General features: G+C 46.7%; 4 protein-coding genes across 8 annotated transcripts in view; 2 read left to right on the forward strand and 2 right to left on the reverse strand.

The window, feature by feature from the left end:
* Positions 1 to 40,354: 40,354 nt before the first annotated feature.
* Positions 40,355 to 123,772, reverse strand: THUMPD1 (THUMP domain 1 NAT10 acetyltransferase adaptor). The gene is made up of 4 exons (XM_086940803.1): positions 123,476 to 123,772; positions 110,983 to 111,157; positions 75,102 to 75,350; positions 40,355 to 41,481 (listed from the first exon to the last, which is right to left on the reverse strand). Exons 1-4 carry the CDS (start codon positions 123,668 to 123,670, stop codon positions 41,111 to 41,113), a joined length of 990 nt encoding a protein of 329 aa, XP_086796929.1. The 5' UTR covers positions 123,671 to 123,772; the 3' UTR covers positions 40,355 to 41,110.
* A 177-nt stretch (positions 123,773 to 123,949) lies between these two features.
* On the forward strand, positions 123,950 to 723,276 carry ACSM3 (acyl-CoA synthetase medium chain family member 3). Of its 3 annotated transcripts, none has more exons than XM_086940799.1 (14): positions 123,950 to 124,062; positions 332,923 to 333,193; positions 396,095 to 396,305; positions 403,268 to 403,475; positions 445,803 to 445,946; positions 465,569 to 465,725; positions 475,529 to 475,608; positions 604,162 to 604,285; positions 632,317 to 632,397; positions 632,736 to 632,837; positions 653,609 to 653,736; positions 698,538 to 698,637; positions 713,619 to 713,738; positions 722,090 to 723,276. In XM_086940799.1, the coding sequence occupies exons 2-14, from the start codon at positions 332,960 to 332,962 to the stop codon at positions 722,183 to 722,185; spliced, it is 1,785 nt and encodes a 594-aa protein (XP_086796925.1). In that variant the 5' UTR covers positions 123,950 to 124,062; positions 332,923 to 332,959; the 3' UTR covers positions 722,186 to 723,276. The 3 variants fall into 3 exon arrangements, with proteins under 3 accessions (XP_086796925.1, XP_086796924.1, XP_086796926.1); XM_086940798.1 differs by lacking the exon at positions 123,950 to 124,062 and adding an exon at positions 235,259 to 235,427; XM_086940800.1 differs by lacking the exons at positions 123,950 to 124,062; positions 604,162 to 604,285 and adding exons at positions 235,275 to 235,427; positions 510,714 to 510,837.
* A 55,409-nt stretch (positions 723,277 to 778,685) lies between these two features.
* On the reverse strand, positions 778,686 to 829,303 carry ERI2 (ERI1 exoribonuclease family member 2). The gene is made up of 10 exons (XM_086940801.1): positions 829,131 to 829,303; positions 820,331 to 820,393; positions 799,356 to 799,426; positions 799,178 to 799,258; positions 798,098 to 798,225; positions 789,692 to 789,848; positions 783,216 to 783,316; positions 781,340 to 781,421; positions 780,792 to 780,880; positions 778,686 to 780,580 (listed from the first exon to the last, which is right to left on the reverse strand). Exons 2-10 carry the CDS (start codon positions 820,351 to 820,353, stop codon positions 779,078 to 779,080), a joined length of 2,235 nt encoding a protein of 744 aa, XP_086796927.1. The 5' UTR covers positions 820,354 to 820,393; positions 829,131 to 829,303; the 3' UTR covers positions 778,686 to 779,077.
* Positions 829,304 to 829,511: 208 nt separating this feature from the next.
* Positions 829,512 to 1,153,433, forward strand: part of REXO5 (RNA exonuclease 5) — a 437,194-nt gene continuing 113,272 nt past the window's right edge. For 2 of the 3 annotated variants that reach the window (XM_086940804.1, XM_086940806.1), the window contains exons 1-14: positions 829,512 to 829,645; positions 855,385 to 855,552; positions 865,032 to 865,150; positions 927,632 to 927,758; positions 952,226 to 952,340; positions 953,088 to 953,243; positions 974,488 to 974,576; positions 975,296 to 975,411; positions 977,336 to 977,474; positions 977,609 to 977,703; positions 1,010,992 to 1,011,094; positions 1,053,018 to 1,053,199; positions 1,108,284 to 1,108,404; positions 1,134,372 to 1,134,482. In XM_086940804.1, coding sequence (XP_086796930.1) covers positions 855,409 to 855,552; positions 865,032 to 865,150; positions 927,632 to 927,758; positions 952,226 to 952,340; positions 953,088 to 953,243; positions 974,488 to 974,576; positions 975,296 to 975,411; positions 977,336 to 977,474; positions 977,609 to 977,703; positions 1,010,992 to 1,011,094; positions 1,053,018 to 1,053,199; positions 1,108,284 to 1,108,404; positions 1,134,372 to 1,134,482 — 1,617 coding nt within the window. In that variant the 5' untranslated portion in view covers positions 829,512 to 829,645; positions 855,385 to 855,408. Of the gene's footprint in view, positions 829,727 to 855,384; positions 855,553 to 865,031; positions 865,151 to 927,631; positions 927,759 to 952,225; positions 952,341 to 953,087; positions 953,244 to 974,487; positions 974,577 to 975,295; positions 975,412 to 977,335; positions 977,475 to 977,608; positions 977,704 to 1,010,991; positions 1,011,095 to 1,053,017; positions 1,053,200 to 1,108,283; positions 1,108,405 to 1,134,371; positions 1,134,483 to 1,153,433 lie in introns of all 3 variants that reach the window. The other variant, XM_086940805.1, reaches the window with a different exon arrangement.

A 1,153,433-nucleotide genomic window follows, 5' to 3' on the forward strand; every position in this document is an offset into this window, starting at 1 on the left:
AGCAATTTTATGGTACTCCTTTTCTGATAAAGGGAGGGATAGGCTCCTCACAGTTAGACCTGAGGATGCCAAAAACTACTCTGTCCTGAAGAGTGCTCTTATTGAAGGGGTTGGCCTAACCACTGAGCAATACAGGTTGTTGTTCAGAGACACCCAAAAAGCACAGACTCAGGACCGCACTGATTTTGTTGATTGTGCCACTAAGGCTTTGGAGGGTTGGCTGCAGGGAAGTAAAGTCTCAGACTATACAGGATTGTACAATCTTATAATGAGAGAGCAGATCCTTAATAACTGTCAGAACCAGCTGTTGCATCAATACCTTATTGACTCTGATCTGACCTCTCCCTAAGAATTGGGAAAGAAGGCGGACAAATGGGTCAGAACAAGGATTAAGCAGAAACCCCAGAACCATGGTGACCAGAAGAAAACAGACCAGAAGGGTGGGAATCAGAAAGATAAAGAAAAGGACCAGAAGTCTTCAGGCCCCCAAACTAGTAATAAGGAGGGTGGTTCCCAAAATGACAAAAAGAAAAAGAAGAATGATGGCCCAAAGAAACCTTGGTGTAATACCTGAAAATCAGTTTCACACTGGGGCAGTGAATGCACTAAGAAAAATCCAGTTCCTGCCACTGCAGCTCCTAAAGCAACTGCACCCCCTAGTACAGTCAGCAGTGGTAGTGCACAACCTAAGGGGTTAGTAGGGTTAACCTTGGGTACTGAGGTGGAACCTGGCGTAGTCAGAATCCCCACACAGGCAGTTCTCCTATATGATGTGGACTTATCTTTGACCACTGCAGTAAGCCCCAGTAACCTGGGCAAATATAGACAGACTCCCTTAATCAATGAGAAACTGGCTCAGGCCTACAGGGACACTTGTGCCAGTGTCACTATGGTGACACCAGACTTTGTGGACCCTGGTCAGATTGTACTAGGTGAAAGTTACCTAGTGACCAATGCAAGCAACTTCACTACTTCACATAGTGTGGCTGTTGTGAACTTCTCCTGGGGAGGGGTAAATGGCCTAAAGAAAGTTGTTGTGAGTGCAGACCTCCCAGTAGACTGTCTGTTAGGCAATGATCTTGAAAGCTCAGTTTGGTCAGAAGTGGAGTACAGGACTCATGCGGAAATGCTAGGGATTTCAGCTCATGTCCTTGCAGTGACAAGGTCTCAGGCTAAGAAGTGCCTTCCTGAACCAGTGGTGGATCTTGAAACATTAGACCAACCACAACCCAAGAGAAGGAGCAAGAGGGTTAAGGCTGTGCCTTCCCACTTGCCCCAGGTTGAGGATCAAGTTTCACAGGAAACTGATTCTACAGTCCAAGAGGAGACTGTCTCTGAGGAGCTTGAACCTGACCAGGTTGAGTTTCTGGGGACAGGGGGACCCTCCAGGGCAGACCTGGGGCAGGCCCGATTAGATTGCCCTTCATTTGAACCCCTCAGACAGCTAGCTGCTGCGGAGGCTGCAGGGAATGCTCAAGGTGCCCATAAAGTGTATTGGGATGAAGGACGCCTTTATTCAGAGGCTAGAGACCCCAAGCCTGGTGCCACCAGGAGGTTGGTTATACCTTTGAAGTTTAGGGGTTTCCTTCTCACCTTGGCCCATGATATTCCCCTTGCAGGACACTTAGGCCAGAATAAGACCTGGGACAGGCTTGTTCCACACTTTCACTGGCCTCACATGTCAGAAAATGTCAAGGAGGTTTCTCGCTCCTGTGTCACTTGCCAAGCCAGTGGTAAGTCAGGTGGCACAACAAAGGCCCCCCTGATACCACTACCTGTGGTGGGGGTACCCTTTGAAAGAGTTGGAATAGATATTGTGGGTCTCATGGATCCTCAAACAGCATCTGGGCACAGATTTATACTGGTGGTAGTGGATCATGCCACCAGGTACCCAGAGGTAATTCCCCTGAGGACCACCACAGCACCTGTGGTGGCAAAAGCCCTCATTGCAGTTTTCTCAAGAGTGGGCTTTCCTAAGGAGGTTCTTTCAGACAGAGGTACCAACTTTATGTCTGGATACTTAAAAGCAATGTGGAAAGAGTGTGGAGTAAACTATAAGTTTACCACACCCTACCATCCAAAGTGCAATGGGCTTGTTGACAGGTTCAACAAGACCCTAAAGGGAATGATAAAAGGTCTACCAGAGAAGCTTAGGCGGAAATGGGACATCCTTTTACCCTGCTTGCTCTTTGCTTACAGAGAGGTCCCACAGAAGGGGGTTGGCTACAGCCCTTTTGAACTTTTGTTTGGCCACCCTGTGAGGGGTCCACTGTGTTTGGTGAAGGAAGGATGGGAGTTACCTCTCAAAAAGCCTAAGCTAGATATTGTGGACTATGTACTTGGTCTCCGCTCCAGGATGGCTGAATACATGGAGAGAGCATCCAAAAACCTGGAGGCCAGCCAAGAATTACAGAAAGCTTGGCATGACCAAAAGGCTGTTCTGGTTGAGTTCCAGCCAGGGCAGAAGGTGTGGGTGTTGGACCCAGTGGGCCCAGCAGCACTCCAGGACAAATGGACTGGACCCTACGCTATCATTGAGAAAAAGGGAGAAGTCACCTATGTGGTTGACTTTGGCACCCCTAGGAGCCCCCACAGGGTGCTCCATGTAAACCGTTTGAAAGCATTTGTTGACAGGGAGGACATGAGTCTCCTCATGACCACAGATGGGGATCAGGAGGAAGAGAGTGACCCTCTCCCAGACCTGCTTTCCCAGAACCCTGATGATGGTTCAGTTGATGGAGTAGCCTTGGCAGGCAGCCTCACTGAGCAGCAACAGGTGGACTGCAGACAGGTGTTGCAGGCCCACAGGCATATGTTTTCACTCACACCCAGCCAGACTAATTGGTGCACCCATGAGGTGGACACTGGTGACAGTCTGCCTGTGAAGAATAAGATCTACAGGCAACCTGACCATGTCAGGGATTCTATAAAGGCTGGGGTGCAAAAGATGTTGGAGCTTGGCGTGATTGAGCCATCAGAGAGCCCATGGGCTAGCCCAGTGGTCCTTGTGCCAAAACCTCATACCAAAGATGGAAAGAGAGAAATGAGGTTTTGTGTGGACTACAGAGGTCTCAATGCTGTCACTAGGACAGATGCACATCCCATTCCAAGAGCAGATGAGCTCATTGATAAATTGGCTTCTGCCAAGTTTCTGAGCACATTTGATTTGACAGCTGGCTACTGGCAAATCAGACTAGCTGAAGAGTCAAAAGCCAAAACAGCATTCTCTACCCCTAGTGGACATTATCAGTTTGTGGTAATGCCCTTTGGTTTGAAGAATGCACCTGCCACCTTCCAAAGGTTGTTGAATCAAGTCCTTGCTGGGTTGGATGACTTTTACGCAGCATATCTAGATGATATTGCTGTCTTTAGCTCCACCTGGGAGGATCACCTGATCCACCTGAAGAAGGTTCTGGAGGCCCTGCAAAAAGCAGGCCTGACTATCAAGGCTACCAAGTGCCAGATAGGGCAGTGCAGGGTTGTGTACCTGGGCCACCTAGTAGGTGGGGGTCAGGTTCCACCATTGGAGAGCAAGATCCAGACCATACAGGACTGGGCTCCTCCAACTACCCAGACACAAGTCAGAGCCTTCTTGGGCCTGACTGGGTATTACAGAAACTTTGTAAAGAACTATGGGTCCATTGTGACACCATTGAATGACTTGACATCCAAGAAGATGCCCAAAAAGGTTCTGTGGACAGTTAGCTGTGAAAAGGCATTTGATGACCTGAAGAAGGCCATGTGCTCTGCACCTATCCTGAAGAGTCCTGACTACTCCAAACCGTTCATTGTACAGACAGATGCTTCTGAGTTGGGGGTGGGATCTGTGCTTTCGCAACTTAATCAAGATGGTCAAGACCAGCCCATTGCTTTTATTAGCAGAAGGCAGACCCCCAGGGAGAAACGTTGGTCAGCTATTGAGAGGGAGGCCTTTGCTGTGGTTTGGGCCCTGAAGAAGTTGAGGCCATACTTGTTTGGTACTCACTTCCTAATTCAGACAGACCATAAGCCCCTCTTGTGGCTAAATCAGATGAAGGGTGAAAATCCCAAACTGCTCAGGTGGTCCATTTCCCTACAGGGGATGGACTTTACAGTGGAGCACCGCCCAGGGAGACTGACCATGGTAATGCAGATGGTCTCTCCAGGTACTTCCCCTTAGAACATGAAGACTTATCTGGTCAAGGTTAAGTTTAATGTCCCTGCGTTGGGGGGGGGGGGGGGGGGTGTAGGAGAGTAGGGTCTGCTATCCTATGGTCACCACAATTATTGCTTTTTGCTTCACTGGTTTTCGACTTACTGAGGCTGTGGGCCTGCTAATCAGACCCCCAGCCTGCTGTTCTCTCTCTAAATTTATAATACATGTGCTATAGGTACATACCACAATTGGAAAATGGACTCCTTGTCAGCCCCTGTACCATGCACTATAGGTGCTCAGGGCATAGGTGCCACCAAGGCCTACCAGGGGCTGAAGCATAGCTTTTGCCACCCCTGGCTGGTTCTTAAATTGACACAACTGGCTGATCACTCAGCTGGGGCAAGTGGGTGTAATCACCCCTTGCTTAGATATAGTATACCTATATCTAAACCTATATCTGAACACATATAAACCTGTGAGTCACTCCTATGGAAGGCCTTATCAATCCTGGAGGCAGACTGCGTGGTCTTATGTGAAATGGAGCTCTGGCATGAGCTGAGCCTGTCTGCAGCTGTCGGGAACAACTCCCTAAGCTGATCCGGGATAATGCCATACCATATACTCTTAAGTGCCTTATAATCCTCGCGGTTATATAGCCACTTTGGTTTGGCTTTATCAAAACATGTCGTGTAAGGTGTCATACGAATTGGAATACCACCCCCTCGCCAGTTCTGGCGACGGGGGTAGCATTCCAACCTTCAAGAGGGAAAAAACATGTTACTTTACTGATACGCGGTTGATTTTAAAAGAGCCTCAGATCCACAAAATGGATGCCTCTGCCACAGACACGGGTCTGGCCTCCTGCTGCTGACCGAAACTCAGCAAATGGTGGCCTGGACAAAGGGTTTCCTGTCGCAGGGCGGTGTCAAACCACCCCAGACAGGAGATAGTGGATTGTAGCAGGGAGGTTTCAAAGAAACCAGACACTGCCTGGGGAGCACAAGGCTGTCCCTTGCATAATCCGGCCACACCGGTTCTGGGGCATCCCAGCCCCAGTCCCAGCGCGGCCAGGATCAAAGGAAAGGGGTGTATCCACCCCCTTCCTGGGTCCCACCCATAGGAGGGGACCTAGCAGGATGTCCAGCCCACCAGATACGAATAAGAGTGGGAGCAGTGCCAATGCAACTCAGATCATCCCGAAGAAACATAAGAAACGAATTCTGGACCCTTCGACCTACTACTCAACGTAGAAGACTGAAGAATCTCCCTTGTGGTCAAGGAGTGACCACCCTGTGCAAACAGGCACCATCCAGCACCTCAACCCTTGCTTTGTTGCAGTTCCTGCCGGAACTCGAGCGACAGAGATCAACGAGATCAAGCTTGCCTGCCTTCCCCCAGCCCGATCCACAGTCCCTGCAGAGCTGAGACCCGTGGAGGCGACCGGAAGCGTGGGGCACGCCATCTTGAAAAGGCCACGGGACGCTGACCGTGCATCCCACGAGTGGCCCTCGAAGCTGTACACCGGGGTTTGAGAAGCCCCAACCCTGAGCTACACTTGCACCAAAGCTACCCCCTCCACACTCGACGAGTGCTGTGTGGGGCCCTTCTGCTTGTGTTGGCTCGACGCGTTGGCCCGGTCACTAGCCAGCTGGCTTGTGGCCCCTGTGCCGACGAAAACCCGAAACCGACTTGCTTTTCTGGTTGCTCCAGATCTGCACCAGCTCCTGTGAAAAGGAGCCCCCACTCTGACCCTCCTGGTCTGAATGAGAAGCAATCTCCCGGTTCCGCATGGATTGCTTTTGCCAAGTGCTGTTTGCTGCAATCTTGAAGCTGACGGTGAGAGCCTGCGTGGGACAGATCGTGACCTGCTCCTGGATGTCGCAGATGCCCCAGAGCCCACGTGACAGCGGAGAGAAGCCTCTCGACAACCATCTGATTGCGCCCGACATTGCCTGGTTCCGTCCTGGTTCCACCCTGGTCACTGCTGAGTGACCCAGACTCTGTCCCCTCTGCTTTCAGATTCATCTCGACTTCGATCCACCCTTGGATCACTCCGGACACTTCTTCTTCCCATCGCCTGCAGCTTCTCCAGCTCCAAGCACCAAGAACCTGCGTGTCAAAACCCGACGCCACTTCGACCCTGTGCACCCACTTCCTGTGGGTGAGGTAGCATTGCAACGCCGGTGTGCCCACGTTGGTACACACCTCTAGGGTCTGTGTCTTAAGTTTTGTTCCTCTAGGTTCAGCGGAAGTATCTTTAAACTAACTTTGTGTAACTTTTACGCACCATTGACATTGCATTGGTGCAAGCCGCACTTTACGTGCTGCACCCGAGTCCTGCGGGCTTCTCCCGACTTCAGCATTGCTAGTCCTGACTGCTCCCAGCGAAACTCTAGGCCCTAGGCCTAACCACTGTTCGATTGGTATCTCTTATACCATTTTTTTAGTATATGGTTTGAGTGGCCACCCACCCTCATCCATAATTGTGCAACTTTATATGTTATACTGTGCTTTTGATTTAACGCTTGTGCCCCTTTGCTCATAAAGAGTACTGGGGATTCATTTAGAAATAAACACATATTTTTATAATATATGCTTGTGTGGTGTCCTTTCATTTGGTATTACAGGATTGTATATGGTAAAACAGCTCGCTTAACACGACCTCTTAAGTTAAGCCTTTAAGGCTGCTTAGTCCATGCTACCCCTAGGATAGCTTGTCGACTTACAACCAGACACCATAAGGGAGTGTTTGGACTGATACAAAGTGGTTCCACAATTGGGAACACTACATATCAGGCCAACTTCTCACAAAAGGCATGAATCCTATGTGAATTTACGTGCCAACAGCACAGCTGTGATTGGCTGGCCTCAACCTGAATAGAAAGTTGCGACTGCCATTTTACATACCATGGAACGGTCCTCGGAAGCAAACCAAAATATACAATGTACAGTGTAGTGGTAGTGGAAGTGGGCAGGGTAGAGGTACCCTGACCCCCTGGGAGGTATATAGGGGTCTGTGAGGGACCTCTGGTAGGAAAACATGCGCAGTAACTTTTTTATTTCACGTGCAAATATTCGTGAGCCCCTTGCGATGCTCAGCCCGGCCCTCCTTTGGAAGTTCGTGACAAATTTGAGAATTCTATCCATAAATAAATAAAACAAAAATAATTGGACACTCACTCAGATACTTACCTATCCACTCCCAGACCCACTCTGATGCTCATGCACCCACTCACACACCCAGTTGGACCCTCACGTATCCACTCACAGAGACACTCACACACACACTCACTCACAGGCCCAGTCAGATATTCACATACCAACTCACAGACCCAATCATAGACTCATGCAACCACTCACAAAAGCAGTCTGGCCCTCACGTACCCACTCACAGACCCACTGAGACACTAATGCACACACTCACAGAGTCACTCAGAGACTCAGTTACCCACTCACAGTCCCACTGAGACACTCAATCACCCACTCAAAGACCCACTTAGATATTCATGCAGCCACTCACATACCCACCCACTGAGACACTCACATACCCACCCATATATTCAAGTACCCACTCAAAGATCCACTGAGACACTCATGCACTAACAGACCCACTCAGATATTCATGTACCCACTCACTGAGACACTCATGCAGCCACTCACAGTCACTCATATATTCAAGTACCCACTCACAGTCATGCATCCACTTACAGACCCACTCAAATATTCACGCACCAACTCACACACCCACTCAGATCCACATGTGCCCACTGAGACACTCTTGTATTCAAGTACCCACTCAAAGATCCACGGAGACACTCATATACTCAAGCACCCACTCAGATATTCATGTACCCACTCACAGACCCACTGAGACACTCATGCAGCCACTCACATACCCACTCATATTGAAGTACCCACTCCTAGATCCACTGAGACACTCATGCACTCCCAGACCCACTCTGACGCTCATGCACCCACTCACACACCCAGTCAGACCCTCACATATCCACTCACACTCTCTGGGACACTCACACACCCACTCACTCACAGACCCACTCATATATTCACATACCAACTCACAGACCCAATCAGAGACTCATACACCCACACAAAACCAGTCTGGCCCTCACGTACCCACTCATAGACCCACTGAGACACTCATGCACCCACTCGGATATTCATGTACCCATTCACAGTCCCACGGAGACACTAATGCACACACTCACAGAGACACTCAGAGACTCAGTTACCCACTCACTGTCCCACTGAGACACTCAAGCACCCACTCAAAGACCCACTTAGATATTCACATACCAACTCACAGTCCCACCAAGACACTCATGCAGCCACTCACATACCCACTCATATATTCACGCACCAACTCACACACCCACTCAGATCCCCATGTACCCAGACACTCATGCACCCACGCACAGAGCCACACAGACTCATGTACTCACCTACAGACCCACTGAGACACTCGAGCACCCATTCACATACTCACTCATATATTGAAGTACCCACTCATAGATCCACTGAGACACTCATGCACCCACGGAGCGCACAGCTGACTACAAGCTGTCGCGCTTTACTCGCACGCAAACCTTCACTCGAAGCGGCCGCCATCAGAGCAGGCGTGCGCGCTGACCACGCCCCCGTTGAGGCCACACCCCCTTTTTTCCTAGGATAAATGTGCACGTACAGGAAGCGCAGCGGACGAGCGCAGCGGGAGCGCCTAAGGCAAGCCCGTCTGCGCCCGTCATCGCCAAGACATCGCCTCTCGCCAGTCCCCCTGCTCAAAACCCCCTGATTAGAGTCACCTATGACAGAGAATATCTCCGCGCACTAAATACCAACACCAGATGCAACCAGCTCAGGGGCTGCCTCGGACAAACGGCTCTCCATTGTGAGTCCTGTAAGTTTACTACACCTAAACCTAGCCTAGCAAGCTGTATTGCAACGACACCCAAGCTATCTCCCCTCCGGGTTCTACAACTGAATGTCAGATCTCTCGTGAAACACCATGCTGAAGTCCATTCTCTTATCACGGACGAAAATCCTGACATTCTGTTTATATGCGAAACCTGGCTCCATGATGACCAGAGTAGCATTATGAACCTTACGCTGCCTAACGGTTTCTCCATGAAGCTGGTAAACAGAGACTCCAGGGGCGGGGGAATAGCCGTTATATATCGAACTATATATAACTGCTCTTTCACAAAAGAAGATATTTGGGGCTGCGAATGTGCACGATTTAAGATCTCCATTTGCCCTCAATTCGCCCTCTCTGGGCTGTATATCTAGCGACCTCCGGGTCCCTCTGCCAGATTCATTGATGAATTACTTGAAACATCTCACACCTTGGCAGTGTCCTCCCCCAACTTCACCATTCTGGGCGATCTTAATCTCCACTTTGACTCTGTGACAGAACCCATCATCAAAAACTTGCTGGCCGACCTCACGGCCCTGCAGTTAAACTCCTTGGTCTACTCCCCCACCCACACCGCTGGCCACATATTGGACCCCATCTTTACCAATATGTTGGATGCTACAGCTGATCCCCCTGAACCCATGGGTTGGACCGACCACTTTCTTGTCAAACTTAGCATCACGGTGAAAAAACCGCCTACCGTAGCTGCGGCCAACCCCTGTCACAAACGACCATGGCACAAACTTTCCTCCGAAGACCTCATTAAAAAATTAGGAGAATTCCACCCCCCTGACGAGAACAAAGACATCAATACAGCCTATGCTGCCTTTCACGACTGGATCGTTGCAGGGCTTGATGCCCTTATTCCGGCTAAATGGACCAAAACCCGTAGTTCCCCCACAAACCCATGGTACAATGAATCGCTCAGAGCCTTGCGGAAGGAATGTAAAAAAGCCGAGCGCGGCTGGAGGAAAAACTACTTAGATAGTGACAAAACTCTCTACTTATCTAAACTACGCTTGTATCATAAAGCAATTCGGACCACCCGTGCCTCCTTTTACGCAAAGGAAATTGAACTAAGCTCCAACCCTACTAAAACCATCTTCAATTTAGTTCAAAGCCTCCACAAAGTCTCCAACCCAGGATCCTGCATCTCCTCCTCGACACAGTGTGAAGAACTTGCCACCTTCTTCATTGAAAAAGTAAGGAAGATATATACTTCCTTCCCGCAAGATGACCCTGCACCCATCAACATGTCCAACGCAGCGTCAGAAACGTCGGAACTGCCAAGAATACCCGACATATCTATCGACGACCTTGCTAAACTGTGTAGACAAGTTAAGTCCGGCTCCCCCACAGACCCCATGAGACCTACTAAATTTCTGGACTCACTTGATTTCTTCCTTCCCCCGCTTGCCAGCCTACTCAACCTTTCTTTCTCCTCAGCTGTGGTCCCCAGCTGTTGGAAGTCTGAATGGGTTTCACCTATTATTAAAAAGCCCACTCTAGATCCCACTAAGCCAGAAAATTTCCAGCCCATTTCACTGCTCCCCTGGACGTCTAAGCTAGCTGAAGCCCACGTAAACAAAGTGCTATCCCACCACATGCTGCAAAACCTAGTCCTGGACCCCTCCCAAAACGGCTTCAGGCCAGGACACAGCACCGAGTCGGCCCTACTAACCACCACCGAACACCTTCGAGGCGTCCTGGACGCTGGTCAAAGTGCCGCGCTGATCCTGCTGGATCTCAGCGCGGCCTTCGACACGGTATCGCACAATATCCTGTTGAAACGACTCGAGGCCATTGGGATCAGTGGACTAGCCCTTGACTGGTTCCGGTCCTTTCTAAAGGACAGGTCCTTTCGAGTCTCAGCCCCACCTTACATCTCCCAATCCCATTCCATCGAGCAGGGAGTCCCCCAGGGATCGGCGTTAAGCCCATCCCTTTTTAATCTGTACGTCCAGCCTCTTGCAGTAGTGGCTAAAGAGTGTGACCTTACGCTGGTGTCGTACGCCGACGACACACAGCGGGTCATCACACTCTCTGAAGGCCCATCACCCTCGGCTACTAAATTCAGGGATGGCCTAGCAGCAGTTGCACAGTGGATGACGCGCAACTGCCTGCAGCTAAACGCCGGGAAAACGGAGGTGCTTCTGCTTGGCAAAAACCCTAGCCATTGGAGCGATCATTGGTGGCCCTCTCTGCTTGGCCCCACCCCCGTCCCAAAAAATGTTGTCAAGAACCTAGGTGTTTGGCTTGACTCATCACTCAACTTTCAGTCCCACACAAAGAAAGTGGCAGCTACGTGTGTGGGGCTAATGAGGAGCCTTAGCCCGATACTTGGCTTTTTTGACTCCAGAACCCGCCAGCTAATCATCCAAGCCATGATCCTTGCCCGGCTGGACTATGCCAATGTCCTATTCTTGGGGGCAAACAAAGCAGAACTAGCAAGACTGCAGCGCATTCAAAACTCGGCTGCCAGAGCCGTGGTTGGTCTCCCACGCAGGTGCTCTGCTAGAGCCACCATTCGTAACCTTCACTGGCTACCTGTTGAATCCCGTATTCACTTCAAAACCCTCACAATGGCATTCAAAATTCTTAACTCTGATGACTGTCCCGAACTTCTACGCCCGCTCCTTGTACCCTACACCCCCCAGCGCACCCTGCGCTCACTAGGTCAGCACCTCGTGACGGTCCCCCGAACCAAGCTCTCTAGAATGGGCGGACGCTCATTCAAAGTCTTAGGTGCAAGACTCTGGAACTCCCTGCCTCTACACATTCGCACCCTAACCAATCTGACCGTCTTCCGGAGGGAACTCAAAACCCACCTCTTTTTTGTCATCTAGTCTTGTTGGTTATCCCACCCACTCCTCAGGTACTGGTTAGGTTAGCGCCGGGACGCTCCGTTGCTGGGGCAGCTGTTTGCGCTTTAACAAAGGGATAACATAACATAACATAACTTGGGTATTCATGTACTCATTCACAGACCCACGGAGACACTAATGCACACACTCACAGAGTCACTCAGAGACTCAGTTACCCACTCACAGTCACACTGAGACACTCAATCAACCACTCAAAGACCCACTTAGATATTCACATACCAACTCACAGACCCACTGAGACACTCATGCAGCCACTCACATATCCACCCATATATTCAGGTACCCACTCAAAGACCCACTGAGACACTCATGCACTCACAGACCCACTCAGATATTCATGTACCCACTCACAGACCCACTGAGACACCCATGCAGCCACTCACACAGTCACTCATATATTCAAGTACCCACTCACGGTCATGCATCCACTTACAGACCAACTCAGATATTCAAGCACCAACTCACACACCCACGCAGGTCCACACGTACCCACTGAGACACTTATATTCAAGCACCCACTCAAAGATCCACTGAGACACTCATGCACTCAAGCACCCACTCAGATGTTCATGTATCCACTCACAGACCCACTGAGACACTCATGCAGCCACTCAAATACCCACTCATATTGAAGTACCCACTCATAGATCCAATGAGATACTCATGCACTCCCAGACCCACTCAGATATTCATGTACCCACTCACAGACCAATTGTGGTCCTCATGTACCCACTCCCAAACCCACTAAGACACTCATGCAGCCACTCACACAGCCACTCATATATTCAAGTACCCATTCACAGATCCATTGAGACACTCATGCACCCACTAAGATATTCATGTACCCACTCAAAGACCCACTAAGACAGACACTCATGTACCCCCTCACAGACCCACTCAGACGCATGCACCTACTCACAAACCCACTCTGGCCCCTACAACCCACTGACAGACCCACTGAGACACTCACACACCCACTCAGATATTCACATACCAATTCACAGATCCACTGAGACACTCACTCATGCACCCACTCACAGAGCCACTCAGAGGCTCATGCACCCACTCACAAATCCACTCTGGCCCTCACAACCCACTCACAGGCCCACTGAGATACACATGCACCCACTCACACACCCAGTCAGATCCTTACATATACATTCACAGACCCACTGAGAAACTTACACACCCAATCAAACCCTCATGTACTGACTCACAGACCCACTGAGACACTCAGGCAGCCACTCAGATATTCATGTACCCATTCACAGATCAAACAAAAAATCAAATTAGGGAGTGAAGAGGTAGTGCTAGAAAGCACTCAGGTGGATAACCCTCCTCCAGTCAATGGTATACATAAACAACAAGATCCACCTCTAAGAGGTTTACTGTGAGCCAAGGTATGACAGGCATACACAGTATTTGTTAAAATACCTCTCACACACCAAAAGGGCTCTTGGTGTCATGCTTCATCATCGGGGTCTTCCCGCCCCGCTGCGGGACGGGGCGTGCAACGACTAGCGACTACGCTGGAGCACTTAAATATTGTAAGTGCTATGTGAGATGTATTTGAGAGAGTGTAAGTAGGGTCAGGAGTGAATGGAAAAAGTGAGATTAAAAATGTACCTGGCCTTATGGTCCGCGGACGAGGGAGGATGCGAGGATTTCTCGACGAGTAATGGAAGTTACATTTACCCCTCTTCCAGATCGGCTCATGGGGCATTGACTCCTACTTATTCCAGCTCACGATTCAGAAATACTGATAGGGCTTTAACTATAATTTAATCCCATACCGCATCTGTATTTTTCACTTGTATATACACATTGCACATATTGATGGCAACCATAGTGAGTGACAGAGGGATCTGACCCCGTCCTGACGAAGAGGCAGGCAGCCAGTCAGTCAGTCAGTCAATCAAAAGTACTTTATTCGGTTCATAACAAAAACCATAAAAGTATACACACATCAGAAGTCATGGCCAAGATAAAATACAATTTTAAAATCAAGCTAAACGCAACATTCCATTTAAATCCCTTAAAATCTACTATTTACTAGTCCAGTTAATTTTTTCCCCTAGCCTCATAGCTATTGTTAAAAAATTCGCCACATTGAAGATTTCCCAAGTGTTGGATAGCAGCTGAAGGTACATAAGGGCAGGTTTAACATGTCTAAACCCTTTATGTTTAATTAGGGGTACAATAAACTTTCTGTATCCCCGAAAAATATTTACAAAAAAACATGAAATGTACAGTGTCCATAGTAGAAAACCCGTCACAAGGACAGTTATCCAGACCTGTCATCTTGGACCATCCTGGGCGAGCAGTAAGTAGGAGATGGAATTTATTCAGCCTGAACTTAGTCAGCAAAAATCGATGGTTAGCATTGTTGACTATTCTCAAGTATAGTTCAGTATCTGTAGAGTTAATTAATAGCTGGAGAGCCCTCACGGTCGGTTTACTCAGTTCCATTTCCTCCCTAACTAGACCCCTATTAAGCTTAAATGTGTCTTTTACCCATTTCACGTCTCCCTTAACTAATTTAAGGGGCTGATCAAACAATTCCGGGCGACCTAATGTATCAGGCAGCCTCGAAACATGTTGACATCACCAGGAGAACTGGCTCATTGTTAGCTTTTGGTTTCTCCGCTGCACGAATTTTAACGATACAAGCCTATGACCAATAAAGAATTTTTGTTTTCATAAGGCCAGGTATATTTTTAATCTCACTTTTTCCATTCACTCCTGACCCTACTTCCACTCACTCAAATACTCCTCACATAGCACTTACAATATTTAAGTGCTCCAGCGTAGTCGCTAGTCGTAGCACGCCCCGTCTCGCAGCGGGAAGACTCAGATGATGAAGCATGACACCAAGGGCCCTTTTGATGTGTGAGGGGTATTTTAACAAATACTGTGTATCCCATTCACAGACCCACTGAGACAATCACGCACCCACTCAAATATTTACATACCAACTCACAGACCCGCTGAGACACTGATACACCCACTCATAAACCCACTCTGGCCCTCACACACCCAATCACAGACCCCCTGAGACAGACACATTCACTGACACAGCCACTCAGACACTCATGTAACCACTCACAGACCCACTGAGACACACACCTAGTCATACCCGCACACACCCACTCACTGACCCACTGAGACACCCACACACCCACTCACAGACCCACTGAGACACACACACACCCACTCACAGACCCACTCAGATTCTCACAGACCCACTCACATATCCACTGGGACAGTCACGTACCCACCCCGAGACCAACTTAGTAACACATGCACACACCCACTCATACTGACATACCCACTCTCAGACCCAGTCAAAGAAAAACACAAACACTCAGACACTGATGCACCCACTCACAAATGCATTCAGACAGTCATGCCCCTAATGACTGACCCACTTAGACACTGACTTCCAGATCCACACCCACATTTATGTACCCACTTACAGATCCCCTCAGACACTCATGTAGACACTCACTGACCCAGTCAGAATGAGAGATGGAGATAGTCAATCACATAGATGTGAATTTTAAATGTGTTGGTCTATAATAAATGTATACTTTTGTTTTGTGGATTCAAGACGGATTTGTGATCCCAAAATGTGCTGCGTGCATGGAATGTGTGTTTTTGCTTTGTGGCATCAAGAAGGATTCACAAGTTGCGGCTGCCATGGGGGGCGTGGCTTGGACGCCGATGGTCGCCTGAGAGCTCGGCTCCGGGACTGAGCCCACTTTGATCCTGCAGATCGGAGTCCGCGGGGCACCCTAGCCCCCGCAAACCGGAGATCGGACCAGTGGGGTCCTGATGGAACGCCCGGCGACACCTGTACACCGGCGGTTTTGATGAAAAATCGAAGTTTGGAGGACCGCGGAGCGAGACCCAAGATGGTGCCCGGACCTTCTTGATTGCTTTGTCGAGGCCCTAGACCTGCGGGAGCCGAGTAGTACCCCGCGCATCCTATCTACATCCTATCTCTCCGAGACACGTTGGTCTGGTTGACTATTTGGAAGGGTCCGAGCGCGGTGGCTGTCCCCAGACGAGTTCTTCATCGCATTTTCGGTGAAATCAGGCCACGGGCGACCAGAGGCCCTGCATGGAGAGACGATTCCGCGGACCACACTAGACTGCCCCCCACCGTGCGCCTGCACTCGCCGAAACCCCGTGCACTTCATGGGCAGCACAGCGACCTGGCGCCACAGAGTTTCCGGTGGCACTGGTGATTCTCGTTCCAGATCCACATCGATCAGGCGGACCTGCCCGACTTGGCGCCGATCATCCCCGCCTCCCTCTTGTTGGCTTCCGGCGACACGACGGTGGAACGACCCGAAGGTTCGGAGGAGTAGTGGACCCTGGCGACGATACTCGACGGCCCACAGCACAACGACTGCGTGCCAGGAGCGCCATAGCCGACGTCCACACTTGGTGGTGCCTCTGACGAACTTTCCTCTGCGGGATTTAACCGCTATGGGGAAACCAAGAGGACCCAAAGCGACCACCCAGGCCGCCTCGGACACGGAGGCGCCGGATAAAGAGGATCGAGGTGACCCGGAGAGCTCCGGTGGCCCCCACCTGCAACAACAATTTGACCGGGTTCTGGATGCGTTTGCCCAGGTGGCGACGAGCCTGGGCCTCCTGAGGGCAGACCACGGCAAGCTAGCTGACAGGGTTAAGGAGGTGGAGGATTCGGTGAAGGTCCTGGAACCGACACAGAAGACTCTGGCCGCGACAATGAAGGATACCATGACCCGGATTGAGGCCCTGGAGAGACGGGCGGAGGATGCCGAAGGCCGTAATAGGCGGAACAATATTCGGGTGGTGGGCCTGCCGGAAAAGATCGAAGATGGCGACATGGTGGCCTACTTGGAAGCATGGCTCCGGGACAAAGTAGCTCCGGAGGGCCTGTCCTCCTTCTACACCTTGGAACGAGCGCACAGGGTGCCGGCGAGGCCGCCGCAACAGGGCCGCGCCCCGCGACCGGTGGTGGCGCGTTTACTGCACTTTCGGGACAGAGACCTCATCCTCAATGCCGCCAGGCATAACGGCCCTTATCAGGTGGAGAATAGCCAGGTGAACATTTTCCCGGATTACACTTATGAGACCCAGCATAAACGGGCTTCTTTCCTGGCGGTCAAGCGTGAGCTCCGGAGCGAGGACATCCAATATTCGCTACTGTTCCCTGCAAGGTTCCCCATCATCATGGACGACAAAACCCAGTTCTTCGATTCCCCGGAGGAGGTTTGCAATTGGCTAGAACTTTATAGGGCCGGCAAGGATGGCTTTGGCTCGTCGTCTCAGCTGGCCGTGGAACCTGGGCAGCAACGTCGTTCCAAAAGGCTCCGCAGCCGCCGTGGCAAGCCAGGCAGGCCTTCGACTATGGAGACAATGGCGGAGCGGCGAGGAGTGCTGGAGATGGTGTCTACTCTATCTGGATCGCAAAGTGGCCCCATTGTGGAGGAACTGGAACCTGGAGGCGAGGGGGCGCAGACGGACACGGAGGATTCAGAGACTGATAGTTTCCACTTGCCAGTGGTTACTCCAGACTCGGCTGAGGGCATGCTAGACGGACAGGGATGACTGGGTGAGCTACTTCCATTTGGGTGGGGGTCTGAGGCGGATGTGGTAGGGGAGGCGATCGATTGCGAGATCCGGTGGAGGTGGGAGGGTGCCCTGCTCGAGCGGTAGCTTTTTGTTTTGGGCTCGATCCAGTCTCGGTAGTCCGAGACTCGAGGGCCCATCGCTGGCGCCCAGCCCGCACCTAGCCCTTAAGGCTTCTCTGCGGTGGCGACCGCAGGATTAGTCGGGGATTGTGGGATTGTTGGGGACATGGTTTGGATGGGAACTAGATGGCACTATTTGGGTCCTGTTCTGGGGAGGGTGGGAGGGGGTTTGTTTCAGACGGGGGTTGTTCTTTTTTTGGGGAAAATGGCCGCCATCAGTGTTGACTTGACTGTCGCTTGTCCTTTGTTGGAGCCTTGGTTGGGAAGCCCGGAACGGACACTATGGGACAATGGTTGAAATTGCTAATGTGAAATGCATCACTTGGAATGTGCGGGGGCTTCACACTATGTCTAGGAGGCACAAAGTTCACGCTTATTTAGTGCGTAGGGGAGTACAGATATCTCTGCTGCAGGAGACTCATCTCAACAAGGCGGAAGGGGCGGCGCTTCAGCGTAGATGGAGAGGGCAGGTCTTCTATACCTCGTACTCAGCGTATGCAAGAGGGGCGCTAATATGGATCAGGGCTGGGGTTGCCTTTCAGGTGGCGAAATCTGTGGTAGATCCGGAGGGTCGTTACGTGGCTCTCTCAGGCACACTTGGGGGTAGGGACTTAAGCATTTGCTGTATTTATGCACCTAATGTGGACCAGCTTGCCTTCCTCTCCAGGTTATCGGGTTCGTTGGCCCACTTTCTGTCGGGAACCCTCTTACTTGGCGGTGATTTCAATTCGGTAGTAGACGTAGAGGCCGACCGCTCGCACCCCCCCTCCCAGACTCCCCAGTCCGACGGGTGGCTAAAGGGAGGAAGGAATGGCAGGCGCATTGGGGGCTCACGGACATCTGGAGGGCACAACACCCAGACGCTAGGGATTACTCCTATTTCTCTGGCCTACATGAGTTGCACATGCGATTAGATGGGTTTCTGGGATCGGCGGAGTTGATATCCGCAGCGGTCCGCTCTGAATATTTGACCAGGACCCTCTCGGACCACAACCCCCTCCTGGTGGACCTCCGGTGGTTCCCCGGGGTTCCTAATGTGCCCACCTGGAAAATGAGACCGGAGGTCTTGGAGGACACAGTCTTTAAGGCGGACCTGGAGGACAAAATCTCGGAGTATTTTACGTCCAATGGGGGTACTGCTGGATCGAGGGCGTTGGAGTGGGACGCCTTTAAGGTTGTGATCAGGGGATACTGCATTTCTAAAAAAGTGGGCATGCGGCGGGTCATCCTTGATGACTTGGCCGCGGTGGATCGGAAGCTCCACGACATGGAGCTTCGCCGCCCCGGTCATCCTGAACTCCAGGAGCGTACGGCAGCGGCGAGAGAGACTGTGGCGGCGGAAGTTGAACGGCTACGCTGCTTCGATTATAAGGCCTACACTACTAGGTCACTCACAGAGGGGGACAGGTCGGGCGCGCTGTTAGCGTGGCTAGCCAGTCCAACGCGCCGGACCTCGCCGACGACGTCCATGCGTACGTCTGAAGGATCTGAGGTGCACACCCAGCCGGAGATTTTGGACTGCTACCTGCGCTACTATGAGCAACTATACCGCAGCTCCTCGGCCAGGGACCCCGCCCTGATTGATGAGTATCTGCAACCCCTAGAGTTGCCAACGCTGGAGCCGGAAAAGGCGAAGGCTCTGGGCTCCGATATCGAATTAGGTGAAATTCGCAGCGCCATTAAAGGGATGGCGAGGAATAAGACCCCGGGCCTGGATGGCCTCCCGGTTGAATTCTACTCCGCCTATGCTGACCTGCTGGCGCCTCGGCTGTTAATAGTTTACAGAGAGGCGAAGAGATTGGGTCGCCTCCCCGGCTCGATGTGTGAGGCCTTAGTGGTTCCCCTCCTCAAACCTGGAAGAGATTCGACCGACCCGGCATCCTACCGACCATTATCGATGCTGACGGTCGATTATAAGATCCTGAGCAGCATACTGGCATCGAGGCTGCTAGGGCACATGCGCTCTTTAGTACACGAGGACCAGGCTGGATTCATTCCTAAGCGAAACACAATCATGAACATTCGTAGGCTGTTTCGCTTACTGGGGGAACCGCACGTAGACGCCCCGTGCCCGGTGGTTCTTTCGGTGGATTTGGAAAAGGCCTTTGATAGTCTCGAATGGGACTACCTGCGTAGAGTACTCCTGCGGTTTGGTCTGGGGGAGGGCTTTGTCAGGTGGACCACGGTGTTGTATGCCTCGGCGTCGGCCAGGGTGAGGGCAGGCCGACGCCGCAATATCCGGTGGAGAGGGGCACGAGGCAGGGTTGCTCACTATCCCCGCTGCTCTTCGCACTAGCGGTGGAGCCACTGGCGCTGTTGCTCAGGTCCGGGACCTCCTTTAGCGGCTTGTGGACACCGTCTGGCCCACATCATGTTTCGCTTTATGCGGATTACCTATTGCTCTTCCTCGAGGACCCGAATGCTGCCCTGAATGGGGCTGCGACTGCACTAACGGCTTTTGGGGAGGTTTCGGGCCTTCGGGTGAATTGGGCCAAGACCTGTCTGTTCCCGGTTCGCAGGGGATCGCCCAGACCTGACATCAGTGGGGAAATTAGGTGGGAACCTAACTGTTTCAAATACCTGGGGGTATATGTATACCATGACCCCACTGACCTCCTGGATGGGAATATAGCCCGCTGTACTCGCGCGTTGCGAGGTAGCATGGACTTTTGGGCTACCTTGCCGCTCTCGGTGGCAGGGCGGATCGCTCTGTTGAAAATGGTGGCCCTCCCCCAGTTGCTCTACTACTTTCGAGCGCTACCGATTTAGATCCCGCCGGCCACCTTTCGGCTATTGCGATCCATGGTGGTGGGATTCCTATGGGGTTCGGGCCGCCGGAGAGTGGCCCTCAAGACTTTGATGAGGCCGAAATCTGAGGGTGGCCTTGCGGTGCCGGATTTCGAGAAATATTACCTGGCGGCGCAACTGCAGACCTTCACCCAGGAGGTCGCCAGGGAGTTTCGTGGCCCGGAGACCGGGAGGGGCGTGGGGATGCCTAGGCATGTTATCTCCTTCATCACCTTACGACAACGTTTGGCCTTGCAAGACCTGACGCTTGAGGAAAAGCCCATTCGCTTATGTTGGAATCGCGCACACGCCCGGGAACAGCTGAGGGTTCCATATGCACCTGAAATACCACTAGGGATGTTGACGGCACTGCCTCACGGGGGAGATTGGTCACGCCTGGGACACTGGGAGGACGCGGGATTGCAGTTAGTGGGGGACCTTTATGAGGACGGGGCGCTGTTTCCCTTTCAGGAGATCATAGACCGCTTTGACGTCCCCCGAGGCGACTTCCTGTTACACACAGCTTTGGTCCGAGCGATTCAGGCGCACTGGAAAAGTGGACTGGAGGAGCCGCCTACGTCCCCGGTGTGCCAGTATGTTATGATGTCGGCGGGGACGGTCAAGACGGTTACGTGCCTATATAGCAGATTGGTTAACGACGGGTTGACCCCCCTCGCCATTTTACGGACCCGCTGGGAGGCAGACATAGGGAAGGAGATCCCGGAGACGACCTGGTCACAGCTTATGCGTCGGGCCTGGAAGGGCACACGCCACGCCCGCTTCCAACTGGTACACTTCTACATACTCCACAGGGCCTATTTGACCCCGGTGAAGATTCAGCAATATTTCGCCGCGGATTCTGCAGAGTGTCCCAGGTGCCGGGCCCCTGAAGCGGACCTCCTTCACATGCTGTGGTCTTGCCCAGCGCTGTCCTCCTATTGGCTTGGAGTGGGGGACACTCTGAATAGGGTAACGGGGAGGTCCTTGGCGGTCGACGCGGCGGTGGGGCTCCTACACTGGTTCCCGCATACCCCCAAAAATAAAATTTCAAGTAAATTTATTGACTTGGGGCTCCTCCTGGCTAAGCGGGAGGTGACCAGGAATTGGAAGGCAAGAGTTGGTCCGACAGGTGCTAGGTGGCACAGCGAACTTTTGAAATGGGCGGCGGGGGAGAGCACGCTGCGATACCAATTGGCTAGGCGGCAGCATAACGAAAGAGCGCAGGAATCAGCACTAGAATGGAAGACGTTAGTGCAGGCCCTTAGAGATTATTGCGCTTCCAGTGATTCCGAGACTGATGATGCACCACATTCCGAGTCCCGATAATCCATCATACTTCAGATTACTATAGAATCACCCGGGGTTTTCCCACAGGTCTTCCTACACGTACTACAAAGCACACTGATGGTTGGGTTGGGGTGGGTACTAGTGGAGTCATTGGGCTGTTGGGGGGGGGGGGGTTTATGTCGCCCTTTTTTGTAGGTTGATCTAGAAAAGCAGATGAAGACCATTGGATCATCCGGACTGGCTTCGACCTTCTTTCAGTTCCCCTCTGGTATTCGCCGCCCGACCCTCGGGTTGTGGGCTGAATGGCTGTGTACACTTATCTTTTTATAGGGGGAGATTTGATATGTTCGATATCTCTGATTACACCTGTGTTGCTAGTCCGATATGTAATCTTGGCTAATTCCTGCAATAAAAATATATTTAAAAAAAAAAAAAAAAAAGTTGCGGCTGCCATTTCACACTCCAGGGAATAGTCCTCAGCAGCAAAACAAAATATGAAATATAGTTAAATGGGGCAGGGTAGAAGTAGCCTGACCCTCTGAGAGGCATGTAGGGGTCTGTGAGGGACCTCTGGTGAAAAACACATGCCCAGAAATATTTTTTTTTATTCCGTGGCTGAATATTCATGAATCCCTCGTGGTGCTCACTGCCCCCCTGTGCAGGGCTGAGCACAGGGTGGCGACGGATTTGCAATTTCTATCTATAAATAAATGTAATTAAAGATTCAGACACACACTCGGATACTTATCCATCTACTCACAGACCCCCTCTAACGGTCATGCATCCACTCACATACCCAGACCCTAACATACCCACTGACAGAGACACTCGCGCACCCACTCACACACCCAGTCAGACCCTCACGTATCTACTCAGTCCCACTGAGTCACTCATGCACCCACTCACAAACCTACTTAGACACCCATGCACCCAATTACACACTGACTCACATTCATGGAGGCACTCACAAACTAAGACACTCTCACACCCCCACACAGACCCACTCAGACACTTATTTAGATACTCATGCACCCACTCAGACTCTCATGTACTCACTGACACACCCACTGAGACACTCATGCACTCAAACACATACTCACTCTCAAAGGTTACCGTTAGGAAATATAATTCAAAAACACCTTAGAAATTCACTTTAAAAAACAAAGAGTTACAGTAACATTAAAGTTAGGCAATAGAATAAAAGAAATCTTAGTAATTCCCTGAAATAACCAACGGTTAGAGGGACATTATAGTTAGGCTCAGATTTCACTTGTAGAAAACCGTTTAAATTCATGAGTTATAATTATTTGAGCTTACTATAACTTACACCCCCACGATGCACTACTTATGTCTTCACATATTACATCACTCATGACCTGGTCAGTGACATCACTGATGACATCTAAAATGACATTGTTGATGACATCATCCACAGAACCACTCACACCTACATACAGCCTCTCATATACTCACTCACTAATCTGCATAACCACTCACATACCTATTCAAAGACCCATACAACTACTCACATACCAACTCACCCATCCATAGAGCCACTCACACACCTACCCACACACTCACTCATAATATAGCTAGTCACTCACCCTTACTGCCACTCAAATAGCCACACACTCACCAATACAGCTACCAAGACACAAAGTTATTCACCCATGCAGCCACTAACACACCCACTCACTCACCCATACAGCGTCTAAAAACAGCCACACTCACCCATACACCACTCACACCCACACAATCACTTATGTGCCCATTCGCCTATCCGTACAACCACTCACACATACAGCCACTCAGGCAGACACACACACTCTAATACAGCCACTCAAACACCAACTCACTTTGCCAAATACCCACTCTAACATCCCCTCCCTCACCCATAAAGCCACTTACACACCTAGTCATTCACTCAAACAGCCACTCACACAGCCACTCAGTCACCCATGCAGCCGCTCACACAACCACTCACCCACACATACAGCCACTCACTCACCCATACAACCACTCACCTTCCCCGTTACAGACCCACAGAACCACTCACACCCCCACACAATCACTTATACATCCTCTTGCACAATCACACAACTACTCACAGACCCAAACAGCTACTCAGGCAGCCACTCACATGCGGATGCAGTAACTCCCATTTTAGAAGTAGTAGTACTTATTAGTAGTACACAGGGTATAGTAATTTAACTTTGTAGTAGCTTAGTATGTATTTTTTAAAGTCTCATTACATAACACTAATACTCACTTGATGATGTCATCAGTGATGTTATTTGAGATGTCATCAGTGATGTCACTGATCATTTCATGAGTGATTTAATATGTGAGGTGACAAGCAGTGCATTGTGGGGCATATGTTATAGTTAGCTCAGGCAACTATAACTGCTGAATTTTAATGATCTTGTACAAGTGAAATCCGAGCCTAACTATAATGTCCCTGTAATTCATTTTTTCATTACAAGCAGAAGCAAAACAGAGGAATATATCTATATACGTATCCAGTGGCGAGGCATATAAATATGACACATGAAGGCAATGCAGACAACATCAAATACTTCGTAATAGACCATGTGAAGAAAAGCGTCAGAGGGGGAAACAGACAACTAGCCCTCAGGAGATTGGAGTCAAGGTATATCATTCTTCTAGACAGCAAGGCGCCACAAGGTCTTAATGCAGACGAAGCACTTAGTGTACATTTATGATTTCCATAGAAACACAATAATGAATATTGATCCTGTAAGCTCCCAAACCGTTCCTCCGATAACAGAGTTTAAGATATAACTATATGTACAAGATATATGTCATCTATCTGAAATAGCAATACACATGCTCACAGAATTTATTTTATGGTTTTCCTCTAAAAACAATGATATCTCACTGTTAAAGCATTACAGAGTATGCATGTAATGAATAACTTAATATTTTAACGATTATGGACAAGTAATTGTGCGATGTGTTATCATTGCCCACTTGGGCTCAATTCAGAAATTTATCAAAATAATTAAGTGTGGGTTCACACAATGAACCGCGGAATGTTAATAGGTTCATGATTATAATTCGGGCACTAGACCCAGTATTTTGCAAATCTTTAAGTGCAACACTTAATTGTACTTATATGGCAGATTTATCTGGTTTATTTAATTTGAACACATTGCGAAAAACGGCTTTACATGTAATCCATTACAAAACTTGTAAATTGTGCGATGCTTTTTTTATTTAAAATTCATAATCGACAATGACATTAATTGTCTATTATTTACACAGAATGAATAATGTGTAGTTTAACTTCTAGGTTGTTGTTTCTATGTAACAGCATTTGTACTACATAGAACGCTGTGATTTTCCAGTGAGTTGTGTAACGGGTAGTCATGACTACAGGGAAACCGTGTTGAGATCCAATCACATGTTGACATGTTAAAAGCAATGACTCATTGTTTGCTCTGTGTTGTGAGCAAGGAGGCTGTGACCGTCGAAACGCGTCGATCCTAAAGCACTAAGAAAAATAAATACTTGTTTCTGAATAAGACCCCACGGAGTCAGCGCCTGATTGCTAATGTGATCGTCAGGATTGGAGAAAATATATATATATATATATATATATATATATATATATATATATATATATATATATATATATCTTCAAACTCCACTAGTAGCCGGATGAACACTTTACGGTAGGTACTACTGTGAAATGATTTTGGATTCAATATTCAAATACAAAGCTTCCCAAAGGGCAAAATGAAGCATTCATGGGGTTAGAATCCCATCCTTTATTTGCAAGAAAACACGATTTGGTGCATGCCTTTTTCAATCCTTGCTGTGCTGTGAAGTGAAAATGGCATAGTTCTGTCAGCATTTTATACATCGCAATATATGCTACCATTAGTTAATTGGAAGCCGCTCAACAAGAGAGGACGGTCGCCATCATATTTGTTGTATTTATCTTTAATTCTTTAACCACATGCTGACACCAATACCACACAGTTATTGTTGTGCTTTGAAATAAGGGAATGTTGGGGAGAGTTCGGGTGTTGGGATTTGAATGTGGACTTTGTGTTAGAAAAAGGTCAGCCTTTCACTCCATATTTCTTCAATAAAGAAGTTACCACTTACCTCTGCCTTTGTGCCGTACCTTCACAACAAGGTTGGTGATGAGCTGGGAACCTGTTTCCAATATTCTTGCGGTCGAGGTGGATTTAAGTGGCACAGGTGGAGTAGGAGTGTTTGCTGTCCAAAGTGGACTGTTGTGTGCATTGAAGGTGTTGCAGACTTTGGGCACCAAGGGAACGACACAGCGCACATATACACTAAAGAGGATTTAAGGAGCTAACGGGAAGGTCTTCAAAGTATGTGCATGTGTGCGGCAGGGTCACTGAAGGCAACTGCACGGAATGTGGGCTGCTAAGCTACCAGTGACGCGATCTGACACTACGCAATTCAAGTTAGGAACACAAGACTACCCTTTTGTTTTGGTGGTCTAAGGAAGTGCATCAGCAGGTGCTCATCAGAGCATGGAGGCAGGAGCTCAGAGCCATCAGAACATACAGGCACTCACATACAGAGAGTCAATCAATCAATCAGGATTTGTAGAGCACGGCTGCATCACCCGAGAGTCTCGAGACACTGGGAGATCATGCTGCCTTTTCTCCTATTGGTTGAACGTCCAGGTCTTGAGGTCCTTCATGTAATGCTGGAGCGATGGTGAGTCTCTGAGTTGCAGGGGGAGGTTGTTCCAGGCTTTAGCCCCCAGGTGAGAGAAGCAGTAACCTTCGCTGTTCGTCCAGTGGATTTGTCAGTTGGCTGCTAGGGAGAAGGATTCGGAGCAAAGTTTCCTGGTAGGTTGGTGGAAATTCATTTGATTGTTGAGTTACGCCGGTTCTTCGTTGTGTAGTGCCTTGTATGAATGGGTGAGTAGCTTTAACTGACATCTCTTTGTGACTGATAGCTAGTGGAGTTTCCTGAGGTGAGGGGTGATGTGCATCTGTCTGGGGAGGTTGAGGATGAGTCTGGCTGCTGTATTCTGGATAGTCTGGAGTTTCATCAGGAGTTGGGCGGTGATTGCTATGTAGAAGGAGTTGCAGTAGTCTAGTCTGCTGGTGACAAGAGCTTGTGTGAATGTTCTGGTGTTTGTTGGGAGCCCTCTGAAGACCTTCCTGAGCATTCGGAGGGTGAGGAAGCAAGCAGAAGAGACTGCGCTGATCTGCTTAGTAATTGATAGCTGGCCTTTGAGAAAGATGCCAAGATTGCGGGCATATATGGTGGTATTGGGGGTTAGCCCCAGCTTAGGTGGCCACCATTCATTGTTCCAGACTGTATCATTGCCTTTCCCAAATAGGAGTACTTCTGTCTTGTTGGTGAGTAGTTTGAGGCAGTTGCTGTTCATCCAGGCAGCCACGTCTTTCATGCATCTTTGGAACTTATACTTGGTGGTCATTGGTCAGGGAGGTGATAAGTTGGGTGTGTGGTGTAGGAGATGATGTGGAGTCTGTCCCTCTTGATGATGTTCGCTAGGGGTGTTAGGTACATGCTGTAGAGGGTTAAGCTGAAGGATGAGCCTTGAGGCACACCACAGCTTAAGTTCTTAGGGTGCGAGGAGTAAGGAGGGAGGATGACATTCTGTGTTCTTCCTGTGAAGTAGGTTGTGATCCACTTGAGGGCTGCTCCTTGGAATCAGATTTGGTGGAGTCTGTTGATCAGTGTGTGGTGGGATATGGTGTTGAAAGCTGCTGAGAGGTTGAGGAGGATGAGGGCTGCTGTTTCTCCGATGTCTAGTACCATTTTAATGTCATCCATGGCTGTCTCAGTGCTGTGGTTTGCTCTGAAGTCGGATTGAGAGAGGTCCAGAAGGTTGTGGTTCTCCAGATAGCTAGTGAGCTGGATGCCGATGGGTTTCTCGATGACCTTGGATAGGAAAGGGAGCAGGGAGACGGGTCGGTAGTTCTTAGTTTCTCCTGGGCCCGCAAATGGCTTCTTCAGCAGCTGCTTCATGTCGGCATGTTTCCATGTCTGCAGGAAGTGGGCCATGGTAATAGAGGAGTTGAGGACCTTGGTGAGTTGAATGTATGGTGAGGAAAGGAGTCTGCTGGGGCTCTGGAATGGATGGATGGATCTCATGATGGACGCCATTTCCTTCTTGGTGAGGATATTCCACTAGGTGAGCTCGTATGGGTGGGCATTAGTAGACATGATGTAGTTGATGCTGTCCTTGACATGGGGTTAGAGTGTGAAGTCTTGGTAGATGGTGTTAATTTTGCTGTGAAAAAAGTCCGAGAGGGTGTAGCAGAGAGCTTGCAAGGGTGTGATGGTTTTTTTCGGTTGGTGAACTCCTTGACTATATTGAAAAGTTGCTTGCGGTTGTTGGAGCTGGCCTTGATGCAAGGGGCTAGGTCGGTGTTCTTCAAGAAGTGGTGGTATACGTTGAGGGCGTATTTGAAGAGCTTTCAGTCATTGAGGGTCTTACATGCGCGCCATCTGCTCTCCTTCTGTTGGCAGTCACGTTTCTTGTTTTTCAGTTCTGTTGTAAATCAATTGGGGTGTTGTGTTAGTTTCCTGGGGTTGGTGGGTTTCTTAGATGCAGCTTCGTCAGTGATTGTCATGATCCAGTTAGCGAAGTGGTCTGCCACTTGTTCTGTGTCTTTGGTAGTGGTGGGTAGGTGAGAGTTGAGAGCATTGGTCCATAATTTTTCTGATACCTTTGCCCAGCTGCGTAGTTTCTCACTGGTGGTGAAGGCAGGGATTCTGGGGGTTTCCGAGATGACGAAGTGAATGTAATGGTGGTCGGTCCAGGTGAGATACTCAGTATAGGTGTATTTTACTCTGTTGCTGGCTGAGAAGATAGGGTTGCGCATGTGTTCTGAGGTATGTGTGGGGTAGGGGCCCAGCTGTTGGAGTCAGAGGTTAGCTATACTTTCTAGGAGGACGGCCATGTTGGCGTTGTTGTTCTCAAGGTGGAAGTTGAGGTTTCCTAGGAAGAAGTACAGGTTTGAGTTGAAGGCGATAGGAATGATGAAGTCGGGGATGGCATTGCAGGAGGCAGGGTGGGGTACCGGACATCTGTAGGCAAGGGTGTCTCAGATGGTGGTTTTGCTGTTTGTTCGGACTTGGAAGTTGAGGTGCTTCATGAAAGGGTGGAGTCGTCCTTGCTCGTAGAGCATTTAAGGCTCTCTGTGTACATTATGGTTATGCTACCGCTGTTCCTGTTTGATCGGTCCCGGTGTTCGATCTTGTATCTGTCAGGGGTGGCTGTGGCAATGTCTGGAGAGGATGTAGGGTTCAGCCAAGTTTCTGTGATGAAGACGGCATGGGTCCTGAGTGAGTGCGCGTTGTTTAGCAGGCCGTAGATCTTTCTGGAGGTGTTGGTGTCTGCCTTGTTGGTAGGCATATGCTACGTAGTATGGCTGATGGGTGTGGCATGGATGGTGTCCTCAGTGACGCAGATGAAGCCGTAGTTCCAGCAGGAAAAAGAGCCTTTTGGTGGTCCTGAGGGAGGCATGGGCGCAGTTGCCCTGGCTTCCAGGGTTTAGGGCTCAAAACTTCATCCGAGGTGAAGCAGTGGCAGTCTGTGGGGGTTTGGGTCCAGGCACGCACACAGCAAGCCCTCTGCATGCATCTGTTGCGTGGACATGCTGCAGTCTCCATGCCGGAGGGAATCGTGGGGCAGGGTGGCAGGGGAGAAAGGAAGTGGCGGTGGACCTCAGCGGGACGGGGGGGTTCCAGGCACATAAAGAGAGGCAAGGGTGAGGGGACTACTGGCTCGTGGCTCAGTTGGAGGGGCACAAGAAGTTCTGTGGGGCGAGAGGTAGGACTGGGGGCAAACAGGCAAGGCCAGTCTGGAGGGAGGGAGGGCAGGCAGGCAGACAGACAGATAAAGGTACGCATAGTCAGTGCATTTGTGAGTGTTTTCAGGAAGCGTGTAATTAAAAAAAAAGACATCACAAAAGCAGCTATTTCTCAGGGGAATCGGCAGGGAGTAATGTGTGTTACTTGTGTACACAGCTATGTTTTTAACAGTCCTTGGGATAAGAGAATCCTTGCTTTCACGACATATTACCTGGCTTTTGACTGTGTTTTTGACCAACCCTTGGAATTTGCTCGTTGTGTTCTTTGTGTAGGCAGCTCCTCCATTCTTGCGATAGGCTGAGGTGTGCAGAGCCTTTCATTGTTCAAGAGGATCACCTTACGTTGTGGGCATTAGGAGTGTCATTATTAGGATCTGACAACAAAAAACTATGGTAGGGGGGGACCTAGGGGAAGTTTAAAGACCAAGCTCTGGATACTCTCCCCAACAAAACGTGTAAACAACAATGGTACCAGAGGGTCTCAAGAAATGTGCCCAGAGGAAAAGAAAAGCCAACTCAACCCTGACCTCTACAGAGATGCGTCACAGAGGGCTCTCAACAGGATGAGGAAAATACCCATCAGTCACCAAACGGATCCGCCCTTCATCATTTGGGTTTTTATCCGTACCACCCGCCTGAGAAGATCGGTGCCACATTCAGAGGTCAACCCGGTGGTAAGGGGGTTCCTCAACAGATACAGGCAATGACAGTGTGGTGTGCCTCTCGATGTTATGAGTGGTCAAAAAATGGGACTGGGGTGTGCAGTGTTGGAAAGTGTGAGGAAGTGAAGAAACCAAGAAAGGCGTGTATTAAAATTGGTTCAGAAAGAACACTAAACAAACTTTATTCTCTGTGTGCCTAACATACCAATATTAAAAATAAGTGTAACCTAGGGCTGTCTGATTATGTGGACCGCCTGAGGTAGCCGGCCCTGGAGTACCGACGGACAGAGCGGTGCTTCATCTTCCCCTGAGCCGCTGCCAGGTGGGGTGAGGCCAGCCTACCTTACAGATCTAGTGATCAACACAGACTGTAAGGGCACCCGGAGCAATCAGGTGACCATATGCACTTGTTATTTGTCTTCCTGGTGTCATCTTTCACTTCACTCATTCCACATGGTGCAGTAGTTTTATTTATATTTTTGGTCCTGATGAATGCAAGGACGCAATAGTCCCTTAATTGCAGAAACTAGTCGAACAGGTCTACCTCAGGCAGTCCACATAATCAGACAGCCCTAGGTTACACTTATTTTTAATATTGGTATGTTAGGCACACAGAGAATAAAGTTTGTTTAGTGTTCTTTCTGAACCAATTTTAATACACCCCTTTCTTGGTTTCTTCACTTCCTCACACTTTCCAACACTGCACACCCCAGTCCCATTTTTGACCACTCATAACATCGAGAGGCACACCACACTGTCATTGCCTGTATCTGTTGAGGAACCCCCTTACCACCGGGTTGACCTCTGAATGTGGCACCGATCTTCTCAGACGGGTGGTACGGATAAAAACCCAAATGATGAAGGGCGGATCCGTTTGGTGACTGATGGGTATTTTCCTCATCCTGTTGAGAGCCCTCTGTGACGCATCTCTGTAGAGGTCAGGGTTGAGTTGGCTTTTCTTTTCCTCTGGGCACATTTCTTGAGACCCTCTGGTACCATTGTTGTTTACACATTATTAGGATCTGTCCTTCAAACACAAGATATAAAGCAATAACTGCATTTGCTGTGTGTATAGTGGGAGGCAATTGTTGAATTATGCGTGCTTGTCATTTTAAACTTCTGCAGGTAAACCACTGATTAAGTGACTTGAGTGGAAAGAGTATTTTCGTAATTATATTGATACCATTGGAGGTGAGGAATTGACACAGTTAAAAAATACTCTTGCACCTATTAGGCCCGCAGGGGTTCATTGTATAAAATGCTATGGAGAAGAAACCTTGTCGTTCTAGCAACTCTAATGTTTTTCAAAATGTATTACAGGATATAGATAAATACTACTCAACATCTGTGTGTATTGCAATTGACAGGCATACTTTTTTCATGAGAAAGCAGAACATATTGGAAACTGTGGGGGACTTTGTTTCAGCTCTTAGGAGGCTGGCTCCTATATGTGGATTTGGTGTTTTGCATGATGAGCTCATCCGTGACCAGATCATTATGTATGTTAATAACGAGCATATACAGGAGAAGTTATGGATATGTGGAGAAGCTTCTTTAGCAGAGGACATTGCAGTAGTTACAAAAGCAGAAATGATTTACAAATCTGCTATGGTGGAATCTAAGGAGGTCGTCTGTATAGTGAAGCAGAAGGGCAAGAGGGACAAATCCAAAGTTCAGGATGATAGTAAGACAAGTGTTAATAAAAATAAGGAGAGGTATTGCTCTAGGTGTGGGAGTAAGGACCACTTGGCTTACAGGAGATGTATAGAGTGTGGTATTAAGGGGCATTTTGCCAAAGTGTGTAGGAAAGAGAAAGCAACCAAAACCATAGCCAGGGTAGAGGAGGGGTCAGACTCGGCTATGGGCATGGATGGGCTCAGATGGGTCTGATTCAGAGAAACCATAAGGACAATGACTATGTACTTGATATTAAAGATCAGTGTGGTGATGATGATGATGTCAATCCCCTTCCAAACACTCTAGGTAAAAACCTGTAATCAATATGAAAATTGGTGGGGTGGAGATTTTCGATTGCAGCGGACTCTGTTTCTCCTTACATGCTTGTGGATAAAGGGGTATGGTGGGAGAAGTTTGCAGGGGTTTTATGGAACACATTATCTGAACCTGATGTATCTCCTGAAAGTTTTACAGGAGACCCCATTCCTTTGATTGGACTTAGAAGGTTGTCATTCGGATTTAAAGGGAGAAAAGCAATGTACAAGCTTTAGATGGCAGAGTAGGGGCCTTTGGTTCTTGGTTCGACTGACTAGAGGGCTTTAAACGTTATTTTGGACACCAACAGTGATGAACAAGAGTTAGTTATGAAAGGGGGGGGGGGGGGCATAACGGGTTAGTCTACAAAGAATTCTACCCAGAAGTGTTTACGGGTAAGACTGGCACACTTACATGGTTTTCGTACAGGATAGTGCTAAAAGAAAATGCTATCTCCAAGATACAAAAGGTATGGGAGATTCCGTGGATTTTGAGGGAAGAAGTGTATAACGAAATTGAGAAGCTACTCCTTGCAGGGGTCAGCGAACCAATAGAGGTCTCAGAGTGGATTGCCCCATTGGTGGTAGCCAGAGGCGCTAATGGGAAGATCTGCTTATGTTTGGATCTCAGCAATATTGTAATTGAGAGATTCCCATTGCCTAAAATTAAAGAGTGATCGATGGTGACAAAAGGCATGAAGCGGTTGTCCTCAACGGAATAGTCCTCCGCTTACCACAAGGTGAAGCTTCATGAGGTTTGTAAGTCTCCAAACAGGTTTATGAACCCCCACTTTTAGGATGTTATCGGTTTGTACACCTGCCGTCTGGACCTGTGTCAGCAACTGAAGTCTTTCAAATATTTATGCAAAAGTTGTTAAAAAACAAAGTGGGGATTGTATTTTTTCAGGACAATATATTGATTATGGGGAAAACGGGGCCCAGCATGACTGCAGATTGCACAAAGTGTTGGAAATTCTTCAAGAGTATGGGTTCACAACAGAGCTGAATAAGTGTAAATTTGATTTTTAAGAATTAGACTAACTAGGACATGAGGTCAGATCGGAAGGTATTAAACATAAGAATAAATCTTCTTTGTTCTGTATGGGAAAATCCAGCACCTCCTAATAAGGACGCGTTGCAATCTTTCCTGGAGTTGGTGGAGTTCTATGCTAAATTCACAGGGCTTTCAGAGAAGACTTACAGAATACAACAGCTTCTCAAAAACAAGGTCAAATGTATCTGGTCTGATACTGTGCAATGTGACTTCCAACAAATTAAAAACAGCATCTGTATATCCAGGAGTTTGCAAGGTTTTGACCCCAAATTGAATTGCATCTTGACCACCGATGCAAGCAACAAGGGGTTTGGTGCTCTGCGGTCTCAGACAGAGTCCGGAGGGAGGCAGTACACAGTGGGATTTGCACCACGGGATTTGTCACCGGTGAGGAGCAGTACTTGGTCATAGAGAAAGAAGCGCTGGTCACTGTTTGGAGTTTGGGGAATTTTAAAAGTTGTGTGTGGGGGTATGAAGTAGAGGGGAGGTATGATCATAAATCTTTACTTAAAGTGTTGTCCTCAGAAGGTCTGTTTAATGCCACACACAGGATTGCAAGAATTGAAGGTGCACCTGTTGGATTATAGGCAGAATGCGATTGTGCGGCCGCAGCGATTTTCACATAATTATAGATTTGTGCATTTGCCACGTATTTCATCATCTGCTGTATAATCTGCAGATTTTAGCAAAAAAAATTGTTTTTAGCTCAAACGGTTAAAAAGTTAATATCAATAAAGCAAAGTTTGACTGGTCACATTTCTGTATTTGGGTGTTTGTTTAGGCATTGGTTGCACCTTATTAGTACCAGTCTGTCTTATAAAGTGTATAGAAGACAAAATAATGAAGTAATAGCATCACAAATTCTGGCGCAATAGGATGCATAATTTGCCTTTTCTTGCTGCATAATTTACTCAACCCTGCCAGATAATTTGGCCCTCACCCGCCGCATAATTCCAGTGGCCCTGATTAGAGGTACACAAAGTATCTTCCAGGTGTGAGGAACAAGGTTGCGGATTTCCTAAGCAGGTTACCCTTGCCTGTGGAAGAGCAGGTAATGGATGATGGAGACACATTTTGTGTAGCATGGATGGGGGATGAAAGGATGTTGGCCATTCCTCAAGAAGATTGGCGTAAAGCTAATCAGAAAGGCACCTTAGTGAAGGTGAAGAAATGTATTGTTTAAAGGTTCGCCCAATAAGAAATTGTTGCGGAGAAATGTAGAAACGTTTGGGAAATTAGAAATGAACTTACTGTCATGCATGAGAACACCATGAGAGGGGTGAAAATGGTTCCCCCTAAGAAGATGAGGGAGCTGGGCATACAATTATGCCATGACGGGCACTTAGGTATTGTGAAAAGTAGGAGACTGGTCAAAGAAAACTAATGGTGGCCAGGTGCAGATACCGAAATTGAGAGAGTGGTCAGAGATTGAAATTTGTGCAGGGATGCAGATAAATCACAGTTAAAGATGAAACCTCAGTTATTTCCCATTCCTAATCCTGAAATGGCTTGGGAAGTGTTGGGGTAGACATCATGGGGCCAATTGATGGGGATAGCGGAGAATCTTGTTAAGCCTCGGAAGCCGTTGATTACTTGTCCAAAAGGCAGAAAGTGGCGTTCGTTAACAGTGATTTCTTTGAGAATGTACTTAGATTTTTAGATGACATATTCCAGAGGGAAGGGGAACGGAAGAAAATAATTACTGACAATGGAATTCAGTTTAGGAGATGATGGAAGGGTTCTTGTGTCACAATGGGATAGAGCACAAATTCACTTCAGTTGATCATCTAAGTGGAAATGGCATATGCGAGAGGTTTAATCGAGTGATTAAAGGGATGTATCGCACCACTCCCTCTGTAATAGGGTATAGCCCTGTCACCATTATCAGAGGAATAGTTACTTTTATGAAGAACAATCAATGGTGGATGTCTCAGTGCAATTTGCAATGGTGGTCTCCTGATGTTGTTAAAGAGAACATTAAGACAGCACAAGGCAAATATAAGGAGTATACTGCTAGTAAAAGGGCTGTAACGAGATAGTGATGAAGAAGGCAGGTGTGGTACATGTGAAATTGCCCTGGAGAGTAAAGGGGGTGAGTAGATATTCTGACCCGTTAAGTGTTGTAGAAGTATATAGAAATGCGGCGAAATTGAGTGATGGACATGTTTGGAACTTTGGCAGGATTGCCTAATATCATGGTAACTGGAAAGTTGGTGATGTGGAGAGAGCGGTGGCTGGTAGTTATGATTGGTTGAATGAAATTAAAGAGGTGAGTGAAGCTGATGGTAGTGCGGAAGTGGAGAGAACAACTAGTATGAGTAGGGAATTGGTTGGTGATGAAGAGCAACCAGTTATCATGTCCAAAAGAGAAATCAACCGACCAGCATATTTGAGAGACTATGTGGCATAGTTTGTATTTAGAAATTATATAATGTATAGGTGCCGAGGTGTATTTGGTAGTAACCTCATAATTGTCAACTGTACTTTGAGGATATGTTAGCAATATTCATGTATTGTACATTTGGATTATTGGGTAAAAGGGAGAGTTGTGTAGTGTTTATCTTGAATCCTTTAACCACGCACTGACACCGGTACCACGTTTGGCAGCTCGTGCTTATTTGCTTTGAAATAAGGAAATGTTGGGGAGTTCGGGTGTTGGGAGTTCACTGTGAACTTAGTGGTGAAAGGAAGGGCCAGCCTTTCAAACCGCATTTCTTCAACAAAGAAGTTACCACTTACCTCTGCTTCCGTGCCGTACCTTCACAACAATGGCTTAAATACAAATTCTTTGGCGGCCATATTGGCGTTTTCATTGCATCGGTTGAGATGGTAGTACCCCAGTTTGTCTTGAACAGACTTGGGCGTCCCCTCAAACAAGAAACCACACAGGTTGAGTATTTTACCCAAAAACTAGCATGCCGTTATTTCGGCGGGAAAGGTAAAGTTACAAGGTTCAAGATAATAATCTCTAAAAGCAGACTTCAATCAGGGAGACAAAGTCTATGGATCAACTATGTTCTATTCCTGCAGTGACCAGGTTTTCAGTGAATTATGTATATAGGGGAGTATTTCTTAAACACATTTTGACCATAAATATTTTAACTTCAAATCTAAGCATTAGTTTTTACCAAAATGAATTCCATAGAAAACACAGTTTATAGTGGTTCAAAGAGATATTGAAAAGATATTTTCCACACCAAAAAATTTTTTCATTAAAACTCTGTTATGCATTTATTTTATATTCACAATAAACTGTGTTTTCTATGGAATTCATTTTGGTAAAAACTAATGCTTAGATTTGAAGTTAAAATATTTATGGTCAAAATGTGTTTAAGAAATACTCCCCTATATACATAATTCACTGAAAACCTGGTCACTGCAGGAATAGAACATAGTTGATCCATAGACTTTGTCTCCCTGATTGAAGTCTGCTTTTAGAGATTATTATCTTGAACCTTGTAACTTTACCTTTCCCGCCGAAATAACGGCATGCTAGTTTTTGGGTAAAATACTCAACCTGTGTGGTTTCTTGTTTGAGGGGACGCCCAAGTCTGTTCAAGAGATACTATCCCCCCCAGTCCCCAATCAGCTGTTGCGGGGTCCTCCTTTTATTTCTCAAAGTACCCCAGTTTGTACATTCATTACAAATAAGTTGCTAATTAGTTCTCTCAAGTGGCATGCCTTTTCACAGATGATGTTCAAAGTCAGTGAATGTGCCCATCATCAGACCCCAATACACAGTCAACCTGGTGTGCATCCGCGGGGGTCGGTCAAATGGTTTCCTTCATAGTCCCAAGGTTTAAAGAGATAGAGCTTTGTGCAATTTAGTTGATGCCTGATATAGTCCAGTGGATTTAAGTACAAAGGTATTTTGCAAATTTAATTTCCATACTTGGTGTGTAAATGAATTCCTCTTTAGATTTCTTTTCTTTGGATGAGACCGTCATTTCCTTTTCTGGAAATAAAAATAAAAAAACTTTTCCCTGAATGAAGAGGAATGAAAGCAACTGAATAAGAAGCAAATTAGCAACAAAGCAAGGAATGCTAAGAAAAGCTGAACCAAAGCTCAAACAGGTCTTTGACAATAGCAAGACCTACAAACTGAACCTCAATCTTAATAACCTAGTAAACTTCCACCCAACTAAATACAGGCCTTTTCAGGAGAAAATTGAGAATTTGAATTTAAATTTGAATTTAAAATTATTTATAAAGCGCACGTTCACCAGCGGTTTCATGGCGCTACAACTAACAGGTATCTGGGCAAAGGAGCAGGAGCTGAGTTAAAAGGAAACAAAACTGCTAATGAACTAATTAAAAGATTTAGTAAACAAATGAGCTTTGAGCTGTTTCCGGAATTGCGGATAAAGAGTTAAGGCTCTAAGCTCAAAAGGCAGGGAGTTCCAATAGAGTGGAGCAAGGGTCGCAAATTTCGAACCTCCCCATTTCTTCCTCCGGAACCGCGGGACTGTGAGAAGAGATTGAGTGGATGAGCGCAGTTCCCTGGAGGGAACATAGGGGATGATCTCAGATGAAATAAAAGCCGGTGCCGTGCCCAGTCGTGCTTGGAAGGTATGGAAGCAAGTTTAAACTGGATACGGGCGCGGACAGGGAGCCAATGTAGGGACTTGAGGAGGGGAGTGATGTGGTGAGACTTTGGAAGTTTGAACACCAGGCGCGCCGCCTGGTTTTGGATCTGCTGCAGACGCCTTAAGCTATATGCAGGTATACCTGCATATGAGGCGTTACCATAATCCAGGCGGGAGATGACCATTGCCAGGGTGATCAATTTCAGAGCGTCAAAAGAAAAAAAACGGGACACCTTGCGTATAGTGCGCAGTGAAAGAAAGGAAGAAGAAACCTCAGAACTAACCTGGGAGTGAAGGGTGAGTTGAGAATTGAGATTAATGCCTAATGTTTTTACTGAGGTAGGGGAGACAGGTGGAGGGCCTAGGGAAGGGGGCCAAAATAAGGAAGACCAGGGGCTGGATGAACCACCCGTCAACACCAGCTCAGTCTTGTCTGGGTTGAGTTTCAGATGGTTGTGGTTCATCCAGTCCCGGATATGGATCATAATAGATTGGAAGTTAAAGACAGAGGCAGGGGAAGAAGACAGATTAAAGACAAGTTGGAGGTCATCCGCATAATTAAATACGGTGACCTCCATTTGCTGCAGTGAGAAAATAAGAGGGGCAATGTAAAGATTAAACAAAAGAGGTGAAAGGGAGGAGCCTTGGGGGACCCCGCACTGAACTTTCCAAAAGTCCGCAGTAAAATCACCCAGGCGAACAGCCTGGGTGCGGTCCCTCAGGAAGGAGGATAACCATACCAGCGCGGTGCCCCCGATCCCCGCCGCCCTGACACGGGAAAGCAAGATGGTATGATCAACCGTGTCAAAAGCGGCTGAGAGATCGAGGAGAACCAAGGCCTGGGTCTGGTTAGTGTCCATTCCCTCCCTGAGGTTGTCGACGACCGAAAGGACTACGGACTCCGTAGAGTGTGCGGGGCGGAACCCGGAGGAAGCCTGAGAATCCCACTGCAAACGAACTCCATAATGAAATCAACTGAAAATACCCTGATGGAATACTACAAGTCTGTTTTGCATCCCGGATGCAGCATTAAGCTACATCAAAGTGGTTGACCATGCTTTTTACGGCACATACAACAGCAACCATTTTCCTCTCATCCTACTTGTCTTGACCTCTCTGCTGGTTTAGACAGCACTGTCTTGCAGCAGTTTGGTAACTAAAGAGGAAAGCCCAGCAGGGCTCAAACCACACTTTTCATTCAAAAACTCATTACTGTGTAACCTCTCGGTTAGATTGCATCTTGAGTGCCATCCTACATTGAGGCTTCCCGTCTCATTCCCTAAAACTTATCTTAACTCATCCTTCAATCATAACCCTAGACTACAACTACAATTCTACTATAATATTTATTTATTTATTTTTAAAATTTCTTAAGCGCGAACAAATGCCCGCAGGCGTCTCGGCGCTGTACTATTGAGAGCTCTCCTATGCTAGGCGTCAGGTTCTTAGAGGTTGAACAACCATGTTTTCAGTTTCTTTCTGAATGACAGGAGATTTGGGCTGGATCTTATGGATTGAGGAAGTGTGTTCCATAGTTTTGGGGCGGCAACCAGGAATCGTCTGTCTCCCCAGTTGACTAACTTAGTCCGTGGAACAATCAGATCGTTCAGATCGTAATACTGGTTGCAGCTAGGTTCACGCTATTTAAATCTACATATACACATTTATCTATCCACACGTTCAACAATACACCTATGCATGCAATGATCTGCACAACTGCGGGCACGCACGTTATCTATACACGTATTGGTCACCAACACCAGTCTATTCACCTAGTTTCCCACAGCTACCAGTTAATAATCTATACACAGTCATCCAACCCATGCCTCAATCCACCCATTAACACACAAATCAAAACATTGATTTGTCCATCCAATCTTCTATATTACATGCATGCTTGCATTTACCCATCTACAGACCGACAAATACATCAATCCACACTCATGCATTTATCCGCACCTATGTATTTATATTTTAATCTATCCACTCCCATTCAGACATCCCTTCATTGCCCCAGTAATTCATTACCCCATCCCATATAAGCATTGATCAGCTACAGAAACCATAAACCACACAATCAACTTGCCTCCATGTATATATATCCATTCAACTGATCTATCCCATCACCCACAACCACATCTCATAGGCAGCAATGACTGTGCAAAGGTCAGAATCTCCCCCCACATCTGCAAACCAGGATTAGGGAAGAGGACATCTTGCTCGGCCAATCAGAGCATCTCCCATACATACCAGATAACCTCTAGTGACAAAGGTGACATGAAACAAAAGCATAATTTTAGTTCAAGGAAACAAACAATAAAATATAGTGTGCCATTTGTATGGATATGTGAGCAAGGACTTCTTAAAAGTTCCTTCTTCTCAGGAAGAGCTACCATTCAGATGGAAGAAAAAACATTAAAGACATGGAAAATTATAAATGCAGCCATTTTAAGGGTTTGTAATATGTGGTGATACACTGAAGATTACAGATTATAAAAAGAAACTAAAGGCAATTAAGATAAACTGGTTTAATGTTTGCCTCATACTTGATATGCACAAATATGAGAAGTTCCAGTTCAACATCTTTTAGGCCTCAACAATGTGGCACCCCTTAACAAAAAAACAAACAAGTAACCTTTTCATACCCATTAAACAAAAACAGGATGATGGACAAATTCCCACTAATAATTGTACTTAATCTTTACGACTGCCATGGTTTCTCCCTGCTGCTTTTTGCCTCTTGAGAAACTATGTATATTGGCCTGCGCCTACAAACATTGAACATGAACCTTGCTGCTCACGAGGTCAACTGATATCCATAAAAAATTGTGAATTTGATGTAACAGATTCTCTACTGTTTTACATCAGACTTATTTCAAAAACTGAATTCAAAAACCCAATTTCCTTTGCTGGGCTAATACACAGTTTATGATTATTAAAATCCACAAAAACTTTGGTGGCTGCTACACTGAAAAACAATATTAAATTACTAAACGCCATAGAGCACTTTCAAACTTACGAGTTACTTATGGAATACTAACTTCTGTATTAAAACATAAAATAAATGTACATTTCTATCACACAAACACATCCTCAGCAAATAAACCATCTACATTGTCCTTAAGAACAAGTCCAAACTAGTTGCCGCCCCTTCTGTATTGGTGAATTCACTAGTCGCCCTCAGATATTATTCCGGCTCCTCCTGCTTTGTATCTGTGTGATCTTCCAACTGTTTTGAAGCACTTTCATTTGTTTCAGTGGCTCTTTCTGCTTCCTGCTTTGCTTCTGTAACGATTTCCTCTTGAGATTTTCGGTCTGTGTCGGTTTCCACTGTTTGTTGGGTTTCTGTGAGGTTTTTAGCCGGCTGCGTTTTAGGTTGATCCTGAGCAGTTTCCTTTTTGCTTTCCTTAACAACCTCTTGCAAATTATATTTTCGAAAACGAACATAATCTTCGACAACAGTCATACAGCAGACACTTTTGATAATTTCAACAACGACAGTGTACTGTGGATTAGTAAGATCCACTTTGTTCTCTGGATTTAGGCTTCCCACAATTCCTAAATGACAAATTGGAAGAAAAAAACCAAAATGAGTCTGCTTTAACCCAAAATATTGCAAAATATATTAAATGGCACAAAGTAATAGAAAAGTCTGTTTTTGTGACAAATGTTTGGCAGCATACCTGGTTGCAAAATCTTATTGTGCTACATTAGTTAATGTTACCATATTGCCTCCAAACCAGTGCCAGTACTCATCAAAACCAACTTATTTTCGATACTCTGAAGGCACAATATTTTTCTTTAATTGCAGAAGGAGGCAAAACACGAAGGCCACCATTCACAGAGGTACATTCAAAAAGCTGGAAATTGTTCCAAATGAAGGCGTAATTCTACAGGAACCAAAGTAAAAGCGATTATGGACTTCTGAAAGAATTTAAGGCGCACTCTCAAACACAGTCATAGCTTGCCAGGAGTAGTCAAGTGTAGCATCTTTCCATCCAGTCAACCAGGCAGAACATTCTGCATAAAGAAACATAACGCAAGTATGGCTCTGCAACTTTAACTATTCATATATTGCTTCTCTAAGTGCCCAGAGAACATGTATTACCAATTGTGGAGGCAGCCTGTCAAGAACACCAATAAATATTAACAAAAACATTTTTTTGATTACCTAAGCAAAAAAATGAATTGGCATTTACAAAAAAACAACAAAAAAGAGAAGGTTTATGCATAGCACACTGCGATTTTATTATCATCACGTTAAAACAAAGTGGAAAAAGAACAGGCAAAAATGTACTGAAATACTCTCATTAAAACGAGAAACGCTCACAATTTTGGAAATGAATTTTTTTTTTGATAAACAAATTTTTATTGATTTTAAAAACAGGAACATATCAGCCAATACACGAAAATCACAGGTATGAGTTTATTCGCACAAGCACCGTACCCTCAAATCACGTTCCCCATAAAAATGCATAAGCGGAATTCAGAACCAGGTTAGGCAGGTCCCTCCACATTCCCCAACCACTTCCCCCACACTCTGCGGTATTTCTTTACGCACCCCTTAGCCTTATAAAGAGCTTTCTCTTGGGTCACACACCAGTCCACCCCTCTTCGCCACCTCTCCAGGGTGGGTGGGCCAGGGCTTATCCAGGACACCGCAATGTGCCGCTTGGCGAACATCATGGCCGTGTTGAAAAACAACTTATCGTTCCTGGACCCATCCAGCCCGTCAGTGATCCCCACCAAGGAGTGACGTGAGTCATGAAGAACCTCCCAGCCCAGCACCTCCGTTAGCTTCACCTCAATGGATCCCCAGAACTGTCCCAAGCAGGGACACAACCATACCATGTGAATGAAATCGGCCGGAGCATAGTTACATCGTGCACATGAAGCATCCTGGTGCAAACCCGCTCGGTGCAGAGGAAAGGGAGTGAGGTACGCAGCATGCAAATAGTAGAGCTGAACCAGCTTGAGTTTGGCGGAAACGGTGACTATTCTGGGTGTCATAAGGGCATCACGCCAGTCCAACTCATCTATGGAGCCCACCCAACCCACCCACCCAATGCTCCCGTAACTTGTCTAGAGATGAGGGAGTGCTGTTGAACAAGTTACTTACCTTCGGTAACACTTTTTCTGGTAGATACTATATCTGCCTGTGGATTCCTCACCTTGTGAATATCCCCCTTGCGTCAGCAACATTCGGAAATTCTTTTCGTAGCCTCGCGCCGACGTGGATAGGACGTCAGAGACACGGCTCCGCTCGCGACTCCGCTGACGTCACCGACGCCTATAATAGGCCCACGCCGGCGTGATGACATCAGTTCCGCCCTTTTTTCCGTGCCATCGAGGCACACGGACGGACCAATGACATAAGCAATATACACAGTATACACAATAAACAATTGCCAAGGAGAAAACACATAGTGTGGAGCAAATGCAAGAAAGCAAATAAAGCAACTCCATAACAATCCAATATAATAACAATATAATACAATAACTCTGGTAAAGAAGAGTGGACAACGGGGAGGCGGGTGGGTCAGTGAGGAATCCACAGGCAGATATTGTATCTACCAGAAAAAGCGTTACCGAAGGTAAGTAACTTGTTCTTCTGATAGATACATCTGCCGTGTGGATTACTCACCTTGTGAATAGAGTCCCACAGCAGTCCCCACTCCCGGAGGAGGGTGTCCACTCTTCTAGACCAGGAAATCCTGAAGAACAGACCGAGCAAAATGACCGTCCCTCCTCACTTCGGAATCCAAACAGTAATGCTTTGCGAAAGTGTGGAGGGAAGACCAAGTAGCCGCCCTACAAATATCCTCTATAGGAACACCTTTAGCCAAAGCAGAGGTTGTCGATTTAGCTCTAGTAGAATGAGCCCTTATACCCTCTGGAGGATCCTTACCAGCCAAAGAGTAGAAGATTTTTATACAGAGGACGATCCATCTCGATAAAGTTCTTTTATGGACTGCTCTTCCTCTCTTGCAGCCAGCAAAACCAATGTAGAGCTGGTCATCCACCCGACAGTCTTTAGTCCTGTCCAGGTAAAAAGACACCGCCCTCTTGGGGTCCAGACGGTGTAACCTCTCCTCCTCCTTGGAAGGGTGTGGGGGAGGATAAAAGGTAGGGAGGGTAACAGATTGACTAAGGTGGAAAGGAGTCACCACCTTAGGCAGAAAAGCAGCCCTGGTCCTAAGAACCATTCGATCAGCATGAATGGACAAGAATGGGGGCTTAGAACTAAGAGCTTGAAGCTCACTTACCCTCCTTGCCGAGGTAATCACAACGAGGAAAACTGTCTTAACAGTCAAAAGCCTCATAGGACATTTGTGAAGAGGCTCAAAGGGAGCACCCATCAGAAAGGTCAAAACAAGATTTAAGTCCCACTGAGGCACAATAAAAGGGGTAGGAGGGAACTTATTCGTGAGGCCCTTCAAAAACCTCAAAACCACAGGAGATTTAAAAAGAGAAGGCTGGTCGGGCAAGCAGAGAAATGCCGACAGAGCTGAAAGATAACCCTTCACTGTGGCAACAGCAAGCCCCTGTTGCGCCAGAGATAGGGCAAACTGAAGAACATCAGATAAGTGGGCACTCAAAGGGTCTACAGATTTCTCCCCACACCATGAGACAAATTTCGACCACCTATAAGAATAGATGGACTTAGTGGAGTCACGCCTGGCTGATAAGATGACATCGACCAAGTCAGGCGGGAGAGAAAAAGAATTCAGGTTGCCCCGTTCAATCTCCAGGCATGAAGGTGTAAGGTCTGGAGGTGGGGGTGTAGAACCTGCCCCTCCATCTGGGAGAGGAGATCTGCCCTGAAAGGGAGACGGAGCGGCGGGTGAGAGGTGAGGTGGAGAAGGTCTAAGTACCACACCCTTCTTGGCCAATCCGGGGCGACCAATATGACTTGGGCCCGGTCTTGGCGAATTTTCCTCAGAACCCGAGGAATCAAAGGTATGGGAGGAAACGCGTATAGGATTCGTCCTTCCCAACTCAACTGAAACGCGTCCCCCAAGGCTCCTTGCATCGGATACTGGAGACTGCAGAATAACGGGCAGTGAGCATTCTCCAGAGTGGCAAAAAGGTCCACCTGAGGAGTCCCCCACGTCCGAAAGACGTGACAAACCACCTCCGGATGAAGCCTCCACTCGTGGTCAGCCGAAAACTGCCGACTGAGACTGTCTGCATGAACGTTCTGAACTCCGTCCAGATTTGCCATCAGACAAATGTGATGGTCCTGAACCCAGGACCAGAGACGCAGAGACACTGCGACCCCACTCCTCCCTGCTTGTTGATGTACCACATCGCGGTCGTGTTGTCCGTAAGGACCTGAACCGACCGACCACGAAGGGAAGGGAGGAAGGCCTTGAGCGCCAGACGTATCGCCCGCAACTCTAGAAGATTGATATGAAGCAACCTTTCCTCCGGAGACCAAAGACCCTTGACCTCCAGATGCCCCAGATGAGCACCCCACCCTAGAGTGGATGCATCCGTTATTACCGTGGCCACCGATGGAGGAAGTTGAAAAGGCTTTCCTTGCGACAGATTGCCTTCCACGCTCCATCAAGACAGATCCGCCGCAGCTTCTCTGGAGATCCTCACTGACTCCCTGAGATCTCCGTTGTGCTGATACCACTGCCTGCGGAGGCACCACTGGAGCGCCCTCATGTGCCAGCGTGCATGGTTGACCAATAGAATGCAAGAAGCCATCAGACCGAGCAGGCGAAGGACCGTCAGGACTGGAACAACCGCTCCATTGAAGAATAAAGGAATCATTTCCTGTATGTCGCGAATCCTTTGAGGAGGAGGGAATGCACGACATACAGTAGTGTCCAGTACCGCACCTATGAACAGGTTGCGCTGGGAGGGCACCAGGTGAGACTTGGGTACATTTATCGAAAAACCCAACCTGTGCAACAACTGAGTTGTCACTTGCAGATGATGGAGCACCTTCTCCGGCGACTCCGCCTTGATCAGCCAGTCGTCCAGATACGGGAATATCGGAATCCCCGACCTCCTGAGATGAGCTGCCACCACTGCCATCACCTTGGTGAAGACTCGAGGCGCAGTAGTAAGACCAAACGGAAGGACCGCAAACTGATAGTGCTGCGACCCAACCGTAAAACGGAGATACTTTCTGTGCGACTTCAAGATGGGAATATGAAAATACGCATCCTGTAAGTCACCATCCAGTCCTCTTCCAACAGCGCCTGAAGAACCTGTGCAAGGGTGAGCATCTTTAACTTTTCCTGTTTCAGGTAAAGGTTCAAAATCCTGAGATCCAGAATTGGCCGTAACCTGCCATCCTTCTTAGGGATCAGGAAATAACGGGAGTAGCACCCCTGACCCCTTTCCTGCTCCGGAACCACCACTATCGCACCCTTTCTGAAAAGTGCCAGAACTTCTTCCTGCAGGAGAAGCAGGTGGTCCTCCGAACAATAACCCTGGCAAGGAGGGTAATTTGGGGGAAACTCCCGAAAGGGAAGAGCATACCCATTCCCCACGAGATTGAGAACCCAAAGATCCGATGTTATCAATTCCCAATCTCGAAGGAAATGGGTAAGCCGACCCCCCACTGGGCCCACATGATCCGGAATGGCGGATCTAGGGCTGCTTTGGCAGGGGGCTGGGAAGGGGAAGAGGAGGAGGAGGAGGAGGCGGCTTGACGACCGAGAGCGTCCTCTTTGTTTGCCCCTATAAGACCTGTACAGCATGTTTTGCTGCTGCTGTGGCTGCTGCTGCGTAGATTTGTAGGATCGAAAGGAAGATCTGCTAAAACCTCTAGTACGCCTTCCAAAAGTGCCCCTGGTTTGAAGGCCCAATGACTTGGCTGTTGCTCTGCTGTCCTTAAAACGCTCTAAAGCAGCGTCTGCTTTATGCCAAACAAGCCAGAACCATCGAAAGGGAGATCCAACAAAGTAGATTGGACATATGTTGAAAACTCACTAGACTTCAGCCATGCAGCTCTCCTCGTAGCTACAGAAGAGCCCATGATCCTCGCCACAGAATCCGCCGTGTCTAACCCACTCTGAATCACCTGCCTTGCTGCAGCCTGTGCATCAGAGATAACTTCCTGGAAGTCCTTTCTATCCTCCTCAGGTAATTTGGGTACCAACTGTTTAACAGTATCCATAAGGGCGTGAACATAACGACCCATCAGGCAGGTCGCATTTGTGGACTTAAGCGCCATACTAGCAGAGGAGAAAATCTTTTTAGCAGCCTGATCCTGCTTTCTTGACTCCTTTTCTGCCGGTACTTGAGGAAAAGCCCCTGATGATCGTCTGGAACAGGCAGCCTGTACCACCAAACTCTCAGGAAGAGGGTGAGTAGATAAAAATTCTGGGTCATCTGGTGCAGTCCTGTACCTCCTGGCAACAGCTCTAGACACAGCTGGAGTTGATAAAGGTTTCTTCCAAACCTCTAAAATAGGATCTCTTAGGGCATCATTAAAGGGCAGCAATGGTTCAGTCACCGAAGAAGGAGAGTGAAGAACTTCAGTGAGTAGATTTGACTTGAACTCCGCAGTAGGTAATGCAATGTTCAACAAATTTGCTGCTTTTTTAATCACAACATGGTAAGGAGCCACATCTTTAGAGGGTTAGTCTGATACTGAAACCAAATCTCACTCAGGGGACAGTTCAAGACCACTAGCCACCGAAAGATCCTCATAAGGATCATCAGGATCCTGTAGCTCACCCTCCTCCAAATACTCCTCACGATAGCTCTCTTCATCCATCAGTCTCTGGGCTTCACACCTCGACCTGAGCTTCACCCTCGAAGCCGTCGGATCCACGGTCGACTCCACTGACGTCGGAGCCGGCGCCGAGCACGATGCCGGGCGAGGAAGACTTCCACGACGTCGATCTGGATTCGGCATCAGAGATGATGTAACCGGCGTCGAAGGATTCGGAGTTGACGACTTCGGCGTCGAAGACTTCGGAGACGAAGGCCTCGCCGGCGTCGGAAGATGCCAATGCGGCGCCGGAGCCGGCATAAAGGGCGCAGGGGCATAGATTTGGGGGACACCCAGTCTAAATGCCATCGGACCCGTGGGACCAACAGGCATCCCAGAGGGGTACATAGCCCTGGAGTAGATACCATACATCGCATTTAGAAAATGCGACGGATCCTGACCTGGAGCCGGGAAGGCTGGAAACGAACCCTCAGGTGGATCTCGAGGGCGCGGAGTCGATACGACGTCGACCTCCCCTTCAGGCTGGTGCACCAGAGTCGACAGACCTTCGGGCAACGGAGCCTCACCCCCTCCAACTGTCTCGTCCTCACCTTCATCCTCCCAATCCGGAGAACGTGCTGGATCCGGGGATGGAACCGCCGTCTGCTTCGGCGAACCTGGTGAATTCGCATGCAACGCACCTCCGGCGTCATGCTCTTCCGAAGCCGAAGACACCACTTCTTTCTCTACCAGCTTCACTTGCGACTTCGGCTTAGAACCCAAATCTTTCTTGGAACGATGTCGGGATTCATGAGATTTTTCCTATGCTTCTTTTTCGAAGACCTCGAAGCATGGGCCGAGGACGAATCCGAACGCGACCTCGAGCGAGATCTTGACCTCGAGCGTCGAGTCCGCGACCTCGATTTCTTCTTCTCCTTACTTCCTTTAAGCTTTGCAACAATAAGCTTAGCTTCTCTCTCCCGGAGGGCTTTAGGAGTCATCTTCCTGCAGGAACTGCAGTCTTCGACGTCGTGGTCGGAGCTAAGACACCACAAACAGCATTCATGCGGGTCCGTAATGGACATAGCCTGTCCACATTCCCCACAGGCCTTAAAACTCGTCTTCTTCGAAGACATGTCGAATGAGAAGATACAGAAATATTAACAAAGCAAAGTAACAAAGTCACTGAGAAAGCTACAGACGATCCCTAGAAAACAGTTAGCGTCGACGACGCGGAAAAAAGGGAACTGATGTCATCACGCCGGCGTGGGCCTATTATAGGCGTCGGTGACGTCGGCGGAGTTGCGAGCGATGCCATGCTTCTATGACGTCCATGTCCACGTCGGCGCGAAGCTACGAAAAGAATTTCCAAATGTTGCTGGCGCAAGGGGATATTCACAAGGTGAGGAATCCACACGGCAGATGTATCTATCAGAAAGGCCAAGTAGGGTTTCAGCCGCTGGGCCAGAATAGTGGCATAAAGTTTAATCTCGGTTTTGAGGAGGAATATTGGGCGGTACTCTGCACATAGTTGAGGGGGAGGCTGGGATTTCGGGAGAACCTCTATGGTGGCAATGTCCGTTTCTGGCGGAAAGGAACCTCTCTCCACGGTTTCTGCAAACAAGCTGGCTAGGTGTGGTGCCAAGGTGCCTCGATAAGCCATATAATACTCCTGTGGAAGGCCGGCCGTCCGGACACAGGGTTTTACCCAGGGAGACCAGGGTGATCGCCTCCTCGATTTCTTTCAAGGAGATGGGACGCGCCAGATCCTTCTGAGCCGCTGGTTCCAGCCTAGGGAGGCACACCCCTCCCTGATCAAGGAGGGCTGCAACAGTCAGTTCGGGGGTGTGTGCTGTATACAGCCTCCGGTAGTAAGCCGCAAAGGTGTTTGCCATTGCTATGGGAGCACGTTGCACCGCCCCGGAGGCATCCACCACCTCTGGGAGGATACGAATCGCCCTGGGATATGTGGCCAACCTGTGCAAGATTGTACCATTCTTATCCCCCGAACCGTACACCCTTGCTACCGAGGACCTACAGAGGAGCTTGGCTGCATCCAGGGACAATTGTTTAATATCATCCTGCGCTTCCTTAGAGGTGATTTCTTGCAGGTGCACCTGCCTTTGGGCCTTTAGCTGCCGTTTTGCGAAGTCTCGTATGGTCGCCTTACCCGCCTCCCTAAGTGTACCCGGAGAGGCCACCGAGCCCTCGTTGGTAGAAAAGTATTGCATGAGTTCCTTCCCCACCTCCAGCCTGAATTCCCTATCCTGGAGAAACCATGCGTTCATCCTCCATGTTTGGCGGGCTGTGGGAGGGGGGGGCCCTGAGCTAAGTAGTATTGGGGAGTAATCAGAAATGCCTCTGGGGGGATGCGGACATCAACAATCAGGGAACAGTCGGGCGCGGGGACAAAGATCGCATCAATACACGCTTGGTGCGGTGAGCCGCGGACATATGCGTAAATTGGATGCTGCGTGGGTGCCATATGCGCCATGCATCGCAAAGCCCCAGGGACTCAAACCAGTTTTGCAGTTGTTTCGCGCTCGCTGCCCGGGCGGCAAATGTGAGGCCGGTTATGTCGAGAGCTGGGGCTAAGACTGCATTGAAGTCCCCCGCAATGACCATGTTGCCTGCGGGCATGTTGTGTAACAGGACAGCAGTGCTCGCAAATGTGGGCACGAGCATGGAGGGGCGTACACGGACATGAGGGTGAGCGGGGAACCAGCCAACGAACCGCAAACCTTCACGGAGGAGTCTTGAGGGTCGTGCACCACTTGGGAGAGGACAAAGGGCAGCGTACGTCACAAAAGGATGGCAACCCCTTGTGAGCGCCTGGAGAAGCCGGAGTGCCATACCCTATCATAGCCATAGGGAGCTAAGAAGGGGCAGCAGTTACCTAATAGGTGAGTTTCTTAGAGCATCAGGATATCAATGTGGAGAATCTGCTTTTACCGTAAGACCGCTGTGCGCTTGTGCCGGTCCAGGAAGCCATTGACATTCCACAATAACATGTGAAGAGACGCCAAAGGGGAAGCGTTCTCTGACATGGTAGGCATTTCTAAGGCAGGGCGCAGTGCGTGGCTTGGGATACACAAGCGCTTGAGAGCCCGCGGTGTCGTGTGCGATCGTGGATTACGGGGTGAAACTCACCCCTCCCGCTGGTAGCGTGTGTCATTCCGTGGTGGCTGAAACAAAAACGTACCAAAGTAATGGAGAGTTGCACAGCTCTAGTGTGCTAGAAGTTTTTTATAAGAATGATTCACCAATATCTTCAATTTTTGAGGGTGCTGCCCGGGTGGCGTCTCTTGTCGTGGACGTCAATTAAAACATCAAGAAAGTGATCCCAACGGATGTTGGAAGCATCCCCTGGCGCTCCACTCTTGTGTGAATGGAATAGTCCAGATTAGTTATTTTAAACATAAGTTCATGAAAGTCTTTATGTTGGAATAGTCTTATTTTTAATCATAAGTTCATGTTTTATTCCATACTGTTCATTTCCATGATTAGTGATATTCAATCAAAACAACATGATTTTCAGTCCAATGCATTTCGGGCTGAATCGCCCTTCATCTGGGACCAATGCTTTTCGGGCTAAATCGCCCTTCATCTGGGACCAGAAACTAGAAGCAAGACAAAAGAATCTATTCAAGTGTCTGTAAACAATATGACATACATAGGTAATAGCTTGGTTGTGTTTTACCAGTGGAGACTCAGTACGTATGACGGCAAACCATTTGGTTTGGTTGTTAAGCCCTCACCCACCGACCTAGTCGGTGGCATGCTTCATCATCGGGCCCACCACAGTAACGCCGAATGCGTCCCGGGTGTGCTTCGACTCCAGATTACTGAGGAGCTGGTATACTTCTCTGAGTGTGCTGTGAGGGGGTGTATAAGAAAGTGATTTAAAAGCTATGCTGTAGGTCCCAGTGCCCGAGGGTATACAGAACTTTAATAGCTGGGCCCACGCTAGCGTATAAAAAAGGCAAGCGGACGCGATGGAGCGGGTTATGAACTCCCGCGTCCTATGTGGTCGACATGTTTCAGCCAGGCCTTTTCTTTATAAAACTGGCTTTCCTCAGGACCAATGAGAGTGTGGGTGAAAAAAAATTAATATTAAGTGAAGTGTTTAAAAATGTGTCGCACACGCTAAGGTGCTATACGTGTGTGGAGGGGGGTTCCCTCCGCTTTACTGTACACAAAACATAAAGGACGAAGACAGACGTACATGGTAGAGTCAGGTAAGTATTAATTACCAAAAACACAACGTCCTGCCGGCAAGTTAAAGGTGAGTGAACGACCTCTATCGGCGGGAGTATAACGTGGCCATGAAAATGTATGGCGGTAGTGAAAATAAAGAGCGTTTTCTAAGCGAAGTGAAAAGTGGTGGACTAAACAGCGGAAGAAAATGGGTGAGAATGGGTAACAATGTTTCCTCACACATGCTATTTGCTGTTAAAGCCTCAAAGGTCACCAGGCAGGGAAGAGCGGACCCTAAAAAGTTTATAGGGAGGCAGGGGTTAGAACCTGTTGGGAGAGAAGGTAGCTTACCTACTCCGACGTGAAGGATGGATCTCAGTACTTACGAGATTACCGGCCTCCGTGCTCCATGAACCTGTAGTCCTGCTGCGGTGTCCCGAGTGAATTGAGATCAAGAGCGCTCTGGTATTTAAGCTCGTTCAGAAAGGGCGGTACCTGCAGAGGGGTGGAGCAAGGGGTGGAGCAAGGGGTGTAGCTGCGCATGTTGAGAGAACAGTGTCAAGTGCTCATGGGCTACAAGGAATGTTGTCGCTTATTGAGTGACACTCGAAACTATAAACTTCTGAATAAAGACCCCACTGAGGAACTCCAACTAAAAATCAACCGAACCGTCAAAGAGGCTGTTGATGCAGAACACATCTCCAAACAGGAGGGCGACTATCTTTGCAAAAAGGACGCGAGGGTACCGTATTTTTATACCTTACCAAAGGTACATAAGGGTGTACATCCGCCACCAGGGAGACCCATAGTTTCGGGCATCCAATCTCTGCTCGAACCACTCTCACGCTTCTGCGACTTTTTTCTCAATCCCCTTGTACAAAAAACACCATCCTACATCCAGGATACTAAACATCTACTGAATGTCATCAAAGACATGCCATTCAATCCCGACTCTCAGCTCCTGGTCGGACTGGATATCGAAAGTTTGTACACAAGCTTACCCCAGGATGCTACTTTGCAAGTCCTACATGATGTTCTGATGGAAACCACTTGGCAACATCGCACTCCACGCAAGTTTATCCTTGAGTGTGCGGCACTGGCCCTTAAGGATAATTACTTCGAGTATGAAGGAAAATTCTACCTCCAGACCAACGGAACCTCGATGGGGAGTGTCTTTGCCCCCAGCGTGGCCGGACTGTACGTTCACCACTTCGAACGCAGCCACATCGAGTCCCCAACCAACCCGTACTCGGCCAACATAATCACCTGGCGTCGTTACATTGACGACGTCTTCATCATATGGGAGGGCAACGAAGACACCCTGAAGCAGTTCCTGACGTGGATTAACAATCGGGATGCTTACCTGCGCTTCACATGCACGAGCAGTCACACTGAATTGGCTTTTCTGGACCTCAATATCACAGCAAAGAACAATGGTCTAAGTACCACCACCTACTATAAACCCACCTCGCGTAATTCCTTACTACGCTTTGACAGCTTCCACCCTAGGCCTCTCAGAGAAAACCTCCCATTTGGCCAGTTTTTAAGAATAAGGCGCAATTGCAGTAACATCCAGGACTACAAATTACAGTCGGGAGCCTTGGTCCACAAACTGGAAGACCGTGGGTACCCCACTAGAATTATCTCTAAAACCTGTAAACGAGCACGCAATTTGAACAGGGATGCACTCCTGGAAACCATACCGAAACCAATGGAACCTCCAGTGATGACCTGCGTTACAACTTACAACACAGCCTCCAATCAGGTGTCCAGTATCATCAGGAAGAACTGGAAAATAATCAACTCTGGTACCAGAAAGTGGGACCTCCCTCACTTTGCCTTCAAGAGGGCTAAAAACCTCAGGGACCAGTTGGTCTCGACTAGACCAAGAAAAATCCAACGTCCCCCAGACAACACTATCCTCAATGCATGGGGGATGCCCAAATTGACTGGACACCAACCCTGCAACAACTGCAGTGTCTGCCATTTGACCACTTCATCGAAAACCCTCAATCTCGAAGATGGCAAAATATGGACGCAACGGCAGTTCACCAATTGCAATTCTGCCAACCTGGTATACTTAATAACATGTCATTGTGGCCTAAGATACGTCGGGATGACGACCAGAAAAGTAAGGACAAGAATGACCGAACACAGGAGCACCATGAGGTGCGGCAAAAATATCAGCAAACTGACAGAACATTTTCTGTCACACAACCATACCCCTAACGACTTCACGTGGACAGTCATCGAGAAATTTGACAACTGCGATGAAAGAACCCTTCACACCAAGGAACAACGGTGGATTTACCGCCTTTCCACCCACTTGTTTGGACTTAACGATTCCATACCATGGAATTCACTGAATTGCTGAGTCCTGTTTCCGTCTGGACTCGTGGCCCTGTCCCTCCGTACTGTGCTACTCTTAATTAACAATCATACACTTCTGCGCATGCGTAGCCCATGAGCACTTGACACTGTTCTCTCAACATGCGCAGCTACACCCCTTGCTCCACCCCTTGCTCCACCCCTCTGCAGGTACCGCCCTTTCTGAACGAGCTTAAATACCAGAGCGCTCTTGATCTCAATTCACTCGGGACACCGCAGCAGGACTACAGGTTCATGGAGCACGGAGGCCGGTAATCTCGTAAGTACTGAGATCCATCCTTCACGTCGGAGTAGGTAAGCTACCTTCTCTCCCAACAGGTTCTAACCCCTGCCTCCCTATAAACTTTTTAGGGTCCGCTCTTCCCTGCCTGGTGACCTTTGAGGCTTTAACAGCAAATAGCATGTGTGAGGAAACATTGTTACCCATTCTCACCCATTTTCTTCCGCTGTTTAGTCCACCACTTTTCACTTCGCTTAGAAAACGCTCTTTATTTTCACTACCGCCATACATTTTCATGGCCACGTTATACTCCCGCCGATAGAGGTCGTTCACTCACCTTTAACTTGCCGGCAGGACGTTGTGTTTTTGGTAATTAATACTTACCTGACTCTACCATGTACGTCTGTCTTCGTCCTTTATGTTTTGTGTACAGTAAAGCGGAGGGAACCCCCCTCCACACACGTATAGCACCTTAGCGTGTGCGACACATTTTTAAACACTTCACTTAATATTAATTTTTTTTTCACCCACACTCTCATTGGTCCTGAGGAAAGCCAGTTTTATAAAGAAAAGGCCTGGCTGAAACATGTCGACCACATAGGACGCGGGAGTTCATAACCCGCTCCATCGCGTCCGCTTGCCTTTTTTATACGCTAGCGTGGGCCCAGCTATTAAAGTTCTGTATACCCTCGGGCACTGGGACCTACAGCATAGCTTTTAAATCACTTTCTTATACACCCCCTCACAGCACACTCAGAGAAGTATACCAGCTCCTCAGTAATCTGGAGTCGAAGCACACCCGGGACGCATTCGGCGTTACTGTGGTGGGCCCGATGATGAAGCATGCCACCGACTAGGTCGGTGGGTGAGGGCTTAACAACCAAACCAAATGGTTTGCCGTCATACGTACTGAGTCTCCACTGGTAAAACACAACCAAGCTAGTCCTTTTTTGATATTTACATATTAAATTGGGGATTCGGACTGGCTTATCTAGTCCTCTCTCTCCGTTTTGATTTGCTGATACTTGGCAGCGCACAGCTGCGAGAGATATACTAACACCGTAACATCATGGCGCAAAACTTTGGCCTAACCTACACGGAGGATGACATCAGTGAAATCCTCTCAGACCCGTCACTCCAGGCAGATTTCTCTACAGCTTCTACCGTAGCACAGACTTCAGATTGGGACGCTCTCACTGAGAAAAAACGGAACAGGATTCGCACGATCCTACATGGCATCGTCCTCGCTCAATACCTACGAACCAATACAGCACCAAGGGGCTTGCTAGTTACCAACGCCCCCCGGATCTTCCTGGATGATGTCACCTTCAGGAAGGACTGGGCCCAAATAGCGTGGCACTGCACCAGAGATTGGCTGGTACTAATCATCAAGACTGCTAAACGCTTATCTGACGCGATAGTCATAGAAATCCAGGCATCAGAAACACATTTCAAGACCACCCTTACTGGTTATAAGAAAAAACTTGAAGATCAGAACCGTGAGATCTCAGAGTATAATGAATACTTAACACAAACCAAAATGAAAAAGTTTGAAAAGGACCTGAAAAGGTTCAGTTATTCGAAAACATACCCATATGCCGATGACGATTACACTGCACCGACCAAAGGTCAAGATAACTCTGATGACAACAGCTCGATCTCAAGTGGGTCCAGCACGGGCTCGAACAACACAAGAGGAAGGGGACGTAGAGGCCAAAACTGGCCACAACCTTGGCAAGGACCCCCACAACAACATAATTTCGGCCCTCCTCCTTTTGGTCCCATGCCTCCATATTTTGGATACCCTCCAATGTATGCCCCAGGACAGATGCCATATTTTCAAAACAACCAAAACCAACGGTATCCTTTTTTAGGCCAGGGCCGCAGATCACGCGGCAAGAGAAGAAATCCCGGACAACGGGTACATTGGGAAACGGAAGAAGACCCGGTCAGCTCGAATACCCGGAACAAATCCCGGGAACAAGCGGGGCCCAGCAAGTAACCGAACCCCGATTGGATAACCCTCTGGTGTTCAATATTTCAGACTTACCCCTAACTAATGAGGAAACTGCTGTCCTCAATAAAGGCCTCTCCTTTGTTCCTACCACTCGTCTTGACACATTCAAACTGCATGTTGAGCTCGCTGAATTTTTCCGCAAATTGAAACTAAAAGCATTTTTTGAAAAACAAGAAAAACAAGATAACAATCAAGAAAACATCAATGAAACCGGTTTGAAAGTAAAATCCACCTTCACTCCGCCACCGACAAGCATACCTGTGGAAATTATCACCTTCGAAAATGCCGTCTATGCAGAAATAGACAAATTACAACCAGGAAACAAATTCAACAACTTCTCCTTCCAAGAACGCGAGATCATTAAACATCTACAAAACGACTCGACCCGCATCATAAAACCTGCAGATAAAGGAGGAGGGATTGTGGTCATGAACAAGTGTGACTACGACAAGGAATGTTGTCGCTTATTGAGTGACACTCGAAACTATAAACTTCTGAATAAAGACCCCACTGAGGAACTCCAACTAAAAATCAACCGAACCGTCAAAGAGGCTGTTGATGCAGAACACATCTCCAAACAGGAGGGCGACTATCTTTGCAAAAAGGACGCGAGGGTACCGTATTTTTATACCTTACCAAAGGTACATAAGGGTGTACATCCGCCACCAGGGAGACCCATAGTTTCGGGCATCCAATCTCTGCTCGAACCACTCTCACGCTTCTGCGACTTTTTTCTCAATCCCCTTGTACAAAAAACACCATCCTACATCCAGGATACTAAACATCTACTGAATGTCATCAAAGACATGCCATTCAATCCCGACTCTCAGCTCCTGGTCGGACTGGATATCGAAAGTTTGTACACAAGCTTACCCCAGGATGCTACTTTGCAAGTCCTACATGATGTTCTGATGGAAACCACTTGGCAACATCGCACTCCACGCAAGTTTATCCTTGAGTGTGCGGCACTGGCCCTTAAGGATAATTACTTCGAGTATGAAGGAAAATTCTACCTCCAGACCAACGGAACCTCGATGGGGAGTGTCTTTGCCCCCAGCGTGGCCGGACTGTACGTTCACCACTTCGAACGCAGCCACATCGAGTCCCCAACCAACCCGTACTCGGCCAACATAATCACCTGGCGTCGTTACATTGACGACGTCTTCATCATATGGGAGGGCAACGAAGACACCCTGAAGCAGTTCCTGACGTGGATTAACAATCGGGATGCTTACCTGCGCTTCACATGCACGAGCAGTCACACTGAATTGGCTTTTCTGGACCTCAATATCACAGCAAAGAACAATGGTCTAAGTACCACCACCTACTATAAACCCACCTCGCGTAATTCCTTACTACGCTTTGACAGCTTCCACCCTAGGCCTCTCAGAGAAAACCTCCCATTTGGCCAGTTTTTAAGAATAAGGCGCAATTGCAGTAACATCCAGGACTACAAATTACAGTCGGGAGCCTTGGTCCACAAACTGGAAGACCGTGGGTACCCCACTAGAATTATCTCTAAAACCTGTAAACGAGCACGCAATTTGAACAGGGATGCACTCCTGGAAACCATACCGAAACCAATGGAACCTCCAGTGATGACCTGCGTTACAACTTACAACACAGCCTCCAATCAGGTGTCCAGTATCATCAGGAAGAACTGGAAAATAATCAACTCTGGTACCAGAAAGTGGGACCTCCCTCACTTTGCCTTCAAGAGGGCTAAAAACCTCAGGGACCAGTTGGTCTCGACTAGACCAAGAAAAATCCAACGTCCCCCAGACAACACTATCCTCAATGCATGGGGGATGCCCAAATTGACTGGACACCAACCCTGCAACAACTGCAGTGTCTGCCATTTGACCACTTCATCGAAAACCCTCAATCTCGAAGATGGCAAAATATGGACGCAACGGCAGTTCACCAATTGCAATTCTGCCAACCTGGTATACTTAATAACATGTCATTGTGGCCTAAGATACGTCGGGATGACGACCAGAAAAGTAAGGACAAGAATGACCGAACACAGGAGCACCATGAGGTGCGGCAAAAATATCAGCAAACTGACAGAACATTTTCTGTCACACAACCATACCCCTAACGACTTCACGTGGACAGTCATCGAGAAATTTGACAACTGCGATGAAAGAACCCTTCACACCAAGGAACAACGGTGGATTTACCGCCTTTCCACCCACTTGTTTGGACTTAACGATTCCATACCATGGAATTCACTGAATTGCTGAGTCCTGTTTCCGTCTGGACTCGTGGCCCTGTCCCTCCGTACTGTGCTACTCTTAATTAACAATCATACACTTCTGCGCATGCGTAGCCCATGAGCACTTGACACTGTTCTCTCAACATGCGCAGCTACACCCCTTGCTCCACCCCTTGCTCCACCCCTCTGCAGGTACCGCCCTTTCTGAACGAGCTTAAATACCAGAGCGCTCTTGATCTCAATTCACTCGGGACACCGCAGCAGGACTACAGGTTCATGGAGCACGGAGGCCGGTAATCTCGTAAGTACTGAGATCCATCCTTCACGTCGGAGTAGGTAAGCTACCTTCTCTCCCAACAGGTTCTAACCCCTGCCTCCCTATAAACTTTTTAGGGTCCGCTCTTCCCTGCCTGGTGACCTTTGAGGCTTTAACAGCAAATAGCATGTGTGAGGAAACATTGTTACCCATTCTCACCCATTTTCTTCCGCTGTTTAGTCCACCACTTTTCACTTCGCTTAGAAAACGCTCTTTATTTTCACTACCGCCATACATTTTCATGGCCACGTTATACTCCCGCCGATAGAGGTCGTTCACTCACCTTTAACTTGCCGGCAGGACGTTGTGTTTTTGGTAATTAATACTTACCTGACTCTACCATGTACGTCTGTCTTCGTCCTTTATGTTTTGTGTACAGTAAAGCGGAGGGAACCCCCCTCCACACACGTATAGCACCTTAGCGTGTGCGACACATTTTTAAACACTTCACTTAATATTAATTTTTTTTCACCCACACTCTCATTGGTCCTGAGGAAAGCCAGTTTTATAAAGAAAAGGCCTGGCTGAAACATGTCGACCACATAGGACGCGGGAGTTCATAACCCGCTCCATCGCGTCCGCTTGCCTTTTTTATACGCTAGCGTGGGCCCAGCTATTAAAGTTCTGTATACCCTCGGGCACTGGGACCTACAGCATAGCTTTTAAATCACTTTCTTATACACCCCCTCACAGCACACTCAGAGAAGTATACCAGCTCCTCAGTAATCTGGAGTCGAAGCACACCCGGGACGCATTCGGCGTTACTGTGGTGGGCCCGATGATGAAGCATGCCACCGACTAGGTCGGTGGGTGAGGGCTTAACAACCAAACCAAATGGTTTGCCGTCATACGTACTGAGTCTCCACTGGTAAAACACAACCAAGCTAGTCCTTTTTTGATATTTACATATTAAATTGGGGATTCGGACTGGCTTATCTAGTCCTCTCTCTCCGTTTTGATTTGCTGATACATAGGTAATATACATACAATTCATGTTCAGTCAAAAGTGAATATTCGTGATTAAATCCAGTGTGCAAGCCCCAAGTGTGCATGGTGAAAACATAAAACATAAAATAAAGCTGTCCTCACTCACATGATGTTCTTTCTATAATGGCTTGTCAGATCGCTAGTCAAAAACTGGAAGAAGCACAAGGTGTTAAAACGCTAATGTGCTATGTTAAGTTCTGATAAGAAAAACGAAAAGTCTAATCAGAATGCTCTAAACTTACTTATTCGACGCGCGGCGTCTCTTGTGATTTAACTCGTCCGTGGGTGAATCCGCGTCTGCCGCGAAGCAGCCTGAATCGGCAGCTAATCGTGACAGATGTTAGAAACACTCGCGGTAGCTTACTAAGTATCAGATAGCGTGATTGGTTAAAGGTCCGATCATGTGATCGGAAATCGGCCAATCGCAGCTTAATGTGAGCTTCTGTGTGTGATTGATGACGCTAAAAATACTGTGAGTTTAACGAAATGTGAATAAAGTTGTCACATTGAAAAACAAAAAAAGATATCGAAACAAATGTAATTAAAAATAATGGCACGAAGATAATGAGAGAAAAAAAATATAACAGAAACATAAAAGTGACAATAAAAATGACAATAAAAATGTTGAAACTGTGCGATGGTGTGGTTCGATTGTCAGATCGGCCTCCAAAATAACCAAACTGGAAGCAAGGCCATGGGGGGCCAAGAGGCCCTCCCCCAGTAAACAACACCCAATGCACAAAGCAAACAACCAAACAAACGCCTGGGAATGGGAAAGCGTGGAGGACCCCTGCTCATGAATGGATGCATGTTTGTAAAGGCCATCAGGAAAGTAGGAACAGATCTGAGATAGAGCGCCGTCTCCGGCAGAGGAGCAAGGCCCGGCGGGCGGAGACCAGCTCAAGCAGGGTCCCTCAACAGCGTCGGGCTACAGGAGAGGTCCGTATCCAGAAGGACAATCACTGAAGAAACGGCGCCGCCACCGTCCAGTCAACCAGATCAATCGGAGCGCCTCCCAGTCGACGCTCCCCCCTCGACCTCGGGTGGCTGCTGTGTATGACCCGGCGGGAAGTCCAAGCAGGTCCGCCTCCAGGAACGCTTAAGCTGGGGCTGAGGAGCGGGGTGGCCTAGCCTGCCCCCTGCTCCCCCCCCTCCGTCCAGGACACGGCCCCCAGTCCGCAGAGGGCACTCCTCCGTCGCCCAGGTCCACTACTCCGTAGGGTTGTCGAAAAGCAGTCTTGATCTCAAAAACCACCCGCAGGCGAGCCGGAAAGAGGAGCCTATACTGAATATTGAGCGCCCTCAACTTCTGTTGGACCTCTCCAACGGAGCGACGCTGGCCCTGAACAGGTGTAATCAGGGAAGATCATAATGTTAGAACTGTCATAGAGGAGCCGTTGTTGGTTGCAGGCTTCAGACAGGATGATGTCTCGGTCCTTGCAGTTAAGAACCCGCATTATGATCAGGCGGGCAGGAACACACGGCAGAGGCTTGGGGGCCAGGGACCGGTGGGCGCGCTTGATCGTAAACCAAGGGGATAGAGATCCTTCGGTTACCCACAACCTCAGCCACCTCTCCAGGAAGTCTACTGTACGACCCTGCTCCACTCCCTATGGATAGCCCACCAGGCGGAGGTTGTTGCCTCTGGACCGGTTTTCAGCATCCTGCGCCCTACGGTGCAACTCTTGAGTGTGAGACTGAAGACGGGACGGGCCACCTGCCCCTTGAGTTGCTGCACGTCGTCTTCCACCGAGCAGATCCTGGACTCCTTAATCTGAGCGTTCTCGTTGCGAAGGTCCTGCCGAATGAGAGTCACATCCACTCTCACCTCTATGATTTTGCCCTCCACCGAGGTCTGGGACGTATGTATGGCCTGGAGGATGGTAGCCAGTCTGCAAACGGAGGAGCCTCCTGCCCAGCCACTCCCCCAGTGGCCCACCTCCGGGGTGGTGAAGCGATCCATTTTGGTCTGTGTGGCAGGGACCTTTGTTGATCTGTCTGTTCTGCCCATATTTGGCCCCTGAAGAGAAACAGGGTCCCAAGGACCCCCCTGCCGGATCCTACTCGGGACCACACACAGCGACCGCAGGAATCGAATCAGCACCAGAGCTGGCGTGACATATGACCTCAGAAGCACAGTGACGGGCAGCGCCGGGCCCAGGGAGGAGAGGCCCAGCTGGATCAGGTCCCCTCAATCGCAGGGGTTGCACCTGGGGTGGGGTGGAGGGGGAGGAGACGGGGTGGGGGAAGGAGGTCCTGCAAACCAGAGCCCCACACACCCACCTGCAGCTCGACTGACGGCAGAGTCCTCTACCCAACCCGGATGCCACGGCGCCCCCACTCCTTACCTCCAGTCCAGGGCGCAAGAGCCCGCCGCCGTCCTTCCACCGCCTGCCCGTCCGCAGCAGCAACACACGCCTCAGGCGCAACAAGAGGTAGTCCGGAAGCATGCAGTTCACCCCACGTAACCTCCACAGGCTTTCCACCACCAGGAACGGCGCTCAATCCTAGGAAATGGCGAAGGAGGGAAGTCCCGCTCTCAGCAGGCCGCCCCGGGGCACTGGCGATGGACTCCTGTGGGGGACCACAGTCCCAGTAGGATCCACCGCAAGCAGAGGCACGCTCCACCAAGAATCGCGCCGCCCCATTCGAGCTGCTTCCATAATACAGTTACGCCAACTACAACCAGCCCGGGCCCCTGCAGGCACCAGCCAAGCCAGTCCGCCGCCGCGATGGAATGGGGCTCACAGCGCCCAGATCAGCAATCCAGGACCCGGGTGCCCAGTCACGATGTCCTGGCAAGTCCAACAGCTATGATGAGCCGGGGTCCAGTGGCGCCAATGCCCTCAGTCCTGGAAAGTGGGCCCCACCGCAACCACACAAGCAAGCCTCCGTCTGAGGCTCTCAGCGCCTGGCACGCCGGTCTAACCCAGGGCAGCAGCAATCCTTGCCCCTAGCGGGGTTTGCCTCAGGCGGTAGTCTTCAGCGGCCGCCAAACCAGGCCCCGGCGTCCCAGTGTACAGCCGCAGGCCCGCCCACTGCCAGGACCCAGACGACAGGCTCAGGGCCCCCCGCCGAGTCACACAGCAGCAGGTGCCATCAAACCGCGGGCCGACCCCAAGCAGGGGAGCCGCGTATCGCCGGGTGACCGAAATATCCAAATTCTGCCACCCGACTGGCGGACGATTACAGTGGCAGCTCGCATCGGTCACCCGCGTTCACTGCACCCGGTTCCCCCAAGGAGGGAGGGGGGAGGGGAGGGGGGTGGGGGGGGGGGGAGGGGGGTGGGAAGACCAGCAAGAGACCGCAAAAGTAGGGGGGGGGGGGAAGAGTGCCAGGTACCTCATGGGCCACCCCCGCGCAGACGATCACAGGCAGTCTGCAGCATCAGGCTGCCACGGGGCGTGCCGCCATCTTGGGAATGCCTCGTGGCGGACCAGTGAGGCCGGGGCTGCTCACACCATTCCAGGCCGCCACCACCGTCCCCAGGAGAGCTCCGGCGGCCCCCCAGCAGCAATTGTGGTCTCTTTTGCAAAAAGAGGTGGATATGCTACAAAATGAGAAGAGGCCTAGGCCTTTCTTTCTCTTTTGTACCTCCTGCTATGTTACTTTTTTAATTTACAGAGGCTCCCATTCCAATGATGGGGAATGATACAAGCTATGGGAATTTATGAAAGTTCCAATACTGGAGTAATTGCACCAATACCAGGAGCACGCAGAGACCGATAATTGCCTGCATTCTGAACTTCGAGGACAGGAACGCAGTGTGGAGGGCAGCCAGCCAGCACAGCCAGCACCTCTATGAAAGCTTCACGATTATGGCGTTCCGTGACTGAACACAAGAGGTGCAGGAACAACGGAGGTCCTTCACCAAACTGTAACTGAGGAAGAGAATCTTGCAGTATTGAATTCAGGACCTGGCAAAACTATGCATAGTGCAAGGAGACAAAGTTTGGTTCTGCACAATTCCGGAGGAGGCCTGTGACTAGTGGCAGACACCCACCAGTCCCCTAACACTAAAGGAACCCTGAGCAACAGAACCAGGGAGAGCCAGCAAGGGCTCCTGGATGGAGGATGCATCAGACAATGGTCGTGCACAACACAAAATCACAGAGTAGAACAAGGAGCAGGCAAGTTGGCCCATTTAGCACCAACCCCAGATTAAGAGCTCTCAGAGAATGAACATTATGTGGATGATTGGAAGGGAGGGACAGAGACCACAGGCTTGGCGGGGGAGGTGGGTTGTGGGCAGTTAGTCCTGAACTCGCAGCCTGAGGATGTAGGGTAGGGGGGGGGGGTTATTTTTGTGTTGGGGAGCCAATACGGACAAAAATGGCCCTAAGTTTAAGTCTATGAACACTAGGGAAAGGGATATGAACCAGCCTTACTTTACTCTGCTGGAATGTGAATGGGTTGGGAAGTAAACTGAAGAGGGAGGTTAGTAACACGTTTCTTGAACATGTAATCCTTCATAAAAAATAATTAGTGGGCAAAAACTGTGCTTTTTCTAAAGAGGGACCACTGGGTTGGCATACTTAGGGTTTACCACAAACTCTAGGGGAGTGGGCATACTGGTCAGAAAGTCACTCCCACTGGTGGCCTAGAGAACCTGGACCAACCCTGGGGCTGCAAAGCTGTGATCCTGGAAGAATGGATCGGAGAACACCTAGCAATTACCTCTTGGTACATCCCATTGGGCATTCAGGAGGATATGCTTAGGAAAGCCTGACCGACAACTTCCAGCTAACACAATAGTGGAAGGGACCTGAATCTAGTTAGGGATCTGGACCTAGACAGGCTTACGTGAGGTTAGAGATTCTCAGGTAAACACACTCCATTACAGACATTTGTGGAGGACATGTGAATGCTAGATATATGGCTAGTGGCACAACCTACTGATTGATACTACTCTTACGCAGTGGGGGCAGAAGGTCCCATGTCTAGACTTTAATGTCTTGCTCCCCTGGATCCAAGGAGGATGATATCATGATACACATTACCTGCCCTGGGGCATTTCAGACCAATCCTTAATTTACACCCACCTTGGGAGGTCTGGGAAGAGAGCAGGAGACTTGGAGGTTGGACCGTGGAAAGACTAACACTAGGAAGCTGCTGACAATGGTCACTGCGCTTTATTTTAAAGGAAAACACTGACTCAGTCCCCACTGACTTAACCACATGGGAGGCCAATAAAGCAGCTATGAGGGGCAATCTAATATCTCACAAAACGAGAATGAAAAGGGAGAGACAAAAAGGAGATGGCAGAGATTTAAATAAAACTGATGAAATATTAGGCGGACGGTGGGTGTGGTGCATCACCTGACCTCTGACACCACTTTGGCTTAGCATGGGAGGAGTATCTTAGCCTGACAGAAGACGACGCAAGGGCCCAATACCGCTCTAAACACCACAGACTATATGAAGTGGGCAACGACACGTCGAAACGGATGCCATGGCTCGCGCCTAAGGAGGAGGGAAATAAGTGGATACATTACGTTATAGAGAACCATGGAATACCACAACACAAGGCAAAAGACTTGCACAGACTGTTGCAGCCCACCTAGCAGTCCTCTATAGCTCGAATGGATCGCAGCGCAGCAGACCTCTAGGGTTTTGTATCCCCTTTTCCATCCCAACACTAATTCACGCTGATTTGTAAGTCCCAGATGGGGAAATCCAAATAAAGGACATGGGTGAGGCCATCCAACAACTCTAAAGGGGAAAGACTCCGGCACCTAATGGCTTCCCTTCAGAGTTCTACAGATGTGTGACCCACCGTGCCGTCTGGTGACAGAACCGATATGCTGATGCTCTATGAGCCCAGAAGGGAGGTGGCCGTTCCTCTCGACCAAAGAACTGCACCACTGTCATGATTCATAAGAAAGACAAACCACCCCAGAGCAGTACGTCTCTTATAGGATGATCACTTTGTTCAACACGGAAGTCAAAATACTAGCGAAGATCCTTACAAACAGGTTGAAACAGGTGACCGACAATCTGGTTTTATGCACAAATGATCCGTCCAACATAATGTGTGCCAACTCCTAGGATGTCTGGACCAGAGATATAATATGGCGGAACTAGCCATTCTCCTTTCCCTAAATACCAGAAAGTCTTTTGACTTGGTTGAATGGGACTTACTTTAAGCAGTTTAAGACAAAACAGGATGCAATAAAGAATTTGCGCCCGGGGTCAGACCAGACAGATCAAGTGATTAAAATACTGAAAACCGCGGCTAACAAATAGGATGTCTGGGAAGACCCACACTAGAAACCCCTCTAGCAGAATCAGCCGTCCTGGGTACACTGTCCAGTCTAGATTGCAGATTTTTCAGTATGAGTAAAAACATATACAGTAATTCAATTACAAGAATAGTTTCTGAATGTTGTAGTTCTTACATATTAGCCATTACGATGTGTTAATTAACATTTTCATTTTGTGTGCCCCCAACTATTATAAACGTACACCTCCCACACATACCCTCCCTCCCCCGGCACTCAAGATTAGTAACATTTGTCATTTATGGTACATGAACTTAACACCTGTATGGGACTATATACAGTATAATACATATGTGGTCTCCATTTTGGCACCTAGAACGACTCTCTCTCTCTCATCGGAGCATGGGGTGGCATCGATTATTTGGGGAGCTTCACACATTTCAAGCATATCATTCTGCACCCTGTCTAACGGGAGGTGATAAATCAGATGCAGTGTCTCCACTTGCCTCAAAGGCCCCCAGTGTAGTATTCCAATCCAAGGACGTCAGAGTCTTCCTAAGACCCCTGCGCTCCTTGCGCTGTAATGTTGTACCCTCTGCCTTCCCCCAGCGCACTACCTCTGCGCTCCACACCTCTGGATCTGGCGGCCTAGTCGATTCAGTCTAGACTGCAGATACCAAAGGAAAATGATTGAGGTATTGAAACTAGGTGACATATGGGGACCACAGGGCCTGATCCCTTTCTCAGAGTTACTGTCTCAATACCACAAGGGCCAGTCTGAACACTTCCAATACCTGCAGGTCCAACACACTCTCAAACAATACCCAGCAAACTAAGAGAATTCCTTGAGGTGACACTGCTTGGATACAGACTACTGCTGTCTCATGTGCACAGTCACTCCATCTCCCTAACATACAAGACACTGGTGGCCAATTGCCAGTCCTTCCTGACTGCGGGAGGGTGGACCTGGGGGAAGATGACTGACTAGGACTGGGGAGGAGGCATATTGTCATCCCAGTGAGGCAGCCATTAGGGTCAGGTATTGGTTAATACTACTGAGAATCCTCGCACTACACATGCATTACCGGAACTCAACTTCTCCTGTGGGGTATGGTTGACAATGACAAATTCCTACATACTCGGCTGCAGCCACCACAGAACACTGGTGTACGTCATATGGGATTGCCTACTCATCCAACCACACTAGGCGCAAGTGGGAAAATGTCTCTCCGAAGTGGTCGAGACCTCAGTGGAGCCGATTACAAAACTGGGCACCCTATGGATACGGTGGAACCAAAAGTTACCCAGACATACACTACTTTTCTGCAACGTATAACTTATTACGGCACAAAGAGAATGCTTGTAGATGGGGAACAGGAATGCACCCACCATATCACAATGGCAGGTAGGAATGGATTGGTGCATGTAGGTGGAACGCACAACATATAAAGCAATACCAAATGGGATGATGGACGGAGTGTTGGAGCAAATCAAACTCACCCCCAGTCAACTGATCTGGGATTAATCCATCATCTGTCTTTAGCTCACTCCACCACTCCAGTTCAGACATGGCCATATGCAAATCAGAATGACCCTGTATGTATGTATGTAGGTGTACTTATAAAGCGCAAACCTGTCACCCAAAGGGTATCCTGGCGCTTAGTGCCTGTGCCTCATGGGAACAGTCCAGCCTGAACTGCCAAGCCATGTCTTCCCTGGACCGGAAACAAGCATCCTGGGACCGGTTTCGGATTCATAATCCTCATCAGCCAGGCTATCTTGAATCCAGTGGTAGAGTGAGCAAGGGACCCACGTCTGGGCATACCCTGCCAACTAAGAGAAAACAACGCGATACCAAAGGGGATGATGAACGGAGTGTTTGAGCAAATAAAACACCCCCCCGTTAACTGATCTAGGTTTAATCCATCATCATTCTTTAGCTCACTCCACCACCCCAGTTCAGACATGGCCATATACAAATTAGTCTGACCCTGGGCCTCATGGGGCCATATGCAAATTAGTCTGACCCTGTGCCTCATGGGAACAGTCCAGCCCGAACTGCCAAGCCATTTCTTCCATGGACCGGAAACAAGCATCCTGGGACCGGTTTCGGATTCATAATCCTCATCAGCCAGGCTACCTTGAATCCAGTGGTAGAGTGAGCAAGGGACCCACGTCTGGGCATACCCTGCCAACTCAGGGCGAACAAAGTGATACCAAAAGTGGGACAGGTATGCCACTGGAATCAAGCTATCCCGGCTGAAAGCCCGAAACGGTCCTAGGATGCTTGTTTCCAGTCTAGGGAGGACCTGGTTTGGAAGTTCGGGCTGGACTGTTCCCATGGGGCACAGGGTCAAGACCGATTTGCATATGGCTGGGTTCAAACTGGAATGGCATGGTGAGCAAAAAAACGACGGATTTAAGCCCAGATCTCTGTACTGGGGTGAATGTATGACATTGTTCTGCATTCTGTCCATCAACTATTGTTTTTGCATTTGGCACAACATATAAAAGCAGGAGATGCCCCAGGAAATAAAAAAAAAAATATGGGGACTATGGCGAGAATACAATGATCCTAGAGGCAACAACAATATTCTGTAAAAGGTCAAAAGTCCATACAAAACTAATGACCGGGTGCTGTGCGACGTCAGGTGTTTTTTCTCTATTTTTGTTTATTAAAAAATAAAATTAAAAAAAAAGAAGAAGAATTGGTCTAAGAAGCACCATACATACCCCTTTGTTGTTCAGTCTTGAATCCAGGGTCGGACTGGAAATAATAATCTGTCCTGGCACTCCAACGCCACACTGAAGCAGGCAAGCAAATTGAACAGGCATACCAGACTCGCCCCTCTCCAAAATGGTATGTAAATCGGGTGGAGGAATATCCCCATTCAAACACCTTCAGGTGCATTTTTAATGTAGGTCAAGGACCAGACAAACAGGACACCGACTATTTCCTTCTTTGGTTGCCAGCTGTTGGAACAACAGTTTCCTGTAGCCACAATGGCATCTCACAAATGGTACACCTGAAAGGAAACAGGTGTTCCTCACAAAGGAACTGCCAAAAGGAAGAAAAATCCTTACCGCATAGAAAAACCTCTCTCATGGTGAAAAATGGCAGAAGGCAGGAGCTGAAATATAGCACAGGGCTGTAACAATGTATTTTATAGCACAATGTTCAAATAGTCTTCCTAAAAGAGCCATAGCATTTACTGGTGTTTCAGAAGCAGAGGTCATGAAATATGCTAATACTTGACTGTGCCCCAGATGACCACGAAGCAATATTTGAATTATCTATGTGCCTCTAAAGAAATTATGTGCCAAATACAAAAACCCAGAGGCTTACCCGACTAACAAAAATCTGGCACAGGGCAGTTCCGGATGCCCAGGCAGTTATTCTCATTGCTAGGGCTGGAACAAGTAATTCTATGATTCGTGTAACAGACATTGTGAGGTTATGTACAGGACCACTGTATGGCCGGTAGGCATATATCCTTGGTATGTAAAGCATCACTGCAAGGAAATCATCTAGACTACCCTGGTAAGTACAGAACTATTGTCATGTTTCAATCCACTTCTCGCATATATACTGTAATATAAAAAAAAAAGACACCTCGCTTAAATCCATTGACTCACCTTCGTATCCTACGCCAAGGACACACAACTCATCCTCTCCGAAGGTGTGACCAACACCAAGACAAACTTCCACAACTGAATGGCAGACATCACCAACCGGATGAAGGACAACTACCTGAAGCTAAACACGGACAAGACAGAGCTACTGATTTTCTGAACCAAAAGCTCCCCATAGGACACATCCCGGTGACCCTCATTAATTGGACATATTGCTACTCCCCCCCAATCCACCCCCACCCCAGCCTCGTTAGGGACCTAGGCAACATTCTGAACAACAACTTAACCAGAACGACTCAGCAAAGCTCAAGGCGCGCAATCACCCAGGCCCGCCTCTTCAGCTAACTGTACTATGGCAAAACTCTCTACGCAGGGGGTCGCAACTCACTTCCTCGGACTACAGACCATACAGAAAGCTGTGGCAGACTCATCCTGGATCTCCCTAGATGATCCCACATCACCCTCTACCACAGGGAACTCCACTGGCTCCCTGTACAGAAAAGATGCGGGTTTAAGCTCCTAGCACATGCATACAAGGCCCTACACTATTGTGGACCCACCTACTTAAACCACGGCCCTAACTTCCATCAGCCCACCAGACACATATGCTCAGCGTCCCATTCTTTAACTCTCATCACCCACATCCGACGTAGCGGATGCGTAGGTCGCTCCTTCTCCTACCTAGCAGTGAAGTCATTGAAAGAGCGACCCTTTCATCTATGGACTTCCCCATCGCTTCCAGAGTTCTGAAAGTTCCTGAAGACTTGGCTATTCGGCTAATGAACTGAACCCTGCCAGGGCCTGGATACGCGCATGAATGAAAAGTATCGCTCTACAAATCTAATTGATTTATGAATTGAATATTTGCCTCATTAAGTAAAGGCACTAATTCACTTAGTTCGAGAAACCCCAACATCTCATTTTCACTATAGTGACAATGCGCAGCTCTCTTCCAACTAACTTGCATCTATCAATCTTAAAGAGGTAACATACCATCATAATTACCCACAATCTTAAAATGAACCCTTTAAAAACTGCATTCTGGATTATATACCAGCTTCACTGCTTTGTTCCTATTCAATCTCGGCAAGATTTCCTAACACTTATAAAGTCTGTAATCACCATTTCCACAAGATCACTAGGCTTCACTCCTAATAAAATACTCAATCTTTATTTCTGAGACTAATTTCAAAATAGTTGTTCATTTCCCAGTCCTATGAGAATGGGCTATGTCAATACATTGCTCAGAGGAGTACACCAGATGCGCCCTGCTCCCAGCAGGTATCTAGAGCTAATTACTAAAACTACATAACTCCTGTGTTCATCATCTTAAATGGTTACCCACTGAAACTGAAAGTTCTTTAAGCTGGCATGTACTGTCCATTAAACTCTGCATTGCAGGGCTCAAAATTACTCTGCACAAAACAAACCCTGACTCTCCAAGAAGACATGCACTCTCAAATGTACTTTGTTGAGCTTCTTTTAGAAAAAAAGAATTTAAGAGAAAAAATACACTTTCTCTCTTCTTCATAAAAAGTTCTTCCTATGGAACTACAATTAAGGAAATTAGGATATGAAACTATCCATAAGGACCTATGCGGATAAGTACCAAAATAGAAAGGTAATTCTCCACTGTCACCTCTTGAAGTAACTTACTCCATACCATGCAAAGCCGAACTGCATTATATCTAAAATCGGATTGTTATATGTATATTGTATTGGTCAGTCTTTTATTGTTACATCTTGTTTCCACTTTTATGTTGCTTTTACTTAATATTATTCTTTAGAGTCAGATATTTGTACTCCACATAAAACATAGTAGTAAATAGGTTTTCTTTAAATGTTATCATCTTGATTTACTTTCTTCTACAAGTGTTTTCCTTGCAACATCTGGTTCTCAATCTGTAGCACTATAACATGTTTATCTCGTTGTTCTTTTGTTAAGTGCTCTGACACCTACCGGGCAGAGTACATGATATATAGTAAATGAATAGACCAGAAGTCATTACCAGCCTGTAATACATTCCAACTCCGGACCACATACACAGACTTGGGATCTGCTGGGGCTGTCTACCTGGAACAATGAATGGCCTGAGTGCCAGCTGCTTATTACACTACTGGAGATAAGTGCAGAACCCAGGGCTTCCTTCTTCCTCTGTTGTACTTCTATTTTCTCTTCTGCCGAAAGTGATCTCAGGCTTTATCCTCTTGCCTTCTACTCTGGTAACCCAAAGATGAAACCAAACGACATGTGCATGAAAATACTTTGTGTCACTGTCTTACAGGCTGCTTGTTTTTCCAGCCTGGAAGTGAAAGCTACCTATGATAGAGTATAGCTTTCAGATAAGGGCATGCACAGAAAGCTGAACCAGGTGAAGGCACGGTTAGGCCGATAAGTGGAGAACAGAGACTTTTATTGCTGGGTTATGGATCGTCCATCCCTGAAAGTAGCATATTAGCCTGCTGTCCTCCATGGAAAGGATTCAGTGCTTGTAGGGCAAGATGAACATGGTCCAGCTTGGGAAGTGGGTATACTGGAGATGTGGACGGCAAATGTGAAGGCAAATTCCAAGAGGAAAACTAAATCAAATTTGGAGGATAGAACAACAGGAAACTATTTAGTACACAGGACACCTTTATGTACTTTACCTTATGGTGTTCTATTAGCTGAAACTGCTGCCAGGTGAGCAATCAAGTTAGCAATCTTATGGAGAACCCATCCTGCAAAATGTGTAGGACCCTCAAAAGGTTGAACAAGAAGCTTGGGCCCTTTGGTTTACTTCATGGCTCAAATGAGTCCCAATAGTAGCTACATTTGGCTGATGGCAGCTTGACATCTAGACTGATAGAGGTGGTTGGGGACATGTCTAAGGAGGCAGTGCAGAAGGCTAAGTCTTAAAACTGAGAGTTGTAATATGTGAGCATCTATGTGGGAGGAAGAGGTCAGATGTATGAGGACGGGGAGTCTAGAGGAAGGATTCTATATTGTGGCTCCAACAGAAAACAAAAAGGCAGATACCAGGACATCATGAGTTTGGAGACCTACCATAACCTACAGCTCCTCCCATCTCATCCTGGTCACAAGGCAGCTAATCAAGGATATTGGAGAAAAAGTAAAACAGGAGGTTTCCAGCCCTGAATGGCTAGCAGGTCTACATTTAATACTTCTGCAATCCTGACATATTACACAAATTGCCTCACAGCAGATTGTGATTGTGCTCCAGTTGTGTTATTCTCAGCAGCACTTTGCCACAGACAGTTGCGATGCTCCGTCTTTAATATGGACAGCATCAGCACACATATGATCCAGTGCGACATAATGGAGCATTTGCTCATTTTCACAGGAATGTGAGCCCATGCAAATGAGGGAACACTTTGCCATTGGGCCCACAGTGCGTTATATATGCAGGTGCAATGGTAAAGAAGCTATCATTAAACAATGTGGTTGGGTGCCACAGAGAAGTATCATGCAGTCACTGAGCACCCTAAATACATACACTGGAACGAGGGAAAAGGACTCCTAGGTATCCTCCAGGTATTCTACTACAGGCGGGAGCAGTCACTAACTGCACCTACCTTTGTTGATTTATTAAACTGAGGACATTTCTCTGCCTGCAGGCAAGGCAGACCAGGGGACTTCTCACAGTTGGCCCGCCTTTGACTAAATGCACAGTTCAGAGTGCAGGAACAGGTTTGCCCAGCCTTTTAAAAAGTGCATTGATTTTAATAGAATACACTGTCCCATTTTCAAGCTGGCATACACTCAAAGATGCAGCACAAGATCAGACAGTGCGCCCTATCTGTAATATCACCTCTGGTGGCCTGTTTGAGAAAACCTCATACTACTGAACAGATGAAGACTGGGGGAAGTACAGCACACAACCTTCAGCCTAAACATTGTCCTCGCCTGGAAGGCAGGAGGCTTTGAGGGAGAGAAAGCAAGCTTCTGGCCAATGGGCAGATCAAAAAACTATAACCCTCAGAAACCATAAACAATTGTCACTCCAGGTAATGTACAAAGTACATTGTTAACACGTATAGCTCAACCACAACCACATTGTTCTCTATCAAGAAAATGAAGACTTTTAGTTCCGGTTCCACCGCCAAGAGGTCGCTTTCAGTTGGACGATCAGCCTTCTCCTTTCCAGTCGCACAGCATGACTTGAGATTTGGTGTACTCTCTTCTTATTAGATCATGGACAACTAAAGGAGTTTGTCACCAGCAGTGTCATGGAGAAGGGGAGGGCGAGATATAAGATTTCAATTTCCCAGGCATACAGAGACCAGTGTTGCAGAATGTTTTGAATCAGGGGGCCTCAGATGCAGCCTCGCCCATGTAACCATGAAGACTATCCTTGCTCGTGGAACTCCTTGGTGACTGAGAATTATTATGAAATGGTCTTATACATAGCTTTTTCAAATGTGAAATATTCATAAGTACTGATAATGTTTTCAGTACTGATCTATAAAGGCTGATTAATACTACTCAAAGTGGGAGGAGAACTGCTATGATGTCACTGCACTGACAAAAGAAATAACACCCACAAATTGACCACCGAAACACAGAAACTGAAACACTTCAGAGGTTAAAACTTTACAGTGGGCAGCTTTCAAGGAGCGGAAATCAAAGCGTAACAGCTCGTTATAAAGTACTACCAAGGACATATTTGCAGTAGGTTTGGTCTGTGGCTCTATATCCAAATGATGTTGGATTAAGAACAGGAGGTATACATCAGGGCCATGATGAATGTATGTTTGAAAGCAGTTTACCTGAAGATAACATGAATCAAACATCCATGCATTTTGTGGAAGAAGGGGTGGCAGGAAGGAAAATGGATTTTACATGGCATACAGACTGGAAATTAGAAGTAATGCATTCATAACTTGGTGGGGGACCTCACAAAAACACAAAATTGCTTAATAAAAAGGCACTTGCTACTCAGACTGCATTCAAATCATTATATGCAGAATGAAAGTAGACACGGATGCAAGAGAAGACCAGATACATTTAAGTTTGCAGCAGTGCAAGCAGGTCTTCAGAACAGTTTAATTCTATACCTTTAAGAAACTGGAAATCAAGCAATGCCTGTTGAACAGGAAACAGAAGATCAAGTAAAAAAGGTAATAATGGAACATAATTAAACTCAAAGTACTAGCTTGAAAGATTACTTTGAGTGGTAAATAAAAGAAAGATACGACAATCAGGACACCAATGTATACACAACGTTAGCAAATCTTTTAGGATACTTTTCAAAACTTGTCAAAATCAATTTTCAAAGGCAAATTGATGAAGAACACATACCTGCCAATTCCTTAATGACCTCCTCCCTGTCCAAATGTCCATTGTTTCGTGCCTTGTATACTATCTGAAATGTTCCTTTATTGGGCGCCTTGAACCAGGGCTGGAAAAATGTCTCTGCATGTTTCTTCATGTCTTCTAGGAAGGCCTTGCAGGTGCCAGAGAAAGGGAGCATTCGCAGAATAACTCGACTTTTCTGCTTTTTCGTAGTGTACAAATCTTTTAAAATGTAATGAACCAGCTTTTCGGGTTCTAAAATAGAATTCAAAGAAATGTTATTCAAAGGTTCTCCATATATGAAAAAAAAAACACATTTTGGCCACCAACTATTAGCCTCCCAGAGATTGCATAACAACATCCATGTTTTACTTGCTTATAATATTTTAGTGCATTCATTCTTCCATACTCCAGGTTGCGGGTTCCAGTATGATTAGTAGGTAGGCACAAAGAGTGCATTCTGAATACATTACATTTGTATACTAACCCAGTAAATCATTCACAAAGAAAGGTGAATTATGCAAGGTTTACACATGCACAGTCTGAGGCAATGAGAACAAAGATATAACAAATTGAGCTCCAGCAACATTTCCTAAAAACTTGTAAATTGAAATCATGTTAACTGTTGACCTCCATGAGTTACAGGTTAATTTGTGTGCTTATAAAAAAGAACGCTAAATTAAAATAAGACTTTCTGTAATTCTGCCATGAACAATGCTCTGCTGTCTGTGTCTTAGAAGTACTAGCCCGACACACAGATTTCTATTTGCATCCTAAGGAGACAAACACACAACAACAGCATCGGTCAGCTGTACTGGATCACAGCTTATTGTTTCCTGGAGTCACTAATGTACATCACTGTGCCTCACTGAAGCGGTACAGTCTCACCAGTGCATACACCATCCTAGCCACATTAACATCACTACATCATAGGGACACGAACCCACTTGTGAGTTGCTGTCAATTCACAGATCCACTGCAGTGTATCCTAGAGAGACTAACCAACCAAATTGCATCCTAGGGATTTCCACATACAACAATGCACTACATCGTATGGTGACTAAACCAACACATTGTTTTGCATGATAAGGAAGCACACTGTACATTGTGTTTTGTAATGGTATGTTTGGGAATCGCCATTTTCTCTACCATGCACCAGTAAAGCAGCTGTAGGGAGAAGCCTCTTATTATTGGTTTGTGACCTGTGAAGTGGTACAATGCACCTCCCTCCTTGAAAACTAATGAATCCTTTGCTTGTCCTGATGGCAGTGTTGGTGTTCACATGCACCGTGGTTTGCCAATTTTGTTATGGAGCCATAAGCCATCAATTGATGTGATCCTCTGTGCTACCTTGTATCAACAGCCTGCTTTTGGTGTAAATGACTCAAGGCGGAGTACCATGGTTGGGGATGTGCATGAGTATCTTTAATACCCTCATGCACCTTCATAAATATTAGCAATTCCGTACGAGGTATTCCGGTTTATTGTCCACCTTCTGGAGCAAAGAAAATACATAGCCGGAGCTAATTACTGATCTGCTGTTAATAACTGATATAGTTTACAGAATGTTGTTTTTTCTTTAATGTTGCTTGCTGATAGAGGAATGCTCGCTGAACATTGAAGCTAGAATATGAAAATAGAGAGCAAAAAATACTGAATCCAAGGTATCGAAAGGTAAGTTAAGTATAGATTTTCTATTCCTAAATTCACATATACATACATCTTCAAGGTATGTAGATGTAGAGTTAGGAATAGTAAATCTATACTTCCTCGATATGCACTTACCTTGTCAATATTTTGGCCTTTGACATTTTTCCCACAATTTTCTTGTATCTCAATATTCAGCAGTACAATCGGTGATGGACACAGCTAAATCCACCTGTGTGGCTTAATAAAACAAGGATTGGCAAAACCAATAGGTCTGGTGTTGGCCACCAGCCTGTTAGCAATTTTTTTTGTTTTGTCATGGTTATTGCAAAATGTTGCTGTTTGGGAAGCTACTGGCCCTCATTAAATCTAAAGTACAGGCGAAGCAAATATTGTTTTCCAGTCTCAAAAAAGTACACATTACCATGGTGCACCTGGCTCTGAGTTAACACAGAGCCCCATACACACAGAGCCCCACACACACAGAGCCTCTGAGTTAACTACCTTGTGTGCTGCTTGTGAAAAGGCAGAATTATGTAACTCATAGTAAAGTCAGTCAATAGCTGAAATGGGCTAACATTTCCCCTTGATGCATGCTGGATTGTGTGGAAGAAAAATGTGAACGATATGATCACAGACTAATGGTTACAAGCCTGGAAGAAAAAACCCTAAAAGTAAGTATGTTAAAATGTTAAAAATACTTTTAGTAAAATCTATAGGTCTTGGCTATCAGAGACCTGAAACAAATCCATCTGCCTGACATTCTCTGCTAGCATCGCCTTTGAGAAAGAAGACAAAAAAAAACAGCAAGACAGTAAGGAAGAAAGACAAAAAGGTTAAGGAAGGCAGAGAAACAAGCATTTACAATGCAATGGTCTCTGCATTATTAAAGGCAGAGCTATTGGCATTGCTCATGACATATTTTTTCATAAAAAAAAAAATGGTATTGTCATGTACAATGGCAATAGGTGAGCATTAGAGAGTAGTAGAGAGTATCCGCGAAAACAGAGCCACATACAGAGAGAGAGAGACACACAGAGGCACACACACACACACAGAGCCCCACGCACACACACAGAGCCCCACGCACACACACAGAGCCCCACGCACACTCAGAGCCTCACGCACACTCACAGAGCCTCACGCACACTCACAGAGCCTCACGCACACTCACAGAGCCCCACGCACACACACAGAGCCCCACGCACACACACAGAGCCCCACGCACACACACAGAGCCCCACGCACACACACAGAGCCCCACGCACACACACAGAGCCCCACGCACACACACAGAGCCCCACGCACACACACAGAGCCCCACGCACACACACAGAGCCCCACGCACACACACAGAGCCCCCCACACACACAGAGCCCCACACACACACAGAGCCCCACACACACACAGAGCCCCACACACACACAGAGCCCCACACACACACACAGAGCCCCACACACACACAGAGCCCCACACACACACAGAGCCCCACACACACACAGAGCCCCACACACACACACAGAGCCTCACACACACACAGAGCCTCACACATACACAGAGCCCCCCCCACACACACACAGAGCCCCCCCACACACAGAGCCCGCCACACACAGAGCCCCCCCACACACAGAGCCCCACACACACAGAGCCCCACACACACAGAGCCCCACACACACAGAGCCCCCCCCGCACACACACAGAGCCCCCCCGCACACACACACAGAGCCCCACACACACACACACAGAGCCGCCCCCACACACACAGAGCCCCCCCCACACACACAGAGCCCCCCCCCCACACACACAGCCCCCCCACACACACAGAGCCCCCCACACACACACAGAGCCCCACACACACATAGAGCCCCACACACACATAGAGCCCCACACACACATAGAGCCCCACACACACATAGAGCCCCACACACACAGAGCCCCACACACACAGAGCCCCACACACACATAGAGCCCCACACACACATAGAGCCCCACACACACATAGAGCCCCACACACACATAGAGCCCCACACACACATAGAGCCCCCACACACACAGAGCCCCCACACACACAGAGCCCCCACACACACAGAGCCCCACACACACACAGAGCAAACACACAAAGAGCCCCCCACACACACACAGAGCCCCACACACAGAGAGCCCCCCCAACACAAAGAGCCCCACACACACAAATGAAGGATTAGAAGTAAAGAAATATTTAATAAACTGTGCAGTAGCACACATGGAGGGTGAGTTTTAAAAAAACAAAATCATGAAGCACACATTAAAGGGTCGCATGCAAGACTGTTTCTATGAGGTACAAATAGAGCACTGTGTCAGAAGTCTAGATGCTACTCTTCTGAGCTGGAAGGTGTCTAACTACAGCATGCTCTCAGACAGACTGAGCCAAAAATACATCTCTATATGGGTGGTCTTCAAGTTTTTATATGCTTTGTCAATAGAGGGCAGGGCCGGATTAGCATATTGTGCATTTGTTATCTCATATCAAAGGCAGCTGCTCAACAGTGTGACTGTGTAAAGCCAATGGCATGTTTTATCTGGGCTATGAATACAAACCAACCAAAAGGTGTCAGGTTAGAAGAAAAAATATTTGTTTAAACTAAATATGCTTGTGTTTAGATTGTCCACATCTTTCTTAATAAAATAAATGACCCCTGCTCAACTGGAAGTTAATTTGTATTTAAGGCATCTGACTCTGGCTTCAAAATCTGCCATTACGTTGAGAGACCCACACACAGACACACAGAGAGCCCCCCCCCCCACACACACACACACACACACACACACACACACATAGACTCCCCCACACACAGCGTCCCACACACACAAATGAAGGATTAGAAGCAAAAAAAATATTAAAAAACAGTGCATTGGCACACATAGAGGGTGAGTTAAAAAAAAAAAAAAAAATCAAGAAGCACACATTAAAGGGTCGCATGCAAGACTGTTTCTATGAGGTACAAATAGAGCACTGTGTCAGACAACAAGATGCTACTCTTCTGAGCTGGAAGGTGTCTCTAACTACAGCATGCTCTCAGACAGACTGAGCCAAAAATACATCTCTATATGGGTGGTCTTCAAGTTTTTTTATGCAAAAAGGGAGAGAAGAAAGGTAGTGGTGTCCCTCTACGAGGAATGTCCGCACTATCACAAAAATAAATAAATAAGAACTAATTGTAGGACAACAGTATAGAACTAGTGTGATAATGCTAGCGGAGTGCAACAAAAACCCACGTCACCCACTACCAGGAGTGACTAGATGTTGAGGAAACAGACTCAACATATACATATTCAAAGAACTGGGTCAGGCGTGCACCATCCTGAGTTGTAGTAATAGAAAAATTACCTGATAGTCACAATAATTTTAAGCATACATCATACTATCCAGTCTGAATTTAGAATTACAATAAATTGTTTGAGACAAGAAGAAAAAATCTGTGTCCTTAAAGTTTGGAAATCTTCATTCCATTTATTCTTTAATTCATCACAATGAAAACAGCTGACACGTGTTTCGTTAGTACTGTATAAGTACCATAACTTCCTCAAGGCTGATAAAGATTCTGGAGTAAGACAAGATGAAGAAATAAGGAATATATAGCGTCCCATTCCAATGTGGCCGGGACGTGTGAACGTTCCTAGATCACAGATAATTGTCCATATTTGCACCAAATGTAGAGGCGTCGTCTAATATGTGGTTGCGAGGAGTTAGGTCAATGAGTGATATCAAAAAAAGTCCAACAAGTTTCTAGTAAATAGTAAAAAACATCCACTTGTGTCAGGATGTCAGAAATAGTAAGATGGTCAAAATGAGTAACTGCAGCTCCAAAGTAGCTCCATGTTATGTGATTGATATCAGGGAACTCATGTCAAGGAGATCGTGTCCGGCAGAGAATGTGCCGGACCCGATCTCCTTGACATGAGTTCCCTGATATCGATCAGATAACATGGAGCTGCAGTTACTCATTTTGACCATCTTACTATTTCTCTATATGGGTGGTCTTCAAGTTTTTTTATGCTTTGTCAATAGAGGGCAGGACCGGATTAGCATATTGTGCATTTGTTATCTCATATCAAAGGCAGCTGCTCAACAGTGTGACTGTGTAAAGCCAATGGCATGTTTTATCTGGGCTACGAATACAAACCAACCAAAGGTGTCAGGTTAGAAGAAAAAATATTTGTTTAAACTAAATATGCTTGTGTTTAGCTTTTCACTTCTTTCTTAACCCCTTCCATGCTCATGACGAGCTCAGCTCGTCATGCAGTACACTGGTCGTGTGCGCCTGACGAGCTGAGCTCGTCATGAATAATGGGGAAAATCACTTTTCAGCACAGGAGGGGAAACGTCTTAGCAGTCATGTGGTTAATAAAAATAAATGACCCCTGCTCAACTGGAAGGATAATTTGTGTTTAAGGCATCTGACGCTGGCTTCAAAATCTGCCATTACGTTGATATTAAATAATGGATGCCTATTATCAAAGTAGGCTTGCGAGTCTTAGAAAAATGAGAACTCTTAATATATGGAAGTATATGAACTAAACACAGACCTCAGCACATTCACGAAACTGATAAGACATATAGCCATTCTGGAGGACACCAACAACCAAAAGTGGCATGTAAGGGGCCACAAACAACAGCTCAGTCAACTTAAAAGATTGCTATTTTTTTTTTTATAAATAAGGATCCGATTCTTTATTACGAGACGATGATGAGCTTTACGTTTTTGCCTTGTGGGGTGAAGATGTCGACAACGAAAGTACAGTTAGATCATTTGAATACTCCATTATAAAAATAAGCAGAACTGAGGAGGGGTGGGGGGTGTTGTAACCTAAGGTCTAAATAACATCCCTACAGGCATTTATGCCCCGTGAAATATTATTTCACTAAACCGAATTAACTTTATTTCCTAAAGTTTTCCTATTTGGTGCTCCTTTAGCAGCACTGTTAACGTACAGCTAGATCTTTCTTAAGTAGGCCAGGGGAAAGGGATGATGGATTAATGAACGGACCAGCCCTGCTAGAACATCATTGACACCATGTGACAGAAATCTCAACATTTCCTTACAAAAACGCCCGCCTCTGCTCCCCAGGCCATGTGTTCCGCATGAAGATACCATCAGCGGTTATAAACTTCTTCAGTCAGCAAGCCAGACTACAGTCACCATTTCTGCTGAAAAGGGGGGAAAAAAGTCACCTTTGTCCTGGGTCGCTGGCTCCTACTCTGCGGGCGACGCCTATCTCCGAAGCAGTTTCACATTAAGCCGAGCGGCGGTGCCACATCCCGGCCTGGTCACCCTGCCTGGGCCGGCCTATAATGGCTGCCCTAGGCCTAGAGGCTGCGTGGCTGTTGCAGTGTTTCCATGGCAACCGGGCCCTAATTCAAAAAATGTGTGCTGCGCCGTCTGTATTCGATGTTATGTTACGTTATGTTAAAAGCATTTATTCAGCGCACGGACACCAAACGGTTTCATGGCGCTAGAGACGAAGGGATGTTGATGGACGTATGATTACTCGTAGGCTTGCCGGAACAGATAGGTTTTAAGAAGTGTCCTGAAAGGGAGGTAGCTGGGGCAGAATCTCAGTTCGCTCGGAAATGAATTCCATAGCTTGGGGGCCAGGAAAGAAAAACTGAGGCCACCATGTGTTTTTCGTTTATAAGAGGGGATAACAAGCAGGTTATGGTGAAAAGAGCGAAGGGCCTGAGCGGGGAAATAGCGATGAATTCTGGAGGCAACGAAGGCAGGGCCCTGATCAAGAAGGGCCTTAAAGATTGTACACCCTAATTTGAAAATACAGCGTTTTGCCACCGGGAGCCAATGAAGGCTCCTCAGAAGTGGACAGACATGTTGATGTTTAGGCTGGTGGAAGACAAGCCTAGCAGCCTGATTTTGCACCAACTGCAGACGATGGAGCTTGTAGGCAGGAAGGCCAACATAAAGGGCGTTGGCGTAATCAATGCGAGAGATGATAAAGGCCATGATGACAAGGATAAGGGCCTCCCTGGTTAGGAACCTACAGATTTTGCGAATTCTGCGAAGATGAAAAAAGCAGGAAGAGGTAACAGCATTGATCTGAGGTTTCAGAGATAAGTCTTTGCAAATGATAACGCCAAGACTTTTCACCGAGTCCGCGGGGTGGGGGGGTGGGGGTGGGGGGGGGGGGGGGGGTGGGGGGGGGGGGGTGGGGGGGGGAACCCAAAGGGGAAGGCCAAAAGCTAGTGTTCCAGGGGTTGGCATGCCCTCCGGTTAAAACAAGCTCAGTCTTGTCAGGATTGAGTTTCAACTGGCTATGATACATCCAATCGCTAATGGACAGCATGGTGGATTGGAAGTTAGTGCGGGACGCTGAGGTGGAATCAAGTTTGAAAACCAGCTGAAGGTCGTCCGCGTAGTTAAAAACGGAGACCGGGCTATTACAGAGGGAGGTTATCAAGGGGTGCATGTAGAGATTGAACAAGAGGGGTGATAGCACAGAGCCCTGAGGGACTCCGCAGGTCAAGTTGGAGCGGGATGCCACAAAGGAGGAAAGGTGAACCGCCTGGGAACGATGATGCAGAAAGGATCTGACCCACTTTAGCGCTAGACCATGTACACCAGCATTGTTGACACGGTGAACAGAAGTTCATGATCGACCGTGTTAGAGGCCGCCGATAGATCCAGTAACACCAGAGCCTGGAAGATGTTGTTGTCAGCGCCCTTTCTAAGCTCGTCCATCACCGCCATAATGACAGCCTCGGTGGAATGGGCCGGCCTGAAGCCAGCCTGCTGAGGGTCAAGGAACTGAGATCTGTCAATAAATAAGCTGAGGCAATGAGCGACATGTGCCTCCAAAGATACGGGAGTAACGAGATAGGGCGGAAATTACTTAGAATTAAAGGGTCAGCATTGTTTTTTTTTTTAGAATAGGGACCACTACCGCACATTTGAACGAGTCTGGAACTATGCCAGCTGATAAGGAATTGTTAAGCAAGGCGAGCGGAGGGTCCGGACAAGCAAGAAAAGCCTCCTTAAGAATCTGAGGGGGGCAACAATCGTGAGGCGAGCCAGAGCTAACTTTGTTCAAGAGAGCCTCAAATTCGGTCTTGGAGATCGGAGGGAAGACATCTAGCGAGAATGAGTTCTTGCTAGGCAGAACTGGGATAGCAGAGGAGAAAGGAGTGGGGATGTTATTTTTTATAGTGGCTATTTTACTAATAAAATAGAAATTGAGTGAGTCACATAATTTCTGGGAGGGACTGGATTGACCCGATCGGGCAGCGTGAGTTCGTTAACATTAGAGAAGATGTCTTAAGCCCGAGAGGCTGAGTCCGTGATCTTTTGTGAAAAGTAAACTGTTTTAGCCTGAAAAATTGAATTTTCATATTGTTTTAACAAGGTAACATAGATGGATTTCTCTTCGGGGGTATAAAGATGTGTCCAGCGGCGCTCCGCCTGGCGGAGGGCCAATTTGTCCCTCTTTAATTGTTCGGTGAACCAGTGTTGGGCGTCATGGGGACGTTTAATTTTTATTTTCCTCAAGGGGGCGACCTTGTCACTGGCTACTTTAAACCAAGATTCAAGACTGGAGGCTTGAGCAGAGACAGAGGCTTGATCACTAGGAAGAGAAGCAGCCAAAAAAGAGTGAAATTTTCCAAATTGGCACGTTTCCAGTTACGAGCCACAAGGTTACTCACAGGAGTCGGGGGAGTGGGGGAAGTATGAGCCAAAGTAAAGGAAATAAAAGAATGGTCGGACCAAGGACAAGGGGAAATAAGAGGGGAAGAGATGTCTATGTTCAAAGTCCACACTTGGTCTAAGATGTGCCCCTTGGTGTTAGTGGCTACGTGAACATGCTGAGAGCAGTTCATTCCTCGCCGGAGGTCAGAGAACTCCACTGAGAGACTGCTCTCAAGGGTATCTGAGGGCCAGTAGTTAAAGTCCCCAAGAATGACAATTCTGGCATGATTGATTACAAGTCGGGAAATTAGATCACCAAAAAGCTGGGGGAACAGGGACATATGGTCAGGGGGACGATAAAACAGGGCACAAACAGATTGTGGGGAAATTTTTTTTTTAATAAGGCTGTCTACTCTAGGAAGAGTAACACTTTCCAGGGTCATGAATTTATACTGTTGGTGGATAATAGCTGCCACCCCGCCTCCCGCTTTACCAGAGGGCCGATTGGTCTGTAGTATGTAATACCCAGCAGGAATAGCCGCTAGGATATCAGGGGCAGAGTCATCCGTCAGCCCCGTCTCTGACAGAAGGAGGACGCCGATATGGTTAGCATCCAACAACTGAAAGATTTCAAGTTGGTGCTTCACCATCGAGCGAGTATTGAGGTAGGTGACTATGAGAGTGTCGATGTCAGGTGATTGAGTGCCAGAGAACGGCTGAGGGGGCTTGCTAGGCTGAGCAAATTCACCAGATACATGGGGGCAAGGTGGAGTCCTGCAGGGGACCAATATGCTACAGTCCAAAGCGGCCCTCCGGGCACAAGGACTGAGGGGAACAAGGTGTTGGCACTTATAAAGGTGAGAAGAAGAATAAGTGACCAGTTGGGCAGCATTTCTGGCCCCAGGTCCCGGCCAGGGGCGGACGGGAGCAGACGGGCTTGCCTTCGGCGAGCCCGCTGCACCTCCTACCAAGCGTCATCCTAAATATCCCTCGTGATAGGAGCAACTAGCCCGCTAACCTGCGGAAGTAGAATGTCAGGCAGGAAGTGGTGCAGTGTGTAACGCTCACGAGCAGACCCTCCGCTCAATCGGCACAATGCTGTGGCGGAACGGGGTCAGGAGCGAGAGAATGCCAGGTAAGGAAATAGAAGTAAAAATATATACACAGTTTAAAATGGCGCAATATTGCACAAGGTATACTTGCAAGGTGCTGGACAAAAAGCAAAGCGCTACGCGCACATCATGCGCCCTCAATCGCCACGATCGTCGCGGGAGCGCCTAGACCTACGTCTTAAGTAGTGGAGATATCTGCAGCAACTAGCCCGCTAACCTGCGGAAGTAGAATGTCAGGCAGGAAGTGGTGCAGTGTGTAACGCTCACGAGCAGACCCATCCGCTCAATCGGCACAATGCCGTGGCGGAACGGGGTCAGGAGCAAGAGAATGCCAGGTAAGGAAATAGAAGTAAAAATATATCCAATCCATCGATCTCAGCGTCACTGGAGAGCGCAAGATAGCTGGGAAATAAACTGCGCGCGTATGACACAGCCCTCATCCTGACAGGAGGAGCGGTACAACACCCCCTCCGTACGCTGCGCGAGCCTCTGCAGGAGGCTGATGTGGCATAAAACAATGCGGCATTGCAGCTCTAGTGACCCATAACCTCCTGGCTTGCAGGCTGGTGAGGCAGCTCAGTGGGTCAATGCGCCCACTTAAAAGAGGTCCGCGCAACCGGTATGTGAAAAATTCGAGGCCCAAGGGCTGACTAACTCTTTCATTATTTTTAATGTAGATAAAGCAAGTAAACGCCCGATCAATTTTACTGCTTGAATGTTTGATTTTGGACTTGCCTTAAAAAACTGGGGAAAGTGCGTCTATATTTATGATCGCTATTTATTGGGCGAACATTTTTGTTTTGCTATCTGAAGCCATTTGACAAAAATATATAATTTTACAACAAACACAACCAAACCGAGTAAGGCTACTGCGCTTCAGAGCGCTGTGGAGGCAGGGTCAGAGACGAGGACGAAAAAAACAAACAAATGAGTTAAATAACACCAACCATGTTTCTCCGAGGCGAGGAAGAAATGCCTTAGAGAAAGCACAATCATTTTCTGATTCGGGGGCGTGGTTTTCTTTCTCTCCTCTTCCCATTGGCTGGTAGGTAAAATTCCGGCCAATGGGAAGAGGAGAGAAAGAAAACAAGAAAGAAGCTTAAAAAAACGCCCCCGAATCCGGAAAAGACGTGGCTCGAACCGAGTGACGCCCCTCTCCTCCAATGGCTGGCCTCCGTTTAGGAAGCCAGCAATGTAGAAGAGGGGCGGGTTCAAGGACCCTAACTAAGAAACATTAAAGCCACCTAATTAAGAAACATTAAATCTCAGAGCTCCACCCACACTGCTAAGCAGTGCGACGCAGTCCTCGACCTAAAAAGGAGCAAAAAAAGGGAAGGAAGGAAGGAAGTCAAAAACGAAGAAAGAAGGCAAGAAGGCAAAAAGGAAGGAAAAAAAATTAAAGAAGGCAAGAAACAAATAAAGGAGGCATAAATAAGAAAACTGGAATGAAGGTAAAAAGTTAATACAGCACAAAAAAAGGAAAAAAAAGGAAAAACAAGGACTGAATTAAAGAAAGAAGGCAGAACAAAGAAAGGTGGAAAGAAACTAGGACATAAGGCAAAAAACTATAAAGGAACGAAAAATGAAGAAAGAAAAGAAAGAAGGAAACATTAAAAAAAAGCAGTAAAAGGGAGGGCAAAAAGAAAGTAAAAGTGAAAGAAGGCAAATCGTAAAGAAGAAAAATAGTAAAGAAGTCAAGAAGAAAAAATGTAAAGACAATAGGCATAAAATATTTCACCATAAAAGAACAACCACAAGAATATACAAGCAGATACAAATTTAAAAAGAATAAAAACAATTCATCAAAAATAATACAATATTAGATTAAGAAATGACAAAAAAATCAGGCACAATCCTATCCATGATCTTGCATCTTGAGGAAATTTCTCCTGACCGTCCACATGGAGCTTAAAAAAAGAGAAACAGCAAAGACTATAAAAAAATCTGTGTTATATTGTAGGATTCTACATGCTTCCCTGCAGTGTGTAGTGCCCAGGGTTTTTCACAGCTGAAGCAGCCATCTACGTCTTGCTGTTTGATAGCCAGGACAAAAAAAGAAGACATGGACTTCAGTCTCGTCACACGAATTGCATGCCGGGCACCCTCTTGTACTTCCACCCGACCATTTCCCGGTGAAAGCCCGCAGAGGGAGGCAGCCCTGGCGAAACTGCATGTAGGAAGGTGGCTACCTGACTATGGTTACCCCAGATTTTTTGCCTTGTGTTTAGCTGGTTTTCGACTTAGTTGGCCTGGTTCCCTGCTAATCAGGGCCCCAGGCTATCTGCTCTCTCTGTAAAATGGATTCCATGTACCCTAGGTGCATAACTAGATTGGCTTGGGTCACCTTATCAGCCCCTGTACAGAGCACTATAGGTGCCCAGGGCATAGGTGCATCCAAGGCCTACCAGGGGCTGCAGCATATCTTTTGCCACCCCTGGCTGGCTATCTAAAATTGACACAACTGGCTGATCACTCAGCTGGGGCAAGGTGGTGTAATCACCCCTTGCTTAGATATAGTATGCCTATATCTAAACCTATCTGGACACATATAAACCTGTGAGCCACTCCTATGGCAGGCCTTAACAATCCTGAAGGCAGAGTGCATGGTTTAATGTGAGATGGTGCTCTAGCATGAGCTGAGCCTGTCTGCAGCTGTCGGGACCAATTCCCTTAGCTGTTCCGGGATAATGCCAAACCATATACTATTAAGTGCATTATAATCCTCGCGGTTATGTCAACTTTGGTTTGGCTTTATCAAAACATGTCGTGTAAGGTGTCATACGATTTGGAATACTACCCCCTCGCCAGTCCTGGCGACGGGGGTAGCATTCCACCCCTCTAGAGGGGACAACATGTTACTTTTGCTAAAACGCGGTTGATTTTTAAAAGAGCCTCAGATCCACAAAATGGATGCTTCTGCCACAGACACATGTCTGACCTCCTGCTGCAGACCGAAACTCAGCAGAGGAGGCCTGGACAAAGGATTTCCTGTCACAGGGAGGTGTGACACCACCCCAGACAGGAGATAGTGGATTGTAGCAGGGAGGTTTGAATGAAACCAGACAGTGCCTGGGGAGCACAAGGCTTCCCCTTGCATAATCCGGTCAAACCGGTTCTGGGGCAGCCCAGCCCCAGCTCCAGTGAGACCTGGACAAAGGAAAGGGGGTGTAACCACCCCCCTTCCTGGTCCCACCCATAGGGGAGGGACCTAGCAGGAGACCCACCCCTCAGATTGGAATAAGAGGGGGAGCAGTGCCAATGCAACTCAGATCATCCTGAAATCAACTTTAAACTAAGAAGACGACTGGACTTCGACATTCTGATGACAGAAGACTGAAGAGCATCTCCCTTGTGGCCTAGGAGGGGCCACCCTGTGAACACAGGCATCACCCAGCACCTCGACGTCTGCTTTGCCGCCGCCTCCCGCCGGAGTCCGAGTGCAGAGCCTGACAAGACCCAGCCTCCCAGACTTCTCCCAGCCCGATCCACAGTCCCTGCAAAGAAGGGACCCGTGGAGGCACCGAGAGACGTGGGAGCGGCCATCTTGAAAGACCCCCGAGACGCTGACTGCGCAGCACCCGAGGCACCCTCGACTCTGTGCTTTGGGGTTTGAGAAGCCCCACAACCGAGCAGCATTTGCACCAAAGACCAGCCCTCCAGCATCTCTACGATCTGCGTGGGGCCCTTTTGCTTTTTGCCACTCGACTCGCCATCCCGGCCGCTGGTCACGTGGTCAGCGGCCATCTTGGCGACGAATCCTACGATTTACACTGTGGGTCTGGTTGCTCCAGACCTGCCCTCGCTCCTGTAGAAAGGAGTACCCGCTCTGACCTTGATGGTCCGAGTAATAAGCCTTTTTCACTTTCCCCGTGGCTTGCATTAGCCAAGGCTTGTTTGCTTCAATTGAGTTGCCGACACCGCCATCAGCTAGAACCTTCGAGGGACAGCTCGTGATCGACTCCTGGACGTCCTTGACCTCTTCGTGTCCACGCAGCTGCAGAGAGAAGCAACCCCTGATCACCTGTTTGCACCCGACTTTGCCTGGTTCCAATCTGGTTCCACGGTGGTCACTGGTCAGTGACTTTGAACATTGTCCCCTCTGCTTTCAGGTCTTCACCACTTCAGATCCACCCTTGGATCCACCGGACACTTCTGCTTCACGGCGCCTGCAGCTGCAACAGCTTCAAGCACCAAGAACCTGCGTGACAGAACCCGACGCCACTTCGACCCTGTGCACCCACGGCCTGTGGGTGAGGTAACATTGCAACGCCGGTGTTCTTACACTGGTACCCACCTCTAGGGTCTGTGTCTAAAGTTTTGTGTTCCTAGGTTCAGCGGAAGTATCTTTTAATTCACTTTAACTAACTTTTACGCACCATTGACATTGCATTGGTGCGCGCCGCACTTTCCGTGCTGCACCCGTCTCCTGTGGGCTACTCCCGACTTCATCATTGCTAGTCCTGACTGCTCCCAGCGAATCTCTAGGCCCTAGGCCTAACCACTGTTCGATAAGTGTTACTTATACCACTTTTTTAGTATATGGTTTGAGTGGCCACCCGCCCTCATCCATAATTGTGCAACTTTATATGTTTTACTGTGCTTTTGATTTAACGCTTGTGCCCCTTTCCTCATAAAGAGTACTGGGGAGTAATTTAGAAATAAATACATATATTTTTATAATATATACTTGTGTGGTGTCCTTTCATTTGATTACAGGATTGTATGTGGTAAAACAGCTCGCTTAACACGACCTCTTAAGTTAAGCCTTTAAGGCTGCTTAGTCCATGCTACCACTAGGATAGCTTGTCTAACAAGGTTGACTTACAACCTGACATCTTTGGGGTTTGTTTGGACTGATAACCAGTGGTTCCAGAATTGGAAACACTACCTATCAGGCCAACTTCTCACATTGGTGTGCAGCGGTGCGGATTTGAGCTTGCTGTTTGTTTTACCATTGCAATCTTTACATCAAATTGAAAGATCACATCAAGTACCTCTAGGTACATATAAATCAAAAGCTTAGCATATTAAGTTCTACTGAACTTAGTAGTTGTAGATTAAAGGGATTAGCACACCCTGACTACAACTCACTAGCAAGGTACAGTAGGAAAACACTTAGTGTAGGTAAGTGCATCACTTACACCTCACTAGCAGTCATGTCTGATACAGGTAGAGCCTCAGGCTCTGCTCCTGTAATAGTTGATCCTATAGGGACAACATCCAGATATGACAACCTTAGCCACAAAGACCTGAGTGCCTTGTGCACAGCCAGGGGGCTAAAAAAGGGCAGAGGCCCTACCATTCCTTCCCTAGTAGCTCTCCTAGAAAAGGATGACTTAGATAAGGTGAGTCAGGCTCCCTTAGAATCAGGTGAAGGGATACACTCCCCTGAGAATGAAAATCTTCCAGAATATGAAGAAGAGGAGGAGGAAGAGGAAGAGGAAGGCTCAGATGTAGAAGAGCCTGAAGATCAGGATCAGAGGGTGACCCAGGTACAGGTTGCCAGGCTTAACCAGGCCAACCTAGACCTACATGGGAATGGAGAGGGCCAGCACCACTCCAGATCTCATAACCAAATTCTCCCAGGTAACAGGAGGGTGAGATCTCAATCAGGGGATTCTCATCTTTCTAGTGCCTCAAGAGAATCTCAAAGAGGGATGACTCCCTCCCAGAGGAAAGAGCATAGGGCCAGAATGAGGGCTGTCCAACTCCAGATAGAGAGGGAAGAGATAGCCTTGGCTCAAGCTAAACTTGCTTTAGCAAGAGAAAGAAAAATGTGTGGCTTAGATGCCACTGGTGGCAGCAATATTCCTAAAGAGAAACCCAGGTCCTATGATAGTAGAAACCTGACAAAGATTGTGCCCCCCTACAAGGAAGGGGATGACATCCACAAATGGATGACTGCTCTGGAGAGAGCCTGCATGGTACAGCAGGTTCCTGAGGAACAGTGGGCAGCAATCTTATGGTACTCCTTTTCAGAGAAAGGGAGAGATAGGCTCCTCACTGTCAGACATGAGGATGCCAGCAATTACAAAGTCCTGAAGAGTGTCCTAATAGATGGGTTTGGCTTAACCACTGAACAGTACAGGTTAAAGTTCAGAGATACCCAGAAGACACAGACTCAGGACTGGACTGATTTTGTTGATTGTGCAACTAAGGCTCTGGAGGGTTGGCTAAATGGCAGCAAAGTACATGACTTCACAGGATTGTATAATTTGATTATGAGGGAGCAGATCCTAAGTAATTGTCAGAACCAGCTCTTACACCAGCACCTGGTGGACTCAGATTTGACCTCTCCCCAAGAATTGGGAAAGAGGGCAGATAAATGGGTCAGAACCAGGCTTAGGCCTAAGAATCAGGACAATAACCAGAAGAAGGAGTCTACCAAGCCTCAAGATAAGGGTGGGGATAAAAGTAAAGAAAACACTTCCCCAGGGCCCCAAAACTCCAAGAAGGGGGGTGGGTCCCAAGACACTTCATCAACTGACAAAAAGCCTTATTGTCATGCCTGTAAACAGGTTGGGCATTACAAAACAGACAGATGTTGTCCCAAGAATGGCAATAAAGAAAACATATCTCCAAAGCCAGCTCCAACACCTCCTGTTACTGTCAGCAGTAATCCCCCAGGAAGTGGGAGCACACCCAGGAATCTGGGTGGGTTTACTTTTGGAGCCCAAGGGGACCCTGGCCTATCCAGGTCCCCATCCCCAAATGATCTTGTTTATGAGACTGGCATGGGGTTTGCCAACTTCTCTGTTTGCCCAAATGCCTTGAGCAAATATAGACAAGAACCCATCATCAATGGTTTGAAAGTTGAAGCTTTTAGAGACACAGGGGCTAGCATCACCATGGTGGCTGACTGTATAGTCCCCTCTAAGCAACTTTTACCAGGTGCCACATACCAGGTAACAAACATTGATGGCATCCAAACAAATCATCCCATGGCAGTAGTAAGTCTCAGCTGGGGAGGTGTCATTGGCCCAAAGAGAGTGGCAGTGTCACCAAACTTGCCTGTAGACTGTCTACTGGGTAATGATTTGGAAATCTCAGCCTGGGCTGAGGTTGAACAGGAAATCCATTCTAGAATGGTAAACTCTAATGGAAAGGTTAGTGGGGCTGTACTTGCTATAGCCCCAATCCAAGATGTCCTTCCTGAAAAGGTTGGTAGGGCTGAGCAACTCTCTGCCCCATCTTTAACAGAAGCTCTTCCCAAACAGAATAGCAAAGCTGTTATGATAACAGCAGAAACCCAAACTGAGTCTCCTCCTGAAAAGGTTGGTGGGGCTGTGATGGCCACAGCCCAAACTCAAACAGATATGTGTGTTGTGAAGCCTGAAATGATGGATCACTCCACCCAAACTGAGAGCATGGAGGAGGAAGAGAAATCTCCCCCTCTCCAGACAGTAGGACAGGATCAGCCTCCTCAGGGAACTGATCTTACCCCTGATGAAGGAACTGCCCCAGAGGTTGTTAGGCCTGGCCTGACAGAGCCTCTGATGGCAGTGGACCCTTCTCAGGTGGGATCCAGTCTGGAGCAGGTAACCTGCCCCTCTCTACCTTGCCTTAGTCAGCCCAGGGCTGCAGAGGACAAGAAGGACAGTGAGACCCAGCGGGCCCCCTGTCAAATAAAGCACCCCCATCAACAGATTAGGGGCACCAAAACTAGTAGCCCTTGTAAGGTGAAAACTTTAAAAACTCCTGAGGGAGCCCCCTTAAAAGTAGTTAGGGACCTCCCACAGATGGATTCTGTTGGGCACAGCCAAACCTGGGACCCAAAGGGCCCAAACCTGAACTGTCCCTCCAGCAAGCCACACAGAGGGACCCAGCCTCCAGCTTTAGGTAGCCAGAGGTTGACCCTGAGAGCTCAGTGCAACTCAGTTGAAGAAAGAAAGGCACACATGGTGGAAGATAATTGGAGGAAGTTGAGCCCAAAAATAGTGGAGCCTCACTTCAATACTCCATATCCAAACCAGCCTTTAACTTTGCATAAACACACCCAAGGTAGTGATTCCCTATGGTGGAGACCCTCTAATACCCCTAGGGTGAGGGACTGCTTAGTGGACCATGAGACAGGGGGTACCCATGCTAGTGCAGGTACTTCCTTATATGGCCACTCAGGCAATAAAGGCTCACCTGGCCAAGGATAGCCTTATCTCCTTTCGTTTGGGGGGGGGTTATGTAGGAAGGTGGCTACCTGACTATGGTTACCCCAGATTTTTTGCCTTGTGTTTAGCTGGTTTTCGACTTAGTTGGCCTGGTTCCCTGCTAATCAGGGCCCCAGGCTATCTGCTCTCTCTGTAAAATGGATTCCATGTACCCTAGGTGCATAACTAGATTGGCTTGGGTCACCTTATCAGCCCCTGTACAGAGCACTATAGGTGCCCAGGGCATAGGTGCATCCAAGGCCTACCAGGGGCTGCAGCATATCTTTTGCCACCCCTGGCTGGCTATCTAAAATTGACACAACTGGCTGATCACTCAGCTGGGGCAAGGTGGTGTAATCACCCCTTGCTTAGATATAGTATGCCTATATCTAAACCTATCTGGACACATATAAACCTGTGAGCCACTCCTATGGCAGGCCTTAACAATCCTGAAGGCAGAGTGCGTGGTTTAATGTGAGATGGTGCTCTAGCATGAGCTGAGCCTGTCTGCAGCTGTCGGGACCAATTCCCTTAGCTGTTCCGGGATAATGCCAAACCATATACTATTAAGTGCATTATAATCCTCGCGGTTATGTCAACTTTGGTTTGGCTTTATCAAAACATGTCGTGTAAGGTGTCATACGATTTGGAATACTACCCCCTCGCCAGTCCTGGCGACGGGGGTAGCATTCCACCCCTCTAGAGGGGACGACATGTTACTTTTGCTAAAACGCGGTTGATTTTTAAAAGAGCCTCAGATCCACAAAATGGATGCTTCTGCCACAGACACATGTCTGACCTCCTGCTGCAGACCGAAACTCAGCAGATGAGGCCTGGACAAAGGATTTCCTGTCACAGGGAGGTGTGACACCACCCCAAACAGGAGATAGTGGATTGTAGCAGGGAGGTTTGAATGAAACCAGACAGTGCCTGGGGAGCACAAGGCTTCCCCTTGCATAATCCGGTCAAACCGGTTCTGGGGCAGCCCAGCCCCAGCTCCAGTGAGACCTGGACAAAGGAAAGGGGGTGTAACCACCCCCCTTCCTGGTCCCACCCATAGGGGAGGGACCTAGCAGGAGATCCACCCCTCAGATTGGAATAAGAGGGGGAGCAGTGCCAATGCAACTCAGATCATCCTGAAATCAACTTTAAACTAAGAAGACGACTGGACTTCGACATTCTGATGACAGAAGACTGAAGAGCATCTCCCTTGTGGCCTAGGAGGGGCCACCCTGTGAACACAGGCATCACCCAGCACCTCGACGTCTGCTTTGCCGCCGCCTCCCGCCGGAGTCCGAGTGCAGAGCCTGACAAGACCCAGCCTCCCAGACTTCTCCCAGCCCGATCCACAGTCCCTGCAAAGAAGGGACCCGTGGAGGCACCGAGAGACGTGGGAGCGGCCATCTTGAAAGACCCCCGAGACGCTGACTGCGCAGCACCCGAGGCACCCTCGACTCTGTGCTTTGGGGTTTGAGAAGCCCCACAACCGAGCAGCATTTGCACCAAAGACCAGCCCTCCAGCATCTCTACGATCTGCGTGGGGCCCTTTTGCTTTTTGCCACTCGACTCGCCATCCCGGCCGCTTGTCACGTGGTCAGCGGCCATCTTGGCGACGAATCCTACGATTTACACTGTGGGTCTGGTTGCTCCAGACCTGCCCTCGCTCCTGTAGAAAGGAGTACCCGCTCTGACCTTGATGGTCCGAGTAATAAGCCTTTTTCACTTTCCCCGTGGCTTGCATTAGCCAAGGCTTGTTTGCTTCAATTGAGTTGCCGACACCGCCATCAGCTAGAACCTTCGAGGGACAGCTCGTGATCGACTCCTGGACGTCCTTGACCTCTTCGTGTCCACGCAGCTGCAGAGAGAAGCAACCCCTGATCACCTGTTTGCACCCGACTTTGCCTGGTTCCAATCTGGTTCCACGGTGGTCACTGGTCAGTGACTTTGAACATTGTCCCCTCTGCTTTCAGGTCTTCACCACTTCAGATCCACCCTTGGATCCACCGGACACTTCTGCTTCACAGCGCCTGCAGCTGCAACAGCTTCAAGCACCAAGAACCTGCGTGACAGAACCCGACGCCACTTCGACCCTGTGCACCCACGGCCTGTGGGTGAGGTAACATTGCAACGCCGGTGTTCTTACACTGGTACCCACCTCTAGGGTCTGTGTCTAAAGTTTTGTGTTCCTAGGTTCAGCGGAAGTATCTTTTAATTCACTTTAACTAACTTTTACGCACCATTGACATTGTATTGGTGCGCGCCGCACTTTCCGTGCTGCACCCGTCTCCTGTGGGCTACTCCCGACTTCATCATTGCTAGTCCTGACTGCTCCCAGCGAATCTCTAGGCCCTAGGCCTAACCACTGTTCGATAAGTGTTACTTATACCACTTTTTTAGTATATGGTTTGAGTGGCCACCCGCCCTCATCCATAATTGTGCAACTTTATATGTTTTACTGTGCTTTTGATTTAACGCTTGTGCCCCTTTCCTCATAAAGAGTACTGGGGAGTAATTTAGAAATAAATACATATATTTTTATAATATATACTTGTGTGGTGTCCTTTCATTTGATTACAGGATTGTATGTGGTAAAACAGCTCGCTTAACACGACCTCTTAAGTTAAGCCTTTAAGGCTGCTTAGTCCATGCTACCACTAGGATAGCTTGTCTAACAAGGTTGACTTACAACCTGACATCTTTGGGGTTTGTTTGGACTGATAACCAGTGGTTCCAGAATTGGAAACACTACCTATCAGGCCAACTTCTCACACTGCACATATGGTTTCCTTCCTAGTACCAGGCTGATATCTTCGAGACATGCCTCCAGCCTGCAGGTGTCTTTTACTTCCAGGAAGAGTGAAGTAAGGGTGCCGTGTGCGGGTTCTGCATGAAGTTTTGCGGATAATCTGCCCCAGTAGCTAGTAATCAGAGACTTTCGTGATATGCTCGAACAGGCTGTGTCGGGATTATCCCATAATTGTTTTAGGCCTATTTCATAGAGGATCTCCCTGACAAATAGAAGCCATGGCAGTTTCCCTGAGCCAGGGAGTTTCAGGATTTCTGAAAGCTGCAGTCTGTACTCAGATAGTTCCGTTGTTGCCCAAAGGCGCCGCCGGAAGAGTAGTGGCCTGCAGGCAATTACCTCAGCAATGGATCCAACCCCTAGGTCCCTACGCAATGGAACCAAGGGGGAACTTATTGGTAGCCCAAGCAATTGTCTAAGGAAATAATTGTCTGTAATGGCTAAGGACCTGTGATTAGAGTGCCCCCAGAATTCAAACCCATATAAGGCAGCGCTCCTTGCCTGGCTTTTAATGATCTCCATAACCGCGCTAACTGGCTTGTGGAAAGTGTTTCTAAAAAACTTAGCCAGGCCGCATGTGGTTTGTGTCAATTTGAGGTTGGATTTCTTAATCTGGGCACCCCAGGTCATGTTTTCAGTAAGGGGTAGGCCCAAATAGTCAAATACAGAGACCAGGTCCAAAGGAATTCCATTCATATGTGGGTTTGGGCGTGTAGATTTACTGGGGTTGAAGATCATAAATTTAGTTTTATTGATGTTAATCTCTAATCCCCTACTACTACAAAACTTGCAAAACCCATCTAGAATTTTTTGGATGCCCATCTGCAACTTGGAGAGGAGGAGAGTGTAGTCTGCAAACATCATAGCAGGGAAATGCTCTTGAGCGATTTTCGGAGCATCTGTGTCTTTACATGATCTCAAAGCATCTATCAACCCATTGATGTAAATGCAGAACAGGGTGGGGGCAAGCAAACATCCCTGCCTGACACCCCTATTGATAGGGATGGGCTGCGTTAATTCCCCATTTTTCCCAAAACGGATTTGGGCATAATTTCGTTTATGTAATCTGCTCAGTATATTTAAGAGGTAAGAGGAAGTCCCAACTCACTTAAAACCCTCCATAGTGCATCTCTCGGTACCAAATCAAAAGCACTCTTCAGATGAACAAAGACCAGAAACAGGCTACCCCCTTCTAGTTCAACTGTTTTCCAATAGAGAAGTTGGAGCCTAAATATCTGGTCTACTGTTGACGTTTTCTCCCTGAAACCAGGCTGCAGGGGGTCAGAATTTTTTGTTCTTCGAGCCAGGTTTGAAACGGTTTAAGAGGATCCTGGCAAAGATTTTCTGCGAGATATCGATCAAACTGATCAGTCTATAATTAGCCGGTAACACGGGTGATCCCTTCTTATACACTTGTATGGTCTGCGCCAATCCACGTTGCAGGTAGCACATTCCCTGCAAGATGGTAATAAAGATAACGCAGAAATATGGGCCCCAGATCTTGGGTTTGGCCCGACAAAGATCCCCTGGGATCTTATCCAGTCCGGCTGCCTTACCAGGTATGATTTTGTTTACAGCTTTGTAGACCTCGGTCAAGGTTATCTCAGGAGTATCTGTCACAGGCCCCAGTGGAATCAGGGTATCTAAGGTATGGCCTCCCTCTGTATCATCTAGTGAGGCGTAGAGGGCTAGGAAGTGGTCTCTCCAAAAGTCAGCCGCAATATTTGGCTCGAGTGCCGCGTAGCCTGTGTTACTACCCGTAGTCACAATGCTCCAAAAAGATTTCATATCTTTAGAATCCGGGGCGGATTTCCGACTGTCCCACTGATCAGTTTCCCATGAGAGTTTAGCAGCTGCAATAATAGTTTTATAGTCATATCAAGCTGCTTTCACTGTAATGTTGCTCTGTGCTTTCATGGCCTCTATTAATACCTTTTTGGCCGCACAACAATCTTCATTAAACCAAGAACGCCTAGGCGTCCTCCCACGGGCCTTAGTGCTCAATGACCAAAATGTCTCTTGGAGATTTATCATAGTGGATTCATTAATTATTTTAAGTTCATCCAGAGACACAGCAAGGTCTCCAGACTTCGCTAGCTCTGATAGTGCCTCAATATTGGGAACGATGGTATTGAATAAAAGAGCCAATTTACTATTGGATTTTTCCACCCAGCTCCAACTAACTTTCCATCTATTATTTGAGAGGGTCAGTCTAAGATCAGCATCAGATGGTTTTACAGAATTGTACCCTTTAGGTGGCAAATTTAGTGTGAGTTGTAAGGCCTTATGGTCACTGTTGTGCCGTGAGCAGACAATAAAATCTCTGGCCAAAGGCCAGAAGTTAGTTTCTAAAAGAATATAAACTAAAATAGAGGAGTGACCTACTCTATTAAAGGCATGGTTCTCTGGGGAGTCTGAGCCAAAAAGAGCATTACAGGCTTGCAAAGAGTACTTTAGGACAAGTGCCTTAATTTGAAGCGCCAATGGTGTCCAGGCCCTAACGGGGGGAATATTGGTTTCAGGGATAGCCCACAACTTGTCCTCCTCTGTTACAAATGGGCCCATTCGATCTTTCAGGGGTTCAAATTGGCAATTTTTTCCGCAATCCAGCACTACTGAGGCATTATTCGGGAGGCTGTCTAGCAGATTATCGAGTTGTTCTAAAGTTGCTGACTCCCGGCCTGTCCTGACCGGCCTTGAGTATATGTTATTTAGGGCAATTGTGAGCTCAGAATTGAATGACAATACAAGGCATATTATGTCTGGGGAGATGTGCGGCACTAGAGTGGTCCTAGATCTAAGATGGCTCCCTACCCACGCGCAAAGCCCACCCGATGGTCTACCTCGTCCCTTACTTACAGCTGGTATGTGGAATTAAGCAAAACCCTTAAGGGTTGCATTCACTACAGACCAGGTTTCCTAAAACATGCAGATATCACACTTATCTACAAATATCCCCCAATCAGGGCAGTCAAGCTTGTTTTTAATGCCTGCCACATTCCAGGACATGATCTTAAGTTAGTCTAGTTCTCTATTACTGTCTGCAAAAACCCCCTGCTCTAGAATCTTTGCTTGGATAGCAGTGTCTGGTTTAGGTGCAGGGCCTGGGGTTATCGCTAAGGGCTTGTTTGGAGGATCAAAATGTATTGTGGTATCTGCTCCCCTAGCTACATTGTCTTGGATTCCCCCGTTGTCACATGGGTAGATCGGGGCTGATGGGTAAGTAATAATACCAGATTGTAATACCAAAGGTTTAGGGGAAGGTTTAGGGCTGGCGAGTGAGGATGGAATTAAGGGGCGATCAGGGAGAGTGACTTCTCCAATGTAGGTGTTTTCAGTGACCACGGTGGGGTTGATTTCTTGCGAACTAGGTGACTTCTGGTTGGGATCCAGGGCATTTCCCATTGGGTGATCCATGGCATGATAAGCCCAAGGTTGCCCCATATTAGAAAGTCAATCGACCTCCTCTAAGGCCCCAAATCTATTTGCCAGGGGCAGGTTGAAGACGTATGGTTGCATTAAAGGGAGGCCGTATCCGGTCATTGCCCGTGTCTGGTGCCATGGGTTCTATTTGACTCTGGGACCTTCCCTTCCTACGTTGGAATATAGTGGGACATCTGGGGGGCTCTGCCATGTACCTTGCCAGTTCTGACGACATGTGTGAAACCTTGATCTAGGATTGTCCCTTTCAACATGAAAAGCTGCTGGTACATAAAAATGGGTGAGCGGAGAGAGTCTAATAGTTGTACCCTTAAATGGAACACACTTGCTTGAATGTAATAGACTGTACACAGTAATGGGGTTTCTGAAATTAACTAGAATACAGTCCCCCCTAACATCTTTGGGTTTATTGCCCACCCAACCCACTCTGCATGTCAGGAGTATTTCATCAGCATTGGCACAATTGAATTAGCTGTGTCTAGCAAACAGATGTAAACATTTATTTTTCAGCTCAAAAGGAGTATCCCGCTGTCCTTCTTTAAGAGATGGAACTCCTGTAAGAACCATGACATAGGGAGCGGAGGCTGGTGGGAGGTTTATGGTGGACAAATCCATCACCTCCCCACCTCTCAATCTCGTTGTGTGCCCTTTATCATGGATTGGCTCAATGGTACCCTCTTGCCAGATACAGCGCCCCTTTCTTTATGGCCTTTCTCCTGCTGTTTGTTTTGGTCCTCCTGGATAGCGTTTGGGTCCCTGCTAGTAATAGTGGACTTCTCTCTGATCTTCGTGACTCCTGATTCTGCTGAATCTGCTATCACTTTGTCGATCTTGCTTGCCGGTGTAGAGGGCTTAAATACTATCCTAGCATTGCAAGAGCAATTAATGGTAAGTAGGTTCAGATGTGCGGATATGTGGGCATGTTCCTCAGTCAAAATGTTTCGAATTTGACCGCGTATTGTTTCTTACATGGGAGCTACCCAAGCTGGTGGTGTCATGTCTGTGGACCAAAGTTCCCCCTCCGACACAATTGGCTCTGGCGAGCCATTGTTGGTCTTCTTAAGCTTCGCCCCAGTCCTTGTTGACTTGAATGGCTGTCTTGGGCAGGCAGGTTTAGCTGGACCCTTGGTGGCTCCCCTCCTTCTAGTAGCGACTTTGGGGGTTCAAGCCAAGGTCAGACCCTGGGGACATGGTCAGCTTGGTTATTTCAGGGGGTTGGTCATTTCCTTTTTTAAGTATTTTTATTGAAGAATTTTTTCCCCCTTTTTTTCCCTTAAAATATGAGCAGGGCACAATAGGATTCATAATCATAGAGCACAAATTTGTATATACAACAGATATATAAAAATATAAAGTACAAAATCATACATAGTTATTCCAAGATAAACAATATAAACAGAAAATTCAGTACATTAAATTCTCCATTTTTTCAATGATCAGTTCCTAGCTTCCACCGAATAAAGGAATCCCAAATTTGCATACCAAGTTTCTTACCCTTTTTTCCCTTCCTAGCATAGATAGCAGTTTCCAATTTTTGTATTGATAATACCTTGCCCAACCATTGATGATATGTGGGAGGATTAGGATCAAGTCATGCCGAGGCCACTAGCAATCTGAGAATAGCCATCGCTACAAATAAAAAGTTTTCACAGTTTAAATGTCCGTCAGGACTAACCCCCAATAACATAACAGCTGGATTTAATTCTATTGTAGTTGATAATGCGTTCTGAAAAAAATTCCCGATATCCTGTTTTACCCTATCTAATTGTGGGCAGAGCGAGAAAATATGTATCAAATCCGCCTCTGCACTACCACACCTAAAACAGGTAGTTCCCGAAAGACCCCCCATTGAGCAATTTTCCCGGGTGTATAGTACAAATGATATAAGATCTTGTAATGTTGAGCCTGTAGAGATGATGAGCACAACAATTTATCCCTATATATATCCAAATCTGTAGACCATTTATTTATCCATTTCTCCAAATCATCTTTCTTTAGTTTTGTCATTTCCAAATAGAATCTCTTTATAGTACAGTCGGAGCCATCTTCTATAAGATCCATCATTACAGTTCTGTCAAAGCCCAATGATCCCCCTTTTTTATTTGATATACAGCTTCTTATTTGGAGGTATTTAAAAAAATGCTTTGTATTCAAAGTATATCTGTTCTGTAATTCTGCAAATTGTAGTATGCCATGACTTCCCAACATATCTCCAATCTTTCTTATCCCCCGCCTCTCCCAGTCTTGAAATACAACTCCCGAAAAAACCGTGCTAGATAAAGAAGGGTTATTTTTTAATCTGGTGTATGCATTATATTTCCCAATTCCAACCTTTTTGGAGATTCCTTTCCATATGTCATAGGCAGCCATTATTGTCTTAAATCGTGTTCTTTTGTAGTAACTTTCCTCCGAAAATCTCAAAAAAACATTTTACGCATTTCTACCCAAAACCAAACCATAAATAGCAAGCGAACCGATATTATCCCAACCATCCACCTTAGCCCCCCCGACCAGTCCCAACATGTTTTGAAATGCAGCAGCCCAATAGTACAACTTTAAATCCGGTAGCGACCAACCCCCTCTCTCCCACGGTAATGACATACCTCAATGCTCTGCGTGTCTTACCTTTAGCCCAAATAAAACGATTAATCATTTGCTCACAAATTTTAAACCATTTGTTGTCGACTAAGAGTGGTACTGCCCTAAAAATATACAGAAATTTTGGCAACACCATCATTTTGATGATGTTGACTCGACCTACTAACGACAGGTGTAAGTTCTCATACTGATCCAGGTCTTTCTTTGTTTTATCTATTATTGGGACAATATTTTTTTCCACCAAATTATTTATGTCAGCTGAAATATTTATTCCTAGATAAGTCCCTGCCTGAACCACTCGATTATCGTCACAAATGGTGGCTGAATTTTTAATAATCTGGGTCTTTGATGCATTTAGGGCATACCCCGATACTTGTCCGAATCTACGAGCCTCTGCTTCTACTAGTTCAGTTGCCTCCGTGGGGTTTGGTGTTATCACTGCCACGTCATCAGCGTAGGCAAGTACCTTACAGGGTCCCAGCAATGTAGGTAACGGAGTTATCTCTGGACATAAATCTAACCTGCGAATCAGTGGATCCATATACATGGCGAATAACAGTGGAGAACATGGGCATCCCTGCCGTGTACCTCTTTTAATCATAAATTGTCCCGTGATGCCCCCATTAACTCTTAAGGCTGCAACCGGTTCCTTGTACAGGGTCTGTAAAGCTTTAATAAAACCACCCTTAAATCCAGCTCTTACTAAAGTATGCCACAAATAGTCCCAGGAGACCCGATCGAATGCTTTTTCAGCATCCAGCAACATTACTGCCATCGGATCTCCTGTGACCTCAGCGGCATTGAACAGAGTTATAACTTTCCTAGTATGATGGGTTGTTCCTCTTCCGGGAATAAAGCCGTGTTGGTTACTGCTGACTAAGGCACTTATCACTCCAGCAAATCTCGTTGCCAGGGCTTTCGAATATATTTTAGTGTCATTATTCATCAGTGTAATAGGGCGATATGACCCTGGCTCAGTAGCCGGCTTTCCTTCTTTTAATATTAAAACGATGTCCGCACCCGCCCAAGACTTTGGGATAGACTCACCCAGCTGAGCAGCTTGAATCGTTTTACTTAAATCTTGGCCCAGAATTCCCCAGAAAGTTTTATAAAACTCTAAAGGTATCTGGTCCGGACCAGCTGCCTTTCCTGAAGGAAGATTGCACATAGCTTCTTTAATCTCAATGTTATCTAGCTGGTTTTCTAATCCTTCTGCGTCTTCATCAGAGACCCTCTCAGTCGGGATATTCTGGAGATATTCCCTAATCTCTTCATTACTACAAGGATGTTGTTCATCATATAATGTCTGGTAGAATTTCCTGAACACTTCCCTAATTTCTTTCGAGTCTGAATGCAGTTTACCATTTTCATCCCTAATTTCCCTAACAGTCCCATCTGCCGCTATCTGTCTAGTGCGCATGGCGAGAACATGCCCAACTTTTTCATTATATTCGTAGCACTTCTCCCATCTGATAGTATAATATAGTGCCGCCTTTTTCGCCAAATCTTCTTCAGCTTCACTTTTTACTTTCATTAAATCTACAATATATTGTTCGGTTGGTTCACCTCTAATAACACAATTGTTGAGCTGTTCTTCTGCCTCTGACACAGCTCTCTCTATCTCCCTTTGCCGGAGCCCTTCTACTTTTCGTTTATAAGCACTATAACTGCATGTCTCTCACGAACGCCCGCCTTAAAAGCATCCCATATAAATCCCACCGGAGCACTCCCTCTATTATTTTCAAAGAACTCACTGATCCATTTTGACATATGTGATATATACTCGTCGTCCAAAAGGAGCCTTCTTTCAAATGTCCAAACCCGATTTAATCTTATTCCTCCTTCAAGTTTCATCGTCAGTACTAATGGATTATGATCGCTGAAAATTCTTGGGAGCCTATCAATCTTGACCCTTGTCATTAAATCATTAGATATCATAAAATAATCTAATCTAACACAAATTTGGTGTGGTGCAGAGTAATACGTATATCCTTTTTGTTCTGATCTAATTGTGCCCCAAACATCTTGCAAATTATTGTTTTCCAAAAGATCCATAAGAGCCTTATGTACTCTTTTCTTCCGACCTTTATAACTTCTAATCTGTCCTGTTCCCAGTCCCTCTGCCCCGTTGATGTTCAGGTATCCTCCTATAATAACCTGTGGGGGCCAAGCAGCTAACTCAGAATCTAAAAACTGTATTATTTCCGGGTCATCCTGGGTTGAGCCATATACCGCCACTAGTGTTGTCCATACTCCTTCTATCAGAATCTCCGTCATGGCCCACCTACCCCATTTGTCATCTAATTTTTTCCCAGTTATCAGATTTTTACTCCTTGACAGGATAGCTACCCCTCTATTTTTTGCACCTTGTTTGGATCTTGCTATTAAGTGAAACCCCAGCTGGTTGAGACAATACTCCTGAGTACTCATTATATGTGTCTCTTGCAGAAATACGAAGTCTACAATCATCTGCCGCAGTCGGATACCTATCTTTTGCCTCTTTTGGACATCGTTTAAACCACATACATTCCACGTTACGAATCTAAGAGACATATCTAAATTTTTCGGGACAATTGGCTACCTGCTCACTTGTATTTCTCAAATTATTGAATTTGTTCGCTACTGCATCTATTGCACATGTTACACAATTTTTAGCTTTCATATTCCCTTCCTTACAACCATCATGCTCATATACCTGTTTCAGAATGTGCTCTTCATAATCCCAATGTATTTCAATACCATTGTGCCCTGCCCTTGTACTTTCCCTCCCCAGGAAACCCTCCCTCAGGAACCCACCCCCCCTACGGGCAAATAGGTCCGAAGGACCTATGTCTGGCCGACGTTTGCCAACAGGATGTCACACCCTCTCCCCCTGATTTTCCTAAATCATACATGTTACTCAAAGTGCTCTACCCAAAAATAATCTTAATCCCTATCTACCGGTTTATAACTACTAATACCTGTCTATACAACAATGTATCAACACTTCTAGACATGCCTATAAAACTCAAAAAGTAACACATTGAGAATATACAATCTTAACTCAGATTTTCAAGAATCTAACTCCTAATAACATTCTGTTTTTTCCACAACATTATTACACTATCCCCTTTTTTTAATTTTTTTATTTTTACGGGGTATATTTCTGATAGCAACAGTTTGTGAGTCTTGGCCCTCAGGGACCTTATGGTGAGTCTTTTGGTGACCTCTGTTTTCGCGCAGAGAGCTGAGGTATTCTTGCGCCATAATTTCAGAGTAAAAAACTCTAAAATTTCCATTTAGACCAATTTTTAGCCGTGCGGGAAACATAAGATAAGCCTCACACCCTATGTTTTGAAAAGGGGTAATAAGTTGCCTCATCCGCCACCGTCTTTCCACGGTGGTATGGCAAAAATCAGGACGAGCAAAAAATTCAATATCCTTGTAGGTACGTTTAGACTGAGGCTTTGCCTTACTGATTATCTCTTCACGCAGAAGGAAATTCCCAACATAAAGCAATATTGCGCGGGGCTTACCCTGTGTCTCTTTCCGCATCAGCGGGAATCGATGTGCTCTTTGTACCTCATGTTCCCAGTCCCATGAAGCCAGCTCTGGAAAAGCACCTTTCAACAATTCAATGACAAACCCCCGCACGTCCCCTCCCTCCTTTCCATCCTGAATTCCAATTAATCTGACATTGTTTCGCCTTTGTCTATTTTCAAAGTCCTCTAGTTTCCAAAGCATGTCCGCCATTGTCTTATCTTGATCTCTGCTAGCATCTTGCATTTTAACGAAGTCATCTTCCAGTTTTCCCGTTCTAGCCTCTACCTCAGATACTCTCCCTACCATTTCGTCATACATTTTGTTGACTTTATGCAGAGAAGATTGTATTTTTTTTATTTGCGTGTCTGGCCCTCCTACTTGCTCTCTGGCTCTCAGCGCGAGCCTCGCCTTGTATTTGTTTTAAAGTAGAAAATAAAACTTCAAAGTTTGAGGCACCTCCCTCGGCTCCCTGAGAGATAGCCTCATGGGTGCCTATATATGTACTCACAGGCTCCCTAATAGAAAGTACACCACTCTCCAAAGTATTGTCCCAGTCAAGCTTCTTTACAACTGTTTTCACATGTCTTCTGCGGAGCGCTCTAACTTGATCCTTACGCCTGGAATTGTTTTTAACCTTACCCTTAGGTTTATTATCTATCACAGTTTTATTCATCTCTTTGGCAACAGTTTTTGGTTTTGTTTTTATAATTTTTTGAGCTGTCTCTTGCGCCATGGGTTCTGTATCGCTACCAGAGGAGATTGAGACACTATCAGATTTAGACAGGTTGGTTTCTGTGCCTGAGCCCGCTACAGAGTCCACTGAGGTGCCTGATTCCGAATCTGAATCTAGCAGAGACTCTTGAGCAGAGCTGCTGTATTCACTTCCATCCTCTTCATCTATGGGCGCTTCTTCCTCCTCATTCCCGGAACCGACCTGATCATGAGTTTTCTTAGATGATCGGAGTAATTTAGGGGCCATTATTTTTTAAAAGTACTTCCAGTGTGTGCGCCCCGTCTGAAAGGATCTCGTAATTAAAGCAGCAATAGATCCAAACAAGGTCTTTTCTTTAACCCGATTCTTGAATTGAGGCAGATCCTCTAACAGCGCTGGCCAGAAGGTGAACGGTCCAAGCATCTCAATCAGTAGGCGCTGAAAGTCAACGGCTGTCTCACTATATACTGGCCGTATTCTCTTCCACTCTGACACCAATACTCTCTGATGTCTTCCTTGATAGCAACCGGGCCCAAATTAGTTTTAGTTCACCAGGGTATTGCTATGATATGCAGGTTGTTTGTTAAATCCAGTTTGCGCCCAGGGTGTGCACTTCATATTCGATCAAACTGTCATCAGGAGCAGAGCTTAGGTGCGACTATCCCCTACGGCGTCTCGGCGGCCATCTTGCCCCACCGCTATGGGACCCCGAGGGTTGGTCATTTCCATGCTGTGAGTTTTGGGAGTCTGTGATAGTACTGATCAGTGGGAGATCTGGAGTAAGTAACAGTCTACGTTCTGTAAGTTCTATCTCATTTGCCACAACGCCAATTGCCCTTTGAAGCATCCATTCAACAGAAGTCTGCGGTAAAGAGGTTGGGGGTACAAGCCGTGGTGGAGCATGACATACAGCAATAGTGGTTTGTTTTCCCATGATGACAGAGTTAGCTAAGTACAATACTAGAGTAAATTTATTTTGCCTATACGGCGCTCCGGTGAACTCTACCACAGTTGAATGCCACGTTGGGACCAAAAGAAGATCGGACCGAACTATTTAAATTAAATGGGGGTGAAGGAAAAATAAAGGGCTCGAGTCACTTGCGGTTTATCTTGTGATTGCCCTTACAGTTGTAGTTGGGAGTCCAGGCCCCAATTCGCCTCTGCTTTATTTAGGTGGGGCCACGACGAAGCAGTCCATTCATAATGCCGGGTAAAATGGGGCAAAGCGAAGGGAGGGAGCCCAGCCCAGCCCAGCCCAGCCACCCGCAGACGGGCCCTCCCTTGGCCCAGGCTTCACCCACGCGCGTGCTGTGGGAGCCGCAAGAAGAATTTAAGCACCTCCGGGCGCTAGAAGGTGGCGTCGGCCTCGAGGCTGCTAGGGCTTGCAGTCCCCTATGCCCCCTCCTCACGATGCCTGTTGCCAGTCGAGAATGCAGGTGTCAGCGTCTATAATTAGTTTCACTGGTTTATGATCTAATTAATATCTCTTTAACTGTTCCCTTTTTCATCATGCAGCCTTAGAGCTCTACTATCTCTGGCTTTCCTAGATCACCAATATGCTGCTGCGCCCATTCACCTGCATCTCCCACGGTATTGTCTAGGGAATCCCACAGGTTCAGCCCTATTGTTCCCTTAAGTTCACATGTGAGTGCAGTAGGACTTAACACAAAAAAGTTAAGAGTTAGTGCTGCTCATTAGTCCACCATAGCTTGTCATGGTATGAGGTCACTGAAGAAATCCTTCATAAGCTCATATTTGTCCCACTCCTCTGCGGTTTCACAGTTTCCTGTCGAGTTACGTGTTTTGCCACTCAAAGGACTGCTCCACCCCACACACGTGTTCTAATACTTTCAGAGAGGTAAGTAGGTGGTCTTATGGTTACTTCCTACTGAATACAGTTCCCTGGTTCAGGCCTCATGCTTACTTCACCTAGTTGTACAGCACCAAGAATAGCTGGAGGATCGTCACTGCTGTCCTGTAACAAACCTTTGCAGCAGATTCATGTGGTGTTAATATATGGACCCAAAATAAGTTTTTGTCCAATGTTTCGCACTAGATTTTAGGGTCATCAAGGGTGGCTTATCCACTATTTACATATACTACCAAAAATTTACATTTACACATCAAAATGTATATCCCTGCCACATACCATTTACATCTGTTAACAGTCTTTCCCACTATGTCTGTTTCAATTAACACACTCCACTCTACGACACAAGATTACACTGTACGCTAATCCACTGAACATCTCACTGTACACAATTATACTGAACACCACACAATTCTATTACACAACACTACACCATGACATTATATGCCACTCGACGACACTCCACAATGTGCCACTTCATAGTACACCAGGGCACTCTACGCTATTACACTTTACGCCACTCTACTTTACAGCACTCCACTGTATTCAAGTGCAGTATGCGCCACTCCACTCTACCCCAATCCATTTATTTATTTATATAACGTTTTATATGGCGTGGACATGACCCAGGCGGGTATCAGTGTACTATACAGATGATCAAGGACAAAAAGAGTTGGCCAGTAGGTCAGTAACAACAACAGTGATAAGCAAGATACTGGGGTAAAAAAAGGAACAAGGCATCATGACATCGCATAGAGATATATATGAACAACAAACAAATATAGATGTTGAGAACAGTCATAGGTCACAGACATAGTGAATAGGATTAGGTGCGAAACACCTTGTAGCAGCGCCTCTGAGGGCGAGGCAGTCTGAGGAGGGGGAGGGGGAGCGAAACCTGCATGTAGCGAAACCAAACAACAAATGGTACTTAGTGGGAGTGGGCACATCCAAACCAAAGAGTGTTCATCATTAGAGGTTTCATTTCTTTGAAAGATGCTGTTGAGGGAATCAGTCTGATTTCCGGAGGCAAGGAATTCCAGATTCTCTGAGCAATACCAGAGAATGCTCAATTATAGGTCTTCTATCTTTGGAATGTTTTGAGGTTTTAGCAGCAGGGTGCTGGAACTCCAATGGAACCATTGTATATTGTTACACTGTACAACACTACATTGTACCCCACTCAACAAAACGCTGCTCCACTGTATATCACTACACCCTTCGCTTCTACTATTCCACTGTACAACACTACTCTACGCTAAACCACTACATGCCACACCAGTGAACGTCACTAGGCTTAATGCCACTTAACTCAAAAGTTATTCCACTCAACACTAATCCAATGCACACCACTCCACTGTTCACCACTCTACTCTCTCTTCACTGTACACCACGCCACAGCTCTATGCCACTCCAGTCTACACCACAGCAGTTACCTCATTCCACTCTACAACACGATTCGACAGCACGCTTTTCAACATTGTCCTCCACTATATACTACCCTCTATTTAATAGCACTCAACTAAACAACAGTAAACCAATAATTTAAAAAAATTAAGTGATTCAAATTTTAAAAACCAATGAAATTCCAGGGGAAAAAAACAAAGATTATGATGAGGATAAGTTAATTAATACAATGTTATTTCTTCTTTGTATACAAACCCAGCTTAATCTACACAAACTTTATAAATTCTACATTTATATTATAACTTACATTTATGATTTACACACTTTCAAATTACTATAAGTCATAGTTGTAACTCACATTTATACTAATGCACCTCCTTTAAATTACTAAAAGGATAGCACCTCCATACACAGCCTTGTCACCTCACTCGTTACACCAAATTAACTATTACTTGCACCTTCTCCAAGCACTAGTTATAACCTTGTATATTACTAAAGTTATAGCATGTGAAATCTAAACATTGAGGACATTGGAAATCTCATGATTTGTCATAACACAGTGCAAGGTTGAGTGGCGAGTTTTAAACCCCGAAACCGGTCCTATGATGCTTGTTTCCGATCCAGGGAGAACCTGGCTCGGCAGTTCGGGCTTGACTGTTCCCATGAGGCAAAGGGTCAAGACTGATTTGCATATGGCCAGGCCTAAACTGGGGTGGCATGGTGAGCAAAAGAATGATCGATTTAACCCGGGTCTCATTACTGGGGGTGAATGTTTTGATTTTTTCTGCTTTCAGTCCATCAATTGTGCGTCTTTTGCTTCAAATAGTAAAACATATTTCTCATCTCAAATGAACTGCAATGAGTCCCAATGATCTCGAGTGTATGTACAGCTTCCACAAAATGAGAAATATTCAACAAACATTGGTGCACCATCACGTTTAACAACTATGTTCATACCTATTTTATGCGTTCTAATGAAGATCACATTATTTGCTCCACTTTCAATTGACTGGAATCTCCTGCAGTTCTTTTCTGTTGTGGAACGAATTTGATCAACTTCTTTTTTAAGGGCAGCTTCAACATCGTCATCTTCCTCCTCTTTTTCAGATCCTTGGGAATCTTGTTCTGCGAACTATATAAAGTATTTAATCATAAGCAATATCGCATAATCACTATTTGCAGAATACTTTTATGTGCCTTCAAACGAATAAATCAGTACAATGCGATAAGAAGAGTGGCTATGAGGGCTGCCAGATGTTCTAAACTGTCAGGAATGATCCACAGGTCTATAGCCCATCCAAAATCAACACAGAGAAGCTCATATTTTAGCTGCAAACTAAACATGATAGCTGTTCATGAGGGAGAGCAAACATAAGATCGCAGACATTCTATTGTCATGTATCAGATATTTTCATTCAAAAAAAGCTTGCCTTGAATTATTTAAGAAACTACTAATTAGGTAAGAACAGGGAGCAGGTTTATGAGAGGCAAAATCTGAACATAATAATTATTAACTTTGAACTAAAAGGTGGAAAACAGGGAGCAGGTTTATGAGAGGCAAAATCTGAACATAATAATTATGAACTTTGCACTAAAGGGTGGAAAACATGAAGTGTCTTAAAAAATAAAAGCAAGGACAGGAGCACATCTACAAAATCAAAGGAGATTAGATGACAGATGATTCAAGAACTTATCGAGCCAATTCTGAAACAATAGCAGAATTCTTTCAAATACAGCATTTTAATTTTCATGATCCCAGCCTACTAAGAGCCTCTCCAGAATGAAGCATGAATGCTGGCTAAGATTGACAGTTTACAGATACAGAACCTCAAATATAGGGTCTGATTAGGATGGCGGTCGGACTTACTTCCAACCCCATTACTGGTGGGAAACGGGACCGCCCGACAAGCTGTCGGCGGTCCTGCACCCTGAATCAAGAGGAGACCGCCAAAGTGTATATTTTGTATTGCAGCGGGTGCTGTAGCACACGCCGCAGTACAAAATATACACCCCGTGCATATCCCTGCACTATGTGACAGTTACCTTGCAGTGTCTGCTGCATGGTGCAGGGAGAGGTTGTGGGGCACCATAAGCGCCCCCCACGGGCCAATGTCAGAGGGCTAGGGAGGAAGGGGGGCCCCTTACACACCCTCAATGTCCCTTTCCGCCTGCCTTATCATGGCGGGTAAACCGCCATGAAACAGCTGGCGGAGAGGGACATTGTAATCCCTACAGTGGTGCCTGGCACTGCCACTGTTTTAGGGATACAAGTCCCTTTGAGGAACTCGGATCCGTGGCAGTCTGTCTCTCTGACTGCCAATCATCCGCTACCCATCCTAATGTGGCGGGCGGTAATCAGTATTACGATGGCAGTGGGACTGCCACCTACGAGCTCTCGGTGGCGGTCCCACCATTATCGTAATCAGGCCCATAGTCTTCTCTAGCACCCTTTATGCCTTTTTCCTTTCCAGTGCTCTCCGCCGCTAAAAACACTCCATCAAAGTTTAAATAATAGGAATGTTTTTGACTCCTTAATAAAGTTGATAAATTATGAGCCTTTGTGGGTTGTTAGTTGATTAGATTCCTCCCTTCATAAATCCCATTATACTACTTCACACACACACACACACACACACAACTATACGTGTGTGTATGTATGTATGTATATATTTATTTAATGAAAAAAAAAGGATAAAGTGGAGTTTGGTTAGTCAACCTATGTTTAAAATAAAACCTCAGAAATTAATCTAAGATAAACACAGTTAAAGTTTAGTTATGGTTACACATTCACTGAAACCTAAAGTACGCCAACTTTTGCAAGTAAAAGTCAGGACCACAATCTATAACTTAACACAATAGCCATGCAAACTAACTTGCATACCAATTAAAATGCTCATGACCTCACCCTTAATGAAACAGATAATTACAAATGTAAATCATTTGACAGATGAGGCTGTGTATCATAATATACCTAACACGTTGATAAAAGAGGACTACAAATGTAATATTATTTGGATTATGCCCTGATGTTTGATTATGTTTTTTGTGGTTTGTAGAGCGCATGGCTACCTAAAATAGGTTACCCAGTGCTGGGTCTATCACAAAAACAGAGGTCCGATCCAGATATTCCCAAATGTCACACCCAATAATCAAGAGTTAGGGTGATAGAAACAGTCAGGTGTTAAGCAGTTTACGAAAAACTGTGAGTGGCATACAGGCTTTCAGCTTCTGAAGCATGGTATTCCACAGCTTAGGGCCCATATATTCAAATGCCCGACCTCCTTGAAAGGATTTCCTAAATCTGGAAACCTTTGAAAAAGAACAAAGTTGGATTTACAAATTGTCCACCCAGAGGAGGGGGTTGAATGATGAAATTCCATGGGGTAATATACTGTGAACAAACAAAAGTGAGGTAGATAAAACTGCATTAGTAATTATCGGAAGCCGTGCCATCAGTTACGTATCGACGTAACACAAGAGACTCCACACAGACGCCAGTGCAAGACACCTCACACCATGTCACCATGTCAGTATGGAGAATAGGGTCTTACCGATCCGAAGACGGATGACAAATAAATAAAGTCAGACCCCTTAATTTCTTGTATAATGAACCTTATAAGTTCTGACAAATAAAGGGTCTTTTCATGTACAGAATACCATGTAATGTCAATATCACACACAGAGGGTAGATCAGCTCACAGTGCGGTGACACAAAGTGAAAATATAGATTAGGTAGAGGACTCAATTTCCAACAGTCCTCCACCTGGATCGCATGGCTTCGACATCAAACTAGTGAGAGACTAGAGAGACACGCCCACAAAAGCGGTACGATGACCGACACTGTAAAAGAAACCAAACGGTGGGTAGCGGACTCCGGTTCCCACCATCCTACACCCGTTTCGCCTGGCTTCGACATCAGACTAGAGATAAGCCCACAAAATCAGGTACACATAATATGGTAGCAGAAAATAGCCCCGCTAAAACTTTTTCACACACAAATTTATGCGCACCACACTATTGATACATCTGCTTGGACCAAGAACACAAATTCCGAAATTGATTCAAGATACAGGAGTTCCCAAAATGGCCACGTGATAAAATATCTCATGATCAGGTTGGGCGATGGCCGCAAGTTAGTAACATTCAGGGACGCAGGGAAGCACAACAGGTGTGAGCTGACACGCTCCCTTGACAAAGTAAGATTCCTCTATTCTAATCTGGTTCTATCTTCTAAGCGGCTCACACATCTTTACACGCTATGTCAATTAGAAGCAAGAAACAAGCTTCTAACAACTTTCTTTTTCAGTGCGACTACAGGGCCAGTCTTTCCCTGCAGTGCCCTATGGTGTTTGTTGACTGAAAAAGCCATGTAGGTAGACAAATTTGAGCACTATGCCAATGTCTCTCCCCCAGTTTTAAATTACGTTTTAAATTACGTTTAGCAATGCATGTGCTCTGTCTGTGAAAATATATGTACCCACGCTGTATTAAATTAGATCATACATATAATGTTTTGGGGGGGGGTGTTTGCTCTCTTCAGGGATGCTGTACTCACGAAAAAAGATACGGAATGAGGAGTACTGGATTAATATATACCTCTCTCCCTCTTTCAGAAAAAGACTACAAGGAGTCGGTATTTTGCGTGCATGCTTAATAAATATTTTTCACTAAATGTTGATTTTTAACCGATAAACGCAGGGTTATATTAGGTCCTGAAGAATGCTGATTGACCCTACGTAGGCAGAGAAACGGCTGAAACATGTCGGACTTGTTGATGTCCTGGAACACAGCATCCAGATGACATTTGATTGTTTAGGTCTCGCTAGAGCCAGCACATGCGCTGCCCTGGCGAGAAATTTAGTAGCTGGTTTTAAAAGTACTACCCACAGGCTTTTCCCAGCCACCAGCTTGCTATTAAGCGCACATGCGCGTGTGACGTGCACAGCTGCCATCTGGCTTGCTTGCTGTGCATGTTGCACACGCTGGTGCGCATAATAACAAGCTGGTGGCTGGAAAAAGCCTGTGGGTAGCACTAATCCCCTCCCCCCTCCCTTCTCCCACTCGTCAGATTAATTTTTGGTGCCGCGCGTGCGACACTGCATCTGCTTTCACTTTTGGCACAGCACGCGCGACGCTGCATCTGCTTTCACTTTTGCCGGGTTTAAAGTGTTGCAAACGGCCGTCCGGCCAATGCTTGTTTATCTCGCTTGGGAGACCTTAGATTACAGGCATTCCCCAAGTGGAATGTTTCTCAAATTATTGGTCCCTTTCCCACCTTCTTTGGAAGAGCGCTCTGTTATCCATGAGGAAGCACCGGTACGTCTTGGGATCATAAAGGAAATGCTGCCGGGCGTTGATATTCGCATGTTTATAGTCCCATTTATTACAGTACACCAGGGAGCACAAACCATGCAGATAACAACATTATGTATTATCGAAGCGGTGCAATTTTTGCACAAGAATACAATAGAATAAGTAACTACTGTATTTATTAGATTTATAAACGAGCTGTTTTAGCTGTTAACGGTATAGAAAGCTTTTCTGCAGGTGTTGAATTTCGCTCGATGAGGGGGAAGCCAGGGAGCCCGAATCGTCAAGTCTGGAGGCTTATGCTGGTGTACCGGCTCACGAGTTGCTGGAAGAACGATAAACATTTACAGTAGGCGCTCCTTCCCAGAGTTACATTAGTAATTTGCGGTTTCTTTCGGGGTGGGTTGATCATCTTTCCAGGGGCAGGTCATTCTGCAACCAATTGCACGATTTTTAGGAAAGTACAATCACCATGAACATCCCACTACAGTCTCGAAGTCTGTCAATTGGTTTCAAACTACTTTTTCTATCACTCCTTCTCCCCTGCACATATTAAAGGTGGTTGGAATCGAAAGCGGTGTGACGGCAACTGGATTTGTAAGACCCTTTCTCGGGAGGTGGAAGGGAAGGTTTTGGAATGGACTTGCCTCATTCTTATTTATTTATTTATTTTTCACATTTGTAGAGCGCACTGTTACCCGGAGGTGTCCTGGCGCTAGAATGATTGATCTAGTGTGTATGGGCAAGGAGCTTAGTGTGTAAAGAGCCAGGTCTTTAGCGCTCTTCTGAAAGATAGAAGATCCGACGTCTGTCTGAGATTGAGTGGTAATCTGTTCCATGCTACTGCTGCGCCCAGGGAAAAGCTCCTGCCCCCCCAGCGCGCTTTCCTGATTCTAGGGTCTGTTACCAGTGCCTGCTCACCAGATCTTAAGGTTCTTGCAGGCTTGTGCCAATGGAAAAGTAGCTTCATACACCGGGGGCCAAGGCCATGTAGTGCCTTGAAGACCACGCAAAGTGCTTTGAAGACTATTCTTTTACGAACTGGCAACCAATGTGGCTTCACCAGATCCTGTGTTACCGAGGCAAATTTAGGGGTGTCAGTGATCAGGCTAGCAGCTGTATTCTGCAGGATCTGGAGCTTGTTTAGTAAGCTCTCTGCAGTATGTACGGAGATCTCTGTCTTTCCTTTGTAGCACACCGTTCATTGGGATTCTCATTCACCAATGTGTAGTTCCTCTTTTACAGTGTCCGTCCTTAGTGCATCCTTTTCAGCCCCTCCGTGAGAGTACCACTACCGTCTCCCTCAATCCATTCCCACCTTCATCTCACAAGCGCCGACTTTCAACACCTGTAATTCTGGGCAAATCCCGTAATCGCCCCATGCCTACTAAACCAAGCATTGGCATAGCCAATAGGTCTCGCTTTTGGGACCTTATAAGTATTTATTTATGCAGCACAATATCCTTGGTGCAACAACATTAACTGTTGCATGGTTAAACACTTATAAGGTCCCAAAGGCGAGACCTATTGGCTATGCCAATGCTTGTTTTAATCTTGCCCTAGAGAATAAAACCTATCAATAGAGGACCTAGAGATATTTTTAACTCACTTACACTCCCTGCACTCCCACTCATAAGTTTCACTTACAAATACGCTGACCCCACTCATACACGCTAGGTGCATGAGTGAAGGTCCTATGATGAAGCAAGCTACAGGTGGCACCTGGGGGATCAGTGTTACATTCTTACATGTTATGTTTCTTTAAGCCATTAGAATGTCAACATGTCTATGATCTATGCTAGAATGCTCTTTGGTCATTTTGAAGATTGCTGCTTTGGTGTGAACATCTAAGGGGTCTTTTCCTTCAATAAACCTCATCTCAAGTACTTCCTTTGGCTGTGTTCCTTACTTTTAAAAGTGGCGACGAGGGAGGAAACAACCCATCAACCTGTGACCCCGTGATGTTCTAACAAGATTTTTATTCTATTTTGCAAAAAAAAAAAAAAAAAGAATAAGCAAAAGAAGTCTTCAACTGCAACTAATTAAAGAGAACATTATTTCACGTTTTAATGGATACTTCTTATTGACAAAGACTGCTTCAAATCGACGTTTCACTTGAATTCATGAATTCGTATCTCATGTGAGTAAACTCTGCAATTTCGTTAAATGTACTCGTATGATTATATAGACATTGCGGAACGCGTCAACTTTACTAAAAATTGACACAAGCGTTGTGGAAAAGCGGCATGTTATTGGAAAGAAAACATTTGCATGTTAACTATTTTGTTTTTCGAACGGCGCCTGCTTGCATTTTTTTTTTAAGTCAGACTTCGTTTTTTGAGCTCGTGGATGCGCTGAAGTTGGCGTTGGGGTTGTGCATCTTTCAAGTTTTCCTCGCGTTAGTGAACGCGCTGAAGCCAGCATTCCAGCGGCGACATCTTGAACTTCACCAAATACGCTCGACGACTCGCAATGCATTGTGGGCCACGCAATGCATTCTGGGGCGCGTTTCCCTAGCAACCACGCCGTATTCAGTCTCAATCAACTATTTCTTCGTGTATAAGCCTTTTTAAAACATTTAAACTGAATTTAACTCAAATTCGTCTTGAATTATAAAAAAAAAAAAAATAAATAAAGAAGAAGAAAACCATACTACATTCAAGACAACGGTGACTACTTTTATTTTGTTAATTTTTTTTTTTTTCTCTCTGTTATATTGTTATTTATTGTTATTAATTTAACCACTCATTGTTAGCATGGAAACCAATACCATTTTGGCTCCACCAAAACTCTTACAGGACCCTGGTGTTCCTGCTATGAATTGGGAGGATTGGCGCGAGTCCTTTGAGACATATTTAGAAGCTATAGGTGGAGAAGTATTTGTAGCTTCACGCAAATTAGCGCTTCTTAAACATAGTCTTGGTGTAAAAGGTAGGAAAGTGTTAAAAACTTTACCTATACAGTCTAATAATATTCCTAAGGTATGTGAAGTTGGTGATGAAGATCACAGTGATGAAGAAATCGTATTTGACTGTTCAAATATTGAAACATTTTCTTCTGATGAATATCTTGATTCTTTAAAAGCTTTAGAGGAAAATTTTGGCAAAAAAACAAGCATAGTTGTGGAAAGACAAATTCTTCTCAAGAGCACAATTACCAGGTGAATCTGTAGAGCAATATGTTACTATTTTAAGAAGATTAGCAGTTACTTGCAAATTTAAAGATTTACATGAAGAAATTATAAGAGACCAGTTCATTAATAGAACTAATAATACAAAAATTCAAGAGAAATTATTGGATTTAAAAGATCCGTCTCTTCACAAAACCATTTCAATTGCCAGAAGGGTTGAGAATAATTCCCGTTATGTTAAGGAATTGGGTGCACACAGTAAAGACTCTACGTTTTCTGATAGCAAAGAATCTAGTGATGTATGTGCCATAGTTAATAATAAACCAAAATCTTTTGATAATAGATATAACACTAAACGTTATGTCAGAACTAAACCTCGAACGTTTTCCAGTGGTAATAAAAACACCATGTTGTATAACAAACCATCTTCTAGCAAGACAACATTTTAACAAACAATTTTGTTTCAGATGTGGCAATACAAGACATACTACTGAAAATTCTTGATGTCCTGCATCGAATGTTACATGTTTTAAGTGTAACAAAACTGGCCATTTTGCCAAAATATGTAGATCTGACAATCCTAATGCATGGAAAAATTCTGTTGATTTTGTTGCTCAACCTATTTGTTCTGATAGTGACAGTGACATTGAAGTCATGGCAATTTGGAATGAAGTTAATTATATTTCTGATGAAATTCAACCTCCCAATTGTGAAGTTACGATTAATTGTCATAAGTTATTTGTTTGGGCAGACTCCTGTTCCTTGTATACTATTATCGACAAAAACATGTGGGAAACTTGTGGTAAACCTGATCTTTCATGTTCTCCAAAAACTCCTGTAGGTTATTTAGGCATCAAATTACCTGTGATTGGATGTTTTACATCTGAAATCATTTTTAAAGACAGAAATACTTCTGGAATTGTGTATGTTGTAGAAAAAGGCAGAGCTTTATTAGGATGGAAAGAACTTTGGATTTTAGGAATGACCCTGATCCTAACCATCCTGATCAAGTTTTATTATCCCCTAATTGGCACAAAAAACATTCTGATGAAGTGATGGTAACTCAAGAAGATGCAAGTTTAGAATGGCATAAAAAATGTCCAGATTTGTTTAGTCCAAAGTTGGGGTGTCTTAAAAAATTTGAGCATCGCATTATCCTTAAATCTGACTCTAGACCGGTTGTCCATAAAGTGCGCAATGTTCCTTTTGTGTTGAGATCACAACTTAAAGTAGAACTTGATCGTTTATGTCAGCAAAACATTATAGAACCTATCAAAGCATCTGATTGGCTTAGTCCAGTAGTTTTGGCGCGACAACCCAACGGCAAATTGCGCATGTGTGTCGATTTAAGAGATTTAAACAAGAACATTTGGGTAGATCGCTACCCCTTACCCAAAATTAACGAGATGGTGGCATCAGTTAGAGATGCTAAGTATTTTTCGTCAATTGACTTATCGAATGCTTATCATCAGATAAAATTACATCCAGAATCTCGCCATTTAACATCTTTTGTTACTCCTGAGGGGGCCTTTCAATTTTTAAGGATGCCTTTTGGGCTGTCTTCTGCATCAGCTGTTTTTCAAAGGGTTATGAGTAAAGTTCTGGAGAGTATACCCAACATGTTGGTTTTTCAAGATGATGTACTTGTGTGTGGGGGGGGGGGGGGGGCAGTAAAACTGTCCATGACAAAATTCTAAATAATGTGTTACACAAACTTCAAAGTGCCGGTTTAACTGTGGCTGCTGAAAAGCGCAAGTTTGCTACTAATGAAATTGAATACTTGGGCCACACGTTGTCAGTGGAGGGGGTTAGACCTAAAAAGAATTTATTGGATGCTGTTAAGAATGCTCCATCTGATAAAGACCAACTTTGTTCCTTTTTGGGACTTGCAGAGTACTATTCTAAGTTTGTGCCGAATTTTGCTTCCAAAGTTTTCTGTTTAAGGCTGTTAATGAAAAAAGGTGCCAAATGTGTGTGGAGTGCTGAATGTCAGTCTGTTTTTGAGGATGTAAAAAGAAACATAATAGATGCTGTAGCACTTAAACCCTTTGATCCCAACAAAAAGTCAATTATTGTTGTTGATGCAAGTGCATATGGTTTAGGAGCAGTTTTAATGCAGGGTAAAGATTGATTGGAATGGGTTGTAGCTTTTGCTTCCCGTACATTGAAGGGTGCTGAACCTTCATATTCAGTCATTGAGAAAGAAGCTTTGGCTTGTTTTTGGGGAGTAAATTATTTTAGGAATTATGTTTGCAGGGCTCGACAAATGTACTCGACCGCTCGCAAATGCGAGTATATTTCTTCAAGGGCGAGCCAGTTTTCAGGCCTACTTGACCAGCCTGGCGAGTGATATCTGCTGCTTCAGTGCCAGGTGCCAATTTGTGGGTCGAGTTCAATTGAGGTTAGGTCGAGTAGAAAAGTGTACTTACTCGACCTGCAGGTCAAGTAAGATTTTTTAGATTTGTCGAGCCCTGGTTTGGGGCACTAATTTTGAACTAAGGACTGACCACAAACCCCTTGTGGATATATTCTCAACCAAAGGTGCTGGTAAGGCGACTCCCAGAATCGCAAAATGGATTTACAAACTACAAGAGTATGATTTTTCAATGAAATATGTACCGGGCATTAAGAATGTTAATGCTGATTGTTTATCTCGTCTTCCTGTTTGTGATGAGGACTCTGTGTTGGATCAAGAGGAGGATTGGTCTATAGCCTCTCGTCTTCCTGTTTGTGATGAGGACTCTGTGTTGGATCAAGATGAGGATTGGTCTATAGCCTCCGTAGAGGAAATTTGTAATGGTGCCATTGATGAAATAGAATGGAAAAAAGCTGTTCAAGAAGACCTTGTTTTAAAGGAAGTTATAGTGTGATTGACTTCACCGTGCAATAGTTACTCATGGAGTAATTGTGAATTGTCTGAATATAAAACTGTGTGGCCAGAACTCTCTTATGATATGGATGCAGGTATTGTTAGGAGAGCAGACAAACTTGTTGTACCATCTAGTTTACGTGACAGGTTATTAGATCTTGTCCACGTGGAACATTCAGGTATGTCCGGTATGAAAAGAAGATGTAGGTGTGATTTCTGGTGGCCAGGCATGGATAAGGATGTGGAAAGGCGTGTTAGGAATTGTTCGGCATGCACCTGTAGTGATAAATCTCACATTTCCCAAGAATCCAACATTAGTCCTGTTTTGTTTCCAGACAGACCGTGGCAAAGATTAGCCATGGACATTTGTGGTCCGTTTAGCATTGGTAATATTGCTGGAAAATTTGCCATTGCTTTAATGGATTATTACTGCAAATGGCCTGAAGTAGCATTTGTGAGGGAAATTAAGGCTTCTAACATAGTCAATATTTGTGATTAATTGTTCCATAGAGAGGGTTTTCCTGAAACCATCCCTACTGACAATGGCCCACAATTTGTTGCTAGTGAGTTTCAAAACTATTTACGTTTATGTGGTGTGAAACACATTACTACTGCTGTTTACTGTCCTAGAGAGAATGGTATGGTTGAGAGATTCAACCGTGTATTAAAAGAATGCATACAGTTGGCTACGATTGATGGTGCTGATTGTAAGGTTGCAGTCAAAGACATGATTTGGAGTTATCGTAATACTCCACATTCTGCAACTTTGGTATCACCCTTTCACCTTCTCAAGGGACGTTCTGCTAACAATAAGGTAACTCCTGCATGGATGCTCAAAACTGCTTGTGGTCAGGTTCAAAAAGAAAGTCTCAATGATAGAATGAATGCTTATCAACAGAAGTATGTGGAAAGACACAACAGTAAACTCAAGAAATCAGAAAAATCTTTCCATGTTGGTGATATGGTGAGATCGTCTCGTTTTGGTTTGTCAAAGGACGGTTCTTCCAGGTGGTCTCATCCAAAGAAGGTGTTGGAAGTGATGGGTAACTGCGTGCTTTTGGATGATGGACGGAAATGGAATTTTTGTAACATAGTTTTGTGCAATGAACTAGAACGGAATTTGTGGTTGAACAGAAATAACAATGTTTCTGTTTCCGTACCCAAATCTAATTCTAGTGCTATGCCACCTAATTCTTCTACTATTCCTGTAATTTCCCCATGTAAAGTTCAACAAAAGTCTTCCAATCTGGTTAAGGAGGATGTTCCGAGTTCAAGGAGATTATCTGGAAGAATTATTGTAAAGCCTAGCAAGTTCAATGATTCTAGGTTATATTCTTAAATGTTTTTTTTTTCTTTTATTTTGGAAAGGGAGATGTGTTACATTCTTACATGTTATGTTTCTTTAAGCCATTAGAATGTCAACATGTCTATGATCTATGCTAGAATGCTCTTTGGTCATTTTGAAGATTGCTGCTTTGGTGTGAACATCTAAGCGGTATTTTCCTTCAATAAACCTCATCTCAAGTACTTCCTTTGGCTGTGTTCCTTACTTTTAAAAATCAGGACCCTATAATATATATTTATATAGCTAATATAAAGATTTATCAGCAGATAGAGCCTTGAATATTTGGAAATAAGATACAGATCCCAGCATATGTGGTGCAGGCACTAATTTACCTGGATAGCACATCCGCCCACCTGCTTGGGATACATCTAACATTCACACATCATATAGGATGACCCTATGCTCATCCACAGAAGTAGTTTTTCAAATGTCCTAAAATCACCGGTATTAACACCTTGAGGTTTTACTCAACTGTTTTTAAAGGACAGAACCCCACTTTGAAAAGTGTTCCAGCTCCAGAATCCAGTGCAGTTCACCATCTGCCACTTTTACGAGCAGATCAATTTCTTGATCACAGTGTGATAAAGACATCGAACGCTGTATCAATAACAATACCCTACTTTTACAAATCTCTGACAGCGTCGAAACCATGTATTACCCATCCTGTCCACTCACTATATATCGTCCTAAATACTCTTATTGGTGGGGCTTACTAACGTAGTCGCCTCACCCACTGACAATATATTCGCGGCCATGTGGTGTTTGTGATAGCCCACTTTCCCCTCAGCAGTACTACCTTCTCTGGGCCAAACAGTTCCTCGGCGTATGCATTAAGAAGGCTGTAGGCCTCTCCCACGCACTTCCTCTCGTTCATGTTACAGGTGATGAGGATGCCCTGCATGCCGGCCTCCAGCTGCCGGCTTCCCTTTTGACGTTTGTTGGATCCGCCATACTGAGCCCGGCTTCTCTTTTGCCCTGCGTCGCCACTCATGGTTGAAGTGACTCGATCACAGAGCAGAGGACGGTCTGTTTCAAACCGCGAGGTCTAGACCTCGTCGATGTCTACAGCATCCCGTCACAACACAGGGGGCGTGGTCCACGTGTTCCTGGAATAAATGCTAGACTGCGCATCCGAATGTAAACATGGAAAGGAACATTAGAGCGGCAGCAGCGTTGTATAGTGATGCTACTACCTAAGATGGTCGAAACCTGCGCCTTCGACTAACACTCCTTTTCGTTTGCGGTCTAGCTCTCAGGAACAATTCTCTTCAGTTCTCAACGTCTTCAAAAATCGAAATAGGCACTGCCGCGCGAGTTTCGTAGTCCGTCATGTGCAGGGGCGCTGTGCGGGCGCCGCTGTCTCTTGTTGACCTGCTCTCACCGGTAAATGAGCTGAGATTACGTTTCATAATGCACAATTGAGATTGATTTCGTACATTCTACAGAGTTATTTTTCTCATAAAAAAACGCTTTTAGGGAATGTTTATTGCTATGAGTGACATATTCGTAATTTCAGTGTAATTATGAGTGACATTTCAATGACTGTGAGTGACACTTTCTCGCAAGCAAAATTAAGCAGTAAAGACGAGCGAATCATACAAATGTCAGAAATTACTCTCATTTGAGCATAGCTGCTAATGTTTCAGATTGCTTATGTGTGACATTTTCATAGATTTAGTGGATTTACGAAAGACATTTAACAACTAAATGCATGACAGTTAGAGCTACACTTTCTTGTGGCCAAAATCATGCAATGAAGTCCATGAAAACAGACAAATTTCAGAAACAACACTGATTTGAGCAATCAGAAAGTTGAACTCAGTAGCATGTGCCTTTAAAGCAATTATTTAATTTTTAAATAATCAACACCCACCACTCCAACCTCAGCTTCAGGTGTGGCTGAACCACAAAAATCAAAGGGTTCGCCGTGACAAAAGAAGCAACCCACTGAGCTATCGACATATAATACAGTTCATTACAATACAATAGGCTGGTAGACTTTCTTTGCAGTATGCATATAAATTCTCTGCTCTACTTAATAGAGAGTGAAAACAGCCATGAGACAAAAGTCTAACAGCTATCCAGCGCGGATATAATCATCTGCCTTATCTCTGACTAACTTAGCAAGTCTCACAGTGCGGGGAAAATAAAGGCAGCTGCTAGTGGTACCACTGTCAAGCAAAGATATTAAACACTTTAACTAAACTAGCAGTTTCGATGATTTATTAGTGCAGACAAAACTTGGAGATGGCCTGCATTTACAGCACAAACAGACCACTTTAGTGTACCCATTTACAAAGCGCTATGCTGTGCTGGAGCCCCCTCGTCATTCTCGTCATTAACATTTTGAATTTAAGGAGGGCATTGTTAAATTAATATCTGACTTACCTGGTGTGGTCTCTTTATAGTCAGAATGATCCACTGAGAGGAGCTGCCTACGAGTCACAGCGGAGATCGTTAGCCTGTCTCAAGCGAGTCAGACCGAGCCCTGCTGCACTGCAGCCTCAAACTGTGCCACCTGCTCTCACTGGAGACTCTCATGCTTGCGTGGTGAGTCCGGGGCACTAGTTGGACTGTGACTGCCTGGGCAGGGCACAGCAACAGTATGTGTCGAGGTCATGAGGAGGTGAACAGGTGATCGATTCCCGAACACCGGCTGCAGAGGAACAGCAACAGAGGAACAGCAATTAATTCCTCGGTGCCTTGGGGCCTGGCAGGAAATTGAAACATCCTGTTACAGCCTCGGACAACCGAAGAAGGACCTGATAAGACCCGGGAACATGATCTACAAAAAGTAGTTTTGGCACTTGTTTATTTTAAATAGCTTCTTTGGCATTTGAAAGCCTTCGTTCCAAAGACCAATAAATGCACTTGGTGGTAAGTATGTGCCCCTGCAAAGTGAGTGGAGTTAGAGACGCGCAGCAGTGGCTGCGTCTCCCCAATCCTTTCTCCGTGCACCGACTCGCCCCTCCCGTAGAGAGAGAAGCTGTCACAGCCTTCGGGGAAAGTACGGAAAATGTGTGGATGAGCCGCCCTTGCCCTGACACCTTATAGATTTTTATTATTAAAACCAATGCGCTGCACTTTCCACTACCCGGAAGTGCTGCGCTTTAGAAATCACACGAGCGCCTGACTTAGGCTTATCAGCGAGTAATTTTAACGCCGTGTGAAGCGGTAATACGATCAGTGCCTGCTGGTGCCCCACTTCATTCTAACTCTTGGTGCACGCCCCGAACAAGTGGCGCCGGCGCCACAACGTCATGAACGTGGTGATTAATCTTGCTGCGGGGCGCATGTCCGGTGAATATCTGACACATTGTAGCAGCATATAGCTGCAGGCTCGCCCTCAAGACTGCAGGTATCTGGGTGCAGAGCGCACTGTCACTCCAGAGAGACCAGCTTTACGTTAATAGTTACTAAGGCGCATGTTTACTTAGCGCCGCTGACGAAGCACTATTATGCGTGACTTCGCGTTTCAGTGCGGTCATGCGGACCACCACACTGAAATGCGTTAGTCTAACGCATGATGCGTGATACTTGGCAGGACTGCTCCTTGAGGGATGTAACTGGTGCTCATGTGAGGGCAGCGCTCCAATTCCAGTTCGCGCTATCTAAAAAACTGCAACAATTTGTGTTTCTAAAACATTTTCGGGTTCAGCTGGTCCATTGATAATTTATGACAGTTTATTTATATCGGCTTCTTGTGTATTTTACGGGAGCATTTTTAAAGTTCCTACCATACATTATAATGTAATTAACAAATATACAGAAATAAGTATTCATCAATTACAAATATGATGAAATATTGTAATTAATTCACAAACCAATACACAAGATTCAACATATTTATTTTAATGGGAAGATTGGAGCTTTTCTAAATTCATCTGAGGCCACCCATCACCTATACTGAATTCTGTTTGATGAACTTGCACTGCTCCCAAAAATCAATATGTGGTTGGAAACTTAATTTTTAGACTCTCATTTCAAATTTCACCTTTACAGAATGTTTTAAAGTCTTCAATTTTACATTTTGTTTATTTATTTCATGATCTTTATTAATCTGTAAACAATTATTTAATTTTCTAAGCATTTGCGGAACCCTTTATTAGGCTTTGCGGACCCCCTGGGTTACCGGATCACTTTAAGGACCATTGACCTAGATTGTTAATATAGTTGGAGCAACATTGTAGACCATTATTAAACCAATCACAAGAGAAGTATTTGTACAGTGCATATCCTGAACTCACATATTTGAAGGTGGTCACATTTGTGATAATGGACAAAAAAGGCTTGGTGAAATAAAAGTATTTGCCCAAAATCACACAATTGGGTTAAGCAGGGAAACTTCTCAGATTATCCAGTTTCACACTGTGTTGTTCAGCCACTAGATGGGTATCTCTCTCTGACATCAGAGGTTGACACTTTGTCCTTAATTCTTAGAGGATGAGTTTAGAGCATGGGTGACAGGCAGAATCCACATTTTATTTTTGGCGGTTTTAAATAGCGTGAAATTTACCCAAGGACATAACAGTGCTTCACTGCCTACAGAGACTGTTATACCTTTTTCAGCACAGAGAGATTTTCAAAGATTCACAAAATGCTCAACCAAGTCTGGGATTCAAACCTTTTTCCCCATGTTTCATGGGCAGCAGCTGTAGCATCCTGGCCACATCTCATTTGAAAGCTCAGCTATTTTTGGCCATGAAGTTCCAATAGGATTTTGGGCTGAGGCTGAGCCAGAGCCAGGCATCTGACTCAAGCTTTTAGTGGTTCGCCCATCTCTATTGAAGCAATTACCCACATGGATAGAAAGAGTTTTCAAGTCATTCATGATGACATCAGTGGTGTTGGTGTCTTATTGACTCAGTGCCTAGCACTGTGATGAGTGAGGGTTTGTGAAATATAGATGCACAACTCATTATAAGGACTAAAAGTATAGGTGCCTAAACAGCACCTGCCTAGCCATAGGGGCAGCAAAATGCTGTGTACATGTATACCGATGTTGGGGGGTAATCAGAGAAGGCCCAGTAATCCTTGATACAATATGCACTAGTCAGCGATTCTGTCAGATTAATAAAAGGATGCCAAAAGTGCAATAATGGGAATTGGAGACACGAGCAGTAGCCTTGCACTGTGTTATTTCGGTTTTATTATTATATTTCATTTTCAGGCAGGGTTACTGCCGACTACTGAATAAATATACCATATTGAAGAGGAAGGGATTGTAACAGCAATCAAGGATGGCCACCTGAGCAGAAACTACTCAATCTTTAATGGCCCAGGTTTCACCACATCTTGCTTGGCCGAAGAAAGCCACAATTGTCAGCAGGGGTTCATGCCTCAAGCCCCTCTCGGGCTCTCAAAGACAGATGTTTAATTCTGGGTTTCAAATATACTGGCACCTACAGAATTCCTTAAAGACCTATTTTAAAAGCAAATAGAGAAGCACCTCCTTCTTGCGATGGAAATTGAAACGATTTCCCAAGGAACACATATATTGGTTGGCTAAGGGGTGGGAGCAGAAAGGGGACGAAGTCATGTGGGGCTGAGTCATGAGAAGCAGCCTTGAAGTGCTAGTCGAGGATCGCTTTTACATTTTTTAAAAACTGCGCCAAAGAAATCAAGACTAGAACATGTGTGATAATAAAGTTCTGGCATGCTAAAATGGACACAGATGGAGCTTTATGCATGGGCGTAACACACCTTCTGCAGAGATCTTTGTATGTACACCTAGCTTTGTCGCAGTTTTTGCATGAACTCCAGGTAGCTTCTGACATGCCTCCTGGTAATTCCCTTGTGCTTGCGAAGAGGCACATGTGAGAGGAAGGTGAAGCAAGCAGAGGCATTCGTACACTGGTGAAGCCAGTCACTCTCCTGAATAAACAATATCCCATATCGTACGGTGCCACAAGAATATTTAGTTGACTGTATACCCTCAAGATATAGCACTTAGGCTGTGGAAGCATATGAAATAAACACACAAAACTAGATGATGTGTTGAGATGCTGAGATTCTCCTAGATGCGTCAATGTCGCATCTAGGAGGGCACTCCCATTTGTTGGAAGGCTTCTGATCTCTCCATACACTGACTGTATTCACTACAGAGTTACTTCCCTTGGGACTAGTTTACTACCGGGCCTGGACCCTCTCATCATGCCGCGGCCCTTTTTCGGTAAAACTCGCCTCCGCCTGGCTGGATTTCTAAATGCGACCTGGACGCTTTCACCTGCACAACGGCCCGTTGTGCCCAATCACGAATTTCTTCTATGCACACCTTGGGTGCATTACCTGATGTACAGTACCTTGGACCATTACCATGCTCCACAACAGCACTGGCAGATTCTTTTGTACCCCGGTCCTGAAGATAACCTGAACTCTTTATAGGTTGAAACGCCGTTGACCTCTCAGCGTAACTCTTGGCGTCTATTGGTTCTCTAACTTATTGACAATTCTGTTTTCTCACAATAACTTTCAAGTTTTGCAACCATTGAAGTCATTTTATATTTCTTTTGTGCAGCCCTATGCACGAGCACTGATGTGCACAAGAATGTTTGGGTTACCCCCACATATGTAAATAGTGCTGATACTCTTACAGTATTCATTTTTAGGTCGAGCTATTTATAGCTCTGAACTATTGTAGGGGAAACAACATTCTTGAACAAGGGCGGATTACGTCCAGTTCATGTGGTGCACTCGTGTGAGACGTGCATGCGCAAAGCCATCAGCCTCGCACCCATTTGCTCCCCGAGCCAGGCATCTGAAGCATCCCCAGCGCGCGCTCAGCCTCACTTCTCCTCACACCCCATCAGCCATAAACACCATCTGCTTCGTATCAGGCTTCAGAGGAATCCGTCTCACAATGGCCCCTGCTCATCCCCCCCCACCCCACTACAGAGCGCGTCTCACTGCTGTGCTTTCACCTTCATAACCGCGAGGCCGTGTCTCTTTCATGGCCAATTATTTTTTTTTGTACTATTGCGTTTGCCTTCAACAGTGGCTGACGCGCTTTTCGTTTCTCTGAGGGTAAAGTCCGCTCTTTTCTAATTGTCACTTTTGATGTGCAAGGCACCTTCAGCTTCGAGAACGGCAGCCGCGCATTTCTTTTCTAATGCACAGCTGCCAAAATCAATTAACACAAACTTGCCATTGGCACCGGCAACTTGCAGCCTCTCATCCCTGTCCTGCCCTCGGGTGCTGCGCTTTAGCTTTAAAAACTGCGGCGCTTTAATTAACACAAATCCCACTCACCGCCCGGGTAAGTTGAATTAACCTTCTCACTGCTGGAGTGTTAATTAACATTCAATAGTGACGTCGGCCCCCTGGAGGAGTCTCTCCTATGTGATGTACATGTGTGGTGTTTCCGAGGGTAACGCATTTACTGCCCCCTCCCCCCAGTAGAAGGAAGCTGGCAGGGAGCTGAGGGCTTTTACCACCCCGGAAGTCCTGCCAGCAGCCCGGAACATCGGAGCCCAGCTGCCAGCCCGGGCATGTTTTCTCCGATGGCTACAGAGTGCTATGGACTTTACATTATGTCTACTTGGTTTCTTCCAATGTTTAAATCGGACTTTGTATACTTATTTGCATACATAGATGTGGATTGGTGTGGCTCACCGGTTAGGGGCGGCAGACCCGGAAGCAGAGGACGGCCCGGGACCAGAGTTCAATTCCCGACGCAGCAGGGTCGTGGACCAGGGTCAGCGGACTCGATAATTCTCGCCTCGGTGCCTACTCTAACCAGGGATCAAACTCGGCAACTCTGGGCATTAGCTTGCCTCATCTCCACAACGGCCCCCCACATATGCCGGGGATGCCTGGTTTCACCTTGGAGATACCCAGTAGGGACCATCTCACAGGGAAAGGCAGGACGGGTTCCCCAGCGGTCTACAGCGCGGAGATACCCCATGTGGGGTGATTCATGCGCTTTACAAGACATCATTACATTACATCACATACACATTTAAAGCAATGCTCCTACCAGCTGTTGCCCGTCTATCTGCCCCAGCCCCTCCCTCCCACTCTCCTTTGTAGTCAGCTTACCCCGAGCACCTCCCTCTGTTGTCTGTGCCCCCTCCCGCTTACCCCACCCCCTTATTCCTTGTTGTCTCCCACCCCCTCGCTTACAATAAACAAGAATATGCTAGCTGCTTCAGTGATTCTTCCCCCTCACCCTCTGTCCTTGCTGCCCCCGCGCCTTTCCTTCATCTTGCCTCCAGTCCCAATGCCCGCCCCATAGCAATAAAGTAAGAAAGCACTAGGGGGCGGAGCTTGCCAGCGTGGATGGCGGACGCATGAGAGCTTAGCTCCGCCGATTCACCCAAAGAATCCTGCAAATATCCTTGTTTTTAACGGCGACTGCTGCCCGGCGAGGACACCTCGTCGCCCCTAAACCCCGTCGGCACCTCCGACACCCGAAACGAGTGACACACGGCACCTTCTTGGCGCGGGACGGCAATCCTGCAAGTCGGGACTGAAGGCCTCAGAGCCGCGGCCTTGCGCTGATCTGTCCCCGGTGTGCGTGGCGCGACGTGCGGCACGCGCTGCACTCTGAGCCCGGTGAAGCCGGAGGTCGGACGCCCAGACCCAGCAGCCGAGACCGGATCTACGAGCAGCCACGGAGGTGAGTGCCGGGCGCCACAGTTTGCGGTGCCTGACACGGGGAGCGGCTCTGATCAGTCACTGAGGCCTCCATCTGACACGGCAGGCGGACAGCCGGCCCGACCTAAGCGCCAGGGCAAGCACGTTGCTGGGAGGAAGCGTTGAATCGGAGGCGTCACCCGACCGGACAGGAGATCGTGGGGGGCCCCTCGCACTGGCGGAGAGCTGAGCGCGCCCCCCCCCAGGGGCTGGAATGTGACTCTGGACCGCGCCGGGCACTTACACGGCGTGGCCGGTGGAAGACACGTGTTGGGGCCTACGCACTATCTGCCGGTGAAGCCGTTCCCGCCTACAGGAGTCCACCTCTCCCACGGAGAAACTGCAACTAACACCACTCTACATTCTGCTTGGCTGGTGCGAGTGCTTCGACCTTAGGGGCATATACTGTGGCGGCCATAGGGGGACTGCGGTGGCCTGGACCCTGCGAGCAGTAGGCCAATTTGACCTGTTCCGGTTCCCCTCCCTGCTGGCGAGTCTGACACGGTGGAATAGAGGGGGTGACAGACAGTGGCCTTTTTCGATAGACTTGCACAGCTGCTGCCCGGGGCTGCTCTGTGGTGCCCCCACTGCGACAGCCTAATCGCGCCCGCCTCTCCCGCCTGACGAGAGTGGCCGCTGCACCGGGGGACGTGCTGGGACTCCCAGGTGGCCCAGCAGAAGCCGCGCCAAAGAGGCGACTGAAACTGTCTCTTCCCCGGGGCCTTTCGGCGCGGAACGGCCTGGCGGAACGGCAACACAGTAAGATGGGGAAAGCTGACAAGACACAATCCAAACTGCCCTTCGAACAGCGTTGTCATAAGGCCCCGGACTCTGGTGAACCAGACAATAGCCAGCCTGCAGCGGCACAAGACGGCTTGATCTACACCGGTATAAAGGAGCTGCTGGTCAGCATGGAAAAAGGCCTACAAGACAGCATGGCGTCGATCGGGACAAAGATCGACGCACTCACTTATCGCATGGACAGAATGTCGGAGAGGGTCGATAAACATGCGGAACGCCTGGACATGTCAAAAAGGCGGATCACAGAAGTTGAGGAGGGGCAAATGGAACTAGATAAGGACCGCAAGCACATGGCGAAGCTCCTACAGGTGATCCAGGACAAATCGGAGGATTTGGAAGCCCGCTCCAGGAGATCCAACATACGAATTACGGGGGTTCCGGAGACGACTCCAACGGGTAGGATGGAGCTATTTGTTGAGAAGCTTCTGACTACCTTGCTTGGAGAAGACACATTCTCAAACATGTTCATAGTGGAGCGAGCACATCGCACGCTGGGTCCCAGACCACGCCCAGGAACCTCCCCTAGGCCCATAATAGCCAAGCTGCTGAACTATAGAGATAGGGACGCGGCGCTACGAACGGCCAGGGAGAAAGGACACCTACAGTTTGAGGGATCAAATATCTCCCTGTATCCGGACTTCACCGCTAAGGTACAGGAAGAGCGGCGCCATTTTGCACCTTACAAACCACAACTGCGAGAACTCGGACTGGACTATGCAATGTTGTACCCCGCGAAACTGAGGATTAATTGGCGTGGCCATTCCCACATTTTCACGGACCCGAAGGAACTTCAAAAGGCACTGAAGACCTGGTCGAAAGAACAACGGAACAGCCCCAGGGGACAATCGGATGAACAGGACCCCACTAGCAGGCTGGAAGAATGACCGCACAGTGCTCCCTGATTAGCCTCGGGTAATCACGGCCGGCGACGCATAGCTGGGTGGAGGTTGACTGGTGGAGCTCATCGTCTTCCTCCCAGAAGTTGCGGTCAGTGCCGACGGCGTGCCCGGCGGGCACCATTTGAGCGAACACAGACTCCGAGATATGGTGAGAATGTTCCAACTCAATGTTCCACATTTCTTTTTTCTTCTCCCCTGTGGGACCCTATGTCCGATTACTGTACTGCTTAATGGGCATTATATGACTGTTCTCTCTACGTCTCTATTGAACTGGGGCTGCTGGAGGGTAGGGGGTTGACGGTCCGAGCCCTGGCAGAGACTGATGTTTTTCACATACAGGCCACTGGACTTGTTGAGCCGTTAAATGTCAAGACAAGGGTGATGAGGCGGGGAGCCAAATTGCGGACACTGTTTGAGTACAAATGTTGCCTGTTTTAATTTTGGTGACATCTGCCCTAGCGCTATCAGCACAACGGGTTCCGGTTGGGACCTATGGGGGATGTTCGGGGAGTTTGGGAGGGGGGGCTACATGCAGTCTGGGCCAAGTTGGGGATGGTCTGCTGTGGGAGGGTGGAGCTGTGAAGCTTTAGTTGTTCTATTTTGTTCCATTGTGTCTTGCCTCACAATACACAAAGTGCCTGCTTCAGATTCTTGATTGTCTGCAATATGGCCTGTCCTACATATTCGGTTACGACATTACAAACTGTGCAGCGTCCCTATGGCTGAAGTAGGTGGTGAGCGGGCTGATGGGTGGCCCACATTGATACACGTCCTCACGTGGAATGTAAGGGGACTCAATGAACACAGGAAGCTCAGGAAGGTGTTATGTTACCTCAGGCGCCACAATATCGATATTGCGCTACTGCAAGAAACGCACCTCCCATTGACGAGCACTATGCTGCACACTAGGGGTTTGGCGGGGCATATAGCGGCTGCTGGGTTCACCTCACACGCTCGGGGGGTCCTCACCTGGGTAAACCCAAAATCGGGCATTCTGATACAGACAGTGGGTGTTGACACGGAGGGACGGTACGTCATAGCGTCCTGTAAGGGACGGGGGAGGGACCTGCTGGTGGTTAACACATATGGCCCCAATTACGATTCCCCTGATTTCTTTGATGCCCTAGCCAATGAGATAGCCAGACACGACAATCCACATATACTCTGGGGTGGGGACTTTAATCTGACACTAAACCCAGACATAGACAGATCATCGGGACCCCCCTGTCGGCCCTCTGCAGCTGCACAGTCGCTCACGGCAAAGTTGGTGATGCTAGATATGACTGATGCGTGGAGGTACAGGAATGAGGGGAGGGGCGGTTTTACACACTACTCCGCATTCCACGACATACATACCAGAATAGACTATTGGTTTGTCACAGCTGGAATCAACAGAGCCATTAGGCATTGCAAGGTGCTCCCGCGCACCCTTTCAGACCACTCCCCCATCCTGTTAACTTTAGATACCCCAGTGAAGGGATTCGCACCGTTCACATGGCACTCCCCGCCATACTCCCTGTTAGACCCGCTCTTCCGCAGCGAGTTGGTGGAGGCGATTGATGTGTTCTTCGAGAAAAATGTGGGGTTGGTGGAGGACTTCCAAACAATTTGGGAGGCATTCAAAGTTTATATTAGAGGCATAGCGATGTCCAAGCACTCCAGTGTCCTAAAGACTATCAGGGCCACCTTAGCAGATCTAGAGCTACGATTGCAGATGCTTGAGGCACGGAGTCAATCTAGCCCTGATGACGCCACAGAGGATGACATTAAGCGCCTCTGGTAGAATACCACGAAGCCGCGGACAGAGAGGTACAACACTTAGGCAAGTACGCCACAGCCCGTACCTATGGCGAGGGAGAGAGACCGGGCTCCGTCTTGGCCAATGTTATTAAAGGCCGACAGAGAAAAGGGCTAATTTCAGACTTACTAAACTCGGACGGAGATAGGGTGACGGATGAGGCGGAAATCGCAGCGACCTTCAGAGACTATTACTTGGAGCTATATTCTTCCAGGAGCGGCGACATGTCGGCCGACATTCTGGACTATTTAGATCACATACAACTCCCGTTCCTCCCAAACTCCGACAGGGAGTTTCTGATGTGCCCTATACAGATTGACGAAATCAGAGACGCGCTAGCCTCCATGAGATCAGGCAGTGCGCCGGGCATCGACGGACTGTCAGTCGAATTCTATAAAGCATTTCAGGAACAACTGTTGCCGCACATCCATACCCTCCTGGAGGACATATGTGGGCAGGGTACCATGCCTAGCTCCATGAGAGAGGCGATGATAGTTACCATTCTGAAGCCGGGTAAGCCCCATGACGACAGTAGCTCATACCGACCATTATCGCTCCTCAACGTCGACACCAAGCTCTATGCCAAGGTATTGGCGAATAGGCTTGCACTGCTGGCTCCTGACTTAGTGGCCCCAGAGCAGGCGGGATTTATCCCATCTAGAAACCTGACTTACAACATAAGAATGGTGCTGGGTACCATACAACATGTAAAGCAGGATACACCAGCGGTAGTGCTCTTCTTAGACATGGTGTAGGAAGGGGGAGGCTCTAGTTGGCGCAGTGCAGGCACTAGCGACAAGCAGGGACTCTCTCTTCCTCGTCAGGGCTGAGGGTTACCTTCCAGACAACCTCTGCTTACCCTCTAGGTAGTGTGGCTTAAGCAGTCTTAGGCTAATCTTTGGGGCACATAGGGTTAAACACTTGCAACAGTACACCTTTACAACCAACCCACCACACAACGAGACCAGACTGTATTCTTGTAAAAATATATCTCTTTATATAAAGTTTTACGCAGGCTTAGGAAGTACAGTCAATAACTTTACGGATACGGTTGCAGATTATTAGCTTGAAGTAACCACAGTTCTTATCGTAGTTCTTGGGAGGCCCGTAGGCCGGTGTTAAACAAAGTTCTTTGTGGAGCCAGCGGCTTCCAGGGGATCTGTCCCACGTCGCGTTGCCTTCCCGGTGTCGCTGATCGTTGCGGCTCTTCGGCCGAGCAGGTCACTGGTCGTCCGGGGCAGCGGTGCTCTGTGGCGGCACGGTCCTTTCTTTGTTGCCGGCTCCGACCTTGGAGACGGCGGCTGTGTGGCGGTGACAAGTGGCAGTACGGTCCCCAAGTGCAGGACGTACCCAGCCAAATGTCGATGCAGCTGTGGGCTCACAGCTGGGCTGTCGGGCAGGCTACCGACCTTGTGGATTCTCGTAGGGCACTGGTCTGTCCTTGCAAGTGAGGGACGGCTCGCTAGGCAGTCGCCTCGTTAGCTCGGACCAGACGGGTCCTCCGTTGCTTTGTTCTTGGGCTCCCAGTGCAGCTGTGGTCACGATGTTCGGGCCAGCGGCGGCTGGTCCTTACTGTGCTTCCGTTGTTGCTTCGGGCCCCAGTCACGGTGGTCGGGAGGGGGTTAGTTGCCTTAGAGGAGCTTCCTCGTTGTCGGTGCTGCGGCGATGATCAGCACCCGCAGTCGCTTTCTTCCAAGGGGGGGGTGAGCGTCCACTGGTCCTGGGACGCTGGTCAGGGGGCGAGTTCAGTTCCACGCCCTTGGAGATCTTTTCGCAGAGTTTGGCACAAGTAGCACAAAAGTCTTTTCGTAGTCTGTTTGTCGTCCTCTCCTTCAGCAGCAAGGCACCAGACACAGGCAAGAGTCAGCACCCTTCCTTGTCTTCTCGCGGTCCTTCTCGTAGGGCAGAGTCGTTCTGTGGCCCAAACTGGATCTAATTTGCAAGGAGCAGGGCTCCATCTTTTATAGGCCAATTCTTTTGTTCTCGCAGGCCAGGGGGGCCTTGGCATATCCATTCCCAGTTCTGGAGTACCCCGGCGGGTGTACTCCGGCTTCTGCCTTCAGTGTGAGGGGCAGGCGCATCAGACGCCCCACAGGAGGTGGAGCCAGCATTGTCTGGACAGGGGTGGCCAGAGTACCTTGTTGATGGGGCTTCGCCCTTCCTGGGCCAGGTGCCGGCAGAGTCATCCGCCGCTCCCCCGGAGGGTGGAGCCAGCATTGTGGTGGCCGAGCACAGTGACAGTTCGAGTCAAGAGGCACTCCTACCTCCCACTAAGGTGTAATCTGCGCATTCACCACCGGTCATCCCTCCAGCCCTGTCACTCACACATCCCAGACAGTCGGATACACATACTGGCAGAGGCAACTGAAATGGTTAGGCCAGCAAATGCTAACTTTCTAAAAGTAGCATTTGCAAACCCAGGATACTGAAATAAACTTGACTACAAGAAATATCTCCTCATCCTGAGTCCAGGCATACTAAACATGACTCACTACCATGCTCCTTGAGCCTGCGGGGATTATAGGATATAATAATCCTCGCAGCCCAGTCTGGCCTAATGGAGCAGGTAGCCTTCAGTAGTGAACTACGGTCTTCGTTGTAAGTCACTACTAGGACATGCCACGCACATCAGGGCCTGTCCTACCTTACACCTACAATGCACCCTGCCCGCAGGCCTACCATAGGGGTGACTAATATGTAGTCAAGGGAAGGGTCGGTGCTGGCAAGTGGGGACACTTGCCCAGCTAACGTGACGGTACGAGACCGCACGCGGGTTCTGCGGTCGCAGTTCCCAGACACATCTTTTACGGCTGCTTCGGTGGGTGGCGCAACCAGCGCTGCAAGCCCACCAGCAGTATTGGCATCTACCCGCCCCGGCACTCTCTTGTGCGCTTTACTAAGGTCTAACAGTAGATCCAATGCACCAATTAGGGATACCAATCATATGTACAGTTTACAGTAGGGAGCACTTGCACTGCGGCACGGATCAGCCGTGGCGCAGTGCCCTGAGTATCGGAAAACCAGCAAAACATCGGAGGCACATCAGCAAAAAGTGGAAGGGAGACTCACGCCAAGGTGCCAGGTCTAACATGTGTCCCCTCCAGCTGAAATGTGGGGGGAACTACCCTTCCCCAGGGAGTTCCACATCACTAAGGCGGAAAAATCTGGACAGACCGTCAGCGTTGGCGTGATCGGTGCCAGGGCGGTGTTCCACCGTAAAGTCCATACTCTGTAGAGAAATGGACCACCTCAACAGTTTCGGGTTCTCACCCCTCATTTGCATCAACCATCTGAGGGGCCTGTGGTCCGTCTGAACTCGGAAGTGAGACCCAAACAAGTAGGGTCTTAGCTTCTTCAGCGCCCAGACCACAGCAAATGCTTCACGCTCTATTGCACTCCACCTACTTTCCCGTGGAAGTAACCTCCGACTTATGAAGGCTACGGGTTGGTCAAAGCCCTCCTCAGTCATCTGTGAAAGAACAGCCCCTACACCATGCTCTGAAGCGTCTGTTTGCACAATGAACTCTTTGGAGAAATCAGGGGCCAGGAGCACGGGCGCCGTGCACATGGCAGTCTTCAGGGTGTCGAAAGCTTTCTGACAGGTGTCAGTCCAAATCACATTCCTGGGCTGCTTTTTCGAAGTCAGCTCTGTCAAGGGGGTCACGATCGTGCCATAGCCCTTGACAAACCTCCTGTAATACCCAGTGAGCCCCAGGAAGGCTCTCACTGCAGTCTGGGTCTTGGGGGGTTCCCAAGCCAGGATGGTTTCGATTTTGGGCTGCAAGGGGGCTACCTTGCCACTCCCAACTTGGTGTCCCAAGTACACCACTGAACCCTGCCCAATCTGGCACTTGCTTGCCTTGATGGTGAGGGAGAGGACGACAAACAGACTACGAAAAGACTTTTGTGCTACTTGTGCCAAACTCTGCGAAAAGATCTCCAAGGGCGTGGAACTGAACTCGCCCCCTGACCAGCGTCCCAGGACCAGTGGACGCTCACCCCCCCCTTGGAAGAAAGCGACTGCGGGTGCTGATCATCGCCGCAGCACCGACAACGAGGAAGCTCCTCTAAGGCAACTAACCCCCTCCCGACCACCGTGACTGGGGCCCGAAGCAACAACGGAAGCACAGTAAGGACCAGCCGCCGCTGGCCCGAACATCGTGACCACAGCTGCACTGGGAGCCCAAGAACAAAGCAACGGAGGACCCGTCTGGTCCGAGCTAACGAGGCGACTGCCTAGCGAGCCGTCCCTCACTTGCAAGGACAGACCAGTGCCCTACGAGAATCCACAAGGTCGGTAGCCTGCCCGACAGCCCAGCTGTGAGCCCACAGCTGCATCGACATTTGGCTGGGTACGTCCTGCACTTGGGGACCGTACTGCCACTTGTCACCGCCACACAGCCGCCGTCTCCAAGGTCGGAGCCGGCAACAAAGAAAGGACCGTGCCGCCACAGAGCACCGCTGCCCCGGACGACCAGTGACCTGCTCGGCCGAAGAGCCGCAACGATCAGCGACACCGGGAAGGCAACGCGACGTGGGACAGATCCCCTGGAAGCCGCTGGCTCCACAAAGAACTTTGTTTAACACCGGCCTACGGGCCTCCCAAGAACTACGATAAGAACTGTGGTTACTTCAAGCTAATAATCTGCAACCGTATCCGTAAAGTTATTGACTGTACTTCCTAAGCCTGCGTAAAACTTTATATAAAGAGATATATTTTTACAAGAATACAGTCTGGTCTCGTTGTGTGGTGGGTTGGTTGTAAAGGTGTACTGTTGCAAGTGTTTAACCCTATGTGCCCCAAAGATTAGCCTAAGACTGCTTAAGCCACACTACCTAGAGGGTAAGCAGAGGTTGTCTGGAAGGTAACCCTCAGCCCTGACGAGGAAGAGAGAGTCCCTGCTTGTCGCTAGTGCCTGCACTGCGCCAACTAGAGCCTCCCCCTTCCTACACATGGGGAAGGCATTCGATTCCGTAGAATGGCCATTCCTTCTTCAGGTGCTACAACGTATGGGACTTGGCGAACCCTTCATCCAAATGATAGGAGCGCTATACGACGGCCCCTCAGCTAGGGTCCGTGTGGGCAATGCGAACTCCCGCCCCCTTTTCATAGGACGAGGCACCCGTCAGGGATGCCCTTTATCCCCTTTATTGTATGCACTCGCCGCAGAGCCTTTCGCATGTGCGCTCAGAGAATACCACAGCCACGAGGGGGTTCGGTTCCCCACGTACAAAATTGTGGTATCTATGTATGCGGACGATACGTTGCTGTATGCCCATGACCCCGCTACTACGCTTCCCCCCCTCCTGAGAGAGGTGGTTCAGTTTGGTGCACTATCGGGACTCAAGGTTAACTGGGCGAAATCGGTAGTGCTGCCGCTCACTCCGGTGACCACACGCGTGGAGACAGAGTACCCTGTCCAGTGGACGGAAGACCCGATTAGATACTTGGGGATCCAGATACATACGGATCCAGACCAACTGCTTGGACAGAACTATGGGAAGGCGGTCAGTAAGCTGGAGGACGATATAGAGATATGGTGCAAGCTGCCCCTCACACTGCTTGCCCGCATTGCCATAATGAAGATGATAGTGTTACCAAGATTTCCGTTCCTCTTTAGCGCATTGCCAATTGTGCTCTCTAAGGCCTTCTTCCACCGCTTGAACAGCCTGATGATAAAACTAGCATGGGCAGGGAAGCAGCCGAGAGTCAAGTGGACAACGCTCACCCTCCCGTACAATCTGGGGGGACTGACGGCGCCGGACCTCGAGTTGTACTACAGGGTGGCCCAGGCGTCGCACCTGCACACTTGGGTACATGGCAACAAGCAAATCCCACATGTCAGGATGGAACGACTATTCGCCCATCCAATACCGCTCCCTGCAACGATCTGCCAACCGCAGGACCGTCGGACAGGAACGCTGGATTCCATCTCCTCTACCAACCACGCCTGGCACTCACTCCTGGTTCGCCTGGGAGGGGCAGTGCTTTATTCACCGGAGATGCCGATAGAGTGGATGCGTTGGCTCCCGCCCATGGTGGACAAAGTGGTCACGCAGGGTCTAACACAATTGGGGCTGAGCAAGGCGGGCGACCTGTTTCTAGACGGCACTGCCAAAACCTGGGACCAAACGAGGGGGGATGGAGCTGAGCCACCGCTACTTCAATGATTCCACTTCCATAGAACTCGGAGCGCCCTCTCGGAATTTCTGGGCCCGGACATGGCGGAGCCTCCGGAAGTCCCAGAACTAACGTACATAATCACACACAAAGATCCCAAGAAGCTATTGACCAACCTCTACAGCATAGCTAGATCGCATGGGGAGCACCAACTCTTGAAAGCTCGGCTGGAATGGCAGAGAGATTTGGGAACGACACTGGACGACGTGACGTGGCGTTACTGCTGTGACAACACGAAACTTATTTCCCTAAATGGGAAACATCGGCTTATACATTTTAAATTCCTCCAAAGGGTGTATTACACCCCAGCGCGGCTCCACCGATATGGGCTGCGGCCGGAGGCCCACTGCGAGCGCTGCAGGGCGGCTGACGCTGACTTCCTGCACCTGTCGTGGGAGTGCCCAGGTATACAGAGGTTCTGGCGAGACATATTTACCGAGATGAGCAAAATACTGGAGGTGGACTTAGACATTGATCCGGAAATAGCACTCATAGGTAACTCCAGGGGGCTCCCGGGGGCGATACCTAGACTCGCAGACATGGGGATGCTAATGGCCAGGAGAGTAGTGGCCCAGTGTTGGATGCGAGGCCCTCTGCCGACTAAGGCCAGATGGGCCCGGGACATGCTATACTGCAGTACGCAGACGGAGACATACAGTAAACTGTAACCTCCGAAAAGCCGCCCGAAAAACTTCTGGGCCCTCTACAAAACCTACTTGGGGCAGCAAGCTGAAGATGCAAGTTCTACAGACAGCGGTCCACACGGGTCGGCGGCAGACCCTATGCACGAAGTGGCCTAGTGCCCTGGCACAAGCGAAGTGTTGCGGGAGCGAGTCGGGATGTGCCAGCGGGGGAAGGGACAAGGGGGTAGATGGGGTGCGAAGTGAACCAGCGGGGGACCACACACCACACGGAGATGCCTCTGGATGCCACGCTAAAGGTTAGAGGAGGGACTAGAACCCCATCGGGGCCCTTCTACAATCAACCTCACAGATACCATCAGATACGGGGTTTGGGGCGGGTCGGGTTTTTTTTGCAGACACGGGCTACGGGGAACGGAGCGGGGAACTATTGTGAGGCTACGGCTGAGGGTAGGGGGTGGGTAGTTCAATAAGGGAGTTACAGGGTTGTTTTAGGAGGGGAAAAAGTTAAAAACGCACATGAATATTGGATGTTGCTGGCACTTATGATCCATACTAGATAGTGAGAACACAAGATCCACACCACGCCGCCGGACCCCGGGTGTTCGGCCACCAGGCTGTGTACTGTATAAAGTGGAGTTGACTGTAATACCTGAGACGCGGCAGGCCCGGGGGCGTTGTAGGCCAGAAGCTGTGTAACTTGAAACTACAATCTCTGTGCAATAAAATAAAATAAGTAAGAAAGCACTATGGCGCGGCATACACTGACAGCATTGGTGCTTTTTTTCCAGGCATGCTGCACAACAGCCGCTCTGCTGTACATCTTGGCTAAAAACACATTGAGAAAGCCAATTGTTCTCTCATAGGCGATACCCATTGGCTTTGCAACAGTTAACAGGTGGGGATGGTAGTGGTCATTTTATAATGGTGAAAGACTAGTGCTAGCCCCGTTCACTTCTGCACAATCAGTGCTTGCTTACATCTACATTACAACCGCAGTGCACACAGACGGACAATGAATCCATGTATTAAAGTTGCCGCACTTTGTGGCAACCACAGCTTACCTACCCCAGAGATTAGCCACCCACCACCTTTCAGTTGTTGCAGGAACGCCACTGTAGCAACAGCGCGCTGCGGCCCCACGGGGGAGGGCTAAGGCCCACAGCCAGGGGCAGGCCTCCACACTTGCGGGCTTGTACAGCCACCCTGGTGCCCCATGGTTTAGTGATCTTCTTTATTTTAAACTTCGAAATCTCTAGTAATCGTGATTTATAACTGGACGATCATAAACCTCCATATATTTGTATCCATTAAAGACAAATGGGCCACTGGGTGCACTGTCATAAAAACACCCCCTCTATACCCCCCTCACACACACAACCCCACACACACCCCCCCACCCCTCACACACACAACCCCACACACACACAACTCCGCCACACACACAACCCCACACACACACAACCCCTCCACACACACAACCCCCCACACACAACTCCACCCACACAACCCCCCACACACAACCCCACACACAACCCCACACACATCCCCACACACACACACCCACATGCACATAACCACAAGCACACACACAACCACACTCAACCACACACACAACCCCAAACACAACACACACCCACAAACACACACACAACCCCAAACACAACACACACAACCCCACATACACACACAACCCCACACACACAACCCCGCAAACACAACCACATACACACAACCACACACACACAACCACACACACACAACCACACATCCACAACCACACACACAACCATCTAGCTATCTATCTATCTATTGCACTCACTCTATCTATTGCCCTCAGTCTATCAATCTATCGCCCTCACTCTATCTATCTATCTATCTATCTATCTATCTATCTATCTATCTATCTATCTATCTATCTATCGCCCTCACTCTATCTATCTATCGCCCTCACTCTATCTATCGCCCTCACTCTATCTATTGCCCTCACTCTATCTATCTATTGAACTCACTCTATCTATCGCATCACCACAGCATCACTCACCACCACCACAGCATCACTCAGGGGCACCACAACATCACTATGCGCTACCACAGCATCACTGAACGCCAAAGCATCACTCGTCGCCACCACAACATCACTCAGCGCCACCGCAGCATCAATCTGTGCAACCATTCAACAACAACTGGTTCAAATATGTTCTCTCAATGATTCAAGCTTTATTACAAAGGTCACAATTTTTTTTTAATATTTCACTTCTGTTCTTGGATTTTCGTCACAAAAAAATACACTGAACATAAACTTCACAAAAGTTATTTACAAAAGTTTAAGCTAATGCCATTATAAATTACAATAACTTTTATTTAAGTATTAATTATAAAAAAGCCATTGTTATTTGTAATATCAATACATCTGTCACGTAAATACAACACATATTGCATTACAAATGCTATACGTGTCACATTTGCGAAAGTTATAACTATTGGCATTGTAAATGACAAAGCTATTAAATTCGCTATTTTCAAAACCAACACAGACATAACAAGTTTGTCATTTACAATACCAATAGCTCAAAATTTCCTATTGCGAGACCTAGCTGACATTTCTAAATCAGACATCATATTATTAATAGACTCAAAGTCCCAATCATCAGAGAAACTGCTTGGTGAGACAAAGTCACTTAATGAAACCTTGAATTGATGTGGATACTTCAAGAGTTCAACCGGGACATAGATGTCGTAATCAGTAGCGTCCCATGCTACACCACCAGGTTTAGGAATGGCTGTGATGTTTACTGATGACAGGTCTCTTTTTTCAACATGAGATGACTTGTGAGGTTTCAGGACCAAGTTGATGTTCTGACTTCCTGTGTCCATTGTACTGTATTTTCCATCAATCATTCTTCCCAAGCTTAAAATTAAAATGAGCCAGAGCAGGAGGAAAAGTACACCCAACACAATCCACAATTCAATCCATGGTGAAATCAGATATATTTCTCCAAGCTGATGAAAGAGTTCTGTTATTTTTTCTTTGAATGTCTTGTTTGCTGGCTTTTCTTCGTGTTCACTGGGATCTTCAGAAAAGTCATCGAAATTGATGAAATAGCCAGAGGCAGTTCTGTCAATTGTTGGAATCGCATCAGGATTGTTATTAATCTTTGTAGTTGCTTCATCCTTTTTTATTTCAGTATAGTCAGAGGCTACGTCATTGTAGACAGGTGTTTCTTGACGAACTGTTGCAATTTGGGTTTCAAGAGGCACAAGTTCCATGGCTTTGTTGCATAGTCCTTTTTGATTCACTGCAGGTTTATCAAATGTGATTAATCTCTCAGTTTGAACCTCTTGAATTGTAGCAAGGTTTGGTCTTCTGCTACATCTTGGGAGTCCACTGGGCCTACTGCTTATTATTGGCCACATGGTTGTGGTTTTACCAGGTCGATTGATACAACTCTGTTCTCCTTTTTACCAGCAAGGGGCGGTAGTACTACTGATCTTGTTCTGTTGATTGCTAAGACAGGTACTGCTTTTCTGTAAGAAGGCCCAAATTCCTTCTTCACCGCGATCTTTTCTCTGACCAGATCCCCAATCTTTGGAATCCAGACAAGTCTTGCTGGGACAGGTGGTTTTTCTTCAGTGGCTGTTGGCTTTAGCTTTGTGTTACTCAGACTTCTTTGTGTTTCATTTAAGTCCTGTAAAACAACCAAACGATCTTTGATATCAAAGATTTTTTGTTCAACCACTGAAGTTTGACTATCGAGGTCTTCGATTATCATTCTAGTACCAAACAAAAGTTCATACGGAGTGATTCCACCCAGAGAATTTCTTGGCAGATTATTTAGACTATGTTGGACACTTATTAGATGTTTGACCCACCCATCACCCGAACCTAATACCCTCGCTGTTATAGATTGCTTTATGTCACGTTTTTTTCTTTCCACTACCACATTACCCTCAGGATGGAAGGGACTAGAGTACCGCAATGCAATGCCCAAGCTGGCAATGGCCTCCTTGTAAGCCCGAGAGCTAAATGCAGGACCCAGGTCAGAATGTAGAGTGCCGATTGCGTATGTGCCGATAAAGACTTGCAAATCTTTTACAACAGTTCTGGCGTCAGCCGAGCGCTGGGGCCTCATCCAAATGAATCTTGTGCAGGAATCCACTGCCACCATGATATATTTATAGTTACCATCCCTTTGTAAGGGACCACAGTGGTCCAGGTAAACACACGCTAATGGTTTATCTGAGATCAGAAGGGGCGTCTGCGCAGGAAGTTTCACTGTTGATACTTTCATTTTTTGGCATATTTCACAGTCTAGAACATAGTTCCTAGTCTGTTTCCTCATGCTCGGCCACCAATATCTCTGTGTTTTAATAAAGGTACTGTGGTGGAAACACCTGCAGATCCGAGCCCTTCGTGCGCTGCTAAGTTAGTCGTAACCTATGTTCCATGTTTGGAATTGCCCTATCCCCCACTCCAGGGATTTAAGCAAAAGGAACATTGTTTGCATCAGTTTTATATGAGTACTTTACTGGAAAGCCTTTCAGGAGTGTTTTACCACTGTTTTTTACTGAAGCAGTGACAGCTTGCATTATTTCGCTGTCTATTTTCATTTTTGAACGAGTGATTGCAGCAACGGAAGCCGTGTGGACCGCTGCCTTTGCGGCTTCATCAGCCAATGAATTCCCTGCAACGTTACCGCCATCACGTTGATGACTCCGTGTATGGATCACGTGAGTCTTTTGTAGTTCTTTCTGTAAAAGAACTACTTGTTCCCAAAGCATTTTATGCTTTATTGTGCCACCTTTTGCATCTTTGAAACCGTTTTGAACCCAGTTCTGCAAGTATTCATTGTAAGACTGGACGCAGTATTACGAATCGCACACTATGAGTGTGGGGAATTCGCGATCGGCATTTTCAAGCGCCATCTTGAAAGCCTGTAGTTCAGCTCGCTGAGCTGTACAGTCTCCGAGTGATTGAGTTTTTGTGACCATAGGTCGGAATTTACCTTCGCGCCAGCGACCTTTAACAATAGCGCACGCAGCACTATATGCTTGTTTACCCCCAATTGCGGGCTGTGCTGATCCGTCTGTATATATTATACAGCCGTAATGTTCAAGAGGCAGAATTTCGGTCGGCAGAGGGCATTCGTACTCATATTGGAGAAATTCTTGTGTTTTCAAGCTTGGGTCAAAAACGTATTCAACGTCTGTTGCAGCAAGAGAATTAACCCATTGTATCCATCTTGGATGTAAAGCTTTAGCATTTGGAATGCTTGCTCTTGTCACTGCCTCTAAGGCAGGTACAGGTGTAACGACCAATATGCGTTTTCCCTGTGCGAGGTCTCTTTCTTTTGCTATAGCAGTTTGAACCGCTGTCAGAATTTTCTCAGTTGAAGTGAATTTTATTTCAGCTTGTGTGTACAAGTGTGATTTGCAAGCTATTGGTACTGTTTCACCTTCGTTATAGGTCAGGTACGTGAATCCGCATCTTCCTGGGATGACTCGGATTACAAGGTTGCGTACGTTTACGCGTGTTCGCAGCTTTGTTTTAGCTAACATGTCTGTTTGTATTGAACGTAAAATTTCTGTGTGTTTGAGTCCAATTAGTTTGTTTGAAATCAGGTTTTATTAATTCGTAGAGAGGTTTAACCCTCTCTGCGTAATTCAGAACGTAAGTTCTTCCAAAATTCAGGAAACCTAGAATTGATTGTAAGTTTTTCAGCGTTTTGGTGCTTGTAGCAACGCACATTTCTCTAAGAAATTGGCTGCTAGGCTTTTCCCTTCACTTGATAACTCATATCCTAGAAATAGGACAGTGAGGTGGGCAATCCGTGATTTTTTAAAGTTGAATTTGTACCCTTCAGATGCGAACCCAAGTATAATTGTGTTCACTCTTGTGCCTGTTCAAATCATCGTCTGTTAGATAGATGTCATCGACATAAGATAATGCCTCATCATCATACATTTGTAGTAACTCTGTTACTCTGGCTGAAAATAATCCTTGGCTATTCTTGTATCCCTGGGGGAGACTGCAAAATTGCCCCTGGGCCCCCATACTTGAGAAAGCGGTCAAATACCTGCTTTCTGGTGCTATGTTTTGACAGAAGAAACCATTTGAAATATCTAATGTCGTTTTATATTTTTTGCGCACAATGTTATTCATCAGTGCTGCACTGTGTACATTTTGTACTGCAAATGTTTTGCAACAAGAGTTTAAGTGTCTGTAGTCCAATACTAGACAATATGAATTGTCTGGTTTGGAGACAGGAATCAAAGGATTGTTCATTTGTGAGGTGCATGTTTCAATCACCCCCTGGTACTCAAGTTGATCTAAGATCTCCCTGACTTGTTTTTTAGCTTCTTGCTTAACAGGATACTGCCTTTGTGCAGTAGGTTGATTTTTTAACTGGATTTTATGGTGAGGGGATTCCTCATCCCATCCTACATGATTTTTATATAATGCAGGGGCTTGAGCCACTGCCCATTTTCTTGCATATGTGTATTTTTTTTAATTGGAATGTGATTTGAGAAGGCAGGCATAATCATTTCTTCGCCATGTGGGCACTCCCTAACAAATTCTGGTGGCCAGTCTTTCTCAGCTAGAAGAATATCATAGCCTTTAGATAGCTTCTCCCAAATGAGAGTTCTTATTTTCCTAGTTATGTCCCCTTCTATACGCAATGTTATTTCATATAATTTATGGGGTACACTAACTCTGATGTCTGCAGTTTCCACCTGAATGTACTCATTCGTGTCCACTGTCTCCAGAAGATTCATCCGGATATTGCGAGCTATGGTTACTTCTGCTGCGCTGTCTAGCATTGTTTGGGCCCACTCCCCGTTCTTGAGTTGTGTCCTCAGGATCCTCGGCATGTTTTATCTTTATGCTTGCTACCTTCTTTTTGGGAAATTGAGATTTTTTACTTTGGTGAGCGGGTTCCTTGTCTTTGGACTTGACACTCTCTTCTTTATGTTCTGACCGTCCTCTTCTTTCCGATTTCAGCGAGGAAGTCTGAAAAGATCGAGAGGGACGTGTATCAATATCTTGATATCTGTCAGGTTTTTTCAAATTATCCCTATTTCTGAGGTTATATCTTTTCTCAGAGGGCTCCAGTTGTGGAGACCTACCCCCCCCCCCCCCCGTTCTGGAGATCTATCTCTCCATTGGGGAGACCTTCCTCTGAACTGAAACTGTTTCTCTTTAGGAAGAGTCTGTCTGGTAGTTCCATTTTTTTAGGAGTAATTAAACTATTTTTAATGAAAGTTTTTTCAGCATTTTCTGTTGGTGGTGGTTTTAGTGGTTTCCCACCCAAACTATCTCTACCTAATTCTTCATAGGATTTTTCAATTATTCTGGCAAGTTCAAAAGGTTGGTCTGCTATTTCTGTTTCTTTTAATTTTTGGCGGATCGCCAAAGATGCTGCTTCTCCTTTTATGTTGGCTAGTAGTATAGCTGAGACTTGCTTAAATTCTTTCAGTAATTTCATACCTAGATTTAAAGCAGGCTCTGGACCGTATTCATTTTGAATCTGTCTTAATAAGTCTGGTATAACTGCCATAGACGGAACACCATGTGTTTTTGTGTAGAGTGAAGCAAAGACTGTTCCCCAAGTGTCACAGTCCTCCACATGTGGTGCGATCCCCATTGGTAAACAGATTGTCAGAATTCTGTGTTTTTCATGAGGTGTACTATCAGGGAATACTGCCTCTATTTGAGTAATCTTTTAAGCCAACCAAAACGGAATTTGTTCCCGTTTTGCGGGTAATTTACCAATGACTGATGTATAGTCTGTGGTGTATTTTTTTTGTGTTCCCCTGGTGATGGGTGTGCTGTGGAATTTTTATAGCAGGTTGGACTGTTAAAGTCAACAACGTATGCGAAAAACCTCTAATTATGACCTATATTGCTTTTTAACCAGGAATAAATCTAAACAATCTTTATACAGGAGAGAATGTCAAAGAGAAAAGCTAACACTTGAAAGTATTATCAAAACATATTTTTATTTATTTTTTATATAATTTATATCGATTTGAAAAAAAAATTTATGCATCTGCATATTTCATTTTGTCAGTTTGCATATTAGACAGAGATTCACCATATTACAAGAAACAATTGGTATAATTAGGAAAAGTGCAAAATGAAACAATATGACTTAAGAAAAAGTGCCCCTAACATTCTATTTGATCCTAACATTCTCGCATACACACTTGCATACCATACATACCATAACAGTTATTAAAAAACATTCCTAACAAACATTGGGAAACAAACTGAACACAATGAGACAAGGAGACCCAAAAAGTGTACTTGGTAGATTGCAAAGAGAACCTAGATGAGGTGGTTCTACCAGTTAGAAATTGGTCTGTGTGGATTTGACCAAACTATATCCAAATTTGTGGATGCTGGGCCGGCGTACGTTTCGGTGACAATGTCACCTTCCTCAGGGCCAAGGAAAACACATAACAAGGTAACATATAGGCATGTTCTCCACATAAGTTAAAACAACAGGGGCATTGCACAGTGTATTCCTTTTCTGAAAATAAAGAAAACATGGGTAAATATACAAATACAAATACAATCTTTGACATCCTATTAGTGCATCTTTGGCATTAAATTTGTATTTTCTAAATTATTTGCACCATCTGCTCAGAATTAGCACAAAGAGCCCTGTTAGAATAGAGTATAAGTAAGGCGAAATTTAGAGAATGCAGCAGAGAGGAGTCTCAATATAGGAGAGACCAGAGAGATTTGAAAGGTATAAAAGAACCAGGTGGTGACTTAAGATTAACACCCAGTGTGCTCATGTTATTCTTCTAGTGAGCAGTGCTTAATTTCCCAGGTCGGGGAGAGGGATAAGGTGTTGTTACCTAATGAGTAAGGCTATGTATGGTCAAATACTTGTAGCTGCTGAGTCTGGCTGAGACATGATCTATAAGAGACGTTGATAATGGTGAGCGGAGATAAAGTAAGGGGCTAAAACTATGGGTATTAGGTGTTTTTTTGCGGCGTGTTACCTTTGCAGCACAGGGCGCGTCAAACAAGAAAAAAGATCCACAGGTTGTTGGTAGAGATTTGATGCAATGGGCAATCAGAAATGAGTGCAGGCGCTATTGGTCCTACTGTATGAGAGAAGATGGTATCTCTATTAGTGTTAGGACATTTCACAAAGCACGTGCATACACTGAAAGGACACAGAGAGACATTTTGTTCGAGTGTACCTGGATGTTTTCTTTCACGAAGTTGAAAATCTAGCACCGACCAGCCTCTACATCTGTGATAGGGTAACAAAATTTTTATCAGGGAGCTTGTATTGAAATCACTCACATTTACAGAGGCATTATGATATTAGAATTTTCATATTGAATTTAATTGCGGTTGTTGGAATGAGCATATACAGCTTAAGGGCGGCTAACGCTATGATGAGAGCATGGTTACCGCTTTACGATAACAATTGTGAAGGTGATTGCTCGAAGAAAGGGCACACCCAAGGCATGAGTGCGGGGGTCTTATGGGCACCTGCTTTTGCAGTTACTAGAAGGAAAGGCTGGCGTTTGCTCGCTAGTGCCTGCTGGCCCATGTGTACCGCGATACATGCTTGATATGTTAAAGGGGGGAGGCCAGGGTGAGAGTTTACAATACCGCTAGGCAAAATAAAATGCTCGGGTTGATGGCGGTCGAGTAATTGTTATTAGCTCGCATGCTTTGTTTCGCTGTGCGTTTCTGAAATAGTGCTTGAGTGCTAACGTAGACAATATTAAAGGAGCCTAAGCCGGTCAAACCCCTGTGTGGTTGCCGGTATTAATATATGTTGGATCGCACTTTAAAGTATATATAATGATTCCGAGGGGCTATTTAGGAAGTCACGGAAATTAACATGCAAACGTGGTTATACTACAGGGATTAAACCGCCAGATTAAAGGGGGGAAAGGACGCATTCTAGTAAGCGCTGAAAGTTCTTTCATTACGCGGCTGAAGTCTTACCTGCTTTTGCGAGGGCTGGTGCCGTATCTGGGGGTTCCTGGGTCTATCTTGCAAGAGAAAGTAGCAATAGTGGCGCTCGATTTAAATATTTCCCGAGTGTAATAGGCTATTGCTTGCAGCTGGGTGCAAGTTGACAAAAACAGTGGACTAGTGAGGAAGCCCTAGAAGGTAAACAGAGATGAGGGACTTAATGATGATGATTTAAGGGGGCCATGTTGGAATGGGTTCCCATAGTTAGTCTATTACTAAACTTGGAACAAAAACCTGGACAATGAGGGTTAATGATAATGGTGAAGATTTTTAAAAAACAGAAGAAATGAAAAAGATCATTGCGCTTTGTGGTAAACATAGATGGGGGACTTAATGATGATCAGTGAAGGGGGCCCTATTAGGATCAGTTCCCATTATTAATCTATTACTGGAATGGAACAAAAAACCTGGACAATGAGGGTTAATGATTATAGTGAGAATTTTTTAAAACAGCAGAAATGAAAGAGATCATTGGGCTTTGTGGAGATTCATAGTTTCCTAGCTCTAAGGTGATTCATAGGGCGCTCGTCATTGGCTGAATATATGCATAAACATAATAAGATGGCTAAGTGTCCAAGATAATGACGGATGAGTATAGGAAGTAAATGATCCATGATTTTATAGTGTGACTATCCAAGAGATTTCTTTGTTGTGTCCATGACGGACAGTGTCCAGATGATGTATCCAGAATGTTTCGCGTTTCTTGCAGACATGTGTTGATTCTTTGCCTGGTGGTACATAGACACGTTCCAGAATTTGCCATCTCATGTCTTTCTCTGTGTGGCCATATTGAAGAAAATGAGGTACCATGGGTGCATTTGTTTTTTGAGTTCTTACAGCAGATTTGTGCTCAGAGAATCTTGTACGAAATTCTCTGGATGTCTCTCCTATGTACCCTATCTCACACGGGCATTTGATGAGATATATAAAGTTTGCGGTTCTGCAGTTGGTCATTTCCTTTAGATGTCTTTTTTTTGGCCATATGTCCATTTGTCACCTGTGATAATTTGGTCGCATGCGTGGCAATTTCCACATTTGTGGTTCCCTTTGGGGAGTGGCTTCCCATCCATTGTGCTCTGTTTGTTTGTGTCTCTGTTTTTCCATCTACTGTGTACCAGTTTGTCACGTAGGTTTTGATTCCGTCTGAAGGCTATGTTTGGTTTGCATCGTTTTTCTTCCTGGTCATTGGTGTTTAAGATCTTCCAGTTGCTGTTTATTACCTTTCTTATCTTGTTGTTAACAGTCGAGTGATTTAGTACACACACCAGCTTTTCTTCTTGTGTCTTTTCTTCTTGTGTGCTCGGTGTTGGATTAAGCAAAACATCTCAGTTATAATACTTCGCTCTCTTCATGGAGTTGCGTATCAGGCGTTTGGGATATCCTCTTGCTAGTAGGCGTTCTGTTAGTTTAGTTGCATGTAACATGAAGTCCTTAGTGGTTGTACAATTTCTTTTTATCCGTAAAAATTCCCCAAACGGGATGGAATCTTTCTGACAGTTGGGGTGAAAGCTTCCATGTTCTAAGATGGTGTTTTTTGCTGTCGGTTTACGATATAGATCGACTGTCAGTTCTCCTTCTGTATGTCGTATCCATATGTCCAAGAATTCCACTTTGTCAGATGAAAAGTTGTGGGTAAATTTTAGGTTTGTGTCTGCCAGATTGAGCCATTCCATGAATTCTTTTAACATATCTTCTGTTCCTGACCAGATGAAAAAGACATTGTCAATAAATCTATGCCATCTGGAGATGTTCTCGAAGAATGGTGCCATTTCATTGAAGATGTTCTTGAGTTCGAATTCTCCCATGTATATGTTGGCTATGCTGGGGGCACAAGAGGCCCCCATGCTGACACCTTTGACTTGATGATATAGGTCATCTTTGAACTCAAAGAAATTATTTTGTAGGACTAGTCTGAGACATTCCAGTATGAAGGTGTTAGGTCTGGATCCGGATGTTCTGGTTAGGAGTGCGGCTACTGCTTCCATTGCTTTATTCTGTGGGATGTTTGTATATAGAGATTCAATGTCACACGTGACAAGCAACTGTGTGGCGTTGTTGAAAGGTGAATGCTCTAACACTCTGATCATGTGTCCGGTGTCTTTAATGTAAGAGGCATAGGTGGTGGTGAGTGGGCACAGGAAAGAGTCTAAATATTTCGATAGAGGTTCCGTGCTTGAATTGATGGAGGCAACTATAGGTCTTAGCGGAGGGTCAGAGATGTTTTTATGTATTTTTGGAACACCGTAGATTGCCGGAACTACTGGGTTGGTGTTGATAAGGTAGTCCATTTCTTTTTGGCAGATGTATCCTTCTGTGAAAGCTTTGGATACCGTTTTCTTTATCTCTTCTTGTAGGGCAGTTAAAGATCTTCTGCTTGCTTTTTTGTAGTGCTCTTCTATTCCCAACATCTGGTTGATTTTCTCCGTGTAGTGGTTTGTGTTCATAATCACAATGCCTCCTGCCTTATCGCAAGGTTTAATGGTGATGTTGCGATTTTCTTGTAGTGCTTTTAGAGCTTGTCGTTCCTTTATTTCTAGATTGGTGTGCGGTTGTGGGATGTATTTCAACACTCTTTCCAGTTCTTTGAGTACACTTTTTTCAAAGACCGCTACCTCTGGGCCGAGCATGTCTAGAGTTGGGGTAAAGGTGGACGGTGGTTTGCAACCTGATTGATTTTCTTCTTCTTCTCTTGCTTCGGCATTTTCAAAGTATTTCTTTAGTCTGATCTTTCTGAAGAAAGAGAATATATCTTGATGAATTTGGAATCTGTTTGCTCCTATACTGGGGACATATGATAGACCTTTACTTAAAACTTGAACTTCCTAAAGATCAGACTAAAGAAATACTTTGAAAATGCCGAAGCAAGAGAAGAAGAAAATCAATCAGGTTGCAAACCACCGTCCACCTTTACCCCAACTCTAGACATGCTCGGCCCAGAGGTAGAGGCCCCCATGCTGACACCTTTGACTTGATGATATAGGTCATCTTTGAACTCAAAGAAATTATTTTGTAGGACTAGTCTGAGACATTCCAGTATGAAGGTGTTAGGTCTGGATCCTGATGTTCTGGTTAGGAGTGCGGCTACTGCTTCCATTGCTTTATTCTGTGGGATGTTTGTATATAGAGATTCAATGTCACACGTGACAAGCAACTGTGTGGCGTTGTTGAAAGGTGAATGCTCTAACACTCTGATCATGTGTCCGGTGTCTTTAATGTAAGAGGCATAGGTGGTGGTGAGTGGGCACAGGAAAGAGTCTAAATATTTCGATAGAGGTTCCGTGCTTGAATTGATGGAGGCAACTATAGGTCTTAGCGGAGGGTCAGAGATGTTTTTATGTATTTTTGGAACACCGTAGATTGCCGGAACTACTGGGTTGGTGTTGATAAGGTAGTCCATTTCTTTTTGGCAGATGTATCCTTCTGTGAAAGCTTTGGATACCGTTTTCTTTATCTCTTCTTGTAGGGCAGTTAAAGATCTTCTGCTTGCTTTTTTGTAGTGCTCTTCTATTCCCAACATCTGGTTGATTTTCTCCGTGTAGTGGTTTGTGTTCATAATCACAATGCCTCCTGCCTTATCGCAAGGTTTAATGGTGATGTCGCGATTTTCTTGTAGTGCTTTTAGAGCTTGTCGTTCCTTTATTTCGAGATTGGTGTGCGGTTGTGGGATGTATTTCAACACTCTTTCCAGTTCTTTGAGTACACTTTTTTCAAAGACCGCTACCTCTGGGCCGAGCATGTCTAGAGTTGGGGTAAAGGTGGACGGTGGTTTGCAACCTGATTGATTTTCTTCTTCTCTTGCTTCGGCATTTTCAAAGTATTTCTTTAGTCTGATCTTTAGGAAGTTCAAGTTCTAAGTAAAGGTCTATCATATGTCCCCAGTATAGGAGCAAACAGATTCCAAATTCATCAAGATATATTCTCTTTCTTCAGAAAGATCAGACTAAAGAAATACTTTGAAAATGCCGAAGCAAGAGAAGAAGAAGAAAATCAATCAGGTTGCAAACCACCGTCCACCTTTACCCCAACTCTAGACATGCTCGGCCCAGAGGTAGCGGTCTTTGAAAAAAGTGTACTCAAAGAACTGGAAAGAGTGTTGAAATACATCCCACAACCACACACCAATCTAGAAATAAAGGAACGACAAGCTCTAAAAGCACTACAAGAAAATCGCGACATCACCATTAAACCTTGCGATAAGGCAGGAGGCATTGTGATTATGAACACAAACCACTACACAGAGAAAATCAACCAGATGTTGGGAATAGAAGAGCACTACAAAAAAGCAAGCAGAAGATCTTTAACTGCCCTACAAGAAGAGATAAAGAAAACGGTATCCAAAGCTTTCACAGAAGGATACATCTGCCAAAAAGAAATGGACTACCTTATCAACACCAACCCAGTAGTTCCGGCAATCTACGGTGTTCCAAAAACACATAAAAACATCTCTGACCCTCCGCTAAGACCTATAGTTGCCTCCATCAATTCAAGCACGGAACCTCTATCGAAATATTTAGACTCTTTCCTGTGCCCACTCACCACCACCTATGCCTCTTACATTAAAGACACCGGACACATGATCAGAGTGTTCGAGCATTCACCTTTCAACAATGCCACACAGTTGCTTGTCACGTGTGACATTGAATCTCTATATACAAACATCCCACAGAATAAAGCAATGGAAGCAGTAGCCGCACTCCTAACCAGAACATCAGGATCCAGACCTAACACCTTCATACTGGAATGTCTCAGACTTGTCCTACAAAATAATTTCTTTGAGTTCAAAGATGACCTATATCATCAAGTCAAAGGTGTCAGCATGGGGGCCTCTTGTGCCCCCAGCATAGCCAACATATACATGGGAGAATTCGAGCTCAAGAACATCTTCAATGAAATGGCACCATTCTTCAAGAACATCTCCAGATGGCATAGATTTATTGACGATGTCTTTTTCATCTGGTCAGGAACAGAAGATATGTTAAAATAATTCATGGAATGGCTCAATCTGGCAGACACAAACCTAAAATTTACCCACAACTTTTCATCTGACAAAGTGGAATTCTTGGACATATGGATACGACATACAGAAGGAGAACTGACAGTCGATCTATATCGTAAACCGACAGCAAAAAACACCATCTTAGAACATGGAAGCTTTCACCCCAACTGTCAGACAGATTCCATCCTGTTTGGGGAATTTTTACGGATAAAAAGAAATTGTACAACCACTAAGGACTTCATGTTACATGCAACTAAACTAACAGAACGCCTACTAGCAAGAGGATATCCCAAACGCCTGATACGCAACTCCATGAAGAGAGCGAAGTATTATAACAGAGATGTTTTGCTTAATCCAACACCGAGAACACAAGAAGAAAAGCTGGTGTGTGTACTAAATCACTCGACTGTTAACAACAAGGTAAGAAAGGTAATAAACAGCAACTGGAAGATCTTAAACACCAATGACCAGGAAGAAAAACTATGCAAACCAACCATAGCCTTCAGACGGAATCAAAACCTACGTGACAAACTGGTACACAGTAGATGGAAAAACAGAGACACAAACAAACAGAGCACAATGGATGGGAAGCCACTCCCCAAAGGGAACCACAAATGTGGAAACTGCCACGCATGCGACCAAATTATCACAGGTGACAAATGGACATATGGCCAAAAAAAAGGACATCTAAAGGAAATGACCAACTGCAGAACCGCAAACTTTATATATCTCATCAAATGCCCGTGTGAGATAGGGTACATAGGAGAGACATCCAGAGAATTTCGTACAAGATTCTCTGAGCACAAATCTGCTGTAAGAACTCAAAAAACAAATGCACCCATGGTACCTCATTTTCTTCAATATGGCCACACAGAGAAAGACATGAGATGGCAAATTCTGGAACGTGTCTATGTACCACCAGGCAAAGAATCAACACATGTCCGCAAGAAACGCGAAACATTCTGGATACATCATCTGGACACTGTCCGTCATGGACACAACGAAGAAATCTCTTGGATAGTCACACTATAAAATCATGGATCATTTACTTCCTATACTCATCCGTCATTATCTTGGACACTTAGCCATCTTATTATGTTTATGCATATATTCAGCCAATGACGAGCGCCCTAGGAATCACCTTAAAGCTAGGAAACTATGAATCTCCACAAAGCCCAATGATCTCTTTCATTTCTGCTGTTTTAAAAAATTCTCACTATAATCATTAACCCTCATTGTCCAGGTTTTTTGTTCCATTCCAGTAATAGATTAATAATGGGAACTGATCCTAATAGGGCCCCCTTCACTGATCATCATTAAGTCCCCCATCTATGTTTACCACAAAGCGCAATGATCTTTTTCATTTCTTCTGTTTTTTAAAAATCTTCACCATTATCATTAACCCTCATTGTCCAGGTTTTTGTTCCAAGTTTAGTAATAGACTAACTATGGGAACCCATTCCAACATGGCCCCCTTAAATCATCATCATTAAGTCCCTCATCTCTGTTTACCTTCTAGGGCTTCCTCACTAGTCCACTGTTTTTGTCAACTTGCACCCAGCTGCAAGCAATAGCCTATTACACTCGGGAAATATTTAAATCGAGCGCCACTATTGCTACTTTCTCTTGCAAGATAGACCCAGGAACCCCCAGATACGGCACCAGCCCTCGCAAAAGCAGGTAAGACTTCAGCCGCGTAATGAAAGAACTTTCAGCGCTTACTAGAATGCGTCCTTTCCCCCCTTTAATCTGGTGGTTTAATCCCTGTAGTATAACCACGTTTGCATGTTAATTTCCGTGACTTCCTAAATAGCCCCTCGGAATCATTATATATACTTTAAAGTGCGATCCAACATATATATAATACCGGCAACCACACAGGGGTTTGACCGGCTTAGGCTCCTTTAATATTGTCTACGTTAGCACTCAAGCACTATTTCAGCAACGCACAGCGAAACAAAGCATGCGAGCTAATAACAATTACTCGACCGCCATCAACCCGAGCATTTTATTTTGCCTAGCGGTATTGTAAACTCTCACCCTGGCCTCCCCCTTTAACATATCAAGCATGTATTGCGGTACACATGGGCCAGTAGGCACTAGCGAGCAAACGCCAGCCTTTCCTTCTAGTAACTGCAAAAGCAGGTGCCCATAAGACCCCCGCACTCATGCCTTGGGTGTGCCCTTTCTTCGAGCAATCACCTACACAATTGTTATCGTAAAGCGGTAACCATGCTCTCATCATAGCGTTAGCCGCCCTTAAGCTGTATATGCTCATTCCAACAACCGCAATTAAATTCAATATGAAAATTCTAATATCATAATGCCTCTGTAAATGTGAGTGATTTCAATACAAGCTCCCTGATAAAAATTTTGTTACCCTATCACAGATGTAGAGGCTGGTCGGTGCTAGATTTTCAACTTCGTGAAAGAAAACATCCAGGTACACTCGAACAAAATGTCTCTCTGTGTCCTTTCAGTGTATGCACGTGCTTTATGAAATGTCCTAACACTAATAGAGATACCATCTTCTCTCATACAGTAGGACCAATAGCGCCTGCACTCATTTCTGATTGCCCATTGCATCAAATCTCTACCAACAACCTGTGGATCTTTTTTCTTGTTTGACGCGCCCTATGCTGAAAAGGTAACACGCCGCAAAAAAACACCTAATACCCATAGTTTTAGCCCCTTACTTTATCTCCGCTCACCATTATCAACGTCTCTTATAGATCATGTCTCAGCCAGACTCAGCAGCTACAAGTATTTGACCATACATAGCCTTACTCATTAGGTAACAACACCTTATCCCTCTCCCCGACCTGGGAAATTAAGCACTGCTCACTAGAAGAATAACATGAGCACATTGGGTGTTAATCTTAAGTCACCACCTGGTTCTTTTATACCTTTCAAATCTCTCTGGTCGCTCCTATATTGAGACTCCTCTCTGCTGCATTCTCTAAATTTCGCCTTACTTAGACTCTATTCTAACAGGGCTCTTTGTGCTAATTCTGAGCAGATGGTGCAAATAATTTAAAAATACTAATTTAATGCCAAAGATGCACTAATAGGATGTCAAAGATTGTAAATAGTATTTGTATATTTACCCATGTTTTCTTTATTTTCAGAAAAGGAATACACTGTGCAATGCCCCTGTTGTTTTAACTTGTGTGGAGAACATGCCTATATGTTACCTTGTTATGTGTTTTCCTTGGCCCTGAGGAAGGTGACATTGTCACCGAAACGTACGTCGGCCCAGCATCCACAAATTTGGATATAGTTTGGTCAAATCCACACAGACCAATTTCTAACTGGTAGAACCACCTCATCTAGGTTCTCTTTGCAATCTACCAAGTGCACCTTTTGGGTCTCCTTGTCTCATTGTGTTCAGTTTGTTTCCCAATGTTTGTTAGGAATGTTTTTTAATAACTGTTATGGTATGTATGGTATGCAAGTGTGTATGCGAGAATGTTAGGATCAAATAGAATGTTAGGGGCACTTTTTCTTCAGTCATATTGTTTCATTTTGCACTTTTCCTAATTATACCAATTGTTTCTTGTAATATGGTGAATCTCTGTCTAATATGCAAACTGACAAAATTAAATATGCAGATGCATAAAAAAATTCAAATCGATATAAATTATATAAAAAATAAATAAAAATATGTTTTGATAATACTTTCAAGTGTTAGCTTTTCTCTTTGACATTCTCTCCTGTATAAAGATTGTTTAGATTTATTCCTGGTTAAAAAGCAATATAGGTCATAATTAGAGGTATTTCGCATACGTTGTTTGCTTTTGTCTCCCCCCTCTGGACCTAAAATCAATTGGGAGAACTCTCTTTCTTTGCCTGGACTGTTAAAGTCCGCATGACATATTGGACCAATTGTCTATGTATTTTAATTAATTGTTTTAATTGAACTAATAGTTCTCTGTCTGACATTTCTTCAATGTCAGGATGTGGTGTATAGCTGGCTAGAACCGGCCATGTGGCTCCTGGTCTAACTAGTGGACCGAGCCTGGTAATGTGATTTTGATGTTTTAGGGCGCCATTAAACCAGAGCTGATGCTCCTGGTAAGTTAGTGGAATTTCAACGTCCTCGAAAGGAACGTATTCTGCTGGAGTTTCCCCTCCTTTGTAGTAGTGGAACTCATGTGTTACAGCATTTGCTGCTGGAAAAGTTAGCCTCTATCACAAATATGACTGTACCACCTCTCGATGATACTCCACTATTTATTAGTTTGTAAGTTACACTCTTTCTTACATTTATCGGGATGATTATTGCATCCAGGTCATTTTCATTAAACCCTGTAACGTCTAAACCCGGTTGATTCCCATCTACTGCAGCCGGTTGCGTTGTTGTCGCCGTTAGTTGACATTGTTTAATGAAAGTTTGCAGAGCAAGTTTCAAGGAAACAAAGATTAGGTGCACAATATTTTGGAACACTGTATCCTTCAACGTTGAATAAACCAAAAAACTAATACATGGGATTCTCGTCCTATTTAGTTCTGGCGGATACTAACCTTTTACCCACTCCAGACGTCTGTTGGAGTTTTTACGGAAAAAGGGGTCTGTGTGAAAAGCACAACTGAGTTACTCTAGTATCTAGCGTTAAATTATCGCCTTACCAAACGTTGGGCGCCATGCAGTGTAGCTCCTATATTCCCAATAGGCTCTGCGCATTGGAAAAACATAAACAATAGTTTAGACGTAGGACTGAAGTCGACTAGGTCTCTATTGAGTATGTTAGACTTAATTGTGAATGCCAGCTAGCTCAGAGGTCACTAGAAACTTTCTCGAATACACAAGAAGGGATTAGTTTCTGACAACCATATAACATGACAACTTTGTTCCCCAAGAATAAGGAATATATCTCCAGAGTTGCGGAAACAATAGATGGCTATTTTACTCAGTCAATCGTGCATGCTTCGTTTCACCAGAAGTGCAGAGAAAATAGAGAGACGGACGTTTTCAATAAAAAGTTTTTTTTTTAATTTATTTTTTTTATAAACATTTTTATTTGCATTTTTACATAGTGCAGCGAAACAGACATATCATCATTGGTCAATCCTCCCCGGCCCTCCTCCCTCCATCTCACCAACCCCACCCAGAACGATAATACATCATTGCACTTCCCCCCCTCTGTTACGAACACCATCAGTATCTCGATCTGTCTCGTCCCATCTAAGTGTCCCCTGAGCCCTCCTATCTCTTAATGTGTTTTCTTCCCACCTCCCTCATAGTCCCCCATCCATAACACAATATTTCCTCCACCTACTCCAGAGCCTGCCAAATTTCTTCTGGTAGCCCTGTGCTTTGTATGTGACCCTTTCAGCTGCCATGTAGAGGTCCAGGCCTCGTCGCCACTCCTCTATCTGCGGTGGCTCGTCTGCCCCCCAGTACTTTGCCACATCTCTCTTAGCGATCACCAGGGCCAGGACCAGGAAGATCAACAACGGGCGGGCGAGATCTACGTCATTTGTCATGCCCAGCAGGACTAATTTTGGATCTGTCGGCAAGGGCGCTTCTAGTACTACGCCTAATTCTGTCAGAATTCCCACCCAGTAATCCTGGATCTTCGGACAGAGCCAGACTGTATGGTAGAAGTCCCTTCCTTCTTGGCCGCATCTTAGGCATTTTGTATCTCCTATTTTCCCAATTCTATGTAGGCGCACTCTATCAAATAGGTCCTGTGGAGGACGTTCAACTGTATAAGCCTCAGCCGGGATTTAATTGCTACCTCCCTTGGATGCATAAGAACAGTGTCCCAGTCCACTTCATCCATTTCCCCCACGTCATTCTCCCATTTAGTACGCAGGGTACCGATCCCGTCAGGCATGTTGTTCATAAGGGTCCTATAAGTAAGGGACACTGCTCTCTCCGGAATTTGTTCCTGCAGGAGGCGGCCCTCCAGGGGTGAGTATTCAGGCAGCTTGTCTGCTGTGATGAAACCAGTCATTGATGGCCACCAGGTGTTCTGCCCAATAGTAGGCCTCTGAGTTGGGAAGTGAGATCCCCCCACTATATTGGTGTCTCTGTAGGGTTGTCAGTGCCACTCTAGGTTGTTTGCCTAGCCAAAGGTAGGTGCAGACTTCCGAGTTTATTTCCTGAAACACCCTCAGAGAGAAAGGGTAGTATTCGTTTTGGAACTCGTATAGAAGCTTGGGCACCGTCAGCATTTTGAACATAGCCGCACCACCTAGGAGCGTGAGGGGGAGGAGCCGCCACCTTTTCACATCTTCTATAAAATTACGTATAATTCGTCCGACATTCTTGTCATACGAGGTGGATCTGTCTAACATCATAAAGATGCCGAGGTGGGTGAATCCCACCCCCGTCGTTTGCAACCTCCCTGGAAGGGCCGTCCACTCGTCCCGTCCTCTGGGATCATACAACACTGATTTATGCCAATTGATCCTGTAACCTGCATGCGCTCCATAGCGCTCTAACTCTGCGAAGAGCACCGGGATTGTTGTGTCTGGATGCGTAATATATAGTAGGACATCATCCGCATAGAGGGATATCTTTTCCTCCGTGGCGTCTAATGGGACCATCCGAAAACCCTGGATGTCCTGATGTTGCCGGACTGCCGCTGCCAGCACCTCTACCATCAGTGTGAAGATCAGGGGGGACAGGGGGCATCCCTGCCTGGTCCCTCGTCTAATAGGAAAGTCCCAGGACAGGATCCCATTTACTTTGACTCTGGCTCTGGGATCTGTGTACAGGAACTTCACCAATTCCTAAAATTCGGTCCAAAGCCCAGCCTTACCATAACCCCCTCCAGAAAGGGCCAGTGAACTGCGTCGAACGCCTTCTCAACGTCAAGCGATAGGAACCAGTGGGGGTCCTGTCTCCTGCACACCTCCTGTAACCAGTTGTGTGACCGTCGAAGATTAAATCTAGTTGCCCTACCGGGGAGGAACCCCGTCTGGTCCAGGTGGACCAGGGCAGGGATCATCTTCCGTAATCTGAGCGCCAGTATCGTCGCCAGGAGTTTCACTTCAATGTTTAGTAGGAGATTGGGTGGTAAGAGGAGCACTCCTCCGGCTGTTTGCCTTCTTTAAATATTTGAATGATCGTGGCCATGCGTAGGTCAGGAGGGAGTTCCCCGTCCTCTAGTGCCCCTTCAAAGAGCCCCAGCAGGTGCCGAGCCAAGAGGTCTGCCGTCTTCTTGAAGAATTCTGCCGGGAACCCATTCGGGCCAGGGGATTTCCCTGCGCGTAGCTTAGTCAGGGCTTTTCTACGTTCCTCCAGCGTTAGGGGCGCCTCCGGGTCTTTTATATCGGCGTCCATCAATACTGGAAGTTCCAAATGCTCCATATACTGCATGGCCTCCACTTGTGGTCCTAGATCCCGTGCCTCATAGAATGACTGATAGTGCTTTACAAAAACGTCCGCAATCTGGGCGTCCAAACTCGTTAGATTTCCTTGGGTGTCACGCACTCGCTCCACCCACCTGGCGTCTCTCTCCCTCATGCTTAGCCATGCCAGTAATTTGCCTGACTTGTCCCCTACATCATTAAGACGATATAAAGTCGCCAGTGCTTGCGTTTTGGCCTCTCCAGTTACTAAGTCTCTGTACTGACTTTGGGTATCTAACAAGTTCCGTAAAGTCCCTGCCTCTTTAGTACCCTGGTATGCCTTTTCTAACTCTAGTATCCGCACCTCCAGTGTCTCCACCTCTTTCCTGACAGCTCGGGTCACCTCGGCCTGTCTATTTTGAGCCCTATCCCTCATGACTGCTTTGAAGGCCTCCCAAAGGACCACTTTAGATCTTACAGAGCCCTTGTTTTCTGCTATGCAGACTTTGACATCTGTCCTAATACCTTTCAGTATTTGCGAGTCCGGTAAGTCCCATGCCGACAATCTCCAGGTCCCTTGTCTGTGAGTCCGTCTTCCTACCTTGACCATAAGTGGGGAGTGGTCTGATATCCCCCTGGCTTTATACTCGGCAGTGTCCTCCCTTGACATTACGTGTCTTGCAAGGAATACATAATCTATTCTTGAGTGGGCCCTATGTGCGTTTGAGAAAAAGGAATAGGCTCTATCATCTGGGTGCAGTCACCTCCAAGTATCTAGTAGCCCATGGGCATTGATCGCGTTGGCTAGGGCTGTCGGGTCATATCTCTAGACCCGTCACCTGTTCTGTCCAGGGTCGGTGTCATCACTAGGCCCCTTTTAATCTTGCTACCCAGGCCATTTACATTCCATGTTAAGATCGAGAGCTCCTCTAGGTCCTTAGTCTGTTCCCTGTGACTACCCATGATCCTGCCATACTCTGCTGTGGTGTTGTTCTGTTCCCTCACTGATGGAGTGTCTCGTGCCGCTGCATATATGACCATTCTGACATGCCTGATCTCTCCCCTTTCCCCATTCAACCCCCCTCCCCAACTTAGTACCCAAAAACTCGCAACCATAAAACTGCAATAACCCCTCTCCCCACCCCCCACCCCACCTCTCCCACCCGCCAGCCCCTTGTCTGCTGCAAGCATTGTCCGGGACTCTCAGGTAGAGAAGGTCTATCGCCCACCCCAACGATCCCTTAACCCCCTATTCCTCGGACAGTAGTCCGAGAGCAATCAAACTGCCCTTTCACCCAACAAGAGCATAGAAATGCGAAATACAGCACACAATTTGAACCCAAAAAGGTTGTAAAGTGGGTTGTAGCAACTTGCGTGTTTTCCAGCCGAACCAGAACTGTATGTCCATAACGCCCCATAATCAGGAATGAGAGTCTTGGGTAGCATATGGTGTGGTCCCGTTCCCTCCGACGGATCCTGTTCCATCTCATGGATCTCTGCGACTAACGGGTGGATAGACTGCTGGTCATTGTCCTCTTCCTCAGAGGTGTTTCCAACAGTGCCCTCTTCCCCTTCTGAGCGGGTAGACTTTGCCAGGCAGCGAAATCTGAAGCCATCATGTCCCCTGTCCTCTGGAGAAGGCGAGTGTCTCCATAGGCGGGTGTTCTGAGTCAACTTCGTATACGGGGTCAACGTTATCTTCTTGCATCCCCTTGCTCCCCTCGACCTCTGTGATTTCGGTAGTCCCCATGCGGTCTCCGCGGGTCATGGCTTATCCAGCCCCTCCCGCCTTTCTGCCAACTGTCCTTGCCGCTGGGGCCGCTCCTCCAGCCACTGCCACGCGTCATCAGGGTGCGTAAAGAAGTACAATTTTTCCTTGTAGATGACCTTGAGCTTCGCATGGAAGAGCAACATATATTGTATATTTAGGTCCCTCAGTTTAGCCTTCACCATGTCGAAGGAGCGCCTCTGTCTCTGTCTCTGGACTTCTTGACTGTAGTCAGGGAAAATCATAATTGTCGTGTTCTCAAACCGTATTTCACCCATCTTCCGAGCTTCTCTTAGGATAAGATCGCGATCTGCAAAATTCACGAATCGGACTATGACCGGTCGTGGTCTCGCTCCTTCCGGGGGCTTCGCCAGTAGGGCCCTATGTGCCCTCTCCACGATAAAACAGTTGGAGAAGCGTGCTGTCGGGAGAGTCTCTTGTAGCCACGCGTGGAGGAGGCCGGCATGTTGTTCCCTTCGATTCCTTCCCTAAATCCTACGAAGCGTAGGTTGTTACGGCGAGCCCTGTTTTCCGCATCATCTACCTTCCATTGGAGCTGCTTGTGGGATGCCTGAAGATCCGCCATGTCTCTCTTCAGTGTGGTGAGTGTATCTTCCGCTTCTCCCAGCCGCGTCTCCGCCGTGGTCACCCTCTCCGTTAAGTTACGAAAGTCCTGTCTCAGGAGGGTAACTTCCGATCCAACTTCACCGATTTTTACTTCAAGGGCAGCCCTGGATGCCTGAATGTTGTTTCGCAATGCCTGAATGCCACTCATCAGGCGCTCCGTATCCGAGCACTGTCCCTGGACCTCAGGCTCTGCAGCCGGAGGGGCCGTAGCATAGCGTTCTAGTGTACCTTGTCTCGGAGTCCGAGCGACCGTCTCCTTCTTCCCCATGCTGTGTCCTCTTGTCTGTTGTCAGGTCCTGGTGTGTTCTAGGTTGCAGTGGGGGGCGGGGGGTGTTCCAGGTCCCCGGTCTGGATGGGTCAGGGCGCAGGTGTAGAGCGAGGTGCGTCTCCCTAGTCCGCCGCTTCCCAGGGGGGAGTCCCTGTGTCCTATCTTCGTGGTGGTTCTTCAGCGGTGGCTCTGCGAATCTCTTGCATTGACCGTTGCCCTACGGCTAGGATAGGCGAGTAGGGATCCTCAGGTGTAGTTATAGGGTCTCGCCGCCCACGTCAGGCTCCTGCTGGTGATCCGGAGGCCCGCGCTGAGAGGGGAGGGGGGGGCCGTCAGAGGGCGTCCCGTGGGCCTGATGGCGTTACCGCAGCCCCCACCTCCTGATATGCCTGATTCGAAGGGTCTCACCGTTCGCTGAGCCTTTAATCTTGGGTCCCAGTTCCGTCAGGCTGGTGGATCCTCCCACGTCGCATGGATGTGCAACACGGCCGGTTCCCACGGATCCTCCGGTAGCGTGTTCCAACTGCAATGGAGCCCCGCTTTGCACTGCAAGCCCTTAGGGGCAGTCCAGGGGGCCGCACCCAGGGGAGGAGAGGCGTCTCGCAGGCCCGCGGAGTAGTCCCAGCCTCCAACCCGTCTTCTTAGGATCAGGCGGTCTCTCTATCAAGCTAGGCCTCCATCCACGAGCCCCCGGGTCTGTCCGGCTGGTGGTTCACCGCACGGCACCAGGTGAGCGGCACAGTGTGGCTGGGCTCCGCGGCTCCTCCGGCCGGGCCCTATCTTCTGCGGCGTGATCCAGCCACCCCTGACGGCCTCCAGTATCCGGGGTCCGCAGGGCGTGTCGGGGCAAGCGGCTCCACCCAAGCATCTCCGCCGGCCAGCGGCTCCCCGTCTTTCGGCCCGAGGGAGGGGGGTCCTCCGGTCACTGCGTCGGTCTCAACAACCCCTCCCGGGGGATCGCGGGATGTGGTCAGGGGGGTGGATGGCCTCGACGCCTCCCCACTCACCAGCTCTCCTCCCACCAATTGCCCCCAGCGCCCCAGGCTCTCCCTCGGTGTAGGGTCTCAGGGCGCCGCCATCTTGCGTTGCAGGCCTCAGTCAGCGTCGTCTTGTGCCGCGTCCAGGATCCTCGCGATCTGCGCCTCCGTTCCTCTCCAAGCTTGTCGCGATCTGTGCTCTGGGTGTTTAGGGACCCTGGAGATGTCCCTGCCTTCCAAATTCAGGGCTATGAACGGATTATCTCGTCGGATTCAGACTGGCATAGCAGAGCTCCGGAAAGACACAACCTAGTCGTCCATTAGCTGGCCACGCCCCTCTAAAAAGGTTATTTATTGAGCAGTCTTCTTTCTCATGCAAGAGAAGTGAATTGCTACAATCGTAATACTTGCTATGAAGTAAAGTGCGTACAGTAAAAGGAGTATTATGAAATAATACTGTAAAAGCATTTATATGGTTACTAAGCCATAAGATACATAAAATAGATAAAATACATACAATGATAAATAATGACGAAAAGTACTCAACTGGTGCATCTAAAATACGCCTACCCCGGTGTGCCTAACCTAAGTCTAGTAAAAGGGAAGAAGTAAGTGAGGTGTAGCTTGAGTTAAATAGTTTCTGCCAAGAATCTATCCAAGAATTCTCTAAGGGTCTAACCAGCTTCGTACCTTGGTTATAGAATGGAGGTCTTGTATCTCTCTCTCAGGACTCAATCTCCCAGTAACCCGCAAGGGTAGCAGGGAAACACTGGAGCTGGATTTCTCTGCAGGAGAAAAGACAGCGTCTCTCTCAGTGCGTCAGCAGGGAGGGTCGGCTTCCTTCGGCACTCGCATACAGCAGGGCGTCCGGCAGGTAGTTAGTCGATCTGCTCCAAAACCACTGTGTGTTTGTTAGGGCAGATGAGGGCATATTTATACCTGGAAGGTGCCGAGTTTGACGTAAGGGTGGACATAATAACGTCACTAAGAACTCGAAGTTCTTTACACGCTCCAGGAGTTCTGGGACAAATCAATACTGAAGCAGGGGGAAGTCCCATACTGCTGAAGGCTGGTTGTCTTCAAGAACATGTTGTACTTTAGGAGCTTAGTGGAAGTAGCCATGACGTATTTGGACTGCATTGGCTGTGCCTAAATATAGTTATGATTCTTATGCCTATATAAGGATATGATCAGTTATACCTATATAAGGGCATGAATCGGGAAAATTACACTAGAGCCCTAGATACGTTATAACAAGACCACGCAAGGAATCTAGGTATCATCCAAGGCGACAAGCTCAGTATGACTGCTTAAGTTAATGCTGTGTTAACCTCTTGCTTCCACATTCTATGCATGCAAAATATCTTCAAATTGTTGCCTCAGAACACCAGAGGGACTGTCATGCACGCACTCACCACCAGCAAGTTGGACTACGGCAGCACTCACTACCCCGGTATCTCCAAACAACTCCTACACGGAAATTGAATTAAATCATAAGTGGAGAGGTGCACCCGCAACTATGGTATTCCACAAATTCTCAGTTTTGTTTCAACTTTCAGATTCCGAATGCATTTTTTTGTTGACGAGCATGGCATTTGAAATGTAATACTTCCCAGTTTGAAATGGGGGTCTCTAGTTTGCAATGGTTTCCACATTTGTCCACATAGGGACCCTTCCTTTTAGTCAGGATAAGGGGGATACACTATTCAAATAACATCTGCTCACCCCCTTGGTAGCTTGGCACAAGCAGTCAGGCTTATCTCAGAGGCAGTGTGTAAAGCATTTGCAATAACCAATAGTAATACAGTGAAAACACTACAAAATGGCACCACACCAGTTTTAGAAAAATAACTAATATTTATTTATGAAAACATGACCAAAACGATAAAAAGACCAACATACAGTAATCAAAAATGTGTGCTTTGCAAGAATAACTTTAAAATGCAGTTCCTTGAAGCTGGTAGCTCCATCCGTGGCTACTGCAGTGCTGAAAACAATAGAATCCAACAAATCCGGACGACCGCGTTGGTGCGGACCGGCATTAGTTTCAACAGACTTCGGAAACAGTACCTTTGGTTCCGGCTAACCGCGTCGGTGCAGACCAGTCGTGGCAACTGTCACGGTTGTGATGTGAAGCATAGCGGTGCGGCGTTAGGTGCCCTCAAGTCACTGGGCAGGCAGCGACTCGATGACAGTTGTCCAGCGGTGTTGGTGAGACCAGGCTGCGGGGCGGAGTGAGGTGGTGCTTGTGGCGGTACTGACAGGACACGATGCAAGCGATAGTGCCAGTTGATGGGTGCTGCCGTCGGTCGGCCCAGACTCTGGTGAGGGAAGGGGTGGCACATTGTGTGACTTGCAAGCAGTGCCCCCAAACTGCAGTGCGGTCACAGGTGTCGAGGTCAGCTGGTAGAGAAATTGTTGGTGAGACCAGGGCAGCGGAATAAAGCGAGGCAGTGTGGAGTGTGGTGCCCACAGGTCGCGGTGTAAGCAGAGGCTCGGTGGCAGTGGCAGTTGTTGTCATTGGTGAGTTCAGGGTTGGGATGGGAAGTGCTGCAATGTCGGTGACGGTGTCAGCTGCTTTCCCCTTCTGTGGCAACTGAAACTCAGGGTTCCAGAGGCGGTACCCTGAGCTAAGTGAAGTCTTTGCTGTCCCTGTGACTTTGCGAACAGGAGGCAAGTTCTATTTCAAGCCCTTGGAGATACTCAGCAACAAGTTAAGAAAGTTCAGTTCAGTCCTTTCACTGGCTGGCCAAGGCCGAAGCAGCAGCTGCAGGCCAACCTAGCAAAGCAACAAGAAAGCAAAGGGGCAGTACTCCTCCTGGCAGTTCTTTCAGCTCTTCTTCTTTGCAGGTTCCTTGATCCAAGCGAGTTCTAAACTTCTGGGGTCTGGGCCCCAATATTTATACTCAGTTTCTCTCTCTTTGTTCTCTTGGGCAGAGTGTGTGCTCAGTCCAAACCAGTTTGGTCATCCCTGGTCCAGCTTCTTGACAGGAGGTGGAAACAGCATTGTCTACGGCAGACCAGGCCCATTCAGGTGCAAGGAAATCTCCTCACACTACTCTAAATGTGGCCCAGCTCTGTTCAGCCCAGCCCTGACTCATCCAGGAAAGGCAGACACACCTCAACCCCCCAGCGGCTGTCTGAAGAGTATGCACATCCCCAGTCCCTGTCACTCCAAAGCCAGAAGGTCAATCCACAACCCAGCAGAGGCACCCAGGATGGCTAAGCAAGAAAATACCTACTTTCTAAAAGTGATATTTTCAAACACAGAGCATAAAAATAATCTTTTCTAAAGGATGCATTTCTACATTCTGAGTTCAGGCATACTAAACTCTATTTCTCCATCTTGTCCCAATGGGAATATATACTTGTAAACTGTTACCCGGTACTTCCCATTCTATCCTATGGGACAGATTGCCATTCAGTAGTGAAAAATGAAATATACTGTATTTCACTATCTGGATGTGTCACACACACCAGTACATGTCCTACCACTCACATACACTGCACCCTGCCCATAGGGGTACCTTGGGTCTACCTTAGGGATGACTCACCTGTAATAAAAGGGAAGGTTAGGGCTTTTACATGTGGGTGAACTTGCCAAGTCGACATGGCAGTGAAAACTGCGTGCAGACACTGGTCTGAGATACCTTCACAGGGCTCCTTTGGTGGGTGGCACAATCAGTGCTGCAGGCCCACCAGCATGGGAACTGTCCAGTCCGAACTGCCAGGCCAGGCCCTCCGTGGACCGGAAACAAGCATCCTTGGACCAGTTTCAAAGTATTACCCTTCATCACCCAGGCTCACTTGAATCAAGTGGCACAGTGAGCCCGATACCCATCTCTGAGCATACCCGGCGCACTTAGGACGGCAAATGCAGAAACTACAAGATGATGGATGGAATGCTTGAATAAATCTCAGCTTCTGTAAATTGCTCAGGCTGCATCCTAATCCATTGTTTTTTTTCCCACCACGCCACCCCAGTTTGGACCCAGCCATATCCAAATCAGTCTTGACCCTAAGCCTCATGGGAACAGTCCAGCCCGAGCTTTCAGGACCGGTTCTCCCTGGACTGGGAACAAGCTCCTTGGACCGGTTTTGTGGTATCACCCTTAAGTGGCACAGTGAGCCAGAGGCCCACGTTTGGGTATTCTCTGCCCACTTAGGGTGGCAAATGCAGAAACAACAAGGCAATGGATGGAATACTTGAGTTAATCTCAGCTACTGACAATCGCTTGGACTACATTCCAATCCATTATTTGTTTGTCCACTATACCACCCTAGTTTGGACCCAGCAATGTGCGAATCAGCCTTGACCCTGCCTCCATTGGGAACAATGCAGCCCACACTGCCAGGCCAGGTCCTCTCTGGACTAGAAACAAGCATTTTCGGGCTGGTTTCGAGGTATCACTCCTCATCAGCTAGGCAGGCTAGCTTGAATCCAGTAGTACAGTGAGCCCAAAACTCACATCTGGGCATACCCAGCGCACTTAGAGAAGCAAATGCAGAAACAACAAGGTGATTGATGGAAATCTTGAATTAATCTCAGCCACTGGCAATCCCTCTGTCTGCATCCCAATCCATTATTTTTTTGTCCACCATACCACCCCAGTTTGGACCCAGCAATATGCAAATCAGTTTTGACCCTCCTCATAGGAACAGCCCAGCCCGAACTGCCATGACAGGTCCTCCTTGTACCAGAAACATTCTTCCTGGGACCGGTTTATGGGTATCCGTCCTCATCAGCCAGGCTAGCTTGAATCAAGTGGTACAGCAAGCCCGAGACCCATGCCTGGGCATACCCAGCGCACTTAGGGCAGCAAATGCAGAAACAACAAGGTGATTGATGGAATGCTTTAATTAGTCTCAGCCACTAGCATTCGCTCAGGCTCCATCCCAATCCATAGTTCTTTTGCCCACCATGCCATTCCAGTTTGAACTTAGCCATGTGCAAATCAGTCTTGACCCTGCTCCCCATTGGTACAGTGCAGCCCGAACTTCCAGGCCAGGTACTCCCTGGACCAGAAACTAGTATCCTAAAACTAGTTCTGGGGAATCACCCCTCATCAGCCAGGCTAGCTTGAATCAAGTGACACAGTCAGCCTGAGACCCACGTCTTTGGATACCTGGTGTATTTAATGCAGCAAATGCAGAAACAAGGCGATGGATGGAATGCTTGAATTATTCTCAGCCACTTCTGTCTGTCATCCCCGTCCATTGTTTTTTCGCCCACCATGCCACCCCAGTTTGGACCCAGCCATATGCAAATTAGTCTTGACCTTGCTCCCCATGGGAATAGTCCACCCCGAACTTGCAGGCCAGGTCCTCCTTGTTCAGGAAACAAGCATCCCAGGACTGGTTTCAGTGTATCACACCTCAACAGGCTAGTTTAAATCCCGTGGCACTGTGACTCTTGAACTCATGTCTGGGCATACCTAGCAAATGCAGAAAAACATTGTAGCTGGTCCTGGCTTCCCTACTTAGGCAGGTAATTGGAGCCAATACCAAACTTCCACTTTCCCGGAGCACACACAGATTCTAGTGATAGGTAACATTAGTGGATGACATTCTTAGAACCCACCTCCCGTCTGCTAATGAGAGTAAAAATCTTTGCATGGAATTTAGCATTCCAAATTTCTTAGTTCAGTAAATTGAGTATTATTACATTGAGTAATAGTATAGTTTATTATTTGCAGCACTATAAAAAATATTAATAAGATATTATAAATGTATTTGTAAATACTGCAAAGCACTGCACTAACACTAATCCACCACACAGTGCTACTGTTTATGATCTTATCCCATACTGCTTTGCCACAAATGCATAATTTAACAGAAAGTCTGCCTCCGGTAATGTGTTTGAAGATCTTGATTGTGGGAGGGCTTAGAAATATGCAGAATACAGGTAGATAGTTGGGAAAAACTGGGTTACTGGTTCAGGGATGTGAAACCATACACAAGCAGCAACCACAATTCTTGTTAAGGTGAGGCACAAGCAAACCACAAATTAACTTGTGCTTAACCTCTGGTAGCTGAACAAGAATACCTTAAATCCTGTTTGAGAAGCGTTGATAGGTCCCACGTCGAGGATGCACGGTGCAGCGGAGGCAACACGTCAGTTCCGAGGAGCTGCACAGCAAGTTCTTGAGTCATCGACGAGTATCCTGTTGAGAAGGGCGAATTCTGATGTTGAGGATGTGTCATGAAATGGAGGTGGTGTGTCTGTTCTGAAGAGCTGCGAGGCTGCAACGTGAGACCCTGCATTGTAGCTGAGGCTGCCGTCAACGAGAAAGTTGTGATGTGGAGACCCGCTCCAGGAAGACTTCATGCAGCGGCGATCCCAATGCAGGCTGCAAGGTCTATGTGGAGTCCTTGCGCTGGGAGAGTCTTCACAGCAGAAGCGATGCGTCAGTTCGGCTCAGGGTTGTATCGCACAGCAGAGGAGATATGTTACTTCTGCAGGATCCAAGGATGGGCTGGTAACACTTCCAAGAGTCCAGGACTGGGGTGGCACCACTTGGTAGGGTGGGACTCACAGATGGTCCAGGTGCTCGGGTAATGGTTGTTGGAGCCTTCTGTCTTTGATGCGCTAGTCAGGAGGCCAGCCAACTAGCCCTTGGAGTCACTCTGGGGTCCTGGGTTCAACAGATGCAGGTCCAGTCATTCTCACCCAGGCAAGAGGTCAGCACAGCAGGTCAGCACAGCACGGCATCAGTCTAGCAGAGTGGCAGTCTTTTCAGCAGCACAGCAGTCCTTCCTAGCAGAGTATCCTCAGGTCTAGAAGTGTATTGAAGAGCTGTTATCTGGGTCACAATATTAATACCTGGGCTTTCCTTTGAAGTGAGAGAAGCTTCTAGAGGTTTCTCTTTGCAGTCCCCAGGGATCCTGCCTTCCCTGGTCTGGCTCCAGACCAGCTACAGGGGGTATGCTGCCCTTTGTGTGAAGGAAGAATACAGCCTAGAAAAGTGTAAGTAAGGCTGTGCCCAGCTCCATCCTCCAAAGCAAACACAAAAAGATGAATGGAGCGCTGAAACTTTTCAAACACTCACCTTCAGTCACAGGTCTGGATCTAACCCATCATCGTTCTTTAGCTCACTTCGCCATCCTAGTTCAGACACAGCCACATGCAAATCAGTTTTTACCCTGTTCCTCAAGGGAGCAGACCAGCCCGAACTGCCAAGCCAGGTCTTCCCTGGAATGGAAACCAGCCTCCTGGAACCAGTTTCGGGTAACACCCCTCATCAGCCAGGCTAGTTTGAATCCAGTGGTAAAGTGAGCAAGGGGCCCACGTCCAGGCATACCCTGCCAACTTAGGGCGAACAAAGCAAACACAAGGATATAATAGACGGAGCACTGAAACCCTCCCATCCTGCCAGTAATGGCTCATCCAGGTACACCTAAGCTCTCCATTGAGTACGGCTATCTAGGAGGTATACACAAAGCCCAACTGTCAGCTACACCCAGTCATGAGACCCAGAAACGGGCTGCACGCACCAAATAGTTAAATTAACCTAAAGCAACTATTTGCTAAGAAATTCAAATCGACTAACTTGGACTAGATATTTCTTCAGGGGAGCATGGGGAGACAGTGTCCACTCTCAAAGTACTTGATAGGGGTTGGAAAAAGCAGTACTGCTTTGCAATCTTGGGTCTCTAACTTTACCAAATGATTTAATCTTGCGTAAATCATACTCTCTTTGTCTCTGTCTTCTGATCCAACAATGTGTGCGCAGTGAACCTGTAACAAAAAGGCTTTCCTAAACTTTTGCGAGATTTCTCAAAACCTCATATGACAAGAGATATAGCGTGTTAATGTAGCCAAAATTTGGCCAAAGATTGTGCACACCCATGAACTTGCTCTCTATGTCAAAGAATCACAGTTTTTATCTGCTTTAGAGAAAAGCCAGTGAGCATAGGAAGGTGCCGTAGGAACAAAAGTGACCAATTAAATTACCAACGTAAGTCATAGTGCGACAATATTTTCCACTCTGTTGCAAACCTCAGTAAGTCCCAAGCAGGAAGCCCCATGCAAAACAGAGGTGGGCCAAACAACAATGGGAGGGAGGATGGTTGGGGAAAGCAACACAGATGAGGGAGGGAGAAGTACACAAGGGAGCCAGCTGCAAAAGAAACACTGATAAAGTGAAGAAAAAAGTAGCACCTAATAAGAAATGAGAATTGGAAGGACACAGGTAATGCACCCATGATCCAGGGGAGGGCAAAACACATAACAAGCATTGAAAATGCAATAGGTCTCGCCTTTGATTAAGTTAAAGCCATTTGCTTTGCTAATGGTATTGTATAGCAAAGCAAATGGCTTTAACTCCAGATATTAAATCCAGAACAGGTTTTATCAAATTGCCCTGGGCCTATTTGGCACCTTTGCAATGTGCATTTTTTTCAGATCTGGCTGAGAAACCCACTGCCCCGTGCGGCATGCCTAATCACATCTGCACGTATACTTAAAAATAAATGCGATTCATTGCTAGGGTGCGATAGCTATAGCATATATCACAAAATAAAATGAAAAAAATATGCGGCCACCTAAGTGTGGCTGCTATATGCTTGTAATAATAATTTCAAAAAAGCATTCACTGAGGCGGGCACTTTACTAGTGATGTTTTTAGATAACAATCCTTTCAGTTTTGCCATGCACTGCAATTATTATTTGTCAAGTAGACCAGAATAAATCACGCAAACCAAGTACTTAAATAGCAGGTACCCTTTTATTACAGCAACTTTCAAAAGGAGGTGGAGAATAAATCACTATGTAGCAGAGCACACAACTGCAGGCAAAATAAATAGCTGGCATTTAAAGTTAATGCTATATGAATAGGCATATGTTCCACACTCGTGCCTCTGAAGCTGCTTTACCGGGTAACTGTGACGTGAAATACAGCTCCGCTTTCCGAAACAAGCTGTGTGTCCGTGTGCATGTGTTTCTTTTTCCCTGAAGCATTCCAGAGATGTTTTTGGTCTCTGTCTTTAGTGTTGTGGTGGAAATTTGCTGTCGCAACACATTCCTGCTGCTAAGACTGGGCAACTGTCTGCTGCATTAGTTCAGTGGCTGAGAATTACCCATTGCTCAACACAAAATGCTCACCATAGTTTGCCCTCTGATACACAGCTTAGGGAATTATTCATACACTGTGCCTGAATTCAGGCTGCTTCCTCCAAATAGCCGCCATGCTCAGGCGAGGGCCTGCTAGAAGCATTACTTAAGTGGAGTTCATCAGCTGCGCCCTGAGTAACGCTGTGCTACTCAGGGCGCATTGAAGCCAGCTCAGCTCCTTTTACTACAGCACATTATCTTGTTCTTTTCCGTTCATGTTTGTGAAATGTTTTGAGAATTCGTTAGGTAGGCTGAATATGCCACTGATCGTTTACCACATTTCTTCCATTGCAAACCAAGCAGTTTTACCTTGGAATGCTGCAAGTGAAGCAACACGCCAGACAGCCTGTCTGCGGTGAAACCAAACGGCGTCAAGAGTCGTGGGTCCTATCAGCACACCCTACTACGTCACGCCAAACCAAGATGGCGTCAGCCTGTCCAGATGGACCATCCGAAAAGTGGACCAGGAGGTAACCCAAAATCCCGCTTTCCAATCACGCGCCATTGTTTAACATAAACAGTGACGCAAGCCAATGGAAAAGAATGGCGGGCTCCAAGTACACTTCTGGAATCGGTTGATTACAAAAGGCCCTCGCATGGCGAGAGCAGCGCATGCGCACTGCTCAGGCGAGACCTAAAAAGGAAGAAAGCTGATAACCTTCCCCCTAATCAGTAAAAGTTAAAACAGTAGACGCAGCATAAACAGTTGCATAGACAAGCGTCACAGTGCAAGGAAGGAAATGAGCCAACTAGCTGCTGTTTAACCTGTGAAATACAGCAATAATCAGGGTTGAGTGGGCAACTGCCCCTGCTGAACCAATGGAAGCTACACACTCGAGGAGAACGCATTTAAATGTGTTCTAGAGCTACTGAAACAATACCTGGTAATTTAAGTAAGTAAAGACATAAATCCTATGTTTAAAATAAAAGCAGATTTTATACTAAGTTCTAATTAAATATCATGTCCATGCCTTTGCTGAATTTTAAAGTGTGACCAAGTGGCCAGAATCTATCTATGGGAACTGTGGCAACTAAAGTTGAACAAAGCAACATCTGAAAATGCTGCTACAACAATGCTAACAACTACATTGCTAATTTCATGATTCGGAGCCCTTGCTAACCCCCGACATGACCCAATTCCTTAAGTGACTAACCTATCAGGTAAAAAAACAGAAATGTGTGTTTGTGCGTGCGTCTATGATAGTTTTGAGTGTGTGTCTGCGACGTGAAAAGCCAGGGCATGGTGGATGATGTGGGAGGTGGTTTAAGAGACAGCTTACCTATTTGTTTTGGGAAGCTTTGGTTGCCTTGGATACCAGCAAAGGAAACACTGAGGAGATCATAGTACAGAGGCAGCAACAAGGATGAAGCACAAAAAGGACACAAGATGAAAAACCAGCAGCAAAAACGATAAAGAAAGGTAGCAGCACAAATTAAAGACAGCAGTGATGCAGTTGCATATTGCAGAAGCACCCCCAAGAAATACAAGCAGCATTCCACAGGTGCATCTTTATGGACGTAGTTTGCTGGCATTTCCTGGTATATATGCTGCAGTCTTTCTGATTGAAGGGCAGTTGTTGATGATGTTGCCACACTATTATTGGCTTCTTTTATGATGCCCTCCAATCAGAGAGCCCCTAAGATGCACACGTTCAAATCCAAAACTAACAGCAAACATCGAAACCCCGCGCATCCGCGGAGCCAGAGTGGGTGGAAGAGACAGAAACATGTCTGGTGGTGGCAGCTGGCCAGCAGCCTCTCAGCCTGGACACTAGTGGTAGGTCATTTTTCGGGGGGCATCTCTAATCAATCTCTAAGATGCCCTCTGTGTACATTTTTCATTAAATCCCACACTGGCATCAGTGTGGGTTTAATGTGCTGAGACGTTTGATACCAAACTTCTCATTAAAGCCATTATGGTACTGTGAAGTTCGTAATGACAATCTCCCAGCACCATATACTCTTAATGGCAATATTGCACTTACAATGTCTAAGTATTGGCGTAGACACTTCACACAACTACGCACCTTGAAAGCACAAAGTGACTATCAATAGTTCCTTCTCACTTAAGAGGCTCACTTCAGAAATGATTTTATCAATTAAAACGAAAAAGTAGGTTTAGAGTCACATTGTTCCAGATTTCAATCCGTCTAGTACGGCGAGTACAGCGACCACTGATGGCTTAAGAGTGACAGCGCAACCCTTCTCTGTGCTCTAAATATCCTATTTTCCATTCAAATAGATAGCCAGTTTCAGAGTCAGTGGTGCAAATCCTACTGCTGCTACCGCTGTCTTTGTTGTACCAAATAAATAAAGTTCATGCCAGCTTGGTTGTGGCCTCGTTGGGAACCGGGAAGAGCCGCAAGGAGCTCTGTCTTTTATCAAAGCATAATGTCCACTTCAGAACCCTTCCCTGACATGCTTCGGCTGCGTCGACTGGCACCGATTTCAGCTCAACACCCCTGGCGCTTCAGATCATAGGGCACGGCAGTGCTTAATTTGAGTCAGTGGTTTCCAGTGCTCGTCACCGGCACTTAATTGTCAACACTGGGGCTTGGGATAGTCTGCCACAAGGTGGCGCTGTCCAGCTAATTTAGATATGAGCGCAATAACAGTTAGTTATTAATTTAATATACATTACAAAACTACTATTACCTGCTACCCAAGCCCTTCTTATAGCTTTGGGGGTCTGAAATAGTCCGAATTGTTACACTTGTAGGAGTGTGATGGTTAGTAGTTGTGTTGTTACTATTATTGACAACACTGGCAGGGGCGATGTGTGGTGCAAGCTGCAGTGGCCACCTGACGAGAGCCCTGGCTATTATTCTGTTACAGATTAATCCCTGGCACAGGGAAGATGACACTGGATTGCACTTTGGTATTCACAGACACCATCAGTTCCTTACCTGCACTAACTCCTGCGATAAGACTGCTTTCTTTGTTCCACTGAGGGTGAATGGTTGCAGCCCAAGCAGTTGTAATGTTTCACAACAAATCTAACTGCAAGTGCTGTCTGCCGCTCAGTGAAATTTAACTTCCTCTTCAGAAGTATCTTCCTCTACAGAAGTGTGGTATGCAGGGCTTTAATTGGGCTGGGCCCACGGGTGCTAAGTACTGGCAGTTTTTAAAAGGGGGCCTAGAAAAGGGTCCCTATTGGGCTCTGTTTTATGGGCTACCACAGGTAGTCTGTTTTTTGCTGACTGCAGTGAGAGCATGCACATCGATGTGCGCATGCTGGGGGCGTGGCTTGGACGCCGATCGGGATGGCGGCGTGAGCTTGCAGCTCCGCGCATGGTCCCGCTATTTCTCCTGAAAACTACACCCTTGGCATTCCCTGAGCGGCGGATTTCTCCTGTGCAGTGTTGAGGAACCATCGGAGAGCAGCTGAGAGCTCTCGGGAGACCGAATATACCACGGAGACCCGAAAAGTGGAAGCCGGAGGTGCTGTGCCGAGGAGGAGGAAAATGGCGGCGTAGAGGGGTGGCGGTCTCTGCGCAAGGAGCGAGGCGGACCAGAATCGGCCCGCAGTGTGAGCCTCCTCCGGTGAGACTGGTGCAGCTAGGGCCCGCCTGAACGGGTCTGAGAAGTGGACTGGGGGGCGCGGAGGCCCGTGTTGGACTGGGGCACGGCTTACTCGACATCCACCTATACGTTCCCCCCCCCCCCTCCCCCCCCCCAACCCCGGCTCTGGCGATTTTGAGGCAGGCGGCCCCGGCATCCTGTGGTTGTTGGCGCTGTTGAAGAGGGTGGGACACCTGCTCTGCGGCCACTAATAGAGAGCACGACTCTCGGGACGGTGACTACGAGATCTGGAGGAAGGCCTGTGGCGGCCGTATGACGACACCCGAAGCACCTAAGATGGCGGCTGCTGGCGGGGCTGCCGTTGCGGAACGGGGCCGGGAAGACTCGACTGCGCTGACCCGAGACGGTGAGGCCCCGGCTTCCCTGTTGATGATGGAGCAGGAACAGAGGCTCAACCATCGACTGGACAACATTTTGGATGCAATAACTTCGACTAAGGAAGCTTTGCAACAGGATATTGCGCAGGTCGCCACAGGGCTGGGTCTCCTGAGAGCGGATCATGCCAAGCTATCAGACAAAGTAAAGGACCATGAGCAATTGCTTCAAGACCTGAAACCAGCGGTGGTGACCGCGGAACATAAACTTACAGATATCCTCAGCTGCCTGGACACACTGGAGAGACGGGCAGAGGATGCGGAAAGTCGTAACCGAAGGAATAACGTGAGGGTTGTAGGCCTTCCGGAGAAAATCGAAGGGGACGACGCAGTGGCCTACATGGAGAATTGGTTCAAGACGGTGGTGGCGCCAGAGGGCCTATCTCCCTTCTTCTCCCTGGAACGGGCGCACAGGGTGCCAGCTCGCCCGCCGACGCTCGGCCGACCACCTAGGCCGATGGTGGTGAAACTCCTTGCACTATAAAGATCGGGACCTGTTAATACAGAGGGCTCGCACTTTGGGCCCTTTTCAGGTGGACAATAATCGAGTTACGATATTCCCGGACTATACACAGGAAGTCCAAAAGAACAGAGCGTCCTTCCTGGCAGTGAAAAAGGAGCTGAGGGAGGAGGGCATTCAATACTCCTTGCTCTTCCCGGCTAAGCTACGTGTTATCCTGGATGGGAATACCCAATTTTTCCAGACCCCTGATGAAGCGTGGTCGTGGCTTGAGTTGTATCGAGCCGGCACGGACCGAACTGGTAAGAATCAGCGGGAGAGGCCTAAACCGCTCCAGATCTGAAAATCGCAACGAATCCGTTCGCGAAACAGGCTCAAGGAAGCGGAGCGGGGGGGTCAAATGGCCGCGGATAGGAAGGGGGCCCTGGCTGCAACGGCGAGTATCACGAGGTCGCAACAGGAGAGGGAACTGGTTGAATCGGACTCTGGTGAGGACGGAGGCAGAACTGGAGAAGAACTATCGGAGGCGGAGAGTTCGAAGGGCCGTGCGGTCACCCCACAGACATCTGATGGACTCTTTAATGAGTAACTATTGTTTGGGATTGCTGATACGGTGATAAACTCTACTAGTGATTGAAGGGCTAGCAGGTATGGTGGTGCATAAGCAGTGTGGGATGGGAAGCGCGGGGCGAGGGCTCCGCCTGCCCTGGGTCGGTGATAACTCACCCCCTTGTGGCCCTTAAGGCCTTCTGTGGTGGCGACCACAGATTAGACTGATATGTGTTGTGTTACAGGTGTGGAACGGGGCTGAAACTGGGTTATTAGGCTCTGTCCTGGAGAGTGGGGTTTGGGGAGTTTTTTCTACAGTTATTTTGGGGGAAGCAACTGCAACGATGTGGGCAGCAACTGGTTGCACCTGAATTGGTTCAGTAAGGATTACCATGGGGACGTTACCTAATCTGAAATGCCTAACATGGAATGTCCGGGGACTACGAACAATGGTCAAACGCCACAAAGTGCATGCTTACCTGGTGAGGCGGGGTGTCCAGATTGCAATGTTACAGGAAACTCACTTAACTAAACAAGAATGCACTGCACTACAGAAGAGGTGGCAGGGTGAGGTTTTTGGCACCACTTATTCAGCGTTTGCTAGAGGGGTGCTGATATGGGTAAATGCGGGCATACCGTTCCAGGTTGTGAACCAGCTGGTGGACCCTGAGGGTAGATATGTGGTGGTGGAGGGGAGGTTATATGGCAGAGATGTGGTTTTATGCAGTGTATACGCCCCAAATGTTGATCAGGCTCACTTCTTTGATGGCCTCACGAGTTCACTGGCCTCCTTCCTGGCAGGCCCTATGATCCTGGGAGGGGACTTTAACTCGATCACTGATGTGGCACTGGATAGATCACACCCACCACTGGCTGATTCCCAGGTACGTAGGTTAGCCGCACATAGGAAGGATTGGCAAGAGAGGTGGGGATTGCTAGATGTATGGAGGGAGCAGCATCCCGTTAGTAGGGACTATTCCTTTTTCTCGGCCCTCTATGCGTTACACGTTAGGATCGATTCGGTCTTGTGTAGTGGCTCCCTGGCTGCCATGGTCACTCATACAGAATACCTGACCAGGACCATCTCAGATCATAATCCCTTGCTGGTATTAATGCAGTGGCAACGTGCGAGATTAGCAGTCCTGACATGGCGGCTTAGGCCTGACACCTTAGAAGACTCGGTGTTTTGTGACGCAGTTCAACAGGGCATAGACCACTACTTTGCGGAAAACGAGGGTTCAGCCAATACTAGGTCTACTGAATGGGATGCGATGAAAGTGGTGATGAGAGGAGTATGCATGGGCAGGTTCTCGAATGCACGAACAACAGTTTTGAATGCGCTTGCAAAGGCGGAGGAGGGACTTGGAACGGCATAGACCGGACCGACCGGACTTACAAGCCCGGTTATTAGAGGCCAAAGAGGTAGTGGCGACTGAAACGGAACGGCTGCGGAGTTATGATTATAGGCAATATGCCATTAAAGCACATGCCAAGAGGGATAAAGTAGGTACGCTACTTGCCAGGATTGCTAATCCGGAAATTACAGGTTGCCCAATCATGAGCATAAAAACTGAGTCAGGAGAGATGGTTTATTCGCAGGCAGCGGTGATGGAGTGTTTTCGGTCATATTACGCGAGGCTGTATGAATGCCATCTGGAGGTGGAGGCATCGGAAATCAGGGCTTACCTGGAGTCAATACAGCTCCCAGTGCTGGATGATGACGATGCGAAGGAGTTGGGAGGGCCTATAACGCTAACCGAAATTAGGGTGGCCATTAAACACATGGCAAGGAACAAAACGCCTGGGGTAGATGGCCTGCCGATCGAATTCTATCAGAAATACGTAGATAGTTTAGCACCCAGACTACTGGTGGTGTATGAGGAGGCTGGAAGACTAGGGTACTTGCCCAGATCAATGAGGGAGGCACTGGTAGTACCGTTGCTGAAACCTGGTAGAGTGGCATCTGATGTGACGTCCTATAGGCCTCTGTCCATGTTGACTGTGGACTATAAGATTTTAAGCCGTATACTGGCCACCAGATTGGCTCCACACATGCCTAGATTGGTGCACGGGGATCAAGCAGGGTTCATCCCTACTAGGAACACGACGCTAAACATACGCCGGTTAATTAGGATTTTGGATGGTGCTGCGGACACGGACGGGGAACCAGCAGTCTTATCTGTGGATATTGAAAAAGCTTTCAATAGCTTGGAATGGGCATATCTAGAGGAGGTATTGGGAAAGTTTGGTATTGGCGAGGGGTTTGGTAGATGGACGAGAGTGTTGTATTCGTCGGCGAGGGTGCGCCTGGGCACCCTTGTATCTTCAGATTATCCGGTCTGTAGAGGAAAGAGACAGGGGTGTTCGCTGTCCCCGTTGCTGTTTGCACTAGCAGTAGAACCATTGGCGGCGCGAGCCAGGTCAGGAGTCATGTATCAGGGGATCGCACAGGGTGAGCAACTGCATTGCATATCCCTATATGCGAACGATTTGTTGTTGTACTTGGCAGATGTGGAGCAGGCTCTAGTAGGAGCAATGGACATGTTATCTAGGTTTGGTCAGTTGTCAGGACTTCAGGTGAATTGGAAGAAAACTTGTATCTTTCCGCTTAGGGCAGACGCACAATGCCCCCCTCGTGAGTTGGGTGTGATCTGGGAACCATCTTGCTTCACATATTTGGGGGTCCGCGTCTACCATGAGGTCGCGAATCTGTTGGAAGGTAATATAGGGCGTTGTGTACGAGCACTGAGAGGTTGTGTATCCTTTTGGGCCTCCCTCCCTTTGTCAGTGCTGGGCCGAGTGGCACTGCTGAAAATGGTAGCGCTCCCAAGGTTGCTTTATTATTTCCGCACACTGCCCATCTGGATTCCACAGCGGATCTTTAAAGACCTACGGATGTTGATAACGGACTTCCTCTGGGGTCACGGACGGCGCAGAGTAGCATTGAACACCCTGCTTAGACCCAAGCTTGAAGGGGGGATGGCAGTCCCCGATTTTGAGCTGTACTACTTGGCGGCGCAGCTTCAGATTTTCACGCAGCACGTGGCCAGGGAATTTAGAGGGCCGGAACACGAACCAGGGAATGGTATACAACGTCACGTCCTGTCTTACATAATCATGCAGCAGAAACTAGAGCTGAGGGGCCTCACTATAGAAGAAAAGACGCTCAGGTTGTGCTGGCACAGGAGTTTGAAGAGGGCAAAGAAGTCTCGGCCTTATGCTCCGGAGATACCACTGGGAATGTTGACTGCGCTGCCGCATGAGGTGATTGGTCTCCGCTGTTGGAATGGGAGGAGTTGGGTTTACAGATGGTGGGAGATTTGTATGTGGATGGAATGTTGGTCCCCTTTCAGACGCTGCAGGAACAGTTTGGTCTGCCGGACGGGAGCTTCCTCTTGCACGCGGCAGTGGTGGCAGCGATACAGAAACACTGGAAAGGGGGACTCCTTGAGCCAGAAACGACCATGGCCTGCCAATATGTCGTGAAGGCTGCAGGTACATTTAAAGCGGTGACCTGCCTACACAATAGGATGTTACATGAGGGGTTGGACCCGCTCCTGGGGTTGAAATCGAAATGGGAGGATAGTATAGGTAGGCCCATTCCGGACACGGTGTGGGGACATATTCTGAAGCGGACATGGAAGGGGACAAGGAATGCACGTTTCCAACAGGTGCACTTTTACATCCTGCATAGGGCTTACCTGACCCCGGAAAAGATCAAAAGGTACTTCAGGGTACATGAAGCGCTGTGCCCGAGGTGCTCAGCACCAGAGGTTGACATAGATCACCTGTTGTGGGGCTGCCCGAAGGTGGGGACGTATTGGCTAGAAGTAGGGGAACTCCTGAATGAGGTGACTGATCGGGAGGTGGATTTTGATATGGCGGTGTGTCTGTTGCTCTGGTTCCCACACACGAAGAACACAAAAGTGATGAGTAAATTCATTGATCTGGGTCTTATACTGGCACAAAGAGAAATTACTTGGCACTGGAAGTCTAAGGAGGGTCCTTCGGTGAGGAGATGGGTGAATGAAATGCTGAAATGGTCTGAATGTGAGAGTGTGCTCCGAATGAGACAGGCGGTCAAGATTGATAATGAAAAGAGCTTGGAGATGGCAAGGGCGTGGGAGACGATAGTCCAGGCATTACGTGATCACATGGTGGAGGACGAAGAATAGATTACTTGTATACCTGGGCTCCATGAGGCTTGAGAGTGTAAAGGCATCACTCGATCTGTAGCGAGCTCCACAGCAATGTTAGCGACCCAGGCCCACATCGTTACCGGTTGCAGGGGGGGGGGAGGGGGTTCTTTGGGGAAGTGTTAGGCACCGAGGCCATGATCAGAGAGGCACTACAGCTGAAACTGGGGTTGGAGATGTTCCACGCGTGCCAAGAGAGCCCAGACAGGCTGCTAGGGTATTATGGGGACACACCAGACCCACACAATAGGCGTCCATTGGGGGACGAGTGTGGGACCAGGATCACAAGTGCGAGGTCGCTTAGTTGGAATGTTAGAGAATGCTGGCTGGTGTAGGGGGGGGTTGGGAGTTTAGGGGGGTAAAATGCAGATACAGAATGATGCTATTGACCAGTTCTCCCTATGGGATGATCACTGTGATGTTCTTGCTGGAAGTATGGATTGATACGCCGCCTGGCCTCTGGGTTGTGGGCTAAATGGCTGTGTACGATACTCTGTTTCCTTATCCATGCGTTGGGACACCATGAGTGTGCTGGTTGATCAATTATGTGTACTGGTTTCTAATTCTGCAATAAAAACAAATTTAAAAAAATAAAATCAATGTGCGCATGCTCATTTTGCTCACTTCTGGTACTTGCACTTCATCACTCGGCCCACTGACACCCAGTGCCCATTTTCATTGTGAAGGAGCTCACTCCCAGGGCCCAGGCCATGGCCAGCACTCCTCTGCTCGGTAACTAGGTCTGCGCTTTACACGTGTGACCTAATGGGACTATACTGCTGCAGAAGTTTCAAGATCGTGGAATGTGCAGGCATTCTGAAAGTGGGGCAACACATTAACAAAACATCGACAATACTATCACAGTCCGCAAATATTTGGAAGAAGTCCGTGGACCTCGCACTTATACCTCACTTACAAAGTTCGTTTGACAAACTTGCCTATCAGCAAGAAACCTGGTTACTCATTCAAACGTTCTCGTGGATGAGAGCAGAAAGGAACGCCTGGCAAACACATATCAGTCATTTCCAGGAATAATACAGGAAAATGTGCCATTTGGCTGAACTACCAGATTGCTACAATACCTTCCAAGAAGGAGTCCAAAATAAGCATGCAAGCTCGCTACACACGAGCATAGTCCATAACACATGGAGGTATTACAAACAAGCACTGGCAAAGCCAATAGCAATCCCTCCCCCATACTAGAGCAATTGGATTTGGCAATGCGTTTTAACCATGATGTAGACCCTGCCCCTAATTGGATAGGCCACACCCCTTTAAGAGGTTCGCCACGCCCCTTTTAGAGCACCCCCAGTTTTTCCCACTTAACTTCTTCCGCGCTCATGACGGCCGGCATGAGTCACGGTCGGCGTGTGCGCATGACGACGGGGGCCGTCCGGGCTACGCCCGAAATTGGAATGTTCCAGCACTGCGGCGGAATTCGTGCTGCAGCGAAGGTGTTAAAGCCCCGGTGGTATGTATCCTTCAAGCAGAATGTGGTGGCTGAAGGATCTAAAAGCTGAAGAGGAAAATAGCAGATCCTATGGTGTGTGCAGTATTTATGTTGTTGGAAGGAAATGTCTGTCAACTGTGTATGAGTTCTTTCAGGTGTACATAATTGTCCTATTTGTCTGTGCAAAGTGTGCGGAATGTAAAATATGATCTTAATGTTACTTATGGTAACATTACCATCATAAACTATGTTATTTCGGAGTACACCACCCAGCCCGAGGAAGTGGAGATATAACAGTATAAGAATGTACATGGTTAGATTTATTAATGTGTAAGTTTACCCATGTGAATAGCCCCCATAGTGTATTGCATGAATGAAGGAATGCATATTAGTCTTCTAAAGCGCAAACTTAGCCCGGAGGCGTCAAGGCGCTACAGCAGGGGCTGTCGGACAGAAATAAAAGTAGCCTCAGACTGGAGTACCTGTAAAGAGCCAGGTTTTCAGAGCCTGGCAGGAAGGAAGAGTGTCAGACACTTGTCCAGAAACATCAGCAGGCAGGGAATTCCAGAGCCTAGAAGCAACAATGGCGAAGGCTCTGCCTCCCCATCTAACTCTCTTGAACCTAGGAACTACCAGCAGATTTCTACTGGCTGATCTAAGCTGTTTAGAGGGAACATATCGCCGAAAAAGCCCTTTCATACCACCTGAGCCTAGGTTATAAAAAGCCTTGTGAGTAAGACAAAGAGCCTTGAACAAAATTCTTCGATTTAAAGGGAGCCAGTGCAGCTTGCTGAGAGAAACCGAGACTGAGTGGTATTTAGGAAGATCCTTTACCAGCCTGGCTGCTGTATTCTGCACTAGCTGTAGACGATGCACAATCCAAATCCACCGTTCTATTAATCTGAAGGCTCAGAGAGAGAGAATTGTCCACTATGACCCCTAGATTCTTTCCATGTGATACAGGACAAAGACAATAACCAAGCGTATCAGGCCACCAATTATTGGACCAAACATTCAGTTGGTTTCCAAAGATCAAGACCTCTGTTTTGTCCCCGTTGAGTTTAAGATATTTCTCAACCATCCAAGAGGAGACTGCCTGCATACAGCTTTTGAAGTTAGAGGCAGATTCCCTGATGCTGTGGGTAATAGACAACATGATTTGCGTGTCGTCAGCATAGGACAACACCTCCAATGCAAAGGATCTGACAACCCTGGCCAGTGGGGCAACATAAATGTTGAAAAAGGTCGGACTCAAGAGGAGCCCTGCAGGACTCTACATAACCGACGGTTAGGAGCCGAGTAAAATGGACCCATTTTCACAGTTTGTGCCCAATCATTAAGGACGGAGGTAAGAAGCTTGAGGGCCGTGCCTCCAACCCCTATCTCCCTGAGCCTTTCCACCAGTCTATTGGGAGATAGAGTATCAAAGGCTGCGGTAGAGTCAAGAACCAACCTGAACACGGATATTATTGATTACTGAGGTAAGGGCTGTCTCTGTGCTGTGAATACTTCTAAAACCATGATGCGAACCATCAAGCAGATGGTGTTTCCCCAAATACGAGCTGAGGTGAAAATTCAGATGTTTCTCCAGAATTTTAGCTGGAACTGGTAACAAGTAAATAGGGCAATAGTTATTTAATTCAGCCAGATGCAGCTAGGGCTTTTTTAAAAGAGACTTGACCACCGCAGACTTCCAGGGAATGGGGTACTGTCCCACAGAGATAGCTACATTAAGTACTGAAGTGAGGCGGGGAACAATAGCCTCCTTTCCTATTTTCCAGATCTTCAAAGGACATGTCTCCATCAGGGAGCCTAATGTAATTCCCCCTAACAGGAGGTCCGTACTCTCAGGAGACGGGGAGGGAAGGTGAGTAACTTAGGTACCTCCGCTGTGGTTATGGACTTATTACAATGGAAGTGGGAGGGGTTGGGAGTGACCGATAGGGGCGTATCAGCATTAACTGTTTCCGAGGAGTATATATCCATAATTTTTGAGCAGAAAAAATCTACCATTCTGTCACTGAGCTCCTGGGAGGAGTCCGTTAAATTAGGGTCTGAGGGGAGGAGAGCCAGTTAATAACATTAAAAAAGGTCTCTGGGAGACCTGAGGGATTCTGTGACCATTGAGTAGAATGATACTTTTTCCTCGATAATCGCAGCTTTATATTCCTTCAGGCGTTGTTTATGTAACTTTTTTCCCGCAGGGTTAAGGTCTGAACGCCAGATCCTTTCCTGCTTGCGACAGGTTTGCCTCATTCTTCTCAGTCTTTCGGAGAACCAAGTGGCAGAGGGCTTTTTTATCGCTGCATAGTGCTCCTTAAAGGGAGCTAAAGTGTCCATGGCTGCTACAAGCCAATTGGAGAAGTCAATAGCCGGCAAGTTAGTGTTCAAGTGAAGTGGGCCATGATGGTTATTAAGTAAGTTAAGAAGAGCCTCTTAACTAATACGACTAAGATTTCTCTTCTTCTCCATTACCCTTTTATTGAGTGGGATAGTACACGATACAGGGATCTGGAGATTGAAAGGGATGGCATAGTAGTCTGACCAGGAGAGAGGTATAGGCTCTCGTACCATGATCCGGGAGTCAATGGAAAATATGCCATCTAATATATGTCCTGCTACCTGGGTGGGGCCCCTGACCAATTGTGGCAGACCAACAGCAGCCTAGAGTTTCCACAAGATTTCTAGTATTGATTTATTGAGGTGAAAGTTAAAATCACCTAAAAAGATAAGATTAGGTCTTGCCAGGTTTGGTTCTATAAGGTTGCTAAAATCCTGGCTAAATGATGCCCTCGGTCCAGGTTGGCGGTAAGTCATAATACCAGTTGCATGATTGGATGAGAGGGAATATGGCCAAGGATTTCATGCCTTAATCCAGTTGATGGTGACATAGCAACTCAAGAAGAAGTGCTCTACCCAACGTGAGCAATAATTGTCTGACCTAAGAGAGTGATCCAGAGAACCAACAAACAATTGGCTGAGAAGTTGTTTGATAACAGAGTTAGCAAAGGGATGGTGCATCATAGCTCCATGCCAAACAGGGAGAGGAACTCTCGGCAGACTTGTTCTAACCCAGAGGGTATATGCCAAGGCAATTCCTAGGGACCAAGAGAGGACAAAGAGAAAAAGAGGATTGGGTCACAAGTCATGAACCCAAGGATAATGGAGGACATAAACAGTCTTCCAAACCCAGTGTGATTACTTGTTGTCACAAGGAGTGGCACTCCAAAAGAGTCTGATAGGTGAAGCTGTGCCTATTATAGTGAGTGTATTGACTGCGATGAGGGGAACTGAGCGGGCCTGTGCCCTCTACCTAATAGCAAAGGACATTTGGAAAAGGGCCCCACATGCACTAAAGCATATCCATCGAAATGCCATCGGATCTGTGTTGGATGCAGATATTAATGAGAGGAAGTTCCTGCCCTGCAGGATAAAGTTGCTTGCATGAGTATGGTTGAGGGAAATATCGTAAACCCCTGGAGATTCTCCCGCTTGCCAATTTCATAGGCTTGGTAGGCAGTGGGGATTAAACTTTAGAATTTGGACGAGTGCACCTGTTCACTGTCAGTGATCTGGCCAAAGACAGCAGGACAGAGCTGAAATTGGTTCATAAATTCAAAGCTGTTCTGAACAGGGGCCCCCAAAATACATTCGGCCTGAACCCCCAAAAAGCTGTACCTAGTACTAGTATTGCCCTTTTTCTAATCCAACCTGTCTGTTTTAGCGGACCGCTGAACTAAGGTTTAGGAAGATACATTTATTGACCTGCGTACATACAATTTGGGAAACCCGGAGAGAGCTCGAAAAATCTACTCACCCGCTCGCATTTGCAAGCCTGATTTAATTAGGGCAAGCTATTTGTAGGTCCTACTCGCCCTTTCTGGCCAGTAGGAAGACAAACTTACTTTTGACATCTGTCTCTGAAAACAGAGCAAATGTGTCAAGATAGAAATATTTAACTGCATCTTTATTGCTCACAAAGTGAATGAGCAATAAAAATGCCTTCAAATCTTGTTAGCTTGTCACATTTGCTCACAGAGTTCAGGAGCTTTAGTTAGGTTAAGTGATTTTTTAAAGTTACCAGACCTGCAGGTCTAGTAACATTTTTTTTTTTTTTCGAGCCCTGCAGGAGCATTGCTGTACACTCTCATGGGGCACATACCATGTAGTGCGGCGCCCCTTGTCGAGGAAAGAAAGGACAAGCAGACTGTGTTCTATTTGCAAATGCTTTCCTGTTTAGGTGAAAGTGCCACAGGATTTACAAACATTCCATGTGGGAAAGGGTTACATTTACATAGCCCATAGATACATACCTGTCAACTAACCCCCATGTGGCGGATTTCTCACTCTTTCGACTCCTATGCAAGCTTCTTAAGAATTGCCTCCACGGAATTCAGTGAAGGACATTAAGGTTCAGTAGTAGTGCTGGAAGCATACGCTTGTTACTCACTCTGGATCTGGCCAGTGGTGCGACTTGCCAATCTGCCCTGTGGATCATTCATCACTGGCCTTCGCCGAAGCCGCTGGCCAAGACTCCATGCAGTCAGTACACGTTCTCAGCCGTGGTTGCAGCTGGGATCCTGCTCCAAAGTCAGAGACAGATGCCCCTGAGCTGGGATTGCAGCGGATGTCTTTCTGCTCCTACCTCCAGACTGGTGAACTGGGTAGTGAGAGAGAGGCTTTATACTATTTGTATGTGTTGAGCTGTGCTCTGCAACATGATGAAGCTACTACAGATGTGTATCACAAACAACCCACCATGGCCCCCTGGTAATGGCTGTGAATCACTTTAAAGTGCACTAAGGAACATAGAGTGTATTTAGGCCCACTCTCATGCTCATCCATAATGTTATCTGAGGCTAACTGAAGCCATTTATGTTATGCTATGTTATGTTAAATTAATTTATGTAGCGCAATTTATACCCGAGGGTGTCTTGGTGCTGATACGGGAGAATGGTGGAAAAGACAGTTTACAGGTTGGAAAGCTACGTTTTAGGAAGTTTTCTAAAGGCCAGCAGAGATGATGAGGATCTGATATGGAGGGGCAGAGTGTTCCAAAGTCTGGTGGCTCCTGCGAGAAAGTTGCTGCCTCCCCATTTGGTTTTCTTGAATCTAGAGGGTGTGACTGTGTAGGTGCCCAGAAATCTGAGGTTCATGTTAGGAGCATGCCATGAGATGGTATTTCTCAAAAAATCTGGACCCATGCCATGTAGAGCCTTATAGGTGGGACAAAGGTTTTTTTTTTTTCATTTCAAAAGATTTTATTATTTTGAAGGAGCACATAAGGAAATAAGGTACAGACATTAGTGATACCATTGGAATCAGATAACTACAATCAAAATATGAGGCTCAAAAGTAATTAGCACGAGACATATTTCTAATACATCTAGGTCTACTGAAGTCAGATAAATAAGTGAATTGAAGGAGAAAAATTAATATACAGCAGACTTAACTATCAAAAGTAACACTATCAGATAATAAAATTAGGGGGAAAAGGGAAGGAGAAAAGAAGATAGAAAAGAGGAAAAAAGTAGAAAAGAAAGAAAGATGGAACAGGAAAGCAAAGAGAAAAGAGGACAGAGAAAGGAAGAAGGAAATGAGAGAGCGAGAAAAGGATTTCCAAAGAACTTTCCTAAACAGGAAAACAGCATTTAATCAGACATAACAAAGGGAAATTGAGCAACCAACCCCTTCGAGGCTAAATCCATGTACGAATCCAAGGCAGACCAAACACCACCAGATATGGAAGGAGAAAGATGAGCGTGATCAACTGAAGTATGAGCACTCCGTAAAAAGGAAACCCAAGCCCACCAAGTATGATAGGAGATTGAAGAGAAAGACTTCCATTCCATGAGAATTACTTTAACTGCAACAGTCAACAACAGGTCTAACAATTGCAATTCCATGGAATCCAAAGGGAGAGGGACCGGGGCAGCTAACGGACCTAAAATAATTTATGGAAAAGAAAGTTGGAACTGAATACCAAAAATAAGCATAAGATGTTTGTGTATTAGATCCCAAAAGGGTTGGAGAAGGGAGCAACCAAAGAACATATGTTGGAAATCACCAGGTAACAAACCGCAACTCCAACACAAGTTATCCTCTTTAAGATTCAGCGAATGCAAGCGAATAGGAGTCCAGTGAAGGAGGTTCATAGAGAAAAATTTAGATTGCATTAGTGAAGGGGCAATTTTATTACGAAGAGAAAGCTTACCAATAAGCTGCCAAGTGCCTGAAGAGATATGATCCGTAACACTATGATCAAAATGATGCAACCATTTCCGCTGAGCAACAGTTGGGGTAGGTAATAAAGAAGATGATAAGAATTTATAAATCCTAGAGGCTACATGCCCAGACCGTATCCATTGTTGAAAGAGGGTGATTGTGGGGGAAGAAGGATGAAGGCGCACCTTAGCAAGTGCCACTTTTATTTTAAGAAAGGTATAAAAGTCCAAATTAGTTAAAGAAAATTGTCTCGCTAAGGAAGAAAAAGGTAGTGGTTCATTATCAGCATCATAGAGATGTTTAACAAGCGAGATCCCTTTGTTAGCCCAATAAGACACCAGAGAAGGATCAATATTGATTTTGATTCTAGAATTCCGCCAAAGAGACGACCATCTAGATTTATGGGTGGGACAAAGGGTTTTAAATTTACAGTTAGCCCGTGTAATTTTTTAATGGCTGGGGATACAGACTGATGTTTTGGAAGATTGAGAAGTACTCTGACGGCTGAGTTCTGCAGGACCTGCTATTTATTGACGTATTGTTTCTGCAGATTGATATATAGGCCGATTTAAAGGCTGCTTAAAGAAGTAGGGCAAGGCTTGGCATTTCGTTTGCCATGTGGATTCCAACCCAGCCCTGCCTAGTAGTGAGTTACAAAAAAAATGTGTGGCTTGCTGTAGCCAGAACTCTACAATAGGGAAGAGTGGTAAAAGCAAGGGTAATTTATATGAGTATGTGCCTCAGTCTGCAGCCGCTTCATTATCACATGGGTCACTACTGGTACCAGTTACCTGTGCTCAGAAACTAATCTCTAAGTAACTTTTGCAAGAGTTTTTACATGAAAATGGGGACCCCGGTGAGAATAATGCAGATTCAACAATGAGACGGTACTTTTGAACTCCATCGAGCTCTGTTCAGTATGGGGGAAAGGTATATCTATCTGGCAGTTATAAGAGACTTCTGAATTGTAATACTCCATTTGCCCCAACAACCAAGGAGCCGATACCTGGGCACGCTGTTGATCATTTGAATCTGGAAAATCCCCATCAAAGTATACCATTGCACAGTCCATTCTGACAATCCTGTAAAGAAGTCATAGACCAGGGTTTTTGGAGACAGAGCTAGAGAAATAGAAATAGAATATGAGGATGGGAGGCAGAAGCACATACCCACCTAGGTATCTGCATAGAAACCCTGTTTGTAGAGTAGGCAAAAGCCATGGAAAGAGCCTGCCAAACCCACAAATAGACTACTCTTCCACCTATATTTTACCCTAATGCATAGAGCGCCATTCTAGCAGTTCACAGCCCCGAAGTTTTGCCTGTCCTGCAAGGGGCAGTTACATTCAAACTGGAGCACAGACTGTGTGGTTCAATCCCAGTCTCACAAAGCAGTCCCCCCTTATGTCAATTTGTTGAGCTGTCCCAGAAAATAATATTACTAGACTCCAGAAGGAACTAAGACACTTATAAGAGCTGTACAAATTCAGTGACAAATTCAACAATAAGTATGAGGTAAAAATGATTAAAGGTAACCGCCTAATCCAGACATGGCTGCCCCAATGTACATCAGCTAGAAAAGCCATTGGCCAGATACCTGTGCCAATGTCAACCATCAGCCTCGTACCAAAGCTGGAAATAACTAAATCACCCTCTTACTTCAACCACTTGTGAAGAGAGCAAAGAAAATTCAGCCAGACAGGTCATCTCACCGATCCCAAACATCTGTCTTGAAAACATGACTCCTTTGGATGGAATGGCTCCAACCAGTGCTTAATTTGAGCCAGTGGTTTCCAGTGCTCGGCACTGGATTCCTAACACCAGCACTAATGACTGTCTATCACATGGTGGCGCTGTCTTCCTAATTGCCTTGATATTAGCACAACAACAGTGTTTTATATTTCAATATACATTCAAAATGAAGAATACCTGACGCCCATGCTATTCCTATAGCTTTGGGTTACATTGAGTAGTCTGAATTGCCACATTGAAGGAGAGCGGTGGTTTGTAGTGGTGTTGGTTCTATCATTGGCAACGCAGGCAAGAGCAATGGGTGGTGCAAGCCGCAGAGGCCTCCTGAGAAGGCCCTGCAGTTACTTTTTCACAAATTAAGTATTGGCTCCAACTTACTTCTTGAATACCCATCAGACTTCTGGGAACATTTTTAAATCCACAAGGGAAATGCTGGTAGTAGCCAAGCTAAGGGTCACAAATTGTGGCAAAAGAAGCATTACAATCCTAAATGTTCCCACGGTCTCGGACAAGAACCAGGGGAAAGTCTATGGAAAAAGGTGATGGCTTGGCTGAAAGACAAAGCAGGGCCAGGCCTTGTTTGGCGACAGGTCTTCAAGATGTAGAAAAAAAAATCCATATTCTGGAATGAGCAGGGACAGAGACAATATTATCATTGGCTGTGGAAATGCCAATTAACAGAGACCCTGTGGCCGAAGTATTTTCGCTCGTAAATCAAAACATCCCCTTTTCCCACTCATTCACTTTCTGAAAATGTCTAAAAATTTACCAATGATTCACTATTCTTTTATGATTATTTCTGTAATTGATATAGCCTTAAACTGATGCATATCACTTGATGTGAATTGTTTGCTTTCATGATGTTCATCTTTTGAAATGAGTAAATACAGCGATACTATATCAATGATTTCACTTGTGATTCAATCATATTTCTTTTTTATGTTGTCCTTGTACACCCCATGATCCACTATAAAGCTTAAGTAGAAATGTGGTTTTGTTCTACCTTATCCAAATAACTCTCCTCCGAGTGGTCATAAAATCCACCTAAAGGATTTTTTTTAATCATTTTTGTTCTTATCCAAAGCACTTCATTTTATTTCAAGTGTCTTTCTTGCCCGTGCTTACCCACAGTGTTTAAAATATGTATATTTTTGATTATGACATTCCAATAACTTCACCGTGCATGTCCAGCTGTTGTGTCTTCTGGCAACATCTTTGGTCCAAATGATGCTCCAATAACTTGTCCTTGAATATTCAGCTGCTTTGTACCCGTTAATATCCTTGGTCCAAAGAAGTAGCGTTCACTGGAGGACCTGGAGGACCACACCTGCTGCAGCTCTTAAAGGCAGGGCACATCAGAGTGGTGTTTCAGGCTCTCCACTTTAATCACACCAACTTGTAGACTGGGGCTGTGCTTTAGTAAGATGGAGGCCATCATATTGTTTTCCCTCTGTCAGTGTTTATTCAAACACGTTCATCTACTGCTGCTCACACTGTTGAGGTAGATTATGGCTTTTAGTAATCAGTTTGTTTTTCCTCAAATTGTGAAAGTTAGCCGATTAGCAGTGAGATGCTCGCATCTGCATTTAAAAGGCTATGTGTGTTCTCCCAACCACTGGGCTGTTTAGTCCTTGATTGCCAACTAGAAAAATGCAAAAGTTAAGGAACTCAATTTTATTTTAAATTCACAACTCTGCCAAGTGGCATATTTACACTTGATACCATCAGTCTTTCCTGGCATTTCAGCCAACAGCAAGTTGCATTGTGGGGTTTGTAGCTTTGCTTTTAACACTGTCATTTTAGACTTGAAACTGCAGTATGTAAAGTGCTTTTGGTTAAAACGCCAGGATTAGCAGAAAGTGTTATACATTTCATGAAAGCACTCGTCAGCCATGTTTTAAAGTTTTACAAAGTCTTTCTGTGTGAAGAACAGCTTGTTTCACGCGTAAATCGAATAGTAAACTATGCTCACATATTTTGTGAGGTTCAGGCTTTCATTCACATCATGCATTAAAGCAAGCACTCCCCATGCAAATGGTTTTGTATTTTGTGTAGCGGACCTTTTGAGCCGAAGTTTCACAAGACAGTAAAGGTACAACATGAAAGCAGCATTGCAGTCTACCCTAACACAAAGAATAAGCAAAGGATGGGTGGCTGTAGCTGGAGTAATGCCACCATATTCTCTCTCACATACAGGACAGGTTCAACACGTGTAGCCAATACAATGAAGAGGGCATGAAAGGATGTAAAGGACTGTTCCACGCTCTCTATGCACATAAACATACAAAAACAGTCACACCTTTTATATAAGTATCAGGCATTCATGCTCTGCATAGGATGATGATGAACACTTGCATACGGACCGCAGTATGCTTCTACAGTGGGTTCCATTTCCAGCCCTAGGAAGCATCCGAAATCCAGTTATACTGTGTGCTAGTTATGAGACCCTTAGCTTGGGAGAGGTTATTTTGCTTATATTGACAATTATATTGTTAAATTATCAGACCGCTATTAAAGTTCTCAGAGGTTAGCTTAATATGTTTTTAATGTGTCTCCCTGTTAGAAAAGGGGTCTCTATTTCGTAGAGGTATATGCACCCTGTCCAAGTAGGTACCCACAATCTAACCATGGTAAGTGTAGTACACACAAAGTTTACCTGTGCTCTCCCCTCAGGTAGCTTGTCACAGAGCAGTCAGGCTAAACTAAAGTGGGCAATATGTAAAGTGTGTGTGCACACACACACACAGTACACATAGAAAACACCACAAAAGTACTCCATACCAGTTTAGAATACTAGCCAATATTTATCTGAGTAAAACAAGACCAGACTGACAAAAATCCAACATACACAAGTCAAGATATTAACTTTTAAAGATTATAATTAAATGCTGTGCTTAGAAAGCTGTAACTCCAACTGGAGGTATCTGGTCGTGATTGACTGGGACAAAACCAAAAGTTCAGTCTGACCACGACGGAGCACAGGCCAGATATAGGAATCACGCTGACTCCCTTACAGTATTTTGTATGTGTCAGAAATCACATACAATGCGTCATGCAGAGGAGATGAGGCATTGCGGAGGCAGGTGAAGCGTCAGTTTCTTAAGTCGTGCAGGGCTGTTGAAACTTTGCCACTTTGGGACGATGCGTTGCACAGAGGAGGTGATGTGTCGGTTGCTGGTGTGAGACCTCAGCTCCTGAAGGTGATGCAGTATTGATGTCGAAAATGTGGAGCTTTAATTCCTTGGCATCGAACTGCTGAACAAAAGACGATGTGTCGATTGAGATTCGTGCAGGGCTGGGGGTGCTTTGGAGTCAAAACAATGCACTACAGACATCGGTAGTGCTTTGTCAAGACTCAAGCAGCCTTGGTTCTTCTGAGGCGCTGCGGCCAAGTCAAGGCTGCGTTGAAGTTGTGGTCATTGCGTCATGCACTCAGCAAGCAGTGTCCATGGCTTTGGTGCAGGCAGTGGTGATGCTTCGGTTTCACAGGAATGTGCTGGTTCTGAACTGACGCTTTGGATCAATGTGTTGGATTCTTGGTTGCAGCACCAAATCCACCTTTAAGGGCCCAGGTCTGGGTTTGGCAGCACTTGGCGGGTCAGGACTCACAGCAAAGGAGCCCAGGTGCTGGATGCAAGATGCAGCGAAGTCTTTGATGTCCCTGAGCCTTCAGCAACAGGAGGCAAGCTCAGTCAAACCCTTGGAGACCCTTAGAAAGCAGGATGTAGAGAGCAAAGTCCAGTCCTCTTGCTCACAGGCAAGAAGTAGCAGACAGCAGGCCAGCACAGCAAACAAAGCAGCAAAGTGGCAGTCCCTCATGGCAGTCCAACAACTCTTCTTCGTGGCAGAATGACCTCTATCCAGAAGTGTTCTTTGTATATGATGTCAGAGGTCCAATACTTACACCAGTTTTAGCCTTTGAAGTAGGGAGACTTCAAATAAAGGTCTTTGTACAAGGGCCTGCCCTTCTGGGCCCTGAGCCCAGACACACTACAGGGAGGTAAGCAGCTCTCTTTGTGTGAGGACAGGCACAGCCCTATTCAGGTGCAAGTGTCAACTCCTCGCACCACACTAACTGAGGAAGACCAGTCAGCTTGGTGATGGGTCATCAGGATTTGCAGGGCACACTTCAGCTCCCTTTGTGTGTGACTGTCTAGAGTGAATTCACAAAGCCCAGCTATCATCCATCCCAGACGTGAATTCTAGGGACAGGAAGAGGCACAGAATGGTTAAAGTAAGAAAATACTAACTTTCTAAAAGTGGCATTTTCAGACCTGCAATTTAAAAGGAAACTTAACTAAAATATGTGTTTTTAAATTATGAGTCCAGAGACACCAAACTCTAATTTTCTATCTGTTCCCAATTGGAAGATACACTAGTAAAGTGTTACAAGGCAGCTCCAATGCTAACCTACGGGAGAGCTAGGCCTTGCTGTAGTGAAAAAACGAATGTAGCAGTTGTTTACTACCAGAACGTGTAAAACACAAATGTTCTTGTCCTGCCTTTTAAATACACTGTACCCTGCCCCTGGGGCTACCTCGAACCTACATTAGGGTGCCTAACATGTAGTAAAAGGGAAGGTTTGGGCCTGGCAAGTAGGTTTGCTTGCCTGGTCAACATGGCAGTTTAAAGATGCTCACATGGGCTCTGCAGTGGCAGGCCTGAGACAGGTTTGAGAGCTATTCATGTGGGGGCACAATCAGTGCTGCAGACCCACTAGTAGCATTCGATTTACATGCCCTGGGTGCATGTAGTCCACTGTACAGTATTAGTATTTCAAAATTTGGCAGTTATGGAGAAACCAAATGCCATTACATTTTCGACCCAGAGCACATGCACTTTAGCACTGGTCGGCAGTGGTAGTCCCTAGAGTCCTAGAACTAGCAAAAACAAAGTTCAATACACAGTCAATTCAATTCAATTCAAAGAAAACTTTATTTGGATTGCAAAAAATCCATAAAAGTCACATATTACATAAAAATACATCTTTAAAAATAGTTTTACACAGTTACCATAAAATAGTTAAAAGGAAAGAAAGCAGCAATGATGATGTAAACAGTCAAGATCAGGTTATTAAAGTGCATTCCAATGTACATTACAGGTAACCAAAGTGCTGTTGCATAGGAGACATTCTTTTTGGGTTCATGAGCATTTCAGGGAGGTTCCATAGATTTCCGTGCATGGAATATAACTTTCAAAAATGAGGTGGCACGAAAAATCAGATCTACATTGTCTAAGTTTAAAAACATAAGATATGATTGAATTAGGGAAACTGGCCTTTGTTTTTTAAAATATGGAGCTAAAAACCACTTGATATATTTCATAAAAAATTTACAGTGAAAAAAGAAATGCAGATCATTTTGTCTACTGTGACCATCACAGGGGCAGGGGCTTAGCTCGTGCCCAAAATTCGATGTGCTGTAGCCCATGGGGAAGCAGAGTGAGTATTTTGTAGATCCAGCTCTTAGGCGAAATAACAGCGACCTCTCCCAGTTGGTCAGAGGGAGTCTGAGGTATAAAGGTATTTGTTGAGGGGATAGATCGTTGTTTATATTAGTCACATAAGATTTAACAGTTTGTTTTTGTAATTCTATCTCCAACCTCTTTTCCCTAAAGAGGGCATAAAGTTCGATTTGTATGTCCTTCTTATCCGAGTTCTTAATCTGGGCAGGGTCGTTAAAAAGATTGATTTTACCAATACTGTCCAGGCTTTCCTTTGTTGCCCGGAGCCACGGGATGCTCATACCCTTGTCACAGTTTAGGCATTCAGACACAATGTCCTGTGTTAAGGTGGCACGTTCATTAGCCCAAATCGACAGCCAAAATATTGCGGGTCGTGTGGCAATGAAGTCGGTTATGTAGGGCAGATTGAGCTCGGCGTGACAGATGTACCCAGAAGAGGAAATCGGAGCTCCTTTCACTTTTCTACACAACCGGTTTTCTTCTGTCTGCAGGCTAGATGGGCTCACTATCCCCCAAATTTCTGCTCCATAGGTTGCAACCGGAACACATTGCAATTTGTAGATTTTCATAATTGCCCCGGTTGTTTCTGACCTTTTTGGTCGTGGCAAGGCAAGGATGGAATTTATGGCCTTTGAGAACTTGCCTGTGGCGTGGGCGAGATGCCCACTCCACAGGCCGTTCGCAGCAAAGACCATACCTAAATATGGGAATGATTTGGTGGAGTATAGCTTCTCTGATCCAATTGAGATGGAGTTCAGTTGTTTAGCCCCTGGCCCGCATGTCATAACAAATGATTTTTTAAAATTCACCTTCAGGTCCAGATTCCCCATAAAAAGGGAAAAGCTCTTGACCAGGGCACGGAGAGCATTCGGTGTTAGGCCCATGATCACCGCATCATCTGCGTAGAGGAGTGCGGGTAGCGGATTCCCTTGGATTTTCGGGACATCCGTTGTCGTCTCTTTCAGGGAGTCACTCAGACCATTTATGTAGATGATGAATAACAGGGGTGCTAAAACGCACCCCTGTCGGACGCCTCTTTCTACCTTAATTGCCCCCGAGGTTTCGCCCTCCATTCCGATTCGTACCCGAGCTTTGGTGTCCGCATGTAGATAGGCTAGGAAGTAAACCAAGGGTTCATCAAGGCCATAGGAGAGAAGTGTCGCCCACAATTTCGACCTATTCACAAGGTCGAATGCGGACGACAGGTCCATAAAGGCTAGGTAAATAGGAGCAGCCTTGGCTATGGTGTATTTGCCTATTATAAGATTGAGATTCAGGCATTGTTCTGTTGTCCCGACCCTACTTCTAAAGCCCATCTGACATCTGTCTAGCACCCCTGTTTCTTCGGCCCAATCATTCACTCTGTTGTACAGCACCCGGCCCAAGATTTTCAGGGTGTTGTCTAAGAGTGAGATGGGCCTATAATTTGCAGGGTCGGATCTTTCACCTTTTTTGTAAATAGGCACTATTGTGCTTGTAGACCAGGTAGCAGGGATGGTGCCCAGCGGTACGCTGTTGAAAACATTAACCAGAATGGGCCCCCAAAATTCTGGTCTATGTTTGATTAAATCAATTGGGAAGCCGTCCGGCCCAGGTGCCTTGTTCCCCAGGCTTTGATTAATGGCCAAGAGGACCTCCCCCAGGGTTATGTCAAGTGGGCTCAGCTTATCAAGATTTTGGTTTTCTACAGGAGCAGCGGGGTTAGCATATATATTGGAGAAATGTTGCTCCCAGTTCTGACTTGAAATGGTGCAGCTGATTGGTGACAGCTGTTTCCCCATGTCCCGCATCTTCCTTACAGCGGGCCAAAAAGTTGCACTATTTCCCATAGTAGCAGAGACTGATAGATCTTTCCACTGATCCTCTACCATGGCAGCCTTCCTTATCCCTATGGCTGTTTTGTAGGCATGCCTGGCGGTCCGTACATCAGCAAGGTCTCTCGGTTTGGAATTTAGTGCCTTGCGAAGTGCCTTGTTTGCCGCTGAGCAACAACTGTCGAACCATCTGGGTTCGTCGTTATTTTTCCTGTGGGGGACTGTCAGAAGAGTTTTAATGACATGGCACAAATTTTCAAAGTCTTCAATTATCCTATGGTAATTCCCATCCGTAAGTAGGCAGGAAGCAACTGTTGGTTGGTGATTGTTTATAATTATATCCAAAATGGATTCACAGTTTACCCCTTTCCACTTTAACCTAAGGTTGTCTGTTGATGTCGTGATAATACACAGTCAAAAACAAGAGGTCAAAAGCAAAAATTCTGCGGAAACCATGCCAAAAGATGCCAGGTCTAACACTCCCTACCACATGATTAAAAACATGGTGGTCTAGCAATGGACCCTGGTTCTCTTTTCCATCCATATGTTTTGTTGCTTGAATATTGTCACCTACAGGGTCACGTGGTTCCTCAGGGCAGTAGATATTGTAAAACAGTGCCAGGTTCATAGGGGATGTTATTCAACTGTGTTCAATGTATTCTTTATTTTTTCAATAGATAGGTTAACAGAAGTAGAAAGATCCAATCTTCTTAGGGTGGGTACATTTTGGACAGAAACAATGCACGCTACCCTCATTCAGAGTATATGTACATTTAGGGCCGCAGGAGCACAAGCTAATTCCCATCACAGGACACGGTATGTTAAATTTGCTATGGATCTTTTTCATCGGCTTACTATTAAAGCGTGTTTTTTTTCATGTTGCATATTCATTTATATTGCAAAAGTTTTTTCCAAATACATTTTACACGTTTAGTTTTAATACATTTAGGAGCGGGTGTTAGAAAAATAAAGGGGGCAGAATATTGTTGATTCTGCAATTAAATTAGTATTAAAAAAAAGAAATCAAACTAGACTCAACTACATTTTCAGAAAATAAAGGAATTCAGAAAATATTTATTTACATGAACATTGTGTGTGTATTTCCGTAGGAGACTTTAGATGGCAGTGTTGAGTTGAAGTGAAAATCGTACAGTGCTCTATTAGCAACGAATAGTGGCCAGAAAGAATGTTGGCAAAGATGAGGAAGGGGCTCTCGTGCTTCGATTTTAAAACATAACTAATGTTGCTAATATATTTATTTGCATTACTTTTCAAGAAAAAAGCTTTGTAAAGATATGCTTCGAAATATGGTTTACTTGTGCTTTGCTTAAGATGTAAAAATAAAGGTGCATTGTACAAGTATGTATCGCAAATGTACTTTACATTCGCTTATATGAAAATGTGCGTTACATGTGTGCTTTGTGAAAAACGTGTTGTAATTGAATGCATTGCTTTTGTTTTGTAAGTAATGATTGATATCTCACAGGACAGGTACAAATAAGGCAGCAGCAGAGCAAGCTTTGCTTCCTCGTGGAACATGTGTAGCAAGGCAGTAGCAAAGCAAGCTTCCCTCGCTCACAAAAGTCAGCAAATGCAATCTTCCATTGACTGCAGAACAGATCCAGCAGGGCAGATTTCTACAAGCTGTCATCACTCCTATAACAAGTACAGTTAAAGCTCCAGTGACATGTAGGTTGCAGACAGATCTCTGGTTTAGGTGTCCAGCTCACTGAGAGAAATGTATAGGTGAGTGAATGAGTGAAAATATGAGCTCCAATACCACTCTCACATAGGTGATATTCCTTGCCAGCATCCGAAAAGTCCTGCTGCTGTCGCCCGAAGACATGCTGTTTGTGTTGATTCTTTGGTTTTCCATGTAAACTGCTGCCAGGTTTTCATTCATTGTACTAATGAGTAACATTCCACCGCAAAGAAGTGTAACACTTCGAATGGCACATCTTAAACTATGTGAAATACAGTTTTAAAATAATAAGTTGAATAGTCAATGTGCTTTCAGTTGTAAGCTGGGACCTTGTAGCACTATAAATACACAAGTCAGTGCCCCGCCACCATCCCCCCAACTCCACCAACGAGAATTATTTTCCTTTAGTGTCTAGTTACACACACTAGCACATGCACTTATTAGATTAACCAATTGTTAAAAATTGGGGTCTGTAGTTGGCAGAGATAGATACCTGTGTCCAAAGAGGGACCCTTGCTTCTAGTAGGGGTAAGGGGGATACACACTTTATCCTTGCTAGCCCCTGCTAACCCATGGGTAGCTTAGCACGAGCAGACAGACTTATCCCAAAGGTAATGTGTAAAGTATTTGTACTCAAAACACACAGTAATACAGTGATGACACCACAAATGGACACTACACCAGTTTAGAAAATTAAAATATCTTTATCTAAACTCAACAAGACAAAAATGACAAAAATCCAACATACATGTAATAAGAATATGACTTTTCAAAGGCTCCACCTCCTGTAGTCATACTGCACCACATTACACTGTGTCACTGCCCTGATGAAAACCCCTTGATTAACACGGGGATTTGAAACATGTCGGCACCATTCTATAAGACATGCATGAGGGAATTTGACAAAGTGAAGACCATAAGTCACAAAAGGTATATTCGATAAGGTTCCCATCCCCACTGACTTAAAGCTCTGTCCCCAGGGCCAGTATCTCTCCTAAAAGAAAAATAAATAGTATTATCATGAGAGTATTGTGAGGTTATTTTTCAGCAAAACAACAGACTGATGTAATGTGCTTATTGATTAATGTGACTGTATTTGCACTGATCAATTCTTATTGACTGTTTTTTTAATTGTGTTTTTACTTTTGTTGCCTAATGCAAAATGTATTGTGTATCACATTATGTACAGGCTTGCATGAACATAATGAAATGTGATTGTAAGTTTTTGAATATTGGTAAAGCAATTTAGCCAGAACCAAGAAAATATATTTCTATTGGTTCAAATGTCTGCTTGAATAAACAGCAGGACATTTAAATAAGTTGGCCGGATTCCCCTTCTTGCTTGAAACTTTCTAAAAGTGGCATTTTCAAACACACAATATAAAAACCATCTTTAATAAAAGATGTGTTATTAAAGTCTTAGTTCAGAGAGTCTGCACTTTATTTCTCTATCTTGTTCTAATGGGAAGTTATACTTGTAAGATGTTATAAAATATTTCCCATGCTATCCTATGGGACAGATAGCCTTTCAATAGTGACAAAAGAAATTTGGCAGGATTTCACTATCAGGACATGTCACACACACCAGTACATGCCCTCCCTTTCAAATACATTGCACCCTGCCCATACGGGTACCTTGGGCCCCCCATAGGGGTGTCTTACATGTAAGAAAAGGGAAGGTTAGGGCCTAGCAAGTGGGTGAACTTACCAGGTCCACATGGCAGTTTAAAACTGCGCGCAGACACTGCAGTAGCCGGTCTGAGTCTTTTCAGGGCCACTCCTGTGGGTGCCACAATTAGTGCTGCAGGCCCACTAGTAGCATTTGATTTACAGGCCCTGGTACTCTCTGTGCACTTTACTAGGGACCTACCAGTAAATCAAATATGCCAAACAGGGAGAACCAATTGTAATCACAATTTACACAGGGAGCACTTGCACGTTGACACTGATCAGCAGTGGCAAAAGGCCCATAGCATCTAAGCTAGCAAAAATCCAGGACAGCATCAAAATATAGAGGCAAAAAGTCAGGGAAAACCACACCAAAGATGCCAAGTTTAACACGTGTCCCCTCCAGCTGAATGGTGTGTAGCACTACCCACCCTCTTGGGAGTTCTCATCACTAAGGTGGAAGATACTAGACAGACCATCAGCATTAGCATGCTTCACCTTGAAGTCCATTCCCTGTAGAGAGATGGACCACCTCAACAGTTTTACTTCTCACCCCTCATTTACATCAACTATCCGAGGGACCTGTGGTTCTTCAGCGCCCAGCCCACAGCAAAAGCTTCTCTCTCAATCGCACTCAACCTCTGTTCCCTGGAAAGTAGCCTTCTACTAATAAAAGCTACGGGTTGGTCCAAGCCCTCGTCATTCAATTGTGGGAGTACTGCTCCTACACCATGCTCTGAAGCATCTGTCTGCACAAGAAATTCTTGGGAGAAGTTGGGTGCCTTGAGCACAGGCGCCGTGCACATGGCAGATTTCAAGGCATCAAAAGCGGTCCGACAGGCATTGGTCAAAATTGCTTCCTTGGCTGCTTCCTTGAAGTCAGCTCTGTCAAAGGGGCAACAATGGTGCCATAACGCTTGACAAACCATTGGTAGTACCTGGTGAGACCTAAAAGGCACTCACCTCTGTCTGGGGCTTGGAGGGCTTCCAAGCCAGAATGGTGCTCATCTTGGGCTTTATGGGCGCCACCTGGCTGCTTCCTACCTGGTGCCCTAAGTATACCACAGATCGCTGCCCAATCTGGCACTTACTGGCCTTACCTGCCTTCTGCAGAGCCTTCAACTCTTCACAGAGGTGTTGCAAGTGTTCTTGCCAGCTGGAGCTGAACACAGCAATGTCATCCAGCTTTGCGCTGCTGAATTCCTCCAGCCCGGACAGTACCTGGTTGACCAATCTCTGGAATGTGGCTGGGCAGTCTTCAACCCAAAGGGTATGACACAGAACTGGTAGTGCCCCTCTGGTGTTGAAAACACAGACCTCTCTCTGGTCATCAGTCAAGGCAATCTGCCAGTACCCAGACGTTAGATCAAATGTACTAAGGTACAGGGCAGCTCCTTATTATTATTATTATTATTATTTATTTTTATAGAGCGCGTAGTCACCCGGAGGTATCCCAGCGCTAAAGATCCTATCTCTTCAGGTCAGCGGGACAAGGGGGGAAGGGGGAGGGGAGGGGGGAACAGAAGATCGGGGTTACGGACAAGCATGATTCATTAGGGAAAAAGGTGGGTTTTGAGCCGCTTCCTGAAGCGAAGATATTGTGGTTCGAGTCTCAGGTCGCGGGGGAGTGAGTTCCAGAGACGTGCGGTGTGGACTGAGAAACGTCTTCCTCCTGAGCGAGCTTTCTTAAATCTGGGGATCATGATGAAATTTTCCATGTCCGAACGGAGGGGTCTTGAGGATTTGTAGGGTTTGATGAGTTTCCTGAGAACAGGGGGGCCTTGATTTTGTAGTAGTTTGTGGGCTAGGCACAGGGCCTTGAATTTGACCCGCTCCCTTATAGGAAGCCAGTGGAGGAGTTTTAGTGCAGGTTTGGCCGAAGCTCTGGCAGGGGTATTTGTGAGAATCCGGGCCGCGATGTTCTGAATTCTCTGAAGCTTGTTCAGCGTCGCTTCGGGGGCGCCCAGGTAGATCACATTGCTGTAATCAAGCCTCGAGAGTATTAGGCCTTGAATTAGCAGTTTTTGGGAGTTGGGGGGCAAGAGGGGCAGGATTTTCCCAACGATTTAAGGAGCCCGAAGCAAGTCCCGGCTACTTTCTTTACTTGCACGGTGAATGAAAGATCGGTATCGAGCCACACACCCAAGATTTTTACTTCTTCTTTTGGATCAGGGGGGGGACCCAGACAAGCTGGCCAGATGTTCGGGGAGAGTGTGAGTCCTTTCTGGCCGAGGAGCAGAACCTCAGTTTTCGTCCCGTTCAGTTTTAAGGCTGAACTGTTCATCCAGCGTTGGACCTGCGTAAGGCAGTTGAATAAATCTGCTGGTTGTTGTCTGGGGTGGGATAGTGACACAACTAGTTGTGAGTCGTCGGCGTAGCTGACGACGCTCACTCCGAACGGGGTGATGACCTCCTCCAATGGGGACATATAGATATTAAATAATGTGGGGCTCAGGGAGGAGCCCTGAGGCACGCCACATTGGAGGGGAGTTTCGCAGGAGCAGGTGTTGTTCTCCCAGATCTGATAGGTCCGTTGGGCCAGAAAGGATGAGAGCCAGGTTAGGGCGGAGCCTTCCACACCGACTCTCTTGAGCCTTTTGATGAGAAGTTGGTGGTTGACGGTATCGAAGGCCGCACTCAGGTCAAGGAGGATCACTGCCACTGTTCCTCCTTCGTCTAAGAGTGCTCTGGCCTCCTCTACCGCTGCCAGGAGGGCGATGTCTGTGCCCTGGACGAAAGCCCGTCTGAGAGCTTTTTAGCCTGTTGTTGTCCTCCAGGAACTGGGAGAGTTTTTTATTAACCAGTTTTTCAGCAATCTTGCTGATTCCTGGGAGTAGGGAAATAGGCCTATAGTTAGCCAGGTTTTCAGGATCGAGGGAAGGTTTCTTTAGTAGAGCTTTAACGACTGCCGCCTTCCAGCTCGGGGGTACGGCTCCCTGTTGGAATGAGGCGTTGATCAGGTGGGTAAGGGGGGGAACAATTGTGGGAGCTACCTCCTTGAGAATCCGAAGCGGGGCGGAGTCCCTGGGAGATCCGCTTTTCATGGAGTTTAACGTGTTTCCCACTTCTTCGGTCGTTACTTGACCCCAAGAGGAGAGACAAATGGGTGTCAGGGTATGCGGGGGGTCGTTTTCCTCGCACGGACTCGCAGGGGGGATTGAGTCAAGAATTTTTTGAATTTTTTCATGAAAGAAATTAGCCAATTGTTGGCATTTTTCCTGATCAGCCTTGGGGTCTGGGGGGTGTCTCGGTCCAGGTTCTGGGGTCTTCAGAAGTTCTTTTAAGATGACGTAGGATTCTTTGCTGGAGCATACCGCTTTTTCTATTCTTTCCTGGAAGAATGCGCTTTTACTTTTTCGAATAGTAGTTTTGTAAGTTAAGAGAGAGGTGGAGTAAGCGTCTTTATTTGCTTTCGACTTATCTTTCCTCCAGGAGCGTTCCGTTCTCTTGCAATCTTGGCGCAGAGCTTTAAGCTCTGGGGTGTACCACAGAGCGGAGGATACTCTTTTAGGATGTTTAAAAGTGGCAGTTTTAGGGAGAAGTATATCTAGTGAAGAGGTAATCCACTCATTAAACTGCTTATCGGCCGTTGCAGGATCGGTGGAGAGCTCAGGAATGGAGTTTGAGAGGGCAGTGGCCCATTCCCCAGGTACAAGTTTGTGCCACCGTCTATCGGTGACCTGGATTTTAATAGTTTGAGGGTTCATAGTGGGTACTTCCCAGGAGATAGGGACAAGAAAATGATCCGTCCATGGAAGGGTCAGGGGTGGCCTGGTGGTGATGGTAGCCACATTAGTGAGGATGGGATCCAGTAAGTGTCCCTTCTCATGGGTAGGCTCATTGTTGACCAGTCGGATATTAAGTGACGATAGGTCCTGGAGAAGATCGGAAGCTATCCGGTCCGTAGGGTCCATGAAATGCAGGTTCAGGTCACCTAGGATAAGAAAGTTGGAGGCAGAAGATGCTAATTGTGAAACCGATTCGGTAACGGCATTAAGGAATTTCCCAGGGGCACCTGGGGGGCGGTAAATCAGTAGTCCTGACAGGGAGTGAGCTGGGGAGGTTTGAATGGAAAATTGGCAACTTTCGCAGTCCTCGATGTGGGCGTTGGAGGTTCTACAAATAAGTTGTTCCCTGTAGATTATGGCTACCCCCCTCCCCTCCCTTTGGGTCTATGTAAGGCTTGACAGAAATAGCCTGGGGGGAGGGCCGTGACGATGTCCGAGTCAGAACTGTCCGATAGCCACGTCTCCGTGAGAAACAGCAGATCGAAATCATGATCTTGAATTAACAGGTTTGTTTCGAGCGCATGTTTAGGAAGGGAGCGGCAGTTAAGAAGTCCTATCTTGAGTCCGGGTTTAGCTGGGCTCTGGGGAGTAGGATTACAGCGCATACAGTTAGAGAAGGGTTTACCTTCAGTGTGCGTGTGGTAACAGGCCAAGGTTTTTTCCGGTTGGAGTGCGCGGAGCATGTCTCCTGAGTACACCAAGCGGTCAGGAGGGACATCCGACAGAGTCTCTGGGCCTGGGTCCGTCTGGGCCCGGACGGGCCCAGACGGGCTTGCCTTTGGCGCGCTGACGGCGCACCCGCTGCGCCCGCTGCGCCCGTCCGCTGCGCGTCCGTGGGAGACACATGCTTATGAAGGCGAAGGGGGCGTGGCCTCGAGTGAGTGGGCGTGGCCAAAGACCGGCTCACTGGCTGCTGGCGATGATGAACAGGGCGTTCCCTCTGCAGCGATTAGCTCTGCTGCGTGGGGCAAAGGAGAAGCGAGCGTGGTCTCCCTGAGGATCGATCAGGTGAGAGAAGGGTGATCGTGACACAAAGTAATACACAAGTTTTAAAATCACAAGTATACAAAAGTTTTAAAAATAGCGCTCCCGGCTGTGCCTCAGGACTAGGGTCTGATGAGAGCTCAGAATTCGCTCTGCTTGTGAAGGCGAAGGGGGCGTGGCCTCGAGTGAGTGGGCATGGCCAAAGACCGGCTCACTGGCTGCTGGCGGTGATGAACAGGGCGTTCCCTCTGCAGCGATTAGCTCTGCTGCGTGGGGCAAAGGAGAAGCGAGCGTGGTCTCCCTGAGGATCGATCGGTTGAGAGAAGGGTGATCGTGACACAAAGTAATACACAAGTTTAAAAATCACAAGTATACAAAAGTTTTAAGAATAGCGCTCCCGGCTGTGCCACAGGAGTAGGGTCTGATGAGAGCTCAGAATTCGCTCTGCTTATGAAGGCGAAGGGGGCGTGGCCTCGAGCGAGTGGGCGTGGCCAAATACCGGCTCACTGGCTGCTGGCGGTGATGAACAGGGCGTTTCCTCTGCAGCGATTAGCTCTGCTGCGTGGGGCAAAGGAGAAGCGAGCGTGGTCTCCCTGAGGATCGATCAGGTGAGAGAAGGGTGATCGTGACACAAAGTAATACACAAGTTTTAAAATCACAAGTATACAAAAGTTTTAAAAATAGCGCTCCCGGCTGTGCCTCAGGAGTAGGGTCCTAGCCGATCAATGAGTTCACCAGCTCTGGGGATTAGGTTTGTGTCAGTCCTAATGACGACATTTAGCCCACGGTAGTCCACGCAGAACCCGAGTTCAGGAGAGGCCCCGGGTGCAGCAGCTTTTGGAACCAAGACCACTAGGCTGACCTAGGGGCTGCTGGAGGGCTCTATCACCCCTAAAGCCAACATCTTGGAAACCTCTTCCTTGATGCTGGCCCTGACTTTGTCAGTAACTCTGTACATTTTATGTTTTACAGGTAAACTGTCCCCAGCGCCCTCAACATGGACACACCAATTGGTAATTCCTGGAGTCACGGAAAACAGGGAGGCAAACTGTCCCAGCACCTGGTGACAGTCCCTCTGCTGCTCTGGGGTCAGGGTGGGTGTGAGATTCACCCCATCCACTGATGAATCATGCTCCTTGGCTGACAGGAGGTCAGGAAGAGGCTCACTCTCCTCTTCCATTCCATCATCTGTTGCCAGGAGCATTGTTATTTCAGGCCTCTCAAAGTGAGGCTTGAGGTGGTGCTTGTGCAGGGCCCTAAAAGGGTTCCTGGAAGTCTGCAAGTTAACCAGGTAGGTTACATCACTCTTGCGCTCCAACACCTCAAATGGTACAGTCCACTTGTCTTGGAGCGCACAAGGCTCCAGTGGTGCCCTCACCCACACTTTTTGGCCAGGCTGAAGCTCAACCAGAGTGGTATTCTGGTCATGCCATCATTTCATCTCCTCCTGGCTGGCTTCCAATTCACCTGTGCGATTTTCCTGAATCATAAAGTCTGGTTCCTGAAGGTCAGCATGTATCTGAACACATCTTGAGGGTGTCTTACCGGGAGTTTTCTTTGAGCCCCCCTTAACCAGACTCAGAGGTCCTCTCGCAGGGTGCCCCTAGAGCAGTTCAAAGGGACTGAACCCTAAGGATTTCTGGGGTTCCTCCCTGTAGGCAAACAACAGGCATGGTAGGAAGATGTCCCGCTTATGTCTTATGGGTTCTGCAAGACCTTTTATCATGCCTGTCAGGGTTTGGTTGAATCTCTCAACCAATCCATTTCCGTATGAAGGAGAAGTGAATTTGTACATTTTTACATTACACCACACTCCTCCCACAATGACTTCATATACCTAGATATGAAGTTGGTATCACAGTCAGAGACCACCTCTCTGGTGAACCCCACACATGAAAAGATCCCCATCAATTCACGGCTCACCACAGGGGCCGTGATTGTCCTGAGAGGGACTGCTTCCGGGATACAAGTGGCATGATCCACCAAGACCAAGATAAGCTTGCTGCCTAACGCTGGTTTGGGTTCCAGTGGCCCCACAATATCGATGCCCACCCGCTCGAAAGGGGTGCTCACCACAGGAAAGGGTTGGAGGGGAGCCTTACACTTTCCTCCACTCTTACCACTTGCCTGGCAAGTCTGACAAGATCTACAATGCATGCAACGTGCCTCTGCTTTTGGGGCCAGTAAAAGTGGATGATAAGTCTCCAATAGGACTTGTTGCACCCCAAATGTCCCGCCAAAAGCACATCATGAGCCAGACCCAGTAGGACGGTCCTGTAGCACGTGGGTACTACCAGCACACAGGCAGCCCCGGGCTCAGCAACCTTAGGCTTACTATAAAGGAGACCATTCTCTCAATAAATCAAATGTGTTCCAGACTAACCACCTGCTGCCTGGTCTTTAGCCTGCTGCTGCAAACCAACAAGAGTAGACATTCCATCTGCGACTTGCAGAACTCCTCCCTGGAGGACCTTCTTCCTGCTGCCCCCCACTCAAAGTGAACCTCCGCCACCTTACACAGGCACTCTAAGTTGTCTGCAGCAACTACAGGTTGAAGTACATTGGGGATGACCTGCTCCTCAGACACCCATTGACACCTAACAGATGTCACACTGGCTCATGTGTCTCTCAAAGCTTCCACCCTCCTCCCATTGATGGTCGTCCACTGCAGGTATTTTTTAGTGTTATCCGTCAGGCAGGTTTCCTGGACCATCAATCTATCTCCTAATGAGATAAGGGTCATCGCAGCTGGCTCCCCACCCTCACTAGGAACCAACTCCCCCAGTACTACACTAGCTAACCCTAGTGAAGGTGCACCAGTGGGTGCTGGTGGTGCCTTGGGGCACTTGGGATCCTTCTGCATGTGACCCTCCTTACCACATGCATAACACTTGCCGAGACCCCGGTTGTCTGGCCTACCCTTAGGGGGCTGTGACTTCTTAGAACTGGGGGGCTGGGAATCTTTACCCTGGGTACTGTTTTTGGGCCCTTTAGAGAACTCCTTTTGGTTACCCTTGTACCCCACACTCTTCTGCTGGGGACCTCCTGAGCAAACTTCCGGGGGTCAGTCAGCTTACAATCCTTCAGATGCTGGTGCATCTCTGGAACACAAAGACTACTCAAGTGCTCCCAATCAATCAGATTGTACAACCCCTGGTAATCAGTTACCTTGCTGTCCTTTATCCATCCACCAAGTGCTCTGCAATAAAGATTCACCCACTCAACTCACGTATTGGATTCAAGCTTCGAAAGACCTAAACGTTTTGCGGTATGTTATGTTATGTGCGATCTCTTCTATAGCGCACGGCTACCCCATAGGGTGTCCCGGCGCTTTGGCAAAGAAACCTGAATCCGAAAAACACCAGACAGCAGCTTACAGTGGTCAAGCAGTAAAGAGCCAGGTCTTCAACTCCCTTCTAAAGGAGACGAGACTGTTGGCTTTCCGAAGGGAGACAGGGAGCTCATTCCAGTGGCGGGCCGCCAGATAGCGGAAGGACCGTCCTCCCATCCGGGCACGTCTGATAGGCGGGACAGCGATCGTGGCCGATGTGGCTGACCGCAGCATCCTCCTGGGCACATAGAAAGCCATTCGCTTCCTGATATAATTTGGGCCCACAGAATGAAGGGCCTTGAACGCCAGAGTAAGAATCTTAAAGACGATTCTTTTCGAGATGGGCAGCCAGTGCAACTTTTGGAACAAATCAGAGGCTCTAGCTCTACGTGGAAGGCCAAAAATGGCTCTTGCCGCCGAGTTCTGCACTATTTGTAGTCTGGCAAGCAAGTATTTCGGCAATCCCAGATACAAGGCATCGGCGTAGTCGAGTCTCGATCCGATCAATGCCTGAACAATAATATTTTTATATTGTAGGGATAGCAGCGGGAGAAATTTTCTAAGCATCTTCAAGATGCCAAAACATTTCCCCGATAACCCAATAATCTGGGATCTAAAAGAGAGGTCGTCATCACATATCACACCAAGATTCTTGGCTTGCGTCGACGCTTTCTCAGGAGGAAACATGTCCTGGGGCCACCACGATTTCCAGCACGGATCAGGAGCACACCCAAAGAAAAGCAACTCAGACTTGTCTGAGTTGCATTTTAGGCTGTGTCGTTGAAACCAAGCAAAGACCGAACTGAGGCAGTCTTTGATTCTGGCACCATCAAAAGCCTCACCCTTCCTGCAAGTGAACAGGAGCTGGGTGTCATCAGCGTAGGATATGATCTGGGCACCAAAACCCTCCGCTACCGCCGCCAGAGGGGCCATATAGATATTGAAAAGGGTGGGGCTCAGAATGGACCCTTGAGGAACCCCCACCTCTAGCGGCGGCATTTCAGCGGAGAACGGTGGTTCCCAGATCACCTGTCGACGGTCCGAAAGAAAGGATTTAAACCAATCCAACACCGTTCCACGAAACCCGATCTCCCGGAGTCTTAAAAGGAGACCGTCATGTGGGACGGTGTCGAAGGCCGCCGACAGATCCAGCATGACTAAAATAGCCTTTCCTCCTAGATCAAGAGTTTCCCTGATAGCTTCGGTGACCTCCAGGAGGGCTGTCTCCATGCTATAATTAGCACGGAAACCAGATTGTGTATCATGGAGGATGTTGTTGCTCTCAATGAAGTTGGTGATCGAGAGCTGCACATGTTTTTCAACAACCTTCGCTAGAGCAGGGAGTAGGGAGATCGGCCTATAATTAGCTGCACCAGGGGATCTAAAGTAGGCTTTTTGATTAGTGGCAGAAACAGCGCGTGTTTCCATGCCGGAGGAACCACTCCCGTGGTCAGGGAGAGATTCAGCAGAGGGTTCAGCAAGGTATTAACAGCTGAAACCACTCTACCCAAACATTTCGCCGGGCAAGGATCCAAAGGTGAGCCTGACTGAAGCCGGGACAAGAGATCATGGGAGGTGGCACAGGACATTGGAGGGAAGACCGAGAGTATGGGCCCGTTGTCTTCGCTCAAAGAGGGAGGAGAAATTGATCTATGTGCTGACACTGTGGGGTCCGAGACAGGAAAAGACTTCTGAATCGCCGTAATTTTATGTGCAAAGAAGACTGCAAGTTGCCTAATCCACTCTTCTGTATGAGAGTGAGAAGGGGAGCAGGCAGCAGGGGAGGCGAACTCCTTAACTATTCTGAAAAGTTCCTTGCTCATATTATCCGCTTCGTCTATTCTGCGTTCCAGATATTCTTTTTTGCCCTCAGAAATGTGTTTATGATAGATCTTAATAGTATCACAATATTTTAATTTTATCCTCCAGCTCGTATTTTCGCCGCCATACTCTTTCAACTTTTTTGCACTCTTGGCGCATTTTTCTGAGTAAAGGGGTGAACCAAGGAGCGGAGACATGGCTATGGGCTGATTTGGCTGACTTCGCTGGAGCTAACTCGTCAAATCTAGCAGTCAGCCACTTATGAACCACCTCCAAGTTGGATTCCAGATCGTCAGTAAGCTCGCAGGGATGAAGACGAAGGGCATCAGTCAACATTTCCACTGAGACTCGATGGAAAGCTCTAGATTGACGGATCTCGCCCTTCTGGACTCTCTGACCGATCGTGGTGTTATAAGGAATACCAAAATTTATTAAAAAATGGTCCGACCATAGCACTGGAAGTGGGGGAGACACAGCTATCTGCCTGGTAGAAAAAATGTGATCTAAGGTATGGCCTTTATTATGGGTGGGGCTGTCAATATAGGGAGCAAGCCCAAGCAGCGCCGCAACCTCCTGCAGTTTAGATGCATTAGGATCCGCTGTCAGGTCCATATGCAGATTTAAATCCCCCAACAGAAGACAATGCGCTGATCGCATACAAGGAACAGAAAGTGCTGCCTGTAAATCATCAAAAAACGTGCCAATGGGCCCCGGTGGTCTATAAACAAGGAGGCCCGTGCACGTCTGACGAGACGAAAGACCAAGAGTAAAGCCCAAGGCTTCACAGCCAAATATGTTTCCAACCGGAAACGAAGAACACATTATATCCTTTTCCACAATGAGAGCCACTCCCCCTCCCCTCCCCCCAACTCTGTTGTTTCTTAAGATGGTGTAGTTCGGGGGTAATGCACTGGCCAGATCAGGGCCTGAGCCCTCCCCGAGCCAAGTCTCTGTTAAAAACAGACAGGAAAGTTGAGAGTCAGAGAGTAAATTCCAGATGTCCGTGGAATGTCTGCCAAGCGATCTGGTGTTCAAGAGAGCGCATTGACAGTACTGAGAAGGAGGTGGCAACAGCGTCTCCAAGGACATAACAGGCCGCCAGCCACAGGTCGGACAACCTTTCCTCAGAAGACGTCCTCCCGGAAATACACACTGACACAAAGGAGAATGGTGGCTCAAAGTAAGCAGCTCAGCTGAGCTATAAACAATCATCCTGGGTCCAAGATCAAAACAAGAATGGAAACAAAAAAGAAGATAGAGCCAGAGTCCTACCTCAGCGCTACCGAGGCGCGGACGAGCGCAGACGGGCAGGACTCTGGCACGACTCAGGCGCAGTGAAGGCGCCACCGCTGCGCATTATCACTGCGCGAAACAGGCGAGCTTTAAATAGCGTGCTCTCCGCGTCACAGATCACCTGGACGCTTCAAGATGGCGCTCACACTCCTCTACCCAAGGCAAGATGTACGCCGGCAACCACAACCTCCCCAGAACCGGGCCCGCCGAACAGCGGTGGTTTTTCCTGAAATTATGGTGCAAGGTAGGGGGCAGGAGGAGAGCTAAAAACAAGGAATAACGAAAATTAAAATATAAAGAAAATCCAAAACGGGTCTTTTAAAATGAAGTAGTGCAATGCACAGGAGAACACGACCAGCGCGACCAGCAGCGAGGCGCCGAAGTAAATCTCAGCCTCTGGATACCTTACCAGGTAATCCCCTCGTGATGCTCGCCCTAAATAGCGTGCTCTCCGCGTCCCAGATCACCTGGACACTCCAGGATGGCGCTCACACTCCTCTACCCAAGGCAAGATGTCCGCCGGCAACCACAACCTCCCCAGAACCGGGCCCGCCGAACAGCGGTGGTTTTTCCTGAAATTATGGTGCAAGGTAGGGGGCAGGAGGAGAGCTAAAAACAAGGAATAACGAAAATTAAAATATAAAGAAAATCCAAAACGGGGCTTTTAAAATGAAGTAGTGCAATGCACAGGAGAACGCGACCAGCGCTACCAGCAGCGAGGCGCCGAAGTAAATCTCAGCCTCAGGATACCTTACCAGGTAATCCCCTCGTGATGCTCGCCCTAAATAGCGTGCTCTCCGCGTCCCAGATCACCTGGACACTCCAGGATGGCGCTCACACTCCTCTACCCAAGGCAAGATGTCCGCCGGCAACCACAACCTCCCCAGAACCGGGCCCGCCGAACAGCGGTGGTTTTTCCTGAAATTATGGTGCAAGGTAGGGGGCAGGAGGAGAGCTAAAAACAAGGAATAACGAAAATTAAAATATAAAGAAAATCCAAAACGGGTCTTTTAAAATGAAGTAGTGCAATGCACAGGAGAACGCGACCAGCAGCGAGGCGCCGAAGTAAATCTCAGCCTCAGGATACGGTACTGCTCTGCTGTGAGCCCATACCTTAGGCATAAAGCCTCCTTCATATTGGGGTAGGTCAGAGCACCCGCCTCCTCCAAAGGTGTAAGGGTGTTCCTCCTATTGGCCTAAAAGCATATCCACAGGCCCACCCCCCAATTCTTCTCAGGGACCTCAGTCATATGCAGTGCTACCTCATAAGCTGCAAACTAAGCATAAATATCCTCCCCCATCTGGAAATTCTGTACCAGGTCCTTGGGAATGTAAACCTTACCCCTTTGCACTGGCTGTATGCTGCCACCATTTGTACTTGACTGCGCCTGTTTGGCCATGAGGTCCAGCTCTCTTATGCACAATTCATGTGCCAAAAGTAACTTTGTGGTAATTTCGATACACTCGTAAATAAGCTCAAATTACTTCTTTACTGAGTCCCACAAGAACATCGGGAAATGTGGCTGCACAGCTCTCAGGGGATAAAATAACTGTCAAACCAAACTGTCATGGAATGCCAAGATGCACGCACGCAGGCGGCGCGAGGCCAGCGCAATACAGTGTCCGTGTGCAGGACACGCGATGGCGAGATCATTACAAACTTCTTTTCCTCCAAGGCACAAGCGTTCTTCCTCTCATCTGCCTTTAGTTTCATGACCTCAAATTCATGCTCCCTGGCCCTTTGCCTCTCCTCCAGTTCCTCTAGAACAGATATTCCTAGAAGAATGATTGTTGCCAGCCACAGAGGCTGCTCTCCCAACAGGCAAATCCTAGGATCTGTAACTGCCATTTGGAACATCCCCATCCACATCTGCATCATCTGTCTCCACAGCTTCTCTGGCCTCCCATCTAACCCCTAGGGCCTTCTGTAGCTCATCTTTCATAGAGTTGCTCCTCATGGGACACCCAAAGCTCCTGCAGAACTGCTTGAGTTGCTCTACTTTGTAACTAATTAACATTTCAATCTCAAACTCCAATTCTGCAGCCTCACATGCTGGTTTACCATTCAGAGACATGGTGTGTGGATACTTCAAGGGTCAATGGAAGATAGAACCAAAAATAAAACACAGTATGTGGTTGCGTAGTGGTCTGCACTAAACTGGTGATGTACACCAGTCACTGTGGGTCAAGAAGTACAAATACAAGTTCAAATCCTCACCGCTTACCACCAATGTTAGAAATCAGGGTCTCTAGTTGGCGAAGGTAGGTACCTTTGTCCAAATAGAGGCCCTTGCTTCTAGTCCGGTTAAGGGGGATACAGACTTTAGATAACCCCTGCTCATCCCCTGGGTAGCTTGGCACGAGCAGACAGACTTATCCCAAAGGGAATGTGTAAAGTATATGTACTCAAAACATACAGTAATACAGTGATAACACCACAAATGGACACCACACCAGTTTAGAAAAATAAAGTATCTTTATCTAAACTCAAAAAGACCAAAACGACAAAAAATCAAGCATCCATTTAATAAGAATATCAAAGGTTTCAAGCAACTGGGTCCATAGAAAACTATGGATGCGTGGTTCTACACAAACTACCTGTAGATGCGTCAAAATTCACAAGGCCAAACAGCCGCAGAGATGGGAGCGTCAAGAAACAAAGATTGTGCGTCAGTTCCTGAGACCTTGGGGAGGTGATGCGACAGTTCTGCTGAACACAATAGAAGTGATGTGTTGAATCTGGTCAGTGGGGGCAAGCGATGTGCCGACTCCAATGGCGGCTTTGGTCCGTGGTTGATGCTTCTGGAAAACTTGTCACACAGGTGCAATGCTTGAAAATCCGGGATGCGTCTGCGATCGATTTGGCAATGCGTTGGTTCTTGCAACTGCGACAGGTGCTGCGTCGGCTGGGCAGCGGCATGGCGATGCATGGAGATTCTTCTTGCACGGCGGTGCTGCATCGTGAAAACTAGTAATGTTCATGGCTTTGTTGTGATTATTTGTATTACAACTGGAAAATAATTTATATATTTTTTCACTGTCTGTTGTATGTATATATTGTTGTGTGGAAGTGGTAAGACTGACTGTTTGAATGAGATAATTTTGAAATGTATTTAGAGTTTTAGTTGTAAATAGGAATTTGAGTACATGTCATTTTGTTCTTTGTTGTACATAAGGTCTTAAAATATGAACTTGGCTAAAATTAATTTTTTTAAAAGGTCAAAAGTAAATCATTGACTGAAGTTAAAAATAAAAAAAGGATACATTTTGATCACAAAACATTTGTTTCACTTCATATGTTTTGCCAAAAGTAGGGCAAGTAATTAGGTAGCAGCACGTGCATCTTCTTCTGTTTATTACTAGCTTGAGGCAAGCTGTGCTGTTGGGAGCCCAGACCCAGTGGTGGTGTTATAGCATTGTGAAAACAGCGGCAAGAAGAGCAATGCTTCTATTTCTTCAGTTCCTTTGGTTTCTTCCAGCTCGCAACAGCAGGAACAACCTCCAGAGGCCCACAACTGGGATAGGCACCTTCTGGCAGGTCAGTACTCTCATCAGCAGATGTCAGGGGAGCTGAGGGTGAAGTCTTTGAGTCCCTGAGACTTCAGAACAGGGGGCCAGCATACACAGACCCTTGAAGATCTTCTTCAAGCAGGTTCAAAGCAACATTCCAGTCTTTGTCCTGTCCTTGGCAGAAACAGCAAATGCAGGCCAACCCACACAGCATTCAGCAAAGGAGCAGTACTTCTCCTCACAGCTCTTCAGCTCTTCTCCTTGGCAAAGGTTCCTCTTGCGTACAGAAGAAGATATAAAGTTCTTGGGTTTAAGGTCTACTCCTTATACCCCATTTTATATTTGTTCTCTTTGTGCAAGGGTCTCTGAGGCCAGTCCAAACCAGTTCTGTCCTCACTGGTGCAGTATGACCACAGGGTCTGGAGACACCATTGTGCAAGGGAAACAGGCCTTATTCAAGTGCAAGGCAACCTCCTCCCACTACTCTAAATGCAACCAAGTCCCATGCAGCTTAGCTCTGAGTCATCCAGAAAGGGCCAGGCACTTTCAATCCCCCCAGTGGCTGGCTGCAGTGAATGCACATCCCCAGTCCCTGTCACTCCAAAACCAGACAGTCAATCCACTAACAGGCAGAGGCACACAGAATGGTTAAACTAGAAAATGCCTACTTTCTAAAAGTGTCATTTTTAAACACACAATTTAAAAAACATCTTTACGAAAAAATGTGTTATTAAATTCTGAGTTCAGAGAGCCTAAACTTTATTTTTCTTACTTGTCCCAATAGGACGTTATACTTGTAAGATGTTACAAAGTATTTCCCATTCTATCCTATAGGACAGATAACCTTTCAATAGTGAAAAACTAAATTGGCAGAATTTCACTATCAGTACATGTCACACACACCAGTACATGTCCTCCCTTTCACATACACTACACCCTGTCTATTTGGGTACCTTGGGTCTACCATAGGGGTTTCTTACATGTAAGAAAAGGGAAGGTTTGGCCCTGGCAAGTGGGGGCACTTGCCATGTCGAAATGGCTGTATAAAACTGCGCGCAGACACTGCAGTGGCAGGTCTTAGCTACCTTTTCAGGGATACTCATGTGGTGGCACAGTCAATGCTGCAAGCCCACTAGTAGCATTTGATTTACAGGCCCTGGCACATTCAGTGCAGTTTACTAGGTACTTACCAGTAAATCAAGTATGCAAATCAGAGAGAACCAATTGTAATCACAATTTACACAGAGAGCACTTGCACGTTGACACTGATCAGCAGTGGCAAAGAGGCCAAAGCATCTAAGCCAGCAAAAACTAAATCTAGCACAGCATCAAAAATACAGGAGGTAGGGGCAAAAAGTCAGGAGAAACACGCCAAAGATGCCAAGTCTAACACCAATGAGTTTTCATTATGTAAAAGACTACTTTTCCTGCTGATTACTTTAACTTGAATGTATCTTATAGTTTAAGTGTGCTTTTATTCTATATGCTTTTACCTGAAGATGAGGACAACCCAAAAAAGTAAAAGAATAACAATACTTCGTCCTTTTCAGTTACATCTTTCACCTCACCTCTCCCCACACACTGTGCTTCACCCATGCTCTCCATGCCACTGGAGTCAAGCTATCCTGGCTAAAGAGGGTTGAAATCCCAAAACCGGTCCTAGGATGCTTGTTTCCGGTGAACAACCTTTACAACGAAACTTTTACAACGCACTACCATTACAACGCGGTCATTACAACGCAAACCATTACAACGCATTGCGCTGGGGGGCGCTCTAGGATAGGGAATAAGTTTAATTTTCTATCCAACACCTTCCCTAGTGTCCACTGGGACTGGAGATGGAATAGAAAATTAAACTTTTCACAATCCAGCACCTCTAAGCGCTATGCGTTGTAAAGGTATGCGATGTATAAACTGCGTTGTAAAGGCAGGCGTTGTAATAGCATGCGTTGTAACGTCATACATCCCTTGTTTCCAGTCCAAGGAGGACCTGGCCTGGCAGTTCGGGCTGGACTGTTCCCATGGGACACAGGGTCAAGACTGATTTGCATATGGCTGGGTTCAAACTGGAATGGCATGGTGAGCAAAGAAACGATGGAGTTAGGCCCATATCTCTGTACCGGGGGTGAATGTATGATATTGTGCTAGGGCTGCAGCCAGGAGTGTGATGGAGCGGGAGAAGGGGCCCGGCCAACAAATCCACATATCCCTCCACAGGAGCAGCAAAAGAAGAGGGCACCAGCCCCTTGAAACTCACAGATGCAGCTGCGGGAAGAAGAGGACAGTCCAAGTGCTCTGGGTATGGGCAAATGCCAAATCCATGATCCATCCGCCACTGTGTATGTGTCGAGTCGTAGGGTGATCTCCCAGGTCTATGGGCCCCGTGAAGTAGTCTGCCGGGAAGGGGACACCTACCCTGCAAAAATATACTGCTGCGGCTGCCTTGGCAATCAGGACGGCCTCTGCTATCAGAGTGAGGCTGTCATCTTTGCTCCCTTGCGTGTAGGAGCTGTGAGGTGCCGGGTTTTTAGGAACCCGGTGGTGCCAGGGGTAACACCCGGGGACCTCTGAGTTCTCCCTGTTCCGGACCACAGAAACACAGAGTCTTCTAGGTGAAGTCAGAGACCAAGTTTTATTGGCTGCAACCAAGTAACATGTGTCCTAGAAGTACGACAGCACGGGCCGTAAGTTCTCAGGAGACTGTTCGTTTTTACAGAACCAGCCTTCTCCTTATATACATGAATAACAGCTGCAGGCAAGAATTCTTGAGTTTATGATATGGCTATACACATATTTCTACAATAATACAAAGAGCGAAGTCATGCTGGTCAGCACATATTTTAGATGTCCAGTTTGTGATGGATTACCCCGCCAGATCCAGAATTCCCATCAGATATCGATGAAACACCAATAAGGTCGGGCACCCTCCCATCGTAAAGCTGGTCATAAACAAGAATCATGGACAGGTGTATGTGTATGGAAAACATGGTCTGTATGTAGTGAATGGTTTATGGCATGTTGACCCTTGATGATATCTTACTCGGCCACTGGGCGAGGAGCTGCCCGAACAGGTTTGGCTGGAGGCAGCGGAGTCAGCTTCGGCCAGGTCATGGGGAAGTCAGCTACGGCGGACGTGTCCTTTTAGATCAAACTCGGTCTTAATCAATTGACTATATGAGGGCAAGTCATAAGATGGATGCCGTTTACAAAATGGAGTCTGAGGGTTCGGGACAGAAACCATGATTTAAAGGTGTTAGCATCACTCAATCGTGACGCAAATGCATAGGGATAATGTCCTAATCATTACCGGTCCGTAGATACCAAATTCGTCATGGTACGACGACATTTTGTGATATGAGTGTTGGACCTCGATATCTGTGAAACAGCGGGGTCCGGATTTGCAGTACCACAGACCCTCCTTTTGCCCTCATATTAGGCAATAACTCACGCTAATCTGAGTCCAAATCTGTATTGATGAATTCACGGAGATGCTGCTGTAGCATCATTCTGTTGCTCAATTCGTCCCTTGACACAGGCTTCCTTACACATGAAGTGGCGCAGAGGCCACATATTGCAGGAGCGCACTGCACAAACAGGCAGAACATAAACAGAATGGCTAAGATCATCCCGATGAAGATCAGAGTTTTCCATCCCCAGGCAGAGTTCAGTTCCCAGAACCACCATAGCAGAGACCAGTCCCTTTTCTCCATGTGAAGGGAGTCAGAGATTTTGTGTAATTTGGAGATGGCCTGGTATACCGTCGGAGCATTATTGGGGATGAAAATGCAGCAACTAGATTGGATCACTACATACACCACCACGGTCTGCAAGTATGACATCTAGGGCAACCCTGTTCTGAAGGGTCATAAGTCGATCCGACTGAAGCTCAGCTGTTAGGTTGCTAAGGGCACCGGCCGTTTCAGTCACGGCGGATTCAACTATTCTCGTCAATTGTCGAATGTTCCTGCTGTTCACCATGGGCCCCCAAAATGGCAGAAAACCCTTTGCGAAGTCTCCAAACTCCTGACCCGCAGTGTCGTCTTGACTCACGACACCCCTAACTGTCCTTGTCCGATGGTAATCTGCCCCGGCCGTGTAGGTGGGTGGCAGCAGAGACGAGATGGAGCATGTGCCCGAGAAGTCAGGGGGCAACCATGTATAGGCTTTGTCATGGCAGACGAAATAGGTGCCTTTAGCCGCCAAGAATGGAGGGGAAGTTCGGGAAGCGAACACATATGTTTCCGTGCATACGCTCTTTCCCAACTGTGCTTTGGGATCCCTGCCAATACCTTGCAGACACAAGTGACCTCGGTGGGGCACTATCCAGACTGGGGAGGATTTCTTCGTTTTCTGGCTTTTATTCAAAGAGATCCCGTATTTAGTTACATTCCAACGGCTGTAGGGAGTGAGTTCATCTTTAGGAATCGTTTGATACGTGTCAACATCCCTACTCATATTTCTTATTCCTATCACTAGTGCCTTGTTGCTGGAATCGCTCTCCAAGGAACGGGGCGGGTATTGTTCTAGGGCGAACAGGAACATGGTCTGGAAAGCCCACAGAGAACCATAATAACTGAATGGCAGGATGAAGTATGGGATGCCCTTATCTGTTGTGTGTGGCATGAGTCCACAGATCCAACAATTTGAGGTGTTCATTATAGACTGGTGCTGGTGTAGGAGCTGGATGAAGGAGTTATTTACAAACTCTAGTCTTCTGGCAGACTCGTGTTCAGGAAGAGGGTGAAAGGAGTGTAAAGAAACAGTTGGAGGAGGTGTGGGCTGAGTGTTGTTTACAAAGGTGACTTGAAACGTGGATAAAGTATAACCAATCAAGAACATCATTGTGCTACATGTCATCAAAATACATAGTATCAAGAATTTCCTTGTTGCCATCACAGTGCATATTTTCGTTTTAAAGTTCATGTGTCTAGCAGGTCTCTCTACCCTCGAAAACTCCATCCTCTGGTTGCTGCCCGCGGTGGGAGGTTGCTTCTGCCAAGATGTGCGCTCTGTCCAGTCCAGGGTAATTCCCTCAGACCGACCAGAAACGTTGACCTAGGCGTCTCCGGCTGCACTCCTCAGACTTCAACCGCGGCCTTAGCAGCAGAACCGGATGGCGGTTCGAAAATCAAAAATGAGCTAGTTCCCTGGGCGAGAGAGCTGTGAAATCAAAAATAGTTCATGGGGAAAAAGGGGAAAATCGTACTAATTTGATTATGTCAGTTCCTCAGATTATTATTATTATTATTATTATTATTATTATGTTTCTTATATAGCGCCTGAATCGACCCTGAAGGGGTATCTCCGCGCTTGCCTTGGGAACCCGTCCTGGCTTTTCCCTGTGAGATAGCCCCTACAGGGCATCTCCAAGGTGAAAGCCAGGCATCCCGCCGCGGGGGGCCGTTGTGGAGATTAAGCAAGCTTAATGCCCAGAGTTGCAGAGTGTGAACCCATGATTAGGTCAGGCACCGAAGCGAGAATTATCAAGTCCATGGACATTTGAGCTCAAGACCCTGCCGCGTCGGGAATTGAACCCTGGTCCCGGGTCTGACCTCTGCTTCAGGGTCTGCCTGCTCTAACCAGTGAGCCACACTTCTCCACAGTATATCGTTCTTTCCCAGACACGGTGTGATCTTTAAACAATGTTTCAGGTTCGGTAGTGTCCAACTGCTTTGACAGTGGCACAGATCCTTGCAAAATGCAATCGCTCTCTTTGTCGGTACCAGTTACTTTTAATCGTGCATCGCTGAAGGGGACAAAACGAGGTATGAGCTCTGTCTCGGAGTCGGCGACTCCTTGCTGGACCCACCGGTCATGTGGAAGGGGCAACGGGACCCTTTTGCAATGGGCGCCGTGCACCCAGTGTTTCTTCCCGAGGACACGTACTGCAGAGCGGGTGGACAGTAAAACCTGGAAAGGTCCGGTCCAGCGAGGCTCCTCGTTCTTTGTTCGTCTGAAATTCTGAATCAGGATCCAGGAGCCGGGTTCGATGGCGTGGCCTGGATCGTCAGACGCCGGTGGAGAGGAGCTGTGGACCTGTTGATGTAAAGCATGCACTTTAGTTGTCAGTTCGTGCAAATAGTCAAACAGTGCAGGGTACTCTATTTCACTGAGCCTCCTGGGCCTCGGTACTCCCCATATATTTGCTGGGCACCCGAACACGATCTCGTGTGGGCTAAGTCCTAATCTGGAATGGACAATCATCCTGGTAGACAGGAGTGCTAAAGGCAGGGCGTCTGGCCACTTGAGACCTGTACTGGCTTGGATCTTGGCCAGTTTCAATGTTAACGTGCCATTATAGCATTCTACCAATCCTGCCGATTGGGGATGATTTGCAGCATGGAACTTCTGGCGGATGCCTAGACACTCACACACTCTCTTCATCACTCGTCCCACGAATTCACTTCCGTTATCACTCCAGACAATTCTAGGCATGCCAAATCTAGGGAAGAATTCCTTGACAAGGGCTTTGGCAGTTGACAATGCAGTGTTGTCCTTAAGGGGGTACGCTTCTACCCACCTGGAGAAGGCGCAAACGACAACAAGGACATATTTCAGGTTATTGCACCTCTCCATGTGGATGAAGTCGAGTTGCAAGACCTCGAACGGATACGTTGGAGGTGCAAAATGACCGGTTGGGGTTCCCCTACCGGGATTGTGCTTCAAACACACCATACAATTTCTGACCAGGTTCTCTGCACATTTTGGGATACCACTATTCTGCCATACTGGGGCCAACAGCTTACATATTCCTTTCACACTGATGTGTGCCATTCCATGGGCCATCGTCACCACTGCGAGCACATAAGCATCAGGTAACAACCATCGCTGATGTTCTGACAGTTCGACCCAACAACCATTCGCGTCTAACCTACCCTTGCTTTCTCTCCATTCATTCACCTCTTTCTCTGTAGCATCAGCTTGTATAGACTTCACGCTTTCGATGGTGTCCTCACACATACCCATGTCAGGGGTCCATCTAGCAGGACCTACAACATACATCCGACTCATTGTGTTCCTTGCAGTCTCTTTCGCGACCTCATCGGCAAATGCATTCCCTCGGCCAACATCATCTCGGATTTTCCTATGCGCGCTGCACTTCACAATCGCAACCTGTAGGGGCAAGGTCAGTGACTCGAGAAGGTCGTGTACTAGCTGGCCGTGTTGAATTCTCACACCGTGTGATGTCAGGAATCCACGTTCACGCCATAATCTTCCAAAACTGGGCTACGCCAAAGGCGTACTGACTATCAGTGTACACATTCACTTGTTTTCCTTTCGCCAACACACACGCTCTTGTGAGTGCGACTAACTCTGCTGCTTGTGCAGAATTCTGGGGGATGCGAGCTGTCTCTACAATCGTGTGTAATGTTGTCACGGCATATGCTGCAGTCGTATCACCATTTGGCAACTTGAAACATGAACCATCAACCCATAAATTATCGTTACATTCAGGAAGGGGAGTGTCCTGCAAGTCTACTCTCCCTTTTGTCTCTTCTGTCCTAAAGCAGCAATCATGTTTTTCAACCTCATCTGTTTCTGCTGGAATGGGTAATAACGTAGTAGGGTTGAGTGTATCACACCTCTTTATGTGAATGTGACTTGCTAACAGTGTCAGTTCATAGCTGGACAGTCGAGCGCTAGTTAGATGTTGTGTTTTCGTCCTGTTTAGTAGGATATCTACTGCATGTGGGACCATAACAATCAGGGTATTATTCATGACTAGCCCAGCAGACTGTCGAATACAGACAGTTGCTGCAGCAGTGGCCCTCAAGCAACTTGGTAATGCCTTAGCTACAGGATCTAGAGTCGCGGAGAAATACGCACATGGGCGTTGTTTGTCCCCAAAGCGTTGCGTCAAGACTGATAATGCGCAACCTTCCTTCTCATGGACATATAGTGTAAAAGGCTTGCTGTAGTCGGGGTTGCCCAATACAGGAGCCGAACATAATGCCTCACGCAACTCATGGAAACTCGCCTGACAATCTTCAGACCAAGGCAAAGGATTGGGTGTGTCTTTACGCATTAATGCCAGCAAAGGTTGGCCAACAGTGAGAAGTTCGGTATCCATTGTCTACAGTACGATGTAATGCCCAAGAAGGCACGCACTTCTCTTTGTGTCCTTGGGACACTCAGTTCTGCAATTGCCTGTATTCTTTCTGGGGTCAGTCTCCTTCCCTCCTTCGATAAGATGTGACCTAAGTAGGTTACTTCTTGTCGACAAAATTGTAATTTGGAAAGCGAGACTTTGTGCTTCATGTCACATAAATGATGTAACACTGACAATGTTGCTTGTTTGCAAACTTCTTCGGTGTCTGCAGTGATCAGCAGATCGTCCACATACTGAATTAGAGTTGCACCATCCTGCAGAACAATCGTATCTAGTTGTGTTTTCAGGGCCTGACTGAATATTGATGGACTTTCACAGTAGCCCTGAGGAGCACGTTTAAAGCGGAAGCTTCGTCCTCCTAAATTGAAGCCAAAGATATCTCTGCTCTCCTCGGCAATCGGGATGCTGAAGAAAGCGTTCTTCAGGTCAATCACAGAAAACCAATTGGCTGAGGCTGGAACCATTGTCAATAAGGCAGTAATGTCGGGGACGACTGGAAACTGTGGTACAACGATCTTATTCACTTCCCTTAGGTCGATCACGAATCGGTACACAGGGGGCTGTGAAGGATCGGTACGCTTTAAGACAGGCAAAACAGGACTGTTGCAAATGTTGCCTGTTGTCTCCTCGATTACATCTTTCTTGATCAGATCGTAAACGATCGCTAACAAAGCCTTTTCACATTCGTTTGATATTCTATATTGGGGAATGCGTGGTAACTTAACATTAGCTTTTAATGTTATGACATATGGCGCTATTTCCAAACGACCTACATCATTAGAACCATTTGCCCAAAGTTCATCCGGAAGAGATGACAGTTCTGTTGGAATATTCTCCTTTGCCAAATACATTGGAGAAATTACTTTTCTTCCTACCGTAAGTTGTACTCCCGAAGGGGAGCAGTACAACGTTGCAAATAATCTCTTTAACAAATCCAAACCTAACACATTTTCGCCACAACCTGTTGTAAGAATGAGGGGTGCTTCTAATTCGCATGGGCCAACAGAAAGGGGCATGGGACTGGAGATCGGGTTTTTAACAGGGGCGCCAGAAAAACCTACTGAAACATTCATTTCGCCAGACAAAGGTGCGCCAGGAGGTTTTGAGTGCATAATAGAACTTTTTGTAGCACCAGTATCCAGCAGAAATGGCTCCGACACCCCGGATGTAATCACCTCGACATAAGGTCCATTCTGATCTACTGGAACTGAAACAACTCCCTCTCTTTGTCCATGGCTGTCCTAGCAATTATTACCCTCATTCTCGTTCTCTGCGTAATAGTCATCTGCATAGTACTGAGCTGACCTGGAAGACATATTATTCTGTTGGTCAAAGCTGTTCATGGAATTTTGAGGCGGAAAAGAATTCGTATTCTGGGGGAAATTTCCACGGCCCCTACCTCTAAGAGCTTGTTGAACACCTCTACCTCTTGTACCGGAAACACCGTTTAAACGTCGTGCAAGAGCTTGGCAATTACTTTTGAAATTACCCTCTTCTTTGCAATATGCACATTGATTCGGGCCATACGGAGAACGCTGATGGGAGAACTCGTTTCCTTGCGCGTTTCTCGAATACTGCTGTGGTTGCTGATAATTGGGCTGACTAGGAGTGCGAGGCGGATAGGCTTGCTGGAGAAGAACTTTACTTTTTAATTCTTTCGTCTTTTTGTCTGCTTTATCTAGCTCGTCTTTGCGCCTATTTTCGTAGTACTGGGCTGTGGCTAAAATCTGCGCTGACGTGGAAACAGCCCAAGCACTCTCTGAATCTTTCAATTTATTACACAATTCAGGAAGCAAATTATGTACAAATTTGTCTACAAACAATCTTTGGCCACCTTCGGTAGCCATATCCTGACCACTATGATCGGTGAAAGTCTCCTCAAATCTCGTGAAAAAGTCAGACACATTCTCATCTTTCTTCTGTTTGCATGCAGATAGCTTGTCCCAATTTACGCGCAATTCAGGCATCAATATTTTCATGTACGTGATAATCCTACTGGGAAGTTCTGCTATTAAAGGCTCGGGTTTAGAACCACCAACTTGTCTAGCATCGGTAGCAGTAATGTTAGCCCATGAGTCACCTAGTTCTTGATCATGATCTGCATAACGAATTTTACTCCATAAAGGATGCGGAAAAACATTCCCAAACAACAGGTCTACATCCGCTAAATTCATTATACATGAGCTGGCAGTCTGTGATAACTCCTTATAATATCCAGCTGGGTTTTTACGTGGATCAGGTAGTGTCTGTTTGAGTGCTAGAACTTCAGATCTTTTCCAGGGGACATGAACCCACACACGCTGAAAATGCGGTGGAATAGGTGGTTGCGCATTCGCATCACCTTCCCTCCAAACTGGAGGAACTTCTCTCATAGGGTATTGTCGCGCCTTTTTCCTATCTGACACGTCATCTTCATACAATGATCTAGAGACATTTCCCTTACTCCTATAGGATAACAACAGATCTATCGCTTTTTCAACATCGGCACCTACAATCATACCTTCATAGAACTTAAAGCGCATGCGGAATAATTCCTGCATTTTGCGTTTGGGATCATTCGTCTCCAAATCTTCGCACAGATATACACACATCTCTTCAAATACATATCTTTGAGTGGGCGCATCCCACTGACGGAAAACTTCCATAACGGACTGAACATCATATTTAGCAGTGTCAGTAACCCATTTGCGTGCTAACTCATTTAGCACTTCTCTTTCCTCGTAGTCGGGTAGTTGACTACGCAACTGTCTACATCCCGTTTTAGGAGTCGTTTTAGGCGACCCAAAGAAGGGTGAGAATAGACCAGTGACAGTACTTGCCACTCTCTGTCTGACAGAAGGAGAAGCTTGCAGCGAGGCAGATACGCCAGAAAAGACAGGCTGATGTAAAGAGGAAGTCGAAGCAATGGCAGAGGAAGTGGAAGTAGTAGCAGAAGTAGTATCATAGTGAATAGTCGGAGCAGTAGGCAAAGTCGTAGAAGTAGATGGAGTATGTAGCAAAGGCGGCGGCCCTTGAGAAGGCTGCACCGGAGAAGTAGGAACCAGCTGAAGAGGAGCTGGTGCTTGTGCAAGAGCTGCATTTCGCGCGCCAGGGCGCGGTATAACAATACGCCTCGGGGGTCCAACAATACTCGATGTATATGGGGGTGGTGAGTTCAATAAATGGGACATTAATGGATCTTTCTCTGGTGTATCCTTTGAATCTTGTCCTTCATGTGGTAACATCGGGTAGCATTTATCTATTGCTAGTTTCTTGCTTCTGAGCATTTGTTCACTTTCCTGCTCCTCCTCATTATCCCTGTATGCGATGGCAGCTTGTACCATCGACATGCCTCTTTTATTTTTCTTTGCTAATTTTATTTCTTTCTGTTTGGCTTCTTTGCGCCATAAGCGAAAAGAGTCAAACATCGCCGGCCGGGCTTTCTTCTTGAACAATTTGACCTCGAGGTTGTCTAACACTTCTGAGTCAAAACTACCATATTGGGGCCATTTTAAAACACCATCCTTGCGGGTGTATTTTATCCACACTTCATTATACGTGATAGGACCTACTCCGTGCTTTATATATAACTCATATGTTGGAGTTCCAATCGGAGGAACCGGACACGAATCCTCTAATCGGGAGTCCCTACTACAACCAAGACAAAACAAGTTTCCAAGTCTGCTAAGACCAGGCATCTTCGCTCACTAGTCTAGCTTCAAACTTCAAGGGATTATCTGATTATGATAAGGTCGTGAATACACGAATCCCTCGGTTTTGGTGCTTGCAAGAACCAATACAAACCGTATCTCTGGGATACCAAAACTAAGAACCAAACTAAGGACTGGGAGACGCTCCACTTATACTTAATTGAATATTGAAGATCGGTGACGTCACTAGAAGACTCTTCTATCGTTTCGCTCTACCAAGGATCACTGGGTCCAAAACAGGGCGATAGTCAGGGCAGCAGTCCTTCGTAGCCGTCGGGGCGCGGGGAACCTCGCAGCAAAGACCTTCAGAACCACGTCGACATACAGGGGTCGCTGAAGTGGCTGGCCGTCCTCCGGAATTTTCACACGAAGCTCCTCACGAACATCTGGCTTGGACCGTCACCGCTGAGGTGCCGGGTTTTTAGGAACCCGGTGGTGCCAGGGGTAACACCCGGGGACCTCTGAGTTCTCCCTGTTCCGGACCACAGAAACACAGAGTCTTCTAGGTGAAGTCAGAGACCAAGTTTTATTGGCTGCAACCAAGTAACATGTGTCCTAGAAGTACGACAGCACGGGCCGTAAGTTCTCAGGAGACTGTTCGTTTTTACAGAACCAGCCTTCTCCTTATATACATGAATAACAGCTGCAGGCAAGAATTCTTGAGTTCATGATATGGCTATACACATATTTCTACAATAATACAAAGAGCGAAGTCATGCTGGTCAGCACATATTTTAGATGTCCAGTTTGTGATGGATTACCCCGCCAGATCCAGAATTCCCATCAGATATCGATGAAACACCAATAAGGTTGGGCACCCTCCCATCGTAAAGCAGGTCATAAACAAGAATCATGGACAGGTGTATGTGTATGGAAAACATGGTCTGTAGGTAGTGAATGGTTTATGGCATGTTGACCCTTGATGATATCTTACTCGGCCACTGGGCGAGGAGCTGCCCGAACAGGTTTGGCTGGAGGCAGCGGAGTCAGCTTTGGCCAGGTCATGGGGAAGTCAGCTACGGCGGACGTGTCCTTTTAGATCAAACTCGGTCTTAATCAATTGACTATATGAGGGCAAGTCATAAGATGGATGCCGTTTACAAAATGGAGTCTGAGGGTTCGGGACAGACACCATGATTTAAAGGTGTTAGCATCACTCAATCGTGACGCAAATGCATAGGGATAATGTCCTAATCATTACCGGTCCGTAGATACCAAATTCGTCATGGTACGACGACATTTTGTGACACGAGTGTTGGACCTCGATATCTGTGAAACAGCGGGGTCCGGATTTGCAGTACCACAGCCGGTATAACTCTGCAGTCCCCTGGCTCTGCGTTGTACTCCTGGGCAGGCCCGGACTGGCCATAGCGGGCACCGGGCAATCCCCCGGTGCGCCGCAAGGGTGGGGGCCTGTTTTGGGCCCCTGGGGGCCGATTTTGTTACAGGGCCGTTTTTGCAGCATAACTGCAAAACCGGCCCTGCATCAGAATCATCCGAAAACCGGCCCCGGCAAAGAGCTCGGACGCACCCCCGACGTCCCCCGAGTGGGGAGGGGGGGCCGGCCGAGCACTTTGCCAGGGCCAGTTTTGGTTCCTAGTCCGGCCCTGCTCCTGGGGTTCTTTAAGCCCACCGCCGGTGTCTCAGATATATTCGCACACCTTTCTTGTGAGGCCAGGGAGATCACGAGCGGCAAGGAGCTTCGTCGCAGCCTGTGATTCGTCGTAACCCAGAACAAGAATGTATGTGGAGGAGGGGGCAGGGGGGGTCCCTGTAGACCAGTGGTCTTTAAACTGTGGGACACGCCCTCATGGGGGGGTGGAGTCTTCTGAAGGGGGCGCATCCCCACACACCCTCTGTTATTCACACTCCCAGAAAGAAGTTCACTTGCAGTTTTTTCAGAAATATTAAGCAACCTATTCCCGTTTTTCTGTATTTTGTGGCTTTATTTATAACGGTAGTTGTGCTTCTACTCCAAATGCTCCTTCACAAGGGTGAACCCCATTGCCTTAAGCTCAGTAAGCAAACAATGGTGGGCAATGACACTGAGCAGTGTGCTAAAAAAACACTTTGCAATTCTTGTGTTTTTTAAGCAAACTGCAGACTTTCTAGTCTACTTGTTAGTAAACACATAATTCATTTTGGCATTTGCATTGTATCACAATATTTGCCACACCTACAGTTAATTAGAATACGCTACTATTGAGTCATGCAGCTGCACTTTGCCATCAAGTGCTGATATTTCATTCAATATAAATTATTTTTACCCACCTTTGATTTAATGTACTGCTTGCTTGGTGTTTGTTCGTTTCTAGCTGCCAGCGAATGCTTTTCTTGTTTCAGTATTTGTTGTAGTGAAAGGAGAAACAAGCTTAAATGTGTAAAGTCAGCAGCCCTGCCAGTTTCCAAAGGTCCATGCTTGTTGTGAAGCTCCAGTCCAGGTTTGTTCTTTGAATTCTGAAACTTGCAGTCTTGTTTAGTTCATTATAAAAAAGGACTACTACTAGTCCCAAGTTAAAACAAAAACAAAACCTGGACTGGAGCACTACATCACGCATGGACCTGGGAAACTTGGCAGCTATGGTTCAACCCAGACCACCCTGAGAGATCCTCGTAATACCTAATTTGCCTCTTAGTTCAGTATTGGCATTGTTGCCAGATTGAGATACGTATACTTTTAAAACTGTAACATTAAAAAACTCTCAAAGCACGGATCGTATTCGGAATGTGTCAAAGTTCGGATTGCATCAATATTCGCTCCCTTGTTGCCATTGGCAGCCTGCCACATGATCTCAACTTGTTTAAACCAGCTGGAGTGCAATAGTCTGAGGAAGGAAGGCGTGCCTTTTGGGAAAATTCGATTCTAAAAACCAGCGCCAGTGCAGGTGGGGCCCCATGATCAAATGACACTATTCCCAGCAGTTTCCATATCCTGTGTTCCCCAGTTAAGGCGAGACCTAGAAATCTGACTGGTAAGTGAAAGGCATTTGTTTCCTTTTTAAAAAGAACACATAAAAACCCTTGTTACTAGCAGTTCAGGTATCATGCGTTCCCGAATTAAGGCGAGACGGAGAACTTTAATTGGTAAGTGTAAGGCATTTATGTGTTTTATTTTTATCAAATGTATTATTTTTTTTATAAAATAAAAAATACTGTTAACGGTAGTTTAGGTATCCTGAGAATTTTGGCTGAAATTTGTACGCATGCGCAGTTGTCCCGGCTACACGGAAGGCATTATCTCTGCGTACTTCTGAGTAATTCCTCTTGAAAACGCGTGCTGCTGGTCCCTGGGCCCTGTTTAGTAATTTATATCCCGGAGAGGGGTCTGCCGGCAGCGTACACAGAGAAACATGCACCCCCGAAGTTTTTCAGGGAACCATAGGCAGGGTAGGTCTTGGTTTGGGTGACGAACAATAATAAGCTTCGTTATTCAGCCTTACATGGAACACCTTTACCAGAGCGGAAGGTTGTATACTTACTTGGGCAGGCTCAGCCGGAAGCCCCGCTGTCTGCATAGGAATGTACGCTGTCCGCGTTTGTTTTAGAGTGGGGACATACACGAAAACACGTCGGGGTTTTTCTAGAAGGCGCTTTAGAAAAATGCAGAAAATAATTGTCCCATGAACTTGCTTTTGGAGTGGATGAAGATTTATATAGAGAAGCCAAGTCTGTGAAACAACGATTAGAGGCGAGCCTTGGAGCCACAAAACGACCCAAACGAAAAGAGGTGTGTGAATCCTGCAAAAAATATTTTGTAAATCTTAGAAAGGATATAGTCTGGGTTTGAAGTTGTCCGAGTCCTGCCAGTGCTCAGCACCGGTATTCTCAATCGGGCTTTCCTTTTTTTTTTTTAAAGACTTTTTTATTATATTTTGAGCATTTACACCTACTCCATTAACCCACCCCACCCCCAGCTCAGACCTACCCAGTGCAAACAAGATTCCAGTGTTTTTCATTGTACTAAATATTACATCAAAGAAAAAAAAAGGTTTTCCATTAGTACAGAAATTAATATACAATGGCTCTAAACAGCAATTTAACATGGATTACTCATTCTCTGTCTGTTTTTGTGACCATTTCAATAACAGATCCCATATTGTGAGTCCCTTTTTATGCTTATTGTGCCCCTTTCTTTTATATATGGCTACCTCTAAACTGCAGACAGCCAACAACTGAGATCTCCATTGTTGGAACACTGGTGGATTTGGATCCAACCAAGCTGATGCTATATATAATCTAAAAACCGCCATTGCTACGAATATCAGTCCATGCATGTGTTTTGGACGTTCTGAGTTAGATATACCTAGCATAATTTCATCAACAGAGATTTCTATTCTTGTGTTAAATTCCTCTGATAGAAAGACTGAAATATCGTTCACTAGCTTCTTTAATCCCTCACAAGAAGCAAACATATGTACGCTGTCAGCTTCGATTAACGCACATCTAGGACATGTTGTTCCTTTTCCTGTCCCCCATTTAGCGATTTTACATGGAGTGTAATATAGAAAAAAGCAGGTTTTATAATATTGAGCCTGCAGTTTTGTGGACATTAGATAGGATTGAAATAATGCGAAAGAGTGGTGGATAGTTTCCGACGAGACCCCAAGTTTAACCTGCCATTTTGTAATATATTTATCCATATTTTCCCATTTTTTTCTTTATCTTTTTAGCCATATTCTCCATTAACAGGACTGTATGACATTTTTATCCCCCACCACCTTTTTTCCAAAGAAAATCTCGAATTTGTAAATATTTAAAGAACTCCCAATGAACTAGATTATACTCCATCTGCAATTCCTCAAAAGATTTCAATCCTGAGATAGAGTAAAAATAGCCAAGGTGTGTAATCCTTCTTTGTACCCATCTTTCCATACATGTATCATTAAAAATCCCTGGGAAAATATTATTTCCATGGATTGGCGTATAATGAGATAATCGTCTGATACCCAATCATTTATGCGTATTATTCCAGACCTTATAGATGCCAAATATAGACTTAAATCTAACTTTCTTAAAGTAGCTGTTGTTCACATGGCACCACAAGCATCCTCTGGATTCAACACCTAACAGGAGTTCTTGTGGTGTTGGAATATTCCCGTCATTTCTTGCATCTGTCTTAAAGAATAAACTAATACAGTATTTCAGTGTAGTGGCCCAATAATATAGTTTGAGGTTGGACAATGTCATTCCCCCTCTATCTTTAGGTAGGGTGATAAATCATAATGCTCTACGGGATCTCTTATATCCCCATAAGAACCTAGAAAACATACTATCTATATCTTTAAATATTTGCAAAGAAAATTCCAAACAAATTGCTCTGAAAAAATATAAAAATCTAGGTAAAAAAGCATTTTAATCAAGTTTCATCTCCCCCCGATAGATAAATGGAGCTTATTATACCGAATCATATCTTTTTTTGTATGTTTCATTAATGGGATGATATTATTAACTAGATTCTCTACTTTGGCGGTTATACTAACACCCAGATAAATAGCTTTCTCTGTTACTCGTTCATCTCTCCTCTCAATTTTACTATTGGGAATAATCTGAGTTTTTACTTGATTTAGTTTATATCCTGATATCTCACCAAAGATTTTGGCTTTTTCTTCAATTACCCTAATTGGGTTCGAAGGGTCACTAGTAACCAATGAGATATCATCCGCCAACGTTTTTGTGGCTTGGTCCCTCATCCAAATGGGTGGAATTAACCCGTTATCTAGTCTCCGAATAAACGGATCAATATATAACTCGAATAAAAGAGGAGAGCACGGGCACCCCTGTCTCGTCCCACGAGTATGGGCAGCGGTTCAGATACAGACCCATTAACCATTACGACATCCGACGGGTCCTGATACAACATCTGTATTGCTTTGATAAAAGGTCCCCCGACACCACTCCTTGCCATAACAGTCCAGAGATATTTCCAGGACACCCTATCGAAAACCTTTTCAGTGTCTAATAATATAAATGCCATAGGGTCTCCTGCAACCTCCGACCAGTCGAATAATGAGATCACCCTTTGGATATGATCGGTTGCCGCCCTTCCTGAGATATACCTATGCTGTTGTTTAGATACGATTTTGTGTATATGCGGGGCTAATCGGGCAGCTAATAGCTTAGCATAAATTTTCGAGTCCCCAGGTATTAACGTTATAGGACGATACGACCCAAGTTCAGTAGGTTCTTTGTTTAAAAAAAAAAACAAAAAAACATTTTGACCATGGACCAAGATCCTGGAGTGTGTCCCCTCTGAAATATATGTGCGACAGTATCCCTTTTAACTGTGTGGCGAATGTAATATAAAATTCAGTGGGAATCCCGTCCATGCCTGCCGCTTTACTTGGAGCAAGACTATTTATTAAAAGAAGATTTTCCTCCCACTGCGGAATAGCATCCAAAGTTTCTGTATCATTAGTCTCTAATCTTAAGAATCTATCTTGATCGATATAATCCATGATTGACTCCTGTTGTATATCAATATCCCTGTACAGATCCAGATAATATCTATGAAACGCGGTTCTAATTGCGTCAGGATCTGTCCTTAGCCCCACTTCTGGATCCCGAATAACCTTGATAAAATTAGCTGTGCTTTGTTCTCGGGTGCGTACCGCCAGCTGGAGTCCGACCTGTTCACTAAATTCATAAAAATGTTCCTTATGCATTGTAGCTCTATCTATGGCCCTTGCCGTTAATACATCAATAATACAATTTTTCGCAATTGCGACCTGCCTTAGTTTATTTTCAACTTCCCTTCCCTCCTGGACAGCTTTTATTAGTCCTTCCTCAGCGACAGCTATATTATCCTGAAGTACTTTCATATCTTGTTTGGCCTTTTTATTAGCAGTTAATGAAAATCGAAGTGTTTCACCTCTAATCCCAGCCTTTAGGGCATCCCAGACAATATTGATTGGTGCGCTACCAATGTTATCTTCCCAAAAATCTGGGAATCCACAGCCGCATGAAATCACAGTATTTCTCATTAACCAATAGTGCTCCTTCAAACGTCCATATTTTCATATTATACTTAGTTGAACCAAGTTCAATAGTAAAAAGAAGAGGATTATGGTCAGCTAGTACCCTTTGTAGCTTTTCTATTGTACGGCTAGCGACTAGTATATTAGAAACCAGAATCTTATCTAATCTTGCATGGCATGCATGTGGATAGGAGTCATACGTAAATGCTGGATCCTTTGGATGTTCTGCTTACCAGCAGTTTATCAAACCTTGGGTTTGACATACATTTTTAAATGCTTGAAATACTCTTGGCTTCCTGCCCTTATACTGAAAATCTGAGTCGTCTGCCCAATCACTTGGTAAGTGAAGATTAAAATCACCACAGATTATTACTGGTAGAGGCCAATGAACAAGCTTGTTAGATATGTGATCCAGTACTTCTGGGTCATCGCTGATGTTAGTATATATTGTATAGATAGTCATTTTCGCTCCATTATTCTGTTGACACTCTGTGATAGCCCATCGTCCGTATTTATCGGATGAAGATCGAGTACATTGTACCCCAACCCCTTTCACCAATATAGTAACTCCCTTTGTCCTTACTCCTTGTGTTGAGGCCATAACCACCCTGAAGCCCAATTTATTTAGTAGATAGGTTTGAGACCCCTTGATATGTGTTTCTTGTACACAGAGGATATTGGCCCCCGTTGATTGTAGACCAAGGGCACAAATATTGATAGTCAAAATTTTCAATTTAGGCATACTGATACTTTCCCATCCCTAGTACGCATTTCAATATCCTCGCTGTCCTGATTCCATTTGAATACTTTCCCCCTTTATTTATTGTTTCTATATCAGCATTTATGTTTTTTTCTTGAGTCACCGTTACCCCAGGTCTGAGATTCTCCCCTCCCCCTCACTTCTGCCCCCCACTAGAAAATAGGCAATCAGGCTCACTCCTGAGCCTGTTTTGATAGCGTTTGTCTCATCCTCACCCCACCCAACGCCCTCCCTACATTTTTAATTACAAATGTTCAGTTCTTTCTCTCATTTTGCTTCCCCCTCCCCCCTTTCTCTTCTTTTGTTATTATTAAACAACACAAACTGCAGACCAAGTAATTACATAATACTTAGTAGATGGAGGATAGCAGCTTAAGTCCATGTCCATTTTGCAACTGCCTAGCGATTGTCATTACTAGCTCCCCTTTTCAGCTGTCTAAGCCGCCACCTCCTCTCCACTGTAGCATGCGTGAAATCTGGTTTGACAAAATACGAGAAGTTTTCCCAATTCCTTTTCTTATTAGGTCTCGCCAATTCGAGCACCCCTTGCCGGAGAAGAAAATTCCCAAAAAAGATTAAAATCGCTCTTGGATACAATTGGTCGTTCGAGCGTCGACTGGCTATAGTTAGAGGAAATCTGTGTACCCGTTGGATTTCTTTATCCCAGTCCCATTGTGCGAGTTCGGGAAGAGAGTTTTTAACAGATTTATTGTGAACTTCCTGATGTCATTACCCTCACTATTCTCCGGTATTCCTAGCAGCCTTCGATTGTTGCGGGGTTGCCGATTTTCTGCCTCCTCCAGCTTCCACATTACATCCTGCAGAGGACTTTCTTGCAATGTTGCTTGTTTTTTAAAGCTATCGACTGTGGATTCTAGCACCTCTGTTCGATTTCCCACCATATTTAGCCTCTCCGTAATCTCTGTACACGTTTTCACAACTTTCCTAATTGAGCCTTGTAACTTTTTTGAAGCCATCTGGGTTTGTCGGTTCTCCTGTATTACTTCATCCAGAAACGATTTGGTCTCCTGGTCGCTCCACCTGTCGCACGGTCCCCATGTACCAGGGCCCCCTGCTGCCGGACGCCTGCCTGCCAGGTCTCCCTGCTGCCTACCTCCTGCCCCTGCCTCGCACGTTCCCGCGTGCCAGGTCTCCCTGCTGCCGGCTGCCTGACCCCCGACCCTGCCATCGCACGGTCTCCGGGGGCCAGGTCACCCTGCTGCCTGTCTGATCCCTGCCCCTTGCCCGCTGCCTGCTAGGGACTGCCCTCAGGCCTCCCCCCTCGCCGCTCCACCGTTTTCTTCCCGCCTCTCCTTTCCCGCCACCCCTCCTCCTCCCGCCGTTCTCTTCCCTCCCTCCCCGCCGCTGCCCCCCTGCGGCCCGCCCCCTTCCTTTCCTCGACCCTCATTCGCCGCCCCGCTCCCGCCTCCCAGCTGCCCCTCCCTCCCACTGGGACACATAAGGCTGAGACCGCACGGCAGTTAGCTGTGACCCTCCTGGTCGCTCCACCTGTCGTACGGTCCCCGTGTACCAGGGCCCCCTGCTGCCTGACACCTGCCTGCCAGGTCTCCCTGCTGCCTACCTCCGGCCCCTGCCTCGCACGTTCCTGCGTGCCAGGTCTCCCTGCTGCCGGCTGCCTGACCCCTGACCCTGCCATCGCACCGTCTCCGGGGGCCAGGTCACCGTGCTGCCTGTCTGATCCCTGCCCCTGCCTCTTGCCCGCTGCCTGCTAGGGACTGCCCTCAGGCCTCCGCCGCTTCGCTATTTTCTTCCCGCCTCTCCTTTCCCGCCACCCCTCCTCCTCCCGCTGTTCTCTTCCCTCCCTCCCCGCCGCTGCCCCCCTGCGGCCCGCCCCCTTCCTTTCCTCGACCCTCATTCGCCGCCACCCTTTTGCCTCCCAGCTGCCCCTCCCTCGCTCCGCCCCCCCCACTCTCCACATATGGCAGAGTGGCAAACGCGCAGTGTTGAAGCGCAGCGGGCACGCCCTAAGCGCGCCGAATGTGCGCCAAAGGTAAGCCCGTCTGCGCCTGGACCGCGCCCAGTGCCAGGTCCCCTGGCCCCCGCAGACACCAGCCCACCCGCCGGACCTACGACGCCACCGAGCTCAACGCACTCAACGCCGGCCGGATCCCGGGGTGCTACCAAGCCACCCCGAGACGCACCCACGGACCTTTCTGCTGCCACTCCTGCAAGTTCACCTGCATCCGGACCTGCACTACACCAGCACCGACCAAGACGAGCACCAGCAGCAGCCACCTGAAGTGCATCCTGCTCAACACCCGCTCCGTCCACAGACACGCCGTCGAGCTCTGGAACCTGCTCGATACCACGGCCCCTGACGTCGCCTTCCTCACGGAAACCTGGATGAACGCCTCCTCAGCGCCCGACATCGCCATCGCCATCCCGGACGGCTACAAGATCATCCGGAGGGACCGCGTCAACCAGACAGGAGGAGGCATCGCCATCATCCACAGGAGCACCATCCGCATCACGACCAACACCGACGACAACCTCGCACCCGCCGAACACCTGCACCTCCAGATCCACATCAACCCCAAGACCACCCTCAGAGGCACCCTCATCTACAGACCCCCGGGACCACGCACACAATTCAGCGAAGACATCGCCGACTTCATCAGCCCGCACGCCCTCCCCTCCGCTGACTACATCCTCCTCGGGGACCTCAACTTCCACCTGGAGAACAACAACAACCGCAACACCACCACCCTGCTGGACAACCTCGCTAACCTCGGACTCATGCAGCTGGTGACCACCCCCACCCACTACGCCAGACACACATTCGACCCCGTGTTCTCATCCAGCAAGGACATCACCTTCAGCCATGCCACCGGACTCCACTGGACGGACCACAGCTGCATCCACTTCAGCTTCAGAAGGACCACGATCCACCACCACCAGCAACAGGTTGCACGCAGAAGCTGGAACAAGATCACAGCCGACCAGCTCGCGACTTCCCTGAGCAAGAACCCTCCCACCGGTGCAACAAACCCCAGCCAAGCGGCCACCAACCCCACAAAGTGGATCAGCAACTGCGCAGACGACCTCGCCCCTCTGAGGACCCCGCCTAGCAGACCCGGCAGCAAGAAAGCCCCATGGTTGACCGACGAACTCAAGAGCTCCAAGAGGAACTGCAGAGCCCTCGAGAAAGCCTGGTGCAGAGACCCAACACCGGACAACATGACTGCCCTCTAGCTCGCCACCCGAAAACACCACCAACTGATTCACGCCACCAAGAAAACTGCATTCAAGGAACGACTGGACAACAACGCACACAACAGCAAGGAACTCTTCAACATCGTTAAAGAGCTCTCCAACCCCAACGCCGGAAACGACGACATCACCCCTTCACAAGACCTCTGCAACTCCCTCGCCTCCTACTTCTACAACAAGATCGCGGACATACACAACAGCTTCAGCACTCAACCGACGCACGCCACGACCGAACCACCGCCCCCCACCACCTCCCTCCGCACCTGGACCCCGATCAGCACCGAAGACACTGTCCGCACGATGAACTCCATCCACTCCGGATCTCCGACCAACCCCTGCCCTCACCACGTCTTCAACAAGGCCGACGCTGTCATCGCACCCCACCTGCGGGACATCATCAACACCTCCTTCGACACCGCTACCTTCCCGGAGAGCTGGAAGCACGCCAAACTCAGCGCATACTAAAGAAGCCATCAGCCGACCCCACCGACCTCAATAACTACCGCCCCATCTCGCTGCTCCCGTTTCCTGCAAAAGCCATCGAGAAGACTGTCAACAAGCAGCTGGCCGCCTTCCTCGAGACGAACGGATCCCTCGACCTCTCGCAGTCTGGCTTCCGGGCCAACCACAGCACCGAGACCGCCCTAATCGCAGCCACCGATGACATCCGAGCCCTGCTCGACAACGGAGAAACAGCGGCCCTCATCCTCCTAGACCTCTCCGCGGCTTTCGACACTGTCTGCTACAGTACCCTAGTGCAGCGCCTCAGCAACGTCGGAATCCAGGAGAAGGCACTGGAGTGGATCATCTCCTTCCTCGCCGGAAGGACACAGAGAGTCCGCCTCCCCCCGTTCAGATCAGAAGCCACCGAAGTCATCTGCGGCGTTCCTCAAGGCTCCTCGCTAAGCCCAACCCTCTTCTACGTCTACATGAGCCCCCTCGCAGCCATCGCACGCCAACACAACCTCAACATCATCTCCTACGCCGACGACACCCAGCTCATCCTCTCCCTCACCAACGACCCCGCCAGAGCCAACCTACACGAAGGGATGACAGACGTAGCCAAGTGGATGATGAACAGCCGCCTGAAACTGAACTCGGACAAGACGGAGATATTCACCCTCCACCTGGGATGACTCCTGGTGGCCCCCCGCCCTGGGCAGCGCACCCAAACCAACAGACCACGCACGCAACCTGGGCTTCATCCTGGACTCCTCCCTCTCCATGACCAGACAAATCAACGCCGTCTCCTCGTCGTGCTTCAACATCCTGCGCATACTATGTAAGATCTTCCGGTGGATCCCCACCGAGATCAGGAAGACGGTTACCCAGGCCCTCGTCACCAGCCGTCTGGACTACGGCAACTCTCTCTACGCCGGTACCACCGCCAAACTCCAGAAGAGACTCCAGCGGATCCAGAACGCCTCAGCACGAATCATCCTGGACATCCCCCGTCGCAGCCACATCTCCGGACACCTGAGAGACCTGCACTGTCTCCCGGTCAACAAGAGAATCACCTTCCGTCTCCTCACCCACGCACACAAAGCCCTACACAACCAAGGCCCAGGATACCTCAACAGCCGCCTCAACTTCTACGCTCCCACACGCCTGCTTCGATCGACCGGCCACGCCCTCGCCGCCGTCCCCCGCTTCCGAAGAGCCACCAGAGGGGGAAGGTTCTTCTCCTACCTGGCCGCCAAGACTTGGAACTCCCTCCCGACCCACCTCCGCCTGACCCAGGACCATCTCGCCTTCAGGAAGCAGCTTAAGACCTGGCTGTTCAAGCAGTAGCGGACCCCCCCCCCCCCTCCCCTAGCGCCTTGAGACCCTCCGGGTGAGTAGTGCGCTATATAAATGCTTTGATTGATTGATTAATTTGAGGGACTGTAGAATCCTGTGTCTTTCTGTCCGGGCAAACACGTTAGTTGTTTTCTAGGTGGTTTCATGTTCCTGGGTGTACCATTACCTAACATCATCTGAGTACCTGAATAATCCCGTTTATCCCTCAGTCTATGAATTACTGTTAGGCAAAGTGGCTCCTCAATGTTTAGTCAAAATCTTTGAACCCAGTTACTACAAAAAAAACAAATGTAAGATTATTTTAGCCTGCGCTACAATTTGGCGACAATTTAGGAAAAAAATTCTCCGTCTGGGTGACATTAGCTATTATTCTCCAATGTTTAATAATCATGCCTTACCTCCTGTTTTTCATGACCAAATCACAAGAAAATGGCTCCTTCTAGGAATACAGGTTTTGGGAGACTTATACGAAGATGCTCAATTCTCTTCATTTTCAGCTCTCCAAACTAAATATGGTCTACCACAGCATCACTTTTTCAAGTATCTCCAGATCCGGAGTTTTTTAGAATCGAAAGGTCTTCTTACTCACTCCTGTATGAACCTTAATAAGATATTAGAAACTATGAGGAAAGCAAAGAAAATTGGCCCAATTTATCAAATGACTATTAATCAATTTGAAGACGATTTATCTTTTGTGCAGAATAAATGGCAAAGGAAGCTAGATTTAGTAAATATTGATATGGGAAGATCAATTGAGTTATCCACTAAGGTACTCTTTAACGGATCCCTTCAAAGCCAACATTATATGTCAATTTTCGATCTTTATTACTCTCCTGCCAAGATAGCCAAGTGGAAGGCTGGAGGTGAATCAAGATGTAATCGCTGTGATGAGGTGGATGCGGACTCCATTCATATGTTTTTTAAATGTGAGAAACTTTCGTGTTTTATGATCGATATTGAATCTTTTATTAATAATAATTTAGGGATTGTTGTGAAATTTTCTCCCGAACTGGTAATTTTTGGTTTTCAAGCAGATTAGTGTGGGATAAGATCTACGGCTGAAGAAGCATTCCGGTTTATCTGTATGTCCGTTTTCCGTTTCTGTATCACTTCTCGCTGGATTGATAATGAACCCCCAGCCTTTCATCAGTGTCAATGTAAGTTGCTCTCTGTTTATCATTTAGAAATGGCTATGTATAGGCTTAAGGGGATAAGGAAAAAAGGCATGGATCAAAAATCTGGGATCCAGTTACTAAATGGATTTAAGATACTCCCTCTATTTGTGTATTTTCCATTTGTCTGTTTCTCATTTATAGTATTTCTGCTCCTCTTTACATTGCTCAATGTATGACTGTTTGTTGAAGTAAAACAATAAATAAAACATAAAAAAAAGAGTACCTGAATAATCCCAGCCTAGTTCACCTTCTTCCGCTCTCTCTTTCTGTCTCTGACCACTCTTCTTTTCCATCCGATAGCCTCAGTTTTCCTGGGCACCCTTTTTCCCCTTGTTGACTACAATAGCTTGTGGATGTATCCTCATCTGCTTCTTCGTTGCTGCTCGTGCTGGAAACCAGATTTTCAGACTCCCCAGATTCCTCATTCAAGGAGTAAGCATTTTCCTAAGTATCTGGAGACAAATACCCCGTCTCGTGGTCTTTTTCTCTCTGTATTTCCTTTCCAGTGGGAGAGATTAGGCCAGTTGAGTTGGTCATTTCCGATCCGTTTGGTGCACTCGTTATTATTACTTCCTCAGACATCTCTGCTGTTAGGGCCATATGCGGGGTATTGGCTATGGCTGGTTGAACTTCTTCCCCTCCTCGGTTAATATCTAAACGTGCCTCGGGCGTGCCTAATACGGTTATCCCACCGCTCGATCCCCATGACACCCGCCCAGTGAAGCTTTCCGCCATCACGTCCGGGATTGTACTGACAGCTTGCTGGTCAAAACGCATGATTCTGCGCCGGTTGGGGTTCGATCGAGGTGTCAGTTGTGCCCTTTATCTTCTCTTGCCCTTTGTCACATTCAATCGTGCCTTTGACTGGAAACATGCTCGTAATGGCTATCTGCTTTTTGTTTTGATCCTCAGTTACAATGCCTTTTGATAAAGTGCCTTTACTACCTTCTAATTTACCCCCCTTACCGGTATGCAGCTCGTGCTTTTTCCTGTTGATGTCCGTTTTATTGTTCGTTTCAAGTTGTGTAGACTAAGGTACCGCCTATTGTGTCTTGCTCCGGACGCCTCGAGCCGCCATCAGTTCTCCTGTCTGCGCTGTGGGCTCTCCGGTGTCTGTGTTGCTAGGCAGTGTCGCTCCTACGTCGGGAGTCCCCCCGCCGGCAAACGCCGTCAGTAGGAGCCGAGCTACTCAACCGGGCTTTCCATTTTTGCCGTGACCCTCAGGGTTAAAAAAAAATCTTAACTCTTCATCAGAACCACCCTTCACTACCAAGAGATTTGTTCGGTTCTTTCACAGTCTCATCATTTCAGGACTAAATCATTTTAAATATTATATAGAGCAAAGCCATAATTGTTGCTTATTTCTCTTATGCAACTAACAACCATTGACAAAGCCAATAGTTCCAGCTTGTTGTAGGTGTAATGTTACTTGTTGTATCATATATCTGGATGCAATGACAGAAACAGCAAAATACCAGTCGGACCGCACACTATGGTAAGCAAAGATTTTTAGCTTACATGTTTTTAAGCCATGCCCTTAATTACATCAGCCACGCCCCTCTGACAGAGCCCCCCCCCCCCCAGTTATTTCATCACACTTAAAGCCCTGGATATAGTGTTTAGCTATTATAAATAATTTTCATGTACAATATGTGAAGGTTCTTTAAAAATAAGTTTCTTTAAAAAAAAAATGTTTTTAAAAGTATTATTTCTTCTCAGAAAAGCAGCAGATACAATGATCCAGAGAACAGAAGATAACTAAAACAAATATTCATATACATATTACATAACGGACCACATATTCTATTGTTCCATAAGCGGACTCCAAACTTAGATGCCCCTTTCCTTCGCCCTCCGGCCTTTATATTGATACAAACCCATCTCAAATTTAAATACATAAAGCAATCTGGCATATCAGCCTTGATATGTTGGGGTATCCACATCCTTCCATTTTGATGCAGTCAATATACAAATTATTGAAGTTATCATAAAACAAAAGCCGATTTATGTTGATTCCAACTGTAGAGTCTCATCACCACTAAGTAGCATCATGGTCGGAGAAAGAGACACTACCTGTGATAAAGTTTTATAAAGAAATGTTTAAATTCCCTGTTTTAATTCATTAAGTTTATTACTTTCAGAGAACATATGAACCATGTCTGCGGGCCCTAGTGCACACCCTGGGCAGTGATCGTTCCCCCCCCAAACCAGGCCCCCTCCCCCCCCAGGCAAATCATTTTCCTGGTGTAAAATATAAAATAAAAACTGTTTTAAAGTGTTGGGCTTTTAAGTTGGCGGATAAGAACACCTTCTTAGACAATGATGATCTACTTAAATCAACATCTGGGTTCCCTAGTTTATCTGCCCAGACAGTTTCCATTCTAGGAATATCATCCACGGTGGCCCCATTCAAAATGGAATATAAACGTTAGATAGGCGGCTGGTTATACACCATACACTCTAATAACTAGATCCTGGCGGATAGGTACGCCACGGTCCTCCCACAGCTGATCCACCCGGATCAGAATGGATTTGTTCCGAGCAGAAACACCTCGTACAATATCCTTAGACTGTTCCATGTGCAGTACCAGATACGTGACCGTTTCCCCCGGGCAGCGTGTTCGGTGTTGGACCTCAAAAAAGCTTTTGATACTAATAAAACGAAAGATACTGCGGGTTCAATGATATTCACTTTTATTAGACACCCACCAGGAAACTTGCGGCTGCGGCAGCATTAAACCAACACTCTGTGACTCAGCTCGAGCAACACGTTACCGCTGATGTCCCTTCATTCCCAACACTGAATGCAAACCGTAAAGAGAAATTACAACACATCTTCCTTTTATAATAATGACAAATGATAAATAAAAAAAAACAATGAAAAAACAAGTATAGAACTAAATGAAGAAGAAATGAAAACAATTACTTAAGAAAATATTCTTGAAGATACGCTGGTGACTTCTTAGCTCTAGTACTACGAGAAAAAGAATCGGAAACAACTTTGTTGTTGAAACTCCGCGGAACATCATTGTGTGGCAGACTTGTCTGAGATTTCAATTTATCACATGTATAATCCCTTTGAAGATTGCCTTGAGAGTGACTATATTTGGACTGAAAATACCGAGATTTAGACTTGACATATTCATCCCCCTTCGTACACGTTACCAAACGAGACATGCTCCAAACATCCCCTCCAGCAAGCATAACAACGCTCCTCATAACTTTAATAATACGCCAAGGATCAAAATACTTAGATTCACCTTTTGGTGAACAGACTGCTTTCTTCACATAGACAAGATCACCCACTCTCCAATCGAATTTTCTTGCCCCATCTTAATATCAAACCTGTTTATAATTGTTTTGATATCTTTTAACTCTCCACTTATTTACAACACAACCTCTGTCTTTTATACTCAACCATAAGAGATTAAGTTTAAAACCAGCAGTTCTACCGTTGAGTTTCTTAAAAGGCGAATAACCAGTCACACTGTTTGGAGTATTTCTGTGTGCCCATAGCTTCTCCCTAAGTATGGGTTTTAGCGGAACTCTCGTCTCTAAGGCAGTCTGGGCAGAGGCTCTAATCTATTCATGGTCTCTACTAAACCATTAGCCTGAGGGGCATAAAGAGCAGTCTTTTGGTGGTTGATGGCCAGGTCTTTAAAAAAAATCGGACATTTCTTGAGAAATAAACTGGACCCCGTTGTCTGAAACAACGATATCAGGAACACCCTTACAAGTAAAAGAATCCTTAAGAAATTCTATCATATTTTTTGTCACAACTGAACTCATGCAAGAAGCAGACACCCTCTTTAACGTATAATCCACTAGGACAGCAACAAATCTCTCAGAAGGAGCCAAATTGTCAAATGGACCAACTATGTCAACTGCAAGTTTAGACCAAGGACGTTCAGGTATAGCAACAGGAGAAAGAGGAGTAGACCTTACTTTCCTGGATTTGTCATTCCCAGCACAAATAGTGCAATCCCTGACTATTTCTTCAACATGGCGGTCAACCTCAGACCACCAATAAGACTCTCGGATCCTAGCCTTAGTAAGACTGCGGCCAAGATGCCCTTCATGTGCAAGGTTAATAATCTTCTCACGCATCTGAAATGGGGGTATCAACCTATCACCCCGCAAAAGCTCACCTTGCACAATGTTCAACTCATCTCGAACATTCCAGTAACCTTTGGCACAGTCAGGAACATCTTTTAAACAAGGCTAGTGATTGACAGTAAAATCCATAACTATTGCCCTGGCTTCATCACTGACTAAACCACTTTGCCATTCTTCCTGGGTAATAGCTGCCTCCTTTACCCTAGAAACATTCACACTATCAAGGTTGCATGCAGAGTATTTTTCCAACGGCATTCTCGACAGAAAATCTGCCGGAACATTTTTACGTCCAGGCAAATACTCCACATGGAAATTATATTCCCAAATTACTTCAATTTCATCTCTTAATTCTTGCGCTGGTGCTCTCCACATTCACACACGAAAACATATGTACAATTGGCTTGTAATCTGATCCTACTAAGAATGGCAAACCCCATAAGTAGAATCTGAAGTGAATAATTGCCCATGAGCAGGCCAGAGCATGTTCTATTATAGAGTAACGCTCTGCTGCTCCTTTTAATGACCGTGAAGCAAAACCAATGACCTTTTCTTTTCCATCAACCACCTGAGATAGGACAGCCCCCAACCCTCGCACACTTGCATCAATGGTCAAAATAGTCTTTTTGTGCACACCAAAATGACCCAGAGTTGGCATCTTTGCAATTTCACTCTTAACCTTGGTAAAATCATTTGCACAGTCATCATTCCAATCGGAAATGACACCCTTTTTTAGCCGAATCCTAATAGGTTGCATTACACTTGCAAAATTATACACAAACTTCGAATAATATTCGGCTAAACCAAGTAAAGATTTAACCTGCTCTTTGTTAGAAGGAGGTGGTGCTTATAAAATAGCTGCCGCAAGGTCAATTTTTGGACTGATACCCTCACCTGAAATAGAGTGCCCAAGATATGACACAGAGTTGACTCTGAATTTGCACTTCTCACTCTTTAAGGTAAGACCATGTTCTTCCAACCTAGACAACACTTCAAAAAGAACTTCATCATGCTTAGCTGTATCTTGTCCATGGACAAGATTGTCATCTTGGAAAAATATGACAGAATCAATGCCAGATAAAACATTTTTCATCAATCTTTGAAAACAAGCTGTGCACTTGCCAGACCAAAAGGCATCCCTACGAATCTGTAAGCACCTAAAGGGGTTACAAAATATGTTAGAAGTCTAGAATCTTCATGGAGCAAAATCTGGTGGTAAGCTGCTGATAAATCCATAACACTAAACAAAGAAGCACCATCCAGTTTCGTCAATGTCTCGTTAATGTTGGGAAGTGGTTGTCTGTCAATCCAAATAGAATTATTTAGGCTTCTTAAGCCCACACACATCCTAATTTTAGTTCCTTTATCTTTAGAGGCCAAAACAATGGGGACGAGCCATTCCGAGGACTCAATTTCCTCAATATCTCCTAAACTGAGTAATCTTTCAATTTCTTCCAAAAGTGGTTTCATCATAAGATTAGGTACCTTCCTTACTCTATGCACAGTTGGTTTTGCACTCTTCAAAAGACCAATTTTTCCACTGAAAACTCCGGTAAACTTGTCTATAATGTCCTGGACATCACTCTAGAGAAATCAACATGACTTGTTCAGGTGCGTTTGGATTCCGAATAATGCCAAGATCTCTTTGGTGGTACCAACCTAGGAGGTTAGCGCAAAGCTTGGCAACATAAATTTTACCCACTGTTTCCCTGTCTTTAAACAGAATAGTTTGTATGGAATAACCTATTTTTGACCTCCATGTCCCACAGGATTAATATCGGGTGGCAAAAGATCAATTTTCTTGTTGCCAATAGTGTGAAACCAATATTTGTCGCTTATCGGAGTATATGGGGAACCAGAGTCGGCTAGTACATGAACGACTTCATCTCCAATGCATACATCACATTGAGGCATAGTCACAGCATCAAAGTCTAGAGACTTCACGTCATTTATATTCTCAGGTGTGCCATCAGTAATACAATGAATTCCCTGTTGCGTAAATTCTTCGTCGTCATCAATCAAATTTACCTTTTGTGTTCCTACACATGCGAGCATAATGACCCTTTTTCCCACAATTTTTGCAATTTGTGCTTCTGGCATAACAATTAGGAAAATTGGACCCGTGAAATTGGCTCCCACACCTTGGGCATTTGAATTTCCCATCCTTATTCGGATTAAAATTTAACTTTTTTTGTCAGTTTTACTAGAACTTTTCTCCTGCTTACTGGTTGCTTTATTGATCGCCACAACTTGGTTTTCAGAGGAGACGCTGTCCTGGTTATCTTTTCTTAGATTGACAACAGGTTCAATATGGTTTGGACTTTTACGTATTTCTTTTACCCAATGAGAGGTGTGTTCAACACTCTCAACGATGGTTATATCCTCTTTTACATTGGGATTCTTTGACAATAATTTTTCCTGAATTTTTGGATCATTTGTGCACTGAACAAGTTGATCATGAATAAGTCTGTCAATTGTTCAAATTCACACGTTTGTGCTAACGACTTGAGAGCTGCAACGTAATTTCCAACTCTATCCTTTTCCATGAATACGCATAAAAAATGTGTGTCTTTCCATAACCACATTCAGGCATGCTCCAAAATGTTTTTGAAGTAAAAGAATACTCAATTCATAAACATAATTCAGCTCTCCTGCCCCTCTGCCGATAGGTATAGGATCCGAACTGTCGTATATATTCCTACCCTCGATGCCAAGATTGTGCAACAATACACCTTGCTTTCTTGCTGCCGAAAATTTTTCCCCACTGATGGCAATCGGATAGGAATCAAAAAGTGGTTTCCACTTTTTCCATGGGAGGACAGGTTCACCTTGTTCGCTCAAGAATTGAGGGGGTTGACTCATCCCACTAACCATAGCCATCCTGTAAAGAAAATTAACTTAACAAGCTAACAAACCAGACTAAAAAATGATCTAAAAAAACAGTTCAACAAAAAGAAGGAAAAATAATAAGCTAGCTTAAATGTATTGATATGTCGCTCAGCATGACATTTCCAAATGATGAAAAAAACATGATTCCACTTCCTTTAGTTGTCGCAAACCTCAAGCTAATTGTTTAAAAAAAAAAAATACATAAGATAATAATTAACAAAATAAATTAAAATAATTAGCTTATCTTGAAAATGCTTGACACTTTCATCCAATATTTATCGATTTTTGTTGCTCAATCCTTCTTTCTTGACTTTGAATAATCTAGAAAATCTTCTTTACTGCTAAAAACACGCTGTTTATTCTCTGTGAGCATAATCCCTTTTGACACATGTTCACTAAGACTCTTTTTCCTTTTTTATTCGTCTTCGCTGTTTACTTTAGCAAGAACAGTTAACTGCGCGCATGCTCCTTTATCTTTCGTAGCGCACATAGCGTTAGCTCACGTATACTCTTTCCTGTCTCCCGTTTAAACCACGTCACTCAAAGTGAAAGCAATGTCGGAGTCTCTTTGCGCGCGGTAAGATTCTTTCTCATTGCTTCACGCGCATGCTTTAAATGATGCTGCCAACAGTTATTCAATAACTCTCTAATAGTGTTTTAATTATACGCTTCTTCTTCGGCCCCAAGTAAAATCCGGTTAACACTTTGTTAACTAAAACGTTAGTGCAGGTCTAACGTTAAATAACCAATTAACTTGACCTTCGTGTAAAATTGTCACTGACCTTGCTTCCTTTTCATTTATCCTTTCTTTCTGTCACGCTGGGTTCTTCGGTGGGTGTCCCTTGTCGCAAGTAATCAAATGAAAGATACTGCGGGTTTAATGATATTCACTTTTATTCGACACCCACCGGGAAACTTGTGGCTGAGGCAGCATTAAACTGACACTCTGTGACTCAGCTCGAGCAACACGTTCTCGGTGATGTCACTTCATTCCCAACACGGAATGTAAACCTTAAAGAGAAATTGCAACAGATACCCTCTTGTGGGCTTATCTATTTCAGGTCCTGCGGCGCATGGGTATAGGGCCCGTCTACTAGCCTACACTAAGCTTATTTACTCTGCGCCCAGCTCTAGAGCGAGACTAGGCCCCCTTATATCGGCCTCCTTTCCAGTCCGCCGGGGCACCAGGCAAGGCTGTCCACACTCCCCCCTACTTTTCGCCATGGCAATGGAGCCTTTAGCAACCCACCTCCGTGCCGCGGGCGAGGAATGGGGTATCCCAATCGCCAACTCCACCCATGCAGTGTTACTATACGCTGATGATGTGCTCATTTATGTCTGGGATATTACAGCAGACCTGTCCCCTATACTACGCATTTTGCAAGACTTTGAGGAAGTGGCAGGACTAAAAGTCAACTGGTCCAAATCCACGGTCTATCCCTTGGTGCAGGCCCTGCCCCAATGTCCGTTACGACTGGGTAATGTGGAGATCTCATGGAGCCCCCAAGCGGTCAGATACCTAGGAATCCGGCTCTATCATACGCCACAGGACATATACGAGGGCAATTACCACAAGCTGATGGTTGGCATTCGGTCCTCCGTCCATTTTTGGAAAGATCTTCCGCTGGCAGTCACAAGGAGGATAGCGGTTGCAAAAATGATCCTCGTTCCGCGACTCCTATACTTATTTTCCAATCTCCCGGTGGTTCCCCCACGATCCCTTTTTCGCGAGCTTGACACCCTGCTGGGAATCATCCTCTGGGGCTCCGGCCGCCGGCGTATTGCTCTTGCAAAACTGCAGCTGCCCCTTGACCAGGGAGGGCTAGCGACCCCATTCTTTGAGGCATACTTTTTGGCCACCCAGTTGCAATGGGTGTCCCGTTTGACGGTGGGCCGGGCACAAAGGGAACTGATCACTACGACCAGGCACATTCAAATCCCTACTATCCATCTCATGCTGTTACCAGGGGCTGCGCCACCGCCAACTAAGCCACTCCAGATGATGACTGTGCATGCCTGTCTAACACGCATTCACAGAATGCATCGGGCTGCATCTCCGTACTCCAAGCTTCTGCCGCTAGTAGGGTTCCCCAAAGGCCGGGCACACTACACAAAGAGTATGCTACACATATGGACTGACTATGTTTTGACGGGCGTTGGGGCGAAGTATTTTAACGGACAATTACAGACATTTGAGGCACTTGTGACCAACTTTGAGCTTCCCAGGGGACAGTTTCCATTGCATAGACAGCTCCTAGAAGACTGCCGCAAGCAATGGCACATGATTGACACAGAACCCCCCCACGCACCCGGTAATCCATGTCATCCTGCAGATGGGTCCAGGGCGACACTTAGTCACCTGGATATATAAAGCCATAGGTACCCTCAAATAACCCACACTAGCCTATCTCAGAGAACAATGGGAAACCGACTTTCACAGGCCACTGCATGACCGGGAATGGATCAGGGCACTTGAACATACCAAAAAAATATCCTGGGGCGTGGCCAAGATGGCGGGGTGAGCGGACGCTTCCTCCCGTAGCTCCTCCGGCCCGGCTCAGCTCGAGCCCCGATTCCTACGCCTCTCTCCCCCCGCGGCTGCACTGCGGGTGAGAGAACTGTGCCGGAGTTCCTGGGGCACATTTTGGTGTCACTTTGACTTCTGGAGCCCCGGGGGAAGTTCCCGAAAAGTTTATTCGGAGATCGCTCCGAGGACTAGAGCCCGGGTCGCCCTGAGGAGAGGAGCCTGGAGGCGGAGCGTAGTGCGGCGCTGTCCGCGCGCCTTGGCTGGCCCGAGTGCTGAAAAGCGGAACGCCGGAGATCCCGAAGGAGCGGACTAGAAGGACTCCGCGGAGCGAGGTGGCTTCCTGGCGGTGCCCTGGTGGCAAGCACCATTGCTGGGCGACGGACTTTAGCCCTGTACCGGCGATCCCCCCACTACCCGGGGTCTCGAGGGGCGACGCCTTGCGAACTCCGCGCCCGGAGGCGCTGGATGGCGGAGTTCGAGCAGTGCCCGAGCCGGGCAATCGACTGGTGATGGGGGGAGGCACCGGTTTCGCACTTTCCGGACCCGTTATCATTTGAGAGTTGCCCACGGACTTGCTGGCCCGGGCTGCCTTCTTGGGTCCCACCCTCCCGCCATCTTGTCTTTGTGTGGCTGAGCCCGGTGGCCCCTGCCCGCGCCCTTCTCACACGGGAGCCTCGACTCGTTCTGGCGCCAGCTCATCTACTGCCCTCCCTGGGAACACGAGACGGGAGGCCTACTCTTCGGACATTGCTGCCTGCCCTGCTGGCCCGAGGGCCGTCTTGCCCATGCCCAGACCGCCATTTTGTCGCCTGTGACGCACTATCCTCGTCCTCGGCGAAGGCCTCACATCTGGTGCCCGCGAGCGGTGGCGCTCGCCTACAGCAACTAATCCTGGGCTTTGCCGGGCCCCAAGATGACTGGAAGACGTGGCGCGGCACGGGGTGATCGCACCTTGCCGGAAATGCTCGGCAGGTCCCAGCAACTACGCGACAGGACGCAGCCGTCCCCGGGGGCCTCCCGGGCATCAACGGACGCAACTGCGGGCGAGCCGCCGGTCACGCGGTCCTTCATGGAGGACTTATTCACCTCCCTCAAGGAGGAATTTCAAACTCTTAAGACCGAAGTGGCTGGAGAGGTCCGGGAGGTGCGCAGGGAAGTCGAGGGCCTGGGCGAACGGGTCGATACTGTGGAGACGGCGGCTCAACGCCGCGATGAGGAGATAACCCATCTCCAACAGGACGTCCTCCGCCTCCGGGAGCAATGTGTCGAGCTCCAGGCCCACTCGGAGGACCTCGAGAACAGGTCCAGGAGGAACAACATCCGGGTCCGGGGTGTTCCATCCGCCGATGAAGGTACGGACCTAGTGGCTTATCTGCAGGACCTGTTCCGTGACATCTTGGAGGAGGGAGCGGATTTCCCCATCCGCATCGACAGGGCACACAGGGTGGGCCGCCAGCGCCAGTCATCAGCACCCCCGCCTGATATCCTGGCATTCTTGCCGGATTTCCCTCTAAAGGAGCGCATCATGACTGAGGCCCGTAGGAAGCAACCATTGACCTTCCGCGAAAGACCTGTGGCGCTCTATCAGGACCTGTCGACCATCACACTGCAAAAGCGCAGGTCTTTCCGCATCGCTACGGACTTTCTGCGAGAGCACGAGACAGCCTACTCCTGGGGTCACCCCTTCCGTCTTATCTTTCGATGGAATGGGGTACTGCATCAGCTGCGCTCCTTACAAGATGTCTGCGGGGTGCTGGGTCTTACTGCTACGGAGGAGGACGGGGCTACACCCGCATGGAGGCGCCCCGAGCGGCGGGGCCGACGGAGGTCGAGAAGGCGCCCATCGTCAGCGCCAGTGAGTCGCCCGGACTCGCCCACCATCAGAGCTGACATGGCGGAGGCCCTGAGGACTGCGGCCAGGAACTTGCCTGAATCTACTGGTGTGGCCTTGACGGCCTAATTTTTCTCCGGGGGGAGAGGCTCTTAGCTTTCACGATGCTGGGCTGGGGGTTGGGGGGGCGGGGGGGTGGTGTGTGGCTGGACGTCCACTTGACTGTTTTCTGCAGACTCGCCCATTTGGGCTAGACTGAGACTATGGGGTGTTGTTTTTTACTTTTTGTTTTGGCCGGTTGCCATCAATGGTTTTTGGGGGGGTTTCATTGTTGGTTTGTTGTGGGGGGGGTCCCGTCCGAAGCTGTCCGAACGAGTACGATGCCGCCTCTGGCCTTCCCTGCGCCCCTGCCCCGCGCGCCCCCTCCGCTGATCCCCCGCCTACTGCATAGCGCGCTGTTTCCCTGGAGGCGATGCCACCCCTGAAAGTAGTGACCCTTAATGTCAAGGGTCTGAATAACCCCGTAAAGCGTAGGGCGATCCTCTCCCTATTGGAGGGGTCGCAGGCGGATATTTGCCTCCTGCAGGAGACCCATTTACTCTCCAGAGATTGTCATAGGTTGCGCTCTGCCAAGTTCCCCACTCAACTTTTTTCCTCTGCTGCGACTAAGACCGCTGGGGTGGCCATTCTTCTAGCCAGCTCCTTTAGGGGGGAGGTGCTGTATAAACATGCCGAGCAGAAGGGGAGGCTCTTAGTGTATCGCATGCGCTTAGGAGGTGTTACCTTTACGGTTGGTTCGGTTTACAGCCCAAACGATCACCAGGATCGTTTCCTGGACTCGGTGTTGGTGGACGTTACTGCCTCGCCCGATCGCCATGTCATCCTGGGGGGAGACCTGAACATGGTCTTCGACTCCACTCTGGATAGGTCTGCCCAGCGTTTTCCGCAGACAGGGGAGCTTTCTAGAGCGGTGCGGGACCAGATTGCAGAGATGGACCTGCATGACCTCTGGCGCACCATGCATCCCACCGATAGGGACTACTCCTACTTTTCCCACGCACACCGCACTTATTCGCGGTTGGATTATCTTTTGGTGAGCGGCCCACTTCGCTCGGCCGCCACGGCGGCGGACATCGGGGTCTTGTCTCTGTCCGATCATGCGCCGGTCTCCGGAGTTTTTGCGTGGCCGGCGCCCCCCCCCTCGAGAGGGATGTGGCGGCTTCGGGACACGCTTCTCCATAAGAAATCGGTGGTGAAGCGAGTGGAGGAGGTCATCCAGGACTACCTGACCCACAATAACAACTCTGACACGTCCCTGGCTACACAGTGGGCGGCTTTGAAAACAGTCGTCAGGGGAGAGTTTATCTCCATTTCCTCGGCTGAAAATAAGGAACGCCAGCGCAAGAGGGAAGAACTGACGGCGCAGGTTAGGGAGCTTGAGCAGGTCCACCGCCGGACGGGGGCACCTCGGGTTTGGAAGCAACTGAAGGCGGCACGAAAACTCCTCTCTGCGTTGGATCTAGATCGAGCGGAGTACGCAGCGCTGCGCCTGAAACATGCCTTTTACACCGGCGGAGACAGGTGCGGTAAGCTCCTGGCCCATAGGCTTAGGGTTGCGCAGCAACGCAATGTGGTGAAGGAGCTGGTGGGAGTGGATGGGATCCCGGTTTCCGGTGACGCGGAGGTGGCAGATACCTTTCGATCCTTTTACGAGTCACTGTACGCTTCAGAATCTTCCCCACCGGGAGAGGCTGAGGCCTATCTGGAATCCGTGACCCTCCCGGTCTTGGACCCCTCCCAGGCGGACCACCTAGAGAGGGACATTCACGTGGAGGAGGTCATCTCTGCGATCGCACGGCTGAAGCATGGCAAAGCCCCGGGCCCGGATGGCTACACGGCCTTGTTCTACAAGACCTTCTGTCCCACTGTCGCTCCTCTCCTGGCTCGCTTGTTCAACTCCTTCTCCGAACCGGGCGCCATACCACCGGACCTCCTCTCGGCGACTGTGTCGGTTATCCCCAAGCCGGGGAAGGACCGGACCTTGTGCGGCTCGTACCGGCCCATTTCGCTCCTAAATGTGGACCTCAAGCTTTACACCGGAATCTTGGCGGCCAGACTGGGTCTACACTTACCAGGTTTGGTGGAGGCAGATCAGGCCGGTTTTGTACCCGGTAGGCAGACGGTCGACAACACGAAGAGAGTGACGCACGTCCTGGAAAAGGCCTCACGCGTCCCGGGGGAGCGGATGCTGCTATCGGTCGACGCGGAGAAGGCCTTTGATAGGGTTCATTGGCCATACCTCGAGCTGGTCCTTGGGAAACTAGGGATCGGCGAGAAGTTCCGCACTATGGTCTTTAACTGCTATAGGAGACCGTCGGCGTCAGTGCGTGTCAATGGACACAGCTCCAGCAGCTTCACCATTGAGCGCGGCACGAGACAGGGTTGCCCTCTCTCGCCGCTCCTCTTCGCCCTTTATATGGAGCCGTTTGCGCAGAGGATCCGCGACAACCCGGACGCTATTGGGGTGAAGATGGGGCAATACACACACACTGTCAGCCTATACGCGGACGATGTCTTGTTGACCCTAGATGACCCCAGGCGGTCGCTCCCTGCCTGTGTCCAGGAGCTGAACGCTTTTGCCCGCGTTGCGGGCTTTAAAATGAACATGACTAAGTCGGCTGCACTGGATGTGTCGCTCTCTGCCGACACCAGACGGGACCTTCAAAGTCTCTTCCCTTTGCAGTGGTCCTCCTCCACGGTGCCTTACTTGGGCATTTTGCTTGCTCCCACCCTGCCTGCCATGGTCGCAGCTAACTATTCCTCTCTAGGCAAAAAGATAAAGGAGGAACTCGGCCGATGGAACAAGGGCCTACTCTCGTGGCTGGGCCGTATTGCGGCGGTGAAAATGACGATACTGCCCCAGATCCTGTATCTTTTCCGCGCTCTACCTCTTCAGCCCCCCGTGGGCTGGATACGGCAGGCGCAGGCAGACATCTCCCGCTTTGTGTGGCAAGGCCGTAAACCTCGGATGAAGCGGGTCCTCTCCATGCTTGCCCCGGAGGCGGGAGGTCTCGGGGTCCCGGACCTCCGGAAGTACTTTCAGGCGGCGCAGCTCCGGTACCTGGTGGAGTGGAGCCGGTGGGAATCGGACAAACACTGGCTCTTTCAAGACCAGGCAGTTGCGGGCCGTACCCTCCAGGAGGTCCCGTTCCTACGGCGCGTTCACCGCCCGCCTAATCTCTACGCCTCCTTTATCACCCGGGTCCCGCTAAGAGTGTGGGACGCGGTGTGTGAGCTACGGGAGCTCACCACTTTTCCGTCGCCGTTCTCTCCCATTGCTGACAACCCGGACTTCACTCCGGGCCTGGAGCCGGGGGCCTTTTCCCACTGGGTGAGTGCGGGATGTAGAGCGCTTTTCCAGATCTACGGGCCGGAGGGCGTGCTCCCCTTCCAGCAGCTCCGACAGGAGTTTGGCCTGACGGAGGGGGACAGACTGCGTTACATGCAAGTCCGCCACTGGGCTCTTCAACCCTCAGTGCGTGACGTCGCCGCCCGTACAATTACGCCCTATGAGCGATGGTTGGTGACCCGGGCCTCGGATGCCAAACTCATCACTGATTTGTATAAATTTCTCCAACCCCCGCCGTTTCACTACCATAACCCAGGGAGGGAGCGCTGGCACAGGGAACTGGGCAGGACCCTGAGCCACAGGGAATGGGACAAGATTGCGTATCGGGCGAGGCACTCTGCGTACCACACTGGGCTGACGGAAACCTTCACTAAAGTGTCCACCTATTGGTACTACACCCCGGAGCGGCTCTACGAGATGCGCAAACTAGGCGATAAGGGTTGTTGGCGCGGCTGCGGACAGGAGGGCACCCTCACGCACATTCTCTGGGAGTGCCCGGTGCTGTCGGCCTACTGGAAGGAAGTCTTAGATGAGGTGGATAGGCATTTTGAGGTTGAGCTCCCGCGCTTCCCCGCGTATGTCTTGCTTGGCCTCCCCAATGACTTGATGTACCCGCTGAAATCCCGCAGGGGCAGGCAGATTGCGATTGCGCTAGGCTCAGCCGTTCAGAACATACTTGTCCTTTGGCGCACCCCCACTGCCCCCTCTATCACTGGTTGGTTGCATAGGCTCTGGCAGGTACTGGGTATGGAGAAGATATCGCTAACGGTGGCTGGGAATGTTGACCAGTTTGAGGAGCTCTGGCATCCCTTTTTGGCACTGCTGTCCACGGAATTTCGCGAGCTAACGTGCCCACGGTACTTGCGCCTCCTTAGTCTGACACCGCCGGCGCCAGCGGCGGAGTGATTGTGCGGATTGGGGACCGGGGGCTGGGGGTGGGAAGTGGGGTTATATGCTTCTAATGCTGCTTTTCGGACGGGGATGTTGGGGTGTTGTTTTCTTTTCTTTCCTCCTTGCTTTTCTTTCTTCTCCTTTTCTGGGGTCGAGGGGCTGGTGGTATGGTATGCTTCTCTTTTGCTGTGTCGCAGAGTGCTATTCTGGCTTGGCCTTGCCTAGGAGTGGGGGCCTACGGGGGGTTGTTTACAGTGCCTTACTGCCTTATGTTTTTTGCCTTGTTACCCTCTGGGGCACCCTGCCTCCCTCCTCTTCTTCTGACTCGCTGCAACGTTTTGCTTCTTGTATTGTATGTTTGCCTGACCTCCTGCTCCCCTCCCCGTGTTTTTTATGCCTTAATAAAATACTTTAAACCTAAAAAAATATCCTGCAACTACTGATTCAAAAACAATTACACATACTGCATAGGGCTTACCTCACTCCCGAAAAACTTCAGAAGCACTTCCCAGGCAGTTCCTTTGCTTGCCCTAGATGCCTGGAGCCCAATGCCTCTTTTCTACACATGTTACGGGATTGTCCATCAATTTATAGTTTTTGGCACACAATCCACATGGCTCTTCGAGAGGTCACGGGGCTACAGGATTTTTACACCTGGGAGGTCAGCGCCCTGGGTATTCATAGGCGACACAAACACATGAAAGTAGGGAGGCAATTCGCCACCTTGGTACTCCTCCTGGCAAAGCGATGCATTACTATGCACTGGAAGGCACCGCAGGGTCCTCCCCTGGCGGTATGGGTGGGCGCAGTCAAAAAGTGGGGCACGGCAGAAGAAGGACTGCTCCGAGAGGAGGAAGCCCAGGGAATCCGCAAACATCCAATTTCCATGCCCTGGGCCATGTTCCTTCACTCCTTTGTGCAAGAAACAACAACAGTGGCGGGACCATGGTCGATCGGTTCCCAAAGCCCATTAGACTACCCAGGGGGCCGTACAGGGGCCGAGACGCCGACAGATCGCAACGGCCGGCCACGACAGACTCCACACCAAGCCCTCATGTGGGCAGCAATCAGTGACCCCATCTCCCCCGCACAACTCCAGCAGGATACCCAGCAATAGAACAGCTCTTAGGCAAATTACTACACGTAACCATTGTATGCGACACAGTGCACCCCAGTTTTATGTATCCCCAGTTGGGTTCAAGGTTAACACACGGCAGACATCCCATAACCCCTATGACAACATGAAAGGGGGAAACAGACGCACCCCACAATTTCAGCAAGGCGCATTAACCATTCTGCAGGCTTGTTCGTTAAAATTGGACACAGACCTCTTGGAACTGTCGCTAGCTCAAAGACTGAGTGGGGGCCTTTATGCTCTAGGACTATACACTCTAAGGTCAAAGTAGAGCACGTTTGCGCGATCTTGCTTGTAAGACAATATCACCTACATTTAAAATTGTGTTAAATGTACTATAAAATAAATGTCAATAAAAATGTTTTAAAAAAAAATACACTCTATCAACTGTATTGTACCCTTATTGATAATCTGTGGGACAACAAGTCTAATTGTCTCCCTGATTTGGACATACTTAAAAAACGATTTAGAATCCACAGCATATCTCTCTTGTAGTTCTATACATGACATAACTCCATTTAAATCAAATATGTCTCCTATACTATTCCGGCCTGTTCCCAACTTTTACCCAATAAGTCATATAATGGGGCAGGGAAGACTGGTGAACGCCACAATGCTAAATATCTCTGTAGTTTAGGGATTTCTAAGTACTTACACACTTTATGCTAAACGATCCAGGCCGCTCTAAGAGACTTAAAACATGTTTTTTAATAATAACTCCCCTTCAACTGCCTCATTAGGATCCGGGATGCTGCACCAACAATAGCCAACTCGAAAATAGTAGGAGGGATTTCATCCTGCCCTCCCGGGGTTGTTTCTGACTTGGGTTTAAACAGTATACCCATTTGCTGCAGTGTTATGGCCCAATAGTAAAATAGAAGGTTAGGGCCTGTCAACCTCCCCCCCCCCCCCCGCCCATCTTGTGGTAATGTCAGGAATGTCATGGATTCTCTGATCTTTCCATAATTCCAAATAAATTGAGAAAAAATCCCATTTAAATTCTTAAAAAATAGCATTTGGTGGGTCCAACGGAATACATCGGAATAGGTATAAATCCTTAGGAAACATTGTCATTTTGATCACATTACTTCTTCCTATAATAGATAGATGTAGTTTGTCCATTCTTCTTAGATCTCTACCTATCTGTCTTACGTGGGTTCTGAAATGCGGTGGTTTTAGTGCACACAATCCTGGTCTTGTCAGTATTCAAATCATACCCAGACTCCCTACCAAATTCAGAGGCCAGCACTTCAATCCTTGCTATTGCACCTAGTGGGTCAGGGGTGATGACAGGTATATTGTCATCATATGCTAACACCTTGGTTTTAAACCTCCTGACCACAAATGGTTTGATTACTTAATCTTGTAATCTTGCTCTTATAAACGAGTCAATATATAATGCAAAAAGGTTAGGGGAACAAGGGCAGCCCTGTCTTGTACCCCGAGCTATCGAGATCCTTTCTATTTCCTTACCCATCAGTTGAATTCTTGCAAAGGATTGCACATACATAGCTCTTAGGGCCGTTATTATACGTGGTCCAAATCCTTTAATTTTAAGGTTGCCCCAAAGAAATGCCCATTGTACTTGATCAAAAGCTTTTTGTGCATCAAGCAGGAATAGGGACATCTGCTCCCCTGAGGCTTCCGCTATATCAAACAATGAAATTGCCTGGCGGATATGGTCTGTAGTCCCTCTCCCTGGTATAAAGCTGTGCTGCCGCGGGCTAACCAGCGGGGTAATAATTCTAGCTAATCTCAGTGCCATGATTTTGGAGTATAATTTCTCATCGGCATTTATCAGGGTGATAGGTCTATATGAAGATGGGTCTTCTGTTGTTTTCCCTTTCTTCAAGAAGCGAAGGATGTTAGTCTCTTGCCAAGACTGAGGCGGAATTCCTTTCTGCTGTACAGGCAGGAACAAGTCCAGGAGAAGGGGGACTAGTTCTGTCTGTAAGACCTTATAGATTTACATACGGACCTGCTGCCTTACCTGAAGCCATCCCCCAAAGAGCCTCCATAACTTCACTAATTAACACATCTTCCTCCAATTCCTGCATTGTAGGGGAATTGCCTCTGATTCCGACCATGCTGTCATAGGAGTATCGTGCCTAGACCGATACAATACCCTGTAGAACTCTGCAAATATTTTAAGAATTTCTTGAGGTTCAGTCGCCACGATCCTATTCTTCGCTTTGAGTCTCACAATATTATTTGCTGATGCCCTTGGTATGAGACGAAGTGTCAAATGTTTTCCAGTGGCCTCCCCATACTCGTAATTATCTCTAGCATGCGTTTGATACACTTCGGCCACTGATTTATCAATCAATCAATCAATGCATTTATATAGCGCACTACTCACCCGGAGGGTCTCAAGGCGCTTGGGGAGGGGGGGGGTCCGCTACTGCTCGAACAGCCAGGTCTTGAGCTGCTTCCTGAAGGCGAGGTGGTCTTGGGTCAGGCGGAGTCGGGTCGGGAGGGAGTTCCAAGTCTTGGCGGCCAGGTAGGAGAAGGACCTTCATCCTGTGGTGGCTCTTCGGATGCGGGGGACGGTGGCGAGGGCGTGGCTGGTCGATCGAAGCTGGCGTGTGGGAGTGTAGAAGTTGAGGCGGCTGTTGAGGTATCTTGGGCCTTGGTTGTGTAGGGCTTTGTGTGCGTGGGTGAGGACTTTACTAAATATCCTTTAGATTTTTGCCTTAACACTTCGAGCCCTATTTGGGTTTGTCGCTCCTCCTGTTGTAATGCAATAGCTTCTGTATGTTCTTCCTCGCACTTGGATAGTTCTTCCAATAATTGTTGTATTTCTACCCTCTGCTTTTTCCTACGATCTCCTGCAAAGCTTATGATCTCCCCCCTTAGCCTCGCCTTAAAGGTATCCCACACAATTTCCCTAGAGTTGTACCGATTCATATCAAAGAACTGTCGGGTCCACCCCCTAATATGTCCTATGAACCAATAGTTTCCTGTCGAAGGTCCATTTAGATGGTTCTCTATCATATCCCTGTATCAGTATTTCCTGGATTAAAGGATTAATGGTCCGATAGTACTTTAGGTAATTTCCTGATATTGGCATCCTCTGTAACAGAAGCGGAAACATAAAAATGATCCAGAGTTACATATTTTTTGTGAGGGCATAACTAATATGTAAACCCTAAGTCTCCTGGTTTCCTGAGAGACCACATATCGACTCGCTATGACTTGCCACCAAGGCTGCTAGAGCCTTAAAAACCTGAGGCTTCCTTCCTCAATATTCTTTCATGAATGGACCATCTGCTTCCAAATGAATATTAAAGTCACCACAGATGACCAGGGGGACGGCCAGGAGGCTAACTCTATTTCTAGTTCTTCGAGCAACCCAGGGTCATCAAAATTCCACCCATAGATTTTGCAGATTGTTATGCCCCTCCCTATTGATACAATAGCCCATCTGCCAGATAGTGTACGTTCGACTGGTGGCATCCGGTTAGAGACATGGACTGATGCACCTCTAGTAGTAGTAAACTGAGATGAGCAGACTACCTGAATAAATCCAGGAATCATATTAAGCCCTCTCTTATGCCATGGAATATGTGTTTCTAGTTGGCAGATGATATCTGCCCCCAAGGATCGTAGTGTCTGACTTACCCTGCCTCTCTTTCCCCTATCATTCAGGCCCCCAATGTTTAAAGAACAAATATTCAACCTACCCTCCCGCAAAGTTCTCAAAACATCCTGCTTGATTGATTGTAACATTTACTTATAATCAGTCCTGTCTCTCTTCTTGAATTACACCAGTTTTCTGCTTTCCTGAGTTTTCTCCCCCCTCCATCCATCGGCCCCTCAAACTCCCACTTAAACACGCCCACGCCCTCCAATTTCCTGCCACCCCACCCTGAACTGTGAAGCAACAGACCTTTCATGGTCTGTGTGTTGGATGGGCGGTGTTTTCCTCTCGAATGATGACATAATATATACAAATTGGTGCATTTGTTTCATTGTACCCCCCAAGTGACATCAATGCTCCCTCCCAAGTAGGAAAAAATATTTCCCCCCTCTTCCCCCTGTCCCTCCTCTCATTTTATTAACATCTAGACATTCTGAAACCTTGATACTCCCCTACAACTCCTACAGGCCGTGTTTTCAGACAATAAAAGGATAGAAGATAGAAGGGAGTAGAGAAATAGGAAAAGAAGAGAGAAAGGAATCCAAAAATCTTTTACTAGCCCAATCCCTCAGATTCTGAATCCAGGAGAGAGAAAGAACTGTTCATTCGAAATTATGTTCTCGCTGAGTCCTTTTGATACCAAGTCAGATACATAGGCAGAATTAAAGTCACGGAATCGAACCCCTCCTGCATTTAGATACTATTTAGCTTTGATCTCTGATGTAAAGAATCTGGTACGCTCGTTCCAGATCACTTTCAACCATGCCGGATTTAGGAGAAACGATTCAGAAAAGGGGGTGGTGATGAACAGAGTGTCTGAATTAAGCAGACCACTCTTACCCAGTCCAAAGATCAGGGCTTGATCCATCACCGTTTTTTAGCTCACTGCACCATCCCAGCTCAGAACCTGGCTACATGCAAATTAGTCTGACCCTGGCCCAGTGCATCATGGGAACAGGGCAAACCAAACTACCAAGCCAATTCTTATACTGGGAAGGAAACAAGCTTCCGGGGACCGGTTTCTGGCATTTCAGCCGCCTTCGGCCCGGCTTGCTTGAATCCTAATGGTGCAATGAGCAAGGGACTCACATCTGAGTATACCCTTCCACGCTTATGGTGGACAAAAACGATTCAGAAAAGGGGGTGGTGATGAACAGAGTGTCTGAATTAAGCAGACCACTCTTACCCAGTCCAAAGACCAGGGCTTGATCCATCACCGTTTTTTAGCTCACTGCACCATCCCAGCTCAGAACCTGGCTACATGCAAATTAGTCTGTCCCTGGCCCAGTGCATCATGGGAATAGGGCAGACCAAACTACCAAGCCAATTCTTACACTGGGAAGGAAACAAGCTTCCGGGGACCGGTTTCTGGCATTTCAGCCGTCTTCGGCCTGCTTGCTTGAATCCTAATGGTGCAATGAGCAAGGGACTCACATCTGAGTATACCCTTCCACGCTTATGGTGGATAAAAACGATTCAGAAAAGGGGGTGGTGATGAACAGAGTGTCTGAATTAAGCAGACCTCTCTTACCCAGTCCAAAGATCCGGGCTTGATCCATCACCATTTTTTAGCTCACTGAATCGTTTTTTGCCACTATAGGTGTGGCAGGGTATACTCAGACATGAGTCCCTTGCTCGCTGCACCATCAGGATTCAAGCAAGCCGGGCCGACGACGGCTGAAATGCCAGAAACCGGTCCCCGGAAGCTTGTCTCCTTTCTGGTGAAGAATTGGCTTGGTAGTTTAGTCTGCCCTGTTCCCATGATGCACTGGGCCAGGGACAGCCTGATTTGCATAAAGCCAGGTTCTGAGCTCGGATGGTGCAGTGAGCTAAATAACGTAGATGGATCAAGCCCTGATCTTTGGACTGGGTAAGAGTGGTCTGCTTAATTCAGACACTCTGTTCATCACCACCCCCTTTTCTGAATCGTTTTTGGCCACTATAGGTGTGGCAGGGTATACTCAGACATGAGTCCCTTGCTCACTGCACCATCAGGATTCAAGCAAGCCGGGCCGACGACGGCTGAAATGCCAGAAACCGGTCCCCGGAAGCTTGTCTCCTTTCTGGTGAAGAATTGGCTTGGTAGTTTAGTCTGCCCTGTTCCCATGATGCACTGGGCCAGGGACAGACTGATTTGCATAAAGCCAGGTTCTGAGCTGGGATGGTGCAGTGAGCTAAATAACGGTGATGGATCAAGCCCTGATCTTTGGACTGGGTAAGAGTGGTCTGCTTAATTCAGATACTCTGTTCATCACCACCCCCTTTTCTGAATCGTTTTTGGCCACTTTAGGTGTGGCAGGGTATACTCAGACATGAGTCCCTTGCTCACTGCACCATCAGGATTCAAGCAAGCCGGGCCGACGACGGCTGAAATGCCAGAAACCGGTCCCCGGAAGCTTGTCTCCTTTCTGGTGAAGAATTTGCTTGGTAGTTTAGTCTGCCCTGGTCCCATGATGCACTGGGCCAGGGACAGACTGATTTGCATAAAGCCAGGTTCTGAACTGGGATGGTGCAGTGAGCTAAATAACGGTGATGGATCAAGCCCTGATCTTTGGACTGGGTAAGAGTGGTCTGCTTAATTCAGACACTCTGTTCATCACCACCCCCTTTTCTGAATCGGATTTAGGAGAAAGGCCTGTGCCCCTCTCTCCTGAAAGGGTTTAATCAATTGACGAACACGCCAGCGTCGCTCAACTGTGAAATGGCAGATATCATGCCTTGAAAAAAATGAAAACCCTTCCGCTGCACGTTGGGCTTCTGGTCTTGCCTTTTCAAACACTGTCTGCCTCAGCAAGAAATTTCCAAAATATACTAAAAATGTTCTGGACTTACTGTTTGGGCTAACTGGCTGCCGGAGAGTAAACGGAAATGGATGTGTCCTTTGAAATTCGTGGGACCAGTCCCATCCTTCCATTTCCGGGAATGCCTTCTGCAGTAATTGTAAGGTATACTTTTGTGGGTCTGAACCCTCTTTCCCTTCGGGAATTCCCAGAAATTGCAAATTATTACATCTGATGATTTTTGTTTTCTTCCAGCTTCCACTGGATGCCAACTAGTTGGTTTTCATGAGCTTCCACTTGACCTTTAGAGCCTTCTATGTCCATTTCCAGGAAGGTAGTTCTCGTCTCCAAATCCGACATTCGATCGCTTATAGTATTACATGTTTTAGCGATTTTCCTTACTGCCTCCTGTAGTTTGCAAGCTGCGATCTGGATCCGTCTACTTTCCTGCCGGGCTTCTGCACAGTGTTCTACAACACATTGCAAAATAGATTCCAATGTAGGTAGTATTACGGGTTGGTCGTCGCCAGGAGTCTCATTGGTGTCCCCAAGCAGTTGGCCTCCCAAAGAGTAATGCCACCTCAGATCCCTTTGCTTTCGTTTGTCTTTTCTGACCGCACTTATAAGGGTCTCCCAGTTGTAGCAATTAAATATTTGCCACTGGTACCGGGTGCGCTATCCGTCTCGCTCAGTTCTGAGTTGGACCCAATCCCCTTTATCTGACCGGGTGGCATCTGAGAGTGAAAAAAATCATTAGTCTCTGAGTCTATTTCCCTTTCACTTCTGTTATGTGGAGTCCTCTGATTTCTTAAATTTCCCCCAGGATTTTGATTAGTAGTTTTGGAGGGTTTCAGCCCTTGTACTCCTGCTAGCACACCTTGCCGCTTATTGATATCCTTTATCTTTGTTCCAATGTAATGCCCCTTCTTTGTTCGAACAACTTGCTCATGCGGGTGATTATTTTGAGCTAATTCCAGCCCCCCTGATTGCACTTGCCCGGCTGACCCTGCATCCGCATTGCTATCACTACAAACTACAACCGCAGAGGGCCCTTCCTTAGATGCTGGCACAGCTGCATCTTGAACTGGGTATTTTCCCCCTTCACTCTGCATTGTATGTATTAGCTGAGTTTGGCCCGAAGAGGGAATCTCCTGAGAGCCAGGCTCCGTCGCTTCAGGCTGCCCTGTAATTTGCCCATCAGGTATATCTGCCTCCGCGGGGCCCCCCGGCACTCCTAAACCGATCAGAGACTTACCGGTTTGTATAGAGCACTGACCACTTGCCTTGTCCAGCGTCTCGACCCGCAGTTATGTGTCCTGCATGGTGGAGCTGCTTCCAGCCATCTGAGCTTCTCCAATACCGAAGCGCCGGTCCGCTGTGGCTGGGAGACTGCACCCCTCCCCTTCCCGTCCAGATGATTCTCTGTCCGGACTCCTCGCTGCCGTCCAGCCTGTCCTGTAGAAGGCGCCACCTCTGACTCTGTCGTGATTGACTTTGGAGATGCCTGGGTGCCATCGTGTTGGGCGACCCCTCTCCCTCTCGTGCCCCATCACAGCCAATAAACTGTCAGCGGCGTGCCGCCTGGGAGTGAGGACGAGCGCTCGTTCAAGGCACTTGCTGTTGATTATCAGTCGTTCTGCATACTCCACCAAGACTGCAACCCAAGGTAAGACCCCCACGGGTTCCACAGATCTTATAAACTGTTGGGAGTTCTGCATATTCTCTTCATCGTCCTGTGATTAAGTGAAAAATGCCGCCACCTACGTCGACTCACACGGCCGCCATCTTAAAAAAAAAAAGTTTCAATGTTTATTTTGTGAACATTACTGTTTCAAATTTTGATGACAATGGTCAGAGTGACTTGTTTTTGGCAAGACCTCATGTGAACCACATAACACACCTCGTACACATAGAGAGGGGCTTTAGGAAATCCACCTTCAGCCTTTGACATGTTTGAGAAGGCCCCCATCGGGCATCGAACTTGCTGGCGTAACGATCACGTTTTTGAACGGGCCATGGCATTTTGCGGATGTGCAGGTTTTTGTCGGCTCATTATGCATTTATGCAAAGTAGTTCTTCTTTAGGGTCACAGCTGATCTTTGCAGGCAGTTTTACTTAAAATTTGCCCCGGGGACAGTTAGATGTGCACAACTGTGCAATTTACACACTATTGGAGCTGTTTGGAAGTGTGAAGCGTGCAAACAGTGGGATTAGAAGTGTTCGGCTTCACATCAGCGGTCTAAGTGCATTAAAAAAAGTAGAGGGACTGTGATGCTGCATGCAAGGGGGCGGGGTGAGTGTGTGGGCGTGGCTAAAAACCAAAATATTCTGTAACTTTTTTCAGTCTTTCACCTTCCGGTAACTGCATATAAAATAACACAGCTTAAATGAAAATAATGTTAATCAGTGGGAAATGCACTATTGTTTAATATGAAACTTTTATTGATTGTAAAGCTTTATTCGAGTTATACACTCATAAAAGCACAACATACATATATATAAAAACATCACATTTAGTCAAGACATTTAATTCAATACATTAAAACAGTTGCGCAAGCTTAATCATTATAAAACAAAAGATATACAAGTGAAAACATTAATCAAGAAGCATTAAGAGAAAGAGCTCTCCGCCTGATGGACCAAGCCCACCCCAGGTACTTAGCTATTCCCATGACAATAGGCTCCTCAGAAGTAGTACAAATAATTCTCTGCGCCTCAGCTGCACTAGATGTCCCAAGGTTCTTGCAGACAGGAGTTAACCAAACCGTTCTTGGGGAGGCATAAGCCTTACAAGCAAATAGGAAGTGTCCCACACTTTCGTTAATTGCGCCGCACGCTGGGCAGCACTGGGTATTCAAGCTCTTCCATCTGCCTGTTAAGTGTCTCAACGGGAGGGAACCAGATCTTAATTGGAAGAACAACTTTCTGTCCATAGGAACAGTTATACTGTCCCAGTACTTTTCTAATACAGGACACATTTTACTTTCCAGAAAACGACCTCCCACTGAGTCCGATTTGACCCCCCTCCAAAGCCTCACGTCTATCCATTCCCAGTATAATGCTTTAAGTGTATTTTTACCTGGGAATACTTCCCCCGATGGATTATCCCAAAGGTTGGAAAGACCTAGTTCACCTTAGCAATACCCTTAAGTTTTTCAGCCATGATATTTTATGGAAGGTATCAATTTTGATTATTGCCAGGAAACCTTCCGTATAATGCCTAATTTCAGGGGTGGACCAAAGTCGTCTCCAGTATAGGATGGGACGCAATCTGGCTCGGTCAGTAACCGATCTTCTTCCCAGGTCGAGGCTAAGAGGGATTAATGGGGTACTCTGGGGCAGTCCCGTGATTCCCCTAAGAAACCTGTTCTCAGCTATCTGTAGGGAAGTTAATTTGTCAAAACCACACAGCTCCGCCCCATATAAGGCCGATCCTATTGCCTTAGCATCATATACAGCGAGGACAGGTTTTATGGGTTTTGTTTTAGATCTATTGTGCTCCACACGTAAGGCCCCCGATATTTGCTGATGTTTCAAGACCGCCTTTTCTATGTGGTGGGACCAACCATAATTACTTGCAATTTGTACCCCCAGGTACGTGAACTCCCTTACAACCTCAAGCCCAATATTGTTCATATGTATCCTAGGGCGAGGTTTACATCCTCGGGAGAAAGCCATCAGCTTGGTCTTGCCTATGTTTACTTCCAGACCATGCTCCTGGCAAAAGTCATCAAAAATATTCAGGGCTCGTTGTAACCCGGCTGGGGTCTTGGACATTATTAAAGTGTCGTCAGCGAACATCAAGATCGGAACCCTGATGCCCGCCAACGAAGGCGCATCCACACTAGCGTCCTGCATCCTGCCGACTATCCCATTTATATATAATGTAGAGAGCAAGGGTGCCATTGCACAACCTTGGCGCACCCCTCGCTCCACAGGAAAGTCGATTGAGGATTGACCATTTGTCCCCCACTGTACTTTGGCAAAATTGCTTTCGTGCAACCTCATAATTAAAGTAAGCAATTCTGCTGGAATGCCTATCTTACTTAGCACTGCCCAGAGCTTGCCCCTTGGGACTAGGTCGAAGGCAGCCCGCAAGTCGACAAAAGCGACATACAGGCTGCCCCCGCCAAGGAGTACCGTCCCCCACCGTAACATGGTAAAGCGAAACACCTGGTCGATGGTACTGGTAGCCCTCCGGAAGCCTGCCTGAAAGGGGGAAAGAGAATCATTTTCGTCCACCCAGTCCATAAGTTTGTTTACCACCATCTTCCCAGTTACTTTTTGGATAGTGGCAATCAAACTTATGGGCCTGTAATTAGCTGGAAGGGATCGATCTCCTTTTTTATGGACCGGTATAATAATGGCTCCCTTCCACTGTTTTGGGACTAGCGCACCTTTTGCAATTGCGTTCCCTAATAGGAGAACATATCTGCCCCACCACTTTTTATCATATTTAAAAACATCCGAGGGTATCCCATCTAATCCGGGGGCCCTGCCCCCTTGAACGGAACTAATAACAAGTTCAACTTCCTTGGCGGAAAACAAATTATCTTTGGGAAATACAACCGAGATTGCATCCCCACCACCCCACTCCTTTGTCTCGGCATATTGGGGCCTAAAATAGTTCACCCAGTCGGATTCAGCGACATTATTGTCTGTTTTTTTTGGGGTAACACCTCTGCCCCACTTCACTATCTTCCAGAAGAGCCTGGAATCCTTTGTTCCAGAGGCCTCCTTTAATTCCTCCCAATACTTCTCATCCCATTCTTTTTTGGCCAAGGAAATGCTAGCGTTATATTGCTTCCTAGCAGCTTTAATTGCTACCCTGCCCCTGCTTCTGATAGCGTTACCCAGTGTTAATCTGGCTGCCCTGCACTGTTGGTTAAACCACCCAGCTGGTTTGGTGGATACTGTGCGATTACCCTTACATGCTTTCATAAAGTGCGGCTTTAAGAGGGAGAAAAGATTATTGTGAATTTCAGTAATTGCCCTAGATCCTGGGGGTGTGGGGCTAGCTAATTCCATGGAAACAATTGCTTTGTCCACTTCAGACCCAATAAAATCCATGGATGCTGCATTCGCCAACACCGAGGGCCATTTCAATCTATGCATGTTATTCGCCATGTCTGGGAGCAACCCATCACTTGCATGTAGATTAGGCTGTGTGTGCTTCCACCAGGTGTGGGTCACGCAAAGGGGGTTGTGATCACTTTCTATCCTGCCCTTAACTTCCATGTCGCAAACCCCCTGCCAAAGATTAAGACTACATATAACGTAGTCTATCCTACTTCTGTTATGACCATTATTATATGTACACACACCTTCCTTATCTCCCTTTGTTCTTCCATTGAGGGCTCTCATCCCATGTTCTAAACACATAGCATTTAAAAAAAGAATATCCTTTGTCCAACGTTTGACAGGGGCAAGATTCAGGTAGGGAACACCCCATAGATTGTCCTCTTCCTGCCCAATGGGTTTTCAGTACTGTCTAGAGGTTCAAAGGTCCTATTTAAATCCCCAGCTATAACTATTCTATTCCCAAGGGACTTTAATTGCAGAAAATTAGAAAGAGCCTCTAAAGTGGGGGAACTCCCATTATTGGAGCCTCTGGCATAGACATTATATAAATCTATCGCACTCCACTTTACTGAGGAAATTCGCAGCATTAGAATATCTCTACAACCCAGGTCCCACATTTTCACAGTAAATTCAGAACTCTGCCTAATCCAGACTGTGAGGCCTCCCTTGGGTCTACCCCTAGGACCTCGACTTGCCGGAATCGAAAAATTTAGGTAGCCTTGGAGGTAAATAGGATCACAGGCCCATGTCTCCTGAAAAAAACACAGTTCAAACCCATTAATGAAGTCGGTCCATGATTGTAACATCCGCTTACTCCCCAATCCTGCAATATTCCAAGATACAAAACTTCCTAAAGCAGGTCTGTCACTACCTATTATATTAACAATGGGCAATCCTATGGGATTCAATTGACTACCATCCTCTTCTCCCAGGTTGTGATCATTACCCACAATATTTTGTTCAGTTAACACCTCACCACCCGTGTTTTGCATTAACTCCCCGGTATTTTCCTCCTCAAATGCAGCCTTTTTATCATATTTTGTTACCTTCAACACAACATCAGTGCTCAATGCCGGGGTTTCAGGGTTCCAACGTGGCTTCCAGTATGAAAGGCCTCCCCTTGTGTTAAGCTTTGGTCAATATCCCCAATTCAAACATTGAGTACCTTCCAAATTGTTATAATTTAAGCCAATGTTTTGAGGTTGCCAATGCTGAAGGGTGGAGGATGGGGGTGCAATCCTTACCATCGGGGGATTAGTGAAACTATTTAGATTCATGGGACCACCTTTTATTAGGCATGCTTGCCTTGGGTAGAAAAAAGTGAGATCCACAATGCCAATTCCACCGCTACTTGTACCACAACCCTGCCTTGTTATCCAACCAGCCACCCTGGGGTCTTGAAAATTGATGATAATACAGTCTCCCCCCAAGTTTTTACAGGTGTACCCAATCCAGTCAATCCTCCTTGCCCCTATTATCAGCCCATCCAGACCCCCCGGTAATGGTCTATTTTCCTTTAACCAGTGCATTACTTTGTTTTTGAGCATCTGGAAGGTTTCTCTTTGTCCGACTAAAAGAGGTGGAACATTAGTAAGGACCGCCACGAAAGGGTGGGAATCCGGGGTAAGATTCACAGGAGGAATCTTTCGGGATGGTTTCTCCAAGTGAGTTGGTGGTTGTCTATTAACCGGGGCACTAGGACAGGAGTTAGGGTTATTCGATTTTTGTTGAGAATTTATGGATATAGCATTGGTTATCCTGGGGCCGTTAGGGCCCTCCGCTCCAATGTTTGTTGGGGGATTGGAAATACTTGGCGTTGGCTGGTGGTTGCTTGCAACGGTATCGCTATTTTGTGGACATTTTTTATTCTTACCCTTTGACATGGGGTTTGGGACCTTAGATGCTTTTTCCCTTACGCTGGTGCTCGGGCAGACCTGGTCTGGTGGAATAAGAGGTTGACTTGGTCCCTTTATCTGGGACCCGCTTGTAGTGCAGCCTGCTGGGGGGTGTAATGCTACAACAGGCAGATTTTGAGCCATTTCCGGGATTTCCTGAACCCTGCTAGACTCAGTTGTCTTGGGCTGCAATTTGATTAGTGACTTAGTGTGGAAAAAATTGTCTAAGGTAGCCTGCTCAAAGTGATCTAAACGGTCAATTAACTTATTTACTTTGACCTCTATGGGTGCCAAAAGCGACCTTAGTAATTTTTCCAACTCTGGTAACAATGAATCTATCAGAGGAACGTTCACAGCCAGCCCGTTCCCCTGAGAGTCACTAAATGATGGGTTAGAGCTCTCTAAGACTACATTATCCCCCTCATTTAATAGGTCGCCACTTCCACTTACCCCACTATGTGCCTTTTGTGTAAGTAAAGGATTTTTTGCCACTTTTCTGACCTTATTAGGGGGTTTGGAGGGATGACATTTCCTCGGGGCAGTAATCCTTTTTCTTTTTACACACGGTTTTGGGTCCGACATACTAGTTTTAATTGTGGTTTTACCTGTAGATGAACAAACAATGGGGTTTAAAGGTAGAGATGTAGACAAAGTGGCAGTGTCCGATGTTTGTGGTGAACCGCCCTCAATCTCCAAAGTTGAGGGAGAGGCATTAGGTATTTCAATAACCCCAGGCAAAATTATAGAAGACAGAGGGGTGACCAATGCCGGATAGGCTTGTGGCAGACGTTTTTCCATGGAACTTTTAAGAAGCTCAATGGACAGCCTACGTTCTGCTCGTTTTTCTGCCAGTGAGATCTTTGTCTATGTCTTGATTGGCACGATTAAAAAAGAATTTATCTAAGGGACCTAGAATGGTCGAGCCACCCTCAGAATGGGGGGGTGGTAAACTGGTGGTGTTTAACATGTGGGACATTATTAACTGAAATTACAAATATATAAACACAGTGGGGCACACAAATAAGTGAGTCAGTATAGTCCCGGAAATGGAAGAAAATGAATCTTAGATCCTACTCGGCAATGGGGTGGCCCAGCCCGGCCTCCATCTGCCCCGGACGGCCTTAGACGGTCCCGCCCTTGTCCCGGGCTTCTCCCGGCGCACTCCCGTGCAGCGGCTACAACTAGTCCATATGTAGTGGGGAGGTGCTCAAGGGCGGGGCGAACAGGGAGAGCGACCAGGTGGAGGTAATTGCAGCGCAGGGACTCCTGGGCAATGAAGTCCCTGTCCCTCGCCTGGCGCTCGCAGCCCTGTAATTCCTCCTTCTCCTTCTGCCCCCGATGTTAGGCTTCACAAGATAAAGTGCCTTGCCACGCTAGCGAAGCGGGACCCGCGCAGCGGGTACCGCGAGGTGTCACCAGGGAAACAGACAGTCCAGCAAGGAAAGCAGATAGTCCAACAAGGGAAAGCAACACGCAAGGGTTTCTCCTTAATCCGGTACGGACAGCGTCTCCCGCTGAGCCAGCAACTCTCGGGCGCCTTTCACTCGAAACTTTTATTAGTTAATGCATCCCACCAAATGCTGGTTGGTGCAGTGGAGAATAGTAAATTGTGTATGTTTAGTGCTACAAGGTCCCAGTCTGTGACAGAAAGCACTGTAACTATGCAAGTCATTATTTTAAATCTCCCTTACAATACATCTAAAAAATAATAAATGTGTGTCACCGTGCAGCTGAAGTGATTTCATCAATTAAAGCCAATGCCAGCTTCTAGGTGCTTTTTTATATGTGCAGAATGACCAGTTGTGCACATTTACACTTCTTTCAGGCAGAAAGGCACCCTGACAAGAAGGCTTGTTTAGCTCTCTGCTCCTCCCTCGGTTTTACAGCACAAGAAGCTCCCTGAATTACACTTCAGCCAAAGCATTTCGACTGTTGCAATTAACCTTCCCAGAATGGTTGGCTTTTGACGTAAAGTAGGGGAACTGCTTTCCTAAAATTAAAAAAGTATGAGCACGTCTTGCCCCTGAGATCCCCCCACACTTTTACCATTGCTTCACGTGCCCATTGCTTGCGCTTTACACAAGCACGCCAACTGCAGCTTGGTGTCTGTTAGAAGGTGGTTCTGACCATCTGAGCCGCCCAGATTTTTCACTTTTTGAGCACCTAATTGTTGAGCTTTTACTGTGGGAGAGCCTCATAAGTTGGGACTCGCCCACAGTGAACTCATGAGGAAAGAGACTGCATGTGGATTTTACTGGTGTCCCCCTGGCTTGACTAGGCCGCTGCGCTGCAACTGGAGTAAGGGTCACTGGGCTGGTTACATGCAGACACGTGTACATGTGTGTGCACACGTGTAGGGGCTGCGCAAGGGAGATTCCTGGCAAGCGCAGCCAAGAAACAGGTGCAGATAGACTGGTGTGGCAGGACTTCTGCAGAATTGGGTGGTGACATGGAATAGGCTTTATACAGTGGTAAGAAACATGCCAGGGAAAGTCAGTGGGCTTTACTGTTTTTCACTTCATTATTCTCCTATAGGGATGTGGAGCCCATGGGCTAGTTTCACTTTCCTAAGGCCTACAAATTCTAGACACACATTTAATTCCACTGTAACTGGTGTGAGAAGAAGTATTCTGCAGAGTCCAAAGTCATATTTGTACTGCTTTTGGGTCATCCGGAAATGTAATATTTCTCTGAATCAGCTCATAACCAGGGCCTGGCTGGGGGCTGACCCTGGCAGGCTGGATTAATGACCTTCCTTCCAAGAGCGAAGGCCTCCTCTCCAAGAATAGAAGATGGGTGGAACTACAGGCTAATCCATCAGCAGCTGTCACCTGGTGCCAGGCACCAAGCTGCACAAAGGAGAAGGCAGTGCAGGGGAAGGGGCTTTCAGAGTCCATGTGACAGGAGACCCCTGGACGACGCCATCTTGAACCAACTCAGAGGCCTGGGCAGAAAGGAGGGAGCAGGGGCAGTGAAGTGATGTGTTGCTGTTTGATAGGAAAACAGAGACTTCCTACAAGCCCCCTCCCCATTCCTTAAAAAGTGTTGCACAGGAAGAGAAAGACTCTGGGGTGTTGACTGCTGAGGACGACTGGTACTGGAGCCTGGCATCCTGGGCAGCCGGAAGGAAGAACCTCCAGACTGGCCCAGGACCCTGCCTTGCGCCAAAAGGGGAGACCAGGACCAGGGAGCAGAAGCCTGGGCCTCTGCGCAAGGAGAAGAGATGCCCAGAAGGAGAGCCAGTCGACAGGCTGGCGCAGGGAGCCAGTGAAGATCGCTACCTGCTGCATTCCTCCTCCTGGAGCTCCAGAGGGCAAAGAAAAGTGGTCCCAGTGGCTGGGGAGCGCCACCAGGAGAGGCCAGAATGGCGCAGATCGGTACCCTGGGGGCTGAGATATGCCCCCAAGAAGGTAAGCGACCGTCGACCTCTGGACGGACCGACAACGAAGCGCGTAGGGCTCCGCCGCCGGTCTTGAGAATGGCCCCAGGGTGGGTCAGATCCCGGGGGCTGCCCCCAAGAAGAGAAAGCCGGGGAGCGCTGTTGCGCTCCCTGTGAACTGATCCCCCAAAGCAGGGGTGCCAGGAGTCCACCCTGGCCCCCCGAAGCCACAGGACGAGGGAGCCCACCCTGGCCCCACGGACTTTGGATGGAGGGAAGCGCTGTCGCGCCCCTCCCTCGAAGATGTTCGGGGGGCCTGGGACCCCATCTCTGGGCCCAGAGTGGAGGAAGGAGGAGGGGAGAATGCTGCCATATCACCCCACAGCCCCCGAACAGCAGTAACCTGCGGGTCTGCCCGCCGGAGCGGGCAGACCAGAAAGGAAGAGCCGGCTCCCACAGCAGCAGGCGAGGGTGCTGGGCGGTCAAGGAGCCGGGGGTTGGCTCCCTGGCTGCCCTCCAACCAAGTGGCAATGCGGGGTCCCGGGTGGGACCAGAGCCCCGTGAGATGAAGAGCGGCCGCGGGCGGGCTCCGCGGGCTGCCAAGAATACTCACCGTGGCAGGAGCAGCCAGGGGTGGGCTCCCCGAGCTGCGCAACATCCCCTCGGGGTCCGGGTGAGACCGGGCCCCAGTCAAGGGCTGAAAATGTGGTGAAGCCGCCGGCAGCACGATTGCGGCTTCCCCGCTACTATATTATGTGAGCGAAAGGAGAAGCGCCCCATAACGCCGTACAGGCCCGGACCGGCCTGCAGGGGAAATCTGCTTTTTCTTGACCTGTGGTGGCCCCAGGAAGACTGGATCACTGCAGCAGGGTTGCATTGGGGCAGGTGGAGCTGCAGGAGCAATGCAGTCTCCCCCATCCCAAAATGGTACATCCCTCCCTAAGTCTCATGGGGACTTATAAAGAACAAGCCCTCAAGAGCTCAGGCAAGCATCATCAGCATCCCCATGGTTGGAACTTTTATTCTGCAGCTGGGGGTGCCTAAAGGTCTGCACCATGACATGTAGGTCTGAATTGGGGATGTCTGAAAGGAAAGGGCATCCCCTGGTGGAGAAGAGGTGTAAGTGCACCAGAAAGGCATTTACTAATGTTATTCTTTTAGAGGGACTGAAAGTCACATGTTTAATGTGAAGTATCTGTGTTAGGTGATGTCATAAGCCAAATGGGGTTATGTTGCCAAACATTCCTGCTAGGCTGTCTGGCGGTATATGCTTAATCCTGTGAAATCTTCTGTGATGCCTTTATGGCTGTAATTGCAATGCATTATAATGATCAACAAATGTGATGAGTACTGTTATTCTAAAGTGATGCGAAAACATGTATTCTTGCTGCTGCGCTTATGTGAAGAACAACCCAGACTGTTAGCCACTAAAGATGTAGAGGTGTATACGGTATGGTAAGTATGACATGTTTAGTCAGGGTTATGTGTAACCAAGGCAGCGAGAATCCATTTTCAAGGCTTGTTGAGATAATGGGGTGAGTCACCACTGGGATGATGCCAGTCCGCAGGGCCCTCGCTCCAAGTTATGTTCAACTAAATGCATTAGGGGGCAAGATGATGTGCACACATGGGAGTGGTGGTACTAGACCCCAACCCCCCCCCCCCCCAAGGGAGGGGTGGAGATGTTATGCAATGTCACAAAGTAATTCTCACAGCTTATGTATATTTGTAAATTGGTGCATAGTATTGAGTAGTGTGTGAGTTTAATAAATGTACTCTTACTTTTATAGAGCAAAGTACAGACTTGACAATCACCATACAAATACAAAAAATTAATTTCATCTCCGTAGAATTTTTCAAGAAGTTGCTTTATTAATTCTACAAGGAGCAACAGCCGACACGTGTTTCGCCCCATGTGGCGAATAGCGCCACGAGGGCATTTTAAAAAGGCGGCGGTCTCAGAGCAAAACATGGGACCTGCGCCGCGTACCGGGTTCCTCGGAAGACATCGCTAATCTTGGAGATTTACCTCTATTTGTAAAATTGAACGTGGAATATAACCTTTGTACTGTGCATCGACAAAACTGCAAAAAGTTAAAGAATGATGTTATCAAATTGACTTAGCCTTGAGAAAGCCCTGGCGCCACATGGGGCGAATCACGTGTCGGCTGTTGCTCCTTTTAGAATTAATATAACAACTTCTTGAAAAATTCAACGAAGATGGAAGAATTTTTAGTATTTGTATGGTGATTGCAATGAAGACAAGAATCTACTCACAGAAAAGGAACGTATACTCATACTTAACCGTAACATACTGTATCAGTCTATTTTCAGTTCTTAGTCATATGTAAATATTGTTTGGTTACTTCATTCACTAAAGTGAACAAAGATCATTGTGTGGAGGCCTGAAGGGCGATCCGCAGGGTAGGTAGCTGTTCACTCTGTGGCTTTGGCCAGTTCCTCCCTTGGGTGCCATGCCAGGTACTCCCAGTTGCCTGCAGCAATTCTGTGGTTTGAAGTAAATAAAAGTAGGCCTAGCCATTCTGAGGAGAGTGAACTAACCCAGGAAGTTATGGTGTGTACACAGGTCACACTGCTGGAAATAGCTTCTGTCTAAGTGCTTTATGACATTGAATACAATTCTATTCGTAAATGACAGAAGCATTCTTGAAGATGGATAGCGAACAATTTCTCGTTATTCTCTGGCGGTGTGTTATAAGAATTCAGACAGTGACAGAGAAATCTAATTTCTTATCTTGTGCTCTTTGATTATGTGTTTTGTTATGTTAATATCATCTGTGTCTGGTGGAGTTTGGGAAGATTCTCATGGATCTTAAGTTAGCCCTAACACACCCCCCCCCCACCCCCACCGAACGACTCCTGTCCAACCTCCATATTTCAATTACTAGTGTCTGTTGTTTTGTGATCTCAGGTCTTGTAAACAATTTTAAAAAATAGGTGTATGCCCAATTACCCAAAAAAAAGCATGCATAGTGGTTATCGCAGCATGTCTCTTAGATCATGGAAAAGCATCTTACTATTGGCTGTTCTACTTTGTTATGCAGTCTTACTCAACTGATCACCGGCCAGTGTCCTGCTGAGAAATAATTCAATTCATTTATAAGATGCAGTTATTCAAGGAGATCCGCTTTACAAGATATACAAAATAACAGTACATATGTAAAAAGCTTTTAAAAAACATATACATTTTAAAACACATCCATTCATTACTGGATTAAGTAATACTACCAATGCTTCTTTTGAAAAACTAACTCAATTTTTCAAGAACAATGGTTTCAGCAAGCCACAACGATTAAAATGCATTGAAGGGCAGACAAAATATAGAATCCGAACATAGATCAATCAGTCTGTTCTGAAAGCCACTCCGCTCTAAGCACCTGTGATAGATTTTAATGACAAGATATTCATACGGCCATATAAAAGACAGAGCTCCTTCTCCTGAATTTTATGAATCGTAGGTGATGTTCATCCCTCAGTTTGTTCCTATATAATTGATTGATCAATAAATATGATGTTTTAATATGTTTGTGGAAACAATGCTATAATAGCATTTTTTTAATTTCAAATTTTTTTTAACATAGAGTGGTACTTTTTGTAAAAAGCGAATGTGTATTTCTTGTTGTTTCGTATAACAAAATTCTGTTATTATGAATTTTAACTTTATAAAATAAATGAATGACATTTTAAAGACATTTTTTTGTGTATATGAAGTTTTTCATGGTACTCTTGGGTCCTATAGATTTCTAGTTGTAAATTTGGTAACCCGTACAATACTGCAAATCCCTTCCATTAATGTGAACGTCCCCTAAGGGATGAACATCACCTACGATTCATAAAATTCAGGAGAAGGAGCTCTGTCTTTTATATGATTGTTGACCCAATCCTTTTCCTGTTAGAAAGGGTAGCTCCCCATTCACAACTTTCAAGATATTCATACGGAACAGAAGAAAAATTGACTATTATCATGCTCTTTGTTCCACTTTAAGTTGGGTTGAACTGTGTCCTGGTGTGTGAAGAGATTATTACCTTCAACTTCCTTTTTCCTACATGTCATCATATCATGCTCCATTGAACTGGTCCTGATGCTATGTTTAAAAAAGTTCTTAAGTGTAAAACTGACCTTGCCATTAAATCAGCCCTGCTTAATCTAAAGTGCAGAAGTGCTTGATTTAATTTATTACACAAAGTGTTAACCCTCCTGCATTGACCTATTGCTTCTTACAGGCTAATGCTTAGAAAAGAGCCTTCCTTTAGAGTGCAACTTTGCTAAGCATTAGCCTGTGATGTTATGTTATGTTAGTATGAATTTGTAGCGCGCACGTTCACCCTGTGGTTTCCTGGTGCTGTGTACCGCTGGGGAACCCGTCCTGGCTTCCCTGTGAGATGGTCCCTATTGGGCATCCCCAAGGTGAAGCCAGGCATCCCCGGCAGCGAGGAGGCCGTTGTGGAGATTAAGCAAGCTATTGCCCAGAGTTGCAGCGTGGGACCCATGGTTTAGAGAGGCACCGAGGCGAGATTTATCGAGTCCGCTGACATTGGTTCCGTACCCTGCCGCATTGGGAATTGAACCCTGGTCCCGGACCAACCTCTGCTTTTGGGTCTGCCGCCTCTAACCGGTGAGCCACACTTCTCCAGAAGAGATTCCAACGGAGGATAGCAGCTGGCCCCCTAATGTAAGTGCTACACATTTTACTGTTAGTTTCCTCACCATTTTACGAAGAAATTCCAGTGTTTCTTGTCAAGAACTTTGCTGGCATAGAGTAAAATTGAGGGGATTTTTGCACTATACACAGAAATTAAATGATTAAAATGTCTTATACTAAGTGCACCAAGGGTATTTAGAATGGATCCCCTGGTCTCAGTACTCAGCCTCTTCCTACAGAATTTGGTTACCACACATGCAAACATGCTGAAGGGCAGTGGAAGGGGCTGAAGTCACGCTAAAGCAGAACTTTTCACTAGTGGGTTCAAGATAACGCATAGCCCTCTGAAGGAAAAAGGTCTGGTCAAAACTAATAATTCACAAAACTAGGTACCCTGACACAACCGCTTTATGTGTTACACCCAGGACATGGACAGTAGTCGCTTGTCAGTTATGAGGGAATGCTTGGTGTACTCCCCGAGGTCACAGAACAGGTTCTGGACCCTAGGATTACCATGGACAAGTCAAGTCCGCAGTGCATGTGCTAGATTTCATTGTTGGCCGGACCAACAAAGGTATCTGGATACCATTTTCTCATACAGTTAGGTCAAACCGGGCAGGGTTACATGCCTGCATACTATGCAGAGGACATTCAAGTCCGAATACTTAGTCTTTGATTTTTAGCCGAATGTACACTTTTGAGCTCAATGATGCAAACATGTACAATGTTGCTGGTTAAAAAGCCAGGACTTGGTAACACTTTGAAAAAAAATAATAGGTAAAATAAGAATTCCCCTTTGTCATTTGTGTAGTGTACATTTTTTGTCCTCCATTTTGCTCTAGGTACCGTGTAAGCAAGTAGTCAGAAAGGTTACTCGTAATCAGGGAGCGAAGTGTCAATAGCTGTAAATTCCTTTTACAGAGCAAACTCTCTGTAGTGTCTGAAATGCAGATACAGCGTTTATCAAAAATTCTTAATCAGTACTTTAACTACAATAAAGGGTAACAATGAATAGGAAGTGAAATTATAGAGAGGCCAGGAATATGCAGGGAGGTATTCTGTGCTGGATGGTTTACATACACCGACACAGTTGTAAATGGTCATTGTCGGGCGGCATTGCTTGGAACAAGAACAGTCGGCATCTTGGTATGACATAGGGCCTAAATCACAAAGGTAAACTTACACTTTTGTGTAAGTGTATGATTGCTATTCACAAATGGATTTACGAGTGGTATCTTTACGAGTGTGGAGTCTCCGCACATAAAAGGATAAAACAGTTCAATCTTTTAATGTGCAGGCAGGACTTTAAGTGGGCCGGGTCTCTGGGTCTGAGCACCAGCAGTTTTTTTTAAGGGAGGCTCGAAACGGGTCTCTATCGGGCTCTGTTTTGAGCCCTGGCACAGGCAGACTGTCTTTTTTCCCGGACTGCAGTGACAGCCTGCTGTTGCTGCAGTCCGGGAAAAAGTGCCAGGGCATAAAACAGAGTCCGACAGAGACCCGTTTAGATACTGCAGGCACATCACTTGCGCTGCTGACACTGCTCCGTTCTCACTAGTAGAGAAGTGACGGCATGAGGTCATGCCAGGTGAGGGTTGTAGGGGAAGGGAAATCCTTTAAAGAGAGTCATTTTCTCTCTGGATTTCCCTTCTCTTTCTGAGACTCAGGTGCAGCAACATTGTTGTGGCGTCACCAGGACTTTAAGTGGAAGCTTTCTCAACATTATCGACAGGCCAAAGTTGCTGCTTTTTTAACTTTTGCAACTACCAACCATTGTCAAAGCCAATAGTCCTGACTTGTTGTAGGTATGATGTTACTTGTTGTATCATATTTAGATGCAATGACACAAACAGCAAAATACAAGTCGGGCAGCACACTATGCTAAGCACAGATTTTTGGTTTACAAGTTTTAAGCCACGCCCCTGATTACATTGGTCACGCCCCTTTGAGAGACCCCCCAGTTTTTTTATCCCACTTAAAGCCCTGTGTGCAGGGACGCCGCACTGGTAAAAATACTTCTCGTAAATCCCTTTGTGAATACCAAACAGTTATAAACTTACACAAAAGTGTAAGTTTACCTTTGTGAATCAGGCCATAAGTATGTCAGCCCCTCAAAAGTCATAGCGGTTGTTGTAAATTAATGCTCCAAGTAACGAACAAATGTAAGAAATGAGCCAAATGTGTTTACCGAGAGACTAGGAAGCGAGAAGTGGGGTGGTCTAGTCATACATTTTGGAAACCATTTTCGTAAATTTATGGCTTTTACCACCAGGGTGGTTTTAAAACCCTCTGCACCTGCGTTATCTACTTGTTTTTTGTATATTCAATAACTTTTCATTGTCACATGCCATGAGTAAAGCTGTTTGTATTTATATATGCCTACCAGATTATACCTTTATGTAACAGTTGTTTGTACTCAGTTGTTGATGATTCAGCTGCTATTTGAAAACCAATGTGCCCTTCTTGAAAACGAATAAAGTAATACTGCATAAAATGGTCGTTTTAAAACCATGATTGCTTTTCATGAAGATTTTCATACATACTTGAAAAACTGACTCTAGAAGTCATCAAGGTTCAAAGAAAATGAATGTATGTATTGGCATTTATATAGCGCACTACTTACCCGTAGGGTCCCAAGGCGCTTCGACCGCTGCGAAACCCTTCCTGGCTTCCCTGAGAGATGGTCCCTTAATCGGTATCTCCAGGGTGAGACCAGGCATCCCCGGCGGTCTGGTGGGGACATTAGTGAAGATGAGGCAAGCTAATGCCCAGAGTTGCCGAGTGTGATCGCTGATCAGAGTGGGCACCGAGGCGAGAGAATTATCGAGTCCGCTGACCCTGGTCCAGAAACCTGCCGCGCCGGGAATCGAACCCTGGTCCCGGGCCGTCCTCTGCTCTCGGGTCTGCCGCCTCTAACCAGTGAGCCACACTACTTCATGAAGGTGATTGTATCCCACCCCGCATCCAAGCCAAAAGTGGATCACGTATCTTCGATGCCACCTATAACCATCATATGAAAGTGGCTTAGACACAGAACTTGCCTGAGTGTACCAAGAAAGCACCATATGTGTCCAATTGTTTTGCATTTTAGCTGTATTATATTTTCTAGTAACTAGTCAATCTCATGATTGTGCCATCAAACCAACTTTGTGAGTCAATATCATATCTCTTTGAGGAAAAGATTTCAAATTTCCATGAAAGTGCTGCTCTGGGAGTAGTTTCCTCTCCTATGGCGTGAGCAGTAATGTCAGTAGGCCCGCCTACAAATACTTGAAACCGCTTTGGGCATTTAACGCCCCTGCCCGGTGAACATTATCAAATCACTCAGCCCTTTTTTGGTCGTATGACGTTACAACACATACTATTACCCTGCATGCCGTTGCATCGCAAATCTTGTGCACTGGAAGTTGGAATAGTATAATTTACTAATCCAACTCCAGTGTGTGCAACAGTAGGGAAGGTTTTGGAGTTAAATCCAACACCTTCTACCCCCTGCAGCAAGCCTTTCGCTTTGCAACGGCATGCAGGATATGGCATGCGTTGGAATGCATCTGTTGTAAAGGCTGTTTCCCCCATTTTTTCATTAACGCCCTGTACTGCTGTTTAACGACTACTTAAATGCTAGCACTGTCCCTAAGGCTTTGATGAGTGCCTCTTTAAATAAACCTTAATTGAGAACAGACAACAGTGGTAATATCTTCCCAATATATTAACGTGCTCACTGTGGTAAAGTATTAGATAAAGCGGCTCGTGAGCTACTGGTAGCTCCCAGCTACCTTTGAATAGCTCTCCTGTGTGTAGTCCAACCTATTAAATTAGAAGCTTTTGCTTGGCTGAATTAATATATTTATACTAAAATTGAAAATCAAAATATTCGAGGCGAAAATGTGTGTATTTTCTGAACTCCTACAAGGATGTTTTGAGAAAATGGTTGATTTTCCAAAATACCTTTTAAAGCTGATATTTTAGTCCTAAATCATGTGGTGCAGGGGAGACTTATTACTGATATCATTGCCCTTGTGCCACAAGCTTTGCGTCTATGACTTTTATGTATTACCTATGGAAAGGCTTTCAAATTGACAAAGCCTTTTTAGGGCTCGGCCTACGTCAACCCTGCGTCAGCAGGGGAGGCGGAGCTCCGAGCTCTTAAGTTATAAAAAAAAAAAGTTTCTTTAAGGGTCCGGGCTGCAACATTCTTTAGTGCGCGCGCGTTGTTTATGTCATCTGCCTAGTGATTCGTCTTCGCTGTGCTGTCTATTTAGTAGCCTTGACGCGATAGGCTATATTTACTTTTCGTCTGCCATTTTTTCCATTTTCATGGCATTTTCTGTGTGGTTACGCGCACAAGCGATTTATTAATCTTAATTACGAGCTGTCAGAGTGCCCATGTAATGCAATCCAGATGGTCTGAGCGGTGCAAGTGCTTCCAGACTAGGAGCAGGGTAGATCCGCGAAGATGAGAAACACTGAGCGCGAGACGGGCGTGAGAGGTGCACCCCGGGCCGTCTCAGCAGGAGGCTTTCACAGGAGCGTGTTTTTGTGCGACGGGTTCGATTTCCCGCCTGGCACACCACAGCTCCTCGCGCCCCATGCGTGCACGCAACGTTGCACATCCTAATTAGCAGCGCTTGTGAGCAGAGCTCGCTCGCATCCCAAGAAACTCGAAAGTCCTCACTTTGGGATTTGGGATTTCCTGGCATGAAGCAAATTGCCACCGATGGAGCGGCTGCTGGAGGTTGCCAGCACGAAGGGGCCCTTTGTGCGCGGTAAGCAGCTCTTTGGTCTGCATGAATGGGCTCAGCCGAGCATGGCGCTGGCAGAACACCCTGTGGTCGTCTCGTGGAGATAGGAGCCGCAGGTGAAGGTGTTTTGGAGATTTACACATTTCACAGAGAAATGATTTACTTGTTGGTATTCTGCCCGTGTAGTTAGGAAATCGGTGCTTTTGCCATTGTGTCTCAGAAAGAGGGCCGCTCTTGAACTTTTGAACTCCTGATTCACAATTTCGTCGGGAACCTGATTGATTCCGAAGTGATTGCACATCTGAAACCTCAATTTCAGCTGTGTGTGAAATAGTTTCCCACCGTTTTCACCCCAACACAGTGGGTCCCTGAAAGCATCCCATTTTAAAAACAGATTTTCTCAGATTAACAGGGAACAAAGAGGTTCCTGGGATTTTGCCTCGCGTGGGTCAAGTCAAGACATTGTGTTGGAAAGCGCTGTTACTCGGTACCACACAACAATGTGAGTGCAGAGTGAGTGTGCAGAATAGTGAGTAGTGAGTGCAGAGTGAGTGTGCAGAGTAGTGAGTAGTGAGTGCAGAGTGAGTGTGCAGAGTAGTGAGTAGTGAGTGCAGAGTAGTGAGTGCAGAGTAGTGAGTGCAGAGTAGTGAGTGCAGAGTAGTGAGTGCAGAGTAGTGAGTGCAGAGTAGTGAGTGCAGAGTAGTGAGTGCAGAGTAGTGAGTGCAGAGTAGTGAGTGCAGAGTAGTGAGTGCAGAGTAGTGAGTAGAGTAGTGAGAGCAGATTAGTGAGTAGTGAGTGTAGAGTAGTGAGTAATGAGTAGAGTAGTGAGTGCAGAGTAGTGAGTAGAGTAGTGAGTAGAGTAGTGAGTAGTGAGTAGAGTAGTGAGTTGTGAGTAGAGTAGTGAGTTGTGAGTGCAGAGTAGTGAGTAGAGTAGTGAGTAGAGTAGTGAGTGCAGATTAGTGAGTAGTGAGTGTAGAGTAGTGAGTAATGAGTAGAGTAGTGAGTGCAGAGTAGTGAGTAGTGAGTGCAGAGTAGTGAGTAGTGAGTAGAGTAGTGAGTAGTGAGTTGAGTAATGAGTTGAGTAGTGAGTAGTGAGTAGAGTAGAGTAGTGAGTAGAGTAGTGAGTAGAGTAGTGAGTAGAGTAGTGAGTAGTGAGTGCAGAGTAGTGAGTAGTGAGTAGAGTAGTGAGTGCAGATTAGTGAGTGTAGAGTAGTGAGTAATGAGTAGAGTAGTGAGTAATGAGTAGTGAGTAGTGAGTAGAGTAGTGAGTAGTGAGTAGTGAGTAGAGTAGTGAGTAGTGAGTAGAGTAGAAAGTAGTGAGGTGAGTAGAGTAGTGAGTAGAGAGTAGAATAGTGAGTAGATGAGTGCAGAGTAGTGAGTAGAGTAGTGAGTAGAGTAGTGAGTAGAAAGTAGTGAGGTGAGTAGAGTAGTGAGTAGAGAGTAGAATAGTGAGTAGATGAGTGCAGAGTAGTGAGTAGTGAGTAGAGTAGTGAGTAGAAAGTAGTGAGTAGTGAGTAGAGTAGTGAGTAGCGAGTGCAGAGTAGTGAGTAGTGAGTAGAGTAGAGTAGTGAGTAGAGTAGTGAGTAGAGTAGTGAGGTGAGTAGTGAGTGCAGAGTAGTGAGTAGTGAGTAGAGTAGTGAGTAGAGTAGTGAGGTGAGTAGAGTAGATAGTAAAGTAGTGAGTGCAGAGTAGTGAGTAGAGAAGTGAGTAGAGTAGTGAGTGCAGAGTAGTGAGTAGAGTAGTGAGTAGAAAGTAGTGAGTAGAGTAGTGAGTAGAAAGTAGTGAGTAGAGTAGTGAGTAGTGAGTGCAGAGTAGTGAGTAGAGTAGTGAGTTGAGTAGTGAGTAGAGTAGTGAGTAGAGTAGTGAGTAGAGTAGTGAGTGCAGAGTAGTGAGTGCAGAGTAGTGAGTGCAGAGTAGTGAGTAGAGTAGTGAGTAGAGTAGTGAGTAGAGTAGTGAGTAGAGTAGTGAGTAGAGTAGTGAGGTGAGTAGAGTAGTGAGTAAAGTAGTGAGTGCAGAGTAGTGAGTAGAGAAGTGAGTAGTGAGTAGAGAAGTAGAGTAGTGAGTAGTGAGGTGAGTAGTGAGTGCAGAGTAGTGAGTAGAGTAGTGATTAGAGTAGTGAGTGCAGAGTAGTGAGTAGTGAGTAGAGTAGTGAGTTGAGTAGTGAGTTGAGTAGTGAGTAGAGTAGTGAGTGGAGAGTAGTGAGCAGAATAGTGAGTAGTGAGTACAGAGTAGTGAGTAGAGGAGTAGAGTAGTGAGTAGTGAGTAGAGTAGTGAGTAGAGTAGTGAGTAGAGTAGAGTAGTGAGTGGAGAGTAGTGAGTGGAGAGTAGAGTAGTGAGTAGTGAGCAGAATAGTGAGTAGTGAGTGCAGAGTAGAGTAGTGAGTAGAGAAGTAGAGTAGTGAGTGCAGAGTAGTGAGTAGTGAGTGCAGAGTAGTGAGTAGTGAGTGCAGAGTAGTGAGTAGTGAGTGCAGAGTAGTGAGTAGTGAGTGCAGAGTAGTGAGTAGTGAGTGCAGAGTAATGAGTAGTGAGTAGAGTAGTGAGTAGAGTAGTGAGTAGAGTAGTGAGTAGAGTGAGTAGAGTAGTGAGTAGAGTAGTGAGTAGAGTAGTGAGTAGTGAGTAGAGAAGTAGAGTAGTGAGTGCAGAGTAGTGAGTAGTGAGTGCAGAGTAGTGAGTAGTGAGTGCAGAGTAGTGAGTAGTGAGTGCAGAGTAGTGAGTAGTGAGTGCAGAGTAGTGAGTAGTGAGTGCAGAGTAGTGAGTAGTGAGTGCAGAGTAATGAGTAGTGAGTAGAGTAGTGAGTAGAGTAGTGAGTAGAGTAGTGAGTAGAGTAGTGAGTAGAGTAGTGAGTAGAGTAGTGAGTAGAGTAGTGAGTAGAGTAGTGAGAGTAGTGAGTAGAGTAGTGAGAGTAGTGAGTAGAGTAGTGAGTAGAGTAGTGAGGTGAGTAGAGTAGTGAGTAAAGTAGTGAGTAAAGTAGTGAGTAGAGTAGTGAGTAGAGTAGTGAGTAAAGTAGTGAGTAGTGAGTGCTGAGTAGTGAGGTGAGTAGAGTAGTGAGTAGAGTAGTGAGTAGAGTAGTGAGGTGAGTAGAGTAGTGAGGTGAGTAGAGTAGTGAGTGGAGAGTAGTGAGTAGTGAGCAGAATAGTGAATAGTGAGTGCAGAGTAGTGAGTAGAGTAGTGAGTAGAGTAGTGAGTAGAGTAGTGAGGTGAGTAGTGAGTAGAGTAGTGAGGTGAGTAGAGTAGTGAGTAAAGTAGTGAGTAGAGTAGTGAGGTGAGTAGTGAGTAGAGTAGTGAGGTGAGTAGAGTAGTGAGTAAAGTAGTGAGTAGAGTAGTGAGGTGAGTAGAGTAGTGAGTAAAGTAGTGAGTGCAGAGTAGTGAGTAGAGAAGTGAGTAGTGAGTAGAGAAGTAGAGTAGTGAGGTGAGTAGTGAGTGCAGAGTAGTGAGTAGAGTAGTGAGTAGTGAGTAGAGTAGTGAGTGCAGAGTAGTGAGTAGTGAGTAGTGAGTGCAGAGTAGTGATTAGAGTAGTGAGTAGAGTAGTGAGTAGTGAGTAGAGTAGTGAGTAGTGAGTAGAGTAGTGAGTAGTGAGTGAGGAGAGTAGTGAGTAGTGAGCAGAATAGTGAGTAGTGAGTGCAGAGTAGTGAGTAGAGTAGTGAGTAGAGAAGTAGAGTAGTGAGTGCAGAGTAGTGAGTAGTGAGTGCAGAGTAATGAGTAGTGAGTAGAGTAGTGAGTAGAATAGTGAGTAGTGAGTTGAGTAGTGAGTAGTGAGTAGAGTAGTGAGTAGAGTACTGAGTAGAGTAGTGAGTAGTGAGTGCAGAGTAGTGAGTAGAGTAGTGAGTAGTGAGCAGAATAGTGAAAAGTGAGTGCAGAGTAGTGAGTAGAGTAGTGAGTAGAGTAGTGAGGTGAGTAGTGAGTAGAGTAGTGAGGTGAGTAGAGTAGTGAGTAAAGTAGTGAGTAGAGTAGTGAGGTGAGTAGAGTAGTGAGTAAAGTAGTGAGTGCAGAGTAGTGAGTAGAGAAGTGAGTAGTGAGTAGAGAAGTAGAGTAGTGAGTAGTGAGGTGAGTAGTGAGTGCAGAGTAGTGAGTAGTGAGTAGAGTAGTGAGTGCAGAGTAGTGAGTGCAGAGTAGTGAGTGCAGAGTAGTGAGTGCAGAGTAGTGAGTAGAGTAGTGAGGTGAGTAGAGTAGTGAGTAAAGTAGTGAGTGTAGTGAGTAGAGTAGTGAGTAGTGCGTAGTGAGTAGTGAGCAGAATAGTGAGTAGTGAGTGCAGAGTAGTGAGTAGAGTAGTGAGTAGAGTAGTGAGTAGAGTAGTGAGTAGAGTAGTGAGTAGAGTAGTGAGTTGAGTGAAGTAGTGAGTGGAGAGTAGTGAGTAGAGTAGTGAGTAGTGAGCAGAATAGTGAGTAGTGAGTAGAGTAGTGAGTAGAGTAGTGAGTAGAGTAGTGAGTAGAGTAGTGAGTAGAGTAGTGAGGTGAGTAGTGAGGTGAGTAGTGAGTGGAGAGTAGTGAGTAGTGAGTACAGAGTAGTGAGTACAGAGTAGTGAGTACAGAGTAGTGAGTACAGAGTAGTGAGTAGAGTAGTGAGTAGAGTAGTGAGTAGTGAGTAGTGAGTAGTGAGTAGTGAGTAGTGAGTAGTGAGTAGTGAGTAGAGTAGTGAGTAGAGTAGTGAGTAGTGAGTAGAGAGCAGAGTAGTGGGTAGAGTAGTGAGGTGAGTAGAGTAGTGAGTTGTGAGTAGTGAGTAGAGTAGTGAGTAGTGAGCAGAGTAGTGAGTGGAGAGTAGTGAGTAGTGAGTAGAGTAGTGAGTAGTGAGTAGAGTAGTGAGTAGTGAGCAGAGTAGTGAGTAGTGAGTGCAGAGTAGTGAGTAGTGAGTGCAGAGTAGTGAGTTGAGTAGTGAGTAGAGTAGTGAGTAGAGTAGTGAGTAGAGTAGTGAGTAGTAAGTAGAGTAGTGAGTAGTGAGTAGAGTAGTGAGTAGTGAGTAGAGTAGTGAGTAAAGTAGTGAGTAGTGAGTAGAGTAGTGAGTAAAGTAGTGAGTGCAGAGTAGTGAGTAGTGAGTAGAGTAGTGAGTGGAGTAGTGAGTAGAGTAGTGAGTAGAGTAGTGAGTAGTGAGTAGAGTAGTGAGTAGAGTAGTGAGTAGTGAGTGCAGAGTAGTGAGTAGTGAGTAGTGAGTAGAGTAGTGAGTAGAGTAGTGAGTAGAGTAGTGAGTAGAAAGTAGTGAGGTGAGTAGAGTAGTGAGTAGTGAGTAGTGAGCAGAATAGTGAGTAGTGAGTGCAGAGTAGTGAGTAGAGTAGTGAGTAGAGTAGTGAGTAGAGTAGTGAGTAGAGTAGTGAGTAGAGTAGTGAGGTGAGTGAAGTAGTGAGTGGAGAGTAGTGAGTAGAGTAGTGAGTAGAGTAGTGAGTGGAGTAGTGAGTGGAGTAGTGAGTGGAGTAGTGAGTGGAGTAGTGAGTAGAGTAGTGAGTAGAGTAGTGAGTGGAGTAGTGAGTGGAGTAGTGAGTGGAGTAGTGAGTGGAGTAGTGAGTGGAGTAGTGAGTGGAGTAGAGTAGTGAGTAGAGTAGTGAGTAGAGTAGTGAGTAGAGTAGTGAGTAGAGTAGTGAGTAGAGTAGTGAGTAGAGCAGTGAGTAGAGCAGTGAGTAGAGCAGTGAATAGAGTAGTGAATAGAGTAGTGAGTGCAGAGTAGTGAGTAGAGTAGTGAGTAGAGTAGTGAGTAGAGTAGTGAGTAGAGTAGTGAGTAGAGTAGTGAGTAGAGTAGTGAGTAGAGTAGTGAGTAGAGTAGTGAGTAGAGTAGTGAGTAGAGTAGTGAGTGCGGAGTAGTGAGTAGAGTAGTGAGTAGTGAGTGCAGAGTAGTGAGTAGAGTAGTGAGTAGAGTAGTGAGTAGAGTAGTGAGTAGAGTAGTGAGTAGAGTAGTGAGTAGAGTAGTGAGTAGAGTAGTGAGTAGAGTAGTGAGTAGAGTAGTGAGTGCAGAGTAGTGAATAGAGTAGTGAATAGAGTAGTGAGTGCAGAGTAGTGAGTAGAGTAGTGAGTAGAGTAGTGAGTAGAGTAGTGAGTAGAGTAGTGAGTAGAGTAGTGAGTAGAGTAGTGAGTGCGGAGTAGTGAGTAGAGTAGTGAGGTGAGTAGAGTAGTGAGTAAAGTAGTGAGTGTAGTGAGTAGAGTAGTGAGTAGTGAGTGCAGAGTAGTGAGTAGTGAGTGCAGAGTAATGAGTAGTGAGTAGAGTAGTGAGTAGAGTAGTGAGTAGAGTAGTGAGTAGAGTAGTGAGTAGAGTAGTGAGTAGAGTAGTGAGTAGAGTAGTGAGTAGAGTAGTGAGTAGAGTAGTGAGAGTAGTGAGTAGAGTAGTGAGAGTAGTGAGTAGAGTAGTGAGTAGAGTAGTGAGGTGAGTAAAGTAGTGAGTAGAGTAGTGAGTAGAGTAGTGAGTAGAGTAGTGAGTAGAGTAGTGAGTAGAGTAGTGAGTAGTGAGTGCTGAGTAGTGAGGTGAGTAGAGTAGTGAGTAGAGTAGTGAGTAGAGTAGTGAGGTGAGTAGAGTAGTGAGGTGAGTAGAGTAGTGAGTGGAGAGTAGTGAGTAGTGAGCAGAATAGTGAATAGTGAGTGCAGAGTAGTGAGTAGAGTAGTGAGTAGAGTAGTGAGTAGAGTAGTGAGGTGAGTAGTGAGTAGAGTAGTGAGGTGAGTAGAGTAGTGAGTAAAGTAGTGAGTAGAGTAGTGAGGTGAGTAGTGAGTAGAGTAGTGAGGTGAGTAGAGTAGTGAGTAAAGTAGTGAGTAGAGTAGTGAGGTGAGTAGAGTAGTGAGTAAAGTAGTGAGTGCAGAGTAGTGAGTAGAGAAGTGAGTAGTGAGTAGAGAAGTAGAGTAGTGAGGTGAGTAGTGAGTGCAGAGTAGTGAGTAGTGAGTGCAGAGTAGTGATTAGAGTAGTGAGTAGAGTAGTGAGTAGTGAGTAGAGTAGTGAGTAGTGAGTAGAGTAGTGAGTAGTGAGTGAGGAGAGTAGTGAGTAGTGAGCAGAATAGTGAGTAGTGAGTGCAGAGTAGTGAGTAGAGTAGTGAGTAGAGAAGTAGAGTAGTGAGTGCAGAGTAGTGAGTAGTGAGTGCAGAGTAGTGAGTAGTGAGTGCAGAGTAATGAGTAGTGAGTAGAGTAGTGAGTAGAATAGTGAGTAGTGAGTTGAGTAGTGAGTAGTGAGTAGAGTAGTGAGTAGAGTACTGAGTAGAGTAGTGAGTAGTGAGTGCAGAGTAGTGAGTAGAGTAGTGAGTAGTGAGCAGAATAGTGAAAAGTGAGTGCAGAGTAGTGAGTAGAGTAGTGAGTAGAGTAGTGAGTAGAGTAGTGAGGTGAGTAGTGAGTAGAGTAGTGAGGTGAGTAGAGTAGTGAGTAAAGTAGTGAGTGCAGAGTAGTGAGTAGAGAAGTGAGTAGTGAGTAGAGAAGTAGAGTAGTGAGTAGTGAGGTGAGTAGTGAGTGCAGAGTAGTGAGTAGTGAGTAGAGTAGTGAGTGCAGAGTAGTGAGTGCAGAGTAGTGAGTGCAGAGTAGTGAGTGCAGAGTAGTGAGTAGAGTAGTGAGGTGAGTAGAGTAGTGAGTAAAGTAGTGAGTGTAGTGAGTAGAGTAGTGAGTAGTGCGTAGTGAGTAGTGAGCAGAATAGTGAGTAGTGAGTGCAGAGTAGTGAGTAGAGTAGTGAGTAGAGTAGTGAGTAGAGTAGTGAGTAGAGTAGTGAGGTGAGTGAAGTAGTGAGTGGAGAGTAGTGAGTAGAGTAGTGAGTAGTGAGCAGAATAGTGAGTAGTGAGTAGAGTAGTGAGTAGAGTAGTGAGTAGAGTAGTGAGTAGAGTAGTGAGGTGAGTAGTGAGGTGAGTAGTGAGTGGAGAGTACAGAGTAGTGAGTACAGAGTAGTGAGTACAGAGTAGTGAGTAGAGTAGTGAGTAGTGAGTAGTGAGTAGTGAGTAGTGAGTAGTGAGTAGAGTAGTGAGTAGAGTAGTGAGTAGTGAGTAGAGAGCAGAGTAGTGGGTAGAGTAGTGAGGTGAGTAGAGTAGTGAGTTGTGAGTAGTGAGTAGAGTAGTGAGTAGTGAGCAGAGTAGTGAGTGGTGAGTAGTGAGTAGAGTAGTGAGTAGTGAGTGCAGAGTAGTGAGTAGTGAGCAGAGTAGTGAGTAGTGAGTAGTGAGCAGAGTAGTGAGTAGTGAGTGCAGAGTAGTGAGTAGTGAGTGCAGAGTAGTGAGTTGAGTAGTGAGTAGAGTAGTGAGTAGAGTAGTGAGTAGAGTAGTGAGTAGAGTAGTGAGTAGTGAGTAGAGTAGTGAGTAGTGAGTAGTGAGTAGTGAGTAGTGAGTAGAGTAGTGAGTAGTGAGTAGAGTAGTGAGTAAAGTAGTGAGTAGTGAGTAGAGTAGTGAGTAAAGTAGTGAGTGCAGAGTAGTGAGTAGTGAGTAGAGTAGTGAGTGGAGTAGTGAGTGGAGTAGTGAGTAGAGTAGTGAGTAGAGTAGAGTAGTGAGTAGAGTAGTGAGTAGAGTAGTGAGTAGTGAGTAGAGTAGTGAGTAGAGTAGTGAGTAGTGAGTGCAGAGTAGTGAGTAGTGAGTAGTGAGTAGAGTAGTGAGTAGAGTAGTGAGTAGAGTAGTGAGTAGAAAGTAGTGAGGTGAGTAGAGTAGTGAGTAGTGAGTAGTGAGCAGAATAGTGAGTAGTGAGTGCAGAGTAGTGAGTAGAGTAGTGAGTAGAGTAGTGAGTAGAGTAGTGAGTAGAGTAGTGAGTAGAGTAGTGAGTAGAGTAGTGAGTAGAGTAGTGAGGTGAGTGAAGTAGTGAGTGGAGAGTAGTGAGTAGAGTAGTGAGTAGAGTAGTGAGTAGAGTAGTGAGTAGAGTAGTGAGTGGAGTAGTGAGTAGAGTAGTGAGTAGAGTAGTGAGTAGAGTAGTGAGTAGAGCAGTGAGTAGAGCAGTGAGTGCAGAGTAGTGAATAGAGTAGTGAATAGAGTAGTGAGTGCAGAGTAGTGAGTAGAGTAGTGAGTAGAGTAGTGAGTAGAGTAGTGAGTAGAGTAGTGAGTAGAGTAGTGAGTAGAGTAGTGAGTAGAGTAGTGAGTAGAGCAGTGAGTAGAGCAGTGAGTGCAGAGTAGTGAATAGAGTAGTGAATAGAGTAGTGAGTGCAGAGTAGTGAGTAGAGTAGTGAGTAGAGTAGAGTAGTGAGTAGAGTAGTGAGTAGAGTAGTGAGTAGAGTAGTGAGTAGAGTAGTGAGTGCGGAGTAGTGAGTGCGGAGTAGTGAGTGCGGAGTAGTGAGTGCAGAGTAGTGAGTGCAGAGTAGTGAGTGCAGAGTAGTGAGTGCAGAGTAGTGAGTAGTGAGTGCAGAATAGTGTGTGCAGAGTAGTGAGTGCAGAGTAGTGAGTGCAGAGTAGTGAGTGCAGAGTAGTGAGTGCAGAGTAGTGAGTAGTGAGTGCAGAATAGTGTGTGCAGAGTAGTGAGTAGTGAGTGCAGAGTAGTGAGTAGTGAGTGCAGAGTAGTGAGTAGTGAGTAGAGTAGTGAGTAGAGTAGTGAGTAGAGTAGTGAGTGCAGAGTAGTGAGTAGAGTAGTGAGTGCAGAGTAGTGAGTAGAGTAGTGAGTGCAGAGTAGTTAGTAGTGAGTAGAGTAGTTAGTAGTGAGTAGAGTAGTGAGTAGAGTAGTGAGTAGAAAGTAGTGAGGTGAGTAAAGTAGTGAGTGCAGAGTAGTGAGTAGTGAGTAGAGCAGTGAGTGCAGAGTAGTGAGCAGTGAGTGCAGAGTAGTGAGTAGTGAGTAGAGTAGTGAGTGCAGAGTAGTGAGTGCAGAGTAGTGAGTGCAGAGTAGTGAGTAGTGAGTGCAGAATAGTGTGTGCAGAGTAGTGAGTGCAGAGTAGTGAGTAGTGAGTGCAGAGTAGTGAGTAGTGAGTAGAGTAGAGTAGTGAGTAGAGTAGTGAGTAGAGTAGTGAGTGCAGAGTAGTGAGTAATGAGTAGAGTAGTGAGTAGAGAGTGCAGAGTAGTGAGTAGAGTAGTTAGTAGTGAGTAGAGTAGTGAGTAGAGTAGTGAGTAGAAAGTAGTGAGGTGAGTAAAGTAGTGAGTGCAGAGTAGTGAGTAGTGAGTAGAGCAGTGAGTGCAGAGTAGTGAGCAGTGAGTGCAGAGTAGTGAGTAGAGTAGTGAGTGCAGAGTAATGAGTAGTGAGTAGAGTAGTGAGTGCAGAGTAGTGAGTAGTGAGTGCAGAGTAGCGAGTAGTGAGTGCAGAGTAGTGAGTAGTGAGTGCAGAGTAGTGAGTGCAGAGTAGTGAGTGCAGAGTAGTGAGTGCAGAGTAGTGAGTAGAGTAGTGAGTAGGGAGTGCAGAGTAGTGAGTGCAGAGTGCAGAGTAGTGAGTGCAGAGTAGTGAGTGCAGAGTAGTGAGTAGAGTAGTGAGTAGTGAGTCGAGTAGTGAGTAGTGAGTAGAGTAGTGAGTGCAGAGTAGTGAGTGCAGAGTTGTGAGTGCAGAGTAGTGAGTAGTGAGTGCAGAGTAGTGAGTAGTGAGTAGAGTGTGAGTAGAGTAGTGAGTGCAGAGTAGTGAGTAGTGAGTAGAGTAATGAGTAGAGTAGTGAGTGCAGAGTAGTGAGTAGAGTAGTGAGTAGTGAGTGCAGAGTAGTGAGTAGAGTAGTGAGTAGAGTAGAGTAGTGAGTAGGACATCACAGGCAGCAGCTGTGCAAGCTTCTTACACGCACAAGGAGACCACAGGCAGCAGAGTTGCAAGCTTCTCACACTCACAAGAAGGACATCACAGGCAGTAACGGTGCAATATTCTCACACTCACAAGGAGATCACTGGCAGTACACACCACATGAACACACTCCATAACACATAGTAACAATACATTGGCATTTACAATGCCATTAGCTCAAACTCAAATAAATCCGAGCCCGATTGCATTTCTAATGCTTGTTTACCTTCCTGCTGGCAACCCTGCCCGATGCACTGAGATGATCACTGCTGGTAATCTTGCTTAGGGTGGCTACTCCTATAATCTTGTTTGATGGTGGGCACAATTACAACACTAATAATATCAGCAGCTCATGATTATTCTTATTCAACACAAGTAGCTGTGGTTATAAAAATGGTTGAAAACCCCTGAGCTAAAGTAAACCAGGCCAGGCTACAAGCTTTAGAGAATAACAATGCCCTTGCTGAATTAGTTCCAGCAAGGGTTGGTCACAGCACCAAACTAGTGGAGTTGTCTGTACTGGATGGCTTACGCAGACTGGTTAATGACAGTGGGGCACTCATACTATGAGATCTCATCGCCCACACCATTTGTATCAGCAAACTGGCTAAGGGTTTTTCAGATTCATTCTGGGACTTGCTGTAATTTCTAGAGGACAGGTCTGAGACAATCACCATCCCTACTTTTGTATCTCAGCCCCAAAGCCATATGGTGGGGTCCCTCAAGGGTGTATATTATCCCCTTTTCTTTTCAACCTTTACATGAGGCCCCTTGCTAATTCATTTTGTGCTGACAACGTTCGGTGGCAGGAACCTGTAGGCAACTCAGAATACTACAGAACCTTGTGTTTCTTTCGGTTTTGGCCATCAGTTTATGCTTGATGCCTCAGGGTAGAAAGATTACTTTTGGAGAAAGTGTCACCATAGGTCTGGACAGAGCTGAACCAATGGCCATAGTTACAGACATTTAACACATCACAACGCAGCAAGACAACTCGCTGTGCTGCGTCGAATGGAGACAGCTGGAATGCACCATATTTACTACGATATGGACTATTCATACTCTCTCACTGTGCTGCGGCACAGATTGCTGCCTAGCTCCAACTCAGGTACACTTGAGCCATGGTGTTACCGGCAGGATTATTTTTGTGCAGGAAGGAACACCTTTCTGCACAAAAACAATCCTCCGAGACAATTTCCTCTTTCTACGTGTTCTGCAAAATGCAGCACACATAGGAAGAGGAAATAATCTGGATAATTAAACATATTTCAACTTGTTATGCATCTGTTGTGATGCCGCAGCATTTTGAGGCAATTCCAGGTATGCTTCCCTTAGTAAATTTGGGATTGCCCCGAAATTCAAGGGTGGATGCTTGGGAACGCTCGCACTCCACCCATGGAACGCTCGCACTCCACCCATGGAACGCCTTCCCAATGCGGAGTAAAGCAAGGCAGCGATTTGTGCTGCCTTGGGCTTCGTGTCAGGTCCTGCCTTAGGGCATTGGGGCGTTGCCCCACTGATAATTTGGCCCTCCTGGCCACCTCTTACATGTGAATACAACAATCAGTACACTCCTAATGTAATTGAAACCAACACTACAGTTTTATTCAATTAGCGCGAGTGCATGGCTCAGAGTCAGCCTTCATCCGCAGGCTCGGCGGCTCTAAAGAGGGTGGGGTTTCTTCAATTTGATAGGCACATGGGTAGTAGTTAGCACACCGCACCTAGACCCCAAAGTGAGCATGTTGGGTTGGATGGCTGCCTTCCTCCAGTCATTCCAATATGGGCACTAGGGGCTTCTCACTACTGCATATTAGAGAGCAGGGGTTGCTCAAAGCCGCAGACCCCCAGTTTCCTAATGAGCGGTGAGTTTGCCCATTCAAGCCAATGCTTGTGCTGCTCTCACGCATGTGTGATCTTTTGACTGGGTGTGAGTGTTTGATTGATTCAGATGCTCCGTCCATCACCACCCCCTTTTGTACCGCTCTCATGCTGTGCAACAGCAAGCGGGTAACGTCTGGATTGACTGAGAGATAACACGGTTGCTGGGGCCTGCGGTGGGTGAGAGGAGTAGCGGGATACAGACAGAAATTGGCACCCAGGTTGGGGTCCGCAGCCGAGAGCTGCTTACTACGTCCACCTTGCGTGCCACCGGCATGTGAGCTTTGGTGGTTCGGAGCCACAGTCACCCATACCTGCAGCTTGGACCTAGAAGAAGAGTCATGTCGAAAGAGCAGAGCTTCTGTGAGTAGGGCCCAGCTAAGGGCTCAGAGGAGGCCCAGCAGAGGGCTAAGCGGAGGTTTGAGGAGGGGTTGGCAGAGGCCTCCTATGCATGGAAGTGCCTGAAGGCAACCAGGGCCACCCGAAGAAGTTGGTGCTAGGAACCGTGGTACAGGCCTCTTCAGCTTCATGAGGAGCACCCTTTATTGCAGTAATCAGTAAATTTGTCAATATATTTTTTGTCTGCCTCAATGCTATTAAAGTCAAAGGGGCATATCATCAAGACAATTATTGCCGCCTTAGCAGCCGTTTTCAGCCGGAAAGCGGCGATAATTGTATCGCCCTATTAGCTATCGCCTGAATCCTTGCCTTAGGGCCTTGTCCCCAATGAGATGCAAAGTGGGCGTTCCATCCCAAAATACCGTGAGAAATGTCGCTAAGCAACATTTCTCCTATTTACAAGCTGCACGCTAAAGAGCATAGCGATAAGAAAAGTAGTGCTAACCTTGGTTATCGCTACTTTCCTTACGCCTGCTCTCAGGTTCATTTAGCCATAATATCCAATGGAAGGTGGATATTATGGCTAAGTATGGAATGTTGTATCATCAAGTTGTCACCGTTACCGGCGCGATTATCGCGCACAGTTTTGTGGCTAACGCTTGGATTTCCATCGCATTGGAGATAAGCGTTGCTGATAGCACGCTATCTCCGTGATAGAAACCAGCGGTAGCCAGCAATAATTATCCTAGCGCTAAGTGGGCTTAGCGATAATTATCACCGGTTGTTGATGATATGCCCCAAAGTTTCCATAGGTTCATATAGAGTGGCTGATTTAGACTTGCTTTAGTTTAAGAAATCTCTTCTGCTGAAGGCCATTTTTGTATCGCTTTGAAGGCCATTTCTAAACTGCTATTTTGTTTGCGACAAGGTCACCAGTTTTCCAGCTTTTAAATATTCAAAGTTTAATCTTGAACTGTCGAAAAGCCAGCATAGGTCCATCCATGATACGACACTCATCTGAGCATGAGCTAACCCCTCAATAAACCTCTTCCTGGCTCTACCATTTCACAAACTTTGCTTTTTTAAAAAATTTTCTGCTGTGAGTTTTTGCTTTCTTACCCACACACTGTTTGTATATTATTACACCCACCTAGCGATTGCTTTCTTACATTCTCTCCTACTCTATTCTCAATGGCGGAGAGGTTCAGTTGGGTTCGGTAGCGTTCAATGGTTTGGTCAGGTGTGTTGTATTTTTTATGTGTGTTTCTGACTCGGGGATGTCATTCAATCAGAATCCTTCTTTATATAGTGCAGCACATGTATTTCTGGGGAATAATAGGGCCGTGCAGTAGTGTAGTGTAGTTCCTATATTCCCAATAGGCTCTGCGCATTGGAATAATATATCCTAGAATTGACGTAGGACTTAGGTCGACTAGGTCTCTATCGAATATATTAGACTTAATTGCGAGTGCCAGCTAGCTCAGAGGTCACTAGAAACTTTCTCGAATAAACAAGAAGGGATTAGTTTCTGACAACCGCATAAACATGACAACTTTGTTTCCCTAAGATAAAACGTATCTTCAGAGTCGTGGAAACAATAGATAGATATTTTTCTCAGTCATTTGTGCATGCTTCATTTCATCAGAGGTGCAGAGAAATATAGAGACGGGTGTTTTCAATAAAAAGTATTTATTGAACAGGCTTCTTTCTCATGCAGAAGAAATGAAATGCTACAATCGTAATACTGGATGTAAAGTATAATGCGTACAGCAAGAAGAGTATTTTGAAATAATACTGTAAAAGCATGGTATGGTTTCTAAGCTGGTGCTTCTAAAATACGTATATCCCGGTGTACCTAACCTAAGTCTAGTATGAGGGAAAAGGTAAGTATGGTGTAGCATAGGTTTAGTATTCTTTGCCAAAAATCTATCCAAGATTTCTCTTAGGGTCTAATCAGCTCCGTACCTTGGTTTAGAATGAAGGAGGTCTGGTATCTCCCTGTCTCAGGACTCTATTTCCCAGCACCCTGCAAGGGGAGCTTGGAAACACTGGAGCTGGATTTCTCGGCAAGAAAAAAGACAGCTTCTCTCTTAGTGTGTCAGCTGGAGGGTCGGCTTCCTTCGGGACTTGCTGTAGCAAGCTGCGTCGGGCAAGTAGATAGTCGAACTGCTCCAAACCACTTTCTGTTTGCTAGGGCAAGTGTGGACATATTTATACCTTGAAGGTGCTGAGTTTGACGTAAAGTTGGACATAATGTCATCAAAGACTTGCAGTTCTTTGAAAACTCCATGAGTTCTTGGACAAATCAATATTCAAGCAAGGGGAAGTCCCTGACTGCTGAAGGTGAGTTTTCCAAAAAATCGTTGTGGCTTTTCGGAATTAGTGGAAGTAGCTATGCCGTATTTGGACTGTATGGGCTATGTCTGAATATGGTTATGATTTCTATGCCTATATAAGGGCAAGGTGATTTATACCTAAATAAGGGCATGAATCAGGAAAATTACACTAGGGTCCTAAAATGCTATATAACAGTAGCTATCAAATGCCCTACCCTTATGCGACTGATAACTTTTGCTAGTGTTGGTTTCCAAGCCAAAAACACTTTCAACAACACTTTCACAATTGCTATATTAACCTTCTTGCTTTCTCAAATTTGCCTGAAAATGCACCATTTGCCCACCCTTTTTTCAAATAAATCTTGGGAGAACCCCATTGAATTTTCCTTATGACAGTCAGGCCACATGTTACTCAGCCAAAAATTTTACACCTCACCCATTTCAAATGTTATCAGCACCACTGCTTGCGTTGCTCTAGATTTACTAAGCCACGCAAAATCTCTGTGTGGCTTAGTAAATCTCATTAAAGCCCCAAGTGTAATAATTTTCAGGAAAGGCCACAAAATTTTGTTTCATCAGGAAGAACCTTTTTTGTATTCAATGTAGCTCCTGTTTAATTTATTTTATTACTGGTGTGTTTTATGAATTGTTTTAACTGTTGGTTGTGTGCTGCATGGGCAGCTCTGAGAAGGTATGATTTTGTGTAGTAAAGAAGTGCATATAGAATTTGGTGACTTGAAAGATATGGTGGAACAATATTGTCCTTTCTATATAGTGCATTCTCCATCAAAATGGACTCTTTCTGCAGCTAAATCTTCAGACCCAGCTACTGGAACGTCAACTTCAGTTTAATAGCTGAAGTGTGGGGTATTAAGGGCCACATGTATTGTGCATTTTACCGGTTGCAAACGCCCCACTACCCCTGAATGCGGTCACTCACATGCGGTTAGCCAATGGCTGAAGTGGGCTGACCAGTGACCCTGCCTAGCCTGTATTCTGTGGTGGGAAGAAGAAAAATATGAATGACACATTATGAACAAGGACTTCCGAGCCCGAAACGCATCATTGCTGCCTACACTTAAAATAAAAATTCCACTTTACCTGATCCTGTGGTCCGTCTCCTGCTTCGCCGATCCGCACGATTGGAAGTAGTCTCGGAATTTGTCATATATGTATGTATATATATACAGGAGCGAGGGGACAAAGAGGAATGACTGCAACATTGGGGGCGGTGTGCACAGTCCACGGACCCATTGTCTTGAAAGTTCACCCCCACGCCACCGACCAGGTTACTGCCGAGACTGTGCATGCTGGGAATTGCAGTTCTGAGGATTGAATTGGAGCTGCTCAGGTGTGCCTACAGCATAAGGGGGAGGAGCAAGTAGTGCAGTTACGTATTTCACGCAGGAGGAGCTTTGCATGGAAAGGACACAGTACTGGGCGCTGAGGAAGGTCTGTTGACCGAAATGCATTCGCCGCTGCTGGCATCATCCTCAATAAAGTAAGCTGTTCCTTCAGAACTCCCCTCCGGCCTCTGTCTTCTTTTGTTGGAAGAATTTTCGTCACATATCCTGCGCCGGCCAGAGGCGTATTACAGAAGGCCCCTGCCAAAAGAAGAGACTCGGCTCTATAACTGGCGTTCCGCTGCTCCAGCGTTCATCGAAGTTGAGGGATCAACAAGAGTCGGAGACCGCCAGGAACGTGATGCTGAAATGCGAGGATGGAGGTATTTCATCTCCATAAGCAAACACGCCTCGCATTTGGCAGCTCCCTCGTATTTTCAGCATTGGGGAAATGGCCATGGCAGGAGCGAGGGGACAAAGAGGAATGACTGCAACATTGGGGGCGGTGTGCACAGTCCCTGCCAACTCACCTGTGACAAGCACGGACCCATTGTCTTGAAAGTTCACCCCCACGCCACCGACCAGGTTACTGCCGAGACTGTGCATGCTGGGAATTGCAGTTCTGAGGATTGAATTGGAGCTGCTCAGGTGTGCCTCAACCATAAGGGGGAGGAGCAAGTAGTGCAGTTACGTATTTCACGCAGGAGGAGCTTTGCTTGGAAAGGACACAGTACTGGGCGCTGAGGAAGGTCTGTTGACCGAAATGCATTCGCCGCTGCTGGCACCATCCTCAATAAAGTAAGCTGTTCCTTCAGAACTCCCCTCCGGCCTCTGTCTTCTTTTGTTGGAAGAATTTTCGTCATATATATATATATATATATATATATATATATATATGTATTGTTTTTTTCCAAATGATGAGATTCTGTTTGTATAACAATATATTTCTCTTTGCAGGGCAATTGTACAGGCAGGTTAGAGGTACATCTATGGGCTTGTGCTTTTCTCCCAGCTATGCAAACTTGTTCGCGGGCTGGTGGGAGAAGCACGAGGCCTGGGGGAAGGCCAATGACCAGTGGACAGACAACATCTTACTATGGACAAGGTACATAGATGATCTCTTTGTAGTTTGGCGCGGGAATAGAGCGTCGGCTGAGGACTATATCGCCGCGCTGAATAGCAATGAGTGGAATCTCAAATTTACAAGCACACGAGTGTTTACTACCTAGACCTAGAAGTTTATGTCAACAGTGGGAAGATTCAAACCCGATTATACAGGAAACCCACGGCAGGGAATGCTGTTTTGCATGCAGCAAGTCATCATCCCAAATGCCTTATCGGTAACGTCCCCTTTGGCGAATTCCTACGCCTCAAAAGAAACTGCTCGGACGAGGAGGAGTACGTTCAGGCAAAGGATGAAGCCAAAAAAAGATTCCAGATTAGAGGATACTCCCAAACATATTAAACGTGGCTGAGGAGAAATCCAATAGAATCCGGAGAGAGGAACTTCTGGTAGTTAAACCTGTACAAAAACAAGAGGAGATTCCTAGAATGATCACAACTTTCAATGTGAAGTCAGGAAGGATTATGCATATTTTTCAAAAAAATTGGCATATCCTTGGCACTGACCATATAATGAAGAGAGTCCTTCCAGAGCGACCACTAATAACATACAAACGCAGTCAATCACTGGCAGACCATCTTGTCCACAGTCACTTCACGTCCAACAAAAAACCTAAAGAACTCTCCATATCAAAAGGATTTTTCCCATGTCTAGGCTGCAAGGCCTGTAAAAATAGCAAAAGAATTAAAACATACCCAGGGAGAACTGATAAAAATGAGCCAGACAGAACCATCAAAAAACTGCTTAACTGCAACTCTGAATACACTATTTATTGTCTCCTTTGTCAGTGCGGGAAGCGCTACATAGGTAGTACAATCAAACCCACAAAGATGCGAATCCTTGAGCACATGCGTGCGATTGCGAATAAAGACAAATTGTACCCTGTGGCACGACATTTCGCAGAACTCCACCAAAGCGACAGGGACCTGCTCAGCTTTTATTGTATAGATCAAGTGGAGCGCACTGAAAGGGGAGGAGACAGAGAAAGATCACTGCGTACTTTCGAGTCAAAGTACATCATCGGTCTAAAAACGATGGCCCCCTGGGGATTAAACAACAATTAAGAAATGTGGGTACATCTGTAGATGTGAACTGGGAACCATTCAGAAAGAGCATTTAAAACATTAACTTAGAATGCAATAATACAATTATGTTGGTACAAGCTTGCAAAATTCAATTTAGAGCGATGCTCGATTATTTTTAGGGACTGAATTTGCCCATCCAAGGCTCAATTAAATACTGTCCCAAATGTGAATCAAGACAGGCCCATTTTTGGGCAATATGTCTTTATGAAAGGCAGGATTACGGCGGAAAATGGGTATTCTACCGAATATATTGTTGCCAAAATCCGTGCCTTTTGGTTGAAATGCTCAAATCACGTGTCTCAATCTGTATGTATATATGATGAAATAGTAACTTGTTGCTACAAACGTTTTTAAATTGCACTAGAGCACTTTATTGTACATAGCGCCGTTCAGCTAACATGAATTGTTTGCATATTTGTACACTCTAAGATGGCTGCCACGTTTACCCTCTTAATGCAAGTAAACCGTTTTCTATGTCGTTGAAGGTAATGCGGAAAGTGGCTTTAAATGGCGTCTTGTAATATTGCACAGGTTGACACTGACGAAGTTTTCTGGCGAAACGCGTCTGTTGGAGTAGGGGCTTAGATTAAAATTTATCATCTATGATATCGGTGTGCTGGTCATTCTTCTAGCCGAAAATTGGAGTGGATTCTGTGGATATATATATATATATATATATATATATATATATATATATATATATATATATATATATTATAAGGTTTTGGTTAACAGCAGACCTAGAAATAATGGGCTTTTTCAAACTTCAAAAATTAAATAAAGCAATGCCCCATGTAGTATGGACCTCAATGTTCATGGGCATTAATAAACTGAAATTCCCCAGGTTTGAAAGAAACCTACATTTCCCCAATCTCTTTTTTTTTTACATTTGTTTATTGGCATTTAAGAAAATAAACGTTAACAAGGCGAGCAATCACAAAATAAGGGAGGTGGGAAAGAGAGTGAGGGGAAAGCAGGGGATGTACAGTATACATCTATTTATATCATTTGACAAGTTGGCGTAGGCAGGACAACACCTTATCAGAAGGATTGTCCAGCTCAAACAGACATTCAATTTATGGATGCTGCAGAGCGCAACACTCCCAACATCGAATGCATGGAGGCCAAACAGTCAGGAGTTGGATGCATCATCTCAATCGGGGGGGGGGGTCTGTCCCGGCATCTGACTGAGTCCCTTCTGTGTCTGACGTGGCCTTATGTCCTCTTTGCCGAAAGTAGGAAGCCAGTGGTTCCCAACTATCTTTCGGGCATGCGTACGGTGACATGAGCTCCCAATAGTGAGAGAGCTGTTCCTCACAGAAAAGGAAACAAACTGTGTTAGAACCGGCTGTCTCTAGTTGGCAGAGGTATGCACTTCTGACAAATAGGGACACACCTTTTCTAGTCAGGGCAAGGGGGTCACACCCTTTGATAACCCCTGCTCACCCCCTTGGTAGCTTGGCAGAGAAGACAGGCTTATCTCAGAGGCTGTGTGTTAAGCATTTATGACCACATACAGTAATAAAGTGAATACACTACAAATGGACACGACACAGTAGTATTATAAAAATAAGGATTTTTATATAAGGCTTAGCACAAGACCAAATAACGACAAAAATATACCACAATCTCAATAAATACTCTTGGAAGGAAAAATAATAGTTCAAGTGTAGTTTCTTCTTAGCACAAAGTCTTTAGTATCAAAAGCAACTCTTCTTCTTTAAAACACAGTTCTTGGCAACAATGTAACCCACACGGGAGTCACACGACGTCGAGGCAAAGTTAATCCAAAGGGTTCGGCGTCGACCGCAAGGAGCGCTACATCGAGCCCGGAGTCGCACAGACCCCCACAACACAGTACCTTGGAAAAGCGAAGCACACGATGATCAGCGGCGTCGAGATGTCCGGCGTCGCGTCTTCGGCGTCGATCCGGCCTCGGAGTCGGGGCGACCTGCAGCGGCGTCGACAGATGTCAGGCAGGAGCAGCGCTCATGAGGCAAAGCAGGATACGGCGTCGTCGATGTCGATGATGGTAGTTAGACAAGAAAATAGCCACTTTCTAAAAGTGCTATTTTCAAACCCAGAGTCCAAAAACCATTCACACTAACGTATGCGTGATTAAACCCTGAGTTCAGGGATACCAAACTCGACATTGCACCATGCTCCCCGAGCCAGCTAGGATTATAGCATTAATAATCCTGGCAGCCCATTCTAACTAATGGAGAGCAGGTTACCTTACAATAGTGAAAAACGAATATGGCTGTAATTCACTATTAGGACATGCCAACTTGGTCAGGCTTGTCCTACCTTATGCTTACAATGCACCCTGCCCTCAGGCCTACCATAGGGGTGACTAACATGAAGTTAAGGGAAGGTTTAGGGACTGGCAAGTAGGTGTACTTGCGCAATCAGCGTGACAGTACCAGACTGCACGTAGGTCTAGCAATGGCAGACCTGTAGACATACTTTTACTAGGCCGCTCTTGTGGGTGGCACAACATGTGCTGCAAGCCCACGAGCAGCATTTGTATTTACAAGCCCTGGCACTCCTGGTGCACTAGACTAGGGACTGACAGTAAACCAAATAAGCCAAACATGGAATTCAATCAGTACAGTAATTTTACATAGGGAGCACTTGCACTGTGGCACTGATCAGCAGTGGCACAGTGCCCAAAGCAGTATACCAGCAAAAACATTGTAAACAGAGGAGGCAAACAGAAAAAATGGAGGAGAGACTCAAGCCAATGATGTCAGGTCTAACAAACTTCCTTACCCCTAATGCGAAATAGCATGAAAAGTCCTGCAACCTCACCCCCAAGCTGCAAACAAAATCTGTGAGGGAGGCACAGGCATGAGGCTCCCAACTCACTCCTCCACCCAGAACAGCTGACACAAGGGAGGCAAATGCTCTATAAAGTACCTGCAATTTATTTTATTTTTATTTATTTATTTAGTGCATTTTTATAAAGCGTGGACATTACTCGAAAGTGTCAGAGCACTGTACAATAGAACCAGTTACGTTACAAGAGAAAAGTGTTGCACCCTAGAACATTACAAAGATAATCAGGGGAGGAGCTACGACACCAACCAAGATGGCCGCATAGTCTCCCGGCTCCGCTGACCCCCGTCCTCCGCTCGCTTATCCTGTCGAATATCCTGATCTCCTGCCCCGGATTCGTGTGGGTGAACTAGGCTGCATCCCGATGGTGTGATCGCGGAATTTTTCTGATGTTCTGGTGTGAAGTAACATCGAAAATATTTTGAGGCCTAACCCAGACTAGAAGCCGGGGTCTCGATTTCTGGTCTACCCGGGTCCAAAGTGAACAACAACGGACTGCCGAGGGTGGTTGGGTCCGGTCCCTGGAACTTTCGAAAATTTCTCTGAACTACTTTGCATCCATCTGCTGCCTGGTGTTGTACCTGAGGTGAGGCGACGGGTGGTGCGCGGTGCTGCGTCGCGGGGGGCCCCGGCCCGGAGGCCCGGCACTAGCACAGCTGGTGCCCCGGGGTAGGGGTCCCGCCACGCGTTGCTGCATGTTGCTGGCCCGTTCCTCACGGCCTGTTTCTGCTCCGGCGTATCCTGCCCCGGAGAGGGAGCCTCTCCGTGGGGATCGTTATGCCTGCGGCCGAATGGAACCCGGCGGAACGGACTCAATGTGGCCCTTCCTTGCGGACGGTAATGGCGGAAGTTGCAGCGCTTCACGCGATGGTGAGGGCCCAGGTCAATCATTGGCTGTCGGCAACAGATGGAATCATAGGACCGGGAACAAGCCCTGACTTGCTCTTTGAGACCCGGCAGCCGACTTGCCCCCTGTTGGAAGCCCTATTGGTGTGTTTGGACCCGGTGCTGGAAGCTGTGCCTGCCCCCGAAGAAACGGAATTCATCGTGTGTGCTGAGATTGGTGACTCTCTTAAGTTCTCGGAAACATCGGTCCTACAGTTATCGGAGCATTTCACTGCTTCCCCCATCCTGGACACTGTTGGCCCACACTTTGATCTGTGTCGGAACGAGTCGCACCCCCTCCCCAATCGGTCTCCCAAAATGGCGGATGGAACGATGCTTGGCTTCGGGGACGGAGAGGGACATCGTTGGTGCAAGCTGTGTGCGTTGGGACCTGCTACTCCTCTCCTAATTGCTGACTCAAGCTCCGGCTGCTTCTGTGTGAACTTTGACTTTCCGGGGATGTGGCTTTTCTTATCCGAGGGACACAGCAACTTTGTTAGACGGGGCCAAGGCTGAGATTGTGGGTTGAATCGTTTACGATGGATCTATTGGTAACGGGACTGCTTCAACAGACGGATTCCGGGGCGGGGGTTTGTGGTTCCCCCCGGGGTATTTTTGTATGGTGGACAACTTTACTTCTGTTGGCTTAGGGGGGCCCCTTTGATAGGGCGGGGGGGGAGAGACCGGGAGCGCAAAAACTATCGCCCTCCTCCGCTTCCCCGTTAGGTGGGGTTTCCTTTCTTTCTCTTCTTCTTCTATATTTCGGGTTGGTTCTTGGGCGACAGGCACACTGCTGGGGGGGGGGGCCGTAGTCATCTGCAGGGGTGCAGGGTGGGGGGTTGGGGTGGGGATCTTTCGTTTTTATTTGTTCCTATGGCCTTTTTTCTCTTCTCTTCTCTTTCTTTGTCTTTTTCTTTTCTGGGTCAGTGCAGTGGGTTTCCTTTGGTATCAATCCCTGCTTTTTCATCTGTGCCTCAATTTTCGTGGTGTTTTTTGGGTCTTAGGGCAGGTAACTGCAGGCGCGAATTGACCGTAATATTCCTTCACATCCTGACCTTGTTGATTTGATCGATTGCTGATTATTGTCGTTACGTCTACTATTCTGCCTGCCATTTTCGCTGCTGGGAAATTGTTCGGCACCTGATCCTTCCATCTTATATTATAAAATGAAAACCTTTTATATCCTGTCTTTCTAATTGTGCTGTTCAGTGGCCAAGAGTACGCTAGCATGGAGATTCTGCTCCCCGAGGTGCTGCATGTGATTAAAATTGCTCTCTGTTAATCTAACTGCTTAGCGGCCGGCCCCCGGGGTTGTAGGCCCATACTTGCATTTGGTTTAAATGTCAATAAAGGTTTAAAAAAAAAAAAAAAAAGGTAACCAGTATACTTAAAAGGAAGAGTACACAAACACATAATCCAACACAGCAAGCAAGGGTGAGGAATGTACAAGACAAAATACAAATTTACATGAAAGACGAATTTCCTAGAGGGGCCTGAGAATGAAAGTATTAGTTCTGAAAGTGTATTTGGAAGAGAAGAGATTTGAGGTCAGCTTTGAAGGTCCGGGTAAAGGAGATGGCACGGAGCAATGGGGGGAAGCGAGTTTCAGATTTTCCCCGCATTACTAGAGTAGGATTGCGCCATCCATCTTTCCCTTTTGAAGGAGGGCGGCTCAAGCAGAAGCTTCTCCGCATTGCGAGAAAGTTGAGAGCCTTTGGACAATTTCAATTTATTTGCCAGGTACTGAGAGGAGGAAGTGTGCAAGGCTTTGAGTGTGATGCAGGCAGTTTTGTAAATAGATCTTGCCTCGATGGGAAGCCATCATGCATAGCCTCAGAAGGAGGGATAGTTACCAACACAGCTCCCCGTCTCCCATGATGCAGCTGAGACTGGCCAGGAGAGCATGGCACACACCCTTGTGGGGACCAGCCATCAGTGCATACAGTCTTGGCAAAGCAGGAGAGCACTGCATTCCCCACGATGGTCGGCTGCTGCCACTGCATGGCAACAGAGAGCTGCCCTAGTCAAAGAAGAGACTATGCACAAATACAGCCTCACCCTACCTTCACAGAGATAAAGCATGTTACAAAGAGAGCCTGGTTGCCCGCCAGGTGTCTGCAAAAGAGACGCTGCACATGCCCAGCACTCCCCGTGAAAAAAGTGGGGAGTAAAGGCTTAGAGTGGCACGAATGCAGGAAGAGCGCATTAACACACCTCAGCTGCAATCTGATCGCCCCCAGTGGGCCAGAGACTATGCAGGGAGTGCCCCCAACACTGTCTTAAGACTGTGTTGCACATCGCCCATTACAGGCATGAGTAGAGCCGCACATTCCGCAGTGGCAAGCTGCCACTACCGCAACACAAAGAAAAAGAAGAGAGACAAATCTGTCACCCTCAAGAACCGGCCGACCACAGGTGCCCTGGGTAAATCAACAAGGGGATACGAATGAGGACTCATACCACTACAAGAGTGCACCCACAGACATAAGCCAGCCACTGAGGTGGGCGACGTCCCTTGAGACAGCTCAATGGGAGAACAACTTGTAAGGCGCCAGGGGGGGCGTGGCTTGGACGCCGATCGGGATGGCGGCGTGAGCTCGCAGCTCCGCGCGGAATCCCGCTAATTCTCCTGTTTTTCGGGACCCTAGGCGACCCGGAGACGACGTTCCTGCCCTCTGAAGTGTAAGGGGACAGCTGGGCGTAATCGGAGAGTTGCTGGGGGACTGCTGGCCCCGAGGAGATCGAGGAAGAAGCGGCCGAGGTGTAGTCCGGGGTGTGAAGAAAATGGCGGCGAGGAGGTCGGACGGTCCCGAACTTCAGCCCTGAGCCCGGCAGTCGCCAAGCAGCGAGGGACCCTGCACCCGGCTGCCCGACGCACTAGGATTGGCGGCGCGATGCCCTGAGACCGGGGGACGCTGCCCGACTCACCCAGATGATCAGGGGTTCCCGTCGGCCACCGCCCTGAGACTCATCCTCTTCCCAAAGGCCCAGTGGGGGCGACGGAACGGGGCTCGACCGCCTGGTCATAGCTCCTGAGACCGTCGGCGGGGACACAGCGCTGCCCGGTGCCCGGCGGCCGGCACGGACCCACGGGTGTACCCGCAGTACGGGTGGCCAGACTTGCGACGCAGCGCCCTGACATGGCGGCGATCGGAGGGCCGGTGCCCGGGAGCCGCGAGGGGGACTCGGCGACATCGCCCCGGCTGAATGAGAGTCCCTCCCCGGAGCTTGACCAGGAACAGCGGCTGAACCGGCGCTTGGATGCCATTCTTGAGGCGATCACCTCCACTAAGGAGGCGTTGCACAATGACATTGCCCAAGTGGCCACGGGCCTGGGGCTGCTACGCGCGGATCACGCGAAGCTGGCGGATCGGGTCAAGGATCATGACCAACTCTTGCTGGACCTGAAGCCATCGGTGGTGACCGCGGAGCACAGGATCACGGACATTTTGGCCCGTCTGGACACTTTAGAGCGGAGGGCGGAGGATGCAGAAGGCCGCAATAGGCGGAACAACGTGCGGGTCGTAGGCCTGCCGGAACGGATTGAGGGGGAGGATGCGGTGGCCTACATGGAGAACTGGTTTCGCACTGTGGTGGCACCGGAGGGGCTTACTCCATTTTTCACTCTGGAGCGAGCTCACCGGGTGCCCGCTCGCCCGCCGGGGCTTGGCCGCCCCCCCCGACCGATGGTGGTGCGGCTCCTCCACTACAAGGACCGAGATCTCCTCATCCAGCGGGCCAGGATGTCGGGCCCTTATGAGGTGGAGAACAGCAAGGTAACGATCTTTCCGGATTACACACAGGCGGTCCAGAAGGACAGGGCATCGTTCCTTGCTGTGAAGAAGGAGCTCAGGGAGGAAGGCATCCAGTACTCCTTGCTCTACCCGGCCAAGCTGCGGATTATCATGGATGGCACCACACACTTTTTCCAGACTCCGGACGAAGTCTGGCAATGGCTTGAGTCGTACAGAGCGGGGACGGACAGGACGCACCAAAGTCGGCGAGACCAACCCAAGCGGCCCCGGGTGCGGCAGTCACAACGCATCAGGTCCCGCAACAGGCGCCAGCGGGAGAAACGGGAGGCTCAAATGGCGGCGGAGAAGAGGGATGCACTCGCGGCGACGGCGGCCATTACAGGGTCGCAACAGAACAGTGAACGGGCCGAAACGGACTCGGGAGGGGAAGGCAGCAGAACAGGAGAGGAACTTTCGGAGGCGGAGAGCCAGAAGGGGCCGAAAGTGACCCCACAGACTTCGGATGATATTTTCTGCGGCTGAGATAGACTTGGGACTAGATCGGGACTTCATGGTAGGGTGATATCCTGTTGCTGGGGGGCGGGTTGCCGGGTGGGGGAGCTGTGTGTTTCGGAGGGGATGAAGGGCGGGACGCGGGCTCCGCTAGCTGGGGTCGGCGGCGACTCACCCCCCCTAGGCCCTTAAGGTCGACTGTGGTGGAGACCACAGGGTAAGTGTGCGAGAAGTTGCATCAAGGTTTGGATGGGGGCGGCCATTGGGTTCGTGTGCTCTGTCCTGGGGAGTGGGGTTTGGGGACTGTTTCAGTTTTGGGATTGTTTGGGGGGGGGCAGCTGCATTGGGGGGGTCATGGACCGCTGTTATTTGATTCGGACTGTACGGAATTGGAATGGGGACATTACCTAATCTGAAATGCCTAACGTGGAATGTCCGGGGGCTGCGGACTATGGTGAAACGTCACAAAGTACATGCATACCTGGTACGCAGGGGGGTTCAGATAGCTATGCTCCAGGAGACTCATCTCACCAAAAAAGAGTGCGCTGCCTTGCAGAAAAGATGGCGGGGCCAGGTTTTTGGCACCACTTACTCAGCGTATGCCAGGGGGTCTTGATCTGGGTGAGGGCGGGGATACCCTTTCAAGTGCTGAATCAGGTAGTAGATCCGGATGGCAGGTTTGTAGCGGTGGAGGGGAGATTGTATGGACGGGATGTGGTTTTCTGTTGTGTTTATGCACCGAACACTGACCAAGGCCGATACTTTGATGGCCTCTCGGGGTCCTTGGCCTCTTTCCTGGCGGGTCCGATAGTGCTAGGGGGGGACTTCAATTCGATTACGGATGTCGCTCTGGATAGGTCCCATCCCCCCCTAGTAGACTCTCCTGTGCGCAGGCTGGCCGCGCACAGGAAGGACTGGCAAGAACGATGGGGGTTGCTGGATGTCTGGAGGGAGAGGCACAGGGGAACCAGGGATTACTCCTTTTATTCCGCTCTCCATGATCTACATGTCAGGATCGATTCGGTGCTTTGCGGGAGCCCCCTAGCCCCATTGATTACCCATGCTGAGTACCTTGCGAGGACTATATCCGATCATAACCCCCTATTGGTGCATATTCAGTGGCAGAGGGAGCGCTCAGTGATACCAACATGGCGGCTTCGGCCGGAGACGCTGGAGGATTCTGTGTTCGACGATGCGGTCCGGCAAGGCATTGATAGTTATTTCGGTGTGAATGAAGGAACGGCGACGAGTAGGTCTACTGAATGGGATGCAATGAAAGTGGTGGTGAGAGGGGTGTGCTTGGGCAGGTTCTCGAATGCTCGAACGACTGTGCTGAATGATTTAATGAAAGCGGAGGACACTTTGAGGGCCACAGGCCAACTAGGCCAGGTTTACAGACCCAGTTATTGGAGGCGAAGGAAGTGGTAGCCGCGGAGATGGAACGTTTGAGATGTTATGACTATAGGCAGTATATTATCAGGGCACACGCAGAAAGGGACAAGGTGGGTACCCTCTTAGCCAGACTAGCTAGCCCGGAACTCAGGGGTTGCCCGATCCTCAGCATTACTAATGCGCAGGGAGAGATGGTGTACTCCCAGGCAGCTGTATTGGACCGCTTCAGGGGATATTATGAGGACTTGTACCGGAGTCAGTTGGGAGTGGGGGTTCAGGACATCGTGGAGTACCTGGGGGAGAGGCCGCTTCCGGTCCTGGACGAGGACGACGCGAAGGACCTGGGAAGCCCGATCACACTTACGGAAATCCGAGTGGCTATCAAACATATGGCCCGTAACAAGACGCCCGGGGTGGACGGACTGCCAATCGAGTTCTATCAGCACTACGTGGACGCTCTGGCGCCCAGGCTGCTGGTGGTGTATACGGAAGCCTTCGAGAAGGGGGCATTGCCTGGCTCTATGCGGGAGGCCTTGATAGTACCACTCCTCAAGCCTGGCCGGGATGCCGCGGACGTGCGGTCTTATCGCCCGCTGTCCATGCTGACGGTGGACTATAAGATCCTGAGTCGCATCCTAGCCACTAGACTGGCCCCGCACATGACGGGCCTGGTGCACAGGGATCAGGCCGGGTTTATACCCACGAGGAGCACGGCGATGAATATCCGCCGCCTGGTGGGAATAATGGACGCCATCTTGGATGGGGAGGGAGCGCCGGCGGTTCTGTCCGTGGATATTGAGAAGGCCTTCGATAGTTTGGAATGGCCTTTCTTGGATGGAGTGCTGGAGCGGTTTGGCATGGGCGACGGGTTTCGAAGGTGGACGAGGGTCTTGTATAACTCGGCGACGGCGAGAGTTCGATTGGGCGGCCTGGTATCTGCCGCGTATCCGGTGGGCAGGGGAACAAGACAGGGATGCTCTCTCTCCCCTCTGTTGTTTGCCCTGGCGATGGAACCCTTGGCGGTCCATGCGAGGTCAGGCGACCGATACGCGGGAATAGTGAGTGATGGGCAATGGCATTATATATCGCTTTATGCGGATGACCTGCTCCTGTACCTAGCGGACACCTCGGGGGCACTGGTTGGAGCGATGGATCTGTTGTCCGAGTTTGGCCGGCTGTCGGGCCTTACGGTCAATCGGGCAAAGACCTGCGTGTTTCCGCTGAGAGCGGGATCGCCAGCCCCTAGCAGCGACTTGGGTCTGGCATGGGAACCCTCTTGCATCACCTATTTTGGTGTCCGCATTTACCACTCGGCTGCTGACCTTTTGGAGGGTAACATTGGCCGTTGTGTCCGGTCTCTGCGGGGTAGCTTGTCTTTCTGGTCGACCCTCCCGCTGACAGTCCTGGGCAGGATAGCACTGTTGAAAATGGTGGCGCTCCCCCGCTTCCTCTATTATTTTCGAACGCTACCTGTCTGGATTCCCCAGGGGGTGTTTAGGGAACTGCGGTCAATGATTACTGGCTTTCTATGGGGGCATGGCCGCCGCAGAATAGCCTTGAGCACGTTACTTCGCCCCAAGCTGGAGGGGGGCATGGCCGTGCCCGACCTTGAGCTGTATTATCTAGCGGCGCAGTTACAGGTCCTTACGCAGAACGTAGCCAGGGTGTTCCGGGGGCCGGAGGAAGACCGGGGTCGGGGGATACAGCGCCACGTGCTGTCATACATCATCATGCAGCAACGGCTCGAGTTACGGGCCCTCACCATGGAGGAGCGGACGCTCCGGCTGTGCTGGCAGAGGAGCCTTCGGAGAGCGAGGGCACCGCGGCCTTATGCCCCGGAGATCCCGATCGGGATGTTGACGGCTTTGCCGCACGGAGGAGATTGGTCCCCGTTGCTGGATTGGGAGGAAGCGGGGTTGCAGGTGGTGGGTGACTTGTACATAGATGGGGCGTTGGCGCCGTTTGACGTGCTCCGGGACCAGTTCGGACTGCCTGAGGGGGGCTTCCTCCTACACGCGGCAGTAGTGGCTGCCATACAAAAGCACTGGAAAGAGGGGCTCCTGGAACCCGCGACGACTATGGCGTGCCAATATGTGGTGATGGCGGCTGGTATGTTCAAAGCTGTGACGTGCCTCCATAACAGGATGCTGAACGAAGGGCTGGAACCACTCCATGGGCTCAAGGCTAAATGGGAGGGGAGCGTTGGCCGGCCCATACCGGATGCGGCATGGGGCCATATCCTGCGACGCACGTGGAAGGGCACCAGGAACGCGCGCTTTCAGCAGGTCCATTTCTATGTGCTCCACAGGGCCTATTTAACTCCGGAGAAACTACAGCGGCACTTTCGGGTGCCGGATGCCTGTTGCCCCCGGTGTTTGTCCCTCGGGGCGGACATGGACCACTTGTTTTGGGGGTGCCCGCAGCTGGGAACCTATTGGGCGGAGGTAGGGGAACTCCTGAATGAAGTGACTGACAGGGAGGTAGAATTCGACATGGCGGCGTGCCTATTGCTCTGGTTCCCGCATACTAAGCACACCAAGGTGACCAGTAAATTCATAGATCTGGGTCTGATATTGGCACAAAGGGAAATATCGTGGCACTGGAAGTCCAGGGGAGGTCCCTCACTGCGTAGATGGAAGAATGAGTTGCTGCGGTGGTCTGACTGCGAGAGCGTGCTCCGGATGAAGCAAGCAGTGAAGTTGGGGAATGAGAAGGCTCTGGATGCGGCGCGTGCATGGGAGTTAGTGGTACAGGCTCTGCGTGATGCTTTGGTTGAGGTTGAGGATGAGGACGGCGAGAACTAAGCCGCTGGACACCGCGGGGCGAACACAGAAGTATGGAACTACGCGCTGTAGTGGACCCATCCAGTTCAATAGTGCGAAACACACACCTTAGCAGTTGCCAGGGGGGGGGGGCTTTGGGGGGGTTAGTTGTGGGGGGTTTGGGGAGGCCGGAAGCCATTGGAGGGTTGCTGGTTGAGGCCGTGGAACAACTGGGACAGGGTGTATCGAGTGGCGGGCAGACTGATTGGGTGGAACGGCCTGGCACGAAGGCCCGAATAGCCTAGAGCAGGCCCCGGCAGGGGCAATCAAGTTGATTTCTACGGAGATGGCGGACGGGAATGTTGTTGCGGGTGGGGGGGTAAAAGCAGATACGTAAAACGACCTTCCGCCAGGGTCCCAATGGGACGTACACTGTGCTGTGTTCCTCTCGAGCGATGTGATATGCCGCCCGGCCTCCGGGATGCGGGCTGAATGGCTGTGTACAACTGTGAACTGTCATTGGACGGGGGGAGCCCACAAGTGCACTGGCTGTTTAATTTTATCCTGTGGTTTATAACTCTGCAATAAAAATATAATTTAAAAAAAAAAAAAAAAAAAACTTGTAAGGCGCCAGCTATGCTTCTCAGTGCGACCGTCACTTCCAGAGCATTGGCTGTTTGAGTCAGATGGCATCCCTGTCTCCATCACACATGCCACGGGAGAAGAACAGCACCAGCAAAGACACCGAGTTACGTGGCTGCAAAGTCCTCCAGTTATCCTCACTCCAGGCGAGCCATCACCACCTGTTGTACCGGTCATCCATATGGAAAACACATCCATCAGTGTCATGGGCATCACCATAACCAACAAAGGAGTATCTCAACACCCAAGTGGAGCTTAACCCCTACAAACCATCAAGACACCCACAGGAGAAAAGCTCTACAGCGCATTCCACTGACTCTCCTGATGCCCCACATTTGAACTTTTAACACCCAATGCATCACAGCAAGAACACGCCTGACTGATCATTACATTGGTGGACTATCACCCAACTAAAGTGAGACTGAGGAATCCGAATTTCGTCAGCACAGTGTTCATGTCCAGAGGTGGTCTGATTAAAATATGGATGCATGCCAAGATGCCCGGGTGCTTCGAGTTGCACCTGCGGACTGCCTTTTGAGGCTGTGACACTGTGTTGTTGTAGTTGTTTTCAATAATTCCCACAGGTTGGACTTTGTTTTGTTTTTCAATAAAGTTTAGGAGGAATGTACCGTCCTACTGAATACGTTCTAGTGTCTCAGCAAGTACTAGTTTTACCAGCCACTCCTTCGAGGGCTGGACACAGACACACACATACACCCCCCTCCCCCTCCATCCATCCATCCATCCATCCATCACAGGCGTCACGAGAGATGTAGGCCTGTTAATAAAAGGGCTTGAGTGCACATGATGATTGTGGCCAGTTGAGTATGCATCATCACTTTGCATGAGTTATTACTAAAGATGTGGGCCTTGAGCCCACAACCTTACAATCAGCGGCCCCTCAAAATCACACTGCTCTTCTCAGGCTGCAATAGGCACTGGGAGGTGCACATAGCGGTGCAAGCCTGCCGTATTCATAATTGGCCGCTGCCCTAACGTATTAGACCCTACAGGAACAGCGGAGGGGCCGTCAAGTATTTGTCTCCTTGGGGGAGTGCCAAAGCTGGTGTCGCATGACCAGCAGTGCAAGGCCCTGGGAGCACAGGGTTTGCTGCCTCCTCAGAGTTCTCAGACGCGAGGGAAGGGCCAAAGCGACTCGCTATAGGACGCAGCCGACTGCTTAATGGTTTCTCCTCCCCACTGCCACTACTGCCACACTAGTGGCATCTCCTGCTGCATCGTCAGTTGGGGTATGCCCGGTATGCAGTGTCTGGCGTCGCAGATTTGCGCTGGATTGTGAAGTTGGCCGGCGGAGCCTTGCTATGAGGTGGCCATCTTGCTGCCAGGCTCTCTAGCGCCCCCTATTTCCCCATACTTTAATGGCCTCAGGCCCTATTGACCATTGGTGGGCCTTCATAACAGCACATATAAATCACCTGAGACCCTAATTAATAGGCTTGGCAATGAGCAATAATGTGCCCTGAGAGTAATTGCTTAATTGCTCCTTGCAGTGATTCAATATAGAACCCACGTTGCTACAGAGTTTAATTAGCATAAAGGTCTTCAGCTTGTAGGGAATTTTACTGTCCCCATGAATTAATAGCTCTAACAAGTGAATAATTAATGTTCCTTTGCAATGATTACCAATATGCCCAGTCAGCATGGAACATATTTTTTTCTTAGGGCCAGATATTTGGCACAACACGATTAGAGAGCCTTTAAAAATTCAAACTGCTTGCCACAGAGGCTGCTATATAGTGCCACCCTCTACTTTCCCTGCACCTCAAGTGGACTAGCCTCCTGCCTAAATATAGGAAAAATACACTAACACAAATCTATATTTTTTACATCTCTCTGCTTAACTTCATGCTTAAGTACAGCAACCAGCTTGCCATGACATCTTTGAAGTTTTCTGACTGCTTCAGAGGAGGGCTACACCTACATTCCAAGTTGCTCATGCAAATTTGGCACGCTTTTACAGGACAGAATGTACAGTGATCCACTGTTAGTCAGAGAAAATGCATGAGTTTTTGTAGTGTGGGAGCCTAAAACATAGTTGTTTTTGTCAGTCTGTAACTAGTGGGATTATTTACACTTCGAATAACCAGAATAATGCATCGTCAACTATAGTGGACAGCAAAGGTTAAACTTACATAATGCAGTACAATGTGTGGACTTTGCAGTTCAGCAGTAAGTAAACCTTTCAACAGCTGGGTGAACATGAAATGCCCTGTATGACTTTCAAGTTACTGGATAAAATGATCTGTTTGCTAAACAGTTTTAGACTGGGAAGCTAAAGATTTGATGGGGTTCACTTTTGAGGCCTGGTTCTTGCTGAGTATAGTTTGTGTAGTGTTCCTTAGATCAATAATTAGGCTCTCATCAAGGCTGGTCATTTGTGACAGTGAGAGTGCTAGAAAGGGTAGGAGACAGAAAGAGGCAGGGATATGGGGAGTTTTCCTGAATTTTCTTTAGCTCAACGTCATTCATTTAGCTCCCTCTTACTCTTCGCATTAAACCTTGCAGTGTTTAAAGTGCATTAAAGCTTGCAGTGCTGCTGTTCCTGTTCTTTGTGTGAGGATGCACTCTATTCTCTTACTTCTGTTTTACTGATGTGTGTGGCAGAGGGAGAGGGGGAGCCTTACACTACTGTCATCTACTCTGTACCTGTCATTTGTGCTTGCTGTGGGATTTTGCACCTAGCTCTACAGTCAGTCAATTTACTTTATTCGATGCTTACAATATAAGATCGTAAAAGTAAAGTAAAACACCTATAGATAATACACATATGCATAAAAAGATTAACAAAAGATAAATACATCATAACAAACACCATTAGGGAACATTTAGTAAAAGCCAACTGATGGGAACAGTTTAGAATTCATTCTCATGTATGGTGCAATTTCCTTATTCTTCGTGATTGGATTAAAAAGCACGCGAAAGGAAAACAGACTATAGGATTAGGCAAAGATTGTAGAAAATACATTGTGACAGGACATTGTTTAAAATCATATTTACGCATCAATGGCAGAATTAATCTTATACGTGGTTCTGCATAAAATTTGCAAAAAAAGAGAACTTTTAGATTTGATTGTGCAGAAACACCATCGCAAGGACAGAATGGCAATTCATTATGAAATAAATTCCAACTAGATGGGCCAACATTCAAACGAAATCTAATTAGAAAAAGTGACGTGAATTTGTCACATTAAAAATATAAGATGTTGGCCGTTCCTGTACCATTGGGCTTTCTAAATATGCTTTGATCGATACTTTTCTACAGTTTGCTTTCAGTCTTGCTTCAGCCCTTAATTTGAGGAAACAGGATTTTGTCTCTGTTTTTGAAAAATTCACACAGTCGCTAGGGATAGAGAATAGACGTTCTAATCCTAAAGATGATAAAGTAGATCTAATATTGGAAATCCACAGGATCTTGTGGGCATTTTCCAGGGATAGGCGTTCTTCAATTAAGTTTTGTGTGATATGGATAGATTCCCTTCTCCATATGGAATGCCACAACATCATCGGAGCCAAAGCAATTGTGTCGGTCACATAAGGGACATCCAATTCTGCATGAGCAATGAGACTGGAGCAAATTACGGGGAGACCCACTAGCTTTTTCCAAAATGTATCCTCTATAATTTGTAGGGCGGAGGGGTTAATGTAGCGCCAAATGCCTGCCCCGTAGGTTGCTACCGAGACTGATTTTGCTGCATAAACTTTTTTTGCCATGTCAATGGGATTTGCTCCCAATTTTTTATAAATAAGTGTAGGACAATAAGGCTTCTCTCAAGTGATAAGCCTCTAGTAGCAATCATATTTGATCAGGATAATTGCCTATCAAACTTTACACCATTTGTGCTGGGGAATTTGCACCTTACACTCCAATGCTGTATCATTGTTGTGTTAGTGTCATATATATGTATCATCCGAGCGCTTAACACGAGCACCAGTTGAGTTACATACGGACACATACAATTTCTTAGGCACGGGGAAATAAAGAGATAAAGTGATTTGCCCGGAATTACAAGATATTGAGCGTCCCTGCCGAGACTCGCACCCAGTTTCCCCGGTTCAAGGTTAATCACTGTAGCCTTAGGCCCCATAAGCAGTAACACATTGAGCACGGCCAACTAATGCTTGCTTTAATCTTATGTTTGTGATAGTTTGTGTACAATGGTTCTCACAGTGGAGCAATTTACTTAGCTGTATGGGAATAAAAGTACTGTTCAGACTAGAAGTAATGTTTATCTATCCCATTTAGATCAGTACTTTTTTTTTAGTAAATGAAATGCTTTAAATGTTCTTTTCAGCAAAAGAATTGGGGAGGGCCATTTGGTCAACTCATTTGGGTATTTCTTTGTGTTTCTAGTTCTGCCCTTATTCAAAGAGGATTAGTTGTGAAGAACAGATTTGAAGAAAAGTCCCCTATGCTCTTCGAGAACAACTTCCAGCAAAGGCTAGTATTACTCCTATACCAAATACTCCCAAAAGACCCTCCAAACAATATATAAAAACTCCTCTGGGATATATTTTCCAGCTATCCAAATCTTGAAGAGACTTCTGGGTAAAGTTGCATTTGACGAGAAACTCCCTAGCTACAAAAGCGTTCTCCCTAATGTAAAGACTTTCACAAAAATCCCCACCACCCGCTAAAATAAATAGACCAAGGACATTCCTCAAATGCCAGGCGCAGAAACTGGGCTTTCTCTTTGTTTCTAGAGTCAAGACACCTACAGAGCCATCTTAAATGAAGAGGTTTCCATGGGCAAGCCTGATTGAGCGGGGGGTCATTGTGTATGCCCAAGACCCTAACAATATCATTATGCCTAGCCAAGGCCCTGCTTTGTCTAATCCTATATGTCTAATGGCTCCTGAAAGGAGCATGAGCACAGGATCACCATTCCGGCTTTTAATGAGTGTGAGGTGAGAAATATTGCACCGGCAACAACTTTGAGCACAGTTTGGGACAGTCTTGTTTTAGGAGGTGTGTTCCTTTAGAAGATGCAGCCCATCCTCCGCTTCATGCCAGCGGTTTATAACTATTAATTATTTAGCTGGAGCTAAATTTCCTTTGAATCCCTTAACATATAGGGCTCATTTTTTTCAGCTTGATGGACACAGACTTAGCACTTGCTAGGCCCAGACACTGTGCGCAACTTCTTGCGATAATGTGTACAACTTTGTTATTCAGCCTATATGCAAATTGGTGTTTCAGAATATAAAGAACAGCACAAACTCATACCCTCCCCTTCTCCCTCTCTGCTAGCCTAAATGCAGAAAAACACATGAGAACTCAAATACTGAGGGAATAGAGGGACGTAGTCCTCCTCTCCTACTAGAAGTAGCATAGTGACGTGACGTGCGTAGTGATCCATCTGCGGCACGAATAGTGGGGACAATCGCCGGGGAGTTATCAGCCTTACATAGCTGGTGGAGCATTCTGCTTGATTTGTCGCCCCATTGATATACCTGGTGTTGGGAGGCCTGCCAAATAATCGTAGCCTCCCCATTAGATATTGCTGCAGCTCTTGTTGCGTCTGCAGCAGGTTGCGCCGTATGCTAGGGCAAAGGTCTAGGTTGAGCTGTGCAGCCAGGGCCGACTGACGCAACTCCAAAGGCTCAAGTTGCTCCTGTCGTGCCATTTTTTCTTTGGTGTGATAACTGATTTCAACACCCTGAATGGTAGGCTTGAGGGCCTCCCACAGGGTACAGCGGGATGGGGCGGAGGGGCCATTATCGTCTAGGTACGTGATGATTGCTCCGCGAAGCATATCCTGATAGTCTGGAAACCGGAGATGCCATGGAGACATGCGCCAGCGGAAGGGGGGCTTGCGAGAGCACGTGTGGAATTGTAGGGAGACCGAGGAATGATCTGAGAGCCTGCTGGGCTGGTGAGTTACCTGTGAGAATCTGTGGAGGAATATACGTGGGATGAAGAAATAATCCAAAGGAGACTGAGACCTTTTATTGTCGGCAGATAAATGTGTAGCCCTGCTCGTCGGGGTGGTATTTTCGCAAACGTCAGCCCAGCTCAGGGTGGAAACCAATGTGCTCAGTTTAGTGTGATCCGGTAATGGTGGTCAGTCAGCACTTCGTTGTCGGTCTAAAGGCCCCATTGTGTCGTTCCAGTCTCCCCCTAGAAGGGTTACCCCCTCCGGCAAGTCACCCCATACTCCGGATATCCAGTCAATGATGGCCGTCCCTAGTGGGGGAGGGTCTTAGATGCTACCTACAGTAACTTGTTCCCCATACAGTAGGCCTGTGACGAAAAGGAATAGACTCCTGGATCTGTCCTATGCGCTATGTGTTGGAATTGAACCCTGCGATGTACTAAAATGGCCACTCCCCGGGAGCCTCTGGTGAACCCCGCATGATACACATGATGGAAACCAAAACGAGCCAGACATGGAGCTTTGGTGCTGAAGAGGTGGGTCTCTTGCAGTAGTAGGATATCAGCCACATACCTCTTAGCTTGGCGTAATACAGCGCCCGTTTCACTTTATTCAGGAGACCCTTACATTCCATGAGACTACAGTGAGGTACCTGAAGGGGGATGCGCCACCTGGCACCATTGTCCCCAGCTTGAGGAAGTAGCAGCAAGGAGATCGAAATGTACTGTCTGCATGAAACATAAAAACAGCAACCATTAGGAACTACAACTCCCAATATCGCCCCACCCCCCTCCTGACACTGCCATAAACTAGGAGTATCTGTCAGGAGTATCTGTCACCAGGCGCCCAACACGGGCGCCCCGCGCTCGCACACCAAACGCACCCTGCCCACTCAGGAAACACAGGGAAAACAAGGGGGCACAAAGAGTCTGTGGCTCAGACGTTCCATGGCCTTGCATCCACGCCAACCCAGAGGAAGATTTATACATAGTCTCACTACATAATAAACCATGTCAACTTGCTGTTTACTGCCAAAAGGGTGTCAAAGAACTCGAAGGGGCCGCTCAGGGCTCGTCCACAGTCTTATCTAATCCGGAACCATGTCGCCGCTTGGATTTGGGCCTCCGTGACCTAGGGGGGCCGTGGGCTGCGTGATAAGTCTGACTCCACCAGTGGCGGAGAACCTGTCCGCAGTTGAGGACGTTCATCGGTCCAGGCAAATACAGCTTCCGGAGTGTCAAAGAAGAACCATTTGGAATTGTAGATCACACGTATTCTGGCAGGATGTAGGAGCATATATTGTAAGTTCAAGTCTCTCAGCTTGCGTTTCGCAGCAAAGAAGGGCTGGCGTTTTTGCTGGACCAGGCGCGTATAGTCCGGGAACACCATGATGGACGAGACTCGTGTTGGAAGCAGTCTTTGTCTGTCCGAGCATGTCTCCAGACGAAAAAGTTTGGGATTTTTAACTCTCATCGCTTATGTAGAGTTGTATGTATGGTTTATCATTATATATGGCTCTTGAGCAGTAAAGGGTGCTCCGCGGATATTCAGGATTGCGCTCTATGTTACAGACCATCATTTGTTCATGGTGTCCTTTTTCATTGATTCAGTGAAGCATCAATGTTTTTTGTTCCAGGTGCATCCAGTGTACCTTGATCGCTTATTCATTTCTTTAGCAGTAATATGACAAAAAATAAAATTGCGCCCATTATTAGAATTGGAGGCAATCCTAGCCAAACACTAGAGTAAAACATCCTAGTATTCGTGAAGCCGATCTTAATGTGTATTTGAATGCATTTGATATTTCCTTACCAGCCACTGTTATTATTATTATTATTATTATTATTATTATAGGAGTTTATAAAGCGCCTGGTGACGCCTCCCGGCGTGTCCCCGCGCTTAGGAGAGAGTATTACTTGGGCGGAAGAAGAGACAGGCAGCAACCAGTGAAATTAGCTGATGAAAAGATGTGTTTTTAGAAGTTTCCTAAAACCATTCTGGGTTTAAAGCATAAAAAGAAGTTTCTAAGCTGCCTATAAACACTGAATTGCAAGCAGTTTGTAATAACATTTTAAATCATGGGATTCTGCATCTCTGTGTAAAAACCCATCCCTAATTTCCTAATAGTCGGTGAAATGTGATTAGCCCAGTCACTGATTATACAGATAAGACGACAGAACTCAACTGTAAGAACTTATTACAGTTCAACTTTCATGTCACAATACCTGCTGCTAGAGCCAGCAGCTGAGGGCAAAGGCAAGTCAAGTCACGAAGTATAATTAAAGCCGCACTTTATAGAAGGAAAGGTAAATGTGGCTTTTCTTCTTCTGTTCTGCTGTTCTAGGTGTAAAGAGAACTGATATATTTATGGCAACATGTTTTTGCATTCAATAGGTAAAAAATTAGAGTTCCTCTGTATGTTTCTGCATATTCTGAGATACAAAAATCTGACTTGTATTAAACTGAATCTAATATCTGTTTGCAACAAATTGTTAACATCTTTTTTTGATGTGTTTAATGTTGCACTACAAATTCTATTTTTATTTTTCATGTTTGCAAACATGCTCTCTCTTTCTCATGAAGCTCTGTAGCAAAGAGTTACGTGGTTTGTGGGAGAGGTGATGGTGTGACCATGTGTTATAAGGAATAAAGTACCCACTGCTGTACGTGATAATAATATTGCAAGTCCCCTCAGAGTTCTGTAATCATATAAAGAAAATCGGCTTTCAGGCTTATTCCCCTATCTGGTCATGGAACTCCTTGGTGACTTTGAATAGCCTTATAATGTACTGTGTGGTTACTTTATCCATTATATTATTATGTTGCGCTATGTGCAACTCGTGTTGCATAGTATTCTGTTCCTGAGTCTAACTTTTATGTCCTCTTTCTATAATATTTAAACTATGCCAGCTAATTAGTCAGCAAAAGACACACAGATGATGGACGGAATGTGGAATAAATCAAACATTCACCCCCGTCAGGAACTCTGGGTTAAATCCATCATTCTTTTGCTTACCATACCACCCCACTTTAGACCCAGACATATGCAAATCAGTCTTAACCCTGCTCCTCATTGGAACAGGCCAGCCCGAACTGCCAAGCCAGGTCCTCCCTAGACCAGAAACAAGCATCCTGGGACCTGTTTCGGGGTATCACCCCTCATCAGCCAGGCAAGTTTGAATCCATCATTCAATTCAACACACTCATAGTAACTGTGCAATCATTCATGTTAATTTGGTTTTCCTATTGATAGATCAGGATTCTCAGTTTATAGAACATGCTCGCTATACATAATCCTTATGAAGAGCACCATCATTATTTGCTAAATGGAAATTAGATCAGTATCCTCACTGTCTAGGCATAAATCAATTGATGCAGCTTGTGTGTTTCCCAGCACTTCTAAATTCTACTCATCTATTTGTTGTGGACTTTATAGAATACTTATTTCAAATCTGAGTTTATTTTGTCTGTAGATAAATCATTGATCGCAAAAGTGAAACACTTCTGAATCAGCAAACTGGTGACTGGCTTCCTGAAGCTTCGAGTTAGCATACTTTCAGTAGTGGAGAGGATGTGGCATTATTGCTAGAGCTGCCGAATTTGGAACTAGGGAACCAGGTTCAAGTACCAGCTTTGGCTCAACATCCTGTGATTCTGGGCACTCACTTAACCTCCCTGTGCTTAAAAGTGAATCTTACCATATGCAAATCCCTTCAATGCCCATGGGTGGAATTTGCTCTATATAAAGAAAAGAATAGTGGTGCTGATGGTGTTGAGACAACATTTTCAGTCGGTTCAGCTCCTAATGCTTGGTGTTCTGTGATCTGGTCCTGTGGCCATACCCACATAGACTGCTTGCAAGAATCTTCTGCCACCAATGTATATATATATATTTTTTTTGGGTTGGACAGACTGACATGATTCAGGTAAACTACCCGCAAAGGGAAGGATCCTCCGAATACAAACATCCAGGCACCAAGAGTGTAAATTGTCCAGTCCCTCTTCCAGTACAGCTGTTCAGTTTTCCAGGCCATCTTCCTTGGTGTGGAATGACCACACGTCCGTGCATAGTAGTTCTGTTGTGAGGTTAGAGATCTTCGCATCCATGGATCCCAACAATGGGCATATTGCTGAGATTTATTTTAGGGAATGGTGGCTTCATGCGTGGGTTGGCTGATTTGCTGCCCGCCAACCAACTCTGTAAAAAGTTGTTACCGTGTGGCTTCCCTAGCCACTTGACATCCTAGCCGTAGGTTGGTACTGGGCGCGGGTCAGTGGAAGAAAAAGGGATTTTGGTTTAGCCGGCACAGGTGAGTTTAGGGCAGCAAACAATCTCCTTACCCCTTGGACAATGTTGTAGTCTAGGTTCTCTTATATAGTCACTCTCAATCAGAATCCCAATCGAGCACAGGAGCAAGTCATAGTCGGTCACCAGGCTGGTTTATGACAGGCCGTGGGGGCTGTTTCTGGTCTTCCATCTTTCCTGAAGCTCTCATTGTGTGGTGTCATTGCTTGTGTGGAGATAGGCTCAGCCCTTGTTGGCAGTGGAAGACCGGTCAGCTTGGTGAACCTTAAAATGGTGACTGGGGTATACAGGTGGAAGTCGGACCCCAGCACTGTCATTGGGCTGGGCTGGCCTGGGCCCCCTGAAAGTAAGTCCCCTGAAAGTAAGTCCTGGTCTGTCTGGTGGCCATGATCGCCGATTCTGCGCTACTTTTGTGGCCCCACCTTGCTGCTATGTACTACTTCACCGGCTCTGAGTGCCTAATGTGTTCTGTGGCCTCCGAGTCTTCCAGATAAGATCCGGGATGGCAGGGGGAAACGAGAAGACCTCTTCATGGAGATCTCTCTCTCCTCTGTGGAGTACAAGGGACACCGATAAGGCAGTTTGGGCAACCTTGCTCCCCGCGGACCTCTGTTCGAAGGTCACTGTCGGGTGCCAGGCTCCGCCCCGTGGGTTTATTTCTAAGATCAAGCAGCAAATGTGGGACCACAATAGAAATTGTGTTTCTGTGCTATAAGTGTTTAGAAGCGAGGCTCTTCCAGTTTCAAAACTTAAATATGTGTATTTTTTGTAGGGCTGACTTGAGGTAGCACATTTTGAAAATAATTGTTGCCAGTGCATTTCAACCCTGCCATCACACCCAAACATGCCCTTAACCCCTTCACTGCGGCGGCTATTCCGCTGCAGTGCTAAGGGGGCGGGGCGGACTGGTGCCGGAACCGCTCCGTCACCAGCCGCCGTTGCGCTGTGCTCATGACGGAGCGGTTCCGTCACGGCCCCGCCCACTCAATAGAACGTTCAGCACAGGCGCGGAATCCGCGCTGTGCAGGCGTTCCGAACGGGCCGTGACGGAAGCGCGACCGATGACAGAGTGGTTCCGTTACCAGCAGTGGAGGGGTTAAGAATGTAAATGTAAATGTATTTGAGCTTATATAGCGCACAGCTACCCGCAGTGGGTTTCCCGACGCTTGCTTAGGGAACCCGTCCTGGTATTCCCTGTGAGATAACCCCGGCAGGGTATCCACAAGGTGAAAGCCAGGCATCCCGCCGCGAGGGGCCGTTGTGGAGATTGAGCAAGCTGAGTCGCAGAGTGTGAACCCGTGAGTCGAGAAGGCACCGGAGCGAGAATTATCGAGTCCGTGGAATTTTTTAGCCCAAGACCCGCCGAGGCGGGGAATTGAACTCTGGTCCAGGGCCGATCTCAGCTTCCGGGTCTGCCGCCTCTAACCCCTGAGCCACACTTCTCCACAGAAGAGTAGAAGAAGAGTAAATTAGTTTGCATTAACATGTTAGGATACAACCTGTTCTCGGAACGGGAATACTTACAAACATTAAAGTTTCTGGGCGTGGGCCTGTGAAAGCATACCCACCATAAGGCAGGATTTTTTCATTTGCCATAACAGTTTGTTAGACTAAAATTCCACCGGTTCTAATTTCCGAAATCATGATTGAAAGTGTACATTTGCAAATTATTTTTATGAGCACCTGATTTGAACATGTGTGAGCATAACATGATCGATGAATTTGGTCAAATATTTGTTTATGCCACACCAAATGAAGCGTCAGAAATCATGATGTAAAACAATTGCCTATATCAATGACATGACCTGATGAGGACAACCAGCGCACAATAGATGTGTATTGTGGTTTATTTGATTAATCTAATCACCGCCTTGGTTTGTTTGTAGGTCACACTGTATCCAGGAGTTTTCTGAGGACGGTGCCATGCTGTGTCACAAAATGTTTCCAGCTGGAGTGAAAGTTTTGCATACACTCAAGCATCTGATGCGAAAACAGACCGCTGTGACGACATGGAGATCATTCCACACAAATTACAAAGCTTGTGTCGCTCAAAATTTTTCCGATTATGAATCCATCAAACAAAACTACAAATCAGAAGTACCAGAGTACTTTAATTTTGCTAGGGATGTCCTGGACAACTGGGCACGAATGGAAAAGGTAAGTTGTGCGTAACGTTAAAAGGGGGTCGTAAGACCATCATAAGTCGCGTTTTGACTGTACCTCATAGATTAGTTTTCAAGAAACCTGCTTCCTACTTTGCCTTGCTCGGTACCTCACCATAGATGTGTTCTGCCTTATTTTGCTAATGCTATATCAAATTCCACAAATGTGTGCATGTATTAATGTAAAACCCACCAAGAATGTTTAAGAGTTATATCTGAGGGAACTGGACTAATGTACTCTCTGCCATTGTCAACAGAGTCTTAATGTCTTTCCCCGAGAATGCCCGGATAATTCTACAATCCCATATAGTGTGTAAAAATTTGCATTCGTCAGTCTGACATCTTAGGTAAGTGGGGAAGGAATCCCTCTGAGAGCGCAATAGCGTGTCTGGTAAGGTAAGTGCTCTGGAGATAATGGAACAACATTTGAGTCTAAAGCATGTAGACATGTTTATTTCATTGAGTGCCACAAGTTCTCTTTGCCATTTTGTGCCCTCGAGGAGACCTCAGTCTTTCTTCTGTGCTGTCATTAACGCGGGGAATGTTTCTGTGGAGCTTATCACCAAAGTCTTATAAAGACAGGAGATAATTTTATCTCGTAAATGGGAAGAAGCTAACTTGTCTGCCAAAAGATTGAATTCTAAAGTATTGTATCTTTCATAGATTTACTTGCTTGAATCTTTCCCGTCGTCTTGGTGGGAGTCCCACGGTAACAGTAAAATAGCCGTATTAAAAGTCAACATTCAAATGCCCATAGGAATTCACTTACGTTTAACACTCTGTTATCCTTGTTTTTAAAACATCAAACTCCAACCAATCAGAGCGTAGACAATAGAGTGTCCTTCCCCTGCAGGGCTACCATACCTCTGATTTCTTACAACACGTTGTGTGATAGGGAGTCTCCCTGAGCTCTGCTCAGTCACAGTGTTTCTACTGTTACTCTTTTGAACTTCCAGCTAGCAGTTAACTTATTCCCTTCAATCTTTTTTTTTTTAAAGTTTTTGAAAACCTTTATTTGAGGAAATGGATGAATACAATTACGGGCCTACAACCCGGGGGCCGGCCACGGAACAAAACTGGAAAGCACCATTATCAATTAAAGGCACGGAGTGGTTAGACGATATTACCTAACGCTGCAAGTCAATGATACTAACTGCCTGGGACCACTCGACATAGGATCAAAGGAGGTTCATTTTTATATATTAAAAGAATAAAGGATCAATTGTATAGGTAGCAGCCAGGTGCACGTGGCGGGGAACAAACCAACTGTATCATAGCAGTACAGCCAAAAAGCAATGATCGGAAAGGTCCAGAGCATGCAAAACATAGGTTCGCTTACAGTTCCTCATTGGTAGTGTCCACGCACGACCACTTGCACCCAGAGACAATCTGGACAGCGTTTCTGTAATAATAAAAAAACCCTCAGGGAAACGGATAAGTTGCAATCATTATACAACCCAACCCGAGAAATAAGAAAACAAAAGTACTAAAGAAAAAGGGAAGTAGGGGGACTCCACGTTACTGCACCCGCCCCACGGTGGTAATGGCGACCAATAATACAAATAGTGAAATTGCTTGGGGGCGAAGCAACTAAGTCAGGATAAACAGAGCCATGGGTACCATATTACATATAATACCTATTCCTCCCCCCCAGTAACTCACCCCGCGGGATTACGCACAGTCGTGGAGATCCAAGAAAAGGACACAAAAGAGCCATAGAAACAAAGAACTATCTAATAGACCCTAATCCACCCGCCCCACCCTGCACCCCTGCAGAAGGCTACCGCCCGAAATATAGTATGAGATAATATAGAGAAAAAGAAAGCGAAAAAAGGAAAGCCTGGGGAGAGGAACCATGTAGCAGATGACGCGGCCCCCGCCCCCCGCCCACACAAACCATGAGTGTGGCCCAAAACGAAACTGGCTAGTGTTCAGTTATACGTAAATATGAAGGAATCAACAAAGTATCACAATTTAGGGCAGTCCATAGCTCCGTTCACCGATTAGTAGTCCTCCGAAGTAAGAACCGGACTCCTCCTAGTCCTTTCTTAGCTAACGTCACGATGTGTGTCGATCCAGTGGGCATAAAACATGGCGATGAGAAAAGGCCGTGGAAAAGTCGCTGGACGATCAATGAAAGCAACCCATGGGACCTCCTCTGCCGATGGCAATGCAGGAGCTGTTCACGGCAGTCGTGTATACCAGTGTCAATGATCACCAGCGGTTCTACCCGCTCACATATCGGATCATCGCTGCCCCAACCAGAAAGCGGGGAACAATCAATGACCACCTCGGGCCCATCGTGTCCTCAAGAGACGACACAGGAGCAATGGCGGCCATCACATCGTCCTGTACACAAAAGTCCTGGGCCATGGTCAATTTCCAATTCTTCAACGCTTGCAGGACGTCGCCAATCGTGGGTTCGGGCTCACCAGTGCAGGTCAAAGCGGAGCACCAGGGCAAGGAATCGGCATCCCGGGACGTTACACAGGACATGGCGCCAGCCGCCAATTTGCGACAATTGAGCCGTCTCTTCGGAATCATCTCCAGGGGTGGGATCACCAGTAGGGCCCCGGCGGGATCCCCCTCAAGCGCACAAACCGCACTCATGGCGCTAAAAAGATGAACACCGAAAGATGGGGACCCGCCGGCGACACCACTCCGCTAGGATCACTCTCCGCCACCGAGCGATGGAGTCCGGTACGGCCGGGCGGCAACAAGGGGGGGGCCACCAACACGGCGTCCCCAACCCACAACTTGCCGCACACCACCTCTGGAGCACCGGACGGTAGTCCCAGGCGCGTTCATTTGCCTCCGGGCTCTTCGCACATCGGTATCTTCCGGCCGGCCCCAATCCTCCACCCGAGGCCGCCGCCGACACCGTCTCGCCGGCAACTCGCTAAGGGCGAGGCCCCGGTCTCAACCCCGGAGAGGCCGCACTTTCCGGGAGGACGCCGCTGCGGATCCACGGAGCGCCGGATCCACCAGGATGGATGGTAAGTGACTGCGGAGCTTTGCATATAAGTTGTTGTCCTTTTTGGGTAGGATGAGTGACAGGATATTCGAATTTAGGCAGGTAGGGCAGCGGAGCCGAGCTAACGTGCGGCCATCTCGATGTCAAGCTTGGCTCCTCCATTCCCTTCAATCTTATTCTGAGGTACTATCCAGAAGCGTGAGTACCTGTTTTTCCTTCATTATGTTAGAGCCTAAACAACCCTTTTTTAGACTGCAAGACTTGTGGAAAGTCCAGACTATATGTTGAGGACCCACATAAGGAGTGTCTTTATTGCCTTTATCCAGACAACAAGCCCAAAGAATGCAAGTACTGTAGTACTTTCTCCACAAAAACTCACGAAGAGCGTGAGGGTAGGCTGCTTCTCTGGTTGCACAGGAAGAAAGTGGCAAAAGGCTCTGACTCGAAGGCTGAGGAGAAGCTCCTCCAGAAAAAAAGGAAGAATGGTCTTCCTCTTCGCTTAAAGACCCTAAAAAAATCCAGGTCTCAGAGTAAAGAGAAGGTAGAGGAAAAAAGGGTTAAAAAAGACCAGTCTGGTCTCTCTTCTTCTCACCACAGGTCTGGTTCTGCTCCACCGTCGATGCCTCATACTCCTTCCAGGGAATTCTCAGATGAGAAAAAATACTTTTCGACGGTCCAGTCGATGAAGAAATTACCATCTACAGCCTCCATTTTCAATGCAGCTAGCACTCCGTTGATGGTTTAGTCAGCAACTGCCACTACGCTGACCGTCAAGAATACGACGGCTTTGTCAGCGATGGCAGTGGTAGTGTCACTATCATTGGCTGCGGTTAGACCGTCTCCATCTATGGGTGCTTCACCGTCGATGGTTCAGCAAGTTCGTTCAACTGCCGCAGTCAGTTATACAGTCGACGATCCCGTTGACGACTCCGTCGATTAGGGAAGCAGATTCCTGCTCATCTACTGGATTTTTCAAAACTCTGTTACCTCCTATTCGTATCCTGGATTTCTAGGTGTCTGAAGATGACGGTCCTTATGGCCCTGCATATAGTCCCTCACAACTCGGGGTTAAGTGTCACAACTCAGAGGAAAAAGAGGATATGGATGATCCATCTACTTGGGAAGAGCAAGCTCAGGAGCTCTCCGTTAATATCCAGTTTTCATTAGTCACTGACTTTACGTTGATGCTAAATGATTATGATAGGATTATGATATGATATATGACAAGAGGTTTCCTGAGGCGAACTCTGCTCCGTAGCCTCCTCCTGTTCAGGAGGCTCCCATTCCTGTGTCGTTATCTCAGCCCCATTGCCAAAAAACAAGACCGCTCTGCCACCTGTAGAAATTCCTGCACAAATTCAAGATGATGATGACCAGCAGCTAGAGGAAGGGGAATTGCAGTTGGACCCGGATGATTATGATGAGTGGGATTACTACTTGGCTCCTACTCCACCTTCTCCTACTCCGCCTCTAGCCGACTCCCTGCCTGCAGATATCAGCAGGTTCCACAATCTGCTGGAGCGCACTTCGACCTCCAAAAGCCTGCCAAGCAGATGGAGTGTTTCTTATACGACTTTAAGCCTACAATGCAGCGTTCCACTCAATTAATTCCCTTTGTTGAATTCTTAAGGCAAGAGGGCTTGAAGTTGATGAAGACGCCTGCTTCTATACCTGTGGTGGTACTGAAACTGGACAAGAAGTACAGGGCGCCTGATACTCTCCTGCATGCCTGATTGGTCACCCTTGGCCTGATTCGGTTAATATGCAAGCTGCTCAGAGGAGATCTAGAATCCTTCTTCTCCGTGAGCAGCTCCACCTGACAAGGAAGGTCGCAGATTAGACAACATTGGCAAAAGGTTCTCCGCTTTGGCAGCCACCACCATCAGAGCTTCCAACGCCATGGCAATCCTCAGAAGTATGACAGCCAGATGTGGTCCATCCTCTCTGCCCTGCTAGAGTTTTTTCCTGTGGACAAGAGTAAAGAAGCAATGGAGGTGCTATCGGAATGAGAGAGAGCCTCTTCCGAGATGATTGATGTGGCCCTGGATATTTTGTCGACCGCCTTCAGGCAAATGGTGGGAGCGGTGGTGTTGAAACATCAGGGAGGGCCTGGAGGTTTGGGCCAAAGTACTGGATATGCTTAGACTGCTAATTTCTCTTTGGCAAGCATGTAGATGAAGCACTGCAGTTGATCTAATCAGATATGGAGATGGCTAAATCATTGACATATCTGCAGCCACTCTACTCTGACACATTACTGCACTATACTCCACAGTGCTACACTACTCCACTGTACGCACACCACTCTACACCACAGAATGCCACTACCCTGTAAGACACCCTATGCCACTCCATTCTTATACACTGTACAACATGCCACTCCCCTGTACACCAGTCCACTGTAAAACACTGTATGCTAGTCTACTCCACTTAATGCTCTAGAACACATCACTACACTGTACAACTTTTCACTTCACTCTGACACATGACTCTACTCGACGCCACAACACTCTACTCCATTCTTCGACACTCCATTGTATGACACTCTCCTCCACTGTGCTATGTGGGTGAGTGTGTGGGTGTGGAAGTACTTGTATGGGAGAGTGAATGGCTGTGTGACTTTTTGTATGGGTGATTGAGTGAGTGTGTGAGTAGCTATAAGGGTGTATGAGTGGGTGTGCAATTGTCTGTATTATTCGATGTATGAGTAGTTGTATTGGTGAGTGGGTGCGTGAGTGGCTGTATGGGTGAGTTAGTGGGTGTGTGAGTGGCTGTATGAGTGAGTGGCTATGGATGAGTGGTTGGCTGTGTGAGTACTGGTATGGGTCTCTGAATAGGTATGTGAGGGGTTGTATAGGAGTGGGTGTGAGTGGGTGTGGTTCTGTAGATGATGAGTGATGTAACGTGTGAGGTCATAAGCAGTGAATTGCAAGGGCGTATGCCGCAATGCACAGCTTTGGAAGGTTAATTAATTCTATTTCATAACTATAATGTCCCTGTAACCTTTTGTTTTTTTCAGTGAATTCCTACGTTTTTTTAAAGCGATTTCCTAACTGTAACCATTGTGAGTAAGTGTGTGCATGAGTGTCTCAATGGGTTTATGAGTGGGTGCATAAGTTTCTGACTGGGTCTGTGAGTGGGTGTGCAATTGTCGGAGTTGTTCTGGGACCAAGAACCCCTGTTGTTGCCACAAGTAAGTTCCCCACAGCATGATTGCAGAGACGTCATCAGAGGCCCTGTCCCCTTTCTCATCCACTTTGCAAACGCGCCTCCTGGCGTACTACTCGCTAGAGGATGAACTCCCCATGGCTAATAATAGTAGTTGGAAGCAAAAGAACCCCCATTGTTGCTGGAAGTAAGTCCCCCACTGCGGGATTGTTGAGATCTCGTCAGAGTCCGCACATCCTTTCTCAACCACTCCGCACCTCCTGGCACACTACTGGTTGGGGGATGAGCTCCCCTTGGCTGCCGATGGTCATTGGGGGCCAAGAACCCCTATTGTTGCCACAAGTAAGTTCCCCTCAGCATGATTGTGGAGACCTCGTTGGAGGCCCTGCCCCCTTTCTCAACCACTCTGCAATGGGACCTTGTGGCACAACACTGGTTGGGAGAAGTCCTGTTGACTGCTGAGGGCTGTTGGGGGCCAGAAACCCCTATTGCTGCCACAAGTAAGTCCCCCAAAGCGGAATATCGGATTTCTCGTTGGAGGCACCGCCCCCTTTCTCAACCACTCTGCAAAGGGGCCTACTGGCACACTACTCGTTGAAGGATGAAGTCCCCTTGGCTACTGAGGGTTGTTGAGGTCCAATAACCCTTATTGTTGCCACAAGTAAGTTCCCCACAGCGGGATTGGTGAGACCTTGTCTGAGGCCCCACCACCTTTCTCAACCACTCAGCAAACATGCCTCCTGGCGCACTACTGGTTGGGGCATGTATTCCCCTTGACTTCTGAGGGTCATTGGGGGCCAAAAACCCTTTTTGTTGTTGTTACATGTAAGACCCCCACATCGAGATTGCTGAAATATCATCAGGGTCCCTACTCCCTTTCTCAACCACTCTGCAAAGGGGCCTCTTGGCATACTACTGGTTGGGGATGAAGTCCCCATTCCTGCTAAGGGTCGATGGGGGCCAAGAACCCAAATTGTTGCCAGAGTGAGTTCTGCTTGTTTTTTTCATTTTCTGTCTTTTTTCTGCTCACTACTCACATTTATTTTGCCTCTTTCAGCTAGTTTCTGATCTCTATTTTACCTCTTTCTGCTAGTTATTCACCTTTAATCTGCCTCTTTGTGCTTATTTCTGACCTTTATTCTGCCTCTTTCAGCTAAGTTCGATGCATGTGGGCTGCTGAATTCATATCTGTGCATAGATCGCCGCCTAGTGTTGGGTCTGGATGATTGCACATTGTTGTCCTGGAAGAGTCTTCGAAGTATCACGAGATAGGTGGGTCCTCCCCTGGACTACAGTGCGCATGGGCATCGCCTCCATCCCCAGATTGTTTTTTTCCGCCATTGGGTTCGGATGTGTTTCGGTTCCCTCTGTCAGAATCGATAGTTGTTTAACTTTCCTAACTTGAGACCAAAAGGTCTTTAGGCTTAGCGTCGGTATCGTCTTCGTTCGGGTTTTGTCTGTTTATCAGCTCCGAACTCTTGCTACCCCTCCGCGTGCTGTCGGCGTGGACGGGCCTACACGACGCTCCAGACTACTTCAATGGAACGAACTCCGTTTAAGAGGTGTCCGGTGTGCACCTCCAAGTATTCACACCTCGACGTGCACCCAGTGTGCAACAAATGTTTGTCGCCGGACCATGATGAGGCCAGGTGTATGGCCTGCTCAAAGTTCCGGTGTAAGAAGACTCTCAAGCTTCGTCGGGCCGCTAGACTCCAGGCCCAGTTATCGGCACCCCCGGTGCCCCCGCCGGACAACATCTTCGGGGAATTTGTTGGAGACGACGATGTCTTTCAAGTTTCGGACTCTAGCCCTGCGTCGGAGGGGGATGACTACGACGCGGGAGACGAGGAGTTTGATGAAGTCGTCGACGAGGTAGGGGACGACGATGGGGCCATTGCCACCGTGGAGGATAGCTCTGAGGAAGAGCATCCTCAGACTGACTCAGGGGTCAACCCCCACCATACGGCCCAGGTCGAGGGATCGCCTTCGGGCCTTACCCAAGACCTCATTAATCGTCCAGCAGCCCCGCCTCCGGGCCCGGCCATGGACATTTCTGATGCGCCACTCCCGTTGAAGAAAACGAAAGTGAAGCCATCGGGGTCCACACCAACGGTATCGAAACCGAAAGTGAAAGTCGCACTGGTGGGACAGAAGGCTCCAGAGGCATCGATGTCTAAGAAATTCAAAATGGCCGACCTCAAGTGCCACGCCAAGATGACCGACCCGAAGACCTCGGGGCCGAAGATGGTCGAGGTCGATGACCCGAAGAGAGCTTCGAAGAAGCGTCAAGGCGATTCCAAAGCTCTGGCTGCGCCGGCTACGGCCGTCGAGGCCAAGGATGGTGATGTGTCGGCTCTGAAGCCCGTGCCTTTCGCCGACCCGACTCCGGACTCGGGGAAATCGCTCGAGCCGGTCCAGCCCTCCCCGGCCTTAACAAAAAAGGTCGCGGAGTCCCTGCAACGGATTCGGAAGGACGCTGTGGCTCCTGAACCAGAGGATGTGGTGCCGAAGCCCACGCCGAAGCCGGCAAAGGCGCAGACGCCTATCCGCTTCACGCTACCGCCGAAGACGACGCCGAAGGCTTTCGCTCCAAGGCATGGGGCAGGCGTGCCCTCGAAGGTGGTGTCAACGCCCAAGGCGTCATTGGTGGTGTCGAAGCCTCGGCTCCAGCCACTTGCAGAGGAAGAGCGTTAAGAGGTCATCATCGACGCCAATACCGGGAAGCTGTCTCTCCTCAAAAGGAAAATCACCACAGAGCCGGTGTTGGAACATTTTCGTATTCCACTCAAAAACAAGAAGGACTCTGCGGGTACTTCGGCCCCTATAGAGCCTGCATCTCCCAAGAACTTAGAACTTTCACCGACGCATTCCAACGCTGGGGAAGGTGACGGAGATGAGGGGGACGAGTACAACTATCCAGCGTACTCGGATCCAGAGGAGGAACATGAACCTTGGTCTGCCGGAGGCGACCCAGAGGACCCTCAGTCGGGTCAGGAACCGCAGCTCTTTGCGGCGAAAACCTCACCGACGGAGGACTCTGCAGCCTTCAACGCTTTGATTGAGAGAGCTGCAGCAAATCATGATGTCGACCTACATTCGGATCCTGTGGATGTAGATTTCTTGTTTGACACTTTCTCCGTGGCTGAAAAGTCAGTCAAGACATTGCCAATGCTCAAGGGAGTGCTAAAGCACGCGCCGGAGGTCTTCAAGGAGCCCACTCGGGCGCGAGTCATCAATCCTCGCATTGACAAAAATTACAAGGCGGCGCCCTCAGATCCAACATACATCAAGGGACACTTGCCACTGGACTCTTTGGTTGTATGCAACGCACGCAAGAGGGCGAACTCGCAGACCACGGGTGACGCTCCTCCCCCAGACAAAGAGTCAAAAATATTTGAGGCCTCAGGGAAACGAATTGCTGCACAGGCAGCTAATATTTGGCGCATTTCAAACACGCAGGCCCTACTTGCACGCTACGATAGGGCACATTACGACACCCTAGAAACACTGCTGCAGCACTTACCTGATCAGTACAAGGAGGCAGGTGAACTGTTGATTCAGGAGGGGAAGCTGATCACCAACGCTTCCATCAAATGTGCGCTGGATGTGGCTGATACCGCCTCCAGGGCGATCAACACTAGCGTGTTGCTGAGGAGACATGCATGGCTTAGAATATCAGGCTTCAAACCAGATATACAGACAACCATCCTGAACCAAACAGTTAATCCTGACCACCTGTTTGGCCCCGAGGTGGATGCGACACTTGAAAAAATGAAGAAAGACACGAACACTGCTAAGTCTATGGGGGCCCTCCAGTCTCAGCAGTTTCGGGGTGGTTCCTTTCGCCGCTCCAATAACAGAGGCACCTCAAGGGGTCAGGCATCGCAATCCACACAGTACTATAAGAGCAATACCCAAACCTCATACACCAACAAGGGTAGAGGTGGCTACAGAGGCAACAACATCAAGGGCAGGGGACGTGGAAACAACAGCTCCAGGTCCTCCACCCCCAACAAACAGTGACGCCTTGTCACTGCCCCCCGACCACACAACACCGGTCGGGGGAAGACTCCAGCAGTTCCTGCCCGCGTGGAAATCCATCACCACGGACAGGTGGGTCAGATCTCTTATCCAGTACGGTTACTGTCTGGAACTTACTTCCACTCCACCAAACATACCTCCAAGAAACCGTCCTATGTCCGGCGAGCACTTGCACTTGTTGCAGCAGGAAGTTCAAGTCATGCTGCAAAAGGGGCAATAGAGCTCGTTCCACTGCAAGACAGAGGAACAGGAGTTTACTCTCTGTACTTTCTAATCCCCAAAAAGGACGGATCCCTCAGGCCCATCCTGGACCTCAGGCCCCTCAACTGGTACATCCTGTCGGAGCACTTCCATATGCTCACGTTGCAGCAGGTCCTCCCTCTGCTTCGGCAGGGGGACTTCCTGGCTACGCTGGATCTCAAGGATGCATACTTTCATATTCCCCTGCACCCTTCACACAGGAAGTACCTCAGATTCACGATCCAGGACCAGCACTACCAGTTCAGGGTTCTGCCTTTCGGGGTCACCACAGCGCCAAGAGTCTTTACAAAGTGCCTGGCGACTGTGGCGGCGCATCTACGACGCCAGAACGTCCACGTCTATCCCTATCTGGACGACTGGCTCATTCAGGCAAAGTCAGAACAGCAGTGCGCCGACCACGTGTCCCGCACCATTCATCTCCTGCACGATCTGGGATTCTCGCTGAACTATCCGAAATCCCATCTCCAACCCTCCCATATACAGCAGTATCTGGGCGCGACGATAGACACTCTGGCAGCCACTGCGCAGCCGAATTCAGTGAGAATCGCCAGTATCCAAACTCTGATCCAACGATTCAGACCACAGCACTCGCTTCCAGCGAAGGTGTTCATGCAGTTGATAGGCATGATGGCCTCCTGCATCTCCATCGTCCCGCACGCGAGACTACATATGCGCCCGCTTCAAGAGTGCCTAGCACGTCAGTGGACTCAGGCTCATGGGCAACTGACAGACCTAGTGTTGGTGAGCGGTCGGGCATACAGCTCTCTGCATTGGTGGAATCCACAAAACCTTTGCAAGGGCCGACCGTTCCAGGAGCCTGTGCCACAGATTATCTTGACAACGGACGCTTCTCTCCAAGGATGGGGAGCGCATGTACTCCACTACACAGTGCAGGGACTATGGACACTACAGCAAAGGAAGATGCACATCAATGTATTAGAACTGATGGCAATCTTCATGGCCTTGAAGGCATTCAAAGTACATCTGTGCAACAAGGTCGTGTTGATCCGGACGGACAACATGACAGCCATGTACTACATTCAGAAGCAGGGGGGCACACACTCTCCGCAGCTGTCTCATCTGGCTCAGAGCATGTGGAAGTGGGCCATTCAGAGGAACATCTTCCTCATGGCGGAGCATCTCCCGGGCAAAGACAACCAGATGGCGGACCTGCTCAGCAGGCACAGCCACCAAATGCACGAGTGGGAGATGCATCCATCGGTACTCCAACCTTACTTCCAAAGGTGGGGTCATCCAGAGATAGACCTGTTCGCCACAAAGGAGAACGCAAAATGCCAAAGCTTCGCCGCCAGGTTCCCACACCCGCAATCGCAGGGCAATGCGATGTGGAAGAACTGGTCAGGCAGATTTGCGTACGCTTTTCCCCCAGCACCTCTGATACCGCTGGTGGCACGCAAACTCAGGCAGCACTCAATGACTCTCATCCTGGTTGCTCCAACGTGGGCTCGCCAACCATGGTACACCACATTTCTGGAACTCTCCGTGGTACCGCATCAAAGGCTTCATCTCACTCCCAGCCTTTTGACGCAGAGCCATGGCGACATTCAGCACCCAGATCCGCAACAGCTCAACCTGGCGATCTGGCTCCTGAAGTCCTAGAGTTTGGCTACCTCAATCTTCCCCCCGATTGCATGGACATCATTCGGGAGGCAAGGAAGCCCACTACTAGAGCTTGTTATGCGGCTAAATGGAAGCGGTTTGTCGTTTACTGTGTACACCACGATATTGACCCGCTAGATGCTTCCATTCAGAACATCATTTGTTACCTGTTCCACCTGTACCAATGTAATTTGGCGTATTCTTCCATCCGCATTCACTTGTCTGCAATGGCAGCATACCTCCAGAATAGGCAACACCTATCACTTTTTAAGGTCCCTGCTATTAAGGCTTTTCTGGAAGGACTCAAAAGGGTCATTCCTCCACGGACACCACCAGCTCCGGAATGGAACCTCAATGTGGTTCTTACAAGGCTGATGGGTCCTCCCTTTGAGCCACTGCACTCTTGTGAGCTTCAGTTTCAGACTTGGAAGGTTGCTTTCTTAGTAGCAATTACATCGCTACGGAGGGTTAGTGAGTTGCAGGCGCTCACCATCCAAGAACCTTTCTTCCAAGTACACGCTAACAGGGTGGTGCTCCGCACTAACCCTAAATTCTTACCCAAGGTTGTATCTCAATTCCACATGAACCAGACAATTGAGTTGCCAGTGTTTTTTCAAAACCCAGAGTCGCTGGTGGAGCGGATGCTCCACACCCTTGACGTTAAAAGAGCCTTAATGTACTACATTGACAGGACAAAAGATTTTCGTAAGACCAAGCAACTTTTCGTTGCATTTGCCTCACACCACAAGGGAAACGCTATCTCCAAAGCTGGGATCGCTAGGTGGATCGTAAAATGCATTCAGATCTGTGACGCTAAGGCTAAACGCACTCTCACAATTCCACCAAGAGCCCACTCCACCAGAAAGTTGGGGGCCTCTATGGCTTTCCTAGGTAACATTCCCTTAGAGGATATTTGTAGAGCAGCCACATGGTCTACCACACATACTTTCACTAAACATTACTGTGTAGACGTGCACTCCAAACAGCAGGCAGCTGTTGGTCAGGCTGTTCTCAAAACACTTTTTCAGACTGCTGCAGCTGGCACGGGCGGCCGCCAATAATGGGAGGACTGCTATGTATTCTATGCACAGATATGAATTCAGCAGCCCACATGCCTCGAACTGCAAATGCTACTTACCAGTATGCATCTGTTCTTGGCATGTAGGGCTGCTGACATTCATATCGCCCACCCTCCTCCCCGGCGCCTGTAGCAGCTGCAGTCTTTATATATATATATATATATATATATATATATATATATATATATATATATATATATATATATATATATATATATATATATATATATATATATATATATATATATATATTCGTAGCATGGGCATCACTCACATACTTCACTCCATCTCTGCCAATGGCTAAAAACAATCTGGGGATGGAGGCGATGCCCATGCGCACTGTAGTCCAGGGGAGGAGCCACCTATCTCGTGATACTTCGAAGACTCTTCCAGGACAACAATGTGCAATCATCCGGACCCAACACTAGGCGGCGATCTATGCACAGATATGAATGTCAGCAGCCCTACATGCCAAGAACAGATGCATACTGGTAAGTAGCATTTGCATTTCTGACCTTTATTTTGCCTCTTTCTGCTCGTTGCTGACCTTTATTCTGGTTCCATCCACTCTTTTCTGACCTTTATTCTGTCTTTCTTCTCATTTCTCAACTTTATTTTGCCTCTTTCTGCTCTTAGCTAACCTTTATTTTGCCTCGTTCTGCTCATTTCTCACATTTATTCTGCCTCTTTCTGCTTGTTTCTGACCTTGATTTTGCCTCCTTCTGATTGTTGCTGACCCTTATCCTGCCTATTTCTGCTAATTGCGGACCTTTATTCTGCCTCTTTCTGCTTGATTCTGATCTTTATTCTTTCTCTTGCTGCTCCTGTCTCACCTTTATTCTGCCTCTTTCTGCTCCTTGCTGACCTTCATTCTGCCCCTCTGCTCGTTTCTGTGCTTTATTTTGCTTCCTTCTGCTCTTTTTCCCCGGGACCGCTGGGGGAGCTTCGAGGCCTATGCGGTCCGACCCTGCTCCTGCCTCTTGCGGGAGCCGGTATTCCTGTTGCACGGAGAGAACTGCTGAATAGGCAGCTCCCTCTATGCAGAAGCAATCATTTCATCGCTTCCAGTGGGTGAGAGCACTTTGACAGCTCCCGCCAGCTCTAAGCAGAATGCTTGCTTTAGCTTGACGGGAGCTGTGAGCTCCCGCCAGATTGTGCTTTTTGTGATTTGGTGCGAATCCATTTAGTAGTGTTTGAGATATTAAGAGTAAAAAATAATTTTGTATGTAAAAGTGAGCTTGCAAGAGCCCAGTGGGCCTTTCGCAAGAGCACAATATCAACATGCATTGGCTAAGCCAATAGTTGTCGCTTATACAAGAGCCATTGGCTGTGGCAATGGGTTTTTGGCATGTTGTAAACCAATGTGGCTGCTGTTCAGCATAGCTAAAAGTTAGTGGCGTGGAGTGTCCTAGAGGGGAGTCGGGGAGTAGAGTATCATAGACTGGATTTGTTTTAGTAGAGTGGAGTGGGGGATTAGAGTTTCATAGCGTTGAGTAGAGTTCAGTGGTTCAGTGGCAGAGAGTGTTGTGGAGTGGGGTGGAATGGGTTGGAGTTGATTGAGGAAGTGGGGTAGATTTCCATTGGAGTAGATTGGGATGGATTGGATAGGGGTAGGATAGGTTGGATTGAATGTAGTGGGGTGGAATGGATTGGAGTGGGGTGGATTGAAATAGGGTGAGGTGGGTTGGAATGGGGTGGATTAAATTAGTTTGGAGTGTGGTGGATTGGATTAGAGCAGAGTGGTTTATAGTGGGGAGCATTTGACTGGAGTAGGATGCATTGGAGTGGGAAGGATTGGATTGGAGTGGGGTGGATTGGATTGGAGATGAGTGGGCTGGATGGAATGGATTGAGTGGAGTGGACTGAATTGGGGTAGATTAGATTTGGGTAGAGAGCAGAGGATTGGAGTAGAGTAGAGGTGGATTGGACTTCAGTGGAGTGGGGTAGACTGCATGGGGTGGATTGGAATGGAGTAGAGTTGGACTGAATGGTATGGATTAGATTGGAGAGGGGTGGATTGAAATGTGGTGAATTGGAGTGCGGTGGGTTGGAGAGGGGTGGAGTGGAGAGGGGTAGAATGGAGTGAGGAGAATTAGATTGGGGTGGATTTGAGTGGAGTAGATTGGATTGCAGTGGTGTGTATTTGATTGGAGTGAGGGGGATTGGATTGAGTGGGGTGGATTGGATTGAGGTACATTGAATTGGGGTGGACGGAACTGGATTGGGATGGGGGGATTCGGTGGGATGGATTGGAGTGGGTTGGGGTGCAGGCTTCGTAAAATCATAAGAATGTCACTAGACCTGCAGGGCAAGTGACTTAAATAATCTACTCGACCTATTTGTAATGCTCTTGACCCTTAAACTGGTTTCAAAGATGTCATAGTGGGCAAATAATTCAATTTATTGAGCCACCTTTTTCTTCACTATGACATATGAGAGCACCTTCAAATATGTGAGTTCAGCATGTCTGCTGTTCAAAAAACTCTTTTGTTTGATTTATTAGACTAAACTTTTTTTCCATATTTAGGTTTAAAGTATTTTATTGCAGCATCGAAAGAAAAAGGCAACAATACAAACAAATAACCACAGGTGCCCCTCATGAAATAGTGCATACAGTTCGTCACAGACATGAAATCCGTTAGTGCTGTGCGATGGGCACATCCTGTCCCAGAGTCTTATGGCTAGTGCACCTGTGGGTGGAACAAACCAAAAAGGAAAAGAAAAAACGATACCCCCCCAACCAACTGCCCCCCTCCCATTCCCCCCGATCCCCCCACCCCCTGTACTGTGCTAACAATCCTTCTCCCCTTTGCCATGGCAGCATAGTCAACCATCCCTCCCCCCTAGCCTTCATCCCAGGCGACTCAGGTGGGCGGGGCTGACTGGGACGTCAGCCGTAGCAATCTGAGGTATCTAGGGCAAGTAATTTCTTTAAATTCTGATCGTAACAGTGTATGGAATGGTAACCACAGCTCCTCAAATGTGTCCACATCCCCCGCCACTACCAGGGACATCTTCTCCATGCCTAAGACATGCCACAACCTATGCAGCCACCCAACAACCGTAGGAAGCGTGGTAGTGCGCCAGTGAATGAGTATATTCTGAATCGCCGATCCCAAGGCAATCGCTATCTGCCTACCCTTCTTAGATCTTAGGGGGTACATCAAGCCGTTTGGCAAGCCTAGCAGAACATAGGCAGGGAAGCGGAGTAATTCAATCTCAACGCATTGGTCTATCTCATTCAGCACCTCTTCCCAGTAGGGATTCAGTAGGGGGCATTCCCATAGTATATGAGTGAGTGTGCCAGTCTGTCCACAGTCTCGCCAACAGGTCCGGGGTATGGAGTGGTTCATTTCGTGAAGTTTCTCAGGGGTGCGATACCAGTAAATGGAAATTTTGGTGAATGTCTCAGTGAGCCCAGTGTGATAAGCAGAGTGTCGTGCCCGGTAGGAGATGTGATCCCAGTCAGTGTGGCTTAGCGATCGTCCTTGCTCCCGCTCCCAGCGTTCTCGGCCGGGATTGTTGATATGAAAAGGGGGGGCTGTAATAGTCTATAGAGGTCAGAGATAAGCTTGGCGTCTGAGGAACGTGTCACCAGCCATCGTTCATAAGGCGTGAGCTTCCGGTCCGCCGAGGCACGTACCTGCGGCTGGAGCGCCCAGTGACGCGCCTGCATGTATCTCATGCGCTCCGTCTCGGGCAGGCCGAAGTACCGCCGAAGATCCTGGAAGGAGACGGCACCCTCCGGGCCATACATATGGAACAGGGTGGAGCACCGGGCTGCCCGCCAAAGCTCGAAGGCTCCAGGTTCAATACCAGGGCTAAAGTCCGGGTTTCCGAGTATCGGTGTAAAGGGGGAAGGAAAGGTGGTAAGGTTGTGTTTGGTAGACACGGAGTCCCATACTTGGAGCGGAACCCGCGTGATGAAGGACGCATAGCGGTTGGGGGGACGGTGGGCTCTGCGTAGGAAGGGCACTTCCTGCAGTGTTCTGCCCGCCACCGCCTGGTCCTGAAACAACCAGTGCTTATCTGATTCCCACCGACTCCACTCTACTAGGTAACGTAGTTGTGCAGCTTGGAAATACTTGCGCAAGTCCGGTATGCCAAGCCCTCCGGACTCAGGCGCCAGCGTGGATATGGTTCTTTTGAGCCTGGGCTTGCGACCTTTCCATACAAAGCGTGTTATATCAGACTGGGTCTGTCTGAGCCACCCCTTAGGGGGTTGTAACGGGAGGGCCCGAAAGAGATACAGGACTTGCGGAAGAAGGGTAATTTTCACCGCGGCTATTCTGCCCAGCAAAGATAATGTGCCCTTGTCCCGGCGGGCCAGTTCTCCCTTAATTTTTTTGCTTAAGGCCGTGTAGTTGGCTGTGACCATGGCAGGAAGAGAGGGCGCTAAAAGAATCCCCAGGTAGGGCACTTGGTCTTTAGACCAGCTCAGCGGAAAAAGCCTCTGCAAGTCATCTCTAGTGGTGTCGGACAGCGAGATGTCGAGGGCTGCCGATTTCCCAAAGTTTACTTTGAAACCTGCCCCAGCCGCGAAGGTTTCCAGCTCCTCAATACAAGCAGGCAATGACCTCCTAGGGTCGTCGAGCGTCAAGATCACGTCGTCCGCGTAAAGACTAAGGGTGTGGATAAACTCCCCCATGCGGACGCCTGTAACATCTGGGTTCTGGCGAACCCTTTGAGCAAACGGCTCCATATAGAGGGCGAAAAGTAGTGGCGATAACGGGCACCCCTGCCTGGTGCCCCTCTCTATCGCGAACTTCTGGGAGCTGCAACCATTCACTCTCACCACTGCGGACGGGAATCGATAGCAATTGAAGACCAGGTGCCTAAACCTCTCCCCTATGCCAAATTTACTCCGCACTTTCTCTAGATAAGGCCAGTGCACCCTATCGAACGCTTTCTCCGCGTCGATAGAGAGGAGCATGCGTTCCCCGGGGATCCGGGAGGCCTTCTCCAGTATGTGGGTCACCCTTTTAGTGTTATCGACTGTCTGCCTGCCTGGGACAAACCCGGCCTGGTCCGGGTCAACCATACCCGGTAGGTGGAGTGCCAGACGTGCCGCAAGGATACTGGTGAATATCTTTAGATCCGAGTTTAGGAGCGAGATCGGGCGGTAAGATCCGCACTCGGTCCGGTCCTTGCCCGGTTTAGGGATCACCGACACCGTCGCTTGAAGGAATTCTGGAGGGATAGCACCCGGTTCAGAGAATGAGTTAAACAGGCGCGTCAGCAGCGGTGTCAGGTCTTGGCAAAAGGTCTTATAGAAGAGAGGTATAAAGCCATCGGGGCCCGGAGCTTTCCCGTGTTTGAGTCGGGAAATGGCCGTAACCACTTCCTCAATCCGGATCTCTCGCTCAAGATGTTGGGCCTGGTCCGACGTGAGGGATGGGAGAGCCACCGACTCCAAATAGTCAGTCTCGGCTTGCGCTGAGGGGGGGACACCGGCGTAAAGATCGGCGTAGTATCTACGGAAGCCCTCCGCAATCTGGCCATCCTCTGTGACTGTTCCCCCATTGGGGACCGCCAGTTCTTTCACCCGATGCTGCTGATGGTGTACGCGGAGTTTATGCGCAAGGAGCCGGCCACACCTGTCTCCGCCAGTGTAGTATTTGTGTTTCAGGCGCAGTACAGCGTACTCCGCTCTGTCCATGTCGAGCGCGGACAGGAGCTTTCTAGCAGCCTTAAGTTGCCTCCAGACTCGAGGGGCTCCTGTCCGTTGATGCACCTGTTCTAGCTCCCTCACCTTGCGTGTAAGTTCGTCCTTTTTTAGCTGACGGTCTCTATTCTCCGCTGAGGAGACTGCAATAAACTCGTCGCGGAGCACCGCCTTTAGGGCGGCCCATTGCGTCGCACAGGTGGTTTCATCATTATCATTGTGACGCTTGTACTCCTCTATGGACTCGCGGATGTGCTTCACTACGGATTGTTTGTGCAGCAAAGTGTCCTTGAGACGCCAGACCCCTGGTGAGGGAGACACGGGAGGTAATTGGAAAGTGCCCTCTACCGGGGCATGGTCAGAGAGAGACAAGACTCCTATGTCGGCGGCCGAAGCCAGCTCATACATCGGACCCGTCACCAGGAGATGGTCCAGTCTTGCATAGGATTTGTGGGCATGAGAATAGTATGAATAGGCACGGGTCGTAGGATAGAGGCGGCGCCACATATCATGCATGTCAAGATCCTCCAGACGGGACCTAGTCGAGCTAGAGAGCTCCCCCGATTGTAGGCGTTGTTGCGCTGACCTGTCCAGGTATGCATCAAAAACCATATTCAAGTCCCCCCCATTGACGATGTGTCTGTCAGGAGTGGTTGTCACGTCCTCCAGCGCCCTGAGCAAAAACTGTTGCTGATGGTCATTGGGGCTATATATCAAGCCTACAGTGAACACCAGACCTCCCACCCTGACTCTATAAGCTGAAAGCCTCCCCTTTTGTTCCGCTACCTTTTGCAGTATCTCCCCCTTGAACCTCCTAGACATCATGATCGCTACACCCGCTGTTTTGGAAGCGCAGGAAGAGAAGAGCTGCGTGGGGAACTTCGGGGTTCGCAGCCTGTGGCAGTCTTTAGCTAAAAGATGAGTCTCCTGTAGAAGACAGATGTCTGCCTGCGAGTCTTCCAGTAGGGACAGTACAGCTTTCCGTTTGACCGGATTATTCAGCCCCTTCACATTCAGAGTGACAATCTTAAGGGTCATTAGTGATTGGAATACCAGTATCGCTCAGCAAATCGGGCACGACCCGCCGGACTAAACACAAAGGCAACAGAACGCAGCTACAGCACACAGTGAAAGCAAATGACGTCATAGCACAGTACAGTCCCTGGGCACCCACCCCCCCCAACCGTGAGAACCCACTCCCTGGAACCCAACTCCTCCCCCCTCACCCGCCACCCTGTGAACTCCCCAAATCTCAAACTCACCCATGCAACTCCCTCACCCGCCCCCCTCACCCTCAACCGTGCATAGCACTTCATTGTCCCAGTCTGGTCCTCAATGGACTAGGCCGTGGAAAGTTGTTCAAGTGGACGTCCAGCCACAATCTCCAGTGCCCCCGCCACCCCCCACCCCCGGAACCCCCGCACCTGCAATGAAGATAAGGCTACTGCAGTCTTCCCCCGGAGTATGTTCAGGCCGTCAAGGCCACATCACCATTCGCCGTAGTCCTGGAAGCCTCCTGTATGGCGCTGGACATTTCCGCCCGGATTGTAGGCGAGTCGGGTCTTGTGGGTGGCGGCGGGGATCGCTGTCCCCCGGCTAGCTGCCAGCCATCTCGCGTGCTCCGCCTGCGACGAGGCGCCGGAGTGTCCGTGTCCGTCGCGGTGATTCCCAGCACTCCGCAAACTTCCTGGAGAGATCGGAGCTGGTGCAGAGCCCCATTCCAGCGAAAGATGAGTCGACAGGGATGCCCCCACGAATACTGTGTGCCATGTTCTCTCAAAAAGTCTGTAGCAATTTTAAAGGCCTTCCTTTTTTGCAGTGTTATTGCGGACAGATCCTGATACAGAGCCACTTGATGGTCTCGGAAACGTAAAGGTTGCTGTCGTCTGGCCTCACGGAGAATCCGCTCCTTCAGGGGGAAGTCCGGCAGGAAGGCCAAAATGTCCGGAGGAGGCGCCGAGGTCCTACGGGGTCGCCCAACTCTATGTACCCTCCTCACTGGATGGAACGCCTCAGACCCGTATGTTGTTACGCCTAGACCTGTTTTCAAGGTCCTCGGCATGGGCCTGTAGGTCAATCTGTTGATCTCTCAGCCTCAGGACCTCCTGCTGCAGGTGAGTGATTTCCTCATCTCTAGAGTGGCCAGCCGCCTCCACCGTGTTCACTCTTTCTCCCAGGGAGTCAACCTCTCTCCGAACTTCTCGAACCTCCCCGGCTACCTCCTGTTTTAGGGCTTGGAAGTCCTCCCTCAAAGAGCTGAACAGTGACTCCAGAAAAGATCTAGTCACCGGGGGTTCCCTGCCTTCCGCGCCTCGAGAGCTGGTCGGGGGGCACGGGGCTGGCTGATTTCTGTCTTGCCTCGGGGCGCCCCTGCCCAGCATGTCCGGCAAGGTCCGGTCTCCCTTCTTAGACCCTCTGGCATTCAACATCGTGGGGGAGGGGAATCACCAAGGTCCACGTGCTATGGCGAGGAAGGGGTCCGGGCCCGTGCAGCAGTCAGAGGGTGGCAATCCTCACCTCACGCAGAATCTTCGGACTCCGGAGCGCCGATGCAGACTTAATCCCCGTTAGGCGCCTCCAATTGCCTTGAGTGAAGGTTGCTCCCCAGGGCCGGTGCGATCGGTCCGCCCTCGTCCAAGATGGCCTGGGGGACCAGCATCGGCGTGGCGCAGTCTTGTCTCCTGGGCTATATGTGTGCTGCTCCACTTCGACCGGGGCCTAGGTCGAGATCTTCCGGTACAGAGAGAGCACTACGGGACAGTTCTCCCACTGGTCGTCGCACCACACCACATCCAGCGACACCGTCTAGGCCTTCTCTCGGGGATCGCAGCACTCCTCCTTCACAGGCCCACTTGATTATAACGTGGCCGGAGGCCGGCCGAGCAGGTCGTTCGTGGCCGGGACCGGGGAAGGATAGCAGCATGAAAAATGGGACCCCCTCAAAGAATTAAGTTGTGGCCAAGGAACAGAGGAGAATGAAGACACATCACTGTAGAGGGAAAGATCCTTCAATGGCCATGTATTACAAAATCAATATACATCCTATTAATAAAGCTTGGTGACAAAGTAATTCTGAACAACCATTATTCAAAAAATATATATATTTTTTGAATAATGGTTGTTCAGAATTACTTTGTCACCAAACTTTATTAATAGGATGTATATTGATTTTGTAATACATGGCCATTGAAGGAACTTTCCCTCTACAGTGACGGGACCGGGGAAGGGTCAGGTCCTGCGGGCAATGGAAGCGACTGAGAGTGTTCGAGGGGTTGGAATCACACGGTAGCGGCGCAAGGCGGGGCTCAGGGTCAGGCCTTGTGGCTCAGGCCTCGCGGCCTACCTGATCTCCGGGCTTGCGTAGCTGCTTCCTGTCGGCTCCGCCTCTCCACTCTCCGCTAACGCGGCTCCGCTCCGCGGGGGAAGGTCGTGTCCAGGCCACGTCGGGGTCTCACCGTCGGAGCACCCGCAAGCCGCTCGTCTACTCCGTGCTCCAAGCCTCCCTCGCCGGATCTCTGGGGGTCTGTGATCGAAGGGTCTCCGGCCCCTCGGTGGTTCCACGGCGGCTCTCGCCGCGGGCCGGTTCCGAAGCGGCACCGCCGCCGCTGCAGGGCAATTGAGGGCTGCGGACTGCTCTACACCACCGCCGGGTGCACTGGGTGCGTTTTCCGCTCGATCCGGGGGAGATCAGCGGTGGAAAACGGTGCAGGGTTTCCAGGGGCTCGGGAGCTCACGGCAAGAGCGTCCTCTCAGCCCGCCATCTTGGCCACGCCCCCCTTTTTCCATATTTAAAACAAATCTAGCCACTTATAAGATACACATAACCCCTGACTTGCCTCTTAGTTCATTAACAATTATCAAAAAACAATGGCTCCTGTGGACTAATGACAAAACAATCTTGATGTATAAATGCACAATGGCAATGCAATGGGTTAATGTGATGTCAAAAAGAGAAGGACTCGAACACACCTAAGATTTGTATTTCATACACAATTATTTATATAGTCTTTGAAACAAAATACATACATGGTAATTAAATAATCATTTAGTTTTAGTCAGTAGTGTCCCAGTGAAAAAACGGAACCTAAAAAAATAGTGACATATTTGTGACATATATACAGGTTTCCTATACTTCATAGAGATGACCATTAGGAGATATATTGTATGAACCGCACCTTATACAATGTTAAGAGCTGGTGTTTAATGGTTTGCTTTTGAAAACTGTCAACGGCGTTTCGCCCTGTGTGCAATGTAGGGTCTCTTCAGGTCCTAAGATTGTAGGGACACCTACAAGAAGGAGGTATGATGTCAGTTTGTGGCTGTAATGCTGCTGCTATGCTTTTGAAAGGAGAAAGCAGTCTGTATAGTATCTGAAGGATAGTTTGCGCCTCATGTGGAAGGTGTGGCACCGTGAGTGTAGTGAAGAAAGTAATACTCACATGGGACCCAGCCGGGCGCTGTACATGTGAGAGAATGAAATGTGCTATTAAACTCCTAAATATAAGGGTAAATTCTATACATGACTGTACTTTGGTGATGCACACTGGCGAAAAACGTACCCCATGTGAGGGTAGAGGTGAGCTGGCAAGATTCGATTTGGCACAGCAGGAAAGTTCCACGTATAAGGTTTTGAAAAGCATGATAAATGTACAGTCCAGGCGTGTACTGTATAGAGAAAGGGAGCATGTATATTTGGAACCCAATTGTACCAATAATCTAACAGCGTAAATACGCTATGGAGGTCTACAAATAATCACACAGGCTTACCCCAATGGGTGTCTCTGCGCCTTGAAGTTGCAGGCTCCTTAAATGTAGAGTGAATCTCGGTATTTAAATTAGGCATGGTGGGCGGCTCTCTGTGTCGCCAATAATAAAGGATTTTTCCATCCAGTGTGGGGTCTAAAACCAGGTGGGAGTATATATATATATTTTTTTTTTGATAATTAGAACATGCACAGATATCATGATATACAGTTCGTCATTTAAAAGGGAGAAATGCTGTATAATATGCAACAATACAATCCGGTATTACATTTTCATGAATTTCCTTTATGAGATGCATAGTTCTTCCCGATAGGCATTCCAGGTCCCCCACTTTTTGTCCCACTTCTTAGGACATCCTCTTGTTTTTGTAGAATTCTTTTTCAGCTACCATACGTTTGTCCATTTCTGCCACCCAACCAATCAGCAAAGGCTGGTGTAGGAAGGTGGATACCTGACTATGGTTACCCCAGATTTTTTGCCTTGTGTTTAGCTGGTTTTCGACGTAGTTGGCCTGGTTCCCTGCTAATCAGGGCCCCAGGCTATCTGCTCTCTCCTTAAAATGGACTCCATGCACCCTAGGTGCATAACCAATCTGGTAGTGGACACCTTGTCAGCCCCTATACAGTGCACTATAGGTGCCAAGGGCATAGGTGCATCCAAGGCCTACCAGGGGCTGCAGCATATCTTTTGCCACCCCTGGCTGGTCCTTAAATTGACACAACTGGCTGATCACTCAGCTGGGTTAAGGTGGTGTAATCACCCCTTGCTTAGATATGGTATACCTATATCTAAACCTATATCTGGACACATATAAACCTATAAGTCACTCCTATGGCAGGCCTTAACAATCCTGGAGGCAGAGTGCTTGGTTTTATGTGAGGTGGTGCTCTAGCATGAGCTGAGCCTGTCTGCAGCTGTCGGGACCAACTCCCTTAGCTGTTCCGGGATATTGCCATACCATATACTCTTAAGTGCATTATAATCCATCGCGGTTATGTGCTAACTTTGGTTTGGCTTTATCAAAACATGTTGTGTAAGGTGTCATACGCTTTGGAATACTATCCCCTCGACAGTCCTGTCGATGGGGATCGCATTCCACCTTTCTAGAGGGAGAAGACATGTTACTTTACTAAAACGCGGTTAATCCTAACCAGAGCCTCAGCATCACAAAATGGATGCTGCTGCCACCGACACAAATCTGACCTCCTGCTGCTGACCGAAACTTGGCAGAGGAGGCCTGGACAAAGGGTTTCCTGTCGCAATGAGGTGCTACACCACCCCAGACAGGAGATAGTGTATTGGGGCAGGGAGGGCTGAAAGAAACTAGACAGTGCCTGGGACGCACAAGGCTTCCCCTTGCATAATCCGGTCAAACCGGTTCTGGGGCACACCAGCCCCAGTGCGACCGTGGACAAAGGGAAAGGGGTGTAACCACCCCCTTCCTGGGTCCCACCCATAGGAGGGACCTAGCAGGTAATCCAGCCCCCTAGATTGGTATAAGAATGGGAGCAGTGCCAACGCACTCAGATAATCCTGACTGAAACTTATGAAACGAAACTCTGGACCCTTCGACATCCTACTCGACGTAGAAGACTGAAGAGTCTCCCTTGTGGTCAAGGAGTGACCACCCTGTGCAAACAGGCACCATCCAACACCTCAACGTTAGCTTTGTTGCAGTTCCCGCCGGAACTCGAGCGACAGAGTTCGACAAGACCCAGCGTTCCTGCCTTCTAACAGCCCGATCCACAGTCCCTGCAGAGCTGAGACCCGTGGAGGCAACCTGAAGCGTGGGGCCGGCCATCTTGGAAAGACCACGAGGTGCTGACCGTGCAGCTTCCAAGGCTCCCTCGAAGCTGTGCATTGGGGTTTGAGAAGCCCCACCCCTGAGCCACTCTTGCACTGAAACTCACCCCTCTACACTCACCGAGTGCTGCGTGGGGCACTTCTGCATCATTTGGCTCAACGCGTTGGTCCGGTCGCTTGCCCGTTGGCTAGCGGCCCCAGTACCGACGAACCTTTGAATCTGACTTATGAGTCTGGTTGCTCCAGACTTGCCCTCGCTCCCCTGAAAAGGAGCACCCGCTCTGACCTTGCTGGTCCGAGTATTAAGCGATCTTTGAATCCTGCGTGGGTTGCACTTGCCAAGGTTTGTTTGCTCCAATCCGGAAGCCGACACCACCGACAGTGAGACCCTTCGTGGGACAGCTCGTGATCCACTCCTGGACATCCTCGGTGCCCCAGAGTCCACGTGGCAGCGGAGACAAGCTTCACGACATCGACCTGATTGCGCCCGATATTGCCTGGTTCCTTCCTGGTTCCGCCCTGGTCACTGCTGAGTGACCCAGACTCTGTCCCCTCTGCTTTCAGGTCATCTACATCTTCGATCCACCCTTGGATCACACCGGACACTTCTCTTCTCGACGCCTGCAGCATCTTCATCTTCAGGCACCATCGACCTGCGCGACGAAACCCGACACTACTTTGCACCCGTGCACCCGCTTCCTGTGGGTGAGGTAACTCAGCAACGCCGGTGTTCCTACACTGGTACACACCTCTAGTGTATATGTCTAAAGTTTCGTCCTTCTAGGTCAGTCGGAAGGTTCCTTTTACAGTAACTTTGTAACTTTTACGCACCATTGACTATGCATTGGTGCATGTGTGTGCTTTAAGCGCTGCAGCGGATTCCCGCAGGCTTTTCCCAACTTCAGCATTGCTAGTCCCGATTGGTCCCAGCAATTCCCCAGGCCTTAGGCCTGACCACTGTTCGATTAGTGATACTTATACCACTATTTTAGTATATGGTTTGCGTGGCCCCTGGGCCTCATCCATAATTGTGCAACTTTTGTATGTTTAACTGTGCTTTTGTTTAAACGCGTGTGCTTCTAGACTCATAAAGAGTATAGAGGATTATTCTAGTAATAAATACATATATTTTTATAATATATAACTTGTGTGGTGTCCTTTCATTTGACATTACAGGATTGTGATTGGTAAAACAGCTTGCTTAACACGACCTCTTGAGTTAAGCCTTTAAGGCTGCTGAGTCCATGCTACCCTTAGGATAGGTTGTCTATAAGGTTGACTTACAACCAGACACCATAAGGGATTGTTCGGAATGATACAAGGTGCCCCCAGAATTGAAGACATTATATATCAGGCCAACTTCTCACAGCTGGTCTGCAGCCCCCCATTTCATAGCAATGGCCCTTTTAACCAGGGTGGTGAATTATTGTTCTATGTCTGTAAGGTCATTTGCTTCCCAAATGTTCAGGATTCCCAGTTGGGGTTTCAGCACGAGTGGTTTGCCCAGTGCTACTTGCATCTTGTCCATTGCTCGATCCCATATGTATCGTATGTAGGGACAGTCCTATAAAATGTGATAAAATGGGGCAACATGGTTACAGCCACGAAAGCAAGGCGCATCCTGCCGAGTCCCTATCTTGGCTAATGTCAACCCGGTAAGGTATGACGTATGTAGGATCTTCAATTGAATCAGTTTAATGTGTTGGTTAATAGCCGCTTCCCTGGGGGACATCAGGGCGGTCTGCCAGTCCTCATCATCAAGTTGTCCTATGTCTGATTGCCATCGATGTCTATGTACTGTTTCTTGTAGAGCGCATATATCACCCAAGGGTCTCATAGCTCCCATCTGTCTCTAAGAGTAAGGAAGGGGTCTGGCAGGTTATTACATAGCTTGCGATAAGTGAGGGAAATTACCTTAATAAGGAGGGGCTCAGATAGAAGTCGGTCTTCCAGGGGGGACGAGTCCGGGACATTCGCCAGGTCTGTTAGAGCTGTATTAAGCTCATGTCGGATTTGTAAATATCGGAAAATCTCATTTGGCGCCAGTTAGTGTTTCACTTGTAGTTCTTTGAATGTGAGTAATTTTCCATTTTTTGGCGGTCCCCAACCAAGGAGATCCTTATCGTATCCCACCTGTTGCACCCTGCTTGATAGCATAATAATCCCAGTTTTTGAGAGGACCATAGAGGCATTGCTTTTGTCAACCTCCCCGTCCAATACTAGCGTTGTTAGCTATCTGCCAGACGGAGATCATATGAGGCATAGGACCAAGGTATCTCCCCTTGCAGGGTTTGGTATATAAGGCTCCTAAGATATCCCTCCATTCCAGTCTGATATCTTTCTAGGTGGTATGCTGGGTTCGATGGGAGACTATACAACCAGTGATTGGTCGCCTCCATCATACCAGCTCTTCGTCAATTTCCCTAAGGCGATACATGGCGTCCCTCCATCCCACAACAGTGTACAAACCTCTGCCTCAGCCTTCACAGTTACAGAATGAGTCTGGGATAGGATATGGGTAGTACTGAAGTGAATAGAGGAACCTTGGTAGTGCTATCATGTTAAACAGGGCCACACGGCCTAGTAACGACAGCGGCAATGACCTCCAATTTCTGACATCTTTCTTAAATCTCTGCAGGGGGGTGGCAAGATTCTTTTCATAAAATGTTTTGGGGTCTGGGAGGATTAAGATCCCCAAGTAGGTGAATCCATCCCATGTCACTTCTACATTATATCCCTTGGGTAGTCTAGGCGTGGCGCCATGGAGAACGTAAAGTATTGATTTTGCCCAGTTAATGGCATAGCAGGAGAATTTTCCCAAATTCATAAAAATATTGAGTAGATGGTGAATCGATGCATACGGGGAAGCTAAGTAGACCAGGATATCGTCAGCGTATAGTGATATTCTATCCTCAGTGTCTTCATCCCATTTTATCCCTCGTAAAGTGACGTCTCGCCTTACCCATGTCGCCAGTGGCTCAAGAACAAACACGATCAGCAGAGGGGATAAGGGGCAGCCCTGCCTTGTTCCTCTGCGTAGCTTGAATTCCCTCGAGGGATGTTTGTTAACCCGCACCTGTCCCCGCAGGTCAGTATACAGCAAGCAAACCCAGGCTATGAACTTGGGGCCAAATCCAAAGCATGCAAGCACTCCAAAAAAGTATGGCCATTCTATTGAATCAAATGCCATTGTGGCATCTAAGGACATAATCACTGAGTTTTCTTCCAAATAGGGTTGCCTCGCAAGCACATTATTTACCCTGTGAATATTCAATGCTGTGTTTCTACCGGTGACTAAACCAGATTGGTCCGCATGGACCAAGGAAGGCAACACGGCATTCAAACTGGAGGCCAAGAATTTCGCCAGGATCTTTGCCTCTGCACTTATTAATGAGATTGGCCTATACGATCTGCAACAATCCGCTGCCTTCCTGGGTTTCCGTATGACTACTATAGATGCTAGTCTTTGATCTGGTGGCAATATGCCCTTCTCCAGGCTTTCTGAGTACATAAGGTTAAGGTGGGGGTCTATTTTCACCACCATGGATTTGAGGAACTCTTATCGGGATGCCATTAGGCCCCATCGCTTTTCCTGGTTGAACACTATATATAGCTTTGCAGAGTTCCTCATCAGTGATGTCAGCCTTGTCCGTTTCCGACAGGGAGGGTAGATTACTATCCATCAGTAGTTGCCGGGAGTCTTCCGATGTGTAAGTGGTAGAGGGTGTGTATACCCCCTCCATATGGTCTGCGAACATATCTGCAATTTCCTGCGGGTCAGATATTTCGCGCCCATGCCGGTGGACAATTCGGGCACCCATCTGTGTTCTTGTTCCCGACGCTCTAGCCAGGCTAGCATCTTACCCTCTCTCTCCACCATCGCATACACTCTGTGACTTGTGGACAGTAATCGCGCTCTTGCCTTTTCTCGCAAAAGGACTTTATATTCAATACATTTATCAGTTAGGCGGTGCGCTGTGTCTTCCCTGGGAGGAGTTATGGAGCGACTCTAGTTATTGGTCACTCTCAATCTCAAGTATGTGCTCGTTGTGATGCCGAATACGGGCCATTTTTATCGCTAACGCATGGCCTTTCAATACAGCTTTTTACGCCTCTCAGATTGTCTATGCTGAATCCACCGACCCAAAGTTTTCTGCGAAATAGTGGTCAGTCTGTTCAGTCAGTTATTCCTTTGTTGGGTATCTTAAGAAGCCACAGGTTTATCACTCTGGAGCTACATAGTTTGGGGCGGTGGAAGGTAAGTTCGACCCACACTGGGGAATGGTTTGAAATTACACGCGGAAGCCCTCGGGGATTTTGAAAGTGGCCTATGTCCGTCAGAAGTGTAAGGAAGTAGTCTATACGGGACATGCTCTTATGCGCATTGGAATAGTGGGTATAGTATGTAATATGTGGTTGCAATGAGCTCCAGATGTCCGTGAGTGAATTCTGCCATGAGAGTGTTTTGTCTAGTAGTCTGTCGCTGGGGGTATCTATCTACTCTAGCATCCACAGTTAAGTTAAAGTCACCCCCCATTATCAAGGTGCCATCCGGCAATTCCAATAATATTTTACCTAAGTCTCAAAGCTCCTCTTATCCCAATGCAGGGGGGAGATACACCGAGATGACATTCAATACTTTCCCCTCCCAGGTGGCCTCCAGAACCGTTAATCTGCCCTGTGGGTTCGCCCAGGTGCAAGAGCTAGGCCCTTGCAAACTAGGATACCAGTCCCCCTGGAGCCAGAGGTAAACCCTGCGTGTACCAGTAACTTATATCCCCACCTGCTGAGGGCCTTGCAACTATTACCTATAGTAGCCACAGCCTTAAAAGTCAAATTCAATTTTAAGCATGCCAACACCAACAGCTTCAACAACCTCCGCACATGTGGGCAAGTCGCACCTTGCCGATTGATAACCTGAACCACCGCCATGTTATCCGACCAGAAGGTCACTGCCCTGTCTCTGAAGCGCTCCACCCAGACCGTAACTGCCACCCAAATGGGAAAGAGCTCTAAGAAAGCTAAATTCTTTGTCAAGCCTGCTAAGTGTCACTCCGCTGGCCAGACCACCCGCACCAGGAAGGGCCCAAGATCGCCCCAAAACCAACGCTCCCGGCTGAATCGGTGTATAGGCCTAGCTCAACACTGGACACCGGCGGCACGGGCCAAACTACCCGCCCATTGAAATCTGTCAGGAAGTCTCGCCATACCTTGAGGTCCTCCTTAACCCCTGCTTTTAATCGCACCCAATGATGCCTCTGGGTAAGACCTACCATCGCTCTGGCTATAGACCTCGAGAAAGGGCGCCCCATGGGAATGATGCGCAAAGCAAAATTTAGCTGACCCACAAGAACCTGTAACTGATGCAACATCACCTTCGGACACGCCAAGGCTACCTCAATGGCTAGGGAAAAAGCTCTTACTTTATCCATTGGCAATCTACATTCCCCCGCTACTGTGTCAATTTCGATGCCCAGGAAGGACATGCACGTATCGGGGCCGACTGTCTTGCTCGGTGCCAGCGGCACTCCAAATTCCTTCAACATAGCCACCAGCTGACTCAGGGCCAAAGCGCAGGCATCTGAAGATGCGGGGCCCATCACCATGAAGTCGTCTAAGTAATGCACCACATCTGTACATCCTGACTTTTGCGAAAACACCCACTGCAGCATGAAGCTAAAGGTCTCAAAGTACTTGCAGGAGACTGCACAACCCGTAGGCATACATCTGTCGTAATAAAATTGCTGTTGGACCTGAAAGCCTAGCAAATGGTAATCCTCGGGGTGCACCGGCAACAAGCGGAATGCTGACTCAATATCTGTTTTCGCTAGCAACGCCCGGCCTAGATCCCTAACTTTCTGAACCACGGCATCAAAGGACGAGTACGTCACTGAGCATACTGCCGGGTCGATGGCATCATTTACCGATGCACCCTTTGGTGCAGATAGGTTATGAATCATCCTGAATTGTCCCGGCTCCTTCTTGGGTACTACTCCCAGAGGGGAGCACACATAGTTCTCCCAGGGAGGAGCCGGGAAAGGGCCCGCTACTCGGCCTAAGCCCCGCTCTTTTTCCACCTTTGTGGCCACTACTGAGGGATGGGTTCTCACTGAAACTTGGTTTTTACACTGGCTAATAGGGGGGACATGAGACGCTGAGATACGAAATCCCCTGGAAAAACCCTCAAACAACATCTTAGCAGCTGCCCTGTCTGGGTACCTGTTCCACCAAAAAATCATCTTTTCAAAATCCACTGGAGTAGGCAGTTTAGGCTTGGGGGGACTTGATATCCTTAGAGGCTGTACCCCCCCCGTTCTTTGGATTTCTTGTTGCACTTGGATTCGGGATGGGACGGGTGACCGCAGTAGGCGCATGCGTGCTTAAACTTGCACTGCCCAGGGGGCCATGTGCACCCTTTGCCATTGAATGCCCAGCATGTACCTTTCTTCTCGCCCGGCCCTCCCTGGGAAGTCCGAAAAGGCTGCCTAGCCGGGTGTTCCCTATTGCTCACGCTCTCTAACCAGGCATTGACCTCAACCTGATCCCAACAAATGGAGGGATTTTCTTCCTTCGCCCAGCGAAACTCCCTATCATATGTCAGCCAGGCTGAACCCCCATGAGTGGAGTGGGCCTTCACGATCTTATTGGTATAAAACACCAACGGAATCGCCAACTCTGGCCTTTTTTCCAACAACACTGTCACGTAAACGTGAAAGCCGAACAGCCAATTGGTTATTGTTTCCTCAATCCTAGGTCTCCGATCTCGGAAGGAGTGCTCTTTCCCCTCCCTGTCCTTGTAATCCTCCTCTCTTCTCTTCGGCCTGATAAGGGAGAATATATCTACGTAGACACCCTTCCAAATCTTCTCTCGCATTTCCATACTCACATGCGTAGCTAACATCCCTGACTGAGACAACAGGTTCCCCTGACTAGCCCCCACCTCGCTGCTCCTTGCTGTAGCGTCACCAGGCTTACCTCCTGTAGGTGTTACAGCTATCGCTGTAGCGGGGGGATGGACTCCAATCGCTACACTGGGCAACGCCTTGCGCGACTCGACTAAGAGCGCCAACTGACTCTGAATGTCCTGCAACGCGCCCTGTTCTGTGGCCTGAGGGGGCACCCACGGTGCCGCCGCTCCAGCGCTCACTCTCTCTAATACTTTTTCCGGAGCTGATAATTGGCCCACTAATGTGGAAACTGACGCCAGCAAGCTATCTAACAGATCACACGTGGCCGCCACTGCGGCCACCGGCTGCGGTGGGAGTGGGGCCGGAGGGATCGTAACCATTGGTACCGCGCCCCCCGGGGCCAACGCCTTCAGCGCCTCCCTAATTTAGGACAAAACTGAACCCACTGGGTCTACTGGCGCGGGCACATTCGGAATGGGAACAGAAGGGTAAACCTGCTCTGCATCTAACGGAGGCGTGGGGACGGGACCTACTGATCCCTCGTCCCGTTTCCCCCTGGCAGGGCTAGGCCTACACTTCCCCTGCCTGGCTCCCCCTTTTCTTTTAGGCTGTGCCTTGGCTTTCTTCTTTAATGGCGGACAAGCGGCCCTCGGTGGCACCCCGATGCGTGGCCGCTCTACTACCTCGGGCTGCTCCCCCTGGGAAGAATCGCTCTCATCCCCGCTATCGGGAGTCTCCTTGCTCAACTTCTTCAGCAGTAATTTCATAATCTGTGCCAATTCAGGCTCAGAATCTTTTCGCTTCTGCCCTCCCTTTTTTGGCGCCATGCTATCTGTATCGCGCTTTGCACTACCTTGCTATAGCACCTAACGCGCCCCGAGTTCCCTGCTCCCGCACCTCTAAACACCGTTCACGCCGCCCGGCAGGAGCCCGTACCACGAGGATCCCCGCACACAGCCGTAAGCCCCGTAAGGCAGCGACAATCTTATCCCGTCCCAGCACCCACCGTGACTCACGGCTGCCCACGAGGCCCCCGAGGCACTCGACCCCTTACCTGGCTACACGAACGATGCTCGATCCTTCTGCTTCTAGAGTTTCGGAAAGCCGGCCAGGATCACGAGAATGGCCAGGTGCCGGCGTGAGCAGTCAGGTATCCAGGAGTGATAGCGGGAACAGAGACCCCAGTCACAGGGAGATGACCCTAAATAGGCCCAGAGTCTCCACCCCCTGACCCCCAGGTCACGCGATATCACCGGACCGGAAATGGTGCGGCCGGACGCTGATTGGGCCGTCCGCCCGACCAACCACCAGAGACCAGGGGCGGGGGGGGGGGGGTCCGGAGAGGCCGGGTCCTAAGTGCGCGCGTCGTGATTCTCCGCGCTTGTCATAAGATGGGTTTCTTGCAGCAGGACTATATCTGGTGTGGGTCTCTTTAAATACTGTGACACTACACCCCTCTTTATTTTGTAACCTAGTCCGTTGACATTCTACGTCATGGCGGACAGTTTTCCAGAGAGTATATTTTTAGTAGGACGCTTGGCGAGTCTGATCTTAATCAAAGGCACTCTGTGCGTCAATAGCCAGCGTATCTGTGTATTCCGCCGCTTACCTCATTTTCTTGTCAGTCTGTTTGTGCCTGCAGCGGGATAACTTCGGAGCAGAACAGCGTATGTCTGTCTGCTTAGGTTCAATGACAGTGAGCCCATGAATGACTGGGAGTATATGATGGCTCTGTTCCCGCCAAATGCGGAATGACGATGTAGACAGAACTGACTGTGGAGTGGCAGCTGTAGATCTAATCAGCTGCTCCGGTCATCTATAATGGAAATGGACAACAGACCGGCGGTGGCCTGGCTTCCAAAAATTCAATTACTGACTTAGCGATTTATGCTTGCGAGGGCCTATATTATTTGTTATAAATGTTGCCCAACAGAGGGGAATGTGAGCTATTAATCCGGGTATCTGAGAGGTTGTGGCAAGTATTGGAATTATACTCGTGCGTGCAAATGCCTCAGAGATAGATTCAGGTATTGAAGATCTATCGTGCGTGTGAACGTGTCAGTGAAAAATGCAGACTTTCACTCTTATACTTTGCATGTGCAATTATCTTATCTGGATCGACACATTGTACATTTAATTAAAATAAACTACAGTAGTACGTTTAATGATACAGAATCACAATTTAGACCATTCTGTGTCCACGCCTTTTGATGAACACATTATACAATTATTTTGGAATATGAAATGTTAGTGCAATAGGTGATGCAGTATTGTAGTTTAAAACATTGCATTTTTATCACAATGATGAACACATTGTATATATATTTTAAAATACATATGTTAGTACTGACTATGCACGTGGTGACAAATATTAGCATGTTTTCCTTTGCCATGCGCTATGCCTTTCCATTCTAGTCCCCTCTTAGTTCATTAACAGCATTTATATCAGGGACGGGGCAGGAATGTTTCTCACATCATGTTTAAAAACTATCACTTTTAATAAATACATACGTAAAGCATGGAGTGGTAGCATACAGTCATTTGTAATCAGCAGATTTTACATTGAAATGGGCACAACTTTCCCACCGACATGCAGCTTTACTGATAAAGCCATATAGTGTACAAACAATAACATTTGGAAATAGTTTCTGAAAATATGTGTCATTTGCACATCACCAAGTAAAGTGTTCTGGTTTGTGTTGCTCCTATTTAACTCTTTGTTTGCATCACAATTACAAAAAAATACTTTTGTAATTCCTGATATATTTCGAAATATTTGTAATATTAATTTACAGGCCATTTAATACAATGTTATGTGTTAGAGAAAAATAACTGACCTCTTCAGACAGCTCATTTGACTAAAACTGCTAACTCTAGTAAGAGAGAGAATAATAAACCTCATTTTCCAAGCAGCATTTAGTTAAAAGACTGGCTGACATTTGACCTCTTTCCTAGAACAGACAGCAATGTGCCAAGATAAAAACATGATTTAATGCATCTTTATTGCTCATTCACGTTCCAAACAAAAGGTACACCTGTTCCTTTCCAGCCTTAGTTTACACCCAGATGGGACTAGTAGGTGCTAAACATAGCTGGACCTCATAACATTTTACTTGTAGTGGGTGAGTAGATATTTCGAGGCCTCGGGTAGATTGGATTTGGCTGGATTAGGGTGGATTGGATTGGAATGGGGTGGATTGGGCTGAGCTGGATTGGATTGGGGTGAGGTGGATTAGAGTGGGGTGGATTGGATTTGAGGATTAGATTGGGGCGGATTGTTTTGGATTGGAGTGGGGCAGATTGTTTTGTATTAGAGTGGGGCAGATTGGACTGAGGTGGGTTGGGAGGATTGGAGTGAGGTTGATTGGCGTGGGATTGAATTTGGGTGAGTGGTTTGGATTGGGTTGGGTGAGTTGGATTGGATTGAGTGCGGTGGATTGGTGTGGGGTGAGGTGGACCGGATTGAAGTGGGGAGGATTGGGGTGTACTGCACGATTATTTGTTAAAGCATCATTTCATACATTACACATAAGAAATATTTTTTTTTTACTTTGCAATAAAATAATCCTCAACTTTTGAGAACAGCATTTACCTGCAATAACAAAACAAAACATGAGTGCAAAATGAGAAAAGAAGACTTGGCAAAATAAAAAACTTTCAACTATAGAAAATACATCTTTGCAATTTTGTTCGTCCTGCTGGAAACATTTTTGCCAGTCACACACCTACTGTTTGAAGGGCACTAAAAGTTAAACAGAACAAAATAGTACCACAATCACTTTTGGAGCAGCAGATTGACACTGACTAAGATTAATCAATCAATGCTTGGTCCCTGCTCCACAGAGAGGAATTGAAATTATGTTAGGCCTGCTTTGACGAATTACGAGGCTGTAAAGAAGAGTGCAAACTAACAACTGTTAAGCAACGGGCAGGCTCCAAGCCCTTTTATGTATACAGCATTGTCTCGCAAGCGAGACAAGCTAGTGCATGCTCTTGAAGGCTTGACCCTAAAAATGCAGGCCAGTAATTGGTGGAGAGGCTATTTTTTCACATGTGCCTTCACTCTCTCGCTGGACCCTCTTCACTCTTTTGCAAGAGCGAGCACTCTGATTGCCTGACTGTTGGAATGTTAGAAATGAAATGGCGGCCATTACTGTTTACCGTGAAATTTGAAGTATTGTGGAAATGAAGTAAAAAAGCCATATAAGGGGCATTAGAAAAGCATGCTGTCCCCCCTATATTTAGAGAGGAGGTGTCTAAGGGGTAACTACTGTGAAGAAAATAAATGTATATTATTTTTAACTAATTTTTGCAATCTCACGGGACTCTTGCGATATCGTGAATAGTAAAAAGGAGTAGATGAGTTTTCAATACAGTCTATTAGTAGAAATACTTATTGTGGTCCTTGTTTTTGAGAGAAAGTGAAAAGTAGGAAGGAGTATGTGATGTTTGAATACACTCTGCTATGCACACTTATTACTGTATGAAGGGGTCTTACTGTAGATGGTGTTTATCAGACCATACTATTTATGCTCATTGGTTTGAGAAGAGTTGTGAGTAGAGTTAAGGCTCATTCAAACACCCTACTAGGCACAGCCATCATCCGAAATAGAGGCTCAAAAGGAGTGTCCAGTCCCTCCCCATACCCTACTACGCACACCTATCGCTACAGAGAGAGGTCTCAGCTGAGAGGCCAGTCCTTCCACGCACTCTGCTAAGCACACCCGTCATCTGAGAGAGAGGTCTGAAAGGAGAGGCCAGTCCCTCTCTACACCCAACTACGTACACCCATCATTACAGAGAGAGTTCTCACGAGAGAGGGCATTCCCTCCACACACCCTACTACGCACACCTGTCATCTGAGAGACAAGTCTGAAAGGAGAGGCCAGTCCCTCCCCACACCTTAGTACACACATCTATTATTATAGAGAGAGGTCTCAGCAGTGGCCAGTCTCTCCACACAGCCTACTACACACACCCATCATCTGAGAGGACTAAAACAAGAGGACACTTCTACGTACACCCGTCATCTGAGCGAGAGACCTGAAAGGAGAGGCCTGTCCCACTACATACCCTATTATGCACACCCGTCATCTGAGAGAGAGCTCTTAAAAGATAGGTCAGTCCCTCCCCAACCCTACTACTCACACCTGTTGTCTGAGAGAAAAGGCTAAAAGGAGAGGCTAGTTCCTTTCCACACCCTACTACACTTACCTATTATTACAAAGTGAGGTCTCACCACACAAACCAGTTCCTCCCCTGAGCGTGCTATGCACACCTGTCATCTGAGAGAGAGGTCTGAAAGGAGAACCTAGTTCCACCCCACACCCTTCTATGACCACCTATCATTCGAGAGAACAGACTCAGCAGAGTGGCCAGTTGCTCCACACATGCTACTATGCACATGCATGTTCTGAGAGAGAGGTCTGAAAGGAAAAGGCAGTCCCTCCAGACACCCTACTATGCACACCCGTCATATGAGAGAGAGAGGTCACACTGTACTACGCACCCCTATCATTGCAGATAGAGGTCTCAGCAGAGAGGCCAGTCCCGCCACACACCTTACTACTCATACATGTCATCTGATCGAGAGGTCTGAAAGGAGAGTGCCTCCACACACCTTACTACTCGCACCCGTCAACTGAGAATAAGGTCTGAAAGGATAGGACAGTCCCTCTCCACATCCTCCTACGCATACCGATCACTGTGGGAGTAAAGACACTACAAAAAAGATTGCTGGTGACATGCCTTGATATCACAGTTACAATAGCTGAACAAATAAACAATTTCTATTGAATATTTATCTGTTTAATACTCACACACATTTTAAAAATAGAAATTCACTGACAAAAACGAAGGTTAAAGTAATGTTATAGTTGGGTGTAATAAAAATCTCTTTTCGCTTAAACAAAAAAACGCAGACATTTACTGAAGAAAACAAAGGTTAAAGTAACGTTATAGTTAAGTGAATTTCTCAGTGAGGACATTAACATTCTGAATATAAAACAACCCAGAAATTCATCAGTTCTAGTAAGCAGTGCTAACTATAACTTGCACCCCCGCCATGCACTGCTTATGACCTCGCATATGACGTCACTCATGACATGTTCTGTGATATCACTTTTAACATCACTGATAAACTCAAATGACCTCATTGATGACATCACTGATGGCATCATCCAAGCTTCGTTTTACCGCTTACTGCAGTATAAATTGCTATGGCTTTACACATAGACCGGTTTACATTAACAATCAACCACAGATATATGGGAAACCAATTTTGAGTATTGTGTTAAATATGCATACAACTGTTCATAGAAAGCCTAAATAGTGAATGCTAATTACAAAACAAATGCCCTATTACAGACCGCTTTTATGTGTATAAATCCCCGCATGACACACACAGAACCTAAGTTGATATCAGTAGAGAACTGAATACTGTAAACAGAGGTTTCTCTAGAGAGAGAGTGACTTTCTACTACAGTGTTTGCGAACACTGAAACTTTCATAAGAAATACACCAAAGACGAACAAAAAATATCTACTAAGAACAGTGCACAGTCTATGTGACATCTGTCAAAAAAAACACTATTCGCTAAAAATAACCAAATGTATTTAATTGTATTTATTTATGAAATATAGTATAGCGCGAACATGACCCTAGTGGGTATCCGAGCGCTTTACATGAAGGGAGGTAGGGTATCTGTTGGACTGGTAAAGTGATCAGATGTATGAATGGCAAACATAGCAATGGAAATAAACAGAGTAATGAGCTTGATCTCAACTATTAGTCGGCGATGAGAAGGTCAGGCTTCATAATGAGTAGCTAATATGGTTACATTTCAATATGCACAAGGATTTTGTCTTTGGGTAAAAACTTAATAATCAGAAAATATTTTTTATATTTTTTTACTGTGGCAATAGATAAGTTTAGACGAACATCTGGTGGTAGAGAATTCCATATCTTAGGTGCAACAGCAGAGAAAGCTCTAGAAGCCTTTTTCTTTTTATGGGTTCATTGGGGTTTCAGAAGCAGGGAGTGCGCACTTGGCGAATGTTTGCAGCCCCCTGATTTTTCTAGCTTTTGGGCCAGATATCTGGGGGTATTATAATGTAGAGTTTTATGAGTCATGCATGCAATTTTTAGAGGAAGTCTTGCTTCATTCAGTAGCCAGTTCAGTGATTTTAGAGCCGGAGAGAAGTGTGTATTTCTTTTTGTTCTGGAGACAAGTCTGGCAGCAGCGTTGAGGGAGGCTCTTAGAGGTGCCAACTTGTATAGGGGTAGGCGGCAACATCCCACTAACTGCACCGTTCTTACTATGGTGAAAACGTTACAGATAGCCTATCTCCTGAAGCACAACAAGCCCAGACACATAAGTTAGTACCTGGTGCACACAGTCTTCTGTGTTTAGTAGAAATTGTCTTGCTGATATGATTTTCTTAGTATGAAGTATGTAGAATCCTTGCCCTCCTGGAAACTTTTTCTGCAGTACCAAAATACTTTTGTGAAACATAATGAACACAAGGCTGCTGTCACCTGCACACAGAGTTACTCTTGAATACAATGATGTATAAAGTATTCAATACCTCTACACAGCTATGGTGCATTAGGAGCACATGCGTTTTCTAAATACTTACACCCATTAGCTGGACACAAACTGGACAAAATGAAGTGGAAAAGTAATATGGTAGTTATCCACCACAATCTAAACTATAAAACAAAGAAGCACACTAGTTGGATGATGTCATCAGTGATGTCATCAATTAAGATGTCGTCAGTCATGTCATAAATGATGTCATAGAACATGTCATGAGTGATATCATATGTCAATCAATCAATCCATTAGCATTCGTATAGCGCAGCACTGTCATCCCTAAGGGTATCTGGTTGCGACGTCTCTGTCAAAGATATGAGGGTAGAGGGTAGAGGAAGTCCCCAGGGCCTAACAAGGCTTGGGGAGGGGGGACACACTGCCCCCTCCCCTTGCACCCCACCCTCTTTAAGTAAAACAAAATGGACCTTTGGGGATGTGGTACCCAGGGACAGGCCCTATGGTCAACCCCCACCTTCAGCCGTGCCCAGTTTGGGGTTGGCTGCATGTGAGGGGCCAGGGGCAGTTTCCCAATGAGGACTCTAGGGCTGTGCCCCACTGAAATTCCTACACATTCCTGCACAAATGTTAAATATATCAAATTATATAGAGCTACATTTGTATCTCTAAACAAATTCAATGTATTTTAGTCTGGGCTGTCTGTCCCAGGCTGCCTGCCCCACCTTGCTCTGAAATAGGAGATAGAAGCCAGGCAGTTAATCAACTTTCTGAACTGTGACGTACGCAGAGCTTACTGTTCTAAAGCCCTTCATTGTAGTGTATGGTAGTATCCACGGTTTCAGTGTCAGTTTCGGGCTTCGGAGTCTCCATCCTTGCTTGATTGCAGATGTCTGTCATTCACAGGCATAGATCCCAACCTTTCCCACTCATAACACATAGGAGTAGATGCAAGTACGTGTGATTTTGTGCCTTGTCCTCGGTAATGGTAAGTGTTCTAATGCTAATCTTGTGTTATGTACATTGTGCTGAGACCCCTAGTTACACTAACCTCCTCCACTTTGACACCGAAGTTCCTACTTGCAGGTCGCTAGCCTTGTTAGAAGGGGAGCTTCTGCATTTATTCCCCTGTGAAATTGATCCAAAAGACAAGCATGTTTTTTCATTCCTTGCGAAGTTGATCTAAATATCTGACTCAAGAGAAAAGGGAGAACTATATGCTTATAATAAAGACAGTTATCTGCTGCATGGCGATAAAACTGGCCCTATTTTCATATCCTTAACATTAATACCAAAAGCATGGATTGATTTGCAAAATTTTAAAGTGAAAAACATTAAGGCAATGCATGTCAGCGATTTAGTTCCTCTCTTATTTCACATGTTTTACGTAATCTTGCATTCCCCAAAAGTCTTAGGGGTTTTATCATGTTTGTGCTTCTGTGTTTTTTCAAGTGCATCTTGATACTCTTGCATAGTGCACACCTTTTGCCATGCCTGGTGTTAATGAGGGGCTTTGATTGAGCCCTCTGACGCTGAGGCTGAAGCCAAAGCAAAGTGCCTGTCAGAGGGTTGGCCACATAGAACTATAGTAATATATTCTAGTTGCAATTACAATTCTGTGGAAATGTGTGTGAAGGGGTACACAAATATCAAAATATTTACAAGACAAAAGGAAAAGGAAGTACATTGCTTAAATGGGAGTGAATGCAGTGTCTGGAAGTAGTGAAGTAAGGGAGATGCAGTAAAAAGAGGAAGTTCAAGATGTGCAGATGGACGAGAGGTGCAGAGAAAATGGGCATACATATGTAACTGAAGGCCAAAACTCCTTCCACATGACTCAATTCTATTAACTTCACAGGGCCACAGTTTCAGAATTAAAACATTTCCAATGTTAATTATTTATAACCAATCATTGTTACTCATTTATCTTAAACAGCTAACCACCATTGAGAAAGCCAATCGTTCTGACTGGTTACTGTGTGTCTTGTGCATTCTTGCTCTTAGTGCACCGGGTATGCCCAGGCGTGAGACTGTGTCCCTGGATTCAAGCAAGCCTGGCTGATGAGGGGTGAAACCCCAAACCGGTCCTAGGATGCTTGTTTCCGGTCATGGGAGGACCTGCTTTGGCAGTTCGGGTTTGACTGTTCCCATGAGGAACAGGGTTCAGACTGATTTGCATATGGCTGGGTCTAAACTGGGGTGGCATATTGAGTAAAAGAACTATGGATTTAACCCAGATCTCTTGACTGGGAAATTAATGTTTTGATTTGTTCTGTATTTCGGCTATCATTTGTGTGTCTTTTAGGTTTTAGGTGTATGTCAGTTGTGTTATGCATCTAGATGCAATTACATCTCCGAGAGAAACCAAAATACCAGTTGGGTGGCATACTATGGGAATTACAGAACTGCATTTAGCTTGTTCCTTTTTATAGAGTCTCCACGTTTTATATCCCACATAAAGACCTGTCTACACATATTTTTATATAAATTATTTCAGCCAACAGCTGTGGTTTCTTCCCAAAGGTCGGTTAGAGCACTTTCTTCCAAAGTTGATGTTTCATGTAGTGTGAGACACTGTGCAAGCACATACTTTAAAGGGCTGAAGTTGTTGGGCTGTACAATTTGAACATTACAGTAATTGTTTAACATATAAATTATGTAAGCTATGTGGCAGTTTTTAATGTGATTAACATTTCAAGACTATATGTTCCCCACTGCTTTATAAGCGTTTTTTATCACTAAATCAATTTCCCTTAAAATGCACCATTTGCCAGCATTTTTTCATTTTTTTTTCAGGAGCGGATGCACCCTTGTCCCCACCTTTGTCTATTAAACTTGCTTGCATCGCTCGCTACATGAAAGTCATGCCCAACTTTTATGACCCACCACTTTCAAATGTCACCAACTGCCACTGGTTAGGGGTTGAATTTACGTATCAAAATTAAATATTAATTTATATAAAATACTAGAAATTCAATGAAAAAAACAAAGGTTAAAGTAACATTATAGTTAGGTGTGATTTTTTTATACTTAAAAATGTACTGAAAAACCATAGTTTAAAGTAACAGTGAATTTGTCAACACAATTGACAAACATTAATAGCAGTGCTAACTATAACTTGCGCCCTGCCATGCACTGCTTATGACTTCACATATTACATCACTCTTGACATGCTCTTTGACATAATTTATGACATCCCTGACAAAATTTAAACAGGTAGACCCTGTGTGACCTGAAAAAGGCTCAAGGAAGATGGCCATGCGGCCCACCTCCCCTTTAAAATACTTAAGACCCTAGGGGATGGGGTCTCCAAGGTCAAATGAGGCTTGGGAAGGGCGGGGCCATGTAGCCCCCTCCCCTAGGGCCATAAGTATTTTAAAGGGGAGGTGGGCCGCATGGCCATCTTCCTTGTGGCTTATTCGGAACTAGGGACCCCATCCCCAGGGCCATTTTCTTTAAAGGGGAGGGGGCTTGTGCGGCCGCCCTCTGCACACCTATTGCCGCCAGAGGGACCCCATCAGCGAGGCCTCTGTTTTAAAAAATAAAGTGGGTGCCCCGTTGCCCACCCAGGACACATACTATGCAGACATTGTCGGGCCGTAGGGGGGAGTCCCAGGGCCCTGAGGCCTCACTTAGCTCTCATTATGTTGCAGGAGCTGACATTAGTCCTGCCCGCAGGGATCAGCTACTTAAGCTGCTCCCTATGGGCGGAAGCAATATCTCAATCTTGTTTCCCTGCCCGCATAAGTGCGGGCAGGGAAACCGATCAAAGGTCTGCTCCCAGCTAGAGGCAGCATTTCTAAAGCTCCCGCCAGCTGGGAGCAGAGTTTGTTTGCTCCCATTTGATGGGAGTTTACCTTGCCAGGTGGGAGCCAACACAAGTTTCCCTGCCCATGCTGGTGTGAGCAGGGAAACTTCAGTGTCCCCGGGTGGACTCCATGGGACACAGCAAGTTAACTGGCCCCAGGGGAAGGGCTCACAGGTAAGACTCGGGGAGGAGAGTGTGCAGCCCCATCCTTTAAAGTATAGGGACAGCCCTGGGGGATTGGGTCCGAACTGCCTTGTTAATGATCTTGGAGGAGGGCAGGGTGACCCCCTTCCCCAGGACTGAATATGGCTCAGAGAACGGGCCATGCATCCCCCGCCCAACATTAATTAATTGGGCCCTGGGGTACAAGTTTCCCTCCCCTTAATTGAACCATGCAGCAGAGGTGGCATTCTTTTTTTCAATCCCTCAGGATTCCTGCAGGATTAAGGCCCCAGGGGTGGCCCCTCTGAGTCCCCATCACCCCTATGAGGCCTAATGGGCCTGGATATGCCCCCTTATATCTCTTTTTTAGTCCTCAAGTCCTGTAATGGTTGCCAGCACCACTTGTCTCATGTTGCTGGCACTAATTAACAGATTTACATCAAATTACAAAAAGCACAATCTGTGGAACAAGATCTAGCTTCCTGGCCAATTTGACGACATTCCATTTGGCGGGTTTTGCAGTAGCCCTGCCTGAAGAAATCTATGGAAAATGCATGGGATTTTGTATTTTGGGATCCCCCCTTTTTTTCTCGGCCTCAACCCCCACTTTATGGTCACCCCTGCGCCAACATTTTCAAAATGGGGAGGGGGCTGCACAGCCTTCCTTCTCCAGCCTTAAAAAGGCTCCAGGGATCCCACCCCAGGGTCGATTCCTTTAAGAGAGGGGGGTTGCGTGGCCCTCCTTCCTGAGCCATGAACTCTTTGCGTGTGTCGGACGGCCCCTGGCTGTCCAACGTCACGTTGAGCGGGTGTGTAGGACGGCCAGGGGCCGTCCGAACCACGTCCAGTCATAAATCACCTGCATCGTGTCGGAATTCGCAGGGCTGTACATATTAATGGGCCCAGGGACCCCATCACCTGGGGTCGGCTCAGATGCTGTGTCTGGGGGAGGCCACCTCGAGACATAGCGGTTTCCCTGCCTTTACTATCGTGGGCAGGAAAACCTGAGTTTGCTCTCGCTAGGCGAAAACATTTTTTATTTACCGCCAAGCGGGAACAAACACCAAGACTGCTCTCATTGGGGGGAGGAGCTACGACATCAACCAAAATGGCTGCTTAGGTTCCCGGCTCCGCCGATCTCCGTATTCCGCCGCGAGATCCTGTACGATATCCTGATCTTACACCCAGCCTGTACCTTGATGAAGTGTTCCTCACTCCGGTGGTAAAATCCCCAAGCTTTTATCATTTGATTTCACAAACTTACATCGAGTTAAAGATCGTGGCCTGTTCCAGCGGGGAAGCCGGGGACTCGAGTAACTGTAAGGCCGCGTTGCAGTTCTACAACATCGGCTGAGAGACCTTGGCAGGGTCCTGTCTACCGACATGGAGACTTTGTCTAAGCCCGAATTTGATGGCTATTGTTTTCCGTGCCCAGCGTTGTGAGAGAAGTGACCTGCTGCTACTGATTGTGTGGGGGGATCCCTGTACCGCGGACCCGGTATAGATTCCTGCCGGGGTTCGGCGGGTCGGGACCCTGGACTGCGGTGCTGCGCCGAGCTCTCCCGGCTGTGGATAACGACGGGCCGCTGTCTACGCTTGCCCCCTCAGTCTCCTGCTTGTCACCCCCGAAAATGCCTGATTCACTCGGGGATTTGATTGTGACTGCCACCGATCGTGGCATAGTGGATCGAACGGCGTCTGGGCCAACGCTGGAAACAATAATGGCAGAACTTTGGGCGTTTCACTCGCAAGCGACAGTGCTCATGGCTAAAATGGATGTCAGTCTGACTGGGATCCTGTTCGACGTGCCAAACCCTTCCCTACGATCGTACCAGCAAACAACAACCCCTCAAGCTGCGGCCATTTTGACTTTGTGCGAGGACCCCGTGTGGGATCGTGAGTGGATGTCACTATCGGACTCAGCGGATGGCGCCCAGGAAGACGATGTCCTTGGGACCACGAGTGTATCACAGTGCTTTTCATCTTCATCGACTTCTGTGGTCCCGAATGGCGTCCCCACCCCGAGAAACTGTGTTGTGAACTCTCCCCCCACCTTGAGGTTGTATCCCTCTTTTCTGGACATGCTACGATTCCGGGGCAAAAACTATCAGGACATTCCAATTTGGAGAGGGGAATTTTCTTCGCGTGCAGACCTCTTGGAGTCACTAGCCACATGGGGTATTGGACTGCCTTTCGATACTTTCCCTCTCGTCTATGACTTATTTGTGTCCTCAGGGGTTTCGCTGGGGAGGGTTTGTGTGATGATTCGAAAGGGTCAAGGTTGAATCAACTGAACTGGGATGGCTTGGAACACTGGTTATGAAAGTTCGAATTGGTACTGTCTAATACCGGAAGCTGGGCGGTGTATCACGGTGCCCCCTCTTGATTTATGTACAAGTTGCTTCAACATCCAACTTTGGCTGTAGGGGGTGTCTGTGTTTTGGCGGGGGAGCCAAGGGGCCGGGAACACCGTATGATCAGGCCCTCCTCCATTCTTCTTCTTTTCCCTTCATTTAGGGGTTTAGGTTAGTAGGGCGATAGGCACGCTGCTAGTGGGGTTAGGCTATAGCCATCGGCAGGGGTGCAGGGTGGGGGGTTGGAAGGGGGGGTTTATTTATCCTTTTTTGTTTTCTTTGGCCTTTTTCTCCCTTCCCATATTTCCTATAGGATCGGTATGTTCTGTGTTTTCTTCCGATTTCATTGTGCTCGAAATTAGTGTCCATGCTTCTTATGTTACTCGTATTGGTGGGTGGGCGGGCCTTGAGAACTGGCGATCACAATAAGGTATACTGTTTTATTGTTCACAATGATATATAGGTATCAACGCCAGAGACCCACAAATGACTGTTTTCCCACGCATATCCTGTCTCCCTGGCCTGTCCCATACCCTGTTGTTTAGATTGTATGGCACCTGATCCGATCATTTAAATATTATAAAAATGAAGTCCTTTACTATATCCTGTGACTTATCAATGCATCCAATACAATATCCATCCTGAATCGCTGCGGGACCTCAGGGGTGTCGGCTGAAGAGCTGTGTTGTCCTCTGAAACGTCAAGGTTTTGCTACTATTTAGCGGCCGGCCCCTGCGGTTGTAGGCCCGTCCTTGTATTTTTTTTAATGCTGCAATAAACGTTTTTAAAAAAAAAAGACTGCTCTCATTGGGCAGTGACTTAAAATTGCTCCTGCCACATGGAAGTACATTTTTCATTTATTTCAGATGAAAATATTGCTCATGCCTGCAGGGAGCAGCATTAGTAGCTGATCCCTGTGGAGGGTAGCAATCCCAGATCACGCCAGTGAGAGCCCTGGGGAATGGGGTGCCCGAGTCCGAAATTCGGCCGGGGAAGGGGGGCTGCGTGCCCCGGGGGATAGGGTCCTAGGGGTAAAATCAGCCTGGGGAGGGTGGCCATGTGCCCACCTCTCCTTAAAAACGTCGCTGGGGGACGGGGTCCCCGGGCCAATATCAGTCGAGGGAGGTGGGCCCTGTGCACCCCCCCTGCAAAATGCTGCCAGGAAATGGGGTTCCTGGGCATGAAATCAACTCGGGAGAGGAGCTATGCAGTCTTCTCCCCCTAAAAATGTTGTTGAAGGATGGGGTCAACAGTGCCAAATCGACCATGGGAGGGAGTTGCATGCACCCCATGCACCCCATGCACCCCATGCACCCCATGCGTCCCCGTCAAAATAATTCTGGGCTTTGGGGGAAGGTGTACTCAGAGGTGAAATTGGCGCAGGAAGGGGTTCCACAACAGGCCCCTTCCCTTCAAAATAACTGTGGGCCCTGGCGGATGAAGTCCCCGATGCCTGGGATTGAAATTGGCCATGGAAGGGTGGGTGGAGCACAGCCCTCTCCCCATCATTTAAAAGAGTGGCCCTGGGAGAGTGGGGTCCCTAGGGCCCGGCAAGACTTATGAAGGGGGCAACCCGGCCCCCTTACCCTTTTAATGAATGGTACGGGGATAGGGTCCTGTAGGCCAATAATGGCTCGAGCGGGGGGCTACGTGGACCCCCTCCCTTTAAAAAAAATATATAGCTCTAGGGGATGGGGTCCCCAAAGCCTAAAGAGCCTCTGTGAGAGGAGCTGCACACCCTGTCTCCTTTTGCTTTATATGTACAGCCCTGGGGATAGGGTCCCCAGGGTCTAAAGAGGCTCAGGGAGGTGGGCCAGGTAGCCCCCATCCCCTTTAAAAAAAAAAAGACCCTAGGGGTGGGGTTCTCGGCACGGCTGTAGGGGTTAGGTGCAGGGTCTGGCTGCAGGCCAGGCTATGCAGTCAACACCTCGCCATGCACGGCCAAAGGCTGTGTGCTGCGGTGGTTGCATTAACATATGGTAATTAAGTATTACTTTAAGTTTTTTAAAAACCTAGAAATAGACTTAGAAAACAAAGGTTAAAGTAACTTTATAGTTAGGTGTGATAAAAAGATCTGTTTTTGTTTTTTAAAAAAAACTTAGAAATGCTTTGCAAAAGGTTATATTAATGTTATAGTTTGTTGAATTTGTCAATGACAACACTAACATTTTGAACTTAAAAAACACTGAAATTCCCCAGTTATAGTTAGCAGCACTATCACTTGCACCCCATCCATGCTCTGCTTATGACCGCACGTATGATATCACTCATGACATGTCCTATGGCATTATTTATGACATCACTGATGACAACTCAAATGACATCATTGAGAAGATCACTAATGACCTCATCCAAACTTTGTTTCCGCACATATTGCTCCATAAATTACTATGGCATTAGAGGTGTTATAGTTAATACTAAATAGCTCAGGAGAATATCTGCCATCATTACTGCTATCACAGATGCAATTCCCTTAGGTGTAGAAAGCATGCTCTATGTGGAACATTGACCTACACCATACACTTTCCAGCTAGCATAATTCACATTAAAATGAACCACATCTATATAGGAAACCCTCATTGAGTACGGTGTTTAATCACTATACAACTGTTCACAGAAAGCCAAGTCCCAAAAAATAGTAAATGTCAGTTCCAAAACAAATGACCTACTACAGACAACTGTTATCTCTATCTATCAAAACCTTGATACTTGCCAAACCTACATTAAGAAATGAAGTTGATATTCGTAGAGAACTGGATACTGCAAAGAGTGCTTACTCTATGGAGAAGGTTTACTTTATACTACACTTGTTGGACTTGGCCCTTCTGGCAGGTTCATCCCTGAACTTTTTGCCTTTTAATGTTACATCATTATAGTAATTTCTGGTCTTTGCGCACTTTAGCACTGTGGCGCACTATAAAGTGCGTGCGCTCTCTTGAGTGCGTGTGTGAGATTGGCCTGCCCTCCCATAGGAATGCATGGGGGATATGTGTGTCCATGGTAGTTCCTGATGTGTGGGGAGTGCAGGCTCGAGTTTGGTATGTGCGGACTCGTGTGATTAAATGCTGTGCGATGATGTGCACGGATTTATTGTGTCTAGTGTGGAAGTGCCACTTCTAGAAGTTGTCATGTTTGTGCAGTGAATGTGAATTTACTGTCTGGCTTGTGATTGGCTGGAGCTGGCTGGTGTGCCTGGCTCCAGGAGTCAGGATGGGTCTGCCCCGGTGGTGAATGAGGAGATCTGCATGTTGATGGGAGGGAAGAGTGCACCTGGGACCTGAATAGGGCTGGACCTTACCTCCACAATGCTGGCTCCACCCCCTGTGGTGTGGCTGATGTCCCTGGCCTGTCCTGTGAATAGGGAGAGGGGCTGAGCAAAACAAAATGCTCAGGAACCAGTTGCATCTGGTTCGCCCCTTGCCTGCACCTTTGGAAACAAAGGAAATGTGTGTATGAAAAGAGGCTGTGACCTCATGTAAAATGTTCTTGTGTCCTGATACTTGAATCTACCAGGGGCGTGCTGCTGCTGGGGCCCAGGGGAAGGCTTGCCTCCCTGGGCCCTGCCCAGCCCCTGGATTGCTGATGGACTTTGTTGCTGGGGGCCCTTTTCTTTCTTTAGGGGTCCTCCCTTGGGGGCTTGATGGTCTCTGTGCCCCCCTGGTGCCTGGGAAGCGCTTTTTCCTAATTTGCCCTGTGACTGAGGGAGCCTACCCCTCATGGCCACCTTTATTAATGGCAGTGTGGGTGCCCACCCTGCTTATTTTTGATATTTACAAAGCAGGTGTCTACCCTGCATGATGCCCGTGTTTTTGATGGTTGATGCGCAGGTGCCCACCCTGCGTCTTCGTTATTGCGTAATTATTGCGGGTGCCACCCCGCTGGTCTAATTGCTTATCTGCGCGGGTGCCCACCCCGCGACTTCGCCCCGATTACTATTTCTTTATCTCAAGGGTGCCCACCCCTCATTTTGCACAAAGAGAATCACCGCCGCAGCCCTCGCACTGAAAACGGAAGTCAGGCCGCATTTCGGCTGGCGGCAGGCGGGACTTCCGGTTTGCCGGAGGAAGACACGCGCACGCCACCGCCTGAACCTGCCCGGGTGAGGAGAGGATGGCGCCTGCCTTTGCGGGGCTCCCGTGACTGAGGGAGAACCCTGCTGGCGCCAGCGAAGAGAAGTGCGGCCGAGAGCGGTGCTGCTTTGGGGGGAGGACGGGAGCCTACCCCGCCTCCCCGAGGACTGGTGACAAGCCAAGGAGCTGGGCAGCCGCAAGCTCAGAGTCCCGCCGGAAGAAGAGAAGCCGGTGAATGAGGACAGGCTGGGGGTGCTCCGGGCGCCCGAGTGGTGGTGCCTGTTGAAGGCCTCGTAGGTCAGTGACATTTTAGACAGCCCTGGATGGCAGCGGGCCGCTCCACCGGTTTGCACAGTGGTAGGGGGCCTGTAGGGCGGCCCCGGATGGCTGTGTGCTGCCTCCAACATTCTCCTAGTCCTTCCCCGAGCCCGAGGGCTCCAACGAAGCCCCCATTATTTTAAAAGCCTAGATGGCTCCAGGGGACACATTACTTGTAGAGCCCAGAGGGCGCAAAAATGCCCATTACTTGTTTAGAGCCTAGAGGGCTCCAGCGTGTGATTCCAGAGCCTAGAGGGCTTCAATCCTGTGGCGCAGTTTTATTCCAGAGGGCACACATGTGTTCAGAGCCTAGAGGGCTCCACCGTATGCGCAGTATGTATTTCTAGAGCCAGAGGGCTCCAGCAGTTGGCGCAGTCTTTGTTCAGAGGGCCAGTTAGGGCCCATGTCGCAGTTTGCTTCACAGCTGCCCAGCAAGTAGTGGGCAGCTGCACCATTTAGGTCTTTCTTTCCAGGGACATGTCTCTGGACTCAGGAGTGAGTCGCACTCCTTCGCCCCTACTTTGGCCTCCCACAGCTGCGCAGCACTTGGTGTCAGCTGCAGCGTGTAGGCCCTGTTCTTGTCCTCAGCTGCCCAGCAAGTAGTGGGCAGCTGCTGCGTTTAGGTTTTGGCGCAGTGGCGCAACCTGGACCCTAATGTGATTTATGTGCTATTGTGAATTATGTGCTAATGCTTTTTAGGTGTTAAGAAATGTACTGTGTGTAGTATGTTTTGCGCACCCTGTGTTTTATACCTCTAGATATGATTTCTGCATAGGAGGTTGTTTTACCTGTTTAGGTTTATGTTAGGGAGATTGTACTGGGTTCCGCCCCTAGTGTAAGGTTTTACTTAGGTGGTGATGGTCTAATGTAGTTAGACTGGTGAGATACTGTGTATGATGGATTTCATGGCACAGACTATTGCAAGTGGAGTGATTATCAGTGTTTACTGACTGTACGTTCTATGACCTATTTTTACTTGTATGTTTTAGTTCACCGCTACCAAGTTCACTTTGTGATGATCCTGACAGTGGTCCATTTGGCCCTGTCAGGTGTGCATAATGCTTTGTAAATATTGCCCGTGCCAGTTGGCACAATGTACATCCTGTGATTATGATTATGATATGTTTTGATAATACAAAGGCTATTTTTGATATAACCATGTGTGGAGTTCCTTCTGTGGGGGGCCTTGGATGTTGTTGCTGGTGGGTGCGTGCGCAAATGCTTTACACATTGCTTCCGGGATAAGCCTGACTGCTCGTGCCAAGCTACCAAGGGGGTGAGCAGGGGTTATCTTTGGCGTGTAACTCCCTTGCCCTGACTAGAGTGGTGGTTTCTGCCTGGCTTTGGCGCAAGCCTCAGCCAACCAGAAATCCCATTTCTAACAACACTGTTTTCAAACAGTGAAAATTTAATCAGAAATACACCACTGTGTATTAAAAAGCATCTACTAAGAACAGTGTGCACTTTATGCTGCTGTTGTAGTTGTGAAAAAAGACACTATTTGTTCAAAATAACCAAGATCTGAAGGTGCTAAACAGCATACTATCTGCACCCTTCATACTGTGGTGAAAACTTTACAGATAGCCCGTCCACTCAAGCGAAACTAGCACATGTACATAGGTTTGTACCTGGTGCACACAGTCTTCTGTGTTATGTAGAAATTGACATACTGTAGAAATTAACATACTGACACAATTCTGTCTAACTCATGCCTGCTTACAAAAGTTAGTATCTTCTGGTAGATTCTTACTCCTGTTAAAAACTTAATCTGAAGGACCAAAAAACTTGTGTGTAACATAATGAACACACGTCATCTGTCAGCTGCACACCGAGTTACTCTTGAATACAAAGATTTATAACATGTTTAATACCTCAACACAGCTATGGTGCATTAGGAGGACATGTGTTTTGTAATCACCTACACCTATGGTACTTACCCGCCTCTATGTAAACTACAAAGCAAACTAGCACACTCATTGGATGATCTCATCAATGATGTCATTTGAGATGTCATAAATGATTTCATAGAAGAGGTCATGAGTGACGTCATGTGAGGTCATAAGCAGTGCATGGCAGGGCGTAAGTTATAGTTATTGCTGCTAACTAGAACAGGTGAATTTCTGTAGTTTTTATTATTTCTTCAAAACGTTAATGTTAATTCACCTATCTATAATGTTACTTTAGCCTTTGTTTTGGTTTTAGTCCATGCAGACGCGGTGAGGCTTGTTTGGCACACGGAAACTTTTTGATTACCGATCCCCCCCTAGAGTTTTGTGCTTTGTTCAAATTCTTATTTGGTGCTGCTCGTCACCATAGACATTGTGACTTTCACCCCCAAGAGACGATATTTTATAGTCCTTTTTAGGTCTCGCGCCTAGCGTTGCACTGCGTAGCAGTACTTCGCGCAGCGCGAGGCATTTTGTAATCAAAAAACGGGGTTTCAGCAGTCACTTTGGAAGCTTGTGCGTGTCGTGCGTGTGCTTTTTTGTTTGGTGTAACGTCATTGGTCTTGGCGTTCTTCCGATAACAAAAGACTTCCCACTATTGGCTTGTGTCTCGCGCATTGCTCCTCCCATGGCCTATTGGTGTCTATTACGCGCATGAAGCTCGTAACAGACCCCAATAGGCCGTGGGAGGAGCAACAGAGCGATGGGCATGTTAATAGAAATGTCACGCCTTGCTGTTGTGCGAGTGCGTGCGTGTTACCAATTTTTTTTTCTTCTGTGTGGCGTGCTTTAAGCAAGAGAGAAGAGCAACAGAGCGACGGGCATGGTAAATGACACGCCTTGCTGTTGCGCGTGCGCGTTTTTTTTTTGTTGAATGGCGTGATTGAAGCCATTGCAAACTAATGCGATGCCTCCTTCGAAATTGTCTGCCTGTAAAGAGAAGTACAAACGTAGGAGCAGTGAGAATGCGCACGTTTTCCAATTACGTCGTTTTAGCGGTGCAGAAGTACTTCACAGTTTTTTAAAACACCATTTGTTTGAAACTTAGGCTTTTGTTATGTTTTCAGTCCTTCTCACAGGCACTCTGTCTATCGTTGTTAGAATAAGTCCCCCTCTAAAGAAAGGCTATCAACCCCTCGCAATGTACCTCTACTTGCCTGTCTGCACAGTGAAGTACAAAGGTAGGAGCATTGATATACATGCAGGTACAATGCGCACGTTCACTAATGATGTAACTGCAGCCTTGCAGGAGTATTTAATAGATTTGTAAAACACCATTTACTTGTTTGAACTTTAAAATGACTATCACATTTCACGTGATGTTTGTTGTATGGTTTGTATAGCAAGCATTTTCAGAGCTCGGCTCGTGCACGGGCCCTAAGAGCCGAGTCAGACTTTTGATGCGGTGCTCCCTGTAAATCTGTTGGCTCACTCACCCACTATGTAAGTGGTGTCGACGAGGCTCAGCCTTGATATGAACCTAATGTGACAGACCGCGGTTTTGGAGGGCCGTGTGCCACTTGCACCAAGGGGAAACCCAATCGGTCGTACCTGAGATCAGGTGAAGGACCAGTCAGTCAGTCTATAAAAAGGACAGACATTCTCGCCCGCATCAATCATAGCTTCTGGGTCATAAGCGTTACACAGGTTATTAAATTCCCCGCCAAGTACGCCGTGTCCCACCCTTAAATCACGCTGTGCCAGGGTGCAATGACGAGCCTGCGAGTCATTGATCAGGGATTATTTTAAATGTATGCACAGCAAGATTCGGGGAAAGTGCCTGATTTTCATTTTTGCAACCAGCGTGGTGCTTGCAAGTACTGGAAAGGGTTCGGATGGCTCATTAGCTGGGTATGAAGATTGCTTCTGAGACTCTAAATGTAAAGCAATGAGATTGTGTGCTTTAGCCGGTCTCAAAGCACTAGACAATAAGACTAAGTACTGGATTATGTCATTAAATGACCTTTTAAATGGTTTCTAAAATCTCTTTACAAATATTTTGGAAAAACATTGATGAAAATGCAAAACTCAGCTCCATCGTTTGAAACAATCAGACCCCACTCCTTCTGCTACCCGTCCCTAATACCCTACACACTGCCAACTCCTTGGATGAGACTTTTTGCAAGTTCTAGGACTTCGTGATGCCAATCTGCAGGGGCAGAGAGGAAGTCAAACAGCAGCATGGCCAGAATGCAGCCGAAGCCCGATTTCTGAATAAATACCCTGCCTGCTACTGGGCACAGCTGGCCAGATGCCAAAAAAGAAATACTTCAGCTCCATTGGTTGCAAGGATAATGAAGGCCGACAGGAGCTCCAAAACCATAAAAAAACAAGCATTTGCAATGCAATAAGTCTCACATTATTAAAGTTTGAGCTATTGGTGTTGCATTATTTAAAATGCCAATAGCTCAAACTTTAATAATGCGAGACCTATTGCATTGCAAATGCTTGTTGTTCATGTTGTGCTGTTTGGCCCTGTCATGTTATATCGATATCTCTGACTCTTTCACGGACATTTGCCCACTGAATATGTTCCTGCCTAGTTGCATTATGGGACAGGTAGTCCCGTTTTAAATATAGGCCTGTACAGGAAGCTTGACATTCAAGTCTGTCTGTTTAGAGTTTAAACAGGACATAATTCAGTTTGGGGGCATGTTTGCAATTCTCCAGGCCCTTGTGAGCGTAGCTGCAATCTATGTATTTCCAGCATCCAGCTATGAACATTTACTTTCAACCAAGATCAAATGTTTGCTTTTACTGGTCCGGGCACTTTTGAAGCTTCACATTTTGGGTAAAGGTTGTTTCAATGCGAAATTTTTTAACACGCAGCAGCACCGTTTTATTTGAACTATTTTACATATTGTGTGTAGGATTAATAGGCAACAAACTACCAGTGATGGGCGCCATATGTTCAATGTATTAAAAATTCCTAGTAAGGCCGATATTATGCATAGTTTTGAAATGCACCTTTTATCATTCATGCTTTCAAATTCATGGTAAAACATACAAACTGATTATTAGCACGGAGCTAAGTACATCGTTTTGTTTTACGTGGGATAGCCTGTGCATATCATGGCATTTCTTGAAAGTATTTCTTCTATGTTTAGCATAGCCTTAAGTGGGAAGGACACTATATATACTCACTTGATGCTGGCGCTAATCAGATTGTCAAAGGCTTCTGCGAAGCCAAAACGCGTCTTTCGTATGTCCGGGTTGAGGGTGACCTGAAGCAATAAAAGAAGCCATATTCCTACCAGCCTGAAGTCTGTGCCTTCTTCGTTGGATGTCTCTAAGGAAGCAGGAATGTTTGTTCATATATATATGTCACAGGATTGCCATCGTACCTGAGAGATACTAGTGTCTTTTTATGGAGACCGGGCTTCCAACTTCTAACATTAGATGTATCATCGTTGTACACTTGCATTGACCACAGGGACGGTCTACGTGCTCTAGAATTTTTTCTAAATAAGAGAAAAGCCACATGCCCCCTACATGACAAAATGCTCTTAGACATGGTTAATTTTTGTTTCAACAACAACATGTTCACCTTTAATCAAATGTTCTATCAGCAAATGAGGGGCGTGGCAATGGGGGCCAGCTTCTCCCCCAGTTATGCCGGTATTTTTATGGGCTGGTGGGAGGAGCTGGTCCTAAGGGGCACACATGCGGACTTGTCTGACAAACATGTAAAATTGTATTACAGGTACATCGATGACTTGTTTTGCGTTTACGATGGGTCAGCTGATCAGGCCAAAAAACTGGGTGGAATCTCTAAACATCAATACTGTTAATCTGAATTCTACATTCATAATTAGTGCGACCAAATCCAGCTTTTTGGATGTCGAAATCTATGTGGCTAGTGACAAACTGGAAACCAAACTATACAGGAAGAAGTCAGCGGGAAACTCTATTTTGCATTTTTCAAGTTCTCATCCAAGGCATTTGATACATAGCATTCCCTACGGGGAAATGCTGCGTATCAAAAGAATCTGCAGCAATCCGGCAGATTTAATAACTGCTCAACTCCAGTGTAAGGAGCGATTCCTTGCCAGAGGATATCTCCTGAAAACCATCCAAGCAGCTATCAATAAAACATTGGAGCAGGATAGGGACACTCTCTTGGTTCCAAGAAAAGTTAGGGAAGCAGTCGATAGAAAGGTGCTTAGCCCTGAGCCAGTGAGACTAACTATCCCTTACAGTGCCCAGGAGAAAGCTATAAAAAATTGGGCGATAATCAAGAGCGATCCTGTGATTGGGCATGAAATGCCTAGTAAACCTAGCATTTTCTTTAAGAGAGCACCCTCAATGCATAGTGCTTTGGTTTCCAATTGCCCAGAATTATCTTCTCCCAGTAAATGGTTGAAGGCATCCAACGGTTTCACCAAATGCAGAACACGTAAAGCCTACCAACATGGTGTTAACAAGAAAAGCTATTGCACGGCATTTAACAATAAAGAAATCAAAATCTCCAAGCCCCTGCATTGCAAAACAGAATTCGCCATCTATGTTTATGCACTTTAATTCACGCACTTTCCCAGTTTCTCCAAAGGGCGGGGGAATTAGTTGCTAAAGATTGAACGGGTACCGCATTTAAGCAATGATTTTAGCGCAAGTTGACAATTTCAAAGTGCTGTTTGATAATCATGAAATTTGCACATAATTATGTCATCTTAGGACATGTATAATGAATTGTATCGATGAAATTAATATTAGGTGAACCATCAAATGTTTTTTAAGATTTTTTAAGATTTTCTAATCTAAATATATATTTTTGTATTGGTGTATATAATATGAAATATTTTCTTTTATATATAATACAATTCATTCCAAATACTAATAGGATTACAGTAGACCTGAATGTAATGACATTATATGTATGCAATTTAGAATGAACCCGTTTACGTTATATTTTGCTTTGCAATGCCATATTTGTTGGTTAAAGTGAGTGTTTTCTTTATGTTTATCACTGGTCACTCAGTCACGTGCAAAGGTGCAGCTTCATAACTGGTCCAAAATCCATTTGGCGTTGTCATGTGACCAAGCCACCTCGGTGGTGAAACGCGTAATGGCCGTCTGAAAATAAACGTTATAGTTTATGCACTTAATCTGGGTCCGTGTCTGCTTGCTGTTAGCATTCCTTGGAGGCAGCTTTGGAGCGGCGACTTCGGATATATATATATATATATATATATATATATATATATATGTATGTATATATATGTATGTATATGTATATATATATGTATGTATATGTATATGTGTATATATATATATATATATATATAGAGAGAGAGAGATAGATAGATAGATATTCTACTGTTCTCATGTAAGTGCATGACGTGTTTTTTTTTTTATAAACATTCCATTCAAGATATTTGTATGCAGATTACTTTACTTTAATTAAATGAGATTCATTTACATTTTACAATCCAGGGTATTTGAAGACTCCCCATTCACAATGTTTTTTTTCATGTACAAATTATTTTGATTAGATTTTAGTACAACAGATCCTCAAAAGAATGTTCTTTAGTTTTTACCACTTCTTGTGTTATAATGAAACTATTGCCTTCAACTGGTATTTGGTGGTCCTCATTTACTTTCTCTATAGTTCATTCATGTATGAAGACCCTTTCCCATCCTGAAGAATGGTACATTCTTCCACTTTGGTACACCAGAGTAAACTACACAGAACTCCTTTTCACACAATTTGATGATGAATTACTGAACAGGCACCAACCAGATCTTGCATATCCTCTTGTCAGGCAACCAGGATCTCTTCTGCAACAATCTCTCACAAACCTCATGGTAGCACACCATGGGACCTTCCTGATGCATTCAGCCCCAACCAAAAGCGACGAGAGACCAGAAAAAGCCGCGCCAAACGAAAAGCCCAAAAAACGGAACTACAAGCGTTGGAACGCCACCAAAAAGAAGTAGCCAACACGGTACAAACCAGCAACTATTCAAATATACTGGACAATGGTCTTTCCGTCATCAACCTGACCAACACCACTTTTTCTGATGCTGAGATCAGCATCCTGTCTAAAGGATTGTCATACTGCCCGCCGAGCAGTTTCAATTATGCTGACACGAGAATAGATCTCTTTAAATTCACGCGCAAATTGAAACTGAAAAAACATTTTGCCAACAGTAAGTCACGGGGGACTGCTAAAAGGCCTGGTATGGAGTCCACTGCCCAAGGCCTGGTAGTTCATGATATCCCGTTGATGCAGGACCTGGCGGGTTTGCGAGCGGAGGCGCCAAACACACAAAACACGCAGGAAGAAGTGAATTTCCCAACTGGCGGCCTAAGTAATTTAAAGCCAAGGTCTACCTTCACTCCAGTAACTCCATATGACAATATCGATATCTTTCAGGATGCTGCTGTCAAACAGATAAAGGCACTGCATGTGAAGACTTTGAAAGCAAATCATTGTAAACATTATGACAACAGTGAGTATCGGAAATTGATTAGCAAAATGAAATCAGATGGAAATATAATTGTCAGACAATCAGACAAGGGCGGCAACATTGTGCTTTGGCCCAGATCATTATATATGGAGGAAGCTTACCTTCAGCTCAATGACCCGAACTGCTGCAGACATTGTGATCTTAATGCACTGAGGAAGGCACAATCAGACTTCCACTCTCTGCTACTGGGATGGCGATCCAGCGGACTTATCAGTATGGATGAGTTGAAGTGTTTAAAAAATGACCATCCTGTAACCCCCGTATTGTACCTGATTCCGAAGGTCCACAAGGATGCGACCAAGCCGCCAGGTAGACCCATCATATCGGCGTGTGGGGGGTTGTTGGAAAAAGCCACCATGTACATTGATTTGTTCCTCCAAGAGCATGTTTTGTCACTTGAATCATATATTCAAGATTCAAGTGATTTGATGAGGAAACTTGAGGAGTTTGAGTGGAACGATGACTTTTGGTTGATTACGCTAGATGTGTCATCGTTATACACGAGTATAGTGCATGCAGATGGACTAAGGGCTGTTGAGTTTTTTCTGGGTAGGCGACCCATAGAACTGGTGGAGCACAACAAAATGTTGCTGACTATGATCAGTTTCTGTCTGCACCATAATTATTTCATGTTCCTAAATCGATACTACCAACAAATCAGGGGTGTTGCCATGGGGGCCTGTTTTTCTCCCAGTTACGCCTGTCTCCACATGGGGTACTGGGAGAGGCAGGTCCTCAGAGGCATTCACCACGATACCTGTACCCGTCATGTCATCAGATGGTACAGGTATATCGATGACATTATGATGATTTGGCGCGGGACACATGAAGAAGCAGCTAATTTCATTGAGATTTTAAATTCCAACTCATTTAATCGGTCATTCACGTCTCACATCAGTCAGCAGGTAGCACACTTTCTTGATGTTACATTGGAGGTCAGTCAGGGTAGGCTTGAAACTAAGCTGTACAGGAAGCCTACAGCGGGCAATACCATTTTGCATGCGGGAAGTCATCACCCCCCACGTTTGATTAGAAGCATCCCCTATGGGGAGATGCTTAGAATCCGTAGGGTGTGTAGCACGGACTCCCACTGCAAAAGTGCGCAGGCTGCTAGCAAACTAAGGTTCCTTGCCCGCGGTTATTCAGAGCAGCTAATAGACACAGCCATTAGAAAAGCTAATGCTATGTCACGCACTCAAGCACTGACCCACAAGAAAGTACTCAAAAACACTGACGCTAACATTGAGCAGCCTATCAGGCTCATTTGGACCTACAGTAGTCAGCACGGGGCACTCAGAAAGATCATCAACCAATACTGGAATCTGATTAAATTAGATCCAGTGATTGGCGAACACATGCCTAAGAAACCAGCTATTACGTACAGGAAGGCGTTCTCTTTACAGGATGCACTAGTTAAGTCTAGTCCTGAGGTAATACCCCCAAAAAATTGGCTAGCTGCAAGTCGAGGGTTTAGGAAGTGTTCCAGTTGTAAAGCATGCTCTCAGGGGCTAAATAAATCTGAGTTCCTCACAGCATTCTCAGTAGTGCCCCGAAAGATCAATAAGCAACTTACGTGCAAATCGGAGTATGTGGTGTATGTGCTGGAGTGCCCATGTGGCCTGCAATATATTGGTAGTACCAAATTGCAGGTCCACAAAAGGGTACTCCAGCACATTAGGGTAATTAACACCAATGACGCCACATACCCGGTCGCCCGACATTTTAAGGAGTTCCATGGCAACAACAGCAGTCTCCTTAAATACTACGCTATTGACTCTTAGGCCCCTTGAGGAGAGGTGGTAACCGGGATGGTATCTTAAGGGCACTTGAGACCAGATATATCCTGGTGATGGACAGCAAGAGCCCAAATGGCCTCAACTCCACGGAGGATTTTTACACTTGTTTGTAAAAAATACAACTACGGAAAGCTTCTTGCTGTATCCTTACCCCTTTCCTATCCATAAGATGTTAGCAATCTCTGTAGTAATAGTCAGCTGCACCTTTGTCAGTGGTGTTGTTCTTCTTGGTAACCAAATATGACTGTTCAAAGTTAAAACAACATTAGGTCATTAACAGTATGTTGAAGTAAATGGTTGCTGTTAACATCAGAAACTTCACGTCATTAATCTTTAAGCTTCATTTTTTTGAAAAAAATGTAAACACTGTTTTTTAACTGCACTTGTTTATTTAGCTCACACAACAGCGATGGCTCTTTGGTTTTGTTAAAAATATTTAATGTTGGAAAGGTATGGGGAGATGTATGCAAAAATGTGCCCTGCATTTCCGACTTTGACACTACTGCACTGTATTTAAGTAGTTTTTTGGTAGTAGTCTTAATTCTCATGATGTATATAGATGTAAATATATGAAATTTGGTGTATATATTTTACATATGAGGTACTACTGGTATATTGTGCTTTGCCTTTGGTGCAGTTATAGCATTTATGCTGTTAGCCTGAAGATACTCAATCCAAATGAGAACCAATTGAGGGTTTCACTTTGCACTTTATGTGAATATATGTAATTTTGTAGGATCTTTGGTACATACCATGCATGCCCATTAATTAATTTAAATAATTTAGTCAAACTGTCGGAATTCATAAAATGTATTTATACAGGTATCAATGCTAAGGGCAATTACGTTATGACATCTGATTCCCCGCCCTTATAATTGCAATTGCAAAAACTTTTTCCATCGCAGTGGAACACTCCCACTGCCTACAAAGTAACCAATCAAATGTGTCCATCAATTGTTGAATGAGCCCTTTACATTTCTTGTAACCCTCTCAGCGCGCCATGTGACCAAGGCCTCTGAGCAGGCCGAAACGTTATGCTGCCGTGGTGTGCTGTTGAATAAAAGAAACTCACCTGCACTCTGGGTTTCCCGTGTTTTTTCCTGACTGATGGTCGAATATTTGAGCTTGTCGCAGGAGAAAGTGCAAGTGCGGGAATATATATATATATATATATATATATATATATATATATATATATATATATATATATATATAGATATAGATATAGATATAGATATAGATATATAGATATAGATAGATAGATAGATATTCTACTGTTCTCATGTAAGTGCATGACGTGTTTGTTTTTTTTATAAACATTCCATTCAAGATATTTGTATGCAGATTACTTTACTTTAATTAAATGAGATTCATTTACATTTTACAATCCAGGGTATTTGAAGACTCCCCATTCACAATGTTTTTTTTTCATGTACAAATTATTTTGATTAGATTTTAGTACAACAGATCCTCAAAAGAATGTTCTTTAGTTTTTACCACTTCTTGTGTTATAATGAAACTATTGCCTTCAACTGGTATTTGGTGGTCCTCATTTACTTTCTCTATAGTTCATTCATGTATGAAGACCCTTTCCCGTCCTGAAGAATGGTACATTCTTCCACTTTGGTGCACCAGAGTAAACTACACAGAACTCCTTTTCACACAATTTGATGATGAATTACTGAACAGGCACCAACCAGATCTTGCATATCCTCTTGTCGGGCAACCAGGATCTCTTCTACCAACAATCTCTCACAAACCTCATGGTAGCACACCATAGGACCTTCCTGATGCATTCAGAGTGCAGCACCTCCCCTTCGGTTTAAGGCAGGACCTGGTCTTGGCCACCCCCAGATCTGTTGACATGTTGCTGCAATGTGTGCTTCACTTCAGCTTCCTATTCTCTTGAGAAGATATCGCCTTTCATCAGAGCCAAGCCCTCACCATCCTTTGGCTTCCTTATACGTTAACCCTTAACAGCATGAATAAACTGTGGTGTCAACTCTCATACAGTCCCCTATAAATGGTCTCTATATTTTTGCATATGATATTCACACTTCTAGACTGTGTATTTGGAGTAACTTGCACATTGTAGAATCCACGTTTACCTGCCTATCTAAATAGATTTGTTTTCCTTAGGATGGAAAGAAACCTTCCAATCCAGCCCTGTGGTGGATAGATGGGGAAGGAGGTGAAGTGAAGTGGAGCTATGAAGAGCTGGAAGTCTTCTCCAAGAAGGTGGCTAATATCCTTACAGGTCCTTGTGGTCTGAAAAAGAACGACAGAGTTATTGTGATTCTTCCTCGGATTCCAGAATGGTGGTTGATAAAAGTTGCCTGCATCCGAGCAGGTGAGTAAAAGCTGCTCGATAAAACCTGAACATTTTGAATTATATGTATCTGTCAGAAACCAAAAATTCACAATAAGGAGGTAATGCAGGATGTTTTCTGATGGATGCTTTGAACCGTAGATTTCTCACCCAGTAAATATCCCCAGGCGCTAGTCTGAATCTGGAGATTTTTCCCAGAATTGCTCTTGTGCACCGGTAGGTGGTGTTGTGCTGCACCAACTCTATTCTGCCCTTTATGTGACACCAGAGCTACATATATGTGCCACCACTGCAAGCTGACGTTAGTATCTTTCTTTCTATGCCTCCTGACTTTGATCCGGATTTCACTCCCAAAATGGTTATTTGTTTTGATGAATGTTATTCAAAATTTTCATTCAGAAGTGTGCAAGGGAACAGGTCACCTACGAATATTATAGGTTTTAAACCATGTAGTAACTGTCACAAGCAGATGTCTATGACAGAGCCCCTTGAGGTATGTGTCTGGTGCCTTGGGTTCTTGCACAACTCCAAGCATCATAAGGACTCTGTCCAGATGCACCCTAAGGCAATCCGGAACTGAGAAACCAAGTGCTACATCTCCGAGCATTGTTGAAATGCAAGTGAGGGCTGCTCGCCGTCACAGTTGAAGACACGGACCCACTCCCATTCTCGATAAAGATCTTCCTCATACTCCAGGTCATCCAAGTAAAAAAACAAAAAGTTGAAGAGGGATTCTCCATTGGTTTGCCCCTCTTGACCAAAGAAGTTGTGGAGATTCCTTGGTGCATCTCAGTCTGGCTCTCCTACCGTGAAACCGATTCTTCAACTTATTCTATTGCCTCCTGAGTGTCCGGGTCCATCGACAATGAAGCAATAAGTAGAGGCTTTTAAGTAATCCATGTTTCACATCTTCAGAACTCTTTTGGCTCCATTGGGCATACCTTCATGGCCAAAGAAGCCTCCAGTCAGAATACTATCAGAGGATCCGTCCTCGACGTCATCTGCACCTCTTGACCCCACTAAAGGGTACACTCTGATTCCTGGTTCGTCACACAACCCAACACCAAATCGGAGGAGGAACCGGCTGTTTTATCTAACTCCGAGGCAGACCGTACATAATCTTGACCATTGAGCCCTATACAGCTCTTGGTGCAGCCGATGCAACCACATTCTGAGTCTGACTGGACACTGCCATTACCTGGAATGCGCCAGCAAATGCTATATATTGCCTTTTCCTTTGACTCTGAACATAGTCAACATGCTCACACCACCTACACTAGTGACATTTGCATCCATTTCCCAACTTGAAATTCTCAATGCCAATGTACCTTTGTTTTAATTTGTTTATTCCCACTTCTCGTCGTTAAATATCCTCACCCACAAGAAGGAGTCATGTCATATGGGCTGGTTAGTTTGTCTCTCTCTTGCATTTGATAACTTTTGTCTTCAGTCCTGTGCGGTCAGGATACTTCTGTTTTTGCCTAATCATAATAGCACCAGCTCTTTCCTTTGTGCCTGTTTCTGAATCTCTTGTTGCTAAACCAAGAGATCCTCTGTTAAGTATAGTTCTTTCATATGCACAATAGTGCTTGTCTTGAATGTTTCTTCTCGATCTCTACCCTTGCCCCTCTTGCCTGTTAATAAATGTGTTCTGCCCCTCTCGAGGTAGCAACTCAAACATTGAAAAATAATCTAGCCACACAACTTTAACTGCCTAGACCCATGTGCCACAGACTTGAAGACTGCTTGATCCGCAACAGGTGCCATCTCTCCTAGTATGGTTTTCTAAAATTCCCAAATGCTCCCTGTCATGGCTCACAGGATTGCCATTGTTATCCTCTGTGTTTGCACACACAGCACTGGTTGCTGTGCTCTCTAAATCTTCCTAATCCACCAAGAAAGTAGCACCTCCACTTTTTAGGTATCGCCTGCACAGCGCTTGCGCGGTGCTTAAGAAATCTATTGTTTTAAATATAAACTTAAAAGGGACTTACATCCCGCCTCCTCTTTCCTGGCTTCTCATTGGTTTTCATGTGTGCTACTTACTTTTCCTCCATTTCTGTTGGAACCAGCATATTTTCCTGCATTTACCAATACATGTTCCTCATCTGTTTCTCTTATCAGTTTCCGTGGCCGAAATACTGTTAACATCTGCTTCGGTGGAACAATTTTTCCATAAAACGTTGCCTCTTTTTGCTTTTTACTCTTGCAGCATATTTATATAACAATTTATCACCCAGGAAGATTAACTGATTTGCATAAAATCACAGGATTTTGGGCTACCGAGACTCGAACTGGGGTCCCCAGCTATTGAGTCAGAGGCTCTGGCCACTAGCCACATCCTCTCCACTCCTGTGTTATTTGTCAGTGAGCTCTTTCCTTTTCCCAGATGATGATTGATAAACACAGCTCTTTATGCATCACATAGGCGAAACTGATGCATTACCAGTGCTTGTTCTTTTCGATGTACGTTTCTATCCTGCCTTATCTTTACCTCAGCTACCCTTTTCTTTTTGTACACTGCTTCCTCTCTCTGGCTTTTCACTCCCCCAACATCCCTTTGACCTTCAGCATTTGCTTCTCTTCTCTTCTTTTTCTCCAGTAACATTTCCATTCCTGCAAAGATCTTATTTGTAGAGTCTACCTGGGGGCCAGGCACTACCCCTCTTAGAGTCCTTGTGGTCCCATGTCTAGACGGGCATGGGTGGAGCCTGATGAGAAGGTCGCGGGACAATTTAACAAGAGAGAGGGGGTACCAAGGAGTCAATAAAGGTCCAGTGTCCATGCTCCTAAACCAAATCTGCTCACAAAAAGAGGACAAAGATCCTATACCAGGGTGCAAAAGTCACCCGTGTAATAGGGTGCAAGCAGTCACCCATACATTAAAAACAGGAAAGAGTGGGGAAAAGTAATCCTAGGTAAAAATACCCTGATAAGAGAGGGAAAGATATTCTTCATCCTCTGCTGCCCTCACACACCCCGGAGGATGTCATGCTTCATCATCGGGCGTTTTGCTCCTCGTAGGGCTGGCGCTGCAATTCCCTATGGGTCCCCCGAAGGATCAATTTATCGGAGATCTTTTAGAGGATTAGCCGGATGTTGCATACGGGTGTGAGGGGAAGGGTAAATCAATAACGTGCAAACATAATGGTGTCGTTAAATCAAGGGTATGGAAGCAGCGTCAAGATTGTCTAGATAACCCTTGGCAGTTGTTAGTACTGCTTAAAAATTGACTGACCCCACAAGGCCCACAATGCCTGGGTGTTACTAGTCGTGGTCAACATGTTTCGCGCCTCTATCGCCCATAGGTCATTGGCGCTTCTTCAGGACCAAAAATAAGAACAGTGAAGTGCACGAGAACAATATCAGGCTCTGCTTTCCGTCTTCTTCGGGGCAGTGCTGAGAGTCCAATACCCGCCCCCTCTGAACTGCCTCAGAGTCCGAATGCAAAGATACAGACAACCGAGACAATTCAGACGTCGCGGGAAAGGAAGGGGACAGCGGGGAGGGAGATCTGAAATGACAAATAACAGGGAATTAGAACACCCCACCTCCCTTAACCTATAAGTGTCACCTTCCTTATGTCCCTTACAAGAAAACCCCAAATGTGAGTAGGCTATACCTGTAAAGGAAAATACAACGGACCAAATCCAATGGAGACAGTTGCTTGAGGAGGTATTAGGAACTATACCCAACTGTGAATATAAAACAGTACACATTCAAGGTCCTCTGATAAGTAGAAACAATTCCAGACGCTCGTATGTGAGGGTGTATTACACATACCATTTACTATGCATCAACTCTTAGTCTGGGTACTTCACTGTTCCAATACTGCAATACCCCTCATGTATCCTGAATAAACGAGATAAGTAAATAATAATGAACCCTGCATATAGAAAGAATCCACAAAGAGAATACAGGTGTGTAAGATCCTTCGTGTTAGTACTTTGTAATTACTTCAGAACAATGGTTTACTCCCCCCTGTTAATATGAACACACAATAGTTCTGTATGCTCAGGCTCCGTTTAGCTGGACTGCGAGCTCTGTGTTACTCTCACACGTATGAGTCGTATCGCACCACTCTTCTCCTCTTTGCCATAAAGTAACTGGTATATACAATCTTTGGGGAAAAGCAGTTATCGCAGGGTGTTGCCACATACACAAGGGTCTCTATCCCTGTGGCCGGAGTTGCCCAAACAAACCCTCTGGTATATCCACTGAATGTCTGAGATACCTGTGTTCCTCTCAGCCGAGAGAAACCACCAAGACGAGACAGCAGGCAGGGTGCGCTGTTGGGATCGGTGGTACCAACGCCTCGCACCCCAAACAGAACAAGTTACTCACGAACACATAGGACTTGGGAAAACAAGTCAGGAATCCTACCGCGGCTTGCTCCAGCACCAAGAACGCCTCCACAGAATCGAATTATCGGCGTTTCCCCGCTGCTTACAGCAGCCCTTTATTTCCCGGTCTGCGCGCGCATCTCACGTTGTTGCGTGACGTATGCAGGGCATGCCGGGAAATGTAGTCTTTCACACGGAAAGCCCGTGTTTTCCGATGGCCCCACGCCACCGAAGCTGCAGACCTTGACAAACAAAATCCATAAAAGTTAAAATGAGAACCCTCTTATCTCAGCCAGGGTGGGAAAGAGGACATGTGTCCCCGCTATGTGGTTATAGCTGCTACATAGAAGCTGCTCCTGGATGATACCTATTACTAATTAAAAGCTCTCCTCCAGGAGTCAAGGGAATGGACGCCCGCGGAAAGTCGGGTAATTTGTGCGGGTGTAGCCTCTAGTACACCTACCCCTGTCCAAACGCTCGCTGAGAGACATGGCCCATCTACTTTCTGTTTGACAAAATGTAATGTTAGATGTGTTAATATGTTCTCATGCAGATGTTTTGTAAAAAGAACAAACTTGCATTGCATATTGGACGAAACACCCAAGGGCCTGAAATTAAATTTTACTGTAATGCGATTCCACTGACAATTGCACTCTGCAAATTTAGAAGCAGCACAACACTATTGCACTGTGTAAGGCAGGCATTTAGGTAGGGTATGAAAAAAAAACGACTTGGAACTTGGGCAGTTAGTTTTCCAGTTAGCTCCATCCTGCTACTGAGTCTTGGTCAAGTAATCTACGGGGGAATTATTGGCACAACAGAGAGATCTTGTTATTGAAGAAAATGATTTGCAAACAGAAAGGTCATCTTATATGGAAGTTTTTTATTTTTATTGAAGACCATGGAGAAGCAGCGGTCTTTATGAACTGGTATAGGCTCACTGCGCTCAATATTTCAAAGTTCTAATAAACAGCTTCTGCCTTTTCTTTTTCTGCCTTTCCAAATACATGCAGTGGGGAGGCGAAAGGCAGAGGCTGTGCTGCACGGCACACCGCAGCCTTCTCCCTCTCTCCTCCCTATGTCGGAGTCACTTGAGCATCGAAAGGAGGGAGGGAGAATGCTGTTCAGCTCCTGGATCTCCCTGGCTTGGCTGAACTACAAAAAGCAGTTCAGCCAAACTGGGGAGAACCAGAGGCTGCACACAGCTGTTAGCTGTAGAACATTCACAGCAACAGCTAGGAACACAGGCCTTACAGAGCCTAAGGGGGTTCCAACCCCCTCTGGCTCCGTGAGGCCTTTGTTTTACTAATCAGAACATTGTGCCCTGATGGGTTGGAATGTTCGAATAGCTTTATAGTCTGCCGTAGCTGTGCTATACCGGCCATTAAAGGGCTACTCTCTTGTTACAGGGCTTCGCCTTCAGTCCCTGCCTTTAACACTGGAGCGGGACTTTAATGGCCGGTATAGCCTGTTATGGGCTATAAAGGTATAGTAACAAAAGGACAACAAGACAGACGATGGCAGCTCTCGAAGTCTCCTTGAAATGTTTGGAATTGTTGTTGTGGACGGTATCTGGCGGGCTTCAGAGTATGTCCACTGACGAAAGTCTAATTTAGACCGGAATGCATTGGGATAAGAAAATGCCTGTGAACATTTTTGATTGAGCTCATCGAACTCTATGTGGAATGTTGTTATGATATGAAGACATAATATCAAAACTATTAATACATTTCACAGACTTTAATTCTACTAAGGATTCAAGATTTGTGTACTTGACATTCTTTAAAGTCTCAACCCCTTCGTGGGATCTTAGTTGTGCTCAAGGGGACGTCCCTAATCATGGGATGATACATTGTGCTATAAAGGTATAGTATTAAATGAAGGCAAGACAGACTATGAGCTTCTTCTTTGCTGAATTCCTGGTTTACAGTGGCACACGAGTGCATGGGGTCCCAATTTCACTTTCGTTAACATGATTGTAGAGTGTGAAAAGAACGAAGTCTGATTGAAAGAAACAGCAAACAAAATATTTTGGTATCATCTTTTGAAACCAGTTTATCTAAGCTAGCAGTTTAGTTTAATGATTGCTCATTGTTACCTTGCACCTAGAAAGTAAAAGTGTTGTTATAATTAAGCGATAAAGAACTGTTTACTGTTACCGTCAAGTCTTTATTGAATTGAAAAGATGTAATTTAATCTTAAAAACGAGTATCAGGTTATCAATTATGAATTTTTGTGATTCATATTGCTGGAGGGTATCTAGTTCATAGTTCACTTTACTAGATATGTGGACTTTTTGCGGATCTATTACAGTATATTATAGTCCCTATCCCATACGCTCCCTCTATTCCAATGTATCTCCATTCTGGAGATGTATTTTGTTTATTTAGGTCCCTCCAATCTAATATGTATTCTTGTTTGTTATTTTTTTTATTTAAAGCTTTTAATGCTGAATAAGTTTATTTATGTTACATTACTATATCTATTATGGACAACTATATTTATTTTTTAATAGCATGCGTATATAATGGTTAAGATGTAATTGGTATATTTTCCAATAAACTAACAACGTTATAAAAGAAAAAGTAATAAAGAGGAATCTGTGATTACCATAACCTGGTGAACCTATATGTGTTTTAGGCATTGTTCTTATCCCTGCGACTTCTCAGCTGACCCCTAAAGACGTTCATTACAGGCTACAGGCTTCAAAGGCCAGTTGCATCATTACCAGTGATACTTTGGCGCGCGAAGTAGACGCTGTTATTTCAGATTGCCAATTTGTGAAGACCAAGCTGATCGTGCCTGAAGGCCGCCAAGAGGGATGGTTAAACTTTAAAGACTTATTCAAGTAAGTGTGCTTGTATGTTGCCATCTGTTTTTCTTTGAGCAATGAAAGACACCGCTTTTGTATTATAAGTGAATATGTATGAGAAAATCTTATTTGTGTGGGCATGTTGTTAAATCAGTAAGCAACAACAAATATCGGGATGCGAATCGGGAACCAAATAAATTAGCCAACAAACCACCTGGTAGCAAGCAAAGCATGAAACCAAATTATAAGAATGGTGTAGTTTCTTCTGTACTAGATCTTTTTAACAATGCCCCACAGAATAAGCCATTGCCTAATAATAACACAATAATTGATTTACTCATAGGACAAAAAGATCCTGAACCCTCTATTATGGCATCTATTGATTACTTCTGATAGCCTCATTCATCCTCCAATCATATTGGCCCAGCACCATCTTTTCACATAAACTTGGAAGAACCGGTATCCATCAGATTGCCGCCCATGGCAGGTAGCGGGGGGCTGCTGGAGAAAAAGGTCGGAGAGCACTTGAAAGAGGTCCAAGGGACATGTGGCCTCGATCATGCAAGTTACTTGCACATTCATGACACAGTCCAAGGCTACACAGTTGAATACACCGCCAGTACAAGGGAGACCACATAGATTGCATGATCTATCTGGGGACTCAGAAAAACAGCATGTGACAACCATCAGAGAGGGTGAACAATTATCTGGTCTCTCCCTCACACAATACAAACCTGCACATACATTACACTATTCGGGGATCTGCAGCTGACATTAAGTGACCAAACATGGTCCCCCCCATTAAAGCAGTGTGGACGTGCACAAAGGGGATGTGCTCTGGGGACCCAAAACCACCACCAATACTTTTTATTTATTTGTTTATTGAAGTTTTGTATAGCGCTAGCTGGACCCGAAGGTTTATCAGAGTGCTTCACAGCAAATACAGATATGCACCAAAAAGAAAATGTGAACGATAAACAAGAACAAGGAACACAAGCGGGAAGTAAAAGCCTGCACAACATCAACTTGGGAGCAATACGGGACGGAGATCAAGAGCGAATCATCCGGCTCAGGGATATCAAAGGGGGAGATAGCGGTCTTTCACAGTCAAACATGGGTTTCTCGTTGCATAAAAGAGCGCTCGAGGAAGAGGGCTTTGAGTAGAATCTTGAATTTCGGGAAGGAGGAGGTCATTCTGATCTGGGAGGGGGATGGAGTTATAGATCCTGGGAGCATTTCCCTCAAAGGATTTATTTGAGGTTTATTGTTACCGTGATTTCAGAGGGATGAGTAGGAGCGTGTTGGAACTTCTGAGGTTCCTAGACTGACCTGCCCTTTTGAGTTTGGCGGACAGATATTCTGGTTTGCCTGTGTGCAGGGCTGGATGTATGACATTACAACGCATGCTTTTACCACGCATGCTTTTACATCGCAACTTTTACAATGCATGCCTTTACAACTCATTGTGTTCAGGGGTGCTGGATAGTGAATAGTTTAACTTACTATTCCAACTCCAGTCCCCGTGGTTAGTAGGGAAGGTGTTGGATAGTAAATTAAATCTATTCCCTATCCTAGAGCGCCCCCAGCGCAATGCGTTGTAATGGTTTGCGTTGTAAAAGTTGCGATGTATAGCACTGCGTGGTAAAAGTTGCGTTGTAAAGGATGTTTCCCGCAGGGCTTTGTGTGTGAGGCAGGCTGTACGGAAGCTGGCTCGTTGGACTATAGGGAGCCATTTCAGTTCCTTGAGTGCCGGTGAGATGTGCTCATATTTCTTTGTTCCTGTGACCATTCTTGCTGCTGCATTGAGGGTGGTGGTAAGAGGCCCCCAGGTGAGATGTGGCTGTTCCAGTCAGAGCTGTGATGCCGTAGTCAATTCTCGAGAGCACCAGTGCCTGAGTGGCCTGTTTCAGATCTTTCGGGGGGAGGAAGGGTTTTATTTTGTAGAGAAGTTTCAGGTTAAGGAACACACTTTTGGCGTTTTTGAGATGTGTTTTTTCATGTCCAGTTTGGGGTCGAGAGTAATCCCTAGGGATTTCACAGAGTCCGATGGCGCAAGAATTTCATTGAGGGCGTTTAAGGCTTTGAGCCATTCTACTATTTGGGGGTCTTCATCTCTATTCGAGATGAGGAGCACTTCTATTTTTTCTTCATTGAGTTTCAGGTGGTTGGATGAGAGCCAGTGTTGGACCTCCATGAGTGTACCGTTCAGTCTGTGAATGTCTGCGATCGATGTGGTTTCCAGATAGAGTTGTGTGTCGTCCGCGTAGAGGTGGAAGGGGATGTTGGAGTTCCTTAGAAGTGAAGTGAGGGGTTCCATGTAGATGTGGGAAAGTTACGGGGAGAGTACTGACACTTGTGGAACTCCTCTACTAATGTGGAGGGGGTCTGACTCAAAGCTATTGATTTTTATTCTTTGTGTGCGGTTGTTGAGAAAAGAGGAAAACCATTTTATAACCGTCTTTTAAATGCCCGCTCGCTCCTGGAGCACTTTGAGTAGCAGGGTATGATCAACTGTATCGAACGCAGCCGAGAGGTCTAAGAGGATGAGACGGCTGCATTGGTTGGAGTCGAGTGACAAGTGGAGATCATCTAGGACATTTAGGATTGCGGTTTCGGTGCTGCAGCCCTTTCTGAATCCTGGTTGGTGTTGATCTAGTAGATTAGTGTTCTCTAGGTGTTGGGTTAACTGTGACAGCACACATCTTTCAAGAATTTTGGATAAGAGAGGGAGGTTCGATACCAGTCTGAAGTTGTTCATGTCTGTGGGGTCAAGGCCAGGTTTTTTTAGAAGCGGCGTGACTTGTCCTACTTTGAGGGAATCTGGAATGGATCCCTCGCTTAAAGAGCTGTTGATGATCTTGCCGGTCAGTCTCGAGGGTAGCTGATCGAGGGAGTGGGACGAGGGTTTAGTGTAGGCGATTAGATTGCTTATCGCTTCATCCTGGACAAGCCGGAAGGATGACCAGCGGATAGACGAGGTTACTGGGGCGTTGTGGTTTGTTGCTGGAGTAAGGATCTCCATGCGGGGAGAGGGCTTAGAGCTGAATGATCGATCAATTTTGGCGATTTTTTTCATTGAAAAAGCTTGCAAAGTTGTCACAGTGGGTTTTGGACGCCACCATGTTGGCTGTCACTGGATTGGAGGTTTGACTCCTGATGATGTTGAAGAGTTCTTTGGGGCGGTTTTTAGCATTATCTAGAGCAGAACAGAAGAAGGTTGACTTTTTGCTCTTGATATGATTATAGTAGTTTTTGCGTGCTGCCTTGAGTTGATCCTGGTGGAGGGAGGAGGGGTTGTTCTTCCAGGTTCTTTCCAGGGATCTGAGGTGTCTTCTTTCCTCAATTATGTCTGTGGAGAACCAAGACCTAGAGGGGATGCTTCTGGGTTTTTTAGGTTTCAGAGGTGCCAGCTGATCCAGGGTGAGCTCCAAGTTGGACTGGTAGAGTGAGGTGAGTTCCGTGGTTGAGAGGGGCTCCGTCGTGTTAGGGAGGAGTGAGCTTAGTCCTTCTTCTATCTTGTCTCGGGGGACTCGGGATGTGTTCCTTACCTATTTAGGAGAGGCTTGAGTGGGTGGGAGGGATAGGGCTGGATGGTTGATATGAAAAAGAATGATGTGGTGGTCTGACCAGTCCACCGGGATGATGTAGTCAATCGTGATTGCATTTTTGTCCACAATGATTGCATACAGGATCGCTCCTTTATGGTGCGTTTCTTCTGAACAGTGTTGGATCATATCGCTGTCTTGCAGGAGGGTGTTGAGAGATTGAATGAGCAGGTTTTTTGTTTCATTCCATCTTAGGTTGAGGTCGCCCAGAATTATTCTGTTGTTGCTGTTGAGTGCTGATTGGGTGATCAGGTCCGACAACTGAGCTCTAAATTCGCCTGGAGGGTGGTATAGGAGATGTAATTGAAGTGAACTATGGGTGGGCGATTTGAAGTTGACCGATAGACATTCGAAGGAGTTATGCAGGCAGGCGGGAATTTCGGAGATGGAGAGGTCACTTTTGTGAATAATTGCTATGCCGTCACCTTTGTGTTCGGGCCTGTCTTTGTGGATAATTGAGAAACCGGGCGGCACCAGCATGCCCAGAGTGGGGTAGGACATGGTGTTAAACCAAGTTTCCCTGATGAAAGCTACATCCAGATCATGGGAGAGGATGGCTTCTGCTTTTTCCGTTGCATGTTTGACGGCAGACCGGCTGTTTATAAGCATACAGTTAATGGGAGGGTCTTCTTTTGGTTTCAGATTGTCAGGCTTGGCTCTGGGTATGGAGGATAGATAAGTTTGGGGTCTAGTGGCTCTTCGTGGGGACGGGTCCCTACCCACTCCAGTAATGACTTGGATCGAGGAGATGGGATTAGAGCTTAGAGGAGGAGCCTGAGCTAGCTGGTTAATGGGGAGTTCGTAAGATGAGACGAGTGTGATCACTTCCTGGGGGTAGAGGGTGGGAATAGTTCTCCTGGGTCTGTCTTCTCACGACTCAGTCCGGGGTTTAGTGCGTGGTGGCCGGGAACCTGGGGGGGGGGGGGGGTGGGGGGGTGGGGACCGGTTGGGAGGCGGTGAGTCAATCCTATTGAGAGGGGGTGTTGCGGAGTGAGGGGAGGGCAGCTGGAGTTCCCTAGGGAGGATAAGGTTTCCTTCAGGCCATGAATCAGGGTAGCGATCTGTGCTTCTAGAAGGTCAAGGCGTTGCATCCGCTTGAGTGAGGGGGAGAGGATGGGAGGGTGGAAGGAGCTGAGCCCTGAGTGTGAGGGGCTTTAGGACGAGTCAATACTGGGGGGATTAGCAGAAGGGGGGGAGCTGACTCCGGTTTAGAGTTCGACTGTGGGAAGGCTAGAGAAGGAGGGGGTTGAGCTCCAGTTGGAGGCGGTAGTTTTCTTCACTGGGGGCATCAAAATGAACTTATTGAGTGGAGGTTAGCGGTGGAGGGGTGAATCGGAGTTGTTTGGGAGTCTTGGTTCTCTAAAGGCGGGAGACTGAGATCTAGGAGTGCTTCGGGTGTTAGGGGATGGGGGTTGAGGGTCGAATGGGGATGAGAGGGGGGCTGAGTTCTGGGAGGCTGGGTGAGATGGGTGGTGGAGGGGGTTGGGAGCTAGGGGGAGCTAAGGCAGAGGGTGACGTATTACTGGCGGAGTGACTAAGCACGGGGGGGATGGGGTCGCTGTGGTGGCAAAATCGTGCTCCGACACCTTGGAGGCGGAGAGGGGATCGGAGGGTGTGGGTAGTGAGATGTTGCCATCTTTAGTGTGGGGAAGAGAGAGTCGAAGAACTCTAGGTTCTCATCTTTCGCCTGAATTAGTATGGTGCCATTCACAAAAATGGTAATGGAGATGTCTCCGGTCAGGGACTGTTGATACAGGGGGGAGATTGTTAGTTTACGGTTGTGTTCTGTGAAGGTGGTTTTGGAGACTGGGAGGAGTGAGTTAAAGATGGTGCTCCAGAGGTCAGGCCTGTTTGTATGGAAAATGAAGTCCATTTTCCTCTGTCCTCTAGATAGATGAGCAGTGATAAGTGTCAACAACTAGTGTTTCGGGATGTTGCCTGATTAAATTCTGTGTGGAGCATTTTTTTGCTATCTCCACTCAGTCAAAGCACATGGTGGTGGCGCGTGTCAGAGGAGCACAGCGCGGGGCTGGCCCAGGACAGTCATTGGTAGCGCTTTAACGTGCTATAAGATTGACGCCTCCCCAAGGCACGCCGCTGGTTGGGATTTTGTTTTATTTGGACAATCACTGATTTGCAGTAGTCCCAAAAAGTGCTTTGTACAAATTTATAAATGCATTTATGTTAGTGCACTGTGCCGCCGCCGCTCCCAAAATAGTGCTGCCTGGGGCAGACCCCTCCCCCTCCAGGCACGCCGCTGGTTGGGATTTTGTTTTATTTAACAATCACGGATTTGCAGTAGTCACAAAAAGTGCTTTGTACAAATTTATAAATGCATATGGGGCATTACAAAGAATCAAGAATCCGTTGGCTGCATTCACGTGTAATATCTGTAAACCTTATTTGGGTTCCCAAATGCACATTTAAGTCTCTTTGCTAAGTATAATTTCTGGAGCAATCTCAACCAACTGAGATTCAGACCCTCATTTATTTAGTGACTCATTGCGAGAAAACAGCTATGCGTCCCGTTTCAATGAGCCCTCCTTGCGTCACCAATGATGCGTCATATTTACAGTATGATACATCACGCCGCAAGGAGTTACAGATACGTCAATATTTCTGACGTATCTATAGGTGCAAAGATGGCGCATTGCTGGAGTGTGTCACAAAAGTGATGCAACTCCAGCAATGGGTCATTACACATGGGCAAGACCCATGTTAAATATGCGTGTGTCAGTCTTATACCTGCCATGAGGCAGGCGTCCGATATAGACGCATTTGCGTCCTAGAAGTAGCGCAGTGCATCTATCTAGATGCGTCACTTTGTAAATATGGTGCAACGTGGTGCGTTTTTTACGCAGCTGGTGCGTCACAAAAAGTGACACACTGGCGCCGCAAAAGTGAAGCAAGGGCCCATAAATAAGCCCCTCAATCTAGAGAGAGAAGGATGCATTTCAGAATGTCTCTCCTGTCACAAAGTTCTAGAGGTAATCATTTTCTATGTTAGATAAAGTGTGGTTTATTTTATTACCACTCTTTTTTCTGTAATATGAACCCAATACATTAATTTTTCCCAATGATATTTCTTCCTGCTCCTCATTCCATTTAGGGGTATCTAAAAAATGTAAACGAGGACTTTTGTGTGAAACAATATTTTCATGGCCTTCTCTTGACCAAGGTACAACGTGCAACAGTATTTTTGCTATTGAATAAGTGGATTAAGGCCTCCCAGCGGTCATGCTGCAGTAGTTCAGAGCAGTTCCACCTACTTCTGATTCTTCTTCAGGTCGTACAGATACAGTGGGGGCTCCAGGTAAGATTAATGTGACCCCCTCCCCATCTTTCGCTAGCACTGACCCACGTTTCAGTGTTTTTACTGCATACACTGGCGTTATACCAGAATTGGCACCGGCTCCTGATTCCACATTGATTCTGATGTCAGATCTGACTTCAGCATGCTCACCAACTACTCCGGTAACAGCTTGTAACTTTAGGGGCCTTGGAAGATGCCCTACCTGACCCCTTGTCTTGGTGACAGTACTACAGCAGACTGGAAGACATATTCGGCTCTAGAGCCTCCCCCCCCCCCGCCCCCCCCTCCTGATACCACATTGATTCTGATGTCAGATCTGACTGCAGCACGCTCACCAATTTCTCAGGTAACTGCTTTAACTTTAGGGGCCTTGGAAGACGCCCTACCTGACCCCTTGTCTTGGTGACAGTACTACAGCAGAAGCAGACTGGAAGACGCCTCCCAGCCCCCCCCCCCCCCCCCCTCGCCCCTCCGGGAATCATGACAACAACAAGGTGACAGACCAGCTTCTCATCCAGGAGATACTCATCAAATTCATAATCTATGAATAATCCCCGCCCTTGTGCAGGATCCCGGAGCATATAGAAAATACATATAAATATATCTGTATATATATGTGAAAACATATATTTGCAGCCTAACACATTTCCCAACTGGCAAAACCGCCGCAAAATTACATGAATTAGCATACACACAATAGTACTCTCCCAACCCCTAAGGAAGAGAGAAAGAGCAGTAAACATTTGCATACAACAATGCTTTATTGCCATAGGAAAAACCTGTAATTGCAGGCATTTGCCAGTAGGCTGCAGTAGAGTATAAAGAAACAAAGAAAAACTGATACCTTGCCTTTAAGGCATTAGAGTAGGGGTACCGTGCCTTTAAGACCTGAAGGCGACCCCCTGCTCCCATGGTGCACCTCAGGTGGCAGTTGGGTCAGTTCTTTTTTCTGGCTCCTTCTGTGAGGATCCTGGAGCTTGAGCTCTTCAGTGTTTGACTGAAATTGTTAATTTGAGTGAATTTTCTCAGGAAATTTGACATCTTCTGGGGTTTTAAGGCTTCTGCTTTGTTTTTTGTGGTGTTCCGCAAAAATGTTTCTGTCAGAATGCCTGCTTTCTTCCGGAAGTGTCCTTCTTGTGACAAGAAGATGGCACTGGCTGACCCACACGCAGTATGCATCGTGTGCCTTCCATCTGCACACGACCCTGACCAGTGCCATCACTGTCAGAAGTTCTCTAGGCAGACTCTTCGCGACAGAGAACGCATTAAACTTCATGCTCTCTTGGAGAAAGACAAAAGCCAAAAGCCATCAGGTCGGTGGCCATGGAGGTCCCAGAACGTCTTCTTCAAGAAAGCATGCTCAAAAAGGGCGACGTTCCGCATCTCCTGCCTCCAGAATAGGGAAGGAAGGAAGAAGATTTCCTTCTCGATCACCATCGCGACGTCGAAAGTCTCCGTTGCAGCCAAGTAAGTCGACGTCGAGATGCCACACTACGGGCTCGAAGACTGTGGCTGCTGATGTGTCAAAGATCGACGTCGAGGTCACCGACGATGCCGAAGATCGCAGTTGAAATCGCCAAGGCTTGGATGATCGACGTCAAGAACATCAAGGCCTCGTTCAAAGCCATTGGTCACACAAACTTCTTCGACATCGAAGCTTTCGCAGTCGAGGGAACAGGACCCGGTGATTGTGGAGTCCCCTGGCTCCAGGTCATCAGGGGACAGATTTTCATCTCCTGAGTTGAACATAGTGGAGATCTCTCCAGAAGCGTCCCCCAGGTCTGCGGACAGATCACGCAGTGTGTCACCTCACTGTCCTCAGGGAGCTGTTTCGGGCGGTCGCAGTACTCCGGGCTCTGATTACTCCCGCACGTTCTCTCCGTCTGCTCCGAGGACAAGCACTCCGGTCAGACCAGCTAAGTCTCCTCCACGAAGGCCACGACCCTCACCCAGACCAAGATCTCCTACCAGATCACGCTCTCTGTTACGGCCCAGAACACCTGCCAAGCCAAGACCTTCCCCAGACCAAGATCTCCGCCTAGACATCGGTCTAGATCCAGGAGTAGGCACAGCCATCATCGAGACAGGTATCATCACAGAGGATGCACTAGATCTCCAACTTGGTCCTCTTCCACGAGGTCTATGGTCCGGGACTATTCTCCGACCTTCTCCTCCACTCCTCCTTCAAGAGTCTCACCTATTGATGACATCGCAACCTTCACAGATGTGCTGGGCAGGGAGCAAAGAAGCTGAACATCTCTCTGCATACTCCTGTGGTCCCTACCGCTATAATTTTTGACACTCTTCATCACCGGACAGCGCCCAGTCCTCTGGTGCCTCTGGTGCCCGGCTTCATTGAACCGGCGATGGCTACCTTCCGCACGCCTGCAGTGGTAGGTTCTGTTCCACCAAGGCTTGCCAAGAAGTACAAGGCGCCCGCAGAGGACCCCCTGTTCCTAAGATCGGATCCTCCGACTGACTCCGTTATCATGGCGGCTGCCATGAAGTCTCATTCGGCCTCTACCTCATCTTCGGTACCCCCCGAGAAAGATAGCAAACTCATGGACTCGTTTGGCAGGAAGGTCTGCAGCATCTCTGCTTCATATATGAGGGGAACAGCGCTTACAACGTAACTTTTACAACGAAGTACCTTTACGACGCAACCATTACAACACAACTTTTACAACAACTTGCGCTGGGGGGGCGCTCTAGGATAGGGAATAGTTTTAATTTACTATCCAACACCTTCCCTTCTATCCACGGGGACTGGAGTTGGAATAGTAAAATAAACTATTCACTATCCAGTGCCCCCCAACGCAAGTCGTTGTAACGACTTGCGTTGTAAAACTTGCATCGTAAAGGCATGCGTTGTAAAAGCATGCGTTGTAACGACATGCATCCCATATATGAAGATGGCCAGTGCTTCTTCTCTACTTGGGAGGTATGATAGGTCCCTCTGGGACTCCCTTACTCGCTTCACAGAGAAGCTTCAGAAAGAAGACCAACAGGATTTTGTCGAAATCCTACAGGAGGGAGGACTCGTAGAAAACCAGGTCATTAGTGCCGCAGCAGACGCCTCTGACCTCGCGGCCCATGGCTACTCCCATGGAATCTGTTCACGACGTTCGGCGTGGCTCCGCCTCACGGGCCTCAAACCAGATGCTCAAAAGAAAATCTTGAACCTCCCCTTTAATAGTTCTTCTCTCTTTGGTTCACACGCTGACGATGAGATGACCAAAATGAAATCCGAAATGGACACTGTGAAGGCTGTGCATTTGGAAAAGCGTAAGGAATTTAAAAAGCGCTTTAGTCAGGGGGATAAACGACCTTACCAGCAGAGGGTTCCAACCCCTCAATGGTCTTCCCAAACTCAACAGAAAACCCAATTTCAGCACAGACGTCCTGGCAGAGGCAACAATAACAAGCCGCAGTCTGCCTCCAAACAGCCACCAAAGCCCTGAGCTGTTGCTTCCTCCGCAACTGTTCGCCACTCCGGTGGGAGGGATTGTTTCTCATCATCTGGAAGAGTGGGAGATCCATAACAACGGACAGATGGGTGCTGAATATTGTGCAGCATGGTTACTTGCTGAGGTTCAAGTCCCCTCCTCCGCAGGTCTTTCCTCAAGTAAAGCTCCTTCCCTGTTTCCACAGTCAGCTGCTGCAGGACAAAGTCTCTGCCCTCCTCAAGAAGAAGGCTATAGAGGAGGTTCTTTCCCTGCAGAGGAATCAAGGAGTCTACTCCCGCTATTTTCTTGTCCAAAAAAGAGGAGTAGTCCAAGAATACAGGTCCGTTCTAGACCTACGACTACTAAACAGATTCATTCGGAAAGAAAAATTCTGCATGCTAAACCTGCATCAGACCTTTCCCCATTTCCATCAGGGGGACTGGATGTGTGCCATCGACATGCAGGACGCCTACTTTCACATACCTGTCTCAGTGAGGCACCGAAAGTTTTTCAGGTTTCAGATCGGACGCCAGCACTACCAGTATCGAGTGCTTTTGTTTGGCCTCAGATCCGTGCCACAGACATTCTCAAAGTGCATGGCGGTGGTGGCTGCTTTTCTCCTCAGGCGGAAGATCCTAGTCTATCCTTATCTAGACGATTGGCTGCTGAAAAGCTCCACTCCGGCTCTGCTTCAAGACCATCTTTCGTTCTGTCTCAACCTGATGAACTCATTGGGGTTGCAGTTCAACTTAAAAAAATCAGTACTCAATCCTTCCCAACGGATTCATTACCTGGGCGCTTTCCTGGACTCCGTTCAAGCAAACGTGTGTCCTTTGGAGGAGAGATTGTCATTCATGCTCCTGAAGTGTCATCTTCTACTGGACAATCACAGTCCCACAGCCAGGCAAGTGTCCTCTCTCCTGGGATCGATGGATTTGTGCATCTACATTGTGCACAATGTACGCCTTCACATGAGGTCTCTGCAGCAGGCTCTCGAGGACCAATGGTCTCAGAGGTCAGGTCACTGGGAGGATCGTGTCTCTCTTCCACAAGGTGCCAAAAACGGATGCCTCTCTTCAAGGCTGGGGTGCTCATATGGATCAGCTTCAAGTTCAAGGCCTCTGGTCTGAAGTAGAGCAAAGCTACCACATCAACTTCCTCGAGCTTCGAGCAGTTCATCTGGCGCTCAAATCTCTTTACCCCTCTCTGCGCACCAACTACATCCAAGTTCAGATGGACAACACGACAACTATGTTCTATCTGAACAAGCAGGGAGGCACCAGGTCAAGAGTACTATCCCTGGAAGTGCAAGCCATCTGGCACTGGCTCCTGGCAAGAGGTCTTTCCATCGTGGCAGTTCATCTACCAGGAATACAAAATATCCAAGCGGACTGCCTAAGCAGAGACTTCGTAGAAGCGCACGATTGGGTGCTCAACGAAGAAGTTGCACAGAAGATCTTTCATCTATGGGGCGTACTGTACCGGACATAGACTTGTTCGCAGACGCCGCAAATGCAAAATGCCCCGTCTTCGTGTCCAGGTTCCCCCAACAGGGCTCACGGGGGAATGCACTTTTGATCAGCTGGTCGCAGACATTGCTGTACGCCTTTCCTCCCCTGCCGCTGATCCCGGCAGTGATTCAGAAATTCTACAGGACCAACACCAGGATGATCCTGATAGCGCCGGAGTGGCCATGCCAGTGGTGGTACCCGGATCTCCTCCAGCTGTCAGAAGTCCCGCACCGGCGACTTCCTTGCCGTCCAGACTTGTTGAACAAGGACTAGGGGAAGGTGTTTCATCCCAACCTTCCTTCCCTTCGCTTGACGGCATGGCTCCTGAGGTCATACAGTATGGACACCTAGACCTCCCAGCAGACTGCATGAACATTCTCAAAGAAGCCAAGAGACCATCAACTAGGAAGTCATATGCTTTCAAGTGGAAGAGGTTTTTCATATGGTGTCCTGACAACTCTCTTAAACCTATCCACGGTCAGGAGCAGGTTATTCTACCCTATCTGTTGCATTTAGCAAGGTCAGGCCTCAAGTACCCCTCCATCAGGGTTCACTTAGCGGCAATCACAGCCTATAGGAAGTCACCTTCTCAGACATCATACTTCCTTATGCCTGTGGTCAAAGATTTCTTAGAAGGGCTTAAAGTGTTTCCACCAGTGAGGTCCCCCTCTCCTCCCTGGGACCTTTAAATCTTACTTGCTAAGCTGATGGATGCTCCTTTCGAGCCTATACACAAGGCTTCTTTGTAGCACTTGACCTGGAAAGGCGCTTTTTTAGTGGCAATTACCTCGGCCCGTAGGGTTAGCGAAATCCAGTCCCTGTGTTGTAAGGAACCGTACACAGTATTTCACACCAACAAATGGTACTGAGGACATACCCAGGTTTTAAGGTAGTCTCAGACTTTCATGTCAACCAGTCTATCACCCTACCTACCTTTTTTCCTCAACCTACAACTCCCCCGGAGAGGTCTTTACACTCTCTAGACCTCCGGAGGGTTCTGAAGTTTTACCTTCCACTTAGGAAATCTGACTGGCTTTTTGTTAATTATGGAACCACTAATACCGGTCTGTCAGCCTCAAAAAGATCTATTTCTCGCTGGATAGTCTCCTGTATAGCTCTGTTTTATCAACTAGCTAACTAGGCTTTACAGGGTAGACCTCATGCGCATTCTACAAGAGGGAAAGCTTTTACTACTGCTCTCCTTCGTAATGTCCCAATCTCTGAAATTTGCAAGGTTGCTACATGGCGGTCTGTGCATAGCTTTACCCACCATTATTGCCTAGACTCAGATACACAGGCCGATGCCCAAGTGGGACAGGCCTCTTTGAGGAATTTATTTGCATAAGTTGTATGTGAAATGTACAATTTTTCAATGTCTCTATGTATGCTTTTTTGCTCGTCCGCAAGACTTTGGGTATGAGCTTGCTAATCTATTCATAGATTATGACTATTGATGAGTATCCCCTGGATGAGAAGGATTAGTTACTTATCTGTAATCCTAGTTCTCTTCCAGGGGTATACTCATCAAAGTCATAAGCTCCCGCCCACCTCCCCGGACGAGCATGTTCATAAAGTTATGAGATGTTACTTTGGATCTACTCAGGTGTTATGCACCTCAAAAAGAACTGTCCAAATGCTACCGGTGGTGTACCATGGGAGCAGGGGGTTGCCTTCAGGTCTTAAAGGCACGGTACCTCTACTCTAATGCCTTAAAGGCAAGGTGTCAGTTTTTCTTTGTTTCTTTATACTCTACTGCAGCCTACTGGCAAATGCCTGCAATTACAGGTTTTTCCTATGGCAATAAAGCATTGTTGTATGCAAATGTTTACTGCTCTTTCTCTCTTCCTTAGGGATTGGGACAGTCCTATTGTGTGTATGCTAATTCATGTAATTTTGCGGCAGTTTTGCCAGTTGGGAAATGTGTTGGGCTTCTGTTCACACAGCGATTTTCCACACCAAAACAGACAAAGGACCCCGAAGCAGCAGATGTATTTAGTGGGAAGATTTATTAGCACTTTCAAATGGTATTCCAGGCATATATATATATATATTTATGTATTTTCTATATGCTCCGGGATCCCGCACATGGGCGGGGATTATTCATAGACTATGACTTTGATGAGCATACTCCCTGGATGAGAACTAGGATTACAGGATTGTAACTAATCCTTCTTCCTTCTCAGTACACAGGAAGCAACCTCTACTTAAACGTACAAAATTATTGTGGCATCGACACTTCACCTGAAACTGAACTCAACTTCCCTTTAGATCGCCCAATAGAGGAGACTGCCTACTTTGTAATGGTAGTTTGCATGGCTGCAGGGGTCTGCAGGGGTCCTGGACTTTCACAAACAAGGTCAGTGTCCAAGAAAATCGACTCCATAGGTAAACATTTGTTCTCCACTTCATTGGCTCTTTGCTATTTGAGCACAGCGTGCCTTGTAAGTCGCTGTACACATGCCGTGCAGAGTATGGGCAGTGGAAATGTTCCCCCTCTGGCCGAAAACTTTCTCAGACTGTACATTGATAATAAGGATGCAGACAAGAATGTCTTGCAGGCTTGCTTGGTTACCATGGACCTCGTAGCTCACGCCTTGGGTACCAATCTGATTATCCATTGACATGCTTCTTTAACGGACATGACCTTTGATGGGTCCAGCCTTTTTGGAAATAAAGTCAGATTCTGCTCTGGATTACTTCAAAGCCAGTAGGGGTTGACAACTTAATCCCTGGGGCTGATTTACCCTGTTCACCAGTATCCCCACCAGTTTAGTAAATTTTCATGTCTTTTTGAGGGTCCTGACCCTTCGACACCTTGCCCATCCACCTTTTGTGGATCCAAGGGCAATGGTGGGGCAGAGGCCTCAACCAACAGCAGGAGCAGTGTTCCTCTTCGTCCTCACCTGCTGGAGGCAGAGCCAAAACACTTTAGTTTCTCCCCGTCCTTTCACATGGGGCCTTTAGGAGGCAGAGTTCATTTTTGTTTGCCCACCTGGTGCGCCATCACTTAAAAAACATGGGTCCTTAACTTTGTTAAAGTTAGTTATGTTCTACATCTGTTACCCCAATCCTCTGCCCGTTTCCTCAGTTGTGTCTCAAGTGTCTTGAATTATGCCACTGTCCTGTCAGCAGATGTTTAATCTGTACTTGCCAATGGTACGATCAGTGTGGTACTCGAGGCAGAGAGGAGCACAGGGTGCTACAACCATTAGCTCCTGGTCCCCAGAAAGGACAAACGCTGAATATCTGTCTCGGATCTCAGGTTGCTAAACCCCTTCCTCAAGAAGGGTGGGTTCAAAATATTGGTTTGTTCCTGTTCTGGCTCCCTGGGTGTTTTCAAAAGTAATGTTGATGGTTGCGGCCCACCCCCCCCAGGTCTGGGAAACATGAATTCCTATACATCGACAACTGCCTCCTGAAGCCACACCTACTGGCTATGGTTTCATTGCTGTTCACCCTTGGCTTCTCTTCAATGTACCAAAGACTCTCCTTCAGCCCATAAAGTGGATCCCCTTCATAAGGCACATCCTAGGTATGGTGGTTCAGAGGACATTTCCACCTCTGCAGCAAGTTCAGGACATCGGGCTATGATCCTGATGTTTCGGGCGCAAGCTGTTGTTCTGCCTCATATGGTTATCTGGTTTCTTGGTCTCCTGCATCCTGCCAGTGCATCAAACTTACTGGCACATCGGCTGCTTTGAGCCCAACATTGAGGATGTTTGTCAGATTGCATTAGTATCTCAGTTGTGGTGGCCCAGGACCTCTACTGATGGCTGTTTGCTCTCTAGGTAGTCCTTGAGTTGCTGGTTGATTGACTTTGGCAGGAAAGAGGAGCAGGCAGATTAGTCGGTAGTTCTTGAGCTCATTGGGGTCAGCGGATGGTTTCTTGAGGAGGGGTTTGATCTCTGCGTGTTTCCAATCTTCCAGATAGGTGGTTGAGGTGATGAATGCATTGAAGATGCCTGTGTGCTTGCACTTATTGGTGTTGTTGCTGTTTGAACATGTGGTCCATGGGAAGTCCAGATTGGACAGAGTGCATGATGTTGGCGGTGTTCTGCGTGTTGAGCTGGTTCCAAGTGGTAAGCCTGTTGTCGGCGTAGGCGTCTGTGTGGTCTACGAGACTAGGGGGTTGGTAGTGATGGGTTGGGTTTTGAAGATTCTGTAGTTTGAAGATTTCTTGTCGTGAAAGACATTGGCTAGGGTGTCACAGAGTTACTGGGAAGGGGGGATGAAATTTTCAATTGACCTGTGACGGAGGCCCTGACTGAGGACCACCTGAGTGTTGTCATGATAGCATGCTCTAGAAGTCAGTGTAGACCATTAAGGTCCACAAGGGGTGCGAAATGATTGGGGTATGCCAGATGACTGACTACAACACTATCAACATCCCCAAGACCTGAGGGCTGAGCTAAGCTTGAGAACAACGGTGAGGTTCTATTAAAAAAGCCCAGCTGTAGTGTTTTGATACCAATATCAAATGAGTATGTCTGTGAGGACCCTATCAGAATGTTGCATGCTATTTCCAGATATCTGACATTAATAATCACACAATCTACCTCAATTGACTTCCATGAGGGCCCTATCCAAGGAACATCAGAATGTTCTTATAATCTGCTTTAAATGAAATCTGGTGTGTTTACCAAGCCAGTGAGATACCTTATTAATCAGTTGCCTGTGGATTCTTGGTAATGGGTAGCAAGCCCTGGTATCCCAGTCAAGACCACAGTATAGGGGCCACCGGTCGGGGGAAGATTAATTACTGGTAACAGAGAGCCATTATCAACAATACAAGAGGAAGGTCCCTCTGCAGCAAGGACAGACGCAGGGGCAGCGACTACCGGGAGCGAGTTTTTGTTTATTTGCAGAGTTTGATTTAGCGCTGGCTAGACCCGCAGGTATCAGAGCACTTTACATGAGGATCAGTAAGCTACAAGTTACAAAATTACAACAATTACAGGAGCCAAGTATAACATAGGGAAAAACAAACAGTATTAAACAGACATGAGGTAATAGCACATAACATAACCAGGACACAGGTCCTAGGGGTAAAGAAGGAAAAGGGGGAAGGTAAAAACGGGTAGGGAATGCAGATCGGGTCAAGTAGACCGGCAAGGAGGAAAGTACTTCAGGGGATGGATTTGTCGGAGGGTGGGGGAGGAAAGGAGACACAGCGGAGATACGAGGGAAACCATGTCCAATGTCCAGCTGGGTAAGTGATGGCCGAGGGGGTGAACCAGAGCCTAATCTCCTCTATAGCTGATAAAACAGCTCCACCAGACAGCAACCATGATTGTTCCGGCCCTGAGGTCAGCAAAATACACGGTCCATTGGAAGATTACGAGCCAAAATCGCGGGAATTGGAGAGATTGAAGGGCCACCATCACATATAGCCTCAGGTGAGTCCAAAGTTTCAAGGAGGGGGTAGAACTCCGGAGATTAGAACCGGAAAGAAAAATCCCTAGCCAGGGAGCACCTCACATGTCACATGGCATCAACTTGCTGGCTCATTTGGCCAAGAGATGTAGGTTTGCAGGTACGTGGCTGTCGGCGCCTTAAGTTATCAGAAGAGGGTATATCAACTTGCGTACCAGGAGCATCAGGGGTAAGGGTGGGGATACAATTTTGATAGAAGTCCATATTTTCTCTGATTTGCTTAGCATTTCCCTAGAGTCTGCTGCCAGTTTCTCAAGTTCTCCCAAAACGGAGTCAATAAGTCAGTGAGGTGCCAGGAAGTCCTCCATTGCCTCAGGGTGGTTACTAGCAGTTTGTCCCAGCAAACCCTTCAATGTAACAGACAATTCATCAGGTATTTTGGTTTTGCGCTTCTGTTTGTGGCCCAGGGGAGGCATCATGTCAGTGCTGGAAGTTGAAACCAGAGGGGCCCTGCTAATGGGGGTGCCAGGAGAAGGGGCCTCAGAGACGAGGGTAAATGTGTAAAAAATCTAAATTCGACAAAGAAACGACTGGATCATTCCCCTGCGTATTTCAGGTGTCCATCTGCTGGCCCTTCAAAGACAATGGGAGAGAAGAACCTCCGGCCCTATGGACAGTTGCCTTTCTGCCTGGTCAATTTTCTTAGAGATGGCCTCCACAGCTTTGGTCAAGAAAGAGTCGGTGGTTGCGTGGCTTGAGACCATAGGCACCGTGGCAGGCACAGCTTTCCCTTTCCCTGTTGTGTCATGTACTCCCTGAGACATCAGCAGAGAGTTCTTCACTGCACCATGAGAACAAAAGTAAACAATAGAACAGCGAGTCAGCTACTTACTACAAGGTCTTCTAAATAGGGATATACCACACCAAGTGAGCCCAGCCGGGGGGTTAAGAGGTGGCCCAGTCCAGCCTTTTCTGGCCCCTGATGGGCGCAGATGGGCCTGCTCTTAGCCCAGACTTCATCAGGACGCGTCCTGTGCTAGCCTCACGCTACGGGACCCACCACAGAGTTTTAAAAGCGCCTCCAGGCGCAAGAGGGATGTTGTCAGTGACCTTCTAGCCACATGTGTGCTTGGGGCTTGTGGCTTACCCCACTGCTACTGCAGGTATTCTGCCTGGAAATGAGAAATTCGTCCAAAGTAATATTTTTTTTCGAGTGTTTACCCAAGCACTTTGCAGTTATACACAGAACTTATAGGTATTTCTCAAGACAAGAGCACTCTGTAAAAACCACCCTAATTTCCCTACTTTGGCCTCTTGTTTTGTTTTTTCACAATTTAGATTGTGTAGGCTCTTTCCAAGAGTAGAAGATGGCTTGAGGAAAGTGGTGCAATGATTTGGCGAATGCTCAGTGGTGGCTCCTCCACTTTGGCGGAGGAATGTCGCCCCCGCCCCACCAGCCTCATAACTTGAAAAATAAAACAATGTTATTATCGTTTAATTTTTCAAGTTCTAGTCTTGGGGCGGGCCATCGCGGGGGCAGTCTAGGGAGGGACTGGTGTTCACTGCTATCAGTGCGCATGTTGGTTTGGCAGGCCGTCTTAGGTCGGCCAAACCGACATACACACTGAGCTGTCTTCAACCCCAGCTGTGTTGCTGGGTTGGAGACAGAAAGCACAGACTCCCAGTCTCCCTGGGAGCGCAAATCGAGGGCGCTCAGGCCAATCCTGATGCTGCTTTCAAACATGAGAGCAGCATCAGGATTGGCCGCAGGGTAATCTGGGACCCCTTGCTGCAGCCAGGACTTCGAGCAGAAGAGCGCCAGCCTGCGTCAGGTACGTTTTTTTCTTTTCTTTTTTTTCTGTTTTCGTTCATCGTCCTGTTTTTCTCCCTGCCTCACCACTCCGCCCGCACAGCAACCGCTACTGCCAATGCTGCACAGATTTCTCTGACTAAATCCTCATAGAAGGGAATCTTTACATTGCCTGTAAAGAATTCCACCATAGATTGAAAATACATCCTTAAACTACATCAAAATTTGGATTAATTACATAAATCCAATTAGGCAAGATCTTATGATCCTGTTGTCATTGGTGCCAATTTTTGGAAGATCAATTGGCGAGTTAAGAGCAACTGTTAACTGGTGATGACCACTCCAAAAATTGGGACTACATGCAATACTGGAAATTAGTTTAGAATCCAAAGGCATAATCTAATAGGAACCTAAGCGTATCACACACCCATGAAAATCTTTCAGAGGGGAGGTCATTTAACCTGCGATTTACTAAGTCTACATTTAGTCCTAGTGCCCATTCAAGTAATAAAGGGGTCCGCTTATCACTCCTTCTATTTGAAGAAATGGATCTTCAAGGTCCCAAAAGTGTATAGAGCGAAGATAAGTTATACTTCTGATTAAGAGATGAGGAGATCTTAGCATTTAAATTCCCTACAATTAATAAAATAGCATTAGGAAACAAATTTTCTGAATTCTTATTTACCTTCTGTAAAGTTGATAAATCGTCCTTAAAATCACAGGTGAGTGAAAATGAAACATTACATATAAGATATTCCACCAGAGCATCTTGTATATCTATAACAGAGCGATAAATCATCATTGCAAAGTTCGAAGAAAAAATCAACCTAGTAGGTATTGCCAGCCCATAACTGATTTCAATAAAATTCATAGACCCCCTTTAGCACGCCCCTTTAAAGAAGGAATAGCAGGAACAGAAAAGACCTTAAAGTCTTTCATTTCCAACTCCCTGCTGGTCCTAGTTTCCTGCAAACAGACTACCAAAAATGAGTCACAAAGAGAAGCAAAATTTGGAAATGCATACGAGGTTTTAGCCCAGCAGTGTTCCAACTGCATAGAGACCAAATGGTTTTCCCGCCATCAGGCTGAATTCAAAACTTTATGGAGCCAAGACCAGGGTCCCTCAGCTCCTTCACCATCCTGAAAAAATGACATAGATTTTTTCATAGACCTATCTATGGCCATGTTGATGGAAAACCATTATATTTTCAGCCTGCTGTTTAATATGTGATGGTAGAACATAATTGACCATTGTCCTTTTATCAAAAACATGTGCTGTATACGTTGGGTCTTGATAATCTACTATTAAATCTATACCCTTCTTATACATTTTAAAATTTGCACCACTTTTGTGTTAGAAATAAAAAATACAATTTATTCTTGATAGGATTAACCATTTATACACTTGGAAGATATTTTAACCCAGTCAATGTCACCTGAGGAGATGAGTGTGAGTTCATGAATGTTATAAAACAGTTTTAAAATATTTTGTCTATTCAGAACTTAATCTTCCTCAAAGGTGGGGAAGGGGTCAGAAAAAATAATAAATGGTTTAGACAAATGACCAACAGAGCAATGACTGTTTCATTAGATGAAGCCTTGTTCCTTTGTTTCATAGGCGTTGCTGTCTGATTCAGAACACAATTTTCTTAAGTGAGAATGCAACTAGAAGAGGGTAGGTAATAGCGTTTTGTGACAGACAGAAGTGCCTTTTTAATAAGGCACGCCTGGTTCACCTCCTGATTCGCCGAATTTGTTGGATTCTCAGTATTCTATGAAGTAATTATTTAAGAATCTGTAATATTAACACAATTTTCAATTTCCTGTACTTTTTTATTTTGTATCTAAGCTTCTTAGCAGGTTTCTTTTTTATTCTTAGTAGCTTTACATGTCTTCATTGCGTCTAATGGACTTTGTTTTATCTGTCAACTGACACGAGCGCTTTAATTTACTTCCATCGGTGCCAAACAAGACGGAAATGAGATCAGAGAAGTCAATCACAAGAGGATTATCATTAGTTCTTGATCCAGTCACAGCGCCTTTTGATACATTCTTCTCCTGCAGTGTATTAGATACTGTGAGTGGGACCGACAGATCCTTTATATTTTCAGCTGGTTTAAAACAAACCTGATCAATTGATTGCATTGATCATTTTTGTCATTACATTTTACAACTGAGGTAGTTATGACCTCTGTTTATGACATTTTTGATTTCCCACATCTGAGGAAAGGTCTTTCAATACAAAAGAGAGAGTTGACAGTCTGTTCCTGAGCCTTAAGTAGTTTATTAGTATAGCCTTAGAGCCCGCCGTGGCGGGCCCTACCGGCCCTTAAAGGCCCGCTCCAGCTTTAAAGTCCCAATCTGGAGGGAGTGGGCCTTTAATGGCTGGTAGAGCCCGCTAAGGAGGGCTCAAAGGCTATTAGAACATTCCGTCCCTAGAGGGCAGAAAGTTCTAATTTGTCAAACAAAGGCCTCACAGAGACAGCGTGGATTGAACTCCCCTAGGGCTCCGTGAGGCTTTGGTTAAACATTGGAATGTTGTTGCACCGGGCTTCTATCGACAATTAGAAGCCTGGAGCACTCCATGGTTTTCCATATGGAGCACTCAGCATTACAAGAATCACGACTTGACTAGATACAAGGCCTAGAGCCTGTAGGACTGCTAGGGCCACAACGCACCACCCAAGTTATTGACAGAGGGGACGCACGGGGGACGCGTGCAGTGTGAGAACACAGCCACAAATCGCTGTTAACTTCAATGGGGAAAGTCACGGTGGGGAAATTTAAAGCTTGAGGACACTTCGGAGAGGACTTTGAGCAAACTCCTTTAGACTTAAGGGGTTCTAGGGCAAACGCCCACTGGAGAACCGGAGTACTCGAGTTATCTCACCCAGGGAAGCCGGTGCATAGGTGTCTTTTGGTGTCGGGAATCGTTGTTGATTTCAATGGCGATCTGCGGCAAAGTGCTAATGCCGTCGAAGTGGAAAGTGTCCGGTGTGATCCAAGCCTGGATCGAAGATGAGAAGAACCTGAAAGCAGAGGGGACAGAGTCTGGGTCACTAGCCAGTGAACAATAGCACGATAGGCGAATGCCCACCGATGTCGGGTGATTTCAGGTGAAGCTTGACTCTTCAGCCACGAGGACCAGGAGGCGTCGACGATGACCAGGATCTGGAATCGAGCTGTCCAACGAAGGATGTCGAGTGTTGTGGTGTTGGTGCCCGGGTTGGACCCAATAAGCCTTGGCAATAGCAACCCACGCAGAAAGGAGAAAGATGTTTCGGTGTCGACCAGCAAGGTCCGAGGGACTTACCACACGGTGGGGAGTCAGGGCACATATGGAGCAACCAGGGAAGCCCAAGGAAAATCAGAGTGGCCTTCATAGGGACCCACCAGTCAACGGACCAGGGATCGCGAAGGCGCCTCGAGCGGTAGCACACAGAACTAGCTCACGGAACACTCATGGAGTGTAGGCCAGCAATCTTCAGTGCAAAAGGTGCTCGGGGTTTGCGCTACACGTAACCCAATGCACAGCCTCCAAGAACGTTGAGAAGCTGATGCACTTGCAAATATGCACTGTGTCCAGAAGTTCCGGTTCCACGTCACTCACAAGGGCTGCGGGTCTCTGCTTTGCTGGGGACTCTGGTCGGCCTCTGAGAAGTCTGGAAATCCTTTTCCTGGGCTGCAGGTACTTCGGGGTCCATCAGGAGCTTCGGAGATGCAGACCGGCAAATGCTTCAATGGTGCTTGCCAAGCAGGGGAGTCACTCCTTGACCCCAAGGGAGATTCTTCATCCTCTAGTCTTGAGTAAAGCATCGAAGTTCCAGGATTCAGTTGCAGAGTTTTGTCCAGGGATATCTAAAGTCCTGTTGCCAGGGGTTCCTTACTTATACCTAAGAAAGGGATTGGACAAACTCTGGGGACCCACTTATGGGAAGGTTTGGAAAGCGGGGTGGTTACACCCATTTCCTTTGTCCAGTTTCGCGCCAGAGCAGGGGCTGGGAGCCCCTGCAACCGGTTTGAACTGGGCTATGCACAGGGGCACCAAATATGCCCTCAGAGCAGACCCACCCAGCCCCAATCCACTAAGGTCTGTCTGGGAGGTGGTTACGTCTAGGAAACCTATTGTCCAGGCCTCCCCTGCCGGAGCTTCGGTCAGCAATAGGAGGCCAGACTCGTGTCTGTGGATGCAGCATTCATTTTGTGATGCCAGGGCTCTTTAAAACTGTTAGCGGGCAGACTGGTGTGTACATGTCTCTCCCTCTAGAAGGGTGGAATTCTACACCCACCGCGAGAACTGGCAGGGGGGTAGGATTCCAAAGTGTTTGACACCAAACACAACATGTTTCTGTGCAGCCAACCCAAAGTTAGCATTTACCGCGAGGTTATAATGCACTTAAGAGTATATGGTCAGGCTGCATCACAGACCAACCCCAGAGAATAGGTTCCGAAAGCTGCAGAGGGGTCCTGCTCATGCATGGACACCCTCTCACACGAAACCAAGCACCCTGCCTTCAGGATTGATAAGTCCTGCCATGGGGTGACTGATAGGTTTCTATGTGCAGTGATTTAAGGTAGATATAGGTAACCTATATCTTATTAAGGGGTGCATGCACCACCCTACCCAGGCTGCAGTAGCAGGCCTTTGGTGTCATTTTGAAAGGCTTCCCTGGGGTGGCATAATACATGCTGCAGCCCCTGGTAGGCCTCTGGGGTACCTGTGCCCTAGGTACCTGGTGTGCCATATACTAGGGACTCACAAGGGTACCCCAGTAACCAAACTGGAGTGTACCTATAGCACATGGAATCAATTTAGAGAGGAAGCAGCTAGGCTGGGGTCCTGGATAGTCTGGCCCCAGCCAGACTAAAGTCGAAAAACAGTAAAACATCAGCAAAAATTGGGGGTAACCATAGGAAGCAGATCCTACTCTCCTACACCAGGCATTTCAGAAAATGGCATCCCTGTCGTTATAGTTCAGGATGCAAATGATGAGGCCTGGCCTTGGCCCCCGGGGGCGGCCTCAGGGCCAGGGCACGTTGTGCCTTCTCCGCCACAAAATAGGAAGACAAGGAGCCTGCCGGCATGATGGAACGCAGCCATTGCGCAATGAAGGCTTCGGGCAGGTTCCTTCGCAATCCTCCGGAAATCCTATGAGGCAGATATTATTTCCCTGGGCCCTTCCCTCTGCATCCTCGCCCAGCGCCGCCAGTTCTTTAGAGATGGCTGAAAGTTTAGAGAGGGACAACTGAAGTGTCCAAAATCATGGACCACACTAAAGCCGTAGTGACTATCAGTAAAAATAGTCACTCTCAGTTGGTCTGAAACACAGCAGGCTCAATGAAGAGTAACCAGTTCAATCACTTGTGCAGAAGCTACACCTGGGAGTCAGGAGGCTTCCCCAAAGCCTCCCACAGTGTAGCTTGCCTACGCAGCTCTCCGAGTCTCTCCATCATCTCTTAGGCAAGAGCCAGGCACAACAGTACATAATCTGACTGCCAGAGGATCATCCCGAATGTCCAGGCTTGGTGCATAGTTCTGTGACGTATAGACAGTCATGTTCCACTTCCACTTCCCCATCATCATTTTCATTTTCAGGCAATGGTAACAGTATTGCAGAATTCAGTGAAGCACACCTCTTGAGAATGATGTTCTCTGCAGCAAGTATGATCATATTTAGTAAACCTGCTATTTGTCAAGTGCTGTATGTGAGTACACGTCAGCAGTATTTCAACAGAGTGGGGCATCATAACAGTAAGGCGGTGTTCCATGACTATGCTCTCACATCTTTCAATGCTGACACCTGCTGCTACAGCTTTAAGGAAACGGGGCAGTCCTGCGACTATGGGATCAAGAGTAGCAGAAAAATATGCAACCCGTCTTCTAGCATTCCCATGCATCTGAGTCAGCACTGAGAGAGTGCAGCCCTCCATTTCACTGCAGAAAAGCGTAGAGGATTTATTGTAATCAGGAATTCCTAGGACCGGGGCACAACAGAGTTGTCAGTGCTAAGAACACGGCCAGACAGTCGTCCCAAGGTAGCGGATCAGGCACATTCTTGTGCGCCAGTCTATATAAAGTCTTGGCCACCAGGGAAAAGTTGGGTATCCACTAGCGAAAGTATTTCACCATACCCCAAAACATCCTGACTTCTCTTTGTGTCATTTACAGATTCGATTTAGAATCACAGTTTCTTTCTTGTGACTCCTTCTTTGCTCCCTTTTCAATGTGGTGTCCTAGTACATCACTGCAGTACCTAGCACATCCCAATTTTTCATCAATAGACTTGGTCTGCCAACAAATCAAATGCTGCTGGACTATCATACTAATCTCATGTTGCAATCCCTGTGTCTTTCTCTTCTTGGTTTTGCATCCCTTCTATGCTGTTTAAACACTTGTTACAACCTTTCCTAGTAACGCTGTCTCCTTAGTCTCCTGTATGATTCTGTCGATCTTTACCCAATCAGTATCCTTTGCGGGCACCTTCCGTTTCAGAAACGTAATGACCTGTTGATAATTTTTCATATATACGCACTCACTGAGGGGCAAGAGGTGCATCTCTTCCTTTTGTCCTCCCCAAATACACTAATAACTCACACCAAAGAAAACAAGAAGGAAAAGCCTCACTTCAACTTGAGAAGCCCTTTATGGTATTAAAACTACTTTCCCACACTAAAATAGTGTAATGCTTCATCATAGGTTGCTACGACACTCTGACACATACCAATGTTCAGAGTGGAACAAAAGCCCTGTAACAACCAGGATGTTTTTTTTTTTGGGGGGGGGGGGGGGGGGAGTTTTATATAGCGCTGGCCAGACCCGTGGGTATCTGAGCGCCTCACAACGTAGTTTCAGGATATACAAGCATCATTAGAACAGTCCTCAGCAAAGAAGTTAGGTGGTCCAAAGAGAGTTGAGGTATCTAGAGGTAGGGTAGAGTCCAGAGTAAGCCTTCTTGAGTGTTAATTGCGGTGGACCAAAGAAGTTCAGCCATCCAAGCGTGTTGAGTCTACTAGAGGTAGTGGTATAGTCCTGAGATAGTCTAGTTGAATGTTGAAATTGAGGTAGTGAGGTTCCGTGAGAATCGTAATGACGTTTTGGACTTGTTCAAATATGGACGAGTTTGGTATCTATGAACCGCAAACGACGAGTATAGTGGGTGTACGAGTTTTCGCTACTCTACTTTGCAGCGTTCGTCTTATTCGTGGGTTTCTTCATCTGCACCCACGGGTTCCATTTTAGATACGGCATCCATTTTGTTACTTGCCCTCACGTAGCCGGCGAACGGACAGTGTTCGCTTTGTGACCCTGGGATTCCCAAGCCCTTGCGGAAGATGCAAGTTCCTTTGAGTGTGTCTTTATGACGAGGGGGATGATACGGGAAAGGCAGATGGCTTCGCTCGAGGCTCATCTTGCTGTGTTGGTCTATTGCAGAGGTCTTCAATCTGTGGGGCGCGACCCCCAGGGGGGTCCTGGAGTCCTGGGAAGGGGGTCGCAGATTCTGCCAGAGTGCAGTTCCTGGCGTCGAGCTGATCGAGGGTGCTCAAGGCGGAGGCCGCCTAATTCACACCGAGGTGTGAAAAACATCAAATCCTCGTTAACAAGTAAAGGTCTTTTAAAGACCTGTGATAGTACTCTGGTGTGCCTTTGTGTGTGTCCAAGCTGTTTCAGCCAGGCTGACATACACGAGCTGGGGAGGGGGGTGGGGGAGGAGGCTGTAGCCCTTTGAGTTCAATGGACTTAGCTGTGGGTTTATTTTTACTTTTAACGTTTTATAAAGCGCTAGTTTAACCCATAGGTATCAGAGCGCTTTACAAATACACAGTAAACAGCAGAAGGATAGCAGAAGGACATTACAATCATATCATTGGTTCAAGTCCCACGAGCCCTCATACCTGGCGCCTGTGCAGGAAAAATGTGGCTGAGAGTCTGTTCTTCATGGTGAGATGTTTTCACAGCCGGCTGCCACCCCACCCCCCCCCCCCCCCCCCCCAAGCAGGGAGGCACAGAGATGCCCTCCCATGAGAGAGGAAGACGAAGCAGAGAGATACTGACCCCCCATGAGAGAGGCACAGACAAGGTGGGTGAATGAATGATGGGTGGATGGATGGACGGGTGGATAGGTAAAGGATGGATGTATGGATGGAAGGATGAAAAGGTGGATGGATGATGGATGTATGGATGGATAAAAGTTTGCATGGATGAATGATGGATGGATGGATGTGTGAAAAGGTGGGGGATGAATGATGGATGGGTGGAAGGATGGATGAAAGGGTGGGTGGATGAAGGATGGATGTATGGATGAAAGGGTGGATGGATCTATGGATGGAATAATGAAAGTGTGGATGGATGAAGGATGGATGGTTGGATGGGAGGATGAAAGGGTGGATGGATGAAGGATGGATGTATGGGTGGATGGATAAAAGGTTGCATGGATGAATGATGGATGGATGTGTGAAAAGGTGGGTGGAAGAATGATGGATGGATGGACGGGTGGATAGGTAAAGGATGGATGTATGGATGGAAGGATGAAAGGGTGGATGGATGATGGATGGATGGATGGATAAAAGGTTGCATGGATGAATGATGGATGGATGGATGGATGTGTGAAAAGGTGGGTGTGTGGATGGACGGGTGGATAGGTAAAGGATGGATGTATGGATGGAAGGATGAAAGGGTGGATGGATGAAGGATGAATAGATGCATGGAAGTGTGGGTGGATGAATGATGGATGGATGTGATGAGGTCTAACAGGCGCATTTATGGTTGTCGATAGTTGTTTATGATGAGGAGTACTAGTTTCTAGAATCTTTTGTCGGAAGGGGGTCCTTACGCCTAAAAAGGTTTTACAAGGGGTCTCTGCATCAAAAAGTTTGAAGACCTCTGGTCTATTGTTTCAGCCATGCATGTGTTTAGGCACGAATCCTTTGATCCTGCGACCACGCTTCCGATATTGCCCCCTACACTCTTTTCAATCTGTTGTCTGTCTTTGTCTCTCTTGCACCTGTTTCTGTCTCTTCACTTAACTCATTTACGACTAGAGTGGAATGTGCTTAATGGTGAGATAACGTGCTTTTACAGTTGGGAACCGGAAATGTTACTGCAATTATGTTCCGGGCTCCTGAAAACATGAATGCGACCCTTTTGAAGTTTACTGTGGGAACTGAGTTGTAACCTTTTGTTCACTATGTTGTGCAATGACGAAATTGTGTATAAAAGGAGCGATCCACTTTTGCAATTCGAAGCAGACTCTCAGAACCTACACGTGGTTGTACTTCTTGCGATCTCTGTATCCCTGCAGTAAATAAACACTGATCTTTGACGCCGAAGGAAGTGTCCCGTGTCTCTGTGATTTGTACGCCGGAACAGGTAACCCACGAAGGTTTCAGGTGTTGTCCCCTGGCACCGCTGGGCCTTAGAAATAGCCCAGTCCTTCAGTTGGCGCCCAACGTGGGGCTCGACATCAGCGTTACCGGTCCAAAGCCCGACGATCTTGAGTAACTTCGTGTGAAATCTCCGAGGGAAGGTGCACCCCGCTTCATCGATCCTGTTGTCGAAATAAATGGTCCGAAGACTTTTCCCGCGAAGATTCCCGCCTCCTGACGGCTGCGACGGACTGATGCCCTGACTGTCGACCTGTTTTGGCGCCTGGCGTAGTCCTTTGTACAGCGAGACGATAGACGGGCCTTCCTGGTGACGCCATTGTTCTCTCAGTTAAGTATTTGTGGGTCGCTCCCAGAAACCTTGGTTGTTGTTGTTGAAACTTGGTTGTTTGCATGGTTCCATTGCATTTATGGTTCTTAGTTGTCGGTTCTTAGTTGTTGGGTTTTTATTTGACGATTGCAATTGCCAAAAACCGGGGGTCTCGTATTTTTGCGAGGACATCGTAATTCGATAACCCTTGAAGTTTGTAAGCTCGGTTAGTGTGCACGATGCCTGGCCGTAGTACTTTGTTTGGTTTCCTTAAATGTTGCGGTACGGATTCCCGGTTGGAGGACTCATGTCCGATACCTCCAGTTGGAACTCCGGTTTATGAGCTCTATAGTCGACACGGAGTGGGTCCAATTGCCTATAATGACTGTTGGATCCGCTACACGAAGAACAATGGTGTTCTTAGTTGGCTACCTCATTGTAGTTTCGAAACTGAGATTTTAGATAATCTCAAAGCAAAATTGTTTAAGAAGAAAGCTAGGCCAGCCATGTTTGATTCCTTTCGGTTGTGGCGTAAAGAGGCCAAACAGAAAGAAATCAAGCAAATAAAGAAAAATAAGAGAGATGGTATCATTACAATGATGCAAAGTGCAGAACAATATCAGCGAGATAAAGACGAGAAGGAAAAGGAAGTTTTTACTAGATTGCATCGTATGGCGATGGATAAATGTTACCCGGTTTTACCGTAAAGTTCTGATAAGAAGGTTGAGGAATCGACAGAGGATCCTTTGTTATCCTATTTATTAAAATCACCACCTCCTTATGTCCAGGGTACTACAGCCCCTGTAGTTCCTCCTGTCCCTCAACCTGTTGTTCCGGCGGCTGCTGGTCAGCCTGTCGTTGGTCCTGTTCCTCTGAATCCTCTTGTTCCCCAAGCTGTCCCTGCTCCCTTACCTGCCATTCTTCCTACTGCTCCTTTGCCTATACCTTCTCAGTCTATTGCTCCTGCTACTCCTGCTATTTTAGCTACTCCTGCTGCACCAATGTTTAGTCCTCACGTTGTTGCTCCTGTACTTCTCTCCTCTTCTCCTTCTGTTCGTAGTCGTATACCTAATGCTGTTGCTAATCTCTATTCTCCGCTTTTCGGACCGATACTTGGGTCCGATGTCTCTGACTCCTCTCAGAGACGGAGCCAAATTCCTGGTGGCAGGGAAAGTGCGACGTTAGTGACTATGGCGCGTAAGTGGATAAGACATCCTGCTAAGTACGCTCCGCGCATAGTTTTCGATACGTTCTCTCAGTTTAATGAGCCCACACAAAGATTCGTGTTCGAGGAAATGTGTAAATCCTTGAGAGCGGAGTGGGATAATGATGAGTTAGATGGTGTACCGCCCGATATGACTGAACTACAAACTCAGTTTTCGAGCGGCATGATTGTAGGTGGTAATGTACGACGTGCATTAGAACGTTTGTTAGCCCTTAGGACTACTGTGCCTCCTCGAGTGTCGTTTGACAACGACTCTGATGATTGGAAAGCACAACCTGGTCAGTATCCTATGCGAGAAGTTCCTCCAGTGTGGATGCCGGGTGATGCTGCTCAAGTTCCTCCCATATTGCCACACTTCCAGGGAGTTTGGATACACCTCCCATGGAAGCGGTCAGAAGTTTTACAGGTGAAGCAATCTTTGCCTGATCCACGGAAAAATCCGGCAGGTTATTATAAGGAGTTGTCCCAACTTGTGGATGCTACTATTATGAACCTTGCCGATATTGACATGTTGTTTGGTAACGTAGTACCGCAACCGATTTGGGCGAAGATTCGTCAAGAGAATCACGCAGCTGAGTTAGGGGGTGATTGGGCTGCTCTTGCGGCGGCTGATGCACTACAAGTTGGTGGGGCCAAGCCCGACCAGTTAATTACGGCTCTACCCCAAAGAATCATTACACTCATGAAAACGCTTATGCCAGCAATGAGGGTAAACTGGGATAAATTGTCTGCTTGCAAGCAAAAGAAAGACGAGAGTGTCTCCGACTTCTTTACTAGATTTGAGGAAGCATTTATCGATCACAGTGGTCAGGACATGAGCACTGAGGGAGGTCAGCGGTTGTTTGTTGATAAATTTGTGTTGAATCTGTTGCCTGAGCTATGTAACAAATTGAAAAATTCTGAAAGTTCATGGGCTGTTTCAACCACGGCTCAAATCTTAGCAACGGCTCAATATTATGAGAATAGGGAGAAAAAAGAAAATGATCGTGCAGACAAGAAAACGAAGGAGCTTAAAACTAAGGTTTTGTTGCAACAAGCGTATCCTCCGCGCTCGAATCAAAATGACTCGCAACAGCAAAATCGATCACAGTCGCAGTCTTCTAGGACGCAGTCACGTTCTGATTCTTCTACACCCAGATCTATGCTTGGGTATAATCAATGTGCGTATTGTAGGGGTGAGGGCCATTTGAAGTTTAATTGTCCTGTTTTACGTGACCGAAATAATGGTGTTTCGGCCCGAGGGGGTCGTAGTGGTCCTCAGCAGGCATCTCGAGGTAGAGGCCGTGGTACTTCTCAAAATCAGAATGAGCGTTCTACGTCCTCATCGGACTCGAACAATTGTTTTGATCAGCGCGATTCATCGTCCGGTAGATCTGCACAATATCATGTAGATGACTATTACGTCGAGCATGACGTTGATGCGGACGTAATTACTAGGACAGCCATAGACAAAGAGAGGGAGTAGTATCAGTTCCGGTTGATCAGAGAGGGCCTTACGTCGCAGTTGCCACATCGGGCATAGTTGAGCCTTTTCTGTTGGACACTGGTGCAGCGAAAAGTTCCATCATGCATTCGAAACTCCCTGGCGCACCTTTGTCTGGCTTAACTAATGTTTCCGTTGGATTCTCTGGCGCCCCGGTTAGCAATCCAGTTTCTAGCCCTTTGCCCCTTGCAATTGGGCCACGTGAGCTAGAGGCTCCTTTGATTTTGACTACTGGTTGTGGTGAGAATCTTTTGGGCCTGGATTTGTTGAAGCGGTTATATGCGACTTTGTACTGCTCTCCTACGGGAGTGGAGCTTACATTAAGTAAGAGGGTGATCTCTCCTATGTACTTGTCAACTGATAAGCTCCCGCCGGAATTGAGTTCTCTTCCTGAGTCTTTGTGGGCAACAGGTCCCAATGATGTGGGCCTGTTGGACATATCACCTTATGTCGTCCAATTGAAATCGAATGTGCGATTACCACGCATTCCCCAGTATCGTATCTCTCTTGATGGTGAGCGAGCGCTATTAGCGATCATTTACGATTTAATCAAAAAGATGTTATTGAGGAAACTAGGGGAAATGTGTGTAACAGTCCTGTGTTACCTATTTTGAAACGAACTGATCCATCCAAGCCTCCTGTGTACCGTTTAGTCATTGATTTAAGAGAAGTAAACAAAATTGTGATCCCTCAGTTTCCCGTGGTGCCTGACATTACAGCTTTGCTGACCCTGATTCCAGCCTCTGCCTGTTGGTTCTCGGTAATCGACCTGAAGAATGCTTTCTTTAGCATTCCGATTGCTGAGGAAAGCAGAGATCTATTCGGCTTCTCATTAGGTGGTTGCAGTTTTAGGTTTAAACGCGCACCACAGGGCTACTGTGAGAGTCCATCGATTTACAGTCAAGCCCTTAAGAGTCAACTTGATGCGTTTGTGTTACCGGCTGGTGCGGCCTTGATTCAGTACGTCGACGATCTGTTAGTGGCTGCTGACACTGAGCAGATTTGCAAAACTGCTACAGTATCGCTGTTACAGCATTTATGTGACTTACATCACAAGGTGTCACCTTCTAAGCTACAGTATTGTTGTCAAGAAGTAACCTATTTAGGTCACTTATTGTCAAAGGAGGGAAGAAGGTTGACCCCAGAAAGAATTGCAGCCATTGCTCGAATGACTGTGCCAACAACTCAGAGAGATGTACGTGCCTTTCTGGGTATTACGTCATACTGCAGACAATGGATTCCAAACTTTTCATTGTTAGCGAAGCCATTGTTAGCTCTCACGTGCAAGGATGTTCCGACTCCTTTGCCATGGACCGAAGAATGTCAGAAAAGTTTTCTGAATTACGTGATGCGTTGTGTTCGGCTCCTGTGTTAGGTACTCCTGATTACAGTAAGCCGTTTACACTATACGTTCACGAGAGAGAAGGTTGTGCGTTAAGTGTTTTGACGCAACAATTTGGTGGTAAGCAGCGTCCATGTGCATATTTTTCCTCGACCTTAGACCCAGTAGCTAGAGTGTTGCCGAGTTGTCTAAGAGCGACAGCGGCAGCTGCGGTGTCCATTTGACAATCCGCAGGTCTGGTCATGGATAATATGCTTACAGTGATGGTTCCGCATGCAGTTGACACTCTCTTGAATCGAACAAAAACCCAACACTTGACGAGCGCAAGGTTGTCCGGTTATGAGTTGACGCTTTTGGCAAGTCATATACAGATTAAGCGTTGTAATGTACTGAACCCAGCAACATTGTTGCCGACTAATATGGAATCAGATGATGTAGCACCACATGATTGTTATTTAAGAACTGAAGAAGAGACGAAGGGTCGTATTGACCTGAAAAACACTCCATTGGTAGATCCCGATGGTACTTTGTATGTTGATGGTTCATGCTTCAAGTTGCCGAATGGTGATGTGACGACTGCGTATGCTGTAGTGACGTTGAGTACGGTTGTGGAAACTGCAAGATTGAGTCAGAATTCAGCGCAAGCGGCAGAGTTGATTGCGTTAACGAGAGCGTGTGTTTTGTCTAAAGGGAAGCGAGTGAATGTGTTTACAGATAGTCAATATGCATTTGGCGTAGCCCATAGCTTTGGTCGATTGTGGAGAGAAAGAGGATTTATGACATCGCATGGTACGAAGATCCAACACGGACAGCTCGTGAACGATCTTTTGGATGCACTTACATTGCATAAGCAGGTGGCAATCATTAAATGCAGCGCGCATCGAAAGATTACGGATGATGTGGGTCGTGGTAACGCGTTTGCAGACGAGATTGCTAAGGAGACTGCTAAGAATTTGACAACTCGAATGTATGTTATGAGTTCAGTGAGATGGCCGTCGGAGACTGGTATGTGTGAGGACACTGTGGAGAGTGTTAAAGCGATTCAGAATGAGGCTACTGAGATTGAAAAGACTAAGTGGAAAGAAAGCACTGGAAAGTTAGACGCGCATGGCTGTTGGATTGACTTGTCGGAATGTCGGAGGTGGATGTTACCGGATGCATATGTGCTTGCCGTTGTTACTATGGCCCACGGGCTTGTCACATATTAGCGCGAAAGGTATATGTAAGTTGTTGTCTCCTGTATGGAAGAACGATGGGATTGCTAAGTGTGCTGAGAGAGTGGTTAAGAACTGTATGGTATGTTTGATGTATAATCCTGGCAAGGGCACCCCCACTCCACCTGGACATTTTGCCCATCCTACATGTCCCTTTGAAGTTATCCAATTGGACTTCATCCATATGGGGAGATGCAATAACCTGAAATATGTTTTGGTTGTGGTTTGCGCGTTCTCCAGATGGATCGAGGCCTATCCTCTTAAGGATAATACTGCCCTGTCTACAGCAAAAGTCCTACTGAAGGAATACTTTCCTCGGTATGGAATGCCACGGATTGTGTGGTCAGATAACGGAAGTGAGTTTGTGGGAAGTGTGATGAAGAGTGTGTGTAAGGGCCTTGGGATTCGTCAGAAATTCCATAGCGCCAATCATCCTCAATCAGCGGGTTTAGTGGAGGGGTACAATGGTACTCTGAAACTGAAACTTGCCAAAATTCAAGCCACAACTGGTCTGTCATGGCCTGATGCATTGCCTCTGGCTCTCTTATCGACCAGGGTGACTGTGCACTCTCGAGTAGGGCTTAGCCCATATGAGATTGTGTTCGGCCGTCCTGCGAACATTTGGGGAGTCCCGAGGCCTAAAAATGTTGACAGTCTTGAATACCCAATGTTGTTTGACTATCTTTATGATCTGACTGCTAAATTGAGTTTGATTCATCAACAGGTTTTTGAAGCACTACCGGCACAAACAGAGGGTCCTGGACATCGGCTCCAACCTGGTGACTGGGTGGTCACCAGGAATTTTGGAAAAAAACGTAATCTCGAGCCAAGATTTGTGGGACCCTATCACGTGTTGCTGGCCACAAGGACTGCAGTTCGGTTGGAAGGCAGGAAAAAGTGGGTGCATGCCACCCATACAAAGAAGGTTCCACTTCTTTTGCCAGCAGAGAGCTGGGTTAGAACTGGAGTTGCCCCAACTGAGACCGAGACCCTTCAACTCTACGTGCCATTTAGTGGTGCTCAACCTGTAGAGAACAATTCAGCTCAGTCAGACACACTTGTTGAATCATCTGGAACTGTACCTTCGTCTTCAGCATTGGAGAATTCAAGTTCTGAACTGTCATCTGAACGATCGAACACTGCTTTGCCATCAGAACAGTTATTTGAAGAGCAAACTCGACCTGGAAAAAGTCGATACTTTCTTCGATCACGTGACAAGGACTAATAAATAATTCCTTTTTGTTTTTAAATTTTACATTCCCCTTACTGTTGACACAAACATTGCGAACATTTGCATTTTTATTGATTTTGAGTTTTTCAATCCTCGTTCTATACATCACATGTGTTCCCTTTCTGTACAGCTAGGAGACTTGTATTAAAATTGACTGTTTATTTAATTAAAACCTATCATCCGGGTTGACCGGAAGGGCCGTGCGGGTACTTCCTTCTGTTTAGCAGGTTTCTGACACTAGGTCGGTTACTTTTGTCGATTCCTGGGAACTCCTGGGAATTGATAATCGCTACTCAGAACGAAGTGCGTCAAGAACGTTACGGACGGCTTTTAGAGGATGGAGTTCTCTAAGCTGTCGGAAGTAGAGAGGATGTCGGTGCAAAGATCTAAATTGCATAAGGTGTTGCGAACAAAATGTTTCCTGTTTCAGGTATTCCTGCTGTTCCGGACTGTTTCTATGTTACTGGTGGGTGGAGTGTATCTTGGAATCCAGTCATTATTGCCTTCTACTTCACCTACTTCTCCTTCACATGATCTAAATTCTGTTCCTACTGTTTCTCCACATTCCTTTCATCTTCTGCCCCAACATGAACAGGTTAGACGTGCGGAATTTATGAACAACTCCTTTGTCCAACTTCTTCATCAACATCAGTTGGTGATGAACACTACCAACTGTTGGGTGTGCGGGTTAATGCCACATACCATGGATAAGGGTATTCCGTACTTGGTTCTTCCTTACAGCTCCCAGGGGTCAGCTCGAGCATTTCAAACCATGTTCCGTAGTGCACTAGATTCCTTCCCCCGTCGAGAGCCACGCTCCACAAACCTTGGTCCCGGCTCGTACCACAAGACTTTGGCGATAGCGATTGCTGACTTAGATAGGGATATTTTCTGATGCATCGCTTATTCCAGAGGCAGAGGTGCGAGCATACAAGGATCTGAGTGAGGCTGAGTATAGTATGTCAGTGGGTGATAGACAGCTTAAGAGCTCGTCTCCGATCTGGATCGTACCCCACCTCGGTAATTTCTGCTTGAAAGGTCTTGGTTATAATCCGAGAGCTCAGCTTGGGAAGAGTGCTTGTACTGAGACGTACGTTTTACCGATGCTCTCTTCCCCTGTCCTCCTAACTGCCAAGGGTACCTACTTTGTATGTTATGATCGCGCTTATACGTGGTTGCCCCGTGATTTTTCTGGCACCTGCTATATCGTGAAGCTTTTGCCACCGACTTTTACAGTTGCCTCAGACTATCACAAGACTAGAGTTGTGAGAGGCGTTATTAGCAAAGAGGATACTGCCGGTCAAGAAGCAGGAGACTTCTTTAAGGGTTTCCTGCCGTTTTGGGGACCTATGATCAATAGTAGGAACCTGAGACAGTTGACTTGTGTGGTAGAGTCGACTGCTAATATAACTGCAAGTGCTCTTGGTAATCTGACGGCTGAGCTTCAGGCGGATAGACTTATGACGTTGCAGAACCGTATGGTTTTAGACGTTGTACTCGCAGATAGAGGTGGTGTGTGCAAGGTGATCCATTCGAGCTGCTGTATTTTCATTCCTGATAACGCTCCAACTGTCTATCAAGCCATCTCGAAGTTGCACAAGATCTCCGAGTCCATACACGTGGACGAAGGTGATTGGACGCTTCTTGGATGGTTTTGGGGTCTGATGTTGACTTGGGGTTGGAAGATTCTGATGATCGTAGGGGTTGTTGTGACGTTTCTGTTCACGTGTTGTCTTTGCGTACAGTGTGGTCCTGCCTTATGTGGCCTCTGTGCTACAACGTGTATAAGACGGCCATCTGTTACCAAAGAGACATTGATGGATAGAATAATGTTCCAGCAACAACTGACCGATCTGATGAATATCGAAATAGATTCTGATATCGACTAGTGCTTGCCTACATGAGGGCAAAAGGAGCGTCTGAGGTTCCGTGAGAATCGTAATGACGTTTTGGGCTTGTTCAAATATGGACGAGTTTGGTATCTATGAACCGCAAACGACGAGTATAGTGGGTGTACGCGTTTTCGCTACTCTACTTTGCAGCGTTCGTCTTATTCGTGGGTTTCTTCATCTGCACCCACGGGTTCCATTTTAGATACGGCATCCATTTTGTTACTTGCCCTCACGTAGCCGGCGAACGGACAGTGTTCGCTTCGTGACCCTGGGATTCCCAAGCCCTTGCGGAAGATGCAAGTTCCTTTGAGTGTGTCTTTATGACGAGGGGGATGATACGGGAAAGGCAGATGGCTCCGCTCGAGGCTCATCTTGCTGTGTTGGTCTATTGTTTCAGCCGTGCATGTGTTTAGGCACGAATCCTTTGATCCTGCGACCACGCTTCCGATATTGCCCCCTACACTCTTATCAATCTGTTGTCTGTCTTTGTCTCTCTTGCACCTGTTTCTGTCTCTTCACTTAACTCATTTACGACTAGAGTGGAATGTGCTTAATGCTGAGATAACGTGCTTTTACAGTTGGGAACCGGCGATGTTACTGTAATTATGTTCCGGGCTCCTGAAAACATGAATGTGACCCTTTTGAAGTTTACTTTGGGAACTGAGTTGTAACCTTTTGTTCACTATGTTGTGCAATGACGAAATTGTGTATAAAAGGAGCGATCCACTTTTGCAATTCGAAGCAGACTCTCAGAACCTACACGTGGTTGTACTTCTTGCGATCTCTGTATCCCTGCAGTAAATAAACGCTGATCTTTGACGCCGAAGGAAGTGTCCCGTGTCTCTGTGATTAGTACGCCGGAACAGGTAACCCACGAAGGTTTCAGGTGTTGTCCCCTGGCACCGCTGGGCCTTAGAAATAGTCCAGTCCTTCAGTAGACCGAAAGGCGTCATTATTAAAGTGTGCAGTTAGTCCTGAGGCGGTTTGAGAGTGAAGTGAGCAGTGTAAACTCGGAGAGCACCAGTGACAGGGATAGCATGGCTATCCATTCGGGAGGGCGCGGTTCAGCAGGAGGGTTTTAAGGTGTTTTTTGAATTTAGTGAAAGAAGGGATAGCTCTGATGTCTGCAGGATGGAGTTCCAGATTTTGGGGGCTGTTCCAGCAAATGATCTTGCAGCTGTTTTGTGTTTGCTAGTTCTCAAGGGGATGAGAAGTTTCTCGTCTGCCCAGCTCTTTTGAGTTTGGCTGTTAGATAGTCCGGTTTTCCAGTGTGGAGGGCTTTGTGCGTGAGGTATGCCGTTGAGAAATTGGCTCGCTGTTCAACTGGGAGCTATTTAAGATCTCTAAGAGCTGGTGAGATGTGGTCATACTTTCTGGTTCCAGTGACCATTCTGGCTGCGGCGTTGAGGGTTGTTTTGAGGGGAGCCAGGTTGGATTTTGTGGCGCCGGTTAGGGTTGCGTTGCCATAAACAAGCCTGGATAACACCAGCGATTGTGTGGCTTGTTTGAGGTCTTTAGCAGGGATGAATGGTTTGATTTTGTATAGAAGCTTAAGGTTGAGGAAGACCGTCTTTGCAGAGTTCTTGATGTGGTTGGTCATGTCCAGTTTGGGGTCAAGGGTGATTCCTAAGGATTTTACGGATTTGGCCAGGGTGAGATTACCTTTTAGTGTCCAAAGCTTTAAGCCATTCTGCAATTTGTGGGTTCTCTTCTTTGTTGGAGAAGAGGAGGATCTCCGTTTTGTTTTGATTGAGTTAAAGGTGATTTTGGGATAGCCAGCGTTGAATTTCTTTTAGCGTGTTGATAAGTCTGAGGATGTCACCAAAAAAACTCCCAAAAAATACTGATACTTTTACACCACTCTGTACCACAATGTCGAAAAAAGTATTCAAATCAACCTAAAACACCGACAAGATTTTACAAACCTTTCAACCTGAGCGCACCACTGAACAGAATTCTCTCCTAACTTTGGGAAATCATTTATAAATGAGGCATGGTCACTTCTACTCCAAGGCACATGCACATATCCTCCACCTGGCACCTCCCTCATTGTGTTCCCTCTTCATCTGGGGAAATAGGGAGCAGTTTTCCCTTACTCCCTATGGTATATACTACAGTTGATTTCTTCTGCTCTTTCTTTTTGACCCATCTGCCTTCCCACTTGTCGAACTCACTCCACTTCTGTATACTGCTGATCAGTTCTCTGATTTGCAGTTTCATTCCTGAGACTCTTATACCCGTAATGGCTTCATCATAAAAACACATGTGATAGTTGCTCTGTAAGGACTTAATCTTGTCATCTACTCCGGATAATTACGAAAGCTTGTCATAGACTTTAGCTGCACGCCGTGTAATGTCCTTACACTTATACACAAGTTAATTCTATTGGTAAGTGTGTATGTGGGAAAAATCTAGATTTCCTTTAAACAATTTGCCTAATTGCAGCCTTAACCTGACCACATCCACGGGTTGTTCTTTCTCTCTGAGCTGGATGTCCGAAATTTCACATCCTCCAGGAGGTCCATAAAAGAATCAGACCAAATCTTCCACTTCCTGTGAACTGGTACCATTTAGGGACCTGGGGGTGTTAAACATTATTTCTACTCTTTGGCTATGTCTGAATACATGCTGTAGTGAATATGAAATGGACATGGGAGAATTCTGAGGTATCAGGGCAGGCTTTAGTCCGGACTTATTGAATGTTGAGGACACAGAAGAATTAGAAGCGACACAACCTTAATCAGTACTAAAGGAATTCTTCCCTTCACTCCCCAGGTCAGGGGTTCAGGGACTTTTTTGGGAGTATTCACGTCAGTAGGCACTGTCAAAGAGTGTGACATTCCCCTAGATGACTCCAGATGATATATAGAACTGCAGGACCTATAGTGAAAGGAACACTTATCACTTCTGGAGCATTTGGGACCGGGGACTCTTAGGGGCACGAATCTCTGAAATTTCTTCTATGGCAATTTGATTTGGATTCATAAGGGCTGTTGCACGTTCAGGGTTTCCACCCTTAACAGCGCAACTCGAACTGTCAGACAGGGCAACATTATAAGGTGCTGAACGAGATCCCAACAGCACATCCAAAAAGTACTCACTAAAATCACTATCATCACCCGAACCCTCTGCATCATCATTCTTTTCCTCTCCATTTGTCTTTTTCTGGGGTTCCTCATTTGTCAATACGGTGGTAGAACCTAGTTCCTTCAATTATTTCTGTTTGGTACTTTTGTTGGTCTGCATCCCACTTAGCGTCAACATAACCACTCACTGCTCTCTTGGCTTTAGCCTGATATTTTTCCCTATCTTTAGCGTGAGCAACATGCTCCCAAGCATTAAGCACTTGATATTGCGTAGGTCTGGGGGCAGCTTAACTTGTTATTCTTCTCATTTTTTTTAAAAACGCTACTGTACTAAGAACTTTATTTTTAATTAAATCTGTAATTAATTTAAATATAGTAAATTCAATCAAAAATATTTTCCTGAAATGTATAATTAAAACATTTCCATCTAAAGTTTTTCTACAGTTTAAATTAAAAACTAAATATCACCTAAAGTAAAAAGAAACTACTTTTTATTATGCATAAATAATTATTAAAAGTAATATGTAGAACGGATTAATTAAAAGTAATTTCATATATTTTAATAAGAATACAGTTACCCTAATTTATAAATAATAAATATGTCTTATTTTCATATATTGTTTAACATATTTATCTATTTAATTATCTTAACTATTTAACCCCTTACATGCTGATGACGCCCCCCAGCCGTCATGCACTACGGTGCTCGTGTGCTGATAACGGCTGGGGGCCGTCATAAACCCGCCCACTCGCGATTCTGCCGCACAGGCGCAGAATCGCGGCCGCATGGAAGGGGTTAAATATGTTAATCTAACAATCGGGTTTTATTTTTAGTCTCTACGTCGGTTGTTTTCTATGGGAGGGGGATTTGGTACTAGTTGTTGATTATATGTGGTGCTGGACTTACTCCAGCTTTGAGCTGGAATAATTTACTACTGTTTGGAGTCCCTTTTTGGCAGTAGTAATTTTAGAAGTGCAGTTTGTGAATAGCAGTGTGCTTGATCTTTTGTTGGTTGGTGCATACCTCTCCTTAACTCTTCCTAAACCCCCCTTCCCTTACTAGTCCATAAACCCCTCCCATTTAGTAGTAAGTATGCTCCTTTATCAAGTCCCTGTTTCCGGTCCATCTCACATTTACTACAAAGTAGTAAACTTACATGTGTGAGGATCTCCCCATAAAAAAGATAGTATAAATGGAGATGCACTTGTCGGTTTGTGAATAGCATTTTGTAGTGCTTCAGCAGTACTATTGTAGTACTACTAAAGTACTACAAAATGCAGCTTGTGAATGGGCCCCAACATGTGTATGTGCTATTAACTCCGATAAATTTGCATGTGCCTCAAGGACTACTATTAGGAATGTTTCATTTGGTAAAGGGTCTCAAACAATCTAGGAATAAATAGAGGCTGCCCGACTGGAATATAAAATGGCATAGCAGCTAGGAAATTGCTTGTCTCCCATGGTAGCCATATTGAAACTTGGCTTTCCACATCAACATGCAGCCAGATCCCGTTAATGAACAACTGCTTAAACACTCAAATACTGGTCCAGTCTTGAGACAGAGGCATATATTGTACTCTACTTCCATAGCATTTCAAGGAGAAGGTTTCTTTAGATTCAATGCAAGGATGTGGAGAAGTTGGAGGCTAAATCAATATGTGGGATGCAGAATGAGCAAGCAAATAAGATGTCCGATTTGAACTGCAAATATGCCAAGATTCAATTCCTTTTAAACCTTTGTCCATTGACTGATGTATGGCTAGAACCCTTGGCCAATTGATCAATTTCATTTAAGGCAACAATCCTATTGTCACAATTTTTATGCCTGTAACAATTACAATATCCCTTTACAAAGAATATACTGAATATATATTTATATACACATTTGCAATACATCTAGGGATGCATTTAATTTAGGCTAGGTGCTTAGAGATACTTCTTTCCCATTTCTTTCATGAAACCCAGGTAATTTATAGATTCCCCTATCATTACTAAGTCCAGCCAATTTTGGAGCGATAATATTTTTCAAATAATTGAAGCTCAACTAATTCCAAATATCCAGGACGGAAAGTGCACAGATGTTCAATGTAATATAAAGAAAAACTTTTTTTAGTTGTTTTATCCTGCTTCATTTTTGCAGAGCTGCACATGAGGACCACATCTGCGTCAAGACAAAAAGTGAGGATCCGATGACCATCTTCTTTACAAGTGGGACAACTGGCTTGCCAAAAATGGCTCAACATACTCATTGCAGCTATGCCATTGGACATACTGTCACTGGAAGGTAAGCAACATGACTTTAGTTGACATTGCATTGATGATCTTGTGATTAAACAGTCAGTACTATTTCCTGCCCTATCTGGATTTAACACATTTTTTTTGCATCATTGAATCAATACAACTAAGGGCTGGATTATGATGTTGGTTGAATTTATCTCCACCAAAACTAAGATGCAAGGAGTTAAATTTGAGCAGTATGGTAAAATCACATTGAAGAGAACTTGTGACTGTTAGGAGAGTTGTTCCCTGTGTAATGTAATTCTTACATGCAATTTGTGAGGCAGTAAAAAGTGTTTTCTTATGTCAGTTTTGACAATGGTAATACACTTGAATTTTACCTTTGTACTGTAGTAATAAATGTGTGAATGAGTGTTTATTAAGGCAGTTGCTCAAAAAAAGTTATTGAGCCACATTTATTTTCACTGTCATAGTGTATATTATTTTTTATGCATAACTATAAATTAAAAAAAGTCTCATGCTCCTAAGCTGTTTCCTGGAAAGTTTTGTGGAGATCCATTGTTCATGAAAAAGGGGAGGGGGGTCCTCAAACACGCTTTCCCCATGCAATTTTCCATAGAAAAATTGAGCAGCGATACCACAAAAAGAGCTGGAATTACACCAGATTTGACAGAAAGCCAGATCTTGATCCACAAAACTTGCTTTTTTGTGATTTGGAGTAAATCCGTTCATTGTTTTTTTTTTATTAAGGTTCAAAATTGATGTATATTTCACGCTAAGGAGGATCCACGGATCGGACGTATCCAAAGATATGATCTGATTTGCTGACATAACATCAACAAAGATTTTAGGATTCAGGGACTCCGTCTCCTGTCCTGACAAAATATATATAGAGAGGCAGGGTAAGGCTCTCCTGATCTTGTTCAGCGGTACCACGGATCGATGAAGGATCGGCAGTAAAATTGGAAGGAAAAGTAAAAAGGTCCGGATTCTGCTTTTTTCAAATAAAAGCCCCCTAGGGTTGGCTAGGGAGGTTGATGCATAGGTAATTGTATGGGGAGGGGGGGTCATGCAGCCCCATCTCAAGCCATTTAAAGACCCTGGGTACCCCAAGTACATTTTTATGGGGAGGGGCAGGCAGGTCCCTTTCCCAAGCCTTTTCAATGATCCTGGGACCCCAGCCCCCATGGCTGATGTATTTTTAATTGTGAGCGGGTATCTGGCGCCTCCCTCTCTGAGCCATTCAACTGCCCTAGAGACCCCATCCCTAGGAGCCTGAAGAAAGCATGTGTCGTGGGGCCCCAGTGGCCTCCAACTATTTCCTATTGTTGGATGCCCTAGGTGGGATTGGGCACCCTTAAAACAAAAAGAAAATGGCCTGCTCACTGCTGAGCGGGGATCTGATGGGGCTGCAGGGGCCTTGACTCAACCCCCACCCCTTGCCACAACTTATGGATTAATTTTTGGGTGCCCCAGGTGTGACCAGGGCACCTACAAAAATAAATTAACATTTTTAAAGTGAAACACAGACTTGAAAAAGAAATGGCGACAACAGCTGTTTATTTCATGTTCACTGCTCCGGGCAATGAGCCCCCATAGGGCTATTTTCATATAAATGTACATCTTTATGGTGCCCTTAAAAAGGGCAGGGGCGGGGGCGTGGATAGCAGCCGAGAGAGATGCTGCCGCCTGAAAGAGCTCTTGCCCTTCCATGGCGTATTAGCTGCTCTGCACTGGATGAGTATCACGGTGCACACCTTCTTTGTTTCCAATTTTGTTGTTTTAATCATTTTTGTTATCTTCTGTCGCGTGCAACTCCCTGGAAAACGCGGACAGCCCTGCCACGTTGTTTAAATGAATCGCACTGAAAGAAGGAGTGATTCCACTCCTCGCCGGGTGCACAGCTATAATGTTCTAGGCATCACAGAATATGCCACACAATAAGTCTTTTGTTTTCTTCTTCTTTATTTTAATCACAATAATCCACATTTTGTTTCATTCTTCTTACTTTTACATCTTTTCGCTCTGTCACAAGAGGGAACGCTTACAATTTAGCTGTATTCTAAATGAGGCAGAAATGCTAATCCAAGCCTTCTTCTGCGCCACGATAGCACTTGTAAGTTTTGTTCATGTCCATAAAATTCATATACCCAATGCATTTCGGGCCTTTTTGTTTGGCCCTTCGTCAGGGGTTATCTACAATGCAAAATACATGATTAACTCTATGTTTCATTCAGTGACACTACATCTCAAGTACTAATAACACAAATATCAAAACAAAGCTGTTTCGTAAACTAACGTTTTCCCGCTAATGAACGTAGCCTACTGCTACACATTACCCTGAATACCTCTACTCCCTTCCATGCCTTTCCACCTTTTTATTCTTCCCATGTGTCCTAAAACCTTCCACGCCATCATTCTATCTCCCCTTATCTCCCCTCCAAATTACTCCTTCTCGTATGCGCCTCTTTCCACATACCGATGTTCTATTGCATAATGCACATTCCCCCATTCTTTTTCACCGTCATTACATATTAGCTGCTCTACCACTGACCAGAACCAAGTATGCAGGGTGAAAAGCTGGGGGCATTGTCCTAGTACCCCCGCGACGAAATAAGCCCCAGGAAGCCCCCGAAGGGGTCAGTGTCGCGGGGTGAGCCTTGGTCTGAGCAGCGGCAGATACATCATGGCGGCGCCTGTCCGGACCGTCTGACAGCAAAGCCCAACTTCTTCCTCCTGTAGAGCCCCTTGGAGAGCAGCAGAGACCCGGTGCGGACACCTGAGTAAGGAGGGTGGGGTGGGGGGGCGGTGATGGAGGCGCTGTGTGCCGTGTGGCCCCAACCCCTCGGGAGCGGCGCTGAGTGGACTGAGATGCCGGGGCCTGCACTAATCGAGGCCCCGGCTTCTGGGCCTACCCGCAAATCGTGAGAGAGACCGGGGGACGGACGGCGGAGGAAGGGGACAGTCCTGTGGTACGAGCTCCGACCCCCCCCCCCCCTTCTCCGGTCAGAGAGGCGGATCATCGGACGAAGGGGGCTGGAGATTGAGGAGTCAATGAAGGCGGGCGGGGCCGCGTCTCACTTCTCGTGGCAGGATACTGCCGTAATTGAGCCCCCGGCTTTGGGCCTAGTCAATCACTGGAGCCAATTCCTTCGCGTCACACCCCCTGAGTTGAAGCAACAATATACAGGGCGCCTCTGTGGAAAGGGAGAGAAGCAGATACAGGCGGCACGGCCTGCTGAGGTGAGCTCCCCCCCCTCAGCCGGACCTGTGGAGCAGAAGGTGCTGGGAAAGAGGCTGGAGAGTCCGGAGACAGAGCAGTGGTAAACTGTGGTGCAGTTGCAGCGCTTGCCCCCCCCACACCCCTTCTTGTGGAACTTCTCGATCTGTTGGTGGACGGCTGAAGGGAGTGCTGGTGCCTGCATAGTTCTGTCGGAATAGGTCACTGGAATGATAAATCAGAAGAGCGACAAAAAAAGCAAGGCGGCGAGGAGCATTGAAAAGACGTCATCATGCTTTGTAGGAAACCTGAGGAGAGCTAGGAGTCCCAGGTAGTCAATACCCATATTAATAAGCAGGTGTTGGAGTAAGAGAGCGGGGCGCTTGAGCCACACGTGGAGGGATAGAGAACTTGGACGCATACGCCCACGCGGGCGGCCTTGTCGACTGGGAGAGGTTTGAGGCCCCTCCAGCAATGGCGACCGGAGGTAAAGGAACGAGGATCAACGCCCAGAAACAGTTAGCCAAATTTGCTTGGGCTAAAGGAGGAGAAAAAGGCGAGTCACCTAGATCGGATAAGGAGGGTCCGGGAGCGGGTCAACCGCAAGCAACAGAGCCGACTCTACACAATGTTATGGCGGCAATTGGGGGAATACGCACATCAGTGGACTCAGTCACGGTTGAGGTCTAGCTACTTAGAGCTGATTTTAGAAAAATGGATGAGAAGGTGAAGGAGTTGAAGATTGTAACGAATGCTCTACAGACAGACACCTCGAAATTGCAGAGTCAGATGCTCGAGTTGCAGAAAAAACAAGATAGAATGGCGCAGCAGCTGGACGATTATGAAGGTAGGGCCCGCCGTAACAACATTCGAATACTAGGTGTTCTGGAGCGGACAGAGAGGCCAGCTGCAGACTTATATGTTGAGGAATTAATCACACAACATCTGAAGCCGAAGGCGTTATCTATCTACTTCTCTATTGAACGAGCTCATAGAGTACCAGGATGTCGGCCTAAAGTAGGTGCTCCCCCCCTAGGCCGTTGATCGCCAGAGTATTTAACTATTGGGACAGAGACATAATATTGCAGGCATCCAGATCGGCTCCACCATTAAAGATTGATCATTACGAAGTGACATTCTTTCCAGATTTTACGGCCAAAGTCCAGGCGCAGAGACGGAGTTTCCAAGCAGTGAAGCGGCAGCTGAGAGACCGAGAAGTGAAATATTAAAATGTTCTTTCCAGCGCTGCTGCTTGTGGAATCCAAGAAATCATGGTTCTTCGATTCACCGCAGGCAGTCTGGGACTGGATGGAGTGTTGGACTACAGTGGAACATTGGCGAAGGAACCGACCTGGCAAACCGGGAGTGCAAAAAGACGATGATTTGGATGCAATGACCACGGAGATGACTAAGGAGTCTAGCAGGCTGGAAGAACAGGACTAACTCGCCCATATGCTGGTCTGAGACATCTTCCTCGGGGCACAATGAACAAGTAAAGGGTCGGGGGGAGGAAGTGGTGATCTGTGGACTTAGTAATACAACTGCTTAATGAGCCCCTGGGGGTGAATGACATGAAGTATCTACTGAATGGACTGATGTGATATGATGTTGCACAAATCTAACTATGGCAAGGTCGGTGGTAGTTATAAATGGTAAGTTTATGGTAGCCATGGGAAGGTGGTATCCTCTGCATTTCTTGCATGTTTGATGGGGTGAGAGGCACTCTGCCATGTCTGAGGGTGGGTACTTCTAAATCCACAGGCAGGGTAGCAGGGTGGGGGGTAGCTGAATTGAAGGGGGGTGGAACGGGGTTGGGACGGGGGTTGTTGTTGTTGCCACATTATTGTGCTAATTGTATGGTTTTATGCTGTGAAACGAGAGAACAGACTTTACTGTAACCAGAAAAAGATATATTGGCCTTTTTATTTGCGTTTCTGTTTCGATGACAGACTAATAGATGGTGCTGAATCTGTTATATGTATCAAGCTAATGATGTTGTTGACCTTATTTCCGACCTCCATTGTGCTGTTTGTATCAGAAGCCAATGGTAGCTGACCGTGAATCTGTGCTCTCAACCCTAACTTGGAATGTTAATGGGCTAGGAGATAAAATTAAGTGGAGGATAGTTCAACAATATTTAAAACGTCAGTCCCCGGATTTAGTTCTTTTGCAGGAAACTCATCTGGTTGGCAATAAGAGTCAGGCCCTAAATAGGTGGGGATATAGGCTTCTGGTGCATGCAGATCATACTACTGGCTCTAGTGGCACGTGTATCCTGGTTAGGAAAAATGTTCCCCTGATTGTTCTTAATACATGGACAGACGCAGCTGGTAGGTTTGCAGTGGTTGAGGCTCAATGGGAGGGAAGAGCCCTAAATATTGTATCAGTCTATCTACCACCAGCGTTGGGTAGGGTGGCCTTAGCTGAACTGAGCCGGGTGCTCACAGATCTTCCGGATGGGACCTTAATAACGTGGGGAGACTACAACATGACGATGAACAACTTAACGGATAGGCATCCTGTAAGACAAAATATGCGGCTAAATGAACTTATGTCACACTTCACCACGGCTTTGGGGCTATTAGATATTGGACGGGAGTTGCGAGATGACCCTATAGGCTATACCTATTTCTCCAGTGTACATGGCAGTCTCTCCCGGATTGACTATTACTTAACGTATGCAGCCTCAGTGGGTAATTTTAGACGACCCGAGACATATCCCAGAGGCCTATCGGATCACTCCCCTGTAGGAATAGATTTCACACACGGTGCCAGGCAGCAGAGCCGTACTATTTTCATTAACCCATGGTTATTCAAGATCCCTGATATAAGAGAGGAGCTAAGTGTGCAGACTGGTTACTTTTTTGAAGAAAATGTAGGATCCGTAGACTCGGCGCAAACGATCTGGGAAGCTTACAAAGTACTTTTGAAAGGATATGCTCTCTCGCGGGAGATACTGACACAGCTGGAAAATGAGCTCAGGGAAGTAGGGGCAGGGTGCACACTTCACCCCTTGAAGGAGTTACTGCATGCCACAACACTCAAAAGAGATGAATACAAATTAAAAGCCCGAGAACATATGATAGCGACGCAGACAGCTGCTCATCACAGACTATACAAGTTGGGGGACAGGGCGGGTAAAACATTGGCCTGGCTGGAAAGGAAAGAGCAGAGTGCGAGGTGGGTACCTAGAATACGGACGTCCAGCGGAGACATCGTATCTTGCCCTGGTGGCATAGCAGAGGCATTTGCTGACCATTTCGAGGAAGTATACTCTGAGGAATCGCGACAGCTTTTGGAGGAGTGTGTGTTGCCTGCTCTGTCCGCTGAAGATAGGGAATCCCTAGAGGCTGATATCTCCGATGAGGAAATTCGAACAGCCATTGACCGAATAAAACCGGGAAAGGCTATGGGGCCTAACGGTACCCCGGTGGAATTTCTTAAAGCAATGGCTACTCACGTGGTCCCACACCTGCGAACCATGTATCAGGAGAGCTGGGAAAATGGTGCCTTGCCCCCAGACCAGCGGCTGGCAAGTATTGTCGTCATCCACAAAACGGGCAAACCGGTGGAAGACTGTCGTTCCTATAGGCCGATCTCATTAATCAACGTGGAGGCGAAAGTTTTGGCAAAGGTCCTTGCCACATGGCTGGGGACGGTGATATCCTCCCTAGTGCATCCTGACCAATCCGGTTTTATGCAAGGAAGAAATACGGCCCTTAATATTAGTCGCCTGCATAACATGTTGGCCCAGAAGGAATATTGAAAAGACAATGCTGCTATATTATCCTTAGATGCCTCTATGGCCTTTGACTCGATCGAATGGTCCTATATGTTTGAGGTATTAGCAAGAGCTGGACTGGGCCCGAAATTTGTGAGATGGGTGCGATTGCTTTACACCGACATATCCGGACAGGTTAGAGTGAACAATTACGTCCAGACAGTTTTCTCTTCGCAGAGGTACGAGGCAGGGGTGCCCCCTGTCACCGCTGCTATTTGCATTAATGTTGAAACCCCTAGCGACATGGATAAGGAAAGACGTGATGACAAGAGGTCTGAGATGGACCCCTGACTATGAAGACAGTATATCACTGTATGCGGATGATGTAGTGTTATATCTGGCATATCCACATAGATCAATTCGGGTGGTTGTAGACATTTTTACTAACTTTGGCAAGTATTCTGGCTATGCTATCAATTGGAGCAAATCGGTATTGTACATGCTTCACGGACAGACCCCACGTCTCCCAAACGACTGCACACTGATGGTCGCGGCGGACGGTTTTAAGTACCTGGGGATCTTTGTCACGCCGAATTTGGCTCTTTTTTACAGAAGCAATCTGGCACCCTTGCTTACGTGGCTGCGAGCGGATGTCCAGCATTGGAGATCCCTGCCCTTGTCCCTGGTTGGCTGGGCTGCCCTCTTTAAAATGCTTGCTCTCCCACGTTTCCTATATGTTCTCCAGAATTGTCCGAATAGAGTTCCTGATGCCTTCTTTAGCGCAGTGGAGGGGGAAGTGCGTACACTACTATGGGATGGGGGGCTCCCAGAATTGAGATTCAAAAATTAACAAAGGGATGGTATGATGGGGGTATAGCTTTGACGGATATTCGGCTATACTATTGGGCCTCGCAATTGGTCACGGTGAACAGATGGAAATATACCTTACCTGATGATCTGGCGTGTGCCCTAGACAGATTTCAGATGGACAGAGCAGGCTATCTCGGGGCACTGTACTCAACGACTCGGAGAAAGCAGTTTGTAGGCCCCACCCAGTATACGCTGCAGATTTGGAGGCTGGCTATCTCCCGACTGGGCTGAACAAACAGACTCACTACTATGACGCCGCTATGGTCTGCACAAAAACTGGGTATGCTCTGTCATCATTCTAGATTTGACAAATGGGACATGATTGGTATCTCGGTGGTAGGAGATCTGATTAAGAAAGGTAGGATCTTGCGGTTTGAAGAGCTACAGAAAACGTATCAACTGGCACCTAGTGAAGCCTTTCGATATTTGCAAATCAGACACGCATTGATGGCGGCGTTTCCTGATTGTGCAGATATACCAGAGTACTCTCCCCTAGAGGATCTCCTACTAGATGGACAATTGCACACTAAGGTGATCTCCCTCACATATAGGAAGCTTAGCAATCACATGCCAGACTCCTTTGTACAGCTCAAGAAGAAATGGGAAAGAGACTTAGGGGCTATAGAAGAGGAGGACTGGAGGCAAGCGCTGATGTCTCCTAGAGAGGCTGCCATTACACTTAGGTACCGCCTCATACAGCTCCGTATCCTGCACCGTTCATACTTGACTGGGATTACACTAGCAAAGATTGGGTCGAGGCCGGACGATCTATGCTTCAAGGGGTGCAGACAATCAGCTAGCTTCTATCATATGATCTGGGAATGCCCGTTGGGGCAGAACCAATAGGATAGGATAGTGACACATCTGAGATCTGCCCTAGATAAGCCAATCTTCTGACGCCACGACTGAGCCTGCTGAACATATGGGAGGCTACGGCTCTTACAGCATCGGAACAGCAGTTTACAACGCTGGGCTTCACGCACTTTAAAAGAGAAATTGCTAGGGGATTGGGAGGTGCCAGGCCACCAGGAGTAGCAGTATGGATGAGGGAATTGGATAAATGCATGATTGCTGAAAAAGAAGTGTTTATTGCACGTGGGTGTCTGAAGAAATGGGAAAGGAAGTGGGCCAAATGGAACATGTACAGAGGAGAAATATGTGTGTCCCCGGTGGTAGAACTAGAATTACGAAGGAACAGGGATGGAGAGCGAGAAACGTAAAGATATATCCTGTTTGAACCTATTGACTAACGTGATGATGTATATGATTTGTAATGTGAAATAATTTGTGTAACGGTATATGGTCTGTCATTTACGCAATAAAAATATTTTCACACAAAAAAGAAAGGGCAGGGGCACAACAAAACATTGTTTTGAAGAGAGTGCAACATCCCCCAGGGAAATTAAAAAGAAGTTGCAGTAAGTCTCCTTGGTCACTGAATGCTTGACCTTCTACCTGGTCATTAACTACATGACCACAGGAGAGCTTACCATTTTATTTTTTAAAGCACTCAAGGTTGGAGCTGTATGCTCATCGGCTGGAGTGCAGGGACCCCTTGTGGTCGGTCCTTTAGCTACATTTAGTGGCCATATGTTTTAAAAAAAGTAAAAATGCTTTATTTTTAAGAGTAATTATTATTTATCATTGCTGTATATGTACATAGAAAGACATTGTATTATAGGTATTGATAACTTATTGTGGTGATTTCTCGACAAAGCCAATAGGTCTGCTTTATAGGTTGATGTGCTGATCCTTTGCTCAAGCCAATAGGCCAGGCTTTTATATTCTGATGCTCTTACCCTTTGAGAAAACCAGTAAGTCTGCCTTACTTAAAATGACAGCCTTTACATTTTTACTTTGTTAGGAAAAAAACTCATAAATTCACTGCAAAAAAACAAATGCTAAAGTGATGTTATAGATAGGTGTGGTAATAATATCTTACTGTAGGTTAGAAAACCTTAGAAATTCACTGCAAATCACCAAGGTTAAGGTGCAAATGCCAGTTAAAACTAAACGTTTTAAACTAACAGAACTACTGAAATTCAGAAGTTAGTTACATGAAGTAACTAAAACTCCTGCCCTAAAGTACCTCGAGCTCTCGCCATGTGCTGCTTGTATCCTTCTATATTACATCACTTATGACATGTTAGAAGCCACGGAAGGAGCTAGAGAGGCTGAAGCTAGACAAAAACACAGTGTTAACTTTTACAGTGAAACTCCATCTGTAAGGTGTACCCAACCATATCTCATACAGGTGCGGAATACACAACACAGATTTTACCTGACCAGGCTTAGGTTTGGTACCCTTTATTACCTAATAGCATTCCCCTGAAGAGAATCCTTTGATTACACAAGGATTCGAAACACGTCGACCAAGTTGTTAGTTGACTGTGGTGTCACTTTTGAGTGTTTAGACCAATCATTGCATAATAACTGCAAATCAAGAATTATTGAAGCTTTAGATGGTCTTTGTTATTTCTCCGATGTATTTTGTTCATTAAATGCACTAGATTATTCCTGTGATTGTAAATAGGACGAGGGTTTAACCTTCTGTTGAAAACTAACAATTCAGTTCTTACAAACCTCTTTGAAAAAAACTACACCACCAACTACCACCATTTCCCCTGTGATAGATTTGTGTTCACTCATTGTCTTGTGTACATTTATGTTGTCTAGAATTGTCAAATGTTTGTGTAATTCACCCCCACAACCACTTTTCCTGTCCATGAATATGCTCCACTCCTCCGTAATGTTCAAAAATGTTTGATGCTTATTGTTGAAAATAAGAAAATTCAAAAATTCAAAAATAATTCTAATTTTCAAAATAAAAATAAAAGTATAATTAATTTTCTACTAGAATTTTGACTGAAAGAGTGGTCATTTGGGAATGAGCAATTGCTCGCTCATTTATCTATTGCTTAGAAAATTGTTGCACAGTACTGGCAACTCGTTTTGTTCATTATCTGATTGGCGCAGCCTTACTGTGCTTTACGCCAGACCCGTGTTGTTACTTGGCTGATTTAGCGGGCGCCGGCTCGCGAGGTCTTTTGGAGACACTGAAGGTAGTCTCTGTTTCGAATCAAGTTGAATCCACCTTTGGTGGGCTGTGGAAACTATCCACCCTTGTATTGTATTGATATACATTTTCCTTCTGTTTGTCTATCACTGTACTTTATATAATTTTTGTCTATTGTATGGATGTATGAGAGCTTATAGTGTGAAAGGATCATTAAGAGTGGTTTCATCACACAATTTAATCTGTAGATAATGTCAGAAGAACAAACATTCGCATATAGCGAAGACCACATTAAAAAACTCCTGAGCGACCCTCCCTTGTTCGGCTCAGCCACCCTCAGCAACTCTGCTCAGATCAATAACGAATCAGATAAATTTGTCCGCTTAAAGAAAAAGCAAATCCGGACAGACTTACATGGCCACTATTTACTCCAACATCTTAGGTCAGGTACTATACCATCTGGACTGATAGTGAAGAATATACCGGTTATATTCACTGAGGATAGTATTTACAAAAAAGGCTTCAGTTATATAGAGACTAAATGTAGTCGAGACCTTATGGTCTTAAATATAGAAACAGCTCAACGTCTATCAAAAATCCAACTAGAAGAAATAGAGAAACTAGAGGCTGAAATTAAATTAAACCCCTTGATCCAGGATTCAAAGATCTTACTGGAAAGAGTTGAAAACGAAATACTTGAATTTAAGGACTATACTGTTCAACAAAAAGACAGCAACTTCGAAAGAGATAAACGGAATTTTACTTTCGAGAAAGCCTATCCTTACCGCCAACAAGAGTTCTATACTAGACCTGAGGCTAGGCGTTTTCTATCAGAAAACCAAGGTAGATCACAGACTAAATATCTTACCTTTTCTGATACCTCATCTTCAGGAGGGAGCGATTCAGATCAAGGAACCTCCCGTCCCCAGTACAATCAAAGAGGCGGGTACCAAAGAAATTATCAACAACAATATCAATCGAACTACCAACCCAATAATCAAAATCAACAACAACAACCTTTTTTAGGACAAGGCCAGCAAAAGCCCCGCGGCAAAACACGATTCCAACAACCATGGGAGATGTCAACGAGGAGGCAAAATTACAAGAACTAGTATCATATGAGAAATCTTCAATCTACAACCTTTCAAAAAAAGCCCTCACCCCAGCAGAAATCAGTGTCCTAGAAAAGGGACTATCTTTCGTACCGTCTAAATTCACGGACTTTGTTCGGCTAAAATTGGAATTCATCGAGTTTTGCCGAAAAATTCGATTGATCACATTCTTTGCTGATAAAGAAACATTACCTCAATTCGAAACAACTGGTTTTAAGAGAAAATCAAGTTTCTGCCCGCCGGCACATAAAATACCTAAAGAGGTGATTTATTTCGAGAAAACCATCCTTACAGCTTTGGCTGCTCAAGAAAAGAAGAGAAATGGATTTACCAAACCTAATCTGTCTCAGGAACAAAAACATGCGTTGCAATCTATCAAACAAAATGAAAGTATTATCGTCAAACAAGCCGATAAAGGCGGATCAATTGTAATTTGGGAAACAAATGAGTACATTTCAGAAGCAACTAGACAACTTGCAGACCCTAAATGCTATCGAAAAATCAACATGGATCCTTCACATGCAACTCCTGCAAGTATGACAGCACCAAGACCATCTCCTCATCCACGAACACCAAACAGAGACCCGACACCAACCACCTAAAATGCATCCTGCTCAACACCCGCTCGGTCCACAGGCACGCCATCGACCTTTGGAATCTACTAGACACCATCTCTCCGGACGTCGCCTTCCTAACAGAAACATGGATGAACGCCTCCTCAGCCCCAGACATCGCCATTGCCATCCCCGAAGGCTATAAGATCATCCGTAAGGACCGCACCAAGCAAACGGGAGGAGGCATCGCCACCGTCCATAAGAATTCCATCCGTATCTCAACCAGCTCAGACGTCAACCTCGCTAGCGCAGAACACCTTAATTTCCAGATCCACACAGACCCCAAGACCACACTCAGAGGCACCCTCCTCTACAGGCCACCTGGACCCCGTGCTCAATTCAGTGAAGACATCACTGACTTCATCACCCCACACGCCCTCCCCTCCGAGGACTACATCCTATTGGGAGACCTCAATTTTCAGCTGGAAAAAATCAACGACAGCAACGCCACCACCCTTCTGGACAATCTCGCCAACCTAGGACTCAAACAACTTGTTAACACCCCCACCCACTACGCAGGTCACACACTCGACCCCATCTTCACCTCCAGCAAACATATCTCCTTCAGCCACACCACAGTCCTCCATTGGACAGACCACAGCTGCGTTCACTTTGTCTACAAAAAGGCCACAACCCACAACCTCCCTCAACCTACTCTGCGAAGAAACTGGAACAAAATCACCATCGGACAGATCTCCTCATCGCTTCTTCAAAACCCCCCTGCCCACTCCTCGAACCCCAACCAAGCAGCCATTAACCTCAATCAATGGCTAACCAACAGCGCCGACAACCTAGCACCTTTGAAAAAACGTCAAATCAAACTAGGCAGCAAAAACGCTCCCTGGTTCAACGATGATCTTAAGAAATCCAAGAAACTCTGTCGCTCCCTCGAGAAAAAAAACGCCACCCGCACACACCAGCAACTGATCCGGACTGCCAAGAAAGCTGCACTTAAAGACCGACTAGACAACAACGCCCACAACAGCAAGGAATTATTCAACATCGTCAAAGAATTTCCCAACCCCTCAGCCAACTCCAACGACATCACTCCCTCTCAATCCCTTTGCGACCCCCTAGCCTCGTTCTTCCACAACAAAATCGCAGACATCCACAACAGCTTCGACAACCAACCCGGAGACCAACCCACACAACCTGCTGCCGCACCTTCACCCCCCTTGAACATCCTTAACGACTGGAACCCAATCTCCACTGAGGACACCATTCGCCTGATGAACTCCATCCACTCAGGATCCCCCACAGACCCATGCCCTCACCATATCCTCAACAAAGCTGACTCCATCATAGCACCACACCTCCGAGACGTCATCAACTGCTCCCTCAACTCTGCCACCTTCCCGGAAAGCTGGAAACACGCCGAACTTGGCGCCCTTCTGAAAAAACCCACAGCTGACCCCACCGAACTCAAAAACTACTGCCCCATCTCACTCCTACCATTCCCAGCCAAAGTCATTGAGAAAGCTGTCAACAACCAGCTCGCCGCCTTCCTCGAAACCAACAAATCCCTCGACTCCTCACAGTCCGGCTTCCGAGCAAAACACAGCACTGAGACCGCACTCATCGCAGCAACAGACGACATTCGAACTCTACTGGACAACGGAGACACAGTCACCCTCATACTCCTTGACCTCTCCGCAGCCTTCAACACAGTTTGTCATAGCACCCTCCTACAACGCCTTAGAAACATCGGAATCCAAGGAAAAGCACTGGAATGAATCACCTCGTTCCTTACCGGAAGAACTCAGAAAGTCCGCCTTCCACCATTCAAGTCAGAGGCCACTGAAGTCTTTTGTGGCGTGCCACAAGGATCCTCACTCAGCCCCACCCTCTTCAACGTATACGTGAGCCCCCTAGCGACCATCGCATGCCAACACAACCTCAACATCATCTCCTACGCTGATGACACTCAACTGATCCTCTCACTCACCAAAGACCCGAACACCGCCAAATCCAACGTACATGAAGGAATGAAAGAAGTAGCCGAGTGGATGAAGCACAGTCGTCTGAAACTGAACCCAGACAAAACAGAAGTCCTCATCTTAGGTACCTCCCCCTCAGCCTGGGATGACTCTTGGAGGCCAGAGGCCCTTGGAAAAGCACCCACCCCGACGAACCACGCACGGAACCTGGGCGTCATCCTGGACTCCTCACTCTCGATGAACAGACAAGTCAACGCCGTTTCTTCATCTTGCTTCAAAATTCTTCGCATGCTCAAAAAAACATTTCGCTGGATCCCCACCGAAACTAGAAAAACGGTCACCCACGCACTGGTCACGAGCCGCCTAGACTACGGTAACACCCTATACGCCGGTACCACCGCAAAACTTCAAAAAAAACTCCAACGCATCCAGAACGCATCAGCCAGACTCATACTAGACATCCCTCGTAAAGACCACATTTCTAGTCACCTGAAAAACCTCCACTGGCTCCCCGTCAATAAGAGGATAACTTTCCGCCTCTTAACCCACGCACACAAAGCACTTTTACGAACTCGGACCCGAATGCCTCAACACACGACTTTCCTTCTACACCCCCTCCCGTCAGCTACGCTCCTCCAACCAAGCCCTTGCTGCTGTACCTCGCATTAACAAAACCACCATGGGAGGAAGATCCTTCTCCTACCTGGCAGCTAAAACCTGGAACTCACTTCCCATTCACCTTCGCCTCACTCAGAACCACCTAGCATTCAGAAAGCAACTTAAAACTTGGATATTCGACAAGTAATTCCCCACCCTTCTTCAAGCGCCTTGAGACCCTCTGGGTATGTAGCGCGCTATATAAATTATTTGACTTGACTTGACTTGACTTCGGAATTACAAAAAGAACTTGGAATAATTCTCACCAATGGACTTGAACAAGGATTCCTTGGCAAAAACGAATACAATTACTTGCTTAACAAACATCAACGCATTCCATTGTTTTATGTACTCCCGAAAGTACATAAAAACGAAAAAGCACCACCGGGTCGACCTATAATTTCTGGATGTGATTCTTTGTTTGAACCAGTCTCGAAATTTATAGATTTTTTTCTGAAGCCATTTACACTCACGGTCAAATCTTTCCTCCAAGACACTACGGACTTCTTAACAAAATTAGATCAATTACCCTTTCAAGAGAACCATGACCTCCTGGTCAGCATGGACATAGTATCACTTTACACTCAAATCCCTCAAGACCAAGCATTGGAGGTATTAGAAATCTTTTTGAATAAACGAGAGAGTCCATCGAAAATCCCAACAGAATTTATTCTGAAGCTGGCAAAACTAGCTCTGACAAAAAGTAGTTTTAAGTTTGGAGACGATTTCTACTCCCAAATAAAGGGGGTCGCCATGGGCTGTCCTTTTGCCCCGGAAATGGCGATCCTCTTTATGAGTCAATATGAGGATACATTCATCCACAACAACAACCCATTCCACCAATGGATTGGTGGATGGGTACGATATATCGACGATGTCTTTTTCACATGGTCTGGCACCTCGGAACAATTAAATCAGTTCCATGAATGGATCAACAATAGGACAGAGGATATTAAATTCACCCTTCAGACTTCCGAGACAAGAATGTCCTTTTTGGACGTTGAAGTTTACTGTGCCAACGGACAACTGGTTACCACTTTATATAAAAAGAAAACGGATCGTAACAAGGCACTGGATTTTTCAAGCAGCCACCCAAGGAGTCTAAAACAAAATCTACCTGTAGGGCAGTTTCTACGCATACGAATCCAGAATAAAGAAAAAAGTTCTCACAGCTCCGTTGGTCCAACATTGGATCGATCAATCACATGGAGAACAAGATTTCAAATGGACGATAATATCCAAAATAGACCATGATCCTAGAGGAGGAGACGTAGAGACCAGGTTGCGACAACGAGAAGCAATGCTGATTCTGAAATTTAACACCACTATACAAGGTCTGAACGAAATGTCGGAGCTTTATAACCTGTAAAACCTTTTTCAACTGCATAATATAAATTTGAGAGGACTCTTTTACTTCCGATCATGCTCTATACTTCCAAATTTACCACAGGAATCTGACAGTAAGCAAAACTCCGTGTGATTAGTATTATCTTTTTGCCCCTTAGAACTAAGATTTTGAATTTAGATTATACACTTTAAATCCCCCTTTTTCACGCAAGTTCGTTTCACTCTCGCCGACCACCAAAAACTACAAAACTAATGGAACTACAAATCCCGAGTGACTGACACAAACAAACCCGGAGAGCGCTTTCCATTTAAGATGACAAGACCCGGAACCAGTTCTATCGCGTACACACTTGGATGCGATTCAGACTGGAGGAGACGGACGCTAAGCCACAGGTAAATTAATCGCATAAGAACTTCCAACTTACGTCTACCGCATGAGTAGCAGATGAGTTATTTACCAGTTCGAGGTAGTATGCAGGTGATGCGCATTGAGAGCATAGTTGCAAAAGATAGATATCGGCCCCCTGACATTCCCTGGCGGGACTTTTTCAAGATTAGCATACCCCCAACGGTTTAAGGAGACAACGCAGGCAGTCTAGTGGGTCCCGTGTCTTTTTTACCAACGCCACACCCGATAAGCACCATACTTGGCACACGTAACGGTCTCCTCAGTCTAATATCGGTCTTGTGGTTGGCGACGAATTAAGCCCACACTCTTTTTTGAACATTTCCCTCATATTCTTCTTCCCAGATTCAATCACGAGGCTTCTCAAAGATCTGACGGACACGGATCCGGAACTTTTGGATTTTCAATTCGTAATAGGGCATGACAGAACCAACTTGCTAGTGAGTATTTTAGACTACTCTCTCAATCATATTTCGGGCAGGTTGTAGCAAAATTTTTCCCTGACCAAAAATTTCCCGCTTTTTTGCAGTTAATTACAGCTTCAAGCCCTCATAAATTCTTCGACAGGTAACTAACTGAGAATGTGTGCTGATTCGAATGAAAGTTGAGAGCCTCTTTTGGAGATGACTGACAGACTGTCTTTTATTCATCATGTCTTACAGATTAAATGTGTATGGTCCTGAAGAGAATCCTTTGATTACACAAGGATTCGAAACGCGTCGACCAAGGTGTTAGTTTACTGTGGTGTCACTTTTGAGTCTTTAGACCAATCATTGCATAATAACTGCAAATCAAGAATTATTGAAGCTTTAGATGGTCTATGTTATTTCTCCGATGTATTTTGTTCATTAAATGCACTAGATTATTCCTGTGATTGTAAATAGGACGAGGGTTTAACCTTCTGTTGAAAACTAACAATTCAGTTCTTACAAACCTCTTTGAAAAAAACTACACCACCAACTACCACCATTTCCCCTGTGATAGATTTGTGTTCACTCATTGTCTTGTGTACATTTATGTTGTCTAGTATTGTGTCAAATGTTTGTGTAATTCACCTCCACAACCACTTTTCCTGTCCATGAATATGCTCCACTCCTCCGTATTGTTCAAAAATGTTTGATGCTTATTGTTGAAAATAAGAAAATTTAAAAATTCAAAAATAATTCTAATTTTCAAAATAAAAATAAAAGTATAATTAATTTTCTACTAGAATTTTGACTGAAAGAGTGGTCATTTGGGAATGAGCAATTGTTCGCTCATTCATCTATTGCTTAGAAAATTGTTGCACAGTACTGGCAACTCGTTTTGTTCATTATCTGATTGGCGCAGCCTTACTGTGCTGTACGCCAGACCCGTGTTGTTACTTTACTTAAAATGACAGCCTTTACATTTTTACTTTGTTAGGAAAAAAACTCATAAATTCACTGCAAAAAAACAAATGCTAAAGTGATGTTATAGATAGGTGTGGTAATAATATCTTACTGTACGTTAGAAAACCTTAGAAATTCACTGCAAATCACCAAGGTTAAGGTGCAAATGCCAGTTAAAACTAAACGTTTTAAACTAACAGAACTACTGAAATTCAGAAGTTAGTTACATGAAGTAACTAAAACTCCTGCCCTAAAGTACCTCGAGCTCTCGCCATGTGCTGCTTGTATCCTTCTATATTACATCACTTATGACATGTTAGAAGCCACGGAAGGAGCTAGAGAGGCTGGAGCTAGACAAAAACACAGTGTTAACTTTTACAGTGAAACTCCATCTGTAAGGTGTACCCAACCATATCTCATACAGGTGCGGAATACACAACACAGATTTTACCTGACCAGGCTTAGGTTTGGTACCCTTTATTACCTAATAGCATTCCCCAAAAAGGAAAAATAGTGCCACAAACGTCCGCCCTGTCCGTGTGACGGAAGGTCCACCCAATCTACATTGCATTTTTTACTTTTTTTGTAGTTTTTACATGGATATTCAGAGATCAATTTTAAAACATTTGTTTTTAACTAAGAGACTTTTTTACTATGAACAGGCTTTTAACCTTCTATGTAGTTTTGAAAATCCGAAAATTATCAATGCAGTTATTCTGTACATTCAACAGGCTATAAGGAGAAGGAAGGCATATGCTTTCTTGGACGTTTTGTCGTACGAACAATTAGACGATGGCTCGTAGTTTTAGTCATTTACACATGTATTTGTACTTTACGTATTTGAATGAACTGCCGGGTGTAGCCCCCTGATTGTACATTTTTAAATTATTTGGCTAGATTGCTTTTTTTGCACATAATATTGTATTCTAATCTGACATCTTGCAACTCAATGTAACACTGATCTCATTCCCTGACTTATATCTGGATGTTTTAAAATTGTAAATTTAAATGTTTCTTTTAATAGTATGCTTTTATGGTGAGAATACTTACACCAAATAAAGCGGATTTGATTTGACATGTTCAATGACGGCATTAATAACATGTTAAATTACAATATTAATAACAATATGGTGCATGAACAGCGTGCATGTCATAGTTACTTTAGGGAACAATTTCTAGTTTGTCACATAATTATAACTGCTAAAATCCATTGATTTTGTTAGTTAAAAAGCTGTTTTGGATCTCGAAAGGTTAGGGAATCTATCCCGCCACCTTATCCTGCCTCCAGATACTCTAATTTAAAAAGTGTAGACCTCTCATTATGAATTTCAATGTGTTTAATAATTCCTGGTTGGTGTTTTTATCAGCTGCCTTGTTTTTTTCTCGGTCTCTTAACAGGTACTGGTTGGATTTGACTCCTTCAGACGTTTTGTGGGCTTTATCAGACACAGGCTGGGCAAAGTGCGCTTGGAGTAATGTATATGCACCTTGGATTCAAGGATCATGTGTCTTTGTACATAGAATGCCCCATTTTGATGGACCAACAGTCCTAAAGGTAAGGAGAAATATAGAAAAGTGTGAATTCTAAAAAAACAGGCGTTTGAAAAACTCTGTTTGTGGCAAAACAGACGTAACAGAATGTATGTTAAATGAGTACAAATTGCTTGTTGTAAATGCTGTAAAGCAGCAAAAAGCAATTTAACACAAAGTATGAAAATACATCTTCAAAAGGAGAAGAAACTGACCAGCCAATTGAAATGCAGATATATATTTTGGGTACAAAACCATTTCTAAATTCCTAGTAATTACATTCCGACCCTAATCCAATTATTTTTAAAAATTTTAAAAAGGCAATATTGTTTTGTGTCTAGTTATAAAGCAAGAAAAATGTATTAAGGAAAATATACAACTTCAAATTTTCAAATATTGCAAACAGTTTAACGTAAAATTATGATTATATATCTTTGTCTAACCCCATGAAAATAAGTGTGCATATGTATAAGAGGAAGTCATAGAGCCAAATTCCATTGCCAGCCAGAGCAGGTGATTAAATATTTAGCATCACTGGCATTCTGGTGTACCTGTTTCAGTACAAAATGTAGAACTGATGAGCAGTAATATGGTCAAAGCAGTTAAGGCTAGATCTGCCTGCCAGTCACAGCTGGTTCTCTCCAGCCAGGCATCAATGTTGTCCAGACTCGGTTGTCTCAGTACGTGTCATCACATGGGCATAGATATTCATGTGAAAGCACAGTAGTGGTACCGTTGAATAGTTTTCAAGCACATTTTTAAATCCCATTCATGCTGAAGAATAGTTTAAAGAAAAATACAGACGTTTATGGTAAAGAAAGGCCCGATGCACTGTTTGAATTCCTAAAAGAGGATCTAGATTGAAAAAGCAAGCAGTCTATGGCACTACAGCTTCCACTCATGTAAGACACCAGCATGTTTGCTATTATATCAAGAACATGCCCCCTTTCTAGATTATTTAGCCATAATAAAGTCTTGAGGAAAATGTGAATATGGTAGTTTGTAAACAGTTGGGTGGAAATATCACTAATCAGATTAAGGGGGTCATTACGATTGCGGTTTTTCCGCATCCTCGGGGCCGGCGGAAGCCACCGCCGGCCCCGAGGATGCGGAAAAACCGCAGCGGACTGACCAAAGACCCACCGCCACATTAGGATGGCTGGTGGGTCCTGGTTTCCGTCCGCAGCTTTTCCGCCGCAGTCGGATTACAACCGCAGCAGAAAAGCTCTAATATGGTGACGGTGTTTTACAGACACCGTCCACCATATTAGGATGGCCAGTGAGTTATGCTTTTCCGCGGCGGGTTTTCCGCCGTGGAAAAGCATACGGAACTTCACTGCGGGGGCCCGTTGCGGGCCCCCTAGGTGAAGGGGGGGTGGAGGGTGAAAATGGGGGGTACCTATGGTACCCCCCTGCATTTGCATGCAGAAAGCGGCAGGCACCGCGCGGTGCCTGCCTCTTTCTGCATGCAAATGCAATGCGTGCATTTTTAACATTGCCGCGGGTGCAGCTTGAAGCTGCACCACGCCGCAATGTTAAAAATAGAGGATGTGACCGCCAGGGTGGCGGTCACATCCTAATTGCACAGGAGGGAACTCCGCATGCCATGCGGAGGTTCCCTCCTGCTCTGGGTTCGCGGACGGACGCAAGTCCGTCCGCGATCCTAATCGACCCCTAAGTAGGAGAATATAAAATTGAGAGTAAATGAGCTCCTGCAGAATGCATCATATAAAAAATAAACTGAGGCTAATAACTTTTTGATTGAGTCAATAGTAGCAGGAATAATAGTTTGTGACTAAAAGAAAGATGATTATGGTCCTAGAACCAGTGGGAAGAAAATAAACCTGCTTTAATTGTCTGCCAGAATATGTTATTTTGAACGATGACATAAACATTATTGTTGAGAAAGTAGCCTGTTAGTATATACACTCAAATAAAAAGCGATATAACAATAACTGGAAAGAATAACTATAAAGAAAAATGCTAGTTAGCCATTGAATGTGCAATTCAGTAATGTGATACACACACACTCTCAAAATGTTTGTGAGTGGGTGTAAAGAGGTGATTACATTTCATATTATATATGACAGAGCCTTAGTAGTAGTCTATTTTGATCAATTATATATGGCATTCTCAATCTTTGTGGTGGTGTGAAAAATACTACTAGCATTAACTTATTGATGTAAGAGAACATTTTGTTTAGCAATTATAACGTACTAATTGAGGGACTTCATAGCAGCATGCTGCTGAGCTAGATCATGTAACAAATGATATGTTGAGAGAAGACCCATGATGGACCAAAATATTAGTACCACTACATCTATGGTGGTGCCACCATTTTTGATGTAACAATAACCATTCCTGTTATTGGCAAGTCTCAGACCATACATAACAGGGAAATATAAAGGACCCAGCAATTTGTAGATTAATATTGCTGCTTTATATAAAGTTAAATATATCTGCAAGATTAATCCCTCAGGAATTATAGCAATGAGTCAGTGAGATGATCATGCTCCCTGAATGCACTATGTTCAGGCCCTAGGTGAGCACATTCCAGTAGTATTCTGTTTCTTTGTGGATTTCTGGGGTGTCTTTAACCTAGTTGACCAGTAGATTTTGTGGGCTAATATGAAGGCCTGTGAACTGAGAATAAAATGCTAAATCTCATCAAGGTTGTGAACAAAGGTAGCTAGACACAGGTTTCTGCTGGGTCAGATCACAGCCTGTAATCCAGTAAAGAATCAATGAAAACACCTCAAATATGTAATACCTAGTTTGTCTTAAATCGGTAAGATTGACATTATCTATTTTGATGGTTATGGATTGCAGAGAGAGGAGGGGAAAGTGGGCTTCAAACATTTTTCAGAGATGTTTTGAGCTCTGAACCAAGAGGTGAGGTGGGTGCAGCCCATCTAGCAGTTGCAGCGAATGTAAGTAAATGTTTATTGTTCAGTTAATTAAAACCTTAACAGAGTACAACCAGACAGTGCAATTTCAAATCAAATAATAAAAAATATGATGTTTGCAGAATCGTGGCCAACAATTACAAACATAATGCAAGTTAAAACCTCGAGCATCACTGAGTGAGTGCAGCGAATGTAAGAGGTGGCATTCATCAGCCATGAGCGGGAGCTCTACCAGGAGGGTCCAACAGAGTCTCTTGGACACCTCTGTAAATCAGAATTGTGCATTGTACTTCTCCCTGGAGTTCCCTCATGAGTAATCTCTGTGGGGCATCTTAAGTCATATTGGCCTTTTCCAGTATATTGTGTGTTTCCATCATTCTCAAGAAAGATAAGGAATATCAGACATCACATGGTTAGGTCACATGAATTACTCCAGCATCACTCTCCAGACTTCGAGGTGCAAGTCTATACCCTCCATGGAAGCTACAGCTCCAGAAGATCCAATGTGTATGGCAGCCTTAAATACGACCTTAGAGGCTTATCTTCTGCTGGCAAAAGTTTTGAAAGTGGTTCAGGCAGCTAGATGCCCTTCCACAAAATGTGGATATTCTGGATATTCTGGAAAAGACAATTTGGTTATTTGTCTGTTTTTTTGCATATCCCAGAAAAGGAGTAGTTTTTCAAACTACCTATTGTTTCTTTCAGAATGCCTTTCACTTTCATTGTTCTGTTGTAGGTCCTCAATCAATTGCTTAGAGGATGGCTCTTGTTCTGTGCATTCTGATTCTTTGCATTTGTTATTGCTGGAAATGTTTGCCCCACTTGCCATTGACTCCAAGCACTACATCATCCTCGGTAACCTCTACTTCCACTTTGACGACCCCAAAGACACAAACACCGCCAATCTCTTGGAAAACATGAGCAACATCATCCTGACCCAAATGGCCACCAACCCCACACACAGAGTAGGACACACGCTTGATCCAATCCTCACCACCAGCGACCGAGTCAAGTACAGCCATATCACCGAGCTTAAATGGACTGACCAAGCTATCGTCCACTTCACCATCAAAGGATTCTCATGCACCACCACCAAACCTCCAAACTCCTCCCACTGCAGCTGGGACAAAGTGACAGGGATCCAGTAGACAGACACCCTCAACACCACCCATACTGTCTTCTCACCAACCTGGAAGAGTCAGTCAAGAACTTCTCCACCTGGATCATCAACTGCACCAAGCCTGCCCTATCAAGCCTGCCAAAACTAAGAGATCCACCATACAAGCCAGCTGGTATACACCAGGACACCAGGAACTCAGGACCATGAAACGTGATTGCAAACGCCTAGAAAGACGATGGTACCACAGCAAAAATCCCACGGACCAAGCCAACTTTAAGTCAATGCTCAAAAAATTCCATCAACGCCTGAAAGACTGGAAAAGATGCACCCTGGCGGACCACATCAAAGCCAGCTCCAACTACACCAAGGAACTCTTCAACTTTGTCAGAGTTCTCCTGCCCTTCAGCCACTGAGAACACCATCCGCCATTCCCAGGAACTCTGCAACACCCTGGCTGACTACTTCCACAATAGGTTATCCACCATCTACAGCAACTTTGAACACCCAACCTCTACAGTCTCCTCACGACAACTGACACCAACCCACAAACATCTACTCACCGCATGGAAATCGCTCACCACACAGAGCACCACAGCCATCATGAACTCCACCCACTCGGAGCACCCACGGACCCCTGTCCCACCACCTCTTCAACCTCTTGGGAAAGGAAATCAGCTGCAAACTCACCACCATTCTCAATGCATCCATCACCACAGCCACCTTCTTGACCAATGGAAACACACAGAGGTCGGACCCCTACCAAGAAACCCTCAGCAAACTCAAGAACTACTGCCCCATCCCTCTCCTCCCATTCCCCGCAAAAGTCCTTGCGAAGGCCATCAACCACCAACTCACTAAGCACCCGGAGAGCAACAATATATGACACCTCCCAAACTGGCTCCCACGCCAACCACAGCACAGAGATCTCCCTGGTCGCTGCTACCAACAACATCAGGTCCCTCCTCGACTGCGAGAAAACATCGGCCCTGATCACCCCCTCGACGTATCAGCAGCATTCACACCATATCCCACTACACTCTCATCAAGAGACTCTACCACATTGGGGTCCAGGACGATGCCCTCAAATGGATCCCATCCACCCTCACAGGACTAACTCGAAAGATATGCCTGCCACCCTTCAATTTGGAACCCAAGAGCATCTGTGGTTTCCCTGAAGGCTCATCCCTCAGCCCCACCCTGTTCAACACGTGCATGATCACACTGGCGGCATCGTCCGAACACACAGCCTCAACATCATATCCTAGGCAGACAACATTAGCTCATCCTCTTACTCTCAGAAGACCCCCCACCACCAGTACCAATTTCCACAACTGCATGACGAGCGTCGCCGACTGGATGAAGACCAACTGCCTGAAGCTCAACACAGACAAGAAGGAAGTACTTATTTTTGGGAAGAACACCTCTCCATGGAACGACACCCAGTGGCCATCTGCACTCAGCCCCACACCGATAGACCATGCCTGCAACTTCTGCATCATCCTTGATAGCAAACTCATCATGAAACACCAGATCAATTCAGTCTCTTCCGCCTGCTTCCACACCCTCCGCATGCTCTGAAAGATGGTTCCTCATCAATACCATAAAGCTTTCACTCAAGCCCTAGTCACCAGCAGGCTGGACTACGACAACAAGCTCTATGCAGGACTCACCATCCAACTCCGGAAGGGGGTCCAGATGATACAGAACTCAGCCGCCAAACTCATTCTTGACCTCCCCAAACTGACCCACGTACCCCCCCCCCCCCCTACCTCAGAAGCCTCCACTGGCTTCCCACCCTATAAAGATGCCAATTCAAGATGTTGACACATGCGTACAAGGCCCTCCACGACCAAGAACCAGCATACATTAACCACCATCTGAACTTCCACTAACCCTCCAGACACCTGCGCTCTTCCCACCTAGCCCCTGCTCCCACTCCCTACATCCGCCGAAGCAACAGTGGAGGACGCTCCTTCTCCTACCTCGCTGCCAAGTCCTGGAACGACCTCCCCCTGCATCTCTGAACAGCTTCCCTCTTCCTGAATTCAGAAAAGGACTCAAGACCTGGCTCTTAGACTGATCCCAGCAAGAACCCAGCACCTGAACACCCTCGTGGGCGATTAGTCGCGCTCTACATATCCGAGTTGATGATTGTCCTGGTTACTAGTACTTCTGCTATGAGAGCTGAGGAGCTTCAAACACTTTTAGTGAAGACTTCTTGTATGGTGTTTCTCCGAAATAAGATTGTGTTGTGGTTTGGGGCCCCTGATTTCCTTAGGTGTCCCCTGAATTCAGTCAAAAGTTTGCCTTACATATATTTTAGCTCTCCTCATCCTTCTAGGGCTTTCATCATCTTAACCATTAAAGGACAATGAGCTTCTGTGTAGAAAGTTCAGATGGACATATGATTGATCTGTTCCATATGGGTTTCTTCCGTGCTCACAAGACTAGTAAAGACAAGAAGCAGATTATCTTCAGTGTTGTTCTATGCAATCCAACGGCTGTAAGTCCTAACGTGCTATGAAATGTCTTATGATTATCCCTGAGAAAGGATCAGCAGGCAGAACACAGTCTATGAGAAGTAGGTCAGATGCTCTTGAGGGCGTGCCCATTTTTGACAGTTGTCAGACAAGAACATGGTCTTCACTTCAACCGGTCGGTAAGCACATCTGCCTTGACTCCAATGCAAGGGCAGAGGCCTGTTTCTAGCAGGCAGTGTTACAACATTTCCCTTTCTACCTTGGTTCTTATTTTATTCCTCCAACAATCTTGTCTTGAGCTCATCTGTATGAACCTTTCCACATGACAAATCAATATGTTAATGCTTTCAATAACACTTTTTCCTATTTATGGATGAAACACTAATAGGGCTTTTTCTGATTTTCAAGACATTATCTGTCTTTTACGTCATGGCCTCAGCAGCCCACAGACAACATAATTGACAGGGGCGGGGTCGTGGTGGAACTTCTGTGCCACTTCCTATTTTGAGGGTGCAGCAAACGTATGGTTGGTGCTGCAGCAACACCTCCTAGTGTTCGAGGATAGAATTGCTCAAACAATTTCATATTCCTGGAGATGCTTTGAGAGGAGGGTTCTCAGGAAGGATGGAATATACATTAGAAACAGCATTTCAGAAGTTAAGGCATTCTTTTAGTATCTTCATAGTGTCAGAAATATGATGTATTTGTAAAAATTAAGTGGTATTTAAGATCTGTATGGTCAAGATGTTTTAAGGATTATACAATAGCTAAATAAACATTATTATCTTTGTCATTAGTACTATACTATATTTTTACCTGCCTGCCAAGTTACGGTAACCTATACACATGTGCTTTCAACGTTTTATTGGTTTGATTGTATTGCCTGTATTATCATTGTTGTGTCTGTGACTGCTGTTGTCTGTCTTCCCCTGCTGCCTGTACGTGGTCCGTGCCCCTTTTTTTCCCTCTGTTCCCTCACTGTCCCAGTGCTCTCTCTGCCCGGTCTTTCCTTCTGTCCCCCTCGCTGCCCCCGTGCCTCTCTGCCCGTTCTGCCTTCTGTTCTTAACTGCCCCAATATTTCTGTATTCTGTATTTTGCCTCTGTGTCATTCATTTTTTGTGCCCGTCTGCCCTCTGTTCCAGTCGTTTTTGCTTCGTTTTTGTGCCCTTCTGCCCTCTGTTCCACTCGTTTTCCCTTGTTTTTTGTGCCCTTCTGCCCTGTTCCACTCGTTTTTGGTGCCTTTCTGCCCTCTGTTTCACTCGTTTTTGTGCCTTTCTGGCCTCTGTTCCACTCGTTTTTGCTTCGTTTTTTTGTGCCCTTCTGCCCTCTGTTCCGCTCGTTTTTGCTTCGTTTTTTGTGCCCTTCTGCCCTCTGTTCCACTCGTTTTTGGTGCCTTTCTGCCCTCTATTCCACTTGTTTTTCCTTCGTTTTTTGTGCCCGTCTGCCCTCTATGCCACTAGTTTTTCCCTGTTTTTTGTGCCTTTCTGCTCTGTTCCACTCGTTTTTCCTTCGTTTTTTGTGCCCTTGTGCCCTCTGTTCCTCTCGTTTTTGGGGTCTTTCTGCCCTCTGTTCCACTTGTTTTTCAGTCGTTTTTTGTGGCCGTCTGCCCTCTGTGCCACTCGTTTTTCCCTGTTTTTATGCCTTTCTGCCCTCTGTTCCACTCGTTTTTCCTTCGTTTTTTGTGCCCTTCTGCCCTCTGTTCCACTCCTTTTTGGTGCCTTTCTGCCATCTGTTCCACTTGTTATTCCCCCGTTTTTTGTGCCCGTCTGCTCTCTGTGCCACTAGTTTTTACCTGTTGTTTGTGCCTTTCTGCCCTCTGTTCCACTCGTTTTTCCTTCGTTTTTTCTGCCCTTCTGCCCTCTGTTCCACTCGTCTTTTGTGCCCTTGTTCCACTCGTTTTTCCTTCGTTTTTTGTGCCCTTCTGCCCTCTGTTCAACTCGTTTTCCCCTTGTTGTTTGTGCCCTTCTGCCCTCTGTTCCACTCGTTTTCCCTGTTTTTTTGTGCCCTTCTGCCCTTTGTTCCACTCGTTTTTGGTGCCTTTCTGTCCTCTATTCCACTCGTTAGTCCTTCGTTTTTTGTGCCCGTCTGCCCTCTGTGCCACTTGTTTTTCCCTGTTTTTTGAGCCCTTCTGCCCTCTGTTCCACTCGTTTTTCCTTCGCTTTTTGTGCCCTTCTGCCCTCTGTTCCACTCGTTTTTGGTGTCTTTCTGCCCTCTGTTCCATTCATTTTTGCTTCATTTTTTGTGCCCTTCTGCCCTTTGTTCCACTTGTTTTTCGTGCCTTTCTGTCCTCTATTCCACTCGTTAGTCCTTCGTTTTTTGTGGCCGTCTGGCCTCTGTGCCACTCGTTTTTCCCTGTTTTTTGTGCCTTTCTGTCCTCTGTTCCACTCGTTTTTCCTTCGTTTTTTGTGCCCTTTTGCCCTCTGTCCGTTCGTTTTTCCTTCGTTTTTTGTGCCCTTCTGCCCTCTGTTACTCGTTTTTGGTGCCTTTCTGCTCTCTGTTCCACTTGTTTTTCCCTCGTTTTTTGTGCCCGTCTCCGTGCCACTTGTTTTTTCCTGTTTTTTGTGCCATTCTGCCCTCTGTTGCACTCGTTTTTTGTGCCTTTGTGCCCTTGTTCCACTAGTTTTTCCTTCGTTTTTTGTGCCCTTCTGCCCTCTGTTCCACTCGTTTTTTGTGCCTTTGTGCCCTTGTTCCACTAGTTGTTTCTTCGTTTTTTGTGCCCTTCTGCACTCTGTTGCACTTGTTTTTTGTGCCATTCTGCCCTCTGTTACACTGTTTTTCCTTCCTAACCGGCGCTCTCTGACGCCCTGTCAGCCATCCCTCCCACGGGATCCCTAATTCCACTATTGAGCTTACCTGCGGTGAAAGGCACGTCTTCTGGCTGCTTCTGGCGGTGGAAGTCACGTCTCCTGCTGCTCCACGCTGGCACCCGACGATGACGTCTCCAGGAGAGGAGCGTCATCCTCTTCGCCCGGCCCCAACTCAACTTAGCTCCAATCCGAGCGGCTGGTTAGGGTGAGGGCGGGCAAATGGAGCCGGTAAGGCTGAAGGGCCACACAAGCTACTCCCAGGGTCTCCGCGAGCTACCGGTAGCTCGCGATCGACCGGTTGGAGACCCCAGGTTTAGTGTAATAACTACAGTAAATGAAGAGTTTCCATTTATGGATGTTTACAGTTATTTCACAGTATTATAAGTTGATTTAATAGTTAAGTGTTCTAAATGTGCCCACTCACATCTGCACAGAAAGGAGAAAGTTCTAGACTTGCCTTTTTCGCGCGAAAAATATTTTACTGCCTCACTTAACAGTTGCTCTTTATCATCCAGGCTCTGTGCAATTATCCGATAACGACCTTGTGTTTGCCTCCCACTGGATACCGCATGCTAGTGCAGCAAGATATGGCCGGGTAAGAACCTATTGTTAAGACAATGTCTCAGCATGATGTGGGAGCTTAAGGGGTTATTCCTTTCTTTTACCATTGTCTTGAGAGAACGTGTTTGCTGCCTTGTGCTCTTCTTTGATGTGCATAACTTCTGGATATGGAATGTTCCAATGTTGCCCTTTGGGTATATCGAAGGATACATAGACTATGATCATCAGTTGCGAAGAACCTTGTTTTGGGCCTCAGCCGTACATACTTTAACGTATAAAAAGAATGCTAAATCACACAGCTGCCGCAATTAGAACTCCCACAAAAAGCTGCATTTGGCATCTCAACTGGGAGCTTCTGATAAAAAAACAAAGATTTGGGCTAAGCTCAGGTCCTTAGGTCCATATGTCCATGCGGACATATCCAGGGCCATTGCTGAGGAACCTGCTCCTTCCCCTAATAGAAAAATCCCATAACGGACCAGGAGTGCCACCTACACCTGTTAGAATGTCAAGTAAATGGCCATTCTTCTCACTGTAGAGGGCAAAGGGTTTCGCACTATGGTCTGCAGGTCCAGTGGTCTCATAAAGGAAGTAACAGAACAAAAGGAGGATGTGCCTGTAAGATAAAGAGAGTGATCTTAACTTCATATTTTGAAGCATGGGTGGAGGAATGATAAGGCAGAACAGTACAGTGATCGAGGTGACAATCTGAAAGAAACCTGGAAACAAACTCCAGAGATGGATAAAAGACTTGTTCCTCAGGAAGGAAGTAGAGAAAGTGCTCGCAGTATAGAAGAACGTCTAGTTCCAAGCAGATATACCAGCCTTCAAGAAGGGAAGCACTGCTAGCAAAACCGTGAGTGGTACTTCTTCAGGGACTCAAAGGCAGAGACCGCTCAGCCTTCTGTACTAGTAGAAGAGCTCATTATGGAACTAGGGATTTTACCTGGTGTCAGGACGAACTGATGTTTCTCAAGACGTGAATAGCTTCTAGCTCAATACCTTTGATGGTTACTTAAGGTTCGCACAACACTCTAATAGCTTCCACTAAGTCCTGATCAGTAAAGAAAGAAAGTCCCAGGAAGTGAATCAATGTAAGTAATGGGCTCCTCACACACTTCATTAACAAAACCCCTGCATCCAAGACCATCATTCACAGTCTGGAAAACACACCTAGATAGGCATCGCCCACACATTCATACAGAAGTCTCATTCACACATCCCTTACTGACATCACATTTCATCTCATGGACACTTTGACTTTTCTCCGCCCTTTTCTTGCCTTCCCACTTCTCGCAGTCAACTGGGCTTTATCTTCCCAGTCACCCAGGAACAAACGCTTCAAACTCAATCCTGGTTAAAGAAATAGATGGAGATATGTCTGCAGTGGTATGCGGGGTAGTGTGACTGGCCCATATAAGATGTTCAAAAACATGCTTCCGCTAGTAACTAATGGCATTTGCATGTGTTCCATGAACAGTTTCACAGTCAAACCATTAGACTGCAAATGATAGAAGACATAACTTTTAACGGTAATAGCAGCTCTTTCCAAACTATTCAGGTTTTGTCTGAAACAAATTACACCCATTGTCAATTACACCAGACCGCAGGTGTCTTCCTTCCATAAAAACCTTGCTAAGATACTGAATCATTATCTTTGTAGTCCCCTGTCCCACATTGATGACAAGCACCCACTTCAAATGGTAGACTAACAAAGCCAATATGCACTTGGTGCGTTACCTTAAATATAATTTAGACCACAACACCTAGGAATAGTTTATCCTGTGCTTCTGTGGATCTTCCGCTCGCATCAGTGGTGGCTCTGACTGATTTTGTATTCAAACTTCCATCAGAAGCAACATGCTCTTCAAATGTCTACCCTGCCTGGAAAGACATCCCTGCCCACCAGTTGCCTTATCTAACCCTTCTCTTGGGGAGACTGCTTCTTACAAAACGACCATGTAGCATCTCTAAAAATCAAATCCACACTGTAGAACAATCTTGCTTCCCATAAAAAACATACTCCATTTGATACTCTGTTCCTACTCCGTATTGTGATATTAGACTTTCTCCTGAAACAAACACTTATCTTCAGATTACTCTTCCAGCACAAAGTATCTTACATTCAGCAGTGACTCTTTGCATTAGTTTTCACTCAAGACACCCCTGTAACCTAGCCAGTTTACCTCCTTAAGTTCTCTGCCTTCTGCAATGGAAGTCTGAATTAACTATCTGTTCCATGGTGTTATTCAGTTCACCTAGCAACAGTACAATTAAATCCTATTCACTCGCACTGAAAATCCAGTGGGAGATTCCACTCCAGTGTTTGAATATTAGGACCAGAAGCTTATGGACCATCCTAACAGTGAAAGGCAGGCGTCATAGGTAAATTCCCAGTAGAATACAAAGGTGTTCACTTCAAGACAGGAGTAGTTTCAATGTGCCCCTTGAAGAGCCCTAGATACAAATGCTGCAATCGCAGTGTTCTCGTTCACCACTCGCAACAGTTTTCGCCTAAAATGGACTTGCTGGAATCCATAGTGAGAATGGTTTTACGCTTCACACCATGGCCACCAAGATTAGGTACCTGTCAAATACTGTTCTTCTCACTACCAAAGCAAACTGTCCCAAATAATGTGCGTGCCTTTACGTGTGAACTCTCATTAACTCATGAACAATAGTTCACCAGCCCAGGCTTTGGTATTTTGTGAATGGCTTCCACTAGATAATCATTTGTTTTTTTTCTTTTGCCTGAATATATTTGCCCTCAGTTTCATGACCTTCATTGGCACTTCTTGTGTCATACTACACTCTACTATGTCTTCACAGAACATATCTTTGCGCTTAGCTTCTGTAGTCACTCTCATCAAGATGTCCTCTTGACTGCGCATCTCTTTAATTTAATCGCAGCCTTTAAAAAAATATATTTTACGAAGAACAGCAGCTACTGTCGCCAACGAAGGAGTCATGTGCTAATTTGGGAAGTACCTTTGGTTTTAGAAAGGATGTGAGATTTGGAGTGTCTTGGTACATGTGGATTTGGTGATATGCTGAAAATAAGGCCCTGCAGGATATTGCATCATGGATTAACAAATTTGGCAGCACCAAAATAGCAAATTTGTGTCACTAAGTTTGTTGTATGTAAAATGTTCGCTGCGCTTTACTTTAGTCTCAGTCATAACATTTGCATGTTTAAACTAAAACATGAGGGGGGCGTGGCCAAGATGGCGACCGGGATAGACGTCGGCGTGTGAGGCTCCCGACCTAGTCCCCCGTCCTGACCACTCACTAGCCCTTAATCCCCCAGAACAACCCACAGAACGAGAGCGAGTGCTGCCCGGGACTCCCGGAGTCTCCCAGCTGCCGCCGGTAGCCGGTGGAGACCCGAAAGAGGCCCGAGCGGATTCCCGCCCCGGCGGAGTCAAGGCCCGCCATTTGCTAGACAGATCGGGCGGCCGCCGGCGGAGAGTAGCCGTGGTTCCCCGACAGCTGGGGATACAGGACGCCAGGAGACGACAGCCCTGGTGAAGCGGACGGGCGGCGGCGGGGGATCCGACCGCCCGGGGTGCATCCGGTACCGAGGAGGGTGATCGCGAGTGGCCGGGAGCCCACCGGACTGACGCGGAAATCGAGCCCCTGGCTTTGGGGCCTGGTGCCGGGGGCCGTTCACGGGCGGCGGCCCTCGCCCCCGCAGCTTCCAACTGGCCCGGTGTGTGAGGCGGCTGGAGAGGCAACACGAACCACGGCGGAGACTGGTTGCGGCAGGTAGCAGGATTGGCGCGACTTGAGTCCCCGGTCTGTGGGCCTGAAGGTGAGGCCCTGGGGCGCGAGGAGGTAGAAGGCCCCACTGTGCAACGAGAGCAGGTGCCCTGAGGACAGCGGCTGAAGCCCAGAGAGCGCGCCCACAGTTAAGGCGGGAGGAAGTAGTCGGCAGTGAGGAGCGAAGGCGCCGAGCACCGGGCTAGGAGGGACTGAGCCGGGGCCCGGGAGTGAACGGCGGCAAACACACGTAGCAGCCGGGACCGGAGCCGGAGACATTTGAGGTGCCATCCCGAAGAGCAGGGGGAGCGGAGCGGGCAGTGCCCGGAGCCCTGAGGGAGACCACCTGAGGAGGCCCGTGATTGGGACGGCCAGCCCTGGGCCGGGATACCTACGAGAGGGACACAGTGAGCGGTCTGCGCACATCATTGACCCCGGGCCCAAATACAGATGCCCCTGGGGCAAGTCACACGGGCCCTGGTCTCTCTGGGGCGGGGGCCGACCTGAGACTCACCACGGACGGCGCACACCGGCATCATGGCAACAGGGCAGCGCAGGACGGGGCGCACGATAACGGACGTCTTAGGGAAGAGCGCCCTTAAAGGAGACAAAAGCCCTGCACCTTTGGCGGCGCCAAAGACTGGCACGGGACCAGATGACGAGAGTGCCCCATCACCAAATCCTTCCTAGAGACCCTTTTCTATACTCTGCGAGAGGACTTCCAGACATTGAAACAGGATATGGCCGGGGAGTTCAGAGAGCTGCGCAGGGACGTGGATGGCCTGGGAGAGCGGGTGACCGCGGTGGAGGAGGCCGACCTGTCTAGAAGTGAGGTAGTAGAGCAGCTCTAGCAGGAGGTGGTGCGCCTCAAGGAACAGCAGGTAGACCTACAGGCGCACGCGGAGGACCTTGAAAATCGATCCTGAAGAAACAACATAAGTGTCCGAGGCGTACCACTCAAAATGGAGGGGTCAGATGTTACCCTATTCCTGCAGGGCCTATTTAGAGACATTCTGGGGGAAGGAGAAGATTTCGACATACGGATCGACAGGGTACACAGAGTAGGCCCGGCGCGCCGAGCATCTGCTCCCCCCCGGATATTTTGGCGTTCCTTCCAGACTTTCCTTTGAAAGAACGTAAACTGCAGGAGGCCCGTAAGCAGCAACCCCTCCGATACAAAGACCACCCTATGGTACTGTTCCAAGATCTTTCAGCCGTCACTCCTCAGAAGAGGAAAGCTTTTAAGCCAGCCACTACCTTCCTGCGGGGAAAAGGCATTCCCTACTCGTGGGGCCAACCCTTTCACGTAATCTTCAAATGGAACGGGGTCCTGCAACAGCTCCGCTCCCTGCGAGACACATGCACCTTACTGGGAATAACTCCAGACGAGGACTCCGGGATGGACGATCCCTCGGGGCGACCTTCACCCAAATCTTCGCCGCGGACCTCTGAAGATAGTTGGCAACGAGTAGGGCGTCGGAACGGGCCCAAGAGGTCCATGAAACCGACCCTCAACTGATGGCGCAGGAACAGGCAGCAGCCATCCAGGAGGTATCCAGAGACACAGCAACATCCGAATAGCCGAGAGGACTACGCACAATGCCCGGGTGTAGCTCACTCGGCTGAAATGTGTATGAGGGTTCATCTACTTCAGGATCAGCTGGTCAGGTGGGAACGGGGGGCGACAGGATCGCCGTTGCCACACACTCCTCCACGTGAAGACTCTGTGGGCCTGGACTGTGCTCGGACAGGCCCAGGACTATGATGAAGTTGGGGTTCCAGTGGTGTTGGGGTTGAGGGGGGCGGGGGGCAGAGGGTTGGGCAGGGGTTGTTGGGTTTTGGGGGGGGGGGAGGTGGGAGCTGGGAGTAGGGGGGACCCTCATTGTCCATCAATTCTTGATTTTCCTTTTGCCTTCCCACGCCCTGCGCAGAGACAAGTGGACTCTACTACTCACTTATGGCGCCACTTAGACTGAACATCCTCTCTCTTAATGTGAGGGGACTGAATAACCCCATCAAACGCAGGTCGATACTTTCCCTCCTGGAGCACTCCACGGCAGACATATGCCTCCTACAGGAGACACATTTGCTACCGAAAGATCACCACCGGCCTAAATCCCGGGCCTTCCCCTTGCAGTTTTTTTCGTCCGCACCTAAGAAGGTGGCTGGGGTGGCGATTCTAGTGCCCAGGTCCTTTAGAGGTCAAGTTTTGCAGAGGGAGGCAGAGATCAAGGGCAGGTTACTGATACATCGCTTTCTGATAGCTGGGCGGACACTTTTAGTGGGCTCCATTTACACACCTAACGAGGGTCAGGAAAAATTCCTACACACGGCACTAGAGACAACCACAGCCAACACTCAACTCAACACTCAACGCTCCTGGGGGGCGACCTCAATCTGGTGTTCCATAACACAGCGGATCGATCATGCCAACGTTCGGGGCAGTTGGGATCTCTCTCCACAGAAGGCCACGCTCATCTCTCGGACCTTGGCCTGGTCGACCTATGGATGCACCTCCACCCACACTCCATGGCATACACCTACTACGAGGCAGCCCATAAATCATATGCTAGACTTGACTATATCCTTTGCTCCTCACAGCTGGTGGCCCGAGTGCAAGATGTTGATATTCTCCAGATGGCTACTCAGCGGCCTTTTATAAAACGCTCTGCCACCAGGTTGCCCCGCTACTGCGGGATCTCTTTAACACCTTTAGCCAACCCGGTGCCATTCTGGAGGACCTCTTGGAGGCAGCGATAACGGTTATACCCAAGCCTGGCCGTGATCCCACACGCTGTAGTTCCTATAGGCCGATATCCCTCTTAAACCTGGACCACAAGCTCTACACGAGCATTCTCGCGGGTAGGTTGGCACCATATATGCAGCAGCTGGTGGAGCAGGACCGGGCTGGTTTCATCCCTCAACGGCAGACCAGCGATAATACCAAACGAGTCCTCCACCTCATCGAGGCCGGGTCGCGGACGAGGCCAGACTGCATGCTGCTTACCATCGATGCCAAGAAGGCATTCGATAGGGTGCACTGGCCCTATATGGAACTGGTGCTTCAACACTTCGGGCTTGGTGAGACCCTCCGCAATCGCATACTGAACTGCTATCGCAGGCCCAACGCTACGGTACATGTCAATGGACACACCTCCCCGCGCTTTCCAATCGGCAGGGGCACCAGGCAAGGGTGCCCCCTCTCACCTATCCTTTTTGCCTTATATATGGAGCCTCTAGCGCAAAGGGTCAGGCAGCATTCCCTCATCAAGGGCATTCCCTTTTGCGGCGATGTGCATAAAATCAGCCTGTATGCGGACGATATCCTTCTCTCCCTTCAGGAGCCGATGCAGTCGCTCCGAGCACTTCTCATCGAACTCCACGCTTTTGCAATGGCCTTGGGGTTTAAGATTAATGTGGGGAAATCGGAGGCTTTGAACATCTCCCTGTCACCAGAGACCCTCACCGAGGTCCAAGGCGAGTTCGATATGCAATGGTCAGAGACTACTATCCCCTTATCCCCTATCTGGGAGTTCTACTAGCCCCAACCGTCCAGGCCACCGCGGAGGCGAACTACGCCAGGCTCCGTTCACGTCTTAGCGACGAACTCCGGAGGTGGAAACACCATTCGCTCTCCTGGCTGGGGCGAATAGCAGCCACTAAGATGACTCTGCTGCCACAAATCCTCTATGTGTTCCAGACTCTCCCTCTGCGGCCCCCTGCGGGCTGGCTCCAACGGACACAGTCTGACCTGGCGCGCTTCATCTGGAACGGTCGCCGTCCGCGCTTCAAGCATGCAGTTGCGATTCTTCCGCCTGCCCACGGTGGGGTTGGTGTGCCTGACTTGACTTTATATTATCAAGCGACACAACTCCGTACTTTGTGGAGTGGTTCCAGCCGGAATCGGGCAAACATTGGCTCTTTCAAGACCAAGCTGTGGTGGGCAGGCCCCTACAGGGGATTCCATTCCTTCCCAGAGGATATTGTCCCCCCAATCTATATGCATCGCAGATCACAAGCACTGTCCTGGAGGTGTGGGATTGGATGGCGGTCCGGCACGAGCTCACCTCATTTCCCTCCCCGATGACCCCGCTCTTCGATAATCCAGATTTCTCCCCGGGACTAGACTCCAGGGCATTTGTAGCCTGGAGACGTTCGCCCTGCAGGGAAATGAGACATATGTTCGACTTAAACGGCATCCTCTCCTTTCAACGAGTGAAGGAGGATTATGGTATACCAGAGGCTGATCGCCTACCCTATCTGCAGGTCCGACATTGGGCTCTACAGCTGGATGTCAGGCCGGGCGCGCAACGTTTCCTCACCCCGTATAAAAAGTGGCTGCTTACCCGCACCTCTGATAAGAAGCTGATTTCTGACTTGTACCAGCAGCTCCTCCTCACAAAGAATGGGGCGGCATATACCATAGGGCCAGACACTCGGCTTACCACATGGGCCTTACCGAGACCCTGACCAAAGTGGCCACTTATTGGTACCACACACCTGGACGCCTACATCAATGGGATCCCCGGATTAGTGACCACTGCTGGAGGGGATGCGGGGGGCTTGGTACCTTGGAGCACTTACTTTGGAGCTGTGACAGGTTGCAACCCTGCTGGAGTTCGATTCTAGACGACAAAGACTCACATTTAGATACTCCACTCCCTAGATTCCCTGCTTACATTCTGTTGGGACTCCCCAATGCTCTGATGTACCCCTTGAAGTCTAGGAGGGGGAGGCTTCTAGCGATTGCGCTAGGGGCAGCTATGCAAAACATCCTGGCACATTGGAGGACCACACAGCCACCCCCGCATACTGGTTGGCTGCACCGGCTTTGGATGGTTTTGGGGATGGAGAAGCTGTCCTTAGCAAAGGCGGGAAAGGTCGAGGAGTTTGCAGATTTGTGGCGACCATTCCTCACTTTGATCACAGGGGAGTTTAGGGAATTGAGCTGCCCTCGCTACTTGCGATTACTGCGCCTCGCAGACACTCCGATCAAGGAGCCGAAAGCTCCAACGCGCAGGCGCAAGACACAGGATCCTTGACCAGCCTTCTGCCCTCCACTGGTGGCGCAGTGATTCCTGTTTCCCTTTCTTTTGCTTGGTGGACAAGAAGGGGGGGGGGGTTAGGCTCGGACGATTTTTCCCATTTGCAGCGACCCCGCATTCCTGGCGTTGCCAGTAGTCTCTCTGTCGCACACGCTTGATTGGGTAGAACAGGAAGAGACGGACATTATTTCATCTGATGGGGAAATGTGGTCTGTATGTTTTCCTGTTTTGAAATCCAATAAAAGATTTAAACCATAAACTAAAACATGAGCAGATTTTGTTACACATGCCCTTGTGGTAAAATTCAAAAGTCTAGGCCAGGCAGAGCATAACAGTATCCATCTTCCCTCCATGCCCTAGGACGTTTGGTTGGAGAGAAGAATCATGCCTAAATACCTGGCCTTTTACACTCCATACCCACGCCTGGTAATTTATTCATCCTCTTGACCAGCCGCGGCCCGTGCAGATTTTCCCCTTTCATCGTCCATCGACAACCCCCCCACACAGTCCCACCGCCCCACCACTCTTACCTGCACCGGCCGCAGCTGCTCGTGACATCAAGGTAAAGGAGTGCGAGCAGATTAGGCAACAGAGATGTATGGTCTAATGACTAAGATGCAGTTCTTAGCAAGGTGAAACCAGCACCTAAATCCTAACTTCCACTCTTAACCTAATTTAAGAACCTGGGAAAATCACTTTGCCTCACTTATTGATAACTACTACACAAATCAAATTTTGCGGTACATGGTTGTGTCTGTATAAGACAATTCACTAAAATTTGTAGGCCAGAAAAGGGAACCTTTTATTGACCTAAGCTCTGCTTTCGATTGTGTGGACCACAACCAACTTTGGTCCACATTATCCGACCTGGGAATTGACGTAACAATTTTAAATTTCATCAAGGAATTTTATAGGGATGCTGGGGCCAGGGTGCGCTTTGGTAAGCAAGGGAGTGTTCGTCCAAATTTTCCATCAAAAGGGGAGTGAGACAGGGGTGCATTCTCGCACTCCTGTTGTTCACGTAATACATAAACTCTATTGGCGACCACCTGAAGGGTTTCCCCTATGACTACCCTTCATCCCAGGGCCACCCTGTCCCCATACTCCTTTACGCAGAGGATGCGGCCATTATGTCACAACCAGGGTGGGTCTCCAGAGGGCGGTCACAAAATGTAATACTTGTATGAAAGATAAGGGGCTAAAAGTCAACAATACCAAACATATACCATGGCTTGTGGGCATGGTACCAAGAAAGCAGCCTGTCCCATATATCTTGAAGGCAGGAAGATAGAGACCATCGACCACTTTCCTTACCTCGGAATATCCTTTGACAGGAAATGCACTTGGCAAACAGCAGTCAAAGTGAGAAAATTAGCCTTTCTGAGGGCGGTTGGTGCACTCCATAACTTTGCGGCGAAACTCGGGGGAGACCCGTTAAGGAACTAATTACAGTATATCAGGCTAAGGGTATATCCACGGCCACCTATGGCTCGGGTGTCTGGGGTATTGAAAACACAACATCTATTCAATTAATTGAAAATCAATACCTCAGATATCTGCTGGGGGCCCCTAAATCTTCAGCAACTTACCTTACCCATATTGAATTAGGTTTACCTTTTATTTCTGACACCATAAAAATTGCACCCATTCTTTTAAGGCATAAGGGTGGGTTACCCCGGAGACAGCTTTTAATCGCAATTTAATTTCTGACTGTCTTCCCTTGGACGGAGTTATAAATATAAAATGGTTATCCCACGTGCAAGCCCTGATGATTGAGCTGGGCTATCTTAGTTTTTCTCTAGACCACTTAGCATGGAAACGATCACTAGAAAATCATTGAAACAACTTGCCATGAATCATCTAACCAACAAAAGATGGTCCATAAAAAAACTTAAAAACACAGTATTGGTCTTTCAGGAAATTACTATTAATCCAGGGCCTCAATTATATCTTTTAAGTGATCTTACCTGTCACTCAAGAATGTTATTAACACGGTTCAGGTTTGGAAGTTTCTTTCGTATTATCACTTTCCCATCTTGTAACACCTGGTCGAGGGATTTGCCCACCTGCCCCTGTGATGATTTATCCCCTCAATCAAATCTACACTGTGTTTTATTTTGTAAATTTTATGTAGCTCCACGGAGGATTATTTTGAAACCAATCCTTAAAGCATGGGGCCACCGCTCTTGCAGAATGGCCTATGTTAGGTTGCAACAGCTGGAAAATGTTTGTGTGGCTCAGGCTATGTCTAGCTTTTAAAAATTATTGATTAGGCTCAGAAATTCAATGTAAAGCTTTCCATTTTCGCATATTTTTATAGCTCTTAAAGCACTTGTTTTTAACTAACCGGATCTGCCCGCTTTTTTAACATAACATGTTTTCTATTTTTTGTATTTCTGTTATATGCTGTGTTTGTAGTTTCTTTTTAACTTGTATGCTTTTATGAATTCATTACTGAATATCGAATAAAGCTTCTTGAATTTGAATTTGACAATTCACTAAGAATGAGCAATTTGCTAGGGAGGCATCAAACCAAAGAGAATGTACAAGAAGGGAACCAATATACAACATTTGGAATTCAGTTGTGATTGTCTTGCTATATTCATTCTCTTATTTTGCCAGATTTAATTTGTGTATTGAACATTTCATTTTATAGAAGAATAACAGAAGGACAAGTGGGTTTACTATGTTCTCTTGCATCGATGGTACGCTAGAGGTATTGCAGATTTATTTTAGCTGAACATCCTCTAACAGAATTAACTTCCTACTTATGATTGTGAGGATTATCTGTGCTGCAACATGATCAGCCTTAAATAAAAATTAAGTGGAGTTTTAAGAATAAACACGAACATTCTCAGGCAGCATTTGGAGTTTGAGAATCCCATTCCCTAATATGTGATACATTAAAGGGATTGTGCTTAATGTTTTAGAGAACGTTCAAGTGACCTTTGCACTCTGCCAACAAGCTGCAAGTTTTCTTCTGTATTATGATTGACAGTGCTTGTAAAACGTCACTCATTTGGCTTCTCAGCAGATTTCGTTAGAATTACGAGAGACATTCTAAACTTGTGGCCACCGTGGGAGGGTTGAGTGTGGAAGGCAATCGGGGGGGGGAAATCGATCTCAACTCCTTTGTGGCCCCAGCATAGCAAGTATTTTCATGATTTATTTGTTTAAAATACCTGCCCAAATGTTAATGTTCAAATTACATAAAATTACACGCATGCAGAGCCCAGGTCTGTTTGGTGGCTAAAACTACAGGTGCTAACCACTCTGACATTGAATTGCTTTTGTAATCATAAGCCTAACAAGACAGAGAAACTTTTCCTTTAGCCCCTTTGACCCTATGAATTACATGGATGATACCCTTCCTAAGTATAATCTTCTTTGCAGATTCCCTAAACAGACCCAGATCTTCGTAGAATAATTTAACGAAAACTCTCAAAATGCCATATCCTTCAAGATTCGACCTCACCACCATCACTTGTTCAAGGGAATGCCTTGATCTATATTGTCATGTATGTTAAAGTTTCTTGATAAGTTCAACGTATCACCCGGAGTACGGTCTCTTGGCGCTATTGTGGCTCTACAGGTCCTGGGGCTTGAATAATAAAATAAATAAATAAATACATGCATCTATTGAAGATACAAAAAAATCATGTTTTGGGAGATTTGTTAAATTATTTAAAATTAGTGCATGCGCGCAGATGTGGTGGAAGCTGATTCCAGTGCTGGGTGGCTGTGTATGAAAATGAATGCCCCTACACCTGGTAGTGGGGGTGCGCCGAGAATGCAACAGAAGGTTGCCACTGGATTTAAGACTCTGAGTGGGGGCGTCCAACTACACTTAATGCAGGGATTTATGTACCAAACAAATAAGTTTACACAAGGAGTGCTTTTTATTAGGCAGCCAATAAAGAGCCCTGGGAAAGGGTCCTGAGGGTGATCGAGGTAGGAGATGACAAATTAAACAGACCACAGTTTTTTGAACCACCTGGAGTTTGGAGAACAGGCCTTCATTCATGGCGACCATTAGTACATTGCATAGTCCAAACGGGTGACAGGGAGAGCCTGGACTAAGGATCTTCTTGACTGGTGTGGTAGCCCCTGAGGAGGTGCATAATTCCAAAGCATGAACCTGAGACGGCATTCACATGTTCTCTTGTGGAGAGGCTTTGATCTACCATGATTCCCAGGTTTCTCACTACCTTTTTCGGGGTAGGAACTGGACCCAAATACTGGGGCCAGCAGTCCTCAGACTTCACAGAGTGGGCCTTCCCAATTATCATAATCTGTTTTGTTTGTATGTAGTTGAAGACAGTTGAGCTGCATTCAAGAGGTGATCTTTTCCATACAATCACAAAATCTTTCTTCAGTAGAGTCTTGGTTACATCCTGTTGTGATGACAAATTGAGTATCATCTACATATGAGATGACATTGAAACCAAAGATGTTATCACTTGTGCCAGTGGAGCCACATCGATATTTAAAAGAGTGGAGTTCTGATATTGGGGTTTCTGTATTAACTAACTGACAGAAACACAAAGGGGGCTTAGGAGACCGGATTGGCCATCCTGACAGGATGACTGGGGAAGAGCAGTACCCAGCCTCACTTGCTTACAGCACACACATAGGAACCTGACACCAGGCTGATCTGACTTTTGTCACCCCCAGGTAGTTTGGAGCCATGACCAAGGGAAATGGAAGAACTTTCTATAACCAATTGCGGGGGTAGGACAGTGATCCCCCCACACATAGGCTGACACAAGGTATAAATATTGAACCACCAAAGCAACTCATCAGAACACTCCTGGGCCTGTGGAAGATTCAGAAGTAGTGCTCTGCTGGCCGGGGACTGCACTGCTGTCTAAAAAGGAAGCTTGGATCTGCTTCTCTTTATCCCAGGCTACCCGGAGTGACTCCGAATGATGAGTTGTCTGACCTCCTCTGTGACCTACAGATACAAATTTCAGAGGCCTCACTTCAACTCCCCAGCAACCTGCTGCAACTGGACTAGCCTGGACCTGCAACGGGACCTGCCTGAGCCCTTTTGCTGGCCTCTGCTGGAGTGAGTCCTAATCCCCAAGAGGATCCCCCCAGGTCCTGGTTCCTTTGCTGGCATCGGAGAATGCTGCCCCTGACAGTCAATGTGAAGCTACAACAATGACCGTCTGCGATACTCGACCAGCTCTTTGTGCTACAGCAACAACCGTCTGCAACGCCCGACCTGCTCTGTGCACCACATCGACAGTCGGCGATGCTCCGCTTTCTGCAGCCGGAAATGGAACTCTTGGTATAGGATTTGAGAAGGTAACTTTTTAAAGGGGCAAACCTGGACCCTGTATCCGAGCGGCACTCCATCATGATAGGCCTAAAATTGTGACTTTTCGCGTGTCTAGCACAACCAGATGACCGCGACTGGCACTTCGTGTCTTTAGGTGCTATTTTCACTTAATACCTCAAAATTTAATATCCTCAGTTTTACTAATTGGATTTTTTGTTGCTGTGGTATAACCTTTTATTTATTGAAATTCCCTCTATTGTTCTAAACTGGTTTGGAATTTTTCTTGAGTTGTTTTTTTCACTTTATTATTGGTTGTGTGCTGCATAAAGACTTTACACATTGCAGCTAAGCTAAGCCTGACAGTTTTTGTTCCAAGCTACCAAAGGGTTAAACACAAGTTAATTTAGTGACTTTTGTAGTTCACAATGACAAAGATTGTGGTTTTTGCCTAAGTGGTTTTTGCTACCACTCTTCTCACCAATAACCCCATTTCTTACAGAATGTATGCCTAATTTCTTTATATTTGATATCTTATTTGGTGCAATAGTTCATTTCCATTATATACATTTATTAGATATTGCCACTACCCTAAAATGCTGCCTTATTTTCTAAAATGATAAATCAAAGTTACTGGGAAAGGTGTGCGATATCCCAAGCAGTGGTGAATATACAAAACATTTTTTCCAGTCACCAACTCTAGAACGTCATACATTTCACTTGATAATATCAGCTCAACACAACCCCAGACTAAATATCCCAGTGTGCCCGCAGCTGAGCCATAAGTCTAGCAGGTATTTGCATCTGAAATGTAAGCTTTTACATATGTATGCATTAAATGTAAGTATTATTTCCTCTCTGCTATGCAAACATGCTGGAATAATGTAGATTTTTTTTTTAACTGGTAACCAAGGAAACGATATACAAAAGGATTTAGGGTGTGCAAACCCCCCATTTCCGTAAGTGAGGGTTTACATGCACTGAACCCATTTCACATTTTGGAAATGGTTTTGTGGTATCAAGCATGGCTTTATGTGGTTCTGTAGGACTCATATTACTGCTCCTCAGGCACCTCGTTGCTTGCGGCAACGCTATGGGGAAAATTCAGGTGGATAAACATTCCGACTGTTGGAGCGCACTCAATGTGTAGCCGTCTTTTTTCTGGCTCTCTGTACCCCCTTTGCAACCACTGTTTGCGACCAGCATCTTACTACATCTGGCTCCAAGTATCTATAACTATTAAATAGGCATTTAGTAACTCCAGCATATCATCCACCAGCACTGTAATTACATGCCCTAATATACTTTGCATCATTCTGTGTAGGTCATGCACTTTAGCTCCCACCATGTATCTAAACCATGGAACACCAATGATAAAACTTTTTTTGAGGTGACCAGCCATCCCAAATATAAAGGATATCTGCAGAAATCCAAATGCACTACATATTTTTATTACTGTTTAACCCCTCCCATGCTCGTGACGGAACCGTTCCGTCACGAGCCTCGGTGGGCTGTGCTGGTGACGGAACGCCCACTCGCTGCACCTGCGCGGCGCGAATTCCGCACCTGCGCTGACGTTCTGAAGAGCGGGCGGGGCCGTGACGGAACCGTTCCGTCACAAGCACAGCTCACCTGCGGGCCGTGACGGAGCGGTTCCGCCACGAGCACGGGACCGCTGCGCGGCCCCGCCTCCCCCTTAGCGCTGTGGCGGAATATTGCTGGATATTTCCAGATTGCTGCATTACATAGACACAAAATCTTGTTGTCTTTCTTCGAAAAGGTCGAAATGGTAAACTTTATCTTATGTAATCTTTTTGAAGATGCCACAAGAGGGGATAATGACAAAATAACAAAATACCACTATTTTTCCTTATTCCGTATCTGAAGTTAATGGTGTACAGCCGTCAACTCAAAGGCCAATTTGAAGTCCAAAACCATATTTTGATTAGTGGAAATTGAATAAATTTTATGGAATTGAGCTAGAGAATAATGCTTAGAGACAAACCCATTTTGTCTACACATTGGGTACAGAGGCACCTTACAAGAAGTGCAGATTGTTGGCTGCTATTTCTCTGGTTGCATGGTTCTTAAGGCTAACTTGACTGTTATGACTAGATCCTGATACATCCTTTTAAGATCTCACCTAGGCAGCGCGAATGCGCTGTCTCTCCGAGACATCTAGTGATCTATATGCGTGGGGAAACTTCATCTATTACTTAGTAATTTCTCGTCGCTTGTCATTAGTTAACTTTTTAATTTTTTTTGTTAGCGGGCTTATTATTGGCTCTTTTGCCGACATGTAACTTCCGGTTATTCCGGAAGCAGCACAGCCTAACTACAGTCTCATTACGTTCTCGTTTAAAATAGTGCGCATTAACATGCGCATGCTACCTTACATAATGATTATACGCATGCGCCAAAAGTTTGACGTGGGTGCATGCGTGTTCGACGGAACCAAAGTCCACAAAACGATGAGAGGCGGAGGAGATTATGTTATGCAATGTTATATTGTCTTGTAAAGCGCACAGCTGCCCCAGCGAAGGGGCGTCCCGGCGCTAATCCTGAAGAAGAAACAAAACTGAATTCAGGGAGAAAAAGAAACCGAAGAAGGTTATTTCAAAGGAAATAAATGAGTGTTGATGGCTTTCCTAAATTGGAACAGCTCCTCCATTTCCTGAATATGGACTGGTAGAGTGTTCCATGATTTTGCTGCTAGGAAGCAGAAAGAACGTTCACCCGCTCTTCTTCGATTGAACCGGGGTACCTCAACCAGGTTCTGACCAGCTGAAAGTAGAGCCCGTGTGGGCACATACATGTCCAGCAGTGGCCCCAGCATTTTGGGGGTAGACAGTCTTAAGATTTTAAATGATATACATAAGGTCTTAAACTGTATCCACTGAGCTACTGGAAGCCAGTGAAGTTTCCGGATAGTAGCAGAGGTAGGGCTAAAACCTGGCAGACCTACTAAGGCCCTAGCAGCCGCATTTTGAATGCGTTGCAGACGGGCAATTTCCGCCTTATTAGCACCTAAAAGCAGTGAACATGCATAGTCCAATCTGGACAGCACCGTAGATTGGACAATCAGCTGACTGGTAGCACGATCAAAGAATTTCAAGACCGGTTTCAATCTGCGTAGTATGCCGAAACAAGTGGCAGCAACTTTTTTCGTTTTGGTACAGAAGCTTAGAACTGAGTCTAACCAGACTCACAGATTTTTCACTTCTGTCTTCGGTGTAGGAACTTTCCCCAAAGTAGATGGCCACCAGTGGTCTCCCCATAACTCAGTATTTCTGCCGACCAATAGCACCTCTGTCTTAGCGGCGTTAAGTTGTAGACAGTTAGCTGTCATCCACTCTGCTACAGCGACCAGACCTGCTTTGAACCTTACATGATCCATGATGGTACCTTCCGAGAGGGCGACCACTAGCTGCGTATCGTCAGCGTACGACACGATGTTAAGGTCCCACGCTTTGGCGACCGCAGCCAGCGGCTGAACGTAGATTGAACAGGGTGGGGCTCACACTTCGCGCACAAACTCCCTACACTCCACCCGCTCACCTTGCTCGCTGAACCCTCTGTAGCACCTCTACTTTATGTCCAAGCTATAGTTGCTGCTCCTATCTCTTATGCCATTAGCAACCATTGACAAAGCCAATAGACCTAACCCGTTGTAAGTATGAGGTTCCTTGTAACATCATTTATCTTGATGCAATGACAGAAATGTCAATTACAAATCGGGTGGCAAACTATGCAAAGCACCGACGTTTAGCTTCTGTGATTTAAGCCACCCCTTCATCATTGCTTGACAAATATGTATTCACACTATTGGAGCATTTTTGGCCCCATCAGCACTGAAGGTAAATCGTTGGGTGTGCAGCCGGACGAAGAAGGAGTCAGAATAGTGTCCGTGGAAGAGTCCAAGAGGTCAGACTCATTACATGACAATCACCCCAACTCATGTCATGGACCCCCCCCCACCATGCCCCCTACCGACACAGGTCTCCTGCAATCCTGTCTGCCCCCTTGGAGCCCCGCACCATACTCCCAAATGGCAGCATTCAAACCACCAACGAGCCAGGCCAGAACCCACACCCCAGCCCTACTATCCTCACATCTCAGCCACCCACCCGCCTGCACATTGCTATTTAAATATTGCCAGGGGCCCTTCCAGGTCCACTTAAATGCACCAACAACATGGGGAAGATATGTTAATCTCTCATCTCAGTGGTAACTCCCACAACTTGCCTGACCCTCTTCCTTTAAATCTTTCACTGTGGCCTTTAATTTTTTTTTTTTTTTTAAATATATTTTTATTGCAGGAATCAGTAAATCGTTACATAATCGACCAGCATTATAGAACAAGCAAAATCAATGAAACGCAACCCTCCGTCCCCCAGCAGTAGTTCTCGTACACAGCCATTCAGCCCACAACCCTGCGGTCGGGCGGCGAAATTCAATGGGGGCTCAGCAGGAAGGCGAAGCTGGTCCGGATGATCCACTGTCCGTCATCTGCTTTTCCAAACAAGCCTATAAAACCCAGAAAGAAAACCCCACCCTCAAAACACTATGAACCAAAGTAATCCCTACCCAACCCCGCCATCAGTGCACGGTAACAACCGCAGCAGGATCTGCGATAGGACCCATGGGGAAAGCAACAGAGCTGAAAAGTGCAATCGTCTATCGGGACTTGGGGCGAGCTGCTTCCTCACTTTCAGAGTCGCTGGGGGTGCAATAATCCCTGAGGGCCTGCACTAACGTCTCCCACTCTAGCGCTGCCTCCTGTGCCTTCTCATTACGCTGTCTCCTAGCTAGCTGGTATCTCAGTGTACTCTCCCCCGCTGCCCACTTCAAAAGTTCGCTGTGCCACCGGCTCCCTGTCGGACCAGCCCGTGCCTTCCAGTTCCTGGTCACCTCTCGTTTAGCAAGGAGAAGCCCCAAGTCAATGAACTTGCTAGTAATTTTGTTCTTGGGGGTATGAGGGAACCAGTGCAGGAGTCCCACTGCCGCGTCAACCGATAAGGATCTCCCTGTCACCTCCTCCAGGGTCTTCCCCACTTCTACCCAATAGGAGGACAATCCCGGGCAGGACCACAACATGTGGAGAAGGTCCGCCTCCTGTGCCGGGCATCTGGGGCAGTCCGCCGAGCTCGTAGCAAAATATCGCTTGATTTTCACCGGGGTCAGATATGCTCTATGGAGCACGTAGTAGTGGACCAATTGAAAGCGGGCGTGGCGGGTGCCCTTCCAGGCTCGCCGCACCAGTTGGGACCAGGTCGTCTCCGGGATCTCCTTGCCAATGTCCTCCTCCCAACGGGTTCTCAGAGTAGTGAGGGGAGCCAGCCCCTCATTGATCAGTCTGCCGTAAAGGCAAGTGACCGCCTTCACCGTGCCCGCAGACATCATGACGTATTGGCACACCGGAGATATAGGGGGTTCCTCCTGCCCGCGTTTCCAGTGCGCCTGGATCGCTCGGACTAGGGCCGAGTGCAACAGAAAGTCGCCGCGAGGAACCTCGAAGCGATCAATGAGCTCCTGAAAGGGCAAGAGCGCCCCGTCCTCGTAGAGGTCACCTATCAACTGTAAGCCCGCGTCCTCCCAGTTCGCCAACCGTGACCAATCGCCGCCATGGGGCAAAGCCGTCAGCATCCCCAAAGGTATTTCGGGCGCATACGGTATTCTCAGGTGGCCCCGGGCGTGAGCTCGGTTCCAACACAGGCGAACGGTCCTCTCCTCAAGCGACAAGTCCTGTAGGGCCAAACGTTGTCGCAGCGCTATGAAGGAGAGAACATGTCTGGCCATACCCGTACCCCTTCTGTCTTCTGGGCCCCGGAATTCCCGGGCGATCTCCTGGGTGAAGGTCTGGAGCTGCGCCGCTAAATAATACTTTTCAAAGTCCGGCACCGCAAGCCCACCCTCAGCTTTCGGCCTTATCAGGGTCTTGAGGGCCACCCTTCGGCGGCCCGAGCCCCAGAGGAATCCGACTACCATTGATCGTAATAGTCGAAACGTGGCCGGTGGGACCCAGATCGGTAGCGTCCGGAAATAATACAGCAACCGGGGAAGCGCCACCATTTTGAGCAGAGCGATCCGCCCTGCCACCGAGAGCGGTAGTGTAGCCCAAAAGTCCATACTGCCCCGAAGTGCTCGAGTGCCGCGGGCAACGTTCCCATCCAGGAGGTCAGATGGTTCATGATAGACGTACACCCCCAGGTACTTAAAGCAGTCGGGTGCCCATCTAATCTCCCTACTGAGAGCAGGGCTAGGGGTGCCTTTGCGAACCGGGAAAAGGCAGGTCTTAGCCCAATTCACCCGGAGGCCCGAGACCTCCCCAAACGCCGTGAGCGCCGTCGCAGCTCCCTGCAAGGCAGCAGACGGGTCCTCAAGGAAGAGCAGCAGATCGTCTGCATATAGCGAAATGTAGTGTGGGCCCGAAGGAGTCCACAGGCCAGTATAATGGGTTCCCGACCGGAGATGCAGCGCGAGTGGCTCCACCGCCAGCGCAAAGAGAAGCGGGGATAACGAACATCCCTGCCTCGTGCCCCTCTCCACCGGATATTGTGAGGAAATTAGCGGGCCCGCCCGAACCCTGGCCGATGCAGAGGCATATAGGACCGTGGTCCATCTGATGAAGCCCTCCCCGAGGCCGAACCTCCGTAACACGGTGCAAAGGTAGTCCCATTCCAGGCTGTCAAAAGCCTTCTCTAAGTCTACCGATAAGACTACCGGGCACGGGGCGTCCACGAGCGGTTCTCCCAGCAAGCGGAACAATCTGCGAATGTTCATGGTCGTGTTACGCCTGGGGATGAATCCAGCTTGGTCCTCATGTACCAGAGAGCTCATGTGCCCCAGCAACCTCGAAGCCAAAATGCTGCTCAGTATTTTATAGTCAACCGTCAACATTGATAAGGGACGGTAAGACCCCGGATCGGATGAGTCCCTTCCGGGCTTGAGGAGGGGAACCACTAAGGCCTCACACATCGAGCCTGGGAGCCGCCCAAGCCTCTTCGCCTCTCTGTATACTATTAATAACCTTGGGGCTAGGAGATCAGCATAAGCCGCATAAAACTCTACAGGAAGGCCGTCCAGGCCCGGGGTCTTATTTCTCGCCATCTTTTTAATGGCGCTGCGGATCTCTCCCAGTTCTATGTCGGACCCCAGGGCTTTCGCCACGTCCTGCTCCACTGTTTGGAGCTCCAGAGGCCGTAGATAATTATCCAGCAGGTCAGGGTCTCGGACAGAGCGGCTGCGGTACAAACTTTCGTAATAGTGCAGGTAGCAGCTCAGAATCTCAGGTTGAGTGTGCACCGCAGTCCCGTCTGCCATGCGCATGGACGTCGTCAATGAGGTCTGGCGCGTAGGGTTGGCTAGCCATGCCAGCAACGCGCTCGACCTATCCCCCTCTGCGAGGGACCTAACCGTATAGGCCTTGTAGTCAAAACAGCGCAGCCGTTCAACCTCCGCCGCTACAGCCTCCCTCGCCTCCGCTGTGCGTTCCTGTAATTCAGGGCGCCCGGGGCGGCGGAGTTCCAACTCGCGGAGTTTCCGGTCCGCTGTATCTAGGTCGGCAAGGATAATTCGTCTCATGCCGACCTTTTTAGAAATACAGTATCCCCTCACCACCACCTTAAAAGCGTCCCACTCTAGCGCTCTCGAGCTCGCGGTGCCTCCGTTGGACGCAAAGTACTCCGAGATCTTATCGCCTAGGTCCGCTTTGAAAACACTGTCCTCGAGGATCTCGGGCCGTAACTTCCAGGTGGGCACTGCAGGCACCCCGGGAAACCAACGAAGGTCCAGCAGGAGGGGGTTATGATCTGATATGGTCCTGGCCAAATATTCAGACCGGGCCGCTGCCGAAACCAGTTCAGGCGAGCCAAGAAGCACGTTAGACTGGACGGATAACTCATGGAGGCCCGAGAAATAGGAATAGTCCCTAGTTGTGGGGTGTTGCGCCCTCCAAATATCCGTTAGACCCCAGTGTGTCTGCCAGTCCCTATGGCCCTTAGCCACGCGGCGAACCGGAGAATCAGGGAGGGGCGGATGCGAGCGGTCAGTGTCCACATCCACTACTGAGTTGAAATCTCCACCGAGCAGGAGGGGCCCGGAGAAGAAGTGGGCCAAGGAGCCCGATAACCTGGAAAGGAAGGCAGTCTGGTCTATATTGGGAGCGTACACACAGCAAACGTTTAGGTCCCTCCCTCCCAAAGTGCCCGAGATGGCCACATAACGCCCCTCTGGATCTATCACTGTTTTCGTGACCTGGAAGGGAACCCCAGCTCTAACCCAAATCAGCGCCCCTCTGGCATACGCGGAGTACGAAGTGCAAAAGACCTGCCCCCTCCACCTACGCTGTAGCGCCACCCCTTCCGCCTTGTTCAGATGGGTCTCCTGTAGCAGCGCCATTTGTACCCCCCTAAGCACTAAATAAGCGTGGACTTTGTGACGCCTAGACATGGTGTGAAGCCCCCGAACGTTCCAAGTAATGCATTTCAGATTAGCAACATCAGCCATTGTCCCATATCGTTCGCGCAAAGTCTCCCCATCTGGGTCCCAACAAAGAAAGAGCATCAATCAACCCAGCACTGATGGCGGCCATTTTCCCCAACCAAAACTTAACAACCCCAGTTCGAACCAAACCCCCATCCACCCTCCCCAGAACAGGACCCAAATAGCACCATCTAGTTCCCATCCAAACCATACCCACCAAAATCCTACTGTCCCCGACTAATCCTGCGGTCGCCACCGTAGGAAGGCCTTAAGGGCCAGGTGCGGGCCGGGCGTTGGCAGTGGGCCCTCGATGCCCAGGCCACCAGGACTATGGCAAGCCCAAAACAGTGCTCAAAACCCTCGGGGCAAAAGCAAGGCACCCCACCCCCCCCTCCCCGGGAGTCAGCATCAATTGTCGGCACCCGCCACCCCCGTGTCGGGCCCCCACCCAAACTGAAGTAGCTCACCCCGTTAACCCTGTCTATCCAGAAGGTCCTCCACCGATTTCGGTGTGATCACCGGCGTGTGGACGCTATCAGTCACCGATTCCTCGGAGTCCGTCGGTACCCCCTCGTCACCAGGGTCCGCTTCCTCTGCAATGGCACCGTCCCGTGAGCCAGATAGCGCAGATAACACCTCCAGCACTCCCTTCCGCTCCGTCGATGTCTCCGCAGTTGAGGGCCCGCCTGAGCGGCCACGGCGACTCCGAATCCTTTTAGACCGCCGTCTCTGCTCCGGCTCCGCCGCCAGCTGAGATGAGGAGCCGAAGCCATCTTTCCCTGCTCTATAGAGTTCAAGCCAGTTACAGACATCCTCCGGGGTATCAAAGAATTGAGTCTTGTCATCGACAATTATGCGGAGCCTTGCAGGGAATAGGAGCGAGTATTGGATGCCCTCGCTCCGGAGCTCGCGCTTGACCGCCAAGAAGGAAAACCGTCTGCGTTGGGTTTCATAGGTGTAATCCGGGAAGATGTTCACCTGGCTGTTCGCCACTTTGAATGGACCATTATGTCTGGCGGCACTGAGGATGAGGTCTCTGTCTCGAAAGTGCAATAACCGTGCCACCACCGGTCGCGGGGCACGTCCCTGTTGTGGTGGCCTCGCTGGGACTCTATGAGCTCGCTCCAGGGTGTAGAAGGAGGATAGACCCTCCGGGGCCACCGTGTCTCGGAGCCAGGCTTCCAAGTATGCCACCATGTCGCCATCCTCAATCTTCTCCGGCAGGCCCACCACACGAATGTTATTTCGCCTGTTACGGCCTTCCGCATCCTCCGCTCGCTGCTCCAGGGCAGTAATCCGGGACAGGGCATCCTTCATAGTCGCGGCCAAGGTTCGCTGCGCCGGCTCCAAAGTTTTCACCGAGCTCTCCACTTCCTTGACCCTGTCCGAAAGTTTGCCGTGATCCGCTCTAAGGAGGCCTAGGCTCGTCGCCACCTGGGCAATGTCCTGCTGGAGGGCCGAGCGCGTGGTCGCAATCGCCTCCAAGACGCGGTCAAATTGCTGCTGCATTGGTGCGCCACCAGACCTCTCCGGGTCCACACGTTCCTCTTTGTCCTGGCACTCCGAGTCTGAGGCGGCTGGGGTAGTCCCCTTGGCTCCCCTAGGTTTCCCCATGTCGCCGGGAGCACACAATGTGGATCCAGGAGCAGGCGCCACCGAGTGCGGGCGCCGGCTATGACTCTCCCGGTTGCTGGTCCTCGGGTCGAGTCTCAGCTTCGGCTCGCGCCACCACCACGTTGTCTGAGGGCACCGAGGAGGAGGCGGAGACAATCGGCGCCAGGTCGGGCAGGCCCGTGTGGCTGATAAAGTCCCGGAATGAGGGTCACCAACTCCGCCGGATGATTTGTGGCGCCAAAGGGATGCGCCTCCCATGGAAGTGGGTCGGCCAGGAAAAAGCAGCCAAGTGCGGCGCAGGGAGCGGGGCTACCGTCGGGGCCTCCAGGCGTCCGCGTGCCGAGATCCACTATAGCGAGGGCATCTGCCCATCTGGGTGCGATCCCCATTTAAAGAGTCCAATCAGACCGATATCCAGACCCTCATATCACCGGGAGACGGTAGAGCAGAGGGTGCGCCGCTGCCAGTGATGCTCCTCCAGTCTAATGGACCCGGCCAAGGGGACAATGAAGTCCGGGCGCCATGTTGGGTCGCACTCCGCAGTTCCACCAGCTTCGATTTTCCGCCGGGTCATCACACGTTCGGACTGCGCCAAGGGCCCCGGCAGGTCCCCGTCGGGCCGATCAACAGAATGCGGGGGTTGGGGTGCCCCGCAGCCTCCGATTTACAGGATAATCACGGGCTCAGTCCCGGAGCCGAGCTCTCAGGCGACCATCGGCGCCCAAGCCACGCCCCCTCACTGTGGCCTTTAATGTACGGTAATCTGATCCCGTTTCATCCCCTCTTATCTGTGGAACTGGTTCCTGATTTGTCTTAATTCTCTCTATTGTGTCCTCATTCCCCAGGGAAATTGGGCAGGATTGTTGCACTTTGCAGTTTTAGACATACGAATGTTATGCCATTTCTAACAGAATACACAAGGTGTAGACATGCACATTTTCTAATTGACATTCTAATCTTTTAATTGGTCCAGAGATAGAACAAGCATTTGCAATGCAATAGGTCTCGCATTTACGCAAGTTTAAGCTATTGGCATTGTAAATGACAATGCCTTTTATTTATGTTTTAAAAACCAAAGCATAGATGAAAGGCATTGTCATTTACAATTGCAAAAACAACAAGTGATGGACCGAATGTGGATCAATGTCACACATTCCCCCAGTCAAAAGATCTGGGCCCAAATCCATCGTTTTTTTGCACTCCACACCACCCTGGGTTAGACAATGGCGATATGCAAATCAGCTCTGACCCTGTTGCCCCATGGGAACAGTCCAGTCCGAACTACAAAAGCCATGTCCTTCCCAGAACGGAATCAAGCATCCGAGGACCGGACCGGTTTCGAGGTAACACCTCTCATCAGCCCGGCTAGCTTGACTCCAAGTGGTGTGGAGTGCCTGGGACCCACGTCTGGGCATCCCCAGCGCACTTAGGGCGGCAATTGCAAAAACAACAAGTGATGGACCGAATGTGGATCAATGTCACACATTCCCCCAGTCAAAAGATCTGGGCCCAAATCCATCGTTTTTTTGCACTCCACACCACCCTGGGTTAGACAATGGCGATATGCAAATCAGCTCTGACCCTGTTGCCCCATGGGAACAGTCCAGTCCGAACTACAAAAGCCATGTCCTTCCCAGAACGGAATCAAGCATCCGAGGACCGGACCGGTTTCGAGGTAACACCTCTCATCAGCCCGGCTAGCTTGACTCCAAGTGGTGTGGAGTGCCTGGGACCCACGTCTGGGCATCCCCAGCGCACTTAGGGCGGCAATTGCAAAAACAACAAGTGATGGACCGAATGTGGATCAATGTCACACATTCCCCCAGTCAAAAGATCTGGGCCCAAATCCATCGTTTTTTTGCACTCCACACCACCCTGGGTTAGACAATGGCGATATGCAAATCAGCTCTGACCCTGTTGCCCCATGGGAACAGTCCAGTCCGAACTACAAAAGCCATGTCCTTCCCAGAACGGAATCAAGCATCCGAGGACCGGACCGGTTTCGAGGTAACACCTCTCATCAGCCCGGCTAGCTTGACTCCAAGTGGTGTGGAGTGCCTGGGACCCACGTCTGGGCATCCCCAGCGCACTTAGGGCGGCAATTGCAAAAACAACAAGTGATGGACCGAATGTGGATCAATGTCACACATTCCCCCAGTCAAAAGATCTGGGCCCAAATCCATCGTTTTTTTGCACTCCACACCACCCTGGGTTAGACAATGGCGATATGCAAATCAGCTCTGACCCTGTTGCCCCATGGGAACAGTCCAGTCCGAACTACAAAAGCCATGTCCTTCCCAGAACGGAATCAAGCATCCGAGGACCGGACCGGTTTCGAGGTAACACCTCTCATCAGCCCGGCTAGCTTGACTCCAAGTGGTGTGGAGTGCCTGGGACCCACGTCTGGGCATCCCCAGCGCACTTAGGGCGGCAATTGCAAAAACAACAAGTGATGGACCGAATGTGGATCAATGTCACACATTCCCCCAGTCAAAAGATCTGGGCCCAAATCCATCGTTTTTTTGCACTCCACACCACCCTGGGTTAGACAATGGCGATATGCAAATCAGCTCTGACCCTGTTGCCCCATGGGAACAGTCCAGTCCGAACTACAAAAGCCATGTCCTTCCCAGAACGGAATCAAGCATCCGAGGACCGGACCGGTTTCGAGGTAACACCTCTCATCAGCCCGGCTAGCTTGACTCCAAGTGGTGTGGAGTGCCTGGGACCCACGTCTGGGCATCCCCAGCGCACTTAGGGCGGCAATTGCAAAAACAACAAGTGATGGACCGAATGTGGATCAATGTCACACATTCCCCCAGTCAAAAGATCTGGGCCCAAATCCATCGTTTTTTTGCACTCCACACCACCCTGGGTTAGACAATGGCGATATGCAAATCAGCTCTGACCCTGTTGCCCCATGGGAACAGTCCAGTCCGAACTACAAAAGCCATGTCCTTCCCAGAACGGAATCAAGCATCCGAGGACCGGACCGGTTTCGAGGTAACACCTCTCATCAGCCCGGCTAGCTTGACTCCAAGTGGTGTGGAGTGCCTGGGACCCACGTCTGGGCATCCCCAGCGCACTTAGGGCGGCAATTGCAAAAACAACAAGTGATGGACCGAATGTGGATCAATGTCACACATTCCCCCAGTCAAAAGATCTGGGCCCAAATCCATCGTTTTTTTGCACTCCACACCACCCTGGGTTAGACAATGGCGATATGCAAATCAGCTCTGACCCTGTTGCCCCATGGGAACAGTCCAGTCCGAACTACAAAAGCCATGTCCTTCCCAGAACGGAATCAAGCATCCGAGGACCGGACCGGTTTCGAGGTAACACCTCTCATCAGCCCGGCTAGCTTGACTCCAAGTGGTGTGGAGTGCCTGGGACCCACGTCTGGGCATCCCCAGCGCACTTAGGGCAGCAATTGCAAAAACAACAAGTGATGGACCGAATGTGGATCAATGTCACACATTCCCCCAGTCAAAAGATCTGGGCCCAAATCCATCGTTTTTTTGCACTCCACACCACCCTGGGTTAGACAATGGCGATATGCAAATCAGCTCTGACCCTGTTGCCCCATGGGAACAGTCCAGTCCGAACTACAAAAGCCATGTCCTTCCCAGAACGGAATCAAGCATCCGAGGACCGGACCGGTTTCGAGGTAACACCTCTCATCAGCCCGGCTAGCTTGACTCCAAGTGGTGTGGAGTGCCTGGGACCCACGTCTGGGCATCCCCAGCGCACTTAGGGCGGCAATTGCAAAAACAACAAGTGATGGACCGAATGTGGATCAATGTCACACATTCCCCCAGTCAAAAGATCTGGGCCCAAATCCATCGTTTTTTTGCACTCCACACCACCCTGGGTTAGACAATGGCGATATGCAAATCAGCTCTGACCCTGTTGCCCCATGGGAACAGTCCAGTCCGAACTACAAAAGCCATGTCCTTCCCAGAACGGAATCAAGCATCCGAGGACCGGACCGGTTTCGAGGTAACACCTCTCATCAGCCCGGCTAGCTTGACTCCAAGTGGTGTGGAGTGCCTGGGACCCACGTATGGGCATCCCCAGCGCACTTAGGGCGGCAATTGCAAAAACAACAAGTGATGGACCGAATGTGGATCAATGTCACACATTCCCCCAGTCAAAAGATCTGGGCCCAAATCCATCGTTTTTTTGCACTCCACACCACCCTGGGTTAGACAATGGCGATATGCAAATCAGCTCTGACCCTGTTGCCCCATGGGAACAGTCCAGTCCGAACTACAAAAGCCATGTCCTTCCCAGAACGGAATCAAGCATCCGAGGACCGGACCGGTTTCGAGGTAACACCTCTCATCAGCCCGGCTAGCTTGACTCCAAGTGGTGTGGAGTGCCTGGGACCCACGTCTGGGCATCCCCAGCGCACTTAGGGCGGCAATTGCAAAAACAACAAGTGATGGACCGAATGTGGATCAATGTCACACATTCCCCCAGTCAAAAGATCTGGGCCCAAATCCATCGTTTTTTTGCACTCCACACCACCCTGGGTTAGACAATGGCGATCCTCGGATGCTTGATTCCGGTCTGGGAAAGATATGGCTATTGTAGTTCGGACTGGACTGTTCCCATGGGGCACAGGGTCAGAGCTGATTTGCATAAAGCCATTATCTGACCCAGGGTGGTGTGGAGTGCAAAAAACGATGGATTTAGGCCCAGATCCTTGTACTGGGGTGAATGTAAGACATTGATCTACATTCTGTCCATCAAATTGTTTTTTGTAATTTTCTCCCTGAGTGTACTGGGGTAGCTCAGACGTGGGTCCCAGAGCCTCCACACCACTGGAGTCAAGCTAGCCGGGCTGATGAGAGGTGTTACCTCGAAACCGGTCCGGTCCTCGGATGCTTGATTCCGGTCTGGGAAAGATATGGCTATTGTAGTTCGGACTGGACTGTTCCCATGGGGCACAGGGTCAGAGCTGATTTGCATAAAGCCATTATCTGACCCAGGGTGGTGTGGAGTGCAAAAAACGATGGATTTAGGCCCAGATCCTTGTACTGGGGTGAATGTAAGACATTGATCTACATTCTGTCCATCAAATTGTTTTTTGTAATTTTCTCCCTGAGTGTACTGGGGTAGCTCAGACGTGGGTCCCAGAGCCTCCACACCACTGGAGTCAAGCTAGCCGGGCTGATGAGAGGTGTTACCTCGAAACCGGTCCGGTCCTCGGATGCTTGATTCCGGTCTGGGAAAGATATGGCTATTGTAGTTCGGACTGGACTGTTCCCATGGGGCACAGGGTCAGAGCTGATTTGCATAAAGCCATTATCTGACCCAGGGTGGTGTGGAGTGCAAAAAACGATGGATTTAGGCCCAGATCCTTGTACTGGGGTGAATGTAAGACATTGATCTACATTCTGTCCATCAAATTGTTTTTTGTAATTTTCTCCCTGAGTGTACTGGGGTAGCTCAGACGTGGGTCCCAGAGCCTCCACACCACTGGAGTCAAGCTAGCCGGGCTGATGAGAGGTGTTACCTCGAAACCGGTCCGGTCCTCGGATGCTTGATTCCGGTCTGGGAAAGATATGGCTATTGTAGTTCGGACTGGACTGTTCCCATGGGGCACAGGGTCAGAGCTGATTTGCATAAAGCCATTATCTGACCCAGGGTGGTGTGGAGTGCAAAAAACGATGGATTTAGGCCCAGATCCTTGTACTGGGGTGAATGTAAGACATTGATCTACATTCTGTCCATCAAATTGTTTTTTGTAATTTTCTCCCTGAGTGTACTGGGGTAGCTCAGACGTGGGTCCCAGAGCCTCCACACCACTGGAGTCAAGCTAGCCGGGCTGATGAGAGGTGTTACCTCGAAACCGGTCCGGTCCTCGGATGCTTGATTCCGGTCTGGGAAAGATATGGCTATTGTAGTTCGGACTGGACTGTTCCCATGGGGCACAGGGTCAGAGCTGATTTGCATAAAGCCATTATCTGACCCAGGGTGGTGTGGAGTGCAAAAAACGATGGATTTAGGCCCAGATCCTTGTACTGGGGTGAATGTAAGACATTGATCTACATTCTGTCCATCAAATTGTTTTTTGTAATTTTCTCCCTGAGTGTACTGGGGTAGCTCAGACGTGGGTCCCAGAGCCTCCACACCACTGGAGTCAAGCTAGCCGGGCTGATGAGAGGTGTTACCTCGAAACCGGTCCGGTCCTCGGATGCTTGATTCCGGTCTGGGAAAGATATGGCTATTGTAGTTCGGACTGGACTGTTCCCATGGGGCACAGGGTCAGAGCTGATTTGCATAAAGCCATTATCTGACCCAGGGTGGTGTGGAGTGCAAAAAACGATGGATTTAGGCCCAGATCCTTGTACTGGGGTGAATGTAAGACATTGATCTACATTCTGTCCATCAAATTGTTTTTTGTAATTTTCTCCCTGAGTGTACTGGGGTAGCTCAGACGTGGGTCCCAGAGCCTCCACACCACTGGAGTCAAGCTAGCCGGGCTGATGAGAGGTGTTACCTCGAAACCGGTCCGGTCCTCGGATGCTTGATTCCGGTCTGGGAAAGATATGGCTATTGTAGTTCGGACTGGACTGTTCCCATGGGGCACAGGGTCAGAGCTGATTTGCATAAAGCCATTATCTGACCCAGGGTGGTGTGGAGTGCAAAAAACGATGGATTTAGGCCCAGATCCTTGTACTGGGGTGAATGTAAGACATTGATCTACATTCTGTCCATCAAATTGTTTTTTGTAATTTTCTCCCTGAGTGTACTGGGGTAGCTCAGACGTGGGTCCCAGAGCCTCCACACCACTGGAGTCAAGCTAGCCGGGCTGATGAGAGGTGTTACCTCGAAACCGGTCCGGTCCTCGGATGCTTGATTCCGGTCTGGGAAAGATATGGCTATTGTAGTTCGGACTGGACTGTTCCCATGGGGCACAGGGTCAGAGCTGATTTGCATAAAGCCATTATCTGACCCAGGGTGGTGTGGAGTGCAAAAAACGATGGATTTAGGCCCAGATCCTTGTACTGGGGTGAATGTAAGACATTGATCTACATTCTGTCCATCAAATTGTTTTTTGTAATTTTCTCCCTGAGTGTACTGGGGTAGCTCAGACGTGGGTCCCAGAGCCTCCACACCACTGGAGTCAAGCTAGCCGGGCTGATGAGAGGTGTTACCTCGAAACCGGTCCGGTCCTCGGATGCTTGATTCCGGTCTGGGAAAGATATGGCTATTGTAGTTCGGACTGGACTGTTCCCATGGGGCACAGGGTCAGAGCTGATTTGCATAAAGCCATTATCTGACCCAGGGTGGTGTGGAGTGCAAAAAACGATGGATTTAGGCCCAGATCCTTGTACTGGGGTGAATGTAAGACATTGATCTACATTCTGTCCATCAAATTGTTTTTTGTAATTTTCTCCCTGAGTGTACTGGGGTAGCTCAGACGTGGGTCCCAGAGCCTCCACACCACTGGAGTCAAGCTAGCCGGGCTGATGAGAGGTGTTACCTCGAAACCGGTCCGGTCCTCGGATGCTTGATTCCGGTCTGGGAAAGATATGGCTATTGTAGTTCGGACTGGACTGTTCCCATGGGGCACAGGGTCAGAGCTGATTTGCATAAAGCCATTATCTGACCCAGGGTGGTGTGGAGTGCAAAAAACGATGGATTTAGGCCCAGATCCTTGTACTGGGGTGAATGTAAGACATTGATCTACATTCTGTCCATCAAATTGTTTTTTGTAATTGTCATTTACAATGCCAATAGCTCAAACTTGCGTAAATGCGAGACCTATTGCATTGCAAATGCTTGTTTACATTAGAATCCACTTGAAAATGTTTTCCTCAGTCATGAATGTGGTTTACTTTGTGCCAGAGAAACCTGTGTTATTGTAGTGATTGTAAGATTTTGGTTTATTAGTTAAGGGGGTGATAACCCACCTTAAGTAGCTAACACATACGTGAACCAATAAAGTCACTAAATTAACCTGAGCTCTCTTGCACTGTAGATATGAAGCAGAGCAGACGGGCTTGACCTAGAGGCAATGTGCAAAGTATGTATGCAATACCATATCATTGATAAAGTCAAAATACAACAAAAGAAAAATCCCAACCCAAAAAAGAGTACATTTAAATAAATAAACGCAACCAAAACAACAAAAACCCAATATGGGGAACCAGAGATATGAAAATAGCACCAAAAGCCTTAAGTGCCACCTGCGATCCATTGGCCCAGGTATACCGGGACGAGGTGCGATTTGAGGCCGACCATGATCGCACGTCAGATACAGAAACCAGGTTCGGCCAGGTTAGGAGTTTCACCTTGGGACTTAGGGTCTAATGTAAATTGGTCGGTATAGCTACTCCATCGCATCAGCAATGCAGTATTTGTACCACCAAAAATGTGGTACACCCTTAAAACCTATATGGTTAAATATGTTTATTCATGACGAAGACTACTCCGTCTCTGCCTTGATTAAACTCCTCTGATAGAGTAAGGGCCGTTGGGGGCAGACCTCTAATTCCGCCCACCTCATTTAGATGTGCGGTAATTAGAGGTCAACTTTCACTGCCCGTCACAGCAAGGATATCCCTGGGTAAGGGGCAATGACAACAACTGCTAAGTGCTCCCCTCGCATTGGTAGAAGTCATTTACTTCATCTCCCCCAACGGGGAAAGGGTCTGCCGGCCAAGAAGTAAATCAGGCCCTTAGTCTCAAAAACAGAAGTCAAAAATCTTCAGTGAGGCAAAGCAGCAAGATGTAGCCAAAAATAGTTCCACAAGGCCGGATGGCTGTCGGACGAGGTCCTGGGGAAGCCACTGGTTTTTAGCAGGAAAGCTGAGAGTAGGAGCCCTTTTGTAGCTTGTTGAATCACTATAGTTTGAACAGCAGGTCAGACTTATGGCCCTTGGAGTGTGCTGCTTTGTCCTGGGTACAAAGGAGACTAAGTCCAGTCCATACTTTGCAGCATATGCTGGGACTTCTAGGTATGATAAATATGCCAATTAGTGTTATGTCAATTCAATCATGTTAAAAGGGAGAGCATTGGCACTTTACTATTTGTTAGCAGAGGCAAAGTGCACAGAGGTCAACAGCCAGCAAAAATTGGGTTAAGCATAAAAGCGAAAAATCCAGATTGATAATGCAGAAAAGGAATCTTTCCTATAGTGATCAACAGAACGCCTCGGCGCCCATTTAGAGTCAAGTCTGTCCTTTGGCAGCAAGAGGAGGAGCAAAGAAGGATGTTAAGATCATTTGATTCAGGTGAAATTCTCCCATGCCTTTGCCAAAACCAATATCTATCCAGACGAAGCAATGTTGTTGATTAATGGACTTGGTTTAAAGGTCTTGCACCTGTTCCACTGCACAGAAGTAATGGCAGACAGGAAGAAACATTTGGAGCTCTTGCTCCTAATGGGAGCAAGAACGAAAAATGTGCAGATGGTAAATGTCTACCATCAAACCTACATTCACTGAGTTGTATCACATAAAACATTATGCCTCAATTGAACCAAACTATTCATAGAGCTATGGTTTTGCCGCACAGGATTCTCAGGCCCTGTGACAACCCAGCTGCATACTGCAAAAGGCTATGCACAGAATGTTTGAAATAGTGAAAAATAAAACCTTGGTAGTCAGAAAGAAAAATCACTTAAAACACTATAAGGGTAAGTTAATGTTTTTCTCATAAAACCTGTTTAAAATAAATTCCCTGTTAAAAGTGAAGTTATGGTTACAAAACAAAACCTAATTACTTCTGAAATTGACCAATTATGGTTAGCTATGCAAACTATAACTCTTGCCCCTGCCATGCACCGCTCGTGACCCCACAATACATTGGTGATTTGTGCCACAGCCTCCCTGGTGAACTTGCACACAGTTTGACATGCCCAGTTGCAGCTAATAATAAATCGTGATTTGAATGTTTTGTTCAGATTTGTCAATTTCTCTTTCAATGGAAAATGAAATCTAACCATACCAGTACACTGGCTATCGCAAGTGTGCGCCATATGTGTATTTACAAATATTTACAAATATAGATCCGTACAGAAATTATGTTGTGAGTTTATCTAGATTATGCATCAAGCAAAGGCTAGAAACAACATTTGTTGATGCAACTTTCAAATGAATTGGCACATTTTGTGGCAGTTGTGGTACCTCTTTTATTTAGCAATGAAAGCAGAAGCCACAGAATTGCATAATTCCACTGGTCTTGACCATTGTCATTAAGTTTTTAAATAGGGTAAGTGTAACGTCTTCTAACTACGTTTAGTCAAATCAAATCAAACAAAGCTTTAATCGATTTCCATCAGAAAAATCATGAAAGCACAGCAATTCATTAAATCGAGTTACAATTCTAATAATGTCTATAACAATTAATTTTGATGCACCCCTAATTACATGATTTACTTACTATAAACTTAAAAATCATCACATTAAAATTGATTTCCTGCATTTACCTACACTTTTTAAGAACATTGATAAAATCCAGATTACATATCCATAGGTTTAGTCAAATGTACACAAAATATCTCAAGTTAGGAAAGTACATGTGTCCAAAGTAAACCACCATGGATTGAGTTCCACTTTACACTGAGATGTTGCTTATATCTTCTCTCCTTGTGTTTTGCATTAAATAAAAAAAATATATATTATACGCTTTGCAGAGCTTCAAAAAAGTATTGTAGTTACTACTGTCAATAACAAAGAACTTAGAAGATCACATGACATAGCACGTATTCCCCCTTGGTGTGAGGTTGTCTAGGTGCTCACTTAACTAAATGGGTTTCAAATTCTTGTAGTGCACAGCAATACATGCATAATATATATATATATATATATATATATATATATATATATATATATATATATATATATAATTTGGTTATACAAAACTTGTAACAAGGAACTCTGAAAAAGTGGTCTTATCACTCACACCTAAGATTGCCTTATTTTCAAATTCTTATTCAGATACCAGTTCAAGAGTTTAAAACACTGTGTGAGTGCAGGCGAGCCCATCAACCCTCAAGTGATGGAAGAGTGGAAGACTCATACTGGGCTGGACATTTATGAAGGCTACGGGCAGTCAGAGACAGTATGTTTTGTTGTTTGTCTATTTTGGGACTTGACAAGTTTATAGTATTAAAAGCAGCCACAGACAATGCACTACAACGCTGCATTGAAGCAATGAATGATCCTATATCTTTCTTGTAACAGTGAACGTAGATAAATTCCTATTTACAACTTTAACTCCTTTCAAGGATTCTAAAAAGCATTTACCAACCAGGCCAATGAGAATATGACATTTGCTGAAAAGACACTGACAGGGGTGAGATAGAGCCACTGTAACCAGTGGTGACTCCTCCACTAAGGCGGAGGAGCATCGCCACACTGCTTTTTAGCAGTGAAATAAAGAGAAAATAAAATTATATTTAACTTGCATTATTATCCTTTTATTTTCTCCTACTATTTTCTGCAGCTTTGCGTGAGGGGGCAGAGGCAGGGGAGGAGTGGTAGCACCCTCCTAAGTGCGCAATGACTGCTTGGCCGGCCCTCTCGGGCCGCTCAAAACATTCTTGCGCACTTTGCATGTTCTTCATGCAGACTGCATTACAGCCTGCATGGGGAACATGCCTAGGCTCCCAGTCCGCTTCTGAGTGCCTGAAAAACGGTGCTCAGACCAATCACAACGCTGCTAAAACAGCATTCTGATTGGCTAACTGGGAGTTTGGGTATGCTTCCTGTTGTTCAGGTCAGCGAGGGAGGACTATGAAGGATAGACGTGGCGAGAAGGTAGTTTTTTTTTTTTGCTGCCTGCTTTCTCCGTGTCCTCATCCCCCCCCCCCGCTCCTGCCCCCCTACCTCCAATCCGTATATCCTGGCTGCCGCTGACTGTAACAAATGTACTTTGGTAAATACAGTAAAAGAACAATCTCTTTAATGTTTATCCAGAATGAAGCACGTCAACCAACGTCGAAGGTTTTTAAACACAGTGGGGAGATTTAAGATCACTGTAGGTACATGATCATGCATAAACACATTCTGCTCCTGATGATTATCTATAGTGTCAGTGGTGTGGCTAACTTCACAAATAAAACATTGCCCTCAGCTGGAAGCACATTGAGAGACACAGCAAAAGAAGAAACTGTGAAAATAATGGAGGGACCAGTGTACTTTCAGGGCTTGTTTCAAGACGTGCTTGATGACAGAACATTACCTGATTTCTTGAGGAAGTTCTAATTGTGGTGGGGATTCCAAGGTGGAAGTACCTCCCTAATGGATTTGCCTCCAAAACTAGAACTTGCTTAGAAAAATTATGCTTTTCCAGTATTTTACAGATCGTAATCCCGCACTAGGTCTGTAGGTAAAATCTCCAGCCAGCCCTTTCCCTACTTCTGTAGAATTGCATGCACTTGCACACTGGCCTTACTCTGGAATAAAGCTGTACTGAAATCACAAGAGGACACTTAACAGCATCATTTAGGGTTTTGCTGGTAGAATTTCCACCCATCAATGAGGCAGATCTTGGTGCGATCTTGGTGCTGTGCTAGAATGGGGGTGGAAATCCACAACTTTTTGAGTTAACGTCTTCTCCAAAGTAGCGGTCTTCACAATATGAGAGCTTACTTTGGTGGTGATAGGTACAGCAGAACCTCCACCACTGCTCCTGCTTATAGCTGTCAGTACAGACATATATAATTACGTTGAGGTGAGCTGAGCAATGTCCATCTGAATGGGAACAGGAATGGTTCAGTTGTAAAGCCAATAGTAAAGGGTATAGACCTTTTCGCTTTATTTGAAAAAGTCATGCTAGATTTCATAAGTTTGATCTGTTTAGATTGAAACATAATAAAACTAGTAACCTTGACATACTTATTGTAAAAATGATGTGCTAAAGACAACAGGCTTTTAAGGATGGATTGTTATTACACTGTTTTAAAAGCCTAAAGATAGTGTATTTTATTACACGAAATTTCAGATAGCTGTAATAGGCAAGGGTTTGGGTGATCCACCCGGACAAACTGTGGAGCTAGAAGTTATGCAGTGCAATAATAATTATTAGAACATTGGAATGTGGAGCACTCCATTGAAGACAATGGAGTGCTCTAAGCTTCTACTGGGGGGTAAAGGCCCGCAAAGCAAAATTCCAATGTTGTTTTCACAAAGGCCTCTCGGAGCCCGAGGGGATTTAAAAACCCTCGAACTTCGAGAAGTTTGGTTTATTTGTTAGAACATTCTGCCCTATAGTGGCAGAATGTTCTAATAGCCTTATAGCCCTTCGTAGCTGAGCTATACCGGCTATTAAAGTCCCACTCCCTTGTTAAAGTCCCTCACCTTCGGCTCAGGCCTTTAACGCTAGAGCGGGCCTTTAATTTTAGATTTGCAAACTGTAATTTTGTATACATTTGTACTTTTATGACTGTATGCTGGATGCTTGCCTTGTGAAAAGCTTACATAAAGTACGGTAAGCTTGAGTTGGTTATGGTGACAAGCCGATGATAAAGACTATAGGCAGGTTTGTTTATAATGAAAAGTTATAATAAAGACATTAGGCCTGTTATATAGATTGTGAAAATCATGTTTTCAAGTCAGTAAGGATTTATGGGTTGATTGATATTACTCGAAATTCAAGCCTACAACTCGCTTTTATTACATTTTTTTTAAACACATATTACCTTAGTAGGCAAGAGTTTTGGTGTTTATTACACCCTCAGACAAACCAGGGGTACAGATGTGCACTGTGAAACCCCTTGTTAAGCCCTGTTAGGAGAGGGCGAAATAGTATTTTATTTTGCTAACTGCAATGTTGTATACATGTGCAGTTCTTAGGCTCTATGCCAGATAATTGCCTTGTGGATAAGCTTACACTCAGTATAGTAGGCCTGAGTTGGTTATGGTGACAATCCAACAATAGCAGCTATAGGCTTGATTGCTGTGCAGGGAAATTCCGTATGCAATAGGTCTGACCTTTTATTATGAAAAGTTATTACGAAGGCAGTACACCTGTCTTATTTATTGTGGAAAGCACATGGCAAACCTAATTGGCCTACGACAGTGGATTTTTATCACATTATGTTATAGGCCATAGAAAGGTATTTGGTTACGTGTAATCGTATAGATTACCATGTAGGCAAGAATTATGGTGTTAACTATACAATCTGACAAACCCTGGCACTAGACTTACACTGTGATGATTATTTTTAGGCCCTATTATATTGTTTTTTCAACTGTAATTTTGTACAAATTAGTTAATGTATAAATTTATACCTGATGGTTGCCCGCTTATCCTTATTTAGGGCTGGTTAATATATAGTACCTAACCACTGGTAAAGGCTAGAAGCCTTTTCAGTTCAATATGAAAAATTATGTCAGATTCATTAGGTGTGATCTGTTTCTAAAGACAAATTATTGCAACGCAAGTACGCCTTTCTTATTGTGAAATGCATGGGTTAAAGGCAATATGCTTTCAAGGGTGGATTGGTATTACAATGTGCTAAAGCTGTTAAAAAAAGAACAATTGATGGACAGAAAGCTGAACAATGTCAGACATTCACCCCAGTACAGAGATCTGGGCTTAAATCCTTCGTTATTTTGCTCCCCATGCCATTCCAGTTTAAACTCGGACACGTGCAAATCAGTCTTGACCCTGATCCCCATGGGAACAGTCCCACCCGAACTGCCAGGCCAGGTCCTTCCTGGACTGGAAACAATCATCCTGGGACTGGTTTCGAGGTTTCACCCCACATACACACAGACACAGACACTCACACTCACACACTCCTCCCTTCTTCTCCTTTCTGCCACTGGTCTATCTGAGTGTATTGTACACTCCACTTCCATCCATTAAGAATGTACTGCAAAAGGTAATGGTTCAATAGTTCAGCCCACATCAGTCAGTGGCTCTCTTGTCCTGTAAATGACAGCATTATCTGATCACATGTGTACGTCTCCTTGAAAATGACTTCTCTTCAGTGTCAGGACTCGTTGTCCATTCCTTTAGTTTTCAGTTTTCCTCTTTTGTAGTTGCCTTTTTATTTCTCTCCTTCTTTTCTTTTCATTTTAATGTTTCTTAAGGGGATACTGCAGATTTCCAAGCAGTGCTAACGGGTCACCTGCTTGCTCCTCATTTCCTCTGCTGTGCACCCCATTCCATTTTGACACTTTCTCTAAACCAGGAGACCAATATGGAATGTTTTTTACCATAATGGATCATTGTTTAACCATTTCAAGATGGACAACACTTTGGTTATATATGTGACAGCCATGCTAAACTTTAAAACAACAACAGACTATTTAAAATAGTACACCAAGATGGACCCCGCTGCGAGATTTAGTTTTGCTATTGCAAGCATATGCCTGCCAAGTTTAGACAGCAGCATGTTTTTATTTTTTCTGCTTGTAACCCTTTAATTTATCTGGTATAAATTGTTGAGTTTGTATGTTGTGTCAGAGGGTGAATACAAGAATAAGTTAGTGGATGGATTAATCAATGCAAGAGTGCAAAGATCATTGACAGAGTTCATGTTTAAAAACTTATTGAGTGCCTACGCCCATCACTGGCACAAAAAGCTGTTTTATTCATAAACTTAGACCTAATAGCATTGCCAATGCTTGTTAAATTATGTGGACTATAAAATGGCTGTAAAACATTGGATTATTATCTGGGGTGAGCGACTAATTACAACTCTTGTCATGGTGAAACTTTAACAATACTAAATTGAATTGAACTCAACCCCAGGTACAATTGGCACTGAGCAGACAGGCTTCACTTAGGGCAATGTCTAAAGTATTTATGTAGCACCAAAACTGTAATAAAGTCAGAACGAAAACTAATAAAAAATCCCAAGCCAAATTAGCAAAATAGAGCAAATTGTAATAAACAAAATGACAAAAATCCAGTAGTGAGACCGGAGATATGCATCTTTAAAGTTGTAAGTAAAAATATTGTGAAAAAGCATACTCAATAATTGTGGTAGACTGGGACCAAGGCAAGATTTGAATTTGACTGCGATTGAACGCAGGTCGGGTACACCAATCAGGTTTGTCCTGATCACAAGTTTACCTTCTGACTTGGGGCCCGATTTATAGCTTGGGGCAGTTCAGCGGCGACAGAGTACCCTCTCTGCCAAACTGAAGGTCTGCCGTGCTCATTTAGAGTCGGGTGGGCCTTCAGTATGTCAGCAGTGGAGACTACTCCATCTCCGTTGGCGACATAAACTTCTGACAACCTGATGGACATTTGGCCATTTGTCCGAGCACCCTATTTAGAGTTGGTGGACAAATGGGCAGGTGAGGGACAGTGAAAACTGTAAAATGACCCCCACACCATGGGAGGAAACTCTCATGGGGATGGGGTCATTGTTTTTATTTTCCCAAAAGACAAAAAAGTTGCACGTCTTCTGCATGGTTCCATCATGTTGACAGAGCTGTCTGCCAAACTTTCAATGCATCTAAAGGAATCGCCATGACAGGGGCCAACTCTAAATCAAGCTCTTAGTGTTTCAAGTCCCGGCCTACAACAGGAGTACACTTCTAAGGCTCCTGGGACCTTAGGAGAGAGCACTTAGAGGCTCTAAGTATATCAGGCAGAGACCAGTAGCAAATTCCATTCCATGTGCCGTTGCTGCTAGTCAACTTGCCACTTTAAGAAAAAGGCCTCCTGCAGCTTGCGATGTTCTGGAAGCCACCAGGATGTCAACCAACCGACCTTTCAAGTCAACCTATTTGGCCTGGGTACAAGGGTAGCAGGTCCAGTTTTACAGACAGTTCTCTTTTGTTTCTCCACAGGTCCTGAAGTGCTCTGATTTGAGTGCCTGGAGGTGCCACATGTATGCCCGGCACCAGTTGGTGGGGGGGCTGACAACTGGACACTCCGAAACCAATGGGGAAAAATTTCCAGGGTCATTCCTACCCACCTTTACAGTAGGTCCTGTTTGCATTGCTGCAAACGGGCCCAACATGACATGGGTCAGGGCATTTTTCAGATGACAAAAGTATTCAGCCACACTAAACATGGGCTCTGATGGCTCGGGTGTGGGAGTTTCATAGGGAAATTGCCATTGTCCTCCCTTATGTAACACTAAATTCCAGCTTGAAGCAAGCACATTACCACCAACAGAAGAGACAGAAGAAGTCTTGTTGGACAAAAGCAGGGCCCTTCTGCAACTAGATAAAGGATACGCAGGAATTGTTTTGGCATCCTGTTCTATAAATTTCAAGTGTGCTTGAAGTGCTACAGGTGGCTCAACAGACCTTTTAAGCAGGATTTGACAGTGTGGTATCACAGGATGCCGACAGCACCTGCTCCGAATATTCTGTGGAGTGGGGCAGAGTCATCTCTGGCCATTCAGGTGAGCCTATTATTAGCTCCTGGGAAGCCTTTCACGCCTCATTCACACCTATTCAAGGCTGAGTACAGACTGGAAGAAGCTGTGGAGTTAATGCAAATTTGCCTTCAGGAATAGCAGGAGGGAATAGGTGACTTTTCAAAAGTTCGTTTTCCTTAACATTTGACTTCAACATTGAATTGGATTTTTAATAACTATTAAAAATAGTTGTTAAACTATTTTTCTACTGGTCACACTCCTGAGATGCAGTAATAGTATTTTAATCTTTACTCTGATTTTCTACGTAGGATAACTAGGCCTCCTACAATGAAAGTAGCTTTTTGGGCTTTATCACTACAGGTACATGATAACATGAATGGTTTACATGCCCCGCTTTTTTATACCATGCATCCTACCTTGTGGTCTACAAAGCCTGCATATGGGTGATTTACTAATGTTTAAAAGTAAGGATTATACCTGCCAATTAATTTGCACTCAATCTCAGAAAAATGTGGTTTTCTACATGTTCTACTGCAAAAAGAAAATGGATGAACAAGCATGCAGAAAGAATGTACCTTTTGATTTTCTTCTTTTTTAACACTTTTTGCACACAACTGCAATAGTTAACAGATAAAATATAGTAGCCTGCCTTTCTTCATTTTGTCTTTGTGCATATATCCACATACATAGATATTCATCGCATATACCTTTATTATCATTCTGGAGATGTTGTAAATATCTTGTTCTTTCTCCTCTTAGCATCCTACTTTTAAGTTACATCTGTTAATCAATTGATTATATATGACAAATATGAAATGTGTTTTTGGTTAATGTCACTTTTCTTTGCAACATGATAGGCAGGCCTGATGCAATATATTAACAGAATCTAATCTGCATTATGTTCTAAAATAATTACTGCATAGGTGTGAACATGGTTTCACAAACACGGATAATTCATTTTTAGTGTTTTAGTGTATTGTTATTGTGGAAAGAGCAGAGGATCACAGAATTAAAATAGGTGAAAAAGCATCGCTTCACTTTTTGCTAACTGATTATTCTAAAAAATCAAATAATTGACGGATAATGTTATAAAAGTTAGGAACAGAGTGAGAAGGGCTACATAGGGACTTAGTGCCAGAAGACGGAGATGAAATATATATAACAAAAGAACTCTGTGAGGAATATATTTGAATGATTTAAAGAAAATCATGAAGGAAAAGGAAGAGTAATTGAAAAATCACTTCTCAATCCAATTTACTGTATATTTTTACCTTTCCCATCATTAGTTATCTTCTTTATATTAAATCAATTCCTAACATCTGTGGCAGTTTGCACAATTCTTTATAGAATTATAAACCTTTTTCATATATGTGTACGTATAGCTTCTGTTACATACATTTATCAGGCTATATACATATTTAACAAGTCAGGCTACAATGGTAGGTCTGAATCCATGTTTTTGTTTATCACACTGGAGAGTGGCACATACGTGCTTCAGTCCAAAGGTGACAGTTTCATATCAAACAAAAATTCATAGGTGGCCACAGAGAAAAGGTGGATTCCTATAATGAATCCTTTCAATTGTATGACCTGTTTGATAGAGTTTGGGGGGGAGGGTCTGTCACCATGTCCAATCTTTTGGCAATTGGACAGATTAAAATGTATCAAAAAGTAATCAACCCTTGCTTGAAGAATAACTGAAAGAAAGTGCTTTTGTGTTGAACAGCGCGCACACACTGTCTCTAAAATATGACCAGTAACTGATTGATTGGCAAGGACCACTGTCAGTACAATGAGAAAGTGTTTGTGAGACTTTAGGGTCTTCTAAATTATCAAGATGACAGTTGATGTTCACATGAATGAGCCAAATGTTATACATTATGTTGCACTCAGTAGAAAATTGCCCTACATTTGCACACTTCTGGTTATAAAAGTTGTCTTCTTTTATTCTGCACATCCCAGAACTTCTCTTCAATTTTGGGTTCGACCTGTGTTTACACTCTGGGCCTCTATAAGTGTCTCTTTCCATTTAAAAAGAGTCCTGAAAACATTTGTATTATGTTAGTTTGTTGCTAAGAGGCACCGAAGGATTCAAGACATAAGACCTTTTAGAAAGAAGTATACACTGAGAGAGAAGTGTAACCTGAAAGCCCTCTTGAAACAACTACTGTTTTGAACGGTCCCTGGTTCACCATGAATGTGCAATAATGAAACAAAACATTCAGATGACTACACATTTTAATTATGTTCACTGTAAATTGCATGCACATATTTTAATGTGTTTTTCACACTGCAAAAAAGAGCCTCTCTAGTCCACTACAACAACAAAAAGAACTTGAGGGTCTAGAAAGTCAAGAAGCGGCCACAACAGACTATCGCACAACACTATCACGACTAGTGGTGAGGGACCATCAGTTGTAAAGAAGTCCTATCAGCCCATCCATGTGGCGGAGCATCGTCATCTAGGACTTAAATCAGCAGGTTTATCTATGGCCAAGCCTTAGTAATAGTGCTTGGTACCAATAGATCCAAAGCTGAAAAAAGATGTGTCCTCATCAGAAGTGAAACTGATAGGGTGCAGTGCTCAAAGAAATAGATGTGTATTTAAAATGACGGTCAGGGTAGAAAAATTTCTTTATTAATATCTCCCTGGACGTCAAGTAAAAAAAGTGATGACAGTGTAAAAAAATCACTGTACAGCAAGTGTAGAGAATCAGGCCAACATGTTTCTGCCGTAAAGGTAATAATCTACCGGCATTCTTCAGGGCCAGGCTGGAATGACAGCTACTGCAACATCTACTATTATGTGAGTGAAATCATAATAAGGAAAAATATTCTTGAAATTGCATGGTTAGGTAAGTAAAACTCAGTGGCTAAACATACCACCCTACCATATCCTTGTGGATAACCATGCCAACAGCAATCTTTTCCCAACCTTGTGTGGGAAGTAGGCCTCACCTCACCCGGCAACGGCTCGGATATAGAGGCCCCGCTCTGTCCGTCGGTACCTCCAGGAATGAACCTAAACAGAAGTCAGAAGATGGCTACTACTGGGAAGAAAAGAAAAGCAATGATTAGCCTGGATAAACACATCTCACTGACAACAAAGATAGAAATCGTCAAAGTAATGGTCTTTTCTGTAACAACATATGGATGTGAAAGCTGGATGACTAATAAAAATGATTGGCAAGGATTGACTGAGGTGCTGGCGAAGGCTTTTGCATATCCCATGGACTGCTAGAAGAATTAATCAATACTTGACTACCTCAAGATGAAACTTTCACTAGAGTCATTTATGATAAATATCGAGCTCAAATATTTTGGCCACATAATGAGAAGAGAAGACTTCTCGGAAGAAAAAAATACATTATTTTGGCAATGATGGAAGGAAAACGGAAAAGAGAAAGAGTAAGGTCATGGTGGCTAAACACTGTCAAGAACAATATAAACAAGATTCTCCAAGGCCTAAAGGCTTCTGTTATTGACTGATTTTATTGGAAATGTTCTATCCATCGTATTACCAAGAGTCGCACATGACACACTGGATAAAATAACATGACAAAATATGTGGCAAATTTATAAATATGTGAAAATGCTGCAAGTCTCAATTGGGTAATTCTAAAGCTTCGGACCATACTTATCTGTTGGTGAAAGTCCAACAGTTTTTACTTAGTTAGCTCTCCCAGACATGTGGTGGAGGACCACTCACCATTGACTGAGCTGCTACTCTGCTGCCATTCCTGGCACAGTTGCACACATACCACGACAGATCTGGTAGCACCAATAGATGTGTTTCTGTGTGCAAAACATCCAACATTTTCAGTTTGTTACCATCAATTAAGCCCTTCACACATTTTTATGAGGTCTTAACATTTCCAATCCTTTTATATAAACCGTTATTTCCATTGTTTCCAATGGGAACATTTCAACCTTTTTTTTGCTTGAACTTTATCTTCTGTTTAATAAAGATTCACTTATTAAACCACAGATTACCTTTTTCCATCTCGATATGTAAGCTTCCCTTTTTCTTGCATGTGAGCTTCTAGCCAACAAACCTTCCCTTTTAAACCATAATTTAACATTTACGTACTCTGTCTCTACACTGCAGTGTTTTTGAAGTATTTTGACACACTGGCTTTGAACACCTCTACAAGGTAGTGGTTGTTCTCCTCTAAGGTCAAGAAGATACCCTGATCAGAAAACCTTAAACACCCTGGGCCTCATTTATGAGCCTGTGCGTCACTGTTGCACCATATTTACAAAGTGACGCATCTAGGTAGATGTGTCACTTTGTAAACCCTTGCGCCACATTATACCTGCGCCAGGTATAATGTATGCAAGGGGGGGGGGCGTTTCGACACAAGAAAGGGTCATGGAAGTGACACCGTGATATCTGTAAGATTTCACTGCGCCACTTCCAGGACGCAAATGCGTCAATTTCTTACGTCTGCCTCACAGCAGGCGTAAGACTGACGCAGGCCCTTTCACATGGGGCTTGCCCCATGTGAAAGAACACATTGCTGGAGTTGCGTCACTTTTGTGACACACTCCAGCAATGCGTCACTTTTGCGCCATACAGATACGTCAGAAAAACTGACATATCTGTAACTCCTTGCGCCATGATGCCTCATACTGTAAATATGACGCATCAGTGTCGCAAGGAGGGCGCAGTGAAAAGTGACACATTGCTGTTTTCACGCAGCGATGCATTACTTTTCATAAATGAGGCCCCCTGCCTTGTTGTGGTCAAAGTGCCACATTCTTGTCTAGAAAAGTAGTGACCCTGCTTTGTAAAGAGAAATGTAAATTACACACCTTTTCACCTTCATACTTAGAAGGATGCTATCAGTAGGCAATGTAAGTCCAGACTCTAAAATTGAAAGCTAGCAAGATAATACAATTGCTATTATAGTGTAACTGGCCCTTGGTATTATTACATGAGAAGTGCAAATGTATGTAACAAAAACAAATATTGTACTCTAAAAATAATTTAACAAATGTCTAAAACACACGTACTTGCACAGGAAAATATAGGTCGTTATGTGAAAATCAATCTAAATGTTTATTATGTGAACATCACCATCAAAGTTAAATGTGGGCAAATATATAAGAAAACGATCTGTTAGAATCCTCTGGAACTTGTTGAAGAAGATAACATGACCGAGGACACTTACAGACCCATAAGCTGATATGACATTTGAGTCATGGGACCCTGTCAACCAACTAACGTCCTTACCTACGGCCACATCCACTGCTGATCCTTCCAGCCATCAGAAACCTGTGGAAAGGTATTAAAATATGGACATTCACTAGAATCTAACAGCTTGGTAATGTGACACTCCCAATCAACCAACTTCAGCTCTCTGATCCTGCAGGACACCCTAGCCCATGCGTCTAAATCTAATGTTGTACAGATACTTGAGCGAAAGGGCCGATGATCAGAGACCCTGCTCCATTCAAGTAAGACCTCAGCAGGGATCATATGGTTGCCAGACATCACCACCAGCACCATTGTCACCATCACAAGGGCTAGCAAACACCTCACCTACAAGCGTCATGTAAGCACAACCGATCCCAAAAATCTCATTTGTATCCCTTTCATCAGTACCTGTAACAAATACACAACACACCTTGCGCTAATCAAAACTCTGTTTGCCATTGGACTTTCAGCAGACATCACAGACATCATCACAACACATAATCTTGATACACACTTTATTGTTGAGATATTACTCTCCTACCTGCATACACCTTGTGGATATCCTTGTTCCACATGGATACTGCAGTCAAAACAATTATCTCAGCGAGACAGAAGGTTGCATTGGAGTCACCCACAGCTCAAAGTATCTATGCATTATCCAGCAGCAAACCCCAGTTGCTGCATAGGAAACTTTATTTCGTTACTCCTAACCTTAAGTGCATTACTTATATTAAAATACGCGTTCATACACTATATAAGGTATCACTTTCTAAAATACAATAAATGTCCCACAGAGTTTATAAAATATTACTTTCCTTGCTCAATGAAGAACCTTTCCCAAACAAAAATGTATCTTCTCAACCAAACGTAGTGTACCTTGTTTGCAAGAAATCCCTAGCAATGTGTGTGTATTGCTGTGGTGCTGCTCCAGTGTCTATGTGGGCTTTGAGGGACCAAATGCCCAATTAGGCAGCCCAGAGATGGTGTAAGCAGGGCAAAGTGGGCAACTCCCGATGGCCACCACCTTTAAAGTGGCCCTCGGTAAAATGATTGGTAATGTCAAAATGCATGCCATTATAAAGTTTATTACTTTTTTAATTTGACAGCCGAGTTAACATGGAGAAATGGTTTTATTTCCAAAAAAAGATCCACACATACAATGTATAATGCACATAAAGTATACATACTGTGTGGAAGGTTTAAGAATTTGTCACGGCACAGGATTCTGCACTGGAAGGAAATGCTTTTCAGTACTTTAGCACACACACCTGTGCGCCATAGTGCAAAGGTTGTGCTTGGAGCTAGACAGCCTGTCTATGCACCAGTGCTAGGGTAGAGCAGCAGCAGACCATTTATAATAAATTTGGCTCTGCACTGCTTTCTACTTATACAACTCAACGCAGCAACTTTGGTTGCTGCACTGAGTTCTGAGAGGAAAGACATCTGCCCCTTATTGTGTGTGCCTAGCCAGCCCAGCCCTTGCTCTCTGAGGCCATCGTTGGCAGTTGAATTGAAAAATAATCTTAGTGTCATTTATCTCTCCTTCATCTCACCTCTTGTACCTAAACCCTCTCTCTTAACCTCTCACTCTCTCTTTTTCTTTATGTACCTTCATGCCCTCTCTCTTTCTCTGTCTTAGCTTTCGTTTCTCACCTCCGTCAACATTATCACTCTCTCTGCGTACCCTATATGCCTCACTTAACCTCTTCTCTTCCTACCACTGTCATGACCTTGTCTTTTGTTCTACCACTCTCTGAGCATACATCTATATATCTCTTGATCCTCTCTCTCTACCTCTACTCTGCCTACCTCATACTTCTCTCTATTTCTCACTGCAATTTTTGTGTCCTACTATTCTGTTCCTATACTTATAATGGGAACAACCAAAATATTGTGTCAAAAATAGAGAGGAAGAGAATATCGATCAGAAACAGGTAAGAATATAGTTTTTTTTAATACATATTGACTTTAAAGTAATTTGTTTCAAGTAGGTAAATAGTTAAACATAATATAACGTTAGATTTTTAAATTAATCCAATTTTAAATATTAAAAATAAAATGAAAGGTAGAAACGTATACACCACAAACAAAAATATATAACATAATTCAAATACCATAATAAACATATTAAAAAGACTTTGTATTTCACACTAAATATAGAAGAAATTATATACACATTTAAAAAAAAAAGAATAATATGTTAAAACCTATACATAAATATTAACAAACAAAATGTTGTTACATATTTTAAATTATAATTAAAGTGATATGATAAATATTTAAAAATATGAAAACCTGTTTTATTAAAAAATATATAAATGTTTAAAAACAAAATATTAAATAAAATCCAAATAAAATAAACAACAATATTAAAAATAGTATGAATCCACTTTAACCAATATTAGGTAAACTAATTTGGAGAGGTTTTATTTACTATTCCCACTCCAATTTACGCCACAGTAAGTTAGGCGTTAGTCTTCATAGTATTAGAATTACTGTTCCCACTTCAGAGAAGTTAGATTTACTATTCCCATTCCAGTGTAAACAACTGTAGAGAAAGGTTGGGACTTTGGAGGGGTTCAATTTAGTATCCCCACTCCAGTTCCAGCAATGGTAGGGGAAGTGTTGCATTTCGATGGTGGTAGATTTACTGTTCCCTCTGCAATCTAGGCAAAAGTAGAGAAAATGTTGGACTTCAGAGGGCTTAGATTTACTCTAACCACTCCAGTCTAAGCAACAGTAAGGAAAGTGTTGGACTTATGAGGACCTGTTCTCAGGACACCCCCGCGCCGCACGGCCACCAGCTGTTGTGTGTGTGACTTGCCGCGCTGCTGCCCGCAGCCTCGCTGAGCCTGCCTCGCCAATCCCGCCTCCCGCCGTATTTGCGTATACTGTCAATTACATTTTGTTTGCTTTTGTTTTCCCTGCATTTTGTTAACCGTTTTTGTCTCCCATTTACTGTTCTTGTGATCTTTGTCATTGCCTGTGCTGTCTCTCTGCCCCCCTGTGCCTGCCCGCCCCGCTCCCCGCCGCCGTGCTAACGGCCACGCCCCCTTTTCCTTCTGTGCCCTCCTCGCTCCCGCCTCCCAGCTGCTCCTCCCTTCCTCCTCACCATAAATGGCGACCGCGCGGACGCGCAGCGAGCGCGCCGATTGTGCGCTGAAGGGGCGCCAAAGGTAAGCCCGTCTGCGCCCGTCCGCGTCTGGACCGCGCCCAGCGCCAGGACCCCTGGCCCCCACCGACGCCAGACGACCCGACACACCTACGACGCTGCCGCCCTCAATGCACTCAATGCCGGCCGGAACCCCGCCTGCTGCCGGGCCGCCCCAAAACGCTTCCACGGACCCTTCACCTGCACAACCTGCAAGTTCACCTGCCTCCGAACATGCACCGCGCCCGCCAAGCCAAACCCCAGCAGCGACCTCAAGTGCATCCTGCTCAACACCCGCTCCGTCCACAGACACGCCGTCGAACTCTGGGACCTCCTCGACACCACATCACCAGACGTCTCGTTCCTCACTGAAACATGGATGAACGCCTCCTCAGCCCCGACATCGCCATCCCGGATGGATACAAGATCATCAGGAGGGACCGCATCAACCAGACAGGAGGAGGCATCGCCATCGTCCACAAGAACACCATCCGCATCACGACCGACGCCGACGACACCCTCGCCACCGCCGAACACCTCCACTTCCAGATTCACACCGACCCAAAGACGACCCTCAGAGGCACCCTCATCTACCGACCCCCGGGACCACGCACACAATTCAGCGAAGACATCACGGACTTCATCAGCCCACACGCCCTCCCCTCCGCCGACTACATCCTCCTAGGGGACCTCAACTTCCACCTGGAGAACAACAAGGACCGCAACACCGTCGCCCTGCTGGACAACCTAGCCAACCTCGGACTCAAGCAACTGGTCAACACCCCCACCCACAACGCCGGCCACACGCTTGATCCCGTCTTCTCATCCAGCAAGCACATCAGCTTCAGCCACTCCACCGAACTCCAGTGGACCGACCACAGCTGCGTCCACTTCAGATTCAGAAAAACCACAACCCACCACCACCCGCAACAGGTTCCTCACAAAAGTTGGAGCAAGATCACCGCCGACCAGCACACCACCTCCCTCAGCCAGAACCCACATGCCAGCACACCGGACCCCAACGAAGCAGCCCGCAACTTCACGCAGTGGCTGACCGCCTGCGCCGACGACCTTGCACCACTGAAGAACCCTCCCAGCAAACCCAGAAGCAAGAAGGCCCCCTGGTTCACCGACGAACTCAAGGACTGACTCCAAGAAGACCTTCCGCACCCTCTAGAAAGCCTGGCTCCTCGACCGGACAACTGACAACATGACCGCCCTCAAACACGCGACCCGCAAGCACCACCAGCTCATCCGCACCACCAAGAAGAAATCACTGAAGGATCGACTGGACAACAACGCCCACGACAGCAAGGAACTCTTCAGCATCGTCAAGGAGTTCTCTAACCCCAGCACCGGCAACAACGACATCACCCCTTCACAAGATCTCTGCGACTCCCTCGCCTCGTTCTTCCACCGCAAGATTGCCGACATCCACAACAGCTTCGGCGCACCATCCTCGCACCCAACCGCCGAACCAACGCACCCCACGCCACCCTCCGCACCTGGACCGCAGTGACCACCAAAGACACAGCCTGCACGATGAACACCATCCACTCCGGATCTCCGACTGACCCCTGCCCCCACCACGTCTTCAACAAGGCCGACTCCACCATCGTACCCCAACTCCGAGACGTTATCAACACCTCCTTCGACACCGCCACCTTCCCGGAGAGCTGGAAATATGCACAGCTCAGCGCCCTACTGAAGAAACCAACAGCGGACCCCACCGACCTCAAAAATTCCGCCCCATCTCGCTCCTCCCTTTTCCTGCCAAAGTCATCGAGAAGATCGCCAACAGACAGCTTGCCGCCTTCCTCGAGACGAATGGATCCCTCGACCCCTCGCAGTCCGGTTTCAGAGCCAACCACAGCACCTCATCGCAGCCACCGATGACATCCGAGCCCTTCTCGACAACGGGGAAACAGCGGCACTCATCCTCCTGGACCTCTCCGCCGCGTTCGACACTGTCTGCCACCGCACCCTAGTCCAACGCCTCAGCAACACTGGCATCCAAGAGAAGGCATTGAAGTGGATTATCTCGTTCCTCGCTGCAAGAACACAGAGAGTCCGCCTCCCCCCGTTTCGTTCCGAGGCCACCGAAGTCATCTGCGGCGTCCCGCAAGGATCATCACTCAGCCCCACCCTCTTCAACGTCTACATGAGACCTCTCGCAGCCATCGCACGGCAACACAACCTCAACATCATCTCCTACGCCGACGACACCCAGCTGATCCTCTCCCTCACCAGGGACCCCGACACCGCCAGAACCAGCCTCCACGAAGGGATGAAAGACGTCGCCAAGTGGATGAAGAACAGCCGCTTGAAACTGAACTTAGACAAGACGGAAGTCCTCACCCTTGGACCATCACCCTCCGCCTGGGACGACTCCTGGTGGCCCCCAGCCCTGGGCACCGCCCCCAAGCCGACAGACCACGCAGGCAACCTGGGCTTCATCCTGGACTCCTCCCTCTCGATGACCAGACAAGTCAGCGCCGTCTCCTCTTCATGCTTTCACACCCTCCGCATGCTCCGCAAGATCTTCCAATGGATCCCGATTGAAACCAGGAAGACGGTCACCCAGGCCCTCGTCACCAGCCGGCTGGACTACGGAAACACCCTCTATGCCGGAACCACAGCCAAGCTACAAAAAAGACTACAACGCATCCAGAACGCCTCCGCCCGACTCATCCTGGACATCCCTCGACGCAGCCACATCTCCGGCCACCTGAGGAACCTGCACTGGCTCCCCGTCAACAAGAGGATCAAGTTCAGGCTCCTCACCTACGCACACAAGTCTCTCCACAACCTGGGCCCCAAGTACCTCAACGACCACCTGACCTTCCACACGCCCACCCGCCAGCTACGGTCCGCCAGCCTCGCCCTCGCCGCCGTACCACGGATCCGAAGAGCCACCGCCGGAGGCAGATCCTTCTCCTACCTGGCTGCCAAGACATGGAACTCCCTCCCCATCCACCTTCGGCTGACCCAGGACCACCTCGCCTTCAGGAGACAACTCAAGACCTGGCTGTTCGAGCAGTAGCGGCCCCCTTCCCCCAAGCGCCTTGAGACCCTTCCGGGTGAGTAGCACGCCATACAAGTGTTATGATTGATTGATTGATTGATGAGGTGTAAATATTTCTGTTTTCACTCCAGTCTAAGCAACAGTAGGGAAAGTGTTGGACTTCAGAGGGGGTGCATTCACTATTCCCATGCCAAAGTATCCAACAGTAGGGAAAGAGGATTACATGTACCATACCAACACACAATTATTTTGTAGAAAATATTTAGATGCCTAACAATGCATTTTAAGTAATATTTTATATAAAAATGCATACAGTATATACTTGAAAATACAAATAATTAAAAATAATGTAATTAGAATTATTAACTTCCCTCCCTACAACCCAAACAACCATAAACACCCACATTAATTTAAACAATATTTATTTTAAGATAAATACTACTTAAATTAAACAAATGAAAGAAAAAATTCTAAATGTATTACAAAATAATATTGAAAACATCAATAATAATTGAATAAATAATTAAAATTAAACAAATCATTCAAATAATAAACAGTTGAAAATATAAATAGTTAATGAACAATAAAATATTCATGAAGATTAATAATTCGTTTTTACAATATGTAATTTCAATAACTTCCCACTCTATTCCCCTACAAACCCAACTAACATCTACTAAAATAGAAATTACTACCCATAGTATAAAAATATCAGAAAATCATGCAAGTCCTTAGCTGGTGATTGTGTGGTCTTGAATTTTAGGTCTCCAAGTCTAGTTCAGTTTATATTGGAGAGGACAGGTACTCTTCATACCAAGGTGGATGGCATTAACATCTTCCCCTTAGGGTACTTTTATCAACTAAATAGTGATTCCTGGCATAGTGTGTGGAGGAGGGCACCTATACCTTATGGCCGATCTAATAAAGTTGTCCCCATCAGAAATCGCTTTGAAATCCTTGCTTCACTAGAAGATATAGACTGACTCGGAACACCTGCTGGTTCAACCTTGACTGGTACCCAAGAATCCAAGGGACATCAAAAGTCTGACCCAGAAACAGCTATATTCATTTGTGATGATCTCATTCAAAATAGGGACGACATAACGGCAGGGGTTGTGTCTGTTTATAGTAACAGTATTTCCGGGGAAGATCACCAAATTGGGGTGGATATGAGCTTGGTGGTGATGAGTGAGATGGATCTTATAAAATCTCCTCTAGTAGGAACCTCCTTTCCCAATAGCAGCCCCGGACTGGAAGTTCTGGGTAATGTCAATATGCCCGTCTTCCCTGTAAATTCTGATGCCACAACCCAAGGGTATTCAAAATCAAATCTGTCCATAGTCTCTTGGTATATAGCGGGACTATCTTCTAAAACTATTCAATTGAGTGGTCAGCATAAATTGAAAATCACGAGATTTGGGTATTCCTGGAAACTTGGTCCTTGGAGCAAATCTATCATCTTGGGTTCTTAAACTTCTCAAAAGTAGCATTGGGGGGACAGAGAGGTAGACCTATAGAAGGACTTACCTGTTGGGTCAGACAGCAAGTAGGTTACAAGGTGGAGAAAGTATACATTGATAGTCCGGACATCATGGCTATACGGCACCGGTTGGCACAAGCACCAGATATACTGAATATTAACGTCTATGCAAGAGGGATTCCGGGTGGTAGAGGATCCAACATAGTCACCCTCCTTGATAGTTTCATAGAAAATATAAGGGGATGGTGTAACTTGATAATAGGGTAGACTTTCACTGCTCCTTCGAGCCCCTAGATCAAGATGATGGTAACCTTAGTGTAGAGGAGGATGTTCAGTGGAATATTCCGCAACTTGATTTATGTCCAATTAAAAAATGTACTGAGGCCGCATTGCAGTTCAAGGGGCTGTGTTTGGAACTGGGTGTGAGGGCATAAAATGGGAGATCCCAGTCGGACAGAATGGGCTCTCACACCTTTAATAACGGCCTGAGAAGTAGTCGAATAGACTATATATTTCTCAACATAGAATTTTGGTCATCCCTATTAGATATGGAAGTACAGGAGCGGAATGAAAGTGACCATAATCCTCTGGTGTTATCACTGCAGGTATTGGGTCAATTTAACGCCATTTACCAACCTGCAGAGCTGCCTATTGCAGATGTCATGCTTACTAATGATACCAGGAGAGTTAGATGGGCTACAATCATTGATAACGCAGAGGATCTAGAAAAGATGAGGATAATAGTTGCTCGCTCGATAGCTACCCTTCAAAATTGTGATACGCAGGAGGACATTAATGCAATTGTTCTCCAGGTTCACAATGATCTGTTTCTGAAACGTACATTTGTTTTTACTAAATCTAAAAAAACGCTGACAAAAACCTGCCCAAAGGCAGCTTCCTGGTACAACAAATCGTGTAGAGAGGTTTAAAAGCTACTCTCAAGAGCCATTAGATCTAAAGTCATGGGTGACATTAAAAAGGCAAGAGTTGGGTAAAAGGAAAATTAAACATCAAGCGAAGAAGGATTGAGATGAGCAACGTTGGCAAGATCTGCTCATAGCCAGTAAAGGGAAAAACATGGTAAAATGTTGGCAGCTTGTTAAATGGGGCAGTGGCGTACTAATTCAAACACCAGTTAATTATATAGCCCCCGAGTTGTGGGCTCCGTATTATGAGGCGCAGTTTACCACTTCCGCTCACAGTACTGACCTCTTTCAAATGCCTATTTCAACTACCGCTTTGCACTTCATTAAATTAGAGGTCGCATCTGTCCTTAAAAACGAACCAGAGAAGCAGGGCCCAAGGCCCTGATTGCATTCCGGCAGACCTGTTTTTGCACGATAAAGAAATGTGGGTAACATACTTACAGATACTTGCCAATGCAATAGCCAGTGGCGCTCCCATCCCAGATACATGGTTTGGTGCAGAAATTCTCAGATATATAAAAAGGGCGATCGTTCCCTACCAGGCAATTACAGGCCGATAAGTCTTATTGATATCATCCAAAAGATTGTTGCTAGGCTAGTGTTGTGCAGAATCCAGACCTGGATAGATGAAATGGACATTCTGACTCCCTTACAGGCGTGGTTTCGCCCATGCAGTAGCACTATAGACCAGGTTTTTAGACTTGTGTTAATTTACTGGTGGGTTGTTATTATTGGAGGGGGCTCAATCTATGCGGCTTTTGTCGACCTTAAATCCGCATTTGATTTGGTCCCTCGAACCAAAATGTGGAGTTTTTTTGTGGATATTGGGATTCCATTGGTACTACTGGCCATCGTAGTTAAATTACACGAGTTTAACTATGCACAGGTTCGCTGGGGAATGTTGCGGACGGGTTCTCTGTCACTAAGGGGGTAAGACAAGGGTGCGTGTTGGCACCCAACCCTGTTTTTTTTTTTATTAACAGGCTTGTTCAGTACTTTTTTACTCACCATACAGATGCCCCTACATTAGCTGGGATGAAGATACCCCTGTTCATGTTCGCGGATGATACCTTGATTCTTTCAAAAACTCAAAAAGGGTTGCAGTCCGCCCTGTCCCGTTTTGAGGTCTTTTGCTGTGATAATGAGCTAGTGGTAAACGTGGAGAAAACTGCGTTTATGGTTTTCGACAAAGCTATAAAAGAGAGTCTTTATGAACAGCGTCCTCCTGGAGCAGACAGAAGTATTTACATATTTATAAAAACTGCCTTTGACCTGGTCCCTAGATCCAGGTTATGGGACACACTTAGTGAAATGGGTATGCCCCCTTTTGTCCTTAACTTATTAACCCAGCTGCACGAGGGGAACATTGCTCAGGTTAGGTGGCGTGACCAGGGCCAACTTACCGAGCGCATCCATGTCAAGCTAGGAGTAAGGCAGGGTTGCGTCTTGGCGCCTACCCTGTTCTCCCTATATGTGAACGGGGTAGTGGACTTCCTCTTAGAGGAGCCGGCAGATTCACCGACCTTGAGGGGGAAAAGATACCAACCTTGTTGTTTGCAGACGACACGTTGTTGATATTTACGACCCCAGCAGGACTATAGCGCTTAGTTGATAGATTCCATCTCTTCTGTGAAAATCGGGGTCTAATCATAAATGCCAGCAAAACTAAATTTATGGCCTTTAATCCCCATAGGGCATGTTGGAAGGCCCACTTTTAGGAAGGACTTCCCTCTAAATGTTGACATCTTTGACTACCTAGGTGTAAGGTTCTCCGATAAAATGCCATGGAGACCCCACCTGGGCAAGATGTTGATGGCTCACAAGCGCACGGCAGGTGCAGTTGTAAAAGAACATAGTGTTTCCCACACAACGCCTGTAGCCCCAGCCCTTCAGATATACAACGCAAAGGTGGTCAGCACTGCCCTATATGGTGCCGAAGTTTGGGGATACGACAAACTGGATGAACTTTGCAGAGCAGAACATAAATTCCTAAGAGACCTAGTACTAGCACCAAAATACACCCCCCTCACTCCTCTATTACTGGACATGGGTAGGCGATCGATAAGTGATGTAGCCAGGCTGCGCCCTTTTACTATTTTGGGCCCGCATCAGGAGGACCCCTGAGCTCTCCCCATACACAGAGGCACTCACTGAGGTTATTAGGCTTGACACATTGGGGGAAAATAGGTTGGATACGTGACACCAAAAAGATGCTCTCAGCAATCGGGCTTAGTGGATGCTGGGCCAGTCAGGAACCCCCAAGGAGGGAAGACCTTAAACGCTTGTACTGGGAATGGGTGGACCAACGTGACATTAGCAGAACTAATGTGGGGAAATTGACAACTGAGTTCTGCTCACACAAGCAAAGTAGATATAGAGCCTTACCTGGACTTAATAAAAGTACCCAGAGATAGAATACTCTATATGCATTTCAGTTACAGCTCTCTCCCAGTAGGGGAAGTGACGGTTAAATGGTCCACTAACATTGGAAAAGATTGTTCCAGCTGCAAGGCCCCTGTGGAAAGCATTGATCACATGTTGTTTACCTGCCCGGCGTACAAACTACTGCAGGAAAAATGGCCGAGGCCGCTTTACCGGCAGATTGGAACACGGGACCATCATGTTGCACTTCGTATTCTTAAAACTGACTTTAGACCTTTCTTATATTGTTGTACGGCAAACTATTTGGGTCAAGCTTGGCTGATACGAATGAAAGCAATGGTAAAGAAGACATAGTAGTTTTTATTACACAGACAGTAGTTAAATCTGCAAGTTCATAACAGCACTGCTGTAAACACTGTCATGCACAAGCACTTTATTTCTTTTTAAACCTCGGCAACTACCCCAGGTAATTTGAAAGCCTTCTATGCATTTTAAAGTCCTGAATTATTATCTATTTTTAACTCGATTCTAGGATGACCAACTGTATTTATGTCACTGTATTTACATTTTTTTATTTATTATTTATTTATTTATATGTTATCTCATTGCCGTGTCACCTATGTTTTATGATGCTTGTATGTCGAAATAAATCTTGTGATAATGATGATTTTTGGGGATTACATTAGGTAGAAGATTGAATTGGACACCCCATATTGATATGCTGGTCCTTAAACATGCTCAACTAGCTGGTGCACTCATAAAAGAACAGAGGCTTTCGCAGACTAAGCCTATTGTCCCTGCCTTAAATATTTATAATTCTAAAATTAGCTCCTCAGTATTGTATGGTGCTGAGCTTTGGGGCTTTGAGGATTTATCCCCCCTCACTGCAGCTCAAAATAAATGTATGAGAGCTCTAGTAGGCCTCCCGCAATCAACACCACTTATGCCCTTATATTTAGATCTGGGTTGCAACACCCTTAAGGCTATAGCGCGTTTTAGACCCATTGCATTTTGGAGAAGGCTCTGGACTACCCCCGAGCTATCCTTGTACGCTAAAGCTCTTTATGAAGTATGGGGGCAGATTGCCCAGGCAGGATTTCTTGGTTAAATAAAGTAAAAATTACTCTGATTGAAATAAGGATGAGTAGTCTGTACGAGGACCTCGACCACAACCTATTTCCGACAAAAAAGTTTAAGGCCGCTTATTGGAACATGGTTACGATTAAGCGCTTCTCAACAATAACGATGTCCATTTTGTCAAGCGGATTCCTGGAGTTCAAAAATGATGATATATAGATATATATATAGCTTGTATACTGTGTTAAGTTAGCATGAGCTTTTTAGGAGTTTAAACGCCATTTTACCTTTCTGCTGCTTTTGCACACGACACATAGTTGTTGCGTTAACTTTGAGCCTAGTAGAATGTTTTCGATTCATACGAGAATAATATGTTGTTACACTGATATCAGCCTTGCTTGGCGAGCTGTGTCTGTACAGTTAGTGCTGAAACTTTCAAGGATATCTCAACACAGTAGTTGTTATGAGCAATGATCTTCGCACGTTCCTAGACATTACATACATGCAGCTGTAGCCAAGTTCTGGCTTTAGGCGCGTTTTATATTGCTTTGCACGAGAGCATACAAACACACTTGATGGTGCTTCGCATGCAGAGAGCTGGTTGCTGATGATGTGATCCCTTACCACTAGGATCTTGAGGTATGAGGCCGCTCTGCCAAAACCCAAAAGAGACCTTCTTAGAAATAATATAATATACTAGCTAGGGAGGGTGAGAATTAAGTTTTGTTAAACCCTATTCATTTTAGCATAATACTATGCTTTCACCGTTTGTGTTCTATGGACTAGTGACTATGCTGATTACTTTGTTTCTTATAATATGTTTGCTTGTATTAGCTAAGATACTGCGTTTGAGAACACTGCATCAGTGAATAAACATTTCAAATATGCACGTGTCCTCTTTTACTCCTTGTTCTGGATTGAAATGATTGTATAACGAAAGCGTGTTCATGTGTTACACGTTACCTGAGGTGTACTAAGTCCATGTTCTGTAGTAGGGGATCTCTGTGTATAGTCATAATCTAGTGAATAGTCCCGCCCATGTGCGTGGACCCCGGCAATCAAAAATAATCTCTTAAGTTGTCAAAATAATGCAGAAACTGCAAAGACACTTAAGAGAGAATTTAAAGACAAATAATGCAGCCTATATCCACAGGCTACACTGTCCAGTACTTCAACTAGAAATTCCACCAAAAAACACCACACACAACACAGCCTGCCAGTTTCTACCATAGAGAAACTTGCCTCCCCCAGTCAAAGACTCTGGAATGATAGAGAGGAAGGTAGGGACAGACAAGCCCCATAGGCTGCCATTATGTGGCTTAAATAGGATACTGTGCCTTTAAGAGAACTTTCCAGAACTTCTCCCAGTATCCCAGAATGCATAGCAGGTCCCTCTACTTTCAGCTCTTTTTTCCGGCTCCTGCTTACAGGACCCTGGCATTGAGCTCTCCCTTGTTTCAAGGGTTTATTGGATATTTTGGCACTTTTGAATTCTAAAAGTGTTGCAGTTTACTTCTTGGTGTTCTCTTTCTCTTTTTTGTGCTGTTTTAGGCGTTTTAGGGCATTAAAATGCCTGGCCTTTTTGATAAGTGCCCCGCATGTGGGAGGAAGAAGGCCAAGAGTGATCCCCATGATGTCTGCATCGTGTGCCTCCCTGAAGATCATGTCCCTGAGGATTGTGTCATCTGCCAGCAGTTTTCTGCTCGGACTCTGAGGGACAGACTGAAGATCAGGCTTTCTGGCCTTGAGGAGAGGCGTCTGCAGGCTGCAGGTGGGTCTGGGCAGGCTGGGAAGGTTCCCTCTGCTGAGGCCTCTGGGGGGCTCCCCAGAGGCAGGAAGTCCAGCAAACGGTCCCGGTCTCCGTCGACGTCGATTGCATCGACGACGACGTCGAGAGGGATGGCGGCGGTGTGCTCCCCTTCTCCCCGGGGCTCCGGGTCGAGACGGCGTGACGGCTCGACGTCGAAGATCATGGAGAAGTCGCCGTCGAAGCCACAGTCGACGTCATCTTCTTCGTCGACGTCGAGGTCTTCCTACCGACGCTGAAGGCGCAGTGACAAGCATCGACGCTCGCCGTCGAAGCGGCGTCGACGCTCGCCGTCGAGGTGACACCGTCGATCGGCGTCGAGGCACCGGTCGACGTCGAGGGGCTCCTCGACGTCGAGAGCATCAAGAAGACGGCGACGTTCGTCGTCGAAGACTGAACGCTCGACGTCGAGGAGGCGGCGTACGGCGTCGCGGAATAAGAGGTCGACGTCGAGGAGTCGACGTTCGACGCCGAGGAGAAGAGGGTCGACGCCGAGGAGACGGTGATCGACGCCGGAGTCGAGGAAGCGTCGTTCGACGCCAGAAAAGCGACGCTCTGCGTCCAGCAGACAGCGGTCAGCGTCTAGGAGTCGGTCAGCCTCTCCAAAACGGCGCAAGAGGGATTCTAGTCCCAGAAGTCACGCTGCTTCTAGTGGAGGACGCAAGAGGAAGCGGTCACCTGCTGATGGGGCTGGCTCTCCGCACCCTTCGCCTAAAGGGTCACCGGGCTCGGTGTACTCAGAGGTGTACACACCATCTCGGCCCAGGACTCCGACTCCTCCTCCTGTTCCTAAGGAGGATCCTCCACCCAAACCTCCGCTCCCTTCAGGAGACCCTCCACCACCTCCGGTCCCTCCGCATGGGCCCACCCTGCAGCCGAAGGTTCCTCCTCCGAGGTTCACTTCCCTGCCGTCTCTGCGTGTTCCTCCTAAGGGGACCCCAAAACCGAAACCCCGTGAGGAGCCAAGGAAGACCCCTCCACGAAAACCGACGGAGCGGCCACGGGCGGGCAGGTCTCGCTCTCGCTCTGGGAGAAGGGAGAGATCGCGACGCAGATCATCCACGAGGTCGAGCTGCCGCCATAGGAGGCGCGAATCTCACTCACACACGAGGTCCTCTGGGATCAGGGACTATTCTCCTACCCTATCAGGGTCACCGGACACGAGAGTGTCCCCGATAGATGACCTGGTGGCGTTCCATGACGTCCTTCTAAGGGGCGCTGCGAAGTTGGGCATATCCCTGACGGTGCCTACTCCGAAAACGTCAGTCATTTTTGAGACTTTACATCAAAAACACCTGTCTCGTCCTCTCCTGCCTCTGGTGCCGGGCCTGGAAGAACCGGCTATGGCCCTGTTTCTCACCCCTGCGGTGACGAGGGCGGCTCCATCAAGGTTACTGAAGAAGTACCGGGCTCCCGATTCGGATCCGGCCTTTCTGAGAACGGAACCTCCTCCTGACTCTGTTATTGTGACGGCGGCCCGCAAGCAGCATGCCACCACTCCGTCCTCCACGGTTCCCCCGGATAAGGAGTCCAGGTGGATGGATTTGGCGGGGAGGAAAGTCTGTGGAACTTCCGCTACCTCCATGAAAGCTGCGAGTGCCACGGCGCTGTTGGGCCGATACGACCGCACCCTCTGGGACTCCCTCGAGTGATTTGCAGAACATTTACCTCGGGAGAAGCGTGAGGACTTCATGGAAGTACTGAGTGAGGGGATGCTGGTGGCGAACCAGATTATCAGCGCGGCAGCGGACTCTTCCCTGTTGGCTGCTCACGGATTTTGCCACGTTGTCAACCAACGACGCCACGCATGGCTCCGGCTTACGTCCCTGAAACCGGACGCACAGCAGAGGGTGGCCAACCTACCATTCTCCGGTGAGACCCTCTTCGGGAAGCATGCGGACGATGAGATGGCCCGCATGAAGGCGGAGGCCGAGACGCTGACGGCTGTGGGCCTGGAGAAGCCTAAAGAGACCAAGAAGCAGTACCGCCCTTTCCAACGGCGGTTCGGCGGGCAAGGCCGAGGAAGGGGCCAGGCTTCGGGGCAATCGCAACAGCAACACCAGTTCCGTAAGCCGTTCCAGAAGCGCCAGAAGGGCAGAGGAGGCCAGCAGTCGGCCCCATCGCCCAAGGGCCAGGCTGGGTCTAGGCCCTAGGAACCTACTTCCCCCGGATCTGTTACCCACTCCGGTAGGGGGAAGCATTCAATTTTTTCTGGCAGAGTGGAGAAAAATTACTCAGGACAAGTGGGTGCTGAATATTGTTTGCAATGGATACAGTCTTCGGTTCACCAGCCCTCCTCCAGCAATTCCCCCGGTCAGCTCGCAGTTTAAGCTGCGCGAGCTTCAGGCGGAAGCGGATATCCTGTTGAGGAAAAGGGCGATAGAAGACGTACCTCTGTCTCGGAGAGGAAGAGGTCTGTACTCCCGGTTCTTTCTGGTTCGCAAGAAGGACAAGAACGAGTTCAGGCCCATTCTGGACTTGCGACAGGCAAACAAATGGATTCGCAGGGAAAAGTTTCGCATGCTGTTGTTGCATCAGATTTACCCTCAGTTGCAACAGGGAGACTGGCTATGCGCTATAGACCTACAGGATGCTTACTTCCATGTGCCCATTGCACACAAACACAGGAAGTTCCTGCTGTTCCAAGTCGGCACCAATCACTATCAATACACAGTACTCCCATTCGGACTGAAGTCTGCGCCGAGAACGTTCTTGAAGTGCATGGCGGTGGTAGCAGCACACCTGAGGAAGAACAAGGTGTTCGTCTACCCGTACTTGGACGATTGGTTGATCAAGGCATCCTCCTTCTCGGAAGCGCGAGCACACTTCCAGAAGACGTGCGTTCTCTTGAACAAGCTGGGGCTGCACATCAACATGGCCAAGTCTGTCCCGACTCCGGTCCAATGCATACAGTACTTGGGAGCCTCCATCAATACGCTGTCAGCAAGCGTGTCTCCTTCGGAAGAGCGACGATTATCACTCCTTCGGAAGGCTCAGGCTCTTATGATGACTCCATCTACAACAGTGAGGACGGTGTCTTCTCTACGGGGATCGATGGCCTCTTGTATCTTCCTGACGCCACACGCACGGTTGCATATGAGACCGCTGCAGGAGTGCTTGGAGGACCAGTGGGATCAGAGGAAAGGATCTTGGGACGACAAGATTCGACTGTCGCTGCATGCTCTTCAGTCTCTGAAGTGGTGGTATTCGGCGGAGAATCTCCTCAGAGGGGTTCCCTTTCACAAGGACATTCCCACGCAGACTGTCGTGACGGATGCGTCTCTTCTGAGATGGGGAGCGCACTCCGGGACTCTACAGATTCAAGGCACGTGGTCGCCGATGGAGGCCACATATCACATCAATTTCCTGGAACTCAGGGCTGTTCACTTGGCGCTGAAGGCCTTTCTTCCGTCCTTCCAGACCAACTCTCTGCTTGTACAGACGGACAATACCACCACGATGTATTACCTCAACAAGCAGGGGGGCTCGAGATCGCGCACTCTGTCACAGGAGGCGCAGACGATCTGACACTGGCTCCTAGCCAGAGGACTGACGATAACGGCCACCCATCTACCAGGTGTGCAGAATGTTCAGGCAGACGCACTGAGCAGACTGGTTCAGGAAAACCACGAATGGGTCATAAACGACGAAGTACTAGGAGAAGTTTTCGCAAGGTGGGGAACTCCAGACGTAGATTTGTTCGCCACCGCCGAAAACAGCAAGTGCAGAGACTTCGCCTCCAGGTACTTCCAGCAAGGGACGCTAGGGAATGCGTTATGGATCAACTGGACGAACAGCTTTCTGTACGCCTTTCCTCCCATTCCCCTGATTCCGGCGGTGCTCATCAAGCTGGCCCGGTCCAGAGCTCGGATGATACTCATCGCCCCGGAGTGGCCCAGGCAGTGGTGGTTCACGGACCTACTTCACCGGTCTCTCCTTCCTCATATTCGGTTGCCGTGCAGGCCGGACCTTCTCACGAAGTTCGGGCGGCGGATGTTACACCCCAACCTCTCGTCTTTGAGTTTGGCGGCATGGCTCCTGAGATAGTGCAATATGGCCATCTGAATCTGCCCGATGATTGCATGGACATACTGAAGGAGTCTAAGAGACCTTCCACTCGGACTTCATATGCTTACAAGTGGAAGAGGTTTTGTATCTGGTGCCAGTCTAAGAACCATGATCCTACGACCTGTAAGGAAGATGTCATCCTTCCTTACCTTTTACATTTGGCGCAGTCTGGCCTTAATGTGCATTCCATTAAGGTTCATCTGGCTGCATTGACTGCCTACAGGAAATGCCCTTCACAGACTTCCTTTTTCCAGATCCCCGTGATCAAAGATTTTCTGGAAGGATTGAAGAAAGTATTCCCTCCTGTCAGGCTTCCCTCGCCTTCATGAGAATTGAATGTGGTGCTGTCCAGATTGATGAAGGAGCCTTTTGAACCTATTCATAAGGTTTCGTTGCAGCACCTGTCCTGGAAGGCGGCGTTCCTCGTGGCCACTACATCGGCCCGCAGGGTGAGTGAAATTCAGGCGTTGTGTTGTAATGAACCTTATACTGTATATTCCAGAAAACCAATTTGACAGAAGTTAACAAGTTCCACAAGATGAGTAAATCTTGGAGTCTTTTAATGAAGATTACAGCCAGCCGACACGTGTTTCATCGCCTTAGCGACTCATCAGGGCTGAAAACAAACAAATAAGTGGCATATAGCATGTTCTTTTGACAAAATAAATTGCTGTACCAGACCATGCTGGCTGGGTATTACATGTATACAGTAAATGCTTCCTCCAGCAGTGAACATACAGTGATTTGTTCAAGCTTCTTTTTCTAGTGCTATCACAACACATCCGTGTCGAATGGGGTGTCTATTGTCGATATTAAATACAGACGTGAGTTTACGTGATAGTCGTTGTGAAGGGTTTGTGTGGGCGAAGATAATATCTCACTGTATGTAGTCACTGGTACCAATGACACATCGTGATACAAGAACCTAAGGTGCAGCGAGAGTGCCCTAATTGTGTGCGGCTCTTACATACTTCATGCCAAACTTGTGCTCATGTGCAAAACTGTGTCATTGAGTAGACATACCTAGACGGCCGTGTCAACATCCGAAGGTCTGTATCAATGTACAAAGAAAGAAAACGGAAAAGATCTCATCACTAACAGTACTTGAGTGATGTTTGGGCAAAATATCGCCATAGTGAGACTCAATTAGAATTTTGCACGTGGACTCACCGCTTAGCTGGTGATAATTCCAACCCAGCCGGGCCTTCTCTAGTAGCACTAATGTCAGTGCGTCCAGAAGCGGTGAAAGTCCTGGTATCTGTGACATAATCAAGGTAAAATATGTCACTATAGCCATGCAGTATTGCCCTCATTTACTGTTGGCTCTAAGCAGATATTGCTTACGCCAGAAATGTCATCGACATTCTAATACTCTGGTTCCGTTTATACAAAAAAGTGCGCTGGAATTTCCGTTCACTATGATATTGCTATCCACAATTCTGTATCATACGTAGAATATTGTCTAAATCTTCTTACATGGAAAATCACTTAGACTTACAATGTTTAAACAGCATGTGCGCTATCATATGGGCTCAGGAATCACAAAGTGTCTTTCTCCAGACTTATACAAAAGGGTTGGACTGGGATTTCCGTTTATTATATTATCGCTATCAACAATTCTGAATCATACGTAGAGTATTATCTAAAACTTCATAAACGGTAAATCCCTTAGACTTACAATTGTTTATACAGCATGTGCGCTTTAAGTACGGGCTCGGGAATCACGCAGTATCTTTCACCCGAATTTCGACACTTCTACGGTCAGAAGTATACTGTTAAAGAAAGGATTGCAAGCATCAGTAATTATTATGTATATCTACCATATAGCGATGGTACTTGTTAGAGCGTAGTCGCTATCTTACCCATATCACATTAGTAGCAGGAAAACCTTGGTGCGGTTCCAATTAGAATGAGTATAGAGGCTAAAATAGTAGATGAAAGCGGGATTAAGGGGACTCACTCGTGGTAAATAAATATACAAGTTATGTCTCCATATTTATATTTGTGCGCGCATAATGCCCGCTTACCCGTGTGCGGCGTTTTCATGAGACGTCAAGCTCGTGCAGCTTCTCCCGGGCCCGGTTCCGTGTTTGTACACGTGACCGCCAGTCTGCTATATAACAGCGCGTCACGAGCACAAGGCGTTTCCTACCGCGTGAGTGCAACAAGGGAGGAAAACGTGTCGGCCATCTTGACACAATAATAAAGATTACATTTCTACCCAATATATCGGGTTTCTCCATCATTAATGCGTTTAAATTCATGGAGATGAATATTATAATGGAAGATAAGAATTGTGTGAATTCCATGTAAGATTACTGAAAATAAGTAAAATAGTCAATCTACATAATGGCGTTCGTAATATTCAACTAAATGAATACAGAATTGAGAGTATGTCATTATTTCACTGAATTCCATATTGTATCTGGCTTAATTCATGCTCCCCAGTGCATAGTGACATTCCAAATTTGATATCATGTGCCTAAGTGCAATATGCACCGTGATTTAAAATATATAAAAAACGTTTACTCTTCTGTTGTGAAAAGGGCCCAATCATACTGTGACAGCCTATCACAATACAATGAGTATAATATCTAGATCCATGTTTAAGTATATACATTCGTCTCTGTTGGCGCAGGAGAAACATCCCCGCATTAAGAAAGATATTGAATTACATTGTTCACATATTTCCACATATACAGATCTACAATATGAGTAATTCCCTTGAACATCTCAGATGAGTACCACATATCAATCTCTGTATTTAGTCACCCAAGAAGTATTGCATCTCATGATCATAATTCAATCCCAATTTTACCGATTTCAAACGCATAATCCAGGTCGCTTCACCGCGACGTAGTCTCAATTCACGATTACCACCTCTTATTGCCAGTGGTACTGTTTCTATACCAAAGAATTGGACATTTTTATTCTTCTGACTCTGTTGGCACGAGGCCACATGTAAGGCCACCGGATATTTGGGGTCGCAGTTAACAATAGCCCTCATATGTTCCAGCATTCTTTCTTTCAAGGATCTGATCGTGCTCCCCACATATCTTTTGCCACATTCACATTCAATGATATAAATAACAAATTTCGTTGCGCAGTTGATATTGCTTCTGATGTTATAGCATACTCCATCAGGGCCCATAAAACAGGTTGTTCCGTGTTTTGCCCATTTACACATACTGCAGAATCCGCATTTGTGGAAACCCAGACCACGTTGTGTCAACCAATCTGCACTTCTAGTGTCTCGGGGTACAGTGGGACTCAACTTGTTCCGTAATGTGTTCCCTCTTCTAAAGGAGATTTGTGGTCGTTCTGTGATGCAGTTAATTAGTGCTTTCTCAGATTTCAATACACTCCAGTGTTTAGTGAGACTTTTTCTTAGGTCCGAATGGAGTGAGTTGAAGTCTGTGACCATTCTTATATAGTCTTTATCATCAGTGTTTAGTTTCTGTCTAGTGATTAGAGTGTCTACTCTCTTCACTTTCTTGATCCTCTGTTCAGCTTTCATAATGGAGTTTTTTACATAGCCCCTGGCCTGAAATCTTTCTTTCATGTTGGTAACGCATCTCCCGAACTCAACATCCTCACTACAGTTTCTTCTTGCCCGAACAAATTCACCAAATGGTATGGCGTTAATCTGGTGTGGGGGGTGAGAACTGGAGGCATGCAAGATTGCATTGCATGCTGTTGACTTCCTGAACAGTCTACTATGCAAGCAATTAGAGGACACATAGAATTCTACGTCTAGGAATTCTATATTGGTTTTGCTCCACTTCATAGTGAAGTTGATTTTCCATGTATTGTCATTTAAGTATTCAAAGAAATTTTGTAGTAGCTCCTGAGAGCCTGACCAAATAAGGATGCAATCGTCAATATATCTCCCCCAGAATATTATGGAGTCGATATACTGACTGCCCCTATCGCCCCAGATTAGATCTGCCTCTAGTGCGCCCATAAACAGGTTCGCAAACGAGGGTGATATTTTAGAGCCCATGGCTACACCTTGCTTTTGTCTGTACCAATGTTTATCACACATGAAATAGTTGTTTCTGAGAACTAGTTCTATCATAGTGGACAGCATTTCCGTATGTTTCCATAGAGTGGCTGGTCTATTGCCAAGACATTTATTGATGGCCTGAATACCCAAATCTATATCAATGCTGGTATATAAAGATACCACATCCATTGTCACAAGATGAAAGTCTTCTTGCCATTCCATATCTGCTAGAGTACTCAGTATATGTTTAGAGTCTTGAATATACGAGGGTAAGTTTTTGACTAACGGGCCCAAAAAGAGGTCCGCATATTCTGCTATCCTTTCGGTAGGGCCGCCCATGCCAGACACGATGGGTCTCCCTGGTGGAAAAGGTAGGTTCTTATGAATCTTAGGCAAGGTGTACAGCCATGGATAGGTCGGTCTAAATACTTTTAGGTATAGGTATTCTTCCTCGTTCAGTAACCCCGACTGTTTCCAATTGAGCAGATGGGAGTTAATCTCTATAGTTAGAGGACCAATGGGGTTGTAAGTGAGGCGTTCATAGCATAGTACATCCTGCAGTTGTTGACTAATTTCAAGTTGATAATCTATGCGATCCATTACCACTACATAGATTATCAACTTGAAATTAGTCAACAACTGCAGGATGTACTATGCTATGAACGCCTCACTTACAACCCCATTGGTCCTCTAACTATAGAGATTAACTCCCATCTGCTCAATTGGAAACAGTCGGGGTTACTGAACGAGGAAGAATACCTATACCTAAAAGTATTTAGACCGACCTATCCATGGCTGTACACCTTGCCTAAGATTCATAAGAACCTACCTTTTCCACCAGGGAGACCCATCGTGTCTGGCATGGGCGGCCCTACCGAAAGGATAGCAGAATATGCGGACCTCTTTTTGGGCCCGTTAGTCAAAAACTTACCCTCGTATATTCAAGACTCTAAACATATACTGAGTACTCTAGCAGATATGGAATGGCAAGAAGACTTTCATCTTGTGACAATGGATGTGGTATCTTTATATACCAGCATTGATATAGATTTGGGTATTCAGGCCATCAATAAATGTCTTGGCAATAGACCAGCCACTCTATGGAAACATACGGAAATGCTGTCCACTATGATAGAACTAGTTCTCAGAAACAACTATTTCATGTGTGATAAACATTGGTACAGACAAAAGCAAGGTGTAGCCATGGGCTCTAAAATATCACCCTCGTTTGCGAACCTGTTTATGGGCGCACTAGAGGCAGATCTAATCTGGGGCGATAGGGGCAGTCAGTATATCGACTCCATAATATTCTGGGGGAGATATATTGACGATTGCATCCTTATTTGGTCAGGCTCTCAGGAGCTACTACAAAATTTCTTTGAATACTTAAATGACAATACATGGAAAATCAACTTCACTATGAAGTGGAGCAAAACCAATATAGAATTCCTAGACGTAGAATTCTATGTGTCCTCTAATTGCTTGCATAGTAGACTGTTCAGGAAGTCAACAGCATGCAATGCAATCTTGCATGCCTCCAGTTCTCACCCCCCACACCAGATTAACGCCATACCATTTGGTGAATTTGTTCGGGCAAGAAGAAACTGTAGTGAGGATGTTGAGTTCGGGAGATGCGTTACCAACATGAAAGAAAGATTTCAGGCCAGGGGCTATGTAAAAAACTCCATTATGAAAGCTGAACAGAGGATCAAGAAAGTGAAGAGAGTAGACACTCTAATCACTAGACAGAAACTAAACACTGATGATAAAGACTATATAAGAATGGTCACAGACTTCAACTCACTCCATTCGGACCTAAGAAAAAGTCTCACTAAACACTGGAGTGTATTGAAATCTGAGAAAGCACTAATTAACTGCATCACAGAACGACCACAAATCTCCTTTAGAAGAGGGAACACATTACGGAACAAGTTGAGTCCCACTGTACCCCGAGACACTAGAAGTGCAGATTGGTTGACACAACGTGGTCTGGGTTTCCACAAATGCGGATTCTGCAGTATGTGTAAATGGGCAAAACACGGAACAACCTGTTTTATGGGCCCTGATGGAGTATGCTATAACATCAGAAGCAATATCAACTGCGCAACGAAATTTGTTATTTATATCATTGAATGTGAATGTGGCAAAAGATATGTGGGGAGCACGATCAGATCCTTGAAAGAAAGAATGCTGGAACATATGAGGGCTATTGTTAACTGCGACCCCAAATATCCGGTGGCCTTACATGTGGCCTCGTGCCAACAGAGTCAGAAGAATAAAAATGTCCAATTCTTTGGTATAGAAACAGTACCACTGGCAATAAGAGGTGGTAATCGTGAATTGAGACTACGTCGCAGTGAAGCGACCTGGATTATGCGTTTGAAATCGGTAAAATTGGGATTGAATTATGATCATGAGATGCAATACTTCTTGGGTGACTAAATACAGAGATTGATATGTGGTACTCATCTGAGATGTTCAAGGGAATTACTCATATTGTAGATCTGTATATGTGGAAATATGTGAACAATGTAATTCAATATCTTTCTTAATGCGGGGATGTTTCTCCTGCGCCAACAGAGACGAATGTATATACTTAAACATGGATCTAGATATTATACTCATTGTATTGTGATAGGCTGTCACAGTATGATTGGGCCCTTTTCACAACAGAAGAGTAAACGTTTTTTATATATTTTAAATCACGGTGCATATTGCACTTAGGCACATGATATCAAATTTGGAATGTCACTATGCACTGGGGAGCATGAATTAAGCCAGATACAATATGGAATTCAGTGAAATAATGACATACTCTCAATTCTGTATTCATTTAGTTGAATATTACGAACGCCATTATGTAGATTGACTATTTTACTTATTTTCAGTAATCTTACATGGAATTCACACAATTCTTATCTTCCATTATAATATTCATCTCCATGAATTTAAACGCATTAATGATGGAGAAACCCGATATATTGGGTAGAAATGTAATCTTTATTATTGTGTCAAGATGGCCGACACGTTTTCCTCCCTTGTTGCACTCACGCGGTAGGAAACGCCTTGTGCTCGTGACGCGCTGTTATATAGCAGACTGGCGGTCACGTGTACAAACACGGAACCGGGCCCGGGAGAAGCTGCACGAGCTTGACGTCTCATGAAAACGCCGCACACGGGTAAGCGGGCATTATGCGCGCACAAATATAAATATGGAGACATAACTTGTATATTTATTTACCACGAGTGAGTCCCCTTAATCCCGCTTTCATCTACTATTTTAGCCTCTATACTCATTCTAATTGGAACCGCACCAAGGTTTTCCTGCTACTAATGTGATATGGGTAAGATAGCGACTACGCTCTAACAAGTACCATCGCTATATGGTAGATATACATAATAATTACTGATGCTTGCAATCCTTTCTTTAACAGTATACTTCTGACCGTAGAAGTGTCGAAATTCGGGTGAAAGATACTGCGTGATTCCCGAGCCCGTACTTAAAGCGCACATGCTGTATAAACAATTGTAAGTCTAAGGGATTTACCGTTTATGAAGTTTTAGATAATACTCTACGTATGATTCAGAATTGTTGATAGCGATAATATAATAAACGGAAATCCCAGTCCAACCCTTTTGTATAAGTCTGGAGAAAGACACTTTGTGATTCCTGAGCCCATATGATAGCGCACATGCTGTTTAAACATTGTAAGTCTAAGTGATTTTCCATGTAAGAAGATTTAGACAATATTCTACGTATGATACAGAATTGTGGATAGCAATATCATAGTGAACGGAAATTCCAGCGCACTTTTTTGTATAAACGGAACCAGAGTATTAGAATGTCGATGACATTTCTGGCGTAAGCAATATCTGCTTAGAGCCAACAGTAAATGAGGGCAATACTGCATGGCTATAGTGACATATTTTACCTTGATTATGTCACAGATACCAGGACTTTCACCGCTTCTGGACGCACTGACATTAGTGCTACTAGAGAAGGCCCGGCTGGGTTGGAATTATCACCAGCTAAGCGGTGAGTCCACGTGCAAAATTCTAATTGAGTCTCACTATGGCGATATTTTGCCCAAACATCACTCAAGTACTGTTAGTGATGAGATCTTTTCCGTTTTCTTTCTTTGTACATTGATACAGACCTTCGGATGTTGACACGGCCGTCTAGGTATGTCTACTCAATGACACAGTTTTGCACATGAGCACAAGTTTGGCATGAAGTATGTAAGAGCCGCACACAATTAGGGCACTCTCGCTGCACCTTAGGTTCTTGTATCACGATGTGTCATTGGTACCAGTGACTACATACAGTGAGATATTATCTTCGCCCACACAAACCCTTCACAACCACTATCACGTAAACTCACGTCTGTATTTAATATCGACAATAGACACCCCATTCGACACGGATGTGTTGTGATAGCACTAGAAAAAGAAGCTTGAACAAATCACTGTATGTTCACTGCTGGAGGAAGCATTTACTGTATACATGTAATACCCAGCCAGCATGGTCTGGTACAGCAATTTATTTTGTCAAAAGAACATGCTATATGCCACTTATTTGTTTGTTTTCAGCCCTGATGAGTCGCTAAGGCGATGAAACACGTGTCGGCTGGCTGTAATCTTCATTAAAAGACTCCAAGATTTACTCATCTTGTGGAACTTGTTAACTTCTGTCAAATTGGTTTTCTGGAATATGCTTGTATATTGTCACTGTACACAACGTCTTTACTTTATTGAGTGCTGCGGCAAACCGTTTACTTATTAGGAGTAGTGTTCTTACTCATAGGAGTGGTTTGGGTTTGTCCACTCGCCGTACAGCACCAGATAACTCTTGTTTTTCTGAAACCATATGCGTATAAACAGGCAGTGCACCCTTTTACTGATAAAAAAACCTCCGTTCTTCCGAACCTTATACTGTATTTCATGCTGCTAAGGTTGTTATGCGTACTCACCCTAAATTTCTTCCCAAGGTTATTTCTGATTTTCATGTCAACCAGACTATAACTTTGCCTACGTTTTTTCAGAACCCTTCATCCCCAGCGGAGAGGTCTCTCCATTCCCTGGATGTTAGGAGGGTGTTGAAATTTTATCTGGATAAAACCAAAGATATTCGTAGGTCTGACCAGTTGTTTATCAATTATGGATCGGTCAGGACGGGTCTTGCGACCTCTAAGCAGTCCATCTCTAGGTGGATTGTGTCCTGCATACAATTGTGTTATCAGAAGGCTAATAAGACCTTAGGAGGTAAGCCTAGGGCTCGTTCCACCAGGGGCATAGCTGCCACGACGGCTCTGCTCCGTAACGTGCCGATTGCTGAAATCTGCAAGGCAGCCACTTGGAAGTCGGTTCATACCTTTGCTAAGCATTACTGCCTGGACACTGACGCCAGGGCAGACGCTCAGGTTGGGCAGGCTTCGCTGCGGAATTTGTTCGCACAGTAGTGGCGTTATGTTTTATTCTCCACCGCCGCTTTGGTGTGGGGATGGGCTTGCCATTCTATTCACTAGATTATGACTATACACAGAGATCCCCTACTACAGAAGGAGTAGTTTCTGTCCTGTAACTCCAGTTCTGTAGTAGGGGTATCTCTGTTATAGTCATAAGCGCCCGCCCTCCTCCCCGGTGGAGATATTTCATCATGTAAAGAATGCGACAGGTCTGGCGTGCTTCGCCTTCAAAAAGAACTGAAAGTAGAGGGACCTGCTATGCATTCTGGGATACTGGGAGAAGTTCTGGAAAGTTCTCTTAAAGGCACAGTATCCTATTTAAGCCACATAATGGCAGCCTATGGGGCTTGTCTGTCCCTACCTTCCTCTCTATCATTCCAGAGTCTTTGACTGGGGGAGGCAGGTTTCTCTATGGTAGAAACTGGCAGGCTGTGTTGTGTGTGGTGTTTGGTGGTGGAATTTCTAGTTGAAGTACTGGACAGTGTAGCCTGTGGCTATAGGCTGCATTATTTGTCTTTAAATTCTCTCTTAAGTGTCTTTGCAGTTTCTGCATTATTTTGACAACTTAAGAGATTATTTTTGATTGCCGGGGTCCACGCACATGGGCGGGACTATTCACTAGATTATGACTATAACAGAGATACCTCTACTACAGAACTGGAGTTACAGGACAGAAACTACTCCTTCTGGTTTGTCTAAGCATTGGGAGTTTATGATGACCAATGAGACACTGATTGCTAGTCTGGTAGGGGATTTTTGGGTACTGAGGTGAGTTTTGGCACACAGTTCTGTCTGAGCACGGAATCCCTGCGACATGGCGCCCAATCGTTGGTGGTCTTATAGCATGATATTTGAGTAGTACATCATTCAGTCCTTAACACCTTCACTATTGTTTCCGGTTAACAGTGGTGTCGGACAAACCTACCTGTATGCGTATAGGTCCTTTCAAGCTTGAATCTTACTGAAACGGTTTCATTGAGTTACTACCCAGTTGTGCTACAGAGTTTCCATTGTACCTTTTTTTCTTTCTGTGTCACTATGGCTGCGGTGGACATTCTGCAACATAGCCACATTGCGGTACGCAATCATTTGCAGATTTATAATGTCCCCGAAGATGGCATGGCCGTGATCATGGTAGTGAGTGCAGAGGTGGCTTACCCGTATGAAATTTTCTACTCATGGGTGACCTTCCCAGCTATGAATGCAAATACTTGTGTGTTCAACACGTACACTCCCACGGCTTTGCCAGCAGAATATGCACCATATAGGGCACAGGAGGTTCCTATTGATACTTGGCAGCATCGAGTTTGGTTTAATGGCGCCCTACCCCATACTTTAGCAGCTCCGAGGTTGGGTCCTTTGTACATTCCAGGCGCGACTTGGCCTGTTTTGGCTGGGTTTACCCCTCATCCTCTACATGGAGCATGTAACGTAGCTGAGTTAAGACGACTATATGTAGTCGTATTTAGCGTGATTAGATCGTTAGTGCAATACATTACCAGCAAACCCCCGGGCGGGGCTCCGGGTGGTGCGGCGCTTCCTGCCGGACAGGGCGGATTGAAGCTCAGTCCAGTTATGGTCAAAGCAGTGATGGGCAAGCGTCCCCAAGAACAGGATGAATTTCCTTTCTGGCTTGCCGAAAAGTTTGACCAACTGGAAGCAGTATTTCCTAACACGTCTCCTGGTGAAAAACACAGGATTCTGACAATTAGCTTACCGAAGGACTTGACCCCCGAAATCGGTGACTGTGAGACCTGGGGAAAAACGTTTGCGGCGGTCTATGCGAGGTGTTACCGCACTCCGTCTATGACTGTCCTGCCGACGGTCCTTAAACGTGTTCAGGATGAACACGGACCGGAGGCTGCGGTTGAATTGGGTATGCGTCTCTGTGGCACCTTTGATGTGGTTTCCGATCTCATACTTGCTAATGTCAAGGGAGATGCGGTGAACTTTCAGGTTGCCAATGCTTTGCAGGCGGTTCCCGATGCCGATGAACCCCGACAGTTGGCGAAAATTATTGTGGCGGCTTATAAAACCGTGGGCTGCAATAGTAGGGGTCTCAAGCCTTTTTCTACTAAAGAGAAAAAACAACCCCAAGGGCAGAAGTCGGAAACCGATGAACAGCCCAAGTCCAAAGAACAAAATTGGCCTAAAAAACAAAAACAGGGAAAGCAGCAACAACAACAGAAACAGGAGTCTCGTCCTGCGTCTCCATTGCCTGCGCCCACATAACATGTTTATGACTTGCGCGATGATAAAATCACCTGATCGTTTTCAGGTTTCTGATCAACGCTCTCTTCGTTCTTTTCAGGAGTCATCCGCTTTTTCATCCTGTGGTGGAGGAGGTGGCAGGGGTCGGGCGGCCAGCAAGGACACGACCAGCCCCGCCCGAAAGACTCCAAAGGCAAGCAGGACGATTCTACACCAAAGAGCCCCAGTTTCAGAAAAAGAAAGTCGCCGCTTTAACAGCACACAGATATGCCACACATAGTGAGAACCCAGCTTCGGAATCAGACATGGGCTCTGACCTTGCTGGACAGCGCAGCGGAGATTACCATAGTGCGAGAGGCCCTGCGCCCACTACTGAGGGTGACAGCAACTGACCGTTATGTTGTTGTGGAGACGGCTGACACTAGAGTAGCCCCCCCTGACAGGATCTATGAAATGGTCTTATTCATTGAGGGTGACATTCAACGCACTATAGAAGGGGTATTTTGGGAGAATCTTATGACTACCTATGACATTTTGTTAGCGGAGGCTGAATGGCTTCCTCCTTTTGTGCTCGCAGCTCCGAGAGGGGAGGAGGTAATCCTCCCTAGTTTTGCGCACACAGTCTCGAAGGAGCATGCGCTGAATTTTGCAGAAGAGTGGGCTAAGGCCCTTGCGCCGGCTCTGTACCGTACTCACTGTGGATGGGATACATTTTCCCCTCACCACGAGATTCCTTTGCGGTCTATGCCTCAGCCTCAACCTCAATATCCCTTGAAGCGCGAAGCGAAGGCTTCGGTTGCGGAAATCCTTGAACAATTTGAATATCGGGGTGTTATTGAATCTTGTGTGTCACCAATGAATAACCCTCTTTTTACTGTGACCAAGCCTGACGGTTCATATCGTTTGGTATTGGATTACCAGCATTTAAACTCGTATTGCCTTACCTGTGCAGTACAGAATACTCGCGGCTCTGCTTTAGTGGATAGTCTCGTGCGTAAGCAGTTTAAGACCACGCTTGACATTTCCAACGGTTTTTATGCCCACCATTTGGATGGTCTTAGTTCCCAATGGACCTCCTTTACTTGCGGCGGTGTCCAAAAACATTTCAAACTTTTACCGATGGGCTACAAGAATAGTCCTGGAGTGTTTGCTGCCCGCATAGTCTCTCTCTTAGAGAGGGTTGACCCAGATGCTTGTTCATATGTGGATGACATTTATCTCATGGATGATGAACTGTGGGAGCATCTGTGTCGCGTTGACCACTTAATTTGTAGCTTTACGGACTTCGGTTACAAATTTAACTTTGCAAAATCGGAGTATTTGCGGGGCGTGGCCAAGCAGCATGGCCGACAGGACGTGAGCTCCTTCGGCTCCCTGCCGGCCGCCGTTAAAATCCTGTTAATGTGATCCTGCCTGCCCACCTCGGCGCTTGTTCTACTACCCAGCGATACCTGAATGTGTGGAGCTCTCTTTGCGGCCATTACGAGGTAGGAGGAGGACGATCCGAGACCGCCTGTGACCGGGAGCTGGTGTGTCGGATCTGGCACTAATCAAGGCCGGGGATCGAGGCCTGGTCCGGGAGTGCGTGCTGTCCGTGAGCTGATTTCCTGGCCCTCCTGGGGGGCCGGAGGGATCCCTGTGCCACCGGGACTTGAGTGAGCTGTGGGTTTGAGGACAGAGGGCGCCCCCCTTGTTCCTGGCCGCCGGTACATCGGCGGCGGGGGGAGTGGCCGGCCTCCGAACGGCGGACCTCGAGGAATCGAGGCCGGGGATCGGGCCTGGTTGGCGCCGGAGGCAGATGGTTCCTGGGGGGTCCATTGTCATCGGGACCCCCCCCCCCAGCGGGTGAGAGAGCCGCAACGCGGCGCCGTACCAGAGGCAGAGCTGAGCCCAAAGCAGGGCTGATGATTAGTAGCTGGAGACGTGGCCTCTGAATCCCGCGGTGGGTGAGGAGACGTGGCCTCTGAATCCCGCGGTGGGTGAATGTAACTCTGGGGCCTGGGACTTGCGCTTGCGCTGATTGGTGGAGTGGCGCCCAAAGGATCTCCCTGCCAGGACGTGTCAGCCTTTGGGGACACCGCTTCTGGCCTGCATTGCGGCCGGGCCAGGCCGCGCTTCTCCTGGGGGTCTCGAGGGAGCCCCCAGCCAGCGGATACCTCCTGTGACGCGCTGGAGAGAGACAGGTGGGGGCATGGTGAGTGCGCGGGCCCTCCACTGGTCTACCTGCCCGGGTGCTGGCGACAACCCGTTGAACAGATGCCCGAGTGTGAGGGGCTGTCCCCAGGCGCCTGCTGAGTGACCCCCTGACTGCTGGGGTCTTGCCTGCGGTGGAGGAGCTGGACGTGGGCAACGGAGTTGTGGCCGGCTAGGATCGGAGTGGATATCCCTGGAGCTGGTTCCTGTGGGCCAGGGACTGGCCGGCTGATAGGGATCGGGCTGGGCTTCCTATCCCCACGTGAGCAGTGGTTCAGCTTTGCCTGAGAGGCGGCCAGACGAACAGTCCCAGAGTCCTGCGGCTGGCTACTGTAAGGGCTGGCATCGGGCCTAGGAGTAGCGCCTGGACGCGCTGTTGTGCTGGACTAGTCGGGGAGGTGGACCCTGTGGTGCTGCTTTTGCGACCCATGATGCGGAAGGATAAAATGCCTCGGGCCTCTCAGCCCAATACTATTACCCCATATACCACGCAGAGACTTCCATCGCAAAGTCCGCACAAGAGGAGGGGGGACCGGACCCGGGGGAGCCGTCGCGCGCGGAATTTGCTGAAGGCCATACAGGGGTCGCACTCGGCGCTGGAGAGGCAGATAGAAACGGTCTCCATTGATGTGAACCTCCTGCGGACTGACCTGCACAAGGTGGCCGACAAAGTCACGGACGCGGAAAGTAATATCGCCCAGCTGCAGGGGGAGGTCGCATCCCTCAAGAAGACGGTCTCGCAGTTGTCGGCCACGGCGGAGACTCTAGAATGGCGGGCCGAAGACGCGGAAGGGAGGGCGCGTCGCAGTAACGCACGGGTGCTGGGCGTCCCGGAAGGAGCAGAGGCGGGTAACCCGGAACTTTTTCTGGAACATTGGATTCGTACGGTGCTCTGTCCTACAGACCTGTTGGACGGTTTTGTGATCGAAAAGGCGCACAGGGCGCTGGCTCCCCCTCCCAGGCCTGGAGCCCCACCGAGAGCACTCATTGCTAAGATCCTAAATTACCGGGATAGAGAGTGCATCCTGAAAGCTGCACAGGAGTTTAAAGACCTCACGTTTGAGAATTCAAAGATCTCCATTTATCCGGACTATACGCAGTTGGTCCAGGAACAGCGCAAGTCCTTCCTGGCAGTCAAGCAAAAGCTTAGGGAGATGAAGCTCCAGTACATGCTGCTTTACCCGGCAAAGCTTAAGGTCCTCTCTCAGGGGAAGGCCCACTTCTTTGCAAATCCTGCAGAATTATGGGAGTGGCTCGAGATTCGGGGAGATGACCTGCCGCCCGCGCAACGGGCAAGGGACCGGAGCAAGTGGGGGACCAGACCACGGAGTCGACGTAGCCGGAGAAGGCGACAAAGATCCCGCACGGATGGCAGCGCGGAGGGCGATCGGGTCACTGTGGGAGAGGATGGTTCCCTTCGCATGGATTTGCCGGAGTTGCCCCTGGCCCGGGGTGCGTCTCAACCTGCTTCCCCGGGACAAATCCTGGTGCCAGACACCCTGCTGCCTACTGAAGAGGGGGACGACCTGCGGGTGCAACAATCCCGGAGACGGCCGGGGCAACTGGGCACGACCCAGGCCTTTTTCGCAGGGTGGAGCTGAGTCCCATACCGCTTATGGATGCTAATCATGAGGCTGGACACTTGCTGGACAGTAAGGGGGTTCGGGGAATGGGTGGGGTTGTGGTATGAGTCAGGGAGGGGACCGGGGTGTCTAGATGGGAGGCCTGATCTGGATGAGTGTTGCTTTTTTGTGGAGCTGGCGCTGGGGTGGGGAGTTGAGGGTGGGTCCTGCTGGGCAGTTGGGTGGGGGGTTGATTGGTGGGGTAGTTGAGGGAGGGGATTCTCTTTTGCTTTAAGGCTTGTAGAGATGGGGTTACTGTGTACGTCCTGGCACCAGCAGGGGAAGGGCATTTCTGCATGTTTGGTTGTTGCACGAATATTGCTCGTGGGAGGGGGGAAGTGGGGCCATTGTGGGGGGTTTGTTTGGGGGGTTTGTTGTTGGCATCAGTTGCATTACAGTGCGGGCACGGACTGAAAGGCTTGATGGATGTGATGAGGGGGCCCTGGGGGGGCCCAGCGATTGGTAATGGGCTATAAGTTTTTGACATGGAATGTTAGGGGGCTTGGCACGTGTGCTAAGAGGCATTGGGTCCTTTCCTTCCTCCGCAGACACAATGTCTCTATTACATGCTTTCAGGAGACCCACTTGGAGGACGAAGGTGCCCGTAAATTGGGGAGAAAGTGGCGAGGCCAATTGTTTCACCCTTCCTTCTCCTCTTATACTAGGGGGGTACTTATTTGGGTGGCGCCCGGGTTCCCCTCTGCTCTCCAATACATGGAGGCAGATGTCCAGGGTAGATATTTGCTTTTAAGGGCGAAATTGGATGGGAGGGATGTCACGATTTTGAATTCTTATGCCCCTAACGTGGACGACCCTGGTTTCTTCCTAGCACTGCAGGAGGTAGTGGTCCCGGACTTAGAGGCCCCTCTATTTTGGTTGGGGGATTTTCACTGCGTACTGGATCCGGTGTTGGACCGTCATCCCCCCCCCGAGAGGGCCGAAGCCGCGAATGATTAAACAGCTAGGCGCAGTGATGAGGAATCTGGGGATGGTGAATTTGTGGCGCCAGCGACAACCGACCCTGAAGCTCTACATATGTTTCTCCCCAACACACAACACACATAGCAGGCTGGATAGGATTCTAGTTGCAAATACTGATGCTACCATCGAGTTGGCAATTACGCATCAGGCTCGGTTTTTGTCGGACCACTCCCTGGTGGCGTGCACGGTGACATGGGAGGGGCGGCCTGCCCACCCTCGGACCTGGCGGATGCCGGGGGATCTTTTGCAGGACCCGAATGCGAGGGAAACGGTCCAAAGTGCACTCGATAGTTACCTGGATTTGAACTGGCAGGGGGGGTCCATGCCCTACTCCACTAAGTGGGATGCCCTGAAGGCGATTATAAGGGGTCAGTGTATGGGCCTCACTTATGGGGTCAGAAAGCAGCTTCTCAGGGAACTGCGGGATGCTGAGGATGCCCTATTGCACCAGCAAACAGTGCAGGACCCAGATGAGGCGCAACAGGAGGCGGAGTGGGTAGCCCGGCCGGTGTGCATGATATCCTGGACCGGCTCGATAAGTACACCTTGGGCCAATACAGACAGCGGCTTCATAGGGAAGGGTATAAGGCCGTCTGCTGGCCTGGATGTTACGGAGGGAATTTGCCCCGGAGGGGATTGTCGCGCTGTGCGATGCAACGGGCTGAGAGGTGCACTCTGAGGAGGCCTTACTCCGGGTTCCACAGTCCCACTTGCGAACGGTGTATACGGCTGACCATACAGTATCCGCAGACTCGTACCTGCCGTACTTGCAAGATGTAACCCTGCAGACCCTCTCTCAGGAATCGGCGGAGGAGTTAGACGCAGCGATGACGATGGGGGAGGTGCGGGTTGCCGTGGCTGGTCTCCCGAGGGCCAAGGCTCCAGGGAGTGACGGGTTTCCCCCGGAATTCTATCACACCTTCATTGATACTGTTACCCCAGGCTTGTTGCAGGTGTTCCTCGAGGCTTTTGAGAAAGGTGTTCTACCGCCCACCATGAATCAAGGCGAGATCTGCATGATTCTGAAACCAGGGGGCGACAAATGCGATCCAGCTGCATACAGACCCATTACGATGATTAACACGGAAGTCAAGATCCTGACTAAACTATTAGCCAACCGCTTAGCACCGCAAATGACGCACCTGATACATTCGAATCAGTGCGGATTTATACCAGGGCGCAACACGGCCATGAATTTGCGACGGCTGACTCACATCCTACATGAAGTTCGTGATCGGGAAGACAAACTGGTTGTCGTGTCGATTGATATTGCCAAAGCGTTTGACACGGTTGACTGGGGTTACCTCCCGGAGGTCCTCAAGGCGGTGGGCATGGGGACCAATTTTTGTCGCTGGGTTCGCCTGTTGTATACGGCTCCCTGCGCCAGAGTGAGGTTGGGCATGGGGCGTTCTGCGGAATGGCGGCTCGGGGGGGACGCGGCAGGGGTGTCCCCTCTCGCCGCTCCTCTTTGCACTGGCGATAGAGCCATTGGCTGTCAGGATACGCGCGGAGATGGCACAATGTGGAATCCTGGTGGGGGACACGTGTAATGTGGTCTCCTTGTACACAGATGATGCTCTTTTTTACCTGAGGGCACCGGATGAATCGCTACCCGTACTACTGCAGCACCTCGACCGCTTTGGAGAGGCATCGGGTTTGCGGATTCATCGTGCCAAATCCTTGATCTTCCCGCTGGCAGGATATGGTGACGGCCCGGTGACGGGCGCTCCAGATATTGGACTGCGCTGGGAACAGGAGGCTTTTCGGTATCTGGGTATTCAGGTGGCCTGGACAGATTTGCAGCTGCTGGATCGGAACATAGGCCGGATACTTACCTCCTTGCAGAGTTCGGTGACTTTCTGGAATATGTTGCCGCTCTCCCTTATGGGTCGGCTCACTGTTGCAAAAATGGTGATGCTTCCCAGGACACTATATGTCCTTCAGAATTCACGCAGCCCTATCCCACCACGAATGTTTCGCACCCTTAAAACCTTATTGACATCGCTGCTCAGGACGGGCATTCGCAGCCGAGTGGCGTTACACACCCTGGTTCGGAGCTGGGAGGAAGGAGGTCTGGAGGCTCCGAGGTTTGAATTATACTATTATGCAACACAATTGTTGCCGGCAGCGAGGTGGTTCGCGGATGGGGAGGGTTGGGAGATGCAGCTGCTGGCTGGGAGAGCCACCGGACAGGGGATATAGGTGGCGTTGATGAAGGGGAGGGGAGCGGACGCGACTCTTCCTTATGTGGTGCGACATGCGGCAGCACTCTGGCAGCGATGTGTGGAGCGGGTTCTGCGGCGGGCCCCCTTCCATAGGGAGTTGTCAGTTTGGATTTTGGCGCCTATTGTAGCCATAGAGGAACATATGTCTTTTCGAGATTGGAGGGCTGGCGGCTGCGATACTATGGCGGACCTGTATCCGGGCGATTCGTTTGTCTCCTACGAGGAGGCTGTGGAGGCCTTTGCCCTAGGAGGAGGACAATATTTACAATACCGTGGTCTGCAGGAGGTGGTGAAAGAGATGTGGCCCCAATACCCAGAGGCGCCTAAGACCTCTTACACTTTGAACATCATCCTCACCTGTGGCAGGGGTCGCAGGTTGATTTCCTTGCTTTACTCCGCACTCCGTCAGGACTTGGAGCCACCTGTCCAGCCCGCGTGGAGGGCCTGGGAGACGGGCCTGGGGGAGACACTGGATGCCGGGCAGCGCAGGCGTGTAGGGGGTCTCACACGTAAGGTCTCTTGTAACGCACGGTTTAAGCTCACACACTTCAATTTTATGCATCGCACATACTTGACACCGGTCTCTCTACAGATCATTGTGCCAGACAGGGAGGACACTTGCCCTAGGTGCGGTGCTGAGGGAGCAGGGTTTCTCCACTTGGCCTGGGAGTGTGCCTTGGTGCTGGACATTTGGACGGAGAAGGTGGGACGGAAAGCCGCCGCTACTGGCCTTAGCATAACCTTGACACCTCGGCCTCGGAGGAGAAAGGTCCCCTATAAACTATTACAGCTTATGTTGGTACTGGCACGGCGCAGGGTAGCCATAACCTGGATGGGGCGGAGGGCCCCTGAGATTTCTGCATGGCTGCGGGATGTCCGGGAGTGGTCGTTGGCGGAAGAGACTCATATGCAATGTATGCATAGAGACGAGAAGTTGCAGGAAGACCTGTTGGCATGGAGAGTGATGTGCACTGCTATTTTGACCTTGAGTGACTCTGAGGGGAATAGCTCAGAACTGTTCACCTCTGAGGGATCGGGGAATGATGGGGAGAGGGAGGGTAATGGGGTTGACTAGTTTCGGACTGTCTTGGTGCGCTCGCCGCTGCCTTAAACTCACAGTTGCCACGAAATGATCGTACTGTAAGGATGCTTTTACAAGCCCAAAAGCCTAACCGATGATCAGCGGCGATTTGGTCCCTAATGTGCCTTAATGAGGTTGTCGTCCTGTATGCAACGGTTCTGTATGATGCCACAATTAGGGGGCAATGTTTATGTTTTTCCTTGCATAATCAAAAATAAAGTTTACAAATAAATAAATAAAAAATCGCACATTTCAGAGTACACAGTGTTGTTCCTGGGCTACGAGCTCAACAATGAAGGTCGAGGATTGGCTCCTCACTTCTTGGAGAAATGCGCACAATTGCGCGCTCCGACAACTCTGAAAAAATTAGTCTTTGCTGGGCTTTTTAAATTTCGGGAGGACATACATTCCTGAATATGCCCTGCGTATCAAGCCCTTGTATGGTTTCATACAACCAAATTTTACAAAATCGAACTGGCTGCCTGAGCACTCAGCTATACTGCAATCTTTGCAGGCTGATCTGCTTGCTTCTAAATACTTATTGACTCGTGATAATCACAACAACCTGGTGATAAGAATCATCCCTGGGACGGTGGGTTTCACATACCTTACTTTTAACGAAGGAGATACAGTACCTATTGCTTACAAGTCACACTTGTACACTTCGGCTGAATTGCGATTTTCCACTGTGGAGAAAGTTTTGACCGCTGTGCAGATGGCGATTCTAAAGTAACGCGCTCTGTCACAGGGAAAGCGCATGTTGGTTGTTACCCCGTGTCCTGCTTTGGAAGCTGTTACGAAAGCCAGTGTACCTAATTCTAAAGCTTTGCACCCTCTGTGGATTCAATGGGCTGCATCATTGACGTCTCCGGATGTCACGTTCATTTTTGATGCCTCCTTACGGTCGCAGGAGTTTTTGCAATATGAGTTTGTTCATCCTGCACCTTTGGCTATGCGGCCTTTGGAGGATTTCCATTGCATCATATACACCGATGGTTCGGCGCAGGTTGCGCATGGTTCTAAACACACCTACGTTTCCGCTTGCGCCATTGTGGTGGGTGCCATGGTGAACAATGAGTTCAAGTCCAGAGTCGTGCATACACAGACTCTAGGGGACTGCACCGCACAATTGGCAGAGCTTCGTGCTCTGATGCTTGCATTGGAGTGCGCTGATCCTAGTGTGACAACACTTATCGTAAGTGATTCTTACTACTGTGTCCAGTCTTACAATGAGAACTTGTTCTTTTGGATTCAGAATGATTTTCGTGATTCCGAGGGTAGCACAATAACACTTGAAATGATCTGGGTCCGAGTGGCTGAGCTTAAAGAGCAGTTGCCACTCGTGTTTGTAATTCATACTCTCGGTCACCAGCGCGTTGGAGTCCGCGCTGTCGGCAACTCACTTGCAGATGAAGCTGCGAAATCAGCGGTATCGACGTATTTAGTTGCAGCAGTCACACGGTCCAAGAGTAAGATTGATAATGATATCTTGGCGGCTGTTGCTGCCACTGAGAAGGGAGATAAATATCCTACGGGGTTCCCTTCGAAGTACACATACCACTTAAGTCCCGATAAGGTTCCTTATGTTAAAATACCTGAAGTTGGGGAGAGGTTGATTCCCAACTCAGATCGCAGACATTCACTGATCACAGCGGCCCATGAAGGGGTTGCGTCTCAGTTGCAACAACGTTTTTGGTGGCGGGGACTGTACGAACAGACGTGTGACTATGTCCTTCAATGTGACATTTGCCAGCAAATTAAGCCTTCAACTGCTACGCGTCTGCCCCAAACACAGTTGTTAATTTCTAATAAAGCATTTGGTTGTGTTTATTTAGATCACTGCAGTCCTTTTCCTTCTGATACTGCGTATAAGTACATCTTAGTAGCAGTTGATTCATGCACACGCTTTGTTTGGGTCTGGCCTCATCCCAGCGCTGATTCACGGACTGTCATCAGGGATTTGCGTGTCTTTGTAGGGATTTTTGCCTGTGGTACCTTCCATTCGGATCAGGGTCCTGCTTTCTCCTCTAAGGCGTTTAGGGATACCATGAGTTCGATGGGGGTCCAAGTCAAGTTTTCGTCTCCATACCGACCTGAGGGTAATAGTGTTGTGGAACGAATGAACCGTGACTTAAAGCAATCACTGACAGCTCGAGTTATAGGCACTGGCAGAAACTGGCTGGCCCATCTCAATGGCGTGCAGCGTGCTCTTAATAATCTCCCTAGAAGGTCTATGGGTGGGCGGACCCCATACGAAATGCTCTATGGTATCAAGATGTATGTCCCGGACCTTGACCGTCTAGACACGATCGGTTTGGCTGCTTCCTTTGACGTAGATGAACATTGCAATGTTTTACGGACTCTGCAAGAGACCAGAAACAGTCTTGCAAAGGCACATTTGCCCTCCACCTCAGATGATGTGTTGCAGATCCCGGTAGTTGGCTGGCTACACCAAGTTGGAGAACTGGTTTGGGAGAAGATCGATAAAAAAAGGAATTTGGTCCCTCATACCGTACTCCGGTTCCCGTCCTTGGACTGAAGGGCACAGGAACAGTCATTTTACCACCACTTCCAGGTCGTAAAGAGAACAGGTATATCTCCATTGACAATGTCAAAATACACAGAGTGGCCGATTCTTCTTAGCATGACACCGGTAGTCTCATGTCCTTCGATAGTGAGAAATTCTGTTTTGGCCACTGCTTCGGCTTGTGTACCGGATGTGGTCCTCGAGATGCCTGCAGTTTCCAGTCCATTATTGAGTGCTTTGCCTGATTCTCGCCTTGATGATACAGACTACAACTATCCAAGTGACTTATCGATGCCTGATTTGCAAACTTGTTTAGCCACCGAATCCAGATTTTCATTTGACACTGTTTCACATACGTTGGGGAAGCCCACAAGGCTGAGAGCCTATGCAACATTGTTTAAAAAACATTTTTTAATTCCCCCTTGGACTTACATTTGGCTGGGGCTTTTTGCTCTCTATCTTTTTATGTCAATTGGTTTTGTGTTTTATTTTTTTCGATTTATAAATGGACATTATGTCGAGGAGAGAACATGCTTTAAACATCTGAATGGAACATTGGCTCCCCACTCCTCTTCACATTCAGCCCACAGATTGAAAAGAGACTTGGCCTTTGTTAACATCACCGCGTGGCCTGTCCTGGATGGAATAGTCTGGGATGCAGTTAAATTTCAAATCCATGGTCCGAATGAAGTTATTAATGTTCCTAATGTACTTAGAGTTAACATGGGGGATGTGGTTCAACAAAACATACGTTCTGATGATTGGGATGTTCAGGCCGTAGAGACTTTGTTTGCTGATTTAAAGTATTATGCTGAAGATTTATATTTAGAATCTGCTAATTATGGGGATTTGTTTTGCTTCCAACATTTTGGCAATCATTACTTGCACAAATCTAATTCTAGGAGAAGTACTGTGAATTATACCCAGTGGGAACATTGCCCAGCTCCTTTAAGAGGCAGCTCAAACACGTTTTTGAAAAAGTACACTTATTTTACTGACTTTAATCAGTCCAATCCCGCCTTTTTTTATTTTAAAATGACAGACAAATCCATGTCCAAAGTTAGACTTACCGATACTAAGTTACTGTATTCGAAGTCCTTTCTAGACCAACTAGCTGTTGGTGGCTACGAGTTGTGGAATGAAGCTATTGACCTTAAATCGGTTTGGGGTTCTAAACGTTGGCAGGTACAAGGCGCTGAGGCTTTGCACCGTGCATGTCTCATCCCAAATCATATGTTGTTTTTGAATTCTACTATCTCACAGACAACATGCTTTGGATTGGCTACTTCTAAAAAATGTAATTCTCCTTCCTTCCCAGATTTGGAAGAATATTCGGGTTGGGAAAATTCAACTAAATTTTCAATCAGGGAGTTGCAGACCTTTTTGCTAAATTCATCCTTTAACATATCCAGTTTGGATCCCAAGGGTTGGTTGATGTGGCACAGAAGTGCAGATTTGTGCCAGCATTGGTTTTTGGGCTTTGCTGAGGGTTTCACACAGGTCAGATTAGATCCCCGTTTTGAGAGTGACCATTCTGTGACCACTTATTCAGTAGGCAAATTGTGTCAGAATTGGCTCAAACACTCTACATTAGCGTCAGTCAAAATGCATTTGTCTAAACTAACTGACGAGGTTGACTTGAATGATTTCATAAAGGGCCCGGCTAAGGGTAGATCTAAAAGATGGATCTATGCCGTTTATAATGAACTCTGGAAAACATCACAGATTGAAGCAGCTACCCGCCTTAGGGCTATTGATCAAGCTAATTTGGAAAAAGTGCTTGCATTTGTGGATAACAGCATTAATACCCTTTCCTCCCATTGGATAATATTGTCTCATCTGTTGTTGAAATTGTACAGGATGAAGTGTCTTTTTTTGTACCATGGTCAAAATCAATTGCGTTCTATTATGCAATTTGCGTGGACCCTGCAGACACTAAAAAATGGAAAAGTGCCTTGGAATTACATTAATGTCACATCTCTGTTTGCTTCTTTTAATTTAACTGAAAAACAATGTTTGCTTTCAATGAGAGATGCTTCTTTTTTGATGTTACATATTGAACGCTTAGAGTCTTTGCCCTTTTCAGTGGCAGAGGTCACGGCTGCAACGTGGCTTATCCACGGGTTAATAACTTTACCGTTTGCGCTTTTCCAGTTTACAAATTGCATGAAGTATTTTGCCATTGGCAGATACGAGCGGCTCGGTACCTCCTACTTACATGAAGCCTGGTCTCTCCCTTTCACTTATAGATGCCTTAGAGACGGGAAAGAGGTCTATCTGAAAGGAAATGAGTGTACAGAAACACCAGATCACTCATTGATGTATAGACACATCCAATTGCATGGTTCCTGTAACCAAGACCGCCCTAATTTGGCTTGTGTTTTGAAAGGTACACCGGTGCCTGCTATAGTCCCGACTTTTACCTTATTAGCTAACGGGAGTTATTTACTTTTAAACAATGAGAATTGTTGTGGGTTATTGAAAGGCATAGCTTATGTTGTAACAGTCATTGAGCGTGTGGTTTGCTGTTAAAATGTGCTGTATCCACCCCCACATGGGAACCTGGATGTTTCCATCTGGCCGAGAATTCCGGCCTTGAAGTCAGAGTTCAATAAGATGAGCAGAATAAAAGCCTTATTGTCACAAAAAGAAGCTGTCCTGACATCTGCTCGCGAAACATTTGTCCTTCACCTACCTAATACCCGCACAGAAGTGCATGCCTTATTGAATACTGACCTTCCTTTACATTTTGGTGAGCTGATTCATACAATCTTTAACGCGTCCTCCTCTTCGGGGCTGGCTCATTTTTTTAAAGTAGTGAGCAGTGGTCTAGTGACTTCTTTCCAAAATATATTTGGAGTCATTCCTGCTTTCTTCCATTCGATCTTTTCTAGCCTATTTGGTGGTTTTTCCCGTTTTACTGGCGCTGGCTGCTGGCTTTTTGTTGCTATTTTGTTTAATTCAAAATGGATGCCCGTCCTGTGTTCGCAAACGAGCGGGAGCAGTTAGCACTGTTTCGCAACAGGATGCTTGAATACTATGGTGTGCTGCCACTTGCCACCTTAAGTGCATCGTATGGATTATCATTTCGATTTTCCTATTTCACCTGTGTCCAGCCTGTATTTCATTGCCTGAGCTGTGATTTCGATTGGGCCCTGGATTTGTGTCTCTGCAGTTTGGTGTCTCCTGAAGTGGATTATGATCATCTCATGAGTCCCTTAATTGCTCATGAATTGCTTTGTTCTGACCGAGGGATTATGGCATTTGCAGCGATGCATGGAGTTCTAGGTCGTTGTAACATATTCACAGCGGCGCAAGATTTCTTGGCACACAGCTTCATTGAGAACCCACCGAGTTGTCCTCTTATGGTACGAGAGGCTCCGGTAATTGAAGAGCATGTATGTTCTTTCTCGCTATTAAATTGGATGGCTGAGTTATTTTCGAATGATAACAGTGACTTCCTTTTGGAAGCGGTTGCTGCTTATTTCGCATTCTCAATTTTAGGCTGACTCCTATTGAGGCCTTTTGATGTCATGATTTTTTCTCTCGATTTTTTTTTTTTTCCGAATTATGATGGACATTACTTTTTAATCAGACCTATTGGCTTTACTAACAGTGGACATTACAATGTCATGCTGGTGAGATTTTGAATTTTTGGGCGGACTAAATTCTTTTTCCTCACCTGCTCGATTTCGAACTGAACGTTTTATTGAACTCTGCTTTCAACAATTGAGTCCCTTCTCTTATCTTATCTGATACATGCTCGGATCAAGGGAGGGTGATATATAGATATATATAGCCTGTATACTGTGTTAAGTTAGCATGAGCTTTTTAGGAGTTTAAACGCCATTTTACCTTTCTGCTGCTTTTGCACACGACACATAGTCGTTGCTTTAACTTTGAGCCTACTAGAATGTTTTTGATTCATACGAGAATAATATGTTGTTACACTGATATCAGCCTTGCTTGGCGAGCTGTGTCTGTACAGTGAGTGCTGAAACTTTCAAGGATATCTCAACACAGTAGTTGTTGTGAGCAATGATCTTCGCACGTTCATAGACATAACATACATGTGCCGCAGCCAAGTTCTGGCTTTAGGCGTGTTTTATATTGCTTTGCACGAGAGCATACAAACACACTTGATGGTGCTTCGCATGCAGAGAGCTGGTTGCTGATGATGTGATCCCTTACCACTAGGATCTTGAGGTATGGGGCCGCTCTGCTAAAACCCAAAAGAGACCTTCTTAGATAATATAATATACTAGCTAGGGAGGGTGAGAATTAGGTTTTGTTAAACCCTATTCATTTTAGCATAATACCATGTTTTCACCGTTTGTGTTCTATGGACTAGTGACTATGCTAATTACTTTGTTTCTTATAATATGTTTGCTTGTATTAGCTAAGATACTGCGTTTGAGAACACTGCATTAGTGAATAAACATTTCAAATATGCACGTGTCCTCTTTTACTCCTTGTTCTGGATTGAAATGATTGTATAACGAAAGAGTGTTCATGTGTTCCACGTTATCTGAGGTGTACTAAGTCCATGTTCTGGTTTGTCTAAGCATTGGGAGTTTATGATGACTAATGAGACACTGATTGCTAGTCTGGTAGGGGATTTTTGGGTACTGAGGTGAGTTTTGGCACACCCTAATTTACTGAGGTTCCAAGCCTCTATGCACAGTTCTGTCTGAGCACGGAATCCCTGCGACAATGATACTGAGTTTGAAGCTTATTGGGATGTCATTACTAAACCTTGTGACAGGAAATTGTATTATCAATTTATGGTGGGTTACCTCCCTATAAAAGCTTTCACAAGTAGTTGGCATTCCTCGTCAGATGACAAATGTATCACATGTCCAGTACAGATTGAAACACTAGCTCACATTTTGTTTGAAAGCCCAGCCTATAAGTGTCCTAGGAGAAAAGGGCTGAAACCACTTTGTCTTAATTTGAGTACAAGATCAGGTGTTGAGGCATTAAGGATTTTGAAGACAAACACACAGGAATCCATAGTGATTGCAGTTGCTATGTTTTTGAGCTGGATGTGGGTCATTAGCGCTAAAAAGATGAGGGTATACCATTCCTGTCAGATTTAATTAATGTTTTAGTCTCAATGCTTGGTACTGTAGTTTCCAGACGCATGTATTTGTATTTCAAATGTGTGTTTATCTTAATTCTTTGTTTAAAGAGGGGTCAACAGTATCAAAAAACAGTGCGAAAAGTATTTGCTAGTCATGTTCCCTTATTGTTTCATGTATATTATTATACACCTATTAATTTTAAAAATTATGTTTTAAAGAATGTGTTTTATTCTATTGTGAGCGTTTTTTAGCTATATGCTGGTCATGGATCTTTACATATTTTTGCTATTATGTATTTTTTTATTGTTTAAATATTATGTCTTTAATGATTGTTATAATCGAAATAAAGAAAAAACTGAACTGAAAAATATAAACGGATAATAATTGACAAATTAAAACCTAAATAAATAAAATACAATTAAATACTTAAACAATGTAAAGAGTATTAATCAATTAAATATTTAATTTACAATAATCAAAATAATTTGCATATACATTTAATTATTCAGAATTTAGTTAACTTCATACCCTGTCCCCCCCAACAAATGCAACAACCCACTACTTAAGTATAAATTACTGCATACATTCTAAAATTAAAATTAACAAATTAAACTGGAACTACAAAAATACCAATTAAACAATTTTCATAATTAATAGCAAGTACATATTTAACCAACCATTCAAGATAAACATTAATATTAAATAGTAATTTAATTAACTTTCCACCCTGTCCCCATACAGACCCCAATACCTGCTACTACAGTATAATTTTTTAATTACACATTTAAAACTACAAACTATATTTAAAAAGATGAAAAACAATTACAAGTGTAGGTAAAATTAATATACTAACAAATACATATTATATGATTTATAAAATTATATCTATTACAACTATTTTGAAGTAAATTATATTATATACAATCATATTCATAAAAACAATATTACATACCCAAAAAATAACCGGATGATCTGTTCTATGATATTTTGGTAGTCAAAATATTTTTGACATGACATTCATGCCACACAATATTTTTTATCCAATATTTTGCTCAGTCACTGTATAAATCTCTTCTCATTTTGCTGTCTCTCGACCTTTCATCTCTTTTCTTTTTTCAGCAAGTCTCTCTGTCTACGTCTACTTCTTGCTGCCTTTACTGCTCTCAAATTCACCTCTTTCTTAAATTACTTGTTTCCCCTTAGATAATTGTATTCATCTGCATCTTTCTGCATTTCCTTCTCCCTAACTCTGTTATTCTCTCTCTCTTTCTCTCTCCTTTTTCTACCTTTATCTTTCCTACTTGCTACTTCACCTTAGCCTATTTACTGTTCTTCTCTCCCAACCACATATATATTTCCATATAATCTCTATCTCTATGTCATTCTCCCACTACTTCATATCTCACTATATTATTCTGTTTATGCCTGTCTCTTACATCCTGCTTCTTCCCATGTCTTTTCCTCTGTAAGGCTTCTTGTAACTGTCTAGCCAGAGACGTGCACATATAAAGGGAAAAGTGACCAGGCAGGAGAAAAAAAATTAGGAGAAAGTTGTTATGTATTGCTCTCATGGAGAGCCTTTATCGTTTATTTCAGTTTCAGAAATTCATAACTCCTTGCTATGAGATCACAACAGTTGATAACAAAACTGGTTGCCCACTGTTGTGATGCCAAAAAAGGCCTTCTAGGCCAGGCTGACAGGCGTCCCTGAGAGCCTTTTAGCACAGCGCTGCTTGTCTCTTTTGACTGAAAGCAGAAAGCACAGTGCAGGAGGGGGAAGGAATGCAGGGAAGGTGTGGGTTTTTGTTAGGGATAGCAAGTAAAATATTTACTTTTCACATTTGCATCACGAAATAGAACACATTTTATGTATAGCTCTTCCATTATCATCCGCCCCTGTGCAGTAGTTGAAATTTGGAGCAGATGATTTTGGATGGCATACACAACATAAAAATATAGTTGGGTAAAGAGTGAATTACGGGGATGTTTTTCCCCTTGGGGTTCCAAGTGACATCATAGACAACTTAACCTTCGCTCTCATTGTCTATTTGATGTCACTTAGAATTCTTTTGTGAAAAACATCTGCGTAATTCACTGTTACCCATCTATAGTTCTATATTTTATTAGTGCTTTGAGTTTCACTTTGCAGCAAGAGCATAGATAGTGAAGGGGGATATACTTGGGATTACAAATATGTGGCAACTAAAGCTATAATCCCAAGCGCTATGTACGTTTTACCATAATATTATTCACTAAACATCTAACAAGTTACCTTTCACGTGTTTTTCGTACATTGGGAGCATCGACCTGGCTAGATACTGAATTTCACATAAAATGTTGTTACAAGTAAAAGAAAGAAAAATAACAGCTTTTTCAATGCTTGTTGAAACTTTCTTTTTGTACTCTCGGACTGTTGGACAACAGGCATCTTGAGTGCCTGGCTGGTTTTGCATGTGCCGTTTATGAAGAGTTAACATGTAATTCAATATTGTTTGGCATCACACAGGCTTCAGTGAGCTGGAAAGGGGCAATACATTCAGATTTGGTCCAATGCTCCAAACAGGGAGTTCAAAACTATTCTTTACCCAGGGCCCCATAAATTCTTAAGCTATCGCTGGGAGCTTGTGCTGCTTGGCTTCTCCCTCTTTCCTTTGAATCTTCACATGACAGCCTTAAGATCAAACAGCAGAACTGTACTTAAGCATGGGGACAGGAGCGCAAGGTAGATATTTTTTCAAATCTGTTTATTAAAGTTTTTTTTTCTTTTCATCGCAATGTGCAGTGATCATCAATCAGAAGTAGCATCCCGAATATAGTAATTAACACAACAATATATCTGTAGCCTCTGAATATTAGAGAAGTTATTGTCGTTCCATCTTTAAGTTTATAAAATGCATAAGGATCCTTTCAAACACTCAAACTTCTATACAGTTCAAACGTATATGCAGGGTTTGGATATGCCCTGGTGAAGTAATGTGCATGACAGAGATGAGATGATTAAGCAAGGAGAGGTAAGCCTAGAAGTCAGCAATTATAAACATCTGGGTCTTTACACTGACAAAAAATTGAATTTCCAGATGTACAAACAGAATATGGCGAAGAAAAGTAAGGTGTTGACTTAAGCCTTCTGTGTTCTTGCCAAGAAGCTCAATGGACCTTCTTTTGAACCATTACTAGCTATCATTGCTGCAAAATTATGCATGGAAATGATGCTTCAATTCTAGCTATATTGCAAAAAAAACACTTACAATAGAGTTTTTGAGCTTCCGCAGGGTGCCTGCCCCACGCAAGTCCGCTGGAATTTGAGCTAACACAGCAATTCATAGTAAGAAGTTACCTTACTATTAAAACATGGCACAAAATACGGATTAATGAAACTAGCTCTCTGATCAGCGCTTTATGGCAGTCTCTGGTGAATAACCACACTCGATCTATAGTAAATATTTTTTTCGTCCTTGCAGGATACAAAGACGACTGATTATAGACACTTAAATTTACAGCACACAACTTTCTGTCTTGTCATTATTAAAACTACCAAATTACACTCTCTTATTGATGACAAGCACAAACTAACCACCCGGTCACATGCCTGGATGGTAATACAAACCTATAACATTTTACAGCCAACAGCATATCTCAGTACGACATATCCAGCATATCTAAAGAGAACGCTGATGGCCCGCATGGAGGCATAAAGGATCAAAATCATGCAGACTATGCGGTGCCCTAAAGGAAGATATCATACACCTGGTTTGCATATGCCTGGCCCTAAAGGAATCCCATATTTTATTGCTGAAATCCATTTATAGTAAACGGGGGATCCGAACCTGTAGGATGGCCATGATGAAAAGAGTCTAGATCCCACCGACCCTCAGATCAACCGTAGACTGTTGACATTTCTGGCACTACCCAGGGCACTAAATACAGTTTGATCTCATTGGATACTGTGCAAACCGTGGGATGTCCAAAATGATTTTGGTGGCACAGTGACCTCGAATGATCAAAGAATCAGATGACTGCGATATCTTGGCATTTTAAATACTTTAAGGTCATTTTAGAGATTATATTTAATATGCAGCATTTTTGCGCGCTATCAGAAGCAAGACCACATATTGATTTATATTTACACCTGCACAATGGCACTTTAAATACTTTTTAGTGGCTCAATAGTTGATATTTTAATGTCTAGCACTTAATATCACAAGAATCAAGGAATATTTAGTTAATTTTATGTATTTAAATTTTAGTCTGCTTAGGACGACTGCAGCTCCAGGATCTATTGTCAAATGTTAACATTAACATATATTTTATGAACTTTAATGAAAGGGGAACTCCCCTGGCTCAAATACGTGAAAAATACCCTGGAGGAGATAGGGTTGGAGAATCTTTTCACGAACCCAGCCACTATTTTAGCACAGCATAAGAAGCGAGTAGGGGAACTATTTTTGGGGCATGAAACCCAACGGCGAGCTGATGCTGAAGGAGTGAAAAAGACTGTAAGGGCCCATGGTTTGGTAAATAGCGTGGAGGGTATGGAGCCTTACTTATTTCTTCTGCATAATGCACAGGATAGATTTTTAATGTGCCGTCTCAGATTGAATCTGCTCCCCTTCATGTTGGCTATACCTGCCGGGTTTACTTCATCTATTGAGCAGAAGGGTCCCTGCGGCTGCGACAATCGGTCTCCGCAGGATACCCTTCATTTTGTTTTGCTTTGCCCCTATTTTTCCATGCCCAGGCGTAGATTCCTTGTAAATATTTTAAAAAAGGCGCGATTGGAACACGCCAGGGATGCCCTAGTATTTCTGTTAAAAGCCTCTGACCCATTAACTCTATGTAGCATTCTGAATTTCATCAAAGTCGCTATTCGTTTGAGACAGACAAGCGGAGATGAATGAAAAATTGTGATCTGTATTTTGGGCCCTTAAGTTGGCAATCTTTTTACTGTATTAATTATGCACAAGGATCTTAAATCAGTATTTAATAATGTTTTATTGTTGTCTGTATATATAAATGTGCTTTTATGGTGCTTTTTATTCACCGAATAAAGATTCTTGATGATGATGATGATGAAAGGGGAACTCTCAGAAATAAGTGGCAAAAACGTATTATGAGCTGAGTTTTATAACTTTTATGCAATATTATGTCTAAGGTAATATTGTGATGGTTTTTATTAACTTAAAATAATGAAAGTTGACTTATAATGAAAGATTGACTTAAGAGGTGAGATGTATGATTCCCCCTAATCGGATATTCATTATGCAATAAAACTAATAAGAACAACTAACACAAGCTTCTCCGATGAGACCAGTGAATTCGAAAATGCAAAACATTTGAAAGATAAGGTATTATGATGGATGAATCAGTTTAAGGACCTGATATTGACCATGCATAATTAACAAAATAATCATTTATCATTCCCATCCAGTGAAAACACGTACATTAAAGTGTCCAGTTCTTTGAATTGAGCACAAATGAGTATAAGAGCACAGCCTCGAGTTCGGTTAATTATGAGCCACAAAGTGTTTGAAGTTACCCCTCTCTGGTGTCTGCCAAAGTATGTATTGATCCTCAATGACTGTAGGAAAACAGAAGATCAAAGGTGGCTCTTAGCCATGTACCTTGAAATATTCACCCCTCATAACTGCTGAGTAGTGCCAAGTCCTTCCGATTCCACATCAATACCTGCATCGCTAAGAGGACGGAGCCAGCACAGCGCTAGTTCATTCTATTTATGCTGTTTCAGGCACACCTCTCTCTGAACCCGACCCCAGAACAGCTGTTGAAGCACTCGTCCTTTCCCATCTGGACAAAGACAACTGTGGTCTACATGCTGTCTGTCATCCCAGACCCTCGCCATCTCTTGTGAAGCCTCACATCTGCAGAATAGGACCAGATCACCCCACATTCGAGGAACTCCACTGGTTCTCCCTGTAGCCAGCAGCACCTACGTAGTCCTGTGTATTTTACTCACAATTATGACCTCTGACAAACCTGGCGAGCAGGATGAAGCTCTTCACTCAGAGTTCACAGAACATCCGGGACAGAGGCATTGACAGATTCGAGATCAAGAAATGTGAGACCAGACATCTAGCAATCTCCTGCTATGACATTTCACTCCATCCCACAGAAAACAGAAATTCCCCTTCTCCACCACTTCTGAAAGGAGTTGAAGACAAACCTCTTCAGGCAGCATCTCCGCCTCAGGTACTTAGTCCTACTACATTCCAGCCCATGAAGAATAACCTTGCGGTGGTTAAATAAGCTGCAATCGCTTTACCCTCCGTTTTCTTTCCCGTTTTAAATAAATTCACCCTTTCTATAGACACAAGCAAACATATACTTGTCCCTGGTCGCTTAGCTGTGGGCCACCTGCAGCACCATCCGATCAGGACCTACTCGTTGTTCTAACATTCAGATATTAATGAAAATCTGTGCCAATGAGCTGGGTAATTGCAACCTTTATTAACCCTACTATGAAACTTAGGGAGTCAAATGCAAAAAAGTCTTATTATAATAGGATTCCACTCCCAGATTAAACGCATGGTTTGTGCACCCCTCGACTGGGATCCGTTGTGCTTGTTACTTATTTCGTGAATATACTTTACTTCAGTGGATCAGATTTGACTCATCATCAGGTGAGGACGAAAGTCCACAGCTGGGTTTTGCACTAATTCCACTCAGCAGTTTTAATTTTTATTCTGAAATGACTCCACGACCCCCACTGTTTGTTTTCACTTGATAGCTCCTTACAGACCAGGAAAAACCATGACCTCCTGCCCCCAGTCTCAAGGGAGTAATCTTCCTTGAGTACAATAAAACACAATCAAGAGGCAACAAAACAGAGTACATATGTGACAGTCATGTACGGAACACATCAAGAGGAAATTAATTTAAGAAAATATATATTTTCTTTCAGTTGATTCTTTATATCTTTATTCGGTATCTTCTTCGTCAAATACAGAAAGAGCAGCCAACGCCGTTGGCATGGTTACAGTCTTCCTCAGGGCTGCAAACATACATAAATAACATTGCAATAACAATAACACAAGCCCCTGCTCTCTTTCCTGGCCTCTTCCTCGCCTTTAACCAGAGGATTGGGGGAGCTACGATGGAGTGATCAGCAAGCTCACGAGATCCGGTCGGTCGGCCGCCATCCGAGGTCATCCGGACGCCCTGAGCAAATCCGGGGATCCTACAGTGCACCCTCGCAGCTGCACAAGGTAGTGCTGTACCACGCAGACTTAGAAATCCCGGATGAGAGGCTGAAATCGGCAATGTTCGGGGAGCCGATCGCAGCCGCGAGGCGAGCAAAGATGGCGGCGCCCAGAGTGGAGCAACACGGCTGGGATGATGGCCGGGACGGAGCCGGGACAGATCAAAGCGGTGGGTGTCCCCCCATCCTTTGCCAACCGCAAGCCTTGACATAAGCCCAGAGACCCCCCCCCCCCCAGCAATCACACCGGAGGGGCAGAGCGGGAGCTGGTGCGGGCTGCACTGCGATCCTGTGCGGCAAGCGCTTCGGAGACAGAGCACCAGGAACAACCAGCTGCAGGAGGGGCAGTGCCCCCCCCCGATGCGCTCATGGAGAGTGAGCACAGCAGAGACGGGTGCAGAGGTGACGGCTCCTACCGTGCTCAGTTTGGAGGCAACATTGAGCAGGTCACCATGCAGCCCCTGCCGAGAAAGGTGAGCCCTGGCTGCGATGTAGAGAGCGCTGTAGAAAAATGCCATTCTACCCCGGTGATCACCAGGCCCGTCTGATGTTACAAAACAAGGGAAGAAAGATGCCGAAAAACAAGAGTGAGCCCGGGGTCGTCCCCCTTGTTTAACTTTCTTTTTCTGACTCTGTTGCCTCCCGTTCTGCAAACAGCTGCCTTGGCGCCTGAGGTCTTCCTTCCCTGATCCCTGGTCTCCAAATCGAACTCATCAGCCCCAGCTCCTCATTGACGATGAGGCTGTGACTTTGCTGCGGACTGCCTTTCTCCCCCCGGACTTCCTGGCTAGGACAGCCCTCTTCCTATACTTTCGGACTTGGACCTTTGCACTCCCTGCCATTTTCCTTTCTTTTCATGACTCGCTTCTTCTGCTACCTCTCTCCTCCGCCATTTTAGCGTTCTCTGACCTCTCCCCTCTCTTTCCTAGAGACCTTTCTATTGTCTCTCCTGTTGCCTTTCTATTGCCTCTCCTGTTGCCTCTGACACACTCCTCGCTGTCTTAATCGTTTCTATCTGCTTCCCTCTCTCGTTTGTCTCACTTTCCTGCCCTTCTCTGTCCCTCCCCTGGTGCTGTGACTGCATCCCCCCTCCGACTGCATTCCCCCTCCAACCACACTTAATGGAACTCTGCTTTTTTGTATATAGAGATAACTCTAATCACTAGTATATGCAGTAGACTGTTGTGCTCTCTACCATTCCTATGTGACTCTTAGAGTATATCCATGTAGTCATCCAAATCTTGGACTGGCTGTTTGCTCTGTCTGCTGACTACTGAGCCTAGATTTTCCGCTAGAGGGCGCTGTCGTATAGCGCAGCTGAGTGAGTTGTGCCAAGCCGGAGCTGGAGCGGAGCGGGAGCGGGAGCACTGCTGAAGGGCAAGAGGAGAGAGAGGAGCCCGGGGCAAGGAAACAAGGGAGGATGCCCTCACCCCCGTGACCCGCGACCGAGCCCCCGAGTGGGTTACTGGACCGCAGCACCCAGCACAGTTTTTGGCCTCGGTTCCAAAGCTAGGAGAGCCGGTGAGAGCCAGTGGGACGGGAGCGGCGGGAGCCGCGGCGAGAGGCAGCAGAAGGCAGCGAGCGAGCGAGAGGACAGCGGAGTCAGCGTGGGCGGTGAGTTGTCCCCCGCACTGCCTTTTACGCCGAAAATGTTCCCGCGGCGCCTGACCCCCTGACCCCCAGCAGCACCTCCAGCTCCAGCCGTGCCTCAGGGGTGAGGCAGAGAGCGGAGAGCGGTGAGCTGCGAAACGGAGCACCTCTTCCACCCAGCCCACGCCCGACCCTCACCTGTGCTCACGTACCCTCGACCCCTACAAAAGTCCTTGCCCTACCACTGTCAGCGCCCACCGGGCTGGGCAGGTGAACTGACGGGTGGTGGAGAGCATCGCCCGGAGAGAGGGTAGGAGAGTTGGGCAGGGGCGAGGGGGTCAGTCTGCAGGAGGAAAAAGGGAAGGGTGGCTGAGCAGTGGATGACAGCAGTGGATGAATAGCTGACGAATAGAGGCAAACATTGGCCAACAGAAACCAACAGGCCTCAGCAGCCTTGAAGCAAGCAAACAAACAAATGAACAAATAAACAGACCACCTTAAAAGTCCACCCTAAACCCATCTAAAACTTGGTGACTAAACCAGGAACAAAGAGGAACAAGGAGGAACAAAGCAAGCGCCATTTAACAAGCCAAAAATAAAAGCTTTAACAACTGTCATCAACCAGGGAGATAAGCGAGTATCTATAAAAAAAAAAAAAAAAAAACACTTCACAATTGAAGCATAACCAAGGAGCGAGAAACTTGGGAAAAAAACTATTACTTCATCTACAATCCGAAAAAAAAAAACCAAAGAGGGGCCTACCAGCAACAAAAAGCAATCTGCTGGTTAGAAAGCGCTCCAGTAGCAATACACCCGAACAAAGCCGCGACAAAGGATTTCTGACAAGATACCGCAAATAAGAAAACAATTCCTCCTCACCACACCTCTCCACTAATCTACCTCTAATCTACCACAACAAAGGAATAAAGGAATCGGAATCAGAATCGGAACACTGCCAGTCGTAACACAGAATCCCAAAAACCTTCAAGAATTATGCTAAACTAAGCACCAAACTAAGCACGACATGAGGTCAGGTAAAATCAGGAAACCAACAGAAGAGGTCCCCGCCAAACGACGCAGGGCCAACAAGCGGAAACTCAATATCGACACAGACCCCGAGTTGATAGAACAAGCGGCCCTACTACTAGACCCAACTCCAGAAATGACGGAAAGAACTGCTTTAAATACCAGCAAAAAGGAGAGAAAGAGGGCTCAACCCAAAATTTATTCCTTTTTCTCATTTCTGAAAGAGCCTGGCTCATACTTAAGCTCCACAAACAGCAATCTCAAGGGATTACCCTCGCCAATGGAACCACAAGGGTACTCGCAAAGCAATCACTCTGAAAGCATTGAAGATAAGAAAGATAAGAGAGGCACCAAAACGTGGGATCTTTATATACCCAAGGAACGCAGTGAACAACCAGAACATTTAAATAACTGCAATCGCAGGGTGGATAATACCACGATAACAGATGCTATTATCAAAAGGGGTCATCCCTTGGAGCCAAACATTGTAATCCAGGTAACCTCGCAGCCCCAAGCTATAGCAAGAGGGGGAGGGAACAGCCCTGGCGAAGCTAACACCGTGAGCAAAACAGATCCACCAGGAACCGCTGAGCAAAAAATCCCAACCCAGACTGCCCCGGTGCCCCCTAAGGAGTCCCCTAAGGAGACGGAAAAAAACCCAGAACCCTACTTAGGTATCAGCACTAGCACCACGAGGACTGCACGGGCCTTACATCAGGATCAGGACGTTAACCCGGGGAGCCAGATAGGCCAAGATTACACCCTCTTGGGGCGGGACAGTGAAACAGAATCAAAGTCGGTAGGCGAGGAAACCGATGCAACCAAAGACACGGATAAAACTGCAACTCCTGCCCCAATCCACACGGGGTGGGCAAGCAAGTCAGAAAATACACAGGAAAGAGAGCTAACAGAAGCAATCGATCCCACAGAAAAAAACAGAATAATCGATACAACCCAGGCTCTTAACCAAACTGCATCCTCATTCATCGAAGAGAATTTCCAGCTACCAGTAGAAGAATGGGAGAGAATGGTAGCATCGTACTCACCGGCCGTCATACAGCCCGAAGGCAACACACCTGAGAGCAAGCAAGACTGCGAGAAGAACTCATCAACAGACGATCCCCCAAAAAGCGCTGAAGCACTATGGTCATCCTTGTTAAACACATTACAATTATCCATTAAGGCTATGCAGTACCACTCGGAAAAAATGGACATTCAACTATCCCTTTTAAATTTCTTGGCCATACACGTAGCCAAAATCGACAACAAGCTGTCAGACATGAACGGCATGATCAAAAGGGTGCAAGCGGAAACAAAAATAGAGCAGCCGAGCTGTGCCTGCTACACCATAGTGGACAAACTAACCACCATCCCTCAACTCCTGGGAGGTATCCTGGCGGACCTAAAACAAAAAACGGAAAAAACAACCCCAAGTAACCTAGGTACCGGGAAAGTGGGCCAAAATCAACCTCTCCCACACCCCAGAGAACACCTAGCCACTACAAATGAACAGAACCCACCAACGTCTCCAAATAGCCAAAGAGGAAATCTCAAGCCAAACAGCCCGTCTGGCCTAGAAGATAACAAACCGACTAATGACACCTATGCGGAGGCCCTGGGGAAATCCTTAAGGCAGCCTCTCGCCTACCAAAGGAGTGAAGCCCCGGCACAAAGAAACACACAACCCGGACATACGCAAGGGATAGAACCCGATACAGCGAAAACTCCCCTTATTGACCCTATCGGAAAGGCAAGTAAGGACGAATTCAAGGCAGTAAACAAAAGACTACGAAAAAAAAAAGGAAAGGAAGAAAAAAGACAGTCAACATAAACACATTTTCCCACAAGGCAACCATGTCCCCAGTAGCAGCAGCAGCTGAAGTACCAGAAGAAACAGCAGTAGAAGAAACAGAAAGTCTGTCCTCGACCCTAAAAACGTCACCGGTCAGGAAGACGGAAAAGCTAACACAAAGTGAAAAGCCCACCATCTCAACCCCAAGGGGAGGGCCATTAGCAGACAGAAGCAAGGGCCCCCCCTCGAAACAAGACTCTAGAGCCGCAGCCAACAGGACAAACCGGGTAGGGCAGGGGGAGGACCCAAAAGCAATCAATAGACACGAAATCCCACAAAGGGAAATGGGCATAAAAGACGATGAAACATGGGAGTCCGGTCAAGCGGAAGCTGAGAGCAGCATAATACTGTTCATCCCAGATTATACTTCAAGAGGGAGAGGAGATATCCTCAATAGAGGCAATATCTTACTCCTAATATCAACTATCAGTAGTCTGACTGATATCAGCACCAAAGACCTAGTGGCAGTGGAATTTATCCACAGTATGCACCTGTCAAACCTCGAGGTCACAAAAACGACATGGGCAAGGAACGAAACAGTGAAGAGAATAATGGAATCTGAGTCACATTTTCTATCCTGGGGGATACGCCTAAAAAGAATGGAAAAAAACAGGTACCCGGAACCACTACGTCAGGCACAAAAAGAGAGACAAGCCCAAGATCCAACAAGTAAGCCTCCTCCAGAAAAAACTGAAAGTGTCTTAAAGGGCGCTAGAAGCCTCTCAGTGTCCAGGATGACCCCACAGTCCAACAGGCAGGAGCAAGGCCTAATGGAACATTCCGACTGGAACTGGATAGCACGGACAATTAACACAAGGGCCTCAAAGCCCTGACAAAATTCCCAACAAAACACAGCAACACAGCAACACCTAAGAGCATGTTCTTGGAACATAAACGGCTTAGGAAACAAAAGAGACGACGTTCAGCTACTTTCCTACCTCCAAACATTTGACATAATAGCCCTACAGGAAACCTGGCTAGAACAAGATCATCACATTCAAGGCTTCAAGACATACCATCTCCCAGCGATAAGAAATGCTAAATATGGCCATCCAAAGGGGGGGTCTAACAATATATACTGCTATAAAGAGCTTCAACGAATCGAAGTACATACACGCGAAACAGACAGGCAATAACTGCACCCTCACAATAGAATTAGAAGTGAGGGGAAAAGACTCAAAACAAAAACTAAGGCTGATGAATGTATATCTACATCCCCGGGAGAAAAAAACAGGAATGAAGCTCCTGGTGGAAGAGATCGCAAAAACATTGAAAGAGATAGAAAGCCCCAGCCTCATAGTAACAGGGGACTTTAACATGTTCCTGGGTGGGCCTCAAATAAGGGACACACCGCTAGAAGAACTGTTCCTCGCATGGGACATTCCACAACAAGCTACAAGCAAATGGGGCAATCAAAACCGGCTGGCAATGGCAAGCACCAAGGATCTAGAACATCTCAATCTGGCAGCACTAAACGGCCGCTTCACAAACGATAGCCCACCGTCTGCTACTTTTCACAATCTAACAGTCAGTTCCACCTTAGACTTTACATTTGTATCCCTGCAACTCTTCACGAAAGTCACAGACTTCCGAATAGGTAGAATGCCAGTCAGCGACCATCAGCCCCAAGAATTCAGCCTTAATCTCCAGGGGGTTGTGCAATCTAGGCCGGCGACAAACTTGGGATGCTCACTGCTGGTGGCAAGGAAAAGAATTAAATGCATCACGTCAAATCTGGAAGGCTTAACAACTGATGCAAAAAGCCGGTGGGAAAAGTGTATCACAAACAAGTCTGAGTACCTAAACGCCTGGGAACAATTCACGAGGAGCCTGGGACAGGCTCATACAAGGAAACCTAAGACCCATTGTCAAAGCGGAAAAAACCAAGGAAAGAGCACCCACCCAACTGGCAACCGCGATAAGGAACCAAAACAAAACCTCGAGATAAAGGCCCTTAAAAGTAAAATTAACAAACTATTGCGGAAACTACACCGCGAAGGACCGGACACTGCAACCCAACTGGAACTGCAAAACTTAAAACAGAGCAAAAAGAGAACAATCTGGCAGGAAAAAAGGAAAGCAGAGGACGAGCTATGGGCGAGACTTTTACACGACGCCAATGGATCCAACACAAGCAGAAGATTCTGGAAAACAGTTAACTCACTCGAGAACTCCAGGACTCCCACCACCGACTCCTATGTAACCGAGGAAGCCTGGGCCAACCATCTTCAGGTACACTTCAATGAAGTGCAACAACTTGCTACAACCAGTCGATTAGATAAGGAAAAAAAATGCCCAGCACAGCCAACACAATTGGCCAGTAATTCATTTGATCCAACTAAAAAAACAAATAATAAGCAGGATTGCAAAAGGGAAAGCGGATGGGGCGCCAGGCCCCAATGGGATTCCCCCAATACTGTATAAGCAAAACCCGGATTACTGGGCAGCGGCCCTAGCGCCACTCTTCAAACAGATATCAGACTCAGCAACAATCCCAGCGTCATGGAAAGGCTCTATACTAGCACCAATACACAAGAAGGGCAATGTTAAGGACCCAAATAATTACAGACTAATAGCATTAATCGTTAATGAAGCTAAATATTATGCCGGTCTCCTACTAGAGGATCTCCTGGATTGGACAGAAGAAAATGCAGTAATTCCTATCACCCAGACTGGATTCCGCAAACAACTGGGTACAACACCAAACATGTTAGCTCTCTCACTCCTCATAGACGCCACAAAAGCAGCAAATCTACCCCTGTACGTATGCTTCATCGATTTCACTTCAGCGTTTGACACCGTCAACAGAAACTTACTATGGTCAAAGCTGGAAAAAAGGAACATTCCATCAGGCCTTCTCACACAACTGATCTCATTACATACGGACACATGGGTCCAAGTCAAGCTAGGGCCAGGTGACCTCCTCTCAAGGAAAATAAAGACCACGAAAGTTCTAAAACAAGGCTGCGTCCTAGCGCCAACATTATTTAACATCTTTTTGTCTGACCTTGCCCAGCAGCTGGACAAAACTAATTCTCATGCTCCTAGCATAGGCGGCCTCACTCTTTCAAACTTAATGTATGCTGATGATATTGTCCTAATTAGTAGAACACCGATAGGGCTACAACATCTGATCACCACCACGTATAAGTACTCTATAGATAACAGCTTAAGCATCAACCTATTAAAAACCAAAACAATGAGGATCAACGCAAAAACATTGTCAGCAGGATTTAACTGGCACATGGGAGGGACAACACTGGAAACAGTGGAAGAGTACAGGTACTTGGGGGTAATCCTCGACAGAAAGGGCTCATTTAACCAGCAAAAGGAAGCATTAAAACGGAGGGGTACCAGCGTAGGGATCGCGCTAAGGAGCCTCAAAACAAAAGTAGCTGGCCGAAGCTTCACCCCCCTGTTTCAAGTACTTCAGGCAAAACTAACACCGGCCCTAACCTACGGTAGCGAATGCCTACGAGGAAGGGACGCCCAGCAACTGAATAGCACAATCGCGAAGGCCATGAGAATAATTTTCAGCCTGCCCAATTACACCTCTCAGGCACAAATTAGGCTGGAATTTGGCCTGAGAAACCAAACATTTGAGCGAATGGGTGCCTACGCCAAAATATGGCACAAGATCCAGAGAGGAGATGCCATAAGCCTAAATCATCATCTATGGAAAGAGATGGAAAGTAAGAGCAACAGTGCGGCCGCGATATATCTCAAGCACTCCATAAACTCCTTGTGCCTACAAGAAGCCTGGAAGATCGGTGGATCTCACAATACCTTTAAACAGTTAGTTAATAAATCAGTCAGATCTATGTCGCTAATTGAGGATAAAGCAAGTCTAGCAACCCGGGCCCATGGCTGGACAGTTATCCAAAGCTACACAAGTAGTCTCTGCCAAAGCTATTTAGGAGTTGGCTTCACCAGACACATAAAGGAGAAGTTCCTACGACTACGGCTGGGCCAACTTCCCGTACAAAACCATCTCCCTCCATGGAAAAGGCCCCAAGAAACAATCAACTGCCGAGTCTGTGGGAAGGAAAAAGAAGACATCGTGCACCTACTATGTACCTGCAAAGGTCTGGACACAGAACGCAGATACCATCTAAAACAGCACTTCAACAGGCTGGGAATAAGAACACGCCGGCAGGCGGTAAAGGCCTGTTTTGATGGGACGAATATCCAGCTAGCAAGCCACGTTGTCAAATTCTTGGAGAAAGCAGAAAAGAAACAAAAAAGATAGAGGGCAGAAACAAGCTAACGCTAAGTTACGAAGCGAAACCCAAACGGACAATGACAAGTGATCAATCACTCGAATGAGTATTGGACCGCCTCCGAAGGCTAAAAAGCAAGGCGTTATACAAATGCCTCACCTTATTTTTTTCTACGCTCAACCCGAAACAAGCACAAATTCCTGTATAAATTATTACTTTTTATACAAAGTCATTCTTATTTTATACTTTTATATACTAATTGCATCTAATTAATGGTTTTATTTGCTAACAATTGCAATGGTTTTAATTAACTGAGCAATAAAGATGATTACCGTTACCATGTGTATCCCTTCCCTATGTATATAGAGATAACTCTAATCACTAGTATATGCAGTAGACCTGTGTACTATTTACCATTCCTTTGTGACTCTTAGAGTATATCCATTTGTATCTCCTCCTTGTGTGTCTTTACATCTTGTACATTTGCAATTTTTTTCTGTTTGTATCCTTTATGTAACGCTTGTAATCCTAAATCCTTATATTTTTCAACTGGTTCTTATGTAAAGCACTCTGACACCTTCGGGTAAAGTTCGCGCTATATAAAATCGCATAAATAAATAAAATAAATAAATTATACGTATGTAAGGCATTTCATTCCATTTACAAATATCAAGAACAACATACTAATTTAAAAACTGCCAGCTATGAAGCAGGGTTAAACAGAACTTAAAAAACCAACATAAAACACAATTTTATCAGTTGACATACGAAAAGACAAAACAGATTGATAAAGTAACCAACATAAAACACAAATTCTCAGTTAGCACATGAGAAGCAGATGACTTAATAAGGTACATTAGTAAACTTCAGTTATAAACATCCTTTAACAGAGTACTCTTTATTACTTGCATTCTTAGAGTAAACTGGGCCGTATTCAACAATATGACAATAAATGTTGTATACACATGTAACGTCAATACCCAAATAATGCAACAAGCACATATTCAAAACAGCGGTCCAATAGCCATTGCCAAGAGAAATTAGGACAAGAAGACAAATATAAGGACAAACAAACATTTATAACCGTGAATCAAATACACACAAACACATGCACATACTTGGTAATTAAATATTTAAAGATGACCATATAAACATTAGAGTCCCAAAACTTAAAGGTGTTCCTTCCTACTAGTGTTTAGTTTGCACACCAGTTGGTTATACGTGAAGGAAAAGGGGACCACAAAAATGTAAAGATACACCGCAAACAGCCGCATCCAGTCAATAAGCATTCACATGAAAAGAAAGTATATGCTTGACCTTTCACCCACCATCTACGTGTCACAGTGATATATTGCATGCCTCTTACATCTTACACGCATCCGACAACTGTGTTTTGCTTACCAAGATTCTCTATCAGGTCAGGCAGCTGTATAGTATGGACGCAATGTTGTAAGCAAAATAGAAGTATTCCACGAGATCAGTAGGAGACGAGGCAGATATATTAAGGATGGACACTGGTGTCCTTAATCAGAATTTAACATAGCCTTTGATGTATGCAGGTTGTGTCCAATTTTTATAAACACAAAAAAAACACTACGAGTATGTGAGCAGACAAGCACCTATCATTTAAATCTAATGTCTATAGCACACTTAATGGGATTAACGGGCTCTGTCAGCCGCATCACTGCACCCTCTGCTTGCCACCACTGGGGTGGAGCTCGGCCCCCAGCCTGCATCGCTCCTGTCTGAGGGAGGGGCTCCCTCCAACAAAAACGTTGTTAGTCTCCTGCAGCGCGAGATGCGCTTAACGGGATTAACAGGCTCTGTCAACCCTCATCGCTGCGCGCTCTGCTTGCCACCAGCTGGGTTGGGACTCGGTCCCCCAGCCTACATCGCTCTTGTCTGAGGGAGCGGGAGGGGCCTCCCTCCAACAAAAACTGTGGTAGTCTCTCGAAGTGCAGGACGCGTGCGGGCACGCCCGGGCAAAGGCCGGGCCAAGAACGGGCCATCTGCACTAGTCCGAGACCGGAAGAGGCTGGGCTGGGCCTCCCTCTTGGCTTTTCGATACTTCAACCTCAGAGAACCTTGGCCTTTCCATAGTGTCCTATAGCCAAGACCACAAATCGAGTGCTTCACAACAGACTGTTGTTGCTGCTCTGAGATGTGTGGATTTTCGACGTGGGAACATTGTGAAACTGTGCGCCGTATATCAATGTGGGGCCGCTGCCAATTGCAGACAAGGTGGTAATCTTGATACAACCCTACTCCCTGCGGCATCTTTCAGCCTTAAGTGATTGGTGCATGATCTCGACTGGAAGAGCTGTCCCTGAAAGTTATTTAACTGTTGTACCTTCTTTTTGATAGAATTGAGTAATTTTCACACTTAAAACAAGTATTGATTCATAAGTGAATAGAGGACTGATCTATAGGCTCTAAGAGCTCAATGGTCATTAGACTTGAGATCTTGTGTCAAAGGTGGCAAATAACATGACAATGACAAAGACTGCACACTCTACATTATTGAACTATCTTACAAGGGCAATTGAAAATCAGATCATTTCAGTGGAAGAAACCCTGACTCTAAAGAAATGGGGCACCAGCTGATCATATGAATGCTTATTGACTGTGTGTTGCTCGACAACAGACTGTTTGTTGTGTATCTTTACTTTTCTGTATTCCCCTTTTCCTTCACAAATAACCAACTGGTGTGCACACCCGACAGTTGTAAGAAAGAGCAACTTTAGGTTTTGGCACTCTGATTTTTATATGGACATCTTTCAATATTTAATATTGTGGCATGTGTTTTGCGTGTATTTGATTCACAGTTATAAATGTTTGTTTGTCCTTATACTTGTCTTCTTGTCTTCATTTCTCTGGGCAATAGTCATTGAGCCCCTGTTTTGAATATGTGTTTGTCGCATAATGTAGGTATTGACTGTAAATGTATATACAACATTTATTGTCATATCGTTGAATATGATCCAGTCATCTGTTAAAGGGTGTTTATAACTAGAGTTTACTAATGAACTTTATTGAGTCATCTGCCTCTCATATACTGATTGAGAATTTGTGTTTTATGTTGGTTACTTTATTAAACTGTTTTATCTTTTTATATGTCAACTGGTAAATTTGTGTTTTATGTTAGTTTTTAAAGTCCTGCTTTACTGTGCCTAATGGACAATGTTTAACTTAATATGTTGTTTTTTCTTGTTCTTTGTAAATGGAATAATCTCTCTTATATATGTATAATATTATTTATGTATGTTTGCAGCCCTGAGGAAGCCTGTAACCAGGCGAAATGTGTTGGCTTCGCTTTCTGTATTTGATGAATAAGATACTGAATAAAGATAACTGATCATCAAAAGAGAATGGACACTAGTTTCTGCAAAAAACCAAGTAGTTTTTTATCGAGAACCCTCATAGACTTCCTGGAATTTTATCGTAGCGGTATATCTTTTTTCCGCCCCATCAGGAGTCATGGCATAGTCATTGGAACTGAGAGAGCGCAATTTGAATGAAAAGTATATAGTAGCCATATTTAGACTTATATGTTATAAACGTAGGAATGAAACACACATCGTAATGTAAAGTTGGCAACTATAGCATAAGGGCCAACGAATGTGATAACATGTTATAGGAAATGTAAATGTATTCACACGTTAAAATGTATTAAGTTTAGAAACCCCGTATATATGAAGGGTAAAAATATAGAAATGTGTATCAATGCTTATGAAATGTAGAGCGTGCACAGTAGAATTCGTGTACGTGAGTAAAATAGAATGTGTAACTTTACATTGAGAGAAGCGGAGAGAAAATAATGTGGAAAGACGTAAACGTGGATAAATGTATAAGAGAACTTACATAAAGATGTCAAGGAAAATGCATAAGTTATGTTCTATGTAGTCGTATTCTATATAAGTATATGTCTAATGTAGAATGTGTGTAAGTATAACTAGGGCTTTTTGTTAAAGTACGAATATATGAAAGTAGGCCAAAGGTTATGCTGTGTAAAGGGCATTTTGTAAGAATGTTGGAAGAGTTTAGGTCATTTGTGTTTCTAACCTGACTGACCAAGAGTTCGAAGGAGCATAGTCACATGAAATGTAATTTAGTGGTCTTGTGAAGGTCGTAAATAGCTTGACGTGGACGTGAGAGCCGAGAAGTCTAGCACTTGTGAGATTTAAGGTGACAATGTCGGACGGAACTTGTTGTTCGAACGTGAGGAGAGGCGTACGTTGAGGTGGACTATGTTTTGACAAGACCATTCACAGGACCTAGCAGGGTCAAGTTAAGAGACATGGAGTTAAGGCCTTGTCTAACTTCATATGTTACATGATCTGAAAGAATCAATAAATGTCGACGATGAAATGATGAAGATGACATCCAAAGGAGAAGGGTCAACTTAACGGACGACGCGAAGAGTGGACCAATGGAAGAAGCAAGAAGTTGACATCATCGGGGGAAGTCCGTGGTGGGCGTCAAGGGGCGTTCCACACACACGATGATTGTGTATTTTAGGGACAGCACCCCGGGGAGGAGAGAGCAATTGGGAGATTAGGAACAGCGAGACGAATTGCTCAGAGCAAGGGCGAGGGTAGATGCCTTGAGCAGATGCGCTGAGACATCAGAGCGCAAGAGAGCAGTAGGCCGAGGACCCTTAGAGAGCAGATGGGTAGGCAGATAGGGTACTGCTTCTGAAACTTAAGCTTTCCTTTAGAGGCTAAAGAGAGTTTGAACTTCTTAGGGAGTCAAACTGCTGACACCTTTTTAGGGAAGAATTTGGCGAAGTAGGGTTGTCACATAACATAGAGTAGGGACAGATTAACTCGATTATTGTTTTTGTCTTACTGCAGATGACGCAGAAGGAACCACTGCACACCGAAGCTTAAAGCAACTGAGATTTTAATTGATTTTGTATTGTATGCTTTGAGATTTTATCCCGAGTGGATTGTATCGTATCCAAATTGACTTTTATATAAACTCTTAAAACTTCATCAGTTGTAAGTGGTTCTTCAGAGTGGCGTCAGTTAATGGGGTTTGTCTAACCAAGGCGGGGGTGGTCCTTTCCTCAATGACAGATAAGAGCGGTCCAAAACAGACGAATGGGATTCTTTATTAAATTTATCATAACTCATAAATTGATATCAAAATCCCGTTCCCCGCAGTTGGTAGCAGAGGATGGTTATCTTCTTGAGGAAGACGACCTAGGCCAGGTTAGTTTACCCCAAGGTCCCTAGTCATCGTCGACCAGAAGAAGAATCGCAGCCGAAGACGGTGCTGATGGTGCGTCGAGAGAAAAGCAGCAGAATCGGTCGAGAGTGAGTATAAGGGTCATGCGTTGTAAGATTGCGGTGTTTTATGTTGTTCCTGTGTTGTAATGTCAAGCGGAGTTGAATGCCTGTAGTATGATTGAGGGAAAGTTGTGAGCGCGCGCAACTGGATGAAATCTTATGTCCAGAGGACTTAAGTGGTTCGGGTGTATCGAACACCTAGAGTAATTTGTCTACCATTGAAAGGGGGTCATGAGGTACCATTGATTTCCCGACAGACCGATGATAGGGGGAGCGTATGTGTGAGTGAATGAGTAACGGACGCTGGTCGTACGTTTACTGTGTGAAAGTAACCTATCAGTTGAGGTGAACGTCTGACCGTACGAGGAAAGACGTCTCGCCAGTTGAGGTGGCAATTACAGTTAGACTGTGGCCGTACAGTCAGAGAAAAGTGATCGCTTGGACGGAAGTAGTCATTTTTCGGCGTATGAATGAAACGCATGTGAGATCGTGAGACGAGTTAAGAAACGAGGGAAGCTGCTGAAGAAGATACAAGTGACGTCAGCATAGAACCGTGCTGGGATAGGCTGATTAGCAAGAGTCGCACAGGGACTGGTGGTTGTTATCAAGCAAAATGAAGTGTTTTAAGGGTTTAGGGAAAATCTTTAAAAAGAAAAGGAGAAATTTACATGCCGGAGAAGAAGCTCCACCAGAAGGCACACCAGCATATCATATGGCAGTAAATGTAGGCTTACATTCAATACTGTGGATTTCTGAGTGGCATAGGCTAACTGAAGGGCAAAAAGAGCTGGCGTTTCCAAGATTCGGAACGTTTAAATTAGAAGTGTTGAACCAACTGAAGGCGACGATGCTTTCAATGAGACCTCTACCGAGGCCAACACAATTTGAAGCTCTTGGTGTGTGGTTTAGAACAGCACACGAAAGGGGCGTAAAGAGGCGACAAGAAAGAGTGAGAAGATCGGTAAAGGCAATGCAGGATGCTAAATGGGACGATGAAGCCAAGAAATGGAGGGTGCAAAAGATAGAAGCAGATAAATTGTTCACCATGATAGAGGCTACGGGAGAAAAGAAACCTCTAGAACCGGAAGATGAGGAAAGCGAGTCGGAGGAGGAACTGCTAGAGAGGCTATTGACAGACAGACCACCTCCATACAGTGGGGAACTTGCGAGTCCCATATTACCGCAAGTAGACGGAACTAGGTGGGGAGAGTATAAGTCGATCCCAGTATCAGAGTGGGACGCTACTAAGACCGTAGAGATACCCCAAACTAGTCCAGAACAGAGAGTAGTGGGAAGACTTGTGGTCCAGAACGTGCCAGAGACGCAATGCGCTAGGTCATACCAGATGCCGGACGCTTTACAGGTTCCGGTCACCATAGGTCCTATTGTGTCAATCTATAACCCGGAAGGGGTCCAGCAGGATGAACAGGCACGGTGGGATAATGAAAGGGCAGAAGAAGACAATAGGAATGCCACCATGAATTCCCACAGGCAGATACGAGCACCAATAAGTCGGAGTACCCCATTTGATTCCGCAACGGGTCCCAGAGTAGAACAGCGAGGTCGAAGAGGGTCAATGGATTTGAGGGGTCCTAAACCAAAAACCTATAAGGAACTAAGGGAGTACCTGAGTGAATGGGACGCTGCCGAAGAAGCTCGGAATAAAAGTTTAGAAACAGGATCCGAGTGGAGAGAACAGGATAACAGGATTCTCTCTCATTGTGGAGCTGGCGAAAGCAGCGCCGAGTGGGAGGGAAGAAGCCAAGAGAGCAGAAGAGATACCTATCCTACTGAGAGCAGCAATAGGCAAATGTGCGAAGACAGAAGTGCAGGGTGTGGCGAAGTGCCTCGTGTCACCTTTAGTGAAGGGGAACATAGGACACAGGAGTACAGGAATACCTTCAGGTGCACACACCATGCCCCAGGTGAGAATGCAAGACATTGGAGTCACGGAAACATGGAGAGTCGCGAAGCGTCTCGACATGCATCTGGTGATAGCGGTCGGAGTCACGAAATTACAGGGAGTCGCGAAACGTCTCGCCATCCATCCGGTGATCACGAAAGAGATCGCGGGAGCATGGGGAGCCATGAAGGTCCTTATCGTCTGTTAAGTGACACCAGACAGCAAGCGAGTTACAGTGGTCTAGAGCAGAACGGTGAATCCTATCTCATAGCTGGAGAGACCGAGCCTAGAAGACGGAATGTAGGGTTGGGGGACGGAGCGTTATTCCACCATACCCCACGTAGAGATGGAAAGGCTTGGGATCTCGAAGGGTGGGAACGAAGAGAAGGAAGCAGAGCTCCTCATAACTCACCTGTGCTCAGGCGTAGGGCGCATAGTGGAGGTGAGAGGGATATGAGAGAAGAACACAGAACTGAGATGCTGAAAGCGGAAATAAAAGCAAAACGACTTGACATAACAAGTTTGAAGGCAGATTTGGATGAATTGATCGACGGTACAGTGTCATTAGAGAGATTAGCCTCGTATACACCAGATGAGATACTGTTCCTATCCAAAGATATTACTCGAAGAGCGAGGTCAGCTCATGAGAACTTATCTAATTTGGCAAACAGGTACATGGTAGACCTGTCACGAACTAGGGCTTTACAGAGCAACCATAGGCTAACATGCACGGATCAGGATTTGGATGACCGTAGAACGATCGCGCTGAAGGTTCACATAAGGGAATTGATCGTAAGTATCAGAATATGGAGAGATCTAGATAGATGGGAGGAAAGATGGTCCAGAAAGGGCTCCGTTAGACGGAGTGTACTTGAGGGTTCCCAGGACACAGATTTGATGCGAATGGAAGCCTTCCCGTTGCGAGAAATCGCGAATGGAAGCTACGTTCATGTGCCCTGGAGTAGGGGGGATTTGGCGGCATTCACCAATTCCTTCCCAAAGCTTAGGGATAACCCTGTTGAGTGGTACAAGCAGGTAGAAAGATTCGTGAAGATCTCGAAGGTACTGTGGATCGATTTGAACACACTGTTCGACATCGTAGTACCCGGAGACCTATGGACAGCGTGCAAGCTTAGTGTTGACTGGCCCACTTGTGAGCCAACGAGAGAAGCCAGGACGAATGGTCCATCTCATAGAGTCATGGAAAAGTACGAGAGGGTAATAACGTGGCTAAAAGAGAAAGTGCCGGTACAAGACATAGACTGGGTAAAGATAGATCGGACTACCCAAGAGCCGAAAGAGACAGTGCATGAGTTTTACGAGAGGTTGCTGAAAGCATTCAAGCAATACAGCGGGTTAGATGTGATGGATCCTAAGGACATAGGACAGTTTGTTTCAAAGTTTGTCTTAGGATTAAGACCAGAAATATGCCTAATGATCCAACAGCATCTGATCTGTTGGCAGAACAAACCTTTAGACGAGATTCTGAGGTATGCAAGGTATTGTAGTGACGAGATAGACTCAAAGGCGAAGAAGCTTAAAGAAAAGCTAATGTTAGTGCAAATGCAAGCTGCTGGAAAGGATAAACAGCGACAGCAGGGAACAGGAACGCAGGCAAAGAAACAGAATAATCAGAGCAGAGATGAGGAAGAAAGACCGAGACCGAGAATGGATATCGAGACGCTGAAAAAGAAGACGAGATGCCATCAGTGTAACGAGGTGGGACACTGGCGACGCGAGTGTCCTTACAACGTTGAGGCAGGGGAATTAGAGCAGGAGGAGGAAGAGGTTCAGAACAACGTGGTTAAGGGAGCCACAGTCCCGAAGGGCAAGTTTGTCAAAGGGGGGACTCAGACTCCTCGAGCCCCGTTTCCTCAACCACCTCGCATCACGAACGGAGGAAAAACCTACAGACAGATGCCATTGTTTGTAGGGGGAGAGAAATGTTACTACGTTGATCCTCTTACAGGGCAGCGGGCTAGTAGGGACGAAGACTGTACTCTAGGAGCCGCCTTGGAAGTAGATCAGAGAGGACCATACGTAGAGGCTGAAATAGCGGGATGTCCTACAACCTTTTTGGTGGATACAGGGGCCACTCGATCTACGTTGAGATCTGCGGTAGTTCCGGGTCTGCCAATGTCAGGAGAAACGGTACAGGTGGTAGGAGTTGCGAACAAAAGGATGACAAATCCCTTGACCGAACCAGTGTCGGTGAGGATAGGGAATTACAGTGACGAACATCAGTTCGTGATCTGTGATTCTAGTCCTGTGTGCTTATTAGGGAGAGATTTGCTGTGCAAATTGAATTGCACGATACATTGCACACCAGAAGGAGTAGAAGTGCAGACCAATGATGAGGACGCTGATTTTAAAGTTGTAAACTCAAGGGAATGCGTGGAACTTTATCCTACCTTAACAGTGGAGGAGCTTCCACAAGATTTGAGGGAGAAAGTCTCAGCTGAGGTATGGGATTTTACTGGAGAAGAAATAGGCTTGATCAAAGGAGTGGAACCAGTAAAGATCTTGGTAAGACCCCATGCTGAGTATCCAAGAACACCACAGTATAAGCTAACACCGGAGACGATTGCAGGAATAAAGCCCGTGATCGAATCCATGATTAAGCAGGGAATACTAAAGGAGATCGTGGGAAGTCCATGTAACTCCCCGATCATGGGTTTGCAGAAACCTAGTGGAAAATACAGAATAGTACAGGATCTTCGGAAGATTAATAACATTGTTGTCTCATGTTGTCCAGTGGTACCGAATCCATCAGTGATATTGTTTCAGATACCGTTCCAAGCTGAATGGTTCACAGTGATAGATTTGTGTCAGGCTTTCTTTTCGATACCGTTAGATGAAGAGAGCCAATATCTTTTCGCTTTCAAACTGGAAGATCGCGTTTTAACATGGTGTCGTATCCCTCAGGGGTATACAGAGAGCCCATCGATCTTTAACCAGTTATTGAAACGAAATCTTGAGAGTCTAGTACTGCCCAAGAATTCAGTTCTGGTCCAGTACATAGACGACCTCCTTGTTGCGTCAGAAACTGAGGAAGCTTGCAGAGAAGACACCATCACCTTGTTAAATCACTTGGCCGAGAACGGACACAAGGTGTCTCCAAGTAAGTTGCAATATTGTAAGACTGAGGTGCAATACTTGGGCCACAGGATTGAGAAGGGAAAGCGGAAGGTGTCTCCAGACAGAATAGAGGCGATTATGAAAATGAACGCGCCTACAACACAAAGAGAAGTCAGGATGTTTCTAGGCATGGTTGGTTATTGTCGACAGTGGATAGCAAACTTTTCACTGAAGGCCAAACCGTTATTACAACTGACGCACAAAGGAGTAAGTGATCCGGTACCATGGGACAAAGATTGTTTGATGGCATTTTTGCAGCTGAGGGAGGACTTATGTCGCGCCCCGGCTCTAGGAATGCCGGATTATAAGAAACCTTTTTTGCTTTACTGCTGCGAGAGAGAGGGATGCGCTTTAGCGGTATTAGCACAGGTCCATGGAGATGCGCGCAGGCCAGTGGCGTACTTTTCGGCTACATTAGATCCAGTAGCCGCAGCGTTGCCCGGATGTCTCAAATCCGTAGCTGCAACGGGTGTCAGCATTGAACGATCTGAGAGCGTAGTCATGGGTCATCCGTTAGAAGTGTATGTACCACATTCCGTAGAACTGTTAATGACAAGGACGAAGACTCAGCATCTGACGAATAGCAGGCTCACACGCTATGAGCAGGTCATATTGGCTGCCGAGAATGTGACCCTAAAGAGATGCTCTGTCTTGAATCCTGCAACTTTGATGCCACTTCCGAATGAAGTGGAAGATGAAAACTGTACAGAACATGACTGCCTCGATGTGACTGAACTATGTACCAAACCGAGACCTGATATCGTAGATGAGCCATTGACCGACCCAGACGAAATTTTCTTCGTTGATGGTTCATGCGTAAGAAACGATGTCGGTCAGCTGAGAGCAGCTTATGCAGTATGCACGATTACCAGAGTTATAGAAGCCGCTTGCCTGGAAGGAGTACACTCCGCACAGGTAGCTGAAATTGTGGCTTTGACTCGTGCTTGCTTAGCAGGCGAAAGACTTCGAGTCACTATATACACCGATAGTCAGTATGGATTTGGCGTAGTTCATGATTACGGGCAGTTGTGGTCTCAAAGAGGTTACATGACCTCCTCGGGTTCTCCGATTAGGAATGGAGAATTCGTGAAACTTTTGTTAGAGGCTTTGCAAAAACCAATGGCCATAGCCGTGGTCAAATGTGTAGCTCATACAAAGAATACGGATTTTGTATCATTAGGAAATAAATATGCCGATGAGGTAGCGCGTTACTGCGCAGAGCAGGGATATTCTCACACTGATGCAAAAGTGGGGGGAATCCAGGAAATGACTGAATTGACCATGTTATTAGATACCGTAGATACATGGGACGAATTGAGAGCAGTACAGGAAAATGCACCAGATGATGAGAAAAAGGGCTGGGAAACAGCTGGGTGCGAGAAAAGTGAAATGAATTTCTGGGTGTCTGCCGACGGAAGGGCAGTATTACCAAATGAACTCATTAGTCCCATGGCAAGAAAATTGCATGGATCAGCTCACATAGGAAGAGATGCTATGGTGAGAGTATTCAGACAAACGTGGTTTAACCCTAAATTTAGAGTAGCGGCAGAAGCAGTGTGTCAGCGATGTACGATCTGTCAGCAACTAAATGTGGGTAAGAGAACACCAGTTACCTTGAGTCACATAGGAAGGTCTGGGGGGCCTTTCAATAGGATGCAGATTGACTTCATAGAAATGCCTCCATGCAACAGACTCAGATACGTGTTAGTGATTGTTTGCATATTTTCTAGATGGGTTGAGGCTTACCCTACACGTAGGTGCGATACACTTACAGTAGCAAAACTGTTACTTAGAGAGTTGATACCGAGGTTTGGGGTGCCATCCTCTTTGGAATCGGACAGAGGAACTCATTTCAATAGCGAAGTGGTGAAGATGCTGTGTTCAGCTTTAAACATCGATCAGAAGTTACACTGCAGCTATCGACCGGAAGCTTCAGGGATCGTAGAGCAAATTAACAGTACTATCAAGTCCAGACTGGCTAAAGTTTGTTCATCGACATCCCTGAGTTGGCCAGACGCACTTCCAGTGGTTCTTATGAGCATACGTAGCACACCTGATAGAAGAACAGGCCTCTCTCCACATGAAGTGTTAATGGGGAGAGCTATGAGGTTGCCATCGGTTCCGACTGCAGCGCTAGTGAACATCACAGACGATTTGATTTTGGACTACTGCAAGGGACTATCTGATGCCGTAAATTCTGTGTCCCTCCAGGTCCAGGCTGCAGAGGTTCCATCGATACAAGACTTGTGCCATGACCTGAGTCCAGGAGACTGGGTCCTGGTGAAGAAACACGTCAGGAAGAACTGCTTAGACGTGCGTTGGCGAGGACCGTTTCAAGTCATACTTGTAACGAATACCGCAGTAAAGTGTGGAGGGCTGCCAAACTGGATACATGCCTCACACACCAGAAGAGTGCCGACACCTCCAGAAGACACAGCTCCTCTCTCGGATGAGAATCCGGCGGGAAGCGGAGAAGCCATAGAGGGGGAAAGCCAAGCTGTGGAGGTGAGCGAAGAAACTGAAACTGTGTTGGAACAGGGCGACGAAGGTCGGGACACTAGCGAGACCGAAGTCGTCTCAGGAGAAGACAGTAACTGGGAGACCGAATCAGAAACTGAACAAGCTGAGAGTGACCAGGAGACGGGTCCTGTAACAAGGCTCGGAAAGACGGGAAGCGGCAAAGCCGTTTGGCCGGAGAGGAGGAAAAGGCCAAATTCGGAAGGAAAGAACGAAAGAACTCTTGCTCCGATCGCTGAAGAATCGGATCAGGAGGAAGAGACGACAGATTCAGGAACTGAGAGTCCACGAAGATCAAGAAGGGTACGTGTGCCCTGCAGAAGGTACGCCACCCCAGAGTGGACTTATCTAGCAGATGTATTGGGGACAGAAATCTGGGAGAGTGAAGAGTGTGAAGGTAACCAGTCTCGATCCAGTCGTGACAGTGGAGATATGGATGTTGGCGCCTGGGCTTGAGACTGAGGGGTTACTGACTTTCACACTTCCCCGACCCCCACGTTTGAGTAAAATTCAAGATCTAGTGCTAAAAAGACTACAATTTCCAACAGTTGGTCAGCAAATGACAGAGGAAGAAGAAAAAGTTATTCGTTTTGAACTGTTAATTATTGTTGTGAAAGCTGCAGGTCCGACGATAATTGTTGATGCATAAAAGACTTTTGTACGTATGTTGTAAAGAAGAAGATAACCTAGCGCCGAGTGGAAAGAAGAATAAAATTAGGGATTACATTTAGAGGACGGAGAAGGGCTAGGGTTGTCTGCTGCTAAGAAGAGAAAAGACATTGTGGTGAAAAAGATACCTGTTGATAACAAGCACTTTAAAGACTGTGAAAGCAAACAAGTAATCAAAGACTGGAAAGAGAACTTTCGCTGGAGAACGAGGGACGCTGTTTTGATAACATGGAGAACGGCAACCCAAACAGGAAAGCTAGATGTATAGTAGGTACACTTATAGCAATAGTGATATTTCTCATAATCATAGTAGTAACGATATCTTACATGACAGGCCATGCAAACGATAAAAGAATAGCGAATGTAAAAATTGTAACGACTTTGAAACCTGCTCTTATGGGAAAGAAGGAGGAGAGCAATGTTGTACGTGAAAAGGCGTTACTTGCAGATGAAGCTCGTAGATTGCATATAGACGAGTCACAGGGAAACTTTAGGTCAAATGCGTATGCCAAGTTATTGTATGAATATATCGATGCCATGGAGGCCAAAGATTGCTACGTTTGTATGCAATTGCCGGCTTCTGTAGACGAAGGCATTAGGTATCATCATCTCCCATTGACTTATGGGATCACATGTAGTTTACTGCTTAGTATATTTTATGGTAGAGAAGGATTTGAGTACTACTTTTCAAATTATGATTCGGTACTGCCTGAAGTTCCGAATTATAAACAGATGAATAAGTGGGACTATTACAAAAAGGAGGATAGACTAGCTAAATTCTTTCTTCCTTGGGATACGTTAGATACATCATATGCACGTAGAAATAATCTGACTTGCAAAGTATCAGAAGTAGAGAAAAGGTTTATAGCACAAGTAGATGATCGATGCAGACGGCAGAAGATTCTAAAGATGTCAGGACAATGGAAAATAGACTGGACGGAAGAAGAGAAGGCACATAAAAAGAAAGGTAGTAATGGTCCAATAGCATTGGATAGAACGCAGAAAGGAAAGTTATGTTTAACTCGAAGCAAAACGTATTATGAGAGTGAATTTGTAGGTGAAGTTAGTTGTGAGCACTCTTTTAGGTTAGAGTACTACACAAAGGATTTTATGAAAGGGATGCAAGCTATTCCGAATGTGTATTTTGTATGTGGGAGAAACGCCTATGTAAAACTTCCAGATAATTGGTATGGTTCGTGTTACTTGGCAGTTGTCTTCCCCAAAATATATCATGCAAAGGATTTGGCGATCATAGAAGGAAAGGCTTCGAGGAGAACGAAAAGAGAAGTAGGAGATGCAGAAGTAGTAGGAGATGTATTTGGAGCGATGTTTCCATTGTTAGGTTTGATTCTTAACGATGTTAAGATTAGAAGGTTAGCGACAGTCGTGGATAGATTGTCTGCCAGCACTGCAAGATCTTTAATGTTAGTAGAAGGGGAAATGCAGTCGATTAGAGCAATGGTATTACAAAACAGACTTGCTTTAGATGTAATATTAGCAAAGGAAGGCGGTGTTTGTAAGGCTTTGAAAGTTCAGGAATGTTGTACTTATATTCCTGATAATTCAAAACCACTTGAGAAGGTTATCAGAAACATTACACAGATTCATCAAGAAATTGAAGATTTATCAAAAATAAATGTTTGGGAAAAAGTAGGAAATGGAGTAGGCAAGGTTGGAAGTTGGTTTGCTAATATAGGCAAGGGTATAGTCTGGTACATTTTAAAGCCTGTATTAATAGTAGTAATTTGCATAATTATATTATTAGGATTAGTAAAATTGTATAAATGGTATAGGTCGAACAAGTTACAAAGATCGATGAGAGACCAAGAAAGGAGATTAGCTGTTTTACAAGATCAACAGTATAAAAGTCTGAGAACGCTTGAATCGATAAAAAGAGGAACTGATGTAACTAGTTCGGTATAAGTGATGTATTCAAATTGCTTTTAGTGATGACTCCTAAAAGTCATCAAAGGGGGGAACTGAGAGAGCGCAATTTGAATGAAAAGTATATAGTAGCCATATTTAGACTTATATGTTATAAACGTAGGAATGAAACACACATCGTAATGTAAAGTTGGCAACTATAGCATAAGGGCCAACGAATGTGATAACATGTTATAGGAAATGTAAATGTATTCACACGTTAAAATGTATTAAGTTTAGAAACCCCGTATATATGAAGGGTAAAAATATAGAAATGTGTATCAATGCTTATGAAATGTAGAGCGTGCACAGTAGAATTCGTGTACGTGAGTAAAATAGAATGTGTAACTTTACATTGAGAGAAGCGGAGAGAAAATAATGTGGAAAGACGTAAACGTGGATAAATGTATAAGAGAACTTACATAAAGATGTCAAGGAAAATGCATAAGTTATGTTCTATGTAGTCGTATTCTATATAAGTATATGTCTAATGTAGAATGTGTGTAAGTATAACTAGGGCTTTTTGTTAAAGTACGAATATATGAAAGTAGGCCAAAGGTTATGCTGTGTAAAGGGCATTTTGTAAGAATGTTGGAAGAGTTTAGGTCATTTGTGTTTCTAACCTGACTGACCAAGAGTTCGAAGGAGCATAGTCACATGAAATGTAATTTAGTGGTCTTGTGAAGGTCGTAAATAGCTTGACGTGGACGTGAGAGCCGAGAAGTCTAGCACTTGTGAGATTTAAGGTGACAATGTCGGACGGAACTTGTTGTTCGAACGTGAGGAGAGGCGTACGTTGAGGTGGACTATGTTTTGACAAGACCATTCACAGGACCTAGCAGGGTCAAGTTAAGAGACATGGAGTTAAGGCCTTGTCTAACTTCATATGTTACATGATCTGAAAGAATCAATAAATGTCGACGATGAAATGATGAAGATGACATCCAAAGGAGAAGGGTCAACTTAACGGACGACGCGAAGAGTGGACCAATGGAAGAAGCAAGAAGTTGACATCATCGGGGGAAGTCCGTGGTGGGCGTCAAGGGGCGTTCCACACACACGATGATTGTGTATTTTAGGGACAGCACCCCGGGGAGGAGAGAGCAATTGGGAGATTAGGAACAGCGAGACGAATTGCTCAGAGCAAGGGCGAGGGTAGATGCCTTGAGCAGATGCGCTGAGACATCAGAGCGCAAGAGAGCAGTAGGCCGAGGACCCTTAGAGAGCAGATGGGTAGGCAGATAGGGTACTGCTTCTGAAACTTAAGCTTTCCTTTAGAGGCTAAAGAGAGTTTGAACTTCTTAGGGAGTCAAACTGCTGACACCTTTTTAGGGAAGAATTTGGCGAAGTAGGGTTGTCACATAACATAGAGTAGGGACAGATTAACTCGATTATTGTTTTTGTCTTACTGCAGATGACGCAGAAGGAACCACTGCACACCGAAGCTTAAAGCAACTGAGATTTTAATTGATTTTGTATTGTATGCTTTGAGATTTTATCCCGAGTGGATTGTATCGTATCCAAATTGACTTTTATATAAACTCTTAAAACTTCATCAGTTGTAAGTGGTTCTTCAGAGTGGCGTCAGTTAATGGGGTTTGTCTAACCAAGGCGGGGGTGGTCCTTTCCTCAATGACAGATAAGAGCGGTCCAAAACAGACGAATGGGATTCTTTATTAAATTTATCATAACTCATAAATTGATATCAAAATCCCGTTCCCCGCAGGTCAACGATTAACGTGCAGGATGCCTGCCTCACCAGAGGCTACTTCTGGTATTTACAGAAGTGTCCAGAAATAAAAAAAGGGAATTGGGAAAAAAAAAAAAAAATAATGACTAGGTCCAAACTGTACAATTTAATCTCAAAACAAGAAACTAGTCACTATTATTAAGATCCATTGTGATATGTAGGTAGTCGAGTTATTGAACTACCATATCGTTTTCAAAAAAGTGTCGACATGTTTCAGCTCTCGGGGCCCAACAGGGTCGGGGGAGATTTCGTCAGGACAAGGACAAAAACAAACATACAAAGAGAAAGCGCACACAATTGGTGTGTGATTCAAAAAGTGATGAATTGGAATTTCCAAGCTTATTAGTTCAGTTTTGTGGCATCAACAGGGACCGGGAGGCTCTTCTGGATTATTACTGAGTGGGAGACAACGGAGCGTCTATGGTTAGTAGCATAGGCGTTCTTACCTGATCACTGGAGGAAGCATCAGGAAACGCCATTCTTACCCATGCGGCGCGGATTTCGTGCCTAGTGCTGACTCTGCCCCTGGTTGAATAAAGATATGCAGAATCAACTGCAAGAAAATAATACTTTTTTGATGTAATTACTCTTTATGTGTTCCGTTCTAGACTGTCACATATGTACTCTGTTTTGTTGCCTCTCAATTGTGTTTTAATGTACCCAATTAATGACCATTTGGCATCAGAGGTGGGCAACATTTCTTTCATAATATCGGCACTTTCAGTAGCACAGTAAACGGATCCCATAGTTGCCACTACTTGTTCATGATCTTCCTTGAGTGCCTGTGAGCAGACAGTATGATGGTTCACAGTGTATCCTAATTTGAGGTATAGCGTTTTACTGTCCTCCTGGAATCAAGGACCACTGAACTGACTTCAGACTTGCACCTTTCTGTGAAAGCCATGCAGTGATCTATAACTGACCTTCCTGGTGGCAAAACATTGGTACAATTCACTCTTTACTCTCCATATCCAATTCGGACATGTTATTTTTGACGTGTCACAAAACACAGCTATTGACAGCTTTTATTCTCCCACTTTACTAAAGGCATAGGTTTCCGCAGCTTCTAGATACTTTTTGAAGTAACTAGAGCGCTATATAAAACTTTTTCCTTCATGCATCCCTTTCTCCTGATCCCCAGTGTGTAATTGAATTACTTGTCTTCCAACCCCTGATCTCATGAGCTGACCTGGCTGCAGGATGGTCCGGCGGTAGCCTAACAGCGGACAGACTGTTTGCCTGATTTTAGTGCCTGCCAAAATACCTAGTATAGCACTATCTTTACATGCACATAATGTTTCTTTCTATAATCTTGCATCCCCAAATTGCATGCTATCTCAAAAAAGATCCTCCATAGTCATAAAATGTGACATGAAAAACTGTTGTGCTTAAAATGGCTGATTGTTGCCTGTCTTTTTTTTTCTTTCATGTGGCCCTCTCCTCCCCTCTATCCTCTGCAAACCTCCTCTTCCTGAGCACAACCTGCTCTGTCATGTGCATGATTGCCTCAGTCTCTATTTTATTTCTGCAAACAGCCACAACTCATTTACATGATCACAACCTCTCCTCCTCTTCTAAAACTCACACCCCTGCTACCTAACAATGCCTTACTTTCTCCAGCTCATTTATTAATCCTACCAACTATGTGCATGTGTCACATACTGCCCCAACTAATGGCCTGGAATAACCCCTATTAATTGAATGCACCAGAAGAAACTGATGTGAATGCATGGAACAGTTTGCTTGGGCTCACCAAACAAATTCCAATAGTCCACAATAACTAATAATACTGGACTAACCACTAACCTTGGGATACAGAGCAGTGTGCTTCCCGGTGTAAAGCGCTTCAACGCCTCATCAAGGGGAAGGTAGCGCTATATAAATGCAATTACAAATACTAATAACACTTGCCTGTGCTGTTTGGCCTGCCTTCACGTTCCGCCAATTGGTGTTTGTTCGGGCCTACCCACTGCTATCTACTGTTGGAGCTGTGTTACAAATTGTTAGAGGTCTGGCCCATCTACACTCTTATCCAGAAGCGAGGATCTTTTATTGGAAGCATGAAAGCTAAAGATAGAACACTATCAGTCATCCAAACGTTCCAAGACAGTGCAACCAATTTGGTCACACAATAATCCAGACCACAATTTAAAATGGGATTAATGAGATTTTACTCCTAAATTCAGAAATAATTTTACATAGACCAATCTCAACATAAGAGTATAGAAGTACAAAACAAACAAAACATGACCAAATCTCCTGAAGAGATTTACCCTATACAGAAGGAAGAATACCATCAGTTCAATAATCATCAAACAGAAAATGAGGAAAAACAATTGTGAGCTAAATTGCCTGAATCAGTTTTCAAAAGAAAGCATTAGTCCTGTCTTTTCCTATACTACTCTAACGCGGATCAACTATTCTAACAATTACATTTCAGAATAGGGATACAAGAAGAAAGTTGTCAGCTGCTGGAGTCTTCAGTATAAATACTCCACGCATTGGATCAAGTAGCATAAGGCCACGTATACAGAGCATAGATCTGTGCCCTAGGAGGAGAAAAGACAAAATGAATGCTCTCCCTAACTAAGCACAGTGTAACATCAATTGCATTCAAGGAAGACAATCCCACAGGATTCCTTTCCCAGGACATTTCCCAAACCTCCAGTATAAATTGGACACTATCACCTCCTTTCCCACATCAATAATTTACAACTTTGTTCGTCCTTGGCCTTTCTTCTCCTACTCCATGGGAACTCCTCTCCTTGCTCATTACTGCAATTTTCTCTGCCAGCTCCATCTTCTCATACCTTACCATCTATTAACAAAACCTCCTTTATGCTAACTAATGAGGCTTTCTCCACACCTGCAGTGGAAACAAAATGCAAGAAACCATTCCCCAGTGAAGATTAAACACAATCAAAATGTGAGACTGCAACGTGAGCTTGCACTGAAACATAATGTTAGGCTAGAATGAATTTGAACTAAAATACACGTTAGGGCTCAAATTAATAGGCAATTTTAGCAAGTGCACTAGGTTACAAATAAGTGCACAGAATATAAATGCATCACAAATGAAATCTCCTAATACATGAATAATGTAAAAGCTATCAATTGTTAAGAAAATACTCTCAATTTACCTAATCGCTATTAAATCAGTACATTAGATTTCTCTATTTGTCACAATTTAAACACACATTTATAAGCTGCACTTGTTATTCATGAAGCACTTTATGCAATACTACAACTTTACCTATTAGTACATTAATCACACGAAATATGTTTGAGCGCTGGCTACTCGTAGATGTGATGCACTCATACTTAATCTCAAGGTGAGATCAAATGTATGCGTCTCCAATTTCGAACTCAGTCATGCACAACAAAACCTGCATGTCTTTAACAGGACAAAACGTGTGGCACAAACCTGAAAGAAATCTTTCTACCACCCGCACATAAGACTGCCTTGTTTTTAAAATCCCTATTCAGGTACAAGCCGAAGAGCTTGAAGCACTGTGTGACAGGAGGCGAACCTTTGTACCCCCATGTGGTGGAACAGTGGAGAGCTCAGACGGGAATGGACATTTACGAAGGCCACGGGCAGACGGAGACCGTATGTGTTCATTGTGTGTTTTGGAACGTAACAAGCATGCTTTATTTTCACGCTGAAAAGTAGCTGCAGCTAGAGACAACTAGAGACAGCAGAGGTGGTTGCTGTCTCTATCTTGTAATGAAGGACATGAGCTACTTGCGAGCACAACTACAATAATGCATTACAGCTCCACTTCGGAAGCAGCTCTTCCATGCCAACTGTTCTAGGTCCACAAAGCAAAGATTTTCCACAGACCTAAACTATTAATCTAATGCACACTACCACTGTATAGGAGTTACCTGTGGTATATGGCAAAGGACTAGCTGCTACTAAAGTCGCTAATGGTCGGCTAGCTATTTGGATTTTTCTAAATTGAGCAGTACGTCTTAGGTGGTAGCCTCTGGAATATTAATGTAAGATCTTTGATCCACCCACCCTGCTTTGTAACAGTAAATAAATAAAAGCCCAGCCTCAAGAATCCCCACTTCTGAAACACAATATGTAGAGGATGCTGTTGAGCTGGACATACCTAACTGGATAGCTCAGAGGAAAAGTTTGAAAAATCTGGAGATATTTAAGCGGTTACTATCCTCTAGTTTCTCAACAAATGTCCCAGAAGACTAGATTACAGAGAACCAGTGAATGTAACTTAAACCATCCAAAGAGGTGCAGTGTGTGTGCTAAAAACAAAGAAAACAAAAAGACAGCACTGCACGCTGAAGGATGGGCGGGGGGGTAGGCAATGTTTTACATCATCTGCGCTTTAATTGTCAAGGGTCTGTCAGGAACTTGTGACAATGGCTATAAATATAATATTGGTAAAAGAGCTGCTGAAGATCACCCCGGGAGCCTCAGGAGATAATGGATCTATTAAGTTAGTCCTGCACATGTTAACAAAGTGACTGCCATAAAGAATTTGAGACGCACTTCTGTAGTGAGAATAACTGACATCCAGAGTTTGCAAGACATCCAGATAACAATATTTATGCTAACGGGGATTATGAAATGTATGCAAAACTCACAGTAGACAAGACACACTACCTAGGTTGCCAGTTGTGCCCACAAATCTTGGCACTCACACAGGACCAGTGAATGCCATAGCTATGAAAAACACAGAGCTAGAGATGACTAGTACTTAACAGTAAAGAGGGGAAACATTGGTAGTGCTTGGCAGGAAGCAACACACACATCATGCACTGAAAGTGGAGACTAAGGAAGGATGGAAAGGAAGGCAAGACCTCAGACAAGGATATCCACTTGAAGTAGAGGAACTTAAAGAATAAGGATGTACGATGAGTTCTAGCTCAAGGAAGAAAGAAACTGCTAAACATTGATAGTTCTAGAAACGAGGATACACTGCGAAACATGTATAGCTAAGGAAACGTTACAAGGCTAGACAGTGCTGGCTCATGCAATAAGGTAAAACTGCAAAATGGTGCAGGCTGAGAAAGCAAGGGTGCATCACAAAACGGTGGGATCTCAAGAAATGAATTTGCCCCAGTATTGGAACTTTCATAGATTCCCATGCTTTGTATCATTCCCCGTCGTCGGAATGGGAGCCTCGGTAGTATAAAAACCATAGAAACAAAAGAGAAAAACAGGCCTAGGCCTCATCTCATTTTGTATCCTATCACTCTGTTTGTGTAAAAGAGACCAAACTTTTGCCAGGACCAATTAGAGCAGCCTCACCCTCTAGAACCTTCCTGAGAGAGCTCAGAGCCTCAGATTTTTCTACCGCACGTTGTGCTAGGGAGTCTCCACTGAGCTCTGCTCAGTTTCTTTCTACAATCTTATTGGATTTTTGGATTACTACTTAAAATTTTTCAACTACTATCAAGATGTCTGACCAGGAGAAGAAGGCCCTGTTCAGGTCCTGTGCCTCTTGTGGAAAAAAACGACTTTTTGTGGAGGATAAGAATGACTGTATTTATTGCTTATACCCGGACCACAAGGCCACTGACTGCAAGATCTGTAGAAACTTCTCTACCAAGACTCTCCGTGACGGAGAGGGTCGACTTTTGACCTGGCTTCAAAAGATGAAGACTCGGAAGGAGTTGCTTTCATCAGATGAAGAGGATTCAACATCTCTGGCGTCCTCTCACAAGTCCAGGAAGAGGGGTAGGTCTCCCCCTGGTTCTTCTTCTTCAGTTGAGCCCCCTCTTAAGGCCCCTCACAAGATCTCTGAGAGGGCTGGTCCCCTTCAATCTCCTCACGGAAGTGAAAAGGAGAGGCAGGGACAGGCTACTGGATTGGCTATAGCCTCAAAGGACCGAAAGGAGGTTTCCATTACTTCTCCTCCGTCCAAAAAAGAGAAGGCCGGTGACAAACTCTTCTGTCACTCCTGGAACCGGTCCGGAGAAAAAACAGCGTCCGTCGAAGACGAAAACGTCAGGTACGTCGACGACTGCTCCTTCTGTAAAAGTTCCCGCTGTTTCCTTGGCTCCGTTGACGGGCTTGTCGTCGGTAGCGATCTCCACGTCGACGTCTTCATCGTCATTCAAGATTCCAGGTTCGTCGACGATTGCTTCTTCCACGTTGACGACGATGAGCTCCGGTAAGGTGCTGTCGACGGGCTCGTCAACGACGAAAACTACGTCGACAACCACAACATCTTCGACGTCGACGCTGATGGTTCTGACGACGAGTTCGTCTACGAGACCGTCGACGATCATTCCGTCGACGACCAAGACTTCGTCGACGACGGCGGCTGTACCGTCGACGATGGTTCCGTCGACGACCAAGACTTCGTCGATGAAGACGGTTATACCGTCGACGACTGCTGCTCCGTCGACGACGGCTCCGACGACGAGACCGTCGACTGGTCAAAAGATGCATTTTCCACTGAAGAGGATGAAAATTACGCCGGAAATGACGCATCCACCGAATATGCTCCTAGATGATGAGTCGGAGGAAGAGGAGGATGAATTTGGCCATTATGGAGATGCCTACAGTCCCTCGGACTTGCATGTAAAACTGCAGGACACTGACACGGAGGAATATTTCGAACATGCAGGAGACCAACAGTTGCACTATGTTTCACAAGAGTGATGTCCCACTGGTTTAGGACAGGACATGGTGGCCATGCCCGCCTCTCTGCTTTCTGATCTTCAGCTGATGTTGCAGGACTATAGAAACAGGTTTCCTTCGGAACCTTCAACGCAGTCTGCGCAACCTTCTCCTCAGGGGTTGCCACAAGCACAGTCAGTTCCTGGTCTGCCTCCTTCGCAGGTGGTGCCCCACCTCCCATCTCGGGTTATATCTCTGGGCCGAACTCCGGATCCGGAACCAACCGATCCTGTCCAGCAGGATACCTCTTCGGACGATGAGGCTGTTCAAGTGGATCCCTTGACTGATCCATAGCAGGACCCAGATCTGGATCAGGGTGACAGTGGGCTACAAGACCCGGATGCCACTGGCCGTGATACATCTATATCCCTTCCTGTGGACATAGGGGGTTCCATCACCTGATGGAGAGGGCGGCAAAAAGGTTTGGACTGCCGGTTATGAGAGAGGAGTCTGAATGCTTCCTCTATGACTTCAAGGAGCAATACAGGAGATCTGTCAAGTCCATTCTGATCATCGAACATGTGTGGGAGGAAGGCATGAAGATCATGCAGAATCCAGCCACTGTGATTCCGGTGCTTCCCAGACTGGAAAAAAAGTATAAAGCTCCAGAAGGCAGTCCAGCTTGTCTTCTTGGTCAGCCGAAGCCTGATTCAGTCATCTCTCAGGCCGCCCAAAGCAAGTCAAAAAATTCAACGACGCCTTTGACTACGCCTCCAGACAAGGATGGTAGACGTCAGGATAACGTGGGGAAGAGGTTTTCTTCCATGGCCAGCTTGCTGGTTAGAGCAGCTAATTCTCTCGCCATTCTAGGCAGATACGATCGCCAGATGTTGTGTGACATGGCACCGTTTGTGGAACAATTGCCAGACGCGACAAGGGAGGAAGCCAAGAGAGTCCTGATGGAGGGAGAAAAATCATCCTCCGAAGTCATCGACTGTGCGATGGATATCGCTTCCACTGCTTTTCGGGCCTTAGCGGGGTCAGCGGTGCTACGTCGCCAGGGCTGGTGAAGAGCCACCTGTTTTTGTTAAGAGGTCCAAAATAAGATCCTGGACTTCCCATTTGATGGAGAAATGCTTTTCGGTAAGCATGTTGATGATGCCCTGCAAAATATACAGAAAGATACCGACATAGCGAAGTCGCTGGGATCTCTCAACTATCGTAAGGTCCCATTTAAAGGCGTTTGTGGCAGAGGTTTCTCTTCGTATAGAGGCAACGCCCAGCAGAGATATTCTTCACAATCGTCCCAGTCTTATAAGACCCAGTACTGCAATCAACGGCAGGGACAATCGGCGTCTTACTCTCGCCAAGCTCCGCGAGGGCGTCAGAACCGTCAAGGACGTGACGGTGGCAAGCGGCAATAGCGGCCTCCTGGCTCTACCTGCTGTTCCTTCCCTCCCAGTCACATCGGTGGGGGGCAGGATATCTTTTTGTCTGAACATGCTGGAGGTGTATAAGATCGGACCAGTGGGTCCTGAATATTGTACAGAGTGGCCATACGTTGGAATTCCAAGATCTTCCTCCAACAAGAGCTCCGGGCGCCATCCGCACAAAACATCTGGGACTGCTCCATCTAGAAGCCCATCAATTGTTCCTCAAGGAAGCAATAGAACCGGTACCTCTTTCTCAGAGGGACAGAGGTTTTTATTTCAGGTTCTTCCTGGTGCGGAAGATGACAGAGACTTGGCGCCCCATTCTAAACCTACGAGAGCTCAACACTTATCTCATCAAACTCTCTTTCAGGATGGTCACTCTCCAGGAAACTCTTCCTCTTTTGAACCCAGGCGACTACTTGGCTTCCCTGGATTTAGAAGATGCGTATTTCCACATTCCGATACACCCAGCTCACAGACAATATCTGCGGTTCAAAGTGGGCAAGAGCCATTTCCAATTCAAGGTGCTTCCGTTTGGCCTTCGGTCTGCACCTCGGGTGTTCACCAAGGTGTTGGCACCAGTGGCAGCTTTTCTAAGGACACATTCCCTGGAGGTGTTCCCTTACTTGGACGACTGGCTAGTCTAGGCTCCATCTTTCGAGGAAACCTCTCAGGCTGTTTCGACTTGCATTCAGTTGTTCAGACACATAGGCTTTCAATTAAACAGATGCAAGTCAGTTCTACAACCCTCCAAAACCACACGATTTCTGGGGGCCATTTTGGACACCACACAGTGCACGGCTCGTCCTTCGGAGGACCGTCAACAAAAGTTGATCGTATCAGCTCGCCAACTGTTCCACAAGAAATGCCTGTCAGTCCGTCAATACAAGTCCCTTCTAGAGTCAATGTCATCCTGCATACCATTAATACCGCATTGCAGGCTGCGAATGCGCCCTCTGCAGGAAGGACTAGACAAACAATGGCGCCAATCAGACGGATCATTCAACGACAAGTTGTTGGTCACTTCAGCAATGAGAAAGGCATGCAAATGGTGGCTGGTACAAGAAAATATCACACAAGGTCTAACGTTCAGAATTTTTCCATCCCCCCCTCATCATAACCACGGATGCCTCTTTGGAAGGCTGGGGAGCGGTGCTCCGCGAACTTCGTCAGTGGACACTGGAGCCCGAATCAGCGCCAGTGCCATATCAATTTTTTGGAGCTGACGGCCATTCGGTTGGCCTTGCAGGCTTTCCTTCCCAGAGTTCGCAATCATTCAGTGCCGGACAATACGACGGCCATGCACTACGTCAACAAGCAAGGGGGAACGAGGTCGCAAACTCATCAGTCTGAGAGCCGAACACCTGGCAGGCTCGCTCAATGTCAAGGCGGACGCCCTGAGTCGACAAGGGAGGTGACGTACGAATGGGAATTGAATCAGTCCATTCTGGAGAGGGTGTTCTCGGTTTGGGGGACACCTACCATCGACCTGTTTGCCTCTCCAGTGAACGCCAAATGCCGGTTTTACGCAAGCAAGGTTCACCATCAGGGGTCCCTGGGGACGCCCTTTCGATGGCCTGGTACAGCGCATTCTTTTACGCTTTTCCTCCAATTCCCCTCATTCCTCGAGTTCTCAAGAAAATGAAGGCGGAACCGTGCAAGATGATTCTCATTGCACCAGCGTGGCCCTGGCAATTTTGGTACACAGAGCTCCTGCGGCTCTCCCAGGCTCCTCCAACTCACTTACAATCAATTCCGTCCCTGTGGTCCAGGAATCAGGGGCAGGTTTACCATCCGGATCCGAAATCACTCCACTTGACAGCGTGGCTCCTGAACACAGAGAGTTCAGTCATCTGAATCTTTCCCAGGAATGTCGAGACGTTTTGTCAAAAGCTCGAGCACCGAGCACAAATAAGACTTACAAGGCAAAATGGAGAAGGTTCTGCCTATGGTGTCAAAGACAAGGTCTCCATCCTTACAAATCTCTGCCTCACCAACTCTTGCCATATATACTATCATTGGCTAAATCTGGGTTGGCACATTCTCCTGTGAAAGTCCATCTTGCAGCCATTTCAAGGTTTCGGCGTACTTTTTCAGGCCCTTCCTTATGGTCCTCTCGGATCGTTAAGCAGTTCTTGAAGGGTTTGTTCCGGATGTACCCTTCAGTTTGACCTCCTCCACCAGTTTGGCAGCTCAATCTTGTCCTGGCTCAACGCATGAAACCTCTGTTTGAGCCTGTGCACAAGGCGGACTTGAAGTCCTTGAAGCTCTTACTTCAGCGAGAAGTGTTAGTGAGCTTCAAGCCCTCTCCATAGTGCATCCATTCCTTCAATTCAAAAAGGATGTTCTTATTCTTCGCACCAATCCGAAGTTCATTCCAAAGGTGCCATCTGAGTTCCACTTGAATGAACCTTTGATTTTAAAGTCTTTCTTTCCGCGCCCTTCTACACCTGCGGAACGCACTTTACATTCTTTGGACGTTCAGAGATGCTTGAAATTCTACTTAGAACGTACAAGACCCTTTCGGAAATCATCCCAGTTGTTTGTGTCCTACAGCGCACCACGGAAGGGATTTCCTTTAGCAAAGAGTGGCATTTCCCGCTGGATCTTCAGTGCGATTCAATTTTGCCATCAGGAGGCGGGCAAGCCATTGAACAGTAGAGTTCGTGCCCCTTCTACAAGGTCTGTGGCATCGTCTGTGGTTCTTTTCTTTGGAGTCGCCATTAAAGATATATGCAGGGCAGCAACGTGGAGCAGTACTCATACCTTCACGAAACATTACTGCCTAGAGTCTGCAGGACGAGACGACGCGGCTGTTGGTCAAGCAGTTCTGCGGAATCTTTTTCATTGAGAGGTGAGCTTTCCCTACAATCCCTCCATCCTGGTGAGCACATTTTGTTTATTTTTTCTTACTTTACTATATGTATTACTATATGGTTATGTGATGGCATGTTTTTACAAAATGTGTCTTGGTGTTTTACTGCTAGCTACTCTGATACAAAGCATGGGAATCTATGAAAGTTCCAATACTGGGGCAAGAAAACAAGTTACTTACCTGTAACTTTGGTTCCCCAGAATTGGTAACTTTCATAGATTCCCATGCGCCCACCCGACTCCCCTGGGAAAGCTCAGTCTTTTCACATGAGATAGGGGCAGTTTGCACAACGGCTACGAAAATCTGAGGCTCTGAGCTCTCTCAGGAAGGTTCTAGAGGGTGAGGCTGCTCTGATTGGTCCTGGCAAAAGTTTGGTCTCTTTTACACAAAGAGAGTGATAGGATACAAAATGCGATGAGGCCTAGACCTGTTTTTCTCTTTTGTTTCTATGGTTTTTATACTCCAGAGACTCCCATTCCATCGACGGGGAATGATACAAAGCATGGGAATCTATGAAAGTTAACAGTACTGGGGAAACCAAAGTTACAGGTAAGTAACTTGTTTTCATATACTGCTTAATAGGGCAACATACATCAGGAAACAAGGATGCACTGCAAGACAGTGTCAGGTCAAAAACAAATATGCACGGCTAGACATTGCTACTTAGGAAAACTGTGATGCACTGCAAGGGAGTGACAGCTCAAGAAACAAATATATGCTGCTAGACAGTACTACCTCCGGAAACAAGGATGCACTGCAAGGGAGTGCCAGCTCAAGAAACAATAAACACTGCTAGACATGCACCTTCAAGAAACAAGAATGCACTGCAAGACAGTGGCAGCTCAGGAAACATATATACACTGCTAGACAGTGCTACTTCAGGAAACAAGGATGCACCGCAAGACTGTGCCAGCTTAACCCCTTCGACGCTAATGACAAAGCCAGCTCGTCCTGGGCGTTACCTGCGCTGCGCGGATGACGAGCTGGCTTTGTCACGTTACGCGGGATTTTTAAAAATGCCGCGCACAGCGGGAAAAGCCGCCGCGGCGATGCGGTTATGAAACAAGTGCACACTGCTAAACAGTGCTACATACATCAGGAAACAAGGATGCACTCCAAGACAATGTCAGCTCAAGAAACAAGAACACACTGTTAAACAGTGCTACACACATCAGGAAACAAGGATGCACTGCAAGACGGTGCCAGCTCAAGAAACGGGTATACACTGCTAGACAGTGCTACGTACTTCAGGAAACAAGGATGCACTGCAAGGCAGTTCTGTCGGGAAAGTGTCAATTGCTTTGTTCAATGAAAAACAATGCATCCACAACATTCAATTTTTTGTGAAGAACATTTACAATTTTGAAATAAGGTTCAACGTCACTATTTAGAGAACCAAACCAAAATGCTTGAACACACCACAATGAGAATTTTTTTGGTCAAAAAATGGCACTTTGTATTACATGGTTATCCGTCAAACAGTATAATGCAGAATACTAAAGTGATTAAATTGCAAGAGTGACTTCGTGGTGATGGGTAAAAAGGGTGCTATACATAAATTACACAAAAAAGTAACAAATAAAAGCAGTGATGTTGTACTGTCCAATCCTCTCAATGCATGGATACAAGCCCACAAATGACTTGGTGTTGAGGCTTGTGAAAATGGGTGGACTAGTGTGACTGCAATGTCGACGTTTCGACCCTAGGAATTAGTGCAGCTTATTATACGTCAAGGGCGGGTCTTCATGAGGACTGGGAGTGGAAGAGCAAAAGTTTTGAGGCGCAATTATTGATGTGGAACCTATGAAATGAATGGTGTAGGATCCAGCTGAATGCCGCACAGGTCGAACCACACCTTACAGTTGTGGTCTGAAAGACAAAGGAAATTCATACGATCTCCGCCAGCCGGTCGGAGAAGATAAATCAAATGTTCAAAGGATGTAACTTAATTAACGCCCCCACCAGGCAATCGTTCTGATGGAGAGACAACCTATTCAGTCTGCTTCCGCAAAGTTATTTGTGTCACCACAAAGTCACTCTTACACTTTAATCACTTTAGTACTCTGCATAATACTGTTTGATGGACAGCCATGTTCATTAATTTGGGTTCATAAAAAACATGTAATACAAAGTGCCATTTTTGGACCCAAAAAATTGTCATTGTGGTGTGTTCCAAGCATTGTGGTTTGGTTCTCTAAATAGTGACGTTGAACCTTATTTCAAAATTGTAAACGTTCTTCACTAAAAATTGATTGTTGTGGATGCATTGATTTCATTGCACAAAGCAATTGACACTTTCCTGAAAGAACCCTTTCTTCATATATCATATATACCCAGGTTCTGAGGGACACAGGATCACCCCATTTTGTTAAATGGTGCACTGCAAGATAGTGTCAGCTCAAGAAACAAATATACACTGCTAGACAGTGCTACTTCAGGAAACAAGGATGCACTGCAAGACCGTGCCAGCTCAAGAAACAAATATACACTGTTAGACAGTGCTACCTCAGGAGAAAAGGATGCACTCCAAGGCAGTGCAATCTCAAGAAACGAATATACGCTGCTAGACAGTACTACCTCAATAAACAAGGATGCACTGCAATACAGTGTCATCTCAAGAAACAAGCATACAGTGCTAAACAGGACTACACCCGGAAGTAAGGCTGCACTGCAAGACAGTGTCATCTCAAGAAATAAGTTTAAACAAACTGGTGCTGGCTAAGGAAGCAAGGGTGCAATACAAAACAGTGGCATCTCAAGAAACAAGTATACACTGCTAAACAGTGCAATATACTCCAGGAAACTAAGATGCACTGCAAGACATTGTCAGCTCGAGAAAAAAGGACACTGTTAAACAGTGCAACATATATCAGGAAACAAGGAAGCACTGCAAGACAGTGCCAGCACATGAAACAAGTATACACTGCTAAACAGTGTAACATATTCAAGAAGCAAGGATGCCCTGCAAGACAGTGCCAGCTCAAGAAGCAAGTATACACTGCTAAACAGTGCTACATACATCAGGAAACAAGGATGCACTACAAGAAAATGCCAGCTCAAGGAACAAATATACAGTGCTACATACACCAAGAAACAAGAACACCCTGTTAAACTGCACCATACATCAGGAAATAAGGATGCACTGCAAGACACTTTCAGCTCATGGAACAAGTAAACACTGCTAACCAGTGCTACATGCATCAGGAAACCAGGATATACTGCAAGACCGTGCCAGCTCAAGAAACATGTAAATGTAAATGTAAATGTATTGGCATTTATATAGCGCACTACTTACCCGTAGGGTCCCAAGGCGCTTCGACCGCTGCGAAACCCTTCCTGGCTTCCCTGAGAGATGGTCCCTTAATGGGTATCTCCAGGGTGAGACCAGGCATCCCCGGCGGTCTGGTGGGGCCGTTAGTGAAGATGAGGCAAGCTAATGCCCAGAGTTGCCGAGTGTGATCGCTGATCAGAGTGGGCACCGAGGCGAGAGAATTATCGAGTATACACTCCTAGACAGTAATACCTTAGGAAATAAGGATTCACTGCAAGACCGTGCCAGCTCAAAAAAGGCAAAAGACAGACAATTAATGGACAAAATGCAGAAAAAATCAAAACATTCACCCCCAGTCAAGAGATGTGGGTTAAATCCATCATTCCTTTGCTCACCATGCAACCCCAGTTTAGACCTGGCCATATGCAAATCAGTCTTGATCCTGTGCCTCATGGGACAGTCCTGCTCAAGAAAGACAGCTACACTACTAAAGGGTGGCAGTTCAGGAGAACTACGAATTGGTATCACAAGAAATAGAAAATCTCAGGAATAGAAGGTGTAGGAGAGTAGGGTCTGCAATCCTATGATCACCCAGATTTTTTGCTTTTGTTTCACTGGTTTACGACTTTCTCTGGCTGTGGGCCTGCTAATCAGACCCACAGCCTGGCTGTTCTCTTTCTAAATTACGATATGTACCCTAGGTGCATTTACCAATTGGTACTGGGCCACCTTATCAGACCCCGTAACGCAGGGCATAGGTGTACCCAGGGCCGCCAGGGGCTGAAGCATGTATTATGCCACCCCTGGCTGGCCTCCTAAATTTGACACAACTGGCTGCACGACAGCTGGGGCGAAGACGTGTAACCACCCTTCGCTTTAGGTATAGTAGCTCTATATCTAACCATACAATGGACACCCGAGTTCCTATCAGTCACTCCTATGGCAGGCCTTAACAATCCTGAAGGCAGAGTGCGTGGGCTCGTGTGAGCTAGGTTCAGGTCCGAGCCGAGCCCGGTTGCAGCTTGCGGAATCAAGACCCAATAGCTGTTCCATGATAACGCGTACCATATCGGTAACCCCGGTGTCGCGTTATCAAGGCATGTCGAGTAAGGTGTCATACGAATCGGGGTGCTGCCCTCTCACCAACTCTGGCGATGAGGTTAGCATCCCACCCTTCTAGAGGGACACGACATGTACGTAACTGTGAACCCCGGTTAAAGTTAACTGAAGCCTCAGCTCCACAAAATGGATGCTGCCACCACAGACACAAGTCTGACCTCCTGCTGCTGGGAGTCCTTCCAGCGAGGAGCACTTGGACAAAGGGTTTCCTGTCGAGGGCGCTGTTCGCACCGTCCCAGACAGGGTTTGTGTATTCTGGGTAGGTAGGGCTTTGGCGAGAAGGTGACTGCGGAGTGGCACCCCGGTGCTCACTACGCATCTGCCGGTTAGAACCAGTTCCAGGGGCGACAGCCCTGGCCTGGGGAAAGCCCGGCAGGGGAGAGGGGCGTAACTACCCCCCTTCCTGGTCCCACCCTTAGGGCAGGACCTAGTCATGTACCCACCCCTTTCTTTAGGATAAAGACCGGAGCGGGGACCCTTCCAAATTAGATCATCTTTGAATCAAGAACTACTTTCTACGAAAGGACACTCAAGACTCTTCTCAAGATTTCTCCCTTGTGGCTAAGGAGTAGTCACCCTGCATCAGCGGGCACCATCTAAGAACCCTGCGGTTTGCTGCAAGTCCTTCCTCAAGGATCCGACGGCCCAGCTCGACGAGAACCGGCTTCCCTGGCACCTCTGACCTCTACCCACGTCATCAGCTCAGCTGTGATCTGTGGGTGCGACGAGACCTCGAGGGACCGGCCATCATCAGAACCTGCACGCTCTTAAAAACCAGCACGACCATCGAGGTAACTCTCTGGTGAGTGCTCTGGGGTCCGAGAAGCCCCGACCCTGAGCCGCTCTAGCACCGAAGTGCAGTCTCCCAGCATCTCCACGATCTGCGTGGGGCCCTTCTGCTCGCTGCTCAGCACGTTGTCTGGTCACTCGCCGCTGGCTTGTGCCCTTCTGTGACGACATCCGAGAATCATCACTGCTGGTCTGGTTGCTCCAGACTGGCCCTTGCTTCCATCTTTGCGAGAAGCACCCCGGACCCTCCTGGTCCACTCAAGACGCCATCTTAGGCCCACCACGTGGCCCTGAGATCTGCCAAGGCTTGTTGCCCCATCCTGGGCCCAGCGACGCCGACAGCATCATCCTTCGTGGGACAGCTCGCACCTCCACCGTGGTCGCCGACAACGCCTCCTGGTCCGTGAGACTGCAGAGCCTAGCGTCGCCCACTCACCTGGTCGAGGTGACGGCCAACCGGTGCCTTCCTGGTACCCTCTGACTACTGGCTAGTAGTACGAACTTGGTCCCCTCTGCTTTCAGGTTTCATCAATCTCCGATCCAGGCTTGGATCTCTACGAACTATTGAGCACTGGTCGCCGGCCAGCAACTCCTTTCTTCCGGCTCCTGGCTCGTCAGCGAAGACCCCGACGCCTGTAAGACTTGTGCAGCCGCAGCCCTCGTGGCTAGGTAACTCGGCATTTCGGTGCCTGCATAGCCTCCTTACTCTAGGGTCCCGAGTCCCTCGCTTCCGACTTGCCTTATCGGGTCCGCCCGAGACCTTAACCTTTCCGTGTCCCCGGACACTTGTTTTAATTGTGCACTTGAAGTATTTGCTAAAGAGATTTGGTTTGTGCTTAGTACCCTGTCCTCATAAAGAGTACAGGGCTGTTGTGATTCTTAATAAATATCCTGTTTATTTTCATAACACTTGTGTGGTGTCCTTTCACTTGGTGTTCAAGGGGTACATGTGTGGTAAACAGCTGGCTTAACACGCCCTCTCGAGTCTTTAGCCTTAGACTGCTCGTATCCACGCTACTAGGATAGCTGGTCTATAGGTTGACTTACAACCAAACACCATAAGGGTCGTTGGAACGATACATAGCGGTCGCTAGAATAGCGAACGTTGCATATCGGGCCAACTTCTCACATTGGTGGCATCGGTGGGATTTGAGCTTGCTGTTGTTTTACCACACGTATCCTAAGAATATCTTGTTGAAAGATCGCACAAGTACTGTTAGTACATATAACTAAAGCTTAGAATACTCTGAGTTCTACTGAACCAGCTGTTGTAGCTCCTCAAGGCTTAGCACACCTTGGCTACAACTCTTAGCAAGGGTACAGTAGGTAAACACGTAGTGTAGGTAGGTGCATCACTTACACCACACTAGAAACAGTATGTCGGACAAAGGAGGAAACTCTGGGTCTCCCCTTGTGTCAGTTGACCCTCCACAGGTCATCCCTTCAGGATATACTGTGCTGAGCTTCAAGGAGTTAAGACGACTGTGTCACTCCAGGAAGATTCAGCAGGGGTCTAACCCCACAACGTCCTTTCTGATTGGTCTCTTGGAGACTTATGATGCCAGAAGAGCTGAGAAACTTCGTAGCTCTTCTAATCCAGAAGGAGACATGCCTCCCCTCGAGGGAACCCGGGACGATCCTGACCTCATCCACCTCGCAACTGAGAACGAAGATGTGGAGGAGGATGAGGATGAGGATCTCTCTGGGGATGAGGCAGATAAGGGACAGGTAGAAGTCGTCAGACTAAGCAGGTCCAACTTAAGCAAACATGATAGCGGTACTGGGGGACCCCTGGGGCCACTATCAGGTCAGCTTAACATTGGGAATGGACGAGCCAGATCTCTGTCGAGAGGCTCTGGCAGATCCCTTCAAACCAATGGCTCTCACAACTCGTCTCAGAGAGGGATGACGTCCCCTCAGAGGAGAGTGTACGAAGCTAAGGAAAGGGCAGCCAATCTAAGGATTGAAAGGGAAGAACTTGCCCTGGCCAAAGAGAGGCTTGCCTTTGCTAGAGAGCAACAGTTAAGTGGGGCAGTCCCCACTGGTGGCAGCAATGTACCTAGTAATAGGGAAAAGAGTTTCGATGCGAAACACCTTGGTAAGATAGTGCCCCCCTTTAAACAAGGGGACGACATCCACAAATGGATTACTGCTTTGGAGAGGGCCTGCACTGTGCAGGGTGTTCCCCAGAGTCAGTGGGCAGCTATCTTGTGGCTCTCCTTTGAAGGAAAAGGAAGAGACAAGCTCCTCACCACAAGGGTGGAGGATGCTAACAATTACCAAATCTTGAAAAATACACTCGTTGAAGGGTTCGGCCTAACCACTGAGCAGTACAGGGTGCTGTTCAGGGATACCCAGAAAACGCAGTCTCAAGATTGGTCTGATTTTGTCGATTGTGCCACTAAGGCTTTTGAGGGCTGGTTGCTGGGCAGTAAGGTTACTGATTATCAAGGATTGTATAATTTGATGATGAGAGAACAAATTTTAAACAATTGTCAGAACCAGTTGTTGCATCAGCATCTTGTCGACTCGGATCTGACCTCTCCCCAAGAATTGGGAAAGAAGGCAGACAGATGGGTTCGTACAAGAGTTAAACAGAACCAGGGCCAGAATCAAGGTGGTCAGAAGAAAGCAGACCAGAAGGGTAAAGATTCTAAAGGGGAACAAAGTGACCAGAAGTCTTCGACAGGTCCCCAACAACCCAAAGAGGGTGGGGGTCAGGCTCCCCAAAAGAAGAAAGAAGGCCAATCCAAAAGATGGTGCCAGTACTGTAAAAGTAAATCTCACTGGTTTAGTGAGTGCACCAAGAAAGGAGGAGGGCAGACTCCTGCCACTGCAGCCCCTAAGGCACCTGTGCCCCCTAGTACAGCCAGCAGTGGTAGTGCGCCTCCCAAGGGTTTAGTAGGGTTAACCCTGGGTTCTGAGGGGCGTGACAACTTAGTTGGCACACTCACTCAGGCTGTCCTTGTCAGTACAGGGGACGCGGACGTATCCCCTGACGTAAGCCCCAATACTTTGGGCAAATACCGACAGACGCCTTTCATAAATGGAAAGATGGCTCAGGCCTATAGGGACACTTGTGCCAGCGTCACCATGGTGACGCCTAACTTTGTGGACCCTGGACAGATCATGCCAGGTACAGAATTCCTGGTGACCAATGCAAGCAATGTCACTACCAATCACAGTATGGCAATTGTAGCTTTCTCCTGGGGAGGGGTAACTGGCCAAAAGAAGGTTGTAGTTAGTCCAGACCTCCCAGTGGATTGTTTGTTGGGCAATGATTTGGAGTCGTCACAATGGTCAGAAGTGGAGCACCGGACTCACATGGAAATGTTAGGTTTGCCAGCACATGTGTTCGCTGTGACTAGGTCACAGGTCAGGAAGTGCCCCACTGAACAGGTGCTGGATCCTGGAACAACGGACCAGACACCTCCCAAGAAAAAGAGCAGTAGGGTTAAGGCTACGCCTTCCCCCTTGCCCCAGGTCGAGGATCAAGTCTCAGAGGAGGCTGACCTACAGGAATTGCGGGAAACTGAGCCTAGGGAATTCGAACTTGATCAAGTTGAATTCTTGGGTTCAGGGGGACCCTCAAGGGAAGACCTGGGGAAGGACCAGTTAGACTGCCCTTCTCTTGAACCCCTCAGACAGCAGGCTGCTGCTGAGGCTGCTGGGAATGCCACAGGTACCCACAAGGTATACTGGGAAGATGGACTCCTGTACACTGAGTCAAGAGACCCCAAGCCTGGCATGACCAGGAGGCTGGTTGTACCCTTGTCTCAGCGTGGTTTCCTACTTACCTTGGCCCACGAGATTCCCTTAGCAGGTCACTTAGGCCAGACGAAAACGTGGGACAGGCTTGTCTCACACTTTCACTGGCCTCACATGAACGAAGATACCAAGGAGTTTTGCCGCTCCTGTGTCACTTGCCAAGCCAGTGGTAAGTCAGGTGGCACGACAAAGGCCCCCCTTATACCAATGCCTGTGGTGGGGGTACCCTTTGAACGGGTGGGGATCGACATCGTCGGTCCCATGGAACCACCTACAGCGTCAGGGCACAAGTTTATACTGGTGGTAGTGGATCATGCCACCAGGTATCCTGAAGCTATTCCCCTTAGGACCACTACAGCACCTGTTGTGGCAAGAGCCCTAGTTGGAGTATTCTCCAGAGTGGGCTTCCCTAAGGAGGTCGTCTCCGACAGAGGTGCAAACTTTATGTTGAGCTACTTAACTGCTATGTGGAAGGAATGTGGTGTTAACTACAAGTTCACCACACCCTATCACCCACAATGCAATGGGCTTGTTGAGAGATTCAACAGGACCCTAAAAGGGATGATTCATGGACTACCGGAAAAGCTTCGGCGTAGATGGGACGTCCTGATCCCCTGCCTCTTGTTCGCCTACAGAGAAGTCCCACAGAAGGGGGTTGGCTACAGCCCTTTTGAACTTTTGTACGGGCATCCTGTAAGGGGACCCCTGTGTTTGGTGAAGGAAGGATGGGAGAGACCTCTCAAAAAGCCTGCAGCCAACATAGTGGACTATGTGCTCGGCCTCCGCTCGCGGATGGCTGAATACATGGAAAGAGCATCTGAAAACCTTAAGGCCAGCCAAGAACTCCAGAAAGCTTGGCATGACCAAAAGGCTGTCTTGACTGTTTATCAGCCCGGACAGAAGGTGTGGGTGCTGGAGCCAGTGGCCCCAGCAGCACTCAAGGACAAATGGTCCGGGCCCTACACCATCCTGGAGAAAAAGGGATAGGTCACCTACTTGGTCGACCTAGGAACTCCCCGGAGCCCCCACAGGGTGCTTCATGTCAACAGGCTCAAGGCATATGTCGACAGGAAGGACATGAGTTTGCTCATGGCCCTAGATGAGGGACAGGAGGAGGAGAGTGACCCTCTCCCCGACCTGCTCACTCAGAATCCTGACGATGGATCGGTAGATGGTGTTGTCTTTTGTGGCAGCCTCTCCGAACATCAACAGAGAGACTGTAAACAGGTTCTTCAGTCTTTCAGACATATGTTTTCTCTAACACCCAGCCAGACCGATTGGTGCACCCATGAGGTTGACACTGGCGACAGCTTGCCCGTTAAGAGTAAAATCTACCGGCAGCCTGATCACGTTAGAGACTGCATCAAGAGTGAAGTGCAGAAAATGTTGGAGCTGGGAGTCATTGAACCCTCGGATAGCCCTTGGGCTAGTCCCGTAGTTCTAGTGCCGAAACCTCACACCCAGGGTGGTAAGAGAGAGATGAGGTTTTGCGTAGACTACAGGGGTCTCAATGCAGTCACTAAGACTGACGCCCACCCAATACCAAGGGCAGACGAGCTTATCGATAGATTGGCTTCGGCCAACTACTTAAGTACGTTTGACCTGACAGCTGGGTATTGGCAAATCAGGTTAGCTGAGGACGCCAAGCCTAAAACCGCATTTTCAACCCCTGGTGGGCATTATCAGTTCGTGGTGATGCCCTTCGGTCTGAAAAATGCACCTGCCACCTTCCAACGGTTGGTGAATCAAGTCCTTACTGGGCTGGATGACTTCTGTGCGGCGTATCTTGACGATATCGCTGTCTTTAGCTCCACCTGGGAGGATCACCTGGTCCACCTGCGGAAGACGTTAGAGGCACTGCAAGCAGCAGGTCTCACTATCAAGGCCACCAAGTGCCAGATAGGGCAGACACAGGTTGTATACCTGGGCCACCTTGTAGGTGGAGGCCAGGTTCAGCCACTGGAGAGCAAGATACAGTCAGTCAGGGACTGGGCTCCTCCAACCACCCAGACTCAGGTTCGAGCTTTCTTGGGCCTGACTGGTTACTACCGGAAGTTTGTCAGGAACTATGGTTCCATTGTGACACCATTAAACGAACTGACAAGTAAGAAAATGCCAAAAAAGGTTCAGTGGACAGCGAGCTGTCAAAAAGCATTCGATGACCTAAAGCAGGCCATGTGCACGGCGCCTATCCTCAAGAGTCCGGACTACTCCAAACCATTCATTGTCCAAACAGATGCTTCTGAGTTGGGTGTGGGAGCTGTTCTTTCTCAACTGAATTTTGATGGTCAAGACCAGCCCATTGCTTTTATAAGCAGAAGGCTGACCCCTAGAGAGAAGAATTGGTCAGCTATTGAGAGGGAGGCCTTTGCTGTGGTTTGGGCCCTGAAGAAGCTGAGGCCATACTTGTTTGGCACTCACTTCAAGATTCAGACCGACCATAAGCCCCTCTTGTGGCTAAATCAGATGAAGGGTGAAAACCCCAAACTGCTTAGGTGGTCCATTTCCCTACAGGGGATGGACTTTACAGTGGAACATAGACCTGGTACTGATCATGGCAATGCCGATGGGCTCTCCAGATATTTCCACTTAGAACAAGAAGACTCACCTGGTCAAGGTTAGCTTACTGTTCCGACGTTTGGGGGGGGGTCATGTAGGAGAGTAGGGTCTGCAATCCTATGATCACCCAGATTTTTTGCTTTTGTTTCACTGGTTTACGACTTTCTCTGGCTGTGGGCCTGCTAATCAGACCCACAGCCTGGCTGTTCTCTTTCTAAATTACGATATGTACCCTAGGTGCATTTACCAATTGGTACTGGGCCACCTTATCAGACCCCGTAACGCAGGGCATAGGTGTACCCAGGGCCGCCAGGGGCTGAAGCATGTATTATGCCACCCCTGGCTGGCCTCCTAAATTTGACACAACTGGCTGCACGACAGCTGGGGCGAAGACGTGTAACCACCCTTCGCTTTAGGTATAGTAGCTCTATATCTAACCATACAATGGACACCCGAGTTCCTATCAGTCACTCCTATGGCAGGCCTTAACAATCCTGAAGGCAGAGTGCGTGGGCTCGTGTGAGCTAGGTTCAGGCCCGAGCCGAGCCCGGTTGCAGCTTGCAGAATCAAGACCCAATAGCTGTTCCATGATAACGCGTACCATATCGGTAACCCCGGTGTCGCGTTATCAAGGCATGTCGAGTAAGGTGTCATACGAATCGGGGTGCTGCCCTCTCACCAACTCTGGCGATGAGGTTAGCATCCCACCCTTCTAGAGGGACACGACATGTACGTAACTGTGAACCCCGGTTAAAGTTAACTGAAGCCTCAGCTCCACAAAATGGATGCTGCCACCACAGACACAAGTCTGACCTCCTGCTGCTGGGAGTCCTTCCAGCGAGGAGCACTTGGACAAAGGGTTTCCTGTCGAGGGCGCTGTTCGCACCGTCCCAGACAGGGTTTGTGTATTCTGGGTAGGTAGGGCTTTGGCGAGAAGGTGACTGCGGAGTGGCACCCCGGTGCTCACTACGCATCTGCCGGTTAGAACCAGTTCCAGGGGCGACAGCCCTGGCCTGGGGAAGCCCGGCAGGGGAGAGGGGCGTAACTACCCCCCTTCCTGGTCCCACCCTTAGGGCAGGACCTAGTCATGTACCCACCCCTTTCTTTAGGATAAAGACCGGAGCGGGGACCCTTCCAAATTAGATCATCTTTGAATCAAGAACTACTTTCTACGAAAGGACACTCAAGACTCTTCTCAAGATTTCTCCCTTGTGGCTAAGGAGTAGTCACCCTGCATCAGCGGGCACCATCTAAGAACCCTGCGGTTTGCTGCAAGTCCTTCCTCAAGGATCCGACGGCCCAGCTCGACGAGAACCGGCTTCCCTGGCACCTCTGACCTCTACCCACGTCATCAGCTCAGCTGTGATCTGTGGGTGCGACGAGACCTCGAGGGACCGGCCATCATCAGAACCTGCACGCTCTTAAAAACCAGCACGACCATCGAGGTAACTCTCTGGTGAGTGCTCTGGGGTCCGAGAAGCCCCGACCCTGAGCCGCTCTAGCACCGAAGTGCAGTCTCCCAGCATCTCCACGATCTGCGTGGGGCCCTTCTGCTCGCTGCTCAGCACGTTGTCTGGTCACTCGCCGCTGGCTTGTGCCCTTCTGTGACGACATCCGAGAATCATCACTGCTGGTCTGGTTGCTCCAGACTGGCCCTTGCTTCCATCTTTGCGAGAAGCACCCCGGACCCTCCTGGTCCACTCAAGACGCCATCTTAGGCCCACCACGTGGCCCTGAGATCTGCCAAGGCTTGTTGCCCCATCCTGGGCCCAGCGACGCCGACAGCATCATCCTTCGTGGGACAGCTCGCACCTCCACCGTGGTCGCCGACAACGCCTCCTGGTCCGTGAGACTGCAGAGCCTAGCGTCGCCCACTCACCTGGTCGAGGTGACGGCCAACCGGTGCCTTCCTGGTACCCTCTGACTACTGGCTAGTAGTACGAACTTGGTCCCCTCTGCTTTCAGGTTTCATCAATCTCCGATCCAGGCTTGGATCTCTACGAACTATTGAGCACTGGTCGCTGGCCAGCAACTCCTTTCTTCCGGCTCCTGGCTCGTCAGCGAAGACCCCGACGCCTGTAAGACTTGTGCAGCCGCAGCCCTCGTGGCTAGGTAACTCGGCATTTCGGTGCCTGCATAGCCTCCTTACTCTAGGGTCCCGAGTCCCTCGCTTCCGACTTGCCTTATCGGGTCCGCCCGAGACCTTAACCTTTCCGTGTCCCCGGACACTTGTTTTAATTGTGCACTTGAAGTATTTGCTAAAGAGATTTGGTTTGTGCTTAGTACCCTGTCCTCATAAAGAGTACAGGGCTGTTGTGATTCTTAATAAATATCCTGTTTATTTTCATAACACTTGTGTAGTGTCCTTTCACTTGGTGTTCAAGGGGTACATGTGTGGTAAACAGCTGGCTTAACACGCCCTCTCGAGTCTTTAGCCTTAGACTGCTCGTATCCACGCTACTAGGATAGCTGGTCTATAGGTTGACTTACAACCAAACACCATAAGGGTCGTTGGAACGATACATAGCGGTCGCTAGAATAGCGAACGTTGCATATCGGGCCAACTTCTCACAGAAGGGTCAGCCAAATCACTCTACTAGAGTCCAACAATGAACTGAAGGGAACATGACTCAGGTGTGACTGAGCAAACATCTGACAGGCACAGGCGTGCTGATTCCCTCACCTATTCCTGCCCTGCAAGTGTAGAGACATTAAAAACCCCATAGCTTTGCAATATAAAAGCCGATAGCACATACTAGAGCGGAAAAAGTGACTCATGACATAGCACCCACTGAATTAATTGCAGCCTGTGCTGAATTAACATTGAAAAATATGTTTTCATGTACCAACATCAATATGGCAGGCAAATGAGTGGCCTCCATGAATGAAATAAAATAAATGAAATGGAATGGCTGTTTATAAAGAGCGCTGCTAACTCTGAAGAGGTGTCCCGGTGCTAGCAGACTAGCAAGACTGAGAATCCAGATCCTACTGTCCCAGCCTGAAGAGCCAGATTTTTAGAGCCTATCTGAAATCCTGCTTCGTCTCCAGCCCACGCATGTGGCTGGGCAGGGAGTTCCATAGTTTGGACGTCCTGACTGTGAAGGACCTACCTCATTGCATTTTTGCGAAACGAGGGGGCAGTAAGACGGTGCTGCTGATTGGATCTTAATGTCTGCTCCTGGTGATAAGGTATGAACCTTGACCTGAGATAGCCCAGTGCTTTGCCATGGTAAGCTCGAAAAGCCCGGGTAAGTGCCCAAAACGCAATCCTCCTGGTCACCGAGAGCCAATGTAGCAGTCTCAAATGCAGCATATGCTGGCAAATGGACCCTACAGATTAGCCTAGCAGCTGCATTCTGCACCATCTGTAACCTGTGGGTCAGAAGAACTGGCAATGCCAGGTAGACACAGTTAGCATAATCGGATTGGGAGGTAACCAATGCATGGACTGTGATTCTACGGTTTTCTTTAGGCAGAAAACGTATCAATTTCCTTCAAGTTTAAACTTTTCCAAAGCAAGCCGAAGAAATTTGCCTGATGCAGCATTTGTCTCCAGCATTGCCAGTAGTTACATGTATACTTATCAGGCTTCCCCGACCCCCGCCCGCCCCGACATTGTCCAGAAGCCCGGGCCCCCGCCAGGCCCGTCCCCCGCCAGGCCCGTCCCCCGCCTGCCCCGACCCTCGCCTGACCCGACCTCCGCCTGCCCCGATTTGTCCGTGGGTCCCCTTACCTCAGCCGCCGCTCCTCCCCCGCACTCCTCAGTTTACCGTTCCACCGCTCCTTGCTCCTCACCGCCGCTGGTCACCGCTCCTCTCGCCTGTCCGCTGCTCATCACCTCACCGCCGCTGGTCACCGCTCCTCCCGCCTGTCCGCTGCTCGTCAACTCACCGCCGCTGGTCACTGCTCCTCCCGCCTGTCCGCTGCTCCTCACGTCACCACTCCTCCCCTGCAACATGTCCGCCGCTCCTCGTCGCGCTCCCGGACGCCGCTCTTCCCCGCGCTCCTGACGGGAGCACGCACGTCACGGCCGGCACTACTTCAGAGGGACTACTTTTTTTATGCACATTTTTTTAAATAACGTTTTTAAAAAAAAAAAATTATATAGCCTATAACCATCTGCACACCCTGACGATTACAACGGTGTATCGGGTGTGTGGATTGGCGCTGTGGTTCCCGAGTTTACCCGCCTCAAAGCCTCAAAGTTCTTCCTTTATTATAGTAGTATAGATGGTGAGGAAATTATGGCTACTGCTTTCAAAACTTATCTAGTTACACCCCCTCCTCAATACCCCATCTCTAGATGTAAAATTCATTAGACAGAAAGCCATTTTAAAGTACAAAGAATAAAATGGAAAACATATCATTGATTTATTCACAGTACCAGCTGATGTTAACATACACCTCAACTAAAATAGTTCTCAGTCAAAAAAGAGCCTGTTCTAAATTAGACACAAATGTTAAAACTGTTATGACTTTGAGAATAACTAATCCAGCTTTCTTGGAACATTTAGCAGGGCATTTTACTTCCCCAGCTATTAATAAAAATGGTGCCACTCCCAAGGCCAGTTTATGGTTTAATAATAACTGTTGTAAAGCCCAGCGCTCCCTAGCTAGAGTCATCAAAACCAGAGACCTGGCCCAAATGTCCCTACCTAGAAAAGCTTACAAAATAGCAATCGCCCATGCCAAAAAGAACTGGGAAGATTAGAGATGGAATGACATGAATGATGGATGCACACCCGGAAATTTTACATTATTTTAACAGTTTATATCTTGCAATGGTGCTTAGGCTCTAATGAAACCTGCTAATAACATTGCTCCCTCTGTGTGGGTTGAGTACTTTAGCAACATATATTCCGCCGCTCCAACAAGCCCTCCCTCTGATATCGTGGTGGAAATATTAGCGTCATCCTCCCCTCCGCACCTGTTGGATACCCGGTACGTGGTTGAATCTCTGTTGGCTACTGCAAGGGGCACAGCTGCAGGACCGCCTGACATGCCAGCTGGCGTTTTTTTGTCTGATATTGAGCCTTGGGCCCGCTACATCTAATCCATCGCCAATGCCATTCCTGGTGGGGCCTCCATCCCTTAGACACGATAAGGCGCTATTGTAATACCCATCCGAAAAAAAGGAGACAAATCACGCCCTAACAACTATAGGCCAATAAGTCTAATTGATTGTGTCGAAAAAGTCTTTTGTCACTGCCTCCTTGCCAAGATTCAGGATTGGATGCTTGAGATGGATTTTTCGAGCCCCGTTTCAAGTAGGTTTTTAGGGCCAAAATCTCTACAATCGATCAGGTCTTCCCCTTTCTATTGATTAACTGGTGCACCGTCATTACCGGCAAGGACAACCTGAATGTTGCTTTTGTCGAGCTCAGAATCGTCTTTGATTTAGTTCCACGTTCTACCTTATGGCAGGTCTTGGCTGCAATGAATACGTCCCAGAATCTTTTGTTCTTGTGGATACATCTTCATGAGAGCAATGTTGCCAGTATTAGGTGGGGGAAGCAGGACGAGCTGACTGATAAGATCCCTCTCCTTAGAGCCATAGTCCAGGGCTGTGTACTGGCTCCCATGCTTATTACTGGTTCCCTTGTTTATTAATGATATTGTCTCCTTCCTAGCCCAGGTGGAGGCAGAGGACCATGTAGTGGCTCGAATCAAAATTCCAATTTTATTATTTGACAGCAAAATGCTGCTGATCTCCAAGACACAGAGCGGGCTAAAAAAGCTCCTAGATCCCTTTGAGGAGTTTTGCCTTGCCTGGGGTCTGGAGACCAACACTACCAAAACTAAATTGATGTCGTTTAATCCCCATAAGTCTATTAGGAAGAATATTGTCCTTGAGGCGGTGGATTCTTTCACCTATTTGGAAGTTATGTTTAGTGGACGTACGTCATGGAAACCTCATGTTAAAGCCGCTCTAAAGCTCAAACAACCCACAGGCATTACAGAAAGAATATTGTACCGCATATACTAAACCGATTACCCCTGCACTTCACACTGATGAGGTCAAGGTTTTGGGGACTGTTTATATGGGACTGAGTTATGAGACTTTTCTAATATCAATCTGCTTACCAGTGCTGAAGATATTTTTTTCATGCAATTTACCCTAGCCCCCCCCCTCCCCCCAGCACCCTCTTGCACCCACTCCAGTTGGACATCGGATTAAGTAGTCTAGTTGATAAAGCCAGGTTGTGCCCCCTTCTATATTTGCGCCTATTATGGACTACCATAGCACGTGTGTATCATTGCAACAGCCCTTCAGGATGTATTGGTCATTGACCAGTTCCACACACTCCTCTGGCTTGGGAACATTAGAGAATCGTTTCGGCTTCTTGGGCTGTCAGATCTTTGGGAACACCTACTACTACCTTTCCGTCTGTACACTCCCTTAAGTCATCTTATTGGGCAGCTGTAGCAGTCACCAACATTAAAAAGGCCCAGTCCTTTAAACTGGTTAGGGACTTACTTGATTTCAAATCTTTGATTGAGTATAAACCATACTTGGACCAGGTGATCTATAGACAGGAAGTTATACTTCCAGTTTAGAGTAGGCACTCTTTCATGACTGTTTCTATAAGCAGGAAGTTATACTTCCAGTTTAGAGTGGGCACTCTTCTGTGACGGCTTCTATAGACAGGAAGGTATACTTCCAGTTTAGAGTGGGCACTCTTCCGTGACTGCTTCTATAGACAGGGAGTTATACTTCCAGTTTAGAGTGGGCACTCTTCCGTGACTGCTTCTATAGACAGGGAGTTATACTTCCAGTTTAGAGTGGGCACTCTTTCGCTGAGAGCATTTACAACTAAGTGGTGTGGTGGGGCCACTGATACATGCCCCATCTGTCCCCCTACAACGGCGAGCATCAAACATATATTCTTTGCTTGTCCAGCTTATGCTCGGCCATGTAAAATCTGGCTACCCATTTGAAGACACCTAAGTGAATGTAGCCATTTTGTTGGCCTTTGCATCCTGAGGGCAGATTGCCGCCTAATATTAGCTATCCCAGTAGCCAAGTTTCTGGGTGCAATGAGGGTACTCCGCCGAAAGGTACTTTGAGCCTGTTCACCACCCTGTTTTATTCCTTTTGCTTGTTTTATTCATTATGCTAGTAAAAAAAAGTGGCCGACCCATGGTTACTCCAAAAAGAAGGCAAAACGGGCAAAGGTCCCCAGTTCTTGCAGCCTACACCCGATAATCTACGAAGGCAGAGAAATTAAATATAACCCGCCCGACTTGCTCCTCGCAGCCTGAAAGTGGACATGACAAGAAGGCGTGACAGGGTCTGTGAAACAAAAAGAGAGAGTGTTAATAGTGGGGGGTGGCTTAGGCAGTGCAATGCCAGGGCTTCAAGTGGTAGCAAGCGAGGCCTGTGTAAGTGTAAGTGTAGTAACCTGTGTGGTATTTATCTGGTTACATACTCCCTAGCTGCTCGGCCAGTGTGAATGTGATGCATGGAATGTTGGTGTGGTAGTCTTTAATGGAATGTTTGGGTGCCTGGATGCTTGAGTGTGTCAGTAGGAGTATGGGCTGAGCAGCATGAAGACTGCTCCTAATGGGGCTGTATCTCTACTACCCATCTACCTATAACTGGTCTCAATAAATTACCTGAAACTAAATCCTGGCTGTGGACTTGATGAATACAGTAAGTTACCCTGAACTGGAAACACCACCCCACACCAACCAGACTCCACATGAGTAAAATTTGGTCCCAGGAGAGAACAGAGCAATGCCAGCGATAGCTCGTGTGGATTTTACTTTTGAGGGTTGTGGCTGGCAGAGTTTGAGACCAGGATCTGAAGACATATGGCAATGACTTGTCTCAAACAGTGACTTTCATCATGTTGGGGACCAGGCAGGTGCAGGTTGCAAACTCAGAAGGCAAATAGCTGATAAAAACAAAGGGCTGGGAGAAGGTGGCCTATATATGTAGGCCACAGACCTGATAAGAGCTATATTAGAAGAAGAAGGGAATGTTGTTTGAAAAAAAAGACAAAGATGTAACTCATTACTTAATGCAAGTAGACTGACACTAAAGGCTCACAACATGGAAGGAAATGTACCTCAGCAATTGGTTAGGAAGAAAGTAAAGCCAAGTTGTGCTACATGTGGGGGGAGCCAAGGCATGCAAGTCCCCAAATAAAGTAAAGTAGGCCAGGCTTCAGGGAACTGGGGAATCGTTTCACATCGGAGATGCCTATTTAAGCCACTTTAGTCAATATGAGAATTGGTTGCTGGGACCCACGGGCGACCCAACAGGTGGAGCACGTAGAGATGCAAAATTGAAGGGAAACCAACTAGGAATGCACAACAGCAAGTCAATCAGGAATATAGAAGCATATACAAATGTGAGAGCCTGTAAGACCTGGGAAAGTGCTCCCTCCCTCCCTTTTCAGGAATGTCAGCAATACACATCCACTGTCTGGAAAAGCTCCATAACCTCCATCTCATGTACATGACCAGGCCAGGGACTTTGCAGAATGGAACGCACTGGCCGCTTAGGTTCACTCAGACATTCATGTACTGCATACCAACTCCTCTTGCAGGCGCTCACATTTCAACCGCATGGGATCTTGGCGCTAGGATTTCGGGTTCACTGTGCGCAGTGGAAACTTTGGGTGAATGGGCCAGTAGGCTAATACTGGCATTAAACAGGTAACAAAAAATCCTGGTGAGAGTATAATCACTGCCAAATTATATGTTGCCACAACTACGATACACAGATCACAACCCGGGCTGGGACAGTAGTCCTGCTGTCACTTTGAGGAGTCACTCACTTGGTACGTCACAGTGGATTAGTGTGAGGCTGGGGCCAAAGTCTAAAACCAAGATAACAGATACCCATTAGTTTATGGGTGTGATGGGATGTCATCTCATTTAAGGAGCCTAACAACAAGGCTGCTTCTTACCACCCATGTGCATGCATTTAATATGTTTCCCAATTATTGTAGTACCTTATGGTAGGTTGTCTTTACTGTAGCAGGTTGGACATCCATTTATGATGTTCGGATTAAATGGTCTAAAATGATACTATTAAGAGGCTTGCACCCTGGAAGAAGGCAAAATTGAATGAAGCGAATTCAGTGCTTTACAAACAAACTTTTTCAAATTCTATCTACTCACCTTTTTATGTTTGAGTGTTTCTACAGCAAATTTTTATTTTTAACTTCTATTGCGGGAGTCTCAAAGTTCAAATGTCTTTTCTTTGTTTTTAATACAGGTGTTAGTTTGTGGGAATTTCAAGGGAATGAAAATCAAGCCAGGCTCTATGGGGAAGCCGGCGCCAGGTTATGATGTACAGGTAGGATTCAAAGCTCATTTGTTAATGCCATATACACTCATAGAAATATGTTTTGAAGCTTTGTGGCTCAGTGAGAGGAACTGTAAACTCCTGAGATTCAGTAGTTGTGTGAGGTTACTCCTAACCTCAATTCCAGGTGTTTAAAGAATCTAAAGAAGCCTGCTGCGGCAGTGACTCCGCTGTAGCTGTTCATGAGGTAACATGGAGTGGCAGCGCAGAGGAATACCTGGTCTGCATCTGGTGTTATTGTGCACATGGATTCAACCAGGATTTAAGAATATGGGACAGGAATTTTTAAGAGTAATGGGGGTCATGAATCGTATTTTCTTCTATTACAGATCATTGATGAAAACGAGAACATACTGCCACCGGGAAAGGAGGGAGACATCGCCATCAGAGTGAAACCCATAAGGCCCTTTTCTCTTTTCTCTGAGTACATAGTAAGGAAACAGTTTTAAAAAAAAAAGCAAATATCATGAAACTGCTCTAAAGTGCCAACTGCAAGCCTAAAGTTTAGTATTATATACTTCACCCTTGCAAAGCGTGGAAGGTTGCAATGCCTTGTTTTAAGAACGATTTTTGAAAAGTGTTCTCTTGTACAGTAAAATATTGACTGTTGCTTGGAAGTTATTATAAAGAAATAAGAAATAAAATGACTATAATGTAAGTCGATTATTTCGAAATACATGAATTAGAGCTGTCCAATCACAACTTAACACTAACAATCGCAATATTTTCCCAGTACCGAGACTTCCTGCAAGAGCAGGTGTGAAAACGTTTCAATGTACAGCGGTCCATGATGTATACTTCCTTATGATTTAGCTCAATCACATTTCCTTGAATGAAAATTCAAAACCAAACTCAAGCGTTACAAGAGTAAGCTTCTACGTTACCAATATAATACTAGATTTTTACAGAGTTATGGAAAGGGTTATATTCACCTGCAAACATATGGCACATAAATATAGAGAAATTGTGAAACCTAGATGTAAAAAAATTTTTTGCTCTCTTTGTCATTATGTCAGAGACTTTTAATTATCTGTTAGAGAGTGAAACCCCTCTTCATCGCAGATGTTGTGGAAGCTTCCCAGTCTGACTCTATTCATCCCACTGCCTTTGTAGCCCTTCACCTGAGGTCTCTTGCCACTTCAAAGAATGGTTAGTGCAGAATGCATCCGGGTTTTATTCGTTGAACAATCAACTTTTTGTTGCCACATGGAGCTGGATATTGTTTTCCTCCCAGGAAGCCGCAAAGCAGAACTGATTAAATTAAAAAATAATCGACACTGTTTTAAATAGACGAATAGTGAACGCCTGATTAGAAGGTAGTGAGATAGGGATTTATTTAGGCTGTGCTGGACAACCCTCTGTTGGTCAAGGGGTCGAGAACCATCCACCATATTCAGATCCCTGTCTGCCCGTTGACCATCTCAGTGCTGTTCCCTTCACAGCACTGAAGATTTGCCAAGATTAAGACTCTCAACCAGCAGACATTTTTGTTCAGAGAAAATGAAGTTCCAAAGCAGGATTGTTTTTTCTCCAAACAATAAACATACATGTCCCAAAAAGTACGGGGAGTGTTCTCCTGGTGCTTAGGGGCCATTCTACATTTTCCCTACCTATTGCCGGACATAGGCAGGAGTAGTGTCCTACTTTCAGTGAACCGTCACTGTGGCCTGGTGCCCTTTGGCAGACAGGCCACCAGGTCAGAGGTTTAAAGCGACAGAGCCAGCATTGACTCTGCTCGAGGACACCTTGTGTTTTCCCTGGCTCTAAATCAAGTAGGGGAATTGTGATTTTGGTTGCCTGGGATCAGTGCTGAATTAGGGTGGAGCTCCCACTCCTCTAAACCCTACATGAGGCTCATAGTCAAAATAATAATAGGTGAGATAAAGCACACATATTGCTTTCTGTTTAAATTGTTGGTCACAGGTAAGCAAAGTGACTTTAATGCAAGGAAATGCAGCCATATCTGGTAAACATAAGCAAGAGTCTGAAAGTGCATTCTAAATAGACTGAAGGCAAGAACATGTTTCTTTTGGTGGCCCAGATAGATACTGTTGTGATATGAGACGTAAAAGTCTGACAGTTCCCCCAATCTCCAGCCATATTACTAGTGAATCTTGGGAAGATCATCTTAGCACAGTTTATGTGGTCCCTCAATCAAGGATATCTTTGCAATACATAGTAGGATACTATGTATTGATACTTACTGAAGTTAGGGCGACAGCGGATGAGGTGGAAGGAACCCAAAGCATGGGAGGTAAAGCTCCGGGCCTGATGGCGTACCAATCAATTTGTTCAAACTTAATATCCAACTTTGGTCCCCTATCTTAACTAATGTGTTTAATAGGCTAGCACATACAGATATTCCAGATTCTTGGCAACTTCTATAATTGTCCCTATATTCAAAAAGGGTCATGGTGAAGATCCCGGTTGTGTAATATACTTGGAGTGTAGGGTAGAGCACCGCTTTTTCTACTAAGGATTTTTTCAATGTTTTCGTGCCTCCGGGGCTCTCTCCCCGTCTGGAGAGATATTAGTCACAACTTCCAATAGCAGCTATACCTGGTTGGGTATAGCTGACCCCCCGGGCACCGATACGTGCTGAATCAGCTCTAGGTTTGTCTGTTACTCGCTTATCAAACAGTTCTTGACATGTATCACTAAATAAAGCAATTATTCCATGGGTTCTGAATATTTCATTTATTCTTCATGAAATTTCTTTTCCAAAATATTATTCCGTTATTTCACATGTGAATCCAATGCATTTCGGCAGTAAGATCTGCCTTCATCAGGGAAATAGTAAATCTACAAATTAAAAAAACGTACATTTACAATTTTGTATACCACTCAGTGTGTTACATCATTATTACACTTAACTTTTCCAATTTTACTCAATTTCTTTTTAATTTATCAGCGGGCTTTCTATCTATGAGAACTACTCATTGCTATCGGGGCTTTGAAATTATCAATAGTTAACTGTAACTAAATTTCACTCCTCTTCCTTAGTTAGTTCACATGTATAGTACTCGGTTACTAACTCTAGTTAACTGCCGTTTGTGGAGCGGGTTTCTCGAATGAAACTACAAGCCTCGCGTTCCGAGCTGGCAATGACAATTTCTAGACGCGTACGCGTTAACAAAAGTTATGCGCTAACTATTATTGACTCGGATATAAAGGAGGGTAGCCCTCGTATATTACGCGCTTTAAACACTCTAAATTTATTGCGGGTCGGCTTACCACGGCGTTTCTGTTCCTCGCGCCATTCCTAAACAGACTGGTTCTGCTTCCTTCTCGAGTTACGCCCCTTGCGCCTGCGCACTATTAAGCTCCCGCTGACTCGTTTTTTCTAGATGTTCAATGCTACGCTAGCTTTATGTTCTGTTCTAGGGGATCAATACCTGTACACGTCCCACTATGTGTGTGGGCTGCTAATACGCTTGCACAATATTAGTGCAGTTTAATGAGGTTATGTACAGTGGTTGTTATTATAACAGTTACGTAACCAGTCTGTTTAGGAATGGCGCGTGGAACAGAAACGCCGTGGTAAGCCGACCCGCAATAAATTTAGAGTGTTTAAAGCGCGTAATATACGAGGGCTACCCTCCTTTATATCCGAGTCAATAATAGTTAGCGCATAACTTTTGTTGATAAATTAAAAAGAAATTGAGTAAAATTGGAAAAGTTAAGTGTAATAATGATGTAACACACTGAGTGGTATACAAAATTGTAAATGTACGTTTTTTTAATTTGTAGATTTACTATTTCCCTGATGAAGGCAGATCTTACTGCCGAAATGCATTGGATTCACATGTGAAATAACGGAATAATATTTTGGAAAAGAAATTTCATGAAGAATAAATGAAATATTCAGAACCCATGGAATAATTGCTTTATTTAGTGATACATGTCAAGAACTGTTTGATAAGCGAGTAACAGACAAACCTAGAGCTGATTCAGCACGTATCGGTGCCCGGGGGGTCAGCTATACCCAACCAGGTATAGCTGCTATTGGAAGAAGATCCCGGTTGCTACAGCCCAATCTCATTGATCGATACAGCTATTAAAATCCTGAGATGTGTAACCTACAGTAGGATTCAGGAGTGGCCCTAACAGTATCCATCTGCATGGATTTAGAAGTAGTACTGGGACAATTGAGCAATGTGCCTATTTGAATTTGATAATAGGAAAATGCACTGTTGTAAAGCGAGTGCCTTTATACATGGCCTTTATGGATTTAAGCGCCGCTTTCGACTATGTTAATCGAACTAAATAATGGTACGTGCTGCTGCTTAAGGGTCTGGATGACTCCCATGTGCATTTTCTTACGTATCTCCATATAGACATGAGAGCTAGAGTTAGATCAAATGAAAATGAAAACGGAAATTTGTCCGGGAGAATAAGATAGGCAGGGGTGTTCAACAAAGTTGTGTGCTTGCCCCACTCTTGTTTATACTATATAATAATGATTTGCTTAATGGCTCAGACCCCCAAAGCACTGCGCCTCTTAGTGTCTGCGTTTATTGATTTTATGACCAACTTAGATCTTCAAACCAATTTTACAAAATCGCGTATTACTTGTTCGATCATTGAAAATCATTTATCATATGTCGATTTTACATAATTTGTGGAAGGCCACGAGGAGCACCACTGCTCCATATAAATGCTTTCAGGATTACTTATGTAGAGCAAATGGTTATCAGCGTATAGGGAGACCTTATAATTAATTTCCCCGGACCATCTGAAGCCAGCAATGCAGGCATCCTGTCGGAGTAACTGAGCCAGGGGTTCAAGTGCCCGAGCAAAGAGCAGGTGTGACTAAAGGCACCCTTGTCCCATGCCTCTTCTCAGCACAAATATGTCGAGAGGAATCGCCAAATATTTTCTGTGAAAGTATAAAAGAGAGAAGACACTTAAAACATCAGATGAAAGGTGAGTTTATTATCCATGGAGCTTCCACCAACTGTCTGTCTTAGAACACAGAGGCCTGTTCATACTTCAACATTCTAAAAGAATCACAGACCTCAAAGAATCTGAGACACCACACATCTCTCTGAAGAAAACAAAAGACACAATGTCAAAATGCAAAACGAAATGGAACAAATAATTAAATGTATAACTAATGTTTCAGCGGGTATATACATTTAAAATAAAGCTCAAACATGGTCTCAGAGAAACTCATGTCTTTTCACCCACCTCACAGAGAAATGGGTGTTTGGTTTGACATTCACACCAGACTCTGGTGCCTTAGAATCTTTTCCTCCATACCGCACCACATCAACCAGGAGTCTATGAAGTTTTTCCCAGCAGTTACGGTGTTTGAATCCCAAATTCTTCCTTCAAATGTTTCCATTGCATTCCGGGAGAGTTTAACCAACTCCGAGGGAGCTGAGAAATGTTGCTCTGATGCTTTTCCTTTCATAACATCACCCACCCTGCTATTTTCTAGCAGATCATGCAACACATTCCTATATTCTCCACTCTTCATCTTTCAGGTCACGCCATCCTTTACTCCAACTCATCCAGGACTGCTTTCCCCTAAACTATTCGCAAAGCGATCTACCTTAAAAGTCTTGACCTATAATAAAAAATGTCCTAGCTAATGTAATGGAAAGTTTCAATTCTATTAAGGACTTGGAGGCGAGGATTATGCCTTCTTTCTTCACTTGAATGAACAGCAGCGAAGATACAAGAGCACTACATTTCCCATGAAACAATGGGAAAAATGTAGTCAAACAAAACACATGGTAACAACCAATCACAGAACATATATCCAATGTCCAATCAGGGCTCAGGCAGCCCACCATAGTCCATCAACAGTGTCCCCTCTTCCTCTTTCGGAGCGCGTAGGCAGCTACTCCTTGCTCTTCAGGAATCCTGTTTGTTGGAGTCTGAGCCTGAGGACAAGGGAAACAAATTACCAGATGAGCACTGAACAGCCATCACATGCAAATCCAAAAGTGCAGAATAAGCCAACATCTCAACAATCGAATGAATCATATTACTTACTGTCCTACAGGGAGAGATTTCCTCCAGGAGAGAAAGGGCGGGATAATCCTCGCCTCCGAGTACTTAATAGAATTGAAACTTTCCGTTACGTTAGCTAGGAAATTTTTCATTCTATGTCAGGACTAAAGGAGAGGATTATGCTTGTTCAAAGCTTGCTTACACCCAAATGAGCCATGTTCAAGATTGGTTTAAAATAAAACCTCTTGAACTGCTGCAATAAATCGCATCCACTGCCCACAGATGACCATGAGGCAGCATACCAACGCGGTCAGGGGTCATCAAAACGGAGATAAGGCTCTCTCCTCCCGCGTGCAACATAGAAGCTGGTCCTCTCCTAGCAACATAGAAGCTGGACTAATTCGACTGCCCCAGAGTAGAAAGGGAAACTTAACCCTATAAACCCCAACAACAACAACTGACAAAGGACTACTACTCCTGCCCCCCTACAGTCCATTTTGGCAGCCATCTTAGACTAGTCCTCAACTCTGGTGGCCATCCCAGACTAGTCATCGGCATTAAACTGCCCATACCTATGGCTATCCCTAATTCGTCATTCTCTTTGCACTTTCGTATCATTCTAAGAGCCCTGTAACGTCACCCATTCACCCACGCACACCCCCTCCCCATCCTACACCTCCTCTACCATTGAACGCATGGGCACTTCACCTCTTAGCATTCCTAGAGCCCGGTAACGTCACCCACTCACACACGCATACCCCCCTCTCTAACCAACACCTCCACCACCATGGAACGCATAGGCAAGCACACATACAAAATTAACTACCCACCTGAATGCACCAAAAAAAATGCCAAACGCTTCAAACACAACTGCCTGAAGGCCCACCCTGATACCCCGTTTGTGGACACCTACTTCTCACTGATCAATGGAGCCACGAGCACCGACATCATCCTCTACACTTTACGCAGAGCACAATGGAGGAAAGCGTTCCTCTCCATTCTCACTGTCTCCACCTCCAGAAAATCCGCTCATGGTCTAACGCTCTCTATCACGCCATCCCAAGTTTTCCCAGGCAAGGCCACCATCACCATTTACAACAATGGGATCATCCTACTCCAATCGACAGATAGGAACCTTAATCTACTTGACAACCTGTTCCCCACCTTCACTGAACATATCTCCAACATGCGGCTCCCCTTTCCTAACTCCTCAGACTACTCAACACCCTCTACTTCCAATCATCAATCTAACCGGTCACAACATCTGAGCGACACACCCCTCTCCTCTCCTCTCAGCGCTGTAGTCAGTCACCAACCCGTGGTAGCTTCTTCTCCACTCTCCTCACTCACTGGCGAAGTTCACTCCTACACCCTCCATACCCCCACCCTCCCTAGCCCACACCTCACACCTCCTTCAGGTCCGTCAGAACCTACTTCCCCCCTGATCCTATCTGCCCCGCCCCGTGCCAGGACCATCTCCCTCTCTCGAGCTGAGGAAGATCACTCCCCGTCATACATTCTCCATACCCCAACCCTCCCTACCCCCCACCTCCCACGAATCATGCAGAACCCATCGCCGCCCTCTTTTCTCCCATCCCCTGTGACAGACCCATCTCCCACCCTATCTCCCCCTCCATTCTTAATCACCACTACCCCACTCTCCCAACTAGTCTCACAGAACACACCTCCACCGCCCTGTGCATATCTCCCACGCCCCGCGACATGACCAACTCTCACCCTATCTCCCCCCCCCATTCTCACTCCCCACTACCCCACTCTCCCGGGCAGCCCCACTGAACACATCATCTCCCCTAGCCTAACCCGTTATCCTCTAACCCCCCCCATTCTTAGCCCCCACTATCCTAACCTCACCCCCACCTGCTCCGGCCTACACTCATTCCCCAACTCACATGCGCCGCCTTCCACCAGCGCCATCACCTACGCCACCAACCTCCCCCCTTCCTCATCCACGCTCCTTACTCACAAACTCTCTCATCCATCGAATGCCATCCCTCTTGCTAAGGCCGCAGAGCCCTCTCATCCATCGAACGCCATCCCTCCTGCTACGGCCGCAGAGCCCTGCACTGTTGCGCGCACACCCCTCCCCAATCAGTCCATTGCTCACCCCAGTACCCCACTCATTCACGCACCCACTGCTCTCAGCCCCAATACCATCCCCAATCCAACCCTGGACATGATCATATCCACCCTCCTACAAGTCAAAGAAGATCTTCACACCATCAAAGAACTTTTTTTCGCACACCCCAGACACCCCCTACCCACCACTTCCGCGCCCAACAAGTACACCACCCGCCCCTCAAACCGTTTCACTCATCGCTCCCCGCGTTGGCCCTCTATCCCTGATCGCAAGGCCACTGATCGCCCCCGGCGCACCCTAAACCCCCTTTCTGAGCGAGACTTATACACGCTACTCCGTTCATACGGCCCAGGTCCCACTAAACACCCACCCACCACACACCTTCCCATACCCACGATCCTCACAAATCCCCTCAGGCCTCCCACACTGAGCAACAGAAGCTCCGTCCCCAGTAACCTCAGAAAAGTCCCCCTCTCCCTAGAACACTCGTCCACTCTCCTCACCCCCAGACTAAAGTGTATCCTGCTCAACTGCAGATCGGCCCCGAGACACTCCTCCGACATCGCGGATCTGATCTTATCAATGGACCTCAACCTAGCCATCCTGACGGAAACGTGGCTAACTGAAGCCTCCACACCTATAATGGACATACTAGTCCCCCCCCAACTATCACATTATTAGACTGGACAGAAATGGCAAGACGGGCGGGGGAATTGCATGCATCTATAGGAGCAACCTCGCTGTTACTAAAGGTCCCTCCCCCTCCCTCACCTCCTGCGAACTCATCTGCCTTGATATTACTAGCGAGGGCAAACCTGTATGCTCTCTACATGTCATCTACCACCCACCTGGGGATAACCTCACCTTCTCCCAACAACTCATGGACACGATAACCACCAACGCCGGTCGACAGATCACTCAAATCTACTTGGGAGATTTCAACCTCCACTGGAACGACCAGAAAGACGCTGTGGTGAATAGCCTCAAAACCTTCCTCAACGCACTTGACCTCACCCAAATCTGCAACCGTCCGACACATGAAAAAGGCTCTATCCTCGACCTTATCATCGCCAAAGAAGACTCTACCCAGCTGGAGGCAATCCAACCCTGTGAGTGGTCAGACCACCACATTATCACCTTCTTCATCAACGAAAAGGTCAAACTGAACCCGGCTCAACCTACCACAATCAAGATCTGGAAGAGGGACATGAAGAATCTTAACCCAAACTCCTTGCCTGCCCACACAGGCAGTCTCCTGCTTCCCCCGGCGGGCGTGTCTGATGTTCATTCTCTGACCGACCTCTACCTAGACACTATGACCTCCATAATCAATGAAGCCGCCCCCCTGCAACTGAAAAGAGTCTCCACCAAAAACTCGAACCCATGGTATGATGGTAGACTCAATGAAGACAGACGTTCTATGCGCATGGCAGAGCGCACATGGAGATCTGACCCCTCAGCACTGCACCTTAAAACGCTTAAGAATAAGAGAAACGCCTACTTCAGAAAAATCAAACGCTCGAAATCAGTCTTCTTTAGCCAACAGCTGGACCAAGCAAAAAACCGACCAAGAAAACTGTTCGAGTTAGTCAAAATCCAAACCAAAACTTAACCTCCACAACCTAACATCTCAGAAAATTATATTCCAAGCTGTGAGGACTTTTCTACTTTCTTCAAGCAAAAGACCGATAATATAAGATGTGATCTCCTCAAGGATGTAAGTCTATACTCCTGCTCCATCTGCATAACCAACACTCAACCTAAAAACAACGCTTCATGGACGTCCTTCGACACCTATTCTGAAGAATCAATTCACAAATTGCTCGGCACCTTGAAGCCCGCTAATCACCTCACAGACCCACTACCTGCCAATGCTGTTAAAGCCTTCACCCCCCTGCTCCTCCCACTCTGGACTAAAATCATCAACGGTTCCCTTCAACAAGGACTCATCCCAGACTCCCTCAAGATAGGGCAAGTCACGCCTATACTCAAGAAACCCACAGCTGACCCGGCCGACCTAAACAATTACCGCCCCATCACCAATATCCCCACTCTGGCCAAATTGCTAGAAAAATGCGTTCAACTCCAATTGACAAAACACATTGATCAGTTTGACCTCCTCAACCCTCACCAATCAGGATTCAGAGCAAAACATAGCACAGAAACGGCTATGACACACATAATTGATGACGCCCTCCAAATCCTTGATCACAATGAGTCCTGCCTCCTCATCCTTCTTGATCTCTCCTCAGCATTCGATACGGTCAAACACGAGAATCTACTGGAGCTCTTAAATACCAGAATGGGCATATCCGGGACTGTTCTCAAATGGTTCACGTCCTTTCTACACAACAGGTCTCAGAAGTTCAAGATCAACAACGCACTGTCCTCACCTGTGCCCGTAACACTTGGCGTCCCTCAAGGTTCCTCCCTATCCCCCACATTGTTCAACCTCGTCATGGAGCCACTCACTACCCTGCTTCAAGCATCAAATGTACACTTCCATATGTACGCCGATGACACTCAACTCTACCTCAAGCTACAATCACCGGAAGACATCAAGCTTTTGAATGCCACACTAAGAAACACTCAAGCATGGCTGGCCGATAATCACCTCAAACTAAATGCGCTGAAAACTGAGTTCCTTCTGATCACACCTCCGGCGAAAAAGGCCATCACCCAAACCTGGCTCACTCATCTAACCGCACTCAATGTCCAACCCACCATCGTGGACTCTGCGAAATCCCTTGGCATCACACTTGACTCCAATCTCAACATGCAGCAGCATATTAGCAAAGCAAATAAAGGAGCCAACTTCCAAATCAACACTCTGAGAAAACTCAAACCCTTCCTACCACCCAAGGACTTCCAAACTGCTGTACAAGCCCTAGTCATTCCTCGCATAGACTATGGAATTGTGGCTCTCAGCGGGCTGCCCCGAACAACAACGGCACCACTAAGAGCCTCGCTGAACGCAGCCGCGAGACTCATCACTGGCTCAAGAAAACACTCGCATATATCCCCTGACTTAAAAGCCCTGAACTGGCTGCCTTTTGAAGCCAGAGTACAGCTGAAAATTGCCTGTATGACACACTCTGCCGTTCACCACAAGTCACCCAACTACCTCACTAACAAGCTGACTGTATCAGGAGGCTCAAGATCCAACAGAAGCACAAAAAACCTCCTCCTGAAACCTCGTAGATTCCGGAAGGAAAAAACATACAAACGCTCCTTCTCAGGAATGGCACCTAGGATCTGGAATGCACTCCCGCCAGAAACTAGGCTTATCCCCTCCACTGTTCTCTTCAAGAAAGAGGTAAAAGCCATCCTTATGGCTAAGTTTACCTGAACACTATTGTTACTGGAACATTGACATTACACGGCCCCTATATTAGCGGCTACCTGAGTGTTTATCTGTGTTATACTCTTGTTTGATTGCTACTGGATCAAAGCCATTGCACGGACTCTATATTATTGGTTTCCAGTTTGTTTACTAGGGTTTATACTATGACCTGATTGCTCTACCAACACCCGCTAGGGTGCTAAAATCTTATTCGATCGCCACGGGAGCAAAGACACTGCACGGCTCCTATTTTTTGTTTCCTGATTGTTATTAGTGTGTATACTCTTATGCGATTGCTACCCTACCTTGCAACCCTCTCACTACCGAATATTATAATGTCTCCAAGAGTTTGTCTACCCCACCTCCTGTTTCTGTAAAGCGCTCTGATATCTGCAAGGATCTTGTTCGCGCTATATAAAACCTTAAAAATAAATAAATAAATAAACGTGGAATCTGAGGACCAGTCTGCTGCGTTGAGGATATCCTCCAAACATGCCCCTAGACTGAAAGCCTTCAAGGCCATGGCTCCTCTCGTGGAGTGAGCCCCAAACTGGTTAAGGCTAGTGCCAGCTTCCTGCATCACCCAACAATCCCATCTAGCAATGGTGGGAGAGAAAACCGCCTTAAAGGGTTTCCGAAGCGAAATGAGGAGTTGCCTTTCTCCAGGAGGAACGGGCGCCGCGGAAGGACGAATAGGTCCAAGGAGGAACCAGACCGAACTACTCGGTCTCTTTCTCTGCCAGGCGACCCATGAGGCTTTGTACCAGAAAACACAGACAAAGCTTGAGGGAATCCCCCTCTAACAGTTACAGCGCCTTAGCGTGCACAACACATAATAAAGAAAACAACACAAACACTTAATATAGTTTATTTTAATTTATTTTGCACCTTTTCACTTATCCTATTTTGGTCCTGAGGAAAGCCAGCTTAGAATATAAAGGCACTGGCTGAAACATGTAGACCACACTGGACGTTGGAGGTCATCATAACACTCCTACTTACGTCCTTTTGCCTTTTTAACCTGCTAACAGAGACCCAGTTTATTAAAACTTGTTAACCCTCGGGTGCTGGGATCTTCTGTATAGCTTTTAAAACTTCACTATTTTCACCCCTTCACTGCACACTCAGCAATATACCAGCTCCGCAGTCACCTGGCGTTGCAGCACACCCGGGGCACATTCGGTGCCACTGTGGTGGGCCCGATGATGAAGCATGCCACCGACTAGGTCGGTGGGTGAGGGCTTTTTAAGGAAAACAATGTTTCTCCTTACCACTATTGTCTGACGTACTTGAGTCTTCTAAACTCTCCCTTAAAGCAGCTAGTCCCTATTGATCTTTATATAATCATATTACTTACTGTCATACAGGGAGGGATTTTCTCCAGGAGAGAAAGGGCGGGATAATCCTCGCCTCCGAGTACTTAATAGAATTGAAACTTTCCGTTACGTTAGCTAGGAAATTTTTCATTCTATGTCAGGACTAAAGGAGAGGATTATGCTTGTTCAAAGCTTGCTTACACCCAAATGAGCCATGTTCAAGATTGGTTTAAAATAAAACCTCTTGAACGTGGAATCTGAGGACCAGTCTGCTGCGTTGAGGATATCCTCCAAACATGCCCCTAGACTGAAAGCCTTCGAGGCCATGGCTCCTCTCGTGGAGTGAGCCCCAAACTGGTTAAGGCTAGTGCCAGCTTCCTGCATCACCCAACAATCCCATCTAGCAATGGTGGGAGAGAAAACCGCCTTAAAGGGTTTCCGAAGCGAAATGAGGAGTTGCCTTTCTCCAGGAGGACAGAACTCCTCCATCATTTCCTCATAAGCTTTGAGGCAACGAAACAAACAAAGCTTCGTGGAATCCGGTAACTCGGGATAGGATATAGACCTAGTATGGCACTTTGTCCGCCGAAGCAAAGTAAACGTAAACCCATCTGGAGTAAAAATTATGTGAGAAATGTCTAAAGCCCGAACGTCTGACACTGAGGCACAGAAGCATAGCCAATTTAGCTGACAACTCCTTCCTGGAGAGGTACCTATTCTGTTGCCAGGACAGAAATAAGTTAAGGACTTGATTAACATCCTGTAGAGCAGAGTAGCGCGGCTCCGGAGGAAGGGAGAGGCGTATGCTCCGCAACAGACGACAAACCAGGGGATGTTCACCCACAGGGAAGCCATCCACAGGGAATGGCCAGAAGACACCGCCGACCGGAAGGTATTACCTGACCGATAAGCTAGGCCTCACAATGTGGACCACTTCCGCGACCAAGGGATCGAGACCCCGTCTCATACACCAACAGGTCCATCTGTTCCATGCGGATCTGTACCTTTTGACCATACTGTCCGCCCATGCCTTAGAGATAAAGGACTCAGCTTCTCACAAAGGCCAGAGGCTTCTCATCTGCTCCCGAAATCCGCCACGCCATGAGCCTCAGTGAGTTGCTGACCACCAGCGGATGAGGAGCCCCGTCCGGACTCACCAGTAGAGTCGGAAACTGGGGGAGTAGGATTGGAAAATCCCAAGAAAGTTCCAGAAGAACTGGAAACCACACTTGGGACCTCCACAACGGGTTGATCACGACCAGATCTCCTGCTTGCCTGCGAACATGCGCAGTCACCCTCGTAATCATTGCAAAGAGCGGGAACGCATCGCCCCGCTCCGCACTCCAATCCTGGAGGAACGCGTCCGTAGCTACTGCCAGAGGGTCCGGCCGCCAGCTGAAGAAACGCAAAATCTGATGATCCAGCCTGGACGCAAACAGGTCTGCTGAAAATGGGCCCCAAAGGCCGCTCAGACTCGCGAGGATCGAAAGATCTAGATGCCAGAGACTGGAATCCCGAAAATGGCGAGACTGGAAATCGGCTTCCAGATTGTCCCTGCCCGGCAGATACTCCGCTCTGACGGAGACTTGTTTCTCGAGGCAATACTGCAGAAGCTTGCCACCAGATCCGGCAGGGCTTTTTACTTCCTGCTCCCCCGGATGATTCACATAGCGGACTGCAAAGATGTTGTCCATCTTCAGAAGCACACACGACTGCACTGAGTCCTTCGTCCAACAACGTACCGCATAGGACCCCGCCCGAAGCTGCAAACAGTTTATGTGTAATCTTTGTTCGTCGGGTGACCACAACCCTCCTGTAGAGAGATCTCCGCATCTGGCACCCCAACGGACCCGGCTGGCATCCGACTCTGTCACAATGTCCGGAGCGGAACCGAAGATCGCTCTTCCGTTCCAAAGCTTCCATGTGTTCCAACCACCACTGAATCTCGGACCTTGCCTCGATAGACAAACAAACCTTGTGAGAATAAGGATACCCCTTGTGCAGGAAGAACCATTTGAGCCGTTGTAGGGCCCTGTAATGGAGCAGGCCCGGGAAGATGGCCTGGATGGAAGAGGACAAGAGGCCCACCACCCGAGCAAGCTGGCGAAGGAAGATCTGCTGTCTGGTGAGAACACGACCCAGTTTGTGACAAATTTTGGCCACCTTCCTGCCTGGAAGGCTGAGTGTGGAGACCGTGGAGTCTATGACGAATCCCAAGAATGTAATGGACGGGTCGCAACAGGGATTTATTTTCATTGATTACAAACCCTAGGTCTTGAATGAGTGATACCGCCATCGGCAGGCCCTTCAGGATTTATCTATCCCCTTTTTGGGGTCCCTTATAAATTTCTGAAGGAAAGTGCCCATGCGTGGATCGATATCGGGCGTCAGGGCAACCTTACCATCCAAAGTGGGGTGGGGGCATTCTGCCCGTAGGCAGTTGCAAGCCTTTTTCTCCAGAGGATGCCGTATGTGGGCCGCCACATAAGCAGCTACTTTATCTGCTTGGTTCCATTCAGATGAACGCGGGTGGACTATACCATTGGGGTCCAACATGTCTGCGGTATTTGGGGGGGTCCTGCGATGTCCCGGGAAGAGACTGAGGGACTGGAACAGCAGGAAGGGAGGCCTGACCTAACGGGGAACCTGTGTCTGGGACAGGGGAACGTTAGCCGGAACCACTGGATGACTAGCCGTAAATGCCTGTCTAAGGCGTTCGAAAGCTTCCACGTCCGCCTCGCTGGACCTTTTAGGTGGTGGGGGCTAAGAGGGTCCTGGGCAGAGGTAGAAGGAACCTGGGTAACAGGAGGAGAAATCTGTTGTGAAATCTTAGCAAAGGATTGCTCTATCTTGCGTGAAAACCTATCTTTCGAGAGGGGAGATAGCCTGGTCAACGGCTTTATAAATTGAGGTATCTACCGTCTCATAGAAAGCATCCCCCCATGGCATGTCCGTAAGGGAGTCCTCCTCCTCCTGATAGTCATCCTCATAGTATTCCACATTGCCGCCCGGACAAGCATCGTGCCAAGAAAATGAATTTATTTAACACTGGGCTCGCAAGGTAAGGCTTTAACTGGCTGGGTGACAGCCTAAATATATATATATGCACGCGGATCAACCGCAGAATTATACAGGGTTCTAAGTCCAGGGACAACGCTGGTCAAAAAATCAATCAAACCCCTTGCACAGGGTAAATAGGTCTGGGTAATGTCCCTCACAGAGCCCTCTTAATATGCAAGACCTCACAGGCGTAATTCAGTTAGCATACAGCTCTGCCTTCAACAGAAAGTCGTGGGCCAAGGCAAGAGCATGGGCACCGGCAAAACGGCAATATAACTGCTCCCAGCTGCCGTTATACACCCCTCGAGGAGTCTCCCTCAGACCCGGTTCTTACAGTAGCTTGGGCGCGACGTTTGAAAACTCCTCAAGAGAGTTCAAACGGCACCACGCTACACTGCCTGCCACGCCCTCTGGTGGCGGGAGGCCAAGAACCCACACCAGCGAAGAGCCGCGTAGGGACGGGAGACCCTACCCACGGCTATAATCTTCACAGCGCAGCCCATACGCTGTGACAGATAATCTGCAATAAAAATCTTGCCGAAAGTCAAAACCACACGCGCTGAGATCAAAGCGCACAAAGCCGCCAGAGAACAAGCACCATTACCGATGCGGAGTGAAGCAGCGGCCGACCTAGAACAAAGCGCTAATTAGCACAGCAATAAAAACATGCGGAAACACAGCATGAAGCAGCGATTACTCTAGGACTGCATAATTAACATAACCAAAAGTGAAAAGTACAGAGCGAAGCCGCGCCTGTTAAATAAACATCATTGAATAACCAAGCACTAGACAGAAAACACTGGACTATGGTGGCTGCCTGAGCCCTGTATGGACATTGGATATATGTTCTGTGATTGGTTGTTACCAAGTGTTTTGTTTGACTACATTTTTCCCATTGTGTCATGGGAAATGTAGTCTTCTTGTATCTTCGCTGCTGTTCATTAAAGTGAAGAAAGAAGGCATAATCCTCGCCTCCAGTCCTGATATAGAATTATAATGCCAAATGTGGCATTTAGTGTGGTAGTACTGAAGTGAGATAGGAATGCTTGAGAGAGTGGAGATGGTGAATACACAGAGACAAATTTAATAGGTCCTGTTATCAGAATGTTATGTCTAAGTTTGTCTTTCCAAGTGCATTGATCACCAAGGTCAAGATTGACACTCCTCTGGAGCCCTGTGGAATCCTGCAGGATATGCATTTGAGAAGCCGCACTTTCAGTCATTCTTCATTAAATGGGTTTCTTGGAGTAGTAGAATGTCATTTCCACATTGCTTAGCCTTCTTAACAACAGTCCCCTTCTAATCTTAATAACCATTAGCTTTCCATGAGAGACATTATAGAGGCATTTTAGAGTCATCTATGTAGCTGGTAGTGGTCCTGGACTGTTGTAGCGAGATTCGTACCTGGATGGGATGAGCAATTAAGTAAAATAAGATTGAAGAAATAATCTATAAACAACATCAAAACCCTCCCCTCACACCCATATTTTGCATGTGGGGCATCTTTTGAAAGGCAAACTAGGGCAATGTGTCCCTTATGCTAGGAATAACTAAGTAAGGCTAACTGCACTATTTACAAAGGTAATTTACACTTGTGAGTAATTTACTTTTACACTTTTTAAGTAATCTTACCACTTTTGGCTGTTCATGAAAAGTAAAGTTACTCAAAAGCATAGACTTTTATGTATCCAGCCCCTGAAAAAGGAGGTGGAGCTGTATCTTTGAGTGTAGGTTATTACTTCAAAGACACAAACAGTAATAAGATCAGCACAACACAAGACCAACCACTGATACTGCAACACCGTCAATAGAAAATAATGGAGGAAGTCACTTAAAAGAAAACCCCATATGAAATAACGGTAAACAAAATTATATTATTTAAAATGGTTTAAAATATGAATGAAAATTATTTCATGTTAAAATAAACCTAGAAATAGTACATACTTATTATTTAATTATTATATATGCTAGTACCCATTAAGTAAAAAATTCATGTGACTGTTATATTAAAATATAATTAAATTACTTTTGATTAATTCTATAAATCACTTTTAATAATTAATGCATAATAAAAAAATATTTTATTTTACTCTAGGTGGCAATTAATTTTTTTATTTAAACTTCAGGAAAATTAATATTTAACTTAATATATCTAATTGAATAAAAAATGGAATTAAAAATTAAGCTAATAGTGCTATAGTATTTTTATGTTTTTCATTAAAAAGTGTGCCATATCCCTAAATAAACATTTTTTATGTTACTGTCACCCTTGTCCAGGTGCCTTTCTGGTGTTCCAGTGCAAAGTGAAAGCTACATTTTACCTTATTTATGATAATGTTGAATAAACTTTGCCCTATACATTACTATGGGAAAGTCTCGATCCCAACTGTGGAGCCTACCTAGGTATGGTAAAATGTAAAAATGTTTGTTTAGCTCAAAAAAATTCTAAAAATATTTTTGTCAAATATTAACGTAAATTAATTTTATATATTTATTTTTAATGTAAGAAAAAAATAAAACATTCTACAGTAGTTTTAACCTAATTTGCTCGAGGTGAGGTTATGGCACTGAAGGAATGTGACCTCCACAGCCCATGACCATGATACACACAAACTGTTTTATCATCAACTGAAGGACAGCATGAGTCTCGAAATCTTGCAAGGACTTCCGGGCAAAGATATCCTCTGTGCCTATCATATCAATGCTGATTGTGTGAGAAACCTTCAGTTGGCGTGTCTCCTCCCAGCACAGGGCTCGAGAAGGATCTGTGCTGCGAGTCCGCGCTGGCTGCTGACAGAGAACTAAAGTACCTCTGCTGTGGTGAGAAACAGGAACTGTTTTACAATAAGTGAATGCTCTACCTATCACCAGGGGTTACCTGCCCCCTGTGCACCTACCCTAGAACCAACCTAAAAGGCGGACCTGCTTAGTACCAAAGAGGGACAAACAGTAGAAGGAGGTGTCAGCGGCCCATGGCCCAAGACACAGTAGCCAAAGCACCAGTAAAGTAATTGTGCCTGTATATGTTATTAAAGTACTTTTCTTTATCAAAGTAAAGCACTGAGTTGGTGAATCAGTTACTGCACTGCTAGGTAGGTGTGTTTTGAGCTCTGAGTTTGCACAACCAAACGCTACCTCCCTGAGCAGCCTGTGACTGCTCACCATTGCTACCACTGAGAGGGAAGTTCTGAAGGGATTGTACTTTGCCCCGTTATGAAGACCCATAATAGGGCAGGATATCAAGGGCAAACAACCCAGCCTCTGAAGATGAGACTCAGTGCGTCATACGTGCTCTGTGGCCCCCTAAATGGGGTCTGACATATGTTCATTTTATTTATAAAGTGGTACATTCAAATACATTTCTTGGCTCCATGAGAGAAAGTAAATAGTAAAAGTTTCTGAGGTGACAGGAAAAGAACGCAATAAGTTCAAAATGCAAATCACCTGATGGAGGCTACTTCCGGTTTTGGTGAGGGTTAAAGGCAATGATTCCATTATCTGTTGAAGCGACCAAAAAGGTTTGTCTGGCCTGAGAGTTGGAAGTCAATGGAGTGCAAACCTTGAGACAAAGAAAGCCGGTAATTTTGTGTAGACAGACACACAAAATTGTCATGGGCTTAAACATGACTCTTGAATGAACTGGCAGTCAGGGAAGCAATCTAAGCACAGGGGTGATGTTTACTCTTCTGGCAATACCTGCCACTACATGGGCAGACATGTTTTGGATGAGCTGAAGCCTATGGGGAAGTTTTTCAGAGGCCGAAAGGTAAACAGAATTTGCATAATCCACTATTAACTGGATTAATGCATTTATCACAGTGTTATATAAGTTTTCCTCTGTGAATGGTAGAATCTAAGTGAAGGTCCTAGGTTAGGCAAAGCTCATGTGTTCAACTCCTGTGCATCCAGGATAATTGAAAGAGCAGAGAACAAATCCCGTGGTTTTGAAAACAGAAGAGATTCGAGGGTCATATATCCACAGGATCAAGACACCACTTCAGATTTGGACTAAGAGAGTAGCCTTTTCCATAGGAGTTCAGTAAATAATAATGCAACAAATCTTCAGTAGCGAGGTGAGGTTTATTCGCTGTAGAGGTTGCGCGAGAGGAGTGTCAACATTTATGTCTTCTATACATCTTCTTAGGGAAGCTTCTTGCATAAGCTGCTCCACATGGATACCACCCTGACTCCTTTGAAACTCATAATGCTTTGGGCAGACATGTTTTGGATGAGCTGAAGCCTATGGGGAAGTTTTTCAGAGGCCGAAAGGTAAACAGAATTTGCATAATCCACTATTAACTGGATTAATGCATTTATCACAGTGTTATATAAGTTTTCCTCTGTGAATGGTAGAATCTAAGTGAAGGTCCTAGGTTAGGCAAAGCTCATGTGTTCAACTCCTGTGCATCCAGGATAATTGAAAGAGCAGAGAACAAATCCCGTGGTTTTGAAAACAGAAGAGATTCGAGGGTCATATATCCACAGGATCAAGACACCACTTCAGATTTGGACTAAGAGAGTAGCCTTTTCCATAGGAGTTCAGTAAATAATAATGCAACAAATCTTCAGTAGCGAGGTGAGGTTTATTCGCTGTAGAGGTTGCTCGAGTGTCAACATTTATGTCTTCTATACATCTTCTTAGGGAAGCTGCTTGCATAAGCTGCTCCACATGGATACCACCCTGACTCCTTTGAAACTCATAATGTATATCATTGCTAAAATTATTTAATGTTAAAAAAAAACTAAAAATAGTATACATGTATTATTTAATTATTAGATATGATGGTACCCTTTAACTTAAAAATGTATGAGACATTTTTATAATGAAATACAATTCAATTACTTTTTATTAATTCTATAAATCACTTTTAATATTTATTAATTCATAATAAGAAAATATTTCATTTTACTTTTAGGATGGAATTCATTTTTTTATTTAAACTTCAGAATAATTACCCTCCTGAATCCTTTGAAACTCATGTTGTATATCATTACTATAGATTTTTGTGTATTGTTACATTTCTGATTTCTCAACGTCACCTGGATTTTTTTTACGCTTCAGTGTAAAGTTCTCTAATGCACACAGGCCATGATTTTGATATATAAAAACACATAATAAATTTAAATTGATTATTCCACAAACAGACAGGCAATGTAGAGGACAGGCACTGTGTGCAGCGTAATATGGTACATTGAGGGCGCAGACCAAGCGCCTGGGTGAGGCCAAATTTAAGCTATTAAAATTCGAGAATTAGGCAAATACCCCGATGTTTTATTTCATGAAAGAACTTGTTTGGATTTGACTCTCTGTATGTTTTTCAATATTGCTCCACACAGAGTATAATACATCCTAATACTCTCGGCTGTTAGTTTAATGGTGTGGAAGTTGATTATCAATTATTAAATGCAAAACCTTGCCTTTAGGATGATCCTCAGAGAACTGATGCAACAATTCGTGGGAGTTTTTATCTAACAGGAGACAGAGGGGTTAAGGACGATGATGGCTACTTCTGGTTTGTTGGAAGATCGGATGATGTCATTTTAACCTCTGGGTAAGTTAGCCATGATAACCTCTGGATTTTTAACCTTTTAAAACGGCCAATTAAGCAAGAATCCGGTTGTAAAGCGTTGCTATGACCCTCTCTGTGTTTTTGATCCTTTACCATCACGATCTCTCAGCATATATCTGACAACTAGGAGTTGAAGCGCCAAGATACTCCGTGGAGTGGTAGAGCGCTATACAAGAACCCAATCAAATCAAATCAAAATCAAAGATGGATTATATTGGTAATTGCTGCCTATTTATTTGAAATATCACTCAGTGGTTACAAAAGTTATTAATTTGTTTTTTAAATTCCAGAGGCCACAGAATTTACAGTTGCAATACTGACTTTTTATGAATCCTATTCAGGCGCAGTCTGATGTAAGAGTCAGACTCTGCTAAGGATATCACTTATTCCCACAAAATGTAGGCCAATCTATTTTTTACCACATTTTGTGAACATAGAAAAATATATTTGGTCTGCTAGTTTAGAGCCCACACAAGGGATTTCAGTGAGAGCTCTTATGACCAAAGGAGGTTTCAGTCTATGCTCACCCAGCCTGATACATTTATAAACAAAGACCTCACCATTATTGCATATTTCAATATTCAATATATATTTATATAGTTTTTTCTTCCCAATTGCTTAAGTAAAGCGATCACTCAGGGGGTTATTTCACCAGCAGCTCTTTTATTTTTGTTCAGTAACGGGTTTCGCCTGACACAGTAGGCTTGAGTGCGCATCCTATGACCGGTTTTGCGGTTTCACCCCTCTTCAGCCAGGTTAGCTTGATTGAAGTGGCATGGAGAGCACGGGACTCACATCTGAACATACCCGTCCCACTCGGGGTGACAAATGCAAAAAGAATTATTGATGGACAGAATGCAGAACAATGTCATACATTCACCCCAGTACAGATATCTGGGCCTAAATCCATCGTTGTTGTGCTCACCATGCCATGTCCAGGGAAGACATGGCCCGGCAGTTCAGGCTGGACTGTTCCCATGAGGCAAATGAAGGGTCAGACTGATTTGCATATGGCCATGTCTGACTGGGTGGTGAAGTGAGCTAAAGAATGATGATGGATTAAACCCAGATGAGTTGACTGGGGGTGAGTGTTTGATTTGCTCAAACGCTCTGTCTATCATCCCCTTTGGTATCACATTGCTTAACCTTTGATTTTGTATGAGAGTGGATTCTGTGGTTCCATTTGCGAAAAACATACTCATGCTTTCCTTGTACTCCCTTTGTTAGTACTCCCCTGGTTCACAACTTTTAGTATGATGTTGCCTGGGATGCCGTATGGATACTAACTTTGCCCTCCTATCGCAAGTTATGTTTGTTACCACTAATACTTTATTAGCAGTCGGTTTCTGATTCTACCAATGTAATTCCAGACTTTGCCTCATTAGTTTTATTACCCTGTGAATCACACTGACATCTTCGGGTAGAGTGGCACTATAAACAAATGTTCATAAAATAAATAAATGTAAGGCAAGGTGACTGCATAGATGTCTGTAGTATTGAAGTTGGATGGACAACAGGTTAGTTTGTAGATCAGGTTTATTCAGCTTAGGAGAAGCACAGCGACAGGCAGCAGGCAAGGCTATCAACTGCCAGAAGGCAACATTCTACTACAAAGCCATAGAACATAAGAACACAGGGATTCTAACTACAGGTGCCAGGAAGGCACAAAACAGTGAATACTACATTATCCTCTTTTCTGTAAAACAAAAGAAGAAGCGTTCGTACTAGGAGTAGGAGGGGAGAAAAGAAAAGAAAAGAACAGAAGAAGGAAAAGAAAAGAGGAGAGAAGTAGCCAGAAAATTAGAACGAGAATAGGAGAAAGAAGAAAGCACAACTGGTAGTGAAGGAGAAAACAGAAGCAAAAGGTTATCTGAACCTGGCAGGAACCTTACACACTCTATGACTCCTGCGAGGTCCTGGAACAGAAGCATCAACAACATTCCTGCCATTATCATTAGAAGCAACAGTACTAAAACGTTTGTCACTTGAAACAGAGCTGGGATTGGGCTGAGAAACACCAGTGTAAGCATCATCACTACTAATTTTAACAATTTTGCAGATGTTCCACCAATCCTTATTATTTACACGTACAGCATTTCCACAGACCTTGTCAACTACAAGTGGTTGAGAGAATTTGCTCCTACCTTTAGTGACATGAACAGGATTTTTAATCCGAACCACATCACCAACACAGATGTCATGGGCAGCAGATCTCTTCCTTTCATCAAAATAGGTTTTCTGCTTCTTCTGAGCTTCAGAAACATTGTCTCTGACAAAAACATCAACTCCATCCATAACATTCATTTTTACCCACTTGGACATCCAACCCGGACAAATTTTGGTGGAGGGTTTTCTACCCCTCAGGAGCTCAAAGGGGGAGACCCCAGTAGAAGAATGAGCTGTTGTACGATAAAACCATAACATGGAACGCACAGCATTCTCAACCACACACTTGCTAGCAATGGCCCACTGGATACAGTTGTTGAGAACGCGGTTCATCCTCTCAACGAGACCATAGGCCTGGGGGTGGTAAAGGGAACTCTTCTTATGTGTCACACCACCTTGTTTGAGGAAAGATTCAAACTCACAACTGACAAATTGGACACCATTGTCAGTCATGACAACAGAGGGAAACCCCTCTCTCAAGAAGATGTCTTTCAAAAAAGAAATTACACTAGCAGAGGAGGCTTCACTGACGAAGCGAATTTCCGGCCATTTGGAGTAGTAATCAATGGCAACAATGGCAAAACGGGAACAAGAGGGTAAAAGGTAAAAAGGACCGACCAGATCAACCCCAATCTTTTCCCACACCCTTTCCGGAAGTTGAACGGGCTCCATAGGGGGAGACCTAACCTTGTGACTTTTATCTGAGGACTTACAAATGACACAGTTGTCAATCAGAGAATCAACACACACGTCCATCTGTGGCCACCAGAACACATCTCTCAGCCTACGTTTGGTGAAAGTCTTCCCTAAATGCCCTTCATGTGCACCATCCACCAGACGCTTCCGCAAGCTCTCAGGAGGAATAAGCCTCCCACACCGCATGAGAATGCCATCTTCAACAGTGAGCTCGTCGGCAACTTTGACAAAAGTTTGGAAAAGCCCAGTAACATTTTTTTCTTTGGGCCAACCAGACTTCAGATAGTCGACAACCTGTAGGAGAACCGCATCCTTCGATAACTCTTTTTTCCACTCACCCTCACTGATTGCACACATGCCTTCAAGATCCAAACCCGCAACAAAACAATCCTCAAGATCTTCATCTTTTTCAACCTCGGAGTCATTATCAGTTAAAGGAAAACGAGAAAAATAGTCGGCTCTGACATTCTTTGAGCCTGGCAGATAAACAACCTTAAAATCATACTGAAGAAGCTTAGTGGACAGCCTCGCAATTCTAGGGGTGTGCTCCTTAATTTTTTCCCGGGACAAAATAGAAACTAGGGGACTGTGATCAGTGCGAATAGTGAAATGACTACCCCAGAGATAAGGATTGAACTTCCTGACCGCCCACCAACAGGCCAAAAGCTCTTTCTCAATAACAGAGAAGTTAACTTCTGCTCCACGCAGTACCCTTGAGGCATATGCGATGGTGTTGTCAACTTGACCATTCCTCTGAGTAAGAACAGCCCCAAGTCCAAACCCACTCGCATCAACAGTCACGACACACTCCTTGTTGGGATCGAAGGGTTTGAGAATACTTTCCCCAACAAGCTGAGATTTGATCCACTTGAAAATTTCTTGGCAATTTTCATCCCAAACGAAAGGCACACTTTTCTTTAACATGTTAGTCAAAGGTTGAACCTTTGACGCGTAGTCTTTGATAAATCTTGAGTAAAATTCACTGAGACCAATGAAAGATTTTAGTCCAGATTTGTCGGCAGGTGGAGGAGCATCAACAATGGCTTTCACTAAACCAGGACGTGGTTCCACACCTGCATGAGAAACAACATGACCCAGAAATTCCATCTTTTCTTTTAAGAAAACACATTTCTCTTTCTTTAAGACAATACCCTTTTCTTGCATGATTTCCAGGACCTGATTTAAGGAAAAGTCATGATCCGCCTTGTTCTCGCCAAAAATCAAAACATCATCCTGGAAGACAATCACTCCAGGAGTGTCCCTAAACATCTAACTCATCAACCTTTGGAAAACTGCGGCCGCTGACGCAAGGCCAAACGGCATCCTACAGTACTGAAAACTGCCAAAGGGGGAGACAAATGCAGTCAGGTGTCTAGAAGATTGACTCAACACCACCTGGTGGTAAGCGGAGGCCAAGTCCAGCTTAGTGTACCACCTTGCCCCCCTGGTAAGGGACAACAAATCTGTTATTTTAGGTAAGGGGTGTGAATCAATCCAGATGTTCTTATTGAGACTGCGCAAATCCACACAGACGCGCAAATCCCCATTCCTTTTTCTGGCGACAACAAGAGGAGACAACCACAAGGACGACTCAATGGGTTCTATGACTCCTTTTCTGCATAAACCCATCAACTCCTTTTCTAAATCATCCCTCACGCTGAAAGGAACACTCCTCACCTTATGTTTTACGGGAATGGCACCATCCTTAACTCTAATTTCGTGGTTAAAACCCTTAATGATGCCAAGGCCATTCCCGAAGACTCTTGGAAATTTGGAAATTAAACTCTCAATATTGTCACCTGAAACAATGACAGCTAAACTCTCTACATTATCATGAGATTCCTCAATACTGATCTGTTCTTTGGACCCTGGTCTAAGGATCATCTTGAACAAACCCTGGTGGAACCAACCCAAAATGTTTAGGCCCTTCAATGAAACGTACACTTTGCCAAAGATCCTCCTTCCCCTGAACTGAATAATGTCTTCAAAAAAACCCAGAAGAGCAATTCTACGCCCTTCATAAGAAACAGGGGTCCTGTCAGGAGGTAGGAGGTTCCTTTCAGGCCAGGTTACATCAAACAATTTTTGTGTAATCATAGTTACTCTAGCTCCAGAGTCCACTAATAGGGTAATTATCTTGTCACCCACACCAAAATCTTCGAGAGGATCAACACAGTCAGATGGATCCCCAATAATGACCCCATCGTCTCGTACTACTACAACCATGTCTCTGAGGTCATCTTGGATGCCATTCATAGAGTCGGAGTCATCATCAGTATTTCCATAGGACTCTGAGACATTCCCAATAGTGTTGACAGTACCCAGACTCTGAGACTTGTTGCTGAAAGTAGAATTTCCCTGTTTAGAGATTTGGCAAATTTTTGCGAAGTGCCCAAACTTCCCACAGTTCCGACATGTAGAGTTCCTGGCAGGGCAAAACTTGTTGTTTTTATTATGGGAAGGATTTCCACATCTATAACAAATGTCATTTCTTGAAAAAGCATTTCTCTCAAAACGCTGAGAACCAGGAGTGTTGTTTCTATCAAAACGTTGACTGCCAACCACTTTACTGTCTTTGTTCTCCTTGGTTCTAACTATCGAAACTCCCTCATCGCATTTCTTTTCAAGTTCCTTTACTTCTTTTTTTGACAGCTCTATACTCTTGGCCATACGAATGGTCTCTTCAAGTGTGGGATTGCCCAAAGTTAGAAGCTTCTGCTGAATAGACTTATCGGAGCACTTACAAACATATTGATCCCTAATTAATTGCTCTCGAAAACCTTCAAATTCACATTCAGCACTTAGTTGTCTTAGGCAAGAAACGTACGTCTCAACATCCTCCCCAGATAATTGTTCTCTTTTGAAAAATGTGTGTCTTATAACGACAAGACTAGGCTTGACATCGAAACGTAACTCAAGCCTTAATCTAGTCTCTGTGTATTCGTCTACATCTTCTTCAGCGTTGTTCCTTACTAAGGGAGGTAAATGCTTGAAGATTTCTCTTCCCTCGAAATCCAAGGAATGCAGTAGAAGACACTTCTTCCTTTCTGCGCGATATCTGGACGCACCTATAGCCCCCAAATAAGTCTCAAAGGCATCAAACTATTTTCTCCAGATTATGGGAGGATTGCCTGGGGTTTCGAGAAAAGGAGGAGGAGGAGAAACAGATTGCATACTGGAAAAGATTGGAAAATTCCCTCTTTATAGACTCTGTCGCTGTGCAAAAGAAGTTCAGTTCAGTATGCAAAAAATGGATTTTCCTTGAGAAAGGACCATGTGATAATTTTTCCACCACTAGATGGCACCTTCGTGTAGATTTGGAAGTCAACGAACACCTTCCCTTTAGAAAAAACAATGACTGTGTACTGTTGATCAATGACACTTTTCCTTATGCTATGTTCAGCAATGTCAGTGTAACAGTAGGTTAAAGATGCTTTTCTTTATGTTTAGGTGTTATTATTCCCGATGGAAATGGTGCCAGCAAGTGGATGACGTAGACCGCCTTCAGAGACTACAGAATGGCAAAGCGCGAACAGGCTCATAGACGCGTTGTCAGGGAGACGCATCTGGTTAACATCAGGCGATTGTTATTGATTGCCATGGAGACGCCGCTTACAGAGACTTCAGAACGGCAAAGCGCGAACAGACGCAGAGACGCGTTGTCAGGGAGACGCGTCAGGTTCACGTCAGACGATTGTCCTGGATTGCCATGGAGACGCGTCAGACTTCCTCGCGCCGATATGACGTTGCGCGCTCGCGCTGGAAATGACGCTGCAGCTTACTCGTTTGACAATCTCGCGCTGACACCAATGACGTCGCGCACTTGAAAATTAAGCCGATTAATGCGCCTAAAGTTAATTAAATTCGCGCAGAAGGAAAGCGGACCACTTATCTCGCTGATGATCTTCACCAGGGAGTCGAACAGCTGCTCTTCAAGTACACTCGATCCACAGTGTACACTCCACAGGAATACGAGGAGAAACGAGGTAAGGCAGGTTCTTTTACCTTCTCCTAAGCAGCATCGTCGCCAACAAATTTGTAGTATTGAAGTTGGATGGACAACAGGTTAGTTTGTAGATCAGGTTTATTCAGCTTAGGAGAAGCACAGCGACAGGCAGCAGGCAAGGCTATCAACTGCCAGAAGGCAACATTCTACTACAAAGCCATAGAACATAAGAACACAGGGATTCTAACTACAGGTGCCAGGAAGGCACAAAACAGTGAATACTACAATGTCTCAAGTTGAGGCTCTGCTTAACGCTGAACAAAATCCTGGGCCACTGTAGCCATACAGACCCATCAACCAAGAGACACCTGACCCAGGTTCAGCAGTGGCCAGTGTTCGTGCTGCACTCCAGGGGCAATGCTGGGGGACTTTCTCAGTGGCCCTTGGGGAGTTCAGTGGTGCCTAATTAGCAGGAAGTTGGTAGAAGTAGGCCTGAATGGAGGATGAGACCCACCCTCTGGCTTGGACATGAGAGTGAGAGTGAGAAGGGAGCCATTGCCCTGGAGGAATGCTAATGGCCTGAAGAGGGCTCACATGGGCATTTAAGATGTGCTAACTTGTTGGGTCTGGAGCCCTTCTTCTCCCTGATGCAGATAAATACAGAGGAAAAGTGTGCTGGTGAACAGAGCAGGGTCTGTTTGCACACGACGATGTGAAGAAGGGTGTGGCATGGCCATGCCCTGGGTATCCTTTGAGCGCTGGTCCCTCAAGAGAGGGGAGAAGAACTGAGAGGGTAGGCTCAAGGTGCACAGCAATGATATTAATAAAAAGGGGGTGGAAGTGTTGGCCCTTTTCTGTCTGTTCCATTAAGACACAGACTCTACCAGATGCACACAAACTGACGAACATATTGCTTCCGTATGAGAGCATCGCAGACTGATTTGCCCCCTAGACTGGCTCCATGAGTAAAGGAACTCAGTAAGGTTGCAATCCCACTAGGACAATGAAACTAGCAGTGAGGAATAGGCTGAGCTGAATCAGCTGGGGTGCCCCTGCCTACCGAGCCACATTGGAGATACAGGAGGCTGATATCTTGTTGAAAAGAGTGAGGAAGAAGCCAGAGTAACGGAAGGCTGCTGTGAGGCATAAGAGGCGTGACCAGCTGCTCATCTGGTGGGGCAAAAGAACAAACAGAAGAATTTACTTTAGGCCAAGAACTGCTGGAGTGGGGCAGGCTCCGTGGCTGAGGTTGATAAGGCAGCAGTAAGAAGCCTAAGATCCCCTTGCAAACATGGTGAAAGTCAAAGGGGGAAGGTCTCCAAGGCATAGAAGAAAGGTACTGGAACTACATACATCTCAGAAGTTGCCCTAGAGCGTCTTGATTAAAACAATTCCTACTAGGGGAGCTATGTAATAGACTACGTACATATTTTTCGATATCATACCACTAAAGATAATGTAGCAAAGGAGAAAAATTCCGAAGATACACTGGTATGGGTGCTACAAAGTGCGGCAAATGTGGCCTCCAGTATCTTACAGTGAATGATGAGAATGGACAAACACAATTGACTGAAGATGCTATAAATGGTGTCTTGTAAAATAATTTTTTAAGAGATTATATATTCAGAGAAGGACATTGGATAGTGAGTGAGTGGAAGCGAGACTGGCCCCCTAGGCCAGGAAAGAAATGGAAGTGTTATTTACAACAAAAGACCTCAAAGAGACTGTAAGGGAAATGTGGAACGGCAAAACTCAGGCAACATGAATGCTGTAGACCTACTCCTGGAAACTTATGGATAGGCTGCCGGATATCTGCGAAGAAACACATCAGTCACAGTTGCGTACCAGTTTGGAATGGTAAGCTAGTGGGCTCATCAGTAGCCCTTAGCCCTGTGGCGGTTACCAGTAGGAGAAAAAAAAATACAGATAACTAAAAACCCCAACTTCCAACCCCTCCCCCCACCCCATGGTGGAGAAGGTGACCCCCCCTCCCTCGTGCTAGTACCTAAGTCTGACCCGTGCGGTGCACTGGTCCTGGGGTGATGACTCAATAGGCGCAGTCCTTTACTCGATAAGAGCCATCCGTGTAAACCCTATTGCCGACTTTAAAATTGGAACAGGTGAAGCCTTCTCAGTGTAGGGGGGCAGACGGCTAGTGGTAGCCCCTTTGTAAGGTATGCTACCAGTGGACCCCTCTTATATTCAAATTTCTTATAGTCGTCCCTGAAGATGTCCATGTTCCATCGTGAGTATTTTCCATAAGCAAGAGTGCCGTTGCGCCAGAATGGGTGCCCCTTTTTTTCTTCCAATTGGCTGCTTTCGCCTTTTTAGCTGCTCCCAAACATGCCCACATTATTGCCTTGTCCACCTTAGTTTGATATTCTAGTGTGGGATCCCTAAGGCCCAGGAGGATCCTCTCTATGGAACTCGGGACAGGGTATCCTAGTATCTCTCTTATTTGGTCCAGAATTTCTTCCCAGATTGGTTTGATTGTTAGGTAGTCCCACCAAATGCGGTGGAAGTCCCCGAGGACCCCACACCCTCTCCAGCAGAGATCTGAAGTGAGTGAGAAAGTTTAGCAGGCACTAGGTACCAGTCGAATACAATCTTAGAGTGTGCCTCCTTCAAGTCAAGTGAGTATTTAAATTTAGAGATGTCTGTCCACAGGTGTTTCCATTCCCCATCAGTTATCTCCTGTCCCAGAGTCTTTTCCCATGTAGAATTATATCGGGGCTGTGGCGCGGTCGTAGTGGAAACCAATAGCTTATATAGAAAGGAGATCGTGCCCTTGGTCAAGCTAGCTTTCCTCACTAGTTTTTCTATTGTAGTCAGATCTCTATTTGCCACCGCCCTGACTTGTGGGTGTAGTACCCAATGCTCCAGTTGCAAGTAGTGAATATGCTCAGATGGCGGCACCCCATAGTCCTGTTGACAGTTTTCAAACGAGAAAACGACATAGTTATGAAAGAGATCGGAGATCACCTTGTTTCCTCCTTTTTGCCATGCGACAAATGACCCCTCTTTAAGCACTGGGGGAAAGCTAGGTTGAAGTTTATAGTGGTATAGGGAGAGGGAAAAGAGGTCCAGCTCTGCTCCCAATCACCTCGTCCCAGGTCCTTAAGCGTGGTCCTGGTTGGGGTGCTTAGGTATGCATTGGCCGATCTGTCCTTTTTAGTTTCCCCCAGCACATCCCAAATTGTCCTCCCCACAATGGCCCCGTCCAGGTGGAACTTGTGTTTGTCCAATTGGCACATAGACCATTTTGTGATAACCCTTAACATGGCTGCCTTGTAGTTGAGCTCGATGTCTGGGAGAGCCACCCCTCCCTCCTCTCTTGGTCTCCTTAACACGTGGAAAGGCAACCGTGTAGCAGTGTATCATAGTCTGTATTCCTTTTAGATATGTCTTATCTACTTCTATGGGGAGCGCCTGAAACACTTAAAGTAGTTTGTGGAGAAGGGACATTTTAACTGCATGAATCCTACCCAACCATGAAAGAAACATGGGTTTCCATCCCTGGAGTTCCTGTTTTACCTGTCTGAGTAAGGGAGGGAAGTTTTCCCGTAACAGTCCTTCTATACCCGGGGTAAGCTGAATACCCAAATAGGTTAAACTGTGCTGGGCCCATGCATATGGAGATTCCTCCTGTATTAGAAGCCTCTCCCCCCTTTGATAATGTTAAGTTAAGGATCGAGGATTTAGAGAAATTGACCCGGAAGCCTGCCACTCCCTCAAAAGTTGTTAATTCCGGTTGTAATGCGCAAAGGGACATCCTAGGAACCGTGAGGGCCAACAGAATGTTGTCCGCGAATAATGACACCTTCTGTTCATCACCCCCAAATCTAATCCCTTGAATATCTGGGTTTGCCCTTAGTCTGGCCGCCAGCGGCTCGATACTCCGAGCAAACAGCAGGGGGGACAAGGGGCATCCCTGCCTCTTTCCTCGCCCAAGCTCAAAGAACGCCAAACTCACGCCATTAACCTGAACTCTAGAATGAGGGCTTACGTAATTGGCTCGTATCATTTGTAAGAACTTGTCACCAAAGCCAAACTTTTCCGGGTGTGAAACAGAAAGTGCCAGTCTCCCCTATCGAATGCTTTTTCCGCATCTCGTACCAAGACTATCGCTGGGAATTTCAACTTATTGGCTTTTTCTATAAGGTGAAGCGTCCTGCGGATAGTGTTGTGCGTCTGCCTTACTTTTATAAAACCGGACTGGTCCGGGTGAATATTGTCAGGGAGTAGATTTTCCAAGCGGGTGGCTAGGATGGCCGAGTAGAGCTTGGCATCTAGATTAAGAAGAGCTATTGGCTTATACGAGGCGCAATGCTGCGGGTTCTTGCATGGCTTTGGGATTACTGTAATGAGTGCCTCTGCCATGGTTGGGGTGACCGTCTGCCTCGTTGCCATGTCATTGAATAATGTTGTCAGGTGAGGCAGTAATTCTGATGTGTACGTCTTATAAAAGAGAGCTGTCAGTCCGTCCGTCCCCGGGGACTTATGAGGTTTAAGCACTCCAATTGCACAGCGTACCTCCTCCTCAGAAATTGGGGCGTCATGTTGGTCTCTCCAAATCTCTGAAATTGTAGGGAGCATGAGTGAGTCTAAGTAAGCCGTCTGGGCTGTGATGTCATGGGGGTTACTTTATAGAGATCCTGGTAAAATGCACCAAACAGAGATCTGTCATCTAATTCCCACTCCCCCATTGTGAATTCCTCCAATATACTCCCTCACCCTTTTTTCTCTGAGATGCCTCGCCAGGTTTGTGGTCAGCTTATTCCCCTGCGCGTAAGCACATTGGCGGAGACGGAGTAGAGTAAATTCAGCTCTGTTTGTGTAGATTGTTCCCAATTTCCCTCTGAGGGTCCCAGCTGGCGCTTTCGGCTATGTATGGGGTTCAGTTTGTGTTCTTTTTCTACTTGGGATAGTGTACCTCCAGGTCTTCCCGCTTCCTTGCCCTTTCCTTGTTTTGTGCCGACACTAGTGCTATGCACTTCCCCCAATGACTGCCTTAAAAACATCCCAGTTGTTCAGGGGAGAAGTGTTACCCAGAACATTCTTTTGGAAGAATTCTTTAATCGCTAGTCGTAGCTCATCTCGGCGTGACTTGTCTCGCGTCAGTGAGTCGGATATACCATTTCGGGAAGCCCTCCATTTTTCTACCCCAGTTCAAACCCAGTGACATAGGACTATGGTCAGATAGAGAGATGGGAAGGATCTTAGCTCCCTGGAGGGTGCCCTGGAGGTCCTGGGATAGAAAAATGTGATCTAATCTGGAGTAGGTTTGATGGGCATGAGAATAATATGTGTAGCCTTTAGTGGTGGGATTGAGAAACCTCCATGCATCAAAAAAACCCTGGAGGGAATCTGCTTCTCAAGTACCTATGCGGCTGGTTACTGTCGTCTGTAGGGTGCCTGGTGAAGTTAAAGTCCCCCATGACAACTATCAATCGATCAACCAATCAATCACAAGATTTGTAAAGCGGTGGGGCGTGGCTTGGATGCCGAGGAGGTAGGCAGCGTGAGCTCGGAGCTCCGTGCCCGATCCCGGAAAATATCCTGAAAATTCATTCGAACCCCGAGATAAAGGACACTATCCGGTACTGGACGATACTGCGGAGGGTCCGGGACCCACGGAGGACGACACCGAGCCTTCCCACAGCAGTATCTCAACTTTGAAAGCTGAACTCAGCCGAGAAGTCGCGGACCCCAAAATGGCGGCGAGGGCATGAGATCGCTTGTGACTGAGACATCTGCCCGGAGACCCACTGAAGACCGCTCCCGGACACGCTAGAGGTGTTGGCGGCCGCGTCGCGCCTCTCCCCAGGTGCCGGATGGACTTTGGGCGCGCCCTTGGGCGGTGGTTGAGGGCCGTCTCCTGATTGGGGCGACAACGGTGCGACAGTGACCCGGAGACGAGAACCCCGGACCTCCGGCGCAACTGGCGCTGGCCGGGCCGCGACCACTCGGTGCTTCTTGCTTCTTGGGGACATTCCTGGGCCTGAGAACCCGGCCGGAAGACGGTGCCTGGCGACGCTCGGAGGGCAACCAAGAACACACTTGAGGACCGCCGCCCATCCCGGCCCAGATGGGGAAGCCGAAGGGGAAGGGAGATGGCGCGACCGACACTGAGGCGGCGGAAGGAGCGGAGAGAGACCAAGCGGCGTTACAGCGGATGCAGGATCGTATCCTGGAAGCCATCGCCACCACAAAGGATGCCCTGCAGCAAGATATAGCTCAGGTGGCGACGGGCTTGGGCCTCCTGAAGGCCGACCACGACAAACTTAAGGACAGGGTGAAATCCGTGGAGGCCACGGTTAAGGACTTAGCCCCGGCCCAGGCAACGGTGAAGGCCCAGATGGCCGACGTGATGGACCGTCTGAAGGTGCTGGAAAGGAGGGCCGAGGATGCAGAAAACAGGAACAGGCACAACAACGTACGCCTAGTGGGCCTGCCGGAGAAAATTGAAGGCGACGACATGGTGGGCTACTTGGATAACTGGCTGCGGACGGAGGTGGCACCAGAAGGTCTGTCCCCCTTCTTCTCCCTGGAGCGAGCACATAGAGTTCCGGCGCGTCCGCCAGCCTTGGGCCTTCCTCCTCGCCCGGTGGTATTCAAGTTGCTCCATTACCGGGACAGAGACTGGCTTTTGCAGAGGGCGAGAGAGGCAGGGCCCTTTCAAGTGGAAAACAACAGAGTCACCATGTTCCCGGACTACACGTTTGAGACTCAGCGACTCCGGGCGAACTTCCTGTCCCTCAAGCGGGAGCTCCGCCAGGAAGGCATCAAGTACTCCCTGTTGTTTCCTGCCAAGCTAAGAGTGGTGGTGGATGAGAAGTCTTTATTCTTCACGACCTCCGCGGACGCATGGGACTGGTGGGACACCTATAAGGCAGGAACGGAAGGTGCTAAGGCCAGGGAGGAAGAGGCTAAGGTTGCGAAGCCGATCAGGCAGTCCCAACGGATCAGAAAGAACCGCAGGAGGACCGGGAAACCATCGATGTCGCAGACGGAGGCGGAGAGGCAGGCGGCCCTACAGGCGGTGGTGGACTTATCTAGAACCGCCAGGACTCAGTCTGGGAAGGGTACGGACTCGGAGGACCCGGGCACGGGCTCAGAGACAGGACAATCGGAATTTGGTGGAACCCGGGGCCCTATTGTGACGCCGCAGACCTCTGGAGAGATACTGGAGGCGTGTTGAACTGGTTTGGCGGAATGGACTCGCTGGTCGGACACCGGGGCGAAGGACCCGCAGCAGTGGCACGATATTGATTGAGGTTTTGGGAAGCTGTAATGTGGGGATTGTGGGGTGGAGCGCGCGGGGCTGATTTGTTGGAGGTCTTATAGCATTGAGCCGCGCCTTACTGGCCCCTAAGGTCATCGCAGTGGGGACTGCGAATATTGCCACCTTTCCTTAAGGGGTGGTCGGGAGTGTTGGTTTGGATGGGGGTACTTCCAGTTGCGGGGGGCCTGTCCTGGGGGGGTGGGAGTTGAGAGCAGTTGGGGTCGCTCAGGGGGTTGTAGTTGTTGGAGGGGTTTGGCTTCCTGTTTGGAGAGGGTGGGGGGGGAGGCCCGTGGTCGCGGGACTTATGCAAACACTGTTCTTTGCTGTATGGTCCGGTAGTGTAGGGGGGAATGGCTAGTACTGGAGCGTTGAAATGTGTGACCTGGAATGTGCGGGGTATGCAGTCCATGACACGCAGGCATAAGGTTCAGGCGTACCTCAAGCGTAGGGGGGTTCATATAGCGTTTCTGCAGGAGACGCACCTAAATAAGCAGGAAGGGGCGGCTCTACAAAGGCGCTGGAGGGGGCAGTTATTCTACACGACATTTTCAGCATTTGCGAGGGGGGCATTGATTTGGATACGGGCGGGGGTCCCCTTCCAGGTCTCGAAGTCGTCGGTAGACCCAGAGGGCAGGTATGTGGCGGTGGAAGGAAGGCTGAGAGGCAGGATGATTTCTCTCTGTAATGTGTATGCTCCTAATGTAGACCTGCCCGCTTTCTTGTCTAACATCTCGGGCAAATTGGCGGGTTATTTGGCAGGGCCGGTCCTCTTGGGGGGGGACTTCAACTCAGTTGAGGATGTGCTACTAGATAGGTCCCATCCCCCGCTACGCGCGTCCCCAGTGCATAGGATCGCCAAGCGTAGATTAGAATGGCAGGAGAGCTGGGCCCTCACGGATGCATGGAGGGCGTTGCACCCCACCACTAGGGACTACTCCTTTCACTCGCACCTGCATGATTTGCATGTGAGGCTGGACGCGTTTCTTTGTTCGGAATGTGTGCTTCCCACGGTGGGAGGGGCGGAATACTTGGCCAGGACGATATCGGATCACAACCCCCTGTTGATGTCTCTGGAATGGATGGTGACTGTTAACTGCGTGCCGACATGGCGCCTGCAACCTGACACCCTGGACGACTTGTTGTTCAGGGAGGCCCTGAGTGAACGTATTGAGAGATACTTTGAGGAGAACAGTGGCTCGGCTTCCACGAGGGCGGTTGAATGGGATGCTTTCAAGGTGGTGGTGCGGGGACACTGTATTGGGCACACGGCAGGGGCGCGGAAGACTCTGTTGGATGACTTAGATAAGGCTGAGACACGGCTGAGGGAGCTCGAGAAGAGGCGCCCGAATCACCCTGAACTGCAGGAGGGGCTTAGCGGGGCACGGGAGGGGCTGGCGGTAGAGCTAGAGCGGCTGCGTAGCTTCGACCATAAGGCGTACGTGACGAGGGCGCATGCGGAAGGTGATAAGGCGGGGGCGATGTTGGCTTGGCTTGCTAACCCTATCCGGGGGGAGGGCCGATCATGAGGATCCAGGAGCCAGGGGAGGAGCCTTGCCACTCCCAACCCGGGATCCTGGACAAGTTCCGAGCTTATTATGAGGGGCTCTATCTGAGTGGTGACACGGGAGGGACGGAGGAGCTTGAGGAGTTCTTGGACGGGCTAGAGTTGCCGCGAGTGGAGGACTCGGAGGCGGAAGAGTTAGGGCGACCCATCTCCCTCGGAGAAATAGGTTGCGCAGTAAAACAGATGGCTAGAAACAAGACCCCGGGCCTTGACGGTCTACCGATCGAATTTTACGGCAAATACCTAGAGCATCTTGCTCCGCGGCTGCGCGAGGTATACAATGAGGCGCAGGAGAAGGGCCGACTCCCGGGCTCGATGTGCGAGGCCCTTATGATCCCACTCTTGAAGCCGGGCAGAGAGGGTGCGGCGCTGTCCTCGTATCGTCCGTTGTCTATGCTGACGACGGACTACAAGATCCTCAGTAAAATTCTGGCCAACAGATTGCTAGTGCACATGACGGGCCTGGTTCATGGTGACCAGTGCGGTTTCATACCGACACGCAATACCACTCATAACATCCGTAGACTCACGAGACTGATGGGTGCGGACTGGCCAGACACCGTCTCCCCATTTGTTCTGTCCATTGACATTGAGAAGGCATTTGACAGCCTCGAATGGGGATACCTGTATGAGGTGATGCGTCGCTTCGGGTTGGGAGACGGATATATACAGTGGACCAAGGTCCTCTATACTGAGGCGGTAGCGAGGGTCCGGGTGGGTGCACTGATCTCAAGACAATACCCGATTAAGCGTGGCACTAGACAGGGTTGTTCCCTATCCCCGCTACTGTTTGCGCTGGCAATGGAACCCTTCGCTGCGGTAGCCAGACTGGGCCGCCACTACGCAGGTTTGCCTTTTAGGGGGAGGCCACACCTCATCTCCCTATATGCGGATGACTTGTTGATGTTTTTGGCCGATGCCGGCGCCGAACTTCAGGGGGCGCGGAGGCTACTGGAGCAGTTCGGTAGGTTATCGGGCCTGAGGGTCAACTGGCCTAAATCCTGTCTGTTTCCCCTGAGACCGGGAGAACCGTGCCCACTCACTGCTCAGGAACTCCGGTGGGAGCCGCGCTGCCTACATTACCTAGGGGTTTATGTTTACCACGCCCCATCCGACCTGCTGGATGGCAACATCACTCGCTGTATTAACGCCCTGCGTGGATCTATGGACTTCTGGGCGACTCTACCGCTCTCCCTGGCTGGTAGAATTTCCCTGCTTAAAATGATAGCCCTGCCCAGGCTTTTGTATTATTTTAGGACACTGCCGGTATGGATCCCGAGCTCGGTTTTCAAACGCCTGAGGTCACTGATCATAGCGTTCCTGTGGGGCACGGGTAGGAGACGCATAGCGCTCGACACGCTGTTACGCCCCAAGGATGAGGGAGGTATGGCAGTGCCGGACTTTGAAGGATATTACCTAGCCGCGCAGCTGCAGACTTTTACTCAGGAGGTGGCGAGAGTATACAGAGGTCCCGAGGACGCGAGAGTCGAAGGCACCCCGCGACACGTTCTGGCCTATATTACGCTGCACCAGAAACTCCGAGTGGGAGATCTGTCGGTCGAGGAGCAGACTTTCCGGCTATGTTGGGACCGGGCCCGTAAACGGGCGGGTGTCCGCCTTATGTATGCCCCCGAAATACCGCTGGGAATGATTACTGCCCTCCCGCATGGAGGTGACTGGTCACGCTTGCTAGGGTGGGAGGAGGCGGGAATACACGTGCTGGGTGACCTCTACGAAGATGGGGTGTTGCTGCCGTTTCGGGACCTGCAGGAGAGATTTGACCTGCCGAGGGGTGACTACCTGCTGCACGCGGCAGTCACGGGCGCCATGCGAGCCCACTGGGGGGAAGGGCTGCAGGAACCAGGCACCTCGATGGCTTGCCAGTACGCCATGATGGCGGCGGGGACCTTTAAGGCCGTCTCGTGCCTGTACTCGAGGATGCAGCGGGAGGCCTTGCAACCTTTGGCAGCCCTGAAGGCCAAGTGGGAGCTGGACCTCCAGGTGGAGATACCAGACACGACCTGGGGGCAACTGCTGAGGCGGATGCGGAAGAGCTCGAGGAATGCCAGGTTCCAATTGATCCACTTTTATGTTATACACAGGGCATACCTCACGCCCGGGAAAATCCAACAGTACTTTGGGGCGACCGACGCTGCTTGCCCCAGATGTAATACAGCGGGGGCGGATCTATGTCATATGCTATGGGATTGCCCCTCTTTAGGCGACTATTGGCAGGAAGTTGGGCGGGCCCTTAACGGCGCGACGGACAGGGATATCCAGTATACTAAAGCAGTTGGCATCCTTCACTGGTTCCCACACACACCTAGAAATACGATGTCAAGTAAATTTATAGATTTAGGGCTTATCTTGGCCAAGCGGGAGATCACACAAAATTGGAAGTCCAGAGTGGGGCCCACGTATAAAAGATGGTACGGGGAGTGTCTGAGATGGGCCGCGTGTGATAGTACCCTACGATACCAGATGGCCTGGAGGTCGAATGACGAGAAAGCTCTGGAAAGGGCGACTGCATGGGAGGTGATGGTGCAGGCGCTCAGGGATGTGGACGACGAGGGGCAGGATGGCGAGAGCGAACTAGCTGGAGCAGACCCTAACACTATACAGGAGAACACACCTTAGCGATTGTTTGCTTCCTCCTACAACACACCGGGCACTAATACATGGTTACTCAAGCGCAGCGCGACCACGGGGGGAGGGCGGGTAGGAAGCTGGTTTGGAGGGATGTTGGGGCACCGAAATTTGGGGAGGGGGAGGGGTGTAAATCACAAAAGCATTCCAAGGTCATGTGCAAAATGAAGCGATTGGACAATGTAAGAAGTACGAGACCACGACAGAGGTGAAGCCACCTGCGTCAAGAGCGGGGTGATTCCTCCGGATGAAGATCGAATATCGTCAATAGACTCAGTTCATGTCGTGCTATTTTTGCTGAATATCTTGTCTGTACATTTATATTGGTGATGCAATAAAAATGATGTTAAAAAAAAAAAAGATTTGTAAAGCGCACTATTTACCCGCGGCACTACTTACCCGCAAGGGTCTCAAGGCGCTGAGGGAGCGGGGGGGGGGGGGGGGGGGGTTGCCGCTACTGGTTGAATAGCCAGATCTTGATTCATCTCCTGAGCTCAGCAGGTCTTGGGTCTGTCGTAGGTTGAAGGGAAGGGTGTTCCAGATCTTGGCGGCGCTGTGGGAGGAGGATCTGCCTCAGGTGGTGGTTCTCCAGATGTGCGGGACGGTGACCAGGGAGAGGTCTGCGGAGCGTAGGTGACAGTTGGGAACGTAGAAGGAGAGTCGACTGTTGAGGTAGGCTGGGCCGGTCTTGTGGAGTGCCTTGTGTGCGTGGATCAGGAGTTTGAAGGAGATTCTCTTGTCGAAGGGGAGCCAGTGCAGGTTTTTCAGGTGATGGGTGATGTGGCTGTGGCGTGGAATGTCAAGGATCAGGCGTGCAGAGGCGTTTTGGATTCTTTGCAGTTGTTTGATGAGCTTGGTCGGGGCTCCTGCGTAGAGGGCGTTTCCGTAGTCACGTCTGCTGCTGAAGAGGGCCTGGGTGACTGTTCTTCTCGTGTCTGTCAGGATCCACCTGTAGATCTTGCGGAGCATGTGTAGTGTGTTGAAGCAGGAGGAGTAGACTGCATTGACTTGCTCAGTCATGGCGAGCGTTGAGTCGAGGATGACTCCCAGGTTGCGTGCGTGGACCGTTGGTGTTGGGGTGCCCCTAGTGACGAGGGCCACCAGGAGTCGTCCCAGGCTGATGGGTTGGAGCCGAGGATGAGTATCTCCGTCTTGTCTGTTTCAGCTTATGTCGGCTGCACTACATCCAGTCAGCGACGGCTTTCATTCCTTCCTGGAGGTTGGTTTTGGTGGTGAGGGAGAGGATAAATTGAGTGTCGTCGGCAGAGGAGATTATGTTGAGGTTGTGCTGTTGGGCGTTGCGTGTGAGTGGAGCCATGTAGATGTTGAATAGTGTTAAGCTGAGGGAAGATCCCTGGGGTACGCCGCAGATGTTCTCGGAGGCTTCGGTTCGGAATGGGAGGAGGCAGATGCTCTGGGTTCTGCCAGAGAGGAAGGGGGTGGTCCAATCCAAGGCCTTGTCTCGGATCCCTGCGTCGTGGAGGCGTGTGCGTAGTGTGCGGTGGCAGACAGTGTCAAAGGCGGCGGAGAAGTCCAGGAGGATGAGGGCCGCCGTCTCGCCCTTGTCCACCAGGATCCTGATGTCGTCTGTGGCAGCGATGAGGGCGGTCTCGGTGCTGTGGTTGCTGCGGAATCCTGACTGGGAGAGGTCCAGGATGCTGTTATCTTCGAGGTAGCGGGTGAGCTGTCTGTTGATGATCTTTTCGATGACCTTAGCTGGGAATGGAAGCAGGGGGATGGGGCGGAACGTCTTGAGGTCGATCGGGTCCGCCTTGGGTTTTTTGAGTAGGGGGTTGATCTCGGCTTGTTTCCAGCTCTCTGGTCTCGAAGGAGAGATTGATGACGTTGCGCAGGTAGGGTGCGATAGAGCTGCCGGCTTTGTTGAAGATGTGGTGTGGAAAAGGGTCTGATGGGGAGCCGGAGTGGATTGTGCCCATGGTCTTGATTGTGTCCTTGGTGTTCACGTAGACCCAGACTGTCAGGGGGTCGTGGTGGATGGGGTGCGGCAGGTATGATGTTTCGGGGCCTGTTGGGTTCGTCCGGGAGTTGAAGCTGTCGTGGATGTCGGCGATCTGGCGGTGGAAGAAGATGGCGAGGGAATCACACAGGGCTTGCGTCGGGGGGATGTCGTTGGCGTTGGAGCTGAGGTTGGAGAGTTCCTTCACGATGCTGAAGATCTCCTTGCTGTTGTGTGCGTTGTTGTCGAGGCGCTCTCTGAAGGAGGTCCTCTTGGCGGACCTGATGAGGTGATGGTGGTTGCGGATGGCGTCTTTGTGGGCTGTGCGGCTGTCAGGCGTCTTCTCACTGTGCCATTTGATCTCCAGTTTCTGGCAGGTGCGCTTGGATGCTAGGAGTTCTGGGGTGAATCAGCTGGCTCTCTTGCTGGTGTTTTTGTACGTTTTTTTTTCAGCGGGGCTAAAGTGTTGGTGGAGTCGTCCAACCATCGTCTGAGATTGCGGGCAGCGTCGTCTGGGTTGGAGGGGTCGATTGGTGGGATGAGTGCGAGGTTTGTCTCCACTTAGTCTACGGTGACTTTGCTCCAGCATCTACGGGGTATCTGTAGGGTGTGGTGGTGTGCGGCGGGTTTCCGGAAGGTGAAGTGGATGCAGTGGTGGTCGGCCCAGGTGAGTTCGGAGGTGTGGCTGAAGAAGATATGGGAGCTGGAGGAGAAGATGGTGTCAAGCGTGTGTCGGGCGATGTGGGTCGACGTTGTGACGAGCTGTTTCAGTCCGAGGTTGGCGATCAGGGTGGAGGAGTGTCTGTCGTTGTTGTTCTCCAAGTGAAAGTTCAGGTCTCCGAGGAGGATGTTGTCGGTGGAGGTCAGGACGTGAGTGCTGATGAAGTCGGCGATAGAGTCACTGAACTGGGGTCGGGGTCCGGGGGTTCTGTAGATGAGGGTGCCTCTTACGGTGGTGTTGGGATCCGTGTGGATCTGGAAGTGCATGTGTGTAGCGGTGCTGAGAGTGTCGTTGGTGCTGGTCGAGACCCTGATGGTGTCTTTGTGGACAATGGTGATTATTCCTCCTCCGTTGGTGCGGTCTCTGCGGGTGATCTTGTAGCCACCAGGGATGGCTATGGCGATGTCTGGTGCAGAGGATTCGTTCATCCAGGTCTCTGTCAGGAAGGCGACATCCGGTGATGAGGTGTCGAGTAGGTCCCAGAGCTCGACGGCGTGTTTGCGTACGGAGCGGGTGTTTAGTGTGTTTAGAGATGGTTGAGGTCCTTCTTGGCGGGAGTCTCGGGGTCTCCGAAGCAGGTGAAGCTGCAGTTCTGGCAGGTGAAGGGACCATGGGTGCATTTCGGGGTAGCTTTGAAGCAGGTGGAGGTCCGTCCTGGGTTGAGAGCGATGAGGGTGCTGGCCTTGTATCGGAGGTGGTCTTCGTGGCGGATGCGGGGGCCAGGGGTTCCGGCGCTGGGTGTGGTCCAGGCACGGACGGGCGCAGGCAGGCTTGCCTTAGGCACGCCTTCGGTGCGACCGCACAGCAGCCGCCATAAATGAGGAGGTGGGAGGGAGGAGCAGCTGGGAGGCGGGAGGCAGGGGCAGCAAATGGTCAGCGAGGAGGGCGGGGCTGCCGGGGACACAGCTGTGGGAAACGGGAGGGCGAAGGGGTACAGAAATCAGAAGGGGCACAGAACGAAAAACAGTGTACAGCAGTGGGGGCACAGAATAGAAGGGCGAAAACAGTGGGGGCACAGAACGAAAACAGTAAGCAGCAGTGGGGGCACTGAATGTAAGGGCGAAAACAGTAAACAGCAGTGGGGGCACAGAACGAAAGGGCAAAAACAGTGGGGAACAGTGGGGGCACAAATACAGAGGGGCAAGACAGTAACAGTGATGCTCGCAATGACAAGAACCTACCTACGGCCTACCACTGGCCACCAGGGATGAGGTGCAGGTGGTAGCCTGTGGGTGGAGGAGGGCATCAGATTCAGCAGCAGCAGGGAGCTGGACGTACAGGTGGCGCTGCGGGGATGGGGGATGACCTACCCAGAGGTCAGGGGTCGCTCACCTCACTGCGCAGCGGCCACCATATATGGGGAGGTGGGAGGGAGGAGCAGCTGGGAAGCGGGAGGCAGGGGCAGCGAATGGTCAGCGAGGGGGGCTGGGCCGCAGGGGACACAGCTGCCGGAAACGGGAGGGGGGAAGGGGTACAGAAATCAGAAGGGACACAGGGAGGCACAGAACGAAAAACAGTGCACAGCAGTGGGGGCACAGAATGGAAGGGCAAAAACATTGGGAAAACAATGGAGGCACAGAACGAAAACAGTGCACAGCAGTAGGGGCACAGACCGGAAAGGCAAAAACTGTGTAAAACAGTGGGGGCACAGAACGAGAACAGTAAGCAGCAGTGGGAGCAAAGAATGAAAGGGCAAAAACTGTGGAAAACAGTGGGGGCACAGAACGGAAGGGCAAAAACTGTGGGGAACAGTGGGGCCACAAATACAGAGGGGCAAGACAGTAACAGTGATGCTCACAATGACAAGAACCTACCTACGGCCTACCACTGGCCACCAGGGATGAGGCGCAGGTGGTAGCCTGCGGGTGGAGGAGGGCTTCTGATTCAGCAGCAGCAGGGAGCTGGACGCACAGGTGATGCTGCGCTGATGGGAGGGCGACCTACCCAGAGGTCAGGGGTCGCTCACCTCACTGCGCAGCGGCCGCCATATATGGGGAGGTGGGAGGGAGGAGCAGCTGGGAGGTGGGAGGCAGGGGCAGAGAATGGTCAGCGAGGGAGGCGGGCCGCAGGGGAAACAGCGGCGGGAAACGGGTGGGCGAAGTTGTACAGAAATCGGAAGGGGCACAGGGGGGCACAGAACGAAAAACAGTGCACAGCAGTGGGGGCACAGAATGGAAGGGCAGTGGGAAAACAGTGGGGTTACAGAACGAAAACAGTGCACAGCAGTGGGGGCACAGAACGGAAAGGCAAAAACAGTGGAAAACAGTGGGGGCACAGAACGAGAACAGTAAGCAGCACTGGGGGCACAGAATGGAAGGGCAAAAACAGTTGAAAACAGTGGGGGCACATCACGAAAACAGTGCACAGCAGTGGGGGCACAAAACAGAAGGGCAAAAACTGTGGGAAACAGTGGGGGCACAGAACGAGAACAGTAAGCAGCAGTGGGAGCACAGAACGGAAGGGCAAGAACAGTTCAAAACAGTGGGGGCACAGAACGAGAACAGTAAGCAGCAGTGAGGGCACAGAACGGAAGGACAAAAACAGTGGAAAACAGTGGGGGCACAGAATGAGAACAGTAAGCAGCAGTGGGGGCACAGAACGGAAGGGCAAAAACAGTGGGGAACAGTGGGGGCACAAATACAGAGGGGCAGGATAGTAACACTGATGCTCACAATGATAAGAACTTACCTACAGCCTACCACTGGCCACCAGGGATGAGGCTCAGGTGGTAACCTGCGGGTGGAGGAGGGCCTCAGATTCAGCAGCAGCAGGGAGCTGGACGCACCGGTGGCGCTGCGCGGATGGGGGGGCGACCTACCCAGAGGTCAGGGGTCGCTCAGCAAATCCACCCACCATGCCCAAAAGTGTGTTCACAAAGGTCGCTTGCCCTGAGTTGGGGACGTAGGCCGAAACAAATGTCACTGATTTACCCCTGAGCTTCCCTTTCACCATTACCACTCTCCCTTCTTTATCGGTCTGAATGCCCTCAGTTTGACATTTTATGTTATTGTGGAACATTAATTCTACCCCATTATGCTTTGTTTTGACGGATGACCTGTACGTAAGCGACTAGTGTCTGTGTCTAAGACTCAGATCCTCCGACCTTTTAAGATGCGTCTCTTGGAGCGCCACCACATCTAATTGGTGGTCCTCCAAGTATTTCCATATTTTGTGCCTCTTGGTCGGCAAATTCATGCCCTTCACATTCCATGTTGTGATGGATATCATCCTGTTTGGTGTCCCGGCTCCTTCACCCTGCCTCTCCCCTGCGGACTCCAAATCTTCCCCCTACGGAAGCGGACGCTCCCCACGTCCCCTGGTCCCACCTGGGTATCGTTACTCTTTTGAACTACTCAGCAACTGAAATTGAATTGTAGTGCCTGCGCTGCTCGCATTGCCTCCCAGCTAGTATTACGCTCGATTTTCAGCTTTTTGTTGTTGTATGCTGATCGCTTTGCTTGGCTTAATTTTGCATATTTAATTCACATTGCCTCCATATTTATTTACTAGGGCTGTAGCGATTGCCCGCTTTGCCTGCTAAAGTGCTATAGTGTGTAGCCTGCCGACAGCGTTACCCTGTTATCCGGCCTGTTCCGGTTTCGTTTTTCAGCCATTTTTGTTGTTGTTGTGCATAGGAGCCCGTCCCCTCCACCACAGGCCCGCCTCCCAGCTGCTCCTCCCTCCCACTGAGCGCCTAGCCTCGCTCCGTCCCCGCGTTGCGCTGTGTCCGCCCTGATTCCTTCGGAAGCGGACGCTCCCCACGTCCCCTGGTCCCACCTGGGTATCATTACTCTTTTGAACTACTCAGCAACTGAAATTGAATTGTAGTGCCTGCGCTGCTCGCATTGCCTCCCAGCTAGTATTACGCTCGATTTTCAGCTTTTTGTTGTTGTATGCTGATCGCTTTGCTTGGCTTAATTTTGCATATTTAATTCACATTGCCTCCATATTTATTTACTAGGGCTGTAGCGATTGCCCGCTTTGCCTGCTAAAGTGCTATAGTGTGTAGCCTGCCGACAGCGTTACCCTGTTATCCGGCCTGTTCCAGTTTCGTTTTTCCAGCCATTTTTGTTGTTGTTGTGCATAGGAGCCCGTCCCCTCCACCACGAGCCCGCCTCCCAGCTGCTCCTCCCTCGCCCCTCCCCCCTCCACTATCCACTTATGACACATGCTTCTGCGCGCAGCTGTTACGCGCAGCGGTCGTGCCCTATGCACGCCGAAGGTGCGCCAAAGGTAAGTCCGTCTACGCCCGTCCGCGCCTGGACCGCGCCAAGCGCCAGACCCCTGACCCTCGCAACTCGCACTCCTCCCGCATAACGTATGACGCCGCCACCCTCCTAGCCCTTAACGCCAGACGCACACCACTTTGCTACGAAGCTGCCCCAGGACGTACCCACGGTCCCTTCGCCTGCCATTCCTGCAAGTTCGCCTGCATCAAGACCCACACCAAATCCACTAACTTCAAACACAGCTCCGACTCTAATCAACTGAAATGTATCCTGCTGAACACCCGCTCGGTCCACAGACACGCCACTGAACTCTGGGACCTACTCGACACTGCTTCACCGGACATCGCCTTCCTTACAGAAACCTGGATGAACGCCTCATCAGCGCCCGACATCGCTATAGCCATCCCGGACACTTTCAAGATCATCCGAAAAGACCGCACCAACCAAACGGGAGGAGGCATCGCCATCGTCCATAAGAACACCATCAGAATCACGACCAGCCTCGACGATAACCTTGCAACTGCCGAACACCTCCACTTCCAGATCCACACCGACCCCAGGACTACACTTAGAGGCACCCTCATCTACAGGCCACCAGGAACCCGTAAACAATTCAGCGAAGACATCACTGACTTCTTCAGCCCACATGCCCTCACCTCCGAGAACTACATTCTACTGGGAGACCTCAACTTCCACCTGGAAAAGAAAAACGACAGCAACACCACCACCCTTCTGGACAACCTGGCCAATCTCGAACTCAAACAACTTGTTGACACCCCCACCCATGTAGCCGGACATACGCTGGACCCAATCTTCACCTCCAGCAAGCACATCTCCTTCGATCACACCACAGCTCTCCATTGGACGGATTACAGCTGTGTTCACTTCAGCTACAAAACTACCTCGACCCACAACCCCCCACAACCTATTCCACGAAGAAACTGGAACAAAATCACCACCGACCAACTCCTCACATCGCTCAAACAAAACCCTCCCGCCTTCTCATCGGACCCAAACCAAGCGGCCACCAAACTCAAACAATGGATCACTCACAGCGTTGACGAACTAGCACCCTTGAAAAACCACCAAACCAAACAGGGTAGCAAAAAGGCCCCCTGGTTCAACGAGGACCTTAAGAAATCCAAGAAACTATGCCGTACTCTCGAGAAAACATGGAGAAAAAACCCAACCACTGACAACCTGACCACCTTCAAGATAGCCACCCGCAAACACCACCAATTGATCCGATCCACTAAGAAATCAGCATTCAAGGATCGACTCGACAGCAACGCCCAAAACAGCAAGGAACTATTCAACATCGTCAAAGAATTTACCAACCCCACCGTAGCCTCAAACGACATTACTCCCTCCCAAGACCTCTGCGATTCATTATCCTCCTTCTTCTACAACAAAATCGCCGACATACATAACAGCTTTGAGAACATTTCCAAAGAACAGTCCACTCCACCCACCTCCGAACCTAAACCGCCTTCTAACATCCTTAACGCCTAGAACCCAATCACCACTGAAGACACCATCCGCCTAATGAACTCCATCCATTCAGGCTCGCCAACCGACCCCTGTCCCCGCCACATTATTATTATTATTATATTCTTATATAGCGCCAGAATCGACCCCCGAAGGGGTATCTCCGCGCTTGCCTTGGCAACCCGTCCTGGCTTTTCCCTGTGAGATAGCCCCTACAGGGCATCCCCAAGGTGAAAGCCAGGCATCCCGCCGCAGGGGGCCGTTGTGGAGATTAAGCAAGCTTAATGCCCAGAGTTGCAGAGTGTGAACCCATGATAAGGTCAGGCACCGAAGCGAGAATTATCGAGTCCATGGACATTTGAGCTCAAGACCCTGCCGCGTCGGGAATTGAACCCGGGTCTGACCTCTGCTTCAGGGTCTGCCTGCTCTAACCAGTGAGCCACACTTCTCCACATCTTCAACAAAGCAGACTCCATCATCGCACCCCATCTCCGTGATGTCATCAACTGCTCCTTCAACTCCGCTACCTTCCCAGAAAGCTGGAAACACGCCGAACTCCGCGCCCTCCTGAAGAAACCCACAGCAGACCCCTCTGAACTTAAGAACTACCGCCCCATCTCCCTCCTCCCATTCCCTGCCAAAGTCATTGAGAAAGCCGTCAATAGCCAGTTCGCCGCCTTCCTTGAATCCAACAACTCCCTCGACTCCTCTCAGTCCGGCTTTCGAGCCAAACACAGCACCGAAACCGCACTCATTGCAGCGACAGACGACATCCGAACACTACTGGACAATGGAAAAACAGCTGCCCTCATCCTACTCGACCTCTCCGCCGCCTTCGACACAGTCTGTCATAGCACCCTCATACAACGCCTCAGCAACATCGGCATACAAGGAAAAGCCTTGGACTGGATCATCTCGTTCCTCACCGGGAGAACCCAGAGAGTCCGACTCCCCCCTTTCAAATCAGAGGCCACCGAAGTCATCTGCGGAGTACCACAGGATCATCTCTCAGTCCCACCCTCTTCAACGTTACAGGAGTCCCCTCGCATCCATCGCACGACAACACAACCTTAACATTATCTCTTACGCTGACGACACCCAGCTGATCCTATTCCCTCACCAAAGACCCTTACACCGCCAAAACCAATCTTCATGAAGGCATGAAAGAAGTAGCCGAATGGATGAAAAACAGCCGCCTAAAACTTAACTCAGACAAAACGGAAGTCCTCATCCTAGGATCATCCCCCTCTGCCTGGGACGACTCATGGTGGCCATCGGCCCTGGGCACGGCACCCATACTCACAGACCACGCACGTAACCTAGGCTTCATCCTAGACTCCTCCCTCTCGATGACCAGACAAGTCAACGCCGTCTCATCCTCTTGCTTCAATGTACTTCGTATGCTCAAAAAAATCTTTCGTTGGATCCCCACCGAAACAAGAAAGACTGTCACCCACGCACTGGTCACTAGCCGACTGGACTATGGAAACACCCTCTATGCCAGAACCACAGCCGAACTACAGAAAAAACTCCAACGCATCCAAAACGCATCAGCCAGACTCATATTGGACATCCCGCGTCAAGCTCACATTACCGGTCACCTGAAAGACCTCCACTGGCTTCCCGTCAACAAGAGAATAACGTTCCGTCTCCTCACCCACGCACACAAGGCCCTCTACAAACTAGGACCCGAATGCCTCAACAAATGACTGTCCTTCTACACACCTACCCGCCAACTAAGATCCTCCAATCAAGCCCTCGCCGCGGTTCCGCGCATCCATAGATCCACCATGGGAGGAAGATCCTTCTCCTACCTGGCGGCCAAAACCTGGAACTCTCTCCCCACTCACCTCCGCCTTACTCAGAACCACATTTCCTTTAGGAGGGAACTTAAAACCTGGCTATTCGATAAATAATGCACCCCCTCCCCCAAGCGCCTTGAGACCCTCTGGGTGAGTAGTGCGCTATACAAATTCCTGAACTTGAACTTGAACCAGTGTCTGTTCTCATTCGCCCATATAGATCGCCAAATAGTGTAGCAATGTCACACCCCCTTCTCTTCCTGCTTCTCCACCATCCCTCCCTTAGAAGTTAGCACATAACCAAAACAAATAACAATAGTTGTACACAGGCCCCTCACATGTCCTGCTTTTAGGACAGTTCTCGTGAAGAGCCGCAAGCCAGGGTTCCGGCCCTCGCTGTCGTTGTAGCGGTGTCCAACGTAACCTAAAGCAATTGAAATGAGGTCCCTTGTGGGGTAATATGAAGTCCACACCCGAGAGCTGTGAAGCATAACATTCTCTTCTCCAGGCCCTTTGCTCGTTCACCTTGCTTAGTCTGTGCGACGCCTCATGTTAAGCGCTTACAAAGCTCCAGTTCTGTGTCATAGAGGACTCACGTATTCCCCGATGCAATGTTTATCCCCGTAGGCCTCGCTCGGGCGAGGCACCTGTTCAGTCTCCTTAGGCCACAGATTTCGTTTAGGCTGCTGTGTGTTGGAATGTGTCAGAACATGAATCTGCATTTTCTCGAGTCTCTGTCTTCTCGTGCCTTGACCATCCAGTGGCGCGCGATTCCGTTACAGCAAATTTAGAAATATCTTTCGTCTTTTTCAATTTAAACTTTTGTGTCCATCCTCTTTCTGCGGTTCGGGGCTTGGATGACCTCCCCTTAGTGATTGTTTCCCAGTTTGTGGAGTTGCACCGAGTGGGGACATTCCGTCCTGACTGTGAGCTCGTCTCATCATCGGGTACTGGAATCTCGTGGAGCTCCATCCTTCTGAGTTCAGTGACATGACGCTGTGTGTTTTTATATTCAAAAGCTAGTCCAAAGGGGTACGTCCTACAGTATCTTATCTGGTCATGTCGGAGCTTCTCTGTGAGTGGTCTGAAGGATTGTCTTCTTTGAAGGGTCGCTAGCGCCAGGTCAGGAGTGTGTCCCTCACTACTGCAGGTATGTATCGGTACAGGCCACCCTCCCCAGTAGCTCTCGGGCACCCCATGGGTTACCAAGGACACACCTCATACGCCTCCAACCACTTGTCAATATCATCCTCCACACTGTAACTAGCTATCACCTCCTTTGGTAGATAGAACTTAGGCTCCCATGGAACCTCTGGTACGCTGCCACCATTTGTATTCCCTTGCGCACCTATCTGCAATGCTCGCAGCTCCAACTTTTTTAGGTGAAGCTCGTGCGCAAGCTTCTTCTCTTCCATTGCTAATCTCTTTTCCACTCTCTCCTTCTCCATCTTAGCAAGCTTGCATTTCAATTGCCTCTCCTCCCTCCTGTCCTCATACTCCTCTGGCGAGGCACTCCTCCCAGACACCATACTGCCTGCCCCCTTCCTGGCAACACATTTTCACTCATATCAATATTCAGTAGGTCTAGCTCTTCTGGTGTGCCCGCCTCCTCTCGTGCGCCCTGCCCCTCCTGTCCCCCATCCTCCCTACCCTCCGGGTGGGCCATTACCCATGCCCTCAAGGCTTTCCGAAGCTCCTCTCACTTGGCTCTTCGCCCAACAGACTCCCCCATTCCCTGACAGAAGTCCCTCAGCTGCACCACCACCGTATACGCTTCAAGGTTGGCCAGCTCAAACTCCAATTTGATAGGTGGGGACCCAGACAATTTAAAGGAGAGACACTAGGACGTAGGTAACGGGTCAAAAGAGGAATCTGCGCACTCACTTTAGACAGTGGAGGTCAATTTGGTAAGCTTGCTTACACAACAGATGTCCAATTGCGGTGCACACTGACTCACTGGAGGGTGCTGCACAGCCACAGGTCCTTATCCCACCGCAGCCACCAATGTGATAACTAGGGTCACCAATTCCACGGGGGTAGCTTGGCGCGAGCAGGGAGGCACCCGAAAGCTTAGGTGTAAAGTAGCAGTGCAGCACACACTCCCACTGAGAAGGAAACACATGCAATAAAGGACAGCACACCAGCTGGTCTGTTAAAATCATGACACTTTTATCTAGATCAAATTCAGGGCTGGCAAATCAATCAGGGTAATTAGATCAGCATTAACTCATTAGTAACATTTCATTGTAGGGACATGTAAATCCGCTTCAGGAGGACTCAGGCAACATTTAATCATGAAAACATAGGGGAATAATTCATTGAAGGAGAACTCATTTAACATTCCATTAGGCAGGCTTCAGTAGTAACTTGGGACCTCAGAGGAATCAATAAAACAGGGTCTCATAAGCCATTCCCACAATAACCTCTGTGGCATATCCTCAGCATGGTCCTAAGCAAAACCCATAAAAGCAGTATGGCCTATTCAGCGTTTACCTCTCAGCTCCTGCTTAAGGCAGGTTGTATAGAGCAGTCCCCTAACGAGGGGTTACTAGGAGCACCACTCAGTCAGATATGGCCGTTAACGCCCAGTTCAGTGGCCTTGGTTCTTTGTCCCTGGGCTCTAGGCCTTAAGCAAGTCACCAGGGGCCAACGGGGCCCAACAACAGTTTCCCAAGGGGGGGGGGGTCGGTCCCAGGCCCTCCGTCCGCCCACCCGGGATATTAGCTCCTTCTTCGGCCCTCCAGGGACCCTTGCGGCGTGTGGCAGGCTGATGTGGGGGCAGGCCGGGGGCCTGCGCTCTCTCCAGAGCCCCCGCAGAGACCTCCTCAGGCTTCCGGGGCCCAGGACCAATCCAGCAAGGCTCAGGGCAGGGCGCGCCCGCCAATGGCAGAGCGGCCTGCGGGGGCGCGGTTGCAGGGCGCCAATCGGAGTACGGCACTGGCGGGGAGTCCGTGACTACGCCCCCGTCACGTGAGGGTGGCGGCGGCTTCGGGGCCCAGCACAGCCTACTCGGCACTACGGCGGCACTCTCTTGGCTCCGGGGGAAACCACAACAATGCACACCGCAGCAGGGACCTCCACAGGCAAGCGCCGGGCCGCGGCGTTGTGCGCGAAAGCCAGACGGCGTCCAGACGACAAGGGGCAGCACCAGCAATCCCTGGGCCGCAGCGGTGATAGCGGCAGTTTCTTGACTTGGCCCGGGCTGTGGCGGTGTTCCCCGGCCCCCAGAGGACATCCAGACAGCGCGGGGCAGTGCAGGTAACCCCGGGCCGCAGCGGTGAAGGAAATAGCGCTTTCAGGGACACGGCGCTCAGGGATCATAGTAGCGCTCACAGCGCTTAGGCTGACAGCAGTTCTGAGGGTTACAGCGCTTTTCAGGGGGCACAGCAGGAGAGCGCTTGGGAGGCAGTTCAGGTAGTTCTGGACCACAACTGCGTCAGGACAGCACAGGGGGGGGCACATGTTGAGCAGGGAGCGCATGGATGGGACAGCACTAATACCCGGTTGATCCCCATGCAGTCCTTCTTGTAAATAGGGGTTCTCTTGGCGCTTGATGGCTTCTGCGCCCTTCTCAGGTAGTTCCTTGGGGGGATAGGTGATAGGGGGGGGTTGTGTTGGTGGCTTAAGTTCAGGCTGGTTCCTGTAGCTCACTGCAGGTGGTTCCCTGGGTTCCCCCCATGCTGGGCCAGATCAGTGGGTTTGGTAGAGTCCCTTACTCAACTTAGAAGGCAGTGCCTAGGCGCAGTCACTTCCAGTGGTATAGGTTCCTCCCCTAGGCCCTACCGCCTAAGACTTCTGTATGTTCCCCCAGGTCCAGTGATGCCCCAACTGACAAAAAGGTTTCCCTCCTTTCCTTAAATATCCCTAGGTCAGGTGACCACTCTCGAAGGCAGCAAAGTGAGACACCTCCCCTATTCTGGAAGGTTCCAGGAGCCTCCACAGCCTAGCTATGGGCAGAAAAGGCAGGCTGGTGTTGCTACACAGTATCTTAATGTCCCATCCCGCTCCTGGCTACTAGGGTGTTACTAAAAAGACCACTCCGCAGTAGCAGGGGCCTGTGGCAGCCATGTTGGTAGGAGAGAGCACCTGCACCTTAGCACTGATTAGAAGTGGTAAGGTGCCCAGTGACCTAGGTCCAACAAAAAAGGTGGTGGAAAAAACAAGGCAAGGGCGAAAAAAAGGGGGAGAGATCACCCTAGGGCTGACAGGTCTAATTAAATATATATTTACATTAAAAAAAAACTAGAAAGTAATTGGAAAAAATAATGATGGGAATATTTCAGTGCCAACGTAACGTTTTATACTAAATAAACAATGAAATTCACCAGTTCTAGTTAGCTCTAGTAACTATAACATGTGCAATAAGATAACTATATACCCATATGAAAAGTGTGAGGTGGTCTTTCCAGCTTTTTGAGTGCTACTACGTGGCCTCTCAATTGCAGCATTTGCCTCAGTGGCTAGATAATACACCCACCCTGGGCCAGCTGTTACTGGCTGCATGCTTCACAGATGCTGTAATCCAATGTGCATACCTGATACTCATACATGCTGCTAGAGACACTCCTTAGTTGGTGTTGCTAATGTTACAGATTTCGGATCAAGTAGCTAATATATTATGAAATGAGTTCCCTTTGGCTTGGAGGCAGTAATCTGAGTATATCCACATTTCTATTAGCTTAGAGGAGAGGTGAAGGCTGCAAGAGATGGGGTGTCAACCAGTAAGAGACCTACTAAATAGAGGCCTCTACATTACATTTGAAGAAGGCAGGTGAAGGGTGGGAAAGTTCTTACGTTTGGTAGAACCACAAGAGCTGCAACACTTATATAGGAATGCTTCAGAGGGTACCCCCCGAAATCCATCATAATGACGTCCATTACTAATCAGGTTCAGGGTGGAAGATCTGTCTCTGATATTTATTTAGAAAATATTCAAGACCACATACAACACCCACTAACAGCCCAGGGGAGGTGGGTACAACATAATGGTGCCCTGTTTGCAGATGCGTAGAGCTGGATTCTGGGATTTCATAAGGGTCTAGTAATGCAGGGTTTCACTTCACACAATTTAAGATATTACACTACATGTCCCTCATACCCAAAATTCTAAACTAAATCTACACGACTGGAGTGCATGAAATGTCCTCAAGAAGACTCATAATTGTGCATATTGTACAATGTCCTCTGGTGGTGGAATATTGGGGGTGAGTAGTGTGGTTGCAAATAGTGCTGCAGAGAGTAACATTACACAATCAATGGCACACTGTATATGGGGCTTACACCCTAAGCCATAAAAGGATAAATCCAATATAGAATGGTCTCCTTTTGTGCTGTTATAATCCCAAAGGAGAATCAAGCTGCATTGGCTGCAACCATTGGTCCCTCACCGGACCCTTTTTGAAAGAAAGGTGTGCCTGAGTGATTGGTGGTGGAAGAAAACTGCATGCCTATGGTGAGAGACTCCTGGTTGGAGATTAGCCTTGTATGTCTAATAAGCTGAATGCAGAGGAGAAAAGAGACAGCTCTCAAAGTACCCCTACCAATCCCTCCACTGAATATGAAATGATGGGAAATTATAGAGTATCTTAAAGGGTGAACAGCTGACTGAAGGAATGGCAGTGAACTAGGCGTGTGGTGGGAGCTTCACGTAGAAGGTTCTTGATAGACAGTAACCCACACACTGCCCCACTCTTTCCTGTATATGTTACAATGTGCTTGCTTCAGGAAATCTTTCCTACTTCTTTTTCATTATCTAACTGAAGTCACTTCCCAAAAGAAAGGCAGTTTAAGGTAGCCTAAAGAGCCAATCTGTCGTGCACAATTGACTGCATGTTTGAGTGAGAGATATAGGTTGGTGAGATCACTGTTCCTAGTATAATATACTACAGCATGTTGTGGGATGCATTCTTATACAAAAGATGTCCATGAGTAATATCACGATACCTCTGGAGTGCTATTAAACCATGCTTAGTCCAATTGTGTATGTTTATCCCTGCCAAACAAACCACAGGCCTTTCCCAATACAGTTGAGGAGTTTAATGTCTTTTTTTTCATCCAAGCCATCACAGTGGGGGTTCAATCAATAAATGAATCATTCAAGGGATTTTAAGCGCTCTACTCACCTGTGAGGGTCTCAATGCGCGGGGGACGGTGCAGCTCCGGTTCAGCCGAAAAGCCAGATCTTGAGGTTCTTCCTGAAGGTGTGCCGAGTGGGGGAGAGTCTGATGTTGGCTGGGAGCTCATTCCAGGCCTTGGCTGCAGTATGAGAAGGCCCTTCCACCTGCTCTGGTTCTAAGAATTCACTGGGTTTCTGCTAGGGCGGGGTCGGCAGAGTAGAGGCTTCTTTTGGGTACGTGGAGAGAGACTATTTCGTTGAGGTATTTGGGTCCGATGTTGTGGAGGGATTTATAGGCATGGCTGAGTAGCTTGAATGTTAATCTCTTCTCGACAGGGAGCCAGTGGAGGTCTTGCAGGTGTTGTGTCATGTGCTCATTACGTGGAGTGCCAAGGACAAGTCTGGCCGTGGAGTTTTGGATGGTCTGGAGTTTGTGTAACAGGGATTTGTTGATTCCGGCGTTGAGGGCGTTCCCGTAGTCTAGTCTGCTGCTTATGAGTGCGTGGGTAGCTGATATGTCACTTCCACTCCCCAGTATAATACAAACTTATTTAAAATGTGTTATGTTGTCTCTCAAATTGTTCTGCCCATTTCCTATACTATAAGCTCAAATGTAGGGAAGATTGAACAGCTTAGGATGACCCACAACTTTACTTCTACGCATAACCACTGAGGGCCAACACATATCGATATATACTAGAATCGTCTTTTCTGAGTCTGCCATGTGTGGTTTTCCACCATTCTGCACCACCAGCAGAGGTAATCCACTCACAAGGGAGGGTCTCAGGCTTTGCAGTAGGCTCACATGTAACTAGGTCCCCTCGGGCCCTAGAACACCCCACACCCTGGAGGCTCACTGCTTGAGTTGCTGGGCTTATTTGCACGCCCCCATACTTACTTTCCCACACATGGGCCTTTCCTGGTTCTGTGGTGCACCAGCCATCAAGCTAGCCCCAAAAGAGGAAATACCAAACTTTACCCCCCCCCCCCCGGAAGGATCTGGAGCCGTACATGGAAGAACATCATGTACTTGATTTCCTTTTCCTTCTTGACTACATAAAACCTTTTCATCTGTTTCGACATGGCTTGAGTCAAGTCAGAAAATAGATGTAAAATTCCATTCAACTTGGAGATGTCTTATTTTTGTTGTTTTTTGATGGAAAGTAGTACACAGCAGTTAGTAATCACAGTGCAGTCAGTCTACCTGTACCTTTCTCGTAGAACCAGAAAAAATGTACAGATGAATCTAATAACAGGGAAACCCGGAACAAGTTCCACTTTTGGAATGAAGTACATGTCGGCTGTGTTCACATTTCCTCATTGGTTTGGCCAAAACCCATTTAAAAAAAATCATCCTTGGTAACTTCACAATTCATTCTTAACAAGGAATCTATGTATTCAACTGGATGCAAGAACAGACGTTACCGATGAATTGCAGTTTGGACCTATCTTTAATCAAGCACAAAACAAATTGTGGTTTTCTCAAAATATTTTAAAGAACTATAAACTGTGGGGCAAATTATATGAAAATGTTGGAGCGCTGAGCTGCGCCACATTTGACAGTGCAGCGCTCTGACATTTTCAAAACGCAGAGATGCGCGGTATTCACAAGAATACACCACAGCCTGTGTTTTCCCGAGTGTTGGTGCAAAAAAAAAAGCTGCCTAGTGCCAGCGCAGGCACCCTGCTGCCATGTTCAAAGGGTGCCTGCGCTGCAGAGATGATTGTTTATATGCAGGAAGGGACACCTTCATGCATATGAACAATCAATTACGGTAATTTGCACCTTCAATGTGTGCTGCAGAATAATTTCTTATCGTATCGCTATTCTAACACCTGGTATTCCGTGGCATTGCTTTTTGGTTCTGCCTCACCCGTGTAAAATCTGGGGCAGCATCAAAAAGTAATGGGTGTTGTGGTGGCACGCCCACAGCAACACCCATTGCTGCAGAGGACTGCAGTAGAAAGGGGCATATTTACAAGGTGGCAACGCAGGGTGCTTAGCGCCACCTTGTAAATATGGAAAATGGCATTGTGCCCTCAGAGTCGAAAAAAGTGATGCTCCGATGGTGCTGAGGGATGGTAAATATGCCCCTCTATGTGGATCCAAAAGGCTGTTCTTATATAGGAGGAGTTTTCATTAGACTTGATACATGAAACCTTGCTTTTCTTGATTCACCTAAATGAATATATCATCATCTGATTGTGTTACTAATGTATATACCATTGTATTACTTTAGAATTACAAAACACGATTTTTAATACAAAGTACACCATCGTTCACACTTTATTTTGTGACAGTTGTATATATCGACCTGTAGGTGTGCTACTAAGACTGCTGTTTATCTGTGTTACTTGAAATTAGTAAATTTGTGTGTGACTGGAATATGTATGCGCTTAGACTCCAAATCCTTATCATTGTTTGCCATTAACACAGATTGGGGACATAAGGTTGGTGCATAAGACGATATACCTCCATTGCCATATTTCTGTAGTTTGTAGTGTTTTTATCTGGGAACCCGAATCAATACTACCATTTTATGCCCTTACACGGCTATAATCAATAGATATCCCTATAATGGCATAAGAAGCAGATCCATATTTCAGTAAATCGCCCTTGCAGCCCAAGGCATGGCAAAAGCTACTTCCTTAGATTCCTAGAAAGAACAACGAGTTCTTTCAACACACCAAACCTCCAGCAACCTGGGAAATCCCTGCTTGCTTTGTTTTGATTTGTAATAGAACTCCTGCGAGCACTGTAAGAACGGCCAGTTTTTAGTGACATCTATATTGACGTCTTATATCCAAACCTTACGTCAAACTTGGCACCTTTTTGGTATAAATATACCAACATTGCCTTAAGCAAACACACAGTGGTGGTTTCGGAGCAGAGCAGCTAATCTATTTGCTGAGAGCCCAGCAGACGCGGAGAGCCCACGGACGCTGCCCCTCCTCTTTGACGCGCTGAGAAAGACGCTGTCTTTTCTCCTGCCGAGAAAATCCAGCCTACCCTTGCGGGTGACTGGGATATCGAGTCCTGAGAGAGAGATACCAGACCTCCTACATTCTATTCCCAAGGTACAGTGCTGACTAAACCCTTAGAGAGAATTCTTGAGTCAGATTCTTGGCAAAAACCTACTTAACTTAAACTGCTACTTACTTACTCCTTCCCACGTTTTAGGCTTAGGTCAGGTACACCGGGGTAGGCGTATTTTAGAAGCACTAGTTGAGCACGTTAGCCTATGTATATATGTATATATATATTATCCATTTTAAAGTGTCTTATGGCTAAGAAACCATATCAATGCTTTTACAGTATTATTTCATAATAATCCTTTTACTGTACGTACTTTACTTTACATTAAGTATTGCAATTGTGGCAATTCATTTCTCTTGCATGAGAAGGAAGACTGCACAATAAATAATACCTTTTATTGAAAATGCCAGTCTCTCTATTCTCTGCACCCTGGTGAAACTAAGAATGCACATCTGACTGAGTGAAATAGCTGTCTATTGTTTCACATAACTCTAGAGATTGACTCTTATTCTGAGGGAGCAAAGTTGTCATGTTTAAGCGGTTGTCGGAAGCTCAATCCCTTCTTGTCTGAGCCAGGGAAGCTGATCCCTTCCTATTCAGTCAAGAAAGTTTCCAGCTACCGCTGAGCTAGCTGGCGCAAACCTAAATTAAGTCTAACATAGTCAGTAGAGACCTAGATGACCTCAGTCCTACGTCTACACTGCTGTTTATGTTATTCCAATGCGCAGGGCCTATAGGGAAAATAGGAACTACACTACAAGTTGATCTCGTTTTTTGATGTTTTCCAAAAATGTTTTTCAGAGATGCTAATCGCCAGAGCGGCATTTGATCTGTGCTTCAAATTTGCTTCTTTTTGCGATAGGTGACAAAGGATGCCCTTAGTCCTCCACTCGGAACTCCTGAGATGTTCAAACCTTTTCATACACAGCAATAATAATGGCCAGCAATTCAGTAAGATAAAGACAGATTAACAATGCTATTTCCATGTGGGTGTTACATGTGGGTTCCAGTAGATCAAGTTCACTTCACTATAGTGGTATAGGATCACTACCATGTTGAAAATTGGTTCAGTAGTTCTTCCACAACATCTCCTTGCAGTTGGCTGGTGAGGTAGTGCTTTGTGAGTTTGAAAATGAGGCTTCAGTGCAGGCTCCCACAGCAGACCAAAGATTCGACTGCACTTAAGGAGGCTCTGGGAACAGTTCCCAGATTCAGATGGAGGTCAGTGTAGATCTCTGTGCATGTATTGCAGCAGGTGAAGCAGGTATTATTCTCTAAAATCCACAATGATTCAAGGGACCTTTAATTTCAAGATGATCTGGCGTGGGAGATATCAATAGATAGAAACCAACACAACCCATTTTTATCTAATGCAATTTTTTTATGGTATGTTAAATTACAGTGATAGAGGTTTCATAATGAATCTATGGTTATATTTGCTATTGAATGCATGATATCGCTATCTAATCCTCCAGTGTGCTGAAATTACGTTTGTGGGATTCATTAAAATAGCTCTGGTGGAAGTTTCATCTCAAAATAATTGACGATTGGAATATGATAGTGTTTTTATTTCTATGCAGTGAAATATATCAACGCATGTTAGTATATTTATTGTAGATGTGCCTTCATTGAATTGATAGATTACACTATATAAACAGTTCTTTCCAAGATGACTGTTCTTGGGAAGATGGTCGAACCCACCAACATGCTGAGTTGATGTTTTTATTATGCTTGAGTTTATAGCTCGAGAACTCCGAGTCTGCTGTAGCTTTGGCAGTAGAGTACATGTACATTTTGGAATCTGAATAATAGACCTGTTGTATGTGTTATGCTCAGATCTGTACGAGTGCTGGAGGGCCGGAGATATTAAAAAGCTATAGAAAACCAAACTGTTTTATTTTGATTACTGTGACTTATTTCAGAGATTGGGATTTGTGATAATTAAAAACTGTTTACTCATTGTAAAATTGTTATTCAGGATCCTCTATCACTGTGATTTAACTCACTGTAGAGAAATAACATTATATAAGGTTGGATTACAAAGTTCTGCTGTTTTCTGAAAATTATTCTGACTCTACCTTTCTTCAGTTTTCATCAGTAAGTCCTGGGTGGGGTTTTAAAGGTCTGGATAGTATGTATTTTGTATGGACCCTTGAACCAATACCTAGCAGGCCCTCGTGTGTCTTAGTCCCCTTCTTTCAGCCGAGACCCACAATATTTGTGGAGGTCTCAAGGGTCACATCAGGTCAAAAGCAGTCTATTTTCCCAGAACAGGACTTCTTGGGCAGTAGGCCACACCTCATTAGACTTAAGAAATTCCTCAACGCTTTTTGGAACAACAGATTAGATGCTTCATGTGGGTCATGGGGCTACAAAGTCCACAGAGACCCTCATTAAACCAAAGGTAGACGGCAACCTTATTTTCATACTAGCTTCATAGTTCCCAGACATGACATAGGAAATCTCCCACTGATCTGCCTACTGTGCAATGATCAGAAGAAGCTGGACCAAGTAGCAGCGTGACATAAATGCTCCGCTGTATTCTTTGACGAAATTCCCTCCACAGCCCAGATGTGCAATTAGGTCTTCAATCACTTCTGGCAAGAAAATTATAACTAGACTGTCTCATGCAACTTCTGAACAGAGTGAGAAAATTGAAATGTAATTTCAGATTTGCAGCTTTGGTCAAAAATGTATAACCTTACAAAAATCATTGCACAACGAATACATTTTGGACACATTTTTATTAATGAGAGGTGTTTGCATAAAACACCCTCCCAACACTGGTGCCACGCAAATAACCATATTAAGCAGGTCTCTGACGACAAATATTACATAGTAGAGCTGTTCAACAGAGCTCGAAACCAAACATCTGCTGCCCCCCTACATTGACGGCCTCAACTGAAAGATGCGAAGAAATTTCTAACTTCTTCTCCGATAAAATCGCCAAAATTGATCAATCCTTCATTTTAACTACGACCCCTCCCAACTCCCTTCCTACCGCGACGCTACACCTAAGTCCCCCTCCCTATTAACTCCCGCCCGCCCCCCTCGACTCCTTCGCTCACCTTCTTGCCACTACTCCCCCTGAATTCTGCCTCTCAAATCCACAACTTGAAACATTGCCTCCTTGCATAATGTCCATCCTGTAACTGAGCTTGAAGTCTCTAAAATCATTTCTAAACTCAAACCCTCCTCGCACACTAAAGACCCCCTCCCCCAAAACCTCGTCCATTAGTTAAAACACATCAGCACCCCTTATTGGACTACTATCATCAACTCCTCCCTTTGCTCAGGATGCGTCCCGGTCTCCTTCCAACTCGGTCAAATTACTCCCATCCTTAAAAACCCCAATGCTGACCCCAACGACCTGTACAATATCCGCCCTATCACCAACTTCCTCCTGCTTTCCAAAGCCCTAGAAAAATGTGCCCTACTCCAACTGGGCAAACACATTGAAACTTTTGACCTACTTGACTCCCTACAACCCAGCTTCCGAAAAGACTGCAGTACAGAAACTGCCATACTAAATATAGTTGATGACATCCACCACTCCCTTGGCAATGGAGAGACGTGCCTACTTATTCTCCTCGTTCTCTCAGCTGCGTTTGACACAGTTAACCATCATGCCCTACTTAATATGCTCAAAGTTCGCCTTGGCCTCAATGGCCCAGTCCTCAAATGGTTCTCTTACTACCTCCAACACAGAACACAACAAATCAAAATCTACAAATGCCTCTCTAAACCTACTCCAGTCGCCCTAGGTGCACCCCAGGGATCTATTCTCTCTCCCCCTCTCTTCAACCTCTTTATGGAACCCCTCACCCTCATACTTAAACAAGCTGGTATCAATTAACACATGTATGCTGATGACACACAACTGTATTACAAGAGTAAAATTCCACTCTGATGTTCTGCATCTTAACAACACACCGTCTAAGATCCAATCCTGGTTCCACTCCAATCATCTTAAACTCAACCCAACTAAAACGGAAATAATTCTCTTCTCTCCAAAACACAATCCTCTACCTATCCAATCATGGATCCCTGACCTTAATGCCCTCAATAGTCCGCTTTCCTTATCCAACTCTGTAAAATCTCTTGGTTTCCAAATTGACAACTGCTTAACTCCTAATGTCCACATAAAAAACTCGGCCAAAGGAGCACTCTTCATTCTCCGCCATCTTAAGAAACTTAAACCCTTCTTTCCAGCTGACGACTTTAAATCGGTTGTCCAATCTCTCGTCCTCTCGAAAATTGACTGTGGAAACGCTATCCTCGCCGGAACGCCTAAAGTACACCTAGCTCCATTCAAAACTGTTCTCAACCTTGCGGCCAGGCTAATCTCTGACTCAAAACGTTTTTACTACATCTCCCCAGCCCTTAAATGGCTTCCCATCGAAGGCAGATCCTCCTACAATATTGCATGCATTACGCACAAAGCCCTTCATCAAAATGCCCCACTGTATCTCACTAATAAACTTAACAAAGGGGGCTGCTCCAATGCTCTCATCCTTATCCCACCTCTGTTCAAAAAGAAAACCACACAATCTCGTTCTTTCTCCGGAAACGCCCCTTACATTTGGAATGCCCTCCCAAAAGACCTGCGTTGTAACCCCTCCTACATCATCTTTAAAAAAGACCTCAAACTGCACCTGCTCACCAAATATTGGGGTCCATAATCCTCTCCATTTTCCATGGGTCCTGCTCCGCACGCCATTAATGCTCTCCTCCTTCTCGTGTCACTGAACTAAATTTGTTTACATGTATCTATTTCATTCATTTAGACAGCCTTCTGACATTTGTAAATTGTATTTAATCTATTTGCCTTTTTTTAATTAACGCTGTTTTTGTTTTTCCATGTTATAAATAATTGTGCTTTTCCAGTACTGTTTACCTGTATCTATTTCATTTATGTAGATAGTGTTATGACATATGTAAATTGTACTTATGCTACTTGCCCTCTTTAATCTAACCCGGTTTGTTTTTCATGTTATGAATAATTGTTCTATTCCTGTACTGTATCCATACTCTTGTAAAGTGCTCCGATACCCTTGGGTCTAGCCAGCGCTATATAAAACCTTTTAAATAAATAAATATCTTGCTACGTGCTCTAAATAAACATGGCCCAGATGGACCTTTTATGAATTTAAAATATAGTGTACTGGTTATTATTATAAAACACCTCAATTTGTCACAGTGAAGACTTACAAAGTGTCTGACAAGTCCCATACTAATAGTGTCGGGAAACACCATTCTGGCAAGTGTATAGGAAGGAAGGCCAAGTCGGCTTGTCTCAGTAGACAGCCTGGTACAAAACCACAAGAGTCCAGAAGTCTCTGGTTTCACTATGGAGCAGATGGGATTCCCTATAACTATATTTGTGAAATAATATTGCATCATGGAGCCTTGGTCCCAATTCTGATCCACCAGATATAAAGTCCTGCTCCTGTCAGTAAACACTCCCAGTTTTGCATATGCATGTTATCTATGTATCTTCTGATTGGCTGAAGAAAATAGGTTTAAATATGTGACAGAAAATCACTGTTAACGCAATTAATATTAAGAACAAACATTCTGCGGGCAAAATTTAAAGATAATCAATAGGTAAGCTTTTATGGGGAGAGAAGTCTGCATTCAACTGCATTTTGGTATCGATAAACAGGAAGACCATAAATTATTACAACATGAGTTTATAAAGGGTTTGCAGACGTCATTGAGGTTTCCTGATCTTATGGAAGCTGATGCGTTGTGAATTTTCTGCAGGTATTGCACACATTTGTTAAGCAGCACATTGCCTTACCATTCCCTCACTAGCCTTTTTTCCATCCATCTTTTTTGTTTACAATTCACCCAATACTTAAACAGCACTATTAACTTGCCTATCTTGCACTTCTTCTCATCCTTTACAACATCCAATAAAGGGGGGGGGGAAAGCATAAGTAGCTTCAGGATTGATGTGGGCATATGATGAGAGATGTGGAGGTAATTCCGGATAGATTTTAATCAGGTGAGTTTTTAGTCAGTTGAAGAATTCATCTCAGATCAACAGGAAGTGAGTTCCAGTCTTAGCTTGTCAGTACTTTATTTGTTATTTTTCCTGCCTTAGATTTTTTGAGAACCTCCATGGTATTCCAATTATTGACAATGTATGGCCTTAAATGTGATGCATGCCAACTTGAATTGTTGGCATGCAGTAGATGTTACTTAGCATTGGAGATGTGTGGTTGAACTTTCTGGTTCCAGGGATCATCACAGCTGCTGAATGGAGAACAGCCTTCATGTGCTAAGGAGGAGCACAGAGCGCCTGTGAGAAAAGAGTTGCCATAATCCAGCATTAATAGGACAGGGAATTGCACTCCTGTGTGAATATCCTTGGGAAGCAAACGAAGTTTGAGCTATTTTAATGAATGGGGGGATGCACATACTTAGGTCTTTGTGCAGGCAATTTGAGAGTTTGTTAATAGATGGATATCGATCAGAACACCAAGTGATTACACGTCTTTTAACTGGATAGAGATTAAACCCTCACTGTGGAGGTCAGACAACCAGTCCATATTGAAGCTAAATTCAAGTGGGTGGGGGGTGGGTTGTAATAAAAATAAGTCTGTTTTTTCCAGGTATAGCTTGATAAAGCTAATTTTGCCCGTCTGTTTGCACAGCTGTTGCATTTCATTTTCCTTTTTTCTACTAAAAGAAAGCCTGAATTTTATCAGATAAAATTACTGGTATGATGATGATGCAGGAGATCCACATATGGGCTTCCGTGTAACTCCTGACCACAGTTTTGAAACGAGAAAAAGGCGCAACATCTTATTACTGCTGGGCTGTGTATGGATCCAATAATTTATTTCAGTGTCCTTTTACACACAAAGAATTGTTAGTAGTTTTTAAAAACACTTTAAAAATGGGCTATGTTGAATATCCACATGGGGTCAGTGCTAGTAACAACAGATGTTTAGTAATTACAGAGTCATGGTAATGGCTTGTTACAGTAAGCAACACAATGTAGCTGATGGAGAAGTTAAGGAACCAAAGTATTGGAGACATTTGTTCAAGCATTTCCTGTGTGCATGAAATTATACAAATACCTTTATATGGTTATCATAAAACCCAATTTTTCCTTTGTAGGTATCGTATAGGACCCTTTGAAGTAGAAAACGCACTGATAGAACACCCAGCAGTAGCAGAATCAGCAGTTGTCAGTAGTCCTGATCCCATCAGAGGCGAAGTAATGTAGAACAAAGCTTTTACCTTATTTGCTCTCTCTCTTACTGATGATCTTGTGTGTCTTTATATTTAGTCCACAACTATTTCATTTTGCATTTTTTTTAAACAAAAGTTTTATTGAGATTTTCGACGCATTAAAATACATCACACAAATAATACAACACGAACATAACAACCAGGGAAAGAAAAAAGAGGGATGGCAAAAAAAGCCTGTCTGGATTAATTTAGCTTTTGAGAGTCCCATTTGATTAGGATAGAGAGAATCTTATTCTGCTACCTCTTGAGTTTCCATATCTTACTGATTCTATATGAGTCTTCATACATTTGTGTATTAAGGATTTGAACTTCTAACCATGTGCCAATGCCTATTATTGTCGATCCATTACTGTGTGTATTTTCTTTCATCAGAACAGGTATGCTTCAATTGGCCAACCAATTTTTTTTTTTTTTGCTTTTCTATTCAATTTCAATTCAATTTTTATTTGAATATGATTTGGACCTCGATTGAGATCCACATATAAACAAAACATAAACAACAACAAAATTTACAAAACATGAAAATCTTAAGATACATTCTATTTACTCAGGAGTAGAAAGGGAAAAACATATCATTTAATATAATTCTAAGAAGCATTTAAAAAAGTTAAAAATTCGGTAACAAAACAATTCATTGGGAGGGTAAAAAATGGCATCAAATAAAGATTTAGCAGAGAAAATGCTTAACTGTAAACATATTGGTCTCACCCACTTTCGGCGATGAGCCATTAGGGCAGGGCATATGAAAAGGATATGGGCAATATCCTGAATCGAGTTATTATTGCTACATAAATTACATTTATCGGAAGAACCATACCATCTAGCGAGTAATTTATTTAAAGGGAGAAGATCATGTCTCAAGAGGAACCAAAAACGACGTAGGCCGTGGGGGAGGTTCCAGGATGCATAAGGTTGTATATGTTTAAATAAGTAAGAATTGACAACCTGCGTAACACCTTTCTTTGTAATAAGGACATCTCTGTCCCTCCTAAAACTTAACTCCCATGTAGCCAGTCTTAGTGACGACTTTAGCTGATGTGGCGATAGCGAAAAAAGAGTTGATTCCTCCAATTCCAGTAAATTAACAGCCCTTCTGAAATTCTTTATAAGTAAAGAGTATTCCTTCAGGGGACCCAGTAATTCTTTTTTAATCAGAAATCTTAAAGTAGCCAATTTACCCTTGGCTAAGCAGAAGACCCAACGTATTACTCCTGCCAGGGCCTGAACCCAACTACTTCGTATGCCCAATTCAAGTCTGAGGGATTCCACTGTACAAGCATTATTGACCGAAGTTATATGTTGCAGAAGTCTACCCTCAATAGTATCTAAAAAAAAAACATTGCCCCAAATCAATAAGCTCGATGCCATAGAGCGGAGAGGCTGGAATTTTTGCTCGAAGGCCTCTAGCAAATGGACAAAAGGTCTTCTGCCTGTGGCTTTATAAAGAGCACTCAGTCCATTTCCCTGTGACTTAGCTTTCCTAATGTTGTTATCTATGTGAGCCTTGTCGCTCAAGTTACCGCAAACTATTTCCCCCCAAAAAACGTAAGATTTTACAATTGCCAATTTCTCACTGTCTAGAAACCAACCAAAATTTACAGATTTCGATTTTTTCTTCCCTGTAAAACACATTACCTTGCTTTTAGAGATGTTGATCTTCAAGTGGTGCGACTCTGCAAATATATGCAATGCATGCAGACGATTATTAAGTCCCTTCGGAGTAAGGTCTAAAAGAAGTATATCATCTGCATACATTAAGCATACTACCGGTTTGTCCCCTAAAGTGGGGGCAATTCCTTCGCTTAAGGATAAGGTCTGGGGGAGGTCACAAACATAAAGGGAAAACTATAAAGGAGCTAACAAACAGCCCTGTTTGAGACCATTGGCTGAGGGGATTGCTTGAGATAGGCCTCTCTCTCCACCCAACAATCTCTACACCAGGTGTCAGAGTGGAAGTTCCTGAACTAGATTTAGCAGCCTAGCTGGCATACCAAAAGTGATTAGTTTCTTCCACAGCAAAGGGCGATCAACTTTATCAAAAGCTGTGGAGAAATCTATAAAAGCTGCATAGACTCCCCCTCCTCTGACCCTGATATTTTTATCGGTTATTATTTGAAGAGCAGTTAGATTATCCATGGTACCATGGTTCTTTCGGAATCCCGTCTGTTCAAGGGGAAGTATATTAGCTTGGTCCACCCAATCATTAATTTGTTTCAAAAGGTATCTTGCAAAGACTTTGCCAATTGATCCAAAAGAGCAATTTGGCGATAATTTTGGGGAGATAATCGGTCACCCTTTTAAAAGAGGGGCACTAGAATACTCCCTTTCCACGAGGGAAGAATCTTTCCGCTAGAAAAGCAAATGTTAAACACAGGGCATAACAATTTGCTCCATTTTGCGCCGCTTTGCTTTAAAACAGAGATTGGAAGTTCATCCGGCCCCATTGCCCCGGAAGAACGCATTTCCTTAATGGCTAATTCTATATCCTTTTCAGATAAAGGGACCAAAGGCTGACTACTCTCAATGTAACCTATACAGGGGGCCGCTGCTCCATTATTTGCATAGAGGGTTGTGACATAATCCACCCATGTTTGTTCTTCAATGGGCCAACCAGCTCCAACTGATGTATGAGTTGAGAGCACTGGAGGATACCTCCGAGACAACGGAGCCCCTTCCGGCTGCTTGTATAAGTGAATCATGTAGAGTAATAAAGTCACCCCTGTATGATTTTAAAGTCTGTCGACTTTACTAGGAGGTCTGACGTTTTCTCAAAAAATGTCCAGCTTCTCTTGATTAGTTTATGCAGAATTGGGTATTCATTTGGTAGGGTGTGACACCCCCCTCTAACTTAAGGAACACAATCTGGTTAAGTCAAAAAGCAGTTCTGATAGAATCTCTGCTCAACCCCTGGTCACTGTGGCACAAGCAACAGGCAATCACTAGAGAAGTGCATTCTAGTTCAAAACGTTCCCACAATTTTAAAGTAAAGAACAACATTTCCAATCCAATTTCGAAAAACAGAGAAAAGAAACAGACAAAAATTGACTAGAGAAAGTAGTTCATTGAAAACAATAGTGCGCAGTTACCAGACGAAGGGGAGATTTAAGTTGACCCTCGTTAGAGCAGAAGTTGGTTAAACCAGGCAGGTTGTCCTGGTCAAAGTTTTTAATTTTGGACTTAATCTCTGAAGGGAAAGTTGAAATCTTCCTGCAGGGCAAGGTCCAAGGCAGTAGCAAAGTGAGGGTCCCTTAAAGTTGAACATGTCGTCCTCAAGCTCCCAATGAAATAGTTTGCTTGGTGCCAAAAACTCCAAGCTGGATAGGGCCATATTTTGTGGTCCTCAATTGTGCTTTGCCAGTGAAATGGATTTTCCATCTTGCTCTGGTCAAGGTTTTACCTTCTTATTTGGGCCTTATTCATAAATGTAAATATATACTTGTAGATTTGCTTGTGCATACTTACTACATCACCTAGTGGAAACTTTACACTTTTTTGCTATTCACCATTTGAGTGTATATTTATTGTAAGGTGCAGACTTACATGACTCCACCTCCCGGTGCAGCCTCCGGCAGCAGGATTTACAAATATAAAATTACTATTCTTAACTTTTCACACGTAGGCAGGGACCTCTACCACAATGGCGAAGGTTCCATATGGGATAATATAGGAGAATGTTTAAAAGCTAAAAAAATTATTAGAAATATGTTAATGCAAAATATTCCTCAAAAAGTAATTTTAAATATTTTGAACGTAGAATTAATAAAATGTTATCGCACTTTAACTTAAACACAAATTAAAAAAAATCCTAACCACAGTAACATTTATATTTAATATGTATTCACATTAATCAAAACAATGTACAGAATTTACATTATTTGTAATTAAACAAAATTAAAGAGTTTAGTTTAAAGTTAATATTAAATAAATAATTAATAATTGATTAAATATTAAAATACGTTTGATATTACCTTCTATAACAATACATTATTTGATTAAACATGTTTTAACATTAAACTATACATATATTTTATAAAGTCCACATCATTTATTTATTCAACATTTTTACAATGGGGTGTTATTATAAAACATTGGCTCTATTATTTTCTATGGGAGTATGTTGTAATAACTGAGAGTGCCTATCTTTGGTGCTTGACTTATCCAAGGCTGGGATGGAGTACAATTACTACTGTTTTGAAACCTTTTTAGCTGTACTAACTTTAGAAGTGTAGCTTGTGAATACCAATCAGCTTACTCCTTTGTAGGCGGGTGTTTGTATTTGCATGTCCCTCCCTAAACCACTCCTATCCTTTCCATTTTGTCGTAACTATTCTCCATTTTTCAGCTAACCTTCTTCCCTCTCAAGTTTACTACTAAAATGTACACCTACGTGTGTGGATATTACGCATGTGTGGTGAAGGCCTCCACATAGAAAGCTTAAAAGTGGCAGAGATCTCTGCAAATAGGTTAGTGAATAGCATTTTGTAGTACAAATATAGCATTAATTGACTTTCTACAAAATCTAGTTTGTGAATAGGGCTCAATCTCAGAAATGGAAGTTGAAGTTCTCCAGTGGGTTAAGGCTTGAAGCTCGATGAGGCTGTCTACCTTTACCACAATCCCTCTCTGAACATGTTTTCAGTGTGGCAAAACGCTTTGAGTGGGACAAACCAGGTATTCCTGTCCGCTGTACCTCAGCACCTTGTCCTGGCCCTCCTACAGCCCATAGCACTGACTTTGAGGCACCGGGTCTCATTCCAGCCAGTTCTTCTTTATGGTCCAGTCCTCTGTGATCAGCTGGGCACTCTTGGAGTCAGGAGTCCTTCTGCTTTTTTGTCCTTCCAACAGGAGAACAGCTGCCCTGGATTCTGAAAGGAGTCAGAAGTCCTTGAGGGAGATATATTGTTTTGTCAGGAATCTTCTTTCTTCCAACAGGAATGTCTTCTTTAGGTGGAGTCTTCCTTGGTCCTGGAACGTTTTGACGAAGTTGTGGTGGAGGTGCCAGATTTATCCTGTGCACTAGCCAATGATTGGAGAAATGTGGTCTCCTAATCATTTCCTCTGTCTACCCAACCTTCTTTTACAGCACTTCTTTGCCTTATTATAACATTACTCAGGCACCCCTGTTTGAATATAGCAGACCACTTCAGCTACCAGGCAGGCTTGTCTTCAGCTCATTGGCAAATCCCCTATTTAGGTGAGCTTTCCTCCCACCCCACGGGGTCCAAACTGGTTTCGTCACCATTGTGACTGGAGCCTGCCTGTTTAGGACAGTCCTGGGAATTACTAGCAGAAGCACTTCCTGGAATTTTCAAGTTAAAAGAGGTAGTGATAAGGCTGTCCTTTGTTATGCCAATGGTTCCTGTACAGTTCCAGATAATAGATCCCTCCTATGTTGTTAGTAGTTAATACTCCCTGTCCTTCCTGTGCTTTGAGTTGGGCCCTGGTCATTAACTGGCCCTAGCAAAGTTTTTTAGTCCAACTCTTTGAGTTGGGATAAGTAGTAAACCCGGGTTTAAGTCAGTTCTGCCTTAGGCCACATTGCATAAGTTTACAGAGTTTCTAGTTAAGTTGACAAAATTCTTATTTCACCACTAAATCAGATATAGAAAATTAGGTTATAAATAGCTTTGAAGTACCCTTCTAGCCTGTGATGACACACTTTTTACTACATATTAAGCACCCTATTTTGTGGGCCTACAAGTTACACTTTAGAGGTGACCTCTTAGTGTATATAAAATAGGTTTTCCTACATGGTGATGGCACTTTTCCTTGCCATGTCTTACCGCAGTACCTTTAAAATGGAGCCAAGCCATAGCACTGTGGTGCTCATGGTAGATATATACTTGTGTCATATAGGTTGGTACTGGGAACATATGTGGCATATTATAGGTGCCTCACTACTGGTTAGCAGTTGTAAAGCACACAGAATTCTAAAGCCAAAAAATTACACAGGAAAAAAAGGGCAGGACCACAATAGAAATTATGTAATTTATTATGCATGTATTTAATAACAGCACCTAGGACATAATTTACAGCTTGACGTACAGTGATATGAAAAACAAAGTAAGTTCTCTTAAGGTTCTTTAGTTTTACATATGAATATGTCTGACTAACATCTAGTGTTCACCAAGATGTGACAGTAGGTAAATCTAACCCTGTGGAACAGATAACATATACAAATGTCACTTTGGAATAATTTAATAAACAAAAAACAGACAACATTCAGTAGTCTTGTGTGGATTCATAGGTTCACCCCATGATTCAGTAACGCGTGGAACACTCTTTAGCAGCTGGAATCGCTCACATTTCATGGGAGAAATTACTTTATTTTAATAAGCATTTTAGGGTCCTGACATGGTAGGTTTGTACCTATGAGCAACGTCTTGCTACCCATGCTCCCTTTCAAATTTTTTAATTTAATTGTAGCATCTCACAAGTTATTGTCAATATTTTTTTTTTCTACCTGATGGGTAGTTAAACTTTATGATCCGGGAGAAACTGCAAGCTATTTCACCAGCATCGGATCTTTTATAGGTTCAAATAATTATGTGGACATTCTCGGAGGAATTTTTAGATCAATTTTTCAAAAAAATATTTAACCTCTTATCTATAACAGAAATATACATTTTTGTATCCCTTAGACATCACACAGCTCTGAGGTGCGTGTTTCTTTTCTTTTTTGAGTCACTGCCCTTTTAATGGGTTGACTATAGCCGAATATACACTTTCAGAGTCTTTGGGCCCGATTCACAAAAGGCCTCCACACTCGTGGTGGAGGCGCTGCAGTTGTAGGAGAGTGTCCGCAATCAGGGCAAAATTGCAGATATTCTGCCCAGAGTATAAAGACTCCCCACAACTGCAGGTCCTTCACATCAAGTGCGGGCCCTTTGTGAATCTAGCCCTCTGTTTTTTATTAAATGGTCTTTGTTTTACTATTACTTCTTCACTTCTCAATCAAAAAACCGGGGGAGGTAGAGGTTAAGGTTAGGTTCCCCCTCCTTACTGAATGCCCAACAACATCCGGAATTAGAAACATAACCATAGGAAGAACAGGGATTCCACTGGTATATGTGTTAAAAACCCTCTTTCCAGAAAGAAAAAATATTTTCTAGAGTCCCCTCACCCACCAGGGTTACCCCTAGGTGGCATGCTTCATCATTGGGATCCTCTCAATCTGCTGCGGATTGAGCCGTGCTGCGACTTGCTGGTATCTATACTGACAAACATAATAGGACCTTGGAGAGCCCACATTGCTTACCACAGCAATACCGTCTTTATTAGCATTTTTCATTTATATTATACACCAGTTGCACCAACCGGATAGGTTTCTCAATATGAATACAATTGGTAAGTACAGTTTCGGCTATCACAGTAATTCAATTCTGCATCAACTGGAGTTACTTGCTCTTGAGTTAAGGAAGAATAAAGACCAACGAACTATAAACAACAAGTTAAGCCCATAGTCGTCTTGTCTAAAGAGTCCCCGATGTCAGAAGTAGCACAGCCATCCTATTATTTTTAAGCCCTTTACTCGAAATCCTGTGGTATGCTGACAGTCATCGCCTTTTTGGGTCAGCTCAGTTTTACGCCATGGTCCCCCCCCACAGTTCTATACTTCTCAACCATTCGTGGGTGTCTGCAGTTCATCCAATAGTCCTTCCCACTCTGCTGCTACAGGTTTCTTTCGCAGGCCCTGCAATGCTCGCCTCAGTGCTATTGCCACCGCTCAACCCAATTTAACTATCTCCGCACTCCAGGGCTCTACCCCGGGCAGTGCCCTAGCCGTCCACTGCATAGTTATCAATCTGCGGGTTATTAGCATAGTCAGATCTATGAAGAACATAATGGCAACCTATGAGGTCTGTGAGTTTGGTCACAACTTATAGCCACAGATAATCAACTACGGAGCAGTAACAAAGCGTGTGCTATATCTGCCCTGGGCTCCATACACCATGGGCAGTTCAGAGAGGATCCAGGAAATATCCTGTGAAGTCTTGCCAGAGTTAGATAAGCTGCGTGCAAAATATTATGTTGAGTAAATTTGAATCTGGTGTACCGGAAGACCTTCTGTGGGTACAGAAGCGTCCTATCATATTCCTTCTGCATCATGTCCCGGCCTAAGTCCTCCTGCCAGATGCTACAAAGTGAAATCCGGGGGTCGTATGTATGTTGAGAAAAGGCGCTGGTCAGCCAGGTTATCAGTCGGTGGCCGCACCCACTGTGTGGATGGTGTGTACTATCAGGTGAGTGGGGGATTCCACATCTGTGATCTGCCATTGTCAGCCAAGCTCAGCAGTCAGACGCCCCTGGCCAAAGTGTCCCACCAGGAGCTCCCTATCCTTGTGCAGTAATTCAAATATGATATGGGCACTGTCCTGAAGCAAATCCCCCAGTGTGGCCACCCCGGCCTTTTCCCACCACGCCACCCCAGCGACCCCAGTATGCGCTCTAAATGGCAGTATGTAACCTAACTGTATTTCAGGCGCATATGTCCTATACGTGGTGTAGACTCCTCTGGTAACTTCCATAAGCTTCGCACAGCAAGTTTATGGTCTGGCGGGGGAGCATTCCCTGCAGTAGGAGGGCCACACTACCCGTCATGGCTGCAGGGACGACTCAGTTTTCCCAGATGCCTGCCCGCTAACTAGAGACTGTAGTTGTGCCGCAAAGTGATATTCGAAATTTGGGGCACCAAGGCCTCTCCTTTCTTTTGGGAGCTGCAATTTGGATAGTGCTATGCACTGTCTTCCTTTATTCCACAGAAAACCTCTCAACATTGCATGTAGCATATGAAAGATGCTGTGGGGATAGTTATCTGGAGGATGTGCAAATAGAACAAAAGTTGGAAGAGTACCACTGTTTTTGAGAGAGATACCTGTCCCTTAACAGATAGTGAAAGTGTACCCCAGAATACCATCTTCGGGCAGAGTGCGGCAGTGGGCTTAGTGAGGGTTCCGTCTAGGAGATCGCATGTGGCGTCATAATGTTAATGCCTAAATTCCTGAATGGATGTGATTCCCAATGTAGGGTGGTGGTTATCAACCACAACATTCAATTCCAGGCAATCTGGATGGAGTGAGAATAGGCAGGTTTTGAACCAGTTCACTCCCAGTCCTGAGGCAGTGTGGAATTCCACCAGAATGGTTGTTATAGTGTCTATTCCATCCCATACATATTTCTGCGTAAAGTGTATCTCACCTTCTATTGGTATCCCCCAGGCCTGCCCCTCCTGGCGGTCCCTCAGCGTGAGCTACTCCATCGACAAAGCAAACTGTGGCCTACATGTAAAAGAGTCATATTAACGGCTCAAGTCTTCCCTCGATCCCCATGGCTGTCACAACATGTAATCCCAATCAACGGTATCAAACGCTTTCTCTAGGTCTAAGACCACACACAACACAAAAGGCCATCTTGCACGTACATGCTTCAACATTCAATAGTCTCTCTGGATATTGAGGGTGGTAGAGTGGTCTGGGAGGAACCCATTTTTGTCCGGGTGTACCAAATACGGGAGATGTTTCTGCAGACGCACCGCAATGGTATTGCTCAATATCTTGTAGTCCGTCCTCAACATGGATAGGGGTCAGTAGGGTGTCAAGTCCGGGGGCTCTCTCCCCGGCTTGGGGAGGGAAATCCGAAGAGCTTCCTTAGATGATGGAGGGTAGCGGCACAGCAGTGGGCACAGCATTGTACACCTCCAGCAGTTTGGGGAATAGAAGGGTCTTGTAAGCCTATTAAAATTCAACAGGCAAGAGATCCAGCTCCTGGGTCTTACATGTTGCAACTCCTCTAATGGCTCCCCATACCTTCTGTTCTGTGATGGGTGCACCAAGATTCTTTCTTGGCAGCGGTGCCACAGTAGTCAGCGAGACTGCCCTGAGAAATATGCAGATTGAAGTTTGATGATCCACCAAGGGGTCGGGGTGGAGGGGTTGGGGGGACAGGCAAATGCTGAACTTTGCATGTTTTTCTACCAAATTAACAGGTAGGTGCGTCAGTGACACTCCGATGGCAGTAATGGGTCTGGCAGCGACTGTGCCGTTTAATAGCCACGCTATCAAGCGGCTTGAATTATCGCCCTCCACATGCATTCGAGCCTGGTAAGTGCTATAATCTAGGAACCTCAGAGAGGGCAGCATGTTGCACAAGTGCCGAGCTTAGGTCATGTTTCAGAGCAGGATCACCTCTCGTTGCACCTTCCAGGGCTCCAAGTGAAGCCTCTCATTTAAACAAATCTCGGTGTAGCAAAGCTTGTGCCCCACCCCATATGGATGCAGTGCCATAGCATTACCACCTTTATTGCTTCCCATTCTGTTTGTGTGGAGTCAGCTGTGCCAGTTTTTTATGAAGTAGCGCATGAGCACAGAGTGTACTGAGTCTCAGAACACTGCATTCTCCAAAGTGGCTGGTTGCAACCGGCATGTTGGCATTGGGGGAATCTGCATGACCCATGCCATGTGAAGTAGTAAGGGATTATGATCTCATAGGGTCTTATACTCCTGTAACTTGTAGGTGTATGTTGTGATGCCAGACAATACAATATAGTCTCATGTGAAGATCATGTGGTGGTGAGTAGTATAAATAATAGTTAGTATGCCCGGACATTGGGCACCAACTCTCCTCTAATGACCAGTGTGTCAGCCATTGAGTCAGGTAGGTTGCTGCCGTGAGTACAGGGAAGGAAAGTAGTGGCGGGCATGAAAGGTCCAGCAGTGGGTTTAATAACTGTTAAAATCCCCCCCTATTATCCTGAGTATGTGCGCTCATCTAGGCAGCATAGTGAAAAGGTTTGCCCAATGCGCTTGCTGCACCCCATTTGGAGAATAAACACTTACAGGTTGACCGTCCAATCACCCCATAGCAAATGCATATCTTCCTGCTGTGTCTATTTCTGTTGCAATGCTCAGGAAGGATACCGTTGGACTAACCCAGATAAGGGCCCTTCAAGCATAAGCCGAATAAGTGGTGCTGTAACACTGGCCCCACCACCATTAATGTAGGCATGTGTCCTCCCCCGTGGACATGTGTGTTTCTTATATAAACGCTATCTCATAATTTCTTCTTTCGAGATATTGTTGTATTGCGTGCCCTTTATGGGCTGTGCCCATGCCCCTTACATTCCAAGTGATAAAGCTCAGTCTATTAATCTGGACTATGCAGTTGATGGGTGTGAGAGGCAGGGGGCTAAGAGCCCACCCATCAGGTGCAGTGTGCTGTGTAGGGATAATGTTTTGGGTTGATGATGACCATAGTGTGTGGCTTGATTAAACTCTAAAAAAAGAGAAATTCCCATACCCAGGGCTGAAGCGTAACATCTGACTGCCCAAAGAACAATCAGTCCTAAATGAAGGGCCCTCCTGTCAGTACACTACAGTGCAGGGCATCTACCCTGGGGTATTTGGGGTAGGGGGACTGACCTCCCTTTGCCCGTTATCTTGCACAGGTCTGACATGCATTATACCCTAAAAAGTAAATACAAAGAACAAACAGGTAAGAGGTAAACTGACCCTCCACATTGTTGCATGCATAAGGACATCAGAGGTCACCCAGCCTAGCCTGCAATAATTTCGCCCCTCCATTGTCTCTATGCCGCCATTGGTCTGGTGTGGGTGGTTGAGTATTGTTAGCATTAGCCAGTGCCTGTCACTGCTCTTCTTGAACATGCATCAGTGAAGGGGCTCCGGTGACGGGAAAAGCACTACCTCTCCGTCGTCAGCGGTCTTTTGGTGTTCCACGACATTGGGCCAGTGCGTGGAGTGAAGGAGGCGCCTAGGACTCATAGCAACACGGTTCCACCCAATCCCAGGTTCTGTGAAGAAGTAGCTGGTGTGGTTTGCTATTACCTTTAGCCTGGCGAAAATAATAACAATTAAGCGAGGCTCTGCATCTTTGTAATGCCAAGGTATAGTCTGTGAAGATAAATATCTTGGCGTTGTCACATGTAATGGGGCTCCTGGCACGTGCCGCTTGCAGTATGGCTTCTTTGATCCAGTAGTGCATCAACTGGCCACTACTGGAAGTGGTGGTGCACATGGCGGTGTGTGCTTGCCGGCATTTTGTGCATCCATTAAATCTAGTAAGGTGATAGCCCAGTGGCTACTCAACAGCTATTTTTCAATGAAAGACACTGGATCTGTTCCTTCTGCCCCCTCCGGGAAGCCCACTATGCGAATGTTATTACCCCGCGATCTACCCTCCGAGTTTTCTGCTCTGCATTCCAAATCATGTACCTTTGTCACTTCATCCTTGATTTTAACTTTGAGCTCCATCACTGTTGGTTGGAGTTCTCCCTGCGTGCTTTCAGCCTGTTTCACTGTGCAGAATTCCTCTTCTGATAGTCTTTTTTGCAGGCTGAGCTCCACCGCAAAGGCATCCACCCTGCCTCTGAGGTCTTGTAGAATCTCTGCAATGGCAGGCAGGATTTGACCCAGCTTGGTGTTCGTGGGAACCAGTTTTGCGGCAGTGTGCGGCTCCCCAGTGTTCTTGGGATCTTGTCTTCCGATGCCCGAGCATTTCGCAGGTTGGCGTCACCCCATTTTTATGCTTTTCCTGAGCTGCCCATAACATGTGGTAGACTTATGGGGGGAGGGTCACTGTGTGGGGCTGCACGTCGTCCCACCGTGCCTCTGGGCTTAGTGCTTTTTCCATTCGCCAGGTGGTACAAGCAGTCCAGGCCGCTGGGATGCAAGGATTCCGCGGATACATTAGGGGTGTCTTGTTCCCATTCGCTATGGCACAGTTCAAGGAAAGTAGTAGGCCTCTGAGGTTGCTCTAGGATCACCTAAGCGAGTAACAAATCTCTCAGGTGAGCTGTATGAGCGGTCAGGTGGCGCCTCCAGCAGTGTTCCAGGCTCTCAGTGGGCTTGAGGGGGTTACCTCATATGGACAAACCGCCACCCCCATTTTTTCCACTGTTCTGATACAGACCCGCCTCACCCCACTGCTCCAGTTAGTGGTGCCAGCAATGTCAGCGCTGTGGCATGAGCAGTCCTCAGTGTTTTGGGAGGAGAGATTCCTTAAGGTTACTGCTAGTTAGTTCCCATGGATCTTTCATACATCATAGTCCAGTGTCTCAGAACAGGGCCTGATCCAGTGACAAGCTGACAACTGGTCCACAAAAAGTTCCCCTCTCTCCCTGCAGGCCATGTACACCTTCTCTGCCAATCGCTGCTTCCCAGTGTTAGGTCTCATCTGTTGGCTCTGAAAAGTGTACGAGCCCCAACTCATGCGGCCCCACCCCTCAGGGGATCTCTGTTGCAGAAGACATCACCCCTCTAGAGGCCTAACCCAACCCCCGTAATGTCTGGACCCCCCACTCACCTCCACCAGTCTACCAATGGATTGGACTATCATATGCTTATGTTAGAGCATAGTGGAGCTGTCAACTTAACTATAAGGTCAGATACCAGCAAGACAGTCTGAGGCTTTCGTCATTCTAAAGGTCGACTAAAGGAGAACGATTAAGGTTAATTTGAGTAATAAAGTAGAAACAATCAACTCAGAAACCCCATATGTATGTTCCTTAAATTTTCACAAGCATAATATCCAGTGTTTCCACGCCCTGTTGGCATATCCACGAGTAGAGATACAGTGCAGGTCCCTTCTATATTTTGAAATTTTGTGAAGGTCTACTATGCTATCCGTTGAGGTTTGGTTTGGAGTAAATTATTAAAGCCAGAATACCCCATCACTTTGATGTCCATCCTAAGGAAACTCCTCAAGCATCATTATACCCATAAAATCAGGTGTGGGGCAAGGACCTGTATTGGCTCCCACCTTTTTAAATATTATTTTAATCAATATGGCCCCTGTTCAAGATTCGGTACATAACTCCCTCTGCAAACAGAAATGGTGCTTCACTATATGCAAAAGATGTAGTAATGTGTCATAAGACCCAGTTGGACTTCAGCTGGCACATAATTCCCTTGGGAGATATGGATAAGAATCATCTAAACTATTAATTTAGAAAGAAACCCAAATCATGTTTTTTTTTGGGCAAAAAAGTAGGAGAAGATGATGCATTGATGCATAGTGGATATGTGAAATCAGAGTACAGTAGCTAAAGGATATTCCATAATGATAATTTTTACAGTAAGCAAAGTAGCATATCTCTGTGTTCATTGAAAAAAGCCTTTAAAACTAAAGCGATTCCCATTCTGACATGGTTCCGAGCTAGAAATTCCAAGGTTCCTTCAGCTGTAGGATAAATTGGCAACCAGGGCTGGGGGATGTTTATTACCTGTTAGATTAAATACAGCAATTGAAATTGGATCTGGTTGGCTTTGTTACTTACAGTGAGTCTGCTTCCTTGGAAGCAGAATGTATATAGAAATCTGGTTCATTACTGATTGGCCAACCTGGAGAAGGTTAAGGAAACACAACACACTAGGTCAAAAGCAGCAGATTGTGCTGCGATGGCTCAATTTCCATATCTTGTATTATGGGGGCCCTTTGTTAATTAAGGTGTTTTTCAGTAAGAATGAGGGAGCTGCTGCTTTTCCAGATCATTGGTGCCTGGCAAATGTGCCTAAGAAGTTCAGATTGTGCCCCTTTTGCCAACTAAAAATTGAATCATTTGAACACATCACGTGCTGCCGTTTCAAGCACTGACTATCAAAACGCAGCATTAAGCGGTTGTCAATGTAGTGTGAAGACAATGGATTTCTTCAAATATTTTATGAGCTGCGAGTCAAGAGATCTGTGTTTAATATGAAATTCAGCAGGTGTTCCACCCAGGGTTTTTCTTCCCAAGTCAACATGAACAAGCGCCATTGAGCTGACCCATGGTCTTATGGGTGTCAACTTGTAATGGCTAATGTTGTACAACATGCACTGCTATGAAATGCACTTGTCTTTGCAGTGTAGCGTTTACATATTTTAATGCTTCCAATTTAATTTTTTACTTCATAGGCTGCAATTACTAATGTTGTCTTCCTGCCATTTCAGATTGTCAAAGCCTTTGTTGTTTTGTTACCTGCCTACCAGTCACATGAGCCAGAAGAACTCATAAAAGAGTTGCAAGAGTATGTGAAGAAAGTTACTGCTCCATACAAATATCCGAGGAAGGCAAGTGAGGGTCATTAATTCGATTTCTTGATCAGACGTATTTTAATATTTAAAGAAGTACGCGCTTCGCAGCATGTCAAGCCAAAGAGTCCAGAATGAGAGGTGGACGAGGTGTGGCGCAGCGGCCAGGGTGCCCGACGCCAAACCACAGGGTTCACGGTTCGATCCCCGGCTCCGGCAGCAGATTAGCCCAGCACCATGTGACTCTGGGCAATGGCTTGCTTAATCTTCCAGAGGGCCTCCACTTCCGGGACACCTCAGTTGGAGGTAGCTGTGCGCTTTACAAATGCTGGCATTTTTTGTTGTTTTTTTAGTAGCAGTGGATTGGTGGAGACTCTAGTTCTTAGATAAAGACAATAGGCTAATATGAACCAGCACCGGCAAAGCCAATAAGTCTCACACATGAGAGCTTTCGGCTTCATCAATGCTTTGTAGACATGCAGTACATCAGAGCAGCTGTTGTGCAGTATGGTTAAAACCAATTTAAGAAACGCTATGACATGACCATCTCTACTGCATTGGGGAGGGCAGGAGAAAGGGGTGCAGGTGTGGGGAAAGGGCAGGCGAGAAAGGATGGGGCAGCACACAGACAAGAGAAGTGTAAGTGGGAAGGGCTGTTAAAAAAAAAAAATCCAATCAAAATTTCAATTACATCATAATATAAAAATATAAATTATGCATTCATTCAGAATTTACACAATAAAAGAAATTACATTACATATATATATATATGCGTATACATATAATACACATACCAGCGAATATTGCATTTGGTTTAAAATGCCTTTGCGTTTTCGAAATATGAAAGTTTATATGTTAATACAATCCTGGGCCTTGATTTGAGCTTTGTCAACAACGTCAAATCAAACTAGATTTTGAATGACTTGAGGCTTCTACTATAATTCCTTCTCACTCTCCATGCTCACTAAATTTGTCACCGCAATGTGCGCATATAAAGGAGTGCTCTAGGCACAAAGCAGTAAGACTTTGTTCCAAAAGAAAACATAGAAATAAAAAAATTGTTTTAACTACTTTGTCCTCCAAAAGGTGTGAATCGGCAAAAAATAGGAAATGTGTCACTGTTTAGTTAGATAATTGGTTAAAACAATAACTGTCCTCATTTAACCCCTTCAGTGCTCATGACGGCTCCCGGCCAACATGAGTCACAGTAGGCGTGTGCTCATGACGGCCGGGAGTCGTCCGAACGTTACTGCTCCACCCACGCGGTATAAATTCCCCACCTGTGTAGGGGAAGTAATCAGTGGGCTGAGTTCGGACGGCTCCTAGCCCTCATGAGCACACGCCCACAGTGATTTATGACGCCACGCCCAGCCCCGCCCCCGCGGAATTTGCCCCGCAGCAAAGGGCTTACATCACAGGCCAGTAATTGTTATAGGAAGCAGTGGAAAGCATAGCCATCAGAAATGCAGATACAAAGTTCAGAGCTCTAATGGATTAGATAAATTACAGTACTGCTCATAATCCACAAAGGACTTAGTTTCCAAATACAGGGTCCAACGAGGATTAGTGGGGTCCTCAATAAATATATTTAGTAGTATACAATTACTGTAAAAGGTCGTCGCATTAAAGCTAAAGATTCCGGTGTGGTCCCATATTTGATTGACGTTTTCATCAAATGAAGTCTGCACATGCTTGAATCACAAGATGGCAAGAAATACACGTTGTTCAATTATCTGGTTTCCCCCATAGGAAGGACAGAATCATTCTAAGGACAAGAACTTCACCCAAAGACTTAGCTGTGGCCGGTGCAAAATGTTCCCAGGAAAGGCAATGTATGGAGATCAATTGATAACAAGCACTGGCGTTGCCAATAGGTCTTGCAGTAGGAAAGTTGGAGCTATTACAATTGCAAATAATGCCTTTTATTTTTGTTTTCATTTTAAAAACATAAAGGGCTTTGTCATTTACAAAACCAATAGCTCCAACTTTCCTACTGCAAGGCCTATTGTGCACTGCACAGTGTGGGTGAAAGTGGCACTGCGTGGGTGTGAGTGGCGTTGCACGGGTGAGTGGCGTTGCGTGGTTGAGTGGCGTTGCGTGGGTGAGTGGCGTTGCGTGGTTGAGTGGCGTTGCGTGGGTGAGTGGCGTTGCGTGGGTGAGTGGCGTTGCGTGGGTGAGTGGCGTTGCGTGTGTGAGTGGCGTTGCGTGGGTGAGTGGCGTTGCATGGGTGAGTGTGGCGTTGCGTGTGTGAGAGTGGGCTTGCGTGGGTGTGAGTGGCGTTGTGTGTCTGAGAGTGGCGCTGCGTGGGTGAGTGGCGTTGCGTGTGTGAGTGGCGTTGCGTGTGTTAGTGGCGTTGCGTGTGTGAGTGGCGTTGCGTGTGTGAGTGGCGTTGCGTGTGTGAGTGGCGTAGCGTGGTTGAGTGGCGCTGCGTGTGTGAGTGGCGCTGCGTGTGTGAGTGGCGCTGCGTGTGTGAGTGGCGTTGCGTGTGTGAGTGGCGTTGCGTGTGTGAGTGGCGTTGCGTGTGTGAGTGGCGTTGCATGTGTGAGTGGCGTTGCATGTGTGAGTGGCGTTGCATGTGTGCGTGTGTGAGTGGCGTTGCATGTGTGAGTGTGTGAGTGGCGTTGCGTGTGTGAGTGGCGTTGCGTGTGTGAGTGGCGTTGCGTGTGTGAGTGGCGTTGCGTGTTTGTGTGGCGTTGCGTGGTTGAGTGGCGCTGCGTGTGTGAGTGGCGCTGCGTGTGTGAGTGGCGCTGCGTGTGCGAGTGGCGCTTCGTGTGTGAGTGGCGTTGCGTGTGTGAGTGGCGTTGCGTGTGTGAGTGACGTTGCATGTGTGAGTGGCGTTGCATGTGTGAGTGGCGTTGCATGTGTGAGTGGCGTTGCATGTGTGCGTGTGTGAGTGGCGTTGCATGTGTGAGTGGCGTTGCATGTGTGAGTGGCGTTGCGTGTGTGAGTGGCGTTGCGTGTGTGAGTGGCGTTGCGTGTGTGAGTTGCGTGGTTGAGTGGCGTTGCATGGTTGAGTGGCGTTGCGTGGTTGAGTGGCGTTGCGTGGTTGAGTGGCGTTGCATGTGTGAGTGGCGTTGCATGTGTGAGTGGCGTTGCATGTGTGAGTGGCGTTGCATGTGCAGTAGTTTCTAGCTTTGTGCGCTAAAGCTTTGTGCCTATATGGGGCCTTGATGTCCAATTGGACCGGAAATTGGCAGGCTGCATGTGCTTATCTGCCATTAAATACTCATTTCTGTAAATCCCCTTGGGACGAGATACTATTGCCCAGTAAGTGCCCCGCTATCAGGATAAGTGGCTGCCCCCTGGGGTTGGGCTGAGGCCCTTCCTTCTCCTTTTGTCACAGCACAGCTAGAGAGTGCGCTGTGAAGAGCTGAGAATGGGGCATTGCTGCTGTGCTTTATTGCAGCCATATAACTGTCTCCGAAAGCAAGAGGTGACGGACCAACACGGGGTGGGGGGAAGGGAGAGGTAGAATGAGATGAGCGGACGTTGTTCGAAAAACATTGAAGAGTCGTGGTTTCCTCTGAAGGCACCGGGGCACATGTTCAATGCTGAGTGGAAGGAGGGAGCACAAGGAGCGAGGAGAGAAGAGGGAGGGAGGGGGTCACGGGGAGCTATGGGGAATGCTATGCTGACATTTTTAACACCACAGACACGCATATAAAAAAGCCATTAACAAAAATAAGCTGTGTTTTAGGAAGGAAGAAGGCTGTTTGTGAGGGTGCACGTGTGATTGTGTAGTGTGGGCTTGCATGTGTGTTTGGTATGGAAATGCAATGTATGCATATGAGACTGCATGTATGAATGTGCATGTTTATAGAAATGTGAGTGCGTGTCTATTTGCATGTATGTAATTATTTAGGCACCTGTGCTCATGCATGAGCCTGTGCCTTGATGTGCGCATTCCCACGCATGTGAGTATTATTGAAGGTCTGTTTGCGTACAAATATGTGGTGTACCTTTGTACAAGATTATCCTTGTTAATTTTCATACCGTCAAATTGCATATTAAACTATCTGAAGGTTCTTCTCTATTGGCCCCGGGATAATGTTATTCTTTATAACACCATTCTGACAAGCAACCTGCTGATTGTGCGTGCAAGATATTGGGGAAATCCGAGCGGCATAACCAAAGAAGGGGCTCCCGCAAGAAACATAATGAAGTCAGACTGCCATTGGAATTTCTTATTTTGCAGAAACAATGCCCTAAATCTGCTGCTTATTTCTGCAATACAAAGATGCACATCCCAGTGGTGCGTGCGCGCGCACACACAAAATGTTTAAAATGCCATGCAATGCCACATTTCCATTAGTGAACTGCGGGCCTTCTTAAAAGGAAAGAAGAGACCCGGTGGGGGGGAGGGACGAGGGGGAAGATGACAGAATGAGAGATAGGGAGCTAATGAAACAAGCATTGGCGGTCCCTTTCAAGTGAAAGCGGGATGTAATTAGGGGGGAGGAGAAGTGAGGCCGAGACGCTGGGGAAGCAACAGATGCCTGTCGGAGTGCATTTTGGTGTGAAGGGCTGGTAAGGCTAGGACTGAGTCAGTTACTTATAAAATAGTTTGATGCTTATGGATTACGAATTATAGCCAAGAAGCCAGTGTTAGGCTGTATGTTATGTTTTTTTTTTAAAGATTGTTAAACATGGGTTAGATGTTAAAGGAAGACTGGTGGTGGATAGGTTTGGTTGTGGCAAGATAGTCATACCTGGTGCAGCAGCAGAAGTGGGCTATTTGTGTAAATGAACCAAGTCAAAAACGCTCTGCTGAGATTAACAGAGATTGTGTGAAATCACCTATGCACACTGGTGATAGAAGTTTGAAGTAAACTGGAAATCAAAGCGGCCCAATTAACCACTTAATTTGGAGAAAGTACACAGAGAGAGAAGGCAGGCGTTGGAGAGGGAGGGGGTGGGCTGCCCATATGGAGAGGGGGCTGGGCTGCCTCTGATGATCTAATGCGAGTCAAGGAAGGCAGGCGCTGGAGAGGGAGGGGGTGGGCAACTCGAACAACCATATGGCTGGGAGAAGCTGTGTGAGGGAGGCTGCGCTGGCTGGGCTCGTTCACGAGAGGCTTGTGGTCACATGCACTGTGAAGAAACTGCAGTCGAAACTGCAGTGGTTTGACTACTCGATCGAGCACTTGAATTCTCGCCATTTTCCAATGGAAAAGGCGAGACCTAAAAATCAACATTAATGCCCCTGAAAAATCCCACCAGCATCTATTTCACCACAGTTCACTGCATTATTTTTGGGAAGCGAACATATTATACTTATAGAGCTCTCACAACTCTTCATGTACAGAATTACAAATATCTTTATTTCATATTTCTAATGAAAGCATATAAGACATTTCGTACGTGTGTCAACTAAGCCTTCTTTTTTTGTTCCAAATTCCTCATAAAATACATTCAGTTTAATATTCACATAGCTCAATTGAATTGTCTGAATATGCATAGTTTATGAAGCCTGTCAGATTAATCTGCTTTCCATATTTTTTTTTTTTATTTAGTAGACACAAAAACAACCAAAACCCGTCATCACTATTGATCAAGCAGGATACCACAACATTATAGCAGTTAAACTCCCTGGTTTTACCCCTCTAACCCTAAAGCCCCCCCTCACAGACTAAGGGTATGCGTCACCCGTGTTTTTTATCCTGGTAAAGCAAGAGATCAGTCACACAGGCCCTACATGTCAGCAGGCTGGATTATGGAAATGCAGTTTTTGTTGGCATGCCAGACTACCTCTTCAAACGTCTGCAAGTGATACAAAATGCAGCAGCCAAACTGGTGTGCAATAAGGGCAGATACAGCTCAGCAACTGATTGCTCGAGGCAACTTCACTGGCTGCCCATGCGTCAACGAGCTAGATTTAAGCTTTAAGGCCATGCACACAGGGCACTCCATTATACTGGCCCTAGGCTTCATCGGAATAGAATAAAATTCTACACCCCTTCCAGGTGCCTCAGGGCACGCCTTCAGGCGCTAGCTGAGACTAACCGGATTAGAAAGAGAAGGGCTGGTGGACGTACCTTTTTGTACCGCGCAGCTTTGCACTGGAACAAGCTTTGTCTGGAACTATTGCCTGATCGAGGATTACACGGCGTTCAGGAAGAATCTTAAAACCCACTTGTTCCCCAAGGACGGATGACACTGACCCCAACAGCCCTAGCCCCAATTACCACCCTCCTGCTACATTAGCACTGTGATATCCCTATGGATGATTGCTGCGCTTTACAAATAAATAAAACGGTTACTCCAGTCCCACCGGGCCATCGGAGAAGCCACAATAGCTCCCCACAGTCGCCACTTACTGGGGCACCCCCTTCCTTCTTAAACCTGCCACCCTGCACCAGTCCACGCCCATTTGTCACTGCCCCAAACTCTGTGGATCAACCATCCTCCACAAATGCACAACATTGCGCTTAGCCACCACAAACCCCAGGGTGGACTGAAGCCTGTGTACGATATATAATATGAAGACCTAGACCAGAGTTCAGGATAAAATTTAGATGTCAACAGCAGGTGCATTTTGTCAGTAGAATCACACGCTTTTTCAGGACTAGAGCATAAACCACTGGAAAACCTTTTAATAATCAAAAACTATAAACAAAGGGGAGAAAGAAAAGAAGAACAGAAACAAACTATAACACATGGAATACCTGTTGAACTTTAGTTATAATCCGGAACGAATCACACTACCTAGAATATGGCAGCAAATATTTACAGAACATATCTCTGTTCATGCGCATCCTTTACAGTGACTTGAATTGGACTGCTGGGAAGATGGATTTGAATACTAGGAAATCACACCGGTAGTGAGATGAAATAAATAATGAAAAGTTACTTGAAAGATCAAATTCAATGAAAGGGTACAAAGAACTGTATTAAAAGAAGAAAAGGGAGAAATAACTAACAGGAGTGAATGAGGGAAGGAAGTAAAGGCTGTGCCAAATTTATGAAGCACTGGTCACAATCTTTGACCAGTATTTTTGTGACCAGTGTGGAATTTTGCGAACCGATCCATGAACTAATAGGTCAGTTTGCAAATCATATTAGGTCCCAATTCAACCAATCTCATGAATGTTAGTGAGGGAGGTCGCAAATTTCAAACCATTATGATTCAGTGCCATCACAGGGCTCATGGCAGCTGCGATCTGCAGACCACCATGTCTAAGATTGGTTTTAAATAAAGCAATTACCGCATTTATTTTAAATGCAGCCTGTTCTACTTTAGGAAAACTGGATGCATTTAAAAAAAAATAATAATTAAAAGTTTGCGACTTTTTTTTTTAAGAGCAGACAGTGGTTTCACATATTACGTCACTCATGACATATTAAATGACTTCAGAGATGACATAACCAATTAGATTTAAAGCCTTCAAGGTACTATCGGATGTCATAAGCAGTGGATGACGGAGGGCCAAGTTATAGTTAATTCACTAAACTAGAACTGGCCTATTTCAGTTTTGTTTCGATTTTTCAACATTAGTTCGTTTCTCAAGTTAACATGCAACTATAACATCCCATAAGCCTTTGATTTTTCTGTGATATATATATATATATACACATACACACATATATACATATACACTCACACAACTATAACACAAGCACAGGGCGCGGGTGATAAGCATGACAGACACCATCGGGGAGCTGTAGGAAGGTGGTTAAAGAGTGTGAATGTGGGTTTGGATCATTTAGAGAAAAAAAAAAGAGAAGAGGTTTGGTATGCAACATGTAGAACAAAGGGTGGGGAGAATTTGAATAGAGAAACAGCACGGGGGGAGAGACCGAAAACTTAAGTTCTCTTAGTGCAAGCAAGGTCAGTAGTGGAAAGATATACATCAGCCAGTCAAAACATGGAGACACCAAAATACTTCTAGGTGGGGCACATAAATAGAGAGGCAAACCATTGAATCAGGCGCTCTGAATAGAGACAGACAACAATATCATGAGCAATGGTTTGACCCACAGCCCATTCACTATATCTATTTTGACTCAATAGGCCTGGTCAACAAAGCAACAGCTGTTTGCATCCATGACCTAACCCGGCCAGCTTAACGATAGGGCAGCAGCAGCAACTCCGCTTACTATTATAATATTTGTTGTATTCTCATTGATAAAGGACAGAATGTATTGCAAGTGTATATTTCGAACCATGTACAACTATTAGAGAGCATTCAAACTGCATGTGTAACTATAGTCTTTTAGTTAAAGATAAAATATGGACTTTCTACATTTGTTGGAGAACATTTGACCGTTCAGAGAGGACTTTCAATGAATTGGCTTTGAAAACTAATATTTACTCAGCACAATGCAATTTAACACTAAAGATCAGAGTTTGAAGCTGTAGCGCAAACTAAATTTTGTTCTTGAACTGGCAGGTGGAGTTTGTTCCAGAACTGCCGAAAACAGTCAGCGGGAAAATCAGAAGGAACGACCTGCGAAACAAGGAGTGGGGAAAAGCATCAAATGACTGAATTCAGAGATTTTATTGTTTGTTTATTTTACTCGTATGAATTCATTAATCCAAATTACTTTTTTTCAAAAGGTTTCTGTTACATAATATACAACATATTTCTTATAGGTTTTTTTTTTAAACTCAACATTTTATATGTATTTTTATTAAAAATAAGAATTTTAACTAGAACATGAAGTGAAGGTTGTGAACACTACTGCAAAATCAACATGCATTAGATAACGTTTTGTATTGGCATACTGTAAATACATGTGGATCAGCTATTGGTTGCTTGCAAGTGCCCTGTACTTAGTGCTAAATTCCAAGACTCCCAAATCAGTTTTAAATCATATAATACTGACAAACATATTTGTATTCTTTTAAAATGTCTTCAAGTCAATCCATTTATGCTCATTTATGAGGGCCTGGAAAATGTGCTTAGTCTTAGTGGAGTACATTGCAGATATATCTGTGTTGGTCAACATGTGGACTGTTCGATGACATTTCTTCTAGCAAGTGTTATGTTTGAATAAAAAGAAAGTTTTTAAAAAATGGGGAATATATAGGAAAAACGTGAACCAAATAAATACCTGTCTTTTCCACTTAAATTGCACTCCTTCTTCGACTCTGATAGAGGGCCCCGGCATCACTGCCAGACAGCATATAGACATTACTGGCCCATTAATTCCACAAATCGTTCAAGATGGATCTCTGCCTAAGAGAAGGCACCATGACCACTTTTCAAAACAATGAGCAGATCAAGAAAAGTTTTAAATGTTTACAAACCTTCCAGGCTTGAAACTCTAAAGGTTGTGATAGGTCTTTGCAATCTCATGGACTCCCTTACATGACAGTTGTGCAGTGCACCTGTGCCATCTGCAACATCACCTGAAGGAATCTGTTACTCCAAAAGCATATGCTGTAAATGATCTCTGCAGTTAATGATGAACTCGTCATTGTAAGACTGAATGTCCCTAGGATCATAAAATACATTAAATCTGAAAAATGACCAAATGAAATAAATGAGGGTGTGAACAATCAAGATTTTAATAGATTGACAGGATTATGGATTGTAATGACATAACTTGAAAAAATAAAATTGTATGTACTCAATGCGGACTGATTCAGAGTCAAATCCTCTGTTAAATTATGTTACATTTATCAACTACCTTTGTATATTTCTAATAGTTGTTCAGCTCGAAAATGTACATAAACATTTTGCACATCTTTTTTTAAGTACTATTCATAAAAAACAGCACACCAGTTAAATAAACTTCATACCCTTCTGTATATATCAATTAATCTATCAGATAGCAAATATGCAGGCATACACACTCAACTATTTACAGGTATCATGTACACCTATCAAATGTTCTATCATGAAGATTTTGCCCCATTCATTTACTCACTCAGTTTGTTCATTTAATTAGACTACCAGCCAATACAATTCCCAGTGTGGTTGCCGGCTTATCCTATGTAGGAAGTTACAGTCACTATGACACATGTATCCTGTTGCTTTCTTGGAGTCCTCATCTCCAGTGTAGGTGCTGGAGCTGCTCTTCAAACCACAACAATGCACCTTTTCGCTAGAGTCAGGCCCAATCTTATCAACTTCATTACTTTTTTCAGTTTTCTTTTGCTTGGTAGAATTCCCAGCATACGTAGTTTCAGGATCAGTATTACCAGTCTTACACCAGTTTTGAGATGCCCCACTATGCACTGCAGGAGTCCTGAATTTTATTACATTCCCTTCCTGCAATTTCAGAGGTACCATCTGTAATTTACATTTTGGTTATTGTTCACTGTTGTGAGAACTTGCCTTCTGCATGGCTTGTGGAGATATGCATACTTTGTGCTTTTGTACTGCGTGGTTTAGAATTTTGCATTTCTTTGGATTGAGCTACAAAAGTTAAATACCCCTAATTGTTCCATTTGGTCTTCCAGATCTTTTGGCCTGCTTGCGTGGCAGTTTTCCTCCAATTCTTTTTATTCAGTATCAACAAAATGCTATCCATGCATGATATGCTATTGTAACACTTTTAAGCCCTCTCTCAGGACAAGTATTGATGGGTTAATTGCTTGCAATTCAGTACGTGCAGATGTACAAGGACTAGGCGTCCTTTCCATTGTACCATATTCATTGTTCTTGCATATTGATGAATCTGTTTAAATGTGTTATTCAGGACAATATATTTAGCTGATTTGGGCATATCCAATCCTGCAAGGATTGTGGCACTGGGTCCACCCACCCCTCAGGGAGCCATGGCATGAAAAATAGAGATTTAACAGTATATTACTGTTGTTTAAAATCAGGCACTTTCATCCTGTCCTAAAGCAATCTCGGGGTTTTAATGTGATTCATTGTCTCCAGTTTCCTCACAGCAACTGCTGTTAAGTAGCTATTCAGGCATTGAAAGGGTATCTTAGGGTTGGCACTCACGTGATGTAATATGCACGTTTTTTTTTTCTCCTTGGTTTTCCTCATATACCATTATTGATAGTCTTGATGGGAGACTGGCTACCTCTCAGTGATTGGTCATCCTGATCCAGCCCTGATATCGTGGACCAATAACAGAGTAATAAGCCTGATCCCTCAAGTGGCCACTGCTTTCCCAGTCCACTCCATTTCACACCGTAGTTGGGCCCCGTGTTACTTTGATGGCAATGAGAACCGACAGGGCTCCAGATAAATCATAGGAATACCATTCATCTGTCTTGCCAGGCCACAAGGGCCGCCCAGATTTTTACATAGCTTGTGGGATCACTTGTCATGTCAGATTTACTTGTAGTAATAATATGCTTTAGACAGTTGGAAAAAGTAGGGGGAGTTGGATCCTTCCAGGCTCTACATATCTCCCGCCTTGCAAGAAGCATAACATAAAAAATAAATCTCGTGGAAGGTTCATTTATGTTGTATTAGAACCCAACCCAGAGAAGATAGTTTTTGTGGTGATTTCCAGGGGTACTTGAAGGACATCTTCCAAAAAGTCCTGACACTTGACCCAACAATCTTTTATCTCTGGGCAGTCAGCGAACATATGTGTATAGTCAGCAGCTGGGTGCCTACATCTCGGGCAATGGTAGTCGAAGTTGGAAAATTTAGCAAGTTTTTTGGGGGTTATATAGGCCCTGTACATGGTATAAAGATGATTTCTTTTTAAAGTGGCAGGCTTAACCACCGCCTGCAAGATGGTAAAAGAATCAATCCATAGATCTTTAACATTTCCACTGTTCAGGTTTACGACGTTGGCCCAGAGTTTTTGGAGTTTAAGTTCCGTAACGCTCTCAGTGTCTAATAAAGCTGAATACCAGTGTGAAATTTGTTTTTTCCACCTGCCACTCCAGTTACTAGATCAAACTTTGAGTTGGGATTGTAGGAGTTCCGAGATCTGGTCGACCACCATCCGGACTGCTGGTAATATTTGAATCTGGTAAGTGTTCCCCCAGTCAAATTGGAGAGAGCCTCCCAACTTAAAAGCTGAACGCCTTCCTGAAGATCTCCCCAATGTTCTAACCCTGCCAACCTCAGGGGCCTAGACAGTTGATCATCCAGACAGGTCAGTGTCCCAGATGAATCTCAGATCGCGTCCTGTGCTCCATTGTATGGTATGTCTAGCCTTTTCCTGATGTATACCCAGTTTCTTAGTGCTGCCCCCAGATCTTAAGTCTCACTTTTAAAAAAAAAATGTGGGTCTCTGAATTTAAAGAGGAAGAAATCTTGTCCCGCTGGAACGTCTTGCAATAATGCTTTAAAGAGTATTGCTAGGGAGGATAGATCTATTTTGTTGGCCAATAGTCTGAAGTTTTTGAAATGAAATGCGTGGCAATATACAAATAAATCTGGAAAAGCAAGGCCTCCTGTTTTTAGACTTCTCCTAAGCTTTTTCCAGGAGATTCTTGGAGATTTTGAATTCCAGATGAAAGATCCTAATTTCCCTTGTAATTTAATAATTGCTGGTGTGTTAAAAGATAGAGGGATAGAGTTAAATAAAAACGTTATTTTAGGGAGAATGATCATCTTGATTAGGTTCACTCTCCCAAAGATATTTAAAGGAAGGGATGACCATCTCTGCAGTAGGGCGCAGACGTCCTTTGAAACTCGGTCTAGTTTGATTTTCGTTATTTCCTCAATCTTTTTGGCCAAGTGCACCCCCAGATATCTCATTCTAGACTTTGCTCCTAATGTCCCTACTTCTTGGTTCCACTCCATGATCTCAGTTTTGTCTTTACTAATAGTGTATCCTGAGATCTCTCCAAAGGCTTCAGATGTTTCTATTAATCTTGGCAGGGCTTCAGCTGAATTTGAGGTAAACATGAGCAAGTCATCCGCGTATAACGCAAATTTTAATTCCAAGTTGGAGATTTTAAAGGGCTTGATTAATGGGTCAGACTTAAGCAAACAAACAAAAGGCTCTATGTATAAATTAAAGAAAAGAGGCGACAGAGGACAGCCCAGTCTGGTTCCGCGTGCAATGGGTATCCAATCTGTAAGAGACCCATTGATTAGGATTTTTACGCATGGGGAACTATAAAGAGACTTTATGGCTGCTATAAACATGTTTGGGAATCCAAAAACCGCCAGTGCTTTCCACAGATATAACCAATCTACTTGGTCAAATGCCTTTGCGGCATCGACTGCTACCAGGGTCAGGGGGAGCTTCCTGTCAATAGCAACATCTATTGCAGCAATGGCTTGAAATGTTAGCTCATTGAGTTGTCTATCTGGAATGAAACCCCTCTGATCATAATGGACAATAGTTTTTACTACTCTGGCCAGTCTAGCCGCCAACACCCCCGCAAATACCTTATAATCTGAATTCAATAATGAGATCGGTCTGTACGACTATTTTTGATGGGTCTTTGTTTGGCTACAGAATTAAAGTAACAGTGGCTTCTGACCAAGAAATTGGGGCCTGCGCCCCATACTGGAGAACTTCGTTAAACAGTGATGTCAAAAAGGATATTATTTGGTCTAAGACTATCCTGTACAGCTCCACAGGGAGCCAATCTGAGCCAGCGGCTTTCCCTTTGGTCATTTTCATAATCTGAATTCTCACCTTGCCTTCTCGGATAACAGAAGTAAGAAAAGTTCTATCATCCTCAGATAGATTCGGGAGCTGTATCCTGCTCAACCAACCTTTCACACTCTGTGTGGAGTTACAGGTGTTAGCTTTATATAGATCTTGCATGAAAGATTTAGGCCCACATGCATCAAGCATTTTTGGAGTCGCAAACGGTGCGATTCCTTAAAATCGGCCGTTTGCGAATCCAAAAATGCTTTTTGGAATGCATCAAGCATTTTTAGAAATCGCAACATTTTTGCGATTATCCAGTATTTGGGTGTCTTTCATAGATTCACATGCCTGAATCCTTCCCCGTCGCCGAGACGGGAGCCTCCGGTACATAAAAAAGTAATGTCCTATAGACATACATAGAGAAAATAGGCCTAAGGGCTTCCCCTTAGCAGCCTTTCGTCGTCCTGATGTAAAAAGGACCAAACTCTCACCGTTAGCCAATCGGCTCCGACCTCCCTCTAGAACCTTCCTGGGAGGAGCCTCAGTCCCTCAGATTTTCTACCGCACGTTGTGCTAGGGAGTCTCCAGCCTGAGCTCTCCTCAGGTTTCCTTCGAAATCATCTAACTTTCTTTGAAAGTGCTTCTTCGATCTCAAATCTTCAATAGACTGCTCCACTACACTGTTTCTCACAGTGCGTGTTCCCTTCACTGCCTTATTCCATGTCGGAATCGCAGAAAAAGGCCTCTTCCATGTCGGAATCGCACAAGAAAGCCCTTTTCAAGGCCTGCTCCTCATGTGGAAAGAAACGAATTCATGCGGATGATAAGCACGATCTGTGCTTGTATTGCCTGTACCCTGACCACGTCTCTGACAAATGCAGGGTGTATAGAGCCTTCCCTAAAAAGACTGTGAAGGATAGAGAAGCTCGCCTTCTCGCTTGGCTCGACAGGCTTAAGGACAGAGACACTCTGGAATCTTCAGAAGGCAGTGTTTCCATGTCCTCGAAAGTCTCTAAAAAGAGGCCCAGGGTGCAATCCCCTGGCCATACAGACACTCCTCCTAAGAAGGCACACAAGAAGTCTTCAGAGGCGAGATCTACGACGTCCTCAGTGTCTGGTCGAGACGATAAAACTTTCAAAAAGCCTGCTACGTCTACCACAAGACATGCCCAGAGGACTACCTCGGTCACGACCATCGTGTCGACAACGTCGGCGTTGTCGCCCTCGGCGGCGGCAACCACGACTACATCCTCGTCCTCAGGTAGACCTGTTTCCTCTATCATTCAACTGAGGACATCGTCGAAGATGACGACCTTGCCGACGGAGTCACCGCCGACAAAGTTAACGTTGACGAGCCCACCGTCGTCAAAATCGCTACCGAAGAACCCACCGTCGACAATCAAGACGTCGACGGGAGGCTTGAACACTAAGCCGTCAAAGAAGGAGTTGACGCAGAAGACGCAGGTTTCCACGGCCGTGTCGACGAAGGCTCCGACGCCGGGGCTGCAGTCGACGAGTGCATCGACGACGACATCATAGACGTCGAAATAGTCACCCACGGTAAAGGTGCCGTCGACTACCTCGGTCAGGTCATCGTGGACGACAGAAGCCCCGAACGCGGGCGAATCGTCAACGGACGCGGCGCTGTCGGCGCCATGGAAGAAATCCAAGCTAGTCGAGGTGTCGGCCCTCTCGTTGCCACCGTCAACGGCCCCCTCCACCTTGGCAGGATTGCAGTCCACGTCTGGCAAAACCACCAGGGTGCAGATTACCCCGGAATCAACGTCTCCGAGCAGAGTGGAAAAGCAGCCACCTCAGGACATCTTGCAAAGTGAGGAGTCGGAAGCGGAAGACCAGCCGGGTCCCGCTACCTCTATCTCGGACCTTAACGTCAAATGCCAAAGTACTGATGAAGAGCAGGAGGAGTTCACTTATCAGGAACACTCCGTCCACACTAGTGTCCGCACGGAGGTCACCCCGATGATATGCCTGCTGGCGACCCTTGTCAATGACCTGCGGTACCTAGTACAAGATTACAAACAACGCTTCCCGGATGCGGACAGTGGGATTCAGACACCTGTCACACGTGCCCCGGCGTCCGCCCCGACTCACCCTTCCAACCAAAGCAGCCGCGAGCAGGCCCGGCCTCAGGTGGTGAGACCCCGTGACAAGATACAACCTCAGGCGGAGGAATCCTCAGAAGAGGAGGAGGAAGAGGAAGAATTAGAGGAAGGTGAGGTCCAAGACGTCCACTCGGACCAGCATGACGAAGATGAATATGTGGCGTCCTCCCCCGCTTCGTCGTCTCTGGCTTCGCCGCACCCACGCCTAGCGGACTCGGTGCCGGCGGACATTGGCGGCTTCCACAAACTAGTGGACAGGGCGGCTAAGAGGTTTCACATGGTCGTGGAATCGACTGAAACGGAATGCTTCTTGCACGACTTCAAAGAGCACAGCCAAAAGTCTGCTAAATCTATTCCGGTTATTGAATTTCTTTGGGACCAGGGCAAAAAATTGATGCTCACGCCCGCTTCTGTGCCCGCGGTGGTGCCACGCCTGGACAAGAAATATAAAGCCCCACTTACGGCGGCGGCTTGCCTAAACGGCCACCCTAAACCGGATTCCGTCGTGACTCAGGCGGCACAGAAACACTCCCGCAACCCATCCTCCCCGCTGTCCGCGCCTCCTGACAAGGAAGGCAGGAAACTGGACACGATTGGAAAGAGGTTCACGACTACGTCAGCCATGACAAAGGTGGCAAACTCCATCGCCCTGCTGGGGCGCTACAATCGCCAACTATGGGAGGACATTGCCCCTTACGTACAAGAACTGCCCGACGCGGTCCAGCGCGAGGTCAAGGCTCTCCTCGTGGAAGGTCAGAATTCCGCTGCAGAAATTATAGACTGTGCTATAGATGCAGCCATGACTGGGTTCCGTCAGCTCGCTGGGGCCGCGGTTCTCCGCCGTCAGGGCTGGCTAAAAGCTACGTCTTTCCGCCAGGAAGTTCAATCGAAGGTGCTGGACATGCCCTTCGACGGCCAGCATCTGTTTGGTGAAAAAATCGATGAGGCAATGCAGGCAATAAAGAAGGATACCGATACCGCCAGGGCACTAGGCACCCTGCAGTCACGACACCAGTCCTTTCGAGGCGTCCGCTCCAGAGGTCAGTCCTCCTATAGGGGTTCCTACCAGAACAGGTCCTCTTACTCGTACAATAACAGAAACCAGTTCCAGCACAAGCAGCAGCAGGGTAGACAATCTTCCTATGGCAGATCTACCTTCAGAGGCAAAAATACCAAGAAGGGCGCTGGCGGACGCCAGTGACCGATTACTCCAGCCAGTCCCACCACCGTCTCCATCCTTTCAAATTGGAGGAAAACTGACCCATTTCCTCACCAATTGGCACCAAATTACCATGGACAAGTGGGTCCTGCAAATGATACGATTTGGACATTCTCTCGAATTCACAAACATCCCCCCCAATACGCCTCCCCTGAGACGGGCGCACAAACACCTACGCCTCCTTCTCCAGGAACTGTCCGTCATGCTACGCAAAGGAGCGATCGAAAGGGTTCCAGCATCCTTGAAAGGGACGGGATTTTACTCCCACTTCTTCCTGGTGCGACAGAAGGAAGACAAGTGGAGACCCATCTTGGACCTCCGGGCGCTCAACACCTTCCTACGGAGCCAATCATTCAGGATGGTGACACTCCAGGAAATTCTGGGCGCGCTGGAAAAGGGAGATTTCATGACTTCCCTGGACCTCCAGGACGCATACTACCACATCCCCATCCTCAAGCGTCACAGAAAGTTCCTGAGGTTCGAGGTGGCAGGCAGCCATTATCAGTTCAAGGTCCTACCATTCGGCCTCAAATCCGCGCCCCGGATCTTCGCGAAGTGCCTTGCACCGGTGGCGGCCTTTCAACGTCGGCTGGGTCACCAAGTCTTCCCCTACCTCGACGACTGGCTGGTAAAGGCACCCTCACCCGAAGGCGCAGCCGAGTCCTCCAACGCCTGCACCACTCTTTTTCAGAGACTGGGATTGACCCTAAATCTCAAAAAATCATGCACTACTCCGACTAGACAGATTACCTTCCTTGGGGCTACCTTGGATACGGAGTGCGAAAGGGCCTTCCCCTCAAAGGAAAGGACGGACAAGATACTGTCCCTGGCCATGGCTGTGGCAGCAAAGACACACCTCAAAGTCCAGACTTACACCCCCCTACTCGGAATGATGTCTTCCTGCATACTGCTCATCCCTCACTGCAGGCTCAGGATGCGCCCATTGCAGGAAGCTCTCACAAGACAATGGACTCAAAGTACTGGCTCGTTCGACGACACGGTACGGATAACGCCAGGCATTTCCAAAGGTCTGCAGTGGTGGAGACGTCGAAACAATCTTACGACTGGCCTGCCGTTTCTCCTCCCGCCGGCCCCTCTAGTAATCACGACGGACGCCTCCCTGGAGGGCTGGGGCGCGGTCCTCCAGGACCTTCAGATCAGCGGCAAATGGGAGGATCAGGAGAAACAGCTCCATATAAATCTTTTGGAGCTGAGGGCGGTATATCTTGCTCTACAAGCCTTCCTGCCACGCATCCAGAATTCCCCAGTGCTCGTCAAAACAGACAACACCGCGACGATGCACTAACTGAACAAACAAGGGGGAACACGGTCGCCCTCTCTATCACGCGAATCGCAGAAAATCTGGAACTGGTTGGTGCTCCACGGAATCTCGCTCAGGGCGGACTATGTTCCCGGGAAGGACAATACCATCACGGACGCCCTAAGCCGGCAGACGTCCCTCTCCCACGAGTGGGAACTAAACGACGACACTCTGACTCACATCTTCTCTCAGTGGGGTGTCCCCAAAATCGACCTGTTCGCAACCAAAGGGAACGCCAAATGGCCAAGCTACACAAGCTGGCATCCCCAACAGGGGTCACTGGGAAATGCTTTTTCCATAGGCTGGTTCAGCGTGTTTGCATACGCTTTTCCTCCGTTTCCGATGATCCCAAGACTCCTCCGGAAGATGAAAGCGGAGCCTTGCACCCTGATCCTGATTGCTCCGTTCTGGCCGAGACAACACTGGTTCTCGGATCTGCTTCGCCTCTCCATCAGACCTCCGATTCACCTGAAGAAACACCAGAACCTCTTGACGATGTCGAATGGACAGGTACAGCACCCGAGCCTCCGCTCGCTCAAGTTATCGGCCTGGCTCCTGAGCACAGAGAGTTCGGCGACCTAGATATCCCGCAGGACTGCAGGGAGGTTCTGGCGAAGGAGAGGGCAGGTAGTACGAACAAAACCTACTCGCTCAAATGGAAAAGGTTCTGCATTTGGTGTTCGGACCAGGGCCTGCGGCCACTTGACGTCACCCCGGAACAGATATTGCCGTACCTCCTGCAATTGGCGCAGTCGGGACTAGCGCATGCATCCATTAATTTTCACCTAGCGGCTATCTCTAGGTTCACTAGAACTTTCTCGGGACCTTCTCTGTGGTCCAGCAGGCTGGTCAAACAATTCCTGAAGGGGCTCTACAGATCCTTTCCGAGGCCTAGGAAAGTCCCTCCAACCTGGCAACTGAATCTGGTACTCAACCAGCTCATGAGACATCCGTTTGAACCCATTCATCGCGCATCCATCAAACACCTCTCTTGGAAAACGGCGCTCTTGCTCGCCCTAACATCGGCCAGGAGAGTTGGCGAGCTACAAGCATTGTCCATTCAGGAACCATATTTGCAATTCAGACAGGACAAGGTGGTGCTCAGACCGAACCCTAAATTTATACCAAAGGTGCCTTCGGACTTTCATCTCAATGAACCAATTGTCCTCAGGTCCTTCTTTGCGAACCCTTCCACGGCGGCGGAAAGGGCGCTGCATTCTTTGGATCTCAAACGATGCCTAAAGTTCTACTTGGATAAAACCAAGGATCTCAGAAAGACTACACAGTTGTTCGTGGCGTACAGTAGCCCAAGAATGGGCATGCCTCTTACGAAACAGAGTATCTCCAGATGGATCTCCTCGGCGATTGCATTCTGCCACGACCAGGCCGGACGGCCTTTGACTGATGGTGTTACTGCTCATTCCACCAGGGCGATGTCCACGTCAGCGGCGCTATTCGCTGGAGTGCCAATCTTGGACATATGCCGGGCGGCGACCTGGAAGTCTCCGCACACTTTCTCCAGACACTACTGCCTGGATATAGAGCTTCAGAAGGATGCGGCAGTGGGCCAGGCGGTGCTGCGCCATCTCTTTCAGTGAGGTGAGCCTTCCTACATCCCACCATCCAGGTATGCACATTCATTGTGATTGTATGTTTCTGCTTCTGCTGTCTTTTACCATGTCGTTGATGATTGTATATTATCTGACATGCCTGCAGAACTGCTTGCTTTGCAAATGTGCATATATATATAATTGCTAGCTACTCTGATTCAGGCATGTGAATCTATGAAAGACACCCAAATACTGGATAAGAAATGTGTTATTTACCTGTAACAGCAGTTATCCAGTATTGGTGTCTTTCATAGATTCACATGCAACCCTCCCGCCTCCCCTGGAAGGACTCACATCCCTCTCTAACGCGGTTACGCCAACCTAGATGGGTGCGTACGAAACTCTGAGGGACTGAGGCTCCTCCCAGGAAGGTTCTAGAGGGAGGTCGGAGCCGATTGGCTAACGGTGAGAGTTTGGTCCTTTTTACATAAGGACGACGAAAGGCTGCTAAGGGGAAGCCCTTAGGCCTATTTTCTCTATGTATGTCTATAGGACATTACTTTTTTATGTACCGGAGGCTCCCGTCTCGGCGACGGGGAATGATTCAGGCATGTGAATCTATGAAAGACACCAATACTGGATAACTGCTGTTACAGGTAAGTAACGCATTTCTTTCTAAAAATGCGATTGCTTTTAAGAAATCGCAAATTTGCGATTTCTTAAAAGCAATGCATGAATTCTTTTGAAATTGCGAATTCGCAATTAGAGGGATAAATTTACCGAGTAGTTGAACTACTCGGTAAATTTGCAAAAAGTGTAATTAACACAGAAAACGCATTTTAAAAGCATTCATGTTACGGACACACATGTCCTTAGGACATGTGTGTGCGCAACATGATGCGAAAAATACATTTCAGGGGTGCAGGGGGGGTTCATTTGAACCCCCCTCACCACCCTTGAAATGCAATCAGGATTTGCGATTTTCAAATTGCGAATTCGCAATTCCCATTCATTCCTATGGGCCTTTTGGCCCATAGGAATGAATGGGAATTGCGAATTCGCAATTTGAAAATCGCATTTTTTATGTGATTCGGTAGAAATAGCGATTTCTACCGAATTGCATAACAATTTAAAAAATAATCATGCATAGGCTTTTGCGATTTCTAAATTGCGAATCGCTATTTATCGCAATTTAGAAATCGCAAAAGCCGAGATTGATGCATGTGGGCCTTAGCCTCTTCCCTGATTTGATCGTCGTCATAGGTAATTTCGCCTGAGCCAGAAAGAGATAGGCTATTGATCTGATTTCTGGTCTTATCTGCTCGGGCTTTCCATGCGAGCAGGCGGCCACATTTCTCTCCATATGTAAAATTCTGAAGCTTGCTGGCATCCCATCTATCTTTTAAGACATTGTCTATGCTAGCTTGATGCTCTGCCCGCAGACCGTCCAGCTCTTTTTGCAGGCGGAGTTTAGTATCGGACTGGTCTACTGATGCCTTCTGAAGCTCCTGTTCTTTCAATTTGAGCTTCAGGAGACTCTCTTCTTTCTTTTCCCTCAGCTGTTTGTTTCTTCTAATCATCAGGGTACTCAAAGAACCTCTAATAAAGGCCTTAAATGCCTCCCATATCATCTGTTGGCTCGTTCAGTCTTTATTGTGCCTATAGAACTCCTCTATTTGTATCACAAAGTCCAACCTCACCCCCTGTTGGAGTAACAGGGCTCTGTCTAGAGTCCACCTCCTCTGCTGTTCCTTCTGTTTAAGGAGAATTACGAGTTCTACAGTCGAGTGATCGGACAGTATAGCCGGGATATATTAAATATGTTCTACCGCCGAAAAGAGCAATTTATCTAAAAGAAAGAAGTCGATTCTGGAATGATGTCCATATCTTCGACTATAAAAGGAATAATCCTTTTTACACTGTTTTTAGCCCTCCAGATATCCATGAGGTTAAGATCTTTGATATTATTGAGCTCCATTCGGGATCTTTGAGGGGGTGTAAATCTGACCCTGGACGTACGATCCAATTTTTCATCAAAAATCAGATTGAAATCGCCCCCTAATATTATAGGACCAGGGTTCTCCACTAGGCTAGCTTTCAGCTTCCTAAGAGATCCCGGAGCATCTTGGTTAGGCCCATAATAAACTGCGCAAGTAAAAGGGAGTATGACCCCGCGTTAATGACACCACCAGCCATCTTCCGGAATGATCTGTCTCGGACTTAACCAGCCTAATCCCAACATTTGCTCTAATCACAATTGCCACTCCCCTTGTACTGCCACTTTGATCTGAACAGAGGATATTTTGAACCCACCTACGTTTGCCGAAAGCTAACTTACACTCTCGCATTTCTAGGTGGGTCTCCTCAAGAAGGTAAACATGGGCTCCAGAATTATATAAATATTCGTTCACCCTCTGCATCTTTCTTCTGTGCCTCAAGCCATTCACATTCCAACTAATAATTTTAATTTTACAAGTCATATTGGCCATGTCAACCTTTCCTCGGATAGACCATTGCTCAGCCCCCATTCAAAAGCTCTATTTCTCTTCATTAGTATATGAGGAATTTTTTCCCTGCCACCCCACTAACTGCCCACCTCCCATGAGGAACCCCCCCATACCTACTTTGGCGATCTTGTCGCCTATTGGGGGGCCTCCGGTGTGTGATCAGGGTCTCCCCCCTTCTGTAAGGAGAGTAGGAAACTGAATATAATCTCTAGTGCTTATATATAAAAAAAAAATTCATTGTGTTTCTCCCTTCTCTTATAAGCCCTTTTTTCCCCCTTTTTTTATTTCCTAAAACGTTTTTATATATATATATATATATATATATATATATATATATATATATATAAATAAAAAAAAATATATATATATATATATATAAATAAAAATATATTTTTTTATCCCTTCCCCTTTCTGTGCCCAAAGACGATAAGTACTAGAAAGAAAAACAACATCCTTATCATTCATGACTTTAGTCCTTCATTAATTCTACAATAAATTTCCCTTAACAGAGTCAAAAGTGTATCAGTATGAAAGCCTTAAGGAAAGGTACTCTACTGGGAACTCTCTCTCTCATTAGAACGAGAAAGGTATCAACTTCTTGAGGTGATAAAAAATGATGTGTTTTGTTTTTCCAAACTACTTTTAAGAATGCTGGAAATTTCATCTGGACCTGTGCGTGATGTAATAGGCAAGTTATTCTTTTTACTAGAACTATCTTGCTCAGAGCAATACTGCTCATTAGGGGCATTGGAATCTTCAGCCATGCTGTGACCAATTTCTCAATGTTTCCAAGCAGCCTGTCTACATTTTATGAGTACACTTACAACACTCTATCCTATTCTTATCGCCAAGTACATAATGGGTGTACGTGATGAGGGTACTTAACGGAGACACCCACTCCATGCTTAGAATATAATCTTCATAGGATTCAGCTGGAATCCAGACCCACCTCATTTAAAGTAGTTTAAAGAGCTCACTGGTTTCTGCAGATATAAAAGGACATTGCTGGCAAACATCAATAAAACGTGCTGTGCTAACAATTTCCAATTAATGCTTCTAACCACAGATTTCTCACCATGTGTATATTATCCAGTATTATGGGTATCTTTCATAGATTCACATGCCTGAATCATTCCCCGTCGTCGGGGTGGGAGTCCCCGGTATATAAAGAAAGTAATGTCATAAAGACATATACATAACAATAGGCCAGAGACCTCACATTAGTAACATATCCATGTCCTTTTGTAAAAAGGACTAAACTTTGGGCAGGAGCCAATCAGATCTCACCACCCTCTAGAACCTTTCTGGAAGGAGCCCTAGTCCCTCAGATTTTCTACTGCACGTCGTGCTAAGGGAGTCTCCTCAGAGCTCTGCTCAGTTTCTTTATATTTCTGGATTTATTTCCACATTTTGGTCTCAGAACTTTATTCCTGTGAGGAATCTTCTGCTTAGCCATGGCTGATACTCCAAAGAAGGGACTTTTCAGACCTTGTGACTCTTGTGGCAAAAAGAGGCTTCATGTGGATGGCAGGCATGAGGACTGCCTTTACTGTCTATATCCTGACCATTCAGCAAAGGATTGTAAAATCTGCCGTACTTTTTCGACCAAAACTCTCAAGGATAGAGAGGGCAGACTGCTGATATGGCTCCAGAGACTTAAGGACAAAGATCAACCAGTCTCTTCAGGTGAGAGTGAGTGTTCCATGGGGAGTGTACACTCTACTCCTAAAAGGCCTAGAACTTCATCCCCAGGACCATCTGTACAGCCTCCTCAAAAGAAGACGCCCAAGTCTTCAGAGGATCGTTCTAAGGCTACTGCTGTAAAGGTTTCTCAACAGGATCCTACCTTCAAGAAACCTGTGGTGACATTTTCAGCCCTGCCTGTGACACTGTCGACAGCCACGATTTCCACGATGGTGGCGTCATCTTTATCATCAACGTCGACGACTACTACATCCTCGTCGTCGACGGGTAGGTCTGTTCCATCTATTATTACTATTAAAAAGACCTCGACAACACCACCGTCGACAAGTTCCTCATCGTCAACGAAATCTAAACTGTCGGCGGCGGCAAAATCCTCGACGCCGACGAAACCCTCTTCGACAATTTCATCGTCGATGAAGTCATCGTCGTCGATGTCAGCGAAGCAGTCGGCGGGCCCGTCGACTGCGAACGTAGCGAAACAGACGTCGACACCAGTGTCGACGAAGCCGTCGACGACAACACCAGCGTCGATGAAGCAATCGACGACAAAGCCGTCGGGGACAACATCAGCGTCGACGAAGCAGTCGACGACAACATCAGCGTCGACGAAGTCGTCCACGAAGCAAACATCGTCGACGATCCTGCTGTCGACGACGTCGATGAAGAAGACACCGTCGACGACTCAGTCTCAGTCGACTGTCGACGATTCCCCGTCGACGACCATTCCATCGACGGCTGAATCACCTCCATTGAAGTGTACCTATACACACTTCAGGATGACTACGCGTACACTTACGCCAAAATTAACCTCGCCGAGAAGGGTACAACCTTTTCCCCCGGCTCATATCCTTGATACTGAGGACTCAGATGAGGGCTCTATGTTTCAGCAAGCAACAAGACCATCTGAACTGCAGGTAAAGCTTCACGAAAGCTCAGACTATGAGGAACAGGAACAGGACGTGGAGTACCAGGAGGAAATCCAACCTCCACCGCTTCCACAACAGCCTATGGTGTGTCTCCCAGCTTCTATTGTGACAGACCTACAGTTTCACATTGCGGACTATAAACAGAGGTTCCCGTCCACTGCTCCACCTCAGCCAGTGGTGACACAATCACCTGTGACACCTACAGTGGTCACACCGCCTCCTAAATCTCGACCGGCTCCTTTAAATCTACAACCAGAACCATCTCACTCACGTCCTCTGCCTTCCTCTGATGAGGAAGAGGAAGAAGAAGAAGAGCAGCAGCGTGAGGAAGGGGAGCTTCAGGAGTACGAATGGGATGAATATGTAATTTCAGGTCCCGCATCCCCTGTTCAGGCACAATCTAATTCTCCCCCGGAAGACATTGGGGGCTTCCACAACATCGTAGAGAGGGCGGCGTTAAGCTTCAGCCTCAAAGTCACGGCAACACCTCAAGATTTCTTCCTTTACGATTTTAAAGACCCTTACCAAAAGACAGTACGATCTATTCCCATCATTGATCACGTCTGGGATCAAGGGGAGAAGATAATGCAGACCCCTGCGTCTCTAATGCCAGTGCTGCCCAGACTGGATAAAAAATATAAAGCCCCGGACTCTGCCCCAGCTTGCCTTATCGGCCGTCCGAATCCTGACTCTGTGATAACCTAAGCAGCACAACGCAAGTCAAAAAATCCTTCAGCTGCATTGACTGCGCCGCCATATAAGGAGGGTCGAAAGCTAGACAATATAGGAAAAAAGTTTTCGTCCATGTCAGCTTTACAAGTGCGTGCAGCAAACTCTTTGGCTCTACTAGGGCGTTATAACCGCTAAATGTGGGCAGATGTAGCTCCGTACTTGGGTTCACTTCAAGAGGAGCAGAAAGAAGAGGTGAAGAAGATTCTCCTCGAAGGCGAGCGCTCCGCTTCGGAGAGGATTGATGTGGCACTGGATATCGCATCCACAGGTTTCCGACAGCCAGCAGGAGCTGCAGTCCTGAGACGCCAAGGTTGGCTTAAGGCAAAGTCTTTCCGGCCTGAAGTTCAAGCCAAGGTTTTAGACATGCCTTATGACGGTAAACTTCTGTTTGGTCAACACATCGATGACCTGCTTCAAGGTATCAAAAAAGATACGGATACCGCAAGAGCTCTTGGTACTCTTCAATACAAGAACCCTTCCTTTCGAGGCTCCAGAGGAAGAGGTCAGTCCTTCAGAGGCAACAATCAAGGATACAAATCCACTTACAGCTCAGGCCAACAATATAAACCCCAGTACCAGCAAAGACAGCAGCAAAACCAGTCGTCCTAAAACAAGTCTTCCTTTCGCGGACGGGGGGGGGAAGAAGGACACAGGCAGAAGACAATGACTTCTCTCTGCCACAGGTCTCCAGTTTCTCTCCACCTTACAAAGTTGGCGGCAGAGTTACATCCTTCCTTCACAATTGGCAACAAATTAGGACAGATCAGTGGGTCCTCCAACTTGTTCAATTCGGACATTCTCTGGAGTTTGTGGAAACTCCTCCTCAAACGCCTCCAATCCCAATGCAACACAAGAATCTAAATCTGCTACAATTGGAAATCCCCCTCATGCTCAGAAAAGGAGCGATAGAAAAAGTTCCCCGAAATCAGAAAAACAAGGGTTTCTATTCCCGATGCTTCTTAATTTGAAAAAAGGAGAAAAAATGGAGACTTATATTGGACTTGAGAAACCTCAACCAATACCTCAAAAAACAGTAATTTCGCATGGTGTCCATCCAAGAGGTGCTACAACTCCTCAATGCAAACTACTTTATGGTGTCTCTCGACCTTCAAGACGCTTATTTTCATATTCCGATCCACAAGAACCACAAACAATTTCTCAGGTTCGTAGTGGCGGGCAAGCACTACCAGTTTCGAGTTTTGCCCTTCGGCCTAAAGTCGGCTCTACGCATTTTCACCAAATGTCTGTATCCTGTTAGAGCATACCTTCGCCAACAACATCACCAGGTATTCCCGTACTTAGACGACTGGCTAGTCAAAGCACCTACTTACGCAGGCGTGACCAAGTCCTCCGACGCCTGTCTGCAGCTCTTCAATGCTCTGGGACTCACACTCAACAAAGGAAAATCTGTCCTTCAACCGTCCAAGTGTCTCACGTTCCTCGGAGCTGTCCTAGAAACTGCTTGAAGGAAGGACCTTTGTCCACCCGGATTCAGTCCAAAAGATCTATCACCGTGCGCCTCTACAAGTCCTTGTTAGGAATGATGTCCTCGAATATCCTGTTGGTCCCACACTGCCGCCTTCGTATGCGCCCACTTCAGGAGGCGCTTTCTGCTCAGTGGATTCAATGCAGGGGATCTTTCGACGACGTCGTCCGGATAACTCCTGCCATAGTCCAGGCTCTGGACTGGTGGCTTTAGTCTCAAAATCTACGACGAGGCCTATCCTTCATACTTCCAATCTCGCCACACGTAATAACTACGGATGCGTCCCTAGAAGGATGGGGGGCGTTCCTTCAGGACCTCCAAATCAATGGTCAGTGGTCCCTGGCAGAGAAGCAACTGCACATAAATCTCCTTGAGTTGAGGGCGGTATACCTGGCACTAAAAGCGTTTCTACCCAGGATCAGGAAATCCCCAGTGCTTGTGAGAACAGACAACACTACCACAATGCACTATCTAAACAAACAGGGGGGGGGACATGCTCTCTATCGTTGTCTCAAGAATCTCAAAACATTTGGAATTGGCTTCTACAACACAACACTTCCCTTCGGGCGGAGTACGTCCCAGGGACGGACAATGTCCTGGCAGACTCTCTGAGCAGGCAACGTTCCATGTGTCACGAGTGGGAGCTAGATCGTCATCTTCTCAGCTCAGTATTCGCCCGATGGGGAACGCCACCTGTGGATCTGTTTGCGACTCGCCACAACACAAAATGCCAACATTACGCAAGCTGGCATCCCCAACAGGGATCCCTGGGGAATACATTTTCGGTCGGATGGTGCAACAGCTTTGCTTACGCATTTCCGCCATTTCCCCTGATTCCCAGGGTTCTCCGGAAACTGAAGGCGGAGCATTGCACCCTGATCCTAATAGCTCCAGCGTGGCCGCGCCAACATTGGTTCACAGAGCTTCATCTCCTGTCACTGGAACCGCCAATCCTATTCAAACCTTGCCCGACTCTCCTAACAATGAACCAAGGTCAAGTCCAGCATCCGGATCCAGCATCTCTCAGATTGTCGGCTTGGCTCCTGAGTTCAGAGAGTTCCAGACCCTAGACATTTCTCAAGAATGCAGGACAATCTTAACCCGGGCTCGGGCTGAGAGTACCAACAAAACGTATTCTCTTAAGTGGAAAAGGTTCTGTGTATGGTGTAAAGCAAATAAGATACACTCCTTTTCTTCCACTCCAGTACAAATTCTTCCTTACCTGCTCCATTTGGCGCACTCAGGACTGGCGCATGCCTCTATTAAGGTTCACCTGGCTGCAATTTCTCGCTTCAGGCGTTCATCGACTGGCTCTTCCCTCTGGTCCGAAAGACTAGTTAAACAGTTTTTAAAAGGCCTTTTCAGGACATTCCCTCCGGTGAGAGCTTTACCACCCACCTGGCAATTACAAATCGTCCTAGCTCAACTGATGAAACATCCATTCGAGCCGATACACAAAGCTGACATCAAATACCTGTCCTGGAAAACCGCTCTCTTGCTAGCGCTCGCATCTGCAAGGCGTGTTGGTGAGCTGCAAGCTTTCTCCATTCAGGATCCTTTCTTGCAATTCAAACAGGACAGAGTTATCCTACGAACCAACCCTAAATTCATCCCTAAGGTTCCATATAATTTTCACTTGAATGAACCTATAATTTTGCGGACTTTTTTCCCAAATCCACTTTCTGCAGCGGAGAGGTCTCTCCACTCTTTAGACCTCAAGCGTTGTCTGAAATTCTACATTCATCGAACAGAACAGTTTCGGAAATCCAACCAGCTGTTTGTTGCTTTCAGTAGGCCTAGAAAGGGCCTTCCTCTGACAAAACAGAGCATTTCCCGTTGGATCTCGGCAGCAATAACTTTCTGCCATCAACAGGCAGGCCATCCTCTGCATTCTAGAGTCAGAGCTCATTCTACCAGAGCTGTCTCTACTTCAATGGCACTCTTTGCAGGAGTGCCCATTATCGACATATGCAGAGCGGTGACGTGGAAGACACCGCATACGTTCACCAAGCACTACTGCTTGGATTCTGAACTCATGAAGGATGCAGCTGTGGGTCAAGCAGTACTCCGTCATCTATTTCACTAGAGGTGAGCCTTCTCTTTCATCCCACCTTCCTACTGCTTACTTGCACATTTCTTAATTTCATTGTTTTGAGGTACTTGTTCTATTTCACAGATGGCATTCTTATATCGTGTGACTTTACATATTGTACCTTACGAAATGTGCTGGATATTGCTTGTTACTCTGATTCAGGCATGTGAATCTATGAAAGATACCCATATTACTGGATAAGAAATGCATTACTTACCTGTAACTGCAGTTATCCAGTATTGGTATCTTTCATAGATTCACATGCAACCCACCCACCTCCTCTGGAAGGGCTAACCTTAGCTCTCTCAGTAGGTACTATTTAGCACTGTGCTTACGAAAATCTGAGGGACTAGGGCAGTGGCGGCACTAGGGGGGTGCGGGGGTGCGGACCGCACTGGGTGACACCCTCATATGGGGTGACACCTGAGGTGAGAGCCGAGTGAGCAGCAGAGCGTTATCTGATCGTTCCGTAAGGAACATGAATGAGCTGGCAGAAAATAACATCGATTTGTACAGTTTGGTTGAAGAAACAATTCATCAGGAACAATAACGTGCACCCAGATGGAATCAAAGTAATGTATTGAGCACCGGGGACTTACGAAAAACGAACACCTGTCATTTCCAAAATGCAGAGCTGAACATTTATTCATAAATAAAGGGACCTTAATACTCATAATAAACAAATAAACGAAAGGACAATTGCAAATTCATATTTTCCTCTTCAAAGCGGTTTGAAATTTCATCAAATAAAAAATGCAATATTTTTTACGGAAATCTTTCTTTCCTGCAAAGGAATCGCAAGTATGGGCAAAGCCAATAAGTCTGACCTTGGTAAGGCTGAAGCATTTTGTAATTTTTTGCAAGCATATGCAATAGGCACAAAGCAACTGCAAAACATACAAAATATTTAAAAAAAAGACGTGGCCCAACAGCCCCACGCACACCAGAGCTCGCACTGAAGTGCACCTCTGTTTCAGACTGCTCTAGTCTGCACATGCGAAAGGGAACATGTGATCACTCACAGTGCATGAGAGCCAACGTCAGACATGGACTGACCACACAACCTGCTGTGCCGTGCTGGGCAGCAGCAATTTCAGGAGTTATTTCAGACAGTCACTTTGTGAAGAGCGAGAACTGTGAGGGGGAACCCATGGGGGGGCAGTGGGGTGGAGAAGGCGACGAGAAAAGGGTTAAAAGAGCAGCACACTGGGGAGGGGGGCTGCAGGCAGAGAGGGAGATGGTGCAGGCAGAGGGTGAGATGGTGCAGGCAGATGGGTGAGGTGGTGAAGGCGGAGGGGAGAGATGGTGCAGGCAGAGGGTGAGATGGTGCAGGCAGAGGGAGAGATGGTGCAGGCAGATGGGTGAGGTGGTGAAGGCGGAGGGGAGAGATGGTGCAGGCAGAGGGAGAGATGGTGCAGGCAGAGGGAGAGATGGTGCAGGCAGAGGGGGAGATGGTGCAGGCAGAGGGGGAGATGGTGCAGGCAGAGAGGGAGATGGTGCAGGCAGAGAGGGAGATGGTGCAGGCAGAGGGGAGATGGTGCAGGCGGAGGGGCGAGATGGAGCAGACCGATGGTGAGATGGTGCAGGCAGAGGGAGAGATGGTGCAGGCAGAGAGGGAGATGGTGCAGGCAGAGGGTGAGATGGGGCAGAGAGGGAGATGGTGCAGGCAGAGGGTGAGATGGTGCAGGCAGAGGAGAGAGATGGTGCAGGCGGAAGGGAGATGGTGCAGGCGGAGGGGAGATGGCGCAGGCCGAGGGAAAGATGGCGCAGGCAGAGGGAAAGATGGCGCAGGCGGAGGGAGAGATGGCGCAGGCGGAGGGAGAGATGGCGCAGGCGGAGGGAGAGATGGCGCAGGCGGAGGGAGAGACGGTGGATGCGGAGGGAGAGATGGTGCAGGTGGAGGGGAGATGGTGCAGGCAGAGGGGGAGATGGTGCAGGCAGAGTGGAAATGGTGCAGGCAGAGTGGAAATGGTGCAGGCAGAGTGGAAATGGTGCAGGCAGAGGGGAGATGGTGCAGGCAGAGGTGAGATGGTGCAGGCAGAGGGTGAGATGGTGCAGGCAGAGGGTGAGATGGTGCAGGCAGAGGGTGAGATAGTGCAGGCAGAGGGAGAGATGGTGCAGGCAGAGGGAGAGATGGTGCAGGCATAAGGAGAGATGGTGCAGGCAGAGGGGAGATGGTGCTGGCAGAGGGGGAGATGGTGCAGGCAGAGGGGGAGATGGTGCAGGCAGAGGGGGAGATGGTGCAGGCAGAGGGAGAGATGGTGCAGGCATAAGGAGAGATGGTGCAGGCAGAGGGGAGATGGTGCTGGCAGAGGGGGAGATGGTGCAGGCAGAGGGGGAGATGGTGCAGGCAGAGGGGGAGATGGTGCAGGCAGAGGGTGAGATGATGCATGCAGAGGGTGAGATGGTGCAGGCAGAGGGGGAGATGATGCAGGCTGAGGGGGAGATGATGCAGGCTGAGGGGGAGATGATGCATGCAGAGGGGAGATGGTGCACGCAGGGGGTAGATGGCGCAGGCGGAGGGAGAGATGGCGCATGCAGAGGGAGAGATGGTGAAGGCAGAGAGAGATGGTGCAGGCAGAGGGAGAGATGGTGTTGGTGGAGGGGAGATGGTGCAGGCAGAGGGAGAGATGGTGCAGGCAGAGGGAGAGATGTTGCAGGCAGAGGGAGAGATGGTGCAGGCGGAGGGGAGATGGTGCGGACAAAGGGAGAGATAGTGCAGGAAGAGCGGAGATGGTGCAGGCAGAGAGGAGATGGTGCAGGCAGAGGGGAGATGGTGCAGGCAGAGGGGAGATGGTGCAGGCAAAGGGGAGATGGTGCAGGCAGAGGGGAGATGGTGCAGGCAGAGGGTGAGATGGTGCAGGCTAAGGGAGAGATGGTGCAGGCAGGGGGTGAGATGGTGCAGGCAGAGGGGACATGGTGCAGGCAGAGGGTGAGATGGTCCATTCGGTATGTTGTGAGGGGGTGACACCATGAGTTACCCGCACCGGGTGACACCAGCCCTAGTGACGCCGCTGCTCATCCCATCCTACATGATTCTTATATAATGCCGGTGCTTGAGCTACTGCCCATTTTCTGGAATATATGTATTTTCTATGTACTGGAATATGATTTGAGAAGGCAGGCATAATCATTTCTTCTCCATGAGGGCACTCCCTGACAAACTCTGGTGGCCAGTCTTTCTCGGCTAACAGGATGTCATAGCCTTTTGAGAGGTTATCCCAAAACAGACCCCTTACCTTCCTAGTCTTATCTCCCTCTATACGCAACGTTATTTTGTATATTTTATGAGGTTCGCTAACTCTGGTATCTGCAGTTTCCACCTGAATGTATTCATTCGTGTCCACTGTCTCCAGATGATTCATCAGGATCTTGTGAGCTGTGGTGATTTCTGCTGCGCTGTCTAGAATTGTCTGTGCCCACTCTCTGTTTTTCAGCTGTGTCCTCAGTATCCTCGGCATGTTCGATTATTTTAATACTGGCTACCTTCTTTCGTGGAAATTGTAATTTTTTACTTTGAGCAGGTTCCTTATCTTTGGAGTTGACGTGCTCTTCTTTGTGTTCTGACCGTCCTCTTTCCGATTTCTGCAAAAAAGATAGAGAGGGACGTGTATCAATATCTTGATATCTATCAGGCTTTTTCAAATTATCCCTATTTCTAAGGTTGTATCTTTTCTCAGAGGGCTCCCTTTGGGGAGACTGGTGTTCTCGGTTCGGAGCTCTTTCCCTCCGCTGAGGAGACCTTCCTCTGGATTGGAAACTTTTTTCTTTCGGAGTGGATTGTTTATATCCATCCCCGCTCTTTTTTGGAGTGTTCAAATTATTCTTATTGAATATCTTTTCAGGATTTTCAAGTAGTTGGGGTTTTACCGGTTTCCCACCCAAACTATCTCTACCTCGTTCTTCATAGGATTTTTCTATGATTCTGGCAAGTTCAATTGGTTGGTCTGTTATATCTGTTTCTTTCAATTTTTGGCAGATCGCCACAGATGCTGCTTCTCCTTTTATGTTGGCTAATAATATAGCCGAGACCTGCTTGAAGTCTTTCAGTAATTTCATACCAAGAGTTAAAGCAGGTTCTGGACCGTATTCATTTTGAATCCGTCTTAGCACATCTGGTATTACCGCCAGAGACGGAACACCGTGTGTTTTTGTGTAAATGGAAGCAAAGACTGTGCCCCAAGTGTCACAGTCCTCCACATGTGGTGCGACCCCCATTGGAAGGCAGATAGTCAGAATTCTGTGTTTATCACTAGGGGTAGTATTCGGGAATACTGCCTCTATTTGAGTCATCTTTTGTGCTAGCCAGAATGGAATTTGTTCCCGTTTCACGGGTGTTTTACCAAGACATGATTGTATGTTCTGTGGTGTAATTTTGTTTGTGTTTCCCTGATGAGGGGTCAGCTGTGGGAGGTTAACAGCTGGTTGGACTGTTGCAGTCCGCATTACATATTGGACTAACTGTCTGTGAATTTTAATTAGTAATTTTAGCTGGGCTAAAAGTTCCTTGTCTGACATTTTATCAATGTCAGGATGTGGTGTGTAGCGGGCTAGAACCGGCCACGTTGCTCCTGGTCTACCTAGTGGACCGAGCCTGGTGATGTGATCATTATGTTTTAGGGCACCTTTAAACCAGAGCAGGTGCTGTTGGTAATTTAGTGGGATTTCCACATCCTCGAAAGGATTGTATCCATCCGGAGGTTCCTCTATTTTGCAATAGTGGAATTTGTGTTGGAAAGTTTATACATGTATAGAATACTTCTGTCTGCCGATATTCGTGTGCCTCTATCACGAAAATGACTGTACCACCTCGTGATGTCAGTCCGTTTTCTATAAGTTTTAAAGTTATAGTTGCTCTTATGTTTGCCGGGATGATAATTGCACCCGGTTCATTTTCATTAAACCCTGTAACGTCGAAACCTAGTTGATTCGCATCTACTGCGACTTCATCGGTCTCGCTGTTATTGCCGTCATTTGACATTGTTTTAATGAAAGTTTGCAGAGCAGGGTTCCAAGGAGACAAAAGATTAGGTGCACAATATTTTGGAACACTGTATCCTTCAACGTTAACTAAACCAAAAACTCTACATAGGAATCTTCTCCTACTAAGTTCCGGCGGATTTTAACCTTTCACCCACTCCAGACGTCTATTGGAGTATTTACGGGAGAAAGGGTCTGCGTGAAAAAGCACGACTGAGTTACTCTAACGTCTTGCGTTAGTTTTATCGCCTTACCAAACGTTGGGCGCCATGTAGTGTAGTTCCTATTTTCCCTATAGACCCTGCGCATTGGAATAACAAACAGCAGTGTAGACGTAGGACTGAAGTCATCTAGGTCTCTACTGACTATGTTAGACTTAATTTAGGTTTGCGCCAGCTAGCTCAGAGGTCACTGGAAACTTTCTTGACTGAATAGGAAGTGATCAGCTTCCCTGGCTCAGACAAGAAGGGATTCAGCTTCCGACAACCACATAAACATGACAACTTTGCTCCCTCAGAATAAGAGTCAATCTCTAGAGTCGTGTGAAACAATAGACAGCTATTTCACTCAGTCAGATGTGCATTCTTAGTTTCACCAGAGTGCAGAGAATAGAGAGACGGGCGTTTTCAATAAAAGGTATTATTTATTGAGCAGTCTTCCTTCTCATGCAAGAGAAATGAATTGCCACAATTGCAATACTTAATATAAAATAAAGTACGTACAGTAAAAGGAGTATTATAAAATAATACTGTAAAAGCATTGATATGGTTTCTTAGCCATAAGACACTTTAAAATGGATAAAATATATATACATAGGCTAAGGTGCTCAACTGGTGCTTCTAAAATACGCCTACCCCGGTGTACCTGACCTAAGCCTAATACGTGGGAAGGAGTAAGTAAGTAGCAGTTTGAGTTAAGTAGGTTTTGCCAAGAATCTGACTCAAGAATTCGCTCTAAGGGTTTAGTCAGCACTGTACCTTGGGAATAGAATGTAGGAGGTCTGGTATCTCTCTCTCAGGACTCAATATCCCAGTCACCCGCAAGGGTAGGCTGGAAACGCCGGCGCTGGATTTTCTCGGCAGGAGAAAAGACAGCGTCTTTCTCAGCGCGTCAAAGAGGAGGGGCAGCGTCCGTGGGCTCTTCGCGTCTGCTGGGCTCTCGGCAAGTAGATTAGCTGCTCTGCTCCGAAACCACCACCGTGTGTTTGCTTAAGGCAACGTTGGTATATTTATACCTGAAAGGTGCCGAGTTTGACGTAAGGTTTGGACATAAGACGTCAATAAAGATGTCACTAAGAACTGGCCGTTCTTACAGTGCTCGCAGGAGCTCTATTACAAATCAAAACAAAGCAAGCGGGGATTTCCCAGGTTGCTGGAGGTTTGGTGTGTTGAAAGAACTCGTTGTGCTTTCTAGGGATCTAAGGAAGTAGCTTTTGCCATGCCTTGGGCTGCAAGGGCGATTTACTGAAATATGGATCTGTTTCTTATGCCATTATAGGGATATTTATTGATTATAGCCCTGTAAGGGCATAAAATTGCAATATCGATTCAGGTTCCTAGATAAAAACACTACATTATAAAGGCAAAACTTCAGTCAGAGGTTTGAGGTTTTGGGTGATTGGAACACATTTTTTTTCTTCTGAGATAAAGAAGACCAATAATCAAGTTATGTTATGTTAAACCTTCCGCTGGTGAAATTATGAGACCAGTCAGATGAGCGATGTCCAGTTCAGGAGAACAAGATTCTATGCATTATTAGGGAACAGGATGCGAAGCATCATGGCTCTTAGGGTCATGGTATATGGTGTACATGGCGATGGACAACAAGGCGCGCACACCGATGTTTAGTGGGTGAACACAGGTTGATGTGAGGTACAAGTGTGTTTTTAGCAGCAGCAAGGCCAGATCAACTTTTCATATTTAATGTATTGGAAAACAAATTAGGAGATTTTCAGCTTTCTTTCCAAAAGCTTCTGAGAGATTTGTTTTGCGAGTCACAATCTATTGTGGGTAGATGTAGTGTTGTCTTTTTCGTGGGTACCCGTAGACGGTTTACATTGGACAGGCATACACGGACAGCTCATATATAAGTGCACACATGCATAAATTGCAGAACAAGTGCCTATGTCCTGTCTGACACCTCTACCAAATCCTGTTTTTTTTGGTACAGCAGCATTTGTCCTACTAGAGTTTTCGACTTGCTTTTGTTTTACTGGTTTTCCTGTGCCTTGGCTTCTGAGCACATTAGCATAATACGCAATATTTTTATTTTCATGTAGCTTATTACCCTTTAGTGTAGTCGGTAAGGTTCTCCTGCGGTAAATCATTTTTAAAATCTGCATGCTTATAACAAGGAGGACTAGCACTCTATATTACTGCCAACTTTGCTTAGCATAAGCAACAGCTAACCATTCACAAACAATGTTTATATACCAATTGCAAATAAAAAAAAATTAATGCATAGCATTGTCATTTACAATCCCAGTAACTCAAACTTTAATGCCGCAAGACCTATTGCATTGTAAATGCTTGTTGTTGGTTTAAAGTTGAAGCTGCTGGAAAAAGAATAAAGAAAGTTGAGCATAATCCTCGCCTCCATGTCAATAAAAGGAATTGAAACCTTGTGTCATGATTACTAAGACACTTTTCACTATAGAGACAATGGTTGTTTTATCAAGCAGTCTGCTCTGAGACAGGTGGAGGTGTGCGCTCCCCGTTAGAGGAAGGCTCAAAATAAGGGTACAAAAGAAAGGGAGGATATGCAGATCAAAAGAGGCACAGCATTCACTAGAGACAGTATCTTTCTTTCACAGAATACATAAATGCCTTTACTCTACCCAATCTTTCCTGCAGTATGCATCAATTGGATGCCCTTCCTTAGATGAAGTAATTTCTTCTTTTAGGCCATGTTAGTAATGAACTCCTCTAGATGTGTTCCCCATAAATATTCATCAAGACATCCTGGGAGTTACTGATTCAGTCTATGAGATAATGTACTCCTCTTGTAAAACTGGCACCGCTGCTGAAGAGCTTAGGCTCAGAATCTTAAAAAAAAAAAAAAATGTAAAGCCTCATCTCGACTGTTAACCCTTCTATTGCTGATCACTTTATTGCCTGCAGTTGCCACGATATTGTAGCTAAACAGCTATCCCAGTACTGGAGCATCATCTAATAGATAGTAAGATTTTAAGTTGGTTTCAGGCCATAATGTAGCAGGTAATCAGCTTTAATATCAGGGCTGGACAACCTTTTATTGGCTGCTGACAGCAACACCATCAGTGTCTTAGTTTAATTTGACCTGGCACCAGCCGTGGATACAGCGTACCATAATCTTTTGATAACCCATGTTAATAACTGTAAAATAGGGGGCTTACAAAGGATTGGTTCAAAGCCTTCCTTATGGACAGCTCTACAAGTGTCCACTTGGAAAATGGACTACAGATCCTTCTAGTGGGTTTGAGAGATCCCCAGGGATCCACTTTATCTACCCTTACCTCTTCAGCATCTATATAATGTCTCTTCTGTTTATCATCACGAAATCGGGCTGCATGCCAACCCATTCCTTTGCTACCTAAAGACACCAGTAAAATCATTGTCAGCTACTTTTTGTTTCCAGCTTGATTATTGTATTTACCCGTTTTGCGTCACTTATAAGGCTACAATTCAATAGACTGCAGGCAATAAAAATAAAAATAAATCAAGCTTCAAGACGGATTGTTCAGACTTCTCAATACTCCTCAGTAAAGCCTATCTGTGAGAAGCTTGCTTAGTATATGGTGCACACTTATGTAAGTGGGCCCCCTGCTCTAATCCTGACAACCCTTATGGTGAATTTATACAACCTTAGAAAGCTCTCTAAGTGGTAGCTATGGAGAGCAGCCTTCAGGCTTATTCCAGAAGAGCATAATCTTATTGGTATAGATGAAGTGAAAAAGAACAAGACAGTGCATTTAATTTTATTTATTTATTATAAGACACTCAATATAAATATCTCCTGCCCGGAGATATACACAATACCCAAAGTACTTTTCAAATAAACAGTTAAGAAGCACAAATACACAGTGATCGCCAGGGGGAGACCAAACCATATTCTAAAATAGTGGTATGAGAACCACGACTCAAGTCAAGACTATACCCAGAAAACTAGAAGTGCCGGGGACCCAGGGAACTATCTGAGGTAAGTAACCAGGAACCCCACAGAGGCAGTTTGCAGAGTGGGAACACGAGCGCTGGATCAATACAAATCAATGGGTTAGTCTGGGTTACAATTTTAAAGAAGGACCCTTCCCAGCGGACCCTGAAGAAACCCAGTGGGAGACAGAGGTTGGAGAGCCACCCCACCCATGGATAAACTAGGAACCAGGATACCTACACCAGGGAAGCTGGGTGCATATGTGTGAAGTGGTATCAGAAACCACAGTCAAACTCAATGGAGGACTTCAGGAAGATGCCGCTGCTGGAGAAGGGGAAAGTGTCCGGTGCAACCCAAATCTACATTCAAGATGAGAAGAACCTGCTGCAAGCAGAGAGGACAGAGTCTATGCCACTCAGGAGTGACCAGGAGGCACAGAAGACAAATGCCCACAATGTCTGGTGTTACAGGAGTGGATAGTGACCTTGGAGCTGCAGCTGTGCAGACCAGACGACGCTGTGAAAGACCAGGAGCTGTTCATGAGCTGGCCCACGTCAGATGTCGAGAGCTGATGGATAGGTTCCGTCGGGAGCACCAAGAAGCCTTTGCAACTGCAACCAACGTAGGAAGCAAAAAAGGTGCAGCGTTGGGACCTGTGAGGGCCAGTTGACTCCCCACAAGCAGAGGAGTCAGAGCAGGCCCCAAGCAAATCAGGGGAGCCCGCTTACCTCAAAGAAAACGCTCAAGAGGACCCATAGGCCAGAGGCACTGGAGTCACAAGATGCACTTGAGCACCCCACAAAGATGAAGGTCCATAATGCAAGTAATGTGGCGAGGACGAAGATCTTGGTCTCATGAGATGCGAGAGGTTGAGGCTGCTTGGAGCCTGAAGATGTAGGAAGGAAGCCAACAAGCCTTTGCAACGGCAAGTGAACAAAATGCACAGGGGTTCGGTTCCTGCGGCTCCGACAAGGCATACCGGCCATAAACTTGATGAGGACAGGGCAGTCCTCAAGGTATGTGAAGAACCACCACCAGTGTTTGAGCCTTTCAGAGTCCGTTGGAGCCCACGACCAGCAGACCAGTCAGCTTTGTTGCCGTGCCTTCAGATGCAGGGAAGTGGCTCCTTCACTTCAAGGGAGATTCCTTCAGGTGTCTTGGATGTCCACAGGCCTCGGAAGGTTCCTGTATGGTGCAAAGGCACCTATGTTACAGCAGACTAGCAAAGCCACAAGACCAGGAGCAGCAGGAGTCTTCCCAGTTGCAGTCTCGATATCCAGAGCGAAGACCAGAGTGCTCAGACGGTCGAAGAAGAGGTGTCTTGATTTGAATCTTGTCCCACGACGAAACTAGGGACCCATCTACAGGTAAGCCCTTAAGGACCCTAAGAAAAGGGTTGGAACGATTCAGGGTTCCCTCCCAGGGGATAGGTCCAACTGTGGGGAGGTACTCCCATGTCCTTTGTCCAGTTTTGTGCCAGAGCAGCAGCCAACGGCTCCCTGAGCTGGTTTGAAGTGGACTCTGCAAGGAGGGCACCAAATGTGCCCCTCCAGCAGACTGAGCAGCGCTGGCAAGCGCTCCCACCGGCCACAATACACTAAACCATGTCTAGAGGTGGTCAGACCTCCCTGTGATAGGATACCTATTGTTCTGCCTTCCCCTGCTTGAGCTTGCCTCAGCAGCAGGAGAACAGAATCGGGTCACTAGTTGGCAGCAGCATGTTGTACTGTCTGGGTCTAAAAGACAGGTACCAGGAGCACAGAGGGTCACCCGGAGGAGCTTTACAGTGCATGGAATCACCTCCCACACTATTTACAGTGTGGGGGTATGATTCCAACATGTTTGATACCAAACAGGACAGGGTTCCTTACAGCCGGTTTAGAAATGGTCATCACGTAAGAACGCATGGCCACTCTATGTATCGTAATGGCTGATGCACTTACAACCTGGGAGAATGGGCTCAAGGGTGTAAGGGTGTTCAGCTCATGCAGGGACATCCTCACACTTCGAACCCAGCACCATGCCTTCAGGATTGAAAGGCCTACCTTAGGGGTGACATAGGTTTTAAGTGCAGTGACCTCAGATATAGGGCAACCTCAATCTGTTGTAAGTGGTGCTAGCACCAGCTTAAACAGGCTGCAATGGCAGGCCCGTAGTCACAATCTGAGTGGTCTCTCATGGGTTGCATATTATATGCTGCCGCCCATGGGAGACCACTGGTGTACCTAGGCCCTGGGTACCTCAATACCATAAACTAGGGACTTATAATGAGACACTAGTATCCAATCTGGGATGTACCAAAGTACTCGTCAATCCAATTTAAGGGAGAAAGCCCAGAGACTAGGGTCCTAGTTAGCAGGATCCCCGTCAGAAACAGCATAGCACCAAACGTAAGGAGATCAAACTAACCTTGCCCAGTTGAGTTTACATTTTCTAAGAGGAAATATCTGGAGAGTCCAGCTGCATTGATGTGGTTACTCCCAGGTCTATGTTCCACTGTATAGTCAATCCATGTATGGAAATGGACCCCTCAAAAGTTTGGGATTTTCACCTTTCATCTGTTTAAGCCATAAGAGGGGCTTGTGGTCTGTCTGTACAATGAAGTGAGTACCAAACAGGTATGGTCTCAGCTTCTTCAGGGCCCAGACCACAACAAAGGTTTCCCTCTCAATGGCTGACCTACCTTTCTCCCTGGGGAGAAATCTCCTGCTGATAAAAGCTACTGGTTGATCCTGGCATTCTAGATTTAGTTGTGATAACACAGCCTTTACCCCTAGTGTAGGTGCATCTGGCTGGACAATAACGGTTTTAGAGTAGTCAGGACTTTACAGGATGGGAGCAGTGCACACGACCTGCTTCAAGCCATCAAATGCCTTTTGACAGCGTACTGTCCACTGACCTTTCTTGGGAATTTTCTTAGATGAAAGATCATTCAGGGGAGTCACAATGGGCCCATATCCCTTGACATATCTTCTGTAGTACTCAGTCAGGCCCAAGAAAGCTCTGACCTGAGTATGGGTAGTGGGAGCAACCCAGCCCCTTATGGTCTGGATTTTGCTCTGAAATGTTTGATCAGGCCTCCAACTACCAGGTAGCCCCAAGCACACAACCTTGCTCTACCCTATCTGGCACTTGGTGGCCTTGATAGTGAAACCTGCCTTCAGCAGGGCCTTCAGAACATTCCTGGGGTGGACCAGGTGATCCTCCCAAGTTGAGTTTAAGACCGCAATATCATCTAGATATGCTGCACTATAGGCTTCCAGACCTGTTAGGACTTTGTTCATCAACCTCTGAAATGTGGCAGGTGCATTCTTCAGACCAAAGAGCATCACAATACATTGATAATGGCCACTAGAGGTTGTAAATGCTGTTTTAGGGTTGGCATCCTCAGCTACTTTGCCAGTAGTCAGCAGCCAGGTCAAATGAACTCAGAAACCTGGCTGAGGGCAAAGTATCTATAAGTTCACCTGCCCTTGGAATAGGATAGACATCAGTCGTAGTGACTGCATTGAGGCCTCTGTAGTCCACACAAAATCTCATCTCTTTTTTCACCCTTGGTGTGAGGTTTTAGCAAAAGGATTACTGGACTAGCCCACGGTCCATCTGAAGGCTCAAGGACCCCCAATTCCAGCATCTTCTGGACCTCTATCCTGATGCAATCCCGGTCATGGTCAGTCTGTCTGTAGATTTTACTCTTTACAGGCAGTCTGTCACCTGTATCCACTTCATGGGTACACCAGGTGGTCTGACTGGGTATCAGGGAGAACATGTGATTGTACTGATTGAAGGCTTGCCTACACTCAGCTTGCTTCTGGTCAGTGAGGCTGCCTACCAAGGCTACTCCATTCACTGACCCATCATCAGGGTTCTGAGAGAGATGATCAGGGAAAGGGTCACACTCTTCCTTCTGTCCCTCGTCAGTCACCATGAGCAAGCCCATGTCAGCCCTCTCCACAAAAGGTTCAGGCAGTTCACATGCAGTACCCTAATGGGACTTCTTGGAGTACCTAGCTCCACCAAGTAGGTAACCTCACATTTTTGTTCAAGGATAGTGTGGGGGCCACTCCACTTGTCTTGGAGTTGCTAGGGCCACAGCCTCCAACACCTACCCTTTATGGCCTGGCTGGTAAACAGTCAAGACAGCCTTTTGGTTATGCCAAGCTTTGTGGAGTTCTTGGCTGGTCTCAAGATTTTTACTGGCCTCCTTCATGTAGTCAGCCTTGTGTGAACGCAGGCCAAGGGCATAGTCTACAATGTTGTTTTTAGGTTTGGGAGGTTGCTCCCAGCCTTCCTTTATTAGACATAATGGGTCGCTATTGATGTACAAACAGAACTTCAAATGGGCTGTAGCCAACTTTCTTCCGAGGAACCTCTCTGTAGGCAAAGAAAAGGTAGGGTAGTAAGACATCCCATTTTCCCCTGAGCCTTTCTGGGAGTACCAAAAACATACACTTTAGGATATAGTTGAATCTTTCAACGAGTCCATTGCACTGTGGATGGTAGGGTGTGGTAAACATGTAGCTTCCGCCATACTTTTCTCATGGCAGTGATGTCTAACTAGACATGAGGTTTGTACCTCTGTCAGTTAAGAACTCCTTAGGGAAGGACACCCTGAAAAAGATCCCCAGGAGGGCCTTGGCCACTGCAGAAGCTGTAGTGTTCAAAGGGGAATAGCTTCTTGGTACCTAGTGGCATAGTCCACCACCACTAGGATGTTAATGTGCCCAGTTGGAGGGTTCAAGGGATGAGCAATGTCAATACCTACCCTTTCAAAGGGAACCACAACCACTGGAAGTAGAATTAAGGGGACCTTTGTGGTGTCACCTGACTTGGCAATGGCTTGGAAAGTGGCATAGGAGCGACAAAACTCCTTGGCGTCTTCGGACATATGGGGCCAGTGAAAGTGAGGTACAAGCCTGTCCCAAGTCTTGCTTTTCCCCAAGTGTCCTGCAAGAGGAATATCATGTGCTGAGGAAACCTCAACGTTCAGGGTATTACCAACCTCCTGGTGGCACTAGGCTTGGGGTCTCTACCCTCAGAGTACAGAAGACCATCTTCCCAATAGATCCTACGAGACCCACCAATACCCCCTGCTTTCTCAGCCGCAGCTGGCTGTCTGAGGGGTTCAAAAGATGGGCAGGATTGCTGCTCCAAACTAAAGTCTGCCCTGGAAGGGCCCCTGCCCCACAATAACTCTCCTTGGTCAGGCCCAAGTTCCTCCGGAGGCTGATCTTCACTGGGAGTTTGTGAGGAGGATAACGCCTTACCCTTCCAGATCTTTCTCATGCGAAGCACCTGGTCCAATGTTCCAGGATTCAGTGCTTTTTCAGTGCTGACCTGCTTGACATGAGCCCTGGTGACAGCAAACACACTGTCAGAGATGCCCATCATCTCTTCCAGAGTCCTGAACTCTACTTCAGTCCAGGCTAAAGTTTCTAGATCATTGCCCAACAGAATCAACAGGTAGGTCTTGAGATACCACAATCTTGGGATGTTCTGTTACCCCTCCCCAGCTGAGGTTCACAACTGCCAAGGAATGGTCAGTCCTGACATTACTAGCATTGGTGAGTTGGTACATTTGTCTAAGTAGGATCAGTTCAGGGGACACAAGCTTCTCTGTCACCATAGTGACACTGGCCCCTGTAAGCCTTTGCTTCTTTCCCATTGATCAAAGGCTGTTGTCTGTACTTGCCCAAGCAAGTGGGACTTACCAGTAAGGTGGCAAGGTCTATGCCATCATCACAGACTAGAACAGCCAGAGCTGGAGTTCTGACTAAGTCAGAACCCAAGGTTAACCCAATTAATCCCTTGGGTGCTGTACTACCACTTGCACTTGTGCTAGGGGAGTAGGTACCTTAAGGGCAGTAGTGGTAGGAATTTCCTTGGCCTTTGGACAATCAGCAGCCTTTGTCCAATGGGTCTTTACCTTATAAATGTAGCACCAAGGTTTATTTTTGCCTTTCTTGGAATGTTGGGAATCAACCCTTGATGCAGGTTGTTGGGACCCTTGTAAAGACTTTTTAAATCTTAACCCTTGTCCCCACCCTCATCCTTGGATTTAGAAGAATCTTGCTTCTTCTGGTAACCTCCAATACCATGGTTTTTCTGCTTAACCCTGGTGGGGACCCATTGGTCTGCCTTCTTTCCCAATACAAATTCAAATTCAAAAGAGACTTTATTTCGGTTTGATTCAACCATAAAAAGTACACATTTCATACTGTACATACATAAAACATTGGTGAATTGTAATTACAAAGATAAATTTCCCTATCTACATTAGTTCCACAGAACTGAAATTCATTGATATATTAACATTCATTGATCCAGACAAATTCTCATTCTAAGAGACATTTTTAAAAATTCAATTATTTGGAGGATACTATCACTGTGCAACAATTGTAAATATAAAAAGCTGGTCGTATCTGATTAAAATTAAGTTTCTTTAAAAGAACAAGCAGGTAGCGTTTACGCGGATATTCATAAAATCTACATAAAAAACATAAAATGCAGCATATCCTCTGGAGACTTTCCGTCGCATCCACAGGATGCAGTAAGTTTGTTAAAAGCATCTTTTTTTGGTCTTATAAGCAGATGATGGAACAAATTCAATCCAAATCTTGTTAACAAGAACTTTTCATGGGTACTAAATGTGCCGAGTAGGTAAGGCTCCATTGTCATACATGTTTTAACCATGATATATTTCCTTACACTTGTTTTCTGTAACCCAGCACCCTCCCTCACGGCCTTCCGTCGCAGAAGAAAAGACTGTTAAATTGCTTCAACATCCCCTTTTACAATTTCAGTCGGACAATCAAATAGTTCAGGGCGGCCCAGCTCACAAAAACTGTTTTTTAAATACTTCAGCCATGGGGTACCTAGTGCCTTATCATGAGAAATGAAATCCTTTACAATCAGGTGTGTTAAGGGGATGTCTTGGCTCAGCCACAGTTTCAACCAGCAGGTCAATGGGCGCAGGGAGAGAATATCGCTAAAATATTCTACTCCTAACTCCTCATGAACTGCAAAGTTGGAAGTGGTGGCCGGGACACACAAGAGGCGTTTTAAAAATGCATTTTCTGCGATCTGTAATTATTCACAAGCCATATAACCCCAAAGTTCTCTACCATGGACTGCAGTTGCTACTGATTTAGCATCATATAATTTCATCACTGCGAGCGTTGGCTTTTTCCCTAATTTTGAAGCAAAGTTAAAAATAGAAGCATTAACCCTAACCACATCACATCTTTTCTTTGCAAGTTGTGGACCCCACGACAGTTTAAAATCAAAAAGAACTCCTAGATAAGAGAATGTATTAGAAAATGGAATTACTTCATTATCTAGTTTGAATGTGTAATGTCTTTTTGGTCGATTACCAACTTGCATAATGAATGATTTGGAGTTATTAACCAGCAGATCTCTTTCTTCCATAAACTGTTTAAAAGCATTGAGTAACGATTGGAGACCTTTTTCAGTTCTAGATATTAAGACCGCATCATCTGCGTATAAAAGAACAGGAATACTCCTCTCCACCCTAGGACAATCAGCTTTCACCTCCTGCAAAACGCTATCAAGTTCATTTATATAAAAGTTAAAAAGGAAAGGAGCTAGTATGCAACCTTGGCGCACACCCTTCCCAGTTCTAAAATTCTCAGTTACGCACAACTCTTGGGAATACCTAACATTTGCACTTGTGTTACTATGTAGATCTACAAGAAAATTAACGATCCCACTGTCCACTCCCTTCTCCCTCATGGAACCCCAAAGCTTTCCCCTGTTCACACAGTCGAAGGCTGAGGATAGGTCCATGAAGGCTAGGTGAACTGTGCCTTTTTGGGCAATACAGTACTTGCTGAGTATTGAGTAAAGGTTTATACATTGTGTTATGGTTGATCGGCCACTGCAGAAGCCATACTGTGAGATAGACATGATGTTATTGTCCATCACCCAGTCAGAAAGTCTCTGCAGTACAATTCTCCCCACTATTTTAGCCATGGAATTAATTAGGGAGATAGGCCTATAACAGAGTGGGCTGTCCCTGTCCCCCTTATTAAAAATCGGGACAATGGTGGAAACCCCCAGGAAAATGGGCACCCGACTCTAGCGGCTGCATTGATTACAGCTTCAACAATCAGTGCCCAAAACTTGGGATCAGATTTAAAAAGGTGAGGGGGTATCCCGTCAGGTCCTGCGCTTTACCAGCTGTAAGCCCCTCTATCCCTACCATTACCTCTCCTCTATTTACTCTGAAGGAGGTTGCCCCATTATTATCGGGGTCAGTATTCGTAATATTGTCCACCGTGCCGCCGTATAATTGCTTAAAGTGTACTACCCACTCCTCCTTAGTTATAACACTTTCTAGTCCCTCTCCTGGATCTTGCACCAGGAATGGTTTCTTGACTACCGCCCAGAATCTAGAACTATTTTTCAGGATTTGTGGATCCAAGATCTCATTCCACGCCTTGTTTCTCAGAGATTCTTTACGAGTGGCAGTGGCTAGTTTAAACTCTTTGCGACACCCTTTGACTGTCTCCTTGTTTCGGGGGTTTGCTGCCAGGGTAGATCTCAGGTTGCGCGCAGCTTTAGAGCATTCCTGATTAAACCAACGCGGTCCCTCTTTCCCAGACTTCTTTGCTGGGTCTGTCATTAAGATAGAAACTTTGTCTGTTAGACATTGAAATGCAGACAGGACTTGCATTGGATTAGAGTCATCCCGAGTGCAGCTATTAATTTCATCACTACAGGTATCTTTGATGTTTTTATATATGAGGTCAGGAGTACACATGGCCCATTTTAGGCGGCGTCTTCCATCCGTTGTCATTACCCTGCCCATGGACAGACTGCAACTTGTATTAACCACCCAAGGACCCCTAAGGTGGATAGTCAGTGGGTTGTGATCACTAAATTCATTATTTTCAATAGTGAATGAATCTGCAAAAACCTGCATTGGCAAAGTTAATAACATGTAATCTATAAATGTCCCTTTCCATGCCCTTTGAAAGTTGGAGTATCAAAACGCTTCATGGGATCACACAGTGCCATTGTTAATGAAAGATCATGGTCATTTAGTAAGTCATTAAAAAAGTTCCCCTCCAATGTATGTTCCAAGTGCAGGCCCTCATGTCTAGCACAATGGATTTCCTGAAGATGTTTCATTAGAGGGTCCCCACAGGGGTGAACATTAAAATCACCCATGATCATTAGGTTATGTGAGCAGTCCTTCATTGATGAGCTAACAGTCATTTAAGATTTTTAGGTTATTAAAAGCTGTGCATGTATTAGTAGAATTATAAAAATTGATCAGACCAACCATACGATTATCTTTGGCTAAAACGAAGCCTAGGATACCAGGGTTACTTGATGCCCTTCTTGGCATTGTGCATGTCATAGCTACAGAGATAAACGTGACTCCCCCCCCTTTGGCCTGCCCCTGCTTACTGCTATAGCAGGTACAAAGGTATACACCTGTTACAACGCAACTTTTACTCCGCACTACCATTACAACGCGACTTTTACTCCGCATACCATTACAACGCATTGCGCTGGGGGGCGCTCTAGGATAGGGAATAAGTATAATTTACTATCCAGCACCTTCCCTAGGGTCCACGGGGACTGGAGTTAGAATAGTAAATTATACTTACCACTATCCAGCACCTCAAAGCGCTATGCGTTGTAATGGTATGCGTTGTAAAAGTCGCGTTGTAAAGGTATGCGGAGTAATAGTATGCGGAGTAACATGGTACATCCAGGTACAAAGTATGCCTTGTATACTTCAATAAAAAGGTCACACTCTATATGTTTACAAGAGACTTGGTCAGTAATCTGAAAACATTTAATATATTTAATCCAGTTCTCATCTTGCATTTTAGTGGCCAGCCCGGCAACATTCCAACAAATAACATTATTTTTGTGTATTGTGAGCTGTCTTGCCTCTATAGGCTGATCTACTGGAGTTCGTGCAATACTTTGACCCTCATGCTCCTCAAGTCAATCACAAGCATCCAGGCCCGAAAACACCTCAAATCTATTCTGTGTGGCCACATTAAACCTTCTCCAAATCTGATTAACAGCATTATTATTCTGTACAGGCATCTGCCATCAATTCACCCCATGGCTATCAGTATTATACATGTATGGTGCTGCCGATGTGGGTGGTCGAGTTTGGGACATTAGCCTGAAACTTCAAGAGTCTTTGGGGGTAATTGGCCCAGGCGCATAAAAATATCCTAATGGACGCTCACAGACACTGTTTGGGCTATACACTAATGAGGATGTACGCAATAACACTGTAGCAACGTGTTGTGGATGTTTAAAATTAATAACCACACAATCCCCAGTTGTTGATTTACACTAGGGACCAACCCAGTTGACCCTTTCTGTTGAAATAATTTGGTCATAATAGTGAGTTGGAAAACCACAATTTTTGTTTAACCAGGCCACTGTTCTGTTTTTCAGTGATTCTTGAGACTCCCCATGTGGTAGAGCAGGATGTTCTTCAAAGCATGGGACATTTGTCAGCACCACCACATAGAGCACACAGTCAGGCGGAAGATTTACGTTCCTAAGTTTCATTCTCTGGGTTGGCGCTGGTCTGCTACTCAGAAGTGCCGGCGCTTGTTTTTTTGGCTGGATTGCTGGTGACAGATTATTAACAGCCCTGGTTTCTACCAAGCCTTGGGGACACCGCTGCTGCACACTCTGCCCTGTCTGCATTTCCCTTCACAACTTTGTTAGAATTAGTTTTTGGGGCAATCGTTTTTGGGGCAGTGGCAGCTGCCAGATGTGCCGCCAACAGTCCTCCCAGCCTTTCTACCTCAGAGGCTACTGCCTCCAGTCTAGTTAGTAGTGGATTAATCAGTTCAGTGATTTTCTCCTCCATCTTACTTAATAGTGTGCTGATTAGATTCTCATAATGGTTAGAAGTTAAGCCTAACCCTCCCTCACCATTACCCTCCAAATTACTAACGCCTGGAGCAGGGTTACCAGCCTTACTAGCATTAGGACGAGAAGTATCAGCTCTTATTTTTTTGTGGTTTTTCCCCCTCGGTTCGCCTGAATCTTTCTACACTGTCTTATTGGTCGTGGTGTTGGAAGGGCCGAGTCTGATTCTTCACTAGAGGACTTTTGCAGATCTGAATGCACCTCCGCATGTACCTGTACCACAGTCCTAGGTGCCCCTTCACTACTTTAATTTAGGGTTCCATTCTGTAATTCCCTCTGTCCTTTCTATCACTTGAGTGGGCATATTTTCAGGTGATACAGGAAGATTACTATGTCCTAAAGAGGCCCTGCGCTCATTATTGATTTGGTTAACCTTTTTAACCAAGAAGTTATCCATAGTGATCAGGCCAGCAACAGGCATGTCTTTGGTGAGTCTACACATTACACTAACAACTGTACTCTTGCGTTTAAATTAGTAGATCAAACCACCAGTAATAACAACAATTTACACCAATAAAGCAAATAATATTAAGACACAAATTAAACTTAATAATAGTTCCAAAGTCTCACGTGAATGATATAGTTCTTAAAATAGATCCAGGGTCTATGGCCCGTCCCGACCTCTTCCGGCCAAAGAGGGCCCGCCCTTCGCCCGGCGCCGCCCGCGACGTGGAGGGAGCCTCTCAAATTTGAGCGCCTCCTGGCGCGCTCGTGGACGGTAGTCCGGTGGCGCCGCTAAGCTCCCTGGGAGCTGTAGTCTCACCCTGTTGCAGCCGATGTCCTTGGCGCTGCGCAGGTGAGACTGACAGCGTTGGGGACCCAGGAGCGGCGTGTGCGGAGTCCTTAGTTCAGCCCTTGGGCAAGAAATCACCCCCAATTCTTAGAGAGAGGTCGGATCAGAGTCCACCAGGTACTGGTGCAAAAGTTGGTTCTGACAGTTAAGGATGTGCTGCCTCATGATCAAATTGTACAATCTCTCATAGTCCTGAACCTTGCTTCCATGATGTCAGCCTTCAACAGCTTTAATAGCACTACCTACAAAATCTACCCAGTCCTGGGTTTGTGCCTTCTGGGGGTCTCTGAACCTAATTCTATACCGTTCAGTGGTTAAGCCAAACCCATCTATGAGGGCACTCTTCAGTACTGGGTAATTGTCAGCATCCTGTTCTCTAACAGCAAGGAGCTTATCTCTTCATTTGTTAGCAAAGGAGAGCTACAGTATAGCTTCCCACTGCTCTTGAGGGACCCTCTGAACTTTGCAGGTCCTCTCCAAAGCAGTGATCCATTTATGAATGTCATCCCCCTCCTGGTAAGGAGGGACTATCCGGCTCGGGTTTCTATTGCCAAAATTCGTTTCTCTGATTCTACGGACACTGTTGCTGTCACCATGGGACTCTAGTCCCAGTCTTTCACTAGTTTTCTGTACTGCCAGGTAATCTGTCAAAGGCCAACTGATCGCTCATAAGCCCGTCTGACTTTCTCAAGTTTGAGCATGTGGTATTGGCTTTCCAAAGAGTTGACCCTCTTACTAGAAATGGAGGTCCCTATGGAAGTGTCTGAAGCATTGGATTCCCTTGAGGAGGATATAAACCTCCTTGATCTACTCTGGACCCTCGTAGGTGGAACAAGGGGGATGTACTCTGTGCCATCTGCACTATTCCTTGAGGGGCGGGAATTTGGCATGTTGTAATCATTTGAGTCCTCCTGCCCATACTCTGAATTGAGATCAATCAGGGGGAACTCTGGTACTCTCTCTCCAAGATTATTCCCACCAACATTACCTGCTCTTCTGCCCCTAATGGATGGCCATCATCCTGATGTAGCAGCTCTATTTTCTTTATTCAGCTGGATATAGACATCACCATGTTAGCAAGCAAACAATATAACTTTACAGGGTTTATAGAACATAAAATTTAAACCAACAAAGGAAAGGGGGGAGAAAAAAAAAAAAGGAGAGCATGAGCAAAATCGAAGCATAACAGAAAATAAATGAGCATAAGATTCAGTTGAGCCGGGCACTCGATTAACTAGTCTCTAAGCCACTCCACCAATGGAGCCCAGATCTTCTGACCCAGCTCCTGCTGCCTTCTTCCCCTCCTCTGGGAGACGGCAGATTCTAAATTATAGTGAGCCAAAATCCTCGCTCTCCCGTTTACAAAGGTAGGGTCATCATGACTAATCCATTCTGCTGTTATGCAAAGATGCACTAGTGACATGGCAATTAAACAGAAGGGCAGATGCGCGTCTTGTTCTCTCGCAAAAACCAACACTATGAGAGCCAAATATGACTAACTCTGGTGATAGAGCAGCCGAGATATTAAGCCTAGAGTTAATAAACAATTCTACATCCTGGAGAAATAAAGCAAGTTTGGGGCAGGAAAAAACATATATACATCGTTGGCAGCTGCCAGGCCACATCTCGGACAGCAGTGGCCCCCTCTACCACTCCATTTAGAGATTTTTTGGCCGGGTGTAGTAAAGATCAAATAATGCCATGTAGCATTGGGATCGTAAGCTCACCTGATATTAACACACAACTTGATAATTCTAGGGCCTGAGAGATATCCAGCCCGGGCTTACCCAGCTTTATCTCCTACTTAGCATTTTGGGAAGAGAGGTCGTCAGGAAGACCAGAAAGCAAAGGCTGATAAATCACCCCTATTTTTGACCGCTTCAATATCAATTCCATTAACGTATTCCTATTAAACAAAGTTGTGGCTTGGGCCTTCAATTTTCCTACATAGCTTCGGATCTGCAGGTATTTAAAAAACTCATGCGTATTGAGAGAAAATGTGTCCTTTAAAAATAAAAAAGAAGCCTTCGGACCCTAAATAACCCAGAGACTTTACTCCCTGCGCCATCCACCTAAATGTAATCTGATCTTGGAAGATAGAAGGTAAGAGTCTGGCAGCCGTAAGAGGTGTATAATAGTTGATATTGGGAATCGACCATTTACGACGGATCTTGCGCCAAACTGAGAACATTGCTAAGGTGACCTTGGTCTTCTTATAATAACTAGGTTCAAGTATCTGCAGTAATATCCCTTAGCATCCTCCCCATGTCCTATCTCAAAGATAGATGGTCTGCAAGATGGTGGCAGCACCGCTCTGTCCCCAAACAATGGAAGGGCAAAGTACTGAAGAGCTGACCAGCAATAAAGCACCAGGTTCGTCACCGACCAGCGCCGCCCTCCCCCGATCGTACGGACGGTGCATCCACTTGGCTGCTCTCCGTGGTTGATGATATCCCCAGAGAAACCTATTGCAGCACCTTTCCGCCCTGGCAAGACTATATTGGGAAAATTCTAGTGAGATAGTTCTAAACAGGTGTAGGAATTTTGGCAAGACCAGCATTGTAAGAACATTCCCCCTGCCGTACAAAGACAGATGCAGACTATCTAGTCTTACCAAAGTAGAGTTGACGGAGTCAATAATGGGCAGGATGTTCAGATCTGCAATGTTATCAACTGCAGCAGTAATTCCAACCCCAAGGTATTTCGCACTTTGCACAACTGGCGCTTTCCTGTCCGGCCAGGAAAAGTAATAAATCCTTTCTGGCCCAAAAATTATTTAGGCATATAAGGATATCACAGGGCCAGTCGTCAGTATGGCCTGGTCATTGCTTGAATGGGAAGCGATGGGCCCGCTGGATCTCAAGCTTCCAATCCCATTGTTTGACCTCAGGGAATGCTTCGGTAAACAGTTCTGCAACAAACTGCCTGATGTACGACTCCAAGACCCCTTCCGGAACTCCTAGGACTCTTAGGTTGTTGCACCGAGCTCTGTTTTTAAGGACCGTGAGCTTCCATACAATGTCTTCCTTTTGAGCCTTAGTGGAGTCTGTAATGCCTTTTTGGGTGGCCATATCGTCTTCAAGGGTAGAAATCCTCTCTTCCGCCTCCCCAATTCTAAAGGCGATATCTGAGCAGGTCTTAGCCACTCTGCGGATAGCATTCTGCACACTAAGGCATGCCCCTTGAGTGCGAACACTTTCTTGCTGGGTCTCTTCACGATGGGCCATGATGGTCTGATAAATCACTACCAGGGTCATTTCGCCTGAGGGTGAATGAGGGAGATTAGCCCCATGCTCATTTCCTACGGAATGTAAGGAAAACGAATAGTCCCAGGTCAGTGACCCTACATCAAGGCAGGATGCTAAGCCCCCTTTGTCTCTAGCTGCCTTTCGGACTGCGCGGGGCCCAGAACGTGAGCTCAATGCCTCACTTGTGCGCCAATACCCCATCTCTCTATCCTCATCAGTCCAGTCTTTTTCCTCACAAAAATCTTCCTTGGAGGAGCCTGTGTGGTCTGATGGAGAATAAGATCTATCACCCCCTGCAATATCCTCGTTGGAATTTAAGCCTGGTTTCTGTGGGGCTTTAGGACAGGTTGCGCCCGGAGTGGTCTCATTTGGCAATGATGTGGGCCCAGAGTCAACGGGAGTTGCTGTAATCTCTGCTGTAGTCCCTGCGGTAGCCCCTGTGGTCTGAGATAGGACTACAGGTCCCAGAGTTCCATTGGGTTGTGGAAGATGGACCGTGTTTTCCATAGGAGCTGTTGATGCAGGAGTAATGTTCAGCCCTCCTTAATGCGGTGCCTCAGCGCTGTCTGACGGGAGCCATGTGTCAGCTACTGAGGTTGGTGCAGGGGGAGGAGAAGGAGATAAGTGTCCAGAAACCGTTTTACGCATGACCGATGCAGAGGTGCTTAAGGGCTTTGGAGTTGTGGCCGCTGCAGAAGCCAGTTGACTTTTTTTTTTTTTTTACTTTTGGCGATATGTTGAACCCTTGTCTGATAGCTTACTGAACATTGTTGGCACAGTACTTTTTGACCGCAGCGGGGGATGCAGACTCCGCAGGGGGCTACCAATCGCTCGCGTTCGCCTTCCCGTTCCGGCCCCCTCCTGCAGATACCAGCACTGGTGCCGGCACTGCTGGATTCGCCTCGGTAACAGCTTTGCGGGGCCGCCCACCCGAGCAAGCGAGGTACGACCCGTGCCGGTGACAGAAGGCACGCAGCCTTTACCTTTGGCGGCATCCCTTCCGACAAGATGATAGATAGTCGAGGTGAGATCGCGCTGCAGCCAGAGCAGGATGCTGGAGAACCGGCTCGCCACAAAAGTATCCAGCGGGTGAGTTGACAGAGGGTGAGTTGGCCTCGTAAGACAGGAGAGCACCAGAGCATCCAATATACTTAATAGATATGCACTACAGCTATACGTGACTTTCAGGTTTCTCTCAGGATTTTTCGGGGATCCATGTTAAGAGATATAAGGCATAATGGTGAGCTAGTCAGGAGGGAGTGCTTTTAGGCAGCTGTCCATCCGCCATCTTGCCCTCTCAACCAGGGATGTAGCAGCTCTAAGAGCAGCTTAATGGTGGTGTTGCCACCTGTCTATCTTTTATAAGGCTACATAGGGTCCTTGGTTCCTGAAACTTTAGACCACTGTACTTAGCAGACAGGGGTACACTGTTATGTCTAACTTAAGACATGGTTCTAGGTGTGGTGAGGTCTTGCACCTACCTACCCTAGTGAGACTGAACTCTGAGGTTGGGGAAAGAATTTTGCTAAAACCTTCACTACCCAACCCTAAGTTCAGTAGAACATTAATTATTCTAAGCTGTATTATTTGTGCCTAATATTAGTGATGGTTTTTCAATTAATCCACACCGATTATCTGGTAAAACAATGCAGACTTTAATACCAACCGCTCCACACCAAAGTGAGAAGCTGGCTTAGTATATGGTGCACACTTATTGTAAATGGGCACCCTGCACTAATCCAGACAACCCTTAAGGTAATTTTAGTAATTTTCTTAGACAGCCTTAGGAAGCTCTCTAAGTGGTAGCTGAGAAGAGCCCAAAGGAGTGTAAAGCAGCTCATTTTACCAGAGCATAATCTTATTGGTGTAGATTAAGAGAAAAAGAACCACACAGTGTATTTATAAAAATGTGCATTTATTAGAAGACGCTCACTAACACCTACAAATATCTCCTGCCTGGAGATATACACAATACTTTGCTGACTGATTGTAGATTATAACGCTGTATCCCTCATACTATAGCTTGATATATAAAATCACTGACTTCAACCTGAATAGCTTGCAGTGTCATTTCAACTAGCTTTGGCAAAGCCACTCGGTCTTGCCATTTTGTCAATAGTTTTTGCTAATGCAGTATGTGATAAGCTGGCTTAGTTTATGGTACACACTTATGTAAGTGTAGCACCCTGCACTAATCTGGACGACCCTTATGGTGATTTTAGTGGTCTTAGACAACCTTCATAGCTCTCCATGTGGTAGCTGGGGAGATCAGCCTTCAGGCTGAATACAGAAGGAGTGTAAGTCAGCTTGTTTTACCAGAACATAATCTTATTGGCATAGATTAAATTAAAAAGAACCACACAGTGTATTTAATAAAATATGAATTTATTATAAGACAATAACACATACGGATATCTCCTACCTGGAGATATGCACAGTGCACACAATACTTTGCAATAAAAACAAGTAAGTAGCATAAATGCACAGTGGTCGCCAAGGGGAGAGAAAAACCTATACTAAAATGGTTGTATGCGAACCACGACTCAAGGCAAGACTATAAAGACATAGAAGTGCCGAAGACCCAAGGAAACACCAAAGGTAAGTAACCAGGAACCCCACGGAGGCTGTGTGCAGAGTGGGAACACGACCTCAGGCTCAATACAAATCAATGGGTAAGTCGCAGTTGTAATTTTAAAGTAGGGACCCTTCCCAGTGGACCCTGCAGAAACCCTGTGGAAGACAGGTCAGAGAGCCACCCCACCCGTGGATACCCTAGGAACCAGGATAGCTACACCAGGGAAGCCGGGTGCATAGGTGTGAAGTGGTGTCGGAAACCGCCGTCTAACTCAATGGAGGACTTCAGGAAGATGCCGCTGCTGGAGAAGGCGATAGTGTCCATCAAAGGCTGGATTTAAGATAAGTACCTGCAAGAAGAGGAGACAGAGACTATGCCACTCAGGAGTGACCAAGAGGCATGGAAGACGAATGCCCACTAATGTTGGGTGTTGCAGGAGAGCTGAAGGTGACCTTGGAGCTGCAGCTGTGCAGACCAGGTGACGCTGTGGTAGACCAAGAGCCGTTCACGAGCTGTCCCACGTCGGATGTAGAGAGTTGAGGGGTCAGTGTCCGTCAGAGCAGCACCAAGCCTTTGCAACCACAACCAATGTGGAAAGCAAAAAAGGTGCCAGCGAGGTCCAGGTGACTCACCACTAACCTTGAGCGGTGGACTCCGCTCTGCGGCAGGGTTCACAGTTTTGCCCAGTCCATGCTTCGCATAGAGCGTAGAAATTTGGCAAAAACTACACTGATAGGCAGAGCAGAGTTTACTGTCCACGCAGTTAAAGACTAATCAACTGGTATTTCCAAGAGGGGCTCCCATCACGGTTGACCCAGTGCAAAGTAATCACCAGAACTACTTGGCAAGTCAGGGTGAGCTTCTCTAGAATATAAATAGGACTACTTGAGTAGCTAAACTACAATGCCAAGGTCAACATTCTTACTTGTCGAGGATATTTTTAGTTTAAACAATTACTGCCGGGGAAAAAACAATGATGTCTTAAGCCAGAGCAGCGTTGCCAAGACATCTTTGGAGTAAGAGTCCAGATGCTGTAGTGGTCTGTGCTGAAAGCAGCAGTGATTTGGGACACCCTTTGCAGAAGGTCTGGACCCTCTTGCTCCATCAAACTGCGTCTGGGTTGCAATTGCGTTTTATGCACATCAAACCAATAGGACTCCTGTTTAAATATTTAGCAACGCTTGATTGCTTTGAAAGCCATCTGTGTTTGGAATTAGTCCATGGATGAGCAGTATTTGCTCTTTCACAGAGACCCCTGGCTACATCCGGATGACTAAAAAGAGTTGAAGCTCAAACTTTTTATAACATTTTCTTGGTTTATGGTAAGTAAATGTCAGAAATGTGTTGTCCATGAAGATACCAAACACCAAAGGCCTGGCAATGAACGATGATGTAAACACTCTTTGCATTTTCAGTCAAACTCTATTTATTAAATGTAAAATAAGTAGACTATTCACCTGTGTAACTTTAATTATGCAGAAAAATGCACACTGCAATTGACACACCAGTCTCTGAAACATAACCGAAATCAATCACGTCTCCACCCTCAATTTTAGCTCTACTGAACCAGCAATGAACCAGCATCCATGTTTACAAAGATGATGCGACAATTTAGGAATTACCGGTTGCTGCTTCCTGCCATCCAGAGCATGGTGTATTGTGCACATCTTTCCAGTGTAACACTGTTCCCAAAGCTCCCTGCGGCCACATTCCAAGCTGCCTGGTACCCTCGCCCCGAGTCCAGCCTCTTAGGCTTCCTTGCCTTGTACCCAGTTACTTCTGCCCGCAAACAGGTTCGCTTTGGCTCCTCCCAGGAGCCGGTCCTATGCACTCAAGCCCTGGTTAACCACTTCCCATGGGACTGCCCAAGCAATTTTCGGTCACCCCCCTTTCCTAGTGCCACCTTTGGGGAGGGCTTTCGCCTTCCTATCTGTGATGAGTGCTGTCCTGCCGAATTATACTCGGGAAGTAATAGTAGGAGCTGCCCTGAGAGAGAAGTAAGCAACCAGTCATGGTGGGGACTGTAGGTACCCCAGAAAACAGCACCCAGGTAAGATCGCTGGCGGGAGCACGCATTGTGCACCCGTGGGTGGATGGCAGGTTGCAGCCCTGGGGAGTCTAGGTTGTGCCTGTGGTGGGGGGGGGGGGGGGGGGGGGGGGGAGGGGCAGCCTTCAGTGGTCGTGCTGGCAGCTGTTTGTGGGGGATAGAACAGTTTCCACTAGGTCAAGGGTTAGAGCAGGCTGTGCAGTTTGACTGGACAGTTTACAGCATTTTGATACGGTGTGCAGCTTTGGGAGTAAGGAGGAGTTGGACATGGTGACTTATGTGGGAACAGAGGCAGCTTGTTTCCTGGCAAGAGTGGGCACTTTGCGGGCTGCTTGCGGAGTGGTTTCAGACTGCTGTGAGGGGGCCCTGCAAATACTTTGCCTGCATGCGGAAATCGGTGGAATTCCAGAGTTTTTTAGTATCTCCGTGGAATCCACCTCCATGAGTTCCGCCCAGGCTTACTTGTTACAAGAAGGGGAGTCAGAGCAGGCCTCAAGCAATCAGGGGAGCCCGCTGAACTCAAAGAAGACCCTCAAGAGGACCCACAGGCCAGAGGCACTGGTGTCGCAGGAGGACCTCGAGCAGCTCACCAAAGATGCAGGCCCACGATGCAAGTGATGCGGTAAGGACTAAGATCTTGGTCACAGGAGATGCTGTAGGTTGGGGCTACTTGGAGCCCCAAGATCTTGGTGGAAGGAAGCCAACAATTCCTGTGCAACAGCAAGTCGGTGCGGTGCACAGGGGGTTGGTTCCTGCAGCTCCAATGAGGGATACTGGGCTCGCACTTGGTGAGCGGGTAGGCCTCAAGGGATGGGAAGAACCACCACCTGTGTTGCTGAGCCTTTCGGAGTCTGTGGGAGCCCAGGATTAGCAGACCGGTCAGCTTCATTGCGGTACCTGCAGATGTAGTGAAGTGACTTTCACTTCAAGGGAGATTCCTTCAGGTGTCTAGGATGTCCACAGGCCTCTCCTGTATGGAGCAGAGGAACAGACATTACAGCAGACGAGCAGGGTGACCGCCGTTGCGGTCTGGATGCCCAGAGCACTCAGACGGTCGAAGATGTGGTGTCTTGATATGAATCTTGTTCCACGACGAATCTAGGGACACACCTACAGTTAAGCCTTTAAGTACCCTAAGGAAAGGATTGGGATGATTTAGGGTTCCCACCCAGGGGAGGATACTCCATGTCCTTTGTCTAGTTTCACGCCAGAGCGGGAGCCAGCGGCTCCCCGAGCTGGTTTGACCTGGACTATGCAAGGCGGGCACCAAATGTGCCCCTCCAGCAGAAAGAGTGGTGCTGGCAAGCGCTCCTACCCGGCCCCAATACACTAAACCCTGGCTGGGAGATGGTCACACCTCCCTTTAACAGGATACCTATTGTTCTGCCTTCCCCTGCTCAAGCTTTGCTCAACAGCAGGACGTCGGAATCAGGTCTCTGGTCGGCAGCAGCCATGTTGTGCTGTCCGGGTCTAGAAGACTTATGTTAAAAAAATTCTTATAAAGCACACATTCACCGATTGGTTTTCTTGCTCTGGGAGGGGCCAAAGATCTATTGGATTACTTGGATGTTTGTCTAAACAGCCACGTCTTGAGGAGTTTCCTGAAGCTCAGGAGGTTGGTGCAGGAACTCATTTCGGAGGGGACGGATTTCCAATATCTGGGTGCCAGTATTGCGAACATGCAACAGCCCTGACGCTTCAGTTTGAAGGAGGGTATTGTCAGGGGGTGCAAATGAGCAGAGCACAGGTTGGCATTGGGAGCACCGAGGGCCTCCCTGAGCTTTACTATGCATGGAATCATACCTCCCACACGGTTTACGGTGTGGGGGGTTCGATTCCAGCATGTTTGATACCAAACATGATAGGGTTTGTTACAGCCAGTTTAGAGATGGTCATCATGTAATGACGCATGGCCACTATGTATCATAATTGCGGATCCACTCACAACCGGGGAGAATGGACTCAAGGTTGTAGGGGTGTTCTGCTCATGCAGGGACATCCTCACACTTATAACCGGGCACCCAGCCTTCAGGATTGAAAGGTCTGCCTTAGGGGTGACTTATAGGTTTCCCTATATCAGAGGTCACTGCACGTAAAACCTATATACGTCGTAAGTGGTGCTAGCACCAGCTTACACATGCTGCAATGGCAGGCCTGTAGTCACAATTTGAGTGGTCTCATTGGTGGTATAATACATGCTGCAGCCCATGGGAGACCCTTTGTGTTCCTATGCCCTGGGTACCTCAGTATCATATACTAGGGACTTATAATAGTACACCAGTATCCAATCTGAAATGTACCCCATAACCTATTTAGGGGAGAAAGCACAGACTCTGGTCCTGGTTAGCAGGATCCCAGTCTGAAACCGCATAGCACCAGGCAAACAATGGGGGGTAACCATAAAAGCAGATCCTACTTTCCTAAACTATTCTTCTCAAATTACAATGGGTTGCCCGTTCATAAGAGGATTCGACTCAAGTTTCTGTGAACAGTCCATAAATGGGTCAACAGAAGTCCACCTCAGTTTCTCTAAACTACATTCAAGCTGTATGTTTTTTCTAGGTTACTGCGCTCCTCTGGCAGATACAAACTAAATAGGAGACCTGACATCCGTGAGTCTCTGTGAATTCGGCTGACATGTGCAACACCATAAAAAGCCCTGAAGAAGTCTATCTTAAGTGGCAAAACGTGTTGGCTACAGGGAATACAAGTTTTTAAAAGAAGAGGTGAATAAAGGAACCCTATTAAAAAAACCTTGATGGTGTCTAACTTATGCATTTTGTAACCCTCATGTGTTTGACAGGACAAATGGTGGATCATCTCTTTGCAAATTGTTCTATGAAGCAGTGCTCCTGTGTGGAAGATTAGGAGACTGATCTTCTGGATCTATGCACCACCATAATTTGGACTAAAAGTATTTACTAAAAGTGATAGGAGCGAATTTGATTGCCTCAGCCTCATCTTTGTAATTAATGGTTATTTATTCCACGACCAAGAAATTCAAAACTTACAATTAAAATGGGAGAGTTAGCTGCGGTTACCAGGCCCATCGGAATTACTAGGTGTTATCATTTTGGTTCCTGGTTGCCTGGGTTGGAAGCCCTAGTCAAGCAGTAACCCCAATCCTAGTCAGCGTAAGTCACAAACACGCCCGAAAATAACCTGTACTCACCCTCTGGTAGCTTGGCACAGATCAGTCAGGCTTAGCTTAAGAGGCAATGTGTAAAGAATTTGTGCAACACTACCAACAGCAAAACTGTGATAACACCGCAAGAAAAGAATCCACACCAGGTTTGAATGATAGAGCTACATTTTATTAAGAAAGCGAGAACAAAATGACAAATATCCAACAAGTAGAACAAGACATGAATTTTTAAAGAATAAACTCAAATTCAAGTGTTTAGGCCAACTACGATGGAGCGTGGATCGGAAACAGTTCCAGGTAAATCGAGCTGAAGGTTTACTTTCAAGAATTGTTCCAAGAGTCCCGTTCGCGGGGGAAGAAGTTTGCCAGGAGCGAAGTGAGTCGTGGTCGGTGGTCCGCGGTGTACGAAGAGATGAACTTGCTTGCAGATACTTTGCGCGAGCAGCATGGTTCCAGATTGAACTGGTCCTTTTATGTAGAGCCCAAAAGCTTGATTTCAGGAGCCAAATGACCAGGACCTGAGAGGCACCTCTTGGGGGTCAGGAGCTTGAAGAGCGGTTCAGGAGCTGATTAGGTCTTTGAAACTCAGATCAGGAGGTCAGCCTACAAGCCCTTGGAGTCATTTTGGGGTTCAGGGTTCCAGATCCAGTTCTTTCACCCCAGGAAAGGGGCAGCAGGTCAGCACAGCAAGGCAGCAGTCCAGCAGTGGCAGTCCTTCAGCAGCACAGCAGTCCTTCTTGGCAGAGTATCCACAGGTCTAGAAGTGTAATGAGTCAGTGGTGTCAGAAGTCCAGTACTTCTACCCAGTTGTACCTTTGGAGTGGCGGATATTTCAAAGAAGGGCTTTGAAGTGCACAGAGGTCCTCCCTTCCTGCCCTGGCTTCAGACTCACCACAGGGGGGGTATCCAGCTCTTGGGGGGGGGGGTGGGAGGGGGGAGCGCACAAGACTCAGCCTATTCGGATGTAAATGAGAGGCTGTGTCTAGCTTCTCCTTCCCATTTTCCAGGATGGCCCATCCAGTGAAACCCAAGCTCAGATTGTGTGTGGCCATCTAGAGGGACTACAATAACCCCAGCTGTCACCCAACCCAGAAAGTGATCAGAGACAGACAGCAGGCACAAAGGGCTAAGAGCAAGAAAATTATAACTTTCTAAAAATGGCATTTTCATAATTGTAATCATAAATTTGCCTTTGCCATTAAATATGATTTATTATTACAATTCCATAGGTACTAAACATGACAGACATACTCCTCTATTGTCATAAGAGGGTAGGTGAATTTAGGAGTTTTTCACTACTAGGCCATGTAAAACTAAAGTACATGTCCTACCCTTTAATTACACAGCGCCCTGCCCTATGCACGACCTAGCCTACCTTATGGGTGACAAATGTAGTAAAAGGGGTATTTACTGCTTGGCAAGGGATTTTAAATGCCAAGTCGACGTGGCAGTTTGATACTTCCTTCAAGCTGCAATGGCAGGCTTCAGACAAGTTTTAGAGAGCTACTTAAGTGGGTGGCAAACAAGTGCTGCAGGCCCACTAGTACCACATACTTTTCAGGCTCGGTGGATAGGCTATACCATTCTACATGGGACTTACAAGTAATTTAAGTATGTTAAACAAGCAGTATTCCAACCATACCATGTTTTAGGGAGAGAGCACAACCACTTCAGCACTGGTTAACAGTTCTAAAGTCAACAAAAACGGATTCAGCAAAAACAGAAGGAATCAATCAATCAATCATAACACTTGTATAGCGCGCTACTCACCCGGCAGGGTCTCAAGGCGCTTGGGGGAAGGGGACTGCTATTGCTCGAACAGCCAGATCTTGAGTTGTCTCCTGAAGGCAAGATGGTCCTGGGTCAGCCGAAGATGGATGGGGAGAGAGTTCCATGTCTTGGCCGCCAGGTAGGAGAAGGATCTGCTCTTCGGATGCGTGGTACGGCGGCGAGGGCAAGGCTTGTTGATCGTAGCTGGCGGGTGGGCGTGTAGAAGGTCAGGCGGTCGTTGAGGTACTTGGGGCCCAGGTCGTGGAGAGATTTGTGTGCGTGGGTGAGGAGCCTGAACGTGATCCTCTTGCTGACGGGGAGCCAGTGCAGGTCCTTCAGGTGGCCGGAGATGTGGCTGCGTCGGGGGATGTTCAGGATGAGTCGGGCGGAGGCGTTCTGGATGCGTTGGGAGTCTTTTCTGTAGCTTGGCTGTGGTTCCGGCGTAGAGGGCGTTTCCGTAATCCAGTCGGCTGGTGACGAGTGCTTGGGTGACCGTCTTCCTGGTTTCGGTCGGGATCCATCGGAAGATCTTGCGGAGCATGCGTAGGGTGTTGAAGCATGATGAGGAGACGGCGTTGACTTGTCTGGTCATCGAGAGGGAGGAGTCCAGGATGAAGCCCAGGTTGCGTGCATGGTCTGTTGGCTTGGGGGTGGCGCCCAGGGTGGGGGGCCACCAGGAGTCGTCCCAGGCGGAGGGCGATGGTCCCAGGACTAGGACTTCAGTCTTGTCTGAGTTCAGTTTCAGGTGGCTGTTCTTCATCCATTCGGCGACGTCTTTCACCCCTTCGTGTAGGTTCGTTCTGGCGGTGGCGGGGTCTCTGGTGAGGGAGAGGATCAGTTGGGTGTCGTCGGCGTAGGAGATGATGTTGAGGTTGTGCTGGCGTGCAATGGCTGCAAGAGGTCTCATGTAGATGTTGAAGAGGGTGGGGCTGAGTAATGATCCTTGCAGGACGCCGCAGATGACTTCGGTGGCCTCGGACCGAAACGGGGGGAGGCGGACTCTCTGTTCTTCCGGTGAGGAATGAGATGATCCACTCCAGTGCCTTCTCTTGGATACCGATGTTGCTGAGGCGTTGAACTAGGGTGCGGTGGCAGACGGTGTCGAACGCTGCAGAGAGGTCCAGGAGGATGAGGGCCCCTGTTTCCCCGTTGTCAAGCAGGGTTCCGATGTCGTCGGTGGCTGCGATGAGGGCGGTCTCGGTGCTGTGGCAAAATGTTTGATAAAAAAAGCACACACCTTGTTTGGTTTAGTGCCCCAGTGAGATGTCGGTCAACGCTTTTTGCCTGCTGAGGATTAAACTAGTCCTTGAAAATTATTCTATAGTATAGAGAAAAATCTGACAAAGTGCCGGTAAAAGCTGAAAAACAAAAGAAACAAAAAAAACACCCTACGAACATTAGGAGTCCCACTTCGGTTCAAACATGCATATATCTCAAACACTCAGCCCAAAAGGCTTTCTGCTGTGTTCTGCAATTTGACGCAGCCCTGGTTCTAAGAAAAACTTATATTTACTCCCACAGGTGTTTGTTTTGAGTACATCTATGTTTTTGGGATTCATCAAATATTCCTTGAATACACCATGGAGGTTGCAGCACTTGAAATTTCATCGGCATAATTCAGGAATTCTTTTGTTAATTATGCTTTCCTCATATGTGCAAGTTTTGTTGCATGTGTAAATGTATTACTTGACCACTACCCATGGGTACATAGCCTCCAATGGTGCAAACACTTTAAATAAACTTGCAAGTTTCCTTCCCTAGATTTTTTTTATGCAAGTACAGGCCCCTTAACTTTTGGTGGAGTTTTTCCCACTTTGAATACAGCTTACAGACCAATCAAAAGTGGGAACGTGCCTCACATAGGTATGAGACTCATCATGCCGTTTTTGGAAAGTCGCCTAATTTGCAAGGCAGTGCCACCTTGGAAATCCACTCTTACCTATGTGAACAGATTTGCTCACACCCAATATTACAGCATGAACTGTGTGAGATCATTCGCTTCATGAGTGTACATTGGCGTTTGAGTACAAAACGTGTGTTTACGCTTGTAAAGCCAGCCATTTGTACAATGTACGTGGGCAGTAGTTTTGTGAATTGCCGCTCCCCCCTAGTTATTTAAGGTATTAACCGGAGTAGATGATCAATTCTAGAATTACATTAGTCAGCTTTTTATACACACATTATTGCTAACCTTGGGCTGAGTAAGTTGAAAAACCAAAATTCAGTGCGTTATATAATTTTATTTCATACTTGAAGAATACATGATACGTAAAATAGCTTGGTAAATTAGATCCTCATCAGATCAGGTAAAATTCTATTGTGAAAGAGAGCTTCGTTCAAATACAAAATGTACATGCAATTCCTAATTGAACTGGACATATCTTTTATAGGAAGGTATGCAGGCATGCTACAAAAGATTTCAAAATTCATCATATGGGTGAAATCTAGATGTTCGAACCTCTGGAAATCAATATTATAAATAGTTCATGAAATAGGTTTACAGCATTGTGAAGTATTTTGCAGCACCGAATTACTAAAAATGTGTTCACAGAAGTACATCAGCACTCCTACTCTTAGAATAGAGCAGGAATTACAAGTGACCTATCTGACATTTACATTCTCATAGAAGGCCTGAGACCCAAGCTTCGTTTTGGTGAAGAAGCTGGACCTTCTGAAGAAATTAAACTGGTGCCACGAGATATAAAACTGTTTGCAGTGATACAAGGGGAGTTTGCAGATGTCTCCTTAAGAAAAGTGTCTTCCCATTTAAAATATCCACAACCTTTCTTCTTTCCTTCAACCCGCTTTCCAATGGGACAGCTGTAAAAGGCCCTGCCTTGGTTAGGTCCAATACTTGAAACAGTCAGTCGCTTAGAGCGCCTACCACAGTTACACAAAGGGGGAGTGATTTTGCCATTGCTCACAATTCTTGAAGTCGGTTTTGTGTTAACCGAAGAGTTTAAAACCATTGAGGAAACAGTACGGGAGGGTCTTGTGCTCAACTGTAAGGATTTATTTGCTTCCACTTTATCTTCATACACAGTGAAGGGCTGTTTCTTGGGTGGAGAGATAAAATGGGAACTGGGAAACTTCCTTTTTTGAAAATAAGATAACAGAGTGGAACATTTTGACTGCTGTGTATTAGAAATACCTGCAACCTTCAGGGAACTGTTTAGGATTGTCTTGGACTGTAATGTAGAGCGCGTATGTGTGTGGTTAATTGCCTTTGGATTAGTTACAATTGCACCAGCTGGCTTTAGCAAAGAGCAAGGCTGCTTGCTATCACCTAGCATGCTTGAATGGCTTGGCATCAACTCGGGCAGCTTAAAAGAAGACGAAGCTTGCTTGTTTACTTCCCCAACATTATAAATTGTAGTATTGGGACTTTTGTACACAATTGATTGATTTGTGGAGGGAGACGTTTGAGCTTCAGTTTTCTTTCTGCTGTCGAAACCTTTATAAAAATTGGTTTCATTTGGAGACGGTAATGCTGTTGATTCAACAGGGTCTGGGCACAAGGTGCTTTCCTCTAGCAGTGGAGTGTTCAAATGTGGCTCATTTTCAGATTCATCGATTACTGCTACATCTTCCCAGTCAGCCAACATAGATAAACATTCAGAACTCGATGCTACATCTGAGTCGGAGTCACTGCTAACAGAAGAAATAGTAGTGGAAACAAGCACTAGTCCTCCCCCAAAGAGTGTGGAATTACCATTATTGGAGGCTGAAAAATTCCCTATTTGGATACCATTCGGCATATTCATTGATACGTTACGGTGATAACTGCGTGGACGTCGCACGAAGGAAGCAGAAAGACCATTAATTAGAGTTTGGGGAGATAATAAAGTTTGGGTTGCAGAATGGTCTTCAGCGGATTTCTCAATTTCTGGTTGCTGGACAGAAGTGGTAGGACTGGTAGACTTGAGAACTTCAATCTCTCCACCAGTTTCCAATGGATTGGAAATAGCATTGTCTTTCCTCAGATTCAGATGGTTCTCAGCACAAACTGAAGCCTTGTTCTCTGACACTTCAGCCATGGTGTCATTCTGAATGATGTTATTGTTGGGTAGATTTGCATTTCCAGCTCGCGCAGCAAAATTCATCTTTGGGCGTACCTAGGAATTCCAAAAAGAAATCAAAAATTGTATGCACCCATTATCAAACTTCTTGGAAGTGAACGAGACTATAGATGCAGAAAGTATATATAAAAACAACTGTAAAAGCTCACAAACATTCCGAAAGTGCATCCAGGTCTGTTCTTCATCTACCTTCGCGTGTTCCTGAATTCGAGGCAGTAAGGAATGGAGAAGTGAAGGAACCACTAACCTTATCCAATGATTTAGTAATTTTCATCATACACCCATCACAGATCATCCTCCATGCAAGACGGGCAGTATTGCGGGAGTCATCCAAACCTTCAAGAGAAGTAGTGATCGGATACATGACAGTGTACAAACTAGGCAAGGGATTCAAAACTTTCATGTGGTAATGCAGTAGACTTTAAACAAATACTGGGTAGAAGATTTGTCACTTATGTAGCACAGCACTGAACTAAAGTTCATATAGGCCCCTTTAAAATAGTCCAGATCAGGAAGCCAATTAACGTGGGCTTATGGAGGTGGCATTGGTTTTGATGAGGGGGATTTAGAAAAGTCAGCAGATTTGCATTTCGTTACGGGATCTGAAAGCAGTTAAAGGAGTTTAACACGAGTCAAGATAAACTGATGCAACCCAGACTGTACGGAGGGCTTAGACTAGGGGCTTCTGTCCACATTTGATAAGGAATACTGGACTGTGCAACTTTATTTATTCAGCTAGGAGTGTTGCTGTGGTGGCATTGCCACGAGGCATAAACAATCTATAGAACTACATACCTGAATGTTCCCGCCCGGAGAATGTAATTCCCAGATCCTGCAAGGCACCATTCAGCCCCTTTGGCTTCCGATTATAATATTGCTAAACACAGAAAAACATGCTCAATGAATGACTCAAAGTAATAGAAAGACAGTGTGATCCAACAACTTAAGTCTCTCAAAGAGGTAACAAAAGGTTATCTTTTTTTTACTCCTTGGTACACATTAAAATTACAATTTCTTTTAACAAGGTGGGTTTTCTATTAAGGACCCTTCATCACTCCAGTTCTACGCACAACCTTCGACTTCAGGGCAGAAGTCCCAATGTCAGTGGCATATATGTATATAAACTGCACTCCTGCCTAGTTAACCATTCTTTCAATTCTGACTGCACACCACAATGTGCTGAATTTGTAAACCCTTTAAAAAACTTGCAGAAGAGGTTGACTGGTGTCCAAGAAGTTGAAAGCAAAATGTATATTCAGAATCAACTTTCTAACATTTTCTGTGATGAATCAATGCACTTCTTTCTTTCCTATTTAAGTACTTGTTCTTATTGCCAAATTTCTAATATATCCTTCAGTTACATACAAACTTTCTTCCTGCAAAGTCTTTAGAAGGCCACATGTTCCCTCACTCTAAACTCATCCAAGATGGAGGTTCTTCCCTTTACTTCCTTTTCCTCCTATCAGTCCATTACTAGCCCAATCCATTCCCCTCTAAACATGCTGACCTATCCCCTAATGGTATGACACCATAGTGTTACTTCAACCTGTCTATGAATATGTAATTACTCATCACTGCAACAATAGGGGATCAGGATCTAAATATCTGTACAATCCCGCCTTATATCCTTTTTCATACATCCAAGACACAATGAATCCACTAATACTCAGCAAATTGGACTATTGCAATAGTCTACCAGTGACTCATTCTGGCATCAACTAGAACCTCAAACAATGTCTATAGAGGCCTAGACTCATCCCCAATTCACATATCACTTCCAGACTGGCGGCTTTCTTCCAAAAACAGTACCCCAAACCTCCAATGCTAGTTTTGGAAGCCGCTGTGCAACTTTCCAAAGCTACATCACTGTAACCCTATAAACGTTTAACCATAGGTAAAGGTCAGCGATTCAATACCTCCTAACAGCCTTGAGCAGCTTCCAGCCCATCCATCTTTAAAAACACTCACTAGCCAGGAAGGGGGGGGGGGGGGTATTTTAAGTATTATACAACTCAACACCAGTTTTTGTTTGTGTGTACTGAAAAGCTAGGAAAGCTAGAGTTTAAGCTCTTCAAAGCAACGCCAAGTGTTCATTTTCCTGAGTTGTACATTCATCTGACCATTTAAGATCGCATTTTAAGTAGGTATCGTATTCAAACTTGCCTTGAACCAGTAAATCACTCATCTGGCAAATGCAACCAATTTATTTATGCCACGGAGCAAACATGGGATGGCTCCATTTAGATTTGTGATGAAGAATTTACGTTGATCAGCACACAAGACTCGTTTAGATACCTTACTCTGAACTGAATTAAACAGGTTTATAATTACATTATTTTTTCGAAAATAAGGTGCACCAGGCTAATATTAAATAAGAGTGTGAAGAGGCCCCCAAAATAGTTTAACTAAAAGCGATTCATTCAAAATCGCTGCCAAATTTTTTAAGAGAAAAAATGCATATTAAAATGATTTTTTTAATAGTCATGTCGACTGTGCCATTTTCACTTTACAAGCACAGTTTATCAGCGGAGGCTCTTCATTAACAAGGAGCAGGCACAATGTGCCCTGGGTTTTAATCTATCAGCACCAACGTCTTGCTAAGAGAGGCTGCCAACAAAGACCCATGCCACACATACTAGTATTGAATCAAAATGTGTATTACCAAACTCACCTTATATGTTGCTCTTAAATCAATCCAAGAATTTAGAATTTCAGGTTTTCGAATTTGCTTTCTTCTGCATTCATACAGCAAGCAAACTTCTAGGTCCCAGTCTGCAGAGAATATCAGTAAAAGTGTAAGCCATTTTAGTTTCCAAATAACCTTGGGTTCACAAGTAGATAGCAGGCTACAAGACCTGATAAAATGTTAACAGTCTACAAACTAAAGATCATACACGGCTTCGGACCACTAGCAAATTAGTGAAATGGTATTACCAGATATTCATTTAGTTTTCTCCTCTTTAACCTTCTCTTCACCCTTACTGCAATGTAACAGATTATTACTTTTATTTCGTCAGTTAGTATAATTTTTTTATGTTGGCATCGATACACCAAATATAATTAGGTGGATAAAGCTTCAGGTTGTAAGCATTTTTCTATTGGTCAAATGATGTATACATTACTTTGAAATTCACCCAGTGTTTAAACCAAGCAAATGAGTTTTTAAATATCCTTTTCTTTTAAGAAAGATATCTTAACTAGTTTAAGATTTTTCTAAAACAGTCTAAACTAAAACTACCTGTTTCACAACCTACACGTCATTGAGCAAGTGCTGGTGGACCAGCTTAATATAAATACAATCACTAAACACCAGGAAACAAGGAAAAACTTGGAGGAAAGGCCAAAAGAATAGATCAACTTGTATAGCAGACAAAAATTGGTTAAAAGCACATCTTTGCACACCATAATTTGCATCTACGTTAATGACCTCAGGATGAATAAGACAGATATTGAAATGCATAAGAGTTAAAAACACACAAATCAAAAATATCTACACACAAAGGTCTAAAGGATCAATAGGTAATATTGAAAAGCTTGTAAGTTGATGGCTAATATGTTTAAATAGGAAGGTAACAAAGTGGATCCACATGTCGGCTAAAGATTTTAAATTCTGCAAAGCCAAATTAAAGTAGAAGTCTAGGAATAACAGCAACTGAACATTTAGTACAGCAGCCCTGTGAATAATGGAAAGCAAGGCAGACGCCACATCTGTCTGGATAAGGCGTTTCTTAGGAATGTACTGACATATTGTGATACACCTGGATAAAGACATGCAAGCAAACGTTGACAAATTCTCATGTGCAGGGCAGATATACGTGGTTGGGATAATTTACAAGATAAGGTCCAAAACGGAAAAACAATTAAAGGAAAACTAAAGCCTCCATTAAGTACTCAAGTCTTCCACTTTAAGATGTAGTGTAGAAGAAAACTGACAACATTACTTTCCAGTAACCAGAACAACCAAAGTTGCACTGGACTTAAAAAATCCAACCATGGAATGAGATGACCAGGGTAATAATTGCCATAGCAGCAGCAAAACTATGGAACTCCCTTCCCCTCAATATAAAAAGTAGCCCATCCTTGATTATCTTCAGAAACAGATAAAGACGTGGCTGTTCTCTCAACGGCACGACTCATAGACCTCTCAACCATTGCCTTAAAGTTCTATTTACTGGTCTTCTGCCTTTAGCCTCTAGCGCCGAGACACCCATGGGTAATTGTAGCGCTTTAAAAATTGCAAAAATAAATAAATAAATAATAAAATAATTGTATCAGGTAGCCTCATTATACATACTTACACAAAGTATGTTCTCGCAACAACAAAAAAATATGAATGTGTCTTAGAGATACCTGCTGAATAACAGCGAAATCTCCAGGGGCAACAGTGTGGTGGGGTAGGGGAGACCTTTTCTTTAAGGATGAGAACCCTCACTCACCCGAAGGGGACATGCTTCATCATAGGGCGTCCTCCTCACATCCAAGCCACAAGGTCCCATTTGTGGGTTATTCAGCAGGGATCTCTAGGATACTCCCTTTTTTGAGAGAACGTACTTTGTGTGAGTTTATATATTGATAGGGAGTAGTACATTCACCTACAGGCCCTCTCACTTAGATCTTTAGTGTGCATCACTTCTTAGCCTCATTATACATCAGCTTGTATATAAATATAAGAAAAATACATTGTCAGAAACAAAACTAAGATGTACATAACAAAGCAAACAAGCATTTGCAATGCAATAGGTCTCGCATTAGGAAAGATTGAGCTATTGGTATTGTAAATGACACATTTTTTATTTAGGTTTGGTTTTTGAAAATAGCAAAATTAATAGCTTTGTCATTTACAATGCCAATAGTTATAACTTTCACAAATGTGATACCTATAGCATTTGTAATGCAATATGTGTTGTATTTACGTGACTTACATGTATTGATATTACAAATAACAATGGCTTTTAAATTCTTTAAATAATACTTAAATAAAAGTTATTGTAATTTATAATGGCAATAGCTTAAACGTTTGTAAATAACTTTTGTGAAGATTATGTTCAGTGTATTTTATTGTGACGATAATCCAAAAACAGAAGGGAAATATTAACATCTTTTTGTTACATTTGTAATAAAGCTTGAAACATTGAGAGAACATATTTGAACCAGTTGTTGTTGAATGGATGCACAGATTGATGATGTGGTGCCGATGAGTGATGTTGTGATGGCGAATGAGTGATGCTGTGGCGTTCAGTGATGCTGTGGTAGCGCATAGGGATGTTGTGGTGCCCCTGAGTGATGCTGTTGTGGTGCTGAGTGATGCTGTATGCTATGCTATGTTTTGTTTTGCTAGGCTTTGTTATATTATGCTATGCTTTGTTATGTTATGCTATGCTTTGTTTTGTTATGCTATGTTTTGTTGTGTTTTGTTATGCTATGTTTTGTTGTGTTTTGTTATGCTATGTTTTGTTGTGTTTTGTTATGCTATGTTTTGTTGTGTTTTGTTATGCTATGTTTTGTTGTGTTTTGTTATGCTATGTTTTGTTGTGTTTTGTTATGCTATGTTTTGTTGTGTTTTGTTATGCTATGTTTTGCTATCCTTTGTTTTGTTATGCTATCCTATGCTTTGTTTTGCTATGCTATGTTTGTTATGCTATGCTGTGTTTTGATATGCTATGTTTTGATATGCTATCCTATGTTTTGTTATGCTATGCTGTTGAGTGAGGGTGTGAGAGTGAGAGGGTTGTGAGAGTGAGAGGGTTGTGAGAGTGAGAGGGTTGTGAGGGTGAGAGGGTTGTGAGGGTGAGAGGGTTGTGAGGGTGAGAGGGTTGTGAGGGTGAGAGGGTTGTGAGGGTGAGAGGGTTGTGAGGGTGAGAGGGTTGTGAGGGTGAGAGGGTTGTGAGGGTGAGAGGGTGAGAGGGTTGTGAGGGTGAGAGGGTTGTGAGGGTGAGAGGGTTGTGAGGGTGAGAGGGTTGTGAGGGTAAGAGGGTTGTGAGGGTAAGAGGGTTGTGAGGGTGAGAGGGGGGTGAGGGGGTGTGAGGATGAGGAGGTGTGATGATGAGGGGGTGTGTGGGGCGAGGGTGTGTGAGGGTGAGGGGGTGTGAGGGGGTGTGAGGGTGAGGGGGTGTGAGGGGGTGAGACTCACGTAAATGCGAGACCTTTTGCATATCTTTACTGGTGCAAAACGCATTGGTACCAGCATGATGCACAGAAGATGGACGGGGTTGGTTGTGATTGGTGTGCAGGGGAGTTAGAGGGGGCTTCGAGACAACATGTTCTTTCCACCAATTCAGTCCATTTAAAAAGCCACCTCTTTAAATAGCAGCAACCGAAATAAAAAATAAAATCTCCAAGTCGCACATGTATTATAGCTACAACGTGACTCATGGCATTAGTAAAGCTGTTGCCAAGGGAGTCAGGCTACTAGCAGCCAACAAGCGCGTGTTTTTCACTTTATGACTAAGAACAGAAATTCAGGAGAAAAAGTAATCACGTTTACAACTTTAACAGGATAACGAAACAGGCTGATTAAGACTGAAAGCATTTCCGAGGGCGGGACAGGGCTGCGGGCGGCAGGCGCCACTGTTGTGTGCACATGTTATGTTGATTTAAAATTTAAACTAGTCCTTTCTTTTACATATTTCATAATACTATCATTTTTGTACAAGTGTGCTAAAATGTCAAAAAGCACCAAACATTAGTGACACACAAACTAGCACATAACAATTGCATAATATGGCCTTCCATGGCGAATAATTTAGTGAATATTGCCACATACCTCGAGCCCTTTACTGCTGCAGGATTCTAGTTTGCACACCATGTTACAAAAGCATTGGGGATGACCATGTGGGCACCTAACACCCTATTGTTTTCATGTGAAAAGCTAACGCTACCTGAAATTGAGAACAGACCGGTGATGAGGTAAGATGTAGCACCTGACCCAGCGTGGAACAGTAAAAGAACTCGACTGCACCTAAAAGTGCACAACTCAATCGAAAAAACTAAAAAAGAGGAGGCCTCCATTTTGTACGGTGTTATAACGTTAGATCTAGCAAGGGGAGGCTTAACGAAAGCACGAAAATAGGATGCGCAAATAGTTTCAATGCTTTTAAAAGACATGGGTGTGTGAGAGCCCGCATAAGAAAAAGTGCAAGCGTTCAAAAAAGGGCCACGCCTGGGCCAGGGGATTACTGCTCAGAAAGTATAGCACATTAATAGACAGTGTGGGCAGCCGCCAGGCAGAGAAGCAACAGGCCCAGCCCTTGCTCAGAGGGCCTAAACATGCCTGTGGTCTGACAAACATTCAACAGTACAGATGGCAAGAATGGCTGCACAGAGAAGACAGCCGCAAGATGACGACCTTGGAACTGGGAAGCACAAGATATTGTGCGGCCTCCGTGCGTGTTGTTGTTGCTGCTTGCTGTTTAAGTACGTGTCGCGAACTGAATCGTCTCCAGGCGCTGCCTTTTTTCACCTTGATAAGAAAGAACGAGAAGCTACGGAATATTGGAGAGCGAGCAAGGTGGAGGCAGTGACAAAGTGTGTCAGCGCACGCATGAGAGAAAGAGGAACCAGTGACAAAGAAGGCGGGGCATGTTCGGTCAGAATTAGAGCGAGGAACCGGTGCTGGACAGAGAGGGCCAGAGAGATAAAGGCCCTAGAAGCGTGGGCTAGGGGGAGGGGATGGATTCACAGTCAGTGCATGAGAAAGAAAGTGTGGGTGAGCCAGGATAGAGGGGAAAGCACGGACTAGGGAAAACAAGCTCTTGGCATTGCTGTGGGGGGGCGGGGAGGGAGCGCATTGACGGGGAAGCAGCAGCCTTTGATGTGCGTGCGCGTGAATGGGAAGAGCGGCCGTGGGAGGTGGGAGGGGAAGTCGGAGAGTGCGAAGTGCAGGAGGGGCGGGGAGCGGAGCCTTTGAAGTGTGTGTGAGGCACTGAGAGACAGATGGTGGTTTGTGACGTAGCTGGTTTGTGAATGCGCACAGAGCACATGCACTGTGGCAAATCCGCCGTTGGTTTCAAAGCTTATTTGGCCCTCAATACTCTCGTCCAAGATGAGCGTTGCTGCTATTCAGCAACATCAGATCTCATACAGACACTAGAAACTATGGAGCAGGAAATGTAACAAATGAAGGATGATACATGTTTGGATTGATGGGGCTAGAAAGGCTACCCAGTCACATGCAATTCTCACCTAACCAGAGTATACAGGTCTAAGAGGTTTAATAGCTATAATTTAGGGAAACAGCCACACCCAGAGGCATTAGTTATTTTGAGATCAAAACCAGGAAGCTCGGATGAGGAACATGAATAGAAATATGGAAAAACAGGTGGAAATGTATGGGACGAGGAAACATGCATGGTAGATTGGTGTAGAGAATACTTTTCTTGTAATACTGAAAAAGATAATCTACACAGATGCTTTGTTTATGAATGCTTACAGCTACTTAATGTCTTCTCAGTTTCTACAAATTATTTTTCAATGTGAAACTTTGGCACATACGTAGGAAAGGAAGGTCCAAATAAGATTTGTACATGCGAAGCAGAGAGAAGGCTGCATTGCTTCCCTCATTTCAATCCAAAGACCTCAACAGTATAACTAGTGCACAACAGTAGGTTGTTCATACACAAACTCAAGCCTGTGTGGGAGCAATTGTGGCAAAGGATTTAAAGACAGGAGGATATGCACCTTGTACACAAACACACATGCATACATACATACATAAACCCACATACACAACCCCCACACCTCGAACACTGGACAACTAATCTTCCTCTTTCCTCATTTCCTATTGACATTTATCATGCGAGATGACAAATTCCACTTTCATACATAAGTTAGGTTGCATATGTACCGTATGTAAACAGACTCCAAAGTCCATCTTCCACTCGGAGTCCACACTTTCTTGGTGGTATATGCTGTGGTGTCTAACTTTCTCCCAAAACCATTTAAATACTTCAAGCCCAATCTTCTCAAAATACTGCTGATCTATATTTTTTTATTTCCCTGATCTGGTTTTGGATCTGCAGTCTGTCTCTCTTTTGTTTAAAGTTTTCAAACGTGGCCCAGTTTGCAGTGGTGCACTGTTCAGAATCACAAAATAAATTAAATTATTAAATGGCAAGTCCTTTATCAAGAATTTAAGGTAAAAAAAATTACCTGACCACGTAACAAATGCACACAACTTGTCTTCTTGAGTAGGAGGACTTGAAGTAGCTGAAAGGAATACAATTTGTTTCTGTGTTTGAATTTTTTGAATCCAACTGCAAAATTGTGATAAACAAATCTTAAGAGGTACACCTTCTTCCACTTGTTCCTAAAACAAATAACAGTCACCATTATTTCCCAGCTTGCTGGGTAAGACAAACTTTTTGTGTTAGTTCTAGAATAGTTTCAATACAAAATGAAATACATTTTTTTAATTAAAAAAAACAACAAAAAACGGACAAGAGACACAAATTGCCTTTTAATCATCATCATCATCATCATCATCATTTCCCATCCCTTTTTATCTAGCCCATTCCTGGTCTAAAGATTATATTTTACTTTAAAAATGTGCATGAATTTTTAGGCCAATGTAAGTGTGCAATCAATCAATCAATTAGGTGTTTATAGAGAACACTACTCACCCATCAGGGTCTTAAGGCGCGGGCATGAGGTGTGGGGGAGTGTGCAGGTCTCAAGGTCTTTCCTTAAATCGGTTCGTCGGAAGGGGGGGGGGGATGGAGGAAGAGATCGTTCCAGGCATTGTCTGTCATGTAGGAAAAAGACCTTCCAACTGCTCTGTTCCTGCCGAAGCGTGGGATGAGGGGTAAGGGAGAGACCGGCTGAGCGGAGGTTTCTCTCAGGGGCATGGAACGAGAGGGGCTGTTGTGGTCCGATGTGTAGATGTGTGTGAACAGCTTGAAAGTTATTCTTCTTTCGACAGGGAGCTAGTGGAGGACGCGGAGGTGTTGGGTGATATGGTTGTGCCGGGGGATATAGAGGATTAGTCTGGATGCGGCGTTCTGGACGGACAAATTAATTTTTCGGAGGAAATTAGTTGATTTGAGCGTAGATGGCGTTGCCGTAGTCCAGTCTGCTGGTGATGAGGGTGCGAGTGACCATTTCCTGGAGTCGGAGGGCATCCATATGAATGTTTTCCGAATGTTATTTTTCTTGTCTTTCTTAATTCGATTAAAAAGGCTCAAAGCGGCGCTGCTCACATCACCCTTCTTATAGGATTTCATCAATTGTCCTATATTTGGGTTTCACTTGAGCGGCCGTATTTCTTCTCCTACTGGACGGGCAGTAGGAGAAGAAATACAGCAGCGCAAGTGAAACCCAAATATAGGACAATTGATGAAATCCTATAAGAAGGGTGATGTGAGCAGCGCCGCTTTGAGCCTTTTTAACCGAATCAAGAAAGACAAGAAAAATAATTTCCCAGGGGAACATTACAGCAATAAAGAATTTATCACAGCATGATTAATCTGCAAAGTTATTAAACTGAGACGGATAATAACATACCCTCTGATAGGAAAGCCCTGTCTAACATAAGATACCACCTTAGTTGAATAAAGAGGACCTGCAATTGAACCTGGGTCACGAGTGGAGTTTAGAAAGATTGTTGTGTTTTATTGTCCCGAAGAAGGTGGTGCGAACTAGCAAGATCCACCGAAACGGGTCGACATGTTCTAACCAGTTTGTTTTTTTTTAAAAATGTTTAATATTTGTGTGTAATTTGATGTAAGATATTGTATGAGATTATCTTTTGAAAATACCATCAACAGTGGTAAATGGGATAAAGAAAAACTAGTGCAACCACTGACTAATCATCAGATGTTTCTCGTCTTTTTTTAAAATATGCAGAAAAACTTTTTATAAAATAAAAATATCAAATGAGACATACGCCTTGGCAATGTTTTGATTAATGTATAGAGTGTAAGTACCTTTGTGGTTCTACTTGAATGTGGGGTTCAGAAAATGATGGTGAATGGTGGATGCGAGTTCATATGAGCAATAAATTGAAGCAAGCAGGAAAATAGTAATAGATTGTCTTTCAGATAAAATCCAATTCAGGAATTACCAAGGGAACCTTTTTGTTTTACTTGTATACTTACCCTATTCCCTTGGAATTCAAAGGGTTACTCTCTTCTTTTTTGACCTCCATCACTCCTAATGCAACATCTTAGAGACCTCCTCTTTGATGCGGACCCTTTCCCGGTCAGTCAACCTGTAAATATTGTGCTATACAGAAGGGCTGTCCACGTCATGGGTACACCAGTGAGTAACATCCAAGGACAGAGAGAACAGTGTGACGAACTGTCCCAACAACTGGCGACAGTCAGCCTGCTGCTCTGGGGTCAGTGTAGGGGAGAGGATCAAACCTTTCACTGACCCATTGTGCTCCTTGGTAGACAGGAGGTCAGGGAAAGGTTCACTCTCCTCTTCCACCCCATCATCTGTTGCCAAGAGCATGCTCACTTCAGACTAAGCATGGGCGGAAAATCCGTTTCGCTCGCGGATTTTGCGGATTTTCGGTAAATTCGCAATCCGCGAGATTCGCGAATCTCCCGCAAAATCCGCAAATCCGCGAGCAGCGGATTTTGCTCGCACTGTTCGCGTGAGTTCGCGGCTTCCCAGTACAACTTCGCGCCCCACGAATAAGTGCAAAATTGCAGAAATACGATCTTAGCAAAACTGAAACTACTTACCAGGTTCAAAAGTTCAGGCTCATCATTAGTAGCCATTTCCTGTAGTGCTTCCTGAGGGGCCCCTCCAGAGTTCAGTTGCCAGTTGCAACTATTATGTGACCCTGCTCTGAACCTCAGAATAGTTACACATATGCCACAAAGGTCCTGAATTACAGCTAAGGGAGACAAGCAGGAGCCAGGCTGGAAGTTCAAATCCATTAATCAGCCCCTAATTCATTATTGTCAGTTGGGGCAGGGCAGGTGTTGTAACTAATTTTGCAACAATGAAAGCACTTAGCAAGTGCAAAAGATCACTAATCAGGAAGCACTAAGGAAGCAGGTGCCAGCTAAAAAAATATTCTGTGACACATTAATCAGCCCCAAATTAATTCAGGTCACTTGAGGCAGGGAAGGTGTGCTTGCGTTGCCACAATAATGTACACTGACTGGACAACCAGAGGGTGCTGTGATGAAACAGAGGGTGGCATGGGTGGGCCAGAGGGTGGCATGAGTAGTCAGAGAGTGGCAGTGGTGACAGAGAGTGGCAGTGATGAAGAAGAGTGTCCCAAACAGGCTGGACACGTAGAAACAACAAGTTCGCGAAACTTGCGACCCGACAGGTAAGTTCGCAATTTGCGACATTGTACAAAACCCTCGCGAACTGGCAGAAACCCGCTCAAACACACAAAAAAAAAATCCGCAAATTCGCGAGAATTCGCGGATTTTGCGGATTGCGAGTTCGCAAATCCGCAAAATTCGCGAACGCGAGATTCGCAAAATTCGCCCATGCTTACTTCAGACCTCTCAAAGGGAGGTTTGAGGCGGTTCACATGGAGGACCCCTCAAAGGGTTCCTCGGAGTCTGCTCATTCACCAGGTAGGTGACAGCACTTTTGCGTTCCACCATCTCAAAAAGGGACTGAACCCTAGAGACCTCTGTGGTACCTCCCTGTATGCAAAGAGAAGGCATGGTTAGAGGATGTCCCACTTACGCCTCACAGGTTCTGTTCGATCCATGATCATGCCCTTTAAGGTCTGGTTGAACCTTTCCGCCAAACCTACCCTGTGGGTGGTAACGAGTGGTGAACTTGTAGGTTACGATTCACTACTTCCACAAGGATTTCATACTTGGATTTGAAATTGGTCCCATGGTCAGAAGCCACCTCTCTGGTGAAACTAACATGGGTATAGATGCCTATTAAATGCCCGGCCCACCACTGGAGCAGTCGTTCTGAGAGAGACTGCCTCCGGATCGCATGGTCTACCAAGACCAGGATGTACTTGTTGCCCATGGCCATCTTGGGATGCAGAGACTCCACAATGTTCATTCCAACCCTTTAGGAAGGGGTTCCAACAACTGGAAAAGGTTGGAGAGGAGCCTTACACTTCCTCCCACTCTTACCACTTGCCTGGCAAGTTCTGCAATGTCCATCTGACTGCCTTCACATGTGGGGCCAAAGGACGTGGGTGACAAGTCTGTCAAAGGTCTTGTCCTGCCCTAAATGTCCTGTCAAAGGCACGTCATGAGCCAGACCCAGTAGAAGGTCCTGAAGCGCTGGGGTACTACCAGCACAGAGGCTGACCCAGGCTCAGCGACCTAAAGCTTGCTGTACAGGAAACCATTCTCCCAGTAGATCCAGTGTGATCCAGACTGATCACCGGCTGCCTGGTTTGCAGCCTGCTGCCGCAAACCGTCCAGAGAAGGTGACTCTCTCTCCTCCCTGCCAAATTCTTTCCTGATGGGTCCACCTTCTTGCTGCCAATGGGTCAGCTCAGATAAGTCTCCAAGTTTAGCTATCTGCTCCCCTCAAGGTCAGCCTCCTCCAGGACCATGGTATCCTCAGGGGCGGGTTTCCCAGGCCCCTGCCCTTTCCCCTCTTCAGGAACCAGGGCCACTTCTTCAGGCTCTAGGTCCTTCTGATCACCCTTTCCGGACGCCATTGAACGAGTGGTCACGCATGCCCACTCTGGCAACCCAAGCATCTCCAAGTGAGACCCGAGCTCAACACCATCCACAAGGACTGCTCAAGGTCGTTTCCTAGCAGACAATCTACAGGCATGGGAGTGCTCACAACCACCATCAAGGGACCTGAGGTCCCCCCCCCCCCATTTAAAGGGAACCTGCACCACAATACACTGGTACCCGGAGTGGTCCACAGCAACTACTTTGAGGATCTTGTAGTCCCTGGGGCATTCCACTGAGACTAGGTGACGCTGGACTGAGGTCACCCTGGCACCAGTATCTGAGAGCCTCTAACGTTTTCCCATTGATGGTTACCCAGGTGCTGTATATTTTAGTGTTAGCAGGCACCTGGTTTCCTGGGACCATCTCACTGTCCCCTAGTGAGACAAGCGTCATTTCTGCAGGATCCCTATCATCTTGTGGGCACCCCTGCTTCTCTAGCCAACACAGACTGCCCACCAGTGGGTGGTTGTGCCCTTTTGGGGCACTTGGGATCCCCCTTCAAGTAACCTACTTGCTCACAAGTATAGCACTTGCAGCGGCTGGTCTCTGCAGGCTTTCTTATCTGCTGGGAGGTGGGAAGCTTTACCCTAGGTATTAGTTTGGGGCCCGTTGAGAGAAAAAAAAATAATAATAAATAAATTTAAAAAAAAAACTCCTATAAGGAGCAAGGGCCCTCACACCCCCCAGAAGGTGTTATGCTTCATCATCGGGTAGCTCCTCATTGGGCCAGCACTGCAATGCCCATGACGGGGATCTTTGCCGGATGTGTGCTCTTTTTGCCGATGTGAAATTTGAGGGGTGAAGGGGGTGAAAAAGAGTAATAGGAGTAGAGATGGGAAGGAACAAGTACGAGCTAAAAATAGCTATAAGGCTACTGACTGGGTTCTTATGGTTTAATGAAAACAAGGACTATAAAGTCATAGCAAGAGAGGGGGGTGGGATTACAACCTCTCAAGCTCAAAATGGTGTATGTGCAGTGAGGGGGGGGGGGGTCAACAGGTTTAATGCCTATTTAAAGTCCAAGGGATCGCAGCATTGCGTCAGGACCAAGGGATCCTGGTCTACTCATAAAGGGTCGGTTTGTATGCGTGTGTTTTGTCAAGTGCCGTCCCTGAAGAATGGACTTGTGATGTATTCCTGCACAAATAGATAAATAAGGTACCTGCTGGATACACCTGGAGGGGGAACAGATACTGACATGATTAAATCACGGAGGCAACTTCGGGTATCAATGACGTGGTGTGCAGTGTCAGATACGAGAATATTGCAAGACACATTGAAAAGAAGCATGTTAGGCAAACAGGTGACATGGGAAGGGATCTTTGTATATGTGCTATGTGGGTGAGAGGTGTGTGAATCTAAAAGTGTGTTTATTCCTACACCTGACTGACTGTTTGACTCTGGACTTTAGTGTTTGGAAGACTGCAAAAGTGACTGAGCAATTGAAGCATTTATTAGGAGGGGTGGTGGCCCATGTTTGAGACTCCGGATGTGATTTGTTCTGTGCTGGAGCTAGGACTTAGCTGCTTATTCTAGGTTTTAAGGTTAGTAGTTGTATTCTAATGATGGAGTCTCATTGGGTTAGATGAGGGTGCTTTGGGAAAAAGGAGGAGCCAGCATGTGTAAAAATAAAAGCTGATAAAGTCTAAAGGTTGTAACACTTTGGCATAACCCTTAAATATCTTTGCTAGACAGAGGTTCTCTGAAGGTTTTCTGATTAGGATTGGTCATGTGACTAGGAGATGAATATGGATTTAGTAGGAATAGGTATAAATGTTATGGTTTGTAGAGAAGCTTTCACCAAAGTTTATTATATTTAATAGGAATTTTGGAGTGGTCTGAATGCCCCTATAAAGATAGAAAAGAAATGTGATGCACATTGTGGTTTGTGTAGTGTTGGGAGATCTTAAAGTAGAAGGTGATGGTTCTTCTGACCTGGTCAGACGCTGCACAGCGAAGCACTTGCTATCTTGCCAACACCTAGAGATTTCTGATGAAGTGTATTCATAGAAGGATTGAAAGGAAGGTCTGCTTCTGTTTTAGTCAGACAGAGCAGCGTAGAAAGAGCGGTCCTCGATTTTTTGGAGGTCATTATTGCAAGGATATCGACTGTACTCCATTTGTTAACTGTTTGCTTGAGCGAAAACATGCTAGACCTTGGTAGGAGGCATGCAACTGGTAAATCAGTCCTAAGGGTGAGCATTGGACGATGAATAGCAGAGATAGGGTTTGTTAGTAGAGAAGGTAGTGAGGTGGCATTCTGTTGCGAACTTAGCTGATATGCATGATTGATGAGCAGTAGCGAAACGTGGGGCAACTTAAGAACTCATTGGTTTTAATATCTGTAGGGTGGAGCAAAGGGTAGGGTGTGTGTATTTTTTGGGCTCTAAAATGAGCAAGTGAAGGCATTGCTAGATGGATGCTGAGGTAGTGTACTGGCATGTCCCTCAGTGGTAGTGTTGCTATTTCTAGAGGGTTTGTGATATTTGTAGTCATAAATATGTCTGTGTCCGGGGGGGGGGGGGGGGGGGAGGGGGGGGGTGTCAGTAATTCACAATGATTACTGCTATAAGGAAAGAATTGAAAACCAACAATTGATGGACACAATGCAGAACAATGTCATACATTCACCCCAGAGATCTGGGCCTAAATCCATTGCTTTTTTGCTCACCATGCCATTCCAGTTTGGATCCAGACATATGCAAATCAGTCTTGACCCTGCGCCTAATGGGAATAGTCCAGCCCGAACTGCTAGGCCCTGTCCTCCCTGGACTGGAAACAAGCATTCTAGGACTGGTTTTGGGCTTTCAGCCCTCATCAGCCAGAATAGCAGGACTCCAGTGGCATGGAGAGCACGGGACTCACGTCCGAGCATACCCGTCCCACTCGGGGTGACAAATGCAAAAAAACAATTAATGGACAGAATGCAGAACAATGTCATACATTCACCTCAGTACAGAGATCTGGGTCTAAATCCATCGTTTTTTTGCTCCTCCCTATTTGGGACGGGTATGCCCAGACGTGGGTCCCGTGATCACTACACTACGCCCCTGGAGTCAAGCTATCCTGGCTGACGACGGCTGATAGCCAGAAACCGGTCCTAGGATGCTTGATTCCGGTCTAGGAAAGACATGGCCTGGCAGTTCGGGCTGGACTGTTCCCATGAGGCACAGGGTCAAGACTGATTTGCATATGGCCATGTCTGAACTGGGGTGGCTTGGTGCGTAAAATAACAATGGATTAAACCCATATCTGTGACTGGGGGTGAATGTGTTGCCATTGTGCAACATTCCGTCCATCACCTTGTGTGTTTTGCTATAAGGGAAGAAAGCATCAATGGTGGAAGCGTGAGATCAATGAAGAGTTGGGTATTTTTACAGGTGTGGTGAGGTCTGGCTAGCATACAGTTTCTAAAAATGGTGTTTACTAAAACTAGTGTTTTCAAAACCTATACCTAACAGAATGACAAGTGGCAAAGGTAACCTACATGTCTCTGCACTACTTAGGGCCTATTTTATTTTATTGCTTTGACCAATCCTCTTTTTTGTGGAGCCAACTAAGGTACAGCAGGGTCTGTGGAGAGGTGCACTGCTCATGGCAGTTTTAACTTTGATCCCTTCAATCATCTCCACTTGAGAGCATGGGGAGGTGGGTTAGGAGGAAGCCTGAGAAGGATTATGTATTACAGCTGCTTAATTGAGATGCTGCTTATCCTCTTAATCCCTAAATGTTTACCTTAGATGTTAAGCAGCATTTGTACTTTGCACCCAATCCACCCTTTCTGGTAGCACTATTCTTGAGTGAGATTTTTGGGTGGGTGTCAATGGAATTCTGAAAGTTGTAGGAATGTTCAGCACGGATAGTGAGCCATGTGTGCTTTCCTCAATACTAAATATATATAACTTGTAATATTAAAAAGGATTACCTGCTTAATACCCGTCAATTCAGTACAAAACTCTGACAAAATTGGATGTTCCTGCGGCTGGACATAGGTTTGGAATTCAGATTCAACTTCACCATTTGACGTGTTCAGCAAGACAGCAGGAAATTCAACTGGAGGGGAAAATAATGCTTTTTTAACACTAGTGTGAAATGATTACGCCAAGGAAATTGATTTAATACGGAAGAGTGTGGACAACACCTTTTTTGAATTAGCCTTATCCTAGAAAGAAATTTTTACAATCCAGTGTGGTAGTACTTGAATGCTTTCAGATCAGTAAGTCTGTAGTTCGTTTTGTGACCGTGAACAACAGTGCGCCAAAATATATTGTCACAAGAGGATTTATAGAAAGGGTATACAAATTAAGCCACTTCCATTGAATGCACCAAGAAAAATCCCCCTCAACAAGGATTTTATTAATTAGAAGACTTTCAAATGAGGATTTAGAAGTTGAAAATTATTGTGGAAATTAAGGAACCTACTTTGACCTGGATTAGATCACTTTCGTCTGAAAGATGCCATTTCTATTGTCCTCCCAAACCATTAGGTCATGTGGCTACCTTGGACCTACATCTTGTGTTATTCTATGGCAAAGTAGGAACAGAAGCAGACACAGGAAGGGCAGTGCATTTTCTCCCACATGAAGACTTACTTCAAACAGGCATGCCTGGCGTTAAATTACTTTCCAACTATACAATTTTAAATCTGCCCAGGGAAATTGAGCCATGACCCAGAACAGGTGCATGCTTTGCAAAGGCTGAGAAACCGCAGGTTTTACAGGTATACTGAGAAAAGGTGGGGAGTGCAAGTGTCGCCATAGAAGGCATTCAAGTTTTGTTTTCAAGCATGCAGTGCATCAAGGGTTATTAAAAGTTCCCTCGAACGAGAACAGTGACTTTTCTTAATACAAAGCGTAGGAGGAGTCCATAATACCCTAAAAATACCCCTTTAAGCAGAAAAATCTTTATTTTGAGAGCCTAAGGATCTATAGATATAGGCTGGCCTTATCAGTTTCAAGGTCAAATGCAACATGTATTGAGCTCAAGAACAGTACTTTTCACTTACTTATTTCCTGGCCAAAATGCTTAGTATCTTTCCAGCAGGTGGACTCGAAATCAATAATAATTAAGTAGTCAAAAAACTGTTCTGCATTCAATGAAAAAGATAAAAAGCATTAATATTTATTAATCGGAAGAAATTTAATGTTTGGATTAATTTATTTACTTTAAAAAGCGTAACTCACTGGATTTGGGTCTTGCTGGATTCTTGCTGCTCAACGAAGTCACTGAACTTCTGCGAATTAATCCAAGCTGTCTAAAAAAAAAATTGTTTGAATTACAAAAAGATAAATTTGTGACTCAAATGCTACGCTAGGTATAGCTTTAGACTGTGCAATAGGTTTTCTTCCATTTAACTTAAGACTATTATTAAATAAAACAATATTTGAAATGTACATTATATTGTGGCTTTAGTGTGGCCGTTCTAGAGCATTTCCATTTTATATACAGATCCAAGCCTTTTATTTTTCTAGAAAACGCCAATTAAAAACCTCAGCATTGGCAAACTGACGTTTAGTCACTCATACAGGGCTGCTCACCCGTTTCCACTACTGAAATTATTTTAGTTTAGTCAGGTTAACCCTCTTTGATACATTGCTTGCCGTGATGAAAGAAAGCAGTTCTTGGGATTTCTGCCAGCCTTTGACAAGTAAGACCCGCCACAACCCCGTTGTGTGTGTGTGTATTTATATATATCTCCATGTTACTGATTATTTCGTTGTGCATTGCACGCCTAGCTCTGGTTATGTTGTCTAGGACCTGGTCTGCCAATCTCAAAATTGCATAGTTAGTCAGAGAAGCAGATGCTGCAGATTGGACACGTGGTCTCACCTTAGCCCGCCTAAGCATACAAATCTCTGTCAGACAATCCTGGGAAGTATACAAAACTAGGTATTTATCCACAATACACTCCATACTCTCCGCCTGGCAGGACCATTATAGTTAGGACCATGTTTCCATAGGAAAAGCATTTTTGACTTGCTTGTACCTCCACAAAAGTTAACAAAAAGTTTCAAGTTGGGTCTTCTTGTGAATGGAAATTTTCAGGGTGATCAGTTAACCCCTTCGAATCTCATGACGAGCTCATCTCGTCATGAGCCACGGTGCTCGTGACGAGCGGAGCTCGTCATGACCTTTAGAACGCTCGCACGCTGGGCTAATTCCCCTGCTGTGCGAACGTTCTAAAGAAACGGGTGTGATCATGACGAGCTCAGCTCGTCATGAGCACACTACCACCGTGGCTCATGACGAGCTGACCTAGTCATGAGCACAGGGGCGCTGTGCGCGCCCTCCGCACAGCATGGGAATTTGCCCAGCTGCGAAGGGGTTAAGCTGCGGTGGAGGAAATAAAAAAAAAAGGCGTGGGGGGGGGGGGTTTGGGGGGGGGGGTGGTGTAAGAGTCTTTAGACAAGCAGGCAGCCTGAACCGCTGGGTGGAATTACACCAAATTTGGCAGAAAGTTAGACTTTGTTCTGGAGATCATGCTTTTGATATTTGGTGTAAATTGGTTCAGTGGTTTTGGAGCTATTAAAGAAAAAAAAGTGTTTATCTGAGCGGAGCCTAAGCACATGTCTCATGGTGGGATCTGATTCTATGTCAGGACCAGAAGCTTAGATTATGCATTTCTTCCTTCACTTTATTAAATCAGCAGCCTTTAAACAACTAATTAAAGGGGAAAAAACGGAATACTGCATAGCCCTTGAGCCCGAGGGGCATGAGTCTCTATTGTAACACTCCAATCACAGTCTATACCGGACCGGTGTATATAACATTAGGACGTCCCTTCCTGTTCCTCTTGCTTCACTGCTCATCAGTTAAGTCACTGCAGTTTCATTCTGTCTACATTCCTACGCACTTGAGTGATTACTACTGTTGGCTTGTTATTGTTAATTGTTTGGGTCATTGGCTCATTTTGCCACTCTCGTGCGACGTAAGCTTACAAGCGAGAGCACAGGTCCTGAGACGGCGCTGTTGCCCATGTCCTCGAACCGGTCAGATGCGGGTGAGGCAGTTTTCACACGTGCCTCACCGGCAGCACAAGCAAGTTTGGGAGGAATTCCTTGTTGAGCTCTAGAGCAACATACATCTTTAGCAGGCGTTTCCTGACCAAACCAACCCGCACTTCTGACACCGCCTTAGAGGTAGGTTTTCCCCATGTGCATGGAGCGTTGCAGCGCCACCTGGTGGCATTTTGATAATATTGCAGCAAGTTACATGACAGCTTGAGCACCGACGAGTGGCTGCCCTAAGTAATATAAAGGGTGTTTTTTTTCTACACAATTGGCTGAGCTCACTCACCCTCATTGATGATGAACCCGGCCAGGGATCACAAATATTCCTCCTTTCAGGACCCTGAGGAAGAATGACCAGGCCTTCCTCCAGCTGTGGACTAGACATTGGGATCCGGTTGACAAATTGACTAGATGTATTGCTTGGGTTTTCAGTGACCCTGCTTCTATGGAAGCTGGACCTAGTGGTAATGGGGGAAAGCAGTCCCCGAGCATGACGTAGGACACCTGCAATGTTTTGAGTGTGCACGCTTAGAAATCTACCCTACCGGGAGGAAGACTATCATGGAGAGAAGTGTGAGGAGGTTGCCCAAAATCAGGACCCGGTAATGGGGTCCCCTATAGAGGGGGGAGAGGTTTGGGGATGGGGTGATAAAAAAACCCACAAAAAAACAAAATCAGATGGTGTTTGAGATTGAAGGAGACGCACCCAAGAAGAGGACTCACCTGCTCTAAGAGCATATCCCAGACACAGGAAGCCAGGACGGAACTCCAATGTGGATCCATCACCTCAAAGCCTGAAATGTGAGAGATCTTCATGACCACACCAAACATGGATGCCAACCGACTGACTTGGGATCCACATGTCGTGATGGGTCGATGGGAGGGCCATTAGTCTGTGGCGGAACTAGTTACATATCAACTGCCTGGAATTCCTGGCCGGATCCTTTGCAGTCAAATCCCTCACCAGGGACTGTGTGTTCTGCTGTGTTCTACTACGAATGGACAACATTTTGGCGGCCCTTAACATCCATCGATTAGGAGGCACCGAACTGTGAACATGTGTAGTGATACCGATTACCATTTATATAGCACGCAGTACAAAACACTTTTTTTTAAAGACCACCACCAAACTCATTGATTTGATCAAAATCCTCAAAACAATATAAGGTTGATGAGCCCGGCAAGGTTTAAAATTTATGCCAGGTAGGTCTCATCCGCATGTTTCCAGCCTGTGCATAACCTACTGAACTATTTATCAATATCAGGACTTGTAATATGCAATTAGTTTACAGCCATTTTTAGGTCTCGCCTATTATATTCCGCAAGGAATAAATAGACGAGAGTATTGGGGGCAAACCAAGGTCTAAACCATCGCGGATTTCGTAGGGTGCATGTGCTCATGCACGCGCTTGCCTCAGAGAGCTTCACTTCAAAGGCATCCAGTCCCCCGCTTCACACTTCACAGCCGCCAGGCCGTGTCTCGCATTTCTCCTCCCCCGCCCCCTGCTTCACACTTTTCACTCCGCCAGGCCGTGTCCCGCATTTTTTTTAATTTCCAGAGTTTACAGCTATCTCTATCTCGGAGCCACAGGCGCAGCTCAGGACATTCAGTAGCTTGCTTGATGTGCACTACCCTCAAAGGCAAACAGTAGGGGGAGTTAAGTCTTCTCAGGCAATAAGACGGGGGGGGGGGGAAAATCGGCTCGCGGGCAAGTCGATCGCGTTATCCATTTCGTCAACCGTCCTTCTCCGCCTCACTGAGCAAAGTCGGTGCAACAGACCCTGCTTGCTGAGTGTGGAGAACGTGATGCTTTTGAAGCTTGAGATACTCGTGTGAGCACAGTGAGCTTTCGTCGCTACAGGACTAGCTTAAAATACAAATAATGTAGCTTCTGAGTCAGTGTAAAATACACAGGCCCAACCAACAAGTGTATCTCTGGTGCTCAGCGCCCAAGTAATGACGTACGAGACGGCCCTGTTATCGCTCACTTTCTCCCGATCACTTTCTTGCATTCAGCAAAGAGCGCCCCCGAGCTTTCAGCAACAGGTCAGTATGTTGTGGCAAAGGCGCAGCAATTGTCCATCACTGGCAGAAGACACTGTCCGATGCCTCTATTGATGGAAACTCTCGTTTCTGCCCAGCGTGCGCTTTGCGGTGGCCCCGAGTGAGAAGCAGTAATGGTGGTACCTTATTTGAACGAGAGAACGATTGAAATATGCAGAAGGCACTATATATTCAATCTCTCTCGCAACTTTTGTTTAACACTTTGTGTGCAGTTGTTAACTTTTAATTGTGTTGCTACTTTTAGAAATGGGTAAATTTTGATGCGTTAAGTGGAATTATTGTGTGTTGTATACATGTATTTGAATAGGAACTCTGCCCGTAAAGTTTGCGACATAATATTGCTCATTTCTTATCTTTGTAGCTACACTCTTTGCCCCGGGGAAGCCAGTGAAACCTCCCCACACTCAAACTGCACCGTGTATTGCTGATATTTAGAGCCACAGCGCAGGTCTACATACTGTTGCGTGTATTTCCTTCCTAGAGAGAGAGCGCACACATTGACATATTTTCGTTATGATCACACACTAAGTGCACAGGTGATCTAATGATTAGCTTGCTCTTAAAATACCGTTGTGAAAATATGTGTATTGGTTCTAGGATGTTTATATGAGATATAGTGGACATGCCGCCAACTTCAGACCGTGAAGGGGCAAGTATACAAATATTTGCACAACTGTCGTAGGAAGTTTGCACCGATTTTTACAACAACTGAACAGTGCAAGAACGACACTCGTCGACCAGCCGGTGCGTAAATGCGTTTGGTTCCGACGATGGATGCAGGCGTTTTTTTGAAGTGGCGAACCTGTGCAAATTCGTTAGTGCTCCCACTGGGCAGTGCAAATGGCAGTACATCATTTACTCGGCACTGGCGCATTTATGCAACACGCATATCCATTTACTCTTTTTTGCCACTTGTTAATGTATCCGAAATGTATTTAGGGCTCTAACGCGTCGCATTGCAGCTACATCTTAAGAACTCTTTGGATCTTTGTCAAAACACTTCAATGAGCCAATGAGCATATCTGACTCGTGAGCAGTGCTTGAAATAGAGAAATAGAAGTGCAGGTACTCTGAACCAGAGTACCTGCTTGTTTCTGAGAAGCGTCAGTACTCTCCAATTAAACTCCGTACCGTGCAGTACCGGCCCATTTAAAGCACTGCTCATGAGAATTATCCAACTGCTTGTATGACATGCTGAATAAGAAACATTTGTGATGTAATCTGGTAGATAGTTTGTATTTTATTAATTGAGGTGATAATAACATTCACCGAGTTGGTACTAGCTGTTCTTACAGACCTAGACTCGCTGAATAAAGTTATTGTCGAGAAGTGGGCAACACACACTACACACAATACCACTCAGTGCCACATAATTACACGCCACATAATTACACCGCACTCAATGCAACATACACTCCAAATACCACACAGTGACACATAGTTATACTCTACTGAATGCAACACACACTCCACACAATACCACTCAGTGCCACATAAGTATATGCTACATAATTACACTGCACTCAATGCAACATACACTCCAAATACCACTCAGTGCCACATAATTACACACCACACAATTACACTCTATTGAATACAACATACACTCCACACAATACCACTCAGTGCCTCATAATTATATGCTACATAATTACAATGCAACATACACTCCAAATACCACTCTGTGCCACATAATTACACGCCACACAATTACACTCTACTGAACACAACATACACTCCTCATAATACCCCTCTGTGCCACATAATTACACGCCAAATAATTACTCTATCGCCCCCTCACTCTATCTATCCCCCTCACTCTATCACCCTCACTTTATCTATCGCCCTCACTTTATCTATCTATCGCCCTCACTCTATCTATCGCCCTCCCTCACTCTATCTATCGCCCTCCCTCACTCACTCTATCGCCCTCCCTCCCTCCCTCTATCTATCGCCCTCCCTCCCTCCCTCTATCTATCGCCCTCCCTCCCTCCCTCTATCTATCGCCCTCCCTCCCTCCCTCTATCTATCGCCCTCCCTCTATCTATCTATCTATCGCCCTCCCTCTATCTATCTATCTATCGCCCTCCCTCACTCTATCTATCGCCCTCTATCTATCCATCTATCGCCCGCCCTCTATCTATCTATCTATCTATCGCCCTCACTCTATCTATCGCCCTCACTCTATCTATCGCCCTCACTCTATCTATCGCCCTCACTCTATCTATCGCCCTCACTCTATCTATCGCCCTCACTCTATCTATCGCCCTCCCTCTATCTATCGCCCGCCCTCTATCTATCGCCCGCCCTCTATCTATCGCCCGCCCTCTATCTATCGCCCGCCCTCTATCTATCGCCCGCCCTCTATCTATCTATCTATCTATCGCCCTCCCTCACTCTATCTATCGCCCTCTATCTATCCATCTATCGCCCTCTATCTATCCATCTATCGCCCTCTATCTATCCATCTATCGCCCGCCCTCTATCTATCGCCCACCCTCTATCTATCCATCTATCGCCCGCCCTCTATCTATCGCCCGCCCTCTATCTATCCATCTATCGCCCGCCCTCTATCTATCGCCCGCCCTCTATCTATCTATCCATCCATCGCCCGCCCTCTATCCATCGCCCGCCCTCTATCCATCGCCCGCCCTCTATCCATCGCCCGCCCTCTATCCATCGCCCGCCCTCTATCCATCGCCCGCCCTCTATCCATCGCCCGCCCTCTATCCATCGCCCGCCCTCTATCCATCGCCCGCCCTCTCTTTATCTATCTATCGCCCGCCCTCTCTTTATCTATCTATCGCCCGCCCTCTCTTTATCTATCTATCGCCCGCCCTCTCTTTATCTATCTATCGCCCGCACTTTATCTATCTATCGCCCTCCCTCTATCTATCGCCCTCCCTCTATCCATCGCCCGCCCTCTATCCATCGCCCGCCCTCTATCCATCGCCCGCCCTCTATCCATCGCCCGCCCTCTATCCATCGCCCGCCCTCTATCCATCGCCCGCCCTCTATCCATCGCCCGCCCTCTATCCATCGCCCGCCCTCTATCCATCGCCCGCCCTCTATCCATCGCCCGCCCTCTATCCATCGCCCGCCCTCTATCCATCGCCCGCCCTCTATCCATCGCCCGCCCTCTATCCATCGCCCGCCCTCTATCTATCGCCCGCCCTCTCTTTATCTATCTATCGCCCGCCCTCTCTTTATCTATCTATCGCCCGCCCTCTCTTTATCTATCTATCGCCCGCCCTCTCTTTATCTATCTATCGCCCGCACTTTATCTATCTATCGCCCTCCCTCTATCTATCGCCCTCCCTCTATCTATCTATCGCCCTCCCTCTATCTATCGCCCTCACTTTATCTATCTATCGCCCGCCCTCTATCTATCGCCCGCCCTCTATCTATCTATCTATCTATCTATCTATCTATCTATCTATCTATCGCCCTCACTCTATCACCCTCACTTTATCTATCTATCGCCCTCACTTTATCTATCTATCGCCCTCACTCTATCTATCTATCGCCCTCACTCTATCTATCGCCCTCCCTCACTCTATCTATCGCCCTCACTCTATCTATCGCCCTCCCTCACTCTATCTATCGCCCTCCCTCACTCTATCTATCTCCCTCACTTTATCTATCTATCGCCCTCCCTCTATCTATCTATCGCCCTCACTTTATCTATCTATCGCCCTCGCTTTATCTATCTATCGCCCGCCCTCTATCTATCGCCCGCCCTCTATCTATCTATCTATCTATCGCCCTCACTCTATCTATCGCCCTCACTCTATCTATCGCCCGCCCTCTATCTATCGCCCGCCCTCTATCTATCGCCCGCCCTCTATCTATCGCCCGCCCTCTATCTATCTATCTATCCATCTATCGCCCGCCCTCTATCTATCCATCTATCGCCCGCCCTCTATCTATCCATCTATCGCCCGCCCTCTATCTATCCATCTATCGCCCGCCCTCTATCTATCCATCTATCGCCCGCCCTCTATCCATCGCCCGCCCTCTATCCATCGCCCGCCCTCTATCCATCGCCCGCCCTCTATCCATCGCCCGCCCTCTATCCATCGCCCGCCCTCTATCCATCGCCCGCCCTCTATCCATCGCCCGCCCTCTATCCATCGCCCGCCCTCTATCCATCGCCCGCCCTCTATCCATCGCCCGCCCTCTATCTATCGCCCGCCCTCTATCTATCGCCCGCCCTCTCTTTATCTATCTATCGCCCGCCCTCTCTTTATCTATCTATCGCCCGCCCTCTCTTTATCTATCTATCGCCCGCCCTCTCTTTATCTATCTATCGCCCGCACTTTATCTATCTATCGCCCTCCCTCTATCTATCGCCCTCCCTCTATCTATCTATCGCCCTCCCTCTATCTATCTATCGCCCTCACTTTATCTATCTATCGCCCGCCCTCTATCTATCTATCTATCGCCCTCACTCTATCACCCTCACTTTATCTATCTATCGCCCTCACTTTATCTATCTATCGCCCTCACTCTATCTATCGCCCTCCCTCACTCTATCTATCGCCCTCACTCTATCTATCGCCCTCCCTCACTCTATCTATCGCCCTCCCTCACTCTATCTATCGCCCTCCCTCACTCTATCTATCGCCCTCCCTCACTCTATCTATCGCCCTCCCTCACTCTATCTATCTCCCTCACTTTATCTATCGCCCTCACTTTATCTATCTATCGCCCTCACTTTATCTATCTATCGCCCTCCCTTTATCTATCTATCGCCCTCCCTTTATCTATCTATCGCCCTCCCTTTATCTATCTATCGCCCGCCCTCTATCTATCTATCTATCTATCTATCTATCGCCCTCACTCTATCTAGCGCCCTCACTCTATCTATCGCCCGCCCTCTATCTATCGCCCGCCCTCTATCTATCGCCCGCCCTCTATCTATCGCCCGCCCTCTATCTATCGCCCGCCCTCTATCTATCGCCCGCCCTCTATCTATCGCCCGCCCTCTATCTATCGCCCGCCCTCTATCTATCGCCCGCCCTCTATCTATCGCCCGCCCTCTATCTATCGCCCGCCCTCTATCTATCGCTCGCCCTCTATCTATCGCCCTCACTCTATCTATCGCCCTCCCTCTATCTATCGCCCTCCCTCTATCTATCTATCGCCCTCCCTCTATCTATCTATCGCCCTCCCTTTATCTATCTATCGCCCTCCCTTTATCTATCTATCGCCCGCCCTCTATCTATCGCCCGCCCTCTATCTATCTATCTATCTATCGCCCTCACTCTATCTATCGCCCGCCCTCTATCTATCGCCCGCCCTCTATCTATCGCCCGCCCTCTATCTATCGCCCGCCCTCTATCTATCTATCTATCCATCTATCGCCCGCCCTCTATCTATCCATCTATCTATCGCCCGCCCTCTATCTATCCATCTATCTATCGCCCGCCCTCTATCTATCCATCTATCTATCGCCCGCCCTCTATCTATCGCCCGTATCTATCGCCCGCCCTCTATCTATCGCCCGCCCTCTATCTATCGCCCGCCCTCTATCTATCGCCCGCCCTCTATCTATCGCCCGCCCTCTATCTATCGCCCGCCCTCTATCTATCGCCCGCCCTCTATCTATCGCTCGCCCTCTATCTATCGCCCTCCCTCTATCTATCGCCCTCCCTCACTCTATCTATCGCCCTCCCTCTATCTATCTATCTATCGCCCTCCCTCACTCTATCTATCGCCCTCTATCTATCCATCTATCGCCCGCCCTCTATCTATCGCCCGCCCTCTATCTATCCATCTATCGCCCGCCCTCTATCTATCGCCCGCCCTCTATCTATCGCCCGCCCTCTATCTATCGCCCGCCCTCTATCTATCGCCCGCCCTCTATCTATCGCCCGCCCTCTATCTATCGCCCGCCCTCTATCTATCTATCCATCTATCGCCCGCCCTCTATCTATCCATCTATCGCCCGCCCTCTATCTATCACCCGCCCTCTATCTATCGCCCGCCCTCTATCTATCGCCCGCCCTCTATCTATCGCCCGCCCTCTATCTATCGCCCGCCCTCTATCTATCGCCCGCCCTCCATCTATCGCCCTCACTCTATCTATCGCCCTCCCTCACTCTATCTATCGCCCTCCCTCACTCTATCTATCGCCCTCCCTCACTCTATCTATCGCCCTCCCTCTATCTATCTATCGCCCTCACTCTATCTATCGCCCTCCCTCACTCTATCTATCGCCCTCCCTCACTCACTCTATCTATCGCCCTCCCTCACTCACTCTATCTATCGCCCTCCCTCACTCACTCTATCTATCGCCCTCCCTCACTCTATCTATCGCCCTCACTCTATCTATCGCCCTCCCTCTATCTATCGCCCTCCCTCTATCTATCGCCCTCCCTCTATCTATCGCCCTCCCTCTATCTATCTATCTATCTATCGCCCTCCCTCTATCTATCTATCTATCTATCTATCGCCCTCCCTCTATCTATCTATCTATCGCCCGCCCTCTATCTATCTATCTATCGCCCGCCCTCTATCTATCTATCTATCTATCGCCCGCCCTCTATCTATCTATCTATCTATCTATCTATCTATCTATCGCCCGCCCTCTATCTATCTATCTATCTATCTATCTATCTATCGCCCGCCCTCTATCTATCTATCTATCTATCTATCGCCCGCCCTCTATCTATCTATCTATCTATCTATCGCCCGCCCTCTACCTATCTATCTATCTATCGCCCGCCCTCTATCTATCTATCTATCTATCGCCCGCCCTCTATCTATCTATCTATCTATCGCCCGCCCTCTATCTATCTATCTATCGCCCGCCCTCTATCTATCTATCTATCTATCGCCCGCCCTCACTCTATCGCCCGCCCTCACTCTATCGCCCGCCCTCACTCTATCGCCCGCCCTCACTCTATCGCCCTCACTCTATCGCCCTCACTCTATCGCCCTCACTCTATCGCCCTCACTCTATCGCCCTCACTCTATCGCCCTCACTCTATCTATCGCCCGCCCTCTATCTATCTATCTATCGCCCGCCCTCTATCTATCTATCTATCGCCCGCCCTCTATCTATCTATCTATCGCCCGCCCTCTATCTATCTATCTATCGCCCGCCCTCTATCTATCTATCTATCGCCCTCTATCTATCTATCGCCCGCCCTCACTCTATCGCCCGCCCTCACTTTATCGCCCGCCCTCACTCTATCGCCCTCACTCTATCGCCCTCACTCTATCGCCCTCACTCTATCGCCCTCACTCTATCGCCCTCACTCTATCTATCGCCCGCCCGCCCTCTATCTATCGCCCGCCCTCTATCTATCGCCCGCCCTCTATCTATCGCCCGCCCTCTATCTATCGCCCGCCCTCTATCTATCGCCCGCCCTCTATCTATCGCCCGCCCTCTATCTATCGCCCGCCCTCTATCTCTCGCCCTCACTCACTCGATCGCATCACCACAGCATCACTCAGTGGCACCGCAGCATCACTCAGGGGCACCGCAGCATCACTATGTGCTACCACAGCATCAATCTATGCAACCATTCAACAACAACTGGTTCAAATAGGTTCTATCAACGTTTCAAGCTTTATTACAAATGTCACAAAAAGATGTTAATATTTCACTTCTGTTCTTGGATTTTCATCACAATAAAATACACTGAACAAACTTTTGTAAATAACTTTTGTGAAGATTAAGCTATTGCCATTATAAATTACAATACCTTTTATTCAAGTATTAATTTAGAAAAATTAAAAGCCATTGTTATTTGTAATATTAATACATCTAAGTCACGTAAATACAACACATATTGCATTACACATGCTGTAGGTGTCATATTTGCGAAAGTTATAACTATTGGCATTGTAAATGACAAAGCTATTAATTCCTCTATTTTCAAACACCAACACCTAAATAAAAAATATGTCATTTTCAATACCAAGAGCTTAAACTTTCCTAATGCGAGACCTATTGCATTGCAAATGCTTGTTAATTGTGTTGTGCCAAGATAGGCATCCTATATGCAAATGCAATCCTCAATCGCTGGTTTAAAAGAATAAGCAGGGATTTGTCGGAGTCTCACATTTGACCTCCGTATTTGACACCACCACAGGGGTGCACTGGTCTTTTTACCCTTCAGACTCATTTAAGTAAGGGGAAATTTCATCCGAGGAGGGCCAGTGCCATCCCAAAAATCGGAAAATTGGCCAACTGAGAGGTGCCAGGCAACACCTTCATACAGCTAATGGAATACTAAGTGGGGAGGAGCCATTTCAGAACATATATTTTTCTGCCGAGAAATTAAACTGTTGCCCCTAGTAACAGTAAGAAATACTAAGACTGCAAGTACTATTCCCCAAGATTCAACAGTCCTGCAACGAATTGGGTGACTGGCGGAGAGAGTTGAGGGGCGGCCATGCAGAAAGTGCACTTTCCTACACATTTAGATTCATTATCCAAGCACCGTGGTGTACCAGGCAGTCATTAACTGCCATCAGTTACCTTTTAGCCATAAAAAGAAGAACATTCTAAACATGCCCGATTTTAAAACTGTGCTTGACCTTGGTACTCGAATTTGGTAGGGAGTGTCTCAAAGTTCTCATCAAAAGATACAGGAGCAAAGGCGTTGGGAAAACTAAGGGAAAGGTGAACTTATGCACATCACATAAAGTAGTCTCAATCTGCAACCAGTATTTTTCCTACTTGTGTGGACCCTAACTATGTACAAATTCCAAATCTGAATGAGTCACAATGAATATTCATGATGTAGGTCGCAAATAGCGACTCGATTAAACACAATCACAGGGATAATGATCTGCAAGGGTCAGCAGACCACCATGTCCAATAGCTTTTCAAATGAAGATTAAAAAAAAAATTTTATCTGCCCATTTACTGTCAAGTCAAAGGGGCTGAACTCATCAATTGGGCTTCTGAAAAGGGCACTCCCAATATGCCCTTCCAAGTACTGAATCAATGGAGTCCAAACCAATTTTAGAAGCAGTGGAAATATGAAAGATTCCTAAAATGTGTTTAGTAAATTGCAAGAAACATTTCAGCGGGAAGGCACAGCTATTTGGACTGCTTGCGATCATAAACACGCTTATACAACTTGCTTCGTTATCTGCACAAGATCAGACAGTTTGGTGAAGCTGAAAATCTAAAACTACAATAGTTACTTGTTATCAGGATCTTGACTTTCCCACTAGATTTTGATGAGTGAGCCAAAAAAGACTGGGGTCAGTCTTCAAAGGCATAATATCCAATGAGCATGTATTGCAATCCAGTTTTATTATCACACACTACTACAAACTAAGGCGAATTCGAAGTTCTTCCAATCTTGCAGAGATAACCAAAGACAGAAAATGAATGCCCTAGATCACCCAACTTGGTCCCATTCGGAGACCAGGTTACAAAACTATTCTCCTTGGTTCCACAATTCCTAAAATGCCCACTTGATCACTGATGTGGGGGTGGCTTCGATAGCAAGATGCAAAGAAGGATGTCCTCAGGGGTATGTGTTGGGGGCCAGGCCCAGATTTTGATGTAGCATATTTTGATCAGCATATTTTGTGAAAGTAGTAAAAGTGTGGTTAGATGTGTAAAAAAAAAATGGAAAAAACCATCAAACACTTCCTAGACTCTTCCCTCTACTATTCCTTTTCAATCGAAATTAATTTCATATTTCACTATACTAATTGACCGCTAATCCTGTATGGATTCTGGAGTAGCGTGCTACTAGCCGAATCAGTGCTTGGATGCTTCGTCAGGGGGAGTAAGCGCTATATAAATGCAATTTCAATACATTCATCGAGCATCTCATTTACATGGTGTGAGAAGCTGGCTTAGTATACGGTGCCCTTTTTGTAAGTGGGCACCCTGCACTAATCCAGGAGGACCCTTATAGGGAGTTTAGTGGTCTTAGACAACCTTCGAAAGCCCTTTAAGTGGTAGCTGTGGAGAGCAGCCGTCCGGCTTAGTCCAGAAAGAGGGTAAAGCAGCTTGTCTTACCAGAACATAATCCGATTGGTATAGACTAAGTGAAAAAGAACCACACAGTTCATTTATAAAAATACCCATTTATTATAAGACACTCACTAACCCATACAGATATCTCCTACCCAGAGATGTACACAATGCACACAATACTATGCAATAAAAACAGATAAGTAGCACGAATACACAGTGGTCGCCAGGGGAAGATCAAACCATATACTAAAATAGTGATATGCGAACCACAACTCAAGACTATACCCAGAAGACGTAGAAGTGCTCGGGACCCAAGGAACCACACAGGGTAAGTAACCAGGAACCCCACGGAGACAGAGTGCAGAGGGGGAACATGACTGCGGGCTCAATACAAGTAAATGGGTACGTCGCAATTGCAATTATAAAGAAGGACCCTTCCCAGTGGATCCTGAAGAAACCCTGTGGAAGTTGGAAGGTTAGTGAGCCACCCCAACCATGTATACCCTAGGAACCAGGATACCTACACCAGGTAACCCAGGTGCATAGGTGTGAAGTGGCATCAGAAACCGCTGTTGAACTCAATGGAGGACGTCAGAAAGATGCAGCTGCTGGAGACAGAGAAAGTACCCAAAAGTGGATTAAAGATGAGAGGTACCTGCAAGCAGAGGGGACAGTCTATGCCACTTATGAGTGACCAGGAGGCCTGAACGGGTTGTTAGACCAGGAGCCATTCACGAGCTGTCCCAAGTCGAGAGTTGAGAAATCTGTGTCCGTCTGGAGCACCAACAAGCCTGGGCAACTGCAAACAACGCGGAAAGCAAAGAAGGTGCAGTGACTGGACCAGCAAGGTCCAGGTGACTCACCACAAGCAGGGGAGTCAGGGCAGGTCCATAGCAATCAGAGGAGCATGCAGAAATCGAAGAAGTCCCTCAAGAGGACCCCCAGGCCGGCGGCACTAGAGTCTCAAGAGGACCTCGAGCAGTTCACCAAAGATGCAGGCCACGGTGCAAGTGATGCGGTGAGGAGGGAGATCTTGGGTCACAGGAGAGGCCCGAGGTTGGGGCTACTTGGAGCACAAAGATCTTGAAAGAACAAAGCCAATAAGCCTTTTCGGAAGCAAGTCGACACTGTGCTCAGGGGCTCGTTTCCTGGGGCTCCAACGAGGGATACTGGCCTCAAACTTGGTTGGAGAACAGGGTAGGCCTTGAGGGATGTGAAGAACCACCACCTGTATTGCTGAGAATCGGAGTCTGTAGGAGCATATGATTAGCAAACCGGTAACTTTGTTGCAGTGGCTGCATATGCAGTGAAGTGACTCCTTCACTTCAAGTGAGATGCCTTCAGGTGTCTTGGATGCCCACAGGCCTTGGAAGGTTCCTGCATGGAGCACAGGCACAGAATGCCGCAGACAAGCAGGGCGAGGAGACCAGGAGCAGCAGGAGTCTTTCCAGTTGAAGCGTGATACCCAGAGCGAAGTACAGAGTGCCCAGACGGTCGAAGTGGTGTCTTGATATGAATCTTATCCCATCGCAGCCACAAACGTGAGAAGCTGGCTTAGTATATGGGGCACACTTCTGTAAGTGGGCACCCTGCACTAATCCAGACGACCCTTGTGGTGATTGGTCATGGCACAAGATTCATATCAAGACACCACTTCTTTGACCGTCTGGGCACTCTGGACTTCGCTCTGGTATCAAGACTGCAACTGGAAAGACTCCGGATGCTCATGATCTTATCAGCCTGCTGGTCGGTGCAACGTCCGTGCCTGTGCCCCATACAGGAACCTTCCAAGGCCTGTGGGCATCCAAGGCACCTGAAGGCATCTCCCTTGAAGTGAAGGAGTCCCTTCCCTGCATCTGTAGGCACCGCAACAAAGCGGACTGGTTTGCTGATCCTGAGCTCCCACAGACTCCGGAAGGCTCAGCAACACAGGTGGTGGTTCTTCACATCACTCAAGGCCTGCCCTGTCCTCTCACCAAGTTTGAGGACAGTATCCATCAGTGTTGAAGAAAAAGGACCCCTGTGCACCGGTGGACTTGCCGGTGAAAAGGCTTGTTTGTTTTCTTCCTCCAAGATCTTCGGCCAAGAAAGTAGCCCCAACCACGAGCCTCCCTGGTGGCCAAGATCTCGGACCTCACTGCATCACTTGCACCGTGGTCCTGCATCTTCGGTGAGCTGCTAGAGGTTCTCTCGCGACTCCAGTGTCTCCGGCCTGTGGGTCCTCTTGAGGGTCTCGATTTCTGTGGGCTCCCCAGACTGCTCAGGGCCTGCCCTGACTTCCCTGCTTGTGGTGAGTCACCTGGACCTTTGTGGTCCAGACACTGCACCTTCTTCGCTTTCCATGTTGCTTGCAGTTGCCAAGGCTTGTTGGAGCTCACGACTGACACCGACCCTTCAACTCTGGACATCCGAAGTTGGAGAGCTAGTTTACGGCTCCTGGTCTTTCACAGCGTTTCCTGGTCTGCACAGCTGCAGCTTCAAGGTCGTCCGCTCTCCTGCAACACCCGACATCAGTAGGCATTCGGCTTCCGTTCCTCCTAGTCACTTCTAAGTGGCATAGACTCCGTTCTCTCTACTTGCAGGTACTTCTTATCTTGAATCCAGCCTTGGGTGGACACTATCGCCTTTTCTTGAAGTACTCCATTGAGTTAGACTGCGGTTTCCAATGCCACTTCACAGCTCTGCACCCTGCTTCCCTGGTGTAGGTATCCTGGCTCCTAGGGTATCCAGGGGTGGGATGGCTCTCCAACCTTCTATCTTCCACAGGGTTTCTTCAAGGTCCACTGGCAAGGGTCCTTATTTAGAATTGCAACCGTGCCTTACCCAATGACTTGTATTGAGCCCACGGTTGTGTTCCCACTCGGCACACAGCCTCCGTGGGGTTCCTGGTTACTTACCTTTGGTGATTCCTTAGGTCCCCAGCACTTCTACATCTTATAGTCTTGACTTGAGTCGTGGTTCGCATACCATTATTTTAGTATAAGGTATGGTCTCCCCTGGGAGACCACTGTATTCATGCTACATACCCATTTTTATTGCAAGTATTGTGTATATCTCCATGTAGGAGATATCAGTATGTGTTCGTGTCTTATAATAAATACATATTTTTATAAATACACTGTATTCTTTTTCACTTAATCTATACCAATAATAATATGTTTTGGTAAAACAAGATGCTTTACACTCCTTTTAAACAAAGTCTGAAGGCTGCTCTTCACAGCTACAACTTCTAGAGCTTTCTAAGGTTGTCTAAGACCACTAAAATCACCGCAAGGGTCGTCTGGATTAGTGCAGGGTGCTACACTTACATAAGTGTGCACCATATACTAAGCCAGCTTCTCACACGGCATCAGCAAAAAGCATTGACAAAATGTTAAAACCTAGTGGCTTTGCCAAAGCTAGTTTAAATGAACCTGCGAGCTATTCAGGTTGAAGTCAGTGGTTTATATAACCAGCTATAGAACGGGGGTTACAAAATAATAATCACCAAATCTAACTAAGCACATTTACAAACTAATGAAGAATTTAAATAGGTGACTGGGTAACAGGATTCATGTGAATAACCGAGAGGGAACTACTCTTATTAGAAAGTCTGCTTATAGCTTAAGGATCATTTATACAAGATGACAGTAAATAGGGTAATTGGAAATAAAATCAAAAACATTCGCTAAGAATTGCCAGAATGCAGTCTTAGGAAGCCCTTCCTCTATCAAAATGATCTGAAATGAATCATCTGGGAGGTTGCCCTTCACCCAACTTTTAGCTGGTATTAGAGCAACAAAACTTAACCCGTGGATAAATATTACATAACATTAAAAGAAGAACAGTGTATTTTTCAATATTTGACATTGGTAGATTCATTAAAGCTTTCCATTACTTGCTATTGAAGTCCCTTGCAAACAACATTTCATGTAAGCTTTACAGGATATGAGATTTGCACAATACACAAAGATCTCTGCAGGAGGTGTCTTAACGAACAAAGCCATCTTACTAGCCAATGCATATTACTTTGTAAGGTGTAATAATTTGACTACTGTGGAAATCTGTATGCAACTTGATGCTGACATTTTCAGATCTTACAGAAAAACACATGGCATCATTTGTGATGTGACTCTGAACTTTTCGCTCAACTTCGCTGTTTACTGTAAAAGAAAAAGTTTAAAAAAAGAAGGTCTGATGATCCGCTCGTGGCTTCCACTGGTTCCCTTAGCCGAGCCACCTGCTAATGAGGAAAATGAGATTACAGTATCACTGGCTTCCTCCAGAAGGGACAGTCTGGTTGCCAATACAGTTGGAAATCTTGCTAACCAGTAGTGTGCCGATGTTCTGCTGGGCCCTTAAGTGCAGAGTTGGAGAGGGGCAATCTGGCTGGCATTAAGGTCACAGAATAAGTCTCAGAAAAGCAGAGCCCATCTCACCTCTTTGTACCCTTTATCTGGTGGCATGTTACTTGGTGAACGAAAAAGCTGTACCCATCCACACAGGATAATCTGTAACCATATACTCAGAGGTTATTTTGTAGCATTTTCCAGGAGAGGGAATAAAGTCACTGGGTAGTTCTTTCTGTAAATGTAATCGTGAGCATCATATGCATAAGTGTGAGATTATGGAGGGCTCCTACGTGAACTATGAGGCAGACAGGCTTGCAATGCAACAGTTCCAACGTACATAAGTTATTCATTACAGGCTTCCTTTGAGTTAAGCGGGTATAAAACCAAAATTCAATATTTCCACAAAGCCAAGACTTAATGGCAGATTGGGTAAACAGTAACATATGCCAACAAGCCAACCTGATCCACAATTAATAAATATTGAGGGTATGTCCATTTGGTGGCACGTGGTGACAGCGTAGATTCTTAGTAACTTATGGAGTATTTTTAAGTCTTGACTAAGTCAGTACATGCACAGTCTCTTGTGAGCACTTTGGTTTTCTAGAGACCACCCACAACTTACCATTGGTTGGCTTCATGGTCATCTGCTTGTTTCTTATTGGTCCGTTTAGTGGGATGGCCCCAACCCTGGAGCATGGGCTCATTACTTTGGTCCCTCTAATGCTTATTTTTTTAAAGCACTGCTTTTTTCTTTGTGTTTAAGCATTCAACAAAAGTGGATATTTTCAGCTGTCTCCTTTGTGTACTTCTTTCCCTTCATGCTACTCCCGTCTGCCGACCCATGCTCTCTGCATGCCACAGTCTCCCACCCTCTGTTGTCAGTCTGCTTGCTCCCAGCCCCTGGCACCATTTGTTGTCTGTGTTAACTCTCATCTGCCATAACAAAAAAGCCTGTGACAGACATCACTGGCAGCATAATATAGCTCCCCCCAACCTCCAATGTCCATGCTGCCCTCCCTCTCTTTGCGATTGCCTGTTGGAAATTAAGAAGAAGCTATAATATGACAATCATTAGAAGTGTGATAACACTTCTCCCATCTTACACGTTCACCCATGCTGCTGTACAACATGGCTAAAACAAATTGACAAACTCAATACTTCCTGTAGGCGAGACCTATCAGCTTTGGCAATGCTTGTTTATATATAGCATTACATTCCCTACATCTACTCCATGCTGCTTTAAACTGCTACAATGTCCCAGTCAGGTCATACCTAGACTGAAAATGCAAACTGCCTAGGACTTCTGAATGCCTTACACATGGACCAGAAAATGAGTACGCTTCAGGAGGTATAGTGCTTCTAGACCACCACCTATAGACCCAGTCTCATTTGTTTTCATAACAAGCGGCTCTACAACATCCCCCCCAAAAAAAATCAGTTTAGAAGATCTCTACATTACTCATCGAGAATGTAGAAGGCGGACGCAGAATTACTTTAAAGGAATGACTATATTCTTCCCAAAATACTATCTCAGATGATGGTCCGTACACCTTCAGGCTGTAAAGAGCATCCACAAAAGACTTCTTGGAGAAGAACCTATGCGATAGGCCATTGTTTTCCAAGATCAGTCCCTAGTACTCTCCAAGGCTTTATAGGTACACCATCCAAATGTCCTACTAAAAATAAAAGTTGTAGCCCAACTTAATGAATACTAGAATTTTACGAATCACTTAACCTTTCAAAAAGTCATGAAAGTCCCACATTGAAGCCTACCCATGTCATATAATTAATATATATATATATATATATATATATATATATATATATATACACATACATACATACATATACACACACACACTTGATCCGCTTGTTTACCGAAGAGATGGCAAGCCACACCAGCCAGGTACTTTCAAGGTTTGTTTATTGGGCAATACAATGCTTCCGCACAATGACAGCTCATTTTACAGGAGTTTAAAAACTTTTTTTAGGTTAGACTCCCAAAATTCAGGAAACCTAAAATGACTATGCAGTTAATTCAGAAATGTAAGAAAAACACAGTGGTTGCCACTGAATTAGCCAAGCTGTACAGCAAGCCACTCAACTAAGTCACACAGCAAAAAGCAAAGAGTCTCCCACACCTAGAAACTATAGAGGTTGCACTTGATAAATAATAAAGACCTTTAATAAAAGCAAAAATATTGCAAGTCAGATTACATTTGTAAAAAACTAAACTGGCCCAATTGTTTAAATTAAGTGAGATTACCTAATTGAAAGGTAATCAGTATTTTACTAAAACAAAAGATCAAGATTAAAAAGGATACGAAAAATATCATACCTACATCTACCGCAAAGTTATGCGGCATTAATGAATACACATGCAATATATTTTGTGCTGGTGTAGCTATAACTTGTGTTGAGTTAAAAGATGACATTTTGCCTCACCAAGCATTGGTTTTTTACATGGTATGTGCATTAGAATATTTTCCTGTTGGCCTTGAGCCACCCAATTGCATACAAAAACTTACCTGGTCCTAGGGACCAATTAATTTTGCTCTGAATCGCTGAAACGTTTTATAACTCACATTACAATACAATACAATTGTTTGTGATTCGGAAAAAAGCCAATTACACACTGAACATGAAGAAATGTTTATATAAATGTATTATACAATGTAGTGGATAGATATCGAACTTAATTGCTAACAGCCAGTTAAAGCTCATTTAACATGTTGACGTCGCTATGGTAAAGGTCAGACTAAATTGTGGAATAGTGGTGATCTACATTACTTACTTTGCCAAGTGCTTGGTTGCCATCTTGAAGTAGAGGTTCACCGTTTAGGCCGTCTGCCTCCTCCTAAACAATGGGGCAACATAATTTTGTTATTATCGTGTTCTAATAAGGTTTTATGTAACATACCAAAATAAATAAAACCAAGACAAAAAAAAAATTTTTTTTGAAAAAAAAGAAGAAGGATTAGCTACCGAGAGAATCCGCAAACAACTTTTTGTTGGGGATAAATAGAATAAATAAATAAAATAAAAAAACAACGATCATTTAAAAATTCCTATGCGAAGTACAAATGAACGTAAACTATATTAAAACGTTTTTTTTTTTTTAAAGAATACCGGAACCATGTACAGTAAGATCCATGAGGCAGATTGGTCTTAAATCGTCCAAAACCCAAAATCTACATTAACATTTGTCAAAAAATGTGATAATTTAATATATATTTCAAACAACATGACTATGGTGTTTAGAGGAGTTCCTTTAGGAATAGGTCAGATCCTACCAAAGAAAACTTGAAATATCCCTGCATAGCAATACTTTAGCCATGCAGGTTTTGCATTTTATTTTGGAGGGACAGGTCAGCTTTGATGGGTGCTTCAAGCAAGAAATCTGCAGGACAAATTTGTATTTTTAACGCTAAAGAATAATAGTATTCTACGCAGTTTTGAACATTGAGATATTGATTTCCATCTATAAAGACTCACTATTTCATGGGTCAGCAAATATTTAAACATGAAGCCTCCAATTGCAAGCTGTCATAGCAACACGCTGCTAACAGAGATTGCAAATAAAACAAAATTAGTTACTGCTTGCAAACGTTTGAGGTTTTCTTATGCAATAATGCAGAAACTGTTGGTTAGAAAGTGGCAGAGTCAAGAAGAACATAAGATTGCCTTTATCAGGTTACTTATGAAAGTTCTTGAAAAAGAGTTGGATTGTTTATTTCCCACTAACGGCTAGTATGTATTTTTTTCCAAATTATGTATATTCATAGGCTATGAAAACAAGAAATAGTAGATCAACATTCAATGAGGTTTAAAAGGATCAATGATTTACCTAAAGTGTTAAAAGTACAACTAAGAGCAAAGCAACTAGATGGACAGTCTTAAAAGTGGAGCTACATAATACAATAAAGTGAAAAAACTTGATTTTAATGAAGATTTCGAAAACACAAAGTATATATATATATATATATATATATATATATATATATATATATATACATATACACACATATACATACATACATATATACATATATACATACATACATATATATACACACTTAAAAAATGTTAAAGCATTAAGAACTAAACCGTTTATTGCTAGCAAATATGTTATTCTTTAACATGTAGGAAGATCACCACGTTTTTTTTTTTACTTTCCATTCTGGTTCTGTATTTCTAATGAGAAATGGAAAATAAAATCACAGATTGGAGGGGAAAAAGTGACTCAAGCTACTGACACCTGGCATGTAGCAACCGAGATCACAGGACTTGAAACAGGGTTAGCTAACATTTTTTCTAGACTAAGATACATACAAGATTGCTTCGTGTGGATGCATTTTTATTCTAATATTAAGATTACACTATATTCACCGACTAATTTACCTGTATATTCGAAACCAAACTTTTGTTACATATTGGTATTTGCCCCTAGTAGCAATATGTTATGATCAGCCAGATGGTCCAGACAACAGACAACTAGTGCCAATGTAAGTTTTACCTACAAATAGATTTTAATTGTGATACATTCTTATTAATTGGCAATTGCTCACTCAAGGCAACAGCATGAATCAGTTGTATGCTAAAAAGAAGGTTCAGGTTTAAAAACTCACTTTCAATCAGTGACTCTGAACGAGGTGATATAAATCGGTTATACTTGGGTGAAAGAAACACTGCTTTTGAATTTTGAACAGGGTATCACATTTTAACATAAGGTTAGTTGTACAATTTACATGCTAAACATTTTAATTGCCGGACCCGTTGACTAGCTTTTGTAGCCGTACCAGACCCTTTGATTGGTTCAGCCTCACCGCTCCCTGTAAATTTGTTGGTTAACCCACCTCTATTAAAAAAATGTATTGTTCCGCCTCAAATATGCTAAACAAGTTACATTTGATACTTATGGTTACCAATGCACACAACAAGACTTAATTGGTGCCACCTAGCAGGTTTCTCTTGATGTCTCCTTTCCTCATTTGTGTACCATCGGCATATCAGTATTTTGAGCATGGTGAGTGATGGTATGTGTTGTGCGCATTGGTAACCATAACTGCTTAAATTCATTGGTGCGCGCTACTGAACCAGAAACAGAACTCAGTCATAGTCGAAGTCAGAGTTTATGTATCAGCTGCCATAAAATAATAAAAACTGCAGATAAAAACAAAATAAATACAATGGAAATTTCTTAAGAACATGTTAAAAATGCAATCCATTGGAAAACAGTCTCAGTTAAGCACAACATTGCATTCCAACATAGTAGTCAAAGTCACAAAACACCAAAATATGAGTGCAAAGAATAAAACACTTAGGTGATGTAGACCGCCCCACAGCCAAGCACAGCATTGCTTACCAGCCTACCAATCATTAAATATGAAAGTGCACGTGCAAAGAATAGAATAAAACACTTAGCTGATATTTACCATCCCATTATAAACAGTCAACCTTTTCATTGGATGAACCAGGGATAGCAGCATTTTACATAATGCGAAAGCCTCTTCAGGTATCAGACTGAACTGATTCCTAACAGTGGGTATTTGGCTCTGAAAAGACCACGCCACCCAAAAGAATGACTATTGAAAAAACCACATACATATCGTCCGAACTAATGCAGTGTCATTGCCAATTTAACACCTCTAGCTTAATCAGTTTTGAAAAAGGGGAGAAGCAAGCACCACCGGCAGAATCCTATTTACTTCAAAAGGAAGTATGACAGGGTTCCAGGGGGTGAATGATGGAGCAGGGGATGGACAACAGATGATTTGTGAATATAGTTCATGGAGATTCATCCAACCAAGAGTGTCTCATGTTAGACTAACTGACCATGTATGATAGATATATATATATGAAAAAAATCCTAACTATAACTACCTACTGGCGACCGCCAGTAGGTAATATATATATATATATATAGTAATAGATATGCAAATTAATTTTAATACCTTCTTTACATGTAACCAATTAAATAGGTTTCCAATTTTCTTCTATTTGTAATCACACCTGCTCATATTATATTGTTGAATCTATGCTTCATTTGTCCATACTTTGGAGTAAATAAACATAATTTTAAAAAAATGACTTCAAAAGGAAATGGGTTGGTTATCTATCCCACCAGAGCTACAATCACAACACCGATTCCACAGTAAGCCTGAAGGTTCGGGTTTGGTAATCCCTAGTTGGCAGGATACCCAGCCTGTGCTTTACATACAGTGTTCTCTTTAATTCAGGGTAGAACACAGCCAGGTACTACATGCAGGTGGAGCCACGGTGGTAACTAAAATAGTTGTATACAAGAGACCATGGCCTTAACTTCAGACTCTTTTTCATCTGTGTATATAAGCGATGCCGTTCTTCGATTAGGTCTGTCCTGCCTAACTTTACCGGGGGATTCCCTTAGGAATTCCATCCGCAGGTCGCTTAAGACATTCTATACATGAGACGATCGTGTGCTACCCCTGCACTCATTGTACGTAGCTTCTTCTAGAGTTTTTAAATGCACCTCTACCTTGGAATTTCTGAAAAAACAAAACCAATAAAGAACTGGCCTTAAAGCTGCAGTTTCTGATATTGGAGGAAAACTCCGCATAAAGTGCTGCTATTGGTACCTAGCCCAACTTAAACAGAGTTCTTAGGAAGTTCTTATCAGCCACTTGAAGTGGTCACACAGTCGCGTACCCCCTAGAGCTCCACCCCATAGAGGGCAGCGCAACTGCCCTTTGATTGTAAATTTGCAAGATGACAATAATGCTTCTGGTACCAGCTTTATGTCCAAAACATAACTCAGTTTTTACCTGTGTGTAGCTAATTTCCACCACACACTGTCTTTGGCTGTACATGGCACGAGCTGGGTGCTGTACCTGGCAGTCACACCCTCTGCAAGGGCAGCAAATAAGTACAGCACATGGCCGTTGGCAATTCGCAGAATGGATCTGTCGGAAGGCCCGGCCAAAACAGCTGCAGGCAGCCCTCTGTTTTCCCTGTCCCTGCATCCCAACCGCATGTCGCCTGGGGTCAGACACTCGTTTTAGTGTCTTCCCATGCAAGCAAACTGCAAAAATAATAAACAAGTTTTTGCATGTTTTGTTGACTACTCAGCTGCCTTTGATGGGGTGCCCCAACATAAGCTTTGGGATAAATTGCGTAACTGGCATATCCCAGTAGGTCTCCTGAATGCCATTTCCTTATGCAGCAACACCTGGATCAAAGTGAAGTTAGCAGATAACACCATAACGAAGTAGTGCTTGACATATCCCGGACTAAAACAGGTATGTGTAGTTGCCCCCACTTTGTTTAATCTATACACCGCTGACCTGGGGAAGAAGCTTCACAACACAAATCTTGCAACCCCGAAAACTGGGACCAACAAACTGCAAATATTACAATATGCAGACGACTTAGTGGTAATGGACCACACAAAAATCGGGCTACAAAGGGGCCTAGACACCCTTAATAAGTATAACGAAAGAAATGAGCTTATAAATAAATGTTCAAAAAACAAAAGTAGTTATTTTCGGTCATTTTCCTAAAAAAGTTTTACTAAAATGGCATGTGGGCAAAGAAAGCATCACTACTGCAAGATCGTACAACTACCTCGTGTGTTTGCTAAGTGAAACGGGTAAAGCAACATTACATCTGCACAAAATGAAGGCCAGAGCACAGTCAATAACTTTTGTCCTATGCAAACTAAATGAATGAATCCATTGTCCAACGACAGCCCCCATTAGAAAAGTAATACAAGCTAAAATTAGGGCAACCGCAGGTTATGCACAGCAGGCATTTCCAGGCAAAAATGGAAGCAATGTTGGACAAAGCATAATGCCTGGCCTACAAACGCATTTTCAAACTCCGTAAATACACCTGCAACAGCCTAATTCGTTTGGAATTTGGACTGAAGCAACAAAGCAAAGAATGCTTGGGAATGCACACAAAATACTACTATCAAGTATTAACAGCCCGAGCAAGAAGCTTAAAAAGCATGCTGAAGCCAATCTATGGAGGGTCAATTAAACTGTGGCAATGTTAAATGGAGAAAGCAGTGGAAATGTTGGGCTTGGCAATTGAAAATTGGCATGAAGGGTCGATAAACTATTTGGCCATTAAAAACTCAGTTAACAAGGTTTCCAACTGTCGCACATAAATGATCTAACATCATATGCAGGGCACAAAATCCAGCCCTACCCTAATCAAACTCTGGGAAGGAAAGCACTCAAAAACATATGGGCCAGATTAGTGCCCCTATCAATTAAAGACTTAAACCCTGGGTGGAATTCCCTTGAACACAAAATCCGATGTAGAATCTGCAACTTCAAACGTGAATCCCTGCTACACTGGATTTGTTGCTGTCCCGGTATGCTCCAGCCCCGTCAGAACCTTATGACTGCGTAACGGGGTTCGTCAGTTAAAGAAGCCGTCTTGTTACTCTTTCTGTGCACTCTACCGTTAGACTTGGCCAGGTTTGGGAGATACTCCCAAGCAACTATTGGCCCCGCGGACCAGATCCCCTAGGGCCAAAAAAAGATATATTGTTAGAAATGGGTTTTCTGGCTGCACCTAAGACAGGCAGAATCCACCACTCAAGTCAAGATGAGGGGATTACACATCTAAAGTAACCCCTACTCACCCCCTTGGTAGCTTGGCACAAGCAGCCAGGCTTATCCCAGAGGCAATGTGTAAACCATTTGCATATAAAGAATTCAGTGAAAACACTACAAAATGGATTCCACGCCGGTTTTTAGAAAAAATAGCCAATATTCATCTATAAAATAAGACCAAAACGATAAAAATCCAACATACAGTGATTCATATACCAATAAAGCAATAATAGACACTAAAAACAGTTCCTTGATGTCGATAGCTCTGTCCAGGGCAATCACGGGTCATGAACAAACTAATCCACCATTTCAGGCATCGAGGCCTACCTACGGTGTCGGGGAGACCCATAAAAACAGTACCGTTGGAGATGTAGGGTGTTGGACATTGCTGTGAGCTCCGGAGGAGCGGTGTCTGTGCCGTAATTCGGTGTAGGAGTCGTAGTGCCCTTGAAGTCACACGTCGAACTCAGAGATGTTTGAAGTCAGGAACACAGATGTCGGGCTGCGTTATGAAGCAGAGGTGCTGTGTGTGGTGCCCTGAAGTCGCGGTGCAGCCAGCGGCTCAGGGATGGTCATCCAGCGAAGTCCCACGACCAGGGTGGCGATGCAAAGCGGGTCGGTGCAGTGCTGACAGTTCACGGTGAAGGCAACGTCATTGCTGAAGCGCTGTCATCTGTAGGCCAAAGGCAGCGGTGCAAGATGGGGCAATGCAGTGTGTGGAGCACAGGTCGCTGTGCAGTCTGCGGCGTTAGTTGATGATCTGGAGTTGATGGCACTGGCGTCGGTGGGCCATGCCTGCAGTGTGGGACGGGGCCTCAGGTAACCTACAAGCATTACCCCCAAACCATGGTGCAAGCAGCAGCAATGTCAGCTTCAAGAGTCGTTGGTGAGACCAGGGCTGTGGCAGTGGTGTGTAGCAAGGCAGTGCAGAGACCTCAGGTCACGGTGCAAGAAGCAGCTTTGTGGAGGCAGTGTCCTCAGGTCACTGAGCCGGCAGCGGCGTCATTGACAGCGTTGGGTTAACTTTTTCCTCTGTGGCAGTCGAAACATCCAGTTCCGAAGATATTCAAGTCTTTGATTTCACTGAGACTTCCAAGAGGAGGCAAGCTCTACATGAAGCCCTTGGAGATAATTAATATGCAGAAAGAACAATCCAGTCCTTTCCCTACCCAAGATAGAAGAAGCAACTGAAGTTCAACCCACCAAGGCAACAACAAAGGGGAAGAAGTACTCCTGGCAGTTCTCCCAGCAGGTTCCTTACTTAGTCTAGCAGTAATATAAAGTTCTTGGGTCAGGGCCCCAATATTTATACCACAGTTTCCTTTGAAGTTGATACAAATAAGTTCCTCCAGCGCACATAAACCAGTTCTACCTGCTCAGGTCAGGTTCACCACAGGAGGTCGAGGCAATTTTGTGGAAGACAGACACAGTCCATTCAGGTGCAAGCAACAACTCCTGCCATTACTCTAAATGCAGCTAGGTCTATTAAGCCTGGCTACGAGTCACCTAAGAATGGCAGGACACACATCAACCCCCCCCTGTCTATCAATTGTGAATGCGCATCCCTGATGACACCATCAATGAAAGCTCAAATTCAGACAGTAGCCGTATCCTGTTTAGTATTCTTAGGAGGCCAAAAGAATTGTCTTCCCTTTACTAGCAATCACCCATGGGAAGACCATAGTCCAAGCTCTCATTGTTCCAGGCTGGACTCTGTAACAGTCTTATACCTGGGCCTCCCTTAATACCTACTGAAAAGACTTCAGGTGGTCCAGTATGCAGCTGCCAGGGAGATTCTCATGTTGGGACCCAGAGCTAGGGTCTCCACTCACATGAAAACTCTACTCTGGCTTCCTGTTCGAAAGAGAATTTGTTTCAAAGCTTTGGTTTTAGCTTTTAAAGCTTTACATGATACAGGCGCCCACTATATCAGAAAGAGTTCTACACTTTATTTGCGGTAGAACCTTGAGGTCCTCCTTTTTGCAGTAGGCGATTGTCCCCAAGTTTTCCCGCACCCAAATAGCTGGCCGCTCCTTCCAAGTTCAAGCTGCCATCTGTGGAACTTTCTGCTGGCATCACTCAGACTGGTGCCTGACTTATCCATCAGGAAGCCGCTGAAAACCTGGCTATTTCAGCAATAGCCTTAACGGTCTTTGCCGTAGTTTAGTAATAGTAACAGTTCTGTCCTGAGATTCTTGAGTTGAGTGCCGGGATACTCTTCCCGAGTAGCTTTTTGCTCTACAAGTATAAACACACACACACACCCAGCCAAAGCAAAAATTTGAATTAAAAAAAAGGAATCGCAGGGTAAGTGAATACCTAAGACGAAAAATGACTCAAACAGATTAATTCGCCCAAGTGTAAACTTATTTTTCAACTACAAAGTTTCCAATTAGATTGCTTGCTCCATGACAGATCGGCTGAGCAGTAATGACACAAGCAAAACGTTGTTGTGCCATATACATATTTGAGTAATTTCTGTCTTGGACATATAGGTATATGTACACATGCACAATTTGTAAAAAATAAACTGAGAATAAAATAAATCAAATCTCCTCAAAATTCAAAAACTTGTATTTAACACCATAGAAACCCAGAATATATAAACAAAGCGGTATTTATTAGAGTGCCAATGTTTAAATAATAACTTCGATATAGTTCTGCCCACTTCCTAAAAAACAAGTCCATTAGGGAACTAAGATGCAGGCATGTCAGATAATAGCCTAAGCAAAGCCAAGATTTGTATTATACATGAAGCAAAACAATAGACTTAATCACAAAAGATGTATGTACAGTGCACGCCCTGGACGTATGTATTGTATTCAAAAGTGCGCTTAACATGAGAAAGAAGAATACGGTGGCCCATCTAGCTCAAGCTTTTATTGACTCGCCCACCTCGATCTAAAACCATTCAAAACTTGAGTAAGACATGTACAGTTAGCTAATTAGTTAACGTTGAAAAACGTAGAATTGCTTTAATTTAATACACACCCGACTTTGGGAAGATTACATTTTCTTGACAAGTCCACTCGGCCGCATGCAGGTACGCATACCCCTTCTCAGCGCTCGATGCCTTACAGAGCAGAGCCTATCCTGGAGCCCACCCTCCAAACACACATATGACAGCCAGCCTTCTCGCAATGACAGAACGAACACGACCACCCAACTTAATACTCCCGCCCCAGTGTTTAAAAAATCTGGTTGCCTCCGTTACGACAATAAGTGACGGCAAGTCGAGTCAATCGGAAACCTAGTTTACATTGATTGACAGGCTAAGAGGCCGAAGTAGGAGGACCCTAGCTGTTGTATTTGTAGTTGAAGTCTGCGATTGGTTAAAAATGATTCGCCCCGGAAAATGAGTTTCCTTGCGGCTTTTGCACCAACGTCATCACGACTCGGAAGTGATTGTCCAACTACACGTGAACCGGCATTCATGCTGTTCTGTTTGTGGTTCACGCTGTCCAACAGTGGAGAAGGGGACCCATAGACAGCATAGCACTGGAGAGGTAGGTCTGCAAACAGAATATGGACTGGGCAGTCTTGACGCGCGTATCCAGCTGAAAGAGGGGTCACACCAACTGCAGCTCGTAAATTGGCAGGGTAAAGGGGTAACGATGCTAAATTCAGAATAGGGCACCCTTGAATCATGTTACCAGCTTATTTAGGGAATGGGGCACCTGATTGCTGCGTTGTGAACGTTTCTGTAAAAAATATCTGTTTGAATTTTGATGTAAGTCTTCTATATAATCTTTACTGGCGCTCCATTGCTCATATTGCCATCTGGTATTTTGATACTGACAAGACGGATTTCGCTGTCAGAGAATTTACATTATAAATGAAGCGTGTGCTTGTATACTATATTGAAATTGGCGGGGTGTGCGCATATAATGTGAAGTTATTTGCATTTACATTCTCAGGCTGCCATTATATGTTGGACACACGCACACATAGTGAGATAATTATTTAGTTAGTTATGTACGTATGGAACATATTGTTATAAAGAATTTATTCAGTTGCCAAGATGTAGATTAATGATGAAGGTGTATTATTCTTAGTTCCTAGGATGGTCTTCTAGTAGATCCGTATTTAGCCTCACCAGGAGCAGCCTCCCTGCTTTTCAGCCCATACTCCAATTGACACTCCACATCACAGGCATCCTTTCATTCCATTCCATCATCATGCACAACAACATTCCACACAGCACAATTATTTATTTATTAAGGAGTTTTATATAGCGCTAGCCTGACCCGAGAGTATCAGAGCACTTCACAACTGTTTTTGAGCAAGATTCATACAATAAGCAGTATTCAACATATACGTTTGGCAGTCCAAGTGTGCTAAGCAGCATTGAGGTAGTATGTGAGACCTGAGATAATCTCATAGAGTGCATGTTGTCTTGGGGTTGATACAATAAAGCAGGATTCTACATAATAGGTTCTGAAGTCCAAGTGTGCTGAGTAGCATTGAGGTAGTCCGTGAGTCCTGAGATAACCTCATAGAGTGCACATTGTCTTGGGGTTGAACCAATTAAGGGGGGGTAGGAGCAGCTGGCGGTCGAATAGCAGGCAGGAGGTACGTTTTTGAGCCTTCGACACTGTCTGCCATCACACACTATGCACACCCCTCTACGACGCAGGGATCCGCAACAAGGCCCTGGACTGGATCACCTCCTTCCTCTCCGACAGAACCCAAAGAGTCCGCCTCCCTCCGTTCCACTCCGGAGGCACCAAGACGATCTGCGGTGTCCCACAAGGATCATCCCACAGCCCGACGCTCTTAAACATCTACATGGCTCCACTCGCACGCATCACCAGACTCCATGACCTCAACATCATCTCCTACGCTGACGACACCCAGCTGATCCTCTCTCTCACCAACGAACCCCTCACCGCCGAAGCCAACCTCCACCATGGTATGAAGACGGTCGCCGACTGAATGGAAGAAAGCCGGCTCAAACTCAACACGGACAAGACAGATATCCTCATCCTCGGACCCAACCCCTCAGCCTGGGACAACTCCTGGTGGCCCACCTTCCTGGGCACCGCCACTACACCAACCAACCACGCACGCAACCTGGGAGTCATCCTCGACTCGAAACTCACCATGACAACCAGATCAACGCAGTCTCCTCAACCTGCTTCTACACCCTCCGCATGCTTTGCAAGATCTACAGATGGATCCCCACCGACACACGAAAAACCGTCACCCACTCCCTCATCAGCAGCAGGATCGACTACGGCAACGCCCTCTACGCCGGAGCCCCAGCCAGACTCATCAGCAGATTTCAAAGAATCCAGAATGCCTCAGCAGGACTGATCCTCGACGTCCCCTGCCAAGACCACATCACCCCTTACCTGAGAAACCTGCACTGGCTCCAGTCGACAGAAGAATCACCTTCAAGCTCCTGACCCTGACCCACGCTCACAAGGCACTTCACAACACAGGCCCAGCATACCTCAACAACCAACTGTCATTCTACGCACCCAACAGGAGACTCTGCTCCGCCGATCTCTCTCTGGCCACCGTCCCACGCATCCACAGAACCACCTCCGGAGGCAGGTCCTTCTCCCACCACGCTGCCAAGACATGGAACTCCCTCCCTCTCCTCCTACGGCAGTCAGAAGACCATCAAACCTTCAGGAGACTACTCAAGACCTGGCTCTTCGACCACTAGCTGCAGCCTCCCAGCGCCTTGAGACCCTCGCGGGTATGTAGTGCGCTTTATAAATTGATTGATTGACAATGTCAGGAAAAGACGTCGAGCAGGGGATAGCGTTTTGATGGTGGCTATCCATTCTGGAGGAAATGGTTGAGGAAAAGGACTTTAAGTTGTTTTTTGAATTTTGTGAAGGACAGTATAGTCCTGATACCGAATGGGATGGCGTTCCAAATTTTGGGTTCGTTTCCGGCGAAGGACTGTGCAGTAATTTTTTGTTTGCATGTTTTCATGGGGATGAGTAGTAGGGTGCTGGGGCTCCTGAGGTTCCTAGTCTGACCAGCCCTCTTGAGTTTGGCAGCCAAATACTCAGGTTTTCCTGTGTGCAGGGATTTATGTGTGAGGCAGGCAGTTGTGTATCTGGCACGCAGTTCGATTGGGGGCCATTTTAGTTCTCTGAGTGCTGGTGAAATGTGATCGTATTTCCTGATTCCTGTGACCATTCTAGCTGCTGCGTTGAGAGTAGTTTTGAGGGGGGCTAGGTGAGATTTTGTTGTAGTAGTGAGGGCGGCATTCCTATAGTCAAGTCTGGATAGCAACAGTGATTGGGTGGCTTGTTTGAGGTCGTTTGTTGGGATGAATGGTTTTATTTTGTTAAGTAACTCTGCTGCCTGATCCATCAAGCCCTTTCCTCTCAAGGACCCTCTTTCATTTCCTCTCTTCTACACCGATATGTTCCTCAACGTGCTCTTCGCTCCTCCGATTCCAATCTTCTTATTCCCTGCTCCTTCAGACGTAAGAAACATGGAGGCTTGAGATTTTCCACCCAGGCTCCCCTTATCTGGAATTCTCTTCCCTCTGCACTCCGCCTTATCCCCTCTTACACCCTCTTTAGAAAGTCACTTAAAACTTGGCTCTTTTCGTTGGCTCACAACTAGTTTCACCCTGCTTTGCACCGCTCAGCCCTCCCACTTCAGCGCCAAGAAATTGTAGGTGAATGTGCGCTCTACAAATTCTATTTATCATATCATATCATTGATGAAGGCACTCTTTGCGGAGTTCTTGATGTCATTGGCCATGTCTAGTTTTGAGTCTAGGGTAATTCCTAATGATTTAACGGAGTGGGTCAGAGTGTGATCGCCGTTAAGAGCATCTAAAGCAGGGGTACTCATAGTACGGCACGCTGGCGGCCCGCCCGGCCTTAATTGGCGTCCCTCGGACCTTGCTGCCATACCAGTCCTTCAATTAAAGTTTAAACAGAGAAGATGGCCGCAGGCGCATACTTTGTGAATACGTATTCACAGTGTTTGCTCCTGTGACCATCTTCTCTGCTTCTGCTTGCCTCGGATTGGCCTGAGCCTCTGGGAAGTCACACCCGACGCGAAGCACAGGCCCTTTAAAAGTCAGCTGTAACTAGTGCTTTTACAGCTGACTTTTAAAGGCCCTGTTAAGAAGCTTCCTGTGTCCGTGGTGACTATGTACTCTCAGCCCACAGCCCCGGAGAATCTTCACTGCAGCCGGAAAACCTTTGTTGTTGTTTACGTGCCCTGGTCCTGGCTGACACAATATGAACAGCCAATCACACACAACCCCAAAATACTCCCCATAAAGGTCAAAGCATACATCCTCACCCTTTCAACCAAACATATAAATATCTTATATTTTCTACCTTTCACATCAAATCTCATTGATATATAATAACATAACTAGATCAAAGGTCTGGTAAAACCACACATATCGGAACACATTCTCCAAGGGCCTCACTACAAACCTACAGGCTTCAGTCTAAGCAAAGCCAATGAAGAGGTATACACATCATCCACAGTGAACTTCAGTGCCTCGTTAGTGGTATTAAGTGCTGTGTGTGTATATATATATATATATATATATATATATATATATATATATAATCTATAATTACAGTACCATACTACCAATGCTATGGAGGGACAGGCTCGTGCCTTTGCAAGATTAATTCTTACTTTTTGCCCACATGCACTGGGGCTGTAAAGAGTTCCCATAAAGGTTGCAATTAACACTAATGATGCTGACCTGTCTTTAGTGAGGTGAAAGGATGGTCATTGGGATCGAGAGATTCCCCCCTACCCCAGGCCTGAACAAATAAGTGATTGAAAATGTGGCCAGACCAGTCGAAGGAACCAAGAGGGAAACATCTCATGAACCTTGGCTCTGTTGGTTCCAGTCCAATCCTTCTTTTCTGTTGTACACATTTTTTTTAAGGGGGTGGGGTTAGATAGCATACGTGGATTACCTGATGACCTCCTCTAAGAATCCAGGTGATGTAAAGAGCACCTGTGTGCTATAAAATAGACCCAGAGTGGAGATTCGAAAAGCCCCGCAGAACTCATTGCCCATTAGGCAGACCCCCCAGGATATAGCGGCAAGGATTAGCAAATTTAGCGGCAGAAAAATGGAAATTTAGCGGCACAAATATGGAAATTTAGCAGCATTTTATTTGGTGGTTTTTCCTACAACAAACACAGATATCTTCTTTTTTTAGTTGATTAACATGAAGCTATGTATTTTTGGTTTATTTACAATGTAGACACTTTGTTTGGCTTCAAGGCTGCATATAGGACATAAACTAATGAATAAATGCCCCAAAAGCAATCCCCCTAGGGCCCGCCGCACACTGGGCACGCTGCAGAATTACTTAGAGTAGTGATGAGTGGAATAGTATTGTAGAGTGGCATAGAGTTGGCATTGATTTTTGTAGAGTAGATTTTCCACCCAGAATGTGAACAGTGTCTAGTACCACACATGCATAATTATGTGTGCCAGGGTGTGGTCACGAGCTAGTAGGGCTACAGCATGTTCATGATAAATATATGCACACATGTGTACCAGCTTCTACTTAGCAAGAAGATCTGTTAATGGGTTGAAATGTAACTCATCAACTGCACTGTGTGCATCTGCCAACATTAACCACATGCGCGCTGCTCTTATTACTCTGGTATGCTGACTTTTTTTAAAACCCATTGTTCATGACGAGCTGGGCTCGTCATCAGTGTTTGAGGAGGCTACACCATGACGAGCCCAGCTCGTCATCAGCCTCGAAGGGGTTAACCGAGGATGCTAGATTCGAGGTTCCCCACAAAAGCTCGATGTTTTACACAAGACGTTTGTGATCTGGGATGTATTATGGTTAGTCAATTCCAAGCAGCTCCGACCGCTTAGCAGGACGCTTAGTACCAGGATAATGGAAGAAATACTGCTTACCCGCTCTTGCCTCTCACTATTCCTAATTGAATAATCATGAATCAAATCAATGTGTGTTTGATGAAGCCCATCATAAGGTAGCTTTGAATTCAGTGCAATCTTGAAAGCAATGTCACTAAGCCACTACATTTTGTGCAATCACACATCCGTGCTGGGGGAGCTATGCTCATACAGTCATGTGAGTTCCTAGCAACATCACAGCGGATTCGAATAAAAAAACTGAATTAAAACAACACTTTGAAATGTTTTCCATATTAAAATGAATACGTTTCACTAAAAATGACACAATGTAAATTGAATGTTATCATAACAAGTTTCCATAAATTTCCTTTCTTCTGAGATCGCAGCAATGCCCGACGGGTAAGCTAGTGTGCTATAAAAGGTATTCATCCAAAGTACACAGACATTGTAATTTCTTATTCTGGTACCTCTGGAGGACTTGCCCTAAAGTCAACAATAGTTGTATGAAGTCCTTATATTATGGAGGTAGACCGCACAATTCACTAAATGTAATTATTTAATGTCCTTTATTCAGTCATTAAAGTATCACCTGTGTCATGGTGTCTTATTCAGAATACTTTACCACATTTATGTCAAAATGGGTACTCCGATTTCCAGAATCTTGTTAGCTTTCACATTCTTTTTAGCTTAACTCTATTTAGGTTTTGAAAAGCTTGACTGTGGTCACTAGAATTGTGTCTGGGCGGGACAGTGCTTTTTTGGTTTAAAAAAAAAAAGTGCTAGGGCCCTTCTCAGAAAGCCACTGCAGCTTGCACTGCCCATTGCCACTAAAGCTCTGCCAGTTCCAATATAACTACAAACCATCACACTCTTCCAGGAGTGACAGTGTGTACTATCCCAGGCCACCCAAAGCTAAGAAAATGTCCTGGGCTAGAGGTGGTATAATTTTTTTTTAATGTATATTGAATTATAAAATCCTGTTGTTGTGCTCACCGTAGAAACAGCGAAACAGTGCCACCACGCGGTTTACTGTCATGTGTGCCATTATTGAGATTTAAGTGCCATTGTCACGCACCAGTGAACACCTGCTCAAATTAAGCATTGCATGGAGGATCAAATTATGTGCAGAACTGACTAAATTATGTAGCAGATAAGACAAATTGTTGCAGCATTCCTTCATGATTTTGTTCTTTTTACAAATTAACGTGGTCTGGGCAAAGGTTTGATATCCTGAGTGTCAGTTTAGCATGTAAATACAGTAATTAGCAACTGAAAGGTGACTCGGTAAGTTTAAGAGGCTTGCCACTGCACAGAAACCCTCATGGCAGTGTTTTGAGGTACTTTTCAATCTCTAGCTGAAAAGGGCACTCTCTCAGTATAATTTTAGGTTTGTGAATAGGGGAAAAACAAACCATCAAACAAATATATACATTCATGCTTAACCTATCTATTTAATGAAGGTAGTCAATCCACAACGAGCACCGACCCAACTAACGCATTTTAATTGCTTGTTAATCCTTTTCAATTTCGTACATTTTAGTTTCCTTCTTTTTTATCTGTTTCCCTCTTTTCAGAGTCGGGGAAGATAAAGCTCCAATAGAGTTGTAAAACATCGGCTGTCGTGATCACCCGTGATTAATTATTCCAGCCCTAGGCAGAGGGGTCAAAGAAGGGGTGAAACTCAAAGCCTCATTAACAAGTGAAAGGTCTTTTAATGACCTGTGAAGTACTCGGGTGGGGCTGGCAGCTAAAAAACTGACTGTCTGTGTGTCCCCGGGAAGCTGCTGACACACACAAGTGGGGAGGGGCACACAGCCAATAAAAGGCAGGCATTGTTTGTTTTGCTGTCTCCCGGTAGAGACACTTTTCTCTAAATATCACGGCCAATATGGTCATTATCGCGGCCATCGCGGTAGTCTGCCGATTTCGTGATTTTTTTTGTGAATCGCGATAAACTGGAGGGTCTGATTAGGGCTGGGGTATCATCTCTCTTTCTCCCCACCTGTCTCACATGCCATTGTAATAATGTTAGATCAAAACAGGAACTCACATATGACAAATGGGAGTGGTGTCACAGACATTACTTGCAGTAATATACGTGAGCTACTGCTGTTACAATATTGAAAACACTGTTATTAGCCATGATTATAAAATGTAAACACATTGAGAATTTTGGCGAGTGCACCTGTGCACTTTCAGTGACTGGGCCAAAGACGTCAGCAAGCTCGCAATTCATTGCAATCTTGCCAAGGCTAGACCTTTTGGCTTTGCTAATGCCTGCTTCCTTGTTTGTACTTTCAGCTAGCTGGACATATTTAAGAAACTGCATTGGTTGAATTCTATAACGTAATAAGCTGTACCTGGGCAAAGAAATGCCAAACAAATACTAAACATTGGGATGCTTTGCTCTTTTTGGCCACACCTGGCTTTGCCCATTGGCCCATCTTCTGGTTATTCCCGCCCTCTGATTCTCCGCCCGCTCTACTAACTCCTCTAGCCCCGCCCCTAATGACCCCGCCCCCACCATTGCAGCACTCGGCCACAAACCACACTTTAAATTTGGCCCCCGAGAGAAAGTACCCATGATCTAAAGCTTTTAGCCAGTCTGAAATATGAGGGTTCTCCTCTTTGTTGGAGGTGAGGAGTATTTCAGTTTTGTCTTGGTTGAGTTTTAAGTGGTTAAGCGACAGCCAATGTTGGATTTATTTTAGAATGACATTTAGTCTGTGAATGTCATCAATGGAAGAGGTTTCAAGATAGATTTGGGTATCATCTGCATAGAGGTGGAAAGGGTTGTTAGCGTTTTTGAGTAGGGTGGTGAGGGGTTCCATGTATATGTTGAACAGTTGAGGTGAGAGCACTGAACCTTGGGGACGCCCCTGTTGACAGGGTGTAGGTCGGAGGTAAAGCTTTTTATTTTTATCCTTTGTTAGCGGCTGTGTAAGAAAGAGGCGAACCAGCGTAGGACCACCGCATCAGCTCCTAACCTTTCTTGTAAAGCCTTGATGAAAAGTTGGTGATCAACCTTGTCAAAGGCTGCCGATAGGTCTAGGAGGATGAGGAGGCAGCATTTGTCGGTTTCGAGGGATTTGTGGATGTCGTCTGTGATGTTAAGGATCGCGGTCTCGGTGCTGTAGCCTTTTCGGAAACCCGATTGGTGGGGGTCAAGAAGGTTGATGTTATCCATGTGCTGTGTCAGTTGTTGGAGGACGCATTTCTCTTGGATTTTGGATAGGAGGGGGAGATTGGAGACGGGTCTGAAGTTATTCAGTTCCTTGGAGTCCAGGCCTGTTTTTTTTAGTAGTAATGTGACTTGGCCAACTTTGAGGCATTCAGGTATGATGCCTGTTCTCAGGGAGCTGTTAATGATCTTGCACCAGAACAGGGCTGTGGGGAGACTCAGTTTTTTGGTCAGTTCGGTGGGAATCGGGTCAAGGACGTGAGAGGTTGGTTTGGAGGTGGAGATCAGATAAGGATCTCAGTTTCCGGGATGGGGTTGAAGGACTTCCAGGTTTTTGTGGGGTACTTGGGCGAGCTATCTACTGTTACTGGAGGCAGGTTTTTACAGACAAGGTTGACATTGATGTCCAGTGAGAGCTCAATCTTTGTGATTTTCTCTTCGAAGAAGTTGGCAAAGTTTTCACACAAGTCTTTGGAGGCCTGTAGGGAGGATTCCGGGGGTTTGGAGGTTTGTTGTCTGATGATTTTGAACAGTTTGTTAGGCCTGTTTATTGCGTAGTCCAGGGCAGCGCAGAAGGAGGTGGATTTCTTTGCTGCTGATGTGTTTTTCGTATTTTCTTTGGGCTGCTTTGAGTTGTTTGAGGAGGGTAGTCTTTTTGTAGCTCTTAGTTGTCTTATCTTGTTGTTAATATCTATGTTGAACCAAGATCTGGATGGGATGTATCTGTTTTTTTTAGTTTTAAGGGGGCTACTTGATCTAGAATGGATGTCATGTTTGTGTTGTAGTGGGCGATGAGTTCTGTTGTGGATAGATCGTCCGTGGAGGCAGCGAGGAGAGAGTTAACCCTTCCCTCTAGGTCAGTCATGTTAATCTGGGTGAAGTTTCTAGTCCATTTCGGAGGGTCTTGGGTGGGGGGGTTGGGTGTGATAGGCTGGGTGATGTGAAAAAGGATTAAGTAGTGGTCGGACCAGTCCACAGGCAGGATGCGGTCTATCATGACAGTGTCGTGCTGGGCAATAATGGCGTCTAGGATAGCTCCTTTGTTATGGGTTTCTTCTAAGTAGTGTTGGGTAAGGTTGTTGCTGTGAAACCGCTTCTTCAGGTTCTGGATTAGCAGGTTGCTTTCTTCATTCCAGTGAAGATTGAGGTCGCCCAGAATAAGGTTGTTCATATCTTGGAGAAAACAGTAGGCAATTAGGTCGGACAGATGTTTGGTGAATGAGGTGGTGTTGCCTGGGGGGTGGTAAATGAGGTGGCAGATGAGTGTTTTGTTGTTGCTAGTGTTAATGTTGGCAGTTAGACACTCAAAGGTGTTGTAAGTGAAGTAGTCTGTTTCCGTCACAGAAATATTGTTTATGTGGATGATCGCTATGCCTCCACCTCTTAGATTTTTTCTATCTTTTTTTGGTGATAACAAAGCCAGGGGGGACAAGAATATCCATGAGTGGAAATAAGGAGTCGTTTAGCCATGTCTCAGTGATGAATGATATGTCTGTCGTGGGTGAGGACGGGTTCCGCTTGCGCTGTGGCATACTTGGTGGCTGTTCTGCAGTTTATGAGCATGCAGTTTGTGGGGGACGTCTCTGTTGTGTGTTTTGTCATTTGGGGGACCGTGGGAATGATAGTCCGTGTGGCTGGGGGTCTTGGGGATTTTGGAGGGGCCTGTTCTCTTCCCAGTCCAGTGATCGCCTGTATTTTGGATTGGGGGTGGAAGAAATAAGATTGTCGTACGAGGAAGCGAGAGCTGTCTCTTCACTCGCAAACGTGATATCTCTAGTTCTTTTCGGTCTCTGTGTCTGATGAGAGAGGGGGGGGTAGAGATCCCTTTCGGATGGGGAGAATTGGGAGGTCTCTGTTGAGAGAGAGAGAGAGAGAGAGAGAGAGAGGGGAGGGAAGAGTAATGATGAGGGTTTGTGGGAGCGGCGAGGTTGTTAAGGATTTCACTAAGACCCTGGATTATGGTAGTAATTTGGCTTTCAAGCATGGTGAGCCACTGCCCAGTCTCTGTCAGTTTGGGTGTTCTGTGCAGAGAAGTTATACCTGGGGGGGAGAGCCTAACGTTGTTAGGTTGCCCTTTAGTGGGCGAGGTGTCCGTGTGGGATCTAGGCGGGGTCTGTGGTGCGGGGAGGCGGGGGCCATGTTGTGGCGTGGATGTTAAATTACATGAGGGACTGGGGAGGGGGTTTGGGAGTCACGTACTGTGTGTTGAGGTAGTTTGAAGTGGGTTGGGAGGGAATGATGGTGGGGGTCGGAAGAGGGAGGTTGCCAGAGGGGGGTGGAAGGGTTTTGTTTTCTCTGGTAGTGTTGGAGGTGGGGATTCGCAGCAGGAGGCAAGTGTTACATTCACACTGGCTGAGCAGCAAGGGCAGAGAAACAGGCGAGATGCATTATATCATAAACCAGTTACAACACATCTTCCCCCTTTATAATAACACATAAAACATTGTGAATATAAGAAGGAAGCATAGCAATTACATAAAGAAACGTGCATGTGAAAATGCGGCAATCGCATCATGGAAACATTGCATACGATGGAACACAGCTCAGTTTATGAGATTACATGCATACAAATACATAAGATCAAATTCAAAGAAAACATTGCAGAATGTAAGGTGTAAACATTGCATTAACTTACCAAAGGCGACACACACCTCCTCCCTTTGCAGAGCAAATGAAAATAACAAGAAGTACAAGATAGCAACAATGCTCTCATTTAAAGGTAAATCACGCATACTAAATGGCTGAAGATGGAACAAAACAGCCCAAAAGTAAACAACCAAATAAGGAAGGAAACCATAAGAAAATGCACATTTCCCTCCACATGCATACCAATTCTAACACACACACCAAGCAGACGCATACAAACAAACATGACGCACCGAGTTACCACCCCAACACACCAGCTGGCCAAACTAGCATGGAAATGAGAAATAACACAGAACATCAACCATAAAAGTAAGAGACGAAACCTCCAAGACGAAACAAGGTACTCCCAAACATAATAAACCACACAGGACTCTTCTACTCACACATGCAAGCGAAAATCACTAAACCTGACAAGAAAGCAGTGGGTGGCTTACACCCATCACACCATCCCTAAAGATAGGGCATCTAGTGAAAATCAATAAGTGGGTGAACTACACTTCACTAGTGCATCAGCAGGCAGTAAAAGCAAAGAACGGGTGAACTACACCCCACTAGTGTAACAACTAATCCAAAAAATAAAGCATGACAATAAATAAATGCGGAATCCATGCACAAGAACCTTGCGCACAGGTGAAAACACACACAGTCATTGGACGTCTTATAATGTAGCAGACAATTATCAAGTTCTCTAGCACAGGAATCTTGCGCACCAGTAAAAATAATAAAATCAAACCCACATGACCACATTATGAATGACTATTCTTCACACAAGACCCTTGCGCAGAGGTAGGAATAGACACTGACACAATAAACCTTTAACAAAGCATCACAGCACTAATTCCCACACACAGAACACTTGCATACTAAGTACTGGAAACTAATATATCAAGAAGGAAAAATATAGGTGACAAGTTCACACACAAGAATTTGTGCACAGGTGGAAGATCACATTGCTACAGGCAATGTCAAAACTTACCAATTTCAGTAATAATTCCCACGCACAGGAAATTTGTGTGCCAGTAAGAATTCACACTTACACAGTACAACCGCATAAAAAGACATAATTGTAAAAACAATCATATTATTAAGAAACTAAAGCAGTAAAATTGAATCTAAAATCATAAGTAATACCCTTAATATAACGGCAGAACTGAACATTAAGAAATCTGTATTGAAACATTCTCATTCATACAGGAGACTGATGCCTCACCCGGTGGCATGCCAATAACCGGGAACAATATGCAGGTACCTTGAAATACTGAGCAAGTGAAAGTTAAAATGATGACAAACCTGTGACTGGCCACAACATTAAAAAAAGGTGCATCCACAATGACATCTCTGAATAGTGAGAAGAATTAGAATGAAGAAATCTCACAAAGAAATACACAAAACCTATACTTAGAGCAACATAACAATAAAAAACTGTGGCACCATTGGTAACGGGAAGCCAAATGACAATGGAAAGACTCCTTCACTTTAATCCTAAAGCGTAGCTGTAGCGAGGTGGGGGAACCCCTGGCCCAGGGATGCGATGAGGGACTTGTAACTTGTGACCCCCCCCTCTTTTCTCACCAGGAAACAGACGCACCTACGTGGCACAGAGTGGAAGAGCCCTTCGGTGGAGACGAGGCGGAATGGGAACAAGGTCCCTTTAACTGGCCAGGTATGACTGATGAAGAGGAGGAGCCTAGGGCGGACTTAAAAGGCTCACAGCCCCAGGACCAGGTGTGTCTATACACCGGAGGAGCGGTCAGAGTGGATTGGAGAGGCGGAGAGGCGCGGAGCAGCGGTGGGAGAAGGAGCGGAAAAGCGGAGGCAACGACGGAGCGAGAGGAAGCAGGAGGAGGCGGAGAAGAGGAGCCGAGATCGACGGAGTCGACAGTCCCTGGACGAGGACCAGCGTCAGCCAAGGACCGAGAAGGAGAGTACGCGAACGGAGTGCACGAAAAGCAAACAGCGTCCGGACCAGAGGGTTCACCAGCAAGGATCGACATCCAGAGAGAGCCGACAACGGACGGATCGAGACGCCGGTGGTTCCCCGGACGACAAGCAAGATCATCGGAGCCAGGAGGCCAACGACAACACGCTTCGCCCAGCCACTCCCCCGGAGGGTCGTGGCTAACAGAGGTGCGTAACAAAGTTGCGGGGTGGGTGTGGAGTAAACCCTGAGAAAGCCCCGATACCCTTGATAAGTTCCCCTGAGCACTTCCCTCACCGTCACCTTTGTCAAAGTGCACAGTGTGTTCCTCCACCCCCTTCCCTTCTAACGAGTGTCATAAGAGCACCTGTCCTGATACTTTCCTCTGTCTTTGCTTCTCTCCTTTGGTGGAGTCTGGGACACAACGGAGACCGACAGAAGAGAACGAAGAGGGACCCAGCTTAGGCGGGAAGAAGGATCGAAGGGAAAGAGCCGGCGTGAAAGAAGTCGATCTCCTCGACGTACTACCACCCGTCTTACGTGCACAGACAGACTGTATCAGTCAATAAAACCATCTTTGAAACCTACACGGACTCGTCTCCTTCCTATTCCCGTCCAGCCGCTTACAGTGGTGGAGAATGCGGGCAACCCAGCCGTCTGCATAACCAAGATGGAAGAAATCCTGCAGCAACTAGCCAAAGGGCAAGAGCGGCTGGAATGGGTGTTGGAGAAACAGCTTCAATCAGCCGAGGCCGACAGGGAGATCATGAAGGCTGCCGTGACCGCGCATGCCCTCGACCCAGTGATCCCCACGGTGACTCCTACAACAGGAACAGTGCCTCACAGTTTGGGAGGCGTCTCTCTCCAGAAGTACATCCCGGGCGAGGACCCGGACTCCTTCTTGCTCAACTTTGAAAGGGTCGCCCGTGCCTGTGGCTGGCCCGTGGCGAAGTGGCCCTTTTTCCTGGCTCCCTTACTGGTGGGGGAGGCCCAGGCGGCCTACCAGGTCGCTAATCCCAAGGGTGATACCTCGTATAAGGACATCAAACTCATAATACTGGACCATTTAGGACTGGATACCGAGGCGTATCGCATACGTTTTCGGAAGGAGAGGGGTGTTCCCGGGGAAACTCCCAAGACTCTGTTTGTCCGGTTGAAGATGGCGGCAGACAAATGGTTGACCCCCGCGGTGTGTACGAAAGAGGAGATAATGGACAGAGTCTATTTAGAACAATTCTTAGAGGCACTACCCTTCGCCACACAAAGATGGTTGAGACAACATCACAACCTAACCACGGCACAAGCGGTGGAAATGGCCACCACCTTCACACGTGCTCAACCTCGACCTCCTCCTTCTTGGGAAACAGAGAAACACAGACAGCCGCCGAAACCCGAAAAGAAACCTCTGAGACCCTCGGATCCTGTAAGGCCTAGGCCCTGGAGACCTGAACCGCCCATACAGAGCGGACCGCAGTGTTTTGAGTGCGGTGCTTGGGGACACATCGCCCGGATGTGTCCTAGGAAGAAAACCGGCGAAGAACCCATGGAGGTGGGATACCTGCCACGAACTGTATTGTATTTGGCAGAGATGGGACCAGCCTTCCGAGTGAGTGTTCAAATAAATGGGACCCCCATACAAGCCCTGTTGGATTCGGGGTGCCGCCAATCGGTGGTACAATCATTGCATGTGTTACCCGCCCAGATTAAACCCCAGGAACAGGTATTCATCAGGTGTGTTCATGGGGATGTCAGGCCATATCCCGTAGCAATACTTCCCATACGCCCCCTTGTTGGGCGACCACAAACTGTCAAAGTCGGAGTGTTGCCCACCCTCCCTGAAGACCTCATTATCGGGACGGACAACCCCGCGTTCCTGGAGATGTTTCACGAAAGCCTGAGACCTTCCAAGGGGAACAAACATGACACTCATGTAAAGCCAGCAATGGTGTCCCCGGAGCCCTGGATCCTGGACCGAAGCTTCCGTTTCTCCCAGGCCAATGATGCGACCCTACACAACGCCTGGGACAACGCTCAAAGGAGCCAAGGACTATCCCCGATACTTTATCCCCGATTCTTCATTAAAAACGACCTCCTCTATAGACAGGGAGCCAAAGACGATCCGGAGCAACTACTCGTCCCGGTGGCCTTCCGTGAGCAGATACTTTTCTACTCACACGCCCACCTAGTAGCTGGCCACACTGGGGCAGAGAAAACCACACAGAATATACTTCGTAGTTTCTACTGGCCCGGGATTTATAAAGATACAATGGAGTACTGTCAAACGTGTGAAACCTGTCAAAAGAAGAACATGACCCGACCTCCAGCGGTGCCGCTCCAACCCCTGCCGATAATCGGAGTCCCCTTCGAAAGAGTAGGCATGGACTTGATTGGACCCCTTCCCACTACACGGAAAGGACACCAGTACGTGTTAGTGATGGTGGATTACGCCACGCGCTTCCCGGAGGCCTTCGCGTTGTCGTCAACGACAACAAGACAGGTGGCAGATAAAATGCTAGAACTGTTTTCAAGGGTGGGTTTCCCCAAAGAGATCCTTACGGATCAAGGAACCCCCTTTGTATCCAAACTGATGAAGGAAGTATGTCTCTTGCTCAATATACAACAGATCAGAACCGCGGTCTATCATCCCCAGACAGACGGTCTCGTCGAGAGATACAACAGGACATTGAAGACCACGCTGCGGAAAATGCTGGAGGTGAATGGCAAGGACTGGGATCAAGTTCTACCCCTGGCCTTATATGTGATCAGAGGGCAAAAACAGAGCAGCACAGGCTTCTCATCCTTTGAACTCCTTTACGGGAGACAACCTCGATCCCTGCTCGACATGACGAAGGAGGCTTGGGAGCAAGAAAGCCCCGAAGAAACCCTACACACCCTGGAGTATGCCCGAAACCTGAGGTCTAAATTGGGCAAAATGAGAGACCTGGCCTACACCAATCTGGCACAAAGCCAACAGCGACAGAAAACGGGGTATGATAAAGGGAAGCGGTGGAGAAGACTACAAAAAGGAGACTGGGCCCTGGTCTTGCTCCCCTCATCAACCCAAAAGTTTAAAGCCGAGTGGGGAGGGCCGTATCTGGTCATCGCCACGATAGGAAACACCAGCTATAAACTGCAACTTACAGCTAGAAAGACTCAAGTTTACCACATAAACTTGCTCAAAAAGTGGCTAGGCCCGCCGCCTACAGGAGTTCTCATCACCGACCCCTCCACGGGGGGAAAGAACAATACCATCGGGAAGTTAGTGATAAATGATGAGCTGATGGACCAGGAGAGGAAAGAACTGTTGGCAACGCTAGGACGGCATACACCGATATTCTCAGACCAACCGGGAAAGACCTCACTAACGGAACATCAGATCCGGACCATCCCTGGCAAGATCATCAAGATCAAACCGTACCGCATTCCTGAGGCTAGGAGAAAAGACATACAAAAAGAGGTTGATGATATGTTGAAGATGAAGGTCATCCGTCCCTCCGATAGTCAATGGTCCAGCCCGATCGTGATGATCCCCAAACCGGATGGAACCCGCCGGTTCTGCATGGACTTTCGAGCCCTTAATGATATATCCACCTTTGATGCCTACCCGATACCCCGCATTGACGAACTAATTGAAAAACTCGGAGAAGCCAGATATATAAGTACAATAGACCTTACGAAAGGATACTGGCAGGTGCCTCTGAGGGAGGAGGATCGTCATAAAACGGCTTTCTCAACGGACTCGGGTCATTTCGAGTTCACGGTACTACCCTTCGGGCTGCACGGGGCGCCCGCGACCTTTCAGAGACTTATGAACAACGTGTTGAGCCCTCATAAGGAATACACGTCGGCATATTTAGACGACATTGTGGTGTTCAGTACGGACTGGAACACCCACCTGACACATCTGGACAAAGTGTTCGAAACCCTGCACAAAGCGGGATTAACCATCAACGCCAAGAAAACGCGGTTGGCATTCCAGAGGGTCAAATATCTGGGGTACGTACTGGGACATGGGTTGATCGAACCCCAAATTGAGAAGGTCCGAGCCATCTCCGAAACACCTTTTCCCAGAACCAAGAAGGAGATGCGTGCGTTTCTAGGTCTGATCGGTTATTACCGACGCTTCATCCCGCAGTTCGCACAACTTGCCTCCCCCTTAACGGATACCCTCCAATCCCAGGTTAAGCCGGCGGTTCTATCGACCCCCTCGAGGGACATGCTGGGGGCCTTTGATACCCTAAAAAAACGGATTACATCCTCGCCAATACTGACGTCTCCTGACTTCAACCGGCCATTTGCGCTACATACCGACGCCTCGGACTACGGCATAGGGGCGGTTCTATCTCAACCAGGAGAGGATGGAGTGGACCATCCTGTGGTTTATGTGAGCCGCAAACTGTTCCCAAGAGAATTGAAGTACCCAACTGTGGAAAAAGAGTGCTTGGCGATTCGGTGGGCTGTGGGGAAGTTGTCTTATTACCTTGAGGGGCGTCCCTTCACACTGTACACGGACCATGCCCCCCTCTTGTGGATGGCCCGGAACAAATCAAACAATCCACGGGTGTTGCGGTGGTTTTTGTCATTGCAACCTTTTGCCTTTCGGGTTTGCCACAAGAAAGGGGTGGACAACACTGGGGCGGACTACCTATCCCGTAATCCCCTTCCCGAACGGAAGAGTCCAGGGGGGGAGGTGTGTAGCGAGGTGGGGGAACCCCTGGCCCAGGGATGCGATGAGGGACTTGTAACTTGTGACCCCCCCCTCTTTTCTCACCAGGAAACAGACGCACCTACGTGGCACAGAGTGGAAGAGCCCTTCGGTGGAGACGAAGCGGAATGGGAACAAGGTCCCTTTAACTGGCCAGGTATGACTGATGAAGAGGAGGAGCCTAGGGCGGACTTAAAAGGCTCACAGCCCCAGGACCAGGTGTGTCTATACACCGGAGGAGCGGTCAGAGTGGATTGGAGAGGCGGAGAGGCGTGGAGCAGCGGTGGGAGAAGGAGCGGAAAAGCGGAGGCAACGACGGAGCAAGAGGAAGCAGGAGGAGGCGGAGAAGAGGAGCCGAGATTGACGGAGTCGACAGTCCCTGGACGAGGACCAGCGTCAGCCAAGGACCGAGAAGGAGAGTACGCGAGCGGAGTGCACGAAAAGCAAACAGCGTCCGGACCAGAGGGTTCACCAGCAAGGATCGACATCCAGAGAGAGCCGACAACGGACGGATCGAGACGCCGGTGGTTCCCCGGACGACAAGCAAGATCATCGGAGCCAGGAGGCCAACGACAACACGCTTCGCCCAGCCACTCCCCCGGAGGGGCGTGGCTAACAGAGGTGCGTAACAAAGTTGCGGGGTGGGTGTGGAGTAAACCCTGAGAAAGCCCCGATACCCTTGATAAGTTCCCCTGAGCACTTCCCTCACCGTCACCTTTGTCAAAGTGCACAGTGTGTTCCTCCACCCCCTTCCCTTCTAACGAGTGTCATAAGAGCACCTGTCCTGATACTTTCCTCTGTCTTTGCTTCTCTCCTTTGGTGGAGTCTGGGACACAACGGAGACCGACAGAAGAGAACGAAGAGGGACCCAGCTTAGGCGGGAAGAAGGATCGAAGGGAAAGAGCCGGCGTGAAAGAAGTCGATCTCCTCGACGTACTACCACCCGTCTTACGTGCACAGACAGACTGTATCAGTCAATAAAACCATCTTTGAAACCTACACGGACTCGTCTCCTTCCTATTCCCGTCCAGCCGCTTACAGTAGCCCTGGAGACAAATGATGACGGTACGCTCTCCAAGAGGCTAAATAACCAGAGACGGTCAGTTCAACAAATTACTGTTACGTAAATGGAAACAGCAATGCACACACCATAGTCTCCCAGATCTCAAACAGCAGTCAGAGGAAGGAGAAAAGAAACTGCTCTTTAATAGTATATGCCCCAAGACTATATGCTCCTCCTGCTCCACAAACATTGTGCCATGCCAAGTTCAGAGAAAAGAGATCACAGGGAAGAATCCATGCTGAAAGGCTTGCTCCAAAAAAATCAAGATAGTGGCACGTAGGGATGACGCCCATCGGATGGCTCCAGGTGAGTCTATGTCGAACAACGCCCCCCAGCAGCTCAAGCATTTCTAGTTGGAAGCAGAAAAAAGTAAAAAAACATCCGGCAACACCTTCTTGTGATCGAGTGTGCACTCAGCAACTATGGACTCCTCACAGACCATTCGAAAGGCGCACTTTGGTAACAGTGAGAATACACGCTGAGCAAGCTGATTCAAATGTTGCATATTGAAACCAGTGTGAGAAAAGAGTAAACGCTCCAGTAACCTCACACCCAAAAATGTGAGTCACAAATTTGCCTCACCGCAAAAGAATCTTGCAGACAACAGCTCCATTGATAAAATACAAAATACCAAAAACCTCAAAGATGATTGTTAAATGTTCCTCTGCCAGATGTGTAGTACCAAATGTAGCTCTGCCCATTCATCAAAATTGCAGAGTAGCAAGAGTCGAATTCCGCTGTTGCACTTACAGTATGTTTGAAGTAAGAGCTGCCTCCTGACCTGTCGTGGATGTAACCAGAAGCTTGAAAAATTAAAATCAGGCGGAAAGACATGCACCCTGTCTACGAGCTGTCCGAATGATGCTGGTGGTGCAGCAGGGCGTAAAATCCTTAGGCAGGCTCTTAGCATAAGTTCTCAAGTTGTTTCTTCATTTATTTTCCTTTATCCTTGCTTAGAGTAGATCCTCATGCGTAGTTTCTGTAGACTAATCCCCAAATCATCGCCAAAATGTTAATCCATTGTGCTTTGCACTCGTGGGTTCTGATCCCATCCTCGTTGCAAACATTTTATAAAGAAAGATTCAGTAGCCGAGATGTAGATTAATGATGAAGGTTTATTATTCTGAATTGTCAGGATGATCTTGTAGTAGATCCGTATTTAGCTCCACCAGGAGCAGCCTCCCTGCTGCTCGGCCCATATTCCAACTGACACTCCACATCACAGGCATCCTCATATCCCATTACATCACCATGCACACCAACATTCCACATAGCACATTCACACTGGCTGAGCAGCAAGGGCAAAGAAACAGGATAGATGCATTATACCATAAACCAGATACAACACATATGTATCACAGGTCTCATGTGACGCTTCGGCTTATATATGCATATATAACCAAAGGTTAAGGTAACGTTGTAGTTGGGTGAATGTCAGTGACAACATTAACGTTTTGAACTAAAAAGAACCACATAAAATCACCAGTTATAGAGCTAACTATAGCTTGCGCCCCATCTACGCACTGCTTATGACCTCACTTATTACATCACCGTGGATATGTTCTGACATAGTGTATGACATCACTGATGACATCTCAAATGACCTAATTGGTGACATCATACAATGAGTGTGTTAGATTGTTTTATAGTTGGTGATTGCACGCAAGCAGAATGGCCAACTTTGTGTGTGTTCACCTGAGGTCACATAATAAAGAAATTTGGGTTGATTCCCACCCATTACCCTAAATCAATGACATGTTTGCAAACTCTGCAGGGGCTAGTTAATTTTCCAAACAAGGACTTGCATTATCATACCACCAAGTAGATCTGCATACAGAGTCAAAACACCTTACGGTGTTTGTCTCTCCGAGTGGGACATTTCAATATCACCGTATGCCATTTGTGTTTGCCTCGGCGGTATCAGTTTTTCAAAGATTAATGTATAAGATTCTAAAAAAGGTGCAAGGTGTTTTTGTTTTCCAAGATGCTGTGCTGGTTTATCCAAAGAAGGTTATCACACACATCATAATTTTAGAAAACATCATTAAAATTTTCAAGGACTGTAGGGTAGTATTCAGAAAAGAAAAACGCCAATTCTTACGTAGTGAAGTTGAGTATCTTGTACACACAATCTCTAAGGAAGGTATCAAACCTAGGCCAGGTTTGATAAATTCCATTGTGGAAGCTCCTTCGTAGATAAGTGTGGTGTCAAGACATTTTTAGGGCTGTATGAATTAAGTTCTCGATTTATTCCAGACTATGCTACAAAAATTAGACCTATCTGTAGTCTGCTCAGAAAGGGAGTAATCTTTATTTGGGATGAAGAATGTTCCGAAGCCTTTACCTGTGTAAAAGCTCAATTGGGTGAGAGTAAAGCTCTAAAGCTGTTTGATCTTTCGGAACCTTGCAGAATCATGGGTAATGCTAGCAAAGTAGAGTTAGGAGTGGAACTCACTCAAAAGAAAGGTGATTCAGGATATACTATTGCTTTCGCCTGAAGGGTGTTGCATGATGCAGAATTGCTGTATTCGGTGATCAAAAAAGAATTGCTTGCAATTGAAAAGTTGTGCTGTTATGTCTGAGGAATATTTACAACAAGGGGTGGTGAGGGACAGAGTCTCTGAATTAAGCAGAAAACTCTCACCCAGTCAAGAGATCAGGGCTAGATCCAACACCGTTTTTTAGCTCACTGCACCATCCCAGTTTCAGAACCTGGCTGTATGCAAATTAGTCTGTTCCTGTCCCAGTGCATGATGGGAACAGGGCAAACCAAACTACAAAAGCCAATACTCAGACATGAGTCCCTTTCTCACTGCACCATCAGGATTCAAGTAAGCCGGGCCGAAGACGACTGAAATGCCAGAAACCGGTCCCCGGTAGCTTGTCTCCTTTCTGGTGAAGAATTGGCTTGGTAGTTTAGTCTGCCCTGTTCCCATGATGCACTGGGCCAGGGACAGACTGATTTGCATATAGCCAGGTTCTGAGCTGGGATGGTGCAGTGAGATAAATAACGGTGATGGATCAAGCCCTGATCTTTGGACTGGGTAAGAGTCGTCTGCTTAATTCGGACACTCTGTTCATCACCACCCCTTTTCTGAATCGTTTTTGGCCACTATAGGTGTGGCAGGGTATACTCGGACATGAGTCCCTTTCTCACTGCACCATCAGGATTCAAGCAAGCCGGGCCGAAGACGGCTGAAATGCCAGAAACCGGTCCCTGGTAGCTTGTCTCCTTTCTGGTGAAGAATTGGCTTGGTAGTTTAGTCTGCCCTGTTCCCATGATGCACTGGGCCAGGGACAGACTGATTTGCATATAGCCAGGTTCTGAGCTGGGATGGTGCAGTGAGATAAATAACGGTGATGGATCAAGCCCTGATCTTTGGACTGAGTAAGAGTGGTCTGCTTAATTCAGACACTCTGTTCATCACCACCCCTTTTCTGAATCGTTATGTCTGAGGAAAGCGTTTCTGGCTACAAACTGATCACAAATGTTTAGCGACCATTTTGGGTGGAGGTGGTGGTTAATGTTGTACGGCAAGGATTTTAAGTTTATCTAGCAAACTTTTACAATTCCAGTTTGTTGTGGTACACATTTCTGAGGGTAAGAATGTCCAAGCTGATTTTCTTTCCAGGCACTGCATAAGTCATACATGTGTAATACTTTCCCTAAAATAATCTGGCACATGCTATCATTATCTTCCACTGCTGAAAATGATTAGAAAAAAGACAGACGCATCAGTAAGCTTGTCACTGAACATTAAAACCCAAACATCGGTAAAACAACATGAACATGTAAGTCTTCCAAAATGTATGTATCAGCACCTTTTCCAGCTCTGGGAAATTTCATCCCATGATCATATAGTTGGACAACAGTTTGGTGGTCACAGGCCCTGAGTATTGCTGAGGAGGATGGTAAATGGGATTTACACCCTCACCTCTGAAAGCTGAATTGAAACCTCCAAATGGCAGCAATGCCTTTGTTAGATATTCCTGCTTCAGACCACTGGAGAGGAGTTTGGGTAAGGGCACATCTACCTGAAACCTCAGCTAACTGGAAATCTTAATCAAAATTATCTGACTCAACGGAACTAAAACATACTGAGGTTACAAAAGCCCTAAACACAACAAAGAGCTTGGTAGAGGAACATAAACCCTTAACATACTTCACTGACTCGAAAGCGGCAAAGGGCTACTCCCCCTACGTTATGAATGGTGAAGTATTGCTTAACCCCAGGGTTTCATCATTCCCCATAAACCTTGTGTTTCTCCTGGGCAGGTCATCTATAACCTTTAAAGGGAAAACAAAACTAGGGGCCTGATGTGCAAAGATGTTTAGCAGTCGCAAACTCTGAACTTTAGATGTTGCAGCTGCTAAATCAATTTTTCTGCTGTACTAACACCATTTTCACAATTCAGAAAATGTTTTTCAAACTTGAAAATGAGTTTAGAAACCCATGCCGAATAGCAACTTGGAAGGGATCTTGGGCCCCTACCCCTTTGGGAATTGATGTGGCAGCCTGTTCTACATAGATAGTGGCAGTCAGTGGTAAAAACAAATGCATTGAGATTTATAGGTCGGGGGTAATGTTTATCTGTACATTTGCACAGGCAAATTACAGTCACTCAAAGTTCATGTATCCAATGGCTGAAGTGGGCTGACCCATTGTCCTGTACTTTTTGCTGTGATGGGAGGAAGCATCATTTGAGTGTTTGAATTGTCCAGTTGATAAGAGAATTCATTATAACCCCCAAATGCGCTTGTATTTTTATTATGAACTTTTTGAAAACTTGAAGCTTTCAAGACTGCTTTAGTCCAGACGTAAAAAGTTAGAGCATAATTTGTGGCCACTTATTTCAATTTTTTGTTCATCATGCCCTCAGAATCTACATGCAGCTCAACATGTGTATTATTTCAGTTCCTGTGACTATCACCCTAATTGGAACAAACTCCCTTTTACGTCACCTATTCGATACACACACTTGAGAAATGTCATGGTACCACTATTTTGCCTGACATAAATATTGTGCTTTAAATATCATGTACAAAATTATCGCTCTGTTGTGGTTAATTGAAAATGTATATCCAATGGCACAACATATTTGCAAATTATATTTATGAAAATGTTTGTCAGATGATATTTCGGCATACTGTATTTTGGCATACAATCACGAAAAACGTGTTTATAATCATCAGCTAGCATTGGCCACAATCTCTCTCTGTCTCTTTCACACTTTTTCTCTCTCTCCTTTTGCCCATATAGAACAATCAATGATTGATTAACAAAAAATAACAAACAGGGTATGTTTATATATTGGTTGCTACTTATTCCTCCATCTGGAATTAAATACATGTGCTGTTTCTTTTGGGGATCGTGTATCCACTTAAAAAAACTAAAGAGCTTATCCAGAGAAATAGCAGAAAATTGGGGTAGCACATACCGAAAAATAGCTAAGGACAGCAGGCCTACTATATTGTGACATAAATTAGCATGCAGTTGTGTGAGGTGACACACGTATTGGCGGCAAGGAGTCAAGTAAAAGATAAAGAAAGAATGGGCTTCAATACATGCAAGTAAGATACGACAAAAAGACCAATTAATGGTTTTCAATCTCAGCTTGTCTCTGGCAGAATTGTTTTTCTACAATTCAGACATAGTAATATTATTATTGGGTATATATTGGGTCTTTTTCACTATTCACCAAACTGAGGTGCACAGCAAGTGAGTAAAAAACACCAGTCTAGCCAATATTTACCTTGCAACTTCAGCAAAATTTGAATATTTTTGCATGGAATTCCTTAATAGTTCTTCAATTAAGAGAGAATCTCCAACACGATTGAGTGAGCCTTCAGCTAGATAATGTTCTTTTCGAATATATAGTGTGGGGGGGAAAAGCAAGTTGTTGATAAAGAGGAAAACCGGTAACAAGACAAAATAAGTTAGGTCAAGAATAGTGAACAAGTTGCCAAAAAGCTACGGTTACCAGATGTCTCCAGTCGCCAGAAATTCGCCTTTTCCAGCACACCCATTCTTTGTACAGATCCTTCCTTTTAGATTTGTTCGTCCATTTGGTTCAGTTACAACTCCCAGAATGCACTGACTTATTTGGCACCTCAGGAGTTTGAACAAGTCTCCTAGAGTCATCTGGCAATCCTATAAAAAGGTATACACGGGGAAGAAAATTAGCCTGTTGCCTTCGCTCCCTGTGTGAGATCACCGATTTCTCTCTTGACTGATTAGCTTTGATGCAGCAGAAGCACTATTTTTCAGAGGTTACTAGCCTGAATAATGTAGCTTTTGCTACCTATCCTAGCACACATTCACGGTGCTGGTATTTCAACTTTTCTCAGTTTTAGTGTTTTTCAAAACTTGTGCAAGGTGTACATTAGAGTTTTCAGTGTCATTTTTTGTTTTTGGGTTATATGTCCTGCATGGACTGATCAGCTTTTATGCGTCAACAGTTTGTTATTATACCTCTAACCTGAGGGTCATCTGCTTCATTTATTTTAGGTTTGCACCAGCCATGTGAAAACCCTAGGCCCCCTCCTTTAAGTTGGTGGATGTGATGTCACAGAGCATTGTACAGTGATGTCACAGGCTATTGTACAATAGTCGCAGCTTATGATGAGCTTCAGAGAAAGAGACCTTCAAGTTCCCATAACTGGCCTCCCAAACACCTCTGTATTTTCTGCGGTTCCACCACGCACTCATGGGACTGCACTACATCTTGCAGCCTTTCATGCCGAATCATCGGTGCAGCTGGTGCGGGGCAGAAACTCCGCACTGATGAAAAATAGATGGGGCCAGGATTGTTCTCTGTGCTGTTTTCGAATGACCATATGATTTATGACTTTTTTTCTGCATTTCACATTTCAGATGTGATTATTACTGATTTATAAAATGGATAAAGCCTCTCCTGTGCCTAATCTGAAAAGACAGAATGAGAACGTGAAAATCCACAACGAATCCCCAAGCAAAAAGAGAAGAAAGGATGAAGGTAGCAGCAGAAACGAAACTGCTTGCCAAAATCGGCGTGACTCGAAGGTACGTGGCTTCCGGGCTTTGTGAGTAAGAAGTGACGCAATGGTCATTGTATTGTTGTTTTTCTTATTTTTTTACACCAGCTCAGCTCAGTTCTCTCCATTCTGCAGTTGACTTTATCAACACTGTTGTCCTTAAGCTGACCTGCATTTCCCAGGCCATGAGCCTTTAAGAATGAAACAAACATTTAATATTTAACAATTTAAATTGTATATGAAACAAAACTGAAAAGGCCTATGGTTTTGAGCTGTGATTCTTAACCTTTTTACTTCTTGGGGCCAATAGTTAAGCATTCCTGGGACCCACTAGCCCCCACTGAACTAATATTGGTATCTGGGGACCTCCACCAAGTCAATAATGGAACGTGTGGACCCAGCACAGGGGTCCCCGGATCACAGGTTAAGAACCACTGATTTAGAAAACTTAAGGTGTAGTTGAGGCTTCCTTCACATGTGATGGGCTTGAACTTCAAGGCCTAGGTATATCCATCAACTGGTGTACAGAGGAAAGTAAGCTCTGTGCTGCTGCTTTCCCACACCATGCTCTAAAGCCCCAGATTATCTTTTTAGGCGGAGCTAGAGATGGCTATAGCTGGTGGTCAAAGCTCATGTCACAGCAAAAGAAACATGCAATGAAAAAGACAGGAGGTGTAGCATTAGCTGCTGACCTTTTGCCTTTGTTAATGCTTATTTTTTTTGTGAACAGTTTTAGTGTAGGAAGGCATGCATTGAATGAAAATAAGCATTGCCTGAAAGATTATATATATTTGCTGAAAAAATCAAAGGTTACAAGGGCATTATAGTTAGGCTCAGATTTAACTCCTACAAACCCAGTGAAATTCAGTTATAGTTACCTGAGCTATCTATAACTGACGCCCCCACAATTCACTGCTTATGACCTCACATATTACGTCACTAATGACATCACTGATGACATCATCAAGTGAGTGTAAATGTTTTTAAGAGTTTATGGGTGTTAAAACATATATACTAACCTACTAAAAACGTTACATTAGTATACTTGGTGCTCTTCTACTGAGCGATACTACTTCTAACATATATTATTTGACTGGCAGTGTGACTATATGTATCCTTGTGGGTCTGGGTGTGTGGTTGGCTGTATGGTTGTATAAGTGGGTGTGTGAATAGCTGTGTGGGTGGGTGAAATGCTGGGTGGGTGGCTGCATTGGTGAGTGGCTGTGTTATTGGCTGTATTGGTGGGCAACTGGGTGTGTAGTGACTATATGAGTGTCCGAATTACTGTATTAGTGAGTGAATGGGTGTGTAAGTGGCTGTATGGGTGAGTGAGTGGCTGTTTGAATGGGTGTTTGGTTAAGTGAGTTGGTGTGTGACTGGCTGTATTGGAGAGTGAGGTTCTGAGTGAATGGTTGTGTGGGTGAGTGAGTGGATGTGAGTGCTAGTATGGATGTGTGAATGGGTATGTAAGTGATTGATTTAGTGAGTGTGTGAGTGCTTGTGTGGGTGTGTGAGAGGCTGTATGGGTGAGTAAATGACTGTAGGTGAATACGTGGGTGTGTGAGTTGCTGTATGGCTGAGTTTGTGGTGTGTGAGTGGCTGTGTGGGTGAGTGAATGGTTGTGTGATGCCTGTACAAGTGAGTGAGTGGGTTTGTTAGTGTCTCTATGGAGAAGTGAGTAGGTGTGTGAGTACTGGTATGGGTCTGTGAAGGGGTATTTGATTGATTGTGTGTGAGTGGGCATACGAGAGGTTGTATGGGGTGTAAATGGGTGTATGAGTAGTTCTGTGGATGATGTCATCAGTGATATCATTTGAGAGGTCATCAGTGATGTCACTGACCTTGTCATGAGTGATGTAATATGTAAGGTCATAAGCCGTGCATTGCAGGGGCGCACGTTATAGTTAGCTCAGGTAACTATGACTGCTGAATTTCAGTGGTTTTATCCAAGTGAAATCTGAGCCTAACTAGAACGTCCCTGTAACCTTTAGGTTTTTTAAAGTGAATTTCTAAGGGTTTTTAACTAGTAGTTCTGTTTGCAGAATGGTGGAGAAAGGGGGTGGGGCCTCCAACCAGCTCTCATGAATCCTACTGTGTCACACTCACTGGAGGTAACAGGAGGGTTTCTGGGCCCCCAAAATCCGCAGAATCCAAGAAGACTTCATACCCCAACTAGCAGTATGCCAGGAGGAGCGCTTGCAGAGTGGTGGAGAAAGGGGGTGAGACCTCCAAAGATCTCTCAGCAATCACACTGTGTGAGACTTCTTGGCAATAAAAGAAGGGCTTGTTGGCCCCCAAGTACCCTCAGCACCCAAGGGGACTTAATCCGCCCAAGCAGCAGTGTGCCAAGAGGCGCGTTTACAGAGTAGTGAAGAAAGGGGTTATGGCCTCCGAAGACCTCCCAGCAATCCCCCCTGTGAGGGACTTGCTACAGGTAACTGGAGAGCTTGTTGGCCTCCAAGGACCCTCTTGAGTCAAGGGGACTTCATCTCCCAACTAGGAGTGCCCCAGGAGGTGTGTTTGCAGAGCAGTGGTAAAAGTAGGCAGGGCTTCAGGCGACTTGCCAGTCCCTTTTTTTTCTCAGTATTAAAGGAGGGAGGCCGCGTGGCCCCATCTTCCCTGGCCTATTTCGGCCCTGGAGACTCTATCCGCCGGAGCCTCTACTGTATTGTGGATGCCCTGGTCCACCCAGGGCACCCACTCACCAGTGATGGGGAGAGCCTGAAGGTCCCCGCGGTCCCTGCTGGCTCCCCGCCTCCTGTGGGAGCCGGCATTGCTTTTACAGCGAGGGAGCTGCTAACTTGCAGCTTCTCCCATGTAAAAGCAATTGTTCTCCGCTTTCAGCAAGTGAGATCATTCTTAATTCCATCCTCATTGTGGGAGCCCGTGAGGAGGAGGCTATAGGCACAAACAAAAGGTCAAGCACCGCGGACGGTCAATGCTGTACCGCAAAGATCCAGTCGCGGCTGGAACTTCACGTGGCTGGTCGTCATGGGCTGACGTTGCTGTAGCGCGAAGGGCAGTACATGTGTTCTTGGTTGTTGCAGATGGTTGTTGCGAAGAGCAGGTCTCAACTGAGCTTTGAGTTGGTGGTCTTAGTAGGAGGCAGAGTTTTGGAATTAACTGGCCTGTTCCCTGTTGATAGGAGCCCAAACTTCAGGATTTTCCCCTTTTCTTCAGGAGAAGTACCCTCTAATGCCAACCAAGGGTCCAGGATCTGGGGGGGACATCTCTTGGACCATGACTCACTCCAGCAAAGACCAGCAGCAGGGCTCGAGCGGGTCCCCTACAGATGGTCAGTTTAAAGGAGGCCTCTGAAGCTTGTTGTGTCCCTTTAGCTCACACAGGAGGTCAGCTAACATACCCTTGGAGTCAATCTGTGTAGCAAGCAGGTCCAGTCCTCCTCCTCCTCCTCCTCCTCCTACTCCTTCAGACAACAAGACTCTTCAGCAAACAGCTGGGCAGTCCTCTGGCAGCTGGGCAGAACGTCTCCTGAAACTTCCACATGTCCAGGAGTGTTTTGATAAGTGGTTCTGGATGTTCAATATTTATAATTCTCCATGTGAGAGTGTGTCTGTGTCCGTGTCCTATCCCCAAAACCGGTTCTAGGAAGTACTTCCCTTTCCCCTGGTTAAGGCTCTAAACTGTCTCCAGTGACAAAAGGCAGGACAGACCTGGTGTCATGTGATCCAGATCACTGGCAGAAAGGCACAGCTGGTTAGGACCCAAGAATGCCAACCTCAGAAAGTGGCATTTTTGTAATTGTAACTTTAAATCCAACTTTACCATTAATGAGGATTTTAAGTTACGGTTCAGAAGAGACCAAGAAGTATTTTCCTACCAGCTCCCAATCTAAACTTAGCACAAAATAAATGTAATCGGGTAGACCAGTATTAGTCAATTTGAGAGATGGGTCTTACAACACTGAAAATTGACTTTAAGAGTTTTTTACTGCCAGGACATGTAAAACCTAAGTACACATGTCTTACTTTTTAAATGCACTGCACCCTGCCCCCTAAGGTCTTTAGGTCCTACCTTAGGGGTGACTTTTATAAGTATTAAAAAATTTTACGTCTGGCATAAGGTTCGATCCACAAAAAAGAAGGGGAGAGACCGAGCCTTCTCTCATTCTCCCACCAACTGTACTACTCACTTTACAAGAAGGACTTGAAAATAAGGGTAATAACTAACAAACAATGTCTATAAGTACCCTCTAAGACGTGGGCCAGTTCCAGAATTTCAGATTTTTTTTATACCAATAAAAAAGAGAGGAACAACCAGTATTCACCTAAACTTGGAAAAAAGGCAAGAGATGAAAAATCATAACCCAATTTGGGAATCCCAAAGGGGTGTTAATACTGCCCTCACCCACTCAATGAGTTGCATGCTTCATCATGGGGCTGCTGCCCTGGTGTTGACTGACATCCAGGAAGGAGCGCTGAGAAATGAGAAGAATATAGAAAATAAATCATAGAATAGGGATCCCTCACGCAGGGAAAAACTTCTAAAACTCTGTAAGTTGGTATCCTCTGTCTTTATTTTGGATCCCACTTGGCAGGGTTAAAACGGTTCAAATATGAGTATATGGGAAAGTAACTACACTATTACCCTATCTTCTATATCAACATGTTTCTCCTGTAAGTCATAATATCTAGCTATCTGGATCCTATCTGATCCTATCTGAATTAACTGGACAGCTGTTTGGACAACATATTTTTAGCAATTCATTAAAATAAGCATAGAGTAGGCTTTAGCATGTCTCTAACCAGAGGATTATTACTCTCTCACCTGAATCTGTCAGCTGGTGATGTATCACTCTGACTTCCAGGAGGTTCTTCCATTAGAAAGCACAGGGATTATTCTAAATTTGAAAAATAAACTCAAATATGAAATTTATCACATTAAGTTCTTTTTTTATTCTTACATACATTCTAGTGAAAGCTCTATTTGTGCTACTTTCTCTCAGCATTGGCAAAGCTAAAGAACAGACTTTAATGTGATAAACAAAACGTGCTCTTAATGCATGTGAACTGCATCTGTGAATGCCTGTGTTTTACATTTGTTGGTACAATAAAGGAGGATATATTGACTTCTCCATTGCTTGCCTCTTGTCAATTTCGCTCTCCTGTGGTAATAAACTGGAATTTTACCTTTGCTCTACAGTGATGTGTGGGAGTGTACATCTGTTAGTACATAAAACTCTTCATAACATATTATTCGGCAGCATTTACGTTTACTGCTGTGAAATATGAGTATATGCAAAGCATCAGACTGATTTAACCTGTTTACCGTGGCGGCAATTCCACCGTGGTACGGCGCGTTCCATTGAGTGGGCGGGGCTGCGTTCGCCAATGGACGTGCGCAGCACTACCGAGGTAGTGCTCGCGACGGCCGATGGGCAGACTTAACGGCTTAACATGAGATTTGTATCTATTGCCCATGATGTAATTTAGCTCCTTAACGAAGAACTGAATACATTTTGTAGTTCAGCGTTGAGATGGATATCTCTTTCATCCTCCCATTGAACAACAATTTGTAACAGGGTAATACTGACTCGGGTCCCAGATTATCATTTGACCAAATTGGGTGATCCTAGGTAAATCTTTTTTCAAAAACTTAACTCCTTGTGAACTTAAAGGTCAAACATTTTGTTTTTCACTTAACAGCATTGTCTTCATATAAAGTGCATATGACAAACATCTGCTTAGCAGCCTTATGATAATGCCAGAATACCACAGTATTTTTAAACATTTCTAAGTTTGTTTAGAAACAATTATGTTCAATAAATATATCTCGATGCACCTAATATGTCAAACTGAAATCTAAATGTTAAGAAATAAACGTTTAGCATTTTTAATATATCGTTACATGATATTTGCTGTGTGATTTACATGTCACTTCTTTTGAGGGCTTGTGATTTTGCTCTTAAAGGTGAGCCAACCATTTTTCTCGGCACTCTGTGTATTTGCTGTTTGCCCACTTCTACACACAAGGTTTAACTGCTGCAGTACATTGCCTGCTTACTTACATGGGGCTCTGGTAAGAACCATTTTAATGCATGGGTAAAGTGTGCAATCTCCTGAGTTACTCCTGGTGAAGTGATCTGAACACCAGCCTGCCCAACCTTCACCTTCACGATCTCACGCAGCTGGTGGCTGTTGGACTTGGCCCTTTTGGCAAGTTCACCCCGAAACTTCTTGCACTTGCCTAGCCTGTTTCTGTAACCTGGTGTTGGTGATTTTAGACCTCTGCGCACTTTTTCACTGTGGCCCAGTGTAAAGTGCGTGCGCTCTCTGTGTATGTGTGGTGAGAGTGGCCTGCCCTCCCATAGGAATGTATGGGGAATATGTGTGCCCATGGTAGTTCCTTATATGTGGGGAGTGCAGGGTCGAGTTTGGTATGTGCGAACTCGTGCGATTAAATGCTGCGCGATGATGTGTGCGGATTTATTGTGTCTGGTGTGGAAGTGCCACTTCTAGAAGTTGACATGTCTGTTCAGTAAATGTGAATTGACTGTCTGGCTTGTGATCGGTTGGAGCTGGCTTGTGTGCCTGTCTGCAGGAGTCAGGGTGGGTCTGCCTCGGTGGTGAATGGAGAGATCTGCATGTTGATGAAAGGGAGGAGTGCACCTGGGACCTGAATAGGGCTGGGCCTTCCCTCCACAATGCTGGCCACCCCATGTGTTGTGTCTGATGTCCCTTACCCCCTCCCATCCTGTGAATTGGCAGAGGGGCTGAGCAAAATAAAGTGCTCAAGAACCAGTTGCATCTGGTTCGCCCCTTGCCTGCACCTTTGTAGACAAAGGATTTCTGTGTATAAAAAGGGGCTGTGACCCCATGAAAAATGTTCTTGTTTTCCAACCTGACACTACGTGGGGCCTGCTGCTTCTGGGGCCCAGGGAAGGCTTGTCTCCCTGGGCCCTGCCAAGCCCCTGGATGCCTGATGGACCTTGTTGCTGGGACCCCTCTGCCTTGCAAGGGGGACTGGAGGACTTCCCTGTGCTGAGAAGCTGGTTGCTCCATGTCTTTATGCCCAGGACTTCTTGAAACTCCTTTTGCCCCAGTTGCTTTGTTAAGCAACTGGCGTTTCTGTCTCCCTTAGCGCTTGGGAAGCGCTTTTATTTTAGACTGTCCTGTTTATGGTGCGCAGGTGCCCACCCTGCATCTTGCCCGATTTATTTGAGGGTGCTTTGTTCTTAATAGCGGGAGCCTACTCCGCTTTCTGGGCGTTTTATCTAAATTACAGGTGCCCACCCCGCTGTCTATTTGTGGTTACAAGGGAACCTACCCCTCTTTGCAAACTAATTCATCGCCGCGGCCCGTGTGGCCCCACCGGAAGCCAGGCGCCTCTCGCCCGGGACATGGGCGGGGCCTGGCGACCTTTGTTTCCACTTCCCCCTGCCTGGGGGAAGCCGTCTTGCGCCTTGCTGGTCTCCCGTTTGGAGAGGGAGACCAGAGATGCTCCCCGCGGGTGCCAGCCAGTAGAGACAGAGGTGGGGTGGGGGAGGCATATTGCCGGTGCCTGCCCCCACCGCGAGTGGGGGAGAAGTGTTACTGCCGCATTCAGGAAGAGAAGTCCCCCTGCACAGGAGACCGGTAAGTGAGGGCTGGGCAGGGGGGCATGGCCTCATCATTTCTGAGCGGCCCCTGCCTGATAGGGGGCCGCTCCAACGAGGGGGAAAATTTGCTTCGCGCACCCCTACGAGAGGCAGCGCCATTTTTCAGAGCGGCTCCAGATGGCGGAGGGCCGCTCCAACGCTTGGGGAACATATTTTATTCCAGAGCCTTGTTGGCTCTATCGTGGCCCCATTTGCATAGGCCCCCAGTTCTAGGGGGCATGTGTATAGTAAGAGCCTAGAGGGCTCCAACACGGTGCACTGTTTATTCCAGAGCCTAGAGGGCTCCAAAATGGTGCAGTATTTATTTCCAGAGCCTAGAGGGCTCCAGCATTTGGCGCAGTCTTTGTCCCTAAGGGCCAGTCAACATGTCCCAGTTTTGAGTCCACAGCTGCCCAGCAAGTAGTGGGCAGCTGCACCGTTTAAGCTTTTATTTCAGGGGACCTGTTCTTGGTGAACCTAGGAGTGAGTCGCACTGCCTTCGCCCCTACCTTGGCCTTCCACAGCTGCGCAGCACTTGATGCCAGCTGCAGCGTTTAGGCCCCAGTTCATTGTACTCAGCTGCCCAGCATGTAGTGGGCAGCTGCAACATTTAGGTTTGCGCAGATGGCGCATCCCTGGCTGGCGCTGCATTGGCAGCACGCCCTGACATTCTGGACACAGGGCATTTGAGCCCCTTCTTGGATGGCCAGTTGGCCAGGGGGGCTGGTAGACGTATAGGGCGTAAGGCCCTAATGTGATTTATGTGCTAGAGTGATGCGGTGCTAGGAAATGTAATGCATTTAGTATGTTTTACGCACCCTGTGTTTTATACCTCTAAAACTGTGGTTAATGATTATGAGGTTGTTTTACCTATGTAGGTTTGCGTTAGTGAGATTGTACTTCACTCTGTGCTTTTCGCCCCTAAATGTGAGTTATACTTAGGAGGTAGGGTCTAATGTGTTTAGAGTAGTGAGGAGATTGCATAATGTGTTTATGCAGGTGATGTTGGCGCAGGTTGTAACTCGCGCCTGAGGTGACTGTACATAATGTAGTTTATGTTACAGGTTGAGGTGGAGTACAGTGATTACCAGTGGTTACTGGTTGTAGGTTTATGATCTATTTTTACTTGTACCAATTTCTGCAAAGTATTGATCCTGACAGTGGCCCACGTGGCCCTGTCCTGTGTAAATAATCCCTTGTGAATATTGCCCGTGCCAGTTGGCACAATGTATATTGTGTGATTACTATCTGATGTGTTTTTAGAATACAAAAGTTTTTTTATATGACCTTGTGTGGAGTTCCTTTTATAGTGTGCCTGGGATGTTGTTGCTGTGAGCGTGCGCAAATGCTTTACACATTGCCTCCGAGATAAGCCTGACTGCTCGTGCCAAGCTACCAAGGGGGTGAGCAGGGGTTATCTTGGCGTGTGACTCCCTTGCCCTGACTAGAGTGTTGGTTTCTCCTGGCTTTGGCGCAAGCATTAGCCAACCAGAAATCCCAGTTCTAACAGTGGCAATTACGTTTTCTTGTCTTTAATAAAAATGTATCTGTCTGACCGAGCTTCTCTTTACTTAACCTCATTTTCTCTCTTTACCTCTCTCTATCTCTTTCCCTTTCTCTATGTACCTATCATGCTCTCTCACTTCTTTCTACCTCCCCAAGGTCTAGCTTACCTGTCTCTCAACGGACCTCTCTAACCCTCCTTTCATGACCTCCCTTCTCTTCATTCTCTGTGCCTACCTGTACGTTCTGCCTCTGTGTCCCCTATCTCTACCACAACTTTTTTGCTACCTCACCCCCTCTCTGCTCTTATTTCAACGTCGCCTCCCTTTATCTTTTTTTCCATCTACTTCACCTGTGAAAGAGTTTTGTTCTTGCTAGCCTTATAACTGTTTTTTTATTTCTTGTAGAAGAAAGTTCGCCTGTCTACCGAATTGTTTTATGATAACTGTGAAATCAGTTACAGTCAAATACATGAACTGCTGAGATATGCTGCTTTGGGTACATGTGCCAGCGCAGCTCAATCAAGGTACAGTACTTTAGTCCGAAGCTATGTCTAAAGCCTTCTTGTCTAGAGAACCCCTCTGATTTGCATGCCCTACTTAAAAAGCTATTTAGTACAACAATGATTTCTTAAGGGGATTGTGAACTTCTTAATAACAGTTAATAACCATTTTTGGTGCTGCTCTAGGTATCCTCACAAATCTTTCTTCTTCTAGAGAGGAAAGTGTAGGAGAGTAGGGTTCTCACAGAAATCAATTGATGTTTCCCAGCATTTGGAAGAGGCTCTCTCACTCTGACAGAGGTGCTGCTCAGTATAGCGATTGCTCCTATTCTGAGAGAGTTAAAATTGTTGTTTTTAAATTGTGTATTGTGTATACCCGAGAGATGTACATCATTTTTGCATGATGCTGACACTCTTTTTTAATATTTTTCTGTGGCACAGTTATCTGATGTTGAACATTGTAAAAAATTCTTTTAATAAATGACTTGGATATTTTATTTGAATTGTTGATTTTTATAACTTGTTATAAACTGTTATGAGTGGCTTCAATTGTTAAGATCTCGTGAGTTACAGTGGCATTATATAAGCAAGTGCTATCCCCTTTTTTGAGTCAGTAAGAGGGACTACCTTGTTTTCTTCTGTTCTCTTCACTCCTCGTCCCTGGATTGGATTCTTGAGGAGACCTCCCTTTCTGCTTTGTATTAAAAAGTGGAATGGGTAGCACAGAATAGATCTGTGTGGAATACACTCTATGAACAACAGGTACATTAATATACGAATGTGTGTTTAGGTAGGTTTGGTATGCTATTGGAGTTTGGCAGAAACTTGTTAGGCTTGATCTGTAGCTTGAGAGTGGAAGAAAATGCCTATTTTTTTCATGATCACCCTCAAAGCGTTGGACAGATGCTGCTGGTTTTTCAACTGAGTGCACTGAGGCCTGTTAACCTTTTCCGTGCTGATGACGAGCTCAGCTCGTCATGGAGCACGGTGGCGCTCTGCTGATAACTAGCTGAGCTCGTCATGGAGCACGGTGGCGCTCTGCTGATAACTAGCTGAGCTCGTCATGGCCTCCGCGGAACGCCCACGCGGGGATAATGACCCCGCTGTGCTGGGCGTTCCATTAAGCGAGCGTGGCCATGACGAGCTCAGCTTGTCATCAGCACAGCGCCACCGTGCTGCATGATGAGCCGAGCTCGTCATCAGCAACGCGGCGCCGCGCGCGGCCCCCCTCCCCCCGCGCCGCGGGGGAATTAGCCCAGCGGCGATGGGGTTAACCAGACCTCAGTGCCAGTGCTCTGACCCTTAAAGGTACATGTTGGTTGGCTTAAAACCAATTAGAATGAGTTAGCCTACTTATAAGTCCCAAGTATATGGTACTAGGGGGTACCCAGGACCTGTAAGTTAAAGTGTCTCTCGTCAACTGCTGCACTTATTGTGGCACCTGGAGAGGGACACAGTAAAATGGATCTCCCAGCCTGCCTATTCAGAATGGAAGGACAGTTTTAAGCTGTTAACCCGACCTTGCCATTTAAATCCAGGACAATGCCCAGATTTTGCCTATTAGTATATATGTCACCCCTTCACCAGGCCTAGTAAGCCCTAACGCTGGGTGCTGACTATTAAAAAGTAGGACATATATTTTCATATGTCCTATCCGTAAAAACTTCAAATTGGCGTTTTTGATCTGGAAAGGTTTGCAGTTCCATTAGCGAGCACTGGTTACACACTGACATCTCAGCAGTGCTAACTTCTGAGTAGAACTACTCAAGTTAGTACTTCAAGGTATCAAAATAATTGTTACATTATACCCGACATGATTCCCAAGCCATATTTAATCTTACTTTAACTCAAAGCAACCTTTAGAAAGTTGCCACTCTGTTGCCCAAGTTTTCCAGTGGCCATTTGCAGATGCTGGCCACTAGAAAGCCTTCTGCTCTCCTCAGGAGAAGTGTGAATGACCCCCTAGAAAGGAAACAATTGAGGCCTGCCCACGGAAGAGGTGTTACCTCTCACTGGCAGGAAGCAATACAGGGTGGGAACCCAAAAGGCGAGCTTCAGAGGGAAAGCCGCCTTTGAAGGGAAAATGATGGGAACACACGTGAGGGGCTGCTGTTTTCTTCTGGTGGACTGGTTGTCATTAGGGATCGAGGGGGAAAATGGTTTCCAAACTGCTTTTCCGTGGGCGTATAGCGCTGGTTTCATTGTGACGCGAGACGAGTAGTCCAGTGGCATCCAGACCTTTGCTGGACCCAGCAGGACTTCAAGGGGCCTTGACCCCTGTGGCCAAAGTCACCCCACCAAGTCCCGAGAAGTAGCGCCTGGAACCCCCCCCCCCCCCCCCCCCCCCCGTCAACCGTACAGCATCTTCAGCATTCTGTATCCCTTGCATCAGGATTACTTCATTGAGTCTATGGCAGTTCGCCCATAGAACCTGGAACTGCACTAGGACTGCTTTGGTGACAAGGTAGCTGTCCTAAAAATTCTTGCTGGCCCCCTTGACCTGCTCGCTGCCGGAAGTGGTCACTCAAAGTGGGACAGAGTATTCAAACACAATTTTACGATAGTGTTATAAAGTTTCCGCTAACTGCAACAGTTGCCAACGCTTGGTTACATTTTGACTGAAAAATTGTTTTACATTTTACTTAAAAATCTATATCTCCGAAACCCTCTGGTTGATTTGGTTTGTTTTGGTGTCAAAAAATTCATTAAAATATGGACTATTTGGGGGCATGGCTGAGGGGGCCAAGATTGCTGACGTCTCTCCATAAGCTCCTGGATCTCCATTTTTAGCATATGCGTCCACCCTGTTGCTGGCATGCCACAAAAGATGAGGAGAGCACCCCCAGCTGCCAGACACTACCTTGATGAGCAGCGCTGGCCAAAACCCAGCGAGACAGAGCAGATCCTCTTGTGGCTGCCAAACGACGAGTGAGCGAATCAAATATGGCAGTTATGCAGCTAGGGACTACGACAGCTGATCAGTACAGGTAGGAGGCGGGAATCCGGACTACTGAGCATGGGTTGACCACTGCTCCTCTGCTGCCGACATCGCTCACGAGCCGTCCCTAGGCGAAGCTGGGACAGCGCTACAAGTGGGACCAAAGACACGGCTCACAAGGCAGCGCTGCCACGCCTGAAAACCGGACCCGGCTGCCTGACGAAGACCCGGAGGCGCATGTGGTAAGAAATAATCCTAGAGTCACAGGGCCAGAAGTGAGCAACTGCAGACTCTCCTTCCCAGTCAGAGAATAAGTGCTGGGGATTGTCTCTGATCCCCCGAGGGTATTGTAGGTGCCCTGTAGACACAACAGGCAGGGTGGTAGAGGCCTGAGGAAAGGATTAACTCGGTCTGCCAGAAATCTATTTCTAAAGACAAGGGAAACCCAAGGGTATTAAAGACCCGAGGGTTTATGTATCTTTCAAGGGACATAGGTCCCTTACTTATGAAATAACACAAAAATTGATACATAGAGATGCAATGAGTTCTATGTTGTGTCCAAACGAAAAACCAATACAATAATGGAGTATAAAATAACACACCAATAGATTGGGAGAACAAACAAAAGAGAAGTAAAAAAACTTCTAGGCTCATACATTCTGCCATGTGACTACAGTGAAAACCTAATGGTCTTGTCACATATATTGTTAAGTACCTATACTGACATGAACAATTATATATCAACAATATGAGTCATGGTACTATGGTCGACGACATTTCAATCCCCTAAGAGGATGTAGGTATCCTCATCATCGGGGCATAATCAATTCTGCCTTAGACAGAAATGCCAGAGCGTGAGGCCCCACGAATGAAGAGGTAGCCCACCACCTGTGATGTTATCTGGATAGCTTTATAGAGTGGTATAAGGAGTCAGAGTCTCCTGACACTCTATTGGTGGCTGGTAAAGCATAATGAGGGAGGTTGCACAGTCCCACTTCAAGGCACAGAAAGACAGGCTTTGCAGAACATTGCAGACCTGGAGGTTTGTATAAATCAACTAGAACAAGAAGGCATTGAGGAGGACAGGAAGGTCTCACTGAGGCAGCTCTGCCTCAAAGTATTATGTCCGTGCTAGATCAACATCCAGAGTAGGGTCTACGAATGGGGAGATAAAGCCAGCAAACTTTTGTACTGGTTGGCCACATACGGTACAGTAGAGGGAGTGATTCTGGGCGTGACAGACTTGAGGGGATGTAGAGCAGAAGGGGCTATAGAGTTCGCAACTGCCTTTGCAGATTATTACAGGTCCTTATATACGAGACAAGAGCACCCTCCTAGAGAAACCCTTATACCCCTTAATTGAAGTCCTGCCTCTCCCTACCCTGTCTGTGATGCCGAGGGGTAAGCTGGACTCATTTGTTACAGTGGAGGAAATTAGTGCTGCGCTTTCTGAGAGTCACACTGGTAAGACTCCGGAGCCAAATTACTTTCCTATTGAATATTTCCAGAAATTTAGAGGACCACTTATGCCACTGCTGTTGGACATGTTTACTGAGGCTGTGGCCAGTGGTCACATGCCTGCAGACTTAGACCTGGCAACCATAGTTGTACTTCATAAGAAAGGGAGAAACACAGATTAATACCACCAAATCTCCTTCATCGCCAATATGTTCAAAAATGCTGGCCAACAGGCTTCACCTGGTGATCCCAAAACTGGTACATGCAGACCAATGTGGCACCATGCCCCATTGCAGCACCAGGTGGCGGTGGCATATAGGGTATGACTAGTGGATGAGAACGTGTTACTGCTAATTGATTTTGAAAAAGCATTTGACACCTTAGATTGGGACTACTTATGGGAAGTGTTGCACCAAATGGGGTTTGGTCCAAATTTACAGCATACATGCAGCTTCTCTAAAAACCCCAGGGCACAAGTACAGGCCAAAGGAGCCCTATTATACTTCTTACCCATAGGAGAGGGCACCAGGCAGAGTTGTCCCTTGCCCCCGCTATTCGCCCTGGCCATGGAGCCCCTGGCGATGTGGGTTAGATGTGACTCACAAGTAGAAGGGTTTATCTGGGGGAAGGGGTGGAAGACTGCATAGCCCTATATGCAGAAGATGTACTGCTGGTTTTGTCTCAACCTGGAATCCACATGCCCACGTCTACGCCCAAATGCTCAACCTATATGGGCAGGCCTTAGGTCGAAGTGTGAATTGAGCTAAATCCCTGCTAGTGCCTCTGACAGGCATTGTGGTCAACACCAACTTGCAGGCCATAGCCCAAAATGTAGACTGAGTTTCATATACCTAGGTATACACATTGCCTTACTATCGCACTTCGCATGGTCCTTGAACCTGGCCCCGTTAATGACCGAATGCAGGCAGACCTGGGGAGATGGGTGTGACTACCCCTCAATGTCCTTGGCAGAATGGCAATGTTTAAAATGCTGGCACTACCCCGTTTCATTTACGTTCTCCAGAGTTACCCCTGTGTGATTCAGATAAGATCGTTCCAGGGACTCCAAGCTATATTATAAACTTATCTGTGGGCTAAATGGGTCCTGCACATTCTGTTTGGGAAATGTATCCAATCTTCATTTGATGGTCGGATGGCAGAGGGATGGACAACTATACTACTGGACCACACAACTTATGTTGCTAGATGACTGACTTAAGGGATTGTGGGAAGACTCAGCATTCCGAACTGAGGTCCCAATTATAGGTGTCGATAATATTATGAAAATGGCACACCGAACCCCACCTCCCTCCCGTAGCTGACGAAAGGGGTATCTTAGGTTTGGAGACTTGCTCTGTGATGTGCTGGATGGGACAGAGAAATCACGTTACAAATTCAACTATGGAAAGGGGGATGGTTACGCTAGGCTGCACAACTAGAAGGTTTCACAAAGTGGGACCTCATTTGCATCTCGTAGCTGGGAGACATCTGGGAGGGAGCCCCCATGAAACTAACTATTTCAGGACTTGAGAACGGAATATGAACTAAATCAGTCTCAATTCTATAAATATCAAACTCCACACCACCTTAATAGCCCATGGTGAATCCCTTGGAACAGCCCTCTAATTCAGCCCACTAGAGGCCTAGTTGTTGCAGGGACCAAAAGGTAAAGGGGGTATCTCTCGAATGTACAGGTTGCTGGTTCGAAATGTACCAGACGTATTTGCCTCAATAAGGGCTAAATGGGTAGCTTGGATTTGCCCTCTGGAAGACGGTGACTGGAGAGACGCACTCATGGCATCAAGGGAACTGGGGATACGGCCGACCGGGGTAGTGAATGGTCGGACAAACAATGGGCCGCAATGCTGGCTGGCGCAAGGAACATTCCTCGTAATGCGAGATTTAAGATCATCCAATATTACATAATACACCGCGCGTATTTGTCCCCGGACAAACTAAATCGCTACTTCGGCCTTGCCTCTTCAGCGTGCCCCAGGTGCGGACTCCTGAACTCGGATCTGCTACACGCACTCTGGAGTTGCGCTCACCTTACCATGTATTGGTCGGCGGTCACTGACACATTAGCGGCAGCCACGGGCGACACTCTTCCTAAGACGTGGGAGGCATGCCTACTGGGGCTCTACAAGAGGACCAAGCAGACCAAACTGCAGGCACGTTTCTGGGACCTGGGGCTCATAACAGCCAAGCTGCTCATCACAAAACGCTGGAAGAATAATGCCCCCCCGCGACCGGTGGACTGCCGTCGCTCATTTGCCAACTGGGCTAGCACAGAGAGCGTGACATTACACAGAGAGGAGACAGCGGGACTTCGAATGTACCCAATTGCCCAAGAGTGGGACACTACTCTGACTGCATACCATCAGGCTTGTATCCAGGGTCCTATCACATGAACGCTTAGTTATGGAGCGGTGATAGACCCGTCACCCTTACATTTCCGGAGTCAGACCTCTCCCCCCCCCCCCCCTGTTGTTTCACCCCCCCCCCCGCCCGACATACCTTTCCCCCCTCCCCCCCCCCGGCCGCTGGGGTAACGCCCGACAAAGTCTGCTTGCTATTATTTCCCCCCTACCGCCACATGGCCTCAGCGATCCTCAATCAACGACCATTCCCGTCCCCACACTGTCCACATACAGCGTTACATAAAACATTAGTGTCACTGATACACTGCTGTACACGCAAACACTAGTCCGATTGTTGTTGATGTGTTTTCCCTCCTACTTCCGTTATTTCACTATTATTTATTTATTTTTCTCCTTTATTCTCTTGATTGGCAGTTGGCATTGTTTCTGCTGTGCTCATGATGATGTTGATCTCTCCCGTTCCATTTAACTTTTCTTCAATGTTTATTAAATACTGCCATGATCACACGACTATAGCCCTGTATCCCATATGGTAATGTGGGATGTGATTCCTGTCTCTGACATCTTCCACCCAGGGAACACGGAACACAGCCTGGAACAACTGCTGTTGACTATCATGAACACTTTGGCCCTTCTGCAGTGACATACGCTGCAGGCACTGCAACCTAAGATTTCTCCTGAGACTGAGAATTGCGGACTAATGCATCTTCCCTGGCTACTGTTTATTTTCACCTATATACGACCGAAATGTCGAAAATGTTACCGACTGGGTAATGATTGTCGTTTATATGACATTGTATGATCTATTGGCTTGTTCTACGTTTTGATTTGTGAAATTAAATAAAATCTGGGACCGTTGGTCTCAAAAAAAATAAAAAATAAAGGGAACTGGGGATATCCTGCAGGCTGTGCCTGGTCCAACTAAATTACCTACATGCAACCTATTTAACCCCACTGAAGCTATGGAAGGCCCAAAGGCGTCCCTTGTCTTCTTGTCTCTGTTGCAAAGAAATTGACACAAATTTCTTTTATGTAATCTGGTCCTGCCACACTAAATCCCACTACTGGTGGTCTATTTTTCGTATATTGACACAGGCACTGGAACGTCCAATAGACCTGATCGCCCACTTTGGTGTGGCTGTTGGAGGACGTGGGGTGTTTAAGATTGAGTAGGCTGCTGGTGGGTTTTGAACTTTGGTCGCAAAAAGACATTGCTTGCTTATGGGACTCAATTAACGCCCTCCCCCTCTTTACCCCTACCCCCGTTCAACGACAGCAGCAGCGGGATGGACTGGTGTGTCAAAATTGAGATTTCCATTTAAATGGCAAGAGGATTCCCACACAAACCTACAAACATCACAAGATCTCGGGCAGAACTAAATTGCACGGTAGGGCTGAGTATGATTCGCTGTTACATTAATTATTTGGATGTGAGGCTGTGTATGTCAATGTTCACTTTTACTATAAAATCAATTACATTTAGGGTACTAAAACAATAAGATTTATTTTCTATAAATTGGTGTTGGACTGTTTTTGTGTTTTGCGACTTTCTTATTCGGTTGTTTTGGTACTTAAATGCTTTACACTTGTTGCGTTGGTTAAGCCTGACTGCTCGAAGTCGCATCTACCCAGGGTTGAGCTACGGTCTTTGCAAATGAGCCTGACTGAACCCAAGACTGTATCCTGAGTGTATTAAATGGTGAGGTCCGACAACCACACTATATAATGCACCACTTTGCCTCACAGGGGGTAGTTAGTGCAAGTTCACACATAAGGAGGTAGGAAAGAGTGACAAGAAGCCACGTATACTACTTTTGTATGAGATGGGTAGGATACCAGTGGTCAGGTTTTTTTTCTTTTTCTTTTATAGTGGGGCACTAGTAGTTTGTACATTGTATATTACTGCCACACAACCCCCCTGACTTTGTTCATAATGATCTCTCCAGTGAATAAAGATGGACTTGGAAGGGGAAGGTATACAAAATTGCATCCGAGTAAATATCAGATGGAGTGTGTTTTTTTGATCTTATTGTCTGTCACTTGGAACCCTTTGGTGAAATGCATCAGTCAAAATCTATATAGTTTTATGAAGGTTTTGGCTGGAGTTGTAAGTTTTATTGTTTGCAACTTACAACAGTAGTTGTCTATTGTTTCTCCTTATTATCAAAATTATGGTATATGATTGTCCTTATTCGGCTTTTTCCCTACTTATAACACGTTACTGCCTAAGCCCTGTATTATCCTTTTTAGGTCTGTATTGTTTTTTGTAGGTCTAAAATGTCATTTGAGAGTAATCTTTGTTAACTAGACTTGATACTGGCCTTTGTAGATGTGATCCCATCCCTTACAGGCTGATACTCTTACCTTTTCTACTTGTGTATGCTTTCTTTTGTCCCCTTTAAAATTACTAACTGATTCCTTAAGATTGTATACTGTCCCCTGCAGGGCTGCAATGTTACATTTCCATGCAATATTTCCTCTTCCATATCTGGTAATGTCCACTTGTGACTGGTACAGTGCCTTTTAGTTCTTTTCTAGCCTTCATATTATTTTGTTATGTTAACTTCTACAGTTCTGTTGATGAATTAAAAATTGGGGCTGGGGTAAATAAATCTGCTTCCCATAGCCTGAAGATTAATGCACAGGACATGCTCAATGTTTGTGGATGTGTGAGATGGAGAAACGGTTTACGCAATCCTACAAGTGAAGGTATTGCCGCCTCTCCTTCTGTGGTTCCATAAAGAGACGTTCATTAAACAGTATTCTCAAGTTCATACTTCTGTGGCTTAGAATGCACAAAAGCCAATGTCTGATTGCCAAGGGGAAGTGTTCCACAAATGAGGTGGCAAGCCTATTATTAGGACTTCTATTTTCATTGGTTCGAGTTTGAATGCATTAGTACACAGCTAGGACTTTGTGTCTTACATACAGTTGCCCGGTTTCAGTTCTTGTTTTGGCAGGGGCTGATTCAGAGAGGCCTTTAACATTTGATTGTCAACTGCATTGTTTTTTTTTTTTTAATTCTTTTTATTGAATCAAGGCATTGAACAAAAAGGACACAATAAAGAAGAATCGAAATTTGCCTAGCCTAAGTAACGGTAAGTTTCAGTTCTATTAAAGACACGGAGGCGAGGATTATGCTTTTCTTTCTTCGCATTTTATTATACACGGTAACACAGCAGCCTTAAAAAGCTTCAATAAAAATGCTTGTATCTCCAACACGGGAAAAAACATGTATTAAGAAGACCAACATTATGTATTCCAATTAAAGAACTACAACTCCCATCAGTCCAGTAAACAGTCCAAACTCTAGTCCTTCCATAGAGTCCACAAGGGCTAGATAGTGTGTCCTTCCTCTGTGTTCAGCCTCTTTCTTCGCGCGAATTACGCCAACTTCCTACTGATCTTGTTTGATACCGTCATTTCCTAATTGGTGAAACACAACAGCGTAAGCGTTGTTCCAAAAACCCAAACACTTACAATCACTAATGAAGAACACAACACCATGTGTGCAACATACAACACTTTGGAACTTCAAATCGTAAAAACGATTACTTACTGACATACGGGCGGGATCACACCCGAAGGAGAACTGGGAGGGATAATCCTCGCCTCCGTGTCCTTAATAGAATTGAAACAAACTTACTGTTACTTAGGCTTGGCAAATTTCGATCCTATGGCCGGACCGGAGGCTCAGATTATGCTAGCTCAAAGCTTACTTACCACCAAATGAGCAATATCCACAACTGGCTTAAAGTAAAACCTCTTAAATGTAGAGTCTGAGGACCAATCCGCTGCTCGCATCAAGTCCTCTAAACGAGCTCCTACAGAAAGCCTTTGAAGCCATGGCTCCCCTGGCAGAATAAGCCGCGAATTGTTTAGTGTCTATATCTGCCTCTTGCATGACCCAGCGCACCCACCTGGCTATGGTGGGTGAAGAGACTGCTTTGTGTGGCTTTCGTAAGGCAATTAGCAATTGTCTCTCGCCCGGAGGACGAATGTCTAAGGTCAGATCCTCATATGCCTTTAGGCAGTGTACAACCACAACTTGGGGACATCTACAAAGGCTGGTTATGAGATAGTATGTTACCCAGATTAGTACGATGTCCCACTGAAAATGTAACCCCGTCTGGGGAAAAAACTCTCGCTGAAACATCCAAAGCACGAACATCTGATACTCTACGACAAGACACCAAGCACAAAAGCATCACTAACTTCGTTGAAAGCTCTTTCAAAGACAGATATGCATTGGGTTGCCATGACCGAAAAAGATTGAGAACCACATTGACGTCCCACAGGACCGAATAACGAGGTTCGGGAGGTAACGAAAGTCGAATAACTCGCAGAAGTCTACACACAAATGGGTGTTCTTCAAACGGTTTTCCCTCCACTGAATGATGTGCTGCTGAAATCGCAGAGCGTACAGCATTAATGGTTCTGTACGCCAGGCCATTCGACGATAGTTCTGCCAAACAATTCAAAATGGGAACGTTGCCCGCGACCAGGGGATCAAAGTCCCTTTGATGACCCCTACGTACCCACTTAATCCAAGTGGGTCTATAGCGCTTTGCGGTACTGGTTGCCCAAGCTTTTGACAAAAGGTCCTCAGCTGATCTCGAAAGGCCCGGGAGCGACCAGCGTCGCCAGAAAACCTCCATGCCATGAGGCAAAGAGAGCCCTGAATGATGAGATGAAGTGGTTCCTGATCCGGATTGAGCAGAAGATGAGGAAGTAGGATTGGAGAATCCCAAGAAAGTTCCATAAGAACCGGAAACCAAACTTGGTACCTCCAGAGCGGTGTTACCATCACCAACTCCACATTCTGACGGCACACCTAGGCCGCTGTTCGCACCACCATCGAAAAGGGAGGAAACGCATACATCTTCTCTCGACTCCAGTCCTGGAGGAATGCATCTTTGGCCTCCGCCAGGGGGTCCGGCCTCCAACTGAAAACCGCAGAAGCTGGTGATCCATGCGGGACGCAAACGGGTCCAATGAGAAAGGACCCCACTAATCGTTCAGCCACGGGAAAACCTGAACGTCCATCCTCTACTGGCTTGAGTCCCTCAGGTATCTGGAGTGCCAATCTGCCACCTGATTGGCTTGCCCCGGTAAGTATTCCGCTGTTACGGAGACATGATGAGCCAGACAATAATCCCAGAACTCTTTCGCTAGATTTGCCAAGGCTCGGGACCGTGGACCACCCAGATGGTTGACATATCGGACCGCGGAGACATTGTTCATCTTCAACAGAACACACCATCTCGCTGAGTCCTTGGTCCAGCAGCGTACTGCAAAGGAGCCCGCCAGAAGTTCTAAACAGTTGATGTGTAATTTCTGTTCTTCTGACGACCAAGCGCCGCCTGTAGAGAATTCTCTGCAGCGAGGCACCCCAACCCGACCTGCTGGTGTCTGATTCTATCACGAGGTCCGGGACCGAACCGGGACAGTCACCAAGACATCTCTCCTTTTCACCTCTTCCGTGAGAGGAACCATCTGATCGTAGGACATACCTTACCTGAGATGATGTGCCTTGAGACGCTGGAGCGTCCGGTAATGAAGGGGCCCAGGGAAGATTGCCTGAATGGACGAGGAAAGCAGTCTCACCACTCTGGCAATCTGCAGCAGGGAAGTCTGGGTCTGTTTGCCTTAGAACATGGCGAATCTTCACCATTTTCCGTGACGGCAGACTTAAGGAGCATTGGAGGGAATCTATGACAAAACCCAGGAAAGTCACCCTCTGGCACGGTACGAGAACAGACTTGTCGCTGTTGATAATTAAGCCCAGCCGTTGCAAAAGGGAGAAAGTCTGCTGAAGGTTCAATCTTTCGGGACATTGGGCCATCAGCAGGATGTCGTCCAAATAGACAATCATCCTGACACCCTGACCTCGTAGGAATTCCACCGCTGTATGCAACACCTTCGTGAAACACCATGGGGCTGAGGAAAGCCCGAAATGGAAGGGCGGTGAACTCAAATACGCGATCCCTCCAGAGAAACTGAAGAAAACGTCGATGAGGGGGATGAATGGGCACCACAAGGAAAGCATCCTTGAGGTCTAACCGCACCATCCAGTCGTGCGGAAGAAGGACATCTCGGAGGAGGTGAATCCCCTCCATCTTGAAATGTTGATAAATCAACCACCCGTTGAATTCTTTTAGATTGATCACCGGCCGTCTGCCCCCGTCGGTTTTTTCCACCCAAAAAATTTTGCTGAGGAAACCCGAGGGATAACGAGTTGACCGGCGAATGGGGCCTTTGCGAAGTAATTCTGAGACCTCCTCGTCGATCAACTGGGCATCTGAGAGAGAAAAGACTATAGGGCGCAGAGCTCCTGCCTGTCTGGGATGATCGTAAAACTCTATATGGAATCCGCATATAGTCTGTAAAACCCATGCGTCTGCAGTAAGCGCTGTCCACGTATCTCGAAAGGCCACTAGTCGACCGCCAATTTGTACCTGGTCTGCAGGGATGACACTCACCGTTGTAATTGTTGTTCGCATTGGACTTGAAGCCTCGACCCCTGAAGCGCTGCCCTTTTGATGGGTAGAAAGTGTTGTAGTTGGCCGAGGTGTTATACTGGCCCCGCCCGGAGCCTTGCCTTCCATTGCTGGCATTTTGACCTCCTCGGCCGGGCGTGCGGCCCCTGCCACGACCGGCCCCTTGGGAGAAACGCTGCTGAAAGACCCTTTTTATGGTGGACTGGGCCTTGTCCAGGGAGGTAAAGGTAGACACAAATTTGCCCAACTCTTTTATAAAGGGTTCTCCAAAAAGACCCCCCTGGGCCACTGCCCCCGCCTCTGAGGAAGCCAAGTCCCCCTATCTAGCTTAATCAAAAGGGACCTCCGGCGTTCCGTCGATAGGGCGCAATTGGCTTTCCCTAGGAAGATGATAACCCTTTGCGCCCAATTCGAGAGAACTTCAGGGGAAATTGCGGCACCGGACACCTTCGCCTCCTCCGCTATGTCCAGAATCTTTGTTATAGGCCCAACCACGTCCAATAGCTTATCTTGGCTAGACCGCCAGGAGCGGTCGATGCCCTTTCGCGGATCTTTGATGAATTTAGCTAGGAAGGTGGCCATTTTGGCGTCTATCTCTGGTGTCAACGCCATTTTTCCCTCCAGCCTGGGCCTCGGACATTCACCCCTCAGACACCCCCTCGCTTCCTTCTCTAAGGGCTTGCGGAGGCGGCTCACCACGAACTTCGCCACCTTGTCCCCCGGGGTCCAAGCTCCGAATAGTGGGTGAATGATCTCATCCGGATCCAGCCTACCTGAACTGTCCTGGGGTAACTCGGCTGCGGAGCCCGACGGGTGTCAAGAACGCACTGATTCCCTGTCGTCATCTGAATCTGGGGAATCCCCACCCGGGGAAGGAGGAGCCGTGTCCGTAGCCACCGAGGGCTCGGGGACTGGAAGCGGTGCAGGGGTGGTGGTGGTCGCCTTTGCCAAGAAAGCATTGCGAAGACGTTCAAAGGTGCCTCTGTCCACCCCCTGCACTCCCCCAGGGACCCCATCCCTGCAGTGTTTCTTCGGGGCAGGAGGGCCCTCACCTGAGGGCCCTTGGAGCTCCACTGGCGCTCCCAACTGGGCTTGCACAATTTTTGCGCACTCCTCCACAATGCGGGCGGAAAGACGATCCTCCATGGGGCCTACTACTTCAGTAACGCAGCGGTAGATGGAGCTGTCCACTGCATTAAAAAATTCCTCATCATTGAGATACTGGTGGGGAGTCCTCCTCACCATAATAATCATCCTGGTCCATGACAGGCAGGCGCAAACAGACAGCTACCTAGAGACCCTTTTTAAACTATCCCACACAGCTATGGGAGTCAGATCAAGCTATTTGGGCAGACCGGAGGACTGCAATGCGTTTTTGGGCCGTTTCAACTGGCAATAAATGCAGCACCACACCTCTAGAGCGCACTGACCCTCTGTGTCACAGACCGGGTTCAACCGTCCCTCAGGCCACTATGCCACACTCACTGACAAGTGCTTAGCTGCCCGCAGGCGTTTTCCGCGGTCTGCGCCGCAATACTGACCCCCTACGGGGCGTTCAACAAAGAAATTTGGGGCAATTACAGACCCATGATCGGGCGTCTGGAGAGGCGGCAAGGGCAAGGCTCCGGCGCAATGAATACTCCCCAGCGCGGCTCCTCTATGTGAGGAAAAAACGCTCTGCGGAGCAACGAGACGCCACAGCTCCCCCTGGGGGCCGTTCACGCACCGCACCACACTCGCTGGGGAAAAATCGCGTTAGGAACGGAAAACGTTCCTGCGATTGCACAGGGGCTCTGCAAACAAAGGCAACCACCTCAGAAGAGCAATGCCAAAGCCCCCCATAAACACACCCCAACCTTCAATAACCCCTAACAGGGCAAACAACAACATTAAGAAGAGCAAGAAACAAATCGATTTAACTGGCTGCGTGAGCAGCGAAGAAAGAGGGGGAACACAGAGGAAGGACACACTATCTAGCCCTCATGGACACTATGGAAGGACTAGAGTTTGGACTGTTTACTGGACTGATGGGAGTTGTAGTTCTTTAATTGGAATACATAATGTTGGTCTTCTTATTACATGCTTTTTCCCGTGTTGGAGATACAAGCATTTTTGTTGAAGCTTTTCTAAGACTGCTGTGTTAAGGTGTATAATAAAATGCGAAGAAAGAAAAGCATAATCTGAGCCTCCGGTCCTGCCATAGAATCACTTTATCATTCTACAGTACATTTTGAGGAGAGGGTGGAGCAGAACCAAAGTACATACTTATCAAAAACTTCACGGGGATGGGGGAACATCAAATACAGAGTCTCTAGGTGGTACACATCTCTCCTCTATACTTATTCCACTGATCCCAAATTGATGCCCATTTTCGGGAACGTCCTCTCGCCAAGTACACAGTTTTTTCTCGGAACGTACTCCAGTTTAAGCCATTCTTCCAATTTTCAAGGGTGGGGGGCAACTAAGCACCCCACTGTTGGGCGATATTTCTTTTCGCAATCATATAGCCCAGTGTGGTCCACTGTGTCTGTGCAGAGTTAAGATCAGTGGGCTCCCAAATATTAAGGAGGCATCTGCGCGCCTCCGGTAACAAGGAGACACCCGTGACCTCCTGAATACTGTCATGAATCTTACCCCAATACTCTGCTATGTATCGGCACTCCCAAATGATAAGGGAGAATGTACCCACTAGCCCACACTTACTTAAATAACTAGCGGGCACTACGTCTAAAGTATTCTGAAGGGCATAAAGGAAGCGAGGCAAAGACATCATCTTGAAGGGCCGCTCGGCCCAACAAAGAGATCGGAAGCCTTCGCCAGTGAGCGGAGTCACTCCTAAGCCTTTGCAACGGGGGAAGAAGATTTTCAACATATCTGGTTGTCGGATCCAGGGAAACATAAATACCCAGGTATTTGAATCCACTCGTATTAATCTGGCTGGGACAGTTTCTAGGAGGAACCGGAGCCTCCCCCTTAAGGACATATAAAAGAGATTTCCCCCAATTAATAGAGAGTCCGGAGTTTTTACCAAAAGAGGCTAGAACATCGCACACCACCATGAGGGACTTCCGAGGGGAGGTCAGGTGAAGCAGAATATCATCCGCATATAAGGAGATCCGATCTTCCCATTCAGGGGACCACCGTATTCCATGGATTGGTGGTTCCCAGCGGATCCAAGCCGCCAGGGGTTCCAGAGCCAGTGAGAAAAGGAGAGGGGAGAGGGGGCAACCCTGCCGAGTGCCCCGACCTAACTGAAAGGGTGCCAAGACCCGGCCATTAACCACTATATGGGCGAGCAGCTCAGCGTATAATAAACGCACCCAGACAATATAATCGGGTCCGAATCCGAATTTAGCCAGGACCATTCAAAGGCCATAGTTTAATCAAGGGAAGCGATCACGGCTGGTTCTTGCAGAGTATGAGCTCTGGCTATCACTCCATGTAACCTGCGTAGGTTCAAGGCCGTATTTCTATGGGGAATAAAGCCTGATTGGTCCGGGTGGATCAAATCACCAATCACTTTTATCAGTCTAGTAGATAAAAACTTGGCCAATATTTTGGGCTCTGCATTTAATAAAGAAATAGGTCTATATGAGGCACATTTAGTCTTTGGTTTACCTTCCTTATGAATTAACACCACCAATGTCACTCTCTGGTCCCTAGGCAGGACTCCCCTCTCTCGGGCCTCAACAAACATACCTTTAAGGTAATGAGCTAGCATATCTGGTCTGAGCTTATACAGCTCGATTGGGAGCCCGTTAGGTCCCAGTGCCTTGCCAGAGTTTAACGAGCGAATGGCTTGAGCTATTTCATAAACCGTTAGGGGACTATCCATAAAATCACTATCCTCCTTGGACAAACATGGAAGCTGTATACCAGGAAGCAGTAAATGGGAGTCCTCCTCCGGTCGATCCGAGACCGAGGCATAGACCGTTTGAAAGTATGCTGCAAAGCTATTGACAATACTCTAGGGGTCAGTAAGTAACTCCCCTTCATCTGTAACAAGTTCTGGGACCACACGCCCGGCCCTATCTCTCTTGTCTAACCGAGCGACCAGTTTCCCCGCCTTATCTCCGTGATCGTAAAGTCTTCCATTCTGTTCCCTGCCGAGAGCTCTGGCCCGATCAGTAACCAAAGATTTATAATCCTGTTGTTTTAGGCTCAGAATATGTAGGCCTGCACGTGTCACCCCCCGCTCCAATTCCTCCTCCAGCCTACCAATCTCAGTCTCCGCCTCAACAATCTCTTTACTCCTTTCTTTCTTGGCTCCAGCTATTAAAGATAAACCTTGACCCCTGATGGCCATTTTAAATGCCTTCCAAAGAGGGCACGACCCTTCATTGTCTGTAAAATAATTGTCTAGAGCCTTTATGAGGTCCTTACGGATTTTGGGATTCTGCATATACCATGGGTTAATAGGGGCAACTCTACCCGCTGATTCGAAGCGACACAAAACCGGAGCCAAAGCGGGGAGATGCCCCTGGCAAGATGAAATGTTTTGATGATATAAGATGCTTGAGCCGCCGGGACCAGACGATAGTCTAGCCGGGAGAGGCTATTGTGTACACCCGAGTGGAACGTGTATTGCTTCTTGTCTGGGTGAACAGTCGCCAACTGTCCACCAAGCCCATTGCATCCAAGAAATCGGGCAGCCACCTCCGGGCGCGCCCCGTATCTCGTGGGGGATGTCTATCCAAGACTCCTGAAACTACAGCATTGAAATCACCAGCTATGATCAAAAGTCCCACCGGTAGTTCGAGTAATAGTTTTCCCAAATCGAAGAACGAGGTAGACTCCAGACCCGGGGGGACATAGACTGACAAGAGGGTGAGAACATGCCCCTCCCAACGACCCGAGATCCAAACTTATCTTCCCCCGTCATACGCCCATGTGGAATGTATCACCAAGGGAAGCGCCTTTCGAATGAGTATACCTGCCCCCCTGGACCCAGATGTGAACCCTGCATGAGCAACCAACTTGTACCCCATTCTTTGCATCGCCATGCATGAATTTCCATCTAAATGCATTTCTTGGAGCAAGACCACATCCGGCGCATGGCGCCTGAGATATTGAAGGACCACACTGTGCTTGATTTTGCCCTTTGACCTTGATTCACTACCCCCCCATCATCATGGGAAAAAAAGAAATGATCCTCTGTTGTCGGCTGCACTCTAATCAAATTCAATATACTGATGCCGTCGGTAATACAAAACATAAGAAAATTTAAACAGAATGCCAATAATGTGACATACAATGATGCAACAAAACCCCCCCAATTCTTCTCCACCCACCCCGCACCCCTGCATGCCGCTTACACGCATCCCCAACTAGCAGTGTGCCTGTCGCCCCTTTTCACCCCAATACTAATCTACAACTAACTAGAGGTAGAAAATCGAGGGAGGGCCTACACTTGCCGGCACTCCACCCCTCTCCCTGCTCCATCGCTTCTACCTCATTTCAGGTTTTCATATTGCAGTACCTTTGCGAACGCAGCGAAGCAAGGAAGAACATTACGTACCCACTACATACTTTGACATAACCTATTACTATTTAACCCCACTGACACCACTTCAAATTATTATAGTTCTTCCATCTTGTCCCGGTTTTGGCCCTCCTTCTCTGTCGCAGTCACACTGTCCAGCCAATCCACAGCCACCTCAGGATTGTCAAAAAACCAAGCCTTCCCATTTAGTTCAATTCGGAGACGGGCCGGAAACATCATAGCGTATTTTAGTCCTTTGTCTCTCAGTTTCTTCTTCACTGATAGAAAGTTCTGACGCTGTTTCTGAATCATCTGGTTAAAGTCTGGGAAAAAAGGAGAGGGTCTTGTTTTCATACTTCAAGGGGGGTCCATTTCGTGCAGCTTGTAAAATCGCATCCCTGTCCCGAAAATTGAGGACCCTTGCAATCATGGGACGAGGGGGCGCTCCCGGCCTCGGCCTTCCCCCCGGGACTCTCTGTGCACTTTCAACTGTGAACAAGTTACTAAGGTCTTTAGGCTTGAGATGGTTTAGGACAAGAGTTTCAATAAACAGATCCGGTGTTTGGCCTTCTGTTTTCTCGGGTAGCCCAAGAATGCGGATATTATTACGTCTAACTCTTCCTTCATATTCGTCCAGCTTGCGATCCGTGAGAACTCTCGAGGCCTTAAGGTCCTGCACCTCTTGCTGCAACTGACTCACATCATCAATTAGACTTTTAGTCTTAATTTCAAGTGATTTGACCTTTTCGTTGGTCTTCGCGAGGTCTGTCCTGATTAGCCCCATCTCGATTGGGACAGTGTCTAGTTTGGTGTCTAGAGCTTCCATCTTCTGGCCCAGTGCAGCTTGTACCCCATAATAGCCGCTATAAGATCCGTTAATGTTGGTTCAATGGGGGCAGATACTACCTCTTCACCCACCGACGGTGTTTTCTTTGATTCAACCGGGGACCCCTTGGGTAAGGTATATGGATCCAGTTTGTTTGATTGGATAGTCTTGGATCTCTTAGAGGACTGTGATAGGGGCTTGTCTGATTCCGGTCTTGTCGCCATTTTGTCGTTCGCTTTCACCGGATCAGATCAGAGTATGCTCACACCTGATGTCGGGGCCACCGATCACTTCATCTTCTCCGATGGTCTTCGGCAGGTAACACACGGCTACGCTCCCCCAAGCTTCACCTAGTCCATATCCGATCACCCGGTCCAGCGCGTTCCCAACGTTTCTCGCAGCTCCCGGGTAGTAAAGAGGAATGCGAGGGGTATACTCCTATATTAGAATGTTCAAATCAATTACAACATGAAGAGATTTTAACGAGGACTGAGCATGTCACTACACACCACCACCGTCCCCTGTCATGTATCCGATGTCCCGCTCACCTTTTACAGAGCAGCAGTATATCAGGGCTGTGCCCACTAAGTAATTCCCCCTGTATTTCTTTGTCTGGTCGGACAGTGCGCCACAAATATGGGTTCAGGGTTCATCCGTGGCATATCCTCCACCTTCCCCGAACGGCAAACCAGCGAGTCTACAGTAGGCACCCGGCAGACACTCCCGGGTTCAGGCGCCGGCGGCGCTCGGCACACAGTGAAGCTCCCTCCGGTCAGCCCAAAGTGGGGCCAGCATCCATCAGGCCATCAATGCGCGCCGCATCTCCCACCGGCTCCCACCCGTAAGCTCCTTCACCAAGCACAGGCCACCAGCAGCTCAGAGGATCTCGGGGCATTGCAGACCATTATTCATTGCCGATATTCCTTTGGCCCTCATACAGCATTGCGACCCTCAGGGCGGAGTTACCAGATTTCCGGGGTCCAAACATCGAAGAGCTCTGTTCATATTCGGGGGACGGGGGGCCCAGCTGCACTGCCGTCCGCCATGCGTGATCTGAGGCGGCCAAAGCACCCCACAGCTCCACAGTTTATTCCCGGAGCCGGGCAGAAGTTCAAACTCGCCCGTGCTCCTCCGCACTCACCGCGATCGACCTTGCGGAGGCGGCGGGACACTACAACAACCCCGGGGCACCAAAGTTTATTTTCGGGCCAGACCGACTTATTCTGGTCCACGGCCCCCGGATTTGTTCAATTGGCAGGCGGCCTTACAGTCACTCGAGGTCCCGGCTTCTCGCCAGACCAGGCCCCAAACTTCTGGACGGCACAGCTCCGCACCTGGAGCACAGAGGCGATCCGGGGCACAACTTATGGGCGTTGCTCCTACTCCCAAAGCGGGGAGTGTTGTTTGGGTGCAGGATAATTAGCAGGCTATAGTTTCAGGGAACGGAGGTCGGTGGAGCCGAGTCTCTATGCAGCCATTTTGGTCGCTGGCTTGGCTCCTCCCCCGTCAACTGCATTGTTATACAAGAAACAAACACATTATTTTACCAGAGAAGTGAAAGACTGATGTGGGTGCTAGTGCTGAGCCCTGCATAACTTCAAAAATAACATCCATGAAAGTGGATTTGAAACTAGGGAGGTTTACGTCAGAGGGGTGATTCATATCTGGACCAAAAAATACTGTGTCCCTAATTTGGAAATTAGATAAACGGGCGATCATATGGTTGGCCAAATCAATTGCTGTGGAGGAGCAGTGTGCCTCAGGTCAGACTGTGTCTTTAAGTCATCAAATACGTAGACTACCAGAGGTTTAAGGCCTCTGTACAATGGGAAACTAACCTCATTGGGTCTAGACAACCATCAAGCTTGATAAGTGGCTGAAACTAGGTCAGTTCAGTCCTCTCTAGGAGTTTTACCGAAACAAAAGACCAATTTGAAATAGGTCTCAAGTTAAATGAGAAGAATCCAACGGGGCATTACCCGAGGAGAGGAAAATGTAGTGCTTTTTAGGTCTCGCTAGAGAGCGCAGCTGCTTCTCTAACGAGACTCTATTGCTGCCGCTTTCTGTCCCGAAGGGAGACAGGAGGGCACATGCAGACAGGAGATGTGCACTCCATACCCGTTCACATCTCCTGTCCAAAGAGGTTGGCAGTGTGTGCTTCGCTCACTATCAGTTTCCCTCCCCCCATCGGCTCCACGCAGCCAGCTTGTTTAACTTGGAATTTCTGATTTAAGAATACTGAAGGAGGTGAAACGATGCTTTTTTTGGCAGAAGAGGGGGCAGGGGAACAGAAGAAAGCCTTGAAGACTATTGCATGGTTATCGCTGAAGAATGCTTATAGATTATCTCCAAATAAAACCCATTCCTGACTTTCAGATACTGGCACAAGTTAAAATTCAGAGCAGCACCGGTGTCACCCGCCAGAAGCATCGCTGTCAAGAATCCAAGTCAAGAGCAGAGCCTTCCTTTCAGTTATATACATTTATTAAGTATTTACAATTCCATGTATAGGTTTATAGAACATATAAATACTTATTCATTATCTCTCCTCTCGGGATATCTATCAGCCGGGCCCCAGATTCCTCCGTTCTGGGTTTCGAATTAGGACTAGTGTAGTTCCTGCAGGCAATGTCCTTCCACTGAAAACATACAGGCCCCCCCAAATTACTGGCCTCCGGGCCTCTAGGGCAACTAATTCCGTTTCCTTGAAGGAGCCATTTACATGTGTCCCTGGCTGGGCTTGAACTACTTCCTTGAGCTAAAAAACAATACAGCACGACATTTCTAACTCGCGTCCAATCCCAGAGTGACGGAATGTACTAGGACAACTGCAAACTATTCCTGTAGAATATAAAACACCACACTCCTGGTGCCATTAGGAAAAAAACTAAACCCAGTCAGTTAAAATTACTTTGTTCGGCATATACACAGCCATGAAAAACACATAAAAACAAACTATAAGAAAAAGAACTGATGCAAAAAAATGAGATTAGATTTATCGAATAGCAGCAACTCCCACCCTGCAAGAAACCCATGCAATATGCACATAAAACATATAATCTGGCAGCCAATACCTGCTCTAAGAAGGGATAGTACATCCTCTTACCCATCCATAGATCTCCCCCATCTTACAGTGGCTTTTAAAAAGGCACCGATCTCATTGACACACTTCAGAAGTATTTAACAAAAGGAGGTGAAACAGTGCATCCTTATCCTTTCTAAAGCCTAAGAATTTCAAAAGCGGTTTTAAAAAAGCTTTAAAAATGTATCTGAAAAAGGCGCACAAAAAAACCCCAAATGCATCAAGGATTGCTCTGAATGATCGTCACGGGGGACAAGCGCCACTTGTTTTAATGGTAATTTCTTTACAGTAAGAATAGTTGAAAGACTTGCGTTCAATTGTGAAGCGAGAAGAGAAATGTATCCTGAGTCTATATTAAACCTAATATAGTAGAGATAGTATCTCGTCCTTTCACAGTAAGATTGTCAGCTGTTATTTACTGCAGGATCATAATTTCTTCTCTATTCTGTGGAGCTTTTTTTGCCGTCTGCATTGTTTAAAGACGTGCGTTCATTCTTTGAGAAGGAGGGTCTTTTTTTCATTCTTTGAAATTTCCAAAGTGGGGTTAATGACAAATTCTCGTTTTTCAACAGGTAGTTTGCCAGATGTTGTTTGTGGCGAGGTAGTAATTTCTTCTCTATGTGAGTTGTGGTGAGGGGGCATCTAAGTTTGTAGGGCGGTTGCTTGCATTGTCAGATGCTGCTATTCGGACAGTTTGGCAATATTTGTTTTGCATATGGTAAGGGATTAGGGCTGTTATGCTAATAGTGACTATGCCAGAATCAGTCACACTGGGAGACTCTTGAAGGCATGTTGAGTCTCGATCATTTGTCCGTTTCTGTTTTCTGTCCTGGCAGTTATGATTTTCGTGGTGAGGTTGTATGGTCACGTGACTGGTCTCGTTTAGCGTGACATGGACAGCCATGGTATATGTCATTTAAACCTTCTTTTAAGGTTTTAGGCGGTGGACCCATCTTTTCTCCTTTTCAAAGAGGATGCGCTCAGCGTTCTCATTTTTTGTTTTGAGGGTCTCTAGGATTACCCAACTGATTTAATCGATGGAATGTTTGAAGTTGATGTAGTGGGTACTCATTTTGGTAGTTGTATTGTTGCATTTAATGTTGCCGTGGTGCTCGCAGATTCTCTGTTTTACTTTGCGGTGCAGTGCCATCAGATGGCATAAGGTATCCTGCAACTATAGCGACCTTCAGCGAATAAATCTGCATACTGCCTGCTTGTAGTTTACTGGCTGCCCAGCTCTGGTTGAAAGGGCACTTTGTTTCGTAGTGTCCTTTCCAAGTGTACCTACGGGGCAGAGTTGCTGATGGAACAATAGGTCTTATAATTATGTAACCCACTGGCCCTAATTTATCTACTCCTTGACGGTTTCACACCTGTGATTATGATGTTACAAACAGCTCTTCATCAAGTGAGTATCACCACTAAGGAAACTTAGCTACTCTTTCGCCCATTGGCAGAGAAGGATGGCAGCAAGGATATTCATTATCTTTGTTTTATATAGCGCAAACTCGACCCAAGGGTATTATAGTGCTTTACATCAGCACCAGTTGCATTACAGACTGACACATTCATTTTGTTAAGCACCGGGACATTAAGCAATGTGCCCAGAATGTATTCTTCCCTCCATAAACAATAGTCGGTGCCTGAAAATGGACCTGAGGATACCTTGCTGTTAGGTGAACCTAGAGACCTTTCTCCTCACCCCGACTTGCCCTCAGCGCCGCTTTAATCAAATCCTGCTTTGTGTGATCTTGTCTCAAAAGTACCTCCGGCACCTGCCTGTTCTATTAAGAGCGCCGCGTGCTCCAGGTGATCATGTGGACTAAGCACGTTGAGTCAAAAAACCTGCACTGTCTGTTGCAGAATGTTCAGTGGTGTAGCACGTAGATTAATTAACAAGCATTTGCAATGCTGTAGGTCGAGTTATCGGAATTGTAAATGACAATGCTTTTCATTTATATGTTTTAAAAACCTGCAAGGGGTGCATAAACACTCACTTTGTACTTATAGTCCTTGGTTACGAGAAGCAAGGCTGACAGTACAAGAGGCGCAGTTACTGCCAGCCTTACTTCTCATAAGCAAAGACTAGTACAAAGTGAGTGTTTTCACACCGCTTGCAGGTTTTCATAAACACATAAATAAAAGGCATTGCCATTTATGATGCCAATATCTCAAAGTCTCCCAAATGCGAGACCTATTGCATTGCAAATGCTTGTTTTTGTTGCTCATACATGACTGTGATAATGCTTAGTAACATAGTATTCAGGGTGAAAACGTTGTTTACTAAAGTCGGCTACCCACAGTACAGCTTGAAAGCTCACAACAGTCAATTCTCAATAGCATGAAAGCCTCTGAAAGACAGAGGCATAATTGAAGACCGATCCGCTGCCTTACTGGCTCTGAGTCGGCCACCTCAAAAGTGTTGTACTGGATTGAGATCTGAAATTTCTTTCTAATTCTTTAGCTGTTCTTGTCTGTGTAGCATTTATTGTATTGGCATGAAAGTAAAGGAAATACAGGGAAAGAAAAAGAGAGAAAAAGAATATCAGGAAGAAAAGAAAGGGTGGTGAAACTACAAAGAAGGGAAGAATGGGCAAAGAGATGGGACATTCAGGCAAAGCCCACATATGTGTGTGGGGGACGGGGGGTACATTGCCGGTGACGAGGTACAATCCAGAGTTACCGCGATTTATGGGAGGGAGGGCATCCTGCAGAAAGGGAGACCATGCGAGACACAAAATATCCGCTTTTTCCATTAAGTTATAAATGGCCTTTTTATAATACGTGGTCTTGGACATCTACACAAGTTAGTACTACAGTCCTGGAGAATTGTGAATTTTTCAATTAATGTGTTGTCATATATATATTTTGCCATGTGGAGCTGAGGGTACAGCGAGCTTTGGGCCCCCATGACCTCCTAGGACATCCATTCTTCAGAGTTAATAAGGGCAGGCTGGGGTTATCGTATCATAATGTATCCATGCGTCCTCAGTTCCCGAGATATCCCCAATGCGCACACAACATACAATTTCCTGATTGCATACCGTTTAGTACGTTTTTGTATTAAAGTATCACCTTCTCATGCAATGTTGTTTGTTTTTTCGGATTACAGTCTGACAAAATAACAGGGTCCCCAGTGTAATTGTACTGTGCCACATGCAGGCTGTTACGCTGTAATGCCAATGCCACTTTCAGCTGTAAGGAGATACAACAATAAGCAGTAACAAGCATTGGCATAGCCAATAGGTCTCGCCTTTGGGACCTTATAAGTGGTTAGTCATGCAGCACATTATCCCTAGGTAGAGAGACCAGGACAAGTGCAGCAGCCCAAGATTGCGACCTTGCAGCGTTGAGCAGGAGACTGTGCTGCACTGCCCAGGCATGAGTCGGAGGACCTGCTGGACAAGACCGAGGACTGCCCCTGTGCCAAATGAGGAAGCTGGGTACGGCCGCCGTAAGGGAGAGGTACCAGTGAGGGATAGGGTCATGGACTGCGCAGAGCCGGGGACACGTGGAACCAAACAGTGTGCCCCACTGGGAAAGCAGTCCGCACAGGACGATATTAAGGGCTTTGACAGGAACTAGGAGATCTCTCTCCCCATCACCCTTCAGCTGAGTAGGGCCCCATGGTCACGCACAGACCCTACTACAGACTGAGATACCCTCAGTCATTGGCAATGCTGCGTCATGATGAGCTGGACCTGCTTGTGCCTAACCCATCAGCGGACCCATTAGGCATAAGAGGGTAAGGCGGGCTGTCCCCAATGCTAGAGGGAGAAGGGGACCCATATAGTACCACATGCTATTGCTGCAGATTCCTCGCATTGACACTGCTACCTCTCCATACCTGTGTTGGCACTACTGAGAAGCGGTGACCACACAGTATAACAGCATCATGGATGATAAAAAGAGCGATAGCTCAGCTGAACCACACTTACGTCTGCAAACAACATGCAGAATGTGGAAATCAGGCACCCGATGAGCAAAGCTATCATTTGATGCGAAATGCGGAGTCAAGCCCTAGGGGTAGTTTGTCCGGGAGCAACAAGAACTAACATTTGACTGCCACCCAATATCCCTTTTTTCAGATTTCATGCTTGCAGTACAGAAGGCGCAGCAAAAGTGTGCACGAATCGAACAGCAATTGATAAAGGCAAAAATCCAATACTCAATCCAAGCCCAGCTCAACTCTGCATAATCCACAGGGGAACAGGCAATTAAACAAGTGCGGCCGCCAAAGTGAAAGCGACCACGCTGTGTTAAATGAGTAATCTGATCCAGGACGCGACGAGGAATGCAGCTGCACCCTGCGTGCCGCTGCTCGCTCCAGAGACCAAAACGCAGTGGGAGTGAACATTTGAAGAAGAGGTGAGACATGCACCCGCCTTTGGCCATTTGCGTGCTTTCATTATTGAAAGTCTCACGAAAAGGCCAATCAAATGTGTGGGCGGAGTCACACCCACACAGAGAAGTTTCGGGGAAGTTTGGAGTGCTAACAAGAAGCCTCCCATAGAGCAGCGCATGCGTGCTGCACTAGGCTCGACCTAAAAACACTGGCACCTCTAGCCCAGCAGGATTTTAAAGAATAACTGGGGCTGAGAATGGCTGTCCATGACTACGCAGCCCACAAGAATGCCACCTGCAGACACCATCACCTAATCAGATCCGACAAAAGGGACAACAACGCGTACAACAGCAAAGAGCTCTTCAACATCGTGAAGGAACTCTCCAACCCCAGCTCCAACACCAACGACGTCCCACCCTCGCAAGACCTGTGCAACTCGCTGGCCACCTTCTTCCACAGCAAGATCGCAGACATCCACGACAGCTTCAACGCCACGACCGCCTGACAACCACTGAGACCTCTGCCCCTACGACCACCATCCGCAACAACTGCCTGCTCTCCTGGACAAACATCAACGACGACGACACCATCAAGATCATGAACACCATCCCCTCAGGATCTCTGTCAGACCCATGCCCACACTACATCTTCAACAAAGCAAGCACATCCATCACACCCCATCTCTGGAAAGTCATCAACACCTCCTTTGAGACCGCAACCTTCCCGGAGAGCTGGAAGCACGCCGAGATCAACGCCTTACTCAAGAAATCCAAGGGGGACCCCAAGGACCTCAAGAACTTCTGGCCCATCTCCCTGCTCCCGTTCCCGGCAAAGGTCATCAAGAAGACCGTCAACGAACAACTGACCCGCTACCTCGAGGAGAACAACATCCCGAACTCTTCCCAGTCCGGGTTCCGCAGCAACCACAGCACCGAGACTGCCCTCATCGCCGCCACCGATGAAATCAAGTCCCTGCTGTACAACGGAGAAACGGTAGTCCTTATCCTGCTGGACCTGTTAGCCTCCTTCGACATGGTCTGCCACCACACACTACGAACACTCCTTCACAGCGCCGGGGTCCAAGAGAAGGCCCTGGACTGGACCACCTTCTTCCTCTCCGGCAGAACAGAGCGTCCGCCTTCCCCCTTCCGCTCCGAAGCCACAGAGATCATCTGTGGCGTACCCCAGGGCTCATCCCACAGCCCAACTCTGTTTAGCATCTACATGGCACCGCTCGCCCACGTCACCAGTCGGCACGACTTCAACATCATCTCCTACGTCGATGACACCCAGCTGATCCTCTCCCTCACCAAGGACCAACACACCATCAAAACCAACCTTCACGAAGGAATGAAGGCTGTCCCTGAATGGATGAGGAACAGCCGACTGAAGCTGAACTCGTACAAGACTGAGGTCCTCATCCTCGGATCCACCCCTTCGGCCTTGGGACAACACCTGGACCGCACTGGGAACCACTCAAACACCCACCGACCACGCACGCAACCTAGGGGTCATCCTCGACTCCGCCCTCTCCATGACTAAACAGGTCAACGCTGTCTCCTCCTGCTTTAACACCCTCTGCATGCTCCGCAGGATCTACAAGTGGATCCCCACTAAAACGAGAAGAACGGTCACCCAGCCCTCGTCCGCAGCAGTTTGGACTACGGAAAAGCCCTCTACGCAGGAGCGCCGACCAAACTCCTGAGACGGCTCCAACGCATCCAGAACGCCTCTGCACGCCTGATCCTCGACATCCCTCGCCTCAGCCACATCACACCCCACATGAGAGACCTGCACTGGCTCCCGGTGAACAAGAGGATAACCTTCAAACTCCTCACCCATGCACACAAGGCACTCCACAACACCGGACCAACCTAACTCAACAGACGACTCCTCTTCTACACCCCCACCCACCAGCTCCGCTCCGCCGACCTCTCCCTCGCCGCAGCCCCCCGCTTCCGAAGAGCAACCTCCAGCAGCAGATCGTTCTCCCACCTAGCCGCCAAGACCTGGAACACCCGCCCCATCCACCTACGGCAGACCCAAGACCTGCTGACCTTCAGAAAACTCCTCAAGACCTGGCTTTTCGAGCAGTAGCAGCATTACCCACCCCAGCACCTTGAGACCCTCACGGGTGAGTAGTGTTCTTTACAAAAGATATGATTGATGTATTGATGAGCTCTGTGTCCTGCAGGAAGTCCGTGGAGCATAAACAGGCTGCTGCGCTTCAAATGACCATGTTACTCCCTGCTATAGGGGTGACTTTTCTAGGCCCAAGGCAGTGGGTTGCAGGGATGTATGACGTTACAACGCATTCATTAACAACGCATACCATTACAACACAATTTTTACAACGCAGGAACATTTACAACGAATGTCTTTACAACGCATGACATTACATCGCAGATGCTATTACAACGCATGCCATTACAAGGTAAGTATAGGTAAGTATATAATTTTATTTAAAAAAGTAATTAATAATTTTTTTATTAATTTAATTTATTTCATTAAAAATTGTTATTAGTGTATTTGTATATATATATATATATATATATATATATATATATATATATATATATATATATATATATATATATATATATATATTATTTTTTTTTTGTGCCACAAAGTGATCCAGCAGACCTCCGATGCGCTCAACAGCGCGTGCTCAGCTCAGGGGTCGGATCCTGACCCAGAATAAGTTTTCTGTCACAAAGGGAGCGGCACACCAAATTTCTGTTTACAGCCTTTTAATCACAGCTTCACCCCACCAACGCGTTTCAGCCTCACAGGCTTTGTTCACGTGACCGTGAACAAAGCCTGTGAGGCTGAAACGCGTTGGTGGGGTGAAGCTGTGATTAAAAGGCTGTAAACAGAAATTTGGTGTGCCGCTCCCTTTGTGACAGAAAAAAAATATATATATATGTATATGTATATATATATGTTAAAAATAGTGTAGGTGTTTAAAATTAATATTCTAACTCCAGGGGGGTGTAATAGTAGGGTAAGTGCTGGATAATGTAGGGGTAAAAATTTCTATTCTAACTCCAGGGGGGTGTAATAGTAGGGAAAGTGCTGGATAGTGTGGGGGTAAAAATTACTATTCTAACTCCAGGGGAGTGTAATAGTAGGGTAAGTGCTGGATAGTGTAGGGGTAAAAATTACTATTCTAACTCCAGGGGGTGTAAGAGTAGGGTAAGTGCTGGATAGTGTGGGGGTAAAATTACTATTCTAACTCCAGGGGGGTGTAATAGTAGGGTAAGTGCTGGATAGTGTAGAGGTAAAAATTACTATTCTAACTCCAGGGGGGTGAGGAAATATAAATTTTTGGTCAAGTTATGTTCCCTATTGTGTACCCCACCGTCTCCATGTACGAGTTAAAGTGCATGTAACTTCCCTCCTGTGCCAGCTATGAAGACGCAAATACATTTGCGTCCAACGTTAACATGTCCTCTTTCAGACCCACCCTGAATGGGTTGGATAGTCCGTTCCTAAGTATGCTATGCCAACGTCTTTTTGTAGTGTACTCTACATGTTTTTCAGCTCTGGCAAAGTAGGCCCAGAATTTCTGCCATCGAGCCTTTTTCTTCCTTCTGACTCTGAAAGCCTCAGCCCAGGCTGCCCAGGCTGCCCCCGTACCTGTGAACTCTGCCTTACTTCCAGCGCGGCCCGCCACGCTTAGCTCAGCCTGCTGCCTGCCAAGACTGACTACAACCTTCGAGTTATCTGTTCCGCTCCTCGAAGATACATTCCTGCCTACTAGTCTCAGTAAACATTCCCCAGCTGCAGAGCCAAAGGGCCGGCCTGTCTCCGTACAAGTAATTCATAGCCTCTGTTACCATGCTCCCATGGAAGGCCCATGCCCCCACGCTTCTCATGCAGACACTCAGGCGCTTATACACGTACTCACAGTCAGTATAGAATAGCTTCTGCCCCAGAGACCTTTCCGCCCAGATAGCTCAGTTCCTAAACATCAGATATCAGATATGATAGAAGCACAAGTTGATCTGACATGCCAGACTTCTGTCTCTTTCCGTCAGTGTAGATGTCAAGCCCCCTGCACCCTCCAGTTTCACGCCAATCACACGTCATGCAGCTGCGCGCGCATCCAAGCCTCTGATTTCTGCTGACATTGCAACATTTCTGTTTTAGTGCCACCCACATGTGACACCTACCTGTGACGTTTCTAGAGCACACCTCCAGTTACGCCTAGTCCACGCCTTCTGATTACGTACTAGTAACACAGGGATGCTGTTATCTTGTCTACTCTCAGCTGTTACGCCTACTATATTGCTTTCTATGATGTAAATTAAGTATATAAGCTATGTATTGTCAATAAAACATTGCTCTATCCCTTCCTGAACCCTGTGTGGTTGCGGGAACATGATATCCAATTCCGGAACGATTCCTTTTTAAGGAATAAAACCCCTAAGAACTCTAACACCACGGACTCTGTTTTCTTTCTTTCCGATTGAGTTATTATTGATTAAGTACTTACCTGCATAGAAATTAAGATGGTAAATTAAATATTTACGACATTTTGGCGCCCGAACAGGGACTCCTCCCCCACCTCACGCGCCGGTTGGTGCGTTGCAAGCTCTGTCCCCTGCCATCAGTTAGAAGGAAACTACGCGTAGCGGCAGGATTTCCTGTATCTCCCTCTGGCCCACGGAGGTGACGAAGATTGCGATCAGTACCCAGACGAGGCGGTGAGGAGTGCGGAGGATCCCGACCAGAGCCTAGCCGAAAGAAGCAAGGTCCGAGGTGTCAAGAGGCCCACCAGTTTTCCGAAGTATCCACGTGTCGAGTCGAGTCGAGTCCGGTCCAGTCCAGTCCAGTCGAGTTTTCCGAGGCCTTCTGTTTTCCGTGCTTCCCGGTGAGTACCATTGCTGGGACGTATCTAGATGGGTTTGGGTACACAAGTCCGGTCTGCACTGTTTTAGGCAGTGTATCTGTACTGTTTAGCAGTACATCCGATGATTCAAGTTCTTGCACTGTTCTCAGCAGTGTATCTGTGCTGTTTAGCAGTACATCCGATATAGGGGGTAGTCATATATGTCGCAAATGTCTTTTTATGTGATTAATGTCGTGGTATGAGTGTGACTGTTTTAATGTGCATTATTGTGTTCCTGTATAACTAGCTGTATCTAGTATTAAGTAGCAAGGATTGAGCGTTCAGTACTGAGTAAACAAGATGCCGTTTTTCAACAAGTTAAAGCAGATAGGAACTAGGAAAGGGATACTAGAGGAAGAAATTCCTATCCCCCCTAGGGACACTCCTGGAAACTTTATGTACCACAAGCATGGCATAGATGCCATAGTGTATCTAGATTTATGGGCCGATTATACTAAGCATCTAGACGAGAGACACAGATGGCCAGTTACTGGAACATGGGATGCCGAGTGCATCATGAAGGTAGAAGAAGCATTATGGAAAAAGAAAGCCAGACAATCTCAGAAAGACGCCATAGAGCTGTGGCGTAAGGAATCACATAAGCGTACTGAAAAGGAACTACGTAGAGAGGACAGACTTAAAGAATCAGAGAAAGCCCAAGAAAACGAATTAATTACTGAGGGGATCCGAGTAAAATCAGAGCAAACAGACCGTGCTCGAAATAACCTCGTAAACGGTATGTATCTCGCGGCCGAGGGTTCGCCTGAGGCCATTTCAGAAATACCGAAAAATCTACCGTCACCATTGGTTCCAACTAAAGTAACTCACAGGACCACTAAAGACATATTCCTGAATTCCTATCTAGAGGATGTAGCACCCGCTTACACCAATCTGCCTGTCCGCGCCCTGCCTAACGACAGGGACGGGGGTGGTAACCCGCCCCAAGATCATATTCCGCCAGTACCACAACAGATCCCCCCCTGTTCCACCCCCTCCACCACTTCCCATACCTAAAGTTAATCTACCAAAGCCACGTCTACCTGACCCTACTAAAGGACAAATTCAAGTACAGATACAGACTCCACAGAGAGATAATGTCCAAGCTTCCGCCTCAGGAGGTGCGATGGGGGGTCTCCAGACCCCGCCATTAACACGCAGGTTACAGCTCGGGGACTTGCAGAGTCCCTACACGTTCAAATCACCCCGTCTCGATATACTCAAAGGACAACTTACAGTTTGCAGATATGATCCAGTACCCGGCAAAGACGATAGAATGATAATGGCATCACTACGGTTACGATCTGCTACTGATTTCCTGCTGATGTTTCCAGGAATGAAAGAGCACCTAGATAGAATATATCAGTTTATTCAGACTGGGAAAGACCCCGACAGTATTAAGGATGCCATGGAGCATCAGAAAGGACAGATACTACGTTTTTTCATAAATTGCCTAATAAGAGAACGAGACAGGCCCGAGACAAATCAGGGTGAATTAGATGCCCTCAGCAAGTGGGGTCAAAATATATCCGAAGGAAAACACGACAAGGGGACTTGTATAGCCAGTATGTATAGGAAAATAAGAAAAGCAGTGATAAACATACACAAAGAAGAGAAAGAAAAGGCTTCCTCCGAGGGGGAAGAAGAACCTGAAGAACCAGAAAAGACTACAGACACTATAGCGTATGTAGGTAAGGGAACTTACCTTAGGAAAGGCATCCGTCCAGAAAGCAAGAGAGTTTTTCTCTCTGCCTTAACAAACCCAAATTCTGCTGAACATCAGTTCCAGGAGACTGATAAAAGGCTTCGAGATCGAGTAGGGTACCATGTACTCAATTCTATGGATGAACAAGAACTAGCCCGGTCAGCCATATTATGGACTGACAATCCGGATATATACAATGATGACACCGTAGCACAGACATTCCTGAACCTTTCCCCAGACGAGCAGAAGTTAGCAGGTGTATACATGATTCAGCACCTCCTCACGAAATACAGAAATCAACATTCTGATCCAGGTCCCTTACACGAAACATTAGAAGAACTACTCATGGACAGATGGAGAGGTTTAAGTACCAAATTAATTCAAATAATTCTAGAACAACGCCATAGATATGACACTTTCATAAGCTCCGAATATGTTCCCGCCCCGCCCCCAGAAAGGAAAATGTATCATATAGAACGTCAGCATGGCATTGAAAGTCAGAACCCCTTACGAGAAGTGCACCCAGTTATGGGTGACGATCATAACCTGAAACGAGTGTATGTACACACGCCTCTGACTAAGTTAGAACTGTTAGAAATGAAGAAACTAGTCCCGTGCCATGATAAAGACCCTGCAGGTTTTCATAGAGAGCTTAAAGACATGTTACTGATGGGGGATTATACGTACGAAGATATCACGAAAATGTTAAAGGTACTGCTGCCCACGGGCATCTACGAGAAACTAAAAGAAAAAGAATGGGAGGTGGGAGAGAAAAAGATTGTATGGGCAGAAATAGAAGACGAAGAGAACAAACGTGTCCCAGGGGTAGGCCTTGGGGAGAAAACTAAAGCATTACCAGGTCTGATAGTACAGGTTCTGCCAAGATTATTGACAACTAGAAAGGAAGACTGGGATGCAATATCAGCCTGTAAACAGAAACCCGACGAAGATACTAGTGACTTCTATTCAAGATTCGAGACATGTTTCATTATTAATAGTGGTCTTAAACCAAGTAGCGAGTCGTACCCGCATCTTTTTGTATCAAAGTTAGTCGAGAATTCCCTGTTAGCAGTTAAAAACCGTGTATACAAGGTCGAGAGTACATGGCAAGCCAATACGCCATCACAGATGTTACAAATGTTACAATATCATCAGAACAGAATTAGAGAAGAGCAGGATCAGGAACAGAAACGTATGAAAGACACGAAAATGAAAATGCTAGTAGCCCAATCGGTCCCAACCGACGGCCACAGAAAGGGCACGACCCAGACAGGTCACACCCCAGCTCCCGTTAAAGGGACATGCAACTATTGCAAGCAGCCAGGTCACTACGTACACGAATGCCCAGTTCTGAAACATAACATAGCGACAGGTAAAACTAAAGAAAGACCGCATCCGCCTAGACAAGACCATAACCAGCATCAGTCTTCACAGAATATACAGCCCATGCAGAATACACAGCCTACGCATGCTTCATCACATACAGCACAGACAGTAGCGGTATCACAGCCACAGCCCATTGCCGCAACTCAGCAGGTTTCACAACCGATGTACCAGTATGCCCAGTCCGCTTACCCCGATTATCACAGAAACACAAATCTAGTAAAGAATAGACTCCGAAGAGATGTCCCGCTTGTCGACTATACAGAAACGGCATGGGAACAATACACCGATTTTAATAAAGGATTCTTTTTCTTTTTAGGCCCCGTCCAAAACAGTAAATTAATACGTAGATTAACTAGAACCCTTGAAGCAGTAGTACATGAAACTGCCTCCGCCTTAGGTAACCTAACAGAGGAGCAATCTGCCATGCGGGTTGTTGTCCTTCAGAATCGTCTTGTTATTGACGTCATCTTGGCAGATAGAGGTGGAGCCTGTAAGGTCATCGGGTCAAGTTGCTGTGTTTTCATTCCAGAAAACGCGCCATCTGTATACAAAGCTATTACACGTCTTCACAATATTGCAAGTTTAATACATCAGAATCCAGGCACCTGGACTTGGTCCGGTTGGTTCTGGACAACGTTGTCCGCTTGGGGATGGAAGATCCTATCCTTTTTAGGCGTTGGCCTTGTCATAGTATTCAGTTGCTGCCTGTGCCTGTGCCTACAGTGTGGGCCGGCGATATGTGGACTGTGTGCCACATCGTGCATTGAACATTCCAGTTTTCTCTCAAACAGACAACGGAAGAGAGACGAGCAAATTATGTTACAAGAACAAACTGATCAATTCATGATGATCGATATATCATGAAGGGTCCGTAGGGAACAAGGAGGGAATGAGGAAATATAAATTTTTGGTCAAGTTATGTTCCCTATCGTGTACCCCACCGTCTCCATGTACGAGTTAAAGTGCATGTAACTTCCCTCCTGTGCCAGCTATGAAGACGCAAATACATTTGCGTCCAACGTTAACATGTCCTCTTTCAGACCCACCCTGAATGGGTTGGATAGTCCGTTCCTAAGTATGCTATGCCAACGTCTTTTTGTAGTGTACTCTACATGTTTTTCAGCTCTGGCAAAGTAGGCCCAAAATTTCTGCCATCGAGCCTTTTTCTTCCTTCTGACTCTGAAAGCCTCAGCCCAGGATGCCCAGGCTGCCCCCGTACCTGTGAACTCTGCCTTACTTCCAGCGCGGCCCGCCACGCTTAGCTCAGCCTGCTGCCTGCCAAGACTGACTACAACCTTCGAGTTATCTGTTCCGCTCCTCGAAGATACATTCCTGCCTACTAGTCTCAGTAAACATTCCCCAGCTGCAGAGCCAAAGGGCCGGCCTGTCTCCGTACAAGTAATTCATAGCCTCTGTTACCATGCTCCCATGGAAGGCCCATGCCCCCACGCTTCTCATGCAGACACTCAGGCGCTTATACACGCACTCACAGTCAGTATAGAATAGCTTCTGCCCCAGAGACCTTTCCGCCCAGATAGCTCAGTTCCTAAACATCAGATATCAGATATGATAGAAGCACAAGTTGATCTGACATGCCAGACTTCTGTCTCTTTCCGTCAGTGTAGATGTCAAGCCCCCTGCACCCTCCAGTTTCACGCCAATCACACGTCATGCAGCTGCGCGCGCATCCAAGCCTCTGATTTCTGCTGACATTGCAACATTTCTGTTTTAGTGCCACCCACATGTGACACCTACCTGTGACGTTTCTAGAGCACACCTCCAGTTACGCCTAGTCCACGCCTTCTGATTACGTACTAGTAACACGTGGATGCTGTTATCTTGTCTACTCTCAGCTGTTACGCCTACTATATTGCTTTCTATGATGTAAATTAAGTATATAAGCTATGTATTGTCAATAAAACATTGCTCTATCCCTTCCTGAACCCTGTGTGGTTGCGGGAACATGATATCCAATTCCGGAACGATTCCTTTTTAAGGAATAAAACCCCTAAGAACTCTAACACCACGGACTCTGTTTTCTTTCTTTCCGATTGAGTTATTATTGATTAAGTACTTACCTGCATAGAAATTAAGATGGTAAATTAAATATTTACGACAGGGGTGTAATAGTAGGGTAAGTGCAGGATAGTGTAGGGGTAAAAAGTACTATTCTAACTCCAAGGGGGTGTAATAGTAGGGTAAGTGCTGGATAGTGTAGGGTTAAAAATTACTTCTATTTTTTTATTTTTAGAACTTTTTTTAATTAATATTAAAATTACTTAAATTAATTTATTTTAAGTATTTTTTTATTATTTTTTTAATATGTATTTCATTATTAATATTAAATTAATTAAATAATATTTTTTAATTAAATGATTTAATAAAATGATATACTTACCTATACTTGCGTTGTAATAGCATCTGCGATGTAAGTCATGCGTTGTAAAGGCATTCATTGTAAATGTTCCTGCGTTGTAGTAGTTGCGTTGTAAAAGTAGTCTGTTGTAATAGTTGCGTTGTAACGGTTGTTCACCGGGTTGCAGGCATGGCACACAGGGTGCACTACTACAGTGTCACTTTATCCACAGTGTCCAATTTGATAGTTAGAATACTTTTCTTGTTTATAGCAGTTTCAAAACAAGTAATTAATGGATCAATTTCCGTCAACAAAAGTACTCAATGCATCACTGAAGCATTACAAACGTGGAAAATGACCATAATCTGCTTTTATTCAGTCCATAGCAGAGTTTCTTTAAGAAGAACGTGATGATGCTTTTCTCAGCATAGTCAAACAGGTAACAGTTGTGTTTACATTTCCCAATGCATTTCGGGCAGAAATCTGCCCTTCGTCAGGGGAATCTACAACATTAATGGTTACAATAAGTATCAAAAGGATATTAAACTCAAAACTGTATTCATCATGCTTAAATATTAAGGTGCTCTTTCAGATAAGCGAACAGGGCTCCAAGTATAGCTCACGGAGTAATACATAAACCTGATAGAAAACAACTGATTGTGAAACAAAAAGCGTGAAAAAGTAGGCCCAAGGCAGTGGGTTGCAGGCATGGCACACAGGCATGTGTGCCATGTCGACTCTTCACTTTTCTCTGCACCAAAACACGCAGGTTTCTGTTAATAAGAATGCACTTTATTACCCTTGAATGTCTGAACAGTGTAAAAGGTTTACGGTCCTCATCTCTGAAGAATTGGACTTCACTCACTGAATTGCACAGTCACACCAGGTGTTCGCCTTGGTTTGGGCCCAAAGTTTGTCCACACGAAAAATAGTGGACAGTACAATTGGAGCATGGCAGACATTATATAGCACATGTGAAGAATAATTTAATAGTAATTATTAATGCTATCGACCTCGGAAGGATGAAAGGCTGCATTTGTCTAGCCAATATTAAACGAATGAACCTGCAGATGACACCACATGTCAGCAGTGAGTGCTAAGCAAGTCGCCTTCAATGCCATGGTAAAGGATTCTTAACGGAATGAGGAATTGGTGGACACTGACCACTTCATACTTGCAACGTAACCTTTGCCAGCCCAGCCAGGATGGTGGCACATTTGTGAGACACACGTCTTAATGGTTCATCCTGGAAGTTGTATGTCCACCCTCCTCCCTAACCCAGCAGCGGTTCGCGGGGACACACACGTTTCCCTCAGCACACGCGCAACCGACACGTTTTAAATATATTTTTACTTTGCTTGAGAAACAGGTTAATGGGGCAACTTGGACTAACGCCGCCTGTGCCCTACCATAACAACAATTCTTCTGGCCCACTTAGGCTTTTCCAGATAATTTGTAAAAAAGAATTAAGAATAATAATGCGATTTTAAAAATTAAACTACATACAGAGGTAAGTTTAAAAAAGCTTGTCAATAATTTTAATCCTTAATCAAGTTCTCTAAGAAACACGCTTTAATAAGCGTTCAGATATAAATCGCTCGATCAGATTTTTAAAAGGATTTCCCGTGATTAAAGATTACATTTACACCTGTTGGAATTACTTGAAGGGAAAAAAGAGAAAATAGTGGTTTGACAGCGAAGTTACTTATATTCTTGCACCCTGATTGGGAATCGGAGACAAAAGTCTTGAGCCACAAATCCAAAGTCTAATGGGGATTTACATTTACACTTTGATAAAAAGCAACGCTCTCCAGTCATGGAGATTTAAATAGGTAACCTCGAATGTATAGGTAACTTCGAATGTTCATAAAGGGTGGGTCAGGTTGGCTCGGAAAGAACTAAAGAGATTTAGCGCCACCTGCTGGCACGCATAATAAAGCACATCCAAAACAATAGAGTAGTTTTCAAGATCTTGACATTACGTAGGATTGGAAACACACATGGTCTCTAAAGGACCAACACTTGCAATCTTTCTACGTGGGAGACGTTTCCCTGTTGCCTGTTAAAGTTCCCTTCACAAGCTGGAACTCTTTAAAGCTTCAAACCATTTTGGACTCGAAGTAGCGCATTCTTCTAACTGATGACGGCAGCAGCGCTGTTCATTAATGGAACAAATCAATAGGAGAGATTGTACATAAACCAATTGAAAATATCAAAGCTGCATACTTATATTACAGTAATGCAATGCAAGCAGGTTTGGATATTGCATATTGCATCTGCTTAAGTACGAACCTTGGTTGTTGGATTTGCAGTGCTCCTTGAAGCACTGTTGTTTTCCTTAGAAGAAACACAACCATACTTAGATCCAGATTTCATTCTTGCAGCAAAGTGTCTTGATATTTTACTTGGCAGACTGCGGTGCTTTGATTGCACCAAAATAATATTAGGGCTAATATTAGAGGTGACCCCTTTAATCAAACCAAACATTGTACCCACCTTAGGGTTGGACTTTGTTTTTTATTATTCAGTCCCACAAATTAGATCTTGGACAGTATTTCACTAGTAGTGCTGTAACTAGTTCGGATACGCTGCCTGGCTGTGCGTGTATAAAAGGGTGGCGGTGCTTATGGCAAGGCGTTGGTTCCCATGTGCGTCATTCATACTTTTTTGTGGAAATAATCGAGTTTATTGATTTTAGACAAGGTAAAAAGACCAGCAATAATTCATACTTTAAGCAGCTACGTTGGAGGCTGTACATTCACGTTGGGGGTGCTCTGTCTATCTAACTACCGTGCATCTTGCATTTGTTAAAGTTCGACCTCCTGGCGTTCAAAATGACAATGTTTTTTACTGTTGCTTTTTTCTTTTTAAATACCACTGGCAATAGCGCTATGCAAATATCATTTCTTCACTGTTAATTAAAAAAAATACGTAAAAAAGATTGGCATTTTCAACGCCAACAGCTCTAACTTTTAACAAATGCGAGGCCCATTGCATTGCAAATGCTTGTTTGTGTAGCCGTTATTTCCGTTGTCAGGCGAGTTCACCAATAACACTCTCAGCCATGCAGAGGAATCTCAGAGGCTGAGGGCAGCTGAGACCCTCTGTCCATGGTACTGAAACACTGCTCTGTGCTGACTAGAAAGACGCAGATCCGGCTCCTTTCGAGGGCGGCGACTCCTTTTCCAACTTAATGGAGTATGAACAGCACCCCTAGGGCGAGTTCTCGGTAGTCCTCACACTGAAGGAGGTTTACCCAACTCCAGTGATGACTGAGAACCGCCTTTATCTGCATTTTTGCTCCCGGGAACCTTCCAATGCAAAGGAGCTCCAGAATCAGGCGGCCATCTTTGTCGGCGGCCCGGCTCTGCCCCCTAGATTTTGTAAAAAATATTTATTTTGGGCATGGATTTCTAAAATATTTCAGTTCCGGTGGTCGTGTAAGATTCTAAAAAGATCTGTTTGTGGACATTGGGCTTCTAAGACACGTCAGGTATATGTATATTTAGGTCTGGTCTAGAGACCAATTTAGTTGATAAACCAGTCTCCTGTTACAAAATAAAAATCCTAATAAAAATACATATGTCTATACATAGATTCAGTGGCTTTCAGTCAGTCCTCTTCATCAATTGGTCTGTTGGAGTATCATTGGGTCAGCTCACTTGCTTCCTAGGATTTCTTGCCCTGAAAGTAACTGCATTTGGCCTAATCATGTGCACAGCTGCCTAAAAAGGAGTACATTTCCGCACCAGAGCTGGTGTGCCTGGTGTGTTGGGCCACGCCTGGAGCTTGATAATTATGTTTGTTTTGCCAATTGTTTGCATATTCAATCTGCTTGAAAAGAATTACGCAAATACAGTTTGATGCTTGTTAATGCCACACCTCTTGGATTTGCCAGTGCTGGGTTTCTAAATGATTCAGGGTTCTATATTGCCAAGTGTGCCGTAAATATATATATTTGTCAGTCTGATGGTAATGAATGCTGCTCTTGCAGTCTCCTTGTGTTTGACCAGTAGTCAAGTCAAGTCAATACAAAGTTTATTGTGTAGATTACTTAAAACCAAAACATTAAAAAGGCATATTAGGCTAAGAAAAAAAGAAGAATGATGGATCCGTGCAGTGGCTGGCTCGTGGTGCCCAAATGTAACATTCAAGGTATGAGACCGTTTAACTTTAAGATATTTGAGTATTTAAAAACGGTTATAAGAAAGCTAGTTTCAATTATTTAAACTAGAAATAAAAGTGTTTTTTTTTTTTTTAAATCAACCGCAAAGTAAAGTAAATGCAGGACAGATGTTAAAGCTCAAGTGCAAGGAGGTCAAACATTACTATGCTTAATGTCCGAAGAGCAAGAGCTAAAATATGTCAATCCACTAGCATCTCTTTGCTTAATTGTGTGTTTTAAGAAGGTCCTGCACTGCTTTAAAAAATGTGCCTACCTTGCCAGTTCAAGCGGAACCATGGTACTAAAAATCCAGTTCATTGTGTTATTTTATGTTCTTATACCATGGGTTAAAAAGAGAGGCTTTAATAATGTTAGCCTGGGCACGAGCAACGTCGGGCAACTGCAGAGTAGATGTAAAAAGGTATCCGATTTGAAGCCACAAAGTCTACACTTGACTATCTTGGAAAGCATTGGCCAGTTAGGGTTGAAGTCTTTAATGTGTAAAGCCAACATCCTTGCTGCCCGAGTTTGGGTCAGGCAGGCTTTGCCAATTGTACAATTGAGACATAATTGGGCCTGAAGGCCAACTTGGCTGTCGTTATTGTATAATAGTGCCATTGCCCTTTGTGGCGGGGTGGACTTAATGTTTTTTAAGTCTGCAGACTTCGAGAGGAATGTGATCTGTTTTTTCAATATGCTTTTTACTGCAGTATGCGTTAGTAGTGGGGTGTTCAAGACGGTCAAGTCGATGAGAAGAGTGGCTGCCACCGTTGTTAGGTAGGTGGACCAGGGGTTATTATTGATCTTGAATATGTTTTGCAGAATACATTTCAGGGTGTCTGACCTCTCCCTGATGCATCTATGGAAATGCTTTAGAACAGAACCCATACTGGACCATGCGATGCCCTCCAGGCCAAATTCAAGTCTCACCAAGGATCCTTTAATATAATACGGCAATTTGAACCCTCTTTTATAGACTTTTAGGTATAGTTTTTCGATGGTTTTATTAGGTTGGCCTGGGAAGGCCTCACTGCCATAAGTAAGTGCAGATGGTAATACGGCCCTAAGTACTTTTCTAATTGGGGCTGTGGTGGGACTTTCAAGGGCTGTATTTAATTGGCAGAGTCTAGTTGTTATCAGTACCACCTTATCCTGTAGGTGGCACTTGTGTGCTGTAGGTTCGCCGTTTGTGGAGAACCATGTACCCAAGTAGTTGTAGGATTTGGCTCCTGAGATTTTTAGATGGCCCAATGACTAGTTGCTACTTGAGTGTTTTTGTGTCTTTCCAAAGGATAGCATCTCTGTTTTTGAGGTGTTTACTATCATTTTGTTTGCTTAGTTGTATTGGTGCAAATTATTTAATGCTCTCTGTAGACCTATTTTTGAATTGTCTAACAGAACTATGTCATCCGTATTCTGCAGTATTGTGATCTTAGTTTTGCCAATTTTTGGAGGGATTAGGTTTGCATTGTTGAGAGCCCTGGACATGTCCGGCGTGTATAGATTAAACAACATGGGTGCAAGGACACACCCTTGCTTTAGCCCTTGGTTGGTGGGGATCTTCCTGGTCAGCGCAGTATCTGACAGCTTGACTCTCACCCAAGTGGAGGAATATAAGGAAATAATGGCGTTAAGCAGACTGCTTGGAATTCCCCACACCTGCAGTTTTCTCCATAAGATACCTCTGTCCACCAGGTCAAATGCTGACGAATAGTCCACAAAGCATGCATAAAGGACTGAAGATTTCCGTCTGATTGCCTGGTGGGAAAGATAAGTGTGGAGGAGTTGGGTCGAAAGCCTTTTTGGCAGAATGGAATAATTTTATTTGTTGTTGCCCAAGTCTCCAACTCATTTAGAAGTGTTGCTGCGTAGATCTTGGCCTCAATATCCAATAGGGCTATTAGACGGTAGTTAATCTGATTCTGTCTGTCTCCCTTTTTAAATATTGGGTGCAATATTGAACCCCTCCAACTGTCGGGCACTTGATGGAACTTAGCACAGGTGGTGAATAATGGGGAGAGTATTGCAGGCCATAGTGCTAAATCTTGTTTAAATAGTTGAGCCGGGAGACCATTTGGGCCAGGTGCGCCTGAGGCTTTTATTTTGCATAGTGCTTTTTGAATGCTGTTGTTTGTATATATGGAGACACAGTGTTTTGTGTCATCAGTGGACTCTGGATGTTCAAACGGGAAGATTATAGGATGATCGTCTATGTGTAGTTTTTTTATGTGCGAGGACCACAGGGCTTCATTGATGGGGTTGCTCCTTGCAACTTCCTGTCGTGTTTTGGTTTTGATATGTCTCCATAAATCGGCCTGGTTATGCTTGCTCATTATAGAGTAGATATATAGCCAATCCTTTTCCCTCTGCTTGTTTTTCTCTTACCAAATCAATTGTTTGTTATTTTCTTGCTGCTTGAAGTTCCAATAACAACACAGCATTGGCTTGTTCGTTCTGGGTTATCTTACGTGCCCTCGTCAACTTTCGGATGGGCCGGGAGCAAGTCAGTATAAGTTGATTTTTGTTAGAGGATTTTAACATGGCGCCCTCGACCTGTGCGGGAGTTCATTGTTTCGTGGATGCACCAGGTTATAGATCCCCAATGCTTTAGTAAGTATTCACCACTTTGGGCCTGCAGGGACTGTCCTGTGTTGGCTTTCCATAATGCTAGTTCCTGAAGGTTGACATGTCCCCATTTTATTCTCCGAATTAGATGTACTGATTCGTCATTCCAAGAGGTGCCCAAATCCTTATGGCTTTTACATTTAGGTAAGTGAAGATTAAATGTTGTGCGAAGAGGGAGGTGATCACTGTCGTTTGTAGGATGTACTTCAAAACTCACAAGATCGTTCATGAGTTTTTCAGAGGCAAACATGTAGTCAATAGTGCTTATCTCCCTAAATGTTTTTATAGTCTGAGTTGGTACTTCAAAGTCATTATCTGTGGACTGTGCAGATTGTATCCCGTGTTTACTTAAGGTTTTGTTTATTTGATTACTTAGGAGATTTGAGGGTGGACTGACGTTGTCAGATATTCCTAGGTGTCTCAAATTGAAATCTCCGCGGATTATTATTTCATGATTAGAGTGATCGCAGAGGATTTGATCCAAATTATCACTCAACTGGCTTAGCCTTGTTGCTCGTGATGGTCCAAAGCTTTTGAAATGGGCGTGGCTTGGACACCGATCGGGATGGCGGTGTGAGCTTGCAGCTCCGCGCCTGGTCCCGCTATTTCTCCTGAAAACCACACCATTGGCGCTCCCTGAAAGGCGGTTTCTCCGTATGAAGTATTGAAGAAACATCGGAGAGCAGCTGGGGGCTAGCAGGAGACCGAACATAGATCTGAGACCCGATTCCGGAGGCCTGAGGTGCCGAGCCGAGAGTGGAGAAAATGGCGGCGTAGGGGAACTGCAGAGACTGCTCGCGGGGCGAGGCGGATCAGAACTGAAACAGATTGCAAACGTCTGCCAATGGGGCACGAAGAGCTGGGGCCCACCTGAACGGGACCGCAGAGAGGAACTGGAGGTGTGGGGGCCCACATCGGCCTGGTGTACGGCAGACGCAGCACCCCCCTTCCCCCCCTCCCCCGATCTCTGACATGGCGACCGTGTGAAGGGCGGCCCCGGCCTCCGGTGGCTATCGGCACCATCGTGGGAGCTTGCGGCTGAGCGACACAGATGAGACGTTCGAGCGAGGTCTGAGAGCAGAGGGCGAAGCTCCCGGGACGGAGGGTGCGAGGCCTGGTGGAGTACCTAAGGCGACCATATGACGACGCACGAGGCAGCTAAGATGGCCGCTTCCACCATGGAACACGGTCGAGAAGACACGACCGCGCTGGCCCGGGATGGCAGGAGCGGAGGCTGAACCAGCGACTGGACAACATCTTGGATGCAATAACGGCGACTAAGAAGGCTTTGCATCAGGACATAGCACAGGTCGCCAAGGGGCTGGGTCTCTTGAGGGCGGACCATGCTAAGCTCTCGGACAGAGTAAAAGAAAATGAACAATTACTTCAAGAGCTGAAACCGGCGGTAGTGACCGCGGAACACAAGCTGACTGATATCTTCAGCCGCCTAGCCACACTGGAGAGACGAGCAGAGTATGCCGAAAGTCGTAATCGGAGGAACAACGTGAGGGTAGTAGGCCTTCCGGAGAAAATTGAAGGGGATGATGCGGTGGCCTATATGGAGAACTGGTTCAAAACGGTAGTGGCGCCGGAGGGCTTCTCTCCTTTCTTTTCCCTGGAACGGGCACACAGGGTACCAGCTCGCCCACCTATGCAAGGCCGGCCGCCCAGGCCGATGGTGGTGAAACTCCTGCACTACAAGGATCGGGAGCTGTTGATACAGAGGGCGCGCTCAGTTGGCCCCTTTCAGGTGGACAATAGCCGGGTCACGGTCTTCCCGGATTACACACAGGAGGTCCAAAAGAACAGAGCGTCCTTCCTGACCGTGAAAAAAGAGCTGAGGGAGGAAGGGATTCAATACTCCTTGCTTTTTCCGGCCAAATTACGAGTGATCCTAGATGGGAACACCCAATTCTTTCAGACCCCGGATGAAGCATGGTCATGGCTTGAGTTATATCGCGCCGGAACGGACCGCAATGGCAAAAGTCAACGGGAGAGACATAAACCGCTCCAGATCCGAAAATCACAGCGTATTCGCAAACGAAACAAACTCAAGAGAGCGGTGCGGGATGGTCAGATGGCCGCGGACAGGAAAGAGGCGTTAGCTGCGACAGCGAGTATCACGAGGTCGCAACAAGAGAAGGCAGCAGTGGGGTCGAACTCTGACGATGATGGAGGAAATTCTTGAGAAGAAGTATCGGAGGCTGAGAGTTCGAAGGGTCCAGCGGTCACCCCACAGACATCAGATGGACTCTTTAATGAGTGACAATTGAGAGGGCTGAACAATTCCGTTGCTTCTACTGGGGCAGGCTCTCCTGGTGCTTGGCGGGCTGGCAGGTATGGTGCTGCAAATGCTGTGTGGGATCGAGGGCGCGGGGTGGGGGCTCTGCCTGCCCTGGGTCGGCGCTAACTCACCATCTCAGATCATAACCCCTTGTTGGTATTAGTGCAGTGGCAGCGGGCGAGATCAGCGGTTCCAACATGGCGGCTGCGGCCTGACACATTGGAAGATCTGGTGTTTAGTGATACGGTCCAACAGGGCATTGAACGCTACTTTGAGGAGAATGAGGGTTCAGCTACTGCGAGATCGGTAGAATGGGATGCGATGAAGGTGGTGGTGAGAGGCGTATGCATGGGCAGGTTCTCGAATGCAAGGACGTCCGTTTTGACTGCTCTAGCGAAAGCGGAGGATGCGTTGAGGGAATTGGAGCAGCTTAGGCCTGAGCGACCGGAATTACAGGAGCGGTTACTTGAGGCTAAGGAAGTAGTGGCGACCGAAGCGGAACGGCTGCGGTGCTATGATTATAAGCAATACACCATTAAAGCACATGCTGAGAGAGATAAAGTGGGTACGCTCCTTGCTAGGATTGCTAACCCAGACATTAGAGGTTGCCCAGTCATGAGCATAAGAACAGAGTCAGGGGAAATAGTCTACTCGCAGGCGGCGGTGCTGGTGCGCTTCCAGTCTTATTATACGAAGTTGTATGCATGCCAACTAGGGGTGGAGGTCTCTGAAATAAGTGAATACTTGGACTCTGTCCCAATGCCAGTGCTGGATGACAAGGAAGCGAAGGAACTGGGAGGGCCTATAACGCTATCGGAGATTAGTGGCCATTAAACAGATGGCGAGGAACAAAACGCCTGGGGTAGATGGCCTGCCGATAGAATTCTACCTGAAATATATTGATATTTTAGCGCCCAGACTATTGGTGGTGTACACTGAAGCTAGAATGTTGGGGTACTTGCCCAAATCAATGAGGGAGGCGCTAGTGGTGCCACTACTGAAACCCGGTAGAGAGGCATCCGATGTGACGTCTTATCGGCCGTTGTCTATGCTAACTGTGGACTATAAGATCTTGAGCCGTATTCTAGCCACCAGACTGCTACCACACATGACCAGACTAGTGCATGGGGACCAAGCAGGGTTTATTCCTACTAGGAACACGTCAATGAACATACTCCGACTGATCCGGATATTGGACAGTGCTGGGGACACAGATTGAGAACCTGCAGTCTTGTCGGTTGATATTGAGAAAGCTTTTGATAGCCTTGAGTGGGCATACCTGGACGAGGTGTTGGTGAAGTTTGGTATAGGAGAGGGGTTTGGGAGATGGACAAGAGTGCTGTATTCATCGGCCACAGCGAGGGTACGCCTAGGATCGATTATATCCTCAGATTATCCAGTGCGTAGAGGGACGAGGCAGGGGTGCTCGTTGTCCCCTCTGCTGTTCGCACTGGTAATGGAACCATTGGCGGCGCAGGCAAGGTCGGGGGCCATGTACCAGGGGATCAAGCAGGGTGAGGATTCGCATTACATATCATTGTATGCGGACGATCTGTTATTATACCTGGCGGATGCAGAGCAGGCCCTGGAGGGAGCAGTGGGCATGGTATCCAGATTTGGCCGATTGTCGGGCCTTAAGATGAACTGGACTAAGATTTGTATTTTTCCGTTGCGGGCGGGCGCGCCGTGTCCCCCTCGCGCGCTGGTGGTGGTCTGGGAGCCATCTTGCTTCACTTAACTGGGTGTCCGCATCTACCATGAGGCCGCGAGTCTGTTGGAGGGTAATATAGGGCGTTGCGTGCGCGCATTGAGAGGTTGCATATCCTTTTGGGCCTCCCTCCCTCTTTCGGTGTTGGGTCGAGTGGCGCTACTGAAAACGGTGGCGCTCCCAAGGTTGCTCTATTACTTCCGCACCCTGCCGATATGGATTCCCCAGTGGGTCTTTAAAGAACTGAGGATGTTGGTGACTGACTTCCTTTGGAGTCACGGACGACGCAGGGTAGCATTGAACACTTTGATCAGACCCAAGCTTGAGGGGGGATGGCAGTCCCCGACTTTGAACTATATTATTTAGCAGCACAGCTTCGAATTCTCACGCAACACATCGCCAGGGAGTTCAGAGGACCAGATCACGAGCGAGGGACTGGTATTCAACGCCATGTCCTGGCCTACATAGTTATGCAACAGAAACTAGATATGAGGGACCTTACAATGGAGGAAAAGACTATCAGGCTCTGTTGGCAAAGAAGTCTGACGAGAGCGAAGAGAGCCCGGCCATATGCACCAGAGATACCATTGGGAATGCTGACCGCTCTGCCGCATGGGGGTGACTGGTCCCCGCTATCAGAATTGGAGGAATTAGGCTTACAGATGGTGTGGGACTTATACATAGATGGAATGTTGGTCCCCTTTCAAACGTTGCAGGAACAGTTTGGCCTGCTGGACGGGAACTTTCTTCTGCATGCGGCAGTGGTTGCGGCGATGCAAAAGCACTGGAAGGGAGGGCTAATTGAGCCGGAAACGACCATGGCCTGCCAGTATGTGGTGAAGGCCGCGGGTACGTTTAAAGCGGTGACCTGCCTCCATAATAGGATGTTAAACGAGGGACTGGAACCACTACTGGCGCTAAAGGCGAAATGGGAGGACAGTATAGGTAAGCCCATCTCAGACACAGTGTGGGGCCATATTCTGAAACGAACATGGAAGGGGACAAGGAATGCACGTTTCCAACAGGTACACTTTTTTGTCCTACACAGGGCCTACCTGACCCCGGAAAGGATTAAACGGTACTTTCGGGCACACGACGCAATGTGCCCGAGGTGCCTGGCGTCTGAGGTTGACCTGGATCACCTGCTGTGGGGCTGTCCGAAATTGGGGACGTATTGGCCGGAAGTGGGGGAACTCCTGAAAGTGGTTACTGACAGGGAGGTGGTCTTTGACATGGCAGCGTGCTTATTGCTTTGGTTTCCTCACACAAAGAATACAAAAATAACAAGCAAATTCATTGATCTAGGACTCATGCTGGCCTAAAGAGAGATTACCTGGCACTGGAAGTCCAAGGAGGGTCCGTCAGTGAGGAGATGGATGAATGAGCTGCTGAAATGGTCCGGGTGTGAAAGTGTGCTCGGAATGAGACAGGCTGCTAGGACTGACAATGATAAAAGCTTGGAGATGGCGAGAGCATGGGAGATGATTGTTCAAGCGTTGCTGGGTTCGCTCCGCTGAAAGGCTCCGGAGGTCGGACTTCCATAAGTTTGACCGGTCGCTCATCGCAAGGCAATCCGTCGAACCCTCACTGAATCCGGAATGGCTGAGAGCTTCGAGGGACCCCAGGAAGAAAAGCTCCAGAAAAGTGTCTTAGTCCTAAGGTAAAAACTGTGACGGGACCTACTGCGAGTGGTGGCCGCTCAGGGCTCCATCGCAGTCGGCCTGAAACTTTGACTTTGAACCGGTCTATCGTGACCAGATATACCAATAACGCACTATATATTACTAAGTGCTATATAATACTAAATCTTTGAAAATTCATATCTCCGGTTCCCTACATTGGATGTTTGTCGTTTTGGTGTCATTTTAAAGATAAAAATAGTTCCTATTATCATAAATTGGTGTTGTATTTTTATTATGTGTTGTGTCTTAATTATTTACTTAATTGGTGTTTTTAAATGCTTTACATACCTGTCTTTGAATTTAAGCCTGTCTGCTCGCGGCCACGTTATCAAGGGTTGAGCATGGAAATAATTTTCTAAGACCTATGCTGAGTCCTATCATGTGTTAGTGGCCTTGTTTCCAGTGGTAGACCTACATTTTCCCCTACCAATGATCCACTTTCTAACAGTTTGCATATGATTTGGTATAATTTTGAGAGAGGCACATAAAGGATCTACGATCAACAAAATTATTGAGTGAGATAGTTGTCAAATTACAGTTGGCGTATAGATCAATAATCCACCTACTATACCGAACTCTGTTGCAAATCCCCACTGTGAGAAGTTGGCCTGATATATAATGTTCACTATTCTAGTGAGCACTTTGTATCAGTCCAAACAACCCTTATTGATGATTGGTTGTAAGTCAACCTTATAGACCAGCTATCCTAGTAGCATGGATACGAGCAGTCTAAGGCTAAAGACTCGAGAGGACGTGTTAAGCCAGCTGTTATGCCACACATGTACCCCTTGAACACCCAGTGAAAGGACACCACACAAGTGTTATGAAAATAAACAGTGTATTTATTAAAATCACAACAGCCCTGTACTCTTTATGAGGACAGGGTACTAAGCACAAAACAAAACTCTTACGAAAATACTTAAGTTAGCACAGTATATACAAATGCCCGAGGGGCACGGAAAACCATATACTCTGAAAGTGGAATGCGAAATTACTAGCAGGTAAGTACAGTACTAATAGGCTTTGGAATCGCTAGGTCTTGACTATAGAATCTTCAGATTACTTCTAGGAGGCCTAGGGGACTCGGGTGCAGAGTGTGCACTCTCACGCGGGATGCGGGACAAAGTCTATGGTAGCTAGATTTCAGAAAGTTAGTGTTCTCGGGCGAACCCGACCTGGTAGGAGGAAAACGAAAGTGGATCCTGACCCTTGGATAGTGAGGCTATGCTAGGGCACCGAAATGCCGAAGTTAGCTGCATATGTCTCAAAAGACGTCGGGAATCCTCGTAGACGGACCAGGAGCCTGGAAGAAAGATGCTGGCAGGCGACCAGTGAAGAGAGTTCGAAGTGATCCAAGCCTGGATCTTGAAGATAGATGACACCTGAAAGCAGAGGGGACCAAGTTTGTGACTACTAGCCAGTAGTCAGGTGGCACCAGGAGGGCACCGGATGGTAGTCACCTCGACTAGGTGAGTGGGTGACGCTGTGCTCTGCAGATCTCACGGACCAGGAGGCGTTGTCGGCGACCAGGATGGAGGAGCGAGCTGTCCCACGATGGATGAAGCTGTCGGCGTCGCTGGACCCAGGATTGGGCAACAAAGCCTTGGCAAATTCAAGCCCACGCAGTGGACTCAAAATGGCGTCTGGAGTGGACCAGGAGGGTCCGGGGTACTTCTCTTGAAGAAGGAAGCAAGGGCCAGTCTGGAGCAACCAGACCAGCAGCAGTGATGTCGTCGGGCGTCGTTAAGAAGGCCACAAGCCAGCCGGCTAGTAGCCAAACAACGCGGTGAGCAGCAAAAAGCAGAAGGGCCCCACGCAGATCGTGGAGATGCTGGAGGGCTGATCTTCAGTGCTGGAGCTGCTCAGGGTGGGGGCTTCTCGGACCCCAAAGCACTCACCAGTGGAAGACTCGGTGGGCTTGTTGCAAAGAAGTCGTGCAGTCTTGGCGATCGTCGGTCCCTCGAGGTCTCGAGGTCTCGTCGCACTCACGGTTCTCAGCTTGGCTGTAGAGGTGAGTAGAGGTCAGAGGTGCCAGGGAAGCCGGGTCTCGTCGAGCTGTGTCGTCGGATTCCGGAAGAAGGACTTGCAGCAGACCGCAGTGTTCTTAGGATGGTGCCCGCTGATGCAGGGTGACTACTCCTTAGCCACAAGGGAGAATCTTGAAGAAGAAATCTTGATGTCCTTTCGCAGAAAGTCGTGTCTTGATTCCAAAGATGATCTAATTTGAACAGGGGGCCCGCTCCTATCTTTATACTAAGAAAAGGGGCTGACCCGGTGACTAGGTCCTGCCTATGGGCGGGACTAGGAGGGGGGTGGTTACACCCCTCTCCCATGCCGGACTTCCCCCAGGCCAGGGGCTGGTGTGCCCCTGGAACTGGTTCTGACCGGCCTATGCGTAGTGAGCACCAGGGTGCCACTCAGCAGTCAACTTCCTGTAAAGCCCTGCCTACCCAGGATACACAAAACCCTGTCTGGGATGGTGCTAGCACCGCCCCGAACAGGAAACCCTTTGTCCAAGCTCTCCTCGCTGGAAGGACTCCCAGCAGCAGGAGGTCAGACTCGTGTCTGTGGTGGCAGCATCCATTTTGTGGAGCTGAGGCTTCAGTTAACTTTAACCGGGGTTCACAGTTACATACATGTCGTGTCCCTCTAGAAGGGTGGAATGCTAACCCCGTCGCCAGAATTGGCGAGGGGTTAGTGTTCCAATTCGTATGACACCTTACTCGACATGTTTTGATACAGCAATACCAAAGATAGCATTTAACCGCGAGGATTATAATGCACTTAGGAGTATATGGTATGCGATATCATGGAACAGCTATTAGGACTTGGTTCCGCAAGCTGCAGACAGGCTCAGCTCATGCCAGAGCACCATCTCACACGATTCCAAGCACTCTGCCTTCAGGATTGTTAAGGCCTGCCATAGGAGTGACTGATAGGAATCTGTGTGTCCATTTTTAGGGTTAGATATAGGTATACTATATCTACAGCAAAGGGTGATTACACGACTTTGCCCCAGCTGTCATGCAGCCAGTTGTGTCAAATTTAGGAGGCCAGCCAGGGGTGGCATAATACATGCTTTAGCCCCTGGTAGGCCCTGGGTACACCTATGCCCTCAGTTACAGGGTCGGATAAGGTGGCCCAGTACCAATTGGAAATGTACCTAGGGTACATGGAATCCATTTTACAGAGAGAGCAGTAGGCCTGGGGTCCTGATTGGCAGGGCCCCAGGTCGACTATGTCAAAAACCAGCTAAAACACAGGGCAAAAAGTTAGGGGCAACCATAGTCAGGAGGTACCTTCCTACACCCACTTTAAACCATGGAGGAACAAAATTTGGAAGAGGTATAGAAAGATCCTGCATCTAGGATTCAGTGATGAAAAAACATGGCACGTCTGTTGTTGACCAGAAGGTCATAGATGTCTTTTTAGGGTTATTATTCCTCCTTTAGGCCTGATACTTTCTTTTAGAGTCTGGGAGTGCCACCTTTTATTCTGATACTGAGCCCCTTATTAGCAGATGCTGAGCATTTTTAGGTCTCAGCTGCAGATAGCTTTAGCTGTTTATTGTCCAGACCCATTATTTCCAGTAGACATAAAGTGGGCTGTGCTTCAACCCGAATGCTAATAGTTGGAGCCCTTGTTGTCTGTCACTTTCCTGCTCTTAATTTGATGGCTTTCTTCTCCATTCTTGTGTTCGTGCTGGCCGGGAGCACTTTGGTCTCATATTGTTCAGATTTGTTGACTTGTGTCATTGCACTGCTGATGTTGCTTGCATTCAGGGAGCTACCTGTTTTCTTATTTCAGTACTCCGTAGAAGTGCATGCGTGTTCTTGCTACTGCGGCTTTGTGTTGCTTACCCCTAACATGCATTCCTCTGGTTTTGTATTTATTTATTTGTTTTTTTTAACATATCTTCTCTGAGATTCCTGCCCAACCCCACCCCCTTACTCTTTGCTCAGAAGTGTTTCTACTCTCGACTTGCCACCTGCTCTACTATTCTTCCCATACCCCTCTCGGTCACAGCCATTTTAAAATATTTATTTATTTTGAAGGGCCCTGCAGCTGCAATTTGGTAGTGGCTGCTCCCTTTCTCTTTTTTGCGCTTATTTATTTATTTATTTACTTTACCACTCCAAGATGGTTGTCCACCATCTTGTGACAGTAAATACAAATTTAAAAAAGGCAATAAAATAGCGACCCCATCACAATGCAAGCACACCAATGTGTTGCAATAAGTGTGTGCACATGCGTCTTGAAGTGTGGTGGCCATCATGGAATGGGTACCATTTAAAAGGAAACCTATTCCAAGATTACCTCGATGTTTGGGTATGTGTCTTGACACAAGCGTTTGGATGCCAGAGTAACTACGCATTGGAAACGCCAGGGGCTCGGCTAAAGCTCAGACCTATTGTCTATGCCAGTGCTCGTTTAATTTGGTCTTGAGCCCTTCATTTTTGTCCTTTCTCGTTTTCCCCCTATACTGTCTCATTTAGTTCTATATTGCCGTCTTCAGGTCTGACTTTGTCTTCTTGAGGCTTAATACTATGTAGGCTAGGCCTTGTCATAACTCCTTAAGGTTTGGTTGTGCCTTGTTTAAGTCTAAAACTACCCTCTTTATGTCTAATAACATACCTGCATAACCATGAGGCTTCGCTGCCATGCAATGTATCACTGATGTTATTGTTGAGGCATTCACCGAGAAAATTGCGAATGTAACCCATTGTCTTGCCTTTAAAAAAAAAAAATTATGTCTCCACATATGAATGAATTGAATAGCCTTGAATTTGATGGCTTAGAAACTGTATGATGAAAGATTTGTCTTTTCAATGGAGACCTACCTTAGTTACTACTTTCAAGACTTAGGGGTAAACATATCATTTTAGACCATTGTACTGTTTAGATTCAAGTATTTATCAATAAAGATGAAAACGGAAATTCAGTGGACCATGAAGTATCTGTGGACTGTTATTAGAGAAGGCTCAACATTTGCCTAAACTGTATTGGATGTGCTAGTGACACCTGTTTATTAATCCCTGATTCTTAATTTGTTAAAAACATATCAGTGGGGACAGGTAGTGGAGGGATTGGCGACAGGCTGTAATGTCTATTACTCCAGCTTTGTTGTCTACAGGGTAATTAATGCCCCATTTTAGCTTATAATTTCGTTTTTTAGGCTGTACTGTCCACATTTGGTTTGGGGCTGTTCTTGATGCTTACCGTTTTATTTCTTTTACTGTCATCTTTCAATGGGTTTCTAGTCCCTGCTGGTTTGTAACTGCCACTTATTTGGCTGACGCTGGTTCTTTCAGGGCCAACACTGAACCACAGATCTCTGATATTGTCCCATTGAAGTTACATCCAATAATCTCTGTGTATCTAGTTCTGCCCCGTTTGTGTTTAAAACTGTTCACTTTGAGTGTGACTTTTTTTTGTATTGACCAGCAGTTGCACTCTTTATATTATTTTTGATTTTCAACTTACTTCTTTTGCTGAGTTAGTTTGGTGCGACGCCCTTGTGAGTGTTTTGTCTAGGAACACTGTCAAGTGAATTGAGATAGGTGAGAACAGGGGTACTGTCCTCGGGTTCAAGGTGTGCACACACTTTATCATGGACCGAAATCAGTCCTCTTAATCCATAGAATTACTTCAATAAAAGATCTTTTGAAACAATATCCTTTATGCCATCTTTAATTATGTTTTTTAATGATGATTTCTCATTAAATACGTCATTTCTCAGATGTTAGCAGGTTTCAATGTTACAACACTTCACTTTTACCCAATGCATTTCGGGTACAAATGGACCCTTCGTCGGGGGTCTCTACGAAAAGAACAAAGAATACGTAATGAGCCCAGAGCTACGTTCATGCTGTCAAAATAACATAACTCATCATAGCTTAAAAAATCTACTGCGAATTCCAAATCTATCTCATGAAATAAACGTGTTACTCTGCACATACCAGATCGTGACTTAATAACGTTGTAAAAATAAAGGTTAAAAAATAACAATTCTAGGCAAACTTGCGTCTAAATCATAAATAACGCGGTAAAAAACCTTAGTTAACAAAGTTGCGCTCTCGTTTGTTTGGCGTTACACGCCCGTACTCACAGTGATGTGTAGCGTCAGAGCTTCCTGCCGTATTGTCCAATCCCTGCCGCATTTAGATCTCATTGCGCCTACACCACTTATAGCTGCTCTGATTGGTCGGTAATGCGATCACGTGATCGCTACATATTATGGATGTTTGCATAATGTCTATGTGTGAATTAATGACTAAATAAACCATTGCAGACCTAATCTATCACATACTGTCTCTACATGAATGTAAGACTAAAAATTAAAAATTCCTTCGGTAATAATTTTTTACCAAACGTGCGCGAAGCTTTCAAATATGAACTACATATTGGACAATGACTTAAAAACTGAAACTCATGATTCCCCAAACATACACTATTAGTTAAACATAGTTGAACCATGGTATAAGACAGTATATTCAATACTTTCTCCTACATATCGGCCTGGAAGCAAAAGTGGTCGGCCATTTTGAAACGGGCAATGGTCTTCTATTGTGAGTGTAATTTCAAATACAGGATTAACCTGTGCCTCAAGAAAGTGAATCCCAGAGGGAAAAACGCATCTCTGTGTGTCACAATGTAAATCAACAACTTAAAAGGGGGAAATCAAATTGTATAACACAGACCATGTTACATTCTATAATAATCACACAACGTTATGAACACAAGCACTGCATCCTCAGCCCTGTCAGGACAAATCCAATGTCATAGTCCAAAGTTTTATAAAAAACATGTTAGTTCCAACCTGTCGTTGAGCCCATCTGGCTGAAGACTTCCCATTTTCTTTATCCAGAAGTATTCAGATCTTAATCTCATTTTGTGTGTGTCAACATCTGAGCGCACTTTTACCACTTCTAATATGGTGAAGCGTAACTGAGCGATATTGTGTCCTGACTCTGTCCAGTGTGCTGCCACTGTTGATTTCAAATTCTTTAACCGGATATTGCTCTTGTGCTCGGTTATTCTTACCTTAACCTTGCGCTCCGTCTGTCCAACATATAACTTACCACATGGGCACTTAATCCCATAGATGACTCCTTTGGTATCACACGTACTTGAATGTTTTAACTGTATTACTTGTCCCGTTCTGGGATGTGTGAAAGATGATCCAGTTATTACATTGTTACAATGTGTACAGTTTTCACATTTGCGCATTCCTTTATACGTGGGTTCATTAGGATCTTTGCTTTTGTGCTTGAGCAATTCTTTTAAGTTCTTGGATCTGTTGTATGCAAATGTTATCCGGTTTGCGAATAGGGGCTGTAGATCAGGTTCTTGAGTGATGATGGCCCAATGTTTTCTCATGATGTTTGTGATTTTGGCTGACTGCATAGAATATCTCAATACACACACTGTAAGTTTTTGATCCGTTTTGTCTTTTTTTGTGAGTAGGGATTCTCTTGTTAAAGCCATGACTTTAGTTTTAGATTCTTGTAAAAGTTGGTTGGGGTAACCTCTTTTTTCAAATTTCACGATCTGTCTGTCGATAGTTTCAGAAGCTTCCTTGGTATCTGATGTAATCCTTTTATATCGGATAAATTGAGACATCGGGAGATGTTGTTTTAAAGCCTGGTGATGAAAGCTTAAGTAATGCAACCCACTGTTGCGATCTGTTTCTTTGATATGCACACTTGTGTAAATTTGACCCTGTTTGATGGCGACTTTCACATCCAAAAAGGATAGTTGTTGCTGATCTATCACATGTGTGAACTTGATTCTGGCATGTACCAAATTTAGTTTCTCTATGTTGGCTGTCAGTTCTTCTTTCTTCCCCTTCCACATAATGAATATATCGTCAATGAATCTCTTATAGACTAACAATCCTCTTTGCCAGTCTGGGTTATCCAAAATGTGTTCGCTTTCAAATTTGGACATGAAAATGTTCGCGTAGGAAGGTGCCCCAGCAAAGCCCATGCTGGTCCCACTGCACTGCGCATAATATTCGTCATCCCATTCCAGGTAACTATGGAATAGTGCAAAGTGTAGAATTTCCATCAAAAAGATTTTTTCTGAACCTTCAACTTCATTCTTTAGTAGGCACCACTCCATTGCTTCGAGTCCCTCGTTATGGGGGATCGAGGTATATAGTGCAGTGACATCTATTGAACTTAGCCAGATTTCTTCATTTTCTGGAATCTTGACTTCTGTTAGAACTTTTAAAAAAGCAGTAGTGTCTTTGATGTGGGTGCACCAATTTTGAACTAGTGGTTGTAAAAACCAATCTAGGTACTGTCCGATGGGTTCGGATAGCGATCCGCAAGCTGATACTATTGGCCTGAACGGTGGATTTGTTGGGTGCTTGTGCACCTTAGGCAACATATAGAACTGTGGTCTCCTTGGGTATTTTATATTCAAAAATTGATAAGTCTTATTGGTAATCCATTTCATTTCTAGAGCTTTGTCTAGTATCTCTTTCAGTGTGATTGCGAAAGTCTCCGTAGGATCTTGTTCTAGTCTGTGGTAAATAGTAGTGTCTTGTAGATGTTGTTTAACACTCTCATTGTAGAAAGTTGAGTTCATTACAACCAGGGCTCCCCCTTTATCCGCTTTTTAGATGGTTATATCAGTCATCTTTTTTAAAGTGTTCAACGTGTTCCATTCATTCTTTGAAAAGTTGCTTTTTGTGCCACTTTTGTAATTGATGTTCTTGATTTCTGTGGACACAACACGCTTGTAAGCATCTATTGTTTTATGTGAAATTGGGGCACAGAATGTGCTTTTCACCTTAAATTCCTTCTCTGTGCTTAATTCTCTGTCTGTGGGCGGAAGAGTACTGAAAAAATTCTTTAACCTCAAGGTCCGAAAGAATTTAAACAAAGCTATTTCGGTCTCTTCAGGATTGGATTTGTACACTGGGACAAACGAAATTCCTTTATTCAATAAATTCATTTGTGCCTTGGATAATGATCTGTCTGAGATGTTTATGACAAGTTCATTTTCTTTTTCTTGGATCTCAGTTCGCGTTCCGCTTCTGATTCCTTTGGTTTTTCTTTTTCCCCTCCTTGTTTTGAAGGTTCTACGATTGCGGATGTTGTCGGTGCACTGTTGGCTGCCGGGCTCACATCTAAAAAAGACTTATCCGTTTGCATCTTTTGACCTGCTTGTGATGTCTTTTCTATGGGTCTTCTATTTTGGGTTGTGTCCGAATCTGATACAACGCTCTCCTGAGACGAGGTGATGTTGGTAGTGGGTTTTTGCCATTTTCGCTGATTATACACCTCCGCCCAACTGTAAACTTCTTCCAACTTATAGTCTACTGTGTCTCTTTTGTATTTTTTGATTTTTCTGTCTTCAATTTCTTTAGCATATTTTTCCAATTTTTTATTGATGTCTTCAAGTAGTGTCGTTAGATCATCATATTTATTAAGTTCACTTTTGACTGTTTCCAATTCGATTTCAACTTCTTTTAATTCCCTGGAAAGTTCCTCCACTATCAATAGAATCAGATCTAAACTGCATTTGTTTAGAATTTGGTACCACTTGTTAAGAAAGGATTTGTTGTTCCTGCATAGCATCGGTTTAAGTGCTAAGGAATTTTTAATTTTTAGTCTTACATTCATGTAGAGACAGTATGTGATAGATTAGGTCTGCAATGGTTTATTTAGTCATTAATTCACACATAGACATTATGCAAACATCCATAATATGTAGCGATCACGTGATCGCATTACCGACCAATCAGAGCAGCTATAAGTGGTGTAGGCGCAATGAGATCTAAATGCGGCAGGGATTGGACAATACGGCAGGAAGCTCTGACGCTACACATCACTGTGAGTACGGGCGTGTAACGCCAAACAAACAAGAGCGCAACTTTGTTAACTAAGGTTTTTTACCGCGTTATTTATGATTTAGACGCAAGTTTGCCTAGAATTGTTATTTTTTAACCTTTATTTTTACAACGTTATTAAGTCACGATCTGGTATGTGCAGAGTAACACGTTTATTTCATGAGATAGATTTGGAATTCGCAGTAGATTTTTTAAGCTATGATGAGTTATGTTATTTTGACAGCATGAACGTAGCTCTGGGCTCATTACGTATTCTTTGTTCTTTTCGTAGAGACCCCCGACGAAGGGTCCATTTGTACCCGAAATGCATTGGGTAAAAGTGAAGTGTTGTAACATTGAAACCTGCTAACATCTGAGAAATGACGTATTTAATGAGAAATCATCATTAAAAAACATAATTAAAGATGGCATAAAGGATATTGTTTCAAAAGATCTTTTATTGAAGTAATTCTATGGATTAAGAGGACTGATTTCGGTCCATGATAAAGTGTGTGCACACCTTGAACCCGAGGACAGTACCCCTGTTCTCACCTATCTCAATTCACTTTGAGTGTGACATCATTTTTTGCCTGACTCTATCCTCACTTGAACTCTGACGGGTACTTCCCACGCAAGTTTGAAATTGTTCCCGCTCAGTGTACAGCCCCTCTTAGATCTTACACTCTCTTTTTCGACCTGACCCTGTCCTGTTTAGGTCTCACCTATGCAGCGTGCATGCGTTGCATAGGAGGGGACCTCTTCTAATCGATCAGCTTTTCTCCCCAAAATCGTGCACGCTTTGCATTGGTTTCTATAGCAAGGCATGCATGTTTGGCAATTCCCATGCGGGAGCAAGCAGCACCATGCGTTATCAATTATCCCGCTCGATCCTGCAAGGGAATCCCTGCTTGTCCCGGCTCTCGGCTGCACTCCCCCTCCCACTTGTTTTTCTAGCGCTCGACTACACACACAAACTTAAAATACACGGTTTCGTGTCACGTCCGAGAGAGTTGATCCCAAATAAGATTATCATGCACCTGATGTTTACAACAACGGAATCATTTTCAGCTATTATACAAATGTTGAAAATGCACAAGGGGCTAGGCATCACCGAAACACTTAACTACTTGCTGCTTACGAAAGCCTAACAAAAACATTTAGACCACAAAGGAATGCATACATTTGAAGTTCCAAAAATGGAGTTCAGTCTACAACAACCCATGTTTTATGTGACTGCGTCAAAAGTACTTTTCATTTTCTCCTCCAAAGGGATTCCTGGCTCACTATTGTAGCGGTTCCAAACCCAAAACTAAAATTCAACACAAATACCACCTAATACGAGCTTGTGGCATGAAAAACAACCTAATATTCAGACTTTCCCCAGCAGATCTCTCGGACAACCAGCACACATAAACAGCATCAGGCGAGGTGTTCATTACCTCCATTCAAAGCAAAGGCACTTCAATTGTTCCCTCACTTTCGTGCTTCCAAAATGTTAACCAAAACGTTTCAGGTTACGTAATTTCCGATGCCACCGGATGTGCGTAGAGGTTTGCCTACTTGCTCTTGCGTTCTTGACCAGCTAGCGGGAGAGTTGGGTACATGTAGATCGAAGGAGGAAGGAATTCAAATTTGAAGGCTGAAGAAATTCAAATTTGAAGGGGTACGAAATCAGATTTTGTCTGGTTCTTCGAGAAGTGCATGTTTGTGATGGTGCAGGAGTCAAAACGTTCACCTGATGGGCGTCTCTTCAGCTGTCTTTTATTCCAGAGGGTGTGGCATTCCGGGACTTTTAGTTTAATTTTTAGGTCTATCAGACAGCACAATTTTATTACCCATTTTCTGATAATTGAAGGCCATGTGATACCAAACAAACTTTCAGAAATAGATTTCCCTCATAAAGAGTTGAAATAGGTCTTTCCATGGCTCCCCAAAATCCTTAAGACGACCCCTGGCAAAGATAGGGTCTGAGGCAGTGCTTGAAATGGAAAAATTGAAGTGCAGGTACCCTGTACCAGAGTACCTACTTGTTTCTAAGATGTGCAGTACTCTCCAATTAAACATATTATCGTCACTTTTGAGAAGTGCAGGTACTCTCCCTCTCAAAATAAACCAGCATTGGCATAGCCAATAGGTCTCGCATTTGGGACCTTATAAATGTTTAGACATGCATCAGTTGATGTTGTTTCACCAAGGATATTGTACTGCGTAACTAAATACTTATAAGGTTCCAAAGGCAAGACCTATTGGCTATGTCAATGCTTGTTATGTATTATATAGAACTTCATGTACTTGATTCTGGCTGCTTCTGGGTAGATGTCATCCTCTTTATGACTGATATTGTCCTCATTAGTTAATTTGACCCATTTAGTCCGGATATTGTTTTTATGTCTGTACTTAGTCTTTGTTTCATTTGTGTGAAACTATTTTAACCAGACTGATGACTGACTCCGGAAGTCAAGCATTGATGGTGACTGCGATTGTTTGCATGGTAATGATGGAGCATTCTGTGTTCTTGACGTTGGATAAACTAAGGTAGCAGAGAAAACATGCAGCCTGATGAAAGAAGAATGTGGTCCCTAAGTTAAAGGTCAAACATGCATTCTTAAGGAAGGGGTCCAAGTTCACCTTCTGAAGTTTACTAGTGGCAGTGGAAGCCCAGCTTGATAGGACGGAGCCTGATCCACGAAGTGTCCTCTCCTCATTTGCGCTTGCTTAGAGACCTTCAAGTGACATAGAATTCAGGGATGAGACATTGTAATGCCCCGTGTTGAGTTGCATATGTGTATTATTGCCTGAGAACCTTTCTAGAAAAATTATAGATTTAACTATTTTTCCTCTTGTCCATAGCTGGTGTCAAATCCATAACCAGAAACACCTTTCGGGGATCGTGGTCATTCTACTACGGGGCGTCAGTCAACTCCATTTCCACAGGTTCTACTTGCAATTCGCATTCCTTAGAAGCACGTTCAGACATGTAAGTGTAGCGCTAACTATCAAATTGTCTTGTACAGCAGCACTTTGGATTGTGACAGGAGGACATTTTAATAATTTTTATATTTCAGTACTAATACAATACTTTCAAATCTCAATTCGATCTGGCTCCGCAACAAATGAAATGCCAAGACCAACCTAAAAAAATACCATAAAGGTACCTAAAAAAATCAAAAACGTGAATTGACCATCTTTACTAAGATTTACATTGAAGCAAATTTGTGGATGCTGATGTATAAATGTAATCACTCAAGTGCACTTAGAAGATCCATTGAAAATCTCATAGTTGTAGGCCGCTCCAAAGTTGCCCCATTATAAATCTTAAGAAAAATATTGAAGTATTAAGATCTTTTTCAGGGAACGATATCTGGACAGTGGAACTAAAACCTTACTCAGTGGACTGATGAGTAAGCTACGTCATCAGTGGTACCCCAGGGGTAGAAGCGAGGTCCTCTGTTATGGATGCACCATCCGCTTGAGTAATATTGTCTTTCCGCTCTGTCCCTCTTGATTTGAGGGCACTGCAGAAGAGCAGAAAAGGGAAGTGGAGGTGGCTTAATTTTATAGAAAGTTCCCAACTCCTTTTCTGTTTATCAGGGTCCTTGGAGTGGAGCACGAGACACTGCACTGACAGTAGCTCTTCAGCCTGTCCGTTCATCTGAACTGCCCTCACACTCTGGGAGAGAGGCTTGGGTTCTCCACCGATATCCTTTCCTGTGTGGAGGACGAGATCAGGGGCGCCACTACTTCTTGGAGAAAATAGAATAAGTCCAGGTGCAGATGAACAGTGTTCGGAAAACTTCTTTTAGATGAAGGTGGTGTATAGTGAGCATCCATAACCAAAATGCAGATGCATGATAATCTCATAGAAGCTTTACAGATTCATGCTTACAATGTATGTCCCACCGTTTGGAAGATTTTGGGTCATCTAACAACTTTTTATAAATTTGTTACAAGGAAAGAGATGCTTGTTTCAATTCATTTTTAGTATTTAGATGGCATATTGCTAGTGTGAATGATACACCGCCTACAGCTGCAAGCTTTGCTTTGAGGGCAGTAATTGTTAAGATTTCCAACAAAATATCGTTTATGGTGTTGTGGCACACATGCCAGGCGTAACCTTCTATCTGGGCACCTTAGTCACATTTTCCCTGTATTTGGTCAATGCTGGAGTTTAAGGGCCTGGCGTGCAAAGTCCTGGGTGATAAAGCAGATGCTGTTTTTGCAACCCACACGTTTTGCACTGCAGCAATTGTAGTGATCTGTTGCTGCACAAAAAGTACTATTGCTAGGATTTCGAAATCCTACTCCATTGTGTTTTTTTGAGAGAAGATTCTGTTTGCCAACCCCTAAGAAAGGGCTAACAAAGCAGAAATGGAACCCTGCAAGGGATAGCAAACCTTCATCCAAAATCACAAAACAAGTTTTTTGTATTGCAGCCCCTGTCCCTAAAATGATCAGGGTCTGCAATCGGAAAGAGGTTGGCATGATGCAAAGGACATTGGGCCCGCATCCCACACTGACAAAGTGGAAGTTGTCGCACATGCACAGCTCCTTCTTTGTGAAATAAAACAACAGTTTTTTGGGTGTTAAATGCCAGTCAGTGGTTTGCAACTGCAGTTGTTCACAACCCTTTGTTGTATTCCATCGAAGAGCATTAGTAAGGGGATGCTCATTTCACAGGCCACCTTTCCTAACAACTCGTGAGAGGTTTCAAAGTGTACATTGCACTGTGATGTTGTCACTTGCTGATTTGCAACCACAAATATCATTAGTATATCACACCTTTTGTGTCTGTCACCAAATGTTCTGCCAGCCCATGAGAGTTGCACTTGAAGGGAAACAAACTATCTCAACTGAGATAACAAAGGCGTGTAATGCAGGAAGACTTGTGCATCCTGAGAAAATCCTGTGGTCGTGGGTCAAGCCATAGGTCAGGGAGTGAAATGCTTTGGAATGCGTGCTTCTGTCAGGACCCAACGACTTTTAGGTCTTTGTATAGACAGCCTATAGATAGCTTTCTCCGTGACCTCATGGTACCGGTCCTTTGGAAAGTACCTGTAAGAAGCTGAACGTAGAGAGAGTGGTCTTTGGGTCAGCCCATTACAGCTAGCGGCTTCATGCGATGTTCATGGTTTCTCTTTTAGTGTTCGTATTGGGATTTGGTGATTGATTTATCCAGTCGTTTTGTTAGCGTGCAGAAGTAACAAGACATGTAGAATATTATTCACAACTTGTGGATCTGGGTTAGAGGCACTGCCTCAATTCAATTCACAATCCGGCCATTGCTCCATGATCTCTGCTCCACCATGAAAAAAGTTTTCTCTTACCATTTTAGAAGATGGCCTTACTGTATCTAGGGTGATGAGAAGATGGCTGGCATTGGTATGTTATGTTATGTTATGTTATCAGGGCATTTTTAGAGCGCGCAGCTACGCGACAGAATGTCCCGGTGCTAGTTTAGTGTGACAGCTGAACTGAAGGGCGGCAACGCGAAGGCTACTGCTGAAACAGCCAAGTTTTCAAAGACTTCCTAAAAGGGAGGAGATCTTGCATCTGTCTTAAGGTTAGCGGCACGCCGTTGCACAGTTTGGCGACTTGACATGATAGGATCTGCCTCCTATTCGAGATCGGCGGACCACAGGCGTCCGTGCCAGCGACAGTGATGCTGATCATAGAGAGCGCCGTGGAAAATTGAAATTGACGCTTTTCCTAAAATAAGGGCCTCCAACACCATGAAGTGCTTTGAAGGCCAGGACAAGGGCTTTGAAAAAGATCCTCTTGCGGATCGGGAGCCAGTGGAGAGATTTAAGGTGTAGAGACATCCGTGTTCTCAGGCCAAGTAGAAGTATTGCCCTAGCTGCGGCGCTTTGGACCTCCTGAAGGCATGTAAGTAAGTAATCCGGCAGTCTAAGATAAAGAATAGTAACATAGTGCAGTCTAGATCCAATCCGGCCTGGACCACTGTGTTTCTATGTGGGACCGAAAAAAAGAGGTAAAACTGCTTGAGCATTCTAAGGAGGCCGAAACATTGACCGGTTACCGCTTTGATCTGAGCTTTCATATTGAGGGTGTCATCCACTTTCACCCCCAAGTTTTTAACTATTCTGGCCTAGTTTAACGGGGGATGCATCTCCTGTGGCCACCAGCTGCGCCACATATTGTTAGGGGGTAGACCATAAAAAATTATCTCCGATTTTTCAGAATTACATTTCAATTGGTTCTGCAGGATCCAGGCAAACACCTCCGATAAACCGGAATTGATCAATTCACCATTGAAATCCTCATCCCTGTCGCAGATAATGAGCAACTGCGTGTCATCCGCATATGACACTATTTTTGCTCCTTAAGTCTTGGCCAGGTACGCTAAGGGAGACTACATATTAAACATCGTGGGCTGAGAATAGAGCTCTGTGCGACTCCCACCTTTAAGGTGGAAATGGGGGCTGAAAAAGGTGGAGCCTAGACTGTTTGTTGGCGATCCGCCAGAAAGGATGTGAAAACCACTTTAGTACCATTCCACCGTAACCAGACTCCTGTAGCCTCAACAGGAGACAGTCGTGGGAACGGTATCGAAAGCCGCCAATAAGTCCAGCAAAATCAGAACGGCTTTGACGCCTCTGTCGAGTACGTCTTTGATGGTTTCTGAAATTTCCAGAAGCGCCTTTTCTGTACTAAATTTAGGCCTGAAGCCGGATTGGCTCTGATGCAGTACGTGGTTAGTTTTAACAAAAGTGGTGGTGACCGAGTTGACGTACCTTTCCAGAGCTTTGGAAAAAAAGGTAAAAGAGAAATAGGTCTGTAGTTTGAGGATATCGTTGGCTTTTTCAGGAGGTGGAGTACGAGCTCCTTCTTCCAACTGATAGGGACCAGCCCCTGCTGCAGGGACATGTTCAATATCTGATTTACTACTGGGTTGATGGTCACAGCTATTGAGGCTAGAGTTGAGGCTGGGCATGGATAGAAGGAGCCCCCGACTTCAGAGATTTCATGATTTCAAGCGAAATGGCCAGAGAGAGAGAGGGGAACTCGGCAAAGAGTGAGGCCCTGATCCAAGGAGAGAATGGGTTCTGCGTCTGCTGCTAGGGCAAGGTGAGTAGTTGGAAAGGTGTCCCAAATAGTTTTGATTTTATCACAGAAGAACGTGCTGATAGTGCCACCATTAGTCTGCTGGTCTATTTCTCGGGGTAGGTAGCAGAGCTGAGCCGTGTGCCCCCCCCCCCAGATGAACTACCCATCTGTGTGTTGACAATCTGGAGTACCTCTGCTATGGGTTGAAATATTACCCATCTTCGTGTTCAATGTGGAAGTTCACTGCTTGAAAAGGAGATGGTGCCTAGAATTGTGAGTATTTTCATCTGAAAAATCTTCATGTGAAGGTCTAATAGATTCTCATGATGTGGGTGATAAATGACCCCGACTTTGTATAAATTCGATTCCACATAAAGGGAAAGCTGCTCATTTTAGCTTTATTGGTTCTTGTGTGTATGGTGCTGTGTACTTTGTAGGCCTCGCGTAAACAGTGAATGTGCTACCTCTTTGAGACATGTTTACTGTTAATGGGCTTGGAGGCAGCCCATTACTTACCATTGGTTGGCATAAAAGCCACTCTCAATTGCTTGCTTCCTACTGGTTAGCTCTATGGTCAGTTCTTCCCCTCAAGCATGGCCCACATGCTTGTATCCTTATACTGCTCAGGCTTTAGAGAGCTATTTTTATTTAATTTTTGTTGAGCCATTTTACAGAGTGCATATTTCCTAGCTGGCTAAGTCTTCTGCTATATCCCATTGTCTGTGTTTGCTTGTTTCCCCTCCCTCACATTGCCATGCCCCCACCTAGCACAATAGATGAGCCTGGAGGCCAGGTGACTTTGCCCAGTTCCCTTTTTGTTGCAGCTTATATATAGTGTAAACTTGATCCAAAGGTGTTGGAGCACATTTTACAAGGACTCATTCATTTTGTGTAGGCACGGGAAGATTACGTGATTGTGCAGAGCCACATGATATTGATCTGGCGGCGAGAGACTCAAACCTGGCTCCCCAGCTTCAAAGAGGGTAGCGGTGGCTAGTACACCATAATCTCTCCACTGGCATGCTTGCAGATATCAGATTGCAGATCTTAGTTCAGTGTTTAAAGTCCCCAAAGACGTTATTTATTTATGCACTGCGAAGGTCTACATTCGGGAACTTTTAACAGGAAAACAAGATGACATATTTCTCCATAAAACAATTGTCATTTGACATCTGCCTCAAAGTTGTATCGAGAACTATATCAACAAATTGTTGCATGACATCTTAGATTTTAGTTTTTTAATCTTGAGGTTTCTTTTATAGAATCAGATGAAAAATAGAACAAAAGTAACATGCAAGCTCTTACAACACAAAAGTCAATGACACCTATTTTAGTACTTTTATATTGGGCAAACAGGAAAGAGTAAATTGTTTGATAACTTAATTTTGTGTAGGCACAGGAAGATTACATGATTTGCCCAAAGTCACAGATGTTGAGCCGGCGTCGAGACTTGAACCAAGCTCCAAAGTCGGCAGCTTTGGCCGTTGAGCCACATCCTCTTCCACTCTTCCCAGACTTGCTTGCAGATATCAGATGGCAGATAAACATGTTTACATTGCTGATGATATTCACTTTGGCACTGGGAAGCTTGCATCTGAATCCATCCCTCCTGTCCTGCCCTCTTTCGTCTGTCCACGAGGTGCCACATAATTCCACTATATTTACCTCCACTCAATACCACACAATTCCACGGAACACAATTCCACAACAAACAATTCCCCCAACCCACATAAATCCACTCCACATCACATCATTGCAATCCACATGATGTAATAAAATATCATGCCACATAATTCCTCTCTCGATGCCACTCAACACCACACAATGCTAATGCTCGTAAATCCACACCATGCAACATAATTAAACTCCAAATATTTCCACTCCACACCATACCACATATTTACACTATACATATTTCAACTCCACACCGCATACATTCACTCCACTCCATAACACATTATTCTGCTCCCCTCCATACCACATATATCAACTCCACAAAATTCCACTCCGCACCATGACACATAATTCCAACCCACATAGTTCCACTCCACACCACATAATTACACTCCACGAAAGTAAACTCTGCTTCATGAAAATAATTCTACTCCGCATAATTCCACTCAAAGCCACATCGTTCACGCCACACAATTCAACTCCACACTATTCCACACAACACAATTCTACTCCACAAAATTGTACCCGCTGCAACACAAATCTATGCTCCACAATTCACCACACAATTCCACGTCATACCACATAATTCCACATCACACAATTCCACCCCACACCACATAATTCCACCCTGCAAAACATAATTTCAATCCATGCCACTCCACATAATTCCACTCCATGCTACATAATTACAGTCCACATAATTTCATTCATCACCATACTGCTTAATTGCACTCCACATAATTCCATGCCCCACCACTTTACACTAAATGATTCCACTCCACGGGAACTGTTATATGGTTACTGCTAATGTAGTACGACTGTGTATTTAGGGCAATGCCGCTTCGTAATACAAAGAGTGGGTCTTTCTATATAATCAGCAAAGTTGTTCTCTCTGTGGCTAGCTCACTCTAATGCATCCAAACTCCTAAACCTCCAGAGTTATGGATGTTGTCAGTAACCCAGAACACAACTCTCAGATTCCCAAGGAAATCATGAAAACAGATCTTACCCTTTTGTTTGTCACTCATGCATCCCCAAAGTGTTACAAACAAAAGATGCAGTCTTGTATTTTCAAAGCAGTTATTGAAAACCTCTAATCTTTGCAAATAAAACATGAACTGCAATCAGTGGTGTAACACAGGTCCCCGCAGCCCCTGCAGTGTGGGAGGGGCCCAAGTTCCAGGGGGCCACCTCAGCACAGTACTCTGCCCAAGTAGCTCCTTAATGGGTCCGGAGAGGGCCCCTCCACGTACCTTGCAGTGGGGCCCCCTCAAGTTTCGTTACATCAGTGATGGAATTGAAAGAAAGATGAAACATATTATTGCTATAAGCATTATTAGAATAGTGAAGAATACAAACAATTCAACCATGATAATTATTCATAACGTTACTAGTGTTACTAGTGTTACTAATATTACTCCTATCTATTGCTGGTCTTTATGCTAAAGAGAGAGCATCAGGAATACCAATCTGCATGGTCTGTTGGAATGACATAACCCCATACCTTGATAGTGTATGTCAGGAAGCTAGGATCAGTGCATCCACAAATGCACCTCCGAGGGTACAGCTAAATTCCTTCTCAGGATGAAATTTGGGGACAGCAGGCCTGCACCTCAGCAGTGTTGCTTGTTGACTTTGATCAGAAATGAACCTCTCACTGTGTTCAGCACGGATTCAATTTAAATAATGAAGCAACAGGCTCAAACTATGTCCACAGTGTAGGACAGCGTTTTAATTCGACTGAGCTGAAGAGTCGTCTCTTGTGAGCACGGAAAACAAAACAGTGCCTCATGTTCTGCATTTGTGCGACCCTGGAACTAACTGTGAAGACTACCTAGGCGTCAGTGCCTATCTGAAAGAAACGTGAATAAAGCCATTCTTACAATTGAAAAACCTGTACAAAGCATCATTAGAAAATGAGGCTAAGTCAACACGAAAATTAAACCTAAACACAAACCATATAACAGAACAAAAGGAAAATCCAGAGGCAATAGTCTCAAAGGCAAGACCTACTAACTGTCCTAATGCTGGTTTTTCCAAGCTTCCTTCCAGGGAGACTAAATGTATGGTGGTTATTCTGGTTGGACCCTGTGCAGAGGATGTGCCACCGTTAATCTGCAGTTGTCTTTATATGAGGGATATTTAATTGTCTCCCTCCCTGTTGTTCCTCTGTTTTCCCTGCCTTTGTTCTGGCATATAAACTGCGTAGGCAAGAGTGGGAGTGAGCTTTTCCTAAGAGGAGGCTGTACACACCTTCCTCCAAAACAGGAAGCCTCACTTCTTATTCTTCACTTCAATTCATATTTAATTCAAAGGGTTCTTACAGTCATTATGTAATTCTAGCCCGTTTAGTGTACCGTGAATAATACTGCGCTCAGCGGTATTGCAGTTTTACCCAATTGATACGATGGATGGTACATAAGAGAGGGTGCTCACATCTAAACGTAATGAAGTAAACCAACAGTTTTTATAACTATTGCCCATGAGGCTTTTTCCCTTCACTAAACTCAAGTGATTGTTTGACTATAAGCTTTGGGGAGAGACCCCGTAGAGGAATCTTTGCCGGACAGAAAAATGGCCAAGCTCTGTACTATTTAAATGAGGGAAGAATTGGAACGGTGAGCAAGAAAACCCGATAGTGTGAACGGACACAAGCATTACAGTGCCTCACTGCACCAACGAGTGGCGGTACTAAATGGTTTCCGAAACTGCGGCAGATTGATGCCGACGCTTAGCAGTGGGTTTCAGGATATTGAACGCTTTTGAGATTCACAGCACCCAAAATAAACTGAGGGCCAGTTCAGCTTGTTCCCTGTTCGCCTTAACAGTGGCAGACTTGAAGAAAAAACAGTCGATTGGCAGATCATACCAATGTATGCATAACTGAGAAGCCCTGATGAGAGCCCCTGGAGGTCCCGTGGGGTGCGAAACCCGTTGGATTGTGCAAGAATAGGCACTAAGACCACAATAGAAGGGTTGTTAGATACTGAGGAATGTTGAATGCAATTGGGGTTCCCACTTTCAAGAACTGATTTTTACTTATTAGCTATAATGAATTATTTGTATGGATCAGAATCAAATGAGTCATTGGTTTATGAACAATATTGATGTTATTGTTATTTGTTTTTGTCAAATGTATGTATTGTGTATTGTGGTAAATGTTGCAAATATGTGAATAGGTATAAATAGTGGAATAAACTTGATATATGTTGGACCAGAAGGATTAGAAGGCTTTTTGCACCTACGTTCTTTCTAATGTATATCATTTTGAAAAGATAAAAAGCTACTAAAAAGAAAAAAAGGTTTAATAAATAACCTAATCATATGAAATGATTCAACGTCATTATTGCAATACGGAAACTGCATGAGCTAATCAGAATACCGGGTTCCCCTTCGTCTGCACTTATTGAATACGGCCCTCCCTGGTATGTGTCCTCTAGGGCCTTTCCCCCTCTTTCTAAAAGTGGCACTTGTAAAACAGTAATGTTAAATCCAACTTCACCAGTAAGGAGAATTTAACATGACCATTCCAAAGATATAAAACATGACACAGCTACTCTTTTCTTATCAGGAATAACTACGTAAAAGTGTATCTGGAAATTCCCAATACTATGAGAGGAGTAGGCCTCACAGTAGTGAAAAACATGTTTAGTTGTTTGTCACTACTAGGACAGGCAGAACATAAAAGCATATGTCCTACCTTTTACGTACATAGCACCCTGCCCTTTGGGCTACCTAGGGCCTATCGTATGGGTGACTGATCTGTAATAAAGGGGGAATTTAAGGCTTGGCAAGTAGTTTGAAAAGCCATGTCTAAGTGGCAGTAAACTGCACACACAGGCACTGCAATGTCAGGCCTGAGACCGGTTTGACACGCTACTTCTGTGGGTGGCACAGTCCGTGCTGCAAGCCTATTAGTAGCATTTAACTTGCAGGCCTGGGGTATATGGTATACCACTTTACAAGGGACGTATAGGTAAATTAAATATGGCAATCCTGTATACACCAATTACACATGTTAAGAGAAGTTCATGCTCTTTACCACTGGTCAGCAGTGGTAAAGGGCTCAGAGTCCTAACACCAACAAAAAGATTCAGCAAAACATGAAGATCACAAGAAAAAGGTTTGGGGCTTGATCACTCTAAGGATGCCATGTATAACACTCCACAACCAAAAAAAAGGTCTAAGAAACGTAATGGTATATTGTGCTTGTAAATCTTCCATTGTGACAAAGTGATTTGTGAAAAAAAATTGTCACAAATTACTGTTTTTTCCTACTAATTTTCAGTTTTTCTGTATTTCTACAGTTACATTCTTTGGGAAAACTATGAGGGATCTACATATATGACCCTTTGCTGAATTCTGAATGTTGTCTACTCTACAGAAATATATAACTTTCTTAGATCACCCATGAGTTGCACACTGGTTTTTGCCACAAACTAAGTAGGTTGAAAGCACAAAAATAGGAAAAGTGGGCTACCTCTTTGAAATATTTGGTTATGTGATTCAGCTCAGCATGTTCCTGAAAGCTGGGGAGATGGTGACTTTAGCACATCAAACTGTTTGTTGATGCCATTTTCTTTAAAAATAAAACCTTTTATCCAGAGCACTTTTTTCCTATTTTTCTAAAGAAAACTCAAAATCTAGCTATATTTTGGCTATTTTCTCGGTCTCCTCCAGTGTATTCCACAAAAAAAAAAAAACCCAGGGTACCTTTAAAATCTCCTGGATGTTGGGGAATAAAGGACACACATTTGGTGGGGAGACTGTGTCAAAGGGTTATGGAGGCCTAAGCACAAACTATCCCAAATAGCCAAAAAAAGTCTCGGCACCTGTTGGGGGGCGGGCGTGGGGGGGGGGGAGTGACCGTTATGGGGTTAAGAACAACTTGGTCACTGAGTGGTTTTATGTTGAGGCATATATGGTAGGTATTGCAGAACTAGTGCATGGGGACTCAGCAGATGCAGCATTTAAAAAGTTTGGTATTACGTAAGGCAGGGAGCAATGTTGCAGTTACAGCACCTGTACATTGGCTACATTAAGATCAAGCACTCAAGGCGGTTTGTCATCAGATTCGGGACAAGTGCAAACCACAAAGCGTCCTAGTTTACAACACTTACTTCACATCCAAATTTACGTCTGTTTTGCCTGCACACCTTATCATCTGCTGATGCCCATATGTAGAGATCCGACTTTCAGGGAGTAATTTACTGTCGCAGTGCCCATTTCCAGTTCATGACGGTCATCCTTTTAGCCAGCACCATCACTAGGTCAATGAATTTGGATCTATCTGTCTTAAGCCTTTTCATCACCCCATCGGACAGATTGGGCTTGTTTAGGTTCAGCCGGTCAGGCAGGAGACATGTGTGGAGATGCCTTTCCTAAAATGTTGTATCTCAGGACATGCCCACACAATGTGAAAAAAGTCACCATCCTGTATCTAGGACAAGGGTGTGGTATCCATGGAAACATGTTGTATAGACATGCAAGGGTCAAGTTAATGTGGTCCAGGTAGTTGAAGTAAATTACATAATATCTCCTATCTCTGCAAACCGTGGTCATGTGTTGCAGACCCACGAACCTCTTGACAGTCTGAGAGGTCGCATTTTTGTTCCTCCCTTGGCTTTTTGAAAGAAGTGTGTGATCTGTTCCAGATTACCCAGTGGCTGAACTTTCCAAACCTATTAGCCAAGGGATAGAGGGTTTTGTGGCTATGATGGTTTGCGCAGGACCTCACTGCCATGGTCTTGTGTCTTTAAAAATACTGACTAACCTTTATTAGAAAGGGCTACAGACCTAACTTTCAGGAACTCTTTGGGCTCTGATCTCCGCTAGCCAGTTATCCGAAGGGATTGAATTTGAGCCTTTGCAGTCATTGAATTTAATAGTGCTGTGATGTCTTGTCCTCCTTTTATCCAATTCGCTTCATCAGAAACGCTCTGATCCCCTTCTTTGGATTGTTACACCATCCAGGCTCAAACGCGTTTAATTAATCAACATGTGCAGATGTTTATCTGCTTAGTGTGCTGTGTGTTGTCTTCAGAATCATGAAATGTAGCTCTAAGGAGCATTATGACCCCTCGTGACCTCACAGTAGGGAGTTCTTATTGAGCATAAATTCTCAGTGTATCCATCAAAGACTGAAGACCTCTTTCAGTGTCATAGAGAAGTGGGTAAAGCTGTACTCCTTGACAGGAAACCCCTGTCAGATAGCGAATACCTGATCAGAAGAAAGGCCGAGAAAGGGCCCAGAGGAGACTCCCAAGCAAGGTGAGTTTAAAGGGCGCCTCTAGAAAAAGTCCCTGGGATTCAAACTGGGCTCCTTGCGCCTGGACAGATCTGTAACTAAAGTGTCAAAGGTCACAAACTATTTTAAGAGGCTTTGGCTCCAGTAACAAGTGGGATGAGGTCCCCTTTCGCGGTGTGAAGGGTTTATCCATCTGGATTATTAACACGAGGGCCCATTTCTAGCTTTTTAAAAAAACAAAAAAGTATTTTAAACATAGGATTAAACCCATTTCAGTAATCCCATTAATTAAAGCACCTATGCAAGAAATATAAACTGCCTCGCTTGTGCATTCCACGGTGGTTCAGCTAACACGTCAGTCCGGTATCCTTCCTATAGTAGAATTACTTCAGTGTCTGCACATTGTAAGAGCTGTAGCTCTCAATTTGCAAAAACTATTTGCTTTAAATGTTCCTGTCTCCATGGCTTTATTGCATTTTATCCCAGAAACTTCCTAAGCCATCCTGCACCTGGTCCTTCTTTGAGAGTAATATTAAATCAAAGCTGTGCCTTCCGTAACACACAGCTAAGGACCACAAACATCCCTCGTTGGGACAGTATACTGTTTTTTTTCTGGAAAATGTGAATAACTCCAGGGAGCCAGAAGGACCAGAGATCTGGGAGAGTACTAGAGTGTTATTTCGTATACGTTGTGTGGAAAAAAAGGCTGGGGTGTATTTCTTCCCGAGGGCTGTTGCTATAATAAGGCAATTTTAGATAGCAGTCTAAAGCATTAATAATACACGGGGTGCCAAATTGCACAAAATGTCTTTAAAGAATGACCCTACTTCAGAGGGAACACTAAATGACAAGATATAATTTTGCCTGATACTCAAAATATCATTGCACTGAATCTGATATTGGTTATATGTATCGTGTTGTGCGCGTGTATGTCTCATGTGTGTGGCGCGTGTATGTGTGTGGCGCGTGTACGTGTATGCACGTGTCGAGTGCGTGGAATGTAGGCTTGGTAGAATGTAATGGGAGGGAGTCGGTTACTGAAGGGGAAGGTGGAGGATGCACTTGTGATCGTGTCGCTGTATTGCCTACTACTTTGTTACAATAAAGAAGATTGGAGAACCACGCCTGCCTACGAGTCTTCCTACTTACAATATATGGCGACGAGCGGGATTTCACGGCAGCAGCGGCATTGAACACAATTTTTCTAAATATTTTTTTTTCTGTTTGGATTATTATCTTTGTCCAAACTTCTACTTTTCAATCAATTACCATTTTTTTACTACGATGAGATCGTCTAAATAACTTCTGAGCGACAAATTGGTATGTTAGAGAACTTTTACCTTCAGCAACGTTATTTTTCTATGGTGCATCTTTCAAGTTGACTCGTAAATGAACGTTCTGCGCGTGCGGATTGCTTCAGCTTAAACGAGAACCCCTTGACTTTCCGTAGCTGATTGTTGCCACGACGCGGCATTGTCATCACGTGACATCGTCATCACGCATAGCGTGCGGCCATTTTGAATATATTTTGGTATCCTAGCAACGTGTCAACACCAGTCCGGATGCCGATTTTAACGCTGAATGGATATAAATTATTGCGTTTTCAACGCTATTGATCTCAAATGCATGCTGATCTCAACGTTAGCAATACCAATTGATTGTTGTGTTCTACATTGACGGTATCAACGCTCAGAGTTCATGAAATTTTTTTTTTGGGAATATTTATTAACCTTCCTATTTTAGAATTTTACTTTACAACTTTGGTGAACAATTTGCCCAATAAGGAATGCTAACTGTTAATACTATTAAACTGTGGTGAACTTTTTGTGCAAGGTACTTACAAGAAATATTAATTGCTAAAATTAATTGAACTTTGGTGAACTTTTTGCGCAAAGTACTTACAAGGAAAATATTTATTTTTTCCCAGTTTTAAGTTGTGTTAACTCACATATTAATTGAAATGTCTTCGATTCATCCACCGCCATTTTTTTTAGCAGAGTCTGGTGAACCTCCTATTGCATGGGATTTATGGCTTGACATGTTTGAAGCTTATGTTGAAGTTTTAGCTGAAGAAGAATCTTCTCAAGAAAGAAAAGTGTCTTTGCTTAAGCATAGATTAGGTGCTGTAGGGTGTTACGGGAGTTTAAAAATTTACCTAAAATTGAAAATGCTGGTGACATGGGTGTTTATCAATGTGCTGTTAAACAAATGCAGGAGAGAATTGGAAGGAAAATTAACGTAGTCATGGAGAGGTTTAAGTTTTATTCAAGAGCTCAAAACAGTGATGAGTCAATTGATCAATATGTTTCAGCCTTGAGGGGATTAGCTGTCACGTGCGAATTTGAAAGTATGACGTATGACCAGGTTTTGCGTGATCAGATTCTTATGAAGACCAAATCGAAGAAAATTCAAGAGAAATTATGGTCATCTGGGAGTACTTCATTGAAAAATGCTATTGAAGTAGTTAGAGGTGTGGAAATTTCGGACCAATGCATTCGCGAGGTCAGAAATGAAATAAATGATTCTGAGTCTACTTCAGTTAATGTGATAAATAAGGGTGACAAGTCTAAATTCAAGAGTGATAGTAAGACGACTAATTATTCATCTTATTCTAATAAGAAGAGCAATGAAAAGAGTTTTGAGAAAGGTAATGAGCTGAAAAAGTTTGCATGTTTTAGGTGCGGATCTTCTACTCATCTAGCAAACTATAAGTGGTGTCCTGCCCTTGATAAAATATGTACTAATTGTAAATAAAAAGGACACTTTACTAGAGTGTGTCGCAATTTTAAAGCTAAGGTCAATTTTCTACAAGATGAGCAAGATGACATTAATTGTGTCCATATTGAAAACCAAGACAATGTTTGCCACGTAGTGGGTGAGGTATGCAGTGTACATGATGAATCAGATAAAGGGACAAGTAAGGTTAGAAAGTTACCATCATGCTTCGTCAACATTGATGGTTTAGAAGTAAAGGTCATGGTAGATTCTTGTGCGTGGTATACCATTATGGGTATGGACTTGTTTAAATCTCTTTGGCCCAACAGGTCATTATTGGGTCCTGATGTACATCCTGGAAGTTACACCGGGCACAAGATACCTTTGGAAGGCTTTATACTCGCCAAAATAAGTTTTGGACGCAATTCATGTCAAGGCAAAATTTATGTGGCCAACAAAGGTGCAACTATTTTGGGGTGGCCACACATTTTTGATTTAGGCATGAAAATTGATCCTAGGCTGGATTGTCCTGTTTATTCTATTCAGGACGAGTGTGTTGAGAAGGATTGTTACTCAAATCTCCAAGAAAAATTTCCCGATGTATTTTCTAATGGGATTGGTAAAATGGTTGGGTTCAAGCACAGAATAATATTAAGAGAAGGTGCATGCCCCATTCGGCAAAAACTTAGGAATGTTCCCATTAGTTATAGAGAAAAATTGGGTGAAATACTTAAAAAAATTATGCAGGGATGGTATTGTGGAACGAGTTGAAAGTTCAGATTGGGTTTCGCCAGTCGTGATTTCACTTAAATCTAATGGCGATTTGCGCTTGTGTGTGGACCTAAGATGTTTAAATGAAGCGATTTGGGTTGACACATTTCCTCTTCCAAATTTGCAGGAACTTACATCTTCTGTTGGTGGTTCTTCTTGGTTTTCCAAGATAGACTTGACTAGTGCATATCATCAAATTGTGTTAGAGGACGATTCTAAACACTGCACTGCCTTCATTACCACAGAAGGAATGTTTAGGTATAAACGTATGCCATTTGGTCTTGCCAGTGCATCTGCGGTTTTCCAAAGGGAAATGTGCAGGGTTCTACAAGGTATTGAAAATGCGAAAGTGTTTCAGGACGACATTTTAATATATGGGAAGAACAAAGAATGTCATGACAAAAGTTTATTTGCAGTCTTAGAGGCGTTAAGAAACAGTGGACTAACTATTAAAAATGAAAAATGTGTGTTTGGAAAATCCGAAGTGGAGTACTTAGGACATGTCATATCCAAGGATGGCATTAGACCTAAGGTTAGTCATGTGGATGCTATCTTAGCTGTTCCTGAACCTACAAGTAGAGAACAGTTGATGTCATTTCTGGGACTAACAGAGTTTTATTCACGTTTCATTGAGAACTACGCTTCAAAGGTTGAACCTTTGAGATCACTGCTAAAAAGAGGTGTAATGTTTACATGGGGTGATCAACAAAAAACATGTTTTCGAGAAAGTGAAGAAAGAGATAGTTACGACGCCTTGTCTGAAACCTTTTTTGCCAACTGCTGAATGTATTTTATCTGTGGATGCGTCTGGGTATGGAATTGGTGCTGTGTTTTCCCAACGTGTTAAGTCTGAAAAATGGGTGGTAGCGTATGCTTCGCGCACTTTGACTAAAGCGGAGCGGAATTATTCCTTAATAGAAAAAGAATTGTTGGCTGCTTCATGGGCAGCTGAGAGATTTCGGATGTACGTGTGGGGGAGGAAGTTTAAAATTTGCACTGATCACAAACCATTGGTGAACATCTTAAGACCTGAGGGTGGGAAGAATTTAACTCCAAGGTTGGCTCGTTTAGCCTCAAAGCTGCAAATGTTTAGTTTTGACATAGAATATATTCTGGGTAAAGACAACGGGGTTGCGGATGGCTTGTCTAGACTACCTAATGTGGATTCAAAGATGTTAAAACTAATACTGATTGTGAGATAGCGTTTACTGCTAAGGATGTATTCCTTATAGGTGTTCAGAATACTGTCAGTAGTGTCTCTGAGGCATCTTGGATGAGTGAGATGGATAAGGATGTGGTTCTGAAAGAAGTTAAACGCTTTATAGTTGAGGGTTGGCCAAGAGAATCCAATTTACGTGGTGAGTGTGTTGCGTTTTCTAAGATCAAGGATGAATTGTGTGTTGTTAACGATATTGTCTTAAGGGGTGACCGAATTGTGCCTCCAGTTGGTTTAAGGAAATATATTGCTGAGAAAAGTCATTCAGGACATGGTGGTATGTCCAGCTCAAAAAGGAGGGTCAAGGAGTGGTTTTGGTGGCCAGGTGTTGATTCCATGGTGGATCGATTAGTAAGGGATTGCAAAATTTGTGGTACAAGTGATAAAGTGGAAAAGCCATTAAGTGTGCCCTTAACCATGGTGGAGTTACCTAAATATCCGTGGCAGAAAGTAGCTATCGACTTCATGGGGCCATTTTCAGCTTTATCGTCTATGGATTGTTATGCCATTGTATTAGTAGATTATTATTCGAAATGGCCCGAGGTAAGAATGGTGAGTGGGATGACTACAGATGTGGTTATTGAGTTTTTAGAGGATGTATTTTCAAGAGAGGGAGTACCTGAAATTTTGGTTTCGGATAATGGTCCCCAGTTTGTATCACAGAAGATGGAAGAGTTTTTAGTGGTGATGGGCATTAAGCACATCAAATCATCACTATATCACCCAGAAGGTAACGGCCAAGTTGAGCGCTTCAACAGGGTGGTTAAGGAAGTGATTGAATTGGCATTGAGTGCAGGCTTACCTTGGAGGAAAGCTTTGCAAGAGAGGTTGACCGCTTATCGTGTGACCCCGCATTCTGCTACAGGGAAGACACCCTTCGAAATTTTGAGAGGTAGGAAACCATTTACTGGTTTGGTTCCTTGGTGGTTGAGGAAAAGAAATGATAAAATGCAATGTAACGCTAAGAATATTGATGAAGTCAGATCTGAGGTTAAAAAGTATCAAGATCGCAATCAGCAGTATCATGGTAACAAACATGCTTGGCCATTAGTTAAGACTGGTCAGATGGTTAGGGTGAAGAATCCTAGAAAAGTATTGAAAGGTGAAAGTGTATGGTCCAAACCTTTGAAGGTAGTGAAGGTGTTTGGTAGCGCTGTTGAATTGGAAGATGGCAAAAGGTGGAATTTTCGCCAATTGAGTTTTTGCAATGAGAGGAGTGGTGTGGTAGGTGCACGTTCTGATGATGGGACCTGTAGTGGTTATTTGTTAGGTGATGATTTTGGTCTAGTAAAGGAGGTGGCGTTAACTAGCAATACAGGTAGTTGCAGTACTAGCTGTGAGACGGGAAATGGTGTTAGAGATGTTGATGATGTTGGATCATCTCATTCTAATGTTGGTGTTGAAGGTGAATGTCTTCGCCGTGGTGATAGAATAAGGAAGATAGATGCCTGTTCGGTTTTCTGATTTCAAATTAGGGTAATTCTTTTTGCGGGTACTTAAGCTTTTGAGGAGGAGGGTGTGTGGTATTGGTTATATGTATTGTGTTGTGCGCGTGTATGTCTCGTGTGTGTGGCGCGTGTATGTGTGTGGCGCGTGTATGTGTATGCACGTGTGGAGTGCGTGGAATGTATGCTTGGTAGAATGTAGTGGGAGGGAGTCGGTTACTGAAGGGGAAGGTGGAGGATGCACTTGTGATCGTGTCGCTGTATTGCCTACTACTTTGTTACAATAAAGAAGATTGGAGAACCACGCCTGCCTACGAGTCTTCCTACTTACAATACCCCTAAAGGTGCTCCATCCATAGATGCATTTTATCCAAATCTTCAGTGACCTCTGCATTCAAGAGAGAGGCTCCCACCTAATCGTCTTTATCATGACGCCCTTGGAATTGGCTATGTAGTTTTTCACCTTTGACATACTCCTGTTACCTGCCCCCTTTTTGTCACAGTCGCCCCCAGATTGATTGGTAATTGACACTTCTCTTGTTCCCACCTAATAAATGAGCGCAGACACAGCTCCACCTGCAGGGTTGCAAAATCCCTTATTTGGCAGCAGTGGGTAGACGTGAAAGTAAATTCCCTCTTTTTCAGACCCCACTTCTTCCACTCTGCTGATTGCTTTTATGCTGTTAGACTTTGCCCACCACCTGGAATGGCTTGATATCCTTTTATTCAGTAGCATGCATCATGCACGGGTTCCCATAAATAATGGTGCCAGAGAAGGCATGTTCTCAGTTTCTCAAGATCCAGTAAATTAGAGCACCATCCCTAAAACACCATACTGAAAACTTGAGCCAGACTTTCCACAAGCAGTAAGTTCTGAGTTAGGTGTGTGAACCTGTCTTTCGCCAATCAGCCGAGTCTCCTAAATACGTATTTTTGATGATGAACGGGACACCCTGAATTGTGTAATGGTACTGCACTCTAACCTCCAGTCCAGTCTTTTGTTCATGATACATGGCAATAACTCTACCCTCATATGGTACCTGTATATGGTACAGGAAGTGATGTGTTCAGTACTACTTGAGTGATAGCAAAGCTGCGTGTTTGATCCTCAAATGAGCCTATGAGCTACTATTCCCTGCGTGCTTAGGGTGCCAATCACCTCCATTCTATTTTGCATACTCGAAAGTACATGAATGATGCTGTGTAATTATTACAATCGTGGGCGCATAGTTGAGTAATTTGTATTCCTAGTTCCTGCTGGTGGGTATAGTGGGGCAATGAGTGGCTTGTAAGGGATTAAAGTTATTGTTTATTGTACCCATCATTGGCATATAACTACCTTTTAGTTTTAGCAGATTCAAGCATACCTTCATGTGGTGTACACCTGGTAGGAGAGGAAAACATAAGTAGCCCAGAAGCAACAAAGAAAAATGGAGGAATTCTAAACTTTCTTTCAAAAGTTAGTTGTTGTGATGTTTTATGAACATGTTGGCCACATACTGAGCATATAAAGTAGAAAGGTATACATTTTGAGAGAGCAAATTAAGAAGTCATTTCGAACCTGTTGATTATAGGTCCCTACTGAAAAATCTGAGGGTCCAATAAAGAGTAGCCAATTAAGATAGAATGCCTTTGGCATATGGATGAACAAAGGTATGTGATGAGCATGGTCTTAGCACAGTTGTTTCAGGAACAGCCAAGTTTTTACATTCTTTCGGAAGCTGGCGTAGTTTTCTTCTTTCCGGATATGTAAGGGAAGTGTGTTCCACAGGATAGGCCCTCTGACAGAGAACGATCTACCACCAATTCTTTGTAATCTAAACCTGGGAACAGCGAAATTTGCTGCAGTTTGAGAGCGCAGGTTTCTTGCTGGTAGGTAGGGAGTGGCTAAAGCTTGCAGATAGGTTGGTGCCGTTTTGGATTTGATCTTAAACATATAGCTCAGGGTTTTGATGCTGATACGGTTTTCTACCCTGAGCCAATGTAGATCATTCAGATGTTTTGACACTCTTGCGGTTTTTGGTACTCTGCACAGGAGTCTTGCGGCTGAGTTTTGAATCAGCTGAAGTAGTTTGATGACTGCTTGGTTTGAACTCAGGTAGAGGATGTTGCCGTAGTCAAGACTCGATGCAATTAATGCGTTGACTACGGTCTTTTGTGTGGCGGGAGGTAGCATCCATTTTATTATGGTGAAGCATAGGCCTACAACTTTATTTGCCTGCTGTTTCATTGACAGGGCATTATCAATGATAACTCCTAAGTTTCTTACCTGGGTTGCTGGAGTGGGGAGATTTCCCAACTCGGGGGGGGCAGTGAGAAGAGTTCCAGAGTTTTTTATTTTTTCCTAGCAGGAGGATCTCGGTTTTATCACTGTTTAGTTTCAACTGGTTGGTGGTCATCCAGTTGAAGATTTTCTGGAGCCCAATTTTGAGGAGAGAGTGATTTGAATCTGACAAAGAAAAAATAATTTGGGAGTCATCTGCGTAGGTCATTAGGGTTAGTCCTACGCAGTCCGCTAGGTCAGCCAAGGGTCTGCGATACAGATTAAAAAACAGCGGGCTCACAATGGAGCCCTGTGGTACTCCATGTGGGGCGTGGAAAGTGTCTGAGCAGGCAAGATTAGATTTGATCTGGAAGGTCCTATCCGTTAGGAAGGACCTAATCCATTCCAGAGCATCACTGCGGATACCGTTTCTCTCTAGTGTAGCCAGAAGTATATTGTGAGAGATGGTATCAAACGCCGCACTCAAATCTAATAGGATGAGTGCAACCGTTTGTCTCTCATCCAGGAGTTTCCTAATGTTTTCTGTAACACCCAGCAGAGCAGTCTCCGTAGGGTATCCTGCTCTGAAGCCTGATTATGTGGGATGGAGGAGGTCGTTTTCCTCGGCGAAGACGGTGAGAGCAGAATGTATTTGCCTTTCCATAAGCTTGGAAAAAGCTGGGAGCAGCAATATTGGCCGGTAGTTTGTCAGGACAGCGGGGTCAGCTGAGGGTTTTTTCATGAGTGGGCTTACCATTGCGTTTTTCCGACATGAAGGGACTGTGGAGAGTTTGAGAGATGAATTTAGCGTGTCTGCTATAATGGTCAGGGAGGTGGTGTCAAGCTGTTTTAGGATACTAACGGGTAGTGGATCACGAGGGGAACCTGATGATCTGGATTTCAGGGAGGCTTTTAGGGAGTCCACGGTTATAGGGGGCCATTTCTCTAGGGTGTTCAGTTTGTCCGGTACCTAAGGTAGCTAAGTCTTCCTTTACTCCCATTAAGAGTCACCACACTAGACTGCTGTCAGATCCTAAGTAGGGTGGCCCATTGGATAAAGATAAGGAGCCTATTGAATGCTGTCAACTAAAACCAAGTCTAAGTAATAGGAATTTGGTAAACATTGCATCTGAGAAATCATTGTTTAAATGGTTTATTCCACTTTTAGAGTGGTTGCTGACTGAGCAGAGAAAGAAATGTTTGAGATTGTGTTGTCTCTGTCAGTGGTACCCTTAACTGAGCATTATTTAGACTTAGAAACGACTCCAGACCTGGGTGCTATGGAGATCTAATTGGAAATAATCTGAGTCCAATCATTCTCCCACTCCCCCCTGTTTAAAGGAGTGAGGTGGGCAGTGCACTTTGGAAATTAGAAGGCTTTGGTCAGGATGAGGAGGGTGGAGACGAAAATAAGAATGCAAAGCCGGAATGATATTCCTAGCCTTCTGTGACAGATCCTTACAACCGTACTTAATACTATTGCTTCCAAAAAGAAATGTGAAAAAAGCCTAATAATTCAGAAGTAAGCTAGATGTCAGCCTTGAGAATACTGAAAGATTCCCCAACAGATGTATGGTTCTAGATGCAAAGGTAGAGCCTCTTGAGAATTGCTGTCCATAGAGGAAACTTAAAACTGAGATTGTATTAAGGAAACTAAAAAGAAAAAAATATGCATCAAGAAAAATCTTCAGGAAGTCAAATCTGCAGTTTTTGTGGACCCCAAAATGAGTGCAAGATAGCACACTGATGAAGACTTTCTTAACCTGTTTTATTAAAGAGACAATCCTCCCAGAACCATTTGGAATTCATAAAGACTGTACTATTGCTAGCGCCTATAGCGTGTCTTTTCACACCGGTGTGCAAGCTGAAACCATTATTGTTTGTTTTAAACTTAAAAGTCAAAGAACAGATCCTAGAGAAGGCTACAAGCAAAATGTCTGCCTCCCTTCTTGGCATTTTTAGGATCTTTTGTGATTTCTCAGTTGAACATGCACAATGCATTAAGGACCAAAGATCACTTATCTCTGAACTCCAGAATACCGGTGCATAGGTATAGATTGTACAACAATCCAAATTAAAAGGTTTTAGGCACAGTGGATTAAGATATTTGATATAGTTGAAAAAGTACAAGATTTTCTTACTGAAATTCACAAAAGGGAGTACATTTGCTACATTATATTTGATGGAACCTTTTGTGGATAAGAATGATAGGCTAGTGAAAGAGGTGACCATGACACATAAGTAGGGAGCAGAGTTGAAGACGGGCTTGGGTATGGTCGCGTGAGCCACCAGGGCCATCTTTCTTACAAATGAATGATGCACATGCATTATCCTGACCACCAGAGTTGGGCTGCGGGAACCTGTGGACCTGGTCCAGTATGGGGGTAAAGGGTGAATGTGGAGGATAACACAGAGAAGGAGCAATATAATTACAATGAAAGTTTGGTGGTAAGGTGGTTAATATTATTCAGTGGAATACTAAATAATAATTTGATTTTAGATGGGCAGTGAAAATTAATTTTAAAATAATGTCTGTGGTCTCCAGAATAAGACATAAAAACTGTGTGTCCACGACCTGGCTCTGATGGACTTGTGCAGTAATAGTTATGATGCAAGAAACCCACTGTTGGCCAACAAGGGAACATGATTGAAACTTTTAGATTAATCCAGGAAGTACATCATACAAATGCTTCTCCCCAGTAAGATTGGTGGCTTGCCTAGCAAGGAGCAACAAGGGAGTGGTGAACCAAAGTGCCCCCCAAAAAACAGTAGTTGGATAATTCTACACATTATGTTGAAAGGACAAGATTCTATGGTGGTTAGGTTCTTTGGGCCCATTATTGATGAGCCACATCCTCTTGGAGGAATTGTTACTGGAGTTGAAGATGTTCCAAGCCACAGTAGTGATAGGAGACAATTATAACTGGACACCTAACCTCTAATGATTGAATGTCTAAAGCCTTTTACAATCAAAGGAAACAAATATGCAGGCAGTTATAGCTTTGTATTATTATTATGAGGGAGGTGTGTTATGTCCTTGTTGATGCTTCGGGTCCATGGCCTCGCGCTCGTGTCCCTGTGCTTCTAGAGCCGTTATGGAATGAGAATGTGTGTTCTGATGCCATGATGGTCAAGTAGGACTGGAAACATAGCGACTGTGGGCGTGCAATGCCATCATTGATTGACTGCTGTTATGAATACTTCAATAAAGGAGTTTCTTTACTCTTACCTGCCCAGTATCTTCTTTATAACAGTCTTCCAGCAGCAGCAAATGCCCAGCTAGACGACGCCATGCCTGAGTGTGGTACCTCCATTCACTGCCTTGGCGCTCGGGTCACCATGAGCCAGAGCTGGGCGGACAGAGCTGCACTCTTACCCATGGCCCGGAGGACCCACACAGGCCTCTCCTGCAGAAGCACAATGTGGTGGGAGCCTCTCTTTGCTCCTTGCTGTGCCGTTGTACCGGCAGGGATTCCCCTGCTGCCTCTGAAAGAGTTGGGAGAGGATTATCGCCAAGGTGTCAGAAGATTGGACCGAATGATTGAGTCGCAAGCCAGGAGCTCTCTACTCAAGCGTCCACCATGATAACCATCCTAGCCATGCCCCTCCATATCCAGCAGCTATCCCCATACTGATCTCCTGAGGATCCAAGGATAAACAAAATTTAGAATGTATTTAATATTGACTTTTTCCCCAAAGCTACGAAAGACAAATGGAAAAAACTACAAAGTATCCTCTTCAGTCATAAGTTTGTTTTCTGAACAGATTGCAAAAGATTTTGGAGCATAAGCTGGCTTTGGCCAGACTTAACAGTGACTACATTCAAAGCAGTTCCAAAATGAGCTTATAATTTAACAGTGTGATTCTTCACATTTAGTAGTGACAGGTATTACAGCTTCACATGTAAAATTATCATCGTTTTATGCCTTAAGTGTGGCTGTAGGAACAGTAGAACATGTTGTAATTACTGTAAACGTTAATCACTTTTATGTGCTGGGTATTGTCGTTCATGTTTATACATTTTTTTGAATGTTCTCTTCATTGCTAGAGATTCAGTTTACCACCACCGTGCTCAAATATTGTGTCTTCACTGATGGGAATAAGCCAGATTGTTACTGCGGACAGTAGGGGGAAAGAGACCAACAGAAAGGATGCCCCCTCAAGTGAGTATGGTTTGCTATATCTTATACCTTTGCTGCTTTATTTGCATTTAGAATGACTTTATCATTCCTGCAAGAACAAACTTGTAATAATCATGATTTTTATTTGCCGGTATCTTGAATTTAGCTTTCCCGATTGAAGCTCAAATGTACAGGTCAAACTCCTCAGCGAGGTTCTTTCCAGACACCTATTTCATATACACGTATATACTGTCCCATAATCTGGGGCTGACGTCTTCAGATCAGCACAGGTATAGGGCATGTCCTGTAGGCCGGGTACATGTTTTGAAAAGATTGTGCAAGTATAGTAGGTGGTGGTTCGAATCTCCTTTCAATCGCCATTTATTGACATGCTTCACCCTCAAGTGTTAAAAAAAGAATTGTTCAGCCAAATCCCATGATAATCACAGATTATGTGACGCCGCTTTCTGTGAATTCATTGGGAGTCTAAAGGCATGTGATTTCACTTCTTCTGCCCTACAGGTTTTAGCGAAATGACACATTGTGGTTTGTCTCTTTCCAGATTTTTATTACTATAGCCAGTTAATTAGAAATCTTGAGAGATCATTGAAATCACAAAATCTTAAATAGGCAGTGTAGTCACTAGCAGTCCCTATGCCTCCAGTGCATGCTGCTGTTATGAATGCAGGTCTTCATTCTACTTCCTAATGATGTATGTTCCAATAGCACAAGCAGCACTAAAGACCAGGCCTGGCCTGCTGATGGACATATGTTCCCCTTTTGTTTCAGGTGTGTCTGCGTTGGATGAGAATACTCCTGTAACTTCAAGCGGTGTGGATCTACAGATGAATCCCATTATTCTGAAATATGGAAATAAAAAACACGGTCTAACCAAATATCTTCTATCCGCAGAAGAAATGATAAGGCAGAACTTTCCTTTTCTGGGTGAGTCAAAAATAATTATTTCGGGCATGAGTAGTTCATCAGATGGTAAGGTAGACATGCCAAACTTTTGCCCTATGTCTTTACTCCCTCCTCCAGCCAAAGCCTTCCAGAGACAGATTGATTCTCAACTATCACTCTACTTGGAAGAGCACATTCTAATGGATGTTTTCCAATCAGAGTTCAGAGTGAGCCATGGTATTAAAACTGCATTGTTGACTGTGACTGGTAACATCAGGTCAACATTGGTTGAGGACAAATCTGCTGTCCTTTTCCTCCTTGACCTTTCAGCAGCCTTTGACACGGTGTTGCATGCCTTCTTAATTAAAACTGTTGCACAAGAGCAGCCTATTCTCTAAAAGCCTTAAATGGTTCCAGTCTTTTCTGTCAGGCAAAACATGATCTACTCCTCTTTCTCGGTTCAAGTCTGATTTTGCATCTGTTACCTGTAGCCTCCCCCAAGGATTGTCTCTGAGCCAGACTCTCTTTAACATTTACATGGCCTCATTGCCAACCATTGTAAAAGCCAAGGGCTTTTACATTGTACCCTACGCAGACAATACAAAATGTATTGTATCAATTGCAGAAAATGCTGAGGCTACAAGATGCAGCCTTGTGCATTGTTTGGTGTTGATGGCTACATGAATGCTGGACCACAGGTATAACACCAATAGAATCCTGTTCTGGAAGGCTGATCCTGTTTAGGGAAACAACTGGTGGCCCAGTACTCTTGCCCCCCCCCCTGCTCCCAAGAAATCTGCAAGGAACCTGGGCATTATAGTTGACAATATCATCTCTGTGAAAGATCAGGTCACCGCTGCTTGTGGGACCTGCCATGCGAAAGATATGTGAAGTCACTTCTACTTATGTGAAGGTGGTACACCACTGAAATATTGACTGCCCCAGACTCCGGAAAAGGAAATGCTGTAATTATATGTATGAAGAAAGAGTGCCCCTGTGTGTAAGAGAAAGAGAAACCCTTTGTGATGGAGCGATGCAAGGAAGTACATGCAGAGAGAGAGAGTGTGAAAGAACACTGATGAAGAGGAAGGAGATGAGGTGTGAGATAGGCTTATTAAGCAAGACTGCAAATGAAAGGGTCCTGGGGGGGGGGGAAGAAAGGGGTGATTGGGGCAGGCCGAAGGCCACTACCCTTTCACATACCTAGTAACAAAAAGCTCACAAAGAGACACTCCAATACTGGTCGTTGATTTAGTTACTTGTGGGAACCTCTCACTTGATGTGTCACACGTGACCGTAGAATATTACTCATACGCACACGGCACGTCCTATAAATGTAACACACAAGCAAAGTTGCCTGCTATGCACTTATGCACGAGAAAGTTAGCAATGATTGTTATGGGTCCTCACTGGTCATGTCCCCATGAACTGAAGAAAATAGTGCATGAGAAGGGTACTGGGCAGTACTAGCGTCATTGACTGTCATCGAGGCCCTTAACTGTGTCCACTTTTCCTCGACACTCAAAAAAAAATCAATTCTCTGTTGTGAGCTATTCAGCTCGGAAAATAAGTATGGGGCCTTGTTAGCTTTTTCATATGCAAATTGCCAATAACTTAAAAAAACAATATGTACTTTCAATATGTATTCCATTATCTTAACATCCCAGAGCAGTTCACGGATTGATCACAAAGTATACTAGCATATTTTCATCCCACCCACAACTAGTAGGTTAATTATGCCACCTTTTGGTCAAATAAGAAACTGACCTTTAAAGGTTGCTTTTAAGTTTGTGAATGCAAATGTTTGTTATTGATAGCAATCATGTTCTTGTGTTGACTATTAAGTTTTCATCTGGTTGTGCTAGAGGGCGCAAAAGCGAATGGCCGCCATTGGGTGAGGCTCCCGCTGCCTGGGTCATTTATCCTGCCTTAATAGTCTGCCAACTGGATTTCCTGACGTCCACTGATAGCTGAACTTCTTGCCCGGACTCGGCAGAAGATTGGTGTCGTTTGACTGCGCCCTAGCTGCTCAACACGTCCTGGCATTTTTCCGCGGGACCGGCGCTGGGGCGCCTGGGTGCACGGAGTGCGGCGACTGGCGGTAGGCGAGCCCGCGGCTGCCCACGAGGCTCGTGGGCCCTGCCGGCTGGTGGCGGACGTTGTGGCCGCTACGGGTGGTACCCTCGCGCGGTGCATCGCAACCCCACTGCAGTGTACGGACAGCGGACTTTATGTGGAGGGCTTCACGCTCCGCAGACACAGTGTGCATACACTCCTGAAGGTAGACGACAGGGACTGCCAGGCCCGCTACCCGGGCTGCACAGACAGCGTCGGATTGGTAATGCGGGATTCGGGCAATGCCCGAGTGGCCGGAGTCCGAGGGCTGCTGTGGGCTGTTTTTTTAGCAGTCTGGGGGGCTATGTGGGCGCTGTCTCTGTTCTGATACAGTCAGCGGCCCAGTGGGAGTCTGAGTGGCCTTTATAGAGGCGGATGGTCACTCATAACCTCCGTTTAGCACAGGTATCACTCCCTTTGTCTCTCGGGCCGGCCCATTAATGTCTGCACATACTGAGCGGGGTCAGGGGGCCTGAGTAGAAGTGGCCTCACTTGTTTCACCAGTGTACACTAACGCGTGCATTTTTTTATAAGATTACACCAACGCAGTGATATGAGGAGTGTTTATGCAAATGTGGGCCGATTTTATTTATTTATTTATTTATTTTTGTGTGCCCGGGCCGATTTTCATTCCCAATCCAACCCTGTGCACAAACACTGCCTCTGACTGTCCCTGGGTCCTACTGCGGGACAAGGCTGAGTTACTGGCGCTGAGGTCCCTGCTCCAACCTGACCTTCTGGGCTATCGTCCCCTCCTTACCCCCGAAGTGGTGGCCCTGGAGAGAGGTACCTGCAGAATATCTAGGCTATTGAGGATTGCTGGGAGAGCTGCATCACTGACTCCCTAAAGAAAGGCTCTGGCAGGCCGAGAGGTGTGTTCGGGTGAGGCTTGTGGGGGCCTGGCAGTACCGCTTGGGGACCCCTGGGCGACTGCTGGAGTGGCGTGAACGGGCACTGCTGATGCCTTTAAACATTATTGCTGGTCATCCTTTTCCTGACTGGAGTGGCATTGGGCCTGATCCCATTTGCAGTGGCAGTTGTGGTCTCCTAGCGCACCAACCTGCTTTTACTGTGGCCTGCCTGCTGGTACAGAGTACTGCTACTGTGTGGAACCTGCTTGTAGGGAGACTGCTTGCCACGGCGTGTACACCCTTCGCCGTTTTAGTGATTGCGATTGGCGCTTAACTCCGGTGAGGCACGAGTTCTGGTGCTGTGCCCTAGTCTCTTTGCCACTATGGGAAAGCAGGATACTCGCCAACCAAAGCTATCCTTTGGGACAACCGCGAGAGGATCCAAGCCTCCACCGTCGACAGCGAACAGCGTGGCGCGGAAACGACGAGTGGCAGTGCGTCTACTGCCGATTTGGACATGCGCCAAATCCTGCAGAAAATGCGGCAGGGGTTTGCCACGGTGGTGGATAAGGTGGACCGGATGTCTTCCAGTATGGATGCACTGGTCCACAAGGTGGGTCAACATGAGGAACGGCTGACAGAGGCTGAGCGGCGAATATGAGATTCAGATGATGCTACGGCCAATCACGCCACACGTCTGGCACGGATGGAAAACTTGCTGCGGACGATTGCGGCCAAAAACGAAGATTTGGAGGCTCCCAGCAGGCGGAACAACATACGCGTGATTAACATTCCAGAATCCGCCAATACGGGCCGTATGGAGGACTACATTGAGAAGCTGTTCGCGTCTGCGATTGGGGCGGAGGCATTCTCCACTCAGTTTATTGTCGGGCGGGCGCAAAGGTCTTTGGGCCCACTGCAAAAGCCCGGCCAGCCTCCGCGACCCATCATTGCACGCTTGTTAAATTATCGTGCCCACGATGTTGCCCTCCATGTGGCCCGAGAGCGACAAAAACTGGTGTATGAACGCGTAACTTTTTCAATATATCCAGATTTCACCCCTCTGGTTCAGGAGGAGCGTCGTAAGTTCCTGGAGGTGAAACGGAAATTGCGTGCAGCCCAGATTGACTATGCACTGCTTGCTATATCCAGCAAAACTGCGTGTGGCGCATCAGGGCAAGCAGAGATTCTTTACCAACCCTCAACACGTAGAAGATTATCTTCGGCAATGGAAGCGCGCGCAACGGGGAGGTGAGGGCCGCGGAGCGATTGGACAACTGTCTGGAGGATGAAGAGGATGCTTGACTTTTGCTTGTTTTGACACAGCTGAAACTTTCTGCCTTGGTGTTCCTGTGGACTGCAGGTGGGACGATACTATTGAATATGATGGTGATGCGGCTGGGCCACCACGCTCAGCATGAAACAGGGACGAGACTGGTGATCCGGCGGTAACGTATCCCAGGCCCCACCCTTCCTCCTCGACTAGAGCCCGGTGGTGGTACAGGTTTCGGGGCTTGAGGGGGGACGGTGGTTGTGTGACTGTCTAAAGCGTTCTTCCCTATGGGTGAACCCTCTTTGTTGTATTCTGTTTTCAGGGTGGCATTGTGATTTTTGTTGGGTGGGCTGAGTAGGGGATGGGAGTATTCATCTGGCATGTTGGGGTTGCTTCAGTGGGGGGGGGGACTGGGACGAGAGATTTGATCATCTGGTGCTGTTGGTTGCGGGGCACAAGGGTGTGGGGGTTGTGGCATGGGGGGGCATTGGAGGATTGCTGCCTTTTTATGTTGGCTGATTGGGGGGGACTAGAGGTGGGGGAGGGGTGGTTGGGGGGCTGTGGGTTCTGATATTGGCGTTAGTTGAACGAGACGGTTGGTGGTGCAGCATTGGATGGCGGGGAATGGAGATATCACTTCATAAATTGAGGTTGTACGTTAAGTGGCGGATGTATGGCATACACATGAAGAGTTGTTATCATGGGTGATATGGCTCCAAGTACATGCAAGAGGATGTCATGGAACATCAGAGGACTTAAGGACCCTCGTAAGTGCAGGCAGGTGTTGGCCTATTTAGATAGGCATGCTGTGAACATAGTGCTGTTACAAGAGACGCACATGGCTCCTCAGCCTAACCCTTCCTTTGCTAGCAGATGGGCGGGTATTAGTGTCTTTTCGAATTATTCCTCCTATGCTAGGAGCACTGCCCCGCTCCGTCCCCTTCACGTTACTGGGACAACAGGTGGAGAAGAATGGCCGGTACATTATATTGTGGGGGAGGATGGGAGGGGATACCATCACCATAGTCAATTGTTATGCTCCAAATTTGGATGAACCAGAGTTCTTTTCGTTACTGTGGGGCAAGATTGTGGATGTAGGGTCTCGACACATTTTCTGGGGGGGCGACTTTAATGTGGCAGTGACCCCGTCGCTGGATAGGGCGGACGGATTGGCACATTATCATCATCGGATGCGAGAGGCGCTGAGAGGCATTCTAGAGGAGGGAGGATTGGTGGACAGTTGGAGGCACTTACACCCCACATTACAGGAAGGTACACACTTCACTTCTTACACGGGCACGTGGGCGAGGCTTGATTATTGTTTTGTGACTGGTGCTTTGGCTCTGGGGGTTGTTCAGGCTCACCATTTAGCTAGAACCCAATCGGATCACTGTCCTGTATTAATCATGTTGACTGTACCGGGGTATGATTGCCCCAGACGCACCTGGAGACTTCAACCCACTGCCCTACTAAACTTGTAGCCAGATTCATCATTGAAAATTGCGCTCGCAAAGGGCCAGATTCTGAGAATATGGCCCTTTGCGAGCGCAACTTTTGTATTTGGGATTCATCATCCCAAATGCAAAAGTCGCTAATGGCAAAATCGCAAAATTGCGAGGAATTGCATTTAAGGAATCTCTATTTGAGAATCCTTAAATGCAATTCATGAACCATTTTTAATTTGCGAATTCCCAATATTTGGCCGCTATTTACCGCAAAGTCTGACTTCGTGGTAAATAGCGAAAACGTAGAAAAATGCACTTTAGTGCATTTTTCTAAGTTGTATGTTACACACACACATGTCCTTTGGACATGTGTGTGCGCAACATCAGTCTACATTTTCATTTCAGGGGTGCTACAGGGTGTCCTTTGGACACCCCTGGCACCCTTGAAATCGCATCCTTATTTGCGAATAGCAAATTGCTAATCGCAAATACGGAATAACTCCCCATTCATTCCTATGGGCCTTTTAGGCCCATAGGAATGAATGGGGAGTTATTCCTTATTTGCGATTAGCAATTTGCTAATCGCAAATAAGGAAGCTGTAGGAATCACAATTTTTTTGCGATTTCTACATGAATCCCGTTTTGCAAGTCCTTAATAGCGATTCCTTAATAATCGCTATTAAGGACTCTCAAAACGGGACAATGATGAATCTGGCTGTTGACCTTTCGAGAGGAGTTGGGGTAGGAGATTAAAGCTTTCTTCCCTCGTAACAAGGGCCCGGTGGATAGTGTGGAAACAATATGGGAGGCCTTTAAGGTCACTATCAGAGGAAGTTGTATGGCTAAGAGTTATGGGGTGCTCTGTGACATCCGCTGCACCCTGGGTGCTTGGAAGAGGAGCTGCGGGCACTTGAGAGGCTGATGGCAGGGCAAGCGGACGGTCCTGTGCATCAACAGTTCCGCAATAAACTGTCCGAATATGAAGAAGAGGCGCAGCGTGAATCTAAGTTTCGGAGCAAGTATTGGATTGCCCGTACATACAGTGAAGGTGAGAGGCCTGGAAAGCCCTGGCAGAAGTGGTGAGGAGTAGCAGAGGCACTAATACTGTTTTGGAAATAGTGGATTGGGAAGGGAACAGGTGCAGGGACACTGATCTGATACTAAATACCTTTCATAAGCACTACTCGCATTTATATACCGCCCAGGCTGCGAGGGAAGTTGATTTGGACGGGTTCTTGGGTGACCTGGCATTGTGTTGGCTGAGCGATGTCCACAGGAGTTTCCTGGGACTCCGTTCGAGCTCGACGAAATTAGGGAGGCTATAATGACGTTGGGAAATGGAAAGGCGCCTGGCTCGGATGGAATTCCTGCAGAATTCTATAAATGCTATATAGACATCATGGCACCGGTATTGAAGGAGGTTTTCGAGGAATCCCTGGAGATTGGGATTCTGCCTAGATCCATGCACGAGGCAGTGATCACATCCCTATTGAAGCCAGGCAAGGAACCCACACAATGTTTCTCCTACAGACCCTTATCCTTGATAAATTAAGATGCCAAGATACTAGCTAAAATATTGGCCACGAGGTTGTCCGTTTTGATGACGAAAATAATATTACCAGATCAGTCAGGATTTGTCCCGACGAGAACGACGTCTCATAATCTAAGGACTTTGTTCTCCCTTATTCAGACGGTTGCCCCGGAATTTCGCTTGGCCGCAGTGTTTCTCGACGCCTCTGAGGCGTTTGATTTCTGTAGAGTGGCCCTACCTTTTCACTGTTTTACGTAAAATGGGGTTTCCACCTGTCTTTATAGCATGGGTGCGGCTGCTGTATACGGAGCCTACAGCAAGGGTACTCGTGAATGGGCATTTGTCCGGTGAGATCGTGATTACTCTGGGCACCCGTCAGGGGCGCCCCCTGTCTCCATTACTTTTCGCTATTGCGATCAAACCTTTAGCGTGCCGTATTCGCCAGCTCCATCAAGACAGTGGGTTTCGCTGCTTTCAGCGTCAGATGTCCATTTCTTTATATGCTAATGATGTTACGTTATACGTGGCGGACCCTGAACATAAATTGAATGCACTACTGCCTGAATTCAGCGCTTTCGGCAGACTGTCGGGAGTCGCTGTTAATTGGGAGAAATTGCAGTTCTTTCCATTGTCCGCTGCAGTGAGCCGGTTCCCACTGGACTTCCCTTTGGAATGGTGCCATGATGACTTGAGGTACTTGGGGATTCAGGTATCCAGAGATCGGGAGGAAACACTACGGCTCAATTATTGGACGGCCATTACGAAACTATCAGATTCTGTTACGCGATTGCTCGCTTTGCCGTTGTCCATGGCTGGCAGAGTATCCCTAATAAAAATGTTCCTTTTGGCCCGTTTTTTTAATACTATTTCCTGAACATTCCTTATTATCCTGGTGCCTTCTTTTTTAAAACCTTGCAATCGGAACTGATCAGGCTAGTATGGGGGGGACGTCGCTCAAAACTTAAGTGGTCTGTTCTTACGCAACCGTATATTAAAGGGGGCTTTGATGTCCCGGATTTTGAGGCTTATTATATTAGCGCACAGGCCCAATATCTGTACCACTGGGTGGAACCTACTCGATTCATGCCCCAGATTGCTGTGGAGAACTGGATTGCATATCCTATACCGCTGAATGGTGCAGTCTATGGGACTCCGGCCATGCTGGACACCCCTCCAACCACGGTGTCATGCACGATAGATGCATGGCACAGGCTGGTACGTAGCCTTTGTGCGCCTCTGCTGTATGCTCCACGTATGCCGCTTACTTATCATCCCGGGCTGGTGCTGTTGCAGGAGGCAGGGTTCCGGAAGATGTGCTGTACACTTAATATCACAACTTGGGGGGATTTGTTCGCTGCTGGTGAACTTCGTTCACGAGACCATTTCTTCGGTGAACATGCCCCTACTCCTTTAGAGCTATTTTATTATATCAGATTGAGGGATGGTATGCGGGCTATTCTCCGGACTTCCAGAAGGAGCCTGAAGGCGTTGGCCCCCTTACCATTACACTGGGTAGCAGCGATGGTGCACACATGGTATTGCGTATATATGACAGTTTACGCACTCACACGCCAGAAGTGGCAAGTAGAGCGAGGGACCACTGGAATGAGGCTTTGGGTGTTGAGCTAACGGATGAGCAATGGGAGTATTGTTGTGGCCTTACGGGCAGTATGACGGCCAGTTGTCGTTTCAAGATTATCCATTATAAATTCTTACATAGACTCTATTATACTCCAGAGAGATAATATAGGTTCAATTTAGCTGATAGTGACAATTGCGATAGGTGTGGGAGGCCCGGGGCTGGCTTCTTACATTTGGCCTGGGAGTGTCCGCAGGTGTTACGATATTGGGAGCAGATTCATGAGGCGTTGGAGGAGATGGCGGGACTCCAGGTTCCTTCGGACCCCTTGATACTTTTACTCGGCTACACAGCGCAGATACCGAAAGCCAGTAGGAAGTTTCTAGATGTGGCTCTATTGTTAGCCAAGCGACGACTTGCTTGTAGATGGGAGCGGGGTCGGGCCCCGAAATTCAAGGAATGGGTGAAAGATATGGTATATTGTCCGGACCAGAACAGGATACATTCGGAGACTCAACCTCTTCCCTCTAGGCCCAGAGACATCTGGGGACCATTGTAGGACTACCTGTTGCGACAGGAGGCAGCCTCTGAGGGGTCCCACACTCCGAGGTGATGTGTTTGGAGGCACGTGTCGAGAGCAATGACGTGTGTTGAGAGTGCTGGTGTGGTGGGCCACGTAATTCATGGCACAATCTATGCTCTGCTGTTTGAATCTAAAGTCCATATTGTATTAGCTGATGTGGGGAACTCTATACACGCTCCAAGTTGGTATGAGGGTGACACGCTTCTGTACTGTAATGCACTTTATGACGTTATTGCAATATTTGTTTTTACTATTGGATGCCAGTTTGAGATCAGTATATGTTTTGCCTATGCACCGCCATGCCTTGCATTCAATGCTGCTCAACTCTGAAGATGAAACTGGAATATATGACTTTGTGTTGTTCTTTAAAAAATCAAAAATAAAGGTTTTTAAAAAAAAAGGTTTTCATCTTGTTTGTGTGTGACATTTTCAAGTTTGAAGTGTGCATTTGTTGACATTGCCATGTCTAAGGAATGACACCTTAAATAACCTTAATTGCAACCAACCTTTGCCTCCTAGAGTGTCATCCTAACCTGGTTCTTTAATGTCCTGTTGTCACAGTCACCTTATTCTTGCTCCAAGACCCAAGATTATTCAATTTAGAATCCTATTCCTTCATCCCTTTGCTTTTGATGCAGGATTTTAGTCGAGTGGCCCTGGTTCAAAAGTCCCCCTGAAATTCCCCAGCCTGTGAGGGCGAGCCTCCCACGTGGGAAACTGATATCATGTGGGCATTTTACAAATTCTGTTTTGTATCGCTGCTTCGAGGCAATAGAAAACTCTTGAACTTCTAGTATAGTTTATTGACCTCACGATACATCTTTTTCTGGTAATGATGGCAGGAATTAATTGCTTTGTCGATAGCCACTTTTGCGCAACTCCCTATCTGTGCCATAACTTGAACACATTTTTGCTTGTTCTTTACCAGTTACATATTTGCACTTAAAAAGTTCACAATAAATAACTTGAGCGTAACAGATTAACAATTGAAAGCTCCTGCATAGGATTTTCTTTCAAAGCACCACTTGCGGAGGTGGCGACAACAATATTATGTTGATATTAATCATTTCATAAATGTCAGGTTTTGACAACGTGAATAACTAGAGTGCTTACATGATGGTATCTTGAAATATAAGTGACTCACAGCCCTATTGTTGTTATTCATTTGCATTCCAGGTGTTTGTGTTTAGCTTTTTATTTCTTATGCAGAAAATGTAGGACCTGGGGTCACAAGTTCCCCGGGGGTAGCCTGACACGAGCAGGTTTGCACCCGAAAGCTTAGGTGTTAAGTGACTACACAGCACACACATCCACCGAGACAATAAATGCACGCAAAGACTGAGACCATACCAGTATGTTTTGACTCAAATAAATAAGTTTTATCTAAGATCAAGATCAGGGCAATCAAAAATCACAGTAGTAATAACTCAGTACCTTTTCTTAAAAGCGCATATTTTTCATTACTCTGCCATAAAAACATAAATAAATAAATATTAAATAGTAAATAACTGTAGGCCTGACATCAGCCTTGCTCCTAGTCAGCACCTGCAAGGAATTCCTTATAGAGACATTCGAATGACATTGCATTACTTAACAATCAGCATTTCATCGCTGCAGGAATCAGTGTGTCATTAAATGGGGGTAAAACATTTCCTAGCTGCAAAGATAAGCAGTTCAACAGCAGAAGTAGAACATTTCATAGGGCTGGAATAAAGCAATTCATTCCCAGCAGTGGTGGGGTGTTGGGGTAGTGTAGAAGGGCACCTATGGGGGAGAGACTATTTAGTATTTGCTTATTCTCATCTGGGGTCGAAACGTCGACACACCCTTGTCTGTTCCTACCTGTTAGCAACGGATCATTTGTGACTGTGCAAGCTGAAAATGGGATAGGATTTTTCTAGTATATGAATAAGTATATGACAATGTATACATGTCCAATGTGGCATTCAATGTTAAATGTGGATGAGACCACATACTATGTACTTTTTCTATGACTAATTTGACTTTTGCACTATCCTGCACATTTTCCCTCTTCTCACCCTCCTTTCCTTCCCACGCCCCCCTGTCTTGGGCATGTTATTAAATGTCTTAAAGTGTATTGTTGTGAAGACATGGTAATTAATTTTCAAATGAGGATGTATATTAAATAGCATCTCTCCAATTCTTATGACGTTTCTTATTCTTTAGTCTATGAATTATGAGTTTGTGCTTTTGATATTGTATCAACTGGGACCCCTCTTCATATACTACTGACTACCCAGGTCCCAGTACTATTGGGTCAACCCGTATATTATAACATCCCGGTAAAATGAGCATTTCCTTCGGCCAGGATAACCACCATTCATGGGGCAAGAATAACTAACTGATCCTTAATCAGGGCCTATCCTCTAACGAGAGGTTAACTGTTATCAGCTGAGGCCCCCACAGTGTCTCTTGGGGGCCCTGGCCCGGTTCCAGTGCTTGAAAGGGGCCAATGGGGCCCAGCAACAATCTACCCCAGGGAAGCGGCGAACTCAGGCCTTCCGCCCTCCTCCCCGGGGGTTACCTTGACTCTTCGGCTCCTCCTGAGCCCTTGCGGAGATCTCCGGCTGGTCGGGAGGCTCGTGCTCGTTCCAGAGCTCTCCGGCGGGGCTGGCGCTGTGGGGGCAGGTTGCGGTGCGCAGGCGGGCTTCCCGGGCCCCAGCGACGATGAAATAGCCAGCCTCCGGGGTGCAGCTCCACGGAGGGGACTCTCGCTCCTCTAGGCCCCCTCCGTGTGGATTTTCGGGCCGACCGGGCTTCTCCCGACGTCCGGCCAATTAGCGGCCTCACCTGACGGGGCTCAGCAGCGCGGACCAATTGGTGCGCGGCGGGGATTGGAACGCGCCCCCGTCTCGTGGGGTGAGTGTCTCAGCCTCTCAGGCCAAACCCGCCTGACTGGAATTCTGCAGCGGCCTTCTCACAGACTCAGGGGCCGCCGCGGGGTCTCTTCACGGTCGGGCTGGGCTGCGGCGGTGACGGGGCCCCACCAGGCACACCAGAGGGCAGCACCTTTCCTCCTAATTCCTCCTGGGCCGGGCGCGGCCCACAGCAGCACGGCGGTGGCCCTCTCCTGGCGTCGGGGGCCGCTGCGGCAGATGACAGCCGGGTAGGCCGCTTCACAAGGCACACAGCCACTGCTCCTCGCAGTGTCACGCGGGGAATAGGAACACTTGGAAGTCCCTCTCAGGGTGGTCAATACTAGCGCTTCACAGGACCCAGCAGGTGGGCGCTTGAGGCAGAACTACAGTGCTTCACAGGTGGCACAGCGCTCAGGGGGGAATGCAGAACTTAGTAGGGATAGCGCTGGACACAGGTTTCTCACTAGTGCTTCAGTTTTAAAAAGAGTCCGACATGAAAGGTGCATTCCTCATTATTCAACTGGAGCAAGATATCATAAGCTACTCTAAAATCTGTAATGCAATGCCTCTTAACTAATGGTAATAAAATACTTTGTGTAAAGTAAATAGAAATCGCAGAACAATAAAAAATGTAACATTGGTTGACCCGAACCCTCCTCCATTACACGGACAGGGGCGGGAGTCTGTTTGCTTAAAAACCTAGTGGGAAGCTTAACAGATACTTGATGACCGAACCTTCCCTAAAACGATACAGCAGACTGCGCTCCCACTGCCCCATCAGACTTGTCGGGTACCTTTGAATTGGGGCACACTCATCAGGGTTTGTATTCAGGTAAGCTATCACTCTTGATTTACAGAGCTTATTCTTCAGTTTCTCCACATGTGTAAATTCAAACCAGGCAGTGTGCAACAGTCTTTAACTGATAGTGTGAGGGCTGTCAGGGTTCTCAAACAGTTGTTGGTGACCTATCTTATGCATATGGGACTCTAAATATGCCAGCCACAGAATATTTCTGTCTGTCACAAGACATACAGTCTGATATAATGTCTCCTGTTAGATCTACCTCTGTATTGTTCCAAATTGCTAACCATAAGAGCAGTGGGCGAGCACTATTGTAATCCTCGACATAGGGAATATTTAATTCACTGTGACTTACAAAGTTTGAGCTTATCAATACCCCAGACTTCAGCCCCATAAGTGGAAATTGGGAGAAATTGTATCTTAAAGATATTCAGTCAGTCATTCAAAAAAGGTCTTTATTTCGATTTACATCATAAAAGACAAACTATACCTATACAGCACACTCTGTAGTAAAATTTCATAATAAAGCGATAAAATCCATGAATACAATAATTGCTAAAACCAGAAGTAAAAAAATTATTAAATATATATACAAAGACTCGCGACTGATACAATCAATAAACCATCTAAACAAAAAGACTAATATTCCTATAAAATAGTCAGTATTGCTAAAGCCACCAACAACATCCTATACATTATTATATTAAGGACTCAAGTTCCGGATCCGAATTATCCAGGCCCAACTGACAAATTTAGTTACACCTATAACAATATATTTTGAAGTGTCCAATTTCAAGATTCTACTAGCGGCCTGTGCGGATCTGGTTCCCAGTAAACGGCATACGGGGCTTAGCCATACTCGTCTAGGTTGTGTATACATTGGACAGCAAAAGAGGAAATGGTCAACAGTTTCTACCTCTTCCACACAAAAGGGACATTTATCATTGCCAAGTAGATTCCAGGTTCCCGTTAAACCTCGAAGCGGGAGAGAGCCTACTCTTAACTGGTGGTACAGTTTGCGATCTAGTGGCTTTGTTATAATGTCCCAGTATTCTTCATAAATGGGAGCATCCTTGATAACAAGGAATAATGTTGTCATAGAACTACCCAGAACAGATTCAAATCTCTTTGCCTTAATCCTGCTCCAATAGGCTTCCTTAAAAAGCTTCTTTGAAGGGAAAACAGCAGTGACAGGGTCGGCCCATAAGGACCCCATCCCCATATCAATCAGTGTTGCTTTTATTTTGGATAACCATGGAATCCTGGACGAGCCCCTTAACGCTTTTACTTCCTGTAGGGCCTCTGCATACATGGACAGTTCCGGTGTCGTCCACAGGCGCTGCCAAAACGCCAGTGGTCTATACCGTACCATATCCTCAACGGGATGACAACCTAGGTCATATAATAGGGGAATATGAGGTGTTGATTGAGGTAACCCTATTGCTGACCCAAGGAATTTATTCTGTGCAACCTTAAGTTGGGACATGTCGCTAAAGGCCCACAGTTTCGCTCCATGCATAATGGCTGGAAGAATTTTGGAACCGTAGATTTTAGTCAAGGGAGCCAATGGTTTAGTTATAGAGTTTCTATGTTCCTTCAACCTAGCTCCACCAAGTTGGGCATGCTTAAGGGTGAGGAGGTCTATCTGGGGTTTCCAACTTAAGTTTTCACTGAAGGTAACTCCCAAATAAGTAAAAACAGCTGTCTGGCCGAGGATAACCCCACCCATTTTAACCCTTGCTTTGACGGATCTTGGTCCATGAAGGGCCATAAATTTAGTTTTCCCTACGTTGACTTCTAGCTCATGTTCGCGGCAGAAAAGCTCAAAACGAGACAGAGCAAGCTGTAAACCCTGTCTCGTCTTAGAAATTAAGAGCGTATCGTCCGCGAACATGAGCAGGGGGACCTTCTTACCGGCAAGGGAGGGTGCATCTGTCAGATGGTTAGAAAAGTAATTCGTAACCCTGTTGATGAACAAAGAAAACAGGGTAAGGGCTAGCACACACCCTTGTCTAACCCCTTTAGAGACCTCAAACCTATCAGTCACCTCCCCTGGTTTGCCCCATCGAACTTTAGCATGCGTGTTTTCGTGCATGTTAATAAGAAGAGCCACCTGCTCTTTGGGCAGTTCCATCCCCAATAGAACTTCCCTCAACTTGATCCTTGGAACAAGATCAAATGCGGACCTTAGGTCCACGAAGGCCGCGAAAAGCATGCCACCCCCAAGGAAAACCTCTTTACAATACAGGAGCATAAACCTTAATGCTTGGTCTAGGGTTCTATTGTGTGACCGAAATCCCGCCTGAAGCGGTGTTAATATGTCAAAATCGGCATCCATCCCTGTATACGTCCCAAAAGAAGACTGGCTACAATCTTTTGTACCGCGTCTATAAGGCTAATTGGTCGATAATTGGCCGGGGCAGAGCGATCGCCTTTCTTATAGATTGGCAATATCTCTGCCCCTAGCCAAGAATCGGGAACCGAAGCTCCATTAGCAAGGGCATTGGCTAACATTGTCAGATAAGGGACCCATAGGTCTTGCTCATGTTTAAATAGGTCAGCAGGGATACAATCGGGCCCCGGTGTTTTGCCACTCGGGATAACCTTTAAGACAGACCTCACTTCACTGGAGACAAATACCAAGGATTCCTCACACATAAGGGTCGGTGTTACAACTACGGACCTACTTTTAGGTTTAAACTGGTGTTCGAAATACGAGACCCACTGCTGTGGCTCCACATGATTTGTGGGTACCATATCTTGTGGGCGGTTACCCCATTTAAGGAGGTGCCAAAATTGTGCCATATTCCGCCCATCACAAGCCTGGAGTAACCCCCTCTAGCGATCCTCGTCCCAATTCCTCTTAGCTGCTAATTGGGCGAGTTTATATGTAGCCCTGCAGCTACGAACAGCATCTGGTAATCTAGATTTAATGGCTAAAAGCAAAGCTCTTTGTGCCTGTCTACAAACATTGTCATACCAGGAACTAGATCTCAGCTCTTTATTGTTAATGATAGGGGGTAAGCTTTTAACAAAGAGATTTGAGCACTGAAAATAAATCGCTGTGGATACCAGGAATGTTTTCTTTAATCTCAGCCTGGGACTCCAAGCTGTTGAGTTTGTCCAATGTGTTTGTAAGCTTGTTCCTAATCCTGGCCAGTGTACTCTCATTCATGGCTATTTTTGGCCAGCGTACCCTTCTTTCATCATTAGTAAGGGTTACTTTTGCCTTTACAATAGGGTCATCAACCATGATAGTGTCGATAAAACTGTTATCTATCATAGACAGGACTAAAGGGTTATGGTCACTTTCTGGTCTACGCGTGAACACCATATCAACAATGACCGACCACATCTCCAGGTTAGCCAATATATAATCAGTACAGGACCCAGATCTTCCATTATCAAAGGTCACTGCCCCAGACCTGTCTGACTTTGTTCTGCCATTAACAGCCCTCATGCCCTTATCGAGGCACAATCCCTTCATAAACAGAGGCGCTTGCGTCCATTTTTTAATGGGTGGCCGCTCCAACTGGGGGATAACCCACAAAGAGTCCTCTACCTCTGAAAGCTTCCCATCATCCATGTCAAGGGGCTCAAAACAGGTGTTGAAGTCCCCAACCCTATTTACAATTTTAGTTTCAATACTTAAAAATGTCTCCAATAAAAGGGCTGTTGGAGAACATCTCCCACCTGGAAGGCCCCTTACATAAATGTTAATAATAATAATATTAAGCCCCTTCGTAGAACTGACTCTAATAGCCATAATGCCCGGGCTATCTATCGGGATCTCCACCATTGACACACCCTCACGTTGTCGGACCCAGATCGACAAACCACCCACCGGTCTACCCCTGGTACCCTTAGCTGCTGGTTTGAAAAAGTTCAGATAGCCAGAGCGAAAGAAAGGGTCTGTTGCCCACGTTTCCTGAAAGGACCAAATGTCAGACTCTTCAATAAAGCTAGCCCAGTCTGGTAAATGTAATTTGGATTCTAGGCCCGCAATATTCCATGAAGAAACCTTCACAGAGGGAGTAATGGGGCTAGGGTTCACCGCCTGACAACCCATCATATGGCAAAGAACAGGACACCTCATAGGAGAGCTGTTCTTAATAAAAGAGGTGGACTGGGAAGGGATAGAATCTTGAGACGGTGGATCAACACTGGAAGCAATTACCCCAGGAATTAGAGTCAGACCCCCCTGTAATGGTAACCCATACAGTTCCTTACCATCCCCAAATCAGTGGATTCCCTCTAAGGTGGATAAGGGGTCAAATCGATTATAGATAGGAGTTGTCTGATTGAATTGAGTATCGAAACGATTAACCCGGGGGGAAATGACACTCCTCCCTATATTCAGAGTTAGAGTGTCTGAATGATGTTTCAATCCTATTCCGTGAGAACAGTGGGATACCGGAGGTTGATCGAGGATAGAAATAACTTAGGCTCAGCTTTTGAATCCCACCCTCCCCTCTAAACTCCCTCCCTTCACAGATGAACCTTACAACTCTAGGATCTCTGAAATTTACAATTATGCAATCCCCTTCCTGGTCCTTACATCTCCTGCCCAACCAACTCACCCTCCTTACATGTAAAATTTCGCCATTAATGTAGCCTAGGAGTGGTCTATAGTTGCTGAGCCAAAAGATTACTTTATTTTTCAACTTCCTGTGATTTTCCAATTTGTCCTGTTGGATCTCTGGTACCCCTGCCAGTATCACAGTATAAGGCTCTGAATCAGGGGGGAGATCAATACAGGGATGTTTCCTCTTCCTACATTCAGCACCTAAAACCTCCTTCTCTTTAGGAATTACCTCTACCGCCACTTTGGAGGATTCTAACTCCTTCCTGCCCTCGCACCCCAGCACTACAACTCTCTTACTGTTAGGGAGACTTATCTTGTTTACCCCTGTAATGCCCCTACTATCGTGTTGTCTTGGATGCATGGGAGATCTTGGGAGGACTTTATTGGGGCTAGCTACAGAAATACCACCAGGTTCTGTCAATAAACCTCCTTTAGCTCTACAATTGGGGTCCGTAGTACAGCCCACACCCTTTTCTATGGCAGTCGTGTTGGCTGATATTCAATAAGGTGACTAAGGCTCCCCCCTTCTTGGGCAAGGTAGGCTAAGTAGTGAGCCAATGGCTTTGGAAAGTTTGCTCCTACTATGTGCTATGTGGGCTTGCCAAGAGCCACTGTCAGAAAAAATCATGCCAAGGTTAGAAGAAGTGCTTGTGCATTGAAGACCTGAATCACCCACTTTCAGGGTTGCCATTTTGTACTTTTTTTGGGCCATAGAACATTATAAAAGACTTGTTAAAATGTGTTCACAGATCTAATTGTGCCATCAAATTTGTGAAGCCACTTGCTAGCTCCCGAATCGCATTAAGAGTGCGGGCCATCAGAATGGCATTGTCAGCATATATTAATTCTGGTAAAAGAGAGCCGTTGATTTTACGGACATCCGAAGTAGGAATGAGTAAAAAAAATGAGTAGATGTCATTTATGTACAAGATAAATAAGAATGGGGCTAAAACGCATCCTTGTCTCACACTGCTTGGCATGTCAGCATCTTCAGATACTTCCACCTGGGTATTAATTCTAATTCTCGAATTCTCGCTTTCATGCCCTTGTGCAAACATGCCAGAGACTGCACTAGTGCTTTATCTAGACTAAGAGATATTAAAATGACCCACAGCTTTGAGCGATTCACACTGCAGTGGAAAGGTCCATAAAGGCCAGATATATTGGAGACTTTTTGGCTACAGTGTATTTGCCTATTAATCAGGTTCAGGTAAAAGCACTGCTCTACTGTGCCAACTTTGGCTCTGAAACCATACGGTTGGGATAAAGTATAGACTTCTCTTTAGCCCACTCCTTTATACGATTGTATAGGACCCTGCCTAAAATGTTTAGGGTGGTGTCAATTAGTGATAGGGGCCTATATGAACTAGGCAAGGAGTGGTCCCCCATTTAAAAAATGGGCATGATTATAGAATTTGACCATGTATGAGGTGCGGGAGCAAAGGCAAGACTATTAAAAACATTTAATAATAAATATGGCTCCCTGTTTTCCATGTTTACGGATTTTGACAGATAAATACAGACCGAAAACAATGTGTTTTCTGTCTGCATTCATTTTTAAAAGTGGATAAATACAGAAAATGTTGCTGCTTTTAAGTGACTCTCTGTCTTTCATGAATTATAGCCCAACAGCTGAGCAGATGGACAGCATGGGAAATTAAAAAACAGGTTAACATTTCTTTAAATAACGGGCATGCGTCAATGTACATTTGTGGTATCATGCTTGTATTTACCAGTGGATGTATTGTTATGTAATATTTGGCAGCATAAATAGCTAAAACACGACTGACATCAAAGTATTAGTGCGCGTCTATCAGTTAAATAAATATGGAAATGTACAGTTTTACAACTTCATTTAAATGCAAAACACAAAATAAATATGGATAAATAAAGATAAAATGGCCCAAAAATAAATATGGATAAATACAGACTGAGATGTTAAAAAAATAAACACCATAAAACCAGGAGCCCTAATAATAAAGATGCCCAAAAACCAGGGTTATATTTTGAAAGTTCTATGGGGACCCCGTCAGGGCCCGAAGCCTTGCCCCCAACACTCTGGTCCAGTGCCACCTCAACTTTTTCTAAGGTCGTTTGTACGAAAGCAAAATTAAGTTCAGGCAAAGTATCAACATACGGTTGGTCCAGGGCATATAAAACTAGTGAATTGTGCCTCCCAATCCTGTCTAGTGATGTTGCAGATAATCTTTCTCTCTTTTATGTTCGCTTGCTTGATTTCTTTAAGAGCAATCCCAAAATACTTGCTGTTCTTATTATTGGCCGCTGTGACTAACTAATTCCATTGTTTGTTTAATTCTTCCGCTTTCCTAGCTGAGGTTACCTGCTTATGCTGCTTGCGTGACTCGGCCACAATCTGGGGGAACCTTGGCGATGCCTTAAGAGCCCGTTGCAGGTGACGACTCGCCACCGAGAAGTCCCAGTTAAAACATCTGGGCTTAACTGGCAGTGGATTAGTTTGAACCATAAGATCTTTTTTGATTTTAGTACAGAAATGGACAAAGGCAACGACTGCAGGATTAACATTATCAGCCTCAGTAAGGCATGCCGTCACCAGGGGGAGATTTTCTTCAATCACTTTCCTAAATAGTTGCTCTGGAGCTACTGCTCTCCATTTTAGCCTTAATCCTTCATGATGGGTCAGGATGGCGGGACTGATCTCCTTTCATATACAGGTTTTGGGGCCATAATAAAAAACACTTCAATGGGGTCATGATCATTATGGTCGAGGAGATCACTTTACCATCTGATAGAGAATCTGCAAGGTTAGAAGAAATGCAAATATAAATGATTTGGGCTACCAAAAGAGGTGCCAACTCACACCCTCTTGCATGAAAACTATTAGGTTCAGAAATGCCATCTGTGAAATTGCAGGTGAGGATCCTAACATAAGGTAGGCGTGGGATAATTGAACAAAGTATTGCATTAAAATCTCCCCCTTTACAAAAACCTGCAAACTGACAGCTGTCACTTACAGATTTCTGGAGTGAAGCTATGTGTTTAAATGGAGATAAAAATTTGGTGTTGGGTGTGCCAGTGAAATCATTATTATAAAAATTGGTAAAATATATTGTTAAATCTCGTTTGTACTTCACGGTCGAATAGTTGGCATCAACTATCTCAAGGACATTGACTGTGCTTTTTGCCAACCCTCCTATCGCTCGCCCAGATCTCGATGGGGTTGCTGGTTTGTAGCATCATACAAAACCCTCAATGTGTACATTATCCCTCAACCAGGTCTCCTGGAACATTAATACATCCAACTGACTGACAAAGGAAAGCAAATCTGGACTAAGCAGCGTAGAGTGTGACCCGGCTACCTTCCGGCTCAGAATTTTCAATGTGTGATCATCCGGATTGACAGTTATGCTTCGGTCGGCTATAGCATGTGGAACTAATTCTGAGGTCAATTTAATGGATAATTTTTTTGCATAGTGTGTAAGCCCAAACCTTATATGACAGCTGTTGAGACATGCATGATTTTATTTTAAAAAATACTTTCCTTTCCCATTCATTCATTGCAGTCATGGCAACTTGCTGAGTAACACAATCTTGTTTGGTAATAACTTTCATTCATACACCATTTATTGTTTTGTTTAAACTCTTTTGTTATTTTTGTATTTAGGACTCCTTGATTGTGTTACCTATGTGAGCACAGAATGTTTCGGCCCAGTAACAGACCGCAGTCCCCTCTTTGGACTGGATTGTGAAATGGTAAGATTTGTACAATTATTGTAAAGTGCAATAGCACCTTTCTTAAGGAATACTGAAACACAGTTCATATAACTGTAATGGACACATCCCTTCTTCATAATTTGTATGGATCTCATGCATACTAATTACATAGTACAAACCAAAAATTGATATTTACTAATTATGCATAATAACAGAAGTCATCCAAGAGTATATCTTTTTGTTAACCATTCTGCAAAAATGTGATGATACAGCAAACTAAGAAATTCTTAATAGAAGTGTACATTTATATTTTAAGATCAGTGTTTTTTGTTATTTGGTAGAGAGGGTCTTACCTAAGCCTTGACTGAGCGCCCTGTGCTTGTTTATATTTAATGGACTATCCTTCCAATACAGTACAACTAGAATCTGCACATTAGTGATTAATTCAGAGGTATGGTTTCTTTAACACCAATTTGTGGAAAATAGTTCTGTGTCGGAGATTATTGCATTCATTGCCTACCTTGAATGAATATTGCAAGTAAAGTACAAGAAACTAGAGAAGTCTTGCCTTATAAGATGAATTTTTGACACTCACGATATTCTTTAGCAAATTTGTAAACAAATATGATGGCTGGGCACTATTAACCGCTAATGTTTTTATGTTTTTAATGAATGTTGTTGGTGTGTTTCTGCTACGGCTACACAACACGTCAAACGCATTCTCCTGTAAAAATTGAAGTTTTATTTTGTTTCCTTAGTGCCTTACAGAGAAAGGAAAAGAGCTCACTCGAGTTTCACTGGTGAATGCGGATGGGCGCTGTATTATGGATGAGCTTGTGAAACCGAAGAATCCCATTATAAACTACCTCACCAGGTATTGACAAATGGTAGTTAACGTAAATTGTAACAAATGTACGGTGTGCTTGCACATTTGCAATAGTTAAACCCTTCAGGGCCATTTTCAGAGTATACAAACTCAATGTGCATCGAAAATGCTTGCACAGAATTTGGTGGGCCAGTTCAATTAAACGCTTTTAATCCAACACTGCCTGGAGTGATTGGCACTTTTTAAGGCAGTTCACCGGAAATAGTAATAGTTGGTTCATGTATACACATAACATTATGTACAAAGAGAACAGATGGATGAAGATGTTTAAGCACGTCTCTCCCACCAAGTCAAAAGAAGGCCTAACAGACGGCATTGACCTACCATGTACTTTTTGATATGTTTTTTCTCGATCTTCTTGTTGACTGATTTAAGCAGTATAAGTGCCTGATTCATCATCGGAGCTTGTAATCCTGTACCTACCGTGTACAGAGCAGAGAATCTATGATGAACAGATCATGTTGCAATTTTTGCTCTTAATCTCTCTTTCTCCGAGCTTCAGCATTTCCAGAATGTATGTGTAAGCCGATTGGCGGTCTCATGAAGCAGGAGCGCAGTCCCCTGTCACTGAATACTTTGCACAGGCTCTTACTGGAAAGTCCAGTAAAGTTGCTCAGCCTGACATGCAGACTGTTTACCGCAGGCAGCGAATGCATTTGGCCAATTCCAGACCCAGATTTCTCTCCTTTATGTCCATCCACTATGGGTAAGCAACACTATCCAGTGGTTAAGGAGACTAGATTTAGGAGTGTCCTATACTCCTTGAAACTCTCTAATTCTTCAGTTTCTAAAGTGCTCGAGTTGCTTCCCCGAAAGGTCTTGAGTCGCTTCCCTGAAAGGGCAACAAGCCAAGGGAGGAGATCTGGCCTAGTGGCTAGAACTGCAGACTTTGGAACAGTGGAACTAGGTTCAAATTCGGCCTTGGCTCAAAATCCTGTGATTCTGGACAAATTGCTTAATCTCCCCATATCTTTGAAAAATATGTACCATAAACTGATTCTCTTCCAAAGTGCTCTAATGTCCATGGGACAAGTTCATGCTATATAAAACTGCAAATAATGTGGCAAACTAACATTACCCATAGAAATTGTTGATGGTGATCCTGTGCTTAAGATCTACAAGAAATACAGTTCAGCTCTGAGGGAATTTTGTGCAGGAAATTCTGATCTTGCACATAAAATGTTCTAAAACTTTTGTTCGCCCCACCACAGTTAGTGGTGTTCTTTGCTACTGCTGTTTGTGGACTGCAATTGCCACAAACACTTACACGTCGTTTAACCTTATAGTAATAGCCCAGCTCCATGGCCTCTATTACTCCTTTAGCCTGCTTTGTGAAATTCAATGCTATAATCTGACAAGTTTGGCAATGTGTATCTTACACAGATTAGTTGTGCTTCATCCTTAACTTCCCTGCACCCTTATTGTCTTGATTCCAGGTCTAGTGATACAGCCCAGATGGGAGAGGTTGTGTTACTGAGCTTCTTTAACCTATGGGTAGATTTTCTATGCTTGTCTTCTCCACTTGGGACTTCTAGGCATTCCAATTAAGAATATTCATCCATGCAGGAAATATCATGGGAGAGAAGTTATGTGTTAAGTAAAGTTACTTCTCCGAGCTCTAATTTCTGGTTTTTATTTCTTTGGGCGGAAACGCAAAATGCTCAACATGGGCAGTACCCCACAGCATGATGTAGTTAGAGGGAAATAGATTCAAAGATAGGGGTTCTTCGGAGAATACTCACGCTAGGCAAAATTACACTTCTGTACTACCAACAACTGAAAGAGATGGCTACTCTTTCTGGGCGCATTGTGGTACTGTTACAATTCTCTTTTTATGGTGAGCTGACAGCACACAGTTTTCATGGTGAGCAAAACACTATTTGTTTATACTCTTCTCCTCGTTTTGGTAAAGGTTTTCAGGAATCACAAGCAAGATGCTCCAACCAGTGAGAACTAGACTCCAAGATATACAGGCCAGGATTAAAGATCTCCTGCCACCTGATGCTGTATTAGTGGGTCACTCGTTAAACAATGATATCCGGGCTCTTGAGGTAAGTGTCTCTTGAGAAGGATGTTGCTGTCCAAGATTTAGCAGCCATGCTATCTTTAACACATGTTGCATCAAGGATTTGTGGCCTCGGTAAATGTGAGTTTAAGCAGAGTGGCTCCCTATTTCTTTTCACAGATGGTACATCCCAATGTTATTGACACGTCTTTGCTTTATCCAAGAGATTGTGGTGGAAGATACAGGCTAAAGTTCTTGGCAGAGGCTGTTCTAGGGTATGTTTTTACTTTGTAGTTTATTTTTAAATGTATTTGTAAGTTGATTGTTTAGCCACCACTTTTAGCTGTTTACATTTTTGGCCTAACCTTCACGCGCTTCTTAATATATACAATTTTCACTGACTTGTGTTACTGGCAATGGAAAAAAAAGCTTATTGCTTGGAACGTTAACATTTCTGTCTTCGAATTTCCACAATAAGATAGTATTACTATTTTAATTTCTGCTAAGGATTGCATTTTTTCCCCCAATTTGCTTTTTTCAGTAGTATGAGTGCATGAATATCCTAGTCCTACTTGCAACATGCTACTGCTTGATGTTTTGATGCTGCCATTATGTAGCAGACATAGGAAGTCGTATAATATTCCATTTGAAGCCAAAATATCCATCTACCACAGCTGATAATATATATATTGTGATGTGTTGTAATCACTTTTGTATGTTCTTAGCTCACAAATGTATGGTGATCGAGATTACTAGACAAGCAAAAATGGACACCATATATCATTTAGAAAAACTGGATATACAGATTATATGTGGTTGTGATCACTAAGAAATTTCAAGATGTGAACATCGAAAATATTTTTAGGAGACATCAGTGCATCCCATTTGCAAGTTTCTAGGGTAATGTGGGCATTTCTGTCCTCATTTCCCCTGGTTCATATGTGTATGGGATTGCAAAACCTAGGTCAACACCCTTTCTTTCATGGCAACTTTACAGTCATCCTGCGGAGTCTGCAGATCCATGCCAGTGCAAACGAAAATCTCAGATGCTCTCACAGAGTCAAAATCCAGTGGTTCCTTGGTCTAGATATGCAGATTCAAAGATTGCGTATGACCCCCCAACAATCAGGGTGTCAATGATGTGAAATTTATGGCTGACAGATGGTGGTTCATAACGGTATCAAAATGTATAAGGATAGATAGTGGTTTATGGCCTAAATGATGGCCTTTTTTGTTCTTTTGTTTTACATTGCACTTTCTGCACTATAGTGTGGAATAAATTATTTTGTAATTTTGCACAGAGGCAGGATGGTTTATTATTTGTTTTTAAACACTGGATATTTTATTTATATTGGATGCAGTCTTATTTTATGTAAAAAAAACTCTTCCTTGTGTGAACAGATGATATGGTATATCTCCCAAAATACTGAAAGAAATTGTACCAACCCTCAAAAAAGTCTGTGAAGCAGAATTATATTTTTCTACTGCACTCCGCAAAAGTGTTTTTCCAGAAAACCATTTGACTGCCCCAATCGCCTGCTCTCTCCCCTCCCTCCTCGTTGTCTGATTTGCATACAGAACAATGGTCTGGCAGAGTTGGGGCAGATATGTTGAACATGTCAAAAGGTATCACTAGAAACAAAAACTGCATGTCCTATGTAAAGCCTGGCTCTACAACAGCTATAAATGTGCCCTCCTGGGAAGGGTGAAAACAACTGATCACCCAATCATTGTTAACCTTCTAAAAGCCAGATTGTTTCAACCAGATCTGATTGTCAAAGGCACAGGGAAAGGGGTGCCAAGTAAACCGGATCCAAAAACCCTTCAGGGGAATACTGTCCTCTGCTTCAGACACTTATTCGCCCTGTCAGATTCTTTCTAGCTTCCTATTTGAGATGAGGTTCCAAGGTGCCACTGCATCATGAAATTTAGCATGTCTCATTTTTGAACAAGGTACTATGAGCTTGTTTCAGAGAAATGCATACCTTCTTCTGAGTGCATAATCTTAGTCAGCTTCAGTAATATCGATGGGTTGCCCCAGAGACTGGAGTCTATCTCTTCCTCTAGACAACCTCCATAGAAGTTTACAGCCTGGCGCGATTAGTCTCTTGGCTCATCCTCTGTCTTCTTGTTTTAGTCCCTTTTGCACCCAGTTTGGGATGCTATTGAAGGCAAGGGCATCATCTGGACCGCCTGAAACATACTACATGTCATGAAAAGGCTAAAAGGGCATTTCTTCACATAGGAAAAAAATTGAAGGGACTGGCCTCTACCAAGTCCACCACTCAGACTAGCCACCCACAGCAATCTTGTATAGAAGTTGTTCTGGCACTGGAGCCAGGAATGCATGGCATTACTGTCATACATGCTACTACATGTCTTGGAAAAGCAAGCACTTTCTCCGGACTCTCAGGGGCTAAAGGCCTCTCCTGGTCACAGCTGACTCTTGGTCTTTCTCCTTGTCGTTCAGTTTCGCCCGGATTCTCTCCTGTCTTTCTTTCGTAAAGAAAATTAAGATTTTGTTTAACAAGCACACCCTGGGCCATGTTCATAGTGTAAACAGAGCCAATTAAGAACCTTCTTCATTAATTTTTGCTACACACTCATACCAGTACACACACACACAGTCTGTCAGGTCCTATACAAAAATTGCTGTCGTGGTAGGTCGCTAAAAAACACACAGATCACTGGCCTGCTTATGCATTTTTCTGTTCCATTTTGGATTCTCCATAATCTTTTATGTAGTCCTTAGCCAGAAAGAAGTTGATAAAATGATTGCTCTAATGTTGTTATTTCGAAAATGTATGTCATCAGGTTGCTGTACTTTTTGTAGCATACAGTTGTTTCTCATGTGCTGATATAAGGAAGAGAGGGTATGTGGCCAAACGTAAACTTGTCTTTAAATAGTCACTGATTGCCCTAGGGCGCCAGTGGTTTAATCCACAGCTTTTCTAAAGTGATATAATTGGTTGCCTTAATGAGACTTTCAGTAAACACAAATCTTGTAACACATATTATCAAAGACAAAACATGCATTAGCTATTGATCATCATCCTCTAATTGAGCATGAACTGAACACTTAAATTGCAGAATCAGGTCTCCGTCTTTCATTCTTGAAAAAATAATGCTTCATTTTCTGAATCCAAAAAGGAAGCCAAGGTAGAAGTCCGTTGTATTTGTGAAAGAATTCTTAAACCCCAATTTCCCTCAACTTGAAAAAGGAGTAGTAGATGTGTGGCCTCAACCTCAAAGGTGCATGCTTTCATATTCCCTGCTCACAAGATGTTCCTGAGGTTTGTATTGTAGGTTAAGAAATCTTGCGATAGCTTCATGGCAGCAGTAACTCTTCACCTCAGAAGACCACGCGTGGACGAGTGGTCCATCAAAACTCCTACAGAGGAGCTACCAAGTCAGCACTTTCAAAACAATTTCTTAGCACTACCGGCTTTAAAATTTACGATAAACAAAGAGAAATATTACTTGAGACCTCAAATCAAACAAGACCAACGGTTATTGATTAATGTTTGCTCTACAAAGAGATTTCTTTCCAGAGGAGAGATATCAATTCAAGAATGAGTGCAGAAGACAATTCATTCTACATGCATTACCAGAAGTACCATCCTTTGTCTTTTCGGTCTTAAGTGTTACGAACCTATATGGTATCAATTGGTATACTCTGTATTGGATGATTCATGTGGTTCTGAGATGATAATCTTGGACCCTAAAATTCTTGGATTCCTTCACTAAGAGGTGTCCTGTAGTTACCAAATTTCTCAACACATCAGTAATATTCTAGAGGAATTTTGTGTAATGGTACATTCTTCGTGATTTTATGAGTAAATCAACAATATTGGAAAGTTTACAGTCATCAGCATCTGTTCTGTTGTGTTTACAAGTCTCTCTGTTCACATTGTACTCAGACACCCCCACTATAAGGTCCTAAATCAACAAACATTAATAAAGGAACTAGTTTTTGGTATTTTCACATTGACTATGTGCATTTATGAACTTGGGCATTGGATTATCAAGCCTTCCCCAGAGCTTTACATGTTAGTGGGAATTTGGATACCTCAACTGATAGATACAGTTGATTAAAGAGTGTGTGATGTTGCTGTCAATCATCAAGGTGATCAACACATTTCACAATGGAAAGTACTCACAGCTCTCTTGGGACAGATTTCTGCATCACATACAGACAGCCTCCTGATTATTTTCATTTTCCTCATTTGCTATTTGGACCATGATCAAGTGGAATTTCTAAGACTGAAAGATTTATCTTAACCTGTGACTCCCAGCGGACTCCTAAGAAGTGGTTATCAGAACAGGCCTGCCAATCCAGATTCCACTGTCCAGGATTTCTATTTTTTTTAAATTTAATTTTGCATTTATTTCAACAGTCAGCTGTACAATGAGCAAAAATAAATATCAGGACCAAAGCAAATAAATAAAAATATCCGATTAGAAAAATAATTTTTCTAAAGTACAAGCAATTGATATAAGGTACTTAAATCACATTAAACCCAAGTAATTATAGGTTCCCATATTTTAAAACCCAATGACCTTCTTTTTATCCCTTTAATTTTATACATAGCAATTTCTAGGCGATAAACAGAGAGCAATTTGGAGCGCCAATGATGAAAGAGGTTCAACATCAATCCATCTAGAAGTAATACAATAACGAAAAATTGACATACAAATAAACAGAAAAGCTTCTTCAGTTGTCGATCTAGTACCGATGCGATCAGTTTGAATACCCAAGATTACTAATTCAGGGGTTAGCCTTACGTCCAGTTTCAAACAATTATTAATGAAAGTTTCTATTTCAGCAATAAAACGTAAGAGTTTCGTACAATTAAAAAACATGTCAGTAGAGTCCTCCCCAATCTCGCCACATCGGTTACAGCTATCATCAGCATCTGTTTTCCATCTCGCTATTTTACTTGGAGAATAGTATAAATCAAAGATTGACATGTAGTGTTGACTTTGAAGTGAACCGTTAAAAAGAATCTTAATTGATAATTCAATAGATCGTCCAATATCAACGCTCTCAAGTTCAAATTTCCGTTTCCATTTATTCTCGATTGATAAGAGATCATCTTCGAATTGGCTAATTGCAGTAGCGTAAACTATGCCTATTTTTTTTACTTTCTTACTTATTTCTAAGATAGGATTTTTATTCATACAGCTATGGTCAAGAAGGCCCTTGGATTCCAAAAAGCTCCGGATCTGTAGATATTTAAAAAAATCATTTTTAGACAAACTATATTTAGCTCGGAGATCTCCAAAAGAAATAAGTTTAGAATCTTGATATAAATCTCCTAGTACGAAAATACCAGAATGATACCATCTTGTAATAATTTGATCATGGAAAACTGCTGGCAATCTATGATTATTTAAGATAGGGGAATAGTAATGAAATTCTTTTAAGCCTACCATTTTCTTTCTAATTTGCCGCCAAACAATAAATACCGCAAAAATAATTTTAAATTTAGTTTTTTTCTGATAGCTGCGTTCTAAGATTTTTACCAAGCTTTGTGATACTTTATCACCTAACAGTAATTCATAAATTGACGGATATATTGACTCTTCAATAATAACATCTCTAAAAAGTAATATGCCCATATGTCTCAAACAAATAAGCCAATAATACAGCCGGAAATTAGGAACTCTCCAGCCTCCTCTTGGTCTTGGTAGAATACACCATTTTAAGGCACGCCTTGAGCGATGATAGCCCCAGAGGAACCTGGATACCATTCTATCCATTTTAGTAAAGTAAAGTGATGAAATTAGTAAAGGAATTGTACGAAATAAGTATAAAAACTTCGGAAAAATTAACATTTTAATGACATTCACACGACCAAACAGAGAAAGGTGTAATATATTTAACCTTTCCAGCACCTTATTGGAAGAAGCTAGAACAGGCTCAATGTTGAGGCGTATAATGTCATCGATCTTGGGGGATATGGTTATCCCCAGGTATTGGGCTTCTGGGGCAAAAGTTATTTCGCGCGGACGCCCCCAATCCGAGTGAATTAGTTGGGTTTTGGTTATGTTTAATTTATAGCCAGAAAGTGTACAAAATTCTTCGGCTAGACTAATTATTTTTGGAAGTGCCCGTCTAATGTCAGTGGTGGTAATAACGACATCATCTGCATAAGCAAATACTTTAAAGTGGGTCTCACCAATTATTACTGGAGTGATGTCTGTTGCGGTACATAATTTACGGAGGTAGGGTTCTAAATATAAGGCAAACAGCAGGGGGGAGCAAGGGCAACCTTGCCATGTCCCCCTTGATATAGAAAAGCCTTCAGAATTGGTATCTGTAACCCTAATAACTGCTTTAGGGTTGAAATAGAGCGCTTTTACTGCAGTGATATAGTGATGTGGAAATCCCATCCAAGTTAATACGGACCAGAGAAACCCCCAGGTGACCCTGTCGAACGCTTTTTCAGCGTCCAGCAGGGCCACCGCAACGGGGGACTCTGAGGCCTGAGCCCAATCCAGTAAGGCTATAATTTTTTTTAAATGATCAGTAGTGTCTCTTTTGAAAATAAATCCGTGTTGTCTGATATAAACCAAGGATGGCATTAGTGTGTTTAATCTATTAGCCAAAATCTTAGAGAAGATTTTGCTGTCGGCCGTAATAAGAGAGATGGGTCTGTATGAGCCTAGCTCTTCACTATTTTTTCCTTTTTTTTAAAAAAAATGATTATTGTAGCTGCAATGAGACAACGCCAGACAGAGCGGGGCCTCCTTTTTCCTGAGCTGGGTTCCAGGAGAGGTGAGGTACACTCCCTGTACTATTCAGATGTAAGAGACACCGTTTGGTACAGAGGAACACGATTTTGGACTGTTTATGTATATCCTTTACAGATTGTCGTTACGTTCACTTTATGTATGCAGGAACTAATGCTTAGAACTCTGGCCCTGAAGAAAGCCATGGGATCTTGTCCCTACCGGCTGAAACATGTTGGACTTGTAAATGCAGTTATATGTTTAGACTGCTTCCTCTGCATTGTTCTTGTTTGTTTGAGGGAAAGGACAAATTACATTAGAGTTTTTCGCCTATTGATCCTTTTACCCTTGTTTTTAACTCGCACATCTTTTGATTTTTGCACTGCACTCGATCCCATCTTTATCATTTGTTCATGGGTACCTTAGCGATTGATGGTACGACCCAATTGAGTAAGGGCGATGGATGGGTCTCATTGATCAAGAGACATACCACCCCATTTTTGGATGACCAAATAAGAACACTTGATCTACATACCTATTTGATGGGAATCCAACACATCTCTGTACGGGTCTTACCAACAATCTCAGTAGGTCCTTCGACAGGTTTGACCTGGCACACATTCTGATATAGAGACTTATATAGCTCTATTAGCGCCTAACTCACTTATGTAGGAGTTTTGCAGCAGCTCGGAGTACTTGAAGCTCCGTTATAGACCCCCGGTTCTTTTGTTGTTAGTATTGTAGCGGACAACCATGATGCTGGTGGATACCCGGCAAAAGCAGACTGAAAAATCTTGGTCAGTTCTGGCTTTAAGATAGTCATAAAGACCCGATAAAATTCCAATGGAATCTGATCTGGTCCCATTGCCTTACCTGCAGCTAAACTAAGAATGGCTAATTCTATTTCTTCCCAAATAACAGGAGCGTGAAGTATCTCTTTTTGTTCGGATGATAGTTCAGTTCTAGGAATTGCGTCTAGGTACTGTTTAATATCTAAATCAGATGGCTTGTTAATTTGATGATACAGTATTTTAGAGAATTCATTAAATGCAACCACAATGTCGCCTTTTGATGTTTTCGCATTTCCATTCATATCGAAGATTTTAAAGATCTCATTGGACGTTGCGCGTTGACGAAGTCTTTGTGCCAGAACTTTCCCTGTTTGTTCACTCAGTTCATAACTTTCTGTGCGGTATTGACAATAGCGTAATGCTACCTGATCAGCAATATGAGAATAAACTTGATTGCGTTTGATGGATAAATCAGTTTGAGATTCTGCTACATTCTTATTATGTTTCATACTTCCTGCCAATTGCAACTCTGCTTCTAAAACCAAGTCGCAATCTTTTTTGAATTTATCCCGATTAGATTTATGTTGAAAATTCGAGTACTTTAAAGTTTCACCTCTTATAATAGATTTAAATGTATCCCAGACTATTGGAATTGATGCAGATCCATTATTTATCTGAAAAAACTCTTGGATAATATTTGACATGAAAAGTATATAATCTTGTTGTAGTAGCAGATTCCTCTGAAAAGACCAAGGTAATTGCGAAGGCGGCCCGATAGATGGCAAGTTAAAACTGAGAAGGACAGGATTATGATCGGACAGTAATTTTGGAAGAACTTGTATCTTATATTTATCAGAGAAAAACTGGGAAAGAAAAAAATAATCGAGACGGACAAATTTCCTATGTGGGGTAGAAAAAAAACTATACCCAGGAACTGCAGAATGTAAAATATGCCAGGCATCAAAGAGACCATTATATAATACCAAAGACCTTAAAGCCTTAAACATTCGTGGTTTAGAGCCAACATAGTTTTCGATTTTCCTAATATTAAAGCTAGCTTCCAAATGAATGTTTAGATCTCCATTAAAAATAATAGGGACATTACATAATGCTAGCTCCTGGTTTAAGGAATTAAACAGTTCTGAGTCATCTAAATTAGGGCCATATACAGAATAAATCATAATTTTATTCAGAGATAATAAAATTTCAGCTGAGGCCCACCTACCCCACTTATCGGCTGACGTATGTAGAACAGTACCTAAATTCCGTCTCATAAGTATAGCTATTCCCCGTTTAATTCCTGTTTGTTTAGAACAAATAAGCAGGTCTAGTCCCAGATTCTTTAATAAATCTCTTTTCCCCCATGAAATATGAGTTTCCTGGAGGGAAAGAATATCAATTTGTAACAAATGTATCATTTTAGCGAGAATTTTTCTCTTTTTACCATCATTAAGACCGTTAACATTAAGAGTACAAATTCTAATTTCCCTACCCATCAGCGAAAATAGTAATTGAATATCGGCAAGTCCTCACCAGGAGCCACACATTTAATATTCTTGCCATTTGAAACAGTGAGTCTCTTATAAGGAAGGACAGTTACCAACAATGGAGAACTGTTATTACATGTAAGTAACTTATTCTTCCCAGCATGGGCTATTTCATGGATTCATGTGCTTGCATAAGAGTAGCAAGCATTAATTACAATAGCATGTAATAAGTAGAAAGCAAACTCTCATTCATTGGAATAGGTTGTGCAGAACTATTTGGTGCACCAAAGTATGTGCTGCCCTATTCAGGTCGAGGCTATAGTGGCTGGTGAACATATGCTAGTTCTTTCAAGTTGTGGCATGGCAGATGAGTGAGGCGTCACCCTGCATACAAAGTTGATATATAATACTACTTATGGGAGTGCATAGTTTCTCTACCCCTCTGGGACAGTTTGCTTTGATGTGACAAATGTTAATGTAGGTATAGCTCCCCTTTGTTGTCTCTTGCTTCATGAGAGGGCTGTCTTTTCCAGAACATGAGAAGGAGGCTGAGGTGATTTGAGGTTGCATTGTCTTTGCTCATAAGAAAGTATAATTCAAGGGAGCTGTGAACATCAAGATAATGTAATACCCTTTCTACAATTGAAGACTGTTTTGGGGGAAAAGGAATATTGAACTACATGCTCAATTGGGCGGAAATCCTACGGCACCACATTCATGACGTTGGGATTTGTTCTCAATGCACCTGTCTTTGGCAGATTACAGGAATTCATTTTTTCATAAACTTTGCTGCACATCTTGTGGATGTCAATGCAAGGACGATAATTCAAGCTTGTGGATATATGAAACATCCCAAATCTGAAGCAGTAGAATCACAGGTGACATATTTTGTGACCCTACTTGTTAGAGACCGAAAAGGTTAGAAATATGGTGTTTTCAGAAAGGATGAACCATTTATACTTCAAAAAGCGAAAACATGTGTTAAACCTACTAACACCCAACAATCACTATTGCCCTGCCAGAAGGGTATAAAATTCTTAGACTCGACCAACAGGCCAAAACCGGAGAAGGGATCAGCATTATTCACAATCACAGGGTAAACCCCCCCCCCCCAGTACCCCGAGCCGACTTTTCTCTCCTGCTTATGGAACTCATAGCTCCACACGTGATTTCCTCTAACAACTTCATGCTTATGGGTGACTTTAACATCCACAGCAATAACCTTGACAAGGCAGACACTGTATCCTTACTCTCAGACCTTGCCACTCTGAATCTCACCAAAATTAGCAGTGGTTCGACTCACTCAGCAGGGCACGCCTTAGACATAGTTTTCACTAATTCCCCCTCCTCACCTGCGAAGCCAGTTAGCTGGTCAGACAATGCTATCATTAACCTCCAACTGGAGGATCCCAAGGTATCCCAGCGGCCCATCCCACATAAACAATCCCACTTCAGACAATGGCATAAAAGTAATCCAGCCTCTTTCGCATCTACCTTCACGATCACCAAAAGCTTACCATGTAGTAACACTGAAGACAGCCTAACCCTTTTCAATAAATCTATCTTAGCTGCCATTGACCTGATCGCACCGATAAAAACTGACTCTTCCAAACCTAAAGCCTCACAGGCAGCGTGGTTCTCCGTAGAACTCCAGAAAGAAAAAAACAGATGCAAAAATCTTGAAAGGAAATGGCGCCGCACCAACCTCACAGCCAACAAAGAGAAATTCAAGGCCGCCCTTACCCTATACCACAAAAATATTAAGCTCGCCCGTAAATCAGATATAGTGCTCTAACTCAGCCAGGCAGACAACACCCGCAAAGCTATGTACCAAATCCTTCAATCCTTCACCAACCCCAAAGTCTGTGAATCAGAAGAAACCCCCTCCCAAATGCTATGTGACAATATCAGCAATCACTTTATGCAGAAAATCGAAAACATCTACAATAATATTGTTACCACTAAACTTCCCCACCGAGGCTCTCCTGACACCCCCGGTAGGCCTATCCCCAACCCTAATACTCTACTAAATTTCCCCCCTCTAACACACGAAGAAACCAAAACCGCCATGAACATAATAAAATCAGGTTCCCCACTTGATATTATACCTGCCAAAATCATGGCATCCCTAACAGAACAACTGTCTGAACCCATTTGCTCTTTACTAAATCATTCCCTGGAAGAAGGCCACATACCCTCCTCATGGCAGGCCGCCCAAATCATCCCCATCCAAAAAAAAAAAAACTTTCCACAAAAAATCTCTCGAACCTCCGCCCCATCTCCCTCCTCCCTTATTCGAGCAAAGTCTTGGAAAAGCACATCAATCAACATCTCTCCAACCACATCAAAAGGACTGGCTACCTGGATCCTACCCAATCAGGCTTTCGCCCAAAGTACAGCACTGAAACAGCCCTAGTGGCCGTCACCGACACCATCAGGCTCTCCTTAGATCAGAACCAACCTACCCTTTTAGTGCTATTAGACCTATCCGCTGCCTTTGATACAGTGGATAACCAGACTTTGCTTGCAAGAATTAGGGAGGCAGGAGTCGGGGAGACAGCCCTGAAATGGATAATCAGCTTCCTTTCTAACCGTTTCCAAACCATCAACCTAGGCCCCTTTCGATCTACTCCTCAGGTACTTACCAAGGGGGTGCCACAGGGCTCATGCCCGAGCCCTTTTATGTTCAACATATACATAATCCCTCTGGCAACCCTCTTAAAGAACTATGGGTTTGTTCCTATTTCCTACGCGGACGACATCCAACTCACCTTCGCTTTCAATAAAACCTCTCAATCCGCCCAATCCACCTTCTCTTCCGGCATGCTGGCAATATCACGCTGGATAGAAAGCAACATCCTCCAACTGAATGCCGGGAAGACGGAGGTTCTGCTCTTCGGAGACGCCCCTCTTCTCTGGTCACCTTCATGGTGGCCCCCACAACTAGGCAAGCCCCCTATCCTGGCGACTACAGTCAAAAACCTCGGTGTGCACTTCGAACAGTCCCTCACCATGAAGAAACACGTTATACACACAGTGGGCTCGTGCTTCCACATCCTAGGCCTACTAAGGAAAGCTTTTCCTCATCTCCCCGACTCAATCAGAAAGACCCTAACCCAACCCTTGTACTAAGCAAACTGGACTATTGCAATGCCCTTCTGATTGCATCAAATGAGTCCTCACTAAACCGACTGCAAATGATACAGAACACTGCCACCCGCGTGGTCCTAAATGCCTGTCTTCCTGGTGGTGATCACATTAGCCATAGTGTACTTATTGTTTTAAAAAAAAATCTGAACAAAGTATCTGAAAGAGACTATTAGTTATGGATTCCTTACCTTAGAATTATCCCCAGGCGTCACACTGGATCCAGAGAATTTTTCTTCAGCAGTACCCCAGCGCATCGGTAGGTGGCGTCGGTCGGCGCCATGTTCGCCGTTGGCTTTGTGATCGCCGGAATGATGTTGCAGCATTTATTTAGACGCCGCTGCGCGCAGACGTCAATTCTTTCTTTTTCTGCGCCAGAAACCTGCACAGATCCGTAGAGAGCGGTACCCTAGTCATTTTTTGACTAACTGTTTTTTATACTTTTTGTCATCTTCTTTTCAAGTCGTTTGACTCCTGGTGCATAGGGATGTCACATCGGCAGACCGGCTTCGAGCCTTGTGGCTCCTGCCACAAGCTGGTGACGGACCCACAACTCGTGTGCCTCTGGTGTCTGTAGCGCGACCACGACCCGAAGTCATGTTCAGACTGCCGGGCCAAGGCCCCGAAGTTTTTGCGGGAGTGGTCCTGAAAGCTTCTGGAGGCCCAGCAGTCGGCTTTGCACCGCTCGAGGTTGCGGGACTGGTCGCGGAGCTACCACCATCACTTCTTGTCGAAGCACTGTCGCTCTTCGCCTTCTCCCTGTCCGTCGGCCGACGAGAAGAGGGATGCGGACGGTTGTCGCCCTTCGGCTCCGGCGGTGGAGCCTGCTGGGTGGGCTCCGAGTTTCCCCCCCCCCTTTCCGGGGGCTGGAGTGACCCCAGCCCAACTTTGTACATTTTACGAAGCACTACACTTCTTCCTTGGGCAGCCCGACTCAGTTGGCGTGCCTTCGGGCCCTGCGGACTCGGATGGGAGTTCCAAGCCTTGACAGGGACGGCTCCGGCCCCGGTGCGGCAGGGCCCCAAGGATCCAGGCCTGGATCTGGATCGGTCCAGTCGACCTCACAACATCTCATCCAGCGTCAAATCCATTGATGACACCGCCTCCGACTAGGTCGGTGGTTGGATCCCCAGCCGGTGTCGACCCGACCTCCACCTCTACCTAGATACGGACCCGGACCGGGTCAACTCTGCACTTTTGTGCCAATTTTCTGTCCTGATTTTCCATATGGCCCGAGTGGCAGCCAGGAGAGGGTGTGAAGATCCAGACTAGGGGGAAGAGTTGGGTGAGGCCAGTGGTCTGGACACTTCTCCAGACCCTGGCATGCTTTTTCCCCCTACCGTTGCTACGGTAAAGGGAGCCTCCTACGCTGTGGTGTTGCATAGGGCGGCTAAGGCCTAGGGCCTTGAGCTTCCTACGGTGGCAGTCAGGACTAAGCTCCTGACTGAGGTGCTTCAACCAGCGTCCTCCTCTATGAAGCCCCTGCTGCCATTCACTGAGGCCATAACGGACATCCTTATGGGCACTTGGTCCAAGCCCAGCACAGGGGCTCCTGTTAATAGGATGATTGCCCGACTCCACCGCCCGGCTCTGGGCGACCCCATTTTCCTCTCCCAACATCCTACCCCGAGAGCTTGGTTGTCCAAGCCTCTACCTCCAAAGACTCGCTTCCTACTGCTCCTCCAGATAAGAAATCCAAGAAGCTGGAAAACCTTTGGAAGATTTTTTTCTTCTGCCAGCTTGGGACTGCAGTCTGTGAACATTACATGTTAATTGGGCCGTTACACTCACTCTGTGTGGGATACGGTTGAGCAGGCGCTGCCTCAGTGCCTGGAGGAGGCCCTGGCCACACACTCTTGTGCGGTTGCCGAGGGGGGGAGATGCAGCAAATTTCGCCATTCGCTGCGGACTGGACACTGCTGACTCACTAGGCAGGACTATTTCAACGTCGGTAGCCCTGAGACACTAGGCCTGGCTGAGGTCCACTGGCTTCTCGGTTGAATTCCAATCTGCACTTTTGGACATGACCTTTGATGACTGTCGCTTGTTTGGCGACAAGGCAGGCCACTGCTTGAGCCCTTCAAGGATTCCCAGGCTACGGCCAGGTCCTTGGGCCTCGCGACCATATCGCGCCTCTTTCGTGGTTACCTAAAGGGGTCCCCTGCCACGTTCCTCCCAGAGCCACAGGCCGGCGCAAGCTGCTCAGCCTCTGCGCGACCGGGGGCTTGTGGGACCCAGCGTCGTGGGTCTGGGGGCCAGCGGGCGGGCCAGTCCACCAGTGCCTCCTCTACAGCAGCCTCCAAGAACTCCTAGTCTGACCTTTCAGGGCCACCAGTTGCCAGTGGGCGGCAGGATCCGCCATCACCTCCCCCACTGGCAAACCATCACGTCGGACAGGTGGGTTTTGCAGATAGTCCGAAGGGGCTACTCCCTCCCCTTCGAGAGTACCCCTCAATCCATGCCACATGACTCCATCGCATGTCAGAGGATCACTTGGCCCTTCTCCGCCAGGAAGTTACGGCTCTCTTGGCCAAGGGAGCTATCAATCGAGTTCCTGCCCCAGAGGTAGGTCGTGGTTACCACTACTTTCTGGTGTCCTATCTTGGATCTTAGGAAAGTCAACCGCTACCTCCTGAAGGAGAAGTTCAAAAGTTGACATTGTCTCAGGTCCTTTCTGCCCTCGTCCCTGGAGACTGGATGGTAGTGTTGGACTTGCAGGACGCCTTTTTTCACATCTCCGTCCTGCCGGCCCACCGGTGTTGCCTCTGGTTCACAGTAGGCCACCAGCATTTTCAGTTCACCATGCTGCCCTTTGCCCTTACCAGCGCCCCTCGGGTTTTCACGTAAGTGATGGCAGTGGTCGTAGCTCATCTGTGCAAATCAGGGGCTCCAGTCTACCCCCTATCTCGACAACTGGCTGTGGAAGGCGAGTCCGCCCCAAACTATGGTCTCCCACCTGCAGACTACGGCAGACCTCCTGCATTCGCTGGGGTTCACTGTCATCGTGTCGAAGTCACACTTGATTCCCTCTCAGAAGATTCTTTTCATCGGCACCGCGCAGTTTCGGCCCTATCCTCCCGAGCAACGAGTCTGGGATATTCGGGCTATGATTTCGATCTTTCAGCCTCTATCCCGGGTTTCGGTCAGAATGACTCTGAGGCTGCTGGGCCTCATGGCCTCCTGCATCCTGCGAGACCACTTGCACGACGGCGGAGGAGAACACCCGGAAAACTCGAGGAGATTTGCCAAATCAAAAAGACAATCCCTCCTTGAAGGCGCCAGAGAATCTTTGCTCCTATAATGCGAGAGCAGGCACCCTAAAGACAGTGTGGGAGCCTTAGGTCAGAAACAAATGTGAAGGAAATACCGGGGTGTGGAAGGTTAGACCGTCCTCTGCACAAGATTCGCCTGCCAGACATTTCAGGCAGATTGTTTATCTATTCATACCAACGGAGTAGCGGATTATCATTGACCCTCTCCAACCAAGAAACAGTTTGATTAAAGAAAGTGATTTTAAATAACATACTGTCCTGAAGGTGACGACATAATATCACCGAAACGCCGCGTCGACAATTTCTGTTTGTGTGATAAATTTGTTGTACAGTAAAGTGTACCTTGTTTTTAACTATATTTTGATTAATGCCAGATCATGTGTTTTTAACATATAAAAATCTTTTTTATGAATAAATGTATGTATATGTTCCGCTAGTCGGTTTGAACAGAGAACAATTTATAATAAATAATAAATTTTCTTTTATATAAGTCACAGCTTCAAGTGTTTACATCTTTACAATGTTAAGTCTGTCAGAATGATGGTCACTAAGGGGTAGTGAAATAGATTGTAAATTCAGTGATCCCATTACAACTTTGTGATATGTGGTTGGCTCACCCTAAGCGCTTTCTGTAAATTCTTAGAGACACAAGTCTCTTCTTTGTGACTTGATGAAAAGGGAACTTGTATTGTTTTTTGGATCATGCCAGGTGGCACAAGCGGGCTCTGCAGTGGGACTTGAAGTTCAAGTGGGTACAGCATCAGGGGAATCTTTCCGATTGCGTCCCATTCTTGGAAGGCACTGCTCATCAACTGCAGTGGTGGCTGACGGACCAGGATTGGGTCAACGGCAGATCCCTCTCCCTTCTCCACCTAGAGTTCACAGTGGTGACAGATGCATCACGTCTGGGGTAAGGCGGACACATGGGGGAGGCGGAGATCAGAGGCCTCTGGTCTCCAGTGGAGTCCAGGCTCCACATCAATCTTCTGGCGCTCCGGGCGATTCGTCTTGCACTAAAGGCATTCCTTCCCTCTGTCAAAGGAAGAGCAGTGCAGGTGTTGATGGAAAACACCACTGCCATGTGGTATTGCAACAAATAAGGCGGGGTGGGGTCGTGGACCCTCTGTCAGGAGCCCTTTCGTCTCTGGAAGTGGCTGGAACATCAGGGCATGTCCCTGGTGGTTCAACACCTGGTGGGTTCCCTGAACACCAGGGCGGACAAACTCAGCCACCGATGCATGATGGATCACGAATGGCGTCTTCACTCAGAGGTGGTGTGTAGGAGAGTAGGGTCTGCTATCCTATGGTCACCCCAATTTTTGCTTTTTGCTTCACTGGTTTTCGACTTACTGAGGCTGTGGGCCTGCTAATCAGACCCCCAGCCTGCTGTTCTCTCTCTAAATTTATAATACATGTGCTATAGGTACATACCACAATTGGAAATGGACTCCTTGTCAGCCCCTGTACCATGCACTATAGGTGCTCAGGGCATAGGTGCCACCAAGGCCTACCAGGGGCTGAAGCATAGCTTTTGCCACCCCTGGCTGGTTCTTAAATTGACACAACTGGCTGATCACTCAGCTGGGGCAAGTGGGTGTAATCACCCCTTGCTTAGATATAGTATACCTATATCTAAACCTATATCTGGACACATATATAGCCTGTGAGCCACTCCTATGGAAGGCCTCATCAATCCTGGAGGCAGAGTGCATGGTTTTATGTGAGATGGAGCTCTGACATGAGCTGAGCCTGTCTGCAGCTGTCGGGAACAACTCCCTAAGCTGATCCGGGATAATGCCATACCATATACTCTTAAGCGCCTTATAATCCTCGCGGTTATATAGCAACTTTGGTTTGGCTTTATCAAAACATGTCGTGTAAGGTGTCATACGAATTGGAATACTACCCCCTCGCCAGTTCTGGCGACGGGGGTAGCATTCCACCCTTCTAGAGGGAGAAGACATGTTACTTTACTGAAACGCGGTTGATTTAAAATGAGCCTCAGATCCACAAAATGGATGCCCCTGCCACAGACACGGGTCTGGCCTCCTGCTGCTGACCGAAACCCGGCAGAGGAGGCCTGGACAAAGAGTTTCCTGTCACAGGGCGGTGTCAAACCACCCCAGACAGGAGATAGTGGATTGGAGTAGGGAGGTTTCAAAGAAACCAGACACTGCCTGGGGAGCACAAGGCTGCCCCTTGCAGGATCCGGCCAAACCGGTTCTGGGGCCTCCCAGCCCCTGTCCCAGCACGGCCAGGATCAAAGGAGAGGGGTGTAACCACCCCCTTCCTGGGTCCCACCCATAGGAGGGGACCTAGCAGGATGTCCAACCCCCCAGATTCGAATAAGAGGGGGAGCAGTCCCAACGGACCGCAGATCATCCTGAAGAAACATAAGAAACGAATTCTGGACCCTTCGACTTTCTACACGACGTGAGAAGACTGAAGAATCTCCCTTGTGGTCAAGGAGTGACCACCCTGTGCAAACAGGTACCATCCAGCCCTCGACCCTTGCTTTGTTGCAGTTCCCGCCGGAACTCGAGCGACAGAGATCGACGAGATCAAGCTTGCCTTGCTTCTACCTGCCCGATCCACAGTCCCTGCAGAGCTGAGACCCGTGGAGGCGACCGGAAGCGTGGGGCACGCCTCCTTGGAAAGGCCACGAGACGCTGACCGTGCAGCCCACGAGTGACCCTCGAAGCTGTACACCGGGGTTTGAGAAGCCCCAGCCCCGAGCTCCACTTGCACCAAAGCTCACCCCTCCACACTCGACGAGTGCTGCGTGGGGCCCTTCTGCCTGTGTGTGCTCAACGCGTTGGCCCGGTCACTTGCCAGCTGGCTTGTGGCCCCTGTGCCGACAAACTGAAATACGACTCGCTTTTCTGGTTGCTCCAGATCTGCACCAGCTCCTGTGAAAAGGAGCCCCCACTCTGACCCTCCTGGTTCGAGTGATAAGCAATCTCCCGGTTCTGCGTGGATTGCTTTTGCCAAGTGTTGTTTGCTGCAATCTTGAAGCCGACGGTGCTGACGGCGAGAGCCTACGTGGGACAGATCGTGACCTGCTCCTGGACGTCGCAGATGCCCCAGAGCCCACGTGACAGCGGAGAGAAGCCTATCGACAACCGCCTGATTGCGCCCGACATTGCCTGGTTCCGTCCTGGTTCCACCCTGGTCACTGCTGAGTGACCCAGACTCTGTCCCCTCTGCTTTCAGGTACTTTTCTACTTCGATCCACCCTTGGATCGCACCGGACACTTCTGCTTCACAGCGCCTGCAGCTGCAACAGCTTCAAGCACCAAGAACCTGCGTGACAGAACCCGACGCCACTTCGACCCTGTGCACCCACGGCCTGTGGGTGAGGTAACTTTGCAACGCCGGTGTCCTTACACTGGTACACACCTCTAGGGTCTGTGTCTAAAGTTTTGTGTTCCTAGGTTCAGCGGAAGTATCAATTAATTCACTTTATCCAACTTTTACGCACCATTGACTTTTCATTGGTGCGCGCCGCACTTTCCGTGCTGCACCCGTCTCCTGTGGGCTACTCCCGACTTCATCATTGCTAGTCCTGACTGCTCCCAGCGAATCTCTAGGCCCTAGGCCTAACCATTGTTCGATAAGTGTTCCTTATACCACTTTTTTAGTATATGGTCTGAGTGGCCACCCGCCCTCATCCATAATTGTGCAACTTTATATGTTTTACTGTGCTTTTGATTTAACGCTTGTGCCCCTTTCCTCATAAAGAGTACTGGGGAGTAATTTAGAAATAAATACATATATTTTTATAATATATACTTGTGTGGTGTCCTTTCATTTGATTACAGGATTGTATGTGGTAAAACAGCTCGCTTAACACGACCTCTTAAGTTAAGCCTTTAAGGCTGCTTAGTCCATGCTACCACTAGGATAGCTTGTCTAATAAGGTTGACTTACAACCTGACACCTTTGGGGTTTGTTTGGACTGATACCCAGTGGTTCCAGAATTGGAAACACTACATATCAGGCCAACTTCTCACATTGGTGTGCAGCGGTGCGGATTTGAGCTTGCTGTTTGTTTTACCATTGCAATCTTTATCAAATTGAAAGATCACATCAAGTACCTCTAGGTACATATAAATCAAAAGCTTAGCATATTAAGTTCTACTGAACTTAGTAGTTGTAGATTAAAGGGATTAGCACACCCTGACTACAACTCACTAGCAAGGTACAGTAGGAAAACACTTAGTGTAGGTAAGTGCACCACTTACACCTCACTAGCAGTCATGTCTGATACAGATAGAGCCGCAGGCTCTGCTCCTGTAGAAGTTGATCCTATAGGGACAACATCCAGATATGACAACCTTAGCCACAAAGACCTGAGTGCCTTGTGCACAGCCAGGGGGCTAAAAAAGGGCAGAGGCCCTACCATTCCTTCCCTAATAGCTCTCCTAGAAAAGGATGACCTAGATAAGGTGAGTCAGGCTCCCTTAGAATCAGGTGAAGGGATAAACTCCCCTGAGAATGAGAAACTTCCAGAAGAAGAGGAGGAGGAAGAGGAAGAGGAAGGCTCAGATTTAGAAGAGCCTGAAGATCAGGATCAGAGGGGAAACCAGGTACAGGTTGCCAGCCTTAACCAGGCCAACCTAGACCTACATGGGAATGGAGGGGGCCAGCACCTCCCCAGATCTCATAACCAAATTCTCCCAGGTAACAGAAGGGAGAGATCTCTATCAGGGGACTCTCACCTTTCTAGTGCCTCAAGAGAATCTCAGAGAGGGATGACTCCCTCCCAGAGGAAAGAGCATAGGGCTAGAATGAGGGCTGTCCAACTCCAAATAGAAAGGGAAGAGGTAGCCTTGGCTCAAGCTAAACTTGCTTTAGCAAGAGAAAGAAAATTGTGTGGCTTAGATGCCACTGGTGGCAGCAAAGTTCCTAAAGAAAAAGACAGGGCCTATGACAATAGAAACCTGACAAAAATTGTGCCCCCCTACAAGGAAGGGGATGATATCCACAAATTGATGACTGCTCTTGAGAGGGCCTGCATGGTACAGCAGGTCCCTGAGGACCAGTGGGCAGCAATTTTATGGTACTCCTTTTCTGAGAAAGGGAGGGACAGGCTCCTCACTGTTAGACCTGAGGATGCCAAAAACTACTCTGTTCTGAAGAGTGCTCTTATTGAAGGGTTTGGCCTAACCACTGAGCAATACAGGTTGTTGTTCAGAGACACCCAAAAAGCACAGACTCAGGACTGGACTGATTTTGTAGATTGTGCCACTAAGGCTCTGGAGGGTTGGCTGCAGGGAAGTAAAGTTTCAGACTATACAGGATTGTACAATCTTATGATGAGAGAACAGATCCTTAATAACTGTCAGAACCAGCTGTTGCATCAATACCTTGTTGACTCTGATCTGACCTCTCCCCAAGAATTGGGAAAGAAGGCAGACAAATGGGTCAGAACAAGGATTAAGCAGAAAAACCAGAACCAAGGTGACCAGAAGAAAACAGACCAGAAGGGTGGGAATCAGAAAGATAAAGAAAAGGACCAGAAGTCTTCAGGCCCCCAAACTAGCAATAAGGAGGGGGGTTCCCAAAATGGAAACAAGAAAAAGAAGAATGATGGCCCAAAGAAACCTTGGTGTAATACCTGCAAATCAGTTTCACACTGGGGCAGTGAATGCACTAAGAAAAATCCAGTCCCCACCACTGCAGCTCCTAAAGCACCTGCACCCCCTAGTACAGTTAGCAGTGGTGGTACACAGCCAAAGGGTTTAGTAGGGTTGACCCTGGGTACTGAGGTGGAATCTGGCCTAGTCAGAATCCCCACACAGGCAGTTCTCCTATATGATGTGGACTTATCTTTGACCACTGCAGTAAGCCCCAGTAACCTGGGCAAATATAGGCAGACTCCCTTAATCAATGAGAAACTGGCTCAGGCCTACAGGGACACTTGTGCCAGTGTCACTATGGTGACACCTGACTTTGTGGACCCTGGACAGATTGTACTAGGTGAGAGTTACCTAGTGACCAATGCAAGCAACTCCACTACTTCCCATAGTGTGGCTGTTGTGAACTTCTCCTGGGGAGGGGTAGATGTCCTAAAGAAAGTTGTTGTGAGTGCAGACCTCCCAGTAGACTGTCTGTTAGGCAATGATCTTGAAAGCTCAGTTTGGTCAGAAGTGGAGTACAGGACTCATGCAGAAATGCTAGGGATTTCAGCTCATGTCCTTGCAGTGACAAGGTCTCAGGCTAAGAAGTGCCTTCCTGAACCAGTGGTGGATCTTGAAACAATAGACCAACCACAACCCAAGAGGAGGAGCAAGAGGGTTAAGGCTGTGCCTTCCCACTTGCCCCAGGTTGAGGATCAAGTTTCACAGGAAACTGATTCTGCAGTCCAAGAGGAGACTGTCTCAGATGAGCTTGAACCTGAACAGGTTGAGTTTCTGGGGACAGGGGGACCCTCAAGGGCAGACCTGGGGCAGGCTCAATTAGATTGCCCTTCACTTGAACCCCTCAGACAGCAAGCTGCTGCTGAGGCTGCAGGGAATGCTCAAGGTACCCATAAGGTGTATTGGGATGAAGGACTCCTTTATTCAGAGGCTAGAGACCCCAAGCCTGGCACAACCAGGAGGTTGGTCATACCTTTGAAGTTTAGGGGCTTCCTTCTTACCTTGGCCCATGATATTCCCCTTGCAGGACACTTAGGCCAGAATAAGACTTGGGACAGGCTTGTTCCACACTTTCACTGGCCTCACATGTCAGAAAATGTCAAGGAGTTTTGTCGCTCCTGTGTCACTTGCCAAGCCAGTGGTAAGTCAGGTGGCACAACAAAGGCCCCCCTGATACCACTACCTGTGGTGGGGGTACCCTTTGAAAGAGTTGGAATAGACATTGTGGGTCCCATGGATCCTCAAACAGCATCTGGGCACAGATTTATACTGGTGGTAGTGGATCATGCCACCAGGTACCCAGAGGCAATTCCCCTGAGGACCACCACAGCTCCTGTGGTGGCAAAAGCCCTCATTGCAGTTTTCTCAAGAGTGGGCTTTCCAAAGGAGGTTCTTTCAGACAGAGGTACTAACTTTATGTCTGGATACTTAAAAGCAATGTGGAAAGAGTGTGGAGTAAACTATAAGTTTACCACACCCTACCATCCACAGTGCAATGGGCTTGTGGAAAGGTTCAACAAGACCCTAAAGGGAATGATAAAAGGTTTACCAGAGAAGCTTAGGCGGAAATGGGACATCCTTTTACCCTGCTTGCTCTTTGCTTACAGAGAGGTCCCACAGAAGGGGGTTGGCTACAGCCCTTTTGAACTTTTGTTTGGCCACCCTGTAAGGGGTCCATTGAGTTTGGTGAAGGAAGGATGGGAGTTACCTCTCAAAAAGCCTAAACTAGACATTGTGGACTATGTACTTGGTCTCCGCTCCAGGATGGCTGAATACATGGAGAGAGCATCCAAAAACCTTGAGGCAAGCCAAGAATTACAGAAAGCTTGGCATGACCAAAAGGCTGTTATGGCTGAGTTCCAGCCAGGACAGAAGGTGTGGGTGTTGGACCCAGTGGGGCCAGCAGCTCTCCAGGACAAATGGACTGGACCCTACCCTATCATTGAAAAGAAGGGAGAAGTCACCTACATGGTTGACTTTGGCACCCCTAGGAGCCCCCACAGGGTGCTCCATGTAAACAGATTGAAAGCATTTGTTGACAGGGAGGACATGAGTCTCCTCATGGCCACAGATGGGGAACAGGAGGAAGAGAGTGACCCTCTCCCAGACCTGCTTTCCCAGAACCCTGATGATGGTTCAGTTGATGGAGTAGCCTTGGCAGGCAGCCTCACTGAGCAGCAACAGGTGGACTGCAGACAGGTGTTGCAGGCCCACAGACATTTGTTTTCACTCACACCCAGTCAGACTAACTGGTGCACCCATGAGGTGGACACTGGTGACAATCTGCCTGTGAAGAATAAGATCTACAGGCAACCTGACCATGTCAGGGATTGTATAAAGGCTGAGGTGCAAAAGATGTTGGAGCTTGGAGTGATTGAGCCATCAGAGAGCCCATGGGCTAGCCCAGTGGTCCTTGTGCCAAAACCTCATACCAAAGATGGGAAGAGAGAAATGAGGTTTTGTGTGGACTACAGAGGTCTCAATGCTGTCACTAGGACAGATGCTCATCCCATTCCAAGAGCAGATGAGCTCATTGATAAATTGGCTTCTGCCAAGTTTCTGAGCACATTTGATTTGACAGCTGGCTACTGGCAAATCAGACTAGCTGAGGAGTCAAAAGCCAAAACAGCATTTTCGACCCCTAGTGGACATTATCAGTTTGTGGTAATGCCCTTTGGCTTGAAGAATGCACCTGCCACCTTCCAAAGGTTGGTGAATCAAGTCCTTGCTGGGTTGGATGACTTTTGTGCAGCATATCTAGATGATATTGCTGTCTTTAGCTCCACCTGGGAGGATCACCTGATCCACCTGAAGAAGGTTCTGGAGGCCCTGCAAAAGGCAGGCCTGACTATCAAGGCTACTAAGTGCCAGATAGGGCAGAGCAAGGTTGTGTACTTGGGCCACCTAGTAGGTGGGGGTCAAGTTCAACCACTGGAGAGCAAGATCCAGACCATACAGGACTGGGCTCCTCCAACTACCCAGACACAAGTCAGAGCCTTCTTGGGCCTGACTGGGTATTACAGAAAATTTGTAAAGAACTATGGGTCCATTGTGACACCATTGAATGACTTGACATCCAAGAAGATGCCCAAAAAGGTTCAGTGGACAGTTAGCTGTCAAAAGGCATTTGATGACCTGAAGAAGGTCATGTGCTCTGCACCTATCCTGAAGAGTCCTGACTACTCCAAACAGTTCATTGTACAGACAGATGCTTCTGAGTTGGGGGTGGGAGCTGTGCTTTCACAACTTAATCAAGATGGTCAAGACCAGCCCATTGCTTTTATTAGCAGAAGGCTGACCCCCAGGGAGAAACGTTGGTCAGCTATTGAGAGGGAGGCCTTTGCTGTGGTTTGGGCCCTGAAGAAGTTGAGGCCATACTTGTTTGGTACTCACTTCCTAATTCAGACAGACCATAAGCCCCTCTTGTGGCTAAATCAGATGAAGGGTGAAAATCCCAAACTGCTCAGGTGGTCCATTTCCCTACAGGGGATGGACTTTACAGTGGAGCACCGCCCAGGGACTGACCATGGTAATGCAGATGGTCTCTCCAGGTACTTCCACTTAGAACATGAAGACTTATCTGGTCAAGGTTAAGTTTAATGTCCCTGCGTTTGGGGGGGGGTTATGTAGGAGAGTAGGGTCTGCTATCCTATGGTCACCCCAATTTTTGCTTTTTGCTTCACTGGTTTTCGACTTACTGAGGCTGTGGGCCTGCTAATCAGACCCCCAGCCTGCTGTTCTCTCTCTAAATTTATAATACATGTGCTATAGGTACATACCACAATTGGAAATGGACTCCTTGTCAGCCCCTGTACCATGCACTATAGGTGCTCAGGGCATAGGTGCCACCAAGGCCTACCAGGGGCTGAAGCATAGCTTTTGCCACCCCTGGCTGGTTCTTAAATTGACACAACTGGCTGATCACTCAGCTGGGGCAAGTGGGTGTAATCACCCCTTGCTTAGATATAGTATACCTATATCTAAACCTATATCTGGACACATATATAGCCTGTGAGCCACTCCTATGGAAGGCCTCATCAATCCTGGAGGCAGAGTGCGTGGTTTTATGTGAGATGGAGCTCTGGCATGAGCTGAGCCTGTCTGCAGCTGTCGGGAACAACTCCCTAAGCTGATCCGGGATAATGCCATACCATATACTCTTAAGCGCCTTATAATCCTCGCGGTTATATAGCAACTTTGGTTTGGCTTTATCAAAACATGTCGTGTAAGGTGTCATACGAATTGGAATACTACCCCCTCGCCAGTTCTGGCGACGGGGGTAGCATTCCACCCTTCTAGAGGGAGAAGACATGTTACTTTACTGAAACGCGGTTGATTTAAAATGAGCCTCAGATCCACAAAATGGATGCCCCTGCCACAGACACGGGTCTGGCCTCCTGCTGCTGACCGAAACCCGGCAGAGGAGGCCTGGACAAAGAGTTTCCTGTCACAGGGCGGTGTCAAACCACCCCAGACAGGAGATAGTGGATTGGAGTAGGGAGGTTTCAAAGAAACCAGACACTGCCTGGGGAGCACAAGGCTGCCCCTTGCAGGATCCGGCCAAACCGGTTCTGGGGCCTCCCAGCCCCTGTCCCAGCACGGCCAGGATCAAAGGAGAGGGGTGTAACCACCCCCTTCCTGGGTCCCACCCATAGGAGGGGACCTAGCAGGATGTCCAACCCCCCAGATTCGAATAAGAGGGGGAGCAGTCCCAACGGACCGCAGATCATCCTGAAGAAACATAAGAAACGAATTCTGGACCCTTCGACTTTCTACACGACGTGAGAAGACTGAAGAATCTCCCTTGTGGTCAAGGAGTGACCACCCTGTGCAAACAGGTACCATCCAGCCCTCGACCCTTGCTTTGTTGCAGTTCCCGCCGGAACTCGAGCGACAGAGATCGACGAGATCAAGCTTGCCTGCCTTCTACCTGCCCGATCCACAGTCCCTGCAGAGCTGAGACCCGTGGAGGCGACCGGAATCGTGGGGCACGCCATCTTGGAAAGGCCACGAGACGCTGACCGTGCAGCCCACGAGTGACCCTCGAAGCTGTACACCGGGGTTTGAGAAGCCCCAGCCCCGAGCTCCACTTGCACCAAAGCTCACCCCTCCACACTCGACGAGTGCTGCGTGGGGCCCTTCTGCCTGTGTGTGCTCGACGCGTTGGCCCGGTCACTTGCCAGCTGGCTTGTGGCCCCTGTGCCGACGAAAACTGAAATACGACTCGCTTTTCTGGTTGCTCCAGATCTGCACCAGCTCCTGTGAAAAGGAGCCCCCACTCTGACCCTCCTGGTTCGAGTGATAAGCAATCTCCCGGTTCTGCGTGGATTGCTTTTGCCAAGTGCTGTTTGCTGCAATCTTGAAGCCGACGGTGCTGACGGCGAGAGCCTACGTGGGACAGATCGTGACCTGCTCCTGGACGTCGCAGATGCCCCAGAGCCCACGTGACAGCGGAGAGAAGCCTATCGACAACCGCCTGATTGCGCCCGACATTGCTTGGTTCCGTCCTGGTTCCACCCTGGTCACTGCTGAGTGACCCAGACTCTGTCCCCTCTGCTTTCAGGTACTTTTCTACTTCGATCCACCCTTGGATCGCACCGGACACTTCTGCTTCACAGCGCCTGCAGCTGCAACAGCTTCAAGCACCAAGAACCTGCGTGACAGAACCCGACGCCACTTCGACCCTGTGCACCCACGGCCTGTGGGTGAGGTAACTTTGCAACGCCGGTGTCCTTACACTGGTACACACCTCTAGGGTCTGTGTCTAAAGTTTTGTGTTCCTAGGTTCAGCGGAAGTATCAATTAATTCACTTTATCCAACTTTTACGCACCATTGACTTTGCATTGGTGCGCGCCGCACTTTCCGTGCTGCACCCGTCTCCTGTGGGCTACTCCCGACTTCATCATTGCTAGTCCTGACTGCTCCCAGCGAATCTCTAGGCCCTAGGCCTAACCATTGTTCGATAAGTGTTCCTTATACCACTTTTTTAGTATATGGTCTGAGTGGCCACCCGCCCTCATCCATAATTGTGCAACTTTATATGTTTTACTGTGCTTTTGATTTAACGCTTGTGCCCCTTTCCTCATAAAGAGTACTGGGGAGTAATTTAGAAATAAATACATATATTTTTATAATATATACTTGTGTGGTGTCCTTTCATTTGATTACAGGATTGTATGTGGTAAAACAGCTCGCTTAACACGACCTCTTAAGTTAAGCCTTTAAGGCTGCTTAGTCCATGCTACCACTAGGATAGCTTGTCTAATAAGGTTGACTTACAACCTGACATCTTTGGGGTTTGTTTGGACTGATACCCAGTGGTTCCAGAATTGGAAACACTACATATCAGGCCAACTTCTCACATGGTGCAAGGTCTCTTTCAGCAGTGGGGAGAGCCTTGGGTAGATTTATTCACCAACAAAGAGAACTTGCAATGTCAGCAGTTCTGCGCATTGGAATTTCCAAGGGGGCTCTCACTTGGCGACGCTTTTCATCACGAGTGGAGTTGCAGTCTTCTATACGCCTTTCCGCCTTTACCACTTCTCCCCAGAGTGCTGCAGAAGATCAAGCGTGACCAGATCCAAGTCATTCTTGTGGCTCCGGACAGGGCACAAAGAGTCTGCTATCCTGAGCTCTTGCACATGGCCATAGATCCTTCTATCAGACTGCCTCTTTGGGAGGATCTTCTGTTGCAGCAGCAGGGGATGGTCCTCCACCCAAACCTGTCCAGCCTCCACCTCAGCGTGGGGATTGAGCGATGACACTTGACAGCTTTCGACCTTCCTCCCGAAGTCTGTAATGTCATCTTGGCAGCCAGGCTTCCCTCCACTAAAGCGGTATAGCCTGCAGATGGAACAAAATTTGTGGCAGGGTGCACAGCAAAGACTGGGTATCCCCTTTCTGCCCCTCTTTCAGAGGTTCTCCTCTTCCTTCTTTCTTTGGTCCAGCAGGGCTCTGCTCTGGGCACCCTTAACGGCTATCTTTCAGCTGTTTCGGCCTTTCTTTGCTTTCCAGATCAGCCTTCTCTTTTCTAGTCCCCTATTGTGAATAGGTTTCTAAAGGGCATTACTCATCTCTTTCCACCTATTTCTTTCGTAATTCCCCACTGGGACTTGAATCTGGTTCTGACTTATCTAATGTGTGTTCCCTTTGAGCCATTACATAATTGTCCTCTCAGACTTCCAACTCTGAAAACTGCCTTTCTGATTGCCATTACCTCTTCGCGCAGAGTGGGTGAGCTTCAGGCTCTTTCTTCTAAGCCTTCTTTCATTGCTGCTCATCCGGACAAGGTTGTCATTCGAACTCAACCTTCTTTTCTTACCTCTTTCCACATAGGATAGTCAATCAGTTTGCCCACCTTCTTCCCACCCCCGATTCCTTCTAAAGAAGAGGAGAGGCTCCACTGTCTGGATCCAAAACGTGCGCTCTCATTTTATCTGGATCGCACAAGACCTTTCCGGGTAGATGATCAGCTCTTTGTTGGCTATGTGGGCGCCAAGAAAGGTCAGGTTGTTCAAAAGCGAACCATATCTCGATGGGACGTTGTTGGAGGATGGGTGACTCTCCCTGCCTTCAGCTGGGGGGGGCGCATGTTGGACAGGCCTCGTGGCAGGACCGATCCCTCCCCGCATGGCGGGGCCCGGACCCCTGCTCCTCCTGTGTCCTAGACGAGAACTATCCCGGCAACCCTCCGGGGCAACCCACGGCCCGTCGCCAACGGAACCCCAGCTCCTGAACACCCCGGTATCGGCTGGCCCGGGCCCCTTTCAATACCACTGCCCCCGGCCCAGCCGCCATTTTGGACACTACACGACAAGGCCGCGTGGCCTCGGATCGACCCCCAACCCTGGCCAGGCCCCGACATCGAGGCACCACCATCCACCCAGGGGGTGAAGAGACCACTTGGCAGGTCAATGGGAGAAGGAGTGTCGGTGGCTCTCCTCCGCCAGGTGTCGATCGCCCCCAGCCTCCCCGGGCGCTGGCTCCACCCCCCTGCTGGGTGTCTGGACTCCCTCATCCCGGACCTCCCGACCTCCAAGTGCGAGGGTCCGGACATCAAAGGGCGCCAGACCTATAACTGGGGCAGCTCCAGAACAGGAAGGCAGTTGTATCCTGGAGTCGAGAGACACTGAGACGAACTCATCCTTGGAGGCATGCTGGCGCTGCCGCGGCTCCTTCTTGTGAACCATCTTCGAAGCCTGCTGGCTCTGCCGCGGCCCTCTTCATCGTGAAACCATCTTCGAAGCCTGCTGGCGCTGCCGCGGCCCTCTTCATCGTGAACCATCGTCGAAGCCTGCTGGCGCTGCCGCGGCTCCTCATCATGAACCATCGTCAAAGCCTGCTGGCGCTGCCGCGGCTCCTCATTGTGAACCATCGTCGAAGCCTGCTGGCGCTGCCGCGGCTCCTCCTTGCGAACCCTCCAGCTCGAGGATTGTGAGCTCCATCTCCTACTGCTCCCGTACCGGACCGGTACTAAGACTGTCCCGCTACCCCGTTTTCCCCACAGAGACTAGAATTGGCAGGATCCTCGTATCCTGGTCCCGCTGTATCGTTTAGCACCTCGCCTCAAGATTTCTATATAACGTGTGCAGAACTCATCTTTGTGTGGTGTCCATCTGTGGGGGGGAAGTTACTTGTCTGTACGATCACCGGAGAAGGACCTCACCGGAGGCCTCTCCCCCTGTCCTCGGCCGACCCTCCGGGTCTCCGTCTAACAGACGTTCTTTGCATTAAAATTTGTTATTCCTTGGCGAATTGAGAACCTCCAGTAGTCTTGCGTGCCAATCCAACAAGGCAACGGCAGCCACTACTGCTTTGGGACGTGGAATCCCCCTTCATGACATCTGCCAGGCAGTACGTGGGCTTTCTTGCACACGTTCACTAAACATTACAGCCTGGACAGCCAAGTCCGGGGATATGGCTTCTTTGGCTGTTCATTTCTCGAGGACTTTCTAGTGAACTTAGTTCGCAGACCCACCTCCGGGGTTGGTATTGCTGTGGTATCTATTCTAAGGTAAGGAATCCATAACTAATAGTCTCTTTCTGATGATCAAGTTACTTACGTTCGGTAACAATATATCTGTAAGTTAGTTATGGATTCCTTACCACCCACCCATCCTCCCTGTTCTGCAAACCGACTTCTAGGGTAATGTACTCGCTTTTAGGGCCCTAGTTTTATGCACCAGTGGTCAGTGTCTTGTATGTCTGTGCTTCTGGCGTGGAAAGAACGGACGTCAGCGCGCAGGCGCAGCATCTAAGTAAATCCGCAACGTCATTCCGGCAATCACAACACCAACGATAAATGCTGAGTCGACCAATGCCACCTACCAACGCGCAGGGGTACTGCTGAAGAAAAATTCTCCGGATTCAGTCTGACACCTGGGGGTAACTCTAAGGTAAGGAATCCATAACTAATATGTATCTCTTACAGATATATTGTTACCGAAGGTAAGTAACTTGCTCGTTACGGACAAACTCAAATTTCCTCAAACATATCCAGCTTCTTCATATTGTAGGGCATACTGTTACAATATAATGTATTTCAATATGATTTGATCAGTGTATTTCCTTCTGCTGTGCTTTGGGTAAAATGTTGCCCCTTAAGAAATGGGAACCAAGCCACCTGGTCCCAGAAAATCAACTACTTATTTTTCTTTAGATATGCTCCCTTTTAATATGTACGTATGTTTTTTATACTTATATTGCAAACGCCTACCTGAAAGAAATCCCAGCACTGCACTGGGGCATAGGTTAAAACATGCATTGGCATAGCCAGTAGGTCTCTCCTTTGGGACCTTATGCGTTTTTAGCCAGGCAACAGTTGATGTTATTGCACCAAGGATATTGTGCTGCATAACTAAATACTTGTAAGGTCCCAAAAGCGAGACCTATTGGCTATGCCAATACGTGTTTATTTTAATATGAAGCAGTTTTATAGAGTGCTGTGTGCCTTCTTCTCGTTACTTCAAACCGCAGAACTAGATGTACCAGTGATTAATTTATGTGACACACAAAACATTAATATTGGGCGGTTTTCTTGTTTATTGTAGACTAGGACTCGGTGTTCGAAGGAATGGTTCCCACCAAAATCTAGCAGCTTTGTTGCTCCAGACATCTTAAAATAAATCCTTGACTGTTCCGACCTGGGGATGGGTGGTGGGGTGTGTAAATAAGGCGCAGAGCGGGGGAACTAATGGGGAAAAAATACAGCCACGAATGGCTGGGACCGAGGAAAGACAGAGCTGCAAACAGGATGCGAGACCAGCCCCTGGAATGTGGGGCTCTGGGATGTGAGAAGAGGCAGACCAAAAGCTGGAAGTGGTTCTCACACCTCGTGGGTGGATGTGAACTGTGGGTCCTGAAAGCCTGTTCAGATGGGAAATTAGATACCGAAACACTAAACTCAAAAGTTCCCCCGTCACCGCTCTTTATGACTGAAGGCTGGGCAACAGATGTGTGCAGGAATGATGGGACATGTAGTCCTCTTTCTATAGCTGCCAACCTTGCCTTTGTTTTGTGCGGCCCATTCAGCAATCCCTTTTTTTTAGCCAATTTTCTCCTTGCATGCTGAAGCTTTTACATCACACATACAATTGGTATTGAAATTACAAATTCAGGAATGCAGAGGGAGCTACTGGATGGAAGGCCTCGACTGGCTGAAGTTGTCACCCATCATGACACTGGTCTGCGTAGTAACCATGCAGTTTTTTGGAAATGCGGTGTCCTCCACGTGCAAGTGTTGTAAACAAGGCTGCAGAGGATATTGATGAAGTGGAGTTGTGCGAGTACTCCACACAACCACTCTATGCAGGCACGTTTTTGTTTAAATGTTTTTATTCGTTTTTCAAGTAACAAATCGTATATAAAAGGGTGCAGTGAAGATTCGCGAAAGTGAGCGCGGGGAGGGGGAGGAGGAGGGAATTGAAAGTGATTGCGGGAGGGGGAAAAAGTGATGCGGCCCGCGCGCTCTGTGGTGAGAGAGGGGGAGGAGTATTCAAAAGGAAAGCCTTGTTCCAGCCATGTGTGGAATGCAGAAAGCCATATGGCGGCTGCTCGCGTGCACGCAAGCTGGTGGCCAAGCAAAGCTGCTGGTGGTAGCATTTTGAAATACCACTAACTTAAATGTCTCGCAGAGCAACGCACTTGCTGGCTCAGCGAGGCTTGAGCATGTGAGTGGAGGGGTGACCGGTTTCTGAGAGTGACAGTGGGCCCTGACTGCATTGTTATTTTGTTTTCAGCTCTAGGAGCAGGGATAGGCCAGTCCTGAGGGACGCATGAATGTTATTCCAAATCATCTGTGCATAGAAGGAGAACGTCTGATGTCTTGTTTTTAATTCTTTTCACTCCTTCTCGAGTCTGATGGTGTCCTGTATGTGTCTGTTTGTCGAGAGTCACAGGAGAGGGCAGCCAGCTAGGCAGGGGTGCCCCAGTTAGGATGTAGATAGGCAGGGGTGGGTAAACAGCCTTTACAACAAAACTTTTACAACGCACTACCATTACAACGCAAACCATTACAACGCATTGTGCTGGGGGGCGCTCTAGGAAAGGGAATAAGTTTAATTTTCTATCCAACACCTTCCCTAGTGTCCACGGGGACTGGAGTTGGAATAGAAAATTAAACTTTTCACTATCCAGCACCTCTAAGCGCTATGCGTTGTAAAGGTATGCGATGTAAAAACCGCGTTGTAAAGGCAGGCGTTGTAATAGCCTGCGTTGTAACATCATACATCCGCAGGGGTGCCCCAGTTATAATGCAGATAGACAGAGGTGCCCCATGTATGATGCAGATAGACAGAGGTGCCCCATGTATGATAGATTTGAGATTAAATCAGTAAATCATCTACTCATGCCTTCATTCACCAAACATTCATAAAACCACCATCTTAACTATGATTGGAGATCTATAGATGGCTTGGAAGGCCATTCTTTTAAAGGTCTCCTTCTATTAAATTGCAGTAAGAGCCTGCCTATCCAGCAACCCGTTCCAATGCTCTACTCCTGTTGCGAGTACCTGGAATCTTATGCAATACATAACATGTAGACGGTTACTTACTTGAAATTTGCCATCTCCAACCTCAGATTTCGGGCTACTCGCCAGTAGGTGTGTATCCTCAAGCTTCTTTGAGGTTGACCAACCTGTCTGCAGCAACTTCGGGAAATAGAGGGAATAAAATAGCTAAATTTGATACTGCATGTAGGACAGGATGTGAGAGACTTCTTTGATATCCAAGTGTCTTTCGTAATTTGTAATAACCATTATTTTGAGTTTTGTTGGAGTCCCTATAATGAGGTCAGATATTTTTAAAGATGATGATATAGGTAATGATGCTCAGGTCAATCCTGTAAAAATTAATGTAATATATAAAAAACGAATGCATTTGCCTTTCCAGTGCAAGAGTGAAGTCTTGGTCTAGGAAACTATATAATATGACTTCAATACAACACAATATTTTTCATGGTATGTACCTTTCTCTCCCAAATTATTTTAGGCGAGCGATTCAGTGTGAAAATAAAGATGGCCATGATCCAGCAGAGGATGCTAGAGCAGCACTGCAATTAGCCCAATATCTGATTTCCCATGGTCCCAGAAAGGTTGGTAAACTGTTTAGATTTGGCACGCAATAAATCGAACTGCATTTGCATCTAATTACATAGGTCCACATAACATTTGCCTGCTGTGCATCTTCTGTATTTGTGAACTTGTAAATCACTCCATGTTCTCTTAGACATTTGTGAAAAGCATTTACCCAGGACTCTCCTGGGTAAATAGAGCATCTGTGTAGACGAAACTGAGTCTACAATTTGTTTACAATTGCAAATGTGCAGTATATTTCTGTGGTAGTTTTAGTAATGTTACCTTATTGTGTCTGATCACAAACTGTCCATTTCCCTTCCACTGAGTGCAAAAACAAATCACATGACCGTACAGAACCATAATAACCTTGAGCTCCACTCAAGGGTGTTGTTCAGTTGGTGAACAATATACAAACACTAATATTTGATTATTTTGCTCTTTAGATGCTATTAACAACCTGCACTTTCTCCAATAATATTTTGTAATGCTGAGCACTAGCTACACATTAATTATAATTAACTATTGTACATGTGGAGTAACTAGATTGATGCCTCACTTTCTGTGCAGACGCATCACTCTCTATCTCATAATAACCCCAAGACCGGAAAAGTACACATGATCTAACTAGTCCTAAATACTCCTGTTGCCAACATTTATTTTTACAAATCTGAAAACATTGAGCATTTAATATGTACTGCAGCACTTAGGTGAACTTACTCACAAGGCTGGTGAATTACTATATTAGTGTGTTCACTGGGCAGGGAGTACAACCTGGTCTTATATGCAAGCCTCTTACAAAGGTTCAGATACTTTTTTCCTCCTAACCCTCACAAGCCTGCTGGAATACACCCTTACCAAATCTTTGAGCGCTGTCCTCCATGTAGCTGCCTGCTTTATCTTTGACCAGTGTTAAGCACAACAACATGAACACTATCTTCAGAAATCTTCACTGGCTCTGCCTCCCAGCAGGCATCAAATTGAAATTACTTAGTGTTGACAAGGCCACCCACATTAGCAAACCAAACTACCCCACTGAAAAAACGACACCACATCAAGCACAAACCTGATGTAAATAAGGTACAGAATATGAAAATAAGGCATAGCATATTCTTGTGCTGTTTCTGCATCATTGGGAAGAAACTGCCTACTCACCTTAACCTGACCCTCATGTTTCAGTCCTTTAGAATAGAAAGAAAATCCTTCCTCTTTTTACAATACCTGCCCTACACATCTGAAAGAAACACGTTAGTGTTAGATTCCTTACCTTAGAATATCCCCAGGCGTCAGTCTGGATCCGGAAACTTTTGCATAGCAGTACCCCTGCGCGTCGGTAGGCGTCGTCTGCAGGCGTCCCCTGCGGCTCCGCGTCCGTCGTTGGCGTCGTGCGGCGTGATGACGTCGCTGGAGTATATAGACGCCGCCTCCGCGCGCTGACGTCAGTTCTTCTTTTTTCCGCGCCAGTGGACGCAGATCTGAAGAGCAGTACTCCGGTCTTTGACCAAGTTTTTTCGATTGTTTTTTCCTCTACTGTGCCTGATAGGATGCCTGGGTTTAAGAATTGCGATGACTGTGAGCGCACGATGTCGGTCACAGACCATCACCGCCTCTGCCTCCGGTGTCTGGGCCCCGACCACGACGTGGACTCCTGCGTCGACTGCCGGGCCCTTACCAACAAGGCTAGGCGGGAGCGGTCCCGCAAGCTACTGGAGCTCCGGGTGTCGGCCCCACGTCGGGACCGGGAGCGGTCCCGTTCCGGCCGGAGGTCGAGAGAGCGTTCGAGGGAGCGGTCGCGGAGCCGCGCCGGGCGCTCCAGAAGTCGACACCACTCGTCAGGCTCGTCAGGTAAGAAGCACAAGAAGTCGGGGCGTCGTCATCGTACCCCCGACTCCCCCCGACGCTCGCGCGATGCGGCCGGGGGCTCGGGTGACCCCAACCCCGCGGCTCCGCGAGAGTCGCCGGCGCGGCCTGCCTCATACCCTCCGGTCCCTGGGCATGGCGCGACGCCTGAGGAGATCGAGGCGTTCCTCATGGCCATGAGGGCGCTCGCTTCTCCGACGGGGCCTACGGCGCCTTCGGGCCCAGTGCTACCGTCTGGGGGCCCTAGCGGTTCGGGTGTCCCTGCCTCGGCGCCGTCGGGTGCTCCGGCCCCGCCGACGGCTCCGACCCCGGCGCCGCAGGGGCCTTCGGGATCGGCGCCGGCTGGTCTTCCGGCCTCCCCGGCGCCGTTGCCATCGGGGTTACCCCCGACGCCGCCCCCGCGCGGCGCCGGTTCTCCGCTGCCGGTTCCGGCCGGCGGTGGGGTTCCGACGCCGGCTCCGGGCGGCGCCGTCCCCTTACCTTCTCCGACGCCGGACGCGGCGCCGGACGGGCGTCGCTCGACGCCGGTCCCGGCGCCGATGGGGCCCATGAACCCCGAGGAGCCGGTCTTCATCATTGACTCCGAATACGGAGAGGATGAGGAGTACGGTGAAGGTTGGGAGGGGTCCGAGGACCCTCTGGCTCGCGAGTGCCAGTATGACCCGGACTGGACAGGTGACTTGGGGGATGCCAGTGGTTTGGACGACTCTCCTAACCCTGGTTTGATCTCTCCTCCTTCCGTGGCATCGGTGGAGGGAGCTGCCTATTCTGTGGTGCTGATGAGGGCTGCCAAGGCCTTACACCTTGAGCTCCCCGTCGCGGCCGTGAGGCCTAACATCCTCACCGAGGTCTTCAAACCGCAGTCATGCCCACTGGAGCCACTGCTGCCGTTTAATGAAGCCTTGTCTGACGTTCTGTTGGGCACGTGGTCCAGGCCCGCTTCAGGTGCGCCTGTTGATCGGAACGTGGCCAGGCGCCACCGTCCTTGTCCGGACGACCCCAAGTACCTGTCTACCCACCCCACTCCTGAGAGTCTGGTGATCCAGGCCTCGACCTCCCAGTCCGCATTCCCGTCGGCCCCGCCCGACCGGGAATCCAAGAGGTATGACCAGTTTGGCAAAAAGGTCTTCTCGTCCATTAGTTTGGGCCTGCGGTCTTGCAACACCGCCTGCCTCTTGGGCCGCTACACCCACTCTGTGTGGGATACGGTCGCGGAGCTGCTGCCAGAATGCCCCATGGAGGTGCGGGCAAAGCTCGGTCAGGCTGTGGCTGAGGGCCGAGATGCAGCGAAATATTCAATTCGGTGTGGTCTTGATACGACCGACTCGCTGGGCAGAGCTATGTCTACGACGGTGGCGATTCGTCGCCACGCCTGGCTGAGATCCGCCAATTTTTCGGCTGATGTCCAGAATACCCTGATGGACATGCCGTTTGATGGCTGTCACCTGTTCGGTGACAAAGCGGACCACGCGCTGGAACGCTTCAAGGACTCCAGGGTCACGGCCAAGTCCTTGGGTCTCTCGACCCAGCGTCAGCAACCGGGTTCGTTTCGTCCCTTTCGTGGCCAAGGAAGGGGCGCCCCCACACGTGCTGCCAGCCACGCGCCGCAACAATCCTTCCAACGCGGTGGCGGCCGTGGAAACCGCCGTGGTGGCGGTCGGGGACAACGGCGGGGTCAGACCACACCTTCCCCCGCAGCATCTACCCCAAAATCCTCCTAGTCCGTGCTTTCGGCCCCATGTGACGCCAGTGGGTGGCAGGGTTCGCCATCACCACGCTCACTGGCGCACGATCACTTCGGACAGGTGGGTGCTGCAAATCGTCCGAAGGGGCTACTCCCTCCCCTTCGAGACCTCTCCTCCAGCCATGCCACCGCAGAACCACCGTGTGTCGGGGGACCACTTGACACTTCTGCAGGAGGAAGTTACGGCCCTCTTGGCCAAGGGGGCCATTGAGCGCGTTCCTGGGCCAGAAGTAGGGCGTGGTTGTTATTCCCACTACTTTCTGGTGCCCAAGAAGGACAAGGGGGGCCTACGTCCTATCTTGGATCTAAGGAACGTCAACGGCTTCCTCCGGAAGGAGAAGTTCAAGATGTTGACGTTAGCTCAGGTCTTGGCTGCTCTAGACCCACAAGACTGGATGGTAGCGTTGGACTTGCAGGACGCCTATTTTCACATCCCCGTCCTGCCGGCCCACCGGCGTTACCTGCGGTTCACGGTAGGCCAGGAGCATTTTCAGTTTATCGTGCTTCCCTTCGGCCTTACCAGCGCCCCACGGGTGTTCACAAAGGTGATGGCGGTGGTCGCAGCCCATCTGCGCAGGTTGGGGGTTTCAGTCTTCCCCTACCTAGACGACTGGTTGTTGAAGGCGGGCTCGCCCCAGACAGTCGTCCACCACCTTCAGATGACGGCAGACCTCTTGCACGACCTGGGGTTCTCCATCAATGTGCCGAAATCACACCTGTGTCCCTCTCAAAAGCTCCTTTTCATCGGAGCGGTTCTGGACTCGGCGCAGTTTCGGGTTTATCCTCCGGAACGGCGGGTTCGGGATATTCAGGCTTTGATTCCCATCTTTCAGCCGCTATCCCGGGTTTCGGTCAGGTTGAGGCTGCGGCTGCTGGGACTGATGGCTTCCTGCATCCTTCTGGTGCATCACGCTCGGTGGCGGATGCGGGCTCTGCAGTGGGACCTGAAGTTTCAGTGGGCCCAGCATCAGGGCAACTTGTCCGACCACGTCTTGATCTCGGAGGGCACTGCGAGACAACTGCAGTGGTGGCTTACGGACCGCGATTGGGTCAGGGGCAAGTCCCTCTCCCTTCCCCAACCGGAGCACGTTGTCGTGACGGACGCGTCCCTCCAGGGCTGGGGTGGCCACTTGGGAGAGGCAGAGATCAGAGGCATCTGGTCTCCGGCGGAGTCCCGGCTCCATATCAACCTGTTGGAGCTGCGGGCGATTCGTCTGGCACTGAAGGCATTCCTCCCCTTTGTCAACGGGAGTGTAGTGCAGGTGTTCACCGACAACACCACCGCCATGTGGTACTGCAACAAACAGGGCGGAGTGGGGTCGTGGACCCTTTGCCAGGAGGCTCTGCGCCTCTGGCAATGGCTGGAACGTCAGGGCGTGACTCTGACGGTTCAACACCTGGCAGGTTCTCTGAACGCCAGGGCGGACGAACTCAGCCGTCGGTGCTCGATGGATCACGAATGGCGTCTGAACTCGGACGTGGCGCAAGGCATCTTTCTGCAATGGGGAGAGCCTTGGTTAGATCTATTCGCCACAGAAGAGAACGCGCAATGTCATCAGTTCTGCGCGTTGGAGTTTCCAAGACGGCACTCGCACGGCGACGCCTTTCGGCGCGAGTGGAGTTGCGGTCTGTTATACGCCTTTCCGCCTATACCACTTCTGCCCAGAGTGCTGAAGAAGATCAGGCGCGACCGGGCCCAAGTTATCCTTGTGGCTCCGGACTGGGCTCGAAGGTATTGGTATCCCGAGCTACTCAGCATGTCAGTCGGTCCCCCGATCCGCCTGCCCCTTCAGGAGGACCTTCTGTCGCAGCAGCAGGGGACGGTCCTCCACCCGAACCTGTCCAGTCTCCACCTCCATGCTTGGAGATTGAGCGGCGGCAGTTGAGGCCTTTTGACTTGCCTCCTGAAGTCTGTGATGTTATTCTGGCAGCCAGGCGTCCCTCCACTAAGTCGGTATACACCTGTCGGTGGAACAGATTTGTGGCATGGTGCACAGCAAAGGCTGTGGATCCTCTTTCTGCCCCTCTTTCGGAGGTTCTTCTGTTTCTTCTTTCTCTTGCCCAGCAGGGCTCTGCTCTGGGCACTATCAAGGGCTACCTTTCTGCCCTTTCAGCCTTTTTGAGGCTTCCTGATCAACCTTCTTTGTTCAAATCCCCGATTGTAACTCGATTCTTGAAAGGCATCACTCACATGTTTCCACCTGTTCCGTTTGTGATGCCTCAGTGGGATTTGAACCTGGTTCTGACCTTTCTAATGTGTGCTCCCTTTGAGCCCCTTCATTCTTGTCCTCTCCGTCTCCTGACTTTAAAGACGGCTTTCCTGGTTGCCATCACCTCTGCCAGGAGAGTGAGTGAGCTCCAGGCTCTTTCTGTCCAACCTCCTTTCCTGTCCATTCATCCTGATAAGGTGGTTCTGAGGACTAGACCTTCTTTCCTGCCCAAGGTTGTTTCGGCCTTTCACATCGGGCAGTCCATCACCCTCCCTTCCTTCTTCCCGCCTCCGCATCCTTCAAAGGATGAAGAGCGGCTCCATCGTCTGGACCCAAAACGTGCGCTTTCATTTTACATGGATCGCACACGCCAGTTCCGGGTGGATGACCAACTGTTTGTTGGCTACGTGGGTGCGAAGAAGGGACGGGCGGTCTGTAAACGAACCATCTCTCGATGGGTCGTCCTCTGCATCAAAGCGTGCTACTCTTTGGCTCGGAAGGAGCCTCCTGTTGGGCTGAGGGCCCATTCCACTCGGGCCACGGCGGCTACCACTGCCCTGGGCCGGGGAGTCCCCTTGCAGGACATTTGCCAAGCGGCTACGTGGGCCTCACTGCACACCTTTGCGAGGCACTACTGCCTGGACAGTCAAGTCCGGAGGGATGGCTTCTTTGGCCGTTCTGTCCTCCAGGACTTTCTGGTGTAGTATTGTATTGGTTCGCAGACCCACCACCGGGGTTGGTATTGCTGGGGTATGTATTCTAAGGTAAGGAATCTAACACTAACGTGTTTCTTTCAGATGAATAAGTTACTTACCTTCGGTAACGATATATCTGTAAGAAACATTAGTTAGTGTTAGATTCCTTACCGAACCCACCCATCCTCCCCGTTCTGCGAACTGATACCTAGGGTTAAGGACATCCCTTTCGGGGCCCTAGTTTTACATGGCACCAGTGTTGGTTCTCTCATGGCTCTGCGTCTTCTGGCGCGGAAAAGCTGTGTACAAAGAACTGACGTCAGCGCGCGGAGGCGGCGTCTATATACTCCAGCGACGTCATCACGGCGCACGACGCCAACGACGGACGCGGAGCCGCAGGGGACGCCTGCAGACGACGCCTACCGACGCGCAGGGGTACTGCTACGCAAAAGTTTCCGGATCCAGACTGACGCCTGGGGATATTCTAAGGTAAGGAATCTAACACTAACTAATGTTTCTTACAGATATATCGTTACCGAAGGTAAGTAACTTGTTCTTCTGTTCCTTATCTGTGTGCATCTTGTCCCTTCACCCACCCCAAGACCCCTGTTCTGTTTGTACATTTGGAGCTAGATTCTGCCTGTTCCTGTCTTACTTCGCAAGCATTATCTCTGCATTGCTCTTTCCGCAGCACACACTATTATGCACATGTTGATTTAAGTATATTCCTCTGCCTCCCATGGCTAAACATGCACTTTATACATTTCCACATTAAAATACATTTATTACTTAATGTGACTGTCCAAATCTTACACTCTCCTATTGGAAGTTCGTCATAATCTTGTATATTTTAAAGTTAGCTAAGTATTTTGTTTAACCTTTTTTCCTCATAACATCCAATACTAATTACAGCTTTACACTGGGAATAGTTTTGTAAAATTCCTCTCTGTTTTCTCAACATAACTCATTTTTGTGATCACTTGGACTGTGTTATAGAGAATGTATATTTTGTGAGTTTGAAGAAAAGCTAATAAGTGAGTTCTTAACATCAGCAGTATTCACGTCCATGATGCTGATGGATGAGATGCGTGAAAGAAACCTTCCCTTACCTGGGGTGGGTTTTGCACACACTGTAGAAGTAGAGATGTTCTGGCCCTGCTATCTGCTTTGTTTCCTAAGTGCCCACTAGATGTGTAAAGAGGAAGTGTGCTGATTTCCCTTTTTTAGGTCTCGACCTACAGCATTGCTTTAGCAATGCTTGTTTGTGTCGAGATTATTGTGAGGCTTTCAAAAGTCTACCCAAACTGCTGCGAATTGGGTACAGTTCATGTGAGCCAGGCGCGTGCACAAAGCACACCACAAGCCTCGGCATCAGACTTCAAAGGGATCCTCTCCCCCGCCGCCCCCCCCCCCCATCAGACTCAAAGGAATGCGCTCCCCTGCCCCAGCCACAACAATGCCGAGAGCTACATCACACTCTCCTAACGAGCCTTCTGTTGGAAAGGGGATCTTAGGGCTGGCCGAGCAAGGGTGAGAGGCCTCCTGGCGAGGTTCCTCTCCTAGGATCGTACAGACGAGCAATCACCCCCCTACAGATGGACACTACACAAAGATAGGTTCTTAACCTTTTTATCAGTACTTTTAGGCAGGTTATCGTAACGATACAGGGATAACTGGATCCTGGGATTCTCTCAAACTTAGTCTCTGAGGGAAGGGGGTAGCGGGACAGTCTTGGTACCAGCCTGGTACAGGGATACCCTGCGCTCAGCTCTCAATCCTCGAGCTGGGGGGTTCTTCGGTATGGGCCGCGGCAGCACCGGCAGGGCTCCAGAGATGGTTTCACGAAGGTGGGCCGCGACAGTGCCAGCAGGGCTCCAAAGATGGTTTCACGAAGATGGGCCGCGGCAGCCCACAGGGCTCCAGAGATGGGGCCGGGATGTGCGTGTCCAGATACCCAGCAGGGGGGTGGAGCCAGCACCCAGGGAGGCTGGGGGCGATCGAAACCAGGCGTCGAGAGACGGTTGGAAGACCATCGAAACTCTTTCCCCCATTGATCCGTCAAGTGGTCTCTTTACCCCCTGGTCGGATCGTGGTGCCTCGATGTCGGGGCTTTGCTGGGTCTGCGGCTGGGGGCGGGCCGAGGCCTCGAGGCCTGGTCGTGGAGGGCCCAAGATGGAGTCTGGGCCTGAGATGGTGGTCCGGGATAGGGTTCGGACCCGCCGAGGGTGTTGAGGAGAGGTTCTCGAGTTCCAACGGGGGAGAGCTGGTGGCTGCCCGGAGGGGCGGCTCTCGTGGAGGGTGGATGGTGCTGCTCTCGGCCGGGGAACAGGGGTCGAGGTAGTCCGGGACCCGCCATGCGGGAGGAGTGGGACCACGCCACGAGGCCGGGTCCAACACCTTCCTTCTCCCGCATGTGACCCTACTTGCACCCTCTCGGATCCATCTTCATTCTTTTCTGCTTTTCCCTGCTTCTGCCACACACTCCACTCCTTTGTGTCTCCTTTCTGGCCTCTTTCCTACTTAACTTTTCATCCTTTCTCCTTTAATCACATTTCCACCTTCTCACAACCCCTTCGAGCACTGTTATCTTAACATTTGTGTTTCTCTATGTCTTATGATGTCTACACTGTCACCATTTACATCAGACCCTCACACACCCTCTCACCCTCACACACCCTCACTCACCCTCACCTTCACACCCTCACCCACCCTCACAACCCTCACAATCCTCACAACCCTCTCACCATCACTCACCCTCACACACCCTCACCCTCACACACCCCCACCCACCCTCATCCTCACCCCCTCACTCACCCCCTCACCCACCCTCACTCACCCTCACCCCCCTCACCCTCACAACCCTCTCACTCTCACACACCCTCACCCCCCAACTTTCACACACCCATACCCTCACACACCCCCACCCTCACACACACCCACCCTCACACACCCCCACCCTCACACCCCCTCACCCTCACACCCCCTCACCCTCACACCCCCTCACCCTCACACACCCTCTCACCCTCACACACCCTCTCACCCTCACACACCCTCTCACCCTCACTCACCCTCACTCACCCTCACTCACTCACCCTCACTCACCCTCACTCACCCTCACACACCCTCACTCACCCCCCTCACTCACCCTCACACCGTCACCCTTACACCCCTTCACCCTCACACCCCCTCACCCTCACACCCCCTCACTGTCACACCTCTCCTCACCCCCCTCATCCTCACCCCCCCTCATCCTCACCCCCCCTCATCCTCACCCCCCCTCATCCTCACCCCCCCTCATCCTCACACCCCCTCATCCTCACACCCCCTCATCCTCATACCCCCTCACCCTCATACCCCCTCACCCTCATACCCCCTCACCCTCACACCTCCTCACCCTCATACACTTTCACACTCCCTCACCCTCACACACCTTCACCCTCACACACCTTCACCCTCACACCCCCTCACCCCCCTCACCCACCCGTACACATCCTCACTCACACTCCTCACCCTCACAACCCTCTACCATCACTCACCCTCACACACCCCCACCCTCACATCCCATCACCCTCACATCCCGTCCCACTCGCTCACCCCCACACCCCCTCACACTCACCCTCACACACCATCACGCTCACCCCCTCACCCTCACACACCCTCCCCCTCACTCACCCTCACCCACCCTCACCCCCCTCACCCTCACACACCCTCACACACCCTCACTCACCCCCTCACCCTCACAACCCTCTCACCCTCACACACCCTAACTGTTAGACGGAGACCCGGAGGGTCGGCCGAGGACAGGGGTAGAGGCCTCCAGTGAGGGCCCTCTCCGGTGATCGTACAGAAAAGTAACTTCCCCCCCACAGATGGACACCACACAGAGATGAGTTCTGCACACTTTATATAGAGATCTTGAGGCAAGGGGATAAACGATACAGTGGGACCAGGATACGAGGATCCTGCCAATTCTAGTCTCTTTGGGGAAAAGGGGTAGCGGGACAGTCTTAGTACCGGTCCGGTATGGGAGCGACAGGAGATGGGGCTCACAATCCTCGAGCTTGAGAGTTCGCAAGGAGGGGCCGCGGCAGCGCCAGCAGGCTTCGAAGAGGGTTCACGATGAGGAGGGCCGCGGCAGCGCCAGCAGGCTCGGAGATGGTCCACGATGATGAGGGCCGCGGCAGCGCCAGCAGGCTTCGAGGATGGTTTCACGATGATGAGGGCCGCGGCAGCGCCAGCAGGCTTCGAAGATGGTTTCACGATGAGGAGGGCCGCGGCAGCGCCAGCAGGCTTCGAAGGTGGTTTCACGATGAGGAGGGCCGCGGCAGCGCCAGCAGGCTTCGACGATGGTTTCACGATGAGGAGGGCTGCGGCAGCGCCAGCAGGCCTAGAAGATGGTTCACGAGAAGAAGGGCTGCGGCAGCGCCAGCAGGCCTAGAAGATGAGTTCGTCTCGGTGTCTCTCGACTCCAGGATACAACTGCCTTCCTGCTCTGGAGCTGCCCCAGTTATAGGTCTGGCGCCCTTTGATGTCCGGACCCTCGCACTGGGAGGTCGGGAGGTCCGGGATGAGGGAGTACAGACACCCAGCAGGGGGGTGGAGCCAGCGCCCGGGGAGGCCGGGGGCGATCGATGCCTGGCGGAGGGGAGCCATTGACACTCCTTCTCCCATTGACCTGCCAAGTGGTCTCTTCACCTCCTGGGCGGATGGTGGTGCCTCGATATCGGGGCCTGGCCAGGCCCGGGGTTGGGGTCGATCCGAGGCCACGCGGCCTTGTCGTGCAGTGTCCAAAATGGCAGCTGGGCCGGGGGCATTGGTCCTGGAAGGGGCCCGGGCCAGCCGATACCGGGGTGTCCAGGGGCTGGAGTTCCGTCGGGGACGGGCCGTGGGTTGTCCCGGTGGGTTGCAGGGATAGTTCTTGTCTAGGGCACAGGAGGAGCAGGGGCCCGGGCCCCGCCATGCAGGGGGGAGCGGGCCTTCCACGAGGCCTGTCCAACATGCGTCCCCCCCAGCTGAAGGCAGGGAGAGTCACCCATCCTCTTGGGTACTCTCCTCGCCGAGGCGGAAGAAGCGTGACAGGCCGTCTGCGTTGGCATGGTCTTGGCCTGGACGATGCTCCACAGTGAAGTCCATCCCCTGCAGGGAGATGGACCAGCGCAACAGCTTTGGGTTCTCCCCCCTTATCTGCATCAGCCATTGCAGGGGTCGGTGATCTGTTTGCACCCGGAAGTGGGTACCGAAGAGATAGGGCCGGAGCTTCTTGAGGGCCCACACCACGGCGATGGTGCTCCAGCGCTGCTCTCGGGCCAGCAGGCGCCGGCTGATGAAGGCCACTGGTTGGTCAACTCCCTCGTGGTTGAGTTGGGAGAGGACGGCCCCCACGCCATGGTCTGAGGCGTCCGTCTGTACTATGAACTCCCGGCTGTAGTCGGGGGGCCTGGAGCACGGGGGCGGTGCACATGGCGGACTTCAATTTCTCAAAAGCCGCCTGACATTCCGGAGTCCAGTTGACTGTTTTGGGGTTCTTCTTGGATGTGAGTTCTGTGAGGGGCCCCACAATGCTGCCATAGTCTTTTACAAAACGCCGGTAGTACCCGGTGAGCCCTAAGAAGGCTCGGACCTCTGTTTGGGTGACCGGAGGTTCCCAGGCCTGGATGGCAGCGATCTTGAGCTGGAGGGGGGCCACCAGACCGCTTCCCACTTGGTGTCCCAGGTAGGTCACGGACCCTTGGCCAATCTGGCACTTGCTGGCTTTGATGGTGAGCCCGGCCTGCCGGAGGGCGTTCAGGACCTCCCGGAGGTGGTGGAGGTGTTCCGCCCAGTGGCGACTGTACACAGCAATATCGTCCAGATAGGCGGCGCTGAATTCCTCGAGGCCCGCCAGTACCTGGTTCACGTGTCTCTGGAAGGTAGCGGGGGCGTTTTTCATGCCGAAGGGCATCACCTTGAAGTGGTAGTGGCCATCCGGGGTAGAGAAGGCGGATCGCTCTTGGGCCCCGGGTGTGAGGCCGATCTGCCAATTGCCCGCTGTTAAGTCGAAGATGCTCAGGTAGCGGGCGGCCCCATTCGGTCAATCAGCTCATCTGCCCGGGGGATGGGATGAGCGTCGGTCCTGGTAGTCCACGCAGAACCTGAGCTCGGGAGCGACGCCTGGGGCGGCGGCTTTGGGGACCAGTACGACCGGGCTGGCCCAGGAGGCTCGATCACTCCCAGAGCCAGCATTTTGGAGACTTCTGCCTGGATGCGGGCGCGTACTCGATCCGGTACTCGGTACGCCCTGTGTCGGATAGGTGGGCTATCCCCAGTATCCACGTCGTGAAGGCACCAGGGGGTGACCCCTGGGATGAGGGAAAACAGGTCGGCAAATTGGAGCAGAAGGTTTCGACAGTCTTGGTGTTGCTCTGGGGACAAGGCATCGGAGAGTCTGACCCCTTCCACGGAGCCGTCCTTTTCGAGCGTCTTCAGCAGGTCAGGGAGGGGCTCGGAGTCTTCTTCCGTCCCACTGTCGGTAGCCATCAGGAGGCTAAGTTCCGAGCGCACAAAGAGGGGTTTGAGCCTATTGGCGTGGAGGACCCGTAGGGGGTTCCGGGGTGACTCCATGTTGATCAGGTTGGTGACTGGACCCTTGCGCTCTACTACTTTGAAGGGCCCCGTCCATTTGTCCTGTAGGGCGCAAGGTTCAACCGGGGACATCACCCAGACCTGTTGTCCCGGCTCGAACTCGATGGAGGAGGCATGCTGATCATACCATCGCTTCATGTCTTCTTGACTGGCCTCAAGGTTGGCCTTGGCAAGTTCCCTAAATCGCCGGGTCTGGTTACGGAGGGTCAGGAGGTATTTGTATACATCCGGAGGAGTCTTCTGAGGGGCCACCTCCCACCCCTCCTTGACCAGGCTGAGGGGACCCCGGACGGGGTGTCCATACAGTAGTTCGAACGGACTGAAGCCCAGGGATTTCTGGGGGACTTCCCTGTAAGCGAACAGGAGGCACGGGAGCAGCACGTCCCATTGGCGACGTAGGGGTTCCTCCAGGCCCATGATCATCCCCTTGAGGGTGCGGTTAAACCGCTCTACCAGCCCATTTCCTTGCGGGTGATAGGGGGTCGTGAATTTGTAGGTGACCCCGCATTGTTGCCATAGGGACTTCATGTACTTGGAGATAAAGTTCGTGCCCCTGTCACTGACGACTTCCCGGGGGAAGCCCACCCGCGAGAAGATCCCCATCAGGGCTCGGCCCACCACGGGCGCCGTCACGGTCCGAAGAGGAATGGCCTCGGGATAGCGAGTGGCGTGGTCCACCAGGACCAGGATGAACCGGTGACCTTGTGCTGTCCGGGGCTCCAGGGGCCCCACAATGTCTATTCCCACCCGTTCAAACGGGGTGGTAACGATGGGAAAAGGCTGCAGGGGTGCTTTGAGTTTTCGGCCGCTCTTCCAGCTGGCCTGGCAGGTTGGGCAGGCCCGGCAGTGGTTCGCTACATCGTTCCGCATCTTCGGCCAGTAGAAGTGGGTTACCAGGCGGCTGTATGTTTTGTCCTGCCCCAGGTGTCCGGCAAGAGGCACGTCGTGTGCCAGGTTCAAGAGGAAGTCTCTGAAGCGGAGGGGGACCACCAGCACCCGGCTGGCCCCCAACTCGGCAATCTTTTGCTCACTGTAGAGCAGTTCATTGTCCCAATAAATCCAGTGGGCCCCCGAGGTGTCTCCTGCGCTCTGGGTGAGGGCTTGTTGTCGGAGTCCCTCGAGGGAGGGACATGTTCTCTGTTCCTGTCAGAATTGTTCCTGAGTAGGGCCACCCTCTTGACGTCACTGGGCCAGTTCTGGAAGGTCCCGGAGCCGATCAAGTCCTTCTTCACTGGACTCCGGGGAACCGGGCTCCGGGGTTGCTTCTTCGGTGACGATCGGCGGAGGAGGTTCCGGCCATTCTTGTTCTTCGGGGCTGGAGATGGCGCTGGCGGCCATGGACCGGGTCGTTACGCAGACCCATTCAGGGAGGCCCAGCATCCCTAGGTGCTCCCTTCGCTCAACGGCTGACCAGGGGGAACTTTCGAGGTCGTTCCCCAGGAGACAATCTACTGGGGCATCGTCGCGGACAGTCACTTTTAGCATGCCGGATACCCCTCCCCACTCGAAGGGGACGCAGGCCATCCGTCACAGGCTTTCGGAGTTGTCGGCCGACCGTACTGGGCAAAGTACATTTGGTAAGATCTGGTCCGGGGTCACCAGATGGCAGCGGACTGCGGTCACACTGGCCCCGGTGTCGCGGAGGGCTTCAGCCCGGTGTCCATTAATGGTGACCCACTGGCTGTATTTCTGCGTGTTGGCGGGAAGGGGTGCCCGCGGAACCAGGTCTCTTTCCCCTAGACAGACCAGGGACATGGCGGCGGGTTCCCACTCAGGCTGGTCGGACTCGTACTCTTCGGTGTCTCCTTGGGCTTGTTCTTCCCCCAGGGCGGCGGCAGCGACCTGGTGGGTCATGGGACTCTGGTTTCTCGGGCAGTTGGGATCATTGGCGTAGTGGCCGGTGTGAGAAGTTGGCCCGATATGCAACGTTCGCTATTCTAGCGACCGCTATGTATCGTTCCAACGACCCTTATGGTGTTTGGTTGTAAGTCAACCTATAGACCAGCTATCCTAGTAGCGTGGATACGAGCAGTCTAAGGCTAAAGACTCGAGAGGGCGTGTTAAGCCAGCTGTTTACCACACATGTACCCCTTGAACACCCAGTGAAAGGACACCACACAAGTGTTATGAAAATAAACAGGATATTTATTAAGAATCACAACAGCCCTGTACTCTTTATGAGGACAGGGTACTAAGCACAAACCAAATCTCTTTAGCAAATACTTCAAGTGCACAATTAAAACAAGTGTCCGAGGACACGGAAAGGTTAAGGTCTCGGGCGGACCCGATAAGGCAAGTCGGAAGCGAGGGACTCGGGAACCTAGAGTAAGGAGGCTATGCAGGCACCGAAATGCCGAGTTACCTAGCCACGAGGGCTGCGGCTGCACAAGTCTTACAGGCGTCGGGGTCTTCGCTGACGAGCCAGGAGCCGGAAGAAAGGAGTTGCTGGCCGGCGACCAGTGCTGAATAGTTCGTAGAGATCCAAGCCTGGATCGGAGATTGATGAAACCTGAAAGCAGAGGGGACCAAGTTCGTACTACTAGCCAGTAGTCAGAGGGTACCAGGAAGGCACCGGTTGGCCGTCACCTCGACTAGGTGAGTGGGCGACGCTAGGCTCTGCAGTCTCACGGACCAGGAGGCGTTGTCGGCGACCACGGTGGAGGTGCGAGCTGTCCCACGAAGGATGATGCTGTCGGCGTCGCTGGGCCCAGGATGGGGCAACAAGCCTTGGCAGATCTCAGGGCCACGGGGTGGGCCTAAGATGGCGTCTTGAGTGGACCAGGAGGGTCCGGGGTGCTTCTCGCAAAGATGGAAGCAAGAGCCAGTCTGGAGCAACCAGACCAGCAGTGATGATTCTCGGATGTCGTCACAGAAGGGCACAAGCCAGCGGCGAGTGACCAGACAACGTGCTGAGCAGCGAGCAGAAGGGCCCCACGCAGATCGTGGAGATGCTGGGAGACTGCACTTCGGTGCTAGAGCGGCTCAGGGTCGGGGCTTCTCGGACCCCAGAGCACTCACCAGAGAGTTACCTCGATGGTCGTGCTGGTTTTTAAGAGCGTGCAGGTTCTGATGATGGCCGGTCCCTCGAGGTCTCGTCGCACCCACAGATCACAGCTGAGCTGATGACGTGGGTAGAGGTCAGAGGTGCCAGGGAAGCCGGTTCTCGTCGAGCTGGGCCGTCGGATCCTTGAGGAAGGACTTGCAGCAAACCGCAGAGTTCTTAGTTGGTGCCCGCTGATGCAGGGTGACTACTCCTTAGCCACAAGGGAGAAATCTTGAGAAGAGTCTTGAGTGTCCTTTCGTAGAAAGTAGTTCTTGATTCAAAGATGATCTAATTTGGAAGGGTCCCCGCTCCGGTCTTTATCCTAAAGAAAGGGGTGGGTACATGACTAGGTCCTGCCCTAAGGGTGGGACCAGGAAGGGGGGTAGTTACGCCCCTCTCCCCTGCCGGGCTTTCCCCAGGCCAGGGCTGTCGCCCCTGGAACTGGTTCTAACCGGCAGATGCGTAGTGAGCACCGGGGTGCCACTCCGCAGTCACCTTCTCGCCAAAGCCCTACCTACCCAGAATACACAAACCCTGTCTGGGACGGTGCGAACAGCGCCCTCGACAGGAAACCCTTTGTCCAAGTGCTCCTCGCTGGAAGGACTCCCAGCAGCAGGAGGTCAGACTTGTGTCTGTGGTGGCAGCATCCATTTTGTGGAGCTGAGGCTTCAGTTAACTTTAACCGGGGTTCACAGTTACGTACATGTCGTGTCCCTCTAGAAGGGTGGGATACTAACCTCATCGCCAGAATTGGTGAGAGGGCAGCACCCCGATTCGTATGACACCTTACTCGACATGCTTTGATAACGCGATACCGGAGTTACCGATATGGTACGCGTTATCATAGAACAGCTATTGGGTCTTGATTCCGCAAGCTGCAGCCGGGCTCGGCTCGGGCCTGAACCTAGCTCACACGAGCCCACGCACTCTGCCTTCAGGATTGATAAGGCCTGCCATAGGAGTGACTGATAGGGACTCGGGTGTCCATTGTATGGTTAGATATAGGGCTACTATACCTAAAGCGAAGGGTGGTTACACGTCTTCGCCCCAGCTGTCGTGCAGCCAGTTGTGTCAAATTTAAGAGGCCAGCCAGGGGTGGCATAATACATGCTGCAGCCCCTGGCGGCCCTGGGTACACCTATGCCCTGCGTTACGGGGTCTGATAAGGTGGCCCAGTACCAATTGGTAAATGCACCTAGGGTACATATCGTAATTTAGAAAGAGAACAGCCAGGCTGTGGGTCTGATTAGCAGGCCCACAGCCAGAGAAAGTCGTAAACCAGTGAAACAAAAGCAAAAAATCTGGGTGATCATAGGATTGCAGGCCCTACTCTCCTACATGACCCCCCCCCCAAACGTCGGAACACTAAGCTAACCTTGACCAGGTGAGTCTTCTTGTTCTAAGTGGAAATATCTGGAGAGCCCATCGGCATTGCCATGATCAGTACCAGGTCTGTGTTCCACTGTAAAGTCCATCCCCTGTAGGGAAATGGACCACCTAAGCAGTTTGGGGTTTTCACCCTTCATCTGATTTAGCCACAAGAGGGGCTTATGGTCGGTCTGAATCTTGAAGTGAGTGCCAAACAAGTATGGCCTCAGCTTCTTCAGGGCCCAAACCACAGCAAAGGCCTCCCTCTCAATAGCTGACCAATTCTTCTCTCTAGGGGTCAGCCTTCTACTTATAAAAGCAATGGGCTGGTCTTGACCATCAAAATTCAGTTGAGAAAGAACAGCTCCCACACCCAACTCAGAAGCATCTGTTTGGACAATGAATGGTTTGGAGTAGTCCGGACTCTTGAGGATAGGCGCCGTGCACATGGCCTGCTTTAGGTCATCGAATGCTTTTTGACAGCTCGCTGTCCACTGAACCTTTTTTGGCATTTTCTTGCTTGTCAGTTCGTTTAATGGTGTCACGATGGAACCATAGTTCCTGACAAACTTCCGGTAGTATCCAGTCAGGCCCAAGAAAGCTCGAACCTGAGTCTGGGTGGTTGGAGGAGCCCAGTCCCTGATTGACTGTATCTTGCTCTCCAGTGGCTGAACCTGGCCTCCACCTACAAGGTGGCCCAGGTATACAACCTGTGTCTGCCCTATCTGGCACTTGGTGGCCTTGATAGTGAGACCTGCTGCTTGCAGTGCCTCTAACGTCTTCCGCAGGTGGACCAGGTGATCCTCCCAGGTGGAGCTAAAGACAGCGATATCGTCAAGATACGCCGCGCAGAAGTCATCCAGCCCAGTAAGGACTTGATTCACCAACCGTTGGAAGGTGGCAGGTGCATTTTTCAGACCGAAGGGCATCACCACGAACTGATAATGCCCACCAGGGGTTGAAAATGCGGTTTTAGGTTTGGCGTCCTCAGCTAACCTGATTTGCCAATACCCAGCTGTCAGGTCAAACGTACTTAGGTAGTTGGCCGAAGCCAATCTATCGATAAGCTCGTCTGCCCTTGGTATTGGGTGGGCGTCAGTCTTAGTGACTGCATTGAGACCCCTGTAGTCTACGCAAAACCTCATCTCTCTCTTACCACCCTGGGTGTGAGGTTTTGGCACTAGAACTACGGGACTAGCCCAAGGGCTATCCGAGGGCTCAATGACTCCCAGCTCCAACATTTTCTGCACTTCACTCTTGATGCAGTCTCTAACGTGATCAGGCTGCCGGTAGATTTTACTCTTCACGGGCAAGCTGTCACCAGTGTCAACCTCATGGGTACACCAATCGGTCTGGCTGGGTGTTAGAGAAAACATATGTCTGAACGACTGAAGAACCTGTTTACAGTCGCTCTGTTGATGTTCGGAGAGGCTGCCACAAAAGACAACACCATCTACCGATCCATCGTCAGGATTCTGAGTGAGCAGGTCGGGGAGAGGGTCACTCTCCTCCTCCTGTCCCTCATCTAGGGCCATGAGCAAACTCATGTCCTTCCTGTCGACATATGCTTTTAGCCTGTTGACATGGAGCACCCTGTGGGGGCTCCGGGGAGTTCCCAGGTCGACCAGGTAGGTGACCTCTCCCTTTTTCTCCAGGATGGTGTAGGGCCCGGACCACTTGTCCTTGAGTGCTGCTGGGGCCACTGGCTCCAACACCCACACCTTCTGTCCGGGCTGGTAAACAGTCAAGACAGCCTTTTGGTCATGCCAAGCTTTTTGGAGTTCTTGGCTGGCCTTAAGGTTTTCAGATGCCTTTTCCATGTATTCAGCCATCCGCGAGCGGAGGCCAAGCACATAGTCCACTATGTTGGTTGCAGGCTTTTTGAGAGGTCTCTCCCATCCTTCCTTCACCAAACACAGGGGTCCCCTTACAGGATGCCCGTACAAAAGTTCAAAAGGGCTGTAGCCAACCCCCTTCTGTGGGACTTCTCTGTAGGCGAACAAGAGGCAGGGGATCAGGACGTCCCATCTACGCCGAAGCTTTTCCGGTAGTCCATGAATCATCCCTTTTAGGGTCCTGTTGAATCTCTCAACAAGCCCATTGCATTGTGGGTGATAGGGTGTAGTGAACTTGTAGTTAACACCACATTCCTTCCACATAGCAGTTAAGTAGCTCGACATAAAGTTTGCACCTCTGTCGGAGACGACCTCCTTAGGGAAGCCCACTCTGGAGAACACTCCAACTAGGGCTCTTGCCACAACAGGGGCTGTAGTGGTCCTAAGGGGAATAGCTTCAGGATACCTGGTGGCATGATCCACTACCACCAGTATAAACTTGTGCCCTGATGCTGTAGGTGGTTCCATGGGACCGACTATGTCGATCCCCACCCGTTCAAAGGGTACCCCCACCACAGGCAGTGGTATAAGGGGGGCCTTTGTCGTGCCACCTGACTTACCACTGGCTTGGCAAGTGACTCAGGAGCGGCAAAACTCCTTGGTATCTTCGTTCATGTGAGGCCAGTGAAAGTGTGAGACGAGCCTGTCCCACGTTTTCGTCTGGGCCAAGTGACCTGCTAAGGGAATCTCGTGGGCCAAGGTAAGTAGGAAACCACGCTGAGACAAGGGTACAACCAGCCTCCTGGTCATGCCAGGCTTGGGGTCTCTTGACTCAGTGTACAGGAGTCCATCTTCCCAGTATACCTTGTGGGTACCTGTGGCGTTCCCAGCAGCCTCAGCAGCAGCCTGCTGTCTGAGGGGTTCAAGAGAAGGGCAGTCTAACTGGTCCTTCCCCAGGTCTTCCCTTGAGGGTCCCCCTGAACCCAAGAATTCAACTTGATCAAGTTCGAATTCCCTAGGCTCAGTTTCCCGCAATTCCTGTAGGTCAGCCTCCTCCGAGACTTGATCCTCGACCTGGGGCAAGGGGGAAGGCGCAGCCTTAACCCTACTGCTCTTTTTCTTGGGAGGTGTCTGGTCCTTTGTTCCAGGATCCAGCACCTGTTCAGTGGGGCATTTCCTGACCTGTGACCTAGTCACAGCGAACACATGTGCTGGCAAACCTAACATTTCCATGTGAGTCCGGTGCTCCACTTCTGACCATTGTGACGACTCCAAATCATTGCCCAACAAACAATCCACTGGGAGGTCTGGACTAACTGCAACCTTCTTTTGGCCAGTTACCCCTCCCCAGGAGAAAGCTACAATTGCCATACTGTGATTGGTAGTGACATTGCTTGCATTGGTCACCAGGAATTCTGTACCTGGCATGATCTGTCCAGGGTCCACAAAGTTAGGCGTCACCATGGTGACGCTGGCACAAGTGTCCCTATAGGCCTGAGCCATCTTTCCATTTATGAAAGGCGTCTGTCGGTATTTGCCCAAAGAATTGGGGCTTACGTCAGGGGACACGTCTACGTCCCCTGTACTGACAAGGACAGCCTGAGTGAGTGTGCCAACTAAGTTGTCACGCCCCTCAGAACCCAGGGTTAACCCTACTAAACCCTTGGGAGGCGCACTACCACTGCTGACTGTACTAGGGGGCACAGGTGCCTTAGGGGCTGCAGTGGCAGGAGTCTGCCCTCCTCCTTTCTTGGTGCACTCACTAAACCAGTGAGATTTACTTTTACAGTACTGGCACCATCTTTTGGATTGGCCTTCTTTCTTCTTTTGGGGAGCCTGACCCCCACCCTCTTTGGGTTGTTGGGGACCTGTCGAAGACTTCTGGTCACTTTGTTCCCCTTTAGAATCTTTACCCTTCTGGTCTGCTTTCTTCTGACCACCTTGATTCTGGCCCTGGTTCTGTTTAACTCTTGTTCGAACCCATCTGTCTGCCTTCTTTCCCAATTCTTGGGGAGAGGTCAGATCTGAGTCGACAAGATGCTGATGCAACAACTGGTTCTGACAATTGTTTAAAATTTGCTCTCTCATCATCAAATTATACAATCCTTCGTAATCAGTAACCTTACTGCCCAGCAACCAGCCCTCAAAAGCCTTAGTGGCACAATCGACAAAATCAGACCAATCTTGAGACTGCGTTTTCTGGGTATCCCTGAACAGCACCCGGTACTGTTCAGTGGTTAGGCCGAACCCTTCAACGAGCGTATTTTTCAAGATTTGGTAATTGTTAGCATCCTCTACCCTTGTGGTGAGGAGCTTGTCTCTTCCTTTTCCTTCAAAGGAGGGCCACAAGATAGCTGCCCACTGACTCTGGGGAACGCCCTGCACAGTGCAGGCCCTCTCCAAAGCAGTAATCCATTTGTGGATGTTGTCCCCTTGTTTAAAGGGGGGCACTATCTTACCAAGGTGTTTCGTATCGAAACTCTTTTCCCTATTACTAGGTACATTGCTGCCACCAGTGGGGACTACCCCACTTAACTGTTGCTCTCTTGCAAAGGCAAGCCTCTCCTTGGCCAGGGCAAGTTCTTCCCTTTCAATCCTTAGATTAGCTGCCCTTTCCTTAGCTTCGTACACTCTCCTCTGAGGGGACGTCATCCCTCTCTGAGACGAGTTGTGAGAGCCATTGGTTTGAAGGGATCTGCCAGAGCCTCTTGACAGAGATCTGGCTCGTCCATTCCCAATGTTAAGCTGACCTGATAGTGGCCCCAGGGGTCCCCCAGTACCGCTATCATGTTTGCTTAAGTTGGACCTGCTTAGTCTGACGACTTCTACCTGTCCCTTATCTGCCTCATCCCCAGAGAGATCCTCATCCTCATCCTCCTCCACATCCTCGTTCTCGGTTGCGAGGTGAATGAGGTCAGGATCGTCTCGGGTTCCCTCGAGGGGAGGCATGTCTCCTTCTGGATTAGAAGAGCTACGCAGTTTCTCAGCTCTTCTGGCATCATAAGTCTCCAAGAGACCAATCAGAAAGGATGTTGTGGGGTTAGACCCCTGCTGAATCTTCCTGGAGTGACACAACCGTCTCAACTCCTTGAAGCTCAGCACAGTATATCCTGAAGGGATGACCTGTGGAGGGTCAACTGATACAAGGGGAGACCCAGAGTTTCCTCCTTTGTCCGACATACTGTTTCTAGTGTGGTGTAAGTGATGCACCTACCTACACTATGTGTTTACCTACTGTTCCCTTGCTAAGAGTTGTAGCCAAGGTGTGCTAAGCCTTGAGGAGCTACAACAGCTGGTTCAGTAGAACTCAGAGTATTCTAAGCTTTTAGTTATATGTACTAACAGTACTTGTGCGATCTTTCAACAAGATATTCTTAGGATACGTGTGGTAAAACAACAGCAAGCTCAAATCCCAACCGCTGCTCACCAATGTGAGAAGTTGGCCCGATATGCAACGTTCGCTATTCTAGCGACCGCTATGTATCGTTCCAACGACCCTTATGGTGTTTGGTTGTAAGTCAACCTATAGACCAGCTATCCTAGTAGCGTGGATACGAGCAGTCTAAGGCTAAAGACGCGAGAGGGCGTGTTAAGCCAGCTGTTTACCACACATGTACCCCTTGAACACCCAGTGAAAGGACACCACACAAGTGTTATGAAAATAAACAGGATATTTATTAAGAATCACAACAGCCCTGTACTCTTTATGAGGACAGGGTACTAAGCACAAACCAAATCTCTTTAGCAAATACTTCAAGTGCACAATTAAAACAAGTGTCCGAGGACACGGAAAGGTTAAGGTCTCGGGCGGACCCGATAAGGCAAGTCGGAAGCGAGGGACTCGGGAACCTAGAGTAAGGAGGCTATGCAGGCACCGAAATGCCGAGTTACCTAGCCACGAGGGCTGCGGCTGCACAAGTCTTACAGGCGTCGGGGTCTTCGCTGACGAGCCAGGAGCCGGAAGAAAGGAGTTGCTGGCCGGCGACCAGTGCTGAATAGTTCGTAGAGATCCAAGCCTGGATCGGAGATTGATGAAACCTGAAAGCAGAGGGGACCAAGTTCGTACTACTAGCCAGTAGTCAGAGGGTACCAGGAAGGCACCGGTTGGCCGTCACCTCGACTAGGTGAGTGGGCGACGCTAGGCTCTGCAGTCTCACGGACCAGGAGGCGTTGTCGGCGACCACGGTGGAGGTGCGAGCTGTCCCACGAAGGATGATGCTGTCGGCGTCGCTGGGCCCAGGATGGGGCAACAAGCCTTGGCAGATCTCAGGGCCACAGGGTGGGCCTAAGATGGCGTCTTGAGTGGACCAGGAGGGTCCGGGGTGCTTCTCGCAAAGATGGAAGCAAGAGCCAGTCTGGAGCAACCAGACCAGCAGTGATGATTCTCGGATGTCGTCACAGAAGGGCACAAGCCAGCGGCGAGTGACCAGACAACGTGCTGAGCAGCGAGCAGAAGGGCCCCACGCAGATCGTGGAGATGCTGGGAGACTGCACTTCGGTGCTAGAGCGGCTCAGGGTCGGGGCTTCTCGGACCCCAGAGCACTCACCAGAGAGTTACCTCGATGGTCGTGCTGGTTTTTAAGAGCGTGCAGGTTCTGATGATGGCCGGTCCCTCGAGGTCTCGTCGCACCCACAGATCACAGCTGAGCTGATGACGTGGGTAGAGGTCAGAGGTGCCAGGGAAGCCGGTTCTCGTCGAGCTGGGCCGTCGGATCCTTGAGGAAGGACTTGCAGCAAACCGCAGAGTTCATAGTTGGTGCCCGCTGATGCAGGGTGACTACTCCTTACCCACAAGGGAGAAATCTTGAGAAGAGTCTTGAGTGTCCTTTCGTAGAAAGTAGTTCTTGATTCAAAGATGATCTAATTTGGAAGGGTCCCCGCTCCGGTCTTTATCCTAAAGAAAGGGGTGGGTACATGACTAGGTCCTGCCCTAAGGGTGGGACCAGGAAGGTGGGTAGTTACGCCCCTCTCCCCTGCCGGGCTTTCCCCAGGCCAGGGCTGTCGCCCCTGGAACTGGTTCTAACCGGCAGATGCGTAGTGAGCACCGGGGTGCCACTCCGCAGTCACCTTCTCGCCAAAGCCCTACCTACCCAGAATACACAAACCCTGTCTGGGACGGTGCGAACAGCGCCCTCGACAGGAAACCCTTTGTCCAAGTGCTCCTCGCTGGAAGGACTCCCAGCAGCAGGAGGTCAGACTTGTGTCTGTGGTGGCAGCATCCATTTTGTGGAGCTGAGGCTTCAGTTAACTTTAACCGGGGTTCACAGTTACGTACATGTTGTGTCCCTCTAGAAGGGTGGGATACTAACCTCATCGCCAGAATTGGTGAGAGGGCAGCACCCCGATTCGTATGACACCTTACTCGACATGCTTTGATAACGCGATACCGGAGTTACCGATATGGTACGCGTTATCATGGAACAGCTATTGGGTCTTGATTCCGCAAGCTGCAGCCGGGCTCGGCTCGGGCCTGAACCTAGCTCACACGAGCCCACGCACTCTGCCTTCAGGATTGATAAGGCCTGCCATAGGAGTGACTGATAGGGACTCGGGTGTCCATTGTATGGTTAGATATAGGGCTACTATACCTAAAGCGAAGGGTGGTTACACGTCTTCGCCCCAGCTGTCGTGCAGCCAGTTGTGTCAAATTTAAGAGGCCAGCCAGGGGTGGCATAATACATGCTGCAGCCCCTGGCGGCCCTGGGTACACCTATGCCCTGCGTTACGGGGTCTGATAAGGTGGCCCAGTACCAATTGGTAAATGCACCTAGGGTACATATCGTAATTTAGAAAGAGAACAGCCAGGCTGTGGGTCTGATTAGCAGGCCCACAGCCAGAGAAAGTCGTAAACCAGTGAAACAAAAGCAAAAAATCTGGGTGATCATAGGATTGCAGACCCTACTCTCCTACAGCCGGGTCGTTGGCATCGGTGGCAGGTAACGTTGGCTCGGAACCCTGGTCGCGTTGGAGGGCTTCCTCTTCCGGCCGGGGGCGGGGTGTTGCTGGTGGTGGCCGCCGGGACGGTGTCTCGGCCCCGACCCTGGCCTCCTCCTCCCCCTCGGGGGCGGTGGGGCCCTTGGGAGGCCCTGTTCTGTTCGCTGGGCCAGCTTCGAGGAACTCGTGTGCTCTCCCATCGGTCTGCTTCGATGGCGAGTTTCCGAGGTTCAGTCTGTTTACTGTCAAGGAGGTGCTGCCTGAGCTCGACGAAGCAGTTATTGGAGAGGTGCTCCCATACAATAAGGTCGAATAGTTGCTCGTAAGTGGTCACCTGGCTGCCCTTGATCCACCCCTCGAAGGCTCGGCTAAAGAAGTTCACGTACTCCACCCAAGTTGTACCCGGGATTCGTTTGCAGTCGCGGAACCTCTGGCGGTACATTTCGGGCGTGAGCCAGTATCGAGTGAGGAGGGCGGCCTTCATGTGGTCGTAGGACGTCATCTTATGGTCAGGGAGTTGCAGCAGGGCGTCTCGCCCTTCGTTGACAAACCTCCCCCATAACCCGGCTCCCCAGTCGCTCTGTGGGATCCGGTGGGAGGTCATTGCTACTTTGTAAGCTTTAAGCCATTGCTGGATATCATCGTTCCGGTAATATTCTTGACGACATCCTTGGGGATGTGGACCTTGGGGTCCGTAGGGACAGGGGGGCTCTGGTGCCCAGAGACTCCGATGTCTTTGTTCTGTCTCCGAATTTCTAGTTCCTTCAAGTTGCGCTCATGCTCGTAGGCTAGTCTTTTCTCTTCCAGCTCCCTCTGACTCTTTTTCTCTTCTCGCTCCTCTCGGAGCCATAAGTGTTCTAGTGTTATTTTTTGTTCTGCCAATTTGAGTTCTCCATCTAAGCGAAGTCGAGCCAGTTCCAATTCGTGGAGCTGGCTCTTCTCCCGTTCTCGGGCCTCCTCGGACGAGAGGCCCGGTCTTCTTTCCTCTGTAGGAGCGGTGCTTGTTTCGGCGGTCTCAAGGCTTTGGTTTTGGGGTACGGGCGTTTCCGTCTCCGCCCAAGAATCCAAGGCGTGTTTGAGGTCATCTTTCGTGCTCAATCCGGTGGTAGCAATGCCCAGTTCTATACAGAATTGTTTTAGTTCCTTGTGGCTGTATTCTTCTATTTTCTCCATCAGGAATTTTTCTGTTGTTCCACTCTCCTTTGTCGTCATGGTGGCTGTGTGTCGTGGGGTGAGTTACTCTCTGTACGATTATGCGTCGGCTCGGATCGCGCCGCTGGCCACCAATGTTAGACGGAGACCCGGAGAGTCGGCCGAGGACAGGGGGAGAGGCCTCCAGTGAGGGCCCTCTCCGGTGATCGTACAGACAAGTAACTTCCCCCCCACAGATGGACACCACACAGAGATGAGTTCTGCACACTTTATATAGAGATCTTGAGGCAAGGGGATAAACGATACAGTGGGACCAGGATACGAGGATCCTGCCAATTCTAGTCTCTTTGGGGAAAAGGGGTAGCGGGACAGTCTTAGGACCGGTCCGGTATGGGAGCGGCAGGAGATGGGGCTCACAATCCTCGAGCTTGAGAGTTCGCAAGGAGGGGCCGCGGCAGCGCCAGCAGGCTTCGAAGAGGGTTCATGATGAGGAGGGCCGCGGCAGCGCCAGCAGGCTCGGAGATGGTCCACGATGATAAGGGCCGCGGCAGCGCCAGCAGGCTTCGAGGATGGTTTCACGATGATGAGGGCAGTGGCAGCGCCAGCAGGCTTCGAAAATAGTTTCACGATGAGGAGGGCCGCGGCAGCGCCAGCAGGCTTCGAAGATGGTTTCACGATGAGGAGGGCCGCGGCAGCGCCAGCAGGCTTCGAAGATGGTTTCACGATGAGGAGGGCCGCGGCAGCGCCAGCAGGCTTCGACGATGGTTTCACGATGAGGAGGGCCGCGGCAGCGCCAGCAGGCCTAGAAGATGGTTCACGAGAAGGAGGGCAGCGGCAGCGCCAGCAGGCCTAGAAGATGAGTTCGTCTTGGTGTCTCTCGACTCCAGGATACAACTGCCTTCCTGCTCTGGAGCTGCCCCAGTTATAGGTCTGGCGCCCTTTGATGTCCGGACCCTCGCACTGGGAGGTCGGGAGGTCCGGGATGAGGGAGTCCGGACACCCAGCAGGGGGGTGGAGCCAGCGCCCGGGGAGCCGGGGGCGATCGATACCTGGCGGAGGGGAGCCAATGACACTCCTTCTCCCATTGACCTGCCAAGGGGTCTCTTCACCTCCTGGGCGGATGGTGGTGCCTTGATGTCGGGGCCTGCCAGGCCCGGGGTTGGGGTCGATCCGAGGCCACGCGGCCTTGTCGTGCAGTGTCCAAAATGGCGGCTGGGCCGGGGGCATTGGTCCTGGAATGGGCCCGGGCCAGCCGATACCGGGGTGTCCAGCGGCTGGAGTTCCGTCGGGGACGGGCCGTGGGTTGTCCCGGTGGGTTGCAGGGATAGTTCTTGTCTAGGGCACAGGAGGAGCAGGGGCCCGGGCCCCGCCATGCGGGGGGGAGCGGGCCTTCCACGAGGCCTGTCCAACACTAACCCACCCGCACTTTCACACACCCCCACCCTCACACACCCCCACCCTCACACACCCTCACCCTCACACCCCCTTACCCTCTCACCCTCACACACCCTCTCACCCTCACACACCCTCTCACCCTCACACACGCTCACTCACCCTCACACCATCACCCTCACACCATCATCCTCACACCCCTTCACCCTCACACCCCTTCACCCTCACACCCCTTCACCCTCACACCCCTTCACCCTCACACCCCTTCACCCTCACACCCCTTCACCCTCACACCCCTTCACCCTCACCCTTACACCCCCTCACCCTTACACCCCCTCACCCTTACACCCCCTCACCCTCACACCCCCTCAGCCTCACACCCCCTCACCCTCACACCCCCTCAGCCTCACACCCCCTCACCCCTCTCCCTCACCCTCACACCCCTCCTCACCCTCACACCCCTCCTCACCCTCACACCCCCTCATCCTCACACCCCCTCATCCTCACACCCCCTCATCCTCACACCCCCTCATCCTCACACCCCCTCACCCTCACACCTCCTCACCCTCACACCTCCTCACCCTCACACCTCCTCACCCTCCCTCACCCTCACACCTCCTCACCCTCACACACCCTCACACCCCCTCACCCACTCACACACCTTCACTTTCACACCCCCTCACCCTCCCTCACCCTCACACTCCCTCACCCCTCAAACCCCCTCACCCGCTCTCACCCTCACACGCCCTCTCACCCACCCTCAACCTAACACACCCCTCACCATCACCCCCTCACCCACCCGTACACATCCTCACTCACCCTCACACCCCTCACCCTCACAACCCTCTACCATTACTCACCCTCACCCTCACACACCCCCACCCTCACACACCCCCACCCTCACACACCCCCACCCTCACATCCCCTCACCCTCATATCCCCTCACCCTCATATCCCCCACCCTCATCTCACGCTCACCCCCTCACCCTCACATCCCCTCACACCCCCTCACCCTCACACCCCCTCACCCTCACACATCCTCACACACCCTCACCCTCACTAACCCTCTCACCATCACACACCCTCTCACCCACATACACCCCCTCACCCTCATACACCCTCTCACCCTCATACACCCTCACCCTCATACACCCTCACCCTCACACCCCCTCACCCCTCACACCCCTCACCCTCACACCGCCTCACCCTCACACCGCCTCACCCACCCTCACACCCCCTCACCCCCACCCCCTCACACGCCCTCTCACCCTCACACACCCTCTCTCACACACCCTCGCCCTCACACCCCCTCACCCTCATAACCCCTCACACCCTCACCCTCACTTCCCCTCACCCTCACTTCCCCTCACCCTCACACACCATCACCCCTCACACACCATCACCCTCACACACCATCACCCTCACACCCCCTCACACCCCCTCACCCTCCCAACTCTCACCCTCACACACCCTCACCCACACTCATACACTCACCCTCACACCACCTCACCCCCTCACCCACCTTCATTAACCCTCACCCCCTCACGCTCACAACCCTCTACCATCACTCACCCTCACACACCCTCACCCACCCTCACACACCTCACCCTCACACACCCTCACCCTCACACACCCTCACCCTCACACACCCCCACCCTCACACACCCCCACCCTCACATCCCCTCACCCTCACATCCCCTCACCCTCACATCCCCTCACCCTCACATCCCCTCCCCCTCACATCCCCTCCCCCTCACATCCCCTCCCCCTCACATCCCCTCCCCCTCCCTTACCCCCTCCCCCTCCCTCACCCCATCATCCCCTCCCTCACCCTCACACACCCTCATACCCCATCACACTCACACCCTAACCCTCACACACCGTCACGCTCACCCCCTCACCCTCACACTCTCTCACCCTCACCTCCTTCACAACCCTCTCTCACCCTCACCCCCCACCCTCACACACCCTCACCCTCACACCCTCACACACCCTCACTCACCCTCACACACACGCTCACACCTCCTCACCCTCACCCCCCTCACCCACCCTCACACCCCTCACCCTCACCCCCCTCACCCACCCTCACACCCCTCACCCTCACAACCCTCTCACCATCACTCACCCTCACACCCCCCCGCCCACCCTCATCCTAACACCCCCTCACCCTCACATCCCCTCCCCCACACCCTCACACACCCTCACACACCTTCACTCACCCTCAACCCCTCACCCACCCTCACTCACCTTCACACCCTCACCTCCCTCACCCTCACTCAAACCCTCAACCTCACACACCTTCACCCACACACCCTCACACCCCCCCACCCTCACACACCCTCTCACCCTCACACACCCTCACTCACCCACCCTCACACCCCCTCACCCTCACACCCCCTCACCCTCACACCCCCTCACCCTCACACACCCTGACCCTCACACACCCTCACACCCCTCCTCGCCCTCACCCCCCTCACCCCCCTCATCCTCACCCCCCAGCCTCACACCCCCTCAGCCTCACACCCCCTCAGCCTCACACCCCCTCAGCCTCACACCCCCTCAGCCTCACACCCCCTCAGCCTCACACCCCCTCAGCCTCACACCCCCTCAGCCTCACGCCCCCTCATCCTCACGCCCCCTCAGCCTCACGCCCCCTCAGCTTCACACACCCTCACCCTCACACACCCTCACCCTCACACACCCTCACCCTCACACACCCTCCTCCTCACACACCCTCCTCCTCACACCCCCTCACCCCCTCACACACCCTCACCCTCACACCCTCACTCCTCTCACCCACCCGTACACACCCTGACTCACCCTTACCCCCCTCACCCTCACAACCCTCTACCAGCACTCACCCTCACACCTCCACCCTCACACACCCTCACCCTCACATCCCCTCACATCACATCCCCACATCCCCTCACCCTCACATCCCCTCACCTTCACATCCCCTTACCCTCATATCCCCTCCCCCTCACCCACCATCACCCTCACACCCCCTCACCCTTACACCCCGCACCCTCACACCCTCACACCCTAACCATCACACACCGTCACGCTCACCCTCACCCACCCTCACTCACCCTCACACCCTCACCTCCCTCTCCCTCACAACCCTCTCACCCTCACTAACCCTCACACCCTCACACACCTTCACCCTCACACCCCCTTACCCTCACACCCCCTTACCCTCACACCCTCACACCCCCTCACCCTCTCACCTCCTCACCCTCTCACCCACACCCCCTCACACACCCTCACACACCCTCACACCCCCTCTCACCCTCACACCCTCTCACCCTCACCCCCCACACCCTCACACCCTCTCACCCTCACACCCTCTCCCCCTCACACCCCCTCACCCTCACGCCCCTCACCCTCACACCCCTCACCCTCACAACCCCACACCCTCACACCCCCTCACCCATCCTCACACACCCTCACACACCCTCTCACCCTCATACACCCCCTCACCCTCACACCCCCTCACCCTCACACCCCCTCACCCTCACACCCCCTCACCCTCACACCCCCTCACCCTCACACCCTCTCACCCTCACACCCCCTCACCCTCTCACCCCCTCACCCTCACACCCCCTCACCCTCACACCCCCTCACACCCTCTCACCCTCTCACCCTCACCCCCTCACCCCCTCACCCCCACACCCCCTCACCCTCTCACCCTCACACCCCCTCACCCTCACACCCCTCACAACCCCACACCCTCACACCCCTTCACCCTCACACCCCCTCACACATCCTCACACACCCTCATACACCCCCTTACACCCCCTCCCCCTCACACCCCCTCCCCCCCTCACCCTCATACCCCCTCACACCCTCACCCTCACTTCCCCTCACCCTCACTTCCCCTCACCCTCACACGACCTCACACACCATCACTCTCACACACACTCACACCCCCTTACCCTCACAACCCTCACCTACACTCATACACCCTCACTCACCCTCATCCACCCTCACTCACCCTCATCCACACACCCTCACTCACCCTCACACCACCTCACCCTCTCCCCCTCACCCTCACTCACCCTCTCCCTCCTCTCCCTCCTCTCCCTCCTCACCCTCACAACCCTCTACATCACTCACCCTCACACACCCTCACTCACCCTCACACACCCCCACTCTCGCACTCACACCCCCCACCCTCACACTCCCCACCCTCACCCTCACATCCCCTCATCCTCACACCCCCTCACCCCCTCACCCCCTCACACCCACAACCCTCTCACCCTCACGCACACACCCCCACACCCCCCTCACCCTCCCTCACTCACCCTCACTCACCCCCTCACTCTCACCCTCACCCCCTCACTCTCTCCCCCTCACCCACCCTCACACCCCCTCACCCAACCACCCTCACTCACTCTCACCAGCATGGCATAACAAAACATAGCATAGCATAACAAAACACATCATAGCATTACATAACAAAAAAAGCACAGGATAGCAAAACATAGCAATGCATAACAACACAAAGCATGGGATAGCAAAACAAAACATAGCAAAACAAAACATAGCATAGCAAAACACAACAAAGCATAACATAGTATAACAAAACACAACAAAGCATAGCATAACAAAACAGCATAACAAAACAAAACATAACCTAACAAAGCATAGCAAAACATAGCATAGTATAACAAAGCATAGCATAGCAAAACACAACAAAACATAGCATAACATAACAAAACATAGCATAACATAACAAAACAAAGCATAGCATAACAGAAAATAGCATAACAAAACCGCAAAACACAACAAAACCTAGCATAGCGTAACAAAACATAGCATACATAACACAACATAGCAAAGCATAGCAAAACATAGCATAACAAAACATAGCATAGCATAACAAAAGACAACATAGCATAACAAAACAAAGCATAGTGTAACAAAACATAGCATAGCAAAACATAGCATAGCATAATAAAACACAACAAAACAAAGCATAGCATAACAAAACATAGCATAGCATAGCAACGCATAGCAAAAAATAGCATAGCATAACAAAACACAACAAAACATAGCATAGTATACCAAAACACAGCATACGATAGTAAAACTAAACATAACATAGCATAGCATAACAAAACAAAGCATAGCATAGCATAACAAAACATAGCATAACAAAACACAACACAACACATAGCATAACAAAACATAGCAAAACACAACAAAACATAGCATAACTTAACAAAACACAAAAAACATAGCATAGCAAAACATAGCGTAGCAAAACAAAACCTATAATAGCATAGCTAAACATAGCATAGCCTACCAAACACAACAAAACATAGCATAGCATAACAAAGCATAGCATAATAAAGCACAACACATAGCATATCATAACAAAACATAGCATAGCATAACAAAACAAAACATAGAATAGCAAAACAAAACGTAGCATAGCATACAGCATCACTCAGAACCATCACAGCATCACTCAGGGGCACCACAACATCACTATGCGCTACCACAGCACCACTGAACGCCACAGCATCACTGGTTTGCCATCACAACATCACTCAGCGCCACCACAGCATCAATCTGTGCAACCATTCAACAACAACTGGTTCAAATATGTTCTCTCAATGTTTCAAGCTTTATTACAAATGTAACAAAAAGATGTTAATATTTCAGTTCTTTTTTTGGATTTTCGTCACAATAAAATACACTGAACATAATCTTCTCCCCCGAACACTGAGGCAAGATGGCTGCCGTGGGGAAGGCTGTGTAAGCAGCTTGCTCCTTTGCTCCTGGCGTTCTATCGTTTTCGCTAGAGAAGGAGAAGGAGAAATTTAACCATTTTGCGAGAAACGTTCCGTAACCCGATTATGGGGCTCTCGTGAACGGGCTCATCTCACCTGTTGACCGCCGAGTGGGCGCTGGTCATCCGCTGCCGTCTCTGCTGCTGCTGTGGACGCGGGCTGGGCTGGGCTTACCGCTCAGGGAGACGGAGGGCCGAACGCCGCAGCACCTGAGGGGCGGCTCTCTCTTTTTCCATTTTTCGACCGGAGGGCTGATCTCGAGGTTTTCGTGCTGGAGGAGAGGCGGGGGGGCACCGGCCACCTCCGAGCGGATTTTAGTAACGGAACCAAGCGGAATTAAACGCCGCGGTAACTGAAAGGCGGCTTCTCATTTTTTTTCATCGGAGGGCTGGCGTTATCTTTGCTGTGGACGTCGCTGAAAAGAAAGAGGCAGAAAGGCGCCGACTACTTCCTAACAGGTTTCAGCAACAGCGAGATTATATAATAATTGACTTTGACCTTGACCTTATCGGAGCTTGACTGTCCAGCTCAGAAGAAGTCACGGAAGTCACGGTGTTATAAACGGTGGAAAAAGAGAAAAAAAAACGGGGAAGAAATCATTTCGTGTTTTTTTTAGCACATAGCAGTAAATTGTTACAAACTATCCTTGCATCAGACGAATGTTGCTAAACTTCTTCGAGATCAATCGGCGGTCTCCGCTGTGGCGTGCTACACTTTGCCTGTGCTGGGCACAGAGTAGTGTCTTCCCTGGTAGAGGTGGCTCACGGAAGAAAAAGAGGACGCCACTTCCACTTTCTATTGCCACACGCAGCAACAGAAAAACTGGTCCTGGGTCAGAACTGAAGAACGTGGAGCAAGAGAACGAGGAGATCGAGATGGCAGAGGCAACTAAAACCACCACCAAACAGGGTAAGAACCTCAATAAGGGGGCTGCTGCTAAATCTAATGAAACACTCGGTACAAAAAGCTCTGCATTACAAACTTTACCAGATTTATTTGAAAAGCATGCTGCAAGGAAAAAAATTGATACTGAAAATCAAAGTACTGATATAGCTCACACAACTGTAGCACAACCCGCTAATCAATCGACCCTAAGCGGCGATAATCAGCATAATTCAAATAATCCCTCTACATTGACACCTATTTCAATATCGACCGACTCTTCAAGGAGGGGTATTATGGGATTTGTAGTCCCAACCTTGGGTGGAGCTATTACAAATAGAGCGTGTTCTCTTCCATCGCTGATATTACTTTCAGATGAAGTGCAAAGTGAAGTACGAAATGCAAAAGAAACTATTGCACAGCAACAAAATCAAGAGCTCCCTGAAAACTTTTATTCATTATCTGAACTCTCATCCGACGAGGCGAACAAAGACTGGGCAGATTTTAGTGGTGAGAGCCTATCCTCTGAGGGCGAGATTAGCATGAGCCCTGATAATACTAATGCAGCAACCATTATAAAAAAGAAGCGGAAAAAGAAGAGATCGTCTCGTACAATGAGCCAAGAGGCTGCTCCTAATTCTCCATCCACTGCCCCTGTTGCCAATGACACCCCGGGGTCTGCTCATAGCGCCATACATGATCCTAGTATACAGCAAGAGAACAGTGACGAGATTACACTAAAGACAATATTTGACACTATGATGTGTCATAGAGCAGAGAGTAAGGCTGAGAATCAACGAACGCAAATGACATGCGCCAAAGTCAAAAACGCAGTAAGACGCGCAATCAAAATATGTTCAGAGACTGCCGATAGGGTCACTGAAGCTGAGGCCAGGATTTCGGTACTAGAAGAAGAATGCATGGCCCAAAGACAAGAAGTGGGAGACTTTAAAAGTCAAAAGGACGATTTATCAGATAAACTAGCCAGTTTGGAAAACCAGGCCCGTAGAACCAACTTGCGTTTTTTGGGGATCCCTGAAAATAAAGAAGGAGGAGATCCGAGGAAATTCATTATTAATTTGCTAAACGATGCTTTTCCTGAATTTACTGATTGGGACTGGGCTCGGGAAGTACAACGAGCACACAGATTTCCATTCATAACAAGGAAACCACGACAAGGACAGGAAAATTATCCTAGGGCCATCTTGGTGTCATTTAACAATTTCCTTGCTCGTGAATTGATATTTCAAAATGCTAGGCCAGATAAGAAAGCGGACGGCCTAGGTCTTCAGTTCTTTGTGAGACCAGATTATTGTCAAGCTACTGTGGCTCAACGTTGGCAACTGAAACAACTAATTCCTGATTTTCAGAAGAAGCAAGTAACAGTATTTCTTCAGGGTCCCGCAAAATTAAAGACTATCTACAAGGGCCAAACAAAATACTTCATTTCTATCATCAAAGCCAAGGAGTATTTGGATTCTCTCTGAACAAAAAAGAATAAGAAAAAAAAGGAACTTTAATGTATAGTGCGCTAAAGTAGAATTTAGAATCTGAGAGTATTAACAACATCGTTTAACAACTATTTGATTGAAGGACCATTATGTTTTTCTATCTCTATAGTCTCGTTCTCGCCTTCTTGAACTTTCTGAATTTTCTTTCTTGCTAACTCTTCTTTTTCCCTCCTTTCTTTTCTCTTTCCTTTTCTCTTTCTCTTTTCTTCTTCTTTCTTTTCCTTTTTTTTTTATCTTTATCTTTAGCAGGGACGCCATGGGCCAGGGACACGGCATCCATTCACTTTAGGAACTGAAAGTTCCTATGCCTCATATGGTGGGGAGGGTGGGGGGAGGGGTTCAGGGAAAAAGGGTGGGGGTGGGTAAGGGCAAGGGTTGGTGGTGGGGGTGTAAGGCAGAGGTGTTCAATGCAGGGATGATCATAAGGCATCTAGATGATAATATTGAAGACCAAATACTTGTGATGATGGTCGATGATTTTTCTCAATTATTTCTGTTATGCATAAAAAGGTGAAAATTTGTACTATTAATGTCAATGGCCTTAACGACTTAAAGAAGATTGCTATGCTTAGAACAATGCTCCAAGTGCTGAATATTGATCTGCTTTGTATGCAGGAAACCCACATTTCATGGGATAAACGTTTTCTTTTGAATAATTTGGGATTGGAAGTTTTAACTACGTCTAAACAAATGGGTATCAAAAGGGGTGTAGCCATTTGTATGCGAAAAGGAGTAGGGAAATGTTTAAAAACACTCTCTGATAAATGGGGTAGATGGGGACTGGTTGAGCTAAAAATCGGAAGTTGTAAATTTACTTTATGTTGCATTTATGGCCCCAATCTGGATGATGCCGAATTGTTTTACACTATGAATACAGAATTATCTACTTGGACACAACCGATTATTGTCTGTGGAGACCTTAATATACACATGTCAGCTGATTGGAATATTAGATTAGAAAAGAGATATATGGGCCGGAAGGTTAAAACTTATAAAGCACTTAGAGACCTGGTACTTAGCAATGGGCTAACTGATGTTTGGAATAAATTTCATTATAATGACCCCGGATATACTTTTTTTTCTACTCCCCACCATAAATTTGTTCGTTTAGACTATTTTTTTGTATCTTCAATTTTTTTGGATAAAATTCGCATTGAGATATTACCGCAAGTTATCTCAGATCATAATCCCATAATTGCTGAGATGCAATTTTCTACTGATCACCAAAACTCCACCAGATCCTGGTCATTTCAAAGAAATTTATTACTAGACGAAGAATATCTTCAATTTATGGTTAATGTTATTAAAGAATATTTTCTGTTAAATAACGATACCGCCTCTCCACAAGCAGTATGGGACTCTTTTAAATCCATTGTACGGGGTGAGACAATCAGCTTTGCAAACTATAAGAGGAAAAAAAAACAAACAGATTTCAGGGACAGATTAAACAAGATCAGGCAGGCTGAGTTTGATTTAGCTACCGCATACAAAAATAATGCCAACATAGAGGATGTGCAAATACGACTAACCATTGAACGCTCTGGTCTTAGAACACATATTGCCGAAGAAGTAGCCGCAAAATTTAAACAATATAAGACTGAACGGTACGAATTCAGTGAACGTACAGGAAAAATCTTAGCACAGCGCTTACGACAAAAATCGTCCTATAACGAAGTACAATGTGTTAAAGATACAAACGGAGTGCTACATGAAAGCAGAGAAGGTATATTAGAGGCATTTCAGGGTTTCTATAAGATGTTATATAATGATCTCAATAATGAAGTCGATAAGACTCTTAACTCCACAGATTATTTTCAAACTATTAATCAACTTTCTTTGAGTGCAGATGAGATGGATATATTTGCTAGGTCAATAAGCTGGGAAGAGATCGAAAGGGCTATCACGAGCCTCGCGGCTGGTAAAGCTATGGGGCCCGACCAGATCCCTCTTGAATTTTATCGGACATTCAGATCCTTGCTGAAACCAGAATTGCTTAAAATCTTTAATATAGCATTCCAAGACAAAGCTCCTGATTCCTGGTCTACGGCTACTATAGTCGTTTTCGTCAAAAAGAACAAGGATCCAAAGGAATTAGGCTCGTATAGGCCCATATCCTTGATCACAGCTGACAGCAAGATCTATTCTAAAATTCTTGCAAATAGACTAAACGATGTCATGCCGGGTTTGGTTTCCAACATTCAACACGGGTTTATTAAACACAGGGACACCACAGATCACGTGAAACAGGTTATTGCACTGCTGGATTGGGCCCAGGCAAAGGAATCCCCAGTCGGAGTTATTTTACTTGATGCTGAAAAAGCGTTCGATAGAGTCGATTGGGGGTTCCTTTGGTCTGTGCTAAAGTGGAAGGGTTTCCCATCACAATTTATCCAAGCTGTGCAATCACTCTACTCAAATGCAAAGGGCGTAATAAGGTTAGGTGCGGATATTTCCAGTCCATTTCTAATCACCAGGGGGACCAGACAAGGGTGCCCCTGTTCTCCACTTCTATTTGCGCTTTACTTAGAACCTTATTTGAATAGATTAATTACGGAACCGGGTATCCCACCTGTTCGACTCCATGGGATTGACCACAAAGTCTTAGCTTACGCAGACGATGTGGCCATTGCAACCTCTGATTCTTCCTCTGCCTTACCTAAAATAATAGAAATTGCTAGTGACTTTGGAAAATTCTCTGGATACAAATTAAACATCTCAAAAACCCAAATTATACACTCTGAAAATAGCCCACCTACTGATATCCCAATAAACGACACTGCTACATATCTTGGTGTAACAATATCATCAAAAGTAGATGATATTGTTGGATTAAATTTGGATCCTTTACTTATATCCACTAACAGAACCTTAGAAAGGATAAATAATTTACATTTATCTTTATTTGGACGGGCCAATGTTATCAAGATGTTGATTTTCCCAAAATTTCTTTATTTTTTTCGAACAATTCCCCTATTTTTTTCTATGTCTCTTTTTAATAAAATAGATCGGATGTTGTCCAGATTTCTTTGGGGGTACCATCGCTCAAGAAGATCTTTAAAATGGTGTATTTTACCGCAAGGGCGTGGCGGGCTGGGAATTCCGAATTTCAGAATGTATTATTGGGCTATAACCCTTAAAACAATCAAGGTTCTATTATTTCATGATCATCATAATGAAACCTTCCTGTCACCATCTATTTTTGAAATGCTTCTGGGAGCTCATGTGCGCCAATGTTTACTGATATTCATGGAACCGAGCTACTACAAAAAAACAAAATTTAAGGTTCTTCTTTCTGCTTTTTTGGTTTGGAGACAAATAAATAAAGCTTTACGGATAATTCCAAAATTTAACTTTTATACACCCATTTCTTGTAATATTTCGTTATCCGGTACCCTTCAAGATATCCCCACGAATCGATTCCGCCTAGGACAGATTCATTCAATTGGGCAATTGTATAAAAATGGGGCTTTAATGTCTTTTTCCGAACTTCAGGAAATATTTGGTCTCTCCAGAAACGAATTCTTCAAATATTTACAAATTCGTAGCTTTCTGGAAAAAAAAAATCTCTTATATAGCGACGAAATGGAGACCAATGTTGTTATGGAGAGTGGTAGAAGGGATAGCCGCATTGGTACAATTTATCAGCTAATGGTCAATAGGCTGTATGATGATCTCGATCAACAAGCCCAGAAATGGGAAAGGAAATTGTGTATAGAAGGGATAGATCTGGTAAGGGCGTTTGAGATCAGCAATAAAACATTAATTAACAGCTCTCTTAAAAGCCAACATTATATGGCATCTTTAGACCTTTACTACACACCGGCGAAACTGGTCAAATGGAAAGCTACGAAAGGCATTAATTGTAGCCGATGTGGTACTTTAGCAGCAGACTCATGCCATATGTTTTTTAGCTGCTCTAAATTATCTGTGTATATAGATAGGATAGAAAAGTTTTTGACTAATTTGCTTAACATTAATATCAAGTTATGTCCATCTGTGATAATTTTTGGCTTATATGTTCCCCCCGAGAGTCTATCTGCTGATCAAGAGCACTTTCTGTTTATTGGAATGTCTATCTATCGCTTTTGTATCACCTCAAGATGGCTAGATGTCGATCCACCATCATTTGAGCAATGGTTGGGAAAGCTGTTAAACGTATATAGAATGGATAAAGCTGTGTATAAATTGAAAGGACACAGAAAGAAGATATTTGCTAGGAAATTATGGTCTCCTATTGACAATTGGATTTAATTCTCGACCACATCTGTAAAAAGAGATATTTCATGTTTTCTATATATTTATTGTTTTTTCTCATCCTTGTATTTTGTATACCTCTGCCATTGAAAATAAAAAATATATTAAAAAAAAAAAAGAACATAATCTTCTCAAAAGTTATTTACAAAAGTTTAAGCTATTGCCTTTATAAATTACAATAACTTTTATTTACATATTCATTATTTTAAAAAAGACATTGTTATTTGTAATATCAATACATGTAAGTCACGTAAATACAACACATTGCATTACAAATGCTATAGGTGTCACATTTGCGAAAGTTATAACTATTGGCATTGTGAATGACAAAGCTATTAATTGCGCTATTTTCAAAAACAAAACATAAATAAGTGTCATTTACAATACCAACAGCTCAAAATTTCCTAATGCGAGACCTATTGCATTGCAAATGCTTGTTTTCCTTCTTTTTTTACTTCCCGACTGCACCACAGAAAGGCCAGGCTTTGTATTGTAACCTGCTGACCTTGCTCATTCCCTGTTGTATTGCTCGAAATTCATGACAATCGATTAGTGTGTTTAAATAAGTAGAGCTAGTCTGTGTGCTTCCTCCGACAGGGGGAACGTTAGAAAGAATGTAGTAAGAAAACACAGTTGCATGTATCACTTCTCTTTTCTTCTTTTTGGATACTGATTCATAAAGCTCCATATTGTCTGGTTGAATGTATAAGTCAGTGTTCCTTTCCTGCTGATCTGTGACTGCTCACAGTTCTTTCATAGGGTCACCATGATGAGAGTCCGAAGGTATCTGTCGAAATTGTTTGCAGTAACATCAGAAATGGTCTTGTGAAGTGGGTTTCATGTTTGATCAAGTCTTTCATAGAATTTCATTTCCCACTTTAGGAGTTATTTGTCAAACATCTCAACTCTGTGTGCTCCCTTGACCACTTTCAGTATGGCAGATCCCGGCCGCTTAAACTATGTATGGAAGTGCATGCCACAACATAGAATCAAGCGTTTTCAAATCAAACAATTCTGTATTGTATATGTCTTTATTGAATACATATTTATTATTTTGTGATTGGCAGAGGCATGCAACCAAAAAAAAGCATAGTTTGTCTAAATGACAGCGTTCAATATACAAAGAAAAGATTTGACTGTTGTACAGTTCCACGCTGACATTTTTTCTAATAAGCAGAAGAAGCAAAATCCAAGAAAAGTATAAATAAATCTAGTAAGGTTGTTTTTAAAAAGGTTTACATTTGATTTGGTTTGCCCGCCTCCCATTACATTAGCTGAAATTCATGGAAAAAGCTTTAAGCACTTACTGAGATAAAGGTTGAGGCCTGTCTGCAGGTTTCATGATAGAATGAAATGGGAAACCGTGCAAGCAAATGACTTTCAGCTGCTCTCCAAGGATGGAGACACTGCATTTCAGGGTGTTTTCAGTTCACTGGGGAGAAAGTGATACATTCTCATAACATGTGCACAACAGATAACTCAGTTGAAATAGCTATCTTTGGCATTGCAGAGAGTTATATAATATACATAGGTGTATTCCAGGGTGTCTCACTGATGTTCTTTAACTTGCTATCCTGATTTCTGCTGTCTCTCATATCCACCACCTTCATTCACTTCTTACGTCTTACGTTCTGTTTATTTCAGGTTGCTGAGCTGAACCTGGATCTATGTCTGAAGCAGTCCGTACCGATAAATGGTATGGTTCAGAAAGCTACTAATATTGAATTGCATCCGCCACAAGATGCAGCCGCACTCAAGACCACGAGGAATGAAATGTCCAAAGAGCCCAATATCCTTTCAAGTGTATCTGCAGCGGATGAACCCAGGTATTCTGAATGATGACCCATTTAAGGAAGGGATGTGTTCTATTGGCTGAGTTTCAAAATTCAGTGCATGAAAAGATTGTCAAACCATATCTGGGTTGACATTAGAGAAACTTTGCATGGTGCAAAAAAATCAGTTTTAAGCCAATTGCATAATATTTGCTGCTTAACACAGATTGGAGCATATAGAATTTGCTCCTGGAAAACACGACATGAAGCAGTTCCACATTATTTTGTCTGTGTTTACACTAGAAGTATAGAAAAACATTTTCCTCACTGTTAATGTCGATAGATGGAACTATAGGGAAGAGAAGCCTCAACGACAGTTGCAAAATACCCAAAATGTCAAGATATCTAATTCCTAGTAGATTAACTGGTTTCTGTCTGGAATCCCTGACTTGCTCTTTGTTCCTTGGCCAAGCATCACAACCCTCCTTTGATAATATTGCTTGTGGTGGATAACCAGCAGCACCAAAGCACCATTACACTTAATACATAAGTACACATTTCCAGATTAATTTAATTAGAACGAATACCATTTAGGATAAAATCATACCACAACATTTGGTGTTGAGTGTATGGCTCAGGAGTTCTCAAATTTTGATTTGTTTCCCTTAGATTAGAAACTAAAATCCAGTGCAAATCAATGGGCTCAGTCGATGATGACCAGGGCTCCTCTGAGGCCAGTAGGTTACGAATCAAGGCTGTTAGTTTGCCCTAGTCACAGTTTATGAAGGTCCACCACCTAGGTGTTCAAAATTGGGTTACTGATGAAGTAGGTGAAACCCTACTCACACAGCAGCCACAATTTTTGTGAGAACAAAGTCACAATTAAACCCTATATTAACCTACGCTTAACCCTCTGGTAACTTGGCACAAAAGCAGTTAGGCTTAACTTGGAGACAATGTGCAGAGTATTTTTGCAGCACTTCAAAAGTAATAAAGTGAAAACACAGCCCAAGAAAAATCCCACACCAATTTAGAAAAATAGAGTAAAATGTATTTGAGACCAAAGCAACAAAAATCCAACCCTTAGAGCCAAAGCTATGCAATGTTAAAGATATCAGGTAAGTAAAGCACCTTAAATCCCAAGCCACCACTTGCAGTTATCTGGCTGTATGAGACCTGGTGAAAGCCACAAGTTCAGGTCAACCAAGATATAGAGTTGCCTTCACAATCCACTGCGAAGAGTTCCGTTTGTGGTGGAAGGGGCCACAAGGAGGATGGAGACCATCTGACGGTCGTCGCTGAAGCACAAAGATCCTGTTGTGCGTTGCCACTGGTCTTGGCGCTTATGTCCCTGTAGCTCAGAACTGGAGGTCAGTCAGTGGACCCTTTGTCACTTCAGCCTGGGGTGCAGGATGCAGGTCCAATCTTCAGTCTCAGCAAGCAGGGCAGCTGGCACCAGAGCAGCAGAAAGGCAGGGCAGCCAAGTGGCAGTACTTTTGGCAGCAAAGCAGCACTGCAGTCCTTCCGTTGCATCCAAAGGTCCAGGAGTGTACTGAAGAGTTGGGTCTGAGGCTCCAGTATTTATACCTGGTGCCCACTCTGAAGTCGGGGATATTTCTAGAGAATTACCATTGAAGTCCTGTGTCCCCTGCCTTGCCTCCAAGCTGGCTACATGAACAATACGGTGGTCATACGTTCTTTGTGTGAAAGCAGAGCACAGCCTATTCAGTTGCAAGTAGGGCTGTGCCCTTCTCCTCCCCACTATCCTGCCCGTTGATTGCGCCTCCAGGCACACCTAATCCCTCTATTGTGTGACTGTCTGAGAGGAATAAACACAAAGTCCAACTACACCCAGTCATGTGACCCAGGGGTAGACTGCAGGTACCAAACGGTTAGGGCAGGAAAATGTCAACTGACTTAAAGTGTATAGCACACAATATTAGTCATTGGTTGTGAAAATCCATCTACATTTCGCTCTCCAGTCGTCTAACAAGTACATGAGACCATCATCCGGATAAAGTGTTGAGCTTAGTATATGAGTAGAAGACCCTTTGAATGCAAATTAAATCTTACTAATTGTATAACCGCAGTCCCAACAGAATAAAGGACCAACACATGAGGAATGAGTCAAGAGTCTCAATGACACGGGCAACCTGTGAAGAATTACTAGCAATCAATGTATAGATTTTTTTTTTAAATGCCCTCCTCTGTAAAACGAAAATGCTTGGGGATCCAAACAAAGTCTGCTGAGTAATACCATATTCACTTTATTCTGTTGGGACTGTGTATCGAAACATTGACGGATTATGACCACCACAAGCGCGAACTATCAGGACTCCTACGCTTCTCCTCCAGGAAAACCTACATAAAAAATCAAGGAGTACTTAAAGATTGGGTAGTCCCCTGTCAGTCTCGGTCAGTTTCTGTGGTACAACAATATTTTTGTGATCCTTACTTGGCAGCAGGATTGTGTGATTTGTTTAACCCTATCTATATGACTTTAATGCATTATGTATTAAATACATTGTACCTTTTTGTTATTGTACAAACAAGTATGCATGCTTATGCAATTATTTTGAATTGTATACATTGTTTGTTATTTACTACATTGAATGGTGTAGAATAGATATTTCTGCCGTACCTCAAGAACTGAAACCTGAATCTTAAGTTACACCTTCAGGAGGCATTGTGTGCTATATATGTTCATGCCCAGTTTCCTTTGGGATTCTTGGGTTGCCCTGTTGTGTTAAACTTTCTAAAAGTGGCATTTTGAAAATTTGAGTTTAAAATCCGACTTTACCTTTAAATAGGATTTTTAATTATAGTTTCTCAGACACTAAAGATAAATGGTTCACCTGCTCCCAATCAAACGTTAGTACTTGTTAAATGTAATAAGGAAACTAAGTGTTCTCCTATGGAAGAGGTAGGCCTTTCAGTGCTGAAAAAATGGTTTTAAGAGGTTTTTTTACCACCAGGACATGTAAAAGTTAAGTGCGTGTCAAACCTTTTAAATACACTGCACCCTGCCCTACGGGCTATTTAGAACCTACCCCAGGGGTAACATGTATTTTAAAAGGAAGGGTACCAAGGTAGCGCTCCCGGAAGGAGTAGGACTCTTCTGTACGGCGGGAGGCGGTGCAGGAGCTGTGCTGGAGGCAGCGGCAGCCACGGTGGCCATACCACCAGCATCGCCAGCCGCAATGCAAGCCTGTCACTGGTCCTGGGGGACTACAGACCCCAGAGCACAACACGCCAGGAGGCGCCAACAATCCTTTCCCGCGCCTGGAGGCACTTAGAGCCTGCATAGCCATACCGTCAGCTGCAGCGCCTGCCTGCCACTGGTCCCTGGAGACTACAGCCCCAGACCACAATATACCAGGAGGCGCCAACAAGCCTTTTCTGCGCCTGGAGGCTCTTAAAGCACAGCAAGGCTCCGCCTGCGCAGTACGGGCGCAGGAATGCGTGGGCCGAGGGCGGGATCGTCTACACCTGTCAGAGCCCGGAGGAGGCCCGGCCGGGCTACCCCCCCTAACTTCTGCATCTCGGGGTGCGTCATTGAAACCACATCTTCTGCGAATTGACTGGTAGAGTCTCTTACTACAGGCCAGGTGAAAAGGCAATGGGTAAGAGAAAGCAAACCATACCCGGGCCAGGGGGAGGGGCAGCTGTAATAACTCTTGATTCATTCCTGGCCAGGGCAGCAAACGTCCTGTCTAAAGAAATTATCCTGACGGAAAGGAGACTATCACTTGAATTAACTAATCTACTGCAGAGTTCCCCATTCCCAAATGGCAAGGCCACAATGGAGGGGCCTAGTGGCACTGTGCCTACTTCAACAGTTGTTGCCACTTCGCCAGTAGAAGCAGAGGGCATCCATGGGGAAGGTGCCTCTATGCAGGAACCTTCAATAAAAAAAAATAAAAAAGGGGCTGTGGTAGAAACCCTACATAGGCTCAGAAAACACAAGTGGAATCGGACATTATTGACATAGATCCTGTGTCATCTAGCCAGATACTGACTAAACTTTTTTTTTAAATTGAAGACATTTTAAGGTCACAATTAGCATCTGTTATTGTCCGGTTAGAAAAGATGGAGGCATTACTTTGTAAGTGTAAAGAACCCCATCACAGCCCTGAATCAAGTGGCATGGTGACCGAATTGGTGAGTTTGAGGGGAGGGTTGGGATCTACGCAGGTTAACTCTAATACCATAGTCCCCACAATTAGTAAGGGTCAGCAGGCAAGTAGTGGTACACATTTAGCATATAGGGAGAGTCCTCAGTCAGTCCCAGAGTGTAATGAGCAACCCCAAGGTTATTTGGGTCCACAAGGCAGTGTAAGGGCCCCAAAAGACAACCGGGAGGAACGTGAAGGCCCAGAGGTGGCCCCGTATAGATCTTCAGTGACTGATTCCACAGATTCTCGGGTTACCCATGGGCCTGAATCACAGGATCTTAGATCTACTTTGGTCAACTGGAAGAGAGAACTGACACCTTAAATCTACCATTTGAGGCCGCTCCTCTAGTAGCCGTCTTAGTGAGTGTGCTGCCAATTAAGTGGGATGCTAAGGAGGAAGCAAAAGATATGATACAGAAGGTGACCCACTGGCTAGACAGATCAATGGCAAATGGCCGCATTACAGCAACTCATGTTATTATGGCCAGAAGAATGGGATGGGTTGCGGAAGCCACAAACAAAAACAGGTGGGATGATTGCATTGTGGTGAATCTTACACACCCGTCATACATTAGAGCTATGACCTTTAACCACTATGAATCAGATTCCCACACAGGAATACAGGCCCTTCCGATCTCTTTTTTCATTTCCGAAAGGGTCCAATGTTGGAGCTCACAGGGGAAAATCGGTAGTCTGTTGCAGCGCAAGTTGATGCAAGGTCCAATAATGTGTCCACATACGTCTAGGCTTATTCCACTTGTAAATAGATACGCCCCATTGAGGGACTTGGATAGTGTTGACTGACCATTAGCCCCAATTGATGGTATGTCCGTTATTAGTCACTCCTTACCAGTGAGTATGGTCAACAAGATTAAGTAGAACTTAGTTTCTGCAGAGAACAGCTCATCTTTTAGCAAATTCAGGTCTTGGAACATCGCTGGGCTGAGGGCGAAAAAAGAAGAGTACTGGTTAGCCTTAATAAAAACTGGCCACATTGTTGCATTGCAAGAAACTTGGGACACCACAGACTGCATTTATGGTGCAAGAAGATTTAAATCAGGGTTATAGTACATATCGTATTGCAGTGGCCCTGCTAATATGGTGGCTAAAAATCTGGTCTAGGCCCAAGCCCTGTGTGGGAGAGCGGGGCGGATATACAGACGAGGAGGCTGTATGTAGTGGGCCACTGGAGAGCTTTTATAAACAGTTTGTAAGATGGTAGGCACACAGTTAGTGGATTCAGTGGTTTCCTCAGAATCTTCGGAATCTTCCTCTTCCAACTCTTCTTCTGTCCCACGGTCTTTTCCTAGGTCACAGTGTCTTCCACTGAGGCTCATGAGAGCAAAAGAGAGAAGGAGCCGTCAGTCCTATTCACCATCCTATGCTTTTACTCTCTGGCTATCCCGTCACCAAACACCGTTTGTGTTATGCTGAGGAAGTCTTGATGAGGCTGAAAAAAGGGGGTCTTTATGGTGACTAGAAAGGAGATGTGCAAAGGAGAGGTAGGGCGTTATTGAGATCTAGGTCTATATCGACTCGAGTCAACAGGGCAGTATCCAGATAAGTAATTGCAGCTGAATAAATGAGGTGGTTTCAAATTGGGGGTAGGTTCGTGAAAAGGCGTGCCATTAACAGAAACATTCGTGCCCGCTGTGTCCCCTCTGTGCCTGCAGTCCTCCCTCCTCCCTACCACCCCTCGGCCTCCCCTCCCCTCTCTGTCCCGAGTGACTCACCCGCTCCGCCGCAACTCTCCTCCGAGTTGCGGCCGCTCTCCAGCATCCTCTCGTGGGGTCCACCAGTCTTTACACAACGACTAGTCGTCTTCTTCGTCCTCTCCTCAAAGTTCCTCGATGTCCTGCAGCTTCGCGTCCTCTCGTCTCTCCGTCTCTTCCGGCACCCCGGCTTCTTCGCGCCTCCTGGAAGCTGATTCGCTCTTTTTCTCCGCCCCAGGTTAGTCCTTCCGGGGTAACTCCCTCCTCCTACGGCATCACGTAGAACTAGTTCCTGTGGAAGCAGAGGATGAAGGGGCGTGTTTATCGTCCGGGCATGCGATGTCTGGATCCTAGCACTGGCAGGTAAACGGGATCCCTTGCATTGTAGGGGCCAAGGTCGTGTCTGGTTCGGGGTCCCCTCACACCCTGCTTAAATCAAACTATTTTAGAGGACTTCATGAAGTTAGACAGATATGCATTCCCTTGCTAAGTTACGTTTTACAACAGCTCAGGGCAATGGGGCGCCCAGAACTTTTTAACCAACCAAGACAACTGCACCTTGGGCAGTGAAAGCCATAAAAAGTCCATTTTTAGCTAAGAGAAGGCTGGAAAGGGACTCACCAAACCCACAGTTAGACTTTACATGATAATAAGCCCTGGGATTTTAGACAAACCTTTTCAATAATCTGCATCATTGTTTTCTTTTATGAAGATTCAGGTTCAATTGCATTCACTGGCTCCTTAGAGCACCACAGGGTTTTGCTAAGGTAGGGTCTTTAAAACCCTTTTCTTGCGACGACTTTTCGGACCAAAATTTGATGCACTTTGTTTTTTTGTGGTTTTTATAATGATCTACGGTCTAAGTTCATTTTACTTCTTTTTAAAGACTGCCAATTTGCTCAAGTAAGACCAACCCTGATATACTTGCAAATGTTTCCATCCCCTCTAATATGTTATGAGGTTGCAAGCTTTTTAGCGGGTGGTGTACGTAGAAGAAAAAGAATGGACTGCAAGTAGAAATGATCTAGGCTTTGCTGAGTTGAATGTTGAAATATCCTCCAACCTATTTGATGACTTTTTAATTCTGGTAGTGACATTATAATTCTTTTATTTTTTAATATTGAATAGGTTGGCTGTAAAGGTTGTATCACATTGTCATATGTACTTAATGGCTAACTAATAGCTTTTTATATTTCCTGCTTTTTACTACTCATTTGTACTGGTTACTCCTTGTGTATATCTGCTTTTATGGTCATAATGTGGCCGAATAAAGTTTTATTGACTTGACTTCTAAAGGAAGGTTTGGGCCGGGCAAACGGTTTATTTTGCCAGGTCAAAATAGGCAGTTTAAACTGCACACACAGGCAAGAGTGGTAGGCCTGAGACATGTTTAAAATGCTACTTCAATGGGTTCAGCAATAAATGTTCTGCTGGTCGATTAGTAGCCTTTAATTTACAGTCCCTGGGTACAAGTAGTACCACTTAACTAGGGACAAAATCCTAATTTTGTTTTTAAACGTTTTTTATTGCAGAACCAAATGCACAGTACATTAATCTATATGGGATCTGTTTGTGCAGATTCATCGCCCTCTTATCTCCGCACACTTGCATTATACACAGCCATTCAGCCCACATCCCGAAGGCCGGGCGGCGTCATTTGTTTTCATGGTGCTTCTTTACATTGTCTATCAGTTATGGTCACTGTATGAGGCAATCCGCTGTCTGCTTTTCAAGTATCTGAAAGAGACACGTTAGTGATAGATTCCTTACCTTAGAATATCCCCAGGCGTCAGACTGGATCCGGAAACTTTTGCGTAGCAATACCCCTGCGCGCCGGTAGGCGTCGTCTGCGGCTCCGGGTCCGTCGTCGGCGTCGTGAGCGCCGGGATGACGTCGTCGGAGTACTTAGACGGCGCCCATGCGCGCTGACGTCAGTTCTTCTTTTTTCCGCGCCAGCTAGCGCAGATCCGGAAGAAGCTCTACCCCCAGTCAATTTTTGACTGAAATTTTTGATCCTTCTCTCTTTGTCGATTTCTCGACTATCGGTGCCAGGGATGCCCGGGTTCAAGCCTTGTTCGAAGTGCGACCGACTCATGTCGGTCACGGACCCCCATCGCCGGTGCCTGAAGTGCTTAGGCCTCGACCACGACGATCGATCCTGCTCCGACTGCCGGGCCCTGACGTCGAAGGCTAGGCGGTAGCGGTCCCGCAAGCGTCTCGAGCTGAGGCAGTCGGCCCCGCGCCGCTCCAGGTCCCGGTCCCGGTCCCACGGGAGGTCGAGGGACAGGTTGCAAGGTCGGAGTCATCGAAGCTCCGGGAGTGGACACCGTTCGTCTGGTTCCAAGTCCTCAGGTAAGAGGCATGAGAGGTCGGAGCGACGTCATCGATCCTCCGACCCGCCCCGACGCTCGCACGATGCGGCCGGGGACTCGGGCGACACCGCCCACGCGGCTCCGCGGGAGTCGCACGCGTCGCCGCCTGCCCCACACCTTCGGGTCCCTGGGCACGGCGCGACGCCGGAGGAGGTCGAGAGGTACCTCATGGCCATGAGGGCCCTCCCTCCTCAGTCGGTTCCCGTGGCGCCTTCGGGCCGATCGGTTCCGTCTGGAGGTCCTTCCGGGTCGGGCGCTTCGGCCCCGACGACGTCGGGTGCTTCGGACCCGGCGCCGCTGGCGACTTCGGTCTCGGCCTCGCCGGTCGACCTTACGACCTCGCCGGCGCCGTCCCTTCAGGTGTCGTCCCCGGCAGCCAATGTGGTTGCCGCCCCCAATGTCTCCTGCGGTTCTGCTCAGGCGTCGGGAGGGCGCCGCTGGGCGCCGATTCCGTCGGCCTTTGGAGATTTTTATCTCCACGAGGAGGCCCTGGCTGTTAATCCTGGTCTCCAGGACACAGGTGACGAGGAGGCTTGGGAGGGGTCTGAGGACCCTCTGGCACATGATTGCCAGTCACAGCAGGACTGGACATATGAGCTTGGGGAGGCCAGTGGTATTGACACTTCGCCAGACACTGGATTTACTTCGCCCCCGACTGTGGCTTCGGAGGCGGGTTCTGCTTACAGTGTAGTGTTGACGAAGGCAGCTAAGGTCTTAAACCTTCAGCTACCCGTCGCGGCCGTGAGGACTAATCTCCTCACAGAGGTCCTCAAACCGCAGTCAGGCTCCGCGGAGCCCCTCCTGCCGTTCAATGAGGCCTTGTGTGACGTTCTTCTGGGCACTTGGTCCAAGCCCGCCACAGGCCCGCCTGTGGACAGGAACGTGGCCAGACGCTACCGCCCGGCACCGGGCGACCCATGCTTTTTGTCCACCCATCCCACCCCCGAGAGTCTGGTCATCCAGGCCTCAAACTCCCAAACCGCATTCCCGTCGGCCCCGCCCGACAGGGAATCCAAGAGATATGAACAGTCCGGGAAGAAGGTTTTCTCGTCTGTAAGCCTAGGGCTGCGGTCTGTGAACACCGCCTGTCTCTTGGGCCGCTACACCCACACTCTGTGGGACACGGTTGCGGAGGTGCTGCCTAGATGCCCGGAGGAGGTCCCGGCTAAACTCAGCCAAGCCCTTGCGGACGGCCGAGATGCAGCACGCTTTTCTATCCGGTGTGGGCTGGATACAACGGACTCACTGGGCAGGGCGATGGCAACGACGGTGGCGGTTCGACGCCACGCCTGGTTGAGGTCCGCCAACTTCTCGGCCGATGTCCAGGCCACCCTCCTGGACATGCCGTTTGATGTCCGTCGCCTCTTCGGCGACAAGGCAGACCATGCGCTGGAACGTTTCCAGGACTCCAGGGCTACGGCCAATTCTTTGGGACTTACGGCCCCACGCCAGCAATCGGGTGCCTTTCGCTCCTTTCGTGGCCACGGAAGGGGCGCCCCACCACGGACCGCCAGCCACACACCGCAAAATGTCCAGCAGCGCGGTGGCGGACTTGGGAACCGCCGTGGCGGTCGGGGGCCCGCGGCGAGGCCAGTCCACACCTCCCTCAGCAGCGCCTGCCTCAAAACCTTCCGAGTTTTCAGGCCCATGTGACGCCCGTGGGGGGCAGGGTTCGCCATCACCTCCCCCACTGGCATACAGTCACTTCGGACAGGTGGGTGCTGCAGATTGTCCGAAGGGGCTACTCCCTCCCCTTCGAGACATCCCCTCCATCCATGCCACCACAATGCCACCGTGTGTCGGGGGATCACTTGCAACTTCTGCAAGAGGAGGTCTCGGCCCTCTTGGCCAAGAGGGTCATCGAGCGCGTTCCTGGGCCAGAAGTAGGGTGTGGTTGTTACTCCCACTACTTTCTGGTGCCCAAGAAGGGCAAAGGGGGCCTACGCCCTATCTTGGACTTGCGGAACGTCAACGGCTTCCTCCGAACAGAGAAGTTCAAGATGCTCACTTTGGCTCAGGTCCTGGCTGCTCTGGACCCGGGAGACTGGATGGTAGCGTTGGACCTGCAGGACGCCTATTTCCACATCCCCGTCCTGCCGGCCCACCGGCGTTACCTGCGGTTCACGGTAGGCCAAGAGCACTTTCAGTTTACCGTGCTCCCCTTCGGCCTTACCAGCGCCCCACGGGTGTTCACGAAAGTGATGGCGGTGGTCGCAGCTCATCTGCGCAGGCAGGGGGTATCAGTCTTCCCCTACCTCGACGACTGGTTGTTGAAGGCGGGCTCGCCCCAGACAGTCTTCAGCCACCTCCAGACTACGGCCGACCTCCTGCACCTGCTGGGGTTCTCCATCAATGTGCCGAAGTCACACCTGTGTCCCTCTTAAAAGCTCCTCTTCATCGGAGCGGTTCTCGACTCGGCGCAGTTTCGGGTTTATCCACCCGAGCAGCGGGTTCGGGATATTCAGGCTCTGGTTCCAATCTTCCAGCCGATATCCCGACTCTCGGTCAGGTTGACGCTCCGGCTTCTGGGACTGATGGCCTCCTGCATCCTTCTGGTGCGTCACGCCAGGTGGCGGATGCGGGCTCTGCAGTGGGACCTGAAGTTTCAGTGGGCCCAGCATCAGGGCAACCTGTCCGATCATGTCCTGATCTCGGAGGGCACTGCGAGACAACTGCAGTGGTGGCTCACGGACCGCGACTGGGTCAGTGGCAGATCCCTCTCCCTACCCCACCCGGAGCACGTAGTTGTGACGGACGCGTCCCTCCTGGGCTGGGGGGGGCCACATGGGAGAGGCGGAGATCAGAGGCCTCTGGTCTCCGGCGGAGTCCCGTCTCCATATCAACTTGCTGGAGCTTCGGGCGATTCGTCTAGCACTGAAAGCATTCCTCCCCTCTGTCCGGGGACGTGTAGTGCAAGTGTTCACCGACAACACCACCGCCATGTGGTACTGCAACAAACAGGGCGGGGTGGGGTCGTGGACCCTTTGCCAGGAGGCTCTGCGCCTATGGCAATGGCTGGAACATCAGGGCGTGACCCTGGTGGTTCAACACCTGGCAGGCTCTCTGAATGCCAGGGCGGACGAACTCAGCCGTCGGTGCATGATGGATCACGAATGGCGTCTGAACTCGGACGTGGCGCAAGGTCTCTTTCAGCAGTGGGGAGAGCCTTGGTTAGATCTATTCGCCACAGAAGAGAACGCGCAATGTCATCAGTTCTGCGCGTTGGAATTTCCAAGGCGGCACTCGCTCGGAGACGCTTTTCGTCGCGAGTGGAGCTGCGGTCTGTTGTACGCCTTTCCGCCTATACCACTTCTGCCCAGAGTGCTGAAGAAGATCAGGCGCGACCGGGCCCAGGTTATCCTTGTGGCTCCGGACTGGGCACGAAGATACTGGTATCCCGAGCTACTCAGCATGTCAGTCGATCCCCCGATTCGTCTGCCTCTTCGGGAGGACCTTCTGTCGCAGCAGCAGGGGACGGTCCTGCACCCGAACCTGTCCAGTCTCCACCTACAAGCTTGGAGATTGAGCGGCGGCAGTTGAGGCCATTTGACTTGCCTCCTGAAGTCTGTGATATCATTCTGGCAGCCAGGCGTCCCTCCACAAAGTCGGTATACGCCTGCCGGTGGAACAGATTTGTGGCATGGTGCACAGCAAAGGCTGTGGATCCTCTCTCTGCACCCCTTTCGGAAGTGCTGCTCTTTCTTCTTTCCCTTGCCCAGCAGGGCTCTGCCCTGGGCACTCTTAAAGGGTACCTTTCTGCTCTATCGGCCTTCTTGAGGCTACCAGATCAACCTTCTTTATTCAAGTCCCCTATTGTAAGTAGATTTCTGAAGGGCATCACGCACATGTTCCCTCCTGTTCCCTTCGTGATGCCCCAGTGGGACTTGAATCTTGTTCTCACTTATCTGATGTGTGCTCCCTTTGAGCCACTTCATAACTGTCCTCTTCGTCTCCTTACTCTGAAGACTGCCTTCCTGGTTGCCATCACCTCTGCCAGGAGAGTGAGTGAGCTCCAGGCTCTTTCTTCATCTCCACCTTTCCTGTCTGTTCATCCTGACAAGGTGGTGTTACGTACACGACCTTCCTTTCTGCCCAAGGTTGTCACAGCCTTCCACATCGGGCAGTCCATTACCTTGCCCACTTTCTTTCCGCCTCCGCATCCCTCGAAAGAGGAAGAGAGGCTCCACCGCCTGGATCCAAAACGTGCGCTCTCCTACTACCTAGATCGCACACGCCAATTCCGGGTGGATGACCAACTCTTCGTTGGTTACGTGGGCGCGAAGAAGGGTAAGGCGGTGCACAAGAGGACCATCTCTAGGTGGATCATCTTGTGCATCCAAGCATGTTACTCCATGGCGAGGAAGGAGCCCCCGGCTGGATTGCGGGCTCACTCCACTCGGGCCACGGCAACGACAACTGCTCTGGGCCGAGGTGTCCCCCTGCAGGACATTTGCCAGGCAGCCACGTGGGCCTCGCTGCACACGTTCGCAAGACACTACTGCCTGGACAGTCAAGTCCGGAGGGATGGCTTCTTTGGCCGTTCCGTCCTCCAGGACTTTCTGGTGTGATATTGGTTCGCAGACCCACCACCGGGGTTGGTATTGCTGGGGTATCTATTCTAAGGTAAGGAATCTATCACTAACGTGTCTCTTTCAGATGCACAAGTTACTACTTGTGTAACGATATATCTGTAAGAGACATTAGTTAGTAATAGATTCCTTACCGACCCACCCATCCTCCCCGTTCTGCGAACCGATATCTAGGGTTAAGGTCATCCCCTTTCAGGGCCCTAGTTTCATGGCACAAGTGTTAGTTCTAGCATGGCTCTGTGTATCTGGCGCGGAAAAGCTGTGTGTCAGAACTGACGTCCGCGCGCATGGGCGCCGTCTAAGTACTCCGACGACGTCATCCCGGCGCTCACGACGACGGACGCGGAGCCGCAGACGACGCCTACCGGCGCGCAGGGGTATTGCTACGCAAACGTTTCCAGATCCAGTCTGACGCCTGGGGATATTCTAAGGTAAGGAATCTAAGGTAAGGAATCTATCACTAACTAATGTCTCTTACAGATATATCGTTACACAAGTAGTAACTTGTGCTTTACTCCCCATCCCCCTCTATCACTAAGCAATATTTATCCAGTTTCGTCCATTTAGATCTGGTAAACCTTCCCTCCCCCCTCCCCCCCAAGTGTCATCGCCTACGCCTAGCGGTGAGAAACGCATCCATGTGGTGGTGGACAGAAGCATCTTACTATTTATTGGGTGTGTGTGTCTGGCGAGGGTACCGGCACCGTGGCAATCCCAGTTAGGTCCTCTGGCTCCTCCTCCCCTTCCTCCTCCACTGAGCTATCATGCAGTGCCTGCACTAACATCTCCCAAGCCATCGCTGCTTCCTGGGCTCGCTCATCCGATCTACGACGGGCCAGTTGGTACCTGACCGTACTCTCACCCGCTGCCCATTTTAGAAATTCGTTCAGCCATCTCTGGTGTGTTGGCCCCGTTTTTGACTTCCATCCCTTGGTCAGCTCCCTCTTAGCTAAGAGTAGGCCCATGTCAATGAATTTGCTTGATATTTTATTTTTGGGCGTTTGTGGGAACCAATGTAGTATACTGACCGCCTTATCGTACTGCAAGTCCCTATCCGCCACTTCATTTAATGTGTTGCCTATCTCTCTCCAATAATCCTGTAGGTGAGGGAAGTCCCTCAGCATATGCACTAGATCCGCTCCTATCTTATTGCATCTGGGGCACGCCACGTCCTCAACTCCAAAATATTTTGCTCGGGGTGAGGTAGGCCCTGTGAAGAACATAGAAGTGAATCAATTGGAAACGCGCATTTCTAGTGCTCTTTCTAGCCCTCCGCACCAGTTGGGACCACGTGGTGTCTGGGATTTCCATCTGCAGGTCTGTTTCCCATTTGGCCTTCAGTGCCGCCAGAGGCTGTAGGGTCTCACTCAACATTCTTGAGTAGAGGCACGTCACTGCCTTAAAGGTACCCGCCAACGACATATTATGCTGGCAAGCCTGTGTTGTCGTTGGTTCGATCAGTCCTTCCCCCCCAATGTGCCTGAATGGCTCTCACCACCGCCGCGTGCAGTAAGTAATCTCCCCTCGGGAGATCGTAGCGCTCCTGCAGAGTCTGATACGGGGTCATTACACCGTCATCGTATAAATCCCCCACCATCTGCAACCCTGCTTCCTCCCATAACTGTAGCCTCGACCAATCTCCGCCGTGTGGGAGTGCTGTCACCATGCCCAGTGGGATTTCGGGCGCATATGGGTGCCTGACTCCCGCTTGTTTTTGCGAGCGGTTCCAGCATAATCGGAACGTCCGTTCCTCTTGGGACAGATCTCTGGGCACTAATCTTTGCTGCAGGGTAATTGAGCCCCCCCCAAGCAGTACTGAAGACTGCCCGGAGACACCGACGGAAAGAGCGGTGCTCCTTTTACCTGCGCTGCAGCCAGGTGGGGTGAAGCCTCTCAACCAACATATATGGTATACGGTTGAGTACGCCTGGGACACCCAGGTGATATTTTTTCATTATTTTTTCATTAATTTTCAATCATTATTTATAAAGCAGTAGTGTATTTCCAACAAGGTCCTGAAGAATGCATTAGAAACTCTTTTCTTGTGAATGCAGAAACATGTCGACCACTATAAAGTGCGGTTATTATTTAAAACCTGCACCCACACCTGCCTTTTAATCTTAGGGATTGGGGGATATTAATAAAATTCTTTCTCCACCCAATTCACCTAATTTTACTATTACTCCTCACTTTTCACTTTAAACCACCATATACTGCTTTTTTCATTAGCCACTAACATTCCTTTCTGTTCTGCCCTCATATCACATCTCGGTCACGGTAACAACTTACTGGCCGTTACGTCTCCTGGGTAAGGAGAACCCAAATGATGACAACAAGGGCGGTACAGTGTGGCTTCTGATGGGAACAATATTTTTCTCCATATACTCTTGAGCCTTGACTTGGCCTGCTATTACCTACTCTCTCTCACTGATGCTGTTCTGCATGTTTTGGTATAGTGGTCCTTTTGTTTGACTTACTGACTTATTCTCAGACCCCCAGATATTAATTGTTGTTGTATATTGAGTTCGGGGCATATATCTGGTCGGTCGGTAAACTTGCCCTCAGACCCTTCCTAATTGTTTGTTGAATGCAGGGTAATGTAAGCCAGGACATGACGAGGGGTGCCGTTGTGCCCCCCCTGTTCCGGCCCGCGGTAAACTCTCGCAATTTCTTGCGTAAAGGTCTGCAGTTGGGCGGCCAGATAGTAGAGCTCGAAATCTGGGACCGCTAGGCCTCCCTCGTCTTTTGGGCGGATCAGCGTTGCCAATGCTATTCTGCGTCTGCCCTTTCCCCATAAAAAGGATATAATCGTCGATCTCAACTGCCGAAAAATCGCCCCAGGCACCCAAATGGGAAGAGTCCTGAAGTAGTATAGCAATCGTGGCAAGGCTACCATTTTCAGAAGAGATATACGACCCGCCACCGACAGAGGCAGGGTAGCCCAAAAGGACATGCTGCTCCGCAGAGCGCGGATACAGCGTCCTATATTGCCGTCCAGCATGTCCGCAGTCTCGTGGTATATATACACTCCCAGGTAGTTCAGGCAGCCAGGTTACCATCTAAGTAGTGGACGGGTTGGGGGCTGCTCCTCTTCCTTCCGTAGGGGGAAGAGACAGGTTTTAGACCAATTAACTCTTAGGCCTGACAAGTCGCCGAAGCGCGCCAGCAGTCTCTCTGCACCTTCCACGGCTCCCTCGGCATCTTCCGAAAATAGGAGAATGTCATCTGCATATAGTGAGATAAAGTGCTGGGCCCCTCTGAATTCCAGTCCTTTATAATAGTCACCTCGCCTAGCCATTACTGCAAGAGGTTCCACCGCTAGCGCAAAAAGCAGGGGAGAGAGTGCATATCCCTGTCTGGTACCCCGCCTCACCTCGTATTGGTGTGACACCAGAGTTCCGACCCTCACCCTTGCCCTCGCTGATGAGTATAATACTTTCGTCCAGTTTATGTATCCCTCACCTAGACCAAAACTCTGCATCACTCTATATAGGTACTCCCATTCTAAGCTATCGAAGGCCTTCTCTATGTCAACAGCCAACACGAGGGGAGCCCATGCTTCCGGAGGCGGGTCGCCTACCCGTCTGAGCAGCCTTCGGATGTTGTGCGTCGTGTTACGGGTGGGTATAAGTCCGGATTGGTCCTTATGGGCCAGTTCTTGCATGTGGGTCAATAACCTGGAAGCCAGCACTGTGCTCAGAATCTTGTAATCTGTTGTTAACATGGACAATGGTCGATAGGATGCCGGGTCGGTACTCTCCCTTCGTGGTTTTAATAGAGGGATCATTATGGCTTCACACATAGATTGGGGGAGTCGGCCCTTATCCTTGGCTTCATTGTACATTATTTGGAGCTTTCGGGCCACTTGTTCCAAGTATCGCCCGTAGAACTCAATAGGGAGTCCATCTATACCTGGGGTTTTGTTATGCGCCATCCGCTTTACCGCTCCCCTTATTTCCGCCAGCTCTATTTGGCCACCTAGGGCATCTGCCTGTTCCTGTTCCAGCCATGGTAACTGCAACTCACTTAAAAAAGCGTCTATCGCCTTCCCCTGGTCTCCTAACGCACTCTTATATAATTCCTCATAATACGACCTGAAGCTGTCTAAAATATCCGGTTGCGTGCTGCAGATGCGGCCCCCTTTCCCCGCTAAGGCCAAGATCGGGTGACTGTTCCTAGCGGGGTTCGCTAACCAAGCTAGGAGTGTTCCAGTTTTATCCCCCTCAGCATGTGACTTCGTTAGGTACGTCCTATAATCAAAACTGCGAAGGCGCTCCACCTCCACTGCCACAGCCTCCCGTGCCTCGCAGATCCTCCCTTGAAGCTCGGGCCGGTTAGGGCGCACTAGTTCGGCCTCCCTCAGCTTGCGCTCAGCTTTTTCTAAGTCATCCAGCAGAGTCCTGCGTACCCCGCATATTTCCCTATGCAGTGCCCTCTTACTACAGTTTCGAAGGCGTCCCACTCTGCTCTGGTAGAAGCGGAACCCTCATTCTCTGCAAAGTATTGTGAGATTCTCTCTTCTAACGCCTCTCGGAAAGGTGGATTATGTAGCGTGTCCGGCCATAGCCGCCACGTCGGAATCCGCAATATTTCAGTCATCCAGTCTAATGTCAGGAGTAGAGGATTATGGTCGGATATTGTGCGCGCCAGATACTCAGTCCGGGCCACCGCAGGAAGCATCGACTGGGAGCTCAGGAAGGTGTCAAGGCGGACGTGGAGGACGTGTAGGCTGGAGTAAAACGAGTAATCTCGCTCAGCTGGGTGTTGTGTACGCCAAGCGTCTACTAGTTCCCACTTTCCCTGCCATTCCGATCTGCATCTCGCTAGCCTGTGTATTGGGGATGTATGCAGTGGTGGATGCGATCTATCTAGTACAGTATCTGCTATAGAATTGAAGTCCCCCCCCCCCATCAAAACAGGACCCGTGAGATAACTAGCCAGTTCCCTGGAGAGCTTTGCAAAGTAGGTTGCTTGGTCTACATTAGGTGCGTAGATACTACTGAGTACGATGTGCCGGCCTCTGAGTTTGCCCTCAACTGCCACAAATCTTCCTTCAGGGTCTACTATGTGCCTGGTTACTTGAAGAGGAGTACCCGCTCTTATCAAGATTAGCACCCCTGTAGCAAAGGCGGAATACGTAGTGTTAAATAGGTGCCCCCTCCACCTACGCTGTAGCGCGATTCCCTCTTTCTTTGTCAGGTGGGTTTCCTGCAGAAACTCTATATGTACCCCTCTTCGAACCAGATAAGCATGAATCTTGTGCCTCCTTGCCATAGTATGCAGTCCCCTCACATTCCAAGACACACATTTTATCGATCCTGCATTAGCCATTGTCCCACAGTGTTTGGTTCAGTTCAATGATGCATTGTCTCCAGGCATCAGGCATGACACTGTGCCCGCCCCCCCTCAAAACTTTCCCTTCCCCGCCTCCCTTTACTGCGCCTTGAGTCACCCCAACTTCTCTAGGCCCCCCCCCCAGAACAGGACCTAACTTCAAATGAGTTGCTCCCATCCAAACTGTGTGCGAGCAAACGTGCTCACAAGTCTTCCTATTCCGCTGTCTGCACTGCGGAGGCCTTATGGGCCCTAAGGAGCGTGAACTAGACTCAAGAACTTCAACCACAGTCCCCATTCCCCCCGCCCCGCAATATGCAGTTTAACTCACGATAATCCAATCTAACAGCTGCCTGCTCTGGTGTCCAAGGTGGCAGCCCCAACAGCCGCCATTCTAGTGAGAGTACCATGTCCATCTCTCAGCTCCCGATTATTTCCTCCGACGTCTGTGGCGTGATCTCCGTCCCCTTCGTGCTACCAAATTACGATAGCTCCGTCTCCGAGCCCGTTCCCTGTTCCTCCGATCCCGAGGCTCTCCCCGATTGGGCAAGCACCGAGCCCGAGACGTCCATTACTACCTACAGCGCTGCTCTCCTCTCGTCCTCTGTCTGGGATTCCGTTGGCTTCCTGGCCCCCTGTTTGCGCTTTCGGAGCCTCTGCGATTTCCTCACCGGCTGCCTCTGCCGTTCCTCCTCCTCTCTGAACCGAGCCCCGTCCGTGCCCGCCTTGTAGGTGTCCCACCAGGCCCATGCCTCCGCCGCTGTAGGGAAGAACAGTGACTTCTCATCTACCACTATTCGGAGTCTGGCCGGGAAGAGTAGCGAGTACTGTATGCCTTCAGTTCGCACTTCTTTTTTGATGGAAAGGAAAGAGGCACGCAACTTTTGAGTTTCGAACGTATAATCCAGGAATAGTGTGACTTTACTATTATCCACCTGAAAGCGGCCCACTTTCCTGGCTCGCTGCAGTAGCCAGTCTCTGTCCTTATAGTGTAGCAGTTTGATGACCACTGGGCGAGGTGGTTGGCTGAGTCTTGGGGGTTTGGCTGGCACTCGGTGCGCCCGCTCCAGAGTGAAAAAGGGCGAAAGGCCCTCCGGGGCCACCGCAGTCCTCAGCCAATCGCTCAGGTAACCCACCATGTCTGAGCCCTCTTTTTTCTCCGGAAGGCCCACCAGGCGCATGTTGTTCCGCCGACTGCGGTTTTCGGCATCCTCCGCCCGCCTCGCCAGGGTTTGTATGCGGTCCAGCGCCTCTGTGAGCCGTCCCTCCATGGACTTGTGTGCTGGCACCATGTTCTTCAAGGTATCCTCCGCAGACTTGACCCTGTCCGCCAGCTTCCCGTAATCAGCCCGCAGGAGCCCCAACCCCGTCGACACCTGCACAATGTCTTGGTGTAGTTCATCTTTCGTGGCTGCAATAACCTCCAGGATGCGGTCTTGCATCTGTTGCAGTTCCGTTGAGGTCTGCGAAACGTCCTCGGGAGTCTCCGTGGCGGGGCTTCCATCCCCCTTCGCACCCTTGGGCTTCCCCATCTTGTTCCAAGGTGGTTGGTCCGGATCCTCAATGAGGCTCGCAGGTGTCAGGCAATCCTCTCAGTGGGCAATCAGGTGGGTGGTAGTTAGGTAGGGTCTAGTCCGAGCTTTAACTTGGGGCACTTCGCCTCTCTGGACCTGTCCGTGCTCCTGCTCCCCTGCACATACAGGGCCTGGTTGGGCTGGTCTGGTGTCGCCGTTAAGTGCAGGCCCTCCCCAATCATACGGACGATCCCCGCATCCTCACTAGTGGCCCTGCTCAGTTTCCCCCTGCTGACGCAGTCCAGGTAAGCCCCCAGGGTCCGGTGCCGGTGGTGGGGCTCGTGGGTGGCGACGTGTTGTTTACTAAGTGGATATACCGCTTCCAGGGGCCCACCGCTGTCGTAATGCAATCCCGGTCCCACGGGAAGACAGCAGGTGCTGGTGTGGAGGGGGCCCAAGGCCCGTGCAGGTTGAGGGAGTTACGTGGTAGTTTAGGCCCGCAATGCTCGGCTAGTGTCTGAATCCAGTCGGTGGGTGAGTCCCGCCTTGTGCAGTAACCCCTCCGGGCACCAAATACGCCCCAAGTCGCCACTTTTCTCTAACCCCAGGCGTTCTTCAATGTGTGTGGGAGGGTGGCAAGTCCGCCACTTCGGGGTCCCTCTGGCCCCTGGGAGCAGCGACGGTGATTAAAGGCCAGTGGGTAGTCAGGCATCGAGGTGAGGTCCCGGATGTGGTTAGGAGCACTATTCGTGCCTCTCCGGTCACTGCGGGAGGTACAGCTGGGCTCGTCGAGCCCCATCAGCCGGCAGGGCCCGGATCCGTCGCAGACCCAAAGCCGGGGAGTCGCGTAGGCGGGCGCTTCAGCATGAGGGATAGCAGTCAGGGCAGGCCGTCACCTTCTAGCCAACCGCTTCCTCTATGATGCCTGCAGGGTGGTCTCTGCCTGCGGTAGGGCGCAGCGAGCAGAGATCCCGCCGAAGGTGTAGGGGGGGCGGCCGCCACTCGGAGACAGCTATCCTCTCAGGCCCAGAAGCTGGGGAGTCCCGTAGATGTTTCCCCGCTGGAGAGGGGCCGCGGCGGACTCACCCGGAGCAGGGAGCCGGTTCCGGGGTTCTTGGGTCGGGATATGCTCCAGAAGAGTCGAGCCTCCTCAGTCAGGGGAAGGCTCCGCTGCAGCACCGCCGTTGTAGTCTCAGGCAGCAGGCACAGTCGGTCGGACAGTCAGGGCAGCGGAGCAGTTGCCATCTTGCCCGCATCCGGATCCTCGCCACTTGGTTGATTTTCTGCCGTTTCACGTCGGCCACCGGGGCAATGCTTGCCACAGAGCAGGCACTGGGGTCTTCGGCAGGGGCTCCCCCCCCCCCCCGAGTTCCAGGGGGTATCCCCGCGTCTGAGACTGATAATTTCCCGGATTAGCAGGCGGAGGTCAGGAGCCGCTTTAGGCAGCGACCATCTACGTCGGCTGCTAGCCACGCCCCCTAGGGACAAAATCCTAATGCCAACACAAATTGGATCAACAAAAAAGTACAGATGAAGGCAACACGTTAAGGTGGAAGACCTCCCTAAGGCTGACCGGTCTAACACTAGGTATCTGGTGTGGCAGGCTGGCAATGGAGTGAGGCCGGGGAAAGCTTAATGGTTCATCTCAGTCAAATGTTTTATTTTAGTACTTTGGCTTGTTTTTTGGCAGTCCAAGTTCCTCAGAAGAGCCAGGCAATGAGCCGCACCCAAGCAAATTTATATATGTGGTTTTCAAGGACCTACTAGGGCCATGAACTTCACCACAAAAACTCAGAGAAGGACAAACCTGGAAATTGAAGACACAAAGGTGGTGTCATCTTAAAGAATAATTTGAATTCTTTTCCAGCTGTTTCGGTTTACTATTGTTCCTGTATTTGAGAGATCATTACCGGGGCAAGGCTTGAAGCTCTAGCTGATGTTACCCATCAAATTCTGTAATGTCAGTCATTTTTCCTGCACTATGCGTTGCAAGCTTGTGAACTACCTCTAGTGCTCCTGCTACTTTTAGGACATTTTATGGCTGGGCAAAGATTTTCAATGAGATCATATAAGAGTTGCAGCACCTATCTGGAAGATAAAGGAAAATAATTGTGTTTTTAGACTCTCATCCCCATAATGATACAGTCCATTGTTGTTTTTTTCCTGACTCTGACGTTTAAGTTTCTTCTACTCAAAAATGTGACGTTCCCCTAAAAGCTTAGTTCCAGGTTCATCCCTGAAGCTTCTGTGATGAAACTATGGAGACAGGAAGTTCTGACAGAAGGTTACTCTGGCCCTAATGCGGTTTCCTCTGTAGTCTCATGTAATGAGGTAGTCTCTCCTCTTTTTACCCACGCTTGACACCTCTATTGGGAGAAGAAACTCAAAATCGTTTTAGTCCCTCAACTGTAGCAGTGGTATTCCTTGATTATGCTGGTTTATAGTCCTTGTCAGTGGTCTCAAAACTGGGAAGCAGCACTTCATGATAGTACACAGGATGATTAAGCCCTCGAAGCTGAGGAACTGGGTTTGATTCTCAGCAGGGACGCTCAACATCCTATGATTCTGGGCAAATCGCTTAATCTCCACGTGCTTTAGCATAGCCAATAGGTCTCGCCTTTGGGACCTTATAATTGTTTAGCCATGCAATCTATTGGCTATGCAATGCTTGTAATAAAAGGCCAGGGGGAAACCCCTGAGGCCCCCCATTTAAACATTGGGTTTGCTCATTCATGTGAGAATTTTTTTATTTGCTCTTACACCTTATCACTTTCAAATTCCACCAGTCGCCACTGTACATCACTGCTCTTTATCTGATGCTGTGTTGGCCAAAACTGACTAGTGTTTATCACGCGCAAGGATCACTTATAAAGCAGCTCGGTAATTGCTTGGCTGGGTTAAGCATGCTGACAGTCAGCCAATTACAAGGCCAATCTCTTCAGCACAGGCAGCACATACTGCACGACGATGGAATAATAGTACTGACAGACTACTCATTGTTATCATCCACAACTGTATCATTGGCTCAGGCAGCAGTGTGCTGCCAAATAACACTAACAGAGCGGAACCAGGCATTACTGCGGAGCGTTGAGAGAAACTCAGCCTTTAATTAATTTTTATTGCGTGACAATCTTGGGGTCTTTCACTGATGCAACAAAAATCAGCAAATGCGTTAGTCTGGCCCAAGATGTGTGTGGCACTTGTTGAAATATCAGCCGTGAATGACCCAGTGTGCCTTAGGGAGGTTAGCAGTCTAGCTACTGTCTGAAGAGGAACTTCCATGAATGGGAGGAAACAGGAAATGGGTAAGAGGCAGTAAAAGGCAAAGTTAAAGCAGCTGAGGCAGGACTGCAGAAATAAAGGCAGATGCTACAGTGAAGCATCGTGTCGTTTCTATAAAGAAGAGTCTTAACACATTGCAGGGCTGTTTTCTGCCTGAAATTGCCTCTGCTTTATTACAAGTCAATTTGGAAATACAATCCCCCCATGTTTTCCCCCAAAACCTCCTTGTTTCCTGTTCTAACTTGTTGACATGTATGCAATTAGGAAGGCAGGGTAGGACTCACCTCACCAGTCTACTTGCGTTAGCCATACAGTGCTTGGTTGATCGTTGTTGAGTAGAGCACGTTGCTGCTACGCTGATCCTGGGTGGCGTTACTGGTACATTACAGGCGCATTGAGACCTCTCAAGTTTCACAGATCCGCGTAAAAAGTTCATGAAGTTCATTTATTTTTTTCTCAGCATGCTGGTACCTGAAGCTTTGGTATTTTATAGACTAAATATGCAGGCAAATCTCAAAATGTGAAGAAAGAACTGACCACGACGAGCAAGAAACTGACTTTGATGAGTTTACTCACGCATGAATCTTGGACATTTTAAAACCCTGCTCTTTACCAATCGAATTCTTTCCAGTGTGTATGGTAATGTGCGACAAACACCATCAGCACATTAAAGCGCTTTGAGGCCTTGGCAAAGGGTAGGTAAGAACTATAGTAACGTATTGGTGTGCGTGCGTTCCGCTATATCCCCGCTCAAACAGAACTTTAAAAGGTGCGCCTGTCATTGAGGGCGTTTTAAGCAAAGATAGGATTTGCTCAGTTCGAAGTAACTATTATGAATCACTTCACAACCGAACGTTGACACTTGTTTATTAGTAAACATGGTCCTTTTTGCACACTGTTTTGAAAAAAAACAAGCGCTCGCGCAAGTATGGAATGGGGGTGTGCAGTGTTTCCCTTGCGGGAGCGCGCGCGATAATTGCCAACACGTGGCGCCGCTCGCTCCCGCAAGGGAATCGTCAAACATGCACGCGTTGTCATTGGAAGCAATGCAACGCGTGCACGTTTGTAGGGCAAAAACTGAATCTATTCCAAAAGGTCTTTTCCCTATGTAGCGAATGCGCGCTGCATAGGCGGGACCTAAAAATGAATGTGTCCATTTGTAACCAAAAGCTCTCTAAAACCTTCAGGTCGAGTTCAGGCTATATAAAACAAAAATAAAAGTCCAATTTTACTGGCTCTAGGTTTGTGCTTGAGGTGCTGTAACACCCCCAGATCACGTGGAAAGAGTTCTTGTCGACCATTACAAATTAAGTGACTATTCAATTGTTTTTCTTCTGGTTTAAAAAATAAATGAAAGTCAAATATCAAGCAGCTTCTGCAACCCGCCGCTAACTATTTTAATATAGAGACCTTTGTTGTATTTACCTTTCTCTGCCTGTTAAGCGAGGGACTGTTGATCCTGAACCCATTAACGCCATCCGTGGGATACACAAGTGTGTAGAAGGAAAGGCGTCTGCTTGACAAAGAATTTCTAAATTGTGTAAATAAAAACATTTATTTCCATCAGCATCTAAACTTAATTAGTATTATTACGTGTCACAGTAGAAATGAAGCACCATAGACTCTGAATTTTTAAATGTGAAACAACCAAGAATTTAGTAGTGTCAGAACAAGCTCATTGAAATTGAGTTTTCTTTGTGATGCACACAAGGTTACGACAACGCTGATATACTATAGTTTACAGTTTACATGATTTTACGAAAGTAGGATCTGCTTTCATGGTCAACCCCACTTTTTGCTGGTGTCATTTTGTTTCTGACTAGTGTGACTGGGATCCTGCTAATCAGGACCCCAGTCTCTGTGCTTCTTCCCGAAATTGGAAATGGAGAGTACTTGGGTACACTCCAGATTTGCTACTGGTGTACCATTTTAAGTCCCTAGTATATGGTACTAAGGTACCCAAGGCATAGGTAAACCAGAGGTCTCCCATAAGTTGCAGCATGTATTATGCCACCCATGAGAGACCATTGAAATTCTGACTCCAGGCCTCCCATCGCAGGCTGTGTAAGCTGGTGCTAGCACCACTTACAACAGATACAGGTTTCCTTATATCTGAGGTCATTACACTTAACACCTATGTCACTCCTAAAGCAGGCCTTTCAATCCTGAAGGCTGGCTTCTGGGTCCTAAATGTGAGGGTGCCCCTGCATGAGCAGGGCACCACTACAACCTTCGGAGTCCATTCTCAGGGGTTGTAAGTGCATCAGCCATTTCAACATGTAGAATGGCCATGCGTCATTATACAATGACCATCTCTAAACTAGCTGTAACGAACCCTGTCATGTTTGGTATTAAACATGTTGGAATCGTACCTCCACACTGAAAACGGTTTGGGAGGTATGATTCCATGCACTGTAAAGCTCCTCTGGGAGGCCGTCAGTCCTCCAGATATCACTCTTCCATAACTGACACTGCGCCTTCTTTGATTTCTACGCATGTTGCCATGGTGTGTTGGTGTATCTGCCGGACACAGACCCCCTGACTCTTGACAGCCGAGATGGGATGCTTGTAAACGGCTCCTGGTCTTTCACAGCATCGCCTGGTCCGCATAGCTTCAACTTCAAGGGCATGTCAACCATCTTGCATCTGTCGACATCGGTGGGCATTTGTACTCCGTGCCTCCTGGTCACTCCTGAGTGGCATAGACTTTGTTCCCTCTACTTGCAGGTACCTCTCAACTTTAATCCACCTTTGGGTTCCACCAGACTCCTTCATCTTCTTCTCCAGCGGCATCTTTCCTGAAGTCCGCCATTGTGGGCTACTGCGGTTTCCAACGTCACTTTACACTTATGGACCCGGCTTCCCTGTTGTAGGTATCCTGGTTCCGGAGGTATCCACGGGTGGGGTGACTCAGCAACCTCCCATCTTTCACGGGGTTTCTTCAGGGTCCGCTGGGAAGGGTGCTTCTTCTTTAAAATTGCAACAGCAACTTACCTAGTGACTTTTGTCACATGATCGGGTTCACACTCTGGACAAGGTTCTGTGGTGTTCCTGGGTACTTACCTTGGGTGGTTTCTTGGGTCCCATACACTTGTATGTCTTCTGGGTCCAGTCTTGCCTTGAGTCGTGGTTCACATACCACTATTGTACTATATTGTTTGGTCTCCCCCTAGAGACCACTGTTTATTTGTACTACTTACGTGCTCTATTTCCTAAGTATTGGGTGTATGGTGTTTCTATCTCCGGGTAGGAGATGGTACAATTGTGTTAGTAAGTGTTTGAAATTCAATACCTATGTTTATAACTACATGGTGTGATTCTTTTTCACTTAACCTTTATCATAAGATTAAGTACTGGTAAAAAAAGCTGCTTTACACTCCCTCTGGGCTAAGCCTGAGGGCTGCTCTCCACAGCTACCACTTAGAGAGCTTTCTAAGGTTGTCTAATATCGCTAAAATCACCATAAGGGTTGCCTGGATTAGTGCAGAGTGCTACACTTACATACGTGAGCACCATATACTAAGCCAGCCTCTCACATTGGTGTGCAGCAGTTAGGATTCAAGCCGATTCAAGCCTGCATTGTTTTACCAGCTAATCTAGGTGTGGATTAATTGAAAAATCATCACTAGCATTAGGCACGTATAATATTTAGATAGATTAAGTAAGTTCTACTGAATTTAAGGATTGGTTGACAAGGGGCTAGCACATCCCTTCAATCTTAGAAAGTTTAGTTTCCATTAGGGTAGTTAGGTGCAACACCACATTACACCTACTACATGTCTTTAGTAGTGGACCCCAATAGAGCCCAGTCTGCTAGATACAGTGGTGTTAAATTCCAGGAACTAAGGAACCAGTGTACTTCTAGGAAGTTAAAGACCGGTAGCAATCCAACCCCTAAGCATGTCTTAGAGCTGTTTATCCTAGATGATCTCCAGAACCCATACATGTCAGGGGATCAGGACAAAGTGGGTGGGGATGCTCCAGAGGATAGGGCAGGAGGGGTAACTCCCAGTGGCCCTAATTCTGAGCATGATCAAGAGTAGTCTGAGGACTCCACCTTGATGAACTCTGATCCAAGGGATAGTGCAGATAGCACAGAGGGTGTCCCTAGAAATAGGTCCCCCTTTATTCCTCCTGGGAGGGTTCAGAGTAGACAGAGGAGGGCTAGGTCTCTCTCTGCTAAGTCCTTTGCTTCAGGACATTCCATAGGGACCTCAATCTCTAGTCGGAGAGAGGATTCCTTGGAGAGGAAATACTACCTGATCATACTTGCGAGAGTTAGACTCCGGCTCAGGTGAGATCAGTTGGCCCTTGACAAGGAGGCCCTGGAAGTTCAAAAATCTATGAAAAATCAGGGATTAGATTCCCATGGTGGCAGCCCTAGAGTCGTGGAAACTGTTTTGAACTGGGAACCTGAGCAGGATAGTCCCTCCTTACCGGGAGGGAGATGACATCCAGAAATGGATCACTGCTTTAGAGAGGGCCTGTTAATTTCAGGGAGGGCCCTCAAGGCAGTGGGCAACTTTCCTGTGGTTCTCCTTTGCTAACAAAGGTAGATATAAGCTCCTCACTGTTCGAGAAGAGGATGCTGTCAATTATTCAGTTCTGAAGAGTGCACTCATTGAGGGGTTTGGCTTAACCACTGAACAGTACAGGATTATTTATTTATTTTATTTATTTATTTAAGAAGTTTTATATAGCGCTAGCCTGACCGGAGGGTATCGGAGCGCTCTTATCGGTTACATACCATAGGAAAAGATAGCAGCACAAAGTACAGTAAGGCAAGACAGTTCAGCAATAAGAGTCACAGTGCCAAAGAGGTGGAGGGTCCATATCAAGATCCTGACTGACATGGGATCCGGGGAGTGAAGTGTGAATCTCCAGGCTCCAGCTGCTCCTATCTGTTCGTCAGGAATCGGTCAAGGAAAAGGATTTTGAGTTGTCTTTTGAATTTAGCAAAGGATGGAATAGTTCTGATGTGCGGGGGAATGGAGTTCCAGATTTTAGGCGCGTTGCCGGTGAAGGACCTGGCGGAGGTTTTCTGTTTTTGTTATTTTTGCGGGATGAGGAGTAAGGTGTTGGAGCTCCTGAGGGTCCTGTTCTGGCCAGCTTTTTTGAATTTGGCCGCCAGATATTCGGGTTTGCCTGTGTGAAGGGTTTTGTGGGTGAGGCAGGCTGTTCTGAAGTTCGCCCGCAGTTCTATAGGAAGCCACTTGAGTTCTTTGAGAGCAGGAGAGATATGATCAAATTTCTTAACTCCAGTGACCATCCTGGCAGCCGCATTGAGTTGTTTTCAGGGGAGCAAGGTGTGTTTGAGCTATTCCGGAAAGGACTGCGTTTCCATAGTCTAGTCTTGACAGCACCAATGCTTGGGTGGCTTGCTTAAGATCTTTGGGCGGGATAAAAGGTTTTATTTTGTTTAGAAGCTTAAGGTTAAGGAAGGCACTCTTCGCTGAGATCTTAATGTGCTTGGTAATGTCCAGTTTTGAGTCTAGAGCAGGGGTCTCCAAACGGTCCTGGAGGGCCGGATCCATGCCAGATTTTTGGGATATCCCCTTTGAGATGCATGTAGTTATTTTAAAAATCTGGCATGGATCAGGCCCTCCAGGACCGGTTTGGAGACCCCTGGTCTAGAGTAATGCCTAAGGATTTAACAGAATCGCCCAGGGTGAGGTTCCCGTTGAGCTTTTATCCACTCGACCATTTGTGAATTATCTTCTTTGTTCGAAATGAGGAGGAGTTTGGTTTTGTCCGGGTTTAGTTTTAAGTGATTATTGGACAGCCACAGTTGCACTTCTCTTAGTCACTCGTTAAGTCTCTGAATGTCTTTGGCCGACGAGATTTCCAAGTAGATTTGAGTATCGTCCGCATGTAAATGAAAAGGAATGTTCGCTTTCCTGAGAAGGGTGGTGAGGGGTTCCATGTAGATGTTGAAGAGTTGCGGAGAGAGCACTGATCCTTGGGGAACTCCTCTGTTGACGGGATGGAGGTCGGACTCAAAGCTTTTGATTTTGATTCTTTGGAAGCGGTTGTGGAGGAATGAGGAGAACCATTTGAGGGCCACCTCATCCAGACCAGCCCTCTCTTCGTGGGCCTTGAGGAGAAGTTTGTGGTCTACCGTGTCGAATGCTGCTGATGGGTCTAGGAGAATAAGTAGGCAGCATTGGTCTGAGTCCAGTGATTTGTGAATGTCATCTATTATGTTAAGGATTGCGGTTTCGGTGCTGCAACCTTTCCTGAATCCCGACTGATGAGAGTCGAGAAGATTGGTGTTGTCCAGGTGTTGTGTTAGTTGTTGGAGTACACATTTTTCTAAGATTTTGGAGAGAAGAGGAAGGTTGGAGACGGGTCTGAAGTTGTTTAAGTCATTTATGTCTAGGCCTGGTTTTTTTTAGCAGTGGGGTGACTTGTCCCACTTTCAGACGATACCAGTTTTAAGAAAGCTATTAATAATCCTGCACCAGAGAGGGGCTAGGGAGAGATTCAGCTTTTTAGTGAGTTGAGCCGGAAGGGGGTCTAGGGCGTGTGATGAGGATTTGGAGGTGGAGATGAGTTTAATTATCTCTTCTTCTGGGATGGACTGGAACAGAGACCAGGTTTTCGAGGTAAGAGAGGGAGCATTGCCCAACACTTCACCCTGGCTGCTATAGGGAAGTGAGGAGTGATTGATGACAAAGGATCGTTCGATCTTGGAGATCTTATCATTGAAAAAGTTGGTGAAGTTATCGCACCGTTCTTTGGAAGCCGGCCCTAGTGACGTATCAGGTTTGGAAATTTGGCGTCTGATGATATTAAAGAGCTCCTTGGGTCTGTTTTTTGCGCTATCAAGACCGAAGCGGAAATACACTGATTTTTTATTCTTGATATGTCTGTTGTAATTCTTCCGGACTGTTCTAATTTGATCGCGCTGAGTGGTGCTGGGCATGGTCCTCCACTGTCTTTCTGTATCTCTTAATAGTCTCCTTTCATCGTTGATATCTGAGTCGAACCATGATCTGGACGGAATAGGACGACTTTTTTTTAATTTCAGGGGAGCAAGTTGGTCAACCAAGGTTACCTTGTTCGCGTTATAGAGCTAGATGAGCTCAGTTGTGGGGAGCTCCATGTCACTAGGTAGGAGCAGATTTAGCCTCTCTTCCATGACTGGTGGGCGATGATGGCATCCAGGGTTGCACCTTTGTAGTGCGTTTCTTCTGAGCAGTGTTGTGAAAGATTATTATCACAAAGGAGGTTGTTGAGAGATTGAATTAGAGAGTTGTTGGTCTCATTCCAACGTAGGTTGAGATTACCCAGGATTAGGACGTTAGTGTCTTTGAGTGCACACTGGGCAGTTAGGTCGGATAAGTGTTCCCCAAGTGTTCCCCAAATGTGGGGATGTTCCCTGGGGGGTGATAGAGCAGATGGCAGACTATGTGGCTGTTGTCTTTAGTCTTAATGTTCACATAAAGACATTCAAATGTCCTGTAATTGCAGGAGTCAATTACAGTGAGGTCTACGTCGACTCTGTGGATGATGGCTATACCTCCCCCTCGTTGATCTATCCTATCTTTATTGATGATGGAGTAGCCAGGAGGTACAAGCATATCTAAGCGGGGGGGGGGGGGGTCTTTTAGCCATGTCTCTGTGATGAACGCAATGTCTAGGTCATGGGAGAGGATGGTTTCTGCTAGTTCCGTTGCATGTTTGGTGGCTGATCTACAGTTAACGAGTAGACAGCTAGTTGATAGACTCTTTTTGCTAGGGTACTTTCCGGGTGGGGCCTTAGGTATGGGCAGGAGGGAGGGCGGGGGTCTTTTGGCTTTGGGGGGAGGGTTGTTCTCTTCTGAAGCCTGTGATCACTTGTATTTTGGATTCAGGTGAGGCTGTGGAAGGAGAGACGTAGGTGGCGGCTAGGTTCGCTGCTTCTTCTTCGGACATTGCTGCTTTAGTCCTGGAGGGTCTATGCGTCTGGGATACTGCAACCAAACTTGGGGGACTCAGTAGCTAATTTCAAAGGCGTTCACGCCTTGCGGCTTCGTGTGGGTCGACATGGAAGCATCGACCGGGATTGGTTCCTTCGTGACACCCAGAAGGCACCCACCCAGGACTGGGTAGATTTAATTGATGGTGCTATTAAGGCTCTGGAAGACTAGCTTCATGGAAAAAAGGTACAGGACTATGAAGGATTGTATAATTTGAAAATGAGGGAGCACATCCTTAATATCTGTCAGAACCAACTTTTGCACCAGTATCTGGTGGACTCTGATCTGACCTTTCCCCAATATTTGGGAAAGAAGGTAAACAAATGGGTCTGCACTAGGGTCAAGCAGAAAAAGCATTCTTCACAATCTCAGGATAAAATGGAGTCTTCTCAAGGTTCACAAAAACCTGCACCTTGGGGGGAGTTCCAAAATTCCAAGAAAGGCAGAAAGAAACCTTGGTGTTATTTATGTAAAGTAAAGACCCATCGGACAAGAGATGCTGATTGTCCATAGGCCATGGATCCCACGACCACTGCCCCTAAGGCAGCTGCGCCCCCTAGCACCAGTACTAGTGGTAGTACAGCAACCAAGGGATTAATTGGATTAACCTTGGGTTCAGAGGTGGGGTCTTGCTTAGTCAGAACTCCAGCTCAGGTTGTTCTAGTCTGTGATGGTGGCATTGATCCTGCCACCTTACTGGTAAGTCACACTAACTTGGGCAAGGACTGGCAACAGCCTTTGATAAATGGAAAGGAAGCAATAGCTTGGGCCAGTGTCACCATGGTGACAGAGAAACTTGTGTCCTCTGAGCAAATCATAGTTGGACAAATGTACCAATTGACCAACGCTAGCAATGTCAGGGCTGATCGTTCCTTAGCAGTTGTGAATCTCAGCTGGGGAGGATTAACTGGACCTAAAAGAGTTGTGGTATCTCCAGACCTGCTTGTAGATTATCTGTTGGGAAATGATTTAAAGACTTCCACCTGGTTCAAAGGGGAGTTCAAGACTCATTCAGAAATGATGGTAATTTCTGCCAGTGTCTTTGCTGTAACCAGGGCTCAGGCCGTACAGCTCTGCACTGAAGGAGCACTGGATCCAGGAACAATTGACCAGATTTCTCGTAAGCGAAGGAGCAGGAAGGGTAAAGAATTAGCCTCCTCCCAAACCCACAGTGAGGATCAGTCTCCTGCGGGGAATGATCTCAGTCCCTGTGAAGGAACTGTCCCAGACGAACTGAGCCTGACCAGGCAGAGTTCTTGGACGCATGGGGCCCTTCCAGGGCAGACTTGAGTTTAATGCAGCAATCCTGCCCCTCTTGAATCACTCAGACAGCAAGCTGCTGCTGAGAAAGAAGGAAATGTCAGTAGGTCCCATGGGATCTATTTGGAAGATGGGCTTCTGTACTCTGAAAGTAGAGACCACAAGCCTGGTGCCACCAGGAGTTTGGTAATACCTCAGAGGTTCAGGGGTTTTCTTCTCTCACTTGCATATGACATTCCCCTTGCAGGACTCCTTAGGCAAAGTAAGATTTGGGACAGGATTGTCCCTCATTTCTACTGGCCCTATATGTCAGAAGATGCCAAGGAGTTTTGTCGCTCCGGTGTCACTTGCCAAGCCAGTGGTAAGTAAGGTGGCACTACAAAGGCCCCCTTAATTCCACTTCCAGTGGTTGGGGTTCCCTTTGAGAGGGTAGGGATTGACACAGTTGGCCCCTTGAACCCTCCAACTGCATCTGTATACCGTTTTATCTAAGTGGTGGTTGACCATGCCACTAGGAATCCAGAAGCAATTCCCTTTAGAACCATTACAGCTCCTGTAGTGGCCAGGGCCCTCCTGGGAATGTTTTCCAGAGTGGGCTTCCCTAAGGAGGTCTTAACAGACAGAGGTACCAACTTCAGGTTTAGTTACATAACTGCAATGTAGAAAGTGTGGAGTAAACTATAAGTTTACCACACCCTACCATCCACATTGTAATGGGTTTGTTAAGAGATCAACAAGACTCTAAAGGGTATGACCATGGGACTCTCAGAAAAGCTTAGGTGAAAATGGGATGTATTACCACCCTGCCTCCTCTTTGCTTACAGACCGGTTCCTCAGAAGGGGTTTGGCTGCAGCTCGTTTAAACCTCTGTTTGGACATACTGAGAGGCTGGCTTATTATATGGTGTTAATTTATGAAAGTGTAGCACCTTGCACTAATCCAGACAACCCTTATGGTAATATTAGTGGTCTTAGACAACCTTAGAAACCTCTCCAAGTGGTAGCTGGGAAGAGCAGCCTTAATTCTGAGTCCAGAAGGAGTGTAAAGCACTGTCGATAGATGCAGGATGGTTGGCGGGGCCCTTGAAGTTGCAGCTGTGTGGAGCAGGCGAAGCTATGGAAGAGCAGGAGCCTTTCACGAGCTGTCCCACGTCGTATGTCGAGAGCCCGGGGTTCTGTGTCCGTCTGAGGCACCAACACATCTTGGCAACGGCAACAGGCGTAGAAGACAAAGAAGGTGCAGTGTCAGGACCAGCAAGGTCCAAGTGACACTCTACGACTAGGTAGGTCAGAGCAGGCCCGAGCAAGTAGGAGAGCCCACTGTAATTAAAGAAGTCCCTTGAAAGGACCCAAAGATCTCTGGAGACGAGAGTCGCCCAGCCTTAGCAACAGCCAGCTGACGTGGTGCACAGGATCTCAGTTCCAGCGGTACCGATGAGGCATACCGGCCACAGACTCTGTCTGAAGACATTGTAGGCCTCAAGGAAGTTGTAAAACCGCCACCTGTATTATTGCGCCTGTCTGAGTCTGTAGGAGACCAGGATCAGCAAACCGGTCAGTTACGTTGCCGAGCATGTGGATGCAGGGGAGTGACTCCTTCACTCCAAAAGATATTCCTCCGGGTGTCTTGAATGTCTACAGGTCCTGTGAGGAACCTGTATGGAGCACAAACACTGACGGTGCAGCAGGTTTGCAGGATGATGAAATCTGGAACAGACAGAGTCTTTCCAGTTGCAGTCTCGGTTCCCAAAGCGAAGTCCAATGCAGTCAGTCCGACACGATCAGTCGGATGCAGTCAGAATGTCCAGATGGTTGAAGATGACGCGTAGTTGAATCTAAATTGAATCCCATGACGAATCTAAGGTCCTCCGCGCGCAGCCCCCCCCCCCAACTCCCCCCCATCGGTAATCCCTTAAGTACCTTTAGAATGGGTTGGGATTCCATCAAGGGTCCCTCCCAGAGGAGGGGCTGGACAGTGAAGAGGATACTCCCATGTCCTTTATCCAGTTTTGCTCCAGAGCTGAACCAACTGCTCCCTGAGCTGGTTTGATCTGAAGTATGCAAGGAGGGCACCAAATGTGCCTTTCAAATAGACTTACTGGCGCTGGCAAGCTCCCTCACCCTGCCCCAATACTCTAAACCCTGTCTGGGAGGTGGTCCTTTTGTTCTGCCTTCCCCTGCTCAAGCTTGGCTCAGTAGCAGGATGGCAGAAACGTGTCCTAGCTTGCTGTCCGATTTTGGAAGACTGGTATCAGGAGTACTGAGGGCCTCCCGGATGAGCTTTACAGTGCATGGAATCATGGTATGCGGGTATCAATCAATCAATCAGGGAATTGTAAGCACGCTACTCACCAGTGAGGGTCTCAAGGTGGGGGGGGGGGCAGTGCAGATCCGTTCAGCCAAAGAAGCCAGGTCTTGAGAATCTTCCTGAAGGTGTTCAGGGAGGGGGCGCATCTTATGTCCGCCGGTAGTGCGTTCCAAGTCCTGGCTGCAATGTGGGAGAATGATCTTCCGGCCTGCTCTGGCTCGGTGGATGTGAGGGGTTTCAGCCAGTGCAAGGTTGGCAGATCGGAGGTTTCTTTTGGGTACGTGGAAGTTTATTCTGTCGTTGAGGTATTTGGGTCCATTGTTGTGTAGGCATTTGTAGGAGTGTGTGAGGATTTTGAAGGTGATTCTCTTCTCCATGGGGAGCCAGTGGAGGCTCCAAAGGTGTTGGCTGATGTGTTTGTGCCGGAGCATGCCGAGAACGACTCTGGCTGCGGTGCTCTGTATTGTCTGGAGTTTGCGGAGAAGGGACATGTTGATGCCCGGGTAGAGAGCGTTTCCATAGTCCAGTCTGCTGGTAATGAGTGAGTGGGTGACTGTCTTCTTAGACTCTGGGGGGATCCATTTGAAGGTCTTTCGAAGGATGCCGAGGGTGTTAAAACAGCTGGAGTTGATGGTGTTGACCTGTCTATTCATGGTGAGTGATGAGTCTAGTATGATGCTGAGGTTTGGCCGGTCTGAGGGTGTAGGTGGGTATCCGAGGGCGGTGGGCCACCAGGTGTTGTCCCATGCTGAAGGGGTGGTTCATAGGACGAGGACTTCTGTCTTCTCTGCGTTAAGTTTTAGGCAGCGGTTGGTCATCCAGACTGCAACGTCTTGCATTCCCTTCTGTAATTAGAGTTTTGCGGTGGTGGGGTCTCTGGTGAGGGAGAGGATAAGCTGGGTGTCGTCGGCGTAGGATAGGATGTTGAGGTTGTGTTATCGGACGATGGCTGCGTGGGGGGCCATGTAGATGTTGGAGATTGTCGGGCTCAATGATGACCCCTGTGGGACTCCGCAGGTGATTTCCATGGGGGCGGAGAGGACGGGTGGTAGTCTTATCCTTTGGCTTCTTCGGGTGAGGAACGATCGGATCCAGTCCAGGGCGGTTCCTTGTATGCCAGCTTCGTGTAGTCTGGCTACTAGTGTGCGGTGGGAGACGGTGTCGAAAGCTGTAGACTGGTCGAGGAGGATGAGGGCTGCAGAGTGGCCTTGGTCCAGGAGGATGCGGATGTCGTCTGTGGCGGCGAGTAGGGCGGTCTCGGTGCTGTGGTTGCTTCGGAATCCGGTTGGGATGGGTCGAGGACAGAGTTTTCTTCGATGAACTCTGTCAGTTCCCTGTTGACTACTTTCTGTGCTACTGTGGCTGCGAAGGGTGGGAGCTAGATGGACCGGTAGTTCTTGAGGTCTGTGGGGTCAGCCGTGGGCTTCTTGAGCAGGGGCCTGACTTCTGCGCACTTTCAGCTGTCGGGGAAAGTGCCTGATGTGAAGATGGTTTTGATGGTCCGTTGTAGTTCAGGTGCGATGGTGTCTGCGGCTCTGTGGTAGATGTGTGGGGGCAGGGGTTGGTGGGGGCCCGAGTGAAGGCCTTTCATGGTCGTGGTGGTGTCCTCAGCCGTGATTGGTGTCCAGTCCTAGATGGTGGGCTGGCTGGTGTCTCTGGGGGAGGGGGGCTAGCAGTGGCGTCTTGTGGGTGGTTTACGAAGTTGTCGTAGAGTGTTCTGATCTTGAGGTGGAAGTAGGTTCCAAGCTTGTCGCAGAGGTCTTGGGACGGGGTGATGTCTGTGGCTTTGGTGCGTCAGTTGGTGAGTTCCTGGATGACACTGTAGAGTTCCTTGGAGTTGTTGAGGATTTTGTTGTGGATGAAGTTCCTTTTGGTTGTTCTGATTTGGTTGTTGTAGTCCGTCATAGCGTCCTTGTAGGTGGATTAGTTGTCGATTGTCTTGGTGTTCCTCCAGTTCTTCTCCAGGCATCTGCAGGTGCGCCTGGCTTCTTGGAGATCGGTGGTGAACCAGGCGGCTTTTCTGGGGCGTTGTTTGTCGGGGTTTCGTAGCGGGCGAGCTCGTCTGCACAGTTGGAGATCCAAGTTTGGAGTCCTCTGGCTGCTGTGTTTGTGTCGGGTGCCCAGGTGGGGTTGTCTTGGGTGAGGGTGGAGTTCAGTTGCTCGTCCGTAACCTTGCTCCAGTTCATTTGTGGTGGTGGTGGTGGTGGGGGGGGGGGGGGGGGGGAGGGGGAGTGTTTTCAGTGCCTTGGGTTTGTCGACGGTGAAGTGAATACAGCGGTGGCCGGTCCATGGTGGTTGCATTGTGTGGTTGAAGCAAACTATGTTGCCTGCGACGAAGATGGGGTCGAAGGTGTGTCCTGCTCTGCGTGTGGGTGTGGTGACAAGTTGGTTGAGTCCAATGTCGGCAAGGTTGTCACAGATGATGGTGGAGTTGGGGTCGCTGGGGTTGTCGAGGTGGAAGTCGAGGAGGTCTCCTATGAGTATGTAGTTCATTGATGCAATGGCGTGGGGTACGATGAAGTCGGTGGTGGCGAAGGGTGTCCGAGGGCCGGGGGGTCTATAGACGAGGGTTACTCGTAGAGTGGTGTTAGGGCTGGCCCGGATCTGGAAGTGCAGGTGTTCCGCTGAGGGGAAGGTTTCGCTAGAGTTGGTGAGGCGGAGGGTGCTCTTGGGGGCGATGGCCGGGCCCCTCCAGGGTAGTTGGGGCAGTCCTTCCTCTGGATCTTGTATCTGTCCGGGATGGCAGTGTTGATGTCGGAGGCGGCATTGGTCCAGGTCTCTGTGCAGAAGGCTATATCGGGCAAGAGAGAGTCGAGTAGGTTCCCGATTTCGGTGGCGTGTTTGTGTACAGGGCGCACGTTAAGAAGGATGCATTGTTGGCGCTGGTGTCTGTGGTGCCAGGGGTCGGGTGGAGGTGAAAGTCTGACTGCAATGGTGGCAGGAGAACTGGCCATGGGTCGAGTTTGGCAAGGCTTGTTCGCAGTCTCTGAGTCTTCAAGGGTGGAGTGAGAGGAGGGTGGCAGAGTCGCAGCGGTGGAAGGTTGTGGATCCAGGGCTGCTGGTTGCGGACGGGCGCAGATGGGATTGCCTTAGGCGTGCAAGCGGCCGCCATTATGTAGGGGAGGGGGGAGGGACGAGCAGCTGTGTGGCGGAAGCGGTCGAGCAGAGGTGGGCGAGGCCACAGGGGCAGCAGCGGCGGGATCAGAAGCGGGGAGAGCAGAGAAAAACGGTGCAACAGATTAACAGCACAAACAGCAGGGGAAAATGACAAAACAAGGTCTTATGACAACAGAGCACAGTTAGTAGGAATAGAAACACTCAACAATACCATGAATAGAATTTATCAGGAATGGAAATAACACAACAATATAGGGGGCAATCAGGCACCGTCACCCGGAGGAACTGCAAGCAGGGGTCTCAAACTCCTACCAAGAGGAGGCAGGAGGTTCGGCGGCACAGTGAGGAGCAGAGCTGCTGGGGAGAGATTATGCCTTTGACCAGGGGTCAGAGGTTTTACTCGTGCTCTCCTGCAACGGCCGCCATTATGTAGGGGAGGGGGAAGGGATGAGCAGCTGGGAGGCGCGAGGCGGGAGCGATTGAGAAGAGGGGGGTGGGCAGCAGCAGCAGGGATGGAAGCGGGGGGAGCAGAGAAAAACGGCGCAACAGATTAACAGCACAAATAGTAGGGGAAAATAATGACAAATCAAGGTCTTATGACAACAGAGCACAGTTAGCAAGAATAGAAACACACGACAATACCAGGAATAGAATTTAGCAAGGATGGAAATAACACGACAATATCAGGAGCAATCAGGCAGTCACCCGGAGGAACTGCAGGCAGGGGCTCGAACCCTGCCCAGGAGGAGGCTGGAGGCTCCTCCTGGGCGGCGCAGTGAGGAGCGGAGCTGCTGGGGAGAGAGTATGCCTTTGACCAGGGGTCAGCGGTTTTACTCCTGGGGTATGATTCCAGCATGTTTGAACCCAAATATGACAGGGTTCATTACAGTTTAGATTGGTCATCTCGTAATGACGCGTGGTGTAATGGCTGATGAACTTACAATGCGGGAGAATGGACTCCGAAGGATGTGAGGGTGCCCTGCTCATGCAGGGGCACCCTCACACTTGGGAACCAGCACCCTACCTTCAGGATTGAAAGGCCTGCCTTTAGGGGTGACTTATAGGTTTTAAGTGTAGTTTCCTCAGATATAGGGAAACCTATATCTGTCGTAAGTGGTGCTAGCACCCGCTTACACAGGCTCCAATGGCAGGCCTGTATCACAATTTGAGTGGTCTCTCGTGGGTGGAATCATGCATGCTTCGGCCCATGGGAGACCCCTGGTGCCCCTATGCCCTGGGCACCTTAGTACCATGTACTAGGGACTTCCAAGGGCACATCAATAGCCAATCTGGAGGGTACCCAAGTACTCACCATGTCCAATTTAGATAAGAAGCATAGAGACTGGGGTCCTGATTCGCAGGATTCAAGTCAGACTAGTGATTTCTAAGAGTGCTGCATGATGATTATTCCTAGCCCCCTTGCGTGTTAGGCTGACAGTGTGTTGTGGATAGTGCCACTCTCTAAGATTTTCTGTGAGAGACATGGCTTGCCAGTCAAAATCTGCTGTTCTACAGTTATGGCGTAGCCTGAGAAACTGGCCGTAGGTTTGCTTCTGAATTGTCAGATTCCTCTGACCTGTCTTCCCTTTTTTTGTAACAACATAGAAACTGCATACTCATTGTTAATATAAGGCAAGAAACTTGCAACTTTCTAAAAGTGATTTTTTTTAATTGTATTTTAAAATACGACGTCACCATATGTTAGGATTTTAAATTCCAATTCCAAAACCAGAGACACTAAACACAAACTGGTACATGTTCCCATTTGCAAATTGCACTTATAAAAAGGAATAAGGTACCTCCAATGTTATCCTACGGGAGAGGTAGGCCTTGCAGCAGTGAAAAATGAATTTAGGAGTTTTTCGCTACCAGGACATATAAAACTTAAAAGTACATGCACCCTGTCCTCTGGGTTATCCACGGCCTACCTCAGGGGTGACTTATATGTATTAAAATGGAAGGTATGGGTCTGGAAAAAGGATTACTTTGCCAGGTCGAAATGGCAGGTTAAAACTGCACACGCAGGCTGCAGAGGTAGGCCTGAGACATGTTTTAGAGGATTAATTAAGTGTGTGGTACAATAAGTACTGCAGTCCCACGAGTAGCATTTAATTTACCTGGACACATTTAGTAGCAATTTACTAGGGACTTTAAAAGTAAATAAAAGATGCCAGTTGGGGAGAGCCAATATTACCATGTTTTTGGGGTTGCACACATTCATTTTAGCACTGGTTCGCATTGGTTGGGAGCGCAGTCCTAGGGCCAGCAAAAACGAGAAAACTAAAAATAGAGGAGGAAGACAAAAAGTTGGAAACACCAACATAAGGCTGAACGGTCTAACCAACGCGTCTATGTGTAAGTAATATTTAAATAATTAGCCCTGTTTGTGCACCAGTGCTGAACAATGTCCCTAAGTCCAGTTTTAAAATAAATCCTTGCCAGTATTCCCAAGCAAGACTCAGAGTGCACTGCCCAGTATTTGTTGCTGCTGTTTCTTTTGTCTCACAAAGCCATTTCAGCAGAGAATAAATTTACTATACATAATCATGTACAACAATACTGTTAGAAATTGGGTTTCTGGTTGGCAGAGGTATGCACCCTGCCCAAGCAAAAACTACAATCCTAGTCAAGGTAAGTCGGATACACACCATATATTAACCTGTGCTCACCCTCTGCTAGCCTGGCACAAAGCAGACAGGCTTAACTTAAGAGGCAATGTATAAGCATTTGTGCAGCACTTCAAACAGTAGCACAGTGAAAACATCACAAAAAGACTTCACACGGTTTTAGAAAAATAGATACTTTTATAAATAAATCAAGACCAAAACAAATCAAATAAGTAGAAGTTGAGATATGTATTTTTAAAGAATAAAAGTGTCAATAGCGCTTAGAAGCAATAAGTGCCCATGGGGATTATCTGGACATGCTGGATTGGGGCAAAGTCAAGAGTTCAGGCCAGCCACAATAGTGCATGGGCCAGGTACAGGATTCATGCAAGGCCTGCTGAACCAAATACCTTGATCATGGTCGCCTCAGTAAGATGTGGGTCGTAGCCATTCGATGCGTTGGTGTCGATCCTGCAGTCGATGTGATGTGTAGATTTTGTTCATGCAGTGGTGGGGATGTGACAGTTCTGAAGACGATGCAGAAAGCTGAGAGGTAGTGGTTCCGTAGACGATACACTGAGTTTCTCCTTGCATTCAAGGGGATGTGTCACTCTTCTCACACTGCAGTGACGGCGATGTGTTGGTTCTGTTGTGTCAGTTCTTTATGGCAATGCTCTGGCTCCGAATGCGATGCCCCAATTCTGCTCCCGCATTAGCAACGATGCGATGCGTCAGTTCTGCTACACAAAGACAGGAGATGTGTTGGTTAAAATGCCTAATAACTTTTTTTTTTACTTTAGATCCCTACCTGTATTACCCAAAAAGATAATCTGCGTACAATAATGTCTAATCTCGTAAAATTTCATGTAAATCGTTAAGCCATTTTCAAACTACGTGAGATACAAAAGTCTATGGAAATGGATTGGTGACAACAACGTGTTTTGAGACTCCCCGTTTTAGCTTTGCATCCCAATCACTGCAAAACCTTCCATCCTCCGTTAATGTAGAACGATTTGTGGAGATTCATCAATCGGGGTATATAATACTTGTTCTTAAGAATGTGCAAATATCCACCTATTGTTTAATAAACCTGATTGACTCTTTCTACGTTTTTGAGGTGTAAGCTCAATTAGAGCAAAAACGAGGTCTTTCCCCTTTTCAAACACACTACTAGAGCAGTAGTTGAAGGCACAAGATTTACTTAGTACTCACAAACCTGAGGTTTTTTTATTGGTATCGGTATGCTTCTGGAAAGTATTGTTATGGACAGTCTAAACCCCTTCTTGCACAGACTGAAAATGAATTCTCCAGATTGCCCTCCATGCAACTTTCCCTAAGAGGTAGAGTCCATTTTGTCAAAATGGTGGTGACTCAGCAATATAATTACCTTCTGGGCATTCTACCTCTGCCTGGAAACCAAGGTCCAAATTTGATAAACTGCATGCCAACACATATCTTGCGGTCTCACCTAAAATTATGACCCTATATCATCTAATCTTTCAGTTGTCGCAACTACCTTGCATGTCTGCTGACTCCTGCAACACACTAAAGTGGACAAGAGTGGAACATGCACACTTGAGAGAGCCCACTGGCCTTATGGTTCTTTACTGTGACTACCCACACACAACACATGTCTCCGGTACCGCAGCCAACTAAAGCTACGAGAAACTCTTTGGCACTAGCACATGAAAGACAAGACTCAAGAACTGCACATACCCTCATCTTGGGGTACCATTGTGGAACAATGTCGCTTTGAGGATAGAGGCAAACCCAACGATTGGCGAACATGGACCACATGTGGAATGCACAACATAGACAACCTGATTAAGGAGGACCGATTGAATTCATTAGATGATCTCCACATGAAATTTCATCTGACTCGGTGCCATAGCTGGGGATACAGACTGCTGCCCCACTGTATTAGCGGCCGATTTGGACTTAAACATTTAATTCTTTCACTCTACCCAATTCTGACATACCTAATGCGATGGGCCAGAGATAGGGGTGTAGTATCGTATCTTTGCAATATGCTTATTCACAGCCTGTTTTCAAGACCTGAAGAAAAGTTGACAGGCAAGGCTTCACTGGCAAATGAAACTTGCAAGGAATATTTTGAGAACAAATCAACCGTGTTTGTAGCAGAGGCATGACCAGGAACTGCACAAACCTAGGTTTAAATTTGAGCATTTCAAAAATCTCCATGACTCTTATTAGGCACCGAACAGGATGTTTACTTGAGTCCGGCGGCACCTTCTGGAATTGTGGAGACATGAACTGTGATGTGGTCAATGTGCTTTGGTTGGGCTACTCTTCAGTGCGATAGTAGAGATTTATGGGGTACTTTGATTTTGGATAAGATTCAAATTTTTCCCCGATCAGCGGAGGTGGCCTTTCTACGTGGGACTCATCTTGGTGAGATTTGGAGCTGTAAATCTCAAATTTCCCAACTAAACAAAAAGCAGTGGACTGTCAGAAGAATGGGTGAGTTGACCCAGGTTCGGTACTGGCTGGTCCACTGAGGTGGGCCTCCGAGGCTGATTTAGAGTCTGGCAGACTGATAGCCAATTACCGCGACAAGGTACTCTTCCCCCCCAAACTGCAGGTATGCACACCTAATTTTGAGTCGGCAGACTGCAAGTTTTAGCGAACCTAGTCAAATTTACTGCCATCGTAAAACTTCTTTCGAGGGCCTGACTGATTAGGCGCCATTTGACTGTCCACCCTGTTTAGTGTGTATGATCGCATGGCTTTTTGTTTTTTCTGTCCATCAGTGGCAGGTATTATCCTGGCAGTAAGGGACATTAAAAACAAAACAAAAAAAAATTAAAAATATTTCCTCCACACAGTTTGCGAAAACTCCCATGATGTTGGGGTCATGCATTATTCATTTTTTTATTTTTCAAAAACATACTCCTGCTTTCGGGAGTTTGTTTTTGTCAGCCAGTTGTCGTTTGGCAGATGCCATCCATCAAACTTTTCCTACAATCACAGGAACTTCCATGACGACGGTTCCGGTCCATGTATAGATCTGTCTTTGGGGCAGACGTACATCTCTAAATTTGGTGGTCAGAGTAAAGGCAGAGTGGCAGACGTAAAGTGCTCTGCCACCCTGTCTTCTATTGTGCAGACTGTCAAACCTTCAGTCAGGTCCTCTCTCTCCACAGCAGGGGCACAGTGAGTGAAAAACGGGTTTGGGATACTTACTACCCAGAACGATTGTCTGTTTTTAGACTAGCATTTATCCCATCATATTTTGGGTGTTTGATTGCCGGTTGTATGCCCAGAAACCTGAAACTGGTGCATCTTTCCAAGCCTAATACTGCCAATATGTGCGAATTATAAAAAGTAGTCCATTTGTATCCATTCAAGGAGTACATCTATGTGTGCAAATTGGCGACTTTGTTGGCAAACCGGTCACCATATATATTTAAGTTCCTATTTCAAAATATGAACAAGCTAACACATTTTCCTGAAATCAGTACGACGAGAAAAACTAACACAGGCACAGCAGACTCAACCTAGGACCCCCAAACCAAACTACCTAGCCAGCAATGCAATTATATGGGGGTGGTCGCACCCTAAACACCCCCCACCGTAATCTGTTTTCACACACTTCTGTATTCCATTAACCACCTCATTGTTTTCTGCTCGCTAACTACCCTCACTTAGCAGTCAGAGGAAAGTAAATACAACACAGATCTCCGTATTAAAATAATTAGCAGCGGGTTTCAGCAGAAGCTGCTTGATATTCGACATCTGTCTTCTAAAAAACCTCCCATGCTGCCAGAAGGAAAATGGCTGAATGACAACCTAAATTGTCATCTTCCATATGCTCTCTCACGGTTATCATTCTAGTGGTGCTGCTGCGCCTTCTGCCCCCAACTAGCGCCACTGACATGACATGGTGTTGTCATGCACTTTGCTAAACTCCAGCAGGAGTAGAAAGATGGAGTCTCCGTTTGTGGTAATTACTGTTCGTTTGCTGGTCTGTGGCCTTCTGACCCTGTTTGTGTCCCTTTGTTGTTGCAGCCTGTGTCTGGGGAGCAGTAGCTAGGGCGCCACCTGCTTTTCTAATCGTCTTTCGTTGATTCCCTGTTGGCAGGCAGACTACAAATGGGATTTAATGTTTGTTCAGAATAAGAAGCCTGACAGTGTTGTTTTTCCTTACAGCAGCATCCAATGATGGTATTAAGGTTTACACCTTTGCAGAAAGTGAATGCTATGGGGATATTTTAAGTAAAAATAACAGTTTAAGCATGCCTAAATAGTATGTGGTGCACAGGTAGAACTGGAAAGTCTGGGCATATTCTTAGTAGCACTAAGAAAGATCCACGGCCATTCAAACGACACATGTTTTATATATAACTTGTAGTCAGTTGGCTTTTTCAGTCATTCTCAGACTTGACAGTGATTTTTTTAAAGTGTTTTTTAATCAGCACCAGTCTGCAACGTTGTAGAAAAAAACCTACTTTTTTTGTATTTTTTTGCGAATTACAACAGTACAAATAAAATCCTTTGTGTGTATTTTGCTGAAGGAGTATATGCTCCTGTGTGTGTGTGTCTGTGTGTCTGCTGTGTTTTTTGTGCTGGTGTATGTTACGCTAACCTAACCTGTGGTCAGCAACGTTAAGGCCCATGTCTTTTGAAAATGCCATTTTCTGGAGACTTGTCACTTTAGCCCCAATGATCAATTTTGACCAAATTACCATAGAATAGTTTGTGTAGGTAACATGTTTTTGACACATTTATATGTAGACTATTTTCAGAAGTGTAAAGTAGTATTTGAGTTCAAAAGTGTGCTTTTACATTTAATGTAAGAATATCTTTGCATGGGAAACTCAGTACAGCTACATTCAATTTCACCAAAATTGCTGTTTTCGTTTTTTTATTCTTATCTACTCATTTTACAAAAAGTCCCAAAAAAATTAGGTGTTCCATCTTTTCATGCACGTAGTATTTGCGTTTAAATTATAGAATGCAAAAAGCAGGATAAATTATACATTTTAAAGTAAGCATTTTTATTGGCCAAAGCTTCCTCCTGCTAACAACAAATAAAACATTGAAAATTTCATGGGAATTGCCATCTGTATTTTTCACTCTTGTTCTCAATTGGCGCTGTAGTTCACATATGCTACAATAGAATAGAGGACAAACCTGGCAAAAATAAGACCAGTAGTATGTAAGTACAGGAGCAGCCCAAATGTCCATGTGAACCTAAGTATCAAGTATGAACTTATAACATGCGTTTAGATAGAACTTATTTTGAAAAACAATATAATATGACAGGAATTTCCTGTATTGAATCAATCAAGGTTAAAAAGTAACTTGTAAGACAGAAAAATTCTTTCACAAATCAATCTAGACAGAACACATAAAAGTCAACTGATATTTATCATATTCAATTCGTCCGAATTCAGTTTTATTTTAAGAAATACATAAGAATGCATAAATAGTTCAAACTAGCACAATCAGGTGAGTTGTGAGATAGTTTCTCATACGACCCCAAGTGAGAAAAACCTCACCTTTCATCTAACCAAACACTGGGGACAACCACTCTTGTGGCTACCTGCATTTAATACTGTTTGCTGTCTTATGTAAAATACCAATGTTCGAGGCATGTGGGCTGCTGAATTCATATCTGTGCATAGATCGCCGCCTAGTTTTGGGTCCGGATGATTGCACATTGTTGTCCTGGAAGAGTCTTCGAAGTATCACGAGATAGGTGGCTCCTCCCCTGGACTACAGTGCGCATGGGCATCGCCTCCATCCCCAGATTGTTTTTTTCCGCCATTGGGTTCGGATGTGTTTCGGTTCCCTCTGTCGGAATCGATAGTTGTTTTTTCTTTCCTAACTTGAGACCAAAAGGTCTTTAGGATTCGCGTCGGTATTGTCCATCGTTCGGGTTTGTTTATTCTAGGCTCCGAACACTTGCTGCCCTTCCGCGTGCTGTCGGCGCGGACGGGCCTACACGACGCTCCAGACTACTTCAACATGGAACGAACTCCGTTCAAAAGGTGCCCGTTGTGCACCTCAAAGTATTCACACCTCGACGTGCACCCCGTGTGCAACAAATGTCTGTCGCCGGACCACGATGAGGCCAGGTGTATGGCCTGCTCCAAGTTCCGGTGTAAGAAGACTCTCAAGCTTCGTCGGGCCGCAAGACTCCAGGCCCAGCTATCAGCGCCCCCGCCAGCCAACATCTTTGAAGACGTTGATGACGACGATGTCCTACAAGTTTCAGACTCCAACCCGTCGTCGGAAGATGAAAACTACGACGCGGGAGACGAGGAGTTTGAGGAAGTCGTCGAGGAGGTAGGGGACGACGACGGGGCCATTGCCACCGTGGGGGATAGCTCAGAGGAGGAGCATCCTCAGACTGACTTAGGGGTCAATCCCCATTATACGGCCCAGGTCGAGGGATCGCCATCGGGCCTTACCCAAGACCTCAATACTCGTCCCACGGCCCCGCCTCCGGGCTCGGCCACGGACATTGGTGATGCGCCACTCCCGGTACAGAAACCGAAAGTGAAGCCATCAGGGTCCGCACCACTGGTATCGAAACCGAAAGTGAAAGTCGCAATGGTGGGACCAAAGGCTCCAGAGGCCTCAGCGTCTAAAAAATCCAAAATGGCCGCCGAGATCAAGAGCCACGCCAAGATGGCCGACCCGAAGACCCCGGTGTCGAAGCCGAAGGCGAAGACGCCCGACGCGGCTGCGTCGGCGCCGAAGATGGTCGACGCTCTGAAGAGCCGCGTCGACGCTAAGAAGGTCGATGACCCGAAAAAAGCATTGAAGAAGCGTCAAGACGACCCCAAAGCTCTTGCAGCGCCGAATCCGGTCGACAAGGCCAAGGGTGGTGAGGTGTCTGCTCCGAAGACCGTGCCTTTGATCGCCGACCCGACTCCGGACTCTGAAGAATCGCTCGAGCCGGTCCAGCCCTCGCCGTCCTTTACCAAGAAGGTCACGGAGTCCCTTCAACGGATTCGGAAGGAAACATTGGCTCCCGAACCGAAGGATGGGGTGCCGAAGCCTCCACAAAAGCCGGCAAAGGCGCAGACGCCGATCCACTTCACGCTGCCGCCGAAGACGACGCCGAAGGCTTTCGCTCCAAAACAGGGGGCCGGGGTGCCCTTGAAGCTGGTGCCGACGCCTAAAGCATCATTGGTGGTGCCGAAGCCTCGACTCCAGCCACTCGTGGACGAGGAGCGTCGAGAGGTTGTCATCGATGCCAGCACGGGCAAACTCTCTCTCCTTAAAAGGAAAATCACCCCGGAGCCAGTATTAGAACATTTTCGTATTCCACTCAAGAAGAAGTTGGACTCTGCGGGTACTTCTGCCCCTATGGAGCCTGCATCTCCACAAAATCTAGAACTCTCACCAACTCACTCTAACGCTGGGGAGGGTGACGGAGATGAGGAGGAGGAGTACAATTATCCAGCGTACTCAGATCCAGAGGAGGTCAATGAACCATGGTCTGCTGGAGGCGACCCTGAGGACCCTCAGCCAGGACACGAACCGCAGCTTTTTGCAGCAAAAACTTCTCCAACAGAGGACTCTGCGGCCTTCAATGCTCTAATTGAGAGAGCTGCGGCCAATCATGATGTCTACCTCCATGCGGACCCAGTGGATGTCGATTTTCTGTTTGACACTTTTTCGGTGGCTGAAAAGACTGTCAAAACATTGCCTATGCTCAAGGGAGTGCTGAAGCACACGCCTGAGGTTTTCAGGGAGCCCACCCGGGCGCGAGTCATCAATCCTCGTATTGACAAAAAATACAAGGCAGCGCCCACTGATCAGACGTACATCAAGGGACACTTGCCGCTGGACTCTTTGGTGGTATCCAACGCACGCAAGCGGGCAAACTCGCAGACCACGGGTGATGCTCCTCCCCCAGACAAAGAATCAAAAATCTTTGAAGCCTCAGGAAAACGTATTGTTGCACAGGCAGCTAATATTTGGCGCATTTCAAACACGCAAGCCCTACTTGCACGCTACGATAGGGCGCACTATGACACCCTAGAAACACTTCTGCAGCACTTACCTGATCAGTACAAAGAGGGAGCTGAAATGTTAATTCAGGAGGGGAAGCTAATATCCAATGATTCCATTAAGTGCGCACTGGTCGTGGCCGATACCGCCTCCAGGGCTATAAACACTAGCGTGTTACTGCGCAGGCATGCATGGCTTAGAATATCAGGTTTTAAACCAGACATTCAGACAACCATTTTAAATCAAACAGTTAATCCAGACCACCTGTTTGGCCCTGAAGTGGATGCAACCCTTGAAAAAATGAAGAAAGACACGGACACTGCTAAGTCTATGGGGGCCCTACAGTCCCAGCAGTTTCGGGGTGGTTCCTTTCGCCGCTCCACTAACAGAGGCACCTCAAGGGGTCAGGCATCACAATCCACGCAGTACTATAAAAGCAACACCCAGACCTCATACACCAACAAGGGTAGAGGTGGCTACAGGGGCAACAACGTCAAAGGCAGAGGACGTGGAAACAACAGCTCCAGGTCCTCCACCACCAACAAACAGTGACGCCTTGTCACTGCCCCCCGACCACACAACACCGGTCGGGGGGAGACTCCAGCAGTTCCTGCCCGCGTGGAAATCCATCACCACGGACAGGTGGGTCAAGTCTCTCATCCAATACGGTTACTGTCTGGAACTTACTTCCACTCCGCCAAACATACCTCCAAGAAACCGTCCTATGTCCGGCGAGCACTTGCACTTGTTGCAGCAGGAGGTCAAAGTCATGCTGCAAAAAGGGGCAATAGAGCTCGTGCCTCTGCAAGAAAGGGGAACAGGAGTTTACTCTCTGTACTTTCTAATACCCAAAAAGGACGGATCCCTCAGGCCCATCCTGGACCTCAGGCCCCTCAACTGGTACATTCTGTCAGAACACTTCCATATGCTCACGTTGCAGCAGGTTCTCCCCCTGCTTCGGCAGGGGGACTTCCTGGCTACTCTGGATCTCAAGGATGCATACTTTCACATTCCCCTGCATCCTTCACACAGGAAGTACCTCAGATTCACTATTCAAGACCAGCACTACCAGTTCAGGGTTCTGCCTTTCGGGGTCACCACAGCGCCACGGGTTTTCACAAAGTGCCTGGCGACTGTGGCGGCGCATCTAAGACGCCAGACCGTCCACGTCTATCCCTATCTGGACGACTGGCTCATTCAGGCAAAGTCAGAACAACAGTGCGCCGACCACGTGTCCCGCACCATTCGTCTCCTGCACGATCTGGGATTCTCACTGAACTACCCAAAATCCCATCTCCAACCCGCCCATATACGGCAGTATCTGGGCGCGACGATAGACACTCTGGCAGCCACTGCGCAGTCAAATTCAGTGAGAATCGCCAGTATTCAGACGCTGATCCAACGTTTCAGACCTCAGCACTCGCTTCCGGCGAAGGTGTTCATGCAGTTGATAGGCATGATGGCCTCCTGCATCTCCATTGTCCCGCACGCGAGGTTACACATGCGTCCGCTCCATGAGTGCCTAGCACGTCAGTGGACTCAGGCTCATGGGCAACTAACAGACCTAGTGTTGGTGAGCGGTCGGGCGTACAACTCTCTGCATTGGTGGAATCCACAAAACCTTTGCAAGGGCCGACCGTTTCAAGAGCCAGTGCCACAGATTATCCTGACAACGGACGCTTCTCTCCAGGGATGGGGAGCGCATGTACTCCACTACACAGTGCAGGGACTATGGACGCTACAGCAAAGGAAGATGCACATCAATGTATTGGAACTGATGGCAATCTTCATGGCCTTGAAGGCATTCAAAGTACATTTGTGCAACAAGGTCGTGTTGATCCGGACGGACAACATGACAGCCATGTACTACATTCAGAAGCAGGGAGGCACACACTCTCCGCAGCTGTCTCATCTGGCTCAGAGCATGTGGAAGTGGGCCATTCAGAGGAACATCTTCCTCATGGCGGAGCATCTCCCAGGCAAGGACAATCAGATGGCGGACCTGCTCAGCAGGCACAGCCTCCAAATGCACGAGTGGGAGATACATCCATCAGTACTCCAACCGTACTTCCAAAGGTGGGGTCATCCAGAGATAGACCTGTTCGCCACAAAGGAGAACGCAAAATGCCAAAGCTTCGCCGCCAGGTTCCCACACCCGCAATCGCAGGGCAATGCGATGTGGATGAACTGGTCAGGCAGATTTGCGTACGCTTTTCCCCCAGCACCTCTGATACCGCTGGTGGCACGCAAGCTCAGGCAGCACTCGATGACTCTCATCCTGGTTGCTCCAACGTGGGCTCGCCAACCATGGTACACCACGTTTCTGGAACTTTCCGTGGTACCGCGTCAAAGGCTTCATCTCACACCCAGCCTTCTGACGCAGAGCCATGGCAACATTCAGCACCCAGATCCGCAACAGCTCAACCTGGCGATCTGGCTCCTGAGGTCCTAGAGTTTGGCTACCTCAATCTTCCCCCCGATTGCATGGACATCATTCGAAGGCTAGAAAGCCCACTACTAGAGCATGTTATGCGGCTAAATGGAAGCGGTTTGTCATTTATTGTGCGAACCACGACATTGACCCGCTGGATGCTTCAATTCAGAAAATCATTTGTTACCTGTTCCACCTGTACCAATGCACTTTGGCGTATTCTTCCATCCGCATTCACCTGTCTGCAATGGCCGCATACCTCCAGAATAGGCAACACCTATCACTTTTCAAAGTTCCTGCTATCAAGGCATTTCTGGAAGGACTCAAAAGGGTCATTCCACCACGGACACCACCAGCCCCAGAATGGAACCTCAATGTGGTTCTTACAAGGCTGATGGGTCCTCCCTTTGAGCCACTGCACTCTTGTGAGCTTCAGTTTCTGACTTGGAAGGTGGCTTTCTTAGTAGCAATTACATCACTACGGAGAGTTAGTGAGTTACAGGCCCTCACCATCCAAGAACCTTTTTTCCAAGTACATGCTAGCAGGGTGGTGCTTCGCACTAACCCTAAATTTCTACCCAAGGTTGTATCTCAATTCCACATAAACCAGACAATTGAGTTGCCAGTGTTTTTTCAAAACCCTGAGTCGCTGGCGGAGCGGATGCCCCACACCCTTGACGTTAAAAGAGCCCTAATGTACTACATTGACAGGACAAAGGACTTTCGAAAGACCAAGCAACTCTTCGTTGCCTTTGCATCACACCACAAGGGTAACGCTATTTCCAAAGCTGGTATCGCTAGGTGGATCGTGAAATGTATTCAGATCTGTTACGCTAAGGCTAAACGCACTCTCACAATTCCACCAAGGGCCCACTCCACCAGAAAGTTGGGGGCCTCTATGGCTTTCCTTGGGAACATTCCCTTAGAAGATATTTGTAGAGCAGCCACATGGTCTACCACACATACTTTTACTAAACATTACTGCGTAGACGTGCACTCTAAACAGCAGGCAGCTGTTGGTCAGGCTGTTCTCAAAACACTTTTTCAAACTGCTGCAGCTGGCACGGGCGGCCGCCAATAATAGGAGGACTGCTATGTATTCTATGCACAGATATGAATTCAGCAGCCCACATGCCTCGAACTGCAAATGCTACTTACCAGTATGCCTCTGTTCTTGGCATGTAGGGCTGCTGACATTCATATCGCCCACCCTCCTCCCAGGCGCCTGTAGCAGCTGCAGTATTCATATATATGCTCATAGCATGGGCATCACTCACATAGTTCGCTCCATCTCGGCCAATGGCTAAAAACAATCTGGGGATGGAGGCGATGCCCATGCGCACTGTAGTCCAGGGGAGGAGCCACCTATCTCGTGATACTTCGAAGACTCTTCCAGGACAACAATGTGCAATCATCCGGACCCAACACTAGGCGGCGATCTATGCACAGATATGAATGTCAGCAGCCCTACATGCCAAGAACAGATGCATACTGGTAAGTAGCATTTGCAATTCTTTTAATTTACACATAATTGTCCCTTCTCTTACTTTGTTCGGTTATGTTTTGTCTCACTTGCGGTCTTATGAGAATTGTGCTAGTTTGATCTCTTTGTGCATTCTTATGCATTTTTTAAAATAAAATTAAATCCGGACGACTTGAATAAGATAACTACTGGTTGACTTCTAAGTAACTTTTTAACCTGATTCAATACAGGAAATTCCTGTCATAATATATTGCTTTTTCAAAATGAGTTCCATGTGAACATGTGTTCCAAGTTTATATTTATAAACATACGACCAGAGCAGGATTGGTGAGAAAGTGCCAGCAGCAAGTCATCCTGGTTAATTGATGTGCGAGCAGCTGACCACTGCCATCCACAGCCCCTGCAGCTTCATCGCCCATGTCCTTGGGGATTTCCTGAGACAATGCAATACCTCCCTAGATATGGACATTTTGGTGCAAAATATGCTGTTTTAAGTTAGCCTTTATTTTATAGGTAGTCATGCAATCCTAGCACTTGAAAAGTGCACAGTTTGTAACTTGACTTTAGTCATATGAGTTGCAAGGTGATGTGGGTGAATTTCCTTGTACTGTGGAGACATTTTGTTGTCAAATTTTGTATTATCTATCGTGGAGAGGTAATCCAACATGTCTATAAAAAGTGTATTTTTGTCCAGGTTAACTATTGGATTAGAGCAGTGAACTTTGTCATTGTGTCATCTTTTGTAAGAAGTGTGGGCAGTCTAATTTGTTTGTTTGAGTTCAGTGATGTTCTTACTGTAGCCCCTGTTTATCTTTTCCTAGAAAGATGTCTGGATGTGATGACTTATGCATGTGACTTTCTCTTGACAATCAATACAATGATTTGTATAGATGAGCATAAGACATGACTGGGTGTTTAATTTCGAGGTATACTACTCAGATTTTGAAGTAAGAAATTTGGGAGGATTGGGGGCATAGCTTTATATTTAGTGGATTTAGCTTTGAGGCAGTCCCGCCTTTGGATGGGAAGACATTGTTACCTGAGCACTGGGGAACTGTGCTTATGCCATTGAGCACCCTTGCAGTTGCATTCTGCACTAGCTGAAGATGATGGAAATTCTGTAAAGGAGAAGGCGGGTAGATTGAATTTGCACAGTTTATCCGGACTGAATAGACGCAATTATCACAAGAATGTGTTACTGTGTTTCAATGAAGAGGAGTATTTTACATTTTTCAGCTGTGCGAATTAGGTGTTGGAAGTCTAGCCACCTGCATCTCCAAAGTCTGGTTGTAGTCAGTACTGATGCCAAGTGCGTGAACTGCCTTAGAAGTATGAGGTGGAGACCTATAATATGAGGCGAGACAACTTGCTTTAGCCAGAACCATAATGGTTGTAAGCAGGAGTTCAGTTTTCTTTAGAGTAGGCTTAAGAAAGTTGGACATCCAGCACTGAGTAAATACCAGTCGTTTCACTATAACCTCTGGCTCCTGACTGATTTTCCCTGTGCCTGAGCGATGTGAGAAGCCATTCAAGTTGTGTGTTGTCTGTTCATATGTAAAATCCAGCTCCTACTTGAGTAAGTAAGAAAGGGGCCGCATGTAGATATTATATTGAAAAGGGGAAATAATTGACCCCCTACGGGCCCTGAGAGACACCAAAGCTCAACCCTGTAGAGCAATAGCTTGTTCCCTTCTAATTAATAAGATTTTTTCTAACTGGGAACTGTGCCAGTGAAACCAGCTTCACCCAAGGTCTTGAGCTAGATATAATGGTCACTGGTGTTGAAGGCAGCTCTTGAACCTAAAAAAGTTAGTGGTCCATCACTGTTGCCATTAACACGCTTGCGAAGATTGTTTGGCACAGATATTGTCACTATCTGGCTGTCTAGGCTCTTTGGAAACAAACATGAATGAGATGAAAGAGATGTTTTTCCGCAATACGTTTTTTGTAACTTTTCGTGGTGGATAGCAGTTATGGACTTGTTCCCTGTACTTTGATGAGAACCCCTTGAAGGCTGCAGCTTAGGGCCAGTTGTCAATGTACTCTGTAACAGCTGAGTATCGCATCTGAGAATGGTGAACTTTGAGGTGCCTCTGATGTGTTGTGTCAGGGGATTAACATACAGCGAGAAGCTTATTTTGGTCAATGTATAGTGGCATTGCTATCCAAAGAGGTGATGAGACATTAGGAGGCACTTTTACTTCAGAGAGCTTGTATTTCTAACAATGCTCTCCGTTGGAATTCAGTGCTCTACTGGACAATGCGAGAACAAGGAATACGGAGAGAATGCCTACAAATATGTTTTTGCTGCGTTTATTCTGCATGTGTCACAGCCATCTGAGGTAGGTTAACACTATGGTGGATCGAGATCCGGTATGCGTGAGGTGCCTGAATTTGAATTGTGGAGGAAAGGCATCCGGGAACAATGGAAACTAGGCGGACCCAAGTTACTTCAGTGCTTGCGTTAATTCTGCATCTATCTGCAAAAGAGTTTAACAGTGTTTAAATACTTGTGTGATGCAAAAGGAGCACATACATACTGCACAGATGAAGGATGTAATAGAGAAAAAATGGTTTTGTACACTGTTTCCAATTACAGTATAGAAGCATTGTAAATATCCAGTTACTCATTCAATAAAACATATTTTGACCACCTAGAAAGCATAACAGGGTTGCTGTTGGAATTTAAACATCTGACCTGTTGGTTGCACAAAGATCACTGCTCTCTAAGTGTACAATAGATGTATGCAGCATGATAGGTATTAATCTTTAATAGAGATGAAAATGTATCTTTAATGTCAATATTGTTTTAGGGCCTTATAAATGCAATTTAAAAAACACCTTTTAGAAAAGCTAGTGTTAAAATAACTTCTCTCCAATAAGGAGCATGTACTACAAACCAAATAATTTAACATTGTATGTTCCAGCTCAAGAAGTGATAATCAGGGTATTCAATTTCTCTTTTTTTATAACGAGGAATTAACATATATTTTCTTATGTTGATAGTCTCTTGGAAATCATGCACTCCAATGGTCAACAGTCTGTTTTCTTGAGTGGAACAGCAGAAGCAAAAGGGTTCCCTTCTTCAGACTTCAGTAAACATTTTCTGTGTAATTCAAACAAAGAGGTAATACAACTTCATATCTGTGTAACATTATGAGAAATGTATTATTTATTGTCATGAGCAATATATGCATGTATCTTAGAAAAAAAGGATCTCTGATGGCTGCGGCATAGTCTGCCTTACTAAAACATTTGTTAAATAAATACCTTGATGAGTGATGTTAGCAGTGTTAAGGTTCTGTTCCTCATATTATATAAAATAATGTGTCAACATCCGACCATGCTGGTGATTCTTGACATATATTGCTGTCACAATCTGGTATTTTTTGTACGAGAACTCAAGTCATACTAGGTTGTTCACTACCTAGGATGTAACTTAGAAGTCAGTAGTAGGGTAAACAAAAAACAGATTAATTTTACGCAAGCCCCTGTTGAAACAGAGCACTAAACAATAATAAATGGCATAAAAAGAGCCCACAAATTGGTTGTGCTGGTTGTTCCTTATTTTTTTAACAAAATGTTAATTCATATGGTAAAAGCCTGGAAATTTGGCCCATAGCATTTTAGCACATTGTTTTTTGCTTTCATGTCTAAATGATTGCTTTCATGGCTAAATGATGGCCTTAGTATTCACCCATAGAATACTAAGGTCATCGAATGACAGTCTTAGTACCGTATTTTCCGGCGTATAGGACGACCCGGCGTATAAGACGACCCCCTATTTTTTTCTTCATAAAATGTGGGTTTCATGCTATACTCGCCGTATAAGACTACCCCCACTTCCAGCGCAGTACTGTATTGTCGGCGGGAACTTTCTACAGTCCCCTTTCAATGCCCATGAACTGAGGAGATGAAGTACGGTACTGACGCTCCTCTCCTTCCAATGAACGTGAGATTTATGGCCACATCGGAAGGAGAGAGAGACGCCAGATCAGCGCATGTGCCCGCTGTAGCTCTAGACTGAATACCTACGCAGTTCAAAAATACCGAAATGCCCCGTGAGATCATGCTTCCATCGGCACTACTGCACTACAGGACAGTAAGAGACTGCGCACTATTGTCATTTTTGATTCATGTGCCGTAACTTAACGTAACGTTTGCTTTTGTAATTTGTTCTGTTGTAATTATCTCCTCATGTATCATTACTAGTCCTATTGTGAAGCGCTCTGACACCTTCGGGTAAAGTCCGCGCTATATAAAATCGCATACGGTAAATAAAGCACAGTACCGTACAGCTAGAGGGGATTGTAGTGTGACTCACATAATATGGTATAAGGGGGATCAGTAGCAGGGAGAGAGAAATTAGAGAGATGCCAGATCAGCGCAGAGAGAGACGCCAGATCAGCGCATGTGCCCGCCCGCTGTGTCTCTAGACTGATCACGCAGTTCGAACATACAGAAACGTTGCTTCCACTCCTAAAAATTTGGTACCCGGCGTATAAGACGACCCCGACTTTGGAGAACATTTTAAGGGGTTAAAAAGTCGTCTTGTACGCCGGAAAATACGGTATTGTACCTTATTTGAAACAAAATTCAATAATCTCCAAAGATTGAAGTTAGATTTAAGGAAATGATGGAGGAGATGAAGTCAAGAATATAAAAAGTTCAGAAAAATAACTAATTGATGTAGTATGAATTTTGTAAGAACGAAGCTCGAAATGATCAAAATACGTAGCTGTGCCGTAGTCTTGGTGTTCAGTACCTGAACGCTGTTACTTGCAGTCGCGGCCGGCATAGCTTGCAGGTGGAGGGGCCATAGTGGTCGGGCGGGAGGGGGGGGGCGGGTTAATCTAATATTAATAATAATTAAAATTAAAAAACATACCTTTCTGCCGGCCGGGTCCCGCATCTTGCTCCTGCTCTCCTACCTCTAGCGGGAACAAGAAGCAGGCAGGTCAGCTCCCTCCCCTAAGCCAATCACAACGCTGCAAGCAGCGTTGTGATTGGTTGGGACGCCGCCCAGCCAAGGGCTTACGAGGAGGTCATGTTCTCTATGCAGGCTGCATTGCAGCCTGCATGGTGAAAGGCAGAGTGTGCATGACTGGTTTGGGTGGCCCCAGATGGCCGACCAAACAGTCTTTGCGCACTCAGGAGTGGGCACACCACTCCTCCCCTGCTCGCAGACCAGCCCCGCCCACACAACCAAATATAAAATGGTAATAACTTGAAGTTTTTACCATTTTATGTTTCTGCTTCTCACACTGCGAGAAAGCAGTGGGGCGCAGGGTGGAGGAGCCGCTCCTGGTTTCTTGAATACATCATAGTCTGGGAGTGAAATATTCTCATCAAGCAGATAAGTGTTAATGACATTGGGAGTTTGGTGAAAACTCACACACATTTTTTCCCCACTGTATCTGAGTTTCTGGCAAAGAATGTTTGTACTTAATCTTTTGTTGAGGTACTTAGAATGTAGAAATCCTAATTGGACGAGCACCCATTGACGATTCTTTTCTCCCACAAGTTCTATTGAGAATTATATTTAAGCATACAGATTTCTTTGGATTAATATGATAGCATACCCCTTTTAGTTATGCAGTTGCATCATCAACTGGACAAACAGGCGGCATACATTCATCCAGGTCGATATGTTGCAGAATTTAAGGTGGAGTGCAAGAAGTTTTTTACACCGTTTTGTGATACAAGAATTGTTTTGAGCCAACAAATGAGAATAAAAATGGTTTCGCAAATGATTTCCTGCCACTTTGTGCAATCCACACCAATACTTCATAAACTGGAGGCTTGAGTGTACCTCTGTAACTGCAGGCTTGAGTTATTCCCTTTAGTTGCAACTTGGCAACGCTAGTAGTCTATTTAGCCTAATTCATTATCCTGTATCATGGCATCAGATAAGGCATGGCTGTTGAGGTGGGCCTGTTCCCAGATGGTGCCTCCATTTCTCCCTAGTAGAATATCCTGGAAAAAGACAAAAAGCAATCTTTGGATTCAGGGAAACTATAGATTGACCTTAGTGAGCCACAATGGGTCATCAACAGGTCATTTTTCTGTTGCAACACTCCAGCCAAGACACTGCAAAGTTTTTTTTAGCTCCTGGTATTATTGAATTTTAGTTTGCATGGATGAGCTTTCTGATTGAAATTTTCAGTAGAAGAGACTCGCATCACCAAAATCTAACATCTTATATGGAAATGGGCCAGGTAAAAAATGCTTTACCAAACTTCCTTAAATTTCAGTTAAGTGTTATGACACTGAATTGGGGAATTGAGCGCAATTGAAGGATTCGGACCCTCGTCGTAATGGGGCTACTCCCATTCGAAATTATGTTTAAACGATGTTTCCAGGGCACTGTCCCCTCCTGTGATCTAGACAGAGGGCTTCGGAAGGAAAAGGAAGCGTTGGGTACAAATACCAATGTCAGGATCTAGTTATGCAGCATCTTCTTGCTCAAGCCTAGCTTTCTAGCTTCCAAGCCACTCATTTCCCCATCCACAACCCCTGACTCCTTGCCCATGCAGGTACATTGCAAAAAAAATTTAAACAATAGAAGCACAACTTAGTTTTGGAATTTAAATGTGTTCAGTGCATAAGAAATGCCCTCCTAAGAATGGTTCGATCTGCCCCTGTAAGTAGTAGATATGTTTCTTTAATGAAATAAGTTTAAGTTGCTCAGGCTATGAGGATATGGCGGATCTCTGCAGTCTTGTTGATGTACAGCAGAGGAGGATACCAGGCACCCATGCCTGTCTTTTGTATTTTCTCTGTATTTTAATTAAGTATCCCATGAGCTTTTCCTGAGCCATCTTTTCTAATGCTTTGCGAAAACCTTGTCAACAACTGAAAAATTCACAGGAATCCCCCTAAAACTGACTTTCTCCCACTATGCTGGTAAAGGCCAAACACAGCAGCATAAGGATCACCAGCTATTGGTAAACCATCACTCTCCTTAGTGACTGCAGGTAATGCCTTCCAGTTTTCCTGAATGAAGGAATATGGTCACACAGTTTCTAAAGGTGTTCTTACCATGCCATACAGCTTCCGGCAAGCATGACATCGCAGGAAATATTTTACTCAGTTTGTCGGGAGTCATATCACAATCTTATTGGCAGTTTATTCCAGGGTGAACAGCTGTCCTGTGTCTCGTATAGACACAGCAATTGCAAAAGTGATAGGAGAGTCTTCAGTTTATTGCATATATTAACAGTTCAGGTCAATATTAAGGGATCAGTCTGGAGCTCATATTCACTGCAGTGGTTCCAGAAGCCGCACTACCTTGGTCAGTAAACATCCTTGGACAAGCCTGATAGACTTTCCTTCTCTCTCCAGAGCACACCCTTCATTGTAAGCTTTTGTTTATGCTCTTGCTCTCTGGGCATCTTCCTTTCCCTGTTGAGAGCTGTTTCACCATCATCTATCAGAACTTCAGGGGCCTTAGATCACCCTTGGTCATTGTGACATTATACTTTTTTTACCCTAATTGAAATTGGAGACCACGCAGGAATGTCCTGCAAAATCTCAGGCTCTTCCTTGACAAAGCCTCAGTGACGTTCCTAGCAGTCTCTTTTTGGCCTAGGAGGGCTGCGTGAAGTCCTGTTGTAAATGTATTCGGTCTGGACCAGATCTCTCTGTAGTCTGAATTGGCAGTGAAAGCCTAGGTCCGGTATCGTCAATGTTCCTGGGGCTCCTTAAACGTCTCCACTCATCATACAGTCATCCGTAATGGAGCTAATCCTCAGTCATTAGTGATAGTATTTCAGGAAACACACCTTGTGTAATCCAAAGAAATCAAGGTTCCCTCAGCAATGGGGGCCACAGGAATCAAGGTTTCAGATCCCACACTCCACTTCTGTGCTCTCTGAAGCCCCACATCTATTCCACCCGTATACAGGGAGACAGTGGCCACAAGTGGTGGTGGGGGCCTGCTGTCTAGGACAACACTTTTTCTATATGAAGGGGGTCTTTTATGTGTATAAGCCTTCAGGTCATGATCTTTGACGCGGCACTACTGGACTTGGCCTCATGCTCTCGCCTTCTCTTGTTTAGCTTTATTCACCCCTGAACTCCAAATTCATGCTCAGAGCAAACGTATCATGACCATGGTGCACAGGGAAAGATCTTCCTCTTTGACCCTAACCCCGTCATCTTGTCCTAACACAGAGGCCAAATGCAGAGGGAGAAGCGCACTCGTCTGCCACAGTGAGAATTGGTCACCCTCTCCACTCTGGTTCTGCAGTTATGGTAGGTATAAATAGTTGCTGTCACCTATGTAGTTCCCAGGGGTCCCACCTCCCCCTAGGGTGGTAGTAATGGCTTTGACCCCGAATGAGTACCGTTTCCTCTTTCAGTCTTCTCACCCCACAGCACTTGATGACAAAATGTTTGAGGAATCATCAACACCACCTCCGGTATACACCCCCATTACTGCCCTGCTGGTGGCGCTGTCTTGGTGTTGCGGTAAAGGGGCCTCTTCAACTCTACCCTATTGCTTCCCCGGTTATCCCTGTTGTTGTTTGACTGTTCATACTAATCTGGTTGATTTAGTGATAAAAGTCTGCAGTAAAAACTCGTAATTGTTGACTGGACACGCACATATTGGTTTTATGAATAACATCCAATAATACTGAATTCTAAAGTAAAGATTTCAGTTTAATCCAATCGTCTCTCTCATTGAATGACCCTGGTCCCATATTCAAATAACATAGTTCTCTTTCATTTGCCAAGCCCATAAAAAGCATAACGTTTGAAGATCAAGGCTCCAAAAGGGAACCTGCAAGTATGTTATTCCCCTCTATTTTACTGTGTTGTATTCTGTTTGTATTATTAGCATCCATTACTTGTGTACTACCTGTAAGTATCGAGAAATACATTTAAATCTTTTTAACACTGTATAACTCGATCTGACTCGATTTAGCTGTCAGACATTTCAAGTCACTACCAGCAGACTAAATGATACTGCAGTCATTCCTCCCTGAAATTACTGCAAATATGTAAATGGTTGAGTGGTGAAAAGGGTACTGTAACCTGTATACGTGACATCTTTTATATTCCAGCAGTACTATGCCAGCATATGAATGAGATGCCTTGGCAGAAAGACATTTTTGACTATCTTGAAGTTGCCCAGGAATATTGACAAGAACCAAGCTGTGATTGTTCACTCTCTTTGCTTTGCAGATACTTCATTTTTTCTTGCACTATATTTGCAGATCATCTTGTATTTTGAATATTTCTGAATACTCAGCTTGTTTGTTGTAATGCTGCTCAACTTAAATGACATTAGAACATTGAACTGTAGAGAGCTTCTTTAAATACAATGGAGCAGCAGCAGATTATATTAACATATATAGGCCAGCTGCACTTTACATTTCAATATACTAATAAACAGCCTCTGCCTTTCTCTTTCCCCTGCCGCTTCAAAATACATGGAGTGGGCAGGGGAAAGCGAAAGGCAGAGACTATGCTGCAGGGCACACCGGAGGCTTCCCCCTCCCTCCTACCTAGCTCAGACTCATTGGAGTCTTGGGGTAAGGGAGGGGGATGTTGCTCAGCTCCTGGGTTTCCCTGACTTGGCTGAACTACGAAAAGCAGTTCAGCCAAGCCAGGGAGAACCAGGGGTTGACTTCAGCCCTTAAAGCAGCTGTTGCTGTGAATCTTCAAAAGGTAACAGCAGTGGCCCTCCGCATGGCTGTTGGATATAGAACATTCACAGCAACAGCTGTGAACACAGGCCTCACAGAGCCAGAGAGGATTTCATCCTCCTCGGGCTCCATGAGGCTTTTGGTTTACTAATGAGAACATTCTGCCCTGATGGGGTGGGATGTTCTAATAGCTTTATAGACCGCTGTAGCTGAGCTATACAGCTATCTTGTCTGACCTCTCTAGAACTTTTAAAATGATCAGTGATATTCCCATCCTGGGTGTATCTGACTACAGCAATGGTATTAAGATGTAGGGTCATTAAAACATTTAATGATCGCAGGGTCAGCCCCAAGCTTGCCAAGCAGAGACCACAGTTTGCAGTAGTTCACCCTGTCAAATGCCATGGTAAGATCCTTAGAACCCAAAAAGAGAGATCCAGGTTTAGCTATTGTGTATTTAGAGATTAAAAGGTAGAGGTTGAGGCACTGATCTGTTGTTGGCCTACATATGCAAAACCCATATTGTATCTCCGAAATGAATCGATCTATATCCGCCCAATCAGAGAGCCTTTTTAATAAAACTCGACCTAGAACTTTAACAGTGGCATCAATGAGGGATATGGGGCGATAACAATGAGGGTTATCCCTATTCCCTTTCTTGAAGATCGGAACAATGGTGGCCGTAGAGCACGAGGGTGTCATTACTGCCATTACTGCGATCTTTAAAACCCTGGTTAAAACTAGAGCCAAGATATCTATATTGCTGAGACAAAGGTCCAAAGGGATCCCGTCGGGACCTGGAGCCTTGTTCCGCGACAAACCCCCAATGCCCAACCTCACCTCATCAAAAGTAAAGGTGATAGATCAAGCACTAGAGGGGGGCTTGAGTCCTTAATGTGTTTCTCGCTATATCCATAATTATACACTCCCTCAGAGCGAGCCTTCCATTGTTCTGGAGTGATGTTATGACCTAACCCCAGCTTATCTGGGTCTGAGAAACAGGGACTATTAATAATCCTCTAGAAAAAGGTACAGTCCTTTTTAGGTCTCGCGCTTGCTTTGCAGTGCGCAGCACTACTCACGCAGCGCGAGACCTTTAGTACGGGGTTTTAGCACTGACCTAGGAATCGCACACGCTTGTGCGTGTGCTTTTCCTTTTGTGCTACCCCATTGGCCTTTGCATGCATCTTTTTTTATAAAAGACTACACACAATTGGTGTCTATTAAGCGCTTGGTGCGCGTAATAGACACCATCACTAGAGTATGAGTGCTACTGTAGCGACATTTGCTCAGGTTTTCACGAAGTTCCCATGTCACTACACGCATGTCGGATGTTCTGTTATTGTTCATTCCTCTCGGAAGCAGGCGCTCTGAGCAGCACCAAATTCTAGTCACCTGGGAGCCTGCGCGTGCCCTTTGATCTGTGCTTCCTGGTGCTGTATCTTTTTGCAACCCTGGGTAATATGTACCTATGACAGAAGAGGGGGCCGCCTTCATGTCTGGCTAGGGCCATCTCCTCTTACTTGTAAGTTTAAAATTCCACCTGAGAAAATGTGTCTCTGACACCACATGAATCGTCCATTACTGTGGTGTCTGCTCTAATAAAGACATTCTATTACGTCTTATTTTTCAACTGCAGTGTGTTCTGGACTTGAAGACCCACGCGTCGTTTGTTTTGTAAATAAGGACTTTTCACCCTTGCTGTGTGAGAGGGGCATTTATTGATTGGATGGTGTTTCGTGGACACACACATTTTTGCTACCCTTGTGAGCAAACAAACCCCGAAGTATTTAAAATTGCATACCTTATATGTGTTTAATATAATGAATTTGCAAAATCTCTCTCTCCCCAATATTGCATTCATTTGTGGATTATAGAACATACAATTTTATATGGTCTTTGTGCAATGTCAAACAAGCATTTGCAATGCGATAGGTCTCACATTATTAAAGTTTGAGCTATTGGTGTTGCATTCTTTAGGAATGCCAATAGCTCAAACTTTAATAATGCGAGACCTATTGCATTGCAAATGCTTGTTATCACATGCTTCTGTTAACTCCTCCCAAGATTGTTTCTGTAGCAATCGCTTCTGGTCCTTGATAGCCCCCTTATAATTACTGCGACAGGTTGCCACCCAGGCTCTGCCACGTGGGGTCTGTTTCACTGCCATCTTAAGTTGACGCAAAGCCCGGGAGCACTCACTATCCAACCATCTTTAGTAATCAAAATTTGCCTAGCTTAGTAACGGTAAGTTTCAATTCTAATAAGGACACGGAGGCGAGGATTATGCTTTTCCTTTCTTCGCTTTATTCTACAACATTATTTCCAGCAGCCTTAGAAAAGCCATCAAACATTTTTATCCCAATCAAGGGAAAAAAATCTGTATGTAAAAATAATCAACAAATAAGTCTGCAGCCAGACTACAACAACCATGAGTCCATATGACTATTCCAATATCAGTCCTTCTTTAGTGTCCACGTATCCTAGAAAGACCCCTCACTGTAGTTGTCTTTCCTCGTCCTTCGCGCATACACCTCGGAGTCACTGGTCTCGTTTGGAACCATCATGTCCTAAAATATAAGATACCATGTAAGAGTCTCTGGAAAACTGTGCCACCAACAACAGCAGAATATCCATAAGAAAATGGCAAACCAGCATTAAGCATACCATGCAACCAGTGTAGAAAACAAGGAGTTTACTTACCGCCATACGACCGGGTTTACACCAACTGTGCCGTGGGAGGGATAACCCTTGCCTCCGTGTCCTTAATAGAATTGAAACTTACCGTTACTAAGCTAGGCAAATTTTGATTCTATGTCAGGACCGGAGGCTCTGATTATGCTAGTTCAAAGCTTACTTACAACCAAATGTGCAATATCCACTACCGGTTTGAAATAAAACCATTTAAAAGTGGAATCCGAGGACCAGTCCGCGGCAAGCTAGATCACAGAGAAAAAGCTTTCGAAGCCATTGCCCCCTGGCGGAATGGCAGCAAACTGTTTTGTGTCTATACCCGCTTCTTGCATGACACAACGCACCCACCTAGCAATGGTGGGGGAAGAGATCACCTTGTGCGGTTTCCTTAACCGCTTCAGCGCGGCGCGAATTTTCGTGCTGTGCTAAAGATTCGTAAAACGGGTGTGGTCATGACAGAACGGTTCCATCATCAGCACAGCCCAACCGACTCTGATGATGGAACCGTTCTGTCATAAGCATCGAAGGGGTTAATGCAATAAGGAGTTGTCTTTCGCCCGGAGGGCACAATTTGGAGGTTATATCCTCGTAAACCTTGAGGCAATGCGCACGTGCTTTGGGGACATCGACATAGTTTGGGCACATCGACAAAGGCCGGGTGCAAAATTGTTCTTGAAGCAGATTTTGTTTGACAGCCAATCGTATACGTCCCCCTATTCAGGGAAAAAATGTGTGCAGAAATGTCTAGTGCTCACACATCTGAAACCCTGCAACAAGAAACCAAACACGGCAGCATGGCCAATTTAGCCGAGATTTCCTTCAAGGAAAGATATTTGTTAGGCTGCCAAGACAGAAACAGATTGAGGACCACATTGACATCCCACAAGACTGAGAAGTGCAGCTCAGGGGGTAAGGATACATGAATTCCCCTCAAGAGCCGACAAACAAAAGGATGTTCGCTCAGAGGGTCCGTCCTCCAACTGGAAAACCTCGGGAGCTGATGGTTCAGACGGGTCGCAAACAGATCTATTGAGAAAGGGTCCCAGAGGCCGACCAGCCACTGGAAAACTTGAACATACAGCTTCCACTTATGATGCTAATAACGAAGCTTTGGATAAGGGAGGAGGGTGAATAGGGAGACGGGATGTTTGGAATGATATGTCACGCTTGTGTTGTATTGTGCGATGTGTTGAAACTCAACTCAATAAAATATGTTTTCTAAAGAAAAAAAACTAGCTTTCACTTGCTGGAATCCCGTAAATGCCGGGAATGCCAGTCGGCCACCTGGTTGGCCTGACCCGGCAAATACTCTGCCGTTACGGAAATGTGGTGCTCCAAACAAAAGCTCCATAACTCCTTCGCCAGGTGTTTGATGTAATGCACCATGGAGACATTGTCCATTTTCAGTAGGATGCATGAGCAAACCCTGTCTCTGGTCCAACACTGGACTGCGAACGAACCTGCTAGAAGCTCCAAACTGTTGATGTGTAGCGCTTGCTCATCGAACGACCAATCGCCTCCAGTAGAGAAATTGTCGCAGCGGGCTCCCCACCCCAACCTGCTGGCGTTGCACCCTTTAACAATGTCTGGAGCGGCCTTCAAAATGGCCTTGCCATTCCAGGCGTCCATGTGGGAGAGCCACCACGACATTTCCTCCTTGACCTTGTCTGTCAGAGGAACCATCTGGTCGTACGACAACCCTCTCCTGAGATGATGCGCTTTCAGGCGCTGTAGTGCACGCTAGTGGAGGGGCCCCAGGAAGATTGCCTGGATGGATGAGGAAAGCAGCCCCACCACCCAGGCAATCTGACAGAGGGAAATGTGTCTTTTGGAGATGGTCTACCGCAGCAGATGCCGAATCTTGGCCATCTTCCGAGAGGGGAGACGCAAAGACGTGTGGATAGAGTCCACCACAAATCCTAGGAAGACTATGTTCTGAGTCGGGAGGAAAACTAACTCTTCCCCGTTGATAATGAACCCCAAGCCTTGCAAAAGGGAATCTGTATGCTGCAATTGAAGAGTCAGTCTCTGCGTCCAAATAGACAATCATCCGAATACCCAGGCTCCGCAGGAACTCCACTGCTGGGTGGAGGACCTTTGTGAAGCACCAAGGTGCTGAGGATAGCCCAAACGGAAGGACGGTAAATTCGTAAACCTTCTGTCTCCACTGGAACTGCAAAAAGCGCCGGTCGAGGGGATGGATTGGGACAACCAAGTATGCGTCTTTGAGATCCAACCTCTCCATCCAATCGCCCGGAAGACAAACATCCCGAAGGAAATTGATCCCCTCCATCTTGAAGTGCTGGTACATCGACAACCCATTGAACTCTTTTAGGTTGATGACCCGTCGCCTCTATCAACCAGGAAGATATTGCTCAAAAAACCATGGGGGTGCAGATCTGACCGACAGATTGCCCCTTTGCGTAGGAGCTCGGAAATTTCCTCGTCGACCAGGTGTGCATCGGCCACGGAAAAACTGATGGGATGAGGAAGACCTGCCTGACGGGGTGAATCGTAAAACTTGGGGGCGTGGCGACGGACGCAACCAAGATGGCTTCCTCTGCTTGAAGCTCTGCCGGTCTGGCTTCCAAATGTCCAATTAACAATGATTTAACCAACTCCTGAGACCTGCAATCTTCCTCCATCCTGCAGCAGTCCCCATCTGCAGCCTTCCGGTGCCCGAACGGAGTTTTGCGAGGGTATAAGACGCGAGAACGGCGGAGGGGATCGAGGGCCTCACTGCCCTTTCCCTTGGAAATCCTATCTGTGCCTGGCTGGCCAGTGAGTCTTGCACCTGTGGGGCCCGTGGTACATGCTGCGCTCCCTCGGGGCACCCCCTCTCGCCCGCCTGTCTTTTGCGGGGTTGGGCCGTCCGATGCCCGGTCTCTGGGACACGCTCTCGGCTATCTGGCCTTCTGCGCGGTCCCGGGCCGGGGACTGGAGCTGCGGTCCTCCCTGGTGGGCTGTGGGGTCTGGGACGGGTGCTTTGGGGGCCGCGGTGGGGCGCGGCGGCGGGTCCTGCGGGGGTGAGTGCCTCCCCTGCCCTCTTGCGGCCCCGCCTGTTCTTCATTGCCTCCACCCCAGCCGCAACGCTTTCCTTTTCCGCCAACCCTCCCGCATATGATCCGGCTGCCGGTGCCCGGCTGTCCCGCGGTCCCTACTGCACAACTCTGCTTTCTGGTCTCCCTGGGCCCCCCACCTCGGCCATTTGGCAGATCGTACTGGTGGCTGCCATACGCATGGGGAGACATCAGTGACTGCCCGAGCACTGTTCTGGGGTGAGACTACTGCTCCCCAACGCTGCACCATCTTTGGGACACGAGGCCTTCGTTACATGGGCGGATTTCCGCTCCTGGGCCCTTGGCGCTGCGGCTCTGCGCCCTAGCCGTCTCTTGACCGGATAGAGGACTATTCGCGGGCCTTGGTGTTGACCCTACCTGCATCAACGCGGGGGCTCCCTTTACGCCACTTTGACCACTGGCGTCGTGTGCAAATTCATATGTCTCCGCCACTTTGCCGATCTGCCGCTGCCGGTCATCTCCCGTTTCACACCATGAGGAAGAGAGATCCAAATCAACGTAAGCTCAGCTTCGACAAAGCTTCCCTCCTTACCACTGATGCCCCCCCCTGGCTCCTCCACGGGCGCTGTGGATTCTGTTGACAGGGACGACGCAACTTCTTTGGTCACTGCCATGATGAGTGAGATGAGGGCCGGTTTCAAATCACTAGACAGCCGATTCGACAGCCTCAAGCAAACATTGGCTGACATGGGGTCTAAGGTGCAGGCTCACGACCGACGTTTGGACGTGGTGGAGTCCAGAATCTCGGACATAGAGGACGGAGCATTAAAATTGCTGAAACGTCTAGAACGAGTGGAAAACATCCTCAAAGATTTGGCCATTAAGAACGAGGACCTTGATGCGCATAGTCGACGCAATAACATCCGCATCCTTGGCTTGGCGGAGACGACCTCAACTGGACGCATGGATATCTTCGTGGAAAAGTTACTCATTGTTCTGTTTGGCAGAGAAGTGTTCACGCAGGGGTTTGTGGTGGAGCGAGCCCACAGATCTCTGAGGCCCCGTCCTCGCCTTGGCCTACCTCCGCGCCCCATCATTGCAAGGCTCATGAATTTCCGTGATCGCGATGCTGCTCTTCGGGCAGCGAGCGAGAAGGGTGAGATCCAGTGGCAGGGCAGTACCTTCTCTTTTTTTCTGGATTTCACCTTCATGGTCCAGGAGGCGGGACGTAAGTACAATGGCGTCAAAGCTACCCTGAGGAACCTGGGCCTTAAGTATGGTATGATCTATCCAGCACGACTAGAAGTGTATGTTGCCGGTAGGTTTCGCATTTTCGACACTCCCATGGAGGTGCAGGAGTTTTGCCAGAACTATAAGAAACATGGATCGAGCACAGCTGTCGCTTCTGGGTTGCTTTCTCCTGTGCAGGGCGATTCCCAAAACAGCGTAGAACTCTTCACAGACCCGGGGACTGGCTGCCGATTCATTATTTCATATCCTTTTCCTTTTGCTGTGTTGCTAGATCTTGTACACTCCTTGTGTTTACCTGTGACTTGTCATATAGGTCTGCCTGACCGACGAGGCGTTGCTGCCCCCCATGGCGGATGCCTTTGATTTCTTGATTTTTGTGGGTTTCTTTGGAATTGTTTATTACTTATCCATTTGGTCAGTGTCATGCACATTACGATGTTACGCTAAAGGGATCCAGAGGGGTCGCCTCTTGGGGGTTGACAAGAGGCTCGGTGGCAGGAGGGGGGCGGGTTTTGTTTTTTTTTCTATCATTTATGATTGTTACATTGTTCAATATGCTCTTGGATTGAGAGGGAGTGGCGTACGCTTCAGATTCTCTTTGATTCTGATTTTCGCATGGCCAAGTTAGGCCTTCAGCCCGGGTCTTCCGGGCTTTCACTGATATCCTGGAACGTTCAGGGGCTGAATAATACTAAAAAATGTAAACAAGTTCTCAACTATATCACTAGACACAATGTTGATATCGCTTTTCTGCAGAAGACACATTTGTCCTCTTTGGACTCCTCTCAGGTCGCCAGAAGCTGGGGCGCGCACTATTTTTTTTCTAACTATAGTAGATATTCTAGAGGAGTAGCCATAATTATACACAAATGAGTACCATTTTCTCTTTCCAAGACTACTAATGACAAAGACAGCCGTTTCTTGATAGTCACTGGGACTCTTATGGGACATAAACTTACATTGGTCGGGATCTAGGGCCCCAACGTCGACTCCCCTTCCTTTTTCCATGACCTGCAGGTACACCTTCTCACGCTTGAACCGGGATTGTTGATTATAGGGGGTGACTTTAATTTATTGATGAATCCCACTAGAGACAGTGCGTCCTCTTCCCCCGACACTAAAACTTTATCACGCCCAGTCCTGCTTGACATATGCACACACTTCTCCTTAATTGACATCGAGGAGAGGCTACACCTACATCTTCCTGACTATACCCATCATTCAGGGTTTCACAATACCTGGACCAGAATCGACTACTGGCTCCACTCTCCTGGGGTGGCCGGTTGGGTGGAGAACCTCCTCACTCTCGCTCGCACACTGTCGGACCACTCCCCAATAGTTCTTAAATTAAAAGTCCCCAGATGGGTGGATATGAGAGACAGTGGCGATTTCCCGGGAAGACACTATCTGACCCCGTCTTTACAGAGGAAATCCGACAGGCCATTGAGGAATATTTCGACTTCAACACCGGGCCGGTAGATTCCTAGGCGGTTTTGTGGGAGGGGTTCAAAGCGAACATTCGTGGTGTTTGCATTGCTAAACATGTTGGTGTGTTGATGGATATTCGTTCCACACTGTCCCGTGTTGAAAAAGTCATTGCTGCGCTAGATAGGGAACTTTTATTGAATCCCTCCGGTGAGAGGCAAGCCAGACGTTTGTCATTAATGATGGAGTTTAGAGACTAAGCAGACAGGGAACTGAAATTTCTTACCAAACAATTCGTGGCACGGCAGTATGGGGAGGGCGACAGGCCCAGCCGATTACTGGCGCAACTGCTTCGCCCCCCCTTATAACTCATCTTACATCACAGAAATTGTGGGTCCACAGGGTGATCTTCTTCACTCCACGCCCGATATTTGCAACACCTTCCTGTCCTATAACAAAATGTTATATACATCCACGCTAACGGGTGACCTGAGTGATCAGGGTGACTACCTCATCGAGATCGCCATGGTCTATCTGGAAAAACACATGCAAGAATTTCTAGCTGCGCCCATCACTCAAGATAGCATAACCGAAGCTATTGATGCGTTAAGGGGTTCTTCGGCGCCAGGACTAGACAGCTTTTCTGCTGAGTTTTACAAGGCCTACAAAGAGGCCGTATTCCCGCGATTAGTGGAAGTATATGCAGAGGCACTTGAGACGGGCTGCCTGCCTCCCACGTTCAGAGAGGCGGTCATTATCCTTCTTCTCAAGCCGGGCAGAGACTCCAAACTATGCAGCTCATAAAGACCTCTCTCTTTATTAAACCTAGACTAAGATTCTGGCTAAAGTTATCGCCATCCGGCTTTCCTTGCTGATGGAGTCTATCATATCCCCGGCACAGTCTGGTTTTGTGCCACATCGCTCCACCTCTTTGAACATGAGGACCCTGTTTGCGGTTCTGCATCGAATAGACCCCTCCACTCCGGCTGCCGCGATCCTTCTTGACGCTGAGAAAGCGTTTGACTCATTGGGGTGGCCCTTCTTCCTGTCCATCATGAGACGCATGGGCATGCCAGAGTGCTCTGTCTCCACGGTGTCACTATTATATACTGCACCTACGGCCAGACTGCACCTTAATGGCACTATTACTGAGCAGTTTTCCTTATCACGAGGCACACGTCGGGGATGCCCTCTATCCCCACTACTTTTCATCCTGGCGATGGATCCTCTGGTCCGTCATTTTCAAGGAAAGCATCTACACTGGGGGCTCCAGGTCCGTACTGATCCTCTCCTGATTTCTCTGTATGCGGACGACACGATCTTATATGTCAGAATGCCTCACATTAATCTTGAACCACTTATATTGGAAATAACTCGCTTTGGCAAATACTCTGGTCTTCGCATCAATTGGCACAAATCAGTGATTTTTCCACTTACCCCTAGCACTTCCGCATGGAATTACCCTTTCCCCCTTGAGTGGAGTCACGATTCAGTCAAATATTTGAGTTTTCATATCCATCTGGATACCGCCGCCATCATTAGACTAAATTATGGTGGTGCGGTTAGTTTACTAGAGAGCCAGATTGAGAGGTGGACTCGCCTCCCTCTATCTATGGCTGGGCGAATTGCCATAATTAAAATGGTTGTACTCCCTCGCTTTCTTTATCTTTTTAATAATATCCCGATACCTCTCACCAAAGTTTTTTTCCCAATTGCGCTCATTGTTGCTGCGCTTAGTCTTGGGAGACAAAATCCATGAGTCACCTGGCGTGTTCTGACTCTCCCATATGAACGTGGTGGATTCGGCGTTTCCGATTTTTATCTTTATTTTTTGTTTGCACAGTGTTCCTACGCGTATTCCTGGTTCCACCCAGATGCTTGCATTTTGTATTTGAAACCCGAAGCGGATTTGGTCCTTCCTGGACTTGTCTCTACTGTTCTTTCTAGAGGCTTCCCACCGGACCCGCAGGACATACAGACTGTCTCGTCAACCTGCTGGGCCTGGGATAGGCTGCTCAGACTTCTTGGCCTGGACCAGTTGTATTCACCGGCCCTTCCTTTGCCCAATACTTCTTGGTTTTCGATCACCGGGGAATTGGTAGTAAAAAATACATTGGCTAAATTCCACATTCATACCATTGGCGACCTCTTTCCTGAGGGTCACGCTTTTTCTACATGCTCGTTCATGGACACCTTTGTTTTGACTAGATTACAATCCAGGTTACGAGCTTCGTTCCCTACATTTCCATTGGCTCCTGACTCTACTCCCCCGCTTGCGCTCCTCATCCAACACACATCGGGGGCACACATGGTTTCTAAATTATACAAATTGTGCAGTGTCTCAATCCCCACTTTGGACGCTAAAGTTCGAGCCGAGTGGGAGGGGGATCTGGGGAAACCCATATCAGACGTTCAATGGGAACAGTGGACCTGTCCCCTTCTGCATGGTTATTGGTCTCAGGTACACCGTACTTTCAGTGACATTTTATGCATAAACCTGGTTCCCACCCCAGAAATTGTGTTTCTGGGCTATGTCTCCAACTTCCCACGCACTGTTCGAAAGCTTGCCGCATTGGGATTCTTGCTGGCAAAGAGGGAAATTGCATTACTATGGTGTGATAGACGGCCACCGAGATTGAAGTTGTGGCGCGGGAGCTTGGCTTTTTGCAATACTAACTGTGTGGAGTACTCTACACAGGTCCCCAGTTCTACAAGACCTACTGATATTTGGGGGCCGTACCGCGCCTACATTGCCAAGATCACTGCTGACCGTCAGTCTCAAATAGAAAGTCAAACATTTCCTGAGGGGAATGGCTGAAGTGCTGTGCAATTGTAAAAATATGCATCTGTTTTTTTATGCACTCAATTTTTTTGCCCCTTGAGGATTCTCTTCGTGGAGGCCTGATTGTAATGTTATCACATGCAAGATGTAATATCAATGTGGTTATATATGTCCCCTTTTTTTATTGCTCCCTTTTTTTCTTTGTTTTTCTTTTCCTTCTTCCCTTTCTGAGCCTTATGCCCCGCATGTCCCTCCAATTGTAAAATTCACTGTTTGTCAGTTGCCCGAACGACACACCATATATTACTTTGTGTTTTGTATGCGCACTCTCCTTTCTAGACGTTATTTATTCGCTATATGTAACAAGAGATACATCATTGTTTGATTATTTGGAAAATGAAAAATAAAGTTTAAAAAAAAATCGTAAAACTTGATGTGAAAACCCCAAATGGTCTGCAAGACCCAAGCATTGTTTATGACTGCTCTCCAGGCCTCTTGGAAGGCCGCCAGCCGACCCCCAATATGTACTTGAGAAGGAGCAATGAGACTTATCGCTGGGCGCAGGTCCGCCTGCGTTGTTCTTGAAGCCACCTCGGCCACTGAATCTTTGCCCTCTGGTCTGGTAAAAATTGGTATTATTGGCGGTAGTGTTACTGTCCCCGCCCGGAGCCTTGTACCCTGCCGGGATTGTGCTGTCGCCACAGCCGGTCACGCAGCTCCTGCCACGATCGGGCCCATTGGAAAAACAGGACTGGAACACCCATTTGATGTTGGTCTGGGCCTTATACAAACTAGTGAAGGTGGCCACGAATTTTCCTCGTTCCTTTACAAATGGGTCTTCGAAGAGCCCCCCTTGCGCCATTGCCCATGCCTCTGAGGACGCCAAGTCGCCCAGCTTGGGGTCCAACTTGATTAAGAGTGAGTGTCTCCGCTCAGTTGAAAGGGCACATTTGGCGTTACCTAGAAAGATAATTGCCCGCTGGGCCCAATTCGAAAGAACGTCGGAGGAGATGGTGGACCCTGTCACTTTTGCCGCCTCCGCCATATCCAACATTTTTGTCATTGGCCGTACCACATCTAGGAGCTTATCCTGACAGGAACGCCAGGAGCGGTCTATACCTTTATGGGGGTCTTTCATATATTTTGCCAAGAAGGTGGCCATCTTGGAGTCAAGCTCCGGTGTATAGGCCACCTTCCCGTCCAAGGTTGGACGAGGACACTCGACCCTCGAACACCCCCTGGCATCTTTCTCCAAGGGTTTGGGGAGGCGACCCGCCACATATGTAGCCACTTTGTGCCCAGGCCGCCGACCAAGGATGAACAATCTCATCCGGATCTAGCATGCCCGAGGAATCCTGTAGTAACTTGGCGGCATAACTGGCTGGTCGCCAAGACCGCGAAGCCCCGTCTTCATCATCCGTATCCGCTGGCGAACCTCCATCAGGCGATGGAGAATCCGGGACAACGGATCCCGCAGGGGTCAGGGCCTGGGGGGGCTCAGGTGGTGGGACGGATTCTTTGCGAGAAACACGCTCTTAAGGCGGTCAAAAGTGTCGCTATCCATCCCCTGTGATTCCCCCGGGCCCTCCTCCATGCAACCCTTCTTCGGCACTGAGGGACCCTCCCCCTGGGGTAGGATAGGCACTGGCCTCAGTGAGTCTAAGTGGGAGTCTGCCAACTTGGTGCATTTCACTGTAATGCAGTGAGATAGATGCTCCTCCATAGGCCCCACTACATCATTCACACAATTAAATATAGACTCATCCACAGCCTCGAAAAACTGGTTATCCAGAGGTAAGTACTGGATCTGCTCCTCCTCATAAAACTCCTCATGACTCATTGTTCAAAACTATGCAAATTACAACAATTAACTATAGCAAGGTATCACTCTGGCTGTGGGAAACCGTTTCCCCCGTCAGCTGGAAGGGGAACTGCCAACTGGGAAAAATATCCGTTTTATTCAGCCTGAAAATATTTTAGGACAGAAGGGAAAACCCTGTTATAGAGGCTGCACCCATCTCAAGCGCACTGGCCCTCAGGGAACTGACAGGGCCCAACCTCCACCCTGCGTGCTAAATGCTCACGGAGCACAGTGCCAAAAATAAACCTGCCCACAGGCGATTGATGCGGCAGCACCGCAATACAGACCCCCACTGGGGCATGCAATGTTAATTTAGGGAAGATACGGACCCCCAGGGGGGCGTTCAGGTGTGGCGGCAAGGGGACAAGGCTCTCCGGACCATCCGTTTCGCCGTGAGTCTGAGACGCGCTGCTGGACCAACGAGCCACAAGAGCTCCCCCTAGCGGTTCAAATAGGAGACCGTAATCAAAGGAACGGCCGCAAAAGGAGTGAAAGCACTCCCGTGACCGGAGGGAACCTGTAATGGAAACAAAGCTTAAAGATTCCCGAAGGCGATTCCGGGTCCTGCTCACAGCGGAAATAGAGACCAACCGACATACACATGAAATTTAAGCACAACAACACGCAAAGTTAATGAGAAAAAAAGGTGACTTATCTGTGGCTGCAAAGCAGCGAAGAAAGAGGAGGGACAACTACAGTGAGAGGGCTTTCTAAGATATGTGGACACTAAAGAAGAACTGATACTGGAATAGTCCTATGGACTCATGGGTGTTGTAGTCTGGCTGCAGACTTATTTGTTGATTGTTTTTTTCATACAGATTGTTTTTCCCTAGATTGGGATAAAAATGTTTGATGGCTTTTCTAAGGCTGCTGGAAATAATGTTGTAGAATAAAGCGAAGAAAGGAAAAGCATAATCAAAGGCTCCGGTCTTGACATAGAATCCGCTCAAGCGGTAGCTACCGGGACTATTAATAAACTGGCAACTGATTTCATATATGGTTTCTTCTCCAGAGGCTAATAAGTCTAAACCCTTTAAAATCTCCTGTTGTCTCGAACTAAAAAGAGAATGGTTAAAAACAGTGATATCCAACTGTGACCACCTGGCTGCCTCCCTTGGTTAGTTGTGGAAAAGGGACCCACATTCACCCTACGAGGTACAGTCTGGTTTCACGGCACTTCAAGCACCAGATTCAGAGAATTGTGATCACTAAATGGACTATGTTGAATATTAAAAGAGAATATAAACTGCATCAAAAGAAAAGAAACCAGAACAAAATCAATAATTGTCGGAGAACCCCTGCCTTTATAGACCGGCAACGAAGGGGACTCAGGACAAGTCGCACCCAAATCTAGGGTATATGTTAGACCATAAGTGTGTAGGAGAGCATTCAGTTCCTGTCCTTCTAGGGAGTGCTCCATGTGCAATCCATCCCTAATCATAAGTGTAGTCCAATCTTGTGTATCAAATACGAAGTCTGAACATCAGTGGCAATTAAAATCTCCTAATAAAATTAGATGCGCCTGCAGAAAACCTTCACTCTGCATCGACTCAAGTCGACCACGTAACTCTAAGAGGCTTGAGGGCCCAAGAGTCTTTCGTTTTGCGTTATAAAAATGATTTAAGGTAAAACAAAGTGATTTACCAACCGCAAATATCATACCTTGTGCAAGGTTGGAATCCCAATTTAAGTACTTCACGGATCCACAGATCCTGAGATCTATAAAAACAATGAGGTCACCCCTTGCTCTTCCCGTTCTTGAGCCCTCTGCTGGACAGAAAAAGGTTTTGTAACCCTCAAGAATAATCTTGTTTATCAGTCTCCCATGTCTTCTGAAGACAAAGGATGTTATAAGATCTAATAAAATTGAGCCATCTATCATCCACACATTTTGCAGTTAAGCCCGCACATTCCAGGAAATTATATCTAATTCCCCCCCCACCCCACCCCCCACCCCCTACTCTGGTTATAATTAAAAGGTGGCATAATTGATCCCAACTTTGGGCTGCTTGTCCCTGTCCTGCTCGATTCCAAACTACTTGTAGAACTACAGTCAGGGCCTGCATTTTCACTCAACTGTATCTCCCTGATTACCAGTCTTTGTGACGGTGATTCCCCAGGCACAACCGTGGCTTTACTATTCCCCTCACACTCTTGCAGTCAGTCTGGGTCATTAAGATCCCTCAGGGGCGCATAGGGATTAGGCATTTTCTGTATTCCCCTGAGGAAAGCAGGGGTTCCCTCCTGGGTTAAGGGTGATTGCTGGTTGTAGTGTTGTAGAGGGGCCTATAAAAAAAAAAGCCATGAGGTAATTGGTTAATACCGGATTCAAAATAGAGACTGGTCACAAGATTTTTCAAGCTAAATCAGGGAATCTAAATGTGACTATCACACTATCTCCCTAAAATGTTTTCCTCGAGCGTCCTAACCCCATACCCTCCTAGCCATCAAGATGTACCTATGGTCATCTGTTTTAAATCTGTCATGATTACTTAACCAGTGTGTTACTTTTTTGATCAATTGGACAGTTGATTCTTCTCTTTAGTCGATAACTCGATTAGTACTCCAGTAATTTTTTTGTTTTAAAGGAGCCCAGAGCTCTACCCCTTAGGTCGATATTTGTAGTTCTTTTACCTTTCTTGACAGTGTCTGCCTTCTTGTTCGTTCGCTGCAGCCTTTTAGGTGCAGGGCCCCCTCACCTCCCGTGTATATTACCTGGACGATGGCAGTAATCACCTTCCTCTTGATGTTAGAACCATGAGTATGGTTGCTGGGGCTAGGGATAGAGGCCTCTGAAACCATCAGAACTGCCTCCTGGGCTCCATCTGGGAATTTTTGATTGACCATGTCTGCAAGTTCGCCACATGGAGGGAAAATGGGGCCAACCTACTCCAGGAAAGCCTCCTCCAGCCCTATCTATTTCTTTTGAAATGGCCTCCACTGCTTTCGCCTGGAAAGAGTCAATGGTCGTGTGTTTCATGCCAGCTGGAGAACTCATGTGGGCTGCTTTTCTCTTCCCCATTGTGCTCTAGTTTGCAAGGACCTCCAAATATCAAGAGGCACAACAGGGACTAAACCTCCCGCAATTATCAAGTGACTGATGCTCAGTGTGAGTGCCTCATCCGCACACTACTGATCGCATAGCACCAGAGCGGCTAACCATGCCCTTCCATGATTAAAAACTGGTTACCTGGGAATGGCTGCCTTCACCACAAGGACCAGGAAGCCAAGGGATTAGGCCTAGCCTGGCCTCGGTCGCTAAAGGGCAGATGGGCCCTCCCTGCACCGCCTGGGCGCACCTGCGCTGCGGGAGCCCCTAACTGCTGAAGAAGCTCCTCCAGGCACGTATGTGACGCCACTTCCATGCGGCAAAAGCTGCAAGCGTTCCTGGGGCTTGGAGTGTCCTGCCCCTCCTCCGAAAACAGGCTTCCTGTGCTGCGGGAGCTCCCAACTGCTGAAGAAGCTCCTCCAGGCACGTGTGTGACGCCAACTCTGTGCGTCAGAAGCTGTGAGTGTTGCTGGGGCTTGGAGTGTCCTGGAATGTAATAACATGCCTTTTTGTGATTGCACTTACTATTCCTAGTGTCCTCATCACTAACTGCCCATAGTTGTAGTATCCAGAGTGCTTCCACTCTGCTTATGCACACATGCAAACTTCTCTGTTACCTTCCCTGGCACAAATTGTATACCATGGAACTGCACTTTATAATCACTGTGGTCCTTACAGCGCATTTTATAGTGTATTGCAAGAGGATGGTATGGGTCATTATTATGAATAACCCTAATATGTTCCTCTGTTCTGTCCTTCACTGCCCTAATGATACTTCCAATATAGATTTTTTTCAGCAACATATCACATACTTATTCTGACAAGATATGTATTTTCATGCAATACGTGTCTTTGGAGATACATTGAAAACTTTTGCCCTTGTGGGAACCCTTTATTTAGCCTATTTAATCAGCTTCTTCCCGCTATGGTGATGGCATAGCTGGGGCTGAACATATTACAAATTGTTTTGCCTTTCTCATATGTGATACTGGCAGGTCTGATAATGCTCTTAATAATGGAGTAGTCTTATTGTTAATAGCCACCAATGTCTGTTGAGGATGTGGCTCAACCAGCACCACTACCAAAGGTGGTTATTAAACATAATGACCTCTCTGTCTGCTTCTTTTTCCTTTTTTGTCTTACTGTTAATGAGTCGGGAGAGAATGTGACCTAACGTCTAGGGCGGTCGACCCTGGAGCTGGGGAACTGGGTTGGAGCCTCTGCAGGGACGCTCAACATTCTGTGTTTCTGGGCAAATCACGTAATCTACCGCGCCTAAAAAAGATTAATATGTCCATATGTAAAGTAACTGGTGCGCATGTAAAGCCCTCATGTAAAGATACTTTTGGGTCTAGTTTGCGCTATATAAAACTCCAGATAAAAATAGTGTGGGTCTCTGTCTATGGTCTTCACTCTCTTGATGGCTGTCCTGATCGGGTCTTCTTCATATTCATGTTGTTCTAATCTCAGTTCCATGTCCTGTATATTCTTATTAAATTCATCATCCTCACTACAGTTCCTGCGTGCCCTTATCATTTCACCCTTGGGTAATGATTTTAATTATGTCCTAAGATGTGAGCTTTTCGTATGTAATATGGCTTGCCTGAAGTTTTCTTGCTAAACATTCTACTCTCTATCCTTTCCCCCCCTTAATTTACAGTTCCACATCCAAGAATGTGATATCACTAGTACTAGAAGTGTAGTAAAGCGCCTATTTTAGGCACCCCGGTTTAAGTCAGCATGAAATTCATATAATTCTTCTGTAGTGCCAGTTATAACATCAAAATGTCATCTATCGCCCCAAGTAATACATTTTATCTACCCATGTATGCTTGCATGGGCTCCAGACCCGCTCAGTCTCAAACCAGCCCATAAAAAGGTTGGCATAAGAGGGAGTGAATCTGAAGCCTATCACTGTGCCTCGCAGCTGCCTGTACCAAGAGCCATCACAAGGAAAAACATTGTTCATGAGGATATAAGCTGTCATAGTAAATAGTGGCTCATAATGAGCTAAGAAGTTAAATTGTCTTTTATTTAGATAGTGTTCCAGTGCATGTAGTCCCAATTCACGTTAAATGTTTGTATATAAGGAGAAAACACCTAAAATTACCAGTAAAATGCCATCAACCCATGCAACATCCTTTATCACAATTCATGCATTTTGAGTGTCTTTAATATATGATTCTGAATTTCTAACAAAGAGCTATAAAAAGGTACATAATGTGGCATCTTAGTACAACCAGGATACAGCCTGGTAAACAACATGGTTCTGTTTAGTGACATTTCGGTTTTGCTACAGAGATGCAAATGGGATATGAGTGTGTAAATTAGGTTTAGATAGGCTTATGTTGATGTGCCCATTGGGACAGATAAGTGGAATTTGGGTTTGTGAGCTTATTATACGTTTTGTGTGGATGAGTTATTCCAGAGTTTTGTTCATGTAGTCAAAGGGGTTAGAAGATTTACAAAATTACTTTGTAAGAAGATGATTGTTATATTATACAACTATTTTAGAACTTTGTTACACATTGAATAATGATTGCCCGAAAGATGGCTGGACCGCAATGAAGACCAACTTGGAGGGTCACAATACTGTATATGACTTCCCACATATTTTTGTTACTTGATATTAAATGTATGGAAACATGACACATCTGTTTTTTTTTGTAAGCGGTGATGTCATTCGATTAGATTCCTCTTCTTTGCACTTTGGATAGATAGATTTGGGGTACGTGTAACCCACTTGTGGTGCCGGGGTTACGGTTAGACGGATATGAATAATTGAGGTGTCTCCTGATATTGAATTTGCAGTCCTGATGAGTCAATGGTCCGATACTTGTCATGCTGAAACACGCGTTGGCTGCTTGTGCTAGTTTGACATGCTACAAGGATAAAATAAAAGATGTATTTCGGAATACACATGGTTGACTCTCTTCATTAAAGAGTGTAGGCTCTCCATGATTTAGTCTGGGTCAATTCCCGGGCTTTGGAAGGTGCAAGTACAGCCGCCTTAACCAGTTTGCCCTGCACCAAGCGCTTGATAAGAGGATTTTTGTAACAATTTGTACTTACGACACATTCCTAAGGCGAGGACCAACAGTTCCCTTGCCACTCACTTTCTTGAAAGATTGAATATGAGATTTAACAAGTTACTCTTAAAGGATTAGGCTCTACTGACTATTGTGACTTTAAAGGGAATGTCTCCAACTTATTACAATCGTATTGAAGCTTTACAATATTTCTTATTAAATATTAATATTAATTAGCACTTCTATAGAAAATACAGTGCTCTTGTATTTGGATGTGTATACTGTATTCATATCAATCAGCCAAATCTGTGACATTTCGGTCTCTTTTAGGTTCTCCAGCAGGCCAAGGAAGAGATCCCTGAATCCGCCATTAGTATAGTTCAGTTCTCCACAGACGCTGACGGTGTTGAAAGTGCCCTCATGCAGCAAGTTCATGCAAAGGTAACGCAATTAAGTTACTTCAAATTGTTTAGAAATGTTCAAATTAACTCAATTTCTGTAACTCCCCAACAGAGAATGTATCCTACCCATTGAGGTTGAGGGCATTTGAACTTGAAAGTGTCTGGTCTACTGGGCAAAATAAACTATGCATATGCTGACAACAGGCGCATTTTTCTCCAAACTCAGATTAAATTCACATTCTGGGAAGTGCACATTAGCAGTTTTGGTTGGCTGAGTGATGGGGATATTAAATGACAAATATTTGGTTGGTGCAGAGGAACAGGAGCCATGTAGTGTGTAGCATTTTCCATTTAATTTTGTTTATTTCATTATATGATATGATTGATGTTACTTTGGAGGCTGTAGTTTCAAGCCATGTTATTAATTTAGTGAAGTGTTACAATAGCATCTGGAATCACAGCTAAAATTCAATGATTGTTTCCGCATTGTTTTTTTTTATAACCAGGATACCACAGTTGCCTACTAACAGCCCTATTGTTTGTGCCATTTATTAAGCCCTTCTTTATGATGTTAAAACAAAATACACAAGATGTATTGTTCTTCTCAAAGTGGTGTTTGATAAAACATCAACTTTATGCAAATTATTATGTATTACTTCTCCAAGAGGAGTCAGAAGAAGCATCAGAATTGTCTTGATTTCCTTTCCTCTTTTCAAGCTCATTTAAAAAAAAAAAGGAAAAAACACTTGGAGAAAACCATGGTTATTTTCTGGGAAGGCTCAATATGGTTTGTAAAAGTAAACCATGATTGATACTTAGGTGTAATTATCACAGACAAATATTAAGTCCTCTGATTCTATTAGCTATACAAATATTTAAAGCAGTGGGAAAGAAAGGTTTCAGCATGTAAAGGTCCAGTGCTTATCAGAGGAACTAGTTTCATATGTATAAAGTTATAGTATTATAACTTGAATTCGTTTTTGACTTTCAGCCAGCCCATCACTCTACCTCAACTTTATATAACTAGATTATTAGTGATGCTCAAGAAATGTGTCTGCGATAAAGGTAACCGTTAATATTTGTATAGGATATTATGCTAACTTAGCACTATCAAGAATACAATTACTATCACTCTTTAGAGACTTTCATTTTGGAGCCATGCCCTTGATGATCAATGAATCCCACCCTCACCAAGTTCTGCTTGAAGTGTTAGAGTGTAGGCAGTCCTTTGAAATTCAGCATCTTCACCCTTTTTAAGAATGTCAGATTAAAGAAATTCTATTCTTAATGTTCTGAAAAAGATAGTTACATTATTGTGCCTTTCTGTACTAGGTTTGGAATCTTTTACTGGACCTCGTTATCAATCTGAAGCAATTGAAATTGGGTTGGCAAATTGTCCCTGGAAGCCAAGCTTCTTGAGTGTGTCCATAACTAGTGAAAGGGCTTGCTACTTCTAGGTTTATTTTGAAAACCACCTCCTCTCCAATGACCTTTGGTCATTACTTTTCTTTAAGACAGTTTCATAATATTCAGCAATTTTAAAGCTTCTACATGCAGCAATATAATTTACTCTCTATATTTATATTTACCTAAAGTTGTACCCCTCGTTATTTTTTTGAAACATTTTCTTATGTTATCTATACTACTATTATAAAGAGAGAACTTGCACCTTTTGGCAAGGTAAACTCGGGAACCACAGCGCCAATCTACACACCTGATACATCTATGAAAATGTCAGGGTGTGTAGATGGACATAGGCGACATTAAATTAAAAAAAAACGTAAATTAAAAAATTAAAATTTGTAAATAAAGTAGTCCCCTAAAACAAGCGCCGGCCACGACGTAACGCTGATCGCGACCTACACGTAATGTAATGACGATATGCGGGGAGGAGCGGTGACTTGCGGCGAGGAGTGGACTTGCGGCGAGGAGTGGCAGCTCAGGTATGACGATATGCGGGGAGGAGCGGTGACTTGCGGCGACTTGCGGGGAGGAGTGGCGGCTCAGGTAAGGAAAAGGCAGGCGAGAGGCAGGCGGCGGGCGGGAGGCGTGAGGCGGTAGGCGGTATGACCAATGTCGCGGCGGGCGGGAGGCTGAAGGCTCAAGGCGGGAGGCGGTATGGCCAATGTCGCCAATGTCGGGGCGGGAGGGATGCAGTCTGGGCAATGTCAGGGGGGGCTGCACAGAGGCTAAAAATGCTGCCCACCGCCCCCTTCTGCCCCGGGCACAGCCGGGGCGGGCTGCTAGTTAATCATACATATATGGATTTAGACTGGAGAAAATATATAAATTTTGTAACACAGGAGGCCGATAAATTCTGGTCTGTTGATAAGCTAAAGTTCCGTAGCATTGCTGCAGAGTAATACAATTCAATATGGTGGAACTACAATCTGGAAAAACAACAAGAAAGTAGCCTGGTCCCAAATCGATGCTTGTGTGCCATGTAGAGCCTAGAACCTAGAATCCATTAGTAACACTTAAGTGAAAACACTGAGCTAGAAAAAAATCCCATCAGCCCACCCATTTGGTGGAGTGTCGTCACGTGGGAAATGTATCATGAATCCAGATCTTAGTCAAGGCATCCAATGTTGGTGCAAAAAGATGGATTCTGTAGATATAATCTTAGCCCACAGTGTTTCACTGGTGATGCCAATGGAGTGCAGTGCAGGTGAAAAAAGTGCAAGTGAATATAAAATTGACTCAAAGAACCAAAAATGAATTTATTGGGTATGGTGCTAGGGTCAAGATTAAAACAACAGAGCCCAATAGTTTTAAATAATAACTATATCGGGGCGTGATGTGGTGGGGTCGACATGTTTCAGCTAGATGGACAATTGGTCCTAGCTTTCTTCAGGACCTAGTGAATACTGCGACTGCAAATGAAAAGTGAATTACAGAAAATAGTGAACTTGTACACTTTGTAATGGATAAATCCTACCAGTCACTCTGAGCCCAGATGTATACTAGTGGCAATCCAATAATGCGGTCTTTCCCAGCTTTTTGTGGGATTAAGCCTCACCTCACCCGGCACCCACTCGGGAAGAAGGAGGCCCCGCTCTCTCCGTCGGTACCTCAGCTCCTACGTCCGAGTGGAACACAAGCATCGATTTGGGACCAGGCTACTTTCTTGTTGTTTTTCTAGTTGATATAAGGGCCTAAGTTGCCCTGGTCGTTAAAAATGCCCTTCTTGACCCTCCCACTGTATTTTTTCAGGAACTACAATCTGACCTTTTCTTTAGCTTGACTACACTTCAGTCTGTAAGTTGTACCTGCCCACAGGAGGAATTTATGTAAGACTGGATTTCATACTACATTTGTATAGTAGAAACAATGTGATTTGAACATGGAGCACAAATGTAACCCTCCGTAGAACAAGTATTTGAATACGGTTTGCCCTATGAGTGTAAAGTATAGTCTACCCTACTTTAGGAGTCATTCTTAATCTTGACAAAGTCTTGCTACTCCAGTTTAATAACTGATGTGTGTTTCAGTATGTCTTTAATGAGATTTCATGTATCATAGATATCCTATTTTATTGAATTCTAGATTAAAATGTTTGTGTTCTCAGGACTGCTTACAGGTAGACATTCTGTATGTTTAGTGTTTGGGGAATGTGCATTTGCATAATTGTTTGTAACTTTTTCTCTGCAGTGAAATATTTTCCTATGTGAAGAAATGCCTTCCCAACATCCAGAATTACTTAGGTGTACAGTTTGGGATTGGAAAGGCTGTTGGGCAAGTTTGTGAATTATAATGTTAGAACTTTGTTGGGGTCCCCAGCATTTGCAATGACTTTACCCCAACCCTTCTTTGAAAACTCAAATTTTTCTTCCTCTGTACTATTAAAGGGGAGTCCTGGTGATAGATTTCACAATGCCTTTCAAAACTATAGCGGCGTCCTCAAATAAACACTCTATAATGCCTATTGTTAGTGTTTGTTAGCAGTGCTAGCCTGTGCAAAGGGAACTGCTTTTTACTACACAGGTTGATCCTTTAACTTGTAACAGTTCAAAATCTGACTACTCAGTGAGATTTTCTTTCATTGCAAGTGTCACCTGTGCTTTAAAATATCTGCATGTTAGTTAGAAAGTACCTCTGGTTGCATGTTCACCCCCATCTTTTGTGGATTGATGCTGTTGGCTTTTTGACTCTGTGCACTGGCACACTGCTAATTCGGATCCCAGTGCATGTGCTCTGACCCCTAAAACATATTGAAATAGGCTAAAACCATAATGGGTATATTTAACTTTCCTATAAGGCCATAGTATATGGTACCTAAAGTCACCCATGACATGGAAAGTTAAATGTTACTTATGGACGACTGTACTACTCTGCCATCCTCTAGCGTGACAAGACACACAAGACTCCAGGCCTGCCACTGTAACCTGGCTGCTGCAGTTTCAAAACTGCTACCTGACCTGTCAAAGTGAACCCTTTTGACAGGAGAAAGCCTCCCTTTTAAATAATAATGTCACCCTTATGGAAGCCATATAGCCCACAAAGCAGGGTGCATGCTATTAAAAAAAGAGAAATGCAGAAATTTAAAATTAAAATGTCCTTACATCGACCTGCATTAAAAAGGAGTTTTCACTGCAGGAAAGCTGGCTGGCGTATATAGGAACACTGTACAGCAATATTGAATAACAATTCTCCTATCTTGGGCTAAGGACCAGCTAGAAAAATGATTAAAGAACTGGTTTTAATATTTATTAAAATTGTAACTCAATGGTGAAGTCAGATTTTTAATAAAAACTAAAGAAAAGGGGCTTTTTCGAAAGTTATCTTTTCCCTTCCTGAAGCGTCATTAAGATAGAGGCTAACTTACTGTTAACTAGCTGACGAGGGGTGCCGCTCGCTCAGAGGAGTCTGTTTGCCACAACCCTGCTCGTGCTACTGGAGTAGCTAATACCTGTTCCACTCCTGTGATTCCTGCCGGTGAGAGGAGTTTCCAGCAGCGAGGCCGCAGAGGAGGCGAGAGGCGCGGCCCCGGGACTGCGAGGACCAGCCTCCAACATCCTCAGCTGTGTCCTCTTCCCGGGTGAGCCGCGCCCCCTCCCAGTGCCACGCCCCCTCTCTACCCAGGAGTTCTTTAGTAAGATCAGTGACGCGCAACGCGGGACGCGCGTGGGTCGCAGCCCGGGGCGATGCCCGGGCCAAGGGCGGGCCCGTTGTTGCCCGTTAGTGCCCGGCAGTGACCGGACCGGGCCACCTCTCTTGGCTCTTCACACCGTCCCAATATTCAACTTGCAAGCGTCCACATATGTCCGTCATGCCCGGTAGAACAAGAAGTAAAACCAAAACAGCGATGGCCGTAGCCCAAATAACTGGGCCTATAGACCAATTCATATCCCGGGTTAATGAGACAATCGATCACAGTATCTCTTTGCTGGAACGAAGAGTATCCTTGGACCTTATGAACGCTAAACGCTCGTCCTTGGGCCCTTTATCAACTGGAAGCTCACCTCCCCAGCAAACTGCATCTAATCATTCCCTTCCATTACCTCAACCTGTTGTTGGTCCACTTACAGTACCAAACTTAGTTGACTTATCAGTCTCTCAATTAGAGTCTGATTCATCATTTGTTGACCTAGAGGCCACTCCTGACCTTGAAGCTTGCCAATCTACTGAAAGGCCAGAGTCCATCAAAGACAAATGCCTTCAAGCATCAGGGGATGGAGTCATTCCTGTATCGTCTGGACCAAGGAATATGCCTAAGACCAAGAAAAAACCTAAAACCAACACTAGGAATCATAATCTTGTGTCGCCAGCTCCATTATTAACTTCAGGCATTCCTTGTTGGGTCGAAAATATGGTAGCAGACTTAAAATTAGATCTTAAAGCTACTATATCGGCACAAATCAAGCCCTTAATGTCAAAAATCGATAGACTAACATCCCTAATCAACAGTAAATGTGCTAACAAGTTAAGTGGAAATGTGCCCATTCAGTCACAAGGGAAAACTAAAGAAGTCTCCTTGGTGAATAACATCAATAGTAACCTACCTAAAGTCCCTACTGCAAAAACCAAAGTTATACCTGACAATCCAGGAGCAGCACCGCTCCAACAGGCTCAAAAGGGGGAAAAAGTGCCTGCGCCCTTACCAACTCCTAGCGGTATAGACCCTATTGTGAAGCCTCAAACACCTCTCGGCTCCAAAAAAGTACCTAACCAATCTGCTAAGGGTCCCAAAAGCTCAGCCACCATTTCGTCAGCAACTACCTCCCTTAAAAAGAGGCCGGCTCGCTTTAAGTCAATAGACCTGCCGCCGGAAGTCTCACCTTTTGTAGTTGTGCTGACGGGGGTGCCACCACTGAAGGAGGGTAGCAGAGAAACCCTTGTTGAATTAAAGAATAAATGTGCTCAGTGGCTTCACCTCCACAAACCACTGCCCAATAATATGTGTCGGGAAATACACGCAGTTAGAAGAGGGGACTGGGTGGGTAGAAACACCAAGACCATAGCAGGTGATGTCATAACTATCAACCTTAGGGACGCAGGGGTAGTGAATTATATTTGCAATTCACCTATTAGTGGGCCGGCTACTCAAATTTACCCACTTCCCCTGTCTTACTTTCTACCCATGCCCCCCAGACAATACCCCCCCCCCCCAAATCAGTTTTCCAACAAATAGAGGGTTTATGCATGCTCCACAACATACTATCCATCAGTGGCAGCAACCATGGCTAGGTCCACCTCCTCCTTTTGACCCCTTTGTATCCCAGTTTGCCCACTGGAATAGATTCAGCACGCTAGAAGAGGTGGATTGACTCAATTATGATGAAGCTCTCCCCATCCATTTTGACATTAATAGGGGTGAGGGGAAGGGTTCACCAGTCATGTTCTACCCATTATGTCCTAACTCTCCAACTGAGACAGCCGTTAGCCTGACTAAGTCACCATCCCCTGTTTTAGAGATGGAATGTCCAGAATCCCCTAGTCTTAGAGACATCGATGGTACTAGAGGGAAAACCACCAAGGACAAAATAAAAATTCTTAGTTGGAACCTTGCGGGCATTCATAGGAAACTGGACTTGCCCGAGTGGAGTGATCTGGTAGAAGCACATAAGATCTGTATGTTTCAAGAGACTTGGAGCACAGAACCACTCCACCGGGTTGGGTTTGTCACCTTCTTTATCCCAGCAGTGAAACCAATGAATGGAAAGGGGCGCCCTTCGGGGGGGCTCATTACTTGGGTAAGCATTTCCCTGAACTGTAGAATAATATCCAAGCAGATAAATAATCCAGACATTCTAGGCATCCTACTAGGTATTCCATGTAGTGGTCTGACTCTAGCTCTTTATAATGTTTATGCTAGAGGCACAAAAAATGGGCACACCTCACCTGTAATAGCAGATCTGGAGGTGCGCTCAGGGATTGCAAAGGAGCTAACCATACCCTAGTAGCAGGTGATTTTAATTGCACCTTTGAGCCACTCCCCCTAGATGGTATCCCTGATTTGGGCGAAGAAGACAGTAGATGGGGTATCCCCTCACTTTCCATTCCTCCAATTAGGCGTTGGACCAGCAGTGCAGTACAGCTAAATGCACTGACTCTTGAGTTTGGGCTAAGAGCCGCTAATGGCCGTACACCTTCTGACCGGTTGGGTGCCCCGACGTTCAACAGGGTTGGTCATACCTCCAGGATTGACTATATCCTGTTGGACCTGGGGCTTTGGAGCAGGGTAGAAGACATGTCAGTCACACCGACTGTCGAGAGCGACCACAACTCGCTTTCTCTAACATCACGAATCCCTGGTCTAACGAAGCACTGTTAGCACCCTCCAAATGCTCACATAAGGTTATTGTTTCCTCCTGTGGAAGGCGTTTAAAGTGGGACAAAGTTGCCAGTAATCCTGACAAACTTGCTAATATAGAGGTGATTCTTGCGGCCTCACAAATAGAATTCAACACTATTGACTTATCCACGGCAGTGGATAGGGTAACATCCATTTTTGAGGCTGCTGTTAAGTCTATAGGGGGAAGTCTTTTGGGCAAAGGGCAATGCTGGGAGGCAAACGTCCCAGAATAAAACCAAGAGTATGCACGTCTGGTATACTGCAGCTTGCAGGAAAGCCAAGTCCCGGCTAATTGAGGCCGTTAAAGGCAAATCTCAACCCCAAATACAGTTAGCCAGGAAAGAACATAACAGAATATTAGATCTAGCAAAAAAGTTGTGGGAGGAGGCTTACTGGTCTACTCTTAAAGAAGCTAGCGCCAAGAGGGATCCAAAAAGTTTTTGGGATACTATTAGAGCTCGGAATAGGCCTGATAGTGATTTAATAACTTGCAATATCCCTAGTCAGGCGTGGGTCCAACACTTTTCCAAGCTCTATACCCGCCCAGCTGACCAATTGCAGACGAGCGACTCACAAGGGGGGGTTGGGGGCTCTTCCACGCTCCTTCCAATTAGGAACATCCAGCCTAGCGACTTTGAATTTACCATCAAGGAGGTTGAATACGCAATAGGCACTATTATTCCCCAAAAAGCGGCTGGCCCGGATGGAATCCCCGGTGACCTTTTAAGATCAGATACTTCAAAGTGGGGAAAACTGATCCATTCCCTACTCGTTGCTATCTGTAGGGGCGCCCCCGTCCCCTCCTCGTGGAAGGGGACGGAGGTGGTCCCTATATACAAAAAAGGCCCCAGGGATGATCCGGCAAATTATAGGCCCATTAGCCTGTTAGATATCAGCCAAAAAGTAGTTGGCAAGGTTCTACTCCTAAGAATCCTTAATTGGGTAGATGAAAATAAAATCCTTACTGACTACCAGGCGGGCTTTAGAGCTGGAACTGGGACAATCGAGCAAGCCTTTAGGCTTATGATGGTCTACTGGAAAGTTGTGGTCATAGGCAAGGGCAGTCTTTATCTCGCGTTTATCGATTTAAAGACTGCCTTTGACCTTGTACCTAGAGAGACCCTATGGAGCGTACTGGCTGATATGGGGTTACCGCACTACTTGCTTGTGTTGCTTGTTAGGCTGCACGAAAGCAGTTTTGCCCAGATTAGGTGGGGCCCAGGGGGGGGAAAAAACAGTAGTATCCCGGTAGAGAGAGGTGTCCGCCAGGGATGTGTGTTAGCTCCCACCCTTTTCTCCCTTTACATCAATGGGGTGGTTGAGCACCTTCGGAAACATCCCTCAGATGAACCATCCCTGGCTGGCGAACGCATACCAACCCTCCTCTTCGCGGACGATACGCTCTTAATATCCAAGACCCCAATAGGCCTCCAGAAACTTTTAAACAATTTTCAATCTTTCTGTGCTAATCGCGGCCTGGTAATTAACACAAGCAAGACCAAATATCTTGTCCTGAACCCTCCCAAAAAACCAGTCCGCCCTCCTATCCTGAATGCTGAACCACTGGAGAGGGTAGAAGTTTTTGACTATCTTGGGATACGCCTCTCACACAAAATGGATTGGACACCGCACTTGGACAAAATGCTCTTAACCCATAAGAGAATAACAGGAGCTCTCTTGAAAGAACAGCGCTCCTGCAAAATAAGACCTATAGCCACACTCTTAGAAATATATTCGGCAAAGGGTGTCAGCTCTGCTCTCTATGGGGCCGAACTCTGGGGGTCATCTATTTCCGATGCTCTACCAAGATCAGAGATGAAATTCTGCAGAGCGATTATGTCTCTACCGCAGGGAACGCCCACGGTCCCACTAATGTTGGACCTGGGATGTCGCCCAATTGATGACCTTGCAAAGTTTCGCCCACTCTTGCTCTGGGCACGGCTTTGGCGTGTGGAAGAACTCAGTAAATATGCTCAAGGCCTGGCAGAAATCATGTCACTATCAGGGTGGCACAAAATTAAATGGTTAAGAGACATGAAGCTGCTGCTATCCAAATTGGGCCTCATTGAAGCGTGGTCAAATAGAACTTCACCTCCGAAGCTAACGCTCAAGAAATTATATTGGGACTGGATCTCCTCAAAAAGAAACACTAGTCCTACTATGGGTAGGCTCACGGAGGATTTCTTGAAGTTTAAAGACCAACCTAAGCGGGAAGTATATCTTGATATTATTGAGAAACCCTTTGATAGGGCTTTATATTTTAAATTCAGAGCAGGAACCCTTCCCCTTCGGTCCTTTACATCTAGCTGGAAACCACGCGAACAAACCACAGAGCTTTGCCCAGTGTGTTTAAACAAGCCAGAGACATTGGCGCATTTTATGTTCGAGCGCAGTGAGTATGCAAATCCGAGAAGGGTTTGGCTCAAAAATTTATGTCGGCAGTTGGGTACTAGGAGTCATGTGACTGCAATCAGAATATTAACGTCGGACAGCCGTGCCACCTATGCTTGTGTTTTAGCCAAATTTTTATCATGGGCTTGGTCCATCCGCTCCAAAAGGCTCAAATTGACTGTTTAATTCCTTTTAAAACATAGTTGTTTCTTAATGAACTGCTTTTCAATTTGTGAGAATGTTTTATATATGCTTTTCTGATCTTACAAATTGTGTACTGTTATTTACCTGCTGCTTTTATGGTAATTTTTTTTTTATCGAAATAAAGCCTTTGACTTGACTTGACTTGTTAACCAGCTGACGAATGGCCATGAGGAGGTATAAAAACTACTCCTACAGCAGAGACAATAGATATGTTGTGGGGAGGTGTTTTGTTCCTCTGGTGGGAAGACCAGGTGAGCAGTGGCCAGCCACTTAATTCACTTCAAAGGACCTTGGCGGTCACAAGCAGATATCAGTTGACACCATCATGGGCCTCTTCTTTTGTCCTACCTATCAGATAGGTATCAAACTCAATGGGGGCAAGGGTGCCAAAGAGGAGGGGACTTTGTATTGCCCTGGCCACATCTCTGGGTGGCACACAGGCTCTGCACAATGGGGGAAATGTTTCTCCCTCTTGGATTTAGTGAGTGTGTAGCGCTGTGGGATTGTTTAAAGTAAGGCACACAGGAACTGCTGCAAACATGGGAAGGATTCTCCCTAGGAACCGTTACCATATTGGTTAGGGAGGGGCCAGGAGTCACCCCGACCCACAAGCTAGTGCCAGGCATAAATGTTACACAACAGTGCACCTTCTTCAGAATACTACTGGATTTGTGGGATGTAGGAACGTAAGATCTGAGTTTATGGTAACCCCCACTTTTTGTCTGGTGCTAAGCTGTTATTGGCTAGTCTGACTGGGATCCTGCTAATCAGGAAAACAGTCTATCTGCTTTATCCCTTAAATTTCTGTGTTCAGTACTTGGGTACATCCCAGATTGGATACTGGGGTACCCTTATCAGTCCCTAGTATATGGTACTAAGGTACCCAGAGCATAGGTACCCCAGAGCACCCCGAGGCCTGAAGCGGACGCACACAGCGGGCGCGCCGATTGTGCGCCAAAGGCGCACCAAAGGCAAGCCCGTCTGCGCCTGGACCGCGCCCAGCGCCAGGACACCTGGCCCCCGACGATGCCAGCCCACACGACGGACCTACGACGCCGCCACCCTCAACGCCGGCCGGAACCCCGCCTGCTACCGAGCCACCCCAAAACGCACCTACCAAACCTGCAAGTTCACCTGCCTCCAGACCTGCACCGCACCCAAAAGACCAGGCACCAGCAACAACCACCTCAAGTGCATCCTGCTCAACACCCGCTCCGTCCACAGACACGCCGTTGAACTCTGGAACCTGCTCGACACAACTTCACCAGACGTCGCCTTCCTCACGGAAACCTGGATGAATGCCTCCTCAGCCCCCAACATCGCCATAGCCGTCCTGGACGGATACAAGATATCCCGGAGGGACCGCGTCAACCAGACTGGAGCAGGCATCGCCATCGTCCACGGGAACACCATCCGCATCACGACCAACTCAGACGACACCTTCACCGCCGCCGAGCACCTCCACTTCCTGATACACACCGACCCGAAGACCACCCTCAGAGGCACCCTCATCTACAGACCCCCGGCACCACGCACCCAATTCTGCAAAGACATCGCAGACTTCATCAGCCCGCACGCCCTCCCCTCCGCTGACTACATCCTCCTAGGGGGACCTCAACTTCCACCTGGAGAAAAACGACACCAACACCCCCACCCATTACGCCGGCCATACGCTTGACCCCGTCTTCTCCTCCAGCAAGCACATCTCCTTCAGCCACTCCACCAGACTTCATTGGACAGAACACAGCTGCGTCCACTTCAGCTTCAGAAGAACCACGACCCACCACCAACCGCAACAGACTCCTCACAGGAGCTGGAGCAAGATCACCGCCGACCAGCTTTCCACCTCCCTCAGCCTGAACCCTCCCGCCAGCACATCGGACCCCAACGAAGCAGCCTGTACCTTCACACAATGGCTCACCAACTGCGCCGACTACCTCGCACCACTGAAGAACCCTCCCAGCAGACCCGGCAGCAAGAAAGCGTCCTGGTTCACCGACTAACTCAAAACATCCAAGAAAAACTGCCGCACCCTTGAAAAAGCCTGGCGCCACGACCAGACCACAGAAAACATGACTGCCCTCAAGAACGCCACCCGCAAACACCACCAGCTGATCCGCACCACCAAAAGGACAACATTCAAAGAACGACTGGACAACAACACCCACAACAGCAAAGAACTCTTCAGCATCTTCAAAGATTTTTCCTCTGCAACTCACTCGCCACCTTCTTCCACTGCAAGATCGCCGACATACACAACAGCTTCGGCACACAGACCACGCACCCAACCACCAAACCAACGCCCCCCACCGCCACCCTCTGCAACTGGACCCCGGTCAGCACCGAAGACACCACCCTCATGATGAACACCATCCACTCCGGATCACCAACCGATCCCTGCCCCCACCACATCTTCAACAAGGCCGACTCCATCATCATCGCACCCCAACTCCGGGACATCATCAACATCTCCTTCAACACCGCCACCTTCCTGGAGAGCTGGAAGCACGCCGAACTCAGCGCCCTCCTTAAGAAACCAACAGCGGACCCCACCGACCTCAAGAACTTACGCCCCATCTCGCTCCTCCCTTTTCCTGCCAAGGTCATCGAGAAGACCGTCAACAGACAACTCGCCCCCTTCCTCGAAACTAACGGATCCCTCGACCCTTCGCAGTCCGGCTTCCGAGCCAACCACAGCACCGAGACCGCCCTCATCGCAGTCACCGACGACATCAGATCCCTGCTCGACAACGGGGAAACAGCTGCCCTCATCCTCCTGGACCTATCTGCGGCGTTCGACACTGTCTGCCACCGCACCCTAGTACAGCGCCTCAACAACATCGGAATCCAAGAGAAGGCGCTGGAATGGATCATCTCGTTCCTCGCCGGAAGAACCCAGAGAGTCCGCCTCCCCCCGTTCAGGTCCAAGGCCACCAAAGTGATCTGCGGCGTATCACAAGGATCCTCACTCAGCCCCACCCTCTTCAACGTCTACATGAGCCCCCTCAAAGCCATCGCACGCCAACACAACCTCAATATCATCTCCTACGCTGACGACACCCAGCTGATCCTCTCCTTCACCAACGACCCCGCCACCGCCAGAGCCAGCCTACACCAAGGGATGAAAGACGATGCCGAATGGATGAAGAACAGCCGCCTGAAACTGAACTCAGACAAGATGGAAGCCCTCAGCCTGGGACGACTCCTGGTGGCTCCCCGCCCTGGGCACCACCCCCAAGCCAACGGACCACGCACGAAACCTGGGCTTCAACCTGGACTCCTCCCTCTAGATGACCAGACAAGTCAACGCCGTATCGTCATCATGCTTCAACACCTTGCGCATGCTCCGTAAGATCTTCCGATGGATCCCCACCGAAACCAGGAAGACAGTCACCCAGGCACTCGTCACCAGCCGACTGGACTACGGGAACACCCTCTACGCAGGAACCACTGCCAAACTTCAGAAAAGACTCCAGCGCATACAGAACGCCTCCGCATGACTCATCCTGGACATCCCTCACCACAACCACATCACGACCCACCTGAGAGACCTGCACTGGCTCCCCATCAACAAGAGGATCACATTCAGACTCCTCACCCACGCACACAAGGCTCTCCATGACATAGGCCCGAAGTACCTCAACAGCCGCCTCACTTTCTAAACACCCACCTGCCATCTACGATCGGCCAGCCTAGCCCTCGCCGCCGTACCACGCATTTGCAGAACCACCGCTGGAGGAAGATCCTTCTCCCACCTGGCGGCCAAGACATGGAACTCCCTCCCCATCCACCTACGGCTGACCCAGGACCACCTCTCCTTCAGGAAACAACTCATGACCTGACTCTTCGAGCAGTAGCGGACCACCATCCCCCCCCCCCACCCCCTCCCCAGCGGGTGAGTAGCGCGCTTTACAAATTTGATGATTGATTGATTGATTGAAGCATGCTTTATGCCACCCATGGAAGACCATTCATAATGGAACTACAGGCCTGCCATTGCTGCCAGTGTAAGCTGGTGCTAGCACCACTTACTAAAGATATGTTTCCTACATCTAGGGTCACTACACTTAACACCTGTAAGTCACCCCTATAGCAGGCCTGATCAATCCTGAAGGCAGGGTGCTTGTTTTTAATTGTGAGGGTGCCCCTGCATGAGCAGGTCACCCCCACAGCCTACCGAGTCCATTCTCCTGGGTTGTAAGTGTAGCAGCCATATACTATATAGAGGGGCACCTCGTAATTACGCAATGACCATCTTGAAACTGGCTTCAACTAATCCTATTATGTTTGGGATCAAACATTTTGTAAACATACCTGAGAGGTTTGATTCCAAGCACTGGAAGAGCCCTTCATTAAGCTATCAGTGTTCCGGTACCAGCCTTCTAGACACTGAAGGCACAAAATGGATGCTGCTGACTAGAGACATGATTCTGCCCTCCTGCTGCTTAGATAAGCTTGAGCAGGGGAAGGCAGAACAATAGGCATCCTGTCACAGGTAGGTGTGTCCACCAGACAGTATTTAGTGATTGGGGCAGGGTGTGTGCACTTGCCTGCGCCACTTAGTCTGCATGAGCGGCACATTTGGTGTCCCAATGCATAGTCCTGTTCAGAACAGCTCGGGGAGCCGTTGGCTCCCAGAACATGGGAGTAACCTCCCTCCTGTCCAGACCCTTCCCTGGCAGGGTCCCCTGAATCGTCCCAACCCTTTCCTTAGGGTACTTACGGGCTTACCTGTGGGTGGGTCCCTAGATTCATCGTGGGACAAGATTCAGATCAGACACCACTTCTTATTCTACCGTCTGTGCACTCTAGACTTCGCTGGACTTCGTTTGGGCTCGACTTCATCTCCCTTCCAGTTTGCTGCATCGTCTGTGCCTGTGCACCATACAGGAACCTTCCAAGGCATGTGGGCATCAAAGACACCTGAAGGAATCTTCCTTGAAGTGAAGGAGTCCCTCCCTTACCTTCATTCGGAGACACTGTAAGTAAGTTGACCAGTCGGCTGATCCTGAGCTCCTCCGGGCTCTGTAAGGTTCTGCAACACAGGTGGTGGTTCTCCACAGCTTTTGAGGCCTGCCCTGCCCTCTTACGAAGTTTGAGGCCAGTATCCCTCATAGGGGCTGCAATAACCGAACCCCTGTGCACCGCGTCGACTTGCAGTTGCAAAGGCTTGTTGGCTTCCTCCCAAAAGTAGCCCCAGCCTCGAGCATCTCCAGTGACCAGAATCTTCTGTCACACTGCATCGTTTTGCATTGTGTCCTGCATCTTTTGGTGAGCTGCTTGAGGTCCTCCCGTGACTCCAGTGCCTCCAGCCTGAGGGGCCAGTGAGCGTTGCACTTTCTTCAACTTCTGCATTGGTTGCATTTGCCAAGGCTTGTTGGTACTCCTGCCAGACACCGACCCCTCAGCTCTCGACTTCGACGTGGGACAGCTCGTGCATGGCTCCTGATCTTCCTCAGTGTGGCCTGATCCTCACAGCTGCAGAGTCAAGGTCCTCGTCAACTCTCCTACAACTCCCAACATTGGTGGGCATTCGTTTTCCAGATCTCTTGGTCACTCGTGAGTGACATAAACTCTGTCCCCTCTGCTTGCAGGTACCTCTCCTCTATAATCCACCTTCAGATTCCACCGGACACTTTCTCCTTATTCAGCAGCTACACTTTCCTGAAGTCCTCCATTGGAATCTATGTCGGTTTCCGACACCACTTCACACCTATGCACCCGGCTTCCCTGGTGTAGGTAATGGGGGTACTAAGGTATCCAGGAGTGGGGGGGCTCTCCAACCTTCTGTCTCCCATGGGGTTTATTCATGGTGCACTGGGAAGGGTCCTTAATCTTTAAAAATCCAACTGCGACTTACACGTAGAGTTGTATGGAGCAAGTTGCACACACTCTCCATGGGGTCCCTATCTACTCACCTTGGGTAGTACCTTTGGTCCCCAGCACTTCTACGTCCTCTCGACCTTTTCTTGACCGGAGTTGTGGTTCTTATAATACTTTCTTAGTATTTGGTTTGGTCACCCCCTGGGGTCTACTGTGTATTCTTTGCTGTTTACTGTATTCTTTTGCAAATTATTGTGTACATTGTGATTATCTCCGGGTAGGAGATATCTAAACGTGTTAGAGAGTATTATATAATAAATACATATTTTTATAAATGCCTTGTGTGGTTCTTTTTCACTTAATCTGTACTATAAGATTGCATTCTGGTAAAACAAGCTGCTTTACACTCCTTCTGGACTAAGCGTAAAGGCTACTCTCCGCAGCTACCACTAAACAAGCTTTCTATGGTTGGCTAAGACCTCTTAAATCAATGATTTTCTGGACTGGTGCAAGGTGCCCACATCATTTAGTATCATATACCAGGCCAGCTTCTCACATGGGAAAACAAAAGAAAGACTGCACCTGCTATATGAGACCTTGGAGGCGATTGGAAGGGCTGAATCTGCTCCTACTAGTAACCAGGACAAATAAGTGGACTCCAAGGGTCAGTTGTCACCCCATTTTCAAGCTACAGGGCCAAAACAAGCTACAAGAGACCTTTCCCTCAATTGTCCAGCTCCAAATGGACCTGACCTAGACCCCTCTGGTGACCTCTGCTGGAGTGAGCCTTACCCCCAAGCGCTGTTCCTGTCATGGGTCCCTTGATTGTGCCTAACTGGACTTCTCATAGCATTCCTGAAAACCAGAGACTAAAAGAAGTTTGGGCTGCAGGACCCCCGGAAGAACTGGGAGAAACCTGCCATGCCAACCTTGGATCAGAGTTTCCCACAGCAGCAAATCTGGTTCCGCGACACCTCACAGAGAAGTATCCTGCTTCATGGAGCACTCTGTGCATACATCCTGCAGCCTTACCCCGCTGGAGGATTCTGAGCTACAAAAAAGAGATTATGTCCGAAGGTAAAAATCTTAACTGGGCAAAAGTGGCAAAGTATCTGACCAGTGAGAGAACTTCCCTGTGGGTAAAAATAGGATTAGAATTTGTGTACTTACCTCCAAAACCAACAGTTTTACTGGGACCTCGTCAAGCGCCTTTCCAACCTAGTGCCGCCCTTTTAGGATACAGCCTATTGCTTCCTTGTCCTGCTGAAGGACTTTAACTTCAATAAAAAAGACTAAGTCCAAATGTAAAACCTGATTGGTGTATCCGAAACGTGCTCCATCGCGATCAGCCTGAAATCACGCCTAGGTTTTAGTCTACCATAACCAATGACTACAATTGGCGCTTTGCGCTTTTAGGTGCCATTTTTATTTCAAACTCAAAGTTCATAAATCTGGTTCCCCTTATTGGATATCTTTTGGTGTTATTTTGTTCATTACATTTTACTCTACTGTTATAAATCAAAATCGGATCCTTATTGTGTTGTGTTTTTTTACTTTTTAGCTGTTTTTATACTTCAAAATGCTTTACACATTCGTTAAGCCTGTCTGCTCTGCGCCACAGCTCAGGTTTAAATTACTGAAACCTTAAACTGGCCTAACAAGATAGTGACCTTCTTACTTGTAGTAGACTACCATCCACCCCAATGAATAATTCACTTTCTGACTGTGAGGCTTCTGTCAATAAGGATTTGCAGACATGGGTAATCCTTTTTGCAAACCTCAGTTTTGACTTATGATCAACGATTCGTGTATATTATCTTCCTGGTGGTATTAACCACCAAGTATCCCTTTAAGAGCCACAGTTTGAGATGGGTTAGTCTATTAAACCAAAATAAGAGTGACAGATTTTGAGCAAATAAGTCAACTTTGGAGGTAGTTGGTTATTAATGATGTTTCTCAAGCCAGATGAGTGAATAGTTTTAATAAAAACTGTAAATGTTTTTGACAATTCAGGTTACATTTTTGATTCTCAATTCTGCTTTGGGGCTATGCAATAAACATTAAGTGAAAAAATGTTGCACAGTTGTTCTACAAGCAGTGTATCTCCACCAAATATCTTTCTGAAATTTGGTCCAAGAGGTCACCAGAATCTTCAGTATCCCTTAACAACATTTGTGTGCACTACCTCTTTAAGGGTCGACCCAGTTTCCTTGACTGAAGGCGTGTGTATATCTAATGAGATTGTAAGTCACTACATTGATTTTTAACTCTTTCTGCAATAGTTAAAGACCATTCAACTCCAAAATAATTGGTGTCAACATACAATTCACATTTTCACCTAAATTAAGCCATTATTGAGCGTTGTATTAGAAAGGCTTGCTTGTTGTTTTTTTTAATATTGGCATGTTGAACGCTCCATTGAAGGCAGTGGAGCAGCAGCCACCTATATGAACTGGTATAGCACACTGCTTTCAACATTTCAATGTTTTAGTACACAGTCGTTGCCATTCTCTTTCCCCTGGTTCTCCAAAATATATGGACTGAGCAGGGGAAAGTGAAAGGTAGAGGGTGTGCTGCAGGCCACACCGGAGCCTTCACCCGCCCTCTTCTAGGTGCTTCCAGAATCACTTGAGCCTCAGAAGGAGGGGGTGGGAATGCTGCTCAGCACTTGGGTCTTCCTGCCCAACTGAACAAAAAAAACAGTTTAGCCAAGCCCAGGGAGAACCAGGAGCTGACTATACTTCCCTTTCACAGCTCTTGTTGTGAGTATTCAACAGG

This window comes from Lissotriton vulgaris, chromosome 10 (assembly GCF_964263255.1).
Source record: "Lissotriton vulgaris chromosome 10, aLisVul1.2, whole genome shotgun sequence".
Taxonomy (NCBI): domain Eukaryota; kingdom Metazoa; phylum Chordata; class Amphibia; order Caudata; family Salamandridae; genus Lissotriton; species Lissotriton vulgaris.

Excerpts from the sequence above, each read along its gene's own strand:
- ERI2 (XM_086940801.1), bottom strand. The coding sequence starts at position 820,353 with ATGGCAACCAAGCACTTGGCAAA. Across the intron at positions 799,259-799,355 it reads TCCAGCAAGACCCAAATCCA|AACAGTTTTTTGACTACTTA; the intron begins GTGAGTTACGCT and ends CATTGAATGCAG. Across the intron at positions 798,226-799,177 it reads GCATTTTGGCCAGGAAATAA|TTGAATTTCCTGCTGTCTTG; the intron begins GTAAGTGAAAAG and ends TTTCCCCTCCAG.
- ACSM3 (XM_086940799.1), top strand. The coding sequence starts at position 332,960 with ATGCTGTGTCACAAAATGTTTCCAGCTGGAGTGAAAGTTTTGCATACA. Across the intron at positions 396,306-403,267 it reads AGTTGCCTGCATCCGAGCAG|GCATTGTTCTTATCCCTGCG; the intron begins GTGAGTAAAAGC and ends TATGTGTTTTAG. Across the intron at positions 698,638-713,618 it reads CTGATCCCATCAGAGGCGAA|ATTGTCAAAGCCTTTGTTGT; the intron begins GTAATGTAGAAC and ends CTGCCATTTCAG.
- THUMPD1 (XM_086940803.1), bottom strand. The coding sequence starts at position 123,670 with ATGAGTGGCGACGCAGGGCAAAAGAGAAGCCGGGCTCAGTATGGCGGA. Across the intron at positions 111,158-123,475 it reads AACTGTTTGGCCCAGAGAAG|TTCGCAGAACAAGATTCCCA; the intron begins GTAGTACTGCTG and ends TACTTTATATAG. Across the intron at positions 75,351-110,982 it reads CATTAGAACGCATAAAATAG|AACCCGAAAAGCTGGTTCAT; the intron begins GTATGAACATAG and ends ATTCTATTTTAG.